At 45.4% G+C, this 1,153,433-nt stretch overlaps 5 protein-coding genes across 13 annotated transcripts; 3 read left to right on the top strand and 2 right to left on the bottom strand.

The window, feature by feature from the left end:
• Positions 1-46,188: 46,188 nt before the first annotated feature.
• On the bottom strand, positions 46,189-120,354 carry LOC134342451 (inositol-trisphosphate 3-kinase B-like). The gene is made up of 7 exons (XM_063040597.1): positions 118,405-120,354; positions 66,593-66,692; positions 61,552-61,765; positions 59,791-59,995; positions 55,089-55,190; positions 50,388-50,459; positions 46,189-47,566 (listed from the first exon to the last, which is right to left on the bottom strand). The coding sequence occupies exons 1-7, from the start codon at positions 119,185-119,187 to the stop codon at positions 47,357-47,359; spliced, it is 1,686 nt and encodes a 561-aa protein (XP_062896667.1). The 5' UTR covers positions 119,188-120,354; the 3' UTR covers positions 46,189-47,356.
• Positions 120,355-171,546: 51,192 nt separating this feature from the next.
• On the top strand, positions 171,547-225,801 carry coq8aa (coenzyme Q8A, genome duplicate a). Of its 3 annotated transcripts, none has more exons than XM_063040595.1 (15): positions 171,547-171,696; positions 180,148-180,349; positions 180,960-181,292; positions 185,724-185,790; positions 193,774-193,848; positions 208,112-208,234; positions 213,601-213,686; positions 214,029-214,169; positions 214,671-214,752; positions 215,817-215,910; positions 223,132-223,273; positions 223,982-224,089; positions 224,233-224,298; positions 224,504-224,590; positions 225,082-225,801. In XM_063040595.1, the coding sequence occupies exons 2-15, from the start codon at positions 180,173-180,175 to the stop codon at positions 225,379-225,381; spliced, it is 1,881 nt and encodes a 626-aa protein (XP_062896665.1). In that variant the 5' UTR covers positions 171,547-171,696; positions 180,148-180,172; the 3' UTR covers positions 225,382-225,801. The 3 variants fall into 3 exon arrangements, with proteins under 3 accessions (XP_062896665.1, XP_062896664.1, XP_062896666.1); XM_063040594.1 differs by having other exon boundaries at positions 171,553-171,709; XM_063040596.1 differs by lacking the exon at positions 171,547-171,696 and adding an exon at positions 177,428-177,446.
• Positions 225,802-235,947: 10,146 nt separating this feature from the next.
• LOC134342449 (serine/threonine-protein kinase MRCK alpha-like) lies at positions 235,948-859,407 on the bottom strand. Of its 7 annotated transcripts, none has more exons than XM_063040586.1 (39): positions 858,518-859,407; positions 696,633-696,724; positions 633,746-633,829; positions 623,440-623,535; positions 613,027-613,175; positions 521,169-521,262; positions 520,445-520,474; positions 517,070-517,270; positions 509,619-509,867; positions 505,977-506,056; positions 501,638-501,804; positions 500,519-500,641; positions 467,157-467,290; positions 464,613-464,855; positions 437,677-437,787; positions 425,217-425,464; positions 400,581-400,686; positions 392,684-392,808; positions 375,904-376,009; positions 374,340-374,488; positions 359,770-359,861; positions 358,832-358,908; positions 342,279-342,395; positions 336,498-336,578; positions 335,529-335,634; positions 332,765-332,901; positions 327,491-327,630; positions 301,940-302,021; positions 297,595-297,693; positions 294,666-294,882; positions 277,772-277,834; positions 272,357-272,950; positions 257,436-257,533; positions 251,431-251,515; positions 246,338-246,458; positions 245,142-245,259; positions 241,901-242,024; positions 240,392-240,549; positions 235,948-238,582 (listed from the first exon to the last, which is right to left on the bottom strand). In XM_063040586.1, exons 1-39 carry the CDS (start codon positions 858,690-858,692, stop codon positions 238,451-238,453), a joined length of 5,403 nt encoding a protein of 1,800 aa, XP_062896656.1. In that variant the 5' UTR covers positions 858,693-859,407; the 3' UTR covers positions 235,948-238,450. The 7 variants fall into 7 exon arrangements, with proteins under 7 accessions (XP_062896656.1, XP_062896659.1, XP_062896658.1 ...); XM_063040589.1 differs by lacking the exon at positions 858,518-859,407 and adding an exon at positions 827,420-827,534; XM_063040588.1 differs by lacking the exon at positions 297,595-297,693.
• Positions 859,408-919,018: 59,611 nt separating this feature from the next.
• Positions 919,019-1,066,413, top strand: LOC134359369 (calpain-8-like). Its single transcript, XM_063072506.1, has 22 exons — positions 919,019-919,306; positions 932,593-932,662; positions 933,155-933,273; positions 938,288-938,421; positions 940,552-940,726; positions 945,995-946,066; positions 946,559-946,647; positions 956,302-956,376; positions 957,773-957,936; positions 959,330-959,490; positions 960,963-960,974; positions 965,930-966,138; positions 966,934-967,000; positions 968,353-968,448; positions 1,006,467-1,006,547; positions 1,007,883-1,007,940; positions 1,008,039-1,008,100; positions 1,053,823-1,053,891; positions 1,055,865-1,055,943; positions 1,060,253-1,060,369; positions 1,062,951-1,063,006; positions 1,063,469-1,066,413. The coding sequence occupies exons 1-22, from the start codon at positions 919,091-919,093 to the stop codon at positions 1,063,493-1,063,495; spliced, it is 2,208 nt and encodes a 735-aa protein (XP_062928576.1). The 5' UTR covers positions 919,019-919,090; the 3' UTR covers positions 1,063,496-1,066,413.
• Positions 1,066,414-1,076,433: 10,020 nt separating this feature from the next.
• On the top strand, positions 1,076,434-1,152,949 carry galnt14 (UDP-N-acetyl-alpha-D-galactosamine:polypeptide N-acetylgalactosaminyltransferase 14 (GalNAc-T14)). Its single transcript, XM_063040584.1, has 15 exons — positions 1,076,434-1,076,872; positions 1,096,775-1,096,944; positions 1,101,800-1,101,898; positions 1,127,845-1,127,912; positions 1,129,778-1,129,843; positions 1,130,648-1,130,769; positions 1,132,056-1,132,143; positions 1,135,319-1,135,403; positions 1,136,108-1,136,211; positions 1,141,360-1,141,486; positions 1,142,265-1,142,357; positions 1,143,874-1,143,957; positions 1,146,747-1,146,876; positions 1,149,015-1,149,134; positions 1,150,316-1,152,949. Exons 1-15 carry the CDS (start codon positions 1,076,726-1,076,728, stop codon positions 1,150,466-1,150,468), a joined length of 1,656 nt encoding a protein of 551 aa, XP_062896654.1. The 5' UTR covers positions 1,076,434-1,076,725; the 3' UTR covers positions 1,150,469-1,152,949.
• The last annotated feature ends 484 nt before the right edge of the window (positions 1,152,950-1,153,433 follow it).

The raw sequence follows: 1,153,433 nt of genomic DNA, 5'->3' as shown, positions 1-1,153,433 counted from the left end.
CCACCCCTCCCTCCTTCCCAACTCCCCTCCACTTCACCTCACACCCCTCCCTCCTTCCCAACTGCCCTCCACTTCACCTCCCACCCTTCACTCCTTCCCAACTCTCCTCCACTTCACCTCACACCCCTCCCTCCTTCCTAACTCCCCTCCACTTCACCTCATCTTCCTCCTTCCCAACTCCCCTCCACTTCACCTCCCACCCCTCAACTTCACCTCCCACCCGTCCCTCCTTCCCAACTCCCCTCCACTTCACCTCACACCCCTCCCTCCTTCCGAACTCCCCTCCACTTCACTTCACACCCCTCCCTCCTTCCCAACTCCCCTCCACTTCACTTCACACCCCTCCCTCCTTCCCAGTTCCCCTCCACTTCACCTCCCACCCCTCCCTCCTTCCCAACTCCTCTCCACTTCACCTCCTACCCCTCCCTTCTTCCCAACTCCCCTCCACTTCACCTCACACCCCTCCCTCCTTCCTAACCCCTCCACTTCACCTCCCACCCTTCACTCCTTCCCAACTCCCCTCCACTTCACCTCACACCCCTCCCTCCTTCCCAACTCCCCTCCACTTCACCTCACACCCCTCCCTCCTTCCCAACTCCCCTCCACTTCACCTCACCTCGCTCCTTCCCAACTTCCCTCCACTTTACCTCCCACCCCTCCACTTCACCTCCCACCCCTCCCTCCTTCCCAACTCCCTTCCACTTCACCTCACACCCCTCCCTCCTTCCGAACTCCCCTCCACTTCACCTCACACCCCTCAACTTCACCTCCCACCCCTTCCTGCTTACCAACTCCCCTCTATTTCACCTCACACCCCGTCCTCCTTCCAAACTCCCTTCCACTTCACCTCCCACCCCCCCTCTCCTTCCCAACTCCCCTCCACTTCACCTCACACCCCTCAACTTCACCTCCCACCCCTCCCTCCTTCCCAACTCCCCTCCACTTCACCTCACACCCCTCCCTCCTTCCCAACTCCCCTCCACTTCACCTCACACCCCTCCGTCCTTCCCAACTCCCTTCCACTTCACCTCCCAAACCTCAACTTCACCTCCCACCCCTCCCTCCTTCCCAACTCCCCTCCACTTCACCTCACACCCCTCAACTTCACCTCCCACCCCTCCCTCCTTCCCAACTCCCCTCCACTTCACCTCACACCCCTCCCTCCTTCCGATCTCCCCTCCACTTCACCTCACACCCCTCCCTCCTTCCCAACTCCCCTCCACTTCACCTAACCTCCCTCCTTCCCAACTCCCCTCCACTTCACCTAACCTCCCTCCTTCCCAACTCCCCTCCACTTCACCTCCCACCCCTCAACTTCACCTCCCACCCCTCTCTCCTTCCCAACTCCCTTCAACTTCACCTCACACCCCTCCCTCCTTCCCAACTCCCCACCACTTCACCTCACACCCCTCCCTCCTTCCCAACTCCCCTCCACTTCACTTCACACCCCTCCCTCCTTCCCAAGTCCCCTCCACTTCACCTCATCTCCCTACTTCCCAACTCCCCTCCACTTCACCTCACCTCCCTCCTTCCCAACTCCACTCCACTTCACCTCACACCCCTCCCTCCTTCCCAACCCTCCACTTCACCTCCCACCCCTCCCTCCTTCCCAACTCCTCTCCACTTCACCTCCTACCCCTCCCTCCTTCCCAACTCCCCTCCACTTCACCTCACACCCCTCCCTCCTTCCTAACCCCTCCACTTCACCTCCCACCCTTCACTCCTTCCCAACTCCCCTCCACTTCACCTCACACCCCTCCCTCCTTCCCAACTCCCCTCCACTTCACCTCACACCCCTCCCTCCTTCCCAACTCCCCTCCACTTCACCTCACCTCGCTCCTTCCCAACTTCCCTCCACTTTACCTCCCACCCCTCAACTTCACCTCCCACCCCTCCCTCCTTCCCAACTCCCTTCCACTTCACCTCACACCCCTCCCTCCTTCCGAACTCCCCTCCACTTCACCTCACACCCCTCAACTTCACCTCCCACCCCTTCCTGCTTACCAACTCCCCTCTATTTCACCTCACACCCCGTCCTCCTTCCAAACTCCCTTCCACTTCACCTCCCACCCCCCCTCTCCTTCCCAACTCCCCTCCACTTCACCTCACACCCCTCAACTTCACCTCCCACCCCTCCCTCCTTCCCAACTCCCCTCCACTTCACCTCACACCCCTCCCTCCTTCCCAACTCCCCTCCACTTCACCTCACACCCCTCCGTCCTTCCCAACTCCCTTCCACTTCACCTCCCAAACCTCAACTTCACCTCCCACCCCTCCCTCCTTCCCAACTCCCCTCCACTTCACCTCACACCCCTCCCTCCTTCCGATCTCCCCTCCACTTCACCTCACACCCCTCCCTCCTTCCCAACTCCCCTCCACTTCACCTAACCTCCCTCCTTCCCAACTCCCCTCCACTTCACCTAACCTCCCTCCTTCCCAACTCCCCTCCACTTCACCTCACACCCCTCAACTTCACCTCCCACCCCTCTCTCCTTCCCAACTCCCTTCAACTTCACCTCACACCCCTCCCTCCTTCCCAACTCCCCTCCACTTCACCTCACACCCCTCCCTCCTTCCCAACTCCCCTCCACTTCACTTCACACCCCTCCCTCCTTCCCAAGTCCCCTCCACTTCACCTCATCTCCCTACTTCCCAACTCCCCTCCACTTCACCTCACCTCCCTCCTTCCCAACTCCTCTCCACTTCACCTCACACCCCTCCCTCCTTCCCAACCCTCCACTTCACCTCACACCCCTCCCTCCTTCCCAGCTCCCCTCCACTTCACCTCCCACCCTTCCCTCCTTCCCAACTCCCTATCCAGTTCACCTCCCACCCCTTAACTTCATCTCCCACCCCCCTTCCCAACCCTCACTTCACCTCACACCCCTCCCTCCTTCCCAACTCCCCTCCACTTCACCTCCCACCCCTCAACTTCACCTCCCATCCCTCCCTCCTTCCCAACTCTTTTCCACTTCACCTCACATCCCTCCCTCCTTCCCAACTCCCCTCCACTTCACCTCACACCCCTCAACTTCACCTCCCACCCCTTCCTCCTTCCCAACTCCCCTCCACTTCACCTCCCACCCCTCTCTCCTTCCCAACTCCCCTCCACTTCACCTCACAGCCCCCTCCTTCCCAACTCCCCTCCACTTCACCTCACACCCCTCCCTCCTTCCCAACTCCCCTCCACTTCACCTCATCTCCCTACTTCCCAACTCCCGTCCACTTCACCTCACACCCCTCCCTCCTTCCCAACTCCCCTCCACTTCACCTCACCTCCCTCCTTCCCAACTCCCCTCCACTTCACCTCACACCCCTCCCTCCTTCCCAACCCTCCACTTCACCTCACACCCCTCCCTCCTTCCCAACTCCCTATCCACTTCACCTCCCACCCCTCAACTTCATCTCCCACCCCCCTTCCTTCCCAACTCCCCTCCACTTCACCTCACACCCCTTCCTTTACTCACCTTAACCTCATATTTTGCCTCTCTCTTCTCGACCCTCACACCCTGCCCTTCTTGTTCCCCTTCCCTTCCTCACTACCATTCCTACTCCATTCTTTTTTTCTCCATCTCTGCGCTCGCTCCCTCCCTCCCACGCTTGGTTGTAAACATGGAAGTACTGACTTCAGCACGTAGATGGGTATTCCAGTTTGCAATATCTACTGGCTGAGTTATGCAGAATATACTGGGGCAGCACTGACTCCAATACCGTACATACAGGGAGGGAGCATTATCCAGTGCACTATACACAGGGGCTGTTACAGACTACGTACTGGGTGATGCTCACACATAGGAATACAGACTGTAGTGTACATTTGAGTGTTACACACCACACTCTCAATGCAGCCTCTTCTGTGTCACGTAACTGGCCTCACCTATCAGCTTCCAGCTTATACTCCCTCCCTTGCTCACCCCGTTACTGGGGCATCTTCCCCCCTTCCTTTCCAGTCCTAATGAATGTTCTCGGCTCAAAGCGTTGACTGTTCATTCCTCTCCATAGATACTGCCTGACCTGCTGAGTTCCTCTGGCATTTTGTGTGTGTCACTCTGAATTTCCAGCACCTGCAGAATCTCGTGTTTATACTGTATGAGGACTGACCTGCTCCTCCTATCAATAGAGTCATAGCTGCTCTGGTATCTTGTGTAATTCCCCACCCGGTCCCCACCACTCTCCTGGTGGTCTGGTCCATTCCAACCGGAGCCTGCAGCAGGGAGAGGAAAGGAAGTGGCTCTCCCGACGCCAGCCAGTGGACAGGGTGACCCAAGGGTGAAGGGTTGCCGCAAAGGAGTGGTCACATCTGTCTGCTTGGTCGCCGATTCTGCCCCTTCCACACATCTCAAGGAGATCAATTATCCAGAACGTTCTGAATGCTGAGTTTGGGATTTTTAATGAAACTCATATTCAGGACTTTGGTGAAAAATGATGTGTTCATATTCTGCACTGCTGGATTTATATATTATCACACCTCAACATACTTGCAGTACACTTGCAGAATAATATTTTTAGACATTAGTCAGTGCTATAATTATTTTTCCTGCAAATTGGGTGGTTTTAAAGTGCACAGGAAACAGAGTCTGCGTGATCAGGAAGATAATATGGGGGCCAGGGCCCTGGAGAGTTGGAAACATTTCCTTGCAGAATGGAGATTGGAGGAATCAGAGCCCTGAAGAGTGGGAGCTGGGGCCCTGAGAGCGAGATTATGGGAACGAGGGACTCGGAGAGTGGTCAGAGTGAGATTTGGACAATGGGAAGCAGGGTCCTGGAGAGTGGGAAACATGGTCCCGGAGAGTGGGAAACATGGTCCCGGAAAGAGGGGAGAGTGAGAAACATGGTCCCGGAGAGTGGGGAGAGTGGAAACATGGTCCCGGAGAGTGGGGAGAGTGGGAAACATGGTCCCGGAGAGTGGGGAGAGTGAGAAACATGGTCCCGGAGTGTGGGGAGAGTGAGAAACATGGTCCCGGAGAGTGGGAAACAAGGTCCCGGAGAGTGGGAAACAAGGTCCCGGAGTGTGGGAAGAGTGGGAAATATGATCCCGGAGAGTGGGGAGAGTGGGCACATGATCCTGGAGAGTGGGGAGAGTGGAAAATATGATCTCAGAGAGTGGGAAACATGATCCCGGAGAGTGGGGTGAGTGGGAAACATGGTCCGGGAGAGTGGGGAGAGTGGAAACACGGTCCCGGAGAGTGGAGAGAGTGGGAAACATGGTCCTGGAGAGTGGGAAACATTGACATGGAGAGTGGGAAGAGTGGGAAACATGGTCCTGGAGAGTGGGAAACATTGTCATGGAGAGTGGTAAGAGTGGGGAACATGGTCCTGGAGAGTGGGAAACATGGTCCCGGACAGTGGGAATCATGGACCCGGAGAGTGGGAAACATGACCCGGAGAGTGGGGAGAGTGGGAAACATGACCCCAGAGGGGGAGGAGAGTGGGAAAAATGGTCATGGAGAGGGGGGAGAGAGGGAAAAATGATCCTGGAGAGTGGGAAACATGGACCTGGAGAGTGGGAAACATGGTCCCGGAGAGTGGGGAGAGTGGGAAACATGGTCCAGGAGAGTGGGGAGAGTGGAAAATATGATCTCAGAGAGTGGGAAACATGGACCCGGAGAGTGGGAAACATGGTCCCGGAGAGTGGGGTGAGTGGGAAACATGGTCCGGGAGAGTGGGGAGAGTGGAAACATGGTCCCGGAGAGTGGAGAGAGTGGGAAACATCATCCTGGAGAGTGGGGAGAGTGGGAAACATGGTCCGGAAGAGTGGGAAACATGGTCCTGGAGAGTGGGAAACATTGACATGGAGAGTGGAGAGAGTGGGAAACATCATCCTGGAGAGTGGGGAGAGTGGGAAACATGGTCCGGAAGAGTGGGAAACATGGTCCTGGAGAGTGGGAAACATTGACATGGAGAGTGGGAAGAGTGGGAAACATGGTCCTGGAGAGTGGGAAACATTGTCATGGAGAATGGTAAGAGTGGGGAACATGGTCCTGGAGAGTGGGAAACATGGTCCCGGACAGTGGGAAACATGGACCCGGAGAGTGGGAAACATGATCCCGGAGAGTGGGGAGAGTGGGAAACATGACCCCAGATGGGGAGGAGAGTGGGAAAAATGGTCATGGAGAGGGGGGAGAGTGGGAAACATGATCCTGGAGAGTGGGAAACATGGACCCGGAGAGTGGGAAACATGGTCCCGGAGAGTGGGGAGAGTGCGAAACATGGTCCAGGGGAGTGGGGAGAGTGGGAAACATGATCCTGGAGAGTCGGGAGAGTGGAAAACATGGTCCCGGAGAGTGGGGAGAGTGGGAAACATGATCCTGGAGAGTCGGGAGAGTGGAAAACATTATCCCTGAGAGGGGGGAGAGTGGAAACATGGTGATGGAGAGAGGGTAACATGATCCCGGAGAGTGCTGAGAGTGGGAAACATGATCGCGGAGAGTGGGGAGAGTGGAAACATGGTCGCAGAGAGTGGGAAACATGATCCTGGAGAGTGGGGAGAGTGGGAAACATGGTCCCGGAGAGTGAGGAAACATGGGCCGGAGAGTGGGAAACATGATCCTGGAGAGTGGGAAACATGGTCCCGGAGAGTGGGAAACATGATCCTGGAGAGTGGGAAACATGGTCCCGGAGAGTGGGGAGAGTGGGAAACATGATCCTGGAGAGTGGGGAGAGTGGAAAACATGATCCCAGAGAGTAGGGAGAGTGGAAACATGGTCATGGAGAGTGAGGAAACATGGGCTGGAGAGTGGGAAACATGGTCCCGGAGAGTAGGCAGAGTGAAAACATGGTCATGGAGAGTGGGGAAACATGATCCCGGAGAGTGGGAAACATGGTCCCGGAGAGTGCGAAACATGGTCTCGGAGAGTGCTGAGAGTGGGAAACATGATCCCGGAGAGCGGGGAGAGTGGGAAACATGGTCCCGGAGAGTAGGAAGAGTGGGATACATGGTCGCGGAGAGTGGGAAACATGGTCCCGGAGAGTGGGAAACATGGTCCTGGAGAGTGGGGAGAGTTGGAAACATGGTCCCGGAGAGTGGGTAGATTGGGAAACATGATCCCGGAGAGTAGGGAGAGTGGGCAACATGATCCCGGAGAGTGGGAAGAGTGGGAAACATGGTCCCGGAGAGTGGGGAGAGTGGGAAACATGGTCCCGGAGTGTGGGGAGAGTGGGAAACATGGTCATGGAGAGTGGGAAACATGGTCCCGGAGAGTGGGAAGAGTGGGAAACATGGTCCCGGAGAGTGGGAAGAGTGGGAAACATGGTCCCGGAGAGTGGGAAACATGGTCCTGGAGAGTGGGGAGAGTGGGAAACATGATCCCGGAGAGTGTGGTGAGTGCGCAACATGGTCTCAGAGAGTGGGGAGTGTGGGAAACATGGTCCCGGAGAGTGGGGAGAGTGGGAAACATGGTCCCGGAGTGTGGGGATAGTGGGAAACATGGTCATGGAGAGTGGGAAACATGATCCCGGAGAGTGGGAAACATAGTCTCCGAGAGTGGGGAGAGTGGGAAACATGGTCCCGGAGAGTGGGGAGAGTGGGAAACATGATCCTGGAGAGTCGGGAGAGTGGAAAACATGGTCCCGGAGAGTGGGGAGAGTGGGAAACATGATCCTGGAGAGTCGGGAGAGTGGAAAACATTATCCCCGAGAGGAGGGAGAGTGGAAACATGTGAATGGAGAGAGGGTAACATGACCCGGAGAGTGCTGAGAGTGGGAAACATGATCCCGGAGAGTGGGGAGAGTAGAAACATGGTCGCAGAGAGTGGGAAACATGATCCTGGAGAGTGGGGAGAGTGGGAAACATGGTCCCGGAGAGTGGGGAGAGTGGGAAACATGGTCCCGGAGAGTAGGAAGAGTGGGATACATGGTCGCGGAGAGTTGGAAACATGATCCAGGAGAGTGGGCAACATGGTCCCGGAGAGTGGGGAGAGTGAGAAACGTGATCCTGGAGAGTGGGGAGAGTGGAAAACATGATCCCGGAGAGTAGGGAGAGTGGAAACATGGTCATGGAGAGTGGGAAACATGGTCCCGGAGAGTGGGAAGAGTGGGAAACATGGTCCCGGAGAGTAGGGAGAGTGGAAACATGGTCATGGAGAGTGGGAAAACATGATCTCGGAGAGTGGGAAACATGGTCCCGGAGAGTGGGAAACATGGTCCCGGAGAGTGCTGAGAGTGGGAAACATGATCCCGGAGAGCGGGGAGAGTGGGAAACATGGTCCCGGAGAGTGGGAAGAGTGGGATACATGGTCGCGGAGAGTGGGAAACATGATCCAGGAGAGTGGGCAACATGGTCCCGGAGAGTGGGGAGAGTGGGAAACATGATCCCGGAGAGTGGGGAGAGTGGAAACATGATCCCGGAGAGTAGGGAGAGTGGGAAACATGTTCCTGGAGTGTGGGAAGAGTGGAAGACATGGTTCCGGAGAGTGGGGAGAGTGGAAACATGATCCCGGAGAGTAGGGAGAGTGGAAACATGGTCATGGAGAGTGGGAAACATGGTCCCGGAGAGTGGGAAGAGTGGGAAACATGGTCCCGGAGAGTGGGAAGAGTGGGAAACATGGTCCCGGAGAGTGGGAAACATGGTCCTGGAGAGTGGGGAGAGTGGGAAACATGGTCCCGGTGAGTGGGAAAAATGGTCCCGGAGAGTGGGTAGAGTGGGAAACATGATCCCGGAGAGTGTGGTGAGTGCGCAACATGGTCTCAGAGAGTGGGGAGTGTGGGAAACATGGTCCCGGAGAGTGGGGAGAGTGGGAAACATGGTCCCGGAGTGTGGGGATAGTGGGAAACATGGTCATGGAGAGTGGGAAACATGATCCCGGAGAGTGGGAAACATAGTCTCCGAGAGTGGGGAGAGTGGGAAACATGGTCCCGGAGAGTGGGAAACATGATCCCAGAGGGTGGGAAACATGGTCCTGGAGAGTGGGGAGAGTGGGAAACATGGTCATGGAGAGTGGGGACAGTAGGAAACATGGTTCCGGAGAGTGGGGAGAGTGGGAAACATGGACCCGGAGAGCGGGGAGAGTGGGAAACATGGTCCTGGTGAGTGGGCAACATGGTCCCGGAGAGTGGGGAGAGTGGGAAACATGGGCCCGGAGAGTGGGAAACATAGTCCCGGAGAGTGGGGAGAGTGGGAAACATGGGCCCGGAGAGCGGGGAGAGTGGGGAGAATGGAAAACATGGTTCCGGAGAGTGGGAAACATGGTCCCGGAGAGTGGGGAGAGTGGGAAACATGATCCCGGAGAGTGCTGAGAGTGGGAAACATGGTCCCGGAGAGCGGGGAGAGTGGGAAACATGGTCCTGGTGAGTGGGCAACATGGTCCCGGAGAGTGGGGAGAGTGGGAAACATGGGCCCGGAGAGTGGGAAACATAGTCCCGGAGAGTGGGGAGAGTGGGAAACATGGGCCCGGAGAGCGGGGAGAGTGGGTAGAATGGAAAACATGGTTCCGGAGAGTGGGAAACATGGTCCCGGAGAGTGGGGAGAGTGGGAAACATGGTCCCGGTGAGTGAGAAAAATGGTCCTGGAGAGTGCTGAGAGTGGGAAACATGATCCCGGAGAGCGGGGAGAGTGGGAAACATGGTCCCGGAGAGTGGGATACATGGTCGCGGAGAGTTGGAAACATGATCCAGGAGAGTGGGCAACATGGTCCCGGAGAGTGGGGAGAGTGGGAAACATGATCCCGGAGAGTGGGGAGAGTGGGAAACATGTTCCTGGAGTGTGGGAAGAGTGGAAGACATGGTTCCGGAGAGTGGGAAACATGGTCCCGGAGAGTGGGGAGAGTGGGAAACATGATCCCGGAGAGTGGGGAGAGTGGGAAACATGATCCCGGAGAGTGGGGAGAGTGGGAAACATGGTCCCGGAGAGTGGGGAGAGTGGGAAACATGGTCATTGAGAGTGCAGAGATTGGGGAACATGATCCCGGAGAGCGGGGAGAGTGGGAAACATGGTCCAGGAGAGTAGGAAAACATGGTCCCGGAGAGTGGGAAACATGATCCCGGAGAGTGGGGAGAGTGGGAAACCTGGTCCCGGAGAGTGGGAAAAGTGGGAAACATGGTCCCGGAGAGTGGGAAGAGTAGGAAACATGGTCCCGGAGAGTGGGAAGAGTAGGAAACATGGTCCCGGAGAGTGGGGAGAGTGGGAAACATGGTCCCGGAGAGTGGGGAGAGTGGGAAACATGGTCATGGAGAGTGGGGAGAGTGGGAAACATGGTCCCGGAGAGTGGGGAGAGTGGGAAACATGGTCATGGAGAGTGGGGAGAGTGGGAAACATGGTTCCGGAGAGTGGGGAGAGTGGGAAACATGGTCCCGGAGAGTGTGGAGAGTGGGAAACATGGTCCTGGAGAGTGGGGAGAGTGGGAAACATGGTCCCGGAGAGTGGGGAGAGTGGGAAACATGGTCCTGGAGAGTGGGGAGAGTGGGAAACATGATCCCGGAGAGTGGGGAGAGTGGGAAACATGGTCGCGGAGAGTGGGAAAACATGATCCCGGAGAGTGGGAAACATGGTCCCGGAGAGTGGGGAGAGTGGGAAACATGGTCCCAGAGAGTGGGGAGAGTGGGAAACATGGTCCTGGAGAGTGGGGAGAGTGGGAAACATGATCCCGGAGAGTGGGGAGAGTGGGAAACATGGTCCCGGAGAGTGGGAAACATGGTCCTGGCGAGTGCTGGGAGTGGGAAACATGATCCCGGAGAGTGGGAAACATGGTCCCGGAGAGTGGGGAGAGTGGGAAACATGGTCCTGGAGAGTGGGAAGAGTGGAAGACATGGTTCCGGAGAGTGGGAAACATGGTCCCGGAGAGTGGGGAGAGTGGGAAACATGGTCCCGGAGAGTGGGGAGAGTGGGAAACATGGTCCCGGAGAGTGGGAAGAGTGGAAGACATGGTTCCGGAGAGTGGGAAACATGGTCCCGGAGAGTGGGGAGAGTGGGAAACATGGTCCCGGAGAGTTGGAAACATGATCCAGGAGAGTGGGCAACATGGTCCCGGAGAGTGGGGAGAGTGGGAAACATGATCCCGGAGAGTGGGGAGAGTGGGAAACATGGTCTCAGAGAGTGGGGAGTGTGGGAAACATGGTCCTGGAGAGTGGGGAGAGTGGGAAACATGGTCATGGAGAGTGGGAAACATGGTCCCGGAGAGTGGGGAGAGTGGGAAACATGGTCCCGGAGAGTGGGGAGAGTGGGAAACATGGTCCCGGAGCTGGGAGAGTGGGAAACATGGTCCCGGAGAGTGGGGAGAGTGGGAAACATGGTCCCGGAGAGTGGGGAGAGTGGGAAACATGGTCCCGGAGAGTGGGGAGAGTGGGAAACATGGTCCTGGAGAGTGGGGAGAGTGGGAAACATGGTCCCGGAGAGTGGGAAACATGGTCCGAGAGTGGAGAGTGGGAAACATGGTCCGGAGTGGGAGAGTGGGAAACATGGTCCCGGAGAGTGTGGAGAGTGGGAAACATGGTCCCGGAGAGTGGGGAGAGTGGGAAACATGGTCCCGGAGAGCGAGATGGGAAACATGGTCCCGGAGAGTGGGGAGAGTGGGAAACATGGTCCCGGAGAGTGGGAAACATGGTCCCGGAGAGTGGGAAACATGGTCCTGGAGAGTGGGGAGAGTGGGAAACATGGTCCCGGAGAGTGGGGAGAGTGGGAAACATGGTCCCGGAGAGTGGGGAGAGTGGGAAACATGGTCATGGAGAGTGGAGAGAGTGGGAAACATGATCCCGGAGAGTGGGGAGAGTGGGAAACATGGTCCCGGAGAGTGGGAAGAGTGGGAAACATGGTCCCGGAGAGTGGGAAGAGTGGGAAACATGGTCCCGGAGAGTGGGGAGAGTGGGAAACATGGTCATGGAGAGTGGGGAGAGTGGGAAACATGGTCCCGGAGAGTGGGGAGAGTGGGAAACATGGTCCCGGAGAGTGGGAAAACATGGTCCCGGAGAGTGGGAAACATGATCCCGGAGAGTGGGAAACATGATCCCGGAGAGTGGGGAGAGTGGGAAACATGGTCCCGGAGAGTGGGGAGAGTGGGAAACATGGTCCCGGAGAGTGGGGAGAGTGGGAAACATGATCCCGGAGAGTGGGGAGAGTGGGAAACATGTTCCTGGAGTGTGGGAAGAGTGGGAAACATGGTCCCGGAGAGTGGGAAACATGGTCCCGGAGAGTGGGGAGAGTGGGAAACATGGTCCCGGAGAGTGGGGAGAGTGGGAAACATGGTCCTGGAGAGTGGGGAGAGTGGGAAACATGGTCCCGGAGAGTGGGGAGAGTGGGAAACATGGTCATGGAGAGTGGGAAACATGGTCATGGAGATTGGGCAGAGTGGGAAACATGGTCCGGGAGAGTGGGGAGAGTGGGAAACATGGTCCCGGAGAGTGGGGAGAGTGGGAAACATGGTCCCGGAGAGTGGGGAGAGTGGGAAACATGGTCCTGGAGAGTGGGGAGAGTGGGAAACATGGTCCCGGAGAGTGGGAAACATGGTCCTGGCGAGTGCTGGGAGTGGGAAACATGATCCCGGAGAGTGGGAAACATGGTCTCCGAGAGTGGGGAGAGTGGGAAACATGGTCCTGGAGAGTGGGGAGAGTGGGAAACATGGTCCCGGAGAGTGGGGAGAGTGGGAAACATGGTCATGGAGAGTGGGGAGAGTGGAAACATGGTCCCGGAGAGTGGGAGAGTGGGAAACATGGTTCCGGAGAGTGGGGAGAGTGGGAAACATGGTCCCGGAGACTGGGGAGAGTGGGAAACATGGTCTCAGAGAGTGGGGAGAGTGGGAAACATGGTCCCGGAGAGTGGGGAGAGTGGGAAACATGGTCATGGAGAGTGGGAAACATGGTCCCGGAGAGTGGGGAGAGTGGGAAACATGGTCCCGGAGAGTGGGGAGAGTGGGAAACATGGTCCCGGAGAGTGGGGAGAGTGGGAAACATGGTCCCGGAGAGTGGGGAGAGTGGGAAACATGGTCCCGGAGAGTGGGGAGAGTGGGAAACATGGTCCTGGAGAGTGGGAAGAGTGGAAGACATGGTTCCGGAGAGTGGGAAACATGGTCCCGGAGAGTGGGGAGAGTGGGAAACATGGTCCCGGAGAGTGGGGAGAGTGGGAAACATGGTCCTGGAGAGTGGGGAGAGTGGGAAACATGGTCCCGGAGAGTGGGGAGAGTGGGAAACATGGTCCCGGAGAGTGGGGAGAGTGGGAAACATGGTCCCGGAGAGTGGGGAGAGTGGGAAACATGGTCCCGGAGAGTGTGGAGAGTGGGAAACATGGTCCCGGAGAGTGGGGAGAGTGGGAAACATGGTCCCGGAGAGTGGGGAGAGTGGGAAACATGGTCCTGGAGAGTGGGGAGAGTGGGAAACATGATCCCGGAGAGCGGGGAGAGTGGGAAACATGGTCCAGGAGAGTGGAAACATGGTCCCGGAGAGTGGGAAACATGATCCCGGAGAGTGGGGAGAGTGGGATACATGGTCGCGGAGAGTGGGAAACATGATCCCGGAGAGTGGGAAACATGGTCCCGGAGAGTGGGGAGAGTGGGAAACATGGTCCCGGAGAGTGGGGAGAGTGGGAAACATGGTCCTGGAGAGTGGGGAGAGTGGGAAACATGATCCCGGAGAGTGGGAAACATGGTCCCGGAGAGTGGAAGACATGGTTCCGGAGAGTGGGAAACATGGTCCCGGAGAGTGGGGAGAGTGGGAAACATGGTCCCGGAGAGTGGGAAACATGGTCCTGGCGAGTGCTGGGAGTGGGAAACATGATCCCGGAGAGTGGGGAGAGTGGGAAACATGGTCCCGGAGAGTGGGGAGAGTGGGAAACAAGGTTATGGAGAGTGGGAAACATGGTCGCAGAGAGTGCGAAACGTGGTCACGGAGAGTGCGAAACATGGTCCCGGAAAGTGGGAAACATGGTCGCAGAGAGTGGGAAACATGGTCGCGGAGAGTGGGGAGAGTGGGAAACATGGTCATGGAGAGTGGGGAGAGTGGGAAAAATGGTCCCGGAGAGTGGGGAGAGTGGGAAACATGATCCCGGAGAGCGGGGAGAGTGGGAAACATGGTCCCGGAGAGTGGGGAGAGTGGTAAACATGGTCCCGGAGAGTGGGGAGTGTGGGAATCATGGTAATGGAGAGTGGAGAAAGTGGGAAACATGGTCCCGGAGAGTGGGGAGAGTGGGAAACATGGTCCCGGAGAGTGGGGAGAGTGGGAAACATGGTCCCGGAGAGTGGGAAACATGGTCCTGGAGAGTGGGGAGAGTGGGAAACATGATCCCGGAGAGCGGGGAGAGTGGGAAACATGGTCCCGGAGAGTGGGAAACATGGTCCTGGAGAGTGGGGAGAGTGGGAAACATGGTCCCGGAGAGTGGGGAGAGTGGGAAACATGGTCCCGGAGAGTGGGGAGAGTGGGAAACATGGTCCCGGAGAGTGGGAAACATGGTCCTGGCGAGTGCTGGGAGTGGGAAACATGATCCCGGAGAGTGGGAAACATGGTCCCGGAGAGTGGGGAGAGTGGGAAACATGGTCCCGGAGAGTGGGGAGAGTGGGAAACATGATCCCGGAGAGTGGGGAGAGTGGGAAACATGGTCCCGGAGAGTGGGGAGAGTGGGAAACATGGTCATGGAGAGTGGGAAACATGGTCCCGGAGAGTAGGGAGAGTGGGAAACATGGTCATGGAGAGTGGGAAACATGATCCCGGAGAGTGGGGAGAGTGGGAAACATGGTCGCGGAGAGTGCGAAACATGGTCCGGGAGAGTGGGAAACATGGTCCCGGAGAGTGGGAAACATGGTCGCAGAGAGTGGGAAACATGGTCCCGGAGAGTGGGGAGAGTGGGAAACATGGTCATGGAGAGTGGGGAGAGTTAGAAACATGGTCCGGGAGAGTGGAGAGTGGGAAACATGGTCCCGGAGCGTGGGGAGAGAGGTAAACATGGTCCCGGAGAGTGGGAGAGTGGGAAACATGGTCCCGGAGAGTGGGGAGAGTGGGAAACATTGTCCGGGAGAGTGGGGAGAGTGGGAAACATGGTCCTGGAGAGTGGGAAGAGTGGGAAACATCGTCATGGAGAGTGGAGAGAGTGGGGAACATGATCCCGGAGAGCGGGACGAGTGGGAAGCATGGTCCAGGAGAGTGGAAACATGGTCCCGGAGAGTGGGAATCATGATCCCGGAGAATGGGGAGAGTGTGTAACATGGTCCAGGAGAGTGAGGATAGTGGGAAACATGGTCCCGGATAGTCAGGAGAGTGGGAAACAATGTCCTGGAGTGTGCGGAGAGTGAAAAACATGGTCATGGAGAGTGGGGAAAGTGGGAAACGTGGTCGCGGAGAGTGGGCAGCGTGGGAAACATGGTCGCGGAGAATGGGATTAATGGTCCCGGAGAGTGGGGAGAGTGGAAAACATGGTCCCGGAGAGTGGGGAGAGTGGGAAACATGGTCCCGGATAGTGGGGAGAGTGGGAAACATGGTCCCGGAAAGTGGGAAACATGGTCCAGGAGAGTGGGGAGAGTGGCAAGTGTGGTCGCGGAGAGTGGGGAGCGTGGGAAACATGGTCGCCGAGAATGGGGAGTGTGGGAAACATGGTAATGGAGAATGGGAAACATGGTCCCGGAGACTGGGGAGAGTGGGAAACATGGTCATGGAGAGTGGGAAACATGATCCCAAAGAGTGGGGAGAGTGGGAAACATGGTCGCAGAGGGTGCGAAACATGGTCCCGGAGAGTGGGAAACATGGTCCCGGAGAGTGGGAAACATGGTCGCAGAGAGTGGGAAACATGGTCCCGGAGAGTGGGGAGAGTGGGAAACATGGTCCAGGAGAGAGGGGAGAGTGGGAAACATGGTCATGGAGAGTGGGAAACATGAACCCGAAGAGTGGGGAGAGTGGGAAACATGTTCCCGGAGAGTGGGAAACATGGTCGCAGAGAGTGGGAAACATGGTTGCAGAGAGTGGGAAACAGGGTCCCGGAGAGTGGGGAGAGTGGGAAACATGGTTGCGGAGAGTGGGGAGAGTGGGAAACATGGTCATGGAGAGTGGGGAGAGTGGGAAACATGGTCCCGGAGAGTGGGGAGAGTGGGAAACATGGTCATGGAGAGTGGGAAACATGGTCATGGAGATTGGGCAGAGTGGGAAACATGGTCATGGAGAGTGGGAAACATGGTCATGGAGATTGGGCAGAGTGGGAAACATGGTCATGGAGAATAGAGAGATTGGGGAACATGATCCCGGAGAGCGGGGAGAGTGGGAAACATGGTCCCGGAGAGTGGAAACATGGTCCCGGAGAGTGGGAATCATGATCCCAGAGAGTGGGAAACATGGTCCCGGAGAGTGGGGAGAGTGGGAAACATGTTCCTGGAGTGTGGGAAGAGTGGAAGACATGGTTCCGGAGAGTGGGAAACATGGTCCCGGAGAGTGGGGAGAGTGAGAAACGTGATCCTGGAGAGTGGGGAGAGTGGGAAACATGATCCCGGAGAGTGGGGAGAGTGGGAAACATGGTCCCGGAGAGTGGGAAACATGGTCCCGGAGAGTGGGGAGAGTGGGAAACATGGTCCCGGAGAGTGGGGAGAGTGGGAAACATGGTCATGGAGAGTGGGGAGATTTGGAATCATGGTCATGGAGAGTGGGAAACATGGTCCGGGAGAGTGGGGAGTGTGGGAAACATGGTCCCAGGAGAGTGGGAAACATGGTCCCGGAGAGTGGGGAGAGTGGGAAACATGGTCCCGGAGAGTGGGGAGAGTGGGAAACATGGTCATGGAGAGTGGGGAGAGTGGGAAACATGGTCCTGGAGAGTGGGGAGAGTGGGAAACATGGTCCCGGAGAGTGGGAAACATGGTCCCGGAGAGTGGGGAGAGTGGGAAACATGGTCCCGGAGAGTGAGAAACATGGTCCCGGAGAGTGGGGAGAGTGGGAAACATGGTCCCGGTGAGTGGGAAACATGATCCCGGAGAGCGGGGAGAGTGGGAAACATGGTCCCGGAGAGTGGGGAGAGTGGGAAACATGGTCATGGAGAGTGGGAAACATGATCCCGGAGAGTGGGGAGAGTGGGAAACATGGTCCCGGAGAGTGGGGAGAGTGGGAAACATGGTCATGGAGAGTGGGGAGAGTGGGAAACATGGTCCCGGAGAGTGTGGAGAGTGGGAAACATGGTCCCGGAGAGTGGGAAACATGGTCCCGGAGAGTGGGGAGAGTGGGAAACATGTTCCCGGAGAGTGGGAAACATGGTCACAGAGAGTGGGAAACAGGGTCCCGGAGAGTGGGGAGAGTGGGAAACATGGTCGCGGAGAGTGGGGAGAGTGGGAAACATGGTCATGGAGAGTGGGGAGAGTGAGAAACATGGTCCCGGAGAGTGGGGAGAGTGGGAAACATGGTCATGGAGAGTGGGAAACATGGTCATGGAGAGTGGGGAGAGTGGGAAACATGGTCATGGAGAGTGGGAAACATGGTCCCGGAGAGTGGGGAGAGTGGGAAACATGGTCCCGGAGAGTGGGAATCATGATCCCAGAGAGTGGGAATCATGATCCCAGAGAGTGGGGAGAGTGGGAAACATGGTCCCGGATAGTGGGGAGAGTGGGAAACATGGTCCCGGAGAGTGGGAAACATGGTCCTGGAGAGTGCTGAGAGTGGGAAACATGATCCCGGAGAGTGGGGAGAGTGGGAAACATGGTCCCGGAGAGTGGGGAGAGTGGGAAACATGGTCCCGGAGAGTGGGGAGAGTGGGAAACATGGTCATGGAGAGTGGGGAGATTTGGAATCATGGTCATGGAGAGTGGGGAGATTTGTAATCATGGTCATGGAGAGTGGGAAACATGGTCATGCAGAGTGGGAAACATGGTCCGGGAGAGTGGAGAGTGGGAAACATGGTCCGGTAGCATGTGGAGAGAGGTAAACATGGTCCCGGAGAGTGTGGAGAGTGGGAAACATGGTCCCGGAGAGTGGGGAGAGTGGGAAACATGGTCATGGAGAGTGGGGAGAATGGGAAACATGGTCCTGGAGAGTGGGGAGAGTGGGAAACATGGTCCCGGAGAGTGGGAAACATGGTCCCGGAGAGTGGGGAGAGTGGGAAACATGGTCCCGGAGAGTGAAAACATGGTTCCGGAGAGTGGGGAGAGTGGGAAACATGGTCCCGGTGAGTGGGAAACATGATCCCGGAGAGCGGGGAGAGTGGGAAACATGGTCCCGGAGAGTAGGAAGAGTGGGAAACATGGTCCCGGAGAGTCAGGAGAGTGGGAAACATGGTCCCGGAGAGTGGGGATAGTGGGAAACATGGTCATGGAGAGTGAGGAAAGTGGGAAACATGGCCGCGGAGAGTGGGGAGAGTGGGAAACATGGTCCCGGAGAGTGGGAAACATGGTCGCAGAGATGGGAGTGGGAAACATGGTCCCGGAGAGTGGGAAACATGGTCCCGGAGAGTGGGGAGAGTGGGAAACATGGTCCTGGAGAGTGGGGAGAGTGGGAAACATGGTCATGGAGAGTGGGGAAAGTGGGAAGCGTGGTTGCGGAGAGTGCCGAGCGTGGGAAAAATGGTCGCGGATAATGGGAAACATGGTCCCGGAGAGTGGGGAGAGTGGGAAACATGGTCCCGGAGAGTGGGGAGAGTGGGAAACATGGTCCCGGAGAGTGGGGAGAGTGGGAAACATGGTAATGGAGAGTGAAGAAAGTGGGAAAATGGTCGCAGAGAGTGGGGAGAGTGGGAAACATGGTAGCGGAGAGTGGGAAACATGGTCCCGGAGAGTGGGGAGAGAGGGAAACATGGTCATGGAGAGTGGGAAACATGATCCCGAAGAGTGGGGAGAGTGGAAACATGGTCCCGGAGAGTGGGGAGAGTGGGAAACATGGTCATGGAGAGTGGGGAGAGTGGGAAACATGGTCGCGGAGTGTGTGGAGAGTGGGAAACATGGTCCCCGAGAGTGGGAAACATGGTCCCGGAGAGTGGGGAGAGTGGGAAACATGGTCCCGGAGAGTGGGAAACATGGTCGCAGAGATTGGGAAACATGGTCGCAGAGAGTGGGAAACATGGTCCCGGAGAGTGGGGAGAGTGGGAAACATGGTCGCGGAGAGTGGGGAGAGTGGGAAACATGGTCATGGAGAGTGGGGAGAGTGAGAAACATGGTCCCGGAGAGTGGGGAGATTTGGAATCATGGTCATGGAGAGTGGGAAACATGGTCATGGAGATTGGGCAGAGTGGGAAACATGGTCACGGAGATTGGGCAGAGTGGGAAACATGGTCATGAAGAATAGAGAGATTGGGGAACATGATCCCGGAGAGCGGGATGAGTGGGAAACATGGTCCAGGAGAGTGGAAACATGGTCCTGGAGAGTGGGAATCATGATCCCAGAGAGTGGGAATCATGATCCCGGAGAGTGGGGAGAGTGGGAAACATGGTCCCGGAGAGTGGGGAGAGTGGGAAACATGGTCCCGGAGAGTGGGAAACAAGGTCCAGGAGAGTGGGGAGAGTGGGAAACATGATCCCGGAGAATGGGGAGAGTGGGAAACATGGTCCCGGAGAGTGGGAAGAGTAGGAAACATGGTTCCGGAGAGTGGGGAGAGTGGGAAACATGGTCCCGGTGAGTGGGAAACATGATCCCGGAGAGCGGGGAGAGTGGGAAACATGGTCCCGGAGAGTAGGAAGAGTGGGATACATGGTCGCGGAGAGTTGGAAACATGATCCCGGAGAGTGGGAAAATGGGAAACATTGTCCCAGATAGTGGGGAGAGTGGGAAACATGGTCCTGCAGAATGGAGAGAGTGGGTAACATGGTCCAGGAGAATGGGGAGAGTGGGAAACATGCTCCCGGATAGTCGGGAGAGTGGGAAACATTGTCCCGGAGAGTGGGGAGAGTGGGAAACATGGTCATGGAGAGTGGGGAGAGTGGGAAACATGGTCCCGGAGAGTGGGGAGAGTGGGAAACATGGTCATGGAGAGTGGGCAGAGTGGGAAACATGGTCTGAGAGAGTGGGGAGAGTGCGAAACATTGTCAGGGAGATTGTGGAGAGAGGTAAACATGGTCCCGGAGAGTGTGGAGAGTGGGAAACATGGTCCCGGAGTGTGGGGAGAGTGGGAAACATGGTCATTGAGAGTGGAGAGAGTGGGGAACATGATCCCGGAGAGCAGGCAGAGTGGGAAACATGGTCCAGGAGAGTGGAAACATAGTCCCGGAGAGTGGGAATCATGAACACGGAGAGTGGGGAGAGTGGGAAACATGGTCCTGGAGAGTGGGGAGAGTGGGAAACATGGTCATGGAGAGTGGAGAGAGTGGGGCACATGATCCCGGAGAGCGGGGTGAGTGGGAAACATGGTCCAGGAGAGTGGAAACATGGTCCTGGAGAGTGGGAATCATGATCCCAGAGAGTGGGAATCATGATCCAGGAGAGTGGGGAGAGTGGGAAACATGGTCCCGGATAGTGGGGAGAGTGGGAAACATGGTCCCGGAGAGTGGGAAACATGGTCCAGGAGAGTGGGGAGAGTGGGAAACATGATCCCGGAGAGTGGGGAGCGTTGGTAACATGGTCCAGGAATGTGGGGAGAGTGGGAAACATGGTCAGGGAGAGTGGGAAACATGATCCCGAAGAGTGGGGAGAGTGGGAAACATGGTCGCAGAGGGTGCGAAACATGGTCCCGGAGAGTGGGAAACATGGTCCCGGAGAGTGGGAAACATGGTCGCAGAGAGTGGGAAACATGGTCCCGGAGAGTGGGGAGAGTGGGAAACATGGTCGCGGAGAGTGGGGAGAGTGGGAAACATGGTCATGGAGAGTGGGGAGAGTGAGAAACATGGTCCCAGAGAGTGGGGAGATTTGGAATCATGGTCATGAAGAGTGGGAAACATGATCATGGAGAGTGGGCAGAGTGGGAAACATGGTCCGGGAGAGTGGGCAGAGTGGGAAACATGGTCCGGTAGCATGTGGAGAGAGGTAAACATGGTCCCGGAGAGTGTGGACAGTGGGAAACATGGCCCCGGAGAGTGGGGAGAGTGGGAAATGTGGTCGCGGAGAGTGGGGAGAGTGGGAAACATTGTCATGGAGAGTGGGGACAGTGGGAAACATGGCCCCGGATAGTCAGGAGAGTGGGAAACATGGTCCTGGAGATTGTGGAGAGAGGTAAACATGGTCCCGGTGAGTGGGGAGAGTGGGAAACATGGTCCCGGAGAGTGTGGAGAGTGGGAAACATGGTCCCGGAGAGTGGGGAGAGTGGGAAACATGGTCATTGAGAGTGCAGAGATTGGGGAACATGATCCCGGAGAGAGGCGAGAGTGGGAAACATGGTCCAGGAGAGTGGAAACATGGTCCCGGAGAGTGGGAATAATGATATTGGAGAGTGGGGAAAGTGGGAAACATTGTCACAGATAGTGGGGAGAGTGGGAAACATGGTCCTGGAGAGTGGGGAGAGTGGGAAACATGGTCATGCAGAGCGGAGAGAGTGGGAAACATGATCCCGGAGAATGGAGAGAGTGGGTAACATGGTCGAGGAGAATGGGGAGAGTGGGAAACATGCTCCCGGATAGTCGGGAGAGTGGGAAACATTGTCCCGGAGAGTGGGGAGAGTGGGAAACTTGGTCATGGAGAGTGGGGAAAGCGGGAAATATGGTCGCGGAGAGTGGGGAGAGTGGGAATCATGGTCCAGGAGAGTGGAAACATGGTCCCGGAGAGTGGGAATCATGATCCCAGAGAGTGGGAATCATGATCCCGGAGAGTGGGGAGAGTGGGAAACATGGTCCCGGATAGTGGGGAGAGTGGGGAACATGGTCCAGGAGGGTGGGGAGAGCGGGAAACATGATCTCGGAGAATGGGGAGAGTTGGTAACATGGTCCAGGAGAGTGGGGAGAGTGGGAAACATGGTCGCAGAGAGTGGGAAACATGGTCCCGGAGAGTGGGGAGAGTGGGAAACATGGTCCCAGAGAGTGGGGAGATTTGGAGTCATGGTCATGGAGAGTGGGAAACATGGTCCCGGAGAGTGGGGAGAGTGGGAAACATGGTCATGGAGAGTGGGAAACATGGTCATAGAGATTGGGCAGAGTGGGAAACATGGTCCCGGAGAGTGGGAATCATGATCCCAGAGAGTGGGAAACATGATCCTGGAGAGTGGGGAGAGTGGGAAACATGGTCCCGGAGAGTGGGGAGAGTGGGAAACATGTTCCCGGAGAGTGGGAAACATGGTCGCAGAGAGTGGGAAACAGGGTCCCGGAGAGTGGGGTGAGTGGGAAACATGGTTGCGGAGAGTGGGGAGAGTGGGAAACATGGTCATGGAGAGTGGGGAGAGTGAGAAACATGGTCCCAGAGAGTGGGGAGATTTGGAGTCATGGTCATGGAGAGTGGGAAACATAGTCATGGAGATTGGGCAGAGTGGGAAACATGGTCATGGAGAGTGGGAAACATGGTCATAGAGATTGGGCAGAGTGGGAAACATGGTCCCGGAGAGTGGGAATCATGATCCCAGAGAGTGGGAATCATGATCCCAGAGAGTGGGGAGAGTGGGAAACATGGTCCCGGATAGTGGGGAGAGTGGGAAACATGGTCCCGGAGAGTGGGAAACAAGGTCCAGTAGAGTGGGGAGAGTGGGAAACATGATCCCGGAGAATGGGGAGAGTGGGAAACATGGTCCCGGATAGTGGGGAGAGTGGAGAACATGGTCCCGGAGAGTGGAGAGAGTGGGAAACATGGTCATGGAGAGTGGGGAGATTTGGAATCATGGTCATGGAGAGTGGGGAGATTTGTAATCATGGTCATGGAGAGTGGGAAACATGGTCATGCAGAGTGGGAAACATGGTCCGGGAGAGTGGAGAGTGGGAAACATGGTCCGGTAGCATGTGGAGAGAGGTAAACATGGTCCCGGAGAGTGTGGAGAGTGGGAAACATGGTCCCGGAGAGTGGGGAGAGTGGGAAACGTGGTCATGGAGAGTGGGGAGAATGGGAAACATGGTCCTGGAGAGTGGGGAGTGTGGGAAACATGGTCCAGGAGAGTGGAAACATGGTCCCGGAGAGCGGGGAGATTGGGAAACATGGTCCAGGAGAGTGAAAACACGGTCCCGGATAGTGGGGAGAGTGGGAAACCTGGTCCCGGAGAGTGGGTAACATGATCCCGGAGAATGGGGAGAGTGGGTAACATGGTCCAGGAGAGTGGGGAGAGTGGGAAACATGGTCCCGGATAGTCAGGAGAGTGGGAAACATGGTCCTGGAGAGTGCGGTGAGTGAGAAACATGGTCATGGAGAGTGAGGAAAGTGGGAAACGTGGTCGCGGAGACTGGGGAGCGTGGGAAACATGGTCATGGAGAGTGGGAAACATGGTCGCAGAGATTGGGAAACATGGTCGCAGAGAGTGGGAAACATGGTCCCGGAGAGTTTGGAGAGTGGGAAACATGGTCGCGGAGAGTGGGGAGAGTGGGAAACATGGTCATGGAGAGTGAGGAAAGTGGGAAACGTGGTCGCGGAGACTGGGGAGCGTGGGAAAAATGGTCGCGGATAATGGGAAACATGGTCCCGGAGCATGGGGAGAGTGGAAAACATGGTCCCGGAGAGTGGGGAGAGTGGTAAACATGGTCGCGGAGAATGGGGAGTGTGGGAAACATGGTATTGGAGAGTGGAGAAAGTGGGAAAATGGTCGCAGAGAGTGGGGAGAGTGGGAAACATGGTAGCGGAGCATGGGAACCATGGTCCAGGAGAGTGGGGAGAGTGGGAAACATGGTCATGGAGAGTGGGAAACATGATCCCGAAGAGTGGGGAGAGTGGAAACATGGTCCCGGAGAGTGCGGAAAGTGGGAAATATGGTCATGGACAGTGGGGAAAGTGGGAAACATGGTCGCGGAGTGTGTGGAGAGTGGGAAACATGGTCGCCGAGAATGTGAAACATGGTCCCGTAGAGTGGGGAGAGTGGGAAACATGTTCCCGGAGAGTGGGAAACATGGTCGCAGAGAGTGGGAAACATGGTCGCAGAGAGTGGGAAACAGGGTCCCAGAGAGTGGGGAGAGTGGGAAACATGGTTGCGGAGAGTGGGGAGAGTGGGAAACATGGTCATGGAGAGTGGGGAGAGTGAGAAACATGGTCCCAGAGAGTGGGGAGATTTGGAGTCATGGTCATGGAGAGTGGGAAACATGGTCATGGAGATTGGGCAGAGTGGGAAACATGGTCATGGAGAATAGAGAGATTGGGGAACATGATCCCGGAGAGCGGGATGAGTGGGAAACATGGTCCAGGAGAGTGGAAACATGGTCCTGGAGAGTGGGAATCATGATCCTAGAGAGTGGGAATCATGATCCCGGAGAGTGGGGAGAGTGGGAAACATGGTCCCGGAGAGTGGGGAGAGTGGGAAACATGGTCCCGGAGAGTGGGAAACATGGTCCAGGAGAGTGGGGAGAGTGGGAAACATGATCCCGGAGAATGGGGAGAGTGGGAAACATGGTCCCGGATAGTTTGGAGACTGGGAAACATGGTCCCGGAGAGTGGGGAGAGTGGGAAACATGGTCATTGAGAGTGCAGAGATTGGGGAACATGATCCCGGAGAGCGGCGAGAGTGGGAAACATGGTCCAGGAGAGTGGAAACATGGTCCCGGAGAGTGGGAATAATGATCCCGGAGAGTGGGAAAATGGGAAACATTGTCCCAGATAGTGGGCAGAGTGGGAAACATGGTCCTGCAGAATGGAGAGAGTGGGTAACATGGTCCAGGAGAATGGGGAGAGTGGGAAACATGCTCCCGGAGAGTCGGGAGAGTGGGAAACATGGTCCCGGAGAGCGGGGAGAGTGGGAAACTTGGTCATGGAGAGTGGGGAAAGCGGGAAACATGGTCGCGGAGAGTGGGGAGAGTGGGAAACGTGGTCATGGAGAGTGGGCAGAGTGGGAAACATGGTCTGAGAGAGTGGGGAGAGTGCGAAACATTGTCAGGGAGATTGTGGAGAGAGGTAAACATGGTCCCGGAGAGTGTGGAGAGTGGGAAACATGGTCCCGGAGAGTGGGGAGAGTGGGAAACATGGTCATGGAGAGTGGAGAGAGTGGGGAACATGATCCCGGAGAGCGGGCAGAGTGGGAAACATGGTCCAGGAGAGTGGAAACATAGTCCCGGAGAGTGGGAAACATGGTCACGGAGAGTGGGGAGAGTGGGAAACATGGTCCTGGAGAGTGGGGAGAGTGGGAAACATGGTCATGGAGAGTGGAGAGAGTGGGGCACATGATCCCGGAGAGCGGGGTGAGTGGGAAACATGGTCCAGGAGAGTGGAAACATGGTCCTGGAGAGTGGGAAACATGGTCACAGAGAGTGGGAAACATGGTCCCGGAGAGTGGGGAGAGTGGGAAACATGGTCCCGGAGAGTGGGGAGAGTGGGGAACATGGTCCCAGAGAGTGTGTATCATGGTCCAGGAGGGTGGGGAGAGCGGGAAACATGATCTCGGAGAATGGGGAGAGTTGGTAACATGGTCCAGGAATGTGGGGAGAGTGGGAAACATGGTCAGGGAGAGTGGGAAACATGATCCCGAAGAGTGGGGAGAGTGGGAAACATGGTCGCAGAGAGTGCGAAACATGGTCCCGGAGAGTGGGAAACATGGTCCCGGAGAGTGGGAAACATGGTCGCAGAGAGTGGGAAACACGTTCCCGGAGAGTGGGGAGAGTGGGAAACATGGTCGCGGAGAGTGGGGAGAGTGGGAAACATGGTCATGGAGAGTGGGGAGAGTGAGAAACATGGTCCCAGAGAGTGGGGAGATTTGGAATCATGGTCATGAAGAGTGGGAAACATGATCATGGAGAGTGGGCAGAGTGGGAAACATGGTCCGGGAGAGTGGGCAGAGTGGGAAACATGGTCCGGTAGCATGTGGAGAGAGGTAAACATGGTCCCGGAGAGTGTGGACAGTGGGAAACATGGCCCCGGAGAGTGGGGAGAGTGGGAAATGTGGTCGCGGAGAGTGGGGAGAGTGGGAAACATGGTCCTGGAGAGTGGGGAGTGTGGGAAACATGGTCCAGGAGAGTGGAAACATGGTCCTGGAGATTGTGGAGAGAGGTAAACATGGTCCCGGTGAGTGGGGAGAGTGGGAAACATGGTCCCGGAGAGTGTGGAGAGTGGGAAACATGGTCCCGGAGAGTGGGGAGAGTGGGAAACATGGTCATGGAGAGTGCAGAGAGTGGGAAACATGATCCCGGAGAGAGGCGAGAGTGGGAAACATGGTCCAGGAGAGTGGAAACATGGTCCCGGAGAGTGGGAATAATGATATTGGAGAGTGGGGAAAGTGGGAAACATTGTCACAGATAGTGGGGAGAGTGGGAAACATGGTCCTGGAGAGTGGGGAGAGTGGGAAACATGGTCATGCAGAGCGGAGAGAGTGGGAAACATGATCCCGGAGAATGGAGAGAGTGGGTAACATGGTCGAGGAGAATGGGGAGAGTGGGAAACATGCTCCCGGAGAGTCGGGAGAGTGGGAAACATGGTCCCGGAGAGTGGGGAGAGTGGGAAACTTGGTCATGGAGAGTGGGGAAAGCGGGAAATATGGTCGCGGAGAGTGGGGAGAGTGGGAATCATGGTCCAGGAGAGTGGAAACATGGTCCCGGAGAGTGGGAATCATGATCCCAGAGAGTGGGAATCATGATCCCGGAGAGTGGGGAGAGTGGGAAACATGGTCCCGGATAGTGGGGAGAGTGGGGAACATGGTCCAGGAGGGTGGGGAGAGCGGGAAACATGATCTCGGAGAATGGGGAGAGTTGGTAACATGGTCCAGGAGAGTGGGGAGAGTGGGAAACATGGTCGCAGAGAGTGGGAAACATGGTCCCGGAGAGTGGGGAGAGTGGGAAACATGGTCCCAGAGAGTGGGGAGATTTGGAGTCATGGTCATGGAGAGTGGGAAACATAGTCATGGAGATTGGGCAGAGTGGGAAACATGGTCATGGAGAGTGGGAAACATGGTCATAGAGATTGGGCAGAGTGGGAAACATGGTCCCGGAGAGTGGGAATCATGATCCCAGAGAGTGGGAATCATGATCCCAGAGAGTGGGGAGAGTGGGAAACATGGTCCCGGATAGTGGGGAGAGTGGGAAACATGTTCCCGGAGAGTGGGAAACATGGTCGCAGAGAGTGGGAAACAGGGTCCCGGAGAGTGGGGTGAGTGGGAAACATGGTTGCGGAGAGTGGGGAGAGTGGGAAACATGGTCATGGAGAGTGGGGAGAGTGAGAAACATGGTCCCAGAGAGTGGGGAGATTTGGAGTCATGGTCATGGAGAGTGGGAAACATAGTCATGGAGATTGGGCAGAGTGGGAAACATGGTCATGGAGAGTGGGAAACATGGTCATAGAGATTGGGCAGAGTGGGAAACATGGTCCCGGAGAGTGGGAATCATGATCCCAGAGAGTGGGAATCATGATCCCAGAGAGTGGGGAGAGTGGGAAACATGGTCCCGGATAGTCAGGAGAGTGGGAAACATGGTCCCGGAGAGTGGGGAAGTGGGAAATATGGTCATGGAGAGTGAGGAAAGTGGGAAACATGGCCGCGGAGAGTGGGGAGAGTGGGAAACATGTTCCCGGAGAGTGGGAAACATGGTCGCAGAGATTGGGAAACATGGTCGCAGAGAGTGGGAAACATGGTCCCGGAGAGTTTGGAGAGTAGGAAACATGGTCGCGGAGAGTGGGGAGAGTGGGAAACATGGTCATGGAGAGTGGGGAAAGTGGGAAGCGTGGTTGCGGAGAGTGCCGAGCGTGGGAAACATGGTCGCGGATAATGGGAAACATGGTCCCGGAGAGTCGGGAGAGTGGAAAACATGGTCCCGGAGAGTGGGGAGTGTGGTAAACATGGTCGCGGAGAATGGGGAGTGTGGGAAACATGGTAATGGAGAGTGAAGAAAGTGGGAAAATGGTCGCAGAGAGTGGGGAGAGTGGGAAACATGGTAGCGGAGCATGGGAACCATGGTCCCGGAGACTGGGGAGAGAGGGAAACATGGTCATGGAGAGTGGGAAACATGATCCCGAAGAGTGGGGAGAGTGGAAACATGGTCCCGGAGAGTGGGGAAAGTGGGAAATATGGTCATGGAGAGTGGGGAATGTGGGAAACATGTTCGCGGAGTGTGTGGAGAGTGGGAAACATGGTCGCCGAGAATGTGAAACATGGTCCCGTAGAGTGGGGAGAGTGGGAAACATGTTCCCGGAGAGTGGGAAACAGGGTCCCAGAGAGTGGGGAGAGTGGGAAACATGGTTGCGGAGAGTGGGGAGAGTGGGAAACATGGTCATGGAGAGTGGGGAGAGTGAGAAACATGGTCCCGGAGAGTGGGGAGATTTGGAGTCATGGTCATGGAGAGTGGGAAACATGGTCATGGAGATTGGGCAGAGTGGGAAACATGGTCACGGAGATTGGGCAGAGTGGGAAACATGGTCATGAAGAATAGAGAGATTGGGGAACATGATCCCGGAGAGCGGGATGAGTGGGAAACATGGTCCAGGAGAGTGGAAACATGGTCCTGGAGAGTGGGAATCATGATCCTAGAGAGTGGGAATCATGATCCCGGAGAGTGGGGAGAGTGGGAAACATGGTCCCGGATAGTGGGGAGAGTGGGAAACATGGTCCCGGAGAGTGGGAAACAAGGTCCAGGAGAGTGGGGAGAGTGGGAAACATGATCCCGGAGAATGGGGAGAGTGGGAAACATGGTCCCGGAGAGTTTGGAGACTGGGAAACATGGTCCCGGAGAGTGGGGAGAGTGGGAAACATGGTCATTGAGAGTGCAGAGATTGGGGAACATGATCCCGGAGAGCGGCGAGAGTGGGAAACATGGTCCAGGAGAGTGGAAACATGGTCCCGGAGAGTGGGAATAATGATCCCGGAGAGTGGGAAAATGGGAAACATTGTCCCAGATAGTGGGGAGAGTGGGAAACATGGTCCTGCAGAATGGAGAGAGTGGGTAACATGGTCCAGGAGAATGGGGAGAGTGGGAAACATGCTCCCGGATAGTCGGGAGAGTGGGAAACATTGTCCCGGAGAGTGGGGAGAGTGGGAAACTTGGTCATGGAGAGTGGGGAAAGCGGGAAACATGGTCGCGGAGAGTGGGGAGAGTGGGAAACGTGGTCATGGAGAGTGGGCAGAGTGGGAAACATGGTCTGAGAGAGTGGGGAGAGTGCGAAACATTGTCAGGGAGATTGTGGAGAGAGGTAAACATGGTCCCGGAGAGTGTGGAGAGTGGGAAACATGGTCCCGGAGTGTGGGGAGAGTGGGAAACATGGTCATTGAGAGTGGAGAGAGTGGGGAACATGATCCCGGAGAGCAGGCAGAGTGGGAAACATGGTCCAGGAGAGTGGAAACATAGTCCCGGAGAGTGGGAATCATGAACACGGAGAGTGGGGAGAGTGGGAAACATGGTCCTGGAGAGTGGGGAGAGTGGGAAACATGGTCATGGAGAGTGGAGAGAGTGGGGCACATGATCCCGGAGAGCGGGGTGAGTGGGAAACATGGTCCAGGAGAGTGGAAACATGGTCCTGGAGAGTGGGAATCATGATCCCAGAGAGTGGGAATCATGATCCAGGAGAGTGGGGAGAGTGGGAAACATGGTCCCGGATAGTGGGGAGAGTGGGGAACATGGTCCCAGAGAGTGTGTATCATGGTCCAGGAGGGTGGGGAGAGCGGGAAACATGATCTCGGAGAATGGGGAGAGTTGGTAACATGGTCCAGGAATGTGGGGAGAGTGGGAAACATGGTCAGGGAGAGTGGGAAACATGATCCCGAAGAGTGGGGAGAGTGGGAAACATGGTCGCAGAGAGTGCGAAACATGGTCCCGGAGAGTGGGAAACATGGTCCCGGAGAGTGGGAAACATGGTCGCAGAGAGTGGGAAACACGTTCCCGGAGAGTGGGGAGAGTGGGAAACATGGTCGCGGAGAGTGGGGAGAGTGGGAAACATGGTCATGGAGAGTGGGGAGAGTGAGAAACATGGTCCCAGAGAGTGGGGAGATTTGGAATCATGGTCATGAAGAGTGGGAAACATGATCATGGAGAGTGGGCAGAGTGGGAAACATGGTCCGGGAGAGTGGGCAGAGTGGGAAACATGGTCCGGTAGCATGTGGAGAGAGGTAAACATGGTCCCGGAGAGTGTGGACAGTGGGAAACATGGCCCCGGAGAGTGGGGAGAGTGGGAAATGTGGTCGCGGAGAGTGGGGAGAGTGGGAAACATGGTCCTGGAGAGTGGGGAGTGTGGGAAACATGGTCCAGGAGAGTGGAAACATGGTCCTGGAGATTGTGGAGAGAGGTAAACATGGTCCCGGTGAGTGGGGAGAGTGGGAAACATGGTCCCGGAGAGTGTGGAGAGTGGGAAACATGGTCCCGGAGAGTGGGGAGAGTGGGAAACATGGTCATTGAGAGTGCAGAGATTGGGGAACATGATCCCGGAGAGAGGCGAGAGTGGGAAACATGGTCCAGGAGAGTGGAAACATGGTCCCGGAGAGTGGGAATAATGATATTGGAGAGTGGGGAAAGTGGGAAACATTGTCACAGATAGTGGGGAGAGTGGGAAACATGGTCCTGGAGAGTGGGGAGAGTGGGAAACATGGTCATGCAGAGCGGAGAGAGTGGGAAACATGATCCCGGAGAATGGAGAGAGTGGGTAACATGGTCGAGGAGAATGGGGAGAGTGGGAAACATGCTCCCGGATAGTCGGGAGAGTGGGAAACATTGTCCCGGAGAGTGGGGAGAGTGGGAAACTTGGTCATGGAGAGTGGGGAAAGCGGGAAATATGGTCGCGGAGAGTGGGGAGAGTGGGAATCATGGTCCAGGAGAGTGGAAACATGGTCCCGGAGAGTGGGAATCATGATCCCAGAGAGTGGGAATCATGATCCCGGAGAGTGGGGAGAGTTGGAAACATGGTCCCGGATAGTGGGGAGAGTGGGGAACATGGTCCAGGAGGGTGGGGAGAGCGGGAAACATGATCTCGGAGAATGGGGAGAGTTGGTAACATGGTCCAGGAGAGTGGGGAGAGTGGGAAACATGGTCGCAGAGAGTGGGAAACATGGTCCCGGAGAGTGGGGAGAGTGGGAAACATGGTCGCGGAGAGTGGGGAGAGTGGGAAACATGGTCATGGAGAGTGGGGAGAGTGAGAAACATGGTCCCGGAGAGTGGGGAGATTTGGAATCATGGTCATGGAGAGTGGGAAACATGGTCATGGAGTGTGGGCAGAGTGGGAAACATGGTCCGGGAGAGTGGGCAGAGTGGGAAACATGGTCCGGTAGCGTGTGGAGAGAGGTAAACATGGTCCCGGAGAGTGTGGTGAGTGGGAAACATGGTCCTGGAGAGTGGGGAGTGTGGGAAACATGGTCCAGGAGAGTGGAAACATGGTCCTGGAGAGTGGGGACTGTGGGAAACATGGTCTCGGGGAGTGGGGAGATTTGAAATCATGGTCGTGGAGAGCGGGGAGAGTGGGAAACATGTTCCTGGAGAGTGGGGAGAGTGGTAAACATGGTCGCGGAGAGTGGGGAGAGTGGGAAACATGGTCATGGAGAGTGGGGAGAGTGAGAAACATGTTCCCGGAGAGTGGGAAACATGGTCGCAGAGAGTGGGAAACATAGTTCCGGAGAGTGGGGAGAGTGGGAAACATGGTCGCGGAGAGTGGGGAGAGTGGGAAACATGGTCATGGAGAGTGGGGAGAGTGAGAAACATGGTCCCGGAGAGTGGGGAGATTTGGAATCATGGTCATGGAGAGTGGGAAACATGGTCATGGAGATTGGGCAGAGTGGGAAACATTGTCCGGGAGAGTGGGCAGAGTGGGAAACATGGTCCGGTAGCGTGTGGAGAGAGGTAAACATGGTCCCGGAGAGTGGGGAGAGTGGGAAATATGGTCGCGGAGAGTGAGGAGAGTGGGAAACATGGTCCTGGAGAGTGGGGAGTGTGGGAAACATGGTCCAGGAGAGTGGAAACATGGTCCTGGAGAGTGGGGAGTGTGGGAAACATGGTCCCGGAGAGTGGGGAGAGTGGGAAACTTGGTCATGGAGAGTGGGGAAAGCGGGAAACATGGTCGCGGAGAGCGGGGAGAGTTGGAAACATGGTCATGGAGAGTGGGCAGAGTGGGAAACATGGTCTGAGAGAGTGGGGAGAGTGCGAAACATTGTCAGGGAGATTGTGGAGAGAGGTAAACATGGTCCCGGAGAGTGTGGAGAGTGGGAAACATGGTCCTGGAGTGTGGGGAGAGTGGGAAACATGGTCATTGAGAGTGGAGAGAGTGGGGAACATGATCCCGGAGAGCGGGCAGAGTGGGAAGCATGGTCCAGGAGAGTGGAAACATGGTCCCGCAGAGTGCCAATCATGATCCCGGAGAGCGGGCAGAGTGGGAAACATGGTCCAGGAGAGTGGAAACATGGTCCCGGAGAGTGGGAATCATGAAACCGGAGAGTCGGGAGAGTGGGAAACATGGTCCCGGATAGTGGGGAGAGTGGGAAACATGGTCCTGGAGAGTGGAGAGAGTGGGGCACATGATCCCGGAGAGCGGGGTGACTGGGAAACATGGTCCAGGAGAGTGGAAACATGGTCCCGGAGAGTGGGAATCATGATCCCGGAGTGTGGGGAGAGTGGGAAACATGGTCCCGGATAGTGGGAAACATGGTCCAGGAGGATGTGGAGAGCGGGAAACATGATCTCGGAGAATGGGGAGAGTTGGTAACATGGTCTAGGAGAGTGGGGAGAGTGGGAAACAAGGTTATGGAGAGTGGGAAACATGGTCGCAGAGAGTGCGAAACGTGGTCACGGAGAGTGCGAAACATGGTCCCGGACAGTGGGAAACATGGTCGCAGAGAGTGGGAAACATGGTCCCGGAGAGTGGGGAGATTTGGAATCATGGTCATGGAGAGTGGGCAGAGTGGGAAACATGGTCATGGAGAGTGGAGAGAGTGGGGAACATGATCCCGGAGAGCGGGACGAGTGGGAAACATGGTCCCGGAGAGTGGGGAGAGTGGTAAACATGGTCGCGGAGAATGGGGAGTGTGGGAATCATGGTAATGGAGAGTGGAGAAAGTGGAAAAATGGTCGCAGAGAGTGGGGAGAGTGGGAAACATGGTCCCGGATAGTGGGGAGAGTGGGGAACATGGTCCCGGAGTGTGGGAAACATGGTCATTGAGAGTGGAGAGAGTGGGGAACATGATACCGGAGAGCGGGGAGAGTGGGAAACATGGTCCAGGAGAGTGGGAATCATGATCCTGGTGAGTGGGGAGAGTGGGAAACAAGGTCCCGGATAGTGGAGAGAGAGGGAAACATGGTCCCGGAGAGCGGGGTGAGTGGGAAACATGGTCCAGGAGAGTGGAAACATGGTCCCGGAGAGTGGGAATCATGATCCCGGAGAGTGGGAATCATGATCCCGGAGAGTGGGGAGAGTGGGAAACATGGTCCAGGAGGGTGGGGAGAGCGGGAAACATGATCTCGGAGAATGGGGAGAGTGGGTAACATGGTCCAGGAGAGTGGGGAGAGTGGGAAACATGGTCATGGAGAGTGGGATACATGATCCCAAAGAGTAGGGAGAGTGGGTAACATGGTCATGGAGAGTGGGAAACATGATCCCGAAGAGTGGGGAGAGTGGGAAACATGGTCGCGGAGAGTGCGAAACATGGTCCGGGAGAGTGCGAAACATGGTCGCAGAGAGTAGGAAACATGGTCGCAGAGAGTGGTAAACATGGTCCCGGAGAGTGGGGAGAGTGGGAAACATGGTCATGGAGAGCGGGGAGAGTTAGAAACATGGTCCGGGAGAGTGGAGAGTGGGAAACATGGTCCGGTAGCGTGTGGAGAGAGGTAAACATGGTCCCGGAGAGTGTGGAGAGTGGGAAACATGGTCCCGGAGAGTGGGGAGAGTGGGAAACGTGGTCACGGAGAGTGGGGAGAGTGGGAAACATGGTCCTGGAGAGTGGGGAGTGTGGGAAACATGGTCCAGGATAGTGGAAACATGGTCCCGGATAGGGGGGAGAGTGGGAAACCTGGTCCCGTAGAGTGGGTAACATGATCGCGGAGAATGGGGAGAGTGGGTAACATGGTCGGGGATAGTGGGTAACATGGTCCAGGAGAGTGGGGAGAGTGGGCAACATGGTCCCGGAGAGTGGGGAAAGTGGGAAATATGGTCATGGAGAGAGAGGAAGGTGGGAAACATGGTCACGGAGAGTGGGGAGAGTGAGAAACATGTTCCTGGAGAGTGGGAAACATGGTCGCAGAGATTGGGAAACATGGTCGCAGAGAGTGGGAAACATGGTCCCGGAGAGTTTGGAGAGTAGGAAACATGGTCGCGGAGAGTGGGGAGAGTGGGAAACATGGTCCCGGAGAGTGGGGAGATTTGGAATCATGGTCATCGAGAGTGGGAAACATGGTCATGGAGATTGGGCAGAGTGGGAAACATGGTCATGGAGAGTGGAGAGAGTGGGGAACATGATCCCGGAGAGCGGGACGAGTGGGAAACATGGACCAGGAGAGTGGAAACATGGTCCCGCAGAGTGCCAAACATGATCCCGGAGAGCGGGCAGAGTGGGAAACATGGTCCAGGAGAGTGGAAACATGGTCCCGGAGAGTGGGAATCATGAAACCGGAGAGTCGGGAGAGTGGGAAACATGGTCCCGGATAGTGGGGAGAGTGGGAAACATGGTCCTGGAGAGTGGAGAGAGTGGGGCACATGATCCCGGAGAGCGGGGTGACTGGGAAACATGGTCCAGGAGAGTGGAAACATGGTCCCGGAGAGTGGGAATCATGATCCCGGAGTGTGGGGAGAGTGGGAAACATGGTCCCAGATAGTGGGAAACATGGTCCAGGAGGATGTGGAGAGCGGGAAACATGATCTCGGAGAATGGGGAGAGTTGGTAACATGGTCTAGGAGAGTGGGGAGAGTGGGAAACAAGGTTATGGAGAGTGGGAAACATGATCCTGAAGAGTGGGGAGAGTGGGAAACATGGTCATGGAGAGTGGGAAACATGATCCCAAAGAGTGCGGAGAGTGGGAAACATGGTCGCAGAGAGTGCGAAACGTGGTCACGGAGAGTGCGAAACATGGTCCCGGACAGTGGGAAACATGGTCGCAGAGAGTGGGAAACATGGTCCCGGAGAGTGGGGAGATTTGGAATCATGGTCATGGAGAGTGGGCAGAGTGGGAAACATGGTCATGGAGAGTGGAGAGAGTGGGGAACATGATCCCGGAGAGCGGGACGAGTGGGAAACATGGTCCCGGAGAGTGGGGAGAGTGGTAAACATGGTCGCGGAGAATGGGGAGTGTGGGAATCATGGTAATGGAGAGTGGAGAAAGTGGAAAAATGGTCGCAGAGAGTGGGGAGAGTGGGAAACATGGTCCCGGATAGTGGGGAGAGTGGGGAACATGGTCCCGGAGTGTGGGAAACATGGTCATTGAGAGTGGAGAGAGTGGGGAACATGATACCGGAGAGCGGGGAGAGTGGGAAACATGGTCCAGGAGAGTGGGAATCATGATCCTGGTGAGTGGGGAGAGTGGGAAACAAGGTCCCGGATAGTGGAGAGAGAGGGAAACATGGTCCCGGAGAGCGGGGTGAGTGGGAAACATGGTCCAGGAGAGTGGAAACATGGTCCCGGAGAGTGGGAATCATGATCCCGGAGAGTGGGAATCATGATCCCGGAGAGTGGGGAGAGTGGGAAACATGGTCCAGGAGGGTGGGGAGAGTGGGAAACATGATCTCGGAGAATGGGGAGAGTGGGTAACATGGTCCAGGAGAGTGGGGAGAGTGGGAAACATGGTCATGGAGAGTGGGATACATGATCCCAAAGAGTAGGGAGAGTGGGTAACATGGTCATGGAGAGTGGGAAACATGATCCCGAAGAGTGGGGAGAGTGGGAAACATGGTCGCGGAGAGTGCGAAACATGGTCCGGGAGAGTGCGAAACATGGTCGCAGAGAGTAGGAAACATGGTCGCAGAGATTGGGAAACATGGTCCCGGAGAGTGGGGAGAGTGGGAAACATGGTCATGGAGAGTGGGGAGAGTTAGAAACATGGTCCGGGAGAGTGGAGAGTGGGAAACATGGTCCGGTAGCGTGTGGAGAGAGGTAAACATGGTCCCGGAGAGTGTGGAGAGTGGGAAACATGGTCCCGGAGAGTGGGGAGAGTGGGAAACATGGTCGCGGAGAGTGCGAAATATGGTCCGGGAGAGTGCGAAACATGGTCGCAGAGAGTAGGAAACATGGTCGCAGAGAGTGGGAAACATGGTCCCGGAGAGTGGGGAGAGTGGGAAACATGGTCATGGAGAGTGGGGAGAGTTAGAAACATGGTCCGGGAGAGTGGAGAGTGGGAAACATGGTCCGGTAGCGTGTGGAGAGAGGTAAACATGGTCCCGGAGAGTGTGGAGAGTGGGAAACATGGTCCCGGAGAGTGGGGAGAGTGGGAAACGTGGTCATGGAGAGTGGGGAGAGTGGGAAACATGGTCCTGGAGAGTGGGGAGTGTGGGAAACATGGTCCAGGAGAGTGGAAACATGGTCCCGGAGAGCGGGGAGATTGGGAAACATGGTCCAGGAGAGTGAAAACAGGGTCCCGGATAGTGGGGAGAGTGGGAAACCTGGTCCCGGAGAGTGGGTAACATGATCCCGGAGAATGGGGAGAGTGGGTAACATGGTCCAGGAGAGTGGGGAGAGTGGGAAACATGGTCCCGGATAGTCAGGAGAGTGGGAAACATGGTCCCGGAGAGTGGGGAGAGTGGGAAACATGGTCATGGAGAGTGGAGAGAGTGGGGAACATGATCCCGGAGAGTGGGGAGAGTGGGAAACATGGTCCCGAATAGTGGGGAGAGTGGGAAACATGGTCCCGGAGAGTGGGAAACATGGTCCCGGAGAGTGGGGAGAGTGGCAAACAAGTGGTCCCGGAGAGTGGGGAGAGTGGTAAACATGGTCGCGGAGAATGGGGAGTGTGGGAAACATGGTAATGGAGAGTGGAGAAAGTGGGAAAATGGTCGCAGAGAGTGGGGAGAGTGGGAAACATGGTAGCGGAGAATGGGAAACATGGTCCCGGAGACTGGGGAGAGTGGGAAACATGGTCATGGAGAGTGGGATACATGATCCCGAAGAGTGGGGAGAGTGGGAAACATGGTCCTGGAGAGTGGGGAGAGTGGGAAACATGGTCGCGGAGAGTGGGAAACATGGTCCCGGAGAGTGCGAAACATGGTCCCGGAGAGTGGGAAACATGGTCGCCGAGAGTGGGAAACATGGTCCCGGAGAGTGGGGAGAGTGGGAAACATGGTCCCGGAGAGTGGGGAGAGTGGGAAACATGGTCGCAGAGAGTGGGGAGAGTGGGAAACATGGTCATGGAGAGTGGGGAGAGTGAGAAACATGGTCCCGGAGAGTGGGGAGATTTGGAATCATGGTCATGGAGAGTGGGAAACATGGTCCGGGAGAGTGGGCAGAGTGGGAAACATGGTCTGGTAGCGTGTGGAGGGAGGTATACATGGTCCTGGAGAGTGTGGAGAGTGGGAAACATGGTCCCGGAGAGTGGGGAGAGTGGGAAACATGGTCCTGGAGAGTGGGGAGTGTGGGAAACATGGTCCAGGAGAGTGGAAACATGGTCCCGGAGAGCGGGGAGAGTGGGAGACATGGTCCTGGATAGTGGGGAGAGTGGGAAACCTGGTCCCGGAGAGTGGGAAACATGATCCCGGAGAATGTGGAGAGTGGGTAACATGGTCCAGGAGAGTGGGGAGAGTGGGAAACATGGTCCCGGATAGTCAGGAGAGTGGGAAACATGGTCCCGGAGAGTGGGGAGAGTGGGAAACATGGGCATTGAGAGTGGAGAGAGTGGGGAACATGATCCCAGAGAGCGGGGAGAGTGGGAAACATGGTCCAGGAGAGTGGAAACATGGTCCCGGAGAGTGGCAATCATGATCCCGGAGAGTGGGGAGAGTGGGAAACATGGTCCCGGATATTGGGAAGAGTGGGAAACATGGTCCTGGAGAGTGGGGAGAGTGGGAAACATGGTCATGGAGAGTGGAGAGAGTGGGGAACATGATCCCGGAGAGCGGGGTGAGTGGAAACATGGTCCAGGAGAGTGGAAACATGGTCCCGGAGAGTGGGAATCATGATCCCGGAGAGTGGGGAGAGTGGGAAACATGGTCCCGAATAGTGGGGAGAGTGGGAAATATGGTCCCGGAGAGTGGGAAACATGGTCCCGGAGAGTGTGGAGAGTGGAAAACTTGGTCCCGGATAGTCGGGAGAGTGGGAAACATGGTCGCGGAGAATGGGGAGTGTGGGAAACATGGTAATGGAGAGTGGAGAAAGTGGGAAAATGTTCGCAGAGAGTGGGGAGAGTGGGAAACATGGTAGCGGAGAATGGGAAACATGGTCCCGGAGACTGGGGAGAGTGGGAAACATGGTCATGGAGAGTGGGATACATGATCCCGAAGAGTGGGGAGAGTGGGAAACATGGTCCTGGAGAGTGGGGAGAGTGGGAAACATGGTCGCGGATAGTGGGAAACATGGTCCCGGAGAGTGCGAAACATGGTCCCGGAGAGTGGGAAACATGGTCCCGGAGAGTGGGGAGAGTGGGAAACATGGTCGCAGAGAGTGGGGAGAGTGGGAAACATGGTCATGGAGAGTGGGGAGAGTGAGAAACATGGTCCCGGAGAGTGGGAAGATTTGGAATGATGGTCATGGAGAGTGGGAAACATGGTCGTGGAGAGTGGGCAGAGTGGGAAACATGGTCCGGGAGAGTGGGCAGAGTGGGAAACATGGTCTGGTAGCGTGTGGAGGGAGGTATACATGGTCCTGGAGAGTGTGGAGAGTGGGAAACATGGTCCCGGAGAGTGGGGAGAGTGGGAAACGTGGTCCCGGAGAGTGGGGAGAGTGGGGAACATGGTCCTGGAGAGTGGGGGGTGTGGGAAACATGGTCCAGGAGAGTGGAAACATGGTCCCGGAGAGTGGGGAGAGTGGGAAACATGGTCCAGGAGAGTGAAAACATGGTCCTGGATAGTGGGGAGAGGGGGAAACCTGGACCCGGAGAGTGGGAAACAATATCCCGGAGAATGGGGAGAGTGGGTAACATGGTCCAGGACAGTGGGGAAGAGTGGGAAATATGGTCCCGGATAGTCAGGAGAGTGGGAAACATGGTCCCGGAGAGTGCGGAAAGTGGGAAATATGGTCATGGAGAGTGGGGAAAGTGGGAAACATGGTCGCAGAGTGTGTGGAGCGTGGGAAACATGGTCGCCAAGAATGTGAAACATGGTCCCGGAGAGTGGGGAGAGTGGGAATCATGGTCGCTGAGAATGGGAAACATGGTCGCGGAGAGTGGGGAGAGTGGGAAACATGGTCGTGGAGAATGGGAAACATTGATGCGGAGAGTGGGAAACATGGTCCCGGATAGTGGGGAGAGTGGGAAACATGGTCCCGGAGAATGGGGAGAGTGGGAAACATGATCCCGGAGAATGGGAAACATGGTCCCGGAGAGTTGGAAACATGATCCTGGAGAGAGGGGAGAGTGGGAAACATAATTCTGGAGAGTCGGAAATATGATCCCGGCGAGCGGGGAGACTGGGAAACATGGTTATGGAAAGTGGGGAGAGTGGAAACATGATCCTGGAGAGTGGGGAGAGTGGGAACCATGATCCTGGAGAGTGGGGAGAGTGGGAAACATGGTCCCAGAGAGTGGGAAACATAATCCCGGAGAGAGGGGAGTGTGGGAAACATGATTCTGGAGAGTCGGAAATATGATCCCGGCGAGCAGGAAGATTGGGAAACATGGTTATGGAAAGTGGGGAGAGTGGAAACATGATCCTGGAGAGTGGGGAGAGTGGGAACCATGATCCCGGAGAGTGGGGAGAGTGGAAACATCGTCCCGGAGAGCGGGGAGAGTGGGAAATATGGTCCTGGAGAGTGGGGAGAGTGGAGACATGGTCCCAGACAGTGGGGAGAGTGGGGAGAGTGGGAAACATGGTCCAGGAGAGTGAAAACATGGTCCCGGATAATGCAGAGAGTGGAAACATCGTCCCAGAGAGTGGGAAACGTGATCCCGGAGAATGGGGAGAATGGGTAACATTGTCCAGGAGAGTGGCGAGAGTGGGAAACATGGTCCTGGAGAGTGGGGAGAATGGGGAACATGATCCCGGAGAGTGCAAAACATTGTCCAGGAGTGTGGGGAATGTGGGAAACATGGTCGCGGAAAGTGGCGAGAGTGGGAAGCCTGTTCATGGAGAGTGGGGAGAGTGGGGAACATGATCCCGGAGAGTGGGAAACATTGTCCAGGAGTGTGGGGAATGTGGGAAACATGGTCCGGGAGAGTGGGGAGAGAGGGAAACATGGTCGTGGGTTGTGGGGAGAGTGGGAAACATGGTCCCGGAGAGTGGGGAGAGTGGGAAACATTGTCCCAGAGAGTGGGGAGAGTGGGAAACATTGTCCTGGAAAGTGGGGAGAGTGGGACACATGGTCCCGGAGAGTGGGGAGAGTGGGAAGCAGGGCCCCAGAAAGTGGAGATGACCCCTATTCCCAGAATTCCCTGGAGACCCCTCCACCCCGTCAGTGATTGTTCTGTGGTAGAGCTCTGCATCGCAGACTAGCAGTGGCCCTGACGACCCAATCCGTTACATAGGACACTGTCACAAGAAGGACGTGGAGGTTTTGGAGAGGGTGCTGAAGATGTTCTTGTCTGGATGAGAGAGCAAGTGCTACGAGGAGAGGTTGTATAAAACTGAGTTGCTTTCATTGACCTGACGGAGGCTGTGGAGAGATCTGATCAACGTTTATAAAATTATGTGATACAGGGTAGACATCCAGTATATTTCCCTGGGATTGAACTGTCTAATATTCGTAGGCATCCATTTAAAGGGAATAAGTTCAAAGATATGTGTGAGGCCAGCTTTTTACATGAATGTCTGGAATACGCTGCCAGCTGTGATGATGGGGACAGATACAATGGAGATGTTTAAGAGCTCTTGGATACATATGCAGCGAATGAGGGATATGGACATTGTTTGATAGAAGGGATTGGTTTAGTTAGGTGTTTAATTACTGGGTTAATTAGATTTGCACACACTGTGGGCCAAAGGGTCTGTTCCTGCACTGTATGGTCCAATGTTCTGTGAGATCTGGTCCCTCAGAGAGGAGCAGGGCATATTCTCTCTGCAGATCTGGCCCCCCAGAGACACCAGAGCATGTGGGAGCTTGCTATGCACTTTGCTGACAATGGCTGTCCTTCCAAAGAGCATTCCATCACCTGCAAGCAGTCTGGAATAACCTGGGTCCAGGAGAGGCTCTACAAAAATGACGTCCCCCTAACTCTGCTCTCCCTCGCGATCGTCAGCCCCTTTCCTCACCTCAGGAGACTGGGGAAGAGGTAATCTGTTTAATCCCGCAGTGACTCCGTTTATTGTCCTGCTCCCTCAGAACTGCTTTACATGCCTCTCTGTCTGCAAAACACACAAAGTGATGGAGGAACTCAGCAGGCCATGCAGCTATCGAACAGAGTTAACCAGTCGGACTTGTCGGGCAGAGAGCCTCTCCGATTTATCAATCAGAGATGATCTCCCTGGTGCCTTCGTTCTCAGCCAAGGCCTGCAGAGCCACCTGGTGGTGAGCAGTCAGTGAGGTCACAGACCTGGCGGAGTAACGAGGTCTTTCCCATAGATGAAACGTTGCTCGTCAGTGGGTCCTGCACCTCCCCACGGGACCTCCTGGCGGTCGGGTCTGCGGCTGCCAAAGCTTAGCTGCTCTGTACTGCGACAGTTCCTTTAAGGAGTCTTTAAGAAATAAGACCTGTGGACTGAGGTCAACTGCAGGAACACTTTCACGTCTGACGTACACAAAATCCAGCATTCAATATGTTCTTCTCAGCTGCAACCATGCATGATGCTCGTAACAGGGCAACTGGTGTGTGAGGTCTTCTGAGGGACATCTGTACTGTGACGCACTGTGATTGGTTTGTGACAGCTGGTCAACCAACGCTGACGCACCACAGAGATATGTGCTCAGCTCTGCTCCTCTCTCTAAACCCATGACTGTGTGGCTAGGCATGACCCAAGTGCCATCTTTAAATTTGCTGATGATACAACCATCGTTGGCAGAATCTCAGAAGGAGATGAGAGGGCGTACAGGAGTGAGATGTACCACCTGGTTGAGTGGTCTTGCAGCGACAACCTTGCACTCAACGTCAGTAAGACCAAAGAGCCGATTGTGGACTTCAGGAAGGGTAAGAAGAGGGAACACCAACCTATCCACATAGAGGGATCAGAAGTGGAGGGAGCGAGCAATTTCAAGTTCCCTGGGTGTCAATATCTCTGAAGACTTAATTTGGACGCGGCATATTGATGCGACTATAAAGAAGGCAAGACAGTGGTTATATTCTGTTATTTATTTTGTAAATAACACTACTCTTTGCATTTCTGGTCAGATGCTAACTGCATTTCATTGGCTTTGTATCTGTACTCGGCACAATGACAATAAAGTTAAATCTAATCTAATATTTCATCTGGAGTTTGAGATCTGGTTTGTCATCTAAAACACTTGAAAACATTTGCAAATGTACTGTGCAGAGCATTGTGACAGGCTGCATCACCATCTGGTATAGGAGGGGGAGGAGGTGGGGAGAGGCTACAGCACATGATCCAAATAAGTTGCAGAGCCTTGTAAAGTTAGTCAGCTCCATCATGGGTACCAGTCTCTGTAGTATCCAAGATATCTTCAGGGAGTGGTGTCTCAGAAAGGCAGCATCCATTATTAAGGACCTCCAGCACCCGGGGCATACCCTTTTCTCACTGTTACCGTCAAGTAGGAGGTACAGAAGCCTGAAGGCACACACTCAGCGATTCAGGAACAGCTTCTTCCTCTCTGTCATCCGATTCCTAAATGGACATTGAACCCTTGAACACTACCTCACGACTTTTTAATTGCTTTTTTTTGCGCTACCTATTTTAACTTAACTATTTAATAGATATATCTACATATACTTAATGTAACTCGGGTTTTCCTCCATATTTATTTATCATGTACTGTATTTCATGGTACTGCTGCCCTAATGTTAACAAATTTCATGACATGGCAGTGGGTGGTATTAAACTGATCCTGATTCTTGTGTGTGATATCTGTACTGCGACATCTGTACTGTGACGTCTAGTGTGAGACTTCTGTATTGTGAGCTCTGGTGTGTGATGCCTGATGTGTGACATCTAGTGTGTGATATCTGTATAATGACGTTTGGTATTTGATGTCTACTGTGAGGTCTGGTGTGAGACATCTGGTGTGTGATGTCTGGGATGATGTTTGGTGTGAGACGTCTGTACTGTGACGTCTGGTGTGACTTTTGGTGTGAGAAGTCTGGTGTGAGATGTCTGGTGTGACATCTGTCCTGAATGGCTGACCCCTTTCTCTGAGCATGGGACTCCTCATTCTAGGCACGCCAGGCATGGGAAACATCTTCCCCACTCTATCCCATAAGGGGTTTTTAAGCTTCAGTGAGAACAACCTAGCCTGTCCCACCAGGGTAATCTCACCCACCCAGGAATCAATCCGGTGAACTTTTACTCAGACCAGACTGAACGCAAGAGACTGCAGATGTTAGAATCTGGGGCAAAAAAAATACAAACTGCATCGGCATTCAGTTCGAGAGGACAAGAATATAAAAGCAAGGATGTACCCCTAAGACTTTAAAAGGAACTGGTCAGACAATCTTGGGGCCCCGTATCAGATGAAGATGTGCTATCCTCGGAAACGGTCCATTGGGGGGTTGAAAAGAAAGAACTCGGTAACTAAAAGCTGAATGTTTAAAACACATCAGATGTTTCTGGGCCTGTACTCGATGCAGTTGAGGATGAGAGGATTTACTGGATACTGAGACCTTGGATTGAGACGAGGTCTCCATTTCCATTTGTAGTTGAATCTAGGATCTGAGGACACAGCCTCAGGATAGAGGAGCATCCCTTTAAAACTGAGATGAGGAGGAAATTTTTCAGCCAGAGGGTAATGAATCTGTGGAACTGGTTGTGCAGGCCTAGTCACTGGGTGTATTTAAGGCGGAGATGGATAGGTTCTTGAGTGGTAAGGGGAAGATAGGGTTGAAACTAAATCATCTGTGACTAAATGGGGAAGCAACCTCAATGGCATGAATGGCCTAATTCTGCTCCTTTATCTGCTGGGTTGTGCTGGAGGAAATCAGTAGATTGACCAGCATCTGCGGAGGCAAATGGATGGTCAACTTTTTGGGCTGAGTCCCTGCATTGGGACATACAGAATGCTCCAGATTCAGTCTCCCTGTGTCCTGCTTAACTGGAGCAAAGGGTGTTTGCTCTTGAATCTAAAATACTTTGAACTTGAATTGAAATCCTCTTGAACGAAGGACAATATGCGATTTATTTTGCTAATGACTTGCTTCACCTGTATGTTAACCTGCCGTGATCTGTGTTCAATGACACTCTCAGAATCCCAACACCTTTTGCTCTCTCTCTATTTAAAAATACCCTTGTCTTTACAATGTGGCTGACGTTACAGTTGTCCACAAACTATTCCACCTGACGTGTCGTTATGAGTTGTTTACTGCGTGGTCTGTTGTGACTCAGAGAAGACACGGGAGGTTTGTATAGGTAAGGTTTAATGCGTAGTCTGTGTACACCAACTGGATGCTGACAACTTATCAGAACCCAGCGTACTTCTGGGGCTGTGTTAAGAGAGTGAATCCATTGATCTCCCCTCAGGGAGTCCTGTCACCTTGTTGTTAATGCAAGGCCAATAAATGCCTCCCGGGACACAAAAAATGGCAGCATCCCACCTCGATACTCCACCTCCAGCCTCAATTCTCTTTCCTGAAATCGCACACTCAGGTCTCACAACACCAAATAGGCCAGAGATGTGTGCCCACCCTCACAGTCTCTGAGCTGACTGACTTCCTCAGCACCCCCCAGGAGAACACTTAACCACGTGGATTGTCCCGTGGTTACACAGTGTCATACAATGTGGAAGCAGGCCCTTCAGCCCAACCTGTCCATACTGGTCAAGACGCCCCATCCAAGCTCGTCCCATGTGGCCCATATCCCGCTAAACCAGCGATTCCTAACCTGTGGTTCACTGACCCCTTGGTTAATGGTAGGGGTCTACGGCAAAAAAAAACAGATTGGGAACCCCTGCTCTAAACCTTTCCTATCCATGTTCCCGTCCAAATGACTTCTAATTACTGTTTTTGTACCCAGGGTACTTCCTCTGGCAGTTCATTTCCACATGTGTGTCACCCTTTGAGGAAAAATGTTGACCCTCAGGTTCCTACTAAATCTTTCCTTTCTCATCTTAAACCCGTGCCCTCCAGTTCTTGATTCCCGACCCTGGGAAAAAGTCTGAGAGCATTCACCCTATCTGTACTCCTCATGACTGTAGACACCCTGATAAGGTCTCCGCTCAGTCTCCTATGCTCCAAGTCCCCGCCTGCCCAACCTCTCCCTATCACTCACTCGATTCTTGGCGACATCGTTGTAAATCTTTATCTGCACACTTTCCAGTTTAGTAAGATCTTTCCTACAGCAGGGGAGACAATATTCCAGGTGCAGCCTCACCAACGACCTCCCAGACTCTGTACCAGTGCTCTGACTGGAGAAGGACAGGGTGCCACATCATAGTATCAGGCCAGACAAAGATTTCATTCGCTGAAATAGGGTTATTGAGCGGGATAGATTTTAAAGTAACCGGGTTATTTCCAAGTAACACGGGCACAGGTTTATATCATTACTCAGATTTAAGTTCCCCAGATACCTGGTGGGTTTTCAACCCAGGACACTGGATGAAACGGTCACATTGCCACCCATGGGATTGTGGGCAAATGCAGAAGCCCTGGTAACCCCATGCCCAGTCCCAAGGAGCAGCAGGACAAACTGAGCCAGTTCCCCAGCACTGCCCCCCTCCCCCGTGATGGAGTTAATCAGCTGACTCTGCCCCCCCGGTGATGGAGTTAATCAGCTGACTCTGCTCCCCCCGTGATGGAGTTAATCAGCTGACTCTGCCCCCCCCCCGGTGATGGAGTCAATCAGCTGACTCTGCCCCCCCCGGTGACGGAGTTAATCAGCTGACTCTGCCCCCCCCGGTGATGGAGTTAATCAGCTGACTCTGCCCCCACCCCCGGTGACGGAGTCAATCAGCTGACTCTGCCACCCCCCCCGGTGACGGAGTTAATCAGCTGACTCTGCCCCCCCCGTGACGGAGTTAATCAGCTGACTCTGCCCCCCCATGACAGAGTCAATCAGCTGACTCTTCCCCCCCCCCGTGATGGAGTTAACCAGCTGACTCTCCCCCACCCCCGGTGATGGAGTTAATCAGCTGACTCTGCCCCCCCATGACAGAGTCAATCAGCTGACTCTGACCCCCGTGACGGAGTTAATCAGCTGACTCTGCCTCCCCCCCCCGGTGACGGAGTTAATCAGCTGACTTTGCCCCCCCACCCCCGTGACAATCAGCTGACTCTGCATTTCTCAGGGTCACTGCCTTAGCTCAGGGTCTGGTTCTGCAAGTGGTCAGGGAAGAGGTCCAAAATATCCTCCCAATATGGGACAAGGAACAGTGGGAAGAGCTGTTGTTTCACACAACACCAGAGACCCGGCTCTGATCCTGACCTCCAGCGCTGCCTGTGTGGTGTTTGCACGTTCTCCCTGTGGCTGTGTGGGCTTGTCCCAGGTACTCTGATCTCCTCATACATCTGAGCTTGGTGAGTTAATTGACTGCTGTAACTGAGGGCTGGAGCCTGGGGGGAGCAGACAGGAGCTTGGGGAGAATAAAATTGGATTAGTGTGAGTAGATTGTTGAAGGTCTGGCTGACCTGTTTCTGTGTGTATCCCTCTCTGACTCTATTGAGGGAGGGGGGGTCATTTGTGAATATCCTAGCGACTTCTGGGGGAGGGGTTGGTACAGTCAGCAAGGATGGTTACCGGAGGGGAGGGGACTTTGGGGGAAAGAAGCTAGACAGACAATAAAATGTGGCAGGTGGGCAGGTTTTTGTGCGAGTAGATCTGGTCAGTGGAAACAGGATCCCATCCTCTCAGTGCTGTGGAAAGTGACGGGACCCAGAGACTGAGACCCCACTCACTCCCTCCAGCCCTCCGAACGGACACCCACAGCTTCAGTCAGCCAGGAAAAGTGAGAACTAACCTGAGAGAAGGGCTGAATGGCCTCGCCCTGTGTGGTTATGCTCTCAGACCCCTCCTCCCACTCATTGTGATGACAGGATGCTTGGCAGCAACACCACAACGTCAGGGTGAAAAGTCTAGAACATTCTCCGCCTCCGGCCTCTCGCTGCTCGGAGTCCTGGGCTGCTCGGGATGGACTCTGGTAGTGGTTGGCGTCTGCCACACTGCGTGCCTCCCAGTGTTGTAGCCCCCTCTCACCTCACAGCCCCGATCCCCAAGAGCAACTCTGACCCCTCCGCCTGTCAATCATCTGATCTTTCTGTGTCGCTGCACCCCCCCTTCATCCCCACCAGTTCGCCATGTCCTTCTCGGTGATGCTGGGAAGGGGACGAACCCCTCCAACCTCTTTCCGGAATGTTCTGTAGTGCCGGAGGAAGATTCCGGAATGAGCTGGGTCAGATCAGTCCTTTGTCTGCAGCATCTCGTCCAGGATGGAGATGAGGTGGTCGATGCCCCAGAGGTAACCATCCTCCCTGTTGCCCTCCTGCCAGGGCTGCCGGTGGCTCAGGACGTGACCTCTGGGCAGAGGCATCGTCTTCCCAAAGTCGATCATCCACACCTTGGCCTGAGCATGGTGGTCGTGCACAAAGAGCAGGGAGCTGCCGATAACCTGGGAGGAGGGAGAGAGGAGGAGAGGGAGAGGTGGATGAGGCAGGGGAGGAGCGGATGGTGGAAAGACAGTTTGTATGTAAAACCAACGGCTGCACATGTGACTCTGAATTTTGCATCTTCACAAGCATCAACAAGTGTGACAAGATCTGTGTGTAAATTCATGCATTCACACGTGACTGTGTCCGAGTGTTACTGTACATCCACATGTGACTGTCTGAGTGTAACTGTACATCCACATGTGACTGTGTTCGAGTGTAACTGTACTTCCACACGTGACTGTCCGAGTGTAACTGTACATCCACATGTGACTGTCCGAGTGTAACTGTACATCAACATGTGACTGTGTTCAAGTGTAACTGTACATCCACATATGACTGTGTCCGAGTGTAACTGTACATCCACATGTGACTGTGTTCGAGTGTTACTGTACATCCACAAGTGACTGTCCGAGTGTAACTGTACATCCACATGTGACTGTCCGAGTGTAACTGTACATCAACATGTGACTGTGTTCGAGTGTAACTGTACATCCACATATGACTGTGTCCGAGTGTTACTGTACATCCACATGTGACTGTCCGAGTGTAACTGTACATCCACATGTGACTGTGTTCGAGTGTTACTGTACATCCACATGTGACTGTCTGAGTGTAACTGTACATCCACATGTGACTGTCCGAGTGTAACTGTACATCCACATGTGACTGTCTGAGTGTAACTGTACATCCACATGTGACTGTCCGAGTGTTACTGTACATCCACATGTGACTGTCTGAGTGTAACTGTACATCCACATATGACTGTGTCCGAGTGTAACTGTATATCCACATATGACTGTCCGAGTGTAACTGTACATCCACATGTGACTGTGTTCGAGTGTTACTGTACATCCACATGTGACTGTCTGAGTGTAACTGTACATCCACATGTGACTGTCCGAGTGTAACTGTACATCCACATGTGACTGTGTCCGAGTGTTACTGTACATCCACATGTGACTGTCTGAGTGTAACTGTACATCCACATATGACTGTGTCCGAGTGTAACTGTACATCCACATGTGACTGTCCGAGTGTAACTGTACATCCACATGTGACTGTGTTCGAGTGTTACTGTACATCCACATGTGACTGTCTGAGTGTAACTGTACATCCACATGTGACTGTCCGAGTGTAACTGTACATCCACATGTGACTGTGTCCGAGTGTTACTGTACATCCACATATGACTGTGTCCGAGTGTTACTGTACATCCACATGTGACTGTCCGAGTGTAACTGTACATCCACATGTGACTGTGTCCGAGTGTTACTGTACATCCACATGTGACTGTCTGAGTGTAACTGTACATCCACATATGACTGTGTCCGAGTGTTACTGTACATCCACATGTGACTGTCCGAGTGCAACTGTACATCCACGTGACTGTGTCCGAGTGTTACTGTACATCCACATGTGACTGTCCGAGTGTTACTGTACATCCACATGTGACTGTCCGAGTGTTACTGTACATCCACATGTGACTGTCCGAGTGTAACTGTACATCCACATGTGACTGTGTCCGAGTGTTACTGTACATCCACATGTGACTGTCCGAGTGTAACTGTACATCCACATGTGACTGTGTTCGAGTGTTACTGTACATCCACATGTTACTGTCTGAGTGTAACTGTACATCCACATGTGACTGTCCGAGTGTAACTGTACATCCACATGTGACTGTGTCCGAGTGTTACTGTACATCCACATGTGACTGTCTGAGTGTAACTGTACATCCACATGTGACTGTCCGAGTGCAACCGTACATCCACATGTGACTGTGTCCGAGTGTTACTGTACATCCACATGTGACTGTCCGAGTGTAACTGTACATCCACATGTGACTGTGTTCGAGTGTTACTGTACATCCACATGTGACTGTCTGAGTGTAACTGTACATCCACATGTGACTGTCCGAGTGTAACTGTACATCCACATGTGACTGTGTCCGAGTGTTACTGTACATCCACATGTGACTGTCCGAGTGTAACTGTACATCCACATGTGACTGTTCGAGTTTTACTGTACATCCACATGTGACTGTCCGAGTGTAACTGTACATCAACATGTGACTGTGTTCAAGTGTAACTGTACTTCCACACGTGACTGTCCGAGTGTAACTGTACATCCACATGTGACTGTGAGTGTAACTGTATATCCACATGTGACTGACTATAACTGTACACTCACATGTAACTGTACTAGTGTAACTGTACATCCACATGTGACCACGTCTGACTGTAACTGTAATCAACATGTGACAGTGAGTGTAACTGTACATCCACATGTGACTGTGTCCGTGTGTAACTATAATCCACATGTGACTGTCCGAGTGTAACTGTACATCCACATGTGACTCTCTATCCACGTGTGAAACTTGCTGTGGTTCCACAAGCGTGACTGTGTGGCTGCATAGATCCTCGTGTATGACTGTGCATATGTACATGACTTATTGTGTGACTGTGAGTGACACATGACACCTTGCACACCAGTGTGGAACTTTGTGTGAAATTATGTTAGACGTGAGGCTGTGTGCATGCATGTCTGTTGGCAGGTATGCATGTGTGCAAGCATACAGTATGTACAACACGTGTGTGTACATATAGGGGCGTATGTGTGTGAGGATATATATGATTGTGTGTGTGTCTGTGTTTGAGTGTATGAGTACGTGTGTGAGTGTTTTTGAGTCTGTGTGAGAGTGTGTGAGTTTGAGTCACCCATGTCTCAAGTGCACTGTAACTCATATTCACGTCTCTCCCTGACTGAGAAAGCCCCACTTACCTCATGGCAATGGAAGAAAGTAGAAACCTCCAGCATGTCCCGAATCAGCCTCAGACGATCGAGATATTTCATCTGAAATAGAGCAGCAACATGGCGGTCACTGGGCCAGTGAGAGTTTCCTCACCTCCATCTCTCACAAACCCTCTGGGTCACAAACACCCTCCTTCATCTTTCCTGAACCCTCGGATCACTCACACCCTACTCCATCTCTCACAAACCCTCTGAATCACACACACTCACTCCCGCATCTCTCCCGAACCCTCCGGATCACTCACACTCACTCCCGCATCTCTCCCGAACCCTCTGGATCACTCACACTCACTCCCCCATCTCTCCCGAACCCTCCAGATTACTCACTCACTCCTCCATCTCTCCCAAAACCTCCGGATCACTGACACTCACTCCCCCATCTCTCCTGAACCCTCCGGATCACTCACACCCTCCCCCATCTCTCCCAAACCATCCGGATCACCCACACTCACTCCCCCATCTCTCCCGAACCCTCCGGATCACTCACACCCTCCCCCATCTCTCCCAAACCATCCGGATCATCCACACTCACTCCCCCATCTCTCCCGAACCCTCCGGATCACTCAAACTCACTCCCCCATCTCTCCCGAACCCTCCGGATCACTCACACTCACTCCCCCATCTCTCCCGAACTCTCCGGATCACTCACACCCTCCCCCATCTCTCCCAAACCATCCGGATCACTCACACCCTCCCCCATCTCTCCCAAACCCTCCGGATCACTCACACTCACTCCTCCATCTCTCCCAAACCCTCCGGATCACTCACACTCACTCCCCCATCTCTCCCAAACCCTCAAGATCACTTAAACTCACTCCCCCATCTCTCTCGAACCCTCTGGATCACACACTCACTCCCCCATCTCTCCCGAACCCTCCGGATCACTCACACTCACTCCCCCATCTCTCCCAAACCCTCCGGATCACTCACACTCACTCCCCCATCTCTCCCAAACCCTCCGGATCACTCACACCCTCCCCCATCTCTCCCAAACCCTCCGGATCACTCACACCCTCCCCCATCTCTCCCGAACCCTCCGGATCACTCACACTCACTCCTTCATCTCTCCCAAACCCTCCAGATCACTCACGCCTTCTCCCATCTCTCCCAAATGATCCGGATCACTCACACTCACTCTCCCATCTCTCCCGAACTCTCCGGATCACCCACACTCACTCCCCCATCTCTCCCAAACCCTTCGGATCACTCACACTCACTCTTCCATCTCTCCCGAACCCTCCGAATCACTCACACTCACTCCCCCATCACTCCAAAACCCTCCGGATCACTCACACTCACTCCTCCATCCCTACAAAACCGTCCGGATCACTCACACTCACTCCCTCATCTCTCCCAAACCCTCCAGATCACTCACGCCCTCCCCCATCTCTCCCAAACCCTCCGGATCACTCACACTCAATCCCCCATCTCTCCCAAACGATCCGGATCACTTACACTCACTGCCCCATCTCTCCCAAACCCTCCGGATCACCCACACTCACTGCTACATCCCTACAAAACCCTCAGGATCACTCACACCCTCCCCCATCTCTCCCGAACCCTCCGGATCACTCACACCCTCCCCCATCTCTCCCAAACCGTTCCGGATCACTCACTCCCCCATCTCTCCCGAACCCTCCTGATCACTCACACTCACTCCCCCATCTCTCCTGAACCCTCCGGATCACTCACGCTCACTCCCCCATCTCTCCCAAACCCTCCGGATCACTCACACTCACTCCCGCATCTCTCCCAAACCCTCCAGATGACTCACACTCACTCCTCCATCTCTCCCGAACCCTCCGGATCACTCACGCTCACTCCCCCATCTCTCCCAAACCCTCCGGATCACTCACACTCACTCCCGCATCTCTCCCAAACCCTCCAGATGACTCACACTCACTCCTCCATCTCTCCCGAACCCTCCGGATCACTCACACCCTCCCGCATCTCTCCTGAACCCTCTGGATCACTCACACTCACTCCCCCATCACTCCAAAACCCTCCGGATCACTCACACTCACTTCCACATCCCTCCCGAACCCTCCGGATCACCCACACTCACTCCTCCATCTCTCCCAAACCCTCCGGATCACTCACACTCACTCCCCCATCTCTCCCGAACCCTCTGGATCACCCACACTCATTCCTCCATCTCTCCCGAACCCTCCGGATCACTCACACCCTCCCGCATCTCTCCTGAACCCTCTGGATCACTCACACTCACTCCCCCATCACTACAAAACCCTCCGAATCACTCACACTCACTCCCCCATCACTCTAAAACCCTCCGGATCACCCACACTCACTGCTACATCCCTACAAAACCCTCAGGATCACTCACACCCTCCCCCATCTCTCCAGAACCATACGGATCACTCACACTCACTCCCCCATCTCTCCCAAACCCTCCGGATCACTCACACTCACTCCTCCATCTCTCCCGAACCCTCCGGATCACTCACACTCACTCCCCCATCTCTCCCGAACCCTCCGGATCACTCACACTCACTCCCCCATCTCTCCCACGCACTCCTCCATCTCTCCCAAACCCTCAAGATCACTCACACTCAGTCCCCCATCTCTCCCGAACCCTCCGGATCACTCACACTCACTCCCCAATCTCTTCCAAACCCTCCAGATCACTCACACTCACTCCTCCATCTCTCCCGAACCCTCCGGATCACTCACACCCTCCCGCATCTCTCCTGAACCCTCTGGATCACTCACACTCACTCCTCCATCAGTACAAAACCCTCCGGATCAGTCACACTCACTCCCCCATCTCTCCAAAACCCTCCGGATCACTCACACTCACTTCCACATCCCTCTCGAAGCCTCCGGATCACTCACACTCACTCCTCCATCCCTACAAAACCGTCCGGATCACTCACACTCACTCCCCCATCTCTCCCGAACCCTCCGGATCACTCACACTCACTACCCCATCTCTCCCGAATCCTCTGGATCACTCACACTCACTCCCCCATCTCTCCCGAACCCTCCGGATCACTCACACTCACTACCCCATCTCTCCCGAAACCTCTGGATCACTCACACTCACTCCCCCATCTCTCCCAAACACTCCGGATCACTCACACTCACTCCTCGATCTCTCCCAAACCCTCTGGATCACACACACTCACTCCTCGATCTCTCCCGCACCCTCCCGATCAGTCACACTCACTCCTCCATCCCTACAAACCATCAGGATCACTCACACTCACTCCCCCATCTCTCCCGAACCCTCCGGATCACTCACACTCACTCCTCTATCTCTCCTGAGCCCTCCGGATCACTCACACTCAATCCCCCATCTCTCCCAAACCCTCCGGATCACTCACACTCACTTCCCCATCTCTCCCAAACCCTCCAGATCACTCACACTCACTCCTCCATCTCTCCCGTACCCTCCAGATAAATCACACTCACTCCCCCATCTCTCCCGAACCCTCCAGAGTACTCAAACTCATTCCTCCATCTCTCCCGTACCCTCCAGATAAATCACACTCACTCTCCCATCTCTCCCAAACTCTCCAGATCACTCAAACTCTCTCCCCTATCTCTCCTGAACCCTCCGGATCACTCACACTCACTCCCCTATCTCTCCTGAACCCTCCGGATCACTCATACTCACTCCTCCATCTCTCCCAAACACTCCGGATCACTCAAACTCACTCCCCCATCTCTCCCAAACCCTCCGGATCACTCACACTCACTCCTCCATCTCTCCTGAACCCTCCGGATCACTCACAGTCATTCCCCCATCTCTCCCAAACCCTCCGGATCATTCACACTCACTCCCCCATCTCTCTGAACCCTCCAGATCACTCACACTCACTCCTCCATCTCTCTTGAACCCTCCTGATCACTCACACTCACTCCTCCATAACTCCCGATCCCTCCGGATCACTCACACTCACTCCATCTCTCCCGATCCCTCCAGATCACTCACACTCACTGCCCCATCTCTCCTGAACCCTCCGGATCACTCACACTCACTCCCCCATCTTTCCCAAACCCTCCGGATCACTCACACTCACTCCTCCATCTCTCCCAAACCCTCCGGATCACTCACACTCACTCCCCGAGCTCCCCTGAACCCTCCAGATCACTCACACTCACTCCCCATCTCTCCCGATCCCTCCGGATCACTCACACTCAGTCCCCCATCTCTCCCAAACCCTCCGGATCACTCACACTCACTCCCCTATCTCTCCCGAACCCTCCGGATCACTCACACTCAGTCCCCCATCTTACCCAAACCTTCCGGATCACTCAAACTCACTCCTCCATCTCTCCCAAACCCTACGGATCACTCACACTCACTCCCCGATCTCTCCCAAACCCTCCGGATCACGCACACTCTCTCTTCCATCTCTCCCAAACCCTCCGGATCACTCACACTCACTCCCCCATCTCTCCCAAACCCTCCGGATCACTCACACCCTCCCCCATCTCTCCCGAACCCTCCGGATCACTCACACTCAGTCCCCCATTTCTCTCAAACCCTCCGGATCACGCACACTCTCTCTTCCATCTCTCCCAAACCCTCCGGATCACTCACACTCACTCCCCCATCTCTCCTGAACCGTCCACTTCTTCCAGCAAGTTTGAGAAACGCATAGCAAAGGAGCCAGCTGGCCCACTCACCACAAGAGGCCAACTCACCAGGATAACTTTGTTTCCCTTGGTGAAGTCCCAGAATGACACCATCACCTGCTCTTTAGTTTTTGTCTTCTTAAAGTCATGGTTAACACTCCCATCCTCATTCTGCGTGGGAAATAATCCGTCAACAGGAGCTCATTACTGACCCCTGACCCTGCTGCGTGAGCCCCAACACTGAATCCTGACCCTGCTCCCCGAGCCCCAACACTGACCCATGTCCCTGACCCTGCTGCCTGAGCCCCAACACTGAACCCTGACCCTGCTCCCCGAGTCCCGACACTGACCCCTGACCCTGCTCCCCGAGCCCCAACACTGACCCCTGTCCCTGACCCTGCTGCCCGAGCCCCCACACTGACACCTGACCCTGACCCTACTGCCCGAGCCCCAACACTGACCCGTCTCTGATCCTGCTGCCTGAGCCCCAACACTGACCCCTGTCCCTGCTACCCGAGCCCCAACACTGACCCCTGTCCCTGCTGCCCGAGACCCAACACTGACCCCCTGTCCCTGTCCCTGCTGCCCGAGCCCCAACACTGACCCCTGTCCCTGCTGCCCGAGACCCAACACTGACCCCCTGTCCCTGACCCTGCTGCCTGAGCCCCAACACTGACCCCTGTCCCTGACCCTGCTGCCCGAGCCCCAACACTGACCCCTGTCCCTGCTGCCCGAGCCCCAACACTGACCCCTGTCCCTGCTGCCCGAGACCCAACACTGACCCCCTGTTCCTGACCCTGCTGCCTGAGCCCCAACACTGACCCCTGTCCCTGCTACCCGAGCCCCAACACTGACCCCTGTCCCTGCTGCCCGAGACCCAACACTGACCCCCTGTCCCTGTCCCTGCTACCCGAGCCCCAACACTGACCCCTGTCCCTGCTGCCCGAGCCCCAACACTGACCCCTGCCCCTGACCCTGTTGCCCGAGCTCCATTGCTGACCCCTGTCCCTGACCCTGTTGCCCGAGCTCCATTGCTGACCCCTGTCCCTGACCCTGCTGCCCGAGCCCCAACACTGACCCCTGACCCTGACCCTGCTGCCCGAGCCCCCACACTGACCCTGACCCTGACCCTGCTGCCCGAGCCCCCACACTGACCCTGACCCTGTTGCCCGAGCTCCATTGCTGACCCCTGTCCCTGACCCTGTTGCCCGAACTCCATTGCTGTCCCCTGTCCCTGAACTTGCTGCCTGAGCCCCCACACTGACCCCTGTCCCTGACCCTGCTGCCCGAGCCCCCACACTGACCCTGACCCTGACCCTGTTGCCCGAGCTCCATTGCTGACCCCTGTCCCTGACCCTGTTGCCCGAGCTCCATTGCTGTCCCCTGTCCCTGACCCTGCTGCCCGAGCCCCCACACTGACCCCTGTCCCTGACCCTGCTGCCCGAGCCCCCGCACTGACCCTGACCCTGACCCTGCTGCCCGAGCCCCCGCACTGACCCTGACCCTGACCCTGACGGTGAATGTCGTGGAGCAGAGGACTCAGATCTTGGTGAGTTTGAGGGCACTGTGCAGACACCAACAGCAGGTGGCGCTGTGAGACTTGAACTAGCCAAGCAGAGACAGGGTTCAAATTCCACCTCCTCAATAGTGCAGCTTCAATTCCATTAATCTGGGGATTACAGCAATGAATTAAATGATGACTGTAGAGGCTGCCTCTGTCTGGAGATAGACACATGGAAAAGAAGGCTTTTGAGTGAGTGCAACACACATAAAAATTGCTGGTGAATGCAGCAGGCCAGGCAGCATCTCTAGGAAGAGATACAGTCAACGTTTCAGGCCGAGACCCTTCGCCAGTCCTGACGAAGGTTCTCGGCCCGAAACATGGACTGTAGAATCCTGATGAAGGGTCACGGCCCGAAACGTCGACTGTACCTCTTCCTAGAGATGCTGCCTGGCCTGCTGCGTTCTCCAGCAATTTTGTTGTGTGTTGCTTGAATTGCCAACAACTGCAGAATTCCTCGTGTTTGCGTTTTGAGTGAGTGGAGAGTTGACAGGGCGAGGGGTTTGGAATGGCGTCGGGGAGAGAGGCAGAGACAGACCAGCAAAGCAGCAGGTACGGGGTTGAAAGAGAAATCAGCCATACTTGGATTGCACAGCAGACTCGACTGGCCAAAAGGCCAAATTCTGCCCCTATACTTTATGGCCTTATGGAATTGGATGGGGTTTGGGAGTCAACAGAGTGCAAGGGTGAGGGGCTGTCAGGACAGAGGAGTCAGTTGATTGGACAAGAGGTCCCGGGCGAGGAAGAAGCAAGGCTGGGAAATGGTCAGCAAAGACGATAGAAGGTATGAGAGGGGTCAGGGTGGAAGAAGTGGAGGGGTGAGGTGACAGTGATCAGCCATAAATGGCAAGACCCAGCAGCTTGGGAGCAGATACAGTCTCAGGCTGGAAGATCTGGATACAGGGCAGAAATGTGGGGAACTGAACCAGCAAATAGCTCTCATTCCTGAGACTATTATCTCAGGGAGGTTCCCTTACAACGTCCCACCTTGGTGACATATCACCAGAGCCAGACTGCGATAAGAATATGAACTTTGTAGGTAGAGACAGATGGGACCTTGCTCCCTCTCAAAAGAATTTGCACCCACTGGGACATTTACAATGAATCTGCCGCCGATGGGATATTTACAATGAAGAATCTGCCCCCACTGGGACATTTGCAGTGAATCTGCCCCCACTGGAATGCTTACACTGAATTTGTACCCACTGGAACGTTTACAATTAATCTGCACCCCTGGGTCATTTACAATGAATGTGGTCCCACTGGGACATTTACAATGAATCCGCACGCTTGGGTCATTTACAATTAAGAACCTTCCCCCACTGGGACATTTACAATAAAGAATCTGACCCCACTGGGATATTTACAATGAATCTGCCCCCTATTGTGATATTTACAAAGAATGTGCGCTCACTGGGACACTCACAATGAATCTATACACACTGGGACATTTACAGTGAATCTGCACCCACTGGGTCATTTACAGTGAATCTGCTCCCACTGGAATGTTTACAATGAATCTGTACCCACTGGAACATTTACAATTAATCTGCACCCCTGGGTCATTTACAATGAATGTGGTCCCACTGGGACATTTACAGTGAATCAATACCCACTGGGACATTTACAGTGAATCTGCCCCCACTGGGACATTTACAGTGAACCTATACCCACTGGGACATTCACAGTGAATCTGCCCCCACTGGGACATTTACAGTGAATCTAGACCCACTGGGACATTCACAGTGAATCTGCCCCCACTGGGACATTCACAGTGAATCTGCCCCCACTGGGACATTCACAGTGAATCTATACCCACTGGGACATTTACAGTGAACCTGTACCCATGGGGACATTTACAGTGCATCTATACCCACTGGGACGTTTACAGCGAATCTGCTCCCACTGGGACATTCACAGTGAATCTACCACCACTGGGACATTTACAGTGAATCTATACCCACTGGGACATTTACAGTGAATCTATACCCACTGGGACATTCACAGTGAATCTGCCCCCCCACTGGGACATTTACAGTGAATCTGCACCCACTGGAACATTTACAGTGAATCTATACCCACTGGGACATTTACAGTGCATCTATACCCACTGGGACATTTACAGTGAATCTGCTCCCACTGGGACATTCACAGTGAATCTACACCCACTGGGTCGTTTACAGCGAATTTGCTCCCACTGGGACATTTACAGTGAATCTGCTCCCACTGGGACATTCACAGTGAATCTATACCCACTGGGTCATTTACAGTGAATCTGCTCCCACTGGGACATTTATAGTGAATCTGCTCCCACTGGGACATTCACAGTGAATCTATACCCACTGGGTCATTTACAGTGAATCTGTACCCACTGGGACATTTATAACCATAAAACAATTATAGCACGGAAACAGGCCATCTCGGCCCTTCTAGTCCGTGCCGAACGTTTGCTCTCACCTAGTCCCACCGACCTGCACTCAGCCCATAACCCTCCATTCCTTTCTTGTCCATATAGCGATCCAATTTTACTTTAAATGACAATATTGAACCTGCCTCTACCACTTCTACTGGAAGTTTGTTCCACACAGCTACCACTCTCTGAGTAAAGAAGTTCCCCCTTGTATTACCCCTAAACTTTTGCCCCATAACTCTCAACTCATGTCCTCTTGTTTGAATCTCCCCTACACTCAATGAAAAAAGCCTATCCACGTCAACTCCATCTATCCCCCTCATAATTTTAAATACCTCTATCAAGTCCCCATTCAACCTTCTATGCTCCAAAGAATAAAGACCCAACTTGTTCAACCTTTCTCTGTAACTTAGGTGCTGAAACCCAGGTAACATTCTGGCAAATCTTCTCTATTTTGTTGACATCTTTCTTATAGATTCATTTACAGTGAATCTGTCCCCACTGGGACATTTACAGTGAATCTGCTCCCACTGGGATATTTACAATGAATCTGCCCCCACTAGGACGTTTACAATGAATCTGTACTCAGTGAGACGTTTACAATGAATCAGTACCCGCTGGGACATTTACAAACTATCTGCCCCCACTGGGGTGTTTACAATCAAGGACTACACATCTCGCACTGTTTTGTGACTGACTTAAAAGTACTGTACACAAATTCGTTAATGGGATTGCCGAGAGTCCGGTACCTGCTTCTCCCTCAACAAAGCTGGGGAAGGGACCCCAGCTATCCCACTCACCTTGACACCTTCGATCCTGAAGCCGAGGGTGGCAGTGGAACTGATGGTCTCCCGCCACTGCATGTAGCGGGGTTTGATGACGGCCCTCTGAGCGTGCTCCTCTTCTGTCGGGGCCTCAGGGTCCACCTCCACCATCTTCAGGTACATGTCCCGCCTCAGGCTCGGCTTCTTCCTTGCCTTGCTCAGCTCCTCCTCCAAGTAGGTCCTGGGGAACACCACAGCCAACTTGAGTCAAAGCAGGCCCTTCAGCCCATCGCGTCAATGGCTACCCATTTACACCGGACGGAGTTCTATTCTGGGGGGTTGGGCAGGAGTGGTGCTGGGGAGGATGAGATATGGAGAAGTGGAGGAAGGGGGTATGAGCAATGAAGGTTGTGTGGGGGGGAGGAGGTGGAGGAATGAGGAGATGGATGTCTGAGGAGGGGTCTTGGTATGTGGGAGAGAATGAGACCGGGATTCCAGAGTGAAGGAGGGAGAAGGAACCAGGATCCCAGTGTGTGTGTGGGGGGGGGGGTGAAAATGGGGATCCCAGTGTATGGGAGGGGATGGGAGTGGGGATCCCAGCGTGTGAGAGGGGATGGGAATGGGGATCCCAGTGTGTGCATGGAGGGATGGGAGTGGGGATCCCAGTGTGTGGGAGGGGATGGGAGTGGGGATCCCAGTCTGTGGGAGGGGATGGGAATGGGGATCCTCGTGTGTGGGAGGGGATGGGAATGGGGATCCCAGTGTGTGGGAGGGGATGGGAGTGGGGATCCCAGTGTGTGGGAGGGGATGGGAATGGGGATCCCAGTGTATGGGAGGAGATGGGAGTGGGGATCCCAGTGTGTGGGAGGGGATGGGAATGGGGATCCCTGTGTGTGGGAGGAGATGGGAATGCCCAGTGTATGGGAGGGGATGGGAATGGGGATCCCAGTGTGTGGGAGGGGATGGGAATGGGGATCCCAGTGTGTGTGTGTGTGGGAGGGATGGCAAAGGGGATTCCAGCGTGTGAGAGGGGATGGGAATGGGGATCCCAGTGTGTGCATGGAGGGATGGGAGTGGGGATCCCAGTGTGTGGGAGGGGATGGGAGTGGGGATCCCAGTCTGTGGGAGGGGATGGGAATGGGGATCCTCGTGTGTGGGAGGGGATGGGAATGGGGATCCCAGTGTGTGGGAGGGGATGGGAATGGGGATCCCAGTGTGTGCATGGAGGGATGGGAGTGGGGATCCCAGTGTGTGGGAGGGGATGGGAGTGGGGATCCCAGTCTGTGGGAGGGGATGGGAATGGGGATCCCAGTGTGTGCATGGAGGGATGGGAGTGGGGATCTCAGTTTGTAGGAGGGGATGGGAATGGGGATCCCAGTGTGTGGGAGGGGATGGGAGTGGGGATCCCAGTGTGTGCGTGGGGGGGGTGTGGGAATGGGGATCCCAGCGTGTGGGAGGGGATGGGAATGGGGATGCCAGTGTGTGGGAGGGGATGGGAATGGGGATCCCAGTGTGTGCGTGGGTGGGTGGGTGACGGACCAGGATCCTGCTCTGGGTGAGGGGACAGATACTGCGATCCCACACAGGAATATTAACCATCTGGAATACTGGGATAATAGTAAGGCGCATTGCGGGAGCTTTACTACAAAGAGTGGCTTAAGGAAAGGACCCTTCTTTGGGGCTGGTGTGTGCCATGCTAATGGAGGGCAGGGGCCGTGGGCCAGGGCAGGGGTAGGCCTGTCCCCCGATGATTGGGCACCAGCTCACCTGACTCCCGATGATTGGGCACCAGCTCACCTGACTCCCATCTTGCAGTCCATGACACAGGGCATGTCGAACTCAGCCAGCAGGTCATCCATCTGGTTGTACTTCTCGCCGTCCTTCTCCACCACGCCGTGGTAGGCAGGGACGAAGGGCTGCAGGACGTCCCGCATCAGGCGCGTCAGGCAGCGCTGCTCACACTCACAGTGCTTCTTCAGGATCTTGCCGTTGGCCCCAGGCTTGAAGCTACCTGCAGGAGGGAGGCAGGTTCACGGGCTGGCACACCCCCACCCTTCCCATCCCGCAGCACGCTCACCGTCAAGGGGTGGGCCAAGTCAGAGAGTCACAGGGCACAGGAGCAGACCCTTCGGCCCACTAGGTCCGTGCAAACCAAATTCCCATCTAAGCAAGTCCCATTTGCCCACCTTCAGAGTCATGGAATACTACAGCACAGAAACATGTCCTCCAGTCAGTGAGGCAACCACTCTCTGGCTTTTCCCGCAAAGCCTATGTCTAATCCAATTTACTACCTCAAGCTGAAGTAACCAAGCTCCAATGCGGGACCTTGCTAAAGTCCATGTAGACAACATTCATTGCCTTGTCTTCGTCAGCTTTCCTGGTACTTCCTCGAAAAATTAAGATTGGTGATACAAGACCTACAACGCAAAAAGCCATATTGACTATCCCTAGTCAGTCCTGTCTATCCAAATACTTGTATATACAGTTCCTTGTGATAGCTTCCAAAAACTTACCCAGTACTGATATCAGACTCACCAGCCTATAATTTCCTGGCTTATTCATAGAGCCTTTCTTAAACAGCAGAACAACATTAGCTATCCACCAATCCATTCTGCACTTGCCTCCCACAAGGTCTGGGGAAAGACCTTGTGAAGCCCTGGGGATTTACCCAGCCTAATTTGCGTCAAGACAGCAAACCCCTCTTCCTCTGTAATCTGTATAGGGTCCATGCTTTGCCTCACCTCTATAGGCTCCATGTCCGTCTCCTGAGTAAATACAGATGCAAAAAATCCGTTTAAGACCTCCCCATCTCTTTCAGTCCCTTGCCCTTAATATATCTTTAGAATCCTCGGGATTCTCCCTCACTTTGTCTGCTAGAACAACCTCATACCTTCTTTTAGTCCTCTGAATTTCCTTCTTAGGTGTTTTTTGGCACTTCGTATACTCCTCAATTACCTTATTTGTTCCTGTCTACCTATACCTGCCATGCAAATTCCTTCTTTTTCTTAACCAGGACCTCAATATCGTTTGTAAACCAGGGTTCCCTAAACCTGTTATTCTTGCCTTTTATTCTGACAGGAACATACAAACTCTGTACTCTCAAAATTTCACTTATGAAGGCCTCCCATTTACCAAGTACGTCTTTGCCAGAAAACAATCTGTCCTGATCCTTTCTGATACCATCAAAATTGGCCTTTCTCCAATTTAGAATCACAACCTATCCTTTGCCATAATTACCTGCTTTGCCACTGGGCTGCTCCATATCCTATGAGGGCCACTCATTTTGGTAGACAAAAGAGAGGCAGAGTATAGTTTTTGTGGTGATAATCTGGGTAGTTCAAATGGACCCGAGTACACACAGCGATAACTAACGTTCAGATGCAGCAAGCAGGAATTGAGTACCTGCTTTATCATGAGCAGTCTGAATATAGGAGTAAAAGAAATTCTTCACGCAATTACACAGGGTCCTGGAGTACTGTGCATTGTTTTGGCTTCCATCACCAATTTACCTACAGAGGGAGTGCAGTAAAGATTCACTGGACTGGTTACCATATGAGGGGAGATTGAGTAGACTGGACTGTATTCGTAGAGTCATTGAGCTATACAGCACAGAAAACAGGCCCTTCGGCCCAACACCTTATGCTGACCAAGTTCCTAATTGTCCTCCTCTCATTTGCCTGTATTTGGCCCATATCCCTTAAAACCGGAGCATGAACCTGTACAAACGTGTTTCTTTTAAATGTAATTGTTTATTTATTTATTTTTTCATTGAGATACAGCACAGAATAGGCTCTTCCGGCCCTTTGAGCTGTGCTGCCCAGGCATCCAAGATTTAATCCTAACCTGATCACAGGACAATTTACAATGACCAATTAACTTACAAACTGGTACGTCTTTGGACTGTGGGAGGAAACTGGAGCACCTGGAGGAAACCCACGCGGTCTCGGGGAGAACATATAAACTCCTTACAGCAGTGGCAGTAAGTGAATCTAGGTCCTTGGTACTGCAAAGTGTTGTGCTAACCACTACACGACAGTGGCCCCCAATCTATCTGCCTCTTCCACTTCCTCTGGCACCTGTTCCGTATACTCCCCATCCTCTGTGAGAAAATCTTGCTGCTTACACCCCCTCCCCTGCCCTAGGGGCAGGACTGTGACCACCCAACTTCTCTATGTCCTTCACAATTTTGTAAATCTCTATAAAACCAATTCTTAGATTCCTTCACTCCAGGCAAAGAGATTCTCAGCTTATCCAGTTTCTCCTTATAGCTCAAGCCACTCAGTCTTGGTAACATCCTCGCAAATCTTTTCAGCACCTTCTCTGGTTTAAAGACATCCTTCCCATAGCAGGGTGACCAGAACCGTACAAAATGCTGTAAGTACAGTCTCACCAACAAGTACGGCAGTAACATGACATCCCAACTCCTGCACGCAGTGCCCTCAACAATGAATGCAAGCATACTAATCGCCTTCTTCATACCCCCTCTACCTCTGTCGTCATTTCACTATCGAAGAATGAGAGGAGACCTCGTTGGAATTTGCAAACTTCTATCCAGACCTGACAGGCTGGATGGAGGGAGGATGTTCCCCTGGCCAAGGGTCACTGTTTCATAATATGAGGTCAGCTGTTCAGGAATAAGATGAGAAATCCCTTCCTGCAGAGAGTAGTGAATCTTTGGGATTTTCTGTCAGAGGGTTGTTGGGAGCCCTGTCACTGAGTTCATTCCATACAAGCTGCTGAATATTATGGAGTCCAGAGGTATGGGGATATGGCTCTGAGGTAGATCAGCCATGACCTTGACGAAGGGTGGAATAGGCTTAAGGGGCCGAAAGGCCTCCTCCTACTGCTCTTACACTGTGAGTGGGCACCAATGTGAAGGCATCATATCACCAGCAGATCCGGAGCTTCAGAGCTTGCAGGCAAGGAATTTCATTGGAACTGGGTGTATCTGACAATAAGCCAATCTAAATCTGAATCTGAATCTCACTCTTGGAATGCTCAGATAATACAAGATAGCAGGAGAGCGATTTTAAAGAGACCCGGCAGGCAACTTCTTTACACAGAGGGCAGTGAGTACCTGGAAAGAATTGCCAGAGGAAGTGGTCGAGGCAGGTATAATTGCAACATTTAAGGGGTATTTGGATAGGTACGTAGAAGGGAAGGGTTAGGAGGGTTACAGGCTGAATGTGGGCAACTGGGATTAGCAGAGAGAATGTTGTGGTGGGCATGGATCAGTCGGGCCGAAGGATCTGCTTCCATATTGTATGGTTAAGCATGAGAGGACGCAGAAAAAAATTCACAAGGAGATTACTAGGAGTGGAGGCCCGAATTATCAAGAGAGATTGATTAGGCTGGGCCACACACACAAAATGTCGAATGAACTCAGTAAATCAGGCAGCATCTACGGAGGTTAATAACCTGCTGACATTTCAGGCCGAGACCCTCTATCATGAACGAAACAGCGATTGTTTATTCTGCTCCTTGAATGCTGCCAGACTTGCTGAGTTCCTCCAGCTTTTTGTGCATGTTGTAGCTGCAGAACCTCTTGTGCTTTTGAATAGGCTGGGGCGACATTTGATACTAAATTTATAAAATTATGAGAGGCACAGATAGGGTTGAGTGCCTTGGTAGGGTTGCCTAGGGGAGGGTTAAGGTGAGAGAGAGGAGGTCTAAAGGCAATCTGAGGGATACATTTCTCATGCAAATAGTTGGTGTCTGGAATGAGCTACCATTGGAGGTGTTGGAGGCAGGAACAGTAGCAACGTTTTTACACCGTGATTTGGAGAAACATGGTCTCATTTGGTGATATGCATGTATATAGTTAAATGGCAATAAACTTGACTTGAGTCATCTGGAGAGCTACTTGAATGAAGGGGACCTGGAGGGATATGGAACTAATGTGGGATTAGTAAAATGATTGGAATAACATAATGGACCAAATGGCCTGTACAATTCTTTGACAGTAAACTCTCCATTCATACAAGGTGGGGAGAGGCTGGATGTACTTTATACTTTATTGTCACCAAACAATTGATACTAGAACGTACAATCATCACAGCGATATTTAATTCTGCGCTTTCCGCTCCCTGGATTATAAATATTAAATATTAAAAATAGTAAAAATTAGTAAATATTAAACATTTAAATTATAAATCATAAATAGAAAATAGAAAAATGGAAAGTAAGGTAGTGCAAAAAAAACAGAGAGGCAGGTCCGGATATTTGGAGGGTACACTGGTTCATTGTTGACTAGGACGGCCTAAGGTTGTGACAGGGTTCTACCAGTGTAGCACTGGCACATTAACGAATGCAGACCATTATTCCCACAGCCAGTCAGGGCCTTTCTGTCAGCTTTTAGCTTAATGAGCTGGTGAGTAACTTGCGTGGCGTATTTTCGTTTTCACCCTGCTTCTGAAGGTGCGATCAGGCAACAACTGGGTGCGGGAGGGAGATGAGTCAATGTCCACACAAACCACAGCTGTTCCTGCACAGAGATTACGGCATGAGACTGGGATGTTCCCTATTGACCTGGATTGAATTTGGGACAGTGCCCTGGAGCTTTCACGGCTGGGAGTACAGTCATCAAGCTTCTGACAGCCCCAGGGTTGGTCCTTCAGGTGTCTGGCCTCTGATCTCAGCCCTGGGATTGGTCCTACAGGACTCCAAAATTAGTCCAATTTCTCCCTATAGCTAATACCTCCTAATCCAGGCAGATTAGAGGCTGGACAAACTCTTCGGCACCCTCTCCAAAGCTTCTGCACCCTTCCTGTAATGGGGCGACCAGAATTGCACAGGGTGCCTGACTGCGATGAGTCCCCTGCAGGAAGCGGGTACCTACCTACGTGTCCAGCCAGCTGTATCCATGGATACCGTTTCTTGAAGGACATTACGAATGGAGACCAGTGCACCATGTTTTTGATCTTCCTCCAGGATTTACTCTGGATCAGAGGGAGAATGAGAGAGAGAGAGAAAGGAGGTAAATAGGACTCTTTCCCACTGTTGATAGCTCGTACAGCCTCTACAACCACCTTTCCGATCAACATGCTGCTGGGACAGCAACACCCTGGGCAGTGAAGAAGCAGGCTAGCTCAGATCAGGTTTCCAGCGGTGAAATGATGGGTAGAGCTGGTGAACCCTTCCTTCACCCCATCACAAAGTGCTTAGCCAGACCGTGGAGTGGTGAGTCACTGCTTCCCGCCCTTCACTGCGGGCAGTGAAGGGTTGGAAGCAGTGTGCATGCCCCACCTCTTCTCAAAGGATGCTTCTCCTGAGCACATCAGCTCTCCGTGGGCGCTGCAGCTCTGAGGGCACCGGAGGGAATAAATGAGACATGTATTTACTTGATGAAGTTTCCAAATCTGTGGATAACATGGAGGTGGAAGTGAACTATAGTGATCAACCACAAGGAAACTTTACCTGGACAAGTGGGATTGGGGGAATTCGGTGCAGAGTAGTGATGTACGTTAGCAGGAAGAATGGGAGACCAGAGAGGTCAGAGCAAATTGTTCTAAACAGTGTGCTTGTGAGCAGATCCCACAAACATCTGTGCACATTAAAGCGATAGTTAGTAGTACATCTGGGACTTGTAGCATGCATATGCAGTGTAAAGGAAAAGACACACACACACACACTCACTCAGATTTATGAGACACGTCACAGTTCAGACAGAGGATGGGTGAATGATGCTTGTTCAGTAGGAGAGCAGTGAATGCAGAGAGTGTGTGTCACTGTGACCCAGTTGCTGCCCGTTCTACTGATGTAAACAAGCAGGCTGTTAGATATTGTGAAGGAGATTCGTGAGGAAGCTTCGGGGTTAGGGACTGTGGCCTTTCCCCATGGGGCAGGAAGCTCCCACACTGTACTGTTCTGTGTTGTAATACTGTTTCCCCTGTGGTATGGCATTGGTTTATTCACCCAAGATACGGTGAAAAATGTTGGCTGTGTACCAGCCAGTCAGATCATGCCATTCATCTTGTATGGTCTGAATATGAGGTTAATTGGCTGGTGCGCAGGTGAGGGGTAGCATTGATGGGGATGTAGGGAGAACAGGTCACAGGGGTTGAGCTTTCTCAGTGAAATCAATGGGCTGAACAGTTGCGTTTTGTGTTGTAAAGAAATGCAACTTCCCTTCACGTATGACCTGGCAGAGTCAAGAAATACTGGAGGCTGAGGGTGAGCGTTTAAAAGGCTCCAGAGAAAAGAAATGGGCAGCGATGGGGAGAACTAAAGGGTTAATGCTTCCTGTCGATGCTGAACCATTGTTAAGGGAGGTCTATAATCAGCAGAGGCTCACATACCACAGAAGGCAAGGCGGTGGAAAAAGTGACGTCACTGGAACAGGGCCAGGGAGTGGGGTGGCGGCGGGGGGAAGAAGGTGTGTGAGGGGTGGGAGGTGTCCTTTTCTAGCATGGGACTCTCATGTGGTGTGAATCCTGGGACAGCTGGCATGCTGAGGCCCTCTGATCCTCGACCCAGCCCTGCCCCTCCCAACTCTGAGCAGTTCTGGCTTCCACTGCCAGCTGCGCCAGTCTCTCCAGGGGGCTGTGGCTGGAAGTGGAGGTTATTCCGTTACGGAGCTGGCGCCAGATCCACTGCTGCTAAAAATAAACGAGGCTCAGAGACTTTTAAAGGAATACAGCAGGAAGAGAAACAGGAATTAAAGCAGAAAGTACTTGTCTGGATGGCAACTGTGCACTCTGACCTAAATTTGACCCTCACTGACTCCCCCACCCTCAGCCTCAGTGACCTCAATCGTACACCCACTGACTCCCATATGACCATCTCTGACCCCACTGAATCCCTCACTGACCCCCCCACCCTGAGCCTCAAAACCCGAATAAACGTCACTAATCACCAATTCTGACCCTCAGTGATCCCCTTTGTGACTCTCTCTTATCTACATCCCTCATGATTTTATAAGCCTCTGTAAGGTAACCCCACAATCTCCACAGTCCCTGCTTAATCGCCCTCCCTTTAAAATGCAAGCCCCCCAGTCCTGGCTACATCCTGATAAATCTTTTCAGCACCTTCTCCAGTGTATTAACATCTTTTCTATAACCTGGTGACCAGAACTTCATGCAATGCTGTGTGTCTGCTCCGCAGACTGGAGACTGAACCAATGTCCTCCTTCTTGTAAATACAACTCTCTCATTTCTTGGTGAGGACAAGAAAATCTGCAGAGGCTGGAAATCCGAGTAACGCACACAGAATGCTGGAGGAACTCAGCAGGCCAGGCAGCACCTATGGAGAGGAGTACAGTCGACATTTTGGGCCAAGATTCCTGATGAAGGTTTCAGCCTGAAACGTCAACTGTGCTCTTTTCCATAGATGCTGCCTGGCCTGTTGAGTTCGTTCAGCATTTTGTGTTTGTCACTTCTTGCTGAGCTGTTCTCCACCTGCGGTCTGCCTCCAAACTCAGGGGCACCTGCTCTTTGCATCCTCTGTGTGTGATTCCCAGGGTCACCTCTGACCCTCTGCCCCTTGCCCTTACTGACTGCACTTACATACACACACACGCAAACAAACGTTGGACAAATACACACTTGTGCAAGAACAGAGAAACCCTAACAAATACATATAGTATATACAGAGGTGTGTGTGTGTGCGCGCACGCCAGGCCTGGGATTGTACACAGCAGAGTGAACCAGAGTCAGACAGGGCCACCACTTATCTCAGGCAGTGCAAGAGGAAGGAACAGGTTCTGGTGATCTCCACTGAAAATGGAACTTCCGGGAGATTTAATCCTGCCAAATAGGCCACAGGAAAGCAGCTTGTTAAAGGTCAGGCAAGACTGAACAGGTCCCTGGGCCTCGACAACAGATCACAGGCACAGAGAAATCAAACAAACTGCCAACAATATAAGTCAGAAATAAAGGCAGCAAATGCTGGGGACACACAGCAGGTCAGGAAGCGTCTGTGCACAGAGCCACAGAGACAATGTTTCAGAGTGAAAACGCTTGTCAAAAATGGATCAGTGGGAAGACAAGTAACAAAGGGGTTGGAAAAATTCGGGAGGAAAATGGGGTATGTCTAGTGGTGAGACCAGGATTGGTCTCCATAGTTACGTCAGGATGTTATTCATTAGAAGCAAACTGCACAGCAGCCGTTCACCCAGGGTGATCCGACAGCAGCTCCCAAGCCCACCACCTTTAGCACCAGGGACAAGGGGGCAGCAGGTGCCGTTGAACACCGCCACCTACAGGTCCCACACCATCCTGACCTGGAAATATATCAATGGAGCAGGAATTCCAAAGGAACATTACAAATGACTTGCCACCTCATGAATAGTCCAAAGAAGCATCAAAACTGAGAACATTTCAGCCTTCTCAGAAGTAATCTAATGATTACATGCTCTCATTTTCAACTACAGCATAAAAGGAGTCTCTCTGCTCTATCAGATTGGTGACAACTCTATAAGGGACTAACCCTGTCGATCCTGAGAGCCCTGTAGACAGTTATTCAGCACCCTTTTTAAACCTGCCTCATTACTCCTGTTGGCAGTGTCTGCCAGACCCTAACCAGCTGTCTGAGAAAACTTTCCCTCAGACAATTTTAGTTAGAGTTATGGAGACTTATAGCACAACAGCAGGTGCTTTGGAACAACTGGTCCATGCTGAACAAAATCCTGTTTAAGATAGTCCATTTCCCCATGTTTGACACATATCCCTATAAACATTTCCTATCCAGGTACCTGTCGAAGTACCCTTTTGAATGCTGTTAATGTACCTGCACCAAACACTCCCTCTGGCAGCTCTTTCTATACATATATGACTCACAGTCTGAACAAACATGTCCCTCAGGTTCCTATTAAATTTTTTCACTCCGCCTTAAACCTTTGCCCTCTAGTTCTTGATTACCCAACCCTGGAACAATGACTGTGTGCATTCACCCTGTGTATGCCCCTCATCAGCTTATACACGTTTTGGTCAGGGTTTATGAGGTTGAGTCCTGCTTGAGAGGCTTTGGTGGCTTTACAACCTGGTGGTTGACCATAATTCTACCTCGGACTGTACTTCCTTCAACTTGAATGAATGACATTATGATTTTTTTTGTTTATTTTGACCTTTCGGAATAATTTCTGATAATTTAAATTGATGTAATTTAGGCATGTAAAGTACTGCATCAGAGCTGCATAAACATAACTTTCATGGAATTCGTGCCCTGGGTTTGAACGTCTGTGGGTAGTTGTACCCTGGGTTTGAATGTCTGTGGGTATTTGTAGTCCGGGTTTGAATGCTTGTGGGCATTTGTATCCTGGGTTTGAATGTCTGTGGGTATTTGTACCCTGGGTTTGAAATTCTGTGGGCATTTGTACCCTGGGTTTGAATGCTTGTGGGCATTTGTATCCTGGGTTTGAACGTCTGTGGGTATTTGTACCCTGGGTTTGAATGTCTGTGGGCATTTGTATCCTGGGTTTGAACGTCTGTGGGTATTTGTACCCTGGGTTTGAACGTCTGTGGGTATTTGTACCCTGGGTTTGAATGTCTGTGGGTATTTGTACCCTGGGTTTGAATGCTTGTGGGCATTTGTATCCTGGGTTTGAACGTCTGTGGGTATTTGTACCCTGGGTTTGAATGTCTGTGGGTATTTGTACATTCGGTATGAATACCTGTGAGCCACATATCCCATGACAATGCTGGCTTCACCCTATCCTTATCAGAGACTTTCCTTTCTCAAACCATCCCTTTCCCACTTTCCTTGAAATTAACTCCCGGTTTTGATGAAGGATCTCTAACCTGAAGCATTGTCTGTGCTCCTCTCTCTCTTTTGCTGCTGCCTGACCTGCTGAATGTTTCCAGAATTTTCCGTTATCACCGACACTTGGCCTGGCCCAGCCACATAGATGCCATGGCCATGAAATCTCATTGGCGCCTCTACTCTGAAGAATGTGGAAAGTCAGCATGTCCCTGCGTACCTGTGTCAATTCTTACTGATAACCCATGAAAACATCCTGTCCGGATGCACCATAGCTTGCTATGGGAACTGCGCTGCTTGCCAGTGCAATAAATTGCAGGCAGCTCTGACCGTAGCCCAGTCCATCACACAAACAGCCTTCTCGCCGTTGACTCTATCTATACCTCCTGCTGCTTCAGGGAAGCAGCCAACGTAATCAAGGACACCTCTCTCCCCCAGTCATTCTTTCTTCTCCCCCTTCTTGTTAGAAGATACAAAAACTTGACAATACACACCACTAGGGCTCAAGGACAGCTTTGATCCCCCTTTTATCAGACTTCTGAACACACGGCTCACTGCTAAAGATGAACTGCTGATATTCTGTTCTACCTCTGCACCTTCTTGTCCATCTGCAATGCACTCTCTCTGCATTCTGCTTCCCTTCTGTACAACCTCGATGTACTGATGTATGAAGTGATCTGTCTGGATAACGTGCAAAAAGCTTTTCACTGTATAACGAACATTTGCCAATAACCAACCCATAACCAACTCCAAACTCTTACCAGGCAAACAGAGAGCAAGACTCAAGAATGCGCTCAAAGCTTCCATGAAGAAAGGCAACATCCCCTGTGGATCTTTGGACCATGGTAACTTGGAGCGGAGGAAGGGCATTGGGATAGTAATGAGGTGACATTGGCCTATGAATTGTGCTCGGTGTCTATGATGGAAGGCATGCACCTCCTCCCAAACTCCTCAACTGCCTGTCCTGTCAGACACTCCCGTCCCATCTGTGCCCCACATTGAGCTCATTAACAGACACTATGACAGGTACACAGATAGGCAAGTTTTAGACCAAACACAGTCCTATGGGACTAGCTTGGGTGGCCGTCATGGTCAGCAAGTTTCCACACTCTAATTTCTGTGACTCTATTGGCCACCTCAGGACCCACAGAAATGGAATGGAATCAAGTTCATAAGACATAGGAGCAGAATTAGGCCGTTCAGCCCATCAAGTCTACTCCACCATTCCATCATGACTGAACCACATCCCACTCAACCCATACACCTGCCTTCTCGCCATATCCTTTGATGCCCTGATCAACCAGAAAACGGTCAACTTCCACCTTAAATATACCCATGGACTTGGTCTCCACCACAGTCTGTGGCAGAGCATTCCATAGATTTACTACTCTTGGTTCCGAGGCACAGCCCAAGGAGAAGGGAAAGGGATCGAGGAATCTCCCATTCCAAGTCCCAAGTGCGGACCTCCCACAAATGACACCTGCCAAGATAACAGGAGCAGTTCCTTAAATTGAGAGATTTGTCTGTGACCATGAGCTGACGTGTATGAAAAACTGGAGTCTTAAAAATACTTGAGAAGGGACTTCCTCTGGTCTGCGAGTGTGAACAGTGGTCATGTGGTAAGAAGGCAGCGATGAAGTGACACAGTTGGGTGAGCAGGAAGCTCCCTTGCAAAAGTCCGGAAGTGCTGGTGATTACTCTATGTGGCCATATACTCTTTATCTCAAGTCACATGGTACAGCCTCTTCAACCATAGTGAATTCTGCTTCCTTGCGGTGGACAAGCAGAAAGAGACTTCATCCTCTAGGTCCTGGGTCCTGAGGGTTCAGAAGTGTGAGTTACCACAGCTCCCCACCCAGCATCCAGCCTGCCTACTGCTGGCTTCTTGTGTAGCCTTACCTCATGGCTCATACGTCAACCTAAGGTTTAACCTCTCTTCTGGGCCCAGCCTGAGATTTCACTTCAAAGGACAGCATCTCCCATGAGGTGTGGGGTTAATTCATGCAATTGGCCAGAATATCCCAGTTCAATCCTTCAGGTGCTCCTTTTCTGCCACCCTGTCCAATACTTCCATCCCACTCCCCCTCAGCGACGTTCTCCTTGGCAACATGCCAGACGGGGGAAGGTGAAGAGCCTTTCTGTCTGCTGCAGGCTACTGTGTCAGAGTGGTCTTTCTACCGGGTTGTCGGACACCAATTCAACTGTAACTTCAAAGGGAAGACGTGCAGAGCCATGGAAATATCACAGAAGTGTGAAGCTATTTGTGGTGTCTATAAAAGAGCTGGCACACATATAATAAGTTGAATGGGCTCCTTCTGTGCTCTACTGGGGGTGGGGGGACGCGCGGGGTAGAACCAGCAAATGGTCATCCCAGTGGAATAGCTAATCAACTCACTGACTGTCAGGGGTTCAATCCTGACCGTGTTTGCTGTCTGTGTGGAGGTTGCAGTTCCCTTTCTGACTGTGTGGGTTCCCTCCCACACCTCACTGACGTGCAGGTTTGTGGGTTAATTAGTTATTAGTTACTGTGTGTGTGTGTGTGTGTGTGTGTGTGTGTGAGAGAGATGGAGAGAATCGGGGGGTGGGGGAGAGAATAAAATGGGATCAGTCTAAATCTTGGATCCATGGCCCCCTCGGTTAATGGTGAGGGTCCATGGCATAGAATGGTTGGGAACCTCAGCTCTAAATGTTGACTGGCATGGACTCGTAGGTTTGAAGGGCCTGATTTCTCTCTCCATGTCATTGTCGTATAGCACAGAAACAGGCCATTCAACACACTATGTTGATGCCAGCCATCCAGTGCCCTTCTGAACTAATCTGATTTTACTGTACTTGGTCTTTGGCTTTCTCTGCCTTGAGGTTCCCTTTCCCTTCAACTATCTTCTGAGAGAAGAATCGGGAACTTAAAAATCCAGACATCAGGACTCAAGAACAGCTTCTTCCCCACTGCTATTAGACTCCGGAACTGATCATCTCAGTTACATCCCCTTCCCAGTTCTCAAAGCCTTAATTCCACCCTGTCTGGGTTACCCCACTATTGTCACTTTACCACTGTCTTTTGCTCTATTTCAGGTTGCACAACAGCCTTTGCACCGTTCTGTTGTTTTGTATTCTGTGGTGTGTTTCTTTTGCATTTATTTTCATCATCTACACTGCTTAGCCTCTGACCTTCAGGCAAGGAAGGAATTTCATTGCACCCTTCTGTATATGGCTATAAACTAATTTGAAAACTCATCTAGATGTAGCATCAAGTAAGAGCATTAAAAATTGAGCAGCTGGTGAAACCTTACTCTCTGCAAGTTGGCTCTCTGACACAAACTACTAGACTAGCGGGTTATTCACTGTGAGAGGGAGAGGATGTCACAGAAACCCTTGTTTACTTAACCTCCGCTAACCACCTTGTAAACCTTCAGTCACTGTGCATTTCTGAAAGGCAGCCACTGCAACAGTGTGGTTACTACACTTAGCTTTTGTTTCCGAGGCAGGAGACAAAGCATTTGACAATTGGGGTTTCTGTACTTTTAGTTTTCACTCAGTCCTCAGCCATGAGGTTTATATTGCCTGTGATTAGGAAAGTAATTTAAAACTATTTTCTTCCCATTTTTCAAATTGACCTGATCAGTACGAATGGAAATAGGGCCTTACAACTGTTAATTATCGTTTAATCTTCTGTACACAGCACAGGGACTGTGCCTCAACTTAGGCCAGAAAGGATATGCTGAGCCTCCTGATAACAGACAAAAAGAGAGAAGATATTTCCCCAGCCCGGCTTCTTGGAGACTTTAAGGCTTCATCAGACAAGTTGCGCTCCTCTGAGGGTAGATTCTTTCAGCCTGGTTCAAGTGCCAAACCTTACCCTGCTCCTCTGAGGGCAGATTAACTCAGCCTGGTTCAAGTGCCAGTCCTTCTGTTAAATGTTCTTTTCACTGCAGTCCACGGATAATAACCTCAGCACAATCCCCAGACTCTTCCATTTTATATCTTTCTAGAAAACCCTCACCTTCCAACAAAATTCTCAGCCCAGTTGCTTCTCCATCTGGGATCCTACTCCACGTCCATCAGTCACTGAGGTTCTAGTATGACTACCGGCTGAAGGAAGCTGTTCCCTCTCTCAGCCCTCCTCTCCCCTCAGACACAGCATAGGAACAGGCCCTTTGGCCCAGCACATCTGTGCTGACCATGATGTCAAATTAAACTGAATCCCTGTATATAATCCATTCCCTGAACATTCAGCCTCTTAAACACCAGTCAGATCTACCTCCACTACCACCCCTGCTAGACCATTCCGCTCTGTGTAAAACAAATCTCCCCTTTAAACATCTCATCTCTCATCATAAAGCTATACATACTCTGTAGTATTTGACATTTATACCCTGGGAAAAAGATTCTTGCTGTCTATCTATGCCTTTCATAGATTTATAAACCTGTATCTGCTCTCTCCTCAGCCTCTGACATTCCAGAGGAAACAAGTCAAGTTTGTCCAATTTCTCCCTGTAACTAATACTCTCCAGTCCATTCTGGAGAACCTCTTCAGCACCCGGTCCAAAGCTTCCATATTCTGTAATGGGTGCCCAGAACTGCACACAGAAAAGTACATTGGCGTATTTACTGCAGGAATCAGGCGATAAGCCAGGAAATGATGTGAGGGAGAAGGTCGACCATGAGTGTTTTGTTTAACAGAGCTGGCACGAGGGGCCGAATGGCTGACCCCTGTTCCTAGTTCTCATGTTCTTTGCACTATTGATAATTAGTGAGGGAATGGCAGGACTGAGGGTGTAAAACCTACTCTGGCTCTGGGTCTACCAGCATGTTGCTTGTGGTGTCAGGAGGAGTTGGACAAACTTGGGTTGTTTTCTCTGAGGGGAGACCTGACAGAAGTTTATACAATTATGAGAGTCACTGATAGTTGGAATCTTTTTCCCAAGGTGGAATTTTCAAGTACTAGAGGACAGGGTGAGAGGGGGAATGTTTAAAGGATATGTGCGGGGCATCATTTTTACACAGAGAGTGGTGGGAGCCTGGAATGTGCTACCAGGGGTGATGGTGGAGACAAATATGATGAAGGCATTTGAAGATAAGCATATGAATGGAGGTATATGGATTTTGTGTACGCAGAAAAGTTTAGTTAGGGATTTAATTACCAGTTTAATTAGTTCAGCGCCTGTGTTGTACTGTTGTATGTTCTTGTGAAGAATGAAGCCCTTGGAGAAATGAAAATTCTGCTTTCTCTCAGGTGAGAACACCATGGAGTCAACTCTTCCAGCCTCTCCCCAACCACCAGTGTCGTTGCCCCAGGATGGGGACTCAGCTGCTTCCTCCACAAGGTCAGAGAGCTGACTGGGAGCAGCCCATGGGAGAGAGCCTGGAAGAAGATCCCTATGTCGCAGATATAGCTCCATCAATGGCAACATCTTATTGAATCAGTAGGTGCTTGATTTAACCCCTCACTGCTACCCCCCACCAACCCAGCGCAAACTTCAAGAGCCAGGCTCACAATCCACTATTAGCTGCAATTCTCAGTTCCCACATCAGAGGATGAATGTGGAGGCATTGGAGAGGGTGCAGCAGATAAATATTAAATTGCTGCCTCGATTAGAGAGTGTGACTTACAAAGAGAGATTGAACAAAATTGATTCTCTGGCGTGTCAGAGGTTGAGGGCAACCTGGTAGAAGTGTGTAAGATTATGATAGGCTTAGGTAAGGTGTTTTAGTGTTTGTGTGTGTGCGTGTGCGTGTGTGATATCTGAGTATTATTATGCATATTGTATGGCAATTATGTGTACGTGTGCTCTATTCCTGTAATATTGTGAGCTGCATCATGTATCAGTGTGTACGTTGTATTTGTGTGTTAATGTGTGTGCTGTCTCAGTGTGTAGTGTGTGTGTTGTCTCAGAGTGTTAGTGTGTGCTGTCTCAGTGTGTTCGTGTGTGTTGTCTCAGTGTGTTAGTGTGTGTTGTCAAAGTGTGTTAATGTGTGTTGTCAGTGTGTTCATGTGTATGTTGTCCCAGTGTGTTAGTGTGTGTGTTGTCTCAGTGTGTAGTGGGTGTTGTCAAAGTGTGTTAGTGTGTGTTGTCCCAGAGTGTTAGTGTGTGTTGTCTCAGTGTGTTAGTGTGTGTTGTCACAATGTGTTAGTGTGTGTGTTGTCACAGGGTGTTAGTGTGTGTGTTGTCCCAGAATGCTAGTGTGTGTGTTGTCTCAGAGTGTTAGTGTGTTGTCTCAGTGTGTTAGTGTGTGTGTTGTCACAGTGTGTTAGTGTGTGTTGTCAAAGTGTGTTAGTGTGTTGTCTCAGTGTGTTAGTGTGTGTGTTGTCACAGTGTGTTAGTGTGTGTTGTCAAAGTGTGTTAGTGTGTGTTGTCACAGTGTGTTAGCGTGTGTTGTCACAGTGTGTTAGTGTGTGTTGTCTCAGTGTGTTGATGTGTGTTGTCACAGTGTGTTAGTGTGTGTTGTCTCAGTGTGTTGATGTGTGTTGTCACAGTGTGTTAGTGTGTGTTTTCAAAGTGTGTTGATGTGTGGGGTCACAGTGTGTTAGTGTGTTGTCACAGTGTGTTAGCGTGTGTTGTCTCAGTGCGTTAGTGTGTGTTGTCCCAGAGTGTTAGTGTGTGTTGTCTCAGTGCGTTAGTGTGTGTTGTCTCACTGTGTTAGTGTGTGTTGTCTCAGTGCGTTAATGTGTGTTGTCTCACTGTGTTAGTGTGTGTTGTCCCAGAGTTTTAGTGTGTGCGTTGTCTCAGTGTGTTAGTGTGTGGTGTCAGTGTGATGGTGTGTGTTGTCTCAGTGTGTTGGTGTGTGTTGTCTCAGTTTTAGTGTGTGTTGTGTGTGTATGTTATCTGAGGGTGTTAGTGTGTGCTGTATTGGTGTATCACACTGGTTGTTGAGTCAGTGCATTAGTGTGTGCTGTGTACAGTATAAGTGTGTTTGTGTGTTGTGTTAGTGTGTGTGCACTCTGCAATTGTGGCATTCTACTTATGGGAAACAGTGGTAACAGGTGCCATGTCTGGTCTGTAAGTGTGATATGAGATGCAGTTTCCATTACCCTCTCATTCGGGGAGAGACTTTCCATCAGTCGGTTTGTCCATTTCCTGCCAGAGTATGATCTCAGCTGTGGCCACAAAGCAACCTATTAAATTCAGCCTTGGCCCTACATCTGACCAGCCCTGAGTCCCTGCCCAATTAGCTGTCAGAGGTCAGAGGTCAGAGGTCACAGGTCACAAGCTCAAAGATGAGAGGCTCTTCAGCTCCTCGAGCCCATACTAGCTCTGCAAATAGTACACCCCTCTTGCTCTCGACCCACAGCTGTTGATCCAATTGTCCACTAGATCTTCTTGCAGGTTGTCTGCTCCAGACCAGAGCTCAGGAAACACTCTGATAAAATCCCTCCCTTCCTTTGTTTCAAATTGATACAAATCTGAGTCTCGTGGTTATTAATATTTCTGATGGTAAACCTCCACCGTTACTCACTCTGCCTCATTTTCAAAGATTCTGTCAAACTCGGTGAATGGGGAATCCTCTGCCCCCATCACTTCCCTCCCACCCTGCATCTTGAGGAGGGGTACAGTTTCCCAGATGTCCTGGTATCCATCCCTCACAAAGTCAGCCCTTCCCAGTTGCTCCTGACCAGGAACACAAGTTTCAAAGAACGAACTGCCAGAGGTATTGGGTTCCAGAGCCACTGAGCCCTGCTGTCGAGGCAGGTGTGTCCGCCTACTGCCGATGGAAAATGTCGAGACCTCAAGAATGGAGGCCGGAAATCTGGAGTGAGGGTTACCACTGAACATTGAGCAGCAGTTCAAGGGAGGTTACTTCAAGTGCTTTCAAATTCAGTGAAAAAAAAATAATGTGTGTAACCAAGGGAAATGAGGTTCTGACAAAACACTAGAGACAGTGACTTTTATCACTGCTTTTAACTACCCCAGCGGAACAATTACTCAACCAGCTTGGCAATCAACGTGACTGTCCAGATCAGGGGGCCACACTCTGCCTGGGAAATGAGAGACAAATGGGATGGAAACGTGGGAGACAGAGGCAGGAAAAGGCTATTCAGCTCAGCAGGTCTACTGCAATACTGATGCCCTATATTGATACCATGTTCCACTCTCTCTCCATATTCTTTGCTGCCTTTTGTGTTCAAAAAACTTGATTTACCTTTTTCTTAAATATGGAATTGTACAGCACATAAATAGGGTCTTCGGCCAACAAATCAACACCAGTCATTAACACTTACTTACCCTAATGTCATTTTATTCGAGCCATGAAGTCATACAGAATGGAAACATGTTCCTTAGCCCAACCTGTTGATGCCGACCAAGATGCCCACTCATCTAATCTTACTTGCCCATGATTGGTCCATATCCCTATGAACCTTCCCTATCCTGTACCTGTCCAAATATCTTGTAATTTGCCATTATTATACCTGCCTCAACCCACATTCTGCACACATTCCCATCCACTCCTCTCACCTTCATAATTTACAGTGGCCTATTAATTTACAGACTCCCATGTCTTTGAGGTGTGGGAGGAGAGCAGCCAGGGGAAATCCTCGTGGTCACAGGGAGAATGTGTAAACTCTACATAGACAGCACCTGAGGTCAGGATCAAAGTCAGGTCATTGGAGCTGTACCTGTACCATCCTGAACATACTCAGTTCCCTGGTCTAAACACATTCTGTGGTGAGTTACTTAGTTAGCTACTGCCTGATACGCTGCTGGTACTTAGAGAAGCAATCTGTGGTAGAACATTCCAAATATTCTGCTGTCCAAACCTTTGGTTGGGTCACATTGGAGAACTGTGTGCAGATCTGCACCCACCGCATCCCCCCCCCCACCCCATTACAGGAAGGATGTGGAGGTCTTTGAGAAGAGGTTCACCAGGATGTTGCCTGGATTAGAGAGTATTAGCTGCAAGAAGAGGTTGGACGAATTTCAGTTGTTTTCTCTGAAGTACTTAAGGCTGAGATGAGACCCAATAGAAGTTTATAAAGTTACGAGAGGCACAGAGAGGGTGCACAGTGAGAATTTTTCTCTCAGCGGAGAAACGTCAAATGCTGGAAGGCACAAATTTAAGGTGGGACTTGGAAGAGTGGAGTAGGTTTGGCATACAGGGAGTGGTGGGTGTCTGGAATGCATTGCCAGGGGAGCTGCACAGACAGGCACCTCCCAGTCTCCGCCCAGCTAACAGGAGTGACCTGCCACTCATTTCCAACACATCACCTGCAGCCTATTTGAACCCAACTCATCCACAGTCCTTATTCACTCATTCGAACCAGCTGGCCTCAACCAGTTACTTCCAGCCTTCAGCTACCTTGTTGCTTTAAGCACCTGTTCTCTCTTATTTTGTGGCCCCTTGTGGCTTGTTATTTTGCAGTTTATAATTAAAGTTATCACTCACCGCTAAATTGTCTCTGCTACTCTACATTTGGATCAAGCCTCCTCTACATTTCCTGACAATATGATAGAATCAGAATCAGGTCTATTATCACTGACATACAGTCTGTTGTGAAATTTGTGCTCTGTGGCAGCATTACAGTGCAAAACACCCAAAATTACTAAATTGCAATAAAGACATGCAAAAGAGAAATAGCGAGAAAGTGTTCATGGGTGCATGGATCATTCAGAAATCAGATGGCTTTGGGGGAGAAGCTGTTCCTAAAACGATAAGTTTGAGTGTGGATTGCAACATTTGAGAGACATTCAGACAGACACATGAGCAGGCAGAGAATGGAAAGGTATGGGTTACATGAGCAGGCAGATGTGCAGTTGGCATCATAGTTGGCACAGTACAGGAATAAGCTGAAAGGCTGTTCTATGTTCTGTATTTATCAACCTCTGAGCCAAGGAATTTCACTACACCTCAGTGCTTAACGTCACAATATGTTAGTTCCAGACACTCCAGCCAGAAGAAACATCCTCCTCACATCCCATCTGTATAAACACTGTCAATATTTTGTAACTTTCAATTCGATCTCCTCTCATTTGTCTAAACTCTAGTGAGTACAAACTTAGCCAACCTAACAGAGCAGTCCTATATCCCAGACATCAGGATTACAGAAACATAAATCAACGTGAAGTAAACACACAGATCCAAGTCATAAAAAAGACAAAACAAGAGCTCTTATTTCCCTTTTGAGTGACTTTAAATTGTCAAAGAACAGCTGCAAAGCATGAGCGATTTCAGCTCTGGAGATACTTCACTTTTGGGATTACTGCGATGGCAGATTTTGGTTCTGGGGTTACTGAGGATGGGGTTTCAGTTCTGGATATGTGTGATTTAAGTTCTGGTGTTACTGAGGGGCTGAGTAGATTGGGAGAAGATTGAGAGAAATGGAAGTCGAAAATTGTGGCCAAATATTAGAAAGGCAATAGAAGGAAGCTATCTTCAGAGAGCAGCTCTGATCTGGATCTCTCCACCAGTCCGGACCATCAATGGGGCATTATATGGGCAGTTAAGAGAAAACAGAACTAGAAGTTTGCCATTTGGCTGCTCAGGCCTGCCGCCCCACCATTCTTATGACCTTGGCTAATATACGCCAGGCCTCAACTCTTCTTTATAGTGGATCCCTCAACTTCCTGATCTTTCAAAAAGTTATTTTCTTCCTTTTTATAAATCACCAGTGATTTAATCTCTATGCTAGAAAGTCCTGCAGAATCACTACCCAGAGAATAGTTTGTAGAGCAGTAGGGTGAAAGCAGGGGAATTGTACTGAGATGAAGCAGGTAATACTGGAAACACTCAGTGGGTCAGATAGCATTTGTGGAGAGAGAAACAGTTGTTTTTCCTTCTTTCCCAGTTCTAAGGAAAGGTCTTTGACCTGAAATACTAACTCTGTTTCTCTACGCACAATGGGCCAAGTGTCTTATGGTCTAAATCAAAATGTCTGACATTCTTTCCTGCAAACAGCAGATCCAGGTTCAAAGTAAATTTATTATCAAAGTACATATACATCACCATGTAGTACCCGAAGGTCAATTTTCTTGCAGGCATTCACAGTAAATACAAAAAAACCACAATGGAATCCATGAAAAAACATACACACAACAGAGATAGACAAACAGCCAGTGTGGAAAAGACAACAAACTCTGCAAATACAAAATTAAAATAAAATAAATACATAAACAATAAATAGAGAACACGAGATGCTGAGTCCATAGGTTGTGGAATCAGTTCAGTGTTGGGATGAGTTAAGTGATCCCCCCTGGTTCAAGGGCCTGATGACTGAGGGGTAATAACTGTCCCTGAACCTGGTAGTGTGGGACTCGAGGCTCCTGTACCCTCTTCTGATGGCAGCAGTGAGAAGAGAGCATGGCCTGGATGGTGGGTGTCCTTGATGATGGATGCTACTTTCCTGTGACAGTGCTCCTGGTAAATATGCTCAATGTTGAGGAGGGCTTTTCCTGTGATGGATGGGACAGAATCCAATTCTTTTTGTATGCTTTTTCTTTCCATTCAAGGACATTGGTGTTTCCAAACCAGACCGTGACGCAACCAGTCAGTGTACTCTCCACTGTGCAGCTATAAAAGTTTGTCAAGGTTTTAGATGACATGCCAAATGCACAAACTTCTAAAAAAGTAGAGGTGGTGTTGTCATTCTTTGTCATGGCAGCAAAATGCTGGACCCAAGACAGATCCTCTGATCACCTCAACAGGTCTACGGCTATCCATGGCTCTTCACACAGCCTTAGATCACGTGGACAATACAAATACCTATGTCAGGCTGCTGTTCATCGACTATAACTCAGCATTTATCACCATCATTCCTCCAGTCCTGATCGATAAGCTACAGAACCTGGGTGGCTGTACCTCCCTCTGCAATTGGATACTCGACTTCCTAACTGGAAAATCACAATCTGTGCAGATTGGTAATACAGTAATATCTCTTCCTCACTGACAATCAACAATGGTGCACCTCAGGGATGTGTGCTTAGCCAACTGCTCTACTCTCTCTATACCCATGACCCTGTGGCTAGGTATAGCTTAAATATCATCTATAAATTTGCTGTTGATACAACATTGTTGTCAGAATTTCAGATGGAGACGAGAGGGCGTACAGGAGCGAGTTGAGTGGAGTCACAACTACAACCTAGCACTCAACGTCCAAATGACCAAAGAGCTGATTGTGGACTTCAGAAAGGGTAGGATGAGGGAACATGAACCAATCCTCATAGAGAGGTCAGAAGTGGAGAGAGTGAGCAATTTCAAGTTCCTGGGTGTCAAGATCTCTGAAGATCTAACCTGGATGCAACATTTCAATGCGGCTAAATTTCATTAGGAGTTTGAGGAGATTTGGTTTGTCACCTAAAACACTCGAAAACTCCTGCAAATGTACTGTGGAGAGCATTCTGACAGGCTGCATCACTGTCTGGTATGGGGTGCTCTGCACAGGTTAGAAAGAAGTTACAGAAAGTTGTAAAATTAGTCAGCTCTGTCTTGGGTGCTAGCATCTGTAGTGTCCAAGACATCTTCAGGGAGTGCTGTCTCAGTAAAGGCAGTGTCTATTATTAAGGACCCCCATCACCCAGGACACGTCCTCTTCTCATTGTTACTGTCAGGAAGGAGGTACAGAAGCCTGAAGGCACACACTCAGCGATTCAGGAACAGCTTCTTCTCCTCTGCCATCCAATTCCTAAATGGACATTGAAACCGTGGACACTACCTCACTTTTATTATTTCAGTTTTTGCACTATTTAATATACACTCATATAAAATGAATAAGCTCTTCTCGGGCTCCTGTCGGGTACAGGTATTGATTTTATCTGATGTTTCGATGACAGACTCTGCCACCTTCATCAGGGATGATGGCTGGACATGTCTAGTCTGGTAGTATTTATACTTCCGTCAGGGTGTATATACTTACTGTAATTGATTTATTTTTTCTCTTTTCTATATTATGTATTGCATTGTACTGCTGCTGCTGAGATAACAAATTTCACGACATGTGCCAGTGATGCTAAACCTGATTCTGATTCTGAAATGATAACCCCAAGGAATTTAAAGTTGCTGACTCTCTCCACTTCTGATCGCCCGATGAGGACTGGTGCATTGACCTGCTGTAGTCAATAATCAACTTCTTTGGTTTTGTTGACACTGAGTGAGATGTTATTCTTGTGGCATCATCAAGACAGATTTTCAATTTCCCTGCTATGTACTGATTTGTCACCACCTTTGATTCAACCCACAACAATGGTGTTGTCAGCAAACATAAATATGGCATTGGAGCTGAACTTAGCCACACAGTTGTAAGTGTAAAGTGGAGTTGAGATGTTTCAGCACCAACCTCTCAAAACATTTCATCACAGTAGATGGAAGTGCTACTGGATGGTAGTCACTGAGGCAGGTCACCATGGGCACTGGTATAATTGAAGCCTGCTTGAAGCAGGTGGGTACCTCATACTGCTGAAGCGAGAGGTTAAAGATCTCAGTGATCAGTTGATCAGCACAGGTCTTTAGTACTCAGCCAGGTACCTTGTGTGGGTGAAATATTTTCTGTGGGTTTACCTTCCCTTAGGAGACTCTCATGTCAGCCTCAGAGACTGAAATCACAGGGTCATTGGGGGTGGTGGGAGTTCATGAAGGTGCTCCATGTTTGGTCAGTTTCCTTGCTCTCTCCACTTTAAGTAATTGTTCTTTCTTATCAGTCTTAAGTGTTTTTGATGCCTTTCATTACAAAACTGTGGAAGTAGTTACCAGATTGAGTGATTTTTGAGTGTTTTCCAAATTATGGACAAAATCAACTTGAGGTTATCTGTCAACGAGAACCCATTCATTCCCCCAGGATGGCCTCCACTCAGTGCCGAGTGTCCACAGCCCCTAAGGTAGAGGATTGCAAAACGTGGATCGACACTTGGTAAGCAAGCTGGCGAGAGGTTACACAGATAGGCAGATGCTGAGGTTACTGTTAGAGCAGCTTCCATCTTACTGAATGGTGCAGCAGGTTCAAGTGGCCAAGTAATTTCATCCAGGTCCTGGTTTCCATGTTCATATAAAAGATCCCTCACCCTAGTTGGAATGGAGCAGGAGAGTTCCCAGTATCCTGGCTAGTCTATGTTGATGGATCGATGGTGGAAGGGATCAGCAACTCCAGATTCCTGGATGTTAAAGTAATGGATGCCCAGCACATAGATGCATTCACAAGGAAGATATGCCAATGTCTGTGCTTTGTTAGAAGGTGAAGGAGGTTTGGCAAGTCACCCAGCACTCTAACAGATATACAAATGCTGCTGCAGGTCAGTTTCCATTGCAGCTGTGCACCATGTTCTTTTGCATACGACAGCCAATTTGACTTTGACTTTGAAAATATCCTGTCTGCATCATGGTCTGGTACGGCAATTCAAATACACAGGAATAGAAGCAGCTGCAGTGAGCTGCAGACTCAGCCCAACACATCAGGGACAGATCCCTCCCTAACATCAGTAGTAATTAAAGCTCAAAGTAAATTTATCATCGAAGTACATATATGTCACCATTTACAATGGAGATTCATCTTCTTGTGGGCATACTCGATAAATCTATAATAGAATAATAACCATAATAGAATGAATGAAAGACCGCACCAACTGGGCGTTCAACAGGAGGTGCTGCTTCAAGAAGGCAACCTCTATAGTCAAAGATCCCCATTATCTGAGCCATGCCATCTTCCTGCAGCTACCATCCGGAAGGAGGTACAGAAGCCTGAGCCCCACATCACTTGGTTCAAAAACACTGCTTCACTTCAACCATTCAGTTCTTGCATAATTACCGCTTCCCTATGGTAACATTATGACCATTTTGTGATCTAATGGACTTGGTTTTATGTTGTTCTGATTGTGTTCTCTCTTATATAATTTTGTCTGACTAACATTTAATTTGTATTTTGAGGAACACTCACAACACGCTGGAGGAACTCAGCAGATCGGGCAGCATCCGTGGAAAAGATCGGTCGATGTTTAGGGCCGGAACCCTTCGTCAGTCTGAAGGGTTCCAGCCCTAAACGTTGACCGATCTTTTCCACGGATGCTGCCCGACCTGCTGAGTTCCTCCAGCGTGTTGTGAGTGTTCCTTTGACAACAGCATCTGCAGATTATTTTGTGTTTATAATTTGTATTTTTCTTTTGAATGTTGTGTCCCTGATGCTCTGTGCCTGTGATGTTGCTGCAAGTAAGTTTTTCATCGCACCTGTACATACACGTACTTGTGTGTATGACAATAAATTCAACTTTGACAACATTTATATTTTGATCAATATTACTCGAATGATTCCTCCAGTTTTTCTCTGCTCCACATCACGTTTTGTACTTAAAATCCTTTTGGACAGACACCAGGGAAGAAGTGGCATTTTCTTGTGTTGACAGCTGAGCATAAGTCACAGCTGTATTTACTCATTCAAATTAACGTTAAATTTCTCAGTCAAATTAGTAATACAGTCATGGATGTTTGGCTGGCACTGGAGGAAATCACTTCGCATTTTACCCATTTACAAATGTTCTGAGTGTTCTCCGGATGTATAAACACAATGTGTAATTAGTGTTCTGTGGCCTGGAGTATCCCAGTGGTGTTTGGCTGGGAGTAGGGCCTGTCCCTTTAAGGGTCAAACCTCCCTCTGTGAATTGAGAGCTTGGTGCAAATTCTTGCATTGTCATCAGACCTTAGCCCTACTTTCCACTTCCTATGCCCCTGCCATTTCTCCTAACCTCTCTGACGACCTGGAGCTGGGTGGAAATGAAGACAAAAGGCCCTGTTTCCCATTGCACCTATTGCAGAGGGCAGAGCCGAGAGGAGAACATTGGTAAATTGGTTTATTTCTTGTCACATGTACCAAGGTGCAGTGAGAAACTTCTTTTGTGTGCTATCCTTAGAGATCATTTCATCACATCAGTGCATCGAGATATAACAAGACGCAAAAAGTAACTTCATGCAGAATAAAGTATTACAGTTGCAGAGAAAGTGCAGCAAAGGTAAGGCCTTAGTGAAGCACATTGTGAGGTTAAAAGTTAATCTTGGTCCATTCAATAGTCTTATATCAATGGCTATATGAAGTGGAACACCCCGACCCCTGGCCCCTGACTGACCCTGTGAGCTTGCTAGCATTGGTAACCTGTGTTGGCCTGATAACAGGGGCATATTCCCGACTGTCTTGCTTCTGTCCTCTCTGAACGAGCAAAGGGTCGCCCCAACTTGGAGCAAAGGTAGGACTGGCCGTCAATGTCCTGGGGTGGCTTGGTTCCAGTGGTGGGGCAGCCAGTCCCAAACGATCATGTAGCCCTGGCACAGGGTCCAGCCTTGGTCATGTGATCACAGTCACATGACCCAGTCTCAGGTCATGCAGCCTAGATTATGTGACCCAGGTCTAGGCCAGCAGCCTTCATCACATAACCCAGGCCTAGCCCATGATCACGCATTCCAGCCCAAGTTATCTCTCGTGGCCAGAGCTCAGGTCTTGGTCACATAACCCAACTCCAGATCCAGTACCTAGAATTAGTTATAAACCCCAGGCCTTTGCACAAGCAGGCTGAGCCAGGCCCACCCTGCTCACCTGACAGAGCTCCAGTGAGCAGGATCCTGGGGGTGGAGGGAGAGATTGCTGTTCTGCCAACACCACTCTCCAGAGGCGTCTCAAATCATGTCAGTGACAGGCTAGGTCCCCTGACAGCCTGTTCCTCCATCACAGCCAGGTCTGAGGTGCTTGGGTGACATTGAGGTGTCTTGAGGGGACTGTGGTTAGAAGTGCAGACACAGGATCATGAACCCTCACCCTAAACCCTTCCCAGTCTGATTTCTGATGAAGAGTTACAGAGAGTTAATGAGTTGGGAAATTGACTGAAGTCCTGTGTTAGATCAATAACTGCAACACAAGAATAGCTTTGAGCTCCAAGAATAGAACGTTTCAACCTGTGATTGAAGAGGATTTTAACAGTCTTCTGGCTGAGCTTTGTGTCAGGAATAACACCATCAGCTGTGTGTCTGGGATGTCTCTGCATGGAACTCCCTTACATTCCAGCTTGTGACAGTAATCCAACACCGGCTTTTCCCACAATCCGCACTGCTGGCAGAGCTATTGTCTCACAGCGCCAGTGGCCTGGGTTCAATACTGTCTGTGTGGACTTTGCATCTTCTCCCTGTGGCCACAGTGGCTTACCCCAGGTGCTCCTCTACCCTCCCACATCAATCAGAATCCAATTTTATCTCCCACTTACATGGCAGCAGCAGCTATACCATGCAAAGATATAAAAGTACTATTAATTACCAAAATAATTTAAAAGGGCAAAAAAAAAGCCAAGATAGTATTTATGGGTTCATCTCAATATATGTCCGGAGGTTAATTGGCTGCTGTAAGTTTCCCCTGGTATGTGGGTGAGTGGTAAAACCTAGAGCAAGGTGGTGTCCATAGACCCTTTGCCTAATGGGGATTGGTCCATGGCATAAAAAGGGCTGGGAACACCTTATCCTGATGGAGTTAATGGAAGTTTGGGGAGAAGAGGTTTTAGGGGAGATTAGCAAAGGAATAGAATTGGTCTGTTAGCTGGCATAGAACTGATGGACTGAATGGCCTCCTTGTTTGCAACAAAACTTGGATGTATAGAAACCAGCCTTAGTGTAGTGAGATGTGGTCAGGAAAGAGAACTGAGATCAGTAGGGATGAAATACAGCCAGACACGCAATGAGTTAGGAACAGACAGACCAAGCAAGGAACATTTGAGTTTTCATCCCTTCGTTTAGATTGAGTTTGCATCCTGATTAAGTCATCAAAGAAAAGAAGAATGTGAAAAATTCTTGTTCACAGATCTCCCGAGGATCTTCTTGCTGTCCATGTCAGGACCAATAGAGGATCTAAATGCAGATCTATGGGCAACAAAATGGAACTAGGGCACATTTCCAGCATGCTCGAGATCCATGCATTACCCTTCAGAAGCCTCCTTGCTGAGCTCCATAGGAATTTAGTGTGATGGCAGGGAAGAGAAGAGGTAGGATGGGTGATGAAGGTACTGGAGGTGGAAGACAGATAGAGTTGCATTGTTGGGGAGGAAGAGCAGGTGAAAAGAAGGAAGGTGGAGAGAAAGGGACTGAAGGGGTGGAGAGGCAGGGGAGGTAGATGGAGAAAAAGAAACAGCAGAGGAAGTAGGAGGAGAGAAGAGTAGGATATGGAGGGATGAATAGGGGAGGAGAGGAGTAGAGAAGTAAAGAGGGTAGTTATGGGCAGATGGGGATATGCAAGGTAGGAAAGGGGGCAGATGGAGGAGGAGGGAAATGGTGAGAATGAAAAGGAATAAAGATGGGCAAATTAGAGAGGAAAAAGGAGTGGTGTGGAGGAAGGGGAGATGATGGAAGGGGGAGATGTGTGTGGGGAGGGGAGAGGAAAGTGATGGAAAAGGGGGGGATTGGGGAAGGGAGAGGAGGAGAAAAGGAGGAGAGGAGCAGGTGATAGAGACCAGGGTAGAGAAGGAGGGAGAAATGAGAAGGGAAGGGAAGGGAGGACAAACGATGAGGAAAGAATGAGAGGAGAGGAGAAAGGGAAGGGAGGGAGGAGTGGTGGGGTTTGGGAAAGGAGAGGAGGAAGCATAGATGGGGAAAGGGGGAGAAAAGAACATGGGTAGATAGAAAGATTTAGAGATGGAGTGAGGGGATGAGGAGGAGATGGGGAGAGAAGGAAAGGGAAATGAAGAGAGAAGGAAAGGGAGATGGAGGAAGGAGGAAGGGGAGAAGGGGAAAGGAAGAGGTGGAGATAGGAAGAGAGGGTGAGGTGATAAGGGTGAGATGGGGAAAGAAGGAAAACCAGATGAGGAAGGAGGAAGAGGCATTAAGATCAACCATTATGAAATGCTTTGAGCATCTGGTCATGAAGCACATTAAAGCCTTACCTCCTACTACATTGGACCCTTTCCAGTTCACTTATCATTTAAATCCATCCACTGATGATGCAATAGCCTCTGCCCTCCACTCTGTCCTGTCTCACATGGAAAATGGGGTCTCATATGCCAGAATGCTATGTGTATACTTCAGTTCGGTGTTTAACATCATCATACCCCAGAAACTGGTGGGGAAACTGTCCTTGCTGGACCTCAACACCTCCTTCTGCAACTGGGTTCTGGACTTCTAAACAGTAAGGCCACAGTCAGTCTGTGTGGGCAACCATGTCTCTAATCCCATTATGCTGAGCACAGGCTCCCCAGGGCTGTGCGTTCAGCCCACTGCTGAAGCATGACTGTGTCGCAGGATCCAGCTCAAACCATGTCACCAAGCTTGTGGATGACACAACTGTGGTTGGCCTCATCAGCAACAATGATAAGTTGGAGTACAGAGGAAGTGCAGTGGCTGGTGAACTGGTGTGAGAAGAGCAACCCAAGCCTGAATGTGGAGAAGACAAAGGAAATCATTGTGGATCTCAGGAAGGTGCAGGTGAACCATCCCCCTCTGCACATACATGGCTCCTCCATAGAGAGGGAGTTAAGTGCACCAAGTTCCTGGGAGTTCACATCATGGATGACCTCACTTGGTCCCTTAATATCACCTCCCTGAACAAGAAGGCACGGCAACACTTCCATTTCCTAAGGAGATTGAGGCAAGCAAGGCTCCCACCCCCATCTTAACTGAATTTTTACAGGAGCACCATTGAGAGCGTCCTGACAAGTTGCATCTCCATCTCGTATGGGAGCAGCTGAGCATCTGACCTAAAGTCCCAACAAAGGACTGTGAGGACATCTGAGAGTATCATAGGGGTCTCCCTACCATCCATTGAGGACATTTACCGGGAGCGTTGTGTACGCAGAGCCCTTAGTATTATTAAGGATCCCATCCATCCATCCAGCATCCTCTTTGACTTTCTACCATCAGGCAGGAGACTCCAGTGCTCAAAGACAAGAATGGTCAGATAGAGAAACAACTTCTTGTCTCAGGCCATTAAGCTTCCGAACTCCCTGCTGCATCACTTTCAAAGTGTCACTGGTTAATCTGTTCCATATCCTACAATATTTAATTTATGCACTTTAGTTTGTTTATTTACATGTAATCCATCTGTAGATTTCACCCTTACTTTCATAAGGTATTATGTGTTATGTATACTACAGTGCTTTACACCCTGATTTGGAGAAATGTTGTCTCGTTTGACGGCATATAGATAAATGATAATAAACTTGACTCGACTTGAGATGGGGAGAGTGAGATGAAGGAGAGCCAAAGAGAAACAAGAGCAAATTAGGGGATTGGAATTCACACAAAAACTCAGCACATTGGGCAACATCCATGGAGGGGAATAAACAGACTGAAAAGGAAGGAGGCAGGAGCCGGAATAAAAAGGTATCATCCCCCTCTGGTTCCTCTCATCATTCCCTTTCTTTCATGGTCCATTGCCTCTTCTATTAGATTCCTTCTTCTTCAACTCTACTTTTTCCACATAACGCCTCCCAGCTTCTGTTTTCAACCTGCCTCCCACACCCACACACCTTCTCCCTCACCTGATCTCACCTATTACCTGTCAGCTTGTACCCTTTCCCCATCTCCAGTATTTTGTGTGATTTCCAGCATTTGCAGAATCTCTTGTGTTTAGGGGATTGGAATTGATGGGAAAGAAGGTCTTCTCTCCTACCCTGGGTACATTTTTCTTTGAGGGAGACCTTGCTGCTCTGTCTTCAAGTGAATCTTCCTGCTGCTGAGCTTCCTCCTTGTGTAACAAGTCTTTCATTTGATTACTTCCTTCTCACACCTCCCCAGAGGTCGAGATGTTTTCCACCTCTGAAGGCAAACCAAGTTATTTGGGTCACAGGGCTGTGCTATTGAGTACTTTCCAAACTGAACTGTCAGAAAGTCTCACCATTTCTTTCCTGCCAAAACCACATTATTAAAAAGTTGCCTTTTTCAAAAGAAAACAATTCTGTCAGCTGTGGTTGCCTGACAACGCAGCACACGTTGACAGGCCCCGCCTCATCCAGTTATACAGCACAGAAAAAGGTCCTTCAGCTCAGCTTGTTCATGCTGACCATGGAGTTTAGCCAAGCTGATCTCATTTGCCAATGTTTGAGCCATGTCCCTCTAAATATTTCCTAACCTTGGACTTGTCCAAATGTTTTTTGAACATTTTTCTTATACCTTCTTCTACCACTTCCTCTGGCACTTTGTTCCACAAAGGCATTGCCTCTGTGTAAAAGTTCCCACTCAAGTCCTTTTCAAATCTTTTCTCTCTCACTTTAAACCAATGGCTTTTAGTTTTAGATTCCCCTACCCTGAGGAAAAGACTGTCCCTATCTATGCCCTAAGAATTTTATAAACCTCTCTAAGGTCACTCCTCAGATCCCTATCTAGTTTCTCCTCATTACTTAAGGACTCCAGTGGTAGCAACATCGCTGTGAATAATTCCGCACCCTCTCTCATTTACTCATACTGTTACCGATCAGAATTGCATACAATATTCCATCTGCAGTCTCACCAATGTCTTGTACAGCCATAACAATGAGAGCCTCCACTCTCCATCATCATCATGCCTCTCAAACTGGGGGCAGGTTTCTCATCTGTGGTTAGAACTTTGGCTACTTGGATTGAGTTTGGTCTTCACGTGGACACATTTAACAGTAATGAGTCCAAGGCTCAACATTCCTTCCGGGGCCTCTGGTTTGGGATGATGGGAAGCGAGAAGAGGACTGTATTCTTGGTATTCTCTCCCTGGGAGAGATCTTGGTGCAGTTCGATGATTGGGGAGAGCAGTAAGAGTGTGTGCAGAACACGGCACTGGGAGAAAATGGTCATGTCCTCTGGGATGCCTCTAACTCTGAGGGACAGGCAAACAGGGATTAGGGGAGAGGCAGGGGGATTTGTGGGCAGAAAGAGAGAAAAAGAGAGGGGAGGAGGAGAGAGACAGTGTGTGTGTGAGAGAGAGAGAGAAAGAGAGGGAAAATATATGACTGAGTGAGAGAGATATATAGAGGGAGCAAGAAAGGAAGAGAGTATATGTGTGTGAGAGAGGCCTACAGTTATATCTCCTATTGGTGTGAGTTTTGATTTTCTTTATTCCTCAGACAGGAGTCTGGACACATAGACGGACTCAAATGAATGCAATTTTAACAGAGACCTAGAGCCAAGAATCTGGTGAGAATTAGTGAGCAAGTGATTCCAATCTGGAAATAAGTTCAGTACAGGTCATGAACAAGTTCCATTTTACAGACATCCACAATTATATTTCCTGTAATTGAGGAAATATAAAAAAGTCACTCAATAAGGTAATCATTCCTTCTCAGTACTGTAATGAATGGCATCAAAAGCACATAGGACTAATAAGGAAGGACAATTACTAACAGTAGAGAAAGTGGGGAAACTAGTTCTGTAGACACAAGAGACTACAGATGCTGGAATCTGGAGCAAGAAACAATCTGCTGGCGAAACCCAGTGTGGTCAGCAGCATTTGTGGGAGGAAAGGACATGTAACATTTTGTTTAAAACTCCTCATTAAGAACAAGGTCTGCTCTTCATAGGAAAAAACATATGGACAGAGGTCAGACTTTTAAATTTAATAATATTATAGGAGCTCCTTTGTACGTAGAGAAGTCTGTAAGTCAGCTGTTCATAACCCAGGGACTGCCTGTACTTAGCACTTAACTAGGAACTAACTTTAAACTGACAACACACACTCAATCCAGCAGCTCATGCAGCATCTATGCCAAGGTTCACGAGTCCTGATGAAAGGTCTCAGCCCAAAGTGTCAACTGTACTCTTTTCCACAGATGCAGCCTGGCCTGCTGAGTTCCTCCAGCATTTTGTGTGTTTGTGTCACAAGCTAAATCAACTGTTAATAGACTGCTGAACAACATCAATTATTAGATAATTGCAGCTCCAGCCAGTAATTAGGAAGACAATTCTTGATGGGAACTTTGTTCTCCGAACTGCATTTATTTCTGGTATTAAATTCCCCCAATAAGATCGGCAAAGCATGTTGTCCACCTTAAACAAAACTGGTTGGAAACCACTGGTCTTACTTCTCACAGAACCAGTTTTACTCGCACTGTTTCCAGTGAAGCGGAGCTATTTAAAGAATCAGCTCTTGCCATTCCGCTCCCTTTCCTCACCATGACTTGTAATCCTCTGCAACCTCAGAGATATATATTATATTTCTTCATGACTGTGAAGGTGACCATTTGGCCCCTCAGGTCTATCAGTGCAATCCCATGTTCCTCTTTATTTGTCTGTCACCTATTCCCGCTCAGATTCCCTCACCTCCGCAGTTACTCCTGCCACCCACCTACACACTGGGAGCAATTTAAACCACTAACCTGCACATTTTTGGTTTGTGGGAATTCCTGAGGGTAATCCAGACAGGGAGAATGTACAAACTCCTCACAGAGAGAGCCAATTGAACATGGGCAATTGGAGTGGTGAGGCAGTGGCTCTGTTCCTTGTGCCACTATGCCCGCCCCTAGGTTCCTGGCCTCCGGATTATCCCAGGCTGCTGCAACTGATCTCTGCCATGTCTCACAGTTTGCTGCTCAGTGCTACACAGGGGAGGTCAATCCGGCTCCCTGTTTGAGGAAAGAGACTTCATCAACACCTCCTCCATCCCCAAGGCCATGATGAGAAGGCATGAGGACTTGGCTGTGTAGCAGCCAGAGAATTAGGTCTTCAGATTGTATTCAAGTCCTTGTAGAGATTTTCCTGGCAATCTCTTGCACGAGAACCTTTTTGTAACACTCCGGATCTGTGGCTTGTCCAGGTCTCTCTAGTTTGCACTCTCTCAACCTCCTCCAGGGGTTGGAAGAGTGCAGCTTGTTTGGAGGCATGTCCCTTTAAGAGCTAGATGCAAAGCAGGCTTCTTCTAATAACTGCAAGAACATCAGAGAATGGCTTGTACTGGAACTGACAGTGTCACTTCAGGATGGTAAGACACCAGGAACTATGACTATGTTCTTTGGAACATAGAACATAGAATAGTACAGCACATTACAGGCCCTTCGGCTCACAATGTTGTGCCAACCCTCAAACCCTGCCTCCCATATAAGCCCCCACCTTAAATTCCTCCGTATACCTGTCTAATAGTCTCTTAAACTTCACTGGAGTATCTGCCTCCACCACTGACTCAGGCAGTGCATTCCATTCAACAACCACTCTCTATGAGTGAAAAAACCTTCCTCTAATATCCCCCTTGAACTTCCCACTCCTTACCTTAAAGCCATGTTCTCTTGTATTGAGTAGTGGTGCCCTGGGGAAGAGGCGCTGGCTATCCACTCTATCTATTCCTCTTATTACCTTGTACACCTCTATCATGTCTCCTTTCATCCTCCTTCTCACCAAAGAATAAAGCCCTAGTTCCCTTAATCTCTGATCATAATCCATACTCTCTAAACCAGGCAACATCCTGGTAAATCTCCTCTGTACCCTTTCCAATGCTTTCACATCCTTCCTATAGTGAGGCGACCAGAACTGGACACAGTACTCCAATTGTGGCCTAACCAGAGTTTTATAGAGCTGCATCATTATATCGTGACTCTTAAACTCTATCCCTCAACTTATGAAAGCAAACACCCCATAAGCTTTCTTAACTACCTTATCTACCTGTGAGGCAACTTTCAGGGATTTGTCGACATGTACCCCCAGATCCCTCTGCTTCTCCACACTACCAAGTATCCTGCCATTTACTTTGTACTCTGCCTTGGAGTTTGTCCTTCCAAAGTGTACCACCTCACACTTCTCTGGGTTGAACTCCAGCTGTCACTTCTCAGCCCACTCCTGCATCCTATCAATGTCTCTCTGCAATCCTCTACACTATTTACAATACCACCAACCTTTGTGTCGTCTGCAAACTTGCCAACCCACCCTTCTACTCCCACATCCAGGTCGTTAATAAAAATCATGAAAAGTAGAGGTCCCAGAACAGATCCTTGTGGGACACCACTAGTCACAATCCTCCAATCTGAATGTACTCCCTCCACCATGACCCTCTGCCTTCTGCAGGCAAGCCAATTCTGAATCCACCTGGCCGAACTTCCCTGGATCGCATGCCTTCTGACTTTCTGAATAAGCCTACCGTGTGGAACCTTGTCAAATACCTTACTAAGATCCATATAGATCACATCCACTGCACTACCCTCATCTATATGCCTGGTCACCTCCTCAAAGAACTCTATCAGGCTTGTTAGACACGATCTGCCCTTCACAAAGCCATGCTGACTGTCCCTGATCAGCCCATGATTCTCTAAATGCCCATAGATACTATCTCTAAGAATCTTTCCCAACAGCTTTCCCACCACAGACGTAAGGCTCACTGGTCTATATTTCCCCGGACTATCCCTACTACCTTTTTTGAACAAGGGAACAACATTCGCCTCCCTCCAATCCTTCGGTACCATTCCCGTGGACAACGAGGACATAAAGATCCTAGCCAGAGGCTCAGCAATCTCTTCCCTCGCCTCATGGAGCAGCCTGGGGAATATTCCGTCAGGCCCCGGGGACTTACCCGTCCTAATGTATTTTAACAACTCCAACACCTCCTCTTCCTTAATATCAACATGCTCCAGAACATCAACCTCATTCATATTGTCCTCACCATCATCAAGTTCCCTCTCATTGGTGAATACCGAAGAGAAGTATTCATTGAGGACCTCGCTCACTTCCACAGCCTCCAGGCACATCTTCCCGCCTTCATCTCTAATCGGTCCTACCTTCACTCCTGTCATCCTTTTGTTCTTCACATAATTGAAGAATGCCTTGGGGTTTTCCTTTACCCTACTCGCCAAGGTCTTCTCATGCCTCCTACTTGCTCTTCTCAGCCCCTTCTTATGCTCCTTTCTTGCTTCCCTATATTCCTCAATAGACCCATCTGATCCTTGCTTCCTAAACCTCATGTATGCTGCCTTCTTCCACCTGACTAGATTTTCCACCTCACTTGTCACCCATGGTTCCTTCACCCTACCATTCTTTATCTTCCTCACCGGGACAAATTTATCCCTAACATCCTGCAATAGATCTCTAAACATCGACCACATGTCCATAGTACATTTCCCTGCAAAAACATCATCCCAATTCACACCCGCAAGTTCTAGCCTTATAGCCTCATAATTTGCCCCTCCCCAATTAAAAATTTTCCTGTCCTCTCTGATTCTATCCTTTTCCATGATAATGCTGAAGGCCAGGGAGCAGTGGTCACTGTCCCCCAGATGCTCACCCACTGAAAGATCTGTGACCTGACCCGGTTCATTACCTAGTACTAGATCTAGTATGGCATTCCCCCAAGTTGGCCCGTCCACATACTGTGACAGGAATCCATCCTGGACACACTTAACAAACTCTGCCCCATCTAAACCCTTGGAACTAATCAGGTGCCAATCAATATTAGGGAAGTTAAAGTCACCCATGATAACAACCCTGTTATTTTTGCACCTTTCCAAAATCTGCCTCCCAATCTGCTCCTCTGTATCTCTGCTGCTACCATAGAATACCCCCAGTAGAGTAACTGCTCCCTTCCTGTTCCTGACTTCCACCCATACTGACTCAAAAGAGGATCCTGCTACATTACCCACCCTTTCTGTAGCTGTAATAGTATCCCTGACCAGTAATGCCACCCCTCCTCCCCTTTTTCCGCCCTCTCTATCCCTTTTAAAGCACTGAAATCCAGGAATATTGAGAATCCATTCCTGCCCTGGTGCCAGCCAAGTCTCTGTAATGGCCACTACATCATAATTCCATGTATGTATCCAAGCTCTCAGTTCATCACCTTTGTTCCTGATGCTTTTTGCATTGAGGTACACACATTTCAGCCCTTCTACCTTACTGTGTTTACACCATTTATTCTGCTTCTCTTTCCTCAAAGCCTCTCTGTATGTTAGATCTGGCTTTACTCCATGCACTTCTTTCACTGCTCTATCGCTCTGGATCCCATCCCCCCTTGCAAATTAGTTTAAACCCTCCCGAACCATGCTAGCAAACCTACCTGCAAGGATATTGCTCCCCCTCAAGTTCAGGTGCAACCCATCCAATCTGTACAGGTCCCACCTCCCCCAGAAGAGATCCCAATGATCCAAAAATCTAAAACCCTGCTCCCTGCACCAACTCCTCAGCCACGCATTCAACTGCCATCTCCTCCAATTCTTACCATCACTGTCACATTCTTTGAAACTCATAAGTGAAGGTCACTATCCTTATGCACTTTAAAACAAATTGCATTAATGTGACCACACACAAATGAGACCAAAGTTTTTCACAGCTTTGATATGTCCCTTTGTTTTGTCTCCTCGCTGAGTTACCAACTAAAGAGCCTTCTCAATTGTTTACCACCATGGTAACCGTGACTCCACCTTATCAGCAATCAACTTTTTGTCCCATCCTTCCCTTCATTATCCTCCACAACTCCCAGTGAATGTTTCTTCCTTTTCCAATTCTGACGAAGGGTCTTCTGTAAACAATAACACTTCCCTTTCCATGGGTGCTGTTGACCTACTATTTCCCAATGTTCTCCCTTTAGTACAGTTTCCCCTCCTTATTTGCAGTGTATACAAGTTGAAACACTTTCATCTAACATTACGTCTATGAAGGTTCTCAGTCATCCAGGTCATTCTATATCAAGCAGTAGAAAAACAAGATAATTGCACTCCCAGAAGACATTTCACCACTCATCCAAGAGGCTTCTTCAGTTCTGATCCAAGGTGGCTAATTTTCTGGATCATTAACTGTGTGAGTTGTTTAAAGGTATAGCAATCATATGAGGGTCTTTAAGAGATGTAGAGGTAATGAGAGGGTCATTAGTCTTACCCTTACATGAATGGAGGTGTGATCTGTTGTGGTGATGGGGTAGAGATGTTCAGACTGCATTGTAAGAAGCTGATAGATAGTGTCGTACGGATGGGTTTCCCAGTGTGACAAAGATGGCTTCTTTAACTCCTCTTTCAAACCACTCCTCTTTCATCTAATATCCTGTGGTTTGGCAATGCCAGTTGTCTGGCATGTTTTGAAGCAGTGCAGATCTATACAATTAACTAATTCTAACTAAGATCTAAAATTAACTAAGAACTGTAGCAATCTTTGGGAAGTTCAGCTGACAGTGCTTCTGAATTAGGGAAACTTTGAGTTATGGATGGGTCTTGGAAGCCCTCATGTGACCAAGTAAGTGCCTACACTTAAAAAATACAGATCTCTTTGACAGAGGAAGATGACTGGGGCAATTCATGCAGTCTGGACTTCTTGTAGTTTAGCACGTCAGATCCAAAAGGTGCTGGGCCAAAGAGTTTCAACCTGCAGATTAGGCCTGTTCTTTCGAAGTTCAGAAAATGAAAGATGATCATACTGAAACATGCAAGATTCTAAGGTGATGCTGAAACCGTTGTCTCAGTCGGAGTATCTGAAACAGGAGGGCATATCAAACTAAATCTCTTCTGCCTGCACATGATCCATATCCCTGCATCCTCTGCATAGTTGTGTGCCTATCTAAATGCCTCTTAAACATCACTATTGTATCTGCTTCAGTCACTCCCCGGGCAGTTCAGTCAAGGCACCCACCACTCTCTATGAAAAGCCTGTACCCTGCACATTTCCGTTCAACTTTTCCTCATCTCACCTCAAGGGCACGTTCTCTATTACTTGATATCTCTAGCCTGAGAGAAAGATCATGACCACCTATGCCTCTCATAATCTTATAAACTTCTACCAGTTCTCCCCTCAGTCTCCAACACTTCAGAGCAGCAACCCAAGTTTCTCTATCCTCTCATTCCCTTTAATCCAGGCAGCTTCCTAGGAAACCTATTCTGCACCCTCTCTAAATCCTGCACATCCTTCTGTAATAGGGTGAATGTTACTCTGAATGCAGCCTAAACAAAGTTTTATATAGCTGCGATATGACTTTTTGACTCTTATACTCATTGCCCTGACCAAAGAAAGCAAGCACCCTATCTTCTTTCCCGCAGCTCCTTCCGCTCTGCCATCCTATTTCTGAATGGACATGGAAGCCATGAACACTACCTCACTACTTTTTTTATTTCTGTTTTTGCGCTACTTATTTCATGTAACTATTTGATATACATGTGTATCTTGCTGTAAATCACAGTTTTCTTTCTATATTATCATGTACTGCATTGTACTGCTGCTGCAAAGTTAACAACTTTCACAACATATGTCAGTAATATTAAACCTGATTCTGATTCTTGCTTTTAAAAACACAAACACGAGGAATTCTGCAGATGCTGGAAATTCAAGCAATACACATCAAAGTTACTGGTGAACGCAGCAGGCCAGACAGCATCTCTAGGAAGAGGTACAGTCGACGTTTTGGGCCGAGACCCTTCGTCAGGACTAACTGAAAGAAGAGCTAGTAAGAGATTTTCTTTCAGTTAGTCCTGACGAAGGGTCGCTTAGCTGATTGTTTTCTGGACTGTAGGGTTTTGGGAACAGGCAGGAAAGTGGAACAGAGTCTGGTGCAGATTGGTGTGGCTTAACAACCTCATCCTGTTCCTCCTGCTCTGTACAACCAGGTGTTCTGCGCATGAATCAGAAATGCTGCAAGCAGGAAGCCGAGTCAGCAGTTAGCCAAATCAGCCTTGATTTTTTTGGGTTATAAACGTGAACAGGTTTCCCTGCAGCACTGAGTGAATTTACTGAAGCCAGAAACTTGTTCAGTGTGAGATTGGGTACAGAGAGGCAGGGCTGTGTGTGTTCAATATTTGTGGAAACCTCAAGCAAGCAGTATTCTTTACTGTAGAAAGCTAAATTAGGTACTGTATAGATAATATAGAGTGATTTACTTTCAGTAGATAAACTGATTAGATAAAAACCAGTTTTATCTCAAATGCATAGGTACAGTAACCAGATTATACATTCAGTGGATACTTCATTAGGTACAAAAGTACACCGGTTCATTAATGCAAATTTTTAATCAGCCAACCATGTAGCAACAACTCAATTGCATAAAAGCATGCAGACATGGTCAAGAGTTTCAGTTGTTGTTCAGACCAAACATCAGAATAGGGAAGAAATGTGATCTAAGAGACTTTAACCGTGAAATGACTGCTAGTGCTAGATGAGGTGGTTTGAGTATCTTAAAAACTGCTGATCTCCTGGGATTTTCATGCACCACAGTCTCGAGAGTTTACAGAGAATGGTGCAATAAACCAAACAAAAAAAAAAATCCGGTGAGCAGCGGCTCTGTGGGTGAAAATGCCTTGTTAATATGAGAGGTTAGAGGGGAATGGCGAGAATGGTGCAAGCTGACAGGAAGGCAACAGTAACTCAAATATCCATGCGTTACCACAGGGGTGCACAGACCATAATCTCTGAATGCACAACATGTTGGATGTTGAAGTGGATGGGATACAGCAGCAGATGACCAAAAACATACACTCAATGGGCACATCATTAGGCACAGGATGTATCTAATAAAATGGTCACTGAGCATATAGATAAAGTGTTCAAGATGGTATGAATATAGATAGAATAGTATGGGATTCGCCTGACCGATTCTTGGGATGAATACACAAGAGACTGCAGAAGCCTGTAATAAGGAACAACACACAAAGGACAACCCTTTCCTCCCAGGAATTACACGCCAAGTTGCTGGAGGAACTCAATGGGTCAGGGAGCATGTATGGAGGGCAATGGACAGATTATGTTTGAGCAGAGAAACTCTGTCGACCTGAAATGTCAATTGTCCATTTCCCTCCAAAGATGCTGTTTGACACACTGAGTTCCTCCAGCAACTTGACGTGTAATTCCTGGGAGGAAAGGGTTGTCCTATCAAAAGAGGCTGGACAGTTCGGGTTGGTATTCCTTGGCGTTCAGAATGAAGGGTGACCTTGTTCAAATTTAGAAGATCCCAAGGTGCCGAACAGGGTAGATGTTGGGATGTTTTCACTATATGACATAGTGAAAGGGACATAGTTCCAAAATAAGGGACTGATCATTTAAAACTGAGGCACGTAGAAAACTCTTCCAAGCTATCCGGTTTGATTAGTGGCCAGATTAAGCTGGATAGTTCTAGTTATTGACAGGGCTTTCAATTAATAAATTGGAGGGTGGTGGGAGGATTCAGGTAGGGGAAAGATTATAGATTTACTTATCTATACAGTGGAAGGGAAAATGAGATGGAGACCTTATAGTAACAGGGAGCCCCTAAACAAAGTCAGTTTAAAGAAACAGTGAAAAATTAAAATTAAAGACAATACCCCAGTGTCTTTTCTGTTACTGGATACAACAGTTATCCAGTTACATCCCAAGGACATGCAGGTTAGTATGCTAAACAGACACTGGAGAGAGTTGAGTAGTAGATTCTAGAGACAAGTTTGGTGTGTAAGGTCACAAAGTAATAGCGTGGGAATAGAATTTGCTTGGAATGGTCTGAGACACAGTGTAGATTCAATGGGATGAACGGCCTCTTTCTATGCTGTTAATCAATGCAAAACATTGGATTTCTCACTGCTAAATTACATCTACCATCTCAAGACAGAAGGGAAGGAGGCAAAGAGAGTTTTATAAAATCAAAAGGGACATAGATAAAGTGGATGGATGGTCACAGTCATTTCCCCAGGATAGTGGAGTCTAGAGGACAAAGGCTAAAAGTGAGAGAAGATTTTAAAAGGGACCCAAGGAGCACCCTATTCATACAGAGGGTGATGTTTTCATTGTCTCTGCTTCCCAAGTATAGCCCAGTCATTAAACGTGTGAAACCCATAATGAAGATTATTAAGATCTGGCTGGAGGGTGCTGACTCTGCTCTTCAGCACCAATTCCAGCACACAGGCTGGAGCACGTTTGCTGCCCACGCCACCACAGACTCTCAGATTACCAACTCTGTCCTTGAGCACATCAACAAGTGTGTAGATAGAGTGACATCACAAAAACAAATAAAAGTTTTCCCCAATCAGAAACATGGATGAACAGAGAGGTTCGCCTCCTGCTCAAAGCCAGAGATTCAGCCGTCAGGTCTGGAGACTGGGAGGCTTACAGCTCAGCCAGGGCCAACCCGAGGAGGGGAGTCTCTCAGGCTAAACACATATACAAACAGAGAATCGAGGAGCATTTCAACTCCTCGGACCCCCGGTGCATGTGGCATGGCATACAGGTCATTACAGACTTCAGACCACCTAGTACTGTGCCCCCTTCCAGCTCTGCCTCCCTCCCTGATGAGCTCAATTACTTCTACGCTCGCTTTGACTGAGAGAACAAGGAGGTCACCCTCAAAGCAGATCTCCCACCTGGTGAACTGCCTCTCTCACTTTCCACCTCCGATGTCTGCGCCATCCTGAGCAGGGTGAATGTACGGAAGGCAGCTGGTCCAGATGGAATACCTGGCCGTGTGCTCAGAGTCTGTGCAGGGCAGTTGGCTGGGGTCTTCACGGACATTTTTAATCTGTCCCTGGCCCAGGCAGTTGTCCCCACAAGCTTCAAGATCGCCACCATCGTGCCAATGCTAAAGCATTCCACTGCCACGGGCCTGAATGACTTCCGCCCAGTTGCACTCACCCCTATCATTGCAAAGTGCTTTGAGAGACTGGTTCTGTCACATCTGAAATCCTGTCTGCCCTCTACCCTGGACCCCATCAATTTGCCTATCACACCAACAGGTCAACAGAGGACACCATCTCCATGGCACTTCACTCTGCCCTGACTCACCTGGACAGCCCCAACTCTTATGTCAGAATGCTGTTCATTGACTTTAGTTCGGCATTCAATACTGTGATCCCCTCCAAGCTGATCACCAATCTTTGCCAGCTTGGTATCAGCTCATCCCTCTGCAATTGGACCTTGGACTTAATGACTAACAGACCCCAATCAGTTAAGTTAGACAACCTCTCCTCCTCCACTCTCACCCTGAACACCAGCGCGCCTCAAGGCTGTGTGCTGAGCCCTCTTCTGTACTCCCTTTTCACCTATGACTGCGTTCCTGTACATGGTCCTAACTCCATAATCAAGTTCGCAGACAACACCATGGTGGTTGGTCTGATCAGAGGGGATGACGAGATGGCCTACAGGGACAAGGTTCAGCACCTGGCCGCGTGGTGTGCTGACAACAACCTGGCCCTTAACACCCAGAAGACCAAGGAGATCATTGTGGACTTCAGGTACGCTGGGAGCCACACTCATGTCCCCATTTACATCAATGGAGCTGTAGTGGAGCGTGTATCATGCTTCAAATTCCTTGGTGTCCACATTTCCAAGGACTCACCTGGTCCCTGAACTCCTCCATTCTGATCAAAAAGGCGCAACAGCACCTTTATTTCCTGCGGAGCATCAAGAAAGCTCACCTCTGCCCCAGGATACTGACGGCCTTTTACCGCTGTACCATTGAGAGCATACTCACCAACTGCATCTCAGTGTGGTATGGCAATTGTCCCGTACTGGACCGCAAAGCACTCCAGTGTGTGGTGAAAACTACCCAGCAGATTATCGGCACCCAATTGCCCACCATTGAAAATATCTACCATAAACGCTGCCTGGGCAGGGCGAAAAGCATTATCAAGGATGCATCTCACCCTAACCATGGACTTTTTACTCTCCTCCCATCCGGTAGGTGCTACAGGAGCCTCCACTCCCACACCAGCAGGCACAGGAAGAGCTTCTTCCCTGAGGCTGTGACCCTGCTGAACCTCCCATCACAGCGCTAAGCAGTATTGCACCCATATTGTACTGTCTCAGTACTTTTATATTGGTGTGCTGTAGCACTTACTTTTTATTCACAGTTATTTTGTAGATAACACTATTCTTTGCATTTCTGGCTAGATGCTAACTGCATTTCATTGGCTTTGTATCTGTACTCGGTACAATGACAATGAAGTTGAATCTAATCTAATCTAATCTAATGTACAGTGTATACAAAGGTAGTTGCCAGTGGGGGAAGCAATAGTGACACATACAACTGCATTTAAAAGGCAGTCAGACAGGTATGGAGACTAGAAGGGTTTAGACAAATATGGGTCAAAGGCTGGCAGATGGTACAGGCTCATTCAGGCTCAGCAAAACAATTTTGTCAGCACGAATGAGTTGAATTGAAGGATCTGTTTACATCTGAATAACTCTATTTCAGTCCTGAAGATCAGGATCTCCTAGTTTTATGTGTCCCCACCACTACGTGGACCTTGATGATGCTCTGGACAAGGAGTGCCCTTACTCAGTCTGTCAATGACTACCTTGTGTTTAGCCCCTGACAATGGCAGCAGTTTCACCATGTTCACCTCGACAAACCCTCTCTTCAAGATCTCTCTCAACACTCTGCTTCTCTCTTACAAAGATAAAGGTAAAGAACAGCTTTATTTGTCACATGTACATCAAATCATACAGTGAAATGCATTGTTTTGTCAATGACCAGCACAATCCAAGGATGTGCTGGGGGAGCACGCAAGTGTTGCCATGTTTCCAGTGCCAACACAGCATACCCACAGCTTACTAACTCTAACTCATACATCTTTGGAACATGGAAGGAAACTGGAGCACCTAGAAGAACCCTATGCAGTCATGGAGAGAACCATGCAAACTCCTTACAGGCAGAGGCGGGAATTGAACCTGCATTGCCCTTACTGGAAAAATGTCCAAACCTCCTTTGTCCTGATTATAGCATTTTCATCACATTCCCCGCAGATATTTCCTGCTCTTTTTCCATTGTCCCATTGGGCCAATCCCATCTCGAACTGGAAGAACTTCCATATCTCCCAGCAGGTGCTGGACAAACAGTCAGGGTGAGCCCTTTCTCCCCAGATGACCAGTAGGGCTTACCAGTGTCTGAGGGGTGGGGGTGAAATCCAGAAGAGACATACAAGCCTGAGAGCTTGCATTCTGCATGTGTTGTGTTTGGCTAATTCCCAGAGCTCAGGGTGGGATTTAAGGACTTCCTCGTGAGTCACTAGGATTTCCAAGATCTATGAAGTTGATTGACAAAGAACACAGACATAAATGAGGCCCCTCGGTTGTTGATATTGTGCAGAACACGATGCCAGAGTAAACTAAATCTCTTCTGCCTGCACGTGATCCATATCCCTCCAGTCCCTGCATATTCATGTGTCTAATAGGCTCTTAAATGTCACTTTTGTATCTGCTTCTACCACCATCTCTGGCAGCATGTTCCAGACATTTTAGGATGTGAGGTAAGAGTAAAGTCATAGAATTTTACATCACAGAAAGAGGCCCTTCAGTCTAATTCAACTTCACTGACCAAATTACCCAAGGGAGCTCATACCCCTCTAAACCTTTCCTTTCCATGTCTCCGTCCAAATGGCTTCTAAAAGCCATAATTGTAGCCACCTCAGCCACAACCTGCGGCAACTCATTCCATATGTCCATCACTCTCTGTGTGGAAAAAGTCTTCACTTAGCCCTTCCAATCTCACTTTAAACCAATGCCCCCTAGTTTTGGACTCCCTACCCTGGGAAAAATACTTTGACCATTCATCTTATCTATGCCCCCCATGATTTTATAAACCTTTATAAGGCCACCCCTCAGCCTCCAGGGAAGAGAATTGTAATCTTTAAGTCTCTCCTTATAATCCAAGTCTCCAGTCCCCATAACATCTTCCTAAATATTTTCTGCACCCTCTCCAGTGTAATGATGGTATGCTAGAGATGGCACTAACAATGTCTTCTACAACTGTAATGACACCCCAATTCCTGTTCTCAATATTCTGACTGAAGTCAACCATCAGCAGGTTCCATCTTCACCAGACTATGCACCTGTGTCACAACCTTCAAGGGACTATGTAGCTGCACCCATAGGTTCTACTACAATCTCTAGGGCTCTACTACCTACTGTGTAAGTCCTGTCCTGGCTTGTCTCACAAAAATGCAACACCTCACATTTAGAGTCATGGAGGTACAAAGCATGGAAATTCATCCATGCCAATTGTGATGCCCAGCGAGCTAGTCCCATCAGCCTACCTTTGGCCCATCAAGCTTTCTAAACTCCTCCTATCCATGTTCATTATCTAAATGGTGTTTAAATGTCGCTGATGTGCCTGCCACCAACACTATTTCTGGCAGCTCGTTCCAAATTCACACCAACCTTTGCATGAAGAAGCTGCCCTGATGTCCCTTCTAAATCTCTCACCCCTGATCTTAAACCTAAGTCCTCTTGTTTTTAGCAGCCCCTCTCTGGGAAAAAGACGACATATTTTCACCCAGTCGATGCTCCGCATAATTTTATATACCTCCATCATCCCTCAATCTCCTGTATTCCAGGGAATAAAGTCCTAGTCTGCGCAACCTCTCCTAGCAACTCAGGCTCCAAGTCCGGGCAACATCCTAGCAAATCTTCATTGGAATTAAACTCCATCTGCCATTCATCAGTCCACTGGCCCAGTTTCAAGGTTCCACTGCAATCTTAGATAAATCTCTTTTATTGTCCACTCGTCGACCCACTTTAATGTGATCCACAAGCAATTATTAACCAGTCCAAACCTTACTAGTCACTTACTACTGTAAGAGTATGGCATAGAGATAGAGGGTCAGCCTCTTTGGTAGACAGGCTGGAAGGACTGAATTATTCCTCCCGCCCCCCAACTCCCATTTTCAATCTATCTAATTGTTACAGGACCCACTGCTCTACACAAGATGAGACTGCTGCTGTTGATCATACACTACCAGGCTGAAAACTCCACATCAATCCTCTCCATTAAGGAAGGAAAGCCCCCAACTCATACCAGATCTCAAGATTCAATCCCTCAATCCTCCTGTTCATTGTGGCGACTGTCGGTTTCCCAAAGAATTCCTGGGCTGAGGTTTTCAGTGGGGCATTGAGGTGTGCTATACCGTCTGTGTGATAAGACATTAAACCAGATTGCTCCGCAGAACAGAAATATCCCACTGCATTACTGGTTCTCCTGGCATCCCATCTCATCCTCAACATTACCTCCAAAGTGAACCATTGAGTCTGCTTCTCTCTCCATGGGTACTGCCTGACCTGCTGAGCATCGCCAACATTTTCTACTTTTTATTTTGGATTTTGACTTAGACAGCACCTACTTTTATTTTGATTTTTCACTGAAGTAGCTCACCTGACCAATCGAGAACAAACTACCTGTCGTCTTTCCCAAGCCACAGCAGTGATCAGGTCCTTAAATTACCTCCAACCTAATGGCATAAACATCGATTTCTCTAACTTCCGGTAAATATCCTCCACCCTCTCCTTCACCATCCCCATTTCTTTTTCCCTCTCTCACATGATCTCTTCCCCTGTCCATCATCTCCCACTGGTGCTCCTCCCCCTTCCCTTTCTTCCATGGCCTTCTATCCTCTCCTGTCAGATTCCCTCTTCTCCAGCCCTTTATCTCTTTCACCAATCAACTTCCCGGCTCTTTACTTCACCACCTCCACCTCCCCCAGTTTCACCCATCACCAGCCACCTTGTACTTCTTCCTCCCCTCCCCCACCTCCTTACCCTGACCTTGCCTTCCTCTCCAGTTCTGATGAAGGGTCTTGGCCCGAAACATTAACTGTTTACATTTTTGCATGAATGCTGCCTGCACTGCTGAGCTCCTCCAGTATTGTGTGTGTGTGTGTTGCTTTGGATTTCCAGCATTTGCAGATTTTCTCATGTTTGAGGCCTACAAGTTACATCATTGTCAGTATCTCATTTTGGAATATTCTCAAGTTGTGACACTCGTTGACAGGAAGCATCTCTGTCTGTCTTTTCCTGAACTCTTGAAGAAGCCACATTGTGTATTACTGTGCTGACTGGAAGTAAGTAGTCATGTCAAATATTCATTAGCTAGCTGCATTACTTCAACTCAGTTCTGACCTTCCCGGCGAACCTAAGATTTGATTTGCTTTACTATGGCCATTAGGCATTATTACAACAGCTCTAATTTATAGCCTGAGTGGAATCTTTTCTGCTCAGAGAACTTCTCCTGGAGACAACTGTGTTGGAAACCTGGTTGAAATTCATTGCCTTACTCCTGTCAATCTCCCTGGTCGTATTCTGCCAGAAAGATTGACAGGGTCTTGATGTTTCAGCCTATTGTTTATGATGGTTGAGAGCCTGAGTTATAGAGAGAGAATGCACAGGCCGAGACTTCATTCCTTGGACTGTAGGAGAAAGAGGGTTGGCCTTATAGAGGAATATAAAAGCATGAGGGGTAGAGAAAGTGAACTCACGCAGTCTTTTTGTCAAGGAAGGAGAACTCAAATCTAGAGGTAAAGGTTTAAACTGAGAGGGGAAAGATTTAAAAGTGGCCTGAGGGGAATTTTTTTTCACACAGAAGGCAGTGAATATTGGGATGACCTGCCAGAAAGAGTAATTGAGACAGATAAAAGAGCAACATCTGAAAAGCAATTGGGTAAGTGCATAATTAGGACAGTTTTAGATGGATATGGATAAAAGGGAGATGAATGGGACTAGCGTGGTGGACACCAAGGTCAGCATGGATGAGTTGAGCTGGAACCTATTTCCATGTTATACCACTCTATTGTCCTCTATGTCCTTGGTTATATTATCAATAATAAACTAGCTCCTCTGTGATATTATCAATAATAAACTATATCAGTGATATTATCAATAATAAACCATGTCCTCTTTGATATTATCAATAATAAACTATGTGCTCTTTGATATTATCAATAGTAAACTATGTCGGTGATATTATCAATAATAAACTAGGTCCTTGGTGATATTATCAACAGTAAACATTTCACCACCAAACTGGAAAATAGCAAGATGACAGAAAATGCATTTTCAAAGGAACTTTCGTAACCTCTTCTACATTGGTGAAACCCGACGCAGATTGGGGGACTGCTTCGTCGAGCACCCCTGCTCCGTCCGCCACAACAGACAGGATCTCCCAGTAGCCATCCACTTCAACCCTGCTTCCCACTCCCATTCAGATATGTCCATACATGGCCTCCTCTACTGCCATGATGAGGCTAAACTCAGGTTGGAGGAGTAACACCTCATATACCGTCTAGGTAGTCTCTAGCCCCTTAATATGAAAATAGAATTCTCCAACTTCTGGTAATTCCCTCCCCCTCCAATCCCCTATCCCTATTTCACTCTGCCCCCTCCCCCAGCTGCCTATCACCTCCCTCATGGTTCCGCCTCCTTCTACTACCCATTGTGTTTTCCCCTATTCCTTCTTCACCTTTCCTGCCTATCACCTCCCTGCTTCCCCTCTCCCACCCCTTTATCTTACCCCTTACTAGTTTTTCACCTGGAACCTACCAGCCTTCTCCTTCCCTCCCTCTCCCCATCGTCTTTATAGGGCCTCTGCCCCTTCCCTCTACAGTCCTGACGAAGGGTTCCAGCCCGAAATGTCGACTCTTCATTTCCACGGATGCTGCCCAACCTGCTGAGTTTCTCCAGAGTGTTGTGAGTGTTCCCTAACCTAAAGTTGTCCCACGACAATGAGTGTGGTCAATAAAATACCCCTGAAGTACATACCCTGCTGTGGTGTAGGATATTCAACAGCCAACTTGCATACAAGTTGGGGGGAGGAGAGGAAGAAGAACAAGATACAATGGTGGAAGTTCCAGGTGTCAGGGGTGAAGTTACCATCACTAGAGAGAAGGTTCTTGGGAAACTGAAAGGTTTGAAAGTAGATAAGTCGCCTGGTCCAGATAGTCTACACCCAGGGTTCTGAGAGAAGTGGCTGAAGAGATTGTGGAGGTATAAATAATGATTTTTCAAGAATCACTCGATTCTGGCATGGTTCTGGAAGACTGGAGAATTGCAAATATCACTCCATTCTTCAAGAAGGGAGAGAGGCAGAAGAAAGGAAATTATAGGCCAGTTAGTCTGACCTCAATGGTTGGGAAAATGTTGGAGTCAATTGCTAAGGATGTGGTTTGGGGGTAATAGGAGGCACATGATAAAATAGGCTGTAGTCAGCAAGGTTTCCTCAAGGGAAAATCTTGCCTGATAAATCTGTTGGTATTAAACATAGAAACATAGAAAATAGGTGCAGGAGTAGGTCATTCGGCCCTTCGAGCCTGCACCGCCATTTATTATGATCATGGCTGATCATCCAACTCAGAACCCTGTACCAACCTTCCCTCCATACCTCCTGATCCCCGTAGCCACAAGGGCCATATCTAACTCCCTCTTAACTATAGCCAATGAACTGGCCTCAACTGTTTCCTGTGGCAGAGAATTCCACAGATTCACCACTCTCTGTGTGAAGAAGTTTTTCCTAATCTCAGTCCTAAAAGGATTCCCCTTTATCCTCAAACTGTGACTCCTCGTTCTGGACTTCCCCAACATCGGGAACAATCTTCCTGCATCTAGCCTGTCCAATCCCTTTAGGATTTTATACGTTTCAATCAGATCCCCCCTCAATCTTCTAAATTCCAACGTGTACAAGTCTAGTTCATACAGTCTTTCTTCATATGAAAGTCCTGCCATCTCAGGAATCAATCTGGTGAACCTTCTTTGTACTCCCTCTATGGCAAGGATGTCTTTCCTCAGATTAGGGGACCAGAACTGCACACAATACTCCAGGTGTGGTCTCACCAAGGCCTTGTACAACTGCAGTAGTACCTCCCTGCTCCTGTACTCGAATCCTCTCGCTATAAATGCCAGCATATCATTCGCCTTTTTCACCGCCTGCTGTACCTGCATGCCCACTTTCAATGACTGGTGTATAATGAAGAAATAACAAAAAGGATAAACATGGGAGAATTGGTTGATGTTATGTACTTGGATTTTCAGAAGGTCTTTGACAAGGTGCAACACATGAGGCTGCTTAAAAGCTATGAGCCCATGGTATTACAGGAAAGATTTGAGCATGGATAAAGCAGTGGCTGATCGGCAAGAGGCAAACAGTGTAAATAAAGGAAGCCTTTGCTGGTTGGCTGCCACTGACTAGGGGTCTGTGTTGGGACTGATTCTTTTTACGTTATATACCAATTGATGGCTTTATTGCAAAGTCTGCAGATGATACAAAGATAGGTGGAGGGGCAGGTAGTTTTGAAGAAATAGGGAGGCTACAGAAGGACTTAGACAGATTAGGAGAATGGGCAAAGAAATGGCAGATGGAATACAGTGCTGGGAAGTGTATAGTCACGCACCTTGGTAGAAGAAATGAAAGGGTTGACTATTTTCTAAATGGAGAGAAAATACAAAAATCTGAGGTGCCAAGGGATTTGAGAGTCCTTGTGCAGGATTCCCTAAAGGTTAATTTGCAGGTTGACTCTGTAGTGAGGAAGGCAAATACGAAGTTAGTATTCATTTCAGGAGAACTAGGGTATAAAAGCAAGGATGTAATGTTGAGACTTTGTAAAGCACTGGTGAAGCCTCATTTGGAGAATTGTGAGCAGTTATGAGGCCCTTGTCATAGAAAGGATGTGTTGAAACTGGAGAGAGTTCAAACGAGGTTCACGAAAATGATTCCAGGATTAAATGGCTTGTCATATGAAGAGTGTTTGATGGCTCTGGGCCTGTATTCATTGGAATTTAGAAGAATGAGGGGTGGCCTAATTGAAACCTATTAAATGGTAAAAGGCTTTGATAGAGCGGATGTGGAAAGAATGTTTTCTATCATGGGAGTGCCTAAAACCAGAGAACACAGCCTAAAAATAGAAGTGTCCTGTTAGAACAGAGATGAGGAGGAATTTCTTTAGCCTGAGAGTGGTGAATCTGTGGAATTCTTTGCCATAGGTAGATGTGGAGGCCAAGTCTGTATGTATATTTAAGGCAGAGGTTGACGGATTCTTGATTGGTCAGGTCATGAAGGGATACAGGGAAAAGGCAGGAGATAGGGGCTGAGAGGAAAATGGATCAGCCACGATGAAATGGTGGAGCGGACTCGATGGGTCAAATGGCCTAATTCTGCTCCTATATTTTATTGTCTGTGGTAGTAGGTGATTGGTGAATCTAGGAGAAGGGGAGAGGGTGAAATAGAGAGCTGGGAAGTTGATTAGTGAAAGAGATAAAAGACTAGAGAAGGAGGAATCTGATAGGAGAGGACAGAAGTCCATGGAAGAAAGGGAAGGGCAAGGAGCACCAGAGAGAGGTGATGGGCAGGTAAGGAGATAAGGTGAGAGAGCAAAATGGGGAGCAAATTACCCCCTGTGGTCCAGTAAAGTTTCTGTTCAATGATGCCATCTTGTTATGTTCTACCAATAGACTGCTCTGTCCTGATAGGAAAAAGGTGCTGTGAAGCTCTGTTGATTTGGTCATTAATTACATTACTGTCACTCTCCAGTCTGTTCCCGCCCTGTGCTGCTCAGACGCTTAGAGTCACAGCCTTATCCTTGTTTGAATACTGCTGTCCTATCCAGTCCTTCATACAACTCCCCGATACCCTGGCAATGATGATGATATCACTGCCCTTGGCTCAGGTCTTCCTTTCCCTTTAAAACCATCGGCATTCCCCCTCCCTCCTCCCTGTTGGACTCAGTTCCACATTCAGGGCCCTCTTTGAGTCAGGAGGTTACTACTGAGTGGCTGGCAAGAGCTAGAGCGAAGTGTCAGGAACCAACACCTCCCAACCTCTGTGACTCACCTCCAGCTACTTCCTGTTTCGGTCTCCTATGTTACTGACCTCTCAAACTGAAATCCAAACTTCTCAAAACCTGCCCCAGTCACTCATCCCCCTCAGGGCCTGTTGAAAATCTGGCTGAGTGCTGCCACAACAACAACTTCTTACTCAATGTTAGCAAGACCAAGGAGCTGATATTGACTTCAGGAGGAGGAAACTAGAAGTCCATGGGTCAGTCCTCATTGGAGGGTCAGAGGCAGAGAGGATCAACAATTTTAAATTCCTTGGTGTTATTATTTCGGAGGACCTGTCCTGGGCCTGGCATGTAAGTGTAATTATAAAGAAAGCATGGCAGCACCTTTACTTCCTTCAGAGTTTGCGAAGATTCAGCATGACATCTAAAACTCTGACAAACTTCTATAGATACGTAATGGAGTGTATATTGACTGGGATACGAAAATATCTATGCCCTTAAACGAAAAATACTACAAAAAGTAGTGGATACAGTCTAGTCCATCATGGGTAAAACCCTCCCCATTATTGAGAGCATCTACATGGATCATTGTCGCAGGAAAGAAGCATCCATATCAGAGATCCCCACCACCCAGTTCATGCTCTCTTCTCGCTGCAGCCATCAGGAAGATAGTACAGGAGCCTCGGGACCTACAACACCAGGTTCAGGAACAGTTATTACCCCTCAACCATCAGACTCTCGAACCAAACGGGATAACTTCAATCAATTTCACTTGCCCCATCACTGAAGTGATCCCACAACTTATGGACTCACTTTCAAGGACTCTTCATCTCATGTTCTTGACATTTATTGCCTTATTTATTTATTATTATTTATTTCTTATTGTATTTACAGAGTTTGTTGTCTTTTGCACATTGGTGCAAAATCTTTCATTGATTCTATTATAGTTATTACTCTATTATGGATTTATTGTTTATGCCTGCAAGAAAATGTATCTCAGGGTTGTATATGGTGACATATATGTACTTTGATAATAAATTTACTTTGAATTTTGAACTTTGAGCTTTCTTTACCTCATATCCGCACATCCTGCAACATTACACTGGCAGGGTCACCCATAGGTTCTCTAGGGTAGGTAAGGTACAAGGCTCTGGTCTCTGCTTTCATAACACTCTTCCTGATACTCTCCCTCTCTGGAGGCCAAACTCCCCCTTTCTAGTCCTTCCCACACCCTCTCCAGTTCCCCTTCCCCCTCCAGTCTCTCCCCCACTCCTTCTTCCAGACTCTCTCACACTCACTCTCCAGTCTCTCCTCCCCTCCCTCTTTCCAGTTTCTCCTCCCCTCCCACCCTCCAGTCTCTCCCCACTCCTCTCCAGACTCTCTCACACCCTCTCTCCAGTCTCTCCTCCCCTCCCTCTTTCCAGCCTCTCCTCCCCTCCCACCTTCCAGTCTCTCTCACACTCTCTCTCCAGTCACTCCTCCCCTCCCTCTTTCCAGTCTCTCCTCCCCTCCCTCTCTCCAGTCTCTCCTCCCCTCCCCCTCCAGTCTCTCCCCGACTCCTTCTTCCAGACTCTCTCACACTCTCTCTCCAGTCTCTCCTCCACTCCCTCTCTCCAGTGTCTTTCTCCCCATTCCCTCTCGTCTTGCTTTTTCCCTCTCTCCAGTCTCCTCCAATCCCACTCTGCAGTCTCTCTCCCTCCAATTTCCTTTCTCCAGTCTCTCCCTTTCCCTCTCTCCAATCTCTCTCATTCTCTCCCCCTCCCCCTCTCCAGTCTCTCTCCCATTCCCTTTCTCCAATTTCTACCCCTCCCTCTCTCATAGCCTCTCTCCCATTTACTCTCTCCAGTCTCTCTCCCTTTCCCTCTCTCCTGTCTATCCCACTCTCTCTACAGTCTCTCACATTTTCTCTCTCCATTCTCTCCCTCTATCACACTCTCCAGTCTCTCCCTCATTGCCTCTCTCCAAAATCTCCCATTCCCTCTAACCAGTCTCTCTCCCTCTCTCTCTGCCACTCCCTCTCTCCAGTATCTTCCCTCCCTCTTACCAGTCTCTCTTCCCTGTTCCCTCTCTCCAATCTTTCCTCCGTTCCCTCTCCCCACTCCATCTCTCTGATTCCCTCTCTCCCATTTCTTTCCCACTTCCTGTGCAGGCTGCCACCTATCTCTCAGTCACTTCATGTATGCCCCCCCCCCCCCACACTCGGCACATCTCTTAGTCTTCCTTGGTAGCAAAAGGGAATGGAGGGGTGTAGGCTGGGCTTATTCTCACTGGAATGTAGGAGCCTGAGGGACGAACTTGCAGATTGGGAAGGGCATAGATAGGATTGACAGTCTCTTCCCAGTGCAGGACATCGGTTTGAGGTGAGAGGGGAAAGAATGAACGAGATCCTGAGAAGTATGTTTTGTCAGACAAGAGAGGAGGGTTTGTGGAATGAAAGGCCAGGGGCAATGCTAGAGGGGGGTACAATTACAACATCTGAAAGGCACTTGGAAAGTACTTAGAGAGGAAGGCAGAAAAGGATACAGACCTAAAGCGGGCAAATAGAACTTGTGTGGATGGAGATCATATCCGGGAAGGACAAAGTGGGCTGTTTGGTCAATTGTGTTTGTACAGGACCATGTTCCCTCCACTTCCCCCACACTGCCTCCCTCAACCTCACTGTTCCCCCCCCTCAGACTTCCCATCCTCACCGTCCCCTCCAGTGTCCCCCCCACCCTCACTATTCCCCCTCACACTATGTGTCACCCTCAACTCTTCCCCCTCACTTTTTCCCTTCATTCTACCCTCACAGAAACCTGAGTCCATCTGTACATGGCCTTGCCATGCCATCCTGGGGTCCTGTATACATTTTGGTCAGGCCACCCTGAGACCTTGCACAGACCTGGTCAGGCCACCCCGGGACCCTGTACACAGACCTGGTCAGGCCACCCCGGGACCCTGTACACAGGTCTGGTCAGGTCACCCCGGGACCCTGTACACAGGTCTGGTCAGGCCACCCCAGGACCCTGTACACAGGTCTGGTCAGGCCACCCCGGGACCCTGTACACAGGTCTGGTCAGGTCACCCCGGGACCCTGTACACAGGTCTGGTCAGGCCACCCCGGGACCCTGTACACAGGTCTGGTCAGGCCACCCCGGGACCCTGTACACAGGTCTGGTCAGGTCACACCGGGACCCTGTACACAGGTCTGGTCAGGCCACCCCGGGACCCTGTAAACAGGTCTGGTCAGGTCACCCCGGGACCCTGTACACAGGTCTGGTCAGGCCACCCCGGGACCCTGTACACAGGTCTGGTCAGGCCACCCCGGGACCCTGTACACAGGTCTGGTCAGGTCACCCCGGGACCCTGTACAGAGGTCTGGTCAGGCCACCCCGGGACCCTGTACACAGACCTGGTCAGACTATCCCTACGTTAGGAAAGATGAATGTGAGAGAGGACATGGTTCAGTGGAATGACAGGTTGACCTGTGAAGGGAGACTAAGTACTCTGTGCCTGTATTCTCTGAAAGAATCCAAGGAGACCTTTACAAATTCAGAGAAAACTGCAAAGATCTTACAGGGCTATTTAGATCAAAAATAAAACATTTCTTCACTCGGTTGGAATCTCTGGAATTCTCTCCCCAAGAGGATTGTGGAGACTCAGTAAATGCTGCAATATGGAGTTTGAAATAAACAGCCAGGGGTCAGCCAGCATCTAGCCTGCTGAATTCCTCCAGCAGGTTTTTTTATGTTCAGTGCAGTAATTGGTAGATGTTTCTGTGTGGGAGGGAATTGAGGGACATGGGTCAATCCAGGAAGCCGGTGCTGAGGCTGATGGTTGCCATGACCTTACTGAATGGAGGAGCAGATGTCAGGGGTCCTCCTCCCGCTTCGATCTCTTACGTTGTGCATTGCACTCATGAACCTCCCTGGTCTGGCTCACTACCTCAGCCCTCAGCAGCAGGTTGTGGCTGCTCCACGCACACTCCCTAATCTCCAACCCCTGTCCCACAAGCCTCCACACCAATCTAACAGCAACCTGCCTTCCACAGGACGAGACCACATGCGGCACCAGCACCAGCCTGGGGGCGAGGTCGCTGGTGCTGGCGAGTGGGATTGAAGGGTTGCAGAGTGTAAGGGAGAGGAGATGGAAGCGACGGGGGCAGTTCCAGTGCTCAGCCCCAGAGGGAGTGGGGAATATTTCCTGTGCCAACACTGTAATTCCATACCAGCTATTGTCCAGGGGGTGGGTAACCTCATGCTACAGCGCCTGAATCCCACAAAGCACCACAGCCTGTCAAGAGGGAGATACGGTTGGTGTAGTGTGAGAAGGGAATACAGTGTTGTAGAGTATAACAGGGAGGGAGGGGACACAGTTGTGGTGGGGTCTCACAGGGAGAGAAGTTACAGTTGACGCAGGGTGTTCACTAGGAAGGAGAGCACACAGTTGTCAGGGAGTAATGGGGAAGGAGAAGGTGCATTTGTCACAGGGCTGAAAGGAGTAGACTGTAGTTGTCAAAGGTTGGGAGGGTACAGTTGTAATGTGGGCAGGGGTGTTACAATAGCCATGGAGGGTAATGGGTGCAAGGAGGTACCATCATCACAGGGTGTAATGGAGAGGAGAGAGTACAGTAATCACACACCATCGCCGATCAGGAGAGTACAGTAATCGCACACTGTCACAGCGGACTTACCACTCGGGCCTTGGGCTGATGGGCTATCGCCTGCAGTGTGTCTGTGCTGACCTCCTGGACCCTGTCTGTGTCGCTGGAGACGTCCTCTTCCGACTCGTCCCAGGAGGAGGAGAAGCCGGCCGAGGAGGCAGAGGATGAGGAGAGTTTGCGATTGAAGTTCCAACTGGCCGGGGGCTCCCAGTCCTCAGCCGCCTCCTGGGAACCATCGCCGCTGTGCTCTGTGATGATAACGTGGGGGATTTCCACCCCACCGAATGCGTGAGACCCCCTCTGCTGAGGGGTCATGGCTCCCTGTGGGGACGGGCTCCCTGCCCTGGGCTCCTCCACACCTCCGATGCTGCAGTCCCAGATGAACCTCTGGCACAGTCGCTCATCTCGGACTGCCAGTGTGTGGGCCAGCTCGCAATGTCCTGTTTGGTTGGGTGCCTCCTCCCCGCCCACCCCATCAGAGTCCGCTGTGCCTCCAGCCTCCGGCTCCCGCCCGGACTGGTGTCGCCGACCCCTTCGCCCCTGCCTAGTCTCACGGTTCACGCACTCCTGCTCGCTCCCTGGTTTCCTCTCCAGCTCAAGGGGACGTCTCCTGGAAGGCACGGGCCTCTCACTGGCCCCTGGGCCCAGTTCCTCCCTGACCCAGTGGCTGTCGGAGGGAGGCACAAGACGGACATGGCACCGGGACACATGCCTCTCAGGCACCTTCAGCACCGATCTACTCGTCTGCGGGGTCCCTTCACCCTTAGCCTCGTTGCTCATCACTCCCAAAGTGCTCAGGGTGCAGGTGGCCATAGCCCCCCGGCATGGGGTAGGCCGCAGACAGCCGGACACTCCCCCCTCTTCCTCCACACCGCCTACCCAATCCTTCTGCTCATTGCAGAGGACAGTGGCAGAAAGGGCCTGTCCTGCGGTGGAGGTGTGCAGGGGGTAAGGGTGAGGATCCGTCCCAGTCTCCTCTGCCCTCACTACAGAAGACTCAGGGGGCACCAGCAGCAGACAGGACGTCTGGGATCAGTGGCTGCTTGAAGAGTCATGTCCTCTGGTACTGGATGGGTCCCAGCCCATGGGCTGTGCCAGTCTGCAGCAGCCGCCTTAGAGCCTGTGTGCTGGGGACATGTGTGGCAACAGGGCAGAGACTCCAATGTCAGTCAAACCACACCCACACACTTGCAGCTTTCTGTGTTGCTTGCTCGGCAAAGTTTAAATGTCCAGAAGAAACAGTCTTTGCAATGCAATCCCAGCAGCACAAAGAAAGAGAGTGAGTGTGTGTGTGTGTGTGTGTGTGTGCGCGTTTGTATGTGTGGTTGTCTTTGTGTGTTTGTCTTTATGTGCCTGTGTGTGAAAATCTGTATGTGTCTGAGTGTGAGAGCGTGCGTGAGTCTCTGTGTATGTGTGTGTTTGTGTACGTATAGAGTGACTGTGAGTGAGTGTGTGTGTGTGTGTGTGTGTGTGAGAGAGAGAGAGAGAGAGAGAGAGAGAGAGAGTTCGGTGTGGAATTCCCAGACTGCAGATGTTACCCCAAATGTTGTATCCACAGAGAGTTGCTGGTCACTGGGGAGCTCTGGATGGCAGCCCTTGGACAGCCAGAGACCACAAGAGCGTCAAATCCTTGCTGTACATCCCGACACGTACCGCATCGAACTCCCAACCAACCTTCAGTTCAGCCTGAGATGTGCAAATAAAGAGCTGGTCGCCCCTCGCTGCCTCCCTCCTCGGTGCGGACGGAGCGGGCTGATGCCTCTGAGCCCCGGAGACCGGACTCGGGCTCTGCTCTTTGCTCTTCCTTCGCCGTGTGTTCTGCCGGCCGCTGATATTTTCCGACACCCCCTTCTCTCTCTAAGTAACTGGTTGGTTATCAGCTGAAAGTCTGTCAGTCTCCGCGCAGGAAGGAAGTGACTTGGCTGTAAAAAGTCAAAGTGTGCGTGAGGCAAACTGATCCTCTCTCCCTCTCTCTCTCTTGCACATATCTAACCAGAGGCTCCAACCTGACACTCAGAAAGATGTCATTACACCAACTCTTAAATTCCTTTAAAAGATCCACACGCACATTGCGCCGATGTTCTTGACGGAGTGGGGGAATACACTGCCGTTTAATTTTGAAATAGTTTGATTTCAGTTTTTGTTTTGAAGGGGAAGCGATTTCAGATTGTATTCTGTCTTTAGCCATTCTCTTGGCGAGTCGGTGGGGCAGACAGCCCGCTGTAGGAGTTTCCGGCCTCTGTACCCCGCGAAGGGAAAGCAGGAATAGGAAAGGAGAAGACCTTCGGGGTCTGAGACCCTTCCCGCGCAGGAACAGTTACTCACTCACACTGTATACACAATCATAGACACATATACATACATACACACAGACAGATAGAAAAACAGGCACACAGAGACAGACACACAACGGTATAGCACAGTTAGAAACACCATCAGACGCACTGAGACAAAGCCAAACATACATAAAACGCGTGCAAGTACAGACCGACGAGCACACACGTCTAGAGATAGACATACGGACAGAAACAGACCCACGTATACACATAAGCCTGACTGACTGGTTCTCGTGGTGGATTATACGGGATAGAGTTCAGAGCAGAGGTAGGGGTCTGGTGACTTGTCAGTGGGTATGTTCACGATTGAGAGGGGGATGGATATGGGGTAAGTCGCAAACATAGTCACAGGTTATACAACATAAAGACAGGCCCCTCGGCCCACATGGACACACCTGCACCCATCCCATTTTATTCTCCCCACCGTCTCATCAACTTCCCCAGATTCTCCCAGTCACCTGCACACTTGGGCAATCGAGCCACCGAGCGGCATTTCTTTGGGACGCGAGAAGAAACCGGAGTACCTGAAGGAAACCAGGTCACAGGGGGAACATGCAGTTTGCACACAGACAGGACCAAACCTGGGAACATGACACTGTGAAAGTCAGGTGTGCCACAGGAGAATAGAGTGGAGGGATCACCAAGCACACAGCCCACTCCCTGCTCCTCTCTCATGTTTAAAGACCACTGGCCCAAAGAGGGCTGAACTGTACTGGTGTGTCTGCTCCTCCCTCTGCAATTGTGCCTCCATTCCACATTCTCACTGCCTCCTGAAACTGCTCATTCACAGGGTACTGTATGAGCCAATAGTATCTCCCAAGACTTCCAGAATCCATGGTGTTGGTTCGCCAAGTTGGATTAACATGTTTAAATTGGGTGATTTTATTTTAAACACAGTTATACATTTCAAATCCTAGTTTCTTATATTACATCCACCCCAGTAAACATAGAAGCAGCATAACTATTCAATAATTTTTTTGCCTGACTCCCGATGATTTCACCATAAATGTTGCAGTTCCCACCCAGGATTCCCCTTTTCACATGCGGCCAGCGGATATTTTCCAGTGTTCTATTATGTTCCCTTGCATTTGATTTGATCACTCCTCTACAAATTCACGATGGCAAAGTTACTCTGGAAGCACTGTGCGTAGTTGTGCCCATCAGGGACTAGGAAGGATGTGCCAGAGGGAGGGCAGAGGAGATTCACGGGATGTTGCCTGATTGGAGGACTTCAGTTATGGGGAACAATTGGGCCAAATGTTCTTTAAACCTCAGAGAGGAGCAGGAGTAGGCTGTTTGCCCCCTCCAGTCAATTTGCTGCACTGAGTCTGGGCTTGTTAACCCTGGAGTGAAGGAACCGAGGAAAGACCTTATGGGGATGTATAAAGTTATGAGAGGCACAGGTAGGATATTCAGAATTTTTTGGTCCATGTGGAGTGTCTAAAGTAAGAGGCCATGGGTTTAAAATGGGAGGGTAGGATGATCAGAGGGTAAAGAAAATGGTTGGATTCTGGAACATACTGCCAGAGGAAGTGGTGCAGGCAGATACAATTAATTGGCAAATTAAAAAAATTAGTAAATTGGTTTATTATTGTCACATTTATAGAGGTACAGTGAAAAATTTAGTTTTTCATGCCAACCATTTCATTACTGCAATACATTGCAGTGTGTAAAGGAACTCAACATTGGATTGCAGGGTATAATGTCACAGCGCAAGGCCATGACAAGGTAGATTGTGAGGCCTAGAGTGCATCTTACCATACTAGGGAACCAGGAACCATTCAATAATCTTATAACAGCCAGAAAGAATTGCATTTGAGCCTGGAGGCTCTGTTACCTTCTGCCTGATGGGTGGAGGGAGAAGAGAGAATGTTTGAGTGGGAGAGGTCTTTGATTATGCTGAATGCTTTACCAAGGCAGCAAGAACTGTAGACAGAGTCTACGGCGGAGAAGCTTGCTTCTCCAGTCCTGCTGAAGGGTCTCAGCCTGAAACGTCGACTGTTCACTCTTTTTCCACAGATGCTGTCTGGCCTGCTCAGTTCCTCCAGCATTTTGTGTGTATCGCTTGGATTTGCAGCACCTGCAGATTTTCCGTTGTTTTGTAAGTTGGTTTCTGTGATGTGCAGGGCCGTGTTCACAATCCCTGCTTTTTGTGTTCCAGGCAGAGCAGCTGCCGTACTGAGCCACGATGCATGTGGTTAGGATGTTTTCTACAGTACATTTCTCCACTGTAGAAAAACAAACATGTTGGGAACACTGAATAAAGTTCACTGGGTGGGAAGTGAATCCTTGTTTCACCTGGAAGGGCTGTTTGGATTTTTGGGTGGTGGGAAGGGAAGAGGTGAAAGGACAGGGCTGCATCAGCTGTGACTGCTTGGGAAGGTGCCACCAGTTGATAAGAATGAAAGGGTGGAGTCGGTAAGCGAACCATCCCCTTCAGAATGCTGTAAAGTGAGGGGAGGAGTGGTGGAATCTTGTAAGAGCTGGTGGTAATTGCAAAAATTGACCTATTGAAAGTGGAGGAAGGTGGGGAAGACAGTGAGGAACAGGGGAATACCATCCTTGTTTTGTCCTAGCAAGAAGCAGATGTGAAGTACACTGTGGTAGAGAGGAAGTCATAGTTCAGGAAGAGAGAAGACACTTCGGCCACCTACTATATGACTGTGTAAAAAGTGCAGATGATGATCTCCAGACTGACATCCTTCACTGTAACAGTGCCAGATTAGGAGCTGGAATCTCCCACAATACATTGGAGGAATATAAGCTTGGTTCTGTTGTGTTTGCACAGCCCAGGCACACAGGGGTGAGCGCCAATGGGACTGGAGAAATCCACCAATAAAACACATTGTGGCAATGAAGCCTCCAACAAGGACAGAAAAAAATCCATAACATCTACCAGCTTTTGCAAAATATTCTTAAATCTTTATACAACAGGTTAGGTGGAAGCATTTACTCCAGGAGTGTCCCAGCAACTGTGCTACAGGTTGTATACTCTCTCTCTGTCCCAGGGTCTGTGTCTTCGACCAATTATGGAAAATAGTTTTACTCTCCCTACTCTATAAGCAAGCTTAAGGTCACTGACACCAGTCTGAGTTGTTACTTCACTTGGCCGACTAACAGAAACTGCCCATAAAACTGCAATTGTCAGCATCAGTTTTCACAGTGTAGCCGAGTCTCTGACATTCACTTGTGACTTGTTGCTTTTGTGTTGCCTCTTTCATTTTGGAATCCAAATAATTAAATGTCAATAATTAATAATTCCAATGCTAAAGGGAAAGAACTGGCAGACATTGCCTTGATGTGTTGCAAATTTCAAATTCTTCTTAACCCTTTCCCACTGTAGGGCAACCAGTACAGAACATATATTCCAAAATGCAGCTTCACCAACGTCTTGTACAACTGGCATCTAACAACCCAACTTCTACACTCAATACCCTGATTGATAGGTCTGCACGCCAAAAACCATCCTCACCACATTTGTGAACCTGGAGACATCTTGGGTACACATAACCAGAAGGGCTTTTGCAACATTCCAATAATATTTTAAATTCATCTTTTGGGGATATGGTCAAGGCTGGAATTTATTGTCCATCCCTAGTTGGCTTTTAGTGGGGACGGGTGGCTGATGTTTCTCTTTCAAGTGTCAGATTTTAATCTTAATTTAACTTCCACAATCACCCTGAGTGGGATTCAAATTTGGCCCAGAGTTCTGGCAACTAGTTCAGTGACTTAACTGCTATGCCACCAGGCGTCATGTGAATGGCACGAGCCTCAGCGACAGCCATGGAGGAAGACTGGACCACTCAAATCTTCCAGTCCCAACCAATAGGGAGATCAGATAAGGAGTTCCCTCTGTGCTGAATGGCAGAACATCCCCTCAGGGAGAGATACTCCACAGGCCGTGTTTAGTAGCTAAATCGCAGTGTGGTTGGAAGGTTTTGCATGCTATTTTCTCTCTGTAAAGTATCCCAAGCATTACTTTGCATGGATGCGACCAATTAACCTAATGCAAATTGCTTTCCGGAATCTCAGACTTTTTCCATCTGTAATAAAATTTACATCCAATCTCCGGCTATCTCCCTTTGCAGTCTCATTCAAGCAGAAATCCTGCACATTGGCACACAGCATTTCTCAATCCTCACTCCCCCCATCCCAGACAGCCTGCCTCTCCACCCCAATTCCCCTTCAGGCCAACCTACAGAGTTGCAAATCCTGCCACAAATCACCTATACTAAACTCTACCATGTCATCCATCGATGTTATGTTACTGTCACCGGCAAGCCCAACATTACTGACCACCCCTAACTGCCCTTGAGAATGTGGTGGTGGTGAGCCACCTTCTTGATCTGATGTAGTTCTGGAGAAAGTGATCCTGCATGTCGCAAATAAATTTATTTAAATTATTGAGATACAGTGCAGAACAGGTCCTTCTGGCCCTTCGAGCTGTGCTGCCCAGAAACCCTTGATTTAACTCTAGCCTAATCATGAGACAATTTACAATGACCAATTAATCTACCAACTGGTATATCTTTGGAGTATGGGAGGAAACCCATGCAGTACAACTTCCTTACAGACAGCAGCAGGAAGTGAACCTGGATCTCTGGTGTAAAGCGTTGTGCTAACTGCTACACAACCGTGTCACCCCAAATGAGAGAAGCAGCAGATGCTGGGAAAAGAACACTCATTGAACTTTCTCTGCAGCTGCAACACTCTGTTCTGCATTGACTATCTCATCGTATTTATGTATGGCATGATCAGTCTGAATGGCACACAAAGCAAAGTTTTTCACTGTCTCTCTGTACATGTAACAGAAAACCAATATTATATGTGAAGGGGAACAGCATTAGGACACAGAACCTAGAACAGTACAGCACAGGAACAAGCCATCAGCATTGTATCCATGATGACCATGTTGCCAAATTAAACTAAACCAATTTGCCTGCATGTGATCCACATAGCTCCAACCCTGTATATTCATGTCTAAATGCCTCTTAAATACCACTGCTGTATCTGATCCACCACTATGCATTGCAAAGCTTTTCAGGCACCAACCACTCTCTGCATAAAGAAAATACTTGTCTCATAAGTCTCCCTTTACTAACCCCCTCCCCCATGTTACAGGTACGTCCTTTATTATTTGAGTCCAAAAGGGCAGCCAGTGGGTGTTATGAACGGCGTCTTCCACTCATCCCCCTAGCGGATGCTGATCAGGTTGTTTGCACTCTGTAGATCCAGTTCGGTGAAGATCTGGGCCCCACAAAGTGTTTTAAATGTACTATCCATCAAGAGAAGGTGGTAGCAGTTCTTAATGTGATTTTGCTGAGTCCATGGTAATCAATGCAGGGATGAGGACCTTCATTTTCCTCTTTGAAGAATCCTGCACCGGCTGGGGACCAAGATGGACACATGATGTAGTGCCTTGGCAATGTAGTCATGCATGCCTTGGGTCTCCAGTGGAGACAGGGATAACAGAAGGCCTCAGGGAGGGGTGGTGCTCGGAAGGAGGTTGATTGCACAGTTGTGTGGTCTGTGAGGCAGCAGGATGTTTTTACTGAAGGTGAAGGCTAAGTCGTGATATTCCTGTGGGAGTTTGGTGAGGTCGAAGGCTTCCTCTGTCTCCACGGATTTACAGGGTGAAGTCTAGTGAGGGTGCAGTCCGGTGGGTTCCCAACTAATCAGAGAACTGGATGACCAGGTGAAGTGAGGGTTGTGATAGAATGACAGCAAAGCTGGGTGAGTCCAAAAGGAAAAATTAGATGGACTTGCGCTGCTATCCGATGCTCGTGTGCACGCTGACTGTCCCAGACCCCAAGAGATGGCCATAGTGTTGAAGGATGAGAGATAGTTTCAGTAGGGAGTCCAAACTACACATACAGAGTCCGATCCAGAAAGTTGTCTGCTGCACTGGAATCTACCAGAGCCTCCTGTGTGTTCAGAGCCGATGGCGTGTGGAGGAGGACAGAGAGAGTAAGATGGGTTACAGTGCTGGAGCGAGGGGCCGGGAAAAGCTTGGCAGATATAAGACCCCTTGTCTCTACCTGGAGGCGCCATCTGGATGCAGGGGGCATTTGATGCATTGATGGTCGACTGTTCCGCAGTAAGCACACAAGTGGTTTCAGCATTGATGCTCACGATCCTGGGGGTGGGGGGAGTGGGGAGGGGTCGAAGGAAGCTCTCCCTAACTACCTGGTTTCAAGAGCCATTGGTGATGAGGGTCCTGCAGCCTGAAATGGTTCTGGGAACGGAACGAGGGTTCTGGCTGATGATCTGGAGAGCTGATCAGTAAGATGCCTGTTAATTCGGACAGCCAGAGTGATAGGCTTTCAAGGTTCATGGGCATCTCCCAGGTAAATAGCTCATCCCTCAAGTGCTCTGAGAGGCCGTGATGGGAAAGGGCCAGTAACGCATCTGTATTCCAGCCGTACTCTGCCGCGAGGGTCCTGAACTCCACCGTGTAATCCAGCACAGAATGTGACATGAACCTTGGTGCAGGCAAAGCACCAGATCCACCGCCTCCCTTCAGCTTCATGGATGGTCAAGAACCTGGCGCATTTCAGTGGAGAAATCCTCATATCTGTTGCAAATGGTGACTTCATTGTCCCAGTTAGCGGTGGCCCAGGTCAGAGCTCACCCAGTCAAGAGAGAGGTGACAAAGGCAATTTTGGCTCGGTCCAATGAATACCGAGACAGCCGGAGCTCGAAATGGAAGACACACTGTGACAGGAAGTTGCGACATTGGGTTGGAGACCCGCCGAAGCGTTTAGGCACGGAATCCTGGGCTGTGAGGGTGGAGGCTGACTGGCCTGGAGTTGCTGTACCAAGCTGGACAGGTGGGTGAGAGTGGTGGACAGATGGTCAAGGGTATCCTGATGCTTCTAGATCGTGAGCTCATGTTGGCAGACAACTTCTGCTGGGTCAATCAATGGTTCACTCACCTTGTCAGGAAATGTAGAGCAGGCTTGACCCAAAGGCAGAGCAGTGGGGATGATTCAAGGATGAACAATAACTTTAATAACAGACAACAAAATAACCATCTGCGAGGGGACACAAAACAAGGGAGAACAGAAAATAAACACAACAGACAACAACGTAAACTTTAAGCAGGGAAAGTGAAGACTATGAACAACTGGTTGAGGCTGGCTGGTTTGATGGGTGGACAAGGACTGTGATTGAGCACTGGGGTTAAATGGGTTGCAGATTAAGAGATTGGAATGAGTGTCAAGTGAATCCAGTTAGCTGGGAGCTCTTAGCAGGAGCAGGCCTAACATGCACTGCACTTCCTCTGTAACTGTAATGTTATATTTTGCATTTTGTTTTTTTTCCACTTTGTACTGTCTTAATGTATTTAAGTACGGAATGATTTGGTTGGATGGCATGTAAAACAAAATCTTTTCTCTGTATCTCAGCACCCATCACAATAATCAACCAATTTCCAATTTTACCTAATAACACACATCAAAGTTGCTGGTGAACGCAGCAGGCCAGGCAGCATCTCTAGGAAGAGGTACAGTCGACGCTTCAGGCCGAGACCCTTCGTCAGGACTCCAATTTTACCTGCATGCATCTACGCCCATTCTACCCTCACCAGATCCTCTCTTATGCTACTGGGATTAGGTTAGTCTAACCTTTTCACAACTACCTTGAAGCTGATAGAGTTACAGAATGATTACTGTTCAACAAGTGTTCCCCACAAACATTTCCAGCACCTGCCTGGAAACTGGGCAGTTTGATCATTGAGACTAAATTCAAGCAATTATGCAGCTCAATGAGGGAGTGAGGTCTGGCCTCCTCTCACTGGGCTGGATGAGTGAGAAGAGACTGAAGGCTCTTCCTCCAGGTTGGGGAGTCCAGAGCTGGGTAGCACTGTCTGAGGGGAAAGAGTCAGCCTGTCATGACCGAGAGCAAGCAGAAAATGCCCAAATTCTGTCAATCAACCCATACATTTAAAAGAGACCTCTAACAATAGCCAGATCCAAGCCTAACTTGGGGTGGATCAGTGATGCGGATTGAGGATCAGAGATCTGGACTTGGAAGATGGACCAAAGACCTAGACTTGAGGTTGATCAGAGATCTAGACAGGAAATGGATCAGTGATCTGGACTGAGGATCAGAGTCCTGTGTTATCTGAAGAAACATGTTATTTGTTTTACTTATCTGCCCTGAGTTGCCATAATGCCAGTTCATTAGCAGTTAATAAAAAGGGACAATGTTTCCACACCCAGGTGAAGGGCTGGTCTCTGGCTTCCTCTCTCTCTGTTGTTAGCACAAAGGACATTACCGCTGGGGCGGCTAATTGCCCTGAACTAGATTCTGCAAACATCCTGTACACAGCTGTGGAGTGTGTGAATAACCAGCAACGGTTTTATCATTACAGTGCAACCTCCATTCATTGACCATAAGACCATAAGACAAAGGAGTAGAAGTATCGAGTCTGCTCCGCCATTTTATCATGAGCTGATCCATTTTATCCTATTTAGTCCCACTGCCCCGCCTTCTCACCATAACTTTTGATGCCCTGGCTACTCAGATACCTATCAATCTCTGCCTTAAATACACCCAATGACTTGGCCTCCACTGCTGCCCGTGGCAACAAATTCCATAGATTCACCACCCTCTGACTAAAAAAATTACTTCGCATTTCTGTTCTGAAAGGGCGCCCTTCAATCCTGAAGTCATGCCCTCTCGTACTAGACTCCCCCATCATGGGAAACAACTTTGCCACATCCACTCTGTCCATGCCTTTTAACATTCGAAATGTTTCTATGAGGTCTCCCCTCATTCTTCTAAACTCCAAGGAATACAGTCCAAGAGCGGACAAACGTTCCTCATATGTTAACCCTCTCATTCCCGGAATCATTCTAGTGAATCTTCTCTGTACCCTCTCCAACGTCAGCACATCCTTTCTTAAATAAGGAGACCAAAACTGCCCACAGTACTCCAAGTGAGGTCTCACCAGCACCTTATATAGCCTCAACATCACATCCCTGCTCCTATACTCTATTCCTCTAGAAATGAATGCCAACATTGCATTCACCTTCTTCACTACTGACTCAACCTGGAGGTTAACTTTAAGGGAATCCTGTACGAGGACTCCCAAGTCCCGTTGCATCTCAGAACTTTGAATTTTTTCCCTATTTAAATAATAGTCTGCCCGTTTATTTTTTCTGCCAACGTGCATAACCATACACTTTCCAACATTGTACTTCATTTGCCACTTCTCTGCCCGTTCTTCCAATCTATCCAAGTCTCTCTGCAGACTCTCCGTTTCCTCAGCACTACTGGCCCCTCCACCTATCTTCGTATCGTCAGCAAACTTAGCCACAAAGCCATCTATTCCATAATCCAAATCGTTGATGTACAATGTAAAAAGAAGCGGCCCCAACACTGATCCCTGTGGAACACCACCGGTAACTGGCAGCCAACCAGAATAGGATCCCTTTATTCCCACTCTCTGTTTCCTGCTAATCAGCCAATGCTCTATCCACGTATGTAACTTTCCTGTAATTCCATGGACTCTTATCTTGTTAAGTAGCCTCATGTGTGGCATCTTGTCAAAGGCCTTCTGAAAATCCAAATATACAACATCCACTGCATCTCCCTTGTCTAGCCTACTGGTAATTTCCTCAAAAAATTGTAATAGGTTTGTCAGGCAGGATTTTCCTTTAAGGAATCCATGCTGAGTTCTGCCTATCTTGTCATATGCCTCCAGGTACTCTGTAACCTCATCCTTGACAATTGACTCCAACAACTTCCCAACCACGGACGTCAAACTAACAGGTCTATTAATTTCCTTTTTGCTTCCTTGCCCCCTTCTTAAATAGCGGAGTGACATTTGCAATCTTCCAGTCTTCCGGAACCATGCCAGAATCTATCGACTTTTGAAAGATCATCGCTAATGCCTCTGCAATCTCCACAGCTACTTCCTTCAGAACACGAGGGTGCATTTCATCTGGTCCAGGAGATTTATCGACCTTTAGCCTATTCAGCTTCCTGAGTACTTTCTGTATCGTAATTGTGACTGCGCACACTTCTCTTCCCTGCCACCCTTGAGTGTCCGGTATCCTGCTGTCTTCCTCAGAGAAGACTGATGCAAAATACTTGTTCAGTTCCTCTGCCATCTCCTCATCTCCCATTACAATTTCACCAGTATCATTTTCTATCGGTCCTATATCTACTCTCACCTGTCTTTTACTCTTTATATACTTGAAAAAGCTTTTAGTATCCTCTTTGATATTATTTGCTAGTTTCCTTTCATAGTTAATCTTTTCTCTCTTAATGACCTTCTTGGTTTCCTTTTGTAAGGTTTTAAAAACTTCCCAATCCTCCGTCTTCCCACTAATTTTTGCTTCCTTGTATGCCCTCTCCATTGGAATGAATGCAGCTTAGTAAAGTGCCAACAGATGTACAGGTCCACACCCAGAGGGATCAGAAAACTTTAGTTCTTAATTACAATGTTTTGCATGGTGAAATTGCAGGCAAGAAAAAGGCAAACATATTCCTTGCTGTTTTGGTTCCTGCAGGTTTTGAACTTCTCAAAAAGTATGGTTGCATCAAACCATCTCCAAATTGCTACACTCTCAGTCTGGCCTATCCAACCTCATAAGACAAATACCTCATTTGATGTATTAGTCCAGGGAATTATCATGTAATATTTAATATATTAGCCAACAGCTCTACTTCATTAGGTGTTTGAGGAGATTTGGTATGTCACCAAAGACTCCTGCAGATTTATGGTGGACAGCATTCTGGCTGGTGCATCACATCCTGGTACGGAGATTCCAATGCACAGGAGCAAAAGAAACTGCAGAGGGTGTAGACCCAGCCAGCTCCATGATGGGTACGACTCTCCCTACCACTGAGGGCATTTTCAAGAGGCAGTGCCTCAAGAAGGCGGTATTGATCATTAAGGACCCTCACGATCTGGACCATGCCCTCTGCTCATTACTACCATCAGGGAGGAAAGGAGCCTGAAGACACACACTCAGTGATTCAGGAACAGCTTCTTCCCCTCCACCAACAGATTCCTGAATGATCTATGAACCCATGAACACTACCTCATTATTCTGTTTTATTACATTGTTTATTTAATGTTGTAATTTATAGTGATGTTATGACTACTACCACAAAACAACAAATTCCATGTCGTCTGTCAGTGAGAATTAATCTGATTTTACATCTTCTCTGAAGTGTTTCCAATGGATTTACACCCTTTCTTGTAATAATGAAACCATTCCTGAACACAGTATTCCAGATGTGGTCTCACCACCGCCGTAATAACTGAAGCATATCCTCCTTACTTGCGTATTTAGTTCGCAATACAATAAACAAAACATTCTTAATTACAAGCAATACTGGCATACTGACGCACCGGGAGAGTTTCCTCTGCACCTCAGAACTCTGTAGTCTCTCACCATTTTGATCATGTGTTTCCTTTTAAATATTTTCTGCCAAAATGTTTGATTTCACATTTTCCCACATTATACTCCACTTGCAAACCTTTGTCCTCTCACCTTACCTGTCCATATCCCTTTGTCCTCTTCAAACTTACCATTCTACATGTCTTGTGTCATCAGCAAGTTTAACAATGAAACTTTCAATGTCTTCATCCCAGTCATTTCTATAAATTGTAAAATGTTCAGGTCTCAGCACTAATGAGTGTGACATGCCATTCATTATATCTGACATAGAACAGTACAACATAGGAACAAGCCCTTGGCTCACAGCATTGTGCTGACACTTAATCCCTTCTGCCTCCACATGGTCCATATCCCTCAATTCTCTACACATTCACATGCCTGTCTAAGAGCCTCTTAAACGCCTCTACCATACCAGTTACCCACCACTCTGTGTAAAAAGACCTGCCCAGCACATCTCCTTTGAACTTTCCCCCCTCACCTTAAATGCATGCCCTCTAGTTTTTAGACATTTCAATCCAGGCTAAAAAGATACTGGCTGTCTCTCTCCAAATTTTATAAATTTCTATCAGGTCACCCCTCATCATTGAATGATCCCAGGTTTGTCCAACCTCCCCTTATGGCACTCTAATCCAGGGTGCATCTTGGTAAACCTCTTCAAAGCCTCCACACCCTTCCTCTAATCGTACAACCAGAATTGAGCTCAATATGTGGCCTCACCAGATTTTATAAAGCTGTTAATATGACACCCCAGCTCTTAAACTCAATGTCTTGACTGATAAAGTCTAGCGCGCCACATGTCTTCTTTGCCACTCTATTACACTTTCAGGTAACCATGGACTTTCACCCAAGGTCTTTCTGCATATCAACATTGCTTTGCCAGTCAGGATAAACATTTATGTCTCTTCCCACAACAATTTAAAAATTAATAGCACTATGGTCATTGATCCAAAACTGATTGTTGCTTGTTTATTACACAAGAGTAGGGTGAACTTTGCCTTTGCCCGAGTGTGTGTGAACTAAATGTCCAATAACTCAGTGTTCTTTTGTTATCCACAACCATTTGAGGTTGTGCATTAAAAACTGGCATTGTCAATGCTGCCCATACTTTTAAAAAATAATAAATACAATAAGACATAATTGGATAAAGACACTTTTGATTTTACTGGGTCCCAAAGGAGAAGGTGACTGATCCTGGGACAGCAGCACCACATGCTGGTATACTGTGGTATTACAGCACTAGGATTGCTGGTTGTGAGATCCGAGCAACACACACAAAATGCTGGAGGAATTCAGAGGGCCAGGCAACATCTATGGAAAAGAATATAGTCGATGTTTTGGGCCAAGATCCTTTATCAGATTTGGAGAAAAAAAGGCGAGGAGTCAGAGTTAGAAGGTGGGGGATGGGAGGAAGAAACACAAGGTGATCGGTGAAACTGGGCAGGGAAGGGATGAAGTAAAGAGCCAGGAAATTGTTTGGTGAAAGAGATACAAGACTGGAGAAGGGGGAATCTAATAGGAGAGGGCAGAAGGCCATGGAAGAAAGAAAATGGGAGGAGCACCACAGGGAGGTGATGGGGAAGTAAGGAGTAAGGTGAGAGGGGATAGGGCAGATCAGAAGTGTCAGTATTGCAGATGAACAAAGGAGACTATGGAGCCATGAGGGAGGACCTGGTCAAAGTTGACTGGTCGGATATCCTAGCAGAAAAGACAGTGGAACAGCAATGGCAGGTATTCTTGGGAATAATGCACAAGGTGCAAAATCAGTTCATCCCCCGGAGAAGGAAGGATTCAAAGGGGGGAAAGTGGCCACAGTGGTTGACAAAGGAAGTCAGAGATAGCATAGCATTAAAAAAGAAGTATAACAGAGCTAAGGTGAGTGGGAAGACGGATGATTGGGAAATTTTTAAGGAGAACAGAACTTAACTAAAAAGGCAATACGGGAAGAAAAAATGAGGTATGAACGCAAGCTAGCTAGGAATATAAAGGAAGATAGCAAAAGTTTTTTTAGGTATGTGAAGAGAAGGAAGATAGTTAAGAACAATGTTGGGCCCTTGAAGAATGAATTGGGAGAAATTGTTATGGGAAACAGAGAAATGGCAGACGAATTTAATGAGTACTTTGGACCTGTCTTCACTAGGGAAGACACAAGCAATCTCCCAAATGTATGGATGGGCCAAGGACATAGGGTAACAGAGGAACTGAAACAGATTGACATTAGGAAGGAAACGGTGATGAGTAGACTGATGGGACTGAAGGCTAACAAATCCCCAGCTCCAGATGGTCTGCATCCTAGGGTACTAAAGGAGGTGGCTCTGGAAATTGCGGATGCATTGGTGATCATTTTCCAATGTTCCTTAGATTCAGGATCAGTTCCTGATGATTGGCGAATGGCTAATGTTATCCCACTTTTTAAGAAAGGAGGGAAGGAGAAAACAGAGAACTATTGCCCTGTTAGCCTAACATCAGTAGTGGGGAAGATGCTAGAGTCCATTATTAAAGATGAAATAGCAGCATATCTTGATAGCAGTGATAGCAGTGGGCCGAGCCAGCATGGATTTACCAAGGGCAAATCATGGTTGACTAATCTATTGGAGTTTTTCGAGGATGTAACCAGGAAGATAGACGCGGGAGATCCAGTGGATGTGGTGTACCTTGATTTTCAGAAGGCATTTGATAAGGTACCACATAGGAGATTGGCGGGTAAAATCAGAGCTCATGGCATTGGGGGGAGGATATTGACATGGATAGAAAACTGGTTGGCAGATAGAAAGCAAAGGGTAGCAGTGAATGGGTGTTTCTCGGAATGGCAGGTGGTGACTAGTGGGGTGCCACAGGGCTCGGTATTGGGACCACAGCTGTTTACGATTTACGTCAATGATTTAGAGGAAGGCATTGTGAATAACATCAGCAAGTTTGCTGATGATACTAAGCTAGGTGGCAATGTGACATGTGATGAGGATGTTAGGAGAATTCAAGGTGACTTGGATAGGCTGGGTGAGTGGGCAGAAACTTGGCAGATGGCGTTTAATGTGGATAAGTGTGAGGTTATTCACTTTGGGAGCAAGAACAGGAAGGCAGATTATTATCTGAACGGTGTGGAGTTAGGTAAGGGAGAAATACAAAGAGATCTAGGAGTACTTGTTCATCAGTCTCTGAAGGTGAATGAGCAAGTGCAGCAGGCAGTGAAGAAGGCTAATGGAATGTTGGCCTTTATTACAAAGGGAATTGAGTACAAGAGCAAGGAAATCCTTTTGCATTTGTACAGGGCCCTGGTGAGACCACACCTGGAGTATTGTGTGCAGTTTTGGTCTCCAGGGTTAAGGAAGGACATCCTGGCTGTGGAGGTGCAGCGTAGGTTCACTAGGTTAATTCCTGGGATGTCCGGACTGTCTTACGCAGAGAGGTTAGAGAGACTGGGCTTGTACACGCTGGAATTAAGGAGATTGAGGGGGGATCTGATTGAGACATATAAGATTATTAAGGGATTGGACAAGATAGAGGCAGGAAATATGTTCCACATGCTGGGAAAGTCCAGTACCAGAGGGCATGGTTTAAGAATTAGGTCATTTAGGACGGAGTTGAGGAGGAACTTCTTCTCCCAGAGAGTTGTGGAGGTGTGGAACATGCTGCCTCAAAAGGCAGTGGAGGCCAGTTCTCTGGATGCTTTCAAGAAGGAGCTAGATAGGTATCTTATGGATAGGGGAATCAAGGGTTATTGGGACAAGGCATGAACCGGGTATTGATAGTAGATGATCAGCCATGATCTCAGAATGGCGGTGCAGGCTCGAAGGGCCGAATGGTCTACTTCTGCACCTATTGTCTATTTATTGAATGGGGAATGGTGAAGGGGGGACGTTACCAGAAATTCAAGAAATTGATGTTCATACCATCGGGTTGGAGGTTACTCAACCTGAGTGTGGCCTCATCATGACAGTAGAGGAGGCCATGGACTGACATGTTGGAATGGAAATGGGAAGTGGAATTAAAATGGGTGGCCACTGGGAGATCCCGCTTTTTCTGGCAAACGGAACATAGGTGCTTGGTGAAGCAGCCTCCCAATCAACGTCGGGTCTCACTGATATACAGGAGGTCACAATGGGAGCACCGGATACAGTAGATTATCTGTACGGGTAGCCTCCAACCTGATGGCATGAACACCGATTTCTCGAACTTCCGGTATTGCCCTCCCCCCACTTTCACTATTCCCTATTCCCTTCTCCCTCTCTCACCTTATCTCCTTGCCTGCCCATCACATCCCTCTGGTGCTCCTCCCCCTTTTCTTCCTTCCAATGGCTTTCTGTCCTCTCCTATCAGACTCCCCCTTCTCCAGCCTGCACCTCGTTCATCTAAGACTTTGTGTTTTTTCCTCCCTACCCCCACCTTCTAACTCTGACTCATCTTTTTTTTCTCGCATCCTGACGAAGGGTCTTGGTCTGAAATGTTGACTATACTCTTTTCCACAGATGCTGCCTGGCCTGCTAAGTTCCTACAGCAATTTGTGTGTGTTGCTTGGATTTACAGCATCTGCAGATTTTCTCTTGTTGTGGTGAGATCGTACTGCCGCCCTCCCCTCACACCTGTGCGGGTCTGACAAAGCTGTGGGGTGGGAGGTGTGTGCAAGGCAGACTTATGCTGGTCCTGCTGTCAGTGGACCTTGCTGGTAGGAGAATGGGAACTGAAAGTGAACTGAGCCCAGATCAGGGTGACTTTTGGGCTAACACTCCCACTGTTGGTTTCCAATCTACCCATGGACCAGCTCTGTCATTTTCTGCACTCCATAACTCCCAGTTGCCTCTGTATTCCCCAACATTCTCTCACTCTTTACAGACCCACCAACTCGGTTGTCCTTGGGAGGAAACCAGAGGTCACAGGGTGACAGTGCAAATTCCACACATGGACAATACCAGAGGCCAGGATCGAAGCTGGGTTTTTCTGGCGCTCTGAGTCAGTGATTTGGTTCTACCAGCTGTGTTACTATTTTTGTATAAGTTTTTAACTTTACTGAGGCACTGACCACTGTACTACAACTTAAGTTAGCATACATCTTAGAAATTAAGATCTGACTCACAGAAATTAGGCACAAGTTAAAATGTTAATTTTCTTTAATGATAAAATCCTTATAGAGCTCATCAAATGTTGTCTGTATGTCAAGACATATTTTTGAAAACCTATTTTTAAAATAAAAGCAAAATTGCAAACATTGCGGATGGTGTTGAGTTTGGTTTACATTTACTAAAATGCAAATAAATGGAGATTAAGCCAATGAAATAGTTTATATTCTAGATGCAATTTTCAGTACAATTTATGGGGATCAAAGCTAAGTTCCCCCTTTCCTGAGACCAGTAGGAGCAGTTTTGTTGCTATGCCAACTGTGCTTAGCTGTCTTGACACCAATCTGCAACAAATCCTGAACCTTTTTGGTGGGGGAATATTCATAGGAGAAAGCTGCTGACTGGCACATTCTGAGCACCCACCACAACAGCTCTGTAGGGAAGGACCACAGTCTAGAGTCGGGCTGCTTCTGGAAGGTCTGGACCTTGTATAATTGCCTCTCAAATACTTCATCGGTGTACTGTTTAAAAAGGAAATATGGCTGGCTTTGATGCACTGCAAATAGTGTGTGTTGATTTGAAGGCCTAGTGGATGTTATGAAAGATGTGCACTGATAGTAATTCTCGTATATGTATTTTTATGACCAATGAATGTTTTTGACAATAAATAAAAGGGATTGGCTGCAAGCCATGAAATTCCCATCCAAAAAAGGGACAATTTTCTGACCATTAGAAAAGGCAAAAAACTGCACATGCTGGAATTCTGAACTAAAAATACAATTAATTGATACCATCCCATACTCTCACAAAACATTCACCACTGCAGTGGGATGAGAATATGTGCCTGCAAGTCACTGGCTAGAGTAGCACAGAAGGAATAATTTTAGCTCATCAAACCTGTGTTTGACCAGCCTGCAAAATGACCCAGTGTAATAATCAGCCACTCACACAAAATGCTGGAGGAAATGACAAGTCAGGCAGCATCCACGGAAAGATTGGACAGTCGATATTTCGGGCTGAGAACATGGAAATAATTGCCTACGGTAATGTTGTCATGTCAGTAACAATACAGCAGATGGCAGCAACTTCCCTAACTTGGGGGATACTGAAATAATCCCCCCTCCTTTCTCGCTCTAATGATATTCCTCTCGTCAAACACTTCTCCCTTTCCCTAACAATATTTCACTTTCCATTTCTCTCCAACAAACATCCCTCAATCTACTTCTCTCATAAATGTCTCCCTCATGCCAATATCTCACCTTCAATTCTCTCCCTCAAATAAAATCTTGCTCTAATGAAGACTCCTTGTACATACACTCTTTTTCATGACTGGTTTTTCCCTCAATCTCTCTAACATAATTTCACTCCTCACTTCTCTAATATGGTATCCCCTCACTCTATCTAGTGTATAAAGTGACACTCACCTCTCTAATGTAATGTCCCCATTCACTCTCTGTAGAATTAGTTCCTCCCTCACTCTTTATAAAGTAAACTCCTTTGTTGTTCTCTGTTATCATTTCCTTCCTTTTTCTCTTTGAAATAATCTACTCCCTCAGTCCCTTTAATATAATCTCCTTTCTCACTCACTCTCAAAGAAACAACTCTTTACACTGTGTAGAAGCTTCCTCTCTCTAATAACCCCCCCCCACCCCACCAATCTCTCTCATAAAAAAGAATTGACAAGTGAATCAGGTAATTCAGGCCATATAAAAATCTTCAGCTGAATAGCAGAGTTGGCCCAACGTGGAAAACTAAAGAGAAAGAACCTCGTGATAGAGCAGGGTAAAAAATGGGAAATGATATTGGAAGACATTGTTTTGAGGGAGAAGTGCAGAGGCTTTGACAAGTGAGTCTTCAGCGAGGATGCTGAGTGATGACAAAGGTTTTTCATTTCTTTTAATCCAGTAATAACCTCTGAAGGAGAAATTGCTGTCGTTGGAGTGGTCTGCTCTTCCTGTGAGATGCGGGAGATCAAGGAGAGGCCAAACGTTTCCACAGACTGCATCGACAGGAAGCTCCTCTCAGACCACACAGATCACTTGGAGGGGTAGTTGGACTCACTGAGGAACATATAGGAAGCAAAGAGTGTCATAGATGGGAGCTTTGGAGAGGTGGTCACACCAAAGGTTCAGTCAAATAGAAGGGTAACCACGAGGGAAGGGCAGATAGGTAGTCTCTGCACCCCCAACAAGTCTATCACTTTGGATACTATAGGAGAGGTGGGTAACAGTAACATCAGCTGTCAGATGAGTGACACCATAACCGGCTCTGTGGCACAGCAGGGAGTTCAAAGACCAAGTGAACAGTAGTGCTTGATGACTTGATAGTCAGGGACACAGACAAGTGTTTCTGTGACCTTTACCGTGACCCAGGATGGTGTGTTGCCTCCCGCTCCTCATCACACCCCTTTTTACATTGGTGGCACAGCAGTGGAAACTCTTGGGAATGCATATGTCATGCAAGCTCTCATGGCTCCAGAACACACCCTACACATCCATCAAGAAACCTGTACTTTCTGAGGAGGCTGAAGAGAGAGTTGGCCTGCACACGTCTAAGCTCACGTCATTCTACAGGTGCGCAGCAGAGAGCACCCTAACAAGCTGCATCACTGCTTGGTACAGAAACTGCACTGCAGTGCACAGAAAGACTATACAACAGGGAGTCATAACTGCATCACTGGCACCAGCCTACCCACCATAAAGGATAAATATATGGAAAGGTGCCAGTAACGTCATGAAGGATCCCACCCACCTTGGTCATGAACTGTTTGTCCCACTCCATCTGGGAGAAGGCTACATAGCATTGTATGACAGGACCACCAGACTCAAAAACAATTACTTTCCCCAAGCAGTAAAACTGATCAACACCTCCACCCACTAACCCACCCGACCACACCCCCAAACATTACTTTACCATTTCCTGTCAGTTATCTTATGTACAGGCACTCCTGTGCCTAGCGTCACTTTATGGACATACATTCAGAATATGTATATAAGCTATCTTACATGTTTGTATTTAATTGTGATTTATTATTATTCTTGTGTTCCTTATCTTACTGTGTTTTTTGTGCTATATCGGATCTGGAGAAACAATTATTTTGTTCTCCTTGTGTAGTGGAAATGACAAGCAATCTTGAATCTTGAATTATGATGCCAGGGTCATGCATGTCTTGGAGCAGGTGCAGGTCATTCTGGGAGAGGTGGGTGAGCACACAGAGGTCATGTTCCTTATTGGTACCAACAACTTAGGGAGGAAGGGAGAGGAGGTCCTACAGACAGAATTTATATAGTAAGTTAAAAAGCAGGACCTGTAGGCTTTGTGAGCTTAGAATTACTCCCTCTGTCATCTGCTAGTGAGGTAAGAAATAGGAGGAGAGTATGTATAGTCCAATGTGGGTCTAAACAGATGGTGTGGGAGGGCTTCAGGTACATGGATCATTGGGCTCTCTTCCAGGGCAGGTAAGTGATAAAAAGGACTAGGTGCACCTAAAATGGACAGCACCAACATATTTGCAGGGTGGGTTGCTAGTGCTGCTCGAGAGGGTTTAAACTACAGGTCAAGAGAAGGTAACCAGAGCAGTAGGTCATCATGTGGAGTGAGCGACGAAAAGGTAGTGGTTAAGTCAGTAAGTGTAACAGGAAAAAACAGGCACGGCCAGGATAATAAACACAGCAGGAATGACTGTTATTCAATGCTCTGCATTGATGGAATCTAGTCCAGGATACTGAGAGAAGTAAGTGAGGAGATTGCTTGGGCCTTACCGAAATCCTTACATCCACTTTAGCCACAGCAGAGGTGCCAGAAAATGCAGAATAGCCAGCGTTGTTCCTTTGTTTAAGAAAGGTAACAGGGACAAAACAGGAAATTATAGGCTGGTGAGCCTTGCATCATTGGTAGAGAAAGATTCTTTGGGGCAGCATTTTCATGCACTTGGAAAAAGATGGCTTTATTAGGGTTAGTTCGTACAGGTTTATGTGTGTGTGTGTGTGTGTGTGTGTGTGTGTGTGTGTGTGTGGAGGGGGGTGGAGTCTTGTCTCATAAATTTGATTGAGTTTTTTGAGGAAATTATAATACAAATAGATAGAGGGTAAAATAGGCATACCTTGGCTAGGAAAATGAGTAAACACTGGGAAGTCATTTTGCAGCTGTATCAAACTCCGGGGCTACATATGGAGTAGTGAGTGCAAATCTGATGACTACAATATAGGAAAGATATCAAGGCCTTGGAAAGGGTGCACAGGTAGTTCACCAGAATGTTGCCTGTATTGGATTGTATGACCTACAGGGAGAGGTTGAACAAAACTGCTTGTTTTCTCTGGTGTCAGAGACCGAGGGATGATGTGACAGAAGTACATATGTGATAGAAGCCAGAGGTACAATAGGTAGAGAGTTTTCACCAGGGTGAAAATGTCAAATATTGGAGGGCATAGTTTTGTTGAGAGGAGACTTATAAGGTAATTTTTTTTTAAACAGAGAGTGACAAATGCCTGTGATCCTCAGCCAGGGAAGAAGGTAAAATCAGAAATGATAGTAATTTTAAGAAGCATTTAGGCAGACAAATGAACTGGCAGAGAATGGAAGAATCTGGACCATGTGTAGGCAGATGAATTAGTTTAATTTAGTATCATAGTCAGCATAGACCTGGTGGGCTGAAAAGCCTCTTTACTACTCAACTGTTCCTGCTGTACAGAGATTGTCAGTAAGGGAGAGAGCATAAAAAAGAACATTTCTTCCATTTAGAAACCAAACAACGTTCCCTATATTTGTTTACAGCTGCACAGACCAACCATTGCTCTGAGCTGGAAATTTTTACATGGCCTGAAATCTGCACAGAACTTTATATGTTTTTATTGTAATATGCATACTATGAATATTTAGAATGAAATTGAAAAATCACATGCAGTACTTTTGATTTCATTTGTTAATTGAATGGTATAATGAAACATAGTACAACAAAGAAAATCTTTGAATGGGTGCTGACAGGCACAACAGCAGAAGTAAAATGTTTTGACTAGATGGTATCGGCTTCAGTGAGTCGGTGGTTTATTAACAGTGGGCTACCAACTTGCGTTCTGTGTTTATTGCTATAATTTATAACAGTGTTATAATTTGAAACACTGACAATGTAAAACATTGAAGCTTTTTGTTTCAAAGAAAAAGTTGTGGTACGTTTATTATTTAGAAAATTTATGGCTTATATTCATTAACACAATTAATTATGGAGTATTTAATAATTATATTAACATAGATTTTGAAATTATATTAGCATAATTTAAAAATTATATTAACATAATTTCAAGATGACATTAACATTATATAAAAGAAAATTCCAGCTGCACGGCAATAAAGGCTACGCATGCAGAAGAATTTCAGTTCATTCATGGCCACGAACCAGCGCAGCTTAGAGGGAACGGTGAAACCAAAGCAGGGAAAGTGGTGAAAAGACATTTTTTTAGTGTGAAAAGATAGATGAATCTTAGTTGGCTTGGTTGGTATAGAGCATGGAGATGGATCTTTCAAGCCAACTGGTCCATGCCACTAAGCTAAGCAAGTTCGATTTGCCAGCATTTGGCCCACGTCTCTCTAAACCTTTCCTATGTCCAAATACCTTTTAAATGTCATTCATGTACCTGCCCCAAGTACTTCCTGTGGCAGTTCATCCTAGTTTGCTTCGAGGATCTGTTTCTGTGCTGTATTGCTCTATGACTTTAATTAGTTGGAATGTAGATGAATGAGGGTTGCTATTCTGGAGTATAAGCTCATGAGCAGCATAGATAGGGTGAATGATCACACTTCTTTTCCCAGGATTGGGGAATCAAGAACTAGAGGGCATAGGTTTAAGGTGAAAGGGTTTAAGGTTTAATAAGAATCTGAAGACCAACTTTTTTCACTAAGTGTGATCAGTATCCGGAAAGAGCTACCAGAGGAACTGATTGAAGCAGATGCGTTAACAGCATTTAAAAGATGCATGAGTAGGTAAGTTTAAAAGGGCTTTGGGTAAAATGCAGGCAAATGGGATTACCTTTGATTGGTTGGTGCAGATGACTTGGGCTGAAGGGTCTGTTTCTAAGCTGTGCAACTCTATGACACTCTGGTCATTGATGGAAATAGAAACAAATGGTTCGTAGCCATTGCAGAATCATAACTGCAACGTAATCAAGGCTGGAGATAAATATTCTGGGAGAGTTTGAGAAGAAAATGGGCAAAATTAAAAAGGAATAAAAAAATTAATTTGTTGGGAAAACTCAGCAGGCCAGGCAGCATCTATGGAAAGAGAAAGTTAACGTTTTATATCCTGGGCCCTTCATCAGAACTGGGAGGCAGACTAAACAGTCTTGACAGGGGAGGGTCATGAATGGAACAAAGGGAGTTCGGTGAGGTTCCAGCAAGCTCTGTTTTTTTTCCCAGATTTCTGGCATCTGCAGATTTTGTTTGATTTTCACAATTGGAAAGAAGATGTGTGGCTCTGATATTAATGTATCAGTTAATGGAGAAGGATTTTAACTTAGGAACTTGCGAAATTGGGTGCTCCTAACAATTAGTAAGAGGCTGAAAACATTGGTGGAAGTTGTATATTAACCCCTAAATGGGAGGCAGTATAAGTCAGGAAAATGGAGATGCATGTAGTAGGGGTAAGCAACAATTTTGGAATCTTTAATCTACGTGTAGATGGGACAAAAGAAATTGGCAGCAATAAAATTAACTCTTGGACTACATAAGAGAAGGTTGTCATGAGAGGTGCACTGCAGAACCAATGGTAAACAGGTTCATTGGCTCCTTGTTGTCAGATGTGTCAAGGTACACTGAAAAACTTTGATTATCATTGCATCCATACAGATCATTTCATAACAATCATTCCTCCTCATGTCCCCCTTAAACATTTCACCTTTCAACCTTAACCCATAACCCCTAGTTTTAGTCTCACCCAGTTTCAGGTGCAAAAGCCTGATTGCATTTACCCTATCTATACCCCTCATAATTTTGTATACCTCTATCAAATCTCCCCTCAATCTCCTGCACTCTAGGGAATAAAGTCCTCACCTGTTCAACCTTTCCCTATAACTCAGGTATGAATGTAATGGCAAGGGAAGGATATGGACAATAGTATAAACTGACATGAAGATTGGCACAACATCGTGGGCTGAAATGGTGTGCAGTTCCGTGTTTAATGTTTGATGATTTTATACAGCTCTATAAAGTAATCTCTCAATTTCTGATGCTCTGAAGAATAAAGTCCCAGCATGTTCAACCTCTTCCGATAACTCAGTCCCTCACGTTCTGGCACTATCCTTGTAAATCCTTTCTGTGCTCTTTCCAGTTTAATTATACTTTTCCTATCGCAGGGCAACCAAAACTGAATTCAAGAGTGTCCTCATCGGTATTCTGTACAACCAAGTGCTGCTGTAAAACTTCAGTGGCTCATCTGCACTTTCTCAAAGGCTTAACCAGGGATGGGCAATTAAATACTGACTCAGCCTGCAAAGCTTACATCTTCAATCTACCACAGTTAACAGATTCATAATCAGATTAGATTATTGTCATAAACACCAGGGTGCAATGGAAATCCTTGCTCTCACGAAACTCACTGTGTAAACAATGGGCATAGTAATAATACAGACAACAAAAAATACCAGGACAAGCACTAAACGACAGCATGGTGCTGTAGTATAACAGGTTGGTGTGGTAGTACAACAGGATGGTGCTGTAATATAACAACACACATAAAAGTTGCTGATGAACGCAGCAGGCCAGGCAGCATCTCTAGGAAGAGGTACAGTCGACGTTTCGGGCCGAGACCCTTCGTCAGGACTAACTGAAGGAAGAGTTAGTAAGGGATTTGAAAGTTGGAGGGGGAGGGGGAGATCCAAAATGATAGGAGAAGACAGGAGGGGGAGGGATGGAGCCACGAGCTGGACAGGTGATTGGCAAAAGGGATACGAGAGGATCATGGGACAGGAGGTCCGGGAAGAAAGACAAGGGGGGGGGAACCAGAGGATGGGCAAGGGGTATATTCAGAGGGACAGAGGGAGAAAAAGGAGAGTGAGAGAAAGAATGTGTGTATAAAAATAAGTAACAGATGGGGTACGAGGGGAAGGTGGGGCATTAGCAGAAGTTAGAGAAGTCAATGTTCATGCCATCAGGTTGGAGGCTACCCAGACGGAATATAAGGTGTTGTTCCTCCAACCTGAGTGTGGCTTCATCTTTACAGTAGAGGAGGCCGTGGATAGACATGTCAGAATGGGAATGGGATGTGGAATTAAAATGTGTGGCCACTGGGAGATCCTGCTTTCTCTGGCGGACAGAGCGTAGGTGTTCAGCAAAACGGTCTCCCAGTCTGCGTCGGGTCTCGCCAATATATAACAGGTTGGTGTGGTAGTACAACAGGATGGTGCTGTGATACAACAGGATGGTGCTGTAATATGGCAGGATGATGCTGTAGTACAAAAGTTTGGGGCGGTAGTAAAACGGGATGGTGATGTAATACGACAGGATGGTGCTGTAGAACAACAGGACGTGCTGTAATACAACATGTTGGGGCAGTAGTACAACGGGATGGTGCTGTAATATGACAGAATAGTGCTGTAAAACAACAGGATGGTACTGTAATATGACAGAATGGTGCTGTAAAACAACAGCATGTGCTGTAATACAACAGGTTGGGGTGGCAGTACAATGGGATGGTGCTGTAATACAACAGGATGGTGCTGTAATACATCAAAATGATGCTGCAATATGACAGGATGGTACAGTAATATGATAGGTTGGGGGATACTGTAATATGACAGGGTGCACTATAATACAGCAGGATGGTGCTGTAATATGACAGGATGGTGCTGTGGTATGACAGCATGTGCTGTAATACAACAGGATGTGCTGTAATACGAAAGAATGGTGCTATAATACAACAGGATGGTGCTGTAATATGACATGATAGTCCTGCTGTAGTACAACAGGATGTGCTGTAATACAACAGGATGGTGCTGTAATACGACAGGATGGTGCTGTAATACAAAAAGATGATGCTGTAATATGACAGGATGGTGCTGTAATACGACAGGATAGTGCTGTAATATGACATGATGGTGCTGTAATATGACAGGATAGTGCTGTAATATGACAGGATGGTGCTGTAGTACAACAGGATGGTGAAAAAGCTGCAGTACAATCTTCAATTCCTAGTAACTCATGCCAGACATGTGTGTGTAAAAAATATGCCCCTCATGTTATCTTTAAACTCCTCTTTTCTACAGTTAAAATCATGTCCTCTGCTGTTTGACATTTCTAACCAAAACTAAAGATTCTGACCTATCTTTGCCGATCATAATTTTAAAACTGCTCGGGTCTGTCATCAACATCCAATCCTCGAGGGATAACAATCCAAGTTTGTCCAATCTTTCCTTGTAGGTCTTACCCTGCCTTCTAGGCAGTATCCTGGTAAACCTGTTCTGCACTCTTTCTACAATTTCCATATCCTTGCCATAATGGGGCAACCAAAACTGCACACAATATTCCAAGTGTGGTCTGACTGAAATTTTATATAACTACAGCACCCCTACTAATGAAGGCAAGATTCTTTAAACCCTCCTTACCACCTTACTCAATTGTGTAGCCACTTTCATGAACTATGGACATAGACCCCCAAGATCCTTTTGTACCTCACTGCTATTAAATGGTCCACCATTAATTGTAGACTTTTTCCTTTCATTTGAACTCCCAAATTACAACACCTTAGACTTGCTCGTATCAAGCTCTCAGCCCAAATCTTTAACCAACCTATATCCCATTGTATTCAGTCTTTCACCACTAGTGTCTGTCTTCTATGGGTAAGTCAGTTCCGAAACCAAACTTCCATTCATCTTGTATCCCCTGCATCTTTATCTTCTGAATCAATCTACCATGAGGGACCTTATCAAATGCCTGAGGAGCATAGACAGGGTGAATGCACCCAGTTTCTCCCCTAGGAATGGGAATTCAAGAACTAAGGGGCATATGTTTAAGGTGAGAAGGGAAAGATTTAATAGGAATTTGATGGGCAATTTTGCATAAAGGGTGGTAACTATGTGGAATGAGCTGCTGGAGGATGTAGTTGAGACAAGTCCCATTACAACTCTTAAAAGAAAGTTGTACAGGTACATGGATTGGAAAGGTTTAGAATGTCATGGGCCAAGCACTGGCAAATGTGACTAGCCTGATTAGGGAATTTTGGTCAGCATGGACCAATGAGGCTGAAGCTGTATAACTCTATGACTCTAACTGAACGGCTTGCCAGGCTATTTCAGAGGACAGTTCAGAGATAACCAAATAGCCTTAAATCCAGAATCATAATTTGGGCCAGACCAGTAAGGATGGCAGATTTCTAGCGGTACAGAACATTAGCAAACCAGATTATTCTTCACAACAATTGACAATGGTCAAGAATTCACGTGTGAATTGATCAGCATATGCCATGGTAGGATTCAAACCCAGGTATCTAGGACTTTACCCTGGGCATCTAGATTATCAGTCAAGAGATAGTACCATTGTGACTTTGCCTCCTCAGTATGACGATAAACAAGCAATAGATCATTTAAAGAATTATTATTTGATTTAGAAGTAATATACACTCCTCCTTTAAGACTTAAAAACACAACGTAAGTGGTCCAATTACAGTTATCAAAGGAAGTTAAAGATAACATAGATCAAAGGAAAAAGATTACTGTATAATGTGGCCTAGACCAAATGTTTTTGAGGATTGACGATAAGGCATTTACAAGAAAAGTTACAGAAGGATACAGAACAATAACGTAGATACAGTGAAAGATTCTGTAGATGTATCAGAAATAGTGGATCTCTCTCTCTCTCCCCCTCTCCCTCTCCCTCTCTCTCTTTCTCCTTCTCTCCCTATCTATGGAGAGGTGGCAAGTACTGATCGAATCACCCGGAAGAGATTAGCAGAGGAGAGTGCTGATAACTGAGGCAGAGTTAATGAGTGCAGGAAGCGGGGGGAGGGTGCAGACAAGGTAAGGACAGATTCCTGACTATTGACCAAGTTGAGAACAGGTGGTGGCTGCTGTGTCTCCCAACTGGCCAGTGACAATCAGTCATCTACAAATATGCTACACTCTCTTGACCGTGATAACCAGCTGTCATGTTTGGGTTGCTGTCACTCAATGAATTCTCCACACCATGTAAACAAGCATGGTAATTATTAACCTAAGGAACCTGCAACATACAGTATATCAGTTAGAAGCTGAAACAGACTCTCTAATCTTTCCTCCTGAGCCAATGTTTGATTATATTGACTTTTTAAAAATCATGTCTATTTAACCGATTAAATACTCAGTGGCCACTTTATTAGGTACAGGAGGAAACTAATAAAGAGACCATTGTGTATATCCATTAAGCTTCTTGTTTTCTTGAGGACAAGTTCTTCTTGAAGCCAAGGGTAATGCACATGACTGGTGCTGAGGTCAGCAGGGTTTAGAGCTTCAGGATCCTAGGAGTAAACATCACCAAAAGCCTATCCAGGTCTAACCACATAGGCTAAGAAAGCTCACCAGCACCTCTTCTTCATCAGAAGGCCATATAAATCTGGCATATCCCCTTTGACCATCACCACGTTTTATTGATGCAATAGAGAAAACATCCGATCCAGAGGCATCACAGGTTGCTATGACAACTGCTCCACCTGAGACGGCAAATATCTACAGCACAAAGGATTGTGGATATGGCTCAGCCCATTATAAAAACCAGGCTCACATCCATGGACTCTGTCTACACTCTTTGCTGCCTCAGTAAAGTAGCCCACAAAATCAAAGACTCCAGTCACCCCAGACATTCCCTCCTCTTCCCCATCCCACAGGCAGAAGATCCGAAAGTCTGAAAGCACCTATCACCAGGCTCAAGGACAACTTCCATCCAACTCTTATGAGACTATTGAATGGTCTCTTCGTATGATAAAGTGAACTCTTGACCTCACAATCAGCCTCGCCATGGCCTTGCATTTTATTTGCTGCCTGCACTGCACTTTTTCTATAACTGTAACACAATATTCTGGATTCTATTGTGGGTTTTTCCTTGGACTACCTTGATGTACTGATGTGATGAGGTAATCTTTATGGACGGCATGCAAAACAACGTTTATCACTGTACCTTGGTATACGTACAGTACATGATAATGATAAACCAGTTTACAATTTATAATTTCCATTGGGGGCTCTTTACCATTTCTGAAGTATTTTCTTTATTTGTCAGAGATTCCAATAAATCATCTCTTTACGTAGGTCTTATTTACGTTTAATCTAGCAATTCCAATTCAACAAAGGGTCTCAGAACTGATAACTCAGTTTGTCTTTCCACAGATGCTGCCTGAACTGTTGAGTATCTTCTGCTACCTCTGCTTTTATTTGGTCTGGCATCCAGTTTTATAATTATCTCAATAAATGCGAACAAATTGCATTACTTGCTCTGATCACTGCCTTGTTATTGCAACCTGTATGTAGACACAAAACACTGCAGATGCTGGTACCTCGAGCAAAAAAAAAGCTGCTGGAGAAGTGTCTCGGCCTGAAACTTCGACTGTCTACTTATCTCCATAGATACTGCCTGACTTGCTGAGTTCCTCCAGCATTTTGTGTGTGTTTGCTGGAGGAAATTAGCAGGTGGTACTTCATCTGTAGAGGGAAACAGACAGTTGACATTTCAGGTGGAGACTTTCCATTTGGACTGCAAGTTAAAGATCTCGACCCAAAATATGGATGATCTATTTTCCTCCACAGATACTGCCTGGCCTGTTGAATTTCTCCAACATCTCATTTCTTGTTCCACCTGTATGCACTACTGTTTGCGTAAACCTTAAGGCAAACATCAAATGAAAAGCTATGATTATATAATATATTAATTGGAAAATAAGACAGGAGTTCTTCAGTACACTGCTCTTGACCCAATCAATGAACTTCTTTCCATCATAACATAAGGAGTGGGTATGATGGCTAGTGACTGTGCGGTGTTCAATTCCATTCATAACTCCTCAGCAAATAAAGCACCCCTTGCCCACAAGCATCAAGATCAGACTATTGGATAGACTGATAAATGGCCAACAATATTCACTCTACTCAAGTGCCAGGTAATAAGTATCTCCAATAAGAGATACATAGTCTAACCACCTACCTTTGCTGTTTTATAGCGTTACCATTCACTATGTTGGAAATTAAAGCAGAAGATGTTGGAAATATCAAGCTGTGGAGAGAGAAACACAGCTAACATTTGAGTTTGAAGACCCTCCCATTTTGACAATCTTTACCACCTGGTCAATAGGCTGTTTGTGACAGCCAGCAACTCCAACATTTTGTGAATGAGAAAAGGAAAATGATATCTTAGAGATCAAAATTAGGACAATGGACTTTTACATATGGTCAAACAACATGGAAAAATGTACGACGCTGCCACAAAAAAGCCTAATTCTTGCGGCAGTTATACTCTGCCTTTGACAGTGAACTTGAACAAGCAGCCCAGAGATATCAAACTGAAGTCCAGTTAACATTGTCGGGCACACATTAAAGATCCAATCTGAAGAATAATGGGGAGTTCTTCCAAACATTTTTGTCAACATTTATATTTCACAATTTATATTTTCAATTTTTGCTGGTAAACCTCTTGCCCTTCTGAAAACTTTGACCTTGCACAAACTTTCCCACAGAATCAATTAAAACATCCCCAAGAAGTCAACCCCAAGTGTTGCAAGACCCTGCAATTGGTAGTGAGGACTGCTGAAAACATCATCAGGGTCTCCCTGCTAGCACCCCCCCACCACCACCACCACCAATTCACAACATATCTCAGTAGTAACTTCAGTACTGTCAAAAACATCTCCTGTCCTTCCCACAGACTCTGTGACCTCCTGCTGTCAGGCAGAAAGTACTACAACATAAAAACCAGAACTATCGAGCTAGGTAACTACTTCTTCTCCAGGCAGTTAGTGTTGTTAACACCCGGCTGCCAGCCAGCACACACTAACAGTTGATCTGAATGCCCTGCCGTCCCTCCCTCCCCCACCCTGCAACTCACAGGCACACTCTCATCCTGCACTGGTCACGTTTCATCTTTTATTGTTGCTGTTTATACGACTGTTTGTTTTATTATAATAGTGCCAGTAACATTATACTGTCTTACATAAACATGCACTCTGCACGTTTTCTGTCAACCTGTCAATCTCCATGCCTTTCAGGGACTTGTGACGGTACGTGCTTGATCATAACTACGTGTACTGTGTTTTGCTCCTTGGCCCTGCCTAGAGGAATGACGATTTGTTTAGCTGTATACATTTGTACGGTTGAATTACAATAAACTTTAAATTGAACTTGAAGAGAGAAGGAGCAGGAAAGTGGGATGAATTTTTAACCCCTTTCAAAGAATGGCATAAGCACAATAGGTGAAATGCTTTGACTCTGGATTAGATTCCAGGGTTTTCCCTGAGGACTTTGTTCAAACATGGCCACTTAAGGTTACATGGATGGACTGTGTGACAGGACTTAAGTTTTCTTTCAAGTTCAAGTTCAAGTTTAATTGTCATTCAAACATACACATGTATACGGCTAAACAAGACAATGTTCCTCCAGACCAAGGTGTACATTACATACAAATAACACACATATACACACACACACACATACAGTAGTATTACCACCAATTTAACAAATAATAAGGTGCATATTAATATACATTAAAAAGTAAACATTATAATGCTTCATACATGATGAGACCTGGGTGGTGGCAGGGAGTTCAGTAGTCTTCTGGTCTGGGGGTTTCCCATCCTAATGCTACAGATCCTCCTGCCTAATGGAAGGGGTTCAAATTGATTGTTGGACAGATGGGAGGGTTCACTACCAGTGCTAAGGGCTCTGTGTTTGCAGTGCTCCTGATAAGTATCTGTAATGGGTGGAGCAGAGACTCCGATGATCCTCTCAGCAATCCTCGCAATCCTTTGTAAGGACATGTGGTCAAATACCTTGCAATTCCCATACCAGACGGTGATGCCACTGGTCAGGACACACACGACAGTGCTCTAGTAAAAATGTGTTAAAGTGGGGGAAGCCTCACTCACCTTAGGAAGGGAGATGCTAAGGTGCTGCAGAGGGAAGCAAGAACAATTGAATACTTGAAGTAAATGTGGGATAGTATTGTTTGCAACTCCACAAAGGAAAGGAACTATCCGGTTGAAACTCTGCATTAGTCCAAAGTTGTAAAACTATCAAAGCTTAATGTTCTTTATTTGAATGCACATCTACAACAAGGTTGATGAGTTAATAGCAAAGTATGGGTCTAATGAAACAGCTTTACATAAACTTAGTTGCAAAGTGGCTAGGACTGAAAATCTCCAGGTTATATTATGTTCAAAAAGAAAAGGCCAAAGAGGGAAGAAGGAGGTGGGTGGTGTTGTTAATCAAGGAAGGCATCAGAGCAGTGCTGAGGCATAATATTAGGGTAATGAAGAGTCATGGGGCATCAGTTTGGGTTGGAATTATGAACAGCAGGAGAAAGAAGGCATAGTGGGAGTAGTCAACAGACCCCCAAAATGTAACATCTTAATAGATTAGAATTAGAGCAGAACTAGGGAAACATCAAGGACAGGGTATGTTTGAAGGGAACTGCAGTCATCATGGTCTATATATCAATGGATAAACAAAACAGGCAAGGGTATTGCAGAAGGATTTGTGGAATGTGCCAACGATCGCTTTTTACAACAGTACAGTGCAGAGCCTACACAGTAACGTGCTATTTTAGACTTGGCTCATGTATTGAGAAAGGATTAATAAGGGATTTTATGGTTAAAGATTCCCTAGAGGTTAGTGGCCATAATACAGACAAGTATAGTGCAGAATAGGCTCTTCATCCCATAATGTCAAATTAATTTCTTCTGCCTGCATATGAACCATATCCTTTCAAAGCATATTTGGTTCAAAGGTATATTTATTGTCAAGGTATGTATGCGGTATACAACTCTGAGATTCATCTCCAGATAACCATAAAACAAAGAAACACACACACACACACACAGCATTTCACCTATTGTGCTTATGCCATTCTTTGAAAGGGGTTAAAAATTCATCCCACTTTCCTGCTCCTCTCTTCAAGTTTAATTTAAAGTTTATTGTAATTCAACCGTACAAATGTATACAGCTAAACGAATTGTCATTCCTCTAGAGCCAAGGAGCAAAAACACACACACACACACACACACACACACAAAGCAATATTATCACCAACAATTTAACAAATAATAAGGTGCATATTAATATACATTAAAAAGTAAACATTATAATGCTTCATACATGATGAGACCTGGTTGGTGGCAGGGAGTTCAGTAGTCTTCTGGTCAAACCCCAAACCCCTCCCTGACAGAAAACTAACAGATCACACCAAACAACAAACTTCAATCCCCCAACCCCTCCTTGACACAGAAAACTAACAGATCACACCAAACATCAAACCCCAAACCCTCCCTCACACAGAAAGCTAACAGATCACGCCAAACAACATCAAACCCCAATCCCTCCCTCACACAGAAAGCTAACAGATCATGCCAAACATCAAACCCCAAACCCCAACCCCTCCCTCACACAGAAAACTAACAGATCATGCCAAAACAACATCAAACCCCAAACCCCGAACCCCTCCCTCACACAGTAAACAAACAGATCACGCGAAATAGTAATAAGAAAGAATGGTCACTGACAGCCACCTTATCTGTCAGCAGCAAGAGATCCATCATGTCACCGAGCAAGAAGCAGGTAGTAGGTGCTGAACACTCACTCGCCTCGATGTTTTAATCTTGCTCGACACTTTAATCAGTGAGAAATGGAGACGATCGTGGGCTTGCACCCCGTCTTTAAGCTTCTTCACCTCCAGACTGCTCATGCTCACCCTCGCCTCCTGGAATTTTCTCAGAGACAGCAAAACATTAGATCATTTAATTGATCTACAAACTGTAGGTCATAAGCTTCAACAGTTCCAGAAACACACTTAAAATAAAAGACGACGTAGCAAATTTGAAATAAGTGAAATAAACAGTCCTGTGGACTATCTGAAAGACATCGCCCCAGGAAGAGTTGTTTGCTAGCGCCATCTTGAGTGCCAGCCTCAAAGCCCCTTGAACACCACGATCATATCTGCATCCACCACTACTCCTGGCAGCCCATTCCTGGCACCTACAGCTCTCTATAAGAAAACCCTGCCATGCACATTCCCTTTAAACTTTCCACCTCTCACACTAAAGCTAAGCTGTCTAGTATTCAGCATTTCTATCCTAGGATAAAGACTCTAGCCATCTACTCTAGCTGTGCCTCTCATAATATAATTCAAAATTTTATATTAATATCATTGAATTCAAAATGCAGTTTGACCATAAGCACCATTGGTCCACAACTAGAATTTTCAATGTAAATAAGAGCAATTAGAAAGGTCTGAAGGAGCAATTGTGTAAGGTGAACTAGGTAAAGAAGCTAAGAGAAAAGTCTACAGAAGAGCAGAAGAAGATGTTTAAGCGGGTGATCTATAATGCTCAGCTGGAGTTTATTCCAATCAAACAGCGGGATTGCATGACAAAGAAGCACAGTCCATGTTTAATGAAGGAAGAATTTAGCATTCATTATGAGAGAACTAGAACATAAAAGCTGAGGCTTTATAAGGTGCTGGTCAGACCACATTAAGAATATTGTGAGCAACTTTGGGCCACATTTCTAAGGAAGGATGTGCTGGCCCTGGAGAGGGTCCAGAGAAGATTCACAAGAATGATCCCAGGAATGAGAAGCTGTACATGTTGTATGAGGAGTATTTGATATCTCTGGGCCTCCAATCGAAGGTTGAGGAATAATCACATTGAAACCTACTGGATACTGCTAAGCTTGGACAGAGTCAAGGTGGAGCCAATGTTTCCAAGGCTCTGAGGGCACAGCCTTAGTATAAAGTGATATTCCTCTAAAACTCAGATGATGAGGAGGAATTTCTTCAGCCAGATGGTGGTGAATTTGTGGACTTTGTTGCTTCAGAGACCTGTGGAGGCCAAGTCATTGGGCTATTTAAGACAGAGATTAATAGGTTTATAATTGGTAAGGGGGGAGGGGTGGTGGTTACGGAGAGATGGAGGAAGAATAGGGTTGAAAATGTATCACCCATGGAGGAGCAGACTCAACGGGCTGAATGGCCTATAGAAGAACAGAATGTACTGCAATATCTTATGGTGTTATGGTGAAGGATAAGTTCAAATTGAAAAGTTGAGTATACAAAGCTGCAAGGGCTAATAGATGGCCAAAGGACTGGGATGATTTTAGTGGTTAAGTTACTGAACTTGTATCTATTGATCCAAAAACATGAGTTTGAATCCCTCCACAGTAGCCAGTAAATTCAAGTTCAGTTCAGGGCACAAATCTGTAATAAAAAAGCAGTCTTAGTAATGGGGACTGCGGACTGGTGCAAAAACCACCAGCTTCATCTTGGAGGAACTCCTTATTCATCCTGGTTTGACTGTAATTTTGTTATTCACTTTCAGGACCTGGGCACTGCTCCAGGGCCTGTAATCATTACTCATCCCTAACCACCCTGAGCTGGCCAGTGGTGTAATGGCATCCGCCCCTGACTTTGACGCAAGTGATCCAGCCGGTTCCTTGCAGGCTTTCCATCCATGCTGGGTTGACCGTCGAGCTGGCAAACTCACCCTCGTAAGAAGACAAGAAACAGCAAGATTGCTGCCCGATGTGCCACAAGGCGCGGGAAAGAACAGCAGATAACCACCCTTGAGAAGGTGGGGCTACCTTATTGAACTGCTGCAGTCCTGATAGGATAAAACAGTGCAGCACAGGAATAGGTCCTTTATCCCACAATGTTGTGCCGAGCTAATTAAAACAGTAATTGAAAGTTCAATAACTGGCAGCTGTTGAATACCTGACACTGTGGACCTAATCCCTGATTACTTGCGCTGATCGCTTCCACATCACACAGCGGTCAGCCCTGGCAAAAGAGAACCAGAGCTTGCTTTGTAAAACAGCCCCCGAGGGAATAGATGGCATTGTCCGATCTTTTCAGGATATGTGATGTGACATTCCTGGAACCCACTTTGTTCCATGGAGGAAGACCCAAGTAAGAACATTAAATGTAGGAGCAGGAACAGCCAGTTCTGCCATCCAGTAAAGATGTGGCTAATCTGATTTTGGCCTCAGCCTAATTAGCTGCCTGAATGCCAACACCCGTGCAGTACTTAAATACAGAGGTCATTCCACGAGTGACCTTGATACAATGCTATATGAGACACCGCTGTTTACTTGAAAGCGTATAAAGTACTTGAGGAAATGAGGCAGACAATTTAAAGGAGATATGCAGGGCAACATTTTTTTCACAGTCAATGATATGTGGCTGGAAGATGCCGCCAGGAGCAGTTACGATAGTGGTGTTGGAGAGATGCATGAATATGCAGGGAATGGGGGGGGATATGGAATACATGCAGGAGGAGAGATTTTGCTTAATTTGGCAGCATTTTCAGTATAGACATCATGGACTGAAGGACATAGAACATAGAAAACATAGAAAATAGGTGCAGGAGTAGGCCATTCGGCCCTTCGAGCCTGCACCACCATTTATTATGATCATGGCTGATCATCCAACTCAGAACCCTGCACCAACCTTCCCTCCATACCCTCTGATCCCCCTAGCCACAAGGGCCATATCTAACTCCCTCTTAAATATAGCCAATGAACTGGCCTCAACTGTTTCCTGTGGCAGAGAATTCCACAGATTCACCACTCTCTGTGTGTAAAGTTTTTCCTCATCTCGGTCCTAAAAGGCTTCGCCTTTATCCTCAAACCATGACCCCTCGTTCTGGACTTCCCCAACATCGGGAACAATCTTCCTGCATCTAGCCTGTCCAATCCCTTTAGGATTTTATACGTTTCAATCAGATCCCCCCTCAATCTTCTAAATTCCAACGAGTACAAGCCTAGTTCATACAGTCTTTCTTCATATGAAAGTCCTGCCATCCCAGGAATCAATCTGGTGAACCTTCTTTGTACTCCCTCTATGGCAAGGATGTCTTTCCTCAGATTAGGGGACCAAAACTGCACACAATACTCCAGGTGTGGTCTCACCAAGGCCTTGTACAACTGCAGTAGTACCTCCCTGCTCCTGTACTCGAATCCTCTTGCTATAAATGCCAGCATACCATTCGCCTTTTTCACCGCCTGCTGTACCTGCATGCCCACTTTCAATGACTGGTGTATAATGACACCCAGGTCTCGTAGCACCTCCCCTTTTCCTAATCGGCCACCATTCAGATAATAATCTGTTTTCCTATTTTTGCCACCAAAGTGGATAACTTCACATTTATCCACATTAAATTGCATCTGCCATGAATGTGCCCACTCACCTAACCTATCCAAGTCACCCTGCATCCTCTTAGCATCCTCCTCACAGCTAACACTGCTGCCCAGCTTCGTGTCATCCACAAACTTGGAGATGCTGCATTTAATTCCCTTGTCCAAGTCACTAATATATATTGTAAACAACTGGGGTCCCAGCACTGAGCCTTGCGGTACCCCACTAGTCACTGCCCGCCATTCTGAAAAGGTCCCGTTTATTCCCACTCTTTGCTTCCTGTCTGCCAACCAATTCTCTATCCACATCAATACCTTACCCCCAATACCGTGTGCTTTAAGTTTGCACACTAATCTCCTGTGTGGGACCTTGTCAAAAGCCTTTTGAAAATCCAAATATACCACATCCACTGGTTCTCCCCTATCCACTCTACTAGTTACATCCTCAAAAAATTCTATGAGATTCATCAGACATGATTTTCCTTTCACAAATCCATGCTGACTTTGTCCGATGATTTCACCGCTTTCCAAATGTGCTGTTATCACATCTTTGATAACTGACTCCAGCAGTTTCCCCACCACCGACGTTAGGCTAATCGGTCTATAATTCCTCGGTTTCTCTCTCCCTCCTTTTTTAAAAAGTGGGGTTACATTAGCCACCCTCTAATCCTCAGGAAGTAGTCCAGAATCTAAAGAGTTTTGAAAAATTATCACTAATGCATCCACTATTTCTTGGGCTACTTCCTTAAGCACTCTGGGATGCAGACCATCTGGCCTTGGGGATTTATCTGCCTTTAATCCCTTCAATTTACCTAACACCACTTCCCTACTAACATGTATTTCACTCAGTTCCTCCATCTCACTGGACCCTCTGTCCCTTACTATTTCTGGAAGATTATTTATGTCCTCCTTAGTGAAGACAGAACCAAAGTAGTTATTCAATTGGTCTGCCATGTCCTTGCTCCCCATAATCAATTCACCTGTTTCTGTCTGTAGGGGACCTACAGTTGTCTTTACCAGTCTTTTCCTTTTTACATATCTATAAAAGCTTTTACAGTCAGTTTTTATGTTCCCTGCCAGTTTTCTCTCATAATCTTTTTTATAATCTTTTTTCATAATCTTTTATGACCTTTTAGGACCTGTTCCTATGCCATACTATTCCATGTGTATCGTTAATTAAAAAACGTAGCAGGAGCAAAGGATCTATTTGAGCCAACTGCCTGCTGATGTTCTGAGGTTATGACCAGGCTCAGTGTCCATAGTGAGGGAGCAGGTAGTGCCTGCTGGCTTTCTGGAGACCATCCAGGACTAGTGAGCACTACAGGGATAGAATTGCATCCTGGAAAGCAACTGGGTACAAAGTTGTTGTAAGCATTATAAATAAATAAATCAAGTTATTATTGAGAAAGACTGAGGAACGTCCACCATTCGGACCTCCGGCCTTTGTAACAAAGTAGTTAAAATTTGAGTTAAAACCCTACAAATTATTTGTAAATGGATGATAACTGAAGAGGCATAGCATTCATGTTATGAAAATGTTCACTTCAGTGTTCCCTGATCTTTCAAAAAATGGATCTACCTCTACCTTATGAAGCTACTTCTAATGATCCAGCTTCCACAATTCTCTAGTGTAAAGAATTTGTAAGGTACACTACTCTGCAGAAAGAATTTCTACACACTTCCAGTTTAAAAGTCTGGGCCCTTATCTTGTGATGATAGCCTTCACCTCCAATAACCTTTCACAACCTCCTTGTTATCAAGTATTCAAAGACTCCGCTTCCTATGAAAAAGAGATTACAAAGTGTTACAACTATTTGAAAAGAAAAAGAATTGGCTCATCTCTGTGTTAGTTTTAAGCAGTGACCCTTGGTTCTAGATTCTTCCACGAGATGAAGCAGCCTCCTTACACCTAACCCGTCAAGGCCTTTCAGGATCTTATATGTTTTGTTCAAGCTGCAACTCACACAAAGGTTCAAAGGTTCATTTATAATCAAAGCATCTATTCATATACAACCCTGAAATTTGTCTTCTTCAGATAGTCACGAAACAAAGAACAAACATGAAAGTCATTCGGAGAGAAAAAAATCAAACCCACCACCCCTGCACAAAAAAAAGAATGGCACTCTGATCATCAAGCCCCCCCCAAAAAAACTCCCCTCCCCCACACAAAACTGAACAGTAACATCAACCCCCAAAGAAACAACTCCCACACAAAAAAAACTGAACACCCCCAAACGCCCTCCCCTTGCACAACAAAAAGGAAAAGGAACAGGTGATTAAAAAAAACACAGAATACAGAAACTATAAGTTTGAAAAAGTCCACAGTCTAGAAACGCAGAACCATGATACCATCTGATGATATCACCAACATTCATCGAAAGAGAGGGATACCACACGAGGCAGAGAGGCCTACCCACATGCCACAGCGAGCCACACAGTGATAGGCCGTTCACGGACACCTGCTCTGGCAGCAATCAAAAGGAAGGCAGTTGGTGCTGAACTCTTGCTCATCTTCTGCATTGGCCTTGAAGTCTCAACCTTCCTCAATGCTTTACTCAGCGATTAATAGAAGCTTTAAATGGCGAAATGGAATCAAAGATCGGCTTGTGTCCCGTCTCGAAGTTTCTTCACATTGAGGCCATCTGAGTACGTGCTCGTTTCCCAGAATCTTCTCGGACACAGCAAGGTGCTGGATCACTCAAACGATCTCCAAACTGTAAATCGCAGGCTCTAACAGTCCTAGACACACATTTAAGGTGAAAACAGACGTAAAAGAAGTAAAAAAAAACATTTTTGTGAGCTATCTGGAAGATGTCACCTGAGGGAACATTGTATGCTTGCGCTATCTTGACAGGGAGATGTCTAAGTTCCTGCTGATATATGTATAGGCTGCCCAACCTCTTCTCATAAAACAAATTACCCACTCCAGGACTAGTCCAGAAAAAATTCTCTTAAGTGCTTCCAACACAGTGAGGTAAGGAAGGTGATACTGGTCAGAGACACATGAGATACTGGTGAGCCTAACGCCACTGAAATATTGAATCAGGGCACATTTCGGACTTTCAATTTTTATTTTGCTTTTAATGATTGCTTTAGGACATGGGTATCACCTGGAAGGCCAGTGTTTATTGCCCTTCCCTAAATGCTCTTGAGAAGATGGTGGTGAGCTACTGCTTGATTTGCCACAATCCTTCTGGTGAACCCGCTCCCACAGTGATGTTAGCAAGGGAGTTCCATGACTTAGACCCATTGAATGAAATTCTAAGTCAGATTCAGATGTTGTTTCGTTTCATATATCCCAGGGTGCAATGACATTTCTTGGTCAAGCTCACACTGTGAACAGTATACATGGCAATAATAAATGCAACAATATATAAGGTTCGTCCATCATCATCAATGAAGATCTTAACACCATTAGTACTTTTTTAACGAGGTCAAGTTGCTAGCTCGACACTCAACCCAGCACGGATGGAGAGTGTGCAAGGGAGCCAGCTGGATTCGAACTCAGGACCACTTGCCCGGAAGTCCAGCGCTGATGTCACTGCACCACCAGCCAGCTTAGACGAGGATGGTGTCGAGACTAGCGCGTGATTTGGATTTAAGTGAGGGAGAGTTGCGCAGCATCAGCCTCACTCTCTCTTCCCAATTCCCATCTGGATCCAGTGGCAAGACAAGAGTCGAGACGGCAACAATATATAGTGATACGTACAAAAACAATGGAATAGTGCAAAGTATAGTGGTGCAAACTGAAGTCCTGTGAAAAAACAATGCTAAAGTGACAATAATGGAAGGTGTAAAATTGAGAGACTGAGAGTGTGGCAACACCACCAAGAATGGGATGCGAAAGAGGTGATTGGTTTACAACTATGATGCTAATGGGGGAAGAAACTGTTTTTCAGCTTGGTTGTTCAGACTTTCAAGCTCTTGTACCTTCTCCCAGAAGAGAAAAAGGCAATGGCCAGAGTGGCAGGCATCCTTGATGAAACTGTTGAGCTTCCTGAGGCAACACCGAATGAACGTGATTGGGAGGAAAGGAAGTGATGAGCCCTGATGGACTGGGCAGGGTTTACAACTCTCCTCAGGTTCTGTGGATCCTGCAAGAGCAGTTGTTGTACCAAGCTGAGACGCAACCTGTCAGGTTACTCCCTGTATGTGCCTGTAGAAGTTCAAGAGAATCTTCTCAGATGCCAAAGAAAGAATGTAAACTGATGGGACAGGTTGTGGGTTTGGGATAGCTGTGTGAGTTAGATTACTGCCTTTGGTATATGTACGTTCTGGAGTGTCTGAGCACCAGTAGTGGATAGAATGAGTATATTAGGGTGATGGATTGACTTCTTCGTTCTGAACAAATGTTCCTGAATTTTAGATTTACAACATCTGCAGTTTTTGAGTTGTATTGATCCTTGCATATCAGGTGAAATAAAAAGTGCATGACAAAAGGAAATAATATAGTCAATCAGAAACAGGTTGCAAGCCAGTGTAAGAGGGCTTGGGATGGCAGGGGAGCAGAATTAGAGTGGGAAGAGCTATGTTAGAGTGTGCAGGGAAAATGAGGGTGCAGTGGAGATGGGGAGAGGATGGTGAGGGTCCAGAGCTGAAGAACACAAGGAGAAAGAGTTCAAGGCAGGGGTGGAGAGGGTCATGTTAGGGGGGAGAGAGGAGCATAAGGACCCAAAAATGGGAAGGGGATGAGTAGCTGGTGTAGAAAGAGAGGGTGGAAAGAGAGTGCCAAAGGACGGGAGCAGATGAGGAAAGGGAAGGGTATGAGGAGGAGCCAGTGTTAAAAGGTAGGGAGACGAGGGGCTGTTTAGGGAGAATGAGGAAGGGCCTATCACAAACAAGAGAAAATCTGCAGATGCTGGTAATCTGAGCAACACACACAAAATGCTGGTGGAACTCAGCAGGCCAGGCAGTATCTGGGAAAAGAGTACAGTCTACGTTTTGGGGCAAAACCAGCCCTGCCGAAGGACTTCGGCTGAAAATGTTGACTGTACTCTTTTCCTAGATGCTGCCTGGCCTGTTGTGTTCCTCTAGTATTTTGTGCGTGTTGAAAGGGCCCATCACAGATAGGGATAGGGATTGGGAGAGACCAGGGTTAAGTGAGTAGGCAAAAAATTGGCACAGTTTAATGAGGGAAAATGTGAGCTTTGCTAGTTTGCAAAAAAAAAAGTCACGAAATGTGGGATTTCCCAGTGGCCTTCCATTTCATTCAAACATGTTTGTCTATGGCCTCCTCTACTGTCACAATGAGGCCACAGTCAGGCTGGAGGAGCAACACCTCAAACTCTGAGTGCTTCTCGGAAGGGTTTAAACTAGTTCAGGAGGGGTTCAACTAGGTTGGCAGGGGTATGGTAACCAGAGCACTAGATCAGGAAGTGGAGAGATGGAGAGGAAGGTAATGTCAGGGCCAGTAAAAACAGGCAGGAGCAAAGTGATAGATACGATGGGATGGATAGTTCGAAATGAGTGTATTTTAATGCTAGAAGTATTATGGTAAAGGTGATGAACTTGGAGCATGGATCAGTATATGGAACTATGATGTCGTGGAGAGACTTGACTGAGAGAGGGACAGGAATGAGTACTTAATGTCACAGGGTTTATATGATTTAGGAAAGACAGAGTGGGAGGTAAAAGAGGTGGGAGAGCCACACTACTAATCAGGACAAGCTGTACTCAATGGGGGGCTCACTCACTGAGTCGATATGGGCAGAACTCAAAAATAAGAAGGGTGCAATCACTCTAAGGGATTGCACCACAGACACTCCCCCCACTAGCCACTAGGACATTGAGGAACCTATATGCAGACAGATTAAGGAAATGTGTATAACCAATAGGGTTGTTGTCATGGGGGACTTCAACTTTCTTAATATAAACTGGTACCTTCTGAGTGCAAGAGATTTAGATGGGGCAGAATTTGTTAAGTGCATTCAGGAGGTTTTCTTAATTCAATATATGACTGGTCCAACAAGAGGAGGGGCTGTACTGGTCCTGATGTTGTGTAATGAGCCTGGCCAGGTGATTGACCTTTCAGTGGGTGAACAGTTAGGGAACAGTGACTACAACTCCTTAAGTTTTAATATAGCTATAGATAAGGGTAAGTATGGGCCTTGTTGGACAGTATTACATTGGAATAGGGTAAATTCTGAGAGCTTTAGGCAGGAACTAAGGAGGGTTAATTGGGAACAGCTGTTGTTGGGCACATCCACATATGACACATGAAAGGTGTTTAAAGACCAACTGCACAGACTGCAGGACAGATACGTTCCACTAAGAAAGACAGACAAAGATGGCAAGGTAAGGGAAACTTGGATGTCAAGAGAGGTGATGAATTTAGTCGAAAAGAAAGAGGAGACGTATGTAAAGCTTAGTGAGCTAGAATTAAGTGCAGCCCTTGCGGATTATAAAGAAGCCAGAAAAGAACTCAAGAAGGGAATTAGGAAAGCCAGGAAGGACCACGACAAGTAGGATTAAAGACAATCCCAAAATATTCTATACATACATCAAGAGGAGAGGGTGGGACCACTCATGGATAAAGGAGGGAACATTTCCTTGGATGCCATGGATGTAGGTGAGGTCCTTAATGAGCACTTTATGTCAGTATTTACCAAGGAGAAGGATGTAGGGATAAGACGATCAATGCTCAGCGTATTGATATAATACAGCATTTTGAGATAGAGGAGGTAGTGTTCGGTCTTTTAAAGAGCATTAAGAGGATAAATCCCCAGGGCCTGATGTGATATATACCAAGTTATTGAGAGAGGCAAGAAAAGAGATTGCTGGGGCCTTGACCAATATCTTCGTGGCCTTTCTCATTACAGGCAAGGTCCAGAGGACTGGCGAGTAGCTAATGTTGTTCCATTATTCAAGAGGGAATTAGAAATAAACCTGGAAACTATAGATTGGTCTCACATCAGCGGCAGGGAAGTTACAGGAGAGAATTCATAGGGATACAATTTATCAGTATTTGGAAAATGAAGGTCTTATTAAGGAGACAGAATAGCTTTGTGTGGTGCAAATGGTGTCTTCCTGACTTGATAGCGCTTTTTTTGACAAGGTGATGCTGGTGATTGATGCAGGTAGAGCTGTGAATGTTGTTTACATGGATTTTAGTAAGGTGTTTGACAAGGTCCCTCATACGAGGCTCATCCAGAAGATTAAGATGCATGGGATCAATGGTGACTTGGCCGTTTGGATTCAGAAGACAGAGGATAGAGGACAACGAGCTGCAGGTCTGTCATTAGTGGTGTTTTGCAGGGATCTGAACTGGGACATCTGCCGTTTGTAATGTATATAAGTGATCTGGATGAAAATGTAGATGGGTGGGTTAGTAAGTTTGCAGATGATATGAGGTTGGGTGAGCATAAAAATGGCAGATGGAGTTTAACCTGGCCAAATGTGAAGAGTTGCACCTTGGTAAGTCAAAATGCAAAGAGACAGTACACTGTTAAGGGCAAGGTCCTTATTAGTGTTGCCGAACAGAGGGATCACGGGGTCCAAGTTCATAGTTCCCAGCAAGTGGCTACCCAGGTCGATAGGGTGGTTAAGGAGGCATATCACATTCTTGTCTTTATTCGTCGAGGCATTGAGTTCAAAAGAAACTCAGTTATGTTGCAGATTTATAAAACTCTAGTTAGGACAGATCTGGAGTAATGCATACAGTCCTGAGCATCCCATTATAGGGAGGATGCTGAGGCTTCGGAGAGGGTCAGAAGAGGTTTACCACGCTGCTGCCTGGATTGGAGGGCATGAGATGTTGGACAAATTTGTGTTGTTTTCTCTGGAGAGGTGGAGGCTGAGGGGAGATCTGAGAGAGATTTATAAAATTATGAGAGGCATAGATGGAGTAGACAGACAATATCTTTTTCCAAAGTTCAAATGTCTAATACCAGAAGGCATACATTTAAGGCAAGAAGGGATAACTTCAAAGGAGACGTGAGGGGCAAGTTTTTTTTTTACAAAGAGAGTGGTGGGTGTCTGGAATGCACCGTCTGGTTGGTGTTAAAGGCAGAAATATTAGAAACTTTTAAGAGATGCTTAGCTAGGAACATGAATGAGAGGAAAATGTAAGGATATGGTCACTGTGTCGACAGAAGAGATTAGTTTAGTTAGCCACTTGATTACTGATTTAATTGGTTCTTCACAACATTATGGGCCAAAGGGCCTGTTCCCATGCTGTACTGTTCTACGTTTCTTCTGGGTAGCCTCTAACCTGGAACACTGATTTCTCTAAATTCTAGTAATTTCTACCTCCCCGCAAACCTCTTTTTCTCTTCTGGTTCCCCTCTAGCCCTTCCATTCTCTTCACTTGCCCATCACCTCCCTTGTGCCCAACCTCCTTCCCTTTGTTCCATGGTTCACTGTCCTGTCCTATCAGATCCCTTTTTCTTCAGCCACTCACATCTTCTACCTATCACCTCCCAGCTTTTTACTTCATCCCACGCCCCCCTCCTCTGGTTTCATAGTCCTGATGAAAGGCCTTAGTCTAAAACATCGAATGCTTATTCTCCTCCTTAGGTGCTGCCTGACCTGCTGAGTTCCTCCAGCACTTTGTGTATCTTATAAAAGCTAAATGTGATTTAAAATAAGACAAACTGCCAAATGCTGAGCATTCTGGTTAGAAATTTTTCAATGTTCACAAGGTTGATTTTAGGAGATTGCCTTATGAGGAAAGGTTGGGACGGTTGGGCCCATACTATCTGGAATTGAGAAGCAGTTTTAGCTTGAAAAAAAATTACTTATAGGATTAGAGGTAAAACACTGGCGTGAATTGCAGTATACTGAATGAAGTTCAAGAAATCCTTTAACTTTCCTTGTATATACGATGCGAGAAGGAGCAAAGTGACAAGCACATGTAAAGTTAGACTGGGAAGTGATGAGAGTAAAGCAAAGCTCCTTCTTACAGTAAACACATCAGAAAGAGCTCCAACCAGCCATGGAAGTTAAATCGGGATTGGGAAGAGGGAAGGAGACTGAGGAAGCTGTAAAAGGTATGCTGTGCCTCAGGATGAACATGTGGGTTTGAAGGTCACCTGAAAGATAATGCCTCACCTCAGCTCTTAAAGCTTGGCCTCAAAGGCAAGGTGAAGATGAGATCATTCAGAGGTCAATCCCAACTTCAGGTGCTGCCTGTGTAGAATTTGGACATTCTCCCCGTGACCATGTGGCTATCCTCCAGGGGCAATGGTTTCCTTCCACATCCCAAAAATATACGGAGTGCTCAGATAGGTATGTCCCACAGAAGAAGTTCTCATATGGCAAGGGTAGGCAACCGTGGCTGATAAGGGAAGTTAAGGACTGCAGAAAAGCCAAGGAAGGTAGCAAAAGTGAGTGAGAAGTTGGATGATTGGGAAGCTTTTAAAATCCAACAAAAGACGACTAAAAAAGCTATAAGAAGGGAAAAGGTGAAATGTGAGGGCAAACTAGCCAATAATATAAAGCAAGATATTAAAAGTTTTTCAGTTATATAAAGAGAAAAAGGGAGGTGAGTTGATATTGGACCACTGGAAACTGATACTAGTGAGGTAGTAATGGGGGACAAAGAAACGGCAGATGAACATAATGGGTACTTTGCACCTGTCTTCACTGTGGAAGACACCAGCAGTGTGCTAAAGGTCCGTGAGTGTCAAGGAGAAGGAATGAGTGCCACTGCTATCACAAAGGAAAAAGCGCTAGACGAGCTCTAAGGTCCTAAGGAGGATGAGTCACCTGGACCAGTTGAACTACATCCCAGAGTCCTGAGAGAGGTTGCTGAAGAGATAACGGATGCATTGGTCATCATCTTTCAAGAATCACTTGCTCTGGCATGGTCCTGGAGGATTTTTAGATTGTAAATGTCACTCCACTCTTTAAGAAGGGAGGAAGGCAAAAGAAATTATAGGCCAGTTGGCCTGACCTCAATGGTTAGGAAAGTGTTGGAGTCTATTATTAAGGATGAAGTTTCGGGGTACTTGGTACTTGATAAAATGAACCAAAGTCATCATGGTTTCTGTAAAGGGAAATCTTGCCTGACAAATCTGTTAAGAGTTCTTCGAGGAAGCAACAAGCAAGGTGGACAAAGGAGAGGCAGTGGATGTCACTTACATGGATTTTCTGAGGGCATTTGATAAGGTGCCACATGTGAAGCTGCTTAACAAGATAAAATCCTATGGTGTTACAGGAAAACACTGGCTGACAGGCAAGAGGCAGTGTGTGGGATGCCAGTGACTAGTGGTGTTTCTCAGGGGTCAGTATTGAGACTGCTACTTTTCACATTGTTTGTCAATGATTTGGATAATGGAATTGATGACTTTGTGGCGAAGTTTGCAGATGATACAAAGATAGGTGGAGGGATGGGTAGTGCTGAGGAAGCAATGTGATTGCAGCAGGACTTAGACAAATTGTAAGAATGGGCAAAAATGTGGCAGGTGGAATACAGTGTTGGGAAATGTATGATAATGCATTTTGGTACAAGGAGTAATAGTGCAGACTATTATCTAAATGGGGAGAAAGTTCAAACATCAGAGGTACAGAGGGACGCAGTATTCCTCGTGTAAGACTCCCAGAAGGTTAATTTACAGGTTAAGTCTGTGATAAAGAAGGCAAATGCAATGTTGGCATTTATTTCAAGGGGAACAGAATATTAAAGCAAAGAGATAATGCTGAGACTTTATAAGACACTAGTCAGGCCACATTTGTTGTATTGTCTACAGTTTTGGGCCCCATATCTCAGAAAGTATGTGTTGTCATTGGAGAGAGTCCAGACCAGAGGTTCACAAAGATTATTCTGGGAATGTTGGGGTTAACATATGAGGAGCATTTGGCAGCTTTGGGCCTGTACTCACCAGAATTTAGAAGAATGCAGGGGGATCTCATTGAAATCTACTGACTAATGAAAGAACTAGATAGGTTGGATGTAGAGAGGATGTTTCCTATAGTGGGGGTATCGGAAATAGAGGACAGAGCCTCAAGATTGAGGGGTGACCTTTTAGAACAGAGGTAAGGGGGAATTTTTTTTAGCCAGAGTGTTGTGAATTTAAGGAATGCTCTGCCACAGACTGTGGTAGAGGCTAAGTCATTGGGTATATTGTACATTGTGTCATTTTTTAATGCATGCATTACTAAATGACAATAAAAGAGGACTGTGTGTCCTCATAATACTTAAATCAGAAGTTAATCATTTCCTGATAGGTAAGGGCATCAAAGGATATGGCGAGAAGGCAGTTGTATGGAGTTGAGTGGGATCTGGAATAAGCCATGATGGAATAGTGGAGCAGACTCGATGGGCTAATTCTGCTCCAATGTCTTATGGGTAATTGGCCACTGTTAATTGTCCTTGGTGTTGGTTGAATGTGACAATGTAGAGAGAATATATTTTTAAATGGGATATAGGATCAGTGTAAGTGGGTGATAGATCATCGGTGGAGTTTTGATGGGGTGAAAGCCTCGTTTCTATTCTGCATCTCTCTCTATGACTCTATCTGTGATGTGCTTCTTCTGTTTGCCTAGCATTTTCTTCCTGTGACAGGGTTTGGAGTACAGCACCTTGTTACAGTCTGGGTGTATGGAGTATCTGCAGACACATTATTAGTGTCTTTGATTTGGGGAGACCAGATCTTAGGAGCATGTAGGAGGGTAGAGGAAGTTCATGAATTTTGTCTTAGCTTTGAGCTCTTGTCTTTCAGTTACCTTTTTCCTTGATTGGCCAAAGGGTGAGCTGCCTTTTGCTTCTGAACCAGCTGGTGTGGGACTTCAAACATCTATGCCCCTGCCTGACGTTAGCACTGAGGAGAGGCCATGACCCAGATGGCGATGTCATTGGAAGTACCGTATCAGGCTATGATGAAACCAAATCAAGATATTTTCAACAGTGCATCTGTAGAAATTTGTTAGAACATTTGGTGACATGCCAAATTTCCCAAGAAATATGAGGTGCTGGTGCTCCTGCTTCATGATTGCAGCTATGTGCTAGGCCCTGGACAGGTATCTGAGATAATGGTGGTGTGGGGAAAAGGAGGGGCGTAACCTTTCACTGCCTATCTTTGCACTTTCTTCTGCTCAACATCTTGCTTGGTGTTGCCTCTTGATAATGAGCCCTGATTCTTGCTGGTTCCAGCTGTTTATGCCTCCTGCCACATGTCTGAGCTCATCCCAAACTGCACAGCAGGTCAGGCAGCATCTATGGCATGAGAAACTTAACGTTATAGACTGACGACCGCAGGCTTTGTTTATATTCACAGTTAGCTGTTCACACACACGAGGTGGGATATTGAATTGGAAAGAGGATATACAGAAACTTCCAGGGAAAACATTTAAGCAAAGTGAATGGGTATAAACACAGTAGAAAGTATCTAATGTAAAAAAGTGATCACCTACTGTTCATCAGAAATCAGACTGTGTTGTATTTTTTAACTGATGAATGCTTGGATAATGCTGATGTTCAAAGGGACTTAAATATTCTTGTGTATAAGTCACTGAAAGCCAACATGCAGACGTAGCGAGCGATAAGGAATGCATATCAAGTCAAGGAAACAGGCTCATCAGCCCAAGCTGACTATCAAGAAGTATCTGTTCTAAACCCATTTTCCTGCACGTGGCTCATAGCTTTCTCCACCAAGGCAATTCAAGTGCTTGTCTAAGTACTTCTTAAATGTTGTGAGAGTCTCTGCCTCTACTGCCCTTTTGCTGTGTTCTAGATTTCAAACACAACCTGGGTAAAAATCTCTTCCTCAGCTCCTCTCTGAATTTCTTCCCCTTTATTGTAACCTATGACCTCAGCTTATTTAATTATTATTGGTGAGAGCAGAGTGGAAAGGTTTTGTGTGCTTGCCGTGAAAACAGGAAATTCCAAACACAAGTACATTGAGATAGTAAAAGGAAAACAGAATGAAGTTACTGACAAAGTGCAGTGCAGGCAGACAAATAAAGTGTAGGAGACACTATGGGAGATCAGGTATTCAACTTTTAGCACAAGAGGTCCTTGCAAGATCCTGAGAATAGCAGGATAGAAGCAGTCCTTGTGCCTAGTGGTGTCAAGCTTTTTTTTTAAAGAAATCTTATGCCCGATTGGAAGAGGGAAAAGGAAGAATGACCAGGGTGGGAGGGGTTGGTGATTATGTTGGCTGCTTTCCCTAGGCACAGGGAGGTGTAGACTTATAAGTGGTGGGGAGGGTGGTTTGAATGACGGCTGTTACCATACTATGCTGTGATATGTCTTCATTATGAGGAAGGTTTCTCACCATCTCCTCTATCTATGCCCCTTCTAACTTTGTATACCTCCACTACATCCTTACTTAGCCTCTCATCCAACATCCGGGCAAATTTTTTCTGCACCCTACCCAGAACAACCATGTGGCAACCGGAGGTGCACACAGTTCTTTAGCTGCAGCTTAACCTACGATTTGTTGCAAACAGAATGTTAGCTTTTATTTGAAACTTTGAATGCGTTGTTTAAAAATGCCTTACCATAATTATGTTTTCAGAGATACAATGCGGAATAGGCCCTTGTGCCACCGGCAACTCGCCAAGTTTAACGTTAACTTATTTATATAGACTCTATACCTGGAATATTGTGGATAGTTAACTTTTAGGTGCAGATCCACTGAGAGAGTTTAGGAAAGATTCACGAGATCAAACTGCTAATATGAGAGGAGAGCAGACGCTTGCTCCCTCGCCCTGGAGCTATGCCAGCACTCGCCGCTCCTGATTGGTAGCTCCTATCCTGGTACCCGCCCCCGCCCTGACGTTTCCCGCTGCTGATTGGTCACATCGAGAGAGCACGCGTCTTGCACACGGGCTTCACTTGACGCTGTCAATAGATTGGCAATGGACAACAACAACAGCTCCCTGATTGACACCACCCCTGCTCCAATCACCGTTGTAAATGTAACCACGCGACCGCCCCCTCCACGGTCTTCATAATCCGTTTCCCGCTTTCCAGCCCCTTCCCTTGACAGACGGGTCTGTCAATCAATAAATTGGCGAAGGGGGCGTGGGTATCCCGTCCAGGTCCAATGGGGACACGGCTTGCTGCGGAAGGAGCCAATGAGCGGCGTTGGTGGGCCGGGCCGGTACTGGTGGCTGGAGGGCCTGCCTGACGGGGAAGACGGGCAGGCTGTGGGTGATGCGTGCTGGTCGCGGCCTTCGCGACTTGGTGCGAGGAAGGTGTCGCTTAGGGAGTTTTCAATCGGCGGGGACACCGAGTGTTAGTGTTGTCAGTGAGTCTTGTCTTCCTTTCGTTGCTTGTTTTGGTACTTTTCCTCTCGTCCTATGGCGCACGTCAGACTGATTGGGGCTGAGTATTATAGCAGCTTTGAGTTCCACTACGTCCAGCCAGAGTGGTCTAGGCAGAATCTCCAAACGGGAGATTCCCTTTGACTCAAGGAAAGAACTTAATACACCCTGGTTTATTTGAGAACAAACTAGTCTGAAAAGTAATTGTGCGCTCCGTCGTTGTACGGATCTTGACTTAACTTCTGCTTAAAAGATCTGTTAAAACCTGCAAATCTGTTAATTCCAGAGTTGATTTGCTTTTTATTTTTTAAATTCAGGCACATTTTGCAGGATGTTAAGAGTGTTCTGGTGTGGGTGGTAAATAAACAGCACGTTGCATTTGTGCAGCGTTTATCACCGTGTTTCACAATAGTGTCGTCACATAATGAAAAGTGAATTAGTGATTATTTTGGGGTAGAGGATTTAAAGGATTTGCAACGTTTGATTGTAAAAACATAAAACGCTTGAAATTCAATTAGTCAGACGGCATCTGCGGTTAACGTTTCAGCTTGAAAACCTTTTATCAGGAAAGTGAAGGAGAGGAGAATGGACGAGCCAGCTGAAGGCAGACTTAATACTGATTGAAATTGGTGGGTGTACAAGATGTTAGAATTAGGGGAAATCAATATTCCCAAGCGTCAGAGTTATGTCATTGGACTGAAGGAGGTTAAAACAAACCATAGTGGAATGTGAAAACAAGATTTTAATTTAGAGACCCGGATGAACTGGGATTTGACGTAGGTCAGAGGATACGTGTGGTGTGTGATCTGCGCTGAATTGTGCTTTTGTGTGAAAGAACGGTGATCAACAGACGTTGTGAATTCTGGGTGACATCAAGATTACAGGGAACAGAATGAGTAACACCACTCAGAGCTGTATCTAGAAGAAACAGTCTGAACCCATGTCTAGACAGTTGTTCGGGGGGCTTGAAGCTCATGGAGAATCTAGGAACTTTGAAGATTTGTAATATTTGGAGGGTTTGCGATCTGCGAATGGATATCCGAACGTTTGGAAGATTATGAGTTAATATATTGATTAGAAGTGTTTGAAAGTCACTCGGGGGAGGGGGTGTGGTGCATGGGGCAGGTTGATGTCCAGTTTCATGTGTTTTAAGACTAACCTTGTGAATGTGGCTGTATTTCTTCTTTTCTGGCTCGCAATCTTACTGTCCAATTTCTGTTGAAAAATCAGTGTCTGATTTTTCTAAGGCCGATGACTTCACTGCAAGTTTGTTTTGGTGCCAATTTATGCCCTTTATTATTTTTGCTGAAATGCAATTCTGCCAGTAATAATATTCTGTCCAATGGTGTAAACAGCCTTGGGGGCGGAACCTCTTTCAACTTCACGTGGCATTTGCCAAAACCTTTTCTACTGCAAATTACAGGGTCACCTTTTCCCAGTGAGATCCACGCGTTTTCTCAGTGTATTCAGCAGAGATGAAACCCTGCATGAGAAAGAAGCTGATTTTTTTTTTTAAAAAGGCACACTTTACCATCAAATGCCTCCCATTTGTAAAAAGGGTAAGAGGATAACTTGTAGAAGTGAACGTGCCTCATCAGCATTTGTTTTCCTATGGTCAATGTGTCCAGTATTGCTTTAAGTTCCTAGTTGTCAACATCTCTGGACCCGTCCTGGGGCCAAACATTGATGCAGTCATAAAGAAAGAGTGCTAGTGGCTCACCTTTGTTAGGAGTTTGAGGAGATTTAGTATGCCAACAAGGACTTTTGCAAATTCCTATAGAGAGCATTCTGTCTGGTGGCATCACGGTCTGGTATGGAGGTTCCAATACACAGGATCAAAAGAAGCCAGGATTAAGTAGGCAACATCCATCACCATATGGAACAAGCCCTCTTGTTACGACCATCAGGGAGGAAGTACAGAAGCCTGAAGACCTACACTCAACAATTCAGAGGCAGCTTTTTCCCCTCTGCCATCAGACTTCTGAACAGTCCATGCACACCACCTCCTTGTTTCTTTTTTGCCACTATAGTAATTTTATGTCTTGCATTGTAGTACTGCCACAAAACAAGTTTCATATCAAAGAAGAGTAAACCAGGTTCTGAAACTTTGCTTCATTTCTCAGGTAATACAGAATCAGGGCATCGGTTCCTTGTTAGTTTTTATACTCTGTGTAATGTGCTTCCTACTCACCATCTCCCTCCAAAATCTGTTTTGCTTCTTAAATAAGTTCTGTTCATGTCAAACACATCCTGTGGACTTGAGTTCCACAGTCTCACCAGTCTTTTGGGTAAAGAGGTTTCCCATGAATTTCACAGAATAGTTATTAGCAACTATTTAATATTTACAGCAGCACACAAAATGCTGGAGGAACTCAGCAGGTCAGGCAGCATCTGTGGAAATGAATACACAGTTGACGTTTCAGGCTGAGACCCTTCTGCAGGACTGAGAAAGAAGGGGGAAGATGCCAGAATAAGAAGGTGGGGGGAGGGGGCAAGATAGCTGGAAGATGATAGGTGAAGCCAGGTGATTAGGAAAGATAAGAGGCTAGAGAAGAGGGAACCTGATAGAGGAGATAGAAGAAAGGGAAGGAAGAGGAGCACCAGAGCTGGGTGATGAGGCAGTTGAGAAGAGCTAAGGGGCCAGAATGGGGAATAGAAGAGGAGGAATGCGAGGGGGAGGAAATTTTCTTTTTACCAGAAGGAGAAATTGATATTCATGTCATCAGACTGGAAGCTCCTCCACCTTGAGGATGGCCTTATTGTGGCATAAGGGGAGGCTGTGGAATGACATGTTGGAATGGGAATTAAAATATTTGGCCACCAGGAAGTTCCACTTTTGGCGGATGGAGCTTGGAATGGGAATTAAAATATTTGGCCGCCAGGAAGTTCCACTTTTGGTGGATGGAGCAGAGGTGTTATACTAATGATTTGCTTTTACTGGTTTATGCTGTGAGAGGAAATGTATCTCCACATTCTAGCAAACACTGCCGTGAGTTTAGAGATCTCTCTCTCTCTCTCTCTCTCTCTCTCTCTCTCTCTCTCTCTCTGTTCCGGAGAAGGGAGTCCAAACTTGCTTTCTCTGGGTGCCCTTTGATCCCAATGGTAATCTGGCTGACTTTATTGCACTGTTTTGAACCTTAAACTTTGAGTTTCAAAGTTAATTTCATAGGGTCCCTGTTTCTTGTGTAAACTTCTGCTCCACTCCCAGCCAGTGCTGGCAACCTCCAGTAATAACATGTTGTTTTGAGAATGTGGCACAGGCAGAGTAATTACTGGACTGGAGCAGTATGATCCACTGTTAACATTTGTGTTAGGGGATTGGTGCTCAAGTGTAAATAATGGGAACACTCCGTGAACAACACTTGTTTTGAGCATTGTAAGGTTACAGAATGTTCCAAGTTTAAATCATATGTGCAGTCAAGGAATGGAGAATGAGGCAGAGAGGAAGGTTGGCCAGAGGTTGGGAAAAGGTGCAGGATTTAAGCAGAGAAAGACAGCCCTACGTGACCCTAGCAGTTCTGTGCTGGCCTCAAGTTGTCAACTGTGCCAGTTCTCCATAACCCTCCATTCTCAATCTTTAATATTTATTTCCACCTTAAATATATCTAATTGTTGGTCTCCCGTATTCTCTGGGGCAGAGAATTCCAGAAATTCACTCCTCATGAAAGAAGAAAGATGGGCTGACTGATATTCTTTCGTCCCTTTGGAGGAATGAGCTCCACATGAGGGACTTCAGTGTTCATCATCAGGATTGACTTTGTTGCCACTGACCAAACTGGCTGATGGGGCTTGTGATCGGTGGGGAGCGAAGCAACACAAGGAGTAAAATGATTTCACTTTATCCTTTCAATCGTTACTGTGTGTGATTCCATGACAGATAACTGATCTTTGGAACAGTGGGAGCAGGAGTCAGAACAAAGAATACTTTTACCTCCTGAAGCTGTCCATTGATGGAAATTTGGACACTATTGTAGGAAGTACACACGGCAAGGTCATGAAGGTAGCATTGTAATCTTCACACATGATCAGCTTCAGATATATTAGCTCTGGGCTTTCTCGTTGGCCAGGCTGCTGGGGAGATGTTTGGCATAGGAGGTAACTATGGGATTTGTACTTGGCGACAAGGGTGTGGCAGAGGGGACCCGAGAGGGTAATCATGTTGAGTTGTTTGTGTTAACTGTGAGCAATGCTCCCCTTAGCCCATCAGGAATGCAGGTTCAAGCCCCACCCCAGATACCTGAGTGAACAGTTTAGATGGACTCTACAGCTTGGAGCAGTTTGTGCAGAACAGGGCCCGGCTCAAGCTTCAGTTTGCAGATGTTACACCAAGCCTGTCTGGCTGTTTGCTTTGGTGGCCTGGCTATAGAAGGGATGTGCAGTGAGACATTGATTGGTAGATTGAACTGGTAATCTCCACCATATCTAAGTCAACTCTAGTTGTCCCATTAATTCAATCCCCTGCTTGTTTCACTGTCCCCCAATTCTCTTGTCAGCCACCAATATTAACTTACAGTTGCCAATGAACTTGCTAACCAGTATACGTTGGGTACTCTGATCCTCCTGTGTGGTTGGGTGGATGGTATCAGAGGCCAGGATCAAACCTGGAAACTGCTGTAGAAGGGGAGCTGAGTGAAGATCATATTGAATGGCAGCTCAGGCTTGAGGACCTGAGTGGTCTGCCCCTGTTTCCTTGTGTTGTGCATCTATCCCTCAACCATTGATCAGACTATGCTGGGATTGGTTGGTCATTCAGCTGTGAGGCAGTGGGATCTTTCTGTGTACAGACGAGTTTCCAGGCTACAGTTGCAGCATTTAGAAGTGTTGTGAACCCCTTGGGGACGTTTCCCAGATGGCTCTCTACATTGAGTAGGGTAACTAAAAGGGAAAGTTGGGAGAGTGAATTGGGAATGGCTGAGTGGATTGGGAGCCAAGTGACCCCTGGGAATGCTAGATGTTGGGCAGAGCGGGAGGCAGGAAAAGTGGCTTTGATCCAGTCAGTGACAGACAGCAGCAGAGACAGTATCCATGGGGATTACTTACTGCATGGCAAGCTCTGTTTTGTTAGCTGATGCACTGAACCTGATCTTTCTTGCTTTGAACTTTCTTCTTCATTCCTTAACATCTATTCCTTTTAATCTGCTCTTTCTTGAAGCCTCTCTGTATTCCATGAGCAGAACCACTGTTTATAAGTGTTCCCTGTGTCTTTTACCCTTCTTCCCCTTTGTCCCCCTCCCCCAACTGCCCCTCTCTCTATCTATCACCTCAGCTCCAATCTATCATCCTCAGATCTGTCTATGACTTTCAGCTGTCCTGTTTTCAGGTTGAGACCCTATGGTTCAAGACTACCGCTCAGGAAACAAACACCTGTTTGGTACAAGTTTAATTTTACTGTTGTACTAACACCCTACCCCACCCAATCTCCCAGTCATTCTGTAACTCCTCCCTCTGCCCTATTGCTGTCCATTGTCTTCCCTCGTCGTTTTCTACCCTGTCTTAATTTGTCCCCTACTGCTACTGACACCACCCCCACCCTAGCCTTTTTGCATTCCAATAGAGGCCATGGCTTTATTGGCTGTGAGGCAAACAAATAGGTCACAACAGGCGTTGTTCTATAAATACAAGTGTTTCTCTTTACTGCCTGGAGCTCCAGCTCTCTTGCACTGTGGAATGTTCTGAAGAAGCGTGTATTTCCCCTTTAAGGAGTCTTGATATTGCTTCACAGTGAGTTGCTCAATCAAAGGTTTTCTCTCAACAGTTTTCTTGAAGTAAGGAAGTGATTCATGAGGACCCATATTTCTAAGGGTGTTATATATTGTGTTATGATTGTAGATCTTCAGGCCACCCAGACACACATCCTAGCTGAGCAGTGGGGAGGAATGTGCTTTCCTTAATTTCAGGATGTCCATGAGTGCCTTGTAAATTTTACAACTAACACTAACCTTTTGAAGATCGAACATTCTTGAAGAGGATAAGAGGAAATACTTGTTTGAGGGACAGATGTAATCTGAAGCTTTCATCCATAGGAGTGGTTAAAAACTGGATTAGTCAGGGTTTTGGAAAGGGATTTGGGGAGATACTTGAGCGTAAATTATTTATAGGACTGTGGGAATAGGATGGGTGCTATAGGATTAATGTGATTGCTGTTCTAAGGCTCATCAGCAGCCTGTTGAATTAATTCTTTGATTTCTCTGATGATACAAAATTAGTGGCAACCAATTTATGCACAGTAAGCACCAAAAAGGAACAATGTTATTGTGTACTGTAAGGAAACAGGCCCTTCAGCTCCTCAAGTGCATGCTGACCATCAAACACTATTCCTATATTACAGGTCCTCACCAGGTAATGGCAGGGGTCTGTTCTTGAGATCAGTTCATAACCCAAATGGTTTGCAAGTCAGAAATGTGACCGTGATCGGAGTTCCCAGATGGGAGTGGGTGTCTGTGGTCTGCAGCATCCTGCAACTCCATCCTGCCAGTCTCCCAAATGTTCATATCTACGAGGTTTGCATGCAGTGGGTCGGATGTTCTAATCTGGGGGGAAGGGTGGAATCTGTAATCTCATTTTATTCTTCCCATGTTCCCTTCAACTCTGTCCGGATTCTACAATTCACCTACACACTAACAGCAATTTACAGTTGCCAGTAATCTCAAGACCTATGTGTCTTTGGGATACTGGAGCTCCCAGAAGTCACTGGGAGAGCAGCACTGGACATCGGGATTGAACGGGTCACCAGAGCTGGGAGGTGGCAGCTGGATGAACTGCTCCACTCTGTCACTCTGAATAATGTATTTTTAGTGTTGTTAAATGAGGGAGAGATACTGGTCCTCAACACAGGAGAAAAGTCTCAAAGCTCCCCCCTACCACCACAATCTCAGATATTGGGCAGAAGATGCAAAAGCCTGAATTAATGTACCACCGGGTTCAAGGACACAAATCCCATTGTTATGAGAATCGAATGGTCCCCTAATATTCTATGATGGACTCTTTTTACCTCACTGTGACATTATTGCCTGCACTGTACTTTAGCTGTAATGGAAAAATTTATTCTATATTGCATGTACTGTATTTTATCTGTAATGGAACAAATTTATTCTATATTTTTTGATGTACTAATGTGATTAAATGATCTGTATGGATGATATGCAAAATCATTTTTTTCACTGTACAGGGATTTGGATGATATTAATAAACTAATTCACTAGTTTACAATTTATCCCTTGCAATTTGAACGGACTGACAGAGCCTTGGTTCAACAACTCATCTGGAAGGTTGAGTTCTGAAGATGTGGATGGAAGAACTCATTCAGCCTCTCCCAATGTAGCTGTACTCTCTTGGTACTGCTGTGAAGTGTTAGCTGGATTTTGTGCTCAGCCACTGGTTAGAGCTGAACCTGACCTCTGACAGAGGCAAGGGTGCTGCTTGTGACCACAAATGTGTTGGGTGCTTTAGGCCAATTGCCAAGCTCAGATCTGATGGCTTGGGTGGGCTGTTGTCTCCTCTGATCTTCAGGAAAAGCCAACAGCTGGGCCTAGGGGACAATTCTATTGTCTGCAGAAGATCTGCCTACCTCTGCAGGGCTACAGGTGTTACAGAATCTGGTTATTTGGGCACAGCCTCAGATTAGAAGGATGTCGCTTTAGAGCAGAGATGAGGAGGAATTTTCTTTGGGCGGGGGGGGGTGCTGTTGAATCTGTGGAATTCGTTGTCAAAGATAGCCAAGTTGTTAGATATATTTAAAACAGTTCCTGATTAGTAAGGGCTTCAAAGGGCAATTCTGGGCCGGGTTGTGGTAAGATGCTTTGTAGAAGTTATGGAGTCCCTGCCTCAGTCTGGGGATGGGGTGCAAGGTTGCTAAAGGACAATTTGAGTGAGGAATGTGAAGATGGGGAAGGGGAAATGGAGAGGGTGAGCTATTGAGCGATTGGCATGGGGAAGGAGAAAGGAGTTTGTACATAGCCCAGTCCCAATGATTTAGACATTTTGCACCTCCTTTCCAACTGCCATAATTCTTCTCTTTTCTCCCCCTCCCCCCCCCACCACAGCCCAGTCAACCCAGAGGCCCCTAAGCACATTGAGCTTGGCCACACATTCCAGATTAAGCCTGCATATGAGCAGTGGCTGATGGGATGGAGAAGTTGAATGTGAAACACTGGGTTAGGAAGAGGAAGGTCAGATTGGTCTCTGTCCCACTGGGTTCAGAACATTGAACTTCTGAGTAAATGAGAATGAGTGTTTAGCATAAGGGAATGGGCCAGCAGCAAAGGGTGGTGGGTAAGTTGCTGTGCCTGCTATCCCTTTATTGCTTGTGGATGAAGGTTTTGGTATGTCTGGGGTGAATGAGTTTTTATATTAGTGTGCCTTCCCTGGTTTGGTGAGGTGGCCTCTGCTTTAACTGTTTGGTTTGCGTCTTGTGTTTCCGCAGTTGAGGGGTGGAGAGAAGGCTGAAGATGGCAGGTGATGTTGTCATGTTGGCAAGGGGCCTAGCGAAACTGAGCCAAGCCATTGTGGAGACACAGGCCACACAGCTGCGTGCCAAGGTGTTGGGCAGTGAAGCAATGGCTGTGGCCAGAGACTGGCAGGCATCTGCTGAGGACGTCATCAACACAGCGGTGGGCAAGAAGCAGGTACTAATAAAACCGATCGTCGATTTACTGTAGCGAGGAATCATTACCAAGGCCAGCATTTATTTCCCATCCCTCTCTGCCCCTTGAGAAGTTGGAGGTGAGCTCTTATTGAACTGTTGTGGTCCTTCTGGTGAATGCTTCCTCAATGCTGTTGGGGAGGGAGCTCCAGGGATTTAGACCACTGACAATGCAGGATCAGCTCTCCATTTCCAAGTTGGGATGGCATGGGGGAGGGAGGGGAACCTGCAGGTGGTGGTGGTCCTGTTCACATCCTCCTTTGCCCTTGCAGCAGTGGAGATCATGAATTTGGGCAAGCGACCGCAATGCATTTTGTAGTTGGTAGACATTTTTGTGCGCCAGAGATGGAGAATGCTTGGAATGGTTGATAAGGAGCCAATCATTTGGCTGCTTTTTTGTAGATAGTGTTGGAGCTGTACTCATCCAAGTAAGTGGGGAATATTCCGTTGTGGATAATCTCCCAGTTATTATTGACTGCTGGGGTAAAAGTGTGACTGTGTTGTATCAGGTATGTTTTCTCCATGGGCACTGGCTGGCACTAAATTCCTGCTTGAAGTTGGCCACTAACTTGTTGGTATGGTCTCTTTTCCAGGACACTGGGTCACAGTGGAAAAACTTCGCAGAAACCGAAGAGGATTTCTCTTCTAAGTTTGACCTTTCCAGCAAGGCCTCGGACTCAAAGGCACCAGACTTGGCCACGGATAACCAGCAATGCCAGGCGATGGGTAACCCTGCGGTCTTTGACCTCTCCTCCCCTGGGAAGGAAGGTCAGCACTTTGGGCAGCCGAGCCGTCCTTTCTCATCCGCGGCCCAAATACGGTTCTTCCACCAAGACCACCGCTCCGTTAGCGGCCTGACTGCAGAGGACATTGACAAGGCTCGAGAGGCTAAAGTAAGCCCAGCAGACAAGCCCTACAGACAAATGGTAGGTTACTCTTCTTCCATCTCCTCACTCTTACCCCTTCCCCAACCCACCACAGCCTTTGCCACACTAGAGCTGGATTACTATTTAAAGAAACTTGATGTTTGCGTTCCATGGCTACCTTTGGGATGACAGGGAGGGTGTAATTCTAGACTTGGGTTTTGCAGTGACTGCGCAGTCTGACTGTTGCAGCAGCTGCTACAGTGTGCCTCTCTTGCTGGCCTTTATTAGAGATGAATCAGGCTTGATAACACTGGCATTTGTCATGAAATTTGTTGTTTTATGGCAGGAGCACGTTGTTATACATAATAAAAATACTATAAATTACAAACAGAAATGTACATAAAAAGTTAATTAAGTAGTGCGGAAAAGTAAGTAAGGTAGTGTAATGGGTTCACAGGGATGGGAGATGCCATGCGGAATGCTATTGATGTAGGTGTGTGTGTGACACAGATGTACGTGCCTTTTGGCTCACTGCTCAGACTCGTTTATGTTGATCATTTTTTTCATTTTCCCCATATTTTTAGAAGAGCTTCCTCAACCATCCCCCTCCCTTACTCTTCACCCGCCCACCCATCCCCATACCATCATCCATTTGAACATTAAGATCAATTTATAGCAACCAATTAATGTTGCAACTTGCATGTCTGTGGAGTGTGGATGGATACAGGAACACATGGAAGAAACACACCTAGTCGTGGAGAACATGCAGAGAGCACACAGTACCAGGAGTCTAACACTGTGACAGCATTTCGAGCAGCTGTGCCACAGTGCATGCAGATGTATCTATGGGTGTTGCTAGGGTTTGCCTCTGCACGAGGTAGTGTTTGAGTGTATGTGGGGGATACCACTGTGATTTGCGCATGAGTGCAGGTGATATTGCACACATGTTGGTATATTGCCTGGGTTTGTGTGTGTGGGCACGGTCTGGAGTCAATCATATGGCAAAAAAACATAACCTTTAGCCCAACTGGTGGATCCTGATCGGGATACCAATCTCAGCTAGTTCCATTTGCCTGCATTTAGTCCATATCCAACTAAATCTTTCCTATCCATGTGCCTGTCCAAGTGCCTTTGAAGTGTTGTTAATGATCCTGCCTCAAACACTTGCTTTGACAGCTTGTGAGAAAGTTCTCACAGGTGAGAAAGTTGTCCTGTCCCAACTTGTAATCTGAATTCTGCCAGCGCTCCTGCGAAAGCTAGAGAGAGAACAAGGTTGATTTCTTGGAGCAGGAAAGGCTGAACTTTAGTAAGTACAATAAAAAGAATGCCCTCATCGTCTGGATCAGTCTGTCACCATCTTGTAGCAAAGATGAGGTTAAATGGAAGAAGTGTAGAAGATTTAAAGATGTTCTCAAGAATAGAGGGCCTGAGTTATAGGGAGAGGCGGGTGAGGCTAGGTTTTTATTCCTTGGAGTGTAGGAGAATAAACAGCAACCTTTGAGGTCCTTAAAGTTATCAGAGATCAGGAGCAAGGTAACATAGTAGAGGGATGACAATGTCTCCAGCGTACTGGGACTACAGTTGATGCTGTTGCCTCACAGCTTCACAGACTTCAATCCTGACTGATGGACTTTCTTTGTTTTCCTGTGACCTTGTGGGTTAGTAGGTTAATACACACATGCGCACGCATACACGCCCGCAATCATTTGTGCACACATCCGCGCCTACACAGGAACGCTGCGGGTCAGGCAGCGTCTATGGAGGAAAATAGCAGTTTCAACCACTCTTCATCAGGACTGGTTGGTAGGTTAATGGGTCCTAGTGCAGGTGAGTGGTGGAATCTGGAAGGTATTGAGGGCTGTGTGAGAACGTGAAGTTGCAGGAGTACATGGTATAAGAAATTTTCTGTCTCATTCCTAAAATGGGAAACCGGACTGGAGGGTATGTTTTTTTGGGAGCTGATGTTGTAATGTGGATCAAGTAGTCCATGTTGTCATAAGGAAGTAATCCAAATGAGTCATTGGTAGAAGTAGGCATTGGCAAGTCGTGGTGTGTAATGTGAAATCGTATTCTGTATTGTATCTGGAACTGAAGCAGTCCAGGATCGAAGGTCCAATTGTTGAGAGAGAAAAGATTACATTAAGGATAAATTGCAACTTTATGTCAACGGGTGGGATTCTGGAGTAGATTCAGGAAAGCGTTGAATAAACACTGTGAATCTTACATTTAGACATTGTCTACTGACAGTTTTGGGAAGCCTCTCCAATGAGCTATACAAGAACATGAAAAAACAGGTGCAGGAATGGCCACATAAGCCTGCCCCACCATAGCTGGTTCCCCATAGCCGTCAGTTCCTTAACCTGTCAAAATGTATATACTTCCACTTCAAATAATTTTTAATGATCCAGCTTCCACAGTCTTTGAGGTAGAGAATTGTATGGATTCACAGCCCTCTGAGAGAAGAAATTTCTCTAGAAATATCTGCAGGCTCCACAGTGGTAGTAATGAGAAGAGGGCATGTCCTAGATGGTTAGGGTCCTTAGTGACAGATGCTGCCTTCTTGAGGCACTGCCTCTTGAAGATTTCCTTGATGGAGGGGTAGCCTGTGCCCATGATGGAGTTGGTTGAGTCTACAACCCTCGACAGGCTATTGTGATCCTGTGCATTGGAGGCTCCATACCAGACTGTGATATAATCAGTTGGTATGTGTGAATCTCTCTTCCCGGTCTTTGTGCACTTGCTACATTCCTGATGTCTGTTTATACCAGTCACGTGTAGTAATCTAGGAGGGTTGTGTCTTTAAGCCATGCCATTGTACTGAAACTTGGGAAATGGGAGCATACTGGGTTTGGCACCGATCTTCTCTCTAAACACAAAATCCTTTGGGTCTCTACTGTTGGTGCTGTGACCCAATGGGGAACTGTGCTGTCCAAGCCCAACTATACACTTTGTGGTGTATCTTGAATGACTCCAATTCAATCTTGACAGCAGGTAATGTCTGTGTGAGTTTACTCGTTCTCCCCGTGTCTGTGTAGGTTTTCCCAGAGTGCTCTGGTTTCCTCCTCCATCCAAAAGATGCTTTAGATTAATTGACCAGTGTAAATTGACCCTAGCGTTGGTGGGTGGCAGTAGAATTGGGAGAGTGGTGAGAGGGAGTAGATGATGGTGAAATTACTGGGGGAATAGGGTTAATAGGATTTTCTCTGAGAGCTGCATAAGACCATAAGATATAGAAGTGAATTAGGCCATTCAGCCCATCAAGTTTGCTCTGCCATTCCACCATGGCTGATCCCGGATCCTACTTCTGCTTTCTTGCCATAACCTTTGATGCCCTGACCGATCAGGAAGCTATGCAATATCACTTTAAATATATCCATGGTCTTGGCATCCCCAGCTCTCGGTGGTAAAGATTCATTACTCTCTGGCCAAAAAGGGTTGCCCTTCAATTTTGAGGCTGTGCCCTCTAGTGCTGGACACCCACACTATAGGAAACATCCTTTCAATTAACCTTATCTAGTCCTTTCAAAATTCAGTAGGTTTCAATGAGATCCCCCAGCATTCTTCTAAATTCCAAACGCTCCTCATATGTTAACCCCTTCATTCCTGGAATCATCCTTGTTAACCTCCTCTGGACCCACTCCAATAGAAACATGTCTTTTCTGAGATATGGGGCCCAGAACTGTTGACAATACTCCAAATGCGGCCTGACTAGTGTCTTATAAAGCCTCAGCGTTATCTCTTGTTTTTATCTTCTGTTTCTCTTCAAATGAATGCCGCCTTTACCGCAGACTCAATCTGTAATTTAACCTTCTAGGAGTCTTGCGCAAGGACTCCTAAGTCCCTCTGCGCTTCTGACGTTTGAACCATTTAGATAATAGCCTGCACTGTTGTTCCATATGCATAGACTTGATGGACCTAACAGCCTGTGTTGTAAGAGTATGTGAAATTCATGCCAAAGCTGCCCGTGCAGGGCTATCAGAAAAGCAGCATTCTGGATGAGTTGGGTGAACACAAGTTCCATTGTCTCCAAGTAAGAACATCAGTGTTCTTTGATTGTATCTCAACCAAGATTCAAAACCTGTGGCATCATTACTTTGCTGTAGTGGGGTCTTGCTATGCACAGTGGGTGGTGGGGGTGTGGAGGGCTGTGGTCCCGGTTCAGATCAATAGGGGTAGGCTGTCTCAATGGTTTGGCATGGACCGGATGGGCTGAAGGGCCTGTTCTGTGCTGTACTTTTCTGTGAGACGTGAAGGGATTTCAGGTGCAGGAATTTATCCCAAACATTGATCCTGCATCCTCCACAGATGCTGCTCAACCCGCTAATTTCTTCAGCAGGTTGTTTGCTTGCTGTGCACACATAGATTTTTTTTTGTTACCTACAGTATAGCAGAAACTAATCTCCACTTGCTGAAGTACAGCAAGGGTCTAATGAAATGGGAGGCCCCCCCCCCCACTCCACTCTCTGCTCACAGTCCATTTTGTTTTCCCAGCTGAGTGAGCGGGCACGGGAGCGGAAGGTTCCATCCACAAGGATTGGTCGACTGGCCAGTTTTGGAGGTAAATACTGTCTGTTCCTTTCTGTTTTTCTTTATCTGGCATATTGTTCTTTGTTTTTGATCTAGCTTAATGTCAGTCAAAGAAGTCCCTGTGGTCAGTTTTCATTTAATTGTTGGGCCAAGAGAATGGTAGGGACTTGTAAAATTTTGGATCTGATCCAGAATTAAAATAGAATGAAATGCCTGGCCTTTGCTTTTTATATTTTATACTTGGAGTGTCATTGAGTCAAAGCAGTTGAGAAATAGGCTCTTCTACCCACCTTCTGCCCATTGATTGTAATGTATTTTCCATTACTTTCTCTGTCTCTAGTGCCTTGGCAATTTAAGTGCTTGTCAAGGTCCTTAAATGTTATAAAAGAGTCTTTGCTTCCACCATATCCTCAGGCAGTGTGTTCGTCTTCTGGATGAAAAATGTTCTTCCTTGGGCTCCTAGTGTTGTAATTGTTAAAGGTTACAACGTTTAACCTTACTCGAAACCTATGCCTTCTAGTTTTCTGACATGCCTGCTCTGAGCAACAGTTTCTTTCTATCAACCCTATCTGTGCCCCTCATAATTTTGTATAACTCTGTTAGGTCCGTCCTTAGCTACTTCCACTCCAATGAGATGACCCCAGTCTGTCCATTTTCTCCTCCATAACTGAAACACTCTATCTTGGCCAATGTCTTCTGCATCCTCTCTAGTGCAATTGTGTCCTTAAGGGTTATAAACCAGGACTACATGTAATACTCAGAGCTGTACCATAACCCTTTTACTTCTTTTCTCTCTATTATTGTGTCCTGGTTAATGAAAACCAGTTTCCCATATGTTACTAAAATTGGCCTAATACCAGTTCAGGATTTTAGTTTTCAGACCATCCTTGCCCTTTTCCATAACAGTCCTAAAGATATTTTAAACTATCTTCAAAATTGTCTCATGTTGACACTTTAGCCACATTCCCAGCTACATTCCTTGGGTCTAATGCCGTCCATTCTCTAGCAGGGCTATCTATGTACTGACTCAAAGAGCTCTTCTAGATGCACTTTAAAAATTCCATCCCTCTAATCTTTTAATACTAAGGTGATTTCAGTTAATATTGGGCAACTAGAAATTGTTTACTACTACAATCAGAACCTCTCTGTGATTTAGAATCGTGAAGCAATACAGCACGGATATAGGCCCTTTGGCTCACCCAGTCCCTGCCGACTGCGTGCCCACTCAATTTCCTACCTTTTGAGCCTTCGTCTTCTAAGCTCCACCCTCCATGTACATCTGCAACATCATGTCCCAACTCCTATACTGAATGCCCTGACTGATGAGCTTATTTGTCTCCATATCTGCTTCCATGTGAGAATGCTGTTCTTGGACTACAGTTCAGCATTCAACACCATAATTCCCTCCATGCTCGACAAGAAGCTCAGAGACCTCAGCCTTCACCCTGCCTTGTGTAGCTGGATCCTGGACTTCCTGTCAGATCGCTGGCAGGTGGTGAGAGTGAGCTCCCTCACCTGTGTCCCTCTGACCCTCAACACAGGAGTCCCCCCAGGTCTGTGTCTTAAGCCTCCTCCTTTACTCTCTGTATATCCATGACTGTGTCGCCACCCACAGCTCCAATCTGCTAATTAACTTTGCTGACGACACTACACTGGCCTAATCTCAAATAATAATGAGGCAGTTTACAGAGAAGAAGTCATCACCCAGGCACAGTGGTGTCAAGAAAACAACCTCTCCCTCAATGTCACAAAAACAAAGGAGCTGGTTGTGATGTACAGCAGGAGTGGAGACAGGCTAACCCCTATTGACATCAATGGATCTGGGGTTGAGAGAGTGAATAACTTTAGGTTCCTTGGTGTAAACATCACTGAGGATCTCATGTGGTCTGTATGTACTGGCTGTGTGGTGAAAAAGGCACAACAGCGCCTCTACCTCAGAAGGTTGAGGAAGTTTGGTATAGGCCCCCAAGTCCTAAGAACTTTCTACAGTGGCACACTCTGATTGGCTGCATCACTGCCTGGTATGGGAACTGTACTTCCCTCAATCGCAGGACTCTGCAGAGAGTGGTGCAGACAGCCCAGCACATCTGTAGATGTGAACTTCTCACTGTTCAGGACATTTACAAAGATAGGTATGTAAAAAGGGCCTGAAGGATCACTGGAGACCCGAGTCACCCCAACCACAAACTGTTCCAACTGCTACCATCTGGGAAACGGTACCGCAGCATAAAAGCCAGGACCAGCAGGCTCAGGGACAGCTTCTTCCACCAGGCCATCAGACTGATTAATTCATGCTGATACAATTGTATTTCTGTGTTATATTGTCTGTCCTGTGGTACGTACTATTTATTATAAATTACTATAAATTGCACATTTATTCGGAGACATAACATATGGATTTTTACTGGTGTATATGAAGGATGTAAGTAATACAGTCAATTCAGTTCACTGTTATGAGACGTAGAGCAAATATTATTAATTTTTTTAGGTCTGTGCATGCATATAACCACATTTTAAAGAGCTTTCTAAGACATACACTCAGTAGTCGCTTTATATGTAACAGGAATGGAACCCAGTGTGCTGTAGCCGATCTACTTCAAGGTTCGATGTGTTGTGTGTTCAGAGACGCTGTTCTGCACACCGCTGTTGTATCGCGTGGTATTTGAGTTACTGTCGCCCTCCTGTCAGCTTGAACCAGTCTGGCTATTCTCCCGACTCTCTCATTAACGAAGTGTTTTTGCCCACAGAACTGCTGCTAATTAGATGTTTTTTTTTGTTTATTGCACCCTTCTCTCTAAACTCTAGAGACTATTGTGTGTGGAAATCCTAGGAGATTTGCAGTTTCTGAAATAGTCATACCACCTTGTCTGGCACCAACAACCATTCAATGGTCAGGATCTCTTGGATCACATTTCTTCCCCATTCTGATGTTTGGCCTGAACAAGAACTGAACCTCTTGCATGCCTGCATGCTGTTATGCATTGAGTTGCTGCCACATGATTGGTTGATTAGATATTTGCATTAATGAGCATGTACCTAATAAAGTGCCCACTGATGGTGTATTTCCTCAACACCACAATATTTCTTAACTCAAGATTGCAATGTCTCCTCCTTTTACATCTCCAGCCATGCATGAAACTTAGTTCCTTGTCCTGGAATGTTGAGTTATTAGTCCTGCCCTTTCAATTATGTTTCTGCGCGAATGGTAATATTATATTTCATCTGTAAGTGAAATTTTAAAAGAACTTGCAGATGCTAGAAACTTGAAATGGCCTTTTGACCTGGCTTTGCATGTTTGGAAGAGCTGTTCATGTAATTGTTGACTGCTGTGACCCTGCTAATTTTTCAAGTTTTTAATCCCTTTAATAGTAGATTCATGGAGCTATACAGCACAGAAACAAGCCAGCAGGCCCTTTCCAATTCCTCCATGCCAACCAAGATGACTAACAGAGCTAGTACTGTTTGCTTGTATTGGCCCATGTCCCTCTAAACCTTTTTCTGTTTACATCCCTGTCCAACTGTCTTCACTATCTTCGAAAGCCACCCACTTGCCTTTTCAGGCAATGTATGCTGGATGGTAGCTGCTTACTAAATTGTAAGGGAGTAGTGGCTTTAAACGCAAACAACAGGAATTCTGCAGATGCTGGAAATTCAAGCAACACACATCAAAGTTGCTGGTGAACGCAGCAGGCCAAGCAGCATCTATAGGAAGAGGTGCAGTCGACGTTTCAGGCCGAGACCCTTCGTCAGGACTAACTGAAGGAAGAGTGAGTAAGGGATTTGAAAGTGGGAGGGGGAGGGGGAGATCCAGAATGATAGGAGAAGACAGGAGGGGTAGGGATAGAGCCAAGAGCTGGACAGGTGATAGGCAAAAGGGGATACGAGAGGATCATGGGACAGGAGGTCCGGGAAGAAAGACAAGGGCGGGGGGGGGAACCCAGAGGATGGGCAAGAGGTATATTCAGAGGGAGAAAAAGGAGAGTGAGAGAAAGAATGTGTGCATAAAAATGAGTAACAGATGGGGTACGAGGGGGAGGTGGGGCCTTAGCGGAAGTTAGAGAAGTCGATGTTCATGCCATCAGGTTGGAGGCTACCCAGACGGAATATAAGGTGTTGTTCCTCCAACCTGAGTGTGGCTTCATCTTTACAGTAGAGGAGGCCGTGGATAGACATGTCAGAATGGGAATGGGATGTGGAATTAAAATGTGTGGCCACTGGGAGATCCTGCTTTCTCTGGTGGACAGAGCGTAGATGTTCAGCAAAGCGGTCTCCCAGTCTGCATCGGGTCTATCTATGTTCCGTGCCTATTCTGGTATCTGTCCCCCACTTTTCCTTCGCTACATTGACGACTGCATTGGCGCTGCTTCCTGCACGCATGCAGAACTCGTTGACTTTATTAACTTTGCCTCCGACTTTCACCCTGCCCTCAAGTTTACCTGGTCCACTTCCGACACCTCCCTCCCCTTTCTAGATATTTCTGTCTCTGTCTCTGGAGGCAGCTTATCCACTGATGTCTACTATAAGCCTACTGACTCTCACAGCTATCTGGACTATTCCTCTTCTCACCCTGTCTCTTGCAAAAACGCCATCCCCTTCTCGCAATTCCTCCGTCTCCGCCGCATCTGCTCTCAGGATGAGGCTTTTCATTCTAGGACGAGGGAGATGTCTTCCTTTTTTAAAGAAAGGGGCTTCCCTTCCTCCACTATCAACTCTGCTCTTAAACGTATCTCCCCCATTTCACGTACATCTGCTCTCACTCCATCCTCCCGCCACCCCACTAGGAATAGGGTTCCCCTGGTCCTCACCTAACACCCCACCAGCCTCCGGGTCCAACATATTATTCTCCGTAACTTCCGCCACCTCCAACGGGATCCCACCACTAAGCACATCTTTCCCTCCCCCCCTCTCTCTGCATTACGCAGGGATCGCTCCTTACACAACTCCCTTGTCCATTCGTCCCCCCCATCCCTCCCCACTGATCTCCCTCCTGGCACTTATCCATGTAAGCGGAACAAGTGCTACACATGCCCTTACACTTCCTCCCTTACCACCATTCAGAGCCTCAAACAATCCTTCCAGGTGAGGCATCACTTCACCTGTGAGTCGACTGGGGTGATATACTGTGTCCGGTGCTCCCGATGTGGCCTTTTATATATTGGTGAGACCCGACGCAGACTGGGAGACCGCTTTGCTGAACATCTACGCTCTGTCCGCCAGAGAAAGCAGGATCTCCCAGTGGCCACACATTTTAATTCCACATCCCATTCCCATTCTGACATGTCTATCCACGGCCTCCTCTACTGTAAAGATGAAGCCACACTCAGGTTGGAGGAACAACACCTTATAGTCCGTCTGGGTAGCCTCCAACCTGATGGCATGAACATCGACTTCTCTAACTTCTGCTAAGGCCCCACCTCCCCCTCGTACCCCATCTGTTACTTATTTTTATACACACATTCTTTCTCTCACTCTCCTTTTTCTCCCTCTGTCCCTCTGAATATACCTCTTGCCCATCCTCTGGGTCCCCCCCCCCGCCCTTGTCTTTCTTCCCGGACCTCCTGTCCCATGATCCTCTCGTATCCCCTTTTGCCTATCACCTGTCCAGCTCTTGGCTCTATCCCTCCCCCTCCTGTCTTCTCCTATCATTTTGGATCTCCCCCTCCCCCTCCAACTTTCAAATCCCTTACTCACTCTTCCTTCAGTTAGTCCTGACGAAGGGTCTCGGCCTGAAACGTCGATGGTACCGCTTCCTACAGATGCTGCCTGGCCTGCTGCGTTCACCAGCAACTTTGATGTATGTTGTTAGAAACCTTAACACTACTTCAGACTGGTCTCTCTCGCTCTCAATCTTCCACGAGTGTCATTAGGTTTAATTTGCACTTGTGTAATCATGTATAATTTATGTTAAGTTAACTGTATTTGTCCTCATTCTGTAATGTAATGTGTTGCTTCATGAAGCCAATTTTCCTGGCATTTATACCCTGTGTAAGTATGCTCATGACAACAGTAAACTTGAACTTGAGGGAATGAATGAATGATTAGAGCAGTGGATGGGGTGTTGTTCATAGAGTCGCTTTGCTCAGGATATTGTTGAAAGCTGTTGGACCTGCACATATCCAGGGAAATGGAGAGTATTCCATCCTGCTCCTGATTGAGCATTGTTGGTGGAAAGGTTTTGGAGAAGAGTTGCACACTGCAGAATACTTTTGTAGCCACAGTGTTCATGGCTGGCCAGTTGAAGCAGCAACGACCTTCACCAGACAGTTGATTGTGAGGGATTTAGTGATGAATGTCATTCTATACCTTTGGTATATTATTACTCTCTTGTGTTGGGGATGGTCTTTGCCTGGCACTTCTGTGGTACAAATGTTCCTTTCCTGAATCTCTCACTGATGATACTGCTTGCAGATGCTGATACTTCACTATCTGTGGATGGATCAGAGAGACCCATTCAACACCTTTCTCCAGTACTTTTTAAGGAAAGGTTTATTTACAAAGTAAATGACACAGAAGCTGTGAAAAATCAGCTTAGTATGAACACAGGAGAAGCAGTGCTAATTTTTGTATGGCAAATTGGAATTAACGCCAGCTGGGGAACCACTGTAACAAACATGGGGGTGGGGTTGGTTGTGGTCAGGAGGCCATGGCGTGAGTTTGGATCTTTCATAGAGTAGCCTCTCTGAGTAAACCAGTAGGGGGGCCTGAAAGGTGCATAATCTTCTGTAAAAGGGGAGAATCAGGTTTCAGGCTGCTGTGAGGTCCGACGTTCCTCTGTTTCTCTACTTGTTAGGTTATCTTGGTCTGCTGGATTTCCATCTTAATCCAAGCTTTGGAATCTCCAGATGCACTTGTTGAGTTTATCTCAGAACAGTCTCTGAATGCTTTATTCCGCTTGTCTCGGATACGGAGGGGGTGCTGGTGGTGAGATGGGGGGAGGTGGGGACAACCAAATTTCCCAACTTGAAATGAAATGGTGAAAAAATGTGTAGATCATAAAGAAGGGTCTGTTAATAACAAATTTGCCATCGATTGTTTTTCTGTAGTCACTGATGGCCAGTTCCATCTCCGCTCTTCTAAAACGTGTGACTCTTATAGAACAACTTTATCTTTGTTGTTCTGTCGGTGCTACACTCCCCCCCCCCCCCCCACAAGCTTCCAACATACTTGCCTACAAGAATGTGTCCAGATTATAGGAGTACACCTCATAACTGATGGGGAGATGACTTGTTCCAAATTTGCTTTTCTGGCTTGTTTGATTCAAGGATGACCCTGTGGTAGAGCACAGAGGGAGCGCAGAACTGTCAGAGATCCACTCATTCATATGACTCACTAAAACCTATTAGCTTCATAAGTAAGATGTTATACGCTGAGACTGGTCCTGATGGGTTCCTCACCCCCCTGTCTTCTTTCTGTCTGTCTGTCTCTCTCTCTCGCTCTCTCTCTCCTTCTGATCTAACCGGTTCCTCCTCCACACAACCATCCCCGTCTCCCAGCCCTTGATCACCCTGTTCTTACCTCTTTTCCACCTATTCCATCCGTCCATCACCCACACACTCCTCCCACTGGGTCCCTCCTTACTGTTGCCATCTGCTGTCCCACCTCCCTTATTTGACTCCATGCTCTAATTGCTCTCCTATCCAGTTTCAGAACCTCTGCTTTTTGTTGCCTCCACCCATCACTTCCAGTTCTCTTATCATTTTCCACACCACTTCCCCGCTCCTCTTCATTCTGGCATCCCTCGACTCATTTAGATCATATGGAAGATCTTGACCTGAGTAATCGACTATTTTCCTCCTGATGCTGTCTGAAGCAACTCAGTGGATCAGGATTTTGTTTTGGTCCTGATGGTGCTGGCTGTCCCTGCAATACCATGATGAGACTCGGGGGCGGGAAGGTGGGTTGTGGTTCAGAGGTCTGCTGGTGGATGTTCCCTGTAATGTCATATCCAGGGCAGGGTGGGGTGATGGAGTTGGGCTATCTTGCTGGCTGCTCATTCTCACTTCTCTGTGAACAGGTTTGGCTGTTGGACTGGGGATTGGAGCCTTGGCGGAAGTTGCCAAGAAGAGCTGGAAGCCTGAAGAGCGAGAGGGTAAGCAGGGACAGAGATGGGAAGAAAGGAATTGTTACTTTTCCGTACATCATTTGGATATTCCCACAGCACCTTACAGACAGGGAACTGCTTCAGAAATGTTGTAATTTGTAGATCATACAACATGGAAACAGGCCCTTGGTTGCCCTGAGTCTCTGCTGACCATCAAACACCTATTTACCCTAATCCTATTATAACTTCACTACACGCTAGCACTCACCTACACACTCAGGCCAAATTACTCTACCAACCTGCATGCATTTGGAAAATGGGAGAGGAAACCATGCACCTGGGGGAAGGCCACACTGGGAGAATGTCCAATCTCCACAGAGACACACGCACGGAGATGGGAGACGCGCACGCACGGGGACGGGCGAGAGCTACACACCGGGGGGGGGGGTGCGGGAGAGAAGAGATGGAGGCACCAATGGAGGCCAGGATTGAACCTGGGTTTCTGGAGCAGTGGCTCTACTAGCTGTACCCTAAGAAGTGCTGAGTTTGTACACAGCATGATCCCTCGTATGGTGAGATTTGTGGTGTTGAGTGTGGACTGACTACTTGGGGGGAAGGAGGAGGTTACACTTCCGTAGACCTGCAATAGGTTTATTCTATCTTGTTTGGAGTGAGGTTGGATTTGTGTGTTCAAACATCTGGAATGGATCGTCATCTCCAAGGAATGCGAGCTAGCCTCTTACAACCCACACTAGAGCTGCCCTTCCCTCAGGAGCCTGTGGACCTGCTTCACCTGCCCACTGTCTTACTGGGCAGCTTGACCTGGACCCAGTGAGTGAGGGCTCAGGGAAAGAGGCAACTTACACTGCTGAGGGAGCTGAGGCCTGAAGCCAGGGCTACCGGAGACCGAGTGAATGGACAGCCTAGAAACAGCACCTCAGAAGGAGAGCTGCTACAACAAGGAATGTCAAGCAGCAGGTAAAATTCAGCCTCTCAGAAGAGAAATCAAAAACTATTGCCATACTGAGTGGAGTTGGGGCAGTATTGTGAGATTCCATGTAATAGTTATAAAGTGCAATCAATCTATTTGTGTCATCTTTCCATTTTGCATACAGTGTCTCCCTGGGAATGCGTCCATATTTGCATGGTCTCCCAAGGAGAATGTCAGTGCTTATGGGAGCCCTCAGCAGAGTGTTGGTATTAATAGGGTCCTCCCTGGAGTATGTTGGTGTTTAAACCAGTCTCTCAAGAGTGTATTCAGTTTTACTGTCGATGTGTGTTGGATGTTAAAGATATCAGGACACTCCCTTTTTTAAAAAAAAGAAATGACGAACATAGCTTCCACCAGTGTCTTGCTCTGCCACACCATAGCACCTGCCCTGTCAGAAACAGGGGATCTATAAAATAGGGCAGGAATAGGCCATTCAGCCTTTCAGCCTACTCTTCTGTTCAACCCACTCATGGCAGGTTGGTTTCTTCAGTACCTTGTTCTCGTCTTCTCTCCATGATTCTTGACACCTTTAGCATTAACAATTGTGTCTAACTAATCTTTGAAAATTTTGTATGTCTTGGTCTTCACTGCTTTCTGTGGTGGAAAATTCCACAGGTTTACCATGCTCTGGGTGAAGAAATTTCTCCTAGTCTCTGTCCTAAATGATCCACTCAGTTCCCTTAAAGCTGTGATCCCTGGTTCTAGGCTGTCCTGCAGTTTGGAACACCTTCCCATGTCAGGTGTATCTAGTCCCATTTTTCTGTACTCCAATGAGTACAGACCTACTTAACTTGATTCCTCTCTTGCTATTAATGGGAATCAGTTCAGTAAACCCTCACCACACTCCTTCTGTAGCCAGACCATTCTCCTCAGGTAAGAGCAAAACCGCATGCAAAGCCCCCAACCAGGATCCTACACCATTCTGGTTAATTGCTTGTAGAATGTAGGAGCTCAGGAATGTGCCCTATTGCCAATGGCATCTATACTGAGTTTGGTACCAAGTTAAACTGAATCCCTTCTGCCTGCATGTGTACCATGCCCCCATACCCTGGATATTCATGTTCTATCTAAAAGCCTCTTGAGCACCATTACTTCTGCTTCCACCACTACCCCTGTCAGCCCGCACCCCCTGTCGGCCCGCACCCCTGTCAGTCCGTACCACTGTACATGTGTATGGGGGAAGTAAAAGTCTTGCCATGTACATCCTCTGAATTTAAGACCTCTCACCTCAAAGCTATGCCCTCTAGTATTCAACATTTTTACCCTGAGAAAACGATCCCGATTTCTATCCTGTCTGCGCCTCTCATAATTTTATAAACATCTATCATGTCTCCCCTCAGACCTTGACACTCTAGAGAAAATAACCCAACTCTGATTGTTGTTAATACTCTCTCATCCTGGTAATCTTCTGTGCCTTCTCCAAACCCACCACTTCCTTTCTGCAATGGGACAACCAGTTAAATCTTCCTTTTAATGTGGTCTAATGCACCATTAGATAGATCCTTGCATTGCACTATGTCCCTCTCTGAGGTTTCTACACCCCTCCCCCCAATCACTTTGCCTCCTGACTGGTGACTCCTCAGGCTTTCCCTCGCCACAAAGGTATTTTGCCATGCCAGAGTTGTGATATGATACCTGGATGGGTACAGCTGAATTGATTTACAGTTCTATTTCTTCATGTCATGCCCGACTCTCTCGCACACAGGTGGGCGTGTTGCGCTTGGCCAGCTGGAGTTGATGAGTGCGCGCAGGTTAAGTCTTGCTGCCTGCCCTCTGACTGAACTGATCCCTGCTTCTCCTGCAAACAATTAGTGTACACTGTGATATCTGAAAACGCACAGGACTGGATAACGTTTGAAGGTCGCGTAGTCTGATTCAGTGCACTGCACACAATGGAATGGTTTCCTTTAAGTAAACTAAAAGTAAAAGTGGCAGGCAGGCAAATCCAGGGCAAAAATCAAAAAGGGCCACTTTTCAACATAATTGTATAAGGGCTAAGAGTGTTGTAAAAGTGAGCCTGAAGGCTTTGTGTGTCAATGCAGGGAGCATTTGTAACAAGGTGGATGAATTAAAAGTGCAGATTGTTATTAATGAATATGATATAGTTGGGATCACAGAGACATGGCTCCAGGGTGACCAAGGATGGGAGCTCAACATTCAGGGATATTCAATATTCGGGAGGGATAGACATGAAAGAAAAGGAGGTGGGGTAGCATTGCTGGTTAGAGAGGAGACTAACGCAATAGAAAGGAAGGACGTTAGCCGGGAGGATGTGGAATCGATATGGGTAGAGCTGCATAACACTAAGGGGCAGAAAACGCTGGTGGGAGTTGTGTACAGGCCACCTAACAGTAGTAGTGAGGTTGGGGATAGCATTAAACAGGAAATTAGAAATGCATGCAATAAAGGAACAGCAGTTATAATGGGTGACTTCAATCTTGATTGGGTGAACCAAATTGGTAAGGGTGCTGAGGAAGAGGATTTCTTGGAATGTATGCGGGATGGTTTTGTGAACCAACATGTTGAGGAACCAACTAGAGAGCAGGCTATTCTAAACTGGGTATTGAGCAATGAGGAAGGGTTAATTAGCAATCTTGTCGTGAGAGGCCCCTTGGGTAAGAGTGACCATAATATGGTGGAATTCTTCATTAAGATGGAGGGTGACATAGTTAATTCAGAAACAAAGGTTCTGAACTTAAAGAAGGGTAACTTTGAAGGTATGAGACGTGAATTAGCTAAGATAGACTGGCAAATGACACTTAAAGGATTGACGGTGGATATGCAATGGCAAGCATTTAAAGATCGCATGGATGAACTACAACAATTGTTCATCCCAGTTTGGCAAAAGAATAAACCAGGGAAGGTAGTGAACCGTGGCTGACAAGGGAAATTAGGGATAGTATCAAGTCCAAAGAAGAAACATACAAATTAGCCAGAAAAAGTGGCACACCTGAGGATTGGGAGAAATTCAGAGTTCAGCAGAGGAGGACAAAGGGCTTAATTAGGAAAGGGAAAAAAGATTGAGAGAAAGCTGGCAGGGAACATAAAAACTGACTGTAAAAGCTTTTATAGATATGTGAAGAGAAAAAGATTGGTTAAGACAAATGGAGGTCCCTTACAGTCAGAAACAGGTGAATTGATCGTGGGGAACAAGGACATGGCAGACCAATTGAATAACTACTTTGGTTCTGTCTTCACTAAGGAGGACATAAATAATCTTCCGTAAATAGTAGGGGACGGAGGGTCTAGTGAGATGGAGGAACTGAGGGAAATGCATGTTAGTAGGGAAGTGGTGTTAGGTAAATTGAAGGGATTAAAGGCAGATAAATCCCCAGGGCCAGATGGTCTGCCAGAGTGCTTAAGGAAGTAGGCCAAGAAATAGTGGATGCATTAGTGATAATTTTTCAACACTCTTTAGATTCTGGACTAGTTCCTGAGGATTGGAGGGTGGCTAATGTAACCCCGCTTTTTAAAAAAGGAGTGAGAGAGAAACCGGGAAATTATAGACCGGTTAGCCTAACATCGGTGGTGGGAAAAATGCTAGAGTCAGTTATCAAAGATGTGATAACAGCACATTTGGAAAGCGGTGAAATCATCGGACAAAGTCAGCATGGATTTGTGAAAGGAAAATCATGTCTGACAAATCTCATAGAATTTTTAGAGGATGTAACTATTAGAGTGGATAGGGGAGAACCAGTGGATGTGGTATATTTGGATTTTCAAAAGGCTTTTGACAAGGTCCCACACAGGAGATTAGTGTGCAAACTTAAAGCACATGGTATTGGGGGTATGGTATTGATGTGGATAGAGCATTGGTTGGCAGACAGGAAGCAAAGAGTGGGAATAAACGGGACCTTTTCAGAATGGCAGGCAGTGACTAGTGGGGTACTGCAAGGCTCAGTGCTGGGACCCCAGTTGTTTACCATATATATTAATGATTTAGACGAGGGAATTAAATGTAGCATCTCCAAGTTTGCGGATGACACAAAGCTGGGCGGCAGTGTTAGCTGTGAGGAGGATGCTAAGAGGATGCAGGGTGACTTGGATAGGTTAGGTGAGTGGGCAAATTCATGGCAGATGCAATTTAATGTGGATAAATGTGAAGTTATCCACTTTGGTGGCAAGAACAGGAAAACAGATTGTTATCTGAATGGTGGCCGATTAGGAAAAGGGGAGGTGCAACGAGACCTGGGTGTCATTATACACCAGTCATTGAAAGTGGGCATGCACGTACAGCAGGCGGTGAAAAAGGCGAATGGTATGCTGGCATTCATAGCAAGAGGATTCGAGTACAGGAGCAGGGAGGTTCTACTGCAGTTGTACAAGGCCTTGGTGAGACCACACCTGGAGTGTGCAGTTTTGGTCCCCTAATCTGAGGAAAGACATTCTTGCCATAGAGGGAGTACAAAGAAGGTTCACCAGATTGATTCCTGAGATGTCAGGACTTTCATATGAAGAAAGACTTGATTGACTAGGCTTATACTCTCTGGAATTCAGAAGATTGAGGGGGGATCTTATTGAAACGTATAAAATTCTAAGGGGATTGGACAGGCTAGATGCAGGAAGATTGTTCCCGATGTTGGGGAAGTCCAGAACGAGGGCTCACAATTTAAGGATAAAGGGGAAGCCTTTTAGGACCGAGATGAGGAAAAACTTCACACACAGAGAGTGGTGAATCTGTGGAATTCTCTGCCACAGGAAACAGTTGAGGCCAGTTCTTTGGCTATATTTAAGAGGGAGTTAGGCCCTTGTGGCTACAGGGATCAGGGGGTATGGAGAGAAAGCAGGTACAGGGTTCTGAGTTGGATGATCAGCCATGATCATACTGAATGGCGGTGCAGGCGCGAAGGGCCAAATGGCCTACTCCTGCACCTATTTTCTATGTTTCTATTGTTCCTGTGGGGTCCTCTGGGTTTCTTGCATTAGTTCTGAAGGAGTGCTGTTACCCAGGGTCAGGAGTGTCTGTCTGTGGGCTATGTGACTGTTTTATGTATAGAATGGAAGCGAGCCTACCTTGAAAAAATGTGTCTATATTCTTTAAATTTTGATGGGTGGAAGGAGTGGTTGATCACCTTAGCTTGTAGGAACTTGCAGGCCAATGTAACTGAGTGCAGTACAGGAAAAGTTCATTTGGACTTAATGCTACTAGTTTTAAACAGCAGTATCTGACTTTTGAAGGTGACTTGGAAGTTAGGTAATGACAGGTAGTTTGTTTGTGAGCAGGGATCAGGTGGTGACTACCTTGGAAGTCAATTCTAGGTTAGCATAGGCCCTCCCCCACCCCCACCAAGCTTCCCTGTTATTGTTCGTCCTCTAGGTGATCAGAGTTACAGAAAATTCGAGGTTAGCACACCATGCCCTCCACCCCCCCCCAGCTTCCCTGTCATTGTTCGATAGGCAGCTACCTTCATCCTCCAGATGACCAGAGTTATAGGAAAGCAGTGGCATACTTCCAATGAATTGTCAAACCATGGGAGAGTGATTCTGTGTCAACATTTTGAAAAGGAGGGGGCAGCATTCCTAGGATCTTGTACAGTGCTTTTATCTCAGTAAGCAGTTCCTGAAGACAAAAAGATGGTGTTTTAGTGACTGGTAGTCATTATAAGCCCACTAATTCTCACTGCCAACCCAGCTGCACCTTGTTCAGTTCTTGTGAAGGGTCCTTGGCCCTCTGTAGATGCTGCTCGACCCAGTGAGGGTTTTCTGTTACTAATTTTAGATTTCCATCAACTACTAGATTTAGCTGCACTTTCCAAAGGGCGGAATGTCTTCTCGTTGTGTTACCATTAGTGGACTCTTGTAGTGTTCACATTTCCCTCAGATTTTTCAGCATTATATTGCTCAGAGTTAGAATGTGGATTATAAAGTGCACTGAGATGTCCCAGAAGTTTTGGGAAAAAGGCACCATAGAAACCACAACCACTACCCTCCTCCTCTTCTACCCCCCCCCCCCACCACAGACTGGGAAGGGTGAGTGATTGTCTGCCTTGGGGAGGATGTGTGACATACATTCATCTGGCACATGCTCTGTGCTCTGTACAAATGTGTCATTTATCAGTACTGATTTCTTGTCATTTCCCTTCCACCTGCAATAATGTTTTCTCCCCTGTTACCTCTCCCCCATTCACCTTCATCTCCGTCCTTGCCTGTGTCCCTACCCACTCCTGTAAGTGCTGTGAATATCAGCTCTGGAAGATAAAGTCACTCTGTTTCTGATCACTGAGCTGCATGTGACCTTCAGTAACCTTGCAGCTTTGGCAGGCATTCCCCTTTTGGACAGCACTTGTAGTTTGATTGCTGTTTGTGCTTCAATTTGGCTTGTTATTGTCTCCAACTTTTTGGCACTGTCTATTCTTTTATTTTCTTTGCTCCCTCAATTTCTTGTGGTGTTGCATGATCTGTCTGTGACTGGGTGTTCTCATTTCTTTCCACATCCCAAAAACATGGGTTTGTCAGGATAGTCTGCTGCTGTACATTGCCCCTAGTACATAGAGCAGTTGCAGAAACTGGGGGAGTTGATAAGAATGTGGAGTGAATTTAAAAAATGAGATTAATTTAAATAAATAGTTTATTGTGGGAATGGACTTGATGGGCTGAAGGGCCTGTCTGTGCTATAAGAAAAGAGGTGTCTATAGGAGCAACACACACAAAATGCTGGTGAACGCAGCAGGCCAGGCAGCATCTATAGGAAGAGGCACAGTCGACATTTCGGGCCGAGACCCTTTGTCAGGACTAACTGAAGGAAGAGTGAGTAAGAGATTTGAAAGTGGGAAGGGGAGGGGGAGATCTGAAATGATAGGAGAAGACAGGAGGAGGTGGGGATGGAGCTAAGAGCTGGAAAGTTGATTGGCAAAAGGGATACGAGGCTGGAGAAGGAAGAGGATCATGGGACGGGAGGACTAGGGAGAAAGAAAGGTGGACGGGAGCCCAGAGGAAGATGGAGAGCAGGCAAGGAGTTATTGTGGGAGGTATAGAGAGAGAAGAGAAAAAGGGGCGGGGGATAAAAATAAATAACGGATGGGGTACGAGGGGGAGGTGGGGTATTAGCGGAAGTTAGAGAAGTCAATGTTCATGCCATCAGGTTGGAGGTTACCCAGATGGAATATAAGGTGTTGTTCCCCCAACCTGAGTGTGGCTTCATCTTTACAGTAGAGGAGGCCGTGGATAGACATGTCAGAATGGGAATGGGATGTGGAATTAAAATGTGTGGCCACTGGGAGATCCTGCTTTCTCTGGTGGACAGGGCGTAGGTGTTCAGCGAACTGGTCTCCCAGTCTGCGTCGGGTCTTGCCAATATATGGAAGGCCACATCGGGAGCACCGGACGCAGTATATCACCCCAGCTCACTCACAGGTGAAGTGTTGCCTCACCTGGAAGGACTGTCTGGGGCCCTGAATGGTGGTGAGGGAGGAAGCGTAAGGGCATGTGTAGCACTTGTTCCGCTTACAAGGGTAAGTGCCGGGAGGGAGATCGGTAGGAAGGGCTTGGGGGGGGGGAACGAATGGACAAGGGAGTCACGTAGGGAGCGATCCCTGCGGAAAGCAGGATGGGGGGAGGGAAAGATGTGCTTAGTGGTGGGATCCCGTTGGAGGTGGTGGAAGTTCCGGAGAATTATATGTTGGACACGGAGGCTGGTGGGGTGGTAAGTGAGGACAAGGGAATCCCTATCCTTGTGAGCGGAACAAGTGCTACACCTGCCCTTACGCTTCCTTCCTCAGCACCATTCCGGGCCCCAGACAGTCCTTCCAGGTGAGGCGACACTTCACCTGTGAGTTGGCTGGTGTGATAGATATACTGCATCCGGTGCTCCCGGTATGGCCTTCTATATATATATATATTGGTGAGACCCGACGCAGACTGGGAGACTGTTTCGCTGAACACCTACACTCTGTCCGCCAGAGAAAGCAGGATCTCCCAGTGGCCGCACATCTTAATTCCATGTCCCATTCCCATTCTGATATGTCTATCCACGGCCTCCACTACTGTCAAGATGAAGCCACACTCAGGTTGGAGGAAGAACACCTTGTATTCCGTTAATGCCCCTCCTCCCCTTCTTACCCCATCCCTTATTTATTTTTATTTCTCCCCACTTTTTTTTCTCTTCTCTCTCTCTACCTCTCACAATCACTCTTTGCCTGCTCTCCATCTTCCTCTGGGCTCCCCTCCCCCTTTCTCCCTAGGCCTCCTGTCCCATGATTCTCTCATATCCCTTTTGCCAATCACCTGTCCAGCTCTTGGCTCCATCCCTCCCCCTCCTGTCTTCTCCTATCATTTCGGATCTCCCCCTCTTCTCTTCCCCCCCCCATTTTCAAATCTCTTACTATCTCTTCTTTCAGTTAGTCCTGACGAAGGGTCTTGGCCCAAAACGTCGACCGTACTTCTTCCTATAGATGCTGCCTGGCCTGCTGCGTTCACCAGCATCTTGTGTGTGTTGCTTGAATTTCCAGCATCTGCAGATTTTCTCATGTTTGTGTTCTATAGGAGCAATGTGCAGTTTAATCTTTCAAATATAAAAACTTTAGTTGTCTGCTTTTATTTCTGGTTAATTTTTCATCATATTTTATTGATCTTTGGCCCTTGTATTGTGGGCTCACTAATTTGCTTGTTCACTTATAACCATATAACCATATAACAATTACAGCACAGAAACAGGCCATCTTGGCCCTTCTAGTCCATGCCGAACTCTTACTCTCACCTAGTCCCACCAACCTATATAACCATATAGCTAGCTTTTCCCATCGTCTCTGTTGCTTTCGAATAATAAATGCCAGCCTGGATCCTATTTTTCCCTGCTTCAAACAAATTTCAACTACATTATGATTGTTATTGTCTTGGGGCACTTTCATGATGAGATCATTAACCTTGTCTTATTGGGCTGGGTCAGTGCAGCCTACAGTCTCATTAGCTCCAGATCACCTATGAACACCTCACCTGGGCTTGCTGTTTTTCCTTCATTCTAGATATGGATCGAAATCACTTCTGATTATTGGCATACCTTTTCATTTGTTTCATTCTTAAAGGGCATAGTCCGTCTGATAGAAAAACATTGTGTTTGTGAGGGCAGTATGTACAACAGATTCTGGTTAATTGGGCTATTGGTTAATCAGGGCAGCCACTTATTTGTAACAACTCTTAAAGAACAAAAATTATTCAAAAATAGCTGGGATTCCCTTCATTTATTTGGGACACTGTGCTGCATAATTAGGACAGGAGACTGTTGCCAAACAGTTTCTAACTGGCTCGTGTGCAGTTGTGTGGTTGTTAGACACTACACTGTGCTTAGAGCAAATATTTTTTTAAAATAGTGTTATTTGTGTGCCAAAAAGCAGTGATTTTTGTCTCCGATAGCTGGCAAGAAATAAACAGTAAGGCAATTCAGAACTCTGTTGCTCACTGCAGTTTCAAGCATTCAGACTTGGAGATGCCAGAAACGGCCAGGAGTGAAAATAAAACCATTTCACTACTTCAAGTTAAGAACTACAAAGAATGTGAAGGTAGCGACAATCATCTTGAATGTTACAATGAAAATGAATATTTGGAGGATGTAATAATCAAAAACCTTGTATGAAGGCTGTCCACTATCTGCATTGATTTTGTTCATATACAATCAATCAAAAGAACACGGCAGTGTACACTGGATGAATCCCTCTGTAACTATTAGGATCTAATATACAGTTTTATAGTACTGTACTGGTAGTGTTGTAATTTGTTCTATATTTCATTTTAATACATAGTTTGTTACACAGTTTAACAGTACAACATTTTTTATGCCTTTTTAACTATTTCCTCAACTTCAGTTAATTGGGGCAGCTGCTTCAATGGGCCAAAATGTACTGGTCCCACTGTGCCTCAATTAACAGGAATCCACTATATTTGATTTTTTAAAAAATCTGCATGAATTTCTGAATGGTGACAAGACATTGACATAGCAAACTGTGGAAGAACATGGTTTCAGCTTGGAGTGGGTGGGAGTGAGGAGGAGGGTGGAGGGTTGGGGTTGGGGTAGGAGGTCTTGTAACTAGTGGCATCTCACTGTTGGGGAAGGGGAAGTGAGGACAATGATGTGTTGGAGAGGGAGGACAGTGTATTGTTGGAGTGGGAGGTAGTGTCTCTACGTTAGGAGAGAGCGAATTGCCAGAAATTTCTTGCCCTTGAGAGAAAGGATGAGGGTGGGGGTTGGAGTGTTGCTAAGTGTCTCGACCTTGGAAGGGGAAGTGTGCTTGATGTACCTCCAAGGTCATGTTGTAATCCTTTCAGGCAAGTTGCCAGCAGATTGCCTTTTGCGCACAGTTGTCTAAGCTCTTTGGTTACCCAGAGTGAGAGCTTCCGTCATGTTGTTATTTGCAGGGAGCCATCATTCCTTTATGTCCCATTTAGAATTCCCAGCACTACTTGTTCAGAAGGCTTGCAGGGTCAGATTCTTCAAATGTTGTAATAACTGGAGTCAGTAAATATTTTAATCACTGGAGTCAGACCGACAGTGCTACTGAGTGTGTCCTCCAGTCCTGATGAAGGCTCTCCACCTGAGATGTTGATTGTTTATTCCCCTCCCCATATTTTGCTTGACTTGCTGAGTTTCTCCAAGATTTAGTGTGTGTTCCAGATTTCATCACTTGCAGAATCTTGTGTCTGTGGTATCCTCCGTGGACTGGGCAGTGATCTGTCACTGGCGCACGTGGACTGGGCAGTATTGTGTCACTGGTGAACAGGTTGTTTGTGAGGGTGCAGGGTAGCTCTCCTTTGTCCCTACGTCCTGTCACATTAGCACATCTGGGGGTTTTGTTAGTGTTTCAGTCTTGTTTTTATTGGCCCTCTATGTATCTTTACACTGAGAAGCTTGCAGGCTATGAGTCAGATAGTAAGGGGTTTGTCATTATGGTAATGATGACTGGTTACCAGAGCATATTAGTGAATTAGCTGTGTTTTTTTTTAAACCACAACAGTTATCATTACTTGGATGAGCTAACTACCTGTTTGGTTTTTTTTGTTAATGAACTGTATTGAAATTCCTAGCTACTTCTGTGGAATTATTGTAGTTTTTATGGTTTGGAGTTTTTTTTGCTGCTTGTGTTTCCATGAGGACTCTGGTGGCTAGGTGAGGGTTGGATGGAATGGTTTCCTGCAGTTTTGACTGAACCTACTGACGTTTCTCATTGTACTTGTACCTTGTCCTGCTGTTTGTGCACATTGCAATGAACCTGCCCTCCCCACCTGTACCAGCTCCCACACCAACTTGATCAGTGTTTCGCTGGGACACTGAGGGAGCAAAGTTAAATCTCCAGCACCTGCTTCATTCCAAAGGAGCCAGAGTGTGTTGTCGTCTGTGTTTGTGTATTTATATCTGCTTGAGTAGTGCAAAATCTAACACTGTGATCCTCTTATCATGACCTCCGTCCTGTTTGCTGTCTGTTTTCAGCTGTCAGTAAAATAGTTAATTCTAGCTGGTGTGACTCTAAAATACAGTGTCTGGTGCTTTTGTATGACCTGCACTCATGAATCTCACGTCCAACCCAGACCACCTTTTTATACCTAGTGGTGTTGTTCGAAAACCGACATCCTTACCCACCCAGACCCAGAGCAGCAGTGTATTCTTTATCAGGGGGGTTCCACTTTCCTGACGATTAACAATTCTTATCAAGCACTGGTCATCTGCCATCGAGCTTCACCTTCCCTCTTGTTTACCGGATTCCATCCAGTTTACTGACAGTTCCATTCCCAGTCTGTGTCTGTTTCCCACCCACATCCATACTCTTAAAGCCACCTGTACGCCTGGATCCTTGCAGTTGGGTCCTGACTAGCCCATCTTCTAATAACAAGGACTTCCTTAAAGAATAGCCAGCCTTGTCTCCCTGCTGCTTCCCAGGCATTGCTGTGGATGTTTGTGTTTGCACCCTGTCAGTTTTGCAGGGGAACTCTGATTACTTCTCTCTGTAAGATGAGTCTGTACTGACTTTGATGTTGATGGTTCCTCTTCGCCCAGTTAACTCCTGTTTATTTGATTAAAATTCTTTTTTATCTTTCATTAAATCTCCTTGGATCCTCTCCACCAAAATAGTCCCAGAGCCTAAGAGCTAGTACCTTTGTCCTGGGATAGATATGTTCAGTGTTAGAGAGAATAGCTTTAAGATGGTGGGGGGGGGGGGGTAGGAGGAGTTTAAAGGGGATAAGGGGATATGTGGGGCAAGTTGTTTTTTTATATACACAGGTGGGTGTCTGAAACACAATGCCAAAGATAGTGATGGGAGCAGATATAATAATGGTGATTGAAGCTTTTAGACAGATGTGTACATGTGGATCATGTGTAAGTAGAATGGATTTGTCATCATGCTCTGCACAGAAATTGTGGGCCGAAGGACCTGTTCCAGTACTGTTCTATTTCACACCTTCCATATATAGCTCATATTAGCGCTGGTGAGAGCAGATTCGATGGCTAACTGTTTATTCTTTGTGTTAATTCCAATTCTAATTTGATCATGCAGAGAAGGAAAATGTGCTTGTGCAATTAAAGTGTATTTGTTGTCATGAAATCCTGATTTTAAGAATGTTGGGTTAATGTAGAAAAGGGGCAGTAATATAAAGAGTCAGTTACTTACTGGCAGCAGGCATGATGGGCTGAATGGCCTTCTATTTTTAACTCCCTGTTTGCTAAAATAGCAAATTAATGATTTCATTATGGAGTCAAGTTAAAGCTGACCAACAACCAAGACCGTGCTCTCAGAACAGATGGAAGGATTTACATGGATCCTGGGTGGAAATTATACATTGTAAAGGAGGGGAATGGGGGGGGGGCGGGCGGGTGGTAGACTTCTGGTGATGGGAGGGCAGTGAAATTGTTGCAATACACTTAAGAACGATGTGGACAGGATGACAAGGGTTTAGAGAAATATGATTCAAGTGTTGGGAAATGGGATTGTCTTGAAGGGCCATTTTTCGTGATGTCTGACTGCAGGAAGAGAATGATGCAGGAGGAAGGAGGAGAGAGGAGGCAGAAAGGAGGGAGGTAGATATCCATCTTTACAAACCGGCAGAACAGGAGATCAGTCTGACCCTTCATCCTAACTGTTACAATGAGAGGGCAGTGGGCATCCACAGTATCGAATCCTGCACTATGACGCGTATTCTGCACTGGGTCTAGTTCTGGTGTTTGAGTGTGTAGCTGCCTTCTCTTGGACAATCTGCTGGAAGAACTCTGTGCACAATTCGCTGAAGTCCTGCAGCGGATCAGCAAATGTATTGCTCCAGATTCTAGTATCTGCTGTCTCTTGTCTCCATTCTCTTGGGTCTGCTTGGTTTGATAACAAGTGCCTTTTGTGCCCACAGGCGGTAAAGCCATGATGGATGGAAGCCCCTTCCTCTCGGAGGCAAATGCTGAAAGGATTGTGAACACTCTCTGCAAGGTGCGGGGTGCTGCTCTCAAACTGGGTCAGATGCTCAGCATTCAAGGTAGGAGGCCTCCAGCTCAACGTTCTCCCTTCAGCCAACCCACTCTTCTCTCTAGTGTGTGTTAGACTGCAGGACCTGCTTCACACTAGATGCAAGGAGCCAGCACTGTCAGTAAACCCATTGTGTCAGCTCACCCCAGCCAGCACTGAGGGATCACGTGGGTGAGATATTAAACTCAGTCCCAGATTCTTGGTGAAGACCAGGAAATCTTCCCCACTAAGGATGAATATGTTGTTTACATCACTTTGTTGTTAGTGGGATCTTGCTGTGTTCCCTACTGTAATGGTACATCATGGGATGTGAAACTGTCTGGGATCTGCACCTGTTTTGTACAGCTGGAAGCTGCCTTTAATTGTACCACTAGGTGCTGTTTCCAGCAACTTTGGTCTTGCCAAAGGACGTCTGGTCTGTGTGATGTGTCCAGGATTAGCACTGCAATACTGAGGCCCTGGGAGAGATCCAGTTGAACTGGGGTTGCTGATGATTTCACAAGAAACTCAAGACTGTCTGGATGAGGACAGCCAGTTCCGTGAGCCTGTTTATAAAACCATACAATGCAGAAACAGGCCATTTGACCCATCTTGTCCATGCTAACAGTATTGGCTATTGGCAGTAATCCCATTTGCCTGCATGAGCCCTCTTTGCCTCTTATGTCTAAGTACCTGTCCAAATGCCTTTTAAACAGAAGTGCATCTGGCTCCAGTACCGCCTGTGGCAGCCCGTCCTGCGTACCCACCCACTCCACGTGGGGAAAACCTGTGACCTCTAGCTTGATGCTCGCCGCCGAAAGATTTTATCTACCTATAAGATGTAAGAGCAGAATTAGGCCATTTAGCTCATCACATCCGCCATTTCATCATGGCTGATCCAATTTTCGCTCTCGGCATCAATCTCCTGCCTTCTCCCCATATCCCTTCGTGCCCTGACCAATCAAGAATCTGTCAACCTCTGCCTTAAATATACATAAAGACTTTGCCTCCTCAGCTGCCTGTGGCAAAGAATTCCACGATTAACTATCTCTGGCTGAAGAAATTCCAGCTTATCTCCGTTCTGAAAGGGCGTCCCTCTATTCTGAGGCTGTGTCCTCTGGTCTTGAACTCTCCCACCATAGGAAACTTCTTCTCCACATCCACTCTATTGAGGCCTTTCACCATTCAATAGATTTCAATGAGGTCACCTCACATTCTTCTGAATTCCAGTGAATACAGGCCCAGAGCCATCAAATGCTTTTCATATGACAAACCATTCAATCCTGGAATCATTTTCATGAACCTTCTTTGAGCCCTCTCCAGTTTTAGCACATCCTTTCTAAGATAAGGGGCCCAAAACTCTCAGTACTCCAAGTGAGGCTTCGCCAATGCCTTGTGAAGTCTCAACATTACATCCTTGCTTTTTCATCTTAGTCCTCTTGAAATGAATGCTAACATTGCATTTGCTTTCCTCACCACAGACTCAACCTGCAAATTAACCTTTAGGGAATCCTGCACAAGGACTCCCAAGTCTCTTTACGCCTCAGTTTTTTGTATTTTCTCTCCAGTTGGAAAATAGTCAACCCTTTTATTTCTTCTACCAAAGTGCATGACCATACACTATGTCCCTCTTAATTTTATAAACCTTTATAAAGTCAGCCCTTTGGCTCTGATTCAGTGAGAATAAACCCACCCTGTCCAGTCCTCTATTCTGGAAAGTATCCTGGTGAATCTCATTTGCACTCTCTCTATTTTCAGCACACCTTCCTGTACTGCCCCCTGCTATTGCACTGTTGCAGCTGTCATGCCCTGGAAACTGCTGCTGATCCAGTAATTGTATCCATGGATCTGTAGGAGGTGCCCCAATCCAGTTTATCAGAGACCTGACAGGAGGCAGTGCTTTAAACAGTTGCTGTCAATCCAGGAAGCAACAAGCAGAATGATCACATTAGCTGGTTAAACTTGGGTGAGACCATGGACGGTCTGAGAAGGTGAACTTGAGAAATGTGTGTGATGTGTGAGAGAGTACACAGATTTTCAAGTAGCTCTAGCTGGCACAGTCTGATGTTCCCCTTCCAAAACTGCCCTGTTTATTTGCACTTGTCAAAGGACCTGTTACCCGGCTGGTTCCAGTGAGATCATTACACTTCTCTGCTCTTCAGATCCACAAGGACTTTCTCGGTGTGCCTGGATTGTGCTCAGTTAAAGTGAGCTAAGACTATAGACCTAAATGCCCTGTGGAGAGATTACACAGCAGGAAGCCACTATAAGGAGAGAGCTGCAGAGGGAACCTTTGTGAAGGATTCTTGCCCCTCCCCAGTAAGTTAGAGGAAACATTTGGAAAACAGGATTTCCGATTGGAGGTGTTGCTCAGCAGGGAGCCAGTTCAACAAGTGCAATAATATTTGTATAAGGTGTGGTAGTAATAAACCGCATCTGTAAACCAGGAGGCACACATAGCATAGAAGCTAATGCCAAGAGTTAATGTTTTGGTGGAGGAATTATATTCAGCGTCACAGGGACCACGTGTGGTGGAGGAGCATAGTAACACAAATCCTTCAAGATTTCAGGCCAGGGTTACTGACGAATGCTCGTGGGATCCTCCAGCTGAGAAAACAAAGTGGAGAATAGTGAACGTTGTAAGGTGTGGAGTGCTGATCTCAAACAGTTTTGATTTATGAACAGTTTTCAGGAGCAGAACCCTGTGGCAACCTGGTGACTTACTATACCTTTCCATGTGCATTTTAAACATGTGATTATACCACATCTCCTGCAGCTCAGTCTGTGTACCTACTATCTTGCTCCTCTGATCTCCTTTAAGTTTTTCCCATCTTACCCTAAAACTGTGCTCTCTAGTTTTTCGATTTCCCTGCCTGACCGATGGTCCAATCTTCCTTTGGAAATGAATCTCTCCATTCCAGGCATCTCCTGTGCAACAGTTTAATGGAGAAACAGCAGTTCGAGCAGCATCTTTAGGGGTTGGGAAGAGGTGGAGGTGAAAAGGGATTGCCGATATTTCGGGTCAACCTGCACCAGGGTCAACAATTTCTTTTTCCCACAGATGCTGCTTGACCTGAGTTTCTCCAGCCCCTGAATCTCGTGTGCACTTTCTAAGGCTGCTACATCCTTCCTGTGGTGTGGTGACCAGAACTGTACAACCTTACAAGTGACGACTGACTAGTGTTTTGTACAGCTGCAATATGACAACCCAACTCTATTCAATACCTTGGCCCACACTTGCTCCTGAGGTCCCTGCCATTTAATGTATATGCTGTTTCAAATAAAAGGAAAGACGGGATAGACTGGGATTCTTTTTCCCCCTCCGAAACAAAAGAGACCAAGGTTTAAGGGACAGATAAGATGAAGAATCACCACCTTTTCCTCGGGGTGATGGAATCCAAAACTAGAGCACATAGATTTAAAATGAGAAGGGAAAGAATTAAGAGGACCTGCATGACAACTTTTTCATACTGAGGGTGGTGTTGCCAGAGGAAGTGTACATTTGTATTGTTTAGAAAACACTTGGACAGGTGCATGGATACAAAAGGTTTAGAGGGATGCAGGCTAAACGCAGGTAATGGGGCTGCTCAGCTGGGCAGCTTGTCGCCGTGCATGAGTTGGGCCAAAGGGTGGGTTTTCAAGTTGTGTAGCTCAATGACCCTAAAGGGCATTATTACCTTATCCTTGTCTGGATTAACAACTCTTCCCAACTGGCCCATGAAGCCTTTCACAGACGTTGTCATCTACTGCTTCAGCAACCTGACTAACTCGTCTACCTATGTTCTCATCCAAGTAATTTGTGAACATTGATCCCAGCACCAATCCCTGCCGTACGGTGGATCTTGAGTGTTCAGGGAAGGGGATGCACTAGTGAAATGGGAGCAGGGAGCCTTGGACCCAGAGTGGCAGGAGGGAAAGACCAGCACTTTAATGACCCTGTAGTTACTTCCTCATTTCGGCTCTGACCTGAACCTGGTTTCCCAAACTGCCGTGTCTCAGCTGGCAATCTCTAGTCAGTCCAGTAACCAACCAGACACTATTTACCCAGGGCCTCGCCAGCAATGAGTGATCAGTTGTCTTGCTGCTGGTTACTGGCCTTGAGATCCTAGGTCCCACACCCCTCCCAGGGCCTCAGTTCTGAAGTGCTTTATTTCACATGTACATCGAAACATGCATTGAAATTTCTTATTTGTGTCGAATCAAATCAGTGTTGATTGTGCTGAGCAGGCCACAAGTGTTGGCCCACTTCCAACATAGCACGTCCAGATCCCACTAACCCAAAACCGGAAACGGGGTGAGGGAGGAGAGTGGAGCTGCCGGAGGAAATGTACAAGGTCCTTACAGACAGCAATGGGAATTGAACTCTGATTAATGACAGCTGGGGCAATGTGCTAACCATGCAGCCCACCAATAAGGAATTATTAACAATTACAAGTTAACAGAATGCTGGTATTACGGGTAATTTTTGACTGGCTTTGGGTCTGGTGCATTGCACTCTGTGGGGGAGAGGAGGGAGGAAAAAGTTGACAGCCTTGAATCCTTTCAGGGCTTCTTGGCTGGCTGGAGAGATGAAGGCTGACCTAATTTTTGAACTCTAGTTTCCCCTGACTTGCCAAGGCCAAACGCTCTTCAGCTGTGAACTCTGAACTTGGGTGAAGAGGTCCCAACACTCCCTCATCCTTCCCTCCCTCTGCCCTCTCCCCTCAATTTCTACCTTCCCCTTTCCTCCCATCTACTCACCCCATCCCTGTCCCAACCTCTACTGTCATCACCCCTCCCTCTTTCCTCATACTCCCTCACCCTTCCTACTCCTGTGTGTGTGCCGTCCCTCCTATCTGTCATTGGGTTCATCCACAGCTTCCCCACATCTTTCACCACTGCCCTTCCTTCCCATGCCCTCTTTCTGCTCCCCTCAGCCTCAGCCTCCTCTCCAGGGATCCTGCACCCTCCTGTCACTGCACTCCCTCATTAACCACTCACTCACTCACACTTCACATTTTTGTCCCCTCTCCCCCCCACACTCCCCCCCCCCCCCGCGTTAAGCCCTTCCTCATTATAACCGGAGCTGGAACCTTACTGAAATCCACTTGGGGGTTGCTGTGGCCCTTTCCTGGGAGTAGCGATCAGCACGAACCCAGTATCCATTGTCGGTGTCCCTTGTACCTCCTCCAGGCCGCAAGCCTGTGTCCTGTTGTTTGGCTCTGGCTGAGGGTTTGGGAAAGGGAGTTGTTCTGCAGTGTTTACGGCCATACCTGTAGATGCACAGCAAGATCCCATTGTCAGTAAGATGATGGTGACAGGTTACCTGGGTGGTTAATGGAGGGGTAGACACTGGCAGGAGAGTGTCAGGCCCTGTCCTGGTCTGGTGACGTGATTGTTTGCCTCTTTCTCCCACAGACGACAGCTTCATCAACCCCCAGTTGCAGAAGATCTTCGAGCGCGTGCGGCAAAGTGCAGACTTCATGCCCAGCAAGCAGATGATGGTGAGGCTGTCAAACCTGCGCATCCCATCTGGTGACCTGCACCCCTCCCATCCCCCGTCCCCCCAGTACTTAATCCCGGTTGTTACTCCTTTTCCTATTGTGACCCCACCTCTGGCTGGCAGCACCACCCCATAGGGGCATCCCTCCACACCCCTGCCCATGTGGGTGGTTACTCACCCTCCCCAGCTAGCCTCTTGGGCCTGTGCTTTCCCTTGTTGTGGTCCTGTCCTATCAGCCCAGGGGCCATGAGGCCGAGTGCTTTGCCTCTCATCCGTGAGCCCGGCTCCTGCTGCCATCTCTGTCAAAGCTCATGCCCTGCTCTCTGGGACCTTCTCCCCACAGAAGGTGCTGCTGAGTGACCTGGGCCCAGACTGGAGGGAGCGACTGCAGAGTTTCGAGGACCGGCCCTTTGCTGCGGCCTCCATTGGGCAGGTTCACCTCGCCACACTTACCGACGGGCGCCAGGTGGCCATGAAAATCCAGGTAGGCCAACCGTGCACGCCTGCCGCGGGGAGGACGGGGGGGGGGTGGGTCGTCGGGGGAGGGCGAGAGTGGGGGCATCACCCTGCTTGGGGGTCACCAAGCGGAAAACGGCAACCTGGGAGTGGGGTAGTCACACCTCGCAAAGAGTCCCATCCATCAGTGAACAAGGGGTTATGACTCCCACCTCGTGGGGTCTGTCCCACCTCGGGGGGTGGTAGATGTGGTGGGTGCCGGTCTGGATGTGGGTCTGAGTAATGTCTGTCTCATTGTGGATGTTGGGTCCACTGTGTGTGTTGCGGGTAGGGATGTTTCCATGTGCTCTCCCTGGAGCTGTTGTTTCTGAGCAATGAATTCATGTTGTTCAGACTGGGGGTGGGGAAGGTAGGTCTCTGTATTTTCAGGGCGGTGGCTCATCGTGCAGGAGTTGGGGGTGCTGTTTGTTTGGTGCGGTATGGGTTGGGGTTGGTGTGTTGCCAATGGCCTCCCTCTCTCTCTCGGCAGTACCCTGGAGTAGCCCAGAGCATTTCCAGTGACGTGGACAACCTGATCTCCGTCCTCAACATGAGCAACGCCCTGCCTGAGGGTGAGTGCTGGCTCCGTTCAGCAGTCTGTTTGCCCCTCGCCCACCCTCCCAGGCCAGGGGCCGGTGTTGTGCGGACGCAGCTGGGTGGAAATGTGGGGTGAGCAGGTCCATAATGGAGGTCACTCACTGAAGGCACAGCCACTGCAGTGGAGGGTTGAGCCCATGCTGATGAGTTGGAGGTTAACAGAATGAGTGAGCCCTTGGAAATGGGCAGTGTGGCGGAGTGGGGTTTGGAGGTTGGCGAGGACCCAGGGTGGGTGGGGTGGGGTTTGTGTGTCATCGAGGTGGTAACAATATAATGTTTACAGTGAAAGTGCAGCTCCAGCGGAGTGAGGTTCAAGCCCCATGAGAAGGTAGACTGAGAGATCAAGACTTCCCTTTTGGTTGATGAGAGGTCCATTCGATTCAATTAACAGTTGGGTGGGAGCTGTTCATGAGTCTGGTGGTGGATGCTTTCAGTTTTTGTATTTTCTGCCCACTGGGAGAAGGAAGAGGGATTGTATAGGGTGGGTAAAGTCTTTGATTATGCTGCTTGCTTTACTGAGGCAGTGAAACATCAGCCCATGAAACAGAGGCTGCTTTCCGTGATGTACTGAGCCACGTCTCTGCGGTATCTTGCGGTTACAGGCAGAGCACTTGCCGTACCAAGCTGATGCATCCAGATAGGATGCTTTCTGTGTTTTATCAATTAAAAATTGGTCACTGTCAAAGGGGATTTGTCAAATTTCTTTAAACTTCTATGGAAGTAGAGGGGCTTGTGAACTTTCTTGGCCATTGGTGTCAGAGTTGGAGGGGACAGGATAGGAGCTAATGTGACAGGTCTGTAAACAGGCAGCAATGTCAAATGTCCCCATCATGAACGAGTCAGCCTCTTTTGGGCGGTGGGTAATCTCTGGAGCAGGACCCCCCCCCACTGCCAGATTGTACTGTGAATTCTCTTGGGCTGGACGTTGGTCGAGGCTGGTCCTCGTGAGCCTCTCCTGATTGTACTGTGGATTCTGTCGGGGGGGACGTTGGTCGAGGTTGGACATCTGGACCTGAGTCTGTCCTGCTGCCGTTGACAGGTCTCTTCCCCGAGCACATGATCGAAGTGATGAGACGGGAGTTGTCGCTGGAGTGTGACTACGAGAGGGAGGCAGCCTGCTACAAGCAGTTCAGGTGTGTACGAGAGATGGGGTGTCCTTCAACGATTCTCCCCATCAGGGCTTCAAGTGGGTTGGGGGGTGATTGGGGATCCCAGTGAAGATGCAGGACTGTTAATATAACCCAGTAGGAGTGTCTGTGTTTCCTGGGGGGGGTCCCAACAGTGTTGAGTGTTTAAAAGCCTTTGCTTGCACTGTGATTCCCTCCTGTTATCTGTCTTCTTCCCAGTAACTCAGTTGTTCCTTGGGTCAGTTTCCTGTGCACACAGTGTTGCTGTCATCTCTGTACCCTCGGAGATGGTCTGCTCCTTCCCTATCTCACCCAATATTTAACTGCTCCATGCTGCCTCTGCAATAGAAAACATACAGCACAAGAACAGGTCCTTTCGCCCAAAATGTTGTGCTGAACCAGTAAAAAAAAAAGTAAATCAAAATCCCCCAAAAACTAAACCCTTCTACCTACACAATGTCCATATCCCTCCAGCATCTTCCTCACATACATGTCCATACCTAAATGTCTCTTAAAACCCTCTAATGTGTTTGCCTTCACCACCATACCAGGCAGCACATTCCAAGCATCGATCACTGTGAGTAAAAAAACTTGCCCCTCTCTCACCTTCAGTGCATTACCTTCAAATGTATTAGGCATTCCTACTCTGGGAAAAAGAAACTCCCTGTCTCTCCACTCTACCTATGCCTTTCATAATCTGATAAACCTCTGTCAGATTTCCCCTCAGCCTCTGCTGCACAGAAAATAATCCAAGTGTCTCCAGCCTCTTGTGATGGCACATGCCCTCTAAACCAGGCAGCATCCTGGTAAACCTGCGCCCTCTCCAAAGCCTCAACATCCTTCCTATAGTGCAGCGACCAGAATTATATTCAATGCTCCAGGTGTGGCCAAACCATAGTTTTCTAAAGTTGCAAGTTAAGCTCTTGACTTTTGAGCTCAGTGCTTCAACTAACAAACAATAGGCTGCCTTAATCACCCTATCAACCTGTGTCACCACTTTCAGGGAGCTGTGAACTTGGACCCCAAGATCTGTCTGCTCAGCACCACTGTTAAGGGTCTTGCCTTTGACAGTGTACTGTCTCCTTGCATTTGTCCCACCAAGGTGCAACACTTCACATTTGTCTGGGTTAATCTCCATCTGCCATTCCTCTACCCGTGTCTGCAATTCACCAAAATCACGCTATATTCTTTGGCAGTCTTCCACACCATCCACAACTCCATCAATCTTGGTATCATCCACCGATCTTAGCCATCTATCTACATTTACCCACCCATCTACATTTTCATCCAGGTCATTTGTATGTATCACAAACAGCAGAAGTTGGTGATACAGATGAGGAGCAGGGGCCTTCCCCAACTGGTCTATGGGTTTCCAAATGCTCATATATCCTATCTGTAACAATTTTCTCCAGCAATTTCTATACAACTGACATGAGACTCATCAGATGATTGGTGGAGGGGCAGGTAGTGTTGAGGAAGTGGGTAGGATGCAGAAGGACTGGGAAAATAGCTTGATAGAAAGGTCATTAGATTAGTAGAGCCAAATCCTTATCCCAGTTAGAAAGAGGACTTTAATAAAAATATCTAGCACATGTGGTTTAGGAAGGAAGTAAATGTCACTGCACCCTTTAAGAAAGGAGGAAGGCAGCAGAAAGGAAATTATGGACAAGTGAGCCTGACCTCAGTGGTTGGGAAGATGTTAGAGTCAATTGTTAAGGATGAGGTGGTGGAGTACTTGGTGACACAGGACAAGATAGTACAAAGTCAGTATGGTTTCCTTAAGGGAAAATCCTGCCTGTATTGGAATTCTTTGAGGAGATTACAAGTAGGGTAGATAAAGGGGATGTAGTAGATGTTGTATATTTGGATTTTCAGAAGGCCTTTGAGAAGGTGCCAAGTTCAGAGCTCATGGTTTTACAGTAAAGTTGCTAACATGGTTAGGGCATTGGCTGATTGGTAGGAGGCAGTGAGTGGGAATAAAAAGATTCTTTTCTGGTTGGCTGCCATTGACTAGTGATGTTCCGCAGGGGCAGGTGTTGGGACAGCTTTTTATGCTGTGTATCAGTGATTTAGATGATGGAATAGATGGCTTTGTTGCCAAGTTTGCAGATGATACGAAGATTGGTGGAGGAGCAGGTAGTGTTGAGGAAATGGGTAGGATGCGGAAGGACTTAGATTAGGAGAATGGGCAAGAAAGTTGCAAATTAAATACAATATTGGAAAATGCATGGTCACGCACTTTGGTAGTAGAAATAAATGTGCGGACTATTTTCTAAATGGGGAAAAAAATACAGGAATCTGAGATGCAGAGGGACTTGGGAGTCCTTGTGCAGAACACCCTGAAGATTAACTTAAGCAACATACATCAAAGTTGCTGGTGAACACAGCAGGCCAGGCAGCATCTATAGGAAGAGGCGCAGTCGACGTTTCAGGCCGAGACCCTTCGTCAGGACTAACTGAAGGAAGAGTGAGTAAGGGATTTGAAAGCTGGAGGGGGAGGGGGAGATGCAAAATGATAGGAGAAGACAGGAGGGGGAGGGATGGAGCCGAGAGCTGGACAGGTGATAGGCAGCTTTGATGTATGTTGCTTGAATTTCCAGCATCTGCAGAATTCCTGTTGTTTGAAGATTAACTTGCAGGTTGAGTCGGTGGTGAGGAAGGCAAATGCAATGTTAGCATTCATTTCAAGAGGTCTAGAATACAAGAGCAGGGATGTGATGTTGAGGCTTTATAAGGCACTGGTGAGGCCTCACCTTGAGTATTGTGAACAGATTTGGGCCTCTCATCTTAGAAACAATGTGCTGGCATTGGAGAGGGTCGAGAAGAGGTTCACAAGGATGATTCCAGGAATGAAAGGGTTATCATATGACGAATGTTTGATGGCTCTGGGCCTGTACTCGCTGCAATTCAGAAGGATGAGTGGATGGGATATTATTGAAACCTTTCGAATGTTGAAAGGCCAGACAGAGTAGATGTGGAAAGGATGTTTCCCATGGTGGAAGAGTGTAGGACAAGAGGGCACAGCCTCAGGATAGAGGGGTGCCCTTTCAAAACAGATGAGAAATTTCTTTAGCCAAAGGGTGGTGAATTTGTAGAATTTGTTACCACATGCAGCTGTGGAGGCCAGGTTTTTGGGTGTATCTAAGGCAGAGATTGATAGGTTCTTGATTGGACATGGCATCAAAGGTTACGGGGAGAAGGATGGGAACTGCGTTGAGGTGGAGATAGGGAAAAAAGGATCAGCCATGATTTAATGGTGGAGGAGACTCGATGGGCCAGCTGGCCTAATTCTGCTCCTATGTCTTATGGTTTTAATTTTCATTAGGAGACCCAATCCCTCCTTTAGTTCTTTTCTGCATTCTTTATACTCACTGTGATCTTTGATCCTAACTTCCAAAGCTTTACATATATTCCCTTTTTCTTGATCTAAGTTTATCATCTTTCTGGACATCAAAAGTTCTCTTGTCTTTCCATTCCCATGCTTTCTTTTAACAGGAGCATACCTTTCCTGAACTCTAACAATTGACCTTTAAACACCCTCCACATGTCTGATATGGACTTGCCAGAAAAAAAGGTGTTACCAATTAACTCTTAGCTCCTGCCCTTGTAATTTGCCCTACTCGGATTTAAAACTCCTTCGCAAGGACCATACTTATCATTATCAATAGCTATCCTGAAAGTTAGGGAGTTGTAGTCACTGTTCCCTAACTGCTCACCCACTGCAGGGTCAGTCATCTGGCCAGGCTCATTACACAACATCAGGTCTGGTGGAGTCCTGACGAAGGGCTTGGCCCAAAAAGTTGACTGTTTCCTCGTTTCCATAGATGCTGCCTTGCCTGCTGTGTTCCTGCAGCATTTTGTTTGTGTTGCAGTCCCCCTTGTCATTGGACCGTCTACGTATTGATTTGAAACCCTCCTGAATACACTGACAAATTCTGCCCCATCTAAACCCCTTTTGTTAAGGTCCAGGTTTATATTAGGGAAGTTGAACCCCCCTCCCCCCAATGACAACAACCCTATTATTTTCACTCATTTCCTTAATCTGATTATATATCTGTTCCTCAATGTCCCGGTGGTTATTGGGGAGGGGATCTGTAGTACAATCCCGTTGGTATGATTGAATTCTTCCTATTCCTGAGTTCCACCCGAATGGACTCTGTGTCCGACCCCTCCGTTATGTCTCTCCTGAGTGCAGCCGTGATATTCTCCCTGATTAGCAGTGGAAGCCCCACCCCCCCCGGCCACTTTACCACCTCCTCCCTCTTTTCCAACACTTCGAAAACCTGGTACATTAATTGGCCATTCCTACCCCTCTACCTTCCTGTCTGATCCTTCACTTATTGACCTGGTGCTCCAGTTCTCAGCTCGCTGCAAAACTAGTTTTAAACCACCTGATTAGCATTATCAAACGTCACGGCCAATATATTGATTCCCCTCCAGGTGCAATCTGTCCTGCTTACAGGTCACCTCTTCCCAAAACAGGTTTCAATGATGCAGGAAGTGAAAAATCCTGCCCCATTTCCTCAGCCACCCACTGACTTGTGCTGTCAGTCCACCCTGACCTGCGCTAGCCTGTGGCATCGGGAGTAATCTGGAGGTTGGAGGCCCAGCTCTTCAGCCTCTCTGCTAACTCTGTACACCACCTGTGTAGGACTTCTTCCCCCTTTCTGCCTGTATTATCGGTGCCAATATGCACCACAACCGCAGCCACTCAAGATGCATTCTGGGCCTCAGCACCCAGGAGGCAACACACCATCATTTCTGCATACCTCGACACTGTTTTATCCCCCCTTGTTCAATCCCTTCCGACCTATGTTCGTGACACTTCTCACGCTCTTAAACTTTTCGATGATTTTAAGTTCCCTGGCCCCCACCGCTTTATTTTCACCATGGATGTCCAGTCCTTATATACTTCCATCCCCCATCAGGAAGGTCTCAAAGCTCTACGCTTTTTGGATTCCAGACCTAATCAGTTCCCCTCTACCACCACTCTGCTCCGTCTAGCAGAATTAGTCCTTACTCTTAATAATTTCTCCTTTGGCTCCTCCCATTTCCTCCAAACTAAAGGTGTAGCTATGGGCACCCGTATGGGTCCTAGCTATGCCTGCCTTTTTGTTGGGTTTGTGGAACAATCTATGTTCCGTGCCTATTCTGGTATCTGTCCCCCACTTTTCCTTCGCTACATCGACGACTGCATTGGCGCTGCTTCCTGCACGCATGCAGAACTCGTTGACTTTATTAACTTTGCCTCCAACTTTCACCCTGCCCTCAAGTTTACCTGGTCCATTTCCGACACCCCCCTCCCCTTTCTAGATCTTTCTGTCTCTGTCTCTGTCTCTGGAGACAGCTTATCCACTGATGTCTACTATAAGCCTACTGACTCTCACAGCTATCTGGACTATTCCTCTTCTCACCCTGTCTCTTGCAAAAACGCCATCTCCTTCTCGCAATTCCTCCGTCTCCGCTGCATCTGCTCTCAGGATGAGGCTTTTCATTCTAGGACGAGGGAGGATGTCTTCCTTTTTTAAAGAAAGGGGCTTCCCTTCCTCCACTATCAACTCTGCTCTTAAACGTATCTCCCCCATTTCACGTACATCTGCTCTCACTTCATCCTCCCACCACCCCACTAGGAATAGGGTTCCCCTGGTCCTCACCTAACACCCCACCAGCCTCTGGGTCCAACATATTATTCTCTGTAACTTCCGCCACCTCCAACGGGATCCCACCACTAAGCACATCTTTCCCTCCCCCCGTCTCTCTGCATTCCGCAGGGATCACTCCCTACACAACTCCCTTGTCCATTCGTCCCCCCCATCCCTCCCCACTGATCTCCCTCCTGGCACTTATCCGTGTAAGCGGAACAAGTGCTACACATGCCCTTACACTTACTCCCTTACCACCATTCAGGGCCCCAAACAGTCCTTCCAGGTGAGGCATCACTTCACCTGTGAGTCGACTGGGGTGATATACTGCGTCCGGTGCTCCCGATGTGGCCTTTTATATATTGGTGAGACCCGACGCAGACTGGGAGACCGCTTTGCTGAACATCTACGCTCTGTCCGCCAGAGAAAGCAGGATCTCCCAGTGGCCACACATTTTAATTCCACATCCTATTCCCATTCTGACATGTCTGTCCACGGCCTCCTCTACTGTAAAGATGAAGCCACACTCAGGTTGGAGGAACAACACCTTATATTCCGTCTGGGTAGCCTCCAACCTGATGGCATGAACATCGACTTCTCTAACTTCCGCTAAGGCCCCACCTCCCCCTCGTACCCCATCTGTTACTCATTTTTATGCACACATTCTTTCTCTCACTCTCCTTTTTCTCCCTCTGTCCCTCTGAATATACCTCTTGCCCATCCTCTGGGTCACCCCCCCCCCCCGTCTTTCTTCCCGGACTTCCTGTCCCATGATCCTCTCGTATCCCCTGTTGCCTATCACCTGTCCAGCTCTCAGCTCTATCCCTCCCCCTCCTGTCTTCTCCTATCATTTTGGATCTCCCCCTCCCCCTCCAGCTTTCAAATCCCTTACTCACTCTTCCTTCAGTTAGTCCTGACGAAGGGTCTCGGCCTGAAACGTCGACTGTACCTCTTTCTATAGATGCTGCTTGGCCTGCTGCATTCACCAGCAACTTTGATGTATGTTACACCATCCTTGGCGTCTCTTTTGCGGCCACAGAATCTCCTAACTACCGAGTCCCCTGTTACTACCATGCTGCCTGACTTTACTGAGTGACAGAGCCAGCCACGCTGCCACAAGCCTGATGCTGCTGCTATATGCTGGTCATCCGCCCAGCAGTATCCAAAGGGATATACTTGTTGTTCAGGGGAACCCTGTAATGACTTACTCCCCTTGCCTGTCCTTGTGGACACCCATCTAGTATCTGAAGGCTGTACTCTGGGTGTGATCATCTCTTCAACAGTCTCCTCTATAAGCCTTCAGCCTACTTTCTGTTGTCACACTGTCCCACTCTGGAAATGCCCTCTAAACCTTCTGGTCCTTTCATACAATGTGGAAAACCACCTCCTGTAATCAAGGACAGGCAATGTTTCCCAGAGCCCACGGAGTGGCAGTGACATAAATGGTATGGCATAGATTGGCTGGGTAAATGGTGCCCTTCTGACACTCAGTGTTGCAGTCAGATACTCTGGTTCTGTTGTGTTGGTGGGTGTGTAGTTAATGTCTCTGTTAAGGTGCTTCTCCACTGACCCATCCCTCCTGCAGGGAGCTGGTGAAGGATGACCCTTTCTTCTACGTACCGCCAGTGATCGACTCTCTCAGCAGCAAGCACATCCTCACCACTGAGCTAGTGCCAGGTTTCCCGCTTGACAAGGCACAGCAGCTAAGCCAAGACGTCCGGAACCAGGTGATTCCTTTCAGCCTTGTCTGTCACCTGGCCTAGGGTTGTGGACCGGGACAAAGTGGAGTTGCTTTGTTGGGGGATAGGAAATAGTTTTTTTTACTGTCACATGTACTTTGGTACAGTGAATAACTTGGTCTTGCATGCCATCCATGTAGATAATTTCATCGCAACAATGCATTGAGGTTGTACGAGGGAAAACAATAATTGAATGTAGAATAAAATGTTATTACAAGGAAAGTACAATGTAGGCTAACAAGGTGCAAGGGCAAGATGAGAGAGATTGCAAAGTCATATTAGGGGATCAATCATTAGCCTTGTAACAGCAGGATAAAAACTATCCTTCAGAATGGTGGTTAATGCTTTCAGGCTTTTGTATCTCCACCCTGATAAGGGTGGGGGGGGCAAAGGAGAGAATATTTAGGGTGGGAGCGGTCTTTAATTATGCTGGCTACTGCAAGAAGTGTAGATAGTCCATGGAGGAGAGGTTGGTTTCCATAATAGGAAAAGTTCCCAGAAATGATCCTGAAGGCATTTTGTGGTATCTTGATCAAGGCTGATTGCTCCGTGTCCAATCATCCAGTGGCTGTTTGTGGCACTTTGATGCATGACTGTTGGCTGCAATGATTCTCTGGAAGTAACCAGTGTAGAATGGTGAGGAAATGTCAGCTGGCTGATTTGGGATCTAATGTTTTCCTCCCCACTCTGTTTCAGATCAGTGAGAACATCCTGAGGTTGTGCCTGCGTGAACTCTTTGAGTTTCGCTTCATGCAGACTGACCCCAACTGGTCCAACTTCTTCTACAATCCGGAGACTGGCAAGGTGGGACGAGTGTCAGGGATGGGAGGGAGGATGTGAGGGGGTGGGTATGAGGATCTGAAGGGAGTTTCACTGTAAGGTCGTAGTTGGAGATTCTTGCTGGTTCTCTTGAGCTTTACCATGCTGTCTGTCTTTCCCCCACCCAGGTGGCCCTGTTGGATTTTGGAGCCACGCGGTCATTTGAGGAAGATTTCACTGATGCCTACATTGAGGTGAGACTAATCTGTGATACCAAGCTTGTGAGACGGGTGAATATTGGGAGTTTACCTCAGGTGGGAGAACGGTTCATGTATTTGTCTTCTGGTCTGTATGTTAAATGCAAACACCCCTGCTTCTGTTATGTGCGTCATGGACTCCCTCGCCATTTGTATATGTGTTTTGTTTCTTCTACTCTGAACTCAGTCATTGTTTGGACAGATTGTTCGAGCTGCAGCTAATGGCGACAGGGAGAAGGTGCTGAGCAAGTCCATTGAGCTGAAGTTCCTCACTGGATATGAGACAAAGGTGGGTGGACCATTTGAAATGCCGGGGGGAGCAGGACCTTGTCCCATTGTGTTCACACTCCCACTTCTCCACATTACCCCTGGGGCTGTGTGTTTCATTAGTAATAAACCAACCAGGTTGACAAACTGGTGTCTGGTCTTAAAGCTTGCACTGATGCAGTGAATGGGATCACATTTTCCCCATGGTAGGGATATCAAAACAAAAGACTGAAGGTTAGTGGTGAGAGGAGGGGGGTTGGAGAAATGTTTATATTCCAGAAAATAATGGAGATATCTAAAATTTGCTTCCAGAGGGTACAATCACTTAAAAGTTGTTTAATGGACACATAAACATGCAAGACATGGAAGGATATAGGGGCCTAATCCAGGAAAATTGGGCTATTGTAGGTAGGCAGAAAAGGTCAGTGTTGACATGGTGGGCCAAAGGGCTTGTGTAGCTGTGTAGACAGGAGGCTGTACAGACTCTAACAGAATGACTATTTCTCATTTGAGGTTATGCAAAATGCCCACGTTGATGCTGTGATGATCCTTGGAGAAGCCTTCTCGTCAGTGAAAGATTTCAACTTTGGCAGTCAAGACACCACTAAGAGAATCCACAGCCTGATCCCCATAATGTTACAACACAGACTGATTCCCCCTCCGGAGGAGACTTACTCCCTGCATCGTAAGATGGCAGGCTCCTTTCTCATCTGCAGCAAGCTCGACGCGCAGATCCCCTGCAAGCACTTATTTGAAGAAGCCTACCTGAGGTACTGGAGCAGGAAGTCCACATTGGGAAATGGCAACCAGTAAACGGGAGAGGCTGGTGGATATAGGAACGGTGAAGAGGGAAGCACGAAGGGTCTGAGATGATGACGATGGCCTAACCACCTTACCATGTTACTTGTTTTTGTATATTAAAAAATTCCTCAGTTCCTGTTCAAAGGAATAGTGGGTTTGAATGGACACTAGGGATTGCACTAACCAAGTGCGTGTGATCTTGACAGCAAATACCAGTGAGGGGAAGACTTGCATTTCCCCCTAAGGAGGGGCATTTGAGAGATTTTTACTGTTGATTTAATTAAAATAACTTGAGATTTGTACCTTTGGAAAATAATGAACTTTTGAATTACTTTAGATGTGATCATTAGCCAGTTTTGTATACCTGTTACAGTTGATGCAATTAAAGAAATCATGCATGTGAGCCAGCATTGTCTTCAAGCAACAGAACTGGTCATTGTTTTTGGGTGATTCTTCCTCTCCTGTCTGAACTTCAACTCACTGATGTAGACAAACCAGAGCCCGGAGGTCCTCTCAGAGTTCACCAGGGCACTCATAGCTCATCCTATTGGACAGATCCTCTCTTCCATCCCCTCTGTCAGAGCTGGGAGAGGAATAAATCACCTGTAATTGCAAAGTGTTTTCAGTCTGCTCCATTTAGAGCAGCTGTCCTGTATTGGCTGTCTATAGTTGAGAGATTGGGACAGTTGATGTTCGAAGGGTGGCCCTTGTAGGTAAGTGAAAGGCAATGTGCTGTGCAGCAAGTGATTAGAAAGGCATGTAATATATTGTCTTTTGTCAATTCACTCCTACGGGAGAAGGAGGTGGTAATAGACAGGAGCTACAGGGAGGTAGTCACCCCAGGGATACAGGAGACGGGTAACTGTGTGACTGTCAGGAAAAGGGGAAATGCACAGCAAGGGCCGAGTACACATGCGGCTGTTCCCCTCAATATTAAGTATACAACTTTAGACATTATTGGGGGGGGCGTGGGGGCGATGTTGGCGAAGAGGTCTCTGGCATTGAGTCTGGTGCTGTAGCTCAAGAGCAGAGAGGTGAAGAGGACTGCAATGCTGATAGAGATTCTGTAGGCAGAGGACAGAGACGAGGTTCTTTGGTCATGATAGAGACACCTGGATGGTATGTTGCCTCCCTGGTGCCAGGATCATGGATGTCTCGGATGGTGTCCATCCCATTCTCATGGGCGAGGAAGAGCAGCCAGAAGTCTTGGCACTAATAACATAAACAGGTGAGGAGATACTGAAGAGGTATTTGGGGGAGCTAGGGAGCTGAGAAATAGAACCTCCAGGGTAGTAATCTGTGGATTGCAGCCTGTGCCATATGCCAGTGAGGATAAAAATGCAGGTGAATGCATGGCTGTGGAAATGGTGTCGGGGGCAATAAACCAGAATTGATTAGAGAACTTGAAGGAAAAGAACCTTTTAAGGAAAGGAAGTGATCATAATATGATTGAATTGACCCTGAAATTTGAGGAGAAATTAAAGTCAGATGTAAACATGAGAAAATCTGCAGATGCTGGAAATTCAAGCAACACACAAAATGCTGGTGGAATGCAGCAGGCCAGGCAGCATCTATAGGAAGGAGTACAGTCGACGTTTCAGGTTGAGACCCTTCAGACGTATCAGTATTTCAGTGGAGTAAAGGGAATTTTAGAGGCATGAGTGAGGAGTTGGCCAGAATTGACTGGAAAAGAACACTGGCAAGGATAATGGCAGAGAGCAATGGCTGGAATTTCTGGAAGCAATAGGTATATACATCCCATAGAGGAAGAAGTATTCTAAAGGCAAGATTACATAACTGTGACGAACAAGAGAAGTTGAAGCCAACATAAAAGCCAAAGAAAGTGCAAATATTAGAGCACCTAGTTAGAGGGAAGTTAAGAGGATTAGGAAGCTTTTAACAACTAACAGAAGGCAACTAAAAAAGTCATTAAGTAAACACACAAAATGCTGGAGGAGCTCAGCAGCCCAAGCAGCATCTATGGAAAAGAGTACAGTAGATGTTTCTGGACAAGACCCTTCATCATGACTGGAGAATAAAAGATGAGGAGTCAGTGTGAGAAGGTGGGGGAAGGAAGAAACACAAGGTGAAACTGGGAGGGGTGAAATAAAGAGCTGGGAAGTTAGTGAAAGAGATACAGGGCTGGAGAAGGGGGAACCTGGGAGAAGAAAGGCGGCATTGGAAGGAAAAGGGGGAGGAGCACCAGAGAGAGGTGATGGGCAGGTAAGGAGATGAGGTGAGAGAGGGAAATGGGAATGGTGAAGGAGAAGAGGTGAACCATTAACAGAAGTTTGCAAAATTGATGTCCATGCCATCAGGTTGGAAGCTACCCAGATGGAATACAAGGTGTTGCTGTCCAACCTGAGGGTGGTCTAATCATGACAGCAGAGGAGGCCATAGACTGACATGTCAGAATGGGAACGGGAAGTGGAATTAAAATGGGTGGCCACTGGGAGATCCCACTTTTTGGGACAGAGTACAGGAGCTCAGCGAACTTCCCATTCTGACATGTCAGCCCATGGCCTCCTTTACTGTTGTAATGAGGTAACACTCAGGTTGAAGGATCAATGCCGTATATTTGGTCTGGGTAGCCTCCAACATAATGGTTATCAACATTGATTTCTCAAACTTATGGTAATGCCTCCCCCCCCCCCCATCTCCTTCACCATTCCTTTTTCCCTCCCTCACTTACTTCATCTCCTTACCTGCCCATAAACTCCCTCTGGTGCTGCTCTCCATTTTCTTTCTTCCATGGCCTTTCTGTCCTTACCTTTCTTCTCCAGCCCCATTACTCTTTCACTAATCAACTTCCCTGCTCTTTACTTCACCCCTCTTTCCCCCCCACCACCTTCTTACTCTGACTCATCTTTTTTCTCCAGTCCTGCTGAAGGGTCTCAGCCTGAAATGTCGACTGTACACTTTTCCATAGATGCTGCCTGGCCTGCCTGCCCGCCTGAGTTCTTCCAGCATTTTGGGTGTGCTGCTTAGATTTCCACCATCTGCATATTTTCTCGTTTGTGATTAAGATGATAAAGATTGAATAGGAAAGTAAGCTAGCCAATATAGGATACCAAAAGTTTCTTTGGATACATGAAAGTGTAAAAGAGAGGCAAGAGTGGATATTGGGCTGCTGGAAAACTGTGCTGGAGAAGTAGTAATGGTAAACAAACTGAATTAGTATTTTGCATTAGTCTTCACTGTGGAAGACAATAGCAGTATGGTGTAAGTTCCAGGCATCAGGGGTCATGAACCATGAGGAGTTGCCATTACTAGGGAGAAGGTTCTTGGGAAATTGAAAGGTCTGGAGTAGATGTGTGTACCTCATAGGGCTCTGAAAGAGGTGGCTGAAGAGATTGTGGAGGCATTATTAATGATCTTTCAAGAATCACTAGATTCTGGAATAGTGGCGGAAGACTGGAAAATTGCAAATGTTATGCCATTCTTCAAGAAGGAAGGGGGCAGAAGAAAGGAAACTGTAGGCCAGTTAGCTTGACCTCAATGGTTGGGAAGATGTTGGAGTTGATCGTTTAAGATGTGCTTTCAGGGTACTTGAAAGCACTTGATAAAATACACCGTAAACACAATAATCTGCAGATGCTGGGGTCAAAGCAACACTCACAACACACTGGAGGAACTCAGCAGGTCGGGCAGCATCCGTGGAAAAGATCGATCGATGTTTTGGGCCGGAACCCTTCCCCAGTCCTGACGAAGGGTTCCGGCCGGAAACATCGATCGATCTTTTCCACTGATGCTGCCCGACCTGCTGAGTTCCTCCAGCGTGTTGTGAGTGTTGCATAAAGTACACCGTAGTCAGTAAGGTTTCCTTAAGGGAAAATCTTGCCTGACAAATCTATTAAAATTCTTTGAAGAAATAACAAGCAGGATAGATGAAGGAGAATCGGTTTATGTGTACAGTTGCAAGATTAAATTTGTAAACCCTTTGCAGTTACCTGTCTTCTGCATTAATTGCTCATAAAATGTGGCCTGATCTTCATCTTAAGTCACAATAATAGACAAACATAATCTCCCTAAAGTAATAAACTATTGTACTTTTCATAATCTCATTGAACACATTGTTTAATCATTCACAGTCCAGGCTAGATAAAGTATGTGAACCTCTGTATTTAGTAACCTCCTTTGGCAGCAATAACCTCTACCAAATGTTTCCTGTAGTTGCTGATCAGACTTGGACAATGGTGAGGAGAAATTTAAGACTATTCTGCCATACAAAACTTTCAGTTCATCAGTATTTTTAGTAACCTTGCATGAACAGCCCTCTTCAGGTCATGCCACAGCATCTCAATTGGGTTAAGTTCTGGACTCTAACTTGCCCATTCCAAAACATAATTTATCTTTTTAAACAATTCTGTTGTTGATTTACTCTTGCCTTTCGGATCATTGTCTTGTTGCATCATTCAACTTCTATTAAGCTTCAGCTGACAGACCACTACTCTGACATTCTCCTGTTAAAATGTCTTGATGCGATTTTGAATTCATTGTTCCCTCAAGGATTGCAAACTGTCCAGGCCCTGAGGCAGCAACGCAGCCCCAAATCATAATGCTCCTTCCATCATGCTTCACAGTTGGGATGAGGTTTTGGTGTTGGTGTGCAATGTCCTTTTTCTTCCGAGTATAGTGGTGCAGAACATGCAGGTGGTCTTTTGCAAACTTAAGGCATGCAATAATGTTTTTCTTTGGAGAGCAGTAGTTTCCTCTGTGGTGTCCTTCCATGAACATCATTCTTGTTTCATTAGGGGACACATGAACTGAGACTTCAGCAAGTTCTAGAGATTTCTGCAGGCCTTTTGTTGTTACCCTTGGGTTCTTTTTCACCTTCAACATTGCATGTTGTGCTCTTGGTGTGATCTTTGCAGGATGCCTACTCCTAGGGAGAGTAGCAAAAGTACTTAATTTCCTCCATTTATAGACAGTTTCTCTTACTGTGGACTGACAAACACTCAGGTGTTTATAGCCTTTTTCCAGCTTCATGCTTCTCTACAATTAGAAACAGAATTCTTCTCAGGTCCTCTGAAAGTTATTTTGATTGAGGCATGGAGCATGTAAACAGATCTTTCTGGAGAAGAGCAGGCTCTGTCAGTAACCTGACTTTGTGTGACTTTTTGTAGGGCAGGGCACCTCTACAACCCACACCTATCTCATCTCATTGATTGGAACATTGGACTCCTAACAGCTTTTGTGGATGGCAATACCCCAAGAGGTTCATATACTTTTTTTTGAACCTTGACAAGAAGTACAATTGATTGTGTTGTTAGTTTATACAGATTGTGTTTATCCATTATTGTGCCTTTTGGTGAAGATCAGACCACATTTTATGAGTAATTAATGCAGAAAACTAGGTAAATGCAAAGGGTTCACAAACTTTCTTGCAACTGTACTTGGATTTTTCAGAAGGCCTTTGGGGAGGTGCCACACATGAGGCTGCTTAACAAGCTGTGAGCCCATGATATTACAGGAAAGGTTCTAGTATGAAAAAAACTGGTGGTTCATTGGCAGGAAGGAAAGGGTGAGAATAAAGGAGCCTTTTCTGGTTGGCTGCTGGTGACTAGTGGTGCTCCACATGGGTCTGTGTTGAGACCTATTCTTTTAACATTATATGTCAATGATTTGGATGATGGAACTGTTGGCTTTGTTGCAGTTTGCAGATGATGTGAAAATGGGTGGAGGGGCAGATTTTGATGAAGTAGAGGGTACAAAAAGACAAGACAGATTAGGAGAATGGGCAAAGAACTGGCTGATGCAATACAGTGTTGGAAAGTGTATGGACATGCACTTTGGTAGAAGAAATTAAGGTTGACTGTTTTCTAAATGAAGAGAAAATACAAAAATCTGAGGTGCAAAGGGTCTTGTGAGTCCTGTGCAGGATTCCGTAAAAATTAATTTGCAGGTTGAATCTGTGGTGAGGAAGGTAAATACAATGTTAGCTTTCATTTCAAGAAGACTGAAATATAAAAGCAAGGATGTAATGTTGAGACTTCATAAAGCACTGGGACTGGTGAACTCTCAGTTGGGTTTATTGTGAGCAGTTTTGGGCCATTGTCTAGAAAGGATGTGCTGAAACTGGACAGGGTTCAAAGAATATTCACGAAAATTATTCCTGGATTGAACGGCTTCTCCTATGAAGAGTGTTTGATGCCTCTGGACCTGTATTCACAGAAATTCAGAGGAATGAAGGATGACCTCATTGAAACCTATCCAATGGTGAAAGCCCTTGATAAAGTGGATGTGGAGAGGATGTTTCCTATTGTCGGACTGTCTAAAACCTGAGGACGCAGCCTCAGAATAGAGGGGTGTCCTTTGAGAATGGAGATGAGGAAGAGTTTCTTTAGCCAGAGAGTGGTGAATCTGTGGAGTTCATTAGCATGTGCAGCTGTGGAGGCCCAGCCTTTTATATCTATTTAAGGCAAAGGTTGATAGACTCTTGATTGGTCAGGGCATGAAGGGATATTTGTTGGGGTGGGGGGAAGAGTTTGCCAGGCATCAGTAAGAAGAACATAGAATAGTGCACAGTACAGGAAAGGCCCTTTGGCCATGATGTGTTGACCCTTTAACCTACTCCAAGATCAGTCTAACCCCTGCCACATTACCCCCCATTTTAATTCAATCCATCTGCCTGAATCTCAGACGTCCTTAATATCCCCTGCTTCAACCATCACACCTGGCAGCATGTTCCACGTACCCACCACTGTAAAAAAACAAACAAACCTCTGATATCCTTCCTAAACTTTTCCTCCAATCACCTTAAAATTATGTCCCCTCAAATTGCCTGTTTCTACCTTGGGAAAAGGTGCTGGCTGTCCACTCACTTTATACCCCTCTATCAAGTCACCTCTCATCCTCCTCCTCTCCTAAGAAAGTAGCCATAGCTTGCTCACCATTCCACATAAGACACGTTCTCTAATCCAAGCAGCATCCTGGTAAATCTCTAAACTCTTTTGAAGTTTCCACATCCTTCCTGTAACGAAACAATCAGGATTGAATACTCCAAATATGGTCTAACCAGAGTTTTATAAATTTGCAACATAGTTAAACTCAATTCCCTGATGAATGAAGGCCAACACACCATATGCCTTTTTAACCATCTGATCAACTTGTGTGGCGACCTTGAGGTATCTATGGACATGGACCCCAAAATCCCTCTGTTCCTTCACTCTGCCAAAAATTCTAACATTAACATTGTACACTGCCTTCAAGTTTGAACTAAAGTGTATCATTTCACACTTCTCTGGTTTGAATTCCATCTGCATCCTATCAATATCCCTTGATAAAATACAACTTTCTACACTATCCATAATACCACCAACCTTCAACTTCCTCACGCAAGTCTTTTATAAAAATCAGGGGTCCCAAAACAGATCCATGTGGAACACCATTGATCATGGACCTCCAGGCAGAATATGCTGCTACCATCTGCCTTTGGTGGGACAACTAATTCTGAATTCACACACCACTTTCTCTGGATCCTATGCCTCCTTTTTGAATAAGCCTACCACTGGAAACCTTTTCCAATGCCATCCTAAATATAAATACATATCCAATGCTCTACCTCCAGTCAGTCTCTTGAGGCATGACCTATCTCTCACAAAGATGTGCCAACTATCCCTATTCTCCAAATGTTTATAAATCCTGACTTTAAAAATCCTCTCCAACAGTTTGCTTTTGCCCACCACTGATATAAAATTCAGTTCTATAATTCCCTAATGCTCATTTTGAAAAAGAAGTAACATTTGCCACCTCCAGACTTCTGGTACTACTCCCGTGGCCAGCAAGGATCATCACCAAAGGTACAGCAACCTCTTCTCGCTTCCTGAATGAAACTCCCAACTCCAGACATGTTTTCTCTTTTATCCCTGCTTGGTCCTACCCTCACTCCAGCCATCCTCCTGTTCCTCACATGTGTGTAGAATGCCCTAATCCTCCCACCAAGCCCTTCTCATCACTCCTACTTCTCCTAAGTACATTCATAAGCTCCTTCCTTGCTACCTTGTAACTCTACAGCTCTTATACGATCCCTGCTTCCTAAACCTTAGGTAAGCTCTTTCTTCCCCTTGCCTAGATGTTCCATGTCTCTCCTCAACTTTGGTTTCTCGAGATGTAGATGACTATGGACCAAGGCTGGTAAATGGGATCAGTAGAGCTGGGTATGATGGTTGGTGTGGATATGTAGGACCAAAGGACCTGTTTTCCATGCTGTACACCTCTGGCCTGTGGGAACCAGCCACACACATTAAATCCACCTGAACTTTATGTAATTTTGGGTCACCATCCCTGAATACCTAAAGTCAAATACAATTCCTGAAGCTCATTGAAAGCGAAAAGAGTCAAGTTCAAATTAAAGTGGAAACACAGATGGACACTCATTGTGGCAGGCTTGCACAATATAACTTCCTTCAAGATGAGACTGGATAGGGTAAGTGGTAATGACCCATCACTCCTGGATGTGCTTAATGCCTTCAGATAAGGAGAACCATGACATACCCACCACATACCCACAAACTCAAATGGGCAAATCTATGGAAGGTATCTTTTAATAAAGATCTGAGGGGACCAATTGGACATCTTCAAATTTTTGCGCCCGTAGTTTGAGCCTCCACGTGCTTCAGAAAGGCAAATGTTGTACCCAAGAACAGCAATGATGACCTGCCTAAAAGACTACTGCCCAGAAGTGCTTAAATCAACTGTAATGCCTTAAGAGAGGCTGGTTATTCGCATGAATCAACTTCTCCACTAGTGCTTTCCTGGATCCACTCCAGTTTGCCTGCCACCGCAACAGGTCAACAGCAGATGCAATTTCTTTGGCTCTTCAATCTGCTCTGGACCATCTGAACAAGAGGAACTTGTATGTCAGGCTGCTGTTCATTAACTGGAGCAGAATGTTAAACACAATCATCCCACTGAAACCTATCACCGAGCTTCAAGACCTAGGTCTCTGTACCTTCCACTGAACTGGATACTCATATTGGCAAATTGCAATCATTTAAGATTGGCAACACATTCTCCTCACTGCCCAGCTCAAGGTGCTCCTCAAGGCTACATGCTTAGCCCCTGCTCTAGACTGCACGGACACCTGACTCTTGCTAATTACCAATCTCCAATGCCATATGCAAATTTGATGACACTACTACTGTCAGATGAATCACAGGTGCCTAAGAGTTAGCTTACCAGAACAAGATAGCTTACCTGGTTGTGTGGAGCGGCAAAAACCTCTTAGTCATGTTGACAGAACTAAAGAGCTGATTGTTGACTTCAGGAAGGGGAAGGTGATTATGTATCAGTTTTAAAACATGTACCACCTGACTCAAGGGTGCTTTTGATCCCACTGCTACAAGACTAATGTATAGTCCTCTAGTATGGTAAGATGGCCTCTTGACCTCGTAATCAGCCTTGTTCCTGACCTTCCACCTTATTGCTTACCTGCACTGCCTTTTGTCTGTAACAGTACACTTTACTCTGAACTCTGTTATTGTTTTCCTTGTACTACCTCAATACTCTGCTTTTATCAATGGTATGCAAGACAAGCTTTTCACTATACTTTGGTACATGTGATTATAAACAAATTCACATGGAGGGTCTGTAGCTTTGAATTCCTGGCCATTAACATATCAGATGAACTGGTCAGGGGTAGATATAATCATAAGGAAAACGGTCCAGCTTCTTTATTTTTTTTAGGAGGTTATGGAGGTGCAGATGATCATCAAACATACTAACACACTTCTATAGATACACTATTGAAAATACCTTGACTGATGGCATCCTGGTCGGGTACAGCAGATCAAATGTACAGAAATGTGAGAAGCTGCGGTGCTTCCCACCACTGACGGTATCTACAGGAGGTGCTCCCTCAAAAGGCATCATCTATCATCAAAGGTCTACCATCTATCCCGGCCTTGCCATCAAGCTTGAAGTCCCACACCACCAGATTCATGAACAGCAACTTCCCTTCAACCATTTGGTTCTTGAATCAACTGGCAAAAGCTTAATCACTGCAGTTTAGCAATAACATGACCAATTTGCACTAAAATTTACTTATTTTGTTCTATTTGTTTTCTTGTTAAAAATGTATAATTTGTGAATGTTGCTTATATGATGCTGCTGCATTTAAGTTTTTCATTGCACCTGTGCATACACAGGTGACACAGTAGCATAGCAGTTAGCTCAATGCTAGTACAACCAAGGGTGTTCTGGAGTTCGGAATTCAATACTAGTGCTGTCTGAAAGGAATTTGTACATTCTTCCTATGGATGCTTGGGTTTTCTCCAGGTGCTTTGGTTTCCCCCCACAGTCCAAAGACGTATTGGTTAATGGGTTAATTGGTCATTATAAGTTGTCCTGTGGTTAGGCTAGTGTTAAACAGGTAGGTTGCTGGGTTGTTGGGCCAGAAAGGCCTGATCCATGTTGTAGTTCTAAAAAAAAATAAAAGTACATGTACTAGTGCATTTGATAATAAAACTCACTTTCACTTTAACTTATTAAAGCCAAAATAATAAATTAACAAGAGGTGGGAGCTTGGATATCTTATCCTTACTCCACTACTCTACCTTCATTTATATAAAAAGGAATAAAAATACAAAAACATTCCATTTGTAACAGTTCCCTGTTTTATTGAAATACATCAAAGTCTTGGTTAATATTTTGTGTGTCACCAACATAAAATAATGGTGGCTGGTCTTTAATAGTCCAACACCTGCCTTAAATATTCTTGTGCAAAAGAATCTGCAATCTGCAGAGTCTCTCTTACAAATTAACCCCTACAAATGTTTTAAGGGGAAGAGGAAGGAGTAATCAAGCCAAGCAATTAATTTACTGAAGTCAGCCTTTAACCTGGACAAAAGAAAAATTTTTAAAAAATGATTACATCTATGACATGCAAAACTGTACAATAATCTTACAAAAGGGAATCCCTAAAGCTCTTGAAAATAAATGATATGAAACTGCTGTGGACAATGGCAGCTTGGTGCCCACTGAACACAATACTGTAAATGTATCTTCCCTGCTCAGGGAACTGTCAGGTTCTCTCCATTCTGCCAACACTTCTTAACATTGAGGATCTAGCCCATCTCCTCTCCCATCTAACCAATGCATGCACCTGCTGGGAAGCAATGGTTAAGGACAGTGGTAACTGGGAATAGAAGGGAGGGAGGAGAGGGGGACCTTTGACTGGCATTTTCAAACCAGATGTCAAACATTTTATAAATTATTTAACTGAAACTAAATATGCCCTTTATTGGATTCAGACCACTTGGAGCTCATTTTATTACGTCAGAGAGATACTGGGGTTTAATGTCAAGTTGAACAGGCACCAGAGAGTAGGCAGCAGCAAAGGGGAGGTGGCTAGAGGAGGGGGGGCAGGGGTCAAAGGGCAGCCGAGCTGCGGGTGGGGTTGATATCAGAAGAAAATCAGACAGGCAGGGAAAAGGGTGGAAGAGGGCAGTCAGGGTTAGATAGGGATGAGAGGATCATCAGGCTTGCGTAAAGATTAAACAGCAGTTGGAGAGTACAGACGGGGCAGGATAGGTTTTGAGACCCCTTGCTATTCTGTTCCAAGGGTGGTCCCAGCCACAAACTAACAATTCTCACCAGGTCTAAACCAGCAAGCCATCCTTGAATGCCCTCTCGCTGCTTGGAGGAAGCTTCTGCCCCTTCTGTTTCCTGCTGCAGCAAACAGTGTACAGAAAGCAGTGAGGATGACAGAGAGGGGGACCTGAAGCAGCTGTAGAAAAGGGAATCTAGGGATTTTTTTTTACTGGCCAGTGCAAGCTTACCAAAGCATGGTCCTCAGGATTTTTTAATGTGTAATAAAGATGAGCATTTGGCGAGGGCTGGCATGAAGTGAAGCAAGGACGATGAGTCCTGCCCAGCAGCAGTATATAGTGTAGAAGGTTAGTTCAGCTCTAGGATCTGGGTACCAGATCAAATACTGGGAATGGCTACAAAAATGGGCCTTGTTTACTCAGAACTGGATCAATAAGACACCCCGAACTGACTCTCTAACCAGTGCAGTCTCTTTGCAACATGCAACACAAATCAGTCATTTTCTGTCTATATATTGGAATTTATTAACTAAAATACAGTTGCCCTCACGATGTTTTATCACAGCTTACAAACTGCCGCTTCCACTTTTTTTTCCCTAACTTGAATTTTCAGCTTTACCTGGGTTCACTACATTGAGGAACTTTATATAAGAATCTACCAGCAGTCTGTGACATCACATACACAGTAACCTTTCTTTCTGCTGCTGTTTCAACAAGTAAAACTATACACAACTTTTTATAATATATATATAATATATATATACTTTATATATATTCTATATCACAAAAGAACTTTTTTGTGTTTTTCTTAGTAAAATAAGGTTTGGTGATTTGTTTGCAGATGTACACACATCATTATTGCAAAATAACATAATAATAAAAAGACTGAGCACTAGTACAAAGAAAAGCCCGCCGACACTGTATCTGGAACAGACTGAAGTGATGATTCAAATTTGAAACTGCATCTCCCCCCACCCCACCAACTCCAACCCTACATATTTTATGAGGACCTATGTGGCTAGTGAGGCTGCAATGAGAAACAACATCTTAAACATCAGTTACACAACTTAATTGTGGTCCATTCTTGTAAAGAAACAAGGTAAGCTATATCCAAAAAGAGCAGAGTATGCACGTGAGAGAAAAACTTGCACCTCCTCATTTGGAGAATGAAAGAGAGTGAGAGAGAAAAAAGAGAAGTGGGGTGACAGAGAAAGAGAGGCAGACAGAAAGACAGAGGGGCAGAGGAAGTGACACACACACACACACACTGAGAGAGAGAGAGAGACAGACAGACACACACATACACAAAGTAGAGTAAAGTGGTCAGCAGGGTAAAAACTCCCACATGGTGCATGTGTGCGTTTGTGAGATTCACAATATTGGGCACTGTCCCAGATCCACAATGCTTTTTGCTTCTTTTCATCAGATCTGCTGTATCCATCCAGCTGGAGCCAAAGAAAGGAGTTGGGATAGGTGCAGCAAGACAAGAGCAAGGGCTGGTTTGTTGGAATTTCTCTCTGGAGTTGGTAGTCTCATGTTTCCCAGTTAACATGCTCTGTGTTTTCCAGCAGAAGGGTATGTGGTTTGTGGGGAGAAATCGGGCTTGGTGGGCTGCTCAGATTAGAACTGTTGGAGGCTGTGGAGTGTCTGGGGGAATCAGAGTCCTGGAAAAGAAGAAAAAATAGACCATTTCTGCATTGAAACAAGTTAGGCTTCACTGCAAAATACTCCTTAATGATTTCTCTCTCCACAGATGGTTCCTGACCTGCTGCAGAGCTCAAGCATTTTCTGTATTTATTTCAGTTTCAGCATCTGCAATTGGTTTCAACCTAAATGTGCTGCAATTTTCTTCTTTCTCCCCTCCTTACAAACAAGACACTCTCCCCAATTTGATGGAAGAAAAATACTTTACAGAGCAGCTACATCAGCTGATGGTAAACTGAGGGCAGGAGGAAATGGCAGCATCCCATTGCTGTGATTGGCACTGGAAATGGCTTTTAGATGGACTCACTGGCACCCCACTCCCCAGAAATCCAACCTAAAGTCTGTCCTGGGCCCTAGAGTGGCACTATTCACTACACTTCATCAGGAGTGTGAAGAGATCTAGTATGTCAATAAATACACTCAAAATCTTCTATAGATGTACCGTGGAGAACACTCTGACAGGCTGCATCACTGTCTGGTATGGGGGGTGGGGGTGTTACTGCACAGGACCAAAAGAAGCTGCAGAGGGTTTGGCTCCATCTTGGGCACTAGCCTACAAAGTACCCAGGACATCTTTAAGGAGCGGTGTCTCAGAAAGACAGCGTCCATTATTAAGGACATTCAGCACTGAGGGCATGCCCTTTTCTCACTGTTACCATCAGGTAGGATGTACAGAAGCCTGAAGGCACACACTCAGCGATTCAGGAACAGCTTCTTCCCCTCTGCCACCCGATTCCTAAATGGGTATTGAGCCCGTGAACACTACCTCACTTTTTAAAAATATATATATTATTTGTTTTTTGCATGGTTTTTAATCTATCCAATATACATATACTGTAATTGATTTACTTATTTACTATTATTATTTTATTTATTTTTTCTTCTTCTGCATTATGTACTGCACTGAACTGCTGCTGCTAAGTTAACAAATTCCACAAGACATGCCAGTGATGATAAACCTGATTCTTATTATTACCAGGGGTGGAGGGGACATCGACTCAGACCATGAGAGGCCTGCGTTGGGCATTTTCATGCCTTACAAGGCGCAGATAGGAAGTCTGTGTGGGGCGTCATTCCTTGCACAGACACGAGAGCAATGTGTGGTAAGTTCCTTGCTCAAGGACACAAACACGCTGCCACAGCTGAGGCTTGAACTAGCAACCTTCAGATCACTAGACGAATGCCTTAACCACTTGGCCACGTGCCCAACACATTATTCCCAGTCTCTTATAAATGATGCTGGAGTGCGGCAATGTGAAGAGATGGCTACAACAGATCTATTCATTACATTTATTATAATCCTTCTATTCTTTTAAATCTCAATTCTATGATTTTAAGAATTTACTCTGTTCTTGTTTTTTTTCCTTTTCTACTACCTCAATGTAATAATGTATGGAATGAATTCTCTGGATGCTATGCAGAGAACATTTTTCACTGCATCTCAACACATGTGACAATAATAAACCAATTACCAAATATATCCACCCACTGTTGACCTACTGACTGCTTTGGGAGGTTGGGAGGTCTTCTTCCCTTGAAGGGTAGAATCATCCTTCTGAGTTTGCTACAGAAACTAAAGGGCACGTGCCTGTGCTGTAGAACTAGTGTCTGGGAGCACTGTGACCAAAATGATAATCGTGACCTCCACCAATCCACTGCAAACAGTGTGAGGATCAGGAAGGTGAGCGAATTCAACGTTTCTTAATTTTATCTTCCTTCATTAACAGATCTCAAATTAGGACAGAGGGAAAATATAAAACTAAAATTACATCTCGTTCGAACTCCCTTGTTGGCACATCGCTTGCAGGATCCATTCCGCCGGAGGACAGAGACCCATCAGAAGGGGAGGTCATTGGCTGTCGCCTGTTGATGTAATTACCCCCTGAGAATTCCCTTCGAAGGGCACTTCCGTTCTGTGCCGATGATCCTGTGTGAACACCAACGCGTCAGGCAACATCAACAACAGTTGCACAGCACAATTCAAAGTCTGAAGGCTTTGCAGAACCAGCAGTGACAATGTGTGGCAAAATTAAAAGATGTACAACACCTTTTCAGGTGTCTATAGAACATTGAACAGTACAGCACAGCACTGGCCTTTTGGACAAGGATGTTGTGCTGAAATAATTAAACTAATTAGAAACCCATTGAGTTACTCCATGTCCACATCCCGCCATTCACAGCACATTCACTAAATACCTAAACTCTATCTGCCTCCACCACCACCCCTGGCAGTACATTTCAGGCACCTTTCACTCTCTGTGTAAGAAAAACATCCCCCAAAATCTCCTTTGAACACCCCCTCATCTTAAACGCATGCCCTCTAGATCAGACCTTTCAACCCTGGGGAAAAAAGATACTGGTTGTTTATCTATGCTTCTCATAATTTTATAAACCCCTATCAGGACCCCTTTACCATCCTGGTAAATCTCTTCTGCACCTTCTCCAAAATCTCCACAACTTCCACATCCTTCCTTTAATGTGTCACAGAGGGTTTAATTCACCAGAAAGTCTCACACACAAAAGATATTTTTTAAAGTCCTTACAGTCAAGACCTTACTGAGGTTGTTTTATTTGCAGCTTGTTTCTATCTCTTTGCCCCTTTAAGGTTTGGACTGGATTCCTCCATTCCCGTATTTTAACTTGTTTGTACCTTAGTAATCAGACGCACAAATCTTGTCAGTTTCCAGATCATAGCCCAAGGCTTTGACCATGTCCCTCGGTAGCCCTTTCCTGACTATACATTCAGTTTTCTCTCAAATCTATTTATGAAACACCTCAGAATATCTCTAGTCTATAAATACATAGTATCATAGAAACATACAGCAGAGAAACCAGTCCACTTGGCCCACCTCGTCCATGCCGACTATGGTAGCTATCTATGCTAATCCCATATGCCTGCATTATTATGAGAACCCATGACAGGGTACATGTGTTTGAAATCAGGAACTCGATGCCCAACAGACAGAAGAAGGGAGGGGACTGGAGAGAGGGGGAGCTTTGGCCTCTAGTGGATTGAAGGGAAGGGCCCTGTTTGTGGTTGGGTCGAAGTTGTCTGAGTGGTTGTCCTCATTTGGTCCATCCTGTTGATACTGGATTCCTCCCCCACAGCACTCATCAGCTATTGGAACAAAGGGCTCCCTGAACACCCCCCCACCCCCACTCCCGGTCCATGGAATTATCTGAAGCAGGTGGCAGCAGCAGTAACCATGGTATCTCAACAGGACCACCACACAGGCTTACAGATTTTTTCAGGAAGGAAAGTGAGTGCAAAGTCTTACTTGATGAGAGACCACTGCTAGCACTCATGGAGCGTCCTGGCTCTGTGCGAGACCGTGCAATGGCAGGTATGCTGACAGAAGCACTAAACATGGTCCGACTCTTCTCATCCTGAGGCCGCAGGTTCTACAAGGTGCCAAGGGAGAAAAGAAAGTCATCAACTATTTGGAGTCAGGAGGTTAGCAAAATGGGTGTCAGTCCCACTCCCCGCAGTCCTTCCCAAAATGTGATCATCCTGCTCCTCTGTCACTGGCAGTTCTGCTCAGACAACATTCCATCTTCACCTTCTGAAGCTGCCAAGGCAATCAAGAAGCAAGGCTGTAAAAACGGGCAATTGACAACAGCGGGTGTCACTGTGCAGCTGGCACCAACTCTCACGTGTTTACAGGACAACTAACGTACCTTGTTTCAGCCCAAAGACTGCCTGTCTGGAACACAGCTTAATGCTGTATTGAGTGATCTTTGACCAACAGCACCTGTGAATATGTCTTGCTATAGCTGGGAACATTACAAGAGTGATACATCGAAGAGGGACAAAAAAACTGCAGACACTGGAACCTGCAGCAACAAACGTCTGCTAGAGGAACTCAGCAATCAAGCTGTATATGTGGTGGGAGAAGAACTGTTAATGTTTTGGGTCAAAACCTTGCAGTAGTGTTGACATGCTGGTGATGCTGCTCAACCGGCTGAGTTCCTCCAGCAGATTGTTTGTCAGTACACTGAGGAGCTTTGTTGGACGTGGTTTCATTGACAAATTATCTTTTGTGGACACTGCAGATAATATCACTGCTACATCTAATTTGTCTAAAAGTTTCAGCAAATTCTTCTCTCTGTGAGCAAAATGGCAAGGGTACAGAAACAACAAAGTACATCCAACAAGTGACACTCTCCAGCTGCATGATACTGTCCTGCACGGAGGATTATGACCACAGAGAGATAAAGAACAGCTTGAAGGTTCAGCAGCAGACAACAAACATGATCAATGCACATAGCGCACAAGATCCCAGTTTAATCACGACGACGAGAAGCCAACTCGGTTATTCATCAGGTTCCAGATTCTAAAGAGAGAATTTACATTGCAATGCAACAGAAGGTATGGTTGCTCTCTCTCATCAGATGCTACCTGACCTGCTGCATCACCGCCATTTTCTGTTTTTATTTTGGATTTAACAGACTAATCTTAAAATTGCTTGGAATAGCTTGGATGATTTAAACAGCATCTTCTTGTGTTAAAACTGTTTCAGGTCACATTCAAATAATGTGCAAAGTTAGGATCATATTGAGTGACAGGAAAAACAAGCATCTGATTGCATCTTTTGCGAGATGTTCAGAAGGTCAGTTATTAAGCACTGGGAGTGCTGCAATGCTGGGTCTGCAAGTGCCTCAGACTGGTTGGTTCTCTTGGGTTTACATTAAAGTTCTCCTTAACTACATGACAGTGTTGTGAGCTCTCCGGTACCATTCACTCCACTACTTTTGGGAGCTTGCTGTCTGCTAATCATCCGCCAGGTAATAGAACTTACTGGAAGTTACTAGCTGTATTCCCTGGTCCACCTGATCTTGTCCTCATGCCCACTCTTCAGTCCATGGTTATTCTGTAAACACGGTTCCAGATATTCCCACCACAATATGTTCACTCAGCATCTATTCTAAAATGTCCCTCAGGATCTCAAATTTTTAATGAGATCATCTCCCAATCTTCTAAACTCCATAGGAATATCAGCCAACCTCCACTTCTCTCTTCTTAAATTACATTTTTTAAGCTGTGAGGCACTTGGAATGTCTGAAGGTTTTTCTTTCTTTAGTGAGCTCATCCCATTTGGTAACATTTTCTACAGTTCACTCCCTGTGGATGAAGTGCCTCTGATACCTCTGCCTTTCAGAAGATCATAAGATCATATTTGGTTACAATCACAAAAGAACTTAAGCCCAACAACTTTTAAAGAGAAATACCAGGAGCTTTGAACCAAGAGTCTAGGAAAGCAGTGCCTGGCTGGAGAATGTTTAGGGCTGAAGCAGATAGGGTAATGCAGGGTTAGTGCGCACACACACATACACACACACGGGCACCGCATACTATGGTTAGCAAGATGATCAGCGCACACACCATACCCTGGGTGTCATGGAATGTGATGAGCTGGAGGCAGAAACTTGTACAGGGGAGCAGGTAGGGGTTGTGGAATCATGGCTCAGGAAGTTCTCAGCAGAATGGGCGGTCATGTGATAGACATGCTCGAAGTTGGTTGGAGTGGAGATCAGGTTGAAGTGATGTCGGGGAGGTGGATGGGGGGAGCCTGGCTATCAAAGGAGAATAGAAGTATGATAAGAAATGAAAACACAAATCAACAGCAGAATTAACAGTTCCAAGTATTGCAGAAAGTGACAACAGATTATAGTCAACACAAAGCAATCATAATATATTAATAATTATAGTTTTTAATATAATTGAGTATGTGGATGTGGTGAAGACCTACAAATTCCTGGGGGTGCACCTGGATGACAGACTTGAGTGGAGCACCAACACAGAGGCTGTATACAAGAAGGGCCAGTCACCTCTACTTCCTGAGGAGACCGAGGTCCTTTGGAGTATGCAGGCCTCTCTTCCACATGTTTTACCAGTCTGTTGTCACCAGTAAAAATCTTCTATGCAGTGGTGTGCTGGGGCAATGGCATCAAAATGGGTGATGCCAACAGGCTCAATAAACTGATTAGAAAGGCTGTCTGTGTTACAGGAAAACTGGTCACACTGGAGGCTATGGTAGAACAAAGGACCCGATGGAAAATCCTGGCAATCCTGGACAATGTTCCTCACCCTCTACATGCCACTTTGGCCGAACAGGAGCACTTTCAGTAACAGACTAAGACAACTGCGCTGTTCCAAAGAGTGCTATATGAGGTAATTCTTACCCTCAGCCATTGGGCTCTGTAATGAGTCAACCTTTAGCCGGTGAAGAGATGACTCCCTCCTGTTAGACTGTTTGTGGTAACTTACTTTTTCTAATATTTATATCTGTGCACTTGTAGTGCTACTGTGACATTGTAATTTCCTTTGGGATCAATAAAGTATCCATCTATAAAGTGAATATCCAGAAATAAATGAATTCTGTAGGTTTTCCCACTGGTTCAGTCTCAGTGTGGTCTTTAGGAGTTAATCCTAATTACGAAAGGATTTGAATGAGTGAAAGGACATTCTGTAAGGTCATTAAAAGATGTAGCCTGTACATCTTTAAGTCTGTGACTTACCATTGGAAGGTCCTTCAAAATCTGTATGCCATCACCTGGCCCCATGTGTACAATATGGTTGAAATTAGTTGGGTTTGAGATTAATTTGGACCTCATTTCTGGATCACGAAGCATCTCTCTGAAACAAAAAATCAGAGTAAAGTATTTCATAGTCAAATAAATTCAGAAGTAACTATCATACCTTTCCTTTTCTGCGGTGCAAATTGGTCTTTCTTTCACTAGCAGGAAGATTTTTCACTGTTTATACTTTTTAGCTGATCAAGACATACAGGGAAGCAACTTGTTTTACTTTCCCTTCCCTTTCTTCCCTGGCCTCGTTGAGGTTAATGTGGATGGATGGAGGTGTGTCTGGAGTGTAAATGTCAGCAGCTGTCACAGCGCCAACAAACTGCAACCCCACCAAATCCTTTCCTTCAGAACCCCAGCTTTACCTTCCAGAGCATCAACACCGGCTGCCTGACATAAATGGGCCATTGCTAGTAGCAGCAAATATCTGCAAGTTACTAATGATCTCACTTGGCAGCTTTTAGTCACCCAGTAAGCAGTGTGGCATGTGCACTGTTCTCATTTCCCACTGCAGGACATTGCTGGATGGTGTATGATGGACCTACAACATGGGCAGAAGATTCTGGAAAGGGAAAGGGAGTTAGTTTCTTTTATTAACCACAATGAAAGAATTGAGCATCTGCTGAGAGTTTCCATAAGTAGAACCTGTCATTGGTTTCTATCTTTACATTCCTTTCCACTACTTGTTTCCATTTCTAAAAGGAGGGAGCAGGGCCATGCATAGTTGAGGGAGGAAATTTACTGGATTGCATTATTTGTCATATGTACATTGAAAGGCATCGTTTGCATCAAATCAGATCGGTGAGGATTGTGCTTGGGGCAGCTCGAAGTCTTGCCATGCTTCCAGCATCAGTGTAGCATGCCCACAACTCAGAAACCCAAACCCTAACCATATGTGTTTGGAAGGTGGGAAGAAACTGGAGCACCCGGAGGAAACCCAGGTGGTCATGGGAAGAATGTAAAAACTCCTTACAGACAGTGGCAAGAATGGAACCCCTATTGCTGATTGCAGCTCAGAGGTAAAAACGGAAGAAGAACTCAAGTGGGAGAGAAGGCTAAGATTCAGAGGAGGGCTAGGCAAGTTTGGAAGCTGGAGGAGGTCAAAGGTTTGTGTTTGCCGTATTGCCCACCTCCTCTGTTGAAGCCTTTCCTCTTCAGGAACCCGGAAGGAATATCTCCTCTTGCTTCTGGTCCGGACCATCTGTTTGCGGCTGTTGTCAGATGTTTCGGGAACCACAAGCTCATCTCCTTCTGTGGGAGTGAAACAAACAGCTTAAGAGAGATGATCATGTGACAGGATGATGATACAATGCGAGATCCTTAGTTACTGGTTATCAGCAATCTGTCTCTTGCTTCTGATGTTTAGCCATTGACTTGGCCAGTCCGTTATACACTACGTTCTCATGTGCTACCAATGTACAAAGGCACATTAAGTCACACATCAGGGAAACAGGCCCTTTGGCCCAACGAGTCCATGCTGACCTATTTACCATAGAACCATAGAAACTACAGCACAGAAACAGGCCTTTTGGCCCTTCTTGGCTGTGCCGAACCATTTTCTGCCTAGTCCCACTGACCTGCACACGGACCATATCCCTCCATACACCTCCCATCCATGTATCTGTCCAATTTATTCTTAAATGTTAAAAAAGAAACCGCATTTACCACCTCGTCTGGCAGCTCATTCCATACTCCCACCACTCTCTGTGTGAAGAAGCCCCCCCAATGTTCCCTTTAAACTTTTCCCCCCTCACCCTTAACCCATGTCCTCTGGTTTTTTTCTCCCCTTGCCTCAGTGGAAAAAGCCTGCTTGCATTCACTCTATCTATACCCATCGTAATTTTATATACCTCTATCAAATCTCCCCTCATTCTTCTACGCTCCAGGGAATAAAGTCCTAACCTATTCAACCTTTCTCTGTAACTGAGTTTCTCAAGTCCTGGCAATATCCTTGTAAACCTTCTCTGCACTCTTTCAACCTTATTTATGTCCTTCCTGTAATTTGGTGACCAAAACTGAACACAATACTCCAGATTCGGCCTTACCAATGCCTTATACAACCTCATCATAACATTCCAGCTCTTATACTCAATACTTTGATTAATAAAGGTCAATGTACCAAAAGCTCTCTTTACGACCCTATCTACCTGTGATGCCACTTTTGGGGAATTTTGTATCTGTATTCCCAGATCCCTCTGTTCTACTGCACTCTTCAGTGCCTTACCATTAACCCTGTATGTTCTACCTTGGTTTGTCCTTCCAACATGCAATACCTCACACTTGTCTGTATTAAACTCCATCTGCCATTTTTCAGCCCATTTTTCCAGCTGGTCCAAGTCCCTCTGCAGGCTCTGAAAACCTTCCTCACTGTCTACTTCACCTCTAATCTTTGTATCATCAGCAAATTTGCTGATCCAATTTACCACATTATCATCCAGATCATTGATATAGATAACAAATAACAATGGACCCAGCACTGATCCCTGTGGCACACCACTAGTCACAGGCCTCCATTCAGAGAAGCAATTCTCTACTACCACTCTTTGGCTTCTTCCATTGAGCCAATGTCTAATCCAATTTACCACCTCTCCATGTATACCTAGCGACTGAATTTTCCTAACTACCCTCCCATGCGGGACCTTGTCAAAGGCCTTACTGAAGTCCATGTAGACAATATCCACTGCCTTCCCTTCATCCACTTTCCTGGTAACCTCCTCGAAAAACTCCAATAGATTGGTCAAACATGACCTACCACGCACAAAGCCATGTTGACTCTCCCTAGTAAGTCCCTGTCTATCCAAATGCTTGTAGATTCTGTCTCTTAGTACTCCCTCCAATAACTTACCTACTACTGACGTCAAACTTACCGGCCTATAATTTCCCGGATTACTTTTCGATCCTTTTTTAAACAACGGAACAACATGAGCCACTCTCCAATCCTCTGGCACCTCACCCGTAGACAGCGACATTTTAAATATTTCTGCCAGGGCCCCCGCAATTTCAACACTAGTCTCCTTCAAGGTCCGAGGGAACACCCTGTCAGGTCCCGGGGATTTATCCACTTTAATTTTCCTCAAGACAGCAAGCACCTCCACCTTTTCAATCTGTACAGTTTCCATGATCTCACTATTTGATTCCCTCAATTCCGTAGACTTCATGCCAGTTTCCTTAGTAAATACAGACGCAAAAAACCTATTTAAGATCTCCCCCATTTCCTTTGGTTCCGCACATAGCTGACCACTCTGATCTTCAAGAGGACCAATTTTATCCCTTACAATCCTTTTGCTCTTAATATACCTGTAAAAGCTCTTTGGATTATCCTTCATTTTGACTGCCAAGACAACCTCATGTCTTCTTTTAGCCCTCCTGATCTCTTTCTTAAGTATTTTCTTGCACTTTTTATACTCCTCAAGCATCTGATTTACTCCCTGTTTCCTATACATTTCATACAACTCCCTCTTCTTCTTTATCAGAGTTGCAATATCCCTTGAGAACCAAGGTTCCTTATTCCTATTTACTTTGCCTTTAATCCTGACAGGAACATACAAACTCTGCACTCTCAAAATTTCTCCTTTGAAGGCTTCCTACCTACCGATCACATCTTTGCCAGAGAACAACCTGTCCCAATCCACACTTTTTAGATCCTTTCTCATTTCTTCAAATTTGGCCTTCTTCCAGTTCAGAACCTCAACCCTAGGACCAGATCTATCCTTGTCCATGATCAAATTGAAACTAATGGTGTTATGATCACTGGAACCAAAGTGCTCCCAACACAGACTTCCGTCACTTGTCCTAACTTGTTTCCTAACAGGAGATCCAATATTGCATCCCCTCTAGTTGGTCCCTCTATATATTGATTTAGAAAACTTTCCTGAACACATTTTACAAACTCTAAACCATCTAGACCCCTAACAGTATGGGAGTCCCAATCAATATATGGAAAATTAAAATCCCCTACCACCACAACTTTATGTTTCCTGCAGATGCCTGCTATCTCACTGCAGATTTGCTCTTCCAAGTCTCGTTGACTATTGGGTGGTCTGTAATACAATCCCACTAATGTGGCCATACCTTTCCTGTTTCTCAGCTCCACCCATAAGGACTCAGTAGACAAGCCCTCTAATCTGTCCTGCCTGAGCACTGCTGTAATATTTTCCCTAACAAGCAATGCTACTCCCCCACCTTTCATTCCTCTGCCTCGATCACATCTGAAACATCGGAACCCTGGAATATTAAGCTGCCAGTCCTGCCCCTCCTGTAGCCGTCTCACTAATTGCTATAACGTCATAATTCCACGTGTCAATCCACACCCTCAACTCATCCGCCTTCCCCACAATACTCCTTGCATTGAAATATATACACCTCAGAAGATTTTTACCACCACTCACAACCTTTCTATTAGCGGATTTGCTTGAACTTTTAACATCATTTATTCTCCCAGCCACACTGTCAGCTCTGGCACTCTGGTTCCCATCCCCCTGCAAATCTAGTTTAAAGCCTCCCCAATAGCACTAACAAACCCCCCTGAAAGGATATTGGTCCCCCTGTAGTTCAAGTGTAACCTGTCTCTCTTGTACAGGTCCCACCTGCCCCAGAAGAGGTCCCAATGATCCTGAAATCTGAAACCCTGCCCCCTACACCAGTTCCTCAACCACTTGTTCATCCTCCAGAGCATCCTATTCCTACTCTCAATGGCATGTAGCACAGGTAGCAATCCTGAGATTACCACCCTTGAGGTCCTGCTTTTCAACTTCCTACCAAGCTCTCTATACTCACTCTCCAGGATCTCCTCACTCTTCCTTGCTATGTCATTGGTACCGATGTGCACCACGACATCTGGCTGGTCACCCTCCCACTTCAGAATGTCATGCAAGCGATCAGAGACATCCTTGACCCTGGCACCCGGGAGGCAACAAACCATCCTGGATTCTCTGTCACGACCACAGAACCTCCTATCTGTACCTCTAACTATCGAGTCCCCTATCACTACCACTCTCCCCTTTTTCCCCCCTCCCTTCTGCACTGCAGAGCCAGACTCAGTGCCAGAGATCCGGCTACTGCAGCTTGTCCCAGGTAAGTCATCCCCTGCAACAGTATCCAATGCGGTATACTTGTTGTTGAGGGGAATGGCTACAGGGGAACCCTGCTCTACCTGCCCTTTCCTCTTCCCTCGCCTGACAGTGACCCAATTTCCTGTGCTCTGCTCCTTTGGCGTAACTACCTCCCTGTAGCTACTATCTATAATCTCCTCATTCTCCCGAATGATCGGCAGGTCATCCAGCTCCTGCTCCAGTTCCGTAACGCGGTTTGTCAGGAGCTGCAGCTGGATGCACTTCTTGCAGGTGTCGCTGTCAGGGACACTGGAGGGCTCCCTGACTTCCCACATCCTGCAAGAGGAGCATTCCAACATCCTGCCTGGCATTCTCTCTGCACTAAACAATCTGAACAAAAAACTTACCAGAACCTATCCTAGCCTCTGCCTGTTCTCGCCAAAGCCGTCTGCACTCTGACTCAGTCCACTCTGACAATGGCCGCTGTATATGGTGTTCTGCTTTTTAAACCTTGGCGTCCGTATTTGGCCTATATCCCTCCAACTTTTCCTATCCATGTACCTGTCCAAATGACCTCTATATGTTGTTAATGAGTCTGCCTCAACCACTTCTTTTGGCAGCTTGTTCATTATACCACCACTCTCTCCATGGAGAAACTGGCCCTCAGGCCCCTTTCCCCTGTCACCTTAAGTGCATGGACTCCAGTTCCTGATCCTCCAACCCTGACAAAAAGCCCTTTAAGTTCTTGATTCTCATGGTGAGATCAATCAACAGCTGATGAGGATTGTTGCTGTCAGAAGTTTTTCTAGATTGAAAGATTTCTCTTGGGGAAAGGCTGATCCTATTTTAATATCAAGGAAAATCAGCAGGATTTTACAGTTACAATAGAATAATTCAGGATTTGGTAATGATTTACTCATGTTTTACACGAAGTGGAGCATAACTGAGATGTTCATGACACAAAATTGTAGGAAAGGAGTCATGTGAAGGACTGTGAAACTTTGGAAGTCTTAAATTTTACACTTTCATTCACGCTAAACATTCTGGCCAGCTTTTTTAATTCCACTCCATTTTTCTGGCTGAGAAACACTTGCTGTCATTTAGCCAACCCTGAATGATTGCAGTAAGATCTGACATTTTACATCAAAGGAAAAGCCATGTAATGGACATACCTGCCATCTTATTTTTGAAATAGATTAACCTGATTGTCTCAAGGCCAAGCAGGTTTAGTGATCCCTCTGTGTTAAGTGGCCGAACCTGTAACGAGAGAAGCTCACTGTAAAAAATCTCGTAAGGTAGTCCTGAAACAGAACCTTAACATATTCATAACTCGGGCCCATATGGAATATCCAAAGGTGCTTTTCCTGTTGTCTCCAGATCTCAGCAGTTGCTCAGTGGGTTATAGTGCAGTGAAGGAACAGATAGGCTTGACATGCAGTGTTATTAAAACAAATCAGCCAGAAAGATAGGCACAGATGACTAAAAAATTAAATGACACCCTAAATAGAAAATAGGTGCAGGAGTAGGCCATTCGGCCCTTTGAGCCTGCACCGCCATCAGTATGATCATGGCTGATCATCCAACTCAGAACCCTGTACCTGCCTTTCCTCCAGACCCCCTGATCCCTTTAGCCACAAGGGCCATATCTAACTCCCTCTTAAATATAGCCAATGAACTGGCCTCAACTGTTTCCTGTGGCAGAGAATTCCACAGATTCACCACTCTCTGTGTGAAGAAGTTTTTCCTAATCTCGGTCCTAAAAGGCTTCTCCTTTATCCTCAAACTGTGACCCCTCGCTTTGGACTTCCCCAACATCGGGAACAATCTTCCTGCATCTATCCTGTCCAATCCCTTTAGGATTTTATACGTTTCAATCAGATCCCCCCTCAATCTTCTAAATTCCAGCGAGTATAAGCCTAGTTCATCCAGTCTTTCATCATATGAAAGTCCTGCCATCCCAGGAATCAATCTGGTGAACCTTCTTTGTACTCCCTCTATAGCAAGGATGTCTTTCCTCAGATTAGGGGACCAAAACTGCACACAATACTCCAGGTGTGGTCTCACCAAGGCCTTGTACAACTGCAGTAGTACCTCCCTGCTCCTGTACTCAAATCCTCTTGCTATAAATGCCAGCATACCATTCGCCTTTTTCACCGCCTGCTGTACCTGCATGCCCACTTTCAATGACTGGTGTATAATGACACCCAGGACTCGTTGCACCTCCCCTTTTCCTAATCGGCCACCATTCAGATAACAATCTGTTTTCCTATTTTTGCCACCAAAGTGGATAACTTCACATTTATCCACATTAAATTGCATCTGCCATGAATTTGCCCACTCACCCAACCTATCCAAGTCACCCTGCATCCTCTTAGCATCCTCCTCACAGCTAACACTGCTGCCCAGCTTCGTGTCATCCGCAAACTTGGAGATGCTACATTTAATTCCCTCGTCCAAGTCACTAATATATATTGTAAACAACTGGGGTCCCAGCACTGAGCCTTGCGGTACCCCACTAGTCACTGCCTGCCATTCTGAAAAGGTCCCGTTTATTCCCACTCTTTGCTTCCTGTCTGCCAACCAATTCTCTATCCACATCAATACCTTACCCCCAATACCGTGTGCTTTAAGTTTGCACACTAATCTCCTGTGTGGGACCTTGTCAAAAGCCTTTTGAAAATCCAAATATACCACATTCACTCTACTAGTTACATCCTCAAAAAATTCTATGAGATTCGTCAGACATGATTTTCCTTTCACAAATCCATGCTGACTTTGTCCGATGATTTCACCGCTTTCCAAATGTGCTGTTATCACATCTTTGATAACTGACTCTAGCATTTTTCCCACCACCGATGTTAGGCTAACCGGTCTATAATTCCTCGGTTTCTCTCTCCCTCCTTTTTTAAAAAATGGGGTTACATTAGCCACCCTCCAATCCTCAGGAACTAGTCCAAAATCTAAAGAGTTTTGAAAAATTATCACTAATGCATCCACTATTTCTTGGGCTACTTCCTTAAGCACTCTGGGATGCAGACCATCTGGCCCTGGGGATTTATCTGCCTTTAATCCCTTCAATTTACCTAACATCACTTCCCTACTAACATGTATTTCCCTCAGTTCCTCCATCTCACTGAACCCTCTGTCCCCTACTATTTCCGGAAGATTATTTATGCCCTCCTTAGTGAAGACAGAACCAAAGTAGTTATTCAATTGGTCTGCCATGTCCTTGCTCCCCATAATCAATTCACCTGTTTCTGTCTGTAGGGGACCTCCATTTGTCTTAACTAATCTTTTTCTTTTCACATATCTATAAAAGCTTTTACAGTCAGTTTTTATGTTCCCTGCCAGTTTTCTCTCATAATCTTTTTTCCCCTTCCTAATTAAGCCCTTTGTCCTCCTCTGCTGAACTCTGAATTTCTCCCAGTCCTCAGGTGAGCCACTTTTTCTGGCTAATTTGTATGCTTCTTCTTTGGAATTGATACTATCCCTAATTTCCCTTGTCAGCCACGGGTGCACTACCTTCCTTGATTTATTCTTTTGTCAAACTGGGATGAACAATTGTTGTAGTTCATCCATGCGATCTTTAAATGCTTGCCATTGCATATCCACCGTCAACCTTTTAAGTGTCATTTGCCAGTCTATCTTAGCTAATTCACGTCTCATACCTTCAAAGTTACCCTTCTTTAAGTTCAGAACCTTTGTTTCTGAATTAACTATGTCACTCTCCATCTTAATGAAGAATTCCACCATACTATGGTCGCTCTTACCCAAGGGGCCTCTCACGACAAGATTGCTAATTAACCCTTCCTCATTGCTCAATACGCAGTCTAGAATAGCTTGCTCTCTAGTTGGTATCTCAACATGTTGGTTCAAAAAACCATCTCGCATACATTCGAAGAAATCCTCTTCCTCAGCACCCTTACCAATTTGGTTCACCCAATCTATATGTAGATTGAAGTCACCCATTATAACTGCTGTTCCTTTATTGCACACATTTCTAATTTCCTGTTTAATACCATCCCCAACCTCACTACTACTGTTAGGTGGCCTGTACACAACTCCCAGCAGCATTTTCTGCCCCTTAGTGTTATGCAGCTCTACCCATATCGATTCCACATCCTCCCGGCTAATGTCCTTCCTTTCTATTGCGTTAATCTCCTCTCTAACCAGCAATGCTACCCCACCTCCTTTTCTTTCATGTCTATCCCTCCTGAATATTGAATATCCCTGAATGCTGAGCTCCCATCCTTGGTCACCCTGGAACTATGTCTCTGTGATCCCAACTATATCATATTCATTAATAACAATCTGCACTTTTAATTCATCCACCTTGTTACGAATGCTCCTTGCATTGACACACAAAGCCTTCAGGTGCGCTTTTACAACTCTCTTAGCCCTTATACAATTATGTTGAAAAGTGGCCCTTTTTGATTTTTGCCCTGGATTTGCCGGCCTGCCACTTTTACTTTTCACCTTACTACTTTTTGCTTCTACCCTCATTTTACACCCCTCTGTCTCTCTGCACTGGTTCCTATCCCCCTGTTGTGAACTAACTTCCTCTCTCCTAGTCTCTTCAATTTGATTCCCACCCCCCCCAACCATTCTAGTTTAAAGTCACCTCAGTAGCCCTCGCAAATCTCCCCGCCAGGATATTGGTCCCCCTAGGATTCAAGTGTAACCCGTCCTTTTTGTACAGGTCACACCTGCGCCAAAAGAGGTCCCAATGATCCAAAAACTTGAATCCCTGCCCCCTACTCCAATCCCTCAGCCACGCATTTATCCTCCACCTCATTGCATTCCTATTCTCACTGTCGCGTGGCACAGGCAGTAATCCTGAGATTACTACCTTTGCGGTCCTTTTTCTCAACTCCCTTCCTAACTCCCTATATTCTCCTTTCAGGACCTCTTCCCTTTTCCTACCTATGTCATTGGTACCTATATGTACCACGACCTCTGGCTCCTCACCCTCCCACTTCAGGATATCTTGGACACGATCAGAAATATCCCGGACCCTGGCACCAGGGAGGCAAACTACCATCCGGGTCTCTGGTAGAGCTCTGAAGAATGGTTGAATAAACGTTCGGTCATGCAGCACAGAAACAGAAACACAAAATATTCCGCAGATGCTGGGGTCAAAGCACCATTCACAGCACGCTGGAGGAACTCAGCAGGTCGGGCAGCATCTGTGGAAACGATCAGTCAACGTTTCGGGACGGAACCCTTTGTCAGGACTGAAGAGGGAAGGGGCAGAGGCCCTATAAAGAAGGTGAGGGGAGGGTGGGAAGGAGAAGGCTGGTCGGTTCCAGGTGAAAACCCAGTAAGGGGAAAGATAAAGGGGTGGGGGAGAGGAAGCAGGGAGGTGATAGGCAGGAAAGGTGAAGAAGGAATAGGGGAAAGCACAATGGGTAGTAGAAGGAGGCGGAACCATGAGGGAGGTAGTAGGCAGCTGGGGGAGGGGGCAGAGTGAAACTGGGATAGGGGAAGGGAGGGGGAGGAATTACCGGAAGTTGGAGAATTCAATGTTCATGCCAAGGGGCTGGAGACTACCTAGATGGTATATGAGGTGTTGCTCCTCCAACCTGAGTTTAGCCTCATCATGGCAGTAGAGGAGGCCACATATGGACATATCCGAATGGGAATGTGAAGCAGAGTTGAAGCGGGTGGCAAAAGGGAGATCCTATCGGTTGTGGTGGATGGAGTGGAGGTGCTCGACGAAGCGGTCCCCCAATCTGCGTCGGGTTTCACCGATGTAGAGGAGGCCGCACTGGGAGCACCAGATGCAACAGATGACCCCAACAGACTCACACCGTCTGGGTAGTCTCCAGCCCCTTGGTATGAACATTGAATTCTCCAACATCCGGTAATTCCCTTCCCCCTCCCTTCCCCTATCCGAATTTCACTCTGCCCCCTTCCCCAGCTGCCTACTACCTCCTTCATGGTTCCACCTCCTTCTACTACCCATTGTGCTTTCCCCTATTCCTTCTTCACCTTTCCTGCCTATCACCTCCCTGCTTCCCCTCCCCCACCCCTTTATCTTGCCCCTTACTGGTTTTTCACCTGGAACCTACCAGCCTTCTCCTTCCCACCCTCCCCTCACCTTATTTATAGGGCCTCTGCCCCTTCCCTCTTCAGTCCTGACGAAGGGTTCCGGCCCGAAACGTTGACTGATTGTTTCCACGGATGCTGCCCGACCTGCTGAGTTCCTCCAGCGTGTTGTGAGTGTAGCACAGAAACAGGCTCTTTGGCACAACTTGTATATACTGGCCATGGTGCCATCCTGAGTTCATCCCATTTGCCCTATACTCCTCTAAACCTTTCCTTTCTATGTACCTGCCCAAAAGTCTTTTAAACATAATTGGAGCAACCTTACCATTTCCTTGAGCAGCTTTTTCCACTTACCCGCCACCCTCTGTGTGAAAAACCTGTCCCTCCAGTCTCCCTTAGCCTATGCCCTCTAGATTTAGAATCCCCTACCCTGGGACAAAGACTTTGACAATCTATCTTATCAATGGCCCTTGTAAGTTTATAAGCCACTTTAACGTTGGCTATTTTCACGCCAGGGAAAAAAGCCCCAGTCTATCCATTTCTCTCCTTAAACTCAAGCCTCTGGACCTGGAAACACCCTTGTGTATCTTCTCTGCATCCTTCCTATAGAAGGATGGCCAGATGCATGCAAAATCCCAGGTGTAGTCTCAACATGTCTTGTACAGCTGTAACATGATGTTCCAACTCTTGTACTCAATGCCCTGTCTGATGAAGGTAAGTACATCTTCACTGCCTTGTCTACCTGTATACATCTATATACTCTTTCAAAATTCAACTGACAAATACAAAAAGTGATTTAGATAGCTCATGGGATGTGAAACTTCACAAAAAAATCACTACAGGAATCTCATTCAGATTATTAAATTAAAATACAGAATACTGTGCTCAACCTTGGCTGCCCACCATAGAAATAGCGTGCAGACCCTGGATATAACACCAGGACAATGCAGGCAGAATCTGGGGATAAAGCATTTTAGTGATGGATCAGGGCAAATGTTAGACTCTTAGAAGGAAGTTCGGGAAGTGATCTGACTGAAATAGTCATAGCAAGATACATGAAAAACAAGCAAGATACATGAAAAACAAAAAACACCATAAGTAGAACAGATGAGTTCGTAAAAAAGCTTACCTTTTTTAGTGCAACTGTCTGAATCCATTCCATTGTGTTCACATCAAATACATCTACAGCATTCTCACTATACACAGACAGATATGGAGCATTGTAACCTGCAGAGATACAATGCAAACACCAGTGTCAAAGCCAACCCCCCGGGCTTACACTTCATGATCTATCACACGACTTGCATAAGCAATTAACTGCATGGCTTCATCCAAACTCTGTTCCAACATCAACACCAACATTACAGAAGAACAGTTACACTTAAGCCTTAGAATCTTTCATGCAAGAACACATGCCCTCAGGCTGTTCCCACTCCTACTAGCACCAGGATGAGACAGGTACTGAAAAGCACAACTCTGAACATAATACTGTATGTATTCCCTCCAGACATAGTTTGAATATGGAATAGCAGATTTGAAACACAACTAAATTGCTCAACAGTCCAACTGAAATAACGGTTATAACCTTATTATATTGTTGTTTTGGGAATACTGCAGGATTATCATGTCCTCCAGAATTGAGGTTATGTAAATGCCTGCTTCACTTGTAATGCAGATGTTAAAAAGTTGTCCCCTGTGCTGTGTTATATTGAGCATGCATTTTCTTTGAACTTTTTACCAACACTGAATGAAAATCAGGGCCTGTGTTGCAAGCACCCTTCATAACTTTGCACCTGGAACTGGGCAATCTGAGAGTGTTCAATTAAGACAGAACACAGTTATACAGTACCAGACCTTTGCTGGGATGGTGACTGGATTGGTGAAACTCTACATCAACTCTTTGATGCTCTTAGTACATCAGCAATAGATAAAATGGCACCTTCTAGCAAACAGTAGACGTAGAGCTCACCAGAGGGGCCAGCCCTTGATCTAAAAAATGTAGAGGACATGTATTTCTTCCTTTTGAAGCTACCATCTTAATCCAAGTGGATGATTTCTTCCACAATGGGCTGTCAAATCATTCAACAGCTTTTCCACAACGTTTTGATTCCAAATATACAGCCTCTCTCTCTTGATTCCCCACTGAAAGCACTGAAGAAGATACTACTATTGAAGTACACTACTATACTATTAACAACTGACCAACACTGCATACTGTTTCAGGTAGTGCCTTATGTAGTGACAGCATAAACTTGTTTGATTTACATTCCAGTCCTCTTGCAATGTGGCCTATTAACACTTTGCTCTTTACTGAAGCACTGATTGTGGATATTACTTCAATCAATATAGTTACTTACACAATGCCAGTCTAGGTTGGGTGCTTGTCAGATAGAGTCATATAGCCAATTTTGTTAGTCTAGCCATATATCCCTGTGTTACCACTATTTAGGAACAGAATAGTATGTTTCAAAACATTCTTTATTTCTAACACAAGTTTGAGAATGATAAAACAAGCTCTGATTTTAATGTTATTATATCAAGTCAGTGAGGTAAAGAATATGTATTAGTCATCGTGCCACACAGCATGGAAACAGCCCCTTCAGTCCATCAGGTCTGTGTCAGACATCAAGCATTACATACAAGAATCCTATACTAGGCCCATTTTATTCTCCCCACATTCCAATCAACTCACCCCAATTCTACCACACACCTACACACTAGGGGAAATTTATACGGCCAACTAACTGACCAATATGCACATCTCTGGGATGTGCAAGGAAACCAGAGGATCTGAACCATGTGAAAACCCCATACAGTCAGTACTGGAAGTTGGGATTGAACCCAGTTCCCTGGATCTGTAAGGCAGCTGCAACACTGTGCTGCCTAGTAATATACATCAAAGTTGCTGGTGAACGCAGCAGGCCAGGCAGCGTCTCTAGGAAGAGGTACAGTCGATGTTTCGGGCTGAGAAGGGTCTCGGCCTGAAACGTCGACTGTACCTCTTCCTAGAGACGCTGCCTGGCCTGCAGCGTTCACCAGCAACTTTGATGTGTGTTGCTTGAATTTCCAGCATCTGCAGAATTCCTCGTGTTTGCTGCCTAATAATGCTCATTTTAATAACATTGTTAGGTTTTTGAGTCAATACATTCAAACCTCAGTCTTCCTCAGAACAGTGTCATCTATTCAACACTGGGAAATTGTTCAGGAATGCCCTGCACTTAGTAACGCAGAACAGATTCATATATCTGAATAATTATCAACCTGGGAAGGCTATTCTCAATAATCAGCAAACTGCTGGAAGATCTCATCAACCTATACCATCAAACAGCATTGACATGGAAATAATATACACAGTAAGCTTGGTTTGGATTTGACAATGACCACCTGGCTCCAGATCTCATTACAGCCTTGCTTCAAACACAGAATGAAGATCTATGTTCAAGGGCTATTAAAGAATTAAAGCATTAAAGAAGCTGGTTACAGCTTTTGGAGATCATTTGCCTGAGCCAAGGACATGGTTAACAGAGCTCCTCAGTGCTCTAGGTCCAACGATCTTCGGCTGCTTCATAAGAATATAGAAATAGAAGCAGGAGAAGACCATCTGACCAATCAAGCTTGCTCCACCATTCAAGATGATTGATCTGGCAGTGAACTATATTCTACCTGCTTGCCTTTAACCTATGACCCTTAATTCTACTGCTATGCAAACAATTTATCCAACTGTGTCTTAAATATATTAATGAGGAAGGCTCTACAGCTTCTCTGAGCAAAGAATTTACAGATTCATTACTCTCAGGTGAAAGCAGTTTCTCCTCATCTCTGTCCTACATCTATTCCCCGGAACCTTGAGGCTATATCCCATAGTTTCATAAGTGGAGATGTTTGCTGATGACTGCATAATGTTCAATCAATTTGCAGTAACTGAACCAATGAAACAGTCCATCCCTGGATGCAGCAAATTCTGGAAAATATTCAGACATTGTGTGATAGTGTTGTAACATTGTGCTACACAAACGGCAGACAATAACCATTTCCAAAAAGGAAAAGCTTAACCACCTAACTGAACACCTTGATTACCACCACCACATTTTCTATCATATACTGTACACCCCAGAAGAGTGGATATTGTTGGGCAGAAACTTCTTATCCAGATATAGAAATTATCCACACGTCAGAACCCGCGTCAACCTGTGGTCAACTCACTATCCGGAACCTTCTACCTAACAGTGCTGGGTGAGTACCTCCACCATAAGTCTGGGGTAATTAAAGGTAGTGGCTCACTGTCAACTTTGCAACCGCAATTACGAAAGAACAATTAATGCTGGTTTCACCACCTGGCCACTCAATAATGAAAAGCTATGGCCATTAGTTAATGCCTCTCCTTCACATCTCTCAGTACATTTACAGCAAATGTTCATGATTGATTTAACATACATCTCTTAAATCTCTCATCACACATGATTAAGTAACTGTCTTCAATTCTGGCTTGTACAATCAATAGAGATTGAATAATAATTTAAGGAGAAAGTCCCTCAAATTAATCTGTTAGCCAAAGTTAAATTACATGGTGGTGTAAAAGAAATATTGCCACTGCTTGTGAGGATGTCCAAGTCAAATGGTTCATCTTTAGATTCACTGTGAGCTGCAGCTGAATCTCCGCTCTTTACACCTAGTGCAGTGAGAGGACAGAGAGTCAGTCCAACTGTTTAAGGGGAGGCTAAGCTTTCCCACTTCTTGAATCTTAGTGGAGGAGGGAGGGAGGTCAATGTGTTTGGGAGTGGTTAAACACATGAGAAGTGGAAAAGAATATATACATAGAGGAAGATTCTGGAGAGATTGTTGTCAGTCCTCCACAACTAGTATTAAAATATCCCATTACCTTACACTTTGTTCTCTGAAGTGTGGCTCAAAAACGTTTTTCAATCTTGTGGTTCATACTTGTTGTTCATGACAATAAAAAGAACGTGAGTCACAGTGCCTTTCAGATCAACCTTGGCAAGGGTTGTCATAACTTTAACAAAACACACACAGATGGCATCCAACACATCTTATCTCATCAATCTGAAGCCAATGATTATGTCAGAGGACTGAATGAGTCTACCACCTTTCCTGTATGTTTATTCTATTCATTTTCTGTCTGCATGTCAAATATGTCTTTTGATAGCTTGAACCTGTTCACCCTCGTCCTTTGGCCGTTATTTGTGAAGTAATGCTCCAAATATAAATATCCCTAAAACAACTTGTATTTATGTAGCTTCTTGAATGAGTCGGAGAACAAGCTTGCACAGAGTAGCAAACGGGAGGTGTGGAAAGGCATGAAGACTATCACTGGCTTCAATCAGTCTAGCTGTAGAACCTCGGAATGCAGCCGTGAATGGGCTAATGAGTTAAGCCAATTCTTCAATTAGTTTGACAATTGCCCTTCAGTTCACACCCACCTCAGCACACCAGTTCGGGTGCCGAGGCACCCAATGTTCCCCCAGCAACAGCGTCTCCCCTCCCCACCTCTCCAGTTCAACACCCAGATGAACAACACAGGCTACCACTGTCTACATCCCCTCCTTGCCCTGGACCTATCATTCACAACTCCACATATCAAATGCTATTGTCCCAATCTTCACAACCCCCCCAGAACCCACCTTCCACCAACTCCCGTCATCAGAGATTCACCTTCACTACTGAGCAGTGAGAACTTAGACACAGCTGCATTGGGTCCAGGTGGTGTGAACGCCAAGGTCCTGAAGAAGTGTGCCCAGCGGCTGAATGGAGACATCCAGCGCATTTTCAATCTGAGTCTCAGCTTGGAAAAGGTCCCAACTCTGTGGAAAACATGCGCAGTCCAGTACCCAAGAAGGGACAACGAAAAGTCTTGAATGACTACCGTCCAGTGGCCCTGACCTCACACATCATGAAGACCCAAGAGTGGCTGGTCCTGGCTCACCTCTGACCCCTGGTCAGATCAGCCCTCGATCCCCTGCAGTTTGCCTACCAAGAGCACATTGGAGTCAACGATACTGTCATCTACTTGCTGAACAAACCGTATTTCCATTTGGATAAGCAGGGCAGATTTCTCAAGTGCTTTCAATACCATACAGCCCTCACTGCGTGGTGAAAAGCTCCATTCATTGCAGATTGGCACTTCCATTGTATACTGGATAATAGACTACCTGACTGGCAGACCACAGTTTGTGCAGCTTCAAAGCTATGCATCAGACATAGCTACAAGCAGCACTAGGGCCCCACAGGGGAATGTATTGGCTCCCTTTCTGTTTAGCCTGTATACTTCAGACTTTAGATACAACACCGAGACATGCCATCTGCAATTTTCTGATGACTCAGCAATAGTTGTGTGTATAAAGTGCCCGGATGGAGGCCTTTGTCAAATGGTGCAAGCTGAGTCATCTGCAGCTCAACATCAGTAAGGCAAAGGAGATAGACTAAGCCTGCACTGTTCCCCGTTACTATTGATGGTGAGGATGTGGATGTGGTAAGGACCTATAAGTACCTGGATGACAGACTTAAGTAGAGCACCAACCCAGAGGCTGTGTACAAGAAGGGTCAGAGTCACCTCTGTTTCCCGAGGAGACTGAAATCCTTTGGAATATGCAGGCGTCTCCTTCATGTGTTCTACCAGTCTGTTGTTGCCAGTCCAATCTTCTATGCGGTGATGTGCTGGGGCAATTGCATCAACACGGGTGACAGCAACAGGCTCAATAAACTGATTGGCTCTGTTATAGGAGTCAAGCTGGACACCTTGGAGGTTATGGTTGAACAAAGAACCCTTTGAAAATCCTGGCAATTCCGGAAAATATTTCCCACCCTCTGTATGCCAACTTGGCTAAACAGAGGAGCACTTTCAGGAGTAGACGAAGACAATACCCTCAGCTATTAGGCTCTATAATGAATCAACCTATAGATGGGGTATAGACTGGGTAGCTGCTCAAGGCACATCCATCAACAATGGACTGGTTAAAATTAAAGGATGCTCCAAGGGAAAGATTCAGATACAGGTAAGTGTAACAAGAGAGAGAAAAAAACAATATTTTGTTGGAAAAAAATTCTGCTCATTGATGTTGTATGTTAGACCCTAAATCAGAAATTTCAAGACAGGAGATGGTAAAGAGAGAGATGCTTGGTAAGGTACAGCTGGCTGTCTTCAGTGTGGAAAACAGTGCAGTGTTTCAGAAGATGCTACAAAGCAGCAGCATGGAGATGGGAAACAGAAGGGGACTAAAGATCAATCATTCTGAACAATAATCCAACAGCAGAAGCAAAGCCTTTGCAAGTGATTCAATGGTTGATCTGGATAACCGAGAATGGAGTTATGGAGTAGTACAGCACAGAAACAGGCTCTAATACCATTACCAAAACCATTTAACCTGTCTACTCCCATCGACCTCCACTGGGACCATAGTCGTCCATAACCCTACCATCCATGCACTTATCCAAAGTTCTCATAAATGTTGAAATCATGTTCGCATGCACCACTTGTGTTGGCAGCTCGTTCCACACTCTCAAGATCCTCTGAGTGAAGAAGATTCTCCTCATGTTCCCCTTAAACTTTTCACCTTTCACCCTTAATCCATGACCTCTGGTTGTAGTCCCAGCCAACCTCAGTGGAAAAAACCTGCTGGCATTTATCCTATCACTACCCTTCATAATTTTGTATACTTCTACCAAATCTCCTCTCAATCTTCTACATTCTAAGGAATGCAGTCCTAACCCATTCAATCTTTCCTTGTAACTCAGGTCTACCAGACCTGGCAACATCCTTGTAAATTTTCTCTGTACTCTTTCAACCTTGTTTACATCTTTCCTGTAGGTAGGTGACCAAAACTGCACACAATTCTCCAAATTAGGCCTCACCAATGTCTTATACAACTTCAATATAATATCCCATCTCCTGTACTCAATACATTGATTTATGAAGGCCAACATGCCAAAAGCTTTCTTTAACGATGCTATCTACCTGTGATGCGTTCAATGTGTAAGACCCGAAGTACACCTTGCACTTGTCTGCATTAAATGCCATCTGCCATTTTTCAGCTCATTTTCTCAGCTGATGCAGATCCCTCTGCAAGCTATCATAGCCTTCCTCGCTGTCCACTACACCCTCAATTTTGGTGTCATCTGCAAATTTGCTGATCCAGTTAATCACATTATCATCCAGATCATTGACAAACAACAAAGGACCCAGTACCGATTGCTGCGGCACACCAGTAGTCACACGCCTCCAGTCAGAGAGGCAACCACCTACTACCATTCTCTGACTTCTCCCACAAAGCCACTGTTTAATCCAGTTTACTACCTCATCTTGAATGCGAGGCAACTGAACCTTCTTGACCAACCTCCTATGAGGGACCTTGACAAATGTCTTGCTAAAGTCCATGTAGACAACATTCACTGCCTTGCCTTCATCCACTTTCCTGGTAACTTCCTTGAAAAACTCTACAAGATTGGCTAGACATGACCTACCACACACAAACTCATGCAGACTAACCTTAATCAGTCCATGTCTATCCAAATACTAGTACATCCGGTCCCTTAGAATACTTTCCAATAACTTTCCTGTAACTGACGTCAGACTTAGCAGTCTATACTTTTCTGGTTTATGTTTAGAGCCTTTTTTTTAAAACAGCAGAACAACATTGGTTATCCTTCAATCCTCTGGTACATCTCCTGTCACTAAGGATGATTTAAATATTTCCGTTGGGGCCTCAGCAATTTTTGCACTTGCCTCCCGTAGGGTCCAAGGGAACTCCTTGTCGGGGCTTGGGGATTTATCCACCCTGATTTGCCTCAGGATAGCAAACACCATCTCCTCTGTAATCTGTCAGGGTCCATAAAGTTGATGCTGCTTTGCTGCTTTGTCTCCCAAGTAAATACAGATGTAAAAAAATTATTTAACATCTCTCCAATCTGTTTTGACTCCACACATGGATTACCATTCTGATATTCCAGAGGACCAATTTTTTCCCTTGCAATCCTTTTGCAATTAATAGAACATAGAACATAGAATAGTACAGCACATTACAGGCCCTTCGGCTCACAATGTTGTGCCGACCCTCAAACCCTGCCTCCCATATAACCCCCCACCTTAAATTCCTCCATATACCTGTCAAGAAGTCTCTTAAACTTCACGAGTGTATCTGCCTCCACCACTGACTCAGGCAGTGCATTCCACACACCAACCACTCTCTGAGTAAAAAACCTTCCTCTTATATCTCCCTTGAATTTCCCACCCTTTACCTTAAAGCCATGTCCTCTTGTATTGAGCAGTGGTGCCCTGGGGAAGAGGCGTTGGCTATCTACTCTATCTATTCCTCTTATTATCTTGTACACTTCTATCTTGTCTCCTCTCATCCTCTTTCGCTCCAAAGAGTAAAGCCCTAGCTCCCTTAATTTCTGATCATAATGCATACTCTCTAAACCAGGCAGCACCCTGGTAAATCTCCTCTGTACCCTTTCCAATGCTTCCACATCCTTCCTATAGTGAGGCGACCAGAACTGGACGCAGTACTCCAAGTGTGGCCTAACCAGAGTTTTATAGAGCTGCATCATTACATCACGACTCTTAAACTCTATCCCTCGACTTATGAAAGCTAACACCCCATAAGCTTTCTTAACTACCCTATCTATCTGTGAGGCAACTTTCAGGGATCTGTGGACATGTACCTCGAGATCCCTCTGCTCCTCCACACTACCAAGTATCCTGCCATTTACTTTGTACTCTGCCTTGCAGTTTGTCCTTCCAAAGTGTACCACCTCACACTTCTCCGGGTTGAACTCCATTTGCCACTTCTCAGCCAACTTCTGCATCCTATCAATGTCTCTCTGCAATCTTCGACAATCCTCTACACTATCTACAACACCACCAACCTTTGTGTCGTCTGCAAACTTGCCAACCCACCCTTCTACCCCGACATCCAGGTCATTAATAAAAATCACGAAAAGTAGAGGTCCCAGGACAGATCCTTGTGGGACACCACTAGTCACAATCCTTCAATCTGAATGTACTCCTTCCACCACGACCCTCTGCCTTCTGTAGGCAAGCCAATTCTGAATCCACCTGGCCAAACTTCCCTGGATCCCATGCCTTCTGACTTTCTGAATAAGCCTACCGTGTGGAACCTTGTCAAATGCCTTACTAAAATCCATATAGATCACATCCCTCATCTATATGCCTGGTCACATCCTCAAAGAACTCTATCAGGCTTGTTAGGCACGATCTGCCCTTCACAAAGCCATGCTGACTGAACCTGATCAGACCATGATTCTCTAAATCCCACAGATCCTATCTCTAAGAATCTTTTCCAACAGCTTTCCCACCACAGACGTAAGGCTCACTGGTCTATACTTACCCGGACTATCCCTACGACCTTTTTTGAACAAGGGGACAACATTCGCCTCCCTCCAATCCTCTGGTACCATTCCCGTGGACAACGAGGACATAAAGAGCCTAGCCAGAGGCTCAGCAATCTCTTCCCTCGCCTCATGGAGCAGCCTGGGAAATATTCCGTCAGGCCCCGGGGACTTATCCGTCCTAATGTATTTTAACAACTCCAACACTTCCTCTCCCTTAATATCAACATGCTCCAGAACATCAACCTCATTCGTATTGTCCTCACCATCAAGTTCCCTCTCATTGGTGAATACCGAAGAGAAGTATTCATTGAGGATATCCGCAGGCAACAAGAGTATGAGTTACACCCCAGGTGTCAGAACTTGGTCATCAACTAAATATTGCATATTGATAATATCGCAGCCTAGGTCTTAGAGTCAGAAAGAGATATAGCATAGAAATAAGCGACTTTGGACCATTGTGCCTGAACCAACCTTCAACTATCCATTTTCTACTAAAAGTCATAAAGGCAAAGAGTTATACAGCACATATACAGGACCTCTGGCCTACCTTTTCTGTGCCGATCAAAGTGGTGTCCTGGGCTAATCTCATTTGTCTCTGTTTGGCCCATATTCCACTGAGCTTTTTCTATCCATGTACCTGTTTTCTATCCATGGGTTGTAATACCTACTAGGGATGGTAATTGTACTCACCTCTACCACTGCAAATCATCCCACACATCTATGTGATTTTCTTCCCTCAGATCTTCTTTAAATCTTTTCCCTCTCATTTCCTCTGGCTTTAGACTTCCCTACCCTAGGAGAAAGTGTGTGAAAGTGTATGCCTCTCACGATTGCATGAATCTCTACAGGGTCATATTGAGGAACACATATAATAAATATTCAATAAATACTGAATGAAACTGCATGCACATTAAACTCTTAAACCTGGCTCAGTGATTCAGCTCCAAGCACAAACACACGGCATGGCACAGGGGTGCCACCTACAGAACAGTTCATCATTCACCTCTAACGTCGTCTAATCTTTTGGATGGTGTTGTAATGGAATTACAAAAAGAGTAGCAAGAGTAATACGTTCTTTTACAATGTATACAATCACTGACATTTAATTAAGGAACAAATGGCCTTAGTTCAGAAAGGATTTGCTTATTAAATATCACAGACAGATGGGATTGGTGATTAAACATGTAAACATCATGTTTCAATTATAACCTGACAATGGTTACCACAGCTTCATGGTCAACATCCTTATTATATCTCCTTACTTAAATTGAGGAGATAAATGGTTGATTCCCCTACTCACAAAGGTCCCATGATCCACACTGTTCCTTACAGTGTTATCATCAATTTGTGGCTCAGAGACTTCCAGGGAAAAAGACACTTGAATGGAAGGATGAAGGAAAACAGTATAGTATGCACAAAAATTAGTAACATACATCAAAGTTGCTGGTGAACGCAGCAGGCCAAGCAGCATCTGTAGGAAGAGGTGCAGTCGATGTTGCAGGCCGAGACCCTTCGTCTAGTCCTGACGAAGGGTCTCGGCCTGAAACGTTGACTGCACCTCTTCCTACAGATGCTGCTTGGCCTGCTGCGTTCACCAGCAACTTTGATGTATGTTGCTTGAATTTCCAGCATCTGCAGAATTCCTGTTGTTTGCACAAAAATTAGTAGCAGGTCTCAAATCTACTCTGCAGTTCAGTAACAAACAACAGAAAGTCTGCAGATGCTGGAAATCCAAGCAACACATACATAATGCTGCAGGAACTGCTCAGCTCCTCCAGCATTTTGTGTTTGTTGCTGCTGTTCAGTAAGATTGAACTATTTGCAAGCTCAACTCCATATTCCAATCTACTCCTAGAAACCTTTCATCCTCAGTTTATCAAATATCCATATATCTTCTGCTTTACAAATTTTTAAAGGTTGTGCTTCCTCTGCTCTTTGAGGAAGAAGATTCCAAGTACCTAATAATCTTATTACCTTCATCAATGCTTCATCTTAAACTGGCACTAATTCCTCATTTTAAAATCTGGTTCTGGATTCTCTTACAAGAGGAAACATCTTCACCACATCCACCTTATCAAGATCCCTAATAATATTAAACATTTCAGATATCTCATAGAACAGTACAGCATAGGACACGCCATTTGGCCCAGCATATTGTGCTTAACTTGATGTTGATTTATACAAAATGTTCTCCTTGTGTGTATCATCAAAATCTGTTCCTTCATATTAATACCTATCTGAAAGCCTCTTAAATTCTACCAAACTGCTTGTTCTACCACTACTCCTGGTAACCCATTCCTGGGCACCTACCACTCTTTCTGAAAAAACTTGGCCCTTATGTCACCTTTAAACTTCCCCCCTTTACCTTAAAAGCATTTCCTCTAATATTTGACATTTCTACCCCAGCAAAAAGATTCTGACTATCTATACCTCACATAATTAAAAAAAATTCTATCAGCATTTCCCCCAGATTCCAACACTCTAGAGAGAACAACTCAAGTTTGTCTGACCTTTCCTTATCTCTCATTTCGTTTAATCCAGGCAGCAAATGATAAATCTCCTCTGCACCTTTTCCACTGTCTCATTATCCTTCCTATAATGAGGGACCAGAACTGCATACAATGCTCCTGCTGCAATCTGACTGAAGGGTTTTATACAGCTGCGGCATGAACTCTTATTCTTATACTCAACGCTAAATTCTAAAGAAGGCAACGGAGTTCTACCAATGAAGGCACGCATGCCATGTGCCTCTTTTCCTCCCTTTTCCACTTCTGTAGAAATTTTCAGTGAACTATGGGTCCCAGGGTACTTCAGTGTTATTAAATGCTGGGCTTCAGTACCAATAAGCCAGCTAGTCTATCCACTTCAATGTTACATCCACTGGCTGATACTAAAAGATGACTTGCTTCAGTAAATTTTGATTTCCAGGGACTAAATCCTACAATTCACAACTGATGAGGACATTCAGGCACATAGGAAGAGCACCACCTGCATGTTCACTCGAAATCCACATCAAGATTGCTTGGAAATACACACTAGTTCTCTCATTGTTGCTGAGACTACATCCTGAACTTCTAGCCCAATGGTATTGGATCAATAACTTCGCCCAGTGGGAATTAAGGATAGGCAGTTAACAGCAATGCCCAGTACCTATAAATAAATAAACCCCCAAGGCACATCAGAGAACAATAGATGGTGCATTGGAGACTCTGACCTTCACCAGATCTAAAATTGGGATTAAGTGAAGTTTCATGACATGTTCTGGAAGAACTGAGGATATCCATTTTCCAGATATTTCTTACTTTGTCTTTACCAGAATAGAACAAATCTCAGGATACTCATCAACTTCATTTGCTCTGGGTGACCTGTGGATCGCAGGCTGCCTGAGATTAGGGAAGTGTGTAGACTTCTGGAGTTAAGTTTAATTTCAGTTTCCCAAGGTTGGGTGAGTGGGTTAATTTCTGGTTTGCTCATCCTGCAAATACCCAATAGCTGCTGGACCCTGATCAGCTGAAAAGAGCAAGAACTGTCATGAACACCATGTTATGTGTGGCACCGAAGGTGGACTTGTTTTTATGTTGTTCCCCCAACACCCTTTGATTAGAACCAACAAGGGGACGTAACATCAGGATTAGCTCAGTGTCGTTTACTTTTGTTTTCAGTTGTCCAACCTGCACATCAACAGTTGAAAACATGTATATATTCATGGAGTTGAAGAGTGTGGAAGTAGGCTATTCAGCCTAACTAGCCCATGCTGACCAGTGGACAGCATTCTGTAATAAACCCATTTTCCAGCAAATAGTCGATACCCTTCTATGCCTAGGTAATTCATATGGTTACCTACACACCTAAATACCTCTGAAATTCTTAAATCTTAAATGATCCAGTACCACCACTACCTCTGGCAATGTATTTCAGGTCACCACTCTCTGGGTGAAAGAGGTTCCTCTCACATCTCCTCTAAATCTCTTCCCCTTTGCCCTAAATTACCCTCTACCTGGAATATGGGAAAATATTTCCCGTACTTTATTCAATACCCCTCATAATTTTAAATACCTCAATCATGTGCACTTTTAACACCCTCTGCTCCGGGGGTAATACAGCTGGCCTCACCAGTCTCTACTCAAAAGTGAACTGCTCCAACCAAGGCAAATTCCTCTGCATCCTCTCCAAATGTTATATGCACTGTGATCATTTATCTTATAGGGTTCCCGACCACCATCTGGCACAATTACTGCTCATCTCCTTTTCTGTTTTAGCCTTCAGGACCTAAGAAACTCCTCTGTCACTCAGTTAAGTGAGGTTTTGATATGCCCTCCACTACCTCATTTATGGGATCTTTTCCCTTATGCACTGTCTTTGGGGATCCAGTGAGCTATCCACTCTGCTGTCTTATCCTTGGGGATACAATGGTTCTCTTCTCACCCACTTTCCTCAGGAATTCAATAAGCTTTCCACACATTCATTGCCCCTGTCACTCATCCTTTCTACCACGTAGTGATGAGCAGATCCCATAAAATGTCCTTTCTCATGGTATACTCTCAGCTCTAATGAGCTCTCCCTTCTCTTACTATCATTAAGGATGCAGCAAGTTTTCTGCTCTCAATCATTCTCCCCAAGGATCAAATGAGCTCTCCTATCTCTTCTATCCTCAGGGATCTAATGCCCTCTACCCATTATCACCAGAGATCAATACGTTTTCAACTCTCTGTCTCTCACTGTCCTCAGTGTTCTAACAAGATCTACCTCTCCCCTCACTGTTCCCAGAGATCTAATGAGCTCTCTCTTCCCTTAAAATTGCATCAAAAATACAATGAGATCTTTCAGACACTGTCTTTGAGCATTCTATGAACTTTCTCATCCTCAGGAATCCACAAAGCTCTCCCCTTTGCTATTATCCTCAGGGATTGATCCAGTTCTCCCCTTTCAAGTTATACCCTGGGTTCTAATGCACTTTCATGTTTATTCACTGGTTCTATGGTTACAATGAGCTCTTTACTTCCTCTCCTTCTTTCATTGCCTTTCCCTTTTCCAGAGTTAATACACAGAACACCATACTTAGGATAAGATGAATGCTTTTCTCTTCTCAGCCTCTTCATTATTTCACACACCTCACCATGTAGATTTAAACTTGGGCTTTGATGTTTAAAGAAATGAAGACTTGAAAATCTCCTCATTACAAACCATTTAGAACATAAGTAGAATCAAAGCAAATACCATCATTTAAAAGGAAATACAAAGTTTAGTTTTAAAAAAGTTGTTAACATTGCAGAATAGTCTTCTTGGCATAAAGCACTTCCATTGCTGATTCACATGAAGAAGATAGAAAATTCATGTACACATTGAACATTTAAAATGTAATTTAGGCAAGGCTCCTTCCTGCAGAAGTGTCCTGTCCTTTTTCTGTGTTACATTCTACATGTTGAATGTAACTCTGCCTGTTTTCAGGCTAAAAATTAAATGTTTTTCTGAATTTGGCCTATCTTATTTTGTGGGGAACCCACTCCATTAGCACAATGGACCTCCTCAAGCTCTGATTTTGTGGAAGTAACTAATTCTACATGCAAGTAGATAGGACTTCTTTACACTTTAAGCCCAAGTACCATGCTGGGAATTGGATTCATCTGCTAATTAATTACCTAAACTATTTCCTAAACTACAGGTAAAAGAACCAAGTAAACTCACAGCATGTCGTGGGAATAGCTGGCCACATCAGCTCCTGCTGCCTTGACCTTCGACCCTGGCAGTCCACATAAATGCCCACAGTACTGAAACACAATAAATACTCCTTGCTTGAAATTTCCACTGCACAGATTGCATCGTTGGGCTGTTGAGTGATGAAGGACAGTGTGTGGTCATCGGGATGCAGTAGGCTAACAGGACCCCCATCTCCTTGCAGTGGGTACTTGACAAAGCCCGACTGATAGCCGACAAGCAAGCATTCACTGAAGACGGCCATCCACTGCACGTTTCCTGGCACTTGGATCTCTTTAAACTTTTTGTGGCGGGTTTTGCTCTGGTTGAGTTCATAGCACTGTACTTGGCGCTTCATGGCCACACACAGGCACGTGGTAGTGCCGTGGCGCATCAACCCTGACACCAGTGTCTGACAGCCCTTCGTCTCTACCAGCTTGAAGAAGTCACCCTCTCGGCCATCAAGAGCCGTCGTGGGGAAAAGGCGGACGTGGCGGTTTCGCCCAGATATAACGGCAATCAGCTGCTCTCCTGAAATCAACTCAATCTGGTGGACCTTCTTGTTATCACCAACTCGGATGATTTCTGCCAAAGAGAGATGAAAAGATTTCATTCTGTTGATATGTGATTACATTGCACCTTCTGTGATCGTAGATCTTCCCAAAGCTGATAACAGCTTTGAGGCACCGACTCAGCACCAATGGAGGAAGCACAGCTGCCACTCAGCGTAGAACCAAGAATGCTGCTAACTCCTGCTTCTATTGAACCCCTCTTTCCCCCTTATTTTCAATGAGCCTAAGCATGTGCTTCTCTGCCATTTTCTCCTTCCCCTTTCCTTCAGGTACTTCCTACTCTTCCACCTCATTGTGGTCTCCCTCCCTTTACACCTTTCACAATCACATTTTGCCCACAAGACCCATCTCCTGGTCTCTTGATTGTTGTTGATTCTTGTGACTGACTGAAGGACTTCATAAAGTACATCTTGCCGACCGTTTGTGTGAAAAGACTTTAAACTTGCTAGAACTGAGGATGAATCTGAGCATATCAACACTTTGATTTGTCTAGCTTTCTCCACCCATTGCAACGCAACTAACACTGCCAGCATCTCCACTGTAATCACCCCTAACTTATTAGATGTTCTTCTGCTGATTCCAATTTCTTTTGCTGGTATAGCCACCCCAAACCCTGTCACTCTTGTTTCAGGTTCCTTAGCACCATCTGTATAAATCTGAGTATAATCACTATACTTTTCCATCACATGACACTTAAATGCACTTCCCAAATCAGTTTTATATTTTCCTTTCCTTTTTACCTCTAACAAATGCCAGTCTATGTCAGGCCATGCAAGCTTCCATGGAGCTACAACCGGATAAACTACTGAAGGACTTATCCTTAGATCAAACACTCCACATTCTTTAGCAATATCATTCCCTACCTGACTAAAGTTACCCCTCTGAAACCTCCCATTTTCCCAGCACTCCTGCAACACTCCTTTTGCAGGGTGAGTCAGTCACAAGAATTGCAAATCAGGGAGGTCAGGTAAAATTTCTATGGGTTCCAGCACATGTAGGGGTGAAGGGGAATGAGAGGGTGGATGAGTTGGCAAAGAAGGCGTTAAAGAAAGAAAATATAGAAATGTACATTAGTATCAGTAAAGCAGAGGTTAAGTGTGTTATCTGGGAAAAAAATCAACCAAATGTGGCAAGAAAGATGGGACAGGGAGGGGAAAGGGAGGCATTTATATCAAATATAGAAGTGTTGCAGGTACTAGGGTAGGTAGTGGATACAGAAGAGAGGAGACTGTGTGGACCAGGTTAAGGCTGGGACACTGTGCATTAAACAAAACATTGAAAATGATAGGAAAACACCAGACAGGATTGTGTGAGGAATGTCAGGAAGAGGTGTCAGAAGAATATGTAGTTCTGAGTTGCAGGAAGTATGGGATACAGAGAGAGATGATGAGAATTAATCTAAGGGAATTGGGGTTGCAGGAATTCACATTAAAAGGGTTGCTGGGCATGGGTGAGAGAGCACAGGTTGGGGTATTTTTAGCTTTCTTAAGGGGTACGGGTTTTTTTTTTATATAGGATATGATGGATAAGCAGGAATAGGGTACTAGGATGGCTGAAGATGGGAGGATAAAGTGTAGGTTAGGGTATGTGTGTGATCGGGTGAAGGGATTTAGAATGCAAGTCTATTGCACACTCCGGAGCAGAAGGTAGCAGTAATGCACCATTAAGCTGGGTGCCAACCGCTGTAAAACAAGACAGAGAAGAAGAAGAAGATTGCTGTTAATAAGTTGCTGATTAGTCATCTTCCCTTCCTGGCATCCAATGGAGCTAACGAAATATGCTGTAAACAGCTTTTGTTCCTGTCTCCATCTCTTAAAGTCTGCTGCCTTATCCTTGCTCCAAATTACTACTCCATGCAAATTACAGTCCTATTTCCATCTTCCCTTTCCTCTCAATCCGTTCCTCTTTATAATCACAACTCTGCCTAAATCATCCCCAATGAGGTTTCACTAACAGTTCTGATCAAAGTCACTTAGGACATTCTGAATAATTGTAAAAACTATAAACTATCTTTCCAGCCATCAGCGTTCATGCAGTTAACTACACCATCCTCCTGCTTTCATTTTCATCTTTCCAGTTTTAATGGTTTCTCTTCTCAGTATGGGTTTGTTCCCTCTCACTTATTTTCTTTCCATCAGATTCCATTTATACCACGAGAACATTTATTGTATAACGTTCAATTCTACTTCATTACCACCTCTGTTGATCCTTCCACTATCGCAAAATCATAATATTGGTTGTCCAGAATGCAATACAATACTGGCAGTTCAAAATTTTCTTCCAATTGAAAACTGGCAAAACGTTATTCACAAGACTTTACACGAAAATTAGATTGTTTGCACTTTGCTGTCATATTTAACTTCAGACAACACATTCACATGAAGACAATAATTATTACTCTGCTTCAACTCACCTGTGATCAAGCTATCAGCTGTACCTTTCTTACCTTTAAGCTTAACTGTTCAAACTCAGTTTGTACAATTAAATTTGTTTAAGAGGTTTGCAATCTTTTGGCATGGTTGCTATGATAACTTACATGGAAGGGTTCATATTTTTATGCAGGAAATTATTATTCCCACTTGATCACTGGAAGATATGCTATTTCAACTGTATGAGTTTCATTTCTTAGGGCTGCCCAGACCCAACTTAAACCACAATTTTTTTCCACAGGAAGATTTTATCGGAAGAAAACTTGCAACTGATCTTTGATCTTTGCATCATCAATGGGGATGGGAGAGGTTCAGGATTGGAGGGTTGCAGATGTTGTTCCCTTATTCAAGGAAAGGAGTAGAGATAGCACGGGAAATTATAGACCAGTGAGTCTTACTTCAGTGGTTGGTAAGCTGATGGAAAAGATCCTGAGAGGCAGGATTTATGAACACTTGGCAAGGCATAATATGATTCAGAATACTCAGCATGGCTTTGTCAAAGGCAGGTCATGCCTTACAGAGCAGTAGATGTAGTGTACATGGGTTTTAGCAAGGCATTTGATAAGGTACCCTATGCCAGGCTTATTGAGAAAGTAAGGAGGCATGGGACCCAAGGGGACCTTGCTTTGTGGATTCAGAACTGGTTTGCTCACAGAAGGCAAAGAGTGGTTGTAGACGGGTCATATTCTGCATGGAAGTCAATGGCCAGTGGTCTGCCTCAGGGATCTGTTCTGGGACCCTTTCTCTTCGTGATTTTTTATAAATGACCTGGATGAGGAAGTGGAAGGATGGGTTAGTAAATTTGTTGATAACACAAAGGTTGGGGGTGTTGTGGATAGTATGGAGGGCTGCCAGAGGTTACAATGGGACATCAAATAGGATGCAAAACTGGGCTGAGAAGTGGCAGATGGAGTTCAACCCAGGTAAGTGTGAGGTGGTTCACTTTGGTAGGTCAAATATGACTTGGCAGAATATAGCATTAATGGTAAGACTCTTGGCAGTGTGGAGGATCAGAGGGATCTCGGGGTCTGAGTTCATAGGACAATCAAAGCTGCTACACAGGTTGTTTCTGTGGTTAAGGCAGCACACGGAGCATTGGCTTTCATCAACCATGGAATTGAGTTCGAGAGCCGAGAGGTAATGTTACAGCTGTATAGGAACCTGGTCAGACCCCACTTGGAGTACTGTGCTCAGTTCTGGTCACTTCACCACAGGAAGGATGTAGAAACTATAGGAAGGGTGCAGAGGAGATTTACAAGGATGTTGCCTGGATTGGGGAGCATGCCTTATGAGAATAGGTTGCGTGAACTCAGCCTTTTCTCCATGGAGCAACGGAGGATGAGTGGTGACCTGATAGATGTGTATAAGATGATGAGAGGCATTGATCGTATGAATAGTCAGAGGCTTTTCCCAGGGCTGAAATGGTTAACATGAGAGGGCACAGTTTTAAGGTGCTTGGAAGTAGGTACAGAGGAGAGAGTGGTGAGTGTGAGGAATGGGCTGCCAGCAACAGTGGTGGAGGCAGGGTCTTTTAAGAGGCTCCTGTATAAGTACATGGAGCTTAGAAAAATAAAGAGCTCTGGGTAACCCTAGGTAATTTCTAAAGTAGGTACGTGTTCAGCACAGCATTGAGAGCCGAAGGTCCTGTATTGTGCTATAGGTTTTTTATGTTTCTAATTCAATTATATGGCCAACACACAAACCGACAGCAACAAAACAGAAAGCTTACCTCTTACTGACATTGATAATAAAGGGATTGAGTTATAAGTATGTAACATGCTGTAAGGTTTCACTGCTAATGTAATGGTTCCACTGCTGAGGTAATAGTTTCTCTGTAGCAGCAATGTTTGGGTTATGACTAGAGATAACGGGGCATGCTAGCCAATGAGCAGGATGTTGTGCTTTCTTGTGTGCCTGGGAGCTGGGAATTCGTGGTTCTTTTGCTGGGGAGAGATGAGGAGAGAAGACGGGAATGACAGAATTGGTAAACCTCAGATGGAGTGAGAGTCTGAAGGTCAGCGATGATTAGAGGAGGTCAATGGTGGACGAACGGCCTTATCAGTGAGCTCCAACATTGCGCAATAGACTGTTTCATGAGAATGGGTCCCTTTTCTTTTTTTGTTTTCTTTACTAACCATATAGTCAAATTAAGAATTATAAAGCTCAATCGATAAATCGCATATTGTGTACTGTTTGTTATTTCGGGGTACTGATTTGTAACAGGGGAAACATTGTACAGCATCCACCCAAACGAGATTTCTTAAGTTTGGCCAGGCCGGGGGTGGGGGGCTATCATCCCCTATATTAAACAGCTAGCCAAAGTGAGAGTTAGAAGTATGAAAATCTACTGTACATGGAATAGCACAGAAGTTGTTCAGTGAAGATATGTGGTAAGAAAGTCTCACCGTCTTTGGTGATGTGCACGACAAACAAACCTTCTTCATTTCCCAGTGCTATTCTTTCATGATCTGGAATATAATAACAGTAAAGCGGATAATTGTAAACTTGTTAATGTCATTTTATTCTCCCTTTACTCTCTTCAACTTCCCATGGATTCAACAACTCACCTATATACCAGGGCAAATATCCAGTACAGTGCCCATAAAAAGTATTCACACCCCTTGGAAGTTTTCATGTTTTATTGTTTTACAATAGTGAATCACAGTAGATTTAATTTGGCTTTTTTGACACTGATCAACAAAAAAGACTCTTCTGTGTCAAAGTGAAAACAAATTGGTTAAAATTTATTACAATTATTAAACAGAAAATAATAGATTGCATAATTACACCCCTTCAAGTCACTATTTAGTAGATGCACCTTTGGCAGCAATTACAGCCTTAAGTCTGTGTGGATAGGTCTCTATCAGCTTTGCACATCTGGACACTGCAATTTGTCCCTATTCTTTTTTACAAAACTGCTCAAGCTCTGTCAGATTGTATGGGAAATGTGAGTGAACAGTCCTTTTCAAAACCAACCACAAATTCTCAATTGGATTGCAGTCCGGACTCTGACTTAGCCACTCCAGGACATTAACTTTGTTGCTTTTAAGCCGCTCCTGCGTTGCTTTGGCTTTATGCTTGGGGTCATTGTCTTGCTGGAAATCAAATCTTCTCCCAAGTCACAGTTCTCTTGCAGACTACATCAGGTTTTCCTCCAGGATTTCCCTGTATTTTGTGGCATTCATTTTACCCTCTTCACAAACCTTCCAGGACATGCTGTATCCCCACATGATGCAGCCATGCTTCACAGTAGGGATGATGTGTTTTTGATGATATGTGGTGTTTGGCTTACATCCAACATAGCATTCAGTCTGATGGACAAAAAGCTCAAATTTGGTTTCATCAGACCATAGCACCTTCTTCCAGCTGCCTTCCAGAGTATCCCACGTCTTCCGACAAACTCTAGCCGAGATTTCATGTGAGTTTTCTCTTTGCCACTCTCCCATAAAGCTGCAACTGGTGAAATACCCTGGTAACAGTTGTTGAATATGCAGTCTCTCCCATCTCGGCCGTTGAACTCTGGAACGAGTTGACCTCTCCCACTAGTGCTCCTCTTACATGGTCACTCAGGTTTTGAAGACGGCCTGCTCTAGGCAGATTTACAGATTTGCCACTTTCCTTCTATTTCATACTCTGAGGTAGTGGTCACCAACCTTTTTAAGCCCAAGATCCCCTACCTCAACCTCAGTGAAAGGCAAGATCTACCTACTAAATCGTTTAGAGAAAAAACAGCTCAGATTGTACTTCCAATTTGAGGCCTTTTATTTGGGTGAATTGTATTTGAATTACACAAAATACTTTTGTCAAACTTTCAAATTAATTCAAACAAGAAAACACTGTAACTAGCATATCAAACAGGCCATAGCTGTCTTTCTTTAAGAATATTACAATACTTTACACCTTTAATTCTAAGTTTCATTATTTAATTTTATTTCAAAATGAAAAATAAAGGAATAAAAATTGACTGTTGCACTCAGTGTGATGACTGGGGCTGAATACTTTATGCTAGTTCCCTGAAATTTGGCTCATAACTACAGACAGCCAGTCTGAGACAGTCTGTGAAGAGTAGGGTTGCCAACTGTCCCGTATTCCCCCCGCTAAGGTAGAACGTTCCGATGAAACCTTTCGTGCTGAAATGCTTTACGCCGAAGAAGCAATTACCATTAATTTATATGGAAAAAAATTTTGAGCGTTCCCAGACCCAAAAAAATAACCTACCAAATCATACCAAATAACACATAAAACCTAAAATAACACTAACATACAGTAAAAGCAGGAATGAGAAGATAAATACACAACCTATATAAAGTAGAAATAATGAAAATTAAGCCAAAACCGATTCATGGGGTTAAAAAATTGGCACATCACACATGCGCACACAGATGCCCACGCAAGGCTTCATTGTCATGGCAGTCTTTCTCGGGTAAACACAAATGTCCCGGGATTTGACTGCTACTTTTGTCCCTTATTTGGGAGTGAGAAAGTTGGCATCCCTAGTGAGGTGTCTGTCAGTAAGTCAGCTCCTGCACTTAGATTTAATAATTTTCATCTGTGAAAATGCAATTTCACATAGATAATTTGACCCGAAGTAGGCACTAACTTTTAGTGCTATAAAACCAAAGAGCACACCGCGCATTGCTCGGCCCCATCAGTAGTAATTGCCACCAGTTTATGAATGGGGATGTCACCTTCACTGGCATATTTTTTAAACTCATTGTAAATATCCTCACCTCTCGTTCTTTCCTTTAATTGCAAAAGAGTGAGGAAGTCCTCCTTTGTTGTAAAATCCTGGAAAGCCATTCTGACAAATACAACAAGCTGAGCTGTTTGCATTATATCCAGGGATTCATCGAACTGTAGTGAAAAATATTCACGTCCTCAGACAACGACTCTACCCTCCTTGTCACTGTCGCAGGGCCAAGCGGTATATTATGTATTACGGTTGTGATGTTGTTTTTGTTTTTAAAGTCATTAAAACAGTCTCTGTGGTAATGACCATTGCTTCCTTGAATAAATCGCCATCTGTAAAAGGCTCTTGTGTTTAGCCTAAAGGTGACTTACACGAGATGATGCTTCAATAGCAGCCTTATTTTGAGCAGCATATTTTGTGGAAAACGATTGCTGGGCCTTCAACCCCGATTTCAGCTCAACTTTCCAGGCCCGAATTGCGCTCTTTGGGGGGTAGGTGTCTTTAAATTCCTGGTGGTTGGTGTTGCGGTGCCGCTCCAGATTCCCTCTTTTAGTCCGTGCTTGTGTTTGGTGACACAACATACATACACACTTGTCTTTCACCAAGGTAAATAGAAAATCCTCTTCCCATTCTGGATGGAATTTGTATGTTTTCGCCTTCTTTCGTGGAACCTCCGCTATGCTATCAGGATATCACGAGTGATTGCCGATTGCGTTGCCTCTGATCTGAGCCGACATTTACGTGCTAGGCGGCACCTAATTAATTAGCTTGTTTATTTCGGCTTTTTTTCTTAAAAATGTGCTGTGTGCATCCGGACTACCACTGTACCACTGCATGCTTCGCGGCCCCGAGGTTGGGGACACTGCCGTATATTGATGTTTGCGACAGTCTGTACTCTTATCTAACCTGATTGGTCACTTTGATGCAGCACAGGCTACGCTGAAAACGCGGTGTATGGCGGGGGAACTACACACATGCGCACTGGGCAGAAAGAACGGAAACAAACCCCCGCAACCCGGAAACAATCTCTCTTTACAAACAGCTTTTTAGCGAAAATATTGCTATATTACCATTATCCTAATTAGTATTACTTTTATAATGCTCACATTACAACAGTATTTGTGTATTTATTTTTGATTTTTCTTCGGGATCTACTGGGAAAGTCTCAAAGATTGACCGGTCGATCTCGATCGACGGGTTGGCGACCCCTACTCTAAGGGATATTCAGTAACTTGGAAATTTTCTTGCATCCATCTCCTGATTTGTGCTTTTCAATAACCTTTTCACAGAGTTGCTTGGAGTCTTCTTTTGTCTTCACGGTACACACACAAAATGCTAGAGTAACACAGCAGGCCAGGCAGCATCTATGGAAAAGAGTACAGTTAACGTTTCGGGCTGAGATCCTTTTCCATAGATGCTGCCTGGCCTGCTGAGTTTTTCCAGCATTTTGTGCGTGTAGCTTGGATTTCCAGCATCTGCAGATTTTCTTCTGTTTTGTCTCCATGGTGTAGTTTTTGCCAGGATACTGACTCAGCAGTTGGACCTTCCAGATACAGGTTATTTTTACTACGATCAATTGAAACATCTCGACTGCACACAGGTGATCACCGTTTAACTAATTATGTGACTTCTAAAACCGACTGGCTGCACCAATGATGATTTGGTGTGTCATATTAAAGCAGGTGAATACTTACGCAATCAATTATTTTGAGTTTTATATTTGTAATTAATTTAGATCACTTTGTAGAAATCACTTTGACACGAAAGAGTCTTTTTCTGTTGATCAGTGTCAAAAAAGCCAAATTAAATCGACTGATTCAAAGTTGTAAAACAATAAAGCATGAAAACTTCTGGGGTGGGGATTGAGAATACTTCTTATAGGCACTGTATTTGCTTTTATAGGCAGAGCTTAAATCTACAGAAATCAATACTGTATGTCACATTGACTCAAAACGTCTCCATATCTGACCCAATGAGTTCCTTCAGCACTCAAGCCTGCTGTTAGCTCGGTGTTAAAATCAAAGTTATAACATTGCTAGGATATTTCACAATGAATGCCTGCCCAATCTAACTTCACAGGTGTTTTCACTGTTGAGGGACTCGACATATTGAGCTTCTGTCCAGGTTAAAAATCACAGATATTTTCACTGCTGATGCCAACACACAATACTACTCTGTCCTAGTTAAAATATAAGTTATCATCACTGTTGGAAGCTATCATATATCAAACTATTGCTCCAGATAAAAAAAAGAGCTATTATCTCCACTTCGATCAAACGAGGGAAGTTGAGAGTTATTATCACTGCTGGAAGTCTCACATTGACCCACTTCATATTTTTACTATCAAAAACCAATACAAAATCACTCAAAGCCCAAGGTTAACCCAATGTTATAACTACTGCTGGGAGAAATCAGAATCTGATTTAATCTTTGGAGGCTTAAACCACCTCATTCTGACCCAGATTGAAATCAAATTTACAACCACTGCTGATATCCAACACCAAGCGCCAGGCTCCAACTAGAACTACGAACACTGTTGGGTGTCACTACATACTGACTTCAAAGCCAAGACTATTAGCATTGGTGGAAGCCTCCAGAAGTTGTTTTTAAACTGAAGCAATGGGGCAGAGTTACTTACTTCCTAACTGTGCCACAGGAGGAGGCCTTTTAGCCCATAAGATTCATGTTGCTTCCTAACATTGCTATCTGATCAGTAACATTTTACTCCTTCCATCCCTGTGACATAATTTATCTCACATTTAATTTCCTTTTTGTAACTGTTCTGATGTACAGTGGTGCTAGAAAGTTAGTGAATTCTGTAGAGTTTTCTCTATTTCTGCATATGACCTAAAATGTGATCAGATCTTCACTTTAAGTACCAAAACAACAAAAAAAAACAATTAAATAAACAACATAAAAAACATTACACCTGTTCATTTATTGAGAAAAATGATCCAATATTACATGTACATGTTGGAAAAGAATGTGATCCTTTGCTTTCAATAACTGGTGTGACCCCCTTGTACAGCAATAATTACAACCAAACGTTTCCGGTAACTGTTGATCCGTCCTGCACATCGGCTTGGAGGAACTTTAGGCCATTCCTCCTTACAAAACTGCTTCAACTCTGGGATGTTGTTGGGCTTTCTTGCATGAACTGCTTGCTTCAGGTTCTTCCACAACACTTCAATAGCATTAAGGTCAGGACTACGACTTGGCACAAATTTTCTTCTTTTTAAACCATTCTGTTGTTGACTTACTTGTCTTTCAGATTTTTATCTTGTTGCTTTATCCAACTTCTACTAAGCTTCAAGTGATGGAACGTTACCTTGACATTCTCCTGCAAAATGTTCAGATACAATTTTACATTCATTTTTTTCTCAACGACTGCAAGCTGTCCAGGCCCCAAGCAGCCCCAAACCATGATGCTCCTTCCACCCTACTTCACAGCTGGGATGAGGTTTTGGTGTTGTACAGTGTCCTTTTCCCTCCAAACATAGTAATGTATTTCTGCCAGAAAGTTCAACTTTTGTCTCATCTGTCAACAGAACATTGTCCCAGAAGTCTTGCAAAATATCCAGGTGGTCTTTTGCAAACTTGAGACATGCAGCAATGTTTTTTTCGAGAGCAGTGGTTTCCTTCGTGGGGTTTTAAACTCCCTATACCGACGATCTTGCTGGTGAACGTACTGTCTCTGGTGAATAAAATCGATGATCTCAGAGCCAGGATGCTGAATCAGAGGGACATTAGGACTGCATGTGTCTTTTGCTTCACGGAATCCTGGTTAACCCCTTCCGTACCAGATGCAGCGATTCAGATTGACGGGTTTACTATACACCGTCAGGATAGATCTATAGAGTCTCTCAAAAGCAGAGGTGGAGGAGTATGCCTCATGATCAACTCTTTTTGGTGCATGAATATATCAGTTCTATCCCAATTCTGCTCACCAGAGCTGGAATATCTAGCAGTAAAGTGTTGTCCTTTTTACATACCACGGGAGTTGTCTGGGGTCATTTTGGTAGCAGTTTACATTCCAACTCAGGACAATGTCAAGTGGGCTTTAGATGATCTGAGCAACAGGATCAACATGCACGAAACAGCGCACCCTAATGCCTTCACCATCGTTTTCGGAGACTTTAATAAGACCAGTCTGAAAAAATCACTAAGTAATTACCATCAACAGATAACTTGCAATACCAGAGGAAACAACACACTGGACCATTGTTATACCACCATCAAGAATGCCTACCATGCTATTCCATGCCTTCACTTCAGGAAGTCTGATCATCTAAGCTGTACTTCTACTCCCTGAGTATAGGCAGAGACTGAAGACTGCAGCACGAGTAGTGAGGACCAAGAAGGTATGGACAAGGGAAGCACAGGAGCGCCTACAGGACTGCTTTCAATCGGTGGACTGTACTGTATTCAGGGATTCATCTTTGAATCTGGATGAGTATGCTGCAGTTATTACCGACTTCATTAAAACCTGTATGGATGAATGTGTGCCTACAAGACTTACTGTACATTCCCAAACCAAAATCTGTGGATGAACCAGGAGGTACGTCGTCTACTGAACATTAGATCTATGGCATTTAAGTCTGGCAACCCAGGCCTGTACCAGAAAACCAAGTATGATTTGCAGAGGGCCATTTCAAGGGTGAAGGGACAATTTCGAATGAGGTTGGGGGCGATAGCAGATGCACAGTAACTCTAGCAGAGACTGCAGGACACTACTTCCTACAAAGCAAAACCCAATAGTATTAATGGCAGCGATGCTTCACTACCAGATAAACTCAATGCCTTCTATGCTTTGAAAGGGAGAACACAACTACAGCTGTGAAGATCCTTCCCTGCTGCACCTGATGACCCTTTGATCTCTGTCTCAGAGGCCGATGTTAGTCTGTCTTTAAAGAGAGTGTACCCTCGCAAGGCCGAAGGACCCAATGGAATACCTGGTAAGGCTCTGAAAACCTGTGCCAACCAACTAGCGGGAGTATTCAAGGACATTTTCAACCTCTCACTGCTACAGGCAGAAGTTCCCACTTGCTTCAAAATGGCAACAATTATACCAGTGCCAAAGAAGAATAATGTGGGCTGCCTTAACAACTATCACCTGGTAGCACTCACATCGACAATGATGAAATGCTTTGAGAGGTTGGTTCTGACTAGACTGAACTCCTGCCTCAGCAAGGACCTGCACCCATGCAATTTGCCTATCGTCACAATAGATCAACGGCAGATGCAATCTCCATGGCTCTTCACACAGCTTTAGACCACCTAGGCAACACAAATACCTATGTCAGGACGCTTTCATTGACTATTGCTCAGCATTTAATACCATCATTCCCACAATCCTTTTTAAATCTTTTTATTGAATAAGTACACAGAAGGTAAGCCATATAGGCACTAATACACTGTTAGAATATAATACATTACAGGAAATATTAATACAGAAAAAAATTAATACAAACAGTGCAATTTAAACATAAAATAACAAGGTAATATAATAATATACTAATTTTTATATATATCAATAGAAAAAGAAAAAAAAACCCAAAAAAAACCCATCGTGCAACTAAACTAAAAAACAAAGCAAAGCAATGGGCTAACTAGGAAACAAGTAGAGTTAAAGTACTTAAAATCACGTCCTCAAACCCGACCTCCATTAAAAACAGTTAAAAAAAAACAAGAAGGGAATATAAATATGGACCGAGAGAAAAAAAATTACATTAAATGAAAATGTTGAATAAAAGATCTTCAGGTCTGATCGAATTTAACTGAAGAATCAGAAAGATTACTTCTAATTTTCTCCAAATTTAAACATAATATCGTCTGGGAAAACCAAAAAAAAACGTAGTTGGAGCATTAGTCTCTTTCCAATGTTGTAAAATACATCTTTTCGCCATTAAAGTAAGAAATGCAATCATTCTATGGGCTGAAGGAGAAAGATTACTGGAAATTTTAGGTAATCCAAAGATAGCAGTAATAGGATGAGGAGAGATATCTATATTCAATACCTTGGAGATAATATTAAAAATGTCTCTCCAAAAAGTTTCCAGAGTAGGACAGGACCAAAACATATGAGTTAAAGAGGCTATCTGCCCCTGACATCTATCACAAAAAGGATTAATATAAGAATAGAAACGAGCTAATTTATCTTTGGACATATGTGCTCTATGGACAACTTTAAATTGAATTAGGGAATGTTTAGCACAGATAGAGAAAGTATTGACTAGTTGTAAAATCTGCACCCAGTCATCCGCCGAAATAATAAAACCTAATTCCTGTTCCCAATCTGACCTAATCTTATCAAATGGAGCTTTCCTAAGTTTCATAATAATATTATAAATAATAGCCGTTGCACCCTTCTGACATGGATTAAGGTTAATTATAGTATCTAAAATATATGTAGGAGGGAGCATTGGAAAGGAAGAAAGTATACTACTTAGGAAATTTCTAACTTGGAGATATCTAAAAAAATGTATTCTTGGTAAACTATATTTATTAGATAATTGTTCAAAAGACATAAGGGAACCATCTAAAAATAAATCCAAAAACTGTGAAATACCCTTAGTCTTCCAAATTTGAAAAGCACGATCCGTGAAAGAGGGAGGAAAAAATATGTTACCTAAAATAGGGATCGCTAGCCCAAATTGGTTAAGATCAAAAAATTTTCTGAATTGAAACCAAATACGTAAGGTATATTTAACTATCGGGTTACAGACCTGTGTGTAGCGTTTCAAATCAAAAGGAAGAGAAGAACCCAAAATAGAGCCAAGTGCATAATCTTGAGCAGATTGTAATTCCAATGCTACCCATTTAGGAATGGATAGTGTATCCTGGTCAAGTAACCAAAATTTCATGTGTTGAATATTAATTGCCCAATAATAGAATCTAAAGTTAGGTAATGCTAAACCTCCATCTCTCTTAGCTTTCTGTAAATGTATTTTACCCAGTCTCGGGTTTTTATTTTGCCAAATAAATGAAGAGATTTTAGAGTCAACTTTATCAAAAAAAGATTTTGGAACAAAAATCGGTAATGCTTGAAATATATATAAAAATTTTGACAGAATAATCATCTTAACTGCATTAATACGACCGATCAAAGTTAAATATAATGGAGACCATTTAAATGAAAGTTGAGTAATATGATCAATTAAGGGTAAAAAATTAGTCTTAAATAGATCTTTGTGTTTACAAGTAATTTTAATCCCAAGATATGAAAAATAATTATTAATCAGTTTAAACGGAAGGTTATGATACAAGGGAAGTTGCTTATTAATCGGGAAAAGTTCACTCTTACTGAGATTTAACTTGTAACCGGAAAAGAGACTAAATTGTGCTAATAAATCTAAAGCAGCAGGGATAGATTTTTGAGGATTAGAAATATATAAAAGTAAATCATCAGCATAAAGTGATACTTTACGAGACTTTAAGCCCCGAGTTATCCCAATAATATTTGGAGATTCTCGAATAGCAATTGCAAGAGGTTCTAATGCAAAGTCAAATAATAAAGGACTAAGAGGACAGCCCTGTCTAGTACCTCGAGAAAGAGGGAAAAAGGGTGAACTTAAAGAATTAGTACGAACTGAGGCCATAGGAGAATGATATAACAATTTAATCCAGGATATAAATTTCGAGCTAAAATTAAACATTTTGAGCACCGTAAATAAGTAAGGCCATTCTACTCTGTCAAAGGCTTTTTCAGCATCTAAAGAAATAATGCACTCAGGAACATTTTGTGAAGGAGTATAAACAATATTTAAGAATGTGCGAACGTTATAGAAAGAGTAATGACCTTTAATAAAACCTGTTTGGTCTTCCAAAATAATATAAGGAAGTGCTTTTTCTAATCTGTTTGCTAATAATTTAGAAAAAATTTTAGAATCAACATTTAATAAAGATATTGGTCTATAAGACGCACATTGAGCAGGATCTTTATCCTTCTTTAATATTAGAGAAATTGACGCTCTATAGAAGGATTCAGGAAGTTTACCAAGTTTTAATGAAGCCTCCAGAACCCTAAAAAACCAAGGGATTACTGAAGGTGCAAAAAATTTATAAAATTCCGCGGTAAACCCATCAGGGCCAGCTTTCCCCAGGTTCATAGAAAAGATAACATTCTTAATCTCATCAGTGGTAATGGGAGTATCTAACATAGAGGATATATCCTGTGAAATCTTAGGGAAATCTAGGTTATCTAAAAAGTCATTCATATATTTAGAGTCTCGTAAGGACTCTGATTGATATAAGGAGGAATAAAAATCAAAAAAGGCTTGATTAATCTCAGCATGATCAAGTATCAGTTGATCATTTTGATTATAAATCTGATTAATTTGAAATTTAGTATAATTAGTCTTCAACTGATTAGCCAACAGTTTACCAACTTTGTCACTATGTACATAAAATTCACTTCTTGTTTTCTTTAATTGATTTACAATCGAGGACGAAAGTAATAAACTGTATTCCACTTGAAGTTCAGTTCTTTGTTTATACAACTCCTCAGAGGGAGCTGTAACATATTTCTTATCAATTTCCTTAATCTTGTCCACAATAACCAGCTCCTCCTGCTTCAGCTTCTTCCACAAAACAGCAGGATACGAGATAATCTGACCACGAATATAAGCTTTAAAAGTATCCCAAAGGATGTTCATAGAAATATCTTCTGTATAGTTGATTGTAAAAAAAGATCAATCTGTTCATTCATAAAGTTAACAAAATCCAAGTCCTGAAGCAACAGCGAATTGAAACGCCATTGTCTATTATTTTGTGTATTGGCCTGAATTTTAATAGAAAGCTTAAGTGGAGCATGATCCGAAATGGTTATAGAGTCATAATCACATTTAACCACTGAAGAAGTAAGACGAGAGTCAATAAAAAAATAATCAATTCTTGAATAGGAATGGTGAACATGTGAAAAAAAAGAAAAATCTTTTTCCTGAGGATGCAAAAAACGCCAAATGTCCATCGACCCAGAATCAGAGAGGAATGAGTTAATCAAAGTTGCAGATTTATTGGGTAAGGTCCGTAAAGGAGCCGAACGGTCCAAAACTGGAGATAAACAAGTATTAAGATCTCCGCCCCAGATCAGTGAAAACTCATTCAAATTTGGGAACAGATTAAGTAGTGATTTATAAAATTCTGGACAGTCCATATTGAGAGCATAAATGTTAACCAAAACTACCTTTTTATTAAAGAGTAGACCACTAACCAATAAAAATCTACCATTCGGATCAGAAATAATATCATGTTGTACAAAAGTAACTGAGGGGTCTATAAAAATAGAGACACCTCGAATCTTAGCGTTCGAGTTCGAATGAAACTGTTGATCCTTCCAAAATTTAAAAAAACGTAGTCTGTCGCCCCTCCGCACATGGGTCTCTTGTAAAAATAGAACATGTGCTTTAAGTCTCCGGAATACTTTAAAAACTTTTTTCCTTTTAATTGGATGATTAAGACCGTTAGTATTCCAAGAGACAAAATTAATAATAGACTCCATAAACCCTAAAGTCAACCCGCAAAAAAGAGGATTGACAATAGGTTTGACCCACGAACCTGGAAAGGGAACAGAACAAACAAGAGATAACGGGAAGGAGAACGCAACCAATGCTTCAGTAATGTAAATAGCCCAAGAAGAAAAAAACTAAAAAGTGAAGCCCCTCCCACCACCCCCCACCCCATGACCCCAAAGCTAAATCTAAAGCAGACCAGCCAGAAAGAAGCAAGCACTAAGACTACCCCCATGACTTCCGATAGATGCTCACTAAAAAAGTGTAAAAAAATCAGCTAAAGTTATAAAACAGTAAAGGAATAAAAAAAAGTAGACCAATTAAGACAAACACAATATAATACAAAGAAAAACCGGTAAATATAAAGAAAACCGTAATGAACAACAGACCCTATGATTAAACAAAAAAAAAGAAACGAGATAATTAACATAGACTAGTTAGGAAAAACTACAAAAAGTACATTTGAAAACTACAAAGTTTAAGGCCACAAAGGAAATACGTGAAATGATGCTGTGGGAATAACCACCCAGAGTCCCCAGGGAAAAAGAAAGGAATGACGCAGTTGAGAAAAAGTTTGGCAACCATATTAATTAACCAAAAATAAACTTTTCTGCCCATATAAAGCAAAAAAAATTAAACCCAACAGATTGACAGCCTCCGATCAAACAGAGATAATTAAAAATTACGATTAAGATGTTGAAGGTGAAAATTGATCCAGGTAACTCTGGGCATCCGATGGAGAATCAAAAAAACGGGGAGCCCCATCAGGCGTGTGAATCTTTAAACGCGCAGGATAAAGCAGCACTGGTTTTAAATCCATCTCGTAGAGTTCCGACATCACAGATCTGTAACGAACACGTTGATCCCGAATCTGTTTACTGAAGTCTTCCACGAACCGAAAATGAAGATCCGAAAAATCAATGTAACCTTTAGGTCGAGCGAATCAAAGCAATTTCTCCTTGTCTTGAAAGTAATGAATTCGTAGAATAACATGTCCAGGTTTATCTGACTTAGATGAATATGACGGAACTCTGCGAGCCTGATCCAATAAAGGTGGTTGGTCAGGAAATACGGTAGGAAATGCATCTTTTAAAAGTTGAGAAAAAAACTTTATAGGGTTGTCAGATTCAGCAGCTTCACAAATACCAATAATTCGAATATTCTGCCGTCGCATTCTGGATTCTAAGTCAGAGTTTTTAAAAGTCAGAAAGTCAAGTTTTTTCTTCATTACAGTAATTGTTTCTTCAATTTTCCCCATCTTGAGTTCATTTTGTTGCGTGGATCTTTGAAGATTAAATATAGCAGACTGATGTTCCGTGATAGATGTTTGCATTTTATCGATTGCATCGGCAATTTTCTGGAGATTAACTGAAATTTCCGCACGAATCAGCTGCGTTATAGAGGTTGAAATTTCCATTTGAATTAGATCCGATATAGCTTTCAAAGTTAACAGTGGCTCAGTCGGAGGAAGATCGGTACCTTTTGGTCTAACTGGAGGTTTGCCGTCTTTCCCATTTTTCCCGTTCTTAGACATAGCAGACCGTAAAAGCATCCGAATATCAAAAAACACAATAGGTTTCAAAGTATCATAAAAGTCGATGCCTTAATGGTTAGCTTAATATAGCTGATCATAGGAAAAAAACTCAGAGGTAATGGAGCGAGTCAAGAACACGACTTCACTCTATGAGCTCTACCGGAAGTCTCCCCATTCCCACAATCCTGATTAAGAAGTTGCAGAACCTGGGCCTCTGTACCTCCTTCTGTAATTGGATCCTCAACTTCCTAACCAGAAGACCACAGTCTGTGCGGATTGGTGATAACATATCCTCTTCGCTGACGATCAACACTGGCGTACCTCGGGGATGTGTGCTTAGCCCACTGTTCTGCTCTCTGTATACACTTGACTGTGTGGCTAAGCATAGTTCAAATACCATCTACAAATTTGCTGACGATACAACCATTGTTGGTAGAATCTCAGGTGGTGAAGAGAGGGCGTACAGGAGTGAGATATGCCAACTAGTGGAATGGTGCTGCAGCAGCAACCTAGCATTCAACGTCAGTAAGTCAAGAAAGCTGACTGTGGACATCAGGAACAGTAAGATGAAGGAACACATACCAATCCTCATAGAGGGATCAGAAGTGGAGAGAGTGAGCATTTTCAAGTTCCTGGATGTCAAGATCTCTGAGGATCTAACCTGGTCCCAACACATTGATGCAGTCATAAAGATGGCAAGACAGCAGCTATACTTTATTAGGAGTTTGAAGCGATTTCACATGTCAACAAGTACCCTCAAAAACTTCTATAGTTGTACCGTGAAGAGCATTCTGACAGGCTGTATCACTGTCTGGTATGGAGGGGCTACTGCACAGGACCGATAGAAGCTGCAGAAGGTTGTAAATCTAGTCAGCTCCATCTTGGGCACTAGCCTACAAAATACCCAGGACTTCTTTAAGGAGCGGTGTCTCAGAAAGGCACCGCCCATTATTAAAGACCTCCAGCACCCAAGGCACGCCCTTTTCTCACTGTTACAGAAGCCTGAAGGCACACTCTCAGTGATTCAGGAACAGCTTCTCCCCCTCTGCCATCTGATTCCTGAATGGACTTTGAAGCTTTGGACACTACCTCACTTTTTTTTAAATATACAGTATTTCTGTTTTTGCACATTAAAAAAAATTATTCAATATACGTAATTGATTTACTTGTTTATTATGTTTTATTTTATTTTTTTTCCCTCTCTCTCTGCTGGATTATGCATTGCATTGAACTGCTGCCGCTAAGTTAACAAATTTCACGTCACATGCCGGTGATAATAAACCTGATTCTGATTCTTCCAGGAACACCATTCTTGTTTAGTCTTTTCCTTATACTGGACACATGAACAGAGACTTTAGCAAGTTCTGGAGATTTCTGCAGGTCTTTCGCTGTTACCTTGGGTACTTTTTCACCTCCTTCAGCATTGCATGTTGTGCTCTTGGTGCGATCTTTGCAGTACACCCACTCCTAGGGAGTCCTGGCTGATGAAGCTCCTTAATGATGGATGTCGCCTTTTTGAAGCATCGCCTTTTTTAAGACATTCAGATGGAGACGTAATGTAAAGATTTTTACTCCTCATATATGTGAAGGATGTAAGAAATAAAGTCAATTCAACTCAATAAGATTGTTGCAACACCACTCAACCAGCTGATCTATCTCACTCCTGTGTGCTTCTTTGTGAATATCTGAAATTCTGCCAACAACAGTTGTATTACTGGCAAATTTAGAGATGGCACCTGAGGTTTGCCGACCCATACAGTCAAAGGTGTAGAGAGAGTAGAGTAGCAGGCTAAGTACACATCCTTGAGTGCGCCAGTGTTGACTGTCAGCAAGGAGGAGATGTTATTTCCGATTTGCACTGACCACAGTCTCCTGATGAGGAAGTCAAGAGTCCAGTATCAATACGACAGGGTCCGTGTCCTAGTGCGAAGAACGACCCAATGATTGAACGATTTAAATGCCTGGCCGAATGGATTGAAAAGGCAGGGTGACGGGACTGGAGGCGAGGGTCAGGCCGGTTCTGCTCACTGTTCTGTGACATTTACACTGCTCCCTGTGGCACTGAGGGTGAGGTCTGCTCCTGGCTTCCTGTCTATGAGATCTGCGATGAGTTGCTCCACTATGTGATGAATTAAGGCTGGAGCTGTGGGCCTGCTTCGGGCTTCAAGTCTATGGATTTATTTTCATTCTGAATGTTGTTGCGTGCTTTTATTGTTTGCATGATTTGTTTTTTTTATCCCTCTCTCTGCACATTGGATGCTTGTTAGCCTTTCTTTTAAACTGGGTTCTTATGGGTTTCTTGTTTTGTGGCTGCCTGTAAGGAGACGAATCTTAAAGTTGTATAATTTATATATACTTTGATAATAAATGTATTTTGAACTTTGAAAAATTGCAGGAGGAGGGACAGAGGCTTAGGTTTTGAAGTTTGTTGATTAGTACTGATAGTGTTGAATGTGGAGCTGTAATCAATAAGCAGCAACTTGATGCTAGTATTCCAGGTGGTCCAAGGCCAAGCAGAGAGCTAATGAGATTGTATCTACTGTGGTGATAGGTATATTGCAACGGGTCCAGGTCCTTGCTCAAACAGGAGTTAATTCCAGCCATGACCAGCCTCTCAAAGCACTTCATCACAGTAGATGTGAGCACAACTGGGCGATAGTCATTGAGGTGGCTCACTCTGCTCACGGACACTGGTATGGTTGATACCCTTTTGAAGCAAATGGGAACCTTCGACTGCAAAAGTGTAAGACCAAAGATGTCCTTGAACTGTTCTACTGTGCTACTTATACTGCCCTATATTCTAATTTCATGTATTTACCCTGTACTGCTGCTGCAAAACAATGCATTTTATGTCATCTTAGTCAGTGATAATAAATCTGATTCTGATTTTTAAAAAATTATGTTAAGTACTTTCATTTCATTTTCTGGAGGGTGGTAAGAGGAAGAAAGGTTAACACTGTAGTTACATTGCAAAGCTTCAGGCTATCTCAAAGCAGCTATGAACTATTAGGAGGAGAGAAAGCACAAAAATTTGCTACACCAGCAAAGACAAAATTGGTTGATGGAATGATTCTATATTGTAAATTCTATGAATTAACTCTAAGGTTTAATGAGTCTTGTTATGCTATCAAACACAGCAGCCAAATTACAAAGTGAAAGGATCAACTAACAGTCAAAGGATTAATAACCAGCTGACCTTAGTAAATGCTGGCCAGAAGCCTGAAATAATTGTGCTGCTCTATTCTGTTGTCATGGGCTTAGTTAAATACTTCAACAGAAACAGAGCTCACTTCCTCAATACTGTTCAACAGTGGGCCTTCAGTCTGTTCAGTGATCTCTTAGCTGAGAGCCACACATGACAGAAAGTGACAGTAATTTTTTCTGCTGACTGAAAAGTATTTAGATATTGCATCAAAAGAGTTTATTTATGAAGTAGCTTTCATGTTATCAGGATATCCCATAGCATATAAACTAGTGTAATGACCACTTTTGTTCTGTAATTAAACATCAGACTCTGAGCAAGACAGCAACTTCAGTGAAAAACCATTCATCTAGCTCCTACCTACCTATGATGGCGGCTGATTGTGTTGTCTTAATCAGTGGCAAGGCACTGTCATAAGCTTCTTTTGGAACAAAAACCGATCGGTCCTTTAGTTTGTTCTTCTTCAGGATCCGGTGCAGCTCGTTCAGCAGCCCCACCCATTTATTTTTCTCATTCTCACTGTCAGCCAGTATCAGGATTGAACATTTGTTGTTGGATGTTGACATCTGGGAAGCTGTAACCTACAAGGAGGAAACATGTTTGGAATTAAAGGGGAGCGGGTCCAGTTATCAGTGTTTGCAGCTTAAAATGGTCTGCCTATCATTACTTCATCTGTAGTTTACAAGCTTCAAATGTGTTTTATTTGAAAAGTTAAAAATATCAATGCAAATAACTAATTGAATGGAAAATTAAATTAAAAAAAACTTTCTGTGCTCAGTCTTTTGATTGCTTGACTGACGACTAATTTGCACTAATGCAGCTGATACTCTACTCTCTGCCCAATTTTGCCGACCAGAACTTAATAATAATGGCTTAAAATAGAGAACCTGCAAATCTCTACAATGACGTCTCCACTATAAATGGCCTGCCTACACCAATGCAGTCCCAACAATTATGCTGTTCACATTTATCCATATTTATCATAGGCAACCACTTACGTAGTGAATAACTTGTGCCAACTATTACCAAAGGAACGGATTAGAAAGAGCACTACAATTAGCAAACACCTCCATCTCCAACCTTGCTTTGAGGGAAGGCCTTTGATGAAGCAATATAACTCTGGAATAATGAACTGGTATACCCATGTTCTGGAGCTGAGATGATTAACCTCGATAACCATCTTTGTACAAGGTATAACTGGTACACAATGGAGAGCTTCTCTTCACTCATTTCAAATTTACCAGATCTCTGTAACGGTATCATCACCTAAACTCTGAAATTCAGCTTCTTTGTCCATTTTTGTATGAACACCAAGATGAAGTTTGAAAAAGGTTACTGGTTAATACGTGCCACTTGATAGCATTGTTCTCAACACCATTCATTACCATTTGGATAATTGAAAACAGGCTAATGAAGTGGTAACTAGCCATATGGAATTGTCCTGCTTTGATACTTGAACAAATACCAGTGTGATCTTGGCTAGCTAGTTCTGCAGTATATTCCTTCAGTGCTACTGACAGGACGTGGTTAGGCCCATTATCTTTGTCAGCTATTCCTCAATGACATGGAGTGAATTAAATTAGTAAAGGGTAGCTTATGTAAAGTTAGTTCAATGCCAGGAAGAAATCAAACAGCTAGTCTAGGTATAGCAGGCCTGGCCTTCAAAAATATCAATAACGTAACCCTTTTTAGGTTTACAGAATAACTGCCAGATGGGACACCAGAAAGGAGACCCTAACTTTTCTTCAGAATGGTGCCAATGGAACCACCAGGCATTCTTTTAGAAGAATGCAACAAGACTGAATGAAGATACCTTCGTATTGCCTTATACATAATTAATCAAAATAGAATGCTTTATATAATTATTTCCAGGGTGTAGCTTTTATTTTTATTTGTTCTGTTTACAAACCAGTGGATTTTTCTATCTAGCCTTACAAAGAGGCAAATATGACTCAGATTCTGCCTCCATTGTTAATAAATTTCAAACATAACAATATGCTGCTAGTATTCATCTTCTACAACTGCAGAAAACTAGGGCATATAATGAGACCTGGCAAATATCAGGCACAAAATGTGACAGCTTTACAAGTCACTTTGTGTTCACACTGCTCCACCTGACCATAAATGGTATTAAAATATGAGTATTCTTTTGAACATTCAAAGCTTATTAAACAAAGCAAAGATCATATTTTCACAGTAAAAATACCACTGCAGCACAATTACAATCACGTGGTTTAGTAATTAAAGCTTTTGTTAGGACATAAAACATAAAATGGAAGCCTTATTTGGCACATAAATGATGGACTGAACAATTTCCCTCTGTGCTGTAAGTACTACAATTCTGTCATACTTCATGGAGGTTGGAATTGCAACAAAAAAACACTAACAAATTTCAGACATCCCTCCTGCAGAATAGAGTTGGGCAAGGTTCAGTGACATATCAAACGCAGAGCTTTCACATCGGTAGTTCCCTGTACTGATTATAAAACTGTGCTATATATCTCCTGCACAAGGACTCTGAGGAAGAACTTCCACCCTAAAAGTAATAATAGTCAACTGATGGAGCAAAAAAAATTTAAGTATTAATTAACTAAGAGATTAATTAAGTAATGACCAAGTCATTCACACACAATTCTTTTTTAGGGAATTAATTTGAGCCAAGAAAAAGTCTGTAATGAATGTGGACATCACTGGTATGACCTCTTTTAATGCTGGTGGTTCTAAGAAGTGGCAGTGGAACTTCTCCTTGAACTAACATAGTCCAATGGGTGATGATGCTCTCCACCTAGAAGGTAGGTTGGCAAATTCTTAATTCTTTTGTTGGAAAATCTGTATCTGCTAAGTAGTTTTAAATGCTGACTGTCAGGAACTTGTGAACCTCTGATTACTGGTTAGTTTTTAGCAATCTTATATTGCTCATGATTGCACCTCCTACTGGTTGTGGCTCATTTCAAATTAGCATTTTAGTCACTGGTTACTTCCCAGATCCTTGGATAGACAGATAATTTCACTAAAGCTTTCCAGCTCATGCATTAGACAGTCACAATAGATTAACAGAGAAAGAGGTTGAAAAGGAAGGAAAAGACGTCCATGAAGTATTTTAAGGTGAACATTGAGATTTAAATGCATGCTGGGTAAGAACAGGAGATGCATTATATTTAGGCCTGATCACTGGGTAAGTAGTCCTTGGAAGGTCTACAGCATCAAGGAGTACCTACCAGGAGATTCCAAAGAAATGGAAGCATAATTTCCATGAGGAATGTACAGCATTAATTGTACAGAGTAAAAAATACCTTAATATGAGTTGCAGTTTTACGGTCGCGTGCGGAATGAAGTTTCGGGGTCTGTTTAATAGGCCCAACCCACCTACCCGGTTCTGCTGTAAGCGGAACCTAAGGCAGAGAAGAGAAAATCTACATCAGAGGTACACCTGTCAGAAGGGGCTCAAAGGTGTAAGGAGAAAGGGTAATAAATTCGGAAGGGGTTCAAAAATGTAGTGAAGAACAACTTGCAGAGGTTATTCAATTCCTAAGATGAGTGAGTTAGGTGATATGCATGAATAAGGTTGAGCCTATCTGAGCAATATACCTCTTGGGTACTTGCTCAAAATAGTATCTAATCTTTTAATTGACAGATTTCTCCAGTGGAGGTCAAATACATAGTGTTGGAGTTGGCAAATATTTAACGTGCTCAACTTTGGTGGCAGAAGGCAGAAACCTTGTGACTAGGAAGAGAATCAAGGCCATTTACCTCACTCACACTCTCATACTTTGTTCCAGTGTAGATGAGAAATAATATGGATTCCTATGATAAATTGTGACATACATAGTACCAAAGTTAATTAGTTATCTTTCATGCATATGAAATACCACTCCTGTGCATCATGCTCCAAATCCCTTGCCTCTTCTCACTGATAACAAACTCAGATCAGATCCATTGACCCAACCTTTTGAGAATGGTCTCGTGGTCCATATAGGTACTACTCTTCAGGTCAGTTCTGTTGAAGAATCTTTGCTCATGAAAAATATCAGGAATGTACAGTCTGTATCGGGAAATTTGGACTAACAGCAATTATATGATCTACTTCATGGAAATCTAGGTGCAGGCTGGTTTCTGTATGAGTAATACACCATTAATCTGATCCATTCAGTCATTGGTGGTGTTGGACTAGCTGATGTCCCAGTCTATCGGATACTATTACACTAACAGAATCAGGTAAGTTCAAGGGAGTATGGGAACCAGGGCCCTGGTGGGTTAGGAGGGTGGAAGCTAGGTCCCATGTGACTAGGCAGGGAATGTGGGAAATAGGTTCCTGGCAAGTGGAAAAAGAAGTGAACATCACATTGCTAACAAGATGCCTAACGACTGGGATTTCTGAATAGTTAGACAGTAGACTCTTAGAGTTTGACTGTTTTAACATGATGCTTTAACATGAGAAAAGGTGGATGTTTTGGTGCCAGGTTTACTGTTTGTCTCCTGAACTCATACTTGTTGACTGGCCTTCTATTCTTTGGCAATGACAAGAAATATAAAGTGAGAGCATCAAAATATATTATATATGTAATAAAAAAAAACAAAGAACAGGAAAGTTGTGTTAAATAAAACAGAATTCTCTTTCATGTAGATTGAAGGAAAGGGGGAGGGAATGCAGAAAATATCACATTGATTGTCACAGAAAAAAGCTATAGTAGGTACAAAGGTCGATGCTGGAGGAATTGTATGGAATCACTTTCACAGAAAAACACCACCAACACAGCAATGAATTCATAGATTCATAGTAGACATTGGGGTCCCAATCTCAGTATCCAAGCAGAGGGAAGCAAACAAACATTTTAATCACAATTTTTTTTTAGAAATACCTGGATCTGAAGGATCATCAGCCTAAAAACTGCAGAACATCTAATCAGCGAGGTTTGCATATGACAAAGAACAGCATTTGCCTCATCCAATCTATGTGAGCCCCAGAGCATCTCACCATTTCCATTCCATTACTCATTTCCTTTTAACCTATCCTCTCTCACATGCCCGTTAACAAAACCACGTCCCCACCCCACAATTCCCCTATTAATCATCTACACAAGGAGAAAATTAAAGTAATCAGTTCATATTAGAGTTAACATATGGGAGAAAACTGGAGAACTGAGAGGAATCTCACTCGATTGCAGCGAGAACATGCATACTCCTTGAAGATATCAGAATCCAACCAGGGTTGGTGGAGCCTTGAGATAACAGTAATACCACTGTTCTGTCTCTGTTACAGGGCATGCTTCTACAGCACAATGGACAATGAGGCTGGAAATAGAAATCTCTGGCAAAATTAACACAGTGTCTTGAGTAAAGAATACTGCAGCAAACAGAAAATACTAATATGTGGTGGATCTTCAAAAAAGTACAGAAAAGAGACTAGTTGCTATTGTAGGATAGGTAAAAAGTTGGCAGAACAACAGAAACTGGTGGTTATAGTGTGTTCTTTGTATTAGAGAGATAAAGATGTCGATGTTCTCTTTGTTGCAAACACCAGAATTTATAGAGGACACAAAAAATGAAAATGAGTTAAAAGTTGACAAATGGACTAGATACCCCCTAAAACTTATTCCAACAGAATCCATCTCATTTTATCAGATATGCTCCTTTTGTTCCATTCACCTTCGCTGCAATTTAAATTGCTTCCTCTCTTACCCAGTTCTGATGGAACCTAATATAACTTTGGTAACGAACAGGACCATGTCTGATGAAAAATGGGGAGACAACTGACAGCTGGTACTGCTTGGAAACATGGGCTCTTCGGCATCTGTCAGACAGATGGTAATAATGAAGTGACATGAAGCGAACAGAAATTATTAACTCCAGAGCAAGAAAATCTTTTAGCATCAATGAAAGCAAGTTTACCTTCCCTTCTTCATGGTAAGCAACATGCAGAGCATCAAAAACACACACACAATTAACATTGCTGTCATGTTGAAGGGCTTGGTTTGTAAAGTTTAAACATTACACACATGCTATACAGACACAGCAGGAACTTTACAATCACAAAGCTTCAGTTAATAGGCACTTGAGCATAGCTGAAGTCAGAAAGTGCTCCTAGTCGTTTCCTTACTGAAGCATTGTGCAAAAAACAGCAAGATACAAAAATAAGCAATAGTAACTGCAGAAAAATTAGTTATTTCCAACGAGTTTCAAACAGGTACTTAAGAACAATAAGGGAGCAACTTGCATTTCTTCTATTAAAGTAAGCTTTCATGCTTTGTTTTACTTATACAGAATAATGCTTATTGTGAATATTTTCTACGATGGCATACTGGTTCCCATCCCATACAACAAATAACCATCTTTCAGAAGCTTAAGATCAGTGGCAGATGCTCCTGGTATGAAGTTGAGCCAGAAAATCCCACAGTTGTGGCTGGACTTGAATACCAGGCTAGCCTTTCACTCCTGTCATAAATGGAGCAGGCTATCAAGTTGAGAGCAGGCGACAGTGAGAGTTGAGAGAATGCCTATAGGAATGGGTTGGGTTTATCTGGTGGTGCAGGCAGAAGAAAAGGGACAACTACAAATGAAGGGAGGGAGGGGGGGAGAGAGAGAGTGTGTGTGTGAGAGAGTGAGAGAGAGTGAGAGAAAGAGTGTGTGTGTGAGAAAGAAAGAGAAAGAGTGTGTGAGAAAGAGAGAGAGAACGAATGAATGAATGAATAATGGGCCATTTATCTTTGCAATTTTTCCTCCCATTTATGTGAATGATTTATTCATTAATTTGTGATATTGTTAATGTTTATCTTAAAGGGTAAAACAACGTTCCATTACCCTAAAGCAAATTGAAAATACCATACTAGTCCGCTTAACTTTGCCAAGCCAGTCTTTGAGGTTCCTGTAATCTGGAGGTTAGGAAAGAAGAGGACGCCAAAGAAGTGGAATGGAGTAGAGAGTAGTGAGTGAGAATGATGAAGAAAGAGTGTGGAGGTAAGGAGAGAGAATACAGAAAAAATGAGCATGGAGCAGAGAATGGGAAGGGAAAGAAAGGATTAAAGTAAGAATGAAAGAGATTATTGAGAGGAAGAAATCAAGTTAGGATAAACACACAAGCAGCAATCGCATGAGCAAAATGATCACAGGGAGGAAGAGGATAGAGTGGAGAGAAACAAAGAGAGGTGAGGAGAAAGAGTGTCCAAGGTGGAAGAAGGTGGTGAAGGATACAACAAAGGAATGGAGGAAAGAGGCAGGTAATAATTGCATTTAAAATGAAGGAAAGGAACAGTAATGCACTGACTTCTTGTGTCAGGAAGCTTTGAAGGATCAATAAACAGCATTATATCAAATTTGTTAGTTTAGGAACTGCTGGTACCTTCAGAGCTCTTTTCTTAATAAGTTTTATTCTAGTTGTGAGAGTATCCATTCAAAAAGGAAAATACACTACTTTGACTGAAACATCAAAAATCTGTGCAGAAAACAGCACTGTTAGGAAGCATACTATTATAAAAATATTTGAAAATATCTTTAAATTTTTTTAAACATGACAGTTTAAATATGCTTATGTGAGTGTAGACCCAAAGTTATATGACATTCCAATGATGCGATTTCACTGTAATCCCACTGATTATTGCCTCCCTCCCCACTCAGATAAAAACATACCAAAACACTACTTACCCTGAATATACAGGGTACATCCTTCCTGTTGGCATGAATAACATCAGAAGCCAACACAGAACTTACTGAAAACTCTTCATCCCTGGAGGAAATTAAAATGAAAATAAAATTTTAATTGGAAATTACAACAACATTCTGATCATAGTGAATTCTCTGCTGATAAAATGTTTTTTTTGGCAAACGAAATGCAAAAGACAAAATAATTAACTTTATCTATACTTGCCAAGTGTACATTGATCTGTACTTACATTTTGGACGTTTGTGAAAATACAAATCTAATTCAAAATGAATTCAATTGAAATATTGCCTGTTATGTCATATTATTTCATCAATAATTTTGTTTGTACATTGCAAAAGGTACTTCCCTGTGGTGGAAACCAAAACCAGAGACCATAAATCATCTAATAGGGAATTCATGACAGAGCTGTCTTTCCACAGTGCGTTTAGAATGTGGATCTTCCTCCATAGGGACATGTCATGGCAAAGGGCCATGATATATTTAAGAGCAAGATTGATAAATCATAGAGAAATAGAGTTGGAAATATGTCCGATGGCCCAGCATGTCCATGCTGACCACTAAACTTTAATCCCAATTTCATTTGTTCCTCTTGTATCATCATCAAATCCTTCCTTTCCCTGCCACAGATTGTCCTACCACCACTTTCAGGAGAACAACTAGACCAGATAATTTCAAGCTAGCACATTTTTGGCTGTGGGAGCAAATCAGAGCATTCAAGAAAACACCATGTGGTTAACAGGAAGAATGTGCAAATTCAACACATACTAGAAACTGGCGATATCATTCTAATCCTGGAGATTTAAGGCTGATTTATACTTGTGCGTCAACTCAATGCCATAGGCACGGCATCACCGCGAACCCTACGTAGTGCCTACGCGGATCCCTACGCCGTAGCCTGACGCGCACCTCTCCCAAAATGTAACTACGCGTTGTGGCAACGCAGACCGCAACAACTGTGATTGGTCCACTTGGTAGCATCGTATTTCCTCCTACGCTGCAATAGCTCCCCATTGGGCGACTGAAGGGCAGGGAAGGAACTCTGGCTGCAATGCTTTACAGACCTCCGAAATTATGGAGAACACATTTCGCTTTTACGAAAAAAGACGCTTGCTTTAAACTTGTTTACCCCAAGAAAGACTACCAAGACCATGAAGCCTTGCGCGGGCAGGTGTATGCACATGCGTGATGTGCGCGAATTGCAGAGCGACGCAGACACACCAACGCACAAGTATAAATGCTCACAACGCGCATAGGCCACTTGCGTAGGTTATGGCATCAAGTTGATGCACAAGTATAAATCAGCCTTAAACGGTGAACCAATAGAAGAATTGAAACGTGCAGAGGGAGCTAAAGAGAAGATCAAGGCAACTAAAGAGGAACACAGGAGAGAGCGAGAGAACAAGCTCGGGCAGAGTAGCACATGTAGGTGTGGAGAGGCAAGAAGAACACTATTGGCTTCAATCAGCTGAGCTGTAGAGCCCCGGAATGCAGCTATGAATGGGCTAATGAGTTTAACAATTTCTTCAATAGATTTGACAATTGTCCTCCTGTTCACACTCACCTCAGCACAGCAGTCCAGCTGCTGAGGCACCCAATGCTCCCTCAGCATCAATGCCCCCCCCTTCTCCCTCCAGTTGAAAAACACAGGCTACCACTGTCTACATCCAAACCTTGCCCCGCACCTACCATCCACGCCTCCACATACCAACTGCTATCATCTTGATCTTCACAACCAACCCCTCCCCCTACCCCGCCACCCACCTTCCACCAACTTCTCAGTCATCGCAGACTCATTTTCGCTACTGAGAAGGTGAGAAGGGCTCTGGGGAAACTCAGACATGGCAAAGCATTGGGACCGGATGGTGTGAACCCCAAGGTCCTGAAGAATTGTGCTGAGTAGCTGTGTGGTGTTCTCCAGAGCATTTTCAATTTGAGTCTCAGCCTGGAAAGGGTCCCAACTCTGTGGAAAACATCATGTGTGGTCCCAGTATCCAAGAAGGGCCATCCAAAAGTCTTGAATGACTACTGTCCAGTGGCCCTGACCTTACACATCATGAAGACCTCAGAGAGGCTGGTCCTGGCTCACTTTCAACCCCTAGTCAGATCAGCCCTTGATCCCCTGCAGTTTGCCTACCAGGTGCACATTGGAGTCGACAATGCTGTCATCTACCTGCTGAACAGAGCCTACTTCCATTTGGATAAGCAGGGCAGCACATGACGATCATGTTTTTTGATTTCTCAAGTGCTTTCAATAGCATACAGCCCTCACTGCTGGGTGAAATGCTCCATTCAATACAAATTGGCACTTCCATTGTATCCTGGATAATGGACTACATAACTGGCACACCACAGTTTGTACAGCTTCACAGCTCTATGTCAGACATAGCTACAAGCAGCACTGGGGCCCCACAGGGGAATGTATTGGCTCCCTTCCTGTTTACCCTATACACTTCGGACTTTAGATACAACACTGAGTCATGTCAGCTGCAAAAATTCTCTGATGACTCAGCAATAGTTGGGTATATATGACAGGGGGATGAATACAGGGCCCTGGTGGAAGATTATGTCAAATTGTGCAAGCTGAGTCATCTGCAGCTCAACATCGGTAAGTCAAAGGAGATGGACTAAGCCTGCACTGCTCCCTGTTACTATTGATGGTGACGATGTGGATGTGGTGAGGACCTATAAGCACCTGGATGATTGACAAGTGGAGCACCATCACAGAGGCTGTGTACAAGAAGGGCCAGAGTTACCTCTACTTCCTGAGGAGACTGAAGTCCTTTGGAGTATGCAAGCCTCTCCTTCACATGTTCTACCAGTCTGTTGTTGCCAGTACAATCTTCCTATGCGGTGATGTGCTGAGGCAATGCCATCAACATGGGTGACGCCAACAGGCTCAATAAACTGATTAGAAAGGCTGGCTTTGTTATCGGAAAACTGGTCACACTGGAGGCTATCGTAGAACAAAGGACCCTATGGAAAATCCTGGCAATTCTGGACAATGTTTCTCAACCTCTGCATGCCACCTTGGCTGAACAGAGGAGCACTTTCAGTAACAGACTAGGACAACTGTGCTGCTCCAAAGAGTGCTATATGAGGTAATTCTTACACTCAGCCATTAGGCTCTATAATGAGTCAACCTACAGCTGGGGAAGTGATGACCTATTCCTGTCAGATTGTTTGAGGTAATTTATTTTTTATTCTTTCTTACTTCTCTTCTAATATTTGTATATCTGTGCACTTGTAATGCTACTGTGCCAATGTAATTTCCTTTGGGGTCAATAAACTATCCATCTGACTATCTATATAAGATAAGGGTCATAGATGCAGAGAAACCACAGGGAAGAGGTGCTAAAAGCAGATTATTTATTTTATTTAGAGATACAGCATGGTATAGGCCTTCTGGTCCTTCGAGCCACGCCACCCAGCAACCCTCAATTTAACCCTAACCTAATCACAGAACAATTTACAATGGACGATTAATGTACTAACCAAAAACAAGAGAAAATCCAAGCAACATACACAAAATGCTGAGGGAACTCAGCAGGCCAGACAGCACCTATTGAAAAGAAAAATGGAGTTGATACCTCAGGCTGAGACTCTTCAGCAGGACTTACAGTTGACATTTTGGGCTGAGACATTGACCATACTTTTATCCATAGATGCTGCCTGGCCTGTTGTGTTCCTCCATCATTTTGTGAGTTTAATCTTCTAACCAGTATATCTTTGGACTGTGGGAGGATACTGGAACACCTGGAGAAAACCCACACATTCCATGGGGAGAACATACAAATTACTTACAGAGGACGCTGCGACTGAACTCCGAACTCCAACTCCTGGAGCTGTAATAGTGTCATGCTAACCACTACTCTACCATGGCAAGAAGGCATACAGTTGTAAGAAAAAGTTTGTGAACCCTTTACAATTACCTGGTTTTCTGCATTAATTACTCATAAAATGTGGTCTGATCTTCATCTAATTCTCAATAATAGACAAACACAATCTGCCGAAACTAATAACAAACAAACAATTGTACTTCTTCTCGTCAATACTGAGTACACCATTTAAACAATCACAGTCTAGGTTCAAAAAAGTATGTGAACCTCTGGGGCAATGCCTTCTACAAAAGCTATGTCAGGTGTTCCAGTGAGATTGGAAGTGTGGGTTGTAGAGGTGCCCTGCCTATAAAAAAGGCAACAAAGTTAGGTTACTGATAAAGCCTACTCTTTTCAAGAAAGATCTGTTTATGTGCACCATGCTTTGATCAAAACAACTTTAAGAGGACCTTAGAAAAAGAATTTAAGATATACATGAAGCTGGAAAAGACCTGAGTGTTCATCAGTCCACAGTACGAAATTGTCTACAAATGGAAGAAATTCAGTACTGTTGCTACTCTCCTAGGAGTGGGCATCTTGCAATGATCATACCAAGAGCACAACATGCAATGCTGTTTCTTCTCAAGCAAGATCTATTTATGTGTACCACACCTCGATCAAAACATCTTTCAGAGTACCTTAAACATAGAACATAGAATAGTACAGCACAGTACAGGCCCTTCGGCCCACAATGTTGTGCCGACCCTTAAACCCTGCCTCCCATATAACCCCCCACCTTAAATTCCTCCATATACCTGTCTAGTAGTCTCTTGAAGAAGAACTGTAGAGGTGCATGAAGCCTGAAAAGGCTACAAAAGCATTTCTAAAGACCCAAGTTTCATCAGTCCACAGGAAGAGAAATTGTCTACAAATAGAGGAAATTCAGTACTGTTGCTAATCTCCCTAGGAGTGGGCATCCTGCAAAGATCACACCAAGAGCATAACGTGCATTGCTGAAGGAGGCGAAAAAGAACAAAAGGGGTAACAGCAAAACACCTACAGAAATCTCTAGAACTTGCTAAAATCTCTGTTCAGGTGCCTACCATAAGAAAAACACTGAACAACAATGGTGTTCCTGTAAGGATCCCATAGAGGAAATCACTGCTCTCCAAAAAATACATTGCTGTATGTCTCAAGTTTGCAAAAGACCACCTGGATGTTCTACAACACTTCTGAACAATGTTCTGTGGATAGATGAGATAAAATTTGAACTTTTTGGCAGAAATGTACACAGCTATGTTCACAGGGAAAAGGGCACTGCCCACCAACACCAAAAACTCATCCCAACTGTGAAGCATGGTGGAAGGAGCATCATGGTTTTGAGCTGCTTTGCTGCCTCAGGGCCTGGACAGCTTGAATTCACTGGGGGAACAATGAATTCAAAATTGTATCAAGAGATTTTACAGAATAATGTCAGGGTAGTGATCTGTCATCTGAAGCTTAATAGAAGTTGGATGATGCAACAAGACACTGGTCTGAAACACAAGAGTAAATCAACAACAGGATGGTTTAAAAAGAAGAAAAATCATGTTTTGGAATGGCCAGAGTCCAGATCTTAACACAGTTGAGATGCAGTTGCATGACTTGAAGAGGGCTGTTCATACAAGGTATCCCAGAAATATTGATGAACTGAACCAGTTTTGTATGGAGGAATGGTCTAAAATTCCTACTCGCCGTTGTGCAAATCTGATCAGCAGCTACAGGAAACATTTGGTAGAGGTCACTGCTGCTAAAGGAGGTTCTACCAGTTGTAACATACAAGGATTCACAAACATTTTCAAGCCTCGATTATGAATGATTAAACAATGTGTCCAATAAAGACGTGAAAAGTACAATTGTTTGTGTGTTATTAGTTTAGTCAGATGGTGTTTGTCTATTACTGTGACTTAGATGAAGACCTGTCCACACTTTATGAGCAATTAATGCAATAACCAGGTAACTGCAAAGGGTTCACAAACTTATTTTTGCAACTGCACATCAATAAGAGAGGCTTAGATGGCTATGGTTAAAACACTAGCAGATTAAACAAGCTTGTTGGGCAACAACATGTTAGACCATAAAACATGGGAACAGAATTAGGCCATTGGCCAATCGAGTCTGCACCTCCATTCCATCATAGCTGACTTATTATCCCTCTCAACTTCATTCTCTTGCCTTTTCCCTCTAACCTCTGACACCCTTACTAATCAAGATCCTATCAACCTCTGCCTTAAATATATCCAATGACCTGGCCTCCACAGACGTCTGTGGCAATGACTTCCACAAATTCACCACTCTACGGCTAAAGAAATTCTTTCTCATCTCTGTTCTGATTGTCATCCTCACATTCTGAGGCTGTGCCCTCTGGTCATAGACTTCCCATCAAAAGTAACATACTCCCTATATTGACTCTATCGTGACGTTTCAATACTCCATGGGATTTCAATGAGATTCCCCCCCATTCTTCTAAACTCGAGAGGGTACAGAACCAGAGCCATCACAATACTCCAACTATGGTCTGACAAATGCCTGATAAAGCCTCAGCATTACATCCTTACTTTTATATTCTAGTCCTTTCCAAATGAATACTAACATTGGCAGATGGAATATCGTGTAGAGCAGTGTATGGTCATGCATTTTGGTAGGAGGAATAAAGGTGTAAACTATCTTCTAAATGGGGAGAAAATTCAAAAATCAAAGGGACTTGAAGACCTAGTGCAGATTCCCTAAAGGTAAACTTACAGGTTGAGTCAATGGTAAGGAAGGCAAATGCAAATGCATTAATTTCAAGAGGAATAGAATTTGACAGCAAGGACGTAATGTGGAGGATTTATAAGTCATTAGTCAGACCACACTTGGAGTGTTATAAGCAGTTTTGGGCCCCCTACCTAAGAAAAGACATGCTGGCATTGAAGAGGATCCAAAGAAGGTTCATGAGAATGATTCCAGGAATGAAAGGGTAAATGTATAGGCGTGTTAGACTAGAGGTATGCCTATTTAGAACAGAGAGAGGAGGAATTTTTTTGGCCAGAGTGTAGTGAAACTGTGGAATTCATTGCCACAGATGGCAGTGGAGACCAAGTCATTGAATATATTTAAAACTGGAGGTTGATAAGTTTCTTGAGAATCAGGTCGTCAAGCTTACGGGGAGAAGGCAGAAGAATGGGGTTGAGAGGGATAATAAATCAACCATACTGAAATGGTGTAGCAGACTATAGGTCGAATGGCCTAATTCTGCTCCTATATCAGTGTATTTGTGTTCCTTACAACGGACTCACCTGCAAGCTAACCTTCACAGAATCCTACACGAAGACTCCCATGCCCCTTTGCACTTCTGACTTCTGAATTTTCTCCCCACTTAGAAAATAGTCTACATCTTTATTCCTTTGACAAATGTGCATAACCATACACTGTCCTATGCTATATTCCATCTGCCACTTATTTGCCCATGGGGTCTTATTTTGTTTAGCAGCAGCACCTTGTCAAAGGCCTTCTGATAATCCAAGTAAACAACATCCACTGACTCTCCTTTGTCTATTTTGCCTATTACTTACTCCAAGAACTTCATCGGATATGCCAGGCAAAATTTGCCCTTAAGGAAAACATGCGGATTTTGGCCTACAACATTACGTGCCTCCAAGTTCCCTGAAATCTCATCCTTAATAGTGGACTCCAACATCTTCCCAATCACTGAAGACAGACTAACTGGCCTCTAATTTCCTTTCTTTTGCCTCCCTCCCTTCTTGAAGAGTGGAGTGTCATTTGCAATTTTCCAGTACCCCAGAATCTAGTGATTCTTGGAAGATCACCACCTATGGCCTCTACAATCTTTTCAGCTATCTCTTTCAGAATCCAAAGGTGTAAGTCCATTTGGTGCAGCTGATTTACCTACCTTCACAGCTTTCAGCTGCTTTAGCACTTTTACCTTAGTAATAGCAACTACATGCACTTCTGCCCTTGGCACTCTTAAATTTCTGGCAGAATTCTGGAGTTTTCCTCAGTGAAGAATGACACAAAATACTTCTGTCATTTCTCTGTCCCCTTTTACTATGTCTCCAGCATCATTTCCCAATGGTCCAATATCCACTCTCACCTCTCTTTTACTCTTTTTATATATGAAAATCCTTTTGGTATCTTCTTTTATATTATTTGCTAGTTTACGTTCATATTACATCTTTTCTTTGCTTACTATATTTTTAGTTGCTTTCTGTAGGTTTGTAAAAGCTTCCTAATCCTTTCAGTTCCTACTAATTTTTGCTATATTGCATGCCCTCTCTTTTCCTTTTATGCTGTCAGCAACCTCCTTTGTCAGCCACGGTTCCCCATCCTCTGAATGACTCTAAGTTGAAGACAAATACACAACTTATAAACTCCTTTCTTTAAATGACCCTAAGAGTGTCAAAAATACTTGATATAACTTTAAAGGAAAGAATATCCTTCCAGCATCTCACTGTGAGTACTCAGTTTGCATTCATACCATTTTACCATGGGGACCTGTATAGCACTACTGATTATATCTTTTCCAGGTGGCACACCAGGAGATAGGGATGATGCTCAGGATCCTGGCTCATTTTCAATGATGTCAAAAGCAAAGAGACAAACTTCTGTCTTATCATCACACTTGAGATCTGCTAAGTTACCATGGAAAGATTAACTGATTTATGTCTAAACTTGAATCTAGCTTCCAAAGAACAACAAATCAATTTTTTGAAGATCATATAGATTCAAATGCTTAAGCATCATTACAGTTAGATTAAGAACTGCACAGTACAGGGCCCTTGGCTCACAATGTTGTGCCAACCTTTTAACCTACTCCAAGATTAATCTAACCCTTCCCTCCCACAGAACTCTCCATTTTTCTTTAGAGGGGCTTCACAAACAGTAAGGTTTCACAAAAGGTTATTAGGAAATGTGTTTTTTTGAGCTTTGAACAGATTTTAACCCTTCCACTCCCACTTTACTGTCAAGTGGTTTGCACACTGGTGCAAATAGTAGAACAGCTGCCTCACAGCTCCAGTGACCAATATTTGATCCTGATCTCAAGGTGCAATGTGGAGTTTGCACATTCTCCCTGTGACCACTAAAGTTTCCTGCAATATCCCAAAGATGTGTGGGTAGGTAGGTTAACTGACTGCTTGTTGTGCATTGTCCCCAGCATATAGGTAACAGGTGGAATCTGGAATGAGTTGATGAGAATGCTGAGAGAATAAGTTATAGGGAAAGTTAATGCAATAATGGGATTGGCCTATGAGTTGTCATATACTCAACGGGCTGAATGTTCTTCATCAATGTTGCAAAGAAGTACAGAAAATACGAAATCTAGACATTTGATTGACTGATTAACCCACGATATCATATTACTAAATGTAACAGACATCCATATGAAAGATTCTGGAACACTGTAGAGTACAAGGTCACTGTTAAAGTCAAAGTTATAGTCATACTTTATTGATCCCGGGGGAAATTGGTTTAAAGTGCTAATCCTAATAAGCATGCAAACACTGAAAAGTTGCTATAGGGAAATACAGGGCCTATAAAAGGTATTCACCTCCCCCCTTGGAAGTTTTCATATTTTATTGTTTTACAACATTGAATCACAGTGGATTTAATTCCACTTTTTTGACACTGATTAACAGAAAAAGACTCTTTTGTGTCAAAGTGAAAACAGTTCTCTACAAAATGATCTAAATTAATTATAAGTATAAAACACAAAATAATTGTTGTACAAGTATTCGTCCTCTTCCAAGTCAGTATTTAGTAGATGCACATTTGGAGGCAATTACAGCCTTGAGTCTGTGTGGATAGGGCTCTATCAACTTTGAATATCCGGACACTGCAAATTTTCCCCATTCTTCTTTAAAAAAACTACTCAAGCTCTGTCAGAATGCACGGGGATCGTGAGTGAACAGCCCTTTTCAAGCCTGCCACAAATTCTCAATTGGATTGAGGTCTGGACACTGACTTGGCCACTCCAGGACATTAACTTTGTTGTTTTTAAGCCTTTCCAGTGTAGCTTTGGCTTTATGCTTGAGATCATTGTCTTGCTGGAAAACAAATCTTCTCCCAAGTCACAGTTCTCTTGAAGACTGCATCAGGTTTCCCTCCAGAATTTCCGTGTATTTTGCTGCATTCATTTTACCCTCTACTTTTACAAGCCTTCCAGGGATGGCTGCAGTGAAGGATCCCTATAGCACGATGCAACCACCACATTGCTTCATGGTAGGGATGGTGTGTTTAAAATATATAGAGGTTTATAGAGTGGGCCTAGTGTTGAGGAAGTCAGAGTAAGAGGGTTTTGGCTCGACAGGGCTTCGGTGATAACGGGTCGAGGCGAGGTAAATTATTTGTGAAGAATAGGAATAGAGTGAGGTGGAGGATAAATGCGTGGCTGAGAGATTGGAGCAGGGGTCAGGGATTCAGGTTTCTGGATCAGTGGGAACTCTTTTGGGGTAGGCGTGACCTGTACAGTAAGGAAGGGTTGCACTTGAATCCGAGGGGGACCGATACCCTGGCAGGGAGGTTTGCTAAGGCTACTGGGGAGAGTTTCAACTAGAATTGCTGAACTTTCCAGGGGGACGCTCATGGAGTGAGCTGTACTATGGCGTAGCTCCATTCCCTTTATCTTTTTTACATGTAACCACTCTTATTTACTCTACCTATACCTACACTAAAGGATTTACACTACAAATATATCTTTGAACTTCGATTTTTACTTACTGAAAATGCACACCAGAGGACGAGAAGTTAAAAACGGAAAGGGCTCCAGCAGGAACGGAAAAAAAGATGGTGACCCTGAAGCATCGAAGGAGACTCCGCTAACTGTTGAAATAATGAAGAAACTTCTAGAGACTACACTTAATCAAAGACTCACCGTACTTGAAAGAGTTTTGAAGACAATTCAAGATGATGTTAAATTGTTCAGACGTGAAATTGATCAACAACAAATTAGAATCTCGGAACTAGATGAAGATGGCAGTAAAAGGGATCGAAAAATTGAATCTCTTGAAAAAAATCTAACTTCGGCAGCTCAGCAGTTGGAGCGTTATAAAGCCAAGATTATCGATCTTGAAAATCGCTCTCGATGACAGAATCTGCGAATAATCTGTTTTCCTGAAGATGTTGAGACGGGAGATCCTACTAAATATCTTTCAAAGTTGTTAGCGGATGTGTTTGACCCAGATATATTGGAGGAACCCCCATTGTCAGACCGCACACATCGTTCTTTACGTGCTAAACTGGCAAAACAAGTTAAACCGAGGCCAGTCATTATTCAGTTTCACTATGTTCATGTTAAGGAACAAGTGATACGAGCTGCTTGGCAGAAAGGCATGATTGAGTTTCAAAGTTTTAAATTTCGAATTGTTGAGGATTTCAGCTAAGAAGTATTGAAAGAACGGATGGCTTTTAAACCACAGATGTCAGAACTTTATCATCAGGGCTATAAATTAGCGCTGCTGTTCCCAGCCTGTTTCAGAGTTGTTATGCCGGACAATTCTCGTCGTTTGTTCAAAACTCCGACCGAAACTCAAAGTTTTCTCCACAATTTGTCTTCCTCTGCTGAGGACTAATTAATGCACTTTTTTTTTTTCGTTTCTTTAATCTGTTTTTCATTTCCTTTTTTTTAAAAAAAATTTAATACTTAGCTTAAAGATTTGGAATTTTATATTCTGAGGGTTCTTGCCTTGATTTTGTAGTGTAGGTACTTTTTACATTCTTAAATGATAGTACTCTTTTTTTGTTAGTGATCTTGTATATCTCACTTTTAATATTTTCTCCTTTTGAGAGCAATTTAGTTACAGTTTTAATGTTTGTTTTCCCTTTTTTTTCCAAAACATTACTGGAGAAGTATTATATTTTAAGATGGTGGATTGCTTCCTTCTTCCCAGAATTCTCTCTTCTTCTTGCGTCACTTCCGATCATTTACATGCAAAAAACTAATAATATGAACTGGCGCTTGGTCTTTTTTTTTGAAATATGAGTAAGAAGTAACTATTTTATGTTTGTAATTGTTGTAATCTTTTCCTTACATTTATAGTAACTTTTTTTTTCACTTTTTTGACTATGGGTGGTGTTTCTCACGATAAACATATTTCTTTTGGGTTGCCTTCTGGAAAGATGGGGTTAGATTTAGCTTTAGATTTAGTTGTAGATTTAGCATTGGCCACTTTCTGGCTTTTTTCTGGGTTTTTGTGGGAGGGGGAGGTGGCATTTTTGTTCCTATTTTCAATTTAGTTTTTCTCCTTAAATGGGCTGACCTGAAACTACCAAAATGTCCGAAATGTCGTGACTTCCGGTTCCTCTTTGGACCTTCTTTCCTCTTCCGGGGTCATTGAGTTTGTATTCTGGTTAACCCTTTACATACATTATGTTCAATTTCAGTACTATGGATAAGATTATTAATTTGATTTCTTGGAATACAAATGGTTTAGACCACCCGATTAAACGGAAGAAAAATTTTAAAGTATTCCATAGAATGAATGCTCACATTATCTTTGTACAAGAAACTCATGTCTGGAAAGAGGATAATCAGCGTTTTTTTTAGGTTCTGGAAGGGCTATCAGTACCTCTCGCATTCACAGGCCAAAGTAAAAGGCGTTTCTATTTTTATAGATTCGTCAATTTCATTTTTGCATCATGAGACGGTTTCAGATCCGAATGGTAGATTTTTGTTAATTACTGGTTTGTTATTTAACAAAAAATTGTGAGACTTCCGGTAGCGCTCATGGAGTGAAGTCGCGTTCTTGACTCGCTCCATTACCTCTGAGTTTTTTTCTCTCTATGGTCAGCTATACTTTAATTAACTATTAAGGCATCAATTTTTACAATACTTTGAATTAAACTGAATTCTCTGACAATTGGATGATACTGAGATCGGCTATGTCTAAGAACGGGAAAGACGGCAAGGATGGTAAACCTCCGGTTAAACCGAAAGCTACGGATCTCCCTCCGACTGAATCACCGGTGACTTTGAAAGCGATATCGGAGTTAATTCAGAGGGAAATTTCAACCTCTGTTAGGGAGATGATTCGTACAGAAATTATGGGCTTTGTTAAAGACCTGATTCATACGGAAATCTCAACTAAGTTCCAGAAAATTGCCGATTTAATTGATAAGATGCAAACATGTATTGCGGAACATCAGTCGGCTATATCTGATCTTCAAAAATCCGCGCAACAAGGTGAGCTTAAGATGGGGAAAATCGAAGAAACAATTAATGTAATGAAGAAGAAACTTGACTTTTTGACTTTTAAAAACTCTGACTTGGAATCTAGAATGCGACGGCAGAATTTACGAATGATTGGCGTCAGGGAAGCCGTGGAAGCTAACAACCCTATGAAATATTTCTCCCAACTTTTAAAAGATGCATTCCCTACTGTATTTCCTGACCAACCACCGCTACTGGATCGTGTTCACAGAATCCCATCATACTCGTCTAGGTCAGATAGACCTAGGCATGTTATCTTACGTTTTCATTACTTTCAAGACAAGGAGAGACTGTTTCGATTCGCTCGATCTAAAGGTTTCATTGATTTTTCGGATCTTAAGTTCCGATTTGTGGAAGATTTCAGTAAACCAATCTGGGACCAACGGGTCCGTTACAGATCCGTGATGTCGGAATTCTATAAGATGGATTTAAGACCAGCGCTGCTGTACCCTGCACGTCTAAGGATTCGCATGTTAGATGGAGCCCTTCGTTTTTTTGATTCTCCATCGGATGCCCAGAGTTATCTGGATCAACTTTCATCCTCAACATCTTAATTGCCTTTTTTTAATTTTCTCCGTTGATCGGAGGCTGTGAATTGGTTGGTTTTAACTTTTCTGTGCCCTATTTGGGCAGAAAAGTTTACTTTCGATTTCTTAATATGACTGCTAAACTTTCTTTTTAACTGCGTCATTTCTTTCTTTTCCCAGGGGATTCTGGGTGGTTACTTCCCTTTTGTCATCTTACGTATTTCCTGTGCGGCCTTAAATTTTGTAGTTTTTTTAAAATTTTATTCTGTTTTGCTTTTTATAATCATTTTATGTTAATAATCCTATTTTTTTTTTGTTGCTGTGTCTATTCATGAGTTTGAGGTTTATTGTGGTTTTTTTTTTAATATATACTTTCCGGCTTTTGTTCTGTTCTGTGTGTATTTTAATTGAGCTAACTTTTTTTTACTTATTTTTTTACTGTTTTACAATTAGCTGATCCTTTTCATATTTATACCTTTTTTTTAGGGAGCGTATACCGGAAGTCATGGGGGTAGTTTTAGCGCTTGCTTCTTTCTGGCGGGTCTGCTTTAGATTTCGCCTTGGGGTCTTGGGGTGGGGGGTGGTGGGAGGGGCTTCACGTTTTAGTTCGTTTCTCTTTGGGCTATATACATTATTGAAGTATTGGTTGCGTCCTTTTCCCCGGTATCTTTTGTATGTTCTGTTTCCTCTCCGGGTTTGTGGGTCGCGCCTATTGTCAATCCTCCTTGTTGTGGGTTGACTTTAGGATTTATGGAGTCTATTATTAATTTTGTCTCCTGGAATACTAATGGTCTTAATCATCCTATTAAAAGGAAAAAAGTTTTTAAAGTGTTCCGGAGACTTAAAGCACAAATTTTATTTTTACAAGAGACCCATGTACGGAGGGGGGACAGACTACGTTTTTTCAAATTCTGGAAGGGACAACAATTTCATGCGAACTCCAATGCTAAGATTCGAGGCGTCTCTATTTTTATAGACTCCTCAGTTACTTTTATACAACAAGATATTATCTCTGATCCGAATGGTAGATTTTTATTGGTTAGTGGTTTACTATTTAATAAAAAAGTAGTTTTGGTTAATGTTTATGCTCCTAATATGGATTGTCCGGAATTTTATAAATCATTGTTTGATCAGTTTCCGAATTTGAACGAGTTTTCATTGATTTGGGGCGGAGATCTTAATACCTGTTTATCTCCAGCTTTGGACCGTTCGGCTCCTTTACGGACTTTACCTAATAAATCTGCAAATTTGATTAATTTTTTCCTTTCTGATTCTGGGTCGACGGACATTTGGCGTTTTCTGCATCCTCAGGAAAAAGATTTTTCCTTCTTTTCACATGTTTATCATTCCTATTCAAGAATTGATTATTTTTTCATTGATTCTCGTCTCATTCCTTCAGTGATTAAATGTGATTATGATTCTATAACCATTTCGGATCATGCTCCACTTAAGCTTTCTATTAAAATTATGGCCAATATACCAAACAATAGACAATGGCGTTTTAATTCGCTGTTGCTTCAGGACTCGGACTTTGTTAATTTTATGAATGAACAGATTGAGCTTTTTTTTACAATTAACCATACAGAAGATATTTCGGTTAACACTCTTTGGGACACTTTTAAAGCCTATATTCGGGGTCAGATTATTTCGTATTCCGTTGCTTTGAGGAAGAAACAGAAGCAGGAGGAGATGGCAATTGTGGACAAGATTAAAGAAATTGATAAGAAATATGTTATGGCTCCTTCTGAGGAGCTATACAAACAAAGAACTGAACTTCAAATGGAACACAGTTTACTACTCTCGTCCTCGATTGTAAACCAATTAAAGAAAACAAGAAGTGATTTTTATGTTCACAGTGATAAAATTGGCAAGCTGCTGGCTAATCAATTGAAATCTAATTATGTTAAATCTCAAATCAATCAGATTTATAACCAAAATGATCGATTGATATTGGATCATGTGGGGATTAATCAAACCTTTTGTGATTTTTATTCTTCTTTATATCAATCAGAGTCTCCTCGAGATTCTAAATATATGAATGATTTTTTAGATAAGTTAGACTTCCCTCAGATTTCACAGGATATGTCTTCTTTATTAGATACTTCCATTACAATGGATGAGATTAAGAATGTTATTTTTTCTATGAATCTGGGGAAAGCTCCTGGCCCTGATGGGTTTACCGTTGAATTTTATAAATGTTTTGCTTCTTTATTGATTCCTTGGCTCTATAAGGTTTTTGAGGCTTCTTTGAAACTTGGTAAACTTCCGGAATCTTTTAATAGAGCATCAATTTCTTTAATACTAAAGAAGGATAAAGACCCTGCTCAATGTGCATCTTATAGACCAATATCTTTATTAAATGTTGATTCTAAAGTTTTTTCTAAGTTATTAGCAAATAGACTAGAAAAAGTACTTCCTTCTATTATTTCGGAAGACCAAACGGGTTTTATTAAAGGTCGTTACTCTTTTTATAATATTCGTACATTGTTAAATATCGTTTATACTCCCTCACAAAATGTTCCTGAGTGTGTTATTTCTTTAGATGCCGAGAAAGCTTTTGATAGAGTAGAATGGCCTTATTTATTTAAGGTGCTTGAAATGTTTAATTTTAGCTTGAAATTTATATCCTGGATTAAACTGTTATATCACTCCCCTGTAGCCTCGGTTCGTACTAACTCCTTAAACTCACCTTTTTTTCCTCTCTTTCGTGGTACTCGACAAGGCTGTCCTCTTAGTCCCCTATTATTTGATATTGCATTAGAACCTCTTGCAATTGCTATTCGAGAATCTTTAAATATTACTGGGATAACTCGGGGATTAAAGTCCCATAAATTATCACTCTATGCTGATGATTTACTTTTATATATTTCTAATCCTGAGAGATCCATTCCTGCTGTTTTAGAGTTATTAGCACAATTTGGTCTTTTCTCAGGTTATAAATTAAATCTTAGTAAGAGTGAACTTTTTCCGATTAATAAACATCTTCCCTTATATTATAAATTTCCATTTAAATTGATTAATAATTACTTTTCATATCTTGGGATTAAAATTACTTGTAAACATAAAGATTTATTTAAGACTAACTTTTTACCATTAATAGACCATATTACTCAACTTTCATCTAAATGGTTTCCCTTATATTTAACTTTGATTGGTCGTATTAATGCAGTTAAGATGTTTTTTTTGCCAAAATTTTTATATGTGTTTCAGGCATTACCAATTTTCGTTCCTAAATCTTTTTTTGATAAAGTTGACTCTAAAATTTCTTCATTTATTTGGCAGAATAAGAATCCGAGACTGGGTAAAATACATTTACAGAAAGCTAAGAGAGATGGAGGTTTAGCATTACCTAACTTTAGATTTTATTATTGGGCTATTAATATTCGACATATGAAATTTTGGTTACTTGACCGGGACATACTATCTATTCCTAAATGGGTAGCATTGGAATTACAATCTGTTCAGGGTTATACACTTGGTTCTATTTTAGGTTCCTCTCTTCCTTTTGATTCGAAACGCCTTAAGCAGGTCTCTAACCCGATAGTTAAATATGCTTTGCGCATTTGGTTTCAATTCAGAAAATTTTTTGATCTTAATCAATTCGGGTTAGCGATTCCTATTTTAGGTAACATATTTTTTCCTCCCTCTTTTACGGATCGCGCTTTTCAAACTTGGAAGACTAAGGGTATTTTACGGTTTTTGGATTTATTTTTAGATGGTTCCCTTATGTCTTTTGAACAATTATCTAATAAATATAACTTATCAAGAATACATTTTTTTAGATATTTACAAGTTAGAAATTTCCTAAGTACTATACTTTCTTCCTTTCCAATGCTTCCTCCTATATATATTTTAGATTCGATAATTAACCTTAATCCATGTCAGAAAGGTGCATCGGCTATGATTTATAATATTATTATGAAACTTAGGAAAGCTCCATTTGATAAGATTAGGGTAGATTGGGAACAGGAATTGGGGCTTACCATTTCTGTGGATGATTGGGGGCAGATTTTACAATTAGTTAATACTTCCTCTATTTGTGCTAAACATTCCCTAATTCAATTTAAAGTGGTTCATAGAGCACATATGTCCAAAGATAAGTTAGCGCGTTTTTACTCGCATATTAATCCTTTCTGTGATAGATGTTCGGGGCAGATAGCCTCTTTAACTCATATGTTTTGGTCTTGCCCTACTTTGGAAACTTTTTGGAGAGATATTTTCAATATTATTTCTAAGGTATTAAATATAGATATCTCTCCTCACCCTATTACTGCTATCTTTGGACTACCTAAAATTTCTAGTAATCTTTCCCCTTCAGCCCGTAGAATGATTGCATTTCTTACTTTAATGGCGAAAAGATGTATTTTACAACATTGGAAAGAACTTAATGCTCCAACTACCTTTTTTTGGTTTTCTCAGACGATTTTATGTTTGAATCTGGAGAAAATTAGAAGTAACCTTTATGATTCTTCATTTAAATTTGAACAGATTTGGGGACCTTTTATTCGATATTTTCATTTAATGTAATATTTACCCTTCTTGTTTTTTCTTCACTGTTTTAATGGAGGTCGGGATTGAGGACGTGATTTTAAGTTTAACTCTGTTTGGTTTCAAGTTAGCCCATTGCTTTGCTTTGCTTTTAGTTAGTTGCACGGTGGGTTTTTTTTTTGGGGTTTTTTTTTCTTTTTTTTCCATTGATATATATAAAATCTAGTATACTATTATGTTATCTTGGTTTCTTATGCTTAAATTACATTGTTTGTAGTATTTTCTTTTTGGTATTGTTATCTTTTGGAATTTTATTATACTTTAACATTGTATTAATGTTTATATGGCTTACCTTTTTTGTATACTTACTCAATAAAAAGATTTAAAAAGAAAATTGTTACACTTAATGCTTACGCCCCAAATGTTGATTGCCCGAATTTTTTTAAGAATCTCTTTACATCTCTTCCTAATTTAAATGATTATATGTTGATTATGGGCGGAGAATTTAACTGTTGTTTAAATCTTCTGATGGATAGATCCATGTCCAATCAAGAACTTCCGAATAAATCGGCTACTCTTATGAACTCTTTTATGACTGACTCTGGAATCTCAGAAATTTGGAGATTCTTGCATCCCAACGAGAAAGAGTTCTCATTTTTTTCCACATGTATATCATCACTATTCGAGAATTGATTATTTTCTTACTGACTCTCGATTAATTCCACTTGTTAATGACTGCAAATATGATTCCATTGCTGTTTCCGATCATGCGTCGTTGAAACTATCTATTAAGTCAAGGAATACATCTTCTAGTTCTAGACAATGGCGATTTAATACCACTTTGCTTCAGGATTCGGATTTTGTTAATTTTATTGAGGAACAGATTAATTCTTTCTTTACAACGAATTTTATGGAAGGAATTTCCAGCGGGTCACTATGGGATACTTTTAAAGCATACATTCGTGGACAAATTATTTCATATACTGCTGGATTAATAAAGCGAACTAATAATGAAATATCTAAACTGGCTGACAAGATCAAAGAAATTGAAAAGAAATATTCTATTGCTCCTGATCAGGAGCTTTACAAAGAGAGAGTTGAACTTCAAATGGAACATAGTCTATTACTATCATCTTCGATTGAAAGCCAATTAATTAAACCTAAGAGTCAATTCTATATACATGGTGATAAAACTGGGAAACTATTGGCTAATCAATTGAAATTGGCTTCGGTTAAGCGCCAGATTGTTAAGATTCGTAAAAAAGATGGTACTCTGACAGTTGACCATGATGAAAAAAATAAATCCTTTCAAGAATTTTATACCTCCCTATATCAATCAGAATTCCTGATGACTCCACTATAATGCATGAATTCTTAAAGAAATTGAATATTCCAAAATTATCATCCAATGAACGTTTAAAACTAGATGTATCTATTACGATAGAAGAAATAAAAAATGCTATTTCTTCGATGAACCCAGGTAAAGCACCTGGCCCAGGTGGATATACAGCAGAATTCTTTACATCTTTCTCTACTATACTGACTTCTTGGCTATGTAGAATTTTTAAGGATGCAGTATCTATAGGTAAATTACCACAATCTTTTTATCGAGCTTCTATTTCCCTAATTCTCAAAAAAGACAAGGATTCTACTGAATGTGCATCTTATAGGCCTATATCTTTGTTGAATGTGGATTCTAAGATTTTTTCTAAAATATTGGCAACGAGATTGGAGAATGTATTGCCTCAAATTATTGCAGCTGTCAGACTGGATTTATTAAAAATCGTTACTCTTTCTTTAAAATTAGGAGATTAATGAATATTGTTTATACTCCTTCACCCAGAACTCCAGAATGTGTCATTTCATTGGACGCTGAGAAAGCCTTTGATAGAGTCAAATGGACATGTTTGTTTAATACACATGAGAAATTTAATTTTAGTCCAATATTTATATCTTGGAGTAAATTGATATATCTTACTCCTTTGGCTTTAGTATTTACTAACAATCAAAGATCTCCCTTCTTTCATTTATTCTGTGGTACTAGGCAGGGTTGCCCTCTTAGTCCACTACTATTCGACATTGCCTTGGAACCGCTAGCTATTGCTATTCGTGACTCCCTTGATATATTTGGTATAATCCGTGGAAATGAGACACACAAATTATCACTATTTGCAGATGATCTACTATTATATATTTCTAACCAGGGGAAATCCATTCCGGCAGTATTAACTTTGCTTGCTCAGTTTAGTAGTTTTTCTGGTTATAAATTGAATCTAGGTAAGAGTGAACTTTTTCCATTAAATATGCAGGTTCCCATTTATAGGTTTTCACCATTCAGAGTGATTACTGACTATTTTACTTATCTGGGAGTTAAAATTGCTAAGAGACATGAGGATTTATTCAAGCTCAACCTTTAACCATTAATTAGTCAGCTTAAACATCTGATTACAAAGTGGTCCCCATTGTCCCCATCACTGATTGGCCAAATTAATGCTATTAAAATGATTATTTTACCTAAATTTTTATATCTATTTCAAGTGATACCTATTTTCATTCCTAGATCTTTTTTTGATACTATCGATTCTAAAATTTCCTCTTGTATATGGCAGAACAAAAATCCCAGGTTAAGTAAAAAATATTTACAGAAGTCCAAGAAAGATGGTGGTTTAGCATTGCCTAATCTAAGATTCTATTATTGGGCAATTAATATTCGATAGTTAATATTTTGGACACAAGATTGGAATATAATTCCAAGTCCACATTGGGTAAACCTTGAAGGTTACTCTTTACAAGGGTTCTCTTTGGCTTCCATTTTAGGAACTTCACTTCCTTTTGTATTATCTAAATTGAATAAACAAATGGTTAATCCGATAATTAAACATACATTACGAACATGGTTTCAATTTCGTAAATTTTTTGGTTTGAACAAATTTATATTATCAAGCCCTATTATATCTAACCTTTTTTTTCAACCCTCGGTTATGGATCAAGCCTTTTTGATATGGAAATGAAAGGTATAACATGCTTTCGTGACTTATTTCTGGATAACTGTTTCATGTCTTTTGAACAGTTATCTAATAAATTTAATTTGCCCAGATCCCATTTTTTAAAGATATTTACAAATAAGAAACTTTTTAAATACCACCGTGCCTACCTTCCCGATCTCATACCCTACTGATATCATCGATAAAATTTTAGGTTTAAATCCCTTTCAGAAGGGATTAATAGCATCTATTTATGACATAATTATGAAATTACAGCCAGGTATATCTGATAAAATTAAAAATGAATGGGAAAGGGAACTTCAACTTTGCCTACCTATAGAGAAATGAGATAAAATTTTTCAGTTTGTTAGTTCTTCCTCTATATGTGCCAAACATACGCTAAAACAATTTAAAGTAGTACATAGGGCCCATATGTCGAAAGATAAATTAGCCTGTTTTTATTCCCATATAAACCCTATTTGTGACAGATATCACTCTGAGGTGGCTTCCTTAACTCATATGTTTTGGTCCTGTCCTCTTTTGGAAAAATTCTGGAAAGATATTTTTGATATTATCTCAACAGTTTTGCGTTTTGATTTACAACCCCATCCTATAACGGCAATTTTTGGTTTGCCAATGATAGAACATAGATTTTTATCCTCTTCAGCCTGTCAGATGATTGCACTTGTTACTTTAATGGCCAGAAGATCCATTTTATTGAACTTGAAGGAGACAAATCTTCCTACCACATTTCAATGGTTTTCCCAAACTATATCATGTTTAATTTTAGAAAAAATCAGAAGTGACATTTTTGATCCTTCAGTTAAATTTGAAGAGACTTGGAAACCATTTATTCAACATTTTCATATGATGTAATTTGACCTTTCCGAATCCTTCTTATTAACTTAAAATATATGAATAGAGGAGCAGAGTTGACGACATTACTGAACGTGTTCGATTTAAGATATTGGTCTAGCCTTGTTTGTTCCGTTTGCTTTTTTTTTGGGTTTAGTATTTAGTTTCTTTTTTTTTTGTTTTTTTGGGGGGTTTTCTTTGTATTTTTTTCTTTTTTCTCTATAATTAATTATATTAAGGGTTTGAAAGTCTATTATACCTGTATTATTTGAAATCTTTTTTGTACATGCTTATCAACAATAAGGTTATTCCAATCTCTCTGTATCAATATCGTTATTCTGTTTATAATTTTGGAAAATTAATACCATCATTCCAAATAAACTGATTCCTAAGCTCCGGAACCCGGGCCTTAAAACTCAGATCTGCAGTTGGATCTTCAACTTCCTCACAAACAGGACCCAGGCTGTAAAAATAGGGGACAAGTTCTCCTCTACAATTACTCTGAGCACCGGTGCCCCACAAGGCTGTGTACTCAGCCCCCATTGCACTCACTGTACACCCATGATTGTGTAGCCAAGTTTCCATCAAACTCAATATATAAGTTTGCTGATGATACAACAATTGTAGGCTGTATCTCGGGTAATGATGAGTTTGAGTACAGAGAGGAAATTAAGAACCTGGTGGCATGGCGCGAAGACAATAACCTATCCCTCAACGTCAGCAAGACAAAGGAATTGGTTGTTGACTTCAGAAGGAGTAGCGGACCGCACGACCCAATTTACATCAGTGGTGCGCAAGTGGAACAGGTCAAAAGCTTTAAGTTCCTCGGGGTCAATATCACAAATGACCTGAGTTGGTCCAACCAAGCAGAGTTCACTGCTAAGAAGGCCCACCGGCGCCTTTATTTCCTGGGAAAACTAAAGAAATTTGGCCTGTCCCCTAAAACCCTCACTAAATTTTTATAGACGCACCGTAGAAAGCATTCTTCTAGGGTGCATCACAACCTGGTATGGAAATTGTCCTGCCCAAGACCAAAAGAAGCTGCAGAAGATCGTGAACACGGCACAGCACATCACACAAACCAATCTTCCGTCCTTGGACTCACTTTATACCACATGCTGTTGGAACAGTGCTGCCAGGATAATCAAGGACACGACCCACCCAGCTAACACACTTTTCGTCCCTCTTCCCTCCGGGAGAAGGCTCAGAAGCTTGAAGACTCATACGGCCAGATTTGGGAACAGCTTCTTTCCAACTGTGATAAGACTGCTGAATGGATGCTGACCCGGATCTGGGCTGTACCCATCAAATATCCGGACCTGCCTCTTGGTTTTTTTGCACTACCTTTCTTTCCATTTTTCTATTTTCTATTTATGATTTATAATTTAAATTTTTAATATTTATTATCGATTTGTAATCTGGGGAGCGGGAAGCGCAGAATCAAATATCGCTGTGATGATTGTATGTTCTAGTATCAATTGTTTGGCGACAATAAAGTATAAAGTATAATAAAAAAATTTAAAAAGAAAGAAAGAAACTAGAATTGCTGTGGGGTGGGAACCGAACTGAAGAGACGGAGGAAGGGGCAGATGGCTCAGAAATAGAGAAAGCTTGAAGGCGGTGTGAAAGGGAGGATAGACAGGTGATAGAGAAGGTATGCACTCAGATTGATAGTTTGAGATGTGTCCATTTTAATGCAAGGAGTATCGTGAACAAAGCAGATGAGCTTAGAGCGTGGATCAGTACTTGGAGCTATGATGTTGTGGCCATTACAGAGACTTGGATGGCTCAGGGGCAGGAATGGCTACTTACAGATTCCAAGCTTTAGATGCTTCAGAAAGGACAGGGAGGGGGGCAAAAGGTATGGGGATGTGGCACTGTGGATCAGAGATAGAAACATTGAAAACCTATAGCACAATACAGGCCCTTTGGCCCACAATGCTGTGCCGAACATGCACATACTTCAGAAATTTCATAGGGTTACCCATAGCCCTCTATTTTTCTAAGCTCCATGTACCTATCGAGGAGTCTCTTAAGAAGACCCTGCTGTATCCGCCTTCACCACTGTTGCCAGCAGCACATTTCTATGGTTCTATGTGCGGTGTTTGCCCTATGACCAACATACCGTTTAGTCTGATGGCCAAAAGGCTCAATTTTGCTTTCATCAGACCATAGAGAACCTTCTTCCAGCTGACTTTAGAGTCTCCCACATGCCTTCTGGCAAACTCTAGCCAAAATTTCATGTGAGTTTTTCCTACAGTGGCTTTCTCTTTGCCACTCTCCATAAAGCTGCGACGGGTGAAGCACCCAGACAACAGTTGCTGTACGTGCAGTCGTTCCCATCCTCCAGAGTTGTCATAAGTCTCTTGGTGGCTTCCCTCACTAGTCCTCTTCTCGCACGGTTACTCAGTTTTTGAGGATGGACTGCTCATGGGAAGTTTACAGTTGTGCCAAATTCTTTACATTTCTTGATGATTAACTGTACTCCAATGGATATTCAGTGACTTGGAAACTTTCTTGCATCCATCTCCTGACTCATGCTTTTCAATAATCTTTTCGCGGAGTTGCTTGAAGTGTTCTTTTGTCTTCATGGTGTAGTTTTTGCCAGGATACTGACTCACCAGCATTTGGACCTTCCAGATACAGGTTATTTTTACTACAATCAATTGAAACAGCTTGACTGCACACAAGTGATCTCAATTTAACTCTTTATGTGACTTCTAAAACCAATTGGTTGCACTAGTGATGATTTGGTGTGTCGTATTAAAGGAGGGGGATACTTAGGCAATCAATTATTTTATTTTTTATATCTGCAATTAATTTAGATCACTTTGTAGAGATCTGTTTTCACTGTATTACAAGGCTCCTTTTGTTCAGTGTAAAAAAAAGCCAAATCAAATTCACTGTGATACAATGTTGTAAAACAGTAAAATATGAAAACTTCCAAGGTGGGGTGGAATACTTTTTACAGGCACTGTTCATCTGTACATAGAGTAAAGATATTTGTCTATCTTTCTGACGACCTCAGTAATGCATCCAACATAATCAGAGATCCCACCCAGCCCAGACATTTTCTCTTCTCCCCACTCCCATTGAGCAGAAGACACAGAAGCCTGAAAGTACATACCATCAGGTTCAAGAACAGCTTATAGCTCAAACAACAGGAATTCTGCAGGTGCTGGAAATTCAAGCAACACACATCAAAGTTGCTGGTGAACGCAGCAGGCCAGGCAGCATCTCTAGGAAGAGGTACAGTCGACCTTTCAGGCCGAGACCCTTCGTCAGAACTAACTGAAGACTAGCAGTAGTCTTTCAACAGCTTATACCTGGCTGTTGAAAGACTACTGAATGTTTTACTTTGTACTACCTCAATACACTATTGTAATGAAATGATCTGTACGAATAGTATGGAAGCAAGTTTTTTACTGTATCTTGGTACATGTGACAATAACAAACCAATTTTCATTCTGGTGACGCAGAATTTGACAGACAGGTTAAGACCCCATCACATTGGGAAACAAAGTGGGTAGGGGAGGGGGAGGTTGGGGTTGCCTGGTATCCCTTTGACCATAGAGAGATAGATGAAAACACTAAAAGAGGGAGGGTCACTTGCACAAACCTCATATCAATCACTTGGCTAACCACCACACTTGGCTGAGATGTCTTGCCTTCTGCTATGTCGTACAAAAAGATCTTGAAATCACAAACCACAGCCAGTGCCCTCTGCCAGCCTTTCTTCACCCCAGCTGGTTTAGGTACCTAGAAATAAAGCATTCATATTATTTTTTTTTAAAGAGTTGGAAATGAGGATGTGTGTAAGTATTCCACAGGAGGAAGCATTTTGATTTGTATTTATGAACGTAAGAAATTGATGGGCAGGTCCAAGAGGCATGCCCTATCATGACGGCTGAAGCATACTAGCTGATTATTTCTATCCACCCTTCATCCTGCTCTTTCGTGCCTAACTTCCTCTTCAACAACAGTGCCATCTCTTCGGGAAATAAGGAAAATTCAAATTTGGTGTAATTACTTTTGCAATTTGATGCTGATCACCCTGATGGCCCTTGGCAACATCCCTAAGGTGTGCCCAGAAATAAATTTAAAGAGTAGACAGTAAAGTTGGGGTTGGGATCTAGGTCATTGAGGCCTGGTGTCCAAACCATTGCCTTTGGTAACTTGAGTAGGGGAAGTTCATTTAAACTCACAATTACTTCAAACTTTTTATGAAGCTTTTAATCAATTCCTTTAGGTTGTACTGTATCTTGATTAGTTAGCACACTACCTTCTTCAAAGTAAATTTATTATCGAAGTACATATACAAACCTGAGAATCGTTTTCTTGAAGGCATTCATAGTAAATACAAAGCAACACAATAGAATTAATGAAAATAATAATAATAATAATAATAATAAATAAATAAGCAATAAATATCAAGAACAAGAGATGAAAAGTCCTTGAAAGTGAGTCCATGGGTTGTGGGAACAACTCAGTGTTGGGGTGAGTTAAATTAAGTGAAGTTATCTTCTTTTGTTCAACAGCCTGATGGCTGAAGGGCAATAATTAACACAGAATACTCTGCAGATGCTGGGGTCAAAGCGACACTCACAACACACTGGAGGAACTCAGCAGGTCGGGCAGCATCCGTGGAAAAGATCGGTCGATGTTTCGGGTTGGAACCCTTTGTCAGGACTGTAGGGGGAAGGGGCAGAGGCCCTATAAAGAAGGTGGGGGGAGGGTGGGAAGGAGAAGGCTGGTAGGTTCCTGGTGAAAAACCAGTAAGGGGAAAGATAAAGGGGTGGGGGAGGGGAGGCAGGGAGGTGATAGGCAGGAAAGGTGAAGAAAGAATAGGGGAAAACACAATGGGTAGTAGAAGGATGCGGAACCAAGAGGGAGGTGATAGGCAGCTGGGGGAGGGGGTAGAGTGACATAGGGATAGGGGAAGGGAGGGGGAGGGAATTACCGGAAGTTGGAGAATTCTATGTTCATACCAAGGGGCTGGAGACTACCTAGACGGTATATGAGGTGTTGCTCCTCCAACCTGAGTTTAGCCACATCATGGCAGTAGAGGAGGCCATGTATGGACATATCTGAACGGGAGTGGGAAGCAGAGTTGAAGTGGGTGGCTACTGGGAGATCCTGTCTGTTTTGGCGGACGGAGTGGAGGTGCTCGACGAAGCGGTCCCCCAATCTGCGTCGGGTTTCACCGATGTAGAGGAGGCCGCACTGGGAGCACCGGATGCAATAGATGACCCCAACAGACTCACAAGTGAAATGTTGCCTCACTTGAAAGGACTGTTTGGGGCCCTGAATGGTGGCAAGAGAGGAGGTGTAGGGACAGGTGTAGCACTTGCGCTTACAGGGATAGGTGCCAGGTGGGAGATCCGTGGGGAGGGACACGTGGATCAGGGAGTCGCGGAGGGACTGATCCCTGTGGAAGGTGGAGAGGGGTGGAGAGGGAAAGAAACCCGCCTTGAAACCCAACGCAGATTGGGGGACCGCTTCATCAAGCACCTCCACTCCGTCCACCAAAACAGACAGGATCTCCCAGTAGCCACCCACTTCAACCCTGCTTCCCACTCCTATTCAGATATGTCCATACATGGCCTCCTCTACTGCCATGATGTGGCTAAACTCAGGTTGGAGGAGCAACACTTCATATACCGTCTAGGTAGTCTCTAGCCCCTTGGTATGAACATAGAATTCTCCAACTTCTGGTAATTCCCTCCCCCTCCCTTCCTCTATCCCTATGTCACTCTGCCCCCTCCCCCAGCTGCCCATCATCTCCCTCATGGTTCCGCCTCCTTCTACTACCCATTGTGTTTTCCCCTGTTCTTTCTTCACCTTTCCTGTCTATCACCTCCCTGCCTCCCTTCCCCCACCCCTTTAACTTTCCCCTTACTGGTTTTTCACCTGGAACCTACCAGCCTTCTCCTTCCCACCCTCCCCCCACCTTCTTTATAGGGCCTCTGCCCTTTCCCTCTACAGTCCTGATGAAGGGTTCCGGCCCGAAATGTCGACCGATCTTTTCCACGGATGCTGCCCGACCTGCTGAGTTCCTCCAGTGTGTTGTGAGGGGTACTAATTGTTCCTGAACCTGGTGATGTGGATCCTGAGGCTCCTGTACCTCCTTCCTGATAGCAACAGCAAGAACAGAGCATGGCCTGGATGGTGAGGTTCTTGATAATGGATGCTGCTTTCCTGTGACGTGCTTCTGGTAGATGTGCTTAATGGTGGGGAGTGCTTTACTGGACTGGGCTGTATCCAGTACCTTTTGTAGGATTTTCTGTTCAAGTACATTGATGTTTCCATATCAGTCCATGATACTACCAGTAAGTAAACTCTCCACTACACATCTACAGAAGTTAGTCAAAGTTTTAGATGTCATGCTGAATCTTCGTAAACTTCTAAGGAAGTAGAGGTGCTACCATGCTTTCTTTGTAATGGCACTTAGGTGCTGAACCCAGGTCAGATACTCTGAAATGATAACACTGAGGAATTTAAAGTTGCTGACACTCTCCAACTCTCATCCCCCAATGAGGACTGACTCATAGACCTCTGGTTTCCTCCTCCTGTGGTCAATAATCAGTTCCTTGAAATTGCTGACATTGAGTGAGAGGTTGTTGTTATGGTATCAGTCAACCAGATTTTCAATCTCCCTCCTAAATGCTGATTTCTCACTACCTTTGATTCGGCCCACAACAGTGGTGTCATCAGCAAATTTAAACACGGCAATGGAGCTGTGCTTAGCCTCAGTAGAGCAAGGAGCTAAGCACACAGCCTTGTGGTGCACCTGTGCTGATGGAGATTGTGGAGAAGATGTAATCAATCCGAACTGACTGGGGAAATTGAGGATCCAATTGCTCAAGGAGATATTGAGGCCAAGGTCTTGAAGCTTATTGATGAGTTCTGAGGAGATGATAGTACTGAATGCAGAGCTGTAGTCAATGAAGAGCATCCTGATGTATGCATCTTCACGATCCAGATTTTCGAGGGTTGAGTGAAGAGCCAATGAAACAGCATCTGCTGTTGACCTATTGGGACGGTAGGCAAACTGGAGCAGATCTAAGTCACTTCTCAACAGGAGCTAATGTGCTTCATCGCCAACCTCTCAAAGAACTTCATCACAGTGGATGTAAGTGCAACTGGACAATAGTCATTGAGGCAGTCTACCAAGTTCTTCTTAGGCACTGGTATAATTGAAGCCTGTTTGAAGCAGGTGAGTACCTCAAACTGCTGAAGTGAGAGGTTAGAGGAATCAGTAAAGTCTCCTGCCAGTTGATCAGCACAGGTCTTCAGTATTTGGCCTGGTACCTTCTGTGAGTTCATCCTCTTGAAGGATGACCTCATGTTGACCTTAGAGACTGAAATCACAGAGTTTTCGGGGTGTGGGAGTTCATGAAGATACTTCCATGTTTTGTTGTTCAAAGTGAGCATAAAAGTAATTGAGCTCATCTTGGAGCAAGATCCCGTTGTCACATGTTGATTAGTTTTGTTTTGTAGGAGGTGATAGCATTCAAATCCAGCAACAGTCGTTGACCATCCTTCTATGATTCTACTTTGGTCTGGAATTGCCACTCTGCATGTGGGATCGCTCTCTGGAGGTCATACATGGATCTCCTGTACTTTACTTAGTCTCCAGACCTGAACACCATTGATCTGGCCCTCAGCAGATTGTGAATCTCTTGGTTTATCCAAGGCTTCTAGTCGGGGAAGACTCTGAATGATTTTCACAGTCATCCATAACTGACTATATAAAGTCTGTGACAACTGTGGCATATGCATTGAAATCCTCTGATGAGTCCTTGAACTTGACCCACTCTACCAACTCGAAGCAATATCTTAGTTGCTTCTCTGCCTCCCATGGCCCCTCTTCATTGTCCTTACCTCTGAAACCTTGCTCTTTATCCTCTGCCTGTATGCAGGTAGGAAGAGTACAGCCAGAAGGTCAGGTTTCCCAAAATGCTGTCTAGGGATTGAATGGTAAGCATTCCCAATCATAGTATAACAGTGGTCAAGTGTATTGGGACCTCTTGTCCTGCAGGTGATATGTTAATGATAATTGGCTAGAGATTTCTTCAAACAAGCCTTGTTCAAAGTCCTCACCAATGATTTGAAAGACATTACAGGAGGCTGCATTTTGGTTGCTCATAGCTGCACTCAATACATCGAGTGTTTGCTTAACATCAGCCTTTGGTAGCATGTAAACATGGTCAGGATCACAGAGGAGAACTCTCATGGCAAGTAGAATGGGTGGCATTTAATCATTATATGTTGCAGGTTGGGTTAACAGGTGCAACAAGATCACTATCTGAGCACCACGAAGAATTTATAATGAAACAGAGTCCTCACCCCCACCACCTTTTGCCCTCTTTGAAATAGCAGTCTGGTCCATCTGGTGTATTGAGAAGCCCCTCGGTTCTTATCGATGTATCCAGCGTGTCATGAGTGAGCCACATCTCTGTGAAATACAGAATACAGCAATCCTACATTTCCTTCCAATTCTTGGTTGCTAAGTTGTATTCGTGGGTGAGACAGTTAAATTTGTTTTTAAATAGAAGAGACTGTGTCACAGCATTTTCAAAATCTATCTACACAGCCAGACAGGACATTTGTTGTAGCCTTTCTCTGAATGATGGAACTTCAAATAAACAATCACAGAGCTCACATATCCACCAAGAGTCCCATACATTTGCATAAGATATGACCAACTCACAACCTGACTTCTGTATCAAAAGCTAAACACTGAAGACCCAACACAAGATTATAGCACACACATTGATAGATTACAATGAAATGCAAAGCTTTTTGTAAAGTTTTTCCCCAAATGAAGTTTCAGTGGGATATGTCTATGTGTGTTCATAAGGACAAGACTTGTGATTGGAGTTTTCCTTACCCGAACATGGCCCTCGTAGGCAGTTCCAATTCCTCTTTGTGGATCTATCCCCAGTGGACCTTTTGTTTGGTCAGGTGGAATGGGGCAAACAGCTGGTGCTTTGTCTGCACAGGTGACATGGCATGAGAAACCACATACTGAAAAAAATATAAAACTATAATTAGTCTTACATGGCCATGACCAAATAATATGCATTCACATAGAGCACCACAAATGTTTACAGAAGCTATTAACAAAACTACTTCAGGAAATGTTAAGGCAGGTGTCCAAAAGATTGTCCAAAGAGGTTAAGAAAAACCTTAACGTTTGGGAGTAGACAGCTGGGGGAGTGCAGGGAAAGATGGATATGGTTAGGAGAGAATGAACCTTGGAAGCTGAAGGCATAATTGTGCAAGAGGCCACAACTGAAAGAGAGCAGAGGTATGGTGGATATCTCAAGAGAAGGGAAGGTGAAGTTACAGAGGGATATGTGAACCAGAATGAAAACTTCAAAACTGGCATGTTGCTAGTTCAAAAGACAATGTAGATCAGTGAGTGCTAAGAAATGGGGATTTTGTAAAATTCCTCTATCCAAATCCTGCAATATTGTGGAGCATTTAACATCTTGTTCCCTTAGCATTGTAGTCTTGGCCCACATTGTTTGCACTTGTCCTGAAGTGTTCTTGAACACAAGAACATAAAAAAGCAGAACAGTGTACCTAAAGACAAAGCATCAATAAAAAAGGAAGAGGAAAAAAAGAAAGGAAGATGAGTTGAGATAGCAGCTTATAAACCTAAGGAATATTAAAGATTTCTTCATATGGCACATCTGACCATTTCAAAATTATGGTCAATCAATTACTTTGGTAGTGCAAACAATAGGAATTCTGCAGATGCTGGAAATTTAAGCAACACACATTAAAGTTGTTGGTGAACGCAGCAGGCCAGGCATCATCCCTAGGAAGAGATCTCTAGTCGACGTTTCAGGCCGAGACCCTTCGTCAGGACTAACTGAAGGAAGAGTTAGTAAGAGATTTGAAAGTGGGAGGGGGAGAGGGAGATCCAAAATGATAGGGGGAGGGATGGAGCCAAGAGCTGGACAGGTGATTGGCAAAGGGGATACGAGAGGATCATGGGACAGGAGGTCTGGGAAGAAAGACAAGGGGGGGGGAACCCAGAGGATGGGCAAGGGGTATAGTCAGAGGGACAGAGGGAGAAAAAGGAGAGTGAGAGAAAGAATGTGTGTATAAAAATAAATAACAGATGGGGTACAAGGGGGAGGTGGGGCATTAGCGGAAGTTAGAGAAGTCGATGTTCATGCCATCAGGTTGGAGGCTATCCAGACGGAATATAAGGTGTTGTTCCTCCAACCTGAGGGTGGCTTCATCTTTACAGTAGAGGAGGCCGTGGATAGACATGTCAGAATGGGAATCGGATGTGGAATTAAAATGTGTGGCCACTGGGAGATCCTGCTTTCTCTGGCGGACAGAGCACAGGTGTTCAGCAAAGCGGTCTCCCAGTCTGCGTCGGGTCTTGCCAATATACAGAAGGCCACATTGGGAGCACCGGACGCAGTATATCACCCCAGCCGACTCACAGGTGAAGTGTTGCCTCACCTGGAAGGACTGTCTGGGGCCCTGAATGGTGGTAAGGGAGGAAGTGTAAGGGCATGTGTAGCACTTGTTCCGCTTATACGGATAATACGGATAAGTGCCAGGAGGGAGATCTGTGGGGAGGGATGGGGGGGACGGATGGACAAGGGAGTCGCCTCCGGGTCCAACATATTATTTTCCATAACTTCTGCCACCTCCAACGGGATCCCACCACTAAGGACATCTTTCCCTCCCCCCCTCTCTGCTTTCCGCTGGGATCGCTCCCTACGCAACTCCCTTGTCCATTCATCCCCCCCATCCCTCCCCACTGATCTCCCTCCTGGCACTTATCCGTGTAAGCGGAACAAGTGCTACACATGCCCTTGCACTTCCTCCCTTACCACCATTCAGGGCCCCAGACAGTCCTTCCAGGTGAGGCAACACTTCACCTGTGAGTCGGCTGGGGTGATATACTGCGTCCGGTGCTCTCGATGCGGCCTTCTCTATATTGGCGAGACCTGTCGCAGACTGGGAGACCGCTTTGCTGAACACCTACGCTCTGCCCGCCAGAGAAAGCAGGATCTCCCAGTGGCCACACATTTTAATTCTACATCCCATTCCCATTCTGACATGTCTATGCACGGCCTCCTCTACTGTAAAGATGAAGCCACACTCAGGTTGGAGGAACAACACCTTATATTCCGTCTGGGTAGCCTCCAACCTGATGGCATGAACATCGACTTCTCTAACTTCCTCTAATGCCCCACCTCCCCCTCGTACCCCATCTGTTATTTATTTTTATACACACATTCTTTCTCTCACTCTCCTTTTTCTCCCTCTGTCCCTCCGACTATACCCCTTGCCCATCCTCTGGGTTCCCCCCCCCTTGTCTTTCTTCCCGGACCTCCTGTCCCATGATCCTCTCGTATCCTCTTTGCCAATCACCTGTCCAGCTCTTGGCTCCATCCCTCCCCCTATCATTTTGGATCACCCCCTCCCCCTCCCACTTTCAAATCTCTTACTAACTCTTCCTTCAGTTAGTCCTGACGAAGGGTCTCGGCCTGAAACGTCGACTAGAGATCTCTTCCTAGAGATGCTGCCTGGCCTGCTGCGTTCACCAGCAACTTTGACTTTGGTACTGCATTCAGTTTCATAATAATAGGTGTTACAAGATACCATCAGACTTGACTCACCTTCACATGTGCACCCTTGGCGTACCAAGCCAACCATCAGAGATGTACACTGATTGCACTTTGTTGGTGTAGTAAAAGACTTCACAACAAACTGATGAGCTTTGGGCTACAAAACGTGAAAAAAATGAGAGAATAAATATTCATAAAAAGCAAAGTTATTAAATTTTGAACTGCTGAATAATAGAGATAGATGCTTAATAACTAATCTAATTCTGAAATAATCTGTATGGTATTATTAAGTCCCTTTAGCCCTTAATACAAGATGGTTGGAACAATTACAACAGAGATGGAAGGGGGTTTATTACCAAAATTTTCTCACTTTCAGAGTGATGTTAGTTTAAAGAATATCAAGGCCCAGGAAAATTTAGTGGCTGAATGAAGTTATGCATAATTCCTTTGAATACAACTTTAAAGAAGACACCAGGATTTTTGGAAAAAGATTTGGATTAAGCTTTTATTGTGTAGACTTTGCTTGGTAGAGCTTCTAAGGATATGTGCGCACTGCCTAAACATCAAGGACTTTAACTTGTTTATTAAGATACAGTGCGGAATAGGCCCTCTAGCCCTCTCAGCTGCGCTGCCCAGTAATCCCCAATTTAACCCTAGTCTAATCTTGAGGCAATTTACAATGACCAATTACCCTACTAATTGGTAGGTCTTTGAACCGTTGGAGGAAACCCACACAGTCATGGGGAGTACGTACAAACTCCTACAACAGCAGCGGGAATTAAACCAGAGTTGCTGGTACTGTAAAGCACTGTGCCACTGTACCGGCCTCCTCTGACCTTGACAGTAAAAGAGCAGAGTAAATGCTTAACCAGAAGAAACTCCCATGAAAACATCTAGCATGTCCTAAATGACCCAAAGAAGATCAAGGTAAATGAGGTTAATCCATGGAAAGACTGCAGTGCAGATGTCATCTTTGGAGTATTAATCAAGGTAGACGTGTAAAACTATAGTGGACATTACCTTTGGATTTGAGACTGTGGAACCACTGTACGATGACCTGATAGTTGGTGTCAGTATAGAACGAGGAGGATGATCTATCCCCTAATAAAATACAAGCATTGTGATTAAATGTAGTGACTAGAAATTTAAACAAGAAACATTGGTGAAATGTTCACTTTCAACTGCCTGTTCCAAATTTCAACTGTTCCCAGCTTGTGAAATCAGCTAGGTAAGAATCTATCTATCAAGACCACTTATCCATCTGAAGTAAATCTGCATAGGTCCCTGAAAATAGGATTTTTTTTACTGGAATTCCTCAGATTTAGACATAGGGGGTTTCAGGTTAGGAATGACTTACAGAAATCAATTAACACCAGTTCTCCCTTGCATTTTTAAAGCATTTTATAGCTGCTGTTAATAATAATAATAACCACAATATATGCTGAATTAAAAGAGGAAATTGAAAGATTTTGGTACAGGAACAGGGTATACATTATCCTGACAGTAAAATCTACACCTGATATCATCCCAAAATAGAGAGGGTACAGAAGGATTTAGACAGATTAGGAGAATGGGCAAAGAAGAGACAGATGGAATACATTGCCTGGAAAGGTATGGTCATGCACTTTGGTAGAAGAAATGAAAGGGTTGACTGTTTTCTAAATGGAGAGAAAATACAAAAAACAGAAGTGCAAAGGGACTTGGCAGGACTCCCTAAAGGTTAATTTGCAGGATGAGTCTGTGGTGAGGAAGGCAATGCAAAGCTAGCATTAATTTCAAGAGGACTAGAATATAAAAGCAAGGATGTACTGTTGAAATTTATAAAGTGTTGGTGAGGCCTCACTTGGAGTATTACGAGCAGGATTGGGCCACTTATCTGAGAAAGGATTTGCTGAAACTGGACAGGGTTCAAAGGAGGTTCACAAATATAGTTCCAGGATTGAATGGCTTGTCATATGAAGAGGATCTGATGGCTCTGGGCCTGTACTCACTAGAATTCAGAAGAATGAGTGGTGACCATAGTTCCCTCTAAGCTGTGCATGTATACACACATTTTTCAACCAGTACACAAAGGAAATTAATGTGCGCACAAAAGGTTAGTTACCTAAAATAATGTAGTAGTTAATAATTATACTTAATGAAAATAATCATTTAGCTAACTGTTTCTGTTAACTAGTTAGTCAGTTTTTCAAATACCACAATGCACGTCACTAATTTACGTCACTTCACCTATCCTGTTCCGGTTTGTACAGCTGCATCACGACGGCAGCCATGTTTGGCGGACAGTGTTCGTATCATAAGGTTTACAAAGATCTGTTTCAAATCCTGTAGATAGCTTATTAAGTTTTTATTGGAAAAATATTGATTCACTATGTTGAATTCAAAAGAATTGAAGGGCGTGAAGCGCAAAAGAACTGCAAATTTCTTTAAAGTTGAACGGCCTAACAAAATAGTAGAAATTGTTACACCGAAAGCTCATGAGGTCATGAACGTTCAGCTACGAGAAATATTTATGTATGATTTGGAAACTGGAGTTATCTGTTTGTATTGTCGTGATGCAAAAGTTGCTGTAGAATTTGCTAGTGGAAAGAAGTGAGATAATATTTGGAAACTTGACTTTTTGAAGCGTCATTTGGCAAGTAAATCACATTTGGACGGTGTACAAAAGCTCAGGCAACAGAACCCGTCATTACCCATTACAGGAGTGCTACACATGTTGCGGTTGACTGCAGATGAGCGAGAGCGAAAACGATCGAACTCAGAGATCAAAGTTGAGGTACAAGAATGGTCAGCTTTTGATTTCTCCGCAATTGCAGACTGTGACTTCACATTTGGCGATGAACAAATTAATGCCTTATGTCTAAAATATCATGATTTTCTAGCTGAAAGTATTTTAATAGTTAGTTTAATGATTTCAAAATTTCCGTGCAAGAAAAGCTTAAATCCAAACCAATTTGAAACTTTTCTCAAATGGTGGCATTTGTACTTCAAAATGAACAGTTTTGCGACCTTGCACAGTTGATGGACATTGGGGGAACCTTTCTTGTGTCTAGTGTGGACTGTGACCGAGGCTTTAGCCTAATGAATCAACTTAAAAACAAGCTGAGAAACTGTTTAGGTGAATGTCATTTGGATATGTTAATGAGAATCAAAAGCTATCAATGTGATGGAAGTTCTATTAGTCGAGATAGAGTTTACAAAGAATGGGTAAATGCCAAAGACAGGAGAGAGAAAAAAATAACTGAGTGATTTAAATATGATAAAAATTAAATATCTCCAACCTGATGGCATGAACATTGACTTCTCTAACTTCCATTAATGCTCCTCCTCCACTTCGTACCCCATCCCTTATTTATTTATTTATTATCATTATTATGATTTTTTTTCTTTCCCCTTTTTTTTCTCTCTTTTTTCTTCCTCTGTCCCTCTCACTACAACTTCTTGCTCATCCTCTGGGCTTCCCCCCTCCCCCTTTCTTTCTCCCTAGGCCTCCCATCCCATGATCCTAACCCTTCTCCAGCCTTGTAACCCTTTTGCCAATCAACTTTCCAGCTCTTAGCTTCATTCCCACCCCCTCCTATCTTCTCCTATCATTTTGGATCTCCCCCCTCCCCCTTTCAAATCTCTTACTATCTCTTCTTTCAGTTAGTCCTGACGAAGGGTCTCGGCCTGAAACGTCAACTGTACGTCAACCTATAGATGCTGCCTGGCCTGCTGTGTTCACCAGCATTTTTTGTGTGTGTGACTTAAATATGTATGTTATTTTGTTGTTATTCTGTGCAGTTTTATGTCAAGTATTTTGTAAACCTACATAAACTGTCTCGTGTGCATTCAGAGCGCACATACTTTTGTCACGAAAAAAATTTGCATAAGATTTTTGCGCACACTGACTACTAAAAATTAGAGGGAATATTGGCGGTGACCTCATTGAAACCTATCGATTGGTGAAAGGCCTTGACAGAGCGGATATGGAGAGGATGTTTCCTTCGATGGGTGTGTCCAAGACCAGAGGAAATAGCCTCAGAATACAGGGGTGTCCTTTCAAAATGGAGATGAGAAGGTATATCTTTAGCTAGAGAGTGGTGAATCTGTGGAATTTGTTGGCACGGGCAGCTGTGGAGGCCAAGTCTGTACGCATATTTAAAGCAGAGGTTGATAGATTATTGACTGGTCAGGACATGAAGGGTACAGGGAGTAGTCAAGAGATTGGGGCTGAGAGGAAAATTGGATCACCTATGATGAAATGGTGGAGCAGACTCGAAGGGCCAAATGGCTCAATTCTGCTCCTACAGCTAATGATCTAATTGAGAAATGAGCCTGCTAACTATGCCCATACCTCAGGTTTTACCAGCTTATGGTGAGAAAAAATAATCAATAACAACAATAATAATGTTTCATGGTATTCATTAATGACTGAACATAGTACAGCAATCCTCGTGTTACGAAATGCATTTACAGAATCATAGAACACTACAACACTGAAACAGGCCTTTTGGCCCATCTAGTGTCCCTACTTAGTCCCATTGATCATTGGACTATTGATCCGCCTAGTCCCATCATCCTGCACCCGGACCTCCATAACCACTCCCCCCATCCATGTACCCATCAAATTTCTCTTCAACATTGAATTCGAATCTGCATCTACCACTTCCAGCTCATTTAACCATCACCACCCTCTAAGAGTTTCTCCTCATGTTCCACTTAAACATTTCACCTTTCACCCTTAACCCATGACCTCTAGTCCTCGTCTCACCTAACTTCAGTGGAAAAAGCCAGCTTGCATTTACCCCATCTATATCCTTCATATCCTTTATTAAATCTCCCCTCATTCTCTTACGGTACAGAGAATAAAGTCCGAACCTATTCAACCTTTCCCAATGACATGTCCTCAAGCCTTGGCAATATCCTTGTAAGCTTTCTTTGCACCTCTTACAATCCAATTGTTCCTATAGGTAGGTGACCAAAACTGAGCACAATACTCCAAATTAGGCCTCACTAACATTTTATACAACTTCAACTTAACATCCCATTTCCTGTACTCAATACTTTGATTTATGAAGGCCATTGTGCTAAAATCTTTCTTTATGACCATATCTACCTGTGATGCCACTTTCAAGGAATTATTGATCTGTATTTGAAGATCCTTCTGTACTCCTTTTACTGCACTCCACACCCATCTGCAATTCTGCTGTTCCAGTTTACACTATCATCCAAATCGTTGATATAGATAACAAACAATGGACCCAACACCAATCCCTGCAGCACACCATTAGTTACAGGCCTTCAGTCAGAGATGAAACCTCTCTCTGGCTTCTCTCGCAATGCCAATATCTAATCCAATTTACTACCTCATTGAGAATATCAAGTGACTGAACCTTCTTGACCAAACTTTTTCGTAGGACTTTGTCAAAGCCCTTGCTAAAGTCAATGCAAATTACATCCACTGCCTTGCCTTCATTAATTTTCTGGTAACTTCCTTGAAAAGATCTATAAGATCGGTTAAACATGACCTACCACACACAAAACCATGCTGACTATTCCTAATCAGTCTCTATTTGAATATACATATCTAGTTCCTCTACGAATTAGCTCCTCTAAATCCCATGGACTGTTGAGTAGTCTATAATATAATCCCATTAACATGGTCATCCCTTTCTTATTCCTCAGTTTCACCCATATACCCTCAGTAGATGAGTTCTCCAGCTTGTTCTGTCTAAGCACTGCCATGACATCTTCCCTGACTAGTTATGCCATCCCTGCCCCTTTAATCCCTCTTGCTCTATCAAGTCTAAAACAATGGAACCCTGGAACATTGAGACGCCAGTCCTGCCCCTCCTGCAACCAAGTCTCACTAATAGCTACAATGTCATAAATACAGGTGCTGATCCATGCCCTAAGCCTATCTGTCTTTCCAACAATACTCCTTGCATTGAAATATACACAACTCAGAACATTAGTGCCACAGTGCTCCACCTTTTGAGTCCTAACTTTATATGTGCGTTTAACATCTTTCCCAAATACCACTCCACTGTCTGCTCTGGTGCTCTGGATCCCATCCCCCTGCAATTCTGGTGGAACCCACCCTGTGCAGCATGAGAAAATCTTCCTGCATTCCAATAAAATGGTATAATTATAGAAAATGAACATTTCTAATTGACAGCGAAATTAGTTTACAGCTGGTTCCCTGAAAAGGAACCCTAACAGAACCCGGGGACTGTCTGAATTTCATGTAGATTCTTGCAAATCATTGAATTATGTATATCAATTTCATGGTAAAATGTAATACGAAATTTTACAGGGATACAAGCATGCCCAAGATGTCATATACAGAAATTTTATTGTCAAGTAGCATGCAGTGCTGCTCAATTCACTAATCCCCACCCATAATAAAAATATACATAATGATTATCTTTCTTGCAAAAGAAGCAGTGAATGATTTTTTTAAAACCCAAGAGCAATGAGACGTTTGGTGCCAGCTAGACACTTGATGTTGGGAAGATACATTTTGAAATCCTCACAGACATGGCGTACACATCAGTATTTAGTTACAATAACAATGTTATTTAGATATGATGTTATTATTAAAAGATAAATATTACCAGTTTTTGAAGAGGATTCTAAAATGCTTCATTTATTTCAATCTACCTCTGCTAGACTTTTATTAATAGGAAAATAATGAATACACTTGGATGAGTAACAGGACTATTCCTTTTTCTTATCCTAGATAAAACTTCAGGCAGTGAAAAAATAGAACAGCAACATATTTTTGTTTAGATAATGGCAAGATTTCCATGCACTGACCTCCACAGTCTCAATGTCACTTGCTGTCGATGGTGACTGAGAGCGAGAATGTACCTGTGATTTCACCTCTTCACCAGACGGAGAATTGGAAAGGTTGAAATTCTCAATGGAATCAATCTATGAAAAGAAATTCTGTTAATTCATATGTATGCTGATGACTCAGGTTCCTACAAAATTCCTAGCGTTCCAAAACTTATATAGAATGATCCATGCAGAGATACAAGAGTGATTTGGTTTAGGCATGGTCTGATATGGCAATTCAAATGTATGAAAATGTAAGAAGCTGCAGAGAGTAGTGGACTCTGCCCAATACATCACAGTCACATCCTTCCCCACCAATGGTATTATCTACAGGATGTTCTTCCTCCAGAAGGCAAATATCAAAAAAGATCCCCATTTGGGCCACGACACCTTTACGCAGCTATCACTGGGCAGAAGGTTCCGAAGCCTGAGGTCGCACACTACCAGGTTCAAGAACAGCTACTTCTCTTCATCCAGTCGCTTCTTGAACTACCTGGCAAAACTCTAATCACTACAGTTTAACAACACTATGACCAGTTTGATCACTTTGCACTAAAATATTTTTGTTTTGTGTTCTTGTAAAAATTATGTATAATTTTTGTTCCATTTGAATTTTTCCTGTGAATAATTACATGATGCGATGCACCTGTGATGCTGCTGCAAGCAAGTTTTTCATTGTACCTGAGCATGCATGTGCAGATGACAATAAACTTGACCTTGATTTTTTTCTCCTCAGCACTTGATATTCATTGTTTATTCAGAGACTGAGGCAAGCAACTCCTTTCCTTTCCTCAGAGGTAATCCTGATTTATAGTTTATTCCAGACTACTTTGAGAAGCTACTGTGTGAGGAATTCACAGTGCCTCAGCCCTCACATTCCACTTTGAAACAGCACAGATCTCCCCTTATGTGAGGACATTAAGAATAGTTTGTAAAGAAATCCAGAATAACTCTTGAAAAAGTTTCAAATCCATTGAAACATTTTCTCTTTAAAGTGAGCAACTCTTTCATAATGCAACAAGTGTCTTTGACTAGCAACAATCCTGTTTTTCCATGAATGCTTCCTGATCTGGTGACTTTTCCAGCATTTTCCATCACCCATACTATTTTGAATTTCAATTACTTGATAAAACCTTGCTTTGCAGCTTTCTACATCACCATAATATGCAATTAACTGGCCATGATCAGACACTGGTACAGCACAGTCTATCTCAATTTAACTCAATTAACTTAAATGACCTGTTAATTTAAATTTAAAATAAAACACCTGTGTTGCTTGCAAAACTATTAATTGATTCTTCCATTATTTTTACTCTTGTGAAGGTGCTGAGGAGCTGCCACTTGAACCAATGTTGATCCAATGAAAGCACCTGCAGTCTTTGCGGGGAGTGAGTTGCAAAATATTTACCTCATGATAAGGAAAGAATGGTGGATCCAAATCTGGATGATGTGCAAGGAACATGTGCCATTCTGTTTTATTTACATTCCTACTTTAAACTGAGGAAACGATTGATTGATTGTCTAAGCAATAAGTGATTTTGATTAACATCAGTAAACTCCAAATATTAACTCGAGACTTCAGAAGTGGAGGAACAGGTGATATCATCATAAATGATTCACTCATGCAGTACTACAGTGGCATTGTTAATATGAAGACTGCACTACTGCTATCCTTCCCACTACTTCTGGAGTGTTAGTAATATTTGGTTTATTCTAATTCTTTGTAGCATCTCATAAAATGATATAGCCACTCAGCACAGAAGCAGGCCATTCAAGCCCACGCCAACCAGTTTTACTCTCACCACATTCTGATTGACTACCTGATCATTTACCTACTAGTGGCAAACTACAGCGACAAACCAACTCATCAAGTTGTACATCTCCAGATGTGGAAAGAAACTGGAGCACCTGGGGGAATCCATGTAGGAACATGCCAATTCCACACTGACAGCAGCTCTACTACCTTGCCATTTGCTGCTGTCTCTCCACGTGGTGGGGTAATATTTCCCAGGCAATAATGGCTATTCACTACATTAACAGCAAGAGCAGAATTGTGACATTTAGGCATTCTTTTGAATTTCTAATGTTGCTGGAATATTGACCTAATAGTTTTTCCATTCTAAAGACACAATATAACTATTATGGAAATTTAAGTTCTACATTAAAAGTATTCAGCTACCATAGCCCGGACACTTGAACCTAAAACTTGCGCGAATGAACAGTGAACAACTGCTACAAATTTTGTTAAGCCAGTAGGCTGGTGCCAATATGGTGCAGGTCATCCTGCCATAATGTTCCCTGGGTCCCCACCACTCTCAGCCCACCCTACCTTCCATTCAAGTGCCAAGTGCAGAGGCTTAACTTCAGCTTTATCAGATCAAGCTTCTCCTATTTATATAGCACCCCAAACACCACTGTTACATTCTCAAACAGCAGCCTGTTATTCTGCAAAGGGAAGCCATAGATGACAGCAGGAGTGAAACGGTAAAGGAGAACCGCTATAAACAGCTATAAACTCTGAAAAATTCAACTGACCCTGAAACTTCAAGGTTAGTAATTCTGAAGTTAGGTTGAATGGTAAATGTCAGAAATATTATAGTGGTTAATGAATAAGTCTATATTCTGCTGCTGTAATGGCAGGTCAGTGGTAAAATAATAAACTGATGCCCTAATATTGTACAAGAAGACGTCGCTCAAAACTCTGATATACTGCATCACAGGTACCAATATCCTGAGAAGCTGCCTCACAGATGCTCTACCAAAAAAACCAACTGTTGTTGATGCACCAAGCAGTCCAAGAACATTGTGTGCTATGCTCTGATAGGACACACCAATATCTCAAGAAACTGTTCCAATACCTTAAGATAATGTTACTGTTCCACTGACAGCCTGAGTACCACTTGTTACACTGATATCCAGAGCGTCAGTGCTGGTAGTGCTGTGACATCGCGACACTGATGTCTCAGGGGAATGTCACTGGTGCACCGATGTCCTGAGGGACAGTGATATTGCTCTGACATCTCAACATCAGTGTTACTGGTACTTTGATATCCCAAAGACTGTTTTGCTATCACATTAATGTTCCAAGTGACAATGTCAGTGTGTTCTAATACCTTCAAATTCAAAGTAAATTTATTATCGAAGTACATATACAGTATGTCATCATATATCCATTGAGATTCATTTTTGCAGGAATTTACAGGAAAATAAAGAAATACAGGAGAATTTATGAAAAACTATGAATAAACTGAAACTGACAACTATCTTAAATTAATCCTCAATCCCATTCCGACATGTTAGTCCATGGCTTCCTCCATTGTCATGGTGAAGCCACTCTCAGGTTGGAGGAGCAACACCTCATATTCTGTCTGTGTAGCCTCCAACCTGATGGCACGAATATCGATTTCTGTAACTTCTGGTAATTTTTACCCCTGCCCCTTCCCTCTTCTTCCATTCCCCATTCTGGCTCCCATCTTATCTCTTCTCTTCACCTCACCCTGGTGCCCCTCCTCCTTCCCATTCTCCCATGGTCCACTCTCGGCTCCTATCAGATTCCTTCTTCAGTCCTTTGCCTTTTCCACCTATCAACCCCTAGCTTTTCACTTTATCATCCCACCACCACTCATGGACCTTCCCCCTCATCTGGCCGTGCCCATCACCTCCAAGCTTACACTCCTTCCTCTCCCACAACCTTTTTATTCTGGCTTCTTCCCACTTCCTTTCCAGTCTTGATGAAGGGTCTCGGTCTGAAATATCTACTGTTTATTTCTTTCCACAGATGCTGCTTGACTTTGACCTTCAGCATTCTGATTTTTGATTTACAGGAGCAAATTTGTAGAGAGATCAGAGACTGTTGCGAGAAACATAAAGCTGTGATAGGTTATTTTAACTTTCCACGTATTGACTGGGATTCCATACTGTAAAAATGCTAGATGGGAAAGAATTTGTCAAACGTGTTCAGGAAAGCGTCCTTAATCAGTATATAGAAGCCCCACGATAGAGAGTGCATTTCTAGAATTCCTAGTAGGGAATGAGACAGGGCAAATTACAGAAGCTTGTGTAGGACAACACTTTGCACCTAATGGTCATAATGCTATTAGTTTCAAAGCATTATGAAGATTGATAGGTCTTCTCCTTGAGTTGAGAGTCTAAATTGACGAAAGGCCAATTTTGATGGCATGAGAAAGGATTTGGCACAGATTGTTTTCTGGCAAAGGTGTACTTGGTAAGTGGATGCCTTCAAAAGTGAAATTTTGAGAGCACAGAGTTTGTACGTTCCTGCCAGAAAAAAAGACAAGGGTAACAGGTTTAGGGAACCTTGGTTTTCTTGCGAAATTGAGGCCCTGGTTAAGAAGATGAAGGAGGTGCACAGCAGGTAGTGACAGAAAGGAGCAATGGGGTACATGAGAAGTGCAAGGAATCCAAGGGAACTCTTAATAAGGAAGTAAGAAGGGCTAGAAGAATGTATGAGATTGCTCTAGCAGACAAGGTAAAGTAGAATCCCAGGGGTTGCTACAGATATATTAAGAGCAAAAAAGATAAAATTGGTCCTCTTGAAGATCAGGGTGGTCATCTATGCATGGAGCAGAAAGAGATAGAGAAGATCTCAAATAGATTTTTTAGATCTGAATTACTTGGGGGACACAGAATCTATAGAAGTGAGAGTAAAGCAGCAGTGAGGTCATGGACTGTATACAGATTAGAATTTGCTGTCTTGACACAATTACAGTGGATAACACCAGGGCCTGACAAGGTGTTCCCTCAGACACTATATGAGGGGCTGCAGGGGCTTTAGCAGTGATCTTTAAAATGTCCTTAGCCACAAGTAAGGAGCTGGAGGATTGGTGGATAGCTAATGTTGTTCACACGAGGAAATCTGCAGATGTTGGAAATTCCAGCAACACACACAAAAAATACTGGTGAACACAGCAGGCCAGGCAGCATCTATAGGAAGAAGTACAGTCGATGTTTCGGGCCAAGACCTGACGAAGGGTCTCGGCCCGAAACGTCGACTGTACCTCTTCCTATAGATGCTGCCTGGCCTGCTGCGTTCACCAGCAATTTTTGTGTGTGTAGCTAATGTTGTTCTGTTGCTTAAGACATGCTCTAAGAATAGGAGAGGAAATTATAGGCCAGCGAGGTTGACATCAGTAGTTGTTGGAAGATATTCTAAGGAACTGAATATATAAGTATTTGGATAGATAGGGACTGGTTAAGAATAGTCAACCTGGTTTTGTGTGCACTAGGTTGTGTCTAACCAATCAAATCAAGTTTTTGAAGGAAGTTGATGAAGGCAAGGTAGTGGATGTTGTCTACATGGACTATAGCAAGGCCTTTGACAAGGTCCCCTGTGGGAGGTTGGTCAAGAAGGTTCAGTCACTTAGCACTTAAAATGAGGTAGCAAACTGAATTGGACATTGACTCTGCAGGAGAAGTCAGAAGATGGTAGTAGATGATTGTCTTTCTGTCTGGAGGCTTGTAATAAGTGGTGTGCCGCAGGGATCGGTGCTGGGTCCATTGTTGTTTGTTATCTGTGTCAGCAATCTGGATGATAATGTGGTAAATTGGATCAGCAAATTTGTGGATCATACCGAAACTGGGGGTGCAAAGGACAGTGAGGAAAACCATCAAAGTTTTCAACCAACACACACAAAATGCTGGAGGAACTCAGCAGGCAAGGCAGCATCTTTGGAAAAAAAGTAGTCCACGTTTCAGGATGAAACCCTTTGGCAGCACTGGAGAGAAAAAGTTGAGTAGATTTGAAAAGAGAGATATGCCAGGCAATAGGTGAAACTTGGAGGGGGAGGGATGAAGCAAAGAGCTAGGAAGTTGATTGGTGAAAGAGACAGAAGGCCATGGAAAAGCAACAGAGTGAGGCGATGGGCGGGCAAGGATATAACATGAGAGAGGGACAAGGGGATGGGAAATGGTGAAGGAGTGGGGTGGTGGAGGCATTACTGGAAGTTTGAGAGATTGATGTTCATGCCATCAGGTTGGCGGCTACCAAATGGAATATAAGCTGTTGTTCCTCTAACTTAAGTGTGGCTTTATCCTGGCAGTGGAGGAGGCCATGGATGGACATATCAGAATGGGAACAGGAAGTGGAATTAAAATGGGTGGCCAACTAGGAGATCCCACTTGTTCTGGTGGACAGAGCTTAGATGCTTGGCAAAGTGGTCTCCCAATCTACGCTGGGTCTCACCAATATACAAGCAGCCACACTGGGAGCACCGAGCACAGCATATGATCCCACCAGACTCACAGGTGAAGTGTTGTCTCACCTGGAAGCTCTGTTTGGGGCCCTGAATGGTAGTGAGGGAGGAGGTGTAGGGGCAGCTGAGGTACTTGTTCCACTTGCAAGGATAAGTACCAGGAGGGAGATAAGTGGGGAGGGACAAATTGACGAGGGAGTTGTGTAGAGAGTGATCCCTGTGGAAAGCAGGAAGTGTGGGGGCAGGGAAAGATGTGTTTGGTGGTGGGATCCAGTTGGAGGTGTCAGAAGTTTCAGAGAATTTTGTGCAGGACACAGAGGCTGGTGGGGGTGTAGGTAAGGACAACAGGAACCCTATCCCTGGTAGAGTGGTGGGAGGATGGGGTAAGAGCAGATGTGTGTGACTGCTTCGCTGAGCATTTACGCTCCATCTGCCAGAACAAGTGGGATCTCTCAGTGGCCACCCATTTTAATTCCACTTCCCATTCCCATATATCCATCCATGACCTCCTCCACCGCCGGGATAAGGCCACACCTTAGGTTGAAGGAACAACACCTTATATTCTGTTCGAATAGCCTCCTACCTGATGGCATGAACATCAATTTCTCAAACTTCCAATAATGCCTCCACTCCCCAACCCCTTTCACCATTTCCCATCCCCTTGCCCCTCTTTCATGTTATCTCCTTGCCCATCCATCGCCTCACTCTGGTGCTCCCCCCCCATTCTTCTTTCTTCCATGGCCTTCTGTTTCTTTCACTAATCAACTTCCTAGCTCCTTGCTTCATCCCTCCCCCTCCAAGTTTTGCCTATCACCTGATGTTTTTCTCTCCCCTTTCCACACCTTTCAAATCTACCCCTCAGCAGTTTTTCTCCAGTCCTGCTGAAGGGTTTCATCCCAAAATGTCGACTGTACTTTTCTTCCATAGATGCTGCCTGGCTTGCTGAGTTCCTCCAGCGTTCTGTGTGTGTTGCTCGGAATTTCAGCATCTGCAGACTTTCTCTTGTTTATAAAGTTTGCAGCCAAATCTGAACCAGCTGGCAAAACAGGATGAAAAATGGCAGATGGAATTTAATGCAGACAACTGTGAGGTTTTGCATTTTGGGAGGACAAACCCGGTTCAGCTTTCTTGGATAACAAATGGCATTAGAAAAGGTGTACGTCTTGATTACACAAATCTGAGTCTACAACTTTAATACAATCCCTACTGATAGTCACACACTTTAATGGGCACAACAACTCTTACTTTGAGCATTACTTGTTTTCCCTTGAAGATAAGCTGATGTCTGCCTGAACTAACATTGATATGCTTTTAAAGTAACAAACTTTTAACATCTTTTGAACTGATACACACTTTTCTGTTTGGAAGGAGGACTCACTATTTTGGATGGTGCCTTGGCTGCTAAATAACCTTAGCTCCATCCTCTCTTACTTTAAGTGCATGTATGAAAATGAAAATTGTGAGATAAATATATCCTTTTCTCAGCAGGAGGGGTGAATCACAAACACAACTTCTTCATTAAAAGTATGACATTCCAGATGTATTGTACAAAACTTTGAAACAACACTCATTTGAAGTTATTTTATTTAGAGACAAAGTTAAAGACAACACCAACATTAATTATCCAATAATTGCATTAAGCATTGTTTTTGCAAAAATTAAATAATTTTTACTTGACAGTAACGAAGTTGAGAGAGTTGAACATGTGGTCTTTATGGCTTCCTGACTGCAGCAACAGAGCGCAAGCAATTAGGAATGAACGGACATGACATGCAAATGCAGAGAATTGCACAGAAAGAGAGTAACAGGAGAATCTGGGGAAAAGGACAGTGGAAAGTAGCTGCAGCAACAACAAAAACAAGCATTTGGGCACCTGGTAGCGCACGCACACAAATAAATATCCATAAAGTGCACACGCAGCAAAATGAATTAAGACAGCATCTTACACGTCTGCCTTTGCTAGCTGGAACACAGGTACGAGAATGCTTCAATAGAGAAAGGAAACACAAGTTAAATATGAATGAAGAGTTCAAAACACCCATTTAGACGTAGTTTCTTTTTCTGTCTTATCTCACCCACATCGTAAACTTGGAAAACAGATAACAATCATGTCACATTGGAAAAAAACTTTTTCATAAGGCACAGGTAAATGAACACTTGATGGATTTGTTACTCTGCTCCACACTGCCTTTGCTCACTGTAATTATAATTTTTTAGAAAAAGTATTCATTTTTATAAATCGCTCCTTTCAACTTAACATGCCTAACTACCAACTTTCTTCCTTAACACTCTTAATCCCACACCAATCAGCCATCCATTCCACCTTAGCAGTTCAAATCTTCTAGTCTGTAAGTAACTTTTCCAATGTACCCACAACAAGCACCACTGACACTTAGGGTGAGCTGTTACACACATTGCATTATATGAATCACTACTCAGTGCCAAAAATATTTCTTATAAACTCACTCTTAAGATGAAACTGGCAAAGGTGGTGTTTACTCCCACTCCCAGTTACCTAAAACGATGATGGTAGCTGAGTATATGTAGTTGGGCTCTTCACAGGGTGGTTCAGAGCCAACTGCAGTGGTATGGGTCTGGAGTCATGTATAGGTCAGTTGGATCAGATGGTAAACTTCTTTGCCTAAAGAACTTTTACAACAATCCATCTGGTCACCTTTTCTTTTCATTTCACTTTGAGATAACTTTCTCCTAAAGCAGAAGCTTATAGATCTAAAAAGTACCCAAACTGGCAGGGTGGAATTCTGGAACAATAAAACAGGGTGACTTCAATATTGGTGTGGGAGATTAACTGAATGTTGATGCAATGTCTGCCTGCCAGGAAATGAATCATCATCTGTTGGACTTGGAAGAAACCACTGGCACAGGGCATGAGATACTACAGTTTCAATTTCACATACAGATTAAATATTTTTCTGATAAAGCAGGAGGACACAAAAAGTCAAACATATTTACTGTCTATTTAATAAGTGGTTAATCTTCAATAATTGATAAGAAAGTCTAGAAAATCACAAAATGAAACATTTTTAAGAACCAAAGGTTTCTGATGAAAGTGCAACATTGTCTTCTTTTTAAACTCTGGCATTCATAATACTGGCATCCAATACAGGGTAACCTACCATCTAATAATAGCATCTTCACATCCCAATCTAACATTGACACTAGTTGTTTTAACACCAATAGTTACTCAAACATGAACCAGTCCTCCTCTATCAATTTACACTTGTTCTCATGTTGTGAAACCTCTTTGACTCCACTCATGCCATCATGAGCAGTAATCATGTTTGTACGTATATCTGTAGAATGTTTGAGGCATTATTGGTTTCAGTTCTGTTCAGGTTCTCTGCCCTCTGTTTTTCCTTCCCTGGCACATCGACAACTCAAATGGAGTAACTTACAGTTCTTATCATGAACAGCATTTTGTTGCACATTTCCACCTTTCTCACCTTCAGTTTATCTCCCCATCTTTACTTTTTCTTTCTTTGATTTATTTACAGTACCTTCATCTTGGGGGGCACACCAGGGACCAAGTTTTACTATGAGCCATGCCCTTCAATCCTGCTTTCTGCAAGGACTGAGTCCCATTCAGGGTCCTCAGCTACCTCTCTTCCATCCTTTTATTTACTATCTTTCTCCACTTCCCAATACAAGAACTATGCTACCTTTGTCTCATTCCACCAACCTCCACAATCAAAATGCTTCTCTGACACCTTCAATACATGGCCACTACCAGGTAAATTTTCCCCTTCCTTTCAGCATTCTGGGGCACTTTTCAATCAATACACACACTCCTTCCATGACATATTCCTGTGCGATGCCATTACGTGCCTCTTTTATCTCTTCTCTTCTAAATATTTTATACAGGTAATGCGTAAATTTGCTTGTTGTTCTTTCAACTGAGTGTACTCTATTCGTTCATAATGTGTTCCTCAACATTGGGGAGACCAAGCATAAACTTTGTGTAATCCACCTGTTCTAAATGTAGCAATTATAACCATGAACTTCTTACCCACTTTAAATTTATTTCTGAAAGTCCTGTTTCCCTCTCCACATTTTGCTGAGTATTTCCAACATTTTTATTACTATTTCAGGTTTACAGCAGCCACAAAACTTTGCTTGTGTCAATTCAATTTTTCGATCTGCTCCTACTGACCTATCTGTGACAGTCATACAGTGGTACAATAAATTCAATATACTTGGAAGTCTGACCAGCATTTCACCTTTCAGCTGGGCATAACCTGCACACATTTTCAGAAAAATTATACAACCATTTCGGTTTACATCCCTTGTTTTTCTACCATAAATCCTAATCTTATGGGAGTAGTGGCTGTCTTGAAAGTGTAAGTATTGTATCAGGAGGGCAAAAGTACATAAGGCATTTCTAATGAGAAAAGGATATTCACAGGAAATGGGAGCTGGCTAACCGAAACAGAAAAAAAGTATTTGTTGGACTCAAAAATACATGTTTTTAAAATATTCTTTAGCACCTTAATATGAGAAAATGTTTTGTTTATTTGCCACCCGAGTATGGAGAACATTTTAATGCATTGATCAGTCCCTTTGATACCCACTGATTCTCACAGCTACTTGAACCATACCTCTTCTCATCCTGTCACTTGTAAAAATGTCAACCCCTTCTCTCAGTTCCTCTGCCTACACCACCATCTGCTCTCAGGATGAGGCTTTTCATTCTAGAACTAATGAGATGTCCTCCTTCTCAAAGAAAGGGACTTTCCTTCCCCCACCATCAATGCTGCCCTCACCACATCTCTTCCATTTTGTGCTCGCCTGCCCTCCCCCCATCTTCCCGCCATCCCAACAGGGATAGAGATCCTCTTGTTCTCATCTATCACCACACTAGCCTCCACATCCAGCACATAATTCTCCATAACTTCTGCCTCCTCCAACAGGATCCCACCACTTTTCCCTCCCCACATTACCGCTTTCCACAGGAATCACTCCCTACACAACCTCCTCCTGCATTCGCCCCTCCCCACTGATCTCCCTCCTGGTATGTATCCTTGCAAACGGAACAAGCTGCCACTACACCTCTTCCCTCACTATCATTCAGGGCCCCAACACAGTCCTTCCAGGCGAGGCAGCACTTCACCTGTGAGTCTGTTTGGGTCATTGACTGTAGCCGGTACTTCCGGTGCGGCCTCCTGTATATTGGTGAGACTGATGTAGATTGGGAGACCACTTCACCAAGCACCTACACTCTGGCAGAAAAAGCAGGATTTCCCAGTGGCTACTCATTTCAATTCTACTTCTAATTTCCATTCCAGCATGTCAGTCCATGGCCTCCTCTACTGTTGCAACGAGGCCACACTCAGGTTGGAGAAGTAAAACCTTATATTCTGTCTGGGTATATGAACACTGATTTCTCAAACTCCCGGTAACTGTCGTCCCTCACCATTCCCCACTACCATTTCCCTCTCTCACCTATCTGCCCATCACCTCCCTCTGGTGCTCCTCCCACTGCCCTTTCTTCCACAGTCTTCTACCCTCTCTTATCAGATTACCCCTTCTCCAGTCCTCATCTCTTTTATCAAATTCCCAGCTCTTTACTTCATCCCTACCCCTCTCCCAATTTCATCTATCACCTACCACCTTGTACTTATTCTTCCCTTCCCTCCACCTTCTTACTCTGACTTCTCATCTTTTTTGCCAGTCCTGATGAAGGGTCTCCTGGCCTTTTGAGTTCCTCCAGCATTTTGTGTGTGTTCCTTTGATACATGGCTTGACCAAATAATTCAAATGTATTGTAAGTTTTATTAACATCTTCAGGCAAGGATGTTCTAAAGTTAGACCTCTGACTGAATGGGTACATTGTGACTGCAACAATTTCCACAGATGACCCATTAAATTTCTACAAGAACATCAGTAAAGCTGAGAGAAAGACATGTTTATATCTATCTCAAAATAGCTGCTGCATTCTCCTCTTCATCAGTACTTGCCATTACATTGTCTGTTGAGAAAAACGATAGGGACCACTAGCATTAATGCAACAGGTTGCATTAAGTTAATGCTCTGACCTTCCTCATCTTTTAAAAAATATTTTATTCATGCCCATGACAGTTTTCACTAACCTTCATTTGCTGACATGTTGACATTACAGCTCACACTACAGGTACTTTATTGTGCTACAATGTCTCTCTCTCTCTGAAGTTATTCTTAGGCAGGAAGACAAGATCTATACATAAAATTCCAGACAGTTTCCCCCAAGGCCCCATATAATTAGAGCAAAACATTGTTATTCTACATAAATGCTCTTGCAATAAAGGCCAACATATAGTCTAATTACTTCTTGTACCTACCTGTAAGTGATTCATGTACAAGTACACCAAGACCCCATAAACAGCACCATCTTTCAATCTCTCAAAGTTTAAACATTACTCCAAAGTGAATTAGTATATATAACACCCTGGTAGAGATTTTACAGCTAATGCTGTAGGGTATTTCATGCAATGGTTTTCCGTACAGCAGTGTGTTCTGCTGGTAGTGCTTGGGTTACTGTTATAGAAATGCTTAGGAATGTGGTGCCATCCAGTCAGGATGGTGGAACTGGGAGAAGTTTTTAGAGAATGCTGCGGGAGAGATTTTGTGATGGATACTGAGGTGGGTTGAGGTCTTTTTCGGCAGGAGATGGAGAGAGAAGAAGCACGAGAGAACCAGCCATAGGAATCCGGTGAGAAAGCACAATTTCATGGAGCACAAGAGGGGCAATGCTACTAGAAATTGGTGAATAGGAGTTGGCGCCATGAATACATCGGACACAACGGGCTTTGGAAGATTTCAGCTCCAACCTGTGCACATTTGATTATTTAATTATGTCGGGGGCTTTTGTTTTTTCCCCTTAATAACTGTTTGATTCAGCTAACATTCATAAATATATGCAATACATACAAAATGCTAGAGGAACTCAGCAGGCCAGGCAGCGTCTATGGAAAAAGAGTAAAGTTGACGTTTCGGGCCAAGAAGCTTCAACAGAACTGGAGAAAAAAAGATGGGGAATCAGAGTTAGAAGGTAGGGGAGGGGAAGGGAGGAAGAAACACAAGGTGATAGGTGAAACTGGGAGGGAGGAGGGGTGAAATAAAGAGTTGGGAAGTTGTTTAGTGGAAGATACAGGTGTATAGAAGGGAGAATCTAATAGGAGAAGACAGAAGACATGGAAGAAAGAAAAAGGTGGAGGAGCACCAGAGGGAAGTGAAAGGCAAGAATGGAAAGAAGGTGAAAGAGGTAAAAGGGCATGGGGAATAGAGAAGGGAGGTGGCCATTACTGGAAGTCTGAGAAATCGATGTTCATGCCATGAGGTTGGAGGCTACCCAGACAGAATATAAGGTGTTGCTCCTCCAGCCCAAGTGTGGCTTCATCGTGACAGTACAGAAGGCCATGGATGGACATGTGGGAATGGGAAGAGGAACTAACATGGGTGGCCACTGGGAGATCTCGCTTTTTCTGGCAGATGGAGCATAGGTGCTCGGCAAAGTGGTCTCCCAATCTACTTTGGGTCTCACTGATGTACAGGAAGCTATACTGGGAGCACTATATACCATAGATGACCCCAAAAGACTCAAAGGTGAAATGGCGCCTCACTTGGAAAGACTGTCTGGGGCTCTGAACGGTAATGAGAGAGGAGGTGTAAGGGCAGGTGTAGCACTTGTTCTGCTTGCAGGGATAAATGCCAGGAGGGAGATCAGTGGGGAGGAACGATGGGACAAAGGAGTCATGTAGGGGACGATCCCTGTGGAAAGCAGTGAGGGGGAGGGAAGCATATGCTTGGTGGTGGAATCCTGCTGAAGATGGCAGAAGTTACAGAGAATTATGTACTAGACACGGAGGCTGGTGGGATGGTAGGTGAGGACAAGGGGAACCCTATCCCTGGTGGGGTGGCGGGAGGATGGGATGACAGCAGATGTGCACAAAATGGAAGTAATGCGGTACTCCTTTCCAAAAACGCTGCCTAGCTTGCTGAGTTTCTCCAGCATTTTGTGTATGTTGCTTGGATTTCTGGCATCTGTAGATTTTCTCTTGTTTGTGATTCATAAATATACTTTCTTTTTAATTGTATGCAGTGTATAGTCTGTTATTTCTTGCTGCTGGGTAATTGCATGGGAGCAGTAATTTGCACAGTACTCACACAAATTGGGGTTCTGGTAGGAACGACATCTCAACTTCGCGCGTTTGGCGGGACTCAAGTCATATCTACCCTAGATAAACAGTTTGAGAAAGGTGGTCTTCTCACCGCTCTGTCTAGTGGCTGTTAGCGAGGGGCTAACAAACCGCATCTCTAGAGATGCCCAGTGAAAAGGGGTTTCATATATGCTTATTCACATTAATTTCCATCTGTTCTTGCCCATTCATTTGACTTGTCATATCCCCGAAGGCTCTTTACATTTCCCTTATAGCCCACATTGCTACCTAGCATTTAATCATCAGCAAATATGGATGTACTAATTATTCCCCTCATTCAAGTAATTGATACAAATTGTAAGCAGGTCTCAACGATCCCTGCAGAATCCTACTATTACATCCTCTCAACCAGAATCAAAACAAATTATTTATACTTTCTGTTTGTATAAATGCTCAGTTATTGTTTAATTGGTACATTATGAAAAATAGTTAATTTTTCTATGCAAGGTTTTATTAAAAGGCATCAAAAACTGTGCAATGAAAGGCGCAGATACAACACAACAGAATGGGTCACACTCACCAGTTTCTAAAAATACAATATAGTCAATTTCACTTACCAAGGCATCTCTCAGCCTAATTCTTTTTTCTGTTTGTAACATTTACCTAGAATTAGTTGCAGTCCAGGATATATCAAGGGAGATAAGCTCAGTTACCTATTTGTCTCTTGAAGTCTGATACACTAGTATTTTTTGAGTAGATCCATTTAAACGTGACATAAGGTGTGCAGGACTATTTTTCAGCAAACATGCAAATTTAGTCTCTGTGACTGCTGCTGATTTGAAATGAGGTTGCAAGAAAATTCGGGGTTAGGAAGTACTTATAATGGGTCATAAGCTGTATCGGAAAGTTGGGAAAATTTGGTCTTGGTGATTAAGAAGAGTTTCTAACTTGAGTTTAACAGGAAATGAAGACTATGTAGAAACAGAGAGCATTGCATTATTGATTTACTGTCTCCTCAAGTGGTGGAATGCAAAAATTCATGCTAAGAAAAACATGCAGCAAAAACAAAAGGGCTGCAGTGGAGGATTATATATATCCCATGTATGAAAAGAATGTATTTTAAGCACATTCAGGATGGTTCTTTGAAAAAGACAAGGGCACACCATATTAAATTAAGTAATGAGCAAAATTAATTTAACTGTTTAACAGTGCATACATGCTGAATGAACTTTTAAGTGTTAAAAGAACTGCATTTCCTGGAGATTAAAAAATGATATGTGGTATCATTCAAACTTTTTGGCCTGTCAACTGAGAGTCTACTTCCATTGGGTAGAAAATGTAAATTAGGAGGCAGAGTTTTAGCTTAAAGGGTCAGACATTAAGAACAAAAATGGAATAAAATTGCTCTACCCAGATAATTGTATGATTTATGAAATATTCTAACCCAAATGACTGTGAAAAGTTGATCTTTGATCAAGTTGAGGCAGACTGATGACTATTCTTGCTGCTGCTTCACATGTTCTTACACTTCAACTTCTCTACAGTTGCCATGTTGACAGTTAATTATGATTTGAGTGGCACAATTGCCAACAATCCTTTATTCTGAAACTACCCACTGTCACCACCAATACTTGGTACTCCTTGGTGGGTGATGAAACACTACCTACAAGCATTGGTGTTCCTACATCAAATATTCATCTTACAGTGGGAAGTAAGGATGTGCAGATGAACATTAACATATTTCTGTGCATGACTATGTTTTCCAGATTTTTTTTTATTCTTGCTGTTGTTCCGGCCAATGTGATGACCCCAATTAAGGGTACAATTCATTGGTAGGAAGCTACTGAACTTACATCATTCCATAAGTTTATCAATGAAGATGATGTAGAAGACGACGATGGAGAATCCTATCCCAATTGTCAAACAGTACCACACATGGAGTGTGAGTGGTGAGTTGGGGGAAAAGGAAGAAATTCAATTAAAAACAACGAGAAAACATTTTGAAACAAACATATCAACAAAGTCAGCAACTCACACAGAGGAACACAGAAAGAACAAGTAAACTAGAAATCACGAGAAACAGCTCCTATTTCAATCCTAAGGGTTGGTGGAGCAAACTAAACTGCACCTAAATATAATTAATATCCACATAAATTGTGTTACTCACTTCAAATTGATCCAGAGGAGAGGCAGGTGTATTCAAAAATGCCAAGAAAGAATTCTGTGAGTCTTGGTGCTTTACACCTAGAAAAACAGCAGCAAGATTTTTAAAATTCTAAGTAATATTGAGCTTATTCTTTCTCTGGCGGTCACTTCCGGCTGCACATGATGGCTAGAGGTACTAATTTATCTTGGTTCTTTTGAGATTTTGTTTTTCTTAAAGAAGATGGCTTTAAATTTAAACGGGCTATTGAAATTTATCGTCCATCTATTAAAATGCATTTTAAAATACAAACAGAATAATTAAAAGCTTAGAATAAGCAGCACTGGATAGGCAGTTCATTTGTGAGTAAACAGTGAAATGTGCAGTCACTCTTCTATGGATTATGTCCCTATTAAATATTGCCACAGAACACATAACATAATGCACCCACCCTGACAAAATTGTGACTCCCTTGGAAGTGCAGTGGTGGATGGAGGAGAACTTAAAAGATATTAATTTCAGAGTCTACTTTCAGGGGCAAACTGATGCTCATGGTAAGTCTGCTGCTGAATAATGACATTATAATTTACTCACATATCAACCATAATATTCTGAACCTGGATCTTAAATTTATTGGTAATTTCATTACAAAAACATAATATTACTGCCATGTATTCATTGACTAATAGGTAACTTAACCAACCATCACAATAAGAGAATCATAATCATTATCAATTCAAGCATTACCTTAATAAGATTTATCACCAGTTCACACCAACAGTCTTAACCTTTGACAATTTTCATTGAAGGATTAGTTATTTTTAAAGTCCCAGAAACCAGCCTGTTCTTTCAGTTTTACTAATTCATTAATATAATTTTGAAAATGCAATAGTTTCAGACACTCTTAAGAGAAACAAATTGAAGTACAGCAAGGTCTGCAGCATCTGCTCTGTGGCTCATACCCTTTTCTGATTTTATTTCTTCCATTTCTTTCTTGAGTTTCTCAATTTCAGTTAACAGCTCCTGGTTTCTCTTCTCACCATCCTGCAATTTGCTGGAACAAAAAAAACAATAGAAAAATAAACTTTTAGGGAACAGAATCTTTGCAAAAACTGGAACAGGGAAACAGAGAGAGGCTGACCAAGCTGTACCAGGTACTTGGATTAACAATGGGATGCACAAAAAAGGCCATTCAACTCAACTCAACCTGACTCCACCACGCCTCCCCCAAATTCTCACCAATCTGTCTCTTGCCTTAACTCAAATGCTTGTCATCATTTTTAAAAATTCTAAAATGAGGTTGACTACTCATCCCAATTGTGGAAAGGACACACCATTCCTGTGGTGTGAGGATCAGAAATGTGCATGATGCTTCAGCTGTGGCCCAGTTAGTATTCTGTATAGGTACAATATACCTTCCATACATTTTGTCTCTATTTATGAATTTCAGGGTCTCATTTTGTTAAATGCTCTGGGATAAATTTATATACTGAGTACAAGTATTTATTGTAAGAGTTGTCAAATGTTTCTCACAATATTCACAGTAGTAAACGTAAAGATACAATACCCGGTTCACTATAATCATTGATTGTCAGCTCCTGTAAAATACAGGGAATTTCAAAGCATTGGTTTATTTATTTATTTAGGTAGCTAGGTCGGTAGAGATACAGCACAGAAACAGGCCCTTCTGGGCCAACGAGCTGCACTACCCAGCAACCCTCCTATTTAACCCTAGTTGAATCAAAGGACAATCTATAATGATTTATTAACCTACGAGGGGTGAGTGATAAGTTCGTGGCCTAAGGTAGAAAGAGTCAATTTTAGAAAACCTAGCACATTTATTTTTCAACATAGTCCCCTCCTACATGTACACACTTAGTCCGGTGGTCGTGGAGCATATGGATCCCTTTTTTGTAGAAGTGGTCTACAGTGGGGGTGATTGATAAGTTTGTGGCCTAAGGTAAAAGGAGATGAGTTATTAACCAAATTTTCTGCATTATCAGTCAAAGAGTTGCACTGCACGTGCATGTAACGAAAGCGTCTTGGACCTCCAGGTGGTCCATAGCAGGGGTGATTGATAAGTTCGTGGCCTAAGGTAGAAGGAGAGGAGTTATACAGCTCTCATTACACGCATGTGCAGTTCAACTCTGAGTGAAAATGCAGGAAGTTTGAAGTTAATAACTCATCTCCTTCTACCTTAGGCCATGAATTTATCAATCACCCCTGCTGTGGACCACTACTGGAGGTCCAAGACGCTGACTTCTACAAAGATAGGATCTGTATGCTCCACGATTGCTAGACTAAGTGTGTAAATGTAGAAAAAATAAATGTGCTAGGTTTTCTAAAATTAACTCCTTCTACCGTAGGCCACGAACTTATCAATCACCCCTCGTACTAACTAGTATGCCTTTGGACTGTGGGAGGAAACTGGAGCACCCAGAGGAAACCCACACATTCCATGCAGACTCCTTACAGATATTGCCAGGTATGAACATCGCACTCTGGAATGACCCAAGCTGTAAGGTTGTTGCACTAACCACTACGCTACTGCAGTGTTCCTTTAATTTTATTAAAGGAACCTGAAGAATTATTATTGTCCATCTCAGAATAATGAAAATGTATTTGTAAAAATGGATTATTTTCGGTGTGATAGGCAAAACACTCCATTGACTGGAGAATTTATCGTGCACAGGAGTTGTCTTGATCAATGTCACTTATGGAGTTCTCAGGTCAGTGTTCTAGGCCCAGCCATCTTCAGCTGTTCAGCATTGGAACAGCTTCTTTCCATCACAGAAGCTGGGATGTTTACTGATTTATTTTAGTGATAGCGTAGAGTAGGCTCTTCCAGCCACATTGCCCCAATAACCCCCAACAAATCCAATTACCCTAAGATAATCACGGGACAATTATAATGATTAATTAACCTATCCACTATGCCTTTGCACTGTGGGATGAAACCAGAGGATTTGGAGAAAACCCATGCATTCCATGGGAAGGATGTACAGAGACTCCTTACAGATTGGTGCTGGACTTGAACTCTGAAGCGCCCCAAGCTGTAATAGCATTGTGCTAACCACTACACTACTGCGGTGCCCTGATGAATGCACAATGTTCAGTTCCATTCACAATTTTTCAGTAAATGAAACAATACACACCTGAATGTAGCAAGATCTGGACAACTCTTAAGCACTGGCCAGTAAGTAAGAAATAACATTTCCATTACTGAAATACCAGGCCACCTCCAACATCTAACCATCTACCCTTGTCATTCAGTGGCATTACTATTACTCAGTCCCCACAGAGGCTGAAGTGAGAACCATCCACAAAATTCCTTAAATGCATCCACGCTAATCCAACAAGGGGCAAAGACGAGTTACTGGTGACTTAAAATCAATCACTTCAGGCAAATGGGGCTTGTCAGTTCATCGAGGAGCAGGAAAACTCTGATCTCAAACATCTGCTGTCTTGTGGCTATACCCACCATTGGAGAAGGCTTCGGAAGTAAACTCAAGGGAAATATCCAGAGCTGGACTACCTAAGGCAGTCCACGTTGTGTTCAACACTAACTGGCAACTTCTGTGACACTGCTGATACAGAAGTGTATTGGTCTCTGCCGTTCCTTTGGGTTCAACAGATGTATGAAGAAGGGGAACTTGCTACATGGGCAACAGCTTGCTCTCCATATTGAACTGCCCAGGCTTGCGTATCTCGTCAGCTAAGATTCAACATCCATGGTCAACCCTGAACGATGGAGGCCTCACTCATTCAATCCAACAGTACCTCACAAAGTTTAATTCCCTGCCCCACTTCCATTTGACCTGTCTGTCCTCTGTTGCCAGGGTGAGATCAAATGCAAACCACAGAAACAGCATCTCACATTCCAGTGGAGTAGTCTGCAACCCAAACTTTGAATTCTCCAGTTTCAGGTTCCATGCTCTCCCTCTGTCCCTTTCTCTCTGCTCCTGATCTACCCAAGCCCTTTTCAAACCCTTATCACCCACATACCCTCTCCTCCCCACCAGCTTATCACCCACAAACTTGTCCCAAAGAGTCCCCAATCCCACCGTTCCCACCTGCCCATCCACTTCCTTTATTTGGTTCCAAGTACCATCTTCTTTTTCTATCAGTTTCCATCATCTGCAGCCCTTTGCCTCCATCTATCACTTTACTGTACCTGTGAATATTTCCAACTTTTTCTCTATGCCAACCACACTTCCTCACCCGAATCCACCCTACACTTACCACTCTATCCCCTCATCTCTTTATATTGACTATCTCCTTTCAGTCCACATGAAAGGTCTTAACCTGAAACAAGAACTGTCCATTTTCCACTGACGCTGCCCGATCTGCTGATTTCTTCCAGTAGTGTGTTCTTAGCACCTCACAAACCTGCAGTGACTACTATCAAGAAAGATAACCCAGGTGTATGAGAAGATAACCTAATGTACGATCCCCTCCAAGTCGTACACCATTCCTTCACAATTACTACAGGCTCTGAGGATTTGCTCTTTTATAGTGCCATGCCCTGGCTGTTTTAATATTAAAGGCAGCTTTATTGCTAATTCAATAAGCCTGGGTTCATTCAGAATGGTTCTTTTTAAAGGATCTTGGTTTAAGTGTTATAAATGTGCTATAAATCAGCAGGAAAAATACTGATCTCCAATGAACAGCAACTTCGTAAGGATATAATCAATAAGAATGTAATTTTAATTTTAATCATAAAATGTCACTATTCCGCAAGCTTTTCTTTAAAGTGTTTATAAAATTTTTAGGAGTCCATATAGATCTAGTCAATTACAACATTCAGTGATGTGAGCCCATATCCCTATATTTTGGCAAAGACTGCACACTAAATTGACTCTGAATCACTTTGGGTATCATAAAAGTTGATTATTGAAAAGACATCTTTCTTCTATAGATACCTATTGTAACAATTCTCGGTTGCTTACACCACAGCTGGTTAAACGGGCTCTCTAAATCAACAATTAAGCTCCAGCACAAGGGACTGAAGATCAGGGTTCAGGATGCATGACTTAATTATGTAAAACATACATCTTACACAAGGATCATCCAGCCACATACATGGCAAAATCAACACCACCATGGTCTGAGTTTTGTCTCTTTTACATTGAAACATAGAAAATAGGTGCAGGAGTAGGCCATTCGGCCCTTTCAGCCCGCACCGCCATTCAGTATGATCATGGGTGATCATCCAACTCAGAAGCCTGTACCTGCTTTCTCTACATACCCCCGATCCCTGTAGCCACAAGGGCCATATCTAACTCCCTCTTAAATATAGCCAATGAACTGGCCTCAACTGTTTCCTGTGGCAGAGAATTCCACAGATTCACTACTCCCTGTGTGAAGAAGCTTTTCCTCATCTCGGTCCTAAAAGGCTTCCCATTTATCCTCAAACTGTGACCCCTCATTCTGGACTTCCCCAAATTGGGAACAATCTTCCTGCATCTAGCCTGTCCAATCCCTTTAGAATTTTATACGTTTCAGTAAGATCCCCCCCTCAATCTTCTAAATTCCAGCAAGTATAAGCCTAGTCGATCCAGTTTTTCTTCATATGAAAGTCCTGCCATCCCAGGAATCAATCTGGTGAATCTTCTTTGTACTCCCTCTATGGCAAGGATGTCTTTCCTCAGATTAGGGGACCAAAACTGCACACTCCAGGTGTGGTCTCACCAAGGCCTTGTACAACTGCAGTAGAACCTCCCTGCTCCTGTACTCGAATTCTCTTGCTATGAATGCCAGCATACCATTCGCCTTTTTCACCACCTGCTGTACCTGCATGCCCACTTTCAATGATTGGTGTACAATGACACCCAAGTCTCGTTGCACCTCTCCTTTTCCTAATCAGCCACCATTCAGATAATAATCTGTTTTCCTGTTCTTGCCACCAAAGTGGATAACCTCACATTTATCCACATTAAATTGCATCTGCCATGAATTTGCCCACTCACCTAACCTATCCAAGTCACCCTGCATCCTCATAGCATCCTCCTCACAGCTAACATGCCGCCCAGCTTCCTGTCATCCGCAAACCTGGAGATGCTGAATTTAATTCCCTCATCTAAATCATTAACATATATTGTAAACAACTGGGGTCCCAGCACTGAGCCTTGCAGTACCCCACTAGTCACTGCCTGCCATTCTGAAAAGGTCCCATTTATTCCCACTCTTTACTTCCTGTCTGCCAACCAATTCTCTATCCACATCAATACCATACCCCCAATACCGTGTGCTTAAGTTTGCACACTAATCTCCTGTGTGGGACCTTGTCAAAAGCCTTTTGAAAATCCAAATATACCACATACACTGGTTCTCCCCTATCCATTCTACTAGTTACATCCTCAAAAAATTCTATAAGATTCGTCAGACATGACTTTCCTTTCACAAATCCATGCTGACTTTGTCCTTTGATTTCACCGCTTTCCAAATGTGCTGTTATCACATCTTTGATACCTGACTCTAGCATTTTCCCCAACACCAATGTCGGGCTAACCGGTCTATAATTCCCCGGTTTCTCTCTCACTCCTTTTTTTAAAAAGCAGGGTTACATTAGCCACCCTCCAATCCTCGGGAACTAATCCAGGATCTAAAGAGTTTTGAAAAATTATCACTAATGCATCCACTATTTCTTGAGCTACTTCCTTAAGCACTCTGGGATGCAGACCATCTGGCCCTGGGGATTTATGTGCCTTTAATCCCTTCAATTTACCTAACACCACTTCCCTACTAACATGTTTTTCCCTCAGTTCCTCCATCTCACTAGACCCTCGGTCCCCTACTATTTCCGGAAGATTATTTATGTCCTCCCCAGTGAAGACAGAACCAAAGTAGTTATTTAATTGGTCTGCCATGTCCTTGTTCCCCACGATCAATTCACCTGTTTCTGACTGTAAGGGACCTACATTTGTCTTAACCAATATTTTTCTTTTCACATATCTATAAAAGCTCAGTTTTTATGTTCCCTGCCAGCTTTCTCTCATAATCTTTTTTCCCCTTCCTAATTAAGCCCTTTGTCCTCCTCTGCTGGACTCTAATTTCTCCCAGTCCTCAGGTGTGCCACCTTTTGTGACTAATTTGTGCGTTTCTTCATTGGAATTGATACTATCCCTAATTTCCCTTGTCAGCCACAGGTGCACTACCTTCCCTGGTTTATTCTTTTGCCAAACTGGAATGAACAATTGTTGTAGTTCATCCATGCGATCTTTAAATATTTGCCATTGCATATCCACCGTCAACCCTTTAAGTATCACTTGCCAGTCTATCTTAGCTAATTCACGTCTCATACCTTCAAAGTTACCCTTCTTTAAGTTCAGGACCTTTGTTTCTGAATTAACTATGTCACTCTCCATCTTAATGAAGAATTCCACCATATTATGGTCACTTTTACCCAAGGGGCCTCGCACGACAAGATTGCTAACTAACCCTTCCTCATTGCTCAATACTCTGTCTAGAATGGCCTGCTCTCTCGTTGGTTCCTCGACATGTTGGTTCAGAAACCATCCCGCATACATTACAGGAAATCCTCTTCCTCAGCGCCCTTACCAATTTGGTTCACCCAATCTACAAGTATATGTAGATTGAAGTCACCCATTATAACTGCTGTTCCTTTATTGCACATATTTCTAATTTTCTGTTTAATGCCATCCCCAACCTCACTGTTACTGTTAGGTGGCCTGTACACAACTCCCACCAGCATTTTCTGCCCCTTAGTGTTATGCAGCTCCACCCATATCGATTCCACATCCTCCCGGCTAATGTCCTTCCTTTCTATTGCGTTAATCTCCTCTCTAACCAGCAACGCTACCCCACCTCCTTTTCTTTCCTGTCTATCCCTCCTGAGTATTGAATATCCCTGGATGTTGAGCTCCCATCCTTGGTCACCTTGGAGCCATGTCTCTGTGATCCCAACTATATCATATTCATTTACAAACATCCTTGGAAAATTCTGTAAATCTCTCAATAGAAATCAACTTAAAAAAGGAATCCAAATAATTTAAAAACTGGCTCCTTCCCAACTCCAACCAAGTTATTTATCTTATGGATTTCTTCCTTGCAGGCAAGCTGTCACATTTTAATGATGACTAGCTGGATCTGGCTCTGGCTTCATTGACTGCTTATAATAAAACTAGAGCAGGACTAGTCACAGGCTGTAAAAGGCCATTTATTTCAGGATGGAAATACTTCAGAATGTAAACACTCCTCCATTCCACCAGTACCCAAGATCTCTCTGCCCCTCCAAATATGGCCTCTCGAGCATTCCTGAATTTAATTGATTGACTGTGGGGGACCTTGTCATTATCGCCAAGGCCTTGGCTCCAGAACTTCGTTTTTAAATATCTCATCCTTAAAAAAATTCTTTAAAATCTACTTTCACCATGTTTTTAAGCATCTGCATAATGTCTCCTTATATGGCTCAGCATCAAACTGCATTTGGTAAAGTATTTTTTCAACAGCACCATCATTTGATTTTGTGAACAAAACCTCCCAAACCATTGCAGCTAAGCTAGCATCTTAATCAAAACCCTGGAAATAAGGACATAATTTAAGTTGATTTGATAGAGGCTGGCAATAGGATCATGCCATCAATAAGCTACGTTGTGTTTGCAGTAGTTGTGTTCCCCATTAGCTTTGGTTCCAGTTTCAGTTCCAGAGGTGTATTATAACTTGTGAGGGGATACAAGTGGGGATACAGACCATATGCCTAAGATGGGGTTGGAGATCAATTCGGAGGAGACAAGCAAAAGACCAACAAAAGTTTCCCCTTACAGGTGTCCCCCACTTTTCGAACGTTCGCTTTACGAAACCTCGCTGTTATGAAAGCCCTACATTAGTTATCTGTTTTTGCTAACAGAAGGTGTTTTCACTGTTATGAAAACAGGCAGCGCGCCAAAGAAGTAGTGCGTGATAGAAGGCAGCACGCGTCCCGAGCAGCCAAGCTCCTCCCCCAGAACTGCATTCTAGCCGGCATTGCTTAAACACATGCCTGTGAGCGGCCGTTAGCAAGGTGAGTTCTAAGGTATCAGAAAAGCCTAAAAGAGCTCGTAAGGATGTTACACTTAGCGTAAAACTAGACAAAATTAAGCATTTCGATCGTGGTGAACGAAGTAAGGACAAAGTGAGTTTGGCTTGTGGAAGATGACGAAGATGATGTTGAAGAGGTTTTAGCATCCCATGACCAAGAACTGATAGATGAAGAGCTGATGCAATTGGAAGAGGAAAGGATAACAATCGAAACCGAATGCAGTAGTGAATGGACCGAAAATAAAGTTGTCCAGGAACTGAATGTGTAGCAACTGTATGAGATTTTCGCTGCAATGATTGCAGAAAAGTACGACTTTAATTTTGAAAGGGTACGTAGGTTTAGTGCATATTTGCAAGATGGTTTGAGTGCTTACAAAGAACTGTATAATAGAAAAATGCACGAGGCTAAGCAGTCAAGCATACTGTCATTCTTCAAGCCTTCCACATCAGCCATGGCAAACGATGAACCTCGACCTTCGACATTGAGTCAGGCAGACATAGAAGAAGATGACCTGCCTGCCCTGATGGAAACAGACGACGATGAGATGACACCCCAGTGTCCCACCACCCCAATCTCCCAGCCGCAGAGCGATACATCGCCGCGGAGAATGCAGCGGTAGCCGGGATGCACCCAACACATTTCAAGAAAAAAGCTGAAATAAACAAGCTAATTAATTAGGTGCCGCCCAGCACATAAATGCCGGCCCAGATCAGAGGCGATTGCCGATTGCGTCGCCTCTAATCTGGACCGACATTTAAGTGCCGGGTGACACTTAATTAATTAGCTTGTTTATTTCCGCTTTTTTCTTAAAGATGTGCTGGGTGTGTCCTGGCTACCGTTGCACTGCTGCATGCTTCGCGGATCGGTATCAGTCGGCGGCCTGGAGGTTGGGGACCACTGCACCACCCCAACCTCCGACAACTCAGCCTAACACACCATCATCAGTGTTCTTGCGCTGTCTTCCCGATTCCAGTAAGTGATACTACACTGTACATACATCATTTCTACTTTATATAGGTTGTGTATTTTTATGTGTTATTTGATATGATTTGGCAGCTTCATAGCTTAAAGGTTACTGGAGAGAATGTTTCTGCCGAGAGCGCTTGCGTGAGATTTTTGCTACGGAGAACAGTGCGGCAATGATTATAGAGAAGTACTTCTAGTTTATATAGGCTATGTATTTATCATACCATTCCTACTTTTACTATATGTTACTGTTATTTTAGGTTTTATGTGTTATTTGGCATGATTTGGTAGGTTATTTTTTGGGTCTGCGAACGCTCACAAATTTTTCCCATATAAATAAATGGCAATTCCTTCTTCACTTTACGACGTTCTGGCTTACGAACCGTTTCATAGGAACGCTCTACCTTCGGATGGCGGGGGAAACCTGTATTTGGGTAAGTTAAAAAAAAAACTGAACTGATCTTTTGGATGAGAGCTTCCAACAGTCCCAATAAAGACCAGTCTTTCTAATGCTGTAAATGGGCAAAACTGATTGCAATGTGTATTGTGCTTGATTACTGTGTAAGTTATCAGCTGAAATGGATAGTAAGACTCCACTCCCACCTCTTGCACCAATGTGTTGCTTCAACAACAAGGCCAATTACTCTTAAAGTGTCCTCCCACTCTCATTGTAGTCTTCAGGCACATTTCCATACTACTGACCCTGACCCTGTACCAAACAAGTTTTAATTAGGACTTCATAAAAATCCAAAGAATTTATTTTCAATTAAAGTACTGTAATTTACCTTGAATTAAAGAAACACAACTCACAATGACAAGAACAGTAAAAGGTATTGGGGCCTGTCACCAATAAAATCATCTGAGGTCAGGATATTTTTATTTCTTACCCAACTATATTTGTTTATGCTGTGCCGACAAATCCTCTGATGTGACCTCACTGAGGCGTATAATCCTCTAATAAAGGTGAAATTGTGCACTGCATTTGCTCCTCTCCGCGTGACTTCAACTGGTTTTCTTTTTATACATTGCACTTGACTGCTCCTTCAGAATGTAAGTGACTTACTTGGTCCTGAAATGCCACACAATCAGATTCAGAGAGCTACTTACCTGTAATCATCAGGTTCTTGAACCAACCTGCACAACTATGGAACACTTTGAATCAGTTACTTTGATTTTGTCTTCTATTTTGCACTAATGCCTTGATTTTGTACAGTCTTTATTTTCACTGTATGGTATAATTTTATGCATAATTTATATGTGTTGTCTGTACCCATATACATGTCATGCTGCTGCAGTTTTTCATTGTACTCTACCTCACCGTACTTTGTTCATGTGACAACAAACTTGACTTGACATAGGGACATCATATAATAATAGTTTTGAAGTTTTAAAAAAATCCTAAAATGATTAATAGGAATATAATCTAGCAAAGTATGACATGGAATTACACAAGGAGATAGCAGAAGACTAAAAGCTTACTAAGATAGGCGAGCCTTGAGGGCAATCCATGAGGGAGGCAGAGGGAATTCCAGAAGTCAAAGCCTGGCAACTGATGTCATGGCCACCACTGGCATGACAATGAAAATCAGGGATGTACAAGAACTCAAAGTTGAATCAATATTTTTCAGATTTCCTCATTACTGGATTACTAGCAAGGCGTTACCTACAGTACTGTATATATAGCTAGGGTTCCTAAGACTTTTGCATAGTACTGTATTTGTCAATGTGGAACAGAGAATGAATTTGCAAACCTGGCAGGAGCAAAGGATGTTGGGAATGGCGATGGTGTAGTTTTGCGGGAGGAGTGTGGGACAGATGGCAGAGAAGGAATGCCAGGGGCGGCATACGGCTTGGGTGCAGACACACCAGCCCTGAAACAACAGGCAAGGTCATTTGAGTTCAAACAATTGGTTTATTGATTAATACTTAATGTCTTGCGTGTCAGAGTCAGGTTTATCATCACTCGCAGATGTCATGAAATTGGTTTCTTTCTGTGTGTGACAGCAGTACAGGGCAATATATAAAATTATTACAGTACTGTGCAAAAGTCTTAGGAACTCTAGCTATATATATATGTGCCTAAGATTTTTGAACAGTACTGTACATTACAACTATAACCATTATCCTACCTGTCCTGAAGGGCTTACTGCAGTCAGTAATGAAACATGAATGAACCAGTATTTTAAACAGTTCATAAGTGGTATTGATTACTTATATTTGGAGGACTGACTCCCAAAACCTGTACATGGACTTGCAATGATGGAACCAAATCTGCATTGTGCAATTTAAGTAAGCACAGTGTCCCAAGGTGCATCAATACCAGCCAGTGACATTGGTAACAATATTGTACCAGATATTTTGTTTGCAATGTTTTCAAAACATAAAACTTGCATTCATAATGTTTTCAAAACTCAAGAGCTACTAATGTCATATTACTATTTAACTCTGGTTTAATCCTGTACAAGTGAAACTTTGTATTTTTCATATACAGTGGATTCAGTTAATTGTGCCATTGGTTAATTGGTACAGCAGCTTATTTGGGACAACTCTTAAAGAACAAAAACTAATTGAGAAAATAGCCAGGATTCTCTTTCTTTACTTGGAACATTATGCAGCTTAATCGAGACAGGAGACTTTTGCCAAACAGTTTTGACCTAGTGCCAGTCGCATACACTTGTGTGGACATTGGAGCGAACAGTTTTTTAATAGCATCAGTTGGGTATGTTTATGTTCAAAAAGCAGTGATTTTTGTCACTGACTGTTGGCAAGAAATAAGTAGTAAGACAATACAGAACTGTTTTGATCATTACAGTTTCAAGCATTTGAGCTTGGAGATGGCAGAAATGGCTAGGAGTGAAAATGAAATGATTTCACTATTTCAACAAGCTAGAGACTGTGAAGAATTTGAAGCTATCGACAATCATCTTCAATGCTATAATGAAAATAAAGATTTGGAGGATACAATTCAAAAGCATTGTTTGAAGGCAGTCCACTATCTGCACTGATTTTGTTCATTTATAGTCAATCAAAAGAACACAGCAATGTACACTGGGTGAATTCCTCCATCAATAGCTATTAGGAACTAATATACAATTTTATAGTACTGTAGTAGTAATTTGTTGTATTTCACTGAAGTACATAATTTGTTTACTAGTTAAATGGTAGTTTGTCATTTTTTCCCCTTTTTAACTATTTCCGTGAAACTTCGGCTAATTGGGCCAAAATGTACTGGTCCTGATCTGTCCCAATTAACATGAATCCACTGTATTTCTTCCTACAGAGGATGCCATTTGGTCCATCAATCCCATCCCTCCACTTATTTCCTTGTAATATATTTCCCCATACATATTCCAGGAAAGAAGAAGGCAAAGTCAATGTGAAAAAGACTATGAATGAATAATTTTCTTCATTGTCCAGTTATAATGTGTATATGAACTGCCTCTACAAATCTCACCTAATTTTTATTTAGAGTCACAGAAACCAGAAACAGTTCCTTCAGCTCATTATGTCCATGCCGACCATCAAGTTAAATATCTCTCCTAGATCCACAAAAAGTGCATTCAAAAATACAGGTCCTCTCCAACTTACAGCAGTACCTGTGAACGTTTGTAAATTGGACAGTTAATAAGTCAGAAGTGAGTCTATGAAACAAGTGCCCGGGCAGCAGAAAATGTCTGCAGCACCACAGCAGCCTGCAAATGCATCCTGCTGATCTTCCAGAGACTTGCTCATATGTATTGGCTGTACATAAGTCAGGCGTTTGTAAGCAGGATCTGTACGTGAAAGTTCATTCCATACTTACTAATTTTAATATGGCCTATTCAGTAATTGCTGCATCTTACTGCTACAGGATATTATTTGATTTTTAAATAATTCTATCTTTTAAGCCTTATTCTAGCATTTTCTACCATCAAGCCTTACAATTGAACAGAATTTCCAGAGGCCATCAGTAGGAATATATTGTATAAGCTTACAAATCTCTTAAGATATTGCTTTCTGGAAACATCCCTACATTTCTGAATATAGGTTAACAATATTGGGAGAAAGTCGAATTGTAACAAGGGCAAGGAGGTAGCTCTTTTAAGCAACTAAAGATCATAAGACAAAGGAGCAGGATTAGGCTACCCAACCCACTGAGTCTGCTCCATCATTTCATCATGGTTGAATTTTTAACCCTCTCAACCCATTCTCTAGCCTTCTACCTGTAACCTTCGAACCACTGACTAACCAAGAACCTACCAACTTCAGCTTTAAATATACTCAATAATTTAGCCTCTACCGCCATCCAGGGAAATGAATTCCACAGATTCAGCCCCTCTGGCTAAAGAAATTCTTTCTCATCTCTATTCTAAATGGATGTCCCTCTATTCTGAGGCTGTGCACTCTGGTCCTGGACTCACCCACTACAGGAAGCATCCACTCTGTCTAGGCCTTTCAATGTTCACAACAGGAATTCTGCAGATGCTGGAAATTCAAGCAACACACATAAAAGTTGCTGGTGAACGCAGCAGGCCAGGCAGCATCTCTAGGAAGAGGTGCAGTCGACGTTTCAGGCCGAGAGCCTTCATCAGGTCCTGACGAAGGGTCTCGGCCTGAAACGTCGATTGCACCTCTTCCTAGAGATGCTGCCTGGCCTGCTGCGTTCACCAGCAACTTTTATGTGTGTTGCTTTCAATGTTCAATAGGTTTCAATGAGATTATCCCCAACCCCACTATCCTTTTAAATTGCAGCGAGTACAGGCCCAAAACCATCACTCCTCATATGTTAACCCTTCTCATGAACTTCTTCTGGACCTTCTCCAATGCCAGCACATATTTTCTTAGATAAGAGCCCAAAGCTGCTCATAATACCCCAAGTGCCGTCTGACCAATGCCTTAGAAAGCCTCAGCATCACATTTTTATTTTTATATTCTAGTCCTCTCAAAATGAATGCTGACATTACATTTACCTTCCTTACCACCAACTCAACCTCTAAGTTAATCTTTAGGAAATCCTGCACAAGGTCTCTCAAGTTCCTTTGTACCTCAGATTTTTGAATTTTCTCCCCATTTAGAAAATAGTCTACACTTTTATTCCTTCTACTAAAGTGTGTGAACATACAACTTCCTTACACTATATTCCATCTGCTACTTCTTTGTCCATTCTTCCAATCTATCCAAGTCCTTCTGCAGACTCACTGCTTCCTTAACACAACCTGCATCCCCACCTAACGTTGTATTGTCTGTAAACTTGCCTATAAAGCCATCAAATTTGTTATCCAAATTGTTTACATCTAACATGAAAATAAGTGGTCCCAACACTGGCCCCTGCAAAGACCATTTATCACTGGCAGCCAACCAGAATTAGCCTTTATTCTGACTCTTTGCCTCCTGCCAACCATCTAATCTTCGATCCATGCTAGTATTTTTCATGTAATACCATGGACTCTTATCTCGTTAAGCAGCCTCTTGTATGGCACCTTGTCAAAGGTATTCTGAAAATCCAAGCAATCAATGACAACTTCTGATGTATTTCTGTGAACTCACCATTCAGTAGATATGCTAGCGGCTTTGACTTTATTGAGTTCATCCTGAATGACCTGTTTTGCACGGATTTCTGCATCAAGAGCTGACTGTAGCTCCAATCGAGCTGACATGTCCACTTTCTGAGAGCGTCGCATCTTCCAGGGCATATCCTGAAAGGGGTAGTAAGAGAAAGAGGGGAGTGGCATAGGGAGAGGAGCAGCAGACAGAGAGAGAAGGGGGCAGGAGAAAAAGACAGGAAAGATGAGAGGGAGTCAGGGAGGAGGCAGAAAGCGGGAGGGGAAAAAAGGAGAGGTATGGCAGAGAGAGAAGTGGATGGCAGAGAAATATAGAGTGGCAGAAGGACAAAGGAGGAGTGGCAGAGAGAGGAAGAAACAGATGGAGTAGAGGGGGATGTAAAAGTCAGAAGGAGAGCAATGGTAGAGAGAGCAAGGGGAGGATAAGCAGAGACATATGGGGGAAGTAGCAGAGAAGAATGGGAGAGGGAGAGGAATAGGAGGGAGAAGGGGGAGTGGTTGCAAAGAGTGAGATGGGGTGGCAGACCAGCAGGTTTGTGCAGCACAGAGAGAGGGAGGGGCAGCAGAGAGATGGGGGAAATGCAGCAGGGAAGGTGGGGGAGGGCAGAGAGAAAGAGCAATGAAAGAAATTAAGAGACAGATGGGGAGGGGAGGGTGTAGAGGGGTTGGAGGTGAGAGGGGTAGAGGGAGTAGAGGTGAGAGGGGGAGGGGCAAGAGAGGGAGGAAGAGGTGGAGGGGTAAGAGAGGGAGGGAGAGGGAGAGTGGTGAGGGGGTGAGAGAGAGCGTGAGACAGCGAATGAGAGAGAATGAATAGAGAAAGTGTGCAAGGAAATGGAAGGAGTGAAGAGGGAGGAAAGAGAAAAGAAAAAAGTGAGAAAGAATGGAAAAAAGAGGCACTGGTCACTTAAGAATTCTATTAGCTGCTAGTCCCCTGAGAAAAATGGAAACAACTCACGTGACACATCCCTTTCTCAAAGATAGAATCTTCCCTGAGCCATCAGTAGATGAATGCTCCAGATGAGATTTCACTTCCAAAACAATTCAGGCCATGGACAGCAACACACATGCCCTTAAAGAAAACATCCTGCACCTACTTCTAATGTTAGCCTTCAGTTGTCTGCTTTGTGTTTTTTTATATAGCAGAGATGTGGGCCATACAGAAAAAGGCTGGATACCGTGATAAAAGTCTTTGAGATGGGTTCAAGGTTTATCAATCCTTACACAACTGTCTGAACCTCAGACAGTTTCCTTTTCCTCCCCACACTTTAATGTGAAACTATGTGAGGAGGTTGAGAGTACAGCTGTAAAGATAAAGAACATTTTGTAAGGAAGGAAGATTTAGACTCACAGGATGGGTGTGCCATGGGTGGGAAAGAGGTGGCAGGAAAAATTATGCGATTGTATAGTCAGGACATTCCAGTTAGGCCACTGTGGTGCCATGGGCAACTGATCTTTTCCTATCTGACTGCTTTGTATGCTGGTAAAGCCTGACTGCAGTAAAATGGATTTTGGGTTTTAATAGCCCAGAGTTGAAAAATAAAGATCCTTACTGTTGCTCTTGCTCCCAAACTGGAATTTCTCAACGACTCCAACTCCTCAGTCATCTTGGTTGCCAGTGCTTGAAGATATCCTCGGGCATCTTTCTCATCACTCACCCTAAGAACAGTAAATGCAAGTATGTCATGTCAATGCACTACAGAATTACCACTCAGAGGGAGGGGTTGTCTGGCTATCCCCTGCCACAGTTGCATCATGGTCTGGTTTGGCAATATGAATGCGTAGGAACATAAGAAGCTGCAGAGAGTAGTAACCACAGCCCAATACATCATAGGCACATCTTTCCTCACCACTGGTAGTATGTACGGGAAGTGCTACATGAAGAAGGCAGCATCAATAGTCAAAGATCCCCACCATCTGGGTCATGCCATCTTCTCACAAATATCACTGGTCAGGAGATGGACAAGACTGAAGTTCCATGCCACCATGTTCAAAGAACAACTACTTTCCTTTAACCATTTGGTTCTTGAACCAACCTGCCGAACCCTAATCATCAGCCCAATATTGCAACACTATATCCATTTTGCACTACGTTGGACTTTGCTTATTCTGTTCCAATTGCACTTTACGGTTAAAAAAAAGTTTATAATTTATGTTTTTTCTTGTGATTGCTGAACCTATGTGCAGCTGCAAGCAAGTTTTTCATTGCAGCTGTGCATACATATATTTGTGCTTATGACAATAATCTTGATGAAATATTTAATAGTAGGTTTAATCACATATGGCTGACAAAATGAATGAACAAAACTTATGATGTAATATTTACCAGTAATATTTACTGACTGGGTACATTTACACATCACATGATTTGTACTCGGGCAGCTGAATATTCCATCTTAATGCTTCCAGTTTAACAAGGAAGAGAGAGACACATAAAGCAGGAAATTACAGGCTAGTTAGTTGTTGGGAAGGTGCTAGAAGTTTACAATGAAGAAGAAACAGCCAGTCATTTAGAAAAACTTGTTGCAACCAAAACAAGTTAACAAATTTTTATGAAAAGGAAATAATGTTTGACAAATTTGCCCAAGTTCTTTGATAACATACCAATATTTATAGAGAACATCTGTATACTTTCAGAAGGTATTCAATAAGATGTCACATTAAAGGCTAGTGTACACGTTAACAACTCAAGACTGCTTATCATAGAAAGAAACATTGAAGTGAATGCAGAGGGTATGCGCCGGCTGCCTGTCTTTTGATCACTGGTGGGATCGCTCTGCTGCCGGAGAGGGGAGACTGTCTTTTGATCGTTGGTGGGATCGCTCTGCTGCCGGAGAGGGGAGACTGTCTTTTGATCGTTGGTGGGATCGCTCTGCTGCCGGAGAGGGGAGACTGTCTTTTGATCGTTGGTGGGATCGCTCTGCTGCCGGAGAGGGGAGACTGTCTTTTGATCGTTGGTGGGATCGCTCTGCTGCCGGAGAGGGGAGACTGTCTTTTGATCGCTGGTGGGATCGCTCTGCTGCCGGAGAGGGGTGAATGCCTTTTGATCACTGGTGGGATCGCTCTGCTGCCGGAGAGGGGTGAATGCCTTTTGATCGCTGGTGGGATCGCTCTGCTGCCGGAGAGGGGAGACTGTCTTTTGATCACTGGTGGGATCGCTCTGCTGCCGGAGAGGGGTGAATGCCTTTTGATCACTGGTGGGATCACTCTGCTGCCGGAGAGGGGTGAATGCCTTTTGATCGCTGGTGGGATCGCTCTGCTGCCGGAGAGGGGTGAATGCCTTTTGATCGCTGGTGGGATCGCTCTGCTGCCGGAGAGGGGTGAATGCCTTTTGATCGCTGGTGGGATCGCTCTGCTGCCGGAGAGGGGAGACTGTCTTTTGATCACTGGTGGGATCGCTCTGCTGCCGGAGAGGGGTGAATGCCTTTTGATCGCTGGTGGGATCGCTCTGCTGTTGGAGAGGGGTGACTGTCTTTTGATCACTGGTGGGATCGCTCTGCTGCCGGAGAGGGGAGACTGTCTTTTGATCACTGGTGGGATCGCTCTGCTGCCGGAGAGGGGTGAATGCCTTTTGATCACTGGTGGGATCGCTCTGCTGCCGGAGAGGGGTGAATGCCTTTTGATCGCTGGTGGGATCGCTCTGCTGCCGGAGAGGGGAGACTGTCTTTTGATCACTGGTGGGATCGCTCTGCTGCCGGAGAGGGGTGAATGCCTTTTGATCGCTGGTGGGATCGCTCTGCTGCCGGAGAGGGGAGACTGTCTTTTGATCACTGGTGGGACCGCTCTGCTGCCGGAGAGGGGAGACTGTCTTTTGATCGCTGGTGGGATCGCTCTGCTGCCGGAGAGGGGAGACTGTCTTTTGATCACTGGTGGGATCGCTCTGCTGCCGGAGAGGGGAGACTGTCTTTTGATCACTGGTGGGATCGCTCTGCTGCCGGAGAGGGGTGAATGTCTTTTGATCACTGGTGGGATCGCTCTGCTGCCGGAGAAGGGAGACTGTCTTTTGATCGCTGGTGAGATCGCTCTGCTGCCGGAGAGGGGAGACTGTCTTTTGATCACTGGTGGGATCGCTCTGCTGCCGGAGAGGGGTGACTGTCTTTTGATCACTGGTGGGATCGCTCTGCTGCCGGAGAGGGGAGACTGTCTTTTGATCACTGGTGGGATCGCTCTGCTGCCGGAGAGGGGTGAATGCCTTTTGATCACTGGTGGGATCGCTCTGCTGCCGGAGAGGGGTGAATGCCTTTTGATCGCTGGTGGGATCGCTCTGCTGCCGGAGAGGGGAGACTGTCTTTTGATCACTGGTGGGATCGCTCTGCTGCCGGAGAGGGGTGAATGCCTTTTGATCGCTGGTGGGATCGCTCTGCTGCCGGAGAGGGGTGACTGTCTTTTGATCGCTGGTGGGATCGCTCTGCTGCCGGAGAAGGGAGACTGTCTTTTGATCACTGGTGGGATCGCTCTGCTGCCGGAGAAGGGAGACTGTCTTTTGATCACTGGTGGGATCGCTCTGCTGCCGGAGAGGGGTGAACGCCTTTTGATCACTGGTGGGATCGCTCTGCTGCTGGAGAGGGGAGACTGTCTTTTGATCACTGGTGGGATCGCTCTGCTGCCGGAGAAGGGAGACTGTCTTTTGATCACTGGTGGGATCGCTCTGCTGCCGGAGAGGAGTGAATGCCTTTTGATCACTGGTGGGATCGCTCTGCTGCCGGAGTGGGGTGAATGTCTTTTGATCACTGGTGGGATCGCTCTGCTGCCGGAGAAGGGAGACTGTCTTTTGATCACTGGTGGGATCACTCTGCTGCCGGAGAGGGGAGACTGTCTTTTGATCACTGGTGGGATCGCTCTGCTGCCGGAGAGGGGAGACTGTCTTTTGATCACTGGTGGGATTGCTCTGCTGCCGGAGAGGGGTGAATGTCTTTTGATCGCTGGTGGGATCACTCTGCTGCCGGAGAGGGGAGACTGTCTTTTGATCGTTGGTGGGATCACTCTGCTGCCGGAGAGGGGTGAATGTCTTTTGATCGCTGGTGGGATCACTCTGCTGCCGGAGAGGGGAGACTGTCTTTTGATCACTGGTGGGATCGCTCTGCTGCCGGAGAGGGGTGAATGTCTTTTGATCGCTGGTGGGATCGCTCTGCTGCCGGAGAGGGGAGACTGTCTTTTGATCGTTGGTGGGATCGCTCTGCTGCCGGAGAAGGGAGACTGTCTTTTGATCACTGGTGGGATCGCTCTGCTGCCGGAGAGGGGAGACTGTCTTTTGATCACTGGTGGGACCGCTCTGCTGCCGGAGAGGGGAGACTGTCTTTTGATCGCTGGTGGGATCGCTCTGCTGCCGGAGAGGGGAGACTGTCTTTTGATCACTGGTGGGATCGCTCTGCTGCCGGAGAGGGGAGACTGTCTTTTGATCACTGGTGGGATCGCTCTGCTGCCGGAGAGGGGTGAATGTCTTTTGATCGCTGGTGGGATCGCTCTGCTGCCGGAGAGGGGAGACTGTCTTTTGATCGCTGGTGGGATCGCTCTGCTGCCGGAGAGGGGAGACTGTCTTTTGATCGCTGGTGGGATCGCTCTGCTGCCGGAGAGGGGTGAATGCCTTTTGATCACTGGTGGGATCGCTCTGCTGCCGGAGAGGGGTGAATGCCTTTTGATCACTGGTGGGATCGCTCTGCTGCCGGAGAGGGGAGACTGTCTTTTGATCACTGGTGGGATCGCTCTGCTGCCGGAGAGGGGAGACTGTCTTTTGATCGCTGGTGGGATTGCTCTGCTGTCAGAGAGGGGTGAATGTCTTTTGATCGCTGGTGGGATCGCCCTGCTGCCGGAGAGGGGTGAATGCCTTTTGATCACTGGTGGGATCGCTCTGCTGCCGGAGAGGGGAGACTGTCTTTTGATCGCTTGTGGGATCGCTCTGCTGCCAGAGAGGGGTGAGGATGCTGCTGTGCCCAGAGAACGTTATCCTGGTTTTCTGTTTTGGATATGATATAAATATGGACTTGGACAATGGATTTTTTCTTTAGTCTTACAGTTTTTTTATATTCTGCAATTTTCACCCGATCTTTCTCATTTTTTGTGTCTGTGGAGGGATGAATGTGCCTGTTCTGTTTTTGTTTGTTTTTTTTTTACGCTGGGGAGGGGGGATTTGGGGGTTGATCATCATACTGCCATTCTTTTCTTTCTTGGTTTTGTGACTATCTAGAGAAGAAGAATTTCAGAGTTTCATATTTTGATAGTAAATTAATCTTTGAACCTTTGATACAAACAGCAGAGTCAGAATAAATAGGTCTTTTTCAGACTGCAAAGATGGAACTAATGACTTGGTGGAGTTCAAGCTTGCTGATGACATAAAAGGATGAAAGGCCATCTCGTGTTGAGAACAATTAAACTGTAACAGGATATATACAGGTTGAGGGAGTGGGCAGAAACTTAGCAAATGGAGCTTAATGTAGGAAATAGTGGTGTCATGCTGTTCAATAGGTAGAATCAAATTCAAAGTCTGAGACATTGCAAACGAGTAGAGTGTAGAGGGATCCAGGTGTTCAGATGTCGGGGTTTTGGCTCAGATTTAGTTGTTTATTAGGTTTGTAGGAATGGTTTTGGGGTCAGAGAGGGGAGTTAAGGGTCAGATTAGGGTTTAGGGACAGGGATGTGGCAAGTTAGAGGTTATGTCAAAGTGCAGGCCTCCGCTCTGCGTTTGAAGGCAGCAACACAGATGTGGGACGAAGTACATTTGTGGTTGACGTCAGACCAGGAGCCCAGTGAGGTCATGGGCTGGTACCACCTTGCCAGTTCAGTGAGTCATTGGGTTCCGGAATTGGAGTCCTATGTGGGCAGGAGGCAAGGGGGCTGGTGACCCCCTAGATATGCAAATTGGTGAGACCAAACATCAAGGCCTAGTGTTTAGCGTCCTGTTATCAACAAGTCAGAGTTCAAGGCCTGGAGTTCAGAGTCATCATCCTGACTTCTCAAACGTCCTCATGGTCGAGTTCTGGGTTCGATCCTGAAAATGATAGCCTGAAGGTTGAGTGGAAGCCTGGAAGTTTGAGGCCCGATGGCCAGAGCCCTGTGTCTGTGCCCGATGCCTGTGAATTTGTGAGTCTGCTGGCGGCTGGAAGCCGAAGGTGCTCTGTACTATGGTTGGAGGAGTGAGTGAGTGAGAGAGAGAGAGAGTGAGAGAGAGAGAGAGAGAGAGAGGGAGGGAGGGGGGGGAGAGAGAGAGAGGGAGGGAGGGGGGGGGAGAGAGAGAGAGAGAGAGAGAGAAAGAGAGAGTGTGTGTGTGTGTGTGTGTGTGTGTGTGTGTGTGTGTGTATGTATGTATATATAAAGGGTTTTGCTGTTGTTGTTTTGTTGCTTGTTATGTTCTGTGTTCTATGTTGGTGCTGGAAAGTCTGGCAATACTTGCGGGCTGCCCCCTGCACATCATTGGGTTGTGTCAGTTGTGAATACAAATGATGCATTTCACAAACAACAGGAATTCTGCAGATGCTGGAAATTCAAGCAACATACATCAAAGTTGCTGGTGAACGCAGCAGGCCAAGCAGCATCTATAGGAAGAGGCGCAGTCGACGCTTCAGGCCGAGACCCTTCGTCAGGACTAACTGAAGGAAGAGTGAGTAAGGGATTTGAAAGCTGGAGGGGGAGGGGGAGATGCAAAATGATAGGAGAAGACAGGAGGGGGAGGGATAGAGCCGAGAGCTGGACAGGTGATAGGCAAAAGGGGATACGAGAGGATCATGGGACAGGAGGTCCGGGAAGAAAGACAAGGGGGGGGGGTTGACCCAGAGGATGGGCAAGAGGTATATTCAGAGGGACAGAGGGAGAAAAAGGAGAGTGAGAGAAAGAATGTGTGCATAAAAATGAGTAACAGATGGGGTACGAGGGGGAGGTGGGGCCTTAGCGGAAGTTAGAGAAGTCAATGTTCATGCCATCAGGTTGGAGGCTACCCAGACGGAATATAAGGTGTTGTTCCTCCAACCTGAGTGTGGCTTCATCTTTACAGTAGAGGAGGCCGTGGATAGACATGTCAGAATGGGAATGGGATGTGGAATTAAAATGTGTGGCCACTGGGAGATCCTGCTTTCTCTGGCGGACAGAGCGTAGATGTTCAGCAAAGCGGTCTCCCAGTCTGCGTCGGGTCTCACCAATATATAAAAGGCCACATCAGGAGCACCGGACGCAGTATATCACCCCAATGCATTTCACAATCTGTTTTGATATTCCTGTGATAAATGAATGAATCTGAATCTGAAACACAAAAGGTGAGCATACAGATGCAGCACAGGAAGGCAAATGGTTTGGGTGTTAAAACTTAAAGATGAGAATTATTACTACAGTGTAGTGTGAGGCTGAATTCAGCTGTGCGTATATTTTGACTCCTTATTTAGAATCATAGAGCACTACACCACAGAAATAGGCACTTTGACTGATCTAGTCCATACCAAACTCTTATTTTGCCTAGTCCCATGGAGCTGCACCTGGACCATAGCCCTCCATACCCAGTTGACCTTTGAGGCTGATACCCTTCTTCAGGACTGGACAGACACCAGAATAAAAAGGTTGGGGGAGTTAAAGGAGGATAGCTAGAAGTTGATAGGTGAAGCCAGATGGGTAGGAAAGATAAAAGGTTGGATAGGAAGGAATGATAGGAGAAGAGTGTGGATCATAAGAGAAAAGAAAGGAAGAAGGACCCAGGAGGTGGTGATAGGTGATCTTATACAACTTCAGTTTAACATCCCAGCTCCTGTACTCAGTACTTTGATTTATGAAGGTCAATATGTAAAAAGTTCCTTTACAACTCTATCTACCTGTGACATCCCTTTCAAGGGATTATAGATCTGCATTCCCAGATCCCTCTGTTCAGCTGCACTTCTCAGTGCCCTACCACTCACTATCCAAGTCCTACCCTGGTTTAACCTCTCACAGTTCAACACATCATTCTTGTTTGCTATTCTTCATACAATCTTCCCAGCTGGTCTAGATCCTGCTGCAATTTTAAGAAAGGATATTTTGCCTTTGGAGGCAGGTGGTGAATTTCAGGAATTCTCTACCTCAGATAGTTGCAACGACCAGGTCAGTGAAGGTATTTAAAAAGGTAGATAATTTTTGTAAGATTGGGAACTGAGGGCCACCTGGAAGTGCACAAGAGGAGTTCAAGATGTAATCATACTGAATTATTGTTCAGGTTTGAGGTAATAGGTGAACTACTTTTGCTTCTATTTTCTTGTTTGCATCCTTGTTCATAATAGAACTACTGCCTTTCAGAACCCGAGGTTCAATCCTGACAATATGTTACTGCTTTCTGGTGCAGTGTGCATGTTCTCCTTGTGTCCATGTAGGTTTCCCTTGGGTGCTGATTCCCTGCCACATCCTAAAGATGTGTGGGTTGAGAGCTAAATTGATGATTGGAAGTTGCCCTCGAGTGCAGGTGATTGGTAGAATTTTGGGGGAGTTTCAGTATGTGTATGTGAAGAGAATAATTAAAATAATTAACGCAGGATGCGAGTAAATAGGGGTAATTGTTGGTTCATGTGGACTCGGTGAGTATTCCTCTTGTATCCTATTATGATTTTATTACAATTGGTTACACCAAAACACTCAACAGTTTTACATTTGGTTTGCAACCAGAAATCAGAAAATTGTAAAAATGATAACACAAAATGAAATGTCTCAATGTCAGTTTTGACAGAGATTTTGTGTGTTATACTTTTATTTTTCTCCTAAAGTGGGTGATGCTAGCAAGGCTGCCTGCATCAACTGTCCTGATTTGGCTTCTTTCATCAGAATTTTGTCAGAAACTAGTTCACCAGCTTGCTTTCACATCACCTACAGTATGTAGTTCTTAAATTATTCCAAGCTCCCCACACTTTGGTATTCTTGTAACAAATTAATTTTTAATACATTCAATTCCTCTGAATAAGGAAGCTCCAGTTGAGATCAGTCTATGATTTATCCTTTACTTTGCTCCTATTTCTACTGCCTCTGTTCAGTACAAGGAAGTGGTCTGCTCTTCTCTCTTTTATACTATTTAGCTCCCTCATAGCTAAATTCCTTCAAGACTGCAAGGCTCCAAACCACAGGCATTTGCTTTGTTTTATTATTGCTTGCAGTGAGGTGGGATATTAAAACAAAAAAAACAGCTGTGCAACAAATTAAAGTGTTTTCAAATATTTAACGTTCTCCATTTCCTTATTGTTTTAGTCGCTTGTAGTTGAGAAAGATTGCGTTACCACAAGATGGCACTAGGTGCCTAAGGTTCAAAATAGTGAACAGATTTGATAGTGAAGCAGCCTTGAACAGAGAATGTTAAAATGTGAAATCAGTTCATGTCCTATGGCTGTGTGTGTGTGTGTGTGTGTGTGTGTGTGTGTGTGTGTGTGTGTCTGTGTGTATATATATATATATTTTTTAAAAAGTAGGATAAGCAGACTTTATTCTATTACTGAAGTAACATTGCTTTGAAGTTCATAGGAGATAAAATTAGATTAGTATACCATTCATTCTGAATTATTGCAAAAGTGCATGCAGACTATAGGATGCCATTCATCACCTGTCCCAGATAAACACACTCATCAGTTGTTCAGGAATGAGGGGATTAGATCTAACATGAGAGGTAACTCAGAAAGGTGGAAACAAGGACTGTGTGTCATAGAGCAATACCATCATGCATACAGGACCTTCAGCCCAATAAGTCTATGCCAACCATGTTGTCTATCTCTCCAGGCCTCTCTTTTCCAGGTACCTATCCAAGTACTTGTTAAATGATACTAATTTACCTGCCAAAATGACTTTTACTGGTAGCACCTTGTCAATATGGTGCCTGTCAAAATCTTCCAGATAGTGCACAAAAGTGCTTATTTCACTTCTTTAACGTCTGTTTTTCATCTTAGATGTGTTTCTGGAACTGTTAGAGCTTGCAATTTACAGTTTGGAGATCAATTGAGTGATCCAGCACTTTACTGTGTCCAAGAAGATTCCAGAAAAGTGCGAGCTCGAACACCCTCAAGGTGAAGAAATTTAAACTTGCGAGGTGATGTTCGATTCCATTTCGCTGATTAAAGCATCCATTAAACACCAATTAAAGTGACGGGGAAGAATGAAACATCGAGGCATATGTGGTAGCTTGCTGGCCAAAAGGATAGGCCCCTGCATTTGAGTGATCTCTATTCCAATAATGTCAGAGGATGTTATAATGGTTCTGCATTCATGAATTGGACTTTGAACTTTTTCCAGTCTTATGGTTTTTATATTCTGTGTTTGAGGTCAATCTCTAGTGTTTTGTGCAGGTGTGGGGGTGGGATTGCTGTTTCTCTTATCTGGTTTTCCTTGCTTCGAGGCTATCTGGAGAAGATGAATCTCAAGAGCTGTATACTGCGTACATGCTTTGATAATGAACCTTTGAACTTTTTAAGCTTATTCTATATGCTCACTACCCTCTGTGTGAAAAAGCTGCCCCTCAGGTACCTTATAATATGTTTCCCTCTTACTCAAAATCAGGGGTTCTGACATGGAGCCATACCATTGACAGAGGGGTCCATGGACCCCAGGATGGGAAACCCTGATCTAAATCAATGTCTCCTGGTTTTGGACTCCCCTACTCTGGAGAAAAGGCTGCTACTGTCCATCTTCACTACACTTCTCATAATTTTAAACATTTCTGTTAGGTTGTCCCTCATTCTCTCACATTCTAGAGAATAAAGACCAGCCTGCCCAACCTCTCTCTATAACTCAGGATCTCTAGTTACGGGCCTAATATCCTCGTGAATCTTTTCTGCACTCCTTCCAGTTTAACCACATCTTTGCTAAACATGGTGGCCATAACTGTGCAGAATACTCCAAGTGCAGCCTCACTAATGACATAAACAACTGTAATGTAGAGTCCCAATTCTATACTCAATGTCCTGACTGATGAAGGCCAGCATACTAAATGCCAGCTCTACCACCATATCTATCTGTGACACCACTTTCAAACTTGTACTCCTATCGGAGTACTTGAAGGCACATGGTAAAATAGGCTATAGTCAGCATGTTTTCCTCAAGGGAAAATCTAGCCTGACAAATCTGTTGGAATTCTTTGAAGAAATAACAAGTAGGATAGACAAAGGAGAAATGGTGGATGTTATGTACTTGGATTTTCAGAAGGCCTTTGACAAGGTGCCACACGTGAGGTTGCTCAACAAGTTAAGAGCCCATGGTATTACAGGAAAGATTCTAGCATGGATAAAACAGTGGCTGATTGGCAGGAGGCAGAGTGTGGGAATAAAGGAAGCCTTTTCTTATTGGCTCCCAATGACTAGTGGTGTTCCACAGGGGTCTGTTGAGACTGATACTATTTATGTATATGTCAATGACTTAGATGATGGAATTGATGGCTCTGTGGCAAAGTTTGCAGATGATAGAATGATAGGTGGAGGGGCAGGTAGTTTTGAGGAAGTACAGTGGCTACAGAAAGACTTAGACAAATTAGGAAATGGGCAAAGTGGCAGATGGAATACAGTGTTGGGAAGTGTATAATCATGCACTTTGGTAGAAGAAATAAAAACATAGACTATTTTCTAAATGGAGAGAAAATTCAAAGATTTAAAGCAAGAAGGGACTTAGGGGTTTTTGTGCAGAATTCCCTAAAGTTGATTTGCGGGTTGAGTTGGTGATAAGAAAGGCAAATGTGATGTTAGCATTCATTGCAAAAGGATCACAGTATAAAAGCAAGATGCAATGTTGAGGTTTTATAAAGCACTGGTGATGCCTCATTTGGAGTATTGTGAGCAGTTTTAGGCCCCTTATCTAAGAAAGGATGTGCTGCCATTGGACAGGGTTCAAAGGAAGTTCATGAAAATGATTCCAGTATTGAAACGCTTGTCATATGAAGAGGGTTTGGCTCTGGGCCTGTACTCACTAGAATTCAGAAGAATGAGGGGTGACCTTATTGAAACCTATCAAATGTTGAATGGCCTTGAAAGAGTAGATATGGACAGCGTATTTCCTGTGTGGGGAAGTCCAAGACCAAAGGACACAGTCTCAGAATAGAGGGGTGTCCTTTTAGAACGCAGATGAGGAGGAATTTCTTTAGCCAGAGAGTGGTGAATCTGTGGAATTTATTGCCAGAGATGACTGTGGTGGTCAAGTCATTGAGTATATTTAAGGCAGAGGCTGATAGGTTCTTGATTAGTCAGGGCATGAAAGGATAGCAGGACAAAGCAGGAGATTAGGGCTGAGAGGGAAATGCATCAGTCATGATGAAATGGTGGACAGAGTAGACTTGATGGCCTAATTCTGCTCCTTTACCTTATGGTCCTCTGTTCATTACATTCCCACTGCTCCACCATTCATGTACAAAATCTACTGTGGTTTTACGTTACAAAATAAATCACCGCATACTTACCTGTATTGAAATCCATTTAGTCACTCAAATGGATTTCAATACAGATACATGAGGTGATGTAATTAGAGCCTCACATCATTTGCTTATCTCACATTTAATTTAGGTTAGGCAGTTCTCATTAAAGCGTTTGATGCTTACTTGCTCAGACCAGCTAGGTTATTATAGTGATATAAATAAGATCCCTATGGCCTCAGTTTAGCCATATCCTATCATGCTAAATAAAACTCTGACAATGTAGAACTAATACAGGAATTCCCATTATTATAATTTAGCTAACAGTGCATGTTCTATTTATTTGGGTCAGCCTTCTATTCCGACATTAAGGCTTTACAAATAAAGACATGCATTTATATGATACTTTAACACACTGGAAGATGCTTCATAGACAATTAATTACTGTGAAGTGCAGTCCATATTATTTATATTATCCAGCAAAATCCTCCAACAGCAATAAAATAACCAACTAGTTAATGTATTTCTTTGATTGAAGAAAGAAGTTTGCTCTGGAGATGGGGGGTGGTTGGGGTTGGGCCTCTTGCTGCTCATCCTTGAAACATGCCAGAAGATTTTCAACATCAACCTAAACCAATAAAGCCTGGATCTTATTTTATCATCTTCTCCATTTCTTTAGACCCAAAATGCGGCATCACAGTATCAGTCCGAATAAGGATCAACCCATGGACCAAAGGAACAACTTACCAGCTCCTTGGAACACAGGACAATGAAAGGCAACCTTATAGAAGTATTTAACGTTATGAAAGGTCTAGATAAAGTGAATAGTCATAGCCTTTTCCCCAGGCTAGGGTAGAGGTTTAGGATGTGAGGGGAGAGATTTAAAAATGACCTAAGGGACATTTTTCCCAGAGAGGATGGTGAGTAAATGAATGAGATGCCAGAGGAAGTGGTTGAGGCAGGTACAATAATATCTAAAAAGCACTTGGGTAAATGGAAGGGTGGGATTTGGAGGGATATGGGCTGAATGCAGCACATTGGGACCTGCTGGATGGGCACTGTGGTCGTTGTGGACTCTTTGGATTGAAGGATTTGCATCCCTCCTCTATTGCTCATTACACATGTAATGTATGCTTCTTTAATTTTGGAAATAACTGATTTTTAAATATAAAGGAACATTTGAAGTAATTACACATAAAAGTTGCTGGTGAACGCAGCAGGCCAGGCAGCATCTCTAGGAAGAGATGCAGTCGACGTTTCAGGCCGAGACCCTTCGTCCTGAAACGTCGACTGCACCTCTTCCTAGAGATGTTGCCTGACCTGCTGCATTCACCAGCAACTTTTAAGTGTGTTGCTTGAATTTCCAGCATCTGCAGAATTCCTGTTGTTTGAAGTAATTAATTAGTTTTGAAGCCTCTGATCCAAATGGAACAGGGGCAAGTCAAGTTTGTATGTCTCTGACAGGGTTCAGTACAGGATTAGGAGTGTTCACAGCAAGTGAGCAGCTCAATGAAGCAAGTAGACAGATATCACACTCACAAGAAATAGAAATTGACAGGGTGAACCTGCTGGTTTGTTTTTCATGGTTAAATCTTATACATAGTAAGTCAGCACAAGCTGCATCAGTCAAACCTGTGGTCGGGCCAACATCTGTTTTCACTTCACTAAGCTTCCATTTTTCTTTTGGATCAGATCCAGCAAGGTCATATTAGGATAATCGCATGTGCAAAGGTGCACATTATATATGGTAAGATACCCAAAAAGCATGCATTGCTAAAGAGCAAGGCTTGTTTTCTAAATCCCTGCCAGTGATGCACTTACCAAACCAGCAAGAACAACATTAAAACTCAACAAAGGCCTTGATCTAATCTAAGCTTTCTTTTAACATCAAAATTAAATTCAGCTTATGTTAACAAAAATAGGGAGTGCAACATACTGACATAAATAAAATTCTACAAATTTTTTTTTTTAAAGATCTCTTTTCAGCTTCTTTAATAGATTCTCACCTTTGCTGGGACACTACAGCAATTTAGGAATACTTAGCTTATGTAGGTCAGTAGAATTGTCCTAGTTACCTAAAGAGAGGCACAAATGTAGGCACAGGGAGGAGGGCTACAGAAAAGACTTCTATTTACGAGAAGAAATTTAGAGCGCATTCTGTTAGAAAGCATGTTTCCATAATGTGAATTGCTTATAATGTGATTGATGAATTAGGGAGCACTATTTGCATTACTTCTCTTTCAATCTATGCTTTGAAGGTAACTACTGCCTGCTCTGCTAAAATATGACATTTTATAATGTAAGGTTTCTTAGAAATGCAACGATTCTATTATAGCAAATCTACCTATAATTGTATTTCTACTATTACCCATTAGCTCATCTGTTCATCCACTTACATGTTTACTTCAATTCCACTTGTTTTATGTCGCTGGAGAGGAATAAAAAAGTTGCTGTTCTGAATTACGACTAATAATTACTGAAATAAACCATGAAGGGGATTTGAAGCGGAAATTCCTTTAACCAGTTCGTTGGCATTTGTATTTAAAGAAGGTGCCCCCTACCCACCTACTCAATCTGAATTTTACACAAAAAGCTAAGAAGAACATATTGATGATGAAAACTAAATCATGAAGCTCTTAGAATTTATGGACCCAAGCTGCAAGGTTGTGCGTTCAAATCTTACCCCAGGTCAGTATATCCAACAAGGTGTTAAACTGAAGCCTTGTTTGCTTACTGACTGGAATAAAATGTAACAATATCGCTGTGAACATTACAATAATGAATTATCACATCACTCTCTCATGTGGGAACTTGCTCTGTGTTAACTGGCTGCAATGTTTCCTCCAGTATGTCAGAGACTACATTCCACGTACGGTTGCAATAAAAAGTTTGTGAACCTTCTGCAATTTTCTCATTTTCTGCATTAATTATTCAAAAAATGTGGTCTGATCCAAGTCACAATAATAGGCAAGCATATTCTGCCTAAACTAATAACACACAAACACTTGTACCTTACATGTCTTTACTGAACACATGGTTTAATCATTCACAGCCCTGGCTGGAAAAAGTATGGGAACCCATGCATTCAATAACTGTAGAACCTCCTTTAGCAGCAATAACCTCCACCAAATGTTTCCTGTAGCTGCTGATCAGACTTGCACAACGGTGAGGCGGAATCGTAGACCAATCCTTACAAAACTGTTCCAGTTCATCAATATTTCTGGGATACCTTGCATGAACAGCCCTCTTCAGGTCATGCCACAACATCCCAATTGGGTTAAGCTCTGAACTCTGACTTGGCCATTCCAAAACATGATTTTTCTTCTTTTTAAACCATTCTGTTGTCGATTTACTCTTGTTTTTCAGATCATTGTCCTGTTGCATCATCCGATTTCTATTAAGCTTCAAATGACAGATCGGTACCCTGACATTCTCCTGTAAAATGTCTTGATACAATTTTGAATTCATTGTTCCCTCTATGATTGCAAGCTGTCCAGGCCCTGAGGCAGCAATGCAGCCCCAAACCATGATGTTCCTTTCACCATGCTTCACAGTTGGGTTGAGGTTTTGGTGTTGGTGTGCAGTCCCCTTTCCCCTCCAAACATAGCAATGGACATTTCTGCCAAAAGGTTCTCTCATCTTTCCACAGAAAATTGTCCAGAAGCATTGTGAATATCCAGGTGGCGTTTTGCAAACTTGGGAGTTGCAGCAATTTGTTTTTTTTTGGACAGCAGAAGTTTCCTCCGTGGTGTCCTTCCCTCTACACCATTCTTGTTCAGTGTTTTTCTTACAGTGGATATATGAATAGAGTCTTTAGCAAGTTCTAGAGATTTCTGCAGGTCTTTTGCTATTACCCATGGGTTCCTTCTCACTTTCTTCAGCATTGCATGTTGTGCTCTTGGTGTGATCTTTGCAGTACGCCCACACCTCGGGAAAGTAGCTACAGTACTGAACTTCCTCCATTTGCAGACAATTTTTCATACTGTGGACTGATGAACACTCAGGTCTTTTCCAGTTTCATGTATATCTACAATTCCTCTTTTAAGGTCCCCTGAAAGTTGTTTTGATCAAGGCATGGTGCACATAAACAGATCTTTCTTGAGAGGAGTACGCTCTGTCAATAACCTGACTTTGTGTGTCTTTTTAAAGGCAAGGGCACCTCTACAACTCACACCTCCAATCTCATCTCAATGATTAGAACACCTGGCTCCAAATAGCTTTTGTAGCAGACATTACTCCAAAAGTTCACATACTTTTTTGAAGTTAGACTGTGATTATTTAAATGGTGTGCTCAGCATTGATGAGAAGTACAATTATTTATGTGTTATCTATTCAGGCAGATTGTGTTTATCGATTGTGACCTACATGAAGATCAAACTACATCTTACGAATTATTAATGCAGAAAACCAGGTAATTGCAAAGTGTTCACAAACTTTTTCTTGCAATTGTACTTTATTGCTGTGATGAGTTTAGAATGTCCTGAGATTAAGAAATGTTTTGTACAAATATTCTTCCAAAGCCATGTTTCTGTCTCTTTACCTACGCCCTGAAATGCAACTGGACCAATCAAGAGAAAAGAGACTGCTGATGGTGGAATCTACAGTACAGTGTAAAAGTCTTAAGCACACATTTATAGCTCGGGTGCCTAAGACTTTTGCACAGTGGTGTACTTGTCAATGTGTCAGCAAGTTTGTAAATCTAGCAGAAACAAAAGTTGTTGGGAATGGTGAGGAGTCTACCCTGGAATTCCTGACTCAACTCTGTGGCAGCACCTTCACCAGAATGACTTCAGTGAGTCAAAGTGGCTGATCATCATCATCTCCCCAGGGACAATTAGGGATGACAGCAACACTCACACCCATAAGGAGAATTATAGCACAGTAAGACTTTGTTCTCTGGTTTCACGTTATACTTGCAAAGTTGTTTTATAGTGACTGTACGCCAGAAAAAAAAAATCTCTGAAAGAACCAGTTAGTGAACATTGTTCTGCAGCACTGTTCATTAACAAATAACTAACCATTGGATGATCTCTGTGATTTGGGCCTCCCAGTGTGCCACAGATTCCTTCTTATCTGCTAGGTCCCGTAACTCTTCCTCCATTTGTTTGTTGCTTGCAGTCAGCTTTTCAAACTTCCCCGTGAGCTGTTCAGAAGCAAGAGCAAAGATTAAATTGGATATATATGACTTAGTTTTATTTCCAACTCAATAATGTTAGATCTCGAGATGATTCTTTAGAAGGTTCTTCAGAAGTCAAGAATGAGATGCCAATGTTATGGTTACAGCCATTTTATTAGATGTACATCATAGCATGGGCCACACAGGATCAACCTGTTGTTGAAAGTAAGGTAACATTAACTAACTGTAACAAAAGAATCTGATCACGTGCTGACCTTTTATACTGCAGACCAGTCCTGACCAATTTAGATATGAAAGCTGTCCATCAGGTACAGACAGAATCACACTTCAGTTTTGCAGACAAAGAAGCTTCAGAAATATAGAACTAAATGTATTACAAGTTGCTAAAAGTTTACAGACAGGTGATTGTACAATCATGTAAGCAAGCATAAAGAAATCTAAGGCTACAAGAATAACACAATAAAAGCAACAGCCTGAATCCAACCTTAATCCAACAATAACAATAGTCTGATTTATAGGGAAATGAACCATTGACCATAGCAAAACACAGGAACTTGGCTACTAAAAAAAAACAGGAAAAACCATCTGATACCCAGCCTGTAGTACCAACTCCTAGCAAAGAAGCATTCAAAACAAAGGCAACTCAGCTATACTTGCTCTCATATTTCTGAAGTACCATTATTCAAATTGTATGGTTTGTTGGGCCATTGTTTTGCTGGTAACTCCAAAGCACATCATCAAGAGCAGTTAGTATCAGAATATGAGAAATATCAAATTAGCAGGACATACAACTGGCCTCACTATAGTCCAATCAGGATAAAGTGCTTGGAGCAGTATCTAAAACACGAAGGCATTAAGGATACCCTTCATCCAGAAATTCATTATTACAGTAGCATGCAAAAGTTTGGGCACCCCTGGTCAAAATTTCTGTTACTGCGAATAGCTAAGCGAGTAAAAGATGAACTAATCTCCAAAAGTCATAAAGTTAAAGATGAAACATTCTTTTCAACGTTTTAACCAAGATTAGTATATTATTTTTGTTTTGTACAATTTTGGAGTGAAAAAAAGGAAAGGAGCACCATGCAAAAGTTTGGGCACCCCAAGAGATTTGAGCTCTCAGATAACTTTTACCAAGGTCTCAGACCTTAATTAGCTTGTTAGGGCTATGGCTTGTTCACAGTCATCGTTAAGAAAGGCCAGCTGATGCAAATTTCAAAGCTTTATAAATACCCTGACTCCTCAAACCTTGTCCCAACAATCAGCAGCCATGGGCTCATCTAAGCAGCTGCCTAGCACTCTGAAGATTAAAATAAATGATGCTCACAAAGCAGGAGAAGGCTATAAGAAGATAGCAAAGCGTTTTCAGGCAGCTGTTTCTCCATTTCGTAATGTAATTAAGAAATGGCAGTTAACAGGAACGGTGGAGGTCAAGTTGAGGTCTGGAAGACCAAGAAAATTTTCCGAGAGAACTGCTCGTATGATTGCTAGAAAGGCAAATCCAAACCCCCGTTTGACTACAAAAGACCTTCAGGAAGATTTAGCAGACTCTAAAGTGGTGGTGCACTGTTCTACTGTGCAGCGACACCTGCACAAATATGACCTTCATGGAAGAGTCATTAGAAGAAAACCTTTCCTGCATCCTCACTACAAAATTCAGCGTCAGAAGTTTGCAAAGGAACATCTAAACAAGCCTGATGCATTTTGGAAACAAGTCCTGTGGACTGATGAAGTTAAAATATAATTATTTTGGCCGCAATGAGCAAAGGTATGTTTGGAGAAAAAAGGGTGCAGAATTTCATGAAAAGAACACCTCTCCAACTGTTAAGCTGTGATACTTGCCAAAGGGCGTGTTACTAAGTACTGCCCATGCAGGGTGCCCAAATGTTTGCTTTGGGCCCTTTTCTTTTTTTGTTATTTTGAAACTGTAAAAGATGGAAATAAACAAGTAATTTGCTTAAAATATTAAAGAAATGTGTCATCTTTAACTTTATGCCTTTTGGAAATCAGGTCATCTTTTACTCGCTTAGCTATTCACAATAACAGAAATTTTACTGGGGTGCCCAAACTTTTGCATGCCGCTGTATATTTCATCGATCATCGTAATTCGTAAGTTCAAGTTTATTGTCATTCAGCTGTACACCGGTATACAGCTACAAAACTTTACGCCTCTGGGACCAAGGTGCAAAATGCAGTCCATATATCACATAAAATAATATCAAAGCAAACCAAATTTAATTATCATTCAACCATACTTGGATACAGCTGAATGAGACAGCATTCCTTTGGGGCCAAGGTGCAAAACATACACAGCACATTCAAAATAGGGAGAGAGAAAAAAAAACATAGCCACGCAAGAAAACACATATATAGTCCAAGACCCTGAGTAGCATGTCCTGTAAATTGACAGAACAGTCCTCAGCAATCCAGCCTGTCATTCCACTGATCAAACACTAGAGGGCAGCATTGATGGGCGAGGCCAGCCCCCAACTGAGTAAGGACAGTACATTACACCGGTGCCTCCTTACCTGATATGCAGCAGCAGGCAAGCCCACGGCTTGAGGTCTATTCCTCAGTACAACTGAAGCCAAACTGCTGCCTCAATGTCTTTCACGCCACCAAACAAGGGAAACAGGCCCGTAGCATCTTGCATTATCAACGTCCAACAGGGTCTTGTGATCGTAAGAAGAACATCCAAGACAATCACCCATGGTTACACTGAACACCGCCTTTGCGCAGTAACTCTCATGCCTTTGAGTAGCAGGCAGCAACATGTTCTGCACCCAGGTCAGCTCCTGCAAATCCAATCCAGTTCCTCCAACCTGCCAGCTGGCTTTTCCTTCCTTGGTCTGCCAGCCAACTCTTACAACACCCTAGCCAGCTGCTCTAAATAACTCACTGGACGAGTAGCTCACTGTGCCACCTGCTTTACCCATTGTTCTTGGAGTCCAGTATAGTCTTATGATCATAAAAAACCCATTTAACAAAGAAAAAGCACCTTTGGTTGGCCCCTTAGAGGCCATTGTGTCTGAACGTGCTGCCATCTTACCAGATGATAATATTAACACAATATTATTAACAGATAATAAAATGTATTCTGTAAATGCACAAAATGACATAAAGTGCATATACGACATAGTAAATATACATCAGTATTACTGCTACTGGCACTGTCATAAATAATGTGTACTGGATGGTAGCTGGGTGGTCAGATGCCTTGCAATTACCATGCCAGATGGTGACACAGCTAGTCAGAACACTCTCAATGGTGCTTAGTTAAAATGTGGTTAGAATGGGACTGGGGAGCCTCGCTAGCCTCAATCATCTCAAGAAGTGAAGGCGCTGCTTTGTTTTCTTGACTAAAGAAGTCAAGAAAGAGGGACCAGGTGAGATTAACTGCAATGCCCACTCTAAGAAAACTGGTGTTCCTGACTCTCTCTCCATGGAGAAGCCATTATTGTGCAGTTGGGAGTGGTTAACCTGCATCTTCCTAAAGCCCACAATTATCTCTTTAGCCTTGTCCATATTGAGACTCAAGTTGTTGAATTCACACCAGTCCACAGACTGGTCACCTCCTTTCTGTATGCCAGCTCATCAATGTTGCTGATAATGCCAACCACTGTTGTATCATCAGTGATCTTAATGATATGGTGGATCCAGCAGTACACTCACGCGTCAGCAGCCTGAACAGCAACCGGGCTGAGCATGCAGCCCAGAGGGTGGGGGTCTGGTGCTCAGTGTGATGGAGCAAGAGGGAGGTGTTGAGACCCATCAAGGACAGTTTGCCCACTAGCTTCTAAGGAATGAATGTACTGAACAACAAACTAAAGTTGATGAACAGTACTCTTACACCATTCTACAGGTGGGATGGTACAGAGTAGAGGCTATTGCATTTGGGTAATATGCTAACTGGTATTCCACACTATATTCAGGGGCCGATGTCCTAGGAAGGCAGGATTTCATGCAGCTCATGACTAGCTGCTCAAAGCACTTCATTATTATTGTGGTTAGTGCCACTGGACGATACCCATTAAGGCAGATTACCATCAGCCTCTTGCGCACTGGGATGATGGTGGCAGCCATGAAGCCTGAGGGGACAGTGGACTGCTTCAGAGGTGCCCATGAGAACATCTGCTGGCTGGGCCAGACAGTCTCTCACCTGACCAGGAATGTCCTCAGGTCCTGCAGCTTTGTGTAGGTTGACCCTGACTAGTGTCTTTCTCATATCAGCTGTGGCCAGACAGAGTACCCACTCCTTGAGGAGAGGAGGTCCTTTCTCACTAGCACATTGTTCAGTGTGTAGAAGGCATTCAACCTTTCAGGAAGAGAGGCGTCACTGTCATTGATGCACAGTGTGGTCTTATAGTCTGTTATGTTCTGAATGCCCTGCCATATTCGCTAAAGTTTTTGTATTCTTAATGTCCAGCAAGAAAAGTGAAATTGAGAATCTAAAGGAAATTCATGATGGGAAACAACAGGATGGATTAGCTTAAAGACGCTGCTGTTTGTTGGTGATAAAGAAGCTATCGCATTGATATCAGTCAGTGGAGACCTCAACTGTAACCACAGGGAATTCCAATGTTAAATACTGACAGAATTGTCAGCATAAATATAAGATTCTTGGAAAAAGACAGGTGCATATAAATGACTTTCTAAATATACCTATGTATAAATAGCTATATTTCTTTGTGGTTTATGGTTACATAGTACATGATGTGGCACATTCAGAGGCCAGAGGGTCTATTTTAGTTTTCAAGTGATGGTGTATGTACTGCCAAAATGCACCCCCACCCACACCACAATATCTGGACTCTGAATAGCTCCCACAGGCATCTTGGAATCATTAACAATGCTTTTCCAGTGTAGTGCATGCCTTAGGTACGGATATGTACTAAACTGATGGCTAATCTTTCGGCACTACATGTTATTCAGGATCTAGGAGATCATTCAGTTCTTTTTCAAATTACACAAGATGTTTAACTGGAAAACGATGCATTGGTTGAAAATGACAGATGTGACCTTCACCCTCACCATTTCATTGCAGTACAACGCTAGATTGTTCTAGATTTTTCCGTCTGTACCATCTGACTCTCAATACATTTTTGAACTAGAGTTTGAATTTTGTTAAATTCAATGGGAGGTGATATGGAGGCTCTATAAGGCACTGGTGAGACCTCACTTGGAGTACTGTGGGCAGTTTTGGTCTCCTTATTTAAGAAAGGATGTGCTGACGTTGGAGAGGGTACAGAGAAGATTCACTAGAATGATTCCGGGAATGAGAGGGTTAACATAGGAGGAACGTTTGTCCGCTCTTGGTCTGTATTCCTTGGAGTTTAGAAGAATGAGGGGAGACCTCATAGAAACATTTCGAATGTTGAAAGGCATGGACAGAGTGGATGTGGCAAAGTTGTTTCCCATGATGGGGGAGTCTAGTACGAGAGGGCATGACTTAATGATTGAAGGGCGCCCATTCAGAACACAGGAATGCGAAGAAATTTTTTTAGTCAGAGGGTGGTGAATCTATGGAATTTGTTGCCACGGGCAGCAGTGGAGGCCAAGTCATTGGGTGTATTTAAGGCAGAGACTGATAGGTATCTGAGTAGCCAGGGCATCAAAGGTTATGGTGAGAAGGCGGGGGAGTGGGACTAAATGGGAGAATGGATCAGCTCATGATAAAATGGCGGAGCAGACTTGATGGGCCGAATGGCCGACTTCTGCTCCTTTGTCTTATGGTCTAAACAATATTCATCAAACTACACACCCTTCCTGTAAGTAAAACATTAAAATAAATGTGATCTTTGATTACCTGATCAACCCCATTTGAAATCCTGATTGCAAGATCAATTTACATAGGTTTTCTTATATTTTAATGTAAAATTTATGAAGCTAGATAGATTTCATATAATCTTTATCAGAGGCAAATCTGTTTATCTTATGTCTCAACAGGCCTTTAAGAAATATGTAAGAACCTTACAATGGTTGGCTCTGTTTAAAGAAATATTCTACCGAGTATGCTGTAAGTGCAGACATATGTAAGGCTGGTAGATGAGGGGTATTCAATAATCCTCTACAGAATCTTCTTCAAGAAAGGGAGTAGAGATAGCCCAGGAAATTATAAACCAGTTAGTCTTACCTCAGTGGTGGGTAAGTTGATGGAGAGGATCCTGAGAGGCAGGATTTATGAAAATTTGGAGAGGCATAATATGATTAGGAGTAGTCAACATGGCTTTGTCAAGGGCAGGTCGTGCCTTACAAACCTGATTGAATTTTTTGAGGATGTGACTAAATACATTGATGAAGGAAGAGCAGTAGATGTAGTGTATATGGATTTCAGCAAGGCATTTGATAAGGTACCCCATGCAAGGCTTATTGAGAAAGTAAGGAGGCATGGAATCCAAGGGGACATTGCTTTGTGGTTCCAGAACTGGCTTGCCCACAGAAGACAAAGAGTGGTTGTAGATGGGTCATATTCTGGATGGAGGTCGGTCACCAGTGGAGTGCCTCAGGGATCTGTTCTGGGACCCTTACTCTTCGTGATTTTTATAAATGACTGGATGAGGAAGTGGGGGGATGGGTTAGTAAGTTTGCTGATGACACAAAGGTTGCAGGTGTTGTGTATAGTGTGGAGGGCTGTCAGAGGATATAGCGGGACATCGATAGGATACAAAACTGGGCTGAGAAGTGGCAGATGGAGTTCAACCCAGATAAGTGTGAAGTGGTTCATTTTGGTAGGTCAAATATGATGGCAGAATATAGTATTAATGGTAAGACTCTTGGCAGTGTTGCAGATCAGAGGAATCTTGGGGTCCAAGTCCATAGGACACTCAAAGCAGCTGCGCAGGTTGACTCTGTGGTTAAGAAGGCGTACGGTCTATTGGCCTTCATCAATCTTGAAATTTAATTTAGGAGACGAGCAGTAATGTTGCAGCTATATAGGACCCTGGTCAGACCCCACTTGGAGTACTGTGCTCAGTTCTGGCCGCCTCACTACAGGAAGGATGTGGAAGCCATAGAAAGGGTGCAGAGGAGATTTACAAGGGTGTTCCCTGGATTGGGGAGCATACCTTATGAGAATAGGTTGAGTGAACTCGGCCTTTTCTCCTTGGAACGACGGAGAATGTATACGATGATGAGAGGCATTAATCGTGTGAATAGTCAAGACTTTTTCCCAGGGCTGAAATGATTGCCACAAGAGTTCACAGGTTTAAGGTGCTGGGGAGTAGGTACAGAGGAGATGTCAGGGGTAACTTTTTTTACTCAGAGAGTGATGAGTGTATGGAATGGGCTGCTGGCAACGGTGGTGGAGGCGGATAAGATAGGGTCTTTTAAGAGACTTTTAGATAGGTACATGGAGGTTAGTAAAATAGAGGGCTATAGGTAAGCCTAGTAATTTCTAAGGTAGGGACATGTTCAGTACAACTCTGTGGGCCGAAGGGCCTGTATTGTGCTGTAGGTTTTCTATGTTTCTAATGATACCGGAAAGGGTACTCTAGTGAGCACTGATCTCTTCAACTGAATTGCATATAAATGTAGATCAGCCACAAAGGACCAATTACTTCACATTTAAAACAGCATGGAAACTGAAAAGGTGCAAAGAGTTGGATATTCAAAATATCCATTTGTTCACAGCTGCAAACTTAGATAATTTATAACATACTTTCAAACTGGGGAGACATTAGACCTTCCCACACAAAGCTGAACTGCCTCCAATAATTCTAGACCATGGAATTTGTTCCACACATGGGTACAAAATATTGCATAGAGTATCAGGAAAGTCTCACCTTATCAAGTTCGTTTGATAGCTTCTTGTTGTCTTCAATCAGCATGATCCTCTCTCGCTCATATTTCTGCTTAAATTCGCCTTCAAACTCTTCCCTTTCATTTTGACTGTATTAACAAATATATATGTAGATAAACACATAATTCAAAAGCATGAACCCACCTATAAACTGAGTTATATTTCACAAAGCAGCATCATATCGTTTACACGGAAGACATATCACCATGATGAATGCATTCTTGCATGTTAATTCTAGAATGTGGCTGCAATGTAATATGGTTGGCTGGGATAAATTTAAAAGAACAGGCAGTTTAAGCAGTTCAACATTTATAAGAATTTGATTCCCTTGTCTTCAAGGCTCAGCTGTCATACTGAATGTGCACTGCAGTCACAGGAAAATCTTAAAATGTTCTGTTCCTATCCTGAATATATAAGTGTATGGTTTTGCACAGTCCTAATGACAATCTTCAGTTAAAACTGGTCACGATCAAGCTACTTAGATCAGAAAACATTGCATGAAAGGTTGCTGGAGACTATATAATATCAACCGTCAAAAGTGAATGGGATACACGAAACAAAAAGAGGTAAAAGATCAGCATTTCTACACAGTTCTTCACAACAACACTTCCAGGAGCACCTGCATTTTTCTGAATGCCTTGCAGTTTTTTTTCACTTCATGTTTTTATCCAATTTGCCTTTTAAGTTTCTAAAGAACCTATTTCCACCACTCTTTAATGCTTTGTAAAACATTGCATACTTGTAGAGTCATAGATTCATACAGCACATTAAAAAGGCCCTCCCACCCATCATCTCTATGCCACTCATTGTACCTATCTGCAGTAATCCCACTTCCGTCCCCCATGATTTGGTCCATAGCCTTCAATGGTTTATCACTGGTTCAAATACTAATTACGCCGCCCCCCCCCCCCAAATTCATCAGGAAACTGCAAAAAAGGACTACACATTTACCTCAAGTTATGAATGTATATTGGAAGGGACCAATCCCAACAGTAGGCTGCTGAAAGCACTTATGAACATTGATCTAAACAACAACTCTGTTCAAATAATGCAGCTATTGCATGTTCCACTTGAAAAACAGTCAATATTTTCTAGCTACCAAAGTTACTCAGTGCTTCTTTGAACTACAGGAAAATAGTAGGCAACAAGCCCACTGCTTCACTTCCAAAAACTAAGACTTCTGAACCCTAATCTGGCTGTGGAAAGGGGATACTGCTTTCAAAGGAATGTTCTCCTTGGCAGGATCTGGTATTTTCTATTACAACTGCAATGTTTCAAATGCTGTAGAAACTCTTTAAACTCTCTGCACACTTTCAATCCTGACTTCTTATGCATCAGTCCACGACTGGAGTCATGCTTTCTTCTCTTCTGAAACATACTCCTTTGACCTTGTATTTAGCCACCTGTCTAAATGTCCCATAATTGTAAATGCAAAAAAATGGTGTTTCACCAAGTGACAAGCACAACACAGACTCGAGTGAGTAATGAGTATATGAGTCTGCCCTGTTAGATGCACGTTATTGTTTCATTACTTAAAATATCTCAATCAACAAGTATATTTGAAATAAGTGCAGGGACAACTCATCACCAACAGTGGATTATACATTAATCAGATTTTTAAAATTCTGAAATATAAATCAAAGCTTGTCACTTCAATATATCAGTTTAAACACCCCTCCCCGCGCCCCCCCCCGTATAATGTTGCTGCTTGGATGTTGACTAAAAAAAAATGCCCCTAAAACAACAATCACTGTTTATAGCTTCTCAACTGACATTAACAATATATTACAAATTATTTAGACTTCTACACATATGCAAATTTAATAACACCTAGAAATAGTATTTTACTGAAAATTTTCAAAACTGAAGAATTAGTATTAAATGAAGTTGAATTGTTCAGGTTTAGCAGTCAGTTGTGGACTAATCAATTATCACTGGGAGCAGAAACCAAGGCTTCAACTTTGTGCTGGGCCAACAATGGACTCACCCTCATGATACAAGAGACTGGGGGCAGATACTGGAACCTGGAGCACCAAACAATCAGCTGGAGGAACTCAGCAGGTTGAGCAGCATCTGCAGGTGGAATTGCCAATGTTTCAGATTGAAGCCCTGCATTAGGGCTGAGAGTGGAGAAGGAAGGTGGTTAGTAAAAAATATGTGGTGGGGGGGAGTAATGATGAGATAGGAGCACGAAGTGATAGGTGGTTAGAGGAAGGGTGAAAGATGACAGGCAGGCTGCACCAGGGAGGGTAGTGGGGTAGAGACAGGAGACAGTGGCATCTGGATGATAGACGGAGGCAGAAAAAGGGAGGGAAAATTGTGAGAGGTAAATAGGAGTGGGTGGGAGGAAGGGAAGGTGAAGATTGGAAACAGCATTGGAGGATAAGCAGGAATATAAAAGGCTGGAATCAGTTAATTAAAAAAGGTATTAAAGGAGAGAAGTGAATGGCAGATGGAACCAGAAACAGAAACGGGAAGAGGGTGGGGGGGGGAGGAGGAGGGGGAAAACAAGCAGATAATGTAACCACCTGGGGGGGTGTGGGAGAGAGGGAGACAGTGGATGATGAGGGTGTTTGAGGTTGGGGAAGGGAACAAAATTGAGTGGAACAGAGGAGTACCAGAAGGAAGTGGGGTGGGGGGGGGGAGGAGGGGTGTTAGAAATCAACTATGGGGAGAAGTTCCGATAATTGGAAAATTTAATGTTCATGCCATTGAGTTGTGAACTACGCAGGCAGAATATGTTGCTCACAAGACCAACTTGAGTATAATATAACTCTTCTTCAATGGATTCATGTACAGAGGGATCCTGGGGGTCTATTTTCATAAGCTCACTGATAGTGGCCACACATTCAGATACTGTATAGTTGGTTAAAAAAAAGCATATGGCACGTTTGCCTTCTTTGAACAGGACACTTTAGCATAAGAGAAAGGAAGTCATGTTGCAGCTGTATAAAACTTTGAATATATTGTGTTTCTTTTGTATTGAGTGCAGTTCTGGCTATCCATTATAGGAAGGAGGTGGAGGCTTTGGAAAAGGTGCAGAAGAGGTTTAACAGATGGTGCCTCAATTAGAGAATATGAGCTATAAGCAGAGGCTGGATGAGATGGGTTGTTTTCTCTAGAGTGTCAGAGGCTGATTTAAGACCCAATTGAAGTTCATCAAATTATGAAAAGCACTGATAGGATAGACAGAATCTTTTTCTCGTGATGGAAATGTCAAACACAAGAGAGTTTAACGTGAAGGTAAGAGAGGGGGAGGTTTAAGGAGATGTCCAGGCCAGGTTATTTTACACAGAAAATGGCAGGTGCCTGGAATGGATAGCAAGGGCACAGGTGGAAGCAGATACAATAGTGGCATTTATGGGGTTGTTCGACAGAAACTTGAAAATGTAGGGAATGGAGGTTTATAGATTATGTTTGATGCAGGCATCGTGGGTGGAAGGATCAGTTCCTGAATTATATTGTTTTATGTTCTATCCACACTACTATGGAGCTAGTGTGGATACTGCAAAACATTGCAAACACATAAGAAGATAAGACACAGGAGCAGTAGACCATTCGGCTCATTGAGCCTGCTCTGCCATTTCATCATCGCTTACCCATTTCCCACTCAACCTCATTCTCCTGCCTTCACCCCATAATCTTTCATGCCCCAACTAAGCAACCTCCACCTTAAATACACACAATGACCTGGCCTCTACAGCTGCCTGTGACAACAAATTCCACAGATTCACCATCCTTTGGCTAAAGAAATGTCTTCACAACAGAACTTAAACTAATATGAAACTCTTATTCCTCTGTTGACTGCAGAATTCTTATACCATTTCAAATAAATTGTTAAATTGTGCTACATTTAAAGTGCATTTGATCATATGATAACCTGACCAGATGTCTCATTCCTTGGAGAGGAACAATAATAGAGCTACAATACATGGTAGGTCCTCTCGGTCAACAAATGGCATCCAAGAGTTTACCATTGCAAAACACAAATTCTGTTTCAGCTTAACTGTGAAGATAGATCAGACTTCAAATTTTCATACAACTCAACTTAAATCTCTGCTCCATACTGAGAGAGTCCCTCTGCATGTAGAGACTAAACATATCATATCATGATCTACTTGGCCTTGAGCATTCATACAAACTTAAGATTGAATATTACATTTCACTCTTTCAGAATCATTAAGCTATGGATCACCACAAAATTGTTACCAGGCAACAAATTCATTCTAAAATCAAGACCTATCAAGTGTGACAGTGGGAAAGTATGTATGGAACCTGAGGAAATAGCAGCGGTACTTAATGAATACTTTACTTCAGTATTCACTATGGAAAAGGAACCTGGCGATTGTAGGGATGACTTGCAGCAGACTGAAAAGCTTGAGCATGTAAATATTAAGAAAGAGGATGTGCTGGAGATTTTGGAAAGCATCATGTTGGATAAGTTGCTGGAACCGGATGAGGTGCACCCCAGACTACCGCGGGAGGCGAGGAAGGAGATTGCTGATCCTCTGGCAATGATCCTTGCATCATCAATGGGGATGGGAGAGGTTCCGGAGGATTGGAGGGTTGCAGATGTTGTTCCTTTATTCAAGAAAGGGAGTAGAGATAGCCCAGGAAATTACAGACCAGTCAGTCTTAACCTCAGTGGTTGGTAAGTTGTTGAAGATCCTGAGAGGCAGGATTTATGAACATTTGGAGAGGCATAATATGGTTAGGAGTAGTCAGCATGGCTTTGTCAAGGGCAGGTCATGCCTTACAAGCCTCATTGAATTTTTTGAGGATGTGACTAAATACATTGATGAAGGAAGAGCAGTAGATGTAGTGTATATGGATTTCAGCAAGGCATTTGATAAGGTACCCCATGCAAGGCTTATTGAGAAAGTAAGGAGGCATGGAATCCAAGGGGACATTGCTTTGTGGTTCCAGAACTGGTTTGCCCACAGAAGACAAAGAGTGGTTGTAGATGGGTCATATTCTGGATGGAGGTCGGTCACCAGTGGAGTGCCTCAGGGATCTGTTCTGGGACCCTTAATCTTCGTGATTTTCATAAATGACCTGGATGATGAAGTGGGGGGATGGGTTAGTAAGTTTGCTGATGACCCAAAGGTTGCAGGTGTTGTGGATAGTGTGGAGGGCTGTCAGAGGGTACAGTGGGACATTGATAGGATGCAAAACTGGGCTGAGAAGTGGCAGATGGAGTTCAACCCAGATAAGTGTGAAGTGGTTCATTTTGGTAGGTCAAATATGATGGCAGAATATAGTATTAATGGTAAGACTCTTGGCAGTGTTGCAGATCAGAGGGATCTTGGGGTCCAAGTCCATAGGACACTCAAAGCAGCTGCGCAGGTTGACTCTGTGGTTAAGAAGGCGTACGGTCTATTGGCCTTCATCAATCTTGGAATTGAATTTAGGAGACGAGAGGTAATGTTGCAGCTATATAGGACCCTGGTCAGACCCCACTTGGAGTACTGTGCTCAGTTCTGGCCGCCTCACTACAGGAAGGATGTGGAAGCCATAGAAAGGTGCAGAGGAGATTTACAAGGATGTTCCCTGGATTGGGGAGCATGCCTTATGAGAATAGGTTGAGTGAACTCGGCCTTTTCTCCTTGGAGCGACGGAGGATGAGAGGTGACCTGATAGAGATGTATACGATGATGAGAAGCATTGATCGTGTGGATAGTCAAGAGACTTTTTCCCAGGGCTGAAATGGTTGCCACAAGAGGACACAGGTTTAAGGTACTGGGGAGCAGGTACAGAGAAGATGTCAGGGGTAAGTTTTTTACTCAGAGAGTGGTGAGTGTGTGGAATGGGCTGCCGGCAATGGTGGTGGAGGTGGATACGATAGGGTCTTTTAAGAGACTTTTAGATAGGTACATGGAGCTTAGTGAAATAGAGGGCTATAGGTAAGCCTAGTAATTTCTAAGGTAGGGACATGTTCGGCACAACTCTGTGGGCCAAAGGGCCTGTATCGTGCAGCAGGTTTTCTATGTTTCTATTAGCACTGTTACTCTTTTTCCAAAAGCCCCAATCATTCTTAGGAGTCAGGTACACCCATGTATCTCCAATTGAAGAATAAAGATAATGATCATTCTGTGCATTTCTCAGTTCAGATACCAGCTGCAAGGCACAGTGCCTTCTTCAAATAGCAGAAACACTTTTCATCACGCCGTAATGCATGTCTGGGCAACGGATGAAAGATGTCATACAGAGTGACTAACTTCTCCAAACTGGAGATATCCAAGTTAGTTAGGAACAGATGTGTCAGATGTTAAATTGCCTTAAGCTTTAAAAAAATATGGTAGGTGTCCCCCGCTTTCCGAATGTTTGCTTTACGACATTTTGCTTTTACGAAAGACCTACATTACTACTTGTTTTCGCTAACCGAAAGAGGATTTTCGCTTTTATGAGAAAAGATACCCGCTTTAAACTTGTGTTTACCCCGAGAAAGACCATCATGATCATGAAACAGGGCAGGTATGTGCGCATGCGTGTACGAGTCGATTTTTTTCTGCAAATCGGTCTTGGCTCAATCTTCCCGATTCTGATAAGTGAAACTACACTGTGCATACATTATTTCTACTTTATATAGCCTTGTATTTATCATATCATTCCTGCTTTTACTATATGTTAGTGTTACTTTAGGTTTTATGTACTGTTTGGTATGATTTGGTAGGTTATTTTTTGGGTCTGGGAACGCTCAGAAATTTTTCCCATATAAAATTAATGGCAATTGCTTCTTCACTTTACGCCATTTCGGCTTACGAACAGTTTCATAGGAATACTCTACCTTCAGATAGCAGGGGAAACCTGTATTTAGACATAACAGCATCAAAATCTCAGGATATCCCAAATCCAATTATATTTTAAAATAAGTATATTGATTTAATTACGCACAGCATGGACTCAAAAACAGAACGTGACATAATTGACTAATGAACCTACGTTTGATTATTAGAAGTGCTCAGGATATCAGGTAGCAGTTGTGCAGACAGCACTATTCTGCTAAAGGTTCTCAAAACTTTAGTTCTAATTCTTTTTCCTCAGATGTTATCTCTAATGTTTTTGTTTCATATTTTCAGGAACTGTACTAAATTGTATTTTGTTGTTAATTAATGTCAGGACAATAGGAGAACTCCCAGTTTCTTCCAGTACTTCATCAAAAGTGTTCTAAAGTAAGTACATGTTTGGCACAGTTTTGTGAGCCAAAGGGCCTGTAGGTTTTCTACATTCTATGTTCTCTATGTTCTTAAAGCTTTCCACTTGATGAAAAATGGTAGAACCAGGATTCAACACATAACTTAAATTTATTTCTTAACAGAATATTGTTATAATAAGGTTGCGATAGGTGATTTTAACTTTCCATATATTGACTGGGACTCCCATACTGAATGGGATAGAGCTTGTCAAATGTATTCAGGAAAATTTCCTTAATCAATATACAGGATGGAGGTCCCAACCAGATAAAGCGCAAAGCTGGATCTCCAATTAGGGAAAAAGATAGGGCAGGTAACAGAAGTGCATGTAGAAGAACATTTTGGATCAAGTGATCATAATTCCACTAGCTTCAGGATAATTTTGAATTTTTCGGATTTTTTTCATCGGTGTTCAGAGAGGCGGGACTGCACAGGCGTGTGACGTCGGGCAGTGAAGCGCGGAAGATTTAAAAGGAACACAGCCTTATACAGTGGGCAGCGTAGTTTGCAGGCTGCAGAGTGAGCCCGGGAGCAGAGTGAAGGCTTAAGGGCTTTGGCTCAACGGGCTTAGGCGGAAACGGGCGAGGCGAGGAAGGTTTGGTATTCATTTTTTGTTGTTATTTGAGGAGAGGGGGAAGTATGAGTGTGAGGGCAGCTTGTTGTTCTCAGTGCCGGATGTGGGAGGTTGTGGAGTCTCCCAGCCTCCTGGACGTCCACATCTGCGCCAGATGCACCAAGATGCAGCTCCTAAGAGACCACGTTAGGGAACTGGAGCTGCAGGTCGATGACCTTCGCCTGGTCAGGGAGAGTGAGGAGTTGATAGAGAGGAGTTACAGGCAGGTGGTCACACCGGGGCCACGGGAAGCAGAGAAGTGGATCACCGTTAGGAGGGGGAAGAAGAAGAGACAGGTAATAGAGAGTACCCCAGTGGCTGTGCCCCTTGACAATAAGTACTCCTGTTTGAGTACTGTTGGGGGGGGCAGCTTACCTGAGGGAAGGAAGCAACAGTGGCCATGCCTCCGGCACAGAGTCCGGCCCTGTAGCTCAGAAGGGTAGGGAAAGGAAGAGGAGGGCAGTAGTAATAGGGGACTCGATAGTTAGGGGGTCAGATAGGCGATTCTGTGGACGCAGTCCGGAGACCTGGATGGTAGTTTGCCTCCCTGGTGCCAGGGTCCGGGATGTTTCTGATCACGTCCAAGATAGCCTGAAGTGGGAGGGAGAGGAGCCAGAGGTCGTGGTACATATAGGTACCAATGACATAGGTAGGAAAAGGGGAGAGGTCCTGAAAGGAGAATATAGGGAGTTAGGAAGGGAGATGAGAAAAAGGACCTCAAAGATAGTAATCTCAGGATTAGTTGCCTGTGCTACGCGACAGTGAGGGTAGGAATGCAATGAGGTGGAGGATAAATGTGTGGCTGAGGGATTAGAGCAGGGGGCAGAGATTCAAGTTTTTGGATCATTGGGACCGCTTTTGGCACAGGTGTGACCTGTACAAAAAGGACGGGTTACATTTGAATCCTAGGGGGGACCAATATCCTGGCGGGGCGATTTGCAAGGGCTACTGAGGTGACTTTAAACTAGAATGGTTGGGGGGGTGGGAATCAAATTAAAGAGACTAGGAGAGAGGAGGTTAGTTCACAAATAGAGAAAGCTAGGAGACAGTGTGTGAGGGAGGATAGGCAGGGGACAGAGATCAGGAACACTCAGACCAAAGATGTAGGGGACAAAGGAAGAAAAAGATAACAAAGTTGTTTGCTCCATTAGAGATAAACAGAGAGTATGAGGTGGAGAGTTTCTTAAATGCGTCTATTTTAATGCTAGGAGCATTGTAAGAAAGGTGGATGAGTTTAGAGCATGGATTGATACCTGGAAATATGATGTTGTAGCTATTAGTGAAACATGGTTGCAGGAGGGGTGTGATTGGCGACTAAATATTCCAGAATTTCATTGCTTCAGGTGTGATAGAATAGGAGGGGCAAGAGGGGGAGGTGTTGCATTGCTTGTTAGAGAAAATATAACAGCGGTGCTCCAGCAGGATAGATTAGTGGACTCGTCTAGGGAGGCTGTTTGGGTGGAATTGAGGAATAGGAAAGGTGTAGTGACGCTTATAGGAGTGTATTATAGACGACCTAATGGGGACTGAGAACTGGAGGAGCAAATTTGTAAGGAGATAGCAGATATTTGTAGTAAGCACAAGGTTATGATTGTGGGAGATTTTAATTTTCCACACATAGACTGGGAAGTCCATTCTGTAAAAGGGCTGGATGGTTTGGAGTTTGTCAAATGTGTGCAAGATAGTTTTTTGCAGCAATACATAGAGGTACCAACCAGAGAAGGGACAGTGTTGGATCTCCTGTTAGGGAATGAGATAGGGCAGGTGACAGAGGTATGTGTTGGGGAGCACTTCGGGTCCAGTGATCACAATACCATTAGTTTCAATATAATTATGGGGAAGGATAGGACTGGACCCAGGGTTGAGATTTTTGATTGGAGAAAGGCTAACTTTGAGGAGATGCGAAAGGATTTAGTAGAGTGGATTGGAACAATTTGTTTTATGGGAAGGCTGTAATAGAGAAATGGAGGTCATTTGAAGGTGAAATTTTGAGGGTACAGGATCTTTATGTTCCTGTTAGGTTGAAATGGAAGGTTAAAAGTTTGAGAGAGCCATGGTTTTCAAGGGATATAGGAAACTTGGTTCGGAAAAAGAGAGGGATCTACAATAAATATAGGCAGCTTGGAGTTAACGAGGTGCTCGAGGAATATAAAGAATGTAAAAAGAATCTTAAGAAAGAAATTAGAAAAGCTAAAAGATACAAGGCTGCTTTGGCAAGTAAGGTGAAAATAAATCCACAGGGTTTCTAGATATATTAATAGCAAAAAGATAGTGAAGGATAAAATTGGTCCCTTAGAGAATCAGAGTGGATGGCTATGTGCAGAGCCAAAAGAGATGGGGAAGATTTTGAACAATTTCTTTTCTTCGGTACTCACTAAGGAGAAGAATATTGAATTGTGTAAGGTAAAGGAAACAAGAAGGGTAGTTATGGAAAGTATGATGATTAAAGAAGAGGAAGTACTGGCACTTTTAAGGAATATAAAAGTGGATAACTCTCCGGGTCCAGACAAGATATTCCCTAGGACCTTGAGGGAAGTTAGTGCGGAAATAGCAGGGGCTCTGACAGAAATATTTCAAATGTCATTAGAAACAGGGATGGTGCCGGAGGATTGGCATATTGCTCATGTGGTTCCATTGTTTAAAAAGGGTTCTAAGAGTAAACCTAGCAATTATCCGCCTGTGAGTTTGACGTCAGTGGTGGGTAAATTGATGGAAAGTATTCTTAGAGATGGTATATATAATTATCTGAATAGATAGGGTCTGATTAGGAACAGTCAACATGGATTTGTGCATGGAAGGTCATGTTTGACAAATCTTATTGAACTTTTTGATGAGGTTACTAGGGAAGTTGATGAGGGTAAAGCGGTGGATGTTGTCTATATGGACTTCAGTAAGGCCTTTGACAAGGTTTCACATGGAAGGTTAGTTAGGAAGGTTCAATCGTTAAGCATTAATATCGAAGTAGTAAAATGGATTCAGCAGTGACTGGATGAGAGACGCCAGAGAGTTGTGGTGAATAACTGTGAGTCAGATTGGAGGATGGTGTGTAGCGGTGTGCCTCAGGGATCTGTACTGGGTCCAATGTTGTTTGTCATATATATTAATGATCTGGATGATGGGGTGGTAAATTGGATTAGTAAGTATGCAGATGATACTAAGATAGGTGGCATTGTGGATAATGAAGTAGGTTTTCAAAGCTTGCAGAGAGATTTAGGCCAGTTAGAAGAGTGGGCTGAAAGATGGCAGATGGAGTTTAATGCTGAAAAATGTGAGGTGCTACATTTTGGTAGGACTAATCAAAATAGGACATACATGGTAAACGGTAGGGCATTGAAGAATGCAGTAGAACAGAGGGATCTAGGAATAATGGTGCATAGTTCCCTGAAGGTGGAATCTCATGTGGATAGGGTGGTGAAGAAAGCTTTTGGTATGCTGGCCTTTATTAATCAGAGCATTGAGTATAGGAGTTGGGATGCAATACTGAAATTGTATAAGGCATTGGTAAGGCCAAATTTGGAGTATTGTGTACAGTTCTGGTCACCGAATTATAGGAAGGATGTCGATAAAATTGAGAGAGTACAGAGGAGGTTTACTAAAATGTTGCCTGGGTTTCATCTCCTAAGTTACAGAGAAAGGTTGAACAAGTTAGGTCTTTATTCTTTGCAGCGTAGAAGGTTGAGGGGGGACTTGATAGAGGTGTTTAAAATTATGAAGGGGATTGATAGAGTTGATGTGGATAGGCTTTTTCCATTGAGAATGGGGGAGATTCAAACAAGAGGACATGAGTTGAGAGTTAAAAGGGCAAAAGTTTAGGGGTAACATGAGGGGGAACTTCTTTACTCAGAGAGTGGTAGCTGTATGGAACCAGTTTCCAGCAGAAGTGGTTGAGGCAAGTTCGATGTTGTCGTCTAAAGTTAAATTGGATAGATATATGAACAGAAAAGGAATGGAGGGTTATGGGCTGAGTGCAGGTCGGTGGGACTAAGAGTTTGGCATGGACTAGAAGGGCCGAGATGGCCTGTTTCCGTGCTGTAATTGTTATATGGTTATATTATGGAGAGGGATAGGACTAGTCCTGAGATTGAGATTCTAAATTGGAGAAAGGCCAATTTTGATACCATCTGTTTGGTGTGGATTGGGATAGATTGTTTTGTGGCAAAGGGAGTTTGGTTCTTAGGAGGCCTTCAAAAGTGGAATATTGAGTTAGCATATTCCTGTCAGAGTAAAAGGCAAGGATAACAGGTTTAAGGAAGCTTGATTTTTGAGAGGTACCAAGGCCCTGGTTAAGAAGAAGGAGGTGCATAGCGCTGGTTTAAGGAGCAAGGAACAAATGCTCTTGAGGAAAGAAGGAAATCAGGAGGATTAAAAGAAGGCATAACGTTTCTCTGGCAGACAAGGTGAAGGAGAATCCCAAGGGCTTCTATATTAAGAGCAAAAGGACAAAATTGACAATATTAAGGAACAAAATTGATCCACTTGAAGATCAGTGTGGTCATCAATGCAAGGAGCCAAAGAGGTGGGGAAGATCATAATGGATTTTTTGTACTTACTCGAGAAACGGACACAGAGTCTACAGAACAGAAGCAAAACAGTAGTGAGGTCATGGACCATATACAAATTACAGAAGAGGAGATTCTTGCTGTCTTCGGGCAAATTAGAGTGGAATAATCCCCAGGGCCTGACAAGGTGTTTCCTCAGACCTTGTTGGAAGCTAATGCAGAAATTGCAGACGTCCTAGCAGAAGTTTTTAAAATGTCCTTAACCACAGGTGAGGAGCTGGAATTCTTGAGGATAGCTAATGTTGTTCTGTTGTTTAAGAATGGCCAGGAAAGTATAGGCCTGAGAGCCTGATGTCAGTCGTGCATAAATTATTGGAAGATATTCTAAGGGACAGAATATATAAATATTTGGGCTGACTGGGCTTGATTAGGAATCGTCAACATGGCTTTATGTATGGTAGGTTGTGTCTAAAAATATTTATAAAGGTTTTTACAGAGGTTAGCAGGAAAGTTTATGAAAAAAAAGGCAGCGAATGTTGTCTACATGAATGCTTTTGACCAAGCCCCGTATGGGAGTCTGGTCAAGAATATTCAGTCGCTTGGCATTCAATATGAAGTAGTAAACAGAGAGTGGTAGTGGATGGTTGCCACTCAAACTAGAGGTCTGTGACTAGTTGTATGTTGCAGGGATTGGTGTACGGTCCTTTATTGTTTGTCATTATATCAAAGATCTGGATGATAATGTGGCAAATTGGATCAGCAAATATGTAGATGACAACAAGATTGGGACATAGTGGACAATGGGAAAGGCTATGACACTTTGCAGCGGGATCTGAACCAGCTGGAAGAATGGGCTGAAAAATGGCAGATGGAATTTAATGCAGGTAAATAAATATGTTGCATTTATGGGAGGATAGAGCAGGGTAGGACATACACAGTGAACAACAGGGCACTGAGGAGTGCAATAGAATAAAAGGATCTGGCGATATAGATCTGTAATTCATTGTAGGTGGCGTCATAGGTAAATAGGGCTGTAAAAAGAGATTTTGTCATATTCGCCTTTGTAAATCGGAGAACAGAGGTTGTGATGTTATACTGAAGTTGTATCCGATGTTGGTGAGGCCAAATTTGGAGCATTATGTGTAGATCTGGTCACGTACTTACAGGAAAGATATCAATAAGATTAAAAGAGTACAGAGAAAATTTATAAGGATGTTGCCAGCATGTGCAAACCTGAGTTATAGGGAAAGGTTGAATTGGTTATTTTCTGGAGTGTAGTAGGAGAATGAAGGGAGATAGAGATCTACAAAATTATAAGGGGTTACAAACAGGGTAAATGCAAGCAGAAGTTTCCCACTGAAGTTAGGTGAGATTGGACCTAGAGGTTATAGATAAAAAATGAAAAGTTAAATGTATAAGGGAAACCTTATACAGATGTTGGCGCGTGGCCAAGTTGTTAAGGCGTTGGTCTAGTGATCTGAAGGTCACTAGTTCGAGCCTCAGCTGAGGCAGCGTGTTGTGTCCTTGAGCAAGGCTGAGAGTATGGAACAAGCTGCCAGCGGAACTGGTGGATGTGGGTTTGAATACTGCACTTAAGAGAAATTTGGATAAGTATATGGGTAAGAGGGGTATGGAGGATTATGGTCCAGGTGTAGTTTGGTGGTACTAGAAGTAACTAGATGGGCTGAAGGGCTTGCTTCTGTGCTCTACTGCTCTATGATGGGTTGGAGCAATATTGACTCAATAACACAATTCTAACAAGTGTGCAGGAAATGTGGGACCTGGGTATATGTGTAAGAAGTCTTTAGAAACAGTGTAGCATGCTGATACAGAGGTGACTAATCACTTTGAATTCTGGGAGGCGTGAACATAAAAGTACAGTGGTTCTGTACAAAATGTTTAAGGAACTTGTTATACCACAGATTGAGCATTCCATTTCATTCTGGATGATCCTGGATTAGCTGCAGAAATGATTTACTAAAATGGTTCCAGGGATGAGGGATTTCAGCTGCCAAATTCACTGGAGAAACTAGGAATTTCTGACTGAAACATAACATTTGAGAGTCTTGGTACAACTTCATGATTGGCTTAAAAGGAGTAAATAAAGGGGAATTGTTAACATTAATAAGTAGTCTAATAACCTACGTGACACACAGTTAAGAGTTACAAGCAGAAATATATGGATGATGTAATAAAAATATTTTTACATAGATGATCTGGAACTCACCACCTCTTAGGTTGACATAACCAGACAATTAAAGCTTTCAAGAGAAAAACATGATGAGCAGCTGAGGGAAAATAATTTGTAGGCATATGGGGAAAGTATCTATTTATCATTGAATCAGGTTTATTATCATTGACACACAGTATATGGTAAAGTGTGCTATGTTGTGCTATTATAATAAGAAATATAGATTGTAATCTAGGGTAATAATAGAGCAAAAAAATAGTGAGATTCATTGACTGTCCAGAAATCTGATGGCAATGGGAAGAAGCTGTTCCCAAAATACTGAGTGTCTTCAGGCTCCTGTACCTCCTTTTTGGATGTTGGGGTCCTTAAGAAAAGATGCTGCCTTTCAAAGGCATCACCTTCTGAAGATATCTTCAATGGTGAGGAGGCTAGTGCCTATGATGGAGCTGGCTGAGCTTACAACCCCTGCAGACTTCAATTCCGTTTCACAGCCCATCTATCCAAGACAGTGACGCAACTAGAATACATCTAAAGAAATGTGCTAGACTCTTTGGTGACATACCAAATCTCCTCAAACTCTTAATGAAATATAGCTGCTGTTTGCCATCTTTGTACTTGCATCAATGTGTTGGGTCCAGGGACCCGGATAGCTCTTCGGAAATGCTGAGACCCAGGAACTTCAAACTGCTCATCTTTTCCACTGCTGACCCCTTGACAGGGACTAGAGTGTGTTCCCTCGATTTCCTTTCCTGAAGTCCACAAGCAATTCCTTGGTCTTACTGATACTGTGTACAAGGTTGTTGCTGCAATACCACTCAACCAGCTGCTCAAACTCACTCATGTCACTCACTCACGCCTCCTCGTCACCACGAGATTTTTGTTGACCATGGTTTTGTCATCAGCAAATTTATAGATGGCATTTGTGCTGTACCTGGCACACAGTCATGGACAGAGAGAGGTACGGCAACGGACTAAGCATGCACCAGTGTTGCCTGTCAGTAAGGAGAAGATCTTATTTCCAATCCACACAGACTGTAGTCTCCTGAAATGGAAGTCAATGATTCAGTTGCAGAGGGAAGTACAGAAGCCCAAGTTTTGAAGCTTATAAATTAGTACGAGAGCAAATGAGACCAATGGCATTGTTCTAACAGTATTAAGTTATCTTTCTTGCCAAAATGACTATTTTAATATATGATTTTAAAACTACTCCCTGAATCAGAACATCTGCCTCATTTTTCTACATAATAATTCTAAAAATTAGTAATGGGAGCAGGTAGCTTGATGGAGTTTAAGAAGCTTTTAGATAGACATATGAACATGAAGGGAATGGACATATATGGATGATAAACCCCACAGGACATTTAGTACAAATTGATATGAAGATCAGCATAACATCATGGGCTGATGGCCTGTCCGGCACTTTACTGTTCTATTTTCTATGTACTCCATGGTGGCACAGCACATTTAGGTCTGCAGTACTGACCTTAGAGGTAGATCACTGTCCACCCAAGAGCATCCTCATGTTCCATGTAGAGTCTACCAATTTTATATTTCTTTATACAACACCCTAAAGGATTTAAAATTAGCCTACTTAAAACCATTTGACATGATGCTTAATTAAAGCAAGCCATTGAAACCGTAACCTATGCCTTTAGTTGATGAAATTAGTTGAGTGGTAGTGACACCAGTGCAAACTGTACATGAAGTGGTTGGAAAAATGGTTCCAGTAGCCTTTCCTTTGGCTATTTTTTTCCCCATTCATACTCAATTGCATTGAGTCATGCAGGATTTATCAGTATGAACAGGCTAAGAACTCTATGAAAGACAGATGTTCCAACTTCAAAGTACTGCCAGCAGACTGTCATTTAATGATAGCACCATCAGCATCCTGGAGACTGTACCCAGAGGCTGCCTTCATTGTTGCCAGAGACTTTAATAGAGCATCGTTCTCTAAAGTATCTCCATAGTTTTGTCAACACATCCAGGTCAGAACACAGGGAGAGAGCATACTCAACCACTGCCACTCTCCCTTCTGCAACACTTACAAAGCACTCCTCCATCCACAGTTTGGGAAGTCAGATCACTCTCCATCTTGCTTCTGCCGATGTACAGGCAGAAGCTAAAACAAGAGGCAGCCATTGTTCAAACTGTCCACTGTTGGTCCAACCAATTGGTCTCCATGCTACAGGACTCCTTTAATGATGTCAACTGGAATTCTTTCATGATGAGGATGTCTCCAAGTTCACTGATGGGGGTCACAAGCTTCATGCAGAAGTGCATCAAGGATGTTGTCCCCCAAAAGTCAGTCAGGGTCTATCCAAACCAAGAACCCAGTATCAACAGTTCCATGCGTGCTACACTAACCGCGTGAGACAGAGCTTACACTGCCGGTAACCAATAGGAACTGAAGAAATGCAGCCACGATCTATGCAAAGTCATCAAGGCAGCAAAATGACAATAGAGGGACACATCTCTCCACCAACAACACATGCAGCTTATGGCAGGGTCTGTATACCATCGCAGACTTCAAAGCTAAGCACAATGGTGCTGCCAACGTCGCTGCCTCTCTCCCAGATGAGCTAAACCTTTTTTTATGCTCAGTTCAATATCACCAACACTGAGCCCCCAAGGAGAGCTGCCAAAGCGACCTGCACCTTGGTAATCTCTTGAGGCTGAAGTACACAAGTGTTTCCAATGAGTGTTCAGTCGCAAGGCTGCAGGACCAGACAACAACCCAGGGCGGGTACTTAGGATGTGCACAGCAAAACTGGTAGGAGTGCTTACAGACATTTTTAATCTCTCCCTCTCCCAGTGTAGAGTGCCCTCCTGCTTCCAAACATTCACCATTGTTCCTGTGCCTAAAAATTCCAAGGAAACATGTCTGAAAGACTGGCATCCTGTCACACTATCAATAATAGGCAATGCTTTGAGAGGCTGGTCAAGGACTACATCTGCAGCTTGCCACCACCCACACTGGATCCCCTACAATTCGCATACCAATACAAGCGATTAACAGGTAACGCAATAGCCACAGCTCTACACATCGTCCTCACACATCTGGAGAAGGATGCTGATGTGGGAATGCTGTTCTTGGACTACAGTTCAGCATTCAACACCATAATTCCCTCCAGGCTTGTCAAGAATCTCAGAAATCTCGGCCTTCACCCTGCCTTGTGCAGCTAGATCCTGGACTTCCTGTCAGGTCACTGGCAGGTGGTAAGAGTGGGCTCCCTCACCTCTGCCCCTCTACACAGGAGACCCTCAGGGCTGTGTCTTAAGCTCCTCCCTTACGCTCTGTTTACCCATGACCATGTCACCACCCACAGCTCCGATCTGCTAATTAAATTTGCTGATGATACTACTGATTGGTCTTATCTCAAATAATAACAAAGCAGCCTACAGAGAGGAAGTCATCAGCCTGACACAGTGGTGTCAAGAGAACAACTCTCCCTCAATGTTGCAAAAACAAAGGAGCTGGTTGTGGACTACAGGAGGAATGGAGACAGGTTCACCCCTATTGACATCAATGGATCTGGGGTTGAAAGGGTGAACAGCTTTAAGTTCCTCAGTATACACATCACCAAGGTTCTCACATGGTCTGTACATACCGACTGCGTAGTGAAAAAAGCACAACAGCGCCTCTTTCACCCAGATGGTTGAAGAAATTGGGCATGAGTCCCCAAATCCTAAGGACTTTCTATAGGAGCATAATTGAGGACATCCTGACTGGCTGCATCACTGCCTGCTATGGGAACTGTAATTCCCTCAATTGCAGGACTCTGCAGAGAGTGGTGCGGACAGCCCAGCGCATCTGTAGATGTGAACTTCCCACAATTCAGGACATTTACAGAGACAGGTGCGTAAAAAGGGCCTGAAGGATCATTGGGGTCTCGAGTCACCCCAACCACATACGGTTCCAGCTGCTACTATCTGGGAAATGGCACCACAGCATTAAAGCCAGGACCAACAGGCTCTGGGACAGCTTCTTACGCCAGGCCATCAGACTGATTAATTCATGCTGATACAATTGTATTTCTATGCTATAAATGACTGCCCTGTTATACACACTATTTATTACAAATTACTATAAATTGCACATTGCACATATAGATGGAGACGTAACGTAAAGATTTTTACTAATGTATGTGAAGGATGAAAGAAACAAAGTCAATTCAATTCTCTTTCTTGTTCCTTCCACCTCAGTCCTTGAAAATAATAACTTAGAAAAAGCATAACAACTAATTTGAAAGAATAAGAAGGCGGATTCCCTACTAAAATCTGCTGCTAGAATAAGTTTACCATTTAATAAAGGCAGAAGTGCAGCCTTCCACTTACTGGAGCTTTAATGCCAGCATTCCTACGCCCCAGGCTGGGAAATCTACTTACTGAGGCTGTGCCAGTTTAGACTTGCTCTGAGAACAGCAGTCTCATAAAAATGAAAGGGAAAAATCACTTGGTTTGGAAAAAATGAAGATTTCCAGCATTTATAATGATTGTAAAACAGTTGGTTTCATATTTTAAAAGTTAATAAAGTAATAATTTTAATTTTTAACATTTTTTCTAAAACAGATCTTGAGTAATTTTAAATATATGAAGGTCAGACATTCAGAAATATATAATAAGGGTGGCTGTTTTGGCAGTGGGTGAGCCCTCAGGGAGGGCTTTACTGCATGCCCACCTATTTTGGCTTTGACTTATTGTGATAAGGACATCGTAATTCTGCCAGGAGATATAGATAAAATGGGTGAAAACCTGGCAAATGGAGCTTAATGTGAGGGACTGTGCATTTCAGCAAAAGGAGATTATTATCCAAATGGAGAGAGACTATAAATAAGTTAGAGGGATCTCAATTTTTTCGAATATTTTATCATTGAGGTTTACTAGGAACTGGCACAGAAGAACAGCTGAACCCAGCATTGATCACCTTGATCATGTTGAATGGTGACACAGGCTCAAGGGGTCTGAGAGCCCAATTTTAACTTCTACTTTCATGTTCTCGTGTTTGTGAAATGAATTGGTTGGCATGGATGCCATGCAAAACAACATTTTTCACTGTACCTTGGAACATGTGACAAGAATAAACCAATTTACCAATTTGTTTGGTCACTGTTGATGAACTGTTACACTAATAGAAACGTGAATTGCATGGTTAAACTAGGCCACACCAATATAATGGGAGAAAAATTCTCAATGGAGGAAGCAAGTCACCAGCTGAGCTTAGGATCACTAGCTGCTAATCACTCTACAGAACATAAAAAATGCCAATCAGCACCTTGTGACTGATCTACCACTGAATACAATCAAAGCAGGTCCAATCTTGTCCCTAGTGTCTTTTTCTGCTATGCCCCCATGTTTTTGACCCCCTTGCATCTTAAATACATGCAATGAACATATTCTATTTCAGAGTAGAATATATCCATTGATAGCCTGTATAATTCTCTGGTATTGATAATACTAAAAGATTCAGATCCCTAAGAGAAGGAATTCTTCCTTATCTTCTTCATTGGGTGACACCTTATTCTGAAATTACGCTCCATGGTTCTAGAAAAGTCACTTAGTGAGTATCCAGCCTGAGATACCCCTCAGAATCTTACACTTCAATAAAAAAATCTCATATTATATAGATAATTATACTGATGAATATAGACCCAGCTTTTCTTCGTACAGGAATTGACCCTCTCTGTATAATATCCACAGAAGCACATTCTTCACCACTGTGCTGCCATACAAAACTCCAATCTGCTGATAAAATTTGCAGATGGCACTTTATTGTTCGGCCTTATTTCTGGTGGTGACGAGACAGATTATAGAGGAGATGTTAACACCCTGACAAAGTGGTGCCAAGATAATAACCTCTCCCTCAATGTCCAAAAAAACAAAAGAGCTTATCGTGGATTACAGGAGGAACGGAGACAGGCTCACCACAATTAACATCAATGGGTCTGCAGTTGAGAGGGTGAGTAGTTTCAAGTCCCTCGGTATACGCATCACTGAAGATCTCACCTGGACTGTACACATCGACTATGTGGCAAAAAAGGTTCACTTGCGCCTCTTCCACCTCAGGTGATTGAAGTAGTTTGGCATGAGCCACCAAATCCTCAAAACCTTCTACAGGGGCACCATTGAGAGCATACTGACTGGCTGAATCTCTGCCTGGTATGGGAACTGCACCAGCCTTGAATGCTGGGCACTGCAGAGAGTGGTATGGACAGCCCAGCGCATCTGTGGATGTGAACTTCCCTCCACTGAGGACATTTACAGCAGCAGGTGCGTAAAGAAGGCCTGAAAGATCATTGAGGACACCAGTTACCAGAACCATAAACTGTTTCAGCTGCTTCCGTCTGGCAAACAGTACCACAGCATTAAACCCAGGACCAACTGGCTACAGGACAGCTTCTTTCTAAAAGCTATTAGACTTATAAATTCACATGTCTATACATGGTGACGGAGTCATAACGCAAAGATTTTTACTCCCTCACATTGTGGGACAGATGTAAGATTTAAATAAATTCAAATTCTTCCCTATATACTAATGCCAAGTGTGTACACTGTAGTCCAGGTGTATCTACAGGACAGAATCTAAAGCGCAACTACCTCATGCCAAACCATTTAAACTGCCTAGTCCCATCGATTTGCACCCAGCCCAAAGCACTCCATACCCCTCCTACCCATGTACCCATCCAAGCTTCTCTTAAATGTTGAAACTGAAATCACATCCACCACTTGCGCTGGCAGCTCATTCCAAACTCTCACCACCCTCTAAGTGAAGAAGTTTCCTCTCAAGTTCCCCTTAAAAATTAACCTATTCAATCTTTCCTTATAACTCATGTCCTCCAGTCCAGGCAACATTCTCGTAAATTTTCAATATTACTTACATCTTTCCTGTAGGCAAGTGACCAAAACTGCACACGAAACTCCAAATTAGGCCTCACCAACGTTTTATAAAACTTCAACATAACATTTCAACTCTTGTACTCAATACTATGATCTATGAAGGCCAATGTGCCAAAAGCTTTCTTTACAACCCTATCTACTTACAAATGACTTTGAAAGAATTATGGACTTGTACTCCCAGATCCTTTAGTTCTATTGCATTCTTCAGTGCCCAACCATTCACTGTGTAAGACCTACCCTAGTTGGTTCCTCCCAAAGAGCAACACCTCACACTTGTCTACATTATATCCCATCTGTCATCCTACAGCCCATTTTTCCAGCTGGTCCAGATCCTAATGCAAACTCTGATAGTGTTCTTCACTATCCACTACACTCTCAATCTTGGTCTCATCTGCAAGTTTGCTGATCTAATTAACCGCGTTATCATCCAAATTGTTGATATAAATAACAAACATCCCAGCACGATCCCTGCTGCACTCCACTGGCCACAGGACTTCAGTCAAAAAGGTAACCATCTACCACCACACTCTGGCTTCTCCCACAAAGCCAATGTCTAATCCAATTTACTAACTCATTTTGAATGCCAAGTAACTGAGCCTTCTTGAGCATCCCCCATGATCTTATCAGATGCCTTGCCGAAGTGCATGTAGTTAACGTCTTACCTTCATCAACTTTCCTGGTAACTTCCTCGAAAAACTTCATAACATTGGTTAGACACGACCTACCCACACAAATCCATGCTGACTATCCCTAATCAGTCCCTGTCTATCCAAATACTCATATATACAGTTCCTTAGGATACTTTCCAATAACTTTCCCACCACTGATCTCAGACTTAATGGCCTATAATTTCCTCCTTATTCTTGGCAGCAGAAAGGCGTAAAAACAGACGTGCGTGACTGTTTCGCCGAGCATCTACGTTCCGTCTGTCAGAACAAACAGAATCTCAAAGTGGCCACCCATTTCAATTCCACTTCCCATTCCCATTCTGATATGTCCATCCATGGCCTCCTCCACTGCCAGGATAAGGCCACACTTTTTGGAAGAACAACATCTTATATTCCGTTTGGGTAGTCTCCAACCTGATGGAATGAACTCAAATTTCTCAAACTTTCAGTAATGCCTCCACCCCCCCTCACCACTTCCCATCCCCTTGTCCCTCTCTCTGTTATCTTCTTGCCCGTCACCATCTCACTCTGATGCTTCCCCTCCCCCATTTCTTCTTTCTTCCATGGTTCTGTCTCTTTCACCATTTAACTTCCTAGCTCTTTGCTTCATCCTTCCACTTCCAAGTTTCACCTGTCACCTGACGTTTCTCTCTCCCCTTGCCACACCTTTCAAATCTACTCCTCAGCTTTTTTTCTCCAGTCCTGCTGAAGGGTTTCAGCCCGAAACATCAACTGTATTTTCTTTTTCCATAAGATGATGCCTGACCAGCTGATTCTTCCAGCATTTTGTGTGTGTTACCCAGAACACCGAGCTGCCAGTCCTGCCCCTCCTGCGACCAAGTCTCACTAACTTACTAATGGCTGTAATATTAAATTCTATGTGCTGACCAATGCCTTTCCTACAATACTTCTTGCACTGAAATATACACAACACAGATCATTAGTTCCACCACGTTCAACCTGTTGTCTGTCTGTGGTCTTAATAACATTTCTCCACAACCTGTTCTAGCACTCTGGTTCCCATCCCCCTGCAAACCTCCCCCCTCCCACCCCCACAGTTATCAAAACATCCTTTGTTTTATACCCCATACATTTTGTAATAAAGGGAAACATTCTATTAAACTTCCTAAGTACCTGCTGCATCTGCATGCTAACATTTTGTTTCATGTACTAGAAACCAAGATTCCTATGTATTGCCACATTTTGTAGTTCTGATTAGTTTGCTTTTTTATTCTTTCCAAAGTGAAAAATCTCAATTCTCCCTCATTGTATGGCATCTGCTAACTTAGAAACATAGAAAACCTATAGCACAATACAGGCCCTTCGGCCCACAAAGCTGTGCCGAACATGTCCTTACCTTAGAAATTACCTAGGGTTACCCACAGCCTTCTATTTTCTTTGAGCTCCATGTACCTGTTCAGGAGTCTCTGAAAAGACCCTATCGTATCCATCTCCACCACTGTCGCCGGCAGCCCACTGCACGCGCTCACCACTCTGTGTAAAAAAAACGTACCCCGACATCTCCTCTGTATCTACTTCCAAGCACCTTAAAACTGTGCTCTCTCGTGCTAGCCATTTCAGCCCTGGGAAAAAGCCTCTGACTATCCACACAATCAATGCCTCTCACGCCTCTGTCAGGTCACCTCTCATCCTCCGTCGCTCCAAGGAAAAAAAGGCCGAGTTCACTCAAACCATTCTCATAAGGCATGCTCCCCAATCCAGGCAACATCCTTGTGAATCTCCTCTGCACCCTTTCTATGGTTTCCACATCCTTCCTATAGTGAGGTGACCAGAACTGAGCACAGTACTCCAAGTGGGGTCTGACCAGGGTCTTATATAGCTGCAACATTACCTTTTGGCTCCTAAATTCAATCCCACAATTCATGAAGGCCAATGCACCATATGCTTTTTTAACCACAGAGTCAACCAGCGCAGACCCGAGATCCCTCTGATCCTCCACACTGCCAAGTCTTACCATTAATACTATATTCTATCATCATATTTGACCTACCAAAATGAACGACCTCACACTTATCTGAGTTGAACTCCATCTGCCACTGCTCAGCCCAGTTTTGCATCCTATCAATGTCCCATTGTAACCTCTAACAGCCCTCCACACTGTCCACAACACCTCCAACTTCTCCCTACCCACCTCTTGGCAGGCACCCTGTCCTCCTCAGACCTCACTAACCCACTTAACTTTGTAACATCAGCACATCTGTTGACAGTATAATTAGTCTTTTTCTTCAAATCATTTTTATAGATAATCAATAGTTGCAGTACCAGCACTGATCCCTGTAACACTGATTGGAAATCCAAAGGTGACTTGTAATTCTAGGCACACTTTTCTCTTAGTCACTCTCCTATATATTGCAATTGTCCCAAAGATGTGAAAGGTGCTTTGTTGCTACTTATATATGTGTTACATTTTCTTTCTGCCTTTATTCTGCAGCCATTTGAGCTAGTGCCAAGTAAATATCTGCAGCTGATTCAAGCAGAAAAGTCTTGTTCCTGGTAACTTTTCATTGTGGGAAGCGGTCAAGAGAATCTAGTGCACTTACCTTTCCCTCCTAGTTTTTTCTAACTTGTCTTTTAAAATCATTATTTCCTTCTTGAGGGTGAGATGCTGTCCTTCCCCATCCCGAAGTTCCTTCTTCAAGTTCCTGATCTCAGTACCATGCAGGGTTTCCCGTTTAGACAGCTCCTCCTCATAGAACACAGTCTTTTTCTCCAAGTCAGCTTTGAGCTTTGCCACTTCCTGTTGATGCTCTGTACTGCTCACACCAGGGGATCGTCCAACCTGCTTTTGCTGTTAACAAAAGGTATTTGGAACTGTAATAATACAACCAGTTACATGCCATATGCCCAATATCAAAAAACTTTAACATCCTATATTCAATTCACAGTTATATTGTGATGACCAAATCAATTTATGAATTTTCTTGCTTTTAGACAACATAAATCCAAAACGTCTCGCACAATTTCATACCTCAAACGTGCTTCTGTGTACAAATGTCATATCTAGAAGCTGGTCCCAATTATGTGTCCATTAAACAGATCAAACTTATATTTTACTGCTCATTTAACTGTCCCAGTAGTAAGGAACTGCTGCACTGTTAGAGGTTCTAACTTTTAATCATGGATGTTTGGCTTAACAGATTTAAGAGTCGGTTGGACTTTGACTTCTATAGGCAACTTTTAGTATTCCTAATCAATGCTAATGTTTTAAACAATGCCAGTTGAAATAGATATTCTGGTGGATTCTTGCTGTAAGAATGGACAAGATAGCTGCTACACTTCAGAAAAGAAACAGTTCATTGGCTGAGAATAGGCTCAGGCCAATTCAGCCAGCAATCAAACTGATGTATTTGTTGAACCGGCCTTAATCCCATTTAACCAACCTTTTCTCTTTGTAGGGCCTAAAAAATAAAGAAACAGATTGTTACTTTGACATTCACCGAGCCTTGAAAGTTTTGGTGGCTAGCTCCGACATAGCAACTTACTAGGTATCTCTACAATTTTTTATCAGTATTGTGTTTTCAGTGTTAACATAATGTAAGCTGTAGAATTCAATACACAAAGGGATGACTTCCTTGGTGAAGACAATCTGCTAACCAGTAACATCACAGAATCTTTTACATTAATTTGTGATCAATGTTTTGATTTAACATTTCATCTAGATCAGGGGTGTCAAACCACCAGCCCGCAAAGGGGTCCAATCCGGACTGCGGGATGATTTTGGGGAAAAAGAAAGTATATTCACGGCCATTTATGATGTATCTGTACGGCAGCCGCTCTCTCTCCCACCGCTGTCTGTGCCACCTGCTGCACCGGCAGCTTGCCCTGTGTACTTAGAAAACAATAGGCGGCAGTTCACCACCCGCTGTGGATAAACACCTACCACCCTGCACTGAAGACCACTAGGGCCCCACTTACGTCGTCAGGCACAGTATAAACACACAGAATACTCAGGTGAGTAACACCTGTAGCAAGGCTGAGACTGTTTGGTGCTGTGGTTCAAAATGCTTTCCAAGAAAAGAAAAGTTGACATCGAAGGTCGGATATTCAATGATAATTGGAAAGATCATTTTTTTCTTCTGTGAGGTCAACGGCAAACCTGTTGTGTCTGATATGCTCGCAACAAGAGGCTGTGGCAAAAGAGTACAATATCAAAAGACACTATGAGACGTCACACAGAGAAAAATGTTACAAATATGCAGGACGACTCAGAATGCAAAAGGTAAACGGGCTTGAAGCAGCTCTGAAAAAACAGCAATCAGTGTTCACCAAACGTTGAGAGACTCATGATGGACCTGTCAAGGCCAGCTATATTATTGCCAACAAAATAGCTGCTGTGTCGAAGCCGTACTCAGGGGGGGAACTCATCAAAGCATGCATGCTGATGGCGGCTGAGCTGGTGTGCCCTGAGAAGAGACAGGCTTTTGGTAATATAAGCTTGTCAAGAAATACTGTGGCAGAGAGAATCGGGGACCTTACAGGAGATTTGAACAGTCAACTAAAAGACAAAGTAAAGTCATTTATTGCCTTCTCTATTGCAACTGAGACACGACTGATGTAGCTCAATTGGGAATATTTATTCGTGGTGTTCATGCACCTTTGACTGTCACCGAGGAGTTTGTGGGGATGGTGCCCATGACAAACAGCACAAGGGCGAACGATGTTTTCTCCAGCCTCATCGAGGCCTTGAACAGACTGGGGGTTAACTGGAGTCATGCTGTCAGTGTGGCAACAGATGGCGCACCATCCATGGTCGGGAAAAAGGCAGGTGTTGTTGCGAAACTCAGAGAAAGTTCAGACAGAGAATTCACAGCAGGAATTCTCTAATTTTCATTGTATTATACACCAAGAGGCATTATGTAGCAGCAGCCTGAAAATGGACAACATCATGGATGAAGTAATCAAATCAGTTAATTTTATTAGAGCCAAGGGACTCAACCATCAGCAATTTGACACTCTTTTGTCCGAAAGTAATACTGAACACGGCCTACCCTACCACACTGAAGTCTGCTGGTTGAGCACAGGGGTTGTGCTCAAACATTTTTTTCAATTACGTGTGGAAATTGGACTATTCATGAACAAGAAAGGGAAGCCAGTGGCAGAGTTGGATGACCCAGACTGGCATCATGATCTTGCATTTTTGGTGGATATAACAGAGCACTTAACTGTGCTTACTGTTAACATGCAAGGCCGCAACAAACTTGTTACTGAATACGACAGCATTCGTGCCTTTCAAATTAAATTAGGCCTGTGGGAGATGCAACTATCCCGGAGCAACCCAGCTCATTTCCCCTTTTTGCAGCCTGTGTGTGTCGCTCATGGGAATAATGACAACACGGACAGGTACAAGGACAAAATATCATGGCTGAAAAGTGAGTTTCAGAATTGTTTCCAAGTCTTCACTCAGCTCGAGAAGGAATTCTCACTATTCTGCTCGTCGTTTGCCGTCAACGGAGCATCAGATGAGCCGCAGGAACTCCAAATGGAACTAATTGAAATTCAGTGTAATACGGCTTTGAGATATAAATTTGAGACTGTGGGTCTGGACTCATTCTATCAATACCTGGGACTGATGTACCCCAAGATGACAGACTTTGCTTCAAAGATCCTTTGCATATTCGGGACAACATATCTCTGTGAACAGGCGTTCTCCATAATGAACATTAACAAATCCAAACTGCGCTCCCATCTGACACACAGACATTTAAATGACATTATGAAAATGACAACTGCCCAGAAACTGGTTCCTTATGTTGACCGGGTGGTTAAAGCCAAGAGATGTCAGGTGTCTGGAAGCACCCAAGTGAAAAATGAGTGACACTGTTCGATGTACTGCGACATGTAAGCAAAATGCATTATGAAACATTGAGCGTCATAATATTGTGATTCACTCATTTTCTGACTATTCTATTATTGTAAATGTGATCACTTCAATAAAAATTAGAGGCCAACTATGTTCATTGTCTGAGTTTGATTGCTGGAAGCAGGCTAATAAAATTAGGTGCAGTTGTGTAGCCTACATTTACAATGTTTTGTTAGGTCTACGTTTGTGTCTGCTAATGTTCGATTTCAAATGGTTTATTAATGGAAAGGGTGTGGCTCCCAAAACAATCTTAGCCAAAATAGCAAAGATCGTTTCTTTTTCTCTTCCTCATCACAACTTTCTTGTAGCCTACGACTGTAAGTTAATACCAACCATAAAAATAATGCTTGCCAGGCAATCTTCTTCATATGAAATCAAATTCGTAAAGTGAAACACTTTGTAGTTATAGCAGAGACTGAGACACATGAGAGCAGGTTGAAAAAACGAGGCAATAAAAGCTGTGGGAGCATGCACGCGTGCACAACTGATCCGGCCCGCATGAAGTTGCATTTTGCCCAATCCGGCCCGTGACCTAAAATTAGTTTGACACCCCTGATCTGGATGAACAGCTCCAACAAGGTAGCACATCCCATAAATAGCACTGTAGTGTTAACCTAGATTAACCATGGTTTAACTGCTGACCACCTGCCTTAGATGCAAACATTAACAAATAAACCATGCTGATTCCTTCAAGAACACATGCGAAAAGACATGTTTGCTTCTACTAAATAACAGCAAGCCCTGAAAACTAAAGAGAAACAACTTTGAATAAAAACAGAGAATGTTAGAAGTACTCGTCAGGTGAGGTGTAGAGAAAAAACATGTCAATGCTTTAAACTTTCAATAGAACAGTTGAATGTTCATCAACCTGTTTTTGTTTTGCAAATGCTACCTGACCAGGTGAGTATATCCAGCATTTCCATTTTTATTTTGTATTATCAGCATCTGTGTTTATTTTTCTTTTGAAAAGCTTTATATAGAATAGTTATAGGGACACAGTTTTCAAATGTTATTGATGTTGAGTACCACTGAGTTGTCGACGACACATGGTGACCCTATGGATAGTGTAGTTGTCTATAGGGTTTTTGTGGCAAGATACAGAAGTAGACTGCCACGCTTTTCTTCCACACTGATACTGCTGCTGCCCAGCTTGGGACCTGGTCGGAATCAAAATCAGGACCGTCCATCTCAAAGTCCAGTGCTGCTGCCACTACACCACCAGCTAGCCCCGGTTTTCAAAAAGGAACCCTTAAAGTTTAGTCTTGCTCAAAACTAAAGGGTTTTCAACATCTTTAGGACTGTATGCTTTTCTGTATTTGCTGACTTAGTAGCATGCTTACCTAATAGTACTGTACATTAAAACTTACAAACAATAACCTTGGTGGGGTTTTAAAACTCCCTAGGGAATCCCACGGATTAGTAAATGGATCACAGTAATTAAAATGCCACATTTCTAGAAATAGATTCAAATTCTCCACTACTGATTGTAACAATACAAATGACATAAGACCATAAGACATAGGAGCAGAATTAGGCCATCTGGCCCATCGAGTCTGCTCCGCCATTCAACCATGGCTGTTATTTTTTTTAATCTCCTCCTCAACCCCAGTTCCGGGCTTCTCTCTGTAACCTTTGATGCCATGTCTAATCAAGAACCTGTCAATCTCTGCCTTAAATACACCGTCTCCACAGTTGCACACAGCCACAAATTCACCACCCTTTAGCGAAAGAAATGTCTCTGCATCTCTGTTTTGAAAGGGTGCCCCTCTACCTGAGGCTGTTCCTTCTTGTCCTAGACTCTCCCACCATGGGAAACATCCTTTCCATATCCACCCTGTCTAGGCCTTTCAATAGGGTTAGTGCTTTGTTCAGGGTGTCAGATGTGGGAATCCTGGGAGACCTCCAGCCTCCCTGATGGCCACATCTGCACCAGGTGCACCGAGATGCAGCTCCTCAGAGACCGTGTTAGGGATCTGGAGCTGCAGCTTGATGACCTACTGCTTATTAGGGAAAGTGAAGAGGTGATAGACAGGAGCTACAGGGAGGTAGTCATCCCTAGGCTACAGGAGTCAGAAAACTGGGTCACCGTCAAGAGAGGGAAGGGAAATGCCCGGATAGTGGAGAGCGCCCCTGTGCTGTCCCTCTCAGATGCTGTTGAGCGGGATGACCTGACAGGGGACGCCCACGGTGACCGGGTCTCTGGCACTGAGCCTGGCACTGTTGTGCAGGAGAGAAGGAGGGAGAAGAGAAATGCGGTAGTCGTAGGGGATGCCATAGTCAGGGGAACAGACAGGAGATTCTGTGAGCCTGACAGAGATACCCGCATGGTGTGTTGCCTCCCAGCTGCCAGGGTACGGGATGTCTGAGATCGGATCCTGAATATTCTAAAGGGGGAGGGTGAGCAGCCAGTTGTCTTGGTACATGTTGGTACCAATGACATAGATAAGACAAAGGAGGAGGTCCTGAAGAGAGATTTCCAGGAGTTAGGAAGGAAACTGAGAAGCAGGACCTCCAGGGTAGTGATCTCGGGATTGCTACCTGTGCCACGTGTTAGCGAGGGCAAGGATAGTCGGATCAGGCAGATGAATGCGTGGCTGAGAGACTGGTGTAGGGGGCAGGGCTTCAGATTCTTGGATAATTGGGATCTCTTCTGGGGGAAGTATGACCTGTTCAAAAAGAACAGGTTGCACCTGAACCCGAAGGGGACCAATATCCTGGCGGGAAGTTTAATAGAGCTGTTAGGGAGGGTTTAAACTAATTTGGCAGGGGGATGGGAACCGGAATGATAGAGCGGAGGAAGGGGAAAACAGAAATAAATCTAAAATAGTGAGCAGTAAAGATGTCAGGAAAGACAGGCAGGTGATGGGGCAAATTTGTAGCCATTGGGATGAGTTGCAGTGCAATAAAGTTGCAGTGAAATCAAAACAAAAAGTATCAAATACTGGTCTTAAGGTGTTGTACTTAAATGCACGCAGCATAATAAGGTGGATGATCTTGTTGTACAGCTACAGATTGGCAGGTATGACATTGTGGCCATCACTGAGACCTGGCTAAAGGGTGCATGTCTCTGGAAGCTGAACGTCCAAGGATACACAGTGTATCGGAAGGATAGGAAGGTAGGCAGAGGGGGAGGCGTGGCTTTATTGGTAAGAAATGATATTAAATCATTAGAAAGAGGTGATATAGGATCGGAAGGTGCAGAATCTTTATGGGTTGAGCTAAGAAATAGCAGGGGTAAAAGGACCCTGATGGCAGTTATTTATAGGCCTCCACACAACTGCAGTGATGTGGACTACAAATTACAGCTGGAAATAGAAAAGACTTGTCTGAAGGGCAGTGTTATGATAATTGTGAGGGATTTTAACATGTGAGTAGATTGGGAAAATCAGGTCAGCACTGGATCTCAAAAGAGAGAATTTGTAGAATGTCTGCGAGATGGCTTTTTAGAACAGCTTGTTGTTGAGCCCACTAGGGGATCGGCTGTACTGGATTGGGTATTGTGTAATGAACCGGAGGTGATTAGAGAGATTGAGGTGAAGGAGCCCTTAGGAAGCAGTGATCATAACATGATTGAGTTCACTGTGAAATTTGAAAAAGAGAAGCCGAAATCTGATGCGTCGGTATTTCAGTGGAGTAAAGGAAATTACAGTGGCATGAGAGAGGAACTGGCCAAAGGGACACTGGCGGGAAAGACAGCAGAGCAGCAGTGGCTGGAGTTTATGCGAGAAATGAGGAATGTGCAAGACAGATATATTCCAAAAAAGAAGAAATTTTCGAGTGGAAAAAGGATGCAACCATGGTTGACAAGAGAAGTCAAAGCCAAAGTTAAAGCAAAGGAGAGGGCATACAAGGAAGCAAAAATTAGTGGGAAGACAGAGGATTGGGAAGTTTTTAAAACCTTACAAAAGGAAACCAAGAAGGTCATTAAGAAAGAAAAGATTAACTATGAAAGGAAGCTAGCAAATAATATCAAAGAGGATACTAAAAGCTTTTTCAAGTATATAAAGAGTAAAAGACAGGTGAGAGTAGATATAGGACCGATAGAAAATGATGCTGGAGAAATTGTAATGGGAGATAAGGAGATGGCAGAGGAACTGAATGAGTATTTTGCATCAGTCTTCACTGAGGAAGACATCAGCAGTATACCGGACACTCAAGGGTGGCAGGGAAGAGAAGTGTGCGCAGTCACAATTACGACAGAGAAAGTACCCAGGAAGCTGAATAGGCTAAAGGTAGATAAATCTCCTGGACCAGATGGAATGCACCCTCGTGTTCTGAAGGAAGTAGCTGTGGAGATTGCAGAGGCATTAGAGATGATCTTTCAAAAGTCGATAGATTCTGGCATGGTTCCGGAAGACTGGAAGATTGCAAATGTCACTCCGCTATTTAAGAAGGGGGCAAGGAAGCAAAAAGGAAATTATAGACCTGTTAGCTTGACATCGGTGGTTGGGAAGTTGTTGGAGTCGATTGTCAAGGATGAGGTTACAGAGTACCTGGAGGCATATGACAAGATAGCCAGAACTCAGCATGGATTCCTTAAAGGAAGATCCTGCCTGACAAACCTATTACAATTTTTTGAGGAAATTACTAGTAGGCTAGACAAGGGAGATGCAGTGGATGTTGTATATTTGGATTTTCAGAAGGCCTTTGACAAGGTGCCACACATGAGGCTACTTAACAAGATTAAGAGCCCATGGAATTACAGGGAAGTTACATACGTGGATAGAGCGTTGGCTGATTGGCAGGAAACAGAGAATGGGAATAAAGGGATCCTATTCTGGTTGGCTGCCAGTTACCAGTGGTGTTCTGCAGGGATCAGTGTTGGGGCCGCTTCTTTTTACATTGTACATCAATGATTTAGATTATGGAATAGATGGCTTTGTGGTTAAGTTTGCTGATGATACGAAGATAGGTGGAAGGGCCAGTAGTGCTGAGGAAACGGAGAGTCTGCAGAGAGACTTGGATAGATTGGAAGAATGGGCAGAGAAGTGGCAAATGAAGTACAATGTTGGAAAGTGTATGGTTATGCACTTTGGCAGAAAAAATAAACGGGCAGACTATTATTTAAATGGGGAAAGAATTCAAAGTTCTGAGATGCAACAGGACTTGGGAGTCCTCGTACAGGATACCCTTAAAGTTAACTTCCAGGTTGAGTCGGTAGTGAAGAAGGCGAATGCAACGTTGGCATTCATTTCTAGAGGAATAGAGTATAAGAGCAGGGATGTGATGTTGAGGCTATATAAGGCGCTGGTGAGACCTCGCTTGGAGTACTGTGGGCAGTTTTGGTCTCCTTATTTAAGAAAGGATGTGCTGACGTTGGAGAGGGTACAGAGAAGATTCACTAGAATGATTCCGGGAATGAGAGGGTTAACATATGAGGAACGTTTGTCCGCTCTTGGACTGTATTCCTTGGAGTTTAGAAGAATGAGGGGAGACCTCATAGAAACATTTTGAATGTTAAAAGGCATGGACAGAGTGGATGTGGCAAAGTTGTTTCCCATGATGAGGGAGTCTAGTACAAGAGGGCGTGACTTAAGGATTGAAGGGCGCCCTTTCAGAACAGAAATGCGAAGAAATTTTTTTAGTCAGAGGGTGTGAATCTATGGAATTTGTTACCACAGGCAGCAGTGGAGGCCAAGTCATTAGGTGTATTTAAGGCAGAGATTGATAGGTATCTGAGTAGCCAGGGCATCAAAGGTTATGGTGCGAAGGCGGGGGAGTGGGACTAAATAGGAGAATGGATCAGCTCATGATAAAATGCCGGAGCAGACTCAATGGGCCGAATGGCCTACTTCTGCTCCTTTGTCTTATGGTCTTATGGTCTAATATTCAAAAGGTTTCAATGAGATCCCCCGTCATCCTTCTGAATTCCATCGAGTACAGACCCAGAGCCATCAAACGTTTCTCGTATGAAAACCCTTTCATTGCAAGAATCATCATTGTGAACCTGCTCTGCACCCTCTCCAATGCCAGCACATCTTTTCTAAGATGAGGGGCCCAAAACTGTTCAAAATACACAAGGTGAGGCCTCACCAGTGCCTTATAAAGCCTCAGCATCACATCCTTGCTCTTGTATTCTAGATCCCTTGAAATGAATGCTACCATGGCATTTGTTTCCCTCACCACCATCTCAATCTGCAAGTTAACCATTAGGGTGTTCTGCACAAGGACTCCCAAGTCCCTTTGCATCTCAGATTCCTGGATTTTCTTCCCATTTAGAAAATAGTCCGCATATTTATTTCTGCAACCAAAATTCATGACCATGCTTTTTCCAACATTGTATTTCATTTACCACTTTCTTGCCCATTCTCCTAATCTGTCTAAATCCTTCCTCAACACTACCTGTCCTTCCACCAATCTTCATGTCATCCATAAACTTGGTAACAAACCCATCTATTCCGTCATGCAAATCATTTTTATACAACATAAGAAGAAATGGCCCCAACACCGACCCCCGTGGGACACCACTAATCACTGGCAGCCAACCAGAAAGAATCTTTTCATTCCCACTTGCCGCCTGCTACCAATCAGCCAAAGCTCTAAACATGTTAGTAACTTTCCTGTAATACCATGGGCTCTTATCTTGGTAAGCAGGCTCACATGTGGCATCTTGTCAAAGGCCTTCCTGAAAGTCCAAATTTCCAATATCCACTGCATCCCCTTCATCTATCCTACCTGTAATCTCCTCAAAGAATTCCAATAGGTTTGTCAGGCAGGATTTTCCCTGAAGAAATATGGAAATGATGCTGACTTGTACTATCTTGCCCTGTGTCACAAAGTACTCCATCACTTCATCCTTAACAATTGACTCTAACATCTTCCCAGCTACTGAGGTCAGGCTAACTGGTCTACAGTTTCCTTTCTGCTGCCTTCCTCCTTTCTGAAAGAGTGGTGTAACATTTACAATTTCCCAATCCTCTGGCACCACGCCAGAATCCAATGATTTTTGAAAGATCATTTCTAATGCTACCACAATCTCTGACGCTACCTCTTTCAGAGCCCTAGGGTGCAGTTCCTCTGGTCCTGGTGACTTATGTACATTTAATCTTTCCAAACTGCAGGATCAGAAAGGATAGCAAATGCTGTACTCAAGGTGTTGTATCTAAATATGTGTAGTATAAGAAATAAGGTAGATGATCTTAGAACATAGAACATAGAATAGTACAGCACAGTACAGGCCCTTCAGCCCACAATATTGTGCCGACCCTCAAACCCTGCCTCCCATATAAGCCCCCACCTTAAATTCCTCCACATACCTGTCTAGTAGTCTCTTAAACTTCACGAGTGTATCTGCCTCCACCACTGACTCAGGCAGTGCATTCCACGCACCAACCACTCTCTGAGTAAAAAACCTTCCTCTAATATCCCCCTTGAACTTCCCACCCCTTACCTTAAAGCCATGTCCTCTTGTATTGAGCAGTGGTGCCCTGGGGAAGAGGCGCTGGCTATCCACTCTATCTACTCCTCTTATTATCTCGTACACCTCTATCATATCTCCTCTCATCCTCCTTCTCTCCAAAGAGTAAAGCACTAGCTCCCTTAATCTCTGATCATAATGCATACTTTCTAAACCAGGCAGCATCCTGGTAAATCTCCTCTGTACCCTTTCCAATGCTTCCACATCCTTCCTAAAGTGAGGTGACCAGAACTAGACACAGTACTCCAAGGGTGGCCTAACCAGAGTCTTATAGAGCTGCATCATTACATTGCGACACTTAAACTCTATCCCTCGACTTATGAAAGCTAACACCCCATAAGCTTTCTTAGCTACCCTATCTTCTTACAATATTACAGATTGCCTGGTATGATGTTGTGGCCATCACCGAATCGTGGCTGAAGGATGCAATTGGGAGCGGAATGTCCAAGGTTAAACGTTATATTGGAGGGCTAGGAAGTTAGGCAGAGGGGGTGGTGTGGCTCTACTGGTAAAGAATGGCATCAAATCAGTAGTAAGGTGCAACATAGGATCGGAAGATGTTGAATCCTTGTGGATTGAGTTAAGAAACTGCAAGGGTAAAAGGACAGCAATGGCAGTTACATACAAACCTCCCAACAGTGGCTGGGAGGTGGACCACAGGTTACAACAGGAAATAGAAAAGATGAGTCAAAATGGCAATGTTATGGTAGTCATTGGAGATTTTAACATGCAGGTCAATTGGGAAAAACAGGTTGGTAATGGATCTCAGGAGAGTGAGATTGTCGAATGCCTAAGGGATAGCTTTTTAGAGCAATTTGTCATTGAGCCTAGTGGGGGATCAGCTATACTGGATTGGGTGTTACGTAATGAACTGGAGGTGATTAGGGAGCTTAAGGTAAAAGAACCCTTAGGAACCAGTGATCACAATATGATTGTGTTCAACTTGAAAGTTGATAGGGAGAAAGTACAGTATGAAGTAGCAGCATTTCAGTAGAGTAAGAGAAATTATAGTGGGTTGAGAAAGGAGGTAGCCAAAGTAAATTGGAAGGAGCTACTAGTAGGGATGTCACCAGAGCACCAGTTTCTAGGAAAAATGACGAAGGCGCAGGACATAGGCATTCCAAAAATAAAGAAATACTCAAATGGTAAAATAGTACAACCATTGCTGACAAGGGAAGTCAAAGCAAAAGAAAGGGCATACACCAAAGCAAAAATTAGTGGGAAAATAGAGGTTTGGGAAGTTTTTAAAAACCTACAGAGAGCAACTAAAAAAAAAATCATTAGAAGGGAAAAGATGAAATATGAAAGCAAGCTAACAAATAATATCAAAGTGGATAGTAGAAGTTTTTTTCAAGTATGTTAAAAATAAAAGAGAAATGAGAGTGGATGTAGGACCTCTAGAAAATGAGGCAGGAGAAATAATAAAGGGGGACAAGGAGATGGTTGATGAACTAAAGACTGTGTCAGTCTTCACTATGTCAGTCTTTACATACCCGAAGACATTAAAAAAATTCCCTCTCTTTTGGTATTTACTTGAGTGAGCTAGCGGCTTTCCTCAGGTTGATGTTTGCGACTGACTGGCCTAGGCTAAGCTATCCTATTTTAATCACATGAACTCTTTGGGAAACATTGAGCTAACACAGTGTCTCATCATTCATCTTGTTAGAAGCCAGAGACAATCAAGTATGTCTCTGAATTGTCTCAATCAGTCAATCAGTCTCACCTTGAGCCCCTCAAGTTCTTCCTCCAGCTGCTTCGTGTACTGCTCGCTCCGCTCTCGCAGCTTTCGTTCCTTTGTTGCCTCTGCAGCTAATTGTTCCATCTGCACATCCAGCTGGTTTGGGGAAAACATTGATATTGAGTAATAAATTAGGTACACAAGAGTCATTGTTATAGGCCATCTCCCAATAACTCTCTTTCTATAGATCAGATCAAGGTTAATCACCTGTTTCTTTTTGCAAATGCTGCCTGACTAGGTGAGTGTATCTTGTATTTACATTATATTGTATTTTCAACTTCTGTGATTTTTTTTCCTTCATCATCCCTGAGTTTTCTTCACTCAAGGGAACACAGTCCCAGTCTATTGAGTCTCTCCTTATATGTGCCTCCAGTCCGGTCCACATCTTTGTGAAAGTTAACATTAAAAGTTTAAGCCAAATTATAACATTTAGATAGTTTAAAGAGGAAACAGATACTCCAGGTGCTCAACAGAAGAAACACCAATTCACAGCAACTGAATTTCATTTCATCACATGGTTCCAAACTTCCAGAGCTCCATGAAGGTAACTAAGTTCAGTCAGCTCTCATTACTTATACTTTATTGTCGCCAAACATTTGATACTAGAATGTACAATCATCACAGTGATATTTGACTCTGCACTTCGCGCTCCCTGGAGTACAAATCAATAGTAAATATTAAAAATTTAAATTATAAATCATAAATAGAAAAATAGAAAAGGGAAAGTAAGGTAGTGCAAAAAAACCGAGAGGCAGGTCCAGATATTTGGAGGGTACGGCCCAGATCTGGGTCAGGATCCATTCAGCAGTCTGATCACAGTTGGAAGGAAGCTGTTCTCAAATCTAGCCGTACGAGTCTTCAAGCTCCTGAGCCTTCTCCTGGAGGGAAGAGGGACGAAAAGTGTCTTGGCTGGGTGGGTCGTGTCCTTGATTATCCCGGCAGCACTGCTCCAACAGTATGCGGTGTAATGTGAGTCCAAGGAAGGAAGATTCATTTGTGTGATGTGCTGGGCTGTGTTTACGATCTTCTGCAGCTTCTTCCAGCATTGGACAGGACAACTTCCATACCAGATTGTGATGCACCCTAGAAGAATGCTTTCTCCTGTGAACTATAAAAATTAGTGAGGGTTTTAGGGGACAGGCCAAATTTCTTTAGTTTTCTCAGGAAGTAAAGGTGCTGGTAGGCCTTCTTGGCAGTGGACTCTGCTTGGTTGGACTAAGTCAGGTCATTTGTGATATTGACCCCGAGGGTGGTTTGAACATCAATTGTAGAGACAAGGTAAAAGTGATTCCCTTCACTTCAGGCTCACAATATGAATCAAAGGCTTGAAACCATGCACAGAAGAAATTCACAACCCAATGACATCTGAGTAGTTTAAGGTATTGTTCTGTCCCAACCAGATAAAATAGTATATTACATGATTATATGCAGTCTCAACTGTTATATCAATGAAAACAGTCATTGACAACAAAATTGCTCAGTTCCATCCAGGCGCCCTAGAAAGTGAAGTTCAGGTCCACGTGCACACAATCTGATAAACATTTAGGCACCAGCTGATATGTGGTAATTTTTGCATGATCTAGTGTCAGGTATGACCACTTACACACAACATAGTTGTCATCTTGACTGCAACATGTTCACCAGAAGTGCAGCTGTGGCTGCACTGTGATGTATTAGCTGTTGCTTGTTGATGCTCCTTTAACAAGATTTTCCAAACCTCCAACCTTTATTACCAAAACTCCTCTTTAACATTTTACCTAAGTTTCAAACCACCTTGACTTATAACTACATTTCTGCTATCAGTGTTGTGTCAAAATCATATAATATACTAAAGAAAAACCTCAGAGACTGCAGCAAACCAGAGGTTTCTCAATGGAGAATAATTGTCAGTATTATTGTTGTCCACAGTAAAATAGCAAATTGTTAAATTTATTATTGTCACATGTACTGAGGTAAAGTGAAAAGCTTGCTGGCATACTGCTCATACAAGCCAATTCATTACAACAGTGGGTTGAGGTAGTACAAGAGAAAACAATAACAGCATGCAGGTAAGTGTTAAAGTTACAAAGAAAGTGCAGTGCATGCTGACAATAAAGTACAAGATCATGACGAGGTAGATTGTGAGGTCAAGAATCCATCTTATCATACAAGGACACTGTTTAATAGCCTTATAACAGCTGGATAGAAGGTATCCTTGAGCCTGGTGGTATGTACTTTGATGCTTTTCTTCCTTCTTCCCAACCCTTAGCAAGGAGGACAAGAAAGAACATCTGCGGTGGGCGGGATCTTTGATTATGTTGGCTGCTTTACTGGGGCAATGTGAAGTTCAGACAGAGGGGAGGTTGGTTTCCGTTAAGTGCTCTGTGTCCACAACTCAATGGGGTCTCCTGTAGTATTGAGAAAATAGTTGCCATACCAAGCTGTGATGCACCTGGATGCGATACTTTCCATAGTGCATCAACAAAAATTGGTGAGGATCAAAGAGAACATAGAAACATGCCGAATTTCTTTAGCTCTTGAAGAAGTAGAGGTGCTGGTGCACTTTCTTGGCCATGGTGTCAACATGATTGGATCAGTACAGGCTATAGGTGATGTTCGTTCCTAGGAGCTTGGAAGTCTCAAAACTCGACCTCAGCACCACTGATGTAAATAGTACCATGTGCACTGACCCCTTCTTGAGTCAATGACCAGCTTTTTTGTTTTACTAACACTGAGGGAAAGGTTTTTGCATTGACACCATGTCACAAGGCTCTTTATCTCCTTCCTGTACTCTGACTTAATATTATTTGAAACATGGTCCACTACACTGGTATCATCTGCAAACTTGTAGACGGTGTTAGAGCAGAATCAGGCCACACAGTCATTGAGTGTATAGGAAGTAGAAGGCTGAAGATGTAGCCTTGTGGGGGCATCAGTGGTGAGGATAATCATGCCAGCAGTGTTGGTGCCTATCCTTACAGACTGTGGTATGTTAGTCTGGAATTAGAGGATCCAGTGGCAGACAGAGGTATTGAGTCCCAGGTTTGGAGCTAGGAGATGAGTTTGCTTGGAATTATAGTACTGAAGGCAGAGCTGTAGTCAATAAACAATATCTAACATAGGTATCTTCATTGTCCAGATGCTCCAGAGATGAGTCTGGTGGCAGGAAGATGGTACAGGGAGAGCTTCTGTACTTCTTTCTTGATGGTAGTGGGTCAAAGAGATTGTAGGATAGTAGTAGGGATCCTCAACAATGCTTTGGGCCCTTCATCTGTAATGTTCCTGGTAAGTATCACAAATGGGGGGAGGAGGACTCTAGTGATCCACTTGGTGATTTTTACTATCCTCTGTAGGGTCTTGCATTCTGATGCCTTGCAGCTCCCGTACCACACAAAAATGCAACCGGACAAGACACTCTTGATAGTGCTCCTGTATAAAGTTGTTAGAATGGAGGCAGGAAGCTTCTCACACTTCATTCTCCTCAGAAAGTATGAACATTTCTGTGCCATCTTGACTGGTAAGGAGATGTGTGGGCCAGGTTAAATCGACTGTTACATTTACACCAAGGAATTTTGTTATTTTCACTCTCTCCATGGCAGAGCCATCGATGTGCAATGGAGTGTGGTCGAACTGCACCTTCCTGAAGTCCAATCTCACCTCTTTTGTCTTATCCATGTTGAGACTCGGGTTGTTGTTCTTGCACTATTTGACAAGCCTCTACCTCCTCTCAGTATACCAACTCATCAATGTTGCTGATGAGACCAACCACTTTAGTATCATCTATGAACTTTTTGCGGTTTGAGATGGATCTGGCAGTGCAGTCATTACTCAGCAGTGTGAATAGCAGTGGGTTGAGCACACAGCCCTTTGGGGCGTTAGTGGTCAGCATGATGGAACTTGAGATGTTGCTGCCAACTCGGACTGACTGGAAGCTTTCCATCAACAAGTCCAAGATGCAGTTACATAGAGGGATGCTGAGTCCTAATGAGGAAAGTTTATCCGCCAGCCTCTGAGGAACAACTATGTAAAATGCTCCATGATCATATTCACTCTCCAGAAGACTGACTTACATTTGCAACATGACTGCCAGAGGGTGTATTTCATTTGGAGTTTGAGGAGATTTAGTACGCCACCAATGGCTCTAGCAAATTTCTACAGATGTACTGTGGTGGTCATTCTGACCAGATGTATCACCGTTCAGTATTGAGGCTCCAATGCACAAGACTGGAAAAAGCTGCAGAAGGTTGTAAACTCAGTCAGCTCCATCATGGGCACTAGCCTTCCCACCGTCAAGGTCATGTTCAAAAGGCGATCCCTCAAGAAGGTGAGCATCCATCAATAAGAACCCTCACTAGCCAGGCCATGTACTCTTCTCCTTGCTACCATTGGGAGGAGGTAGAGGAGCTTGAAGACACACACTCAATGTTTCAGAAACAGCTTCTTTCCCTTTGCCATCAGGTATCTGAACAGTCCATAAACCTCACTATTTTTAAAAACACAAACAACAGGAATTCTGCAGATGCTGGAAATTCAAGCAACACACATCAAAGTTGCTGGTGAACGCAGCAGGCCAGGCAGCATCTCTAGGAAGAGGTACAGTCGACGTTTCAGGCCGAGACCCTTCGTTAGTCCTGACGAAGGGTCTCGGCCTGAAACGTCGACTGTACCTCTTCCTAGAGATGCTGCCTGGCCTGTTGCGTTCACCAGCAACTTTTATGTGTGTTGCTAACATCACTATTTTGCTCTTTTTTCACTACATATTCATTTATCTTTCTTATTTCAACTTATGGTATTTTTAATGTATTGCACAGTACTGTAAAAAACAAGAGACTTCACAACGTATGTCAGTGATAACAAACCTGATTCTGATTCTTTGGGTTCAGGTGCATCGGAGGAAAAGATGTTTTGTTTTTTTGTAATCAAAAATTATTGATTCTAAAATAACAGAAAAGGAAATATTTTGCTGTTTTGGCAGCATTTGTGAAATCAGAAGCGGTGAACACTTCAGTTTGAAGTGTCTTGGTCAGAATGGGGAAGAGAAAAAACAAGTTAGTTTTAAATTGCAGAGTATGTAAGGGTAGGATAGGACAAAGGTAATTCAAGCAACTCCTGTGTTACTGCTGCTCAAGTTATGGAAATATAACCTTATAGAATTCACAAATCACTACCCACAATCTGAGATGTGGAATAAAATATGCATCATACAGAATTTGTTTAAAACTTATTCTAGAAGGCTACAATACGTACAGATAGAAGACAAGGTGGACTTACATTAGACGTCATAATAACAGTGAAGAATACCATAGACAAATAGGTTAGCAGAACCAAATTCAAAGGTTTCAAAGGTACATTTAATGTCAGAGAAATGTATAACATATACATCCTGAAATCCTTTTTCTTCGCAAACATCCATGAAAACAGAGGAGTGCCCCAAAGAATGAATGACAGTCGAATGTTAGAACCCCAAAGTTCTCCCCAGCTCCCCTGACCCACACATAAGTAGCAGCAAAGCAACAACCTCCTCCCCCACCAGCAAAAAAGCATTGGTGCCCCCCTTGAGCACTAGAGTGTACAGCAAAGCATCAATAAAGACACAGACCTGCAGTACCCCCAAAGACTACTGGTTCACCCAGTAATTCCACATACCACAGGCTCTCTCTTTGCCTAATAAGGGAAAAGAGATGTCTCCCTTTCACAGCGAGAGGGAAGACATAACAAACAACTCACTGATTTACGATGTTAAAGGTCTGTTGCGTCACTTCTTCCGAGCTCTGTGTCCAAATAACTTGCATCTCCGGGCACACAGCCAGTACCCAGCATGCTGCTTTCAATCTTCTGTCTCCCATAACACATCAATTTCCTGTGGCAGCACCGACCTCAAGTCAACCCACCCCCAGAGCCAGGAAATTCTGGAATCCTGAAGGCGCACTAGTCTTCTAGACCGCGTCCTTGGCATATCAAATAGCGGCCAGTCATGAGACCCTGAGAGCGGGTCCCATCACCGTAAAGAACCGAAGGCATCAAGGAGCTCAGAGTCACTCTGTGGTCTGAATGCAGGCCCACCCCAAAGAGGTCACAAAATCTAAGTCTGCTGTCTCCAAATGTAGAGAACACTACACGTTGAACTCCAAATACAGTGCACTAGCTTAAAAGAAGTGCAAGTAAATCACTGCTTTACTTGGGAGTACTGTTTGGATCCCTACATGGTGCAGCAACAGCACAACTGTTACATGTCCTGTGGTTTTGTAAGAAAAGGAGTGGTTGGTGACAACATACGAGAAAACAAAGTTGTGAGGGAATGGTCTCGTTAACATGTTGAGATGGTTAGAGTGAGGAAGACGTGGCTAATGGTGGAATCTTATTGAAGCTGGCAGAAAATGAGAAAGTTGACATGTTGAATGAGCCCATTGCTAAGGCATAAGGTGGGGGGGGTGGTGGTGTGGGGACAGAAACGAGACAGCCAATTAAGGAACAGGAGAAGCCATGATTCAGCCAGTGGAGTCATAGAGTCCTACAGTCCCTTTGCCGATCCAAGCTAATCCCTTTTGACAACATTTGGCCCATAATCTTCATCTCAGAAAGATGTCTCAGAAGCATTTGAGTAGATAGTGAATTAACTCATTCATTTATACATTCCAAACAATAGACTTCAACAAATATTGATTTCAGTAAAAAAAAATACAGACAAAAAAATCTGGACATGGTTAAGGAGCTTACTGAAAGAAATAATGCACAGAAGACATGCTATGACAGTGACCAGGTGTAGGAAGATGAAGTCGCAAACTAATGTGGGAATGTGGGGTTAAATAGAGAAGCAGTAACATATTTTACCCTTTTACCTATTTCTTTGGTGGGAAGCCTGATCAAGATGATACCTGACCTACTGGGTTTTATAAGTATATTCTACATTATTCCAAATCATGATTTCAAGGTACAAAGATAATGACAAATCAAAACTACGCAAAAGAAAGAGCCAAAGTTAACCAAGGTGAAAAAGAATCAGACTATCAGCAAGGTGAGAAATGACCAATTAGGGCCTACACCTCCTCCCTCACTACCATTCAGGGCCCCAAACAGTCCTTCCAGGTGAGGCGACACTTCACCTGTGAGTCTATTGGCATCATCTATTGTACCCAGTGCTCCCGGTGTGACCTTGTTCATTGGTGAGACCCGACATAGATTTGGAGACTGCTTAGTCGAGCACCTATGTTCCGTCCACCAGAAAAAGCAGGATCTCCCAGTGGCCACCCATTTAAATTCCTCTTTCCATTAGCATTCCAACGTGTCCATCCATGGCCTCCTCTACTGTCGCGATGAGGTCACACTCAGGTTAGAGGAGCAACACTTTGTATTCCTTCTTCATCCATCCAACCTGATGGCGTGAATATCGATTTCTCAAACTTCTGGTAATGACCCTCCACCTTCTCAATACCCCATTCCCTTTTCCTTCTCTCATTTTATCTCCTTGCCTACTCATCACCTCCCTCTGGTGCTCCTCCCCCTTTTTCTTTTTCCCATGGCCTTCTGCCTTCTCCAATCAGATTCCCCCTTCTCTAACCCTGTATCTCTTTCATAGAAACCCAACAGCACAATACAGGCCTTTTGGCCCACAATGCTGTGCCGAAAATGTATTACTTTAGAAATTACCTAGGGTTACCCATAGATCTCTATTTTTCGAAGGTCCATATACCTATCCAGGAGTCTCTTAAAAGACCCTGTGGTATTCGCCTCCACCACCGTCGCTGGCAGCCCATTCCACGCACTCACCACTCTCTGTATAAAAAACTTACCCCTGACATCTCCTCTGTACCTACTTCCAAGCACCTTAAAACTGTGCCCTCTCATGTTAGCCATTTCAGCCCTGGTACAAAGCCTCTGACTAGCCACATGATCAGTACCTCTCATCATTTTATACACCTCTACCAAGTCACCTCTCATCCTCCGCCGCTCCAAGGAGAGAAGGCTTAGTTCACTCAACCTATTCTCATAAGGCATGCTCCCCAATCCAGGCAACATGCTTTGTAAATCTTTCACCAATCAACTTTCCAGCTCTTTACTTCACCCCCACCCTTCCAGTTTCACCCATCACCTTGTGTTTCTCTCCCCCAGCTTCTATATCTGACTCCTCATCTTTTTTTCTGCAGTACTGCTAAAGGGCCTCAGTCTGAAATGTTGACTGTTCTCTTTCCCATAGATGCTGCCTGTTCTGCTGAGTTCCTCCAGCATTTGCAGACTTTCTCCTGTTTGTGCTTAAATAGGGTTTATACACAGGTATAAGAAAGACAGCCCCAGTTTCAGACGAGATAAGCAACAGCACAAGGAATGTTGAGATTTTTTTTTTCATTACTTGCACAGAGGCAGAGGCTAAAGAGCAAGACACCAGACTGTCTACAGAACTGCTTTGAGTTGGTGGGCTGGGTCATGTTCAAGGAGACAGACTACCTGAATAAACATGCCATGGGTTGTCAAGGACTTATAAAGACATGAATGGATGCATGTGTCTGCCACAAAATCATTCAGTCTTTCTCAACCAGAAGCCCTGATAAATCAAGAGATTCAAAATCTGCTCCAGGCTAGATTGATGGTGTTTAGGACTGGCAATCCAAGAAAGTACAAGAGGTTTCGGTATGACCTCCAGAAAGGCTAACTCACATCCAAAGAAAATTCCAGTCTCAACCTGAATCACAGAGGGATGCTTGATAAATACGGCAGGGCTTGAAAACCATCATTTCCTGCAAAGCAGAACCAAGCAACATAAATGACAATGAGGTTTTGCTCTCAGATTAACTCAGTGCATTTTACACTCTCTTTGACTGATGGGATATGGAGGCACCTTCATGAACCCCCATAGCACCCTGTGATCTCACTCTCTGGTCAATGTGAAAGCATCCTTCAGGAGGGTGAATCCACAGAAATCATTTGGCTCAGATAGCATACCTGGTTGTGTACTGAAGACCTGCGCTAATCAATGGGCTGGAATGTTTGCAGATATCTACAACCTTTTGCTTCGGCAATTTGCGGTACCCACTTGCTTCAAGCAGGTATCAATCACAGCAGTGCCCAGGAAGAATGCAATAACCTGCCTCAATGACTATCCTCTATCACTAACATCCACCGTACTGAAATGCTCCAAGAGTTTGGTCATGAAGCGCATCAACGCCTACCTGAGAAACAATCTGGATCTGCTCTATTTTGCCTATTACCACAACAGATCAACAACAAATGCCATTTCATTAGCTCTTCACTGAGTTCTGGAACACCTGGACAACGAAGATGCATACGTCAGAATGCTCTTCATTGACTGCAGCATAGCATTCAACACTATCATCTGAGCTCTTGAGTAATGAGCTCTGACCAATCAGGACATCAGAAGATTGAGAAGAGGGGATTTCAATGCCCAGTAGAAAAAGGCAGTGGCAGATCGCAGCAGTGCAATTGTTCTCTGACGAGCGACCAATCCACACTAGGATTGATTAGCAAGACCAAGTTAAAGGAAGGCGGGGCAAGCATAATGGCCATCAACTGAGTGGACAGAGTTAAGAGTGGTGACCTTGAAGCTTCAGTGAGGAGAGGCTTCAGTCAGAGAAAGAAAAAAAAAGCTCTTGGTAAAGCTTTTTTTTCCCCTTCTCTTCTTTATACCTGCACAGTTAGGACAATAGAAATGCCAGGCTGGATAGTTGAATGTTCCTCTTGCAGGATGTGGGAAGGCAGGGAGACTTCCAGTATCCTTGATGACTACAACTGCGAGAAATGAATCCAGCTGCAGCTTCTAACAATCCGCTTTAAGGAGCTGGAGCCGGAATTGGATGAACTCCGTATTGTTTGGGAGCCTGACGGTGTGATAGATAAGACATATTGAAAGGTAATTACACCCAAGGTGCAGGAGTCAGGAAACTGGGTGACAATTAGGGGGTTAAACAGCCAGTGCAGAGTACCCCTGTGGCCATCCCCCTCATCAACAGCTATACCACTTTGGACACGATTGGGGAGGGATGCCCTAACAGAGGAAAGTCACAGTGGTCGGGTCTCTGGCACTGAGTCTGCCTCTGCGACTCAGAATGGAAGGTGGGTGGGGGTGAAGAAGAGGCGTGCTGTGGTGATAGGGGATTTGACAGTTGGGGAACGGGCAAGAGGTTGTGGGTGATAACAAGATTCCTGGATGCCTCCTGGGTACCAGAGTCTGGGACATCTCAGATGGAATCCTCAGCATTCTTAAGTGGGAGGTGAACAGCCAGAAGTCATGATCTATGTAGGTACAAATAACATGGGTAGGATGAATGATGAGGTTCTGCACAGGGAGCTCAGGGTGTTAGGTGCTCAGTTAAAGGGCAGGACCTCCAGGGATGTGATCTCAGTATTTGCTCCCCTTGTCAAAACTAGGAAGATTCTACAGTTTAACATGTGACTAAGGAGTTGGTGTAGGAGGGAGGGCTTAATATTTCTGGATCATTGGGCTCTCCTCCAGGGAAAGTGGGACTTCCACAGAAGGGATGGTTTATACCTGAAATGGAGGGGGACTTAATATCCTAGTGGAAAGGTTTGTTAATGCTGCACAGTGAAGCTTAACCTAGAGTTGCAGGGGGATTGGAATCAGAATGCCATAACAGTTAGTGACGAGGTTATGGAGGCAGATATTGTTAAGACCTCAGACAAAATTGTTAAGACCTCAGACAAAATCAGGAATCAAAGGCTTGAGTGTGGTGGAACTAATGATCTGTGTTATGTATATTTTAATGCAAAAAGTATGGTAGGAAATATAGAGAGCTCAGAGCATATATCAACACATAGAATAATAATATTGCAGTCATTAGAGAGACTTGGTTGCAGGAGGGGCAGAATTGCCAGCTTAATATTCCAGAGTTCCGTGGTTTTAAATGGGATGGGGGGGGAGGGGATTAAAGGAGGAGTAGTGGCATTACTAGTCAGGGAAAATGTCACTGCAGTGCTCTGTCAGGACAGATGGGAGAACTCGACTAGTGAGGTGTTATGGGTGGAACTGAGATATAAGAAAGGTATGACCATGTTAATAGGGCTACATTACAGACCATCCAACAGTCCTAGAGGTGTAGAGGAATAAAATTGCAAACTGTTGCAAGAAATATAAGGTTGTTATAATAGGTGATTTTAGCTTTCTACATAGCAACTAGAGATCCCAAACTGTAAAAGGACTAGATGGGATGGAGTTTGTCAAATGTGTTCAGGATTTCCTTCATCAATATGTAGAAGTCCCAACGAGGGAACATGAAGAGAATAAAGGGATCCTATTCTGGCTGCTGGTTACCAGTAGAGTTCCACAGGGGTCGGTGTTGGGAACGTTGCTTTTTACAATGTATGTCAATAATTTGGACTGTGGGATTAGTGGATTTGTGGCTAAATTTGCCAATGATACAAAGATAGGTGGAGGAGTGGGTAGTGTTGAGGAAACAGAGAGCCTGCAGAAAGACTTAGATAGTTTAGAGGGATGGGCAAAGAAGTAGCAAATGAAATACAGGTTGACCTTCACTAATCCGGCACCAGTGGGACCAGAGGAGTGCCGGATTAGTGAAAATGCCGAATTACGGAAGGATCACATTAAGCAATAGCTAATTGCCTCAGCATACCTATAAAATATCATGTAAATCAGTACAAGTTAGATAATAATGAAACAGAAATATTAAGCGAGTAGCAAGTGAAATTTTAATAAAGTAATATACTGTACAGGCACAAATAAAGGGTACAGGTAAATGTACAGGAATTAACTTATACAGAAAAGGTGAGCACTGCCATTTCTAAAGTGAGATGTTTAATAAACCTTCAGGCAAAGTTACGTTTCTGCAAGTGTGGGGTTGTCAGGATCATCAACATCTTCATCTTGAAAAATGAGTGAAGCATCAGGAACTGGTGCTTTATCTGTACATCTCCAATACAAAGCAGTCTCATCAGCATTCTACACCTGCTCGGGGATTAATTTTTCATCGGAGACTAACTTGGTGAACTCGTCAACAAACTCTGCTGCTGCTTCCTTGTCTGCTGAACGTTTTTCACCGCACACTGCACGAAACTGTAAGCCATGATACTGCTTGAACCGATGAAGCCAGCCTTCACTATAGTCACACTCATAATCTAGTCCTAGTTCTTCATGAAACACTTTTGCTTGTTCCTTCACCATATCTCCAGATAGTTCAACACCTTCACTTAAATGAAGATTAAACGACGTTATCAGCACTTTATCTAGTTCCGAACTTCTTGCGTCTTTCATTGTTTTTCTTACGCACATCTGTTTCTTTGAGCCACTATCAACAAAAAAAAATGCAGCAGCTTTTCTTTCTGTTTCTTTATATCGTACACTGTGGAAGAGCCAAGGTTGTAACACTCACACAAGCTTTTCAGTTTTTTCAAGAGTTCAGCCTTATCTTTAATGGATAATGTGCAGTGTTTTCGCTTCACAGCACGAGGTACATTTCCTTTACTCACTGGGGCTAAAAAAAAAGCCAATAATATTAATAAATGCAGGAAAACCAGCAGGAATCGCCTGTCTGTGCTTACAAGAGCGCGCTAACACGTGAACAGATCTAGCGCAACTAAAACAATGCGCAGCAGATTGGTATGGTGGCCCGGGAAATTTGAAATTACAGTTGCACGGAAAATTTGAAATCAATGCTGGATTATCGAAGGAACCGGATTACAGGTAGTCCGATTAGTGAAGGTCGATTGTACAATGTTGGAAAGTGTATAGTCATGCACTTTGGTGGAAGAAATAAACAGGCAGACTATTATTTAGATGGGGAGAGAATTCAAAATGCAGAGATGCAAAAGGACTTGGGAGTCTTTATGCAGGATACCTTAAGGGTTAACCTCCAGGTTGAGTCGATGGTGAAGAAGGCAAATGCAATGTTGGCATTCATTTCTAGAGGTAAAGAATATAAGAGCAGGGATGTGATGTTCAGGCTCTATAAGGCACTCATGAGACCACACTTGGAGTATTGTGTGCAGTTTTTGATCTTATTTTAGAAAGAATATTTTAGGGGTATATGGGGTGTTAGGGAGGGGTAGCACCTCTGGTGGGGGAACATGTTGCGTCCTTTTCAGGGCGGTTAGTCCACCTTTGGTCCCCACCTGGCACTCAGCTCTCACCTGTGGCTCCCCGTAGCTGTTTGCATGCAACAGCGGCCACACCCCGGGCAACGGCTTCGACAAGCCGGCTAAGCCAGCTGAGGGTAGCCGATGGGTCTCAAACCCTCGGTGAGATAGAGAGTTGTCTATCCCAGCATGTGAAGACAGACTCCGGTGGATTGAGCGGACGAGACCAATGGAAGGTCCAACAGTCAAGAAGGTGGTCTCTGCAAGCGTCGTGGAACGTGTAGAGCAGGACAAGACACAGAAGACGTCCTGGTCATCCACTGCGCCTAGTCCCATCTCCAGCCGTCTAGACTCTGTCTTGCCACTGGATCCAGATGGGAATTGGGAAGAGAGAGTGAGGCTGACGCTGCGCAACTCTCCCTCACTTAAATCCAAATCACGCGCTAGTCTCGACACCATCATTATGGTGTTGAGGTCCTCATCGACGTCAGCGATGGACGAACAACATTTTAGACAAGACATTGGAGAGGGTTCAGAGAAGAGTCATAAGAATGATTTCAGGAATGAAAGGGTTACCGTATGAGGAACTTCTGGCAATTCTTGGGCGGTATTCCCTGGAGTTTATGAGAATGGGGGGGATCTCATAGAAACATTCTGAATGTTAAAAGATTAGATATGGAGAAGTTATTTTCCCATGGTAGGGGAGTCTAGGACAAGAGGGCACGACTTCAGGTTTGAAGGACGCCCATTTAGAACAGAGATGTGGAGAAATTACTTCAGTCAGAGGGTGGTAAATCTGTGGAATCTGTTGCCATGAGCAGCTGTGGAGGCCAAGTCATTAGGTGTATTTAAGGCAGAAATAAATAGGCTCTTGATTAGCTAAGTCATCTAAGGGTATGGGGAGAAGGCAGGAAAGTGGGGATAACTGGAAGAATTGGATCAGCCCATGATTGAATGGCAGAGCAGACTCGATGGGCCATATGGCCTACCTCTGCTCCTATATCTTATGGTCTAAACTTATGAGTGGTCTTGATAGGGTAAATGCAAGCAGGCTTTTTACACTAAAGTTGCATGGGACTACAACCAGAAGTTATGGGTTAAGGGTGAAAGGTGAGATATTTAAGCAGAACATAAGGGGAATTTTCTTCACTCAGAGAGTTGTGAGAGTGTCAGAAGGACTGCCAGCACAAGTGGTGCATTCAAGCTTGATTTTAAAGTTTAAGAGAAGTTTGAATAGGTACATGGATAGTAGGGATATGACAGGCTATGGTCCCGGTGCAGGTCAGTGGGAATAGGCAGTTTAAATAGTTTCAGCATGGACTAGATGGGCTGAAGGGCCTATTTCTGTGCTGCACTTCTCAATGACTCCCTTGAAACTCATCACTAAACAAGACCTTAACCTTAGAACCTCTCCATTCAAGTGGATCCTCAATTTCTCACTGGCAGGTCCCAGTAATTATGGATTGGCAGCAACATCTCCTCCACATTCACCAACAGCAAAGGTGCACCACAGAGCTGCGAGTTTAGCCCCCTGCTCTACTCATTTTCTACATATGATTGTGTGGCTAAGTACAGCTCTCATGCTATATTTAAATTTGCTGACAATACCACTTTTGTTACCCAAATCAAAGGTGGTGACCAATCGAAATTTAGGAGGGAGATTCAAAATCTGGTTGAGTGGCACAACAATCTCTCATTCAATGTCAGTAAAACCAAACAGTTGATATTAACTACAGAAGCAAAAAGCCGGAGATCCATGAAGCAGTCCTCATTCAGGGAATGAAGGTGGCGAGGGTCAGTAGCTTTAAATTCCTAGGCATAATCGTATCAGAGGAGTTGCTTTTGGACCAGCACACAAGTGTAATCACAAAGAAGGCATGACAGCTCCTCTACTTTCTTAGAAGTTTGTGTACATTTGGCCTGATAAGTAAACACCAATGCCCAGAAGCAAATAGGTTACAGAAAGAAGTGGATACAGCCAGGTCCACCACAGGAAAGTCCCTCCCCACCACTGATTATATATACGTGGAACACTGCCACAAGCAAGGAGCTCTCATTGAGGAATTATATATAGAATTAAAAGGGCTAAAACCTGACATGTTTCGCAACTTGACTGGTTGCGCTGTGAAAATAATGTTGCAAGATAACTAAGGAACAAAGGAGTGCTTGTTGCATGAGAAAGCTGCTCTGTGTAACCACTAATCAAGGATTCCTGGCAATAATCAGAGTACATATGTGATAACGAATTTTTAACAAGCAGCTCCAGACAGTGCTCGGGGCTCACTTGATTACAAATTTTCCAGGGTCTATGAGCGGGGGCTCTGTAGTATCAACTGAGATGCAAGCTTACGAATGAATAGTATGTAATCTTAAGTAAACTGTGTTTGACAATTATCCCTGGGTCTGAACCTAAAGTCCTCTGGTAGAGAGGCAGATTGACAGCATCATCAAAAACCCCTATGCTCTCTTCCTGCTACTACAATTGGACATGAGGTAGAGAAACTTTAGGTCCCGAATCACCAGGAACAGTTATTACCCTTCAGCCATCAGACGCCTGAACCAGCATGGAAAACTTCAATCACCACTACTCTGAGCTGAGTCGACAACGTACACACTAACTTTACAACTCAAGCTCTCATTACTATTTTGATTTGCAGTTTTGCCTTCTTTTGGACATTGGTCGTATAATTTTCCTTATACTCTATTGTATTTCCTGTAAATATCTGCAAGAAAATGGTAGAAAATGGTACATTGATTGGATTTCTTTATCATTACTGAGATTCGCGTGGTCAAGGACCACAAAATTTCTTGCTATCAAAACAGGGGAAAAAAGTTAAAGACAGAAGGAGGTATATTAGATGTAATGATCAGAAACCTGAAGACTGCAAAGACAAAGACCAAGAGAAATAAGGTTTATCACCTATTTGGTAGTGTCTACAGAAGGTGCTGTTCCAAGAAGGTGATGTCTATTATCAAAGATCCCCACTTTCCAGGTCATGCCATCCTTTCATAGCCGCCATTGAGAAGGAGGTACAGAAGCCTGAAATCCCACACTATCAGTTTCAAAAACAACTACAGTCCCTTCAATTATTTGGTTCTTGAACCAACCTGCACAACCCTAATAACTACCTTGGTATAGCAACACAATGACCACTTTGCAATAAAATGGACTTCGTTTATTTTTGTTTTAGCGTGATGTTGGCACGAGACAATGACTTCTTTGAGCTCAACTGCGGAAACAGCTTAATTTCTATCTTCTATTTCTATCTTTTAATGTCTATCTTCCTCCTTTTTAAGGTGGACAGGGTTCTGTTAAAAGCACTGACCTTGAGCTGCTCTCAAACTTCAGTTCTTTACGATGTTGGGTTCTACTCTCCAGGCTCACAAACTGGCTATTTTTCAATATCCCAAGGTCACAGCCCAGAAGATGAGTGCATCTTCAGGGTTCCAAGGTTTTTCGGCCCTGGGAACGAGTTGATTCTATGCCAGTGCTGCCAGATTAAGAGTCGCAGGAGAAAATGGAATATCAGAAACAGTGGATCAGCTGTCGGGGGCTCGCTCTCTCCCTTTGTCTCATTGGTGGAGAAGAGCTTGTTGCCAATTCTCAAGTCAGAGATCTCGGGAAAAAAAGTAACATGGCAGACTTTAACACCGCAAATCACCTAGTTGTTTAGGTCTCCTGATTTGCAGATTGACACCCCTCTGCCGCTTTATTAGGGAGAGAAACAGAGAGAGCCTGTGCTATGTCAAATTGTTGGGTAAACAATTGCTTTTTGTTGTACTGCAAATCATGGTCTTTTTGGAGGCTTTACGATTGCTTGCTTAGTGGGTGAAAAATGCTGATGTTTTTTGCTGAAGCAAGCAGGGGAGCGGGAGGGGGAGGGTTGATGCTGTGTTGCTGCTTGTGCGTGGAAGGAGGGAATGGGGAGGGCTTTGGGGTTCTAACATTTTTACTGTTACTCATTCTCTGAGACACTTATCTGTTTTCGTGGATGTCTGTGAAGAACAAAAATTTCAGACTTTATATTATCTACATTCTCTGATATTAAATGGAACTATGGAACATATGATCAAAAGAGATAGAAGCTGAATTAGGCTATTTGGCCCATTAAATCTGCTTCACTGTTTCATCATGGCTGATTTAATTTCCCTCTCAACCCTTTGGCTAAAAAAACTCCTCTTTATCTCCGTTCTAACTGGACCTTCCTCTATACAGAGGCCACGCGCACTGGTCCTAAACCCCAACCACTAAGGGAGATACCCTCTCCACATTGTTCTTTCAACATTCTTCTAAGTTCTAGCAAACACAGGCCCAGAGCCACCAAATACTCCTCAGACAATAACCCTTTCATTCCTGGAACTTCCTCTGAATCCTCCAATATCAGCATGTTGTTTCTTAGAGAAAGAGCCCACAATTGCTCACATTAGTGCAAGTGAGGCCTAACAAGTGCTTTATAAATCCTCAGCATTACATCCTTGCTCTTATATTATAGTCCTTGCAAAATTAATGCTAACACTGCATTTGCCGTCCTTGCCACTGACTCAACCTGCAAGTTAGCCTTTAGGGAATCATGCATGAGGACTGCCAAGTCCTTTTGTAGCTTGGATTTTTGAATTTTCTGCCTGTTTGGAAAGTAGGCTACACTTTTGTTCCTTCTCCCAAAGTGCATGATCATACACTTTTTGACACTGTATTCCATCTGACACCACTTCTTCTAATCTGTCTAAGCCCTCTGCAGCCTCCCTGCTTCCTCAACAACCTGCCCCCCACCCACCTATTTTCATATCGTCCACCAACTTGGCCACAAAGCCATCAATTTGGCCATCCAAATCATTGACATATAATGTAAAAAGACGTGGTCCCAACACTGACCCCTGCAGAACACTACTAGTCACCAGCAACTAACCACAAAAGACTACCTTTATTCCCATTCTTTGCTTCCTGCCAATCAAACAATCCTCTATCCATGCTATTATCTTTCCTGGAATAGGCTCTTTCCTGTTCAGCAGCGTCATATGCGCCACCTTGTCAAAGGCCTTCTAAAAATCCAAGTACACAACACCCATCGATTCTCCTTTCTTTATCCTGCTTTTTATTTCCTCAAAGAGTTGCAGCAGATGTGTCAGGTAGGATTTTCCCTTAAGGTAACCATTGGCCTATTTTATCATGTCCCTCCAAGTACCCTGATACCTTATGTTTAGCTATTGATTCTAAGATCTCCCTAACCACTGAAGTCAGGTTTTCCCTTTTATTCTGCCTCCCTCCCTTCTTGAATGTGGAGTGACATTTGCAATTTTCCAGTCCCCCGGAATATGCCAGAAACTCGTGATTCTTGAAAGATTATTACTAATTTTAATTTTCCTAAAATTGATTGGCATCTCCTTAGCACAAGGGGTTTAGATGGGGTGGCGTTTCTTAGGTGTGTTCAGGAAGGTTTCCTGACACAATATGTAGATAAGCCAACTAGAGGAGAGTCTGTACTTGATCTGGTATTGGGAAATGAACCTGGTCAAGTGTCAGATCTCTCAGTGAGAGAGCAATTTGGAGGTTGTGATCACAACTCTATCTCCTTCACCATAGCGCTGCAGAGGGATAGGAGCAGACAATTTGGGAAAACATTTAATTGGGGTAGGGGGAATATGATGCTATTAAACAGGAACTTGGGAGCATAAATTGGGAGCAGATGTTCTCAGGGAAATGCACGGCAGAAATGTGGCAAATGCTCAGGGAACATTTCCCTGGGGTTCTGCATCGGTATGTTCCACTGAGGCAGGGAAAGGATGGTAGAATTAAAGAACCATGGTGTACAAAGCATGTAGAAAATATAGTTAAGAAGAAAAGAAAAGCTTACGAAAGGTTCAAGAACTAGGCACTGTTAGAGCTCTAGAAAATTACAAGGTTGCTAAGAAGGGGCTTAAGAATGAAATTAGGAGAGCCAGAAGGACCATGGGAAGGCCTTGGTGAGCAGGATTAAGGAAAACCCCAAAGCATCCTACAAGTATGTGCAGAGTAAGAGGATGAGCAGTGTGAGAATAACACCAATGAGATGCGATAGTGGAAACATGTGCATGGAGTCAGAGGAGGTACTTAATGTATTCACTAAGGAAAAAGACCTTGGCAATTGTGGAGATGACTTACAGCAGACTGAAACGCATGAGTATATAGATGTTAAGAAAAAAGATGTGCTGGAGCTTTTGAAAAGCATGAAGTTAGATAAGTCACCAGGACCGGATGAGATATACCCCTGGCTACAAGGGTGGAGTTTGTTGAGCCTCTTGCGATGAACTTTGCATCATCAATGGGGACAGGAGAAGTACTGGAGGATTGGAGGGTTGCAAATGTTGTTCCCTTGTTCAAGAAAGGGAGTAGAGATAACCCCGGAAATTATAAACCAGTGAGTCTGACTTCAGTGGCAGGCAAGTTGTTGGAGAAGATCCTGAGAGGCAGGATTTATGAACATTTGGAGAGACATAATCTGGTTAGGGATAGTCAGCATGGCTTTGTCAAGGGCAGGTCGTGCCTTATGAGCCTGAGTGGATTCTTTGAGGATGTAACAAAACACATTGAAAGTAGAGCAGTGGATGTAGTGTATATGGATTTCAGTAAGGCATTTGATTAGGATCCCCATGCAAGGCTCCTTCAGAAAGCAAGGAAGCATGGGATCCAAGGAGATCTTGCTTCATGGATCCAGAATTGGCTTGCCAACTGAAGGCAAAGCGTGGCTGTAGATGGTTTGTATTCTGCACGGAGGGCGGTGACCAGTGATGTTCCGCAGGGATCTGTTCTGGGACCCCTCCTCTTTTTGATTTTTATAAATGACCTGGATGAGGAAGTAGAAGGGTGAGTTAGTAAGTTTGCTGATGACACAAAGGTTGGGGGTGTTGTGGATAGTCTGGAGGGTTGTCAGAGGTTACAGCAGGACATCGATAGGATGCAGAACTGGGCTGAGAAGTGGCAGATGTAATTCAACCCAGATAAGTGTGAAGTGGTTCATTTTGGTAGGTCCAATTTGAAGACAGAATATAGCATAAATGGTAAGACTCTTGGCAGTGTGGAAGATGAGAGAGATCTTGGAGTCTGTGTCCATAGGACACTCAAAGCTGCTGCGCAGGTTGACAGCGTTGTTAAAAAGGCGTATGGTGTGTTGGCATTCATTAACTGTGGGACTGAGTTCAAGAGCCGTGAGGTAATGTTACAGCTATACAAGACTTTGGTCAGACCCCACTTGGAGTTCTGGTCACCTCACTACAGGAAGGATGTGGATACTATAGAAAAAGTGCAGAGGAGATTTACAAGAATGTTGCTTGGATTGGAGGGCGTACCTTATGAGAATAGGTTGAGTGTACTTGGCCTTTTCTCCTTGGAGCAACAGAGGATGCGAGATGACCTGATAGGGGTGTATAAGATGATGAGGAACATTGATCGTGTGAATAGTCAGAGGACTTTTTCCCAGGGCTGAAATGGCTAACATGAGGGGACATAGTTTTAAGGTGCTTGGAAATAGGTACCGAGGGGATATCAAGGGTAAGTTTTTGCACACAGAGTGGGGGTGCATGGAATGCACTGCCGGCAGCAGTGGTGGAAGCGGATACAAAAGGGTCTTTGAAAAGCCTCAGGTAGGTACATGGAGCTTAGAAAAGCAGAGGGCTATGCACTACAGAAATTCTAGGCAGTCTCTCGAGTAGGTTACATGGTCAGCACAACATTGTGGGCTGAAGGGCCGTAATGTGCTGTAAATTTCTATGTTCTATCTTCTAATGCCGCCACAATCTTTTCAGCTACCTCTTTCAGAATCCTGGGGTGTAGTCCATTTGGTCCAGGTGACTTATCTACCTTCAGACCTTTCAGCTTCCCATTCACCTTCTCCCTAGTAATAGCAATTACACTCTCTTCTGCCCCCGGACCCTCTTGAACTTCCAGCATATTGCTGGTGTCTTCCACAGTGAAAGCAGATGTAAAATACTTACTTAGTTTGCCCACCATTTCCCTGCCCACCCCCCCCCAACTACCTTGCCAGGCTCATTTTCTAATGGTCCAATATCCACTCGCACCTCTCTTTTGCTCTTTATACAGTACATCAGAAAAAATGTTTGGTATCCTCTTTTATATTATTGGCTAGATTAGCTTTAGATTTCATCTTTTTCCTCTTTATGGCTTTTTTTAGCTGCCTTTGGTTGGATTTTAAAAGCTTCCCAATCCTCTACCTTTCCACTAATTTTTGCTCTATAATATTCCTTGTTTTCACTTTTAAGTTGTTTTTGACTTCTCTTGTCAGTCATGGCTAGAATACTACTACTTCTTTGGGATGTATATAACCTGCACCTTCGGACATTCTCCTAGAAACTCCAGCCATTGCCTTTCTGTCGTTCCCTTCCAGTTAATTTTGCTGGTGTCCCATTCCAATTAATTTTGACCATCTCCTCTCTTGTGCCTCTGGAATTTACTTTACTCCACGGTAATACTGATACATCTGACTTCAGCTTCCCCCTCTCAAATTGCAGGGTGAAGTCCATCATATTATGATCACTGTCTCCAAAGGGTTCCTTTGCCTTAAGCTCCCTAACCAAATCTGGTTTATTACAGCACACACAATCTAGAATAGCCTTTTGCCAAGTAGGCTCAACCACAAGCTGCTCTAAAAAGCCATCTCATAGGCATTGTACAAATTCCATCTCTTGGGATCCAGCACCAAACTGATTTTCCCAAACTACCTGCATATTGGTAATTGGTGATAACATTGCCTACTCACTGACAATCAACACTGGCGCACCTCAGCGGTGTGTGCTTAGCCCACTGCTCTACTCTCTCTATACCCATGACCTATGACTGTGTGGCTAAGCGTAGCTCAAATACCATCTATAAATTTGCTGATGATGTAACCATTGTTGGTAGAATCTCACATGGAGACAAGAGGGCGTACAGGAGCGAGATATACCAACTAGTGGAGTGGTGTCACAGCACCAGCCTTACACTCAACTTCAGTAGGACGAAAGAGCTGATTGTGGACTTCAGGAAGGGTAAGACGAAGGAACACATACCGATCCTCATAGAGGGATCAGAAGTGGAGAGAGTGAGCAGTTTCAAGTTCCTGGGTGTCAAGATCTCTGAGGACCTAACCTGGTCCTAACATATTGATGTAGTTATACAGAAGGCAAGACAGCAACTATACTTCATCAGGAGATTTAAGTTATTTAGTATATCAACAAGTACACTGAAAGACTTGTATAGATGTACCATGGAGAGCATTCTGACAGGCTGCATCACTGTCTGGTACGGGGGTGGGAAGCTACTGCACAGGACCGAAAGAAGCTGCAGAGGGTTATAAATTTAGTCGGCTCCCTCTTGGGTACTAGCCTACAAAGTACTCAGGACATCTTCAAGGAGCAGTGTCAGAAAGGCAGCGTCCATTATTAAGGACCGCCCCCCCCCCAGCACCCAGGGCATGCCCTTTTCTCAGTGTTACCATCTGGTAGGAGGTACAGAAGCCCGAAGGCACACACTCAGCGATTCAGGAACAGCTTCTTCCCCTCTGTCATCCGATTCCTAAGTGGACATTGAACCCATGAACAACACCTCACTTTTTAAAATACACATTATTCCTGTTTTTGCACGATTTTTTATCTATTCCGTACACATATACCATAATTGATTTACTATTTAATTATTTTTTATTATTCTATTTGTTTTTCTTCTTCTTCGTGTTCCATATTAGGTATTGCATTGAACTGCTACTGCTAAGTTAACAAATTTCATGACACATACCAGTGATAATAAACCTGATTCCGATTTTGAAATCCCCGATGATTATTGTAACATTGCCATTCTATCTTCCATTGTAATTTGTAGCCTGCATCCTGGCTACTGTTTGAAGGCTGAATATAACTCACATCAGGGTTTTATTCCCTTGCAGTTTCTTAATTCTACCCAAGAGGATTCTACATCTTCCAATTCTTTGTCACCTCTTTTGAAGGATTTGATTTCATATTTTTTTTTACCATCCGAGCCACCCCACTCCCTCTGCCTACCTGCCTATCTTTTTGATAGAATGTGTATCCTTGGATGTTAAGCTCCCAACTATGATCTGCTTTCTGCCATGACTTAGTCAAGGCCACAAGGTCAAACCTACTAATCTCTAAATGCACTACAAGATCATCTACCTTATTCTATATATTGCATGCATTCAGATATAACACCTTCAGTCCTGTATTTGTCACCCTTTTCAATTTTGTCCCCATGTTACACTGCAACTCATCCTGTTGACTGAAATTTTGCCTTATCATCTGCCTGTTCTTCCTGACAAGTCTCACTGTATCTAGTTGTATTCCAACTGCCCCATCCTCAGCTCTATCACTGTAGTTCCCATCCCTCTGCCAAATTAGTTTAAACCTTTCCCAACAGCCCTAACAAACTTGTCCACAAGGATATTTGGTCACCCTCAGGTTCCGGTGTAACCCCATCCATTTTGTACACGTCGTAACTTCCCCAGAAGAGATCTCAATGATCAAGAAATCTGAAGCCTCGCCCCATGCACTAGGTCATTTTACAAATCATCCTATTCTTACCCTCACAGATGCTTGGTATAGCTTTAATTAAATTTTCTTTTAAAAATTGCGTATAATTTATCTTTTTGTTTTGAGTGCTGCTTATATGATGGTAGGTATCAGTGATGGTGCAGGAAGTAAGGTTTTCATTACATCACCGCATATATGCATATATGTACCTTTGCGTGGGACAATAAACTTGACTTTGGCTTTATTTGACACATTTGCAAAGAAGGGAGCTTGTTTAGTCAGAATTCCAGAAGCTGTAAATCTACACGCAGCTATAAAAATGAGAATAAAGTTTATGGAAAGATTGCCTTCTGTACGAACAAAATAACATTGACAAAATTGGGCCACACAGTGATTGTTTTTCTCTATGTAGGTCAGAATTGAGGAACAGTGAGCTTCTACTGAGCTCACTGACAGCAAGTATCCTGAATGAAATTACATAGCCATAATATGTGTCAAACCTGATCTATCTAGAACATCGGTACCATTAGCAAGCAACTTTCATGTCTAAACCATTTTAAATGTGACATGTTCACCATTCTAGAAATTAATTCACTAAATGGATGGCATCAGCCTAAGATCTTGGTCTATCATTACTATGTATGAAACAACAAGAGATGGGAAATAAATACCAGTGTTACCGACCTCGAAAATAAACATACTGTTGCCAAAACTTAAACCAATTAAATGGGCACGTTACATTAGCAACTCAAATCTGATTCCAATCAATAAAGTCCCAAAAGGACATAGGAGGCTAATCAGAAAATGCAACCTGTGTTGAATTTTGACAGTATGTACTGATACAACAGCATCCCTTTCACTAACTACATTCTTTACCCTTGACATGCATTCTAATTGTAATATTAATTCAATGTAGCCAAATTCTACACCAGGGCATTTGCCTTTCTTTACATACTCTCTAGTCAAGCATAGTGACAAAAACAAATGGTGGTGTATGGTGGGGGGAGGGGGGGAGTAGGAAAGTCAAGCAAGAATTCAAAAATGAATCAGAAAGTATTAGAAATAGTCAAAACAAGAACTTAATTAGAATTTTGCTAGAGTTTAGATATGTGATTAAAATAGTTATTAAGTGAGTAATAATTGTACAATGGTGTTTCATATAAATACAAATTAAAAAGTAACATTCAACTTTTCAGCATGTAGTCCATTTCAACCTAGAAAGAGAGGAATGCTTTCATTACCAGCCAGCTCTTAATGTAAACATTATCGAACAATGGAGCACTCAAGTAAGTATAGACTCATTCCTATTTTGCTTGGCCCTGAACATCCAACAAATAGAATGATGTTGGGCTGTGCACCCTTCATGATCTATCACTTAACAGTGAAACTGTTTACCATTGCAACATCAGACAGGAAACAGGGGTAAAAAAACAGATGTTAGATAGAAAAACAGGAAAGCGTCTGAAGTCCAGTATTAAAATGTAGTTATACGAATCCTCTGCATCTTCCTTATGAATTATTTTCAGGTTGGACTAGTAAGAGAAGTAATAAAAAACTGAGTGAGTGTTGGACCAGTTTGGAATTAAGCAGTACACTATGAAATCCAATATGTGTAATGTGTAGGAGTGTTTATATTATGTTAGTGGCCTGAGCTGCTACTGCACAGTATGAATAGGGTACCAAACAGACCTCAGCTCTGGACAATCTCATCTATCACGGCTTGTGATTGCATTCAATTTCTCTTCTTTAACTCTTGGTCACAAAACAGTCATTCAAGCAAAAGTCTATGGATATATTTAAATGTTTTTTTCATTCATGACCAGAATGAAGGCACTGTGGGAAAGAGCAGCACTCATTCCCCATCATTTCACATGTGATGTGTTGGACCGTTTTGGTGGATTAGGAAAAGTCAACCACATTGCTGATGTCTGGGCTTAAATATAGGCCAGACAGGGTAAGGATGACAGATTCATTCCCTGAAAGACATTAATCAAGTAAGCGGGCATTTACCATATCTGGCAATTGCATAATCATTTTAATTCAGGGTTCTTAGCATTGATTTTGCAACTACTTCACTTTAAATATCACAGCTGCTATAGTGAGATTTATACTACTTCCAAATAATAAAGCCTGTTTTCTGGATAATCATCCATTACATCAACCTCTGTATTCCCATAGCTAAGAAAAGATATATCAAGACATCATGTCATTATTCCACTGAGGTTAAGATGGTGCTAAATGGTGACTCCTTTGCTTGCGTCTTCGGAAACAGCTCTATTTCCATCTTTAATATCTTTATTTTTCCCTTTCAGGGTTCTTTTGAAGACCATGACCTGGAGTTACACATTGACTTCGGTTCTTTGCGGGAATGGGACCTGCTCTTGGGGTTTCAGGACCAGCCGTTGCTCAGCACATCAAGGGTTTGGCCTGAGAGTCTGGCTCGGATTTAGAAGCCTAAGATCTCGGGCTCTGGAGACAAGCAGATCGAGGGTCAGTGTCACGGCAGGAGACCCGTGTGGCATTGGGGGAGTCGGAAAATCTACTGCTGTGTGCCCCAAGACCCGGGATCTTTGCAATCTTCAGGCACAGAGCACAAAAAAAGCGATGTAACAGGTTTTTGACATCGTAAACTAATGAGCTGTATGTTATGTCTCCTTGCTCGCCGCGAAAATGGAAACACCTCCTTCCCCCTTATTAGGGAGAGAACCTGTGCTATGTCGAATGCCGGGTGAAATGCGAAGTCTATGTCTTTGCTATTGCTTTGCTCACGCTTGAGTGCTCGGTGGGGGTGCCGATGCTTACTTTTTTTTGGTGGTGGGGGGAGGGGGATTGTTGCTCGCTGCCACTTAGGCGCAGGAAGGAGGGGAGCTGGGGGGACTTTAGAGTTCTTATGTTTAACTGTCGTTCACTCCTCTGTTTTTGTGGATGTTTGCGAAGAAAAAGCATTTCAGGATGTATACTGTATACATATCTCTGACATTAAATTGGACCTTTGAACCTTTCAGAATATAATGAAGATATATACTTTTGAGAATGTAGCTGATCCCTTTCTAACAACACAGGAGGTAAACTATATCCTCCTACCAAGAATGAAAGAAAATGTCCAGGTCCCTGGTGGCACGAGAAGGAAACAGATCGAAGAGTAGAAAAGGATTTACTTTGACAAACTGCATTAATGTTGCATCTCTTTACTCTGTCAATCCATTACTACCCTGGTATTGAAGCGAGTAATCAACGTATCCTCCATTACTGGAATGGGAGGGGAAAGGTGAGCTGGGGTAAGAGGGAAGGGGAAAGTAGAGTCAGGGAGGGGGAAGGAACAAGAATTTACTAGTCTGAAATCCCAATCCAAAACAGAAAATCAAACCCACCTCTTTTTTGGCCCGCTCCACTCTCCGCAGATCTTGGCGCAAACTTTCAGTTTTTTGCATCATTGCTTCTGTTTCTTCCTCCTTGTCCCGGAGCTGGCGAGAAAGCTTCTGCTTTTGGGAGCGCAGGTCTGTAAGCTTCTCATTCATCTCCGCGAACTCTTGCATTGCCAGTTTACGCTGACTGTGGGCATCTTTGAGCTCTTTGGTTTGCACTTTCAACCTTTCACTAGATTCAATTATTTCCTGAATGAAGGGTACATGTTAAACAGGCCAATTCAGATACATTAAATACAAATTACTCAGGGAAAGCAGATCAGTAAGTGGACTGAAGGTATACTTGAGTGAGAAGAGTTAAAGCAGTATGCACAGAACCACCTGCAACTCGCTGTAGTGAAAATCTAAGCCATTCCATATAGAAGTGTTCATCATTTCTCTACTCCTAAACTTTCCCAGGAATGACTTTTATTCACATCGTTTACATTCTCATACAACAATATGATTTTGAGTTCATTATACTTTAGCAACAACAAAGGGGCTGGTTTGACAAATGCTATCCAGCAGAAACATAAATATATACACAAAATATGAGAGGCATAGATAGGGTTGAGTGTTGGAAACTTTATTCCTCCTGGCGGGGGTTTACCAGGACAGCAGAGCTTTAAGATACATAGGTAGAAAATTAGGGAGGATCTGAGAAGGAAACAGGAATGAAATATTCCTGAGAATTCAGCATTAAAGAAGCCCAGGCAACAACAGAAAAACAGGATGATAATAAGAAAGGAGTGTTCTAGTTACAGAATGAGAATCAATATAGATAGAGTTCAGAAATAGCAAAGGAGAGAAAACATAGGCAAGCCTTATTGATGACCCACCAAATAGCAATTGTACATAAAATGTGATATACATCAGGAAATCAGGAGTGCATGTAACAGCGGAACTAGACTTAACTACACATTGGATGGGCAAATCAAATTTGCTGTAATAAAAATGGAAAATGAATTCATGGAATGTATTCTAAATCTGTCGTGACTCTGAAAGTTTCTAGATCAATATATTGAGGAATTAACAATGGAAAAAGTGGTTTGGATTTTGTTCAGCGTGACAAAGGATTGATTGATACGCTTGTTATCAAGGACCCAGTGCGGGAGAATGTCACAATATATGATTTTGCATTGTTTGACAGTTTTGTGTTGAATTACTTCACTAAGTTCTTAAATAAAGGATACTATAAAGAAATAAGTAGAAATTAATTGGGAGAATATATTGAAAGCTATGATGGTGGAGAAACAATGATTACAATTTAAAGAAATAATACACAAAGTGCAAGAGAAATACAATCCTTAAAGGCAAAAAATCCTGACAGAAAAAGTGACTCATCTGTGACTGACAAGGTAAGTTAAAAATAGCAATAAATCAAAACAAAAGGATTGTAAAGAAATAGCAGTACATGATGATTAGGTGCATTTTAAAAATCAAGAAAGGTAAGACATTTTATGACAGCAGACTGATGAGAAATATAAAAAAATAACTACAAGAGCTTAACAAATCCTATCTTTGCACCTCAGTGCAGGCATTGGAATTCTCTGCTACAAGGTTGTTACAGAATACTGTACAGGCAGAATAAAAACAATATGGAGCTGCTATTTGGGATGACCTTTCCAGACTGTTACACAATTTTGCTTTTAACCTCCTTTACTGCACTCTCAAAATCTGGCTCAGCTCTGCAATCAAATCTCGTCAGTTTTTAAAAACATAGAAAGTCACATTAGCAATTTTATTTAGTCATGACCTACAGACATGACGGGAGTGACTAAGGTTAGTAACACATTCCTAAATGCCTTTAATAAAGTAGTAGGAGTAGTGAACTTTGCGGAAAGTTCTTTCATAGTGCTCTTCGGATTTACAGAATCCAAAATTTTCCATAAGAAATATTGTGATCTTTGATTCAGTTAGCTGCTGTGAATATCATGAACTACCAACCTTATTCTCTTAAAGACAATCTGAATTGAGGACTCAGGATAACTCACCCAACTGACAAAACGGTAGCCTTTTCATATTCACCATCAAAATTGTCCATAAATTTAAACTTATGAATTACTTAGTTTTCTCTAGTGGAAATGATTCTGGCATTTACTTTCTCATTTCTAGTTTGTGTGCTGTCTGTGGCTCTTGATTAAACCTCTCAAGAAGCTAGACACACTATAGCCTACCCAAAGCCTTGTATTGTTTTGTTACAAAGCCATTATTAGTCCAACGTATTTTTCTCTTTTGGATGACCAATCTGTAATGTGTTTTCAAATGCTGTTTGTGGTTCTGCTATTTATTGTGGCATATTGCTAGTATTTCAGGAGATTGTTCTTTTATTTTGCCGTTGACTGAAAAAGAAGACAACATGACTCATCAGGTTTCATGTCATTGTCAGGTAATATAGCTGGCCTTGGGAATATTTTATCAGACACTTGCATGGGTAAATATTCTAACATTCCAGCCTCCTCACCCTTTCTAGGAAATGATAGGTGAAGTAGTACTTGAACATGCAATTACCTTTTGAAGATCCTCTTTTTCTTGCTTTGCAGATTTGATTTGTTTCTCAAGTGCTTTAATTTGCCTGCAACCCTCTTCAAAATCTCGTCTGATGAGGCTTGCTTCTTCAAGTTGCTGTTCTATATGACCAGAATCTGGCAATGCGTCAGAGACAAATGGTTACTTTACTCAGCGCAGTGATAAATCAGCTTGTTTGCATCTTAAACTAACCATCTTCATTAATAACATATTAAAATGAGAAGCTATTGTGAGAAATAAAATATTAAAGCAGGTTTTGTTATTTTGCTTGATAATAAGTCCTGAAACAAGAATATGGTGGAAGCCCAAGCTTTCTTATGCCACAAACAGATTCCATAAATGCTGAGTCCTGATGAAGGGTCTTGGCCTGAAATGTCAATTGTTTATTCCTCCCCATAGATGCAGCCCGACCCACAGAGTTCCTCCAGCATTTTTTTTATGTGTGCTGCTTTTGCTTATGCCAAATTTATTGAGCTGACTCAGGATGTTATGTACTTTGCCATCAGATTGGCTGCCAGCAGATGTTCCAGCAATGCCAGATCTAATGCAAAAATAAATATCTACACCAGCATTCACCCAAATTGATATAAACACAACCAGTAATCACTGGGGAATAAAAAGTGACCTTTAAAAGGCTTTAAAAATCTGAAAATACTTAGAATATATTTCCATATGGAAAGCCCACAACCAGGTACCATAAATGCGATGATATTCAAAAGCCAAAAATAAGTTTAGTGTACATCACCTTTAGGCAGCGGGGTACAAATGAATTCCTTGATGAATATAGAAAGTTTAAGATCAGGCTTAAGAGGGAAATTAGGAGGGCAAAAAGGAGGAATGACATGGATTTGCAGGCTGGGCTCAAGGGAATCCAAAGAAATTCTTCAGTTATATTAACAGTAAAAGGGTTACTAGAGAGAGACCTTCAAGGTTGCCTATGCATGGAGCCGCAGGAGATGGCTAAGATTTTTAATGTCTATTTCTCCTTGTTATTTAGTAGTAGTCATAGTCATAATCATAATCATACTTTATTGATCCCGGGGGAAATTGGTTTTTGTTACAGTTGCACCATAAATAATTAAATAGTAATATGTAAATTATGCCAGGAAATGTCCAGGACCAGCCTATTGGCTCAGGGTGTCTGACCCTCCAAGGGAGGAGTTGTAAAGTTTGATGGCAGGAATGACTTCCTATGACGCTCTGTGTTGCATCTCGGTGGAATGAGTCTCTGGCTGAATGTACTCCTGTGCCCAACCAGTACATTATGTAGTGGATGGGAGACATTGTCCAAGATGGCATGCAACTTGGACAGCATCCTCTTTTCAGACACCACCGTCAGAGAGACCAGTTCCATCCCCACAACATCACTGGCCTTACCAATGAGTTTGTTGATTCTGTTGGTGTCTGCTACCCTCAGCCTGCTGCCCCAGCACACAACAGCAAACATGTTCGCACTGGTCACCACAGACTCGTAGAACATCCTCAGCATTGTCCGGCAGATGTTAAAGGACCTCCGTCTCCTCAGGAAATGGAGACGGCTCTGACCCTTCTTGTAGACAGCCTCAGTGTTCTTTGACCAGTCCAGTTTATTGTCAATTCGTATCCCCAGCTATTTGTAATCCTCCACCATGTCCACTCTGACCCCCTGGATGGAAACAGGGGTCACCGGTACCTTAGCTCTTCTCAGGTCTACCACCAGCTCCCTAGTCTTTTTCACATTAAGCTGCAGATAATTCTGCTCACACCATGTGACAGAGTTTCCTACCGTAGCCCTGTACTCAGCCTCATCTCCCCTGCTGATGCATCCAACTATGGTAGAGTCATCAGAAAACTTCTGAAGATGACAAGACTCTGTGCAGTAGTTTACTAAGGAGAATATCATAGATGCCAAAGAAATGAGGGTAATAAGTATTTACTTTTATTTTATTTATTTAGAGATAGAGTGTAGAATAGGCTTTTCCAGCCTTTTGAGCTGCGTTGCCCCAGCAAACCCTATCAAACCCGATTTAACCCTAACCTAATCACAGGATAATTTATCATAACCAATTAACCTACCTGGTACGTCTTTGGAAAGTGGGAGGAAACCTTAGTGCCCCGGGAAAGCCCACGTATTCTACAGGGAGGAAATACGTATGCGTGTGTCCTTTGTTTCATGGAATCCTGGTTAACCGCTTCTGTACCAGATGCAGCAATCCAGATCGACGAGTTTACTATATACCGTCAGGATAGATCTATACAGTCTTTCAAAAGCATAGGTGGAGGAGTATGCCTCATGATCAACTCTTCTTGGTGCACGAATATATCAGTACTGTCCCAATTCTGCTCACCAGACCTGGAATATCTAAGCAGTGAAGTGCCGTCCTTTTTACCTACCACGGGAGTTCTCTGTGATCATTTTGGTAGCAGTTTACATTCCACCTCAGGCCAATGTCAAGCAGGCTTTAGATGATCTGAGCAATGGGATCAACATGCACAAAACAGCGCACCCTAATGCCTTCAACGTCGTTTTGGGAGATTTTAACAAGGCCAGTCTGAAAAAATCACTAAGAAACTACCATCAACAGATCATTTGCAATACCAAAGGAAACAACACACTGGACCATTGCTACACCACCAAAGAATGCTTAACGTGCTATTCCATGCCCTCACTTTGGGAAGTTTGATCACCTAGCTGTACTTCTGCTCCCCGAGTATAGGCAGAGACTGCAGACTGCAGACCCAGCAGTAAGAATCAAGAAGGTATGGACAAAGGAAGTACAGGAGCGCTTACAGGACTGCTTTGAATCGGTGGACTGGACTGTATTCAGGGATTCATCTTTGAATCTGGATGAGTACGCTGCAGTTGTTACCAACTTCATTAAAACTTGTGTGGATGAGTGTGTGCCTACAAAGACTTACTGTACATTCACAAACCAAAAGCCATGGATGAACCAGGAGGTACATCATCTGCTCGAAGCTAGTTCTGTGGCATTCAAATCTGGCGACCCAGGCCTATACCAGAAAACCAGGTATGATTTAAGTAAGGCTATTTCAAGGGTGAAGAGACAATTTTGAATGAGGTTGGAGGCAACATTGGATGCACAGCAACTCTGGTAGGGTCTGCAAGACATTACCTCCTACAAAGCGAAACCCAATAGCATGAATGGCAGCGATGTTTCACTACCAGATGAACTCAACACCTTCTATGCACACTTTGAAAGGGAGAACGTAACTACAGATGAGAAGATCCCTGCTGCACCTGATGACCCTGTGATCTCTGTCTCAGAGGCTGATGTTAGGACTGTCTTTAAAGAGAGTGAACTCTCGCAAGGCGGAAGGTCCTGACGGAGTACCTAGTAAGGCTCTGAAAACCTGTGCCAACCAACTAGTGGGAGTATTCAAGGACATTTTCAACCTCTTACTGCTATGAGCAGAAGTTCCCACTTGCTTCAAAAAGGCAACAATTATCGTAAATTCTGATGTATCAGCCGAGAATTTGGCCCTAAATTTTGGTCCTAAAATTAGGGGGTTGGCTTATACAGAAGACGCCAACTTTGGAAAATGAATACAAGAGGCCCCTGTTTTCCGAACGTTCGCTTTACGACAGCTCGCTGTTACGAAAGACCTACATTAGTTACCTGTTTTTGCTAACCGAAGAATGTTTTCACTTTTACGAAAAAAGGCAGTGCGTGCCTCGAGCAGCCAGCTCCTCCCCCAGAACTACATTCTAGCCGCCATAGCTTAAACACGTGTCTGTGAGCTTCTGAGCTTTATCTCGATTTATTTTGCACATCCATTAGCAAGATGAGTTCTAAGGTATCGGAAAAGGCTAAGAGAGCTTGTAATGGTGTTAACCCTTAGTGTAAAACTGGGCATAATTAAGCGTTTCGATCGTGGTCAACGAAGTAAGGACACTGTCCGCGCGTTGAACTTGCCTGCGTCCACCATTTGCACTATTTACACAGAGAGAAAGAATCTTGAAAGCTGCCGATGTTACTATTGGTTCTGCTCGTAGCAAAGTGGTCTCCTTCAGTCGCCATCCAATAATATATTGCTTGAGTGGATTGATGGGTGTACAAGGCATGGTGTTCCGTTAAGTTATCTTATACTTAAGGAGAAATCAGTTAGTCTTTTTAATAAGCTGAAACAGAAAGCACTGGACGATGGTGATGAAAGTGTTGCAAAAATGGAATTCAAAGGCGAGACTGTGCCTGTCTGTAAACGGAGTAGCAGCAGTTTTTGTGCTGCTCTTAGTTTTGTTCCTTTCCCCCTAGTTTAAACTTCGAACTTAAAATTTTTATTTGCTGATTCTTGAGGGGGAACAATATGTCTATGTCTACGAGGAGTAGGAAGAACTTGTCTGAACCTAGTGATAAAGGTAATGGGAAAGGAAAGATGCAAAAGGAAAGATCTAATGAAATGCCACCATGGGCTGAAGATATGGTTCGGACACTGAATTCAATTAAAGATCAGAATGAGTCAATTAAAGACCAACCGGAAAAGAATAGTAATAAGATGAAGTCATTTCTGGGAAAACTTAAAGACCTGGAAACTCAAGTTATTACACACGAAGAGGAATTGAAGATAACTAAGCAAAAATTGTTTGAAGCTACAACTCGTTTGGAAAGATATCAAAATAAGATTATAGACCTGGAAACTAGGTCTCGCCGAAGGAATATACGAATTATTGGGCTGCAAGAAGGAGTTGAAGATGGAGATTTAACTGCTTACTTTGGTAAGCTTTCTCATACCTTATTTCTTACCATATTATCACAGCCGCCTACTATAGAAAGAGCACACAGAACTTTTACTTCGAAATCTAAAGATCCAAATAAACCAAGGTCTGTTTTGGTTTGTTTTCATCACTTTAAAATTAAAGATCAAATAATGCGAAAGGCAAGAAAACAAGAGTTTTTAGATTTAAGGAATCTGAGTTCCATTTTTATGAGGATTATCCTAAGAAAGTAATGGAACAAAGATCAAAATTTGCACTGGTAATGAAACAGGCATATGATAAGAAACTGTTCCCTTCCTTGCATTACCCAACAATTAACTTTTTTTCTGCTTTATTATAGTGTCTTATAACCAAATTTAAAGCTTTTTTTTAGAGATTTAATGTTAAATTTAAAAATGGCGCTGGTTTTCCTTTTTAAGAGATAACATTATTTCGGTTCTTTCTTGTTTAAAAAAAAGATTAAATATAAACGTGGGTTATTTTGTAGATGCTGAAATGTAAACACTTTCTTTTGTTGAGACTTTGTCGTTCCTCTTACAAGGTCAGTGGGTTTTGTTTTTTATTTTAAACTGGGGGAGGGAGAGAGAAGCTTGTTAATTTATTTTTGTACAGACCAGAGCAGTCCCTGGCTTTGTAATTCCATCACAGGGTGCCTGCTTTTTTTCGGGCTATAGGGGTTGGGGAGTGGGGTTAGAGTTAGGGTTCCCCCCCCCCATTAGGTGGTTCCGGAGCATGCATGTTTTCTATGTGGTTGTATTCTTCATCGCCGCCATTTTTTATTATCCCGTATTGGTATGTGCTCTGCGCATGTGTAAAGTAGAATAAAATTATAGTATGGTATTTAAACAGATTAACGTAATAACCTTGGAATGTACGTGGTCGGAATCATCCTAACAAATGAAAGAAGACTTTTAAAATCATTAACCAATTCCAACCTGATATAGTTTTTGCCCAAGAGACACATATCAGGGCAGGAGATCAAAACAGATTTTTTAGGTGGTGGAGGGGTATGCAGTTTCACTCCACTTCTCAGAGTAAAACTAAGGGCGTATCAACTTTATTAAATCCAATATATTTACTCAAGAGGATATTGAGTCAGATTTTAATGGTAGATTTTTAATTGTTAAAGGAGTAATCTGTAACAGAAAAGTTGTTTTGGGTCAACTTGTATGGTCCATCTTAGATGATCCTTTTTTTAAAAAGGTATTTGCTTTACTGCCTGATTTAAATGAATATATGTTGATAATGGGTGGGGATTAGTTTAAATCCTTTGATTGACAAGAGTGAAACCAATCAGCGACTTCCAAATCGCTCCGCGTCACCTATTAACTCTTTTTTGACTAATTTTGGATTGATTGAATTATGGAGATATCTGCACCCTGATAACAGAGAATATTCTTTCTTTTCACATGTTTATAAAAAATATTCAAGGATCATTATATTATAATGGATCCTCGCTTCTTGCCTAGTGTTAAAAATTATGAATATGATGCTATTGCTATATCTGAGCATGCACCTCTGTGTTTGTCTTTTGAATTTGATGATGTCATTCTTGCCCGCTCATCACAGCGCATGTCTCAGATATTGCTGCAAAACTCTGACTTTGTCAGTTTCATTGAAACCCAGATAGGGAGACTTCCGGTAGCACTCATGGAGTGAAGTCGCGTTCTTGACTCGCTCCATTACCTCTGAGTTTTTTTTCTCTATGGTCAGCTATACTTTAATTAACCATTAAGGCATCAACTCTTACAATACTTTGAATTAAACTGAATTCTCCGACAACTGGATGGAACTTAGATCTGCTATGTCTAAGAACGAGAAAGACGGCAAGGATGGTAAACCTCCGGTTAAACCGAAAGCTACGGATCTCCCCCCGACTGAATCACCGGTGACTTTGAAAGCGATAGCGGAGTTAATTCAGAGGGAAATTTCAACCTCTGTTAGGGAGATGATTCGTACGGAAATTGCAGGCCCTGTTAAAGACCTGATTCATACGGAAATCTCAACTAATTTCCAGAAAATTGCCGGTTTAATTGATAAGATGCAAACATGTATTGCGGAACATCAGTCGGCTATATCTGATCTTCAAAAATTCGCGCAACAAAGTGAGCTTAAGATGGGGAAAATCGAAGAAACAATTAATGTTATGAAGAAGAAACTTGACTTTTTGACTTTTAAAAACTCTGACTTGGAATCTAGAATGCGACGGCAGAATTTACGAATGATCGGCGTGAGGGAAGCCGCTGAAGGTAACAACCCCATGAAATATTTCTCCCAACTTTTAAAAGATGCATTCCCTACTGTATTTCCTGACCAACCACCGCTACTGGATTGTGTTCACAGAATCCCATCATACTCGTCTAGGTCAGATAGACCTAGGCATGTTATTTTACGTTTTCATTACTTTCAAGACAAGGAGAGACTGTTTCGATTCGCTCGATCTAAAGGTTTCATTGATTTTTCGGATCTTAAGTTCCGATTCGTGGAAGATTTCAGTAAACCAATCTGGGACCAACGGGTCCGTTACAGATCCGTGATGTCGGAATTCTATAAGAGGGATTTAAGACCAGCGCTGCTGTACCCTGCACGTCTAAGGATTCGCATGTCAGATGGAGCCCTTCGTTTTTTTGATTCTCCATCGGATGCCCAGAGTTATCTGGATCAACTGTCATCTCCAACATCTTAATTGCTTTCTTTTTAATTTTCTCCGTCGATCGGAGGCTGTGAATTGGTTGGTTTTAACTTTTCTGTGCCCTATTTGGGCAGAAAAGTTTACTTTCGATTTCTTAATATGGCTACTAAACTTTCTTTTTAACTGCGTCATTTCTTTCTTTTCCCAGGGGATTCTGGGTGGTTACTTCCCTTTTGTCATCTTACGTATTTCCTGTGCGGCCTTAAATTTTGTAGTTTTTGTTTAAATTTTATTCTGTTTTGCTTTTTATAATCACTTTATGTTAATAATCCTATTTTTTTTGTTGCTGTGTCTATTCATGAGTTTGAGGTTTATTGTGGTTTTTTTTAATATATATTTTCCGGCTTTTGTTCTGTTCTGTGTGTATTCTAATTGAGCTAACTTTTTTTTTACTTTTTTTTTTACTGTTTTACAATTAGCTGATCCTTTTCATATTTATACCTTTTTTTTAGGGAGCGTATACCGGAAGTCATGGGGGTAGTTTTAGCGCTTGCTTCTTTCTGGCGGGTCTGCTTTAGATTTTGCCTTGGGGTCTTGGGTTGGGGGGTGGCGGGAGGGGCTTCACGTTTTAGTTTGTTTTTCTTTGGGCTATATACATTATTGAAGTACTGGTTGCGTCCTTTTCCCCGGTATCTTTTGTATGTTCTGTTCCCTCTCCGGGTTTGTGGGTCGCGCCTATTGTCAATCCTCCCTGTTGTGGGTTGACTTTAGGATTTATGGAGTCTATTATTAATTTTGTCTCCTGGAATACTAATGGTCTTAATCATCCTATTAAAAGAAAAAAAGTTTTTAAAGTGTTCCGGAGACTTAAAGCACAAATTTTATTTTTACAAGAGACCCATGTACGGAGGGGGGACAGACTACGTTTTTTCAAATTCTGGAAGGGACAACAATTTCATTCGAACTCCAATGCTAAGATTCGAGGCGTCTCTATTTTTATAGATTCCTCAGTTACTTTTATACAACAGGATATTATCTCTGATCCGAATGGTAGATTTTTATTGGTTAGTGGTTTACTATTTAATAAAAAAGTAGTTTTGGTTAATGTTTATGCTCCTAATATGGATTGTCCGGAATTTTATAAATCATTGTTTGATCAGTTTCCGAATTTGAACGAGTTTTCATTGATTTGGGGCGGAGATCTTAATACCTGTTTATCTCCAGCTTTGGACCGTTCAGCTCCTTTACGGACTTTACCTAATAAATCTGCAAATTTGATTAATTTTTTCCTTTCTGATTCTGGGTCGACGGATATTTGGCGTTTTCTGCATCCTCAGGAAAAAGATTTTTCCTTTTTTTCACATGTTCATCATTCCTATTCAAGAATTGATTATTTTTTTATTGATTCTCGTCTCATTCCTTCAGTGATTAAATGTGATTATGATTCTATAACCATTTCGGATCATGCTCCACTTAAGCTTTCTATTAAAATTATGGCCAATATACCAAACAATAGACAATGGCGTTTTAATTCGCTGTTGCTTCAGGACTCGGACTTTGTTAATTTTATGAATGAACAGATTGAGCTTTTTTTTATAATTAACCATACAGAAGATATTTCGGTTAACACTCTTTGGGACACTTTTAAAGCCTATATTCGGGGTCAGATTATTTCGTATTCCGTTGCTTTGAGGAAGAAACAGAAGCAGGAGGAGATGGCAATTGTGGACAAGATTAAAGAAATTGATAAGAAATATGTTATGGCTCCTTCTGAGGAGCTATACAAACAAAGAACTGAACTTCAAATGGAACACAGTTTACTACTCTCGTCCTCGATTGTAAACCAATTAAAGAAAACAAGAAGTGATTTTTATGTTCACAGTGATAAAATTGGCAAGCTGCTGGCTAATCAATTGAAATCTAATTATGTTAAATCTCAAATCAATCAGATTTATAACCAAAATGATCGATTGATATTGGATCATGTGGGGATTAATCAAACCTTTTGTGATTTTTATTCTTCTTTATATCAATCAGAGTCTCCTCGAGATTCTAAATATATGAATGATTTTCTAGATAAGTTAGACTTTCCTCAGATTTCACAGGATATGTCTTCTTTATTAGATACTTCCATTACAATGGATGAGATTAAGAATGTTATTTTTTCTATGAATCTGGGGAAAGCTCCTGGCCCTGATGGGTTTACCGTTGAATTTTATAAATGTTTTGCTTCTTTATTGATTCCCTGGCTCTATAAGGTTTTTGAGGCTTCTTTGAAACTTGGTAAACTTCCGGAATCTTTTAATAGAGCATCAATTTCTTTAATACTAAAGAAGGATAAAGACCCTGCTCAATGTGCATCTTATAGACCAATATCTTTATTAAATGTTGATTCTAAAGTCTTTTCTAAGTTATTAGCAAATAGACTAGAAAAAGTACTTCCTTCTATTATTTCGGAAGACCAAACGGGTTTTATTAAAGGTCGTTACTCTTTTTATAATATTCGTACATTGTTAAATATCGTTTATACTCCCTCACAAAATGTTCCTGAGTGTGTTATTTCTTTAGATGCCGAGAAAGCTTTTGATAGAGTAGAATGGCCTTATTTATTTAAGGTGCTTGAAATGTTTAATTTTAGCCTGAAATTTATATCCTGGATTAAACTGTTATATCACTCCCCTGTAGCCTCGGTTCGTACTAACTCTTTAAACTCACCTTTTTTTCCTCTCTTTCGTGGTACTCGACAAGGCTGTCCTCTTAGTCCCCTATTATTTGATATTGCATTAGAACCTCTTGCAATTGCTATTCGAGAATCTTCAAATATTACTGGGATAACTCGGGGATTAAAGTCCCATAAATTATCACTCTATGCTGATGATTTACTTTTATATATTTCTAATCCTGAGAGATCTATTCCTGCTGTTTTAGAGTTATTAGCACAATTTGGTCTTTTCTCAGGTTATAAATTAAATCTTAGTAAGAGTGAACTTTTTCCGATTAATAAACATCTTCCCTTATATTATAAATTTCCATTTAAATTGATTAATAATTACCTTTCATATCTTGGGATTAAAATTACTTGTAAACATAAAGATTTATTTAAGACTAACTTTTTACCATTAATAGACCATATTACTCAACTTTCATCTAAATGGTTTCCTTTATATTTAACTTTGATTGGTCGTATTAATGCAGTTAAGATGTTTTTTTTGCCAAAATTTTTATATGTGTTTCAGGCATTACCAATTTTCGTTCCTAAATCTTTTTTTGATAAAGTCGACTCTAAAATTTCTTCATTTATTTGGCAGAATAAGAATCCGAGACTGGGTAAAATACATTTACAGAAAGCTAAGAGAGATGGAGGTTTAGCATTACCTAACTTTAGATTTTATTATTGGGCTATTAATATTCGACATATGAAATTTTGGTTACTTGACCGGGATATACTATCTATTCCTAAATGGGTAGCATTGGAATTACAATCTGTTCAGGGTTATACACTTGGTTCTATTTTAGGTTCATCTCTTCCTTTTGATTCGAAACGCCTTAAGCAGGTCTCTAACCCGATCGTTAAATATGCTTTGCGTATTTGGTTTCAATTCAGAAAATTTTTTGATCTTAATCAATTCGGGTTAGCGATTCCTATTTTAGGTAACATATTTTTTCCTCCCTCTTTTACGGATCGCGCTTTTCAAACTTGGAAGACTAAGGGTATTTTACGGTTTTTGGATTTATTTTTAGATGGTTCCCTTATGTCTTTTGAACAATTATCTAATAAATATAACCTATCAAGAATACATTTTTTTAGATATTTACAAGTTAGAAATTTTCTAAGTACTATACTTCCTTCCTTTCCAATGCTTCCTCCTATATATATTTTAGATTCGATAATTAACCTTAATCCATGTCAGAAAGGTGCATCGGCTATGATTTATAATATTATTATGAAACTCAGGAAAGCTCCATTTGATAAGATTAGGGTAGATTGGGAACAGGAATTGGGGCTTACCATTTCTGTGGATGATTGGGGGCAGATTTTACAATTAGTTAATACTTCCTCTATTTGTGCTAAACATTCCCTAATTCAATTTAAAGTGGTGCATAGAGCACATATGTCCAAAGATAAGTTAGCGCGTTTTTACTCGCATATTAATCCTTTCTGTGATAGATGTTCGGGGCAGATAGCCTCTTTAACTCATATGTTTTGGTCTTGCCCTACTTTGGAAACTTTTTGGAGAGATATTTTCAATATTATTTCTAAGGTATTAAATATAGATATCTCTCCTCACCCTATTACTGCTATCTTTGGACTACCTAAAATTTCTAGTAATCTTTCCCCTTCAGCCCGTAGAATGATTGCATTTCTTACTTTAATGGCGAAAAGATGTATTTTACAACATTGGAAAGAGCTTAATGCTCCAACTACCTTTTTTTGGTTTTCTCAGACGATTTTATGTTTGAATCTGGAGAAAATTAGAAGTAACCTTCATGATTCTTCATTTAAATTTGAACAGATTTGGGGACCTTTTATTCGATATTTTCATTTAATGTAATATTTACCCTTCTTGTTTTTTTTTTCACTGTTTTAATGGAGGTCGGGATTGAGGACGTGATTTTAAGTTTAACTCTGTTTGGTTTCAAGTTAGCCCATTGCTTTGCTTTGCTTTTAGTTAGTTGCACGGTGGGTTTTTTTTTGGGGTTTTTTTTTTCTTTTTTTCCATTGATATATATAAAATCTAGTATACTATTATGTTATTTTGGTTTCTTATGCTTAAATTACATTGTTTGTAGTATTTTCTTTTTGGTATTGTTATCTTTTGGAATTTTATTATACTTTAACATTGTATTAATGTTTATATGGCTTACCTTTTTTGTATACTTACTCAATAAAAAGATTTTAAAAGAAAGAAAGAAACCCAGATAAAATAATTTTTTCTATTTAATGATATAGGGAGTATGTCTAAATTAATCATATGGGATACATTTAAAGCATTTTTACGTGGTCAGATCATTTCTTATTCAGCTAAGCTTAAAAAAACAGATGAAAGTAGAATTAGATAAGATTTCAAAACAAATTGAAGACTTAGATAATATTTATGCAATTTTCCCTAATATTGATTTATTTAAACAAAAGGTGGAACTCCAATCACAATATAATCCATTATTAACTCATCCTATTGAAGACTATTTGCTTAAGTTAAAGAACCAATTTTATATGTTTGGAGATAAAAATAATAAACTGCTTGCACCTCAATAAAAAACGGCTAGAGCCAAAAGGCAAATTTTGAAAATCCATAGGAAAGATGGTACCCTGGCTTGGGAATGTGAAGAAATTAATAAGATTTTTCAAGATTTTTATACTAAACTTTATAAATCTCAATGTCCAGTAGATTCTTCTAAAATGCTTTCTTACGAAAGATTGCTTTTCCTAAAATTTCTGCTGAGGATCAAAAAACTCTTGATGCCCAAATTACTGAAGCCGAAATTCATAAAGCTATTTTTTCAATGCAATCTGGTAAGACCCCTGGACTTGATAGCTATCCTGTAGAATTTTATAAAAAATTTGGAAAATTGCTTTGTCCGTATATGTTGGAAATGTTTAAGGATTCTTTTGTGAAAGGTGATTTACCCTCTACTTTTTATGAAGCTTCTGTTTCTTTAATTCTTAAAAAGGATAAAGATCCTGCTGATTGTGCCTCATATGAACCTATTTCATTATTGAATGTCGATGCTAAGATTCTGTCAAAGATAATAGCCAATCGGTTGGAGAATATTTTGGGTAAAATTATTTTTAAAGATCAAACAGGCTTCATAAAGGGTCATTATTCTTTTTCAAATGTTCGGTGATTATTTAACATTATATATTCGTCCTCTTTTAAAACTCCACAATGCATCGTCTCTTTGGATGCTGAAAAAGTGTTCAATCGATTCAAATGGAAATATTTATTTAATGTTTTAGAGAAATTTGGCTTTGGTGTTAATTTTAATAATTGGATTAGAATGATATCTAAAACTCCTATTGCTACTGTTATTACTATTAACTGTAGGTCTCCTTTTTTTCAGCTTTCACGGGGGACAAGACAGGGTTATCCATTAAGTCCTTTGTTATTTAATTTAATATTAGAACCCCTTGCTATTGTTCTTCGTGAAGCTAAAGATATTTATGGGATTTCTGTAAATGAGACTATTCATAAGATTTCTCTTTACGCTGACGATTTACTGGTTTATATATCCAATCCCGAGGAATCTATTCCTGCCTTGCTAAAATTATTTAATGAATTTGGAGATTTTTCAGGATATAAAATAAATTTTTGTAAAAGTGAACTGTTTCTTTTAAATGAATATGTTTCCATATATGATAATACTCCTTTCAAAGTCACGGATTCTTTTAGATATTTAGATGTTATAATCACTAAAAAAAGTAAGGATTTTTATAAAGCTAATTTTATTCCCTTGGTAGATTCTATGAAGTATTTATTTAGCAGATGTCCACTTACATCTTCACTTGTTGGTTGCATCCATATAGTGAAAATGATGATTTTAGCAAAATTTTTATATTTATTTCAGAATATCCCTGTTTTTCTGACTAAGAAGTTTTTTGATTGGATTGATTCTATTATTTTATCTTTTATTTGGAATAATAAAGGCCCAAGAATTAGTAAATGTCACTTACAAAAGTTGAAAAAGGATGGAGGTCTCGCTTTGCCTAATTTAAGAATGTATTACTGGGCTGTTAATGTACGATACACGTCCTTTTGGTTACATTGGGTTGATAAGAACGACTGGCCAATTTGGGTAAACTTGGAATTGAAAACTGTGAAACAGTTTTATTTAACCTCGTTATTGGGAGCTGCTTTACTGATACAATTAGCTAAAGTTGCTAATTTAAATTTATACCCTGTGATTAAGCATTCTTTACAAACTTGGCTCCAGTTCTGCAATTTTTTTAAATCTTAAAAAATTTAAACTTTGTAGTTTAATTTATCGAAATTACTTTTTTTAAGTGATCCAATTTTTTTTACTTTGAAAAAATAAAGGTATTAATTCTTTTTTGGATTTATTTAAAGAAGATAGACTGAATTCTTTTGAACAATTAGTTGATAAATATTCTCTTTCATACTCACACTTTTTACAATACCTTCAAGTTAGACATTTCTTACAAAAATATTTAAGTAATTTTCCTTACATATTGGATGCTGACCTGTTAGATACTATTATGAGTATGAACCCTTTGATGAAGGGTTCCACTGGAAGAATTTATAATTTACTATTACAATGGGATAAGCGACCTTTATTTAAGATTAAACAAGGTTGGCAAAAGGAACTTAATTAGACTTTTATGACGGAGGATTGGACACGGATTCTGAAGCTGGTGAACTCTTCTTTGATTTGTGCAAGTCATTCACTGATTCAATTTAAAATTGTACATCGTTACCATTTGACGAAGGAGATATTGTCTAAAATATTCCTTAATGTTGATAGTTATTGTGATAGATGTAAAACTGAGACAGCTACACTGACACATATGTTTTGGTCCTGTTCTATACTGGAACAGTTCTGGAAGTCAGTTTTTTCGACAATTTCTAAAGCACTTAAAATTAATTTACAACCTAACAAATTAACTGTGCTTTTCGGAATAATTCCTCAAAATATCCGCGGTATCTCTTTGTCTGACCAACATGTTATTGCATTTGTTATATTGATAGCTAGGAGGGCCATTTTGTTGAAGTGGAAGGATACATTGGCTCCCACTTTGTCACAATGGTTCTTTCAAGTGATGCTATGTCTTACTCTGGAGAAAAGTAGAAGTCGAACCTTTGAACCTACGTTTGATTTTGAGAAAAGATAGGGTTCATTTGCTCGTGACTATCATTTGAGTTAATTGATAGGTTTCCTCCACCATCTAATTGTAAATTTTTGGTACTTCTTTTCTCTTGCTGGAGGTTTGATGTTTATCTTTAGAAGCTTTTTGTATGACGCATGGCTCTGGGGTTGAACATCTAATGGGTTTTTTTCTCACTTTTTCTTGTTTAGTAGGGTTTTTTCCCTCTTTTTTTGTCACCAAAATTTTTTCAATCTTTAAAATAATGTTTTTTTTTCTTGAGACATTGTAAGTGTTGCTTTCTTCAATGTACTCTTGTTAATTTTGGATAATAATAATAAAACGATTTGAAAAGAAAGAAAGTGGAATTTAAAGGTAGTCATGAGTGGTTTGATCAGTTTCTGAGGCGAGGGCAGCTTCATAGTTTAACGTTTACCGGAGAGAGTGCTTCAGCTGATACTGAAGCTGCCGAAAAGTTCCCAGCAGAACTGAAGAAAATAATTACAGAAGGTGGTTATCTGTATAAGCAGGGGAAAAAATTACCAAGCAAAACATTTATTTTGATAAGGGATAAGGGACACAAGGCATTGAAGGACAGGTTTACCCTAATGCCTATTATTAACGCCACTGGTGATGCTGTCCTTAAGCCTCTACTAGTGTACCAATCAGAAAATCCGACGGCACTTAAAGGCATTTTATAAGAATACAACTTCCTGCTGTGGTCCGTTCACATCCAAGTGGTTGGAATACCCAGGTGATTTTTTCTGAGTACATGAGTAGATACATTAGTCCTTTTGTTGAAAAATAATGTAGAGAAAATAACCTCAATAATAGGTGTCTTGTGATTGTCGATAATTGTGCTGCTCATCCACCTGGCATTACCAAGTATGGCGGTAACATTTGTGTTGCGTTCTTACTGCCGAATACGACGCTGTTGCTGCAACCATGTGACCAAGGCCTAATAGCCACAGTTAAAGCTTAGTATATGCAAAATCTGATGCGTTTTATTGTAAGTGCCATTGACAGAGAGGGCAACGTCGAATCATCTCTGTGAGACATCTGTAAAGAATACAATATAAAACTGGCAATCGCCAACCTTGTAGATGCTCTCAATAGCCTAACAGTCTCAATGAGAAATAGTGTTTGGAGGAAACTGTGTCCCGAAGCAGTGAATGATTTTAAAGGCTTCGAACTGTCAACAATAAATACGGCAAAAGTGACTTTGGCTAAGGAGGCTGGGTTTGTGGAAGTTGACGAGGATGTTGTTGAAGAGGTTTTGGCATCCCATGACCAAGAACTGACAGATGAAGAGTTGATGCAATTGCAAGAGGAAAGGATATGAATCGAAACCGAATGCAGTAGTGAACAGCCCGAAAGTGAAGTTGTCCAGGAACTGAACGTGAAGCACTTGCGTGAGATTTTCGCTGCGATTGACAGCGCTGCAATGATTGCAGATAAGTATGACTTTAACTTTGAAAGGGCATGTAGGGTTAGGGCATATTTGCAGGATGGTTTGAGTGCTTACAAAGAACTGTATGATAGAAAAATGCGTGAGGCTAAGCAGTCAAGCATACTGTAGTTTTTCAAGCCTTTCACATCAGCCACAGCAGACGACGAACCTCGGCCTTCAACATCGAGGTAGGTAGGCAGACATAGAAGATGTTAGTGACCAGTCTCCTGTACCTCCCACCACCGCAACCTCAGCCTAACACACCATCATCAGTGTGCTCACTGTCTTCCCAATTCTGGTAAGTGAAACTACACTGTACATACATTATTTCTACTTTATATAGGCTGTGTATTTTTATGTGTTATTTGGTATGACTTGGTAGGTTATTTTTCTGGTCTGAGAACGCGCAAAAATTTTTTCCAATATAAATGAAAGACATTTTTGCCAAAGTGGAATTTAAAGGTAGTCATGGGTGGTTTGATCAGTTTTTGAGGCAACAGCAGCTTCATAGCTTAAAGGTTGCTGGAGAGAGTGCTTCTGCTCAGAGCGCTTTCGCCGAGAGCACTCACTTGAGATTTTCGCTACGCTTGACAATGCTGCAATGATTGCAGAAAAGTATTTCTACTTTATATAGGCTGTGTATTTATCATATCATTCCTGCTTTTACTATATGTTCGTGTTATTTAAGGTTTATGTGCTACTTGGTATGATTTGGTAGGTTATTTTTTTGGGTCTGTGAATGCTCAAAAATTTTTCCCATAATGGTAATTACTTCTTCGCTTTACACCATTTTGGCTTATGAACAGTTTCATAGGAACGCTCTACCTTCGGATAGCAGGGGAAACCTGTATATGGAAGACAGGTCGTATTTATTGGCTGTTTTTGAGTCAAATACAAAAGAAAATACAAACGCTTATGAAATCTACACAAAAGATCTGCAAAACACATTCTGTTTCTCAATTTACTTGTACACACTAATTTCCAGATATCATCCATTCGTTCCACTGTCGACGCATGAATTCTTTGAATGGTTTGTTTAAACTCGCATCTAGTGGCTGGAGTGCGGACGTCAAACCACCGGGGATGACTGCAATGTCCGTATTTTCAGCTTTCAATGCTGCTTTTGTCTCACCTGACAAGTGCGCTTTGAACATGTCCCAGACAAGTAGCAACTTTTCTTTCCTGAAACCTTCGGGACGTCAACGCCACACCTCTTTAACCCACCTCAAGCAACGTGCTTTGTCCATCCAGCCGTGTTCTTGAATGTAAACAATAACACCTCATGGGAATTTTTCTTTCTTTGGGGATGTTTTCCTCTTAAAAATCACCATTGGTTGTAGCTTGGTCCCATCAGCCATACACATTAACACGACAGTAAAAGGTTGCTTCTTGTGTCCAGCTGTTTTGACAAGGACTGTTTTCTCCCCCTTCTGATTGGAAGTATGGTGGCCAGCAAAATTAAAGAACATTGGTGTCTCGATCATGTTACGAATCAGTGAGAGCGGGTAAGAATGTGCCATTCGATGCTTAATTACAAACGATTGGAAGGCCATAATCTTATTCTCAAGGTCGCTCAGCAACTTCTGAGCAATCTTTGTTTTTTGTCTCAACACAAGATCACGTCTATTCATAAATCGGGTGCACCAACCGTGTAGCTTTGAAATTTTCGCTGACCTCACGATGTTTTTCGGTCTATTTCAATGCTTGAACTCGAATAATTTCTCTGGTAACAATGTATCCAGATGATCGCTGGTGATTCACCCACTCCAAAACTTTTTCTTCCAGTTCTGGCCACTGGCATGTTTTCCCAGTTTGCACATTTCGTCTTTGGCACTTCCCTCAGCGTGTCCTCTGCCTTTCTCCACTCTCTCACTTGTTTCTCATTTACACTAAACTTCTTAGCAGCTGCAGAATTATTCCTTCCTTTAGCAAAATCACCAACCTTCAGCTTGAAGCCAGCATCATATCGCATTCGTTTTAATCTTTTGTACATGGTGGTCGCAAACTCAATACTGAGTACACGTACTGGTCCCGTCACTCCATGTTATGTCCTAACGAGATTATGATGGGTGCTAAGTGGTTTCACGGGGGTTACACTTCAGAGGATTCTTTACCATTGGGAACCTAATCCAAAACTTCCCTTCCTGAGTTATTTATTAAGAATTCGCTCGTAATGCTCTACAATGTGTAGGCCTGTTTTCTTAGCAGGTACTGGTTCACAAAATTTCCAGGTTCCAGATCCAGCAAAGCTGAGTACCAGCATGTGAGATCTTGTGATCTTTTCTGGTTAAATCAAAAACCTCTACAAAAGGGGTCGGTGAACTGCCATAATGACTCGCCCAGTAGCATTCACATTGACAGTGATGAAATGCTTTGAGAGGTTGGTCATGACTAGACTGAACTCCTGCCTCAGCAAGGCCCTGGACCCAATTTGCGTATCACTACAACAGGTCAATGGCAGACGCAATCTCAGTGGCTCTCCACGTGGCTTTAGACCACCTGGACAACACAAACACATACGTGAGGATGCTGTTCATTGACTATAGCTCAGCATTTAATACCATCATTCCTACAATCCTGATTGAGAAGTTGCAGAACCTGGGTCTTTGTACCTCCCTCTGCAATTGGATCCTCGAATTCCTAACCAGAAGACCACAATCTGTGCGGATTGGTGACAACATCTCCTTCTTGCTGATGATCAACACTGGCGCACCTCAGGGGTGTGTGCTTAGCCCATTCCTCTACTCTACACCACTGTGTGGCTAGGCACAGCTCAAATACCATCTATAAATTTGCTGACGATACAACCATTGTTGGAAGAATCTCTGGCGGTGACGAATGGGTGTACAGGAGTGAAATACGCCAACTAGGGGAGTGGTGCCGCTGCAACAACCTGGCACTCGATGTCAGTAAGATGAAAGAGCAGATTGTGGGCTTCGGGAAGGGTAAGATGAAGGAACACATACTGATTCTCATAGAGGGATTAGAAGTAGACAGAATCAGCAGTTTCAAGTTCCTGGGTGTCAAGATCTCTGAGGATCTAACCTGGTCCCAACATATTAATGTAGTTATCATGAAGGTAAGTCAGCGGCTATACTTTATTAGGAGCTTGAAGAGATTTGGCATGTGAACCAATACACTCAAAAACTTCTATAGTTGTACCGTGGAGAGCATTCTGACAGGCTGCATCACTGTCTGGTATGGAGGGGTTACTGCACAGGGCCAAAAGAAGCTGCAGAAGGTTGTAAATCCAGTCAGCTCCATCTTGGGTACTAGCTTACAAAGTACCCAGAACACCTTCAGGGAGCAGTGTCTCAGAAAGGCAGCGTCCATTATTAAGGACCTCCAGCACCCAGGACATGCCCTTTTCTCACTGTTGCCATCAGGTAGGAGGTACAGAAGCCTGAAGGCACACTCTCAGCGATTCAACAACAGCCTCTTCCCCTCTGCCATCCAATTCCTAAATGGACATTGAATCGTTGGACACTACCTCACTTTTTAAAAAAATACAGTATTTCTGTTTTTGCACATTTTTAAAAATGTATTCAATATACGTAATTAATTTACTTGTTTATTTATTATTTTTTATTTTATTTATTTTTTAAATCTCTGCTAGACTATGTATTGCATTGAACTGCTACTGCTAACTTAACAAATTTCACATCACATGCTGGTGATAATAAACCTGATTCTGATTCTTTACAGGTGACACTGAAATTGAACTCCGAACTTCAAAGCCTCGAGCTGTAATAGCATCGCACTAACTGTGGTATTGGATTGTATGCATATCATAAGGGAAGAGTTGCCGACAGCCTTGAAGCACATTAAAGTGGGCAAATCCCCAAGGCCTGATCAAGTGCATCCTGGACCTTATGAGAGGTCAGAGAAGAAATTGTGGAGGCCTTGTAGAGATACTTGCTTTGTCATTAGCCATTGGCAAAGTTCCAGGAAACCGGAGGGTGGCTAATATTGTTCCATTATTTAAGAAAGGTAGCAAGGAAAGGCCAGGGAAATACAGACCAACTTCATTTCTCGGGTTACTACTAGGGGGAATTCTGAAGGACAAGATCTATCATCATTTGATTTGCTGAGGCCTAATCAGGAATAGTCCATATGGTTTTGCGCATGGGAGTTCCAATAGAAACATAGAAAACCTACAATACAAACCTTCGGCCCACAAAGTTGCACCGAACATGTCCCTACCTTAGAAATGACTAGGGTTACCCATAGCCCTATAATTTTCTGAGCTCCATGTACCTTTCCAAAAGTCTCCTAAAAGACCCTATCGTATCCGCTTCCACCACCGTTGCCGGCAGCCCGTTCCACACACTCACCACTCTCTGTGTAAAAAAACTGATATCTCCTCTGTACCTACTCCTAAACACCTTAAACCTGTGCCCTCTTGTGGCAGCTATTTCAGTCCTGGGAAAAAGCCTCTGACTATCCACACGATCAATGCCTCTCATCGTCTTATATACCTCTATCAGGTCACCTCTCATCCTCTGTCGCTCCAAGGAGAAAAGGCTGATTTCACTCAACCTGGCTTTCATAAGGCATAATATCTGTTCATTCTTTTGGAGTCTTTTAAAGAGATAACTACAGAGATATGAGATATATTGACTTCTGCAAGGCCTTTGACAAGATCCTGCATGATAGGCTGATTCAGAAGGTTAGCACGGGATTCAAAGAGAGGCTGTAAGCCAGATTCAGAACTTGGTCAATGATAGGAAACAGTGGGTAATGGTTGAGGGATGATTCTCCAACTGAAGGCAGGAGTCAATGTTGGGAACACTTGTTCATTATTTATCTAAATGATTTGGCTATGAATGTACATGGCATGATCAGCAAGTATGCTGATGATACTAAATTAGGGGTTCCATTGACAATGAAGCAGGTTACAATGAAGTGCAAAGAGATCATGATCAGTTAGGGAGATGGGGTGAGAAACGGCAAATGGATTTCAACTTAGATGAATGTGAGGTGATATATTTTGCTCAAACCAGAGTAGAACTCAGAGACTGGCAGGCACAGTTGAATGTTGTGAAACAATAGTACAATTACAGAGTGCCCAGAGCACAAGTGCACAGTTCACTGAAAGTGTTGCACAAGAAGGCATGGTAATGAAGAAAGTGCTTAGCATGCTGGCCTTCAATAGTCAGGGCATTGAGTTTTGGAATAGGGTAATAATCTTGCAGTTAGATAGATATTTAGATAGGTACTTCATTGATCCCAAAGGAAATTACAATGTCAACAGTAGCATTACAAGTGCACATATAAATATTAGTAGAGATGTAGAAAGAATAAAAAAACAAGCTACCACTAACAGTCTAACAGGAGGGGATCACTTCCCTGGCTATAGGTTGATTCCTCAAAGAGCCTGATGGCCAAGGGTAAGAATGATCTCATATAGTGCTCTTTGGAGCAGCGCAGTTGTCTTAGTCTATTACTGAACGTGCTCCTCTGTTCAGCCAAGGTGGCAAGCAGAGGGTGAGAAACATTGTCCAGAACTGACAGAATTTTCTGTAAGGTCCTTTGTTCTACCACAGCCTCCAGTGTGCACAGTTTGGCTTCTATAACAAAGCCAGCCTTTGTAATCAGTTTATTGAACCTGTTGGCATCACCCGTGTTGATGCCATTGCCCCAGCACACCACCACATAGAAGATTGTATTGGCAACAACAGACCGGTAGAACATGTGGAGGAGAGGCCTGCATTCTCGAAAAGATCTCAGTCTCCTCAGGAAGTAGAGGTGACTCTGGCCCTTCTTATACACAGCCTCTGTGTTGGTGCTCCACTCAAATCTGTCATCCAGGTGCACTCCCAGGTACTTGCAGGTCCTCACCATCAATAGGAACAGGCAGCAATGCAGGCTTAGTCTTCCTAAAGCCCATCACCATCTCCTTTGTCTTCCTAATGTTGAGCTGCAGATGACTCAGCTTGCACAATTTGACAAAATCGTCCACCAGGGCCTTGGGATCACACATGATGTTTTCCACACAGTCGGGATGCTTTTCACACAGTTGTATAAATTGTTGGTGAGGCTACACTTGATGTACCATGTATAGTTTTGGTCGTCGTGTGATAGGAAAGGCATTGCCAAGCTGGAGAGCATGCAGAAGAGACCTACAAGGATGTTTCCTTGACTGGAGAGCCTGAGTTCCAGGATGAGTTTGGCCATCCTGGATCTTTATTCCCCGGACAGCAAAAGAAAGAGAAACCTTACAGAAGTTTATCAAATCTTTCTTTTTTTCTTTTTCAATCTTTTTATTAGTTTCATAAAAATAAACATAACATGGTAGTAGTACAAAGTTATTGGGAATACATTGTTATAATTAACATGTGATTATAAAGCCAGATAACACTTAAATGATAAAACTCCCAATCATAGGATACAAATGAATAATATAAAACAAAGAAAAACATCTAAACAAAAATCATGAAAAAGGGGAAAAAAATAACAACCCTCCCCCCAAAAAAACTAATCAATTAGGAAAAGGGGAGGTGCAACGAGACCTGGGTATCATTGTACACCAGTCATTGAAAGTGGGCATGCAGTTACAGCAGGTGGTGAAAAAGGAGAATGGTATGCTGGCACTCATAGCAAGAGGATTCGAGTACAGGAGCAGGGAGGTACTACTGCAGTTGTACAAGGCCTTGGTGAGACCACACCTGGAGTATTGTGTGCAGTTTTGGTCCCCTAATCTGAGGAAAGACAGTCTTGCCATAGAGGGAGTACAAAGAAGGTTCACCAGATTGATTCCTGGGATGGCAGGACTTTCATATGATGAAAGACTGGATCGGCTAGGCTTATACTCTCTGGAATTTAGAAGATTGAGGGGGGATCTGATTGAAACATATAAAATCCTAAAGGGATTGGACAGGCTAGATGCAGGAAGATTGTTCCCGATGTTGGGGAAGTCCAGAACGAGGGGTCACAGTTTGAGGATAAAGGGGAAGCCTTTTAGGACCGAGATTAGGAAAAATTTCTTCACACAGAGAGTGGTGAATCTGTGGAATTCTCTGCCACAGGAAACAGTTGAGGCCAGTTCATTGGCTATGTTTAAGAGGGAGTTAGATATGGCCCTTGTGGCTAAAGGGATCAGGGGGTATGGAGAGAAGGCAGGTACAGGGTTCTGAGTTGGATGATCAGCCATGATCGTACTGAATGGTGGTGCAGGCTTGAAGGGCTGAATGGCCTACTCCTGCACCTATTTTTTATGTTTCTATGCAAACAGAATTAATCAATTAAAATAAAAAAAAGACATGGGCTGTTTTGTAACATCGTTAAAAAAAAGAGACGACTCTGTTCCTCTCAACCAACATTACAATGAAGTAAAATAAGTTTGGAAATGGTCAAATTACATCATATGAAAACGTTGAATTAATGGCCTCCAAGTCTTTTCGAATTTAATAGAGGGGTCATAAACAACACTTCTAATCTTTTCCAAATTTAAACACAGCACAGTTTGAGAAAACCAATGAAATGTGGTAGGAGGATTAATCTCTTTTCAATTCAGCAAAAAGGATCTTCTAGCCATTAAAGTAAGAAATGCAATCATCCGACAAGCTGAAGAGGTTAAATGATTTGATTCTATCATTGGTAACCCAAAAATAGCAGTAATTGGGTGAGGTTGTAAGTCTATATTCAAAAACCGTTGAAATAATATCAAAAATATCTTTCCAATATTTTTTCAACAAAGGACATGACCAAAACATGTGAATTAAAGAAGCTATCTCGGAATGACATCTATCACATACAGGATTTATATAAGAGTAATAACGAGATAATTTATCTTTGGACATATGAGCCCTGTGCACTGCTTTAAACTGTATCAACGCATGTTTAGCAGATATAGAGGATGAATTAACTAATTGAAGAATTTTTCCCCATTTTTCAATCGGTACAGTAATCTTAAGTTCTCTTTCCCAATCAGTTTTAATTTTATTACATACATCAGGACATAAATTCATAAATATATTATAAATAATTGCTACACCTTTCTGAAAAAGATTTAAATCTATAATTTTTTCCAAAATATCCATTGGATATAAATGTGGAAAATTAGGAGAAACAGTAATTAAAAAATTTCTAACCTGTAAATATCTAAAAAAGGGTAAATTATATTTATTAGATAGTTGTTCAAAGGACATAAAACAATGATCCAAAAATAAATCACGAAATCGTACTATACCTTTGACTTTCCAATCTAAATAAGCTTGATCCACAGTGGAAGGTTGAAAAAAGAAATTAGATGTAATAGGACTTGCTAAAATAAATTGGTTCAACCCAAAAAATTTTTGAAATTGAAACCATATACATAAAGTATGTTTAACTATTGGGTTATTCATTTGTTTATTCAATTTTGAAAGAATAAAAGGAAACGAAGTCCCTAAAACAGAACCCAATGAAAACCCTTGTAAAGAATTACATTCAAGATTTACCCAATGTGGACTTGAAATTACATCCAAGTCCCGTAACCAAAATTTTAAGTATCGAATGTTAATTGCCCAATCGTAAAATCTAAAATTCGGGAGCACTAACCCCCTCCCCCACCACTCTTTTTTAGATTTCTGTAAATGCCTTTTACCTAGCCTAGGGTTTTTTTCCTGCCAAATATATGAGGAAACTTTTGAATCAACATTATCAAAAAAAGATTTTGGAATAAAAACTGGTACTGATTGAAATACATATAAAAATTTAGGCAAAATAATCATCTTGATAGCATTGATCCAACCGATCAGTGACAAAGACATTGGTGACCATTTAGTAAACAAAAGTTTAATCTGATTAATTAAAGGTAAAAAATTAGCTTTAAATAAATCTTTATGCTTTTTCGTGATTTTAACCCCTAAATATATAAAAGAGTCAGTAACCAATTTAAATGGTAAACATCCATAAACAGGAACCTGCTTATTTAGGGGAAATAATTCAATCTTATTAAGGTTCAATTTATAACCAGAACAATTACTAAATTGAGCCAACAAAGATAAAATAACAGGAATTGATTTCTCAGGATTAGAGATATATAATAACAAATCATCTGCGTATAACGATAATTTATGTATTTCATTTCCGCGGGTAATACCAAAAATGTTGGGCGAGTCTCACATAGCAGAAGTGTATCAAATCATGAGAGGTTTTTCCCAGGCTTGAGGAGTCTAAAACTAGAAGGCATAGACACAAGAGGGAAGAGACTTAATAAAAAAAAACTGAGAGGTAATCTCTTTACATAGGGGGCTGGGAACACTTAGAATGAGCTGCCCAGCAAAGTTGTTAAGTCAGGTTACAACTGCAACTTTTAAGAGGTATTTGGATAGGTACATGGAGGGAATGAGCTTTCAGAATTATGTTTTGAATGTGGGCTATTGGAACTAGCAGAGAGGATGTTGTGGACCAGTTCTGAGCCAAAGGGCCTTAATTCCATGATGCATTACTCTGTGACTCTATAAGTTAAAATTTGCTTCTTCAAATAGTGGCTGATAAATCGCATGGCTAGCTTTAAGGGAAGACTACACAAACAAGATGGAAACAAAGCAACAAAAAATCTGCTGGAAGAACTCAATGGGCCAAGTAGCATCAGTGGGGGGGGGCGGGGGCAAAGGAATTGTCAGTGTATCGGGTAAAAAGCAAGGATCAGGACTGACAGTAGAGAGGGGAGATTACCAAACAGTCTGCAAGTACATTCTTTATGGGGATTACTATATATGGGCAGTTCATGGTTGACATGGATTCAGTGGGATGAAAGGCTATGTTTCTGTACTGTATCTTTCTCTATGAATTCTTCCAGATTTAAAACTAAGGCCAATACCTAAAAATAAAACAAATAAACCTGTACTTCTTTTAAAGTATTCCAACACCCTTTGCAGTTGCCAAAACATCATTGAAAATTAAGGTAAGTGGGCAAAGATTTAACAGTAACTTGAGGAGCAACTGTTTTACACCGTGGGTGATGTCAGATAAAATGATCGAGGCAGGTAAAACAACTTTTTAAAGATGACAGGTGCATGGATCAATGCGATTTCAATGTTTATGGGCTAAGCACAGGTAAATGGGACTGATTTAGATGGGCACCCTAGATGGCATGGACCAGCTGGGCCAAAAGGCCTGCTTTTGTGCCATATGACTCTAAGTTGAAAATGGGACAGTGAATCAAATTCCATCTTGAAAGTCCAACTTGCTGGTCTTCCAAAAATTTATTTGTACATAATGTACAAATGTACATAAGTCAGGCATTTGTGAGACAAAGATGTCCCATATATTCTCGTGAGAAGTTAGTATATTTTAAGACATTAGAAGAATCAATGGTTTATGTGGCTAATGCAGGAAAGTAATGCTAAAATAAATAAAAGCCATATTCTTATTTAATGGGGGAGATGACATGAGGGGCCATATGGCCTGTGGCTTGTTCCTGTTACTATTTCTAATGTCCTTATGCAGTTATCCTTGGTGCTAATTCTTCTAAGCACTTCTGAAACAAGCATTCCAAAAACTGCTCACAATTCCAAAAATGGGTTAAAAATACTTTGTTTCAACATGGGAGTCAAGTTCCCTAAATCCCATTGCACAGCACAGTAGTGTGGCCAATAAGAGCGACTGCCTTGCAACACTAGAGACCCAGGTTCAATCTGAGTTTGCACGTTCTCCCTGTGACCCATTGGTTTCCTCAGGATGCTCTGGTTTCTTCCAATATCTATAGACCTGCTGGTTGATTGGTTAATTGGTCACCATAAATTTTCCTTGTGAGTCCGTGAGTGAGGGAATCTGGCAGGGGTTAATGAGAATGCAGGAAGAATAATAAAATGAGCTATGTAGGATTAGTGCTTGATGGTTGACACAAATTTGGTGGGTTGAATGGCTTAATTCCATGCTGTATGAATGCCTCCTCATTTAAAACTAAGGCCTATAAACAAAGAAAGGAAGCTGTATTCCTTTTAATATATTGCCATATCCTTTGGAGTTGCCAGAGCTTCATCAGAAAGTGTCTTGTCACATTAACTTTACATGATCCCCAGAAATAAAACATAGAAAACCAAAATGAAATAAAACTTGCTACAATAATGTAAACATAACCTAAGTTCATAAATGTCAGCAAAGCTTGCAATTGTTTTAAGCAAAAATTCAATGGAGAAGAGAGACGCAGCTGGTATAATTGTGTATGCATTGATGCAGACTTGAGTTGCTTGTATGAATTGAAAGCCCAATTTCACCTCCAATTTCATGCGTGGTGCATTAGAATCAGAAAGGCAGTGTCCATTAAGGACCTCCAGCACCCAGGGCATGCTCTTTTCTCATTGTTAACATCAGGTAGGAGGTACAAAAGCCTGAAGGCTCACACACAGCGACTCAGGAACAGCTTCTTCCCCTCTGCTATCTGTTTCCTAAATGGACATTGAATCCTTGAACACTACCTCACTTTTTAAATATATATTATTTCTGTTTTTTGCACAATTTTTGGTCTATTCTTTATACATATACTGTAATTTTTTTCCTTCTATATTATGTATTGCATTGAACTGCTGCTGCTAAGTTAACAAATTTCATGACACATGCCAGTGATAATAAATCTGATTCTGATTTCTGTATAGGTTTGTGCTGTACTCCATATAAATACTAACTTTTCAGTATTTGGAAATACTTGCTATTTATCTACTACTTTAAGACTCACAGTAAAGTAAAAAATCTGACCACCCTCTCCTGGAATTGAAAACACATGATGTTCTGAATACATAAAATGTCATGTTTGGTTAGATTCCCCATAGGTTTGAAGAATGAAAAGCTTGACAAATGAGCCAATAACTCTTTAAAGTTGCATATTTCATTGGAATTCACTGATAGCAGATTTCTATCTACAGGAAATGTTCACTTGCTAAGTATTCCTTTGCATTTTATTTTTCCCAACTTGTTCTTTAATTTATCAATCATTTATTTTGTGTAATTGAACAGTGATTGCCCATCCCACCTTTGCACTCTCTGGTCTTGTATCTGGTTTGTGGAAACTACTCAAGCAGAAAATGCAAAGGACAAGGAACAGACGGCTGTTATTACAGTCAAAATTTTTTGCTTTTGAAGCTTCATACTGGGATCAAATGGAAAGCAGGGCAAGGACAACTAGGATGAATGAACTGAGACTACAAAGATAACGCTGTTACTAACAGAGAACTGCCCAGGCCTGATGACTTCCTAAATCTTTTGAAATTCTGGAGTTCCCTGCAATCCATCACAATTGATTCCTTTACAAAAAAAGTCCACAAACCACGAATTATCGAATTTCACATAGCTAATTGATCTCAAGTTTGACATTTGAAATATTATGACGAAAATAAACATCCATCCAGTTTCTTCTGAAAATCACCTCAGAGTTTCAAACTATGGTCTTACTCAAATGTACTTCTCCCAGTTCTGATAAAAGGTTATCAACCTAAAATGTTAACAGCCTCGCTCCTCCCAAATGCTGCCACAACAGCTTCCAGTGTTTTCTGTTATTACTCCTTTCAAATAATCTCTCTGTAAGGTCACACCATTCTGTGATAAATTGAGATAATTTCAGGATAAAACTCTGTACAAACTCACAGCTTATAGACAAAACACTCAGCAACTTTGTGGTATAACCAGAAGCCTTAAGGGCACATAAAGCTTACTGTAAAGCAGTTGGTTTAATACCAGTGCCAGCTTTAAGCAAGGTATTGCCAAGTAGCATTCCAAATTAGTGCAATTAGCTATATCAGATGGAAGACAGCCAAACTCATTTCACTAACTATAGCAACCTTATCAACAAACAAAGACAAGAATCTCGCCCAAATATGGTAGCTCTTTTGTCCATCTAGAATTTGAGATGCCTTTTTCCAATCCCAGACATCAGACATACATTTTTGACTTGATTTGAGAGCAAACTAAAACAGAAAAGAGCACATAAGAGATGTCAGGCTGCTAATACAAGAAAGAACCAGATAGATTATAGAAAGTCAAAAGTAAAAGTGGCAATGGGCAAGTACAAGGAAGGACTGGGTGCAAACATTAAAGGGAATTCAAATTTCTTCTGTACACATGCAAACAGCAAGTGGCTAGTAAAGTGCAAGATGCAGACAATCAGTGGCCAAAAAGGTAGTTAACTTGTCGAGGCAGAGGGTATAGCTGAAGTTATAATTGATTACTTTCCATCAGCTTTCATCCAGGTAAAAGATACTGCTAGTGTCTCATTTGGCTCTGAAGGTGTAGAGTTATTTGGTGCAGTAATGATGGTGGATGTTTTCAAGCATGTGGGGATAACACTCCCTCAGTACACAGCTTGGGACGTTGTCTAGCCCAGGCACCTTATGGAGGTTGATTCTCTTCAGAGTCTTTCTCATGTCTGCTGCTGTAACAGATAGTTGCTGCTCACCTGGGAGGGGGTTAGCTTTCTTTATCGGTGTTATGTTACATGCCTCAAAGCATGCATAAGACTTGTTTAGAGCATCAGGGAGGGAGGTGTTACTGGTATAGTCAGTGCTGTATCACTATTCCACCATTACTTGAATAATTCCTGACAGTCACCTAGCATCATTTTATGGATATATAATCAATCTATGTATAAAAGCTATCTTAGGTACAGTGACATGCAAAGGTTTGGGCACCCCAGTCAAAATTTCTGTTACTGTGAGTAGCTAAGCGAGTAAAAAATGACCCAATTTCCAAAAGGCATAATGTTAAAGATCACATTTCTTTAATATTTTAAGATTACTTTTTTATTTCCATCCTTTACAGTTTCAAAATAACAAAAAAGGAAAAGGGCCCGAAGCAAACGTTTGGGTACCCTGCATGGTCAGTACTTAGAAACACCCCCTTTGACAAGCATCACAGTTTATAAACACTTTCTGTAGCCAGCTAAAAGTTTTTCAATTCTTGTTTGGGGGATTTTCGTCCATTCTTCCTTGCAAAAGGCTTCTAGTTCTATGAAATTCTTGGGCTGTCTTGCATGCACTGCTCTTTTGAGGTCTACCACAGATTTTCGATGATGTTTAGGTCGGGGGACTGTGAGGGCCATGGTGAAACCTTCAGCTTGTGCCTCTTGAGGTAGTCCATTGTGGATTTTGACATGTGTTTAGGATCATTATCCTGTTGTAGAAGCCATCTTCTTTTCATCTTCAGCTTTTTTACAGACGGTGTGAGGTTTGCTTCCAGAATTTGCTGGTATTTAATTGAATTTATTCTTCCCTCTATCAGTGAAATGTTCCCCATGCCACCGGCTGCAACACAAACACATAGCATGATTGATCCACCCCCATGGCTAACAGTTGGAGAGGTGTTCTTTTCATGAAATTCTGCACCCTTTTTTCTCCAAACATACCTTTGCTCATTGCGGCCAAAAAGTTCTATTTTAACTTGTTCAGTTCACAGGACTTGTTTCCAAAATGCATCAGGCTTGTTTAGATATTCCTTTGCAAACTTCTGACGCTGAATTTTGTGGTGAGGACGCAGGAAAGGTTTTCTTCTGATGACTCTTCCATGAAGCTCATATTTGTGCAGGTGTCGCTGCATAGTAGAACAGTGCACCACCATTCCAGAGTCTGCTAAATCTTCCTGAAGGTCTTTTGCAGTCAAGCGGGGGTTTTGATTTGCCTTTCTAGCAATCCTATGAGCAGTTCTCTCGGAAAGTTTTCTTGGTCTTCCAGACCTCAACTTGACCTCCACCGTTCCTGTTAACTGCCATTTCTTAATTACATTACGAACTGAGGAAATGGCTACCTGAAAACGCTTTGCTATCTTCTTATAGCCTTCTCTTGCTTTGTGGGCATCATTTATTTTAATTTTCAGAGTGCTGGGCAGCTGATTAGAGGAGCCCATGGCTGCTGATTGTTGGGACAAGGTTTGAGGAGTCAGGGTATTTATAAAACTTTGAAATTTGCATCAGCTGGCATTTCCTAACAATGACTGTGAACAAGCCATAGCCCTAACAAGCTAATAAGGTCTGAGACCTTGGTAAAAGTTATCTGAGAGCTCAAATCTCTTGGGGTGCCCAAACTTTTGCATGGTGCTCCTTTCCTTTTTTTCACTCTAAAATTGTACAAAACAAAAATAATACACTAATCTTGTTTAAAATGTTGAAAAAAATGTATCATCTTTAACTTTATGACTTTTGGAGATCAGTTCATCTTCTACTCACTTAACTATTCACAGTAACAGAAATTTTGTCCAGGGGTGCCCAAACTTTTGCATGCCACTGTATTTATATTTATTGTGTTCTATAAAATTATTAATATGTTCTCTACTCTTTGTGTTTTTCGTGTGCTGCATCAGATCTGGTAAAAATTATTGCATTCTCCTTTATACTTGTGTACAGGAAATGGCATTAAACAGTCATGAATCTTGACAACTGCCTTTGGTGTTATGTAAATTTTGGTCAGGATCATGGCAGAGAACTCTCTCCGTAAGCAGAATGGTTGGCATTTAATCATTAGATATTCCAGGTCAGGAGAACAAGAGTGAAACAATACAGCTACATCCCAGCACCACAATTAGTTTATCATTTTGTCTCTTTCCTTCCTGGAATGTTCTGCAGTTTGGTCCAGCTGGTGGACTAAGTACTGTGTCCAGAGTGTCGGGGATGAGCCTTGTCTCAGTGAAATAGAAAACGTAGCAATCCCTCATTTCACTCTGATATAGCAATCTTGCCCTTAGGTCCTCTATCTTGTTCACCAGTAACTGTACACTAGCCAACATTTATGCTTGGGAGAGTTGGTCTCATGCCCTGACTCCTTAATCTGAGTTCAGGAGATCTCTGTACCAGCAATAGCCGACCTTCATCCACTTCAAGATGCTGTACCTGCATTCCCCAAGAGTCAAGTTCACTGAGTCCTTCGGGGATCATAAAATTGTTAGTTTGTTTAGATGGCATTAAAGTATGTTTCTTAAAGAGAAATTATAGGCTGCAGATTGCAGCGATAGTAACTGAAAAGAAGTATATCTGGTAGTTTTGTGGGCTGCCTGCAAATCTCCATGTATCACCAGCACCCTTTTGATTGGAACAGTTACTAACATATTGCATGTATTTAACCGCCATCACTCCTGCAACCTTCTCTGCTGCTGAACACTGACTTGTTTAGTCTCTTTCTGAGTTCCGACAAAGCTTTTTGGACCTGAAATATCAAGTGTTTCTTGTTTTATAGATGCTGACTAGCCTGCTGCATGTTTTCTACACTATATTAATCTTCCTATCACTCTGTTGAACAATGCAGGCTGAAATGGAATATCCACTGTAGGGTATGCTTTCTGTGACACTCTATCCCTTTTTGAACCAAAACTGGCTACTATTAATAGCTTAGATTGAATCAGAAGGCTGCAGCATGAATTGTCAAGGCTAAGAAGGCTACAGACCAAGTGCTAATAACTGGGAATAGTAAAGAGGGTTCATGATAGTCACTATGAACATGTTGGGACAAGGACTTGTTTTTGTGCTTGAAGATTACTGAACCATTTAAAGAATACATTGTGCGGTGAGAAAAAAGACCAGACATTTTTGTTACAGTAATGCAGCTTGTCCTAATCCTTTAGCGTTTTTCTCACATTTTTTCTCAATTCTGTTATTTATCCAATTTTCATTTCAAAAATACAAATAAATTTATTCCTACCATTCTTCTTTACTCTGCCAAATTTGTCACAGCACCTTCAGAACATACACCGGTTTAATCAATATTATTTGACCAAAGAAATAGATAGCTTTTGAACTCTAAATACATAAGTGAATACATACCTAACACTTGCTGTTTCAATTTTACTACTTCTTCTTTCAAATTTTTAATTTCCAATTCTCTACTTGCAGTTAGTGGACCATCCACAGTCGAATATTGAAGAACCTGGACAGTCTGTGTGGACTCTATCAAACAAAATCAAGTGAACCACTGTTAGTTCTCCAAGAGTTCAGCGAATGTACAGTGAACAATGCAAGGAAATTCAAAGTTATTGTTAAAACGACACACACAGCTCTCCTTAGTCTGGAAAGGCCACAGGCAAGGTCCAATGCTGATCAACATATTGTTATGTAAAGTGGGCACCTCATTTGGCATGTAGGACTTGGGTCAAAGGTCCTGTTTCCATGTTGTGTAACTCTACGACTCTGGCCAAAGCATTAAGCCCAATAGATACTAAAGAGTGTGTAATGAATTAATAGCTGAATTCAGACACCTGGTTTGACAAGCTGGGCCTGAATGGATACAAATTTTTATTCTTGACAAAAGTGATTTCCTAGAACCTCAAAGTTTAGATTTGGAATAGCACTGTCTCCATTTTTTTTTAAATAGTAGGTTAGATCAACCTCTTTACAGAGAACAAAAGCAGCTGACAGGATGACTGAAACAAATTCAAAGAAATGAGATAAATATATAAAGAGTCATACTAGAAAGTTATCTGTGCTTCAAGTATAGCCGCGCACAGGAGGTAACTGGGATCTGTTGGACAGTGAAACTATCTGATGATTCTATTCTACAGTGCTCGTTCCTTGAGCTTGTTAAAAACACCACTCGGGCAAGACTTTGCTCACCTCCAAAGAACCATTCTCATTAAAATTCAAATCCCATCTCTTAATATTCTATTACTTCTCTCTACCTAAACAAGTAGTACTCAGTTCCAAAATTTAAGTCACAATCAATCGTACCTACATATTATTGAATAAGTGATATGGCATACAAACCATGTGTCCAGATGGACAACAAGGATGTTGTGAGAAGAAGCTGGAGATGGAAGGATAAGATCCAATAGACTGAAGAGTAAATGTATTGAACAGGCTCACAAAATCAATAATATAGTTTAGTTTTCCAGGCAGGAATATTGCTTAATAATGGAATCGTATATACCTCGTCCATCGAACTCTCACCTTGAAGTTTTCTACTTAGTTCAAGTTTTTCTTGTTCTAAACGCCGTATCCTCCTCTCATAAGCCTCTGTGGCCAAGCTGTCCTCTAAAGTCCGCTGAACGTTGATATCAATGTCTGTCGAGGATGATCCAGCAGCATCTCTCAGACTGCTTCTGTCAGACAGAGTACTAAAAGAGCACCAATGCATTAAAAAATAAATTCTGCATAATTACTGTTGTGCAACAATATAGGGTATCAGCAACTGAATATCAGAACTGAAAATTCTGCAGAGATAGCATCTGTGAAAAGTAAGTGCAACTCTGGAGAAACAAGCCCTGCTATGTGAATAAAGTATATCTGCAATGTTTCTGCTGCCTTCCTTCTTTCTTAGAGTGGAGTAACACTTGCAATTTTCCAATCCTCTAGCACCAATGATTTTTCAAAGATTATTACTAATGCCTCCACAATCTCTACTGCTACCTCTTTCAGAATCTTAGGTTGCAGTTCATCTGGCTGGGGTGACTTGTGTACGCTTAGGTCCTTCAGCTTCTTGACCTGCTTCTCCCTTGTAATAGTAACTGCACTCACTTCTCTTCCTTCACATCCTTCAACACCTGACACATGTCTAGTGTCCTCCAGTGAAGACTGATGCAAATTACTCATTTAGTTCATCTGCCATCTCGTCTCCTGTTATTATTTCTCCAGCCCCATTTTCTAGCTGTTCTTATTTCACTCTCCTCTCTTTTATATTTTATTTATTTGAAAAAGCTTTTATTATCCACTTTGTGACTGTTTGCTAGCTTGCTTTCATATCTCATCTTTTCCCTCCTAGTGACTCTTTTATTTGCTCTCTGTAGGGTTTTAAAAGCTTCCTAATCCTCGGTCTTCCCACTAATTTTTGCTTTGTTGTATGCCTTCTCTTTTGCTTTTACATTAGCTTTGACTTGCCTTGTCAGCCACAGGTGTACTATTTTGCCATTTGAGTATTTCTTTGTTTTGGAATATATCTATCCTGCAACTTCCTCATTTTTGCCAGAAACTCACACCATTGCTGCTCTGCTATCATCCCTGCCAGCATCTCCTTCCAATTTACTTTGGCCAACTCCTCTCTCATTCTACTGTAAATTTCCTTTACTCCACTAAAATACTGCTACGTCAGACTTGACTTTCTCCCCATCAAGTTCCAAGTTGAACTCAATTATGCAAACATGAGGAATTCTGCAGATGCTGGAAATTCAAGCAACACACATCAAAGTTGCTGGTGAACGCAGCAGGCCAAGCAGCATCTCTAGGAAGAGGTGCAGTCGATGTTTCAGGCCGAGACCCTTCGTCAGGACTCAATTATATTGTGATCACTGCCTTCTAAAGGTTCTTTTACCTTAAGCTGCCTCATCCCCTTTGGTTCATTACATAACAGACAATCCAGTATAGCTGATCCCCCAGTAGGCTCAATGACAAACTGCACTAAAAAGCCATCTTGTAGGCATTCAACAAATTTACTCTCTTGAGATCTATTTCCATCCTGATTTTCCCCAAACAACTTGCATGTTGAAATCTCCCATGACTATCACAACATTACCTTTTTGACATGTCTTTTCTATTTCCTGTTGTAATCTGTGGTCCACATCCCAGCTCCTGTTGGAGGCCTGTACATAACTGCCTTCAGGGTCCTTTTACCATTGCAGTTTCTTAACTCAACCCACAACGATTCAACATCTTCCGGTCCCATGTCACATCTTTCTAATGATTTCTAATGATTTGATATCATTCTTGACCAGCAGAGGCACACCACCCTCTCTGCTGACCTTCCTATCCCTGCAGTACAACATGTAACCTTGGACATTCAGCTCCAAACTACAACCTTCCTTCAGCCACGATTCAGTGATTGCTACAACATCATACCTGACAATCTATAATAGCGCAACAAGAACATCTACCTTATTTCTTTTACTCCATGCATCAAGGTATAACTTTGACTGCTGCATTTGCTATTTTTTTTAGATTCTGCATCCTGAATGCACTGATACTCACCCTGCTGGCTGCAATTCTGTCCTATCATCTGCCTGCCCTTCCTGACAGTCTGACTGCACACTATTTTTGTTTTTTTTTTAAAACCATCTGTCCTATCCTGAGTCCATTCACTCTGGTTCCCATCCCCCTGCCAAATTAGTTTAAGCCCTCTCCAACAGCTCTAACAAACCTGCTAGTGAGTATATTGGTTCCCCTCAGGTTCAGGTGCAATCCATCAGTTTTGAACAGGTCATCCCAGAAGAGATCTCAATGATCGAAGAACCTGAAGCCCTGCCCCCAGTACCAGCTTCTCAGCCTCACATTAATTTGCTAAATCATCCTGTTTCTACCCTCACTGGTGCATGGCACAAGCAGTAATCCAGAAATTACTACCCGGGAAATTAACTTTTCAGCTTTCTACCTAGCTCTCTAAATTCTCTTTTCAGGACCTCTTTGCTTTTCCTTCCTATGTCACTGGTACCAATATGTACCAAGACATCTGGCTGCTCGCCCTTCCTCTCCGAAATGTTGTGGACGTGATCCAAAGATATCCCTGACCCTGGCACCCGGGAGGCAACATACCATTCCGGTGTTCCACTCACACCCACAAAATCTCCTGTCTGTTCCCCTGACTGAGTTCCCTATTTCTACTGCTCCCCTCTTCTCCCTTCTGCACCACAGACCCATGATCAGTGACAGTAACCTGGTCTCCATGCCATTCCCCTTGGAGATCATCCCCCACATTAGGATCTAAAACAGTATACTTATTTTTGAGGGGAATGTTCTGTGTTAACTGCCTATTCACATTTCCCATTTTTCCTGACAGTCACCAAGCTACTCACCTCCTGGAACTTTGGGATGACTACTTCCCTGTAACTCTGATTATTTCCTTACTCTCCCATATGAGCCAAAGATCATCGAGCTGCTGCTCTAGATCCCTAATGCTGTCTTCAAGGAGTTGCAGCCCGATGCACTTCATGCAGATGTAGTTCTGGGTCTCCCAGGACACCAACATCCGGCATGAAGAACTCACAACAGCCAGTTACTACACAAGGTATGATAAGAGAAAACAAGAAGGGAATCTTAACAGAAGCTTACCCAGAGCCAACGCCTCTTTTGAGCCAAAGCTTCCTTTGAGATAAACCTGACACTCCTACTCTCACCACTGGCCTTCTTCCAACAATGGCTGCCCTGCTTGTCCCTTCCGTACTTTTGAACAAGCGTCGCCAACCTGCGAAATACCTCATCGCTGTGGCCTGCTCCTGTCGCTGATTAGGCCGTTGGAATAAGCCTGAGTGCCCGCGAAGCTCTCCTTTTAAACAAGCATCACCGACCTGCGAGAAACCTCGTCACTGTGGCCTGCTCCTGCTGCTGACTGGGCTGTTGGCATCATAGTTGGCGCAAACATGGTGGACTGAAGGACCTATTTCTGTACTGTACCACCCTATGTTCTAACTATAAGTTAAATGTTCTGAGGAGCCATGGAGTCAACCAAAAGTAAAACAAAAATACTTGTCATTCTTATAAGGAATGCATAGATTTTGGAAAAGATTGTGGAAGCTCATTGGTTGTCACAGACTTTTGGTTCACATTTGTGCCTCCTTAATTTTTCCAAGACATGCATTCCAGCTTTGAGTTGTTTATTGGAGTAAATTTGCAACAAAGGATAACCTCCATTTCCCCAAAAGAAAAGTAAGCAATTGCTCCTTGTTGCTTTCACTTCATTTGGCATTGTCAAAACATTGCAAATGCTGAAAAGCTGAAGCAAATTTAGGAACCACTACACACAGACTCAACGGATCAAGCAACCTTCTTAAATAAAAAAAACTTCTTAGATCAGCTGTTCAGATAATTCCACAAAAATTTGAGCATTTTTTTAACAGCACATTGGTGTGAACTTTTTACATTCCTCTCTCTGTTCATTTCCTAAAGTGGCATTGCCAAATAAACGACAGAAAAGTCTCAGTGTATGCTGAGAGTTACCAGCAGGTGAGAAGGCTCAGAATTCATTCAGCAGGGTCCAGAGATGCAGACAACTTTCACAGCATCTGTTCAGACCAGATTTGTTGTCAAATCTCACAAACAAGGTCAGCAATAAGTAACTCCCAAAAGAAAACACTTTAATCCAGAAAATAAGCTTAGAAAATGATAAACTGAATAACAAAATTTCATTATCTAATATTATGACCTCCAATCATGTGATTTGTGGTCTTACATACAAAAAGAAAATATAAGCTTTTATCGCATATACTGTTAAATAAAAGACACTCCAGTATCACAATTATATTATGTGCTAAAAGTCCCTAATTAGCAGCCTCACATAATTTCATAAACTATTCAATGCACTTACCAGTTAGTGGTGTATGTGAACCCTACAAAGGGAAGATGGTGTCCAGAGAAAGCAGTGTGTGTAGGTGGAGGCATCGTCTCCTAAAACAGAACAAAAGCCAAATTTAACTATCTTGCACTTCGTACTCTTATGAAAAATGTTAAACTGATGATGACTTCAATCTCTTTTCCTGACTGATAACGTAGGGTAGGGTGTTGCAAATTTGGCTCCTGATAGAGCAATCTAGTTCAATAACTTTGCATGCAAAAGAAGGAATTGCCAATGTTACTATGTTTAGGCCTGAATAGACTTTTCTACTGATAAAATGTTGCATCACAGGCTTGTGTACGGAATTAGTCATAATTTGTACAACTAGATACATACTTTGGTGTTATATGAGAGGCTGGACAAATGATATGCTAAATGAAGAAACCTATACCTCTGATCTGTCTTTATCCTATTTTAAAAAGTTCATTTTAAGATGTGAGATATAACGGGAAGGCAAAGGGTGTCAAGGCATGGCATAGGTGAATCACATAAAGTATATGTGAATACGAGTAATTTGTTGAGTTAATCTTTAGGATTGAGGGTTTAAGTAGGAAAGTATAGGTTAAAAAATTCTAAATGACATGCTGCAATCAATGTACTCCAGTAATAGTCTTCATAACTGATTCTAAAACTTCAAATTAAATTGAGATACAAGCAGAAAATATTTTGTTTGTGAATTTTTAAACACAACTACCTGGTATTTGTGTAAGAACACAAGAAATAGGAACAGGACTGGTCATTTAGTCTGTCCTGCCAGCATAACCATTCAGCAAGATGATGGCTGATCTTTCTTCAAGATTATTTGCCTCCTTATTCTTTTACATGTTACTCTGTGCTCTGAATGCAATCAATGACTGAGCCAGCATAGACCTCGGGGATACAAAATTACAAAGCTTTACGCACTAAGTGAAAAAATCTCTCCTTACTTCATTTCTAAATTGTGATGCATTGATTTCTAAGTTTAAGCCCTCTAAGAATTTTATATGTTTCAATGAAATCAACGCTTATTCTTCTAAATTCTAGAGAATCCAAGCTTTATCTATTCTATGTCTCCTTGTACGACAGATTCGCCACCAGAGGAGCTAGTTGGACAATCTTTCTTGCACCCGCCCCCCCCATGCAAACATATTATTCCTTAATAAAGAAAAGCAAATACTACAGGACAAGTCTCATCAAGGCTCTATTTGCACTCAAATTCACTTGCAACCCCTCCCCTACAGTGCTTGTAACTTATAGTGACTTGCATACATGGATACCCAGGTACCCTATAAACATCAACATTTCTTAACTTCTCACCACTGAAAAGGTATGCATCATTCATGTTTTTCTCTATAAAACTGCATACCCTCATATTTTCCCCAAACTGCATTTAATCTGCCTTGAAATGCATTCAAACCTACCCATTTTTCCCCTTGTTGTCTCTTTATATCCTCACTACTACCCACATTCCCACACAGTTTCACTAACAAATTTGGAAAAGTTACATCTGGTCCCTTCAGCCAAAATATCGTATCAATACATATTGAGTAGCCGAGGCACAATCATTGTTTCCTGGTAAAGCTACCAACCTGAGAAGGACCCATTTATCGCCACCCTTTGTTTTCCATCTATTAACTAATTCTCAATCCACACTAATACATTATCCCTGATTTCAGGTGCTCTAATTCTGTTCACCAATTTCCTCTATGGTATCTGATTGACAGCCTTCTGAAAATCCAAACACCCCTCCCTCCCAATCAGTCTACCGGATACATCTTCAAAGAACTCCAGTAGAAACATCAAATTTGATAGATTTTGTTTAATAGTATTGCATGTACTTGTCTTGACATCACATCTTTTGTAAGAGATTGTAGCACTATCAAGTCAAGCTAATGGATAGGTCATTCCCTATTTCTTCCCTCCCTGTTTTCTTGAATAATAGGGACACATTTGCTCCAATCCAGTCTGCAGGAATCACTCCAGAATTCATCTGAGTTTAATGATGATAATGGTTTATTGAAATTTAAGAAGACATAAAACTTGGAGGTGCAGTGAACTGCAAGGAGATGCTAACACGATGCAGGAAAGGTGTTAAATGGATGAACATTAATGGTGAAAAACACAAAGTGGAAACAAGTCAGAAGCAGGAAAAGAACAGATATATCCAGATGTATGTGTGCATGTACTGTAGAAGGTGATGGGACAAATTTATAAGAGGTGGATTTAGAAAAAAACATATAAGCAGACATATGGTGTACAAGTACAAGGGAATAAAGATGAAGCTTTGCAAAATACTGGATGGCCACAATCAGAATATTATACCAAGTTCTGAGCACCAAACTTTAGGAAAGATGTGAAGAGATTTACTACATGATTCAAACAATGAAGGGCTTTAGTTATGCAAACATACTGGAGCACTTTGCTTGTTAGCCTCAGAATAGAGTCTTTGGGAGGCGCTGATAAAGATATTTCTAATCATGAAGGGGACAGACACAAGTAAATTGCTTCCAAGTATTAAGAACATAGAATGAAGGTTTTTGGCAAGAGACTAAAAAGTGACATGATGTATTTTATTTTACACTACCAATGGTTAGAGTTTGGAATGCACTATCAGGAGTTTTAGTGAAGACAGATTCACTTGTAATGCTAAGTAAGTTGGTTTAGTGTCTGAGAAAAAGGAAGAGCTGGATTGCTCTTATATAAATCTGGTACAGACAAAATGAGCTGAACATCTGCCTTATATACTTTGACTATTCTATGTTTCTCTATGGGTAATAAACCTATGGCATGAATGCCAAGATGGCACCTGAGAGCACTGTGATGTTTTCACAGGAAACATCTTGCACCAGCCTGTCGCCAGCTAGATGTCTGTGAGAACACATGGTGTTGGATGATATGTTTTGAAACCCTCACAAACTTTGTATTCACATCAGTTATTTGGATAGTAAATAATTGTGCCAGTTGCCATTGGCTTCACTCTACTAGTATTTTTTCAACTGTGGTATGGGAGTGAACGCTGCATATTCAGTGATAATAAGTCATTGTTTTCAGTGATGAACTTGGTCACACCTAATTATTTGATATTGTTACTGCAGGAAAAATAGTCTCACTGAGAGTAAAGTATGCTTACTTTCCCTATAAAAACATGCACCGAAGCTTATAATTTTACATTCACCTGTTCACATGTTACCTGGACATAAGGTGCAATAACAATTCTATTTAGAAATGTTTTATTTTCAATTGTCTTTTAAAAAAATAATAACTTTAGAACAGGTCTTCTAAAATGCTTCATTTATTTCAATCTATCTCTCTTATACTTTTATTAATAGGAAAACAAAGAATATAAGTAAATAGGCAACAGAATTTATACTTCTTCCTAAGAAAAGTCCATAAGTATTGTTACTAATTCATTAATCAATGATAATCTCAGTTCAAAATTACCATGGCATGCAAGAAAGCATTTTTGAAAATTAGCATTAATTTTGGCACATGCTCTCAAAAAAGTTTGCCACCGCTGTCCTGGACTTAACCCAGTGACCATTAATGATTTTATTTTTTGATATAAAGACAAATACATTTTCAATAATAAACTATCACAGCCACTTTCAATCTAAAATACTCCTCTTCAAAACTCACAGAATTTTTTAAGCAGTCATCATCTACATCAAAGTTTGATGTGTCTGTGGGGCTGCTGACTTCAGGTATGTAAGGTGCTTCACAGTTTCTGATGTTCTCCCAGTCAATGCAAGCAAAAAATGAGTGCTTCTTAAAGTCTTCAATTCCATTTTGACCCAGCCGGTGCTCCCTGCTGCAGATAAGCCTCCGGATAAGGTCCTTGGCATTTTCAGAGACATCAGTGATTTGGACCGGAAACTGGAATCGTTCCTGGTTGTGCAAGTGTTAAGTAAAGAAGTTAATTACATCATCTGAAAGAAGCGTTACTAAGCTGTCAGTAATTAAAATCTGGTTTTATTGCTGGCTTCTGACAATAACATGTTACTTATCAACATGCTTTAAATGGAGGTTACAGCGTAATATCAAATGAAAGGGAAATGCTGCAAATTGGACCATTCATCCTCCACATTCTACTCTTCCTATCAAGATCTCAAAATAGGCAAGCCATAATCAGCTCCAAATTTAATAACACTCCGATAATTAGCTCTCTGATTTTTCAGAATTTCAATGGTTTGGTGTATGATTGAGCAGGTTATGCTTGGGGCCTCTTCCCATGTTTCCCTTCTGCTCACTGGGGTCTCAGTTCGCATATTCCCTTTCAATTTCCCCAGTGAATCTGAAATGTATCATTCTATGTAATGTCTAAAAAAAGTGAATTAAAGAAGTGTTGCATTTGTCCAGGATATCTATCAATACAATGGAGTTTAAAAAGAGGCCCACTTTCAGGCGTGGGCAGCATCAGTGCGGGAGCAAGGAGTGCTCGAGGTTGACGGATGACTGGAGATTGGAGGATCGGAGGATCAGCCGTTGTAGGTAGGCCGAGGAAGATCAGGACTACCTAGGCATTACCTGAGGAGGAAGGTAAAAATGCGCAGGTGCGGGTGACATCAGCGGCAAGCGCGGAGTTTAAAAAGAGGCCCACTTTCAGGTGTGGGCAGCGGTGTGCGCGGGAGCAGAGTGCTGGGCTTTGGCTCAGTGTGCTTTGGCGTAAGGGGGTCTTCGGTGAGAGGTAATCAGTGAGCCTGAGTACGTACTTGCTGAGGAAAAAAGGTAAGGTCGGTAAGTACTTTTTCATCTATTCTGATTAATCTGGGATCAGGTAATGGGGGAGATAGTTAGAGCAGTGGTGTGCTCCGTATGCAGTATGTGGGAGGTCAGGGTCAACGCAGTTGTCCCTGATGACCACACCTGCAGAAGGTGCATCCAGCTGCAGCTCCTATCAGAGAGAGTTAGGGAATTGGAGCTGGAGCTGGATGAACTGCGGATCATTCGGGAGGCAGAGACAGAGATAGATAAGAGTTATCGGGAGGTAGTCACACTGAAAATACGGGAGGTAGGCAACTGGGTGACTGTCAGGAGATCGAGGGGGAGCAGGCAGAGAGAGCAGAGCACCCCTGTGGCCATTCCCATCAACAATAAGTATACCATTTTGGATACTGTTGGTGGGGATGACCTACCAGGGACAAGTTGCAGTGGTCCTGTCTCTGGCACTGAGGTTGGACCCTCGACTCAGAAGGAAAGGAGGGAAGGAGGGAAGAAAGGACAGCGGTAGTGATAGGGGATTCTACAGTCAGGGGGCAAATAGGAGATTTTCTGGGGGAGATCAGGAGTCTCGGATGGTATGTTGCCTCCCTAGTGCCGGGGTCCGGGACATCTCAGATCGGGTGCAGGTTATTCTCGAGAGGGAGGGCAAGAATCCAGATGTTGTGGTCCATGTAGGGACCAACGACTTGGGTAGGAAGAGTGAGGGGGTCCTGCTTAGTGAGCTCAGGGAGTTAGGTGCGAAGGTGAAGGGCAGGACCTCCAGGGCAACAATCTCAGGATTGCTAACTGTGCCACGTGCAAGTGAGGCGTGGAACAGAAGGATTATACAGATCAATACGTGGCTGAGAGGATGGTGCAGAAGGGAGGGCTTCAGGTTTTTAGATAATTGGGCTTTGTTCCAGGGAAGGTGGGATCTGTTCCGACGGGACCGTTTACACCTGAACTGGAGGGGTACTAACATACTTGCAGGAAAGTTTGCCAGTGCTGCTTGGGGGGCTCTAAACTAAATTTGCAGGGGGCATGGATCCAGAATGTGAGAGAGGATAGCGAGATGAAGTATAAAGGACAGGTGGGGACTACACAGTTCCGGAATATTAAGTGTGAAGTAGAGAAAGGTGAGGCGGAACGAGTGATAAGGAGGATACATGTGCAGAGGGATGGTCTGACAGAGCATGGAGTTAAATGTGCAGAAAAAGTAAATTTAAGAAGGACAACAAAATTCAAGGGGCGTATAGCCCGGTGAGAGTTCGGGGAGCTGGGGTTATGCACAATAGGTAACGATTTAAACAGAGAGCGGAGAAATGGGTTAAAAATTCTATATCTGAATGCGTGAAGTGTCAGAAATAAGGCAGATGAGCTTGAAGCTCAGGTGCGAATGGGTAACTATGATGTTGTTGGGATAACGGATACATGGCTGCAGGGGGATCAGACCTGGGAATTGAATGTACAAGGGTATACGTGCTATCGAAGGGACAGAAAGGTGGGCAGAGGGGGGTGGGGTGGCCCTGTTGGTGAGGAATGAGATTCAGTCCCTTGCAAGGGGGGACATAGAATCAGGAGAAGTAGAGTCAGTGTGGATAGAACTGAGGAACAGTAAGGGCAAAAAGACCCTAATAGGTGTTATCTACAGGCCCACAAACAGTAGCATGGATATTGGGTGCAAGTTGAATAGGGGGTTAACAATGGCATGTGGCAAAGGAAATGTCGCAGTAGTTATGGGGGATTTCAACATGCAGGTGAACTAGGAAAATCAGGTTGGTACTGGACCCCAGGATAGGGAGTTTGTAGAGTGCCTAAGGGATGCATTTTTGGAGCAGCTTGTACGAGAGCCGACCAGGGATAAGGCTATTCTGGATTTAGTGTTGTGCAATGAACAGGATTTGATAAGTGATCTTGAAGTAAAGGAGCCATTAGGAGGTAGTGACCATAATATGATAAGTTTTTATCTGCAAGTTGAGAGGGATAAGGGCAGATCAGAAGTGTCAGTATTGCTGTGAACAAAGGAGACTATGGAGCCATGAGGGAGCAGCTGGCCAAAGTTGACTGGTCGAATATCCTAGCAGAAAAGACAGTGGAACAGCATTAGGCAGGTATTCTTGGGAATAATGCACAAGGTGCAAAATCAGTTCATCCCCCAGAGAAGGAAGGATTCAAAGGGGGGAAAGTGGCCACAGTGGTTGACAAAGGAAGTCAGAGATAGCATAGCATTAAAAAAGAAGTATAACAGAGCTAAGGTGAGTGGGAAGACGGATGGTTGGGAAATTTTTAAGGAGCAACAGAACTTAACTAAAAAGGCTATATGGGGAGAAAAAATGAGGTATGAACACAAGCTAGCTAGGAATATAAAGGAGGATAGCAAAAGTTTTTTTAGGTATGTGAAGAGAAGGAAGATAGTTAAGAACAATGTTGGGCCCTTGAAGAATGAATTGGGAGAAATTGTTATGGGAAACAGAGAAGTGGCAGACGAATTTAATAAGTACTTTGGATCTGTCTTCACTAGGGAAGACACAAGTAATCTCCCAGATGTATGGATGGGCCAAGGACATAGGGTAACAGAGGAACTGAAACAGATTGACATTAGGAAGGAAACGGTGATGAGTAGACTGATGGGACTGAAGGCTAACAAATCCCCAGGTCCAGATGGTCTGCATCCTAGGGTACTAAAGGAGGTGGCTCTGGAAATTGCGGATGCATTGGTGATCATTTTCCAATGTTCCTTAGATTCAGGATCAGTTCCTGATGATTGGCGAATGGCTAATGTTATCCCACTTTTTAAGAAAGGAGGGAGGGAGAAAACAGGGAACTATCGCCCTGTTAGCCTAACATCAGTAGTGGGGAAGATGCTAGAGTCCATTATTAAAGATGAAATAGCGGCATATCTTGATAGCAGTGATAGGATTGGGCCGAGCCAGCACGGATTTACCAAGGGCAAATCATGGTTGACTAATCTATTGGAGTTTTTCGAGGATGTAACCAGGAAGATAGACACGGGAGATCCAGTGGATGTACCTTGACTTTCAGAAGGCACTTGATAAGGTACCACATAGGAGATTGGTGGGTAAAATCAGAGCTCATGGCATTGGGGGGAGGATATTGACATGGATAGAAAACTGGTTGGCAGATAGAAAGCAAAGGGTAGCAGTGAATGGGTGTTTCTCGGAATGGCGAGTGGTGACTAGTGGGGTGCCACAGGGCTCAGTATTGGGACCACAGCTGTTTATGATTTACGTCAATGATTTAGAGGAAGGCATTGTGAATAACATCAGCAAGTTTGCTGATGATACTAAGCTGGGTGGCAGTGTGACATGTGATGAGGATGTTAGGAGAATTCAAGGTGACTTGGATAGGCTGGGTGAGTGGGCAGAACTTGGCAGATGGCATTTAATGTGAATAAGTGTGAGGTTATTCACTTTGGGAGCAAGAACAGGAAGGCAGATTATTATCTGAATGGTGTGGAGTTAGGTAAGGGAGAAATACAAAGAGATCTAGGAGTACTTGTTCATCAGTCTCTGAAGGTGAATGAACAAGTGCAGCAGGCAGTGAAGAAGGCTAATGGAATGTTGGCCTTTATTACAAAGGGACTTGAGTACAAGAGCAAGGAAATCCTTTTGCATTTGTACAGGGCCCTGGTGAGACCACACCTGGAGTATTGTGTGCAGTTTTGGTCTCCAGGGTTAAGGAAGAACATCCTGGCTGTGGAGGAGGTTTAGCGTAGGTTCACTAGGTTAATTCCTGGGATGTCCGGACTGTCTTACGCAGAGAGGTTAGAGAGACTGGGCTCGTACACATTGGAATTAAGGAGATTGAGGGGGGATCTGATTGAGACATATAAGATTATTAAGGGATTGGACAAGATAGAGGCAGGAAATATGTTCCAGATGCTGGGAGAGTCCAGTACCAGAGGGCATGGTTTAAGAATAAGGGGTAGGTCATTTAGGACAGAGTTGAGGAGGAACTTCTTCTCCCAGAGAGTTGTGGAGGTGTGGAACGCGCTGCCTCAGAAGGCAGTGGAGGCCAATTCTCTGGATGCTTTCAAGAAGCAGTTAGATAGGTATCTTATGATAGGGGAATCAAGGGTTATGGGGACAAGGCAGGAACCGGGTATTGATAGTAGATGATCAGCCATGATCTCAGAATGGCGGTGCAGGCTCGAAGGGCCGAATGGTCTACTTCTGCACCTACTGTCTATTGTCTATCAAAGTCTTGTAAATGCTGGATGAATGGAGCTTATCATAGCAAGCAACACAATCAGGAGAGAATTTTGAAACAAATCTGTCAACGTTCTCAAAACACCTGCCACACGTCACACACACATGCACACAGTCATAGGAACATCTTCTGTTTCAACAAATTTTTTTTTATCAGAAGTATCATCAGAAGTAGTTTTATGGAGACTCAGGAAAATGGAACACAGATTTGAGGATGGGGACACAGCAGTAAACAGAATGGGGAAGCAGGTATTGGGAGAAAGGACAGCGAAAAGCAGAGAGTGGTCAAAAAGGAAATGTATGAATGTAGTGTCATTGTGATATGTGCAAAGTTTTTCTTTATTTTATTACTTTTTTTGGTGATGTAGGTATCACTAGTAAGGCCTGCATTTATAGTACCTCCCTAACTGAGAAGGTGGCAATGAGCAGCCTTCTGGATTGTCACAGTCCTCAAGTAAACATGTTCTCACAGTGTTATTAGGCAGAGAATTCTAACAGTGAGATCAATGGCAAAAAAGGAGTAATGAAATTATTTCCAAGACAGGTTGACCTTTTACAGTTGGAATCCTGAAAGCTGCAGTGCTTATCTCCACTCAACATCTCTCTTGGTGATACATCTTGTGGGTTTGAAAGATACTGTCAAAATAATTAAGGCAAATACCAGGGCTTCTTGATACCACACTTGGTCAAATGCTGCCCTGATGTCAACATCAATAATTTTTACCTCACTTCCAGAATTTAGCTCTTAAGTTAAATGTTTGGACCAAGTTTTAAACTGTGTGGAATGAATAGCCCTGGTGAATTCAAAGTGGGTATCAATAATTAGTGAGTACATTGTGTTTGTTAGCACTGTCACAACACCTTCAAGACTGAGATTGGATTGATTAGGCAGTTATTAGACAAATTGGATATATGAACAAGATGTACCTGGACAACTTTCCACATGGATGGTAGATTTGAAACTCCACTGAACTGTTTAGTGGTTCTGAAACCTATGATGTGAATGATTTCTCTTCCTACAGATGCTATCTGACCGACCTATTTGTCATCTATTCCCAGCATTCTCCATTTTTGTTTCAGATTTCCAGCATCTGCAGTTTACTTTGTATTTCATTTGATGTGATTACACTACTGATCCTCAGCCCTCACTAAGATTATAGGCACTATTTGAAAAAAAAAATCACTTCCCATGCCAGATACAATTTGCAAAAGCTTCAAACATTTCTACAGTAGGACCAGATAAAAGCAATACTTGATTAGGTATGTTTGTGGTCTTCTGCTGCTATAAGCCCATCCACTTCAAGGTTCGATGTGCTGTGCATTCAGAGATGCTCTTTTGCACACCACTGTTGTAATGTGTCACCTTCCTGCCAGCTTGAACCAGTCTGGCCATTCTCCTCTGACCTCTCTTATTAACAAGGCATTTTGACCCACAAAACTGTTACTCACTAGATTTTTTTTTCCTTTTTGCACCATTCTTTGTAAATTCTGGAGACTTTTCTGGAGACTCATGATTGATCAGCAGTCTCTGGGATACTCAAACAACCCCGCCTGGCACCAACCATCATTTTACATAGTCAAAGTCACAAAGGTCATATTTCTTCCAAATTCAGATGTTTGGTTTGAACAACTACTGAACTTCTTCACCTGGTTTTGTGGACTGAGTTACTGTCATCGTGTAGTAGTTGATTAGATTTTTGCATTATTGAGCAGGTGTACAGCTCTACCTAATTACGTGGCCACTGAGTATAGATTCTCTACATTTATAAGTTAGCTCTCCCTCTCCCAAAACATTCCAGCTTCTATACTTCTTTGCCAGTTTATCTTGTCACAAACCTCATGATTCATAAAATGAGATCGCACTGACTAACCATGTACAACGCATTAACTTAGCATTCATCTATCGAAACATGTTAAAGCAGTACATCTCTTTAAAGATCCACACACATTTGATTATTTGTCATGGCGTAATGTTTCTAGTTTTTTTTCGGAGAGACGGCAAAAAGTGAACAGATAATCTGGTTCAGGTCTATCACACCATCACATCTACAGTAGGTCATCTCAGGCATTTGAATGATTCAAAAGGCCATTAACCTGTGTGTAAAAAAAAATTTATACTAACCAAAAACACAAATGGGTGGGACATTACACATAACTCACTTTGTGATTCATGATTTTCCCATATGTCTCCACTAAAGATTCTGCATAGAATGGAGTTTCCCCAAAAAGCATTTCATACATGCAAACACCAAGTGACCACCAGTCACATTCTGGTCCATATTTTCCTTTGCCATCTTCCATGGCTTGAAGAATTTCAGGAGAAATGTAGTCAGGGGTTCCCACTGCCACAGAAGACTGAACCTACATTAGAAACATAACATATTAGGTCCCATGCATTGATACTAAAACTGGAACACAATTGTTACGTTTAAACTTCACCTAAGTCAACCTTGACAAATCCTGATGGTATCAAACATTTTCTCAAATTCTTTGAAAAACACTTTTTCCCCAACTGGATGTGAGAAAACATGGAATGCAAGTTCTGGTCACTGAATGTATACTCTATATACAAGAGTAACTCCCGATTGGTTTGAAACATTAACCTTTTCTCCTCTATTAGATGCTCTCTTAGTTCCTAGAACTCCCAAGCATTTTCACTGCATTAGTAACATCCCAGAAACAAATTCCCCTTTCCACACCACCGAGTCCTCATCACCACCAACACTTTGCTGACTGGCAACACGTGAGTTCACTATCTGGTCCAGTCTATGTCATGCTCATCAGAGAACTTTCATTCTCTGACCAGCAGTAAATATCTAATTTTGAATAGGTTTAACACCATGACAAAATTGAACATAGAAAAAAAATTACATATAGAATAAACAAATTAACAGTGTCCATGTGATGTGCAACTATGTATTGATAACAAGTATTCCATAGAAACAATTTCAGAACTTGGAAAAACATGTATTGGACAGGAGGATAATTAAAATAATAATAAACTATCCTTTATGTTATTCTCAGCAAATAATAATATAGTAAACATTTGAAATTACTGAGTACACTTTTGGATTGCCTTCTGGTTATCAGATCCCTTTAAAAAAAACAGGAGCCTAAGTTTTGCTTCGAGTAAATTGCTTCAGCAGAAAAACCTCAATAATGCTGATTGAAGAATAAATACTGGGCAGGACATTAAGAAGACATCCTCAGCTCTTCACTGAAATATAGACATAAGATCAATTGCATATGCCTGACAAGGCATTGGTTTGATATGTCTACTTAGTATATTATTCTTGCCGTTTGAGGCAGAACATTACAGAGTTAAAGCCCATTCTGGAACTTTGCAATCTAAGCACACTTCAGGAGTGGTGTATTATTAGATAATACATTCATAGATGAAACATTACTCTAAAGTGCATCTGTCTGTTCAAATGATGAAAAAAAACCTTGGTATTTTGATGAATACTAAGTTGGTCTTACCCAACATTCTTTGTTCTATAAACATTAACTAAATATTGATATTTATGACACCCTGCTGTGGTTAAACTGGTCTTTTAACTTGGCTACCAAGTAATATTTGCAACTTATCTTCTTTGTGAACCATTTGAGTGCAAGTTCCAAAAAATGTATAATTTATTTCTCTCACTGACTTTAGCAGCACAGCACTTTTGGCCTTCTGTGCCATTTAGTAGCAATTATGATCTGTCTTGCTAGATTATTTATACTTCAACCGGTTTCACATCAGACCATCTCAATAGACAACAAATTTTCCTTAAGAAATATGAAGGTTTCCATATTAAAGCTTCTATCCTGCGGTTATAACATTCTTGAATGAGTCTCTTTATAGGATAAAGAAGAACTCTTTAACTCTTAAATCTCACTCGTCACAGTCCTCATACTTCATTTGTCTACCTGCATGCTCTTTCTCTGGAAATAAAGCTCTATATTCTGCATTGTCTTGTTTCTTTTGTAATATCCTGATGTACTTATTTATGGAATGATCTGTCTGGATAGCACGCAAACAGAAGCTCCTCACTGTATCCTTGCAATAATAAACTAATTACTAAACAAAATAAATTAAACCGTAAAATACATTAACAGTTGTTCATAATAAAGAACGTATAATGGATCAACAACATTTTTCTTCAGAATGCCATCAACATTTATTGCCCCTGAGAAGGTGGTGATAAGCTGCTGCCTTAAACCACTGCAGTCATGGAGAAAATACTCTCACAATGTTGTTTTCACAGAGTTCCAGGATTTTGACCAGCGACGAAGAATTGACGATTATAAATTTCCAGGTCAGGAAAGCCTGTGACAAGCAGGGAATCTTGAAAGCTGAGGTTTTCTTGGAACAAGCCTTGATAACTTACATGATCAAATTCAAAAGTATATTAAAAAAATTCGGTTTAATCACTTCCACAATAAAATGCTGTCTCTGTGGCTTGAAAGAAAAGTACCTATAGTTAAGTTCACTAGACAATGTGAAGCTTGCTACTAAACCCTTACCTAAGACCCCTTAACCGAGAACTGAGAGCAAAATCCAGTTGCAACAAGCACTTTAAGCAGAATTAGCTCAGCTGACAGTGAGCAAAAGCATCTTGAATCCAGCTAAAACATGCAAATTTGTGCCCTGAGATATAAATAGAATTAAAAGGCACACGTATTTTGGTACTTAAAATATTTTTCCTTCAGTGTTTAGCTAAGGAAACCTAACAAATGTATGAGTTAATCCATATGAAAATACTTGCACGTATACAGAAACTGTGAAATGCATTCCAGTTTATCCAATGTGATGATACCAAATATTTATATATAGAACTTGCTTTCAATGAAATAGTAGAAAAATATGTTGAAAGCTTCATTGAAAATTTAGTAAATGAACAATTACATAAATGGTGTGCAGCAGTTGTATACTGTGTTGGCATTATATAGCTTATGGAATCAACAGTGTAACTGTCTATGCATATGCACACACAATAGTAAATGAGCACCTCTAGCTAATGTATATTACAAGCATTCATGCAGGATGTGCCTCAGGAGTGCATTTCCAACAAACCATAATGTGTATTGTAGGTTCATGGTGCTCTTAAATGGTATCATGCAAAAACTATGTGTTCTGAATAAGTTATATCACATCAAGTTTGGATAAGTGACGTATTTAACCTTGATAAAAATGACAAATGAGTAGTGAAATATCAAAACCTGATAAAGGGATGAGTGAGCAAGGAGTTTATTCATGGCAGAGGCCAGGTGAATAAGAATTTATAGGGCCAGAAGAGGGAGGTATCTAATCAGATTAAAGGAGTGGGTGGTGAAGTATTGATTCATTGTGTCAGATATTTAAAGTGAGATTATCCTAGTTCAGGTTTGGGCAAATTCGGCATTTAATCATGAGGGTGTATGCTGACTGTGGTGGTTGTACAATTCTGCTCTGTATCTGGTTTGTGGTGCAGGTGAAGTGCAGCATAGTCCCCAGTGCTCAAACTGTGGGCAGGGTGTGAGACACACATACGTACTGCCTGCCTGGGTTACCTGATCCTTGCTGAGTAGAGTAATCGTTCGCTGAAATAAAAATGAACGTGACATGAGCATATCACAGAAATAAGAACAGATGTGGTAGGTCATTTGGCTCATCTAATCCCATCTTACTAAAGGTAGCCCTCTTGTTGCCATAAACATTTACTTAAAATCCATGACAACATTTTATCTATTACTCATATACAAGCAATTGTTTGACTGCAGATCCTTTACAAGTCTAAATTTAACACACTGAGTTCAAAATAACATATAAGATTAGTTTAAAGCAATAGCCAATCAGGTATACAGAATAACAGGCACTTTATCCTGACAATATCCAGCTGGTTGACTTTTAGAACTGGCACTTGGTAGAACATTTTACTCCCTGGATGTTTTAGTGAACTATGTTTGGTACAAATATAAATTGAGCTCAATGTTTTAAAAAATTGCAACACTTAATCAACAAGAGTCAAGTATATGGGCCTACGGAGCTGCTTTGAGACCTGGGTCTCCACAGCACAAATGAAAGTCTCAAGGACCTTGAATTGGGAAACAGCACATTGTGGTGTTAAGGTACAATGGAAAAGGGAGTGAATTAGGATTAATGCATGTAATCAGAAAACCTTCAATATGTACTTGAAGACAATTTAAAAATAAAAATGATGCAACACATCTCATTCACATTCTGACTAAATATAAATGCAGCACAATTTTTTTTAAGATGTTACTTGTAACTCACTGTTCCATCTTCCATAAGCTTGAGACAGGAGCCAAAGTCTGCCAGTCGGATGTGCCCATTTACATCCAGAAGAATGTTGTCTGGTTTGATGTCCCTGAATAAAGAGAAGAACAGATTTTGAAACACAACACTGACCATTAGTGCGTAAGTGGAACAAGCAGTTTTTTTTGCAAATTTCAGATAGTTAATTTAAATTCCACATCAGCCACGGAGGGATCTGAATTCATGCCTCTGATCACCTAGATCTCATCTTAAAAAGTTACTGATGTGAAATGTTACCTTTCTTTCTTTCAAAACAGATGCTACCAGACCTATTGTGTATGTCAGCATTTTGGTTTTATTTACTAGTGTTACTAGTCCTGTAACTTAACAACTGTAACACCACCATACATAAAGCAGCTCCTTGGGATATTTTTATACATTAATTATATATTTACAAGGAATTACTGCACTATTATCCTTTATAAATGCTTTGCCCTACTAAGGAAAATAGGAAGATTCCTTAGTTCTTCAGTAAAGATCCATATATCTGAGCAGTTTCTCTTTTTAATCTGAAAACTTGCAGTTACTATGTTTATTATGTTACAGTTGGGGTTTTTTAAGCTCAATTAATTTGCTAACCTACTTGTCCCTAAATAAAGTATCCCTCTACGCCATCTTATCTGTAATATCTTCCCCGAACATACTGAGGGGCAACTAAGAGTGAGAATCCAAAGGTCTGCACTCCTGCTGTGGTGGCATTTGTTCAAATCAATGGAAACTTTAAATTTCAATATGATTGGCCTGCAATAATGATCAAAGTCCAGCACTGTCATGAGAACACATTTCCTGAGAAAGGAATTCTACTATTTGACCAATATGTAACCACTACCCTTTGAAATGGTCATGAAGGTTCAAGACAATAATGCTGCCATTGCCAGCAACATCCATAATGCCATGAATGAATAAAGTGTGAAAGGGTGAAATACTGTGCATGAGCAAGCCTGCAGGTTGAGATTGCGATAACTATATGAAACAGTGTGAGAAAGTAAACATGCCTGTGGTAAATAACTGAGATAAATGATAGAATTCAAATCTAACTGCCTGTGAAATCCAAGTTCTGAAACAGTTCATTATTGCACTTTGAAAGACAAACTATACCACTTTTATAAAAAAAACTTTTCATTTCTGTTTGACAGTGCTTACACTACAGAGTGCGAAGCATTTTGTGGAAACTTAACTTTTGCTGTCTTATGTAATGGATCAAGCTGCAAGTGGAAGAAGAGAATCAGTTTCGGACAAAGATATACTGAAAGTCATTGGCAATATGAAATTAGTCAGTGTTTCCACAGCTCTTTACACAAAGAACAATCTCAGACCACATATCTGTGCCAAGGAAAGGGAAAGCAATGGTTTTATATGGGCAGGGCAGTATAACAGTCAGCAAGCATTTCCAGGAGGGCTTGAAAAGCAGATTGCTCAGCAGGGAGGTTTAGTGCCTTGAATGGCAAAGTAGTTTAGAGATATACTTACATTTGATCGGGTCATGGTGACAAGAAAAGCATTTGATCCCAGAACAAAATGAACAATTGTTTTCGCAGGAGAGAAAGACAAAAGTATGTGTCACAGAAAAAGGCCATTTAGGCTTGGCTGTAACAGTAACACTGAAAAGGACAAGGACATTGAATCCCTGTGAAACATCAAAAGGTGAATGAGAAAATTTGAATGAGATGCCTTGCATCATGACAAGAACAGTGAAGCATTAGAAAAAATAGGAAAAAGTTGAAAATTAAGAACCAAATTACTCAGGGTGAAGTCAGGAAGCAATTTTTCACAGAATAGCTGAGAGTCTCAAAATCTTGTAGTTGAAAGCATCTGAATATTGATACTAGATATTATTGAAAATTTCGAAACAGAGATTGTATTGCACATGGGATATGGAAATAAGGCATGTTGATCTAGACTTGACTGAAACCGCATGATGGAACAGGTTCAAACACCAGTTGGTAGACTGCTATTCCTTTGCTTCTAAACACAAGATATAGAGACCGAGACAATACTTGCTCTAAGGAATAGTATGTGAAGGCTGTAAACAGGAATGTTCAAAAGGAAAGCAAACCAGGAGTCAATAATTGAAGTGATGAACCGATAGATCCAGACTTTCAACAGCCTAAGGAAAAAACAGGCAATTTACCAGAAATGAACAAATGCAATCATAGTAATAGACCCATGCATTAGTAGGATCAGTTTAGGAATGAGACAGCACCAAATTTAGCCTCAAACACAGACCAATGAAAAGGCCATGAGAGGGCTATAAAAAAAGTTGCTTGTATCTTATTGGTGGTGATCCTAAGGAGACTGGGAAACACAGCAACAATTTGGAATCAAAAACAAAAGGCAAAAAGAGAGGCTAGGAGCAGACCTTAACTCCATGAAGGCATGAGAGGCTGAATAGCCAGTTCCTGCTTCCAGTTTTTAAACGATAATATGCAGATAAAGCAACCTAATGGTTGAGAGGTTTTTGCAGTTTCTCCATCTTCCTCTAACCTCTGGGTTAATTGCCATATCACTAGTAATATTAATCAAATTTTCTCCCACTGCTGGGCTCATTTAACTCTATAAAGTCATTGTAAATATTGTAAATATTCAATTATCAAAAGTGAGCCAATATTTCAACAAAATCAAAGCTAGAGATCACTATTTTCTTTGAAGGAAGATTTTTTAAAATGTTATTGACAAATTATATTTGATTTTCTTCCTGATTGTATAACAGGCAAAGACAACAAATTAAATATCAAAGTTGGATTGCGAACGTAAAGGCAGTGATGGTGTACAGAGAATATATGGACCCACCATGAGAGGAAGCTACTCATATAAGTAGTACGAGTTCAAGGAGGACCCTGTTGCCAAACAAGAAAAGCTAAATATGGTATTAAATCAAGCCAAGAGGCATCGAATATTGTTAATAAGAGCTATAATGTTGAGGGCTGGGAAAACTTCAACATTTAGCAAAGGAAGACTAATTAATTGATAAAGAGAGTTAAAGACTACGAGAGTGTGCGAAATTATATTGGGGAATAAGGAAGTGACAAAAATAAACATGTACTTTGTGTATGTATTTGCCAGAAACCTCCTGGATTTAGTGGAGAAAAGGTTGAGTCTGAGAGTTGGAATAAATAAACATCAGTAAAAAGCATATAGCATTGGAGAAATTAATGAAAGGCAATAAGACCCCCAGGAACTAATAAACCGTATACTAAGTTTTGAAAGAGGTAGCTATGAAGACAGAAACACACTGATTGCTATATTCCAAAATTCCATAAACTCCGAGAATATTTTCCACATATCATAAGGTTGCGAATGATTTAAGTGAGAAGAGAAAGAAAAAATTGAGACACTAAAAAAGTTAGTCTGATAGTAGTAGTGGGAAAAATGCTAGAATCGATCATTTATGAGTAGCAAGGCACTTGGAAAATAGTAGTAGGATTGGTAGAGTCACAGATTTATGACATATCTGTTAATAAAATTACAAAAGCACACAGCATAGTGCCCTTCAGTTCATGAGGACTTGAACACAAAAATAAAGCCATCCTAGTCCTGAAGAAACATATTAGGACTGCAAAAAATAGGAGATATGCTTGAATATTCCAACCTCTCTTTATAGAAAACATTCCTTTTCTGCTTCTTTTTCTTCTGGTCTAACATCCACTCCAACAATGAGCCTCCATCCCAAAGCAAAACTCAGTTATGATGAAGCAAGGTAGAGTGGGAGAACGTCTGAAAACTAAGACTGTAAGAAAACTAGTTGGCCCAAATAACCCGTGTGATATAACTACTCTTAGTCAGTGCAAAATAACAAAAATAAATTTTCTGAATGAATGTTTGAAAATATCATTGCTTATCACCAATTTAGGTTACAAATTATGTCAAATTAAACAGCTGATTTTAAACACAAATGCTCAAGAAGATTCACTGGCTTTTCAACCCCTTGAACTATGCACCATTTGAAAGGTAATCACCAAACATTTTCCTTTTAGGCTGTTATACAAGATCTAATTAAGACTTAAAACATAGAGGAAAATAATAAAGACTACACACACAAGTCTTAATTACTTTCATGGGATAAGCAAGAGGTATTGTAGCTTTAAAACACAACAAATGTGAAACTCCTTAAATAGTAGCGCATGAAATGCTAGCAGCTCGAGCAGTTCAATAATGTTCCCACTGACGATGTAACTGTGCTGACATTACAACGTAATATTTATCATCAATGAAACAAAATGCTGTGCATTATCTGATGTCAATGAGAAATGTAAGCATTTTCATTTAAAATATCAGAACATTTCTTGGAATTGTATACAAGAGTATTAACCTCTTCTCATGTGCTCTTAAAAGACTCTTTACCCACGTGATTCTGGTTAATCGACATAGGTGACCAACAGCAACACTAACAGATGTTGCTTGATATGCTGAGTCCTCCCAGTAAGTTTTTTTAAAAATAGCTCCAGGTGTCATATCAGTTCAGTACAATGAATGCATGAATGTATCTGGCTTGCAGCACTGGTTGCCCACAAAAGTGGGATCAGGCCAAAAATGGGCAGGAATATTGAACTTTTACCAAGTTAACTTACCAGCAGTGAATTAATGGAGCAACAAAAGACGACTCAACTTGGTATGTTTGATAAATCTACGCTGTCCACTTTATTGATGAGTATTTTGCAGGTCACAATTAGATTCTCTGCAGATGTAAGGCTTGGAAAGTAGATGCACAAAGGTTTTAAGTGACAGTTGGCAAAGGGTGAAACACTAGGAAGAGAACAAATATGGCAATGGCTCCCTTTGCTAAGTTATACTTTATAGTTCCAATAGTTGTTCTTTGGAGAATAACTGAAGAACAGCTTTCTTCTGATTGACTGGGATAACAGGTATAATCAATGTGGGGCAGATTGCACTGAGAGGTAATGTTAAGTTTAGTGAAAATCAAAATGTCACAAACAAAATGAATAAGTGCCCCAGGAGTATTGAAGGATCAATCAAAAGAGTATTTCATCAATTTGAATGCAAAAAGGCTCTAAAGTCATCCCACCGGACTGTGAAAAGAACTGACTAATGGAGTGTGATTTGTTGCTGAATGTTCTGAGAAATCTCACAGAATAAGCAGTGGGAAGCTTGGAGGTGGGATGATTTACTAATTTAAGCGCATGATTGTATCATAAGAATGACTGATATTCAGAACAACACATGCAAAATATAAACAGCTAGAACAACTCAGCAGGTCCACGAAGGCAAAGAGATGGCCAATTTATTAGGCTGAGACCCCTTGTTAGGACCATTGAATATCTACTGTCTCAAAAAAAAACACAGCAGTATTATTTTTCAACATCTGCCATCTTTCATGTGTCCATTCAGAATATCTTGACTTTAGCAAAGGTTTACCCATTAATGCACAAAGGATTCATATTGGAAGAACAAGACTCAGACACAAAGAACACAACAGGTACTAGAATATGTAGCAATAAACAATCTGGTGGAGAAACTCAGTGAGTCAATTGTGTGTGTGCGCATGCGTGTGTGCAAGTGAATTATTGATGTTTCAGGTCAAAAGTAGCTTCTTCCTCTCTACCATGAGATTTCTGAATGATTTTCTTTATTATTCTTTCTTGTATTAATGACTTATTCTGTAATTTATAGTAATTTTGTTTATTGCACTATACTGATGCTGAAAAAACAAATTTTCATGATATACAAGCCAGTTATACTAAGACTGCTTCCAATTCCTCCCTCAGAATATCTATTGCTCAAGAATCACTTCCCTTCATTTGAAGAAAAAAAATCTTCATACCCTTCAGCTTTCTAGTTTCTTGTCATAAAACCAATATCCATGATGTGAGCAACACACATCAAAGTTGCTGGTGAACGCAGCAGGCCAGGCAGCATCTCTAGGAAGAGGTACAGTCGCAAGACCCTTCGTCAGCCTGAAACGTCGACTGTACCTCTTCCTAGAGATGCTGCCTGGTCTGCTGCGTTCACCAGCAATTTTGATCTGCGTTGCTTGAATTTTCAGCATCTGCAGAATTCCCCGTGTTTGCGTTTTTAAATCCATGATGTGAATATTATTTCCCTACAACCAGGATACTGTACACCGTCATGATTTTGTTGTCTAACTTAAATGTAAAACATGACAACCATCACTTTACAATGAAACTTCTGATGGATTTCAATAATTTATTACCACTTTAGAGATGTGATATGAATTCTGACTTGCATTACAGCTAGTGTTTGTGAAATATTTCTTCCAATGAGGATGTCATTTGCCTTTTGCACTTGTCAGCAATGACCACGATTGAAACAGGCTTCCTGTCACCTTATGCATGACAAGTCATTTGCTAACCACTTGAAAAGTTGAATTAAATGGACCTAGAACAGAGGAGGGTGCAAACTAGATAGCTTAAGAGAATGGAGGAAGAAACAGGGAAAAGCAGATGCAGATTTATCACACCAAGCTGAATTCTAACTTAGAAGTTTAAGAGTAAACCAGTTTGCTGAGATTTTCTTCCCCATTTTTTCTCTTCTTGAGAATGCTCTGGAAAAAAATCCTTCAGTTTTGGACCAGCCTTATGACTTTATCCATCCCTGTGCATTAGAAGAAAGGTTCTATCAAACCTGTTTCACTTCAGTTAATAAGTCAATACCTGCCATTATTCAATTAATGAAGTCACAGTCAATTTATAAAAACCTTCACAAAACTGGTTTCAAATAACATTACTTAGCTGGCAGGGTGAAAGAGGATCACAAATTCCACTATCATAGAACATACCGCATTGTCAGGTCCTTTGCCCACGATAAATGGGCAACCCTCTATTCTGAGATTGTGCTCTCTGGTCCTGAACTCTCCCATTATAGGAAATATCATCTTCACATCTACTCTATTCAGGTCTTTCAACAGTCAATAGGTTTCAATGAAACACCCCCTTATTCTTCTAAACTCCAGTGAGTACAGGCCCAGAGCCATCATATGCTCCTCTTTTTTTGCATTAATTATTTATTCTGTAATTTATAGTAATTTTGTTTAGTGCACTATACTGATGCTAAAAAACAACAAATTTTCATGATATACAAGTCAGTTATACTAAAACTGATTCTAATTCCTCCCTCAGAATAAACCTTTCATTCCCGGAATCATTCTCGTAAACCTCACCTGAACCCTCTTAAATGCCAGCACAGTTTTGCTTCGATAAGACCATAAGATATAGGGGCAAAAGTAAACCATTCAGTCCATCGAGTCTGCTCCACCATTCAATCATGGGCTGATCCAATTCTTCCAGTCATCCCCAACTCCCCTACCTTCTCCCCCATACCCTTTGATGCCCTGCCTAATCAAGAACCTATCTATCTCTGCATTAAATGCACCCAAGGACTTGGCCTCAACAGCCACTCATGGCAACAAATTCCATAGATTTACCATCCTCTGACTAAAGTAATTTCTCCGCATCTCTGTTCTAAATGGACATCCTTCAATCCTGAAGTCAAGCCCTCTTGTCCTAGTCTCCCCTACCATGGGAAATAACTTCTCCATATCTAATATGTACAGGCCTTTTAATATTCGGAATGTTTCTATGAGATCCCCCCCTCATTCTACTGAACTCCAAGGAATACAGCCCAAGAGCTGGCAGATGTTCCTCATATGGTAACCCTTTCATTCCTGGAATCATTCTCATGCATCTTCTCTGAACCCTCTCCAATGTCCTTTCTAAAATAAGGAGATCAAAACTGCACACAATACTCCAAGTGTGGTCTCACAAGTGCTTTATCGAGCCTCAACATGACATCCCTGCTCTTAAATTCTATACCTCTAGAAATTAATGCCAACATTGCATATGCCTTCTTCACCACCGACCCAACCTGGAGGTTAACCTGCATAAGGACTCCCAAGTCCCTTTGCATCTCTGCATTTTGAATTCTCTGCCCATCTAAATAATAGTCTGCCTGTTTCTTTCTTCCACCAAAGTGCATAACCATATACTTTCCAACATTGCATTTCATTTGCCTCTTCTTTGCCCATTCTCCTAAACTATCTAAGTCTCTCTGCAGGCTCTCTGTTTCCTCAACACTACCCGCTCCTCCACCTATCTTTGTACCATCGGCAAATTTAGCCACAAATCCATTAATTCCACAGTCCAAGTCATTGACATACATCATAAAAAGCAGCGGTCTCAACACCGACCTCTGTGGAACTCTACTGGTAACCAGCAGCTAGCCAGAATAGGATCCCTTTATTCCCACTTTGTTTTCTGCTGATGAGCTGATGCTGCACCCATGCTAGTAACTTCCCTGTAACTTCCATGGGCTCTTATCTTGCTAAACAACCTCATATGTGGCACCTTGTCAAAGGCCTTCTGAAAATCCATGTACACCACATCTAATGTACCTCCTTTGTTTACCCTGCTTGCAATTTCTCAAAAACCTAAAGTTGTTTAGTCAGGCACGGTTTTCCTTTCAGTAAACCATGCTGGCTTTGGCCTATCTTGTCATGTGCCTCCAGGTACTCCGTAATCTTATGCCTAACAATCGATTCCAACAACTTCCTAACCACTGATGTCAGCCTAACAGGCTTATGGTTTCCAATATGCTGCCTCCCACCCTTCTTAAATAGTGGAGTAACATTTGCAATTTTCCAGTCATCCAGTACAATGCCAGAATCTATTGATTCTTGAAAGATCATTGTTAATGCCTCCGCAATCTCTCCAACTACTTCCTTCAGAAACCAAGGGTGCATTCCTTCAGGTCCAGGAGATTTATTCACCCTCAGACCATTAAGCTTCCTGAGCAGCTTCTCAGTCATAATTTTTACTGCATGTACTTCACTTTCCTGACACTCTTGAATATCCAGTATACTGCAGATGTCTTCCACTGTGAAGACTGCTGCAAAATACACATTGAGTTCCTCTGCCATCTCTGCATCTCTCATTACAATATCTCCAGCGTCATTTTCTATTGGTCCTATATCTACCCTCGTCTCTTTTTACCCTTTATATACTTAAAAAAGCTTTTAGTATCTTCTTTGATATTAAGTTGCCAGCTTCCTTTCATAATTCACCTTTTCCTTCCTAATGACCTTCTTAGTTTTCTTCTGCAAGTTTTTAAAAGCTTCCTAATCCTCTATCTTCCCACTAGCTTTGGTTTCCTTGTTTGCCCTCTTTTTTTACTTTGGCTCTAACTTCACTTGTCCTTCTTCCATTTGAAAATTTCTTCTTACTTGGAATATAGCTGTCTTGCACTTCCCTCATTTTTCTCCAGGCCATTGCTGCTCTGCTGTCCTTCCTGCTGGTGTCCCTTTCCAGTCAACTTTGGCCAGTTCCCCTCTCATGCCATTGTAATTTCTTTTATTCCACTGAAGTACCGACACATTGGATTTTAGATCCTCCTTCTCAAATTTCAAAGTGAACTTGATCATATTGTGATCACTGTTCCCTAAGGGTTCCTTAAACGTAAGCTCTCTTATCACCTCCGGATCATTGCACAACACCCAATCCAGCACAGCCGATCCCTTTGGGTTCAGGGGTAACCAGTCCTTTTTATACAGATCACACCTCCCCTAGAAGAGGTTGCAATGATCCAGGAATCTGAATCCCTGCCCCCTACACCAGTCTCTCAGCCATGCATTAATATGCCTGATCATGCTATCCTTGCGCTTGTTAGCAAGTGACACAGGCAGCAATCCTGAGATTACTACCCTGGAGGTCCTGCTTTTCAGCTTCCAACCTAACTCCCTGAATTCTCTTTTCAGGACTTCCTCCCTTTTTCTACCTATGTCATTGGTACCAACGTGTACCAAGACTTCTGGCTGTTCACCCTTCAGAATTCTCTGCACCCGATCCGAGACATCCTGTACCCTGGCACCTGGGAGCCAACACACCATGTAGGTATCTCTATCAGGCTGACAGATCCTCCTGTATGTTCCCCTCACTGTGAAATCCCCTATGACTACCGCATTCCTCATCTTCCTCTCTCCTGACTGCACCACGGAACCAGGCTCAGTGCCAGAGACCCAGTCGCCATGGTCATCCTCTGTCAGGTCACCCCCCTCAACAGCATCCAAAATGAGGTAACGATTACTGAGGGAGATGGCCACAGGGGTGCTCTCTACTATCTGAGCTCTTCCCTTCCCTTCTCTGACAGTCACCCACTTATCTAACTCCTGTAGCTTGGGCTGACCTATAACTCCTATCCATCTCCTGCTCACTTTCCCTAATAAGCTGTAGGCCACCAAGCCCCAGCTCCAGATCCCTAACATGGTCTCTCAGGAGCTGCATCTTGGTGCACCTGGTGCAGATGTGACCATCTGGGAGACTGGAAGATTCCCAGGATTCCCCACATCTGACACGGCCCAAAACTATTCAGAAGTACTCCAATGCATTATTACTCATTATGCATGTATAACCCCTTGTCAAAGGCCTTGTGAAAATCCAAGTATATGACATCCACTGACTCTCCTTTGTCTATTCTGCTTGTTATTTCCTCATTGAATTCCAACAGATTTGTCAGGCAAGATTTTCCCTTAAAGAAACTATGCTGACTTTGGCCTATTTAACCAAGCACCGGAGACATTCTGTAATGATCAGAAAATCAACTGTTTGGAGTCAAATGACCTTGCCTGCTGACTCGGGACTGGGTGTGTCTGCACCCGCACCAACGCCCACCCCCCCCAGCACGCCTTGTCTGCCACCTTTCCCACACCCCTTACGGAGCACTCCACCCTCGCCACTTGCAGCATCCATGGCTCCTGCCAGATTCACAAAGATAAGTCTTATATCTATCTAAGACTTTTGGACAGCACTGTATATCTGGAAAAAATACAACTTTTGGTATTCTCTTTTATATTATTGGCTAGCTTACCTTCATATTTCATCTTTTGTCTCCTTCTGGTTTTTTACATTGTTTTTTGTTGGCTTTTAAAATCTTCACAATCCTTTAACTTCCCACTAATTTTTGCTTTTGCTTTTACGTTGCTTTTTACTTCCCTGTAGGCACAATTGTGTCACCCTCTCTTTCAGAATACTTCATCTTTGCAATGCATCTTTCCTGTGCCTTCCAAACGACTGCTAGAAACTCCAGTCATTGCCGTTCTGCCATCATCCGGTCTGTGTCCCCTTCCACTCAACTTTGGTCAGCTCCTCTCTCATGACTCTGTAATTTCCTTTACTCCATTGTAATACTGATAAAATCTGATTTTAGTTTCTCCCTCTGAAACTGAAACCTACTCTAAGATCAATCTAAACCTTCCCTCCTATGTAGCCCTCCATTTTCCATCATCCACATGCCTATCCAAGAGTCACTAATGCCCCGACTGTATCTGTCAGCACCATAACCCCTGGCAGGGCTTTCCGTGCACCTACAACTTAAAACAAACTTACAACTTATATAAAAAAAACTTATCTCTGCCATCCCCCTCTATACTTTCTTCCAATCACCTTAAAATTACGCTCCTTCATATTTGCTGTTTCCATGCTGGGAAAAAGTATTTAGCTATCCACTCGATCTATGCCTCTCATCATCCAGGCATCATTTTGTTAAATCTCCTCAGCACCCTCTGGCTATTATATGTGATCACTAAGTCAAAAATATGATACAAATGAAGTTTATACACATTGTTAGAACAATGAGGAAAAGGTAAATTTAGTTGAGAAACTCAGAAAAATTTAACAGAATGTTTCACAGTTCACTCTGACAAAGTGGTAACCCTCCCAGACTAGCATTCAAATACACATTTCTCAAGGTGGGACACTCAACTGCTGCAAACTGTTACAAAGCTTATCTTTTTGGTGAGGTTCCACATCCCAAGAGTAAATGAAAGCAACATAGTAACTACAACTCTGATGGCTGATCATCTGTCTATTCATAAAGCTACAATGTGAGTAAAGAAGCCCAACAGAAACTTAGCAGGAAATATCCCTATATAATTGATGATTTCTATCACACGCAAGGATAGCTATCTCAGTGTAATCAGCAATAATCACACAGGCTGATGGCCGATGGAATTTAACTCATAATGCAAAGTGATACATTATCTAATCTAACTCCCAGAAGTTAAACCAGGACAGAACATACATGGTGACTGGCAGAGCTCTAGAGAGTGCTGTTGAATGAAGTGCCCTCGAGGAACATGGCATTGTTCCCTGTAACTGACACCACAGGTAGATATGGTTTGCTTGCTTTCATTGGCCAAGGCACTGAGTACAGGAGTCGAAAACTGTTGAGTTAGGTTACCAGTGAAGTATTGTGTACAGTTCTGGTTGCAATGCTACAGGAATGGTGAGATTAAATCAGACAGAGTGCAGAAAATATTCACAGGAATGGAGGGCTTAAATTACAAGAATAGATTGCATAGACTGTTTTCTCAGAGTGAATGGAGCTGAGGGGTGAACTTAAGAGGTTTATAAAATTATGAAGGACACAGATAGGGTTGATAGAGTCTTTTCCCCCAGGTACAGAAGTCTAAATCTAAAGATCTCAAGTTTAAGGTGAAAGGGGAAAAATCAGAAGTGATCTGAGAAACAAGGTTTTCACACAGAGGGTTGTGAGTAGATGAAACAAGCTGCAAGAAGAAGTGGTAGAGGTGGATACAATTACAATGTTTAAAAAGCATTTGGACACGTTCATGACAGGAAAAGAATACAGAGATATGGACCAAATTTAGACAGATGAGATTAGCATGGATAGGCATCTTTGTTGATACAGATTAGTTTCAAAGCTGTACAAATCTAACGACAACATGAAATACCACGCATAATTAGGGATCAGATGTGGTACAGAGCGACAGGAACTTCCCTGTATTCTTCCCAAATTACAGACTCGGGAAACAGTACTTAATCTCCAATAGCCTCCTGATCACAGATATTCCTGAACTAAATATAGTAACCAACAGACACCAACACCTGGTACATTCCTAGGGTACTCTATGATAGTCAACAATCGATTTGCAGGAACACTATATTATCAGAAATAGCAACTTAGCCATGAATCACAGATTATTAATGGTTATAAAAGTTTAGGAAGGGAATTTACGGCTAGAACCAGACAAAGTAGGCAGTGTAGTAACTGACTACTTGGCATTGGAATCATCAAACAGAACATAAAGCAGGGTCCCCCAACTGTTTTTTGCCCCGCACACCGGTTTAATATTGACAATATTCTTGCGGACTGGCCGGGGGTGGGGGTTGTTCAAGTAGGGTTGCCAACTTTCTCACTCCCAAATAAGGGACAAAAGTAGCAGTCAAATACGGGACACTTGTGTTTACCCTGAGAAAGACTACCATGACCATGAAGCCTTGCATGGGCACTTGTGTGTGCATGTGTGACGTGCCCATACATGATGTGCGCCTGTGTGTACGTGCCGATTTTTCTTCTACAAATCGGTTTTGGCTTAATCTTCCTGATTCTGTTAAGTGAAACTGCACTATACATACATTATTTCTACTTTATATAGGCTGTGTATTTATTGTATCATTCCTGCTTTTACTATATGTTAGTGTTATTTGGTATGATTTGGTAGGTTATTTCAAGTTCAACAGTGCGTGACAGGGAATGAGGAAAGGTGCAGCTGACTAACATCGTTTCATATTGCCAAATCATATCGTTTCCTCGCGGCCCGGTGGTTGGAGACCACTGACGTAAAGAATAGCAAGATCAGGGGGGCTTATCTTGATGTTCAAGGACAGGAGTTCCTGACCTTTTTTATGCCATGGACCCCTGTTCTAGGGCATGTTGATAACAAGGAGGTAGTGGTGGAACGCTTGTAGAATATGAAGGTGGATAGTGTTCTATCCCAGTTTATCCCAGAGTGGCAGGTACGAGACTGGGCCTTAACAGAGATCTTTGAATCATCTTTTGCACAGTCAAGGTACCAGAGGACTGGAATCTAGATTATATTGTTCCTCTGTTACAGAAGAGCAAAAGAGACAAAGAAATTATAGGCTGGTGAACCTTACAGTGGTACAGAAATCACTGGAGAAGATGTTTTTAAAGATAAAATGTACCCACATCTGGAAAAGCATAAATGTTAGGGATAGTCAGCATGGCTTTGTGCTGGAGAGATCATGTCTTACAAATTTGACTGAATTTTTTGATGATGTGCTGAAAATGATTGATGAGGGTAGGGAAATGGATATTTTAGATCTGGACTTTAGTAAAACTTTTGGAAAGTCCCTCATGTCAGACTGATACATGGGATCTATGGACACTTGACAGATTGGATTGTAGTACTGGATGAGTGTTATTTTATATATATAAACAAAAGATCGGGACAAAATTGGGTAGGCTGATTAGTAAGTTTGCAGGTGACATAAAAATTGGCAGCGAAGTGAATAGTGAAGATTATTGTCACAGAAATGGCAGCTGGAGTTTAATCCAGACAGCTCTAAAGCATTGCACCTTAGGACGTCAAATGTAACCCTGTGCCCCTCAGCTATATGGAGTACTTCGCCATGTCTTCAACCTGAGCCTGAGGCTCCGGAGGGTTCCTGTGCTGTGGAAAACGTCCTACCTCGTCCCTGTGCCGAAGACGTCGCACGCCAGCGACCTCAATGACTACAGACCGGTGGCATTGACCTCCCGCATCATGAAGACCTTGGAGAGACTTGTTCTGGAGCTACTCCGGCCTATGGTCAGGCCACACTTAGATCCCCTCCAGTTCGCCTACCAGCCCCGACTAGGAGTTGAGGATGCCATCGTCTACCTGCTGAACCATGTCTACGCCCACCTGGACAAGCCAGCGAGCACTGTGAGGGTCATGTTTTTTGATTTCTCCAGTGCGTTCAACACCATCCGTCCTGCTCTGCTGGGGGGGGGAAGCTGACAGAGATGCAGGAGGATGCTTCCCTGGTATCATGGATTCTTGATTACCTGATTGGCAGACCACAGTACGTGAGCTTGCAACACTGTGTGTCCGACAGAGTGATCAGCAGCACTGGGGCTCCACAGGGGACTGTCTTGTCTCTCTTTCTCTTCACCATTTACACCTCGAACTTCAACTACTGCACAGAGTCTTGTCATCTTCAGAAGTTTTCGGATGACTCTGCCATAATTGGATGCATCAGCAAGGGAGATGAGGTTGAGTACAGGGCTACGGTAGGAAACTTTGTCACATGGTGTGAGCAGAATTATCTGCAGCTTAATGTGAAAAAGACTACGGAGCTGGTGGTAGACCTGAGGAGAGCTAAGGTACCGGTGACCCTTGTTTCCATCCAGGGGGTCAGTGTGGACATGGTGGAGGATTACAAATACCTGGGGATACAAATTGACAATAATCTGGACTGGTCAAAGAACACTGAGGCTGCCTACAAGAAGGATCAGAGACGTCTCTATTTCCTGAGGAGACTGAGATCCTTTAACATCTGCCAGACGATGCTGAGGATGTTCTATGAGTCTGTGGTGGCCAGCGCGATCATGTTTTGCTGTTGTGTGCTGGGGCAGCAGGCTGAGGGTAGCAGACACCAACAGAATCAACAAACTCATTCGTAAGGCCAGTGATGTTGTGGGAATGGAACTGGACTCTCTGACGGTGGTGTCTGAAAAGAGGATGCTGTCCAAGTTGCATGCCATCTTGATCACTGTCTCCCATCCACTACATAATGTACTGGGTGGGCACAGGAGTACATTCTTCCAGAGACTCATTCCACCGAGATGCAACACAGAGCATCATAGGATGTCATTCCTGCCTGTGGCCATCAAATTTTACAACTCCTTCCTTGGAGGGTCAGACACCCTGAGCCTGGCCTTATTTCCTGGCATAATTTACATATTACTATTTAACTATTTATGGTTTTATTACTATTTAATTATTTATGGTGCAACTGTAACGAAAACCAATTTCCCCCGGGATCAATAAAGTATGACTACGACTATGTAAGGAGAAAATATAAAGTAAATGGCAAGACCTTTAACAGCAATGATATACAGAGGGATGTTTGGGGGCTCATGTAAGTAGCAACACAAGTAGATAGGATGTAAAGAAAGCATGCAGCATGTTTGCCTTCCTTGGTCAGGACATTTAAATGTCAGAAAGTCATGCTGCAGCTGATCTAAATTTTGGTTAGGCAACACTGTGCACACTTCAGATCACTTCATTACAAGAGGATGTGAAGGCCATGGATAAGGGGCAGGAAAGGTTCAGCAGAATGTTGCCTGGATTAGAAAGTATGCCCTGTGAGCAGAGGTTGGACAAGCTTGGACTGTTTTCTCTGGGATGCCAGAGGCTGAGGGGTGATCTGATAGAAGTACATAAAGATATGTGAGACATATAGGGTAGATAATCAGCATTTTGTTCCCAGGATGAAAAACAAAACAGACAATCTACCCTATATATGTCTGGGTAGAAATGTTAACCTCTTTGATTCTTCTGCCACCTATCTACACTAGAACAATTTAAATTAGTCAATTAACGTACTGACCAGCACACCTTTCGCACATAGGAAGAACTTGGAACATATTGGGACACCCACAATGATGCAGGGTGAGGATGCAAATTCCACACATATAGCACCAGAGGACAGAAATGAACCTGGATTTCTGGGGCCATGTAGCAACAGGGAAATTATTTCACGGATGGACCATGTGGTTAACTGCTTGTTAATGATGACTATGTTCTTGGTGATACTGAGGAATCTTTTTTATGTCCTGCTGCAAGATGGTGGTCCAGAAGTGCTTTTTGTAATGTGTGCCAAAATAGAGAAACAGAACAATAAAAACACAAACTGTAGAATGGTACAGCACAGGATGCCTTTTCTGATAATACAAGTGGATAATATCCCTCTGCTCCCTGCCTGTTCATATGCCTCGTTAACACTCCTATCCTATCTTCTTCCACCACTTCTAGTAATATGTTCCAGGTATCGAGAAAACTTGACTAATAAATCTCTTTTGAACATTGGTCACTTTCACCCTAAAGCTATCCTTCCTATAATGTGCAGAGTTATGAAGCCTTGTAATCATTGTTCATATTCTAAATGTGACACTAAATATTGTGAAGGTGAAGAACATCAGCTTTGATACTCCTTTATCAGCTCAAAGTTGTTCCGAACCACCTCTGAAAGTTGAAAGACCTATAAGTACATAAGTTATCCAGACCAGATGAACTGTACCCTAGGGTTCTGAAAGAGGTAGTGTTAGAGATTGTGGTGGCATTAGAAATGATCTTTCAAAAATCATTGGACTCTGGCATGGTGACAGAGGATTGGGAAGTTGCAAATTGCAAAAGGCAGCAGAAAGGAAATTACAGACCAGTTAGCCTGACCTCAGTGGTTGGGAAGATGTTAGAATCAATTGTTAAGGATGAGGTGATGGAGTACTTGGTGACACAGGACAAGATAGTACAAAGTCAGCATGGTTTACTTCAGGGAAAATCCTGCCTGACGAATCTGTTGGAAGTCTTTGAGGAGATCACAAGTAGGACACATAAAGGGGATGTAGTGGATGTTGTATATTTGTACGTTCAGAAGGCCTTTGACAAGATGTCACACATGAGGCTGCTTACCAAGTTAAGAGCCCATAGTATTACAGGAAAGTTACTAACATGCTTAGAGCATTGGGTGACTGGTAGGAGGCAGTGAGTGGGAATAAAAGGGTCTTTTTCTGGTTGGCTGCCAGTGACTAGTCGTGTTCCGCAGGGATCGGTGTTGGAACCACTTCTTTTTATGCTGCATATAAATGATTTAGATGATGGAAGAGATGGATTTGTTGCCAAGTTTGCAGATGATATGAAGATTGGTGGAGGGGCAGGTAGTGTTGAGGAAACAGGTAGGATGCAGAAGAGCTTAGACAGATTTAGGGAATGGGCAAGTAAGTGGCAAATGAAATATAATGTTGGAAAATGCATGGTCATTCACTTTGGTAGTAGAAATAAATGTGCGGACTATTTTCTAAACGGGGAAAAAATCAAAAATCCGAGATGCAAAGGGACTTGGAAGTTCTTGTGCAGATCACCCTAAAGGTCAACTTGCAGGTTGAATCGGTGGTGAGGAAGGCAAATGCCACATTAACATTCACTTCAAGAGGTCTAGAATACAAGAGTAAGGATGTGATGCTGAGGCTTTATAAGGCACTGGTAAGGCCTCACCTTGAGTATTGTGAACAGTTTTGAGCCCCTCATCTTAGAAAAGATGTGCTGAAATTGGAGAGAATCCAGAGGAGATTCACAAGGTTGATTCCAGAAATGAAAGGGTCATCATACAAGGAACATTTGATGGCTCTGGGTCTGTACTCACTGGAATCCAGAAGGATTGGGGGAGGGGGGATCTCAATGAAACCTTTCAAATGCTGAAAGGCCTAGACAGAGTAGATGTGGAAGGATGTTTCCCATGGTGGGAGAGTCTAGGACAAGAGAGCACAGCCTCAGGATAGAGGGGCGCCCTTTCAAAACAGAGATACAGGGAAATTTCTTTAGTCAAAGGGTGGTGAATTTGCGGAATTTGTTGCCACATGCTGTTGTGGAGGCTAAGTCGTTGGGTGTATTTAAGGCAGAGTTCTTGATTGGACATGGCATCAAAATTTACGGGGAAAAGGCCAGGATCTGGGGTTGAGGAGAAGAAAAGAGGATCAGCCATGATTGAATGACAGAGCAGACTCAATGGGCCAGATGGCCTAATTCTGTTCCTATGTCTTATCGTCTTATCTCCTCCTCTACTCTGTGCAGACTATACAAAATGCAATAAAACTCCATGTAACCACCACAGATTCACATCTCCACATTTCTGTGCTGGCTTACCTGGAGCAGAGGTGCTGTAATTATCTGAAGTTACCACGTTGTTCATCATACCTACATACACTGGAAACATCTCTTAGCTAACATCCCACACTTTTGGGAAGTTGGATGAATTCATGGAACCTGGGTTGAGGGGATAGCTAAAATAAATTGCAAGAGCAGCACCTGCATTTTAATAAATGTTAATGCCCAGAGATCTCCTAACATCATTGTGCAGAGTTTATTCTCAATAGTTGCTGATGTTGAACCCCTTCCCCACTCTAATTTTCTGGTTGTATGTTGATTCTTGTAGATTAAATTTAAAGGTAACTGGCAGTCTAACACAGCAGACAGAGGGCATTCCCTATTTACAGGCCAGACAATACCAGAGACAACTAATGGCTGCTCATCATATCAGAAGTCACTGCACTCTAAGCTGCCCCGAATTTCTCTTGTATTCCAACATTTCAGAAATTCCAAAAATAAACACAATGTATAAATAACAATGTATCATAAGGATAAATACCTCTTAATTAACTTAATACATACCATTCGGGATATATAGTTTTGCAGACATCAAATACATGTGCTTTTTTTGAAATTACTGAGCTTAGAAATAGGATTAGGAGTTATCCAGCAAATTGAAAGCCCACTTAATATGCTCCCAATTCACAATATACAGCATTGAGCCTCAACAAGCTGTGACACAGGATTATGATGGAAAACCTACAACACAATACAGACCCTTCAGCCCACGATGCCGTGCCGAACATTTACTTAAGAAATTACCTAGGGTTACCCACAGCACTGTAAAAGACCCTATCCATATCCACCTCCACCAATGTCGTTGGCACTATTTCACGCACTCACCACACTGTATGGAAAAACTTACCCCTGACATCTCTTTGGTACCTACTTCCAAGCACCATAAAACTGGGCCCTCTCGTGTTAGCCATTTTAGCCCTGGGTATGAAAAGCCTCTGACTATTCATACGATCAATACCTCTCATCACTTTATACACCTCTATCAGGTCACCTCTCAGCCTCTGTCACTCCAAAGAGAAAAGGCCAAGTTCACCCAACCTATTCTCATAAGGCATGCTCCTCAATCCCGGCAACATCCTTGTAAATCTCCTCTGCACCCTTTCTATAGTTTCCACATCCTTCCTGTAGTGAGGTGACCAGAACTGAGCACAGTACTCCAAGTGGGATCTGACCAAGGTCCTATATAGCTGTAATATTACCTCTCGGCTCTTGAACTCAATCCCACGGTTAATGAAGGCCAATACACCGTATGCCTTCCTAACCACCGAATCAACCTACGTATCAGCTTTGAGTGACCTATGGACTCAGATTCCAAGATCCCTCTGATCCTCCACACTGCCAAGAGTCTTACCATTAATTCTATATTCTGCCATCATATTTGACCTACCAAAATGAACCACCTCACACTTATCTGGGTTGAACGTCTGCAACCTCTCAGCCCCGTTTTGCATCCTATCAATGTCCTGCTGTAACCTCTGACAGCCCTATACACTATCCACAACACCCCCAACCTTTGTGTCATCAGCAAATTTACTAATCGATCCCTCCACTTCCTCATCCAGTCATTTATAAAAGTCACGAAGAGAAGGAGCCCCAGAACAGATTCCTGCAGCACACCACTGGTCACCAACCTCCATGCAGAATATGACCCGTCCACAACCACTCTTTGTCTTCTGTGGGCAATCCACAAAGCAAGGTCTCCTTGGATCCCATGCCTCCTTACTTTCTCAATAAGCCTTGCATAGGGCACCTTGTCAAATGCCTTGCTGAAATCCAAATGCACTACATCTACTGCTCTACCTTCATCAACATGTTTAGTCACATCCTCAAAAAATTCAGTCAGGCTCGTAAGGCACGACCTGCCTTTGACAAAGCTATGCTGACTATTCCTAATCATATTATGCCTCTCCAAATGTTCATAAATCCTGCCTCTCAGGATCTTCATCAACTTACCAACCACTAAAGTAAGATTCACTGGTCTATAATTTCCTGGGCTATCTCTACTCCCTTTCTTGAAAAAGGGAACAATGTCTGCAACCCTCCAATCCTCCAGAATCTCTCCCATCCCCATTGATGATGCAAAGATCATTGCCAGAGGCTCAGCAATCTCCTCCCTCACCTCCCACAGTAGCCTGGGGTATATCTCGAACGGTCCTGGTGACTTATCCAACTTGATGCTTTCCAAAAGGTCCAGCATTGTAGTCATCCCTACAATTGTCTAAGTCCTTTTCCATAGTGAATACCGAAGCAAAGTATTTATTAAGTATCTGCTCTATCTCCTCCGGTTCCATGCAGACTTTTCCACTGTCACACTTGATTGGTCCTATCCTCTCACTCTTCACATGTTTGTAGAATGCTTTGGGGTGTTCCTCAATCCTGCTCGCCAAGGCCTTCTCATGGCCCCTTCTGGCTCTCCTAATTTCATTCTTAAGCTCTTCCTGCTAGCCTATCATTACCTAGTTTTTACCTTTCATAAGCTTTTTTCTTCTTGACTAGATTTTCAACAGCCTTTGTATACCACGGTTCCTGTACCCTACCATCCTTTCCGTCTCATTGGAACATACCGATGCAGAATGCCACGCAAATATCCCCTGAACATTTACCACATTTCTGCCGTACATTTCACTGAGAACACCTGCTCTCAATTTATGCTTCCAAGTTCCTGCCTGATAGCTTCATATTTTCCCTTACTCCAATTAAACACTTTCCCAACTTGTCTGTTCCTATCCCTCTCCAATACTATGCTAAAGTGATAGAATTATGATCACTATCTCCAAAATGCTCTCCCACTGAGAGACCTGACACCTGACCAGGTTCATTTCCCAATACAAGATCAAGTACAGCCTCTCCTCTTGTAGGCTTATCTACATATTGTGTCAGGAAAGCTTCCTGAACACACCAACAAACTCCACCCCATCTAAACCCCTTGCTCTCGGAAGATGCCAATCAATATTGGGGAAATTAAAATCTCCCACCATGATGACCCTTTATTATTACATCTTTCCAGAATGTTTCCCTATATGCTTCTCGATAACCCTGTTACTATTGGGTGGTCTATTAAAAAACACCCAGTACAGTTATTGACCCCTTGCTGTTCCTAACTTCCACCCACAGACACTCAGTGGACAATCCCTCTATGATTTCCTCCTTTTCTGCAGCTGTGACACTATCTCTGATCAGCGACACCCCCCCACCTCTTTTGCCTCCCTCCGTCTTATCCGAAACATAATGTTAGACCTCATCTCTTTGTTCGTCACTGCAGCAATCAAACTGAAGCTCCAATGACAAAAATAATGTCAAAGCTAATTTTAGCCATAATGCTGGCATGCTTCCTAAGGAACATTACATGCATTTGTGTTTCAGCTGTTGGCATTGAGGTTTCAAGCCCTTCTCTAGGGGCTTCAGAAAATAAATCTACGCTGAAACTGCAGTGTTAAAGGCAATCTACTTTGGGGAAAGAGTGCAAACTAAGACTGCCTTTTCACTCTAAGGAACTTAGAAGATCCCTCTCTGCTACCAAATACTAACTTGTTTTACTCTCTTTCCCAGTTCAGATGAAGGGACTTAGACTTGAAACGTAAACTTGTCACATGTGCTGTCTGACCTGCTCTGTACCTATTAGAAAAGATCCATTGACAGTAATTCATAAAGAAGCAGGGGACATATCCAGATGTCAAAAAGCAATATTCATACAGCAAATTTATAAAACCTCAGATTATTCAATAAACATTGCATTATTTATCGTGTACAATTCTGCGTGTGAAACTAGAAAAGACATTGCAGAATTGGGGAAGGCACAAAATAGATTTATCAAAACAATTCTATATTCAAGTTTTTAGCTATATTGACAGACTGAAAAAGCTAGGCTGCTTATGAGAAAAGAGATTATTGTGAAGAGCTATAATGAAGGTTTATCAAATCCTAAAACATACAGACTGAGTAGACTGGAAGAAACTGTTATAACTGACAGGGGTCAAGAACTAGACTACATCCAATGAAAGTGACAGGTGAGAAAAGAAATAGTAGCAAGGTTACCGCCCCCCCCCCCCGCCCCCGAACACAATTCCCCAGATTATAGTGAAGGCAAATTCAACTTAATTGTTGTAAAGGAAGCTGTATAAGTATATATCTATTACAAGACCATCTAGCATATAAATGGACTCTCATATGAATGGATAGATAGTAGATAGTTTATTGATCCCAAAGGAAATTACAGTATCATAGTAGCATTACAAGTGCACATATATACAAGTATTAGAAGAAAAGAAAGAAAGAATTTTAAAAAAGTTACTTCAAACAGTGAAACGGGAGGGGGTCATCACCTCCCCAGCTATAGGTTGGCTCATTATAGAGCCTAAAGGCCAAGAGTAGGAATGACCTCATATAGGGAACTGTGGCTGACATGCAAAGCACAAAAGCCAAGGAAATGGCATATAATGTAGCTAAAGTGAGTGGGAAGTTGGATGTTTGGGAAGTTTTTAAAATCCAACAAAAGACAACTTGAAAAGGTACAAGAAGGGAAAAGATGAAATACAAGGGCAAACTAGCCGATAATATAAAACAAGATACTAAAAGTTCTTTCCGTTATATAGAGTAAAAGGGAGGTGAGACTTGATATTGGACCAGAACTCAAAGTTCTTAAGGTGGATAAGTCAACTGGACCAGATAGACAACATCCTAGAGTCCTGAGAGGGGTTGCTTAAGAGATAACCGATGCATTGGTCATGATCTTTCAAGAATCACATGGTCCCGGAGGACTGGATAATTGCAAATATCACTCCACTCTTTAAGAAGGGAGGAAGGCAAAAGGAAGGAAATTATAGGCCAATTAGCCAATCCTAAGTGGTTGGGAAACTGTTGGGAGTCTACTATTAAGGATGAGGTTTTGGGGTACTTGGAAACTAATGATAAAATAAGTCAAAGTCAGCACGGTTTCTGTAAAGGGAAATATTGCCTGACAAATCTGTTAAGAGTTCTTCAAGGAAGTTACAAGAGGGGGGACAAAGTGGATATCATCTACTTGGATTTTTAGAAGACATTTGATAAGGTGCCACACATGAGGGCTGCTGAACAAGATTAATCCTATGGCATTACAGGAAAGATACTGGCATGGATAGAGGAATGGCTGTCAGGCAAAAGGAGCGAGTGGGAATAAACGGGGCCTTTTCTGCTTGGCAGTCAGTGACTAGTGGTCTTCCTCAGGGATCAGTATTGGGATCACTACTTTTCACATTGTTTGACAATGATTTGGATAATGGAATTGATGGCTTTGTGGCAAAGTCTGCGCATGATACCAAGGTAGGTGGAAGGGTAGGTAGTGCTGAAAAAGCAATGCGATTGCAGCAGGACTTAGGCAAACTGGAAGAATGGACAAATGAGTGGCAGATGGAATACAGTGCTGGGAAATGCATGATGATGCATTTTGGTAAAAGTAACAATAGTATAGCCTATTATCTAAATATGGAGAAGGTTCAATGTTCAATAAATATGGAGAGGTGCAGAGGGACTTAGTAGTTCTCATGCAAAACTCCCAGAAGGTTAATTTACAGGTTCAGTCTATGGTAAAGAAGGCGAATGCAATGATGGCATTTATACTTTATATTTTATACTTCATTGTCGCCAAACAATTGATACTAGAACATACAATCATCACAGCAATATTAGATTCTGTGCTTCCCGCTCCCTGGATTACAAATATTAAATATTGTAAAAATTAGTAAATATTAAAAATTTAAATTATAAATCATCAATAGAAAATAGAAAAATGGAAAGTAAGGTAGTGCAAAAAACCAAGAGGCAGGTCCGGTTACTTGGAGGGTACGACCCAGATCCGGGTCAGGATCCGTTCAGCAGTCTTATCACAGTTGGAAAGAAGCTGTTCCCAAATCTGGCCGTACGAGTCTTCACGCTCCTGAGCCTTCCCCCGGAGGGAAGAGGGACGAAAAGTGTGTTGGCTGGGTGGGTCGTGTCCTTGATTATTCTGGCAGCACTGCTCTGACAGTGTGCGGTGTAAAGTGAGTCCAAGGATGGAAGATTGGTTTGTGTGATGTGCTGCGCCGTGTTCACGATCTTCTGCAGCTTCTTACTGTCTTGGACAGGACAACTTCCATACCAGGTTGTGATGCACCCCAGAAGAATGCTTTCTATAGTGCATCTATAAAAATTAGTGAGGGTTTAGTTTCTTTAGTTTTCTCAGGAAGTAAAGGCGCTGGTGGGCCTTCTTGGCAGTGAACTCTGCTTGGTTGGACCAAGTCAGATCATTTGCGATATTGACCCCGAGGAATGAAAGCTTTTGACCTGTTCCACCTGCGCACCACTGATGTAAATTGGGTCGTGCGGTCCGCTACTCCTTCTGAAGTCAACAACCAATTCCTTCGTCTTGCTGACGTTGGGGGATAGGTTATTGTCTTCGCACCATGCCACCAGGTTCTTAACTTCCTCTCTGTACTCAAACTCATCATTACCTGAGATACGGCCTACAATTGTTGTGTCATCAGCAAACTTATATATTGAGGAAACTTGGCTACACAATCATGGGTGTACAGTGAGGACAGCAAGGGGTTGAGTACACAGCCTTGTGGGGCACCAGTGCTCAGAGTGATGGTAGAGGAGAGCTTGTCCCCTATTATCACAGCCTGGGTCCTGTCTGTGAGGAAGTTGAAGATCCAGCTGCAGATCTGAGTGCTAAGGCCCAGGTTCCGGAGCTTAGGAATCAGTTTATTTGGAATGATGGTATTAAAGGCAGAGCAGTAGTCAATGAAAAGGAGCCTTACATATGCGTCTTTATTCTCCAGGTGTTCTAAGGAGGAATGTAGGGCCAGAGAGATGGCATCTGCCGTTGACCTGTTGCTCCGGTAGGCGAATTGCAAAGCATCGAGGTTGACCGGTAGGCTGTGGCTGATGTGTGCCATAACCAATCTCTCGAAGCACTTCATAGCAATTGATGTCAGAGCCACAGGTCGATCGTCATTCAGGCATGCCACCTTGCTCTTCTTCGGCACTGGTATCATCGTTGCCTTCTTAAAACACGAGGGGATCTTAGACTGAAGCAAGGAGCAGTTGAAGATGTCAGCAAACACTCCAGCTAGCTCGCTTGCACAGGCCCAGAGAACCCGTCCTGGGACGCTGGGACGCCACCTGGGTCCGTCGCCTTCCTTGGATTTATCTTCAGGAAGGCCCTTCTAATGTCCTCTTCGGTGACGATGAATCTCGATGCCACCAGGTCCAGTTCATCCAGAGGGAGCGGGACGCTCCTCTTCTGTTCGAATCTTGCATAGAATACGTTAAGTTCGTCAGGAAGAGAAGCACCACAGTTATTGATATTCCCAGCCTTTTCTTTGCACCCAGTGATCTCATTTAGACCCTGCCATAGTCTACTGGCATCCCTCTGGTTAGCCTGGGCTTCCAACTTGGCTCGATATTGCCTCTTGGCACCCTTAATGGCTTTCCGGAGTTCACGCCTGGATTCCGTGTAGTGACTGGTATCCCCAGACCTAAAAGCCGCAGCTCTTGCCTTTAAAAGGGACTTGAACTCATAATTCATCCAAGTTTTCTGGTTAGGGAATACCCGGATCGTCTTGCGAGACACTCAGTCCTCTGTACATTTCCAAATAAAGTCCGTGACAGCTGAGGCATACTCATTGAGGTTAGCTGCCGAGTCCTTGAATACCAACCAGTCCACTGATTCAAAGCAGTCACGGAGGACCTCATCCGTTTCCTCCGTCCAACGCGACACCACTTTTGACACCGTGACCTCCCGCTTCAGTTTCTGTTTGTAAGCCGAGAGTAGGAGTACAGCCTGATGGTCCGATTTTCTGAGGTGAGGTCGTGGGACGGAACGGTAGGCATCCTTGACTGCTGTGTAGCAGTGGTCAAGTATACTTGGGCCTCTAGTGGAGCAGGAGACATGTTGGTATAACTTTGGCAACACCTTTCTGAGGTTGGCCTGGTTAAAGTCCCCGGCTGTAATGAGCAAAGCCTCTGGATACCTGGTCTCAAGTTCACTGATGTTGGCATACAGTATGTTCAGAGCACACTCCATGTCCGCTTGGGGCGGGGGGGGGCGGGAATGTAGACCGCTGTCAGTATGACCGAGGTGAATTCCCGTGGCAGATAGTAGGGACGACACTTCACCAACAGGTGTTCCAGGTCCGGGCTACAGGAGCTTGTCAGTACCACTGTGTCCGAGCACCACCCAGTGTTGATCAGTAGGCAGACACCACCTCCCCTCGCCTTGCACCAAGACCCCGTGCGGTCCATCCAATGGATCGAAAATCCCTCCGGTGGGATGGCACTGTTGGGGGTGGCAGGGGAGAGCCAGGTCTTGGTGAAATAGAACACACAGCAGTTCTGCATCTCCCTGCAGTAGGTTAGTCTCCCTTTAAGATCATCCACCTTGTTCTCTATGGCTTGCACATTAGCTAGTAGGATGGTGGGCACAGGGACCCTGAAGCCCCTCAATTTCAATCTAACCAGCAGCCCAGCTCTTTTCCCACGCTTTCTCGGTAAATAGTGCATCTTTCCAGGTTTCCATCGATGCAGTGTGTTGTTGGCAGCTCTTTGAGGTTGGTGGACGTGTCCCGCGGGGATCGACCGATGGGTCGCGTCTTTGGGTGCTCCGGGTTGGGCTGAGTGACGGGGGAGGCTCCGCTGCCACTTCCAGCTGCCGGGGGCCTGGGCTGTCGATTGGGGCGGGCCCTGAAGCCAACACTTAATCCTGGAGGGCTGAGCTCCTGGCTGAAACAAGTCCGTAAGCCGAGTCACGGTTGCAGAGGCCTCCGCTCCAGCCGAACCTCGGGCTCGATTTCCTTATTTCAAGGGGAATAGAATATAAAAGCAAGGACATAATGCTGAGGCTTTATAAGACACTAGTCAGGCTGCACTTGGAGTACTGTCAAGTGTTGGGCCCCATATCTCAGAAAGGATGTGTTGTCATTGGACAGAGTCAAGAGCAAGTTCATGGGGATGATTCTGGGAATGAAGGGGTTAACATATGAGGAGCATTTGGCAGCTTTGGACCTGTACTCCCTGGAATTTAGAAGAATTTATGGGAATCTCTTTGAAACCTACTGAATGTTGAACGAACTGCATAAGATGGATGTGTTGAGGATGTTTCCTATGGTGGTGTTATTCAGAACTAGAGAACAGAGTCTCAAAATTGAGGGGCAACCTTTTAGAACAGTGTTTTTTTTAAACCAGAGAGTGGTGAATCTGTGGAATACTCTGCTACAGACTGTGGTGGCGGCCAAGTCCATGGGTATATTTAAGGTGGAAGTTGATAGTTTCCTGATTGGTCAGGGCATCAAAGGATATGGCAAGAAGGCAGATGTATGGGGTTTAATGGGATCTGGGATCAGCCATGATGGAATGGCAGAGTAGACTTGATGGGCTGAATGGACTAATTATGCTCTTATATCTTATGGTCTTAGACTATTACTAAAAGTGCTCCTCTGTTCAGCCAAGGTGGCATGCAGAGGGTTACAAACATTTATTTTGGGATAGTTTTTTATTATTATTTATTTATTCATTCATTCATTTATTTAGAGATACAGTACAGTAACAGGCCCTTCTGGCCCAAAGAATCTGCGCCACCCAATTAACCTACTAAACCTTACATCCCTGGAATGCAGTAGGAAACTGGAGCACCCGGGGGAAATCCACAAGGAGAACACACAAACTCTCCACAGAATGTGGCAGAATTGAACCTGGATCACTGGCACTGTATAGCATTATGCTAATCACTACACTATCATGCCACCCATGCATTCCACTGTCTTCCCCACTCCCCCCCTCCCATTGCTGCCCTTGGTGCAAATTCATACCCCGAAGCAGAAACCTGGGGATGCTGGAAATCCAAGGTACTCATCAGGTCAAGCACCATCCTTGATGACAGAAAGAGGACACAGAAACATGGAAAACTTGTAAGTGGAGGCCATTTGGTCCTTCATGACTGCTCTGCCATTCAACACTATCTTGACTGATCCTTCTTCTTTCAACTAATTTCCCCATTGCTCCCCAACTGTTTCATGGTTTTTGTTCTGAGAAATCTATCTACCTCTTCCTCAAATATATTCATTGATTGATCTTCCACAACATTCCATGGAGAATTCCACAGACTCCAATATTTAAGTTGATTTAGTTACATTCTTCACACACAAATTCTGTAAGAATGAGTTCTATTCCATCTATCAAGTTTCTGGATAGTGAATAGTAGAAGGATAAATTGCCAGAACCTGAACATCCATATCACAGGGGTCACCAGCATAAGTCATAGAGCTAAAAAGCACAGAAACAGGCAGCCCAAGCGGTCCATGCCTACAATTCCCATCCAAACTAAAAACCCATTTGCTGGCTGGTGGTGTACTGCAGTGGTCCCCAACCACTGGGCCTCAAAGACTGAGCCGCAAAGAAACGATATGATTTGGTGATATAAGTTAGCTGCACCTTTCCTCATTCCCTGTCACACCCACTGTTGAGCTTGAACACTGTACAGCCCCCCCAACCAGTCCGCAAGAATATCGTCAAGATTAAACCAGTCTGCGATGCGCAAAAGGTTGGGGACCCCTGGCATAGCAGCATCAATGCCGGACTTCAGAGCAAAAATCCAGTCGGCTCCCTTGCACGCTTTCCATCCGTGCCGGGTTGAGTGTCGAGCTAGCAATTCGGCCTCATAAAAATAAGAAAGCCTGCTAAAAAAAAAAGTCATCATTACGGCTTCCCGATGACTCCACTCAGAGTTAAGGGCTTTCTTCTTCTTCATATATCCCATATCCCTCTAATATTTCCTATCCGGTCCAAGTAACCTTCAAATGCCGTCACTATACCTGCCTCAATTACATCCTCTAATATAGTGGTCTCCAACCACCGGGCCGCAAGGAAACGATATGATTTGGTGATATGAGTCAGCTACACCTTTCCTCATTCCCTGTCACGCACAGTTGAACTTGAACGCACGCGTCATCCGTGTCAGCGCGGGAAGAAGATCAAGTCCTCAAGCTTGCAACTGATGGCGGGCTGAAAAGTATGTTTGACATAACATCTCTGCTGGCGCTCTGGATCAAAGTCAAGGCTAAATATCCTGAGACAGCCACGAAAGCACTGAAAACGTTGCTTCCATTTCCAACATATCTGCGAAGCGGGCTTTTCTGCAATGAATGCAACAAAAACTAAATTGTGGAATAGACTGGACATAAGGAACCCTGTTCGAGTATCGCTGTCTCCTATCACCCTTCGATGGGACTGTCTTGTTGCAGGGAAACAAGCCCAAGGCTCCCACTGATTCAGCGATATTGGTGTGTTGCAATGATTTTATATGTTCATACGAGGAAAATATGTGCTGTGTGTTTAATATCCAAACGTTACTTAAAATGTTATGATGCTATTGAGTTATAAGTGACTTATAATTGACTTATCACTATATTCATGCACTGTATTACATAAAACCTAAAATAACACTAACATATAGTAAAATCAGGAATGATATGATAAATACACAGCTTATATAAAGTACAAATAATGTATGTAGTGTAGTTTCACTGAACAGAATCGCCAAAAACGATTTGTAGAAAAAAATCGGCATGTACACGCATACGCACATAGGTGCCCCCCCAAGGCTTCATGGCCATGGTAGTCTTTTTCGGGGTAAACACAACGTATTTGACTGCTACTCTTCTCTGTTGGCAACCCTCCCCTCCCTCTCCCCCACCCCCCCAGTCGGCCGGTCCACAAGAATATTGTCAATATTAAACCGGTCCACAGTGTATAAAAGGTTGGGGACCCCTGCTCTAATAGACCATTCCATACACTGACCATTCCCCAGGTGAATAAGTCACCCTTCAGCTATCCATGAAATGTCTCCCTTCTCATTATAAACATGTGCATCTTGGTTCTTGATTTCACAGCCCTGGAAAAAAAATTCCCATCACTCTCTGCAAGTTGAAAATTATCTTCATTTCTTTACAATGTTCTTTACATTTTACTTTGCTCCCTACAAAGATCAGAATACTAAATTTCTCAGCAGGATTAGCTTGCAGGCACCTTCTTTCTTCTATGTAAAATGATACAAGATGACTTATTTGTCTTCTCATATGGAGACAAAAGATCTCATTAAGTTCAAAAATGAATAGGGAAATTCTCCCAGGTCCTTTCCACAATTATTTCAAATCAGTACCCAGAATTAATTGATCTAATGGGAAACAATATGGTACCTAAATTATCAGATCATTGTAGGAGCAGTGGCTTTCGTGAGAGGAGGCAGAGGATAAAGTAAATTTCTGGTGAGTCTTCTTTTCTTTTTTTGTCTATTGAGCCTAGCTGGAGCACTGAGTATTGATCCAGGATCAGTGGAGTGTTCTTCATGTCAGATGTGGGAGTTCTAGTGGACCTCCACTCTCCCTGATAACTACATCTGCATGATGTGCATCGAGCTGCAGCACCTTACAGACCGTGTTAGGAAATGGAGCTGCAACTGGATGACCTGCGGTCATCAAGAAAATGATGAGGTGACAGATCAGAGTTACAGGGAGGCAGGAGGCACATAGCTGGGTGACTGTCAGGAGGGGGAATTGAAAAAGGCAGATGATGCAAAGAGCCCTGCACCATTCCCCTCAATAACAAGTATACTGCTTTAAATACAGTTTTGGGGGGGGGGGTGCTCCACCATTCAATCATGGGTTGATCCAATTCTTCCAGTCATCCCCACTCCCCTGCCTTCTCCCCATACCCTTTGATCCCCTGCCTAATCAAGAACCTATCTATCTCTGCAGTACATGCACCCAGTGACTTGGCCTCCACAGCCACTCGTGGCAACAAATTCGACAGATCTACCACCCTCTGATTAAAGCAATTACTCCGCAACTCAGTTCTAAATGGACGTCCTTCAATCCTGAAGTCCTGCCCTCCTGTCCTGGATTCCCCTACCATGGGAAATAACTTTGCCATATCTAATCTATTCAGGATTATCAAGATTAACTCTCTCTGCCATTCATAGCCCATTTCACCAACACATCACTATCACCCTGCCTATCCTCCACACTGTCAACAACTCCACAGCTCTTAGTGGAATCTGTGAATTTCCGACTGTGCTTTCTATGTCATATCCAAATCTATCAGGTATATTACAAACAGTAAGGATCATAGCACCAATCCCTATGCTAATTTGGAATGCAATCCAGAACAGTTTATAATGAATTGCTCACCATTTTGAACTCCTTAAATAATGCTTTCCTAGTTTGCCTGTATTAAGATCATCCAGCCCCAAGCAATAACATTCCCATTATTTCTATCACCCCTTTTCACTTTTTTTTCCACAAAGCTTTTCTTCAAAATCTTTCTCTCTGTTCAATAATAATGGGTAACCAACCCATGCCCTCCACCATCTGGAAGGAAAAATAACAGCAGATGTACAGAGAACAATATACACCCTTCTGTGTCACACACCGTCCCAGCTTCAAATCAGCTTCTTTGTTGCTAGTTAAAATCAGCACTCCCTGCATAACAGCACTATAGGAGTGTAAACATGAAACATAAAACAGCAGTTCAAAGAGGACATTTTCTCAAAAGCAACAAATGATGGTTTTGCTACAGATGCCCATAGGCCTTCAATGCTTCTCATAATTTTATAATTTCATAATTTTGCACAGATTTTAAAATCAAACTGCAAAAAATAAACTTCTACAAACATTGATTATTTCGTAGTTGAATTACCATGAGATATTTTTGTAATTGCATCACAATAACAAGCAAAAGCTATGAACTGCTTTTATGAACATAAAAGGAACATGGGTAAGATATCCAATCACAAACAAGAGAAAATCTGCAGATGCTGCAAATCTGAGCAACTACACACAAAATGCTGGAACTCAGCAGGTCTAGGAAAAGAGTACAGTTGATATTTTGGGCCAAAACCCTTCAGCACGACTAGAGAAAAATGCTGAGGAGTATATTTAAAATGTGGGGGGAGGGGAGAGAGAAACACAAGGTGATAGGCGAAAACTGAAGGGGGAGGGGTGAAGTAAAGAGCTGGGAAGTAAACTGGTAAAAGAAACAGAACCCCATGGACGAAAGAAAAAGGGGGGAGGAGCACCAGAGGGAAGTGATGGGCGGGCAAGGGGGATGGGAAATGGTGAAGGGGGAAGGAAGGAAGTGAGAAGATTTACCAGAAGTTCGAGAAATGGAGGTTCATGCCATCAGGTTGGAGGCTACCCAAACAGAATGTAAGGTGTTGTTCCTTAAACCTAAGTGTGGCCTCATCACGACAGTGGAGGCAGCCTTGGATAAACATATAGAAAATGGAATTAAAATGGGTGGCCACTGGGAAATCCTGTTTGTTCAGGTGGACAGAGTGCAGGTGCTCGACGAAGCGATCTCCCAATCTACGTCGGGTCTCACCGATATACAAGAGGCCACTGGGAGCACCAGACACAGTATATGACCCCAACAGTAGGATATACAGCTCATAGAGGCTGCTCCACCACTTGCTAAGATCACAGCTAATCTACCTCCAGGGCATTTTCCTGCACAATTCTTGATGTTTTTATAAAAGATAAAAACATCATTGTCTATTTTGAATGAACTCGAAAGTTGAGCTTCCACAATATTCTGGGGTACAGAATTCCAATGGATTCACCACTGTGTCACCTCAAGTCCTCACAGTCCTATTCTGCTTCTGTTAGGGAAAATTCATTTACTCAATAATTAAGAAGAATAAGGAATAACCAAGATTATTCCAGGCTGACAGTTAAAGCATGTCACAATACAGGAATGTCCCCTTTTCATTCCATCAGAGAAGAGGTACAGAAGCCTGAAGATCCACACTCAATGATTTAAGAACAGCTTCTTCTCCTCTGCCATCAAATATCTGAACAGTCCATGAAACTATGCACACTACCTTACTATCTGGACTATTCCTCTTCTCACCCTGTCTCTTGCAAAAACGCCATCCCCTTCTCGCAATTCCTCCGTCTCCGCCGCATCTGCTCTCAGGATGAGGCTTTTCATTCTAGGACGAGGGAGATGTCTTCCTTTTTTAAATAAAGAAAGGGGCTTCCCTTCCTCCACTATCAACTCTGCTCTTAAACACATCTCCCCCATTTCACGTACATCTGCTCTCACTCCATCCTCCCGCCACCCCACTAGGAATAGGGTTCCCCTGGTCCTCACCTACCACCCCACCAGCCTCCGGGTCCAACATATTATTCTCCGTAACTTCCGCCACCTCCAACGGGATCCCACCACTAAGCACATCTTTCCCTCCCCTCCTCTCTGCATTCCGCAGGGATCGCTCCCTACGCGACTCCCTTGTCCATTCGTCCCCCCCATCCCTCCCCACTGATCTCCAGCCTGGCACTTATCCGTGTAAGCGGAACAAGTGCTACACATGCCCTTACACTTCCTCCCTTACCACCATTCAGAGCCCCAAACAGTCCTTCCAGGTGAGGCAACACTTCACCTGTGAGTCGACTGGGGTGATATACTGCGTCCGGTGCTCCCGATGTGGCCTTTTATATATTGGCGAGACCCGACGCAGACTGGGAGGCCGCTTTGCTGAACATCTACGCTCTGTCCGCCAGAGAAAGCAGGATCTCCCAGTGGCCACACATTTTAATTCCACATCCCATTCCCATTCTGACATGTCTATCCACGGCCTCCTCTACTGTAAAGATGAAGCCACACTCAGGTTGGAGGAACAACACCTTATATTCCGTCTGGGTAGCCTCCAACCTGATGGCATGAACATCGACTTCTCTAACTTCCGCTAAGGCCCCACCTCCCCCTCGTACCCCATCTGTTACTTATTTTTATGCACACATTCTTTCTCTCACTCTCCTTTTTCTCCCTCTGTCCCTCTGAATATACCTCTTGCCCATCCTCTGGGTCCCCCTCCCCCGTCTTTCTTCCCGGACCTCCTGTCCCATGATCCTCTCGTATCCCCTTTTGCCTATCACCTGTCCAGCTCTTGGCTCTATCCCTCCACCTCCTGTCTTCTCCTATCATTTTGCATCTCCCCCTCCCCCTCCAGCTTTCAAATCTCTTACTAGCTCTTCCTTCAGTTAGTCCTGACGAAGGGTCTCGGCCTGAAACGTCGACTGCACCTCTTCCTACAGATGCTGCTTGGCCTGTTGTGTTCACCAGCAATTTTGATGTGTGTTGCTTGAATTTCCAGCATCTGCAGAATTCCTGTTGTTTACACTACCTTACTATTTCATTTTTTGCACCATTTATTTTGTAATTTTCTGTATTTGCACTGTACTGCTGCTGCAAAACATCAAATTTCACAATATATGTCAGTGAGAATAAACCTGATTCTGAATTCTATTCTGATACTGCCATACTACCATATAGGGATATGTGCACACAGGGATATAAAGAATGCATAGGGATATAAAGCACACAGTCATCTCATCACAGAACTGCATGGTCATATGGAACTCATGGATACCTCAGGCAAGAAACCGGGCCATTTCATTAATATTAGGTTTCAAAAGGTACATTTCATGTCAGATAAATGTATACAATATACATCCTGAAATTCTTTTCCTTCACAAATATTTGGGAAGAATAATTGGTAATCAATCTTAAGTTCAATTTAACTAAAAGTACTGAAGATCAAAGCAAGAAATGCTGTAAGGTTTACTTATTTCAGGAGGGAGACACAAGATTTTCAAGATCAGGTTAACAGGATGCTGCCTGGTTTAGAAAGTATGCATTATGATCAGAGATTAAGGGAGCTAGGGCTTTACTCTTTGGAGAGAAGGAGGATGAGAGGAGACATGATAGAGGTGTACAAGATAATAATAGGAATAGATAGAGTGGATAGCCAGCGCCTCGTCCCCAGGGCACCACTGCTCAATACAACAGGACATGGCTTTAAGGTAAGGGGTGGGAAGTTCAAGGGGGATATTAGAGGAAGGTTTTTTACTCAGAGAATGGTTAGTGTGTGGAATGCACTGCCTGAGTCAGTGGTGGAGGCAGATACACTAGTGAAATTTGAGAGACTACTAGACAGGTATATGGAGGAATTTAAGGTGGGGGTTATATGGGAGGCAGGGTTTGAGGGTCAGCACAACATTGTTGGCTGAAGGGCCTGTACTGCGTTGTACTATTCTATGTTCTATTTGAGAAAACATTTCACAATGATCAAATCTGCTGTGTGATTATCCTTTCATCAAAGACTGTACCAAGTTGTACAAATATTATCTTTTCATTAACACAGTAACACAACTTAATTTTAATAGTCATGAAAATTAAACAAGTTTAAAGATTGGAAAGTGTCCAAAGGTATCTGACAGTGATACAAGTTATAAAAAATTGACATCGTGCCAAAAGAGATTAAGATGCAATAATACATTTGATCAACCAGATGAGCATTACCAAAAGTCTTACAGAACAGCAGCTTGGAGAGATTTAGAGACGAAATTCCTCAGTTTACAACCTGGATGATTGAAATCACAGCTGTTAATATTGGGGTGATGAATATCAATGATGCAGAAGAGGATAATAATGGAGTGTTTTCATATTGAGGAATGTATGCAGATTGGAGAGCAAGATCACAGAGGTGTTAAATGAAAATGTTAAATCAATGCGTGATGTTGGTAGGCAGAGTCAATGTAGGTCAGTGAGCATAAAAGGGAAAGTTGAGACACAGGTGGAGCTTGATTGAATTGTACTTCAAGCAGTTTTGAATCAGCTCAATGAACACAGGAATAGTCCCTCTTGTCTTCCATCAAGCACCCATTTAAACTAATCCTACACTAACCTTATTTCTTATTGTCTCCACATTCCCATGAACTTGCTTCAGGTTCTACCACTCATCTATATACCAAGTGCAACTTACAATGGCCAATTATCATAACAACCACATGTCTTTGGGATGCAGGAAGAAACTGGGGCACCCAAAAACACCTGGTCACAAGTACTGATGCTGAGCTACAGAATATTTTTCTCTGGATAGTAGTTAAAGGAAATTATTAGAAAATGAAAAATAAATTATCAGGAATACAAGTAGATGCTTAGAGATAGCTTTATCTGTGATTTACTTAATGAGAATAGAAAAGCATTTCTAATAGGCAAAGTTGAATAAAAACTTATAAAGTCTTATAAACAGCATATTCATTTTCAAGTAGAATAATCATTATGGCAATAGGAATCACTACAATGCCAAAAGAATCCTTAAGCCTGCTGACTCTCACAGCTATCTGGACTATTCCTCTTCTCACCCTGTCTCTTGCAAAAATGCCATCCCCTTCTCACAATTCCTCCGTCTCCGCCGCATCTGCTCTCAGGATGAGGCTTTTCGTTCCAGGACGAGGGAGATGTCTTCCTTTTTTAAAGGAAGGGGCTTCCCTTTCTCCACTATCAACTCTGCTCTCAAACGCATCTCCCCCATTTCACGTACACCTGCTCTCACTCCATCCTCCCGCCACCCCACTAGGAATAGGGTTCCCCTGGTCCTCACCTACCACCCCACCAGCCTCCGGGTCTAACATATAATTCCCCGTAACTTCCGCCACCTCCAATGGGATCCCACCAATAAGCACATCTTTCCCTCCCCCCCCCCGCTTTCCGCAGGGATCGTTCCCTACGCGACTCCCTTGTCCATTCGTCCCCCCAATCCCTCCCCACCGATCTCCCTCCTGGCACTTATCCTTGTAAGCGGAACAAGTGCTACACATGCCCTCACACTTCCCCCCTCACCACCATTCAGGGCCCCAGACAGTCCTTCCAGGTGAGGCGACACTTCACCTGTGAGTCGGCTGGGGTGATATACTGCGTCCGGTGCTCCCGATGTGGCCTTCTATATTTTGGCGAGACCTGACGCAGACTGGGAGATCGTTTTGCTGAATACCTACGCTCTGTCTGCCAGAGAAAGCAGGATCTCCCAGTGGCCACACATTTTGATTCCACATCCCATTCCCATTCTGATAATGTCCATCCACGGCCTCCGCTACTGTCAAGATGAAGCCACACTCAGGCTGGAGGAACAACACCTTATATTCCGTCTGGGTAGCCTCCAACCTGATGGCATGAACATTGACTTCTCTAACTTCTGCTAATGCCCCACCTCTCCCTCGTACCCGATCCGTTATTTATTTATATACACACATTCTTTTTCTCTCTCTCCTTTTTCTCCCTCTGTCCCTCTCACTATACCCCTTGCGCATTCTCTGGGGTTTTTCCGCCCCCTCCCCTTTTGCTTTCTCCCTAGGCCTCCTGTCCCATGGTCCTCTCATATCCCTTTTGCCAATCAACTGTCCAGCTCTTGGCTCCATCCCTCCCCCTCCTGTCTTCTATCATTTCGGATCTCCCCCTCCCCCTCCCACTTGCAAATCTCTTACTAGCTCTTCTTTCAGTTAGTCCTGATGAAGGGTCTCGGCCCGAAACGTCGACTGTACCTCTTCCTAGAGATGCTGCCTGGCCTGCTGCGTTCACCAGCAACTTTTATGTGTGTTGCCTGAAATTCCAGCATCTGCAGATTTCCTCGAGCTTGTGAAATTGTTGCTGTTGTGAGTACAGTGATTTTTAAATTAAAATGCAGCAAATGGAACAAAACAATTTCCCTTTGCAAAATGAATGAAAGTTCTTGCTGTTGACTCATTAGAGATATAATTGATGATTAGCAGGCTCTGTTTGTAGATGAACTAAAATCTTAGGAAGCATGCATTGCCCCAGTGACTCATATTGCTGTCTATGGCATACAATAGGTCTTTATCCCATAAAACATGGCAGCTCAGTGGATATTTACATAACTCTATAAAAACCTCTCCAGCATTTGAACGAAACATCTTTGTTTTATGATGGTAACAACTCTATAAGTTTGGCTGCGTTTACAGATCATGAGTGTTCTTACATTGGAGTAATGCAGAGAAAGCAGCACAGAAACTAGTATGAACAATTAAATACTTTTCCTTCCTCTTCTCTTACAGATACTGGTGTTAGCATTACTTGATTTCCAAACACCTCACCAAGGTAGATATTTTTCTGGGTACATTTTCCAGATAATGTTTTGAAAGACCATTCAACTGGTGCAAAGATGGGGCACTTAATCATATCTTGAGCTTAATCATATCATTATTACCATTACTAAAATAAAGATGGGGCTACTGAATTTTTATGCACTTGTAATAGAGTTGAGGAGGATGAACCACTTGCACACAGCTGTCATATAGTAGGCAAGAGATCTGTTTCATCCCAGTTTTCTACATTGCTTTTCACTAAAATATACATTTGCTTCAAATAATCTAGCTCACTGTGATGGGTACACAAACCAATCAAGGCTTCATTAATATCCCTCCGCTACCAAACATTGCAATCTTCCCAATATAACCCTCCCACCATTGGTAGTGTCTACAGCAGGTATTGCTCCAGGAAGGCAACATGCATGGCCATGCCAACTTTTTGCAGCTACCATAGGGCAGGAAATATAGAAACATGGATTCTCACATCATCAGGTTCAAAAAGAGCTACTTCCCTTTAACATTTCAGTTTTTGAAAAAGGATCTAGTGCTTTACTGTTTCATATGATGAAAACACTCTTCTTGGGCTTCAAGCCAGGTACAGGGGCCAACGTTTCAATGAGAAACTCTGCCATCTTCTTCAGGGATGATATCTGGGCATGTCTAGTCTGGTGGTATTTATACCCCCGTATTCCACCCCTCCTGATTGGCTAGTCCTTATCCAACCATGTTCCGCTCTCTCATCTTGTTTACAATTGAATTGCTCAAGAACTGGAAGTTGATTATAAGCAAGATGGGAGAGTGGAAACCTGACGGATGAGGATTAACCAATCAAGAGGGACAGAATACAGGGGTATAAATACCACCAGACTAGGTGTTTATTCATCATTCAGTTCTTCTTCCCGCTACCAGATTTCTGAATGGTTTTACTTGCGTTGTCTTGTAAAACTTGTACTTATCTTTATTCTTGTGAACGCCGACCATATGAATGCTAAGTGTCTGTGATGCTGCTGCAATTCATTTTTTCCTTTACACATGTATATGTGTAGTGCATATGGCAATAAGCTCAACTTTCACTTTAACATCCACTGTCACTGAAAGGAGAAAAGGGTGAAAGGAATTAGGATAATTCCATTGCAGCATAGAGATTGTTGAATGTGAACCTAAAGAGGTTGGTGTAATCTCTTTCAGGCTTAATGTTAGTTTGAATGATATGGTAAGGTCCAATTTGTTGACTCGGAAATGATGTACTAAATTTCAACATTCTAGATATAGAATGATAATGTGTTGCTAAATTTATCCAAATATGACAATCATTTTCCAAAATCTCTCCCTGGACAGAAACAAAGGCTTTTTAGAGGTCAGAAAAGGGCAATGCGCACCAATCATCCTGTTCTCTGCAGTATTTTCGTGCATTTGCTGAACACCATTTATACTTTACTTCTCTTTGAACAAAATTCATATTGTGACCATACAAGGACCTGTTTGGTCCTGGGACGGAGCCAGATGGAAGTTCCTTTTATAATTTTCCACATGGCTTTCCCTATAATAGGGCAGCACAGAGCATAAAATTGACGGAATGAACAGCCTTCTCTTACATTGTAATGAAATGTGAATAAACAATTTAATATGATGATGCTTAAAATTGAGGCATCCATGAGATTCATCTCATGGTCTCTCCTTTTCAGCTAAGAAAGATAAGATGACTAACATGTGCAGTATTTCTCAATGTCTGAACATTCAGCAGGCACTTTTCAGTTCGACTTTTGGGTAGCCTTTCCCAAATTTTGCCCCTATGGGGTAGTATTGAGAAAGCAACCAATGAATCAAAGCAAGAACGTGGCAAAAAGAGAGTCTCCACTGAGAAAGTCTTCAAAGTGCTCTTTCCAGTAGACACATTCTATCTTTCTGCCCTTGATGAGCACTTTGCCACGTATCCATGAGTGTTTGAGCCTTGATGGCACTGAAGAATCCATGCACGTAATAGATATTGATCAGTTACTAGATTTCGTGTGTCCTTTCCTTTCTAACATCTCTACTTCACTATGCAAAAACCTTAGTCTTTACACACTATCATGTCTGGAGACATAATGGTGTCCCCAATCAAGAACGCTTACAATTACAATTAATGGAACAGTACAACAAAGTACAAGCCTTTCAGCCACAATATTCTGTTGACCTTTTAACCTAATCTATGATCAATCTAACCTTTTCTTCCCACCTGGCTTCTATTTGTCTTTCATCCATGTGTCCATCTATGTCTCTCAAATGTCCCTAATGTATCTGTCCCTACCACTACCCTGGCAGTTCTACACATTCACCATTCACTGTGTAAAAAACCTAACTTTGAAATCCCCCCCTAAACTTTCATCCGATCACCTTAAAATTATGCCCCCTTGTATAAGCCATTGCTGCCATGGGAGTAAGAAGCTGGCTGTCCAATCTATCTATGCCTCCTATCATCTTATACACCTAGCTTGCACAAACTTTCCTCTTAAGATATTCTCTCTGATCCAGGCAGAATCCTGTTAAATCTCCTCTGTAACCTCTCTAAAGCTTCCACATCATTCCTATAAAAAGGTGACCAAAACTGAACACAATACTCCTACAAGTGTAGTCTGACTCAAGGTTTATCAAGCAACTTATTCCCTCGCGGCTCTTGAACTCAATCCTCCAACTCATGAAGGCCAACACACCACATACCTTCCTAACCACCCGAACAACTTGCATGACAATTTTTAGGGAACCATGGATATATACCCCAAAGTCCGTCTGTTTCTCCACATTGCTAAGAATCCTGCCATTAACATTGTATTCAACCTTCCAAACGGAATCATTTCGTACTTCCTTGGACTGAACTCTATCTGTCACTTTTCAGCCTAGCTCTACATCCTGTCAATGCCCCATTTTAACCTATGACAAACTTCTACACTACCCACAATACACTACCCTTCATATCACTTGTGTTGCACACTTGGACACAAAAGGGACTTCCAAGCGTGCACAAGTTTAAAATAATGTCTTTATTTTCCTTTCTGGAAATACAGGAACACAAGCACATCGGCTTACCATGCATGCTGCCGTCTACTCCATCACATGCGCACTCCCGTGCCCCCAGGACCCCTCAGCTGCCCCAAGTGCCTGTATAAGCTTTTCCCCTTGTAACCATCAACTAACCTCCTAAAATATTACCGTTGCTAGTGCAACTGACCATTAATCAAATTGTGAATGAACCAGATAACAAACCAAAGCAATAAAAATAATATGAACATAATATAAGAAAATTAGGGGGGTATCCAGCATCCATTAATCTGCTCCACATTACTATGGGTCCCACACTCTCCCCTTCAAAATGAATGTCGTCTCGACATTATAGATTTCTCAGGGTACTCATGTCTTCAACTGGTGTGGTAGAGTGGTAGGTTATAAAGGAGTCAGTCTTTCAGGATACTCTCTGTACAGCAACAGTCTTTGACATGACACGCATCTCCCTCTTTATGTCATGTGCCAGCAACAGGCATCACTGGCCAGATGATATCTTAAGTACTACTCCGCTACTTGTGCGGGCTATGTATCTCGGATTGAAGGTTTTGACCCTATATCTACCCCATAACCCATTACACAGACCCACATGTCCTACTGCATGCCTCACACATGTTACAGTGTCCTTCTATATATCAGCGGTCTGTGTTCGACAGATGGTTGACCCAATATGTTGTATGTGAGTGTCTTGGGTGGGTTTCTTTGTTGAAAAGGATACTTTCTTATGGGAGTTGACCACTGCTCAAGATCCCTCTCGTCTGCTTCATCAGATGACGACGCCTGCTCAGAGCTCATCTCGTCTGCTTCATCAAATAACACCTCTCGCTTGACCCCTGCAGTTTCCCCACTCTCCATCTCTGGTTCCATCCTACCTTCCTCACCCTCATCTGGACACTCCCCTTGCTCCAGTTCCCTGTCAGCTGCTTGTGGTTGGAACTCCTCTGCTTCCACTCTCAGCTGGCTTCTGAACGGGTCAAATGACTCTGCTGGTCGTGTGGTGATGAATCTCCAGTTACTTTCATCCTCTGAACTACTGTGCGGATCTCTCTCCTTCTGCCTTTCCTGCCTTTCGCTCTTCTCATCTGTGTTTGGCTTTTCCTTTCGTATTTTCCTTTTCCCCTGCTCATCTTCTTCCACGGGCAGAAAGTCACAGGGCAGTATCAGGTTCCTGTGTAGGACTCTAGTCTTTCCTGGGCCTCTCTCAGGTCGTACGACGTAGACAGGACTGTCCTTGTGCTTCCTCTCGGTTACGATGTGGACTTGCTCCTCCCAATAAGACCTGAGCTTCCCCGGTCCTCCTCTGTCCCTGAAGTTCCACACTAATACTCTACACCCTGGCTGTAGTTCCACTCCATAAGTCTTCTGGTCATACTGCTTCTTTGCTCTATTTTGCTCCCTCTGAGCTGTCTGTGATGCCAGCCTGTATGCCTCTTGCATCCGCCTTCTCCACTTTTTGGCATATTCGCTGTGAGAAGTGCTCTGGTCACTGCTCTGCACTATGTGGATGAGCTCATTTGCCTTTTTGCAGTCAATGGGAAAAGCGTCTCTTACCACAGCAGGTGTAACTTCTGGATGCTGCTCCATTCCATTCATCACCAGCTGCTCGATTACATTGTAGCCGATGATCGGTGGTTCTGCTACTCCAGGCTCATTAGAGACAAGCACCAGCACGAGCAGCTCTGGTGTTGGGCCCCTATATGATCCCAACTTGAACTTCAGTTCAACCCATCCTGCAAAGGGTATGGGTGTCTGGTTTGCTGCTTTGCCCACAAAAGTTTCTCGTTCTTACCCAGGAGCTTATCCGTGTTCCATACCCCGATGTGTGGAAAACAGGACTCTCTCCATTTTTCATTAATAATAGTGACCTGTGAGCCAGTATCCCATAATGCTTGTGTTGCTACTCCCTCAAAGAAACAATCCACCGTGCACTTCTTCACGATGAGAGCTGTCAGCTTGGCTTGGTGACATAAAAAGAGATGACTGGCGTAGGCAGCACCCACCATCTGTTGTTCAGCCTTCCCAATTTTCTATAACTCCGCCTCCAGCTGCCTGATACTCTCGCAAAGAAACTCATGCGCCTTGTCATCTGGTCCAGCTTGGCTTGGAGCTGATGATTCTGGGATTGTGACAGGCCGGATTGTCACATTGCCGTCGGATTTCCCTGCCAGCCTTCTTTGTCCTCTACATCCCTTTGAGAGGTGCCCTGTCTGCCCACACTTGTAACAGTGTTCACACTGGTCACCTGTTCCCTGCTGACATGCTTTACATCCTCTCCTAACACTCATTCTTACTTGGCGGGTGGGTCCTTGAGAGTTAGCTATGCTTTTCCTTATTTCAGCCATTTCTTCTCTCAGCAGCCTGACTGCTTCATAAAGCTCTGTGTCTCTTGAACTAGCTACAGCAGGTGCTTTACGGCTCTTAGGCTTCACAACTTCAGCTGACTGCTCTAGAACCCCCATCCTGGCTTTGGCTGCACCCTGACTCTGCTGACTGCTCTGCATTTCTGTCTGTAATTCACTTACTTTTGGGACTCTGTTGCTTGTGTTCTTTCTTTGCTTGGACTGTCTTTCTGATTCAACACTGACTGTTTCATTCATCCTGTCGATGAGTATTTCATCTGTCACTCTCTGATCGTCGAGATAAGGCTTAAGCTGAAACCTGATATGGTCACTTGATAGCCCAGTATTAACTGACCTCAAGAATCTCTTCTGGATGAGCTCGGGACTGTACTGTTCGTCTGACCCTACTTCTTTTGAAGCAAGTAACAGCCTCTCTTTTAACTCAATTGCTCTAAAGAGGAAATTTTGGTGAGACTCACGACTGTCTTGTGTTATGTTTACCAGTCTGTGGTATAAATCTGTAGAACTGTCCTCGTTGAAATGTCCCTTTAATATTGTCTTCAGTCGAGGAAGGGTAAGGTCACTTTTTATCTCAAGCATATCACGAATACTCAAACCTGGACTGATTGACTTGATCACTGCTTCCATGACCTCAGCCTCACTGTGTCCCCTACTCAGGCCTCTATCAATCCGATGCATCAGGTTTGTGTATGAGAGTTTGTCCTTCTGTCCCTTTTCCCCGATCTGACCCCAGATCTTGAATTCTCTCCTTATTGTCACTTCCGGGAGCCAGTTCGCAGCTGTAGGCAGCACATTTTGTGAAGCTGAAGCTTGACTTGAAGATGCACTGTTCACTCTTTCATTCAGCCTCCTAACTTCATCCTGCAGAGCTTGACTGTTTAGCTGGAGCTCTAAGTATTTTTCTGCTAAGCTCCTTTCTTCAGCTGTTCTCTGGCTGGTTTGTGCTGTGTTGGCTGTTTTCTCCCCCCATTACCAGCATTTCCAGTATTTCCTCTCATTTGCTCAACTGATTCCATCACTGTCCTTAGATAATACTTCACAACATCCTCCTCTTCATTGTCAATTGTATTGTCCATAGATTCAGTAATTAGTCTAATTAATGTTTGCCTTGTTCACATTTTCACATGGGATCTTAGCTTCCACACACACCTCTTTGAGCTGATCCAGTTGCAGAAGCCATAGTCTCTGAGACAAGGTCTCTGCCAACTCCTCCAGATCCATTACGTGTGAAGCAGCCGCACCCCGAAGCTGCGCGCTCCCGCTGTCCATCAAACGCGATTCGTGTCCTCATTGTTGCCACACTGAGCGACGTTAATTTTCCCAGATTTCAGCACCAAATATTTGTTGCACACTTGGACACAAAAGGGACTTCCAAGCGTGCACGTTTAAAATAACATCTTTATTTTCCTTTCTGGAAATACAGGAACACAAGCGCATCGGCTTACCATGCATGCTTCCGGGCCGTCTCTGTCTACTCCACCACGTGCGCACTCCTGTGCCCCCAGGACCCCGCAGCTGCCCCAAGTGCCTGTATAAGCTTTGCCCCTTGTAACCATCAATTAACCTCCTAAAATATTACCGTTGCTAGTGCAACTGACCATTAATCAAATTGTGAATGAACCAAATAAAAAACCAAAGCAATAAAAATAATATGAACATAATATAAGAAAATTAGGGGGGTATCCAGTGTCCATTAATCTGCTCCACATTACTATGGGTCCCACATTTGCAAACTTCCTAACTTACCCTTTCACTTCCTCATCCAAATCATTTATAAAAATCACAAACAGCAGGGACCCCAGAACACATCCCTGCAGACACCACTGGTCACCGGCTTTGAGAAAGAATATGCTCCATTTACTACCACTTTCTGCCGTCTATGGTCAAGCCAGTTCTGAATTTATGCAGCCAAGTTTCTCTGGATCTAACCCCGGGATCTTAACCATCCTAATATTTTTCAAAAGTTCCAGTATGTCTTCCTTCTTAACATTGACATGTTCCAGTCTGTTCTACACTGGCCTTATTCATCAAGGTCCCTGTCACTAGTGAATACTGAAGCAAAGTATTCAATAAAGACCTCCCCTACCACTTCCGAATCTAGGCATGTTTCCTTTCGTATCCCGAATCAGTTCTACTCTTGATCCTCCTGTTCTGCATGTACGTGCAGAACACCTTGAGGTTTTCCCAAATATTTGTCCCCTTCTGGCTCTCCTAAGTCCCTTCTTAAGCTCCTTCCTAGCTATCTAGTAACTCTCTAGAGCCCAGTCTGACCTTTGTCTCTTAAACTTTAAGTACTGTATGTTCGTTTCTTCCTCTTGACTAGATATTCCACATCTCTTGCTAACCAGGATTCTTCGCCCTACCATGCTTTCCCTGACTCAATGGGACAAACCTATCCATAATCCTTTGCATTCTACCTAAACAAACCTTCAAAATTCGGGTGTTCATTTCTTTCAGTACACCTGTTCCCAATTTATGCCTCCAAGTTTCTGCCTATAGTATAATTCACCCTCCCCATACCATATGCTTCTATCCCTCTCCAAAGCTATGATAAAAGGCAGGGAGATGTAGTCACTCTCTCCAAAATGCTCATGCACTGACAGATCTGTCATTTGACCAGGCTCTTGCCTGTACTGGATCCAGTATGGTCTCTCTTCTAAAAGTCCTATCTATATATTGTGTAAGGAATCCTTAATGAATACACCTAACAAATTCTGCCCCATCTAAATATTTTGCACTAAGGAGGTGACAATCAATATAAGAGTAGTTGAAGTCACATCATGATTGTTATTTTTGAAACTTTCCAAAACCTGCCTCTCAATCCATTCCTCAGATCTCTGTTGTTATTGGATGGGGATGATGGAATAATTCCAATAGAGTGATTGCACCCTTCCTGTTTCTAACTTTCACCCACAGTGACTCAGTAGACAATCCTTCCACAACACCCTCCCTTTCTGCAACTGTTATACTATCCTTGATTACAATGTCACTCCCCCATTTCTTTTACCTTCTTTCCTGTCCCTTTCTCCCATCTTCAACCCTCCTCCTCTTCCTGGACACCCCGCCCTGGTCTTCTGCCTGCTCTGTACCTTTTCATTGACAACTGCCATTGGAACATTAACCGCTTAAGTCTTTAAAACTCCTCTCTCCTATTCCAACCTCACTCCTTCCGAATGCTTGGTTCTCCACTCCCTCCGCACTAATCCTAACCTCACCATCAAACCAGCAGATAAGGGAGGTACTGTAGTAGTCTGGCAAACTGACCTCTAACCTTGCTGAGGCCCAGCACTAACTCTCAGACACCTCCTCTTACTCACACCTCGAACAGAGCCTCACTAAGAAACACCAGGTCATTATCTCCCACACTATCACCGACCTTATTGACTCTGGCGATCTCCCACCCACTGCCACCAACCTCATAGTTCCCGCACCCCGTACCTCCTGTTTCTATCCTCCTATCCAAAATCCACAAACCTGCTTGTCTAGGTAGACCCATTTTTTTCAGCTTGTTCCTGCCCCACTGAACTCATATTTGCATACCTCGACTCTGTTTTATCACCCCTGGTTCAGTCTCCTCCCACCTACATCTGTGACACCTCACACACACTTCGTCTTTTCAAGGATTTCAGGTTCCCTGGCCGCCATCATCTTTATTTTTACTATAGATGTCCAATCCCTAGACGTCTCCATCCCCACCAGGAAGGCCTCAAATCTCTCAGTTCCTTTCTGGACACAAGACCCAACCAGTTCCCCTCTGCCTAGTGGAACTTGTCCTCACTCTAAATAATTTCTCCTTTGGGTCCTCCCACTTCTGTCAAACAAAAAGGGTAGCCATGGGCACTTGCATGGGTCCCAGCTATGCCTGCCTATTTGTTGGCTACGTGGAACAGTCTATTTTGCAAGCCTAAACTGGTGACTGTCCCGCACTTTTCCTACACCTCATCGACGATTGCATTGGTGCTGCTTCCTGCACCGGTGCTGAACTCGTCGATTTCATCCAACTCCCACCTGGCCCTCAAATTCACCTGGTCCATTTCCAACATTTCCCTTCCCTTTCTCAATTTCACTGTCTCTATCTCCTGAAAAAGCTTATTCACTGATGTCTATTATAAACCAACGACTCTTACAGCTACCTGGACTATACCTCATCCCATAATGCTACTTATAAAAACACCATCCCCTTATCTCAATTCCTCCATCTCCACCATATGTGCTCTTAGGATGAGGCTTTTCATTCCAGAATGAAGGAAAAAGTGGCTTCCCTTCCTCCATCATCAACACTGCCCTCAAATGAATCTCTTCCATTTCACGCATGTACACTCTTACCCCATCCTCCCACCACGCTACCAGGGATAGGGTTCCTCGTCCTCACCTTCCAACCCACCAGCCTCCGGGTCCAACACATAATTTTCCAGAACTTCCGCCACCTCCAATTGGGTCCCAACATCCCCCAACTTTCTGCATTCCGCAGGGATCACTCCCTACTCGGCTCCCTTGTCCATTCGTCACTCCCCACTGATCTCCCTGCTGGCACTTATCCTTGCAAGCAGAACAAGTGCTATACCTGCCCCTACACCTCTTCCCTCACTACCATTCAGGGCCCCAAACAGTCCTTCCAGCTGAGGCGACACTTCACCTGTGAGTCTTTTGGGGTCATATACTATGCTCAGTGCTCCCAGTGTGGCCTCTTGTATATCAGTGAGACCCAATGTAGATTGGGAGACAGCTTTGCGGCATCTATGTCCGTCTGCCAGAACAAGTGGGACTTCCCAGTGGCCAACCATTTTAATTCCACTTCCCATTCCCATATGTCCATCCATGGCCTCCTCCACTGTCGGGATAAGGCCACACTTATGTTGGAGGAACACCCGTTTGGTTATCCTCCAACCTGACGGCATGAAGATCGATTTCTCAAACTTCCAGAAATGCCTCCACCTTCCCCCCCACCTCACCATTTCCCATTCCCTTGTCCCTCTCACACATTATCTCCTTCCCTGCCCATCACCTACCTCTGGTACTCCCCCCTCCGCCCCCCATTCTTTCTTCCATGGCCTTCTGTCTCTTTCACCAATCAACTTCCTAGCTCTTTGCTTCATCCCTTCTCCTCCAAGTTTCACCTATCACCTGGTGTTTCTCTCTCCCCTCCCCCCACCTTTCAAATCTACTCCTCAGCATTTTTTCTCCAGTCCTGCCAAAGGGTTTCGGCCTGAAACATCAACTGTACTTTTTTCCATAGATGCTGCCTGGCCTGCTAGTTCCTCCAGCATTTTGTGTGTGTTCCTTGTTATCTCTCACTCAAGACGATTGAAGGTGCTGTCACAAAAATCTTTTATTCTTGTCTTGGTAAAAAAAAATATGACGTTGGTTAGGATAGGACCGCATTCCAAGTACCATGTCCAAAACAGGATTTGTATTCAATATAAGGCAGCATGTGTGAAGAACGAAATAGAATTAACACTTCATATCAATGTGTTTCCTTACCAACTACAGCTTTGCAGAAGCTGCTGTTGAGGAATTCCTGCTCTTGCATTAAGGGAACCAGAGAAGATCAGTTTGGCTCCCTTAGGGCTTGAGGAGAGATTGCTCAAGGTGAGGGTAGAATTTTTCTTTGGCCTAATGCATGGCATAACCTATGTGCTGATAACCACACCATGCTTGGTTCCACATTAAAGTGAGCAAGAGCCTGAAAAAACTGAGAATCCAGACTAGTTCTGTCTTAATGAAGAAACGACTGCTTAAAGATGGTGATCCACTTCCTTTTGGCTCCTCCAGATGTAGATGTGATTGCCATCTCGATCTTTGAGATAGCCATCTCATAGCATCCACACTTAATCAGGGCAGCAACATCAATGTCAAAGCATTTGAGTTCCTGAATTCGAACTGAAAAGTAATGTTCAAATCTGTTGCTGATAGAACTGTCCATGAGGGACATGGCATCTCAAGAGTGAACCTCCATTCTATGCAAAGTTGCTGTACATGATTTCATTCAACATACTGACTGTTGCACATGTAACCATTTGGATTTACACGCAAGCTGCTGAAAAAACTCACCAGATCATGTAGCATCTGTGGATAGGAGAAAGATCTCATTCCTAGATGTATTGAATTTGAGAGCAGGAAGCTTATGCTATATCTCTACAGGGTACATGTCAGGCCACACCTGGAGTACTGTGTGCAGTTCTCTGGTTTTCTTACTTAAGGAAATTTCTATTGACTTTGGAAGCAGTGCAGAGGAGGTTCATCAGGTTGATTCCAGAGATGAGGGGATTCGCCTCTGAGAAGAAATTGAGTCGCTTGGGACTACACTCACGAAAATTCAGAAGAATGAAAGGGGATTTTATGGAAACATAAAATTATGAAAGGAATAGATAAGATAGAGGCAGGAAAGGTGTTTCCAGTGGAAAGTGAGACCAAAGCTACGGGACATAGCCTCAATTTGGGGGATTAGGTTTAGGACAGAGATGAGGAAAAACTGTTTTTCCAGAATGTAATGTATGTGTGGAATTCTCTGCCCAGGTAAGTAAAAGAGGCTAGCTCATTAAATATATTTAAGATGCTGTTAAATAGCTTTTTGCTGAGTGGGGAAATTTAAGGATGATATGGAAAAGGTAGGTAGCTGGTGCTGAGTCCAGTCATGGAATTATTAAATGGCAAAATTGATTCCACAGACTAGATGGCCCACTCCTGCACCTAATTCTTATATTCTTAGACCTTATGAGTCAAAGATCTTCAAACCCAAAACACCGACAATATATTTTCCACACAGATGCCGCCTGAGTCACTAAGTTCCTCGATCAAATCTTGTGCAGCTTCAGATTCTAGCATCTGCAGTCTCTTATGTCACCACTTAGATTTGATTGAATGGGGTTTTGCCCAATTTCTAGAAAGTGTCTGATGATTGTAGCTTAAAGCTACATAATAATTGTTACATATCCATGGCCTATTTCTCACTCACAAATAGTCTCTCACACTCTCCTTATCCCTTAAATATACTATTTCCTTATCTTTCCTCACCTTTACACACAGTTCTTCCCTCACTCTCTCTCACATACACTTTCATTCAACTCACAAAGGAGGGACTAATTTATAAGAGTAAAGGTGGTCATTTAAGACTAAAATGCATAGGAATTTCTTGTCACAGAGAGTTCGATTATTGGGGGCATTTAGAGAGATTTAGAGATTAGCTTTATTTGTCACATGTTCATCAAAACATCAAGACGTACAGTGAACTTTGTTATTTGCATCAACGATCAAGAGGAAGAAGATACATTGTTGAAAGGTCTGAGGACTGAGAACTATTTGGAACTTCCACAGTAGAAGAGTTAAGGCCTGGTGTAGATCAGCCATGATGATGTTGAATGGTGGAGAAGGCTAATAAAGCTAGGAGATCCATTCCTACCACTTTCTTGTGCTCTGTTTTCCCTCTCCTATCATCTTTTTCCCTCAGTTGCAGTTTCCACCCCATCCCCTATTTTCCTACACTCTTCTTCTCTAATACTGCCTTTTTCTCACTCTTCCTCTGTCACTCTATACTCAACCCACCCCCATAATTCCATCACTCCAACTGCTGGTCACTTAAATTGGGCAATTTCTAATCTTAACTCTTCATTCCAGCCCTACCTACTGACTGAGGCATCTAGGTCTTCTGGGTCCCATAGGGAACATTCTAACTGGTTGCATCACCCTCTGGTACGAAGGAAGAGTCCACTGCATCGGATCAGAAAAGGCAGCAGAGGATTGAGAGCTCAGCCAGCTTCATCATAGGCATAAGCTCCCCAGCATTGAGAATATCTTCAAAACGCGATGCCTCAAGAAGTCAGCATTTGTCATTAAGGACTTCCACCAACCAGGACACACTCTCTTCTTTCTACTACCATCAGAAGAGGCGATACAGGAGCCTGAAGAGACACACTCAACATTTTAAGAATCGCATCTTCCCTCTCCACCATCAGATTTCTAAATGGACAATGAACCAACCCATGAACACTACATCACTTTATTGTCTCTTTTTGCACTACTTGTTTAATTTAAATGTATATATTTTATTGTAATTCCTATTCTTTAAATGCATTGGACAATACAATATACACTCAGTTCATTTGTTATGTATCATGTCATATGACACAGGCGATCATGGTCTCTCCATGACCATGAAATTATTCTGAAGAATTGGTTTGACATTGTCTTCTTCTGGGCATTGTCTTCACAAGACAGGTGACCCCAGCCATTATCAATACTCTTCAGAGGTTGTCTGCCTGATATCAGTAGTTGCATAACCAGGACTTGTGACATGCAACAGCTGCTCATATGACCATCCACCACCTGCTCCTATGGCTTCATGTGGCCGTGATTTGTTTGGTGGGGGGCGGGGGGAGAACCTAAGCAGGGGCTGCCCCTTGCCCAAGGGTGACCTGCAGGCAAGTGGAGGAAAGGAGTGCTTTACACCTCCTGGTAAAGACATATCTCCACCCGATTAGCCGATGCACTCAGTAGTTACTTTATTACGTACAGCTGTACAACTGATCATTAATGCAAATATCTAATCAGTCAATCATATGGCAGCAACTCAATACACAAAAACATGCAGACATGATCAAGAGGTTTAGTTCTGTTGATTGGGGTTGGAGCAAAGGACTAAGTCTGCAGTTGGGAATTGCTCATGGACAGAAAGTCAGGTAGAGATGGCAGGAAGCAATAGAGAAGATAGAGGTAGCATACAGAAGGTGGTATTGGGTGATAGGAGTTGCATGGAAGAAGGTGAATGTCAGGTTTCTGGGAAATGGGAAATAAGCGCCTGACTGAGGACTGTAGTGGCTTATCATCCAGTGATGAAAGTAGTGGCCGGGATTTAAATAAAAAGAAGGAAGGAAGAGTTTAAAGTTTTGTTGAGTTTTGAATGTGGACCCATTTCTGATATAAATCCAATTAGACTAACTAAGGATTTGAAAAAAGCATTAGGAGATACTGTGGATGCAAAGCCTTTAAGAGACGAGGCACTCATAATATTTTGTAAAGATATTAACACAATGCAAGGAAGCTAGAGTTAAAAGCTGTGAGAGGAAGGAAAGTAACACCAAGAAATCATATTGAATGACAGTGACTTTGGGGCATAATTCCTGAAGTGGCCTCCAGATGTATCCATGGGCCGAGTTAGTAATAATTCAGTTGGGCGAGGGAAACAATATGAACACTAAACATTTAAAAGGGTTTTATGGTGGAGTAAGAATAATAGCTTATCAGTGTTGATAAAATTTGATGGGAAAAAAGGTACTGTATAGGGTTAATTTAGTTTGAGTTATGTAATCTATAGGCACTCTTCACTGCCAGGAATTTGGTCATATAGCAGCTGTGTGTAAGTGTAAAGAGCGGTGTGGTAGATGTGGTGGAGAGTATTCTTATGGCAATTGTGGAGAAGGTTTTATACTAAAGTGCAGCAACTGCGAAAGAGAACATAGCTCTGTTCATGCAGAGTGTCCAATATATAAGCAAACTGTGGAAATGTCTCTGCAGAAAGTATAGAAGACAGTGTCAAGGGGACCGATTAATATCCAGAATACAGATAGATTTAAGACAGTGTGTAAAAGTGCATGATTGTATAACAACAGATTCATCAATTGCTGATAAACTAAAATTTGTCACTTTCATGGCAGATGCGGTAAATTGCACAGCACAAATTAAAGTAGGACAGAAAAATCAAAATATTAAAAGCAGCAGATAAACGTTAAGATAAAAGACAATTCTATGTTATTAATGATGTCTTACCAGGAGGAGTAAATAATGTTCAGACTTAAAAGGAAGACTGTTTATAGTTTTTCTAACTTTATAAATAAATGCTAGAGCCTGTTAGCTACTGGTCAAGATTTAAGAAATTTATTGAAGATTTACCAAATAAACCTGATGTTATATGGGTACATGAAACCTGGTTAAAACTTTGTCTAAGTTTAAAGTACAAGGTTATGTTGGTAAAAGACAAAATTTGAAAATGAGTAATGGAGGAGTGGCTACCTTTGTCAAAAATGGGATAGCACATAGAGTTATGGAGATTGGGATTGTTTATTAGTCAATTGTGTTTGAAGTTTGGGAAAAGAACAGTAAAGTACAGATAATAAATTTGTCTAACCCTTGTGAAAGGTTAACACCTGATATATCGTAAAGTGTGAGTGGAAATGGAAATAATGTCATATGGTATGGGTTTTTTTTCAATGATCATAGTACTATGTGGGTTTGTAGTGACACAAATGTGAATGGGATGGTGGTGGAAGACTTTGTGGAATGCTTGAATGATGGAAGGAGTACAGGGATAAATCTATTTAACAACATTGTTTCTGTTATAGACCTTACACTGGTATCTGACGATGCAGCATGGGGGTGTAACAGGGAAGTATATAATAATACAATAGTGGGGAGTGATCATTTCCCCATTATCTGTATAATGGGATTAGATGTGTATCAGAGTGAATGCTCTCATATCCGCAGATGAAATTTTAGAAGGGTAAATTAGGATGTATTTGATGAGTTATGTGAAAGTAGATATCCTGAACATCTGGTTTTGGAGGATATTGATGTGAAAAATAATACCATCTTGTGCTCTGTACTTAACTCAATAGCTAAGCAATCAACTCCCAGATTGTTGGGAGACAATAAAAAGTAAGCTGTTCAGTTGAGGGCAGATGAATGTGAAGGAGTAGGATAGAGCTTTTAGGAAAGATAGGCAGTGTCATTCCTACTCATCTTTCATACAATATAAAAGAGCTCAAGCTAGAAAAGTTAGAAGTCTGGTTAGAAATATAGTGAGAAGTGTAATAAAAATATATTGGGGAACACACAGTAACAGCATTGGGAAAGCAATCCAGGTAGGGTAAGTTTGGGGTATGATACAGAAAATGGGGGGGGGGGGGGAAGAGTTAGATGCATTACTGGTTTTGTATCGCGGAAGAAGGTTGCAGTTACTGAAAAAGTAGAATTATTAGCAAAAACCTATGACAGTGTACATAGATAAGCCAAGTAGAGAGGTCTTGTAGAGAAACGGTCCTCAGTTTGCTGAGAAACGTTTCAGTTCCCGCTTGGATGTTGAATTTATATTGTCTGAACTTAAAAGGGCTATTAATGGTGTTGGTCAGACATCACCTAGGAAAGTTGATATTTGTTGTTTACACGGTTTTCAGATTCGAAACCTATGCTGGTTTTGAAAGTCATTAATATAATAAAGAAAAATTGGCAACTTCCTGCTTCCCGGAAATTAACAATTGTTAAGCCTATACTGAAACCTGTTAAGGATCAATCAGATCGATCCAGTTATAGACCTATTTCACTAACTTCACATGTATATAAGATAATGGAATGAATAGTTATAGCAAGGCTTTTCTTGTTTTGTGGAAAATTAGTTGTATGCCAATCTGGATTTTATACAGTATATGGAGAATGACCATGCACTCAGTGTTAGGTTTAGAATCTGATATTTGTAAGGCCCAAGTTAATAAAGAGTCAATAGCAGCAGTTTTCTTGAATGCAGAGAAAGCTTATGATATGTTATGGATACAGGGTTGCTACTTAAACTGGAAAAGATGAGAATAGGTGGTAGAATGTTCAATTGGATTCAAAATTTTTTTGTGATAGGAAGATGCAAGTTAGGGTGGGAACAACATTCTCTAAGGGTATGAGATAGAGAATGGGACTCCATTGGGGAGTGTGCATGTCGCCCACTCCTTTTTAATATTAAGATCGATGACAGATTCTTAAATGTTGGCTCAGACATTTCCAAATCATTACATGCTGATGATGGTGTAGTATAGAAGAGAGGCAGGAATTCAAATCATAGAATTGGGAAAATGCAGGCAGCTATTAATGGATGAGAATGTAGATGGGGAATTAAATTTTCTGTTGCAAGGTCTCAATTTATATGGTAAAACTCTTAAACAAGAGTCAGTAGTAAAATTTCTAGGTATGTGGATGGCCACAATGCTAATATGAAAGCTGCATGTGAATAAAATTGTAGAGAAGTATTAAAAAAAAGCCCTTAATTGTGCTCAGTTTATTAGTTGGGTGTGACTGGGGTGGGAGTAGGATGTCTCTTAAACCAATGTATATTGCTTAAATCAGATCAGTCTTTGATTTTGGATGTGTTGCCTCTGGGTCAGCCCCACCAGCAATCTTAAAGCCACTAGATAAAGTTCATGCTCAAGCACTGAGATTATGCTGTGGTATTACTAAATTATCTCCATTCCATAATTACTGGGAGAAAATGGGTGAAGTACCTTTACATCTATGCAGGTTACAGTTAGTAATGGCTTATTGAGATTACATAAGAGGACATAAAGTTGGTCATCCGATATTGGCAACATCAGTAGTGCTGGGAGCAATGCACTCGTAAGGTCTTCAGTTTTGGGTGGATGGGAAATTAAAAGGTACAAAATCTTGGGTTGCTTAATTTGGATTATGGTCGCAGTGTACCCGGAAAAGAGCACAATCAACATGTTGGTCTGAGATCCAAAATGCCGACTGTACTCTTCCCCACAGATGCTGCCTAGCCTGCTGAGTTCCTCCAATATTTTGTGTGTGAAGATTAAGGTGAGGAGTGATTGTTTATCAGTGGCACAGAAAGTTCAGCAAAGTATGCAAGGCAGACATTATGGCTTCTTGCATGTCTACACAGACAGTTCAAATGATCCAGTGACAGGTCATCCAGTTGTTTCTGGTTCAAAGTTTCAGGTGACTATTAAAAAAAGACTATTAAATTATCAGTCAACACACCTCAAAGTTGCTGGTGAACGCAGCAGGCCAGGCAGCAGGAACCCACCTGACGAAGGGTTTCGGCCTGAAACATCGACTGTACCTCTTCCTAGAGATGCTGCCTGGCCTGCTGCGTTCACCAGCAACTTTGAGGTGTGTTGCTTGAATTTCCAGCATCTGCAGAATTCCTCATGTTTGCGTTATCAAATTATCAGTATTCAGGTCTGAGATGGTTGATTATCATTTTAGCCTTGGAATGGGTTAACGAAGTGCTCAGATTCATACTCAGTCTTGACCTCTATTAAAACAAGTATTTCAAATTGTAGGGCAGATATTTTTCTTGTGATTGAACAACAACTATCGAGGTTGCAGGATTTAGGCTTGTGTATACATTTCTTATGGGCCCCTGCCCACAATGGGATGAAGGAAACGAGATGTAATTATTTAAAATTAAGGATATAAATATATTGATGCTTTGGCATAAGGGGGTGATGACAGCAATAATTAAAAGTCTATTCAATAACTGTGGCAACAGTTAGGACAAGGAAAAGAAAGGATGGCATATATATACACAAATCAGAGGATGGTAGGAACTTAGCAGGGAGATGACTACAAAAGGAGGGATGAAGTTATACTTACATGTTTATGTATTGGACATACTAGGTTGAATAATTCCTTGATCAGAATTAATATGCATTATAAGAGAGTGCATAATATTCTTCCTGTTGAGCCAAATATTTCAAACTTTGACTTCCAGTCCAGAGCACTTGCTGCCATTCTCAGCAACCCACACCTTGTGTTTTTGTGCATGGTGAGTCTCTTGGCTTTGTTTCCAATTCAGAGGAATGGCTTTTTGGCAGTAACTTTTCCATAAAGACCAGTTTTGAAGAGACTTCACCGGTAGAAGGGTGTACTTGTGAGTACAGCGCCGTTAACAGTGCTGGACTTCTTACAATTTAGAAGGGACACAGGTTGATACATCTCTCATCTGCTACATTCAAGTTTCTTGGTTTTTTGGTATTTCTGGTCCTTGCCTGTTTCTTTGTGCTTCTTCAGAAGAGCTTGGATAGCACATCTTTAAACTCTTGGGAGAGACTTTGCTGATGCAGGATGACCACCTTGTGTCTTCTTGCTATGCTCACCTTTGTCATGTGTAAGAATTGATAATTTGAAGGTTAAACTATCAATCTGCCACACCTCACCTTTCAGTTTGGTTGGCCTTCATCCAGTTTGATTCCTTCTACACCTGTTTCTGTTTCAGTTAATCAGTTTAGTTCATTCAACTCATTAGCACCTGTTGGTTATCTTTGTTTAATCATGCACAGGGCTATTTACCTAGAAAGTAAGCAAGTTTTTATTTGAAAAGTGTTCTATAATTTAATATGTTATTTACTTTAATGAAATACAAACATTTCTCTAATATTTATTATTTTGGAAATAAAAAATTTGCTCTTTTCTAATGCTAAAGAAAAATAAATAAACATCTAAAACAAAATTCATGTACAAAATCTAGGGTGCTCAAGACTTTTGTACAGTACCATAGATTTGTGAATCAAGCCAGATTTAACCTTGAATCAATACCTATTGTGTCACCTAAAGTAACAGATTACCAAGAAATCATAAAAATACTTGCAACTCTCGTAAAATTACTAAAATGCACTATTACATTCAAAATTCTAATTTTTAATGTACACTCTCTATTTTATAAAACAATACCCACAAGAAAATTACTAATAAATTCAAAGAAACATTTCCATTCTAGTATCAGTTCAGGAGAGAACTGTTGTAGAGACATCAAGGTTTCTAGTGAATACATAAAATGGGATGTAAGGACTCTGGAATCTGTCCATTTCAAAAGGAATCCAGCATCATTTAATTCCTTGGTCAATTTGGAATTACATACTTCAGCCAAGCTTCAAAAATGTCTGGCAGTAAAACCTGCCAAGAACACAAAAAAACAGGCTTGAAATCAGATCATTTCCGTAGAGTGGACTCTCATTCTGAATATACGGTGCTTCCTCCAAATTCTGCTGATACTTCAGTCAATGGCACTTTGTAATACAACGCAAGAGATCTGTGCATAAAGTGCCTTTTTTAAAAAGATTGTTTGTGCATGCAAGTAGCACTGACAAGATCAAAGTCAATTATAAATACATGCAGGGAACTCCTCAAGCGCCCTTGAGCACAGCTCCTAAAATCCTGAACACAAGAGATTCTGCAGGTGCTGGAAATCTTCTTGAGCAACACACACAAAATGCTGGAGGGCTCAGCATGTCAGAAATAAAGTCAACGTTTCTAGCCAAGACCCTTTATCAAGATGATGGAGCGTCCTGATCAGGGGTCTTGGCCTTAAGCATTAACTGCTTATTCTTTTCCATTGATGTTGCCTGTCCTGCTGAGTTCCTCCACAATTTGCAAAAATTCTGCCTTCTGTATAAATGCCACCACATTCTCACAGTTTTTCTGGATCTGTCACATCTCTACTGATGAACAAATGCTTCCTTTATCCTAATCCAAAAACCACCATCATCTTTGCCTTCACCAAAGTCAACAGGACTCTCACTGAATTTATTCTGCATTTCTGTTTTCATCCCTCTTCTCCCACCTGGAATAAGTGCCCCCCTCCCATTTAGCCTATCCATTTCAGCAGTGTTCACATTCAAAAGATTATCTTCCATAATATCCACCACCCTTAATATCATGCCACATGATTTATCCCTGCTTCTTTCTAAATTCTTAAGGGATCATTCCTCTACAATTTCCTGGTTCACTCTTCCATCTCCATCAACAGCTATTCCTCTTTTCATAGTACATTCCTATGCAAATGCCAGATTTTAGTGCTGGTTAGAGCAAATCTTACCACCACCCACAAGCTCAAATTCAGGTGAAGAAGCAATTTATTTGTACATAGAAACACAGAAAACCTACAGCACAATACAGGCCCTTTGGCCCACAATGCTGTGCCGAACATGTCTTTACCTTTGAAATTACCTAGGGTTACCCATACCCCTCTATTTTTCTGAGCTCCATGTACCTATCCAGGAGTCTCTTATCTTCCTCAGAATAGCTAATGTTCTTCTTTTATTTAAACAGGGCAGTAAGGATAAGCCAAGTAGGGATTATGTCAGTGATAGGTAAACTGGTGAATGTGCAGGAATCTTCCAATGAGGATGACTATCCAATCATACGTGAAGAAGTTGAAGCCGCAATACAATCACTGAAGTGCGGGAAGTCAGCAGGAGTTGATAACATCCCTGCTGAACTGCTGAAGCTTAGAGGAGAGGCTACCATAGACATGCTTACCACCATCTACAATAAGATCTGGCAGACAGGTGAATGGACGACACCTTGGCCTCAGTTGCTGATCACTGTGCTTCCCAAAAAAGGCAATCTCCAATTTTGCCAGAATTACCGTACAATCAGTTTGATCAGCCATGTAAGCAAGGTAATGCTCAGAATCTTGAACAGACTGAGACCTCAGGCAGAAGACATCATTGCCAAGGAACAAGCAGGTTTCCATAAGGGCAGAAGCACCACTGAGCAGATTTTCAACCTCCGCATCCTTTGTGAGAAACACCTTCAGCACCAGAGAGAGTTCTACCACGTCTTCATAGACTTCAAGAAGGCGTTTGACAGAGTCTGGCATGATGCCTTATGGGCAACCATGAAGAAATTCAACATGGGGCAGAAGCTGATTCATACAATCCATCAGCTTTACGCCAATGCAACCAATGTAGTACTCGTGCAGGGCACCATCGGGGGGTGCTTCCATACCTCAGCAGGAGTCCATCAGGGCTGCCTCCTCTCCCCCACTCTCTTCAACGTCTTCCTGGAACGGATCATGAGTGCTGCTCTTGAAGATCATGTGGGCACAGTCAGCATCAGAGGGAGGAACATCACAAACCTAAGATTTGCTGACGACATTGATGGACTTGCAGGAAAAGAGGACTAACTGGACAACCTGGTCAGCCATCTTGACAGAGCCTCCACAAAGTTTGGAATGGAAATAAGTGCAGAGAAAACCAAGTTCATGGCAAATTCCAAGGGTGCCATCACAACAAACATCTCAGTCCACGGTCAGAAACTTGAGACAGTGCAGCAGTTTAAATACCTAGGGACAATCATCAGTGATAAAGGATCAAGACCAGAAGTCCCGGCAAGAACCACACAGACAATGACTGCACTATCCAATCTCAAGACAATACGGAGGGACAGCAACATCACCATGAAGAACAAGATCAGACTCCTGCATACATTGGTATTCTCCATCTTCCTGTACACATGTGAGACATGGAACCTCACAGCAGAGCTACAGAGGAAGATACAGGCATTGGAACTGAGATGCTAGCGCATCTCAGGCATCTCATACTTGGACCACATATGCACATCTTAGGCATCTCATACTTGGACCACATCGCAAACGAGCAGGTCCACAAGACCATCCAGCACCACATTGGCCCCCATGAAGACCTTCTCACAATGGTGAAGAAAAGAAAGCTGAGATGGTATGGCCACGTAACAAGATCCAGTGGCTTTGCAAAGACCGTTCTACAAGGAACTGTGGAGGGGAAAAGAAGGAGAGGTAGACAGAGAAAAAGATGAACGGACAACATTTAAGAATGGATAGGGAAAACATTTGCGGTGACCCAGGCTCTGGCACACAACCGCGACAGATGGAAGAGACTGGTGCGAAGCTTGTCATGACAGCGCCCCGACGACTCCACCAGGAGTTAAGGGCACAAGGAAGGAAGGAAGGTAAACTGTAAGACAAAATCATAAAAGATTCATATACAATTGGAAAGGCATGAGTTGCTCACAAGAGTCAGCATGGTTTTATGCTGGGACAATCCAACCTCACTAATCTGAAAAATACAAGAGATTCTGCAGATGCTGGAAATCCAGAGCAACATACACAAAATGCTGGAGGAACTCAGCAGATCAGGCATTTACAGTAATGAATAATCCAACAACATTTTAGGCCAAGACCCTTGATCAGGATTGGAAAGGAAGGGGAAAGCCTGTGGGTGGGTGAGAGGGAGTGAAATGGAGAAGGCAAAGGGCTAAAAAAAAGAAAAAGAAATCTGATAGGAGAGAAAAGTGGACATGGGAGAAAGGGAAGGAGAAGGGAAAGGATTTGATTGAGTTTTTAGATAGTAAGAGGCATTTAGAAAAAGCACATGAACAGCTAGTGAATGGAAAGATATAGACACGCAGGGCCTGTTCATGTGCTGCAATATTCTATGTTCTATCTCTTGAGAAGATAATTAAGAAGAATACTGACAAGAGGTTAGTAGATGCTATCTACATGGAGACATAAGCAACTGTAGATGCCGGAGTCTGAAGCAAAATAAACAAATTGATGCGGAAATATAGTAGGTCAGGCAATATCTGTGGAGAAAAATGGACAGTCGGCTGCTGTTAACAATGATCATCTGTATGTAGACTTTGGTAAAGCATTTGACAGGGATAGAAGGGAAGATTGGTGGAGGGGCAGGTAGTGTTGAGGAACCAGGTAGGATGCAGAAGGACTTAGACAGATTAGGAGAATGGGCAAAGAAGTGACAAATGAAATGCAATGTTGGAAAATGCATGGTCATGCACTTTGGTAGTAGAAATAAATGTGCGGACTATTTTCTAAACTGGGAGAAAATACAGGAATCTGAGATGCAGAGGGACTTGGGAGTCCTTGTGCAGAACACCCTGAAGGTTAACTTGCAGGCTGGGTCAGAGGTGAGGAAGGCAAATGCCATGTTAGCATTCATTTTAAGAGGTCTGGAAGAGAGAGCAAGGATGTGATGCTGAGGCTTTATAAGGTACTGGTGAGGACTCACGTTGAGTATTGTGAACGGTTTTTGGCCCCTCATCTTAGAAAAGATGTGCTGGCATTGGAGAGGGTCCAGAGTAGGTTCACAATGATGATTCCAGAAATGAAAGGGTTATCATACAAGGAACATTTGATGGCTCTGGGTCTGTACCCACTGGAGTACAGAAGGATGAGGGGGGACCTCAGTGAAACCTTTCGAACGCTGAAAGGCCTGGACAGAGTAGACAAGGAAAGGATGTTTCCCATGGTGGGAGAGTCAAGGACAAGAGAGCACAGCCTCAGGATAGAGGGGTGCCCTGTCAAAACAGAGATGCAGAGAAATTTCTTTAGCCAAAGGGTGGTGAGATTGTGGAATTTGTTGCCACATGTAGCTGTGGAGGCCAGGTCATTGCAGAGATTGATTGGTTCTTGATTGGACATGACATCAAAGGTTACCGGGAGAAAGCTGGGAACTGGGGTTGAGGAGGAGACAGAAAAAAAGGATCAACCAGTATTGAATGGCGGAGCAAACTCAATGGGCCAGATGGCCTAATTCTGCTCTTATGTCTTATGGTAAGCTGGCCTGGAAGGTAAAGGCACATGAGATCGAAGGTGAACTGGCTAAATGGATCCAATTCTGGTTTGTTGACAGAAAGCCGACAGTTGTGGAGGGAGCTTGTACATATGACTGGAAGTCTCTGACCAGTAGTGTAACTGCAGCAGTCAGTGCTGGCAGCCTTCTTTCTGTCACATACATTCAGTGGCCACTTTATTTGGTACACCTTTACTTTACTTTATTGTCACCAAACAATTGATACTAGAACGTACAATCATCATAGCGATATTTGATTCTGCGCTTCCCGCTCCCTGGATTACAAATCAATAGTAAATATTAAAAATTTAAATTATAAATCATAAATAGAAAATAGAAAAATGGAAAGTAAGGTAGTGCAAAAAAACCCTGATGCAGGTCCAGGTATTTGGAGGGTACGGCCCAGATCCGGGTCAAGATCCGTTCAGCAGTCTTATCACAGTTGGAAAGAGGCTGCTCCCAAATCTGGCCATATGAGTCTTCAAGCTCCTGAGCCTTCTCCTGGAGGGAAGAGGGACAAAAAGTGTGTTGGCTGGTTGGGTCGTGTCCTTGATTATCCTGGCAGCACTGCTCCAACAGCGTGCGGTGTAAAGTGAGTCCAAGGACGGAAGATTGGTTTGTGTGATGTGCTGCGCCATGTTCACGATCTTCTGCAGCTACTTTCGGTCTTGGACAGGACAACTTCCATACCAGGTTGTGATGCACCCTAGAAGAATGCTTTCTACGGTGCCCCTATAAAAAATAGTGAGGGTTTTACGGTACAGGCTAAATTTCTTTAGTTTTCTCAGGAAGTAAAGGTGCTGGTGGGCCTTCTTGGCAGAGGACTCTGCTTGGTTGGACCAAGTCAGGTCATTTGTGATATTGACCCCGAGGAACTTGAAGCTTTTGACCTGTTCCACTTGCGCACCACCGATGTAAGTTAGGTTGTGCAGTCCGCTACTCCTTCTGAAGTCAACAACCAATTCCTTCGTCTTGCTGACGTTGAGGGATACGTTATTGTCTTGTATACTTGTTCGCTAATATAAATACCAGCAAATCATGGAGCAGCAACTGAATGCATAATAGCATGCAGACATGGTCAGGGGGTTCAATTGTTGTTCAGACTAATCATCTATGTGACTTTGACCATGGAATAATTATTGGTGCCAGGTGGGGTGGTTTGAGTATCTCAGAAACATTTGATCTCTTGGGATTTTCACACACAACAGGAGCAGCAGTTCTGTGGGTGAAAACGCCTTGTTAGTGACAGAGGTCAGTGGAGAATGGGCAGACTGGTTCAAGCTGACAGGAAGGCAACAGTAGTTGAAGTAATTTTGTGCTACAACAGTGGTGTGCAGAAGAGTACCTCTGAACACACAACACATTGAACATGTTGTGAAGTGGATGGGCTGCAGCAGCAGCAGACCATGCCATACCTCACAAAGTGGCCACTGAATGTATCTTATCTATGTCAATGTAAATGTAGTAGGTAAGAATAATAACTTTACAGGTGACTAGAAAGCTTGTGGTCTTATGGATAGCAAGGAAGGTTTTCTGAGACTGCAGCAAGAAACAGATCAAATGGAAAGTTTAGTGCAGAGTTGGTAATTCCAAGCAAAAATAATTTGCTGAAATTTAACAAGGAATTTCCTCCAACCATAAAAGTGAAAAGTAAACATTTCATATAGATTACATCTGATGGTAAATCTGCATAAAATCTTAACAGCAGAGATTGAGTTAGCATTGAGCTTTGGGCTCCACATTAAAGAAAGAATGTTGAAGTAATTGACAGGGTAAAGTGAAAGCAATGACACCACTGTTATTGGCAGAATCTCAGACAGTGATGAGAGAAGTATACAGGAGTGAGATAGATCAGCTAGTTGAGCGGTGTTGCACCACAAACCTGCACTCAACATCAGTAAGACCAAGGAATTGATTGTGGACTTCAGGGGAAGGGGAAAATCAAGAGAACACACACCAGTCCTCCTTGAGGGTTTAGAAGTGGAAACGGTAACCAGCTTCAGGTTTCTGGGTGTCAGCATTTCAAGATATAACCTGGGCCCAACATATTAATGCAATCATGAAGAAGGCATGCCTGTGGCTATAGTTCATTCGAAGTTTGAAGAGATTTTGTCAGTCATCAAAGACTCTAGCAGATTTCTACAGACGTACCATGGAGAGCATTCTGACTGGTTCCTCACCACCTGGTATGGAGGCTCCAATGCACAGGCCTGTAAGAGGCTGCAGAGGGTTGGAGGTTCAGCCAGCTCCTTCACAGACACAAGCCTCCTCACCATCAAGGACATTTTAAAAAGTAAGTGCCTCAAGAATGCAGCATCAATCTTTAAGGACTCTCGCATCCAGGGCATGCCCTCTTCTCATTATAACCATCAAGGAGGAATACAGGAACCTCAAGATGCACACTCAATGTTTTAGGAACAGCTTCACTTCCCCCACCCATGAGATTTCTAAATGGTCCATGAATACACAAATGTCATTCACAATTCCTTTTTTGCGCTATTTATTTTGATTTTATTGTAATTTCCCAGTTTGTCTTGCACTGTACTGCTGCCACAAAACAACAAATTTCACAATATGGCAGTGATAATAAACCTGATTCTGATTCATCAGGGTATAGTTGCTCTACAAAACAAAAATGGAACAGTGATTTATAACAGGAAGTATTCACACAGAAACAAAGTTAAGTGAAATCTGACTTTATAGAGGTGATTAAATTATGAACAAATGGGACAGGGCAGCTGAAAACTGACCAATTCCAGTGATAATCCATAGATATTCAACATCCAGGCCGTGACATTTTTCTCTCAGCTACTATCAGGCAGGAGGTACAGAAGTCTGAAGTCCCACACAGCTACTTCCCAAGAACATTCAGTTCTTGAACCAACCAACACAACTCTAACCACTGGATCTCTGGATCTCTTTATTGCTAACGCTCTGGATCTCTTTATTGCTAATGCTCTGGATCTCTTTATTGCTAACGCACTGGATCTCTTTATTGCTAACGCTCTGGATCTCCTTATTGCTAAAGCTCTGGATCTCTTTATTGCTAACCTTCTTCCGCCGTCTCCATCTCCGAGCCTACTTCTTCGGCAAGGACTCTTCCACCCCCACCGATGACCCCTTCTCCCGTCTTCAACCCTCCTCTTCTTCATGGACACCTTGCTCTGGTCTTCTGCCTGCTCTGGATCTCTTTATTGCTAACTGCTGCCTGGCTTGCTGCGTTACACCAGCAACTTTGATGTGTGTTGCTCTAACCACTGCAGTTTAGTGACATTGTGACCACTTTGATCATTGCACTAAAACAGAGTTTTTATTTGTTCTAATTATTTTCTTGCAGAAATTGTGTATAATATATACCTAACTTAAGATTTTCTTGTGAATGATGCTTATATCAGGGGCCCTCAACCTTTTTTGCACCATGGACTGGTTTAATATTGACAATATTCTTGCGGACCAGCCGACCGGGGGGGGGATTCAAGTAGGGTTAAACTCACCTCGACTTGTCTTTTACAGTTAGGGTTGCCAACTTTCCCACTCCCGAATATAGGACAAAAGTAGCAGTCAAATACGGGACACTTGGGTTTACCCCAAAAAAGACTACCATGACCATGAAGCCTTGCGCGGGCACCTCTGTGTGCATGCGCGTACGTGCTGATTTTTTTCCCACAAATCGGTTTTGGCTTAATCTTCCCAACTATACTGTACATACATTATTTCTACTTTATATAGGCTGTGTATTTATCATATCATTCCTGCTTTTACTATATGTTAGTGTTATTTTAGGTTTTATGTGTTATTTAGTATGATTTGGTAGGTTATTTTTTGGGTCTAGGAACGCTCAAAAATTTTTCCCATATAAATTAGCGGTAATTGCATCTTCGCTTTATGCCATTTCGGCACGAAAGGTTTCATTGGAACGCTTTACCTTAGCGAGGGAAATACGGGACAGTTGGCAACCCCATGTTCAAGTTCAACAGTGCGTGACAGGGAATGAGGAAAGGTGTGGCTGATTCATATCGTTCCCTCGTGGCCCGGTAGCACATGCTTTGTGGCCCAGCACCAGTCCGCGGCCCGGTGGTTGGGGACCGTTGGCTTATATGATGCTATGTATCTGTGATGTTTCTGCATTTAAGTTTTTTACTGTACCTGTGAATAAATGTACTTGTGTGTATTGCAATAGGCTTGACTAACTGGAAAATGCTTGCTTCTTTTAAGGATAGGACTCGCTTCTTTTAAGGTCCTAGAATATATTTTATCTATAACAGGCAATTTGCCCACTTTTAAAAAATGCTAGACTCCCCCGATATATCCTCTACATTTTACCTTTTCAACGTTCTTTCCTCTTAATGTTAAAAGTCTATATCACTGCCTACTTCTATAGAAGAACACAATATATACATTTTAGACTATTCACTTTGAACTAACTTCGAATATTGATGTGCCCGTGATGTCGCTGCAAGTAGCTTTACACAGTACCTGTGAATACATGTACTTGTGCATATTGAAATAAGCTTGACTAACTAGAAATTGATAGGAACTGCAATTGTCTCTTCTTTGCTTCTTTTAAGAACTTACGATATATTTTACCAATAACTGGCCAATTGCCCACTTTTTAAAAACATTCAGCTTCCTTAATACATTGTCCACATTTTATCTTTTCCATACTCTTTCCTCTAAATGTCAAAGTCTGTATTACCACCCATATCTATAAAGAACACAAAATATATATTTTGGATTATTCACATCTTCTGGTTCCACACAGACTTCTGCTTATATAAAACATCCTGGGGCTAACCTTGATCCTATCAATAACCTTTCCTTTAGCAAAGGTAGTACAAAAAGGAAATGTGAATGAAAGTTGGGAGCAACATTTTCTTAAATGATTATTTCTTGAAACTCATTCCCAAACCCATTGTTGACAAGTCCTCAATTGCTAGTGATATGTCTGAAAAAGGTGGCATTTAAAATGTCTTTGTCAGGCTACAGGAATAAGTATTGAGAGATCAAACTTTTCCAAATGACCTGTTGAAACAAGTGCAATTTATCAATCAGATTCAAGTGTCGTTATTACAATGCAATTAATAGAAAATGCAGAGTGGCCCTTTACAGTAAATTAAAGTTGAAGACCTAAATTAGCTTTAAACTACAGACTATAACTTCATTTTAAGGTTGTTCCCTGAATCTCTGGCTTTTCAACAGTATTGTTCACCTCTAAGTACAGAACACACGCCGATGTGACTTGATTCTTATTGTTGTTTCTGCAGATTTAATAAAGAAACCTCCCACTGTCTCCCTCTGTAATAGTTACAATGAATTTCATCCCACACTTTATAAACAAAGGGACTCTGAGCATACCAACAGTAATTATTTGCAGCCTATCTTTTAAGACACCCACAACTAAATGAGAGTTAACAAAGAATATCAGCTTGTTTTCTTCTACAGCTAGTCTGGAGATACATGGGGATTCTATGATGTATGAAACATTAATAATAACTGCAAAAGGGTGCATGTACTGTTTTCTGACCACTTCAGTATCACTGAGTCTTATTATATCTTTTGGTAGGGGTTGGTGTTAACAGATGGGTAGTAAGAAGAGTAGTGATGGGATAGGCAGTGCTTAGAAAGGTATTTCCCACATTAAACTACAAGAGTTCTGGAACAAACTAACCTGAGAAGAAGTGCCCAGTCAAATATTTATATCTAAATGCTATAGATGAAGAGCCTTTGAATGTTGTCAAGACTGAGGTAAAACAGAATTTTGGATTGTGGAGAATTATGACAATCGGACAGGAAAAGGAAAGAGTTCAAAACAAGCCATTACTTTATTTGATAATGAGCATGAAGAATTTTAGCACATCATCACTGAATGTGTATAGTCTAGAAATAGGCCATTCAGGAGCATCTAAGAGCAACCCAGTTAGTCTTGTCTCCTAAACCCATAGATCAAAGCTTTCCCATTCGATTTACTTTGCCTGATTGAACGTTAGTTTTTCTTAACCTTTTTCATTTTATGTGGCTTTAGCCAGAAGTTATTTCTCATCCTTGTGATGACAGATAATGTGCTTTGTGCTCAATGTGTTTTCAGTCATGCACTGTAGTGCCCAACTAGTTTTCCAGTAAAATTTTAATTAGGATCATGATTTCTAGCAAATTCAGCTAAAAATAGGCTGGGAATAAATATCTGTTAAGGGCAGGGCTGAAGCAGAATGACAGGTGCAAGATCACACTGGTCTAAAACAGCTATGAGTACAGGAATGGATGTTGGTTCTTTGCAACTTTTTTATTCATCATGAATCGACACATTAATTCTTGCACCATCAGAGCACGGAGTCAATACTTAAGTTTGTAACTAGATGTTTTCAGGTAACAATAATGATGCCAATCTCTGCCCCACAGTAGTTACTTACCTTTACAATATGATAATTAACTGCCAAAATCACCAATCACAGCACAATAATATCATTTATACTTTAAGTACATTTGTATTATATTTAAAATAAAACACAACTGATGTAATCTCAAAATGTGACCTGCTCTTAGCTCCCAAAAGACAAATCATTTTGGATTTGTGGTCTTTGTACTTAATTATTTGGCTTTTCAACAGCGGAATTTCTACCTAGTTTTTGCAATACTGTAGCTGATGTACAGCTAAGTGATGAAGCTGTAAATTGCTCCAGGAATGTTCATCATTTTACTTCATGTATTACACTTAAAGTTCTTCTTGAAGCAGGTGAAACAGGCTCTATAAAATCACTAATGGATGACCAGTCATCTGTAACCTCACTATCCTCCTAGTGCAGTGTACAAGACAATGGGATTTCCCTCAGTAGACTCCCCTTTATCCAAATCACAGCTGTGATCTTCACCTTCTCTTCCTCCTTTGCAGTATTACTTCTCATCTGTATTACACATTGTCTCAAGGCAATGTTGACTGCAGATAATATGTTTGTATGTACATACTGATGATACCAAGTTCCAGATTTCTAGCAAACCTCTTAAAAACAACAGCATCAGCAATTTAAGCAGCACCACAAGGATGCTAAAAAATAAACTTCAATATATACCAGGACAATAAATTAAATGCTTGGTCAAAGAGAGATCTTGAGAGTCTTAAAGGGAAAGAGAGGCAAAAGAGATTGGAGAGGCCCAAACTGTCCATGCCGCCTAAGATTCCTATCTAAACTTATCCCATTTCCCTGCATTTGTTCCAAATTCCTCTAAGCACAAGTGGTTTAGAAGTGTGGTTAATGTATCTGACTCAACCACTTCTTTTGTCAGCTCATTCCACATATTGTCTACCCACTGTGTGAAAATCTGCCTCTGCAAAAAAAGGTTGGAGAGGCTTTAGGCATGAATGAGGGCTCAATCAGGAATCAAATCCTAATCTACAGCTGAATAAGAAGGCTCACTTCTAACAGTAATACATTCACAGAAAAATGCATGAATTTATGCAATCTGTCTAATTAGCTCAGTCAGCAGTACAGCTTCTGAATCAGGTTAATCCCAACGTAGATGAGCAGAGACTTGGCAACACTGTTGTTTCAAGCAAATGCTGCAGTTCCTTCCTTTCTGATGATAAAAATCTGAAGAGGCAGTGTCCCTAGCGTTCCAAGAGTTCCAGCCAACACAAAAATATAGATTAACATTTCATTTATTACCATTCTTGGCTTTCAAGCTTGCTGATAAACCTACCTACATAATACACTATTCTCCAAAAGTTACCTAGTAACTGTATAGAGCCATAGATGCTTCAGATTTTGAAAATTAGTTAACAGGACTTTGAAATTCAGCCCTTTGATTCAGTCTGCCATTTAAGTAAATTACAACTGATACGCACTTCAATATATTACCCAAGGATGTGAGAGGGACAATATAAATACAATGGATTCTGGTTAATTGGGACACATCAGGACCAGTACACTTTGGCCCAATTAAGTGGCCCCAACTAACCAAAGTTTCATGGAAAGTCAAAAAGGTATTAAAAAAAAGACAAACTACCACTTAACTGAGTAACAAGTTATGTATTTAAATGAAAGACAGAATAAATTAGAGTACTACCAATACCACTACATTAATATAAAACTGTGTATTAGTTGCTAATAGTTATCAACCGAGGAATTCATCCAGTGTATGCAGCCATGTTTTGATTGACTGTGAATGAACAAAATCAGCTCTGACACCAAGTGAAAATAATGGACTGCCTTCATACAATGTTTTTGACAGCTGCATCCTCCAAATCTTCATTTTTATTATAATATTCAAGATGATTGCTAATATCTTCAAATTCTTTGCAGGCTGGGGTTGCTGCACAGCTTATTTTCACTCCCAACTGTTTCTGGCATCTCCAAGCCTGAGTGCTTGAAACCGCAGTGAACAAACCAGTTCTGAATTGACTTGCAGATTATTTCTCACTACCAATCAGTGATAAAAATCACTGCTTTTTGAATACAAACACATGTAACGGGCACTATTTAAAAACTGTTCTTTCAAAGCACGGTGGAGTATCTAGCGGCCACACAAATGATGCTCGTTCTAAACTGTTTTGCAACTGTCTCCCTCTCAATTAAGCTGCAAAGTATTCCAAATAAACAAAAGGAATCTTAGCATAGTGGTTAGCACAACACCTTCCAGTACCAATGACCTGGGATCAATTCCCGTCACTGTCTGTAAGGAGTTTGTATGTTCTCTCTGTGATCACGTGGGTTTCTTCTGGGTGTTCTAGTCTTCTCCCACAGTCCAAAGACATACCAGTTGATAGAGTAATTGGTCATTGTAAATTGTTCTGTGATTGGGCCGGCTAGTGGCATAAAGACATCGGCGCCGGACCCGGAAGCGGAGGTTCCCGGGTTCAAAACTAGTCGGGTCTGCCCCCGAGTACGCTTTCCATCCGTGCCGGGTTGAGTGTCGAGATCGCAACTCGACCTCGTAAAATAAAGGGAAAATACTGCGAAAATGTCTGTGTGAGCAGTGACGTGTCACACAGTCTCTCTCTCACTCCGCGCCTTGTAAAAGTCATGAAAAAGACATCATCGCGGACGCACACATGGACACACACGCACACGCAGGCTCACAGACCCGCACGCATGCAGGCACATGCCAAAAAAAAAATTGTTCTGTGATCAGGCCAGTGTTAAATCAAGGGTTGCTGCCAGAACTCAGTAAAAAAAATTGCCCTGATTAACTGATGGCCCAATTAGTCTGAATCCACTGTACAGCAAAACTGGAAAACATTGTAATTGTAAAAAGCCAGTTCTTTGAATCACAAATACAAGTTCGTGAACATCATTGATTTGAATGATGACAAATGCAATCTATGCAGTGAAGTTCATAGAACCAATTTGATCGGCTGACCATTATTGCCTTGAGACTAAGTGATTTAATCATCACTTTCATTGGTACTTTTTGATTGATTCAAAATTTGACATCCAATGATGAATATCATTCAGGCCTGCAACATTTCTGTGGTTTAAATGCTTATATTTTTAGTTATGACACCTCTAAAATACGTGATCCACCAGTCACAGCTTTAAACATGAAACTAGAAACTAGGCCAAGTAAATACAATGAAGGGAAAAAAAAGGTAAAATTTACTATTAAAATAATGACAATCATATGGCATCAAATTCCAAAGCAAACGATATAAGGGTGATGCGTACGACAGAAAGAAAATGATTAACTCAGATGACACCATGAGATCTGTGTTCCAATCACACCCACATAGTAACAGCTTTAAATTTTAAAATGTATAAAACTTTGCTCCATGTCAACTGTTCAAGTCTTGACCAGAAGACATAGGAGCAGAATTAGGCCATTCAGCCCTTCAAGTCTGCTCTGCTATTCCATCATGCTGATTTATCATCCTCTCAATCCCATTCTTTTGCCTTCTTTTCTTCCATTAATGTTTGACATCCAGACTAATCAAGAACTATCGACCTCCACTTTACATATACTCAATGATTTGGTATCCATCGCCATTTGTAACAATGAAGTGCAAAGATTAACAACCCTCTGGCTAAAGAAATTCCTCCTTATCTTTGTTCTAAACGTATGTCTCTCTATTCTGAGGCTATGCCCTCTGGTCTCACACTTTCCCACTATAGGAAACATCCTCTCCACATCCATTTTACCTAGGCTTTTCAATATTCAATAAGTTTCATTGAGATTCTCCCCTCATCCTTCTAAACTCCAGTCAGTACAAGTTCAGAGCCATCAAACGTTCCTCATACATTAAGCCTGTTATTGCTGGAATAATTATTGTAAACCACCTCTAGATCCTCTTCAATGCCAGCACATCTTTTCTTAGATAAGGTCCCCAAAACTGCTCACAATACTTCAAGTGCAATCTGACCAATCCCTTCTAAAACCTCAGCATTATATCCTTGCTAATATATTCTAGTCCTCTCAAAATGAATGCTAACATTGCATTTGCCTCCCTTACCACTGACACAGCCTGAAAATTAACCTTTAGGGAATCTTGCACAGGGAGTCCAAAGTCCCCTTGCACCTCTGATTTTTGAATTTTCTCCCCATTTAAAAAATAGTCTATGACAATGCACTTCCCAGCACTACATTCCATCTGCCACTTCATTGCCCACTCTCCCAATCTGTACAAGTTATTCTGCAGATGCCCTGCATCCTCAAATCTACCTGCCTCTCCATCTATCTTTGTATCGTCTGCAAGCTTGGCCACAAAGCTATTGATTCCGTCATCCAAATCTTTAACATATAACATGAAAAGAACCAGAACCATCAACCACTATTCACAGGCAGCCACCCAAAGAAGGTCCACTTTATTCCCACTCTTTGACTCCTGCCAATCTTCTAAGCTAGGATCGCTCCTGTATCACCATGGGCTCTTATTTGTAAAGCAACCTCGTGTGCCAATTTGTCAAAGGTCTTCTGAAAATCCAAGTAAGCAAAGTCCACTAACTCTCCTTTGTCTATCTTGCCTGTTATTTTCTCAAAGAATTCCAACAGATTTGTCAAGCAAGGTTTCCCCTTAAGGAAACCATGCTGACTTCAGCTTATTTTACCATGTGCCTCCAAGTACCCCTAAACCTCATCCTTAATAATGTACTCCAACATCTTTCCAACTACTAAAGTCAGGCGAATTAGTGTTCCTTCCTTTCTTCTGCCTCCCTCCATTTTTAAAGAGTGGCATGACATTTGCAATTTTTCAGTCCTCTGGAACCATTCCAGAACCTAGTGATCCTTGAAAAATTATTACTAATGCCTCCACAATCTCTTCTGTTACCTCTTTCAGAAGACTGGGGTGTAATCCACCTGGTCCAGGTGACCTATCTACCTTGAGACCGTTCAGGTTCCCAAGCACATTCTCTTTAATAATAGTAACAACACTCACTCTTGCCCCTGACGCTCTTGAATTTCTGACATACTGCTAGTGTCATCCATAGTGAAGACTGATGCAAAATACTTGTTCAGTTCAGGTGCCATTTCTTTGCTCCCCCCGCCCCATTACTACCTCTCAAGCATCATTTTCTAGTGGTCCGATATCCAGATTTGCCAATCTTCCACTCGTATATTTGAAAAAAACTTTTGGTATCATCTTTTATATTATTGGCTCCCGGAAACTCCATCCAGTTCTTTCTAATGCCATCCCTGGTAGTGTCCCCTTCCAATCAACTTCAGCCACATCCACTCATGCCTCTGGAATTTCCTTTATTCCACTGTAATAGCCATACATCAGAATTTATCTTCTCTCTCTCTCAAACTGCAAGATGAATTCTATATTATGATCACATTCCCCCAAGGGTTCCCTTACCTCAAGCTCCCAAATCAAATCTGGTTCATTACATAACACTCTATCCAGAATTACCACTGGTTAGTAAGTTGATGGAGAAGATCCTGAGAGGCAGGATTTATGAACATTTGGAGAGGCATAATATGATTAGGAATAGTCAGCATGGCTTTGTCAAAGACAAGTCTTGCCTTACGAGCCTGATTTAATTTTTTGAGGATGTGACTGAACACATTGATGAAGGTAGAGCCTTAGATGTAGTGTATATGGATTTCAGCAAGGCATTTGATAAGGTACCCCATGCAAGGCTTATTGAGAAAGTAAGGAGGCATGGGATCCAAGGGGACATTGCTTTGTGGATCCAGAACTGGCTTGCCCACAGAAGGCAAAGAGTGGTTGTAAATGGGTCATGTTCTGCATGGTGGTCAGTCACCAGTGGTATGCCTCAGGGATCTGTTCTGGGACCCCTACTCTTTATGATTTTCATAAATGACCTGGATGAGGAAGTGGAGGGATGGGTTAGTAAATTTGCTGATGACATAAAGGTTGGGGGTGCTGTGGTTAGTGTGGAGGGCTGTCAGAGGTTACAGCGGGGCATTGGTAGGATGCAAAACTGGGCTGAGAAGTGGCAGATGGAGTTCAACCCAGATAAGTGTGAAGTGGTTCATTTTGGTAGGTCAAATATGATGGCAGAATATATTATTAATGGTAAGACTCCTGGCAGTGTGGAGGATCAGAGGGATCTTGGGGTCCGAGTCCATAAAGAAGGCATACAGTGCATTGGCTTTCATCAACCATGGAACTGAGTTTAAAAGCCGAGAAGTAATGTTGCAGCTATATAGGACCCTAGTCAAGTCCCCACTTGGGAGTACTGTGCTCAGTTCTGGTTGCCTCACTACAGGAAGAATGTGGAAACCACAGAAAGGGTGCAGAGGAGATTTACAAGGTTGTTGCCTGGATTGGGGAGCATATCTTATGAGAACAGGTTGAGTGAACTCGGCCTTTTCTCCTTGGAGCAACGGAGGATGAGAAGTGACCTGATAGAGGTGTACAAGATGATGAGAGCCATTGATTGTGTGGATAGTCAGAGGCTTTTTCCCCAGGGCTGAAATGGTTAGCACAAGAGGGTATAGTTTTAAGGTGCTTGGAAGTAGGTACAGACGAGATATCAGGGATAAGCTTTTTTTTAAACGCAGAGAGTGGTGAGTGCATGGAACAAGCTGCCGGCAGCGGTGGTGGAGGCAGAAACGATAGGGTCTTTAAGAGACTCCTGGATAGGTACATGGAGCTTAGAAAAATAGAGGGCTATGGGTAAGCCTAGGTAGTTCCAAGGTAAGGACATGTTCGGCACAGCTTTGTGGGCCAAGGGGCCTGTATTGTGCTGTAGGTTTTCTATGTTTCTATGTTCTATTCCTCTCGTGGGCTCAACCACAAGCTGCTTTAAAAAACCATCTTGTAGGCGTTCTACAAAATTCCTCTCTTGGGATTCAGCACCAACCTGATTTTCCCAATCTATCTGCATATTGAAATTACCCCATGACTATCGTGGCATTACCCTTTTTTTGCACACCTTTTCTATCTCCTGTTGTAATTTGCATCCCACATCCTGGCTACTATTTGGAGGCCTGTATCTAACTCCCATCAGGGTCTTTTTACCCTTAAGGCTGATTTATACTTCTGCGTCAAATTGACGCCATAGGTATGGCATAGCCACAAACCCTACCTGACGCACACCTCTCCCAAAATGTAACTATGCGTCGCGGCAACGCAGACCGCAACAACTGTGATTGGTCCACTTGGTAGCATCGCATTTCCTCCTACGCTGCAATAGGGCAGGGAAGGAACTCTGGCTACAATGCTTTCCATAAAGCTCTACAGACCTCTGAAATTATGGAGGACACATTTCGTTTTTACGATAAAGGATGCTCGCTTTAAACTTCTTTACCCTGAGAAAGACTACCATGACCATGAAGCCTTGCACGGGCAGGTGTGTGCGCATGCGTGATGTGCGCAAATTGCAGAGTGACGCAGACACACCAATACACAAGTATAAATGCTCACAACGGCGTAGCCCACTTGAATAGGCTACGGCATAAGCTGGTACGCACAACTATAAATCAGCCTTTAAGGTTTCTTCACTCTACCCACAAAGATTTTACATCTTCTGATCCTATGTCACCTCTTTCTAAGAAATTTCATTTCATATTTTACCAACAGAGCTACCCCATCCACTCTGCCTACCTGCTTATCCTTTTGATACAAGGCATATCCTTGGATGTTAAGCTCCCAATTATGATCTTCTTTTAGCCATGATTCAGAGTTGCCCACAATGTCATACATGCCAATACCTAATTGCACTACAAAATCACCTTATCCCATACATTGCGTGCATTCCAATATAACACTTTCTGTCCTGTATTCATTCCCCTTTTCAGTTTTACCCTTTACACTTGAACTCATCCCACTGACTGCAATTTTCCCCCATCATCCACCTGTCCTTTCTCTCAGTCTCACTACACACTGCATCTAGTTGTACATCAACTACCCCATCCTCAGCCCTATTATTACGGTTCCTATTCTCCTGCCAACTTAGTTTAAATCCTCCCCAAGAGATCTAGCAAACCTATGTACATATTGATCACCCTTGGGTTCAGGTGCAACCTGTCCTTTTTGTACAGGTCACACTTTTCCCAAAAGGGATCCCAATAATCCAGAAATCTGAAACCCTGTCCCTTGCACCAATATCTCAGCCACACATTCATCTGCCATAGCATCCTATTCTTACCCTCACTGGCACATAATGTAGGCAGCAATCCACAGATTACTAGTCTGGAGGTCCCGTTCTTTAGCTTTCTACCTAACTCCCTATATTGTCTCCAGGACATCCTCCCATTTCCTACCCACTTTGTTGCTACTGATATGTACCACGACTCCTGATTGCTCTCCCTTCCTCATTAGAATGCTGTGGACCCGATCCGAGACATCCCTGACCCTGGCACATGGGAGGCCAAAATGCCTGTCTGCTCCTCTAACTCTGGAATCCCCTGTCACTACTGCACTCCTCTTCTCTCCCCTTCTGAGCCACAGATCTGCTCGCTGCAGCTTCTTCCCAGAAGGTCATCCCCCCAACTTTATCCAAAGCAGTATACTTATTATTGAGGGTACATTCACAGGGGTACTCTGCATTGGTTGCCTATTCCCCTTCCTTCTCCTGAGTCACTTAGGTACTTGCTTCCTCCAGCTTTGGGATGACTAGCACCATGTAGCTCCTATCTATCACCTACTCATTCTCCCATATAAGCTAAAGGTAATTGAGCTGCAAATCCAGACATGGCTCTCCAGTATCAATCATTATTAATAGCCTGAGGAAGGAACTCAGTAGGATAATCGGCATCTGCAGGAGGAAAGGACCCAAACAGTTAGCAATGCCTTTCATGCCAGGAACTGATCAACCAACTGAATTCCTCCAGCAGATTGTGTTTTGCTCCAGATTCCAACATCAACTGAATTGCAAAAGCTATTAAATTGTGTGGAAAATCCTGTGCAAACACAAGTACAAAACCAACAACTACAAGTCTGAATGTTTGAAAGAACAACAGCTCAATCACAGCAGAGTATCTGTTACACAGCATCATAGTGCGTCTGACAGGAAAGAAATATGGTGATCTTGGTGAGTTTCCAGTAATTAACATTTATTGCAAATATTTTAGTATTCGTATCACACAGATAAGAAATCACTCACATTCAAGAAAATAAATTATATTCAAGATGTTTCTCATTTTCCACGTCATTAATCTAAGCTTGCACCTCCTAACATGGAAAGGTCAAATAAAGTCAGATATGTACTCACTACAGCCTGGAGTTGAAGATTACAAAGTTTGCTTTAGTAATCAGTTCAGCAGTTTTCCAAATCTTTGTAAATTGAGGAATTTTTGAAGTGATGAAGATGATTGATGAGGCAGTAGATGTTGTCTACATGCACTTTATCAAGGGATTTGATAAGGTCTTTCATGGTTGGAGATACTGGCAGTGAAATGGCAGATAGAGCTTAATCTGGACAAATGTGAAATGTTGTTCTCTGGAAAGTCATATGCAAGGTGAAAGGACGTACTTAATGGCAGGACCCTTAGCAACACTGATGCAAACAAAGAAACTTGGATTACAGCCCCATATTTCTCTGAAAGTGGCAACAGAAGCAGATATGGCTATAAAGAATGCATGCACCATGTTTGCCTTCATCAGCCCAGTTGGAGAATTAAGTTTAAAAGTTGGGAAGTCATACTGCAGTTAAATTCAACTTTGGTCAAGTCACATTTGGAGTATAGTTGTAGTTCTTGTTGCTGTATTACAGAATTTTCGAGAGAGTGCAAAAGAGGCTCACGTGAATATTGCCTGGATTAGAGGGTATGAGCTATAAGGAGAAGTTGCACAAACTTGGATTGATTTCCCTGGTGAGTCAGAAGCTGAGGAGATATCTGATAGAAGTTTATAAGGTTATGAGAAGCATAGACAGGATAATTAGTCAGAGTCTTTCTCCCAGGATGTAAAATATCAAATAGAGAGCAGAGCTTTAACCTGGGGGTGGGGGGTGATGGAGGTCTGGAAACTTAATGGAGATGTGTGAGGCACATTTGATGTTACACAAATTACAGAACAATAAAAAAGTGCTTTGGCTCACTGAATCAGCACCAATTCCTAAAGAACAATCCTGTTCTTTACTGCAAATTATTTTTTTCTCAAAGGAACAGTGTGACATTTTTATTTAAATTATAGTCAATGATGTGCATACAAAGTATAAACTGTCTTATTAACTTTACTTTGCATATTGATCAGAATTTGATATCTAGTTTCTTCAATAGAAACACATTTTGCACAACCACTCCACCCAACTTTCCAGCTGACCCATGTCCACAGCATCCTTAGACAACCATCAGTACAATACACACACACATACATACTTTGCCAAATCAGTTATGGATCCAATTTGCCAAAATGCCTGGGATTCCTTGTGCCTTAATTTTCTGGACAAACCTACCATGCATGACTCTGTCAAGAGTCTTACTGAAATCTATATAAACCACTCTGACCACTGTCTTTAATTTTCTTAGTTACCTCTTCAAAGACCTGAGAGACATGATCTCGCTCTGAATAAAAGAATGCTGACTCCTCTTAAATAGCTCCCTCTTTTCCAAATGAACATAAACTCTGTCTCTCATAATCTTATTCAACAACTCTCCCAGCATTGAGATGAGGTGCACCAGCCTGTAGTTTCCAGCCTTATTCCCACTACCCATTTTGAGCAAGGGGACAACATTAGCTGTACTCCAGTTTTCTGGTATTTCAGCTGTGGCTAAGAGAGGTGCAAAGATCACTCTCAGAACCCCAGTAATCTCCTCCCAAATCTTCTTCAGTATCCTGGGATAGATCTCATCTGATCCTGGGAATTTATCCACTCTAATGTCCACCAATATTTCTAATGTAAGGGGTTTCTTCTTTTATGTTACTGCGGAGGCTAACAAAATGGCTTCTTTGTTATGTTATAATTAAAATGGCTTTCCTGTAATAATAACTGCGATGTAAGGAGTTCTCTCTCTCTGCTTGTTTGGGTTATATTATTGATAAGAGAGGGAACAAACCAATTGGGATAAATGTTATTCTTTCTTGTGTGTCTGTAAGCTATTGTTACTTGCGGACTTTGAGGCAGAAGGCGGATGGGGGCAGAGAGGGGAGACGCGATGCTGTAGGCTGGGCAGTGGGACAGACCCCAAGTGGGAGTCCGAGGCCCAGGGTCTTCGGCAAGGAGAGGAAACAAAGACAGACTCGTGTGGAGTGCCTGGTCGACCACCATGGTAGGTCCCAGGCGGCGGGTCGAGGAGGTCGGAGGGGATCGAACGGTGGAAAGAAGACTCCGTTAATTGAGCTCCAACTGTTGTGCATGAAGTGGTTGAACTTTGATAAGTTTGGCGCCTTTTATTTTCCTTTTATATTTTATCTCTATTAATTATATAGTTCCAGTAAGATCTATAAAGTGTAATCATTTAATTGTATATGGTGTATTGTCTGTTATTTGGCAGGGTGGGGTACATCACACAGCATCCACACAAACTTGATTACCCAGTTTGGCTGAGCCGAAGGCTGCTCCCCCTAGATGAAAGCGAGTTGAGCGAGCCTGAGGCTTCCCAGGGGGCTACACTAACATTTCTTCCTGCCTGATAAGAGACACACTCCAGAACAACAGCATAACCCTCCTTTACTTTCCATTGGATTGTTGAATCCAATGATAAATATTCATTTAGGACCTCATTCACACTTCCACCTCCTGAGGGGACCCACTCTTTCCTACTATCTTATTTCTAACACACTTATAAATATTTTTTGGGATTCCCTTTAATGGGGAATATAATGTGAGAAATTGTGAGGTCATTCACTCTGGTGCATAAAACTGAAAAACAGTGTTTGTTAAATGGTGAAAGACTGGGAATTGTTGATGGTCAAAGGGACCTGATACACAAGTCACTAAAAGCCAACATACATGTGCATCTCTCACTGCTCCCTTACTCACTCTTCCTTCAGTTAGTCCTGACGAAGGGTCTCGGCCTGAAACGTCGACTGCGCCTCTTCCTATAGATGCTGCTTGGCCTGCTGCGTTCACCAGCAACTTTGATGTATGATACATGTGCAGTAAACAGTTAGGAGTACAAATTGCTTGTTGGACTATATTTTGAGTGGATTTGGGTACAGGTGTGAAGACATTTATATAGCGCCTTGGTGAAATCACACTGGAACAATGTTTACAATTTTAATCTCCTTGCATAAAATAGATGGCTATGGGTAACCCGAAGTAATTTCTAAAGTAAGTACATGCTCGACACATCATTGTGGGCCAAAGGGCCTGTATTGTGCTGTAGGTTTTCTGTTTTTCAATGTTTCTAAAAAAGAGTGTTTCTCTCATAATGAGAATGCATCCTAAATTCACTGGAGTGTTTCCTTGAAAAGTAGTAGACTATGAGGAGAGATCGTGTTGCCTGGGACTATATTCCCTGGAATTCAGAACAATGAGAGGAGATCTTTTAGAAACATATAAAATTATGAAAGGGTTAGATAAGATAGAGCCAGGAAAGTTGTTTTCACTGGTATTGAGACTTGAACTAGAGGACATAGCCTCAAGATTTGGGAGAGTAGATTTAGGACAGAGATGAAGAGGAAATGCTTTTCCCAGAGAGTGGTGAATCCGTGGAATTCTCTGAACAATGGAACAGTGAAGGCTACCTCAGTAAATATATTTCAGATGAGGTTGGATAGATTTTTGCATAGTAGAGAAATTAAGGGTTATGGGGAAAAGGCAGGTAGGTGGAGATGAGTTCATGGCCAGATCAGCCATGATCTTATTGAATGGCAGAGCAGGCTCGACGGGCCAGATGGCCTACTCCTGCTTTATTTCTTGTGTACTGTTTAAGGAGCTAAGAAGTATACTCAATTTGCATTCTCTTAAGTCTGGAACCAAAGGGCATTATCTCAGAATGAGTGGTAAGCCATTTAGGACTAAAATAGGATGAGTTTCTTACTATAAAGAATGATTAACCTTTAGAATTCCCTACTCCGATGGAACATTGTGGCACAGTTATTAACTTTATTCAAAGCAAATATCAATAGATTTATGAATATTACACAAATCAGAGGATATGAGGATGGTGCAGGCAAACAGTGTGGAATAAAAGAACAGCCCCAACCTGACAAATGGCAGATCAAGCTCAATGGCAGGTTGACCTATTCCTGCTCCAACTTCTCATGCCCTTATAGGAGAAAACAGTTGGAATAATTTTCAGGTTGTAAGGCTGTGATCATGACAGCAAGTCGTGAATATACAAATCCACACAGGAGAATGCAAATCAAGGAGAGAAGAAGCACATCTTCACAGAAACCAGAAGTACAATATAAGGGAAGGCCATATAGGTGGAAACCTGAAATCATCTGAGAAACTCAGGTCAAGTGTTTGTATTAATTAACAAGGCATACACCAATCATCACAAGATTGTCCCACTGCCTCTATTATCAAAATGCCTTTGGCAGCCTGGGATTTACCAAGCAGTGACAGCAATGTTCAACAATCATGCCTTATTACACTTCATAGTTCCTGACCCGAGGTGAGTGAATAAGATTCTTATGTCCTTGTCATAGGAGAAGATCTGGTCAATGAACGAATTAAAAACTGACTGGAAGAATTTGAATCAGCAAGTCAATCTGATGAGGGCTACAGGACTGCTTTGATGACGTCAACTGGAATATCTCCCATGATGAAGATGTTGTCCCCCAGAAATCAGTGAGGGTCTATCCAAACCAGAACCCTATTATCAACAGTTCTGTGCGAGCAGCACTTACCGTGCGACACAGAGCTTACATTGCCGGTGACTAAAAGCAACTCAAGAAATGCAGCTATGATCTGGGCAAAGTCATTAAGACGGCGAAACAACAACACAGGGACAAGATCCACACTCAACTCTCCCCCAACAACACAGAGCTAATGACAAGGCCTGCACACCATCGCACACTTCAAAGCTAAACACAGTGGAGTTTCCAACATCGCTACCTCTCTCCCAGATGAGCTAAATCTTTTTTACACTTGATTCGATGTTGCCAACACTGATGAGCCCCTGAGGACAGCTGCTGATGTGACCTGCAGCTCGGTCATCTCTGAGGCTGAAGTACACAGGTGCTTCCAATGAGTGGACAGTCGCAAGGCTACGAGACCAGAGGTCACCCCGGGGTGGGCACTCAGTGTGTGCCCAGCACAACTGCTAGGTATGTTTACAGACATTTTTAATCTCTCCCTCTCCTATTGTAGAGTGCCTTCCTGCATCAAAACAAGGTAACATGTCTGAACGACTGGTGTCCTGTCACACTCATCTCAATAATAAGTAAATGCTTTGAGACGCCGGTCAAGGACTACATTTGCAGCATGCTCCCGCCCACACAGGACCCCCTACAATTCACCTATCGACACAACCGATCGACAGATGATGCAATAGCCACAACTCTTCATGCCATCCTTACACACCTGGAGAAGAGGGATGCTTATGTGAGAATGCTGTTCTTGGACCACAGTTCAGCATTCAGCACATAATTCCCTCCAGACTTGACAAGAAGCTCAGAGACCTTGGCCTTCACCCCACCTTGTGTAGCTGGATCCTGGACTTCCTGTCAAGATCACTGGCAGGTGGTAAGAGTGAGCTCCCTCACCTCTGCCCCTCTACACAGGTGCCCCTCAGGGTTGTGTCCTAAGCCCCCTCCTTTATTCTCTGTACACCCATGACTGTGTCACCACTCACAACTCCAATGTGCTAATTAAATTTGCTGACACCACTACACTGATTGGTCTTATCACAGATAATAATGAGGCAGCCTAAAAAAAAGAAGTCATCACCCTGACATGGTGGTGTCAAGAAAATAACCTTTCCCTCAATGTCTCAAAAACAAAGGAACTGGTTGTGGATTACAGGAGGAATGGAGACAGGCTAACCCCTAGTGACATCTGTGGATCTAGGGTTGAGAGGGTGAACAGCTTTAAGTTCCTCGGCATACACATCACGTGGTCTGTACATACTGGCTGTGTGGTGAAAAAGGCACAACAGCACCTCTTTCTCCTCATGCGGTTGAAGGAGTTTGGTATGGACCCCCCAAATCCCTAGAACTTTCTACAGGGGCAAAATTGAGAGCATCCTGACTAGCTGCATCACTGCTTGTTATGGGAACTGTAATTTCCTCAATCGCAGGACTCTGCAGAGAGTGGTACAGACAACCCAGTGGATCTATAGATGTTAACGTCCCACTATTCAGGACACTTACAGACAGGTGGGTAAAAAGGACCCGAAGGATAATTGGGGGCCCGCATCACTCCAACCACAAACTGTTCCAGCTGCTACCATCCGGGAAACGGTACTGCAGCATAAAAGAGAGGACCAACAGCCTCCGGGACAGCTTCTTCCACCAGGCCATCAGACTGATAAATTCATGCTGATACAATTGTATTTCTATTTTGTATTGAATGTCCTGTTGTACATACTATTTATTATAAATTACTATAAATTGCACACTTAGAGATGTAACGTAAAGACTTTTACTCATGTATATGAAGGATATATGAAATAAAGTCAACTCAAGTACAGTTTGGGGGTGGGGGGGGTGTGTGGGAGAGAAGAGGTGTGTGTCTTGACTACTTGAAAAAGCAGTCCCAAATTGATCCAACATATATCCCTCAACTAATACGAGTAAAGGATTAACTGGTGATAAACTTACTAATGCTTGCTCTGTATCTTAGTCCTGATATGACTATCACATAGTTGTCATGGCAGATGTGAATTAATATGAATTTCTCCACTAGATTGGATGAATAGAACAGACTGGCAATGAAGAGGTAGTTTATTAAGTTAGGAGTCAGTAATGAGAAATACAAAATAAAAATACTTTAAGGATGAAAACTATATGAGATTGTCAATTTAAAACAGAGTGTAATTAGTAGGGTTGAAGTGGATAGACGTTTGATGAAAAAGATCCAGGATTAGTAGCAATGTGCTCTCTTCATTCCTAGGAGTGCCTGAGGACAACCAAAAGGACAAAAACCAGAGCTCAAATAAGTAGCACCAGCACCTCCATATTAACAGATAGGATATCTGTGTACATCACAGTACCACATCAGCAATGAATTGATCAGCCATGGCTCAGTTAGAGTATACCAATCTCAAAATCATTTGCTGGACACTTGAGCACTAACATGCAAGGACAATACTGAGGGAGTGTTGGGCTGTCAGTGATACTATTTTTCTGATACACTAAACCAAGGCCCCATCTTTTGTTTCAGGTGGACACACTATGGATCTCATTGCACTCATTCAAAGGAGAGCAGAGAATTCTCACTGACGAGGTAGTGAACACTTACAGCTGTAAATAAATTATATCATTCCAACAGGACTATTTCTTTGACCTTGCCAAATACAAATTAGTTGTTGAATTTTCAATTCTAGGTATTTCTGAAATAATTCAATGCATGGAAAGGGCTTTAGCCTGGCCTGTGGCTGTAGAAGTCACTTCCTAAATCCAAGTCTTCCTTTTTTTAGGTTTGGATATGAGTGCATTGAATGTGAAAATGGAGCATTCTCATGGAACCTTGTACTGAAAGGAAGCAATACAAAAGCATGAAATCTGATGTACCCGTTAAGTTCGTGCAAAACGCCACAAAAACCTGCAGACAACTTAAACTCGTTGATTTACCTTTTGTGTCATAAATATGCTTTTGAGTTCTATAAAAACTAGTACTGATTAGATTTTTTACACAGACACAGTGTCACACTAACCAACGGACAGCAGCCTAGCATGAATGTTACAGGTGGCCTCCGTTTTCTGAACGCTTGCTTTACAACACCTTGCTGTTACAAAAGACCTACATTAGTTACCTGTTTTCGCTAACAGAAGGTGTTTTCACTGTGACGAAAAAAGGCAGCGCACGCCTGAACAGCCAAGCTCCTCCCAAGGAACTGCATTCTAGCCGCCATTGCTTAAACACGTGCTTTATCTCGATTTATTTTGTGCATGAGTTCTAAGATATCGGAAAAGCCTAAAAGAGCTCGTAAGGGTGTTACACTTAGTGTAAAACTAGACATAATTAAGCGTTTCAATCGTGGTGAACAAAGTAAGGTCATTGTCCGCGCGTTGAACTTGCCTGCGTCCACCATTCGCACTATTTATATGCAGAGAGAAAGAATTTTGAAAGCTGCCGATTTTACTGTTGGTTCTGCTCATAGCAAAGTGGTCTCTCTTAGTCGGTATCCAATAATGGATAAAATGGAAAGTCTATTGTTTGAGTGGATTGATGGGTGTACAAAATGTGGTGTTCCATTAAGTTTTCTTATACTTAAGGAGAAATCAGTCAGTCTTTTTAATAAGCTGAAACAGAAAGCAGTGGACGATGGTGATGAAAGTGTCGCGAAAGTAGAATTTAAAGGCAGTCATGGGTGGTTTGATCAGTTTCTGAGGAGAGGACAGCTTAATGGTTTAACGTTTATCAGAGAGAGTGCTTCGGCTGATACTAAAGCTGCCAAAAAGTTCCCAGCTGAACTGAAGAAAATAATTTTAGAAGGTGGTTATTCGTATAAGCAAGTGTTTAACTGTGAGGAAACTGCCAATTTATTGGAGTTTTCCTGATTCCGGTAAGTGAAACTACACTGTACATACATTATTTCTACTTTATATAGGCTGTTTATTTTTATGTGTTATTTGGTATGATTTGGCAGCTTCACAGCTTAAAGGTTACTGGAGAGAGTGTTTCTGCCGAGAGCGCTGCCGTGAGATTTTCGCTGCGCTAGACAGTGCTGCAGAAAAGTATTTCTACTTTATATAGGCTGTGTATTTATCATATCATTCCTGTTTTTACTATATGTTACTGTTACTTAAGGTTTTATGTGTTATTTGGCATGATTTTGTAGGTTATTTTTTGGGTCTGGGAACGCTCAAAATTATTTCCCATATTAATAAATGGTAATTGCTTCTTCACTTTACGATATTCTGGCTTATGAATCGTTTCATAGGAACGCCCTACCTTCGGTTAGTGGGTAAACCTGTATTACTTTTGGCATACAGAGAAATTCTGATGCAAAAACAGCAGATTTTATAAACAGAGTTTTGACAACGCACATTTTATTTTAGCAACTTGCCAGCACTGTGCTTAGAATTCAATTCCTCAGTCGCACTTTACTGCATGACTTTTTTCTGACTGCAGGGATTAAGATATGAAAATCAGTACACTTGAAAAAAGTTGTTTTGTCCCACCAGAATTAATTACATTTAATTGTTTTATTAGCTTGTGAAAAGTGATGCATAGCCCAGAAAAATCTTATATAACTGATATAGTCACTTCCCTTAATGTATAGACATCTAAACGCGAGCCAGACCAGGTCAATTCCTGCATCTGTCATCAAGTATTAAAAGCAGTCTGTGATTTAGGTGTCCTGGCAACATACTAATCTAAATAACTTGACTGCATTTAAACCAGTTTTGGCTTTCACTTCTTTTCCTAAAGATCCACAAGAATTCCTCTCCAAGGGATGTGTAATACATATGGCATGTGGGTGCAGCTTCACAAGGAAAGCAATATCACTTCACCAGCTGTCCTTGTTATATTATCACTTTCTATTAAACTAAAGAAAGATGGCTGCCAAGGAACTTTAACAGGAAACTTGACACAGCTGTGACACAGAACTGCCTTTCACATCTGAATCCTACCCACAATCCATTGGCCTGAACAATGAACAGAAAACTAAACACTTCCCTAAATTAAAATAAACTTTATTAGATGTAGTCACAATATGGCAAGTGAGGCATCTAACCAGTATTTTCAGAGAACCAAAATTCTCTTGCTATGTGGATTTCTCTGCCTAATCATAGAAGTAGAAAGAAAATGTACACTGGTCTCCAGCTTGGCAATACAAATAATAGACAAAACTAATCCTGATGCTAGCAAAACCTGTATCTGGAAAAGTGTTCAATAACAAGAGGAAATTACAAAATAAACAGGAAAATCAGGAACAATTTTGTGAAATCCTTGTCTTTCCCATGAAAAGTCATAGAGTTATGCAGCATGTAAACAGGCTTTTCATCTAAGACAACTGGGCTGCTATTCCCATCTGCCTGTGTTATTGAAACAGTATGTACTTATGAGGGCAGTTGTTCTTAAATGACTTCAGAAAAATTGGACTGAGTGAGAATGGGAAAACGTCACAGCTTACATGAAAAATGTCTTAGTGTGTTCCTGAAAGGGTAATAATTTTCCATCCTGCTGTTTAGCTCACACATTTGAATAACTGCAGCTACATTCAATGTGCTTCAGCAACAACTATCAGAATGACAAGTGTTTGCTCTTTTGCTGCTCTCGTGCTCTGGAAAAATGCACTTCCTTGATATGTAATTATCACATATGTGATCCCTTGTACAAATCTTCTATTGTAAGTATATCCATTTTTAATTGAACAGAGCTGTTCACAATATTTCACATGCAGTCTCAGATGGGCCCAAGGTTATTCACAAAAATGTATATATTCCAAAATACCACACTCTTGAATATTCCCACGGATTAAAAATTATTAAGAACAGCTCTATTATTTAAGAAAAGAGGAAAGTAAATAGGGATTAGCCAGATGTCAATGATAGGACATATGCTAGAACCTACTGATGAGGACACGATAACAGGGTGCTTAGAAAATAACATCAGGCAAAACCAACACAGATTTATGAAACAGAAATCATCCTTGATAAATCTTTTACTTTTTTTAAAATCCAAAAACTCAATACACATTTACATGGGACTTCGGTAATGCCAGATTGTCATGTTTTTCCCAGCTACATCAATGTAATATTAATTCACTTTATTTAGATGTTAAACAGCTTAATAGTCCAATAAACCAGATAGGTTGAAAGGAAGCGCAAGAACCAGGAGCAAGGTGAGTGGATAGGGACTACAGAAACTGGAATCTGATGATAAAAAAGTAGTGTGGGCATCAACGCCAGAGTGACTAGAAAGAGGGCAGAGGAACCAAGTCCCAGTGAATGGAAAGGAGTGCAGGCTCTACGACCTAGATGTATAATGGGGAGCTTGAGATAGTATTACACAAAATTAAGAGTCATCGGAAGTTGTATATTAGCATGAATTAAGGACTGGTTAATTAATACAAAAATGCGCAAGATAAAATTATTCATTTCAGGCTGTAGGTTGTGACTGGTGAGCTGCCACAGGAACCGGAGCTGGTGCCACAGCTGTTCACAAACTACAGCAATGATCTGGATGGAGGATTGTGTCATATATCTGAGTTTTATAACGATACCAAGCTGGGTAACAATTTAGCTTGTCAAGCAGATGCAGAGAGGTTTTGACAAGATAAAAGAGGCTATGTCAATGACAAGGACAGAATGGAATCTAATGCGCAAAACTAGAAAATGTAGTATAAATGTAGTATATTTTAAGTGGTAAAGGACCTTGGTATCAGAGAGACCTCGTGCATTTATAAAGTAATCACTGAAAATAGACATGTAGGTAAAGCAAGCAATTATAAGGGAAAACAGTAATATCTGCCTTTATTTCAAGAGGATTTGAATAAACAAAGTTTTCAATGGAATTATAGAAGGTCCTGACGAGATCACACGTAGGACACTGAACAGAGGCCTGATTTCAAAACTCAGGAAGAATACATTTACAGTGGATGGAACACAACCAAGATTAACCAGATGGATTCCAGGATTTGGGAGGCAGCAAACCTTAAACATGAGAAATTCTGCAGGTGCTGGAAATCCAAAGCAACACATGCTGTGTCCTTTGTGGAGGCAGACTTTATTGTCCTCTAGAGAGGGATTGCTAAGACTGCACCTATATTCATCAGAGTTTATAAGAACTGGGAGGGAATCTCATTGAAATATACAAAATTCTTGCGAGGTTTGGCAGGGTAGATACAGGAATATTGTCTAGAACTGGGCAGCACATAGTTAAGAATCATGGGTGGCCACTCAAGACTGAGATTAGAATTTTCTTCACCAAGCGGGTGACCATTCTTTGAAATTCTCTGCATGAGAGAACTGTGGAGACTCAGTCTCTAAGAATATCTGAGACAGAGATTGGCAGATATTCGCACACAAAGGGAACTAAGGTACAGTGGGCTTCAGTGAATTATGGGGCAGAAATGAAGGGGCATGTGACATACATCTGCTATGAAAGGAACCTGTAGATTACTGTTAGCATAGTAGTTTAAAAATTAAGCCTTTTCCATACAAGGAATTCTGACGTGCTTAAAGAGATTTAAATAGTGCTGAACTGGTGAACAAGTGATGTCTCCTATGCATGTTTTTCTCAGGACCAGTAGTTATATGTTATAAATATGACACAGAGCAGTGGAGTTCTGATTTTAAATGGAATGTCCTCTTCTTACTACTACCATCGGGTAGGAAGTACAGAAGCCTTATGTCCCACATCACCAGGTTCAGGAACAATTATTACCCTACAGTCAACAGGTTCCTGAACTAATGTGGATAACTTCATTCACCACTACTCCGAATTGATTCTACTATCTACAGACTCACTTTTCAAGGGCTCTTTACAAATCATGTTTCAGTATTATTTTTATTTGCATATTTTTGTTTTCCTTTGTACATTGGTGTATGTCAATCTTTGTTTCAGAATTTTCAAAAAATCTACTGTATTTCTTTTTCGCCTTATAAATGCCAGCAAGGAAATGTAGCATAGGGTAACATATAGTACATACTTCGATAATAAATTTACTTTGAAATTGGAAATGTTAATGAATAACCCATCATCATTGTACATCTATAACTGTGATGACTCCTAGTCATTTTAACTGGATAATGATTCAGTAGATCAAGGAACAGAAATAAAGCTGTCCCTCTACATTCTATTTATCCTAACGTCTATGAAATTAATTCCCCACCTCTGTAATCAGTTCTGACCCACAAATGCTGGGGATTTACTTGAATCAGCTCTCAGCTTTCTTTATAGAGTTAGTAAAGAAGTTCAGCTCAAATCCATGAAGGTATTTGTTGACATTAATTGTGACAAAAGTTAGCTTAGTTCTCTTCATTAATTTTCATTTGAAAAGCTGGTATTCATTCGTATGCACAAAAAAATTAATAATTTTGCAAATGCTACAGCAAGTCCATTAGGAGTAGGACTACACAACAGTTTAAAATAATCTATAAATATAAGTGTTTAGAAAATAGGAAAATTATGACAATCCACGAAATTGTGACAAAAATAAAGTTTAGATTCTAATACATTTCATGAACTATCAAACCATTATGTTAGTTCATCTTACCTGTGCACATAGTGTAACTGATGAACTGAATCGATGGCCAACACCATTTCTGCCAAGTAGAACTTTGCCATGTCTTCTGGTAATCGGTCCTCAAATTTACTAAGTAGTGTTAAGAGATCTCCACCCACATAGTAGTCCATAACAAGATACTAGAGTCAAGGAAAAGCAGAACAATAGTGAGGGAATCTGAAACTTTCTTATTTCTATATGTATTGAATTTTACTAGATTACACTTTCATCAGAACTTCAGAAATTCAAATCTCACCTAACTGGAATAACAGAAACTGAGGCTCTGCTATAAATTTACATTGCTTCACTCTAGAATCAGACTGGTTAAGGCGCTAAGCTTTATATGCCGTGAGGTTCAGAAATCCGACTGCCAGACAAACTGATACCCAGGAAGTAGATATGAAACCAGTTGCCTCTATTCTTATTAACATTAAGAAGATATCAGTGTGAAATGCATCACACCATTCAGGATAGAGGTTGTCCAAGTACCAAGATTAAGGCCAGTTAATCTTGCCTGGTGTAAACCATGGTCTGTAGCCCTGTGAACTTCAATGTGGTGAAAACAGCCATGATACCTGATAAGCCAATAACCTCCTGTCACAAGTGAGACTGAGGAACCTAAAGATCACCATCCAATCAGAGCTGATTAACCTGTAAGTTACTGACTCTACAAATTTAAATAAATATGTACTTTCATGCAAGGATCTCTGACATGTTTGAAATGACTTAGATGGTGCTGAATTTGTGAACAACTAAAGTCTGTCCAGTGCATTCTCAGCATGTGTTTATGAAAACCAGCCACCCTGTGCTCTAAATATGATGCAGAGCAGCACATATTTTTTAAAAGGAGCATTTATGCAAACACGACTTTCCATAATCCTAATTAAATAGCTTAAGAGTAAAAGAAATTAAGTATAATTATTAGTTTTTATTTCCAATCTAGATTCAAGTACGGTGTACTTTTTAGTTAAATCACTTCTTTCAGTCACTCAAATATTGTGGTTCCACAATAAACTTATAAATTTAATAGAAACCAGACGCACTTGTAGAAAATACATTTCCTGGCCTGTCTCAGATCGAAAATCAGTGAGTTCACTGCCTTTGCCTGCACAACATCTGCCAACACTCACAAAGTTAAAATCTTTAGTGCAAGTAGATAAAGGTTTAAAAAAAGTTAAAACTGTACACAGCCAAATGAGGAATAATAATTTCACTCACTAGCACCAAAAGCTGAAGTTACACTCTATCCTCTTTCACTGGTAGAATAGCACATTTTTCACACTACTGTTGGGGAAATATAATGTAAATCTAAACACACTGCCATCAAAAACTCTGGAGAAACTACATAAAGCTGGATACCATTTCTATGAGATTTATGTTTAAATTATTTTGCCTCAGTCTGATAGTGTTCTGTCTCACTCCTTTTTTTCCCTCTTCATCCTTGCTATCTCCCCTCTCCATTCAACTGTCCTGATACAAGGTCTTGGCCCAAAATGTCAATAATTCATTTCTCCTCCACATATACTGCTCAACCTGCTGAATTCCTACAGCAGACTATCTTATCCTGTCACTTAATACTTAATCCCTTGCTTTGCAACCCTTCTCCAAGTGCATTTTTCATTCTGCTTAAGATTAAATTCTAATTTTCGATTTTTTTTTACCCAACTATATCTTCTTGTGGTCCACATATAGCCTTTTCCCTCATGCACAACTTTTGTACCATCTGCAAACCTATTATCATGCCCCTCAGATCTATATCATTCATTTATATTTCTGAAAAAGGAACCAAATAACCAACCTTAAGAAACCCTGCTGTTAAAAACATACCAATCACCAAAAATACTCAAACATTTTCCTCAAGCTTACTGCCAACTAAGCCATTTTTTTTACAAATCCATTTAAATACACAAGCGAGTAGTAGGCAGGAATGCCTACCACTTGGTATCTCACCCCTACTCCACCCTTTCAAAGTCAAAGTATATATATATATATATATATATATCACTATATACAGCCTTGAGGTTTGTTTACTTGTGAGCATACACAGAAAGTCAAAGCACAATAGAATCAACAAAAGACTGCACTTGAAGGTCAACAAACAACCAATATGCAACAGACAACAAACTGTGCAAATGCAAAAGAGAAATTAATTAATCAATAAGAAATAAATATTGAGAACATTCAAATAAATAGTCCTTGAAAGTGAGTCCACAGGTTGTGGAAACAGTTTAGTGATGGGGTTTGTGAAATTATCCCCTGTGGTTCAAGAGCTGAAGGTTTGAGAGGTGATAACTGTTCCTGAACCTGATGGTGTGAGTTCTGAAGCTCCTGTACCACCTTCTTGATGGCAACAGTAAGAAAAGAGAATGGTCTGGGTGGTGGGGGTCCCTGATGGCGGATGCTGCTTTCCTGCGACAGTGCTTTGCCTAGATGTGCTGAATGGTGGGGAGCGCTTTACCAGTGATGTTCTGGGCTGCACTCACTACTTTTTGAGGATTTTCTGTTTAAGGACATTGGTGTTACCATGCCACGCCACGATACAACCAGTCACTGTATTGTCTACCACGTATCTACAGAAGTTTGTCAAAGTTTGAGATGTCATGCCGAATCATTGCAAACTTCAAAGTAAGTAGAGGAGTTGCTGTGCTTTCTCTGCTTATCCCTTCAATAGGATCATGGCTGATCTGACTGTAACATCAAATCCACATTCCCAGGATTTCAATCAACTCTGCTCCCAAACGTCAAACCTCGAGTGAACACAGCCTAGCCTGTACAATCAGTGGCCTTCACTTCCCTCTCTGATATCAGATTTTTTCTAAGTTTTAATCAACATTACTCAGAACTTTCTCTCCTTGTTCTCCTCACTCAGCCCAAAGAGTTGCCCATGACCTAATTCTGATAATCCCAAATGAGGCCCTGGGAAATTATACACCTTATTCCTCTTCAAGAGACCCCATACTGCTTCTTTTTTGATATCAGCATATCATAGAATATCAACGCACTCCTCTCTGATCTCCAATTATAGATGCAAAGTACTCATTCAATATCTCACCCATTTCTTTCAGTTCCAGGCATAAAATGACTTCTTTGTCCTTGAGTGGACATACTCTCTCCCTAATTATCACTTGTTTTCAATGTATATATAAAATGTGTCCGACTTCTCTTAATCCAACTTGTCATGGACTTTTCATGGCCCTCTTTAGCCCTGCTGGACCTTATATGAATACATTTATTATATAATTTCCTTCATTATAACAATGAACATACTTCAATGGCTGTGAAGTGTTTTGTGATATTCTACATAGTTATGAAAGGTGCCCACAAATGCAAATTTCCCTTTCACTTGCCACGTTTGTTGTAATCTGATAATTCAGAAAAAATAAAAAAATCAGAAGAATGACAAAACTAGAATTCCATTTTGGAAAAAACTTCCCATTCGCATCTTCTTTAAATCTTTTCCCCTTACTTTAAACCTTTACCTTCTGCCCCAAGAAGATGACCATCCACCTTTTCCATGTCTCTCATGACTTTAGAAACATCTATAAAGTCATCCCGTAGCCTTCTTCGTTTGGAGGAAAACAGTCCCAGCCTATCTGGGCTCTACTTTTAACTCAAGTCTTTTAGTTTTGGCAAAATGCTTGTGAATCTTTTCAGCGTCCTCTAGAGCATAATCATAGCTTTCCTACAGCAGGGTGACCAGAATTGTACATAATACTCCATGTGATCTCTCCAATGTTGTGTACAACTATAACATGACATCCCAACTCTTGTACTCAATTGTTCGACACTGAAAAGGCATACATGCCAAACCTACTTCACCTTCACCACCGTCTTCTTACGTTATCATTTTCAAGTAACCATGCACTCATAATCCTAGGTCTCTCTGTTCCACAAAGCTAAATCCAATTGTGAGCTTAGACAATTCTATTCATTGTCTAAGGTTACAAAAGGATCTACAGAAACATTGTCATTCATACCACCACTTTTGGTGTCATCCAGATATTTACTAAACATACCACAAACACACTTTTCCAAATTCTTAATACATATGACAAACACAAGGGACCCAGCACGGATCCCTGTAACACACAACTGGTCACAGGCTTCTAATCTCCCACAATAACATTGAACTAATCTCTACTAGGATGTAATACATATATTTATACAGATCCCACTTTCCCAGAACCAATGCCATTGTCCCAGGAGTCTAAACCATCACAACTTCAAACTATGTTTTAATCAGCATGACCCACTTAAATCTGCATTCACTTCCAAGTGGCATTAGGAGTTGTACAGTGACTGCTTTGGGTCTACAGCACAGAAACACCTTACTTGCTTCAACAATACACCATCCTTCTCTAGATGACCTTTCTATGGTGTTGTGAGTGTGGCTTTAGCTGTATTCCCCAGAGACCTGGGTACTGAACAAATCTTTACAAAGTCATTCTTAAAAAGGATAAAGGCAACAGAAATTCATGTTTGTAAATTACACAAGGTGCTGCATTATATTCTAATTATACTGATCTAGCTATTCTGTGAATAGAAATAATATTATTGGTCAGTTTAATTAAAGGCAAGAATCTTGGACAGGCTCACAATCAGAACTCCTATTTACAATTGGGAATTTTAGCAGAAGAAACCATCACATGCTACTCTCTGCATCTTGCAAGTCCACAATACTACCTACTATTCTCTCATTGAATTCTGTGCTATTGATAACTTGACAATGGTGCAACCCATCTCAATTCCTTTATTTCTGTTAGTGGGTTATCAAAATTCGCAGTATTGACTCACTTTCACCAGGCACTTATGAAGGATTCCACAAACTTTAAATACATGGCCTATCAATACTGCTACCAGCCTTTCTATGCTTCTCACTCACAGCATACACCACTTGCTTATTCTCTGTAAATATCTCGTTTACCTTATATGCAATGCATCTATCTGAAACAAAATACGCCTCTTTAAACCAGCAGAATCATAAATCACAGAATAACAGAAACATACAACACAGAAAAGCACACTTTCAGCCCATCTTATCAATGAAGACCACGATACCTATATTCCTCTATGCCTTTCCTATTTGTCCAAATGACTTAAAGATCGCAAATGCAACTGCCTTCATTAACTGGCCACTCCTTCCAAATATTCATTGCCCTCTATTGGAAAACAGCCTTCAGCTGCCCTTTAAATTTCTCTTCTCTGTACTTGCTAGTTCTAGATCTCAAGCCCCTGGAAAAATACTCTTGTCACATCTATGCCTCTCATAATTTTATTAATGTCTATAAGGTCACTGCTTAGCCTCCAATGTTTCAGAGAGAACATAAAAACATGAAGAAATAGGAAGCATGGGCCATCAGGTCCTTCAAGGCTCCCCAACATTTAGTATGATCATGGTTGATGTATGAGGCCTCAACTCTTCTGTGCTATTTCTCCACACCGGTCTATTCCTTAATCTCTCAAATATTTATCCAGCTCTACTTTAAATACCCCTAATGATCCAGCTTCCACTACCCACTGGGGCACAGAATTTCAGAGACTCACCACCCATTGTGAGAAGAAATTTCTACAGACACCGGTTTTAAACATCCAGCTCCATTATCTTACAGTCAATATCCCCTTGTGCGAAACTTTCCCACTAGTGAAAAAACATCCCAACATCTACCTTCACAAACAACAGAAAATCTGCAAATGCTGGAAATCCAAACACACACAAAATGCAGGAAGAATGCAGCAGACCAGGCAGCATCTACAGAAAAGAATACAGTCGACTTTTCAGTCAGACTCTTCACCAGGACTGAAGTAAAAAAGATGAGGAGTCAGAGTTAGGTTGGGGGGGTGGTGGGGGGAGAAACACAAGATGATAGGTGAAACTGAGAGGAGGGAAGGGGAAGTAAAGAGCGGGGAAGTAAAGAGCTGGGAAGTTGGTTGGTGAAAGAGATACAAGGGCAGGAGAAGGGGAAATCTAAGAGAAGACAGAAGGCCATGGAAGAAAGAAAAAGGGGGAGAAACACCAAAGGGAGATGAAGGGCAGGCAAGGAAATAAGATGAGAAGGGGAAAAGGGAATTAGGAATGGGGGGGGCATTACCTGAAGTTTGAGATATCAACATTCATGCCATCAGGTTGGAAGCTACCCAGACGGAATATAAAATGTTGCTCCTCCAACCTGAGTGTGGCCTCATTGGGACAGTAAAGGGCACCATGGATGGACATGGAATGGGAATGGGAAGTGGAATTAAAATGGGTGGCCAGTGGGAGACCCACTTTTTCTGGCAAAAATGTTTTTACTAGTAGGTGCTCAGCGAAGTGATCTCCCAATCAACATCAGGTCTCAATGGTATACAGGAGGCCACAACAGGAACACCAGATACAGTAAATGATCCCAACAGGCACAGGTGAAGTGTAGGCTCACCTGGAAGGACTGTTTGGGGCCATGAATGGTAGTGAGGGAGGAGATGTAGGGGCAGGTGTAGCACTTCTGCATGCAAGGATAAGTGCCAGGAGGGAGATCAGTGGGGAGGGGTGCCTGGACCAGGGAGTCACATAGGGAGCAAACCTCGCAAAACGCAGGATGTGTGGTCGGGGGGGTGGCAATGTGCTTGGTGGTGGTATCCTGTTGGAGATGGCAGAAGTTACAGAGAATTATGTGCTACCAACACAGAGGCTGGTGGGGTAGTAGCTGAGGACAAGAGGAGGAACCCTATCCTTGGTGGGGTGGTGGGAGGATGAGGTGAGGGCAGACGTGTACAAAAAGGAAGAGATGCAGTTGAGGGCAACGTTGATGGGGGAAGGAAAGGAAGCCACTTTCTTTGAAGGAGGACATCTCCTTCGTTCTGGAATGAAAAGCCTCACCCTGAGAGCAGATGCAGTGGTTATAGAAGAATTAAGAGAAGGGATCGCATTTTTACAAGTAACAGGGTGGGAAGAGGTATAGTCCAGGTAGCTGTGAGAGTCAGAGGGTTTGTAATAGAAATCAGTGGACAGGCTGTCTCCAGAGATAGAAAGAGAGAGATCGAGAAAGGGGACTGACCTCTATCTTGCTAAGGCCCAAGGACAACTATCAGACACCTCTTATTTACTGCTCGAACAGGATCCCACTAAGGAGCACCAGGCCATTGTCTCCCACACCCATCACTGACCTTATTAGATCCGGGGATCTCCCATCCACTGCCACCAATAGTTCCCTCACCCTGCACTTTCCATTTCTACCTCCCACCCAAGATCCAAAACCTGGCAGTCCAGGTAGACCCATTGTTTCAGCTTATTCCTGCCCCGCTGAACTCATATCTGACTCTGTTTTACCACACCCCCCCCCCCCCCCGTCCTCGGTTCAGTCCCTTCCTACCTACATCCATGGCACTTCACACGCTCTTGATCTTTTCAATGATTTCAAGTTCCCTGGTCCCAAGCATCTTTTTTTGACCATAGATGTCCAGTCCCTATTATTATCTCTCACCTTATCTCCTTGCTTGCCCACCACTTCCCTTTGGTGCTCCTTCCCCTATTTCTTTCTACCATGGCCTTCTGTCCTCTCCTATCAGATTCCCCCTTCTCCAGCCCTGCATCGCTTTCACCAACTTCCCAGCTCTTTACTTCATCCCAGTGGAGGTCAAGAAGAGGTCTGGAAAACCAAGAAAACTTTTTGAGAGAACTGCTCACAGGATTGCAAGAAAGGCAAATCAAAACCCTTGTTTGACTGCAAAAGACCTTCAGGAAGATTTAGCAGACTCTGGAGTGGTGGTGCACTGTTCTACTGTGCAGTGACATCTGCACAAATATGACCTTCATGGAAGAGTCATCAGAAGAAAACCTTCCCTGCATCCTCACCACAAAATTCAGCGTCAGAAGGTTGCCAGGAACATCTAAACAAGCCTGATGCATTTTGGAAACAAGTCCTGTGGACTGATGAAGATAAAAAAGAACTTTTTGGCCACAATGAGCAAAGGTATGTTTGGAGAAAAAAGGATGTAGAATTTCACGAAAAGAACACCTCTCCAACTGTTAATCGATCATGCTTTGGGCTTGTGTTGCAGCCAGTGACACGTGGAACATTTTACTGGTAGAGGGAAGAATGAATTCAATTAAATACCAGCAAATTCTGGAAGCACCATCTGTTAAAAAGCCGAAGATGAAAAGAGGATGGCCTCTACAACAGGATAGTGATCCTAAACACACCTCAAAATCCACAATGGACTACCTCAAGAGGCGCAAGCTGAAGGTTTGGCCATGGCCCTCACAGCCTCCTGACCTAAACATCATCGAAAATCTATGGATAGACCTCAAAAGAGCAGTGCATGCAAGACAGCCCAAGAATCTCACAGAACTAGAAGCCTTTTGCAAGGAAGATTGGGCGAAAATCCCCCAAACAAGAATTGAAAGACTCTTATGGCCAATTTATACTTCTGCGTCAAATCTATGCCGTCAGTATGGCATAGCCGCGTACCTTACGTCGTAGCCTGACGCGCACTCCCCAAAAATGCAACTATGCGTTGTGGCAACACAGACCGCAACAACTGTGATTGGTCCGCTTGGTAGCATCGCATTTCCTCCTACGCTGCAATAGCTTCCCATTGGTCGACCGAAGAGCAGGGAAGGAACTCTGGCTGCAATGCTTTCCATAAAGCTTTACAGTCCTCCGAAATTATGGAGGACCCTGTGTTGACTTCCACCTGAAGCTAAAACTCGAATGGAGATTGCCAGTTTCTGAGTATACTGTGCATACACTGATGCGAAATAAATGGTTGGAGACGATGAACCAAATCGTCAAATCTACCTGCCGACATCCAAAAATATTTGAAATGCATTTCCTCGTCCATGTCTCTTAATGGCCAGACAAGCACAGAAAATTCACCCTCCCTCAGTTTCAGTCGCCATTGTTTGTAGTTTGAGTTTCTTCGTGTTAAGTTTCAACACGAAGAAACTCAACACAGTGGCATAGAAACACCACCGCCAACTAAAGTTTTGACGGTGAATTGCAGAGCGACGCAGACACACCAACACACAGGTATAAATGCTCACAACTGCATAGGCCACTTGCGTAGGCTATGGCATAGGCTACTACGCAGAAGTATTAATGAGCCTTTAGCTGGCTACAGAAAGCGTTTACAAGGTGTGATACTTGCCAAAGGGGGTGCTACTAAGTACTGACCATGCAGGGTGCCCAAACTTTTGCTTCGGGCCCTTTTCCTTTTTTGTTATTTTGAAACTGTAAAAGGAGGAAATAAAAAAATAATCTTGCTTAAAATATTAAAGAAATGTGTCATCTTTAACTTTATGCATTTTGGTAATCAGGTCATCTTTTACTCACTCAGCTATTCACAGTAACAGAAATTTGGACCGGGGTGCCCAAACTTTTGCATGTCACTGTATATCTAAGTGACATCACCCTCATTCTTCTACGTTCCATCGACCCTAACTAGTTTGTTTTTCATGGTTGTATAACCCTCTCATCTCAGGAATTAGGCTGGTGAATTTCTTACGTCCTACTTCCAATGTTACAGTACTCTTTTTTAAAAAAAAGATAAGGATACCAAAACTGTACACAGTATTCCAGGTGAAGTTTAATCAACACCCTGCACACCTCAAAGTCTACATTTTTTAACCTCCAACCCCTTTGGAATGAAGCCAAAATGCATTTGTTTCTCCTTGTTTGATCTGCCTGCTAGCTTTTTGATTCATGCTTGAAAGCTCCTTGGTCCCTCTGTACTTTACTCATGCAGTCTCTCTCCCTATAGGTAATAATCAGCCTTCTGATTCCTTTAACTGATGTGCATGAGCTCACACATTAAATTCTATTTACCCTTCTTTTGTCCACTCACTCAATCCATCTACATCCAATTGCAGAATCACGGTATCCTTATTACAACCACCCTAATTCAGTCTATCTTTGCAATAACAGCACTCCACTCCATTTCTGGTGAATCTCTTCCGTACTCTTCTCTATTGCTGTTACAGCGTGACAACCAGACTGTTTACAACATTCTAAGTACAATCTCACCAATGTTTTGTACAATATTCAGAAATAATTGACAAAACCTTCAAAAACCAAATACAGAGAAATATTTGAAGGTGTTTATTTCTTCACTGCTGTTATTCTCAAATGAATGGTTCAACTATCAGTTCTATTATCTAGGGCTGATCAAGCAAGAGAAGTATCAGGTAGATGGATAGACACACAGCTTCACCAATATAAAGAGAAAGACCAGTAGGAAGTCAATCTAATCAATGCTGCACTTTCTCTGTAATGATTTTAAGAATAATAATGACATGGGAATTTGGAAGACAAATGCCATTTCCATAGTCAGGAATCAATGCACTGTACAGAACAGTTAAACAGGAATGAACATTTTTTAAAATATATAAATTTAAACAAAATAAAACTAAAACTCCAGATTTTAACTTACCAAATAATTTTCATCCTGGAAAGCATAGTGCAATGTGGTAATCCACTGGCTGTCTCCATTTACTAACACATCCCGCTCTTCTCGAAAGCAAGCAGTCTGATTAAGAAAAAAAGTTTGCATGCAATATTTTATGAGATCAAGAATAATAATGTCATATCCAAATAAATTGCAAAATTGCAAGAATGCTTAATATGTAGTTATAGTCATACAACACTTGAACTCTCATCACTCACTGCCCTACCCCAACACAGCCCACCCCTCCCCCGCCACCCATGTCCATGCCAAAGGCCAACTTGGTCCACAGCCATTGTCTTGATACTTTCTAAATGTGAGAATACTTGCCTCCATCACCCACTCAGCCAATGCATTCCACTTTCCAACACCCTGTGAGTGAAAAAGCTCTTCCTTGGATCCTCTCTCAACCTCTTAGCTCTTACCCTAAGCCATCAGATGCATCTGCTATGGAGACAAGTTTCTCATTAGCTTCTCCCTCTCGGCTCGCCAGAATATTGAGTTCAAACTTAAAAATGCTGCTTTCTAATGAAGGTATTAAATATTTATCAATATTTATCTGATACAAAAAGGGAGACAATAGGAGGACCCAGTCAAAAATTAGCTCTCTGTAGCATAGAGTACTCGTAAACTGAATGGGATTACAAGGTCTATTGCTCAGACCATAATCCCACCTTTACGGAGAAGGGAGAGAAAAATAATTGGGCAAATCACCCTAGTGAGAGCCGGCTCCCTGACCCATTTCTTTTGGTTGAGGAAAGAATGGTCCTAAATGTAATACAGCATGGTACTGCAGCTTCAATTATTTTGTATGTGCATGCACACACACGAGTGCATTTGTGGGGTTGGCGGGGCGGGGGGCTGCTAGGGTGGTGGTGTGGTTAGGAGAAACAAAGTCACTTGCTGTAGGACTATAGATAAAATTAATTTTTTCACATTTACTTGAAATTATATTGATAAATACAAAATCTAAGTGTGACTGTTGTAATACACAGTTGGCTAAAGACTAATGATTTGCAGTAACTGCTATGACTGAGTAAAATCTGAAATTTAATGATAAATCAATTAATCTTTTCCCATTTTCCCTCTCCAACTACTTTCCCTCCCTGTCACAACAGTAAAACATTTGCAAAATGAAACAAGCAACATCGCGGCATGATTTATTTGGAAATTTGTATGACTGGCTTTAACCAGCTGGAAAATAACTGACAGCTAATTGGCTTCAACTATTGTTTTAAATTGCAATTCGACATAATACAACACATTCAGATAAGTTAAATGAAAATAGAAACAGTTACAAATATTCAGCAGGTCAGTACTTCCAGCATTTTTTGTTTTTAGTTCAAATTTCCAGCACTTGGTTTTTTTTTTGCTTTTCGACAAGTTAAAGATAGCTGCAGAAATTAGGCCAAAACATGTTTTTCAAACAACTAAGGTCAAACATAGTTTAATATAGTTTACAGCCGAACTTAATCTCAAACATGAAGGTATTTAAATTGGTCCAGCACAATTCCTCACACATTCCAATGGTTCTACACAAACAGAAATATACTTTCATACCCACTGTGCCATTCAATAAAAAAAATGGCCACTTTCCTTCACTGATCTAAGATACCATAATTTCTGAAAAATCCATCCATCTTCACCCTAAACATACTCAGAATATGTTAGGGTATATTCTTAGTTTCTTGTACAAAAATTAAAATGGGCTTCCTACAGGGCCATGATGTAAGAATAAATGGCTCTTGGGCGAAGGATAGAGAAACTGTGCATAGGTCAATATGCTCAAGGATGCAGTATTAATTATTATACAATAAAGTTGGGGAAGGTTAGCCAGTCTAACAACACAAAGGGATATCTAATTATTAATTCAACTAACCAGGGATGGTAACATAACTGAAGTCAGCATAACACATGAAAGGGGAAAAACACTGAACTACTATGATGCTAGACTTGGATCAGGCAAAACTGAAGACAAGCAAAAAACAAAAACTGTATAGAGAAAACTGGGAAGTCAGTTAGTAATAAGAAATGAAAGAATGCCAGTGGCTGCAAGCCCACAGGGAATTAACTGTAAGAAACAGTTTATCTAAGAAAGAGACAAAAGCTGTTTAACTATAGATAAGGGACAGAACTAAAAAAACTACAAACCTAAAAAGTAAAAAATTATGATGATTGTTTATAATGAAAGTTTTGAATGAAGTTTTGATCATTGTCAAAATATTGTCATCAATTTAGACAATTGATGATTTGATGATTGATGTATGACAATATAATATCGTATATATACAATATATATAGGAGGAGCTGCAAAAGTGATGTAAGAAACTAGAGGCACATAGATAATGTAAACAAACTAGCAAAGAATATTAAGGGCAATGTTATAATTACCCAAAAATGAAACAAGGAAGTCAGAACTAATGATGGCTTCTTGAAAACAGCTGAGGTATTATGAAAAACGAGAAACGGCAGGCATGTTAAATAAGTCACCTGGACAAGCAAAGCCTGTAGTTACGTGAGTCGGTCAGAGGCTGGTTTACCTTAACAAATAACTCACCTTCTGAATTCTCAGGCTTTTACCCACTGTCAAGAGGGAAATCAGAACTCTGACAAAATAGTTAACATGCTCAAATAAGTAGAGCTTCAACAGCACTATCAAGGACTGAGTAACCCCATTTAATTGGTACTTTATCCATCTATTCTAAGCATTACTTCCCCCAAAATCAGTACAGCATGTACTGATTGTGTGTAATTTGCAAACTACGCTACAGTAACTTGACATGGGCTCTCTGAATCCATATGCATGTCCCAAACCCCCATAATCGCAAAAAGCACAGCAGCCATCAGGGAAGGAGCACACCACCTGCTAGTTCACATTAGGTTCTGCATCGTGAAAATGTAACTAATTTCCTTCAATCAGCTGAAATCAAAAATCCTCAACCTTTCAAACTAACTGCAGCATGAAAGCACATTCACAATTATGACTGCAACAGATCACCACAATCTCCTGAGGGCAATAAAAAAATTACCTTGCCAATGACATATGCTACCCATCAGCAACTAAAACAAAATATTGAATGTCTAAACGTACTGATATTTTATTAAGGGTGGTGTCTCATCAGAACTAAAACAACAAAATGCAAAAGAAAACAGTAACTGTAAACAGTAACAAATTGCTGGTTTCTACAAAGGATTTTTAAAAGGAATGCCATACCCTCGCACTGTTGTGGACCGATACAAAGGTGATGACTAATAAACATACAAGAGGGAGATTGAAAACTTGGCTAAGTGGGGTAAAAACAACAACCTCTCACTCAATGTCAATAAGACCAAGGAACTGATTGTAGACTTCAGGAGAGGGAAACCAGAGGTCCATTTGCCAGTAATCATCGAAGGATCAGAGGTGGAGAGGGTCAGTAACTTTAAATTCCTGGGTGTCACTACCTCAGAGAACCTGTCCTGAACATATCATATAAGTGAAATTGCAAAGAAAGCACAACAGTGCCTCTACTGCCTTAGGAGTCTGTAGATATTCGGCATAACAAAAACATTGACAAACTTCTATGGATGTGTGGTGGAAAGTGTACTGATTGTCTGCATTATGGCCTTATGGCCTGGTATGGGAACACCAATGTCTTTGAGTGAAAAACCCTACAAAAGGTAGTGGATTTGGCCAAGTACGTCGCAGATAAAGCCCTCCCAATCATCGAGCACATCCACATGAAATGTTACTATAGAAACACAGCATCCATCATCAAAGATCCTCACCACACAGGCCATGCCCGTTCCTTGCTGCTACCATCAGGCAGAAGGTACAAGTGCCTTAGCACTTGCACCACCAGCCTCAACCATCAGGCTCTTGAACAAAAGGGGGTAACTGCACTCATTCCATTTCTGGTGTTCCCACAACCTATGGTCTCATTTAAGGACTCTTTATCCTGTTATTTCATGCTCTTGTTATTTATTGTTATTTATTTATATTTGCATTTTCAGTTTTTTGTTCATTGATCCTGTTTACAGTTACTGTTCTATAGATTTGCTAAGAATGCCCACTGGATAAAAGAATCTCAGGATTGTATATGGTGACATGTATGTACTCTAAAAATAAATTTCCCTTTGAACAAGAGAAGAAAATGTGATTTATGGGATGTGGATTAACAACACACCTAAGTTTGATAGGTGGTCATTTAGGATGGATTCTGAAAGGGAAAAGGAACTTGGAGCTAAAGGGATGCCTGCTAACATGCACCAAAACATTAAAGATGCTCAAGAGGTATAAGTTGTAAGAAAGTAGTTAACTTACAAGACTAAAAAATTGGGAGGACACAAAGGATGAGGGAGGTGGGAAGATGATGTAAGTGCGAAGGTGAGGGCAGGCAAGACTGAGTGAAAGTGGAAACCAAGGTTGAGGATGAGGAATTCCAAGGGAGAGATCAGCTGAAAGGCAAGCATTTGTTGAGGTGAAAGGTGATTGCAGATGAGACCGATGCACTTGGGCTTGGGAGGGATATAAGGGCAGCTAAAGGCTGTGGGTTAGGGGCAACATATGGGGGCAAGAAGAGACAAGGCAGCCCTGGAAAAGAAAAAAAGAAAGGTAGGGGAGGGCAAGGGGAAAAAGATACATCAGATTTTAAGTTATAACTGTTTTTTCTCCCCTCTGGTGGATGAGAATTTACTGGCCAAGAGCTCTGCCATAACAGGTCAAGTCTGGATAGAGCACAGCTGGACTGCATGTAGTTCTGGATACATACTTGTGGAAGAATAGAGCATAACTTCACCATGATGATAACTGAACTTCAAGGTATTGAAGAGATTTCCCCAGAATCTTAAGAGAGTTATGGTGTAATTTTATTGAAGTTTCAAGATAATAAGGGGACCCATTTCTTTCAATTGGTGAATTCAGGTGTAAAACGCTACATCCAAACCAGAAATAGATTAGGAAACAAAACTGGACACAAAGGATATTATTAATCTGAGCCTGAAGCCAAATATGAAATGTTATATCTGAGGTGGATTTTCTATTCATTGTCTATGCAGTGCCTATAAAAAGTATTCACCCCTTCCCCTCAGAAGTTTTTGTGTTTTATTATTTAACAACATTGAATCACAGTGGATTTAATTTGGCTCTTTTGACAGTGATCAACAGTAAAAGGGTCTTTCGTGTCAAAATGAAAACAGATCTCTACAAAGTGATCTAACTACAAATATAAAACACTAAATAATTGCTTGCATAAGTATTCACCTCCTCCCCTTTAATATGACACCAAATCATCACTGGTTCAGCCAATTAGTTTTATAAGTCACATAATTACTTAAATGGAGAACTCCTGTGTGCAGTCAAGATGTATCAATTGAGTGTAGTAAAAATACACCTGTATCTGGAAGGTCCAACTGCTAGTGAGTCAGTATCCTGGCAAAAACTATGCCATGCAGACAAAAGAACACTCCAAGCAACTCCATGAAAAGGTTATTAAAAAACACAAATCAGGAGATGAATACATGAAAATTTCCAAGTCATTGAATATCCTTTGAGTACAGTTATGTCAATCATCAAGAAATGGAAAGAATATGACACAGCTAGAGCACACTGTCCTCAAAAACTGAGTGACTGTACAAGAACGGAACTAGTGAGGGAGGCCACCAAGAGACCTACGACAACTCTGGGGGAGTTAAGCTTCAATGGCTGAGATGAGAGAGACTGTGCATACAACAACTGTTGCCCAGGTACTTCACAAGTCACAGCCTTATGGGAGAGTGGAAAACAGAAAGCCACTGTTGAAAAAACTCACATGAAATCTCCTAGAGTTTGCCAGAAGGCATGTAGGAGGCTCTGAAGTCAGCTAGAAGGCCCTATGGTATGACGAAACCAAAATAGAGCTTTTTGGCCATCAGACGAAACACTAGACATCATCAAAAACACACCATCCCTACTGTGAAGCATGGTGGTAGCTACATCATGCTGTGGGGGTGCTTCACTGCAGCAGGCACTTGTAAAGGTAGAGGGCAAAATGAATACAGCAAAATACAGGGAAATCCTGGAGGAAAACCTGATACAATCTGCAAGTGCGACTTGGAAGATTTGTTTTCCAGCAAGACAATAACCCCAAGTATCAAGATCTGTTATAGAGATCTGTTGGGGGCAGATTTTACAACTAGTCAATACTTCCTCTATCTGTGCTAAACATTCCCTAATTCAATTTAAAGTTGTTCATAGAGCACATATGTCCAAAGATAAGTTAGCGCGCTTTTATTCTCATATTAATCCTTTTTGTGATAGATGTCAGGGGCAGATAGCCTCTTTAACTCATATGTTTTGGTCTTGCCCTACTTTGGAAACTTTTTGGAGAGACATTTTTAATATTATCTCCAAGGTATTGAATATAGATATCTCTCCTCACCCTATTACTGCTATCTTTGGACTACCTAAAATTTCCAGTAATCTCTCCCCTTCAGCCCGTAGAATGATTGCATTTCTTACTTTAATGGCAAAAAGATGTATCTTACAACATTGGAAAGAGCTTAATGCTCCAACTACCTTTTTCTGGTTTTCTCAGACGATATTATGCTTGAACTTGGAGAAAATTAGAAGCAATCTTTATGACTCCTCATTTAAATTTGAACAGACTTGGAGATCTTTTATTCAATATTTTCATTTAATGTAATATATATCCTTCTTGTTTTTTTCACTGTTTTTAATGGAGGTCGGGATGGAGGACGTGATTTTAAGTTTAACTCTGTTTGGTTTCAAGTTAGCCCATTGCTTTGCGTTGCTTTTAGTTAGTTGCACGGTGGGTTTTTTTTGGGGTTTTTTTTTCTTTTTCTCCATTGATGTATATATAAAATTAGTATACTATTATGTTACCTTGGTATGTTATGTTTAAATTACATTGTAGTATTTTTTTTGTATTAATATCTTCTGTAATTTTATTATATTCTAACAATGTATTAGTGTCTATATGGCTTACCTTTTTGTATACTTATTTAATAAAAAGATTTAAAAAGAGATCTGTTTTCATTCTGACACGATAGTCTTTTTTCTAAGCAACACCCACATCTCCTCCATTTCCCGCACTTCGGCCCTCAGTCCATCCTCCCGCAACCACAACAGGGACAGAGTTCCCCTTGTCCTTACCTACCACCCCACCAGCCTCCAGATCCAGCACATAATCCTCCGCAACTTCCACCACCTTCAACAGGACCCCACCACTAAGCACATCTTTCCCTCTCCACCCCTCTCCGCTTTCCGCAGGGATCGGTCCCTCCGCGACTCCCTTATCCACACGTCCATCCCCACTGATCTCCCACCCAGCACTTATCCCTGTAAGCGTAAGTGCTACACCTGTCCCTACACCTCATCTCTTGCAACCATTCAGGGCCCCAAACAGTCTTTCCCGGTGAGACAACACTTCACTTGTGAGTGTGTTTGGGTCATCTATTGCATCCAGTGTTCCCGGTGCGGCCTCCTCTACATCGGTGAAACCCTTCGCAGATTGGGGGACCGCTTCGTCGAGCACCTCCACTCTGTCCGCCACAACAGACAGGATCTCCCGGTAGCCACCCACTTCAACTCTGCTTCCCGTTCCCATTCAGATATGTCCATACATTGCCTCCTCTACTGCCATGATGAGGCTAAACTCAGGTTGGAGGAGCAACACCTCATATACCGTCTAGGTAGTCTCCAGCCCCTTGGTATGAACATAAATTCTCCAACTTCCGGTAATTCCTCCCCCCCCCCCTTCCTCTATCCCTATTTCACTCTACCCCCTCCCCCAGCTCCCTCATGGTTCCGCCTCCTTCTTCTACCACCCATTGTTTTCAGCGCTATGACATCAATGCTTCCCCTCCCCCACCCCTTTGTCTTTCAACTGAAGCTACAAGCATTCTTCAAATCCTTCCCCATCTTTCATTCTTCAGTCCTGACGAAGGGTTCCGGCCCGAAACGTCGACTCGTCGTTTCTGACTGATGCTGCCCGACCTGCTGAGTTCATCCAGTGTACTGAAAGTGTCGCTTTGATCTTTTACAGCATCTGCAGATTATTTTGTGCTTAAGAGTCTTTTTTCTGTTGATCAGAGTCAAAAAAGCCAAATTAAATCCACTGTGATTCAATGTTGTAAAATAATAAAACGTGAAAACTTCCAAGGGGAGTGAATACTTTTAATAGACACTGTATCTGAGGTTGAGATCGACAGACTTTTATACACGTAATTTTACAGCAAAAAAAAATCACAAAACACGGGATAGAATGCGATTATCCTTCGTGGCAATGGGTCATGAGCACTTGCTTGAGAATGCCGTGATGCTTCATTGATTAGCCCACTACACCTCCTGAGGGCTCAACGACGACCCTTCTGGTGTCCCAGAGTCAACCCCATTGTGTCCTCCCACTCTCTTGATGCTATCTTGGAGCCCAGGAGAGGTCTTTTCACTTGATCCAAAGCCATTGACTGCTTCTTTCTGCCACCTCTGCTGTGGCTCTGATGGTTTACTGTAGAGACGAACCATGGATCCCTAGTTCCTTCAACAATTTGATGGCAGATATGGCTATAAATCCCCTACAACCCACTTTCACAGGACAAACATTGGTTTTCCAGTCCTGTCACTGACTTCAGCTGCTAGATCTGCATAGCATAGTCTCTTGCGCTCATATGCTTCAGCCACTGAATCCTCCCTCAGGACTGAGTTCCACAATGTAGACAATCTGTAATGAATTGGACCAGAGAACCAAGTCTGGTTTAAGGTTAGTGGTAGCAATTTCCGGTGGAAAAGTGAGTTGTTTATTGACATCCGGCAGCATTCTCCAGTCATGGGTCACATTTATCTGTCCTGTTTCTGGCTTAGGAGGGATATTAGTTGATCTTTTTGCTCCCTCCCAGATGAATGCAGCTAGTGTCAAAGCATTAGTTGTTCTCGGGGGCAAGGGGTTGGTAGCTATCCTCTTGGTCTCGATTGCCGCTGCCAAACTCTTTAAGACCTGGTTGTAACACCACCTATATCTGCCTTGTATGAGGCCGGTTTTGCATCTTGCCAGGATATGCTTGAGGGTTGCCAGAATCAGGCACAGGGCACACAGTAGGTCCTCGATGAACCACTGGTGGAGGTTTCTTTTAAGAGGGAAGCACATCATATGTAGCTTTGATGAGAAAGCTAAGTTTGTTTGTTTCCATTCCCATATGTCCTTCCAGCTGATTTTCCTCCTCTCAGTGCTTTCCCACTGCATCCAATGCCCCTGTGAGCCAGCCTTTACACTTCTGTCTGACTTGTCACCATCGCCGTACTTCCTTGACAACCATCTTCCTTCAATCTAGAATTGTGGCCTTGTGCCAGGTGGGTCCACTTGCTGCCAGACGAAAGGCGCCCCTGCCCTGTTGGACACCCATATTGTCTCTAAGCCTAAGGGCTGCAGTTGCTTGCTTCACCACAACAGCTGGGGTCCATTTCCACCCAGTTGGTAGATGGAATCTGCAACACACTTTCTGACTGGGTGGTGTAGCAGTTACACTCACCACTTGGCATAGAAATGTACAGACAAACTGCTGTTGAGCAGGATCACCATTAACTTGGTGGCTGAAGGGTTTTGAAGGATCACAGGATACAGGGATCAAGTGTAAATGTGGACAGAGTAATGGATCAACAATTATTTACTGAAGATCTAAAGAAGGTTCATTACTGTTCTTATGACTTGAAATCCTACTTTTCTGCAGAAGACTATTTCTAACTAGCCTAAAATGGCGGGCACAATTGCAGCAGTTTGCTCATCAGCAGGAGCCAGCTAACTGAAACAAACTGGGTGCAATCCCAGGATTTGATTGGTGTGGCTTTATACTTTTACATAATGCCTCAAGTCGAGCTCAGGAATGTGCTTTTCAATTTATGTCATGGTTACTAAGTGGAACAGAACAAAGAGGGTAAATGAGTAGGATACACCCAGGATCTGTATCATAAAACGGAAAAAATGGCTTCACTTCTGATCAGAACTGCATAAAAGCAAACTTAAATAACATGCTACAAACAATTGCACAAAAATTAATGCAAACGTGGATAATAGCTAACTTAATTGTGATTAAATAAAATGTTACATGTATCTTTATAAGTTACACGTGTTAAATAAAAGCAGTTCAATCATTCCATTACTACATTGTCCGCTACAGACACTGAAGATTTCCACAGTATGTCTGCTTGCTTTTATCCAGTCACAATATCCTCAACATCGAAGTTCAAAGTAACTCAAAAGTACATCACATAACTGAATGGAAATTAAACTTTAAGCTAAAGCATCTTATCTTTTGAATGTACCTCTGCTCGTTTCAGCATCTCCCATTTGTTAAGAATCTTCATGGCAAAAACCTTGTCTGCATTTTTTAACTTCACAACAGCAACCTGAAAGTTAAAAAAAAAATTTAGGTATAAATTACTAAAATAATTTAAAGATTAGCATTATTGTAACATACAGCGAAAAGCTTCATTTGCATCAAATCAAATTAACAAGGATTGTGCTGAGCAGCCCGCAAGAGTCGTCACACTTCCACCGCCAACATAGCCATAGCATGCCCACATCTCACTAACCCTAACCGTACATCTTTGGAATGTGAGAGGAACCCCAAACAACCGGGGGAAACACACAAGGTCCCAGACAAATTCCTTAGTTGAAAATAATTACCTAATTAAACTAGTTTACAAAAGTCAATTTTATTGGGTATATTCTAATAAAATGCACCAAACTCATACCTATTGGAGGAAAGACAGAATGAATTTCACTTTGGTTCTGATCAGCAGTTTTATTAAAAAAAATCTATGTAGTATTTCGGCCACAAGGATATTTCAATAAACTCCATAAAATTATCCGTGAAGTTCATTTATTATTGTAAAAAAATAGGAGCCATGAACTCTGTGGCTCTTTAAGCCTGCTCTGTCATTCACGGTGATCATAAATGATCTCCTACAACAATCATGTTTTCCTGCCCCATACATATATCTTTAGCTTCCAGTAAGATTCAGAAATCTATTGAACTATTTTGAAAAAATGAAATGACAGTGAAAGGTGTCATAGAACCCCACCATAGAGAACTCATTCCTCTCCCCCCTTACATGAAGACTTTTTTCCTCATTCCAGTCTTAAGTGGTCTCCCATTTATTCCGAGACAGTAATTCTTTGAGATCGCAATACACACAACATGCTGAAGGAACTCAGCAGACCAGGTAGCATCTATGGAAAACAGTAAACGGTCCACATTTCAGGCCGAGACCCTCCATCAGGACTGGAAAAAAAAGATGAGAAATTAGAGTAAGAAGATGGGGAGAGGAGAGGAAGAAGTATAATGTAGTAGGAGATAGGTAAAACCAGGAGTAGGGGGAGGGGTGAAGTAAAGAGCTGTGAAGTTGATTGGTGAAAAAGATAAAAGGCTGGAGAAGGGGGAATATGATAGGAGACAGTAGAAGGCCAGGGAAGAAAGGGAAGGGGAGGAGCACCAGAAGGTGGTGATGGCCAAATAAGGAGAGAAGGTGAGAGGGGAGATGGGACTGCAGACTGGTGAACAGGTGGGTGAGAATTACCAAAAGTTCAAGAAATCTGTGTTCACGTCATCAGATTGGAGTTATCCAGATCGAATACAAGGTGTTGCTCCTCCAATCTGAGCATGGCCAAATCATGGCAGTAGAGGAGGTCATGTACTAACATGTCGAAATGGGAATGGGAAGTAGAATTAAAATGGGTGGCCACCAGAAGATTCTGTTCTTTCTGGTGGACTGAGCATAGGTGCAAGGTGAAGTGGTCTCCCAATCTATGTCAGGTCTCACAGATACCTTGAGACCGTTCAGTCAGAGGAAGTGTCCTCCTTGCATTCAGCATGTAGAACCCTGTAAGAAAAATTCCAAGTTTCAAGGAGCTCTGACTCTTCTAAATTTAAGTGAAGCAGCCCAGTCTGTTTGGACACCTCTCATATGGGAAGTCCACCATCCCAGGGACTAGCCTCATGAATTTTCACTGTAGTGTGTTCATAGTAAGTATAACTTCTTTCAGCTAAAGAGAAATAACAGTGCACAATAGTTCAGTTGCAATATCAACAAGACGCAACGAAAAGGCAACTTTACTGCTGCACTTAAATCTTCTCACAATAACAACCAACATACTACTTGCCGTACCAACACATTGGCTTCAGTTAAGTGCGGAAGGATACCCAAGTCCCTTTGATCATTAACGTTACCCAATCTCTATTTAAAAATTTGCTCTGCTTTTCTGTTTGTGCATCAAAATGGATAAATAAGCATTTTCTCATATTATATTCCAGCCCACTCACACAACTCCTGTAATATTCTCTTGAATTGCCTCTGCATCCTCCTCACAATTCCACCTAACTCTGTGCCATCAGCAGTCCTGAAAAGATGATATCTGGCTCGTTCAGCCGAATTGTTGATGTAAATCGAAAATAACAAAATCGCAAAGGCTGATGAGCACAGGACTGAAGGTGCTAAATTTGAAAGCACGCTCTAAACGTAATAAGATGGATAATCTTGCAACGCAGTTAGAAATTGGCAGATATGACCTTGTGGGCATCACTGAGTCGTGATAATAGTTGGGAGCTTAACATCCAATTTCACATGCTGCAACTACATTTTTGATTGGACAGTGGCACAGACGCAGTAGAAGTGCTCCCACGCATGTCCGAAGTAGAGCTTGAAAAACCCAGTCTCCATAAAAGTGTTCTGTTCCGGGTGTCAGATGTGGGATTTCCAATAGACTTCCAGCCTCCCTGATGGCTACCCTTGCGCCAGGGACATCAAAATGCAGCTCCTTAGAGACCATGTTAGGGAACTGGAGCTGCAGCTCGATGACCATCAGCTTGTTAGGGAAAGTGAGGAGGCGACAGACAGGAGCTACGAGGAAGCAGTCACCCCAAGGCTACAGGAGACAGATAAGTTGGTGACTGTCAAGAAAGAGAAGGGAAAACGTCAGATACTGGAGAGCATACCTGTGACCATTCCCCTTAACAATAAGTACTCGATTTTAGAGTACTGTTGGGGGGACAGACTATCTGGGGGAAGCAACAGTGGCCGTGACTTTGGCGCTGAGTCTGGCCCTGTGGCTCAGAAGGGTAGGGAGCTGAAGAGGATGGCAGCAGTAGGCCTCCCAGGTGCCTGAGTCTGCAATGTTTCTGAACATGCTCACAACATCCCAAAAAGTAGTCGTGGTACATATTTGTACCAACAACATAGGTAGAAAAAGGGAGGAGGTCCTGAAAACAGAATACAGGGAGTTAGGAAGGAAGCCAAGAAGATCTAAAGGGTAGTAAGCTCGGGGTTACTGCCTGTGGCATTCAACAGTGAGTATAGGAATAGAATGACATGGCAGATAAATGTGTGACTGAGGAATTGGAGCAGAGGGCAGGGATTCAGATTTCTGGATAATTGGGACCTCCTCTGGGGCAGGTGTGACCTGCACAAAAGGGACTGTTTGCACTTAAATCCAAGGAGGTCCAATATCCCTCTGGGCAGGTTTGCTAAAGTTGTTGGGAGTGAGGTGATTTAAAATAATATGGCAGGGTGATGGGAAGCAATATTATAGAGCTGAGGATGAGCCAGTAGATCTACAAGTAGATGATGAGTGTGATATGAATGTAAGGAAGGACAAGCCAATAATTAGGCCCAAATGCAGACAGTACAATAAGTTAAATTGTACCACAGAGGCAAAATTCAAAAGGCGGAAGAATGTGGGACTGAAAGTGCTGTACTTAAATACACATAGCATTTGGAATAAGGTGGTTGACCTCATGGCGCAATTAGAGATTGATTGGTATGACGTTGTGGTCATCAGATTTATGGCTAAAAGGTGGTAATTGTTGGGAGCTTCATAGCAAAGGATATACTTTGTATCAAAAGGACAGACAGGAAGGCATAGGCAGTGGTGTGGCTCTGTTGGTAAGAGATGGAATTACATCTTTAGAAAGAGGTGACAGTCAGAGAAGCTTGAACCTTTGTGGGTGCAAGGGCAAAAAATACTGTTATGGGAATCATATATCAACCTCCAAATAGTAGCCAAGATGTGGGGTTGAGATTACAATAGGAGCTGGAAAGGGCAGGTAATAAGGGTAATGTCACAATTGTAATGGGGGACTTCAATATGCAAGGGGATTGGGAAAATCAGGTTGGAATTGGATCACAAGAGAGGGAATTTGTTGAATGCCTACGAGATGGCTTTTAGACCCTTGTGTTTGACCCTACTTGGGGAAAAGAATATCTTAGATTGGGTGTTGTGTAATAATCCAGATCTTATTAGGGAACTTAAGCTAAAGGAACCTGTAGGAGTCAGTGATCATAATATGATTGATTTCATACCGCAATTTGAGAGGGAGAAGCACAAGTTAGATCCATCAGTATCAAAATGGACTAAAGGAAATTACAGAGGCATGAGAGAGCACCTTACCCAAATGGATTGTGGGCAGGTGGGGGGTTGACTAGCGGGGATGACAGCAGAGCAGAGGCGGCTGAAGTTTCTAGGAATAGCTCACAAGATGCAAGAGAGAAGGAGAGATACATTCCATAGAAGAAGTTATTCTCAAATAGCAGGGGAAGGCACCCGTGGCTGACAAGGGAAGTTAAGGACTGTACAAAAGCCAAGGAAAGGGCATATAATATAGCAAAAGTGATTGGGAAGTTCTTAAAATCCAACAAAAGACAACTAAAAAAGCTACAAGAAGGAAAAAGATGAACTATGAGGGCAAACTAGCCAATAATATAAAGCAGAATACTAAAAGGTCTTTCAGTTATATAAAGAGTAAAAGGGAGGTGAGAGCTGATATTGAACCACTGGAAAATGATGCTGGTGAGGTAGTAATCGGAGACAAAGAAATGGTGGATGAACTTATTAAGTACTTTGCATCAGTCTTCACTGTGAAAGACACTAACAGTGTGCCAAAGGTCTGTGACAGTCAGGGAGCAAGAGTGAGTTCCATTACTATTACAAAGGAAAAAGTGCTAGGCAAACTGAAAGGCCTTAAGGTAAATAAAGTCACCTGGACAGATGGACTACGTCCTAGAATTTTAAAAGAGGTTGTTTTAGTTATAATCTTTCAAGAATCACTTAATTCTGGTATGATTCCAAAGGACTGGAAAATTGCATTCCACTTTCCAAAAAGGGAGGAAGGCAAACAAAAGGAAATTATAGGCAGTTAGCCTAACCTCAGGGTTGGGAAAGCACTGGAGTCTTGTTGTTAAGTATGAGGTTTCGGGGTACTTTGAAACCAATGATAAAATAACTCAAAGTCAGCACGGTTTCTGTGAAGGGCAATCTTGCCTGATAAATCTGTTAAGAGTTCTTCAAGGAAGTAACAAGTAGGGTGGACAAAAGCGAAGCAGTGGATGTCATTTACTTGAATTTTCAGGAAACACTGATAAGGTGCCACACGAGACTGCTTAACAAGATAAAATACTATGGTGTTACAGGAAAGAAACCGGCATGGATAGAGGAATGGTTGACAGGCCGGAGGCAGCAAGAGGGAATAAAAGGAGCATTTTCTGGTTGGATGAAAGTGACTAGTGGTGTTCCTCAGGGGTCAGTATAGAGAACGCTACCTGTCACATTGTTTGTCAATGATATAGATAATGGAATTGATGGCTTTGTGGCAAAGTTTGCAGATGATACCCAGACAAGTGGAGTGGTAAATAGTGCTGAGGAAGCAAATTGATTGCAGAAGGACTTAAGAGCAATTAGAAGAATGGACAAAAAAGTGGCATATGGAATATAGTGTTGGGAATGTAGGATAATGCATTTTGGTAAAAGGAACATGAGCGCAGTCTACTATCTAAATGGAGATAAAATTCAAACATCCTAGACGCAGAGGGACTTGGGTGTACTTGTGTAGGACTCCCAGAAGGTTAATTTGCACATTGAATCTGTGGTAAAGAAGGGAAATGCAATGTTAACATTCATTTCAAGGGGAACAGAATATAAAAGCAAGAGATAATGCTGAGGCTTTATAAGACACTAGTCCAGACACCCCATCTCTCCCGGAAGATCCAGGAGTCTCCCAGATATTGATAGTGGCTCCCTGACGCCCGGAAATTATATACAATATCCCGGAAATAGATTTTTTTGAGAGGGAGAGCAAGCATCCTGATTGGTCTCTCTTTGTGCTAAGATTGGTCCCCAACCACCAGGCCACGAGGAAACGATATGATTTGGCGATATGAGTCAGCTGCATCTTTCCTCATTCCCTGTCACGGCCACTGTTGAGCTTAAATGCACATGAGCTGATTACCCGCACGTCATCCATGTCAGCGCGGGAAGGAGATCAACTCCTTGAGCTTGCAAATGATGGCGGGCTGAAAAGTATGTTTGACATAACATCTCTGCCGGCATTCTGGATTAAAGTCAAGGCTAAATATCCTGAGATAGCCACGAACGTACTGAAAATGTTGCTTCCATTTCCAACATCATATCGCTGCGAAGTGGAGTTTTCTGCAATGAATGCAACGAAAACTAAATTGCAGAATAGACTGGATATAAGGAACCCCTTTCGAGTATCGCTGTCTCCCATCACCCCTCAATGGGACCATCTTGTTGCAGGGAAACAAGCCCAGGGCTCTCACTGATTCAGCGATATTGGTGTGTTGCAACGATTTTTATATGTTCATACAAGGAAAATATGTGCTGTGTGTTTAATATCCAAACGTTACTTAAAATGTTATGATGCTATTGACTTATCACCTATATTCCAGTCGTGATTAACACCTCCCCCCCACCCGGTCCGCAAGAATATTGTTAATATTAAACCAGTCTGCGGTGCAAAACATGTTGGGGACCCCTGCAAGTAGACCTATCAGTTTTCTCTTTGGGGGGCTTTACAGATGACCTCAAAAATAATGACAGTGTTGCTCGCTGCACTGTTTGCAACAGTGACTTTTCTATTGCCCATGGTGGGTTAAAATGTAAAAGACATGTTGAGGTGAGTTTAACAGGCGTCATTCGTTCATTAGCATATCTAACGTTATTTAAACGAACTGGCTAGCTGCTAAGGAGCTACGCTATTAATGTCCTACGTGATGAGGCCAAACTCCCTGTAGACTTGCTTAAAGTTGTAATAGAATAAACATGATAATATAATATAAGTACATATTTTAATGTCACATTTGCTGCATATACCCAACTTGGTTTGCAGATTAGACAAAATCACTAAACAAAGTTTTACATACACCCTTGGAGGTCGTCGGGGGGGGGGGATATTGGGGTTGTGGGAGGTGGGAGTGCTACCTCCCTGAAATGGTGGTGATACCTCCCTGAAATGAGTTTTTGCAGGGTGGGATGTCTGCTAGTCGGTCCGCACTTCGAGTATTGCCAACAGTTTTGGGCCCCATATCTCAGAAAGGATGTGTTGTCATTGGAGAGAGTCCAAAAGAGATTCACAAGGATGATTCCAGGAATGAAGGTGTTAACATATGAACAGCGTTTGGCAGCTTTGGGCCTGTACTCACTGAAATACAGAAGAATGCAAGAGGATCTCATTGAAACCTACCAATTGTTGAAAGGACTAGATAAAGTGGATATGGAGAGGATGTTTCCTATGGTGAGGGTGTCCAGAACAAAAAGGCACAGCCTCAAAAATGAGGGGTGACCTTTTAGAACAGACATAAGGAGGAATTTTTTTAAGCCAGAGAATGTTGAATATGTGGAATTCTCTGCCACAGACATCTGTGGAGGCCAAGACCGTGGATATATTCAAAGAGAAATCTGCTAGTTTCCCAATTGGTCTGGGCATCAAAGGCAGGAGTATGGGGTTGAGTAGGATCTGGGATCAGCCACGAGAAACTGGTGGAGCAGACTTAATGGGCTGCATGGCCTAATTCTGCTCCTATATCTTATGGTAACTAAAGGACAGGCAGGGAAGTAGAAGGGTTGAGGTGACTCTATTGGTAAAAATGACATCACATTCTTAAAAAGAGGTGACATAGGATTGGAAGAAGTAGAATCCTTCTGAGTAGAGCTAAGAAAATTCAAGGGTAAAAAGCCCCTGATATGAGTTATATATAGGTCTCTGAGCAATAGCCAGGATGTGGGATACAAATTACAATGAGAGATAGAAAATGTTGGCAAAAAGGGCAATGTTGTGATAATCATGGGGAATGTAATATGCAGTTAGTGTTGGAACCCAAGAGACAAGATCTGTAGAATGCCAACAACATAGCTTTTCAGAGCAGCTTGTGGATGAGCCCACTAGGAGAAACCCTATTCTGGATTGGGTGTTGTGTAATGAACCGGAATTGATTGGCGAGCTTAACGTAAACGAACACTAACAGACATAGATCAAAACATGATAGACTTTACCCTGCAGTATGAGAGGGAGAAACTAAAGTCAGTTGTATCAGAATTAGATTAGACTAGATTAGATTCAACTTTGTCATTCTGCTGAGTACAGATACAAAGCCAATAAAATGCAGTTAGCATCTAACCAGAAATGCAAAGAATACTGTTATTTACAAAATAACTGTGAATAAAAAGTGCTACAGCACACAATTATAGAAGTACTGAGACAGTACAATATGGGTGCAAACCTGCCTAGCGCTGTGATATGAGGTTCAGCAGGGTCACAGCCTCAGGGAAGAAGCTCTTCCTGTGCCTGCTGGTGCGGGAGTGGAGGCTCCTGTAGCGCCTACCGGAAGGGAGGAGAGTGAAAAGTCCATGGTTAGGGTGAGATGCATCCCTGATAATGCTTTTTGCCCTGCCCAGGCAGCGTTTATGGTAGATGTTCTCAAGGGTGGGCAATTCGGTGCCAATAATCCACTGGGCAGTTTTCACCACACGCTGGAGTGCTTTGCTGTCCGATACGGGACAATTGCCATACCACACTGAGATGCAGTTGGTGAGCATGCTCTCAATATTTGGAGAATGTAATAACCAAAAACCTTGTATGAAGGCTGTCCACTTTCTGCATTGATTTTGTTCATATACAATCAATCAAAAGAACACGGCAGTGTACACTGGATGAATCCCTCCGTAACTATTAGGATCTAATATACAGTTTTATAGTACTGTACCGGTAGTGTTGTAATTTGTTCTATATTTCATTTTAATACATAATTTGTTACATAGTTAAACAGTACAATTGTGTTGGGCACGTGGCCAAGTGGTTAAGGCGTTCATCCAGTGATCTGAAGGTCGCTAGTTTGAGCCTCAGCTATGGCAGCGTGTTTGTGTCCTTGAGCAAGGCACTTAACCACACATTGCTCTAGTGTCTGTGTGTGGAATGGCCCCCCACACAGACCTCCAACCTGCATCTTGTAAGGCATGAAAATGCCCGATGCAGGCCTCTCATGGTCTGAGTCGACGTTCCTCCTAAACAGTACAACATTTTTTTTATGCCTTTCTAACTATTTCCTCGAAACTTCAGCGGTAAAAGTCCGTCAGTATCCTGGGACAGAGGTGACCTTTCTTGATGCTCCGCAGGAAATAAAGGCGCTGTTGCGCCTTTTTGATCGGGATGGAGGAGTTCAGGGACCAGGTGAGATCCTCGGAAATGTGGACACCAAGGAATTTGAAGCTTGATACACGCTCCACTACAGCTGAGGGGCCCCACCCGAAGCTGAGAATTTTCTCAGGAGCCACGCCTACCCCGGAAGGGGAGGACGGCTATGACACATGGATCAAAAATACGTCCCAGTTATTAGAGGCATGGCCAGGTTTGGATGAGGAAAAGAGACAACGATTGGTGTAAAGTTTGCAGGGAGGGGCGGCCAGTGTCGTCCGGGAGCTGAAAGCTGAACAGCCCTCAGCTTCCCTGGCGGAGTATCTGGAAGCTTTGGAGGGAGCGTATGGAATGTTGAGAGGTTCCTGGGAGCTTTTAGCGGAGTTTCACCACATGCAGCAGGGAAGAGGGGAAAAGCTCTCAGAAAACATTTTTCAGCTGGACAGAATGCTTACTGGGTTGCGGCGCCGAGAGGTTGAGGATGAGTCAGATATTTAGTGGTTCCCTGGGGGAAGACAAGGTGGCTTGGAGGATCCAGCAGTCCTATAAAAGGAGCCCCCCCCCGCCAATCATTCGGGCAGCTGATTAGAGAGGTGCAGGAGGATGAGAGCACACTGGGCCAGAAAGAGGGCTCTGGCCACCGGGGACGATCCTCAGTGGTACAGGAGATGGTGGCCGGGTTGAGAACTGAGAAACCCAAGGGGGATAGGGACCCCTCACTTGAGGGGATGGACAGAGAGAGTACCCCCTTCGGGGGACCACCCGCACAATGGGCTGGGATTCGTAGGCATCTCGGGAGGAGAGGGGCGGCGGATAGCGCGTGCTATAACTGCGGGAAAGAGGGGCATTTCCAGCGGGAATGTGAGCGGCCAGGGGTATGCTACCTGTGGGGAAGAGGGACACTTTCAGAGGGATTGTGAGAGACAAGGCACCCCGCGCAGGGCAAGCTCCCGGGCGACTAAGAAAGGAGAGGAATCGGGAAACTTAGGAGAGACTCAGTGAGGGAACGGACTGGAGTCTCTGGAGGAACACATTCCCAGAAATCAGTCATGGAACCCCCAAAAGCCCAAGCCCTTATTCCGGATGGATTAGTGGGACCCCGTTCCAGCGTGTCCCTACAGATAGAGGGAATCTTTGCAAGAGCCATCCTTGACACAGGGTCGCAGGTTACCTTATTGTACCAGTCGTTCTACAACAAATATCTAAAGCATTTGCCAGTAACTCCGTTTAATGCCCTGGAGATTTGGGGTATAAGTGATGGTGATTACCCGTACGATGGGTACCTGTCAGTGAGATTAGAATTCTCGGAGGGCGATGTGGGAGTGTCTGAAGCCCTTAAGACGTTGGTGTTGGTTTGTCCGGACCCGGTGGAAACAGGTGGCGCTGCCCTCTTGTACGACGGCTCCTGGGAGCCTGTAAGAAGGCGGGGGAGAACTTTCTGGAGACCCTCTCGGTACACCCAGTGTTTCGAGCGGCGTTTGAAGAAGCAGGTGACCCCATGGGGCTGGATCCTGAGTTCAAACGAGGGACAGTGTGGTGTACTCAGGCGAGGCCTAAAGTGATACCGCCAGGGGAGGTGGTAGTGATGGGGACTCCCAGATTCCCCAGAGTACCGGCGGGCGAGGCCCTGTTAGTAGACACCCCGGAAGACCTTGAAGGGGAGTCCTGGTTCCCGGCTGGGGTACTGGTGAGACCTGAATTGCAGAGGCCCTCGGTTGTACAGGCACACCGGATGGGGGTGATTGTAAGGAACACAACAGAGAGGGAGATCACCTTTAAGCACGGGGTGCCCATCGCGCACTTGTTCCCAATGACGGTGATGTCTAGCACTCCCATGAAGCCTACTGGAGGAAAACTATTGGAGAACAGGGGGCGGCTGACCAAAGAGGCCTTTAATTTTGAGGACTCCCCTGTCCCGCCAGAATATAAGAGAAGGCTGGTGGAGAAGTTGCTGAAGCTAGGGGATGTCTTTTCTCAGGGCGAGTTTGATGTGGGCTGTTCCAAGAGCACTAGTCACACTATCCGGGTGACAAATGACACCCCGTTTAGAGAAGGGTCGTGGCGGGTGGCCCCAGCAGATGTGGAAGAAGTGCGGCAGCACTTGTAGCAGTTGAAGGACGCAGGGATTATCGCAGAGTCCCGGAACCCCTGTGCGCCCCCCATAGTAGTGGCTAGGAAGAAAAATGGGAAGGTATGCATGTGCATGGACTGTAGGACCCTGAACCAGTGCATTGTCCCTGACTAGTATACGGTCCCGAGGGTTGAAGACGTGTTGGCCTGTCTGAGTGGTGCCCAGTGGTTTAGTGTATCGGATTTGCAGAGTGGGTATTACCAGATTCCAAAGAGTGAGACCGATAAAGAGAAGATGGCCTTTATCTATCCCCTGGGATTCTTTCAGTTGGAACGAATGCCCCAAGGCATATCGGGGGGGCCCCAGCCACCTTCCAGAGGCTCATGGAGAGGACGGTGGGGGATATGAACTTGCTCGACGTGTTGGTGTATCTGGATGACCTGATAGTGTTCGGATCTACTTTGGAAGAACATGAGGAGCGGCAGCTGAAGGAGGAAGGGTTGGGGACTTCCGGTAGCGCTCATGGAGTGAAGTCGCGTTCTTGACTCGCTCCATTACCTCTGAGTTTTTTTTTCTCTATGGTCAGCTATACTTTAATTAACCATTAAGGCATCAATTTTTACAATACTTTGAACTAAACTGAATTCTCTGACAATTGGATGATACTTAGATCTGCTATGTCTAAGAACGGGAAAAACGGCAAGGATGGTAAACCTCCGGCTAAACCGAAAGCTATGGATCTCCCTCCGACTGAATCACCGGTGACTTTGAAAGCGATATCGGAGTTAATTCAGAGGGAAATTTCAACCTCTATTAGGGAGATGATTCGTACGGAAATTGCAGGCTTTGTTAAAGACCTGATTCATGCGGAAATCTCAACTAATTTCCAGAAAATTGCCGATTTAATTGATAAGATGCAAACATGTATTGCGGAACATCAGTCGGCTATATCTGATCTTCAAAAATTCGCGCAACAAAGTGAGCTTAAGATGGGGAAAATCGAAGAAACAATTAATGTAATGAAGAAGAAACTTGACTTTTTGACTTTTAAAAACTCTGACTTGGAATCTAGAATGCGACGGCAGAATTTACGAATGATTGGCGTGAGAGAAGCCGTTGAAGCTAACAACCCCATGAAATATTTCTCTCAACTTTTAAAAGATGCATTCCCTACTGTATTTCCTGACCAACCACCGCTACTGGATCGTGTTCACAGAATCCCATCATACTCGTCTAGGTCAGATAGACCTAGGCATGTTATTTTACGTTTTCATTACTTTCAAGACAAGGAGAGACTGTTTCGATTCGCTCGATCTAAAGGTTTCATTGATTTTTCGGATCTTAAGTTCCGATTCGTGGAAGATTTCAGTAAACCAATCTGGGACCAACGGGTCCGTTACAGATCCGTGATGTCGGAATTCTATAAGATGGATTTAAGACCAGCGCTGCTGTACCCTGCACGTCTAAGGATTCGCATGTTAGATGGAGCCCTTCGTTTTTTTGATTCTCCATCGGATGCCCAGAGTTATCTGGATCAACTTTCATCTTCAACATCTTAATTGCCTTTTTTTTAATTTTCTCCGTTGATCGGAGGCTGTGAATTGGTTGGTTTTAACTTTTCTGTGCCCTATTTGGGCAGAAAAGTTTACTTTTGATTTCTTAATATGGCTGCTAAACTTTCTTTTTTAACTGCGTCATTTCTTTCTTTTCCCAGGGGATTCTGGGTGGTTACTTCCCTTTTGTCATCTTACGTATTTCCTGTGCGGCCTTAAATTTTGTAGTTTTTTAAAAAATTTTATTCTGTTTTGCTTTTTATAATCACTTTATGTTAATAATCCTATTTTTTTTTTGTTGCTGTGTCTATTCATGAGTTTGAGGTTTATTGTGGTTTTTTTTAATATATATTTTCCGGCTTTTGTTCTGTTCTGTGTGTATTCTAATTGAGCTAACTTTTTTTTACTTATTTTTTTACTGTTTTACAATTAGCTGATCCTTTTCATATTTATACCTTTTTTTTAGGGAGCGTATACCGGAAGTCATGGGGGTAGTTTTAGCGCTTGCTTCTTTCTGGCGGGTCTGCTTTAGATTTTGCCTTGGGGTCTTGGGGTGGGGGGTGGTGGGAGGGGCTTCACGTTTTAGTTTGTTTTTCTTTGGGCTATATACATTATTGAAGTACTGGTTGCGTCCTTTTCCCCGGTATCTTTTGTATGTTCTGTTTCCTCTCCGGGTTTGTGGGTCGCGCCTATTGTCAATCCTCCTTGTTGTGGGTTGACTTTAGGATTTATGGAGTCTATTATTAATTTTGTCTCCTGGAATACTAATGGTCTTAATCATCCTATTAAAAGAAAAAAAGTTTTTAAAGTGTTCCGGAGACTTAAAGCACAAATTTTATTTTTACAAGAGACCCATGTACGGAGGGGGGACAGACTACGTTTTTTCAAATTCTGGAAGGGACAACAATTTCATTCGAACTCCAATGCTAAGATTCGAGGCGTCTCTATTTTTATAGATTCCTCAGTTACTTTTATACAACAGGATATTATCTCTGATCCGAATGGTAGATTTTTATTGGTTAGTGGTTTACTATTTAATAAAAAAGTAGTTTTGGTTAATGTTTATGCTCCTAATATGGATTGTCCGGAATTTTATAAATCATTGTTTGATCAGTTTCCGAATTTGAACGAGTTTTCATTGATTTGGGGCGGAGATCTTAATACCTGTTTATCTCCAGCTTTGGACCGTTCGGCTCCTTTACGGACTTTACCTAATAAATCTGCAAATTTGATTAATTTTTTCCTTTCTGATTCTGGGTCGACGGACATTTGGCGTTTTCTGCATCCTCAGGAAAAAGATTTTTCCTTTTTTTCACATGTTCATCATTCCTATTCAAGAATTGATTATTTTTTTATTGATCCTCGTCTCATTCCTTCAGTGATTAAATGTGATTATGATTCTATAACCATTTCGGATCATGCTCCACTTAAGCTTTCTATTAAAATTATGGCCAATATACCAAACAATAGACAATGGCGTTTTAATTCGCTGTTGCTTCAGGACTCGGACTTTGTTAATTTTATGAATGAACAGATTGAGCTTTTTTTTACAATTAACCATACAGAAGATATTTCGGTTAACACTCTTTGGGACACTTTTAAAGCCTATATTCGGGGTCAGATTATTTCGTATTCCGTTGCTTTGAGGAAGAAACAGAAGCAGGAGGAGATGGCAATTGTGGACAAGATTAAAGAAATTGATAAGAAATATGTTATGGCTCCTTCTGAGGAGCTATACAAACAAAGAACTGAACTTCAAATGGAACACAGTTTACTACTCTCGTCCTCGATTGTAAACCAATTAAAGAAAACAAGAAGTGATTTTTATGTTCATAGTGATAAAATTGGCAAGCTGCTGGCTAATCAATTGAAATCTAATTATGTTAAATCTCAAATCAATCAGATTTATAACCAAAATGATCGATTGATATTGGATCATGTGGGGATTAATCAAACCTTTTGTGATTTTTATTCTTCTTTATATCAATCAGAGTCTCCTCGAGATTCTAAATATATGAATGATTTTTTAGATAAGTTAGACTTCCCTCAGATTTCACAGGATATGTCTTCTTTATTAGATACTTCTATTACAATGGATGAGATTAAGAATGTTATTTTTTCTATGAATCTGGGGAAAGCTCCTGGCCCTGATGGGTTTACCGTTGAATTTTATAAATGTTTTGCTTCTTTATTGATTCCTTGGCTCTATAAGGTTTTTGAGGCTTCTTTGAAACTTGGTAAACTTCCGGAATCCTTTAATAGAGCATCAATTTCTTTAATACTAAAGAAGGATAAAGACCCTACTCAATGTGCATCTTATAGACCAATATCTTTATTAAATGTTGATTCTAAAGTTTTTTCTAAGTTATTAGCAAATAGACTAGAAAAAGTACTTCCTTCTATTATTTCGGAAGACCAAACGGGTTTTATTAAAGGTCGTTACTCTTTTTATAATATTCGTACATTGTTAAATATCGTTTATACTCCCTCACAAAATGTTCCTGAGTGTGTTATTTCTTTAGATGCCGAGAAAGCTTTTGATAGAGTAGAATGGCCTTATTTATTTAAGGTGCTTGAAATGTTTAATTTTAGTTTGAAATTTATATCCTGGATTAAACTGTTATATCACTCCCCTGTAGCCTCGGTTCGTACTAACTCTTTAAACTCACCTTTTTTCCCTCTCTTTCGTGGTACTCGACAAGGCTGTCCTCTTAGTCCCCTATTATTTGATATTGCATTAGAACCTCTTGCAATTGCTATTCGAGAATCTTCAAATATTACTGGGATAACTCGGGGATTAAAGTCCCATAAATTATCACTCTATGCTGATGATTTACTTTTATATATTTCTAATCCTGAGAGATCTATTCCTGCTGTTTTAGAGTTATTAGCACAATTTGGTCTTTTCTCAGGTTATAAATTAAATCTTAGTAAGAGTGAACTTTTTCCGATTAATAAACATCTTCCCTTATATTATAAATTTCCATTTAAATTGATTAATAATTACCTTTCATATCTTGGGATTAAAATTACTTGTAAACATAAAGATTTATTTAAGATTAACTTTTTACCATTAATAGACCATATTACTCAACTTTCATCTAAATGGTTTCCTTTATATTTAACTTTGGTTGGTCGTATTAATGCAGTTAAGATGTTTTTTTTGCCAAAATTTTTATATGTGTTTCAGGCATTACCAATTTTCGTTCCTAAATCTTTTTTTGATAAAGTCGACTCTAAAATTTCTTCATTTATTTGGCAGAATAAGAATCCGAGACTGGGTAAAATACATTTACAGAAAGCTAAGAGAGATGGAGGTTTAGCATTACCTAACTTTAGATTTTATTATTGGGCTATTAATATTCGACATTTGAAATTTTGGTTACTTGACCGGGACATACTATCTATTCCTAAATGGGTAGCATTGGAATTACAATCTGTTCAGGGTTATACACTTGGTTCTATTTTAGGTTCATCTCTTCCTTTTGATTCGAAACGCCTTAAGCAGGTCTCTAACTCGATCGTTAAATATGCTTTGCGTATTTGGTTTCAATTCAGAAAATTTTTTGATCTTAATCAATTCGGGTTAGCGATTCCTATTTTAGGTAACATATTTTTTCCTCCCTCTTTTACGGATCGCGCTTTTCAAACTTGGAAGACTAAGGGTATTTTACGGTTTTTGGATTTATTTTTAGATGGTTCCCTTATGTCTTTTGAACAATTATCTAATAAATATAACTTATCAAGAATACATTTTTTTAGATATTTACAAGTTAGAAATTTCCTAAGTACTATACTTTCTTCCTTTCCAATGCTTCCTCCTATATATATTTTAGATTCGATAATTAACCTTAATCCATGTCAGAAAGGTGCATCGGCTATGATTTATAATATTATTATGAAACTTAGGAAAGCTCCATTTGATAAGATTAGGGTAGATTGGGAACAGGAATTGGGGCTTACCATTTCTGTGGATGATTGGGGGCAGATTTTACAATTAGTTAATACTTCCTCTATTTGTGCTAAACATTCCCTAATTCAATTTAAAGTGGTTCATAGAGCACATATGTCCAAAGATAAGTTAGCGCGTTTTTACACGCATATTAATCCTTTCTGTGATAGATGTTCGGGGCAGATAGCCTCTTTAACTCATATGTTTTGGTCTTGCCCTACTTTGGAAACTTTTTGGAGAGATATTTTCAATATTATTTCTAAGGTATTAAATATAGATATCTCTCCTCACCCTATTACTGCTATCTTTGGACTACCTAAAATTTCTAGTAATCTTTCCCCTTCAGCCCGTAGAATGATTGCATTTCTTACTTTGATGGCGAAAAGATGTATTTTACAACATTGGAAAGAGCTTAATGCTCCAACTACCTTTTTTTGGTTTTCTCAGACGATTTTATGTTTGAATCTGGAGAAAATTAGAAGTAACCTTTATGATTCTTCATTTAAATTTGAACAGATTTGGGGACCTTTTATTCGATATTTTCATTTAATGTAATATTTACCCTTCTTGTTTTTTTTCACTGTTTTAATGGAGGTCGGGATTGAGGACGTGATTTTAAGTTTAACTATGTTTGGTTTCAAGTTAGCCCATTGCTTTGCTTTGCTTTTAGTTAGTTGCACGGTGGGTTTTTTTTTGGGGTTGTTTTTTTTTTCTTTTTTTCCATTGATATATATAAAATTTAGTATACTATTATGTTATCTTGCTTTCTTATGCTTAAATTACATTGTTTGTAGTATTTTCTTTTTGGTATTGTTATCTTTTGGAATTTTATTATACTTTAACATTGTATTAATGTTTATATGGCTTACCTTTTTTGTATACTTACTCAATAAAAAGATTTAAAAAGAAAGAAAAGGAGGAAGGGTTGAAACTTTCCCTGGATAAATGCCAGTTCTGTAAAACGTTGGTCGGCTATGTTGGACACATAATTTCGCGAGATGGAGTGGCTACTGATCTGGCTAAGATAGACACAGTGACCACCTGGCCGAGACCCCAGAAGGTGAGCGCCCTGCGCTCGTTTTTGGGGTTCTGTGGGTATCACCGGCGATTCGTGAAAGGATATGCTAAAATGAGTCACCCATTGAACCAGCTGTTGTGTGGCTATCTACCCGCGGGGAAGAAAAGGAAGGGGAACCGAGGGCAGGAAGCAGGAGGATACTTGAACCTGTTGGAGCCCTTCGGATCGAGGTGGGATGCTCAATGTGAGGAGGCGTTCCAATCTCTGAAAAGGGTGCTGACACAGGCCCCGGTGTTGGCTATTGCTGATCCCCGGAAGCCGTATGTACTGCACACTGATGCCAGCCGAAAGGGTCTGGGGGCTGTCCTGTACCAGGAACAGGGCAACAGATTAAGGCCAGTGGCGTTTGTCAGCCGAAGTTTGTCGCCATCTGACAGAAACTATCCCACACATAAGTTGGAGTTCCTGGCGCTGAAATGGGCAGTGGTGGACAAGCTGAGCGACTATCTATACGGGGCCAAGTTTGAGGTGAAAATGGACAACCCTCTCACTTAAATCCTGACCTCGGCAAACTGGACGCTACTGGGCATTGGTGGTTGGTAGCCTTATCTGCCTATGATTTCAGCCTGAAGTACCAGCCGGGGAGTCGGAACATCGATGCAGATGCTTTATCTCGTTGGGCGCATGAGGGGTCAGGCACAGACGAGGAGTGGGAGAGCGTCCCTGTCCCGGGAGTGAAGGCCATGTGTTAATTAGTGAGCGACGCTAAAGCAGGAGTCCCGATGGGGCCAGATTGGGCAGTGGATCAATTGGGGGCTGATGATGACACGTTACCCACTGTTTACTGTAATTTAACTGCTCTGAGGACCAGGCAGTTGCTGGAGTCAAGCCCCCAGGAAGTGGGGGCGGCTCAGCGTGATGACCCGGGCATTGGCACTATCTGGTACACAGCTAAAAAGGGGGATATGGCTCAGGTGGAGAAGGCAAAACACGCCTCACTGCCATTACTACTGAATGAGTGGCCTCGGTTGAAGCTGAAGAACCAAATCTTGTACCGGGTCACGTCGCCCCCGGACCACCCCTGGCGTTGGCAGCTGGTCATGCCTGAGAAGTATCGGAAGACTGTGCTCCAGGCACTACAAGATAATTCCGGGCACTTGGGGATGGAAAAGACCTATGGATTACTCAAGGACTGGTTTTACTGGCCCCGGATGAGGGGGGAGGTTGAAGAATACTGTAAGACCTGTAGCCGTTGCATCAGGAGGAAGACCCTGCCTGCGCAGGCGGCTCCTTTGTCCCACTTGCAGAGTGCGGGACCCATGGACCTGGTGGGTATGGATTTCCTGTCTATTGAGCCAGACACCAGCAGCACCGCAAATGTCTTAGTCATCACGGATCACTACACTAGATATGCTCAGGCATTTCCCACCGAGGACCAGAAAGCAACTACAGTAACGAAGGTGTTATGGGAGAAGTACTTTGTTCATTATGGCCTCCCCAGGCGGATCCATAGTGATCAGGGACGGGACTTCGAGAACAGGCTTATCCATGAATTACTGGATATGCTTGGGATCGAGAAATCCAGTACCACACCCTATCGCTCTCAGGGTGATCCTCAGCCCGAGAGGTTTAACCAGACCCTGTTGAACATGCTCGGGACTCTGGAGATCGGTCAGAAGAGTAAGTGGAGTCAGCACATCGGGCATTTGGTTCACTGTTACAATTGTACTCGCAATAACACTACAGGGTACTTGCCTTTTTATCTGATGTTCGGGCGGGAAGCAAGGTTGCCCACTGACCTGTGTTTTAGGACTGAAGCGGGTGAATTAACTTCGAAGCCCTATCTGAAGTGTGTGTCTGATATGAGGAGAGAGTTGAAAAGGGCGTACGAGTTGGCTGAGGCGGCGGCCACCAAGCAGAATCAGAGGAATAAGAGGAGATATGATCAGAAAGTGAAGTTCGCCCAACTATTGCCGTGGGACCGGGTCTTCCTACGGAATTTAGGACTCCCTGGTAAACACAAGTTGGGGAATCGCTGGGCGACCACCCCCTATGTGGTAGAGAGCCAGATGCCAAATCTACCTGTTTACTGGGTGAGACCAGAGGATGGGAAGGGGCCTGTCAAGGTACTCCATCGGGTCAAGGTGCCCCTGGGTCAAGAGGTGCAGGTAGACCAAGAGCCCGGATGGGAGTTTACGCCTTGTACGAGGACTCTGCGAGGGCACGGGGCGAGGGAAGAGCCCGCTGCGAAAGAGATGGGGCCGGGCCCCACCCTGGAAAGGGATACTGCTTCAGAACACGATGACTCGGATGTGTGGCACCTACTTCTGTTTGGTAATTCCCCGGTACCAGAAGAAGAGGCTCCTGAGCCTTCCCCCACTGAGTTAGGTGAAAGGAGGGAGGGTGTTGAGGACCAGCCTGAGATACAGCCGACATTGGGGGAAGACAGGGTGGAACCAGAACCCGAGACAGAGGGCTCACAGGTGACGAGGGATCCCAGTGAGGGACAGGGTGAGGGTCCAACAGGTAGGCCCGGGGTGTCTCCCGTGGTGTCTGAGCCGGAAGGGTCGGCAGAGGAGGTACGGAGGTCTCAGAGAAGTAGGCACCCCCTGGAGAGGTTGACCTATACAGCGTCGGGAGAACAGGCTGTGATCTCTACTGCCCTGGGAAGTTATGTCACTGCTTTATGCACCTGGGTTGGGTTTTGTGTTTTGCAAGGAGCATTGGTGAACTCCTTTAATGTCATGAGGGCATGACTTCTATTTGGTGGGAGGAGAGTATAAGGGGTTTCTTCTTTTATGTTACTGCGTATGCTAATCAAAATGGTTTCTTTGTTATGTTATAATTAAAATGGTTTCTCTGTGATGTTAACTGCTGAGACAGTGATTCTTTTTCTAGCAGCTAGCAGCTTGTTTGGGTTATCAATAATGATAAGGAGGGAATGAACCAATGGGTGTCCATGTCATTTTTTTTTTGGGGTGATATTCTGTCTCATATGGCTGGGAACCGGTGTGTTTGGCGGGCTTTTCAGGAGAGACCGGGAGAAGATGGACGTGCTGGTCGATCACCTTGGGTGGTCCCCAGCGGCGAGTCGAGGGGGTCGGAGTGGATCGCAGGGTCAAGAGAGAAGACCCCGGGTATTTGAGCTTCAACTGTGTGCACGAAGAAATTGAACTTTGATAAGTCTGCCGCCTTTTTCTTTTTCTTTTGTATTGTATCCCTAGTAATCACATAGTCCCAGTAAGATTTATAAAGTGTAATCTGTAAAGTGTACATTGTGTGTTATCTGATATTTGATGTCTGAGGTCGTACCAGCTGGCATTGCACAGCAACCGACGCAACCGGGAGACACGGTTGGGCAGCAGATGGGCTTTCCCCTGGATAAATAAGAGCCGATATAGCTGAGCATTACATTTGTGGGGGCTCGTCCGGGGTTGAATTTTCAGTAAGCTGTATAAATCGCCATGTTAAGTAGTGCGGAGATGGATCGAGACAAGATTGTAAGCTGGTGTGAGTTAGAGGACGTACCAGTTAATCATGCGTGCGTGTTAAGTGGGGTGGATTTCCACACTTTGGGAGAAGTACTAGTGCAAGGGTTGAGTTTGATCAAAGGTCCCATTGATCATGCAAAGATCATTGCCAGAGTCTCAGCAATCTCCTCCCTCGCCTCCCACAGTAGCCTGGGGTACATCTCGTCCAGTCCCGGTGACTTATCCAACTTGGTGCTTTCTAAAACTTCCAGCACATTCTCGTTCTTTACGTCTATATGCTCATGCTTTTCAGCCCATTGTAAGTCGTCCCTACAATTGCTAAGGTCCTTTTCCATAGTGAATACTAAAGCAAAGTATTTATTAAGTACCTCCACTATCTCCTCCGGTTCCAAATACACTTTTCCACTGTCACACTTGAATGGTCCTATTCTCTCAGGTCTTATCCTCTTACTCTTCACATACTTGTAGAATGCCTTCTGGCTCTCTTAATTTCATTCTTAAACTCCTTCTTGCTAGCCTTATAATTTTCTAGATCTCTATCATTACCTAGTGTTTTTGTACCTTTCGTAAGCTTTTCTTTTCTTGACTCAATTTTCAACAGCCTTTGTACACCATGGTTCCTGTACCCTACCATCCTTTCCCTGTCTCATTGGAACATACCTATGCAGAATACCACACAAATATCCCCTGAACGTTTGTCACATTTCTGCCGTACATTTCCCTGAGAACTTCTGCTTTGAAGTTCCTGCCTGATAACTTCATATTTCCCCTTCATCCTTCCTGAGCGCACCAAACAAACATTACCCCATCTAAACCTCTCACTCTAGATAGATGCCAATCAATATTGGAGACATTACATACATTTCCCTGAGAATATCTGCTCCCAATTTATACCAGATCAAGCACAGCCTCTCCTCTTGTAGGCTTATCTACATGTTGTGTCAGGAAACCTTCCTGAACACACGTAACAAACTCCACCCCATCTAAACCCCTTGCTCTAGGAAGATGCCAATCAGTATTTGGGAAATTAAAATCTCCCACCACGACAACCCTGTTATTATTACCTTTCCAGAATCTATCTCCCTATCTGCTGCTCGATGTCCCTGTTACTATTGAGTGGTCTATAAAAACACCCAGTAGAGTTATTGACCCCTTCCTTTTTCTAACTTCCACCCACAGACACACAGTAGACAACCCCTCCATGACTTCCTCCTTTTCTGCAGCCCTGACACTATCTCTGATCAGCAGTGTCATGCCCGCACCTCTTTTGCCTCCCTCCCTGTCCTTTCTGAAACATCTAAAGCCTGGCACTCTAAGTAACCATTCCTGCCCCTGAGCCATCCAAGTCTCTGTAATGGCCGCAACATCATAGCTCCAACTGCTGATCCGCGCTCTAAGCTCATTCACTTAGTTCATGATACTCCTTGCATTAAAATAGGCACATCTCAAACCATCAGTCTGAGCGCATCCCTTCTATATCACCTGCCTATCCTCCCTCTCACACCGTCTAAAAGCTTTCCCGATTTGTGAGCCAACCATCCCTTCCTCCGTCTCTTCAGTTTGGTTGCCACCCCCTAGCAATACACAGCTTTGTTGCCAAGTTTGAAGATGTTACGAAGAGTGTTGGAGGGGCAAGTAGGGTTGAGGAAACAGGTAAACTACAGAAAGATTTAGACAGATTAGGAGAATGGTCAAGGGAATGGCAAATGAAATATAATGTTGGAAAATGCATGGTCATGCACTTTGGTCACAGAAATAAAAGTTGTGGACTATTTTCTAAATGGGGAGAAAATCCAGGAATCTAAGACGCAGAGGGACTTGGGAGTCCTTGTGCAGAAGACCCTGAAGGTTAACTTGCAAGTAGAGTCAGTGGTGAGGAAGGCAAATCCAACATTAGCATTCATTTCAAGAGGTCTAGAATATAAGAGCAGGGATGTGATCTTGAGGCTTTATAAGGCACTGGTGAGGCCTCACCTTGAGTATTATGAACAGTTTTGGGCTCCTCATCTAAGAAAAGATGTGCTGGCATTGGAGAGGGTTCAGAGCAGGTTCACAAAGATGATTCTGGGAATGAAAGGGTTATCATATGTGGAACGTTTGATAGCTCCAGGTCTCTACTCACTGAAATTTAGAAGGATGGGGGTATCCCACTGAAACCTTTCGAATGTGAAAGGCCTCGACAGAGTAGATGTGGAAAAGATGTTTCCCGTGGTTGCAGAATCTAGGACAAGAGGGCACAGCCTCAGGATAGAGGGGCTTCCATTTAAAACAGAGATGCTGAGAAATTTGTTCAGCCAACGGGTGGTGAATTTATGGAATTTATTACCACTGGCAGCTGTGAAGGCCAGGTCATTGGGTGTATTTAAGGAAGAGCTTGATCGGTTCTTGATTGGACACAGCATCAAAGGTTATGGGGAGAAGCCCGGGGAGTGGGGCTGAGGAAGGCAAAAGAGGATCAGCCATGATTGACTGACGGAGAAGGCCCCTAATTTTCTGGTATTGGGAGAAGATTCAGAGGTGGTTCACAAGAAAGGTTCTGGGAATGGTTAATGTATGAGGAGTGTTTGATAGTTCTGGGCCTGTACTTGCAGGAGCTTGGAAGAATGAAGTAGGATCTCAGCGAAACTTATCGAATACTGAAAGGCCTAGACAGAGAGGGTGTGGAGAGGATGTTTCCTATAGTAGGGGAGTCTGAGACCAGAGGGTACAGCGTCAGAACAGAGCACAGTATTTAGAGCAGAGACAAGGAGGAATTTCTTTAGCCAGAGGGTAGAGAATCTGCAGAATTCATTGTCACACACAGCTGTGGAGGTCAAGTCATTGGGTATATTTAAAGTGGCAGTTGATAAGCTCTTGATTAGTCAGGGTGTCAAAGGTTACAGGGAGAAAGCATGAGAATGGGGTTGAGAGGGATAATAAATCAGTCATAAAGAGTCAATCCCTGTATTACCCCACTGGCAACCTTGAGAAAAGCCTTTTTAATTCCAACATTGTTATCTGTGGGACCTTATGAAAGTATTCTGAAAGTCCAGATAAACAACGTCCACTAATTCTCTTTTATCTATTCTATTAGTCTCATTGTCAAAAAACTCAATTAGCTAAGTATGATATTCCCTTCATTCTGCTCAATTTTTAAAATTCTTTTCCAAATGTTCTATTTTTACATCACTGAATATTCATTTCAGCATTTTCCGTAACACTGGCATAATGCTGACACTCAGTAGTATGCCATATTGTCCCCCTTTTTGAACGATGGAGTCAAATTCGCTAACTTCCAATCCACAACTCCAAAATCTATAAAACAAATTTGGAAGATAATCTGAGCACTCACTTATCTCTTTTCAACTACCACCTCTATAATGTTCACGGTAGGGCCCTTGTTTTTTAGTTTGATCAATTTCTGCAGTATAATAAAATAAAGAGTGCCAGAAACAAAACAAATATCTGAAATGGTAACTGTTGCCACTTTTTCCCCCTACATATACTGGCTGACTTGAGAGTATTTCTAAATTTTTTAATTTCAGACTTCCATCTGGGATATTTTCAATAGCTTCTTTTATTGCCAAATCATTTATTCTCCAATATTACTATCAGATCCCCTTTTCAAGTCCTCTCTCAGGTTTAAGGTGAGAATAGGTTTTAAAGGGAATTTGGGGGCTTAGTTTTTTTTTCCCCACAAAGAGAGTGGCGTATGCTGCCAATTGTCATTATAGAATCAGATAAACTCATTGTTCAAGAGTTATTTAAAGAAACACTTGGGAAAGGGATAAGATACAGACAGTGGTTGAAAATGGAATTGGTATAAATGGGTAAAAATAGATTTGCATAGATTTAATGAACATCTAAGGCATAACTAATTTGTAAGTTCAGCAGTTCCTTAGGTATTTATCTACCAAATACTAGTGAAGCCCCTGCATCTTCCTATTCACACTCTCCAGTTTCAATATCTGAGAAATTAGAACAAATACATGGCTTATAATTTTCATTAAAAATAACATTTTTTAAAGAGATAACATGATATTTTCATAATACATTGAACAACATCCCCTCAATGACGGTAAAATCCCCTCAATATAGCATGATAAAGATATTCATATTTGCAAAGAAGCAGGAACAAAGAAAATGCTGGCCCTGCAGTAATATGACATTGCTGATGGGCATATTTGTTCGACTTTACCCTCTGTGCCTAGTTTTCACAGATTTTATAATTTTAATTAATAAACAAAGACTCAAGCCAAAATATTCAAGTGAAATTGATTGAAGATGTACTCCATTCCCTAAAATGACATAACTAGAGTGCTGAAATTAACCTACATGACAAATAGTAGCTATTCAAACTATTGTGAGTGAAATGCAAGACCTTCAAGAAAGAAAATGTGGCAACAAAATAAGACCATAAGACAGGCAAAAGTGGCAGGCAAAAGTTTGGGCACCCCTGGTCAAAATTTCTGTTACTGCGAACAGTTAAGTGAGTAGAAGATGAATTGATCTCCAAAAGTCATAAACTTAAAGATGCAACATTCTTTTCGGCATTTTAAGCAAGATTAGTGTATTATTTTTGGTTTATACAATTTTAGACTGAAAAAAGGAAAGTAGCACCATGCAAAAGTTTGGGCATACCAAGAGATTTGAGCTCTCAGATAACTTTTACCAAGGTCTCAGACCTTATTTAGCTTGTTAGGGCTATGGCTTGTTCACAGTCATCATTAGGAAAGGCCAGGTGATGCAAATTTCAGATCTTTATAAATACCCTGACTCCTCAAACGTTGTCCCAACAATCAGCAGCCATGGGCACCTCTAAGCAGCTGCCTAGCACTCTGAAAATTAAAATAAATGATGCCCACAAAGCAGGAGAAGGCTATAAAGATAGTAAAGCGTTTTCAGGTAGCCATTTCCTCAGTTCGTAATGTAATTAAGAAACGGCAGTTAACAGGAACGGTGGAGTTCAAGTTGAGGTCTGGAAGACCAAGAAAACTTTCCGAGAGAACTGCTCGTAGGATTGTTAGAAAGGCAAATCACCCCCCCCACCCCCCGTTTGACTACAAAAGACCTTCAGGAAGATTTAGCAGACTCTGGAGTGGTGGTGCACTGTTCTACCGTGCAGCGACACCTGCACAAATATGACCTTCATGGAAGAGTCATCAGAAGAAAACCTTTCCTGCGTCCTCACCACAAAATTCAGCATTAGAAGTTTGCAAAGGAACATCTAAACAAGCCTGATGCATTTTGGAAACAAGTCCTGCGGACTGATGAAGTTAAAATAGAACTTTTTGGCCACAGTGAGCAAAGGTATGTTTGGAGAAAAAAAGGATGCAGAATTTCATGAAAGGATCACCTCTCCAACTGTTAAGCACAGGGGTGGATCGATCATGCTTTGGGCTTGTGTTGCAGCACTTGGAACATTTCGCTGTTAGAGGGAAGAATGAATTCAATTAAATACCAGCAAATTCTGGAAACAAACATCACACCGTCTGTAAAAAAGCTTCTACAACAGGACAATGATCCTAAGCACACCTCAAAATCCACAATGGACTACCTCAAGAGGCACAAGCTGAAGGTTTTGCCATGGCCCTCACAGTCTCCCAACCTAAACATCATCGAAAATCTAAGGATAGACCTCAAAAGAGCACAGCATGCAAGATGGCCGAAGAATCTCACAGAACTAGAAGCCTTTTGCCAGGAAGAATGGGCAAAAATCCCCCAAACAAGAATTGAAAGACTCTTAGCTAGCTACAGAAAGTGATTACAAGCTGTGATACTTGCCAAAGGGGTTGTTACTAAGTACTGACCATGCAGGGTGCCCAAACTTTTGCTTCAGGCCCTTTTCCTTTTTTGTTATTTTCAAACCGTAAAAGATGGAAATGAAAAAAGTAATCTTGCTTAAAATATTAAAGAAATGTGATCTTTAACTTTAAGCCTTTTGGAAAAAGCCACTATAGGAGCAGAATTAGGCCAAATGGCCCATTAAGTCTGTTCCACCATTCAATCATGGCTGGTCCTTTTTCTTTCTCCTCCTCCTCAACCCCAGTTCCCTGCCTTCTCTGCATAACCTTTGACGCCCTCTCCAATCAAGTACCTATCAGTCTCTGCCTTAAATGCACCCAACGACCTGACCTCCACAGCTGCATGAATGGCGGAGAGTTCAGTGCCCACTATAACATACTTGGAAACTCGTCAGCATACTGAGTAGAATAAAATATAAACTTTCAATAATAAGTCAGCACTATCAAAAATGGCTAATAAATAAATAGATGTATTTTCAAAATTACTTAGTAATACAATTAAAGCATAAGGTAAATCATTGTTTTGAAAAGCACAGATGTAAAATATGACAAAGTATTGGATCATATACATAACTGATTTTTTCATAGCCATTGAGCAGCACAAACAACGAGTACTTTCAGTGTTTTTTTAAAAAGATAAATGTTGGTATGGTGTTAAAATCAGACGTAAGACACATTTATAAGAAGGTATATTAAAAGAGTTTGAAACTCATTACAAAGCTGCAAAGAACTATACCAGGATCAAGAGTCACAGAAGTCAAAGCTAAGTGAATCAGTAAGTATCAAATTGGAAGTTAAATTAATACTTCTGGATAAATCTTAAGTATGATTGAGTAAATCCATCTTCTGAAGATTTATAGTGGGCACTGAACTCTGCAGGTTTTAGCATCCTGCAATAAATAATAGATTAAATGATACACCTCTAATAATCAGATTGAAAGAATAGCAGAGACAAATACAAACTAACTGCAGGCAAACAAGTGATCAACTAAATCCTATCCATTTGTCAAATGGTCAGAAAGATAACTATTGACCACTGGGTCAATAGATTGCAACAGGTGATGTAGCAATTTTTAAAAATCAAATTTGTGAAGGAAAAAATCTTTCAAAGAGAGATCGGGGTGGGGGGAATGATCTTACAGTAGTTCAAGTTTATAATTTGCAAGTAGATAGATCTACTTCAGGCAAAAGACTATTAATCAAACAGCTGTAAAAGATTAAGAATGACATGCAATTACTTGAAATACATATTCCTGTTCTAGATCCAGGACATAGATGGGCAAAAAAAATGTAAATGCATCATCAGAATACAAATGTGAAATTTATTCAAATACTTCTAGTTTTTCTCACGTGAAAAAAAGCTCCAATCCATTAAAAGCTATGTGTTTTGTTACTAAATCAGTGCTCTACTTCCCAGAGAAACTTAAATGGCAGAAGTCTGGCACGTTCTTTGGTTTTAATACAATTTCCAACTTCGGTGGGAAAATAAATGCAGTCACTGATCGGCAATCCACTAACACCCCCCATTCAATTGGACAGATGAAGCCAGATTTCAAAACCAAGAAACCTGGAAACAATGACTAATAAAATAAATCATCCTGCAACTCAATAGCTAGTGGACAAAGCGAGAATTAATTATTTTAAAAATCTCTCTTCTGTACTACTAACTTAAACAACCCATGTCCAGAATAACACCAGATGAAATAAATCTCACTGCAATGTGTCCCACACTATGGAGACATCTGTTAGTATGGGCTTGTTATTATTCCCTCCTCCAACTCAAAGCCCAAGAAGGGAAAGTAGTAACACAGGAATGTCATCAACTCCACATTTCACATTACCATGGGATCTTTGACATAAATATTATCTTTCATAAATAATAGCTAAGTCATTATCCAGCAATTCTTATCGAAACATTTGAGAGAACCACTGGAAAAAGTCAAATGCCCACCACAATTTTTCAGGGGTCCATAAATGGGATTAAAAATGTAACTGTGCCATTGATGCCCAAATATAAATAAATTCCAGTCAGTGCAAACCAATGCATCTCAACATTAGATGTTGTAAACGTCAACAGCTGAGGAAGAAAATAGAACTAGGCTATGGAGAAAAAAAGCAAGAATGAGATTTTATAATGTAAGGTGTTGTTTAATCAGATTCTAATGTAGGCCGCCAAGGACAGGGCATTGATGAATGGATTTGATGGAATTTCCACAGATAGCAGCATTTTAAATTACCTCAGTTTTACACATTATAAAACAAGCAAGGACAATGATGGCTTTCATTTTCATAATATTTGATGGGGAAATTTCTGCCCAAAGGTTCAATTATTATCAAAGAATGTCTCCGTATACAACTCTGAAATTTGTCTTCTCCAAATAGCCACAAAACAAAGAAAGAATGTGAAAGTCCTTCAGAGAGAAACATCAAACCCGCCACCTCCTGCACAAAAAAGGAACAACATCCCGATCATCAAACCCGCTCCCTTGGCACAACAAAACTGAAAAGGAATAGATGATAAAAAAAACATAGAATATAAAAACCTCAAGTCTGAAAAAGTCCACAGTGCATAAACGTAATAGTCCAATCCATAAATGGAGAACCACAACACCATCTTCCGATATCACCAACATTCATCTAAAGAAAGACACCACACAAAGCAGAGGTCCACTCGCCTTCCACAGCAAGCCACACAGCAATAGGCTGCTCACAGACAGCAGTCTAAAGGAAGGCAGTTGGCACTGAGCTCTTACTCCTCTTCCACATTCGTCTTAATGTCTCAATCTGCCTCGATGCTTTAATCAGTGATTAATGGACACTTTAGTCGTCAAAATGGAGTCAAACATCAGCTCGCACCCCGTCACTAAGTTTCTTCACATCGAGGCCGGATGACGACACAGAGAAATTAGAAAAAGTAGAAGGATCAAGAAAAGTGGTGGTACAGCTCCACCAAAATGATACTGACCTTGAAAGGTTCAATTGAAGAAAGGTTGCATTTTCCTTTGAGCATCGGTGGTTATGGCTAATTAATCAAGATCCTTAAAAAGATGAAAATTATTAAATATTGAGAGAACTGAAGCCATCTTCTTTACCACATCATTCATTGGACAGCAACTTCAACCTTCCCTCAGGCAAGTAAATTAAACTTCTTGAAATTTCACAGACAATTCAATGTTGGATCCCATATTCATAGACCCACCATCCCCACTTGCAAATAGCACTGAACCTTCAGCTCATCTTCTGGTGAAACCATCATCCACACCCACATTACCACTTGACTATTCTATCATACTCCTGACGGACCTTTATTGACCAATACTTCAAATTTAGGATCTGCATCAAACATATTCACCACCATCTGTATCGATTGACTTACACTGGCTCATAGTTAAGAAACACCTCAAAAATTTGATCCGTGGCTTCCCTGAACTGCTCAGTCCCTTTATACCCCAGCACTATGAACCTCTTATATCAGAACTTCCCTGATTCTAGCTTCTTCATCATTCACTTTAATACTCCATTGCCAGTGACCATATCTTCAATACAAGGACCTAAAACTCTGGAATTACTCCCAAAACTTCCCCACTTTACTCAGAACTTCCTTTTTTGATTAGACTTTGCCATGGTATCTTCTAATGGTCTTGGGAGAGTCCTGCTGCATTAAAGACACCTATAAATTGATTATGTTGTTGTTCCTTTACAATGGAAATGGATATAAAGCATTTCCATAACAGATATACAAACACAAGGAAATCTGCAGATGCTGGAATTTCAAGCAACACACATAAAAGTTGCTGTGAACGCAGCAGGCCAGGCAGCATCTCTAGGAAGAGGTACAGTCGATGTTTTGGGCAGAGACCCTTCATCAGGACCAACTGAAAGAAGAGCTAGTAAGAGATTTGAAAGTGGGAGGGGGAGATCCAAAATTTTGGACCTCCCCCTCCTGTCTTCTCCTGTCATTCTGGATCTTCCCCCCCCCCCTTTCAAATCTCTTACTAGCTCTTCTTTCAGTTAGTCCTGACGAAGGGTCTCAACCCGAAACATCGACTGTGTCTCTCCGTAACAGTTATGCTGTTTCATTATCAGCTTTATCACACCGGTGATAAAGAGTCCAAATTTTCCCCTTAGCAATTTTATTCTCTTAAAATTACGACACATCTGGATAGCAGTAACAGGACTGGTCCAAGTCAGCATGGATTTACGAAGGGGAAATCATGCTTGACTAATCTTCTGGAATTTTTTGAGGATGTAACTATGAAAATGGACAAGGGAGAGCCAGTGGATGTAGTGTACCTGGACTTCCAGAAAGCCTTTGATAAAATCCCACATAGGAGATTAGTGGGCAAAATTTGGGCACATGGTATTGGGGGCAGAGTACTGACATGGACTGAAAATTGGCTGGCTGACAGAAAACAAAGAGTAGCGATTAACGGGTCCCTTTCGGAATGGCAGGCGGTGACCAGTGCGGTACCGTAGGGTTCAGTGCTGGGACCGCAGCTGTTTACGATATATATTAATGATTTAGATGAGGGAATTAAAAGTAACATGAGCAAATTTGCCGATGACGCAAAGCTGGGTGGCAGTGTGAAATGTGAGGAGGATGTTATGAGAATGTAGGGTGACTTGGACAGGCTGAGTGAGTGGGCAGATGCATGGCAGATGCAGTTTAATGTGGATACATGTGAGGTTATCCACTTTGGTGGTAAGAATGGGGAGGCAGATTATTATCTAAATGGAGTCAAGTTAGGAAAAGGGGAAGCACAATGAGATCTAGGTGTTCTTGTACATCAGTCATTGAAAGCAAGCATGCAAGTACAGCAGGCAGTGAAGAAAGCTAATGGCATGCTGGCCTTCATAACAAGGGGAATTGAGTATAAGAGCAAAGAGGTTCTTCTGCAGCTGTACAGGGCCCTGGTGAGACCACACCTAGAGTACTGTGTGCAGCTTTGGTCTCCAAATTTGAGGAAGGACATTCTTGCTATTGAGGGAGTGCAGCGTAGGTTGACAAGGTTAATTCCCGGGATGGCAGGACTGTCATATGTCGAAAGATTGGAGCGACTGGGCTTGTATACTCTGGAATTTAGAAGGCTGAGAGGGGAACCTTATTGAAACATGTAAGATTATTAAGGGATTGGACACGCTGCAGGCAGGAAGCATGTTCCCGCTGATGGGTGAGTCCCGAACCAGAGGCCACAGTTTAATAAGAGGTAGGCCATTTAGAACGGAGTTGAGGAAAAACTTTTTCACCCACAGAGTGGTGGATATATGGAATGCTCTGCCCCAGAAGGCTGTGGAGGCCAAGTCTCTGGATGCTTTCAAGAAGGAGATGGATAGAGCTCTTAAAGATAGCGGAATCAAAGGTTATGGGGATAAGGCAGGAACTGGATACTGATTGTGGATGATTAGCCATGATCACAGTGAATGGCGGTGCTGACTCGAAGGGCCAAATGGCCTACTCCTGCACCTATTGTCTATTGCCTATAAAATATTTATTAAAACAGTAAATGTTAGCTTTGAAGTCCCCAGTATGATTTTTATACATATATTTCCTTACTACACCTGACACTATTGTATTATATAGACCTGCCAATCTGTGAGCTTCAATTTTCTTTGCGTGCTGCATTGTATGACAGTGCAGTTGGTCTGCCTAAGTCATCTGAAAAAGGCAGAGGAGAAAAAAACATATGATATGAAGGTGCTTAGTTTTCTACCAAAGATGAATCGAAAGATAAACTACTGAGATATACAGAAAAACTACAATCAGCAATGTTGTAAAATTGTAGGGTTGTATCATTGAGCAGATTTATAAAGCCAGGAAAAATCATAAGAAGGATCTTCATTATATAACTGCTCTGTATTTATTTTTTCTTACAACAATGGAGACAATAATTCATTCACCAATGACAGTATCAAGAAATCAAACTGGCAGTCTGATCTTCCAACACTGCAACCAAGCATTGTACCAGAGAAATGACCTGTGAACTTACCTGCAGTTACTCTTGCCAACAACGTCACATGTGTTGGATGAATCACAGATGGTGATGTATCAGTGACAGCAGTAAGATAGGACACCCAGTTGAATGGTGCCGCAACAACAAATTCTTGCTCAATCTCAGTAAAGTTAGAGCTGATTCTAACTTCAGGAAGGAAAAGGAGGGCTCACATGCACGAGTGTATACTGAGGGATCAGTTGTGGAAAGAGTCAATAGGTTTAAATTCCTGACCCTGAACCTATTAATACCTAGTACATAGATAAAATCATAAGGAAGGTGTCTTTACATTCGTAGAAATTAAATAGGTTCAGCACGTCAGCAAACACTCTAACAAACTTCTATAGATATATCATTCAAGGTATCCTGTTTGGTTGCATCATGGTCTGGTATGGAAATCAGAATGCTCAAGAACATAAAAGTTGTAGAGAATAGTGCACTCAACCCAGTACATCATGGTTACATACCTCGCTACCATTAGTTGTATCTACATGAAGCACTGCTTCAAGAAGGCATTGTCAATCATCAAGGACTCCCACCATTCAGAACATGCCATCTCCTTGCAGTTGCCATGGGGTATAGAAGTCTGAAGTCTCCACACAATCAGGTTCAAGAACAACCATCTTTTTAACAATCTGGTTTTGAACCAACTGCCACAACCTGATAGCAACTCTAACCACTTTGATCACTTTATACTATAATGGACTTTGTTTCCTTTCATACTAATTCTGTTCTCTTGGAAAAATTGTGTATAATTTATGATTAGTTCACCAGAGATGCAGCCTGCTAAGTTAGGATGCATTCAGAAGTTTGGCATGAGTTCATCAGCAAGCACACAGCAGTGCAGATTGCATCCAGAAGTTGGGCATCCAGTGGATTCAAAGCATCCATCTTATCTCAACTTATTCATCAGCAAAAGTCTGAAGATCTTCAAGAGAACACTGGAATAATACATGCTCCCCTGGCATAAGAAAGAGAAATTGGTAGAAAACTCAGCAGTTTTCGCAAATATATAGGGAGAAACAAGAGTTGATATTTCAAGTTGGTGATACATTATCACAACTTACTGACCTGACCTGCATTGATGCCAATAAGTCAATGCTTATAGGTTGTCACAAGCATCAAAAGGGCTACAAGTAGCAACTGACAACCAGTTGAACTAACACCAAACTACCATAACAAATAAACAGTATATTTTGCACAGCAAAACTCTGTTTCAACATATATGCAAAAAGATATAATTCTGTAAATTAACAATCTGATGATATTAACATTCTCAAAGTCTTAAATTAATCTCAATTTCTATCAGTATCAATTGTCTTGCTGATAATCTATAATCAGTAATCAGAGAGAGAATTAGTCACTTGGACAAGTGTGGAGTGATTGCAGAAAGCAAATATATAGATTTATTAAATACTAACTGGGTCTCACTAACAATAGGTATATTCCAATGAAGTAAAAAGGGAGATCAAAGAGGGAAATATAGTTGATGTAGTATATATAGACTTCTAGAGGATGTCTAATAAGATGTCTTATGACTGACTCAACAAGACTAAGGGCAAAGATAGAAAATTGGCTAATCAATAGAAAAATTGATAATACCAATAAAAGGGAATTTATCAAACTGGAGGAAATGAATAGTGAAGATCCGGAGGGTTGGCACAAAACCCATGATATTCTCAATAAATATTAATGATCTGAACTTGGATGCACAGGGCACAAGTTTGAAACCTAAAGATGACACAAAATTCTGTGGCCTTTTGAACTGAGAGTAGAAAATTATTAGACTTAATGGAGACAAGTTTTGTGGAATGGGCAGATAGGTTCAAAAGCTGAGAAATGTAAAGTGTAACATTTTAGTAATAAGACTGAGAAGAGGCAAATAAACTAGAGGGTATAATTCTAAAAAGGGTTCAAGAACAGAGGGTTCTGGGCTATATGTGTGTAGTATATTGACAGTGCAGGACCAGTTGAAAATGTAGTTAAAAAGGCCTTTACACACAGCCAGTACTAACTTAATAGGATAAATGGCCTCTGTCCTGGCCATAGCCACTGTGATTTCAATAATTAATTTATAATCAGAAAGGTATAAATGCTGAATTACTCAACAACTTAGCTCACTACTTTTGCCAAATACTCCTTAAAATAATTACCTACATATTTAATGAGTGGTATTAATTATACTATGGTTAGAATATTACTTTATTGAATTGAATTGACTTTATTACTTACATCCTTCATATACATGAGTAAAAATCTTTACGTTACGTCTCCACCTAAATGTGCAATGTCTAATTTATAATAATTTATAATAAATAGCACGTACAACAGGACAGTCAATATAACATAGAAATACAATTGTATCGGCATTAATCACTCTGATGGCCTGGTGGAAGAAGCTGTTCAGGAGCCTGCTGGTCCTGGCTTTTACGCTGCGGTATCATTTCCTGGATAGTAGCAACTGGAACAGTATATGGTTGGGTGACTTGGGTCCCCAGTGGTCCTTCGGGGCCTTTTTACACACCTGCCTTTGTAAATGTCCTGAATTGTCTCAGAACTTCTTTGATAATTATCACAAAGCTCGTGCAAATCCTAATGGGAGACTGGCAAATAAAATGCTAACATAATCCAAAAGGGTACGTGAAAATTAGACAAATCCCAGATGATTCCCTAGATTTAGAATGAAGGATTTATCTCATGCTCTTGATAGGTTTTCTTATATTCAAAAATATTTGATAGTATTTTTCCAGTGGTATTAGTGTATCATCTAAATTGTTCTATTGGTCGCAAGTAGGCTCATTGAAAGCACTACCACAGTTAGATAGGATGCTGAGAAAGCGATTTACCACACTGTCATCAGTACGAAATTGAGCACAGAAGTTGGAACATTATGTTGCAGTTGTATAGGTTGTTGATGAGGCCACACTTGGAGTACTGTGTACAGTTCCAATCACTCTATCAGAAAGATGTGGTTAAACTGCAAAGTATGCAGAAAAGATGATGAAGATATTTCTAGAACAAGAGAGCCTGAGGTACAGGGAGAGCCAAGCTGGGTCTTTATTCCTTGGAATGCAAAAGAATGTGGGACAACTTTAAAATTATGAGGCATAGCTAAGGTAGGAGAGTCCAAAACTAGAAAGAATAGGTTTAGGGCAAGAGAGGAAAGATTTAAAAAGGACCTGAAGGAAGGGGAAGCATATGAAACAGGCGGTCAGAGAAAGTGTTTGAGGTACATACTGGACTGGGCACCATATTCAGCACAGACTTTTTGGCTGAAGAGTGTGTTTCCATGTGGTATTGCTCTATGATTCTATAAGGAGTTGGCAAATAAATTACATTTTATGGCAACAGTAGACATAAAAACTTCCAGACAGTTTGAAATTATTAAGACCTGAAATTAGGCAACTGTTTACCTTTAATGATAAATGAACTGGATTCAATTGCTGCCACAATGCTGAAATTCCACTGGCAAGGCAAGTGATTTTACTTTCTGCCTCTTCCAACATTAAGCCAGGTTCTACTGCAACGGCCAAGACTGTCTTTCATAATTTTTGAAGCTACCACAGAGAATGTTATCATAACCCAAAACATTGTCATTATAAAACCTGAATAAAAACTGCTAACCAGTGATTATTCAATAGCAGATGTGGTTGAGGGCAGCACTGATGGCGAAGGATGGTGGAACCGCATCTCTTCTATTTCACACACTTACCCCATCTCCCACCACCCTACCAGGGACAGGGTTCCTCTTGTCCTCACCTACCACCCCACCAGTCTCCATAATTCTCCGAAACTTCCACCACCAAGCACATATTTCCTTCCCCAACTCTCCCCCCCCAATTTTCTCCTTTCTGAAAATGTGACTCCCTTGTCCATTCATCCCTCCCCACCGTTCTCCCTCCTAGCACTTATCCTTGCAAGTGGAACAAGTGATACACCTGCCCCTACACCTCCTCCCTCACTACCATTCAGGGCCCCAAACAGTCCTTCCAGGTGAGGCGACACTTCACCTGTGAGTCTGTCTGTTACTATGTCCAGTGCTCCCGTTGTGGCCTCCTGTACATTGGTGAGACCTGATGGAGATTGGGAGACTGCTTCACCGAGCATCTACACTCTGTCTGCCAGAAGAAGTGGGATCTTCCAGTGGCCACCCATTTTAATTCCACTTCCCATTCCAATTTTTCCATCCATGGCCTCCTCCATTGTCGTGGTGAGGCCACACTAGGTTGGAGGAACAACACCTTAGCCTCCAACCTGATGGCAGGAACATTGATTTCTCTAACTTCTGGTCATGCCCCCCACCATCCCCTTCTCCATTTCCCATCCCCTTTTCCCTCTCTCACTTCATCTCACCGATCAATTTCCTAGCTCTTTACTTCATCCCTCCCCCTGCAAGTTTCACCCATCACCTGGTGGTTCTCTCTCCCCTTCGCCCACCTTTTAAATCTACTCCTCAGAGTTTTATCTCGAGTCCTGCCAAAGAGTTTCAGCCCAAAACATTGACTGCACTTTTTTTCCATAGATGCTGCCTGGCCTGCTGAGTTCTTTCAGCATTTTGTGTGTGTTAATGTGTTCCCAAACCTACAATTATTCCCATATTCACTTATTCAACATCTTTGCCCTCTCTGGTCTACATCAGCTTCTAATTTTTAACCTCTAAAGTCAAAGTACTCTCGTGAAGAAAATGCTAGACATAGAAAGTAAGTGGTTCAAACAAGACTTATCATTAGATTGACTGTTGGTTTTAGATTGGTACTCTTCTAGCATTTAAGCTTAAAATGGTAAGAGAAGGGGTGAGAGTCACAATGTCAAGCATTGTGTATGCATTTTATAGTAAAAGAATTTATACAACAGAACAATCCTAAACTCTATTTTGGTACCACAACATTCTCTGCACTACACTGATCACATTCTTTCCTATGAACAGCATTCCAACTTGACCATCCAGCCAGTCTGTATGCAGTTTTCACACATTGTGATCTGTGGCTGCACAGCATATTCATGTGGTTTAAGATATATCTATAATGTTTTGCAATGATTCTCCTTGTTCTTAAGATTAGATTATGAGGACACGCAGTCCTCTTTTATTGTCATTTAGTAATGCATGCATTAAGAAATGATACAATGTTCCTCCAGAATGATATCACAGAAACATAAGACAAACCAAGACTGAAAAACTGACAAAAACCACATAATTATAACATATAGTTACAACAGTGCAAAGCAATACTGTAATTTGATAAAGAACAGACCATGGGCACGGTAAAAAAAAAGTCTCAAAGTCTCTCAAAAGTCCTATTATCTCACGCAGACAGTAGAAGGAAGAAAAACTCTCCCTGACATGAGCTTCCAGCGCCGCAAACTTGCCGATGCAGCACCCTGGAAGCACCCGACCACAGCCAACTCTTAAGTCCGTCCAAAAACTTCAAGCCTCCGACCAGCCCTTCGACACCAAGCACCATCTCTGCCGAGCGCTTTGACCCCAGCCCCGGCAACAGGCAATAGGCAAAGCCGAGGATTTGGGGCCTTCCCCTCCGGAGATTCTCGATCGCACCGTAGCAGCGGCAGTGAAGTGGGCATTTCAGAAGTTTCTCCAGATGTTCCTCCGTGCTTCTCACGTCTGTCTCCATCAAATCTGGATTGTGCATGGTACCTACTTACAGATACGATATCTTCTCTTCCCCACTAGGTACACAAATATTACACAATATTGACATTGGACCAGATTCTCAAGAAAAATAATGTAGTCATGATATATATCTTTGCTAATAATTAAATTAGCCATAAATTTAGAAGATTAAGAAATGAGTTTAACCGGAAAGCTACACAAATTTGCTATCTGATTTACACCATTCAATGGCTGACTTACTACTACCAGTGGCTTTGCCATTAACCTCCCTGGGCTGTACAGAAATAGCAAGATTTGCCCATTAATTGCTCATTAAACTTGTTACCAAAAGTTGTCTGGTAATTAATAACCATATATGTTTTGCAATACCAATTCTTCTCTGGCCCAAAAATTATAAATGATAAACTATGCTGTTTGATTCTCACATGTTTTATAGAAATACACAAAATCTTTATACTTTCTTTCTTTTTTATTCTAAATTTATAGTCTTTTATCTTTAGTCATCTTTCCATACCTAATTTGATTTTAATTAATACTCTTTCTCAGTTATTTATTTCCTTGTTTCCATCTCAGTTCGTAAATCTCAACTATTTTGGGAACAGTGTATGTAGATCCAACTATTGACCAAGGTCCCTCATGTAGCTTTGCCTATCGCATACTTCCAGAAAATTACACAAAAAAACATTTTGAGGCTGTAGAATAGGAATTACCTAATAAAACATGCATCAAGAAACATGACTCAGAGTCCTATTCAGAAATAGCCAAATCGCCCTAATGGAACTCCTGGGGCACCAATGTCCCTATACATATTTGATGAGCCCCAAGACGATGTTTATGGAGCAATGGAGTGTAATTGTACTGGCTTAGCAAGAAGGAATTCATCACACAGGAGGTAGAGGCAGAATTATTGGAAGAAAAGGACAAGAATATTGAAGGATCCTTGAAAATTTCACGTGACCCATGTGGCATCAATTTTTTTGACAAAGCTAAGGAGAAATCCATCAATCTTTTTGACTCTGACAAGTTTAACCTCAATTTAAATGATTAATCTTTTACTATCAGGAAGTAAATATATTTAGTTGTAACATCTCAATGGTGTTTTAAACACTCACAAACACTCAGACATTTAAATGTGGAGGGACTTGCGAAGAAAATGTACATTAATGCATTCCTTTCTTTGGTGATATATTTTGCTATTGAAGATGCAAGCGGGTATCAGACAGCTTCTCCTGGTAGCAGTTGTTCCTCTGGTTATTGCAAAGAGCTATTTCCCCCAAAAAAAACTGCTGGAAGAGCTCGGGTGATTAGTTAGATGTTTCAGGTCAAAACCCTGAAACTAAGTGGGTGAGGGAAAGGGAAGGTAAACCTATGGAGAGAAAACCCCAGAAGACAAGTATGAGAATACACATGAAACATGTCAACTTTATCACCCTTACCAACAACTTCCACCCTGACTTCAAATTCATGTGGGTGATATCTGACATTTTGCTTCCTTTTCTGGATTTTGGCCTCCACTTCAATAGACAAACTATCTGCCAAAATCTACTATCAACCTATGAACTCCCTTGGCTACCCTCAACTAGATCTGCACACTCCTTGCCTCCCAATCCTGTCACCTGTCAAGACATCATTCCTTTTTCTCAGTTTCCTATATTTGCCACAAGTGCTCTCAAGATTGTTTTCCTCTCCTCTTCTGATCTGTCCTTTTTCCAGGATACACAGCTTCCCCCACTGCCTTGGATGATGGAGCCCTCACATATTTTCTCCATGTTTGCTCTAACCAGCCCTCTCAGAAGACAGAAAAGAGACAGAGCAATTCACAAAAAGCTAGTGGAAGATGGAAAGTCTCAATCTGAAAAATTGTCCATTTCCCTCTATAAATAATGCCTGACCAGCTGAGCTCCTCCAGCTTTTCATATGTCCTTATACCTCTTCCACCGCCATGAGATCATAAGACATAGGAGCAGAAATGGGCCATTCAGCCCATCGAATCTACTCCACCATTGATGATGCAAAGATCCTTGCCAGAGGCTCAGCAATTTCCTCCTTCGCCCTCCACAGTAGCCTGGGGTACATCTCATCCGGTCCCAGCGACTTATCCAACTTGACACTTTCCAAAAGCTCCAGCACATCCTCTTTCTTAATATCTACATGCTCAAGCTTTTCAGTCTGCTGCAAGTCATCATTACAATCACCAAGATCCTTTTCCATAGTGAATACTGAAGTAAAGTATTCATTAAGTACCTCTGCGATTTCTTCCAGTTCCATACACACTTTCTCACTGTCACACTTGATAGGTCCTATTCTTTCATGTCTTATCCTCTTGCTCTTCACATACTTGTAGAATGCCTTGGGGTTTTCCTTAATCCTGCCCACCAAGGCCTTCTCATGGCCTCTTCTGGCTCTGCTAATTTCCTTCTTAAGCTCCTTCCTATTAGCCTTATAATCTCCTAGATCTCTAACATTACCTAGCTCTCTGAACCTTCTGATGGAAAAGAGTTAACAGTCAACATTTTAGGCTGAGACTCTTCATCAGGAGATGTCATTTTAACTCTATTTTCCATACCTACAAAGACTTATATGTCCTTGTCGTGAGAGGCCCCTTGGGTAAGAGTGACCATAATATGGTGGAATTCTTCATTAACATGGAGAGTGACATAGTTAATTCAGAAACAAAGGTTCTGAACTTAAAGAGGGGTAACTTTGAAGGTATGAGACGTGAATTAGCTAAGATAGACTGGCAAATGACACTTAAAGGATTGACGGTGGATATGCAATGGCTAGCATTTAAAGGTTGCATGGATGAACTACAACAATTGTTCATCCCAGTTTGGCAAAAGAATAAATCAAGGAAGATAGTGCACCCGTGGCTGACAAGAGAAATTAGGGATAGTATCAATTCCAAAGAAGTAGCATACAAATTAGCCAGAGAAAGTGGCTCACCTGAGGACTTGGGAGAAATTCAGAGTTCAGCAGAGGAGGACAAAGGGCTTAATTAGGAAGGGGAAAAAAGATTATGAGAGAAAACTGGCAGAGAACATAAAAACGGACTGTAAAAGCTTTTATAGATATGTAAAAAGGAAAAGACTGATAAAGGCAAATGTAGGTCCCCTGCAGACAGAAACAAGTGAATTGATTATGGGGAGCAAGGACATGGCAGACCAATTGAATAATTACTTTGGTTCTGTCTTCACTAAGGAGGACATAAATAATCTTCCAGAAATAGTAAGGGACAGAGGGTCCAGTGAGATGGAGGAACTGAGTGAAATACATGTTAGTAGGGAAGTGGTGTTAGGTAAATTGAAGGGATTGAAGGCAGATAAATCCCCAGGGCCAGGTGGTCTGCATCCCAGAGTGCTTAAGGAAGTAGCCCAAGAAATAGTGGATGCATTAGTGATAATTTTTCAAAACTCGTTAGATTCTGGACTAGTTCCTGAGGATTGGAGGGTGGCTAATGTAACCCCACTTTTTAAAAAAGGAGGGAGAGAGAAACCGGGGAATTATAGGCCGGTTAGCCTAATGTCGGTGGTGGGGAAACTGCTGGAGTCAGTTATCAAGGATGTGATAACAGCACATTTGGAAAGCGGTGAAATGATCGGACAAAGTCAGCATGGATTTGTGAAAGGAAAATCGTGTCTGACAAATCTCATAGAATTTTTTGAGGATGTAACTAGTAGAGTGGATAGGGGAGAACCAGTGGATGTGGTATATTTGGATTTTCAAAAGGCTTTTGACAAGGTCCCACACAGGAGATTAGTGTGCAAACTTAAAGCACACGGTATTGGGGGTAAGGTATTGGTGTGGGTGGAGAATTGGTTAGCAGACAGGAAGCAAAGAGTGGGAATAAACGGGACCTTTTCAGAATGGCAGGCGGTGACTAGTGGGGTACCGCAAGGCTCAGTGCTGGGACCCCAGTTGTTTACAATATATATTAATGACTTGGATGAGGGAATTAAATGCAGCATCTCCAAGTTTGCGGATGACACGAAGCTGGGTGGCAGTGTTAGCAGTGAGGAGGATGTTAGGAGGATGCAGGGTGACTTGGATAGGTTGGGTGAGTGGGCAAACTCATGGCAGATGCAATTTAATGTGGATAAATGTGAAGTTATCCACTTTGGTGGCAAAAATAGGAAAACAGATTATTATCTGAATGGTGGCCGATTAGGAAAAGGGGAGGTGCAACGGGACCTGGGTGTCATTATACACCAGTCATTGAAAGTGGGCATGCAGGTACAGCAGGCGGTGAAAAAGGCGAACGGTATGCTGGCATTTATAGCGAGAGGATTCGAGTACAGGAGCAGGGAGGTACTACTGCAGTTGTACAAGGCCTTGGTGAGACCACACCTGGAGTATTGTGTGCAGTTTTGGTCCCCTAATCTGAGGAAAGACATCTTTGCCATAGAGGGAGTACAAAGAAGGTTCACCAGATTGATTCCTGGGATGGCAGGTCTTTCATATGAAGAAAGACTGGATGAACTGGGCTTGTACTCGTTGGAATTTAGAAGATTGAGGGGGGATCTGATTGAAACGTATAAGATTCTAAAGGGATTGGACAGGCTAGATGCGGGAAGATTGTTCCCGATGTTGGGGAGGTCCAGAACGAGGGGTCACAGTTTGAGGACAGAGGGGAAGCCTTTTAGGACCGAGATTAGGAAAAACTTCTTCACACAGAGGGTGGTGAATCTGTGGAATTCTCTGCCACAGCAAACTGTTGAGGCCAGTTCATTGGCTATGTTTAAGAGGGAGTTAGATATGGCCCTTGTGGCTACAGGGGTCAGGGGGTATGGAGGGAAGGCTGGGTTCTGAGTTGGATGATCAGCCATGATCAAAATAAATGGCGGTGCAGGCTCGAAGGGCCGAATGGCCTACTCCTGCACCTATTTTTCTATGTCCTTTGCTTTCTCCACTGACACAACGCAACCAAATACAAACAGTATCTGATTGAGCAGCCTACAGTCCAATGGTATGAACACAAATTTTCTAATTTCACATAACCTACCCACTTTGTTCTTCTCCTAATCTCACTAGTTCAACCAGACCTATTCTGCTTTTACTTGTTTTTTCCATTGTCCATTCCCCAACCCCCAACCATCACTACCAAGACATCACTCTGCCCATTCTAATTCATTCTATCAAAGTTCCAACACGTTACTTCCAGTTAGCCAGCATGGAAATTGAATCTTGGACTAATTGATCCATACCAACCAAAATTTCCCATCTAAGCTATTTGCATTTGTCCATATCGTTCTAAATCTTTCCTATCCACATATCTGTCCAAGCACCTTTAAATGTTAATGTTGTATCTACCTTAATCACTTCCTCTGGCAGCTTATTCCAAATACTGACCATTCTGAGTGAAAATGTTGCCCCTCGGGTTCCTAGTAAATCTTTCCCCTCTCATCTTAAGCCTATACCCTCTAATTCTTAATTCCCCCAATCTTTGGAAATCAATGAACTGTGCACATTGACCCTATCTATGCCCCCATCATTTTATACACCTCTATTTGATCAGCTATGATTCTCCTATACTCTTATGAAAAAAGTTCCAACCTGGTTGACCTCTCTCCATAATTCAGTCCCTCTGCAACATCCTTGTAGATCTCCTCTGCACACTTTCCAACTTAATGGCATCTTTTCTTATAGCAGGGTAACCAACTGAACGCAATATTTCAAAAATGGTCTCACCAATTATCTCGTACAACAAAATAACCTTCTAACTTCTATATTCAGTGCCCTGACTGATGAAGGCCACGACTACCTCCCTCTGTGAACCATGTACTCACAGGTCCCAGTTCTACAACACAACCTAGAGCCTTACCGTTCATCATGAAAGTCCTACTTTGATTTCTCTTCCCTAAATACAGCACCTTGGACCTATCCAAATTAAAGCCCATCTGCCATTCCTTGGCCTACTTATCTAGTTATTCAAGGTATCTCTTGTAAATCTTGATAACCGTCTTCAAGGTCAACAACAATAGCTATTTTAATGACATCTACCAACTTACTCACTAAACCTTGTAGATTCTCATCCAAATCACTGATACAGATGACAAATAACAATAGGCCTAGCACTGAGCCCCAGGGAACAGTGGCCTGCCTGCACTGAAGAAATAACCTTCCATCACCGAGCACCTCATCCAACCATAAAGCTAATTCTATATCCAAATATAGCATCCCCTGGTGCAATCCGGGGCATAATACGATCGAGGAATGTGTTTGCAGACTGGATATTGAACTTTTTACTGTTGGACTTCGGCCACATTCCACCGTGATACAACACTTGGCGGCATGGGAGGTGGTTCCTGCTGTGGCCATCGAACATGCAGCTCCTCCCGTAGAGGGTCAGACACCGTCAGCCAATAGACTGGTCCTGGACTTATTTTCCATCTGGCATAGTTTGCATTTTGTTGTTCGATTGTTGGTGGTTTTTGTATTGCTATATTTACGCTCTATTCTTGGTTGGTGCGGCTGTAACGAAACCAAATTTCCCTCGGGATTAATAAAGTATATCTATCTATCTATCTATAAATAGTCACCTCTCCTTCAACCCCTTGTGATGCAACTTCCTTTTGCAGCCCACCATGCAGAATCTTTTAAAAAGCCTTACTGAAGAACATATAGACTGTCCACTGTTACGTAACCGGTAACAATGAATATTAATCGAGACAGGTTATTTAAAAACAACCAAACATTTATTAAACACGGATAAACGATAAGGGAAAAAAAAACAAAGGAAAACTTTAACCGGAGGTTAACAGGTACGCAGCTGTTCACCAACTCGCCACTCAGCTCTGGTTCTTAAAGCATTAAATGCAAAAACAGTTCTTAAAGCGATACAGTCAGATATAGTTCTTAAGGTGCTAACTTCAAAAGTCCAACAGTTTTACACATTCAATTGGGAGAGACTTCTCTGGAGAAAGATTTCTTCACAGACGCACCTTTACTGTTGGTTCTGTCCACAGGATTCCCGATGCTGAAAATAAACAGTTTAAATCAACTGACCTTAAATTTCTTTAGAGAGAGAGCAACTTTTTGCATGAACTCATTGCCCTATTGCAAGAGTTATCTCAATGCAAGTTCTCTCCAAGGAAGACTCAATAAGGTCGATTCTTTATTAAACTGCCAAACGATGCCAACTTCTCTCGATCCTTCACTTCGATGAATTCTTCACTCTCCCTTCAAAACTGTCGGAATTGAGTAAATTGGCACTTCCAGCCACAAATTTCCAGTCCAAGTAATATGGAATCTTTCAACAGAACGTACAACCGTTTTAAAAATGAAACTGCGTCACAAAAACAAACGCAACAGAATCTGAGATACAGCACGTTCTACCTGGAAATCTACAAACTCAAAAACCAATTGCGTCACCTGGGTCGACCCTTATATAGTCACAGGGCACATGTCATCACGTGACCTCACATCAGCAGGAAAATCACATCAGGTGACCTCCAAAAGACCATCACATCATTCTCACAAAAAAAACAGATCTCCTTGAGCATGTAACACTACCGCCCTGCTCATGCTCCTGTCAGCATTAATGGTGTTGAGGACAAGAGGACTGAGAGCTTCAAGTTCCTAGGTGTGAATATTGCCAATAGCCTATCTAGTGTAACAACATAGATGCCATGGCCAACAAACTTCATCAAGACTCCTAATTCCTAAAGATGCTAAAGAATTCTGGCACAGCCCCATCAACACTACCCAATTTTTATCAATGCATATCTGGATGCATATGCCTCGGTATGGCAACTGCTCTGCATGTAACCATAAGAAACATGACTTGTGAACATAGCTCAGCACATCACTGAAACAAGCCTCGCCTCCATGGACTCTGTCTATACTTCTTGCTGCCTCTGTAAAGCAGCACACATAATCAAGGTTCCCACCCATTTTGGACATTCTCTCTTCTCCCTTTTTCCATTGGACAGAAGATGCAAAAGACTGAAATCACATACTACCAGGATAAAGACTCGCACAATGCCCTAACACCTCAATGCATTCAAAAAGACAGCAATGCTTCACTTAATTAATCAAATCATGCTTCAAAGAAAAGAAAATTCATTCTCAATATTACTGGTGTTCACAATCAGCCCTTGTAAACTAATTATTGCTTGAACCATTTTATTCAGCTCAATTTTAATAAAGCACACTGAATGAGAACAGTGTGCAATATTCTGGATATTTTTTAAGCAGAGAAATTACCTTCAAAGTGATAAAAACAGCATTTATGAGTTTCCCCAAATGTTGTTAAATTGAAAAAGGATCTAGAGCTTTCCTGGCGTATATAACTTATAAACTCTTCTTGGGCTTCCAGCCAGGTACAGTTATCAATTATAACTGACATTTTGATGGCAAACACTGCCACCTGCTTCAGGGATGATGCCTGGGCACGTCTAGTCTGGTGGTATTTATACTCCCTTAGTCCATCCCTCCTAATTGGATGAGGGCTAACCAATCAGTTTTCTGCCCTCCCACCTTGTTTACAATCAAATTACTTCAACCGCTTCCTTCACTAGGTGGTCCCAAAAGCCAGTGGAGTGGCACAGTAGTTTTGTGCCGTCAAAGTCAATCCTATGGCCATTGTGAGTGCAGTGTTCTGCTACCACCCATTTCTCCGGGTAACCCAAACGGATACACCCCCTGTACTCTTTGATGCAGCACAAAAATATTGTGCCGCTCCAAAGGCTTTTGGGACTGCCTGGTAAAGGAAGCCACTGAAATAAAACTAAAAGAAAACCATTTTAACCAAGCCGAAGTAATAACTGGAATTGGATTGTAAACAAGGTGGGAGAATGGAAACCTGAATGGATGAGGACATCACCCCTGAAGAAGATGGCAGATTGAAACATCAGTTATAATCGATACCTGCACCTAGCTGGAAGCCCAAAAAGAGTTTATTCGTGCTATGAAATTGTTGAATTGGACGAGTGCAAGTCTATCTGACTGCACAATAAAATCTAGAGTGATTTTTTTTTTGCCAGCAATATTCCAAAGCTGTAAGATATCCAAATGAGGATGGCAGAGCTGAAATAAACAAATTATGCCATGGATATGACTACAGAATAATTCACAAGCAGAAAGAATAGTCCCTGATCAAATGGCATGAGGAGATCAGGCCTATGGTCTTCATTACAAACTTCCAGTTCCAGTAAGACGGTGGCGTGTTCAGTCACAGCGGCTTCTACGGGGTCAACAAACGATGTCATTAAAGATGTCATTGTCTGGACATTAAGAAGTTAAAGTGTTGCAGGTCTACCCCATCAGCAAGTTGCTCATTGGCAGAGAAAATGAAGGAGCTGCACATTGTGCTGCTGCCTGCATCAAAGGAGGCATACAGTCTCATTAACAAGCAACTGTCTTGGTCGCTTTTCTTGGGATCATTGGAGCTCTTTGGGCATTGTTAGTTTGATTCACTGATTTATTGGTGGTGCGAAGGGGTGGACAGGGAGGGAGCTGCATGGTCTTAGTCATAGTGAGGACTAGGCCTCAAGCTGAGGTGTCATCTGTTTACAGCCTCTAGGAGAGGGGATTCAGAGCCAGTAAGCTCCACAGGGGTTGCTATGACACAGCACCCAGGTTAAAGTTGATGTTGTTCTCCCCCACCCCCAAGTGTTTGCACGGCAGAAGACAAGCTGTATTGCGGCTGACTGCAAATTTCTGCAGCATTCGTGGCTTACATAGTTGTATCTTACTGATATCTTTATGTGCTTGCTATATTGTTAAAGTCGAATCGGAATAAAACTCCGGAGACCAGCAGTCAGCTAGTTACAACAGTTTATTGTGCACCCTCCTGCAGGAGTTTGATTCCCAGTTGTCAAAGGGAAAGCAGGTAAGTACTGCCACCATCCGACAAGTGGACCCGCTCCCTCAGGTTACAGCCGTATATATATATATATACACACACACACACATAGTAAGCCCTATACATTACTGTTGCAAGATGTTATTTGAACTGGTACGCCCACCAAGTCTGTTGGTGCGAAATTTAGTTACACATAAGATAGTCCGCTAGATCAAGGCTTAATTACAGATGGATGTGCTGTCCAGTCCTTATCAGCTATTCCCTTTGCTAGGCCCTGACTTAATTACAGATGAATGTTCCTTCCTACCCTCCTCCCCCCTACTTAAACGAGGGTACAATGTACAACATTATCAAACTCTCAATGTTTCTCTGCAAGCTGAGGAGAACTGGTAACGAGCCTGTCTTAGCTGGCTGCTGAAGACAGAGTTTACTTCAGTTCAAAAATTCCTATTCAGTCCCAATTATTCTTTTAGCCAGAGGTTACATAGGTTCGAAATGAGTTTTTTATATCCTCAATTCCTCAATATTGTATGTGTTATGTGTGCTTTGTGCTGTGTGACTGTTGGTACTGTGTTTTGCACCTTGGCCCCCGAGTAAAAATGCCTCGTATGCCGTATTCATGAGTATTGAGGTATGGTTGAATGACAATTAAACATGAATTGAATTGCATGTCCCAACTCACTTGTATGGAGTATCTTGACAAGTTCTCTATGATTTAATCCTGTTTTCTTGTCCAACTGCTGGATTGAAGCAGAACCTCCTATTGCTGCTGCAGGAGCAAAAGCAATAAAATTTAACATAACAAATCAACAATGAGCTCAAAGGGACATTGAGAAAGTTTATGGCCCAGGCTTTCATGTGCTGCAGTGAAGGTGTCACTGATGATTTGGAGCTCAGATTCAGAATGAGCACATGCACAAACATCAACTGTGTATTATAATTCAGTGACCAGGGTTGGTGAGACCTTAGATTATCTCTAGAGATAAATTTGAACATCTCCTGTTCATCTTGTACATTAGCATGGAAAGCTACTGAATTCCTGAGGATACCAAGATAGAATCTTTATATAACTGCCTCTGGGGGAAACTCACTAAGTCAGATATCAGCAAATGTCACCTCTAACTCTGGTGTACCAATGTACCTCAGGGAACTCAATAGCTCTTGGCCCAGTGAAAAATATTCAAAGACCAAGCTGCCTAACCTGAGAACCAGATCATTGTTTTACTAAGAAGCAGAGATACATGTTCTCCTGCAAACATGGGCAACCTACAGCGGGTATTTCAAAGTACTGAAATATTTCCATTGACGCTTCCACAAAATCCTCCAACTCTACCAGCAGGATAGATGAACCAACACCAGCATACTCTCCTAGGCTAAGAGCAGCAGTATCAATACTCTGATTATATTTAATTAGCTCCTGGTTGGACCTCATTGTCAATATGCATGACCTCAGACCATCTGGTATTTCACTTAAAGGAACAGCAGGCGGGGTTGTGAAGAAACAAATATGCAGCGTGTGACATCAAAAACACAGAACAAGCTACCAGAAATGTTAAAATCTCAACATGCTTCAGCTAGGGATTCATTGTTGCTTTTCTGCTCCAGACTTCCTGTCACTTATCAATATGGTAGTTTCTGAGACATAACAATAGGCTGCTTCACAGCTGCTTCATACAGTAGTTCCCTGGAGCATAATGGGACGAATGCTCAGTTGACATTGCAAAGCTGAAACAACACAATGTGCCTTGGGGGAGCTCTACAGTGTATATTCCTAGGGATGAAGAGTGAGTTGACATTTGTCATTTCTACTCTGAATCTATTTAAATATCAGTAAATCCTTAAATTTAGTGCTCATTAATCTCCTGTAGCGTCAGAAAAATTAAGGCAAGTCGGTCTTGTCTAGCAGAGTTTTCCCAATCAATTGAACCCACACACCCTCACATTAATGTAACCATTATTTTTCCCACTCCAAGCAATTCTATCTTCAACCAAGGCCAATTCAGGATCTGAACAAAACTTCTTTAAAAAAATGACAGTATGCAGAAGGTCATAAACAGTCAATGTTTTGGGCTGAGACTCTTCATCAAGTCCTGAATCATAGACTTTTTAATCATTTCCATAGATGCTGCCTAAACTGCTGAATTCCTCCAGCATTTTGTCTGTAATTCTTACATCTGAAGAATCTTGTGTTTATATATGGTGAAAATTTGCTTCAATTATTTCATCAGCAACATAAAGTTATGTTAAAATAATAAACAAATGCTGGAAATACTGAGTTAGTCAGCCAGCATCTCGAAGAAGAGAGCTTATTTTTCAGGTTGATGAATTTTATTTAGTGACTCTAATTAATATTGCATATTTTCTACTGGTTACATCATGGCAAAAGATGCTTGATTTCTTCATTGACATGGAGATGTACCAATGCTCTCATAGATCTCACAACAAATCTTCCTCTCCTAGTTCTCATCTCCATCCCACCGATTGTGCTATTGGCAGCCTAATCATATTTAATACTGTCTTCCTTGCTTTTTGAATGCTTCCCATAGCAATCTCTTCACCCTCTTCTCCTGTCAACTTACTGTGTCCTGGGGTTCATCAATCTTGCTATTTTATCAGACAGGAATCTGAGTAGAATTATTTATACAAGGCTCTGGTCTTTAAGATGAGCAGCCTTTGCATTCTGGACTTGGCAGGGTATCCATAAATTACCAAGTTTCCCTGCATCCTATTAGTCTCATGATCAGAACACATGGGTGTTCTATATTCTACTTCACCAATTTGATGACAGTAAGGAACCTGGAGAATGGGTAGCAGAGTATCTCTAATTCTACAAGGAGTAAACTGTACAAGGATAAAATCAGACCCAGCACCTTAAGCATTAAGAATGTACATTAAGAAATGCAGTCTTTTTGTATACAAGGTGGAAACATCTGCTAAACAGAGGCAATTGTAACTCAGTGCAAAGGATAAATTAATGAGAAAAAAGTTGACACCTGGAATATAATAGGGGATAGTGCAAGATCATTCACCTTAGAAAAAGAATGACAAAGCAAATTACTATTTAAATGGTATGAGATTTTTCTGACAGAATGAGATCTGGGAGTACTCATCTTGGAAGTGCTAAAGGTTAAGGTGCATGTACAGCATAAAATTAGGATGGATAATAAAATGCTGGCCTTTACGGAAAGGGACAAATAACATAAACGTGGGAATGTTGGTACATCTTTAGAGGCCAATGGTGAGAGAACACTTGGAATACTGCATATGGTTTTAGTCTCAACATTTAAGGAAAGATCTGCTGGCATTGCAGACTACCTGCACTCCAGCTTTCAGGGAATTATGTACTTATAACCCAAGCTCTTTCTGTTCAAGAATACTCTCCAGGACCCTGTCATTCATTGTGGATGTCCTGCTCTGGTTTATCTTCCCTAAAGGTATCACTTCACACTTGTCTGAGTTATTGTACAAGTAGGTATTGAAGCCAAGGTCTTAAAACTCATCCCCTCAAAACAAATCAACAAGCTTCAAGACCTTGGCTTCCATACCTCCTTGTACAATTGGATCACCTGTCCAGCTCTCGGCTCTATCCCTCCCCCTCCTGTCTTCTCCTATCATTTTGCATCTTCCCCTCCCCCTCCAGCTTTCAAATCCCTTACTCACTCTTCCTTCAGTTAGTCCTGACGAAGGGTCTCGGCCTGAAACGTCGACTGTACCTCTTCCTAGAGATGCTGCCTGGCCTGCTGCGTTCACCAGCAACTTTGATGTGTGTTGCTTGAATTTCCAGCATCTGCAGAATTCCTGTTGTTTGGATCTTCAATTTCCTCGTTTGCAGACCCCAGTCAGTTCGGATTGGCAACAACATCTCCTTCACAATGTCTATCAGCACAGGTGCACTACTAGGCTGAGCGTAGCCCCTGATCTACTCACTTCATATTTATGACTGTGAGGCTAAGCACAGCTCCAATGCCTTCTTTGGAACAGAGGAGGCTGGGGGAAAATAATTGAAATCTGTAACATTCCAATATGTGCAGGAAGAGTAAGTAAGAATCTATTTCCCTTAGCAAAGGGGTCAAAAAGCAGGGGGCATAGATCAATTGTAATTGATAGATTTTTTTTTACCTATAAGTGTGGTGAGCAACTGAAAACTCACTGTCTGCAAGTGGAAGCTAAATCACTCATAGTATGTATACAGAAAAACATGAGACTGAAGACAAGAAATATGAAACAACAGCACAAATGCTGGAGGAACTCAGCATGTCAGGCAGCATCTGTGGAAGGAAATGAAGAATTAATGTTTCATGTCAAGGGTCTCATTCCAAAACACTGACTGTTCATTTCCATCTATAAATGCTCTCTGACCTTCCGAGTTCCTCCAGCATTTTGTGTGTGTTGCTCCAGGATACTTACATAGTATTTATAATGCACACTTCTATTGTACACAGCAAGTCTACAAAACCTAGTGCTGGAAACTGGAATTAAACTGAGCAGCCCTTTTTTTCCCCTCCTCAGAAAAAAGGTGCAGGAAGAGGCCACCAAACCCCCTCAAGCCTGATCTGCCCTTCATTATTTCAATGAAGAGACAATGGGTCCAAATGCTCTCCTTTACTGTTGTAAATTTCCTTTAATTCTATTTTCTATGATTCAATGAAGTGAAGGTTTAGTAATCTTCCAGATTATTTTCAATTGAAGGGGAAGATTTCAAAGATAATGCCTGATGAAGATAAAGATTCTGATGCAGGGTTTGATGACCCATTTTCTAAAACGACTTAATGTTGTAAATAAATTTTAAAAATTGGAATGCAGTCAAATGCAAAGGCACACTGTACTTCAATGTAGGTACTTATAAGTAGAAAAATTCAACACAAGCAACCAAAAGTTTCAGTAATATTAATACAATAAGTTTTTTTGTTATCAATTACATGGCAACTGCCCTAGAACAGCAAAACTTTTTACTTTCATGTTGTTTTTATTGAAAGGTGATGGGATTCATTCAAATATACAGTGGCATGCAAAAGTTTGGGCACCTCGGTCAAAATTTGTTACTGTGAATAGCTAAGTGAGTAAAAGATGACCTGATTTCCAAAAGGCATGAAGTTAAAGATGACGCATTTCTTTAATACTTTAAGCAATATTACTTCTTTTATTTCCATCTTTTACAGTTTCAAAAAAACAAAAAAGGAAAAGGACCCAAAGCAAAAGTTTGGGCACCCTGCGTGGCATGCTCTGCTCTTTTGAGGTTTATCCACAGATTTTCAACGATGCTTAGGTCGGGGGACCGTGAGGGCCATGGTAAACCATCAGCTTGTGCCTCTTGAGGTAGTCCATTGTGGATTTTGAGGTGTGTTTAGGATCATTATCCTGTTGTAGAAGCCATCCTCTTTTCACCTTTAGCTTTTTTACAGACGGTGTGATGTTTGCTTCCAGAATTTGCTGGTATTTAATTGAATTCATTCTTCCCTCTACCAATGCAATGTTCCCTGTGCCACTAGCTGCAACACAAGCCCAAAGCATGATCGATCCACCCCCTTGCATAACAGTTGGAGAGGGTTCTTTTCATGAAATTCTGCATCCTTTTTTCTCCAAACATACCTTTGCTCATTGCGGCCAAAAAGTTCTATGTTAACTTCATCAGTCCACAGGACTTGTTTCCAAAATGCATCAGGCTTGTTTAGATGTTCCTTTGCAAACTTCTGACGCAGAATTTTGTGGTGAGGATACAGGGAAGGTCTTCTTCTGATGACTCTTCCATGAAGTTCATATTTGTGCAGATGTCGCTGCACAGTTGAACAGTGCACCACTATTCCAGAGTCTGCTAAATCTTCCTGAAGGTCTTTTGCAGTCAAACGAGGGTTTTGATGTGCCTTTCTAGCAATCCTACGAGCAGGTCTCTCCGAAAGTTTTCTTGGTCTTCCAGACCTCAATTTGACCTCCACCGTTCCTGTTAACTTCCATTTCTTAATTACATTACAAACTGAGGAAATGGCTACCTGAAAACGCTTTGCTATCTTTATAGCCTTCTCCTGCTTTGTGGGCATCATTTATTTTAATTTTCAGAGTGCTAGGCAGCTGCTTAGAGGAGCCCATGGCTGCTGATTGTTGGGACAAGGTTTGAGGAGTCAGGGTATTTATAAAGCTTTGAAATTTGCATCACCTGGCCTTTCCTAACAATGACTGTAAACAAGCCATAGCCGTAACGAGCTAATTAAGGTCTGAGACCTTGGTAAAAGTTATCTGAGAGCTCAAATCTCTTGGGGTGCCCAAACCTTTGCATGGTGCTCCTTTCCTTTTTTCACTCTAAAATTGTACAAAACAAAATTAATACACTAATCTTGCTTAAAATGTTGAAAAGAATGTTTCATCTTTAAGTTTATGACTTTTCGAGATCAGTTCATCTTCTACTCACTTAACTATTCACATTAACAGAAATTTTGACCGAGGTGCCCAAACTTTTGCATGTCACTGTACGATTTGTTCAGAAGGGAGCATTTCAAGTAACCAGACAAAATATTTTTATATTCTCACCAATCCTCTACCAACTAAGGTCATAAATATTGTTAAACTCAGAAAATTGAGATGTTCAAGGAATTCTGGCTGAGCAGTATATACTAAACTAGCACACACTTCAGCTTACTAACAACTTTGAATTAGGTGCAAAGAGCAAATCAATTAGCATAGAATTATTTTCCAATTTAAAATCAAACTGAAAATGTGGCCTTCTATATATTGGCGAGACTCGACGCAGACTGGGAGACCACTTTGCTGAACACCTATGCTTTCTGTCCGCCAGAGAAAGCAGGATCTCCCAGTGGCCACACATTTTAATTCCACATCTCATTCCCATTCTGACATGTCTATCCACAGCCTCCTCTACTGTAAAGATGAAGCCACACTCAGGTTGGAGAAACAACACCTTACATTCCATCTGGGTAGCCTCCAACCTGATGGCATGAACATTGACTTCTCTAACTTCCGCTAGTGCCCCACCTCCCCCTCGTACATTTATTTTTATACACACATTCTTTCTCTCACTCTCCTTTTTCTCTCTCTGTCCCTCTGACTATACCCCTTGCCCATCCTCTGGGCTCCCCCACCCCCCCCCCCGGCCGTCTTTCTCCCTGGGCCTCCTGTCCCATGATCCTCTCGTATCCCCTTTGCCAATCACCTGTCCAGCTCTTGGCACCATCCCTCCCCCTCCTGTCTTCTCCTATCATTTTGGATCTCCCCCTCCCCCTCCCACCTTCAAATCTCTTCCTTACTCTTCCTTCAGTTAGTCCTGACGAAGGGTCTCGGCCTGAAACGTCGACTGTACTTCTTCCGAGTGATGCTGCCTGGCCTGCTGCGTTCACCAGCAACTTTGATGTGTGATGCTATATGCTTCCTGCTTTTATTCTGGACTTCTGGCAGACATTGAAGAGAAGTGTTCGAATATCAATAGTTAGCTCAATATATGATATATGGCACAGAAACGGGTAATTCAGCCCAACCAGTCTACATTGCAAACTTAAGCTTCACTCCAGCCTGCTCTAGTTTTTTCTCATCTCAATCTATAAGCATAACCCTCTATTCCCTTCCTTGTACATTAGCGCAGCTGCTCCTTTAATACCTCTAAGCTATGCATTTCAGCCATTTCCTGTGGCAGCAAATTCCGCACTGGGTGAAGAAATTGCATCTGAATTCCCCATTGGAATTCAGAGTGACTGGAATCAGAATCAGATTTAATATCACTGGCCGATGTCATGAAAATTGTTGCTTTGCAGCTGCATTACACTGCAATAGATAATAATTAAAACTATAAATTACAATAACTATATACAAGTATATATAAAGTAGTAGTTTAAAAAGAGACGGGAAAAGTTACTGAGGTGGTGTTCATGGGTTATTATCTAATGGTGGAGGGGAAGAAGCTGTTCCTGAAAAACGTCTCTTCAGGTGCTTGTACCTCCTCCTGGGTGGTAGCAATGAGGAACAGGGCATGTCCAAGATCCTTAATGATGGATGCCGTCTTTTTGAGACATCATCTTTTGAAGGTATCCTCAATGCTGAAGAGGCTGGTCCCCATGATAGAGCGGCTGAGTTTACAACCTTTTGCAGTATTTTTCCTGATCCTGTGCAGTAGCCCCTCCATACCAGACAATGATGAGCCAGCTAAACTGCTTTCCATGGTACATCTCTAGAAATCTGCTAGAAGATTTGGTGACATACCATGTCGGTTCAAACTCCTATTAAAATATAGCAGCTAATTGTCCAAATGAAATATTAGCTTCTTTGATTGCCATTCTATCATTAGCACTGTTTCTTCTTTCCACAGATGCTGCCTCGGTGCTTCCATTTGTCTTTATTTTGTACTGGTACACTCCAATTATATTCTTATCCATTACTAAACATATACTCTCTAAATCTATGCTATTTCAAATTCTTGAAGAATTTTATTGGGTCTTTCCTTTGTCTTTAAGACCTAGCTTGCTCATCCTTTCCAGATGTTTAATCTCATTTCCAGAGTCGTCTTTGCAAATCTTATTTCTGTTCAACCTTAGCAGTGCTTCTGTATCCTTACTATAAGTGGACCAGAGCTGTATGCAATACTGTAAGTATAGTCTTACAAAGTTTGATATAAGCCTAGTGTAATTTCATTACTTTTCAACTTAATCCTGCTAGAAATAAAGTCTAATATTGAGTTTGCCATTTTAATGGCCTTTGCTTTCTTTCTTCAATATTTTTATTAAATTTATTAAATTCATACATATAAATACAGAATTCATGAGGATACTTATTACAAATCAAAATAAAGTAGCACATAATGCAATATATATAAATCACACTGATACAGTCACTGTATCCCATATTCATGATCAAATAAAATAAATTGAATTATGAAATACAATAGTATGGTTAATTATATTATTAAAAAATCTATACCCGCTACCAAGACAAAGCTGGTTGGTTAAAAAAAAACAAAAAAAAGAGTACTTTACCATATAGTGTTTTACAATAATATCCCAGATCTATATTTTAATAACAATAACAATTCAAAGATTTTCAAAATAGTTCAGAAAGGGTCCCCCATAACATTTGAAAATCTTAATTAGAATCAGAAATCAAACAACGAATCTTCTCTAAATTTAAACATGACATAACATCGCTTAACCATTGAGCATGTGGGTGGGGGGGGGCAACCTCCTTCCATTTAAGCAAGATCGCCCTCCCAGCCATAAGAGAAATAAAAGCCCGTACCCGCAAATGACAAAGCTCCAAAATTATAGCTCTTTCCTCAACAATACCAAATAAGGCAGTCATAGGATTGGGCTTAAAATTAACTTCAAAAAGTACAGAAAAAGTTTGGAATACATCTTTACAATATTTTTCAAGGCCCGAACATGACCAAAACATAAGAATTAATGAAGCCTCTCCATTATTACATCTGTCACAATAAGGAGATACAGTGGTATGCAAAAGTTTGGGCACCCCGGTCAAAATTTCTGTTACAGTGACTAGCTGAGCAAAAGATGAACTGATTTCTAAAAGGCATAAAGTTAAAGATGACACATTTCTTTAATATTTTAAGCAAGAAAACTTTTTTTATTTCCATCTTTTACAGTTTCAAAATAAGAGAAAAGGAAAAGGGCCCGAAGCACACATTTGGGCACCCTGCATGGGCAGTACTTAGTAACACCCCCTTTGGCAAGTATCACAGTGTATAAACACTTTCTGTAGCCAGCCAAGAGCCTTTCAGTTCTTGTTTGGGGGATTTTCGCCCATTCTTCCTTACAAAAGTCTTCTAGTTCTGTGAGATTCTTGGGCCATCTTGCATGCACTGTTCTTTTGAAGTCTATTCACAGATTTTCGATGATATTTAGGTCAGGGGACTATGAGGGCCATGGCAAAACCTTCAGCTTGCGCCTCTTGAGGTAGTCCATTGTGGATTTTGAGGTGTGTTTAGGTTCATTATTCTGTTGTAGAAGCCATCCTCTTTTCATCTTCGGCTTTTTTACAGACGGTGTGATGTTTGCTTCCGGAATTTGCTGGTATTTAATTGAATTCATTCTTCCTTCTACCAGTAAATGTTCCCCATGCCACTGGCTACAACATAAGCCCAAAGCATGATCGATCCACCCCCGTGCTTAACAGTTGGAGAGGGGTTCTTTTCATGAAATTCTGCACCCTTTTTTCTCCAAGCATACCTTTGCTCATTGTGGCCAAAAGGTTCTATTCAAGAGGTTCAAAGGAACATCTAAACAAGCCTGATGCATTTTGGAAACAAGTCCTGTGAACTGATGAAGTTAAAACAGAACTTTCTGACCGCAATGAGCAAAGGTGTGTTTGGAGAAAAAAGGGTGCAGAATTTCATGAAAAGAACACCTCTCCAACTGATAAGCACAGGGGTGGATCGATCATGCTTTGGGCTTGTGTTGTAGCCAGTGGCACAGGGAACATTTACTGGTTGAGGGAAGAATGAATTCAATTAAATATTAACAAATTCTGGAAGCAAACATCACACCGTCTGTAAAAAAGCCAAAGATGAAAAGAGGATGGCTTCTTCAACAGGATAATAAACCTAAACACACCTCAAAATCCACAATGGACTACCTCAAGAGGCACAAGCTTAAGGTTTGCAATGGCCCTCACAGTCCCCTGACCTAAATATTATCGAGAATCTGTGGATAGACCTCAAAAGAGCAGTGCATGCAAGATGGCCCAAGAATCTCACAGAACTAGAAGCCTTTTGCAAAGAAGAGTGGGTGAAAATTCCCCAAACAAGAACTGGAAGACTCTTGGCTGGCTACAGGAAGTGTTTACAAACTGTGATACTTGCCATAGGGGGTGTTAGTAAGTACTGACCATGCAGGGTGCCTAAACTTTTGCTTCGGGCCCTTTTCCTTTTTTGTTATCTTGAAACTGTAAAAGATGGAAATAAAAAAGTAATCTTGCTTAAAATATTAAAGAAATGTGTCAGCTTTAACTTTATGCCTTTTGGAAATCAGTTCATCTTTTACTCATTTAGTTATTCACAGTAACAAAAATTTTGACCAGGGATGCCCAAACTTTTGCACGCCACTGTATATCTGCAAAAAAAACGAGAGAACTTGTCTTTAGACATATGAGCCCTATGTACCATTTTAAATTGGAGGGAAAATGACCTTTTTAGTTTGTGGTGCAACATTTGGCGACTAGTACATTTGTATTCCAAGATCACTTTGCTCCTTTACCCCAGCGGTCCCCAACCACCAGGCCGTAAAGCATGTGCTACCAGGCCGTGAGGAAACAATATGATTTGGCGATATGTGTCAGCTGCACCTTTCCTCATTCCCTGTCACGCCCACTGTTGAGCTTGAACGCACGCGAGGTCATTACCCACACATCATCCATGTCAGCGCGGGAAGGAGATCAACTCCTCGAGCTTGCAAATGATGGCGGGCTGAAAAGTATGTTTGACATAACATCTCTGCGGGCATTCCGGATCAAAGTCAAGGCTAAATATCCTGAGATAGCCACGAAAGCACTGAAAACGTTGCTTCCATTTCCAACATATTTCTGCAATGAATGCAACAAAAACTAAATTGCGGAATAAACTGGACATAAGGAACCCCATTCGAGTATCGCCGTCTCCCATCACCCTTCGATAGGACCGTCTCGTTGCAGGAAAACAAGCCCAGGGCACCCACTGATTCAGCGATATTGATGTGTTGTTGCAATGATTTTATATGTTCATATGGGGAAAATATGCACTGTGTGTTAAATATCCAAACGTTACTTAAAATGTTACGATGCTATTGACTTACTTATATAACCATAGAACAATTACAGTACGGAAACAGGCCATCTCTGCCCTTCCAGTCTGTGCCGAACGCTACTCTCACCTAGTCCCACCGACCTGCACTCAGCCCATAATTCTCCATTCCTTTCCTGTCCATATAGCTATCCAATTTTTTGTTAAATGTTAATATCAAACCTGCCTCTACCACTTCTACTGGAAGTTCGTTCAAAACTTACTTCAAGCTCCCCTGTCCTCCCCTAATTGACTTATCACTATATTCATGCGAGGAAAATATGCACTATGTTTAATATTAAATTCGTTAGATAAACCCTTTTAAAAACGAAATTGAGTGTATTAGCAATTTATTACCTATATTCCGGTCGTGATTAACACCCTGCCCACCCCCCAACAGAATCGACAAAAACGATTTGTAGAGAAAATTCGGCATGTTACATGTACGCGCATGCGCACTGGTGACCGCGCATGGCCTCATGGTCATTGTAGTCTTTCTCGGGGTAAACCCAAGGTTTTTGACTGCTACTCTTGTCCGTCGGCACCCCCCCCCCGCAAGAATATTGTCAATATTAAACCGGTCCGCAGTGCAAAAAAAGTTGGGGACCCCTGCTTTACTCTATTTAGAGTCACATGACCCTTGGTATCTGAAGGAGAATTCATCACCTATGAGGTTTCCAATTTGAATAGCCCCTGTATAAACCGAAAATTAATCCTTTGAACTTCATAGTAAATGCAAAGCACAGAGTGGGACCGAATTGTGCAGACTGTTCTCAGATAGATTGCTAAAACTTAATCAATGATCTGGGAAACACTGCCTAAAGGTTGGTGGAAGCATATTCAATAGTAAAATTCAAAAGGAAAGTGAACAAGACTTACAAAGAAGGATAGATTTTTCAGAAAGCTAACAGAGACCCTATGCCTTCTTTCTGTATTGGACAAATTGATCATCTTGGAAAATATGGTGCTATGTCTATACAACTTAAAATGTTGTTGATTGATCCACTGAATGGCTCCATCAGTAGAGATCTATCGGAATTTGGGCGAATTGTCATATTTTGAACGATGCCTTTTGAAGTCAGAATCAACAGTCTTATAAATCAAAATAGCATTTGACAAATTGAATACAGTTTAATGAGGATGACTGAAGGAGAAGCAGTAGATATAATATACGCACACATTCATGAAAGCATTTAATAAAGCACCATATAAAAGGGTGTCATTTTAAACAAAAGCTCATGGGGTTTGCAGTAACATGTCGCATAATTTATGTACTTTTATGTTCTGTGTTATTTGAACCAACATGACTATGCTGCTGCTACAAAAAGTTTTTTATTGTTCCTGTACCTCACTGTACCTGTGTGAGACAATAAATTTGTTTTGACGTGGAATATAATGCATGAATATATTGTGGTTTTGCCCTTTCACTGAAAAAATAGTTAATAGTTTTTGCTAAATGGTGAGAGACAAACATATAGAGGGATTTTGATACGCTGATTTGTAAACTGCAAAATTAACCTGCAGGTACAGCGAACAATTGGAAGACAAATGTAATACCGACCGGCCTTTGATCCAAGAGAGTTGGAGTTCATGAGTAAGGAAATCTTGCTAATATTGTACATGACTTTGACAAAATGTCCTTTGGGGTTCTATTTGCAATTTTAGTGCCAATGGGTAAAGGAAGATGTATTCATTTTGGAGTCTGTGCAGCACTGGTTTACTAGATTAATTCCTGGGAGGAAGGATCAGATCTTCCCGCGTAAAGAGCCTGAATAATACTTGCCCTTTCCTTCAAGTTGAGAACAATAAGAGAGAAGTACAAGATCCTAATTAGCAAGGTAGATAATGAGGGGCTGTTTTGGATAATTGGACCACGCTTTAACAATGCTTCAGAAAGCAGAATCTCGGGATAAGACACCCATCCTTTAAGACTGAAAGGATTAAAAAAATTATTTACAGAGGGATTTAAAATCTTTGGTAACTACTTCCTCAAGAGGACTGCAGATATGAGGTCATATAGCTTGTTCAAGGCTGCTTCTGGCTGTATGAAAGCTGACTGGCATATTAGTCAATATTGCAATAACAATTTTTCTAACTTTTCTGCAAAGCCAAAATTTGTTTCACATTGCAGCTTATTACAGTCATACCATGGCTTTTAAAGAGGATGGAGAAATGTTTTCATGTTTCACACATGCTGGATAAAAACATACACTGGCATCACAATATTCAAACAAGCCTTGATCCTGAGTAGGAGTTAAAAAGGTTCATTTCTGAAATTGCATGTTTTTTTAATATTTCTTGGGAGCACCATAATCATAGAACAAAAACAAGTTGATCTTGCAACAAATACATGCTAAGCTGCTGATATTTTTGTTACAGAGCCTTAATGAATGGATAAAATAGATTGTTTCTTTCTGCTAGCCTTTCTTCATTAATTAAATGTGGGAATTAAATACGAAACAGCTTCACAGCCAATATTGCTGCATCAAGCTACAATACAAAAAGAACCACGAAACTCAAGATCACTCAGGAGTGACATGAACAACCAAAAATGAAGCCAGATGCAAGCTGAGCGGCGCATCTTAAGGAGTGTACACAAAGGGTTTCCACACAACTATGTGTGAACTTCCATTAGACCTCCATCTCATTGATAATACCAAGCTTGAGAATGCTTACCTCGCCAAATGCACCTCTGCCAATAACTTTCAGGATTTCAAAGTCTTCCTTGTGGAGCCGCATCTGCTTCACTTTAACAGTGAATGGTTTGGCTGTAATAGAAAAACAAAAGCATTACTTCACCTTAAAGAGATGACAAGGAAAACATTGGGGCAGGTTATTAAATGTTGAAAGGAATGGGGATGGGATCACAGTCACTGACAAAGTTTCTTGTATCACTTCTTCATTTTTTTCATACTTTCTTATGGCATAGAACAGTGTCAATTGCTTACTGAGTCACTTTCAGCTTTCACAGTGTTCCCATCAATGTCATTTCCCACTTATGTCCCAGGTAACGAGATGAATGTGCTTTCTAATACTGCAAAAAATGCTAATCTACTAACAAGTACAATGACCACAATATAATGTCAAATTAACTGAATGCATTTTAAATTATCCATTATCTATATTCCAAACAACTTTAGGTTAAATTTTCTGATTATATAATGGTAGACTTCCAAGAAATATCTGAACATTTTGTTAGTCAAGTTACATCGAAGGGAAGAAATTCAGCATGTTACTGACAAGGTGCTGTACATGAGACTGCTAAACAAGTGCTCATGGTATTACAGAAAAGATAATGGCATGGCCAGAAGTCAGGTTGACTGGCAAACGGCGAAGAGTGGGAATAAAATGGGCCCTTTCAAGTTGGCAGACAGTGACCAGTAGCATTCTATTGGGTCCACAACTTTTCATGTTATATGTTAATAATCTGGATGTTAAAATTGATGGCTTTGTGACCAAGTTTGTGGATGACACAAATATAGGTGGAAGGGCAGGTAGTGTTGAGGAAGCAGAGCGTCCATAGAAAGACTTGGACAGATTAGGAGAATAAGCAAGTGGCAGATGGAATAGTGTAGGAAAATGTATAGCCACACACTTTGGTAGAAGGAATAAAGGTACATACTATCTTATAAACAGGAGGTGAATTTAGAAATCAGAGGAGCAAAAGCCTGCAGGATAAGTAAGGAAGGCATATACGTTAGTGTTCATTTCAAAAGGATTAGAATATAAAAGGATGTAATGCTGAGGTTTAATGAGACATTGTTCAGACTTGTAATAGTGTGTGCAGATTTGTGCCTTTCATCTCAGAAAGATTGTTCTGCATTTGGAGACAGTCCAGAGGAGGTTCACGAGATTTATCCTGGGAAAGAAAGGGTGAATATATGAGGAGCATTTGATGGCTCTGGGCCTTTACTTTTGAGGTTTAGAAAAATAAGAGGGATCTCAACTGAAACCTATCAAATGTTGAAAAGCCTAGATAGAGTGGACGTGGAGAGAATGTTTCCTGTAGTGGGGGAGTCTAGGACCAAATGGCACAGCCAACAGAAGTACATTCCTTCAGAAAAGAATTTCTTTAGCCAGTGGGTAATGAATTTGTGGAGTTTATTGCCACAGACAGCTATGGAGGCCAAGTCATTGAGTATATTCAAAGTGGAGGTTGTCAGGTTCTTGATCAGTAAGGGTATCAAAGGATATGGAGAGAAGACAGAAAAATAGGATGGGAGGAGAAATAAATCAGCCATGATCAAATGCTGGAGCTGATTAGGCTGAATGGCCTGATTCTGCTCCCATGTCTTATCGTCTTCTCTCAGTATTTGAAGCTCAGCATCAATGAAGTGATGCTGAATTTCAATTATGGCCCAAGGAGTAAATATGTGAAAAATTAAGTCACTTCCCAGTGGCCGAACATACCTATGCAGAACGCCATGCAAATATCCCCTACACATTTGCCACATTTCTGCCGCACATTTCCCTCAGAACATCTGCTTCCAATTTATGCTTCCAAGTTCCTACCTGATAGCTTCACATTTCCCCTTACTCCAATTAAACACTTTCCTACCTTGTTTGCTCCTATCCTTCTCCAATGCTATGGTAAAGGAGATAGAATTGTGATCACTATCTCCAAAATGCTCCCCCACTGAGAGACCTGACACCTGACCAGGTTCATTTCCCAATACCAGATCAAGTGCAGCCTCTCCTCTTGTAGGCTTATCTATATATTGTGTCAGGAAACCTTCCTGAACACACTTAAAAATCTCCACCCCATCTAAACCCCTTGCTCTAGGGAGATGCCAATCAATATTGGGGAAATTAAAATCTCCCATCTCGACAACCCTGTTATTATTGCATCTTTCCAGACTCTGTCTCCCTATTTGCTCCTCAGTGTCCCTGTTACTATTGGGTGGTCCATAAAAAACACCCAGTAGAGTTATCGACCACTTTCTGTTTCTAACTTCCACCCAAAGAGACTCAGTACACAATCTCTCCTATCTCTGATCAGCAGTGCCACCCCCACCCCTTTTGCCACCCCCCGTCCTTTCTGAAACGCTAAAGCCTGGCACTCTAAGTAACTATTCCTGCCCCTGAGCCATCCAAGTCTCTGTAATGGCCACAACATCATAGCTCCAAGTACTGATCCACGCTCTAAGCTCATCCACTCTGTTCATGATACTCCTTGCATTAAAATAGGCACACCTCAAACCATCAGTCTGAGCGCATCCCTTCTCTATAACTTGCCTATCCTCCCTCTCACACTGCCTACAAGCTTTCTCTATTTGATAGCCAACTGCCCCTTCCTCTGTCTCTTCAGTTCAGTTCCCACCCCCTCTCCCCCCCCCCCGGTGTGACTACTTGCCTTTAGCTGTCATCTATCACCTCCTCACTTTCCCTCACTAGATGAAGGTCATCGAGCTGCATCTCTAGTTTCCTACCCGGTCCCTAAGGAGCCACAGCTTGATGCACCTGGGGCAGATTTGGCCGTCTAGGAGGCTGGGAGTCTCCCGGACATCCCACATCCGACACCCAGTACAGAACACTGGCCTCGCAGACATACTTCCTCTTCCTATTCTTCACAAGTAACCTACCTACCTTGAACCACTGAGCCAAAGCCCTCCTACTCAGACTCCCTCTACTCTGACACCCACTTTATAAAGTTGTCTTCTTTTTAAATTCTTCCCACCGGTCTAACTCGCTGGCATCCACGCACCTGCACAGTCATGCCTCGATCAAACTGCTGAAGAAAAAATGCTTTCCTTTTAAGTTCCTCCCACCAAGAAGCATTAGCAAACTTTGAGATATGTATCAAATTATATCTTTGTTTCATCTCTGTCAAGAGTCCTATTTGTAAATGAATTCTGATATCAAGAAACAATTTTATGTAAGGATACATACATAATTGAAACATCACATCTTTATATAATCTTCAAGATAGCTTCAGATAATCTGGTGTCCCATCACATTTTTAGTAGCATTATGGAACTAAAAACATTAATCAGTTTTGAATGACGTGTTGAAAATAATAAAATGTACACTGTTAGCTCTGTGAGCTTCCCAAGAGCAAGAAATTTAATTGCACCTTGATGCATTTGTCAAACTAATCTGAGCCTAAGTTCCTGTTTTGAGACATAATATCTGTTTGGGAGGAGTGGTGCATGTACCACTCACCATCTGAGTGATTGCCAGAGGTAGGTAATTGTATAATATCTGATTTAGGCGAGGACTTCAAACACCATGGCATAAAAGAGTTGTTTAGTATATATTCACATAATGATCAGTCCAGACATGGTGGGCCTGCTTCTTCTACTGTATGACCATCATACTATCATATTTAATGTGGTTGCCAGCTTCCTACATCGATAACATTCTTGTTTTGAAGTGGAGTCACCAACTAGTCCTAGCAATAAGAAAACCTTCAACAGTGAGTACCCATGACATTATCTGTATTAGGGTCCAGCACAGGGAGCTAGGTGGAGCAAAGAATGGATCAAGAGCTAAAATGATGTTGTAGTATAAATGGCACATGCATAAGGAAATACAGCAGGAAGTTAGAAGCAGCATGGGGTTGAGGAAGCACCTGCTTGAAAGAAGCATAGGAAATGGAAGATAGCTAAAGATTAAACATTAGCTTTATTTGTCACACGCACATCAAAACATTGGAAAGTACATTGAATTGCATTATTTCCATCAACTCAAATCAGAGAGGATTGTACTGGGGCAGCCCGTAAATGTTCTGATGCCAACATAGTTTGCCCACCATTTATTAACTCTAACCCATACATCTTTAAAATGTGAGAGGAAACCGGAGCACCTGGAGAAAACACGTGGTCATAGGGAGAACATACAAAATGCTTACAAACATCAGTGGGAATCAAACCCCAACTGGTGATTGTTAGCGCTGTAAAGCAATTGCACTAACTGCAATGCTATCGTGCTGTGTTTCGAAATTAATCTGGTGGGAATAGGGTGCTTCTGGAGTTGGGACATGGGGATGGAAAATACTAAGCTGTCTGTTACTAGATTAATTTAAATGCCACTTTGAATTTTTGTTTTTTTATTAAAATAAACTTTAATTGCCATTTCAAATTACTATAATTGCCAAGTATAATTCTTTTTTTAAGTGTGATCATTTAAGTATTGACAAAGGAAAATCTACCAGATTCTCAAAGAATATACTACTAGGAAAACTATTTTCCATTTCTAATTCTCTATTTTAAAGTGCATCAAGATCCTTGTATCAAAACATATTTCTGTATGGGCAAATAAGCTTTTTCACATACACTTTAAAATCCCAGCAAATGCTGAAAAATGCAACTTAATTCTACATGACTAGGAATTTGAATGACAGGGTGGTGGTGGGGGTGGCATGCACCTTCATTTATAATAATCTTCCAATAATAAAAACGTTTACAAAATCGTCCGAGTTTCCTTTCCAGTTATAGCAAAGTAATGAAAGGAATCTTTTTTTCCACATTAAATACTTATCCTGAATAACATGGGAGCCTACACTCAGATGCAGTATGTAAACCAAAGTTCCATTCCATCTATGGAGTCATCCACACAGGTCAGCCTACATACACTTGCAAGAAAAAGTTAGTGAACCCATTGCAATTACCTGGTTTTCTGCATTAATTACTCATAAAATGTGGTATGATCTTCATCTAAGTCACAATAATATACAAATACAATCTGACTAAACTAATAACACAAACAATTATGCTTTTCATGTCTTTATTGAACACATTATGAAATCATTCAGTCAGGCTGGTAAAAGTATGTGAACCTTTGTATTTAATAACTAAACCTCCTTTAGCAGTAATAATCTCTACCAAACATTTCCTGCAGTTGCTGATCAGACTTGCACAACAGTGAGGAAGAACTTTAGACCATTTCTCCATACAAAACTGTTTCAGTTCATCAGTATTTCTGGGACACCTTGCATGAACCTCTTCAGATCATGGCATATCATCTCAATTGGGTTAAGGTCTGCACTCTGACTTGGCCATTCCAAAACACATATTTTCTTCTTTTTAAACAATTCTGTTGTTGATTTACTCATCTTTCAGATCATTGTCTTGTTGTATCATCCAACATCTATTAAGCTTCAGGTGACGGACCACTACCCTAACATTCTCCTGCAAAATGTCTCAATACAATTTTGAATTCATTGTTCTTTCAACAACTGTAAGCTGTCCAGGCCCTGAGGCAGCAAAGCAGCCCCAAATGATGATGCTCCTCCCACCATGCTTCACAGTTGGGATGAGGTTTTGGCGTTGGTGTGCAGCGCCCTTTTTCTTCTGAATATAGCTGTGTGCATTTCTGCTAAAAAGTTCAACTTTTGTCTCACCTGCCCACAGAACATTGTCCTGCCAAAGGGTTTCACCCAAAACATCGACTGTACTTTTTTCCATAAATGCTGCCTGACCTTCTGAGTTCCTCCCACATTTTGTGTGTGCTGCTCATTGTCCTAGAAGCTGTGGAACATTCAGGTGGTCTTTTGCAAACTTAAGATGTTTGGCAAATGGTTTTCTTTTTGGAGAGTAATGGTGTCCTCCATAGTGTCCTTCCAGGAACACCATTCTTTTGCAATGTTTTTCTTAGAGTGGACACATGAACAGAGATTTCAGCAAATTCTAGAGATTTCTACAGGTCTTTTGCTGCTACCCTTAGGTTCTTTTTCACCTCCTTCAGCACTGGACACTGTGCTTCTTGGTGTGATCTTTGCAGGACGCCCACTCCTAGGGAGAGTAGCAACAGTACTGAATTTCCTCCATTTGTAGACAATTTCTCTTAATGTGGACTTATGAACAGTGAGATGTTTAGAAATGCTTTTGTCGCCATTTCCAGCTTCGTGCATCTCTATAATTCTTCTTCTAAGATCCTCTGAAAGTTGTTTTGATCGAGGCATGGTACAGGTCTTCCTTAAGAGCAGGCTTTGTCAGTTACCTGACTTTATATGTCTTTTTTTTAAATATAGCACACGGCACCTCTACAACCCACACTTCCAATCTCATCTCATTGATTGGAACATCCAACTCCAAATAGCTTTTGTTGAAGGCATTACCCCAAGAGATTCACATACCTTTTTTTGAACCTAGATTGTGACTGTTTCACAAGAAGTACAATTATTTGTGTGTTACTAGTTTAGGCCGATTGTGTTTGTCTATTATTGTGACTTAAGGCTGGTTTATACTTCTGCGTCAAATCGATGCCGTAGGTACAGCGTAGCCGCGAACCCTACGCAGTGCCTACGCGGATTCCTACACCGTAGCCCGACGCGCACCTCTCCCAAAATGTAACTACATGTTGCAGCAACGCAGACCGCAACAACTGTGATTGGTCCACTTGGTAGCATCGCATTTCCTCCTACGCTGCAATAGCTTCCCATTGGGCAACTGAAGGGCAGGGAAGGAACTCTGTCTGCAATGCTTGCCATAAAGCTTTACAGACCTCTGAAATTATGGAGGACACATTTCGCTTTTACGAAAAGAAAACGCTCTCTTCAAGCTTGTTTACCCCGAGAAAGACTACCATGATCAAGAAGCCTTGCACAGGCAGGTGTGTGCGCATGTGTGACATGCGGGAATTACAGAGCGACGTAAACACACCAACGCACAAATATAAATGCTCACAACAGCGTTGCCCAATTGTACAGGCTATGGTGCAAGCTTGACGCACAAGTATAAATCAGTCTTTAGATGAAGATCAGACATTTTGAGTAATTAATGCAGAAAACTAGGTAACTGCATAAGATTCACAAACTTCTTCTTGCAACTGTAACTTAGGTAAACCCTAGGAGGGGCATCCTGAGGATCTAAAAATAGACAAGCTGATTGCTGGGGATTAAAGAATGCAGCACTATCTATGAAATCCCAGATCTTTACCACCTTGTTTTCATTTGCAATGTCAGTAATAGATCATAACCAATTAGAAATTTGTTGGTTGAAGTCTCACTCCAAAGACGTCAAACAATTATAAATTTCTGTACAATATTGAGAGAATGTTGCTCTGTGAGAGACTCCAGCTTTCAACTAACTCATGAAACTAAGATTAAAAACAGAAAATACTCATGTCAGGCCACATCTGTTAACAGAAACAGAGTTAATATGTTTGTCAGTTCTGATAGTCTTCAGACTGACCCACTGGAAATTTCCAGCATTTTCTGTTTTTATTTTGATTTCCAGCATCTAAAGCACTTTAAAAAATACACATTAAACAGAGACCTCAAATCCTCTATTGAAGGAACCGCAACATTTCCAGAGATGCTGCTTGTCTTGAGTTTTTCCAGTATTTGTATTTTTTATTATCACCTATCACTCCATTTAGGTAGATGGTACAAATCCCATACAACTATTTTGAAAAACTCCCATCTCCACTGACTTTAAGTCCCTGCTTAAACATATTATCCATCCATTTTCCTCCAATACAGCTACACTCCTCACGTCAAAAGTATTTCACTGGCTATCATCTGGATATCTTCCAGGGTATATCGAATGTACAAGCAGTTGTCCTTTCATTCCTTGGAACATAAACACACCTCCTGCCTAATGTATGATTTAATTCAATTACTACTTACCAGTTTCTTCTATTCTCCTGATATCCTTCCTTAAAAACCTTACAATATACGTCCCAAAATTTCCACAAACTTTGCGATAAATCCCATCATCTTAAAACTCCCATCTAGACTGGTTCGAATTTTATTGAACTAATTTATTATGGGTTTCCCCACCAGACAAAATAGCATCCTACACTTAACTTGATCAATCATTTCATCATATGAGTCTCATATTAAATCAACCTCAATGAATGCAGTGGAAAGGGAGGTGGAAAGAAAAGTATTTAAATAAAACTCTTTCTGACCATCATTAACCACCATGTATACAGATGTGCTTGTACATGAGAAGGTGCAGAGGAAGTCACCAGAATATTGATTGGGATGGAGTTTTTTGTTTTAAGAACTGACGAGATAGGTTAGGTTTGTTTTCTTGGAACACATAAGGTTGATGGGATATCTGATGGGAGGGGATAGGATGAGAGATGTAAAATTTTGAGATGTTCAGGGAGGTTAGATTAGTAAGACACTTGCCCCCATTGCAGTGGTGTCTAAAAACAGAAGGCACAGTAGTGATACAAAGTTTAGAGGGGATCCAAAAAGCAATTGTTTCATGCTGTGACTGGTTGAAATCTGGAATGGACGAGCTAAAGGGGTGGTGGACTCAAGGACTCTCAGAACATTCAAGTAACTAGATGAGTACTTGAATCAACAAGGCATAGAAGGCTACAAACCAAAGGCTGGAAAAGAATTAAGAGATGGAGCTGCAAATGGAGAAGGGTACCTAACGGTCTGCATGGACTTGATGGGTTAAAGGATCTATCTGCGTAACACAGCTTAAGTTTAGATGATTATAGCCACAGTGGATGGCTAGGAGCAGGTCTCCTTCACTACATCGTAGTCTAGAAGAGGAGCACTGTGAGAAAGGCAAAACTTTTTAAAATTGTGGAACATGCATAACTGATATCTCTGTATTTTTCTCAATATGATAAGTAACACTTGCCAGTTTACCCAAAATTAACCTTTCACCTCTCTTTAAAACAAAGTTTAACAAGTTATAGGAACACAACAGTCCTGCATGCTTTGCCAATCTGCTCTTTCAGTTTATGGCTATCATTTAAGATATTGAAGGATTTTTCTCTGGAATTGATCCATGGTAAAAAAGCACACTGAAATGGAGCTAGTTAAAAACTTAAAAACCTCTCTAATCAAATCACTAATGGGCCCTTCCATCTTCTAATATGCTGTTCAGTTACTTATTTGCTGCTCTACTCCAACATGTATTAGACTATTATCTTTTTATAGCAAATATCATGATAATCTGTCCAATATCACCCAGTTTATCTCTCCAGTCTGAGCTCTTGCTACAATTTTAATGGTTGACCCCAGAGCAGTCTGATAGCTGTGTGTGTTTTTTATATAAAGGTTTTATGCTTCAGGCAGCAACACTACAAGAATTCTAAACGATCAACTTTCAGAAGCTGATCCAACTGGCCAGCAATCACAGTAAAGCCCTATGCATTCTTCAGTAAATTTACCCAGAACAGAAGTTGCATTCAATTTCCTAATGAGGCTTGAAGCAATAACCTCCAAACTCAAAAATACTATCAACTGAGCAAAGATAACTCAATTACTTCCAAACATTTTGGGTTATTTCTGAATAAATAGGTTCACTGATTTAAACCACACACATTCAGACATGTATAAGCATTGTACAAACACAGTTCCTGACTTGCTGTGCACATCTTTATGAAACTAAGGTAAAAATTCATTAGTTATTTTAGATTAATGCCTATCTTTTTTCTGAAAAATAATCAACATGTTTTAATGTAAACTGTAATGCGATTAATAATACCTTACATACAGGATAAAACACAGCTTAAAATTAAGGAAACAACACTACCATGACAATAAAAGGTCAGCCCTTCCAAGGAGAACTTTCCATCTGCTTCACACATATGCTCCATTTTAAAGTAGGAAAGAAATATTAAGATGCATCCGGTTAAGATGGTGGCAGTAACTTGTGACTTTGCACGTGCACTCCCGAGCAAACTGCCCTCTCCACTATCCTATACCCGAGAAACCCTTCTAAACCTCCAATCTGCTACATCTAGCAAGATCAACAACATCCCGGCGAAGCTACTGACCCAGCTGGAGATCACTGCGCCAGAATTGCTTCTTAAACTCTGGACCGCACCTGGACCCAACCAGTGAGGTCCACCACGCTCCCGGAGACCTGCAATCTGCTACCGTGCCGGAGCGCTTGGAGACACGGTCCATTCCGACCAGCACCTCTTTGGAGCAGACGACCTCACAGAAGTGACGGCGGAGACCTCAAGGTGCCCCAGATGCTTCCCCGGAGCAACCACTGTAAAGCCACGTTGGTGGCCATCCACAGCTGCCGGAAGTGAGGCCTCCGCCACCGACCTCAGAAATCGAGCCCGAGGCTCAGCTGGAGTGGAGGCCTCCGCAACCGTGACTCGGCTTACGGACTTGTTTCAGCCTGGAGCCCGGCCATCCGGGATTAAATGTCAACTTCAGGGCCCAACCCAATCGACAGCCCGGGCCCCCGGCAGCTGGAAGTGGCAGCGGAGTCTCCCCCGCCACTCGGCCCGACCCCGCGACCAGCTGATCGATCCCTGCAGGATGGGTCCACCAACCTCAAACAGCTGACAACAACACACTGCATCGATGGAAACCTGGAAAGATGCCCTATTTACCGAGGACGCGTGGGAAAAGAGCTGGGCTGCTGGTCAAATTGAAGCTGAGGGGCTTCAGGGTCCCTATGCCCACCATCCTATTAGCTAATTGTGCAAGCCATAGAGAACAAGGTGGATGATCTTAAAGGGAGACTCATCTACTGCAGGGAGATGCAGAACTGCTGTGTATTCTGTTTCACCGAGACCTGGCTCTCCCCTGCCACCCCCGACTGTGCCATCCGACCGGAGGGATTTTCAATCCATCAGATGGACCGCACGGCGTCTTCGGGCAAGACGAGGGGAGGTGGTGTCTGCCTACTGATCAACACTAAGTGGTGCTCGAACACAGTGGCACTTACAAGCTCCTGCAGCCCGGACCTGGAACACCTGCCGGTGAAGTGTCGTCCCTACTATCTGCAACGAGAAGTCACTTCGGTTTTACTGACAGCAGTCTACATTCCCCCCCAGGCCAACGTGGAGTGTGCTCTGAACATACTGTATGCCAACATCAGTGAACTTGAGACCAGGTATCCAGAGGCTTTGCTCATTACAGCCGGGGACTTTAACCAGGCCAACCTCAGAAAGGCATTGCCAAAGTTATACCAACATGTCTCCTGCCCCACCAGAGGCTTGAATATACTTGACCACTGCTACACAGCAGTCAAGGATGCCTACCGTTCTGTCCCATGACCTCACTTTGGAAAATCAGACCATCAGGCCGTACTCCTCCCGGCTTACAAACAGAAACTGAAGCGGGAGGTCACGGTGTCAAAAGTAGTGTCGCGTTGGACGGAGGAAACGGATGAGGTCCTCCGTGACTGCTTTGAATCGGTGGACTGTTTGGTACTCAAGGACTCGGCAGCTAACCTCGATGTGTATGCCTCAGCTGTCACAGACTTTATTTGGAAATGTACAGAGGACTGAGTGTCTCGCAAGACGATCCGGGTATTCCCTAACCGGAAACCTTGGATGAATTATGAGATCAAGTCCCTTTTAAAGGCTAGAGCTGCGGCTTTTAGGTCCGGGGATACCAGACGCTACACGGAATCCAGGCATGAACTCCGGAAAGCCATTAAGGGCGCCAAGAAGCAATATCAAGCCAAGTTGAAAGCCCAGGCTAAGCAGAGGGATGCCAGTAAACTATGGCAGGGTCTAAATGCGATCACTGGGCGCAAAAGAAAAGGCTGGGGATATCAATAACTGTGGCGCTTCTTTTCCTGATGAACTCAACGTATTCTATGCAAGATTCAAACAGAAGAGGAGCATTCCACTCCCTCCGGATGAACCGGACCTGGTGGCATCGAGATTCATCGTCACCGAGGATGTTAGAAGGGCGTTCCTGAAGATAAATCCAAGGAAGACGACGGGCCTAGATGGCGTCCTGGGACGGGTTCTCAGGGCCTGTGGAAGCGAGCTAGCTGGAGTGTTTGCTGACATCTTCAACTGCTCCTTGCTTCAGTCTAAGATCCCCTCATGTTTTAAGAAGGCAACGATGATACCAGTGCCGAAGAAGAGCAAGGTGGCATGCCTGAATGACGATCGACCTGTGGCTCTGACATCAATTGCTATGAAGTGCTTCGAGAGATTGGTTATGGCACACATCAACCACAGCCTACCGGTCAACCTCGATGCTTTGCAATTCGCCTACTGGAGCAACAGGTCAACGGCAGATGCCATCTCTCGGGCCCTACATTCCTCCTTAGAACACCTGGAGAATAAAGACACATATGTAAGGCTCCTTTTCATTGACTACAGCTCTGCAGTTAATACCATCATTCCAAATAAACTGATTCCTAAGCTCCGGAACCTGGGCCTTAGCACTCAGATCTGCAGCTGGATCCTCAACTTCCTCACAGACAGGACCCAGGCTGTAAAATTAGGGGACAAGCTCTCCTCTACAATTACTCTGAGCACTGGTACCCCACAAGGCTGTGTACTCAGCCCCCTGCTGTACTCGCTGTACACCCATGATTGTGTAGCCAAGTTTCCATCAAACTTAATATATAAGTTTGCTGATGACACAACAATTGTAGGCCGTATCTCGGGTAATGATGAGTTTGAGTACAGAGAGGAAATTAAGAACCTGGTAGCATGTTGCGAAGACAATAACCTATCCCTCAACATCAGCAAGACAAAGGAATTGGTTGTTGACTTCAGAAGGAGTAGCAGACCGCACGACGCCATTTGCATCGGTGGTGTGCAAGTGGAACAGGTCAAAAGCTTTAAGTTCCTCGGGGTCAATATCAAAAATGACCTGACTTGGTCCAACCAAGCAGAGTTCACTGCCAAGAAGGCCCACCAGCGCCTTTACTTCCTGAGAAAACTAAAGAAATTTGGCCTGTCCCCTAAAACCCTCACTAATTTTTATAGATGCACCGTAGAAAGCATTCTTCCAGGGTGCATCACAACCTGGTATGGAAGTTGTCCTGTCCAAGACTGAAAGAAGCTGCAGAAGATCATGAACACAGTGCAGCACATCACACAAACCAATCTTCCGCCCTTGGACTCACTTTACACCACACGCTGTTGGAGCAGTGCTGCCAGGATAATCAAGGACACGACCCACCCAGCCAACGCACTTTTCGTCCCTCTTCCCTCCAGGAGAAGGCTCAGGAGCTTGAAGACTCGCACAGCCGGATTTGGGAACAACTTCTTTCCAACTGTGATAAGGCTGCTGAATGGATCCTGACCCGGATCTGGGTCGTACCCTCCAAATATCCGGTCCTGCCTCTCGGTATTTTTGCACTACCTTACTTTCCATTTTTCTATTTTCTATTTATGATTTATAATTTAAATTTTTAATATTTACTAATTGTTACTATTTTTAATATGTAATATTTATAATCCAGGGAGCGGGAAGCACAGAATCAAATATCGCTGTGATGATTGTATGTTCTAGTATCAATTGTTTGGCGACAATAAAGTAAAGTAAATATCGCAGTTCTGCACATATTCCTCACAGCATACCCTATTAGATGGATCCTTTCCCAAAAATAAAGGAAAAAAAGAGAATTAGCTTCAACCATAAACAGACATGAGAGTTTTTTTCTGTATCACCAGTGCGACAAACTGAATTACTTCTGGTGACTCCTTGGGTACAACCAGATTATGTGTGGAAAAGGTGCAAAGAGTTGAGGTAGGAGGAATAAGCTCTTGTCAGGTAAAAACATGGGTATACTAGGCAGGCAGAAGACCCCTTGATCAAAGGTTGAACAGAAAATCAATTTCAAAGTAAATCTATTATCAAAGTTCAGGTATCTCACCATATACAACCCTAAGATTCATTTTCTTCCAGACATTCACAGTAATTACAAAGAAACACAATAGAGTCAGTGAAAAAACACCAAGACAGACTAACAACCCATGTACAAAACACAAGATGTAAAAACATAAAAAATTATTTATAGTAACTAAATAAGCAACAAATATCAGGAACTTAAGTTGTAAGGTTCTTGAAAGTGAGTCCATAGCTTGAGAAATTAGTTCAGAGTTGAGATGAGTGTAGTTATCCACACTGATTCAAAAGCCTGATGGTGAAGGGTGCTTCCTGATGGCTGCAGCAAGAAGAGAGCATGGCGGGGCTCCTTGATGATGAATGCTGCTTTCCTGCGAGAACATTACTTATAGATGTGCTCAATGATAAGCATGCCCTGTGATGGATTGGGCTGTAATTGTTATATTTAACAACTAAATGAAAGAAAAACACAGGAGCTGAGATATTTTTGCCTACTTCGTTCTTCTTTAGGGAGGCACTCAAATATGACAGTGGCGTAATGACATATGGCATTCACATACTTCTTACGTATATCCCATAATGAATTATGTAAACAAAGAATACTTAGCCAAATAATATATTTACAACAGAACTGGACCACTCTCCTACACAATGGAGATTTGAGTCTGATATCATCTGGAGATGACACATCGAACAGTTGAGGAGAGCAGAGTCAATTGTTAGAGAAGAAAGGTGTCCAGGGCTGTGATAACTAATTCCTGACATCGCAGTTAATTCCAACAGCCACAACGGAGGAGGCCCAAGAACTGAGATTATTTTTACAGCCACAAGTTTCATCTGCCAAGCAGTGACCAATCCCCAAACCCCTTGTCAGGAAAGACTTTATCCCACAAGAGTAGGAAATCTTTGACAGTGAAAGATTAAAATAAACTACTATATTAAATACACTACCCTCCTTCCTGACTAATCTTCTTTTCCTCCAATCCTGATAAAGGAACTAGCACTAAAACATCAACTGTACTCTTTTCCATAGATGTTGCCTGGCCTGCTGAGTTCCTTCAGCATTTTGTGTGTTACTTGGATTTCCAGCACCTGCAAATTTTCTCATTTGTGATTGAACTCAGAGGGCAGAGCAAAGTCAAGACGGCACCAAACGGCAACTCCTTTGCTTGCATCTTTGGAAACAGCTCTATTTCTATCTTTGATGTCTCTTTTTTTTTCCCTTTTCAAGGTTCTTTTGAAGACCCTGACCCGGAGTTACTTAACTTTATTGTCGCCAAACAATTGATACAAGAGCGTACAATCATCACAGCGATATTTGATTCTGCACTTTGCACTCCCTGGATTACAAATCGATAATAAATATTAAAAATTTAAATTATAAATCATAAATAGAAAATAGAAAAGAGAAAGTAAGTTAGTGCAAAAAAAAACGAGAGGCAGGTCCGGATATTTGGAGGGTACGGCCCAGATCCGGGTCAGAGTTACACTCTGACTTCAGTTCTTTGCAGGAATAGGACCCGCTCTCAGGACCTCCCGACCAGCTGCTTTTTTGATATCCCAAGGACACCACCTGGAAGACTAGCGAGTCTTCAGGGTGCTGGATTTTCATGGCTCTTGAGACGGGCTGATTCAAGGTCGCTGCCCCTGACTGAAGTATTGCGGGAGAACACAGAACATCAGGAGCAGCGGGTTAGCTGTTGGCTGGGTGTCCAAAGACCTGAGCCTTTCCGGGGCTTAATTCGGAAAAGGCAACACAACAGACTTCTAACATCATAAATCAGCGAGTTGTTTGTTATGTCTCCCCTCTTGCTGTGAAACGAGGACACTTCTTTTTCCCTTATTAGGGAGAGAGAGAGAGAGAGAGACAGAGCCTGTGGTATGTTGAATTACCGGGTGAATAAGTAGTCTTTGGGGTACTACAAGTCTGTGTCTTTACTGATACTTTGCTGCACGCTTGAGTGCTTAGTGGAAGGTGCCAATGCTTTTTTGCTGGTGTTGGAGGGGGAGAGGGAATCGTTGCCTTGCTGCTGCTTGTGCACGGGAGGGGGGCTTTGGGGTTCTAACGTTTAACTGTCATTCATTCTTTGGGGCACTCCTCTGTTGTGGATGTTTGCGAAGAAAAAGAATGTCAGGATGTATATTGTATACATTTCTGACATTAAGTGTACCTACTGAACCTACTGAATACTCCTTCCTGCTTAGCTATAAACTCCAATTCAATAAAGAAAGAATTCAACTCAAATATGTAACATAATGCTCTCTAGTCATCTATATGTATCTCTCTCTCTCTTTCCTGACCTAGGGGTGGAAGGATGCGGTGTGACTGCTTGGCAAACGAAACTTGTCGCTGTGAATCAATCTCAGGCTCTCGGGGCTCCTCCATGGTGTTGTTAGAGTTAACTCTGGGACTGTAGGAAGTAATTCTCACAGCTCTAGACATCTTTCTTCTCTAACAGTTGACTCTGCTCTCCTTAACTGATCAATGTGTCATCTCCTGATGACGTCAGACTCAAATCTCTACTGTGTACGAAAGTGCTCCAGTTCCGTCCTTAATCTTTCCAAAGGCCCACTTTTGATCATTTCTATACTCCCTCACCAGGAGTGCTTGTGCAGAAGTGAAACTTAGATGACTAGCATGTAGCTCCCTCAACACTTTTAGCTCATTTTGGATGGTACAACAATTTTCAATTCCCACAAAAAGAAACCCTCATCAAAAGCAAGTTCATCCCAGCACTGGTAAAAATGGGGGAAATGGAATTTCTGGTGCTCATTCCAGCCATTTTGGGTGGTCATTAAGATCTAAGACAGTGTGGGTTTTTATTGGTTTCCCTTTGGATCATCTCTGCAGCAATAGGGAGACATTCAGTTTGTATCAGGGGAAATACATTAAGAGGAGGGCCTCTCTTGTAAGTTTTTTTCGGCATTTCTTTTTCCACGGGTAAATGGGACAATCCATCGGCATTTCCATGGTTAGTAGTTCTCTTCAATTCAATCTTGGAATTGCATCTTTCAAGAAACAGCGTCCATCTCTGCATTTGTGCTGCTGCTATTAGTGGAAAACTCTTGTGGGTTGAAAATAGACACCAGTGGTTGATGAACAGTAATGAGGGTAAACTCTCTCCATTACAAGTACTGGTTGAAAGATTTTACACCCCAAACTCATCTCAAGAACAGTCAATCTGTGCACAATTTTTCTCTGCAGCGGTAAGGGAAGGTGACGCAAAGGCAATAGGACATTCACTTCCATCACTCATAACACATGACATGACGGCACCTATACAATAAGGCGAGGTGCCACGGGCAATGTGGCACTGGAAGATGTGGATCATAATGTGTCAGTACAGTGCTTGTTGTTGCCATTTCCATTTCCTTTTGAAAAGCTACCTCACACCACTGCCATTTCCTCCCAATATTTTAAGCAAGATTACTTTTTTTATTTCCATCTTTTACAGTTTCAAAATAACAAAAAATGAAAAGGGTCCAAAGCAAAAGTTTGGGCACCCTGCCTGGTCAGTACTTACTAACACCCCCTTTGGCAAGCATCACAGCTTGTAAACACTTTCTGTAGCCAGCTAAGAGTCTTTCAATTCTTGTTTGGGGGATTTTCGCCTATTCTTCCTTGCCAAAGGCTTCTAGTTCTGTGAGATTCTTGGGCCATCTTGCAAGCACTGCTCTTTTGAGGTCTATCCACAGATTTTCGATGATGTTTAGGTCGGGGGACTGTGAGGGCCATGGCAAACCTTCAGCTTGCGCCTCTTGAGGTAGTCCATTGTGGATTTTGAGGTGTGTTTAGGATCATTATCCCGTTGTAGAAGCCATCCTCTTTTCATCTTCAGCTTTTTTACAGACGGTGTGATGTTTGCTTCCAGAATTTGCTGGTATTTAATTGAATTCATTCTTCCTTCTACCAGTAAATGTTCCCCATGCCACTGGCTGCAACACAAGCCCAAAGCATGATCGATCCACCCCCATGCTTAACAGTTGGAGAGGTGTTCTTTTTATGAAATTTTGCACCCTTTATTCTCCAAACACACCTTTGCTTATTGAAGCTAAAAAGTTGTATTTTAACTTCATCAGTCCACAGGACTTGTTTCCAAAATGCATCAGGCTTGTTTAGATGTTCCTTTGCAAACCTCTAATGCTGAATTTTGTGGTGAGGACGCAGGAAAGGTTTTCTTCTGATGACTCTTCCATGAAGCTCATATTTGTGCAGGTGTCGCTGCACGGTAGAACAGTGCACCACCACTCCAGAGTCTGCTAAATCTTCTTGAAGGTCTTTAGCAATCAAACGAGGGTTTTGATGTGCCTTTCTAGCAATCCTACGAGCAGCTCTCTCCGAAAGTTTTCTTGGTCTTGGTCTTCCAGACCTCAACTTGACCTCCACCGTTCCTGTTAACTGCCATTTCTTAATTACATGACAAACTGAGGAAACTGCTAACTGAAAATGCTTTGCTATCTTCTTATAGCCTTCTCCTGCTTTGTGGGCATCATTTATTTTAATTTTCAGAGTGCTGGGCAGCTGCTTAGATGAGCCCATGGCTGCTGATTGTTGGGACAAGGTTTGAGGAGTCAGGGTATTTATAAAACTTTGAAATTTGTATCACCTGGCCTTTCCTAAAGATGACTGTGAACAAGCCATAGGCCTAGCCCTAACAAGCTAATTAAGGTCTGAGACCTTGGTAAAAGTTATCTGAGAGCTCAAATCTCTTGGGGTGCCCAAACTTTTGCATGGTGCTCCTTTCCTTTTTTCCCACTCTAAAATTGTACAAAACAAAAATAATACACTAATCTTGTTTAAGATGTTGAAAAGAATGTTTCATCTTTAAGTTTATGACTTTTGGAGATCAATTCATCTTCTACTCACTTTAACTATTCACAGTAACAGAAATTTTGACCGGGGTGCTCAAACTTTTGCATGCCGCTGTACGTTATACACCCAGGACAGATCCTCTGAAATAATAACACAAAGGAATTTAAAGTTGCTGATCCTCTCCACTTCTGATCCTGATGAGCACTGGCTGATGGGCCTCCAATTTCCTCCTCCCGCAGATAATAATTAGCTCTCTGATTTGCTGACATTGATTGAGCAGTTGTTGTGGCAGCATTCAGCCAGATTTTCAATCTCTCTCCTATACGCTGATTTGTCACTACCTTTAATTCGGCCAACAACAGTGTTGCTGTCAGCGAACTTAAATACAGTTTTGGAGCTGTACTTAGAAGTATAAAGTGAGTAGAGCAGAGGGCTAAGCACACAGCCTTATGATGAACTGTGCTGATGGAGATTGTAGAGATGTTGTTGCCAAGACGAATTGACTGTGGTCTGCAAGTGAGGAAATCAAGGATCCAGCTGCATTTTAGACCCCTTAAAATTCAACTTCGAAATTTCATTCAGAAATTATTGTGATGCAATCAGTACTCAGTTATAAAGAAAAGTATCTGACTGCAGTTTCTGAAGTACTAAATTCAGTGAAATACAGAAGCTATCCTCAGGAATTTCCTACTACTCCACAGAGCTGGCTATTTTGTACCCTTCTGTGGGAATCAATGGACTGATGAAAATTTCAACTATTATTTCACATTGTTAAAATCCATGCTCCACCACTCAATATAGCTGATCATCTGTCTCAATCACCATCGCTGATGACAAAATTTGTCCAGAGAGAGGCATTGGAACAACATAACAGAAAAGTAATTTAAATCATACAGCATGGAATCAGGCCTTTCAGTCTACATTCCACAATCACCTACACAAGATGGGCAATTTACAGTGGTTGATTAAGCTATCGACCCACTTGCCTTTGGGATATAACAAGACCAGCTTTCATTACCTATTCCAATTACTTATGGTTGGCTAGGATTTCTGCTGTCTTCCTGGTGAGAATCTCAAGAGCTGTTGGATAGGGAGACCATAACCAGCTATAAAGCTACAGAATATACTAAAGCTCTAAAGTTTGGATGGTATATAACTGGAGGTTCCCAGCTGAACGTCACTTAAAACCAAAAGTTAATTCAATTCTGTAATGAACAAAAGTGCCACACTAAGGCAATATTAATATATTTTTCATCACTTTCTGGTAATTTGAACCAGCAATAGATCAAGGCAGGCTAAAGATTTATACTTTCTTATTATACAGAAATTTGCTACTAATTTACTTTCTCAACCATTGTTCTTCCATTTCTTTCTTTGTAACAGAATTAGATTCTGAAAGAGTACAAGATAAGAATTTGTACTCTTTACGAAATATTACCTTACCATGATCTTTTCACCAAATATTATCTTTCCATGATCTACAATCAATCTGCAACACTCTAAATCATCCTTCCTTTTGCATTAAAAACACACAAAGGCTGCACACATCCAATGGGTGTGGGCCTCTGGAGTGCAGGTGTTAATAGGTATTATAACCTGCAAATTCTGAACTTTGAGATTATTTTCCTGTTGATATCTCTACTACTACCCTTAGCTAAGTATTTCAGACCTTTACCATTCAATGCATACATATATTAAACAATTCTTATCTTGTACTCTTTCAGAACTGTGCCCACCAGTGTGTACTGCCTTTGTTCATTCTTCCTACCAAATGTATTACTTCAGATTCCTCAGCATAAAAGTGGACCTGCAACCTATTTCACCAGTCTGCCTACATCTCCTTGATGTCTAGTAGTATAAGTCTGTCATCCTCAAAGTCTGTCAACCAAATTTTATGTAATCTTTGCAGGTGTTATATGCCTCAAGGAGATCTGCATTTTTTTTGTGAGAATGATGTAATGGTCTTTTGGAGGTCACCTGATGCAAGTTTCCCACCGATGTGAAGTCACATGATGACATGTGAACCACGGGTATATAAGGGAAGACCCCAGATGATGCAGTTAGTTTTTAGTTTTTAGATTTCCAGCTAGAACGTACTGTGTCTCCGTTTCTGTTGCGTATTTGTTTTTATGATGCAGTTTCATTTTTTAAACGGTTGTTACGTTCTGTTGCAAGGAATAATATTGCTGGACCAAATTTTTTGCTAGATGTGTTGATGTACCTTATTCTAGCAGTAGTACGGGAGAGTGAAGACTTTATCGAAGTACAGGACCCAAAGGATTGAGCGGAGTCGGTATCGTCGGCAGTTTAACAAAGGATCGACCTTATTGAATCTTCGTTGAAGGAGTAGCGACCTGCATCGAGATAACTCTTGCCAAAAGAGAAAAGAGTTCATGCAAGGTTTGCTCTCTCTAGAATTTGAGGTCAGTTGTTTTAAACTGTTTATTTACTGCATCGTGAATCCTTTGGACAGAACCAGCAGGAAAGTTGTGTCTATGAAGAAATCCTTCTCCAGAGAAGTCTCTCCCAATTCAACATATAAATCTGTTGGACTTTCAAATTTACCATTTTAAGAACTATATCTGACTTTACCGTTTTAAGAACTGTTTTCACATTTAACGCTTTCAGAACCAGTGCCGAGTGACGATTTGTTAAACGGCTGCATAGCGGTTAACTTCCGGTTAAGGTTTTCGTTTTTTTTTAATCGTTTATCCGTGTTTTAATAAATGTTTGGTTGTTTTTATACAACCTGTCTCGATTGACATTCATTGTTGCCGGTTACATAACAAAGGTTTATCTGTGTTTGATGACCAGCTCATACATGGCATAACCTGGCAAAGCTGTGCCAACTTAAAAAGTTAGAGCTGACTCCTTTAATGAAGTTCACATCTGGGAGCTGCTCAAGTTGAGAGCAAGTTTTACAATCTACAAATAAAGACTGCAAGCAACAAACTACTCCAAAAAAATTCCTTCATAATCTTTGCCATTTTATCTAGATAAGCCACCACCACAGAGGCTTGGATGGCAGACTCTGCGCCACTGATTTCATTACTATGTTCCAGAAACTCATATTTTAGGACAATAAGACATAGGAACAGAATTGCACTATTCAGTCCATTGAGTCTGCACCACCATTTGATCATGGCTCACAATCCCATTCTCCTGTCTTGTCCCTGTAACTTTTGATACCCTTACTAATCCAGAATGCATCAACCTCTGTTTTAAAGCTACCCAATGACTTGGCCTCCATAGCTGTCAGTGGCAATGAATTTCACAGATTTACCACACTCTGGCTGAAGAAATTCCTCCCCGTCTGTTTTAAAGGGATGTCCTTCTATTCTGAGGCTGTGCCCTCTGGTGCTGGACAATATAGGACTTCTAAACAAAAAGACCAAAGTCAGTCCATATTGGCAGAAACATCTCTTGTTCCATCACGCTGAGCACTGGCACTCCCCAGGGCTACATGCTTAGCCTACTGCTGACACATCTGATGCATGACTGCAGTGCTAGATCCAGTTCTAACTGAATCAAGTTCGCTGATGACACAACTGTGGACGGCCTCATCAACGACAACATGGCAGCACCGTGATAGAGTGGCTGGCTGGTAGGATGATGGAAGCAGAATATCTTGAGCGTCAATGTGGACAAGTCCAAAGAATTAATTGTGCACTTTAGGAAGGTGCTGGCTGACCACTCCTCACTGCATATACAAGGCTCCTCTGGAGAGAGTTAGGAGCACCAAGTTTCTTGGAGTGCACGTAACAGACGAGCTCACTTGCATTTGCCTTCTTACTACTGTCTCCACCTGCAAGTTAACCTTTAGGAAATACTGCACAAGGATTCCAAATCCCTTTGCACCCCTGATTTCTGAATCTGCTACTCTTTTAGAAAATACACTGTGTCTTTATTCCTTCTCCCAATGTAGACTTCCCTGAAGTGTTTTAAGCACTAAGCAGCAACTAAATGAATGTTGTTTGCTCAGGAGTCTCAGCTCAATAATACACAGCCTAAATGATTTGAGGCATGCAAGTACAGCTTTGTTTCTCTGGCGAGGTTTCAGACAATATTCATTCGCTAAGACTGAAACTTGGTTCTCACATTCCATACCCAATATACATCTGAAGAAAGAAAATAAGAGGCATCAGATATACTTTATGAGGCATTGTTCAACAAGGAAAAAGATGTTTTCTACTAGACCCTGAAATATAAAACCATTCTGAAAGGGGCAAATGCACTCAAAGGCCAATAAGTTGTGACTCTGCTTCATCAACAGCAGTTTACACAATTAACGAACTCACTGTAAATTTTTCATGAAATCCAAAGAGCAAATCAGCTGACTAAGTAAATACAAATCATAAAATATCCTGGAGTGATAGAAGACCAAATGTGGGCAAGCTGTGAGTCTCAATAAATGGATTCTGCAGCTCAGGCCAAGTACATTCTTTCTCTCTCATGCAACAGTGTACATATAAGGAGAGGAGAATTATAATCACAACCAACACAAACTTGAAACCATTGCCTTTCTCCACAAGCAAATTTTAGTTGGATGCAAAACAAAAAAAACAGACCACAGAGCAAGTATCTACATTTTTCTTGGTAAAACTCATATGCCCTTTGATGCTGAAGACCATTAAGCCTTATTAATCCTTACAAGTCAGAACATTCAGAGCAGTGAGGTAACTTAAGTTAGCACAAACATCAGAATCCAAATATAATTTGGACTTGACAATGAGCTACCTTTTAAACTGGATACAAAATTGTGGTTTGTGGTTAGAACTTTCGGTGTTATTACCTGCCTATTTATCCAGAAAAAAAACATTTTCTTCCCTCCTCTTCTAACTCTGCTGCTCCGTGGATAGTTCACAAGCAAAGCCAACCAAGTGGGGATTCTAAATCTAAGCCCATCTAATTACTTCAACTTGGATGTCTACTTTCAGCAGTGATCATCCGCTGATATTTTTCTAGTTTTTCAGCATAATTATTCATCAATTAGTTAACTGAAGTGATAACAAAGATGGTAAAACATTAGTATTTAAAAGCTATACTGAACCATTCATGCACACAACATTCCAAGTTACATTTTTAGTCTTCACTGAGTTTCTAGGGACACTAACAGCTGGCTTAAATCTCATGGAAGGGCTTCTCAAGGAAAACAATGACAACATTTGATACAATCTCGCATCTCGCAAATGGAAAAGAACAAGCAACAGCAAAAAAAAATTAACTTTGTTTTCATTCCTCAATTTAAGTAAAATTCGAGGAACAGAGTACTTTGCATTTGGGAACAGTATGGAAGACAAAGGGCTTTGCATTCAGAGGCAGTGCAGATGACAATAAGATTCAGTTTAGGAATAGTGCTTGCATCAAAGGTCCTAATTTAAGGGATTATACAGAATACAGAGGTCCAAAGTTAAAGATAGGGATGATTAAGGGATTCTATCATCACTAGCAACCTTTGTTTTGGTGAGGCAGTGTGAAATTTAGAAGAGGTTGGAGCCCTTTGGGGCTTTTATCATCATGATTTATGAGGCACTTGACAAAGGCCAATAAAAAGTTAGGTGTAAGTAGCACAGCCATTGTGTGATGAACAATGTTACAACGGTTAGTTTCAGGCTTTGGCTCCAGATGCTTAGCTGAGAAGCAGAGAAGGCCAAGGCCAAGGGTCAGTGATGTGTTCTTTGTGTGAGATGTGGGAATTCTGGGAGACATCCAGTCTCCCTGATAACTACATCGGCACAAAGTGCATCCAACAACACCTTACAGTGTTAGGGAACTGGAGCTGCAGCTGGATGAACTTCACCTCATCTGGGACAATGAAGATACGATAGATAGGAGCTACAAGAGGTAGTCACCCCTAAGTTGCAAGAGGCAGGTAGCTGGTTGACTGTCAAACAAGCTGACAGTACAGAGTACCCCTGTGGCCAACAGGGTGAGCTATCAGGGGAAAGCCACAGCAAGCACTGAGTCTGGCTCTGTTGCTCAGAAGGGTAGGGAGATAAAAAGGAGTGAAGCATGCGCAGCTCTCCAGTGAAAAATTATGTTGTATCTGTTAAATAGGGGCCGTGGGCAATTCTGATTTGATGGAGAATGGACGTGAAAGCGCAGAGGAACATCTGGAAAAATTTCTGAAACGCTCGTTCGCTGCTGTCGTTACTGCGCGGTCGGGAACCTTACGGAGGGTAGGCCTCAAAATCCCCGGCCTTGCCTGCTTTTGGCAACCGAGAAAGAGGTCGAATCGCTTGGACGGAGATGGCGTGCAGTACTCGGTGTCGGACAGCTGATCAGAGCTCGAAGTTTTCAGTTGATTCAGAGTCAGATTGTGGTCGGCATAGCAGGGAGAGTTCTTCCTTCTCCCATCTGCGTGAGATGTGGGACATTTGAGAAACTTTAAACTTAACTGTGCTCACGGACTTCTTCATCAAGTTATGGTATTGTGCACTGTTGTAACTATATGTTATAGTTATGTGGTTTTGTCAGTTTTTTTGGTCTTGGTTTGTCCTGTGTTTTGTGATATCACACCGGAGGAAATAATCTATCATTTCTTAATGCATGCATTACTAAATGACAATAAAAGAGGACAATGTCTCTTCATAATCTAAAAAAAAGCGGTAATAAGGGAGTCAATAGTTAGGGGAGCAGATATGAGATTCTGTGGATGTGAAAGAGACTTGTGAATGGTATGCTGCCTCCTACATCCCAGAGTCAACATAGTACAGGTTGAGTCTGTGGTGTGGAAGGCAAATGTGATATTTGCATTCATTTCAAAAGGACTAGAATATGAAAGTAAGGATGTAATGTTGAGACCTTATAAAGCACTGGTGAGGCCTCATTTGGAGTATTGTGAGCAGTGTTGGGCACATTACCTGAGAAAGGATGAACTAAGACAGAAGAGGGTTCACAAAAATGATTCCAGGATTGTACGGCTTGTGATATGAACAGCGTTTGATGGCTCTGGGCCTGTATTCACTGGAATTCAGAAGAATGAGGGGTGAACAACAGGAATTCTGCAGATGCTGGAAATTCAAGCAACACACATAAAAATTGCTGGTGAACGCAGCAGGCCAGGCAGCATCTCTAGGAAGAGGTGCAGTCGACGTCTGATAAAGGCCTTGACAGACTGGATGTCAAGAGGATGTTTCCCATAGTGGGAGAGTCTAAGCCTTAACTAGAAAACACAACCTCAGAATAGAGGGTGTCCTTTCAGAATGGAGAGGAAGAGGAATTTCTTTAGTGGTGAATCCATAGAATTCATTGCCACAGGTAGCTGTAGAGGCCAAGTCACATTGAGGATGCATTTCAAAAGAAATACTAAGCGTAGGTAAGAACTGGTAAGAGGATTAGACTACAGCTCAGCATGCAGAGCTGCTGCTACACCATTCTGGCATCCCAGATTTGATCCTGACCTTTGATATTGTCTGTGAGGAACTTGTATATTCTCCATGCAACTGAACAAGCTTCTTCCCCCTGGTGCTCCAGTTTCACCTCACATCCCAAAGACACATCAGTCTCCCTGGTTTAATAGGCAGTGGAAGAATTAGTAGAATGTGACTGGGAAGGTGAGAGAGAATAGATAACAGGAAAATTTATCAGAGATTGAGACCGAGGAAGTTTCTGACAACTAATAGACCTTTATATAATAAGTAAAATATGAGAAATAACAAAATATGAAACAATGATTTTGGCAGATTTATCTAATCCGTGTTGTAATGTTCTTCATAGAGATTGGTCTTGCCACGAACTCTCAATCTCACATCATATTACAGGCACAATCAAAGTGCAAAAGAAATAAGCAAATGCAATGCCCCACTGTGGGGAGGTGTGTACCTCATCGATGGCTATGCAGGAATGACTTTACAATTTTTCACCTTACTGGGACATGTTCCACACTGTAGTTTCTAGGATTATTCCTAATTCCTGACATTTTCTCCACTTTTGAACTGAATGTTAAATCTGTTTTCTTCCTTTATTTATTTGGCAGAGTTGTCCCTTTTGACCCTTCGAGTCACACTGCCCTAGTAACCCTCGACAACCATAATTAAAAGAGGTGAGGTCCTGTGAATGTCAAATAAATGGTCCGAAAGGAAGAAAGCAAATTACACACTTAAATTACAAAAGGCCTCTTCTGAAGCTCTTCAATAAAGATAGGATAGATCACTTAAAATAGCCACATGAACACCCATCATGTCAAAAGCATATTATTAATGGGATCAACACCAGTGCACTGTGCCAGATCTAATTTTCTTTACAGCTAGTTGAATCCTGCTTTGCAGGAGCACTTAATGCTGATAGCAATTGGAGTGGAATTAAAATAGAGATTATTGAACATTCATGTCAAAAGCTTGCAACTATGTAAAATATTTTTAAAGGTGTCCATCCTCAGAAATTATATGCATCAAAACAGGCTCCTATGCTCACAATATCGACCCCTTCTGAAAACACTTTATAGATAGCCTCAGGTATGCTCATTACAAGTCGTTACTGTAGTTCACACAATTTCAATCATCTTTTATAAAGAGGACGAAAAAATGGGAGTTAAACTCCTGGTAACTTCTGGTAATAAAAGTAATTTGGGTTTGAAGCTACTCTATTCAACTTTACTCTTATTTAAAGCAAAGCCTTCAATCTTACACTAAACATCTAAATATGTAAAGTGCGACTCAAAGTGGCTAAATTTACAAGTGCATCGATTATATGTTGTTCGATGGTCACCTTTGGTTTCCTATGGAACTTGCTAATAAGGTTCAAAATTATTTGCTGCAAATAAATTTAAGTTGGTACATTTGCTGAACATCCAGGAGCCTGTAGGGTCATCACAATCTCCATTTTGTATTATTTCATCCATGAGTCTAATTTAATGGAATCCATTTTCCTCCAATTCTCAGCATACAAATTTCAATCATTCTATTTCCTGGTGTAAAATAATTCAAATTAATAGGCATACAACAGAAACTGGTCTTGATCACAAGACTCAATACTGATCTATTTCTAATTCCACACATCAGACTCCATTCTGAAAATGAGTTTCTGGGAAATCAGTACACTAATTATCATTAAGAGCAATAAAACAGAAGGAAATATGGGTACAAACATCAGCATCCATAGAGATACTTCCATTTTTTATAGCTGCTGTCTGCCCCACCATTTCTAGCTGTTATTTATAAAATTTGTCCTTTTTCTGGGCTGATGCTTTCAACAGTTTCAGAAAACCCTCAAATTTCTGAAAGGTTAGGTATTCTTTACAAATGTTACAATATAAGCTCCAAGAACTCAAAAGCTTTTCCGTAATAAAACCTTTCCATTCTTCTGTTACAAAAATTGCAAGAAAAAAATCTCAGCTCCTTATCAAAAATAATTAATGTAAAAATTCTTACTTGCCCCAGTAGGAACTACTATCATTAAGCATCTAAAGTTCATTTTAATCTTTTTCACCTTCAACAAAATACAAACCTTTATCTTCATCTTACCTTCATCGTATACAATTCAAGTTACATTTATACAAATTCTGGTTACCTAATTACAGAAAGGATGTGGAAGCTTTAGATAGGGTACAGAAGAGATTAATCATGATGCTGCCTGGATTAGAAGGCAGAAGTCATCCAGCCATTCCACTGCCTCCACAGTTGTTGCCTGACCACCTATCCTCCAGCAGTTTGTTGCTTGCCCTCCACAGAACAGCCCTTGCAAAACATGCTAAATATATTGTATGTATAACTTCAGCTTAATATCTTCCAATATAAAATGCCCTGAATACCCCAACAATATGCATTCACGTCGTATTCATAAAAAAACAAAACTAAGTGCCATGAAACAGATGCTTAAAAGTACATATTAGTGTATATTGACCTCAGCCTGACTTTTAATTTCAACATAAATACCATCCTTAACCTCAAGATCTAACTCCCTTGATTTTGTAAAACTCTTCGTAACACAGAACCAATAACCCCTTCACAGATGGGATGTACTGATCCAATACTAGAAACTAGATTGGTAATTTTATGAGGTTACCTAAATGGCTGTAAATTGTGTGACCAATACTGTTGGGAATGAATGAGAGAAGGATAAGAAAAACTAAATAAATCAACACTCTGATTTGAAGTAGATGAAGAAAATTGACTGTTTATCATGTTATTTTGTGGAATTAAAATAATGTCCTATTTTTAAAATGTTCCAGAGGACAATATCGTCTTCTGGAGACTATTTAATTATGTACAGAACAATATGGTTAAAGACTATCTCACTAGAACCATGAAGAGTCATGAAACTCTTAAGTATAAAGTCACCAAGCAAGCAAACAAGCAAACGTAGCAGTAGGTGTATCTTTTGTTACAATTAAACAGGAATATACCTCCCAAGCACTGTTGACCTGTCATAGGTAGGACTGAAAGGCTATCATTGGGCAGAAATCCATTCACAATATCAAGTTCAAGTTTGTCATCCAACCACAGACAAACAAAACAGTGTTCCTCTGGGACCAAGGTGGAAATAACAGAACCACAATCACACAGCACATAATTATGATAGCAGAAAAACAGTTACAAAAAATAATTAAATATAATAATGTAGCCCAAGTTCATGAGTGACGTGCCCTGTAGATTGATGGTGCATGGATGCTGTCCTAGAACTACAGTTCTGTAAGAACAGCCCACAGCAATTCCTTATATCACGCTGTGCAGTCACAGTCAAATGCAATCCAGCTGGTCTCCCACCAAGCAAATGCTGGAGGGCAGCAACGACAGGAAGGGCCAGAATGCAACTCAGCATGGAATGCAGCGACACACAGCTAGTTCCAGTGTTTTGTTCCTCAGCGGCTGCAACAGATGACCGAGGCATGAATGAGACCTAATCCACACCACAACCAAGGCCACGCAGCTCTCCTGCTGTCAGTATCGCCAATGAACCAGTGAATCAGAATCACAATAATCTCTTCTTCTTCTGTTGTCTATCAAAATCCGATGACGATGTCCACTCCTTTAACGGTTGAGATCTTTGATGACTATATAGTCCTATCCTGGACCCACAAGCTCTATTGTAGGTGGGACATGTATATGTGGTAGTGGTGGCAACCATGGCTGCATTTCTGCTATCTTCTGGTTGTTCTTTCCATCTCCAGAATACAAACCCCGTCCCTACACAGCTGTCGCCAAGTGGTACAGTCAAGCAGCAACATCCTCCAGGTCCTCGGGTCTGATCTTGCACTTCCTTAAAGCATTCTTCATCTGATCCTTATAGCGCTTCTTCGGCCCTCCAGCTGAGCATCGACCATGATGTAGCTGGCCATATAACACTCTGTGGGGTAGCCAACATGGGGGCATCCTTATCACGTGCCCCAGCCACTACACCTGACGCTGGGTGACCATAGCTTCAATACCCCTGCAGTTGGTCTTTACAAGTATTTCACTGTGAGGCACCCACTCACGCCAGGTAATTCCCAGGACTCACTGGAGGAAGCTTATGTGGAAGTGCTCCAAGGACTTAATGTGACGGCTGTAGGTTACCCAAGCTCCACAGCTATAAAGGAGGGTGGTGACACAGACCACTTGGTATGTGGCGACCTTTGTGGAGGGACGAAGGCTCCTGTTCTGAAAGATTCTACGCCGAAGTCTCCCAAAGGCAGCTGATGCCTGTTTAATGCGGCTCTGGATGTCGTTGTCAATGCCGCTATCCTCAGACAGAATGCTCCCCAGATATTTGAAAGATGGCACTACTGACAGCTTTTCATCACCAACGGTGAAGGCAGGTAGAGTGGGTGGGACACTGGTAATCCATTGGCAAACCACTTCTGTCTTGGTGGTATTGACAGTCAGCCCCATCCTGCTGTATGCTCTCACCGCCACAGCAAGGACAGTCTGAAGATCCTCCAGAGTATGGGCCACAAGAGCACAGTCATTTGCATAATGTAGCTCCAGGACCCACTCTCTACAGAATTTGCGTGACGCCTCCTGATGTCAAAGAGTTTGCCATCTAATCTGATGTCCACTGCCACACTCCACGCTGTTATCTTCAATCTCATTGTGGAGAAGCCTGGTAACACGCAAGAGGAAGGTGTTAAAGAGCACTGGCACTAGCACACACCCCTGTCTCACCCCTGTGCGTACAAGGAAGGGCTCGGACTCTTGTCCTCCTATGGTCACCTGAGCAGTCATCTCATTGTGGAACTGGCGGAGGATGTTAACAAATTTATTGGAACAGCCAAACCTGAGGAGGACATACCATAGGAGCTCTCTTTGCACAGTGTTGAATGCTTTGGAGAGGTCAACAAAGGCCATAAACAGGTCCTGATGTTGCTCCCGGCACTTTTCCTGAAGTTGCTGGGCCATGAGGATCATGTCGATCATGCTCCTGTTCTTCCTAAATCCACACTGCGATTCAGGCAGCATTGACTCGGTGATGTTGCTGAAGAGTCTCTGAAGCATCACCTTAGCCAGGACCTTTCCAGCAACAGAAAGGAGTGATATGCCCCTACTATTGCCGCAGATGGCCTTGTCACCCCTGTTCTTATAAATAACAACGATATTTGTATTTCTCCACTGCTGTGGGATGTTCTCATCAGTCCAGGCCTTGGTGATGTACTGGTAGAGGGTGTGCATACACATGTACCTTCTGTTCTTCGGTAACTCAGCAGGGATATTGTCAGTGCCAGGGGACTTGTTGTTCTTAAGGGAATGGACAACTGACAGAACCTCCTGGAAGGTCGGTGGTAGACTGAGGTCGTGAATAGGAGGAAGTTCAAGCAGTTCATCCAGGATAGTGGGGTCTGTGTCAGAGTCCTGATTACGTACGGTGTTAAAATGCTCAGCCCACCTCAGCAGAATGGTATTCTGATTCTTCAGAAGAGTTAGACCATCTGCTGTTTTCAGGGGAGTAATGCATCGATTTATTGGGCCGTAGATGGTTTTGACAGCACTGTAAAAGTTACGCATGTTATTATCGGCAAAGGACTGGATTTCATGTGCCTTTTCAGTCCACCACTCATTTTGTATGGCCTGTATTGCCTTTTGCACTTTCCTTCGAGCTGCCTGCCAATGCTGTCTGATGCTGATGGATGAAGGGTTACCTAAAGTTGCCAGGTGTGTTTTGTGCATGTCCTTAAGCAGGTTGTGGATGGTGTCTGAGTTATTGTCAAACCAGTCTTGGTGGTTCCTGCCCTTATGGCCGATGGACTGAGCTGCTGCCTCATAGAGCGCAGAGCTGATATAGGTCACTGTTGTTCCATGGTATCTTCTGAGCTCAGACAAGGTTCCAGCTCCCTTAGTTTCTCAGCTAGGATGCGTTGAAACTCACTTCTTGCTTCTGTGTTTCTCAGGCGGTTGCAATTTAGCCGCTTTTTCTTGGGTTTTTGCAGCCGCAAGGCCACTTTCATATGAGCTTGGCCACAATCATACGGTGGTCAGTCCAGCACTCAGCACCTCTCATGGCACAGGTGATGAGAACATCCTTGATGTCACTACATCTGACAATGATCAAGTCGATCATGTGCCAATGTTTAGAGCGAGGGTGCATCCACTGGGTCTTATATTTTGCCTTCTGCTGGAAGATGGTGTTGGTTATGGTAAGGTTATGCTCAGAGCAAAGAGTAAGGCCACGTCCACACTAGATCGGATAATTTTGAAAACACCAGTTTCGAGTAAAAACAACAGGCGTCCACACTAAGTATTTTTCAAAATATCTCTGCCCAAATTAGGACAGATATTTGGGCAAATCTCCTCCTACTGGGCATGTACAGGACACAGAAAACAAGCGAAGAGGAAACGGTATACTTGGTGCGCGTTTGTCCAGTTACAGACTAGAGAAACTTTAAAGGAATTGCTATTGGCTCTCACGCAGGAGGACTTAAAACCAAAAAACAACAAATACTGGAGCGTATGGAAGCAACTGACAGGGAGTTCACGGACAGTATGACCCGGCTGACGACGAACATTGAAAACTGACTAACTCTGTTGCATAAATAAAGCACCTTGTTAAATGTATAAAACATGTCTGCATCAGTGTTATCTTGTATTTCCATACATGGTTACATTAGGCGGTTACACATCTATTGTCAGAGAAGTACTTGCATAAATAGGTAAACCACCTTCATACAAGCAAGGACAGAAAACAGGGCAAAGTGACTATACTTATTTATTCAGTAAGCTATGGGTCAAAGTATTTGGTGAGTACATTTCTAACTCCTTTGGTTTCAGTCTCATTGCCGTCTGTTCTGAAATTGTTAGGTTGTGTGGGGGTTGCGTTCAAGAAAACAATGAAATGCCGCACTGCCGCCATCTGTTCCGGCACATCATGACAGCGTTTTTAAATAGTCAAAGAAGCTCACTTTACAATTTAACTCTCACGCCGTTCACACCAACTGCGCGGTATAACAGCCATCTGGCAGTGCATGTGCAGTACCAAGCAGAAGCAGAAAAAGCATTGTTGTCATGGTGTTGTCATGACAGTGTTTTTAAATCTCTCTGTTTATCCCGTACACACTACAACGGATATTAGGTGTTTTCAGATTTATTCACTCTGGAGACTGTTTCTGAAAATCTCCATTTGAGTGTGGACGGAGGGTTAAAACGAAGAGAAAAAGTTTTGGTTACAGATTTATCCGGTGTAGTGTAAGTAGCCTCATGCCATTTGCATTCACCTTGCCGATACCATGCCTACCTAGCACTCCACTCCATATCCTGTTGTTCTGTCCCACCCAAGCACTGAAGTCCCCAAGCAAAAGGACCTTATCATTCTTAGGAATCCGGCAAAGAGCTCCATCCAATGTCTGACAAAAGCATTCCTTGGCCTCACTCTCAGATGGCAAAGTTGGTGCATAGGCACTGAGAAGCGTGGCATAACGTTTCTTTGCCGGGGGATATGGAGGGTCATTAGTCTTTCACTAATGCCAACAGGTGTTTCTGTGAGACTTGGTAAAACGTGTTCTTGCCGTGGAGATGTTGTCCACCTGGGGGGAAACCTTTCCAGAAGAAGGTGTAACCCATCCCTTCCTCTGTTAAAGAGCCTTCATCCAGGAGCCCAGTCTCACTCAGGGCAGCAATGTCGATGTTGTAACACCTCAGCTCAACTGTTCTCAACAGCTCACCGTTCTCTAGTGAGGTCTGTCAGAGATGCCATACAATCCAGGAGAGTCCTTACATCCCATGTTGCCAGTTTTAGGCCGTATTGTTTCTCATTTCAACTGCAGTAGTGGAATAACCCAATAGGCGTGGTAACCTATCCAGATGAGTGATTGAATGGGCAATTTTTAGGCCATCTTTTCTAGGCCCTTCCCCAATTGGGGTGAGCAGTGCGGTCCCTAAATAGGGCTGCTCAGTCGCACTGGGGTCTGTGAAAAACAGCTGCCACTCAGTCCCAACTGCTAGCGACCAAATACCCTGTGCCACTGCCGTGCAGGGTTCTGACTAGGAGCTCCCAGTCCATTCATACCTGCTCCCGTTGCCAGACGCCCCATCGCCGTCAGACTTCAACCATACGTAAGGTCCAGGTATTGTTCACTGTGGTCAGAGGTGGAGACCTGCGCAAGGAAGATTTTAAAGTGACACAGGGAGTGCGCCATCCCCAGTAGCACTATCTTCGCCATGATGAGGTAAATCCCGGTGGCAAGGGTGATCCCAGGACAAATGGTCCCACATCTTGGCTGCAGGAGGCTGCCGGGTCCTTGGTCTGTTAAGGCCCGCCTATTGTGCGCATTGCATTTCTATCAGGATGTGCTCCCTTAGCCTTGTCTCAACAGACTTACCACAAGGCAATGGGGCTACTTGCCCATAGCTGGGACAGTGGTTGATGGGCGCCAGCGCGTGTCCACACAGTGGTGGGCCTGCAGTGGACCCCACAATAATCTACATTACCAATGTCCAACATGGTCTTGTAATCTCAGCAAGTATGTACAAGACAATCACCATTATCCATTCGATGGCACACTGCCTCCATGCACCATCACCTCCTTCCCTGAGTGGCTAAAGGCGGCAGCAACAGTGCACAAGTCCAGTTCCATTGCTATCCAGCAACTTACCAGTAGGGTAGACCTGCAGTACCTGATATCCTTGATAACCCGCAGAGTGTTGCAATTGTGAAAAAGATGTAAAGGACGAACAATCACCTTTGGTGGACCCAAAGAGGCCGCAGTGTCTGAGTGTGCTGCAATCTTAAAGGAAAGGCATTGGAAAAGGAAAATGTTACAGCAGTCACAGACTTCTGTAACATGCAATATATTTGGTGGCTATGCTATTTTTCCGGCACTAATTGATCTAGCATTAGAACAGCTCAAGAAACTTAAGTTTATTGGCACAACATCTACACTCAGTGGCCACTTTATTAGGTATGAGTGGACCCGGTGTGGTCCTCTGCTGCTGTAGCTGATCCACTTCAAGGTTTGCATGTTGAGCATTCAGAGATGCTCCACTGCTCACCACTGTTGTACTGCGTGGTTATTTGATTTTCTGTCAGCTTGAATCAGTCTGGTGATTCTCTTCTTACCTCTCATTAATAAGATGTTTTTGCCCACAGCACTGTCACTCACTGTTTTTTTTTGTTTCTCGCACCAATCACTGTAAACTCTAGATATTATTGTGCATGAAAATTCCAAAGGATTAGTAGTTTCTGAGGTTGGCACCAACAACCACTCCATAGTCAAAATTATTTAGATTCCATTTCTTCCCATTCTGATATTTGGTCTGAACAACTAAACCACTTGACCATGTCTGCATGATTTTATATTGCTGCCACACGATTGGCTGATAAGATATTTGCATTAACGAGGTATACAGTTAGCCCTCCTTATCCGCAGGGGATTGGTTCTGGGACCCCCTGTGGATACCAAAAAACCCAGATGCTCAAGTCCCTTATTTAACCTGTCTCAATGTGGTGGACTTTAGGACCCAGCGGAGCCCCCGCTTTACTTAACCTGTCTCAGTGCAGTGGACTTTAGGACCCAGCGGAGCTCTGAATCTGCAGTGTTTCTGTTCACGAAAATAATCACGATCACAATTGAAAATAAAGTGGAAATAATAAAGCAATCGGAAAGAGGTGAAACGTCATCGGTCATTGGAAAAGCGTTAGGCTACAGTTCCGTCAATGATCAGAACAATTTTAAAGGATAAAGTGAGAAAGGCTCCAATGAAAGCTACAATTATTACTAAGCAACGCAGTGGTTTAATTATTGAAATACATATGTTTCTTAAGTGTTTTATATGCATAGAAAAGTAAAATATATACTATATACTAAGACAAAAGTTTGACTAACTAACACTAAATAATACCGGATGCACCTGTTCCGACTTACTTAGTAAGAGAACCTCCAGTTTTTTTTTCCGATCCCGATCCGGGGTAACCGAAGCACACCCTCACATATACTTTAAATCATCTCTAGGTTACTTATAATACCTAATACAATGTAAATGTTATGTAAATAGTTGTTCTACTACATTGTTTAGGGAATAGTGACAAGAACAAAGAAGTCTGTACATGCTCAAACAACAAGTGCTGGAGAGAAACTTCTGGGTTTTTCTGATCCGCGGATGGTTGAATCCGTACATGCGGAACCCGCGGATAAGAAGGGCCGACTGTACTTAAAATGACCATTGAGTGCATGTTGGAAATAGTTGATGTTTCTGAGTGAAAGTGAGTATCAGACGTGGTCAAAAATGCTGCCACAGTAACAAGCTGATAATTCATTGTGGCACTGATTATCCCACATATATTCTACCACTTCATAAAATTCTAGTATTTATGAAATTCCTTGAAAAATAGAGCATTGAAGCATGAGTGAGAAAACTTTCCCCCTCATCTTAAAACTACGCCCTCTAGCTTTTGTCATTTTTATCCAGAGAAAAAGACTTCATCTACTGTATCTGCATCTCTCCATAATTTTATAAACTTCTATTAGATCTCCCCTTGGTCTTCAATATTCAAAAGAAAAACACCCAAGTTTGTCTAACCTCTCCTTCGAGATAATACTCTCTAAACCACATAGTATTCTAGTAAATATCATCCGCACCCTCTCCAAAACCTCCACATCCTTCCTGTAATGGGGCAACCAGTGTCCATACCAATTCGTTATTCAGTCAGAGAAAACACAGAGGCCATGTTTTCGCTTGATCAAATCTTTATTTAATTTGATCCCAGGAGAGGTAACCACCATACACATCTGCAGTGTCTGACAATCAACTCTGCCTAGCACTACTACAAGGTTACATTTATATCCAAAAGAAATGGTTTCAGTTAGCACCTGTTTCCCCTGTCCACGCTTATGACGGTTTTGTGATTAGCAATTTCATCATGGTCACAACAGTTTCACGTGCAGAGGTACAGGTCAGTAAGCGCTTCTATTCTAAGAGATGAGCATGCAGTTGCAACATCCTAACCGTGCCCGGTTCTGTTGTCTAGCTCCCGCCCCTGCTATATTTTCCAGGTCACATACGCCATTTAACCCTTCCTATCCCGTACTCCAACCCCCTTTTCACTTACACACCAGAACTGCATACAAACTCCAAGTGTGGCCTCACCAACGTTTGATACAACTGCAACATGACTTCTTGATGCACTGACCAATTAAGTCAAGCATGCCTATCCCCCTTTCTTCTTGTGGTGCCACTTTCAGAGATCTATGGACTTGAACCCCAAGATCCCTCTGTACATCGACACTCTTAAGGCTATACTTTACACTTATATTTGAACTCCGTAAGTACAACACATCACTTGCCCATATTAACCTCTATCTGCCATTTCTCTACTCTTATCTAAACAGATCTACAAACGTTTGTATATGCCGCACTATCACTTGACAACCTTCTTCATTATCACAAATCCATTAATGTTGACATCATTTCCAAACATAATGAACTGCTGTATATTTCCATCCAAGTTATATATTGGAGATCCCACACTGATCTGTACCAGATTATCATTGGTCACAGACCTTCAGTCAGAATAACAATGAGGTTGATTGGCACGTGTTGGTGTTCAGAGGAATCAGGATATCCTTCTCGGGGAAAAAACATCACTGAAAGCTAATGTTCAGTATGCCAAATAATTAGGAAGCAAAGTGTGTTGGCATTTAGCACAAGAGGATTTGTACAACAATAGCAATGCATTGCTCCAAGTACACAGAGCGCTGATGAGGTGGCATCTGGAATAGCTTGTACAGGTCAAGAGGAAGGATACATTTGCAATAAAGAGAGTGAAGTGAAGGCTCACCAAGACAGACTTGCATTTTCAAATTAAGTGGCCAGTCATTCAGAGCAGATGAGCAGAAATTTTTCCATCCTGTGTAGTGAATCTTCGGAAATTGCAATTATGACGGTTGCAGAAGTTCAATTACTACATACAATCAAAAATCTCATAAGACTCTCCCTTCCCAATTTTTCGAATTTGGGGTCAGCTTAGGAAAATGGTTCTAAGGCAATGGTTAGCTGTGATCTTCTTAAATGGAAGAGCAGGCATGAGGAATTAAAACATTATTCATGTTAGGGAGCATTCTGGAGTTATGTGAATATAGCAGATATTAATTCAAACAAGAACAAGTTCTTAATGTAAATTGTAAATTGCAAGCAGTAAATTAAAGTTAAAAGCACAGGCCAAGAGATATGGTTTGCAAAATGGTAACCATGAGACTCTTGCATAAGCAACAACCAAACATTAAGACATTGAGACTGTATTAGTTGGCCTGTATCAATCCAGGCAACTGTACTGTAGGTTTCAGCAATTTGTACCACAGTAAACAATTTCAAGGAAGCTTGCAATTAGTTTGACCCAGCAAAGGTATTTGAACATTCAAAGGTGTCCCCCACTGTAGGTATACAATTCAAAGGAAGCACTGTAAACCCAAAGTATTAAAGTAAACAATGTAATTGAAACTATTAAAATTGTATTTATTCTCCTGTTATCTTTGATCTTAACAGTATAAGAATTTGATGTACTTTGAATTTATGAGACACTACTGTCAAGACCTCAAGAAGAATGTCTGTTTCATAAAAAAATCTGTTTGTTGGGATGAATAAAAACTCTCATTTTGCCTAGTATCTTTAATCATTGTCACAATTCCTATTCCCTCTTTATACCCTTGCGTTCACTTTTATGTTTCTAAATGTTGAAACCACAGGTTCAGAACTAGCATTGAAAAATCCTTGATAAACTACTTCAATGACATTTCTAGATGGAATAAAGGATCACCACATTAACTTGCTACAAGATAAATAATACTGCCCAGCAACAGTAGTCAAGAGTTAGACATGATGCATTATAGGCCCCATAATTTTATTTTCAGATCTCCTGACATCCGTGATGCAGATTCACAAGTAAATCAACTTAATTTTCTGTTGCAGCAGAAACATTCTGCTAGTTTTATCAATATCAAAATGGGCCCACAAGACACAAGTCCTGATGTATTTTGAAATACCCTGAGGGATGTGCAAAATTACATATAAATGTAAATTATTTGTGTATGGTGTTGATTCCTACAATTTTTTCTTTGATAAGCTTTCCCCTTAATGTTCCATCAATAGCTAAGAAATGTGATGTGCCATCAAAAATTAAGTAAGGTAACCTCTTAGGATGAGATGATAATAAAGCTTGCAGGGTATCAAAGACATCACAGAGAAGAAAATGTGCTGTAGGAAATTTATTTTACAAGTTGAAATTTAAAACAAACCACCTGAATCTCAGTGGAAGGTCAGCAAAATTATTTTGCATTTTAAAATTTCTCCAGACTTGTAAATGACGTGACAGATCATCCCAAAAACCTGATGCAGCTGTTCTCAATTACATTATCCACCTCCACAAATCGTAATGGAAGTCAGCATTTGGTTTTCACACTTATCATCAAAAATGAACAATTTTCCATTATGTACAGCAAATCCAGCACAGTGCCTGCAAGGATATGGCAATTGGAATTGGCCCTTCCAGCAGGGATTCCAAATAATGCAGAACTGCTCAAACACTAAATTGTTATATTGTATTTCATATCTATCTGCCACTAGGACTTTACATTATGGACAATACACAGGACTCTTTGATCTATGCAGTGCATAAAAATACATTTTAGACTGTCTCCTGGACAGTCCTTTGTATTGCCATTTATACACCTTAAATCTACTGGAAAGAGACTTGCCCAGAAACCAACGATCATTGTGGAGAAGTTTTTCTATGACAACTTCAAGAAAGAACAAAAATTTAAGTAAGCGTGTTTCATTACTTTATCAATCTAGTTATTTGGCTTGTATCATAGTCATGAGTTTCAAAAGAAATCACATGTTGGTTACTCTCAATAAAAGTGATGTGAGAAAACAATAAATCTGAGAGGTGGCAATAGAGTGGATAAAGAAATGATCTCAATTCAGAAATACAAGTCACTGTCAAATTAAATATGTGCCACTTGGAAGAAGATTTTTAAAATATATAAGCAGTACTACTAAATAGCTGAAATTTTTGGCACCAATAAAATTGAATAATTTCAAGACATAAGGTAGTATCTTAAGTCTGTGGCTTTACCCTCTCATACACCAAACATAGCAATTAATTCCAGTGATTCACTGCAAACAGCAGGAACTTTACAAGTGTTAATGTACAGCTGGGGTGCAAATTCATAACTTCATGAAAGTAGCAACACAAGGTGGATAGAGCAGGAAACAATGCATTTAGCTTGCTTGCTTTCATCAGGAAAATTACGCAACAGCTTCAGCCCGATAAAGCATCTGGCCCTGACCAGATTCCAACCAGGGTCTTAAAGGAATGCAGTGCAGAACTTGCAAGTCCTCTCTGCCGCCTCTTCCAGCTATGCTTCTCGAGTGGTGCATTCCCAGAACAATGGAAAATAGCATCAGTAACACCAGTACACAAGTGGGATTCCAGAGCTGATCCTACAAATTACCACCCCATATCCTTACTCAGTGTTCAGAACTACCTACTCCATAACAACTTAATTTCAAGTAGGTAGTATGGATTTAGACCTGATCACAGTACAGCCGATCTCCTCACCACCTTATCTCAAACGTGGAACACCTTCTTAGACAAAGGTGGAGAAGTGTGTCATAGCCCTGGATATCACAGGAGCATTTGACAAGGTCTGGCATAATGGACTCTGTGTTAAGCTGAGATCCGAAGGAATATCTGGAAAGCTGCTTAGATGGCTGCAGAGCTACCTTCATAGACGGACCATCAGTTGTTATCTCTGGTCAGGCTTCTGATTCTTCAACCACCAATGCATCTGTACCACAGGGTTCAATACTTGGGCCGCTTCTGTTTTCCCTCTTTATTGACGACTTGGTTGATGCACGCAGTAACGAGCTATCCCTTTACGCTGATGACTCCACACTATTTGCACCAATTAGAGCAGGAGAGAGTAATACAGTGGCAGCAGGCCTGAATAGGGATCTTGACAGGATGAAAGCCTGGGCAGACAACTGGAATGTCTCCTTTGAGCCTACTCAGTGCAAGGCGATGGTGATGTCTGGGACGAGGAATCCATCTAACCCTGACCTGTATTTTTGGAACTGCAAGCTGGAGTTAAAGGAGGAGCTAGTAATCCTTGGAGTTAATATGACAGCAAGTTGGTGTGGGATAAACACCTTTCCACCATTTCAAACAAGGCTGGACAAAGGCTTGAAGCTCTGCAGAAAGTAGCATCCAAACTAGACAAAGAGGGCAGAGCCACGGTTTACAAAGCCCAGGTACGAAGTATCATGGAGTATGCCTGCTTATCATGGATGAATGCCTCACAGCATCCTCAGCCAGCTTGTTTCCATTCAAAGAAAGGCTCTCAGGATTATAGGTGTAGATGAAGCCACAGCTCGTGAGAAGCTGCCATCAGTAGCTTACACCACAGACGACAGGTTGCTGCAGCTACTGTGCTATACAAAATGCACACCAGCCACAGCCCTGCAGACCTTCGCGCCATGCTGCCTTCATCTTATGAGAGACGGTGCACCACACGATCAAGTTTATCTATGCCTGTTCATGCTGTTTCTATGCCTGATGTGAGAACCTACACACTGGATAGAAGCTTCCTTTACTGTGCTATCAGAGTTTGGAACAGCCTTCCAGATGCTGTGGTTGGAAACATCTGCGACGATGGGGTCCAAGCCTTCAAGAGTGGAGTGCACAAACACCCATCATCTCTGGGAGGGAAGTCACATGCTTCTTCATAAGCTATCGTGAAGGGGATCAAGATAGAAATGCTTGGTTGTTGGTAGGTAGGGTTAATACCTGACTTTCAAGAGCACTTGTGAGTTATGTTCCGGCTGGACTTAATCCTTAAACTGCTGGAGAACAGTGTAGAAAGAACAGGTGCTGTTTTCTCCCGGTAGGGATTAGTTTCTAGTTCCAAGTGCTCCTGCCACGTTTTGTCACCCTGCAAACTTATCCTTCAATCTCTTTGAATTATGGAGGACAGCATGTGTATAAATGTCTCTCTCCAGCAGACTTCATCAGGATCATCATGACTCCAGTACTTCTACTATTTTTTAATGTTTCTTAATTGTACATATGATTTTTTTTGTGTTCTATCACTGAGCAGCAGTGAACCATCTGATTGGCCTATCAGAGTTCTCTTTGGGAACTAGTTGACTTGATCAGCATTTCTGATCTGGCTATTGTTCACGATTGCATTTAATTTTAAAAAAAGTAGAGGTAATGGGGTAAGAGTTAGGACATCATGTTGCAGCCAACCTTTTACATTCCATACATCAATTTTTTCACACACGAGTTCAGATGTGCCATACAACCCTTGTACCCCCACAATTCTTGTAAAAATATGTTAATATAGAACTCATGTGTGAAAAAAAAATCGCATCTGAACCCGTGCGTGAAAAATTTGACGCATGGAATGTAAAAGGTTGGCCACCCCTGGGTTAGGCCATACTTTGATACTGTGTGCAGTTCTGGTCACCACACTATAGAAAGGATGTGTTATCGTAAGAAAAAGTGCAGAAGAGGTTCATCATTATGTTGCCCAAAATTGAGCACTTTAGTTACAAGAAGAAATTAAACTGGCTGGGATGGTTCTCACTAGAGTTCAGGAGAATGTATGGTGCCCTTATACAGGCCCACAGATACGGTAGGTTGTCAACAGTTTCATCCAAGAGTAAGGAAGCCTAAAACTAGAAGTCACAGTATAAAGAAGAGAAGGCAAATATTTTTTAAGTAGGTCTGGGGGGGGGGGTGGTGTGAGGCATGTTTTTACAGAGGGGATGGTGGGTTTATGGAACAAGCTACCAGAGGAAGTGGTAAGGGCAAGTACAATCACAGCATTTAAAAAGCTTTTGGATAGCTGCATAGATGTGAAAGGAAAAGATGGATATGAGCAAAATGCAGGAAAGTGAGATTGGTGTAGAATGGCAACTCAGTCAGCATGAACAAATTTGGCTGAAGGGCCTGTTACTGTGCTACAGGACCCTATGACTTGATATCTAATCAGAGAACAACATTTGCAGTTACCATTTCTTTTGTCAAAAAAACTTTTAATCCATTACAGATTCATTGAAAAACTAACCCCCTCTAGCTTACATTGCAACACCATTATAATGCATACAATAATGTGCTCCAGATAGGCAGAAAAGGTTCAACCCATTGCTGAATTCAGAAAGCACTTGAAAAGTTTTAGTAGAATGCAGATAAACAAGTTGGTGTTGCCCACTACGTGGCTCTGGTACACTCTGTATTGCAGTTATTTGCATGATAGAACAACCTACATGGAGACACAAGGGACTGCAGATAGTGATTCTAGAATAACAATCTGGTGGAGGAATTTAGCAAATCAGGTGGTGTCTGCTGGAGTGGGAAGGAATTGTCCACATTTCCTAAATAAGGGCAGAAGAAACAAAACCTCCTTATTTTGTGTTCAATTCCGTTCACAATAAACGATTAACATACTGCTCGCCATGCTAACTAATTATAGCCGTTTCTACATCAAGCACATGCAGACTCAGATCCCTCTGTGTCATGGAGATTCTACAATCTCTCATCATTTATATGATATGCTTCTTTCATTTTTCCAGCCAAAAAAGACAATTTCACAATTTTTTTCATATTTGTTCTGTTTGCCAGATATTTTGGCATTCACTTAGGTACCTATATCCCTTTGTAATCTCCTTTTGGTCCTCTTTACAGCCTTACTTTTCTGCTTATTATTGCCTGATTGGTAAATTCAGCTTCAGTACTGTTGTCCAAGGCATTTAAATAAATTATGGACTTAAAATCACAACAATAAATTATGTAACACATTACTTATTACATCCTGACAACTATCAAAACCCCAATTTATGCCTATTCTTTGCTTCTAGCCAATCTTCTCTCCAAGTTCCCATTTGCACCATGGACATTGACAACCTTTGACAGGGCAATTGAACAGATGCCTTCGACACATTCAAACACAGTACATTCGTTAGTTTCCCTTTATCTGAGTTTGTTACTTCACCACAGAATTAGTTCAAATATAATTTCCTTTTCATTGACTTTACCTGTTACCTTTTTTAAAATAGCTTCTAAAACTTCCCTGTGCCTGATATTAATATAACTAATCTGTAGCTTCCTGCTTTCCAACTCCTTTGCTTTTTGAACAAAAGAGTTGTCTTCTACTGCATAGACTGGGAGGGTTGGTTAGAAAATTAGTACTAAAGCACAACTATCTCTCATTATTATGGTCTCTATCTGTGCCTTTAAAGCTACAATACTGAAGGCCATCAAAACCCAAGATTTGACAGTCTGCAGTTGCAACAATTTCCTTAGCACTACTTCCTTTGTGCTTGCAATTTTCATGAGTTCTTTCTTCCCTTCAAATCTAAAACAATTGTTGAAGTGTTAACTGTGTCCTTTACCATGAATGGGTATTTAATTTACTTTCCATGTTTTCAACTAATCCCCCAGAATCACTTTCTCTACGAAGCAAGTGGTGCTGCTGAAGCTGACAGTCCCATGGGAAGATCGCTTGGCAGAGGCCTTTGAAAGGAAGCTCTCCAACTACGCAGGACTGGTCAGCAACTGTCAGCAGGCTGGATGGAAAGCGAGGTGTCTCCCAGTGGAGGATGGTTGTAGGGGATTCGCAGCCCGTTCCTTAGCTAGGGCCTTCAGCGATTTGGGCATTGAGGGAGAGAGGAAGAGGACAGCCATCCGCAGTACCACCGATGCGGCAGAGGGGGCCTCAGGATGGCTGTGGCTCAAAAGAGGGGAGCCACGGAGTCATAAGCAGCTAGCCATCGGACACAAGCTGGGGTCTGATCAGCCCCGGCTGGGTCACCTGGAGGAGGCTGTATGATGTTGAAAGACCCGAAACACCCGATGATTCTAGGAACATCACTGAAGATGTGTCCAGAAGCATCAATAGATGTATGTATAGTCTACCAGATCAATGTTCACTTTGTTAATTTCTTTAATACTTGTAGAAGCATTTACACTTCTAGCTTGCTTTATCTCATATTTTTCCTTCTTTAGTAATCTTTCCATCATTTATTGATACGTATTCTGTCCAAACTTCTGACCTATCACCCATGTTTGGATATTCTTTTTTCTGTTTGATATGGTCTTTAATTCTTTCAGTTAACAATTTTTTGTTCCCCTGAAAAGCATCTTTTCTGTATATTCTGAATGATTGACACTGTGTCTTGTTCAACCAACCCCATAAGCTAATTTAGCAGCACATTTCAAATTGCTCTGCTTTCAAACTTTTACAATTGTACTTTTTTGAACTTGAAAGATGAGCCTCTTCTTAATCTTCCACAAACTAAATTTATATTCAAACATATTACAGTTGTTTATACCTCAGGGCAAATCATCATGAAATTGTTAATTAATTCTACCCCACTGCTCCATATCAGATTCAGTATAACCTGCTCCCTGGTTGACTCCAGAAGGTGCTAATTCCTGGAAACAATCCCAAAAAAACTAACTCATCATGGCTTCTTTGGCCACGAGTTTTCAAAAGGATGCATAGATCAGAATCCCCCAGGACTACCACCACACCTTTCTGACAAGAGACTCACGTGTTTAAATAATGTGTTTAATTCAGTAGTTGGAGAGCCTAAACATCAACTCCCACAAGTGACCTCGTGTTATTTATTCATCCAAATCAGATCTACATCCTGGTTTCCTAAACAACACACACAAAAAATGCTGATGGAGCGCAGCAGGCCAGGCAGCATCTATAGGAAGAGGTACAGTCGACATTTCGGGCCAGGACCCAACGAAGGGTCCCTGGCCTGCTGCGTTCCACCAGCATTTTTTGTGTGTGTTGGTTGAATTTCCAGCATCTGCAGATTTCCTCATGTCTGGTTTCCTAAAAGTAGTTATTCATCTCTATTGCACTCAGATCATCACTAACTAACAAAGCCATTCCTACATTTTTTTCCTAGCATCCTGTGCTTCCCAAATGTCACATTGTCTACCATATTCAGGTTTCAGTGGCAATGCTTTTTGGAAACATGAAGCTCACATGCCAAAAAAAAATAACGATGCAAGTGGAACAACCAATGAGCAAGGTTACTGTTTTTAGGACAGAGCTGGAGAGTTGATGCACTGGCCTAAAAATTAAGGTAGAGTGAAGTGTATACAAATTGTTGAGTCCACAGTGCCTCATGGATCTTTGGGGGGGGGGCGGGGTGGATGGAATTGAAGTTAAAGATGACATCACAGACTGGTGAGAGAAGGGATGAAATAGGAACACTAGTACAGATCTGGACAAATTTAATGGCATTCTGTATGATATAATTCATGATGACAACCAGAAATGCACCATACTTGTGGAATGATAAAAATATAAATTAGGTTTCAAGACAGGGCAGCATAGGGTCAGGTAGGATTACAGAAACAAAATGGAGGAGGAAGTTGAGCTCAAGGTGGCATATATGTTAAGAGTATACAGACCTGGTGAAGGACGCCTTGGGTGCAAGTACAATGATTATATTGGATGAAGTCTATGGGCATACATCACTATTCAGTCTGTCTATTTTGTGCGATAGATCAGATTAGCATACTATAATTTGGCTTCAGAAGCAAGACCACTAACTAGTGACCATCATGGCTAGAGATCAGCAAATCAAGTAGACAGATGAAGGAAACTCCTCTATTTACCATTTAGACACAAATTACTATTGTTTCCAATGGCAAACACAGATGGAAGCTCAAATAGTTTAACTCTGAACAAAAATAAGAAGTGTTTTAGAAATCTGCATGACATACAACAATATAAGTTAAAGTTTGACTCAGAGGTGCAGGGTGTGTGTTTTAAGCTAAAAATAAACTGGCTGAGAGTTGTCTGCAGAAAGCAATTTATATTGTTACAGGCTTTGTTACTTAGAATACTGTGTTCAGTTCAGGTTACCTCATTATAGTTTGCTTTACTGTTCTGTTTTATTATCTAAGCATCAGGTTATTTTCACCTCTGTATCATAGACTAGGGAGACCTCAGTTTGCTGAATAATTAAAATACAACTTCATTCTAATTCCCTATAGTCCTATCTTTGATAATAGCCAGAACTTCTGATAGATGAAAACACACACAAAATGCTGGGGGAACTCACAAATTAAGCAGCATCACTGGAGGGGAATGAAAAGTTGACATTTCAGGTTGAGGCCCTTTGTCAACCACTTAATTCAACCCCTTTGATGCCCTCTGCCCAGCTGAGTTCTTCCAGCACCTTGACTGATGCTCAATTCAACTCCATTGATGCCCTTTGCCCAGCTGAGTTCTTCCAGCACCTTGACTGATGCTCAATTCAACTCCATTGATGCCCTCTGCCCAGCTGAGTTCTTCCAGCACCTTGACTGATGCTCAATTCAACTCCATTGATGCCCTCTGCCCAGCTGAGTTCTTCCAGCACCTTGACTGATGCTCAATTCAACTCCATTGATGCCCTCTGCCCAGCTGAGTTCTTCCAGCACCTTGACTGATGCTCAATTCAACTCCATTGATGCCCTCTGCCCAGCTGAGTTCTTCCAGCACCTTGACTGATGCTCAATTCAACTCCATTGATGCCCTCTGCCCAGCTGAGTTCTTCCAGCACCTTGACTGATGCTCAGTTCAACTCCATTGATGCCCTCTGCCCAGCTGAGTTCTTCCAGCATCTTGACTGATGCTCAAGATTTTCAGTACCTTCAGAATCTTTTGGTCAGGTGAAAATTGGTTTGTAAGAACAAACTACTTGGGCAGGATAGCCTGTTTCCAGGTTATAATTTCCACACATTTCAACATGACAATAAATTATCATTCATTCAAAAGAAAATTCTGCAGTTACCACTAAGGTGAATGATTTGACCTAATCAAATCCATTCATCGAGTGAAGGACAATGGGTTCATTAACTTCTCAATTCTTCACATTGAAAAAAAATTGAACTTTTCTGGATGGAAAGCATCAATTGTCTTTTATTTTACAGATAGCTTACATAATTTATAACCCACAGACTTAATTTTTAATCATTAGAAATTTTCTTTATAAATTGATAATGAATTTTTTAGCAGCTGTTGCTACAATAAGGATAATCCATTCCTGCCAATGGTTGCAACCAGAATTAAGGTAAATGAAGAATGTGTTTCTGCAAACTACAAATGAATGCTCAGTAACATTCACATTAATCTACTGCTAGGCAATGACAATTTCCAACAGAAGAGAATCTGACCAACTACTCCTGATAATTAATTTCTCCATTGTCAAGAGTGAGAAAAGGGGAGTCATTCCGCAGTCAGCAGAACTTAGCTGCTAAGAGGGTGGGGCAGAAGGGAAGGATCCTGCACTTTCCGATTCCACTGAGGATCAGGAAGTCTGCAAGGCATGAAGGGAATGTAGTGGAACCCAGATTTTTAATTGGATAAGTGTTGCTCCAATTATATTCTAGAAGCACAAAAGAATCTGAAACAAAGTAGCCATTTGATTGGTACATCAACCTAACTCCAAATACTAAATTTCGTCCTGCATTGTCCTCAAAATCCAACACCTCTCTCCTTGCTTGTTTTGTCCAAAAAGATATTAAATTTATAGGTTTGATATTTACATCTGCTCAACTCTGCAACTTCCTCAGTTTGACGTTCCTTCAAGCAACTATTATTAAATATTTATCAATCAAGAATTTGTACCAATGTCCAAGTTTAAAGGCTTTCTTGGTCCCAGAGTTTCTGTACTAACATTATAGTGATGGGAGGACACAGAAAAACAAAGGCATGCTCTGTGTTAAATCAGCACATTTTTTATTTTATTTAAACTAATGCAAAGGAAACACTCATCAATAATGATCAAGTCAAATTCATCTTAGGAAACTAAAATTAACAAGCACAGCAATAAAATACATAAAGGTGGCTATTCTGATAATATAAACAAGAATATACTGTGGCAGCAAGATGCAGGTCCACTTATTGAACTGGAATTCAAAGATGCCATCAATGGCATTTGTCAGGAGGAATAAATGTGGTGCACGAATGCTGATGTAGGGTGACAGAAAGTAACTACCAAAGAATATTTTGCAAAATTACCGGAAAAAGCCTCTAGCAACAGCACTGTTTTTCAAAACGTTTGGCATACACACAATTAAAATAAAGTAGCACATCCGGGGACCTTCTGCTGACATTATCAAATTGGCATAGATTTAAGGTGAAAGGGGAAGATTTAAGAGGAATTTGAAGGGTAATTTTTTTTTGCTCAGGGCAGTATCTATGCGGAATCAGCTGCTAAAGGATGTGGTTGAGACAGGTACAATAATAGCTTTTTAAACACAGTTGGTCAAATAGATGTATTGGAAAATATTAGGTTATAGGCCAAATACTAGAAAATGGGACTAGCTTGGATCAAGCATCTTGGTTGGCATGGACCAGATGGCTTTATGCTGCATGACTATATTCAGAAAACAAAGGCAGCTTTTCTCAAGAGCAAAAGTAATGAACAAGCAGCCACAGGTCCTGCATACTTGCCAATCTGACTAACTAAACTGCAACACTTCTTGAACTCACTGTCCATCTGATACCAAAAGGAATTCCAACCAAACTCAATTGTAATCAAGCATCACTGGATTCACCAGAAAGCAGGTAAGCAAACTGTACTGGTCATAAAGCCAGAATTGCAGAGAGGGAAAAAGATAAACAAGAGACCATTCTTTGGGCGATAAGCAACATATGCTAGTAATTTGAACAAAATTGCTTAAGGATGGAGTGACAGGTTAGACCAGTGGTTGGGGGTGGGTGGAGAGAGAACAGTTAAAAGTGTTCAAATTTGCACACCTTTGCCAACTCTGTGGGCTATTAAACTCATTATCTGACGGTGATTATACGCAGTTTATGATTTTATTAGCCCAAAAAGACAGAAGGGTGCAATAGCAAAGAAAAATAATAAAATAAAATAATAAATAAAATAAAAACATAATAATAAACATGTAAATCAATTGAATAGATTTTTAAAATGTGCAAAAACAGAAATAGTGTATATTTAAAAAAGTGAGGTAGTGACCAAAGCTCCAATGTCCATTTAGGAATCAGATGGCAGAGGGGAAGAAGCTATTCCTGAATCGTTGAGTGTGTGCCTTCAGGCTTCTGTATCTCCTGGGTACTTTGTAAGCTAGTACCCAAGATGGAGCTGACTAGACTTACAACCTTCTGCAGCTTCTTTTGGTCCTCTGCAGTAACCCCTCCATACCAGACAGTGATGCAGCCTGTCAGAATGCTCTCCACAATACAACTATAGAAGTTTTTCAGTGTATTTGTTGACATGCCAAATCTCCTCAAACTCCTAATAAAGTATAGCTGCTGTCTTGCCTTCTTTATGACATCAATATGTTGGGACCAGGTTAGATCCTCAGAGATCTTGACACCGACAAACTTCAAGCTGCTCACTCTCTCCATTTCTGATCCCTCTATGAGGATTGGTATGTGCTCCTTCATCTTACCCTTCCTGAAGTCCACAATCAGCTTTTTCGTCTTACTGACGTTGAGTGCCAGGTTGTTGCTACGGCACCATTCCACTAGTTGGCATACCTCACTCCTGTACGCCCTCTCGTCACCACCTGTGATAAATTAAAACTCTTGAAAAATTTTCTAAGTACACGTACCATGGAGCTGGAGTCCAAAGCAGTAGAGCCAAACATACCCTACAGATTTGTTCTGAATCTGTAACACTGTCAGATGAAGGGACACAACTGAGCTACAACACCGAATCACATGTCATTGATGTTGGAAAATTACAGGCCATGATGCACTTAAAGGACATACAGCAAATGCTTGACAGAGCCATCCCCATCATACTGTAGAATCTCAAGAGAGGAGGTATATGCAACTTGACGGATTAACAAGCCAGAGGGATAGAACTAAAAAAATTACATCATAGGTTGTAATTCAGAGATGTCGCCTTGTTACAGGAACTCCATTCTTGAGAACTGATCATAAATTGGAAGTGAACAGTACTAAAGTGTGAGGGGAGGATCATAGAAACAGCTTTGATAGAAGAGCAAGCAGACAAGAGAAGAGCAGCCACCAGACTCAGTAACGAGCAAGTGAGTCTGCTCAGCTCAGCTCGCCCCACGGCCCAATTGTTATGGTCTAGGGGGCGGAGAGAGAGAAGACACATGAAAATGCCCCATTCTCACCTGACAGAAAATGTCTGCAGCCCCACAGAAGTTGGCACACTAACCCTCTGGTTTCCCAAATTCTTGTTTGTATCAATGCGCTGGTGATAAATAACCTGGCAATTATAACCTGGAGAGGACCTGTATAAAGTTTGTTACACTTGGTCAGCACTCTTGCACAGAAAACAACCTGATTTTCTGTCTCATCTCATCTACCCAGTCCCAGACCATAGCCCTCCACACCCCTCTCATCCATGTATATATCCAAACTTTTCTTGAATGTTGCAATTGACCCTGCATCCACCACTTCTTCTGGCAGCTTATTCCACACTCGCACCACTCTGAGTGAAGTTCTCCCTCATGTTCACATTAAGTATTTCACCATTCACCCTAAACCTATAACCTCTAGTTCTAGTCTTACCCAACCTCAGTGGAAGAAGCTTTTATGTATTTACCCTATTTATACCCTTCAATTTTGTGTACTGCAAAGATTTCCCCTCATGTTCCTACTCTTCTGGAATAAAGTCCTAATCTATTTAATCTTTCCTTATAACAAGTCCCCAATTCCCAGCATTATCCTTGTCAATTTTCTCTGCACTCTTTCAAGCATATTGACAACCTTCTGGTCGGTAGATGACCTAAACTGAACACAATGCTTTCAAATTCAGCCTCAATAATGTTTTATACAACTTCAACATAACATCCCAGCTCAGTGTTCTGATTTATGAAGGCCAATGCACCAAAAGCTCTCTTTATGACTCTATCTACCTGTGATGCCACTTTCAAAGAATTCCCAGATTCTTTTGTTCTATGCACACATTGGTGCTCTACTAGCTTGTAGATCACATCTACCAGCTGTGTTGCAACAATTGGTCAGGTGGGATGGCACAACCCATTTACAGTACCTGATTAGTTAGAGAAAGAACAAACTACAATGTTAAATCAGCCGGCGGTGAGATTCTAAGTCATTTCTGGCTGTCTGACTGAAATGATGTTCTGGCATTCTCCTGCATTTTTAAAGTTCTTTTCCTATTTTCTAAAAGTAAAAATTGTTTGTCAGTTTATAAACTGAATCATTCAATCACTTATAGTGACGTGTCCACATTCAACTCATCAGTTAATCCTTCTAATGTTCTATTCACATTAGAAGCATCTTGTTTAGCTTTCTAGTTCTATTGAAAAACCTCAACCCAAAAACACCAACCGACTTCTGTTTTGGCTAACCGACAATGTATACCCTATTTTGTATTTCCTTCACTTGAGTGTTACAGATGACCAAAGGAGTATCAGCCATTGCCTCAATGCTGTCTTATTCTTTGAGCCATGGTGAAGATATGCCCAACAGCATCAGTAATGCTGTTGCCAAATTCACTAAACTGGTTCAACTTTGTGTCCAAGTTAAAACACACTCCAGCTTGATTCCAAGAACATGGACTACTGCATTGAGCCAATAACTGGGAAAAGAAAGGAAACTTATGCTTTGTTGAATTCAGGAAAAGCTCCAGTGCAACACAGGAAGCCCCGCACCATTGAAAAAGTAGCTAGTTACCCTAAAAGGTGAACGTAGATGTTCTCATGGAGCTAAATAAAACAAGCAGTAGAGAATTATTTTGATCCCTATGTAACATTACCCTTCAACCAACATCACTAGTTACATTTCATTACTACTAGTGGAACCCTGCTGTGGAGAAATTGACTGCTAGTGATATCAAATAAGAAAATTTTAATGGATATTGCAAAGTGCATGTAAAATAGCATCACCTACACACTTGTGTGATTACTACATTCTGAATCAAACATCAATTTAGTTAAGCATTCAAAATGTCTAAGTTCCCTAAAAATGAAGTGATGTAGGATTTGAAGCCATGTCAATAAGAAAACAAAGCATATCCTGTGCAAGAATTTAGTAGAGGAAGACAGGCCATTTCTCAATTTCATGTTTATTTTCTTTATATTGAGTCACTGATAGAAACACTTCTTTTAAATGCAAGACAAAAATGTTTAACATCCAACATTTGCAGTTTATGTTCCTAAACAGATGTTAACTATGAAAGGCTCACAGAAATATGACAAACTTCCACACAGACTAAAATAAAAATCCAAATAATTTATTGCTGGTGTCTATAAATGGCATGCAAGAATAAGAATGGAAAAACATTTATCTTGTACAAATACATAAAGAAATGATAATGAACTATTTTGGTTTGTGGACCAACATTATAAACAGTAGATTCCAAAGTGCTGAGTCTTCCCTTCAGCAATACTCCTGCTATAAATGGCTTGTCCTTAAATATTGATGGCTATTCAGTGTCATGAACTGATCTCACTGTTGTCCTTAGCAGGAGGTAAAGCTATTAAAAGTTTTACCCAAGATGGACAATAAAATATTTGTGATGCTTCAGTTGAGACTTGCTGTGTTGAGAACTCCTGTGCGATTTTCTCATTCTTCATACCTGAAAATCCTAAAGGGAATCATGATTAACTGAAGTAATGCTACAGATATTTCTAGTGTTCCCATATTCACTTCATTTGTGCTAGGAGCCCCAAGCTTAGCTCCTTCATGAATAATTTTAGACCTTAAAATCATGCATCTATTAATGTATATAGACCTCAGCTGACAGAAACAAGAACCTTGTGGCATTTTGATTTTAGTTACTAGAGATTTAATTTATTTGCAACACTCACAACACGCTGGAGGAACTCAGCAGGTCGGGCAGCATCCGTGGAAAAGATCGGTCGACGTTTCGGGCCGGAACCCTTCGTCAGGACTGCAGGGAGAAGGGACAGAGGCCCTGTAAAGAAGGTGGGGGGAGGGTGGGAAGGAGAAGGCTGGTAGGTTCCGGGTGAAAAACCAGTAAGGGGAAAGATAAAGGGGTGGGGGAGGGGAGGCAGGGAGGGGTCAGGCAGGAAAGGTGAAGAAAGAACAGGGGAAAACACAATGGGTAGTAGAAGGAGGTGGAACCATGAGGGAGGTGATAGGCAGCTGGGGAAGGGGCAGAGTGACATAGGGATAGGGGAAGGGAATTATCGGAAGTTGGAGAATTCTATGTTCATACCAAGGGGCTGGAGACTATCTAGACGGTGTATGAGGTGTTGCTCCTCCAACCTGAGTTTAGCCTCAGCATGGTGGTAGAAGAGGCCATGTATGGACATACCTGAATGGGAGTGGGAAGTAGAGTTGAAGTGGGTGGCTACTGGGAGATCCCGTCTGTTTTGGCGGACGAAGCGGAGGTGCTCGACGAAGCGGTCCCCCAATCTGCGTCTGGTTTCACTGATGTAGAGGAGGCCGCACCGGGAGCACCAGATACAATAGATGACCCCAACAGACTCACAAGTGAAATGTTGCCTCACTTGGAAGGACTGTTTGGGGCCCTGAATGGTGGCAAGAGAGGAGGTGTAGGGACAGGTGTAGCACTTGCGCTTACAGGGATAAGTGCCGGGTGGGAGATCCGTGGGGAGGGACATGTGGACCAGGGAGTCGCGGAGGGACTGATCCCTGGGGAAGGCGGAGAGGGGTGGAGAGGGAAAGAAACCCGCCTTGAAACGTGACGCAGATTGGGGGACCGCTTCATCAAGCACCTCCGCTCTGTCCACCAAGACAGACAGGATCTCCCAGTAGCCACCCACTTCAACCCTGCTTCCCACTCCTATTCAGATATGTCCATACATGGCCTCCTCTACCGCCATGATGAGGCTAAACTCAGGTTGGAGGAGCAACACCTCATATACCATCTAGGTAGTCTCCAGCCCCTTGGTATGAACATAGAATTCTCCAACTTCTGGTAATTCCCTCCCCCTCCCTTCCCCTAATCCCTATGTCACTCTGCCCCCTCCCCCAGCTGCCCATCACCTCCCTCATGGTTCCGCCTCCTTCTACTACCCATTGTGTTTTCCCCTATTCTTTCTTCACCTTTCCTGCCTATCCCCTCCCTGCCTCCCCTCCCCCACCCCTTTATCTTTCCTCTTACTGGTTTTTCACCCGGAACCTACCAGCCTCCTCCGTCCCACCCTCCCCCCACCTTCTTTATAGGGCCTCTGTCCCTTCCCTCTACAGTCCCGACGAAGGGTTCTGGCCCGAAACATCAACCAATCTTTTCCACGGATGCTGCCCGACCTGCTGAGTTCCTCCAGCGTGTTGTGAGTGTTGCTTTGACCCCAGCATCTGCAGATTATTTTGTGTTTATAATTTTATTTATTTACCAGCACCATTATAAATGACATGCCTTTTTAATTAAATGAACTAAATATTCCTCAATAGGACAATGTTCCCTCTGATCCATTGCACAGGCCCTTGGAAACTAGTAAGATGATAATGACGCTGTATCACATAGATAAGCAGTGAACTGTCAGACTGACATGATCTGTTTCCATAGTCAGTAGAGATAATGCAACACAAACTTGAGATATGACATGTTATATCTAGTTACCAAAATAAGTACTACAAAATACAGGAAATTACATAAATATTGAAGTGAAATAGCAGTGTCATCGTTCTCAGGAACTCTTCATCAGTTATCTCAGCTAAATGATCCACAATGAATTTCAAAGCATAAACTTAATGTGAACCTTGGTATCAGAACACTTCCAGGGGTTTCTCTTCCAAAGTGCAATTACAGTCGGCCCTCCTGATCCACGAAGGATTGGTTCCGGGACCCCTCACGGATACCAAAAATCGCGGATGCTCAAGTCCCTTATTCAACCTGTCTCAATGCGGTAGACCTTAGGACCCCGCGGAACTCCGGACCTTATTTAACCTGTCTCAGTGCATTGGGCATTAGGACCCGGCAGCGGAGCTCTGAATCTGCAGTGTTTCTGTTTATGAAAATAATCACAATCACAATTTAAAATAAAGTGGAAATAATAAAGCGATCAGAAAGAGGTGAAACGCCATCGGTCACTGGAAAAACATTAGGCTACAGTCGGTCAACGATCGGAACAATTTTAAGGATAAAATAAGAAAGGCCCTGCCTGATTAAAGCAACAATTATTACGCAGCAACGCAGTGGTTTAATTATTGGGTTTTGCGGTTTGGGGTTTTTGATCCTGCACATCAACCCGGCACAGATGGACAGCACGCTCGGGAGCAATCTGTCACTGGAACAAACTCAGGAACCATCTGTCACTGGTTCCAACTCGGGAACTTCCATTCCCGAGCCCGGCGTTGAAACAAATGTTTAAGTATTTTATATGCATAGAAAGGTAAAATATATACTATATACTAAGACAAACGTTTGACTAACTGACGCTAAATAATACCGGATGTACCTGTTCGGACTTACTCAGTAAGAGAACTTCTGTTTTTTTTTCCCGATCCCGATCCACGATAACCTACGCACATCCTCCCGTATACTTTAAATCATCTCTAGATTACTTATAATACCTAATACAGAGTAAATGCTATGTAAAATAGTTGTAATACTGCATTGTTTAGGGAATAATGACAAGGAAAAAAAGTCTGTACGTGCTGGAAGAGCACTTCCGGGTTTTCTTGATTCGCGGTTGGTTGAATTTGCGCACGCGGAACTCGCGGGTAAGGAGGGCCGACTGTATAGCAAAAAATTGATCAACCTTCAAAAACAGCAAGGGGACTAGTGAGGGAGGCCATCAAGAGACATATGACAGCTCTGGAGAGGTTACAAGCTTTAGTAGCTGAGATGGGAGACGACGCATACAACAACTGTTGCCTGAGTATTTCACCAGTTATAGGCATATGGGAGAGTGGCAAAGAGAAAAGCATTGTTGAAAAAAAAACTCACATTAAAACTCAACAAACGTTTGTAGGAGACTCCAAAGTCAGTTGGAAGAAGTCTGATGAAACCAAAATTGAGTTTTTTGGCCATCAGACTAAACACTTACGTTTGGCACAAGCCAAGCACTGCACATCATCAAAAACACACCTCCCCTACTGTGAAACATGGTGGTGGATACATCATGCAGTGGGAATGCTTCACTGCAGCAGGCCCCAGAAGGCTTGAGAAGGTAGAAGGTAAAATGCATGCAGTAAAATACAGGGAAATCCCAGAGGAAAACCTGCTGTAGTCTGCAAGAGAACTGTGACTTGGGAGATTTATTTTCCAGCAAGACAATGGCCCCAAGAATAAAGCCAAAGCTACACAGGAATGGCTTAAAAACAACGAAGTTAATGTCCTGGAGTACCTGAGTCAGACTCCAGACCTCAATCCATTTGAGAATTTGTGGCTGAACGTGAAATGCAATCTGGCAGAAAGAAGAATGGGGGAAAATTGCAGTGTCCAATACGCAAAGCTGATAAAGACCTATCCACACATACACAAGGCTGTAATTGCTGCCAAAGGTACATCTACTAAATACTGACTTGAGGGGCTGAATATTTATGCGATCAATTATTTTGTGTTTTATATTTGTAATTCATTTAGATCACTATGTAGAGAGCTATTTTCACCTTGACATGAAAGTCTTTTTCTGTTGATCAGTCTCAAAAAAGCGAAATTAAATCCACTGGTGATTCAATGTTGTAAAACAATAAAACATAAAAACTTCCAAGGAGAGATGAGTACTTTTTATAGCATCTGTAAATGCTGTATTGCCCTGGCTGCTGACAGATACAGCAGATCAGAATGAAAACTCCACCCATGGGCTGATGCTTGGCTGATGCTCAGGACGTTCTTAGAATCAAGATGAAGCTTCATTACAGGAGATTGTTGGCAGTAACCCACACATAACTGTTGTACTACACTACAGTTCTTCTTTCACATCTTATCAAGCTCTTTCTTCCTCAACTTTACCCAATTCTTTATAAATCAAAATTATTTTGTTCTCATAGACCAAAGACAAAATCACTGCCCAATCTATATAGATCCTGGTATTTTTGGCATTAGTGTCTTTTTAAAATAAATTAGCATGAACTACAAATTAAATTCAAGCATCTACCCAAGTCCAAAAAACATCCACAACTAACTGTATAATTAGATATGCTTCTTGGTATAGATTCATATATTTTCTAATTATATGCATGCTCAGCTGTTCGTCACTGTAAGGTGTCAATAACAGAATGCCAGCTTCTGGTGGAATTAGTAAGATGCATTTATCTGTACCTTCTATGATCTGCAACCCAGGCTCCAAGCTATAATTTGACACAAATCTTAAGAACTTCAACTACAGGAATACAATTCTGTAACATCACTACTCACATTTTGCTTCCTGAATATTTTAATAAAAAGCAGTGAAGTTTATACTTTGAGTGCTCATCACGAATTAACACACTTAAATCCAACTAAAACACAAGCAATCTCACAAATGGAATGTGCTTTTAAAAAAACGCACTATCCAAACATTTGATACCACACCTGACAAGGACTTCTGCACTATTGCTTTTTCCCTTGCTAGCTCAATGAGTGGTAGCTTTCAAGTTTTACATCAAAACCTAATACAACTTCAAACCACCAATTACCAAATCAACTATTTGTTGGAATGCCATTTTCAATCTAAGAAACCACAGAAAGGGCCAAATAGTGCATGGCATTAACATTGCCAAAATAAAGACAACAAACATAGCAATGATTAAACAGGTAACATCAAGGTTGTATTTTAAACAACTCAGGAGTTTTCAGCAAAAGAGCTAAGAGGCACATTAAGCTCCAGAGCAAAGAAGTATTTAGAGATGTTCTCTGAAATCAGTCCTGATTTTAAGATGCAATAATGTAAGCTTGGTAGTGTGCAGTTACACTTGAATAAAAGAGAATCTAGAGCAGGTTAACAAATACTTTTTTCTATGGCTAGCATTGGATACCAGAGTGAAATGTATGGAAGAAAATCAGCTATTAAATAACATAAAATACAGGCAATACATAGCAGATCAGGAAGTATTTGTAGAACATGCTTTAAATAACAGGGAGAAGTGGTGGAAAGGATAATGTTCTGTATCAATGATAAGGTGGGAATGAATAACCAATTAAGTGTTTTAAGAGAAGGAAATGAGTTGATAACCTTGTCCTCCATAGACATTCCCTTTGTGTTCTCTACCCTCTACATTCTCTGCAAGATTTTTTTTTTGCACATTCAGTTTTGAAGGGTCATTAACCTGAAACATTATTGCTTGTTTTCCTCTCCACGAATTCTGCCCAACCTGCTTGGCATACCCAGCGTTGTTATTATTTCAGATTTCCAGCTAGTACCAACTCAAAATGAGAGCTGCACTATGAAGTCAAACATAGCACATCACTGAACAAGATAATAGAACACCCCTACTATAGAGTTATATAACACTACAGCACAGAAATAGGCCCTTCAGCCCATCTAGTCTGCCCTGAACCATTAATATGCCCAATCCCATTACCTGTACCCAGACCATAGTATCTCATCCCTGTACGTATCCAAATTTCTCTTAAATGTTGAAATCAACCCACATGTACCACTTAAACCGGCAGTTCTTTCCACACTCTTACCATCCTCTAAGTGAAGAAGCTTCTTCTTATGTTCCCCTTAAATATTTCACCTTTAACCCATGACCTCCAGTTGTAGTCTCATACAAATTCAGTGGGAAAGGCCTGCTTGCATTTACCTTATCTATATCCCTGAATTTTTATACCTCCATCAAATCTCCTATCAATCTTCTACATTCTAAGGAATATAAAGTCCTAACTTATTCAATCTTTCCCTATAACTCAGGTCCTCCAGTCCTGGCAACATCCTTCTAAATCTTCTCTGCACTCTTTCAACGTTATTTATATCTTTCCTATGGGTTGGTGATCAAAATAGCACAAATTACTCCAAATTAGGCCTCACCAACAGCTTACACAATTTGAACATAACATCCCAACTTCTGTGCTCAATACATTGATTTATGAAGGCCAATGTGCTAAAGGCTTCCTTTACAGCCCATCTACCTCTTATGCCACTTTCAAAGTCCCTCCATTCTGCTGCACTCCTTGGTGTCCTACCACACACTGTGCAAGACCGATCTTGGTAGGTCTTCCCAAAGGCCAACAGCTCACACTTATCTGCATTAAATTCCATTTGCTATTTTTCAGCCCAACTTTCCAGCTGGTCCAGATCCTGCTGCAAGCTTTGATGGTCTTCCTCACTGTCCACTACACCCTCAACCTTAGTATCATCTGCAAATTTGCTGATCCAGTTATCCACATTATAAGACCATAAGATATAGGTGCAGAATTAGACCATTTGGCACACCGACTCTGCTTAGCCATTTCATCACGACTGATCCATTTTCCTCACAGCCCCAATCTCCTGCCTTCTCCCAGTATCTCATCATGCCTTGACTAGTCAAGACTCTATCAAATTCTGCCTTGAATACCTAATGATTTGGCCTCCGCAGCCACCTGTGGCAATGAATTCCAAAGATTCACCACTCTCTGGCGAAAGAAATTCCTCCTCTCTGTTCTAAATGGATATCCTACTATTCTGGAGGCTATGCCCTTTTGTCTTATACTCCCCCTGCCATAGGAAGCATCCCCTCCTCTCAAGGACTTTCAACATTCAATAGGTTTCAATGAGATCCCCATCATTCTTCTGAATTCCAGTGAGTACAGGCCCACAGCTATCAATCAATCTTCATACGTAACCCTTTCATTTCTGGACTTACTCTCTTGAACCTCCTCTGAACCCTCTCCAATGCCGGCACATCCTTTCTTAGGTAATGGGCCCAAAACTGCTCACAATACTCTCAGTGAAGCCTCACCAGTTCTTTATAAAGTCTCAATATTACATCCTTCCTTTAATATCCTAGTCCTCACAAAATGAATGTTAACATTGCTTTTACTTCCTCACCACCAACTCAACCTGCAAATTAACCTTTAGGGAATCCTGCACCAAAGACCACTCCTCGGATTTTTAAATTTTCTCTGTTTTTATTTCTTCTACCAATGTGCACAACCATACACTTCCTGACACTGTATTCCATCTACCACTTCTTTGCCCATTCTCTGAATGTGTCTAAGTCCTTCTGTAGCCTCTGTTTTCTCAACACTACCTGGCTTTCCACATATCTTCATATTGTCAGCAAACTTGCCCACAAAGTAATCAAATATGTCATCCAAATCACTGACATTTTTTTTTACATTCAAAGAAGTGGTCCCAACACAGACCCCTGTGGAAAATCACCAGTCACTGGCAGCCAACCAGAAAAGGCTCCCTTTATTCCACTCTTTGCCTCCTGCCAATCAGCCAATATTCTATCCATGCAAGTATACTTCCTGTAATACATCAACTCGTAACTTGTTAAACAGCCTCATATGCGGCACCTTGTCAACGGACTTCTGAAAATCCAAGTACGAAGGGAAAATCCTTTGTCTATACTGCTTATTATTTCAGTCAAAGAATTACAACCGATTTGTCAAGCAGGATTTTCCCTTAAGGAACCCAAACCGACTTCGACCTACTTTATCTGTGCCTCCAAGTACCCTGAAACCACATCCTTAACAATTCACACCAACATCTTCACAACCACTGAGGTCAGACTAACAGGCATATAATTTTTCTTCCACTTCTCTCCCTTCTTGAAGAATGGAGTGACATTAGCAAATTTTCCAGTCCTCCAGAACCATACCAGAATCTAGTGGTTCTTGAAAGATCATTATTAATACCTCCACGATCTCTTCAGCTGCCTCTTTCAGAACCCTGGGGTGTAGACCATATGCCTCTTCCAGAACCCTGGGGTGTATATCATCTGGGTCCAGGTGATATATCTAGCATCATAACTTTCAGTTTCCCAGGCATCTTCTTCCTAGTAATGGCCACTTCACTCACTTCTGCCCCTGAACCTCCATCATACTGATAGTATCTTCCACACTGAAGACTGATGCAAAGTACTTATTCAGTTTGACCGCCATTTCCTTGACCCCATTACTACCTCTCCAGCATCATTTTCCAGTGGTCTGATATTTACTCGACCCTCTTTTACTGTATGTATCTGAAGAAACTTTTAGCATCCTCTTTAATATTATTAATAAATCTTTTCCTTCTTTATGACTATTTTTAGTTGTCTTCTGTTGGTATTTAAATATCCCAAACTTCTAACTTCCCACTAATTTTTACTCTACTATCTACCTCTCTTTGGCTTTTTCATTGACTTTTGACTTACTTTGTCAGCCACGGTTACATCATCCTACCTTTAGAATACTACTTCTCCTTTGTGATTTATTTATCCTGCGCCCTCTGGATTGCTACCAGAAATTCTAGCCTTTGCTGCTCTGCTGTCATCCCTGCCAGTGTCCCCTTCCAATCAACTTTGGCCAGTTTTTCCTCTCATCCTTCTCTCTGTATTTTCCTTTACTCTACCATAACACGGATGCATTTGACTTTAGCTTCTCCCTCTCAAACTGCAGGTTGAATTCTATTATATTATGATTACTGCCCACCCCCCTCCAAAGGGCTCCTTTAAATTAAGTGCTCTAATCAGTTCTGGGTCATTGCACAACACTCAATACAGGACAGCTGAACCACGAGCTGCCTTCAATCAATCTGCAAGTTCCATCTGAACTTTCATCCTGATAATCACTTTTACTCTCCACTCTCATTTCTCTTCCTTTGACCTCATATACTTCCAGTGAAGCTCAACGTAATCCTGATGAAGAGCTTCTCTCTCGCTGGATACATAACAGCCTTCTCAACTCCACAATGAATTTAACAGAAGTCATTCCTGCCATTGGTTTCATTTCCAGCATTTCAGTTATTTTCCTCACTTCTGAAAATTTTATATCTTATTTGCCAAGTCCTATTTACAGTGGCATGCAAAAGTTTGGGCACCCAGTCAAAATTTCTGTTACTGTGAATAGCTAAGCCAGTAAAAGATGAATTGATTTCCAAAAGGCATAAAGTTAAAGATGACATTTGATATTTTAAGCAAGAAAACTTCTATTTCCATTTTTTACAGTTTCAAAATAACAAAAAAGGAAAAGGGCTGGAAGCAAAAGTTTGGGCACCCTGTATGGCAGTACTTAGTAACACCCCCTTTGGCAAGTATCACAGCTTATAAATACTTTTTGTAGCCAGCTAAGAGTCTTCCAAATCTTGTTTGTGGGATTTTCGCCCATTCTTCCTTGTAAAAGGCTTCTAGTTCTGTGAGATTCTTGGGCCGTCTTGCATGCACTGCTCCTTTGAGGTCTAACCACAGATTCTCGAAGATGTTTAGGTCAGGGGACTGTGAGGGCCATGGCAAACCCTCAGCTTGTGCCTCTTGAGGTAGTCCATTGTGGATTTTGAGGTGTGTTTAGGTTCATTATCCCGTTGTAGAAGCCATCCTCTTTTCATCTTCGGCTTTTTTACAGACGGTGTGATGTTTGCTTCCAGAATTTGCTGGTTTTTAATTGAATTCATTCTTCCCTCTACCAGTAAATGTTCCCCGTGCCACTGGCTGCAACACAAGCCCAAAGCATGATCGATCCACCCCTGTGCTTAACAGTTGGAGAGGGGTTCTTTTCATGAAATTCTGCACCCTTTTTTCTCCAAACATACCTTTGCTGATTGCGGCCAAAAAGTTCCATTTTAACTTCATCAGTCCACTTGTTTCCAAAATACATCAGGCTTGTTCAGATGCTCCTTTGAACCGTTTGAATAGAACTTTTTGACCAGAATGAGCAAAGGTATGTTGGGAGAAAAAAGGTGCAGAATTTCATGAAAAGAACTCCTCTCCAACTGTTAAGCACGGGAGTGGATCGATCATACTTTGGGCTTGTGTTGCAGCCAGTGGCACAGGGAACATTTACTGGTAGAGGGAAGAATAAATTCAATTAAATACCAGCAAATTCTGGAAGTAAACATCACAACGTGTCTGTAAAAAAGCGAAGATGAAAAGAGGATGGCTTCTACAAGGGGATAATGAACCTAAACACACCTCAAAATTCACAATGGACTACCTCAAGAGGCGCAAGCTGAAGGTTTTGCCATGGCCCTCGCAGTCCCCTGATCTAAACATCATTGAGAATCTGATAGACCTCAAAAGAGCAGTGCATGCAAGACGGCCCAAGAATCTCACAGAACGAGAACCTTTTGCAAAGAAGAATAGGCGAAAATCCCCCCAAACAAGAACTGAAAGGCTCTTAGCTGGCTACAAAAAGCATTTACAAGCTGTAATACTTGCCAAAGGGGGTGTTACTAAGTACTGCCATGCAGGGTGCCCAAACTTTTGCTTCAGGTCCTTTTCCTTTTTTGTTATTTTGAAAATGTAAAAGATGGAAATAAAAAAGTTTTCTTGCTTAAAATATTAAAGAAATGTGTCATCTTTAACTTTATGCCTTTTGGAAATCAGTTCATCTTTTACTCGCTTAGTTATTAACAGTAACAGAAATGTTGACCAGGTGTGCCCAAACTTTTGCATGCCACTGTATACCTTCCCCACACAAGTCTTGTTAGTGGCCAGTCCAGCTGAGTATTTCCAGTGTATATTTTAAATCCACATTCTCTCATTAACAATCAAGCTGCTTAGGTTTAAGCCTCTTACAATTTTGTCCACTTCAACTAATTCTGCTTTGTCTTCTTTCTTCCAAAGAAAGCAACAATCTCTCCTCACAATCATTATTCTTCTACCCTGGCAACCTCCTCCTTTGATAAAATGATGGAAAGTCAGCTTCAGAACACTTTTTGTCAACATATCCCAAGTTAGATGTTATCACATTCTTTCTGTTACATAATAACTAGCTCTGTACACTGTACTCTTGTTATACTCCAACTAAAGGTTGAGCACCCGTTATCCAAAATTCCAAAATTTGAAAGTCTCTGAAATCTGAATTTTAAAAAACGCTGATATGACAGTACAAATGAAAAGTTCCACAGGGTGCTGGGAAGGTTCCCAGGCAATGTGCAGGTCTCTGCACACCACAGACAGTTATGAGAAGTGACCTCACATATGTATTGATCAGGTTAATAATAAAAAAAGAAAAATACTGCATAAAGCAAAGAATAAAGATCTCAATCATGAATTGAAAGAGAAGCTCTTCATCAGGATTATGTTGAGCTTTACTGGAAGTGTATGAGGTCAAAGGAAGAACGATGGAAGTGTTGGAGTGAACATATGCCACTTAATAGTATGCCAATCATGAAATAAGCAAAGATCTATCACGATTAACTGAAAATTGATGATAATTATGAATATTCTGCGGGCTAGTTACAGAAATTTAAGTAAACACACAGCATTAAATTTTTAAAGATTTGTGGTGATAAGGCGTCTGCTGATCATGAAGCAATAGAGAAATTCATTGATGAGTTTGCAAAGATCATGCTAATGAAAATCTAACTCTGTGGACAGATGCATCAGTACAGATGTGTGATGAACAAGTGTAAGACTGGTAACACAAACTGAGTTGATAATGATGCTATACAGCCACTGACTGTTCACCTGCGCGGCCGAGATAGTGATAGCTTACCTCTCAGACGGTTCAATAGGCACATTATTGTTTCATGCACACAATTATTAAAAATATTACATCAAATTACCTTCAGGAAATTTGCATAAGCTTAATATGCAATGTAAATGGATTTAGTGCCTGGACTTGGGTACCATCACCAAAGTATTTCATCATATAGATGCAACTATTCCAAAATCCAAAAAAATCCGAAATTGGAAATACTTTCAACTCCAAGCATTTCAGATTAGGGAACTTCAAACTGTAACAGCAATCCACCTGCTCTGTAACCTTTAGGGGTTCATGGACATGCACCAATGCTCAAAAGGCACTCTATACTTTTCATAATCCTAATGCATCTTGTGGCTTTACTTATCTTATTTGACATTCTTCCCAGTCATGTATAAAACATCTTGGGGTTTTCTCTGATTTTTGGCTACTAATATTCTTTCACCCTCCCTGCTGTTGAAAGCATCCTAGCATGTTGAATCATAATGTGGAAACTATAGAAAGGGTACAGAGGAGATTTACAAGGATGTTGCCTAGACTGGGAAGCATGCCTTATGAGAATAGGTTGAGTGAACTTGGCCTTTTCTCCTTGGAGTGACGGAGGATGAGAAGTGACCTGATAGAGGTGTATAAGAGGATGAGAGGCATTGATCTTGTGAATAGTCAGAGGCTTTTTCCCAGGGCTGGAATGGCTAGCATGAGAGGTCACAGTCTTAAGGTGCTTGGAAGTAGGTACAGAGATATCAGGGGTAAGTTGTTTGTTTGTTTGGTGTTTTTTTTACGCAGAGAATGGTGAGTGTGTGGAATGGGCTGCCGGCAACGGTGGTGGAGGCAGATACGATAGGGTCTTTTAAGACTCCTGGACAAGTACATGGAGCTCACAAAAATAGAGGGCTATGGGTAACCCTAGGTAATTTCTAGAGTAAGGCATGTTCAGCGCAGCTTTGTGGGCTGAAGGGCCTGTATTGTGCTGTAGGTTTTCTATGTTTCTATGATCTGGTCCGGCAATTTGAAAGTGCAAAAATGCAAGCTGCAGAGAATAGTCGACTCTGTCCAATACCAGTTTATGGACATCTTCAACCTCTTGCTTCGGTTGTCTGAGGTACTCGCCTGCTTCAAGCAGACATCGATCATATCAGTGCCCAAGAACAATGCAGCAACCTGCCCCAATGACCACCATCCAGTAACATATACATCCACCATGAAGTGCTTCAAGGGGTAGGTCATGAAGCATATCAACTTCAGCCTGAGGAGAGACCAGGATATGGATCCACTCCAGTTTGTCTACCATCACATCAGGTGAACAGCATTTCATTGCCCCTTCAGTCAGGCTCTGGAACTCATGGGCAATGAAGATACACATTAGGATGCTCTTCGTTCTCACTGGCAGATCCCAGTTAGCACGAATTGGCAACAACATCTCCACACTCACTATCAGCAGAGGTGCACCACAAGGCTGTGCTTAGCCCTCTGACCTAATCACTTTATACTCATGATTGTGTGACTAAACACAGCTCCAATGCCAAGTTTGCGATGACACTACTGCTGTTGGTCAAATCAAAGGTGCTGATGAATCAGAATACAGGAGGGAGATTGAAAACTTGGTTGAGTGATACCACAACCTCTCATTCAACATTAGCAAAACCAAAGAACTGTTTAAATGTAGGGGGAAGAAGCCAGACGTCCAGGAGCCGGTCTTCATCCAGCAAAGGGCAGTTGCTTTAAATTCCAGAGGATAAGAAGATTTGACATGGGACCACAAAGACACTTTTTCCTGCAAATGCTTGCAAGGAAATGAATCTCAAGGTAGTATATGGTAACCTATATGTACTTAAATAATAAATTGACTTTGAACTCTGACCCAAATGCCCTAGATAGTATCCTCTCTATATTTAGCCTCGATCCTCTTCATATAGAACAGAGTTAACTGTCTTGTAACTTTTATTACACAGATGTTGAACCTCAATGTATGAGCCAATACCATATTTTTTTTTAAAAAAACTAAAAATACTCCTTGAGGTATTCATACTATTCAAATCCACAAACCATTAAAATAAAGAATGTAGAGAATTTAAAAAGAACTTTTGGCTACGCAGACTTAACATAAGGTCCCTAAGCAAACTCAGTGTCGCCAACTTCAAATTTGCATTCTCTCAAGGAACATTCAGCAATAAAGTAATCTGACAATCGTAACAAATTCAATCCTTCTGTACATCTGTATATTTATGTTCAAAACATTGTGAATATAAAGTATAAACTTATATGTTTTTTTCCCAAGAATATTAGTGTTACAGCAGCACAGGAATTATAAAGACAGAAATGCAATCTCTCTCCAAAATTTCCTGAAAAACATTTAAACAATACAATTTGGAGGCAGTGCAAACACAACTCCCAGTAGACTTCAGTGGTATGAGTGAACACTTGGAACAGTTTAATTGAGTGAAACCAGCTGTAGCCACTGAGGCAGACAGCAAACAGAATATCTTTAAAAATGCTTACACAAGAAGTCTTAAAGATTAATATACTTGTACAGCTAATAAACAAATATAGATTAAAAAGAGCTGCAGATTACGATGAATATAAAACAAATCTGGATCATATCCAACATTCCTTTTTCAGGCAAGAATTCGTTCATTTCCCGAATTATGAATGGAAATGAACATAGTGCAAAAAAACTGAATATTTCTAGCTCTGGATTTATTATGGAAGGAAAGTCATTGTTAGAAGACAGTGAATACGGACTCTTCTGCAAAACCATTGCTGAGACATCTGTGGCTAGGATAACAAATCTCCAAAAACTATAACTGGCTAATGATGTCTATTTTTAATTTTAATAGGACCTTGATATCCCTCTCACTTTACCTCTGCAAATCGTTGCTACAGTTCATGTATGAAACAAAGCTGTGATGAGGTTTGCCACTATGTAATTGTGACAAGTCTCAAACTGCATCAGTGAGCAGGTTATTCAAGAGTGACTGGCTGTCAAAAACAATGCCATCTGATTGTGGAATGTAATAAAAACAGCTAATAGTGGAAAAATTTACACACTCCCTTCTTTTTGTGAAAATTACATTGTGTAATTTATCACATTGTCTGTCAATACTAGTATTGTAACTCACTTGCAGACCCCACTCAGTTTGGATTGGTAACAACATCTCCATCAGCATAGGTACATCACAGGGTTGTGCGCTTAGCCCCCTTCTCTAGTCATTTAATATTTATGACTGTAAAGCAAAGCACAGCTCCAAAGCAATATTTAAATTTGATGATGACACTGCTGTCATTGGCTGAATCAAAGATGGTGATGAATCAGCACATAGGAAGGAGATTGAAAATCTGGCTGAGTGTGCCATATCAACAATCTCACTCAATGTCAGCAAGACAAAGGAGCTGATTATTGATTTCAGGAGGAGAAAACTGGAGGTCCATGACTCAGTTCTCTTCAGGAGATCAGAGGTCAGCAACTTGAAATTCCTCAATGTTTCAGAAGATCTGTCCTGGGTCCAGCACGTAAGTACCATTACAAAGAAACCATGGCAGCACCTCTACTTTCTTGGAAGTGTACAAACATTTGATATGTCATCTAAAACTATGACAAACTTTTACAGATGCATGGTGGAAAGTATATTGACCACTCACACCATCACTGATTGCATCACGCCCTGCTATAGAAACACCAAATGCCCTTGAACAGAAAATCCAACAGAAAGTAGAGGTTACAGCCCAGTCCATCAAGGGAAAAGCCCTCTGTATGAGGCACTGTCCCAGGAAAGCAGCATCCATCAGGAAGGAGGTACAGGAGCCTCAGGACCCAGACCACCAGGTTCAGGAACAGTTATTACCCCTCAACCTTCAGGCTCTTGAACAAGAGGGGATAACTTCACTCACCCCATCACGGAACTGTTTCCACAACCTATGGAGTCACATTCAAGGACTCTTCAATTCATGTTTTTGATATTTACCGTTTATTTATTTATTTACTCCCCCCCCCCCCCCACCTTGTATTTGCAGTTATCTTTTGCACAGTGATTACTTGTCCCCTGTTGGGCACGATCTTACAATGAATCTATTGTTTCTTGTATTTACTGTGAACGCCCGTAAGAAAAAGAATCTCAGGGCTGTATATGTGACATTCATATACTTTGTTATTAAATTTACTTCAAACTTTTTGAACTATTTGGAGGCGGAGCTTAGGAGGGATGATGGCGACTAACGGCCACTCCTTTGCTTGCATCTTCGGAAACAGCTCTATTTCTACCTTTAATATCTTTATTTTTCCCTTTCGGGGTTCTTTTGAAGACTCTGACCTGGAGTTACACGCAGGCTTCAGTTCTTTGTGGGAATGGGACCCATTCCTGGGGCTCTACGACTGGCCATTATTCAACATGCCAAGGGTTTGGCCTGAGAGTTTCAATCGTGTTTGGAAGCCTAAGATCTCGGGGCTCAGGAGACTGGTGTATCGAGGGTTGGTGTGTCGTCGGGGAGGCCGGAAAATCTTCTGCTGTGGGTCCGAAAACCCGAGGTCTTTACAATCCTCGGACACAGTGCTCAAAAAAAGCGATGAAATGGACTTTTAACATCGTAAACCAGTGGGTTATTGCTATGTCTCCCATCTATGAAAATGGGGAATACCTCCCTCTCTCTTGCCAGGGAGAGGGTTTGGTTTGTCGAATGTCAGATGAAATGCGTAGCCTTTGGGGCAACTTTGGCCTGTGTCCTTGCTATTGCTTAGCACACACTTGGGCTTGGTGATGGTACCGATACATGGTTTTTTTTGCTGGTGGGGGGTGGGGAGGGGAGATCGTTGCTCACTGCCGCTTATGCACAGGAGGGGGAGCTGGGGGGGTACTTTGTGGTTCTCACACTTAACTGTCATTCATTCTTTGGGGCACTTCTCTGTTTTCATGGTTGTTTGTAAAGAAAAAGCATTTCAGGATGTATATTGTACACATTTCTCTGACATTAAATTTGACCTTTGAACCTACAATTGCACTGGAATGGGTTAGCTAGGGGTGCAGTCAACTCTGGAGTACAAGTCTTGTCAGGTCTGTTTGCCTTTGCTATACCAGTGCTCTCATCCATTTCTTGCTAGCACATGGAATGAATTAAATTGGATGAGACTTGTAAAATTGTGCAATTAGTACTTCAAGTTGGCCAATATCTATCACCCTGAGTGGAGCCTGCTTATAACATGACATATGGACTTTAAAATGATTTAGGCAACCTTTCTCATCAAAACCTGCAGCCAAATACAACATCACTAAACCTAAAAATGTTTAATTGGCTAAAATGGTGAAATCAGCGAGTTACTATTCTTAATAAGTGTAATAAATACAAGGAATGCTCTCATGGCACCTCGCATTGTGACTCCTACTTCTGATTTTCTCAATGACTGAACTTGAAATAATGGGACAAAAGGAGTGTGAAGATGGAAAGAAATAAACAAGATGTGCAAAAGGAATTTAATAAAATCTGTAACTAAGCAGAGCAGCAACATGTGAAATCCAGCACTAGTATTATTGGAAGATATTGCACAATAGGAAAAATAGGTTCCATACATTCTTTATAAATACAAGAGATTTTGCAGGTGCTGGAAATCTAGAACACACACACAAAATGCTGGAGAAACTCAGCAGGTCAAGCAGCATCTATGGGAAATGAATAAACAGCCAACTTTTTATGCAGAGACCCTTCATCAGGACAGAAAAGGAAGGAAGAAGACACCAGAATAAAAAGTCAGGAAGAAGAGGACTTCAAGCTGGAACGTGATAGGTGAAGCCAGGTGGGTGGGAGAGGTCAAAGGCTGGAGTCGAAGGAATCTGATGGGAGAAGAGAAAGGGGAAAAAAAGAGGGGCAACAGCGAGAGGTGATAGGCAGGTGAAGAGAGGGATAGAGGCCAGAGTAGGTAATGGGAAAGGGATGGGGGGAAAAGGGAAAAGGATGGGGGGAAAAAGGGAAAAAAGGAAAAAAATTACCAGGAGAAATCAATATTCATGCCATCCAGTTGGAGGTTTCCTAGGTAGAATATAAGGTATTGCTCCTCCACCGTAAGGGTAGCCTCACCGTAACAGAGAGGAGGCCATGCACAACCATGTTGGAACAGGAATGGGGAGAGGAATTAAAAATAGTTGGCCACCGGGAAATTCTGCTTTTGGCGGATAGAATGAAGGTGCTCAACAAAACTGTCCCCCAATTTACACTGGGTCTCACCAATGTAGAGGCCACATCGGGAACACTAGATATAATAGAAGACCTCAACAAATTCGCAAGTCAAGCGGTGCCTCACCTGGAAGAACTGTTTGGGGCCCTGAAGGGAGGTGAATGGGCAGGTGTAGCATTTCTCTCACATGCCAGGAGGGAGATTAGCAGAAAGGGACAAATGAAGAAGGGAATCAGAGGGAGCAATACCCACAGAAATCGGATGGGGAGGATGTGTTTGGTGGTAGGATCCCATTGAAGATGGCAGAAGTTGCAGAGAATGAGGTATTGAACACAGTGGCTCATGGGGTGATAGCTGAGGACAAGAGGAACTCATGACGTAAAAAAAAGCTGAAAGACATCTGGGGCTATAAGTTGCCTCAGCTCTTTGCATGAAAAATGCCACGGCAGCAGCTGAACAATGCTGAAAGAACAGTAAATTACCAATATTAACTTTAGGGACTATAAACCAGTAAAGTACATGCCTGAACTGTAGTTTGACTACACTTGAGTGTTGCGTTCAATTTCTGTCACAAACATGCAATGAAAAATGTGAGCATTGCCAGCTGATAAAGCTTACAAAAACATACGTGATGTTAAATAGTATAACATTTTCAGAAGAGTAATTAAGTATGTTGATAAAACAAATGTACATTGTCCAATATTACAAGGACAAAGTGATAGCGACTTCAGAATTACTGACCAAAACTAGTGAACCACCAGTGCTGCTCCAAAGACTGACTGCCTTGGCAGTCTGTTCCACCATTTCATCAAAGTCAAAGTAAATTATCAAACTACACATTTTTATCATTTACTACCTTAAAATTCATTTTCTTGCAGACATTTACAGGAAAATTAAGGAATATAATTTGTGGAAAACTATACACAAACAAGTACTGACAAAGTGTGCAAAATAAGACATATTGTGCAAATACAAAAATAAATAATACTGAGAACATGAGTTGCAGAGTTTTTGCGAGTCTGTAGGTTGTGGAATCAGTTCAGAGTTGTGGTGAGTGAAGTTATCCACACTAGTTCAGGAGCCTGATAGTTTTCCTGAACCTGATGGTGTGGGACCTAAGGCAATTGTACTTCCTGCCCAATGGTGGTAGTGAAAAGAGAGCATGCCTGGATGACGGGAGTCCTTGATGATGGATGCTGCTTTCTTGTGGTAGTAACTCCATGTAAACATGCTCAGCGGTGGAGGGGACTTCATCTGTATTGGAGTGCGTTGTATACACCACTCTCTGTAGACTTCTACATTCCTGGGCATTGTTGTTTCCATAACAGGCCTTGCTGCAACTCTCCACTGGACACCAATAGAAGTTCACCACAATTTTAGATGACATGACAAAATTACACAAGCTAAGAAAGTAGAGGCACTACCACACCTTTTTGTGATGGCACTTTCATGCTGATCCCATCACAGATCCTTTGACATGATAAAACAAAATGGAATTTAAAGTTATTGACCTCTCTACTTCCAATCCCCTAAGAGTCTCAGGCTTCTTCCTCCTTTGTGTCATCCCAGTTTTAAATATACTTGACAAAGCCTCCTGAGTTTGCAAATTCTAAGGATTCATGATCTAGCTAGTTAATAAAACATTTGTGCACTTTGGTCCTGAAGTTAATGACATCTTATTCTAACATTTTCTGGCCAAGGGAAAAGATTCCTCCATCAGCTACACTTAAAATACACATAATTCTTAAGAGGAATCACTTCTCTGTCTTTTATACTTTGATGAATATGCCACTACTCAGTATCTGCCAACTGAACGTAATCTCTGCATCCGAGAGCATTGCCTTTCACCCACTCCAAGGCTCTTGTGACAGGGAGCACTGCTTTTCCTGCTATGCTTATACAAAGGCCTAACATAGTCCAACTCTTCAATATTTCAATAAATCCAAACCCAGTACATTTATTAGCTCTTGTTTTTTTTCTGTCCTAGTGAATACTTTATATGTATTTTAAGTATATTATCATCATCATAGAATAGATAGCATGGACATTTCTACTCAAAATCATGAGCTATAAAACCCAAAATGCTTGATTGTTGCAAATAAACAGATGGACAGGGTCACAAGATTTGTGTGCACTGCTTCACCAAAATGGCTTGTTAGTAATAAAAGTAATTCCATTTGTTGTCACTACCCTTCAGGAGTAAAAAAGTACTGCCAGGGACAATGGGGAAGTGGGAGAATGTTGGGGGAGCGGGGAGAAGAGTTGTTTTAAGGGGCAGTGTCAGCATTTTCAGAAGTTCTCTGGAAGCTGCAGTATTTATAACATTGGTTTTAAAACTGTTTTCTTTTCCATTTATATCCTTAATCAAGCTATTCTACACATAGTAAAATTTGCTGTGTACAATTATCAATGTACATTCCTAGTGAGCTGACCACAAATGAACAGGATACTACAAAAGTAGTCACAACATTGCCTCCTATTAGCATTACAATTATTTGCATTCAATCATTTTGGTTTTACATCTGTATAATTTTCTTTTATTTTTCATTACCATATGACACACCCAGCAGAGTACAATTTCCTCATAGGTTACATTCATTAAATATCATTTAATTCTTGAATTCTTTTTGACAAGAATTGTTTCTGAATGATTCTTTAAGGATACATGACTTCTAACAAATCAGAAATCACCCAACCTTTATCCATAAAGCATGCATATTACCGCATTTGAAAGCCATCTAGATAAGTAGATGAATAGGAGGCCTTTAGAGGGCAATGGGCCAAATGCAGGTAGATGGGACTAGTTCACTAAGCAATACATTTGGCGTTGTCTAGTTGGGCCAAAGAGACCTCTTGCATTGCCAAATAACTCCATGCTATCTTACTCATTCCCCGAAATGCCTGAGAGAATGGTCCTTACATTGCTACAAATCAAAGGTAATCCATCAACTCAACCCCATGGCCAACACTACATTTCAACAGAAAGTAGTAATCCATGATGCGATCTTGGGAAATTCACCACCTCCTTCGGCATGCCACAACACCTTTTGACCATCTGAGGAAACCCAAAGATAAGGTCCTCAAAGTACGAGTGATTCCTGTCTCTTAGAGTCACAGTAACCCTGAGCTGATGTTTTAAATCAGAAATATCCCTTCTGTTCTTTCCTTTATCCTACTCTCTGCAATTTTGAATGAACTTGTTTTCTCCTTTTCCAATTTTAACTTAGGGTCTTCAACTTGAAATGTTAACTGTTTCTATATCTAACTTGCTGAGTACTTACAATATTTTCTATTTTTATTTCAGACTTTCAACGTCTGCAGATTTTGATTTATTTTCTGTACTTAAGGTTCCATTGTATTTTCTTCACATATCTGTGCGAAGACAATAAGAAAGTTATACAATCTCCTCCCATTATGGATCAAAATGATGGGGAAAAGCAAGCAGTTGTCACATGCCTCTTTATAATATAAAGATGAAAAAATGTGATATAGTTACAGTGATATGCTCAGCAGTATCACAAATGGACAAAACAACTAGCCAAGATTTGGGATCCATCCATTTTACCAGTGTAGACTTCAGGGGAAAAAAAAATGATGAGCACTCTAAAGGGGACGGCTGGACAATATCTTTGGCTAAAGCCGGTGTAATGGAATAATTTGGAAAGTTTTCCAATCCTTTCAAACTATAGGTGCAAATCACAACTATCCTGCAAATTGCCTAGAAAAGAAAACATTTTTCCTCAATATTGCAAAAATGGAAACATATCAATCAGTATAAGGTATGAGATGATTTAAACAATATTTTAAATGAACTGGAAATTAAATAAATCCCTCATATTTACATAATGAAAATGCAATGTATATATAGATAACAATCCTAGACTCCCTATTTCCAAGCTGTTTGAATAGAAATAATGAAATGTTTGGTATTTCTGTTTCATAAATGCCAAACATTTTGACAATTTTCTTCAAAATCCTTAGCGTAATTTTTGAAAAATGATATAAAATACAATTCTACAATACCACTGAAATATAAGATGGTGTTGTTTTAGAGTCAAAATTCATAACTTTGTTTCTACCACTGTACATCTTCCCCTTTGGTGAGTAAATAAAACAAACTCAAATCACATGGCCTGAACAGAAAGTTCATGATTCTGCTAGGAACCTTTATTTCCCTCCACATCACATCTATCATTTCTTGTGGTGCACCCGAGACCCTTTGGGGGAAAAGGGCCATATGCCATTTACTCTATGCTTCTGATGTTGGAGCCAGAGCTGTAAAGCAAATGTAACATTAATGAGGCAGATTTTAAACAAGTTACCTACCAACACTGCCCATGTTAATCAGACTCACTTAACAGAAAAATATCAACCTAAAGCAATAAACTGAAACAGAAAAAAAAATTGCATCATTTTAGACACATCTTTTCAAGTTTCTTACAGACTGGGCATTAAGATTATTTAATGGCAATCAATATAAAGATTTAAATAATGATACTTTTCTACTCAGTACTGAATCAATCCATTGTCTTTGAACTGTAGAGCTTGATGTTACTCTCTCACTCAAGGTGCAATTATTAGATAGTTGAGTTCACTACACAGCGCAGTGATTAGCGCAACGCTATTAGAGCTCAGGCTGTTGCAGAGTTTAGAATTCAATTCCAGCACCATTCTGTAAGGAGTCTCTGTTTGTCCTCCCCGTGGAACGTGTGGGTTTTTTTCTGGGTGCTCCGGTTTTCTCCCACAGTCCAAAGATGTAACAAGTAGGTTAAATTGGTCATTGTTAATTGTTCCGTGATTAGGTTTGGTTTTACCAGGGGATGTTGGGATGGTGTGGCTCGAAGGGCCAACTCTGCATTAATTGTTAAATAAAATAAAGACCAAAACAGCTACAGAATGGTTTCTAAGAAAGCTGGTTAATGCAGTCTTCCCCGCCACCCCATCCCACCTCACCTTGCTAATATGACCACAAGGCTGCAGACAGCTGTGAATGCTAATCTGGTTATATCATTTAACAACTGTCTTCTTACCCCCCACCCCCCGGAACCTGGAAACGGTCAAGTTACATCTATTCTCTGGTAATGGAGTAAGCAAATAATAAATTTAAAAATAACTGGTATTTGCATGTAAATATCCCCACTCAGAAGTAATTCCTCTGCCTACTGATCACAACGTTTTTTTCAAAACTATCCAGCAGTTTTGTGTGTGCTGCATATCTGTGCCTTTCTATAGATGGACACACATACAAAAGAAGCTAATTGAATAGCAGCAATTTTAAAAAAAAGGTTGGAGCCAAACAATTAGCTCAGGTGAAAATGTAGAAATCGTTAATACATTCAGAACTTCCATCCCAGCAGCGAAAATTAATATCAATGAGCGTTTTAATTTTTGAGCCAAGTTGAATGTAATAGGCTGGTCAATTTGCAGTGAATCAATCACCTTCTGGAAAATCTTCAAGTCAAGGAAAATCTTCACATCAAGGAAAATGAAAGAGATTCTAAGATATCCGAAGCTCAAGACCCAACAAAATAATATGTGATCTGAAGATCAGTGCTTAAGTGTTAAAGCACACACAGGAGATCCTGCTACTTGCTGATAAGCTTGAGGTTCTGATTACGTTTAACCAGATCTTCCAGGCAAGCTATCTGCTCCATTTCTGACATTATATATCCAAGCCAAAATTCTACTTCCATTTCACTCAATGGAAGATATATCCAGGAGAAAAAGAAAATTGAAGACTGAGAAAAATACAAACCCTCAGTGGATCAATTATCACCGACCCATAACCATCCAAAACTGAGTAGCAGCATTCAGGGAGACACCAAACAGCAAGTCTCCATGTCAGGTGCACAAAAGAGTCCAAGCACAAGCAAAAGCAGCAGCACACAAAATCCAAACAACCTACCTCGACCCCTATGGCAAACACTACCTGCCTCACCTATGGCAGAATCTGCTGATCTCACAACTGTGGAGACTTTATCCTTAACCCCCAAGGGACTGTCCAAGAAAAAGGAAAACAAAAGGCCTTTCAACATCTACAAGAGCTACAGGTCAAGAATGCAATAGAACAGTCTCTATTTATCTAAATACATCCAGTTCCAACAACTCTCTAGAGGCTTGATGCAATCCAAAGCTGCTCCCTTGATTGGCATGCCATACACAACCCTAGGCATTCACTTGTTTCAGCTCTAGTGTTCCAGGACTTCAGTATGTACGAATTAATTAAAAAATGCATGGCAGTTACTAGTCTATACTGGAATTGAGATGGTAAAGGGCTAGTTTATTCTGCTGACATGTAAAAATTAGACGTCAAGCTAAGTGCTGCTGGCTTTTGCACCTGCAGAATAGGATGTGGTAATCTAATTATATTCTGTCTCCAAACATGTGGAACTACGGTTGAAAAATGAGGAATTAACTCATTTTGCACATTGTCTGAGTTTGATGGCCTTTGGCCTTTTAAGGTAACCAAAGGGTCTTTGTCTCAAAATACCACTGTTGCTGGGCAGTGACTATGGGGATAGCTAAAAAATTGTTTCCTGCGTACATGACAAAAAGGGTATAAAAATCTCTTTATCTGTGTGCTTGGAAGAGAGACCTCTGGTATGGGCCCCCTGTGTGTGCCTAAGAAGTGCTCTCTCTCCAGTAGCGAGCTACTAATAAAAAGCTGTTGCTTTATCCTCCATAGTACTGTGTGTTCTTGCATCGGGTAACGGGAAATAATTAGAAGTAAGGTTTAACAGAATGATAGCATTTCTCAAATGCTAAGGGCAAGAGACAAACGACAACATTGTCAACTGCAAGCTTCCAATCTACATGGGGTTCAGCTATGCCTGGCCTTCCGACTGGCTTTGTAGAACAGCCCACATTCCAAGCTTTCCTCTTCAATGCACCCCAACTCTTCCTCTGCTACACTGATGACTGCATTGGTGCTGCTTCATGCACCTATGCTGAGCTCAATTTCGTCAACTTGCCTCTAACTTCCACCCTGCCATTAAATTCACTCGGTCAATTTACGGCACCTCCCTCCCCCTTTTCAATCTCTGTCTCCATCTCTGGAGACAAACTGTCAACCGACATCTTTTACAAACCTACCAATTTCTATGATTATCTTGTCTATACCTCTTCCCGCCCTGTCTCCTGTAAAACTGCTTTTTCCCTCCTCCTTCAAAGAACAGGGTTTCCCTTCCTCCACAGTTGTTGCTGCCCTCACCTGCATCTCCTCCATTTCCCAAACATCCACACTCACCCTACCTTCCCACCACCCTGACAGTGATAGAGTTCCTCTTGTCCTTACCTACCACCTCATGAGCCTCCACATCCAACACATCATTCTCCACAACTTCCACCATCTCCAAACATATCTTTACCTCCCCTCCTCTCTCCGCTTGCTGCAGGGGTCGCTCCCTCCATGATTCCCCTGTCCATTTGTCCTTCCTGGCACTAATGTAAATCAGCTACAGAAGGTACACAGAGACACAAGTGAGTGCTGAATGTGCAAGTTGGAGCAAGAAGCAATGTGCTGGAGTCCAGAAGAAGGGTCTCGCCCATTAAAAATTAACTGTCCATTTTCCTCCACAGATACCAGCTGGCCAATTGAGTTTCACCAACAGTTTGTTTGTTGCAGAAGGAACATACTTGGTAAATGTGGCAGAACTAATAGAGCTTAGTAAGTGTGCTACTTAAAAATGCTGTCACTGTACTCATTAGTTAAATGAGCATTAAAAAGAATCCTGGGGAGGACGGGTGTATCTTTGATCCGATAATTGTTACCATTGCGTGGAGAGGATCACTTTAATTCGATGTTGTAGTCAATGTGCCTAATTTTAAATCTCAGATTTATCTAGCCAATAGTGATAATTCAGTGACCTCTACCACGCGGGCTCTTGCAAAGGTAGTTCAATGTGATAACTTCAAATAACATGAGTTTGAGGCACAATCAAGATTTAAGCCGCTTTACAGGAAGGATGTGTAGGCTTTGTAAATGGTACAAAAGAGGTTCACCAGGACTTTGCCTGGATTAGAGAGCATTAGCTACAAGGAGGTTGGATAGCTAGGACTGTTGAATGTTGAAGGCTGTGAGCCAAGACTGAGAAGCAAGTGTTTTTTTTACACAGGGAGTAGAGTAGGTGCCTTGAACACACTGCCAGGAAAAGAGGTGGAAGCAGATAAGAAAGTAACTTTAAGAGGCATTTAAACAGGCAGCTGGGACTAGATTAAATTGGCATCACGGTCAGTACAAATATCGTTGGTTGAAGGCCGTTCCTGTGCTGTAGTGTTCTATATTTTAAACTGATCAGCGATAAATAATAGAAACCACAACATTAGTCTGATAACATGGGAATTTTGGTTATATTAGGATTTTATGTGGTCAGCTATTTATAGTAAGAGATTAAAGTAAATTAGGAAGAGCCATGACTATGTAAATTAACTGGAAGGCATCGTTAATGATGAAAAGCTTTTTGTCCACACATTTTTAGAACCTACTAGACAACGGGGTGACCTGTTGGGACACCCTATGAGAGAAGGGTAGTGCAGTCTGATGTGACCAGAATGAACATTAAATTTTCCTGAATACTATTGGTACCGCTTTGCTTTGGAAACTGAAGTAGAAAACCTCAGTTTATTAAAGAAGAACAACGCATAGCAAAGCAAATATAGCTGCTCTTCATTTAACAAAGTACACTTCTGATGGCATCATTTCTGGCTTATCTGCCACCCTTATGCCTCTTGTTGTCATTTTGGAGACGTGCAGTCCTTTCATCCCCCGTCTCTTCAGCTCTTCTGCTGTTTGTTGTTTGTCTCTGATCCTGGAGACGTGCATGCCTCTCCTCCTCTGTCTCTTCTTCTCTCATCTTTTTTTGTCCTGACTCTTTGATACTGGAGTCGTGCGGCCCCGGCCTCATCCGATTCTTGTTCTCTCCCTCTCCTTGCTGCTTCCCAACGACGTCTGGCGTTATCTCTTGAACATAACTTCCCTCTTCCCTTTCCACGCGGCATAATTAGGCTGACCATTTTTTTTTACCCTAATGCTGGATAGAAGATATGAAGCACTAGCACCAAAGGATGCTGATTATTCTTCATGATGTGGGTGGCGCTCTCCTATATGGATGTGATATAGTCTCCACTGTCCTTTGACTGCAGCAAAGGGTTTTATGGGTGTCTCAAAGTAAGTCATTACAATTAAGATTTAATTATCTCTTATTGATGGGTGGCAGTTAGATCTGTCCCAATCCTGCACATGCTGATGGTGATTAGCAGAATGTGACTCCTCGAAATAGAGCTGCCCTGCCCTTTTGCTCCGGTAGGTGTCACTGCTGAGGGCTGGCCATGCGCACGTGTCGGGCTGTCGCGTCCCGATTTCCATGATGGCTGATGAGGTCTCGGGTGAAAGCCAGTCTGTTGATTTTTGACGAATGAGCAATTTTATACGAATATAGTACCCTGAACTTTGCCTGCATTCTGTAAGTTAGCACTTTTTAATTCGATTTAGCCAAAAAAAGTGCTGCTGTAATGCACCGTTTGCGCTAATTGGAGGTCACAAACAGACAGAGCATGAGAGTTCTAGCAGTATATAGATATTAGAAAATGTGCCGCAGAATATATTATACAAATTGACAAACCTTCAATTGTTTTTATTCTTTAACAAGTCAACTAAGACTACAGAGCAAATTAACATCTAAAATTTATGACAAAAATGGAATTACTTAAAGCTAAAAAATATAGATTTAACTATCACTTAACTTGAATGCAAAAGGCCATTACACAGAAACAGAGGGCCAAAGTTATTCTCCCTCTGCTTTATAATGCATGCCAGCCATATTTTGTAGAGCAGCTGCTGCAAACAGCAGTTCCAAATTCTTGTCTTCCCAGGAATAGAACAAGCAGCAATATCAATGGAGAAGGCCTCAGTAAACATGTACCAGATTGGCCAAATAGAAACTTATCCCACACAGTGGTCTTTTGAAGTCTGCTCTTAGCTTCTGAAAAACAGGACCAGAACACTTCAGGCATATTTATTTTGGTCTCCATTTTTGCAGCAGTAATCGCTTTACAAGAAAGGAATGGGAATAGAAGCTTTACGTGCAACTGACAAAACTTAAATTAACAAATTGCAAGTTCAGAGAAATTGGATACATATTAAAGTTGATCCAGATTTTGACTTTTCCTTTTAATACAGTAACTCCAAGTCTGGTCATCAAAAACAAGGAACATGCAACTTTATTGCCATTGCTACACTGTCTTTAAATGTCCCAAAGTTTCATATGGACAAATACTAAATGTGAAGTAAGGAATTTTATAATACAATCAAGTCCACTCATATAGGGGCTGTATTTTACTCACTTCAGCCATTTAGTGTGTTACATACCTCAAGGAGATGTGTGATTTTTTTTGTGAGAATGATGTAATGGTCTTTTGGATGTCACCTGATGTAATTTTCCCACCAATGTGAGGTCGCGTGATGACGTGCACCACGGGTATATAAGGGAAGACCTCAGATGACACAGTTAGTTTTTAGTTTTCCGTTTTCCAACTAGAACATGCGGCTGTGTCTCCATTTCTGTTGCGTATTTGTTTTTATGACACAGTTTCATTTTTAAAACGGAGTGTTACGTTCTGTTGCAAGGTACAATAGTGCTGGACTGGCAACTTTTGCTAGATGTGTTGATGTACCTTTTTCCAGCAGTATTGGAGAGTGAAGACTTCATCGAAGTATAGGATATGAAGGATTAAAATAAGTTGGGAATGTTCGGCAGTTTAATAAAGGATCGACCTTAGTCTTCGTTGAAGTAGCAACCTGCATCAAAGATAACTCTTGCCAAACGAGCAAGGTAGTTCGTGCAAGGTGCTCTCTAGAATTTAAGGTCAGTTGTTTTAAACTGTTTATTTCCTGCATCGTGAATCCTTTGGACAGAACCAACAGGAAAGTCGCATCTATGAAGAAATCCTTCTCCAGAGAAGTCTCTCCCAATTGAACATATATATCTGTTGGATTTTCGAATTTACCATTTTAAGAACTGTATCTGACTTTACCACTTTAAGAACTGTGTGCCTCTTTCACCTCAGACAGTTGAAGAAGTTTGGTATAGGCCCCCAAATCCCAAGAACTTTCTACAGGGGCACTAGTGAGAGCATTCTGACTGGCTGCATCAGTGCCTGATATGGGCACTGTACCTCCCTTAATCACAGGACTCTGCAGAGAGTGGTGCGGACAGCCCAGTGTATCTGTAGTTGTGAGCTTCCCACGATTCAGGACACTTACAAGGCCAGGTGTGTAAAAAGGGTCCGTAGGATTATTGGGGATCTGAGTCACCCCAACTACAATCTATTCCAGCTGCTACCATCCAGGAAATGGTACCGCAACATAAAAGCCAGAACCAACAGGCTCCGGGACTGCTCCTTCCACCGGGCCATCAGACTGACTAACTCATGCTGATTTGAATGTACTCTATATTACACTGACTGTTCTATTTATTATAAATTATTATAAATCACTATTATTGCATATTGCACATTTAGATGGAGACGTATTGTAAAGATTTTCACTCATGTATGTGAAGGATGTAAGAAATAGTCAACTCAATTCAAATATACAACAAATTAAAACACTAGCAATATTACTACAGTAATATAAAACTGTATATTCATTCCCAATAGATAATTCATCCAGTGTATACTACCATGTTCTTTTGATTGACTGTAAATGAACAAAATGAGTGCAGACACCTAGTGCAGATAATAGATCTGCAGATTTCCTCGTGACTGCCTTCAAACAATGCTTTTGACAACTGTATCCTCCATTTTCCTGAGAAGCCTGCCTATTTTCTAGCTTTTCTTCATTAAGAGTAGACCCAAATAAGCAGCTGCCCCGATTAACTGATGACCTAATTAACTGGAATCAACCTTATATCAATATCAAGAAAAAGAAATGGGACCTCCTTCACACATCTCTACATCACATATCAAATCTACTTGTACTGTTTGCTACTTGGATTTCTAGTTTCACTTAATGAATTTTTTTAAATGCCTGGTTCTCTATGATAATTATGCACTTCCTTATTTTATGGCTTAATATCATCACAAATGCAATTGTAATTCTTGTGTACTAAGCAGAATTTTATAGTTTTCAGTACAACGGGCAAAAACATGTCTATGAACTTAATTTTACAAGCTGCAATTAACTTTAGTAATGCATTTGGGGATATTAAGTCTTCATTCTACATACACTAACTTGATCCAATACTGGAGACAACACTCAAAACATAATTCTTCTTATGCTCACCTAGTCTGCATCAGTAATAGGTCTGGGTATAATTCAAAAACCTAACAATAGTAGGAAATAAAACTTTCATGCAAGATAACCTACAATGGTAGAGATTATTAGAGCTGCTGCCTCATCGCTTCCGGTCTTGGACAGGACAACTTCCATACCAGGTTGTGATGCACCCTAGAAGAATGCTTTCTACGGTGCATCTATAAAAATTAGTGAGGGTTTTAGGGGACAGGCCAAATTTCTTTAGCTTTCTCAGGAAGTAAAGGCGCTGGTGGGCCTTCTTGACAGTGAACTCTGCTTGGTTTGACCAAGTCAGGTCATTTGTGATATTGACCCCAAGGAACCTAAAGCTTTTGACCTGTTCCACTTGTGCACCACCGATGTAAATGGGGTCGTACGGTTCGCTACTCCTTCTGAAGTCAACAACCAATTCCTTCATCTTGCTGACGTTGAGGGATAGGTTATTGTCTTCGCACCATACCACCAGGTTCTTAATTTCCTCTCTGTACTCAAACTCATCATTACCCGAACTGGAAAATAGACCTCAAGACTACAATCTCATGCATTATTTCACCCAAATGACCATGTGTGAACTTTGATTACAAATGATGTTATATCCAAATCTTCATATCATATCCTTCAAAGTACAATCAATGAATGTTAACCTAACTTGAGGATATGTAACTTACCGCAAACCAAAGCCTTTCTTCCCCTTTTGAATGACTCAAATACAGCTGATGTGAAACAGAAATCTGAATTATACATAATTACACATTAATACAGGAGTGCCTTAGTTAAATAATCAGCCTTTAATAGAAGAGTAAAGCTAAAGCAGCTGGTCAATGACAGCAACATGGAGGAGTTTAGACAGCATCCATTTTCATTTACACATGGGAGGTGATACAGAGTGCATGACGCATCAAAGTTTAGCAAAATGTTAGTGAAAATCCTGGCATGGAAAACATAGCTTGGAAATAATGTGGCAACTGTTTTTTAACCTGCACGGATTTCATCAGGCCTTAGAACAGGTAAAATGGAGCAGTCTTATGGTCAGTTATATATAGTGGTATGTGGTGTATATATATAGTGTTTCCACTGTCAGTCTGGAAAGGCCCTCGGAAAGTCATTATCAGAATGACTGGAAGTCAGTCTTCCTCAAACTTGAATGTCTATAGAAACAACCTCAGTCCAAGACTTGGTCAAGGAACCACCATTATTAATCTGGGAGGTAGATCCTCTCTGACCCTGGTCTGCTTATAATGTCCTTTAGAATATTAAAGATCAGAATTAAGCAGTTTCAACAAATGAGATCTATAATAATGTCTGTATTACATGAGCTACCTAGTCTAATATCTCAAATCTATGAAAACTATTTTTCAATTTTAAAAAGGACTTAGCAACTTATTTTCAACATACCAATGCAAAAAAAAAACTTACTGAAAAATGAAGAGTCTGATAAGTGCATTTTTATTCCATAAAAAATTCCCAACCTGTACTGCACCTAAAACCACAGTGCAGCATAACCTACATTTAGGTCTGAATAAATTATACTTCAGACAGTATTAACCTACATTTCTATTTGCATGACTGTCCTAATTCTCCTGGTTCAAACAACATTTCCCATCTGTCCAACATACTGTACACCAACTATATAAAGCAGAAGGAACTCTGCAGGAATTTTGCTAAACTGAAGAATACAAGGGGTGAGGTGTGGCAATGGCCCAAATAGCCAACTGATCCTGGGTTTCAGAATTACAAAAATTACAAACAGCACAGTGAGGCAGTACAGTAGTGTAGCTGTTAGTGAAACAACAGCACCAGCAACCTGAATTTAATTCCACCACTGTCTTTAAGTAGTTTATATGTTCTCTCTGCAACCATGTAGGTTTCCTCCGGGTGCTCTCATTTCCTCCCACATTTGAAAAATGCACGGATTAGTGGGAGTTAGTAAGTTGTGGGCATGCAATTTTGACACCAGAAGCATGGCAGCACTTGCTGGCTGCCCCCAACATGGCCTCAGATTGTGTTGCTTATTGACACAAACAATGCATTTTACTGGATGCTTCAATGTTCAAGTGACAAGTAAATCTAATGTTTTTTTTATATAAACAAATTTTTGCTTACTTGCAAATTCATGGGGATACAATTTGCCTGGTGAAACTAGTACTTTATTCTTCACATCAACTGCTTTCTTTGCCAGTCTTTAAAATCGCTGGTTTATCAAGCATTATACCATTGCTATCTGAAGGCTAACAGGTATACTCAAGCTCCACCATTACCATTTGTCACAGCAAAGATTTCAAGATAGGCTTATAATACCCTACCCTATATGGCAAATCTTTAAGCTTTTGATTGATACAGCATTACTTTCTAAAATAATTCCCATGGCTATCGTCACATAACATTCCAACAGTTCAATAGATAGTGATTACTCCCAGAAAGTACTACAAGTCTAACTAAAGATAAAAATTGCTGGTTATCAATAACCGGATGGCAATATAACAGAACCTTCTCCGCAAAGAAACTTATTACTGCTGATCCAACTCCAACCTCAACTCCACATTCTTATCTACCTACATGAGAGAGCTGAGTGGTGGTAGGAAGTTCAGTAGTCTCACAGCCTAGGGAAAGCAGCTGTTTCCCATCCTAACAGTCCTTAACCTAGCGGCATAGTACCCCCTAACTGGTAATAGCTGTTTTTCTCCACTACATCTCTTCAGATAATGGGACTCTCCTTCCCACTGCTTCTTCCCATAGTTGACAGGGCTCTCAACTGCATTCCCTCTATTTCCAGCACATCGTCTCTTAAACCCCTCTCCACTAAACCAGAATAGGATTAACCCTTGTCCTCAATTTCCATTCAGCTGGCCTTCGCATCAACCTGATAATTCCACAGAATTTAGATGAAGGCAACAAAGCTATCACCAGCCACATCTTCTCCTCCCCCTTCAGTATACTGAAGAGGTTTTCAAAGTTCTTAGTAAATGTATTATCAAAATACGCATATAGCACCATATACTACCTTAAGATTTATTTTTGCAACAGGGAAATAAAATGGAATTAATGAAAACCTACAAAAACTGAAAACAACAAATGTGCAAAAGATAAACTATAACTTTAAAAAATAAAATAACTAAATAAAAATTAAATGAATGAATGAATCCCATAGGTTGAAGAATTAATTCAGAGTTCAGATGAGTGAAGTTATCCATGCTGGTTCAGAGGGCTGATGGTGAAGGGTAATAACTTTCTGAACCTGGTGGTATGGGACCTCAGGTGCTTGTACCCCTTTCTCAATGGCAGCAGTTAGATGAGAGCATGGCCTGGATAGAGAACACCTTGATGATGGATGCTGATTTCTTGTGGCAGTACTCTTTGTAGATGTGCTCAACAGAGGGGAGGGATTTGCCTGTCATGGGTAGGCTACGTCCACCACTTTCTGTGGGCTTTTCCATTCTTAAGCACTGGTGTTTCCATACCAGGCCATGATGCAACCAGTCAAGATACTGTCGCCTGTGCACACACAGAAAGAAGTCAAGGCGGCATGTCAAATCTGTGCTAACCTCTAAGTAGAGGCACTATTTTCCCTTCTTTGTGATGGCACTTAAGTGCTGGTCCCATGACAGAGTCTCTGATATGATAACACCAAGGAAATTAAAGTTATTGGCCCCTCTCTACTTCCAATCCCCCTGATGAGAACTGGCTTATGGACATTCCTCTTGCACAGGCTTCTTCCTCCTTTATTCACTAAATCAGCTCTTTGGTTTTGCTGCCGTTGAATGAGAGGTTGCTGTTGTGACACCATTCAGCCAGATTTGCAATCTTCCTCCAACATGTCAATTCATCACAACCTTTGATTCAGCCAACAACAGTAGTGTCATCAGCAAAGTTAAATATGGCATTGACACTGTAATTGGCTATACAGCCTTGTGGTACACCTGTGTTGATGTTGATTGTGGAGCAGATCATGAAGGCCAACCTGTACTTTCAAGGGTCTTTTCCCATATCTTTCCCAAGTAGTTGTTCTTCCATCATGATCAATCACTACCCTTTCTATTCAACTGCAGGAAAAAATACCTCCTGGTCTAGCGACAATCTACTTGTACCTTCCAATTTATAGCACTGCACGGCCTGGTCTCCTCGACAGTGAAGAAACCAAATACAAATTAGTTGACCACTTTGTAGAACATCTAGATAAAATTCTAAAAGATAAGCTCCAGTTTCCATTTGTCACTTTAATTCTTCATTCCACTCCCACTGGCATCCTACAAGGTTTCAACAAAGTTTCAGGTAGCCTTCAGGACTCTATTGAATTCAATTTTAGATAAACAACTGTTCCTGTTTCATTTCAATGTTTTATATTTGTAACATCAGCTTGTTTCTTTTTTCTCCCAGCTCAAACTCTTCTTTGCTACTTAAAACTCTCATGGTTTCCTACTTTTTTTTTAATTCTGAAGATAATCAAGCTGAAATACTAAGGAGATTTAAAACAATGCTAGATTACACCTCACTAGCCAAATAGAGTACAGCATTAAAGTCTTTAGGCATATATATATCTTGGGTGTCTAGGACTTTTGCACATTACTGTAGTAATTTTATGTATTGCACTGTACTGCTGCCACACAACAAAAAACAGATTTTGTGGCATATATAAATGATGATACCCCTGATTCTGATACGGGTCTCTATTGTGAACTAACAGTGGGAAGGGGTAGAGAGAGGGGAATCATGGTTGGGAAAAGGGTAATGGAGAGGGGAGGGACTGGGAAGCACCAGAGAGAAACTCCAATGATCAATTAAGCAATTGTTTGGAATCAAATGATCTTGCCTGGTGTCTCGGGGCTGGGTGTGTCTGTACCCTCACTACCCACCACCCCGGCACTTCTTTTCTGCCACCTGTCCCAAACTCCTTCCATGGCACTCCACCCTCACCTTTGCTCTTGCCAGATATATGCACCTAACCACTTTTGCACAGTAATGTATATCCAGCACTTTTGTTCTTATTTCAGATTACCAATGTAATGTCCTGGTTAAGATTTCTACTGCTGTACTGTGAGGTATTTCATTTTAACAGTTTTCTGTGACTTCAGCTAAAGATAACTTAGGAATATGTATCAGCCAATCAAGATTGTGGGATGTGAGGGAAGGTTCTACAGCGAAGAGCTTCCTGAAGGACAGTAGTCTGGTTTGGGAAGATGCACAGAATGCCATAGGAAGTAGAGTTCCCGTTGCAAGAAGTGCTTTATGCAGATGAATGGCTCCAAGGAAGAAGGGCCAATACTCCTGAGAGAGAGTCAATTCGTTCATCAAGATGGTCTTCGAAGAAAGTTCAGATTCTGGTGGGTGCTTTCACGCAGACTGTGGGTCTAGTACACAGGTAAAGAGATATACTGCCAACTACTCCAGATGTTTATGTACAACATTGGACTGGTTCAGCTGTAATGTGCCATTTTATTTTTCTTGTTCTTCTGTAACTATTTGTTAAAGTTGAAAATTTGGTAAATATACTTTCTTTATAACTTTATGCTGCTGTACGATCTGTCATTTCTGGGCTAACTATAACAGTGTATGGACAGTATTTACACAACATTCATTACAACCCATGTTCCTTAATTGGAACATCCTAACTTTCCTGTTTGGTTGAACCCAAATCATACTGGCCCTAGACATATATTGTTATGAAAGGTGGCCTTCATCATTGAGCCATGGGGCTGTCGGGGGGACTTCCGGTAGCGCTCATGGAGTGAAGTCGCGTTCTTGACTCGCTCCATTACCTCTGAGTTTTTTTCTCTATGGTCAGCTATACTTTAATTAACCATTAAGGCATCAACTCTTACAATACTTTGAATTAAACTGAATTCTCCGACAACTGGATGGAACTTAGATCTGCTATGTCTAAGAACGGGAAAAACGGCAAGGATGGTAAACCTCCGGTTAATAACCTCCGGTATGGATTTCCCCCCGACTGAATCACCGGTGACTTTGAAAGCTACATCGGAGTTAATTCAGAGGGAAATTTCAACCTCTGTTAGGGAGATGATTCGTACGGAAATTGCAGACTCTGTTAAAGACCTGATTCATACGGAAATCTCAATTAATCTCCAGAAAATTGCCGATTCAATTGATAAGATGCAAACATCTATTGCGGAACATCAGTCGGCTATATCTGATCTTCAAAAATTCGCGCAACAAAGTGAGTTTAAGATGGGGAAAATCGAAGAAACAATTAATGTAATGAAGAAGAAACTTGACTTTCTGACTTTTAAAAACTCTGACTTGGAATCTAGAATGCGACGGCAAAATTTACGAATGATTGGGGTGCGTGAAGCTGTTGAATCTAATAACCCCATGAAGTATTTTTCTCAACTTTTAAAAGATGCATTCCCTACTGTATTTCCTGACCAATCACCGCTACTGGATCGTGTTCACAGAATCCCATCATACTCGTCTAGGTCAGATAGACCTAGGCATGTTATCTTACGTTTTCATTACTTTCAAGACAAGGAGAGACTGTTTCGATTCGCTCGATCTAAAGGTTTCATTGATTTTTCGGATCTTAAGTTCCGATTCGTGGAAGATTTCAGTAAATCAAATCTGGGACCAACGGGTTCGCTACAGATCTGTGATGTCGGAATTCTATAAGATGGATTTAAGACCAGCGCTGCTGTACCCTGCACGTCTAAGGATTCGCATGTCAGATGGAGTCCTTCGTTTTTTTGATTCTCCATCGGATGCCCAGAGTTATCTGGATCAACTTTCACCTTCAACATCTTAATTGCTATTTTTTTTAATTATCTCCGTTGATCGGAGGCTGTGAATTGGTTGGTTTTAACTTTTTCGTGCCCTATTTGGGCAGAAAAGTTTATTTTTGATTTCTTAATATGGTTGCTAAACTTTCTTTTCAACTGCGTCATTTCTTTCTTTTCCCAGGGGATTCTGGGTGGTTACTTCCTTTTTGTCATCTTACGTATTTCCTGTGTGGCCTAAAATTTTGTAGTTTTTTTTAAATTTTATTTTGTTTTGCTTTTTATAACTACTTTATGTCAATAATCTTATTTTTTCTTGTTGTTGTGTTTATTTATGGGTTTGGTGTTTATTGTGGTTTTTTTTAATGTATATATTTTCTGGCTTTTGTTCTGTTGTGTGTGTATTTTAATTCAGTTACCTTTTTTTTACTTTTTTACTGTTTTACAATTAGCTGATCTTTTTCATATTTATACCTTTTTTTTAGGGAGCGTATACCGGAAGTCATGGGGGTAGTTTTAGCGCTTGCTTCTTTCGGGCGGGTCTGCTTTAGATTTTGCCTTGGGGTCTTGGGGCGGAAGGTGGTGGGAGGGGCTTCACGTTTTAGTTTTTTTTCTCTTTGGGCTATATACATTATTGAAGTACTGGTTGCGTCCTTTTTCCCGGTATCTTTCGTATGTTCTGTTTCCTCTCCGGGTTCGTGGGTCGAGCCTATCGTCAATCCTCCTCGCTGTGGGTTGACTTTAGGATTTATGGAGTCTATTATTAATTTTGTCTCCTGGAATACTAACGGTCTTAATCATCCTATTAAAAGGAAAAAAGTTTTTAAAGTGTTCCGGAGACTTAAAGCACAAATTTTATTTTTACAAGAGACCCATGTACGGAGGGGGGACAGACTACGTTTTTTTAAATTCTGGAAGGGACAACAATTTCATTCGAACTCCAATGCTAAGATTCAAGGCGTCTCTATTTTTATAGATTCCTCAGTTACTTTTATACAACAGGATATTATTTCTGATCCGAATGGTAGATTTTTATTGGTTAGTGGTTTACTATTTAATAAAAAAGTAGTTTTGGTTAATGTTTATGCTCCTAATATGGATTGTCCGGAATTTTATAAATCATTGTTTAATCAGTTTCCGAATTTGAACGAGTTTTCATTGATCTGGGGCGGAGATCTTAATACCTGTTTGTCTCCAGCTTTGGACCGTTCGGCTCCTTTACGGACCTTACCTAATAAATCTGCAAATTTGATTAACTTTTTCCTTTCTAATTCTGGGTCAACGGACATTTGGCGTTTTCTGCATCCTCAGGAAAAAGATTTTTCCTTCTTTTCACATGTCCATCATTCCTATTCAAGAATTGATTATTTTTTTATTGATTCTCGTCTTATTCCTTCAGTGATTAAATGTGATTATGATTCTATAACCATTTCGGATCATGCTCCACTTAAGCTTTCTATTAAAATTATGGCCAATATACCAAATAATAGACAATGGCGTTTTAATTCGCTGTTGCTTCAGGACTCGGACTTTGTTAACTTTATGAATGAACACATTGAGCTTTTTTTTACAATTAACCATACAGAGGATATTTCGGTTAACACTCTTTGGGACACTTCTAAAGCCTATATTCGGGGTCAGATTATTTCGTATTCTGCTGCTTTGAGGAAGAAACAGAAGCAGGAGGAGATGGCAATTGTGGACAAGATTAAAGAAATTGATAAGAAATATGTTATGGCTCCTTCTGAGGAGTTATACAAACAAAGAACTGAACTTCAAATGGAACACAGTTTACTACTCTCGTCCTCGATTGTAAACCAATTAAAGAAAACAAGAAGTGACTTTTATGTTCACAGTGACAAAATTGGCAAGCTGCTGGCTAATCAATTGAAATCTAATTATGTTAAATCTCAAATTAATCAGATTTATAACCAAAATGATCGATTGATATTGGATCATGTGGGGATTAATCAAACCTTTTGTGATTTTTATTCTTCTTTATATCAATCAGAGTCTCCTCGAGATTCTAAATATATGAATGATTTTTTAGATAAGTTACACTTCCCTCAGATTTCACAGGATATGACTTCTTTATTAGATACTTCCATTACAATGGATGAGATTAAGAATGTTATTTTTTCTATGAATCTGGGGAAAGCTCCTGGCCCGGATGGGTTTACCATTGAATTTTATAAATGTTTTGCTTCTTTATTGATCCCTTGGTTCTGTAGGGTTTTTGAGGCTTCTCTGAAACTTGGTAAACTTCCTGAATCTTTTAATAGAGCATCAATTTCTCTAATACTAAAGAAGGATAAAGACCCTGCTCAATGTGCATCTTATAGACCAATATCTTTATTAAATGTTGATTCTAAAGTTTTTTCTAAGTTATTAGCAAATAGACTAGAAAAAGTACTTCCTTCTATTATTTCGGAAGACCAAACGGGTTTTATTAAAGGTCGTTACTCTTTTTATAATATTCGTACATTGTTAAATATCGTTTATACTCCCTCACAAAATGTTCCTGAGTGTGTTATTTCTTTAGATGCCGAGAAAGCTTTTGATAGAGTAGAATGGCCTTATTTATTTAAGGTGCTTGAAATGTTTAATTTTAGCTTGAAATTTATATCCTGGATTAAACTGTTATATCATTCCCCTGTAGCCTCAGTTCGTACTAACTCTTTAAACTCACCTTTTTTTCCTCTCTTTCGAGGTACTCGTCAAGGCTGTCCTCTTAGTCCCCTATTATTTGACATTGCATTAGAACCTCTTGCAATTGCCATTCGAGAATCTTCAAATATTACTGGGATAACTCGGGGATTAAAGTCCTATAAATTATCACTCTATGCTGATGATTTACTTTTATATATTTCTAATCCTGAGAAATCCATTCCTGCTGTTTTAGAGTTATTAGCACAATTTGTTTTTTTTTCAGGTTATAAATTAAATCTTAGTAAGAGTGAACTTTTTCCGATTAATAAACATCTTCCCTTATATTATAAATTTCCATTTAAATTGATTAATAATTATTTCTCATATCTTGGGATTAAAATTACTTGTAAATACAAAGATTTATTTAAGACTAACTTTTTACCATTAATAGACCATATTACTCAACTTTCATCTAAATGGTTTCCCTTATATTTAACTTTGATTGGTCGTATTAATGCAGTTAAGATGTTTTTTTTGCCAAAATTTTTATATGTGTTTCAGGCATTACCAATTTTTGTTCCAAAATCTTTCTTTGATAAAGTTGACTCTAAAATTTCTTCATTTATTTGGCAGAATAAGAATCCGAGACTGGGTAAAATACATTTACAGAAAGCTAAGAGAGATGGAGGGTTAGCATTACCTAACTTTAGATTCTATTATTGGGCTATTAATATTCGACATATGAAATTTTGGTTACTTGATCAGGACATACTATCTATTCCTAAATGGGTAGCATTGGAACTACAATCTGTTCAGGGTTATACACTTGGCTCTATTTTAGGCTCCTCTCTCCCTTTTGATTCGAAATGCCTTAAGCAGGTCTCTAACCCGATAGTTAAATATGCTTTGCGCATTTGGTTTCAATTCAGAAAATTTTTTGATCTTAATCAATTCGGGTTAGCGATTCCTATTTTAGGTAACATATTTTTTCCTCCCTCTTTTACGGATCGCGCTTTTCAAACTTGGAAGACTAAGGGTATTTTACGGTTTTTGGATTTATTTTTAGATGGTTCCCTTATGTCTTTTGAACAATTATCTAATAAATATAACTTATCAAGAATACGTTTTTTTAGATATTTACAAGTTAGAAATTTCCTAAGTACTATACTTTCTTCCTTTCCAATGCTTCCTCCTACATATATTTTAGATTCGATAATTAACCTCAATCCATGTCAGAAAGGTGCATCGGCTATGATTTATAATATTATTATGAAACTTAGGAAAGCTCCATTTGATAAGATTAGGGTAGATTGGGAACAGGAATTGGGGCTTACCATTTCTGTGGATGATTGGGGGCAGATTTTACAATTAGTTAATACTTCCTCTATTTGTGCTAAACATTCCCTAATTCAATTTAAAGTGGTTCATAGAGCACATATGTCCAAAGATAAGTTAGCACGTTTTTACTCGCATATTAATCCTTTCTGTGATAGATGTTCGGGGCAGATAGCCTCTTTAACTCATATGTTTTGGTCTTGCCCTACTTTGGAAACTTTTTGGAGAGATATTTTTAATATTATTTCTAAGGTATTAAATATAGATATCTCTCCTCACCCTATTACTGCTATCTTTGGACTACCTAAAATTTCTAGTAATCTTTCCCCTTCAGCCCGTAGAATGATTGCATTTCTTACTTTAATGGCGAAAAGATGTATTTTACAACATTGGAAAGAGCTTAATGCTCCAACTACCTTTTTTTGGTTTTCTCAGACGATTTTATGTTTGAATTTGGAGAAAATTAGAAGTAACCTTTATGATTCTTCATTTAAATTTGAACAGATTTGGGGACCTTTTATTCGATATTTTCATTTAATGTAATATTTACCCTTCTTGTTTTTTTTTCACTGTTTTTAATGGAGGTCGGGATTGAGGACGTGATTTTAAGTTTAACTCTGTTTGGTTTCAAGTTAGCCCAATGCTTTGCTTTGCTTTGCTTTTAGTTAGTTGCACGGTGGGTTTTTTTTTGGGGGGGGGTTCTTTTTTTTCCATTGATATATATAAAATTTAGTATACTATTATGTTATCTTGGTTTCTTATGTTTAAATTACATTGTTTGTAGTATTTTTTTTGGTATTGATACCTTTTGGAATTTTATTATACTTTAACATTGTATTAATGTTTATATGGCTTACCTTTTTTGTATACTTATTCAATAAAAAGATTTAAAAAGAAAAAGAAAGAGCCATGGGGCTGTCAGCAGAGTTAGTTAATAAGCCAAATTGATATATGAGTCCCAGTAAGAGGGTTGCACCCAGCATCTATGATCTTTGGTTTATCAAGAAATCAAATCAGTGTATCAAATGAAATCAAGAGCTTTGCTGAAAAACCACATCCACTACCCCTACTGCACTCTACCTGCACATGACTTTCTCCAACTACAACACAATATCTATATCCTACATTGTTTTCTTCTTACTAACTCAATGTAATTATATAAGGCATGACCGGCCTGGATTATTCACAAAACAAAAGCTTTCATTGTACCTCGGTGCATGTGACAATAATAAACCAGCATAGTAAATTTATGCAGATTTGCAATACCCTGGAGAAAATCAAATAAATTGCTAAAACATAATCTGTCCCTTTTAATTTCAATCCTCCATGAGCAATAAATGCAATGCATTTCTTATGCCTTCCAACTTAATCAGGTACTGTCTTTCTACAACAATTTTACATTATTTCCTTCAAACAATGAATGTACTTATCTAATAATTGAGGTATTGTAATTTACAGGTTATTCTCAAACAGGTTTAAAAATCACATTTCTAACCTTCCAATGCAGTGAAATATGCAAGCATGTGTGAGGACTGGAGAAGTGAAGAAATTCTTGATCTTTAAAGCCAATATTACACATTGCAAATAAACAGAATAAACACATTGATGAAGGTAGAGCCATAGATGTAGTGTACATGGATTTTAGCAAGGCATTTGATAAGGTACCCCATGCAAGGCTCATTGAGAAAGTAAGGAGGCATGGGATCCAAGGGGACATTGCTTTGTGGATCCAGAACTGGCTTGCCCACAGAAAGCATAGAGTGGTTGTAGACGGGTCATATTCTGCATGGAGGTCAGTGACCAGTGGTGTGCCTCAGGGATCTGTTCTGGGACCCCAACTCTTTGTGATTTTTATAAATGATCTGGATGACGAGGTGGAGGGATGGGTTAGTAAATCTGCTGATGACACAAAGGTTGGGGGTGTTGTGGATAGTGTGGAGGGCTGTCAGAGGTTACAACAAGATATTGATAAGATGCAAAACTGGGCTGAGAAATGGCAGGTGGAGTTTAACCCAGTTAAGTGTGAGGTGATTCAGTTTGATAGGTCAAATATGATGGCAGAATATAGCAATAATGGTAAGACTCTAGGCAGTGTGGAGAATCAGAGGGATCTTGGGGTCCGAGTCCATAGGACACACAAAGCTGCTACGCAGATTGACTCTGGGGTTAAGGTGGTATATGGTGCATTGCCCTTCATCAATCGTGGGATTGAGTTTGAGCCGAGAGGTAATGTTGCAGCTATTTACGAACCTGGTCAGACCCCACTTGGAGTACTATGCTCAATTCTGGTCGCCTCACTACAGGAAGGACGTGGAAACCACAGAAAGGGTGCAGAGGAGATTTACAAGGTTGTTGCCTGGATTGGGGAGCATGCCTTATGAGAACAGGTTGAGTGAACTCGGCCTTTTCTCCTTGGAGCGACGGAGGATGAGAGGTGACCTGATAGAGGTTTATAAGATGATGAGAGACGTTGATCGTGTTGATAGTCAGAGGCTTTTCCCCAGAGCTGAAATAGCTAGCATGAGAGGGCAAAGTTTCAAGGTGCTTGTTAGTAGGTACAGAGGAGATGTCCGGGTAAGTTTTTTTTTAAAAAAGACGCAGAGAGTGATGAGTGTGTGGAATGGGCTGCCGCCAGCAGCGGCAGAGGCATAAACGATAGGGTCTTTTGAGAGACTCCTGGATGGCTACATGGAGCTTAGAAAAATAGAGGGCTATGGGTAAAGCCTAGGTAGTTCTAAGGTAGGGACTTGTTCGGCACAGCTTTGTGGGCCAAAGGGCCTGTATTGTGCTGTATGTTTTCTATGCTTCTATTAACCAATGACGATAGAAACTAATAACCAGTGGTTATTACCTTTCATATCTTCAGTATGCCTTATGTGGTGATATGGTTTCCAGGCTGCTCTTTTCCATACTGTACTCTTAACTTGATAACTTCTGCCTCCTTTCTTAGCAATCACAAAGGGACTGATGTAGCTATTCCAGTTCTTCCTGTTGCATTCTCTATTCCCTTCCATTGTAGTCTACAATGTCTTGTGCTTGGAACACCTCCCCCACTTGTGCAATTCTTCTCATCCTATACTTTTCAATGACAATTTGTATTAACGTCTTAATTTACCACTTAGTTTTGACAAAATATTTGTTCTCCAAACAAGGCCTCATCTTGCATGTCCGGATTTATTTTACACCTTAATGCTGTAGTCACAAATTTTTTAATAAGGAGACACAAGTTGTCAAAACTCAACTGCTTTGGACTGCTGGTTAAAAATTGGACATCAAAGTTCCTTATTCTCCTTTGAATAGAGAATGACTTTTTTCATTCATTTTATAAGTCTTCAGATTTCAGGTCCACTGAGTTTAACACATAAATAAATACTCTAGCTTGTGGAACAACAGGACATTGGGACAGAAAGTACTTCTGCTACGTGCAAGGAACAAATTCTGGAATTCATTTTGCCCATCTGTTTTGTAATTCTAATTGAAAACTTAATCCAGAAATACTAACCTCTGATGTTGACTAACATGCTGATCATTTCACGTTACTGCTCCAGTCCCCCCTACCCAAAAGGGCAATAACCTTTTCTTGTGGCACTATGTCATGAAAAAGTTCAAGAGATGTAGCACAACCTTTGAAATACACAACCTGAGAAGTGTGCATTTACAGAACCCTTGCCCAGTTCATATACTTAAAACAAGAACAATATTAATTAATATTGAAACACGAACCACATCTGGCTGAGGGCAAATCAGAAGCCATGGCTTACTGCAGAGGTCCATTGACAGCTGAGAGATCATGATGCTGCCTTTAGATCGTGGAATGCGACAGCTCTCGGGGAAGCAAAAAATGTGCTTTCCCGTTCCATCAGGAAGGCGAAACGGGTACATTCTCAGAGAATTTACAACCTCTTCTGCGATACCAGGGACACAGGGAACATGTGGCAGGGAATTCAGAGGATTACAGAGTCTGTGTCTCTGTGTCAGTGAGCAACGTGCTTCACTCTGAGAGACTGAATGTCTTCTACGCCCGGTTTGATACACAGACCAAAGTGCCGGCAAGTAAGACACCCCTCCCCCAAGGGGAGCAGACACTCATCTGGCTGAAGCTGAAGGTGAAGACGACCCTGGCCAGAGACAACCCATGCAAAGTTGCGAGGCCCAATAATACACCAGGTCACGTTTTGAAAGACTGCCCAGTTCAGCTAACAGAGCTGTTGATGGATATATTCAACATCTCTCTAGAACAGTCCATTGTCCCCTCGGTTTTCCAGGCAACCATTATTCTGGTGCCAAAGTCAACAGTAACCTGCCTAAATGACTATTGTCCGGTGACATTAACATCAACCATTATGAAATGCTTTGAGCAGCTGGTCATGAAGCACATTAAAGCCTTACTTCCTACTACATTGGGCCCTTTCCAGTTCACTTGTCGCTTAAATCCATCCACTGGCGATGCAATAGCCTCTGCCCTCCACTCTGTCCTCACATGGAAAATAGAGTCTCATATGCCAGACTGCTATTTATAGACTTCAGTTCAGTGTTTAACATCATCATACCCCAGAAACTGGTAGGGAAACTACCCTCACTGGGTCTCAACACCTCCTTCTGCAACTAGATACTGAGCTTCTTAACAGTAAGGCCACAGTCGGTCCATGTGGGCACTCCCCAAGGCTGTGTGCTCAGCCCACTGCTGTTCACGCTACTGACGCTTGACTGTAAAGCTCAAACTGTGGTTGGCCTTATCAAGAACGATGACAAGATGGAGTACAGACAAGAACTGGAGCAGTAGGTGGATTGCTGTGAAAAGAAATCTTAAGCCTGAACGTGGAAAAGACCAAGGAAATCAGTGTGGACATCAGAAGGTGCAGACAAACCATCCCCTTCTGTGAATATATGGCTCCTCTGTATAGAGTGGTAAATGTACCAAGTTCCTGGGCATTCACATCACAAATGACCCTCCTCTTCTGATCCCTTAATATCACCTCCCTGAACGAGAAGGCACTCAGCAGCTGCACTTCCTAAGATTGAGGCAAGCAAGCCCATCTTAACTGCATTTTACAGGAGCACCACTGAGAGCGTCCTGACAAGTTGCATCACTATCTGATATGGGAGCAGCCGAGCATCAGATCGGAAGTCCCTACAAAGGAGAGTATCATAGGAGTCTCCCTATCATCCATCGGGGACATTTATCAGGAGCGCTGCATAACAGGGCCCTTACTATTAAGGATCCCACCCATCCATCCAATATCCTCTTTGACTTTCTGCCATCAAGCAGGAGAGCCCGATACATAAAAACAAGAACAGTCAGAATGGGAAACAGTTTTAGGCTTCTCAACTTCCTGCTGCATCGTATTCAAAATGTCACTGGTTAATCTGTTAACCATTGATTAACCTTTCAATATTTCATTTATGCACTTTAGTTTGTTACTTATACACGATTCATCTGTAGATTCTATCCTGCCTTCATAAGTTATCATGTGTAATGTGTGTTACGTGTACTACTGTGTTTTACACCTGGGTTTGCAGAAGCGTTGTCTTGTTTCTATATACATTATATGGTAATATATGTTATCTACATCTACATGTACATGTACAGTGACAATAAGCTTGACTTGACTTGATTAATAGCGCGATAAGCTGTTTCGGTCAGACTGGACAAATAACATTCTCAGGTGCCGACCTCTGCTCCTTTGTCTTATGGATACCCCAAAACTCAAGGAATGAAGACAATGAAGCAATTTACAGCCTAAACTCTAGAAGTTAACATGAGCATAAAGCCTAACAAAAAGTAATGTGCTTCATAACCAACTTTTCTGTACAATACTATTGAATGATTAAATGTTAACCTGGACACAGAGAGTCTCCTCTAACAGTTAGCGTGGATTCATGTAACCTTAACGTCTCTTCCAGAGATATCACTCATGACAGATGAACATTCCTGAATTGTGCTCAGTTTTTTGGAGTTGGACTTAACTCATGACCTTCCAACTCGAACAACAGAATGTCCATTGAACCAAGAATAACAGCAAATAAATGTATAAAAATATTGTTATAATCTTGTGAAATGCTGCCTCTGTACAGCAGATAGATTAAAATAACACAGTTTAAACAAAACTAATGATAACTGGGACCAAAAGGGCTAATTAGGTCAAATGTCAGGCAGTATCAAAAATAGCCTTAATACCAAGTATAAATTATACATCCTACATACAGTAATAATTGACTTAATTCAGACCATAGAAGTCAAGCTATCAACTCAAAAAAATTCACATGATAAAACATGATATAAAATTTAAAACAAAACTTAAGATATTGACTTAAAATTTATCCAAACCTAGAAAGCATGAAAAACATCAAAAATAATTACTCCCAGAAGCTTGAGTTTTAGAACAGACCTTTTTAGTGCATCTTACTTGGTAATTTAAATTAGTTTATTTAACAATACAAAGTGTTCACAACTCTTGCATCTCAAAGGAATATAGTACACTGCTCAAGTATTTTCTCAAAAGATGAATTGCATCCAGACAACTATTGCGTATTAATATTGTTACATAATAATTAATAACAAGTTATTCCATGTTTGTTCTGCAAAATTATTTAACTTTTGTAAAGTTATGTAATCAACACAAAATGGTGATTGAGGTTTACTGTAAGCAAAACGGTAAAACAGTGATCTCATTAATCTTTACAATCAGGTAAATAGATTAATATGTTTTTACAAAACAAAAGATTGTTGTCCTGAAGTGCACATTTGCAACTTCTATATTTTTAAAACTCTCTAATTTGATGGCTTAGTATTCAGAAATTATGATGGGCTTTTTTCTGTCTGAACTGTAAAAATTAATCACTAGCTTACAAGTTCATAGTAACATTTTTCTATATAATCGAACTAACCAAACAAAATGTCCACCTGGTCAATGTTACACTGTAAAGCAATTCAAAGGGCCACAAATAGAGTAAGAGAATTTCTGAATGGTCATGGAATGTAACAGTAAATTCCCTCAGGCAAACTACCCTCCAACCAAAATGGTTAGGTGCAAACATCACAGTCACATTACCATTCTTCTAAGCCGCAGGATTTCCTTTAGATTGTGTCACTTACCACATTCACCAAATGAATGAATCTGCAATATCCTCTATGACACAGAGGAACTACTAAGAAACCCACAATTAAGACAACAGGAACCACAAAGAGAAACCAAGCTGCAATAATGATTAATCTAGTTTTAGTGTTTCCCCTTCCTGCACCCACAAATAGAACATGCCTATTAAATTTTCACATTTTTCAGTATCAATAAATATGTAATATGACAAGTGTATTTGTCCTTCAGAGCTGGGAATATATTGAATAGATACACAGCTTAAAATATCTATAGCTACTTTAAAAGGGCTAAGGTTTAGAAGAAAAATCAAATATTGCATGAAATACACAGAAATGTCAAAAGCAACAGCTTCACAAAAAACATCCAAATCATCCAAAATAGGCTGCAATTTTTGTCCAATTTTCCTTTTAAAAGGCACTGAGTGGAAGAATAAATCCTCCATAAAAAAGTTTTACAGTATTGTAATACAAATCCTGAGAAAAATAAGTTTGTTAAGCTTTTTTATTCTAGGTTACTGGCAGTATCTCTGGATTACTCACAGTAACTTAGGGGAAAAGAATCATCTGTACTATCATCCAAGGTGTGGTGCAGGGGTCAGGCTTTCAGATTTCCGGATCATCGGGATCTCTTCTGGGGAAGGTATAAACTGTACAAGGAGGACAGGTTTGCTAGAGCTGGTGGAGAGGGTCTAAACCAATTTAGCAGGGGGATGAGTACCAGAATGTTAGGGCTGAGGTTAGGGCAGTTAGGATTTAAGTAGATGCAATGTGCAGTGAGTCTGTGAGGAAGGACAGGCAGATGATAGAGCAAACTGCTGTCAGTGGGATGGGTCAAAGGGGACAAAATCGAAAATGGAGATAAATACACGGTTGAAGGCATTATATTAGAATGCATGCAGTATACAGAATAAGGTAGATGATCTTGTCACACAATTAAGAGTTTGTGGGCACCAGTGATTCGTGGCTGAAAAATCATAGTTGGGAGCTTAACATCCAAGATTACACCTTGTATCAAAAGGACAGGCAGGTAAGCAGAGTGAGTGGGGAGGCTCTGTGGTAAAAAAATGAATTCAAATCCTTAGAAAGAGGCGCAATAAGATCAGAAGATGTGGGTAGAGTTAAGAGACACCAAGGGTAAAAAAAAACCTGATAGGAGTTACATACAGGCCTCCAAACAGTGGCTGGAATGCATGATATAAATTACAACAGGAGATAGAAAAGGCTTGTAATAAGGGCAATGTTACAATAGTCATGGGGTATTTCAATATGCAGGTAGATTGGAAAAATCAGGTTGATGCTAGATCCCTAGAGAGGGAATTTATAGAACGCCTACAAGATGGCTTTTTAAAGCAGCTTGTGATTGAGCCCATGAGAGAAAAGGCAATTCTGAATTGGATTTTGTGTAATGAACTGGATTTGATAAGGGAGCTGGAAGTAAAGGAACCCTTAGGAAGCAGTGATCAACTCACCCTGTAGTTTGAGAAGGAGAAGATCAAAGTACATATGTCACCATATACAACCTTGAGATTCAATTTCTTGTGCACATTCTCAATAAATCTATAGAATAATAACCATAACTGAATCAATTAAAGACTTCCCAACTTGGGAGTTCAGCCAAAGTGCAGAGAACAAACAGTGTAAATACAAAAAGAACAGACAAATAAATAAATGTTGAGAACATGAGAAGAAGCGCCCTTGAAAGTGAGTGCATTGGCTGAGGGAATATTTCAATGATGGAGCAAGTGAAGTTGAGTGAAATTATCCCCTTTGGTTCAAGGGTCTGATGGTTGAGAGGGAGTGACTGTTCTGGACCTGGTGGTGAGAGTCCTGGGGCTTTTGTACCTTCTTCTGGAGGACTGGAAAATTGCAAATATCAGTTACTCTTTAAGAAGGAAGGGAGGCAGAAGAATGGAAATTACAGGCCAGTTAGCCTAACTTCAGGCTACTGCTGGAGTCCGTTATTAAGGATGAAGTTTTGGGGTGATAAAATAGGGCAAAGTCAGCAAGGTTTCCTTGCCTGAAAAATATGCTGCAATTATTTAAGAAAATAACAGGCAAAATAGACAAAGGCAAATCAGTACATGTTGTTTACTTGGAATTTCAGAAGGCCTTTAACAAGAGGTGTACATGAGGCTACTTAACAAGATAAGAGCCCATAGTATTACAGGAAAGATATTAGCATGGATAGAAGATTGGCTGACAGGAAGCAAAGAATCAGAATAAAGGAGACATGCTCTGGTTGGCTGCCAGTGACTAGCGGTGTTTCGCAGGGATTGGTACTGAGACCAATTCTTTTCACATAACATGTCAATAGTATTGATGGTGCTGTGACCAAACTTGCAGATAAAACATAGATACGTGGAGGGGCAGATAGCCTTGAGGAAACAGGATGTCTGTAGGAGGATTAAGACAGATTAGTCATAGCAGATTGAATAGTGTAGGGAAGTGTATGGTCATGGACATTGGCAGAAAGAATACAGGCATAGCCTATTTGCTAAACATGGAGAAAATTCAAAAAACAGATGCAAAGGGGCTTGGGATTCCTTGTCAGGATTCCCTAAAAGTTAACTTGCAGATTTTTTTAGATTATGAAGACACATAGTCCTCTTTTATTGTCATTTAGTAATGCATGCATTAAGAAATGATACATTATTTCCTCCGGTGTGATATCACAAAACACAGGACAAAACCACATAATTATAACATATAGTTACAACAGTGCAACAATACTATAACTTGATGAAGAAGTCCATGAGCACAGTAAAAGTTCAAAGTCTCTCAAATGTCCCACATCTCACGCAGTCGGGAGAAGGAGGAACTCTCCCTACCATGCTGACCACAGTCCGACTCTGAGTCATTCGAAAACTTCAAGCTCTGATCAGCTCTCCGACACCGAGTACTGAGCGCCATCTCTGTCCGAACGATTCGACCTCAACCTCAGTCGCCAACAGCAGGCAACGCCGGAGATTTTGAGGCCTATCCTCCGAAAGATTCCCCACCGCGCAGTAACGACAGCAGCGAACGAGCGTTTCAGAAATTTCTCCAGATGTTCCTCTGTGCTTTCACGTCCCTCTCCATCAAATCAGAATTGTCCATGGCCCCTATTTAACAGATATGATATCATTTTTCACTAGAGGGCTGTGCACGCGCAGGTGCGCTGCTCTCTCTCCTCCCGCCAATATTGAGTCAATTATAAGAAAGGCAAATGCAATGCTAGCATTCCTTTTGAGAGGACTAGAATAAAAGAGCAAGGGTGTGATCATGGGGCTTTATAAGGCATTGGTCAGACCACACTTGGAGTCCTCTGAGCAGTTTTGGGCCTCTTGTCTGGCATCAGACAGGGTCCAGATGAGGTTCACAAGAATGATCCCAGGAATGAAACGGTTGATATAAGAGGAGGATTTCAGGGCTCTGGGCCTGCAGTCACCGAAGTTTAGAAGAATTGGGGGGGGGGGGGGGGAATATTAGGGAAAGGATCTCATTGAAACCTATCAAATATTGAAAGGCCTAGATAGAGCAGGTGTGGCAAGGATGTTTCTTATATTGGGGGAGTCTAGGACCAGACGGCACAACCTCAAAGTAGAAGCACATCCCTTCAGAAAAGAAATAAGAAGGAATTTCTTTAGCCAGAGGGTAGTGAATTTGCGGAATTCATTGCCACAGATAGCTGTGGAGGCTAAGTCATTGAGTATACTTGAAGCAGAAGTTGATAGGTTCTTCATTTGTCAGGGCATCAAAGGTTATGGAGAGAAGGCAGCAGAATGGGGTTGAGAGGGATAATAAATCAGCCATGATGGAATGACGGAGCAGACTCGATTGGCCGAGTAGCCTAATTTTGCTATGTCTTACAGTTTTAAAAGTTCAGATATTTTTCAACTGGGAACCAAACTGGGCCATTCCTCCAAAGTGGAAACAAACCCAAGAGACTCACCTATGCACAAAGCATAAGGATTAGGGTGTTGAACAATGGCAGCAAGTACTATGGACTGACAAGTCAAAAATTGAGACTTTTGGCTCAAACAAGAGATAGTTTGTCAGTAAAAGAGCTGGACAGCACTACTAGGTATATCAATTAGCACTATACGCATGAGTGCCTTCAGCCAATAGAGAAGCTTTGCAAAGGTCCCCTGAAGGTTTGGGACTGTATTTTTGCAAATGGAGGTGGTGATCTGGTCAGAATTAAAGGAATCCTCAATGTTGAGAAGCATGACCACATTCTTATCCATCATGTAATACCATCAGTCCCAACTACATTCTGCAGTAGGGCAATGACTCCAAACACATGGCCAAGGTATTAAAGAACTACCTCCAATGAAAAGGAGTTCTGCAACAGATGGTATGGCCTCCACAGAGCCCTGATCTCAACATCGAGGCTGTCTGCGATTACCTGGAGAAATAGAAGATAAGCAAGATAGCCAAGGTCTGCTTAAGGACTGTGGCAAGATCTCCAAGATGCTCAGAATAACCTACCATCCAGTTTTCTTCTTTTAAAAAAAATGCACAACAGTGTACCCAAGCAAAATGATGCAGTTTAAAAGGCAAAGGATGATCACACCAAATACTGATTTGATTAGTAGGTTAATTGGTCATTGTAAACTGTCCTGTGACTTGGCTAGTGTTAAGGCAGTGGGCTGCCAGGTGGTGTGGCTCTTTGAGCCAGAAGAGCCTGTTCCACGTGCTCTCTCTAACTAAATGCTGACCCATGTTAAAAGGTGAATGCAGTATTTTATAAAACAATGTCAGGTGTTTATGCTTTTCAAAATAGTAAAACCATTAAGTACAATTCATAGCAAAGTCAACTGTGCCATTAACTATGACTCCAACATGTGACAGATATTCAAATACATTTCCTAACACAGAATTTACTCAATTACAGCTCCGTTTGAAGCCGGTGAGAACTTCCAACTGCAGCAATGAGAATGTAGATGTTCTTGGGTGCTTAACAGTCTGCTTTTTTTTTTAAATGGGTTACAGAAACATAGAAAATTGTGCCGAACATGTCCCTACCTTAGAAATTACCAGGCTTACCCATGAGCCCTCTATTTTTCTAAGCTCCAAAAGTCTCTTAAAAGACCCTATCATATCTGCCTCCACCACTGTTGCCGGCAGCCCATTCCATGCACTCACCACTTTCTGTGTAAAAAACTTACCCCTAACATCTCCTCTGTACCTACTCCCCAGCACCTTAAACCTGTACCCTCTTGTGGCAGCCATTTCAGCCCTGGGAAAAAGCCTCTGACTATCCACACAATCAATGCCTCTCATCATCTTGTACATCTCTATCAGGTCACCTCTCATCCTCCGTTGCTCCAAGGAGAAAAGGTCAAGTTCACTCAACCTGTTTTCATAAGGCATGCTCCCCAATCCAGGCAACATCCTTGTACCACACATAAAAGTTGCTGGTGAACACAGCAGACCAGGCAGCATCTCTAGGAAGAGGTGCAGTCGACGTTTCAGGCCGAGACCCTTCCTAGAGATGCTGCCTGGCCTGCTGCGTTCACCAGCAACTTTTATGTGTGTTGCTTGAATTTCCAGCATCTGCAGAATTCCTGTTGTTTGCGTTTTTAAACATCCTTGTAAATCTCCTCTGCACTCTTTCTATGGTTTCCACATCCTTCCTGTACTGAGGCGACCAGAACTGAGCATAGTTCTGGTCAGTTCTTTTGGGTTTCTTTGTTTTGTAAGAAAACAAATCTCAAAGTTGTACAAAGTATACAAACTTTGACAATAAATGTACTTTGAACTTGAAACTTTTGAGTTTTATTCTCACTTTCAAGCCATGCATGAAAGGCACTGAGGTCATCAGGGAGAGAAGCATCACAAGCATTCGTGATACTAGGTTTCACCCTACCAGAGCTGACATGCATCTGATTCAGTTTAATTTCAATCAGATTCTTTTTTGGCCTTACAGCAGCCTTACGTGTAGCATTCTCACATCCAAAGGCTCTGATCGAAGCTGAGAACCACGATATACAAATGCTGAATGGAAAGCAGCGGTTCCAAGAACACATCCATCCCTAATATGATCACTAAAACAAGGCTCAAGCATTTTCCAATATGTTTAGACAGAAGTGCCAAAAAGATTATTGGCTTCCACCTGAGATCCCAAAAAGGCAAGCCTTCAGCCAATTCAATTCACTCATATGAAATGAAGAAATGATTAAGAGCACTGGACATTGCAAAAGCTATGGGACTACACAACATCCCAATTGTAATACTGAAGAACTGCACTTTAGAACATGCAGTGCCTCAAAACAAGTTGTTCCACTGCAATTATACCCATCAATTAAGTAGCATAGTGACTAGCATAACACGATTACGGAAACAACAACCTGAGTTCAACTGTCTGTAAGGAGTTTGTACACTCTCCCCACGACTGTCAGAGATTTTTTTGGTGCTCCAGTTTCCTCCCACATCCCAAAGACATATGGTTAGTAGGTTAATTGGTCACGTAGGTGTAATTGGGTAGTATAGTCTCAACTGGGCAGGTGTGCTATACAAAAATATAAGAACATAAAGAAATACGAGCAGGTGTAGGCCATCCAGCCCGCCAAGTCTGCTCTGCCATTCAATAAGATCATGGCTGATCTGATCATGGACTCATTTCCACCTACCTGCCTTTTCCCCCATAACCCTTCATTCCTCTACTATACAAAAATCTATCCAACCTTATCTTAAATATATTAAGGTCACTTCCACTGCTTTACTGGGCAGAAAATTCTACAGATTTATCACTCATTGGAAATAGCAGTTCTTCCTCATCTCAGTCCTAAATTTACTCCCCCAAATCTTGAGGCTATGTCTCCTAGATCTAGTCTCACCTACCAGAGGAAACAACTTTCTTGCCTCTATCTTATCTATCCACTTCCATAATTTTATATGTTTCTATAAGATCTTCTTTCACCCTTCTGAATTCCAGCAAGTACAGTCCCAGACAACTCAATCTCTCCTCATAGTCTAACCCCCTCATCTCTGGAATCAACCCGGTGAACCTCCTCTGCACTGCCTCCAAAGCCAGTATATCTAGGTATGATGCTGTGGCCATCACTGAATCGTGGCTGAAGGATGGTTGTAGTTGGGAGCTGAAAGTCCAAGATTACACGTTATATTGGAGGGTTAGGAAGGTAGGCAGAGTGGATGGTGTGGCTCTACTAGTAAAGAATGGCATCAAATCAGTAGAAAGATATGGAAAGGATGTTTCCCATGTGGGAGAATCTTGGACAAGAGGGCACAGCCTCAGGATAGAGGGGCACCCTTTCAAAACAGAGAAGCAGAGACATTTCTTTAACTAAAGGGCAGTGAATTTGTGGAATTTGTTGCCACATGCAGCTGTGGAGGCCAGGCCATTGGGTGTATTTAAGGCAGAGATTGATAGGTTCTTGATTAGACATGGCATCAAAGGTTACGGGGAGAAGGCCAGGATCTGGGGCTGAGGAGGAAAAATAAAAAGGATCAACCATGATTTAATGACAGAGCAGACTCGATGGGTTGGATGGCCTAATTCTGCTACATCTTATGGTTTTATCCTTCCTCGAGTAAGGAGACCAGAAGTGCACGCAGATGCAGCCTCACAAGTACCCTATACAGTTGCAGCATAACCTCCTTGCTCTTAAATTCAATCCCTCCAGCAATGAAGGCCAACATTCCATTTGCCTTCTTGATAGCCTGTTGCACATGCACACCTAACTTTTGTGACTCATGCACAAACACTCCCAAGTCCTTCTGCATACAGCATGCTGCAATTTTTTTTTACCATTTTCAGAAAATCTGTTATTCCATTTTTCCTTCCAAAGTGGATGACTTCACATTTATCAACATTGAACTCCACCTGCCAGACCATTGCCCATTCACTTAACCTATCTACATTTCTCTGCAGACTCTCCGTATTCTCTGCACAATTTGCTTTTCCACTTAATTTTGTGTCATCAGCAAACTTAGATACACAGTCCCCTCTTCCAGATCGTTAATGTATATCATGAACAGTTCGGGCCAAGCACCGACCCCTATGGCACACCACTTACCACTGATTGCCAACCAGCGAAACATCCCAACATTCTATTGGTTAACCAATCGTCTATCCATGCTAATACATCACCCCCAACTCTAAGCATGCTTATCTTACGGATAAGTCTTTTATGTTGCACTTTATCAAACGCCTTCTGGAAATCCAAGTAAGTAACATCCACCTGTTCTCTCTAAGAACTGCTCTCATTATATCCTCAAAGACCTTCAGTGGGTTTGTCAAATAGGACCTGCCTTTGCTGAATCCATGCTTCATCGGCATGATGGACCCATTTCTTTCCAGGTGCCTCACTATTTCTTCTTCAATGAAAGCTTCAAGCATTTTCCCAACTATAGATGTTAAACTAACTGGCGTATAGTGACCTGCCTTTCGCCTACAATCTTCTTTGAACACTGGTGTGATATTCACGTTCTTCCAATCTGCTGAGACCTGTCCGGAGTCCAGAGAATTTTGGTAAAGCCTCAACTATAACCTCTGCCATTTCTTTCAATACCCTGGGATGCATTCCATCAGGACCAGGGGACCTGTCCATCTTTGGGCCTACAAGTTTGCTCAGCACTACCTCTTTAGTGATAGCTATTGTATCGAGGTCCTCACTTCCCACTGTATCCATATTCTCTTTCTTTGGTACGTTAGACATGTCCTCCACTGTGAAGACCAACGCAAAATAGTCAATCAAAGCCTTGGCCACTTCATTACCCACTATCAATTACCCCTTGCCCTCCAAGGGACCTACGGTCACTTTGGCCACCCTTTCCCATTTTATATAATTATACAACCATTGTTGGTAGAATCTCAGATGGAAATAAGAGGGCATGCAGGAGTAGGATACACCGACTAGTAGAGTGGTGTCACAGCAACAACCTTGCTCTCAATGTCAGTAAGACGAAAGAGATGATCGTGGACTTCAGGAAGGGAAAGATGAAGGAAAACATACCAATCCTCATAGAGGGATCAGAAGTGGAGAGAGTGAGCAGTTTCAAGTTCCTGGGTGTCAAGATCTCTGTCAAGACCCTAACCTGGTCCCAACAGATCGATGCAGCTATGAGAAAGGCAAGACAGTGACTTTACTTCATTAGGAGTTTGAAGAGATTTGGTATGTCAATAAAAAAACTCAAAAGCTTCTATAGATGTACCGTGGAGAGCATTCTGACAGGCTACATCATTGTCTGGTATGGGGCGGCGGGGGCTACTGCACAGGACCGAAAGGAGCTGCAGAGGGTCATAAATTTGTCAGCTACTTCTGGGTACTAGCCTACAAAGTACCCAGAACATCTTCAAGGAGTAGTATCTCAGAAAGGCAGTGTCCATTATTAAGGACCCCCAGCACCCAGGGCATGCCCTTTTCTCATTGTTACCATTAGGTAGAAGGTACAGAAGCCTGAAGGTACACACTCAGCGATTCAGAAACAGCTTCTTCTCCTCTGCCATTCAATTCCTAACTGAACCCATGAACACAACCTCACTTTTTTAATATATAATATTTCTGTTTTTGCATGAGTTGGATACAGTAATCAGCTCTTTCATCCTCATCTATTCTCTCCCTTCCTATTTTATATATAATAATTAATCTACTTTTTTTTTTAAAACCTTTTTTCTTCTATATTATGTATTGCATTGAACTGCTGCTGCTGCTAAGTTAGCAAATTTCATGAAACATGCCGGTGATAATAAACCCAATTCTGATTCTGTTTATAAAAAACTTCTATTTGTTTTTATATTTTGCGCTAGTTTATTTTCATATCTTCCACATAATACATAATTACATAATATATCATGTATTGCTCACTTAGCAGTTCTTTGTTGTTTTTTAAAGTTTGCCACTACTCTTGGTGACTTTGTACGCACGAGCTTTTAGTTTGATGCCTTCCTTTATTTCCTTAGTTATCCATGTCTATCTCTCCCCACCATTACTGTCCTTGCTTTTAACTGGAATATACTTTTGTTGAACACAGCGAAAAATCGCTTTGAAAGTCTTCCACTCTTCCTCAACCGTCCCACCATATATAGCCTGTGTTCCCAGTCTACCCTATCCAACTCCTTCCTCATCCTGTTGTAGTCTCCCTTGTTTAGGTATAATACTCTGGTTTAGACTGAACTATCGCACCCTCTATTAGTAAGAGAAACTCATTCATACTGTGATCACTCTTTCTAAGAAGATCCCTAACTACAAGGTTGCTAATTTTACCTGCCACATTGCATAGGAGCAGATCCAACACAGCAGATTCCCTTGTAAGTTCAGTAACATGCTGTTCAAGAAAGCTATCATGTATGCATTCTATGAAGTCCTCCCTCAAGACTGCCCTTATCAACTTGATTTACCCAATCTATGTGCAAGTTGAAGTCTCCCATGATAACTGCTGTTCCATTCCTACACGTCTCAGATATATCTCAGTTTACAGCCTACACCACTATAATGTTATTATTCGGTGACAACTTCCACCAGTGATTTTTTTCCCTTTACTATTCCTAATCTCTACTTAGATGGACTCAACATTCTGCTCTTCAGATATTGTATAGTCTTTCACTACTGTCCTGATCACATCCTTAGTTAACAGCACTACCCTACCTTCCTGCCAACCCTTCCATATTACCTGATATCCTTGGATATTTAATCCTCAATCCTCTCCACCCTGCAACCACGTGTCTGTAATGGCCACTAAGTCATACCCCTTTCTACTGATTCGTGCCACAAGTTCGCTGACCTTTTTGCAAATACTACAGGTATTCACGTAAAGTGCCTTTACACTCATTGTGCCCTTGAAATCTAGTAATCTTTGACTCTTACACACTTGACTTTTCTGCACTCCACCTTTACTTTTCTCTTTTTTAAACTTTTGCTTTTATTTTATCCATACTTCTCCAATCTACTGAACCCGCCCCCCCCCCCCCACTATTTAGATTAAAGCCCAATCCACAACCCCAGTTATGCAATTCACCAGGATCCAGGACCCATCACAGTTCAGGAACTGATGCCAGTTTCCCATGAATCCAAACCCACTTCTCCCACACCAATCTTTGAGCCACTCATCTCTTAATAAAACTCATGACTCTCCCACCATGAAGAACAAGGGCAGCAAGTATATGAAAATACCACTAGCTTCAAGTTCCTTATTTGGAAATATGTATTTTACTGCTCCATCATCACTGGGTTTAACATTGGAATTCTCTACCTAATACCACTGTGTGAATAGCAACACCAAAAGAACTGCAGCTGTAGACTCACCACAGCCTTCTTGCAGGCAGTTAGGAATGACAAATAAGTGCAGGCCTTGCCTGTAATGGACAAACCCTGTACCATAAAAAAAACTTATGTAGTAGCCACCACATCCTCAGAACCAACTTAAACACTGAAGTATACTGTTGAAGTACAAGGATTGCTGGAGGTAAATCATGCACAATAAATAATATGAATGTGAACGAGTGTTCTCTATCGATTTTCTTCAGAAAGATATATTGGCCAGGACAAGCCAAGATAAATCAGCTTTTCAAAATAACACCATGGAATTTTTACAGTCATCAGAAAGATTAGACAAGTCTTCCATTTCACTACTTATTCTTTTAGTTCTAATTTTTTGCAACCTGCACAACTGCAAGATTTATGCCAACACTTAAATTACAAATCTTCCATTAGTGCTGCAACCCAGAAAATATTCCTTTTTTTGTAATTTATTTTTTATTGAGTTTCATCAAACATTTCCATAGGATGTATTTCAGATACTGTACATATATATCATATAATCATATTTGTCACAAATCTCCACATACTATTTATCTGAAGTACACTCTTATAGAAAGAGGAGGAAAGAAAGAACAATCAAAAGAAAACTATGTACAGAGTAGGGAGTGATTTTTTTCAAGCAACATATTCACTGATTGTGAGAATAAAATCAGGCCTATAAGATGTTATGTAGTTGAACCATTTTTTCCAGTATGAATAAAATTGTTCCAACTTTATGACTAACAAATGTTGTTATCTTCTCCATTTTGTAAATGTCCATTGTAATTTCCATCCTTACATTTAAAGTTGGGATCTCCTGTGATAACCATTTCCTGGTAGGGGTCTTTTTACCAGCCACCAGCAGTACATTCGTTAAATATTTATATTTATCTCTTTTCAACCATTCTTGAGGATATACCCAAATATATGGTCTTACTTTCTTAAGTGTATTTATCTGTCAGTATATCATTGATATTTGCAGAATATAACTCAATTGATCTACTCCCTGAACAAATAAGAACCAAGAAAAGTGAATAATAAAAAGAAAGGTAAGGAAGGTGTGGTTCCAAGGCTGGGGTCTCTAGATGACCCTGGGTTGGGCTAGTAGAAAAGTCCAGCCGTGGGGGATAGCCCCGCCTAACTGTGAGTTGAGGGTCCCCGCTGGAGTACCTATAAAAGTAAGTTTAAAAAAACTACACCCTATCCTTGTTATATGCAAGAGATACGTTCCTCGAAGTTGACGCATAATGTGAAATCGCATAATGTGAATAATTATTTAAATGGAGAAAATAGGGATGCGTTCCAGAGGGCTTCCTAAACACGTTTTATCTGTAATTTATTCACATTTTTATACCAATAAACACAAAAGCAGTACTACAAAACAACATTTATATTATATTTAATAAATTTAAGGTAATATTCAATGTAATAAATCATAGAAAGTTAACATCCTCTGGTGTACAGTACTCACCAACAGCGGCAGGTGTGTTGGCTCCGGAAGGTGAGTGGTTTTTGTGGTGTCGGGCAGCTTTACACGGATAAGGTGGATGGCTGTGGACGTCAGGATAATATCAAGCACAGCAAGGGTGAAGGAAGACTCACAGAACTCTTAGGACTGCTGGCAGAAGGTGCTGCCGATTTGCATAAAATGATGAGGGTTGTTTGCTTGGCAGCATTTTGTTTTAAATTTGCTTGTCGGGAAGAAGGGTTGACAGCAGGGAACAACTGAAATGCTGACTCCGTTCTAAACTTGGGTCCATGTCCATCACCATTTGTGCCAAGTGTTCCAACTTCCACCATTCCCTCACCGTTGGTAAACTCCCGGGATTTTCAAAATCGTCTGTTGCTTGCAACATCTGAGAGATAGTTCACCGTAAAAAAAAACGTACGCCTTGAATGTGGATCACACCGGTTGAGTGGTTGAATCAGCGATGTTATGTTAGGCGGCAGGTAACACACTGCTATTTTCCGATGAAGGCTGTCCAAATGTTTAGGATGGGCTGGCGCATTGTCAAGCAACAAAAGAACTCTAAAGGCAAGATTCTGTTCCTCTCAGTGGCGTCCCAGAGCTGTGTTACCTTCTGCTGATGCCACGTTGTTTATAATTTCCAACTTTTTTTCAGGTGTTAAAAGCGGTTCGCTGACGGCCCAAGACATGACATCGGACGCTTAGGAGGCATAGTTAAATACTTCAAGCGCAAAATCACTGCACTGTAGGTAAAACCAACAGAAATTTAAGATTGCGTATCCACACCTTGCCAAAACCAATGTGAGAGTGGCAGGAGAGAGACTGAGGCACGCGAACGCGACTTGTATTGGCAGGAAGGCGGTGCTCCTCGCATAACTGAGTTTTGGATGCATATAACGAGACTTTGGTGGAAATAGGTTCCTCGCATAACTGTGAATCCACATAGTCTGAAGACGCATATAACAAGGTTCGGGTGTATGTCCATTACACAGAAATGATTTCCCTGTTTATTCCTCCCATGTATATATTCTCATTTAGGTGGGAAAAAGGAATGAATAAATGATTTTTTTTTAAATCGAGTAATATAAGATCCATATAACACACATTTCTCAAGATAGGTATATCACCTTCATTTTTTGCTTCCGTTTAGTTATCAGCACTTTTAAGGTTAGCCAAACCTTCTGGCTCTTCTGGAGGAAGTGACGGCTGCCCTTGGAGAACTGACAGTCTCTTCCTAAAATCCTTCTCTCCTCCTGTTCCCGTCCCCTGCTTTCTAAGTTCTCTACTTCCCAAGCAGCTCGGGATAACTGCTCAGCCAGAGTTTCCCTTGGTTTGACCACACTAATGGGCAGTCCTCTGTTCTTCATGTCTGTAGTCACCTCTTCCACCGTCTGATATAGTCGTATCCCTTCTTGGTAAAATACCCTCAGTTTAGCAGGGTACGGGGTTTGGAATTTAATCTTTTCTTGCTTTAATATTCGTTTCGCTTCAGAATATTCCTTCCATTTCTGTAGGACCGCCGGGAGGTAATCTTGATCAAAGTATATTAACTTCCTGTTCCAAAACACCCTCTTCTTAACCCAGGCCCTTCGTAGAATCTCCACCTTGATCTTGAATGGAAGGAATCTAAGTACAATGAAGTGCGGTTAACCCTCTCTGTCTCCGGGAGGCTGCTGGACAAGCGAACGGTACGCCCGTTCAATTTCAATCGCCATAGCCTGAGAAATCTCCAGCGCTTCCAGCAGCAGCTTGTCTACAAAGTCCATCATCGACAATCCTTCCGCTCCTTCGGGAACATTACAAATCCTGATATTTTACTGTCGCGATCTTCCCTCCTCGTCAAGCAATTTACTTTCCTGTTGATTTAATATTTTTATCATCTTACTTAGTTTCTGTTCCACGTTTTGCACGCGATCTTCCATCTTCTCAGTTCAAGTCTCTGCCACCGCTATTGTCTCATTGACGTTGACAAGCTCTGACTTTATATCATTGAGTTGCTGCTTTATTTCTTTTTGGACTTCCCTTATCTCTACCAAAATCCTTATCATATTTGTTGCTTCGCCTGCACGAGGCTCAGCATCAGCCTCGCCGCCACGCACACATGTAGGAAAGCCACGTGCTGTACCTCTCTCTTCCACAGGCTCCGCAGTGATGCTTTTTTTTAATCTCCATTTTTTCTCCCCATTCTTGCCCCTCTTATCAATTCAGATATTTTTGAAAGATCTTATATTTGATGGATTAACGGGGCAAAATATGTGTTTTTCGGGAGGAGCTGTTGATTTAAGCCGCCATTCTGAACAATGACATCACCAGAACCTAGAAAATATTCTTAATGATCCTGTACTAGCACAAGCAGCAATCCAAGAAATATAAAAGTAATGACTTGGAGGATTGGGGAGGAAGGAACATAATGAAGTGCTGGAGTTATTATTCACTTCGAACATCGTATAGTTCTTCAAATCTGTATGTCTCAAGTAGTCTTTGGGGACATTTTATTCAAATTAAATGTTTACCTAAGGAAATATCAGCTTCACATATGTTTTTTTTAAAAAATGTCATTAGTAGCAGCATTCCACATATATGATTATTGATTATTTATATAGCAGTTGTTATATAAACTTCCTCTGTGGAGTTAAACCATCCATTCCAAACCTTGCACAAATTCGTGCAAAAGCATGGATTGCTTTTAAGCAAAAGCTTTTTGTATTTGGAAAGTCAACATTAACTGAAGACTTTTTTTTAAACTCAAGAACCTAATACCAATTACAGCAAAGAAACTGAAAATATTCTATCCTGTTACATGGTGTCAATCAGCAGAAACTGGAGAAGGGAAGGACCCTACTACCTCTGCTTGGATGTCCTACACTGTTACATAACTTTGCAATGTTTTTCAGAATTTTGAATACATTGAACTTTAGATCATAGTTTACTTTCCATTTTTCAGAAAAATCCAGCCTTTTGTGTATTGTTCTGGATTTCTAGCACCTGCAGAATCCCTTTTTATGATTTGCAAACATTTAATCACTTTCTGACAACTCCCACCATTACAATTTGGAGTTTTACAGCAACTTTCTCTTTGGATTCCTTATTCAACCTCTCTCCCCCCTTTTGCATCAGCAGAGAAAAGAAGAATTCACCCTCTTCCAGCAACTCAATTTTTGAGCTTGTTGCTAAGATAGTGGACAATCATGCAATTCCAAGTCTTTCCTTAAAAAAAAGCCGTTAAGGTTGAGAGGCACACATTGGAAATAGCCTACATGATAACTAATTGATTCTATCAACACAAGAATGGGCTGTGCATTTACAAATATTGCTTGCTTGGCAACATGCATAATTTTAATTGCTTTTATTTTTTTTAAAAGGTGCATCAAAAATATCCAAGATGCCAAGTACTTCTTGGGTGAAGCCTAAAACCACCAAACTTCAACTAGCAAACTTCTCCAAAAAAAAACCTGGATTCGTTGAAGGCCTTACAGCTTAATTAGTCCAGCATGCAAGTGGATTGACAAACTGACCAATCTAAAACAGTTGCTCATCTCTCTGCCTTCAGAAATTTTGGTCAGACTGCACTTGGAGTAGTGACAGCAGTTAAAAGATGTGTTGGCATTGGAGAGGGTCCAAAAGAGGTTCACAAGAATTATCCTAGGAATGAACGGGTTAATGTATGAGTGTTTGACAGCTCTAGACATGTACTCACTAGATTTAGAATAATGGAGGGAGGGGGTGAAATCTTATCGAAACCAATCAAATATTGACAGGCCTAGAGTGAATGTGAAAAGGATGTTTCCAATAATAGGACAGCCTAGGACCAGAGGACACAGCCAAGGTCATCCCTTTAGAAAAGAGATGAGAGATAATTTCTCTAGCCAGACGATGGTGAATCCGTGGAATTCATTACCACAGATGGCTGTGGAGGCAAAGTCATTAGATATATTTAAAGTGAAGTTTTATAGGTTCTTGATTAGCAAGGGTGTCAAAGGTTACAGGGAGAAAGCAGGAAAAGTGTTGAGAGGGATTTTTTTTTTAAATTAACCTTAATGGAATGGCGGAACAGATTCGAAGGGCCAAATCACCTAATTCCACTCCTATGTGTTACGCTGCTATGAGTTTTAATATTAAATGGTACATCAAAACATTGTTATACTTACACCTATGTGCTGTTAAGCTGCAAATCATAAATATCATCAAATCTGCCTGAAACTGAGTTAATTTCTACTATACCTCTCTGGATATAACTGCAAAGGCAAAATTACAGCATAAAGAAAAAAATGCTGGAATAATACTGTCAAGTAGATCTAATGATTTACTGCCAAGTTAAAAAAAATGAAAATCAAAAACTCAAAATTATAGTTACCTATTCAGTTGCAATAACTTCTGATCTCTTTCCAATGAAGATTTATGTGCATTACACTCCACGGATTCTGCACTGTAAGTGACACACACTTTCACAGAATGATAACCACATGCAAGGTAACTATATGGCCCTTCACGTCCAGGCGATCATCAGTTCTTTGGACAAACAACTGAACTCCATGGCCTCTAGTTCAAAATCCTTCCATTAATGGGAACATCTTCTATCTCAACTGCTCATTATTTCTAGATGGTGTCACATCTCCTCTCAACCTTCTCTACTTCAATGGGTACTTTTCCAAAATCACCAGTCTTTCATAATAATACTAATTCCTCAACCACATAACAATTCCAGTAGATCTTTCCCACACCCTTGCCACAAAATGATGGCCATATTACTCCACCAGCGGTCATATCAACGTTTAAAAACATAAGCAGAACTTGGACTATTTGGGTGAACAGCACATATTCTGCAGAAATATTTATAAAGCAGCTTTCACAACATTCTAAATTATTCCATAATCTATGGAGCACCTGAAGTGATTATAGACAGATATAGACACATTTTCATTAACCAATTTTCTTCCAGAAGGAAACAAAAACATTATTAAATAGCTAATTTAGGGCTTTGGCATTTTTCAAAGGAAGTGGTTGGTGACCTTCTGCATTCATTTCTTTCAAGTGTTTTCACATTCACTTGAAGACACAGAACAATTCAAAAGACTTCTCAATAAAAAAGCTTTCTGGGAAGTAAACTAAACAATCAAAATTATTCCAACAAATGAAATTGTCACAGAGTCACAAAAGACATTCTTCTCTTTTTTAATATTAATTGGGTTTTTTTTGCACTACTTCAGATTGCACTACGATTAGTGTCGCACACGAAATGCTGGTGGAATACAGCAGGCCAGGCAGCATCTATAGGAAGAAGTACAGTTGACATTCTCGGCCCGAAATGTCAACTGTACTTCTTTCTATAGATGCTGCCTGGCCTGCAGCACTCCACCAGCATTTTGAGTGTGTTGCTTGAGTTCCTGGCATCTGCAGATTTTCTCGTGTTTGCGTCTACAATTAGTATGCCGATTTGTGCTCTTTGTACAGATTGAGCACGCATTATCCAAAATTCCAACAACCTCTGCAATCCCAAATTTTAATCAGCACTGACATGACAATACAATTGCAAAATTCCACAAGGCGTTGGGAAGGTTCTCAGGTCTTTGTGCACCACAGGCAGTTCTGAAAAGTGAACTCATTTATGTAACAAACAAACATTACCAAAACACAGAAAAACCTCATAAAATGAAAAAGTGAAGATATCAAGTACTGAAAGAATGGATTCATCAGCATTAGTGAACATATGCCACTTAAGGGTATGCTGATCATGATACAAGCAAAGATCCATAATAACACTAGTTGCAGATATTTAAGAAAAAGCACTGCATTAAAATCTGTGATGGTGATGAAGCTCTGCTGATTACAAAGAGATCAACAGAGAAATTCACTGATGTGTTTGCCAAGATCGTCGCTCATGAAAATCTAACGTGATGAATGGCTGCATCAATATATACTGTATGTGTGATGAATAAGTGTAAGACAAAGACTGCTTACTAGTTGCGCACACACAAATTCAGAGTCAGGATTGATGGTGATGCCAAACAGCTACTGGCCGGCCACCTGGGTGGCTGAGGTAGTGATAGTTTATCTTTCTGGTGGTTCAATGTCCACATTATTGTTGCATGCACAAAATTTGTAAAAAAAACATTATATAAAACACCACTTCTTCCTGTCGTAGTTGCTGTGGAACAGATGACTGTTTGAAATCGATGGTGGATCTTAAATCAATCGCAGAGCTGGAACCCGATAATAGACACTGTCCAAGGCGATCGTTGCAACACCAACAGTTTGTAGGAGACTCAATTCCATCATGCCAGACTGTGTCCCAGCTGCAGACTATTCACTCTGAGCACTTCAAACCAGTTATACACACGCTGTATATGTTATGTAAATGGATTTTGTTTAGACTTGGGTCCCAACCAAAGGTATCTCAGTATATAGATCTAAATATTCCAAAATCAGCAAAAAAAAATCCAAAATCTAAAACACTACCAGCCCCAAGCAAACCAGATAAGGGGAGCGCAACCTGTATTTTGGTTGTATTTATTATTGCAATGTATATTGTTTACTCTGAGCATCATACAAAGGAATTTCATTGCACCCCAATGTATATAACAATAAAGTATTCTAACTTAAAATTCAATAACCACTTTACTCTCTGCATGGCTTATCATTTACAGCAACAATTTTAATATTTTAAATGGCATTTACTTTTATACTCAGCATTCTAAATTATTCAAAAATTCTTGAAATAAATGATTTTTTTAAAAAGAAATCGGGTAACAAAAATCAGTGAGAAAAAACAAGTAGGAAGCACATCTGATAGACCACTTTGCTCTGTAACTTACGCAAGAGCAAAATAACCTTCCCACAAAAGATAACCACCTTTCATTCAGTCCAAGAACGTGACATTCCTCCACTATGCATTAATTCCAAGAAATTATCACTTTTGCACAACATTGCATAAAGGTAAAACTACTTTCTTTCATGAACTTTTCAACAAGTTCCAAAGGCAATTATGCATTTGTTCCAGCTTCTGTCTCCAAGAATTATCAGCCAAGAATCTAATAGGATCTATCCTCCAAACCAAATAAATGTATAGTGGTCAATATGCCATTCCCTGGTCTCCACATGGAAATCAGTCTGGTTTCTCTCTGCAAGAAAGGAAAAAAAATATGAAAGAATAGCTGTTAACCCATCACAAAGGGATCGTATGTATCAACAAAACAATTCTGGGACTGAAATTTGGAAAAAATGTGCCTTTTCTATGGAAACTAAAAAAATCATAACTATATTCATGAAAAGGAAGGGAGCTATGGTATAACAACAAACATTATATTTGTGGTTACAAATTATACTCTAGGTTCAGGCTATCCATGTGACTCTCAAAACTTACTAACCTTGATAACACTGGACAACAAAGATTTTGCTTCCTGAATACCTTTAGGTGTATCTTATGAATTCTGGGCGACTGATCATGAAAATCACCATGAAATTTCCCTATCACACACCATTTCTTAAATAAACTTATGTTTACTATTTCAATTCATAATTCAAGTCAATTAAAATGTTGCCTACAATGTAAGCTGGAAAGTTTCCTATCTTGTCCAGGCACGCTTGGGCATGCTTAGGCGACTACTGTATGGCAGGACAGGCTTTAGTAATAATTATTGGGTTCAGGACTGTAAGGATGGAATTTGCTATCACTAGGCACAAAAATTTCTATGAAGGATTTTGATATTTGAGACAGATGCTTCCCAGAATAACTGATGCCAAGATTAAGGAAAGCATTTTTGTTGGTCCACAAATCAAACAGGTCATCAATGACAGGCAACCTGAAGAATTCAAGGAAGTTGTTGAAATTTTTCTCGGCATCTACAAAGCACCAAACTACATGCAGCTGGTTGAAAGAATGCTTCAAGCATATAAAACCATGAAATGCAACATGTCACTAAAGATTCATTTTCTGCATTCCCATTTAGAGTTCCTCCATGCAAATCTTGGTGCTGTTAGTGACGAGCAGAGTGAAAGGTTTCACCAGGACATTGCGGTCATGGAGAAGAGATACCAGGGCAACTGTCACTCCAGAGGAGGATTCCTCAGTCACTCTAGGAAGTGGACCACCGCGAGTTAGCTTTTTCTGTGCGCTACCGCCGGCTTTCAGGACAGGTGGATGCCAACAACAGCCACAAAGCGATGCTAGACTGCACATAAGGTGATGGACGGGAAATAATAAAGTAGTGGTGGGGTTAGTGGGTTAAGGTGTTGATCATCAGTCATACTGCTTGAGAAAACTAACCGTTTTAAGTTCAGTGTGGATGCTATATCGCCTCTTCCCTGATGGAAGTGGGACAAACAGTCCATGAGCAAGGTACACAGGATCCCTCATGATGTTACCGCCCTTTTCCAGTACCTTTCTATATACAAGTCCCTGATGGCACATAGGCTGGTGCCAGTGATGCGCTGGGCAGTTTTGATGACCTGTTGTAAAGCTTTTCTGTCCGCCGCAGCGCAGTTTCTGTACCAAGCAGTGATGCAGCTCGTTAGGATGCTCTCTGCTTTGCATCTGTAAAACGACTTGAGTATTACCTAGCTCTCTTCGGCCTCCTCAGAAAGACACATTGGTGTGCTTTCTTGACCATGTAGAATGTGTTCTGGGACCATGAGAGGTTGAGTATGATGTGCACTCCCAGGAGTTTGAAACTGCTAGCAGATTCCACTGCTGTACCTCTGACGTGAAGGGGAGTGTGTAGTGTGAATTTTCCTGAAGTTGATAACCATCTCCTTTGTCTTACTGACATTAAGAGGCCTGCCATCAGGCCTCGAGCTCCTCCATCTCATCTCTGTAGGTTACCTCTTCGTTGTCAGTGATGAGCTATAGCACGGTAGTGTCACTGGCAAACTTGACACAGCGCTTGCTTGGTTATTTGGCTGTGAATTCACTTGTGAGCAGAGTGTACAGCAATGGATTCAATACACATCCCTGGAGGGCACCCATTTTTAGGATGATGAGGAGGTAGAAGCAGTTGTGTATCTTGACTATCTGAGGACTGTTCATTGTGAAATTCAACACCCAGTTGCACCGTGGTGCACTTATGTCGAAGAAATTGGAGCATGTTCACGAAGGTCTGTGGGACAGTGGTGTTGAATGCTGAACTGAAATCCAGAAACAACATTCTCGCAGAAGTGTTCTTGTTTTCAAGGTGCATCAGGGCTAGGTGCACTACAGATGCTATGGCATTTGTTGTAGAGCATAGAAACATAGAAAATAGATGCAGGAGTAGGCTATTCGGCCCTTCAAGCCTGCACTGCCATTCAGTATGATCATGGCTGATCATCCAACTCAGAACCCTGTACCTGCCTTCTCTCCATACCCCCTGATCCCTTTAGCCATAAGGGCCATATCTAACTCCTTCTTAAATATAGCCAATGAACTGGCCTCAACTGTTTCCTGTGGCAGAGAATTCCACAGATTCACCACTCTGTGTGAAGAAGTTTTTCCTAAACTCGGTCCTAAAAGGCTTCCCCTTTATCCTCAAACTGTAAGCGGATCTGACAGTAAGCATATTGGTGAGTGTCCAACGTGGCAGCAATGGAGTTTCCTCCATTCAAATAACCATGCACCACAACAGTGGTGTGCAGAAGAACATCTCGGAACCCGTAACACATCGAACCTTAAAGTGAACGGGGTTCCGCAGCAGAAGACAATGAACATACAAGGGACTCGGAGAACGGAGCAAAGTCAAGATAGCGCTAAATGGTGATTCCTTTGCTTGCTTCTTTGGAAACAGCTCTATTTCTATCTTTCATATCTCTTTTCTTTTTCCTTTTCAAGGTTCTTTTGAAGACCCTGACCTGGAGTTACACTCTGACTTCGGTTCTTTGCAGAATGGGATCTGCTCACAGGGCCTCACGACTAACAGCTTTTTGATATCCCAAGGATACAGCCTGGAAGACCAGCGTGCTTTCATGGTGCCAGATTTTTGTGGCTCTGGAGATGGGCTGATTCAAGGCCAGTGCCCCTGACTGAGGCGTCACAGGAGAACACAGGTTAGTTGCCGGCTGAGTGTCCAGGGACCTGAGCCTTTCCAGGACCAGTTCTCTGGGCACAGAGCTCAGAAAAGGCAACGCAACAGACGAGTTGTTTGTTATGTCTCCCCTCTTGCTGTGAAATGGAGACACCTCTTCTTCCCTTGTTAGGGAGACAGAGGCTGTGGTATGTCAAGTGAACGAGTAGTCTTTAGGATACTGCAAGTCTGTGTCTTTATTGATGCTTTGCTGCACGCTTGAGTGCTCGGTGGAGGGCGCTGATGCTTTTTTGCTGGTGGGGGGGTATTGCCTTGTTGCTGGTTGTGTGTGGGAGGTGGGAGCTGGGGGTGAGAGGCTTTGAGGTTCTAACACTTAAATGTCATCCATTCTTTGGGGCACTCCTCTGTTTTTGTGGATGTTTGCAAGAAGAATATCAGGATGTATATTGTATACGTTTCTCTGACATTAAATGTACCTATTGAATCTATTGAATTGATTGAACAAATACTCAGTGGCCACCTTATTAAGTACAGGAGGTACCTAATAAAGTGACCCCGAAATGTAGATGACCAAGAAGCAAAGTTGAAAATAAAAACTTAATAAAAATGGTAAGCAGCATCCGGGGGGGGGGGGGGAAATGTCAATTACCTTTGACATACACTTTTTAAAAATACTACTTTGGGGACACTCAACAAACATTCTAAGGCTCCAAGTGATACCTTCCTATCTATTTAACAGTGCTATCAATGCAGATTTTTACTGGCATTCCACAAAATAAACAGCATTTATGCAAATCATTACAGCATGTTTATTTTGCAGACTATCCCTAGATTTCCAAAGATTTCTCATGTTTCAGAGACCATATTTTGTGAATCTATATGCAGTGTTTTCCATCTGATAATCTATGAGTCACAAGATGAAAAAAATCTATCACAGCATTTCTTACATCATACCATTGAACATGTACGTTGCTGATTGACAAATATACTGCCTATCCACATATGCTCTTGAGAAACTAGTAGAGTGAATTACCTACTTGAACTTTTGACTACTCATAGTGGAAGTACGATGTTTAAAATACATTAGACAGGTACATGAATAGAAAAAGATTTAGAGACTGAAATAGGCTAAACAATATCAAATGACACCAGCCTGGTTAGACACCTTTGTCATACACAAGTTGAGCCCAAGGGCCCATTTCTCTTACTGTAGGAAAGATATTACTGGATTTTTGACAAGGAATGGTGGCATATTACCTAATCAGGATAGAGTGCAATTTTGAGGCATTTTTGCTCAAACTGCAGAAGCCATTACCTTGCTATTAAAAAGATCACAAAGTTGCTCCAGTGTGCAGGTTTTAGATATTAAATTTAATTAATTAGTGGGAATTGCTGGCAAAAGAATCAGCATTTATTAGTTAGAATACTTTGATGAAAATACTCGTGGACTATTTTTGGGATTTGGAATTCCATTATTTCCACCTAGCAATAATGAAAGAAGAGAATTTCTCAATGAATATATTTGTAACTGCTTCTGCTTTGCCTTTTGCATGCATCTTGGGCTCTGCTACTTACTTCATCAATTGCCCATACATGACATAGCATGGCAGGACCAGAGAGCTATCCACCTGCCAAAAGTAGGATTATTCATCTGCAGCATGTGCTACTTCCACCGTTTTGCAGACATTGAAGCATCAAGTTGCTTATTTTTATGGAGCAATGTGTTCTTCAGGTACATGTGTTCTTCCCATACTCTTCTGCACTTATACATTAACTTTGACAGAACAGGTAAAATGAGGAATGAATCAAGTCATCAGCATACCAATTATGACGGCATTACACAATTTGTCTTTATGGTTAGTCAGACTACTACCGTCCAATTTCTCTGCCTATTAATCCTAAAGGTCAATGTTATTAAAACTGAATAGTCCATCCACTGCAGACCAGCAATATACTATCATCAGCAGAACAGCAATAGTCTTTCAACTGATTAAACAATCTGTACTACCCTTTTAAGCTGCAATAATACATTGGGCCACAGCTATTATAAATTTTCCATTCAATCTAGTAATTGTGCATTTACAATAGTTCTTAGCTTCAAAGGGATTTGAGGCAGTCAAAACGTCCTGAAGTAAAGCAGAATTTACAATACATTTTAATTTATTCTGAACATGAACGTTACCAAAAATAACGAGTTTTAGGAATTTTTAAAAAATCTTTCCTGAGTATTAATTTGAAGATCATCTTGCTGCAAATGACGATTTCTAATGAATGTGTTGTTATACTTACAAAAAGTTGCTTGAGTTATATCTCCCTCTAGAAATCTGCAGCTTGATGAGTTTAGTATTCAGAGACCCAAAGCAAACAGCATCTTACAGACATAATATCCTGGTTGGTTGCACATAAAAAAAATCTGCCTCCAGGATCCATTAATAAGTTCTACAAAAGTTCTGATGACAGGTCATTCTGAAACTGTGGTGACTCTGCTTTAGCTCTCCAGAGATACCGAAAGGAAGCGGTACCAGCATCTCACTTATTATATGATTCAGTGGTGCAAAGATGTAAGTTAACTTGTCATAAAGTATTTCTCTTCTTCTTCTGAATAGGCAAGCAGTAGAGTTTGAATATCCACTTTTCCAAAAATCCTACTTGACATCAATAATCCATAAAATACAAAACTGAGGAAACAATATGAAAATATGACAATGCTTGTGTCTTAGAAAAGTTTAGCATCTAATACTGATAGCTTTCCAAACCTACCTATAATACAAGAGAAAATAATTGATCAGCTACATACATCAATAAAAACAAGTACAGTTGCAAGGGTTTGTGAACCTCAGCAATTACCTGGTTTTCTGCATTACTCATAAAATATGCTCTGAACTTCGTCTAAGAAACAATAAACAGACAAACACAATCTGCCTAAATTAATAACACACAAACAGTTGTACTTCTCATCAATAATGAGTACACCATTTAAACAGTCTAGGTTGAAAAAAATGTGAACCTCTAGGGCAATGTTTCTACGAAAACTATTTGGAGACAGGTGATGAGATTGGAGGTGTGGGTTGTAAAGCTGCCTCGCCCCATAAAAACAAGACACACAAAGTCAGGTTACTGACAGAGGCTGCTCTTCTCAAAAAAGATCTGTTTATGTGCACCATGTCTCAAGCAAAAGAACTTTCAGAAAGCCTTAGAAGAAGAATTGTAGAGATGCATGAAGCTAGTAAAGGCTACAAATACATTTCTAAAGACCTGAGTGTTCATCAGTTGACAATAAGGATAATTGTCTACAAATGGAGGAAATTCAGTACCATCACTACTCTGCTTTGGGGCAGGTGTCCTGCAAAGATCACATCAAGAGCACAACATGCAATACTGAATGAAGTCAAGAAGAACCCAAGGATAACACCAAAAGACCTCCAGAACTTGCTAAAGTCTCTGTTCATATATCCACTATAAGAAAAACACTTAACAAGAAGGGTGTTCATGGAAGGGCACCATGGGGGAAACCACTGCTCTCCAAAAAAACATTACTGCACATTTCAAGTTTACAAAGGACTTCCCATATGTTCCACAACACTTCTGGGATAATGTTCTGTGGACAGATGAGACAAAAGTTGAACGTTTTGACAGAAATGCAGTGTCATGTTTAGAGGAAAAAGCTCACCAGCACCAAAGCCTCATCCCAGCTGTGAAGCATGGTGGAAAGCGCATCATGGTTTGGAGCTGCTTTGCTGATTCAGGGACTAGATAGCTTGCAATCATAGAGGGAACAATTAATTCAAAAATGTATCACGACATTTTACATGAGAATGTCAGGGTGGCGGTCCACCACCTGAAGCTTAATTGAAATTGGATGATGCAACAAGACAATGATTTGAAACATAAAAGTGAATCAACAGACTGGTTTAAGAAGATAAATCATGTTTTTGAATAGCCAAGTTAGAGTCCAGACCTAAACCCAATTAAGCTGCTGTGGCATGACCTGAAGAGGGCTGTTCAAGCAAGGAATCGTGGAAATATTGATGAATGGAAACAGCTTTGTATGGAGGAATTATCTAAAATTTCTCCTTACCATTGTGCAAGCTCAATCAGCAGCTACAGGAAACATTTGGTGGAGGTTGCTGCTGCTAAAAGGAGGTTCCACCAGTTATTACATATAAGGATTCACATACTTCTTCCAGTCTGTACTGTGAATGATTTCATAAAGTGTTCAATAAAGTCATGAAAAGGACAAATGTTTGTGTGTTATTAGTTTGGGCAGATTGCGTGTCTATTATTGTGACTTAGATGAAGATTAGACCACATTTTATGAGTAACATGCAAAAAAAACAGGTAATTGCAAAGGGCTCACAAACTTTTTCTTGCAACTGTATTAAAAAAATGCAGAATCCCCATTTTCCATTACTTCCTACTATGAGACAGGCTTCTATTTACAACTGCCTCCACAGCCACAGGAGTTTACAAAATCTAGTCACATTGGCCCACTCTCCAGAGGGGAAAAAAGCTTAAGAAACTGGCGTGAAGAGTCAGAAATAGAGATTAAAATTTAAAATGTCATAATCAAGCTTAAGGCAACAGATAATTCAATGTAAAAATAAATGTACTAATGTATCTGTATTTAAATTCCACAAGTATTGGGAGACTTGTCAAACTAGAGGTCAGAGTTATGACAAAGGTTGACAGCCCTCCAGGATTATTTCCCTGTGATGAAGGTGCAAATGGCTTTAAACTACAAAGACAGTTTTTAAATTTTTAGATAGTAACAACACTGTTCTTGCACCGCTGTTCTACAAGAATACAAATACATCAAACAAGTAATACACTGAATTTACAGGTGTTCTTTCAGGTGCCCTCAAAATACAACATAAATGCAGCTCCTCTCTGTGCACAAATTCTAATGGTGAAAGACTTTATTCAATTACCAATAATAAGTTGCAAGTGTTAACTTGAGAACAAGTTCATAAATAACTCTAATGTATTAAATCATTAAAGCATGATCTAATTGAAGTGTTTAAAATAACGAGTAGTTATAAGGTAGATAATGAGAAACTATTTCCTCTGGTTGGAGAATCCAGTAACAGAAAGTGCAACCATCTGAGAGCTAGGTCTTTCAGAGCTGGTATTAGGAAACATTCCTTCAGAGTGGTAGAACCCCAGAGATCATTCTATTCAAATATGAAGTCCAGGAGTCAATTGAGATGCATAGTTTGGAAGCAGTAAGGAAAAAGTGTATTCCAAAACCAGTACAGCCATGAATGCTGGAACTGATCCAAGGAACTGAATATTCTAATCACGAGAAAGGGTCGCTAACCCAAAAAATTGACTGGCTTCTTCTTTGACAGATGCTGCTACCAGATTTTGCATTTTAATGCCTTTTGTTGATTGAAGGTTTTTTTAAAACTATAAGGAGCGCATATAAGAAGTACCAAGTAATGTCATTAATCAAGATTGCCTGAAAATCATCTAATCATATCAGCAATCCCCAGGTTACAAAAGGGTCCCATTCCAGTGAACTGATTGTAACTCAAATTTTCTTAAGTTGAAATTGAACAAAAACAGGTGTGAGGCAATGATCAAAGAAGCAGGTGTGATGAGAGAGTAAGCACACACAGGAAGAATGTGGCCACCATACTCAGAAACTAAGTGAGCTCAGCATTCCCAGTTCCGCACACTTCAGCCCCCGCCCAATCACCGTGGCTCAGGGAGTGAGGAATGAAAAGACGACGCGCAGAAATGCTGTTTCCCCACCCTACACATACACGCTACCTCCAGCGACTGGCAGATCACAACTTACGTAGATCTCCCAACAGCCATCACACAGCTCAAACTAATTCACACCAAAATTATCACCTCCAGCTATCCATCACGGTCTTCAATTTTACAATACAAGCTGCAGTTAGGCCACAACCATACTGATCAACTCAAATCACTTGATTCACCTCACACTCATTTATGAAGCTCTCCAACGAAGTTAAGAAACCCTCATTATTTCAAAAATGGTTCACAAAATCTTCTAAATCTCTTTATTGATATTGAAAATCCATGTTAACCAGTGTATATGCACAAGGGTGTCCATAAGTCAGGCATTTGTAACCCAGGGTTGGCCTGTATTACACAAGCAGGCATGGGTCCATCTGTGTCCACAAAGTTCGAAGTAAAATTTATCATAGTACATACATGTCACCACATACAACCCTGAGATTCTTTTTCTGCAGGCATACTTAGCAAATCTATAAAACAGTAACTATAAACATCAGAAACTATAAACTGTAAACAAACTGTGCAAATGCAGATATAAATAAATAGCAATAAATATCGAGCATGAAATAACAAAATAACTAAGACCTTAAATGAGTGCAGCTACCCTCTTGTTTAAGAGCCTGATGGTTTAGGATGGCTGTAGGTTTTTCCTCTCAAAGGCATTGGTTTTCCAGACCAGGTTGTAATGCAGTTAGTCAGTATACTTTCCACCACACATCTATATTTTACACAAAAGAATAAATGCAACATAAGATTAAACCATTCAGTTCAAAAGATCAATGTAATGCCAACTCTTTACTCAATGTGTCATTCACCTGTACAGACTCGAAATCCCTTCTTGCTGGTGTTTCTAAAAACGCAAACACGAGGAAATCTGCAGATGCTGGAATTTCAAGCAATGCACATAAAAATTGCTGGTGAACGCAGCAGGCCAGACAGCATCTCTAGGAAGAGGTACAGTCGACGTTTCAGGCCAAGACCCTTCATCAGGACTAACTGAAAGAAGAGACAATAAGAGATTTGAAAGTGGGGGGGGGGGGGATCCGAAATGATAGGAGAAGACAGGAGGGGGAGGAATGGAGCTAAGAGCTGGAAAGTTGATTGGCAAAAGGGATATGAGAGGATCATGGGACGGGAGGCCTAGGGAGAAAGAAAGGGGAAGAGGGGAAGCCCAGAGAATGGGCAAGGGGTATAGTGAGAGGGACAGAGGGAGAAAAAGGAGAGGGTAGGTGTTCAGCGAAACAGTCTCCCAGCCTGCATCGGGTCTCGTCAATATATAGAAGGCCGCATTGGGAGCACCGGACGCAGTATATCACCCTAGTCGACTCACAGGTGAAGTGTCACCTCACCTGGAAAGACTGTCTGGGGCCCTGAACCGTGGTGAGGGAGGAAGTGTAAGGGCATGTGTAGCACTTGTTACGCTTACAAGGATAAGTGCCGGGAGGCGATCTTTCACTGAACATCAATAAGATCAAGGAAATGACTGCGTACTTCAGGAAAAGGATGTCGAGGGAACACACACCAGTCCTCACTGAGGGATCAGCAATGGAAAGAGTGAAGCTGTTTCAAGTTTCTGACTGTCAACATCTCTGAAGATCTATTCTGGGCTCAACATATGGATGCAATTACAAAGAAGACATTACTGCGGCTGCATTTCATTAGGAGTTTAAGGAGACCTGGTATGTTAACAACGACTTGCGCAAATTTCTGCACATGTACCGTGTAGAGCATTCAAACAGGTTGCATCGCCATCTAGTAAGGAGGGGCAGCCGTACAGGATCAGAAAAAGCTGTAGAAACCAGCCAGCTCCAACATGGACACTAGCCTCCCCAGCATCGAGCACAGCTTTCAAAAGCAATGCCTCAAAAAGTTTGCATCCATCATTTAAGGACCTCTATAATACAGAGCATGCTCTTTTCTCATTGCTATGCACAAGGAGGTAAAGCAGGAGCCTGAAGACACGTACTCAACGTTTTTGGAACCGCTTCCTCCCCTCTGCCATCATATTTCTAAATGGACGATGAACCAACCCATGGACACTACCTCATTTATTTTGCTCTCTTTTTGGACTACTTATTTATTTAAAAATATATTTCTTATTGTAATTTTTTTTATTATTACAGTACTGCAAAAGTCTTAGGCACCCTAGATTTTTTGTATAAATTCTATTTTAGGTGTTTTTATTTTGTTTTCTGCATTAGTGGGTGATTAGGAAAGAACAAATTTTAGATTTCCAAATATTCTTTTTCCAAAAAATTAAATATTGCAGAAAAGTTACTTGATTTCATTAAAGTAACATATTAAATAATAGACCACTTTTCAAATAAGAACTTGATTACTTAGTAAGTATATAGTCCAGTGCATGAGTAAACAAAGATAACAAACAGGATGTTAATGATCAATAACATGAGTTGAATGAACTAAACTGATTAAGTGAAACAGAAACGAGTGTAGAAAGAATCAAACTGGGCCATTCCTCCAAGTGGAAACAAAACAAAGGGGTTCACCTACACACAAAATAACAAGCCTGGGACGCTAAACAATGGTAGCAAATTCTCTGGACCAACGAGACAAAATTTAATACTTTTGTCTCAAACAGGAAGCAATTTGTCCACAGAAGAGCTGGAGAGCACTACATGGATGAGTATCCGCAGCCAAGCAGGGCAGATGTTCCTTGCAGGTTTGGAGCTGCATTTCTGAAAATAGAGTTGGTGATCTGGTCAGAATTAATGGAATCCTCAATACTGAGAAGTAAAAGCAGATTCTCATCCATCAGGCAATGCCTTCAGGGAGGCGTCTGACTGGTCCTGACTTCATTCTGCTGCAGGAGACAATGATCTCAAACACACGGCCAAGGTCATAAAGAACTACCTCCAACAAAAAAAAGACAGTTCTGCAACAGGTAGTTATGACCTCCAACAGAGCCCTGATCTCAACATCATCGAACCTGTCTGGTATTACCTGGAGAGACAGAAGCAAGTGAGACCAAAGTTCTTTCACAACTTCTCAGTAAATAAAGCAGTCCACGTGTGCATGAAGCAAGACCTGGTCAACTTCAGCGCTGATCTGGCAAATAACATTTGTGTCAGTAAAGTGCCAAACAATGTCCGTCTCCAGCAAGAGAATGTAATGACATACCCTGGGCATCGCTCATTAGCACTGCCAAGTCCCACACCACCAACATTCTGGATGTCACCGTTGACCAAAAACTTCGATCTATATATTATCCTCCAAGTCAAACACCATCCTTACCTAAAAATATATTGACATTCCTTTATCACAGGTCAATAAGCTGGAACTCCCTCTGCAGCACATCTCTGTGAGTGCCTTACAAGGAGGACTACAGCAATTCAAAGGCAGGTTACCACCACCTTCGTGGGGGCAGTTATTGTTGGACAATAAATGTTGGGGTTGACTGCAATGATCAGATCCCATTTCTTTAAAAACTGTCAAGATTCCTCACCATGCTAAAACAGATGATAACATTTTAGAAACACAAGAGATTCTGCAGATGTTGGAAATCCAGAGCAACACACCAAAAAAAACCTGGAGGAAATCAACAGGGTCTGGCAGGATCTACAGAAACAGTCAACATTTCAAGCCAAGCCCCTTCATCAGGACTGGAAAGGAAGGGGAAAGATACAGAATAAGATGGGTGGAGGGAAGGAATACAAGCTACGAGGAGATAGGTGAAGCCTGATAGGTAGGGAAGAGCTGATGAGATAAAATGCTGGGAACATTTTAGATTCAGTTGCAGATTAGAGTTCTTTACTTAGGATAGACATCAAAGCATAAGCTGGTATACTGAGTAATGCTAACAGTAACGTTTACAAGATCTTATACGTTTTTGTGTGCACATTTCATTTTAGACAAACAAGAAGCCACTATTCAATCAATCATTCCAGGGAAGCAATTTCTTTAGTTCATTTGCTCTCTACCCATTTCTCTGGGCATCTGCAAATTACACATTGTCATCCAATCTCAATATACTTCACCATGGTCTGCACTATAGGAACATTCACAGCAGCCAATTAATCTACCAGCACATCTTTGGAATAAGGTAAGAAACCACAACACCCAGAGGAACCCCACTCAACCACAAAGAGAATATAGACACAGCCAGAGGAAGGTAGCAACGTTAACCACTCTGGCATGCAAAGTATTTCTGACCTATGCTCACTATTCTATGAATTTTCACCCTTGCATGCAAATCCCTCCCATCTCCCTTCTCCACTCACATCAGTATATCCCACTACTGATTACTCAAGCTTATCACTGCTCTGATTTCAATGTGCAGAGAAACATTTTTTTATTCACTTCACTCATTGAGAGAGACAACATGCAAATTTCTTTCCATCCCCCTTACTTTACAAGTCTTTTTAAAAAATCTCTTGATCAAGTTTTTGGTCACCCTTTTATTCCCCCCTGATTCTATTCAATTCAAACTATTTTCTGAAGTGGAATGTTTTATTGGCATTAAAGGTGCCGTATAAATGCAGACACCTGGTGAAGATAATTAATGTATAACCTCACATCCATGGCAGAAATTGTAAATACATCACCTTGGATTTCCAAAGTACTGATCACAAGTCCACACTTCTGTACTTCATTATTAGTTACAGTAATTAAATATACTGAAGTTTTCTTAAAAGATACAGCATGGTAACACATCTTTCTGGCCCAACAAGCCCGAGCTGTCCGATTACATACGTGACCAAATAACCTACTGCTCCATAATCTTTAGGACCTGAGAGGAAGCCAAAGTACCCAGAGGAAACCCACGCAGTCATGAGGAGAACACACAAACTCCTGACAGACAGCACTGGAATTGAACACAGATTGCTGGCACTGTAATAGCATTACACTTACTACTACTCTGTCATGCCACCTGCTAACAGCGGGCAAAACTTACTGCTTAATCATTACAGGATTAGATTAAGGCTTCAAATCCCAGAACAGGTTTCATGAATTAATATTAGAAATATAGGTTTTAAAAAAATAAGCTATAGAAAGCAATTCAAATAGAAATCAAGGAACTAAAAGAAGAAATAGACAATTTGGCCTTTAGGTGGTCAAGAACTTTCAGTCACTTGGCATTCAAGATGTGGTAATAAATTGGATTCGGCATTGGCTTTGCAGAAGAAGCTGGACTGTCGTAAACTTCTTTCAATCTACCCAATGCAAAGACAGCATGTACGACGGTGAATGTAACTTTAACTCTTTATTAGCAAGTTACCAGAGAGAACCCTCCTTAAGCAATCTCTTGGGCTGCTCTGGAGGTCTCTGGCTTCTGAAGCAAATTAGATTAGATTATGAGGACACTCAGTCCTCGTTTATTGTCATTTAGAAATGCAAGCATTAGAAAATGATACAATGTTCCTCCAGTATGATATCACAGAAACACAAGACAGACCAAGACTAAAACTAACAAAAACCACATAATTATAACATATAGTTACAACAGTGCGAAGTAATACCGTAATTTGATAAGAGCAGACCATGGGCACGGTAAAAAAAAGTCTCGAAGTCCTGATAGCCCCAAAATCTCACGCAGACAGTAGAAGGGAGAAACTCTCCCTACCATGAGCTTCCAGTGCCGCAAACTTGCCGATGCAGTATTGTGGAAGCACCCGATCACAATCCGACTCTGAGTCCGTCCAAAAACTTCGAGCCTCTGACCAGCCCTCCAACACCGAGCCCCATCTCTGCCGAGTGCTTCGACCTCGGCCCCGGCCGCCAAGCAACAGGCAAAGCCGAGGATTCGGGACCTTCCCCTCCAGAGATTTCGGATGATACAGTAGCAGTGGCAGCGAAACAGGCATTTCAGAAGTTTCACCAGATGTTCCTCCGTGCTTTCACATCTGCCTCCATCAAATCAGAATTGTGCACGGCCTCCTACTTGACAGATAACAAATATTCATCACCAGGGAGGCCACGCACGCTGTGTCGCGCCACCATCTTCTCCTCCCTGCTGATAGTGCTTTTTATACATATGCAGTCACGAGCATAGATACAGGCGGGTTCACCCCCTTAGTTTCTGTACAGGTGAGTATTGTTTAACTTATCAGCCATAAATTGTTCATGTAACAGCTTAACTACCCCTATGTCTGAGAACAGCCAGACATAAGCTTACCCCTCAGAGCTTCCCACCCTTGAAACAAGCATTCCTTATAATGCTTATCTAGCAAGCGGTATGTTTCTTACAGCAGTTAATCAAACAATGGTACAAGTTGTTCTTAGTCAAGGACTGAAGTTACACGGGTCGCATACCAAGAATAATATCACCCGCTCAGCTTATCTTGTGAGAAACACTTGTGCTTCTATGCTTTTTGTCGAAGTCTTAGCTGCTATGACCCTTACAAAATAGCCAGGGTCACAAGAGGCCTACGAGATGCTAACTTCTTAACATTCTACTACATTCCCTCCTTTTATCATTTCATGATAATACATTCAGGTTGGGACCGAAAATGAATTTCTTAGCTCATGCAGACACATCTTGCAATACGTGTTAATACAAACTACTAACACACACATAGCAATAAGAACAATTGTAATTGTAATAAACCCATGTAGTAAATAGGAACCCCAAGAACCTCCTAATAGCCAACCTAACCACCCATTACCTGGTTTGGGACTTTGCCTGAAATCATCTAATTGTTTCCTAATAGACTGAATAGCATGTGTTATACTATATGATTCGTCTGTGACATGGGTGATACACTTGTCCCCTACTAAGGCACGTACTACTCCCTGCTGAGCCCACTGGTAGTCTACAGCATACCAGGTCTGTTGGACGTACAGTCGCAACTCTGCAATCTCTTTATTTATGGCCTCCAGTCCTTCCATAGTACTGTTTCCCAGCACAGTCAGCCCACAAATAAGGTAGTTCCGATTTTTTGAGGCTATGGTCCCTGCAGAAACCCATAACCAAAAGAGGAGCCCAGTGTGACCAGATCCTTCCAGTCTGCACAGAACTCCTTACTTAATGACCGTGCCACGAGTCTTCGTCAGACATGAGCCTTTTGGGGACAGGGGACCATTACCGGCCAATCATTCCCAGCACAAACAAGGTTGTCAGAGTGGATGTGGCAGTGGTAAAAGTTCCATTAAGGAGGAAAATGTATCCCTCCTTGGCCCGGTAGCATTTTATGGTAGACTTCCCTGCTCCTGTCATTTGTTTCTTGTGCCAGTCACCGGTTCCCGCATACGGATTAAAATATGTACTGTTATATGGGTATATCAGGGAACCTGTAGTGTAACATGTGTACCGTTACACTTCCCACAGACCCTCTGTGGTCCCATGGTCACATTAAAACACTGTTGTTCTGTACATGCACAACTAAACCATCTTCCTTGTATTCTGCATCTCCGACGTATGCAATGAGCCACTGCGCAAGAGACATTGTTAGGAACCAGACCTACAACACAGCCCCAGCTTTCTCCAAAACAGTAGGGGTAACTCTGTGGGTCAGAACAGTTAGCCTTTATTCCTTTAGCGGGACAAGACCCAATGCAGTTGGGTCTTGGGGATTTCCTCCTATCGTTGTATATAAGTTCTACACATTGCCCTATTGTCCCCTGCCAGAACCTGCCTGCCCTTCCTATGCAGGGGGCATCCAAGGTATCAGTGGTGTACAGACTCTTAGAGAGTTCCATCTCGGGGTGGCTACAAACAAGGCTTCTATTGATTTGGCAAGCGGATAACACACAGTACGATTACCATGCAGCTACATATGGGTTTTATAAAACAGATTTTCCTCTAGAGCAGTCACCATAAAGGTGACGGCAATGATAAAGAGTCCAAGTCCAACCAAATCATTTTTCTTCCTGCGGCCATCGCTTGCAATCACTCAGGTGAATCCAACCGTCGTGACCTTGTACTTTTACCACCATGGGTGTCTGGAGAAGTATCTGGAGGGGTCCCTTCCACGGGGATCCCAAGCTTGGGGCGCTCCCAATCCCCTATCAGTACTGCGTCTCCAATTTTTTAAGTCAGGCCACTCTGCCTCCGGTCCTCTTTGTGGCTTGAATGCCTCCTGCACCTATGAATGAAGAAACTTTAAAGAGGATGTTAACTGTCTGAAATACCTTTGTAACTCACCCCCCCCCCCATGATGTTGAGATCAACTTGGGTGGGGGGTTGGGTATTGGCATCCCATGGGATTCTTCCTGGGCACCCTAAGTGACCTCAGTGGCTGACACCCCAGTAGTTGAATGGAGAGTGATCCTCATGTGGTACAGTGCCAATGGAAGAACCTTTAGCCAATTTTGGCCAGATTCAGACATCAGTTTGGCCAACTTGTCTTTCAAGCTGCCGTTAGCTCTTTTCACTATGCCCGCCACCCTAGGGTGGTAGGTACAGTGGAACTGTTGCTCGATATGCAGTACCTCACACAACTCCTTATTTATCCTTCCTACAAAGTGAGGATCATTATCAGAACTTATCTGTCGGGGTACCCCAAATCTTGGTTTGATCTCTGTGAACAGCAGTCTCGCTACCATTGAGGCTTTGTTGTTGGTGGTTGGATAGACTTCAATCCATCCACTGACCACATCTACAACTATTAAACAATACTTATAACATTGTACACATGTCAATTCAATAAAATCAAGCTGAAGGTATTCAAAAGGACCTCCTGGCAAGGGGGTTTTTCCTGAGGCACAACTTTACTCCTTTTCCTGCATTCATTTTTTGACATATTACACACGGCCACCTCATTCAACCTAGGGTGCCACCAGGTGCGTAGCAAACTGTTACTCATTCCCTTCTTGCCAAGGTGCGTATCAGTATGTAAGCAGTCAATAAGCATCAGTAATAAAGCATCAGGTATACACACTTGGCCAACTGGAGTAAGCCAGAGGCCTGTTAACGCAGAGTGCGAGCACCCATGTGTCTTCCATAATTGTTTTTCTGAGTCAGGGGCGTCCCCCTGGAATCGTTGCACAGCACTCATGCCTGGAATACCCTTCGCTGTTGTGTTCGGCTTGCAGGCCATGGCCAATTTCTCTGCCATGGAGACAATGTGAACTTCTTAACATTATATTACAGGACAGTGGTTGTAAACAGACCCGTGACTAGTGGTGTGCCTCATGGATTGGTGCTGGGTCCACTGTTGTTTGTCATATACCTGGGCATTGTTCCACTTATTCGCCAGAGAGGTAAGGGCGGATACTAACACAGAATTCTTGCTCTTCAATGGGGGACGGGGACTAATCAGACATTCCAAATCTGACCACTCCTTCCCCTCACTCCTCAGAAACGACAGATCCCTGACTTTGAAGTCTCTGCCCCCAGCTACAGGAAACTCAACTTGTGATTCAGCCCGCTCCGCCACCACTGGTCTGCATTAAAACAAGCACTACACCCGCTATTTTATCAAACCTCCGCCCACAATTACAACTTTAACAGTACTTAACAGGCAACTTAACAATTCATCTGGAGTACGAATATCTACCCCACTGATTCAATGCTCAGGGTAATCACACAGCATCCAACGAAATCAATCCTGGAAAAATACCCCCACAATTGTAACCCTCAGGTTCGACGATCAGCTTACTCCAGGGAAAGATAACCTCCAGCCCGCCCAAACTTGAGAAATCTTGTTTGGGTGGATGCTGCGTGATATATTACTCTGTTACAAAACATTACCACGAAATAACAAACAGTGCACAATATGCAATTAAACGATTGAGCTTTATAATTTTTAATTTGACTGTAGGTTAGTAATGAAACAAAAAGAAAGAAAAAAGGCCCATTCTCATGAAACAGTCTATTTCACAACACTGGAGCTTACAGTTTTCCCGTCGGGTTGTTCTCCCTCGATTTTCTTCCCAGGCGTCGACTCCCAACCCCATTCCAAGTCCAATCCATCCTGTAGTCTACGACTTCCTCATTCTGGCATCTTCTCTCTCCATCTCCCGCCGAACAAAAGATCGCGAAACCTTCGCTTGGGCACACAAGAAAGAAAACAGCTTCCTTCATTGGCTAGCGCACATTCCAAAGTCCCCATTATCCCTAGTCATAACTCAAACACTGCTGCTACAGAGAAAACACTACATTAGCATGAAACATTACAGTGCGTACATCAGTAGAGCAGCAACACCTCGCAGCAATAGTGGAGGGAAGCAGGCTGTGGGTCCTGCTCTAACTTTGGCTTCTTCTTCAAGTAGGCGTCGAGGTTTGACGGACTTTTTGTAAGTTTCCTCTCATGAAACAGTTCTCCCAAGCAGAAAATCATGTCAAGAACACCTCTCTTTGCCTTATTGCTTCACTCCCAGTCAGGGTTATTATTTGTGTGAATGTGGTGAGGCTCATGCTGAGGAATTTTGTGGAGAGCTTTCTTGCTGGTACTTCCCCTTCTCCATCCGTGTCCTCAGGTTCACCCGGGATGTGTGGCTCTGACAGTTCTCAAAGTGTTTCATTCTTAAGGCTCTCACCATGAGAATGTAGCAACTCTTCAACATCGCCATCATTAACATCATCATGCTGTATCACTTGCAGCTTCACATTCATGCTAATACTTTTCCTCAACAACTTAGATGTACTACCCTCACTGGATGTTGCAGGTTGTTTTCCAGACATTATGGGTGAAAAAATGAAATAAATTAGCAAGGGAACAAGAACATTTACACACTCGGGGGAGGCAGAGTGTATGTAAAGCACTCTCATTGGCTCATTGAATGTTTACTGTAATGGCAGCTGCTCTTGAGAAGTTTTAAGTATTGTTTAGAATTATTTTGTCATTTTTAAAAATTTCAATAAAGAATTGAATAATCACATTGTAACGAGTCAGCACTATGCAGGTTCTGAGTCTAGTTTAATGTTCTGAAGTTACAAACATAATATTAGTGATATGGTAATTTAAAAATGAACACAAGACAGCTACAGACCTGTAGAAGCATAGCAGACTGTTAAGTCTAAAAAAAATGCAGCAAGGAACTGCAAGTAAAGAATGGTGCCCAGCACATGCAGAGACTGTCAAGTTTTAGAAAAGCAGCACAGCACATGCTCTTCGGAGAGGAAGTCACGATCGAGTTTTTTTTTTGGAAGTCAGTAAATGGAAGAATTCACAGGTTCATTAAGGAGTCAATATTGGGTGATAATGATCATTAAAAGAGCAGACACGAGGAAATCTACAGATGCTGGAAATTCAAGCAACACACACAAAATGCTGGTGGAATGCAGCAGGCCAGGCAACATTCACAGGAAGAGGTACAGTCGACATTTCGGGCCGAGACCCTTCATCAGGACGAAGAGTCCTGAAAAGAGAAGAAATGGTTGGCTATTTCAGAAAGATTAACGCATTTGATTACACAGCAGAAAAATGGATTTTATATACTGAGCAAATTGAACAGAATTTTGAAACAAATGAAATAGCCAATGAGAAACAAATACCAATTTTGCTAAATGCATTGGGTTTAAAGGAATACAGTTTGCTTCAAGGTTTAACTGCTCCAACTAAAGCACCCAAAATGAGCCTTGCTGATATGCTGAAAGTAACACAGGAACATTTAAAACTGATGTCAATGTTGACTGCAGAACTCTTTAGGTTTCATAACAGGAATCAAAAGGAAGGGAAGTCCATTTCAGCATACGTGGCTGAATTAAAGAGAGCATTATCAGTTCAGTAATGGGCTTATATGATGCAGACAGATTGTCTAGTTTGTAGGATCTTACAAAAAGGCATTCATAAGCAGCTCCTAACTGAAGAAGGATCACTTTTAAAAGAGCAGTTGAAATCACTGTTTCAATGAAATTCACAGACAGAGACACAATTGAGATGCAGTCAGGAATAAAAGTGAGCATGGATAAAATTGCAATGTCTAAACATAAACTGGCCTGGCCAAACAAATTGTGTTACCATTGTGGCAGGGGTTCACATGCAAACAAATGCAGATTTAAAGGCAAAACTTGCAGAAAATGCAACAAAGAATTGAATTGAATTTATTTCTTACATCCTTCACATACATGAGTAAAACTCTTTACTTTATGTCTCCGTCTAAAGGTGCAATGTGCAATTTAGTCATTTGTAATAAATAGTATGGCCAGTCAATATAGCATAGAAAGACCATTGTATCAGTGTGAATTAATCAGTCTAAAGGCCTGGTGGAAGCAGTCCCGGAGCCTGTTGGCTTTAATGCTGCGGTACTGTTTCCCAGACGGTCACAGTTGGAACAGTTTGTGGATGGGGTAAACTCGGGTCCCCAATGATCCTTGGGGACCTTTTCACACACCTGTCACTGTAAATGTCCTGAATAGTTGGAAGTTCACGTCTACACATGTGCTGGACTGTCCGCACAACACTCTGCAGAGCCCTGTAATTGAGGGAATTACAGTTCCCATACCAGGCAGTGATGCAGCCAGTCAGGATACTCTCAATTGCACCCGCTATAGGAAGTCCTTAGGACTAGGGACTCATGCCAAAATTCTTCAACCATCTGGGTGAAAGAGATGCTGTTGTGCTTTTTCCACCACAAAGCCAGAACGTAGAGCCCACGTGAGATCCTTGGTGATCCTTAGTGCGCATGCGCCGGTCGTGCATGCACAGGCTGTGCATGCAGCCTGGTACAGCTGTTCCGATCTATTCTTACTTTCTTTTTCTTACCTTTACTTCGTTATTTTTTCTATTTTTTTTCACGGTAACACGTCAAAGGTGCACCCTCTCTAACATGCTGGTAGAGAGAGTTTTATTTGGGTTTTTTTTTAAGCGCTGGAAATAGATACAACCCGATACACGGGACAGAAGCAAGGTCGCATTGTGTATTCCAGGGACCAGCAAATGCCAGCCGGTTTAGCGAGCAGAGTGGTGGACACCCCTGCTGAAATCCGGAGGAAAACACATAGAGGATGTAGAGGGGGATCACAAAGTCGAGGAAAGAGGACCGGGTCGAGACAACAGAGACTTATGGAGAAGAGGAGTTCGGTGGGTAATACTGTTCCGGCTGACCGGAAGTGCACTGAGACTGGTAAGCGTAAAGGAGTTCGGTGCTTACTAATCTGGTTAACAACAGATGGTGCAATCCGGGTCATATTACGATCGAGGAACGTATTTGTAGACCAGATATTGAACTTTTTACTGTTGGACTTCGGCCACATTCCACCATGATACAACACTTGGCGGCACGGGAGGTCGTTCCTGCCTGTGGCCATCGAACGTGCAGCTCCTCCCATGGAGGGTCAGACACCCTGAGCCAATAGACTGGTCCTGGACTTATTTTCTATCTGGCATACTTTGCATTTTGTTGTTTGATTGTTTGTGGTTTTTGTATTGCTATATTTACGCTCTATTCTTGGTTGGTGCGGCTGTTACGAAACCAAATTTCCCTCGGGATTAAGAAAGTATACCTATCTATGTGAATGCCGAGGAACTTAAAGCTGTTCGCCCTCTCAACCTCAGATCCATTGATGGCAATAGGGCCTGTCTCCAATCCTCCTGTAGCCCACACCAGCTCCTTTGTTTTTGCGTCATTGAGGGAGAGGTTTTTCTCTTGACACCATTGTGTCAAGGAGATGACTTCCTCTCTGTAGGCTGTCTTGTTATTATTTGAGATAAGGCCAATCAATGTACACCCTATCATCATTATATGCAGGGGATACGTTCCTCGCAGCCAATGCACAATGTGAAAACAAATAATGTGAATAATTATTTAAATGGAGAAAACAGGGATGCGTTCTGGAGGGCTTCCTAAATGTTTTATCTGTAATTTATTCACATTTTCATACCAATACGACACAAAAGCAGCACCACAAGGCAATATTCACATTACATTTCATCAATTTAGGTAATATTCAACGTAATAAATCATAAAGTTAACATACTAGGATGTACAGTACTCACCAACAGTGGCAGGTGTGTTGGCTCCAGGAGATAAGTGGTTGCTGTGGTGTCGGGCAGCTTTACATGGATGAGGTGGATGGTTGTGTGTTGTCGGGATCATCAAGGACAGCAAGGGGTGAAGGAAGACTCACAGAACTCTCAGTACTGCCAGCAGCAGGAGATGACACCGGTTTGAAGAATGTGGTGAGGGTTGTTTGCTTTGCAACATTTTGTTTTTCAGCATAAATTTGCTTGTAGGGAAGAAGGCTTGACTACAGGGAACGCCTGAAATGCTGACTCCGTTCTAAACTCGGGTCCATGTCCATCACCATTTGTGCCAAGTGTTCCGCAGCCTTAAAAATTTCTGCTCGTTGCTTCATTGTAAAATCATTCACCTGCAACTTGACACTTTCTTCTTCATCGTTATCACCTTCAATCTGAGTTGAACGCAGAAGGTCATCCACACTTAATTCTTCATGAGAATCCAGGTGTTCTACCACGTCAGCAGTCTTGAGATCTGAGAATCCTTCTCCACCAATTTTATGGCTCAGGGCCACACAATCCTGGACAGCTGCAGTGAAGGCAGGAAACCCCTTGAGGGTGTGCACACACTCCACCCAAATTGATTTCCACGCTCCATTGAGAGTGGAAGACCTGACCTCTTTCCAGGATTCATCAATGTTGTTGATAGCATGTCCGATGTTGAAGGACTTCCACCATTCCCTCACTGTTGGTAAACTTCCAGGATTCTCAAGATCGTCTGTTGCTTGCAGCATCTGAGAGATGGTTCGCCGTAAAAACTACGCAATGAATGTGGATATCACACCTTGATCGAGTGGTTGAATCAGCGATGTTGTGTTAGGCGGCAGGAAACGCACTGTTATGGTAGAATGAATGCTGTCCAAATGTTTAGGATGGGCTGGCACAGTGTCAAGCAACAAAAGAACTTTAAAGGCAAGGTTCTGTTCCCAGCAGTAGCGTTCAGCCTCAACAGCAAAATGGTTAGCAAACCAGTCCTCAAAGATTTGACCAGTGACCCATGCTTTCTTGCTAGCTGCCCAGTGAACAGGAAGCATATTCCTCCTCAAACCCTTAAGAGCACGGGGGTTTAGTGAATGATAAACTAAGAGAGGCTTCATCTTACAGTCTCCTTCAGCATTGGAACACAAGCAAAGTTGATCTATCCTTTGCTGCCTTGAAACCTGACGCAGTTTTTTCATCCTTACTTATGTAAGTGCGTTTCGGCATACGCTTCCAAAAATGCCCAGTCTCGTCTGCATTAAACACCTGCTTTGGTGTGATGCCTAACTCAGCTATCATAGCCCGCAACTGCACAGGGTAGCATTCAGCAGCTTCGCGGTCAGCACTAGCTTGCTCACCACGCACAGCTAAGTTGTGAAGTCTGTGACGATTAACAAACTTAGAAAACCATCCCCTAACTTGCATTAAAGCTAACAATATCACTTGACACTTCTTCACTAGCCTCTGAACAAAGGCGACCATAAGTTTCCAAAGATTTCACACGAAGATGATCGGAACTAAGTGTTGTTTTTTTCTTTGTTTCATGCTCAATGTACAAACTCAACATTTTCTCCATTTTTGTCATTATCAGGTTATGCACTTTGGTAACAATCTTTGAAGATGCTTGTGATGAATCAATCACTGCACTTTTTATTTTTTCACCGCATTTTTCTTTACGTTCCTGATCGTGGACTCATCCAGGCCGAAGTAGCGTCCCAGAGCTGTGTTACCTTCACCTGACAACGCCCTGTTTATAATTTCCAACTTTTTTTTCCAAGTGTTAAAGCGGTTCTCTGCCGCTTGGCTGATGGCCCAGGACTTGACATCAGACGCTTAGGAGGCATAGTTAAATATTTCAAACACAAAATCACTGCACCGTAGGTTAAAACAACAAAAGTTTAAGAGCACAAGATCGCACATCCACATGTTGCCAAAACCAATGCGAGACTGGCGGGACTGAGACTGTGAGGCGTGCGCACGTGACTTGTATTGGCGGGAAAGTGGTACTTCTCGTCCCAACAGCGAGACTGTGAGCCGAGCACACGTGACTTGTATTGGCGGGAAAGCAGAGCTTCTCGTCCCAACAGTGAAACTGTAAGGCATGCGCACATGACTTGTATTGGCGGGAAAGCAGTGCTCCTTGCATAACTTTGAGTTTTGGACGCATATAAGAAGTTGGTAGAAATAGGTTCATCGCATAACTGTGAATCTGCATTGTCTGAAGACGCATATAACGAGGATAGGGTGTAGTATCGTCAGCAAATTTAATTAGCAGGTTGGAGTTGTGGGTGGCAACAGTCATAGGTACAGGTTTCCCCCGCCATCCGAAGGTACAGCGTTCCTATGAAACAGTTCGTAAGCCGTTTGTAGGTCGTAAAAAGTGAAGAAGCAATTACTATTTATTTATATGGGAAAAACTTGTGAGCGTTCGCCGACCCAAAAATAACCTACCAAATCATGCCAAATAACACACAAAACCTAAAATAACAGTAACATATAGTAAAAGCAGGAATGACATGATAAATACACAGCCTATATAAACTAGAAATACTTCTCTACAATCATTGCGGCACTGTTCTCCGTAGCGAAAATCTCACACAAGCGCTCTCGGCAAAAACACTCTCTCCAGTAACCTTTAAGCCATGAAGCTGCCAAATCATACCAAATAACACATAAAAATACACAGCCTATATAAAGTAGAAATAATGTATGTACAGTGTAGTATCACATACTGGAATTGGGAAGACAGCCCCGAGCACACTGATAATGGTGTGTTAGAGTGAGTCGTCGGGAGGCTGGGGTGGTGCAGTGGTCCCCACCCTCCAGGCCGCCGACCAATACCGATTCGCGGAGAATGCAGCCATAGCCGGGACGCACCCAGCACATCTTTAAGAAAAAAGCCGAAATAAACAAGCTAATTAATTAGGTGCCACTCAGCACATAAATGTAATCGCCACTGATCTGGGCCGACACTTACGTGCTGGGCGGCACCTAATTAATTAGTTTGTTTGCTTCAGCTTTTTTCTTAAAGATGCGCTGGGTGCATTCCGGCTACTGCTGCATTCTCCGTGGCAATGTATCGGTCCGTGGCCCGGGGGTTGGGGTGGTGAGACACTGGGGTGTCATCTCATCAATCAGGGCAGGCAGGTCATCTTCTTCTATGTCTGCCTGCCTCGATGTCGAAGGTCAAGGTTTGTCATCTGCTGTGGAAGGCTTGCTTGACTGCTTAGCCTCGCGCATTTTTCTATCATACAGTTCTTTGTAAGCACTCAAACCAGCTTGCAAATATGCACTAAACCGACGTACCCTTTCAAAATTAAAGTCGTACTTTATCATTGCAGCGAAAATCTCACGCAGTTGCTTCACATTCAGTTCCTGGATGACTTCACTTTCCGTCCATTCGCTACTGCATTCGGTTTTGATTGTTATCATTTTCTCTTCCAATTGCATCAGCTCTTCATCTATCAGTTCTTGGTCATGGGATGCCAAAACCTCTTCAACATCATCTTCGTCAACTTCCACAAGCCAAACTCACTTTGTCCTTACTTCGTTCACCATGATCGAAATGTTTAATTATGTCTAGTTTTACGCTAAGTGTAACACCCTTACGAGCTCTTTTAGGCTTTTCTGATACCTTAGAACTCATCTTGCTAACGGCTGTTCACAGGCACATGTTTAAGCAATGCCGGCTAGAATGCCGTTCCGAATCCGGGGAGAGCGGCTGCTCGGGACGCACGCTGCCTTTATTCATACCAGTGAAAACACCTTCTGTTAGCAAAAACAGGTAAATAATGTAGGTCTTTCGTGACAGTGAAGTTTTGTAAAGCGAACGTTCGAAAAGCGGGGGACACCTGTATACAGAGTAAGATAAAAGTAAATGGACTGCACAGGGAAGAGAACAAGCTTAAAAAGTCAAGTTGCAGTTTCAAAAAGAGCACAAGCTTAAAAAGTCAAGTTGCAGTTTCAAAAAGAGCACTAATCTGAGTGCTGTTGATGCAAAATCTGATAATGATGAGAGAGACACAGGTCTGGCTAGCCTTGAGATTTTAAAGTGTTGAAATTAACAATTTAAAAAAACATGGCTTACACCAGAATTGAATGGCAAATTAATTAAAATGTAATTACAGGCTGGTTCGGCTGTTTCAGTTATTCCACAAAATGAGTACCACAGAATGCTGAGATGGCTCTGTTTCTTGGGGACACATTTACAAGATTGAATTCAAGAGAACAACTAATCATGGAAATGCTGATGGATTGTCCCATCTACCCTCGGAAAAAGAAATACCGAAACATTTACAAAAAAAGACACTCCTCTTGACGTATTCTCCCTAACACAAATCCAAAGTCTCTCTATTACGGCAGAGATAATCCAAAGGGAAACTGGAAAAACTCTACACTGTCTTGGGTCCACATAACCACCCAAAAATCACTGCAGCAGAAACTCCAATTTCCCCATTTTACCAACGCCAAGATGAACTTGCCCTGACAGAGGTTGTCTTATGTAATACCACCCAAGCTGAGAGCTGAAGCGTTGGAGGTGTTACAAGTAGACCATCTAAGCGTGGTTAAAATGAAAGCACTGGCTCTACAATTTACAAGGACAGGTGTGTAAAAAGGGCCCATAGGATCATAGGGTACCCAAGTCACCCCAACCACAATCTATTCCAGCTGTTACCATCCAGGAAGCAGTACTGCAGCATAAAAGCCAGGACCAACAGGCTCTGAGACAGCCTCTTCCACCAGGCTATCAGTCTGATGAATCATGCTGATTTGAGTGTACTCTATATTACATTGACTGTTCTATCTATTATAAATTACTATGATTACATATTTAGATGGAGATGTAACGTAAAGATTTCTACTCCTCATGTACGTGCAGGATGCAAGAAATAAAGTCAACTCAATTTAAGTTTTACCTGGTGGCCTGGAATATATAGGCATCACCAAGCAGATTACCATGCACTGTACAGGATGCCAACAGATGCCAAGGGCAGCGCCTCTCCATTCCTTGGAAAACCCTGCAGCAGCGAAGTGGCCAGTTGTGTTCCAATAGCCTCTACTACAGCCTTGTACACTGTTGATGTATTGAGAAGCGCCTTCACAAGAACTGGTGTTCCAGAACACAGTTAATGATAACGGACCACAGTTTCAATCATTCCTAAAAATGAATGGAATAAGACATATTACATCTGCACCATACCACCCAGCTGCAAACGGCTTGTCCGGAAGTTAAAGAATGTGCTACGAGAAAGGTCAGTGGAACACACTACACTAAACGAGAAATTTGCCAATTTCCTCCTTGCATATTGTAATGCAACATACTCCATCCACAACCAACAATTAATTCTTGCATTCATGCTTGGATCTCATCAAACTCAATTTCAGATTGAGGATGCAGGAACAAACAGCTGAAACAAACTGAAGGCTCCACAACAAGCAAGCTTGATGTTTCACTCCTGAACAAGCAGTCCTGGCAAGGGACTACAGAGATAATTAAAGTGGGTAGTCAGAAAGATTAAGGACAGAATTGGACCACTCTCCTGCACGGTGAAGATTGCGTCTGATATCATCTGGAGATGAAAAATTGATCAGTTGAGGAAAGCAGGGTCACTTGTTACAGAGAAGAAGGTAGCTATTGTTGTCAGAACCATTTACTGGGGCTCAGAGTCAACTCTGAAAAGCTCCATGGAGGAGATTGCTTCACAGCCACAAGCCTCACCAGCCAAGCAGAATGATCCCTCTTGTCAGGAAATAAATTATCCCACAAGTGTAATAAATCCTCCACAGCGATTAAATCTTTAGCCCTGAATGGGACAATTAAAAATTTACTATGCTGTTGATGTCTGTTTATAGTAGTTGTATAATATAAGGTGTATATAGTTAGGTACATTCTCTAAGCAGGAAGGAGTGTTGTGTATTGAATATTTCAGTAATATTTGAGCTATCACGTGACACTTACGCATCTCACTTAAAGTAAACGTGAAGTTAAGACTCACATTTTGGACTTCTGTGTCTTCCTTTCAATTAATGTTTTGAAGTTACACAACATAACCCCAGCCCCTTACTTTTATCTCTTTCACAAACAAAAATATTTCATTTAGTTCACTCATCTAAATTATTAACATACAACTTGAATAGTTGGCATAAAGCGCCCTTCTCCAGGAAAGCAAACTGCTTATTCCTACTTTATATTTCCTTTCTGTCAACCAAATTATGTATTGATTGTGTGGATTGGGAATTCATCAAGTTGACCCTTGATGAATTCCCAAAACAGAAACCCAATACATAAACCAAATTATTGTTACATATACAAAGATACAGTGAAAAGTTTTTCACATGCAAACCAGACAGATCATTTCATACATACACCAAGATTGTACAAAAGTAAAAAATTGCAGAATGTAGTTCTACAGTTACTAAGTGCAATATACTCAAATACAATGCAAGAGCCATGAGGAAAATTGAGAAATCAAAAGTTCAAATTTATTGTACAAGTGGTCCATTCAAGAGACATAATAGCAAGATAGAATCAATGTGATTCAATGCTAACAACTCATGGTTATATTTGGACTTAACTCAAATATAAGATATCTACTGCTCCAAACATACAATATCTACTGATTCTCCCTCACCTACTCTATTAGTTACAGTCTCAAATGAAAATCAAGATTTCTTAAGTATGATTTCCTATTTATAAACCCAAGCTGGCCTAATTTGATCTCAATATTGCTTTCCAAGTGTTCTACCTTTTATAACAGACTTAAGCATTTTCATCCATCATTGATGTAAGGTGAACTAGCCTGCAATTCCCAGTAATTTTCTATCCCCATTTTTATGTAATGGGGCAAACTCCACCAGAGTCTACATAACTTTTGAAGATATTTGGGAACCTACCAGCCTTCTCCTTCCCACCCTCCCCCCACCTTCTTTATAGGGCCTCTGCCCCTTCGCTCTTCAGTCCTGAAGAAGGGTTCCGGCCCGAAACGTTGACTGATCGTTTCAACGGATGCTGCCCGACCTGCTGAGTTCCTCCAGCGTGTTGTGAGTGTTGCTTTGACCCCAGCATCTGCAGAGTATTTTGTGTTAACTTTTGAAGATGATTTGAAATTCTTTTTCATCCATTCCATCCCACCCCCTCCACCCCAGTCTAGCAACTCTCATCTCTAATCATTTTATGAACTATAATCTACAATTTGACTTTATCTGTAGTGGAAAAACAGTGAGAATCAAACAGGTTTTAATTGCAAAACAGATAAGCAATCCTTTTTCAAGAATGTGAAAGTCACAAAGCTAATTATCATAAAGTCTCTGCAAAAACATTTGCTACAATTCGTTCAGAAATTTGAAGTAGTCTTTTCCTTAAAGGAAAATTAAAATCACTTCAACAAAAAGTTAACTTATCATAAGGAATGTGATGTGTTTAAATTTACACATGGGAAATATCTGCAGATGTGACAAAACTCTGTTCAGATAAATTAATTACGGGTTTAAAATTTAAGAGTGTGAAATAATTAGTATTCTCCATTAGCAAATTAGAAAATTCAAATTTAAAACCTGAAGAAACAATTATATGCTAACTCCAAAGAGAATATTAATCAGTGCTAACAGTACAGCCAGAAAAATCATTGTGACACATCAAATATGCAAAGACAACCCAAATATCCTTGTGTATGTTAATGATGCAGACAACCTCATCCGAGCATCACCCCTTTTTTTATTTTCAATAAATCTCTCTGCATATACATACACACACATATTATATATGCACACAGAACTTCAGATAGTGACAAGTGAGTGTACAGAAGTGAGATATATCAGCTAGTTGAGTGGTGTAGCAACAACTTTGCAATCAACGTCACTAAGACTGGATTTCAGAAAGGGTAATACAAGAGAAGTGACTTCGGAGACCTCAAGGTGCCCCAGACACTTCCCCGGAGCAACCACCGTAAAGCCCCGGTGGTGGACATCCACAGCTGCCGGAAGTGAGGCCTCCGCCGCCAACCTCGGAAATTGAGCCCGAGGCTCAGCTGGAGCAGAGGCCTCTACAACCGTGACTCAGCTCATGGACTTGTTTCAGCCAGTCCTTGCTCCATCACTCTGGGATTAAGTATCGGCTTCGGGGCCCGCCCCAATCGACAGCCCAGCCCCCCAGCAGCTGGAAGTGGCAGCGGAGCCTCCCCCATCACTCAGCCCAACCCAGAGCGCCTGACAACGCGACCCGCCGATCGATCCCCACGGGACGCGTCCACCAACCTAAAAGAGCTGCCAATAACACACTGCATCAATGGAAACCTGGAAAGATGCACTATTTACCGAGGAAGCGTGGGAAAAGAGGAGGGCTGCAGGTCAGATTGAAGCTGAGGGGCTTCAGGGTCCCTATGCCCACCATCCTACTAGCTAATATGCAAGCCATACAGAACAAGGTGAATGATCTTAAAGGGAGACTCAGCTACTGAAGGGAGATGCAAAACTGCTGTGTATTCTGTTTCACCTAGACCTGGCTCTCCCCTGCCACCCCCGACTGTGCCAACCAACCAGAGGGATTTTCGATCCATTGGATGGACCACATGGCGTTTTCGGGCAAGACGAGGGGAGGTGGTGTCTGCCTACTGATCAACACTAAGTGGTGCTCGGACACAGTGGCACTGACAAGCTCCTGCAGCCCGAACCTGGAACACCTGTCGGTGAAGTGTCGTCCCTACTATCTGCCACGGGAATTCACCTCGGTCATACTGACAGCAGTCTACATTCTCCCCCAGGCAGACGTGGAGTGTGCTCTGAACATACTGTATGCCAATGTAGGGCTTTCCGTACACTAGGTAGACTGTTAACTGTTGATCACTTATTACTAAAATGGCTTCTCAAGTGTTATATTAAAATGGCTTCTTGTAATGTTAACTGCTGAGCGAGGGGTTCTCTGTAACTGCAATGTTTGGGTTATACAGGGAGATAATAGAAATTGTATTCATTTGTTAGCCAATGGAAGTCATGTTCTGTTATCTTGTATACGGGTGCTGAGTAGAGGAGCGCGGGCTTTTCGGGAGGCGAGCGGAGAGGACAGACGTGTGTGGAACGGACAGCGGTTCCAGGGCAGAGGACACCGGACCTTGGGAGTTCAGAGGGTGGCTAGAGTCTCGGAAGGACGTGTGGAGGGAATCAGAGGCATGAGCTCCAACGTATGTGCACAAGACTGATAAGTTACTTATGTGGCGCCATATTTTTTTGTAGTTATTTCTACTAACCCATCACCAAAAATTTGCTATAAAGTATAATTCTTTGCTTGCACTTGGTATATCGTTTCATATTTGTGTTGTGGCTGTTCATTGGGCGTCTCACACCTTATCCGCACTAAAGCAATTGCACTGTTTGGCGGGGTCAATGGCTATTTACCCTAGGCAACAGTGGGTCAGTGGGGCAAAGACCATTACACCAACATCGGTGAACTTGAGACCAGGTATCCGGAGGCTTTGCTCATTACAGCAGGGGACTTTAACCAGGCCAACCTCAGAAAGGCATTGCCAAAATTATACCAACATGTCTCCTGCCCCACTAGAGGCCCGAATATACCTGACCACTGCTACACAGCAGTCAAGGATACCTACCGTTCCATCCCATGACCTCACTTTGGAAAATCCGACCATCACGCCGTACTCCTCCTCCCGGCTTACAAACAGAAACTGAAGCGGGAGGTCACGGTGTCAAAAGTGGTGTCACGTTGGATGGAGGAAACGGATGGGGTCCTCCGTGACTGCTTTGAATCAGTGGACTGGTTGGTATTCAAGGACTTGGCAGCTAGCCTCGATGAGTATGCCTCAGCTGTCATGGACTTTATTTGGAAATGCATGGAGGACTGTGTGTCTCCCAAGACGATCCAGGTATTCCCTAACCGGAAACCTTGGATGAATTATGAGGTCAAGTTCCTTCTGAAGTCTAGAGCTGTGACTTTTAGGTCCAGGGATACCAGTCACTACACAGAATCCAGGCGTGAACTCCGGAAAGCCATTAAGGGTGCCAAGAGGCAATATCGAGCCAAATTGGAAGCCCAGGCTAACCAGAAAGATGCCAGTAGACTATGGCAGGGTCTAAATGAGATCACTGGGTGCAAAGAAAAGGCTGGGAATATCAATAATTGTGGTGCTTCTCTTCCTGACGAACTTAATGTATTCTACGCAAGATTCGAACAGAAGAGGAGCGTCCCGCTCCCTCCGGATGAACCAGACCTGGTGGCATCGAGATTCATCGTCACCGAGGAGGACGTTAGAAGGGCCTTCCTGAAGATAAATCCAAGGAAGACGACGTGTCCAGATGGCGTCCCAGGACGGGTTCTCCAGGCCTGTGCAAGCGAGCTAGCTGGAGTGTTTGCTGATATCTTCAACTGCTCCTTGCTTCAGTCTAAGATCCCCTCGTGTTTTAAAAAGGCAACGATAATCCGGTGCCAAAGGAGAGCAAGGTGGCATGCCTGAATGACTATCGACCTGTGGTTCTGACATCAATTGCTGTGAAGTGCTTCAAGCAATTGGTTATGGCACACATCAACCACAGCCTACTGGTCAACCTCGACACTTTGCAATTCGCCTACCAGAGCAACAAGTCAACGGCAGATGCCATCTCTCTGGTCCTACATTCCTCATTAGAACACCTGGAGAATAAAGACGCACATGTAAGGCTCCTTTTCATTGACTACAGCTCTGCCTTTAATACCATCATTCCAAGTAAACTGATTCCTAAGTTCCGGAACCTGGGCCTTAGCACTCAGATCTGCAGCTGGATCTTCAACTTCCTCAGACAGGACCCAGGCTGCAAAAATAGGGGACAAGCTCTCCTCGACAATCACTCTGAGCACCGGTGCCCCACAAGGCTGTGTACTCAGCCCCCTGCTGTACTCACTGTATACCCATGATTGTGTAACCAAGTTTCCATCGAACTCAATATATAAGTTTGCTGATGACACAACAATTGTAGGCCGTATCTCAGGTAATGATGAGTTTGAGTAGAGAGGAAATTAAGAACCTGGTGTAATGGTGGAAGACAATAACCTATCCCTCAACGTCAGCAAGACGAAGGAATTGGTTGTTGACTTCAGAAGGAGTAGCGGACCACACGACCCAATTTACATCGGTGGTGCACAAGTGGTGCACAAGGTCAAAAGCTTTAAGTTCCTCGGGGTCAATATCACAAATGATCTGACTTGGTCCAGCCAAGCAGAGTCCACTGCCAAGGCAGCCCACCAGCGCCTTTACTTCCTGAGAAAACTAAAGAAATTTGGCCTGTCCCCTAAAACCCCAAAATCCAGAAATTACTACCCTGGAGGTCCTGCTTCCCAGCTTTCTACCTAGCTCTCCAAAATCTCTTTTCAGGATCTCTTCGTTTTTCTTTCCTATGTCACTGGTACCAATATGTACCACGACATCTGGCTGCTCCCCCTCCCTCTCCAATACGTTGTGGATGTGATCTGAGACATCCCTGACCCTGGCACCCGGGAAGCAACATACCATCTGGGTGTCCCATTCACGTCTATAGAACCTCCTGTCTGTTCCCCTCACTACTGAGTCCCTTATCACTACTGCTCCTCTCTCTTTCCTTTCTGCACCACAAACTCATGTGCAGTGCCTGTAAGCCAGTCACCATGGTATTCCCCCAGGAGGTCATCCCCCCACAAAAGTATCCAAAATGGTATACATATTTTTGAGAGGAATGGCCACAGGTGTGCTCTGCTCTAACAGCCTACTTATATTTCCATTCCTCCTGACAGTTACCCAGCTACTCACCTCCTGCAACTTCAGAGTGACTACTTCCCTTTAACTCTGATCATTTCCTCATTCTCCCATATTTATGTCATTCAGCACGTAATGTTGACAAGGAAGTTTTTTTTTATTCTGTTCTTTATCTTATTTTTTATGCTGCATTGGATCTGGAGTAATAACTTCCTTTCTCCTTTACACGTGTGTACTGGAAATGACATTAAACAATTTTGAATCCCAATGCTGAAATCTGTGAATATTTTATTTCGTTATGGAAAAGGTGCAAATAAGTCAGTTAGGTTTTAGTCCTTTTAATTCTGCATATAATTCCTCACAGGGACATTATCAATAGTAAATCAGGAGAGGAGTCCAAAAGGAACCCAGGGTAGCAAATTACACAATTGACTGACAAATCAGAAACACAAGAGAAATGCTGAAAATCTTGAGTACAATACACAAAATGCTGGGGGAAGTCAGGAGGTCATACAGCATATATGGAGGGCAATGAAGACGTTCCATTAGGAACGGAAAAGAAAGACAGCAGAACCCAGAATAAAAAAAAGTAAAGGAAGGGAGAGGAGCACAGATTGGCAGGTTTTAGGCAAGTCCAGGTAACACGGGGAAGGTCAGGGGAATGAAAGGGATGTGAGAAGCTAGGAGTGTGTGAGACTGTCAAATCAGGCAAGAGTTTGCTTCTGCTCCTGCTTTTTAGGGTCTGGAAGCAACAGTCATAAAAGCCTATTAACTAAATTAGGTTGACCTCCATTTAATTGGGACACATTTTCTCAAAAACCGAATGCACATCTCATTAAAATAGAGACTTAACAACAGTACATTATCTGTCAATGTGTCAATATCAGTGAAAACATTCTCACAGCTATCTTCTTGTAGCCAATCATTATCACAAAACTGTCTCAGATGCTGCATCAATCTACCTTAAGAAACTTCCACCAATTTCATAAAATACTGAGACAAATTTAACTCTTGTATGGTCTCTTACGTTAAAATGTAGTTTTCAACTAATGCTTATAATCACAATAGAACCCCTGTTGCCTGAGAAATACTCCTCTCAAACATGCCCATTAAATATTTTTAAATTATACTACAAAGAAAATTATGGAATTGCAGAAATGTCACGGATAAAATCTCATGGTTTGTCAGATATCCCACAATGCTGATAAATTGATCTTTTGCATGCGGACATTCCATACATTAAAACACAAATAGATTATAACCAGAATATGGATGCCAGCTTAGTGCAGTGGTTGCAAGGGAGCCACCATTCAACCAAGTCTAAATCTTGTTCTAGAGCTTCTTCACATACAAGTGCACAACAAAAATAGTCAAAACTGTCAACAGTGGAAGTCATTAGATAGTAAACTAAAATCCATTCTCCCTGTTCCATTAGACACACACAAAAAAACACTTTCATACAGACTTCTCCACGTTCTTCAACCATCACCACCAATACTCCTGCTGCTGCTTGGTAAATATGTACTGCACAATGCACTGAGTTCCTCCTGCAGAATGGTTGTTGCTCCATATTCCAACATTTGCAGTCTTTTGTTTCTCATTGTTATACATAGTTTCCTTACTGAACTGTTACATCATTTTCTCTTTTAATAAAGTATTAAAAGAGAAAAATTTCAGAAAGATTAATCCATTATGTGGGTAGGATAAACTGTTCTTTGGTTACTGAGGAATCACACCTCATTTTATTCTTTATCACTCTGATTGAGTATTTTGAAAAAATCTTATGTAACAAAACAAAATAAATTCTAATGTAACTGCTCAACAAGTACCTGAAATTTCATGCATCTTTTAAAATAGAATAGGATGGACAGATATCTGATACATGCTCACGGAAGTAGTAAAAGCAAATGAGGAATCAATCGTCAACCAGAAAAATGCTGTGACATGAACACACTGACCTGAATGTGCTGTGAATTTTCAGGATTCTGAGCACTTAAATTTCAACCAGAAGATTCATTTACAATCCCAGACAACCCAAATCATCTTCAACAGTTCATAGAGAGCATAACATTCTAAGGCATACTTCAGAATCAGAATAATAATCAGGTTTATCACCAGCATGTGTCATGAAATTTGTAAACTTAGCAGCTGTTCACTGCAATACATTATAACATAGAAAAAATGAATAAATGAGTTACTAAATATGTATATTCAAGATTAAAAATAGCGCAAAAACAAATAGTATACATTTAAAAAGTGAGCTGGTATTCATGGGTTCAATGTCATGAACATGCAAAGCTAACATGTTGCAATAATAAAACAAAAAATAGCACTGGCTTTCACCTGCAACATTACAGTCAAATCATATGCTTTGGATTTTTCTCCCACGTGAAACAAATGTGACACCAATTTAAAAGTATCTCACTGGTGCAAAGCACTGTGGAACACTCTGGTATATAAAAGGTACAAAGTAAATCACACACTTTACTCTGAAGCTTTCAGAATCATCTCAAAAGTCAAATCTACCAGACAGCAAAACTGCAGTACTTTACAGAACAACTGTACTTTGAAGTGTAAAACAATAGTAAACTACTCCAAGCAGTGTATATCATAACCCCCCACATCGTTTCCTTGTTCCACACTGCAGCTTTTGTGTTGAGTATGACACACCTTCCATGGAAAACAATGGGAGTTGGAAACTGCAGGAAAAATGCCTCTGGCTCCAAGCAGGAAACTCTCACAGTTTTTCACAGTGACATCATAACAAATTTAAGCATCTGTAAGACCTTAAATCAGCCAGCTCAACTAAAAACAGAACAGCTATGACACCTAATCTACTAAAACAGGAAAACTATTATAAGGATACTAATCAGACTAGACCGATTATGAAAGCAACTTGCTAAACCAGTTAAAAACCACATTTCTAACCACTGTCCTCTCACAGTAGAAACTATGACATGAACGATCAGTGTCTAAGAGAAGGTAGGGAAGAGATAATACCCCAACACTTTGCAGGTTTCTCTTCAGACATTAACTGCAGATTCGAAAAAAATGACAGGAACCAATTTCTATAACTTGAGAAAACACTCTAGAAATTACCCCTTCATGGGGGAGGGGAGAAAACTAAAGATTTGATTTTTTTTTAAAAAGCTGTACAACTGGCTGAATTCTGAACTTGAAACTTAATACTGGTAAGCGCTCATTTAATTTTTAACATTAAAGTATATGTAATTATAACTCTAGTAAAATGTCACAGCACGATTTAGTACATTTGCAGAGATTCGCATCCAGTTAATGTGCAAGAATTGGAATTCATTTATTATCACATGTACCAAGGCACAGCAAAAAGCTTGTCTCATTATTATTCCTAAAGATCACATTATTATTCACTGTATTAAGGTAAAACTATAACAGAATGCAGAATAAAGTGCAACAGGTACAGTGAAAGTGCAGTGCAGATAGACAGTAAGGTGCAAGATCATAATGAGGTAAATTATAATGTCAAGAACCCATCTCAACGTATTAAGAAACTATTCAATCGTCTCATATTGCAGTATTACTCGATTACATCTGATGCAAAAATTTGTAAATGTCTGGTATAAACCAAGATTCACAACTGAGGAAGAAAAGGAAACATCCACATTGCCTCCCAACTGCAATTTAAACAAAATAAACTACAGTTTTGACTTATTTAATATGTTAAAACACTATATATTCTGTAGCATAATACATCTGGACACAGAAAAACTCTTTCATCCACCCTATAATTAAGGATTAGCTGCCCTTTGAGGGACTCTGGCAAATGCTTACTCACACAGCGCTCTCATCACCCCACAACATGCAAGAGGTTAAAATACCAATGGCAGCTAAATCACTAACTTTGGCAGCAAAGTATTTGACAGAAAAGTTAACTGCCACTTTAGGCATTAATTGACAGAACATTTCCTTCAGTATGCCTGTATATGGGCTGCTTGGTAGCACTTCAGTGCTTACACTGCACATGAACAGTTTGAATCGTTTGTAAAATTACTAATCTCTTTCATCTCTGAAAAAAACATATCATATGCAAGGATACTGCCCACTGAGCAGTAGACATCATACAAAATGCTGCAAGGGTCTGGCAGCATCTATGGAAAAGAATAAAACAGTTGTCATTTCAGGCTGAGATCCTTCTTCAGGACTGGAAATGCATTCGGGTGCGCTACCCTTTTCCAATCCTGATGAAGTGTCTCATCCTAAAATGTCAACTGTTTATTCCTTTCCATAAATGCTGCCTGACCTGCTAAGTTCCTCCACCATTTTGTATGTGTTGTTCTAGATTTTCAGCATCTGCAGAATCTCAGGTTTATGAGCAGAAGACATCTGCAGGTTTGCTGGTCTATACATAGAATTTTCCCCATAATTCTGATTGAGTTCCTCACCAAAAATACTTAAAATGATTTGAACACTTATCACACATTCACAGGACTGCACATTCAGTGACAAACCGAGTCATTATTGCTTCACCTGCATCCATGATTAATCTCGATGAAGAGATGACTACAATTATATAAAGGTATTGCAGAGAAGCTGTAACACAACAAAAAGCTGAGATGCCCAACCACAAAGGGATTTTATTCATTAATGCCACATGAACACTGAGATGAAACCTAGCATCAAATAATCTGGTACTGATCAAGAACAAGGAGGAGGGGGCATAAAATGCATCCATGAGTGAAGAGACATTTTTATCTTCTGACACTGCGCATCACGACAGAGACCAGCTAATCTGATAAGAAATTTAACTTTCAATGTTTCCCGTAATTTTGTACCAAAGATTGTATACCCCTAAATAATTATCCCACACGTATAGTCAATCTTCAATATTTGTTTAAGATTTCCTTTCCGAAATGGAACTAGCTTAAACGAGTCAAGTTAATTTGGATATTTATCTTGTAATAATACATTAAAGTATTGTAAAGGAATTTGATGATCACAACAAAGATTACAACCCGCTCTAAAATATTTTAATTGTTCTATAAATAAGGGCACAAAACCTTTTTTCTCAACTGTTTCACAGCCTAACAGTAATAAAACACTGAGGGCATTGTGACAAAGCATTATGTGCATAGTTACAGTGCATTTTATCAATTACATTCCTAACCAAATCCCTTGTCATGCTAGAAGAAGTGCAGAATTAATTTATTCTGGAATCCAGTTCTAACTGTCACAGTGAGCAATTAAGTGGTGTCCATTAACTGGACCTATATATGGATAAAGACACACAGTCAATCCAAATGTTATGTACTGCAAGTTCATCACCCTATATACAAGGATAGTTAACATCTGTTCAATATCTATTTTTTATATAATAAAGGGAAAAATTGGAGCATCATTTTGCTATGTGACATTTAGTTACAATCTACATTAATTAAACAGAGCGCCCTCAGAAAACAGGTGTTCTAGGATTTAGTGTTGATAACCATGAGTATATGGCAAACATGGACACACTTCTATTTCATTCCTGATGCAATATATTCAAAAGTAACCCTTAAACTAATTGCTGATAAATTGAAACAAATCAGAAAGGACAGCAGTCTGAGCACTCTTCCATGCATTTTGCTGGTTTACAAAACCGCTTTTTTCGCTCCAGAGCAATAACAGAGGAGCAAAGCACAATTTTTTTTCATGATACAAAAATGCAATACCAGATCAGAGACTGATTTGTTCCTCTCTAATTATTCCATACCACCATCCTGAGACACACTCTCCTGAAAAAAATTAAATCTAATATGAAAATATCCCAAATAAATACAGAGAACAGTGAGCTCATATAACCCCTTCTTCCTGCTCCACCGTTCAATACCATGACAGATTCCTCCGTCCGATTTCCTACCCAACCCTAAAACCCGCTAATTCCCTTGAGGAATTAACATCCATGGCCTTTGGGGTAAAAAGATTCCAAAGAATCAAAGAACCTCTCATTCCAGCCCTGAACGGTTCATCCCTCACACTGGGACCGTACCCAGGCTGCCAACCCACTGAACACATTAGAGCTTCACCTCCTTCTGCTAGCCGGGAATGGGCCACCTCTGCAACTCGAAGCCCGTCTCCCGGAATTAGTGACGGCGGTAGAGGGGTCGGAGACTCACCCCAGTCCAAGAAGTCGGAGATGTTCTTCTCCCTCCGGAGCGGGGAGTTGGCGCACTCATCGTACAGGCACACGATGATGTCGAGCAGGGTCTCCACGCTGACCGCCAGACCGCTTCTTCGTGGCCCGTCCAACAACATCTCCTCCAGCTTCTTTAGGCGAACCTCCGCCGACATCTTGACTCCAGGGAAAGGCAACCAGCAGCTCGCTCCCTCCAGCGCCGGGGGTGGACAAGCCGTCTCCTCCCCTGCTCGGAGGGGGGGGGTTAATGAAAGGACAGCAAAGGAAGGCGGTGGGAGGGGTAGGGAAGAAGACTCTCAAGCTTGGCTACTCGCTTATTTATAAGCCAGCGGCTCCCTTTATTTGCAAACAGTAGTTAATGTCCCGCTGGAAGCCAGCTGCGCCGGTAATGCCGGTGAAGACATCCGCCTGGGCACCATCTCAGTTACCCCGCGAGGCCCGAGGGCTGTTGGCCGCAGTCTCACACCCCGGGCTTGGCCATCCCGGCCTGGCTCGTGGGGCTCGTTTCGACGTCGGTGTCCTTGCCGGAGGCGGGGCGGGGAGCGGGGAGGGAGAGGGAACGCTGCCACTGCTCAGCGAGCCCGCCGCTTCATCAAGATGCAGAGCTTCAGCATCGCGCCCGGCACCCGGCTTTACACCCCGCGCACACACACCGACATCTGCACCGGGGCTTGTTATTGTTTGCCCTGGTATATATTGTTCCTTTGCTTCTCTCGGCGCACAAAGAAAGAAAACAACTGAAAAGTGGCCGCACTGTTCCTCTTACAAGCCGGCTGCCGGTCTCCTCCCGCCTCACTCGAGCATCACCTCCCCGCTCCGCTCCAGCCGCTGCCGCTCCTGAGGTGAGCCGCGATCCAACATGGCGGCCGCTCCCTGCGGACTGACGGACAGCGAGAAGGGGGAGGGGACAGCGCGCCAGCCCGCCGGTCATTCCGCAGCACGCCGGGATACTGGAGGAACCGTGGAGGGGATGCTGCTAGGCTGGGAGGCGACCTCCGACGTTCATTTGGGGAGAGGAGAAGTGAGGTGTAGGCTATAGTTTGTCATTCGCCTGCGGGGGGGGAGGCAGCTGAGCAAAATCTTTCGGGGCAACCCTCCTGATAGCAGGAGGTCAAAAGGAGGATGGGTCAGGTGTGAGCTTGGAATCCCACTGGGGTAGCCATTACTGGAGTCCGGAACCACACATGGTACAGTACCGGGATACAGGAAGACCAGGGACTCCTGGTGAGTGGGGTGGTGTTGGGGGGGGGGCTCCTTGGGTCCCCCGCACCGCGCCTGCGCAGAATCTCACCTACGGCCAGACAGTCAGTGATGGGGATGGAAGCCCAGAATGAACGAGCAGTCCCGCCCATCACCTGCACTGACGCCAGCGGCGCATCTTGTCCTTTCTTCAAGGATACAGTGCTCGTACAGATATTTTGCAAGTGTCGCAAGCGGTCAGCAATATATATGAACAATAATGTGTGAAAGTGATGACAGCGGAAGATTCCAATGACAAGCGGCTTTGAATAGGGATTGCATTCGTCATTCCCAGCAAAGAACCCGGCGTATCCAGAATCACCACCTTCTGCTTTTTATTTTGCAAACGTTTCTGTTTCAGCTAGCTAATGTCACCTTGAGATACGAAATACTCAATGCAGAGCATGTTTCCCTCCACTCAACCAAAAAGACGGCTGTGTCATACATCAATGTAATTTTCCAGGTCATCCCGCTTCCCCCACCCCCGCGGTTTCGTTATTAGATGTATCTCTGGGAATGGATTAGAAGAGGCTGTTTTAAAAATTATATCCAATTGGTCAATTACCCTTTTTTTTCAACCCGTTGATTTGATGCATATTATCAATGAAAATTCCAGCTTTACGAACTGTGGTACGGGGCCTTTGGAAATCAATATGGGCAAGTGTTTCTAAATTCTATGTTTCTAAGTGCTTTAAGTCTTGGTTTTGTCTGGGTAGATCAACACAACGTCCCAAAAACACCCTACAGATTCTGTAATCCTTTTCTCCCTGAATATTTTCCTACTTATAAACACAACCCAAAACACTTTGGGAAAATAAATATGGAGCTTGGTATTTCTTTAGAGATGGAAGAAGCTGGTCAATGAAGGGGTCGCTGTTTATAAGTAAAGTGGTCCCATTTGAGGCAGGGCTGAAATAATCTTCTCTCTTCCTCAAAGGACATTGGAAGCAAAATCTTTTAATATCTTCCAGGTAGAGGTAGATCGATTCTTGATCAGCAAGGAGATAAAATGATAGATCAAGCAGGAATGCAACCACAGCTGCTGTGATTTTACTGAATGGCAGAGCAAATGCGAGGGGTGGAGAATTTGCTCCTACTCCTAATTCACTTTTGGGAAATTCCTGTGTCCCACAATTGTGCTTTTCTTGGAAGTTTCTGTTTAGATCATCACTCTTATCAAAGTTCATGAAATTGTGTTGACACTAGCGGTGTGTAACTGCAGATTCATGGGTTAGTCGGTTAACTGGTCTTTGTAAATTGTCTTGTGAGTAGGCTGGAGCACTGGTTCACAGTGTTTTTTGGATTACCACCCCTCTGGCTTCCAGACTGCATCCCCAGCGCTCCTCTCTCCCTTTCCAGCAACTACATAAAAAACTTACTTTGATTTATGATGCACAGTGAATGAAAATGGAACTGCAGGTTCAAAGTAGTTAAATTGTTGTAAAAAATATTCAAAGATATTTAAAACTACACATATTTCTTTAATTACAGTAAAAAGCAATTTTCATCAATAATTTTAGAGCATATATATTAGTAGTCCCACTATTCATTACTTCAATGCTTTTTTTTAACCTTTCAGAAAAGCAGTTCTAGTCTCCTTACTTGAGGAAGGATATATTGGCTTTGGAAGCGGTGTAGAGGAGGTTCACCAGGTTAATTCCAGAGATTAGGGTGTTAGACTATGAGGAGAGATTGAGTCACCTGGGACTGTATTTATTGGAATTCAGAAGAATGAGAGGAGATCTTATAAAAATGTACACCATCATGAAAGGGATAGATAAGATAGAGGCAGGAAAATTGTTTCCACTAGTAGGTGAGACTAGAACTAGGGGACATAGCCTCCAGATTTGGGGGAGTAGATTTAGGATGGAGATGAGGAGGAACTGCTTTTCCTAGGGAGTGATGAATTTTTGGAATTCTCTGCCTGATGAAGAATTGGAGGATACCTCAGTAAATGTATTCAAGACAAGGTTGAAAAGATTTTTGCATAGTAGGGCAATTAAGGGTTATTGGGAAAAGGCAGGTAGGTGGAGATGAGTCCATGGCCAGATCAGCCATGATCTTATTGAATGGCAGAGCAGTTCGCTGATCCAGATAGCCTTCTCCTGCTCCTATCTCTTATGTTTTTAAAATGGGATGGATGGACTTGGTGCAGTGATATCAGCTTCTCAACGTCAGGCTGAATGTCACTCAGGACGAGGTTCAGGTCCCCATGTTCAGTAATTTACAGTTGGTCTTGTTGCCTTGAAAGTTGGACAACTGCATTGAAACCGCACTCCAGTAAACATGATGTTGGAGAGGCAATAAAGAGCATCTTGGCCTTTTTCCACAGTGCAGGAGAGTGTTCAGAGATTTCGTTTCTGCAACCAAAAGTCTCGATATGAGGTTTCGAACATGGCTTCAGCTTAAAGTCATTTAATAGTGAGTTCAGTTTTTCCTCCGTCCTTCCTGTTAATTCCTCATTATAAGTGTTCAGGAATGGATTTATTACCCAATCTGGAATTTGGATCGCGAGTAGATCCTGAAATCTCCCTGACGTATCTCACCCAGGTGGGGCACAGTGAACATGAAAATCATCATCTGGTATTCTTTCTCTCTCTTACAGCTCTAAGAGGCTTGGGCATTGGAAAAAGTTGTGACGACCGATGTTGCGCTGAAATAGAATTAACTTGGGCAGAGTTGTGGAGGCAACTGATTTGACTTTGATAATATTCGCATCATTTCTACTGAAGATGGATTTCATCAAACTTTGTGAATAATTCTGTGAAAGAAGCATTGCCACGCGTAACATTCTTGACTTGATTACTGAATGAAGCATTCAAGTCTTCAAATAATTTTATCACTGTTTCAAAAGGGGCATAAAAGCATCTCAGACACTGTCCTTTTGAGAGCATTTGACTTCTGTGTGCAACAGCAAGCGTTCAAACTGTTCATCATTCCCAACACAAAGCTCTCAAAATAGTCAAGAATTGAGAATATGGGACTTGATTCCATTTACCACTCTGATGACAGTATTTAATTATTTGTGCAGCTGATAACTTACATTTTTTGTGATAAGATGGTAACTATGAATTACACAATGCATTGGGTACAGTTTCTTTTTCAAGTAATAACCCAATGGTGGCGTTGATGCCCTATCTGTTGTACATGCAAGAATGTTAGTGAGCAAAATGTCTTTCTCTTTGAAGAATTGCTCAACAACCTGAAATATTGACTCTCCCTTCATGTCTGTTTTGAATCCCCTTGCAAATAACAGCCTTGAACCATGCTTTTCATATTTTATGAAGCAAAGATTTGTTGCCTGGCAATGCTGAACAGCAGAGCAAATTCTGTTCTCTTGTGTATGTCGCACAACATGTCTTCCACATTCTCAAACATTTCATCTATTCATCTTTGAACAGAGATGATGCTGAACAGAATTGCTTTAATTATTCAGTCTGGTGACTTATGGAAAACTGTACTCAGAACCTGCGTTACTGCTGGCAGAATCAGTTCTTCTCCAATTGTAATGGGGCTTTCCAGATTTAGCAATGAGCGGTGAGATGTTGTATGAAGCATGCAAACATCACGGCTTTGTTGTGATGTGCTGGCAAACATGTTTTGAAGTGTTTTCCGTTTCTGAAAGTTTTCACAAAGTGACTGATAATAAGCCAAGTTCTTGTTTGCTTTATCAGAGTGTATTCTCTTCAAATGTTCAAGGAGCCTGGGTGGTTTCATTGCCTCATTTGAAAACACTTTTTCACAAAATGGATACATTGGCTGCTGTTGGTTGCTTGGTGCTGGTATAAATCCATATTTCAGATACTCCACACTATACTGTCTACACTTTTTCATTTGGTCAGCCTTTGCCATTTCCATTACAGATTAACGACCACGGTCAATCACCTTTTAAGTCAAACTTCAAGAACTGTGATCAATAAAGGGGAAAGTTATGACATTATTGTAGCTCAGTCCAAACCTGACTCTGCTTGAAGGTACATAAAGTGGGGCAGTGGTATCTCAATTGGGCTGTGGTCTAGAGAAATGCAGTCAAGACCATTCTGAATTTTACCTATTGAAACTTTACCCTGATTCACAGGAACTGCATCACAGCATGATTACAGTTTGGGGATCATACTCGCTAACACGGTAGTGAATGAAAAAAATGCACAAGCTGAGCCCAGAAACTACACCACTTCTTCGGTTCAGATTTCTCATGATATGCCACACACAGAAGTGTCACATTGCTTTTCAACAATTCAGCGTGCTTCGAGCAAAGTCTAAGAGAATAGTGGCTTAGCAAGAGATGGGGTAATTACATGATCATTGTAATCAATTATAAGCCACTGAGGATCAAATGATTATAATAAGTAATTCATTTCTAAAGTTAAGTCTGTAATCCCTCAGCTGCCCCCCTTGGTACTGAATGCTTCCCCCCCCCATCCCCTTTATCTTTGTCTCCCCTTAGAAACTCCTACCGCCCTGGGGGAAGGGGTGGTGATGTCACCCACTTTGGGAACCACTAGGCTGGTGTTAAATTGGTGGGTTTCTGGGCGCCACAGCTCAGTGAGCCAGAAGGGCCTGTCCGTGCTATACCTCTAAATAAAACAAAAATAATTTTGTCTAACTTTATTTAATACTTTGCCTATAACATTGTACAATATGCTGCCTGTAACATTGTCTGTACAGTATTCTGCCTGTAACATTGTCTGTACAGTATTCTGCCTGTAACATTGTACAATATGCTGCCTGTAACATTGCCTGCTGAGATTTTGTATCTCCTCCTCTCTGTTGGCTTCTGATTCTGAGTGATAGTGTTTTTTTAGGAAATGACTGGCTTGTTCTGCAATCCACTGCAAACTCTCGCCCAAGAAAGCTTGTTTAAAATATTGCTGAGCTGTTTGTATTACACTAATGTCCAAAGTAGCCACAGACTCTCCTCCGCGTTGTGTTCTATTGTGCTCCTCCATTTTACACTCCTCACAAACCTCAGTCATTGCAGAAGCCTCAGCTGTGGTTGACATGAGACGTGGGTAACAGCTGTGCTGCATTTTCAGCATGGCAAAGCTTTCACAGACAGGTCTGCTGGTTTGATCTGTCATGAAGATAAGCTCTCGTTGAGGCGGCTGATACAGAATGTGCAACAGGAAAGATGAAACTCAGACATGCTACCTTTCACCCTCAGTGTGACACACAGGTCAGCACTCCAATTCTCCAGCCCACTTCATGCTGGTCACAAGTGACGTCTTGACAGCGTGGAGATTGGTAACTTTTCTCTGGGGATTGCATACGGCACTGGGATTGGTCCTGGAACTCTGTCCTGTATTTCCAAATTTCCTGTGATACTCGAGGCCATTTGGTCCATCAACCCCATTCGTCCCATTGATTTTCTACAACAATCTACTATCCCCATATTCCCATCAGCTCTTCCGTGAATTGTGCCACTCACCTGCGCACAAAAAGCCATTTAGAGTGACCAGTTAACCTGCAGGTCTGTGGGAGATGGGAGGAATCTGAAATACACAGTCACAGGGAGAACATGAAAAGACAGCACCTGAAGTCAGGATTGAAGCCATGAGGGAAGTGATTCTACTTTCTGCACCACTATGCTGCCTCCTGCAGCATTTTATTGATTGGTTAACTCAGAGGTACATCACCAAGGAATGCGGAAAACATGGGATCCAGGGGAAGGCATTGATCATTCAATCGGATAGATGAGCAGAAACCACTACCATAGGCAGCTGGCCACCATCTTAAAGCTAGGCCACATGCATTCTACAGGATTCAATTGACATCTGAAGTTTCTCTTTTCTGAACAAGGGATGGTTCACTCACAGAACAGCAGAAATGTGGGATTGACTCCATAGTGATGGTTGTCAATGAAGCAATTAACATTTACAATAAATGAGGGAGGAAGTTTGTCCAGAGGTGATCTGGACTCCAGGTTTCTGCTGATCTAGAACAGGGATAGGTTGACCAGATCTGCTCTCTAGCTGGCAGGATTCCCATCTACAGCAATCCTGGACAAAAGGGATGTGTTCTTGGGCAGCCCCAACAAACTCCCACCTCTACTCCCCGAGAGAGAACCCCATAGAACTCAGCTCCATGGTTAAATAGTGCAGGGAAGGAGATTTCCTGGAACGTTCAATGGCTGTAATGTTGAGACACCAGAGACTGCAGTCTCCTTATGTTGAGTTTCAATGCTCAGAGCGTATTACAGCTGTAAGTTAGCGACGGTTTAATATTGGCATAGATCATCGATAGAAAGTTGCTGCAACCGGCAATTGGATCCAAAATGAAAGGATGGGAGCTTCCAGGTGCCAACCGAAGCACAAGAAGATTGGGATCCATTTCATTGGGTTAAAATGTGCTAGAAGTTGCTAAAGCTAGGGACTTCTCAGTAGCACTGAGCTGATTTTTGCAGTTTTGGTTATCAGATTGTAGAAAAGATGTCATTAAGCTGGAAAGTGTGCAAGGGTGATTTGAGGCTTCAAGGCAGCCACCATCATTCTGGTGCACAAGAGAGCCACAGTAACTGGCTTAAATGATTACTGCCCAGTGGCTCTGACTTCAACAATCATGAAGTGCTTTGAGCAGCTGGTAAGGGATTGTATACCTCAGAGCCTTTCCAGTTTGTCTACCTCTCAACCCAGCCATAGCCTCAGCTCTCCGCTCCATCTTTTCCACCTAAAAAATGATGCAATTTATGCCAGGATGTTGTTCATCAACTTTAATCAGAGCTTAACATGATCATCCACCAGAATCTTGTGGGTAAACTGCCCTCACTGGGACTCAGTACCCCTCTCTGTAACTGGATCTTGCACTTCTTGATGGGAAGACCCTGATCAGTCTGAGTTGGCAGCAACATCTCAAGTTCCATCACACTGAGAACTGGTGGCCCCCCCAGGGTTGTGTGCTGAGTCCACTACTGTTCACGCTGCTGACCCAGGACTGCACGGCCAGATCCAGCTCAAACCGCACCATCAAGTTTGCTAATGATACCACAGTGGTTGGCCTCATCACAAACAATGATAAGTTGACATACAGAGTAGAGGTAGAGAGGTTTGTCAAATAGTGTGAGAACAGCAACCTGAGTCTCAACATGGACAAGACAAAAGAGATAATTGTCTACTTAAGGAAGTCACATGTTGACCAATCTTCATTGCACATCAATGACTCTGTCGTGGAGAGAGTGTGAAGAGTTCCTTGGTGTGCACATAACAGATGATCTAATCTGGACCCACAACACCTCCTCATTAGTCAAGAAGGCACATCAGCAACTACACTTTCTAAGGAGATTGAGGTGTGTGAAGCTTCCCGTCTCATTCTAATAACTTTCTACAGGACTACCATTGAGAGTGTCCTGTCCAGCTGCATCATTGTGTGGTACAGAAGCTGCAAGGCATTGGACTGCAGGACCCTACAGAGGATAGTAAAAACCACTGAGAGGATCGCTGGGGTTTCCCTCCCCCCTAATTGTGACATTTACTAGGAGCGTTGTACCAGAAGGGTTTGAAGCATTGTTGAGGATCCCTACCACCGAACCGATAATCTCTTTGACCCACTACTGTCAGGAAGGAGAGACGGAAGCATCAGGACAAGTACTGCCAGGCCAGTTAACAGCTTCTTCCCTCAGGCTGTGAGGCTGATGACCGAGGTTTCATCACTCGGAAACTGCACTGTTCACAGTTTGCCTGTGCTGCGCTTCACCACAAGCACTTTGAATTATATTTTATTAACCTGTTTGTAGAATAATATTTAGTTTTCTGTACTGTGTGTGATAAATGTTGTGTGGGTGCACTGTGGTCCGGAGGAACGTTGTTTCATTTGGTTGTATATACGTACAGTCAATTGACAATAAACTTGAACTTGATGTACAAGAATGTTGTCCGGACTCAAGGGCAGAGTTACAGGGAGGGATTGGACGGGTTTGGGCTTTATTTCTTGGAGCAGAGGAGACTGTTGAGTGGCCTTATGGAGGTGTGTAATATCATGAGGGGGGCATAGACTAGATGAATGCAAACAGTCTTTCTCATGCGAAAAGTAAATCCAGAGTTAGAGTGTATAGGCTATAGGTCAGAGGAGAAAAAATTAAAGGAGACCTGAGGGGCAACTTCCACATGCAGAGGATGGGGAATGAGCTGCCCAGGAAAGTGGTTGAGACAGGCACCAACACAATATTTAAGACACTTGGGTATGGACATGTACATAAATGGGAAAGGTTTAGGATACGGGACAAGTGCTGGCAACTGGGACTAGCTTAGGCAGGCAACTTGGTCGACATGGACACGTGGTGTTAAAGGGCCTGTTTCTGTACTGTTACGACAACTATGACTCCTATGAACAAAGTCAACGGGAATTTATTATCAGTGCATGTACGTCACCATTTTCTACCTTGAGATTCATTTTCATGCAGGCATTTACAGGAAAATAAAATAAACAAAAGAATTTATGAAAGTTATGCATAAATAAAGACTGACAAAGAACCAAAAAAGAAGACAAACTATGCAAATAAGAAATAAGTAATACTGAGAACAAGAATTGTAGAGTGCTTGAAAGAGAGTCTGTAGATTGTGGAATTAATTCAAAGCTGGCTCTGGAGCCTGATGGTTGTAGGGTAATAACTGCTCCTGAACCGAGTGGTGTGGGACTTAAGGCTCCTGTACCTCCTAGTAGTGTCCTGAATGGTGGTGACCCTGATGATGCATGCTGCTTTCCTGTGGCAGCACTCCTTGCAGATGTGCTCAGTGGTGGGGAGGACTTTGCCTGTGATGGACTCGGCTGTATCCACACATTCTGTAAACTTTTCCATTCCTGGGATTTGGTGTTTCATTTCAAAGGATGATAGTGTTGAATGCCGAGCTGTAGAAGAGCATCCTGACGTTTGAATCTTCATTGTCCAGATGTTTCAGAGCTGAGCCGAGTGAAGAGCCAGTGAAATGGTGTCTGCTGTGACCTGTTATGACAGTAAGCAGATTGGAGGGATCTTCTTGGGCACTGGTTTGTTTGAAGCCTGTTTGGTGCAGGTGGGTAACTCAGGCTGCTGAAGTGAGAGGTTGAAGATCTCCATTAACACTCCAGCCAGTTGATAAGCACAGGTCCTCAGAACTTGTCCAGGTACACCGTCTGGACCCAGTACTTTTCATAGGTTCACCCTCCTGAAGGATGCTCTGGTGTTGGGCTCAGCGACAAAAATCAGGGGTTGTGGAGGTTCACGAGGATGCCTCTATGTAATCTCAGCCAAAGTGAGCATAAAAGGCATTGAGCTCATCTGGGAGTGAAACATTTCTGTCGCTTATGTTGCTTGGGTATGCTTTGTCGGAGGTGATGGTATTTATCTCCTGCCACAGCTATCGAGCATTCCTCCTTGATTCAAGATTTGGCCAGAATTGCCACTTTGCATGTGAGATGGTTTTCCAGAGCTCATACCTGGACCTCATGAACTTACCTGGGTCGCCAGTCCTGAATGCCACCAATCTGGCCCTCAGCAGACTGTGAATCTTTTAGTTCATCCAGGACTTCTGGTTGAGGAAGACTCTAACTGATTTTGAGCGAACACACCCATCCCCAAGTGTCCTTATAAAAAAAAGTCCATGACAACTGCAGCATGTTCGTTCAGATTCTCTGTGGAAGTCTTGAATATGCGCAGTCTACTGACTCAAAACAATACCACAGCTGCTCCTCTGCCTCCCGTGACCAGCCCTCTGATATCCTTGCCCCCGGTGCCTTGCTCTTTAGCCTCTGCCCATACACTGATAGGAGGGAGAGAGCCAGATGATCAGATGTCCAGAAATGCAGTCGAGAAATGGAACAGTGGGCATTCTTGATGGTAGTGTAGCAGTGGTCCAGTGTGTTGGGTCCTCTGACACTGCAGGTGATGTGCTGATGGTAGTTGGGCAGACCTTTCTCATGGTGACCACTAACTTCACCCACACAGGAGAGGCCTCCGTTACAACTGGTGGGGTGGGAGGGTCCGTTGGACAGTCTGACACTGAGAATTCCAAATGGAAAACCACAGTACCTGCGTGTATGCAGGAGAGAAGAAGATGGGATATGCCTGAGAATAATACAGTGGAAGTGGGTTATGAGCAGTGATCTTGGAAGTAAATCAGAAGAGCAATGTCAGGAATTAGACAATATCTCTGGGAATAATGTAGAGGAACAAAGGATTTAGAGGGAATGCTGTTCCCTGAGAATTGTGGAGATGGGATATGAAACCACCCCTGAAAATAATGTGAGACTCTGGATGGTGGGATATTGAGTTATGCTTGGTTTTGGACTGCCATCTGTATTGTGGGGTGACTGAACGGGGTGAGATATGCAGCTACAAGGACAATGAGTGGAGCAATTAATGGAGGAGCTTTCATTTGTATTTACCATTTTCGCTTTAGTGTGATTCACTGCCATCTGCTGGTGAAACAGTAGACTGCAAGGTGGATAAAGAGCCAGTTAAATCCTTCCCAGAAGTTGGAGCCTTTGGTGAAAGACTTCTCTTTTCTCCATGTGGATTCAAGTCTGAGTGTTCCATGACCAACATGTCCTTCACACTGCGCGATTCAAAGGAAAAGGCCAGGAACAACCCACTTTCTTTATGTACGTATACAGAAGATCTTCAAAGTTGTGCACACAGCTCAGCACGTCACAGAAACCAGCCCCCACTACATGAGACTCTTCCTACACTTCTAGTTCAAAGTACATTTATTATCAAATATATGTGTCACCGTATATTACCCTGAGATTCATTTTCTTGCGAGCATCACAGTAGAACAAAGAAATGCAATAGAATCAATGAAAAGCAGCAAAGACTGACAACCAATGTGCAAAAGAAGACCAAATTCAGAAATACAAAAAAAAACAGATAATAATAAATAAACCCTACCCTTGTTATATGTGTCTTCAGACAATGCGGATTCACAGATATGCGAGGAACCTATTTCTACCAACATCTGATATGCGTCCAAAACTCACAGTTATGCGAGGAGCACTGCTTTCCCGCCAATACAAGTCACGTGCGCACGCCTCACAGTCTCACTCCTGCCAGTCTCGCATTGGTTTTGGCAACGTGTGGATGTGCGATCTTGCACTCTTAAACTTTTGTCGTTTTTACCTACGGCGCAGTGATTTTGTGTTTGAAGTATTTAACTATGCCTCCTAAGCGTCCGATGTCAAGTCCTGGGCTATCGGCAAGCAGCAGAGAACCGCTTTAACACTTTGAAAAAAGTTGGAAATTATAAACAGGGTGTCGTCAGGTGAAGGTTACACAGCTCTGGGACGCTACTTCGGCCTGGGTGAGTCCACAATCAGAAACATAAAGAAAAATGCTGAGAAAATAAGAAGTGCAGTGATTGATTCATCACAAGCCTCTTCAAAGATTATTACCAAAGTGCGTAACCGGATTACCAAAGTAGTGGACCGCACGACCCAATTTACATTGGTGGTGTGCAAGTGGAACAGGTCAAAAGCTTTAAGTTCCTCGGGGTCAATATCACAAATGACCTGACTTGGACCAACCAAGCAGAGTTCACTGCCAAGAAGGCCCACCAGTGCCTTTACTTCCTGAGAAAACTAAAGTAATTTGGCCTGTCCCTAAAACCCTCACTAATTTTTATAGATGCACCGTAGAAAGCATTCTTCTAGGGTGCATCACAACCTGGTATGGAAGTTGTCCTGTCCAAGACTGGAAGAAGCTGCAGAAGGTCGTGAACACGGCGCAGCACATCACACAAACCAATCTTCGGTCCGTGGACTGACTTTACACCGCACGCTGTCGGAGCAGTGCTGCCAGGATAATCAAGGACATGACCCACCCAGCCAACACACTTTTCATCCCTCTTCCCTCCAGGAGAAGGCTCAGGAGCTTGAAGACTCGTACGGCCAGATGTGGGAACAGCTTCTTTCCAACTGTGATAAGACTGCTGAACGGATCCTGACCTGGATCTGGGCCGTACCCTCCAAATATCCGGACCTGCCTCTCGGTTTTTTTGCACTACCTTACTTTCCCTTTTCTATTTTCTATTTATGATTTATAATTTAAATTTTCAATATTTACTATAGATTTGTACTCCAGGGAGCGGGAAGCGCAGAATCAAATATCACTGTGATGATTGTACGTTCTAGTATCAATTGTTTGGCGACAATAAAGTATAAAGTATTATGATAAAAATGGAGAAAATGTTGAGTTTGTACATTGAGCATGAAACAAAGAAAAAAACAACACTTAGTCCCGATCATCTTCGTGTGAAAGCTTTGGAAACTTATGGTCGCCTTTGTTCAGAGGCTAGTGAAGAAGTGTCAAGTGATATTGTTAGCTTTAATGCAAGTTAGGGGATGGTTTTCTAAGTTTGTTAATCGTCACAGACTTCACAACTTAGCTGTGCGTGGTGAGCAAGCTAGTGCTGACCGCGAAGCTGCTGAATGCTACCCTGTGCAGTTGCGGGCTATGATAGCTGAGTTAGGCATCACACCAAAGCAGGTGTTTAATGCAGACGAGACCGGGCATTTTTGGAAGCGTATGCCGAAACGCACTTACATAAGTAAGGATGAAAAAACTGCGTCAGGTTTCAAGGCAGCAAAGGATAGATCAACTTTGCTTGTGTTCCAATGCTGAAGGAGACTGTAAGATGAAGCCTCTCTTAGTTTATCATTCACTAAACCCCCGTGCTCTTAAGGGTTTGAGGAGGAATATGCTTCCTGTTCACTGGGCAGCTAGCAAGAAAGCATGGGTCACTGGTCAAATCTTTGAGGACTGGTTTGCTAACCATTTTGCTGTTGAGGCTGAACGCTACTGCTGGGAACAGAACCTTGCCTTTAAAGTTCTTTTGTTGCTTGACACTGTGCCAGCCCATCCTAAACATTTGGACGGCATTCATTCTACCATAACAGTGCGTTTCCTGCCGCCTAACACAACATCGCTGATTCAACCACTCGATCAAGGTGTGATATCCACATTCATTGCGTAGTTTTTACGGCGAACCATCTCTCAGATGCTGCAAGCAACAGACGATCTTGAGAATCCTGGAAGTTTACCAACAGTGAGGGAATGGTGGAAGTCCTTCAACATCGGACATACCATCAACAACATTGATGAATCCTGGAAAGAGGTCAGGTCTTCCACTCTCAATGGAGCGTGGAAATCAATTTGGGTGGAATGTGTGCACACCCTCAAGGGGTTTCCTGCCTTCACTGCAGCTGTCCAGGATTGTGTGGCCCTGAGCCATAAAATTGGTGGAGAAGGATTCTCAGATCTCAAGACTGCTGACGTGGTAGAACACCTGGATTCTCATGAAGAATTAAGTGTGGATGACCTTCTGCGTTCAACTCAGATTGAAGGTGATAACGATGAAGAAGAAAGTGTCAAGTTGCAGGTGAATGATTTTACAATGAAGCAACGAGCAGAAATTTTTAAGGCTGCGGAACACTTGGCACAAATGGTGATGGACATGGACCCGAGTTTAGAACGGAGTCAGCATTTCAGGCGTTCCCTGTAGTCAAGCCTTCTTCCCTACAAGCAAATTTATGCTGAAAAACAAAATGTTGCAAAGCAAACAACCCTCACCACATTCTTCAAACCGGTGTCATCTCCTGCTGCTGGCAGTACTGAGAGTTCTGTGAGTCTTCCTTCACCCCTTGCTGTCCTTGATGATCCCGACAACACACAACCATCCACCTCATCCATGTAAAGCTGCCCGACACCACAGCAACCACTTATCTCCTGGAGCCAACACACCTGCCACTGTTGGTGAGTACTGTACATCCTAGTATGTTAACTTTATGATTTATTACGTTGAATATTACCTAAATTGATGAAATGTAATGTGAATATTGCCTTGTGGTGCTGCTTTTGTGTCGTATTGGTATGAAAATGTGAATAAATTACAGATAAAACATTTAGGAAGCCCTCCAGAACGCATCCCTATTTTCTCCATTTAAATAATTATTCACATTATTTGTTTTCACATTGTGCATCAACTACGAGGAACGTATCCCCCGCATATAATGAGGATAGGGTGTAATACAGAGAACATTAATTGTAGAGTCCTTGAAAATGATTTCTTAGGTTGAGGAATCAGTTGACTTTTTAGGTTGGTCAATGAAGTCATCCATGCCTGTTCAGGAGCCTGATAGTCGAAGGGTAATAACTGTTCCTGAACTAAGGCTCCCGTACCTCATTCCCGACAGCAGCAGTGGGAAGAGAGCCTGGTCTGAGTGGTGGGTGTCCTTGATGATGAATACTCTGTTCTTGTGCCAGCGCCCCTTGCGAATGTGCTCAGTGGTGGTGCGGGGTGGGGGTGGGAGTTTTCCTGTAATGGGCTAGACTGTATCCACAACTTTTTGCAGGCTTTCACCCCAAATGCTTCTTCAGATATATTGATGACACCTTCATAGTGTGGCCTCATGGACTCCACGCACACTAACAGTTCCACAACCATCTGAGAAACAAACATCTGAACATTCAATTTACGATGGAGATGGAGAAGAATAGTTGCCTCCTGTTCCTGGATATTCTAACAGAATGGAAACCGGACAGTCGCCTTGGACATGGCATCTATGGGAAACCCACTCACATAGACTTTTATGTCAAGAATAGCAGCCGCCATCCAGCTTCCCAACGTAGAGCAGTCCTTTCTACTTTGATTAACTGGGCCAAAATCTATTTTGGACCCGGAGAGTTTCCTTGAGGAAATAAGATGATTACCCACGACATTCCTACAGAATGGCTAGAAAATGAAGGAAATATTTGGGCCCTTAAAAGGGCCAACGGAAAAACCAGGAATCCTAACAATGAGGAGGAACCCATCGCTACTGCCTGTCTTCCCAATATTTCCAGGTTTCCATGTTGGAACAGCTGCGGACGAGATGCCAACGATCAATCCAACCCCGGCTCTTGAACAGGGCAGATTCACATCTGTCCCTCCCAGGCCATGCCATATAAAATAACAACAACTAATGGGAAAGTCTCAACAAGGGGAGGCATGACTACAAGAAACAGAACTGGAGTAGCACATGTACAATGCTTTTTAAGAGCCGGCTGGGAATCCTGTGGTAATCCACCTCTTAATTCCCTAACGTCCCTCACCACCTACATGGCTCGAGTCAGGAGTGTCATGAAACACATTCTACTTGCCTGGAGGAGTACAGCTTCAATGACACGCGAGCTGCTCAACACCATACAGCACATAGCAGCCCACTTGCTAGGTACCCCTCCAAAACCAACCACTGTCTCCACCAGCAGCTCACAGTAGCAGCACGTCAGTACCACCTACATGATACACTGCACCAACTCAGCAAGACCCCTTAGAGAGAACCTTCCAAACCCACAACCTTTATCAGTTAGACAGCAAAAGCATGGAACGTCACCCCCTGGAATTTGCCTTCCGAGCCCCACACCATCCACGCCTGGAAATCTACTGCTGTTCCTTCACCTTCTCTGGGTCAAAGTCTTGGAATTCCCTCCACACAACAACGTGGAAGCACCTTCAACACAAAGACTGCAGCGGATGGAGAAGGCAACTCATCTCCACCTTCTCAAGGCCAACGAGAGATGGGCAACAGAGTGCTGGTTCAGCCAGCAAAGCCCACATTGCTGGATGAATTTTAAAGAGGAGAGAAGTGGCCAGTCATTTAAAACTGAGTTAGGTAGAAATTTCCTCTGGCAGCTGGTGGCGTATCTCCCAAATTTGCTGCCAAGGCTGTAGTGGAAGCTGGACTGTTAGCAGCATTTAAAATGCGGAGTTGTTAAATACTTTTCAGGTTGAGGAATAAAAGGATATTCCAGTTACCACATTATCATCCAGATCATTGATATAGATGACAAACAACTAAGGAGCCAGTACTGATCCCTGTGGCACACCACAAGTCTCAGGCCTCCACTCAGAGAGGCAACATCTACTACCCCTCTCTGGCTTCTCCCACAAAGCCAATGTCTAATCCAATTTACTATCTCATAAATGTACTTCGAATTTTGAATGCCGAGCAACTGAACCTTCTTGACCAACCTCCTATACAGGACCTTGTCAAATGCCTTACTGAAGTCTATGTAGACAACATCCACTGCCATGTAACTTCCTCAATAAAACTCTATAAAATTGGTTTGGACATCGCAAAGCCATGTTGACTATCCCTAATCAGTCCATGTCTATCCAAATACTCATATAACAAGTCTCTTAAAGTACCTTCCAATAACTTTTCCGCTACTGTTGTCAGCTCACCAGTATATAATTTCTTGGTTTATTTTTAGAGCCTTTCTTAAACAGCAGAACAACATTAGCTATCCTCCAATTCTCCAATAGCATGATCAAATTAAATGGTGGGATAGGATTGAGGGGCCAAGCGGCCTGCTCCCGTTCCCTGTGTTCTTGTGTAACACTCCATTCTGCTACTGCCTTTCCCTTTTCACTACCTCGATTAGCTGATGGTTTGAATTGATCGGTATGGAATTCGTGCAAAACAAAGTTTGTCACTGAACCTCAGTGCATGAAAGTTACCCAATTAGGGAAAAGTTTAGGGGTATCATGAGGGGGAACTTCTTTACTCAGAGAGTGGTAGCTGTGTGGAATGAGCTTCCAGCAGAAGTGGTTGAGGATGTTGTCATTTAGAGTTAAATTGGACAGCTATATGGACAGGAAAGGAATGGAGGGTTATGGGCTGAGTGCAGGTCGGTGGGACTAGGTGAGAGTAAAAGGTTGGCACGGACTAGAAGGGCCGAGATGGCCTGTTTCCGGGCTGTAATTGTTACATGGTTATATGGTTATAATTGTAAAAAAAAAATTACACGAGGAAAAAACATTCACAAAGGAATGGGTTCCTTGTGTAAATCAGTTAAAACTGATCACCATGATGCAAAGTTGGTGACTGCTCAGTGAAATTTAGCTCCAGGCCACTGAGCTTCCACCCACATGCAAAGCCAACAATGGCCACAGTTCTCTCAGAGACATCACACGGAGAGGATAATACCCACTGAGATTATACAGAGTGAAAAACTTTACATCCTTACAAATCATTTCAAAACATCAGGACATTGAGGTAATACAAAGGAACAGGTAACAACAGCAGGAGTGGGTCATGTCCAAATTTGTCCATACTTTATAAAATATACCGTAATACAGGCAGCACCCTCTCTCTCCAAAGCCTTCACATTCTTCCTGTAATGGGGCGACCAGAAATGAATACAATACTCAAGATGTCACTGAACCACAGCTGTACAAGTCCTGAAGGTGTACTTGTCCATATGACGATAAACTCAACTTGACTGGACTTCCAAACAAGAGAAAATCTGCAGATGCTGGAAATCCAAGCAACATACACACACAATGTCCTGGAGGAACTCAGCAGGCCAGGCAACATCAATAGAAAAAAGTACAACTGACTTTTCAGGACGAGACCCTTCGGCAGGACTGGAGAAAAAAGATGAGGAGCAGATTTTAAAGGTGGAGGGAGGGGAGAGAAACACAAGGTGAAAGGTGAGACTAGGAGGGGGAGTGATGAAGTACAGAGCTGGGAAGTTGATTGGTGAAAGAGACACAGGGCTGGAGAAGGGGGAGTCTGATAGGAGAGATCAGAAAGTCATGGAAGAAAAGGGGGAGGAGCTCCAGAGGGAGGCGATGGGCAGGCAAGGAGATAAGGTGAGAGAGGGAAAAGGGGATGGGCAATGGTGAAGTGGGGAGGGGCATTAGGTTGGAGGCTACCCAGGCGGAATATAAGGTGTTATTCTTCCAACCCAAGTTGGCCTCATTGGCGACAGTAGAGGTGGCCATGGATTGAAACATCGGAATGGGAATAGGAAGTGGAATTAAGATGGGTGGCCACCAGGAGATCCTGCTTCTTCTGGTGGAAGGAGCATAGGCGCTCAGCGAAGCGGTCTCCCAATTTATGTCTCCGATATACAGGAGGTCACAACGGGAGCACCGATCACAATAAATCAGTGGTCCCCAACCACCGGGCCGCGGACTGGTCAGCTGCACCTTTCCTCATTCCCTGTCACACACTGTTGAACTTGAACATAGGGTTGCCAACTGTCCCGTATTAGCCGGGACATCCCGCATATTGGGCTAAATTGGTTTGTCCCATATGGGACTGCCCTTGTCCCATATTTTCCCTGCTAAGGTAGAATGTTCCTATGAAACCGTTCGTAAGCCGAAATGGCGTAAAACGAAGAAGCAATTACCATTAATTTATATGGGAAAAATTTTTGAGCGTTCCCAGACCCAAAAAATAACCTACCAAGTCATACCAAATACATAACACATAAAACCTAAAATAATACTAACACATAGTAAAAGCAAGAATGATACGATAAATACACAGCCTATATAAAGTAGAAATAATGTATGTACAGTGTAGTTTCACTTAACAGAATGGGGAAGATTAAGCCAAAACCAATTTGTAGAAAAAATCTGCACGTACACGTATGCGCTCGTCACGCGTGCGCTCGTCATGTATGCGCTTGTCACACGTGCACTCGTCACGTATGCGCACATACACGTATGCGCATGTCACGCGTGCGCTCGTCACGTATGCACATGTCACGCATGCGCTCATCACGCATGCGCATGTCACGTATGCGCTCGTCACGCATGCGCATGTCACGTGTGCGCATGTCACGCATGCGCTCGTCACGTGTGCGCATGTCACGCATGCGCTCGTCACGCATGCGCATGTCACGTATGCGCTCGTCACGTGTGCGCATGTCACGCATGCGCTCGTCACGCACGCGCTCGTCACGTATGCGCATGTCACGTGTGCGCTCGTCACGTGTGCGCATGTCACGCATGCGCTCGTCACGCACGCGCTCGTCACGTATGCGCATGTCACGTATGCGCTCGTCACGTGTGCGCATGTCACGCATGCGCTCGTCACGCATGCGCATGTCACGTGTGCGCATGTCACGCATGCGCTCGTCACGTGTGCGCATGTCACGCATGCGCTCGTCACGCATGCGCATGTCACGTATGCGCATGTCACGTATGCGCATGTCACGTATGCGCTCGTCACACACGCATGTCACGTATGCGCATGTCACGTATGCGCATGTCACGCATGCGCTCGTCACGCACGCGCTCGTCACGCATGCGCATGTCACGTATGCGCATGTCACGTATGCGCATGTCACGTATGCGCTCGTCACACACGCATGTCACGTATGCGCATGTCACGTATGCGCATGTCACGTATGCGCTCGTCACACACGCATGTCACGTATGCGCTCGTCACGTATGCGCATGTCACGTATGCGCTCGTCACACACGCATGTCACGTATGCGCTTGTCACGTGTGCGCATGTCACGCATGCGCTCGTCACGTATGCGCATGTCACGTATGCGCTCATCACGTATGCGCATGTCACGTATGCGCTCATCACGTATGCGCTCGTCACGCATGCGCATGTCACGTATGCGCATGTCACGTATGCGCATGTCACGTATGCGCTCGTCACACACGCATGTCACGTATGCGCATGTCACGTATGCGCATGTCACGTATGCGCTCGTCACACACGCATGTCACGTATGCGCTTGTCACGTGTGCGCATGTCACGCATGCGCTCGTCACGTATGCGCATGTCACGTATGCGCTCATCACGTATGCGCTCGTCACGCATGCGCATGTCACGTATGCGCATGTCACGTATGTGCATGTCACGCACGCGCTCGTCACGCATGCGCATGTCACGTATGCGCTCGTCACGTATGCGCTCGTCACACACGCGCATGTCACGTATGTGCTCGTCACACACGCGCATGTCACGTATGCGCTCGTCACGTATGCGCATGTCACGTATGCGCTCGTCACACGTGCGCTCACTGCACATGCGCACACAGGTGCCTGCCCAAAGCTTCATGGTCATGGTCGTCTCTCCTGGGGTAAACACAAGTGCTACTTTTGTCCCTTATTTGGGAGTGAGAGAGTTGGCAACCCTACTCAAACACCCCCCACCCCCCCCATTGGCTGGTCTGCAAGAATATTGTCAATATTAAACCAGTCTGCAGTGCAAAAAAGGTTGGGGACCCCTGCAGTAAATTACCCCCAACAGACTGAGGTGGTATCGCCTCACCTGGAAGGACTGTTTGGGGCCCTGAATGGTAGTGAGGGAGGAGGTGTAGGGGGGGTGTAGCACTTGTTCTGCTTACAAGGATAAGTGCCAGGAGGGAGATCAGTGGGGAGGGACAAATGGACAAGGGAGGCGCGTGGGGAGTGACCCCTGCAGAAAGCAGAAAGTGGGGGTGGGGGGAGGGAAAGATGTGCTTGGTGGTGGGATCCTGTTGGAGATGGCGGAAGTTCCGGAGAATTATGTGCTGGATGCGGAGGCTGGTGGGGTGGTAGGTGAGGACAAGAGGAACCCTATCCCTGGTAGGATGGCGGGAGGATGGGTAAGAGCAGCAGTTAAATGGAAGAGATGCAGTTGAGGCAGTGTTGATGGTGGAGGAAGGGATGCCCCTTTCTTTGAAAAAGGAGGACATTTCCTTCATTCTAGAAGGCAGAGAAGGCGGAATTGAGAGAAGGGGATGGCGTTTTTACAAGTAACAGGGTGGGAAGAGATATAGTCCAAGTAGCTGTGAGAGTCCATGGGTTTATAATAGACATCAGTAGATATGCTGTCTCTAGAGATAGAGACAGAGAGATCGAAAAAGGGGAGGGAGGTGTCGGAAATGGACCAGGTAAATTTGAGGGCAGAGTGGAAGTTGGAGACAAAGTTAATGAAGTCAATGAGCTCTGCATGGGGTGCAGGAAGCAGCACCAATGCAGTTGTCGATGTAGCGCAGGAAAAGTACGGGACAGACACCAGTGTAGGCTTGGAACATAGACCATTCCACGTAGCCAACAAAAAGGCAGGCACAGCTGGGGCCCATGTGAGTGCCCGTGGCTACACCTTTTGTTTGAAGGAATTGGGAGGAGCCAAAGGAAAAATTATTAAGAGTGTGGACAAGTTCTGCTAAGCAGAGGAGAGTGGTGGTGGAGGGGAACTGGTTGGGTCTGGTGTCCAGAAAGAAACAGGCTTTGAGGCCTTCCTGGTGGGGATGGAGGTGTATAGAGACAGGACATCCATAGTGAAAATAAGATGATGGGGGCCGGGGAACCTGAAATCCTTGAAAAGATCCAGAGCACGTGAGGTGTAATGGATGTAGGTAGGGCTTTGATTGCAAACGAGGTGCGAGAGCAGAAACCTGATTGGATGAAGATTAACCAATTAGGAGGGACGGTCTACAGGGGTTATGCATACCATCAGACTAGACATGGCCAGGCATCATCCCTGATGAAGATGGTGGAGCTTGTCATCGAAATGTCAGTTATAACCAATATCTGTACCCAGCTGGAAGCCTGAGAAGAGTTTTGTCATCATATATGCCAGGGTAGCTCTAGATCCTTTTTCAATAATAAACCAATTTACCAGATAGTCATTCAAAAGCACTGGGTCCAATGTCAGCACAGGGAGGCCTGCGAATGTTGAGGCAGAGGTGGAAACTAATTTGGTTGTGAATGGGCACAGGAAGGTACTACTGTAAAGGAGATTAAATGTACAAAAGATTTGGGAGAGGCACATTCAGCATCTGAGCACAATGCGGATCATGTTTAGGATCGGACTCAGCAAAAGATTATCCAGGGTATGTTTACAATGCAGGAATGTAAGCACAAGACAATATCAAAACCAGGATCAAAGAGTTGCATTGAACACTGTGGGGCGATCATGCTGCAGTACTAACAGAGACCTGGCTCAAATGATAGTAGGAATGGGTTCAAATCATCCCTGAATTCCTGGTTTTCAGGAAAGACATGGAATGGGGGAGAGGGAGGGAATGCCTGCATTTATTGTGGAGACAAAGAGTGACTTCTCCTGTTTCTGGGAAGTATGATTTCACCGCTAGAATTAACCGTAGACGACCTGGAATCCTGGGCACCAAATTATAGGACAGACTTCATTGATTTCAAAAAGATTCAAAGGTTCATTTATTCTTCTTCTCCTGATAGCCACAAGACCAAGAAAGAAAAGAATGGAAGCGTGAACATCAACCCCCAAATCCCCCTCCCCGTACAAAAAACACCGAGAAAGGTCAGGCAATAAACACAGAATATAACAAACTATAAGACTGAAAAAAGAAGTCTATAGTCCAAGTCCATATCCAAAACGGAGAAAACATGGGTAACATTCTCTAAGCATAGCAGCAGAGTGATCCTACCAGCGATCAAAGGCATGCAAGAAAGCTTTACAGGAACTGTGCCAGGACTTCGAGGCCTGAGTTGCAGGGAAAGGTTGAGCAGACAAAGAATTTACCTCTTGGAGCATTGGAGAGTGAGCTTAGAGGGGGAACATTTAAAAAGAATCTGATGGGTAATATTCAAGCAGAGGGTAGGGGTGTAGGGAACAAGGTGGTAGTAAGTGAATGCAGCATTTAAAAAGACATTTGGAGAGGTAGGCCAAATGCAGGCAAATGAGTCTAGGTTAGATGGGCACCTTGGCTGGCACAGACCACTTGGGCTGAAGGGCCTGTTTCCAGGCTTTTGCTCTGGAGTCATGCAGCATACAAACAGGCCCTTTGGCCCGACTGCTCCATGCCAGCCATGGAGTTCCAGGTACACGGGTTCAATCTTGACCTCAGATTCTATCTGTGTGGAGTTTGCACATTCTCTCCTGTGACGATGTGAGTTTCCCCTGGATACTCTGATTTCCTCCCACATCCCAAAGGTGTGTGGGTTGCCCGCTGACAACTATAAATTGCCCCAAGAGTGTGGGTGAGAGGTGGAATCCATGGGGTCCTCCCTCCCCCCTACCCACCTTCTCTCTCTCTCTCTCTCTCTCTCTCTCTCTCTCTCTCTCTCTTTCTTTCTCTCTTCGCCTCCCTCCTGCAGGGTAAGTTGGTTTGGGTAGAACAGATGGAGGGCAGTGGTTCCCATTTTATTCTAATGGAGCAGAACCATACCTTTCCACACTGAATCATTTTTGGGTGACGAATCAAGCGTCAGAGACCAGAGATTCAAAGCCAAGGTGAAAAGATGCATCAGTGTTTGCAACTTCTTTTAAAATCCAGATTTCTAGCAACGTTAGTTCTTTTATTTGTCTTATTTCAGATTTAAAGAATCTGCAATTTTTTAATAATTTCAGATTTCCAGCAACAGATGTGACAAAAGATCAAGTTATCAGAAGATTGATGCCGATAAGGGAGATAAGAGAGAGACAAATGGGGGAAACATTCAAAATGCTAATAAGAGAGAAGAGAGAGATTAACGAAAAGAGACATAGTTCCAAGTATTGTCAACCGGTTGCTTTGAACCTGAACTGTTTGAAGTTTGATGGACAGGCGATCCCCAGCAGGGGGATAAAAGGAACAGGTTTGCTAAGGCAAGGGACACACCACGACACCACGAGATAATGAGACCCTGGAAGTGCGGTGTGCCCCCACAAGTTGGTGAGAGTTTGGAGGTCTGCTCACGGGACCGACCATAGACGCACAGGGTGTAAAGGTATGATCGGCGGGAATCTGGTGTGTGTGTCCGCCCTTGCCTGGGTGCCGGGTTCACTGCAGAAGAACGATCGTATCCGGAACGGAGGGGTCACAGTCGGTGACCTCAGAAGACATTACAAAGGGTTCACCCGAAAGCTAACTGCGAGGAATATCAAAGGTCTGTTTGAATCCGATTCTAATATCATCATTCGCGCTCTCTCTCTCTCTCTCCAACGGCACAACAACGATTACTGGGAACTGAACTAAACTGAACTGAACTCTGCGTCACTTGAGACTGATCATTTTACCCCTAGACTGCGATAGAACTTGATTGATCCTATTATCCTAGTTCTGTGTACGTGTGTTTTATCATTGCTAATCTGTTGCATTTATATCCTTATGTTTAGAGTACTGTGTTACTTATTTCTTTAATGAAACTTTCTTAGTTCCAGTAATCCAGACTCCAACTAAGTGGTCCATTTCTGCTGGTTTTGGCAACCCAGTTATGGGGTACGTAACAGAGAACTTTTAAAGAAACCTCAGATTTCCAGCACGTGCTGCTCCACTGTGAAGTCTCTTTGAGGTAAGCCTACCCTGAAGGTGTTCTTCCTCTTCTCTTCAGTGTGACCCTCTCTTCAGGTTCCTCCATGAGACTGTTTATTTCCTTGCACAGACGCTGCCCTCCAGCATTTTCTGTATGTTGATGAAGACTTCCAGCATCTGAAGGTTCTCTTGTGCCTCTGCAGATTATTATTGTTTTTATTTCCCCCTCTCTGATGTAGAGAGCATCATTCCCACCCCCCCACTTGCTGGATACCCCTTCTCAGCAGAGGCCATACCTTTGTACCTCCACACACACATCTCAACAAGTTCTAGGCTTGTCAAGACGTTGTCCTCTTCTTCTGTTGTCTCTACCTCTGTGTGTATTTCTTTGGCAAAGGAATCTTCACCACCCCATGCCCGACCTTATCCCACCACCCACTGATGAGGCCTGACACCCCCAACACTCTCATTCCTCCTGGATGTCCGCTTTGTCCTCTCTCAACCTTTTCATTTCCATTAACCACCGTGACATTAATTGCCTCACCCTCTCCATTCCCCTCACCCACTCCAAGCTCAGCATGTTAGAATGAACATAGTACACTGAACAACACAGCACACAAACAGGTTCTTCAATCCACCCATATCGTGCTGAACATAATGCCAAATTAAACTATTCCCTCAGCCCACACATGAATCATATCCCTGCACATTCATGTGCCAATCTAAGAGCCTTTTAAACATCTCTACGAAATCTGCCTCCACCAGCACCTCTGGCAGTGCATTCCATTCACCTACCACTCTCTGTGTAAAAAAATATCATGGCTACACAGAAGGGACATAATGGAGGGCTCATTCACTGAGGCTATATGGGTAGAACTCAAAAATAGGAAGGGTGCAATCACTCTGGTGGGATTGTACCACAGAATCACCAATAATCACCAGGACATTGAGGAACAGATATGCAGGCAGATTAAGATGTATAAACAAGAGGGTTGTTGTCGTGGGGGCTTCAACTTCCCTAATATAAACTGGGACCTTCTCAGTGCAAGAGGTTTAGGTGGGGCAGAATTTGTTAGGTGCATCCAGGATAAAGCAACATCATGTAACACTTAGGAAACTACAATCAAACAGAGCCCTTGAGGATTATAAAGAAGCCAGAAAAGAACAAGAAAGGAATTAGGAAGGCCAGTAGGAATGAAAAATCCTTGTCAAGTGGGATTAAACAGAATCCCAAGACTTTCTATAAATACGTCAAGAGCAAGAGGATAACCAGCGAGAGGACAAATGGATCTTGGGGTTCAAGTTCTTAGCTCCTTGAAAGTGGCTACACAGGTTGATAGGATGATTAGGAAGGCAAATGGCTTGATTGCCTTTTTTAGTTCAGGCATTGAGTTCAATAGCCAGGAATTGATGTTGAAACTTTATAAAACTCTAGTTAGGCCACATCTGGAATATTGCATACAGTTCTAGTCACTGAAGTAGAAAGGATGTTGGTGATTTGGAGAGGGTACAGAAGAGGTTTACTAGGATGCTGCCTGGATTAGAGGGCAAGTGCTATAATGAGAGCTTGGACAAACTTGGCCAGAGGCAGAAGCTGAGAGGAGATCTGATAGAAGTTATAAGAGGCAAAGATAGAATAGACAGACATTATCTTTTCCCCAGGGTTGAAATGTCTAATGCCCAGAGGGTATGCACTTAAGGTGAGAGGGGGTAAATTGAAAGGAGATGTGAGGTGCAAGGTTTTTACACAGAGTGGTGGGTGCCTGGAATGCACTGCCTGTGAGGTGATGGAGACAGATGCATTGAAGATTTTTAAGAGACATTTAGGTAGGCACATGAATGTGAGAGAGATGAGTTTAGTTGGCCATTTGATTACTAATGTAAGTGGGTTAGCATAACTTTACGGGCTGTACTGTTCTATGTCCTATGTTCTACTTCCATTGAATGTGTTGACACCAATAAACGGTAATGTGTTTTGAAATCAGAATGCGCTATTATGTAAACAAACACTGCTCTCTACTAGAATAACCCAGAGTGGGAAGCTTTTTGACACAAATGGCCTGGGAACTGATCACTATTTTACAAAATGGTAAGTTCCTCAATAGGTATATTTTTTTGGGAAAAAACTCGACAAGTGCCGCGGCGTTGACCTCATGAATAGCAAGTTCCTCCAGTCATCCTTTGCCAGTTTCTCGAATGTTTCCCAATCCTCTGGTCTGTCACAATGTTGTATGCCTTTTCTTCCAAAGTGATATCATCAGTACCTTGATGCTGAAGGAAGTCAATATATCAGACAACATCTGTGGAGGGAGATGAAGGATTGACATCCTCCATCCAGACTGAAAGAGATGTGTGAAGGTAGCCAGTATAAATAGGAGAAGGTAAGGGTTAGGGCAAGATCTGGTAAGTGGTAGGTGGACGGAAACCACAGAGGGAGACTAGAGAGAGAGGGTCACATAAAACACCCATCAAAGAGAGGAGGAGAACTCCTTCAAAGTAGAAACAGCTTGAAGAGGTTTGGAAGTGGAGTAGTCGAACACACATCACCGTCCGTAATTTCCTCGAGTTGCCGCAGATGGTGTGCTTCCTACTCATGGAGTTTGCATTCATCATCAGAATCAGCCTTTATCAAACCTTTGGTTTATGAAGTATCTCCCTAAGTGACTGACTATATTGATTTATGGCCTTACCTTTGACCTTCACCACTCTTCATCGATCAACCATAGAAATCATCTTATGACAATCATAAGTACTTCATTGATCCTGAGTGGGAAATCATTTCATTACAGCTGCAACATTTAAAAACACACTTAGCAATCATAAATATAATAATAATATTAACTACAATAGGTACAGAATAATAATAGACACAATAATAATTTATTCGATGTATCATGGCAACTGTTCTGCTTGTGACTGCAAGGAACTACAGAGAGTTGTGGACAGAGCTCAGCACATCACAGAAACCAACTTCCCCTCCATAGACTGTTCCTATACTTTCAGCTGCCTCTGTAAAGCAGCCAACAGAATCAAAGACCTCACCCACCCCAGACAGTCTCTCTTCTCTTCCATTGGGCAGAAGCTGGAAAGAATGTACCACCAGATTTGAGGGAAGTTTCTATCCTCCTGCGATAAGATTATTGAATGACTTTGTAGTGTAAGACTCTTGACCTCACAGTCAATATTGTCATGGTCCTTGTATCTTATTGCCTCCCTGCACTACATTTTCTCTGTAACTTAACACTTACATCCACATTCTGTCATTATTTTCCCTTGTACTACATCAGTACACTGTTGTAATAAAGTGATCTGCATGGGCAGTATGCAGCACAACATTTTTCATTTCATTTCATTAAATGTGACAGTAATAAACCAATTTACCTATTTTCCACTTTTGCCAATGCATCTTAGCTTCAATTTTGTCCTCATGCCATTGTAATTGCCTTTAAACCACCAAGTTTCAGACCCCAGTCCGAAGCTGAATCTTTTCACGCTGACAGTATTCAATCTTTGGGGATGGTTTACATAGAATAGAACATAGACTAGTACAGCACAGCACAGGCCCTTCGGCCCACAATGTTGTGCCGACCCTCAAACCCTGCCTCCCATATAAGCCCCCACCTTAGATTCCTCCATATACCTGTCTAGTAGTCTCTTAAACTTCACTAGTGTATCTGCCTCCACCACTGACTCAGGCAGTGCATTCCACGCACCAACCACTCTCTGAGCAAAAAACCTTCCTCTAATATCCCCCTTGAACTTCCCACCCCTTACCTTAAAGCCATGTCCTCTTGTATTGAGCAGTGGTGCCCTGGGGAAGAGGCGCTGGCTATCCACTCTATCTATTCCTCTTATTATCTTGTACACCTCTATCACGTCTCCTCTCATCCTCCTTCTCTCCAAAGAGTAAAGCCCTAGCTCCCTTAATCTCTGATCATAATGCATACTTTCTAAACCAGGCAGCATCCTGGTAAATCTCCTCTGTACCCTTTCCAATGCTTCCACATCCTTCCTATAGTGAGGCGACCAGAACTGGACACAGTACTCCAAGTGTGGCCTAACCAGAGTTTTATAGAACTGCATCATTACATCGCGACTCTTAAACTCTATCCCTCGACTTATGAAAGCTAACACCCCATAAGCTTTCTTAACTACCCTATCCACCTGTGAGGCAACTTTCAGGGATCTGTGGACATGTACCCCGAGATCCCTCTGCTCCTCCACACTACCAAGTATCCTGCCATTTACTTTGTACTCTGCCTTGGAGTTTGTCCTTCCAAAGTGTACCACCTCACACTTCTCCGGGTTGAACTCCATCTGCCACTTCTCAGCCCACTTCTGCATCCTATCAATGTCTCTCTGCAATCTTTGAAAATCCTCTACACTAACTACAACACCACCAACCTTTGTGTCGTCTGCAAACTTGCCAACCCACCCTTCTACCCCCACATCCAGGTCGTTAATAAAAATCACGAAAAGTAGAGGTCCCAGAACAGATCCTTATGGGACACCACTAGTCACAATCCTCCAATCTGAATGTACTCCCTCCACCACCACCCTCTGCCTTCTGCAGGCAAGACAATTCTGAATCCACCTGGCTAAACTTCCCTGGATCCCATGCCTTCTAACTTTTTGAATAAGCCTACCGTGTGGAACCTTGTCAAATGCCTTACTAAGATCCATATAGATCACATCCACTGCACTACCCTCATCTATATGCCTGGTCACCTCCTCAAAGAACTCTATCAGGCTTGTTAGACACGATCTGCCCTTCACAAATCCATGCTGACTGTCCCTGATCAGACTATGATTCTCTAAATGCCTATCGATCCTATCTCTAAGAATCTTTTCCAACAGCTTTCCCACCACAGACGTAAGGCTCACTTGTCTATAATTACCCGAATTGTCCTTACTACCTTTTTTGAACAAGGGAACAACATTTGCCTCCCTCCAATCCTCCAGTACCATTCCCGTGGACAACGAGGACATAAAGATCCTAGCCAGAGGCTCAGCAATCTCTTCTCTCGCCTCGTGGAGCAGCCTGGGGAATATTCCGTCGGGCCCCGGGGACTTATCTGTCCTAATGTATTTTAACAACTCCAACACCTCCTCTCCCTTAATATCAGCATGCTCCAGAACATCAACCTCACTCATATCGTCCTCACCATCATCAAGTTCCCTCTCATTGGTGAATACTGAACAGAAGTATTCATTGAGGACCTCGCTCACTTCCACAGCCTCCAGGCACATCTTCCCACCTTTATCTCTAATCGGTCCTATCTTCACTCCTGTCATCCTTTTTTTCTTCACATAATTGAAGAATGCCTTGGGGTTTTCCTTTACCCTACTCGCCAAGGCCTTCTCATGCCTCCTTCTTGCTCTTCTCAGCCCCTTCTTAAGCTCCTTTCTTGCTTCCCTATATTCCTCAATAGACCCAGCTGATCCTTGCTTCCTAAACCTCATGTATGCTGCCTTCTTCCTCCTGACTAGATTTTCCACCTCACTTGTCACCCATAGTTCCTTCACCCTACCAATTCTTTATCTTCCTCACTGGGACAAATTTCTCCCTAACATCCTGCAAGAGATCTCTAAACATCGACCACATGTCCATAGTACATTTCCCTGCAAAAACATCATCCCGATTCACACCCGCAAGTTCTAGCCTTATAGCCTCATAATTTGCCTTTCCCCAAATAAAAATTTTCCTGTCCTCTTTGATTCTATCCTTGTCCATGATAATTATAAAGGCCAGGGAGCGGTGGTCACTGTCCCCCAGATGCTCACCCACTGAGAGATCTGTGACCTGACCCGGTTCATTACCTAATACTAGATCTAGTATGGCATTCCCCCTGGTCGGCCTGTCCACATACTGTGACAAGAATCCATCCTGGACACACTTAACAAATTCTGCCCCATCTAAACCCTTGGAATTATTCAGGTGCCAATCAATATTAGGGAAGTTAAAGTCACCCATGATAACAACCCTGTTATTTTTGCACCTTTCCAAAATCTGCCTCCCAATCTGCTCCTCTGTATCTCTGCTGTTACCAGGGGGCCTATAGAATACCCCCAGTAGAGTAACTGCTCCCTTCCTGTTCCTGACTTCCACCCATATTGACTCAAAAGAGGATCCTGCTACATTACCCACCCTTTCTGTAGCTGTTTACAATGAGATCATCAGATAGTTCTGCTTCTTTGCATGATACTGGATTTACAGGAGAAGTTCTGACAGTGGGAAAGATCTAAAGCATTCATAGATTTTCTTTCTCCATTTTTGCTGCCTTATTTCTGAGTTTTCCATTGCATTTTGTGATTTAGTTTCATTCTTCCAGCAACTGCAGTATTTTGCTGATTTTCAGCAATGTAACCACTTTCATGGTGAAGATGTCAGCTACTCAGTCTGATATTGACAGGAGGTGGCAACACACCAAGGACCCTAGCTCGGCATGTGGCAGAGGCGGAACTAGTCCACACACACCAAATACAAGGTGACAAGCATTGAAACGGAATTAAAGAAGGGAGTTGTCATGGTTACTGAACCGGCAGAGCTGACTATGAAGTAATACTTTGTCTCATTTATGGTAAACTTGCAAGAAGTTGAGCCTTTCATGCAGTGACAATAGATCAGAGGATGTCTTATTAAGGGATTATGTTGTCCCTGGACAAGTTAGATTACTTTCAGCACTTTCATAAATGAGGAAATTAACTAGTTGTGCTGAGTATTTCACAACAAACAGGTATCTCAAGTAATAAATGTCAATCCCTCAGATTAGTCTTAGTCTCACAGAGTGAACAGCCTGATGCCAAGGATACAGGCATTGCCCTGATATGTTACTCCCTCAGTATCTGCCGGGCAGCATTTGCATCCTCCATGGGTTACAAGCCCCCCTCATTCCAGCTCAGACAAGAGGGTTCCGCCGTGAGCCTACAGTGTCACCCTTGTCCCAGTGAACACCAGGAGGCAGGGACATTACTCTCCAGCAGTGGAGTCCATAGTTTGACAGGGTGCGGTAAAGCAGAGCTCCAGGTTGCTTGGTTCTGATGATCAAATCATGAATGTGCGCAGACGTCGATGAGACCTGGGATTGGGAATGTGAACACACATGGGGGATTGGGATTGGGAATGTGAACACACATGGGGGATTGGGATTGGGAATGTGAACACACATGGGGGATTGGGATTGGGAATGTGAACACACGCGGGGGATTGGGATTGGGAATGTGAACACACGCGGGGGATTGGGATTGGGAATGTGGACACACGCGGGGGATTGGGATTGGGAATGTGAACACACGCGGGGGATTGGGATTGGGAATGTGGACACACACGGGGGATTAGGATTGGGAATGTGGAAGGATACAAGGGATTGAGATTGGGAAAGTGGACACACAGAGAGGGGACCTGAGACTGGGAATGTGGACATATACAGGGGATTGGGATTGGGAACGTGAACACAGATAAAGAAGTAGGTTTGAGAATATGGACAAGCATAGGAGAATTAGGATAGGGAATGTAGACACACACAGGGGAATCAGGATTGGGAATATGGGCACACAACAAGGATAATTGGGAAGGGAACATGGACACACATGGGGAAATTAAGATTGGAATGTTGACACACACAGGGGAATTTGGATTCAGAATGTGTTCAAACACAGAGGGATTGGGAATGTCTGCATTTGCCTCATCCTTTGGCTCCAAGGTTGAGGAGTATGTCTGTGAATGTTAAGTGTCAGCCCTATGTTAGAGTGAACCTGCTGGTCACAAGGTGTTCTCTGGTCCCACAGAAGAAGTTACTGAGATGTACGGCCAGCTCATTCTTGATGACAGAGCCATGAAGATGAGGTTCTTCCTCTCCAGTTCTTCTTGAAGAAGATCATCAAGCTGTACAGCACAGAAACAGGGCCTTCAGTCCCCCATTTCCAGGTTGACCTCTATCTAGAGTGCTCCCAGCACTCGGTCCAGCCTACTCTCCCTGGGAGCCCACCACCGGCTTCCTTGAGCTGGCTGCCTCCTACTCTTTGCACCTTACTCAGGGTGTCAATTTCAGTCTCAACCCGTCCAAGTTCCTGGGCCGCGGTAAGGGAAGTGGTGCTTGTCAATCACAGTGAGGATGCTGTCACTCTGGTTCTGATCCACACGCTAAGAAGCAGAGGCTACTTGTGGGGGGTAGGGTGCTGTTTTAACACAGGGTGGCATTTGCACATCAGCTACTGCAGGGACTTACTAGAGTGAAGTGTTCTGGTAAATGCAAACCTGGTTCTGCTGCATGGGACACTCACCCATTGGGAATCGGAACTGGAACTTGAATTGTCACATGGACTGAGATACAGTGAAAATCCTTCATCTGCATGCCACCCAGACAGACCAGTCCCAAATCCACTGTCATGGGGAGAGTTGGCCAGGTTAGGTCTTTATTCCTTGGATATTAGGGCAACCCTACAGAAGTATTTAGAACTATGAGAAGCGTAGGCAAGGTGGCTGGAACATTATTTTCCCCTGGGTAGGGGAGCCTAAAACTATGAGGCATAGGTTTAGGGTGAGAGGGGGAAAATTTAAAAGACCCCTGAGGGGCAACTTTTTATGCATAGTACGGTGAGTATATGAAAAGAGCTGCCGGATGAACTGGTTGAGAAAGGTACAACAGTATCATTTAAGAAGCACTTGGATAGTTACATTCAGGGGCAGGGCTGGAGGGACAATGCAGGAAATTGGCACTAGCTGGATGGAAAATGTGGCAGGTGCCATGTGAACGGGCCAAAAGGCTTGTATCTGTGCTGTATCTTCTGCAGCTGTACAGGGCCCTGGTGAGACCACACCTGGAGTATTGTGTGCAGTTTGAGGAAGGACATTCTTGCTATTGAGGGAGTGCAGCGTAGGTTCACAAGGTTAATTCCCGGGAAGGCGGGACTGTCATATGTCCAAAGATTGGAGCGACTGAGCTTGTATACTCTGGAATTTAGAAGGCTGAGAGGGGATCTTATTGAAACATATAAGATTATTAAGGGATTGGACACGCTGGAGGCAGGAAGCATGTTTCTGCTGATGGGTGAGTCCAGAACCGAAGGCCACAGTTTAAGAATAAGGGGTAGGCCATATAGAACGGAGTTGAGGAAAAACTTTTTCACCCAGAGAGTGGTGGATATGTGGAATGCTCTGCCCCAGAAGGCTGTGGAAGCCAAGTCTCTGGATGCTTTCAAGAAAGAGATGGATAGAGCTCTTAAAGATAGCGGAATCAAAGATTATGGGGATAAGGCAGGAATTGGATACTGATTGTGGATGATCAGCCATGATCACAGTGAATGGCGGTGCTGGCTCGAAGGGCTGAATGACCTACCCCTGCACCTATTGTCTATTGTCTATTGACTTATTACCGTAATATAATAAGACCATAAGATATAGGAGCAGAATTGGGCCATTGGGTCTGCTGTGCCATTTCACCATGGTTGATTTATTATCCCTCTCAACCCTCCTCCCCATAAACTTTGACACCCTAACTAATTATTGACTATATTTAAGGCAGAGGTTGATAGGTTCTTAATAAGTCAGGGTGTCAAAGTTTATGGGGAGAAGGGGGTTGAGAGGGATGTGGGAAGGCAGGGAGGCCTCCAGTGTCCTTGACGACTACAACTGCAAGAAGTGCATCCAGCTGCAGCTTCTAACAAACTGCTTTAAGGAGTTGGAGCTGGAATTGGAATTGAACTCAGGATCTTTCAGAAGATGGAGGGGATGATAGACAGGACATTTAGAGAGGTAATTACACCAGGATGCAGGACACAGGAAACTGCTGACAGTCAAGAAGGGGAAGGGTTTAAACAGCCAGTGCAGAGTACCCCTGTGACCACCCCCTCATCAACACGTTGGATACTGTTGGAGGGGATGACCTGTCAGAGGAAAGTCACAGTGGTTGGGTCTCTGGCACTGAGTCTGGCTCTGCGACTCAGAAGGGAAAGCTGGGGGAGAAGAGGCGAGCTGTGGTGATAGGAGATTTGTTAGTTAGGAGAACAGACAGGATGAGAATAAGATTCCTGGATGATATGTTACCAGGGTCATGGACATCTCAGATCAAGTCCTCAGCCTTCTTAAATGGGAGGGTGAACAGCCAGAACTTGAGGTCTCTGAAGGTATAATGACATAGGTGAAGAGTGATAAAGTTCTGCAAAGTGAGTTCAGGGAGTTAGGTGCTAAGTTAAAGGGCAGGACCTGCACGGTTGTGATCTCAGGATTACTATTCGTTCCATGTGCTAGTGAATCCAGAAACAAGATTATGAAGTTCAACACGTTGCTAGAGATTTGGTGTAGTGGGTAGAGGCATAAAATTTTTGGATCATTGGGCTTTCCTCCAGGGAAGGTGGGACCTGTACAGAAGAGATGGTTTACACCTCAACCGGAGGGGCACTAATATCCCGGCACGGTTTTGTTGGTGCTGCATGGTGGGGTTGAAACTACAGCTGCAATGGGGTGGGAACCAAAGTGCTCGAACAATTGGTGGAGAGGTTGTGGAGACAGATGTTGGACAAGGTCAGGAACCTAAAGGTTTAGCATGGTGCAACTCAAGTCCATAGCTGCGTGTATTTCAATGCAAGCAGCATTGTAGGCAGCTGAGCTCAGGGAATGGATCATAACCTTGGATTTCTGTCATGGCTGACGATAACACCAGAGGACACAGCTCCAGAATAGAACGATGTCCATTCAGGACAGAGATGAGGAGGAGTTTCTTTAGCCAGGAGGGTGGTAAATTTGTGGAATTCTTTGCCATAGACAGCTGTAGAGACCAAGTCATAGAGTTGTAAGGGGTTTCTTCTTTTATCTTATTGCTAAGGCTAATAAAATGGCTTCTTTGTTATGTTAAAAATAAAATGGCTTCTCTGTGATGTTAACTGCTGAGACAGTGGTTCTCTCTCTAGCAGTTTGATTGGGTTATAATTACTAATAAAGAGAATTGTATTCATTTGCTAACCAATTGGGATAGATGTTATTCTTTCTTGTGAATCTGTAAGCTATTGTTTTTGCGGGCTTTGGTGCAGAAGGCACGTTGGGGACAGAGAGAGGAGCCGTGATGCTGTAAGCTGGGTGACGGAACAGACCCTGAGCGGGAGTCCGAGGCCCAGGGTCTTCGGCGAGGAGAGGAGACGAGGACAGACTTGTGTGGAGCATCTGGTCGACCACCGTTGTTGGTCCTAGGCAGCGGGTCGAGGAGGTCGCAGGGGATCGAATGGTGGAAAGACAACTCCGTTAATTGACCTCCAACTGTCGTGCATGAAGTGGTTGAACTTTGATAAGTCTGACGCCTTTTATTTTCCTTTTATATTTTATCTCTATTAATTATATCGTTCCAGTAAGATCTATAAAGTGTAATCATTTAATCGCATATGGTGTTTTGTCTGTTAAGGGGATCAGCACCTCCCTCAGTTGTTCAGCTGATCAGAGAGGTGTTGGGAAACTTAGTGGAGGCCCAGTGGGGGAATGACTTGGGGTCTCTGGAGGAGCACGTTCCCAGCAATGTACCAAGGAACTCCCGAAAGGAAAAGACCCTATTCCTGAAGGCTTAGAGGGACCATGCCCCCGTGTGTCATTACGGATAGATGGAAGCTATGCTGAAGCCATTCTTGACACTGGGGCACTGGTCAAATTGTTGTACAGTTAGATTTACAACCGGTTTTTGAAGCATTTACCCCTGACAACATTAAGGGCACTGGAGATTTGGGGTACCAGTGCCGCTGATTATCCAGACGACGGTTATTGGTCAGTGAATCTGGAGTTCTCAGAGGCCAATGTGTGGGTGTCAGAGGGTCGTGAATCGTTAATGCTGATGTGTCCGGACCCTGTTGAGACGGGCAGCATTTCGATTCTGGAGGGAACCAACACCCTGCTGATGAGGAGGCGCGTGGGGGCCTGCCAGGAGGAGGCGGGTGAGAGCTGTTCGGGGGCATTGTCTGTGCACCCAGTGTTTCGAGCTGCTTGTGAGCACGTGTGTAGGAGCATTGGGCCGGTACCGAATTTAAATGAGAGCAGATGGTGGTATGGCCTGGGGGAAGTATCTGAGGGTGAGACCCTCTTAGTGGAAGCTCTGAAATGCCACGAGGGAGGGGAGTTGACCACAGGACACCTCGGTGGGAGAGAGGTCGCGGTGACTGGCCCCTGCAGCCGTGGAAGACGTAGGCGGCATGTGTGTGGATTATAGGACTCTGAACAGGCGCACTGTCATTGACCAGAATACGGCCCTGAGGGCTGAAGACGCGATGGTCTGTCTGAGTGGTGCGATATGGTTTAATGTGCTGGATCCGAGGAGTGGATGTTGCCAGATCCTGATGAGTGAGGCCGACAAGGAGAAGACAGATGTTATAGGTCCCCTAGGATTCTTCCGGTCCAAAAAGATGCCCCAGGGCATATCCAGAGTCCCTGCAACCTTCCCGCGGGGCTTGAGGAAGACCATGGGGTATGTGGTCTTGTTTGGATTTTTGGTGTATTTGGATGATCTCCTAGCATTGGGATTCGCCTTGGAAGATTATGAAGCGAGGCGAGTGAGGGATCCTGGGCGACTAGGGATTAACGAAGTAAAACTTCCTTTGGACGAGTGCCAGGTCTGGGGAAGGGCGCAGCTCCTGAGTGAGGGGATTTGCACCGCTGAACTGAACACTCAGAAATGCAGGCTGGAGACGGAGTGCTGCAATTTTGGGACAACCATTGAAGAATTGGAGTCCACGCTCGTCAAAGTGTAGACAGGGAAATGGAATTCCAAGCTGAAACTGCGGTCATTTACAGATGAATTAATCCAGAGAGACGAAACAATGACCAACCTTCGAAAGGGTCAGCAGAAACTCAAGAAATCGATCCAGAACAGATTGGAAGGGGTTGGTGGTGTAATTGCGTTCCAGATGGAGATGAACACGAAGCGTGAGTCAGAAATGCTGCGACTGCAGGTGGAGGCAGAGGAGTCAGAGAAGAAGCTGACGTCTCGATGGCAGGAGGTTGAAGAGGCTGCTGAGGCAGCCCAGGCTAGGTGCTTCAATAGGGAGAAAATCAAACAGAAGATACGAATTGAGGAAATGGGGAAGAATATGGATTCGAAGGATGATGTGCTGGATGTGTAGTACATGCTGCCTTTCGCTAACTTCCCCTTGATTGAGGAAGAGACTTTTGGCCCTTCTCCCACTGAGTCAGGGGCAATGAGGAGGGCTAGCTGTGGGCAGCCTGGGTTACAGCAGGATCCTGAAGGAAAAGAAGCGGGGCCTTGGACACGGGATGGGGGCTCCGAGTTGCAGTGGGGGCACGAGTAAGAGATTGAGAGAGGATTTGGCAAGCAGACCTGAGATATCCCCAGTAGTGTCTGAGCCTGAAAGGTTTAGGTGAGGGGGTACGGAGGTCTCGGAGGATTAGGAAACTCCCAGATAGGTTGGCCCATGTAGTGTCTGAGGAACAGGGCGTAAGGTCCACTGTTTGGGGAGCAATGTGACTGTTTGTACCTGGATTGGGTTTTTGTGTCTGCAGGAATGGTTGGCGAGTTATTTAGAAGTCATGAGGACATGACTAAATTTGGTGGGTGGAGAGCGTAAGGGTTTTCTTCTTTTATGCTATTGCTGAGGCTAATAAAATGGCTTCTTTGTTATGTTAAAAATAAAATGGCTTCTCTGTGATGTTAACTGCTGAAACAGTGGTTCTCTCTCTAGCAACTTGTTTGGGTTATAATTACTGATAAAGAGAATTGTATTCAATTGCTAACCAATTGGGATAGATGTTATTCTTTTTTGTGTGTCTGTAAGCTATTGTTTTTGCGGGCTTTGGGGCAGAAGGCACGTTGGGGACAGAGAGAGGAGCCGTGATGCTGTAAGCTCGGCTGCGGAATGGACCCTGAGCGAGAGTCCGAGGTCCAGGGTCTTCGGCGAGGAGAGGAGACGAGGACAGACTCATGTGGAGCATCTGGTCAACCACTGTGGTTGGTCCCAGGCGGCGGGTCGAGGGGGTCAGAGGGGATCGAACGGTGGAAAGAAGACTCCGTTAATTGACCTCCAACTGTCGTGCACAAAGTGGTTGAACTTTGATAAGTTTGGCGCCTTTTATTTTCCTTTTATATTTTATCTCTATTAATTATATAGTTCCAGTAAGATCTATAAAGTGTAATCATTTAATTGCATATGGTGTATTGTCTGTTAATTGGCAGGGTGGGGTACATCACACAGCATCCACACAAACTTGATTACCCAGTTTGGCTGGGCCGAAGGCTGCTCCCCCTAGATGAAAGCGAGTTGAGTGAGCCTGAGGCTTACCAGGGGGCTACAGAGTCATAGAAAAATACAGCACAGAAACAGGCCCTTCAGCCCATCTTGTCCATGCCAAACCATTTAAACTGCCTACTCCCATTGACCTGCACCGGGACCATAATTCTCCATACCCCTACCATCCATGTACATCTTAAATGTTGAAATGGAGCTTGCATGTACCACTTGCGCAGGCAGCTTGTTCCACATTCTCAGAACCCTCTGAGGGAAGAAGTTTCCCCTCGTGTTCCTCTTAAACTTCTCACCTTTCACCCTTAACCAATGACCTCTGCTTATAGTCCCAACCAAGCATAGTGGAAAAAGTCTGCTTGCATTTACCCGACCTATACCCCTTTGTACACTACTATCAAATCTCCTCAAATATTCTATGTTCCAATGAATAAGGTTCTAACTTATTTATTCATACCTTATAATTCGGGTCCTTCAGACCTGGCAACATCTTGTAAATTTTCTCTGTACTCTTTCAACCTAATTTACATCTTTTGTGTAGGTAGATGACCAAAGCTGCACACAATACTCTGAATTAAGCCTCATCAATGTCCTATGCAATTTCAACATAACATCCCATCTCCCGTACTTAATTCTTTGATTTATGAAGGCCAATGTACCAAAAGCTTACTTTATGTCCCTATCTACTTGTGATGCCACTTTCAATGAATTATGGATCTGTATTACCAGATCCCTTTATTCTACTGCATTCCTCAATGCCCTACCGTTCACTGTTTAAAACCTGCCCTCACACCAATCTGCATTAAATTCCATCTGCCATTTTTCCAGCTGATTCTGATCCTGCTGCAAGCCATAATAGCCTTCCTCACTGTCCACTGCACACCCAGTCTCGGTGTAATCTACACACCTGCTGATCCAGTAAACCACAATATCATCCAGATCATTGGTATAAATGACAAACAACAATGGACCCAGCACCGATCCCCATGGCACACCACTAGTCACAGGCCTCCAGTCAGAGAGGCAACCATCTACTACCTCTCTGGCCTCTCCCACAAGCCCAATGTCTAATCTCATCCTGAATGCCGAGCAACTGAACCGTCTTGACCAGCCTCCCATGCGGGACCTTGTCAAATGCCTTAACGTCCACTGCCTTCCCTTCATCAACTTTCCTGGTAAGTTCCTCAAAAACTCTATAAGATTGGTTAGACATGACCTACCACGCACAAAGCCATGCTTACGATCTTTAATCAGTCCATGTCTATTCAACTGCTTATATACATCTGGTCTTTTAGAGTAACTTCCAATAACTTTCCCTCTGCTGATGTCATGCTCACTGACCTACAGTTTCCTGGTTTATTTTTTGAGCCTTCCTTGAACAACACTAGCAATCCTCCAATCCCCCTGAAACTCTCCTGTGGACGAGGGACAGATGATTTAAATATCTCTGCTAGGGCCCCGACAATTTCCGCACTTGCCTCCTGCAGGGTGTGAGGGAACACATTGTCAGGCTCTGGGGATTTATCCACCCAAGTCCTTTCCATCTCTGATTTTTAAGTTTTCTCCCCATTTAAAAAATAGTCTATTCCCATTCTTCCAATCAGTCTAAGTCCATCTGCAGACTCCCTGTTTCCTCCACACTACCTGCCCCTCCACCTTACTTTGTGTCATCTGCAAACTTGGCCACAAAGCCATCAATTCCATCATCCAAATTGTTGAAATACTGTATAATGTGACAGGAAGTGGTCCCAATACCGACCTCTGTGGAACACCACTCATCACTGGTAGCCAACCAAATTTGACCTCCTTTATTCCCACTCTTTGCCTCCTGCCAGTCAGCCAATCTTCAACCCATGCTAGTATCTTCCCTGTAATACCATGAGCTCTGATCTTGTTAAGCAGCCTCATGTGGGCACCTTGTCCAAAGTTTTCTGAAAATCCAAGTAAACAACATTCACTGAAACAGCACACACTCTCCGAATGGTTTATGCTGTTTGTCTCACCAACATAGTAATAGTGTTAACGTAAGCACCCTTGGCTCGAATGTTTACTGTTCTTTTTTTCTGGAAAATGTGGAATTAACACAAGTAAAGAAAAGACCTGGGGAAATTTTGGACCAGAAGAGATACATGAAAATTAGTATTCAACCACTATTATTAATATTTTTTATAACAACTATTATCATTATTTAGTTTAATAGAGTGGAATTACAATTGCACATAAACATCTATTTGAGTGCCTAATTATTTTCTATATTATCTCAATGTGCACTTGTGAATGTACAAGTTAATATAGATTTACTCACATAAAAAATGGAAAAGGTTATATATATGTAAAACAAAGTTTGTGTATTACTTGTGAATACCTTATCCAAATAAAAATAAAATTAAAAAAAAGAAACAACACACACACTAAATTCTAGAAGATCTCAGCAGGTCAACATTCACTGACTTTCCTTTACCTATTCTGCCTATTATTTCCTCTAAGAATCCCAACAGATTTGCAGGCAAGATTTCACTTTAAAGGAACCATGCTGACTTTGGCCTACTTTATCATGTGGATTCAATTACCCCAAAACCTCATCCTTAATAATAGGTTCTACTATCCTCCTAACCACTGAGGTCAGGCTAAATGGCCTAAAATTTCCTTTCTTCTGCCTCCAGTTCTCCAGAACCATTCCAGAATCTAGTGATTCTTAAAAGATCATTACTAATGCCTCCACAATCTCTTCAGCTATCTACTTCAGAACACTGGGGTGTAGTCCATCTGGTCCAGGTGACTTATCCACCTTCAGACCTATCAGTTTCCCAAGCACCTTTTCCTTAGTAATAGCAACTATACTCACTCTGTCCGTGACACTCTTGAATTTCTGGCATACTATTCGTGTCTTCCATAGAGAAGACTGACACAAAATTCTTATTAAGTTCATCTGCCATTTCCTGTTCACCCCCCCACCCATTATTGCCTCTCCAGCATTATTTTCCAGCGTCCAATATCTGCTCTAATCAGATATCCACTCTCATCTCTCTTCTGCTTTCTTTTGTTATCTGAGAAAAATTTTAGCATCCTCTTTTATATTATTGGCTACCTTACCTTCATATTTCATCCTTTCTCTCCTTATGGCTTTTTAGTTGCCTTCTGAACTTCCCAATTCTCTACCTTTCCACTATTTTTTGTGGTGTCATATGCCCTCTGCTTTTCTTTTATTCTCTCTTTGATTTTCCTTGTCAGCCACGGTTGCTTCATCCTTGCGTTAGAACATTTCTTCATCTTTGGGATGTATCTATCTTGTGCCTTCTGAATTGCCTGCAAGGACTCCAGCCATTGTTATTCTGTCATCATCCCTGCTTGTGTCCCTTCCTAATCAACCTTTCCCAGCTCCTCTCTCATGCCTTTGTAATTCCCTTTACTCCACTGTAATACTGATACAACTGAATTTACTTTCTCCCCCTCAAACAGCAGAGTGTATTCTATCCTACTAGGATCACTGACTCCAATGGTTTCCTTTACCTTAAGCTCCCTTATCAAATCCGGTTCATTATACAAGACCCCATCCAGAATTGCCTTTCCCTAAGTGAGTTCAACCACAAGCTGCCATAAAAAGCCATCTTGTAGACATTCTACAAATTCCCTCTCTTAGGATCCAGATTTTCCCAATCTACCTGAATATTGAAATTCCCCATGATTATTGTAATATTGCCTTTTAAAATGTCTTTTCTACTTCATGTTGTAACTCATATCCCATATCTTGACTATTGTTCAGAGGCCTGTATATAACTCACATCAGGGTCTTTTTACCCTTGTAATTTCTTAACTCTACCCAAAGTGATTCGACATCTTTCAATCCTATGTCACCCCTTTCTAAGGATTTGATTCCATTTTTAACCCATAGAGCCACTCCATCCCCTCTGTCCACCTGGCTGCCCTTTCAATACAATGTGCATCCTTGGATATTAAGCTCGCAACTAAGATCTTCCTTCAGCCACAGCACAACTCGGTAATGCCCACAATGACATACCTGCCAATCTCCGACGATGCTACATGACCATCTACCTTATTTCATGTACTGCATGCTTTCAAATTTTACACCTTCACTCCTGTATTCATCACCCTTTTTGGTTTTGCCCCCATGTTACACTTCAATTCATCCCACTGACTGCATTTTTGCCTGATTATCTGCCTGTCCTTCCTCACAGTCTCACTACACACTGCATCTACTTGCATATCAACTGCCCCATCCTCAGCCCTATCACTCCAGTTCCCATACCCCTGCCAAGTTGGTTTAAATCCTCCCCAATTGCTCTAGCAAATCTGCCCACAAGGATATTGGACCCCTTCGGGTTCAGGTGTAACCCATCCTTTCTGTACACGTCATACCTTCTCCAGAAACTATCCCACTGATCCAGAAATCTGAAACCCTGCCCACTGCAGCATTCCCTCAGGCACTCATTCTTCTGCCAAATCATCCTATTCCTGCCCTGACTCGCAGGTGGTACTGACAGTAATCCAGAGATTACTACCTTGAAGGTCCTGCTCTTCAATCTCTTCTAACTCCTGACACTCATTGTGCACTTCCTCCTTTCTACCTACAGTGACCGCTGGCTGCTCTCCTTCCCTTTTGAGAATCTTCAGCAGCCACTCAGAGACATCCTGTACTCTAGCACCCAGGAGGCAACACACGATCCTGTCATCTCTTTCACGGCCACAGAATGTGCTGTCCATTCCACTAACTACTGAGTCTCCTATCAGTATCATTGCCTGACTTCACCCTTCCCTACTGAGCCTCAGAGCTGGCCGCAGTGCAAAAATAATAAATTTTAAGGCCATAAAAAATAGGAGCAGATCTAGGCCACTTGGCCCATCAAGCCTTCCCTGTCATTCTGCCATTATCTCTCTCAGTCCCATTCTCCTGCCTTCTCCCCATAACCTTTGACAGCCTGACTGATCAGGAAACTATCAACCTCTGCTCAATGACTTGGCCTCCACAGTCATCTTTGGCAATGAATTCCACAGATTCACTACCCTCTGGCTAAAGAAATTACTTCTCTTCTCTGTTGTAAATGGGCATCCGTCTATTCTGAGGCTGTGCCCTAATACTGGATTGTGAACAGTGAGACGTATTGGTGTTTGGCCAAGGAAATCAACCACCTCCTTGTTGGTTTTCTTCCTTTGAAGCTGATTGAGGTGTTAAATCAAGGCAGGCATGGACAACAACCTGGAAGAGCTGTCGCTCGGACATCTAGTTTCATCTTTCAAGCATGGATCAAAATTCCCTTCTTCGATGGCTTGGTAACCACCTTTGATCCGCCACTGTCAGGCCATTAATGCAAATAAACGAGTGTTACAATAGCACGGCGGTTAGCGTCATGCTTTACAGCGCCATTGAGCCAGTTCAGGGTTCAATTCCCACTGCCGTCTGTAAGGTGTTTGCACATTCTCCCTGTGACTGTGTGGGTTTCCTGGTTTCTTCCCACAGTCCAAAGCCATGCAGGTGATGGTTAGTGGGTTGTGGCCATGCCACGTTGCCACCAACAGCAAGGCTCAGCATAATCCTCCAACTGTGTTGCTCATTGACGCAAAGGGTGCACTTCATGTGTATGTTGATGCACGCCTGAAAAATAAAAATAACCTTATCTTATATCTTATACCCATCACAAAGGAACAGGCAGCCTGCCGTGACATGCAGCTGTGACTCTGGTTTTCACTCAGGTGGTCTGAAACACCTGGAACTGTTCCAGGTGAGCCCAGTCTCATGGCAACAACACTGGATTTTACACCAGGTTCCACCTTCCCTCATCTGCCTCCCAGCTAACATGGTGAATGATCTCTGTAGAAGAGACTGTCACAATGGCGGGGCATTGGGAGCAAGGGTGGACCCAAATGCAAGACATATCTTGTGAGGTTACTTAGGTTTAGTTTATTGTTCGATACCAGGAGAGCAAAGCAGGAGCTGGAAATAGCGACCTGGACAAGGACTGAGGACTATGACTAGGCTGGGACCAAGGGTCTGGGCTTGGACTCGGAATCGGCTCCCAGAACTAGAGGAGACATGAAGAGGCTAGAGTATGGACTCCAAGCCCGAGACTGGGCAAGGACCCAGTACCTGGGTCTTGCCTCGGGCTCGGACCCCAGAACCAGGCATGGACATGACATGGGCTAGGGAGAGGAGGAACATGGGAACACAGACCCTCGGTCTCGGGAGAGCAGATACATGGAACCATGGACACATACACAGAACACAGAGTCGGGACCCCTCCTTGGGTACAGGACATAGGGCCGGGACTCACACACAGAACAGAGAGCCGGGACCCCTCCTTGGGGACAGGACATAGGGCTGGGACTCATGACCCTCCGTGGGGCAACGGCAAGATGGCCTGAATTACTCCATGGAGGCGAGGACAAGACAAGACAAGACCAACAGGAATGAACACCAGACAGTACCTATCTAGCGCCGGCGATGGAACTAGACCGAAGTGCAGGCGGGGGCTGCAGACGAGGGCTAGAGGCGAGAGGGGCAGAGAAGGGATTCAGACAAGGGGGTAGGACAGGAATCACAGACCGCCAGGGCCAGGACTTGACTCAGAACTGGGAAGCTGCCAGGGCCAGGACTTGACTTGGTGCTTGAATGCCGCCAGAGTCGGGACTTGACTTGGGGCCTCCGGGTAGTGGCGAGCTCTCGATTCGGCCTGGGAACAGTAGACAGCAGTTCTTGATTCCCTCCAGCGGGTTAACTGACAGACCCACCTTGGTGAGGAAACTTTGCAGGCTCGCTTTGGCGAGGTAACTGGACAGGGTTGCTCTGGTGAGGAAAAGGCGAATTACTGGCACTTGCTTCGGCAGGGACTAGGCTTGCTCTGGCCAGATGACATCGGCACACCGTACCTTAGATGACTTTGCAGACGCTCCTGCGCCGAGTGGCTGAAAGCCGGAGACTATAAACTACCGGTTCAGCCGAGTATTAATTGCCTCTAATCACCAAAGTCGAGGGACACGGGAAAACAGGGAATCAATGGTCCGGATCGTAACATAAACAAGGTAAATTTAAAGGGACCCCGATCCGGACCATGACAGAGACAAGACACAGGGCACATACGAGGCACAAGCAGTACTCAAAACCATCTGTTACAACTCTTAAAGATTGCTTACACTTCATCCTTCTATTCTTCTTTTCATTGTACAATTGTCCCTCAGATCACAATCCTTTAACCATGATTCTCACACGATGTATCTAATGTATTCATACAATGAAAACCTCAATCTTTCTACCTCTATTCTGACCAGTTAATCCATAACCAAACCTGCAACACTGATTGTATCCAAAACTCTACAACGTACACTGGGATATCTAAATTGGAGATACACGTACACAGGGGTTGCTGGATCAGGAACTTCAGCCTGTATTAAGAAGATCTGGATTGGAAAGGCACCAGGGCAGACTCCTACCTGTTGAAGGCAATATTTCCAACTTTTTTCCCGCATTCCAACAGGATTCTTACAAGAAGGGACATCCCTAGTCACACCAGCCCCGTTTATAAATGAAAGTTAGTGAATTCAGCCAATCTTGCACAAGTGTTCCCCATGACAGGACCAGCTCATCCAGATCCCCCTTATTTCTCCTCAGAGGTGGTGCTCATTAAATAGGAACAGTGGTTTCACCAGTTTCTCTTCAAAGTGCATAAAGTTCTCTTCAAAGCACACAAAGCTTTGTGCTCTGCCTCCTGCTCTACTTGTTGTACTCTTGTGACTGTGTGACTAAGCACAGCTCCAATGCCATATTCAAGTTTTCTGATGACACCACTGTTGCAGGTTGAAACAAAGGTGGTGATGAATTGGCATACAGGAGAGAGAATCAGGCTGACTGGCGTCATAGCAACAACCTCTCACTCAGTGCCAGCAAGATCAAGGAGCTGATGATTGACTTCAGGGGGAGGAAACCAGAGGTCCATGCTCCAGTCGTCATCGGAGGATCAGAGATGGAGAGGGTCAGCAACTTTAAATCCCTTGGTGTTATCGTTCGGAGGACCTGTCCTGGGCCCAGCACAGGTGTGTTTACAAAGAAAGCATGACAACACCTGTTCTTCTTTAGGAGTTTGCAAGAATTCAGCTTGACATCTAAAACTTTGACTAACTTCTATAGATGTGTGGTAGAGAGTATATTGACTGGCCGCATCACAGTCTGGTATGGAAACACCAATGCCTTGAACAAAAAATCCTACAAAAATTAGTGGATGGGGCTCAGTCCATCACAGGTAAAGCCCTCCCCAAAACTGAGCACACCTATATGGAGCATTGTTGCAGGAAAGCAGCATCCATCAACAGAGACTCCCACCACCCAGAACATGCTCTCTTTATGCTGCTGCCATCAAGAAGATGGTACAGGAGCCTCAGGACTCTCACCACTAGATTCAGGAACAGTTAACACCCCTCAACCATCAGACTCCTGAACCAACGGGAATAACCTCTCTCAACTTCACTTGCCCCATCATAGATATGTTCCCACAAACTATGGACACACTTTCAAGGACTCTTCATCTCATGTCCTTTATATTTATTGTTTATTTATTTATTTGTCTATCTATCTATTTATCTATCGAGTTATTTGTTTGTTTGTTTGTTTGTTTATTTATTTATTTGCACAGTTTATTATCTTTTGTACACTGGTTGAATGTCCAAGTTGGTGCAGTCTTTCATTGATTCTATTGTGGTTTATTAAGTATGCCTACAAGAAAATGAATCTCAGGGTTGTATATAATGACAATTTACTTTGAACTTTGAAGTTATCATTGAGTGATAGAGTTATACAAGCTCTTTCACCCAATTCATCCATACCAATGGGTTGTCTACCTGAGCAAGCTCCATTTGCCTGCAGTTAACTCATATCCTTCTCAACCTTCCCTATACATACACTGTACCTGTCCAAGTGTCTTTTAAACTGTGGAATGCTTCCCACCTCGACCACTTCTACAAGCAGGTTGTTCCACATACCCACCACCCTCTGTAGAAAAAAATTCCCTCCCTTTAAATCTTCCCCTCTCACCTTAAGCCTGTTCCTTCTAGCTTTAGTCTCCTCCACCATGGGAAAAAAGGAAAAAAGAACTGCAACCATTCGCCTTCTCTATGCCCCTCATAGGTATACACAGCTATGAGGGGTATAGATAGGGTAAATGCAAGCAGGCTTTTTCCACCAAGGTTGGGTGGGACTACAACAAGAGATCATAGGTTAGGAGTGAAAGATGGAATATTTAAGGAGAAACTGAGGGGGGACTTTACCACTTAGAAGGTGGTGAGAGTGTGGACCAAGCTGAAGTGATGGATGCAGGTTCAAATGCAACATTTACAAGATGTTTGGATAAGGGCATGGATTGGAGGGATGTGCTCCAGGTGAGGGCCCATGGGGATTATGTAGCATAACCCTTCAGCACCAAAGGGCCTGTTTCTGTGCTGTAATGTTCTGTGATTTTATAAACCTCTATAAGGTCACCATTCAGCCTCCTATGTTTCAGTCTTTCCAGATAGCACAGGCCCTTCAGTCACAATAACATCTTTGTGAATTCTTCCCACACTGTCTCTAGCTGAATGACATCCTTCCTACAGCTGGGTGTCCAGAACTGAACACAATGCTCCAAGTGTGATTTCACCAATGGTATGACACGACTTCTGTATTCAATGCCCTGACCAAAGGAGGCAGGTATGCTACACGCCTTCTTCACCACCCTATCAGGTGACACAAGTAGATGCCCGTATCACCACTTTACCTGTGTACCCAGGTTCTCTCTTTTCTATGACATTTTCCAGGCACCTGCCGTTTTACTGTTTAAGTCCTACCTGGTTTAATTTACCAAAATACAACACCTTGCACATGTCTGAGTTAGATTCCATCTGCCATACTTTGACCCGCTTTTCTAGTTGATATCGAACTTGTAACCTTAGACAACTTTCTTCACTCTATCACCACTGTTGCTGCCATCAATAAACTTACTAATTCTGCCACCGACATTCTGGTCCAAATCATTCATCTACATGACAAGCAACAGGGGACCAAGCAAAGATCCCTGCAGCACAGTGTCGGTCATGGGTATCCAATCTGCCAACAATCCTACATCACCTCTGACACCCTCCACTAAGTCAATTTTGTATCCAGTTAGCTAGCTCACCCTGGATCCCATGTGATCTGACCTTATACACTAGCCTGCCTTGCAGGGCCCTACTATATGCCTTGCTAAAGGCTAGGTGGACAATATCTACCATCCTACCCTCATCAATCCTCTTGGTCACATCTTCAAAAAATGTCAGTCAAATTCGTGGCATGATTTCCCCATGCATAAAGGCGTGCTGGCTACCCTGAATAAATCCTAGCCTTTTCAAATGCAGATAGATCCTGTCCAGTAAATTCCCACAACTGATGTTAGGCTCACTGGTCCTAGGTTTACTTGCTTGAGGGATGTCATGGAGCAGGAAGACATATTCTCCAATAACTTCTTATCCAAGAGGCAATGCTCAGACAGTGTAGACCTCCTGCTTCTCCACATTCATTTTGGATTTATTTTGTTGGGATGTTCAACCCACAAATGAAAATCAGAGGCACTGAGCAGAAATGATATTTGTTGTAATTTGTAAACTGAGAAAAGCACTCCTTAAATCTGAAGAAGCAAAGAAACAAGTACTGGCCCCAAAATGGAAAATGGTCATTGGTGTAGGTATTACAAATAGTGTGTGCATGGATACCAGCCTCCGTAATCTCCAAGATGAACTCAAGGAGCGGTACCTTAGGAAGGCGGCGTCCATCATGAAGGACCCCCACCACCAAGGACGTGCCCTCCTCGCACAATTACTATCGGGAAGGCACTACAGAATTGGATTTATTCTGGTGCAAAGGTGGTTGACGGGTGACATAATAGAGCTATACAGTATAAAATTATGAGAGGCACATATAGGGTTGATATCCAGTGCATGTTTCCCATGGTATGAGTGCCTAAAACAATTGGGCCGTAAGTTCAAGGTGAAAGGGAGGTCACATAGATTGTTCACACTGAGCTCAGAGGAATGGTGGATGCAGGAACAGTAACAACATTTCAGACACATCCGAACAGGTTCTCGAATGAGCAGAGCAAAGATGGATGTAGCATTAATGCCGGGGAGTGTGTCATTAGTATAGATGGCTGAAGAGCTTGTTTCTATGCTGTACAATTCAGGGGCTGGAAACTATCAGTGGCTCAAGCAGCATCTATGCAGAGAGAAACAGTTAAAGTTTAAGACCCAGGACCTTTTACTAGTTTCCCCTTTAAACATGAATTGAAATGGCACAAAGAGGATGCATCAGTGCAAGTTCACACATTATAAAGGCAGACGTCAACACTTGACAGAATGCATTGCATGAATGCAAAATAAATATTACGTGCATCCAGAAGGAATTTCATCTTACCACTTACTTCAGGTAAAATAAGCAACTGAATGAAATATGAGAACTTCTAGATTTGTAAGGATTATATACACATAGTGAAGACAAGTTGGGTTTATTGTCACGCGCACAGGTATGGTGACGTACAGGTACAGTGTACTAGTGTTGGTCGGCCCACATTTAGAATATGGTGAGCAGTTCTGGGCAGGGACCATACCTAAGGAAGGATGTGCTGGAGATGGTCCAGAGGAGGTTTATGAGAATGATCCTGGGGATGTAAAGGTTAACATACGAGGAGCGCTTGATGGTGCTGGACTTGTATTCGCCGGAGTTTAGAAGAATGAGGGGGATTCTCCTTAAAACCTACCAAATTTTGAAAGGCCTGGATAAGAGTGGATGTGGAGAGGGTGTTTCCAGTAGTGGGAGAGTCTAGAACCAAAGGACACAGCCTCAGAATAAAGGGACACCCCTTTAGAACTGAGATGAGAAAGTTTTTCTTAAGCCAAAGAATGGCAAATCTGTGAAATTCATTACTCTAGTTGGCTGTAGAGGCCAAATCACTGGGGATATTTAAAATGAAGGCGGAAACATTCTTCTTTAGTAAAGGTATCAAAAGTTATTTGGAGAAGACATGAGCACCGGGTTGATAGCAATGATCGAATGGCAGAGCAGACTTGATGGGCTGAATGGCCTGATTGTAATCCTATGACATGGTCTAATAATGAAAAACTTGCTTGCAGCAGCATCACAGGCACATAGGTACGACAACACGATATAAATTCTGTTGTAAATTAGACGAGAGAGTGGAAAACGCTAAGCCAAACAAGACGAATGCAACAAGAAGACACAGTCAGAGACAAGTCTGGTCATGCAGTAGCATATCTACAGTGTTCTGTTGCTGAGGTAAGGCTAGGATTGTGCAGGTTTGATGCAAGAAAAGTAGTTGTTTCTGCACCTGGTGGTGTGGGTCTTCAGGCTCCTGACCTCCTGTCTAACTAAGACTATTAAAAATACTTCTGGGGTCATTTCATTTTGCTAAACTAGCAACAAAATAGAGAACTGCTGGAGGAGCTTAGGACATAGGGCATAGAAATCTACAGCACGTTACAGGACCTTCGGCCCACAATGTTGTGCCGACCATGTCGCCTACTCGAGAGACTGCCTGGAATCTCCCTACTGCATAGCCCTCTATTTTTCTAAGTGCCATGTTGTATCCACCTCTACCACCGTCACTGGCAGTGCATTCCACACACCCACCACTCTCAGTGTGAAACACTTACCCCTGACGTCTCCCTTGTACCTACTTCCAAGCACCTTAAAACTATGCCCCCTCATGTTAGCCATTTCAGCCCTGGGGAAAAGTCTCTGGCTATCCACACGATCAGTGCCTTTCATTATCTTATACACCTCTATCAGGTCACCTCTCATCTTCTGTTGCTCCAAGGAGAAAAGGCTAAGTTCACTCAACTTATTCTCATAAGGCATGCTCCCCAATCCAGGCAACATCCTTGTAAATCTCCTCTGCCCTCTCCATATAGTATCCACGTCCTTCCTGTAGTGAGGTGACCAGAACTGAACACAGTACTTCAAATAGGGTCTAACTAAGGTCCTAGACAGCCTTAACATTACCTCACAGCTCTTCAACTCAACCCCACGGTTGATGAAGGCCAACACACCATACACCTTCTTAACAACACTTTCAACCTGCGCGGCAGCTTTGAGCATCCCATGGACATGGACCCCAAGATCTCACTGATCCTCCACACAGCCTAGAGTTTTACCATTAATATTATATTCTGTCTTCGAATTTGGCCCACCAAAATGAACCCCTTCACACTTACCTGGGTTAAGCTCCATCTGCCACTTCTCAGCCCAGTTCTGCATCCTATCAGTGTGCCGCTGTAAACTCTGACAACCCTCCTGACTATCCACAACTTTCGTGTCATCACCAAACCTACTAACCCACCCAGCTACTTCCTCATCCAGGTCATTTATAAAAATCACAAAGGGAAGGGGTCCCAGAACATATCCCTGAGGCACACCACTGGTCACCATCCTCCATGCAGAATATGAACTAACCACAACCACCCTTTGCCTTCTGTGGGCAAGCCAATTCTGAATCCACAAAGCAAGGTCTCTTTGGACCCAATGCCTCATTACATTCTGAATGAGCATCACATGGGGAACCTTATCAAATGCCTTACTGAAATCCATATACACTACATCCACTGCTCTACCTTCATCAATGTGTTTTATTGAATCTTCAAAGAATTCAATCAGGTTTGTAAGGCACGACCTGCCCTTGACAAAGCCACGCTGACTATCCTTAATCAAATTGCCTCTCCAGATGTTCATAATTCCTACCTTTCAGGGTCTTCTCCAACAACTTGTCCACCACTGAAGTAAGACTCACTGGTCTATAACTTCCTGGGTTATTTTTACTCCATTTCTTGAACAAGGGAACAACATTTGCAACCTTCCAATCCTCTGGTACTTCTCCCATCCCTATTGATGACGCAAAGATCATCACCAGAGGTTCAGCAATCTCCTCCCTCACTTCACACAGTAACCTGAGGTATATCTTGTCCGGTCCCAGCGACTTACCTAACTTAATACCTTTCAAAAGTTCCAGCACATCCTCTTTCTTAATGTCTATATGCTCAAGTGTTTCAGCCCGCTGTAAGTCATCCCCACAATTGTCAAGGCCCTTTTCTCTGGTGAATATCGAAACAAAGTATTCGCTAAGTACCTCCACTACCTCCTCTGACTCCATGCACACGTTTCCGCTATCACACCTATTGGTCCTGTTCTCACATGGCTCAGCCTCTTGCTCTTCATATACTTGTAGAATGCCTTGGGGTTTTCCTTAATCCTGCTCGCCATGGCCTTCTCATGTCCCCCTCTGGCTCTCCTAACTTCATTCTTGAGCTCCTTCCTGGCATCCCTGTAATTTCCTAGAGCTCTAATTTCCTAGTTTCTTGAACCTTTCATAAGCTTTTCTTTTCTTCTTGGTTCTTTAACTCTACCATCCTTTCCCTGTCTCAATGGAACATACCTATGCAGAATGCCATGCAAATGTTCCCTGAACATTTGCCACATTTCTGCCGTGCATTTCCCTGAGAACATCTGCTCCCAAGTTTCTGCTAATAGCATCATATTTCCCCCTACCCCAATTAAATGTTTTCCCAAATTGTCTGCTCCTATCCCTCTCCAGCACCATGGTAAAGGAGATAAAGTTGTGATCACTTAGTGGAACCCGGAACAGGACTGGACAAGAGAGCTAGGAGCCCGGGCTTCGACTCCAAGCCGGAGACTGGACAAGGATCCAGTACCTGGGTCTTGCCTCTGGTTCAGACCCCAGAACTAGGCAAGGACGAGGCTTGGCAGGCAGGCAGGACGAGGCCGGAGTCTTCAGGCTTGAGGCCAGGCAGGCTCCTCCTGGGCAGGGCGCGGATCACCACCCGACGGAGGCAAGGGACAGGAAGGGACAGAACCAACCGCAGGTAATGGCAAGACGGTCTGGCTTACCCGACGGAAGCAAGGGACAGGAAGGGACAGAACCAACCGCAGGTAATGGCAAGACAGCCTGACTTACCCGGCGGAGGCAAGGGACAGGAATGGAGCTAGGTACGGGGTGGCTCCAGGACAAAATGGCAGGCGAGATGAGGCAAGAGTTACCAGCAAGACCCGCAAGGCTTCAGGCAATGCAAGGCGAAAGGAGAACTTCAGGCGAGGTGAGAGTTACTGGCAAGGCTTCAGGCGAGGAAACAGAAGGCAGAGGAAGGGATACAAGGAGTAAGGACAAGAACAATCCAGCAGCCATGCCCTGGTCTCTAAAGGTATTTATGCAGCCAGCCCCAACGAGCATCAGCTGCCTCAATTAGAGCTCAACAAGAACAGAAACAGGGTAGACAGAAAAACCCGGAGCAAGGGTCGATGGACCAGACTGTGAACTGGAATACGGACTTCATGGACTGGACCATGACACTCACATTGACAGTGATGAAATGCTTTGAGAGGTTGGTCATGACTAGACTGAACTCCTGTCTCAGCAAGGACCTGGACCCATTGCAATTTGCCTATCGCCACAATAGGTCAATGACAGACGCAATCTCCATGGCTCTTCACATGGGTTTAGACCACCTGGACAACACAAACACCTACGTCAGGATGCTGTTCATCGACTATAGCTCAGCATTTAATACCAACATTCCCACAATCCTGATTGAGAAGTTGCAGAACCTGGGCCTCTGTACCTCACTCTGTAATTGGATCCTCAGCTTCCTAACTGGAAGGCCACAGTCTGTGCAAATTGGTGATAACATACCCTCCTTGCTGACGATCAACATTGGTGCACCTCAGGGGTGTGTGCTTAGCCCACTGCTTTACTCTCTGTACACACATGACTGTGTGACTAGGCATAGCTCAAATATCATCTACAAATTTGCTGACGATACAACTATTGTTGGTATGAGAGGGCGTACAGGAGTGAGATATGCCAACTAGTGGAATAGTGCCACAGCAACAACCTGGCACTCAACGTCAGTAAGATGAAAGAGCTGATTGTGGACTTCAAGAAGGGTAAGACGAAGGAACACATACCAATCCTCATAGAGGGATCAGAAGTGGAGAGTGTGAGCAGCTTCGAGTTCCTGGGTGTCAAGATCTCTGAGGATCTAACCTGGTCCCAACACATTGATGTAGTCATAAAGAAGGCAAGACAGCGGCTGTACTTTATTAGGAGTTTGAAGCGATTTGGCATGTCAACAAATACACTGAAAAACTTCTATAGTTGTATTGTGGAGAGCATTCTGACAGGCTGCATCACTGTCTGGTATGGAGGGGCTACTGCACAGGACCGAAAGAAGCTGCAGAAGGTTGTAAATCTAGTCAGCTCCATCTTGGGCACTAGCCTACAAAGTACCCAGGATATCTTTAGGGAGCGGTGTCTCAGAAAGGCAGCGTCCATTATTAAGGACCACTAGCACCCAGGCATGCCCTTTTCTCACTGTTACCATCAGGTAGGAGGTACAGAAGCCTGAAGGCACACACTCAGTGATTCAGGAACAGCTTCTTCCCCTCTGCCATCCGATTCCTAAATGGACATTGAAGCTTTGGACACCACCTCACTTTTTTAATATACAGTATTTCTGATTTTGCACATTTCTTAATAATCTATTCAATATATGTAATTGATTTACTTGTTTATTTATTATGTTTTATTTTATTTATTATTGTTTTTTTTCCTCTTTGCTAGATTATGTATTGCATTGAACTGCTGCTGCTAAGTTAACAAATTTCATGTTACATGCCGGTGATAATAAACCTGATTCTGATTCTGATTTGGATGATGGAATTGATGGCTTTGTTGCAAAGTTTGCAGATGATACAAAGACAGGTGGAGGGGTAAGAAGTTTTGAGGAAGTAGAGAGACTACAGAAGGACTTATACAGATTGGAAGAATGGGTAAAGAAGTGGCAAATGGAATAATGTCAGGAAGTGTATGATCATGCACTTTGTTAGATGAAATGAAAGGGTTGACTCTTTTCTAAGTGAAGAGAAAATACAAAAACCTGAGGTGCAAAGGGACGTAAGAGCCCTCGTGCAGGATTCCCTAAAAGTTAATTTGCAGGTTGAGTCAGTGGTGAGGAAGGCAAATGCAAAGTTAGCATTCATTTCAAGAGGACTTGCATATAAAGCAAAGATGTAATGTTGAATCTTTATGAAGCACTGGTGAGGCCTCACTTGGAGTATTAAGAGTAGTTTTTCAGCCCTTATCTTAGAAAGGATGTGCTGACACTGGAGAGGGTTCAAAGGAGGTTCACAAAAATGATTCCAGGTTTGAATGGCCTGACATGTGAAGAACGTTTGATGGCTCTGGGCCTGTATTCACTAGAATTCAAAAGAATGAGGGGTGACCTCAATGAAACTTATTGAATGGTATAAGGCCTCAATAGAGTGGATGTGGAGAGGATGTTTCCTATGGTGGGAGAGTCTAAGACCAGAGGACAAAGGCTCAGAATAGAGGGGCATCCTTTTAGAACAGAGATGAGGAGGAATTTCTTTAGCCAGAGGGTGGTGAATCTCTGGAATTCTTTGCCACAGGCAGCTGTGGAGGCCAAGTTTGTATGTATATTTAAGGCAGAGGTTGATAGATTCTTGATTGGTCAGTGCATGAAGGGGTATGGGGAGAAGGCAGGAAATTTGGGCTGAGAGGGAAAATGGATCAGTCATGATGAAATGGTGCAGCAGACTCAGTGGGCCAAATGGCCTAATTCTGCTCCTATGTCTTATGTTCATAATTTATATTAGATATGAATTTACCAAACACAGTTAATAAGCTTGCAGATGATATTAAAATAAATGGTACCTTAACGGTTGAGAAGGGTACCAAAAGTCACAGAGAGATCTTGATCAGCTGAGTAAATACAAATGGTTGTTTTTTTGGGAACTCAAAGCAGGCTAGTGAATGTTAGGACCCGTGGAAGTGTTGTTGAACTGAGGGGCCTTCTGTAGGAGTACAAGCACATTGTTCCCTGAAAGGGTTGCCACGGGTGGTGAAGATGTTATCTGTCTAATCTGTATAGGAGATAGGACATTATGTTACAAGACACTGGTAAACCGCATGCAGTGTACTGTACACAGTATTAGTCACCACGTTATAGGGAAGATATCAGTGAACTGGCAAGAGTATAAAGAAGATTTGTGCAAATGTTGCCAGGAGACGAGAGCCTGAGTTATAGGTGGAAGTTGGACCGGCTGAGACTTTATTTCTCTGTAATAGGAGACTTTATTTCTTTATTACGAATTGACAATAAACTGGACTGGTCAAAGAACACTGAGGCTGTCTACAAGAAGGGTCAGAGCCGTCTCTATTTCCTCAGGAGACTGAGGTCCTTTAACATCTGCCGGACGATGCTGAGGATGTTCTACGAGTCTGTGGTGGCCAGTGCTATCATGTTTGCTGTTGTGTGCTGGGGCAGCAGGCTGAGGGTAGCAGACACCAACAGAATCAACAAACTCATTCGTAAGGCCAGTGATATTGTGGGGATGGAACCGGACTCTCTGACGGTGGTGTCTGAAAAGAGGATGCTGTCCAAGTTGCATGCCATCTTGGACAATGTCTCCCATCCACTACATAATGGACTGGTTGGGCACAGGAGTACATTCAGCCAGAGACTCATTCCACCGAGATGCAACACAGAGCGTCATAGGAATTTATTCCTGACTGTGGTCATCAAACTTTACAACTCCTCCCTTGGAAGGTCAGACACCCTGAGCCAATAGGCTGGTCCTGGACTTATTTCCTGGCATAATTTACATATTACTATTTCACTATTTATGGTTTTATTACTATTTAATTATTTATGGTGCAACTGTAACGAAAACCAATTTCCCCCGGGATCAATAAAGTATGACTATGACTAAGATTATTTCTCAGTACTAGGAGACTGAGGAGAGACTATACAGGTTGGAATCTTTTCCATGGAATGAAGGGAGCTGAGAGGTATGATAATAAGGTTTATAAAATCATAAAGGACATAGCTAGGGTGAATGCACACACTCTTTTATCCAGGGTTGGGGAATAAAAAAAACAGAGGGCACGAGTTTAAGGCAAGAGGAGAAAGACATAAAAAGGATATGAAAACAGGCAACTTGTTTGGAGAGTGGTGAGTATATGGAATGAACTGCCATAGAAAGTGGTTAAGGCAGCTACAGTAACAAGACTTAAAGGGCATTTGCAGAAGAAAGGTGAATAGAAAAACTTTAAAGGGATGTGGGTCAAATGCAGACAAATGGAACCAGCTTAAGTGGAAATCTTGACCAATATGGATGGTTGGGTCGAAGGACCTGTTTCAGTGCAGAATGTCCTGACTCTTACACACAATGTGGGGATTTTGTGCACTATGAGGAGAACAGCAATGGGTTAAAGAGAAGGAGACAGGCTGGTGGGTTGGCAGTGGGGAACAGATGAAACAACACTGAGCAGAAGAATGGGAAGGGCCAACATGATCTGAAGGCACTACAGTATTCCAGAAGGGGCTAAGGAATGAGAACCACGAAGGCAGTGGTAAGGAAAGTTGTGACTGGTATTTGGAAAACACTGGCTGGACCTCAGTGTGTCCTGTGCCAAATCTCACACTTTGGGGAAGTTGTGAAGACAACTGAGAGGGCGCATGTGATTCACCACAAAGAGTCTTGGAAGGAGGGACCTTCCTATTCAGGCAAAGGGGACAGAGAGGGGTAGAGAGATACGGGCAGAGGGGACATAGAGGGGGAGAGATACGGGCAGAGGGGACAGAGAGGGGGAGAGATACAGGCAGAGGGGACAGAGAGAGAGAGATACGGGCAGAGGGGACATAGAGGGGGAGAGATACGGGCAGAGGGGACAGAGAGGCGGAGAGATCGGACAGAGGGGACATAGAGAGAGAGATACGGGCAGAGGGGACAGAGAGGCGGAGAGATACGGGCAGAGGGGACATAGAGAGAGAGATATGGGCAGAGGGGACATAGAGGGGGAGAGATACGGGCAGAGGGGACATAGAGAGAGAGATACGGGCAGAGGGGACAGAGAGGCGGAGAGATCGGGCAGAGGGGGCAGAGAGAGAGAGATACGGGCAGAGGGGACATAGAGGGGGAGAGATACGGGCAGAGGGGACAGAGAGGCGGAGAGATCGGGCAGAGCGGACATAGAGAGAGAGATACGGGCAGAGGGGACAGAGAGGCGGAGAGATACGGGCAGAGGGGACATAGAGAGAGAGATACGGGCAGAGGGGGCAGAGAGGCAGAGAGATACGGGCAGAAGGGACATAGAGAGAGAGATACGGGCAGAGGGGACATAGAGAGAGAGATACGGGCAGAGGGGACAGAGAGGCGGAGAGATACGGGCAGAGGGGACATAGAGAGAGAGATATGGGCAGAGGGGACATAGAGAGAGAGATATGGGCAGAGGGGACATAGAGGGGGAGAGATACGGGCAGAGGGGACATAGAGGGGGAGAGATACGGGCAGAGGGGACATAGAGAGAGAGATACGGGCAGAGGGGACAGACAGGCGGAGAGATCGGGCAGAGGGGACAGACAGGCGGAGAGATCGGGCAGAGGGGACAGAGAGGGGGAGAGATACGGGCAGAGAGGACATAGAGGGGAAGAGAGATAGAGAGAAGACAGAGAGTAGCTATTTCCATTGATGGGGCAGTGAGCAACAGGGCATCGAAATGGAGCAAAGCCCAAGGGGGAAGCGAGTGAATATCAGCACCACTAGTGGTCGGGATATGGGGAGGCGAGTGGGGAGTGGGTTCTGTGGCGGGTGTGAGGCGCAGTGAAGGTGGGATTGGGGAGGGGACTGATTAGATTGGGGGACACAAGAGGCTGGGTTGAACTAAGTTTTACTGTCTACGCCAGGGGTGACCAGCCTTTCACGAGGTCAGATGCGCAATACAACTCTTGTACACCCATTCAATTCCTGTAAAAACATGTTAATATAGAACTCCTGCGTGAAAAAATCGCATCTGAACTCGTCCGTGAAAAAAATGGATGCATGGAAGGTAAAGGTTTGCTCCCCACCGGCGCTGCACCGTGTGTGTTGATTTGGCTTGGTACCAGAAAGGAGTTGACGGTCCAAATGCCTTCCTTTCCGGGTGCACAGGGCCAATTAACCTTGGAGCCGGTGTGTGTGCAGAGTGCTGGAACCTGCGGAGCCGAGCAGAAGCTGGTCGGAGCCCGAACGGATGGATGTATCGGGGCCAAAGCCGCGATGGGTCCAGGATCCCGCGGAGAGAGTAGGGAGCCGGCACAACCCGCGCCCGTTCCTCAAGCAGTGCTATAGGACTCTGGTGAAGGGCTGCCTCCGGAACGCCTGCCTGTTCGAGGACCCGCTTTTCCCGGCCACTCGGGCGTCGCTGGGAGATGTCCGGCAGCAGGTGGTTTTCTGGAGAAGACCGCATGTGAGTAAGCAGGGGTCGGAGTGGGTCCCGAACCTGGGGCGGGAGACCCATAGGTTCGTGTCCGGGACCCGGGCAGGTAACTCGAGACGCGGGAGGACGGTTAAGGAACGCGCGGGATGAAGCCTGAAACCAGTGGGATGGATTCCGGAGGGGCGAGTCGGAGCTCTGAATTCGTAGGCTGAAATTAAACTGCAGAGTTCAGGTTGAAGTTGAGAATCTTAGGAACAGTAAACAGGGCGAAGGACACTAAGGTCCGAGTGGGAGGGACATAAAGTGACAGACGACGGGAAACTGGGGTCCACGGAGTGAACACCCCAATCGATGTCTGGTTTCTCCTGTGCGGAGGAGATTACAAAATGCTGGAGGAACTCAGTCATCTGAGGGGGAGGAATTATTGACATCTTGAGTCAAAATCGTACATCAGGGTCTGGTTGGGCTTCTGTCTCAGGAAGAAGTGGAGAGCCCTCACACTCTCCCAGTGCGAGCGTTTGGCCAGACTGTCAACAATGCCTTCTCTCCCGCAGGCGCTGCCCGATCTGCTGAGTTCCTGCAGCAGAAGGTTACTGAGTAGGTTTCAGAAGCTTTGAACCTGTGTGCCCATATCCCTGAAAAGCCTTTCCCATCTATGTACCAGTTCAAGCGTCTTTTAAATGTTGTACAGTAGCTGTACTGCCAGTTAGGACAAGACGGCACAGCCTCAGGGTAACAATCAACCATGACTGAATGGCAGAATAGACTCGATGGGCCAAATGGCCTAATTCTGCTCCTATATCTTACGGCCTTTTGATATCACCTGGCAGCTATTGACTTCACCTCCATCTCATCAGAATATTGTTCACTGGCCGTAGCTGTACCTTCAGTATTATAATTTCAAGCAAACACATCACCAAACTCTGAGACCTTGGACTCAACAACTCCCTCTGCAAATATATCTTCAACCTCCTGGCGAACAGACTGTAATCAGTAAGGATAGGCTCTGTCACAACTGCTCTCAACACTGGTGCCCCATAAGGTTGTGTCCTCAGCCCCCTTCTCTGCTCCTTATACACGCACAACCGTGTGGCCAGTACCCTAGCTTCATGCACAGGTTTGCAGTTAACATTGCCGTAGTGGGCTGGATGCCAAAGAATGGTGAGTCAGAGTACAGGAATGAGATAATGAGCTTAGCAATGAGATATCATGCAGGGACTGTTCCCTCAAAGTAAGCAAACCAAAAGAGCTGGCCATTGACTTCAGGAAGGGAGGTGGTACCTGTGTGCCTGTCAGCATCCACAGAGCTGAGGTTGAGAGGGTCGAGAACTTCAAGTTGCTCGGAGTAAACATTACCATTAGTCTGTACTGATCCAGCCACATCGATCCATAGCTGAGAAAGCTCGCCAATGACTCTATTTTCTCAGGAGGTTAAAGAATTACGACATGTCCGCATTGACCCTCATCATTTTTGTCAATGCACCAGAGAAAGCACCCTATCCTGATGCATCACAGCTCGGTGTGCTAGCTGCTCTGCATCTCACTGCAAGAAGCTGCAGAGAGCTGTGGTTTCAGATCAGCATGGAGTCTGTCCGAATCTCTTACTTCCTCAGCACAGCGGCCCACCTGCTCCAAACATTCTCTCTTCTCCCTCTACCCTTCATGAAGAGCTGTTCCTGGGCATGTATCACCAGGACTCTGCCCCACTATTATAGATGATTGATTTTTTTTTACCTGCTATGGTAAGATGGATGTTTGACTTCACTATCTACCTTGTTATGATCTTGTGCTTTATTGTCTACCTGCTCTGCACTTTCTCTTGAGCTGTTACACTTTATTCTGGCATCTATCTGCTCCCACCCAAAGGCTACGCACACCTCCTCAGGTAACTGAAGAGAACACCCAGTGTACGACGCAAGTGGTACTGTTTTACCTCAATCAGTGTGCAATGAATTGATCTGTGTGAACAGTGTGCAAGACTGTATTTTACATGTGACAATAATATTCCAATTCCAATTCCACATATCTACTATGCTGTGTCTGAAAAACCTACCGGTCAGGCCCTTTTAAAAAGTTCCCCTATCAGTTTAAACCTATGCCTCAGTTCTGGTTTTAGAGTCCCAGTCCCCTACCCTTGGAAAAAGGCAGTGACCATTCACCTCACTGTTTCTATGCCCCTCGTGATATTAGAAGTCACCCTTCAACCACGCTCACTCCAGGGAAAACAATATGAACCTCACCTTATCAGTATTTTCTGTACCTGTTCCTGGGTCTAAACCTTAGAATCTGTGCCAACATGTGGCATTGAGAGTACACCCCAGGGTCTGATGACAACATTGGCTTTTGGAAAGCTGAGTGGTTTGGACATGTCTACGATCTGGGGGGTTGGGGGGGGGTCGGAGGAAGTTAAAAATGTGATCAGTAAATTGATTTCCTACGATGCCCCAGGAAATGGTCTGCTTGTGCTGGTTGAATTTAGAGAGTCGAGTTGCGGTTTGTTCGCAGTGTTTGTCAGATATGTGTGCAACAGCATATGGCAACTCTGGAGGTTTTTGATAAAGAGCAATCATCATGAATATCCAGGTAGCTTTTTGCAGCATCTGCACAGTACTCCACAAACATGACAAACATAAATTACACAGGACAAAATAAACATAGCAACACTAGTGCAAGTTAAGGAAGTGGAAAGAGAAATGTAGCTCAAAGTCAGTTTCCAGGTCAGTTCAAGTACGTGATGGCACTGGGGAAGAAGCTGATGTTTGAACCTTGAGGTGTGGGACTTCAGGCTCCTGATGTGAACATCGTGATATAAAGGTGAATTGGTTTAATATTGTCACGTGTACCTCAATACAGTGAAAGCCATCCATACAGATCATTGCATCACATCTGTACATTGACATTGCTCAAGGGAAAAACAATAACAGGATGCAGGTTTAGCAGCTGCTGGTTTTGAAAGACAGTAGTGGGTGGGGAGGAGTGGTGGTGGAAGGGGCCACAGAAGTAAATAAAAATGAGCACCTTTTGTAACTAGGAGTCCTAAAGTGATGTATTTCTCCAGTGATGTTAAAGTTAAGTCAAATCCAGATGAGTGTATTGTCATGTGCACAAGTATGGTGACGTACAGATTCAATGAAAATCATAATGGTTTTTAAACACAAATTCAACAGTAAATGATTCACTGTATTTTCAATGGTTATAGAATCAACTGCTTAACTTTAACATTTAAAGTGTAGACAGCTAATGTTTGCAGAATTACATATTTACAATGGAAGCACATTGCAACTGGCAGAACCTCTTTGAATATTCAAATGCTGTTGCCCAATTTCAGAGCTTCTGAGCACAATCTCAAGATATCCAAAATTTGCCTGTTCAGGTTGGTTCAGCCTCCCTTCTTGAGTCAAACAATTAAGCGACATGTCAGAGCTGGGATATGCCTTTCGCAATGTTTTAATACAGAAGCTGATAACTTCTTTGTTCCTGTATGAGCAGGACTTGTTCGTTCCTCATCTAGTCAAGATGGTCTTAATGAGCACCAATTAACACGAATGTGTATTCTTCGTCTCCCCGTTAGTTCCAATGGTACAGAATCAGATTTCCCCTACCTACTGATTGGCTTCAATGGCCTTGAAATAGCAGAGAATGTGAACAGATTTTATTTCCTAAAGGGTGGTTCTCTTTTTAATTATTATCTGCACTTTGATTGAGTTTCAGAACGCCAGAGCTGCTTCCTGCTCTTGTACGGGTTTCGTACCTCTGCTGCCAGTCCCCACTCTGTTGCTATCTTCACATGTTCCACACCTGCCCCTCGACGTAGGACATCTGTCTTCACCTCAGCGATAGGCTACCTTCACCAGTAGCCATTACAAACCTGCAGCTCTCTTGACTACACCTCCTCCCATCCTGCTTCCTGTGGACATTGTTCAATTCTTCCCATGTTCTTCACACCTGCTGTGATGATGGGATTGCCCCAGCAGTGCCCTTGGACTTTGCCTCTCCACTAATTAACGGGCCACCAACCACGCCTGCTCCATTTCCAACCTTCTGCTCTCACACCCTCTCCTCTCAGCCAAAATGGAAACATTCACCTTTCTCTCCATCCTCTTCAAAGTGATCATTGAGAAATCTGATGGTGGAAGGGAAGAAGCTGTTCCTAAAATGTTGAGTGTCAGTTTTCTGGCTCCTCCTTGATGGGAGTAGCAAGAAGAGGGCATGTCCCAGACGTCTTGAGGAACAGCACTTTGTCTTCTGATTCAGTAGGATATACCTTCATGGAAATTAGCGAAGTTCATTGGATAGGTGCTGGAACACGTCAGATTAGAAATAAAATGCTAGTTTATTCTTGTGGAACGTCTCATACTAATGGAGTAGGAACTCTTATGGATGAAAACATGGCAAAAAGTGTTTTAGGACGTTGGGCAACATCAGAAAGAGTGCTCCTTGTTAGATTCAGAGGACAACCATTTGATTTAGCAATTATACAGGTATATGCACCAACAACAGATGGAACAAATGAGGATATGGTTAAATTCTATCAAGAGCTTGAGCAAGCAAAGAATGGGTGCAAATCTCAAGATATTGTTATTGTCATGGGAGATCTAAATGCTAAAGAAGGACAAGGTGCTGATGGAAACACCATAGGAAAATTTGGACTAGGGGAAAGAAATGAAAGAGATGAGAAATGGGTAGAATGGTGCAAGATGAATAATCAGGTCATTATGAATACCTACTTTCAAAACTATCCAAGACGCTTTTGGACCTGGAAAAGTCCAGATGATAACACTAGAAATCAAATTGACTTTATGACTATAAACCAAAGATTTAGAAACTCAGTGACTCAATGCAAAACATATCCAGGTGCAGACTGTAATAGTGACCATAACCCAGTAGTATGTCATGTAAATGTAAAATTTAAAAAACTAAAGAAGCAAAAACCTGAACAATCCCTTGACTACTTGCAATTAATGAAAGAAGAAAACTTAAGACAAAAATTTACAATTGAAGTAAGGAATAGATTTCAAAGTCTAGAAATAGAATCTGTTTAAGATGATAGCAATCATGTAGAAATGAAATTTAACTCTCTAAAGGAAGCCTTGGTAGAATCAGCAAAGTCAGTGATTCCTAAAAAAGAAAAAAGCACAAAGAATAAATGGATGACAGATGAAATCAAAAATCTAATGGAAGAAAGGAGATGGAAGAAAGCAAATCCTATAGAATATAAGTCCTTAGATAAAAAAAGTTAAAAGCATATGTCAAAAAGCCAAAGAAGAATGGTTAAACCAGGAATGTGAGCAAACAGGAAGAATCCCTATTACTGATCCAAAAAGGTTACATCAACAAATCAAGGATATCACTGGTAAAAAGCTCCTCGATTCTTCAGGTGGATGTTTGAAAGCAAAGGACGGTACTATTATTATGGAAAAAGATGAGATTATGAACAGATGGACTGAGTATATTCAGGAATTGTTTGAAGACGATCGAGGCGAAGAACCAGAAATTAAGAAAAACATTGAAGGTCCAAATATTTTAAAATCTGAAGTTCGTAATGCAATAAATAAATGAAGAAAGGAAAGGCAGCAGGTCCTGATGAATTAGTAATAGAACAAATTATCGCCCTTGAAGATTATGGAATTGAAAAACTTACTGACTTAATCAATGACATTTATGAGACTGGAATAATACCAGAAGAGATGAAAAAAATCAGTATTTATCACTCTTCCTAAGAAACCTGGAGCAATAGAATGTGAATTACATAGGACCATGAGTTTAATGAGTCCTATCACTAAGATACTTATAAGAATTTTGATGACAAGAGCTAAAAGTACAAGCTGAAATAGGCAAAGAACAATGTGGTTTTGTGAAAGACAAAGGTACAAGAAACACAATATTGATGTTAAGGATACTATCAGAACGAGCTATTCAAGCGCAAAAAGATTTGTTTGTCTTATCGACTACACAAAAGCATTTGATGAAGTGAAGCACAATAAGTTATTTGAAATATTACAGGAAACTCTAGATCTAGATTCGAAAGACCTCCGCCTAATCAGAAATCTGTATTGGGAACAAACTGCCGCTGTAAGAATAGATGGAGAAATGAGTCAGTTTACGAAAATCAAGAGAGGTGTTAGACAAGGGTGTGTTTTCTCCTCTGATTTACTTAATGTGTACAGTGAAACAATATTACAAAAAATAAGAGACATCTTGGGAATCAAAATTGGCGGTGAAAACATAAATAATTTCGGATATGCAGATGACACTGTGTTAATTGCAAGTATGGAGGAAGAACTACAAAACTTGATATTGTTGAAGAAAGTGCAAAAATGGGTCTATCTATCAATTGCAAAAAGACAGAATGTATGGTGATATCCAAAAAGAAGGAGAATCCTATCTGCAAGCTAATAAATGGGGAAGACATAAAACAAGTACAGAACTTTTGCTACTTAGGAAGCTGGGTGACATCAGATGGCAAGTGCGACATGGACATCAAAAGAAGAATAGGGATGGCAAAAGACACCTTTACGAGAATGAAGAGTATACTGACCAATACTAAATTGGGCATGACAACCCACCTCAGAGTACTGAAATGTTACGTTTATCCAGTTATGTTATATGGCTCAGAATGTTGGGACAATATCTAGTAGCATCAGGAAACAAATTGAAGCAGCAGAGCTGTGATTTTTGAGGAGGATGCAAAGAATATCATGGATGAAATGAATATCTAACGAGGATGTCACGAACAGAGCAAACGCAAAAAGAGAAATAATGTATGAGATCATGAAAAGGCAACGTACCTTCATTGAACGTGTGATTAGGAAAGAGGAGTTAGAATGCACAGTAATTATGGGAAGGATTGAAGGGAAGAAAGCAAGAGGAAGACAAAGACAACTGATGGAAACAGCAGCCAGAGAACTGGAAATGAATACCAATGAATTGATCCACTTGACCCGAAACAGGAGTGTGTGGGCCATGGCAGTCAAAGCTCAAACTGGGCATGGCACCTGATGATGATGATGATACCCTTCAGGAGTCAACACTGAATTCAGAAACAGATTTAATATCACCGGCATATGTTGTGAAATCTGTTAACTTTCTGGCAGCAGTACTATGCAATACATGATAAGTAAATATAAGGAGAAGAACTGAATGAGTTACATTAAGTATACAGCATATATGTCCATTAAGTAAGTAGTGTAAAATAACAGAAATAAAAAACATATTGAGGTAGTGTTCATGGGTTCAATGTCCATTTAGAAAATGGATGGCAGAGGGGATGAAGCTGTTCTTGAATCGCTGAGTGTGTGCCTTCAGGCTTCTGTATCTCCTTCCTGGGTGCTGGGGGTCCTTAACGATGGACACTGAGGCACCTCTCCTTGAAGATGTCTTGGATACTATGGAGGCTGGTACCCATGATGGAGCTGACTAATTTTACAAATTTCTGCAACTTATTTCGACCTTGTGTAGTAGCCCTCCCCCCAATACCAGATGGTGATGCATCCAGTCAGAATGCTCTTCACGATACATTTGTAGAAGTTTTCAAGTGTCTTAGTTGACAAACCAAATCTCCTCAAACTCCTAATGAAATAGACAATAGACAATAGGTGCAGGAGTAGGCCATTCAGCCCTTCGAGCCAGCACCGCCATTCACTGTGATCATGGCTGATCATCCACAATCAGTATCCAGTTCCTGCCTTCTCCCCATAACCTTTGATTCCACTATCTTTAAGAGCTCTATCCATCTCTTTCTTGAAAGCATCCAGAAACTTGGCCTCCACTGCCTTCTAGGGCAGAGCATTCCACATATCCACCACTCTCTGGGTGAAAAAGTTTTTCCTCATGTATAGCTGCTGCCTTGCCTCCTTTAGAGTTGCATCAATATGTTGCCTCCAGGTTAGGTCCTCAGAGATATTGACACCCAGGAATTAGAAATTTCTCACTCTCTCCTGATCCCTCTATGACGATTGTATTATGTTCCCCCGACTTACCCTTCCTGAAGTCCACTATCAGCTCTTTCGTCTTACTGAAATTGGGAGCAAGGTTGTTGCTGCGACACCATTTAATAGATCTAGATCTTGCTCCTGTACGCTTTTTTGTCACCATTTGAAATTCTGCCAACAATAGCTCTATTATCAGCAAAATTATTGATACTGTTAGAACAATGCCTAGCTATACAGTCATGGACGTAGACAGAGTAGAGCAGTGGGCTAAGCACATATCCCTGAGGTGCGCCAGTGTCGACTGTCAGCGAGGAGAAGATATCATCACCAATCCACACAGATTGTGGTCTTCCGGTTAGGAAGTCGAGGATCCAGTCACAGAGGGAAGTACAGAGGCCCAGGTTCTGCAACTTCTCAATCAGGATTGTGGGAATGATGGTGTTAAATGCTGAGCTATAGTCAATGAACAGCATCCTGATGTAGATGCTTGTGTTGTCCAGGTGGTCCAGGCTGCGTGGAGAGCCCCTGAGAACACGTCTGTTGTAGACCTATTGTGGTAATGGGGAAATTACAGTGGGTCCAGGTCCTTCCTGAGACAGGTGTTAACTCTCACCGTGACCAAATATCAAACACTTCATCACCATAGATGTGAGCGCTATGGTTCGATAGTCATTAAGGCAGCTCACACTGCTCTTCTTGGGCACTGATATAATTGTTGCCCTTCTGAAGCAGGTGGGAACTTCCGATTATAGCGGTGAGAGATTGAAAATGTCTTTGAAAATTCCCACCAGTTGGTTGGCACAGATTTACAGAGCCTTACCAGGTTCTCCATCGGGTCCTGGTACCTTGCCAGGGGTCACCCTCTTGAAAGACAGCCTGATGTCAGCCTCTGAGACAGAGATCCCAGGGTCATCAGGTGCTGCAGGGATCTTCACAGCTGTAGTTATATCCTCCCTTTCAAAGCGGGCATAGTAAGTGTTGAGCTCACCCGGTAGTGAAGCTTTCTAGGAAATAATCTTCTGCAAACCTGGTCAGTTGACGTGTGTCTGATGTCTCCTCCAGCCTAGCTCGGAATTGTCTCTTCACTCCTGAAATAGCCCTCCACAAGTCCTATCTGGTTTTCTCATAAAGATTTGGGTCACCAGACATAAATGTCACAGATCTAGCCCCTCAGCAGACTGTGGAGCTCCTGATTAATCTATGGCTTTTGGTTTGGGAATGGACAATAAATTTTTGTAGGCAAGCACTCATCCATATAGGTTTTAATGAAGTCGGTGACAACTGTGGCATTCAAATCCAAGCTTGAAGTTGACTCCCTGAATACAATCCAGTCCACCGATTCAAAGCAGTCCTGTAGGTGCTCCTGTGCTTCCCTTGTCCAAACCTTCTTGGTCCTCACTACTGGTGCTGCAGTCTTCAGTCTCTGCCTATACTCAGGGAGTAGAAGTACAACTTAGATGATCAGACTTCCCGAAGTGAGGGCGTGGAACAGCATGGTGGGCATTCTTGAACTTAGTGGAACAGTGGTGCAGTGTGTTGTTTTGTTTGGTACTACAGGTGATTTGTTGATGGTAATTATTTAATGGCTTTATCAAGTTGGCCTGGTTAAAATCCCCCAAAATGATGGGGAAGGCATCAGGATGTGCTGTTTCATGCCTGTTGATTACATCGCTCAGTTTGTCTAGAGCCTGAAGTGAAAACAGAATTCAGCAGGTAATCGGCCTTTACAAACATGAGAACATCTGCAGATGCTGGAAATTCAAAGCAACACACACAAAATGCTAGAGGAACTCAGCAGGTCGGGTAGCATCTATTCTTTTCCATACTGTAGATGCTACCTGGCTTGCTGAGTTCCTCCAGCCTTTTGTGTGAGATAATCGGCCTTTCCGGCTTGCATCAACACAGGGCAGTATTTTTTTTAAAGATTAACTAATCTACTGAGGGATGTAATGAAACTGCATTATTTCTGGTAACTTACTTTCTCTGTCCATTGCAGAAGTGGTGACCCTGCTGTAAATCACCTACCTATGATACTGGTTCAGTCTCCCTCCATGAGAAAAGTCTCCCTCATTGGACCTTTCCTACTGGCCCGCTTTGCACAGCTTTGGAATCTCTCACTTCCTCGTGCTTTCTCTTTCTCTCATGCCAGCCATGATCACATTGAAGGAAAGCATAGGCTTGAGGGGCCAAATATTTCTCTCTTATGTTCCCCTGTTCTGATAATGGGTCTTCAACCCAAGAAGTTGACTCTGTTTCTCTCTCCCTAGATGCTGCCTGACCTGCTGAGTACTTACAGGAACTTCTGAGTTTATTTCAGATTTCCAGCATCTGCAGTTTTTTGTTTTTGGTTCCCATTTCCAACTCTCCCTATCCCAGTGAACCTGTCCTTTTGCCTGTTGCAGTAATCTAATTGTTATTTGAAAAGCATAGCATTGAAAGTAGATAAAGCGCAACATCTGTCTGTTAATTATTCTCCAGGGACATCCTGGAGATCTAACAGCTCTAGACCCAAGTGTCAAAGAGGGAGAACATGTTCGCTCTTGGATGGGGCATAAACTGTGCGTGGAACAGTGCCCAAGAGAGATAACCAAGGAAGATGCCAAGGCATCTATTAACATGATAAGAACATGTCTTCATTGGTCAGGGCACTGAGTATAAAAGTTGGGAAGTCATTGTGCAACTTTGTAAAACTTTGGTGAGGCCACATTGAGAATTTTGTATACAATTATGGCCACCCCGTTATATGAAGGATGTGGAGGCTTTGGAGATGGTGCAGATGAGGTTCACAAGAATGCTGCCTGCATTAGAAAGGTTCATGCGGATGGGGTTTACCAGCATGCTGCCTGCATTAGAGAGTTTCACTATAAGGTGAGGCCAGACAAACTGGGTGTTTTCTCGGGAGCATCAGAGAGTGAGGGGAAACTGATGAAAGGATATAAAATTACGAGAGACATTGATAGGAGAGATAGTTATTGTCATTGCTTATGTGCCATGTCACATGACACACCATAGGTGATCATGGTCTCGTGACTATGATTGTCCTTGGCAATTTTTTCTACAGGAGTGGTTTGCCAATGCCTTTTTCTGCCCAGCTGTTATCAATACTCCTCAGAGACTGTCTGCCTGGCATCAGTGGTTGCTTAACCAGGACGTGATATGCACCAGCTGCTCGTATGGCCATCTACCGCCTGCTGCCATGGCTTCACGTGACACTGATCGGGATGGGGGGAGGTGGAACTAAGCGGGTGCTGCACCTTGCCCAGGGGTGACCTGCAGGCTAGCGGAGGGAAGGAGCACCTTACACCTCCTTTGGTAGAGACTCATCTCCATCTCGTCACCCAAGGGTAGAAATGTCAAATACTTTAGGTTTAAGGTGAGGGGGGGAAGAGTAGGTTTAAGGTGAGAGGGGGAAGAGTTTAAAGAAGATTAATGAGGCAACCTTTTTTTAATAGAGAGGGTGGTAGGTGCTTGGGGTAGTGGTGGAAGTAGGTACAATAGCAACATTTAAGAGGCATTTAAACAGCCACATGGACTGGCAGGGAATGAAGGATATACACCATGTGCAGGCAGATGGGCTAAATTAGATTGGCATTGTGGTCAGCATAGATGGGATGGGCCGAAGGGCCAGTTCTGTCATGTCTCATTGGGTGATACAGGCACAGGAGCCCACCACGTCCATCTCTACTCATCTCTACTTGGGCTGCGGCCTGCTCTGCATTGGCAAGTGGAAGGTGAGTTAATTCCTTTTATCCAGAGATTCCCTGCTTTGCTCTCTCCTGAACTGGTGCTCAGTGGAACCGGGACTAGGCATTGCTGGGCTGATTATTCTGCCTTTCACCATGGAATAGTGTCAAAACCTGGCTGCTGGGCCTGGAGTGAGCCTGCTGCCGTTGCTTAAACATTCAACTGCGGAAGCCCACACAGGTGTGGGAAGCAGGGTGTGTACACCTAGTGCTTGAGGTATATGTGGATTACTTTACTAGGGCCAGCACAGAACTGATGGGCCAAACAGCCTTCTGGACGGGAACGATTCAATGCTACAGAAAGGGCACAGTGATGGTGATAGAGTCATAGGTACTACTGGACTAGAAATTACATTCGTTATCTGGGTTAGTAAAAAGTCAAGTCTATTGTCATTTAACTGTGTACATATATGTAACGTATATAACCATATAATGTATATAAAAACGAGACAGCGTTTCTCTGAACCAGGATGTAAGGCACAGTAGTATACACACCACAACTTAGGCAAGGATAAAATCTACAGACGAATCACACATAAATAACAAACTAAAGGGCATTAATATTAAACATTGTAAAGTATGGAACAGATTAACTAGTGACACTTCGAGTACGATGCAGCCGGGAGTCCAGAAGCCTCATGTCCTGGGGAAGAAACTGTTGCTCCTCCTGACTGCTCTTCTTTTTATGCATCAGACTTTCCTGTCTAAAGGTAGAAAGTGAAAGAGGATGCTGGATGGATGGGTGGGATCCTTAATAAAACTAAGGGCCCTGCATAAACAGCGCTTCTAATAAATATCAGAAAAGCTACAAAATTGTCTTTAAATTCCATCAGCAAATCCTGTTGCTGCCAGTTTAGCCTCTGTGTGGTTCCAGAGCTCCAGCTTGGTTAACCCCTGGGGGCCTCAGACATGTTCCGATGAGCTGTCGAGTCACTGAGTCTCACAGCATGGAAACAGGCCTTTGGTCTGACTCTTCCATGTTGACTAAAATGTCCATCTAAGATAGTCCCATTTCCCCTGAGCCTTTCCTATCCAGGTACTGTACCTGTCCAAATGTTGTACTTGCTTCAACCCCTTCCCCTGGCAGCTCGTTCCATCTACCCACCACCTCCTGTATGGAGACGTTGCCCCTCATCCCATTTAAATCTTTCCTCCTTCACTTTAAACATACGACCTCTATGCCCCCCATAATTTTATACCCACCTATAAGGTCACCCCTCAGCCTTCTACGCTCCAAGGAATAAAGAACCAACCTGCCTAACCTCTTCCTGTAACTAAGTCCCTCAAGTCCTGGTAATGTCTCTCATAAATCTTCTTACATTCTTGCCAGCAATCCTGCTCAGGAATTCACATCAAAGTTGCTGGTGAACGCAGCAGGCCAAGCAGCATCTATAGGAAGAGGCGCAGTCGACGTTTCAGGCCGAGACCCTTCGTCAGGACTCCGCAGTCGACGTTTCAGGCCGAGACCCTTCGCAGAATTCCTGTTGTTTACTGCTCAGGAATTCTTTGGGTTGGCCAATAAATGTCAGGTCCTTAGCAATGCCTGGCATGTGAAAACTGAGATCCCCACACAATGACACTGTGCTATATTTCCTTATCGTGTACCCTTCACTCCTAATGAAATCTCTCCTTTTTTTTCCAGGAAATCCATTCGAAACCCCAGTTTTTTGTGGGAGGGGCCAGTCGTTTTGATGTGTGTCAAGGAAAAGTGGGTAAGTTCCAGTCGTGGTTCAATAACTGGGACGTGGAGTTTCTCTGGGTTATAACACAGCCCCCGTTTACACCACAACCCATACATCATAGCAAGGCCTCCAGTACCTTGTAATGCAGACTTCCTGGACGTTATAACCAAGACCTCCCTGGCGTGTTTATGACCCAAGTTCCTTGCCCATTGTGACCCAGACTTCCTGTACATTATAATCACTGTTTCGTGATTATAACCCAGAGTCTCCATACATTGCAGCCAGGGCTCTCTACACTGCTCCCCATGCATTGTAGCACAAAACACATACCCACATTACCACCCAGCTCCCCCATATTACCAAGGCATGCCCAGTTCCATATAACCTGTATTACACCCTGTCTGTTTGTGCTCTGGGACAGATGCCCTCCCGCTGCGTGTGTAGGGACGATATGACCTGTGTTATACCCTGCATGAGCACACTCTGATCTCTGATGCCCTCTCCCTTTGCGCTGTCCCCCAGGAAACTGCTGGTTCCTGGCTGCCCTCGCTTCGCTCACTATGCAACGGGAACTCTTCGACCACGTCGTTCCCCCAGGCCAGAACTTCCAGAGGGAATACTGCGGCATCTTCCGCTTCCGGGTCAGTGCTGAACTTTACATGATGCACCTGCTGATTGGTCCTCCAGTTGACATCAGTCACTTGTCTCTGTTTGGCCAACACAGTGTTTAATGAAACTGGCCAATCTGAAGTCCATCTCTCAGGGTCTGTGATTTAGACTCTCCTTGCATTGCCTGGTGCTTCCCTGGGGTGTGGCGTGGTTAATATGACTTGCCCTCAACAGCAGAGGGTTTCCTTCACTGGCAAGGCACCAGCTTGGAGCTGGGGAGTTCTGTCCTGCTGGGTAAGGTCAGACAGATTGGATCCATACTTGTTGGAGTTTAGGAGATGAAAAGCGGTGAAGGATATCAGTGGTTTAGGGAAGTGGGGTTGGGGATATGAGGTTAGGGTTGTGGAGTTATTGGTTAAGGATACGGGGTTACTGTTTTGGTGTTAGGGTCATGAAGTTAGGTTTATAGGATTAGGGACATGGGGTTAGGATCTATACTGACATAGATTTTTGAGAAGTTTAAAATGAGGCCCAGCCAGGTTATGTGTTTTGTCTCCCATCTCTCCAGCCTTGCTTTACAAAACATGGAGTGGTCCGGGGTTCCTCCTTACCCTCACTTGGAACCATTCCTTCAGCCAGAAGTTCTTCATGTTCCTGACATCCACAGAGTATCTTTAATTCACCCACCCTCCAGGTTCCCAGCATTGTATGAGATCTCTCCGATCTTCTAACCTGCTTCAGATCATAGCCCCTGCAGTGTCTTGTCTGTTCATCCACATGAGGTTTTTCCCTTAAAAGAGCATCTGGGACCAGGGGCTTTGTTTCAGAAGAAGGGGTGTTCAGTTAGGATTGTGAGGGAGAAGCTACTCTCCCAAAGGTTGTGAGTGTTAGGATCCAACCCTGGAAAACTGAGGGATAACTATTTTCTAAGGGAAGGGGGAACTGAGGGTTGTGGGAGATTGGATGAGGAGGCATGGGTTACCATGGTAGCGCAGGCTGTAGAGGCTGCGTGGTCTACCTCTTTCCTGTTTCTTGTAACCTCACTCCCCTCATCCCCCCTTGTAACCTCACTCCCCTCATCCCCCCTTGTAACCTCACTCCCCTCACCTCCCCTTTGTAACCTCACTCCCCTCATCCCCCCTTGTAACCTCACTCCCCTCATCACCCCTTGTAACCTCACTCCCCTCATCCCCCCTTGTAACCTCACTCCCCTCACCTCCCCTTGTAACCTCACTCCCCTCATCCCCCCTTGTAACCTCACTCCCCTCATCCCCCCTTGTAACCTCACTCCCCTCACCCTCCCTTGTAACCTCACTCCCCTCACCTCCCCTTTGTAACCTCACTCCCCTCATCCCCCCTTGTAACCTCACTCCCCTCACCTCCCCTTGTAACCTCACTCCCCTCATCCCCCCTTGTAATCTCACTCCCCTCATCCCCCCTTGTAACCTCACTCCCCTCACCTCCCCTTTGTAACCTCACTCCCCTCATCCCCCCTTGTAACCTCACTCCCCTCATCACCCCTTGTAACCTCACTCCCCTCACCTCCCCTTTGTAACCTCACTCCCCTCACCTCCCCTTGTAACCTCACTCCCCTCATCCCCCCTTGTAACCTCACTCCCCTCATCCCCCCTTGTAACCTCACTCCCCTCACCCTCCCTTGTAACCTCACTCCCCTCACCTCCCCTTTGTAACCTCACTCCCCTTACCTCCCCTTTGTAACCTCACTCCCCTCATCCCCCCTTGTAACCTCACTCCCCTCAGCCCCCCTTGTAACCTCACTCCCCTCATCCCCCCTTGTAATCTCACTCCCCTCATCCCCCCTTGTAACCTCACTCCCCTCACCTCCCCTTTGTAACCTCACTCCCCTCATCCCCCCTTGTAACCTCACTCCCCTCATCACCCCTTGTAACCTCACTCCCCTCACCTCCCCTTTGTAACCTCACTCCCCTCACCTCCCCTTGTAACCTCACTCCCCTCATCCCCCCTTGTAACCTCACTCCCCTCATCCCCCCTTGTAACCTCACTCCCCTCACCCTCCCTTGTAACCTCACTCCCCTCACCTCCCCTTTGTAACCTCACTCCCCTCATCCCCCCTTGTAACCTCACTCCCCTCACCTCCCCTTGTAACCTCACTCCCCTCATCCCCCCTTGTAATCTCACTCCCCTCATCCCCCTTGTAACCTCACTCCCCTCACCTCCCCTTTGTAACCTCACTCCCCTCATCCCCCCTTGTAACCTCACTCCCCTCATCACCCCTTGTAACCTCACTCCCCTCACCTCCCCTTTGTAACCTCACTCCCCTCACCTCCCCTTTGTAACCTCACTCCCCTCATCCCCCCTTGTAACCTCACTCCCCTCATCCCCCCTTGTAACCTCACTCCCCTCACCTCCCCTTTGTAACCTCACTCCACTCATCCCCCCTTGTAACCTCACTCCCCTCATCACCCCTTGTAACCTCACTCCCCTCACCTCCCCTTTGTAACCTCACTCCCCTCACCTCCCCTTGTAACCTCACTCCCCTCATCCCCCCTTGTAACCTCACTCCCCTCACCTCCCCTTTGTAACCTCACTCCCCTCATCCCCCCTTGTAACCTCACTCCCCTCATCCCCCCTTGTAACCTCACTCCCCTCACCTCCCCTTTGTAACCTCACTCCCTTCACCTCCCCTTTGTAACCTCACTCCCCTCACTCTCCCTTGTAACCTCACTCCCCTCACCTCCCCTTTGTAACCTCACTCCCCTCACCTCCCCTTTGTAACCTCACTCCCCTCACCCTCCCTTGCTCGGATGAGTGCAGCCTCCGGGTGCACCCACCCTCCTGGGAATGGTAGCTGTTCTATTGAGCAGAAGGGGAAATGAGGGATGCTGTGGTGGAGATCTGATCTGATCGGTCCTATCAGGGTCTGCATTGCTTGGAGTGTAGAAGAATGGGGAGGACCTTCCTGAGTTTTAGAAAATCTTAAGGATAAATGAACATTAAGAATCATGAACAGAGTGATAGAGATACAAGATAGACGGCCAGTCATTTAAAACTGGGATGTGTAGCAAATTCTCACTGAGGGTGGTGAATTTCTGGAATTCTCTGGATCTGAAAGAACAAGGAACAAGGAACTTGCACAAAAGAGGAGTTGAGAACAGCATTGATCAGCTGTCATCATTTTGAATGTTGGGACAGATTTGAAGGGCCGAGTGGCCTACTCCTGCTCCTGTTTCCTTGTTTTGTTTGACCAAGTTGAGCAGCAGAACAGCCTCCTCTTTTGTGATCGTTGGAGGTGAATGGTTGCCTTGGCAAATGATATTGCAATGCAGTTTGATTGCTTACTTTACATGGCTGGACTCCTTCAAATTTGATTTTAAAAAAAAGGCCTGAATTTGATTCCTTACACTTTATCACTTAACTCCACAGTTCCAAACACAGCTTTGTGTTGAATACAATCACCAGGTGGATTCAATAAGCTGGGTGCCTCAGCAATGGAGTTGGCATACAGCAGGTTTTCAAACATGGCCAAAGGTGAAGAATTTAGACTGGTTGCTATAGGGACAGTGGTTATGGAACAGAAATGCCTATATACCTTGACATTTGGAGACCTGTTTGGAGAGGAGAGCGACTAAAACTGTGTCAAACGATAACAAGACTGCCCTTGGATTATTGTGCCCCAGTCCGGTCTGGTCACCCAGCTATAGGAAGGATGCCGTTAAGTTGAAAAATGTGCCGAAAAGGTTCACGAGGATGTCTGGAAGGTTTGAGTTACAAGGAGAGAGTACTGGTTAGGCTGTGGCTGCAGGATGCTGAAGAACCACCTTCAGAAGTGTGTGAAATTGTGAAATCACAAATGCTACAGATAGGATAGATGGTCACAGTCTGTTTCACAAAATAAGGGTGTGGTCTAAAGCCAGAGGATATAAGTTTAATGTGATACTTCCCTCTCATCCCAGGAATTAGCCTGGTGAATCCTGTTTGGACTGTCCAATGTTACTGTGTTTATCCTGAAATAAGGAGACAAACTCTGTTTGCACTTGTACAGCTGTAACAGTATTTCCCTATTCAGTAAAGAACAAAATGCCTATTACCTTCCACACCACTGGTTGGACCTGCCTGCAGGTTTGTGTGATTTGTGCACTGGGACAGCCGAGATCCCTCCACGCATCACTCAGTGGCTGCTGGCAGGGCCCAGCACACCCTCAGTGGCTGTTGGCAGGGCCCAGCACACCCTCAGTGGCTGTTGGCAGGGCCCAGTACACCCTCAGTGGCTGTTGGCAGGGCCCAGCACACCCTCAGTGGCTGCTGGCAGGGCCCAGTACACCCTCAGTGGTGTTGGCAGGGCCCAGCACACCCTCAGTGGTGTTGGCAGGGCCCAGCACACTCTCAGTGGCTGTTGGCAGGGCCCAGTACACCTTCAGTGGCTGTTGGCAGGGCCCAGCACACCCTCAGTGGTGTTGGCAGGGCCCAGCACACTCTCAGCGGACTGGATAGTGGCCTCCTCCATCTCTGCTGTGCTGCTGCTTGTCTCGGGTGACTCAAGCAAGCAGGGAGAAGGACGATCGTGAGTCTCTGGCACACAGTTTGTGAGCTGACTGCATGACCAAAAGTGTGGGGCCAGCCAGTTATTAACAGCCCCACACAAGATGCTGGGGGCCTCAGTGGGCCAGACAGGAGCTGTGGAAGGAGATGGGCCAACAGCAGGGTAGAAATCTCCAATGTCTCCTGAGCAGCTCCAGGTCCCAGCGCCTGCTGCCTCTGTGTCTCCCTCCACTCACTAATGGCCCCCTGATAGGAGCCTGGAGTGGGAATCTCCCCTGGGGGTAGGGGCTGGACCTATGGAGGAGGGGCAGGGGCGCGTCCCATGCCTGAGGGTCAGGCTGACAGGTGGGGGCTGAGGAGCGGTAGTGCGTTCTGCCTGACAATGTTGACACCAGGGTGGGTAGGGGGAGTGAGGTGGAGATTTCCCCTGTCACCCTGCCAGAGGGAGGGATGCTGGGGGGGTGTGGGAGGTGATGTTCTTTCAGCTTCCCCTCCCCTCGTGTGTGACCTCTGCTGTCCTAACAGTTCTGGCATTTTGGTGACTGGGTGGAAGTTGTCGTTGATGACCGTCTCCCCACCGACAACAACCAGCTGATCTTCGTCAGTTCATGTGACAGGAACGAGTTCTGGTGTGCCCTCCTCGAAAAGGCCTATGCCAAGTAAGGAAGGCGTTACGGGGCGATGGGGAAGAAACTTCTGTGTGGGAGGAGTCGTGGGGCGGTGGGGGTAGGTTCCTGGGTGGGGGAGGAGTTGCTTGATGGGGGGGGGGCAGTGCCAATGGCTATGGGAGGGGTTACTGGTGGGGGTGGGGTTGTTTGGGCCACTAGGTGGGTGAGGGGACACCGGACAGTGGGAGAACTAATTCTACAATTAGCTGTTGGACCACCCAATTTGCCTTCCCTGGGCACAGTCTCTTGCCACCCCCTCTACCTGCCCCATCCTTTGTAAACCCACCTGCTTTGTAACCCCTTGAACCGTCAGCAGGCATTCCCATAGGCAGTCGTTCCTGGCCATTCCCTGTCCAATTTCCACTCTCCACCCTGGCAGTCCTTGTTATCATCACAACACGTGTGGCAGGTATTGTGATCCCAATCACATCTGCCCCCACCGGTCCTTTCCACCTGCTCCCCCCCCCACCCCCCCATTCCCACCTTTCCACCCATACCCACATCACCCACCCCATACCCCTCGCCCATTCCCAACCATCTGCCGTCTCAGACCCCACAAGCCCTCCTCACACACCTGAGTACAAGCTACGGTTCCTAAAACGTGGAGAACTTCCTCAAGGAGTGACTGGGATCTGCCCCCAATTCCACTCATGGGCCAGTGATTCCCTTGCCCACATCCAAAGATAATCTCTGGAGTCAGGTCGCTGGTGAATGTTAGGTTCATGGCTGTTGTCTCAGTAGCAGTTTGATGAAGCCCTGGGTTCTTGGAGAGCTACGGCATGGACAGAGGCCCTTTGCTCCACTGCCCGTGCCAACCATCACCCACCCTCTCACACGAGAATAGTACAGCACAGGAACAGGCCCTTCAGCCCATCATACTTGTGCTGAACACGTTGCTGAATTAATCTAAATCCCTATCCCTTCATTCCTTGCATTTTCATGTGCCTGCCAAAACACTTCTGTTGTATCAACTTCTGCCATGGCTCCTGACAGCTCATTCCAGGCAGCTAATCTCCTTTAAACATTCCTCACTGAAACACCTTTTTTACCAGGTGTCTGTAGAGGTGAAGCTCATTAACCCCTCACTAACAGCCACTGGACTCAGTGGTGAGAAAACCACCTTTCTCAAACTCCGTATGTCTACAGTCAGTATGACTTGGGTCCCACCGAAACCGGGAAGTCAGGATATCTCACCCACCCGAACCCCGATCGGTGTGAATACTGTCCCCATGCAATTGCCCGTCAACAAGAAATAGCAGACCGTACCCTGCATACGGTTGTAAATTATAAAGAAAGTATGTTTACAAATTTCAGCTTTATTGAATAGTTAGTAAGAAAAGGAAAAGAATAAAAAGGGCCCATTACAGTTAACCCAGTCCAAGTGTGGACATAAGTTGGAGCTAATCTTGAAGTTGTCTTTAGCTGACGCACTGGACCCACGGTGTGTGTGAAAGCACACACTGCCTTCCATATGTCGTTTGAATTCCACCTTGGACAAAATGGTCTCCCACGGGAGTATTGGTCCTTTCTCCTCGAAATCATTCATCTGCACAAAGCACCTTCTACAACAGGGATGGCATCCTCAGCTATCTTCCCTCCTGTCTTCTCCCAGCTCCCACCAAAAAGACCCCAACCCACACCAGTGTCCACCACGAAAACCTCTCCGGCCAGTGTTCTCTAGAATCATCTCCGAATTTCACCATCCTGATTGGCTGACACAACATTACTAAGTTGAACAACATAGCTCCTTATCTTTAGCGCAAACCGAAACAGGCTGAAAGCAGAACAAACTGCTCTTACAGAACTGCTGAAATGAAATATCTACAGTATAGCAGTAAAAATTTTAGCCAAGGCATTACACCATTTCCACCAATCCTATTTTATTCCCCCACACTCCTATCAACTGCCCCTAGATTCTCTCCCTCAGCCACACACCAATTAACCTGGATCTTTGGAATGTGCGAGGAAACCAAAAGGCCTGGGGGAAATGGGGGGGGGGGTGCAGAACTCCATTCAGAGGTCAGGATCAACGTCAGTCTCTGGAGCTGTGAAGCAGTGGCTTCGCCATCCGGTACCATTGAACGGTGGTGATTACAACTCTGTTGTCTTTGTGCCTCACAGGCTGTACGGATCCTATGGAGATCTGCAAATGGGACAAATCGCAGAGGCCATGGTGGACTTCAGTGGAGGGATTAAGATGGAGATCTCACTGAAGAGCTCACCCCCCAATCTCTGGAAGATGCTGAAGAGGGCCATCGACCTGGGTTCCTTCGTGGGCTGTAGTACCTCAGCTATGGTGAGACACGTCACCGGTTCCTGCCCAGGGAGGGCTGAGCCCCGGCCAAGGCAGGATGACTGTAGTGCTTTCTTTCACCCTTTACTGTGCCTGTGCAGTTTGTACCAACACAGTTGTGGGGGATGGGTGAGGAGAGGCAGGCCACCCAGGCATAACAAGATCCCACAAAGCAACAGTGCACCAAAGTCCAGGTCATCTGTGTTGAGAGGGAGGGCTGGGGTTGAGCTGTTCTCTGGAGTACTGGGATGCCACCCAGAATCGTGCCCTTGAATTGCCTGCAGGCTGCTGACCTTGGGTTAACACGTGCCCCTGAATTGTTTCCGCTGGGCACTGGAAGCGGCCGAGTTCTGCTGCCCATTCAGAAAGGTCATGACTGAACTTTTACTTCAATGCCCATTCCCTGCACCAACTCCACATTCCCTCAATCCTTTGAGACAGACACTCACTCCACAGCCTCTGGACAGAGAATTCCAGAGATTCATCACCCTTGGGGGAAGATGTCTCGTCACATCTCACTCCTTGGTTCCAGATATTCCACAAGTCACTCCACATCCCATTCTGAGTTTCAATCAGATCACCTTCTGTTCTTCAAAACTCCATGCAGTACATTCCCAGTGTCTTCAACCCCACCTCAGAGAACGTAGCCCCACTGTGGGAGTCGTCCCAAGAATCCCTGTGCCTCCTGATCTGTCGCAGGTACTGTACACCTTCCTTTGGGACGGCGATGAGACCTGTGCATGGTGTTCCATGGTGTAACAGATGGGCGTCACCAGAGCAGAGGTTCAACCCCTCCCCCCGCCCCACCGGCTGCTTGTGTTGAATGCCCCCTATAATCTTCTACAGTGATCCAGGGATGTACCGGTCTCCTGGAGGAATGGCTGCGAGCAACCGTCACTGGTGCACTGTAGTGATTGAAATTCAGGCATGTCCTTCCCCATTGGGCAACAACTTTGCCATTTCTTTAGCATTTTGTCTGTCTCTTTACGAGGTTGAGTTGCCAGCTCGACACTCAGCTCAGCGCGAATGGAAAGCCTGCAAGGAGCTGGCCGGATTTGAACTGGGGACCTCTTGCCCTCGAAGTCCGGTGTGAATACCACTGCACCACTGGCCAGTTTGAAGTTCAGGCTCCAACTCATTAACCCTAAGCCAAAGTTAAACAAGCTGCAGAAGTGATCACCGAGTCAGTCATACGCAGAAACAGGCCATTCAGCCCAACTTGTCCAAACTGTCCGTGAGAACTCCCATCTGCCTGCATTTGGCCCATAATCCTCTAAACCTCTCCTATCCAGGTACTTACCTAAATGGCTTTTAAACATTGCTGACGTGCCTGCCTCGACCATTATGTCTGATGGCTCATTCTAAATCTGCTGAAGCTGCTCCCGATGTTCCTTTTAAATCTCTCACCTCTGACCTTAAGCTTATGCCCTCTTGTTATTAGCAACCCCTCCCTGCGAAAAAGCCCCTCGTGATCTTGTATATCTCTGTCAGATCACCCCTCAATCTCCTACATTCCAGGGAATAAAGTGCTGCTCTACCCATCTTCTCCTTGTAACTCAGGCCCCCAAGTCCAGCCAAAATCCTGGCATATCTTTTCTGCACTCTTTCTAGTTTAATAACATGTTTCCTGTTATGGGCAATCATTGTTGTCCTGGGCCACACCACATGACGTTGTACTCCCACGTACTGCATCTGTTGCACATTATTTTCCTTGCTATGCCTGCCTTAACTAATTTAATCTGTTCGTAAAGCCATACCGTTCCCCTTGGTCTCTGGATTCTCCCACTCACCAAAGCCCACACAGCAGTGGATTGATGTACGGAGGGATCTTGGCGTCAAAGTCCAGAGCTGCCTGAAAATGGTTGTACAGGTCGACAGGGTGGGGATAAAGAAGGCACGTGACACGTCTTACTACTCCAGTCAGGAGCTATGTTGCAGCCTAGACTATATCAGGAGTTTTGCATTATCAGTTCTGGTCGTCCCATGTAGAGACTTTGGACTGGGTGCAGAAGATGTTTGTAAGAAATATATTTTGAAATTTAGTTCTTTGTTTATTGCTGATTCAGCAGCAGGATGTATGCACAAAATGGAGGAGGCAGTGTACAAGTGCTACAGGTTGAAGGAGATTATAGTTATAAAAATACTATAAATAGGAAGAAGAATACATAATGCCATAAGGAAAGAACAAATAGGTATTATCAACCAGTCAATGAAATTAGTCATCTGAGAGGAACCTTATGTGCCCAACAGCCTTTTCTGCTTCTTTTTAAGCCCATTACCCCTCCTGGGGCATAGGCTGCTGACAGTAGCTTGCCAGAGTCCTCTGTCTTTCAAGTTGTCCACGGATGTTGCCCATCTTCTTGGTGTACCCTTCCTCTCCCAGGGATGAGGTCTTTGGAGCTTGTGTTGACATTCCCGTAGCTCTGGGTTCTTATGGGGTGGAGTTGCTCATCCCAAGCCCAACGCCCCCCTCCCTTTCACGGCTGGGCTTGGGACCGTCCATGGTGGTCTTTTCCACGGTGGATCTCTATCTCCTCTGCCCACCCTCATTCTCCTCGCGATCCAGCCTCAGAGAAGATTCCACCTAGTATGAAAAGGCTGCCCCTTTTTATATCCACCCAAGTATTTTTCCATTCAGTCATGGTACCACTTTGTACCCCCTTATTACCGTGAAACGAGGTGTTCCCCAACCTTTTGAGTATATTTATTCTGTAGGCCCCCTTTTCCTCCGTCTTCCACACCCTGATCACTCTTCTCTCTTATGTTGTCTGCTTGCCTTCTGGTGTTGTAGCCTTCTAATTCTGGAGCATTACTGGACTGGGCTTGTGCTATCAGGTGCAGAGTCCTGCTCAGGCCTCAGCGGCAGATTCTCAGGACTGCCACCATACCGAGTGTTGGGGTCATACCATATACTTCCTTCCCATCTGCCAGAGCCCCAATCCTTAGCCATTAGGGTCTTTACTTGGACAAAATCTGCATCCTAATTCTAAAGCCTTGCCCACCCTTCCTGACCTGCTTCAATCGATTTACATGCTTGGGTGGTTTTTCCTTTGTCAGCCTGTCTTTGGCTGAGTTAGCTCGTTAAAGTGACAACTTTCCCAGTGAAGAGTGGGCACTTATTGCTCTGCTGCCTGATGAGTCTTGTTCTTTACTTCCAACGCGATCCAAAAGGCCACACCCTTACTCCGCTTTGTTTGTTAATACCTTTTGCTCCTGAATCGGCAAAGTACAAGGAATGCAGTCTGAAAAATTTTTTCATTACACTGTTTGCCAGGGCGCTGTCTGGATTCAGGTGCACGTACGACGAGAGTTTGGACAAGTTTAGCTTATTCCTCTGAAGCAGTGGAGGTGGGAGGAGACCTGAAAGTGATAGAGATTTATACAATTGTAGGAGGCAGAGATAGAATAGGTAGCCCGTATTTTGACCTCCTGGTTGAAATGCCTTGTACTGGAGGGCATCCATTTAACACGAGCAGGGATAGGTTCAAGAGGGATATGCAGTACAAGTTGCTTTTCTCACACAGAGAGGTGGGTGCCTGAGATGGTAGTGGAGGCAAATACAGTCGGTCTGTTTAAGAGGCTCTTGGGGGTTCACAGATGTGCAGAGACTGAAGGAAATGGACATTGTGTGAGCAGAAGGAATTATTTTGGTTAGTTTAACACAACATAGTGAGCTGACGAGTTGGTGCCTGCGTCGTACGGCTCTACATTCTACATGTGAGTGACTGAGACAGGACTTGAACCCATCGCCTCTTGAATCAGAGGTGGGAAAGTTATTCCCCCAGGTTTGTCTGCTGAGCTGTCTGCCTTTTTGGCCTTTGAGGTGTTTCTGTGCTAGGGCAGGGCAGAAGGGAACAGGGAAATTAGCAGGAAAGCTAATTGAGGTTCACACAGTAGGCACAGTGCCGGAGATGCAGGACATGAGCATGTAGAGTGGGCTGCCTTCTCCTGGATGCTGGTGTGTTTTTTGAGAGGCATCGAGAGTGTCTCATGCAGCCAAGTCTCTCTCACTCCCAACTTGTAGATGGCAGGAAGGCCTTGGGGTGTCACTTGCCACAAGACATCCGGCCTCTGTCTGCCTTAGGGGCCACTATTTCTGGTGACCCCCGGAGTACTGATGTCCTGCTGTTGATTGGGATTGGTATGCTTCTTGTGGGGGTGGTTACTTGAAGTTTTAGTGCCTCAGATGGCCCTTCCCAGCCCTCAGTGTGTGTCTCAACGTTGTCTGGGCCCTGTTGCATTGGAATAGGAATGGAATATTGTGCACTTCTCAATACATGTCCCCTCTTCTGGCCTTATAACAGCATAAGATACTGGAACAGAATTAGGCAATTTGGCCCATTGAGTGTACTCAGCATTGCATCGTGGTTGATTTATTATCTCTCTCAATCCTATTCTCAACCCTCCTGCTCCTCCCTGGAGCTTTTGACACCCTTATTAGTCAAGAACCCATCAACCTCCATTTTAAATATACCCAATGACTTGGACACCACAGCTGCCTGTGGCAAAGAATTCCACAGATTCACAACTCTGTGGCTAAATGGCTAAAGAAATTCTTCATCATCTGTTTGAAATGGATGTTCTTCTATCCTGAGGGTGTGCCGCCTGCTCCTAGACTCGCCCACTATAGGAAACACCCTCTCTCCACCCTCTCTATTTAGGCCTTTGACTGTTCAATAGGTTTCAATGGTGGAAAGCGGTCATTGAAGGTAGTTGGTTGAGGATTTTCAACAACTAAAGCCATCTTCTGTTGGCATGAGGCATGATTCCAAACACTGGTGTGTTGTCCACTAACCTTCACTGGCACCTGGTAGAGGAACCGCACCTCTTCAACTCAGGTTGGGTGTGACCCGAGCCTTTTCCCACACTGGAACCACCTGGCTCACTGGTAACCAGGGAGATGAACAGGCCGGTCTGGTTGTTGGCTCACTGGTAACCAGGGAGATGAACAGGCCGGTCTGGTTGTTGGCACACTGGTAACCAGGGAGATGAACAGGCCGGTCTGGTTGTTGGCTCACTGGTAACCAGGGAGATGAACGGGCTGGTCTGGTTGTTGGCACACTGGTAACCAGGGAGATGAACAGGCCGGTCTGGTTGTTGGCTCACTGGTAACCAGGGAGATGAACGGGCTGGTCTGGTTGTTGGCACACTGGTAACCAGGGAGATGAACGGGCTGGTCTGGTTGTTGGCACACTGGTAACCAGGGAGATGAACAGGCCAGTCTGGTTGTTGTTGACAGCTGATATTGTCTGTTGTTTGTTTCCTACCCAGAAAACCGGTGAGGTAAAGACAGCTGATGGACTGGTGATGACCCACGCCTACTCGGTCACAGGAGCTGAGGAGGTAATTCCCTCTCTGTCGCCTGCCGAGGATGGACAGGAGAGGGAGACTTTCCTCACTTCCCCACTCTCCCCTCTCTCCTACTCAGAGTATTGGGAGGCGAGGGTGTGTGGGGTTGAGAGGGGAGGTGAGGGTGTGTGGGGTCGAAAGGGGAGGCGAGGGTGTGGGGTGGAGGGGGAGGGGAGGTGAGGGTGTGGGGTGGAGGGGGAGGGGAGGGTGTGGAGGGAGAGGGGAGGTGAGGGGAGGGTATAGGGGTGGGGGAGGTGAGAGTGGTTGGGGTAGAAAGGAGACGAGAGTGGTGGTGAGGGGAAGGGGGGAGAATGTGTTGCTGCAAGGGAGGAATGGGGAAGTTGAGGAGAGAGGATGTCAGGTAGTGAAGAATGAGGGGGTTAGTGTTTACTGTGGGAGGGGGCAGGAGTTATTTGCATAGTATTTATATCGTCCAACACCCCCCCACCCCTGCTGAATCCTGAATCCTCGTTTGTTGTGTGGTAGGTGAGGTACCAGAACCAGATGGAGCAGCTGGTGCGAGTGAGGAACCCGTGGGGGAACGATGTGGAGTGGAACAAGGCCTGGAGTGATGGGTGAGTCCGGATAATGCCATCACTGGCAACCGTTGTTGTGAGCATTGCATTAGCGGGGAGGTGTGTGGAGGTTGGACAGCATTGTCCTTTCGTAAGTCCCTGTCACGGGTATGGGTCCTGCTGTGATCGCTGCAACCAACAATATAATGTCAATCAAACAACCGCAGATGCTGGAAAGCTGAGATAAAAACAGACAATGCTAGGAAATCTCAGCAGATCAAGCAGTATCTGTGGAGAGAGAAGCTGAGTTCGTGTTTTCGGCTGAAGTCCTTCCGTAGTGCTCTGCCAATGGGCGGTACCTGTATCAGGAAAGTCCATCTGCAGTATTGGCTCCGGAGTTCTCTCCATCAGCACAGACTGTCCGATTGCCCAGGATCATACACCCTTACACATTCACTTATCTCCGACCTGCCCTACAGATGGCCCTTGATGCGCAGCTGAGCTGCTGAGGCCTGATGTCCTTCACCACCTACTTCCCTACAGCCATCAGATTTGTGAACCGACCTGAACCCCACTAAACCTACCTTAGCAACTGAACACCACGAGCCTTTCTCTGATTCTGTCTGCTTTTTGCACTAATTGCTTGTCTTGTGCGGTCTTTTACTTCACTGTGATATACAATGTATACATAATAGACTGTGAGTTCTGTGTGCGCCTGTACCTGTGATGCTGTGTATCATTTACTGTGTGTTCTGTGTGCGCCTGTACCCACAGCCTGTACCTGTGATGCTGTGTATCATTTACTGTGTGTTCTGTGTGCGCCTGTACCCACAGCCTGTACCTGTGATGCTGCTGTGAGCAAGTTTTCATTGTGCTGTACCTCACCCTGCCTGTGCATGTGACAATAGACTGGACTGATTCCATTCTCCCTCCCCTCCCGTCACCCATTCCCCGACCCCGCTCCCCTCTCCCACCTTTCCTTCCCATGCCCACATCCCCCCCCGTGCACACCTGTCTCCCTTCCCTTTTTCTCAATCCCTCTACCCCCATCTCCTCATGAACGCAGAGACAGGATGAGCGGTATAAATTATCCTCACAGCAACCCTGGTCTCACCCTTTGTCCTATCCACCTCTCCCCTGACCACCCTGCAACTGAAAGTGTAGTTGTTTCCAATGTCCTGCGGTTCTGACAATGAGACTTTGGTCTGAACCAGTATAATATTTTTTAGATCAGTAAACCAGTTTAACACCCATAAAATGCTGGAGTAACTCCACAGGCCAGGACGCATCTGTGGAAAAGAGAACAGTTGATGTTTCAGGCTGAGACCCTTCATTAGGACCTGCTGCAGGGTCTCGGCCCGAAACGTTATCTCTGTCTCCTGATGCAGGGTCTTGGCCCGAAACGTTATCTCTGTCTCCTGATGCAGGGTCTCGGCCCGAAACGTTATCTCTGTCTCCTGATTGAGGGTTTCAGCCCGAAACGTTATTTCTGTCTCCTGATGCAGGGTCTCGGCCCGAAACGATATCTCTGTCTCCTGATGCAGGGTCTTGGCCCGAAACGTTATCTCTGTCTCCTGATTGAGGGTCTCGGCCCAAAACGTTATCTCTGTCTCCTGATGCAGGGTCTTGGCCCGACACGTTATCTCTGTCTCCTGATTGAGGGTCTCAGCCCGAAACATTATCTCTGTCTCCTGATTGAGGGTCTCGGCCCAAAACGTTATCTCTGTCTCCTGATGCAGGGTCTTGGCCCGACACGTTATCTCTGTCTCCTGATTGAGGGTCTCAGCCCGAAACGTTATCTCTGTCTCCCGATGAAGGTCTCGGCCCGAAATGTTATCTCTATTTCCTGATGCAGGGTCTTGGCCCGAAACGTTATCTCTGTTTCCTGATGCAGGGTCTCGGCCCGAAACGTTATCTCTGTTTCCCGATTAAGGTCTTGGCCCGAAACGTTATCTCTGTCTCCTGATGCAGGTCTCAGACGAGACCTATCATTTTCATATATTCCCTTTGATACAAGTGGCATTATGATCACTAGATGTGAAATGTTCCCGTATACAAACGTCTATCACCTGCCCTGTCTCTTTCCCTAATAGCAGATCAAGTATTGCACACTCTCTCACTGGGATATTTATGTACTGTACTGATTAAGGAAACTTTTCTGAACACTCTAATCTTTCTACAGTATGGGATTCCCAGTCAATATGTGCAAAGTTAAAATCACCTACCGTAACAACCTTGTGTGTCTTGCAGCATTCTGCAATCTCTTTACAAATGTGTTCCCCTAAACCCTGCGGACCGTTGGGTAGTCCATAATATAGCCCCATTAACGTGCTTATACCTTTCTTATTTCTCAGTTCCACCCAGAGCGCTTCACTAAATGAGTTCTCCAGCTTGTCCTGACTGAACACTGCCGTGACATTTTCCCCGACACCACCCCCCTCCTTTAATGCCTCCAGCTCTGTCGTCTCTAAAACAACAGGTGCCTGGAATATTGAGCTGCCAGTCCTGCCCCTCCTGCAACCAAATCTTAACAATGGCTACAACCAGTGGTATATCTAAGGCGGGGGTCCCCAACCTTTTTTGCAACACAGACCAGTTTACTATTGACAATATTCTTGCCGACTGGCCAACCCGGGGAGGTGGGGTGGGGGTTAGGGTTGCTAACGGACAAGAGTAGCAGTCAAATACATTGTGTTTACCTTGAGAAAGACTACAATGACCATGAAGCCTTGTGTGGGCACCAGTGCGCATGTGTGTACGTGCCGATTTTTTTTCTGCAACTCGTTTTTGGTGATTCTGTTCGTGGGGGGGTGTTAATCATGACTGGAATATAGGTGATAAGTGGTAATTTCATTTCTAAAAGGGTTTATCTAATGAATTTAATATTAAACACACAGTACATATTTTCCTCTCATGAATATAGTGACAAGTCAGTTATCAGGGGAGGACAGGGGAGCTTGAAGTAAGTGTTGAATAAACTTCCAGTAGAAGTGGTAGAGGCAGGGTCGATATTATCATTTAAAGAAAAATTGGATAGGTATATGGACAGGAAAGGAATGGAGGGTTATGGGCTGAGTGCAGGTCGGTGGGAATAGGTGAGAGTAGCGTTCGGCACGGACTAGAAGGGCCGAGATCGCCTGTTTCCATGCTGAAATTATTATATGGTTATATAAGTCACTTATAAGTGAATAGCATCATAACATTTTAAGTAACGTTTGGATATTAAACACACAGCACATATTTTCCTCGTATGAACATATAAAATCATTGCAACACACCAATATCGCTGAATCATTGGGAGCCCTGGGCTGAATACTTGTTCCCTGCAACAAGACGGTGCCATCGAGGGGTGATGGGAGACAGCGATACTCGAAGGGGGTTCCTTATGTCAGTCTATTCCGCAATTTAGTTTTCATTGCATTCATTGTAGAGATATGTTGGAAATGGAAGCAACGTTTTCAGTGCTTTCATGGCTATCTCAGGATATTTAGCCTTGACTTTAATCCAGAATGCCAGCAGAGATGTTATGTCAAACATACTTTTCAGCCCGCCGTCATTTGCAAGCTCGAGGAGTTGATCTCCTTCCTGCGCTGACATGGATGATGCGCGGGTAATGACCTTGCGTGCGTTCAAGCTTAAGAGTGCGTGACAGGGAATGAGGAAAGGCGCAGCTGACTCATATCGCCAAATCATATCGTTTTCTTGCGGCCCGGTAGCGCTTGCTTTGCGGCCCGGCACTGGTCCGCGGCCCGGTGATTGGGGACCGCTGATCTAAGGTATGGCACGTGCCCTGGGCGCCAGTTGAAGGGGGGCACCACTGAGCAGTTTCTATTAAAGTCAGACCAGCCATCCTCTGATAGTGAAAAATGAATTTTCTTCAGATGTATGATCTGTCTTTGATTATCATGGGTGAGAAGCACTAGGATGACCTTATTTCAGAGCATTGTGTAAGAAGACCACGAAACATTTCTTCACGAAGAAGAAGGAAAGTGGAGCTGAAGGACGGAAGAGACGAAAGTTGGAGGTGGAGGAAGCCAAGAAGTCGAGCAAGTTCTTTATGCCCTTCTTTGAATAGCCCGGAACGAGTAGTTCAACACGTTCCATGGAGTCGCCTGCACCTGCTACAAGTTTGTTAGAATCCGAAGGTGGATCAAGTACAAATGCGTCACAAGCTGAGGAGGAAGTCAAGTCAGATAAATCCAAGTATGACAAGATTAAAAGTGAGGCTGCCACAGAGAATGTGGGCATGACAGGAGGGGAAGACGATGGTGGTGATGGTGATGTTAAATTTATTGACAAGATTTTACCTGACAAGATTGAACCTGACGACACTGAACCTAGTGAACTGGATGGTGTCAAAGAGCCTCGAACTGTCATAGCAGAAGTGATTGAACAGCATGACACTGGACTTCTGAAGTTCAACAAGGATACGGGGAATGCAATTCTGCCTGACGCACTGAGAACAGAAATAATAAAGCTGGGCTCAAAGTACTTCCAGAACAGTGAGGGGCCTTTCCTACAAACAAATAGCTGCTCAATGAACAAAACTTGGTTCAAGAGGAAATTAGGAAATGGTCGTGGTGAGGAAGTGACTCACTCATGGCTAGTCTATTCCCCTTCTAAAAAGCCTGCATTTTGTATCTGTTGTCTTCTCTATTCCTGGTCAGACCATCAATCCTCTTTGGAGCAGGAAAGTGGATTCAACCAGTGGAAAGCACCTGAAAGGATTAGTGTTCTTGAGAATGCCAAGAATCATCGGGAATGCTTCACACAGTGGAAAGAAATGGAAAGAAATTTAGCTGGAAACAGAGGAGTTATTGACGAGGTATTTCAGTCACAGATTGAGAAGGAAAAGCAGAAGTGGAGTGATACCTTGAAGAGAATCCTTCACTGCATAAAATTCCTCGCGACTCAGAACCTGGCTTTGCGAGGACACAGGGAGTCACTTCAGCTAGACGATGACTCCAATGTGAGAAATTTCCTTGGCTTACTGAAAGTACTGGCCATCTTTGACCCTGTCATAAAAGTAAGCCTCACTCATTTGAAAAGTCATCCTGGATCCACATCCTGCCTTTCACCGGGTGTCCAGAATGAATTCATCCACACGATGGCATCCACTGTTCACCAGAGTTTACTGAGAAGCATTCGTAAAGCCAAGTACTATGGTCTCATGTTCGACTCGACTCCTGATCAGGCACACCGTGAGCAGGTGTCAGAAGTAGTGAGGTATGTGGAAGTTGATTTTGAGAGGAAAACAGTCCGTGTTAGAGAATCCTTCCTTGGCTTTATCCAGATAAGCTGGAAGGATGCTGAGAGCTTGGTTGAAGACATCTTGAAACAGCTAGAGAAGGATGAAATGGAGCTACTAGATTGTCAGTCGCAACGCTGCTGTGATGGCTGGACACAGAAGTGGTGTTCATCAAAGAATAAGTGAGAAAAACAACCTGGCAGTGTTTGTGAATCGCAACAATCACTCACTCACCTTGGTGGGTGTACATGCAGCCAAGCAGGATACTATGATGGTCACGTTTTTTGGAACCATCGAAGCTCTCTACATGTTTTTCTCTCGTTCAACACAGCGCTGGGAAAAACTCAAAAACGCCGCACCTGTGGTTGTTAAGTCGGAGTTCGAAACCAGGTGGACTGCAAGGACAGAAGCAGTGAAGCTCATCAACAAGTACCTTGAGGAGGTACTTCAAGTTCTCCAGAACATGATAGACAATGAAAACGAGACCAGTGAAACAAGAAGTGACGCAAGGCAGTTGTACAACTGCATGTTGAGTTACGATTTTCTGATTTTGCTAGGATTTTGGAACAAAGTACTCATTCGCATTGACTGTATTCAAAAGAGGCTGCAGAGTCCTGGCATGAACTTCCACGCTGCTGCCCTGGATTTGAAAGCCCTTCAAGATCATTGTTATGATTAAAGAGAAGTGTTGGTCAGTGAGTCACTCAAAGAAGGAGTCGATCTCTGTCAAGAATGGAATATTGAAGTTGAAAGATGTCAGAGACGAAAGAAACGAATGGCTGATGAGAACTCGAGAGACTTCACGCTGAGTTAATAGCTAAGGAGGAGATGGAAAGAGTCATGAAGGGAACACTCGACCGTCTTCACAGAGAAATGGACGAAAGGTTCGCTCACTTGCATGACACAGACACCAAGTTTGGGTTCCTTCTCGATGTCGAGGGACTGTGTTACGGCACCAACAGTAACGACCTAAAGAAGAAGTGCAAAAATTTGGGCGCATTGTACAGCTCTGATGCTGATGGACAGCAGCTATATGAAGAAATTCTGGATTGCGGAATGTTGCTATCAAGGCAGGTCAACATGAGAATATCAAGACCTGAAGGGCTTCTTGAATTTATTGTTCACTATGGAGATGAGAGTGTCTTCCCCAATCTTCGCATTGCTATTCAGATAATGCTAACCATCGCAGTTTCCATCACCAGCTGTGAGAGATCATTCAGCAAGTTAAAACTAATACCTTCATATTTGAGAGCCTCCATGGGTCAAGGCAGACTCTGTGATCTTGCTCTGCTAAGTGTAGAAAGAGAAGAAACTGAAACAATTGACTTTGATCACATCAAAGACCAATTTGCATCAGTGAAAGCAAGGAAGGTGCAATTATAATTTTCACGTAGTGCCATAATTTGTTAATTAAAAGATTAACGAGCTTGACTTGTATTTTTGAACTGATATCATGGTAAAGTTATCTAAGAGATGGGTGTCAGATGTTTGGACGGGGGCACAATTTCAGTGCTTGACATAGGCGCTATTTTCTGTAGATATGCCCCTGGCTACAAATCACAATTCCATGTGCTGGTCCATGCCCCGAGCTCATCTGCCTTTCCTACAATACGTCTTGCATTGAAATATACACAGCTCAGGACATTAGTTGCACTATGCTGAACCTTTTAATTTCTGACTTTGCCTAGGTCTTACCAACATCTGCCTCCACAACCTCTCCACTAACTGTTCTGACACTCTATTCCCATCCCCCTGTAACAATTTTCCACAGTGCAGCACTTGCAAATCTTCCCACTAGGATATTAGTACCACCCCCGCTCCCCCCGCCCCAGTTCAGGTGCAAACAGTCTCTTCTGTACAGACCCCACTTTCCCAATGATCCAAAAATCTGATGCCCTCCCTTCTACACGTATTAACTGTATAGTCTTCCTCGTCTTAGTCTCACTTGCACATGGCATTGTTGTGTTCTTTGTATTAGTACGTACCATGGGTTAACAATAAAGAATCATATTCAGGAAGAATTAGAACTTTTATTTACAGTAAGAAAACCAAACCACGTTTTTACCAAGCCATGTTCTGGATCATTCTAAAATTTCTGCGCATGCTCAGAACTCTTTCTAATCACATTCTGACACGTCATTACACGTGATATCACCACAGTCATGGTAGCAATCTGGAGCACAACGCTGGAGGTCCTGCCCTTTAACTTAGCACCAACTCCCTTTGCAGAACCTCTCACTCGTCCTACCCGTGTCATTGGTACCTGCATGGACCATGACCTCTGGTTGTTCCCTCTCACACTTAAGAATGCTGAGGACTCGATCCAAGATGTCCCGGACCCTGGCACCTGGGAGGCAACATACCATCTGGGAATCTCGTTCTCATCCACAGAGCTTCCTGTCTGTTCCTCCAACTACTGAATCCCTTGTCACCACAGCTCGCCTCCTCTCCCCTCCACCTTCCCTCCTGAGTCGCAGAGGCAGACTCTGTGCCAGAGACCCGACCACTGTGACTTTCCTCTGTTAGGGCATCCCTCCCCAATCGTGTCCAAAGTGGTATAGCTGTTGATGAGGGGGATGGCCACAGGGGTACTCTGCACTGGCTGTTTAACCCCTTGATTGTCACCCAGTTTCCTGACTCCTGCACCTTGGGTGTAATCACCTTTCTATATGTCCTATCTATCACACCGTCAGCCTCCCAAACGATTCGGAGTTCATCCAGTTCCGGCTCCAGCTCCTTCACACGGAGTGTCAGACGCTGCGGCTGGATGAGCTTTTTGCAGGTGAGGGCAGGGGTACTGGAAGCGGAGCGTTCCACTATGCTGCCTGGCACCTCCACTGTCCTAACTGAGCAAGAATAAAGAAGGAAAACAATAAATAAACGGGGTGGTATCTACCTACAGCTTTTTCACTACCTCTGATTGAAGCTTGCATGGCCACTCCGCTTACCCCTGCCTTATTTTAATTAGTTCTTGCCAATCAATCCCAATCGCTGATTGACTGCTGCTCCAAACACCAAACTGCCGCAAGGTGAAGCCTTATTTTCTCCATTGGTGAACCGGAGAGAGCGCTGTCACCTCACGCTTCGGATCTCTGGTGGGCCGCTGCTCAAAACAGACCACTGATAATCTCACCCAAGCTAGTCTCATTTGTCCACGTTCGGCACACATCCCTCTAAAGCCTTCCTATTCATGTAACGATCCAAGTAACTTCCTATTCATGTAACGATCCAAGTAACTTCCTATTCATGTAATGATCCAAGCAACTTTTAAATGTTGTTAATGTACCTGTCCCAACCACTTCCTCTGACAGCTCATTCCATGGACTGACCAACTTCTCAGTGAAAATGTTGTCCTTAAAGAAATGCCGCCCCCCCCCCCCATTCAATTTAAACTCATTGCCTCTAGTTCTTGATTTCCCAACCCTGGGAAAAAGACTATGCTCTATTGTAACCCTAATGATCGTACACACATCTATAAGATCACCTCAGTCTCCGATGACCGAAGGAATAAAGTCCCAGACTGTCCAACTTCTCCCTGTAATCCAGTCCCTCACGTCCTGGCAACATCCTTCGAAGTCTCTGATGCACCATTCCCAACTCGACACCAATCACAACTGAACACAGTAGGTTGTGCCACAAGGCATGTTTCAGGGCTGAGGGAAAGACCTCGATTGGCCAAGGCTTGGCTGACACTCACGTGATCCCAGAGACATTTGATGGCTAATCGGAAGCCCGGTGGAGGTTTATAACATAGTGAGGGACGTGGGTGGGAGAGACAGGATCTTTTCCCCAAGGTGGAAATATCAATTATCGGAGGGCAGGCCTTTAGGGGGAGGGGCAACACTGTGCAGCGAGTGATGGGGGTGTGGGGCGGGTTACCGCTGGTGGTGCTGGAGGCTTTCAGGTGGCTTTTGGATGGGCACGTGGGTATGGGTATGGGTATGTGGGCAATGGAGGGACGCGAGCCATGTGAGGGCAGGGGGATGATTTTCATTCGGCATTGTGTTTGGCCCAGACTTTGTGCGCCGAGGGGACTGTCCCTGTGCTGTACAGTTCTGGGTCTCAGTGCAGTTTCAGCAGTGTTTCGTACAAGTGCAACTGTTGTTGGGAGTGCCTGTTCCCTGTTGTTTCATTTATGTATCTGTTTAGAGAGATGGAATGGACCAGGCCCTTCCGGCCCAACAAACCGCATCACCCAGCAACCCACCTGTTTAAGCCTAGCCTCATCACAGAACAATTAACCTCGTGACCGGAACGCCTTTGGACCGTGGACGGGAACTGGAGAACCCGGAGGAAATCCACGTGGTCAAAGGGAGAACATAAAACTCCTTACAGGCGGTGCTGGGGTTCAACTCTGAAATCTGCACCGTCTCAAGCTGCAATAACATTGCACTAACCACTACACTGCTGTGACGCCCCACTCATTACGGCCCGCTTGATGCAATGTGTCTTTCTGTACCAAACAGGTCCTTGCAGTGGAGCAGGGTTGACGCTCAGATCCGGGAACGCTTGTTGCTGCCTCGCGACGATGGAGAGTTCTGGTATGGTGACAGCACCAACAGTTCCTGTAGGACCTCCCTCCTGCTTTACAGCACACGTGTCAGCGTGCATGAGTACCTGCCCTCAGTAGGGCTGGGAGACGGGGGACAGGGGTCACGCGCTGCGTTCCCTCCCAGAAGTGCCTGACTTACACCTTGCTCTCTGATTCTTGCTGAGACCCCGCTAGTAATGGACCCCTATACTGAGATGCCTAAGCGTTATCTCCATTCCCCATCTCTGACTAGTTCCCGGTGGGCTGTGGCAGAGAGACAGGCAGAGGTGTAGCGCTTAAGGCCACGGAGGGCTTGCCGGCAGAATGATGAGAATGGTTCAGATCTGGCCTCCGTAGCCCAAAGGCTGGTGTGGGTCAGCAAGACCAACATTTGGATGATCGGGGAGGGAAGGAGAGGGTTAGGATAACAGCAGTGCATTGGGTAGGTCAGCAATACCATCGTTCGGATGATCGGGGAGGGAACGAGAGGGTTAGGATGACAGGGAGCAGGGCAGCACATTGGGAGGGGTTATTGTCTCATGGCTCCAGAGACCCCAGTCCAATTCCAACTCCAGCGCTGTCTGTGTGGGGTTTGCAGGTTCTCCCTGTGACCGTGTGAGTTCCCCTGGGTGGTGCGGCTTGGTTTCATATCCCACAGATGTGCAGATCTGTTGGTGAATCGGTAGCCATAAATTACCCCTGTTCTGTGGGTGAGCTGGTGGGATGGGGGCAGGGGCAAAGTTGATGGGAACGGTGGGGAGAGTAGCTCCCATGGGAATGGGGAGGAATAGGATTGCCTGTGTGGGCTGTCAGGGACCTTATGGGCTGAATGTCCTCCGTCTCATTAGCCGCAGAATCACACAGTATGGAAATGGGGGTTTTGGCCAGGCAAGACTGGAGAGGCTGGGACCATTTTCCCTGGAGCAAAGGATTCTGAGAGTCATGAGGGATGTAGATAAGGTGTTGACCATAGACTTTTCTACAAAGTTGGGGTCTGAAACTTTGGACTTAAATTGAGAGGGGGAAGATTTAAACAGGACTTGAGGGCAAGGTTTTCACTCGGAAGGTGTGGGTATATGGAACCTGCTACCAATGGAATTGGCGGAGGTGAGTGCGATTACAATGTTTAACAAGCACTCAGACAGTTACATGGATAGGAAAGGTTTACAGGAGGATGTGGGCCAAACGCAGGGACTAACTATCTCAGTTTGGCAACTTGGTCAGCGGGGAGGAGTTGGGCTGAAGGGCTTGTTTCAGTGCTGTCTAACCCTGTACAAAGGCGAGAAGGTAGGGGCAGGAATGGAGATGGAGGCTCCAACAAACCAGGAGTAGGAACCTATGGGTGAGAGTGAGCCTGATGCCATTGTATTTCTGAGCGTGACCTGCACCTCTGTTTCCCCCCACAGGATGGCAGTGCAGGACTTTGAGAGGGAATTCAGCAGGCTGGTGATCTGCAGCCCCACCCCAGACTTCCTGAAGGGAGCAGGGCATCAGGAGTGGGTCATGTCCATCCACCATGGCACCTGGCTTAGGGGCGACAGTGCCGGAGGCCCCCTGCACAGGAACAACGGTGGGTGGCTGGCCCGCGTCTCTCCCGAGTCCTCATTCAGCAGCTGATCTAAACTTCAGACAGCTGGGGAGACGTACACTCCCTCAGTACTGTACGGACCTAGCAGAGGCCGACAACCACCATTCCCTCCTCACCCACTGGACAGCAGCAGGGATGCAAGGAGTGGGTATCCCTTGGGGTAATAGTATGGCGAGAGTGGACTGCTATCTTTAGACTGAGGCCCTCTGAGAGGTTAGCCCTGAACCCTCTCCTTAGTCCAGCGGCCAACTGAGAGCAGGGAATTAGAACCATTGATTTAAACGGCATGGAAACAGGTCCTTTGGCCCAACGTGTCCATGGCGACCAGGTTGCCAACTAAGCTGGTCTCATTTGCCTGTTTTGGCTTACGTCCCTCAAAACCTGAACGTGAACCCATTCCAATGTCCTCTGGCAGCTTATTTTATATGTACACCACCCATTTTGTGGGGGCAAAAGTGGCCTCTTGCACCCCCCACCTTTTAATCTTTTACTTTCATCTAAAACCTGTGTCATCCCGTTTTGGCCCCCCTACCCTGGGGAAAAACTCTGTGAACCATCACTTTTTCTATGTCCCCCATGATTGTATAAACCTTGAAAAGGTTTAATCCCAGCCTGTCTACCCACAAACAAGAGAAAATCTTCAGATGCTGGAAATCCAGAGCAACACACACAAAATGCTGGAGGAACTCAGCAGGCCAGGCAGCATCCATGGAAAAGAGTAAACGGCTGATGTTTCAGGCCAAGACCCTTCATCAGGACTCATGAAAGACGTAGAACCATACAGCAGTGAAACAGGCCCTTCAGCCCGTTTAGTCTGTGCTAACCATCAACCACCCATTTACACCAATCCCATTTTACCCTCCCCACCTTCTCATCATCTTTCCCCAGATTCTGCACCCACGTGGCCACAGGGAGAACATGCAAGCTCCACACAGGGTCAGGATCGTACCCGCATCTCTGGAGCAGTGCTACTTATGAATTGCTTCACTGTCACTGGGTCCAAATCGCAGAGCACCGGGAGCACTTTCACCCGAAGGGCTGAAGCAGTTCAGGAAGGCAGCTCACCCACTACCTTCTGTAGGGCGGTGAGGGATGGGCAGTAATGCTGGTCTATGTCAGAAAAATCATCTGCAAACACGGCCTCTGTGTGTTCTCACCCCTTTTCTCCATAACCCCACACCCAACACAACAAGCTCCAACAGGCCAGAAGGTAATGTTGAGCAGATCTGTTGTTGGTGGAGAAGGTGCAATAAAGTAGCTGTTAGTGAAGCGGGGGAGGGTTGTTGGGCTGGGATCTTGCCGTGCATTGGGGGGGAGGTGGGAGGATGGTTCTGCTGGGAGGAGTTCTGTGACCCAGCTGTGTGCTTGTTGGCAGGTCTGTACTGCAACAACCCCCAGTACCGGGTGTCCCTGACTGAGGACAACATGGACAGTGAGACGGGCACCAACTGCTTCCTGCTGTCCCTGCTGCAGAAACCCCGGAGCCAGCACCGCAGCCTCGGCCTCAGGCTCAGCATCGCCTGCCACATCTTCAAGGTGCCAGCCCGGTGGGGTGGGGGTGCAGTACAGTGACCCGCAGGAGTCTTGGGAGAGGACATGTGGCATTGGGAGACAGGGTCAGGAGATGGGACGGGGGGGGGGAGAGGGGAGGGGAGGTCGACTGGGAAATGGAGCCGGGGGAGGGAAAATAGGAGTGGGGAAACGTGGGAGACGGGAGAGGAGGGTTACAGAAGAGTGGAGAGGAGAGGTACCTGTTTCCACCCCATCCTTTTTCAAATGGTAGGATTACATTTTCCATCCTTTAACCTGTGGGCACCTGTAATTCTCCATCACCAAAGCGGTTAAAGCTGAATCATTGAATCTACTTCAGAAGGAGTTGAATGCACATCTTCAGGGGATCCCAGGACATAGCAAGAGCAGGATCACCTGCTGTGATCACATTAACTGGGGCAGAAACAGGCTCTTGAAGGGCTGAATGACCTATTGCCGGTCCTACCTTCAACACTTTAATGTTTCAAATCTGAAATAACTCGGCCTCTACAGGCCTCCTGCGGCAACAAATTTCACTGATTCAGGGCTCACTGCTGAAGAAATTCCACCTCATCCTAGTTCAACAGCAATGTTTCTTAGTTCTGAGTCTGTGCCCTCTGATCGTAGACTCTTCGTCTGATGGAAACCGCCCCCGTTCACTATCCAGGCCTTTCAGTATCTGGTAGGTTTCAATGAGATCCTTCCCGCAGTTGTGTTGTTTGATTTAGAGATACAGCAAGGTGACCGTCCCTTCTGGCCCAACGAGCCCACAAGGCCCCATTACAGCCATTAACCGGTCTGCCTTTGGACTGTGGGAGGAAGCTGGAGCACCTGGAGGAAACCCATGCAGTCACGGGGAGAACATACAAACTCTTTGCAGACAGTGGTGGAACTGAAGCCGGGTCGTCAGTGCTGTAGTAGCTTTACTCTAAACAGTACGCCATGTGCCGTCCCTGTTCATCCTTCTGAGCTCCACTGAGTACAGGCCCAGAGACCTCGAACACTCCTTCATTCCTGGGATCGTTGTTGTGAGCTTCCTCTGCGCACTCTCTGGATGAATGACATTCTTCCCGCAGAAGAGTAATCAGAACTGTGCACTGTGGTTGTCTCGCTAACATCTTCTTCAGAGGGTTAGTGATGCCACACACAATGAGGTGGAGACCAGTTCTGGTCCATAGTTACACTGCGCTGCCCCAGGCCAAACCATGCTCGTGACCCCAGTGGCCAGACATTACAGAGCAAGTGGCCCAGGAAGGGGAGATTCTAGTGAATGAACAGTAGGGCTGTGTACTCATATTTCTGAGCCCAGGTGCTGTTTACCCTGAATTACTGCAGACCTCAGGTTAATGGACTTTCAATGCCTGACCAAGAGACCAGTGCCAGTAACCCGTAGCTTGCAAGAGGCAGACATAAGAATTAATGAATACACCATTGATTGAATGGTGTGCTGATGGTCTCTCCCCATTTCTTTCCCACAGGTGCCGCCCACAGTGAGTAAATAACGCCTTCCTAGTCCTTGGATGCATGCGCTTGTCTGATTCACGGAATCCATTTCTCCAGTTGGTACTAAAGTCAGAGTTCAGGAGCTTTGATTCTTTTGCAGTCCTGTTTAACATTGCACACTATGTACAGGAGCATTGATTCATGAATAGCCCTTTAATGTTACTCAGCGTTGCAGGTGAGTGTGGGAATGGCAGAATCTGTGGGGAGAATGAAAATGGGATTAATGTAAACGTGTGGTTAATGGTTGATGTGGACTTGGTATATGACTCAGCACTCTGTAGTCATTCACCAGTTGCCTTGCAAATGTTCAGTGACGTTACTTCACCGGTAGGCCCAATCTCACAACAAGATGAATATCTTTAAGAATGGGTATGTTCGAAGTTAGAGTATCATTAGAATACCTTCCAATAACTTTCCCACTACAGATGTCAGGCTCACCGGCCTATTATTTCCTGGTTTATTTTTAGAGTTTTTCTTAAACAGAGGAACAATATTAGCTATCCTCTAGTCCTGTGGATGATTTAAATATCCCTGTGAGGGCCCCTGCAATTTCTGGACTTGCCTCCCACGGGGGTCCCTTGGATTTGCCCTAGTTTGCTTCAAGGCAGCCAAGACCTCCTCTGTAATCTGTGTGGGGTCTGTGAAGTCACTGCTGCTTTGCCTCACTTATATAGGCTCTGTGTCCATTTCCTGAGTAAATACAGGTGCAGAAAAATAATTTAAGAACTCTTTTGGCTCCACACATGGATTACCATTCTGATGTTCCAGAGAACCAGTTTTGCCCCTTGCAATCCCTTTGCTCTTAGCATATCTGCAGAATCCCTTGAATTCTCCTTCACCTTGTCTGTTTGGGCAACTTCATGCCTTCTTTTAGCCCTCCTGAGTGTTATACTCTATAAGCACCTCAGTTATTCCTACCTGCCTATACCCACCGTGCACCTCTTTTTTCCTTCTTAGCCAGGGCCTCTATCTCTCAGAAACCAATGCACCCTAAACCTGTTATCCTTGCCTGTTATTCTGACAGGAACATACAACTCTGTACCTTTAAAATTTCACTTTTGGAGGCTTCCCACTTACCAATACACCTTTGACAGAAAACAGCCTGTTCCAATCCATATTTGCCGGATCATTTCTGATACCATCAAAATTGGCCTTTCCCCAATTTAGAATCTCAACCTGTAGACCAGACCTATCTTTTTCCATATTTATATTGAAACTAATGGCATTGTGATCACAAGATAGAAAATGTTCCACTGTACAAACTTCTGTCGCCTGCCCTGTCTCGTTTCCTAATCGCAGACCAAGTATCACACACCCTCTTTTGGGACTTCTGCAGACTGATGAAGGAAACTTTCCTAACACATTTGACAAACTCTACCCCAGAGAGTCCTTTTACAGTGTGGGAGTCCCAGTCAATATGTGGAACAGGCTTGTGTTTCGAGCAACAGTCTGCCATCTCTCTGCAAATTTGTTCCTCTAAGTTCCTCAGACTGTGGTCTATGATACAGCCTATGAGCGTGGCCATATCTTTTTTATTCCTCAGCCCCACCCATGATCTCTTCAGTCTGTCTTGACGAAGCACTGCCATGGCATTTCCCCTGACCAGTAATGCCTCTCCTTCTCCTTTAATCCCTCCCGCTCTGTCGCATCTAAAACAACAGAACCCTGGAACACTGAGCTGCCAGTCCTGCCCCTCCTGCAACCAAATCTCACTGATGGTTACAAATCATAATTCCACGTGTTGATGCATGTCCTGAGCTCACCTGCCTTTCCTACAACACTTCTTGCGTTGAAATATACACAGCTTAGGGCATTAGTCACACCGTGCTCAACCTTTTGATTCCTGATTTTGTCTGAAGTCTTAACAACGTCTGCCTCCACAACAAATCCACTAACTGTTCTAGCACTCTGGTTCCCATCCCCTGCAACTCTAGTTTAAACCACCCCGTGCAACCTCCTGCTAGTAAATATCTGCAGCTATAATAATTTTTTTAAATGTTTCTATGGCTTTAATAAATAGACATGCTATATATTTTATTTATGCAGAGATTAAGATCTTTATTAACTGCTGGCATGTATATTTAATGCATACAGCATATTAAGTCAGGCTCAGTAATTCTGACCTCTGTGCTTAAGAGGTGCTCTCATGCCCTTTCACCCCTTCATGCGCACACCCTCCTGCCCATTCCTCACTGTCCCCAGGTGCTGGGACCGGAGTTTTAAAGCTGGTTGGTGACACGTGGTAACTGTTCTCCTCACACACTTGTTCAGATGCTCATTGGTTTGACAAAACCCTTAGACCCTCGGACAGGCACAATCTCAAACATATTGATTGAGGAGGAGAGTATTGTCATGGTCCGGTCCGTAAAATCCGCATTCCGGTACGTGGACTCAGGACTCCGGGTCTTCCAGCTGTCCCTTGTTTCAGTTGGGTTAATCATAGGCACCTGATTCCCATCTTGGGGCTTGGAATATAAGTAGCCTTGGGGTCAAGTGTGGGCTGCTGGTTTGTCTTGTCAAGATCCCCTGGGAGCAATCTGCCGGTGGAAGGCTGGAGCGGCCACTTGCCATCTTTTTGCTGCATTGGAGAACCATCACTTCATGGAGCCTTGCTGTCGATAGTCGGAGCTGTCTTTGTGGTGTGGATTCGGCCGTTTCCTGGGCCAACTGAGTAGCCATCAGCCACTCCACGCTAGGTAGGGATCCAGCTGTTTCCATAACCAGCCGAGGTTGCTGGCTGTAACTGCGACTTGGAGAAACCCCGATGCAGAGATGGAATTGTCTGTTGTTCTTCGGTGTTCGTCTCTTCTTGTCCTCGCCTCTGTGGGGTAAGTCAGGCCACTCTGTCATTGCCCTGCTGGGGGATCTGTCTTGTCTTGTCTTTGCCTCCGTTGGGTAAGTCCGGCCGTTACCCGATGGATGGACCTGTCCCACCTTGGTGTGGAGATAAAGTTGAGTCGTGGCTTGTCTAAGGATAAGTCCCAGCTCTATGTCTATGTACTGTCCAGTCTCATGTTAGTGTCGTGTTACAAGATGAGTCCCGGCTCTATGTTGATGTACAGTCTGTCTCCGAGCTCCAGCCTCTGAGTTATCAGCCTCCACATTCCAAGACCCTAGCTTCCAGCCTCAAGCCTCAAGACCCCAGCCTCCAGCTTCCAGCCTCAAGTCTCAAGACCCCAGCCTCCAGCTTCCAGCCTCAAGCCTCAAGACCCCAGCTTCCAGCCTCAAGACCCCAGCTTCCAGCCTCAAGCCTCAAGCCTCAAGACCCCAGCTTCCAGCCTCAAGCCTCAAGACCCCAGCCTCCAGCTTCCAGCCTCAAGTCTCAAGACCCCAGCCTCCAGCTTCCAGCCTCAAGCCTCAAGACCCCAGCTTCCAGCCTCAAGCCTCAAGCCTCAAGACTCAAGACCCCAGCTTCCAGCCTCGAGCCTCAAGCAAGACCCCAGCCATGTCCTGTCCTGTAGCCATGTCATGTCCTTGCCTAGTTCTGGGGTCCGAGCCCAAGGCAAGACCCAGGTTCTGGGTCCTTGTCCAATCTCTGGCTCGGAGTCCTTGTCCAGCTTCCAAGTTCCCAGTTCCTTGTCCAGGTCCCACTTTCCCAGTCAAGTCCTAGCCTAAGTCTGTGTTCTCGTCCCAGCTCCTAGTGTGCATCCAGTCACGTCCCTAACTCTAGTTCTCTAGTCAAGTCCTGTTCCTAGTACTTCAGTGTCTGTGTCTTGCTCTTGGATCTGTTCCCAACGCCCCCCTTTGTGACAGGTATTGTCATTGGAGAACTCGGAGACAGTGAAACTTCAGAGCGTGTTAGCGTTAAAAATGAGGAAGTATCAGATATTACAGGGTTAAAGGAGGGTAATCCTCTGAAACTGATGAGATGTATCCCAGCCACGGCTGGAGATCGTGCAGGTCCTGATGGAGATAATTACTGGTCTGCAAATGTGACGGAGCTGGTAATTACTAGTCTAATGTAGGTGGTCAAGAAGTTATTGGCAAGGAACTGAGTTAGCCTCTAGTTGAAAAGGCAGGGATTAATCAAAGTCAATAGATTTTCTTTGTAAGAGAGAGATTATGTCGGACCATTAGAAACATAGAAAATAGGTGCAGGAGTAGGCCATTCGGCCCTTCGAGCCTGCACCGCCATTTAATTATGATCATGGCTGATCATCCAACTCAGAACCCTGCCCCAGCCTTCCCTCCATACCCCCTGACCCCTGTAGCCACAAGGGCCATATCTAACTCCCTCTTAAACATAGCCAATGAACTGGCCTCAACAGTTTCCTGTGGCAGAGAATTCCACAGATTCACCACTCTCTGTGTGAAGAAGTTTTTCCTAATCTCGGTCCTAAAAGGCTTCCCCTCTATCCTCAAACTGTGACCCCTCGTTCTGGAAAACGAGTTTCTGAAGAGGTAACAAAATGTATTGACAAGGCAGTGCTGTTTGTATTGTCCACATGGATCACAGTTTGATCATGACCTTGCACTCCGGTGTGTGTAGAGTTCGCATGCTCTCCCGGTGACTGGGTCGGTTTCCCCTGGGTGCTCTGGTTTCCTCCTACACCCCAAGGATATGGTGATAGGTTGTGGTGGCTGCACCTTGCCACTAATGTGTAGGTGACTGACAATGAGACATCAGAGGGAGAATGAAAATCAGGGGTATAAAGGAGTAAATGGGACTGATAGAGGTGCTATGTTGGGAGCTAGAATGCACCCAATGGGCTGAATGGCTTCTTTCTGTGCATTAATAAGTAGAAATCATTTAGGCCGTATTAAAAATACATTGAATATATAGGAGCCTTAACTGACGGAGTGTCACGTTAGTAACATTGACAGGACTGATATCAGAGAGTGGAGACGTGGGATTGTTCAGACAGTTTGCTCATGTGCTGATGTAATCCCAAGGGGTTGCCGGAATAGGATGCCCTGCTGACATCTTCCCTTCCTGTCGCAGCTGCAGGTGCAGGACCAGAAGCTGCCCCGGACATTCTTTGATGAGCAGTACTTGGTAAGACGGGGGTTGGCATATGTGAATGCCAGGGAGGTGAGCGAGACCTACCAGCTGGGGCCAGGCACCTACGTCATCGTGCCAAGTGCGAACCAGCCCAACGAGCAGGCTGACTTCATCCTCCGCACCTACTTCCAAAAGGGCAGCCCGCACAAGTAAGGAGTTCCCCTCACTGTGTGAATGTCTTACCTGTATATCGCTCCCTCTGTCCCTGTTTCCGTCTCCCCCACAATCCTTTTAATAGAAACATATTCTCACCATTTATGTCCCATGGCCAAGAAAGCCGACCAGCATCTCTACTTCCTCAGGGGCTCAAGAAATCCACATATGCCCTATGGTCCCCAGCATCTTATCAGTGCACCATAGAAAGCATCCTATCAGTGTGAATCACGGCTTGGTACAGCAACTGCTCTGCTCTGGACTGCAGGAAACTGCAGAGAGCTCAACGCACTGGGGAAACCAACCTCCCCTCCATTGCCTCTGTCCACACTCCAAAGCAGCCGATGTAATCAAAGTCCCCACCTTCCCTGGACAATTTCTCTACCTCCTTCCGTCGGGCAGAAGATACAACAGCCCGAAAGCAGGCACTGCCGGGCGCAAAGACAGCTTATGTTCCACTGTTATTAACAGACCTGTGTAGGATCAGATGAAGCCTTGACCTCACAGTCGATCAAATCACATCCCTTGTCAGCCGTACAGTTACAGTTTCTCTGTAACTGTAACACACTGTTCTGCATTGTTACTGCTTTCCCCCTGTACTACCCCAATGTACTGATGTGGTGAAGTGATCTCGATCGGTATCATGCATGACAGATTTTTTCCATTGTACCTCAGTAAAGGTGACAATATTAAACCAATTCCACATTTACCACTGGTGGTGGGGTGGGGTGGGATGGAGGACAACACCAATTGTAATGGCATCTCCCTCTCCCTCTGTCTCTTGTCTCAAGCACGGAACTTTCACTGAAGAGGCAGGAGTACGGCGAGTGGGAACAGATATTCGATCAATATGCCCAGGTGAGTAAGGCATGTTTCCATGGATACTGTTCTGAGGGGATGATGGGAAATCTACCTACCCAAAAGGTGTGGTCCTTCTGGCCCGGGACCTGAAGGCATTCAGACCAGTGCCAACTCCTGTCCCCTCCTGCTCCCTCCTGCTCTGTCCCTACAATACCCCTCCCTGCTGCCAGCCCAACTCTCCCCACTAACCATCCTCCGTACCCAGTTCCACACCATCCCTGTGGCACCTACCACCCTTGACTCTCTCTGTGGCCCCTCTCCCACCACACCCCACCCAACTCCATTCACCAACTGCCTGACACATCCCCGCCCACCTCACTCCTCCCAATGTCTTCGTCCAACCTGAACTCCCCACCCCCCACTGTTCAACCTCACTCAGCCCACCTCCCAAACTTTATCCTGCTCACCCCAGGCTCACCAGTGTCCCTAATATCCTACATCTATAAATCTGCAGAGATTAGCAAAGTCACACGGGCATCAAATTGGCAGACAGCCAGTCTTTTTCCCAGGGTGGGGGAGCCCAAAACAGGAAGGAGGATGCTTAAGGGGAGGGGGAAATATTTAGAGGGGGCCTGAGGTGGGGGCAAGCATTTCACACAGAGGGTGGTAGGTATATGGAACGAGGAAGTGGTAGAGATGTGTACAATTACAATATATAAAGGACACTTGGACAAGTCAAAGTGGAGTTTATTGTCAGATGCACGAGGGCTGTACAGGGAGCACAGGGGTGCAGTGAATCACCTGCTTGCAGCAGCATCACAGGCCCAGAGTATCAGAGACTCAACACTGCCCCAAAACAACAGGAGCTGTACAAGAAAGAACACAATTAGAAGGAAATAGTTCACTGCAGTGCACAGTAGTCATGGTGTTGCAAAGCAGACATAGCGGTATGTGGATAAAAGAAAAGTTAATGGGGTAAACTCGGACAACTAGCACTAACTTGGTTTGCATGGATGACCTTCCACTGTGATTCACTCACCCCGTCTAGCTATCCCCCTCCCTGGCCCAGCTCTCTCCCCTACCCACCACTGCCTTCCACAATACCTCACTCCTCAACCGTTCCCATCAGCCAGCCGACCCAAATCCACTGACTCCCAGCCCTCTCGGGGTTAAACACAAAGGGTTGGTCCCGCATTCTGATTCATTGTCTGCTGGGGGGGGGTGGTCTGTGAGGGAGGGGAAGAGGGTGTTATTCTGACTGGGGAACTGGAGCGGGGGTGGGGGGGACATTCTGACTGGGGAGGGAGATCCTGGTGGGAAAGAGGATTCTGGTGGCCGGGCGATTCTGTTGCGGCGGGGGTCTTTGACGGGATCTTCCCATGTTTACTGACCACCTTGCTTCCGCATAGCTCCCAGATCGCAGGTGGTCACTGTCTCAATACCACGGGCCGGACATGACAGGTGACCCGCTCTCACCAAACCCAATGTCACCTTCCACAATAAAGGTACGAAGCCCCTCCCCTGTTACTCTGCTGTGAGGGAGGGATTGTATGCTTGTGGGAAGGTGAGTTGTGTATGGTCATGAGAAAGGAGTGGTGGGTTGGGAGAGGGGATTGGGAGATAGGTGAGTGAGGTAGGGATCTGGTTGGAGGAGTGTGGGGAGAGGGGATTGGGAGATAGGTGAGGGGTAGGGATCTGGTTGGAGGAGTGTGGATGGGAGAGGGGATTGGGATATAGGCGAGGGGGTAGAGATCTGTTTGGAGGAGTGTGGGTGGGAGAGGGGATTGGGAGATAGGTGATTGGGTAGGGATCTGGTTGGAGGAGTGAGGGTGGGAGAGTGGATTGGGAGATAGGTGAGGGGATAGGGATCTGGTTGGAGGAGTGTGGATGGGAGAGGGGATTGGGAGATAGGTGAGGGGGTAGAGATCTGGTTGGAGGACTGTGGGTGGGAGAGGTGATTGGGAGATCGGTGAGTGAGGTAGGGATCTGGTTGGAGGAGTGTGGGTGGGAGAGGGGATTGGGAGATAGGTGAGGGGATAGGGATCTGGTTGGAGGAGTGTGGGTGGGAGAGGGGATTGGGAGATAGGTGAGGTGGTAGGGATCTGGTTGGAGGAGTGTGGGTGGGAGAGGGGATTGGGAGATAGGTAAGGGGGTAGGATCTGGTTGGAGGACTGTGGGTGGGAGAGGTGATTGGGAGATCGGTGAGTGAGGTAGGGATCTGGTTGGAGGAGTGTGGGTGGGAGAGGGGATTGGGAGATAGGTGAGGGGATAGGGATCTGGTTGGAGGAGTGTGGGTGGGAGAGGGGATTGGGAGATAGGTAAGGGGATAGGGATCTGGTTGGAGTGTGGGTGGGAGTGGATTGGGAGATAGGTGAGTGAGGTAGAGATCTGGTTGGAGGAGTGTGAGTGGGAGAGGGGATTGGGAGATAGGTGATTGGGTAGGGATCTGGTTGGAGGAGTGTGGGTGGGAGAGAGGATTTGCAGATAGCTGAGGGGGTAGGGATCTGGTTGGAGTGTGGGTGGGAGTGGATTGGGAGATAGGTGAGTGAGGTAGAGATCTGGTTGGAGGAGTGTGAGTGGGAGATAGGTGAGGGGGTAGCAATCTGTTTGGAGGAGTGTGGGTGGGAGAGGGGATTGGGAGATAGGTGATTGGGTAGGGATCTGGTTGGAGGAGTGTGGGTGGGAGAGGTGAATGGGAGATAGGTGAGTGAGGTAGGGATCAGGTTGGAGGAGTGTGGGTGGGAGAGGGGATTGGGAGATAGGTGAGGGGGTAGGGATCTGGTTGGAGGACTGTGGGTGGGAGAGGGAATTGGGAGATAGGTGAGGGGGTAGGGATCTGGTTGGAGGAGTGTGGGTGAGAGAGGGGATTGGGAGATAGGTGAGGGGGTAGCGATCTGTTTGGAGGAGTGTGGGTGCGAGAGGTGAATGGGAGATAGGTGAGGGGGTAGGGATCTGGTTGGAGGAGTGTGGGTGCGAGAGGGGATTGGGAGATAGGTGAGGGGATAGGGATCTGGTTGGAGGAGTGTGGGTGGGAGATAGGTGAGGGGATAGGGATCTGGTTGGAGGAGTGTGGGTGCGAGAGGGGATTGGGAGATAGGTGAGGGGATAGGGATCTGTTTGGAGGAGTGTGGGTGGGAGAGGGGATTTGGAGATAGGTGAGTGAGGTAGGGCTCTGGTTGGAGGAGTGTGGGTGGGAGAGGTGAATGGGAGATAGGTGAGGGGGTAGGGATCTGGTTGGAGGAGTGTGGGTGCGAGAGGGGATTGGGAGATAGGTGAGGGGGTGGGGATCTGTTTGGAGGAGTGTGGGTGGGAGAGGGGATTTGGAGATAGGTGAGTGAGGTAGGGCTCTGGTTGGGGGAGTGTGGGTGGGGGAGGGGATTTGGAGATAGGTGAGTAAGGTAGGGATCTGTTTGGAAGAGTGTGGGTGGGAGAGGGGATTGGGAGATAGGTAAGGGGGTAGGGATCTGGTTGCAGGAGTGTGGGTGGGGGAGGGGAGTGGGAGATAGGTGAGTGAGGTAGGGATCTGTTTGGAAGAGTGTGGGTGGGAGAGGGGATTGGGAGATAGGTAAGGGGGTAGGGATCTGGTTGCAGGAGTGTGGGTGCGAGAGGGGATTGGGAGATAGGTGAGTGAGGTCGGGATCTGTTTGGAGGAGTGTGGGTGGGATAGGGGATTTGGAGATAGGAGAGGGGGTAGGGACCTGGTTGGAGGAGTGTGGGTGGGAGAGGGGATTGGGAGATAGGTGAGTGAGGTAGGGATCTGGTTGGAGGAGTGTGGGTGGGAGAGGGGATTGGGAGATAGGTGAGGGGATAGGGATCTGGTTGGAGGAGTGTTGTTGGGAGAGAGGATTGGGAGATAGGTGAGGGGATAGGGATCTGGTTGGAGGAGTGTGGGTGGGAGAGGGGATTGGGAGATAGGTGAGGGGATAGGGATCTGGTTAGAGGAGTGTTGTTGGGAGAGAGGATTGGGAGATAGGTGAGGGGGTAAGCATCTGGTTGGAGGAGTGTGGTTGGGAGAGGGGATTGTGAGATAGGTGAGGGGGCAGGGATCTGGTTGGAGGAGTGTGGTTGGGAGAGGGGATTGTGAGATAGGTGAGGGGATAGGGATCTTGTTGGAGGAGTGTGGGTGGGAGAGGGGATTGGGAGATAGGTGAGGGGATAGGGATCTTGTTGGAGGAGTGTGGGTGGGAGAGGGGATTGGGAGATAGGTGAGGGGATAGGGATCTTGTTGGAGGAGTGTGGGTGGGAGAGGGGATTGGGAGATAGGTGAGGGGATAGGGATCTTGTTGGAGGAGTGTGGGTGGGAGAGGGGATTGGGAGATAGGTGAGGGGATAGGGATCTGGTTGGAGTGTGGGTGGGAGTGGATTGGGAGATAGGTGAGTGAGGTAGAGATCTGGTTGGAGGAGTGTGAGTGGGAGATAGGTGAGGGGGTAGCAATCTGTTTGGAGGAGTGTGGGTGGGAGAGGGGATTGGGAGATAGGTGAGTGAGGTAGGGATCTGGTTGGAGGAGTGTGGGTGGGAGAGAGGATTTGGAGATAGGAGAGGGGATAGGGATCTGTTTGGAGGAGTGTGGGTGGGAGAGGGGATTGGGAGATAGGTGAGTGAGGTAGGGATCTGGTTGGAGGAGTGTGGGTGGGAGAGAGGATTTGGAGATAGGAGAGGGGATAGGGATCTGTTTGGAGGAGTGTGGGTGCGAGAGGGGATTGTGAGATAGGTGAGGGGGTAGGGATCTGGTTGGAGGACTGTGGGTGGGAGAGGGAATTGGCAGATAGGTGAGGGGGTAGGGATCTGGTTGGAGGAGTGTGGGTGGGAGAGGGGATTGGCAGATAGGTGAGGGGGTAGGGATCTGTTTGGAAGAGTGTGGGTGGGAGAGGGGATTGGGAGATAGGTAAGGGGGTAGGGATCTGGTTGCAGGAGTGTGGGTGGGGGAGGGGAGTGGGAGATAGGTGAGTGAGGTAGGGATCTGGTTGGAGGAGTGTGGGAGGGAGAGGGGATTGTGAAATAGGTGAGGGGGTAGGGATCTGGTTAGAGGAGTGTGGGTGGGAGTGGGGATTGGGAGATAGGTGAGTGAGGTAGGGATCTTGTTGGAGGAGTGTGGGTGGGAGAGGGGATTGGGAGATAGGTGAGGGGATAGGGATCTGTTTGGGGGAGTGTGGGTGGGAGTGGGGATTGGGAGATAGGTGAGTGAGGTAGGGATCTTGTTGGAGGAGTGTGGGTGGGAGAGGGGATTGGGAGATAGGTGAGGGGATAGGGATCTGGTTGGAGGAGTGTGGGTGGGAGAGTGGATTGGGAGACAGGTGAGTGAGGTCGGGATCTGGTTAGAGGAGTGTAGGTGGGAGAGGGGATTGGGAGATAGGTGAGGGGATAGGGATCTGGTTGGAGAGGTGTTGTTGGGAGAGAGGATTGGGAGATAGGTGAGGGGGTAGGGATCAGGTTGGAGGAGTGTGGGTGCGAGAGGGGATTGGGAGATAGGTGAGTGAGGTAGAGATCTGGTTGGAGGAGTGTGGGTGGGAGAGGGGATTGGGAGATAGGTGAGGGTATAGGGATCTGGTTGGAGGAGTGTGGGTGGGAGTGGGGATTGGGAGATAAGAGAGGGGATAGGGATCTGGTTGGGGGAGTGTGGGTGGGAGAGGGGATTGGGAAATAGCTGAGGGGATAGGGATCTGGTTGGAGTGTGGGTGGGAGTGGATTGGGAGATAGGTGAGTGAGGTAGAGATCTGGTTGGAAGAGTGTGAGTGGGAGATAGGTGAGGGGGTAGCAATCTGTTTGGGGGAGTGTGGGTGGGGGAGGGGATTGGGAGATAGGTGAGTGAGGTAGGGATCTGGTTGGAGGAGTGTGGGTGGGAGAGAGGATTTCGAGATAGGAGAGGGGATAGGGATCTGGTTGGAGGAGTGTGGCTGGGAGAGGGGATTGGGAGATAGGTGAGTGAGGTATGGATCTGGTTGGAGGAGTGTAGGTGGGAGAGGGGATTGGGAGATAGGTGAGGGGATAGGGATGTGGTTGGAGTGTGGGTGGGAGTGGATTGGGAGATAGGTGAGTGAGGCAGAGATCTGGTTGGAGGAGTGTGAGTGGGAGAAGGCATTTGGAGATAGGTGAGGCGGTAGGGATCTCGTTGGAGGCGTGTGGGTGGGAGAAGGGATTTGGAGGTAGGTGAGTGAGGTAGGGATCTGGTTGGAGGAGTGTGGGTGGGAGAGGGGATTGGGAGATAGGTGAGTGAGGTAGGGATCTGGTTGGAGGAGTGTGGGTGGGAGAGGGGATTGGGAGATAGGTGAGGGGGTACGGGTCTGGTTGGAGGAGTGTGGGTGGGAGAGTGGATTGGGAGATAGGTGAGGGGGTAGGGATCTGGTTGGAGGAGTGTGGGTGGGAGAGGGAATTGGGAGATAGGTGAGGGGGTAGGGATCTGGTTGGAGGACTGTGGGTGGGAGAGGGAATTGGGAGATAGGTGAGGGGGTAGGGATCTGGTTGGAGGAGTGTGGGTGGGATAGGGGATTTGGAGATAGGAGGGGGGTAGGAATCTGTTTGGAGGAGTGTGGGTGCGAGAGGGGATTGGGAGATAGGTGAGGGGATAGGGATCTGGTTGGAGGAGTGTGGGTGGGACAGGGGCCTGAGAGATAAGTGAGTGGATAGGGATCTGGTTGGAGGAGTGTGGTTGGGAGAGGGGATTGGGAGATAGGTGAGGTGGTAGGGATCTGTTTGGAAGAGTGTGGGTGGGAGAGGGGATTGGGAGATAGGTAAGGGGGTAGGGATCTGGTTGCAGGAGTGTGGGTGGGGGAGGGGAGTGGGAGATAGGTGAATGAGGTAGGGATCTGGTTGGAGGAGTGTGGGAGGGAGAGGGGATTGTGAGATAGGTGAGGGGGTAGGGATCTGGTTGGAGGAGTGTGAGTGGGAGAGGGGATTGGGAGATAGGTGAGGGGGTAGCGATCTGTTTGGAGGAGTGTGGGTGGGAGAGGGGATTGGGAGATAGGTGAGTGTGGTAGGGATCTGGTTGGAGGAGTGTGGGTGGGAGAGGGGATTGCGAGATAGGTGAGGGGATAGGGATCTGGTTGGTGGAGTGTGGGTGGGAGAGGGGATTGTGAGATAGGTGAGGGGATAGGGATCTGGTTGGTGGAGTGTGGGTGGGAGAGGGGATTGGGAGATAGGTGAGGGGGTAGGGATCTGTTTGGAGGAGTGTGGGTGGGAGAGGGGATTGGGAGATAGGAGAGGGGGTAGGGATCTGGTTGGGGGAGTGTGGGTGGGAGAGGGGATTGGGAAATAGCTGAGGGGATAGGGATCTGGTTGGAGGAGTGTGGGTGGGAGTGGATTGGGAGATAGGTGAGTGAGGTAGAGATCTGGTTGGAGGAGTGTGAGTGGGAGATAGGTGAGGGGGTAGCAATCTGTTTGGAGGAGTGTGGGTGGGAGAGGGGATTGGGAGATAGGTGAGTGAGGTAGGGATCTGGTTGGAGGAGTGTGGGTGGGAGAGGGTATTGGGAGATAGGTGAAGAGGTAGGGATCTGGTTAGAGGAGTGTGGGTGGGAGAGTGGATTGGGAGATAGGTGAAGTGGTAGGGATCTGGTTGGAGGAGTGTGGGTGGGAGAGGGTATTGGGAGATAGGTGAGGGGGTAGGGATCTGGTTGGAGGAGTGTGGGTGGGAGAGGTGAATGGGAGATAGGTGAGGGGGTAGGGATCTGGTTGGAGGAGTGTGGGTGCGAGAGGGGATTGGGAGATAGGTGAGTGAGGTAGGGATCTGGTTGGAGGAGTGTGGGTGGGAGAGGGGACTGGGAGATAGGTGAGGGGGTAGGGATCTGGTTGGAGGAGTGTGGGTGGGAGAGGTGAATGGGAGATAGGTGAGGGGGTAGGGATCTGGTTGGAGGAGTGTGGGTGCGAGAGGGGATTGGGAGATAGGTGAGGGGGTAGGGATCTGGTTGGAGGAGTGTGGGTGGGAGAGGGTATTGGGAGATAGGTGAGGGGGTAGGGATCTGGTTGGAGGAGTGTGGGTGGGAGAGGGGATTGGGAGATAGGTGAGGGGGTAGGGATCGTGTTGAGGGAGTGTGGGTGGGAGAGGGGATTGGGAGATAGGTGAGGGGGTAGGGATCTGGTTGGAGGAGTGTGGGTGGGAGAGGGGATTGGGAGATAGGTGAGGGGGTAGGGATCTGGTTGGAGGAGTGTGGGTGCGAGAGGGGATTGGGAGATAGGTGAGGGGGTAGGGATCGTGTTGAGGGAGTGTGGGTGGGAGAGGTGAATGGGAGATAGGTGAGGGGGTAGGAATCTGGTTGGAGGTGTGTGGGTGGGAGAGTGGATTGGGAGATAGGTGGGTGAGGTAGGGATCTGGTTGGAGGAGTGTGGGTGGGAGAGTGGATTGGGAGATAGGTGAGGTGGTAGGGATCTGGTTGGAGGAGTGTGGGTGGGAGAGGGTATTGGGAGATTGGTGAGGGGGTAGGGATCTGGTTGGAGGAGTGTGGAAGGGAGAGGGGATTTGGAGATAGGTGAGGGGATAGGGATCTGGTTGGAGGAGTGTGGCTGGGAGAGGGGATTGGGAGATAGGTGAGTGAGGTATGGATCTGGTTGGAGGCGTGTGGGTTGGAGAGGGGATTGGGAGATAGGTGAGGGGGTAGGGATCTGGTTAGAGGAGTGTAGGTGGGAGAGGGGATTGGGAGATAGGTGAGGGGGTAGGGATCTGGTTGGAGGAGTGTGGGTGGGAGAGTGGATTGGGAGATAGGTGAGGGGATAGGGATCTGGTTGGAGGAGTGTGAGTGGTAGAAGGCAGTTGGAGATAGGTGAGGCGGTAGGGATCTCGTTGGAGGCGTGTGGGTGGGAGAAGGGATTTGGAGGTAGGTGAGTGAGGTAGGGATCTGGTTGGAGGAGTGTGGGTAGGAGAGGGGATTGCGAGATAAATGAGGGGGTACGGGTCTGGTTGGAGGAGTGAGGGTGGGAGAGGGGATTGTGAGATAGGTGAGGGGGTAGCGATCTGGTTGGAGGACTGTGGGTGGGAGAGGGAATTGGGAGATAGGTGAGGGGGTAGGGATCTGGTTGGAGGAGTGTGGGTGGGAGAGGTGAATGGGAGATAGGTGAGGGGGTAGGAATCTGGTTGGAGGAGTGTGGGTGCGAGAGGGGATTGGGAGATAGGTGAGTGAGGTAGAGTTCTGGTTGGAGGAGTGTGGGTGCGATAGAGGATTAGGAGATAGGTGAGGGGGTAGGGATCTGGTTGGAGTGTGGGTGGGAGTGGATTGGGAGATAGGTGAGTGAGGCAGAGATCTGGTTGGAGGAGTGTGAGTGGGAGAAGGCATTTGGAGATAGGTGAGGCGGTAGGGATCTCGTTGGAGGCGTGTGGGTGGGAGAAGGGATTTGGAGGTAGGTGAGTGAGGTAGGGATCTGGTTGGAGGAGTGTGGGTAGGAGAGGGGATTGCGAGATAAATGAGGGGGTACGGGTCTGGTCGGAGGAGTGAGGGTGGGAGAGGGGATTGTGAGATAGGTGAGGGGGTAGGGATCTGGTTGGAGGACTGTGGGTGGGAGAGGGAATTGGGAGATAGGTGAGGGGGTAGGGATCTGGTTGGAGGAGTGTGGGTGGGAGAGGTGAATGGGAGATAGGTGAGGGGGTAGGGATCTGGTTGGAGGAGTGTGGGTGGGATAGGGGATTTGGAGATAGGAGGGGGGTAGGAATCTGGTTGGAGGAGTGTGGGTGGGAGAGGGGATTGGGAGATAGGTGAGGGGGTAGGGATCTGGTTGGAGGACTGTGGGTGGGAGAGGGAATTGGGAGATAGGTGAGGGGGTAGGGATCTGGTTGGAGGAGTGTGGGTGGGAGAGGTGAATGGGAGATAGGTGAGGGGGTAGGGATCTGGTTGGAGGAGTGTGGGTGGGATAGGGGATTTGGAGATAGGTGAGGGGGTAGGGATCTGGTTGGAGGAGTGTGGGTGGGAGAGAGGATTGGGAGATAGGTGAGGGGGTAGGGATCTGGTTGGAGGAGTGTGGGTGGGACAGGGGCCTGAGAGATAAGTGAGTGGATAGGGATCTGGTTGGAGGAGTGTGGTTGGGAGAGGGGATTGGGAGATAGGTGAGGTGGTAGGGATCTGTTTGGAAGAGTGTGGGTGGGAGAGGGGATTGGGAGATAGGTAAGGGGGTAGGGATCTGGTTGCAGGAGTGTGGGTGGGGGAGGGGAGTGGGAGATAGGTGAGTGAGGTAGGGATCTGGTTGGAGGAGTGTGGGAGGGAGAGGGGATTGTGAGATAGGTGATGGGGTAGGGATCTGGTTGGAGGAGTGTGAGTGGGAGATAGCTGAGGGGGTAGCGATCTGTTTGGAGGAGTGTGGGTGGGAGAGGGGATTGGGAGATAGGTGAGTGTGGTAGGGATCTGGTTGGAGGAGTGTGGGTGGGAGAGGGGATTGGGAGATAGGTGATGGGGTAGGGATCTGGTTGGAGGAGTGTGGGTGGGATAGGGGATTTGGAGGTAGGAGAGGGGATAGGGATCTGGTTGGAGGAGTGTGGGTGCGAGAGGGGATTGGGAGATAGGTGAGGGGATAGGGACCTGGTTGGAGGAGTGTGGGTGGGAGAGGGGATTGGGAGATAGGTGAGGGGGTAGGGATCTGGTTGGAGGAGTGTGGGTGGGAGAGGGGATTGGGAGATAGGTGAGGGGGTAGGGATCTGGTTGGAGGAGTGTGGGTGGGAGAGGGGATTGGGAGATAGGTGAGGGGATAGGGATCTGGTTGGAGGAGTGTGGGTGGGAGAGGGGATTGGGAGATAGGTGAGGGGGTAGGGATCTGGTTGGAGGAGTGTGGGTGGGAGAGGGGATTGGGAGATAGGTGAGGGGGTAGGGATCTGGTTGGAGGAGTGTGGGTGGGAGAGGGGATTGGGAGATAGGTGAGTGAGGTAGGGATCTGGTTGGAGGAGTGTGGGTGGGAGAGGGGATTGGGAGATAGGTGAGGGGGTAGGGATCTGGTTGGAGGAGTGTGGGTGGGAGAGGGGACTGGGAGATAGGTGAGTGAGGTAGGGATCTGGTTGGAGGAGTGTGGGTGGGAGAGGGGACTGGGAGATAGGTGAGGGGATAGGGATCTGGTTAGAGGAGTTTTGTTGGGAGAGAGGATTGGGAGATAGGTGAGGGGGTAAGGATCTGGTTGGAGGAGTGTGGTTGGGAGAGGGGATTGTGAGATAGGTGAGGGGGTAGGGATCTGGTTGGAGGAGTGTGGGTGGGAGAGGGGATTGGGAGATAGGTGAGTGAGGTAGGGATCTGGTTGGAGGAGTGTGGGTGGGAGAGGGGATTGGGAGATAGGTAAGGGGGGAGGGATCTGGTTGCAGGAGTGTGGGTGGGAGAGGGGATTGGGAGATAGGTGAGTGAGGTAGGGATCTGGTTGGAGGAGTGTGGGTGGGAGAGGGGATTGTGAGATAGGTGAGGGGGTAGGGATCTGTTTGGAGGAGTGTGGGTGGGAGAGGGGATTGGGAGATAGGTGAAGAGGTAGGGATCTGGTTAGAGGAGTGTGGGTGGGAGAGTGGATTGGGAGATAGGTGAAGTGGTAGGGATCTGGTTGGAGGAGTGTGGGTGGGAGAGGGGATTGGGAGATAGGTGAGGGGGTAGGGATCTGGTTGGAGGAGTGTGGGTGGGAGAGGTGATTGGGAGATAGGTGAGGGGGTAGGGATCTGGTTGGAGGAGTGTGGGTGGGAGAGGGGATTGGGAGATAGGTGAGGGGGTAGGGATCTGGTTGGAGGAGTGTGGGTGGGAGAGGGGATTGGGAAATAGCTGAGGGGATAGGGATCTGGTTGGAGGAGTGTGGGTGGGAGTGGATTGGGAGATAGGTGAGTGAGGTAGAGATCTGGTTGGAGGAGTGTGGGTGGGAGAGGGGATTGGGAGATAGGTGAGGGGGTAGCAATCTGTTTGGAGGAGTGTGGGTGGGAGAGGGGATTGGGAGATAGGTGAGTGAGGTATGGATCTGGTTGGAGGAGTGTGGGTGGGAGAGAGGATTTGGAGATAGGAGAGGGGATAGGGATCTGTTTGGAGGAGTGTGGGTGGGAGAGGGTATTGGGAGATAGGTGAAGAGCTAGGGATCTGGTTAGAGGAGTGTGGGTGGGAGAGTGGATTGGGAGATAGGTGAAGTGGTAGGGATCTGGTTGGAGGAGTGTGGGTGGGAGAGGGTATTGGGAGATAGGTGAAGTGGTAGGGATCTGGTTGGAGGAGTGTGGGTGGGAGAGGGGACTGGGAGATAGGAGAGGGGTAGGGATCTGGTTGGAGGAGTGTGGGTGCGATAGGGGATTAGGAGATAGGTGAGGGTATAGGGACCTGGTTGGAGGAGTGTGGGTGGGAGAGGGGATTGGGAGATAGGTGAGTGAGGTAGAGATCTGTTTGGAGGAGTGTGGGTGGGAGAGGGGATTGGGAGATAGGTGAGGGGATAGGGATCTGGTTGGGGGAGTGTGGGTGGGAGAGGGGATTGGGAAATAGCTGAGGGGATAGGGATCTGGTTGGAGTGTGGGTGGGAGTGGATTGGGAGATAGGTGAGTGAGGTAGAGATCTGGTTGGAGGAGTGTGAATGGGAGATAGGTGAGGGGGTAGCGATCTGTTTGGGGGAGTGTGGGTGGGAGAGGGGATTGGGAGATAGGTGAGTGAGGTAGGGATCTGGTTGGAGGAGTGTGGGTGGGAGAGGGGATTGGGAGATAGGTGAGGGGATAGGGATCTGGTTGGAGGAGTGTGGGTGGGAGAGGGGATTGGGAGATAGGTGAGTGAGGTAGGGATCTGGTTGGAGGAGTGTGGGTGGGAGAGGGGATTGGGAGATAGGTGAGGGGGTAGGGATCTGGTTGGAGGAGTGTGGGTGGGAGAGGGGATTGGGAGATAGGTGAGGGGGTAGGGATCTGGTTGGAGGAGTGTGGGTGGGAGAGGGGATTGGGAGATAGGTGAGTGAGGTAGGGATCTGGTTGGAGGAGTGTGGGTGGGAGAGGGGATTGGGAGATAGGAGAGGGGATAGGGATCTGGTTGGAGGAGTGTGGCTGGGAGAGGGGATTGGGAGATAGGTGAGTGAGGTATGGATCTGGTTGGAGGAGTGTAGGTGGGAGAGGGGATTGGGAGATAGGTGAGGGGATAGGGATGTGGTTGGAGTGTGGGTGGGAGTGGATTGGGAGATAGGTGAGTGAGGCAGAGATCTGGTTGGAGGAGTGTGAGTGGGAGAAGGCATTTGGAGATAGGTGAGGCGTTAGGGATCTAGTTGGAGGCGTGTGGGTGGGAGAAGGGATTTGGAGGTAGGTGAGTGATGTAGGGATCTGGTTGCAGGAGTGTGGGTGGGAGAGGGGATTGCGAGATAAATGAGGGGGTATGGATCTGGTTGGAGGAGTGTGGGTGGGAGAGGGGATTGTGAGATAGGTGAGGGGGTAGGGATCTGGTTGGAGGAGTGTGGGTGGGAGAGGGGATTGGGAGATAGGTGAGGGGGTAGGGATCTGGTTGGAGGAGTGTGGGTGGGAGAGGTGAATGGGAGATAGGTGAGGGGGTAGGGATCTGGTTGGAGGAGTGTGGGTGGGAGAGGGGATTGGGAGATAGGTGAGGGGTAGGGATCTGGTTGGAGGAGTGTGGGTGGGAGAAGGCATTTGGAGATAGGTGAGGGGGTAGGGATCTCGTTGGAGGCATGTGGGTGGGAGAGGGGATTTGTAGATAGGTGAGTGAGGTAGGGATCTGGTTGGAGGAGTGTGGGGGGAGAGGGGATTGGGAGATAGGTGAGGGGGTAGGGATCTGGTTGGAGGAGTGTGGGTGGGAGAGGGGATTGGGAGATAGGTGAGGGGGTAGGGATCTGGTTGGAGGAGTGTGGGTGGGAGAGGGGATTGGGAGATAGGTGAGGGGGTAGGGATCTGGTTGGAGGAGTGTGGGTGGGAGAGGTGAATGGGAGATAGGTGAGGGGATAGGGATCTGGTTGGAGGAGTGTGGGTGGGAGAGGGGATTGGGAGATAGGTGAGTGAGGTAGAGATCTGGTTGGAGGAGTGTGAGTGGGAGATAGGTGAGGGGGTAGCAATCTGTTTGGAGGAGTGTGGGTGGGAGAGGGGATTGGGAGATAGGTGAGGGGATAGGGATCTGGTTGGAGGAGTGTGGGTGGGAGAGAGGATTTGGAGATAGGAGAGGGGATAAGGATCTGGTTGGAGGAGTGTGGCTGGGAGAGGCGATTGGGAGATAGGTGAGTGAGGTAGGGATCTGGTTGGAGGAGTGTGGGTGGGAGAGGGGATTGGGAGATAGGTGAGGGGGTAGGGATCTGGTTGGAGGAGTGTGGGTGGGACTGGGGATTTGGAGATAGGAGAGGGGGTAGGAATCTGGTTGGAGGAGTGTGGGTGCGAGAGGGGATTGGGAGATAGGTGAGGGGATAGGGATCTGGTTGCAGGAGTGTGGGTGGGAGAGGGGACTGGGAGATAGGTGAGTGAGGTAGGGATCTGGTTGGAGGAGTGTGGGTGGGAGAGGGGATTGGGAGATAGGTAAGGGGGGAGGGATCTGGTTGCAGGAGTGTGGGTGGGAGAGGGGACTGGGAGATAGGTGAGTGAGGTAGGGATCTGGTTGGAGGAGTGTGGGAGGGAGAGGGGACTGGGAGATAGGTGAGGGGATAGGGATCTGGTTAGAGGAGTTTTGTTGGGAGAGAGGATTGGGAGATAGGTGAGGGGGTAAGCATCTGGTTGGAGTGTGGTTGGGAGAGGGGATTGTGAGATAGGTGAGGGGGTAGGGATCTGGTTGGAAGAGTGTGGGTGGGAGAGGGGATTGGGAAATAGCTGAGTGAGGTAGGGATCTGGTTGGAGGAGTGTGGGTGGGAGAGGGGATTGGGAGATAGGTAAGGGGGGAGGGATCTGGTTGCAGGAGTGTGGGTGGGAGAGGGGACTGGGAGATAGGTGAGTGAGGTAGGGATCTGGTTGGAGGAGTGTGGGAGGGAGAGGGGATTGTGAGATAGGTGAGGGGGTGGGGATCTGTTTGGAGGAGTGTGGGTGGGAGAGGGGATTGTGAGATAGGTGAAGAGGTAGGGATCTGGTTAGAGGAGTGTGGGTGGGAGAGTGGATTGGGAGACAGGTGAAGTGGTAGGGATCTGGTTGGAGGAGTGTGGGTGGGAGAGGGTATTGGGAGATAGGTGAGGGGGTAGGGATCTGGTTGGAGGAGTGTGGGTGGGAGAGGTGAATAGGAGATAGGTGGGGGGTAGGGATCTGGTTGGAGGAGTGTGGGTGGGAGAGGGGATTGGGAGATAGGTGAGGGGATAGGGATCTGGTTGGGGGAGTGTGGGTGGGAGAGGGGATTGGGAAATAGCTGAGGGGATAGGGATCTGGTTGGAGGAGTGTGGGTGGGAGTGGATTGGGAGATAGGTGAGTGAGGTAGAGATCTGGTTGGAGGAGTGTGAGTGGGAGATAGGTGAGGGGGTAGCAATCTGTTTGGAGGAGTGTGGGTGGGAGAGGGGATTGGGAGATAGGTGAGTGAGGTATGGATCTGGTTGGAGGAGTGTGGGTGGGAGAGAGGATTTGGAGATAGGAGAGGGGATAGGGATCTGTTTGGAGGAGTGTGGGTGGGAGAGGGTATTGGGAGATAGGTGAAGAGCTAGGGATCTGGTTAGAGGAGTGTGGGTGGGAGAGTGGATTGGGAGATAGGTGAAGTGGTAGGGATCTGGTTGGAGGAGTGTGGGTGGGAGAGGGTATTGGGAGATAGGTGAAGTGGTAGGGATCTGGTTGGAGGAGTGTGGGTGGGATAGGGGATTTGGAGATAGGTGGGGGGTAGGGATCTGTTTGGAGGAGTGTGGGTGCGATAGGGGATTAGGAGATAGGTGAGGGTATAGGGACCTGGTTGGAGGAGTGTGGGTGGGAGAGGGGATTGGGAGATAGGTGAGTGAGGTAGAGATCTGTTTGGAGGAGTGTGGGTGGGAGAGGGGATTGGGAGATAGGAGAGGGGATAGGGATCTGGTTGGGGGAGTGTGGGTGGGAGAGGGGATTGGGAAATAGCTGAGGGGATAGGGATCTGGTTGGAGTGTGGGTGGGAGTGGATTGGGAGATAGGTGAGTGAGGTAGAGATCTGGTTGGAGGAGTGTGAATGGGAGATAGGTGAGGGGGTAGCAAGCTGTTTGGGGGAGTGTGGGTGGGGGAGGGGATTGGGAGATAGGTGAGTGAGGTAGGGATCTGGTTGGAGGAGTGTGGGTGGGAGAGAGGATTTGCAGATAGGAGAGGGGATAGGGATCTGGTTGGATGAGTGTGGCTGGGAGAGGGGATTGGGAGATAGGTGAGTGAGGTAGAGATCTGGTTGGAGGAGTGTGGGTGCGAGAGGGGATTGGGAGATAGGTGAGGGGGTAGGGATCTGGTTGGAGGAGTGTGGGTGGGAGAGGGGATTGGGAGATAGGTGAGGGGGTAGCGATCTGTTTGGAGGAGTGTGGGTGGGGGAGGGGATTGGGAGATAGGTGAGTGAGGTAGGGATCTGGTTGGAGGACTGTGGGTGGGAGAGAGGATTTCGAGATAGGAGAGGGGATAGGGATCTGGTTGGATGAGTGTGGCTGGGAGAGGGGATTGGGAGATAGGTGAGTGAGGTATGGATCTGGTTGGAGGAGTGTAGGTGGGAGAGGGGATTGGGAGATAGGTGAGGGGATAGGGATGTGGTTGGAGTGTGGGTGGGAGTGGATTGGGAGATAGGTGAGTGAGGCAGAGATCTGGTTGGAGGAGTGTGAGTGGGAGAAGGCATTTGGAGATAGGTGAGGGGGTAGGGATCTGGTTGGAGGAGTGTGGGTGGGAGAGGGGATTGGGAGATAGGTGAGTGGGTAGGGATCTGGTTGGAGGAGTGTGGGTGGGAGAGGGGATTGCGAGATAAATGAGGGGGTATGGATCTGGTTGGAGGAGTGTGGGTGGGAGAGGGGATTGTGAGATAGGTGAGGGGGTAGGGATCTGGTTGGAGGACTGTGGGTGGGAGAGGGGATTGGGAGATAGGTGAGGGGGTAGGGATCTGGTTGGAGGAGTGTGGGTGGGAGAGGGTATTGGGAGATAGGTGAGGGGGTAGGGATCTGGTTGGAGGAGTGTGGGTGGGAGAGGGGATTGGGAGATAGGTGAGGGGTAGGGATCTGGTTGGAGGAGTGTGGGTGGGAGAAGGCATTTGGAGATAGGTGAGGGGGTAGGGATCTGGTTGGAGGCATGTGGGTGGGAGAGGGGATTTGGAGATAGGTGAGTGAGGTAGGGATCTGGTTGGAGGAGTGTGGGGGGGAGAGGGGATTGGGAGATAGGTGAGGGGATAGGGATCTGGTTGGAGGAGTGTGGGTGGGAGAGGGGATTGGGAGATAGGTGAGGGGGTAGGGATCTGGTTGGAGGAGTGTGGGTGGGAGAGGGGATTGGGAGATAGGTGAGGGGATAGGGATCTGGTTGGAGGAGTGTGGGTGGGAGAGGTGAATGGGAGATAGGTGAGGGGGTAGGGATCTGGTTGGAGGAGTGTGGGTGGGAGAGGGGATTGGGAGATAGGTGAGTGAGGTAGGGATCTGGTTGGAGGAGTGTGGGTGGGAGATAGGTGAGGGGGTAGCAGGTAGGATGTTTGGAGGAGTGTGGGTGGGAGAGGGGATTGGGAGATAGGTGAGGGGATAGGGATCTGGTTGGAGGAGTGTGGGTGGGAGAGGGGATTGGGAGATAGGTGAGGGGATAGGGATCTGGTTGGAGGAGTGTGGGTGGGAGAGGGGATTGGGAGATAGGTGAGTGAGGTAGGGATCTGGTTGGAGGAGTGTGGGTGGGAGAGGGGATTGGGAGATAGGTGAGGGGGTAGGGATCTGGTTGGAGGAGTGTGGGTGGGAGAGGGGATTGGGAGATAGGTGAGGGGGTAGGGATCTGGTTGGAGGAGTGTGGGTGGGAGAGGGGATTGGGAGATAGGTGAGGGGATAGGGATCTGGTTGGAGGAGTGTGGGTGGGAGAGGGGATTGGGAGATAGGTGAGTGAGGTAGGGATCTGGTTGGAGGAGTGTGGGTGGGAGAGGGGATTGGGAGATAGGTGAGGGGGTAGGGATCTGGTTGGAGGAGTGTGGGTGGGAGAGGGGATTGGGAGATAGGTGAGTGAGGTAGGGATCTGGTTGGAGGAGTGTGGGTGGGAGAGGGGATTGGGAGATAGGTGAGGGGATAGGGATCTGGTTGGAGGAGTGTGGGTGGGAGAGGGGATTGGGAGATAGGTGAGGGGGTAGGGATCTGGTTGGAGGAGTGTGGGTGGGAGAGGGGATTGGGAGATAGGTGAGGGGGTAGGGATCTGGTTGGAGGAGTGTGGGTGGGAGAGGGGATTGGGAGATAGGTGAGTGAGGTAGGGATCTGGTTGGAGGAGTGTGGGTGGGAGAGGGGATTGGGAGATAGGTGAGGGGGAGGGATCTGGTTGGAGGAGTGTGGGTGGGAGAGGGGATGGGAGATAGGTGAGTGAGGTAGGGATCTGGTTGGAGGAGTGTGGGTGGGAGAGGGGATTGGGAGATAGGTGAGGGGGTAGGGATCTGGTTGGAGGAGTGTGGGTGGGAGAGGGGATTGGAGATAGGTGAGGGGTAGGGATCTGGTTGGAGGAGTGTGGGTGGGAGAGGGGATTGGGAGATAGGTGAGTGGGTAGGGATCTGGTTGGAGGAGTGTGGGTGGGAGAGGGGATTGGGAGATAGGTGAGGGGGTAGGGATCTGGTTGGAGGAGTGTGGGTGGGAGAGGGGATTGGGAGATAGGTGAGGGGGTAGGGATCTGGTTGGAGGAGTGTGGGTGGGAGAGGGGATTGGGAGATAGGTGAGGGGATAGGGATCTGGTTGGAGGAGTGTGGGTGGGAGAGGGGATTGGGAGATAGGTGAGGGGTAGGGATCTGGTTGGAGGAGTGTGGGTGGGAGAGGGGATTGGGAGATAGGTGAGGGGGTAGGGATCTGGTTGGAGGAGTGTGGGTGGGAGAGGGGATTGGGAGATAGGTGAGGGGGTAGGGATCTGGTTGGAGGAGTGTGGGTGGGAGTGGGATTGGGAGATAGGTGAGTGAGGTAGATCTGGTTGGAGGAGTGTGAGTGGGAGATAGGTGAGGGGGTAGCGATCTGTTTGGAGGAGTGTGGGTGGGAGAGGGGATTGGGAGATAGGTGAGTGAGGTAGGGATCTGGTTGGAGGAGTGTGGGTGGGAGAGGGGATTGGAGATAGGTGAGGGGATAGGGATCTGGTTGGAGGAGTGTGGGTGGGAGAGGGGATTGGGAGATAGGTGAGGGGGTAGGGATCTGGTTGGAGGAGTGTGGGTGGGAGAGGGGATTGGGAGATAGGTGAGGGGGTAGGGATCTGGTTGGAGGAGTGTGGGTGGGAGAGGGGATTGGGAGATAGGTGAGGGGGTAGGGATCTGGTTGGAGGAGTGTGGGTGGGAGAGGGGATTGGGAGATAGGTGAGGGGGTAGGGATCTGGTTGGAGGAGTGTGGGTGGGAGAGGGGATTGGGAGATAGGTGAGGGGGTAGGGATCTGGTTGGAGGAGTGTGGGTGGGAGAGGGGATTGGGAGATAGGTGAGTGAGGTAGGGATCTGGTTGGAGGAGTGTGGGTGGGAGAGGGGATTGGGAGATAGGTGAGGGGGTATGGATCTGGTTGGAGGAGTGTGGGTGGGAGAGGGGATTGGGAGATAGGTGAGGGGATAGGGATCTGGTTGGAGTGTGGGTGGGAGTGGATTGGGAGATAGGTGAGTGAGGTAGGGATCTGGTTGGAGGAGTGTGGGTGGGAGAGGTGAATGGGAGATAGGTGAGGGGGTAGGGATCTGGTTGGAGGAGTGTGGGTGGGAGAGGGAGGAGGGTGAGGGGTAGGGATCTGGTTGGAGGAGTGTGGGTGGGAGAGGGGATTGGAGATAGGAGGGGTAGGGATCTGGTTGGAGGAGTGTGGGTGGGAGAGGGGATTGGGAGATAGGTGAGGGGGTAGGGATCTGGTTGGAGGAGTGTGGGTGGGAGAGGGGATTGGGAGATAGGTGAGGGGGTAGGGATCTGGTTGGAGGAGTGTGGGTGGGAGAGGGGATTGGGAGATAGGTGAGGGGGTAGGGATCTGGTTGGAGGAGTGTGGGTGGGAGAGGGGATTGGGAGATAGGTGAGTGAGGTAGGGATCTGGTTGGAGGAGTGTGGGTGGGAGAGGGGATTGGGAGATAGGTGAGGGGATAGGGATCTGGTTGGAGGAGTGTGGGTGGGAGAGGGGATTGGGAGATAGGTGAGTGAGGTAGCGATCTGGTTGGAGGAGTGTGAGTGGGAGATAGGTGAGGGGGTAGCAATCTGTTTGGGGGAGTGTGGGTGGGGAGGGGATTGGGAGATAGGTGAGTGAGGTAGGGATCTGGTTGGAGGAGTGTGGGTGGGAGAGAGGATTTCGAGATAGGAGAGGGGATAGGGATCTGGAGGATTGGAGGAGTGTGGATTGTGGAGAGGGGATTGGGAGATAGGTGAGGGGTAGGGATCTGGTTGGAGGAGTGTGGGTGGGAGAGGGGATTGGGAGATAGGTGAGGGGATAGGGATCTGGTTGGAGGAGTGTGGGTGGGAGAGGGGATTGGGAGATAGGTGAGGGGTAGGGATCTGGTTGGAGGAGTGTGGGTGGGAGAGGGGATTGGGAGATAGGTGAGGGGGTAGGGATCTGGTTGGAGGAGTGTGGGTGGGAGAGGGGATTGGGAGATAGGTGAGGGGGTAGGGATCTGGTTGGAGGAGTGTGGGTGGGAGAGGGGATTGGGAGATAGGTGAGGGGGTAGGGATCTGGTTGGAGGAGTGTGGAGTGGGAGATAGTGAGGGGTAGGATCTGGTTGGAGGAGTGTGGGTGGGAGAGGGGATTGGGAGATAGGTGAGGGGGTAGGGATCTGGTTGGAGGAGTGTGGGTGGGAGAGGGGATTGGGAGATAGGTGAGGGGGTAGGGATCTGGTTGGAGGAGTGTGGGTGGGAGAGGGGATTGGGAGATAGGTGAGGGGATAGGGATCTGGTTGGAGGAGTGTGGGTGGGAGAGGGGATTGGGAGATAGGTGAGGGGATAGGGATCTGGTTGGAGGAGTGTGGGTGGGAGAGGGGATTGGGAGATAGGTGAGGGGGTAGGGATCTGGTTGGAGGAGTGTGGGTGGGAGAGGGGATTGGGAGATAGGTGAGGGGGTAGGGATCTGGTTGGAGGAGTGTGGGTGGGAGAGGGGATTGGGAGATAGGTGAGGGGGTAGGGATCTGGTTGGAGGAGTGTGGGTGGGAGAGGGGATTGGGAGATAGGTGAGGGGATAGGGATCTGGTTGGAGGAGTGTGGGTGGGAGACTGGGATTGGGAGATAGGTGAGGGGATAGGGATCTGGTTGGAGGAGTGTGGGTGGGAGAGGGGATTGGGAGATAGGTGAGGGGTAGGGATCTGGTTGGAGGAGTGTGGGTGGGAGAGGGGATTGTGAGATAGGTGAGGGGGTGGGATCTGGTTGGAGGAGTGTGGGTGGGAGAGGGGATTGGGAGATAGGTGAGGGGGTAGGGATCTGGTTGGAGGAGTGTGGGTGGGAGAGGGATTGGGAGATAGGTGAGGGGGTAGGGATCTGGTTGGAGGAGTGTGGGTGGGAGAGGGGATTGGGAGATAGGTGAGGGGTAGGGATCTGGTTGGAGGAGTGTGGGTGGGAGAGGGGATTGGGAGATAGGTGAGGGGGTAGGGATCTGGTTGGAGGAGTGTGGGTGGGAGAGGGGATTGGGAGATAGGTGAGGGGGTAGGGATCTGGTTGGAGGAGTGTGGGTGGGAGTGGATTGGGAGATAGGTGAGTGAGGTAGGGATCTGGTTGGAGGAGTGTGGGTGGGAGAGGGTATTGGGAGATAGGTGAGGGGGTAGGGATCTGGTTGGAGGAGTGTGGGTGGGAGAGGGGATTGGGAGATAGGTGAGGGGTAGGGATCTGTTTGGAGGAGTGTGGGTGGGAGAGGGGATTGGGAGATAGGTGAGGAGGTAGGGATCTGGTTGGAGGAGTGTGGGTGGGAGAGGGGATTGGGAGATAGGTGAGTGGTAGGGATCTGGTTGGAGGAGTGTGGGTGGGAGAGGGGATTGGGAGATAGGTGAGGGGTAGGGATCTGGTTGGAGGAGTGTGGGTGGGAGAGGGGATTGGGAGATAGGTGAGGGGTAGGGATCTGTTTGGAGGAGTGTGGGTGCGAAGGGGATTGGGAGATAGGTGAGGGATAGGGACTGGTTGGAGGAGTGTGGGTGGGAGAGGGGATTGGGAGATAGGTGAGGGGGTAGGGATCTGGTTGGAGGAGTGTGGGTGGGAGAGGGGATTGGGAGATAGGTGAGGGGTAGGGATCTGGTTGGAGGAGTGTGGGTGGGATTGGGAGATAGGTGAGAGTTGGGAGGAGTGTGGGTGGAAGGGGAGGGGATAGGGATCTGGTTGGGGGAGTGTGGGTGGGAGAGGGGATTGGGAAATAGCTGAGGGGATAGGGATCTGGTTGGAGTGTGGGTGGGAGTGGATTGGGAGATAGGTGAGTGAGGTAGAGATCTGGTTGGAGGAGTGTGAATGGGAGATAGGTGAGGGGGTAGCGATCTGTTTGGGGGAGTGTGGGTGGGAGAGGGGATTGGGAGATAGGTGAGTGAGGTAGGGATCTGGTTGGAGGAGTGTGGGTGGGAGAGAGGATTTGGAGATAGGAGAGGGGATAGGGATCTGGTTGGATGAGTGTGGCTGGGAGAGGGGATTGGGAGATAGGTGAGTGAGGTATGGATCTGGTTGGAGGAGTGTAGGTGGGAGAGGGGATTGGGAGATAGGTGAGGGAGGTAGGGATCTGGTTGGAGGAGTGTGGGTGGGAGTGGATTGGGAGATAGGTGAGTGAGGCAGAGATCTGGTTGGAGGAGTGTGGGTGGGAGAGGGGATTGGGAGATAGGTGAGTGAGGTAGGGATCTGGTTGGAGGAGTGTGGGTGGGAGAGGGGATTTGGAGGTAGGTGAGTGAGGTAGGGATCTGGTTGCAGGAGTGTGGGTGGGAGAGGGGATTGGGAGTGGTGAGGGAGGGATCTGGTTGCAGGAGTGTGGGTGGGAGAGGGGATTGCGAGATAAATGAGGGGGTATGGGTCTGGTTGGAGGAGTGTGGGTGGGAGAGGGGATTGGGAGATAGGTGAGGGGGTAGGGATCTGGTTGGAGGAGTGTGGGTGGGAGAGGGAATTGGGAGATAGGTGAGGGGGTAGGGATCTGGTTGGAGGAGTGTGGGTGGGAGAGGTGAATGGGAGATAGGTGAGGGGGTAGGGATCTGGTTGGAGGAGTGTGGGTGGGAGAGGGGATTGGGAGATAGGTGAGGGGGTAGGGATCTGGTTGGAGGAGTGTGGGTGGGAGAGGGAATTGGGAGATAGGTGAGGGGATAGGGATCTGTTTGGAAAAGTGTGGGTGGGAGAGGGGATTGGCAGATAGGTGAGGTGGTTGGGATCGTGTTGAGGGAGTGTGGGTGGGATAGGGGATTTGGAGATAGGAGAGGGGGTAGGAATCTGGTTGGAGGAGTGTGGGTGGGAGAGGGGATTGGGAGATAGGTGAGGGGATAGGGACCTGGTTGGAGGAGTGTGGGTGGGAGAGAGGATTGGGAGATAGGTGAGGTGGTAGGGATCTGGTTGGAGGAGTGTGGTTGGGAGAGGGGATTGGGAGATTGGTGAGGGGGTAGGGATCTGGTTGGAGGAGTGTGGGAGGGAGAGGCCATTGGGAGATAGGTGAGGGGGTAGGGATCTGGTTGGAGGAGTGTGGGTGGGAGAGTGGATTGGGAGATAGGTGAGGTGGTAGGGATCTGGTTGGAGGAGTGTGGGTGGGAGAGGGTATTGGGAGATTGGTGAGGGGGTAGGGATCTGGTTGGAGGAGTGTGGGAGGGAGAGGCCATTGGGAGATAGGTGAGGGGGTAGGGATCTGGTTGGAGGAGTGTGGGTGGGAGATAGGTGAGGGGGTAGCGATCTGTTTGGAGGAGTGTGGGTGGGAGAGGGGATTGGGAGATAGGTGAGTGAGGTAGGGATCTGGTTGGAAGAGTGTGGGTGTGAGAGTGGATTGGGAGATAGGTGAGGTGGTAGGGATCTGGTTGGAGGAGTGTGGGTGGGAGAGAGTATTGGGAGATTGGTGAGGGGGTAGGGATCTGGTTGCAGGAGTGTGGGTGGGAGAGGGGATTGGGAGATAGGTGAGGGGGTAGGGATCTGGTTGGAGGAGTGTGGGTGGGAGAGGTGAATGGGAGATAGGTGAGGGGGTAGGGATCTGGTTGGAGGAGTGTGGGTGGGAGAGGGGATTGGGAGATAGGTGAAGGGGTTGGGATCTGGTTGGAGGAGTGTGGGTGGGAGAGGGGATTTGGAGATAGGAGAGGGGTTAGGGATCTGGTTGGAGGAGTGTGGGTGGGAGAGGTGAATGGGAGATAGGTGAGGGGGTAGGGATCTGGTTGGAGGAGTGTGGGTGGGAGAGGGGATTGGGAGATAGGTGAAGGGGTTGGGATCTGGTTGGAGGAGTGTGGGTGGGAGAGGGGATTGGGATCTGGTTGGAGGAGTGTGGGCGGGAGATTGGATTGGGAGATAGGAGAGGGGATAGGGATCTGTTTGGAGGAGTGTGAGTGGGAGATAGGTGAGGGGGTAGCAATCTGTTTGGGGGAGTGTGGGTGGGAGAGGGGATTGGGAGATAGGAGAGGGGATATGGATCTGGTTGGAGGACTGTGGGTGGGAGAGAGGATTTCGAGATAGGAGAGGGGATAGGGATCTGGTTGGATGAGTGTGGCTGGGAGAGGGGATTGGGAGATAGGTGAGTGAGGTATGGATCTGGTTGGAGGAGTGTAGGTGGGAGAGGGGATTGGGAGATAGGTGAGGGGATAGGGATGTGGTTGGAGTGTGGGTGGGAGTGGATTGGGAGATAGGTGAGTGAGGCAGAGATCTGGTTGGAGGAGTGTGAGTGGGAGAAGGCATTTGGAGATAGGTGAGGCGGTAGGGATCTCGTTGGAGGCGTGTGGGTGGGAGAAGGGATTTGGAGGTAGGTGAGTGAGGTAGGGATCTGGTTGGAGGAGTGTGGGTGGGAGAGGGGATTGCGAGATAAATGAGGGGGTAGGGATCTGGTTGGAGGAGTGTGGGTGGGAGAGGGGATTGTGAGATAGGTGAGGGGGTAGGGATCTGGTTGGAGGACTGTGGGTGGGAGAGGGAATTGGGAGATAGGTGAGGGGGTAGGGATCTGGTTGGAGGAGTGTGGGTGGGACAGGGGCCTGAGAGATAAGTCAGTGAGGTAGGGATCTGGTTGGAGGAGTGTGGGTGGGAGAGGGGATTGGGAGATAGGTGAGGTGGTAGGGATCTTGTTGGAGGAGTGTGGGTGGGAGAGGGTATTGGGAGATTGGTGAGGGGGTAGGGATCTGGTTGGAGGAGTGTGGGAGGGAGAGGGGATTGGGAGATAGGTGAGGGGGTAGGGATCTGGTTGGAGGAGTGTGGGTGGGAGATAGGTTAGGGGGTAGCGATCTGTTTGGAGGAGTCTGGGTGGGAGAGGGGATTGGGAGATAGGTGAGTGAGGTAGGGATCTGGTTGGAGGAGTGTGGGTGGGAGAGTGGATTGGGAGATAGGTGAGGTGGTAGGGATCCGGTTGGAGGAGTGTGGGTGGGAGAGGGTATTGGGAGATTGGTGAGGGGGTAGGGATCTGGTTGGAGGAGTGTGGGAGGGAGAGGGGATTGGGAGATAGGTGAGGGGGTAGGGATCTGGTTGGAGGAGTGTGGGTGGGAGATAGGTGAGTTGGTAGGTAGCGATCTGTTTGGAGGAGTGTGGGTGGGAGAGTGGATTGGGAGATAGGTGAGTGAGGTAGGGATCTGGTTGGAGGAGTGTGGGTGGGAGAGGGTATTGGGAGATTGGTGAGGGGGTAGGGATCTGGTTGCAGGAGTGTGGGTGGGAGAGGTGAATGGGAGATAGGTGAAGGGGTAGGGATCTGGTTGGAGGAGTGTGGGTGGGAGAGGGGATTGTGAGATAGGTGAGGGGGTAGGGATCTGGTTGGAGGAGTGTGGGTGGGAGAGTGGATTGGGAGATTGGTGAGGGGATAGGGATCTGGTTGGAGGACTGTGGGTGGGAGAGGGAATTGGGAGATAGGTGAGGGGGTAGGGATCGTGTTGAGGGAGTGTGGGTGGGACTGGGGATTTGGAGGTAGGAGAGGGGATAGGGATCTGGTTGGAGGAGTGTGGGTGGGAGAGGGGATTGGGAGATAGGTGAGGGGATAGGGATCTGGTTGGAGGAGTGTGGGTGGGAGAGGGGACTGGGAGATAGGTGAGGGGATAGGGATCTGGTTGGAGGAGTGTTGTTGGGAGAGAGGATTGGGAGATAGGTGAGGGGTAGGGATCTGGTTGGAGGAGTGTGGGTGGGACAGGGGCCTGAGAGATAAGTGAGTGGATAGGGATCTGGTTGGAGGCGTGTGGTTGGGAGAGGGGATTGGGAGATAGGTGAGGGGGTAGGGATCTGTTTGGAAGAGTGTGGGTGGGAGAGGGGATTGTGAGATAGGTAAGGGGGTAGGGATCTGGTTGGAGGAGTGTGGGTGGGAGATAGGTGAGGGTGTAGCGATCTGTTTGGAGGAGTGTGGGTGGGAGAGGGGATTGGGAGATAGGTGAGTGAGGTAGGGATCTGTTTGGAGGAGTGTGGGTGGGAGAGGGTATTGGGAGATTGGTGAGGGGGTAGGGATCTGGTTGCAGGAGTGTGGGTGGGAGAGGGGATTGCGAGATAGGTGAGGGGGTAGGGATCTGGTTGGAGGAGTGTGGGTGGGAGAGGTGAATGGGAGATAGGTGAGGGGGTAGGGATCTGGTTGGAGGAGTGTGGGTGGGAGAGGGGATTGGGAGTAGGTGAGGGGGTAGGGATCTCGTTGGAGGCATGTGGGTGGGAGAGGCGATTGGGAGATAGGTGAGTGAGGTAGGGATCTGGTTGGAGGAGTGTGGGTGGGAGAGGGTATTGGGAGATAGGTGAGGGGGTAGGGCTCTGGTTGGAGGAGTGTGGGTGGGAGATAGGTGTGGGGGTAGCGATCTGTTTGGAGGAGTGTGGGTGGGAGAGGGGATTGGGAGATAGGTGAGTGAGGTAGGGATCTGGTTGGAGGAGTGTGGGTGGGAGATTGGATTGGGAGATAGGTGAGGTGGTAGGGATCTGGTTGGAGGAGTGTGGGTGGGAGAGGGTATTGGGAGATTGGTGAGGGGGTAGTGATCTGGTTGCAGGAGTGTGGGTGGGAGAGGGGTTTGGGAGATAGGTGAGGGGGTAGGGATCTGGTTGGAGGAGTGTGGGTGGGAGAAGGCATTTGGAGATAGGTGAGGGGGTAGGGATCTCGTTGGAGGCATGTGGGTGGAAGAGGGGATTGGGAGATAGGTGAGGGCGTAGGGATCTGGTTGGAGGAGTGTGGGGTGTAGATGGGATTGGGAAATAAGTGAGGGGATAGGGATCTGGTTGGAAAACTGTGGGTGGGAAAGGGGATTTGCAGATAGGTGAGGGGGTAGGGATCTGGTTGGAGGAGTGTGGGTGGGAGAGTGGATTGGGAGATAGGTGAGTGTGGTAGGGATCTGGTTGGAGGAGTGTGGGTGGGAGAGGGGATTGGGAGATAGGTGAGGGGATAGGGATCTGGTTGGAGGAGTGTGGGCGGGAGAGTGGATTGGGAGATAGGTGAGGTGGTAGGGATCTGGTTGGAGGAGTGTGGGTGGGAGAGGGGATTGGGAGATAGGTGAGGGGGTAGGGATCTGGTTGGAGGAGTGTGGGTGGGAGATAGGTGAGGGGGTAGCGATCTGTTTGGAGGAGTGTGGGTGGGAGAGGCGATTGGGAGATAGGTGAGGGGTTAGGGATCTGGTTGGAGGAGTGTGGGTGGGAGAGGTGATTTGGAGATAGGAGAGGGGATAGGGATCTGGTTGGAGGAGTGTGGGTGGGAGAGGGGATTGGGAGATAGGTGAGTGAGGTAGGGATCTGGTTGGAGGAGTGTGGGTGGGAGAGGGGATTTGGAGATAGGAGAGGGAGTAGGAATCTGGTTGGAGGAGTGTGGGTGGGAGAGAGGATTGGGAGATAGGTGAGGGGATAGGGATCTGGTTGGAGGAGTGTTGTTGGGAGAGGGGATAGGGAGATAGGTGAGGGGATAGGGATCTGGTTGGAGGAGTGTGGGTGCGAGAGGGGATTGGGAGATAGGTGAGGGGGTAGCGATCTGTTTGGAGGAGTGTGGGTGGGAGAGGGAATTGGGAGATAGGTGATGGGATAGGGATCTGGTTGGAGTGTAGGTGGGAGTGGATTCGGAGACAGGTGAGTGAGGTAGAGATCTGGTTGGAGGAGTGTGGGTGGGAGAGAGGATTTGGAGATAGGAGAGGGGATAGGGATCTGGTTGGAGGAGTGTGGGAGGGAGAGGGGATTGGGAGATAGGTGAGGGGGTAGCGATCTGTTTGGAGGAGTATGGGTGGGAGAGGGGATTGGGAGATAGGTGAGTGAGGTAGGGATCTGGTTGGAGGAGTGTGGGTGGGAGAGGGGATTTGCAGATAGGTGAGGGTGTAGGGATGTGGTTGGTTGAGTGTGGGTGGGAGAGGGGATTTGGAGATAGGAGAGTGAGGTAGGGATCTGGTTGGAGGAGTGTGGGAGGGAGAGGGGATTGGGAGATAGGTGAGGGGGTAGCGATCTGTTTGGAGGAGTGTGGGTGGGAGTGGATTGGGAGATAGGTGAGTGAGGTAGAGATCTGGTTGGAGGAGTGTTGGTGGGAGAGGGGATTGGGAGATTGGTGAGGGGGTAGGGATCTGGTTGGAGGAGTGTGGGTGGGAGAGGGGATTGGGAGATTGGTGAGGGGGTAGGGATCTGGTTGGAGCAGTGTGGGAGGGAGAGGGGATTGGGAGATAGGTGAGGGGGTAGGGATCTGGTTGGAGGAGTGTGGGAGGGAGAGGGGATTGGGAGATAGGTGAGGGGGTAGCGATCTGTTTGGAGGAGTGTGGGTGGGAGAGGGGATTGGGAGATAGGTGAGTGAGGTAGGGATCTGGTTGGAGGAGTGTGGGTGGGAGAGAGGATTTGGAGATAGGAGAGGGGATAGGGATCTGGTTGGAGGAGTGTGGGTGGGAGAGGGGATTGGGAGATAGGTGAGGGTATAGGAATCTGTTTGGAAAAGTGTGGGTGGGAGAGGGGATTGGCGGATAGGTGAGGGGGTAGGGATCGTGTTGAGGGAGTGTGGGTGGGACTGGGGATTTGGAGATAGGAGAGGGGGTAGGAATCTGGTTGGAGGAGTGTGGGTGGGAGAGAGGATTGGGAGATAGGTGAGGGGATAGGGATCTGGTTGGAGGAGTGTGGGTGCGAGAGGGGATTGGGAGATAGGTGAGGGGATAGGGATCTGGTTGGAGGAGTGTTGTTGGGAGAGAGGATTGGGAGATAGGTGAGGGGATAGGGATCTTGTTGGAGGAGTGTGGGTGCGAGAGGGGATTGGGAGATAGGTGAGTGAGGTAGGGATCTGGTTGGAGGAGTGTGTGTGGGAGAGGGTATTGGGAGATAGGTGAGGGGGTAGGTATCTGGTTGGAGGAGTGTGGGAGGGAGAGGGGATTGGGAGATAGGTGAGGGGGTAGCGATCTGTTTGGAGGAGTGTGGGTGGGAGAGGGAATTGGGAGATAGGTGATGGGATAGGGATCTGGTTGGAGTGTAGGTGGGAGTGGATTGGGAGACAGGTGAGTGAGGTAGAGATCTGGTTGGAGGAGTGTGGGTGGGAGAGAGGATTTGGAGATAGGAGAGGGGATAGGGATCTGGTTGGAGGAGTGTGGGAGGGAGAGGGTATTGGGAGATAGGTGAGGGGGTAGCGATCTGTTTGGAGGAGTATGGGTGGGAGAGGGGATTGGGAGATAGGTGAGTGAGGTAGGGATCTGGTTGGAGGAGTGTGGGTGGGAGAGGGGATTTGCAGATAGGTGAGGGTGTAGGGATGTGGTTGGTTGAGTGTGGGTGGGAGAGGGGATTTGGAGATAGGAGAGTGAGGTAGGGATCTGGTTGGAGGAGTGTGGGTGGGAGAGGGGATTGGGAGATAGGTGAGGGGGTAGGGATCTGGTTGGTTGAGTGTGGGTGGGAGAGGGGATTTGGAGATAGGAGAGTGAGGTAGGGATCTGGTTGGAGGAGTGTGGGTGGGAGAGGGGATTGGGAGATAGGAGAGGGAGTAGGAATCTGGTTGGAGGAGTGTGGGTGGGAGAGAGGATTGGGAGATAGGTGAGGGGATAGGGATCTGGTTGGAGGAGTGTGGGTGCGAGAGGGGATTGGGAGATAGGTGAGGGGATAGGGATCTGGTTGGAGGAGTGTTGTTGGGAGAGAGGATTGGGAGATAGGTGAGGGGATAGGGATCTTGTTGGAGGAGTGTGGGTGCGAGAGGGGATTGGGAGATAGGTGAGTGAGGTAGGGATCTGGTTGGAGGAGTGTGTGTGGGAGAGGGTATTGGGAGATAGGTGAGGGGGTAGGTATCTGGTTGGAGGAGTGTGGGAGGGAGAGGGGATTGGGAGATAGGTGAGGGGGTAGCGATCTGTTTGGAGGAGTGTGGGTGGGAGAGGGAATTGGGAGATAGGTGATGGGATAGGGATCTGGTTGGAGTGTAGGTGGGAGTGGATTGGGAGACAGGTGAGTGAGGTAGAGATCTGGTTGGAGGAGTGTGGGTGGGAGAGAGGATTTGGAGATAGGAGAGGGGATAGGGATCTGGTTGGAGGAGTGTGGGAGGGAGAGGGTATTGGGAGATAGGTGAGGGGGTAGCGATCTGTTTGGAGGAGTATGGGTGGGAGAGGGGATTGGGAGATAGGTGAGTGAGGTAGGGATCTGGTTGGAGGAGTGTGGGTGGGAGAGGGGATTTGCAGATAGGTGAGGGTGTAGGGATGTGGTTGGTTGAGTGTGGGTGGGAGAGGGGATTTGGAGATAGGAGAGTGAGGTAGGGATCTGGTTGGAGGAGTGTGGGTGGGAGAGGGGATTGGGAGATAGGTGAGGGGGTAGGGATCTGGTTGGTTGAGTGTGGGTGGGAGAGGGGATTTGGAGATAGGAGAGTGAGGTAGGGATCTGGTTGGAGGAGTGTGGGTGGGAGAGGGGATTGGGAGATAGGTGAGGGGGTAGGGATCTGGTTGGAGGAGTGTGGGTCGGAGAGGGGATTGGGAGATAGGTGAGGGGATAGGGATCTGGTTGGAGGAGTATGGGTGGGGGAGGGGCTTGGGAGATAGGTGAGTGAGGTAGGGATCTGGTTGGAGGAGTGTTGGTGGGAGAGGGGATTGGGAGATTGGTGAGGGGGTAGGGATCTGGTTGGAGGAGTGTGGGTGGGAGAGGGGATTGGGAGATTGGTGAGGGGGTAGGGATCTGGTTGGAGCAGTGTGGGAGGGAGAGGGGATTGGGAGATAGGTGAGTGAGGTAGGGATCTGGTTGGAGGAGTGTGGGAGGGAGAGGGGATTGGGAGATAGGTGAGGGGGTAGGGATCTGGTTGGAGGAGTGTGGGTGGGAGAGGGGATTGGGAGATAGGTGAGTGAGGTAGGGATCTGGTTGGAGGAGTGTGGGTGGGAGAGAGGATTTGGAGATAGGAGAGGGGATAGGGATCTGGTTGGAGGAGTGTGGGTGGGAGAGGCGATTGGGAGATAGGTGAGGGGGTTGCGATCTGTTTGGAGGAGTGTGGGTGGGAGAGGGGATTGGGAGATAGGTGAGTGAGGTAGGGATCTGGTTGGAGGAGTGTGGGTGGGAGAGAGGATTTGGAGATAGGAGAGGGGATAGGGATCTGGTTGGAGGAGTGTGGGTGGGAGAGGGGATTGGGAGATAGGTGAGTGAGGTAGGGTTCTGGTTGGAGGAGTGTGGGTGGGAGAGGGGATTGGGAGATAGGTGAGTGAGGTAGGGATCTGGTTGGAGGAGTGTGGGTGGGAGAGGGGATTGGGAGATAGGTGAGTGTGGTAGGGATCTGGTTGTAGGAGTGTGGGTCGGAGAGGGGTTTTGGAGATATGTGAGGGGATAGGGATCTGGGTGGAGGAGTATGGGTGGGGGAGGGGATTGGTTGATAGGTGAGTGAGGTAGGGATCTTGTTGGAGGCGTGTGATTGGGAGATAGGTGAGGGGGTATCGATCTGTTTGGAGGAGTGTGGGTGGGAGAGGGAATTGGATGATAGGTGAGTGAGGTAGGGATCTGGTTGGAGGAGTGTGGGTGGGAGATTGGATTGGGAGATAGGTGAGTGAGGTAGGGATCTGGTTGGAGGAGTGTGGGTGGGAGAGGGGATTGGGAGATAGGTGAGGTGGTAGGGATCTGGTTGGAGGAGTGTGGGTGGGAGAGAGTATTGGGAGATTGGTGAGGGGGTAGGGATCTGGTTGCAGGAGTGTGGGTGGGAGAGGGGTTGGGAGATAGGTGAGGGGGTAGGGATCTGGTTGGAGGCGTGTGGGTGGGAGAGGTGAATGGGAGATAGGTGAGGGGTTAGGGATCTGGTTGGAGGAGTGTGGGTGGGAGAGGGGATTGGGAGATAGACGAGGGGGTAGGGATCTGGTTGGAGGAGTGTGGGTGGGAGAGGGGATTTGGAGATAGGTGAGGGGATAGGGATCTGGTTGGAGGAGTGTGGGTGGGAGATAGGTGAGGGGGTAGCGATCTGTTTGGAGGAGTGTGGGTGGGAGAGGGGATTGGGAGATAGCTGAGTGAGGTAGGGATCTGGTTGGAGGTGTGTGGGTGGGAGAGGGGATTGGGAGATAGGTGAGTGAGGTAGGGATCTGGTTGGAGGAGTGTGGGTGGGAGAGGGGATTTGCAGATAGGTGAGGGGGTAGGGATCTGGTTGGATGAGTGTGGGTGGGAGAGGGTATTTGGAGATAGGAGAGTGAGGTAGGGATCTGGTTGGAGGAGTGTGGGTGGGAGATAGGTGAGTGTGGTAGGGATCTGGTTGCAGGAGTGTGGGTCGGAGAGGGGTTTGGGAGATATGTGAGGGGATAGGGATCTGTTTGGAGGAGTGTGGGTGGGAGAGGGGATTGGGAGATACGTGAGGGGATAGGGATCTGGTTGGAGGAGTGTGGGTGGGGGAGGGGATTGGGAGATAGGTGAGGGGATAGGGATCTGGTTGGAGGAGTGTGGGAGGGAGAGGGGATTGGGAGATACGTGAGGGGATAGGGATCTGGTTGGAGGAGTGTGGGTGGGGGAGGGGATTGGGAGATAGGTGAGTGAGGTCGGGATCTGGTTGAAGGAGTGTTGGTGGGAGAGGGGATTGGGAGATTGGTGAGGGGGTAGGGATCTGGTTGGAGGAGTGTGGGAGGGAGAGGGGATTGGGAGATAGGTGAGGGGGTAGGGATCTGGTTGGAGGAGTGTGGGAGGGAGAGGGGATTGGGAGACAGGTGAGTGAGGTCGGGATCTGGTTGGAGGAGTGTTGGTGGGAGAGGGGATTGGGAGATTGGTGAGGGGGTAGGGATCTGGTTGGAGGAGTGTGGGAGGGAGAGGGGATTGGGAGATAGGTGAGGGGGTAGGGATCTGTTTGGAGGAGTGTGGGTGGGAGTGGATTGGGAGATAGGTGAGTGAGGTAGAGATCTGGTTGGAGGAGTGTGGGTGGGAGAGGGGATTGGGAGATAGGTGAGTGTGGTAGGGATCTGGTTGTAGGAGTGTGGGTCGGAGAGGGGTTTTGGAGATATGTGAGGGGATAGGGATCTGGTTGGAGGAGTGTGGGTGGGGGAGGGGATTGGGAGATAGGTGAGGGGGTAGCGATCTGTTTGGAAGAGTGTGGGTGGGAGAGGGGATTGGGAGATAGGTGAGGGGGTAGCGATCTGTTTGGAGGAGTGTGGGTGGGAGAGGGGATTGGGAGATAGGTGAGGGGGTAGGGATCTGGTTGGAGGAGTGTGGGTGGGAGAGGGGATTTTGAGATAGGTGAGGGGGTAGGGATCTGTTTGGAGGAGTGTGGGTGGGAGAGGGGATTGGGAGATAGGTGAGTGAGGTAGGGATCTGGTTGGAGGAGTGTGGGTGGGAGAGGGGATTGGGAGATAGGTGAGGGGGTAGCGATCTGTTTGGAGGAGTGTGGGTGGGAGAGGGGATTGGGAGATAGGTGAGTGAGGTAGGGATCTGTTTGGAGGAGTGTGGGTGGGAGAGTGGATTGGGAGATAGGTGAGGTGGTAGGGATCTGGTTGGAGGAGTGTGGGTGGGAGAGGGGATTTGGAGATAGGAGAGGGGATAGGGATCTGGTTGGAGGAGTGTGGGTGGGAGTGGGGATTTGGAGATAGGTGAGTGAGGTAGGGATCTGGTTGGAGGAGTGTGGGTGGGAGAGGGGATTGGGAGATAGGAGAGGGGATAGGGATCTCGTTGGAGGAGTGTGGGTTGGAGAGGGGATTGGGAGATAGGTGAGTGAGGTAGGGATCTGTTTGGAGGAGTGTGGGTGGGAGAGGGGATTTGGAGATAGGAGAGGGGATAGGGATCTGGTTGGAGGAGTGTGGGTTGGAGAGGGGATTGGGAGATAGGTGAGTGAGGTAGGGATCTGGTTGGAGGAGTGTGGGTGGGAGAGTGGATTGGGAGATAGGTGATGGGATAGGGATCTGGTTGGAGGAGTGTGGGTGGGAGAGGGGATTGGGAGATAGGTGAGGGGATAGGGATCTGGTTGGATGAGTGTGGGTTGGAGAGGGGATTGGGAGATAGGTGAGTGAGGGGTTGGGATCTGGTTGGAGGAGTGTGGGCGGGAGAGTGGATTGGGAGATAGGTGAGGTGGTAGGGATCTGGTTGGAGGAGTGTGGGTGGGAGAGGGAATTGGGAGATAGGTGATGGGATAGGGATCTGGTTGGAGTGTGGGTGGGAGTGGATTGGGAGACAGGTGAGTGAGGTAGAGATCTGGTTGGAGGAGTGTGGGTGGGAGAGAGGATTTGGAGATAGGAGAGGGGATAGGGATCTGGTTGGAGGAGTGTGGGTGGGAGAGGGGATTGGGAGATAGGTGAGTGTGGTAGGGATCTGGTTGGAGGAGTGTGGGTCGGAGAGGGGTTTGGGAGATATGTGAGGGGATAGGGATCTGTTTGGAGGAGTATGGGTCGGGGAGGGGATTGGGAGATAGGTGAGTGAGGTAGGGATCTGGTTGGAGGAGTGTTGGTGGGAGAGGGGATTGGGAGATTGGTGTGGGGGTAGGGATCTGGTTGGAGGAGTGTGGGAGGGAGAGGGGATTGGGAGATAGGTGAGGGGGTAGCGATCTGTTTGGAGGAGTGTGGGTGGGAGAGGGGATTGGGAGATAGGTGAGTGAGGTAGGGATCTGGTTGGAGGAGTGTGGGTGGGAGAGAGGATTTGGAGATAGGAGAGGGGATAGGGATCTGGTTGGAGCAGTGTGGGTTGGAGAGGGGATTGGGAGATAGGTGAGTGAGGTAGAGATCTGGTTGGAGGCGTGTGATTGGGAGATAGTTGAGGGGGTTGCGATCTGTTTGGAGGAGTGTGGGTGGGAGAGGGGATTGGGAGATAGGTGAGGGGATAGGGATCTGGTTGGAGTGTGGGTGGGAGTGGATTGGGAGATAGGTGAGTGAGGTAGAGATCTGGTTGGAGGAGTGTGAGTGGAAGATAGGTGAGGGGGTAGCGATCTGTTTGGAGGAGTGTGGGTGGGAGAGGGGATTGGGAGATAGGTGAGTGAGGTAGGGATCTGGTTGTAGGAGTGTGGGTGGGAGAGAGGATTTGGAGATAGGAGAGGGGATAGGGATCTGGTTGGAGGAGTGTGGCTGGGAGAGGCGATTGGGAGATAGGTGAGTGAGGTATGGATCTGGTTGGAGGAGTGTGGGTGGGAGAGGGGATTGGGAGATAGGTGAGGGGATAGGGATCTGGTTGGAGTGTGGGTGGGAGTGGATTGGGAGATAGGTGAGTGAGGTAGAGATCTGGTTGGAGGAGTGTGGGTGGGAGAGGGGATTGGGAGATACGTGAGGGGATAGGGATCTGGTTGTAGGAGTATGGGTGGGTGAGAGGATTGGGAGATAGGTGAGTGAGGTATGGATCTGGTTGGAGAAGTGTTGGCGGGAGAGGGGATTGGGAGATGGGTGAGGGGATAGGGATCTGGTTGGAAAAGTGTGGGTGGGAGAGGGGATTGCGAGATAGGTGAGAGGGTAGGGATCTGGTTGGAAGAGTGTGGGTGGGAGAGGGGATTTGCAGATAGGTGTGGGGGTAGGGATCTGGTTGGAGGAGTGTGGGTGGGAGAGAGGATTGGGAGATGGGTGGGTGGGGTGGGAGAGGCGATTGGGAGATGTGTGGGGTGGGTGAGGTTTGGGTAGGGGGTGAGGAGTTTGGGTGAGGTTGAGTAGTGGGTGAGGGGTTTGGGTGAGGTTTGGGTGGGGGTGAGGTTTAAAAGGGGTTTGGGTAGGAATAGGATGCTCTGGAGGAGGAACAAGTGGCTGAGGAACTGGTGTAGGGGGCTGGGTTTCAGATTTCAGGATCACTGGGACCTCTTCTGGGGCAGGTGGGACCTGTACAAGAGAGACGGGTTACACTTGAACTGCAGGGGGACCAATATCCTTTCAGGGAGGTTTGTTAGTGCTATTGGAGAGGCTTTAAACTAGATTTGCAGGGTGATGGGAAACAGAGTGCTAGAGCTGACAGTGTGGCTGGGGTGAAAATAAATGATATTGAAAGTTTAAGCAAATCTGCTGATAGAAAGGTTGTGAGTGGTGGTAAAAATCTTCTGAGGTGTATGTATTTCAATGCTAGGAGTATTGCGGGGAAGGCGGATGAGTTGAGGGCGTGGACTGACACGTGGAATTATGATGTTGTAGCAATTAGTGAAACTTGGCTCCAGGAGGGGCAGGACTGGCCTCTTAATATTCCAGGGTTCCAATGCTTCAGAAGTGATCGAGGCAGAGGAATGAAAGGTTGGGGAGTAGCATTGCTTGTTAGGGAAAATATTACAGCAGTGCTCGGGCAGGACAGATTAGAGGGCTTGTCTACTGAGTCCTTATGGGTGGAGCTGAGAAACAGGAAAGGTATGGCCACATTAGTGGGATTGTATTACAGACCACCCAATAGTCAACGAGACTTGGAAGAGCAAATCTGCAGACAGATAGCAGGCAACTGCAGGAAACATAAAGTTGTAGTGGTAGGGGATTTTAATTTTCGATACATTGATTGGGATTCCCATACTGTTAGGGGTCTAGATGGTTTAGAGTTTGTAAAATGTGTTCAGGAAAGTTTTCTAAATCAGTATATAGATGGACCAACTAGAGGGGATGCAATATTGGATCTCCTGTTAGGAAACGAATTAGGGCAAGTGACGGAAGTCTTTGTCGGGGAGCATTTTGGTTCCAGTGATCATAACACCATTAGTTTCAATTTGATCATGGACAAGGATAGATCTGGTCCTCGGGTTGAGGTTCTGAACTGGAAGAAGGCCAAATTTGAAGAAATGAGAAAGGATCTAAAAAGCGTGGATTGGGACAGGTTGTTCTCTGGCAAAGATGTGATTGGTAGGTGGGAAGCCTTCAAAGGGGAAATTTTGAGAGTGCAGAGTTTGTATGTTCCTGTCAGGATTAAAGGCAAATTGAATAGGAATAAGGAACCTTGGTTCTCAAGGGATATTGCAACTCTGATAAAGAAGAAGATGGAGTTATATGAAATGTATGGGAAACAGGGGGTAAATCAGGTGCTTGAGGAGTATAAGAAGTGCAAGAAAATACTTAAGAAAGAAATCAGGAGGGCAAAAAGAAGACATGAGGTTGCCTTGGCAGTCAAAGTGAAGGATAATCCAAAGAGCTTTTACAGGTATATTAAGAGCAAAAGGATTGTAAGGGATAAAATTGGTCCTCTTGAAGATCAGAGTGGTCGGCTTTGTGCGGAACCAAAGGAAATGGGGGAGATCTTAAATAGGTTTTTTGCGTCTGTATTTACTAAAGAAGCTGGCATGAAATCTATGGAATTGAGGGAATCAAGTAGTGAGACCATGGAAACTGTACAGATTGAAAAGGAGGAGGTGCTTGCTGTCTTGAGGAAAATTAAAGTGGATAAATCCCCGGGACCTGACAGAATGTTCCCTCGGACCTTGAAGGAGACTAGTATTGAAATTGCGGGGGCCCTGGCAGAAATATTTAAAATGTCGCTGTCTATGGGTGAAGTGCCGGAGGATTGGAGAGTGGCTCATGTTGTTCCATTGTTTAAAAAAGGATCGAAAAGTAATCCGGGAAATTATAGGCCAGTGAGTTTAACGTCAGTAGTAGGTAAGTTATTGGAGGGAGTACTAAGAGACAGAATCTACAAGCATTTGGATAGACAGGGGCTTATTAGGGAGAGTCAACATGGCTTTGTGCGTGGTAGGTCATGTTTGACCAATCTATTGGAGTTTTTCGAGGAAGTTACCAGGAAAGTGGATGAAGGGAAGGCAGTGGATATTGTCTACATGGACTTCAGTAAGGCCTTTGACAAGGTCCCGCATGGGAGGTTAGTTAGGAAAATTCAGTCGCTCGGTATACATGGAGAGGTGGTAAATTGGATTAGACATTGGCTCAATGGAAGAAGCCAAAGAGTGATAGTAGAGAATTGCTTCTCCGAGTGGAGGCTTGTGACTAGTGGTGTGCCACAGGGATTAGTGCTGGGTCCATTGTTATTTGTCATCTATATCAATGATCTGGATGATAATGTGGTAAATTGGATCAGCAAGTTTGCTGATGATACAAAGATTGGAGGTGTAGTAGACAGTGAGGAAGGTTTTCAGAGCCTGCAGAGGGACTTGGACCAGCTGGAAAAATGGGCTGAAAAATGGCAGATGGAGTTTAATACTGACAAGTGTGAGGTATTGCACGTTGGAAGGACAAACCAACGTAGGACGTACAGGGTTAATGCTAAGGCACTGAGGAGTGCAGTGGAACAGAGGGATCTGGGAATACAGATACAAAATTCCCTAAAAGTGTCATCACAGGTAGATAGGGTCGTAAAGAGAGCTTTTGGTACATTGGCCTTTATTAATCGAAGTATTGACTATAAAAGCTGGAATGTTATGATGAGGTTGTATAAGGCATTGGTGAGGCCGAATCTGGAGTATTGTGTTCAGTTTTGGTCACCAAATTACAGGAAGGATATAAATAAGGTTGAAAGAGTGCAGAGAAGGTTTACAAGGATGTTGCCGGGACTTGAGAAACTCAGTTACGCAGAAAGGTTGAATAGGTTAGGACTTTATTCCCTGGAGTGTAGAAGAATGAGGGGAGATTTGATAGAGGTATATAAAATTATGATGGATATAGATAGAGTGAATGCAAGCAGGCTTTTTCCACTGAGGCAAGGGGAGAAAAAAACCAGAGGATGTGGGTTAAGGGTGAAGGGGGAAAAGTTTAAAGGGAACATTAGCGGGGGCTTCTTCACACAGAGAGTGGTGGGAGTATGGAATGAGCTGCCAGACGAGGTGGTAAATGTGGGTTCTTTTTTAACATTTAAGAATAAATTGGACAGATACATGGATGGGAGGTGTATAGAGGGATATGGTCCGTGTGCAGGTCAGTGGGACTAGGCAGAAAATGGTTCGGCACAGCCAAGAAGGGCCAAAGGGCCTGTTTCTGTGCTGTAGTTCCTATGGTTTCTATGGGTGAAGGTGCAGCTTGAGAGGGGTTTGGGTGGAGGTGTGGTTTGAATGAGGCATGGGTGAGGTTTGGGTTGGTGGATGAGATTTGAGAGGGGTTTGGGTAGAGAATGGTTTAAGAGGGACGTGGGTGAGATTTGGGTGGGGGTGTGGTTTGAGAGGGGCGTTGGGGGTATGTTTTCCGAGGGACATGGGCGAGCTTTGGGTGGGTGGATGAGGTTTGAGAGGGGTTCGGGTAGGTGGGTGAGGTCAAGTTCTGAACTAAACTTTGCTTCCATTTCAGACTTGGCGGAGCTGGGGTCACCATAAGAATGGCGTAGAGAGCAGATCCTTGCCCACGTCACCAGTGTCACCCCCTCTGAAGGTAAGACCACCTTCTCAATCCACTGGCTCCTTGCTGCAGTCTAGCTGGTTGGGTCCAGGCCCAGTGACAGCCAACTGGAGCCTCTCTGTTACTCACACTGACTGCACTAGTCGCACACCTGGAAGCAACAGGGAACTTCAGGAGAGGAGAACAACAAACTTGAATCACTGTACCTCCCAATCCCAGGGGAAAGGTCAGTTCGTGACACACTATACCCCCAATCCTGGGGGGGGGATGGTTAGATGTAGCACACTGTACCCCCAGTCTCAGGTGGAAAGGTCAGTGTGTAACACACTATGTACTCCTGGTTCTGGGGGGAAAGGTCAGTGTGTAACACACTGTACCCCCAGTCTCAGGTGGAAAGGTCAGTGTGTAACACACTATGTACTCCTGGTTCTGGGGGGAAATGTCAGTGTGTAACACACTGTACCCCCGATCTTGGGGTGGGGGGAGGTCAGTGTGTAACACACTATGTACTCCCAGTTCTGGGGGAAAATCAGTGTGTAACACACTGTATGCTCCCAGTTCTGGGGGGAAAGGTCACTGTACCCTTTTCCCGGGCAACACAAGGAAGGCTCTTTGGCCCATGATGTTTGCACTGAGCCTCAGGCCAAATTAAACTCACTCCTTATGCCTGTACATGATCCATATCTCTTCATTTCCTGTATATTTATGTGTTTTTGGTATAAATGCCTCTTCAACATCGCTATTGGATCTGCTTCCACAACCACCTTTTGCATTCTGTTCCAGGCACCCACCACCCTCTCTTTAAAAAAAAATAAATTGACCTGTCCATCTCCTTTAAACTACCCCCCCCCCCACACACACTTTAAATCCATGCCCTGTAGTACTTTACACTCCCACCCTGGGAAAAAGCCTCTCTCTTAATTTTATTAACTTCTGTCGGGTTTCCCCTCAGTCATCATGTGCCAGATAAAACAGCCAGGGTTTGTCCAGTCTCTCCCAAGAGGAGCATCTGGTAAACCTGGTCTGCATCCTGTCCGAAGCCTCAACACCCTTTAGCTAATGGAGGGTGTGGTGGGGTGAAACCAGAAATGCACATGCAACTCCTGATGTGGCCGAAACAAAGTTTTATACAGCCGTAATATGATTTCCTGACATTTCTACTCAACACCTCGATCAATGGGTCAAACATGCCATATGCCTTCCTTGCCACCTGTCTACCTGCATGGCCAGTTTTTGGCATCTGGAGACTTGGACCTCGAGATCCTCTGTACATCAATGCTGTTAAGGGCCCTGTCATTACAAAGTGCAACATCTCACTCTCAAGGAATCTGGTTCTGACTGATGTGTTGCCTTCACTTTGCCCTTCAGAATGCAGAGCTGGACGCCGCAGGGTTGCAGAAGGTGCTGAACGAAGTCTTCCTCTGCGGTGAGTTCCTGGCTGTAGTCCTGCGTTTTTGTGCAGTGGCCGCGCCTTCCGTTCTGTTGTCTGACTGATCCTGATCTCCATCTTGTCTCTGTTGACAGACGAGGTGGCAGCAGAGGGTTTCAGTCTTGACCACTGCCGTGCGATAGCACTGCTCATGAACGTATCCTTCAGCTTCAGGCAGCGGCCATGGAGAGGGGGTGTAGACAGGGTGAGGGAGGGGGTGTAGACAGTGTGAGGGAGGGGGTGTGGACAGGGTGAGGGAGGGGGTGTGGACTGTGGGAGAGGGGGTGTAGACAGAGTGAGGGAGGGGGTGTGGACAGGGTGAGGGAGGGGGTGTAGACAGGGTGAGGGAGGGGGTGTAGACTGTGGGTGAGGGGGTGTAGACAGGGTGAGGGAGGGGGTGCGGACTGTGGGAGAGGGGGTGTAGACAGGGTGAGGGAGGGGGTGTGGACTGTGGGTGAGGGGGTGTAGACAGGGTGTGGGAGGGGGTGTAGACTGTGGGACAGGGGGGTGTAGACAGGGTGAGGGAGGGGGTGTGGACTGTGGGAGAGGGGGTGTAGACAGGGTGAGGGAGGGGGTGTAGACAGGGTGAGGGAGGGGGTGTGGACAGGGTGAGGGAGGGGGTGTGGACTGTGGGAGAGGGGGTGTAGACAGGGTGAGGGAGGGGGTGTGGACAGGGTGAGGGAGGGGTGTAGACAGGGTGAGGGAGGGGGTGTGGACTGTGGGAGAGGGGGTGTAGACAGGGTGAGTGAGGGGATGTGGCAGGAGGGAGAGGGGGTGGAGACAGGGTGTGGGAGGGGGTGTGGACTGTGGGAGAGGGGGTGTAGACAGGGTGAGGGAGGGGGTGTAGACAGGGTGTGGGAGGGGGTGTAGACAGAGTGAGGGAGGGGGTGTAGACAGGGTGAGGGAGGGAGTGTGGACTGTGGGAGAGGGGATGTAGACAGAGTGAGGGAGGGGGTGTGGACAGTGGGAAAGGGGGTGTAGACAGGGTGAGGGAGGGGGTGTGGACTGTGGGAGAGGGGGTGTAGACAGGGTGAGGGAGGGGGTGAGGACTGTGGGAGAGGGGGTGTAGACAGGGTGAGGGAGGGGGTGTGGACGGTGGGAGAGGGGATGTAGACAGGGTGAGGGAGGGGGTGTGGACGGTGGGAGAGGGGATGTAGACAGGGTGAGGGAGGGGGTGTGGACGGTGGGAGTGGGGGTGTAGACAGGGTGAGGGAGGGGGTGTGGACTGTGGGAGAGGGGGTGTAGACAGGGTGAGGGAGGGGGTGTGGACTGTGGGAGAGGGGGTGTAGACAGGGTGAGGGAGGGGGTGCGGACTGTGGGAGGGGGGTGTAGACAGGGTGAGGGAGGGGGTGCGGACTGTGGGAGAGGAGGTGTAGACAGGGTGAGGGAGGGGGTGTGGACTGTGGGAGGGGGGTGTAGACAGGGTGAGGGAGGGGGTGCGGACTGTGGGAGAGGGGGTGTAGACAGGGTGAGGGAGGGGGTGTGGACTGTGGGAGGGGGGTGTAGACAGGGTGAGGGAGGGGGTGTGGACTGTGGGAGAGGGGGTGTAGACAGGGTGAGGGAGGGGGTGTGGACTGTGGGAGAGGGGGTGTAGACAGGGTGAGGGAGGGGGTGTGGACTGTGGGAGAGGGGGTGTCGACAGGGTGAGGGAGGGGGTGTGGACGGTGGGAGTGGGGGTGTAGACAGGGTGAGGGAGGGGGTGTGGACTGTGGGAGAGGGGATGTAGACAGGGTGAGGGAGGGGGTGTGGACTGTGGGAGTGGGGGTGTAGACAGGGTGAGGGAGGGGGTGTGGACTGTGGCAGAGGGGGTATAGACAGGGTGAGGGAGGGGGTCTGGACTGTGGGAGAGGGGGTGTAGACAGGGTGAGGGAGGGGGGGGACTGTGGGAGAAGGGGTGTAGACAGGGTGAGGGAGGGGGTGTGGACAGTGGGAGAGGGGGTGTAGACAGGGTGAGGGAGGGGGTGTGGACTGTGGGAGAGGGGGTGTAGACAGGGTGAGGGAGGGGGTGTAGACAGGGTGAGGGAGGGGGCGTGGACGGTGGGAGAGGGGATGTAGACAGGGTGAGGGAGGGGGTGTGGACGGTGGGAGAGGGGATGTAGACAGGGTGAGGGAGGGGGTGTGGACGGTGGGAGTGGGGGTGTAGACAGGGTGAGGGAGGGGGTGTGGACGGTGGGAGAGGGGATGTAGACAGGGTGAGGGAGGGGGTGTGGACGGTGGGAGAGGGGATGTAGACAGGGTGAGGGAGGGGGTGTGGACGGTGGGAGTGGGGGTGTAGACAGGGTGAGGGAGGGGGTGTGGACTGTGGGAGGGGGGTGTAGACAGGGTGAGGGAGGGGGTGTGGACTGTGGGAGAGGGGGTGTAGACAGGGTGAGGGAGGGGGTGCGGACTGTGGGAGGGGGGTGTAGACAGGGTGAGGGAGGGGGTGCGGACTGTGGGAGAGGGGGTGTAGACAGGGTGAGGGAGGGGGTGTGGACTGTGGGAGGGGGGTGTAGACAGGGTGAGGGAGGGGGTGCGGACTGTGGGAGAGGGGGTGTAGACAGGGTGAGGGAGGGGGTGTGGACTGTGGGAGAGGGGTGTAGACAGGGTGAGGGAGGGGGTGTGGACTGTGGGAGAGGGGGTGTAGACAGGGTGAGGGAGGGGGTGTGGACTGTGGGAGAGGGGGTGTAGACAGGGTGAGGGAGGGGGTATGGACTGTGGGTGAGGGGGTGCAGGTGTAGACAGGGTGAGGGAGGGGGTGTGGACTGTGGGAGAGGGGGTGTAGACAGGGTGAGGGAGGGGATGTGGACGGTGGGAGAGGGGGTGTAGACAGGGTGAGGGAGGGGGTGTGGACTGTGGGAGAGGGGGTGTAGACAGGGTGAGGGAGGGGGTGTGGACTGTGGGAGAGGGGATGTAGACAGGGTGAGGGAGCGGGTGTGGACTGTGGGAGAGGGGATGTAGACAGGGTGAGGGAGGGGGTGTGGACTGTGGGAGAGGGGGTGTAGACAGGGTTAGGGAGGGGGTGTAGACTGTGGGAGAGGGGGTGTAGACAGGGTGGGAGAGGGGGTGTAGACAGGGTGAGGAAGGGGGTGTGGACTGTGGGTGAGGGGGTGTAGACAGGGTGAGGGAGGGGGTGTGGACTGGGAGAGGGGGTGTAGACAGGGTGAGGGAGGGGCTGTGGACGGTGGGAGTGGGGGTGTAGACGGTGAGGGAGGGGGTGCGGACTGTGGGAGAGGGGGTGTAGACAGGGTGAGGGAGGGGGTGCGGACTGTGGGAGAGGGGGTGTAGACAGGGTGAGGGAGGGGGTGCAGACTGTGGGAGTGGGGGTGTAGACAGGGTGAGGGAGGGGGTGTGGACTGTGGGAGAGGGGGTGTAGACCGGGTGAGGGAGGGGGTGCGGACTGTGGGTGAGGGGGTGTAGACAGGGTGAGGGAGGGGGTGCGGACTGTGGGAGAGGGGGTGTAGACAGGGTGAGGGAGGGGGTGCAGACGGTGGGAGAGGGGGTGTAGACAGGGTGAGGGAGGGGGTGCGGACTGTGGGAGAGGGGGTGTAGACAGGGTGAGGGAGGGGGTGTGGACTGTGGGTGAGGGGGTGTAGACAGGGTGAGGGAGGGGGTGTGGACTGTGCGAGGGGGGTGTAGACAGGGTGAGGGAGGGGGTGTGGACTGTGGGAGAGGGGGTGTAGACAGGGTGAGGGAGGGGGGGTGACTGTGGGAGAGGGGGTGTAGACAGGGTGAGGGAGGGGGTGTGGACTGTGGGAGAGGGGGTGTAGACAGGGTGAGGGAGGGGGTGTGGACTGTGGGAGAGGGGATGTAGACAGAGTGAGGGAGGGGGTGTGGACAGTGGGAGAGGGGGTGTAGACAGGGTGAGGGAGGGGGTGTGGACTGTGGGAGAGGGGGTGTAGACAGGGTGAGGGAGGGGGTGTAGACAGGGTGAGGGAGGGGGTGTGGACGGTGCGAGATGGGATGTAGACAGGGTGAGGGAGGGGGTGTGGACGGTGGGAGAGGGGATGTAGACAGGGTGAGGGAGGGGGTGTGGACGGTGGGAGTGGGGGTGTAGACAGGGTGAGGGAGGGGGTGCGGACTGTGGGAGAGGGGGTGTAGACAGGGTGAGGGAGGGGGTGTGGACTGTGGGAGGGGGGTGTAGACAGGGTGAGGGAGGGGGTGCGGACTGTGGGAGAGGGGGTGTAGACAGGGTGAGGGAGGGGGTGTGGACTGTGGGAGGGGGGTGTAGACAGGGTGAGGGAGGGGGTGTGGACTGTGGGAGAGGGGGTGTAGACAGGGTGAGGGAGGGGGTGTGGACTGTGGGAGAGGGGGTGTAGACAGGGTGAGGGAGGGGGTATGGACTGTGGGTGAGGGGGTGCAGGTGTAGACAGGGTGAGGGAGGGGATGTGGACGGTGGGAGAGGGGGTGTAGACAGGGTGAGGGAGGGGGTGTGGACGGTGGGAGTGGAGGTGTAGACAGGGTGAGGGAGGGGGTGTGGACTGTGGGAGAGGGGGTGTAGACAGGGTGAGGGAGGGGGTGTGGACTGTGGGAGAGGGGGTGTAGACAGGGTGAGAGAGGGGGTGTGGACTGTGCGTGAGGGGGTGCACGTGTAGACAGGGTGAGGGTGGGGGTATGGACTGTGGGTGAGGGGGTGCAGATGTAGACAGGGTGAGGGAGGGAATGTGGACGGTGGGAGAGGGGGTGTAGACAGGGTGAGGGAGGGTGTGTGGACGGTGGGAGTGGGGGTGTAGACAGGGTGACGGAGGGGGGTGTGGACTGTGGGAGAGAGGGTGTAGACAGGGTGAGGGAGGGGGTGTGGACGGTGGGAGTGAGGGTGTAGACAGGGTGAGGGAGGGGGTGTGGACTGTGGGAGAGGGGGTGTAGACAGGGTGAGGGAGGGGGATGTGGACTGTGGGTGAGGGAGTGCAGGTGTAGACAGGGTGAGGGAGGGGTTGTGGACGGTGGGAGTGGGGGTGTAGACAGGATGAGGGAGGGGGTGTGGACTGTTGGAGAGGGGATGTAGACAAAGTGAGGGAGGGGGTGCAGACTGTGGGAGAGGGGGTGTAGAAAGGGTGAGGGAGGGGGTGTGGACTGTGGGAGAGGGGATGTAGACAGGGTGAGGGAGGGGGTGTGGACTGTGGGAGGGGGGTGTAGACAGGGTGAGGGAGGGGGTGTGGACTGTGGGAGAGGGGGTGTAGACAGCGTGAGAGAGGGGGTGTGGACTGTGGGTGAGGGGGTGCACGTGTAGACAGCGTGAGGGAGGGGGTATGGACTGTGGGTGAGGGGGTGCAGGTGTAGACAGGGTGAGGGAGGGGATGTGGACGGTGGGAGAGGGGGTGTAGACAGGGTGAGGGAGGGGGTGTGGACTGTGGGAGTGGGGGTGTAGACAGGGTGAGGGAGGGGGTGTGGACTGTGGGAGAGAGGGTGTAGACAGGGTGAGGGAGGGGGTGTGGACGGTGGGAGTGGGGGTGTAGACAGGGTGAGGGAGGGGGTGTAGACTGTGGGAGAGGGGGTGTAGACAGGGTAAGGGAGGGGGTGTGGACTGTAGGAGAGGGGTTGTAGACAGAGTGAGGGAGGGGGGGCGGACTGTGGGAGAGGGGGTGTAGACAGGGTGAGGGAGGGGGTGTGGACTGTGGGAGAGGGGATGTAGACAGGGTGACGGAGGGGGTGTGGACTGTGGGAGAGGGGGTGTAGACAGGGTGAGGGAAGGGGTGTGGACTGTGGGAGATGGGATGTAGACAGGGTGAGGGAGGGGGTGTGGACTGTGGGAGAGGGGGTGTAGACAGGGTGAGGGAGGGGGTGTGGACGGTGGGAGTGGGGGTGTAGACGGGGTGAGGGAGGGGGGTGTGGCCTGTGGGAGAGAGGGTGTAGACAGGGTGAGGGAGGGGGTGTGGACGGTGGGAGTGGGGGTGTAGACAGGGTGAGGGAGGGGGTGTGGACTGTGGGAGAGGGGGTGTAGACAGGGTAAGGGAGGGGGTGTGGACTGTGGGAGAGGGGATGTAGACAGAGTGAGGGAGGGTGTGCAGACTGTGGGAGACGGGGTGTAGACAGGGTGAGGGAGGGGGTGTGGACTGTGGGAGAGGGGATGTGGACAGGGTGAGGGAGGGGGTGTGGACTGTGGGAGGGGGGTGTATACAGGGTGAGGGAGGGGGTGTGGACTGTGGGAGAGGGGGTGTAGACAGGGTGAGAGAGGGGGTGTGGACTGTGGGTGAGGGGGTGCACGTGTTGACAGGGTGAGGGAGGGGGTATGGACTGTGGGTGAGGGGGTGCAGGTGTAGACAGGGTGAGGGAGGGGATGTGGACGGTGGGAGAGGGGGTGTAGACAGGGTGAGGGAGGGGGTGTGGACTGTGGGAGAGGGGGTGTAGACAGGGTGAGGGAGGGGGTGTGGACTGTGGGAGAGGGGATGTAGACAGGGTGAGGGAGGGTGTGTGGACTGTGGGAGAGGGGGTGTAGACAGGGTGGGAGAGGGGGTGTAGACAGGGTGAGGAAGGGGGTTTGGACTGTGGGAGGGGGGTGCAGACTGTGGGAGAGGGGTTGTAGACAGGGTGGGGGAGGGGGTGTAGACAGGGTGTGGGAGAGGGGTTGTAGACAGAGTGAGGGAGGGGGTGCAGACTGTGGGAGAGGGGGTGTAGACAGGGTGAGGGAGGGGGTGCAGACTGTGGGAGAGGGGGTGTAGACAGGGTGAGGGATGGGGTGAAGACTGTGGGAGAGGGGGTGTAGACAGGGTGAGAGAGGGGGTGTGGACTGTGGGTGAGGGGGTGCACGTGTAGACAGGGTGAGAGAGGGGGTATGGACTGTGAGTGAGGGGGTGCAGGTGTAGACAGAGTGAGGGAGGGGATGTGGACGGTGGGAGAGGGGTTGTAGACAGGGTGAGGGAGGGGGTGTGGACGATGGGAGTGGGGGTGTAGACAGGGTGAGGGAGGGTGTGTGGACTGTGGGAGGGGGTGTAGACAGGGTGAGGGAGGGGGTGTGGACTGTGGGAGAGGGGGTGTAGACAGGGTGAGAGAGGGGGTGTGGACTGTGGGTGATGGGGTGCACGTGTAGACAGGGTGAGGGAGGGGGTATGGACTGTGGGTGAGGGGTTGCAGGTGTAGACAGGGTGAGGGAGGGGATGTGGACGGTGGGAGAGGGGGTGTAGACGGTGAGGGAGGGGGTGTGGACGGTGGGAGTGGGGGTGTAGACAGGGTGAGGGAGGGGGTGTGGACTGTGGGAGAGAGGGTGTAGACAGGGTGAGGGAGGGGGTGTGGACGGTGGGAGTGGGGGTGTAGACAGGGTGAGGGAGGGAATGTGGACGGTGGGAGAGGGTGTGTAGACAGGGTGAGGGAGGGTGTGTGGACCGTGGGAGTGGGGGTGTAGACAGGGTGACGGAGGGGGGTGTGGACTGTGGGAGAGAGGGTGTAGACAGGGTGAGGGAGGGGGTGTGGACGGTGGGAGTGAGGGTGTAGACAGGGTGAGGGAGGGGGTGTGGACTGTGGGAGAGGGGGTGTAGACAGGGTGAGGGAGGGGGGTGTGGACTGTGGGTGAGGGGGTGCAGGTGTAGACAGGGTGAGGGAGGGGTTGTGGACAGTGGCAGTGGGGTTGTAGACAGGGTGAGGGAGGGGGTGTAGACTGTTGGAGAGGGGATGTAGACAAAGTGAGGGAGGGGGTGCAGACTGTGGGAGAGGGGGTGTAGAAAGGGTGAGGGAGGGGGTGTGGACTGTGGGAGAGGGGATGTAGACAGGGTGAGGGAGGGGGTGTGGACTGTGGGAGGGGGGTGTAGACAGGGTGAGGGAGGGGGTGTGGACTGTGGGAGAGGGGGTGTAGACAGGGTGAGAGAGGGGGTGTGGACTGTGGGTGAGGGGGTGCACGTGTAGACAGGGTGAGGGAGGGGGTATGGACTGTGGGTGAGGGGGTGCAGGTGTAGACAGGGTGAGGGAGGGGATGTGGACGGTGGGAGAGGGGGTGTAGACAGGGTGAGGGAGGGGGTGTGGACTGTGGGAGTGGGGGTGTAGACAGGGTGAGGGAGGGGGTGTGGACGGTGGGAGTGGGGGTGTAGACAGGGTGAGGGAGGGGGTGTGGACGGTGGGAGTGGGGGTGTAGACAGGGTGAGGGAGGGGGTGTAGACTGTGGGAGAGGGGGTGTAGACAGGGTAAGGGAGGGGGTGTGGACTGTAGGAGAGGGGTTGTAGACAGAGTGAGGGAGGGGGTGCAGACTGTGGGAGAGGGGGTGTAGACAGGGTGAGGGAGGGGGTGTGGACTGTGGGAGAGGGGATGTAGACAGGGTGACGGAGGGGGTGTGGACTGTGGGAGAGGGGGTGTAGACAGGGTGAGGGAAGGGGTGTGGACTGTGGGAGAGGGGATGTAGACAGGGTGAGGGAGGGGGTGTGGACTGTGGGAGATGGGATGTAGACAGGGTGAGGGAGGGGGTGTGGACTGTGGGAGAGGGGGTGTAGACAGGGTGAGGGAGGGGGTGTGGACGGTGGGAGTGGGGGTGTAGACGGGGTGAGGCAGGGGGGTGTGGACTGTGGGAGAGAGGGTGTAGACAGGGTGAGGGAGGGGGTGTGGACGGTGGGAGTGGGGGTGTAGACAGGGTGAGGGAGGGGGTGTGGACTGTGGGAGAGGGGGTGTAGACAGGGTAAGGGAGGGGGTGTGGACTGTGGGAGAGGGGATGTAGACAGAGTGAGGGAGGGTGTGCAGACTGTGGGAGACGGGGTGTAGACAGGGTGAGGGAGGGGGTGTGGACTGTGGGAGAGGGGATGTGGACAGGGTGAGGGAGGGGGTGTGGACTGTGGGAGAGGGGGTGTGTATACAGGGTGAGGGAGGGGGTGTGGACTGTGGGAGAGGGGGTGTAGACAGGGTGAGAGAGGGGGTGTGGACTGTGGGTGAGGGGGTGCACGTGTTGACAGGGTGAGGGAGGGGGTATGGACTGTGGGTGAGGGGGTGCAGGTGTAGACAGGGTGAGGGAGGGGATGTGGACGGTGGGAGAGGGGGTGTAGACAGGGTGAGGGAGGGGGTGTGGACTGTGGGAGAGGGGGTGTAGACAGGGTGAGGGAGGGGGTGTGGACTGTGGGAGAGGGGATGTAGACAGGGTGAGGGAGGGTGTGTGGACTGTGGGAGAGGGGGTGTAGACAGGGTGGGAGAGGGGGTGTAGACAGGGTGAGGAAGGGGGTTTGGACTGTGGGAGGGGGGTGCAGACTGTGGGAGAGGGGTTGTAGACAGGGTGGGGGAGGGGGTGTAGACAGGGTGTGGGAGAGGGGTTGTAGACAGAGTGAGGGAGGGGGTGCAGACTGTGGGAGAGGGGGTGTAGACAGGGTGAGGGAGGGGGTGCAGACTGTGGGAGAGGGGGTGTAGACAGGGTGAGGGATGGGGTGAAGACTGTGGGAGAGGGGGTGTAGACAGGGTGAGAGAGGGGGTGTGGACTGTGGGTGAGGGGGTGCACGTGTAGACAGGGTGAGAGAGGGGGTATGGACTGTGAGTGAGGGGGTGCAGGTGTAGACAGAGTGAGGGAGGGGATGTGGACGGTGGGAGAGGGGGTGTAGACAGGGTGAGGGAGGGGGTGTGGACGGTGGGAGTGGGGGTGTAGACAGGGTGAGGGAGGGTGTGTGGACTGTGGGAGGGGGTGTAGACAGGGTGAGGGAGGGGGTGTGGACTGTGGGAGAGGGGGTGTAGACAGTGTGAGAGAGGGGGTGTGGACTGTGGGTGATGGGGTGCACGTGTAGACAGGGTGAGGGAGGGGGTATGGACTGTGGGTGAGGGGGTGCAGGTGTAGACAGGGTGAGGGAGGGGATGTGGACGGTGGGAGAGGGGGTGTAGACGGTGAGGGAGGGGGTGTGGACGGTGGGAGTGGGGGTGTAGACAGGGTGAGGGAGGGGGTGTGGACTGTGGGAGAGAGGGTGTAGACAGGGTGAGGGAGGGGGTGTGGACGGTGGGAGTGGGGGTGTAGACAGGGTGAGGGAGGGAATGTGGACGGTGGGAGAGGGTGTGTAGACAGGGTGAGGGAGGGTGTGTGGACCGTGGGAGTGGGGGTGTAGACAGGGTGACGGAGGGGGGTGTGGACTGTGGGAGAGAGGGTGTAGACAGGGTGAGGGAGGGGGTGTGGACGGTGGGAGTGAGGGTGTAGACAGGGTGAGGGAGGGGGTGTGGACTGTGGGAGAGGGGGTGTAGACAGGGTGAGGGAGGGGGGTGTGGACTGTGGGTGAGGGGGTGCAGGTGTAGACAGGGTGAGGGAGGGGTTGTGGACAGTGGGAGTGGGGGTGTAGACAGGGTGAGGGAGGGGGTGTAGACTGTTGGAGAGGGGATGTAGACAAAGTGAGGGAGGGGGTGCAGACTGTGGGAGAGGGGGTGTAGACAGGGTGAGGGAGGGGGTATGGACTGTGGGTGAGGGGGTGCAGGTGTAGACAGGGTGAGGGAGGGGATGTGGACGGTGGGAGAGGGGGTGTAGACAGGGTGAGGGAGGGGGTGTGGACTGTGGGAGTGGGGGTGTAGACAGGGTGAGGGAGGGGGTGTGGACGGTGGGAGTGGGGGTGTAGACAGGGTGAGGGAGGGGGTGTGGACGGTGGGAGTGGGGGTGTAGACAGGGTGAGGGAGGGGGTGTAGACTGTGGGAGAGGGGGTGTAGACAGGGTAAGGGAGGGGGTGTGGACTGTAGGAGAGGGGTTGTAGACAGAGTGAGGGAGGGGGTGCAGACTGTGGGAGAGGGGGTGTAGACAGGGTGAGGGAGGGGGTGTGGACTGTGGGAGAGGGGATGTAGACAGGGTGACGGAGGGGGTGTGGACTGTGGGAGAGGGGGTGTAGACAGGGTGAGGGAAGGGGTGTGGACTGTGGGAGAGGGGATGTAGACAGGGTGAGGGAGGGGGTGTGGACTGTGGGAGATGGGATGTAGACAGGGTGAGGGAGGGGGTGTGGACTGTGGGAGAGGGGGTGTAGACAGGGTGAGGGAGGAGGTGTGGACGGTGGGAGTGGGGGTGTAGACGGGGTGAGGCAGGGGGGTGTGGACTGTGGGAGAGAGGGTGTAGACAGGGTGAGGGAGGGGGTGTGGACGGTGGGAGTGGGGGTGTAGACAGGGTGAGGGAGGGGGTGTGGACTGTGGGAGAGGGGGTGTAGACAGGGTAAGGGAGGGGGTGTGGACTGTGGGAGAGGGGATGTAGACAGAGTGAGGGAGGGGGTGTAGACTGTGGGAGAGGGGGTGTAGACAGGGTAAGGGAGGGGGTGTGGACTGTAGGAGAGGGGTTGTAGACAGAGTGAGGGAGGGGGTGCAGACTGTGGGAGAGGGGGTGTAGACAGGGTGAGGGAGGGGGTGTGGACTGTGGGAGAGGGGATGTAGACAGGGTGACGGAGGGGGTGTGGACTGTGGGAGAGGGGGTGTAGACAGGGTGAGGGAAGGGGTGTGGACTGTGGGAGAGGGGATGTAGACAGGGTGAGGGAGGGGGTGTGGACTGTGGGAGATGGGATGTAGACAGGGTGAGGGAAGGGGTGTGGACTGTGGGAGAGGGGGTGTAGACAGGGTGAGGGAGGGGGTGTGGACGGTGGGAGTGGGGGTGTAGACGGGGTGAGGCAGGGGGGTGTGGACTGTGGGAGAGAGGGTGTAGACAGGGTGAGGGAGGGGGTGTGGACGGTGGGAGTGGGGGTGTAGACAGGGTGAGGGAGGGTGTGTGGACTGTGGGAGAGGGGGTGTAGACAGGGTAAGGGAGGGGGTGTGGACTGTGGGAGAGGGGATGTAGACAGAGTGAGGGAGGGTGTGCAGACTGTGGGAGACGGGGTGTAGACAGGGTGAGGGAGGGGGTGTGGACTGTGGGAGAGGGGATGTGGACAGGGTGAGGGAGGGGGTGTGGACTGTGGGAGGGGGGTGTATACAGGGTGAGGGAGGGGGTGTGGACTGTGGGAGAGGGGGTGTAGACAGGGTGAGAGAGGGGGTGTGGACTGTGGGTGAGGGGGTGCACGTGTTGACAGGGTGAGGGAGGGGGTATGGACTGTGGGTGAGGGGGTGCAGGTGTAGACAGGGTGAGGGAGGGGGTGTGGACTGTGGGAGAGGGGGTGTAGACAGGGTGAGGGAGGGGGTGTGGACTGTGGGAGAGGGGATGTAGACAGGGTGAGGGAGGGTGTGTGGACTGTGGGAGAGGGGGTGTAGACAGGGTGGGAGAGGGGGTGTAGACAGGGTGAGGAAGGGGGTTTGGACTGTGGGAGGGGGGTGCAGACTGTGGGAGAGGGGTTGTAGACAGGGTGGGGGAGGGGGTGTAGTCAGGGTGTGGGAGAGGGGTTGTAGACAGAGTGAGGGAGGGGGTGCAGACTGTGGGAGAGGGGGTGTAGACAGGGTGAGGGAGGGGGTGCAGACTGTGGGAGAGGGGGTGTAGACAGGGTGAGGAATGGGGTGAAGACTGTGGGAGAGGGGGTGTAGACAGGGTGAGAGAGGGGGTGTGGACTGTGGGTGAGGGGGTGCACGTGTAGACAGGGTGAGAGAGGGGGTATGGACTGTGAGTGAGGGGGTGCAGGTGTAGACAGAGTGAGGGAGGGGATGTGGACGGTGGGAGAGGGGGTGTAGACAGGGTGAGGGAGGGGGTGTGGACGGTGGGAGTGGGGGTGTAGACAGGGTGAGGGAGGGTGTGTGGACTGTGGGAGGGGGTGTAGACAGGGTGAGGGAGGGGGTGTGGACTGTGGGAGAGGGGGTGTAGACAGTGTGAGAGAGGGGGTGTGGACTGTGGGTGATGGGGTGCACGTGTAGACAGGGTGAGGGAGGGGGTATGGACTGTGGGTGAGGGGGTGCAGGTGTAGACAGGGTGAGGGAGGGGATGTGGACGGTGGGAGAGGGGGTGTAGACGGTGAGGGAGGGGGTGTGGACGGTGGGAGTGGGGGTGTAGACAGGGTGAGGGAGGGGGTGTGGACTGTGGGAGAGAGGGTGTAGACAGGGTGAGGGAGGGGGTGTGGACGGTGGGAGTGGGGGTGTAGACAGGGTGAGGGAGGGAATGTGGACGGTGGGAGAGGGTGTGTAGACAGGGTGAGGGAGGGTGTGTGGACCGTGGGAGTGGGGGTGTAGACAGGGTGACGGAGGGGGGTGTGGACTGTGGGAGAGAGGGTGTAGACAGGGTGAGGGAGGGGGTGTGGACGGTGGGAGTGAGGGTGTAGACAGGGTGAGGGAGGGGGTGTGGACTGTGGGAGAGGGGGTGTAGACAGGGTGAGGGAGGGGGGTGTGGACTGTGGGTGAGGGGGTGCAGGTGTAGACAGGGTGAGGGAGGGGTTGTGGACAGTGGGAGTGGGGGTGTAGACAGGGTGAGGGAGGGGGTGTAGACTGTTGGAGAGGGGATGTAGACAAAGTGAGGGAGGGGGTGCAGACTGTGGGAGAGGGGGTGTAGAAAGGGTGAGGGAGGGGGTGTGGACTGTGGGAGAGGGGATGTAGACAGGGTGAGGGAGGGGTTGTGGACTGTGGGAGGGGGGTGTAGACAGGGTGAGGGACGGGGTGTGGACTGTGGGAGAGGGGGTGTAGACAGGGTGAGAGAGGGGGTGTGGACTGTGGGTGAGGGGGTGCACGTGTAGACAGGGTGAGGGAGGGGGTATGGACTGTGGGTGAGGGGGTGCAGGTGTAGACAGGGTGAGGGAGGGGATGTGGACGGTGGGAGAGGGGGTGTAGGCAGGGTGAGGGAGGGGGTGTGGACTGTGGGAGTGGGGGTGTAGACAGGGTGAGGGAGAGGGTGTGGACTGTGGGAGAGAGGGTGTAAGGGTGAGGGAGGGGGTGTGGACGGTGGGAGTGGGGGTGTAGACAGGGTGAGGGACGGGGTGTGGACTGTGGGAGAGGGGGTGTAGACAGGGTAAGGGAGGGGGTGTGGACTGTGGGAGAGGGGATGTAGACAGAGTGAGGGAGGGGGTGCAGACTGTGGGAGAGGGGGTGTAGACAGGGTGAGGGAGGGGGTGTGGACTGTGGGAGAGGGGATGTAGACAGGGTGAGGGAGGGGGTGTGGACTGTGGGAGAGGGGGTGTAGACAGGGTGAGGGAGGGGGTGTGGACTGTGGGAGAGGGGATGTAGACAGGGTGAGGGAGGGGGTGTGGACTGTGGGAGATGGGATGTAGACAGGGTGAGGGAGGGGGTGTGGACTGTGGGAGAGGGGGTGTAGACAGGGTGAGGGAGGGGGTGTGGACGGTGGGAGTGGGGGTGTAGACGGGGTGAGGCAGGGGGGTGTGGACTGTGGGAGAGAGGGTGTAGACAGGGTGAGGGAGGGGGTGTGGACGGTGGGAGTGGGGGTGTAGACAGGGTGAGGGAGGGGGTGTGGACTGTGGGAGAGGGGGTGTAGACAGGGTAAGGGAGGGGGTGTGGACTGTGGGAGAGGGGATGTAGACAGAGTGAGGGAGGGTGTGTGGACTGTGGGAGAGGGGATGTAGACAGGGTGAGGGAGGGGGTGTGGACTGTGGGAGGGGGGTGTAGACAGGGTGAGGGAGGGGGTGTGGACTGTGGGAGAGGGGGTGTAGACAGGGTGAGAGAGGGGGTGTGGACTGTGGGTGAGGGGCTGCACGTGTAGACAGGGTGAGGGAGGGGGTGTGGACTGTGGGTGAGGGGGTGCAGCGGTAGACAGGGTGAGGGAGGGGTTGTGGACGGTGGGAGTGGGGGTGTAGACAGGGTGAGGGAGGGGGTGTGGACTGTTGGAGAGGGGATGTAGACAAAGTGAGGGAGGGGGTGCAGACTGTGGGAGAGGGGGTGTAGACAGGGTGAGGGAGGGGGTGTGGACTGTAGGAGAGGGGTTGTAGACAGGGTGAGGGAGGGGGTGCAGACTGTGGGAGAGGGGGTGTAGACAGGGTGAGGGAGGGGGTGTGGACTGTGGGAGAGGGGATGTAGACAGGGTGACGGAGGGGGTGTGGACTGTGGGAGAGGGGGTGTAGACAAGGTGAGGGAAGGGGTGTGGACTGTGGGAGAGGGGATGTAGACAGGGTGAGGGAGGGGGTGTGGACTGTGGGAGATGGGATGTAGACAGGGTGAGGGAGGGGGTGTGGACTGTGGGAGAGGGGGGGTAGACAGGGTGCGGGTGGGGGTGTGGACGGTGGGAGTGGGGGTGTAGACGGGGTGAGGCAGGGGGGTGTGGACTGTGGGAGCGAGGGTGTAGACAGGGTGAGGGAGGGGGTGTGGACGGTGGGAGTGGGGGTGTAGACAGGGTGAGGGAGGGGGTGTGGACTGTGGGAGAGGGGGTGTAGACAGGGTAAGGGAGGGGGTGTGGACTGTGGGATAGGGGATGTAGACAGAGTGAGGGAGGATGTGCAGACTGTGGGAGACGGGGTGTAGACAGGGTGAGGGAGGGGGTGTGGACTGTGGGAGAGGGGATGTGGACAGGGTGAGGCAGGGGGTGTGGACTGTGGGAGGGGGGTGTATACAGGGTGAGGGAGGGGTTGTGGACTGTGGGAGAGGGGGTGTAGACAGGGTGAGAGAGGGGGTGTGGACTGTGGGTGAGGGGGTGTACGTGTTGACAGGGTGAGGGAGGGGGTATGGACTGTGGGTGAGGGGGTGCAGGTGTAGACAGGGTGAGGGAGGGGATGTGGACGGTGGGAGAGGGGGTGTAGACAGGGTGAGGGAGGGGGTGTGGACTGTGGGAGAGGGGGTGTAGACAGGGTGAGGGAGGGGGTGTGGACTGTGGGAGAGGGGTTGTAGACAGGGTGAGGGAGGGTGTGTGGACTGTGGGAGAGGGGGTGTAGACAGGGTGGGAGAGGGGGTGTAGACAGGGTGAGGGATGGGGTGAAGACTGTGGGAGAGGGGGTGTAGACAGGGTGAGAGAGGGGGTGTGGACTGTGGGTGAGGGGGTGCACGTGTAGACAGGGTGAGAGAGGGGGTATGGACTGTGAGTGAGGGGGTGCAGGTGTAGACAGAGTGAGGGAGGGGATGTGGACGGTGGGAGAGGGGTTGTAGACAGGGTGAGGGAGGGGGTGTGGACGATGGGAGTGGGGGTGTAGACAGGGTGAGGGAGGGTGTGTGGACTGTGGGAGGGGTTGTAGACAGGGTGAGGGAGGGGGTGTGGACTGTGGGAGAGGGGGTGTAGACAGGGTGAGAGAGGGGGTGTGGACTGTGGGTGATGGGGTGCACGTGTAGACAGGGTGAGGGAGGGGGTATGGACTGTGGGTGAGGGGGTGCAGGTGTAGACAGGGTGAGGGAGGGGATGTGGACGGTGGGAGAGGGGGTGTAGACGGTGAGGGAGGGGGTGTGGACGGTGGGAGTGGGGGTGTAGACAGGGTGAGGGAGGGGGTGTGGACTGTGGGAGAGAGGGTGTAGACAGGGTGAGGGAGGGGGTGTGGACGGTGGGAGTGGGGGTGTAGACAGGGTGAGGGAGGGAATGTGGACGGTGGGAGAGGGGGTGTAGACAGGGTGAGGGAGGGTGTGTGGACCGTGGGAGTGGGGGTGTAGACAGGGTGACGGAGGGGGGTGTGGACTGTGGGAGAGAGGGTGTAGACAGGGTGAGGGAGGGGGTGTGGACGGTGGGAGTGAGGGTGTAGACAGGGTGAGGGAGGGGGGTGTGGACTGTGGGTGAGGGGGTGCACGTGTAGACAGGGTGAGGGAGGGGGTATGGACTGTGGGTGAGGGGGTGCAGGTGTAGACAGGGTGAGGGAGGGGATGTGGACGGTGGGATAGGGGTGTAGACAGGGTGAGGGAGGGGGTGTGGACTGTGGGAGTGGGGGTGTAGACAGGGTGAGGGAGGGGGTGTGGACGGTGGGAGTGGGGGTGTAGACAGGGTGAGGGAGGGGGTGTGGACGTTGGGAGTGGGGGTGTAGACAGGGTGAGGGAGGGGGTGTAGACTGTGGGAGAGGGGGTGTAGACAGGGTAAGGGAGGGGGTGTGGACTGTAGGAGAGGGGTTGTAGACAGAGTGAGGGAGGGGGTGCAGACTGTGGGAGAGGGGGTGTAGACAGGGTGAGGGAGGGGGTGTGGACTGTGGGAGAGGGGATGTAGACAGGGTGACGGAGGGGGTGTGGACTGTGGGAGAGGGGGTGTAGACAGGGTGAGGGAAGGGGTGTGGACAGGGTGAGGGAGGGAGGGGGTGTGGACTGTGGGAGATGGGATGTAGACAGGGTGAGGGAGGGGGTGTGGACTGTGGGAGATGGGATGTAGACAGGGTGAGGGAGGGGGTGTGGACTGTGGGAGAGGGGGTGTAGACAGGGTGAGGGAGGGTGTGTGGACGGTGGGAGTGGGGGTGTAGACGGGGTGAGGCAGGGGGGTGTGGACTGTGGGAGAGAGGGTGTAGACAGGGTGAGGGAGGGGGTGTGGACGGTGGGAGTGGGGGTGTAGACAGGGTGAGGGAGGGTGTGTGGACTGTGGGAGAGGGGGTGTAGACAGGGTAAGGGAGGGGGTGTGGACTGTGGGAGAGGGGATGTAGACAGAGTGAGGGAGGGTGTGCAGACTGTGGGAGACGGGGTGTAGACAGGGTGAGGGAGGGGGTGTGGACTGTGGGAGAGGGGATGTGGACAGGGTGAGGGAGGGGGTGTGGACTGTGGGAGGGGGGTGTATACAGGGTGAGGGAGGGGGTGTGGACTGTGGGAGAGGGGGTGTAGACAGGGTGAGAGAGGGGGTGTGGACTGTGGGTGAGGGGGTGCACGTGTTGACAGGGTGAGGGAGGGGGTATGGACTGTGGGTGTGGGGGTGCAGGTGTAGACAGGGTGAGGGAGGGGATGTGGACGGTGGGAGAGGGGGTGTAGACAGGGTGAGGGAGGGGGTGTGGACTGTGGGAGAGGGGGTGTAGACAGGGTGAGGGAGGGGGTGTGGACTGTGGGAGAGGGGATGTAGACAGGGTGAGGGAGGGTGTGTGGACTGTGGGAGAGGGGGTGTAGACAGGGTGGGAGAGGGGGTGTAGACAGGGTGAGGAAGGGGGTTTGGACTGTGGGAGGGGGGTGCAGACTGTGGGAGAGGGGTTGTAGACAGGGTGGGGGAGGGGGTGTAGACAGGGTGTGGGAGAGGGGTTGTAGACAGAGTGAGGGAGGGGGTGCAGACTGTGGGAGAGGGGGTGTAGACAGGGTGAGGGAGGGGGTGCAGACTGTGGGAGAGGGGGTGTAGACAGGGTGAGGGATGGGGTGAAGACTGTGGGAGAGGGGGTGTAGACAGGGTGAGAGAGGGGGTGTGGACTGTGGGTGAGGGGGTGCACGTGTAGACAGGGTGAGAGAGGGGGTATGGACTGTGAGTGAGGGGGTGCAGGTGTAGACAGAGTGAGGGAGGGGATGTGGACGGTGGGAGAGGGGGTGTAGACAGGGTGAGGGAGGGGGTGTGGACGGTGGGAGTGGGGGTGTAGACAGGGTGAGGGAGGGTGTGTGGACTGTGGGAGGGGGTGTAGACAGGGTGAGGGAGGGGGTGTGGACTGTGGGAGAGGGGGTGTAGACAGTGTGAGAGAGGGGGTGTGGACTGTGGGTGATGGGGTGCACGTGTAGACAGGGTGAGGGAGGGGGTATGGACTGTGGGTGAGGGGGTGCAGGTGTAGACAGGGTGAGGGAGGGGATGTGGACGGTGGGAGAGGGGGTGTAGACGGTGAGGGAGGGGGTGTGGACGGTGGGAGTGGGGGTGTAGACAGGGTGAGGGAGGGGGTGTGGACTGTGGGAGAGAGGGTGTAGACAGGGTGAGGGAGGGGGTGTGGACGGTGGGAGTGGGGGTGTAGACAGGGTGAGGGAGGGAATGTGGACGGTGGGAGAGGGTGTGTAGACAGGGTGAGGGAGGGTGTGTGGACCGTGGGAGTGGGGGTGTAGACAGGGTGACGGAGGGGGGTGTGGACTGTGGGAGAGAGGGTGTAGACAGGGTGAGGGAGGGGGTGTGGACGGTGGGAGTGAGGGTGTAGACAGGGTGAGGGAGGGGGTGTGGACTGTGGGAGAGTGGGTGTAGACAGGGTGAGGGAGGGGGGTGTGGACTGTGGGTGAGGGGGTGCAGGTGTAGACAGGGTGAGGGAGGGGTTGTGGACAGTGGGAGTGGGGGTGTAGACAGGGTGAGGGAGGGGGTGTAGACTGTTGGAGAGGGGATGTAGACAAAGTGAGGGAGGGGGTGCAGACTGTGGGAGAGGGGGTGTAGAAAGGGTGAGGGAGGGGGTGTGGACTGTGGGAGAGGGGATGTAGACAGGGTGAGGGAGGGGGTGTGGACTGTGGGAGTGGGGTGTAGACAGGGTGAGGGAGGGGGTGTGGACTGTGGGAGAGGGGGTGTAGACAGGGTGAGAGAGGGGGTGTGGACTGTGGGGGGGAGTAGACAGGTGAGGAGGGATGAGGGGGGGGGGGTGGATGTGGAGGGGGTGTAGACTGCACGTGTAGACAGGGTGAGGGAGGGGGTATGGACTGTGGGTGAGGGGGTGCAGGTGTAGACAGGGTGAGGGAGGGGATGTGGACGGTGGGAGAGGGGGTGTAGACAGGGTGAGGGAGGGGGTGTGGACTGTGGGAGGGGGGTGTAGACAGGGTGAGGGAGGGGGTGTGGACTGTGGGAGAGGGGATGTAGACAGGGTGAGGGAGGGGGTGTGGACTGTGGGAGAGGGGGTGTAGACAGGGTGGGAGAGGGGGTGTAGACAGGGTGAGGGATGGGGTGAAGACTGTGGGAGAGGGGGTGTAGACAGGGTGAGAGAGGGGGTGTGGACTGTGGGTGAGGGGGTGCACGTGTAGACAGGGTGAGAGAGGGGGTATGGACTGTGAGTGAGGGGGTGCAGGTGTAGACAGAGTGAGGGAGGGGATGTGGACGGTGGGAGAGGGGTTGTAGACAGGGTGAGGGAGGGGGTGTGGACGATGGGAGTGGGGGTGTAGACAGGGTGAGGGAGGGTGTGTGGACTGTGGGAGGGGTTGTAGACAGGGTGAGGGAGGGGGTGTGGACTGTGGGAGAGGGGGTGTAGACAGGGTGAGAGAGGGGGTGTGGACTGTGGGTGATGGGGTGCACGTGTAGACAGGGTGAGGGAGGGGGTATGGACTGTGGGTGAGGGGGTGCAGGTGTAGACAGGGTGAGGGAGGGGATGTGGACGGTGGGAGAGGGGGTGTAGACGGTGAGGGAGGGGGTGTGGACGGTGGGAGTGGGGGTGTAGACAGGGTGAGGGAGGGGGTGTGGACTGTGGGAGAGAGGGTGTAGACAGGGTGAGGGAGGGGGTGTGGACGGTGGGAGTGGGGGTGTAGACAGGGTGAGGGAGGGAATGTGGACGGTGGGAGAGGGGGTGTAGACAGGGTGAGGGAGGGTGTGTGGACCGTGGGAGTGGGGGTGTAGACAGGGTGACGGAGGGGGGTGTGGACTGTGGGAGAGAGGGTGTAGACAGGGTGAGGGAGGGGGTGTGGACGGTGGGAGTGAGGGTGTAGACAGGGTGAGGGAGGGGGGTGTGGACTGTGGGTGAGGGGGTGCACGTGTAGACAGGGTGAGGGAGGGGGTATGGACTGTGGGTGAGGGGGTGCAGGTGTAGACAGGGTGAGGGAGGGGATGTGGACGGTGGGATAGGGGTGTAGACAGGGTGAGGGAGGGGGTGTGGACTGTGGGAGTGGGGGTGTAGACAGGGTGAGGGAGGGGGTGTGGACGGTGGGAGTGGGGGTGTAGACAGGGTGAGGGAGGGGGTGTGGACGTTGGGAGTGGGGGTGTAGACAGGGTGAGGGAGGGGGTGTAGACTGTGGGAGAGGGGGTGTAGACAGGGTAAGGGAGGGGGTGTGGACTGTAGGAGAGGGGTTGTAGACAGAGTGAGGGAGGGGGTGCAGACTGTGGGAGAGGGGGTGTAGACAGGGTGAGGGAGGGGGTGTGGACTGTGGGAGAGGGGATGTAGACAGGGTGACGGAGGGGGTGTGGACTGTGGGAGAGGGGGTGTAGACAGGGTGAGGGAAGGGGTGTGGACTGTGGGAGATTGGATGTAGACAGGGTGAGGGAGGGGGTGTGGACTGTGGGAGATGGGATGTAGACAGGGTGAGGGAGGGGGTGTGGACTGTGGGAGAGGGGGTGTAGACAGGGTGAGGGAGGGTGTGTGGACGGTGGGAGTGGGGGTGTAGACGGGGTGAGGCAGGGGGGTGTGGACTGTGGGAGAGAGGGTGTAGACAGGGTGAGGGAGGGGGTGTGGACGGTGGGAGTGGGGGTGTAGACAGGGTGAGGGAGGGTGTGTGGACTGTGGGAGAGGGGGTGTAGACAGGGTAAGGGAGGGGGTGTGGACTGTGGGAGAGGGGATGTAGACAGAGTGAGGGAGGGTGTGCAGACTGTGGGAGACGGGGTGTAGACAGGGTGAGGGAGGGGGTGTGGACTGTGGGAGAGGGGATGTGGACAGGGTGAGGGAGGGGGTGTGGACTGTGGGAGGGGGGTGTATACAGGGTGAGGGAGGGGGTGTGGACTGTGGGAGAGGGGGTGTAGACAGGGTGAGAGAGGGGGTGTGGACTGTGGGTGAGGGGGTGCACGTGTTGACAGGGTGAGGGAGGGGGTATGGACTGTGGGTGTGGGGGTGCAGGTGTAGACAGGGTGAGGGAGGGGATGTGGACGGTGGGAGAGGGGGTGTAGACAGGGTGAGGGAGGGGGTGTGGACTGTGGGAGAGGGGGTGTAGACAGGGTGAGGGAGGGGGTGTGGACTGTGGGAGAGGGGATGTAGACAGGGTGAGGGAGGGTGTGTGGACTGTGGGAGAGGGGGTGTAGACAGGGTGGGAGAGGGGGTGTAGACAGGGTGAGGAAGGGGGTTTGGACTGTGGGAGGGGGGTGCAGACTGTGGGAGAGGGGTTGTAGACAGGGTGGGGGAGGGGGTGTAGACAGGGTGTGGGAGAGGGGTTGTAGACAGAGTGAGGGAGGGGGTGCAGACTGTGGGAGAGGGGGTGTAGACAGGGTGAGGGAGGGGGTGCAGACTGTGGGAGAGGGGGTGTAGACAGGGTGAGGGATGGGGTGAAGACTGTGGGAGAGGGGGTGTAGACAGGGTGAGAGAGGGGGTGTGGACTGTGGGTGAGGGGGTGCACGTGTAGACAGGGTGAGAGAGGGGGTATGGACTGTGAGTGAGGGGGTGCAGGTGTAGACAGAGTGAGGGAGGGGATGTGGACGGTGGGAGAGGGGGTGTAGACAGGGTGAGGGAGGGGGTGTGGACGGTGGGAGTGGGGGTGTAGACAGGGTGAGGGAGGGTGTGTGGACTGTGGGAGGGGGTGTAGACAGGGTGAGGGAGGGGGTGTGGACTGTGGGAGAGGGGGTGTAGACAGTGTGAGAGAGGGGGTGTGGACTGTGGGTGATGGGGTGCACGTGTAGACAGGGTGAGGGAGGGGGTATGGACTGTGGGTGAGGGGGTGCAGGTGTAGACAGGGTGAGGGAGGGGATGTGGACGGTGGGAGAGGGGGTGTAGACGGTGAGGGAGGGGGTGTGGACGGTGGGAGTGGGGGTGTAGACAGGGTGAGGGAGGGGGTGTGGACTGTGGGAGAGAGGGTGTAGACAGGGTGAGGGAGGGGGTGTGGACGGTGGGAGTGGGGGTGTAGACAGGGTGAGGGAGGGAATGTGGACGGTGGGAGAGGGTGTGTAGACAGGGTGAGGGAGGGTGTGTGGACCGTGGGAGTGGGGGTGTAGACAGGGTGACGGAGGGGGGTGTGGACTGTGGGAGAGAGGGTGTAGACAGGGTGAGGGAGGGGGTGTGGACGGTGGGAGTGAGGGTGTAGACAGGGTGAGGGAGGGGGTGTGGACTGTGGGAGAGTGGGTGTAGACAGGGTGAGGGAGGGGGGTGTGGACTGTGGGTGAGGGGGTGCAGGTGTAGACAGGGTGAGGGAGGGGTTGTGGACAGTGGGAGTGGGGGTGTAGACAGGGTGAGGGAGGGGGTGTAGACTGTTGGAGAGGGGATGTAGACAAAGTGAGGGAGGGGGTGCAGACTGTGGGAGAGGGGGTGTAGAAAGGGTGAGGGAGGGGGTGTGGACTGTGGGAGAGGGGATGTAGACAGGGTGAGGGAGGGGGTGTGGACTGTGGGAGGGGGGTGTAGACAGGGTGAGGGAGGGGGTGTGGACTGTGGGAGAGGGGGTGTAGACAGGGTGAGAGAGGGGGTGTGGACTGTGGGTGAGGGGGTGCACGTGTAGACAGGGTGAGGGAGGGGGTATGGACTGTGGGTGAGGGGGTGCAGGTGTAGACAGGGTGAGGGAGGGGATGTGGACGGTGGGAGAGGGGGTGTAGACAGGGTGAGGGAGGGGGAGTGGACTGTGGGAGTGGGGGTGTAGACAGGGTGAGGGAGAGGGTGTGGACTGTGGGAGAGAGGGTGTAAGGGTGAGGGAGGGGTGTGGACGGTGGGAGTGGGGGTGTAGACAGGGTGAGGGAGGGGGTGTAGACTGTGGGAGAGGGGGTGTAGACAGGGTAAGGGAGGGGGTGTGGACTGTGGGAGAGGGGATGTAGACAGAGTGAGGGAGGGGGTGCAGACTGTGGGAGAGGGGGTGTAGACAGGGTGAGGGAGGGGGTGTGGACTGTGGGAGAGGGGATGTAGACAGGGTGAGGGAGGGGTTGTGGACTGTGGGAGAGGGGGTGTAGACAGGGTGAGGGAGGGGGTGTGGACTGTGGGAGAGGGGATGTAGACAGGGTGAGGGAGGGGGTGTGGACTGTGGGAGATGGGATGTAGACAGGGTGAGGGAGGGGGTGTGGACTGTGGGAGAGGGGGTGTAGACAGGGTGAGGGAGGGGGTGTGGACGGTGGGAGTGGGGGTGTAGACGGGGTGAGGCAGGGGGGTGTGGACTGTGGGAGAGAGGGTGTAGACAGGGTGAAGGAGGGGGTGTGGACGGTGGGAGTGGGGGTGTAGACAGGGTGAGGGAGGGGGTGTGGACTGTGGGAGAGGGGGTGTAGACAGGGTAAGGGAGGGGGTGTGGACTGTGGGAGAGGGGATGTAGACAGAGTGAGGGAGGGTGTGTGGACTGTGGGAGAGGGGATGTAGACAGGGTGAGGGAGGGGGTGTGGACTGTGGGAGGGGGGTGTAGACAGGGTGAGGGAGGGGGTGTGGACTGTGGGAGAGGGGGTGTAGACAGGGTGAGAGAGGGGGTGTGGACTGTGGGTGAGGGGCTGCACGTGTAGACAGGGTGAGGGAGGGGGTATGGACTGTGGGTGAGGGGGTGCAGGTGTAGACAGGGTGAGGGAGGGGTTGTGGACGGTGGGAGTGGGGGTGTAGACAGGGTGAGGGAGGGGGTGTGGACTGTTGGAGAGGGGATGTAGACAAACTGAGGGAGGGGGTGCAGACTGTGGGAGAGGGGGTGTAGACAGGGTGAGGGAGGGGGTGTGGACTGTGGGAGAGGGGGTGTGGCAGGTTGGGAGAGGGGGTGTAGACAGGGTGAGGAAGGGGGTTTGGACTGTGGGAGGGGGGTGCAGACTGTGGGAGAGGGGTTGTAGACAGGGTGGGAGAGGGGGTGTAGACAGGGTGTTGGAGAGGGTGCAGACTGTGGGAGAGGGGGTGTAGACAGGGTGGGAGAGGGGGTGTAGACAGGGTGTTGGAGAGGGTGCAGACTGTGGGAGAGGGGGTGTAGACAGGGTGAGGGATGGGGTGAAGACTGTGGGAGACGAGGTGTAGACAGAGTGAGGGAGGGGTGTGGACGGTGGGAGAGGGGGTGCAGAGTGAGGGAGGGGGTGTGGACTGTGGGTGAGGGGGTGTAGACAGGGTGAGAGAGGGGGTGTGGACTGGGAGAGGGGGTGTAGACAGGGTGAGGGAGGGGGTGCGGACTGTGGGAGAGGGGGTGTAGACAGGGTGAGGGAGGGGGTGCGGACTGTGGGAGAGGGGGTGTAGACAGGGTGAGGGAGGGGGTGTGGACTGTGGGAGAGGGGGTGTAGACAGGGTGAGGGAGGGGGTGTGGACTGTGGGAGAGGGGGTGTAGACAGGTTGAGGGAGGGGGTGTGGACTGTGGGAGAGTGGGTGTAGACAGGGTGAGAGAGGGGGTGTGGACTGTGGGTGAGGGGGTGCACGTGTAGACAGGGTGAGGGAGGGGGTATGGACTGTGGGTGAGGGGGTGCAGGTGTAGACAGGGTGAGGGAGGGGATGTGGACGGTGGGAGAGGGGGTGTAGACAGGGTGAGGGAGGGGGTGTGGACGGTGGGAGTGGGGGTGTAGACAGGGTGAGGGAGCGGGGTGTGGACTGTGGGAGAGAGGGTGTAGACAGGGTGAGGGAGGGGGTGTGGACTGTGGGAGAGGGGATGTAGACAGAGTGAGGGAGGGGGTGCAGACTGTGGGAGAGGGGGTGTAGACAGGGTGAGGGAGGGGGTGTGGACTGTGGGAGAGGGGATGTAGACAGGGTGAGGGAGGGGGTGTGGACTGTGGGAGGGGGTGTAGACAGGGTGAGGGAGGGGGTGCGGACTGTGGGAGAGGGGGTGTAGACAGGGTGAGGGAGGGGGTGTGGACTGTGGGAGAGGGGGTGTAGACAGGGTGAGGGAGGGGGTGTGGACTGTGGGAGAGGGGGTGTAGACAGGGTGAGGGAGGGGGTGTGGACTGTGGGAGAGGGAGTGTAGACAGGGTGAGAGAGGGGGTGTGGCCTGTGGGTGAGGGGGTGCACGTGTAGACAGGGTGAGGGAGGGGGTGTGGACTGTGGGTGAGGGGGTGCAGGTGTAGACAGGGTGAGGGAGGGGATGTGGATGGTGGGAGAGGGGGTGTAGACAGGGTGAGGGAGGGGGTGTGGACGGTGGGAGTGGGGGTGCAGACAGGGTGAGGGAGGGTGTGTGGACTGTGGGAGAGGGGATGTAGACAGAGTGAGGGAGGGGGTGCAGACTGTGGGAGAGGGGGTGTAGACAGGGTGAGGGAGGGGGTGTGGACTGTGGGAGAGGGGATGTAGACAGGGTGAGGGAGGGGGTGTGGACTGTGGGAGGGGGTGTAAACAGGGTGAGGGAGGGGGTGTGGACTGTGGGAGAGGGGGTGTAGACAGGGTGAGGGAGGGGGTGTGGACTGTGGGAGAGGGGATGTAGACAGAGTGAGGGAGGGGGTGTGGACTGTGGGAGAGGGGGTGTAGACAGGGTGAGGGAGGGGGTGTGGACTGTGGGAGAGGGGATGTAGACAGGGTGAGGGAGGGGGTGTGGACTGTGGGAGAGGGGGTGTAGACAGGGTAAGGGAGGGGGTGTGGACTGTGGGAGAGGGGATGTAGACAGGGTGAGGGAGGGGGTGTGGACTGTGGGAGAGGGGATGTAGACAGGGTGAGGGTGGGGGGTGTGGACTGTGGGAGAGGGGGTGTAGACAGGGTGAGGGAGGGGGTGTGGACGGTGGGAGAGGGGGTGTAAACAGAGTGAGGGATGGGGTGCGGACTGTGGGAGAGGGGGTGTAGACAGGGTGAGGGAGGGGGTTTGGACTGTGGGAGAGGAGGTGTAGACAGGGTGATGGAGGGGGTGTGGACTGTGGGAGGGGGTGCAGACTGTGGGAGAGGGGTTGTAGACAGGGTGGGAGAGGGGGTGTAGACAGGGTGAGGGAGGGGGTGTAGACTGTGGGAGAGGGGGTGTAGACAGGGTGGGAGAGGGGGTGTAGACAGGGTGAGGAAGGGGGTGTGGACTGTGGGAGGGGGGTGCAGACTGTGGGAGAGGGGTTGTAGACAGGGTGGGAGAGGGGGTGTAGACAGGGTGTGGGAGAGGGGTTGTAGACAGAGTGAGGGAGGGGGTGCAGACTGTGGGTGAGGGGGTGTAGACAGGGTGAGGGAGTGGGTGCAGACTGTGGGAGAGGGGGTGTAGACAGGGTGAGGGATGGGGTGCAGACTGTGGGTGAGGGGGTGTAGACAGGGTGAGGGAGGGTGTGCAGACTGTGGGAGAGGGGGTGTAGACAGGGTGAGGGATGGGGTGCAGACTGTGGGTGAGGGGGTGTAGACAGTGTGAGGGAGGGGGTGTGGACTGTGGGAGAGGGGGTGTAGACAGGGTGAGGGAGGGGGTGCAGACTGTGGGAGAGGGGGTGTAGACAGGGTGAGGGAGGGAGTGCAGACTGTGGGAGAGGGGGTGTAGACAGGGTGAGGGAGGGAGTGCAGACTGTGGGAGAGGGTGTGTAGACAGGGTGAGGGAGGGGGTGCAGACTGTGGGAGAGGGGGTGTAGACAGGGTGAGGGATGGGGTGAAGACTGTGGGAGACGAGGTGTAGACAGGGTGAGGGAGGGGGTCTGGACTGTGGGAGAGGGGATGTAGACAGAGTGAGGGAGGGGGTGCAGACTGTGGGAGAGGGGGTGTAGACAGGGTGAGGGAGGGGGTGTGGACGGTGGGAGTGGGGGTGCAGACAGGGTGAGGGAGGGGGGTGTGGACTGTGGGAGAGAGGGTGTAGACAGGGTGAGGGAGGGGGTGTGGACTGTGGGAGAGGGGATGTAGACAGTGTGAGGGAGGGGGTGCAGACTGTGGGAGAGGGGGTGTAGACAGGGTGAGGGAGGGGGTGTGGACTGTGGGAGAGGGGATGTAGACAGGGTGAGGGAGGGGGTGTGGACTGTGGGAGGGGGTGTAGACAGGGTGAGGGAGGGGGTGTGGACTGTGGGAGAGAGGGTGTAGACAGGGTGAGGGAGGGGGTGTGGACTGTGGGAGAGGGGATGTAGACAGAGTGAGGGAGGGGGTGTGGACTGTGGGAGAGGGGGTGTAGACAGGGTGAGGGAGGGGGTGTGGACTGTGGGAGAGGGGATGTAGACAGGGTGAGGGAGGGGGTGTGGACTGTGGGAGAGGGGGTGTAGACAGGGTAAGGGAGGGTGTGTGGACTGTGGGAGAGGGGATGTAGACAGGGTGAGGGAGGGGGTGTGGACTGTGGGAGAGGGGATGTAGACAGGGTGAGGGTGGGGGGTGTGGACTGTGGGAGAGGGGGTGTAGACAGGGTGAGGGAGGGGGTGTGGACGGTGGGAGAGGGGGTGTAAACAGAGTGAGGGAGGGGGTGCGGACTGTGGGAGAGGGGGTGTAGACAGGGTGAGGGAGGGGGTGTGGACTGTGGGAGAGGAGGTGTAGACAGGGTGATGGAGGGGGTGTGGACTGTGGGAGGGGGTGCAGACTGTGGGAGAGGGGTTGTAGACAGGGTGGGAGAGGGGGTGTAGACAGGGTGAGGGAGGGGTTGTAGACTGTGGGAGAGGGGGTGTAGACAGGGTGGGAGAGGGGGTGTGGACTGTGGGAGGGGGGTGCAGACAGGGTGAGGGAAGGGGTGTGGACTGTGGGAGAGGGGATGTGGACAGGGTGAGGGAGGGGGTGTGGACTGTGGGAGAGGGGGTGTAGACAGGGTGAGGGAAGGGGTGTGGACTGTGGGAGAGGGGATGTAGACAGGGTGAGGGAGGGGGTGTAGACTGTGGGAGAGGGTGTGTAGACAGGGTGGGAGAGGGGGTGTAGACAGGGTGAGGAAGGGGGTTTGGACTGTGGGAGTGGGGTGCAGACTGTGGGAGAGGGGTTGTAGACAGGGTGGGAGAGGGGGTGTAGACAGGGTGTGGGAGAGGGGTTGTAGACAGAGTGAGGGAGGGGGTGCAGACTGTGGGTGAGGGGGTGTAGACAGGGTGAGGGAGTGGGTGCAGACTGTGGGAGAGGGGGTGTAGACAGGGTGAGGGATGGGGTGCAGACTGTGGGTGAGGGGGTGTAGACAGGGTGAGGGAGGGTGTGCAGACTGTGGGAGAGGGGGTGTAGACAGGGTGAGGGATGGGGTGCAGACTGTGGGTGAGGGGGTGTAGACAGTGTGAGGGAGGGGGTGTGGACTGTGGGAGAGGGGGTGTAGACAGGGTGAGGGAGGGGGTGCAGACTGTGGGAGAGGGGGTGTAGACAGGGTGAGGGAGGGAGTGCAGACTGTGGGAGAGGGGGTGTAGACAGGGTGAGGGAGGGAGTGCAGACTGTGGGAGAGGGGGTGTAGACAGGGTGAGGGAGAGGGTGCAGACTGTGGGAGAGGGGGTGTAGACAGGGTGAGGGATGGGGTGAAGACTGTGGGAGACGAGGTGTAGACAGAGTGAGGGAGGGGTGTGGACGGTGGGAGAGGGGGTGCAGAGTGAGGGAAGGGCTGTGGACAAGTATAGTGGGTGAAGGTACTGACTGACTTTGGGGGGTGTTAACAGTAGGAGGTGGTCAGACGGAGGGAGTGCAGGCACAGTTCGATCTGAGGTGGTCAGACGGAGGGAGTGGAGGCACCGTTTGATCTGAGGTGGTCAGACGGAGGGAGTGGAGGTACAGTTCGATCTGAGGTGGTCAGACGGAGGGAGTGGAGGCACAGTTCGATCTGAGGTGGTCAGACGGAGGGAGTGGAGGCACCGTTTGATCTGAGGTGGTCAGACGGAGGGAGTGGAGGCACCGTTTGATTTGAGGTGGTCAGACGGAGGGAGTGGAGGCACCGTTTGATTTGAGGTGGTCAGACGGAGGGAGTGGAGGTACAGTTTGATTTGAGGTGGTCAGACGGAGGGAGTGGAGGTACAGTTCGATCTGAGGTGGTCAGACGGAGGGAGTGGAGGTACAGTTCGATCTGAGGTGGTCAGACGGAGGGAGTGGAGGCACCGTTTGATTTGAGGTGGTCAGACGGAGGGAGTGGAGGCACAGTTTGATCTGAGGTGGTCAGACGGAGGGAGTGGAGGCACCGTTTGATTTGAGGTGGTCAGACGGAGGGAGTGGAGGCACAGTTTGATCTGAGGTGGTCAGACGGAGGGAGTGGAGGTACCGTTTGATTTGAGGTGGTCAGACGGAGGGAGTGGAGGTACAGTTTGATTTGAGGTGGTCAGACGGAGGGAGTGGAGGTACAGTTCGATCTGAGGTGGTCAGACGGAGGGAGTGGAGGCACCGTTTGATCTGAGGTGGTCAGACGGAGGGAGTGGAGGTACAGTTTGATTTGAGGTGGTCAGACGGAGGGAGTGGAGGTACAGTTCGATCTGAGGTGGTCAGACGGAGGGAGTGGAGGTACAGTTTGATCTGAGGTGGTCAGACGGAGGGAGTGGAGGCACCGTTTGATCTGAGGTGGTCAGACGGAGGGAGTGGAGGCACCGTTTGATCTGAGGTGGTCAGACGGAGGGAGTGGAGGTACAGTTTGATCTGAGGTGGTCAGACGGAGGGAGTGGAGGCACCGTTTGATCTGAGGTGGTCAGACGGAGGGAGTGGAGGCACCGTTTGATCTGAGGTGGTCAGACGGAGGGAGTGGAGGCACCGTTTGATCTGAGGTGGTCAGACGGAGGGAGTGGAGGTACAGTTTGATCTGAGGTGGTCAGACGGAGGGAGTGGAGGCACCGTTTGATCTGAGGTGGTCAGACGGAGGGAGTGGAGGTACAGTTTGATCTGAGGTGGTCAGACGGAGGGAGTGGAGGTACAGTTTGATCTGAGGTGGTCAGACGGAGGGAGTGGAGGTACAGTTTGATCTGAGGTGGTCAGACGGAGGGAGTGGAGGCACCGTTTGATCTGAGGTGGTCAGACGGAGGGAGTGGAGGCACAGTTTGATCTGAGGTGGTCAGACGGAGGGAGTGGAGGCACCGTTTGATTTGAGGTGGTCAGACGGAGGGAGTGGAGGTACAGTTTGATTTGAGGTGGTCAGACGGAGGGAGTGGAGGCACCGTTTGATCTGAGGTGGTCAGACGGAGGGAGTGGAGGCACCGTTTGATCTGAGGTGGTCAGACGGAGGGAGTGGAGGCACAGTTTGATCTGAGGTGGTCAGACGGAGGGAGTGGAGGTACAGTTTGATCTGAGGTGGTCAGACGGAGGGAGTGGAGGCACCGTTTGATCTGAGGTGGTCAGACGGAGGGAGTGGAGGTACAGTTTGATTTGAGGTGGTCAGACGGAGGGAGTGGAGGCACCGTTTGATCTGAGGTGGTCAGACGGAGGGAGTGGAGGCACCGTTTGATCTGAGGTGGTCAGACGGAGGGAGTGGAGGTACAGTTTGATCTGAGGTGGTCAGACGGAGGGAGTGGAGGCACCGTTTGATCTGAGGTGGTCAGACGGAGGGAGTGGAGGCACCGTTTGATCTGAGGTGGTCAGACGGAGGGAGTGGAGGCACAGTTTGATCTGAGGTGGTCAGACGGAGGGAGTGGAGGCACCGTTTGATCTGAGGTGGTCAGACGGAGGGAGTGGAGGCACCGTTTGATCTGAGGTGGTCAGACGGAGGGAGTGGAGGTACAGTTTGATCTGAGGTGGTCAGACGGAGGGAGTGGAGGTACAGTTTGATCTGAGGTGGTCAGACGGAGGGAGTGGAGGTACAGTTTGATTTGAGGTGGTCAGACGGAGGGAGTGGAGGCACCGTTTGATTTGAGGTGGTCAGACGGAGGGAGTGGAGGCACCGTTTGATTTGAGGTGGTCAGACGGAGGGAGTGGAGGTACAGTTTGATTTGAGGTGGTCAGACGGAGGGAGTGGAGGCACCGTTTGATTTGAGGTGGTCAGACGGAGGGAGTGGAGGTACAGTTTGATCTGAGGTGGTCAGACGGAGGGAGTGGAGGCACCGTTTGATCTGAGGTGGTCAGACGGAGGGAGTGGAGGCACAGTTTGATCTGAGGTGGTCAGACGGAGGGAGTGGAGGTACAGTTTGATCTGAGGTGGTCAGACGGAGGGAGTGGAGGTACAGTTTGATTTGAGGTGGTCAGACGGAGGGAGTGGAGGCACCGTTTGATCTGAGGTGGTCAGACGGAGGGAGTGGAGGCACCGTTTGATTTGAGGTGGTCAGACGGAGGGAGTGGAGGTACAGTTTGATTTGAGGTGGTCAGACGGAGGGAGTGGAGGCACCGTTTGATTTGAGGTGGTCAGACGGAGGGAGTGGAGGTACAGTTTGATCTGAGGTGGTCAGACGGAGGGAGTGGAGGCACCGTTTGATTTGAGGTGGTCAGACGGAGGGAGTGGAGGCACCGTTTGATCTGAGGTGGTCAGACGGAGGGAGTGGAGGCACCGTTTGATCTGAGGTGGTCAGACGGAGGGAGTGGAGGCACAGTTTGATTTGAGGTGGTCAGACGGAGGGAGTGGAGGCACCGTTTGATCTGAGGTGGTCAGACGGAGGGAGTGGAGGCACCGTTTGATCTGAGGTGGTCAGACGGAGGGAGTGGAGGTACAGTTTGATTTGAGGTGGTCAGACGGAGGGAGTGGAGGCACAGTTTGATCTGAGGTGGTCAGACGGAGGGAGTGGAGGCACAGTTTGATCTGAGGTGGTCAGACGGAGGGAGTGGAGGCACCGTTTGATTTGAGGTGGTCAGACGGAGGGAGTGGAGGCACCGTTTGATCTGAGGTGGTCAGACGGAGGGAGTGGAGGCACCGTTTGATTTGAGGTGGTCAGACGGAGGGAGTGGAGGCACCGTTTGATCTGAGGTGGTCAGACGGAGGGAGTGGAGGTACAGTTTGATTTGAGGTGGTCAGACGGAGGGAGTGGAGGCACCGTTTGATCTGAGGTGGTCAGACGGAGGGAGTGGAGGCACCGTTTGATCTGAGGTGGTCAGACGGAGGGAGTGGAGGTACAGTTTGATTTGAGGTGGTCAGACGGAGGGAGTGGAGGCACCGTTTGATCTGAGGTGGTCAGACGGAGGGAGTGGAGGCACCGTTTGATCTGAGGTGGTCAGACGGAGGGAGTGGAGGTACAGTTTGATTTGAGGTGGTCAGACGGAGGGAGTGGAGGTACAGTTCGATCTGAGGTGGTCAGACGGAGGGAGTGGAGGTACAGTTTGATTTGAGGTGGTCAGACGGAGGGAGTGGAGGCACCGTTTGATCTGAGGTGGTCAGACGGAGGGAGTGGAGGCACAGTTTGATTTGAGGTGGTCAGACGGAGGGAGTGGAGGTACAGTTTGATCTGAGGTGGTCAGACGGAGGGAGTGGAGGTACAGTTTGATCTGAGGTGGTCAGACGGAGGGAGTGGAGGTACAGTTTGATCTGAGGTGGTCAGACGGAGGGAGTGGAGGCACCGTTTGATCTGAGGTGGTCAGACGGAGGGAGTGGAGGTACAGTTTGATCTGAGGTGGTCAGACGGAGGGAGTGGAGGTACAGTTTGATCTGAGGTGGTCAGACGGAGGGAGTGGAGGTACAGTTCGATCTGAGGTGGTCAGACGGAGGGAGTGGAGGCACCGTTTGATCTGAGGTGGTCAGACGGAGGGAGTGGAGGTACAGTTTGATCTGAGGTGGTCAGACGGAGGGAGTGGAGGCACCGTTTGATCTGAGGTGGTCAGACGGAGGGAGTGGAGGTACAGTTTGATTTGAGGTGGTCAGACGGAGGGAGTGGAGGTACAGTTTGATCTGAGGTGGTCAGACGGAGGGAGTGGAGGTACAGTTTGATCTGAGGTGGTCAGACGGAGGGAGTGGAGGCACCGTTTGATTTGAGGTGGTCAGACGGAGGGAGTGGAGGCACCGTTTGATCTGAGGTGGTCAGACGGAGGGAGTGGAGGCACCGTTTGATCTGAGGTGGTCAGACGGAGGGAGTGGAGGTACAGTTCGATCTGAGGTGGTCAGACGGAGGGAGTGGAGGCACCGTTTGATTTGAGGTGGTCAGACGGAGGGAGTGGAGGTACAGTTTGATTTGAGGTGGTCAGACGGAGGGAGTGGAGGTACAGTTTGATCTGAGGTGGTCAGACGGAGGGAGTGGAGGCACCGTTTGATTTGAGGTGGTCAGACGGAGGGAGTGGAGGTACAGTTTGATCTGAGGTGGTCAGACGGAGGGAGTGGAGGCACCGTTTGATTTGAGGTGGTCAGACGGAGGGAGTGGAGGCACAGTTTGATCTGAGGTGGTCAGACGGAGGGAGTGGAGGCACAGTTTGATCTGAGGTGGTCAGACGGAGGGAGTGGAGGTACAGTTTGATCTGAGGTGGTCAGACGGAGGGAGTGGAGGTACAGTTTGATCTGAGGTGGTCAGACGGAGGGAGTGGAGGTACAGTTTGATCTGAGGTGGTCAGACGGAGGGAGTGGAGGTACAGTTTGATCTGAGGTGGTCAGACGGAGGGAGTGGAGGTACAGTTTGATCTGAGGTGGTCAGACGGAGGGAGTGGAGGTACCGTTTGATCTGAGGTGGTCAGACGGAGGGAGTGGAGGTACAGTTTGATCTGAGGTGGTCAGACGGAGGGAGTGGAGGCACCGTTTGATTTGAGGTGGTCAGACGGAGGGAGTGGAGGCACCGTTTGATTTGAGGTGGTCAGACGGAGGGAGTGGAGGCACCGTTTGATTTGAGGTGGTCAGACGGAGGGAGTGGAGGCACCGTTTGATCTGAGGTGGTCAGACGGAGGGAGTGGAGGTACAGTTTGATCTGAGGTGGTCAGACGGAGGGAGTGGAGGCACCGTTTGATTTGAGGTGGTCAGACGGAGGGAGTGGAGGTACAGTTTGATCTGAGGTGGTCAGACGGAGGGAGTGGAGGTACAGTTTGATCTGAGGTGGTCAGACGGAGGGAGTGGAGGCACCGTTTGATTTGAGGTGGTCAGACGGAGGGAGTGGAGGCACCGTTTGATCTGAGGTGGTCAGACGGAGGGAGTGGAGGTACAGTTTGATCTGAGGTGGTCAGACGGAGGGAGTGGAGGCACCGTTTGATCTGAGGTGGTCAGACGGAGGGAGTGGAGGTACAGTTTGATTTGAGGTGGTCAGACGGAGGGAGTGGAGGTACAGTTTGATCTGAGGTGGTCAGACGGAGGGAGTGGAGGCACCGTTTGATTTGAGGTGGTCAGACGGAGGGAGTGGAGGTACAGTTTGATCTGAGGTGGTCAGACGGAGGGAGTGGAGGCACCGTTTGATTTGAGGTGGTCAGACGGAGGGAGTGGAGGCACAGTTTGATCTGAGGTGGTCAGACGGAGGGAGTGGAGGCACAGTTTGATCTGAGGTGGTCAGACGGAGGGAGTGGAGGTACAGTTCGATCTGAGGTGGTCAGACGGAGGGAGTGGAGGTACCGTTTGATCTGAGGTGGTCAGACGGAGGGAGTGGAGGTACAGTTTGATCTGAGGTGGTCAGACGGAGGGAGTGGAGGTACAGTTTGATCTGAGGTGGTCAGACGGAGGGAGTGGAGGTACAGTTTGATCTGAGGTGGTCAGACGGAGGGAGTGGAGGTACCGTTTGATCTGAGGTGGTCAGACGGAGGGAGTGGAGGTACAGTTTGATCTGAGGTGGTCAGACGGAGGGAGTGGAGGCACCGTTTGATTTGAGGTGGTCAGACGGAGGGAGTGGAGGCACCGTTTGATTTGAGGTGGTCAGACGGAGGGAGTGGAGGCACCGTTTGATTTGAGGTGGTCAGACGGAGGGAGTGGAGGCACCGTTTGATCTGAGGTGGTCAGACGGAGGGAGTGGAGGTACAGTTTGATCTGAGGTGGTCAGACGGAGGGAGTGGAGGCACCGTTTGATTTGAGGTGGTCAGACGGAGGGAGTGGAGGTACAGTTTGATTTGAGGTGGTCAGACGGAGGGAGTGGAGGTACAGTTTGATCTGAGGTGGTCAGACGGAGGGAGTGGAGGCACCGTTTGATTTGAGGTGGTCAGACGGAGGGAGTGGAGGTACAGTTCGATCTGAGGTGGTCAGACGGAGGGAGTGGAGGCACCGTTTGATTTGAGGTGGTCAGACGGAGGGAGTGGAGGCACAGTTTGATCTGAGGTGGTCAGACGGAGGGAGTGGAGGTACAGTTTGATCTGAGGTGGTCAGACGGAGGGAGTGGAGGTACAGTTCGATCTGAGGTGGTCAGACGGAGGGAGTGGAGGTACAGTTTGATCTGAGGTGGTCAGACGGAGGGAGTGGAGGTACAGTTTGATCTGAGGTGGTCAGACGGAGGGAGTGGAGGTACAGTTTGATCTGAGGTGGTCAGACGGAGGGAGTGGAGGTACAGTTCGATCTGAGGTGGTCAGACGGAGGGAGTGGAGGTACCGTTCGATCTGAGGTGGTCAGACGGAGGGAGTGGAGGTACAGTTTGATCTGAGGAGGTCAGACGGAGGGAGTGGAGGCACCGTTTGATTTGAGGTGGTCAGACGGAGGGAGTGGAGGCACCGTTTGATTTGAGGTGGTCAGACGGAGGGAGTGGAGGCACCGTTTGATTTGAGGTGGTCAGACGGAGGGAGTGGAGGCACCGTTTGATCTGAGGTGGTCAGACGGAGGGAGTGGAGGTACAGTTTGATCTGAGGTGGTCAGACGGAGGGAGTGGAGGCACCGTTTGATTTGAGGTGGTCAGACGGAGGGAGTGGAGGTACCGTTTGATTTGAGGTGGTCAGACGGAGGGAGTGGAGGCACCGTTTGATCTGAGGTGGTCAGACGGAGGGAGTGGAGGTACAGTTTGATCTGAGGTGGTCAGACGGAGGGAGTGGAGGCACCGTTTGATCTGAGGTGGTCAGACGGAGGGAGTGGAGGCACCGTTTGATTTGAGGTGGTCAGACGGAGGGAGTGGAGGCACCGTTTGATCTGAGGTGGTCAGACGGAGGGAGTGGAGGCACCGTTTGATTTGAGGTGGTCAGACGGAGGGAGTGGAGGCACCGTTTGATCTGAGGTGGTCAGACGGAGGGAGTGGAGGTACAGTTTGATTTGAGGTGGTCAGACGGAGGGAGTGGAGGCACCGTTTGATCTGAGGTGGTCAGACGGAGGGAGTGGAGGCACCGTTTGATCTGAGGTGGTCAGACGGAGGGAGTGGAGGTACAGTTTGATCTGAGGTGGTCAGACGGAGGGAGTGGAGGCACCGTTTGATTTGAGGTGGTCAGACGGAGGGAGTGGAGGTACCGTTTGATCTGAGGTGGTCAGACGGAGGGAGTGGAGGTACAGTTTGATTTGAGGTGGTCAGACGGAGGGAGTGGAGGTACAGTTTGATTTGAGGTGGTCAGACGGAGGGAGTGGAGGCACAGTTTGATTTGAGGTGGTCAGACGGAGGGAGTGGAGGTACAGTTTGATTTGAGGTGGTCAGACGGAGGGAGTGGAGGCACCGTTTGATCTGAGGTGGTCAGACGGAGGGAGTGGAGGTACAGTTCGATCTGAGGTGGTCAGACGGAGGGAGTGGAGGCACAGTTTGATTTGAGGTGGTCAGACGGAGGGAGTGGAGGCACCGTTTGATCTGAGGTGGTCAGACGGAGGGAGTGGAGGCACAGTTTGATCTGAGGTGGTCAGACGGAGGGAGTGGAGGCACCGTTTGATCTGAGGTGGTCAGACGGAGGGAGTGGAGGTACAGTTTGATTTGAGGTGGTCAGACGGAGGGAGTGGAGGCACCGTTTGATCTGAGGTGGTCAGACGGAGGGAGTGGAGGTACAGTTCGATCTGAGGTGGTCAGACGGAGGGAGTGGAGGCACCGTTTGATCTGAGGTGGTCAGACGGAGGGAGTGGAGGTACAGTTCGATCTGAGGTGGTCAGACGGAGGGAGTGGAGGTACAGTTTGATTTGAGGTGGTCAGACGGAGGGAGTGGAGGCACCGTTTGATCTGAGGTGGTCAGACGGAGGGAGTGGAGGTACAGTTTGATTTGAGGTGGTCAGACGGAGGGAGTGGAGGCACCGTTTGATCTGAGGTGGTCAGACGGAGGGAGTGGAGGCACCGTTTGATCTGAGGTGGTCAGACGGAGGGAGTGGAGGTACAGTTTGATTTGAGGTGGTCAGACGGAGGGAGTGGAGGCACCGTTTGATCTGAGGTGGTCAGACGGAGGGAGTGGAGGCACCGTTTGATTTGAGGTGGTCAGACGGAGGGAGTGGAGGCACCGTTTGATTTGAGGTGGTCAGACGGAGGGAGTGGAGGTACAGTTTGATTTGAGGTGGTCAGACGGAGGGAGTGGAGGTACAGTTTGATTTGAGGTGGTCAGACGGAGGGAGTGGAGGTACAGTTTGATTTGAGGTGGTCAGACGGAGGGAGTGGAGGTACAGTTTGATCTGAGGTGGTCAGACGGAGGGAGTGGAGGCACCGTTTGATCTGAGGTGGTCAGACGGAGGGAGTGGAGGCACCGTTTGATTTGAGGTGGTCAGACGGAGGGAGTGGAGGTACAGTTTGATCTGAGGTGGTCAGACGGAGGGAGTGGAGGCACCGTTTGATCTGAGGTGGTCAGACGGAGGGAGTGGAGGTACAGTTTGATCTGAGGTGGTCAGACGGAGGGAGTGGAGGTACAGTTTGATCTGAGGTGGTCAGACGGAGGGAGTGGAGGTACCGTTTGATTTGAGGTGGTCAGACGGAGGGAGTGGAGGCACCGTTTGATTTGAGGTGGTCAGACGGAGGGAGTGGAGGCACCGTTTGATCTGAGGTGGTCAGACGGAGGGAGTGGAGGCACCGTTTGATCTGAGGTGGTCAGACGGAGGGAGTGGAGGCACCGTTTGATCTGAGGTGGTCAGACGGAGGGAGTGGAGGCACCGTTTGATCTGAGGTGGTCAGACGGAGGGAGTGGAGGCACCGTTTGATCTGAGGTGGTCAGACGGAGGGAGTGGAGGCACCGTTTGATCTGAGGTGGTCAGACGGAGGGAGTGGAGGTACAGTTTGATCTGAGGTGGTCAGACGGAGGGAGTGGAGGTACAGTTTGATCTGAGGTGGTCAGACGGAGGGAGTGGAGGCACAGTTTGATCTGAGGTGGTCAGACGGAGGGAGTGGAGGTACAGTTTGATCTGAGGTGGTCAGACGGAGGGAGTGGAGGCACCGTTTGATTTGAGGTGGTCAGACGGAGGGAGTGGAGGCACCGTTTGATTTGAGGTGGTCAGACGGAGGGAGTGGAGGTACAGTTTGATTTGAGGTGGTCAGACGGAGGGAGTGGAGGTACAGTTTGATCTGAGGTGGTCAGACGGAGGGAGTGGAGGCACCGTTTGATTTGAGGTGGTCAGACGGAGGGAGTGGAGGCACCGTTTGATCTGAGGTGGTCAGACGGAGGGAGTGGAGGCACCGTTTGATTTGAGGTGGTCAGACGGAGGGAGTGGAGGTACAGTTTGATCTGAGGTGGTCAGACGGAGGGAGTGGAGGCACCGTTTGATTTGAGGTGGTCAGACGGAGGGAGTGGAGGTACAGTTTGATTTGAGGTGGTCAGACGGAGGGAGTGGAGGCACCGTTTGATTTGAGGTGGTCAGACGGAGGGAGTGGAGGCACAGTTTGATCTGAGGTGGTCAGACGGAGGGAGTGGAGGTACAGTTTGATCTGAGGTGGTCAGACGGAGGGAGTGGAGGTACAGTTCGATCTGAGGTGGTCAGACGGAGGGAGTGGAGGCACCGTTTGATTTGAGGTGGTCAGACGGAGGGAGTGGAGGCACAGTTTGATCTGAGGTGGTCAGACGGAGGGAGTGGAGGCACAGTTTGATCTGAGGTGGTCAGACGGAGGGAGTGGAGGTATAGTTCGATCTGAGGTGGTCAGACGGAGGGAGTGGAGGCACCGTTTGATCTGAGGTGGTCAGACGGAGGGAGTGGAGGCACCGTTTGATTTGAGGTGGTCAGACGGAGGGAGTGGAGGTACCGTTCGATTTGAGGTGGTCAGACGGAGGGAGTGGAGGCACCGTTTGATCTGAGGTGGTCAGACGGAGGGAGTGGAGGTACAGTTTGATCTGAGGTGGTCAGACGGAGGGAGTGGAGGCACAGTTTGATTTGAGGTGGTCAGACGGAGGGAGTGGAGGCACCGTTTGATCTGAGGTGGTCAGACGGAGGGAGTGGAGGTACAGTTTGATTTGAGGTGGTCAGACGGAGGGAGTGGAGGCACCGTTTGATCTGAGGTGGTCAGACGGAGGGAGTGGAGGCACCGTTTGATCTGAGGTGGTCAGACGGAGGGAGTGGAGGCACCGTTTGATCTGAGGTGGTCAGACGGAGGGAGTGGAGGCACCGTTTGATTTGAGGTGGTCAGACGGAGGGAGTGGAGGCACCGTTTGATTTGAGGTGGTCAGACGGAGGGAGTGGAGGTACAGTTTGATTTGAGGTGGTCAGACGGAGGGAGTGGAGGTACAGTTTGATTTGAGGTGGTCAGACGGAGGGAGTGGAGGTACAGTTTGATCTGAGGTGGTCAGACGGAGGGAGTGGAGGCACCGTTTGATCTGAGGTGGTCAGACGGAGGGAGTGGAGGTACAGTTTGATCTGAGGTGGTCAGACGGAGGGAGTGGAGGCACAGTTTGATCTGAGGTGGTCAGACGGAGGGAGTGGAGGCACCGTTTGATCTGAGGTGGTCAGACGGAGGGAGTGGAGGTACAGTTTGATCTGAGGTGGTCAGACGGAGGGAGTGGAGGTACAGTTTGATCTGAGGTGGTCAGACGGAGGGAGTGGAGGTACAGTTTGATTTGAGGTGGTCAGACGGAGGGAGTGGAGGCACCGTTTGATCTGAGGTGGTCAGACGGAGGGAGTGGAGGCACCGTTTGATCTGAGGTGGTCAGACGGAGGGAGTGGAGGCACCGTTTGATCTGAGGTGGTCAGACGGAGGGAGTGGAGGTACAGTTTGATCTGAGGTGGTCAGACGGAGGGAGTGGAGGCACCGTTTGATCTGAGGTGGTCAGACGGAGGGAGTGGAGGTACAGTTTGATCTGAGGTGGTCAGACGGAGGGAGTGGAGGCACCGTTTGATCTGAGGTGGTCAGACGGAGGGAGTGGAGGTACAGTTTGATCTGAGGTGGTCAGACGGAGGGAGTGGAGGCACAGTTTGATCTGAGGTGGTCAGACGGAGGGAGTGGAGGTACAGTTTGATTTGAGGTGGTCAGACGGAGGGAGTGGAGGCACCGTTTGATCTGAGGTGGTCAGACGGAGGGAGTGGAGGCACAGTTTGATCTGAGGTGGTCAGACGGAGGGAGTGGAGGCACCGTTTGATCTGAGGTGGTCAGACGGAGGGAGTGGAGGCACCGTTTGATCTGAGGTGGTCAGACGGAGGGAGTGGAGGTACAGTTTGATCTGAGGTGGTCAGACGGAGGGAGTGGAGGCACCGTTTGATCTGAGGTGGTCAGACGGAGGGAGTGGAGGCACCGTTTGATCTGAGGTGGTCAGACGGAGGGAGTGGAGGCACCGTTTGATCTGAGGTGGTCAGACGGAGGGAGTGGAGGCACCGTTTGATCTGAGGTGGTCAGACGGAGGGAGTGGAGGTACAGTTTGATTTGAGGTGGTCAGACGGAGGGAGTGGAGGCACCGTTTGATCTGAGGTGGTCAGACGGAGGGAGTGGAGGTACAGTTTGATCTGAGGTGGTCAGACGGAGGGAGTGGAGGCACAGTTTGATCTGAGGTGGTCAGACGGAGGGAGTGGAGGTACCGTTTGATTTGAGGTGGTCAGACGGAGGGAGTGGAGGCACCGTTTGATTTGAGGTGGTCAGACGGAGGGAGTGGAGGCACAGTTTGATTTGAGGTGGTCAGACGGAGGGAGTGGAGGCACCGTTTGATCTGAGGTGGTCAGACGGAGGGAGTGGAGGCACCGTTTGATCTGAGGTGGTCAGACGGAGGGAGTGGAGGTACAGTTTGATCTGAGGTGGTCAGACGGAGGGAGTGGAGGCACCGTTTGATCTGAGGTGGTCAGACGGAGGGAGTGGAGGCACCGTTTGATCTGAGGTGGTCAGACGGAGGGAGTGGAGGCACCGTTTGATCTGAGGTGGTCAGACGGAGGGAGTGGAGGCACCGTTTGATCTGAGGTGGTCAGACGGAGGGAGTGGAGGCACAGTTTGATCTGAGGTGGTCAGACGGAGGGAGTGGAGGCACCGTTTGATCTGAGGTGGTCAGACGGAGGGAGTGGAGGTACAGTTTGATTTGAGGTGGTCAGACGGAGGGAGTGGAGGTACAGTTTGATCTGAGGTGGTCAGACGGAGGGAGTGGAGGCACAGTTTGATCTGAGGTGGTCAGACGGAGGGAGTGGAGGCACCGTTTGATCTGAGGTGGTCAGACGGAGGGAGTGGAGGTACAGTTTGATCTGAGGTGGTCAGACGGAGGGAGTGGAGGCACCGTTTGATTTGAGGTGGTCAGACGGAGGGAGTGGAGGCACCGTTTGATCTGAGGTGGTCAGACGGAGGGAGTGGAGGTACAGTTCGATCTGAGGTGGTCAGACGGAGGGAGTGGAGGCACCGTTTGATCTGAGGTGGTCAGACGGAGGGAGTGGAGGCACCGTTTGATCTGAGGTGGTCAGACGGAGGGAGTGGAGGTACAGTTTGATCTGAGGTGGTCAGACGGAGGGAGTGGAGGTACAGTTTGATCTGAGGTGGTCAGACGGAGGGAGTGGAGGCACCGTTTGATTTGAGGTGGTCAGACGGAGGGAGTGGAGGTACAGTTTGATCTGAGGTGGTCAGACGGAGGGAGTGGAGGTACAGTTTGATCTGAGGTGGTCAGACGGAGGGAGTGGAGGCACCGTTTGATCTGAGGTGGTCAGACGGAGGGAGTGGAGGCACCGTTTGATCTGAGGTGGTCAGACGGAGGGAGTGGAGGCACCGTTTGATTTGAGGTGGTCAGACGGAGGGAGTGGAGGTACAGTTTGATCTGAGGTGGTCAGACGGAGGGAGTGGAGGTACAGTTTGATTTGAGGTGGTCAGACGGAGGGAGTGGAGGCACCGTTTGATCTGAGGTGGTCAGACGGAGGGAGTGGAGGTACAGTTTGATCTGAGGTGGTCAGACGGAGGGAGTGGAGGCACCGTTTGATCTGAGGTGGTCAGACGGAGGGAGTGGAGGCACCGTTTGATCTGAGGTGGTCAGACGGAGGGAGTGGAGGCACCGTTTGATCTGAGGTGGTCAGACGGAGGGAGTGGAGGCACCGTTTGATTTGAGGTGGTCAGACGGAGGGAGTGGAGGTACAGTTTGATCTGAGGTGGTCAGACGGAGGGAGTGGAGGTACAGTTTGATCTGAGGTGGTCAGACGGAGGGAGTGGAGGCACCGTTTGATCTGAGGTGGTCAGACGGAGGGAGTGGAGGCACCGTTTGATTTGAGGTGGTCAGACGGAGGGAGTGGAGGCACCGTTTGATTTGAGGTGGTCAGACGGAGGGAGTGGAGGCACAGTTCGATCTGAGGTGGTCAGACGGAGGGAGTGGAGGTACAGTTTGATCTGAGGTGGTCAGACGGAGGGAGTGGAGGCACCGTTTGATCTGAGGTGGTCAGACGGAGGGAGTGGAGGTACAGTTTGATCTGAGGTGGTCAGACGGAGGGAGTGGAGGTACAGTTTGATCTGAGGTGGTCAGACGGAGGGAGTGGAGGCACCGTTTGATCTGAGGTGGTCAGACGGAGGGAGTGGAGGTACAGTTTGATCTGAGGTGGTCAGACGGAGGGAGTGGAGGTACAGTTCGATCTGAGGTGGTCAGACGGAGGGAGTGGAGGTACAGTTTGATCTGAGGTGGTCAGACGGAGGGAGTGGAGGCACAGTTTGATTTGAGGTGGTCAGACGGAGGGAGTGGAGGCACCGTTTGATCTGAGGTGGTCAGACGGAGGGAGTGGAGGCACCGTTTGATTTGAGGTGGTCAGACGGAGGGAGTGGAGGCACAGTTTGATCTGAGGTGGTCAGACGGAGGGAGTGGAGGTACAGTTTGATTTGAGGTGGTCAGACGGAGGGAGTGGAGGCACCGTTTGATCTGAGGTGGTCAGACGGAGGGAGTGGAGGCACCGTTTGATCTTGAGGTGGTCAGACGGAGGGAGTGGAGGCACCGTTTGATTTGAGGTGGTCAGACGGAGGGAGTGGAGGCACCGTTTGATCTGAGGTGGTCAGACGGAGGGAGTGGAGGCACCGTTTGATCTGAGGTGGTCAGACGGAGGGAGTGGAGGCACCGTTTGATCTGAGGTGGTCAGACGGAGGGAGTGGAGGCACAGTTTGATTTGAGGTGGTCAGACGGAGGGAGTGGAGGTACAGTTTGATCTGAGGTGGTCAGACGGAGGGAGTGGAGGTACAGTTTGATCTGAGGTGGTCAGACGGAGGGAGTGGAGGTACAGTTTGATCTGAGGTGGTCAGACGGAGGGAGTGGAGGTACAGTTTGATCTGAGGTGGTCAGACGGAGGGAGTGGAGGCACCGTTTGATCTGAGGTGGTCAGACGGAGGGAGTGGAGGTACAGTTTGATCTGAGGTGGTCAGACGGAGGGAGTGGAGGCACCGTTTGATCTGAGGTGGTCAGACGGAGGGAGTGGAGGCACCGTTTGATCTGAGGTGGTCAGACGGAGGGAGTGGAGGTACAGTTTGATCTGAGGTGGTCAGACGGAGGGAGTGGAGGTACAGTTTGATCTGAGGTGGTCAGACGGAGGGAGTGGAGGCACCGTTTGATCTGAGGTGGTCAGACGGAGGGAGTGGAGGCACCGTTTGATCTGAGGTGGTCAGACGGAGGGAGTGGAGGCACAGTTTGATTTGAGGTGGTCAGACGGAGGGAGTGGAGGCACCGTTTGATCTGAGGTGGTCAGACGGAGGGAGTGGAGGCACCGTTTGATCTGAGGTGGTCAGACGGAGGGAGTGGAGGCACAGTTTGATCTGAGGTGGTCAGACGGAGGGAGTGGAGGCACCGTTTGATTTGAGGTGGTCAGACGGAGGGAGTGGAGGCACCGTTTGATCTGAGGTGGTCAGACGGAGGGAGTGGAGGCACCGTTTGATTTGAGGTGGTCAGACGGAGGGAGTGGAGGCACCGTTTGATCTGAGGTGGTCAGACGGAGGGAGTGGAGGCACCGTTTGATTTGAGGTGGTCAGACGGAGGGAGTGGAGGCACAGTTTGATCTGAGGTGGTCAGACGGAGGGAGTGGAGGTACAGTTTGATCTGAGGTGGTCAGACGGAGGGAGTGGAGGCACCGTTTGATCTGAGGTGGTCAGACGGAGGGAGTGGAGGTACAGTTCGATCTGAGGTGGTCAGACGGAGGGAGTGGAGGCACCGTTTGATCTGAGGTGGTCAGACGGAGGGAGTGGAGGCACAGTTTGATCTGAGGTGGTCAGACGGAGGGAGTGGAGGCACAGTTTGATCTGAGGTGGTCAGACGGAGGGAGTGGAGGCACAGTTTGATCTGAGGTGGTCAGACGGAGGGAGTGGAGGCACCGTTTGATCTGAGGTGGTCAGACGGAGGGAGTGGAGGCACCGTTTGATCTGAGGTGGTCAGACGGAGGGAGTGGAGGCACAGTTTGATTTGAGGTGGTCAGACGGAGGGAGTGGAGGTACAGTTCGATCTGAGGTGGTCAGACGGAGGGAGTGGAGGCACCGTTTGATCTGAGGTGGTCAGACGGAGGGAGTGGAGGTACAGTTCGATCTGAGGTGGTCAGACGGAGGGAGTGGAGGTACAGTTCGATCTGAGGTGGTCAGACGGAGGGAGTGGAGGTACAGTTCGATCTGAGGTGGTCAGACGGAGGGAGTGGAGGCACCGTTTGATCTGAGGTGGTCAGACGGAGGGAGTGGAGGCACCGTTTGATCTGAGGTGGTCAGACGGAGGGAGTGGAGGCACCGTTTGATCTGAGGTGGTCAGACGGAGGGAGTGGAGGTACAGTTTGATCTGAGGAGGTCAGACGGAGGGAGTGGAGGTACAGTTCGATCTGAGGAGGTCAGACGGAGGGAGTGGAGGCACCGTTTGATCTGAGGTGGTCAGAAGGCTCAGCGAGAAACTGGACAGCTGATTGGCACAGTGAGTAGAGCCACCGCTTCTCAGCTGCAGAAACTTGGTTTTGATTCTTACCTCAGATGCTGTCAATGTGGAGTTTGTACGCTCTCCCTGTCACCGTGTGGGTTTGGTCTGGGAGACGGTGTGGGGTGTTTGATGGGGTCGACACTGGAGGGCGAGGGGTGGGATTAGATGGGAGTCTTGTCAGCGGTGGGGGCTGGTTTAGACTGGGCCATGTGCTGGGCTGGGATGGGACAGGATTGGAATTGGGATGGACTGCAATTTGGGAGCTTGGTGGTGTGTCTTCAGTCAAAAACTGGAGAAGTGCTTGGGTTAGACAGGGGCGGAGGAGCGTGGCTGGAGACAGATTGGGAGGAGGTCAGGGACAGTTGGGGGACTGGGCACGGGAATACATTCAGCACAGGGTCAACCAGCCATGGGTCTGATGGGTAATTTGAACCCTTTCATTTACTCTAACACTGAACATTAGCAGCCCTACAACCTTGGCAGTCAGCAGAGGGTGGCCGCACACTGGGCACTCCCTGGCACACTGGAGAGGCATACTGGGCACTCACTGGGCACTCGCTAGTGCACTGAGGATATTTACATTCTTGGCTCACAATGGCATCTCTGGCTGTCTGATGAGGAGGAACAGAGTGCTCTTCACCACAACACAGTCATTGTCCTCTGCCTGCCGACAGCTGCCTCCTGTCTGTCCAGAGCTGCCCCTCTCTTCCCCGCAGTGGCTTCAGTAGACAGCAGGATGTGTTGAAGGGGCACTGTGGTCAGTATATTCAGCCTTAACTAGTAATCACAGTTTGACAGCTTGGGAAAACTCAACAAACATGACTTCAGACACTTCTGGGGAAAGATTGCGGCTCTGAAGGTATTGCAACTGGTGGATTATTGTCATGTGTACCTAGATACAATGGAAAGCTCACGTTCACACCATCCATTCAGATCGTTTCATTACGACGGTACATCAAGATAGTACAAGGGAAAGCAAGAAATGAATGCAGTTTAAAGTGTTACAGTTCCAGAGAAAGTGCGGTGCAGATGGAGGGTAAGGTTCCAGGGACACTGAGGTATGCTGGGAGGTAAAGCGTTTGTCTTTTGGCATATGCAGGGTCAGTAAGAATCCTCTAACAGTGAGATGGGTGCTGTCCTTAACCCTGGTGGCCCATGCTCTCAGGGTTTACATCCTCTGCCCGACGGGAGGAGGGAGAAGAGACAATGACCGGAGTGGCTGGGTGGGTCCCTGATTATGTTGGCTGCTTTCTGCTGGAATCATAGACAGAGTCGATGGAGGGGAGACAAGTTTTTGAGATGAACGTACCATCTATCCCAGGGTGGTGGGTTTGTCTGTGAGGAGACAGCTTCAGTCTTGAGTTTAGAAGAATGAGAGATCTATAGAATGTTAGATCTGGAGATGATGTTGTCCAGAAGGTTTTTCAGAAGTCAAGAATGTAACAGAAATCTTGTGGTTACAGCCATTTTATTAGATGTCCATGACAATACAGGTCAGACAGGGTCAGCAAGCAAGGCGTGAAATAATTTTAGGTACGGTAAGATAACAAAGGGACCTGAGCACGTGCTTTCCTTTTATATGGCAAACCAGACTGGACCGGTTCAGACGGGGAGCCGGACTGGACCGGTTCAGACGGGGAGCCGGACTGGACTGGTTTAGATTCATTTAACACTGAAACAAGGAAGATTTTTCTGCTCTGAGCTTTGCTGGTCTTTGGAACTCAGAAATGATTGAACATGAAATGAGTACATCACAGGAATAGGCCCTTTGGCACAAATCGATGCAAATTAAACTAAAAAAAAATGCTTTTTACCTGCTCATGATCCATATTCCTCCATTATCTGATATCCATGTCTCCACCTAACCATCACTAAATGCCACTATTGTATCTGCTTCCACCAGCAGCCCGCTCCATTGTGTCAAAAAAACTTCGAAAGCAGATGTATTCATGATTGAATGGTGGGACATGCCCAATGGGCCAAGTCCATTCTGCATAAAAATTCAGACATCCCCTGCAAACATCCCCCTTTCACACTAAACCTATACCCTTTAGCAATTGACATTTCTACTCTAGGCAAAAGATTCTGTCTACCCCATCTATACAAATCTACCAGTTTTCCCCGTGGTTTCCAACACTCCAGAGAAAACAATACAAGTTTGTTCAACCTCTCTTTTTTGGCGGTACGCTCTCATCCCAACAGCATACTGGTGAGCCTCTTCTAATCCCTTTTAAAAAGCTTTCATTCCTTATAATGGGGCAACCAGAACTGGACAAATCACTCCGTGTGGCCTCCCCAAAGTTTTATACAACTGTAACATAACTTTCTGTTCTTGTACTCTCTGCCCCTGGTGATGAAGACAAGCATGTCATCTCCCTTCCTTACCTTGCCACCCTCAGGGGGCTCGGTTTTGTGCCCCAAGATCCCTCTGGATGGTCATGATCTTACTGAGTGGAGGGTAGGCCAGAGATGCCAAATGACCTTCCTTTGGTGTCCTTTTGAGTGCAAATTTCTCCCTTGCTGAGGGTGGGCTTCCTACCCCTCTGGGCACGGACCAGCCCACTGTGTCTGTGTTCCTGTTAGATAGACCCCCAGCTCCCTGCCCTTCCATTCCTGATTGAGGCAAGCCATTCCTTTTACTTCCTTCATTGGCTTTGCCACCAGCTCAGAGCGGCTGTCCTGCTGGTCTACATCGGCCCATCTCTACCATCACCAGCCTTCGTCCCCAGATCCCACTGGTGGTCGCTGGCCACAGAGTAGATTGTCATATAGCAAATCATCACACACTCCACAAGAAGAATCTCCTGCTGATTAATTCTTCCTCTTCCTCAGAAACTCTTCCATGAGAAGGACATAGAGCACTCGGGACTGTTGGATCTGACCAGCCTCTTCGATTGCTTGTACGACATGGGTGAGTGTTGGCCTTGGTCCTTCGGACCACCAGGTTTCCAACATTTGCTGAACCATGAGGGGAACAAAGCTGGCAAGTTTCAGGTCAAAAACTTTCACAAGAGCAATGAAAAACTTTCAGCAACATTACAGGAACACAGTATCATATCAGCAGCATTCTCAAGAGTAAAACTTTTAAATTTTTACAAGAAAGAACACAGAACAAAAGGGAGTCCGTTTTGGTGCAAAGTGATCGACGACGTCATGGTGTTTAATGTGGTCGATGTGTCTAGTGACTAGGGTTGTGCAGGTTGATGCAGGAAACGAAAGGTTGAAGGGAAGCAGCTGTTCTTGAACCTGGTGAGGCTGGACTTCAGGCTCCTGTACATCCTGCCTGCTGGTCCTCCTGTACCTCCTGCCTGCTGGTCCTCCTGTACGTCCTCCCTGCTGGTCTTCCTGGACCTCCTGTTCCTGCTGGTCCTCCTGGACCTCCTGTTCCTGCTGGTCCTCCTGGACCTCCTGCACCTCCTGCCTGCTGGTCCTCCTGCACCTCCTGCCTGCTGGTCCTCCTGGACCTCCTGTTCCTGCTGGTCCTCCTGGACCTCCTGTTCCTGCTAGTCCTCCTGGACCTTCTGTTCCTGCTGGTCCTCCTGGACCTCCTGTTCCTGCTGGTCCTCCTGGACCTCCTGTTCCTGCTGGTCCTCCTGGACCTCCTGTTCCTGCTGGTCCTCCTGGACCTCCTGTTCCTGCTGGTCCTCCTGGACCTTCTGTTCCTGCTGGTCCTCCTGGACCTCCTGTTCCTGCTGGTCCTCCTGGACCTCCTGTTCCTGCTGGTCCTCCTGGACCTCCTGTTCCTGCTGGTCCTCCTGGACCTCCTGTTCCTGCTGGTCCTCCTGGACCTCCTGTTCCTGCTGGTCCTCCTGGACCTCCTGTTCCTGCTGGTTCTCCTGGACCTCCTGTTCCTGCTGGTCCTCCTGGACCTCCTGTTCCTGCTGGTCCTCCTGGACCTCCTGTTCCTGCTGGTCCTCCTGGACCTCCTGTTCCTGCTGGTCCTCCTGCACCTCCTACCTGCTGGTCCTCCTATACCTCCTGTACGTCCTCCCTGCTAGTCCTCCTGTACCTCCTGCCTGCTGGTTCTCCTGTACCTCCTGCCTGCTGGTCCTCCTGCACCTCCTGCCTGCTGGTCCTCCTATACCTCCTGTACATCCTCCCTGCTGGTCCTCCTGGACCTCCTGTTCCTGCTGGTCCTCCTGGACCTCGTGTTCCTGCTGGTCCTCCTGGACCTCGTGTTCCTGCTGGTCCTCCTGGACCTCGTGTTCCTGCTGGTCCTCCTGTACCTCCTGCCTGCTGGTCCTCCTGTACCTCCTGCCTGCTGGTCCTCCTGGACCTCCTGCCTGCTGGACCTCCTGGACCTCCTGCCTGCTGACAGCCGCAGGTGGATTGTAGGGCATGGATGTTGTGATCTGTGACGATAAGATTGGGAGAAGAATAGCAATGGGTTTGAGGGCGGTGGAAGGGAGTCAAGACTTGAAGGAGGTTACCTCCTCAATTACAATGCAGAATGAGACCATTTGCCCCGTCAGGTCCCTGTTGTCTCCCAATGGAGCAACATGGTTTCAACCCCTTTCTTTTATCGCCCTCTTCTCCTGCAGCTTACTCTCTCTCATCAGTCCCATCAAATCGCCTTCGATTGATCTGGTCATGATGCAGTGGGAGTCATTTGTGGACAGTTAACCAGCCAGCAGATGCCTGTGATGTGAAAGGCAACTGGCTAGTGTTCGGCTGCCAGAGATCTGTGTTCCATCCTGACCTAGGTGCTGGCTGTGTGGAGTTTACTCGTTCTCCATGTGACCACGTGGGTTTTCCTGGGTGCTTGGGTTCCTCCACCCACCCACCCACCAATCCAAAGACATGCCAGTTGGCCTCTGTAAATCACCCCTAGTGGGTGGGTGAGTGGTGGATTTGGGGTTTGGTGATGAAAGTGTGGAGAGAGTAAGTTAACGAAGGGATTGTTCTCTGAGCCAGGAGAATCGATGGGCTGAGTGGCCTTCTATGTTGTAAAGAAACATGGCCTTCATTAATTCCTTTTTCCCAAGGTGCTTTATTCAGTGATTACAGGATCACAACAATACAATGTTACTGTACTTCATGATACACGCTATTTACAATTTCAAATTATAATACAGTCAGTACGATGTCAAGTCCCTGTGGTGCCAACTGGGACCATAAGGTACCCCAGTGTATCCGAGGATGCCCCGTGCTCCTTCTCCAGGGACATAAACCTGGAAGAGGGTCAGGTGATCGGCCTGGGCAGAACCTTCGACTGCCTGCTATCCAGACACCTCAGCCGACCAGGATACCCACTGAGGGTCTAGCCCCCTCCATTGGGTAACCAAAGATCAGCAGCTTAGGGCTGAAGGGTGGCCCCATCAGCTGTTCAAATGGACCCTGCCGTCTCTCACGTTCTGAATATTCCTGATATTCGGTCCCCACTGCTCTGTGTAACACTCTCTGTTCCCGGACCCCAGTGTGAAGGGAGAGACCCTCACATCAAGGGGCCTCCCTCATTGCCAAATGGTAGAACAGACCACCACAGCGTGTCTGGATGGCAGACGAGGGCAAGAAGTGTACGGCATGCTGAGCAGCCCGAACAGGAGCCGCGTTGGCACATCGCGAAATGGCACGGTGGGTGTCTCTTCGTGGCATCCTGTGTTGTGTGGGACTGGCGGCTGAGAGATATTTTGGGGCTTGAGTTTGATGAGTGATTCAGTACGAGCAAGCTTTGGGATCACACCATGCTCACGAGTGCCTTCGACATTCACCTCAACAGGACAGGGACTGGCTTCTATCATAGCCAGAGAGGGAGTTTCTGCTGGAAGAGGAGAACTTCAAAGGTTCATTTGTTATCAAAGCAGGTGTGCATACACAACTCTGAAATCTGTCTTCTCCAGATAGGCACAAAACACAGAAAGAACCTGTAACTTGTTAAGGGAGAAATATCAACCCCACCCCACCACCATACAAAAACAAGCAGCATCCCCATCATCAACCCCAAAACCCCTTCACCCCCACAAAATGAAATAGGAACATTGACCCCCCAAAAAATAACCCCTCCCTCACACAAAAAACTAACCCAACATCAATGTCCAAAGACCCTCCCCTCGCACAAGGAATAGGCGATTTAAAAAAACATAGCATATAAAACCACAGGTCTCAAGAAGTCCACAGTCCATAAATGCAATAGTCCAATCTAGAAACGCAGAACCATGATACCATCTGATGATATCACCAACATTCATCGAAAGAGAGGCCTACCCATCTGCCACAGCGAGCCACACAGAGATAGGCCGCTCACGGACTTCTCCAGCAGCAATCAAAAGGAAGGCAGTTGGCGCTGAAGTCTTGCTTGTCTTCTGCATTCGCCTCGGTGTCTCAACCTTCCTCAATGCTTTAATCAGCGATTAGTGGACGCTTTAACTGGCAAAATGGAGTCAAACGCTTCCCGGAATCTTCTCAGAGCCTGTAAAGTGCTGGATCAGTCAAACGATCTCCAAACTGTAAATCGCAGGCTCCAACAATCCCAGAAACTCAGTTAAGGTGAAAAACAAACATGAAAGTCATGAAGAAGCTATTTTCATTTGTCGACGGAGGGAGCATTGTCCACCTTGACCCAATGTTTGACTGAAGCTGACTGTAGTAGCCCTGGTAAAGCTACCAGTTCCCACAGAACAACAGACTGATGCTCGCCGCTGGGCGCCACATATCATCCGGAAGACAACACCCTTGGAGGGGAAAAAAAGCATGGGCAGCATATGCCATCTTAGAGTGTGCTGAGTGTACAGATATCTCAGCAGGGTCCTGAGACGGAGAGCCACCAGCTGGCTATGTACACAGGGAGATCGGAGAAACAATGTTTGCTATCGTCCCAGGAGAAGGCCATAACTCCCTTTGGACAATGACAGCAGGCAGGACCAAAGGGATCAACCAGCACCTGACCACAGAGACGCTGTCCCTGACCTGGGAGAGTGTTCTTTGTGGACCTGGACAAGTTGGAGGCTGTGATCCATGCTGGTTATATTCCATAGCCCTGTGAGAAGAAATTCCCCAGGAACGTTGAAGCTGTAGCTGGTCACTGGGGGGACAGATTGGGAAAGTGTGGAAACTAGGTTTCGGGGGGGAGGGGGTGGACGCAGATTCAGTGGTCTGAATGCCCTCCACCTACACGTGAACTCTGACTGCTGCAGTCTCACGACAGTAGTCTTCGCCGAGCTGGGGATCACTCTGCCTGAAGTGGTGCTGTCTCTCTTTCTACCTCCTCTCTCCTCCGCCAGGTTATCCGGCCGGGAAGTCGGGGCAGAAGCTCATGTCCCTGAGGTATGCCGACCCGCTGGGGAGGGTGAGCCTGGAGAGTTTCATCCATTGCTGCCTGCGCGTGGAATTCGCCACCAGTAAGTGTCTCCGCTGCCAGCCTCGCACCAGTGGGCCACAGGCCACTCAGCCCTTTGTGCCTGTGCTGGCTCCTGTGCTCATGCTGGCATTTGAACTGAAAGTGGAACTGCAGAGGGACTCGGCCAGTCCAGCGTCTGTGGAAAGGGAAAGCAGTTAATGATCCCGTTGCCTGTCACGTCTTCCTCTTTCCTCCCCCTTCTGCGATTCCCTGCTCCATCCTTCTGTCCCCACCCACCGCTCCGTGCCCTGTGGCATCCTCCCATTCACCTCTTCCCTTCCTGGCATCCGGGGACCCAAGCTGTTTTTCCAAGGAAGCAGCAATTCACTCACCCGTCGTTCCGCAGGAAAACCACTGCTGGTCCGTGCTGACCAAGGTGCAGCAGCTGAGTTAGTCCCATTGGCCTGCACTTGGCCCACAGCCTTTCCAATCCAGGAAACACTCCAACCTCCTTTTAAAAGTTGTAATTGTACCTGACTCTACACTTTCTCTGGCATCAAGATACCACCCTTCGGGGGGAAAGAAATAAGTTGCCCCTCAAATTCCAATTAAATCTTCCCTCTCTCATCTTGAACTTGTGCCCTGTAGTTCTCGATTCCCTGGCCCTGAAAGAACACTGTTCACTCACCCTATCCGTGTCCTTCATGATTTTAGTACTTTGGTAAGTTTAGCTCCAAGTCTCCTGTGGCTCGAAGGAATAAAGTCGTATCCTGCCCAACCTCTCCCTATAACTTGGTACCTGGAGTCCTGGCACCACTCTTGTCAATCTTTTCTGCACTCTTTACAGTTTAATAACATCTTTCCTATACAAACCTGGCCACAATACTCCAAGAACGGCCTAACCAGTAACGTATACAACTGCAACGTAACATCCCAGCTTTTATACTCACTGCCCTGACTGATGAAGGCCAACCTCCTTCACCACCCTGTCTACCTGTAACTGCTCTTTGATGGAACCATGAACTTGTACTCCAGGGTCTCTCTCTCTGTCCAATCCAGTGAACCGCATTCGGAGTTCACGATGCGGTCTCTACGTTGGAGAACCCAGGCCCGGACATCTATTCATTCCACAGGGGTGACTCAGAGCTTCTGAGCTACCTGTCTCTGGCCTTCTCCCCTGCAACAGTGAGGTCCAATGTACACTAGGGGAACAACATCTCATCTTCCATCTGGGCACCTTGCAGCCCTCTGGAATGAACACTGAATGTTCTAAACTGCTCTCTTACCATTTCCAGTGATCATTACTGAAGTTCTCTTCTCACCACAGCCTTGGAGTCATTAAACCAGGTTCTCGTTCCACAGACGCTGCATGGCTGGCTGAGTTTTTTTCAGATCCTTTATGTTTCTACTCTTTGGAAGTTGGTCTCACCCAGTCACCCTACAGAGTTTCTTTTCCTGTATAGGAAGGGTGAGATTACATTAGAGAGAGTGTAGAAAATAGGTGACCAGGACTTTGGGGGGGTGGTGCTTGACAATAAGGAGAGGCTGGATAGGTTGGGACTGTTTTGCCTGGTGATAGAGGTTTAAGAGTGAATTTAGAGAGTTTTATAAAATCATGGGGAGCAAAGATAAGTTGAATGAGGAGATGAAAGCAGAGGACATTAGGTTTAAGCTGATAACCATTTTCTTTTCTCACGTGTACTGAAGAAACAGTGAAAAGCTCTTGTTCACGTGCCATCCAGATGGATCATTCTGTGCTTAAATGAGTACAAAAAGAAAAGAGAATGCAGAATCCGGTGTTACCGCCAGAGAGAAAGTACAGTGCAGGGTGTGGACAAATAACGTGTGACAGACACGACAAGGTAGACTGAGGGATTAAGATTTCACCTTTATTAAAGAGAGGTCCATTTGAAAGCCTGATAACAGCCAGGCAGAAGCTTCCGGTGAGCCTGGTGGGACGTGTTCTCCAGTTTTTGCATCTTCTGACTGATGGGATGGGAGGGCTCCCTGATTAACCAATTTCCCCCGGGGTTAATAAAGTATGACTATGACTGTTATGGTGGCTGCTCTGCTGCAGGAAATGTAAAGTGCAGGGCTAGACTTCGAGATGGACTGAGCTGCGTCCACAGCTCTGCAATTTCTTGCGGTCTTGGGCAGAGCGGTTGTCAGCCCGAGCTGTTGGTGCGTTCAGATAGGTGAGGGGGGCAATATTTTCACACAGAGAGCAGTGGATATCTGTAATGAGCTGCCAGAGGAAGTGGTAGAGGGGAGTACAACTACAATGCTTAAAATACATTTGGACAGGCTCATGGATAGGAAAAGGATGAGGGCCAAATGAGACCATAGGATATTGGAGCAGAATTAGACTGTCTGGCCCATTGAGTCTGATCTGCCATTCAATCTTGGCTGATTTATTTTCCCTTTCAATCTCATTCTTCTGCCTTCTCCCTGTAAGTAAGAAAGATTCGGGCTGGATCCATGCTGTGTAAAAGTAGTCAAACAATTAAAATTTGGAATCAAAATCCCCAAATTGAATAGTGTTCGAGTTGGAAGAGATCACAGGGGTGGGAAAACTTAGAGGGTAATGAATTGAATGAGCGTTTGGTGTTTTGGTGACTTTCATCACTCTGTTTATTTTTCAGAGATGTTCGACAGGTTAAGCAGTGGCCAGCCAGGACTCAGTCTGAGTGCAGAAGAGGTAAGGATGAGGTTTGAACCACTACATATTCGACACAGCAGGGCACTGCATTACACTGGGTACCATAACCCTCTCCTGAAAATGGCCAGGAACCTGGGAAGCTGAGAGGGAAGAAAGTATTTGAATTCAGGGAGGAGAGATGGAGGGACATGGTCTAGTGTCCCATCGTAGCCCTGTCCCTGCTGGTGTCCCATCGTAGCCCTGCCCCTGCTGGTGTCCCATCGTAGCCCTGTCCCTGCTGGCGTCCCATCGTAGCCCTGCCCCTGCTGGCGTCCCATCGTAGCCCTGCCCCTGCTGGCGTCCCATCGTAGCCCTTCCCCTGCTGGTGACCCATCGTAGCCCTGCCCCTGCTGGTGTCCTGCTCTAACTGTTCCACCAACCCCTAATCACCCCTCCTCTCCCCCGCCCCCCCCCCAGTCCCCGGTATGCTCTCTGACTGCCAACGTGTTCTCTCCTCTGCAGTGGATGCTCTTCACCACCTACTTTTAATGGACCGGATTGCCTGAGTCACTGCTTGGAGTACCAAAGTGAAGATGATATCCTTATCGGAAACATTCCCACTCCAAGGGGCCTGGAACCCAGTGGGACTGAAAGTGAACTGAACTGGGAACTGCTGAGTGTTTGACAACGTGAAGGGTGCCCCCTTCTCTGTGTCCAACCCCTCCCTAGACCAAGGCTACGGAAGGCGCCAGTCAGACGCTGTCCTGTTCTGCCAACAGCCCCCCCGCACCCCAACCCCGGCCGACATTGCCTTTCATCCCGGGGATTGCTCAGCTTCCGAGGCAGGCTCACACTTACTGCTGGACATTCCACCCAGGAATTCCTCAGGAGACCCTATTCTCCCCACATCCCTATCCACTGCCCCTACTTCCTACTCCTCACCCACACAGCCATGACCATTTCCAGCAGGCAGAGAACCTGCACAGCGTTCAGACCTAGCTGGGCACAGGAAGAGGGTGCAATCTCCAAACAGACAGTCCCCAGGGTCAGACTGGAGGGTGGTGGAGGGGAGGAGATGCCTTGTCTGGTTCCATCCCCCCTGCACCTCTCCTCCAGTGGTTCCACTATCAGCTCCCTTACACCAGATTTCAGCACTGGTAGCTTCCATGTTCCAGCAGCTGTCTCCGCCTTCACCCTCCACTCCCCTTGCCAGCTCCACCTCCTCGCAAATCCACCCAGCTGCCCCCGACTCGCCCTCCCTCTTCCTTTTACTTCCGCTTTCTCTGGTCTCCACTCTCAGTCTCAACCCAAAATGTTGGCAATTCCTTCCCCCCACACACAGACACTGCTCAGTCTCCAGAAGATTATTTGTTGCTCCAGATTCCAGTAAGTGCAGTCCCTTGTGTCTCCCCCTGTGCCATGTGGGCCTGAGTGCTGGATGCCGCAAGGGTCCCTGTGTTGACATTTTAATTCTGTTTTACTGACACACCAGTCCCACCACTACACTGCGGGCTCATCGCAACGGCAGTATGAAACGAGGATTCCCCAGGCAGCATTAACGGAAATAGCAAAGCTGATCGAGTGAAAGGGAAAATAAAGTGAGTCGCCATAGCAACAGGCAATGGCTTGGTGACGTTCTGTGAGCTGGAGGCTGAAGCCTCTGCTTGACTCCCTAGGCTGTGTTCAGAAAATGCTGGGGGAATAACAGTATTTGACACCGTATATCCTTTGTCATAGGGGAAAGGATATTGTGGGACACACCGTACCCCCCCAGTCCCAGGGGAAAGACTAGTGTGTGACACACTGTACTGCCAGTCCTGGGTTAAACTCCTTGTTCACCTCAAACCATGAAATAATTCATTTCCCTTTTATTTCTCTGATTCACTGTTCTACTTTGAGGCCTTTTGAATGTTGTCTCTTTTCAAAAAGAAATGTTATGATTCAGATACGTTGCTGTGAAGCATGTGACCTGTTGTGCTGCTCTGTGAGGCCCACCTAACATTTTGAAATTGAAGTAGATGTGCCTGTAACACAGATTGCATCTGCAGGGAGTGAGAGAGAGCTAATGTTTCAGAACCATCTGTGGAGAGTGAGGCAGATTTAGGGTTTCTGATCCATGACCATTCGTCACAACTGGGAAGAGAGTAAGCAGTTATATGTGGCAGAGACCATGGGGGAAAGGTGGACAGGTCAAAGTCGATCTTTATGATGTGGTGAGGCCAAGGTTGCCGTGGGGATCAGTCATCCTGTCAGATGTCTGTGGTATGTGTTGCGAAATGCCTTGCTGGGGTTTGTGTGTGCTACTGGAAAAAGTAAAACTGAGGCATTCTCACCGAGGGGTGCCTTACACCAGAGGCAGCCAGTTCTGATACGCACTAAGTTACCTGAAGCTGTAGAGTCCAGTAATGAGTTGAAGAGACAGAAGATGAGGGGCTTGAATGGACTTTATTGTCACAGTCGGGGTGGAGCGTGAAGAAATTAAAGTGACTGCGATAAGAAGCTCAGGTGCTTCCCAAAGTGATCACCCAATCACCGCTCAAATTAAATTTGATTTCTGAGTACATATATGTCTACTTTGGTATTAATTTTCTTGTGGGCATTCGCAGTAAATACAAAGAAACACAATAGAATCAACGATAAACTGCACACAAGACAAGGCAAAAGACAACGAACTGCAAACACAAAATAAAATAAAAACAAAACATGATAATAAAAGAATAAACAGATATCAAGAATATGAGATAAAAAGCCTCTGAAAGTGAGCCCATGGGTTGTGGTAACAGTTCAGTACTGGGGCGAGAGAATCTGTGTGTAGAGATCACTCTGTGAATACAGAATACAGTTCACTGGATCGGAAGAAATCCAGGTGAATCCCTGCTTCCTCTGGAGAGACTGCTCGTGCCCCTAGCTGGTGGGAAGGGAAGAGGTGAAAGGACAGAGGGAGCTCCTCCCGTGATTGCGTTGGAAGGTGGGAAGGTGGGCAGTGGTTGATAGGGATGGAAGAATGGACCAGGGAGTCGGGAATGGAGCATTCCTTCAGAATGTGGGAAGGAGAAGAGGTGAATGGTGGTGGAATTTTGTAGGAGCTGGTGGGAATTGTGAAGGATGATCTGTTGCGTGTGGAAGCTGATGGGGTGGAGGGTGAGGAGCAGGGAACTGTTCTTGTTTTGCTCAGGAATGGAGGGGGTGGGCTGAGACCAGAGGCTGGGAAATCGATGAGATCTGGTGAAAAGTTCTGATCGCAATGGTAGAGGGGAAGCCATGGTTTCACCCTGCCAGTACCTCGCACAGTTCCAGTGAACTGCACTTGGTGGCCACAATGTTGTCTCCTTGACACATGGAGACACCAGGCACAGATTGGGTGGTCACTATGTCTCAATTGGAAATGTTGACTGTCCATCTTCCTGCACGGATGCTGTCTGACCTGTTGAGTTCCTCCAGCAGCTTGTGTGTTGTTCCGGATTCCAGCAAATGTCATCTTTTCTTTCTCCACTGAGCTTCCCTTTGCTGCCACTTTAATTCCCCATCCCACCCCTATTCCCCCTCTGACCTGCAGTCCTGTTATAATGAGGCAGGAAGGGAACAGCACTCCACCTTCGGTCCAAGCATGTTGTAGCCGGCAGGAACCATTGGATTTCTCACTCTTCACGAAGCACCCATTTTCCCCAGTATTTATCAAAACAACCACAGGTCAGGGGTGTGATGAACTCTCTCCCACTGGCTGTGTCAGAGCAGTTCCAACAAATCTCAGGATGCTTGACACCGTGCAGAGCGGGGCTATCAGGTCTGCACAGGCAAGCACTTCCTAGCCTCCACCCAGCTAACAGGAGTACCTGCCACTCGTGACCTGCAGCCTACTTAAACCCAACTCTCATCCATGGTCCTTCTTCACCCATCAGACAAACCAGCCTCAGCGGATTGCTCCTAGCCTTCGGTTATCTTGTTGCCTTGTCGTGTTAAATATCTGTTCTTTCATGTTTTGTGGGCCCTTGTGGCTTGTAATTTTGCCACTTATTATTAAAGTTACCACTCCTTGCTAAATCGTCTCCATTTTCCCTCGTTTGGGTCAAGTCTTGGCACTTCGATGGATCCCCAACCTGGTGCTGCAACTTCCTGTCCCGATACATCTTACACCTCGAGCACCAGCCATCTCTGTATTACATGGACTCAGCCATTTTGCTCTTGTCATCCCTCTTGGCCAGGGAAGCTCTGACCTAGGCTAAAACCAGCATTTGCAGTAAATATGAGGAATTCACCGCTGAGATGTGGCGAGCTTTTATCCATGAAGTGGAAGGCTTGGCAGTGCATCTGATACTTTGCCTGCACCGAGGCTCACACTCGGTGCTGGATTACGCGGTGGAATTCAGGACCCTCTCGGCAGAGTGAGGCTGGAATGTGCAAGCACTGCTGGCCCTTTCCTGTCATGGCCTCTCAGGGCTCTTGAAAGATGAGCTGCCTATCTGGGACCTTGGTAGCTCATCGCTCTGGCTCTCTGAATTAACAAGCATCTTCCAGATGACCAGCCAGAACTCCCATTTCCATTCCCAGAACCATTTTGGGTTGCATGACCCTCATCAGCAACACCCCCAGAGCCACGTGTTCTAGCACCATAGCTGGACTCCCTCTCTCCGTACTCTTCCACACCCTGACAGCTCTATGCACACAGGAGGCTCTGCTGGGTCTGGAGTGACAGCAAGGTACACCAGACTCCGTGTGTGAAGCTTAGATTCCCTTCTGAGCATATTGTTCACCCATTCTGCACCACGGCCATCGACAAATGTCCCTCAGGGTCTGGGATGGTCAGCGCACACGAGCATCAGAGGGCTCAGCGAGTCCATCCACTTCATCCTTATTGGTTTGCCCTACACTCCTCTCATCTTGGTTAACTCCTGCCTCTCCACTCACAACCCTCACCACCTGCTGAGCTGTGGACCCACTTGCCGACAACCTCAGTTGACTTTTCCCCATAAATCTGTGGTGATAGAGGAGACCTTCGACCTCAAAAGAAACTCCAGTGGGAATATATCTGCTGAGTGTAAAAGGATCTAGTGCTGTCCTGGCTTGGTTAGTCCCCAACCAATCAGGTTTCCGGTGTCTCACCTTGTTTAAAATCATATCCCTGTTTTTACTTAGAGTGAGACCTCCGTTGAGATTCTTGTTCTCGCGTCTTACTTCAATGGCTTCCTTCACCAGGCAGTCCCAAAAGCCATTGGTGTGGCACAGTAGTTTTGTACCGTCGAAGTCAATCCTGTAGTCATTGCAAGTTCGGTGTTTTGCTGCCGCCGATTTCTCTGGCTAACCCAAACTGATACATTTCTGGCCAATATACACTGCTCCATTCACGGGAATCCTGTAAGCACCAGTCGCCCTGAGTCCCAGGTCCCAGGGATTTACACTGAGTGGGTCTAACCAATCAGTAGGGATGGACGATGGGGGTATAAATACCACCGGACTGGACGTGGCCAGGCATCACCCCTGATGAAGATGGCAGAGTTTGTCATTGAAACGTTAGTTAAAATTGACACCTGAACCCGGCTGGAAGCTGGAGAGACGTTTGTGCGTCACGACTTAGTGAAAGGGAAACGGACAACGTGCCACCTCACTGTTGGAACTCCTCCCGGATGCCACCCTTCCTGAGGTTGTCAGTTCTCCTTCTCCCTTCCCGAGACCCAAGCCAGGAATGATTGTATTGCCAAAGCGCTACGGTACAGCTTCATTCCACCATCCCAGTCCCCAACCTATGCAAGATTCTGCTTTGTCAAAAAGAAAGATGGGGTCTCCGCCCCTGCATCAACTGCAGAGGACTTTGAAACACTCCACAGGCCCAGATCCTCACCTAAATGGATCTATGGAGTGCATACAACCTGATCCACATCCCCTGGGGGATGAGTGGAAGACAGCATTGAAAACACCCACTGGCCCCTATGAATACTTGATTATGCCTTTCAGGCTTTCCAACAGTCCATCTGTTTCTCAAGCCTTCATCTGAGAGATCCTCCATGACATGGAACACAGTAACATATGTGCTTGTTTCCCTCAAAGACATCCTCATCTTCTCCACGTCTGTCTCATCTGTTCAGTGCTTCAGTCTCTCCTTAAAACCTAACTTTATTGTAAGAGAGAAATGCCATTTCTACACCACAGTAATTTCCTTCCTAGAACACGTCCTTTCACCCACAAACTTCTGTCAAGCACTGTGGCGGTAGTGGACCTGGTTCAAAACACTGCCACGTGACAGTGAGTACAGGAATAGAGTGAGGTGGAGAATAAATACGTGGCTGAGGGTTTGGAGCAGGAGGCAGGGATTCAGATTTCTGGATCATTGGGGCCTCTTTTGGGGCAGGCATAACCTGTACAAAAATGACGGGATACACTTGAATCCGAGGGGGACCAATATCCTGGCAAGGAAGTTTGCTAAGGCTATTGGGGAGAGTTTAATCTATGATTGCTGGGGGGTGGGAACTGAATTGAAGAGATGGAGAAAGGGGCAGTGGGCTCACAAATAGAGAAAGCTTGGAGACAGTGCGAGAGGGAGGATAGAGAACAGATGCTTACGGCAATCTTTGGGATTATCTCATCGGAAGCAGGAAATATTCCTGTTTCTGCTCAATGTATGATAGCCTTTTCAACTTTATTGGCTCGGAGAGCCATTTTACTGAAGTGGAAGAATTCTAATCCACCTACTGTCTTTTATTAGTTTTCCTCCATTACATCCTGTTTAAGTTTAGAGAAAATAAGAAGTCGGACATTTGATACATCCTTTAATTTTGAGCAAATCTGTTGACCTTTTATTCAATATTTTCATTTGATTTGATTAATTACTCTTCCAATTTTTTTTTGAAGTTTTAGATTTGATCAGAAAGTCTTTCCTTTTTTTTTGGTCGTATCCTCAGAATGGACTGCCCAGTCCTTTCCTTTCCTTTTCTCGTATAGTATAGTGGGTTTTTTTCTTCTTCATTTAAAAATTTAAAGTTTTTTTTCTCTCTTCATGAATTGATAAGAGGAGAATTAGCTGTCCTCTTTTTTAATTATATACTACATATTAGCTTAATACTATGTATGATTTTGATAATGTCTATTTCACTTTGTATTGTTATTGATATATATAATTGAGATAATTCTCTTGTTTGTACATATACTCTTTTTAAATCAATAAAAAGATTCATAGAGAAAGAGAAAGGATGCGCTCAGACTGATGGTTTGAGATGTGTCTATTTTAATGCAAGGAGTATTATGAACAAAGCGGATGAGCTTAGAGCATGGATCAGTACTTGGAGCTATGATGTTGTGGCCATTACAGAGACTTGGGTGGCTCAGGGGCAGGAATGGCTACTCAAACTGGCAGGCTTTAGATGTTTCAGAAAGGACAGGGAGGGAGGCAAAAGAGGTGGGGGTGTGGCACTGCTGATCAGAGATAGTGTCACAGCTGCAGAAAAGGAAGTCATGGAGGGATTGTCTACTGAGTCTCTATGGGTGGAAGTTAGAAACAGGAAGGGGTCAATAACTCTACTGGGTGTTTTTTATGGACCACCCCATTGTAACAGGGACATCCAGGAGCAGATAGGGAGACAGACTCTGGAAAGGTAATAATAACAGGGTTGTCGTGGTGGGAGATTTTAATTTCCCAAATATTGATTGGCATCTCCCTAGAGCAAGGGGTTTAGATGGGGTGGAGTTTGTTAGGTGCGTTTAGGAAGGTTTCCTGACACAATATGTAAATAAGCCTACAAGAAGAGAGGCTGTGCTTGATCTGGTATTGGGAAATGAACCTGGTCAGGTGTCAGGTCTCTCAGTGGGAGAGCATTTTGAAGATAGTGATCATAATTCTATCTCCTTTACCATAGCATTGGAGAGGGATAGGAACAGACAAGTTAGGAAAGCGTTTAATTGGAGTATGGGGAAATATGAAGCTATTGGGTAGGAACATGGAAGCATAAATTGGGAGCAAATATTCTCAGGGAAATGTATGGCAGATATGTAGCAAATATTCAGGGGATATTTGTGTAGTGTTCTGCATAGGTACGTTCTAATGAGACAGGAAAAGGATGGTAGGGTACAGGAACCATGGTGCACATTGTCTGTTGAAAAGCTTACGAAAGGTTCAAAAAAACTAGGTAATGATAGAGATCTAGAAAATTATAAAGCCTAGCGGAAGGAGCTTAAGAATGAAATTAGGAGAGCCAGAAGGGGCTATGGGAAGGCCTTGGCGAGCAAGATCAAAGAAAACCCCAAGGCTTTCTACAAGTACGTGAAGAGCAAAAGGATAAGACATGAGAGAATAGGACCAATCAAGTGTGACAGTGGAAAAGTGTGTATGGAACCGGAGGAGATAGCAGAGGTACTTAATGAATACTTTGCTTCAGCATTCACTATGGAAAAGGATCTTGGCGATTGTAGGGATGATTTACTGTGAATTGAAAGCTTGAACATATTGACATTAAGAAAGAGGATCTGCTGGAGCTTTTGGAAAGCATCAAGTTGGATAAGTCTCTGGGACCAGGCGAGATGTACCCCAGGCTACTGTGGGAGGTGAGGGAGGAGATTGCTGAGCCTCTGGCAATAATCTTTGCGTCATCAATGGGGACGGAGAGGTTCCAGAGGATTGGAAGGTTGCAGATGTTGTTCCCTTATTCAAGAAAGGGAGTAGAGATAGCCCAGGAAACTATAGACTAGTGAGTCTTACTTCAGTGGTTGGTAAGTTGATGGAGAAGATCCTGAGAGGCAGGATTTATGTACATTTGGAGAGGCATAATATGATTAGGAATAGTCAGCTTGGCTTTGCCAAAGGCAGGTCATGCCTTATGAGCCTGATTGAATTTTTTGAGGATGTGACTAAACACATTGATGAAGCTAGAGCAGTAGATATAATGTATATGGATTTCAGTAAGGCATTTGATAAGGTACCACATGCAAGGCTTATTGAGAAAGTAAGGCGGCATGGGACCCAAGGGGACATTGCTTTGTGGATCCAGAATTGGCTTGCCCACAGAAGGCAAAGAGTGGTTGTAGACAGGTCATATTCTGCATGGAGGTCAGTGACCAGTGGTGTGCCTCAGGGATCTGTTCTGGGACCCCCTGTCTTCGTGATTTTTATAAATGACCTGGATGAGGAAGTGGAGGGATGGGTTAGTAAGTTTACTGATGACACAAAGGTTGGAGGTGTTGTGGATAGTGTGGAGGGTTGTCAGAGGTTACAGTGGGACATTGATAGGATGCAAAACTGGGCTGAGAAGTGGCAGATGGAGTTCAACCCAGTTAAGTGTGAGGTGGTTCATTTTGTAGGTCAAATATGATGGCAGAATATAGTATTAATGTTAAGATTCTTGGCAGTGTGGAGGATCAAAGGGATCTTGGGGTCTGAGTCCATATGACACTCAAAGCTGCTACACAGGTTGACTCTGTGGTTAAAAAAGCATATGGTGCATTGGCCTTCATCAATCATGGAATTGAACTTAGGAGCCAAGAGGTAATGTCACAGCTATGTAGGACCCTGGTCAGACCCCACTTGGAGTACTGTGCTCAGTTCTGGTCACCTCACTACAGGAAGGATGTGGAAGCCATAGAAAGGGTGCAGAGGAGATTTACAAGGATGTTGCCTGGATTGGGGACCATGCCTTATGAGAACAGGTTGCGTGAACTCAGCCTTTTCTCCTTGGAGCGGTGGAGGATGAGAGGTGACCTGATAGAGGTGTATAAGATGATGAGAGGCATTGATTGTGTGGAGAGTCAGAGGCTTTTTCCCAGGGCTGAAATGGCTAGCACGAGTGGGCACAGTTTTAAGGTGCTTGGAAGCAGTTACAGAGGAGATGTCAGGGGTAAGTTTTTTTCATGCAGAGAGTGGTGAGTGCGTGAAATGGGCTGCTGGTGACAGTGGTGGTGGTGGAAATGATAGGGTCCTTTAGGAAACTCCTGGATAGGTGTATAGAGCTTAGAAAAATAGAAGGCTATGGGAAACCCTAGGAAATTTCTAAAGTAAGTACATGTTTGCACAGTATTGTGGGCTGAAGGGCCTGTATTGTGCTGTAGGTTTTCTATGTTCCTATGTAGTTCACCTCCACGGTTTCCCTCAGGATGTTGTATCAGACTGGGGCCCAGAATGTGTCTCCCACTTCTGCTCTTTCCTCCACACCTTAGTGAGTTTGTCCTCTGGCTGTCGTTCGCAGACCAATGGTCGGTCAGACGAGCCCATCAGCAAGTGGAGAAGTTTCTGTAATGCTTTGCCACCTCCAACTTTTCCACATGGAAGTAGTATCGGCTCTGGGCCGAGCTGTGCCACAATATGCACACCTCCTCTGCCACCGGGACATCACCCTGTGAAGTGCAGCGTGGCTACTAACCCCCATTCTTCCCCACAGAGGAGCCATCAGTGAAAGTCCATTCCACCATGGCCCTGCTTCACTGCTGCTGGAAGGTGTGGGAGAGGGCACAGAGGGCCACCCTAGCTGGAAACCTCACCTACTACCAGCAGACCGACTGCCTGCTGCCCTCAGGGAGACTACTCTGGCCTAGCGACTGTGTCGGGCTGTCCACCTGAGATTTGCCCCTGCACACCCAATCCCTTAAGCTGTTGCCCCAGTCCGTTTGTCCTTTCAAGATCACTCGTCGCATCCACCCAGTCATTCCCCTCTCCGGCTGCCGCTTATTCTCAGATTCACACCTACCTTCCCCGTGTCCTGTCTGGAGCGCGCTGCCCATGGACCACTCAACCCCCTCGGGCCTGCACCTTGAACCTGAGATGGTGGAACGTGGGCCAGTGTATGCCGATCACCCATTGATGGATTCCACAGGGTGTGCAGTGTCTGGTCGACTGGGAAGGGTACATCCAGGAGAACAGGTCTTGGGTGCCATCTTGTATCCATCTCTTGTGGATGAGTTCCACCAGACCCATCTGGATGTCCTGGGCAGTCAGGTGCCGGCCAGAGGCCAGAATCAGTGGGGTGGGGCGAGTCCTGTCAGGCCCACACAGGCAGGCAGGCACCTCCCAGAGTCCACCCACCTGACACTCATCATTAGACCCAGCTCTCATCCCCAGTCCTCCTTCACCCATCAAACCAGCCAGCCTTGTGCTGGTGCTTCTAGCCTTCATTTACCTGTGGTGTTAGTATCGGCTCTATCTTGTTTTCTGGCTCCTCGTGGCTTGTTATTTTGCAGTTTATTATTGAAGTCATCGCTCTCCGCTGCTCTGTGTTTGGCTCAACCCTCCTCTACATTCCTGACACCATCATCCCTACAGTTCTGATCAATAAGCTGCAGAACCTGAGCCTCTGTACCTCACTCTGCAACTGGATCCTCGACTTCCTCACCAGAAGACCACAGTCTTTGTGGATGGGAAATAACATCTCCTCCTCGCTGACGATCAACAGTGGCTCACCTCGGGGGGGTGGGGGTGCTTAGCCCACTGCTCTATTCTCTATATAGACATGACTGTGTGGCTAGGCACTGCTCAAATGCCATCTTTAAATTTGCTGACGACACATCCGTTGTTGGCAGAATTTCGGATGGTGATGAAAAGGCGTACAGAAGCGAGATACATCAGCTGGTTGAGTGGTCTTGCAGCAACAACCTAGTGCCCAGTGTCAGTAAGACCAAAGAGCTGACTGTAGACTTCAGAAAGGGTAAGAGGAGGGAACACCAACCTATCCACAGAAAGGGATCAGAAGTGGAAAGACTGAGCAATTTCAAGTTCCTGGGTGTCAATATCTCTGAGATCTAAAACAAGAGAAAATCTGCAGATGCTGGGCATCCAAGGAACACACACAAAATGCTGGAGGAACTCAGCAGGCCAGGCAGCGTCTATGGAAAAGAGTAAACAGTTGATATTTCAAGCCAAGTCCTAATGAAGGGTCTGGGCCCAAAACATCGACTGTTTACTCTGTTCCATTGATGCTGCCTGGCCTGCTGAGTTCCTTCAGCATTTTGTGTGTCTCTGAAATCTAACCTGGACCCAACATATCGATGCAGTTATGAAGAAGGCATGACAGTGGCTATATTTCATTAGAAGTTTGAGAAATTGGGTGTGTCACCATAAACACTTGAAAATTTCTATAGTTGTACTGAGGAGAGCAGTATAACTGGCATCACCGTCTGGTATGGTGGGGTGTTGGGGTGGGGGGCTACTGCATTGGATCGAAGTAAACTGCAGAGAATTGTAAACTTGGCTCCATCATGAACACGAGCTGCCATCCAATCCAGGGCACTTTCAAGGAGCGATGCCTCAAAAAGGCGGCGTCCATCATTAAGGACCCCCATCACCCAGGTCATGCCTTGTTTTCATAGCTACCATGAGGAAGGAGGTACAGGAGCCTGAAGGCACACACTCAACAATTCAGAAACAGCTTCTTCCACTCTGCCATCGATTTCTGAATGGACATTGAACCCATCAGCACTACCCCCTACACACACACACACACACACACACACACACACACACACACACAGAAATCTGCAGATGCTGGAATTTCAAGTAACACACATAAAAGTTGCTGGTGAACGCAGCAGGCCAGGCAGTATCTCTAGGAAGAGGCGCAGAAGACGTTTCGGGCCGGAACCCTTCGTCAGGACTCGGGTCTCGCCCCGAAGCGTTGACTGTACCTCTTCCTAGAGAACACTACCTCACTACTTTTTTTAAAAAATTTCTAATTTTGCACTATTTAATTTAATTTAATTTAATTATTTAATATGTATTTACTGCGATTCACGGCTTTTCCCCTTTATTATGTGCGCCGGTGCTTGACTGACACCCCATCCATCCACCACCCCTACACATTGACTCCCTCCACTACCGGCCACAGCGACTGCAGTGTGAACCATCTACAAAATGCAGGACAGCCCCTCTCCCAGGCTACTCCGACAGCTGATCCCAAACCCACCCCCTCTACCGCCAAAGACAAGGCCACCACCTGCAGCTTCCCCTCCAAGGCACACACTCAGTCTTGACTAGTTCCTCCTCCGTCACCGGGTCTAAAGCCTGGAAGACCCTGTCCAACAGCACCGTGCAAGTACCTTCGTTACAAGGATCACAGTAGTCTGAGGAGCCCCCCCCCCATCCCACCTTCTCAAGGGCAATTAGAGTCGCCCCCACCACGTGAAAGGATTTAATAAAAAGAGCCAGGGTGGAGGTTCTGAGATACCGAGAAAGGCGCCGATGGAAGATTCGCGGGCGTTAAGGTTGGAGAGGCTGAGCGTTGGACTGAGGGAACGGGAGAGTGTGTGGGGTGGTGGGGGGGCGGCCGTGAAAGACACGGTAACAGAAAGTGTCAGCAGAGGGCCCGTGTGTCCTTCTGTCCGCATCGTGCGTGCTGGACTTGCCATTACCTGTCTCCTGTCTCCGGAGTGGGCGGCAGCACCCCTCCCATTCCTCCCCCCACACACACTCATTTCTTCTCCGAACTTCTCCATTGGAACAGCTCCTCCCCATCCCCATCCCCCTGAGCACACCCACACAGCCCCCTTCCTTCCCACCCACAGTTCCACTCCTTCCCTCTTTTTCTCCCATACACTCCATCCCTCTTCGCCCTCAGCCCTCCCTCTCATTCCCATCCGTCCACATCTGCCTCTCGCCCTCTTTCCCCTTGAATTACCCTCCCTTCCTCATCGAGCCCACCCCCACTGTCATCACCCTCCTCCTTCGTCTCCTTCCCTTTGTCACATCTGCCTCCTTCCCTTCCCCGGAGGGGGAGGGGAGAGGAGAGTGGGAGGGGACGGGACGGGACGGCATGTCATTGAGGCTCGGAACGGGGAGAGGAGAGCGGACCGACTGAAGATTGGGGCCGCTCGGCAATGCGGCGGCTCCGCAGAGCAGAGGTGTTGCTGCTCACCGCCGCCGCCGGGCTCGCCACCCTCCTGTACTGCCTGCAGCCCAGGCTCCGGCGCCGGCTGTGGGGAGCCGAGCGGGGAGAGTCCGGGGCAGCCGATCTCCAGGAGGGGGTAAGGTGGTTCAGTCCGTCGGTCCGTCACGGCTGTGGGAACCAGCTCATGTGTGTGAAAGAAAATGTGCCTGTGAGTCTGTGAGAATGCACGGACGTGTGTGTGTGTTTGCAAAAGTGTAAATTCGTGTGCGTGAAAGCCTGTGTGTGTGTATGTATGAGACCTCTGTATGTGTGCGTGTGCGAGAGAGAGAGCGTGTGTGAACATGTATGTATGAGCACCAGTGTGAGTGGAAACGTGTGTGTGTCCACGTGTGTAACAATGTGTAGAGCAGTGTCTGTGTGTGTGTGTGTGTGAGAGAGGGAGAACCAGGTGTGTCTGTGAGGAACAGTGTGTTCTGTGAGTGTGAAGTGGAACTTGTGTTCATGGGTGGCAGTGCGTTTCTGTGTGTGTGTGTGTGTGTGGGGGGGGTGCACAGTGTCTGTGGGTGTGCGCGCATCTTTCACTTACAGGTATGTCTGCACGTACGTGTCCCAAAGTGCCTGTGGAATCCTGCACACGCTTGTGTGTTTGTGTTTGCCATCGTGTGCGTGTTTATGCATGACCTTGCGTGTATGTGTACTTGTGTACACGTGAGGTTGAACGTAGGTGTGTCTATTCGAATTGGGCTGCTGCATGTTCAGTCTTTAGGTGTCCTCCTTCATTGTGCTTGGCAGCTGGTTAAAAGCAAAGAAACAATACGGGCAACAGGGCATTTGACATGTTTACCTGTGCTAGCTCACTCAAGGAGCAGAGGTGAAGAGATACCTCCTCACCCATTGGGCGCAGTCTCTGGAATCCTTTGCATACTTGTCCATAGTTTTTTTTTGATATTGAGAAAACAAGTAGATATGATAAGGACGTGATCGATATATTAATATATTATTTATTATCATTACATATTCAGTAGATACAGTAAAGGATAGATCATCAATATATTAATTTGTTATATATTACCATTATGAAATCAATTGAAATGTTAAGGATGTGTTGTGGAAATGGGTAGATATTTAAATATTAAGGAAATGGTAGTGTAAGGGGCAGAGCTCTGGGATGGAAGTTGAGCTGTGATCGGCTGGGCAAGGGACCCAACACTCTCCTCCTGTACTGATATCTCATTTCACATTCTCCAGATTTGTCCCCGTGACTCTCGTTGCAGTTCTATTCTGTGTTGGGAAACATACCTGGCCTTTGTGAGATAGTGAGTGCATGCTCACACAAACACAAACACAGACTCAGATATATTCACAGAATCTCTCTCTCTCTCTCTCTCTCTCTCTCTCTCTCTCTCACACACACACACACACACACACACACACACACACACACACACAGGATCTCGATCTCTCACACATACACACCCATTGCCAGCTGGTCAGGGCCCCAGCAGAGGGAAGCTCTAATGTCTTTGTCCCGTGATTACTGGAGGTTATTGTCCTCACTGGTCAGTCAGGGATGGCAGAGCAGTTTAAGTTTCCCCTCATGACTGGCTTTCTTGTGGAAATGAGTCTGTTTTGTACCTGGTGAACTCCGGTGTCCGGCTGAGTAATGCCACTGGCCTGCCTCTGTCCCCTAACTCCCCCCTCCACCCATCACCTCTGCATCCCCCTCTCCTCTTTACACTGACCACCTCCTCTCTCCACTCTCAATCCTAACGGAGGGTCTTGGCCCAAAATAGCAACCATCTCTCAGCCACCACAGATGCTGCTCGATTCAGAGTTCCTGTAGCAGATGGTGTGTTGATCCAGATTCCAAGATCTGCTCCATTGTGTCCATTTTTCCATATTTTTATTCCATATCAGCAATGTAGAAGACCGATCAGCCCATCGTGTTTACCCCAGCTCACAGAGCAGTCCCATCCCCTGTAAACTCTCCCCATATTCCCAGGAACTCCACCACAGATTCTGCTCCTCACCCTGACACTATGGGAAATTCACAGCAACCAGTTAACCTGCCGGCTTGCCATCACCGAGACACGGGAGGGAACCGGAGCACCTGGGGAATGCATGTGGTCACAGGGAGAACATGCAGACTCCACCAAGACAGCACGGAAGGTCGGGATTGAGCCTGGCTCTTGGGCACTGTGTCAGCCAGTAGCTGACAGCATCGAGTTGCCCACGCGGCCCTGGAGGCCTTGCTGTGGCCATGTTGTACAAGCCGGCAGTTGCCTCCAGTCACTAGTTCTTTGTATTGTTCCTCTGGATGAGGAAGTGTTCTTAAACACCCATGTCCGTGGACTTGGCTGTCCATTCCTAATGACCTCTGAGGCGGATGGCATTTCAGAAGTGGCACTGCTGGGCTACATTCCACTGTACATTACCCCTGAATATGGCTTCATGGCAAAATAAATTTTGAATTGCAGAACTGCTGGGAGCAGTGATATACTTGAGGATCTTGTGATCCCAGTCCATAACTCCCTGAAAGTGGCAACACCAGTCGGTAAAGGAGGCACATGGCATGTTTGTCGTCATCGGTCAGGGCATTGGGCACAAGAGTAAGGAAGCCAGGTTGCAATTGTATAAAACTCTGGTTAGACGGCACTTGGAATATTCCTTGTAGTTCTAGCCACCCTGTTGCAGGAAGGATGTGTAGGCTTTGGAGAGGGTGCAGAAGAGATTTATAAGAATACTGCCTGGATTTGAGGGTATGTGCTACAGACTCGAGCTGTTTTGTCTGTCTGGAGCTGGGGGGAGACCTGAGGGAGGGTATAAAATAATGAGAAACATTGATAGACTGACAGTATCTTCCTTCCAGGATAAAAATGTCTATTACTAGATGACGTGAATTTAAGATGAAAGGGGGGAAAGTTTAAAGGAGGTGTGAGAGGCAGGTTTTTTACACAGAGTGTGGTGGTTGCTTGGACTGGGCTACCAGGAGAAGTAGAGGAACCAGTTACAGAGACATTTAGACATCTCCAGTGGAATTCAGTCTGTGATCACCTGGAGAAACCTTCCCATTGTTTGTGGTGAATTCAAGTTCAAGTTTAATTGTCAATGAATACCCATGAACACATGTGCCAGGGAGGGTCAGTGTCCATTGTGCCGTCTCTGTAGATCGTTTCACTACAACAGAGTGGCGTAACACTATTGCAGCTCCAGAGACCTGGGTTCAAATCCTGTAGCCACCTGTGAGGAGCTCGTACGTTTTCCCATTGACCGCGTGGGTTTCCCCCCAAAACGTACAGTTAATTGGTCACGTGGGTGTAATTGGGCAGCGTGGGCACGTTGGACCAGGAGAGCCCGTTCTCACGCTGTCTCTGCAAATATACAATAAATAACGGTGCATTGAGGGAGTCAGTAACAAAATGCAGACTGGCATGTTTCAGTACAGAGAAAATACAGAGCCGGTACATACGAGGTTATGACTCCACCTTATTGTACCAGGGGATACTCAAAAGCTGGTGCTACGTGCTTTCTTGCTTTTGTATTTTCTGCCTGATGGGAGGGGGAGAAAAAGAATAGCTGGGTGGATGAGGGTCTTTGATTATGTTGACTGCTTTACTGAGACAGTGAGAAGTGTAGACAAGAGGAGAGGAGAGTTTCCCTGATGTTGTGGGCTGTGTCTACAGCTCTCTGCAGTTTCTTGCTGTCACAGGCTGAGCAGTTGTCATAGCAAGCTGTGATGCTTCTGAACAGGATGTTTTCTGTGGTGCATCAATAAAATTTGCTAAGGCTCAAATGGGACATGCCATATTTCTTCAGCCTCCTGAGGTTGGTGAGCTGTACCGGCTGTGGCATCTATGTGAGCCTCTCAGGTTCTCTGAGTGACCTGCTCACACCAGCCAGCAGTGGTCTCAGCTTGCCTGGTGTCCTGAGATCGGCAAACCTTCCAATCCCAGAACCTGCGCTCGTGGCTCTGTTTGCTACATCCAAGCGGGATCATTGACGGCTGAAGCCTCTGACAAATCTGACCGTGTTTGACAGCTAATTTTTCAGGAATTCAGTGGAGCGACTGCACAATCAGTGATGTTGAAGAAGGATCTGTTGTTGCAAAGCATGTCAATGTGACAGGAGACGGAATTGTCATTAGTCTTGTCTCATTCACTCCTTCTCTCAACAGCTGATTCGCAACCCAAACAACTGCAGTGGGGGTGAGGCAGACAAGTCAGTGATATTACCTTGATAGAACCATAGAGCACTACAGTCCAGACACAGGCCCTTTGGCCCATCTAGTCTGTGCTAAACTGTTATTCTGCTTAGTCTCATTGACCTGCACTGGAACCATAGCTCTCCATACTCCTCCCATCGATGTACAGGTACTTTATTCAAATTTCTCTTAGATGTTGCAATCAAACCCACATCCACCACTTTGCTCTTTGAGTGGAGAAGTTTCCCCTCAGATTCCTTTTATATATTTCACCTTTCACCCTTAACTTATGACCTCTAGTTCTAGTTTCATTCAGCCTCAGTTGAAAAAGCCTGCATGCACTTAACCTTCTTATTCCCCTCATAATTTTCCACACCTCTATTAAATCTCCCCTTGTTCTCCTGCACTCCAGGGGATCATGATCTATTCAGTCTTTCTCTATTACTCAGGTTTTCAAGCCCCGGCAACAACCTTGTGAATTTTGTCTGCATTCTTTCAATCTTATTGCTGTTTTTCATGTAGGTGACCAAAGTTGCACACAATTCTTTAAATTAGGCCTCACTAATATCTTATGCACCTTCAACATAACATCCCACCTCCTGTACTCAGTACTTTCATTTATGAAGGCCAATGTGCCAAAATCTTCCTTTATGGCCCTATCCCCTTGTGACACCATTTTCAATGAACTATGGGCCTGTATTCCCAGATCCCTTTGTCTGGCAAACGTTGTTCCTGATCCACTGATCCAGAGGGAAGGGCCTTAGATGACAGATGCTGGACTCTGGAGCAAGATACAGTCGGCTGGGGGAACCCAACGGATCAAGCAGCATTTGTGGGTGAAGGTGGGAGGGATTTGTCGACATTTTGGGTCAGAGCTCTTCATCAAAACTTTGACATTAGGTTTTGACACAAATCATCGTCAGTTTAATTCCTCTCACAGACGCTGTTGCATCTGCTGGGTCCCTCCGGCAGATGGTTTGTGGCCTCTGTTTAACAGTGTAGTCCCACCCTAGCCCTGCAATGGGGCCGTCGCCTGCACTTTGTGTTCAGTTCTCTGCAGTGAGACTCAAAGCCTTGATCTGAAGATCTGGGTGCTGCCTGCAGGTAGGGCCGTTGATGCCGTAACGGGTTTAAGGTCCCAATAATCTACAAGTAGTTAGAAATCCAACCACACTGGTGGATCCAGAGTTTCAGGGACCAGTCTGGGCAAGGGTAGCAGGTTTTCCATATCTTAAGACAGAGAAGGAGACCATTTGGCCCATTGAGTCTAACCTGTCTCACAGAGAAAAGCTATTTCCTCCTAATTATTCCCACACTGGGGAGAATTTTACAATGGCCAACTAACTAACTCGTAGTTAGGATGTAGGAGGAGACTGAAGCATCCAGGGTAAATCTGATCAGAGGGAGAATGCATAAATTCCACACAGACAGCACTGGAAGTCAGGATTTCACCGGGGCTTTGAGATGGTTGATCCACTCCGCCACCCCAAAGTCTGCTTTCCATGCTGGGATGTTGTCTCGGACCCGATGACCCAGATGGTTCCTGGCCACCATATCTGACAATAATCCCATGGTTCGGATTGTAATGCCTCAGCATCTGTGGGGTTGAGACACACTGTGGACTGCTGGATGCTACCTGCATTAGAGGGTGTGTGTTATAAGGAGAGGTTGGTCAACTCTGGAGTAGTAGAGGCAGATGGGAGATCTAAGAGACGTTTACAAGACGTTCTGGTAGAGTAAGCAGCTGGTACCTTTTCTCCAGAGTTAAAATGTCAAGTACCAGAGGACTTGCATTTCAGGAACGAGCGGGTACATTCAAAGGCAAGTTTTTTTACACAGAGAGTGGTGGTTGCCCGGAGTGTGCTGCCAGAGGTGATGGTGAAGGAGGATACGATTGGAGTGTGGTGCCATAGGTGATGGTGAAGGAGGATACGATTGGAGTGTGGTGCCAGAGGTGATGGTGAAGGAGGATACGATTGGAGTGTGCTGCCAGAGGTGATGGTGAAGGAGGATACGATTGGAGTGTGGTGCCAGAGGTGATGGTGAAGGAGGATACCATTGGAGTGTGCTGCCAGAGGTGATGGTGAAGGAGGATACGATTGGAGTGTGCTGCCAGAGGTGATGGTGGAGGAGGATACGATAGACGTAAGTAAGAGGCTCAGGGGTAGGTGTATGAATGTGCAGAGAATGAAGGGGTATGGACCACGTCCAGGCAGAAGGGATCAGGGGAATCAGGTGTCATTCGCTTGGCACTACATTCTGGGCCAGTCCTGCTCCTGTGCTTTACCTTACTGTGTTTGGGAGCACAGGTTCCTGCAGAACAACTATGTCACCGTCGCTAGCACCAGGAGGGTCTCGGGGTCGGTCAAGGGCTGACAGTGATGAGAGACAGGTCCCCTGGTACAGGACAGAGAACGAGGCTTCTCGTGATAGATACAGACACATTGGCTTTCCTCAACACCCCACACCTTCTGGATTGATGGCCCGGGCAGCCTGGGTGCAAGATGAGCGTTCAGTCTGCTGGGGAGGGGGAGCTGCCGCTGCACCGTGCCAGGGAGACCATTGTCCAGTCTGAAGGTGCTGAGGGTAACGTGGTCTCACAGTGTTGATGACACACGGTGACTCCCCATTGGACAGCATCAACACTAAATTCATTCATGGTAAAACAGATCAGCATTTGTCTTAAATAGAACAAAGAGCCTTAAAATAGGTCAGCCTGACAGCTCAGGCAAACCTCATCCAAGAGCTATTAGTCAGAACTCGGGGGAATACATGCTGAGGTCATCTTTGGGTCAGTGCCAAGCATCAATGCACCCAAACCATTTGGTCTGTTCAGCCTACCTAAGTCCATGAGCAGCGATCCTGTCAGCCCCATTCCCTGTCCTGTGCTTCCCTCACAGCCTTAAGCACTATTCTAGCTTGAGTTCACAGAGTTTTACAGGATAGAACAGGCCTTTCAGCCCACAGACTCTCTGCTGGCCATCTGTTCTCTCCATATTCCTATCAATCCCCCCCCCCCAGATTCTACCCCTCATGCACTCTTGATTTCCTTTTTTAAAAGAGGTTTATCCACTGAATACAGCATTACATTCCTACAACATACCACTATTCCCACAAATTACAGTCAACAGCTTCAAATTTCAACATACTCATCTCTACCCAGAATGCTCTGGAGCCCCCGTGGTGCCCGTTGGTCTCAGAATTACCCCAGTGTACCCGTGGAAACCGCATGCTCCTTCTCCGGGGACAAATGAGCACAGACGCATCCCTGGAAAAAGGGAAGTAATATGCTTAGGTAGAATCCTTGACTGCCCACCACATGGACCCCAAACGGCCACCTTGGCCAGGCCCTGGAACAAACCGATTAGGAACTCCCCTGAGTAAACCACTCCCCCCAGCCCTCCACCTCTGCACTGGGTGACTGAAAGTCAGGCATGTGGGGCAGAACCTGAGGAACAGTCCCTTCAGATACTCAAAGAAAAGTCTTCAAGCTCTCACGCTCTGCACTGACCTGCATGCTAGGGGCAGTTCACAGCGGCCAGTCAGCCAACTGGCCAACATATAATTGGGAGAAAGCAGAGCAACAGGAGAATGTGTAAACTGCAGACAGATGGGAGCTTAGGCCAGGATCCAACCTGAATCTCTGGAACTGTAAGACAGCAGCTCTACCTGCTGTGCCTCTGAGCCACTAGTGTCTTAGATGGAATAAGCTGCCAGCTCAGACTAACCTTACCCCAGGAAAATTCGTCATAGGTCTGAGGAAGTTTTCTGGAATTTTTCTTGTATCAGTGTCAAGGGCCATCCGGCACATTGAATCAACCCAGGAGTGATTCCACCTTTCCCATTGTCCCACATATTACTTTCTCTTGGATGCCCAATCTAATCTTCTTTTTTGAAGGTTGCTTCCAGTATTCCCAAGATAGGGAATCCACAGTAAACTAGTGTGTGTAGGGGGAAAAAAGGCTTTTTCGTGTAATCTTCCCTATATCCTGCTTGCCACCCTCCAGTGGTGACCCCCACCCCACCCCCCCCGGCCCTGGAAGCTTCTGCTATAGACATCCGTGATCTCATACATATCTCTTCAATGGCCGGACCTTCCTCAGTTGGGAGAGGGAGCCTCAGTTTAATCTCTAGGCCACGGGTGTGACATTGGAGTGAGGAATCAGCCTGAGATGTGCACAGAGCTCTTCCTGGGAGCCGGGTGCTGGACGGTACCAGGGGGTAGACTTAGAAAGCAGGTGATATGAGTAAGAATAGTGTTGAGTTGTAAAGTGGGAGAATTGCTTTCTATTGCGGTTGTATAAGACATTGGCAAGACCACACCTGGAGTATTATGTACAGTTTTAGTCACCCTGTTACATTAAACTGGAAAGAGTGTAGAGAAGATTTGCAAGGACTGACCAGGATGGGTATGGGGGAAGAGTGGGAAAGGAGTTAACTGCCTCTCTGCTGACGGGGGAGTCTGCACCTCATTTCTAATGGCTGACAAATCACAGCTGCCCCGTCTGTTTCCGGTCTGAGCCCTGGCTCATTCTCACGTAACCACCCCACCACTCCCCTCCCAGCCCTGCGCACTCCCTCCACACACAGTCCCACTCAGCCTCCAGCTGTGTGAACCAAAGTGATCCCAGCCACACTGCACATCACCCGTCCCAACGTTCCACAGGCGCCGTCTGTCTGTCTCTTCCTCAGGCAGTGGGACACACCCAACGTTGAACCCCACTGTGTAACTATCCACACGATCTCCACCTCTTTTCATCACCCCCCTCTCTTCATCACCCCCTCTCTTCACCCCCCCTTCACCACCACCCTCTTCACCACCACCTCTCTTCACCATCCCCCTCTTCACCATCTCCCTCTTCACCAACCTCCTTCACCAACCCCCCTCTTTATCACCCCCCCTGTTCACCACCCCCCTCTTCACCACCCCCTCTTCACCACCCCCTGTGCATCATCCCCTCTTCAACACTCACCTCTTTAACACCCCCCTCCATCACCCCCTCTTCATCACCACCCTCTTCACCAGCCCCTCTTCACCAGCCCCTCTTCACTCCCCTCTTCACCCCCCTTTTCACCCACCTTCATCAACCCCCCTTCACCACCCCCTCTTCACCCCCTCTTCACCACCCCCTTCTTCATCACCCTCCCTCTTCACCCCCCTCCTCACCAACTCCTCCTCACCACCCCCCTCTTCACCCCCCTTCACCTCCCCCTCCTTCACCACACACTCTCTTCACCACCACTCTCTTCTCCCCTCCCCTTCTCTTCTCCGTTCTCTTCTCCCCCCTCTTAACCGAACACCCCCCTGCCACCTTCTCCCTCTGATTTTCTTTCTGATTCAGACTCAGGAACATTTATTACCTTTTACTTTGTATACTTCGTACTTACGAATTTTGATTCCCTCCACTACTCTCCCTCCCCCAACTCAGCCTCCCCCTCCCCCCCAACTCTGCCTCCCCCTCTCCCCCAACTCTGACTCTCCATCTCCCCCAACTCTGACTCTCTCTCCCCCCAACTCTGACCCTCTCCCTGTCCCCAACTCTGACTTTCCCTCTCCCTCCAACTCGGACCCTCTCCCTTACTGTTATTAGATATCTTAACCAGCAGATTTGTGCTCTTTTTGAAACTACAACTTGACTTTTTATCTTTAACTCTTCTTTTCTTTTTTGGTATGTGCATGTGTGCATCCATAATGATGTCTTTTTCATGGTTTTTACAAGGCGTGGAGTGAGAGAGAGACTGTGTGGCACACCACTCCCCACAAAGACATTTTCGCAGTATTTTTCCCTTTATTTTTACGAGGTTGAGTTGTGATCTCGACACTCAACCCGGCACGGATGGAAAGCATACTCGGGAGTGGACCTGACTGGTTTTGAACCCGGGAACCTCTGCTCCCGGGTCCGGCGCCGATGTCGTTGCACCACCAGCCGGCCCTATCCTTAACTCTCCTGTGTTCAGTCCATTTAGTTTTGTCTGCCTGACATGCTCTTTATATTTGTCCTACTTTGTTGCACTTTCTGCAAGTTTCACCTTTAAACCAGTATTGGTCTGGTGTATGTGAGCCTCTGAAACAACAGTAACACAATTTGTTTGGCCAGGCAGGTTTCTGTTTAGATGTTGCAATTATGTTCACACTCACTTCATTCCTGACTTCAAATCAATTGCTTCTTTGACTGCTGTTTCCATTGATATAGCGATTTCAACTGACCTTTTAAATGTAAGTTGTACTTCAGTTGGAAGGGATTTTTGAATTATTTTGTGTAAGATTCCACAAACTGAACAATTCCTCAGTGCTTTATTAAGTCTGTCACTGAACGGACAATGCTCAGACACTTTCTTCAATTCAGCCACATAAGCTGACAAAGACTCCGCTTCCTTTTGATTCTGCTCAGTCAACAATGGTTTGGGTTGTAAATGTTCCTGCATTACATTCATGATATCAGCAAAGCTCGTTTTGGCTGGTTTGATTGGAGAATTCAAACTTCTAAGCAAACTGTTTGCTTTTCCTCCCATGGCACTCAGCAAAATTGGCATTCTTTTTGTATTGGTTGGTTCAAAGTATTGCTCAATTCGTTTAGTATACATCATCCAGTTATCTGTTGTGCAATCTTTCTGCTATAGCCGGTCATTTCTGCTTTTTTCACTTATTTATTATTTAACCAGTACTCTGTTTATGAACCTGTGGCCATACTTGTAGCTTGTTACTTTTGTCCATTTTCTGCCTTTCTTAAAAACGTAAACGTCTCCCTCTCCACTTCTGATGAAAAACATATGGCTCTCTCTCTCTCTCCTTCCGAAGCTTCTTGGTGTCAGAATAAAAGTCCTGTTGACTGGGTTTCAGCTTCAGATAGCCCCCTCACTGCACAAGTCAACCTCTTCATATTCCCTTTGAGGCCAACGTATTCTCTATGAGGCCAACGTGTTGCTCTTTGGGGAAGGTGGCCATTATGAGCTGTAGTCACACTTAACCCCAGTCAGAATTCAAAGGGCCGCACAGTAGCACAACTGGTAAGGCCACTACTTCACATCTGCGGACAGTCAAGTTCAATGCCAATCTTTGGTGTTCTGTGTGGAGTCTGCATGCTCTCCCTGTGACCATGTTGGTTTCTTCTAGATGCTCCAGTTTCTTCCTGTATCCCAAAGATGTGTGGGTTGGTAGGTTAATTGGCTGATGTAGATTACCCCTACGGTTTGGGTGAGGGCTGGAATCTGAAAAGTTTTCGGGAATGTGGGGAGAATATGTGAGAAGGATGTAACTAAGCTAGAGAACATGCGGAAAAGATTCACAAGTAAATTACTGGGATGTAAAAGCTTGAGTTATAAGGCTTGAGTTGAGACTGTGTTGGCTGGGACTGTTTTAGTGTAGAAGGCTGAGGGGTGACCTTATTGAGGTTTATAAAATCATGAGGGGTATAGATAATGGTGAATGGTCACAGTCTAAAACTAGAAGAGTTAGGTTGAAGATGAGAGGAGTAATATTTAAAGGGGAACTGAGGGGCAATTTTTTAACATGGGGTGGTGGCTATATCAACAAGCTGCCAAAGGAAATGGTAGAGTTGGGTACATTTAAAAGACATTTAAGTAGTTACATGGATAGGAGGGTTTTAGGGGGACATGGTCCAAATGTGGGCAAATGGTTCTTAGCTCAGGTGGGCAAATGGGACAGGCAGGGATTACCGAGAATCCTGCTGAAAGGTCTCAGCCTGAACCATCGACTGTTTGCTCTTTTCCATGGATGCCGCCCTGCCTGAGCTGCTGAGTTCCCTCAGCACTTTGTATGTGTTACTCTGGACAAATTGGGCCGAAGGGTATGAGATCAGGGAAGTCAATGAGCGGAGAGCAAAAGGGAGAGATGAATAAAAGATTGTAGGCCAGTGGGAGGACTCAATGCAAGGAGTGGAGTTTAATAATGACTCTGACAGTGAGCCATTCAAGGTATGGAGATGATGGGCAAGAGGTCCTGGTTGGGTGCAGGTGAAGATAAGGGCAGGTGGGGTGTGGATGACGTAAGGTTACACTGAATTACAATTAACAAAGGTGGAGGTGAGCGCTGAGCAGACAAGATGGTGTCAGGTGACAGGTAATGGAGGTCTGCTCAACCTGTGTTACCTGTCACCGAAGGTTCCTTTGATGTATGAGGGAAAGGAGAGGAGGTGACACAGGGGAGGGTTGTAATGGTTGGGAAGTTCAGATCATCAAGTGGCAAATCTTTTCAGAGTGGGAGACTGTGGGTAAATAAGAGACGAGGCTGCTGTTGTGCCAGCTGGTGTAGAGCCAGACTTCAGAGTCTGGCCTGATACCCATGCACACGGTGTACAGTAAGGCTGAACGGACAGCACCTTGTAATTATATAAAACTCATTTATATCAAACTTATGCAGACAGCCAAACAACTGGTGGGTGCCTTCAAAGACATCTTCAATCTCTCATTGCTACATTTGGAAGTTCCCATCTGCTACAAAAGGGCTTACCAATCAAGAATCTATCAACCTCTGCCTTGAATGCACCAAATGACTTGGCTTCCACAGCCCTCTCTGGCAATGAATTCCACCGGTTCGCTGCTTTCTGGCTGAAGAAATGCCTCCTCATTTCAGTTCTGAAGGGACATCCCTTTATTCTCAGGCTGTGTCCTCAGATCCTTCACTCTTCCATTACTGCAAATATCTTCTCCATGTCTGCTCTATCTAGGCCTTTCAGTATCTTGTGGGTTTCAATGAGGTTCCTCCTTCATCCTTCTGAACTCCACCGAGTACAGGCCCAGAGACATCAAACGCTCCTCATACGTTGTCTTTCATTCCTGAGATCAATAGTCTCTACTGTATATTGTGAGCAAATTAATATTGTTGATAATGGACAATCAGTTTATTGTAGTAAGGTGGAGTGGGCATAGGTTTAAGATGAGTTTGTTTGTTTGAGTAAGATGAGAGGGATCAGAAGTGGAGAGAGTGAGCATTTTCAAGTTCCTGGGTGTCAAGATCTCTGAGGATCTAACCTGGTCTCAACATATCGATGTAGTTATAAAGAAGGTAAGACAGTGACTATACTTCATTAGGAGTTTGAAGAGATTTGGTATGTCAACGAATACATTCAAAGGCTTCTATAGATGTACCATGGAGAGCATTCTGACAGGCTGCATCACTGTCTGGTATGGAGGGGCTACTGCACAGGACCGAAAGAAGCTGCAGAAGGTTGTAAATCTAGTCAGCTCCATCTTGAGTACTAACCTACAAAGTACCCAGGACATCTTCAAGGAGAGGTGTCTCAGAAAGGCAGCGTCCATTATTAACGACCTCCAGCACCCAGGGCATGCACTTTTCTGACTGTTACCATCAGGTAGGAGGTACAGAAGCCTGAGGCACACACTCAGTGATTCAGGAATAGCTTCTTCCCCTCTGCCATCCAATTCCTAAATGGATATTGAACCCTTGAACTCTACCTCACTTTTTTTTTAATATATAGTATTCAACATATGTATAGTGTATAAAGTATACCGAATAGGATTTACTTATTTATACTGGCAGACTTCAAAAGAAGGCTACTTGTATTTCAAAGGATCTCACTCATCCTGGACATCACCTGTTTTTCCCTCTACCTTCTGGGAAGAGATACAGAGCATTAAGGACGAAAACAAAGAGACTCCTTAACAGCTTCTACCCACAAGCAGTGAAATGTATAACACCCCCTTCCCTTCTCCTACCCCCCCCCCGCCAAGACGGCGGCAGCTAAATGCACCACACTTCCAGGAATGGCAGGTGTGCAATAGTCCTACCCCCCCATCCATATATTATTAATTTTGGACTGCACTCCTGAGGTTTTAGAGTTTATATTATGTATATTTTCTTTCTCATGCTGCAAAACGTTGAGCTGCTAAGCTGTGTTTCATTGCTCCACAACAATGACAATAAAGATATGCTATTTATTTATTTATTTATTTATTATTATTATTATTATTTTTGTTTCTTCTATATTACGTATTGCATTGAACTGCTGCTGCTAAGTTAACAAATTTCATGACAGATGTTGGTGATAATAAACCTGATTCTGATTCCGTATCATGATATGGGATGTTTAGTGTGTCATCCAGATGGGTCATAAGTACATTGAGGAGGTTAAAAGGAAAACAGAATGCAGAGTGCAGTGAACAGCTCTTCTTGTTGCCTTTTCCCACAGGAAGATGGCTGCTTTAATAGACAATAGGTGCAGGAGTAGGCCATTCAGCCCTTCGAGCCAGCACCACCATTCACTGTGATCATGACTGATCATCCACAATCAGTACCCTTTTCCTGCCTTCTCCCCATATCCCTTGACTCCGCTATCTTTAAGAGCTCCATCTAACTCTTTTTTGAAAGAATCCAGAGAATTGGCCTCCGCTGCCTTCTGAGACGGAGCATTCCACAGATCCACAACCCTCTGTGTGAAAAAGTTTTTCCTCAACTCCGTTCTAAATGGTCTACCCCTTATTCTTAAACTGTGGCCTCTGGTTCTGGATTCCCCCAACATCAGGAACATGTTTCCTGCCTCTAGCTTGTCCAATCCCCTAATAATCTTCTATGTTTCTTGTCTGAGAAAGTCAATGAGACGGGTATGTATGTCTGGAGTTGGTTACTCAGGGGGTTTATGGCTGCTCAGAGGCAGGCAAATGAATGGCCATCCTGAGACACTGTTTCCTCTTCCCACAGTATGTCATTCCACTTGATAGGAATTTTCCACCAGGGCTTTGTAGCTGGCATAAAGGATGCGGAGAGAACAAACTGCTTTGTGACGAGGACTGAAAATATCAATTATTCAAAGCTTTTTGTGCTTGGTTGCAGGTTATTGTTGAAATTAATTGTTGTGGAAGGAAATTGAGTGATATGATTAGGATTGTGTTCTTGGCAGGGCACAGAGGAGGATTACATTAGGGACAGGTACGTGCTGGTAATAGGGGATAGCAGTGGATTTCACTTTGATTAATTACAGGATCTGGGCTTCATTGGCAAGTTGAACAGTTATTGCCCATCCCTCACTGCTCCTTAGGAAGGTGGGGGTGAGCCGTGAGCCTCCTCTGGAACTGCTGTGGTCCCTAAGAATCGTAGAGTTGTACAGCAGAGAAGGGGTTTCTTCGCTCTAACTCATCTATGGTACCAGAATGCCCGTCTGAGCTGGTCCCACTTACTTGTGTTAAACTCATACCCCTCCAAACCTTTCCTTAGCCAGGGTACCTTTCTTATCCAAGTGCTTTTAAATGTTGTTTCTGTATGTGCCTCCAAACTCCCATATATTGACCACTCTCTGTGCACAAGTTCCTATTAAGTCTCTACCCTCTCCCCTTTAAACCTATGCCTCTTTATTTTTGATTCTCCAACCCTGGGAAAAGGATTCTTACTTCTCCAACATGGTGAAGGTGCTGTCGTGATCCTGCTATAGAGGGAGTTTTGGGACGTGGACCCAGTGATATTGAAGGAACCATCATGTATTCCCAAGTCAGGATGGTGTGTGACTTGGAGAGGAACCTGAGGGTGGTGGTGTTCCCCTGTATCCAATGCCCTTGTCCTTGCAGGGAGAGGTGGTCAGTTCGGGAACTGCTGGCAGAGTGGCCTAGGTGCTGTGCATTTTGTAGTCTGGAGGTGGAGGGAGTGAAAATTTAGGATGGGAGAGGTTGTGCTGATCAAATGACTGCTTTGTCCTGGACAACCAATGTTTGAATTTGTGGAAATCCCTCTTTATTCTGTGTTCCAGGGGATACCCCCCCTCTTCCCAAGATCTCTCCTCATAATTCCACTCCTGGAATCTGGGCAACGTCCTGGTAAATCTGCCCACAGGGCAACCTCTGTCTCTTGCATCTGGTACCCACAGTTACCCCAGTTACATGACATCCATGGTCATGTATCTGGGATGAGACCCCTCTCTGGGTATGGTAACCCAGTGACACTGCCCCACCCCACCCCACCCCACCCCACCCATCCCGGATCCATGCCCACCAAGTGTACGCATCACTGAGGCAAGACCTTGCCCTGAAACTGGAGCTCGCTGAGTTCAAAGGTTCAAAGGTCAAATTTAATGTCAGCGAAATGTATACAATATATACATCCTGAAATGGTTTTTCTTCACAAACATCAACAAAAACAGAGAAGTGTCCCAAAGAATGAATGACGGTTAAATGTGAGAACCCCAAAGTTGTGCATTAACTTCCAGATTCAAAGCCATTAACCTTTTGGCTTCTTCCCTCTCACCTGGCCCTGACGTTCTAATGATGCGTGGATAGAGACGTAGAATGATGGAGTCATACAGCATGGAAACAGGCCCTGACCGTTCCATGCTGATGAAGTTGCCTGCCTGAACTAACCCCATTTGCCAGCATTTGACTCCAATCCCTGTAAACCAGGGGTTCCCAACCTTTTTTATGCCATGGTCCAATGCCATTAAGCAAGGGATCCATGGACCCCTACTCTAAACCTTCCTGTCCAAATGTCTTTTAAACATTGTATTTGTACCTGTCTCAACCACCTCTTCCGGCAGCTCATTCCACTGGCGGTGTGAAGAGGTTGTGCCCCAGACTTCCTTCAAATCTTTCCCCTCTCACCTTAAACTTATGTCCTCTAGTTGCAGACCTCTCTCCCCGCCTTATGCAGGACCTGAGCTTCCTCCAGTGGTTTATGGTTTAAAAGTTTTCAACTTCATTTAATATGTATAATTAAAATTGGTCTGGTTAACAGTCAATACTGTTTCGGATGTTAATGCCTTCACTCAGAGCGCTGACAGTGCTGTCTCAGCAAACTCGGGTATATTGTTCTGTCAGTTGTCTCAGCTAATCATAAAGCACAAGAAGCAGAGACAGGGGTAGGCCATTCAGCCCCTCAGACCTGTCCCACCATTCAATGAGATCGAGGCTAATCTTGCACCCCAATCCCTTCGTTCCCAACCCAATATCCCTGAACTCCCTCAACATGCAAACATCTCTGGGTAATAAATTCAACGAGCAAAGAGCAAAAACTGCAGATGCTGGAAATCTGAGAAAAATGGTGCTGGAAACACTTGGCAGGCCAGGCGGCACGTGGAGAGAGAAAAAGAGTCACCATTTCAGGTTGAGACCCTTTGTCAGACAATACGTCCCACTCTTGATGACTTCACTGATTTATTATTGTTTACTGGGGTGCAGCAAAAAGCTTCTGTTTTTGTTCCATCCGGTCAGATTATGCCGTACTGCGTACACTGAAGTAGTAACAATAAATGGAATACAGAATACACTTGCGGACTAAGTCCAGGAGCCTCAATCAGGTAGATTGGGAGATGATTATGAGTTCGTCCTTATCTCTTAACAGTGGGAGAGAAGCTGTCCTTGGGCCGAGTGGTACTTGTTCTCAGGTTTCTGTATCTTCTGTCTGATGGGAGGGGAGAGAAGAGAGAATGACGAGGAAGGGAAGGGTTCTGTGGCTGCGTTACTGAGGCAGCAGGTAGTGTACACAGAGTCCACGGAGGGGAACTTGTCCAAGTTGAAGTTTATTTTCTGAGCTGCACATTCACGGGATGTAAATACCATGACTGTCATGGTTAGCTTTTTGTAGCAGCAGCACAGTACGTCATTAACACAGTCGATGGACTGGATTGCACTCACACCCCTGTAATTTCTTGCAGTCTTGGGCAGAGCACTTACCACACCAAGCTGTGATGCATCTAAAGGTCACATTATTCTCTAAGAGGTGATGTTCAGATTTTATCAGCCTGCTAGGGTGGGGCCTTTTTTCCAAATAACAATTATGGATGTCCAAGACCTTTGGGGCAGAATTAGGCCATTTGACCCATCGAGTCTTCTCTGCCATTCCAACATGGCTGAGTTATTATCCCTCTCAACCCCATTCTCCTGCCTTCTCCCCGTAACCCATGACACCCTGACTAATTCAGAACCTGTCAACCTCTGTTTTAAACATACTTGGCCTCCACAGCTGTCTGTGGGAATGAATTCTACAGATCCATTCTGCAGAAACTAGCCGTATAAGCAGGCCGTTCGGCCCATTGAGTCTATGCTGTTACTCAACATGACCATGGGCATGAATTCAGTCCCCTGTCCCAGCTTTGTATCCTTGGATCATGTTAGCCTTCAGATAAGCAAACCCTTTACACAACACATCCCAATTCCATTAGCATTAAGATACACACATCAAAGTTGCTGGTGAACGCAATTCCTGTTGTTTGCGTTTAAATTCACTACTGCGAAGCCTCTTCCGGTGATGCCTACACCGAAGAAGTTTAGATCCTCTCTTCGACGGGAGTTCAGTGAAACCATCTCTCACTGCTCCCCATACTCACTCTTCCTTCAGTTAGTCCTGACGAAGGGTCTCGGCCTGAAATGTCGACTGCGCCTCTTCCTATAGATGCTGCCTGGCCTGCTGCGTTCACCAGCAACTTTGATGTGTGTTGCTTGAATTTCCAGCATCTGCAGAATTCCTGTTGTTTGCGTTTAAATTCACTACTGCGAAGCCTCTTCCGGTGATGCCTACACCGAAGAAGTTTAGATCCTCTCTTCAACGGGAGTTCAGTGAAACCATCTCTCACTGCTCCCCATACTCACTCTTCCTTCAGTTAGTCCTGACGAAGGGTCTCGGCCTGAAACGTCGACTGCGCCTCTTCCTATAGATGCTGCCTGGCCTGCTGCGTTCACCAGCAACTTTGATGTGTGTTGCTTGAATTTCCAGCATCTGCAGAATTCCTGTTGTTAGCATTAAGATCCTCTGATCCCTTTAACCAAATCACTCATTCTCTTCAAGCATTATATCAAGCCTGTCCCAGAGTGGTATTCAGATTTTATCTGCCTGCTCGGGTGGGGCCTGTTTTCCAAATAACTTCCTGTGAATGTCCCCAAGATGGAGTCATTCCCTGTTGTGGGTTGGATAGATTGCCGGGATGACATGACTGAGGTACAGAGAGAGGTTGGAATGACTGGATTTATGTGCTGGAACTTGGTTGTACGAGGGGAGACATCATTGAAAGGTGTAAAATCCTGGTGGAACTGGGCAGGCTAGAAACTGGAAGGTTGTTCCTGATGGTGGGGAAATAGAGATCATGGCCTAAGGATGGAGGGTCAGCCATTTAAGACCAAGATGAGGAGGAATTTATTCACTCAGAGGGCGAACAAACTGTGGAATTCATTTCAGCCAAAATCAGTGGAGGTCTGGTCATGAAAGATACTCACGAGGATTTAGGTATAATTCCAATAGATAACAAGATCAAGGGTTCTAATAAAGAAAAGGATTGTGTGAGCTGGTTAAAGGGATTAGGATTTAATGGTTAAAAAGATCAAGTGATCTAATTAAAGGCAGTGTAATATAATGGTTAAAGAGATTGAGTGATTTGGTTAGAGGGATCAGAGGATCTTACAGCTAATGGAATTGGGATCTATTGTCTAAGGGGTTTGATCCAAGGATACGAAGCTGGCACAGGGGACTGAAATCATGCCCATGGTCATGTTGAGTAACAGCATAGACTCAATGGGCCGAATGGCCTGCTCCTGCAGCTAGTTTCTGCAGAATGGATCTGTAGAATTCATTCCCACAGATGGCTGTGGAGGCCAAGTATGTTTAAAGCAGAGGTTGATAGCTTCTGAATTAGTCAGGGTGTCATGGGTTACAGGGAGAAGGCAGGAGAATGGGGTTGAGAGGGATAATAACTCAGCCGTGTTGGAATGGCAGAGAAGACTCGATGGGCTATATGGTCTAATTCTGCTCCTGTGGTCTTAAGCAACGATGCATTTTCCTGTGGCTAGTAAGTTGGAGCATCGTCCGCTGCAGAGCGCTGTGGTCACGAGGCCTGAGGTGTTGTCACAACATTCTGCAATTCACACCCATCCTATTTCTCCACTCAGGACTTCCTGGAGGACTCTGATGAACAGTTTGGGACCTTCGACGAGAGGAAATACCTGGAGGCCAAACGCTGGAAGCCTGGTGAAGACCCTTACAAACTGTATGCCTTCAACCATCGAGAGAGTGGGCGGGTGCCCAGCAGTCGGGCGATCAGGGACTCCAGGCATTACAGGTATTGAGCTGAACTGACTTTATTTCTGACGTCCTTCACATCGATGAGGAGTAAAAATCTTTACATTATGTCTCTGTCTAAATGTGCAATCATAGTCATTTATAATAAATAGAACAGTCAATGTAACATAGAAATACACTCAAATCAGTCTGATGGCCTGGTGGAAGAAGCTGTCCCGGAGCCTGTTGGTCCTGGCTTTTATGCTGCAGTACCGTTTCCCAGATGGTAGCAGCTGGAACAGTTTGTGGTTGGGGTGATTCGGGTCTCTGATGATCTTTCAGGCCCTTTTACACACCTCTCTTTGTAAATGTCCTGAACAGTGAGAAGTTCACATCTACAGATGTGCTGGCTGTCCACACCACTCTCTGCAGAGTCCTGCGATTGAGGGAAGTACAGTTCCCATACCAGGCAGTGATGCAGCCAATCAGGGTGTTCCCCTGTAGAAAGTTGTTAGGATTTGGGGGCCCATACCAAACTTCCTCAACCTTCTGAGGTGAAAGAGGTGCTGCTGTGCCTTTTTCACCTCACAGCCGGTATGTACAGACCACATGAGATCCTCAGTGATATGGACGCCGAGGAACTTAAAGCTGTTCACCTTCTCAACCCCAGATCCATTGATGTCAATAGGAGCTAGCCTGTCTCCATTCCTCCTGTAGTTCACAACCAGCTCCTTTGTTTTTGTACCATTGAGGGAGAGGTTGTTTTCTTGACACCACTGTGTCAGGGTGATGACTCCTTCTCTGTCAGCTGCCTCATTATTATTTGAAATTAGGACAATCAGTGTAGTGTTGTCAGCAAATTTAATTAGCAGATTGGAGCTGTGGGTAGCGATAAGGTCATGGGCATACAGGGAGTAAAGGAGGGGACAGTGCACAGTCCTGAGGGGCTCCTGTGATGAGAGTCAGAGGGGTGGAGGTGAGGGAGCCCACTTTTATCACCTACTGGTGATCTGACAGGAAGTCCAGGATCCAGCTACACAAGGCAGGGTGAAGGCTGAGGTCTCTGAGCCTCTTGTCGAGCATGGAGGGAATGATGGTGTTGAATGACGAACTGTAGTCCAAGAACAACATTCTCACATAAGCACCCCTCTCTCTCCAGGTGTGTAAGGATGGTGTGTAGAACTGTGGCTCTTCAGAATGGTCCAAACAGCACTGAGGCTGGTAAAGTGAAATAAAACTAGGAAGGGTCAAAACACCCAGTAGGTCAGACAGTGTTTATGTGAAGAGCCAACATTTCTGGTCCTGGCATGGGGAGAGAGAGCCGTGTCCCAGCTCACTCCGGATTTACTCTGTTGAGCTGGGTTCATAGTTCTGCTCGCTGGCAGAGTGGGCAATCCAGTGGTGCAGTGAACAGAGCCACTGTCTCTCAGTATCCGAGACCGGAATTCAATCCTGCCCTCAAGCGCTGACTGTGTGGTGTTTGTAGGTCCTCCCTGTGACCGTGTGGGTTTCCCCTGAGTGCTCTGGTTTCCTCCCACATCCCCAAGGGGCAGGCTGACCGCGATACTGTGCTGCAGCTGGTGGGAATGTGGAGAATAGAGTCAGCGTAGGTGGTTGATGGTCAGCATGGACTCGATGGGCTGAAGGGCCTGCTTCCTTTGCTGCAGTTCTCTCTCATTCTGCCAGATCCCTTCACCCTGACTTTGCCCCTTGACCCCTGACCTCTTCACTATTTCTTTCTCCCTGGCCCTGTGACAACTAGAGGGACTTACTTCCCAACCCCTCACCCCTTCCCTCATGCTCTCCCTTGCCCCTTCTCCCCAGGTGTGCCCCTCCTGCCCTCTCTGGGCCTTCTCTGAACCACTAACTTGTCACAGTTCTCTACACTCACCAATCTTTGGAGATGTTGCCTGTACAGACCTCTCATATGCAGAAAGACACACTTCTAAACAGAACCTTCGGCCCACCACGTCTAATCTCGGAGAATATCTGCCTCCTGTTCTCTTTTTATTACCACAGCGTTTGTGTGTTTGACACGATGTGACAGGAATAAGCCAGTTATCAATTCTGTCCCTGTTCGGGCTTTGGAGAGAGGCAAGGCCCATGACTTGTGGAATCCTTCAGCAGTGAGGAAATGTTAGGAGCTTTCCCTGAAGCAGTCTTGTCCCATCCCACACCCAGGCTGTGTCTCTGACCCTGGGGCTGGCTACGTCCCTGCTCATCTCAGACCTACCGAAGGCTTGTGTCCCGACCAGGCCAGCCTCTTGTCCTGGAGTTTGCACAGCGATGCCAGGTGGGGTGGAGCTGTTGGATCTGTGCCAGGAGTGTGGCTCACCACTGGGCAGGGGCAGCGAGACTGATGCCCTCTCTCTGTCGGATCTGTGCCAGGAGTGTGGCAGGGGTAGCGAGACTGACGCCCTCTCTCTGTCGGATCTGTGCCAGGAGTGTGGCAGGGGTAGTGAGACTGACGCTCTCTCTCTGTCGGATCTGTGCCAGGAGTGTGGCAGGGGCAGCGAGACTGATGCCCTCTCTCTGTCGGATCTGTGCCAGGAGTGTGGCAGGGGTAGTGAGACTGACGCCCTCTCTCTGTCGGATCTGTGCCAGGAGTGTGGCAGGGGTAGCGAGACTGACGCCCTCTCTCTGTCGGATCTGTGCCAGGAGTGTGGCAGGGGTAGTGAGACTGACGCCCTCTCTCTGTCGGATCTGTGCCAGGAGTGTGGCAGGGGTAGTGAGACTGACGCCCTCTCTCTGTCGGATCTGTGCCAGGAGTGTGGCAGGGGTAGTGAGACTGACGCTCTCTCTCTGTCGGATCTGTGCCAGGAGTGTGGCAGGGGCAGCGAGACTGATGCCCTCTCTCTGTCGGATCTGTGCCAGGAGTGTGGCAGGGGCAGCGAGACTGACGCCCTCTCTCTGTCGGATCTGTGCCAGGAGTGTGGCAGGGGTAGTGAGACTGACGCCCTCTCTCTGTCGGATCTGTGCCAGGAGTGTGGCAGGGGCAGCGAGACTGATGCCCTCTCTCTGTCGGATCTGTGCCAGGATTGTGGCAGGGGCAGCGAGACTGATGCCCTCTCTCTGTCGGATCTGTGCCAGGATTGTGGCAGGGGCAGCGAGACTGATGCCCTCTCTGTCGGATCTGTGCCAGGAGTGTGGCAGGGGCAGCGAGACTGATGCCCTCTCTCTGTCGGATCTGTGCCAGGAGTGTGGCAGGGGCAGCGAGACTGATGCCCTCTCTCTGTCGGATCTGTGCCAGGAGTGTGGCAGGGGCAGCGAGACTGACGCCTTCTCTCTGTCGGATCTGTGCCAGGAGTGTGGCAGGGGTAGCGAGACTGACGCCCTCTCTCTGTTGGATCTGTGCCAGGAGTGTGGCAGGGGTAGCGAGACTGACGCCCTCTCTCTGTCGGATCTGTGCCAGGAGTGTGGCAGGGGCAGCGAGACTGATGCCTTCTCTCTGTCGGATCTGTGCCAGGAGTGTGGCAGGGGCAGCGAGACTGACGCCCTCTCTCTGTCGGATCTGTGCCAGGAGTGTGGCAGGGGTAGCGAGACTGACGCCCTCTCTCTGTCGGATCTGTGCCAGGAGTGTGGCAGGGGTAGCGAGACTGACGCCCTCTCTCTGTCGGATCTGTGCCAGGAGTGTGGCAGGGGTAGCGAGACTGACGCCCTCTCTCTGTCGGATCTGTGCCAGGAGTGTGGCAGGGGTAGCGAGACTGACGCCCTCTCTCTGTCGGATCTGTGCCAGGAGTGTGGCAGGGGTAGCGAGACTGACGCCCTCTCTCTGTCGGATCTGTGCCAGGAGTGTGGCAGGGGTAGCGAGACTGACGCCCTCTCTCTGTCGGATCTGTGCCAGGAGTGTGGCAGGGGTAGTGAGACTGACGCCTTCTCTCTGTCGGATCTGTGCCAGGAGTGTGGCAGGGGTAGCGAGACTGACGCCCTCTCTCTGTCGGATCTGTGCCAGGAGTGTGGCAGGGGTAGTGAGACTGACGCCCTCTCTCTGTCGGATCTGTGCCAGGAGTGTGGCAGGGGCAGCGAGACTGACGCCTTCTCTCTGTCGGATCTGTGCCAGGAGTGTGGCAGGGGCAGCGAGACTGACGCCCTCTCTCTGTCGGATCTGTGCCAGGAGTGTGGCAGGGGTAGCGAGACTGACGCCCTCTCTCTGTCGGATCTGTGCCAGGAGTGTGGCAGGGGTAGCGAGACTGACGCCCTCTCTCTGTCGGATCTGTGCCAGGAGTGTGGCAGGGGTAGCGAGACTGACGCCCTCTCTCTGTCGGATCTGTGCCAGGAGTGTGGCAGGGGTAGCGAGACTGACGCCCTCTCTCTGTCGGATCTGTGCCAGGAGTGTGGCAGGGGTAGCGAGACTGACGCCCTCTCTCTGTCGGATCTGTGCCAGGAGTGTGGCAGGGGTAGCGAGACTGACGCCCTCTCTCTGTCGGATCTGTGCCAGGAGTGTGGCAGGGGTAGCGAGACTGACGCCCTCTCTCTGTCGGATCTGTGCCAGGAGTGTGGCAGGGGTAGTGAGACTGACGCCCTCTCTCTGTCGGATCTGTGCCAGGAGTGTGGCAGGGGTAGTGAGACTGACGCCCTCTCTCTGTCGGATCTGTGCCAGGAGTGTGGCAGGGGCAGCGAGACTGATGCCTTCTCTCTGTTGGATCTGTGCCAGGAGTGTGGCAGGGGCAGCGAGACTGATGCCCTCTCTCTGTCGGATCTGTGCCAGGAGTGTGGCAGGGGTAGCGAGACTGACGCCCTCTCTCTGTCGGATCTGTGCCAGGAGTGTGGCAGGGGTAGTGAGACTGACGCCCTCTCTCTGTCGGATCTGTGCCAGGAGTGTGGCAGGGGTAGCGAGACTGACGCCCTCTCTCTGTCGGATCTGTACCAGGAGTGTGGCAGGGGTAGTGAGACTGACGCCCTCTCTCTGTCTACAGGTGCTCCATGCAGCAGTACAGCGCGGAGCTGCCCTCCACAAGCATCATCATCACCTTCCACAACGAGGAGAGGGCCGCGCTGCTCAGGACCATCCGCAGGTCAGACCGCGTACCGCAGTGTGGCGGAGGGGCACTGTATGTGTCTCAGAGAGGTGGCATGTGTGCAGGGTGGGAGTGTGTGCAGTGAAAAGAAGCTTGTTTAAAATAGTAGAGAGTGTGTAAGTGTGTGCAGAGTGTGTGTGTGTGTGCGCGCGCGCAGAGTGTGGGTTTGCACATGAGAATGTGAATGTGTATATAGAGAGGACATGAGCGTGTACACAGAGTGTGTAGGGAGAGTGAGTGTGTGCAGGGGGTGTGAACGTGTACAGAGAGACTGTGAGTGTGTGTACAGAGAGAGTGTGCCTGTGTGTACAGAGACTGTGTGGGTGTGTGTACAGAGAGTGAGTGTGGGTGTGCGTGTGCAGAGAGTGTGTGGCTGTGTGTACAGAGTGTGTGTGAGTGTGTGTACAGAGAGTGCGGGTGTGTGTACAGAGTGTGTGTGAGTGTGTGTACAGAGAGTGCGGGTGTGTGTACAGAGTGTGTGTGGGTGTGTGTACAGAGTGTGTGTGAGTGTGTGTACAGAGAGTGCGGGTGTGTGTACAGAGTGTGTGTGGGTGTGTGTACAGAGTGTGTGTGAGTGTGTGTACAGAGAGTGCGGGTGTGTGTACAGAGTGTGTGTGGGTGTGTGCGGGTGTGTGTACAGAGAGTGCGGGTGTGTGTACAGAGAGTGTGTGGGTGTGTGTACAGAGAGTGAGTGTGGGTGTGTGTGTGCAGAGAGTGCGGGTGTGTGTACAGAGAGTGTGTGGGTGTGTGTACAGAGTGTGTGTGAGTGTGTGTACAGAGAGTGCGGGTGTGTGTACAGAGAGTGTGTGGGTGTGTGTACAGAGTGTGTGTGGGTGTGTGTGTGCAGAGAGTGCGGGTGTGTGTACAGAGAGTGTGTGGGTGTGTGTACAGAGAGTGTGTGGGTGTGTGTGTGCAGAGAGTGCGGGTGTGTGTACAGAGAGTGTGTGGGTGTGTGTACAGAGTGTGTGTGAGTGTGTGTACAGAGAGTGCGGGTGTGTGTACAGAGAGTGTGTGGGTGTGTGTACAGAGAGTGTGTGGGTGTGTGTGTGCAGAGAGTGCGGGTGTGTGTACAGAGAGTGTGTGGGTGTGTGTACAGAGTGTGTGTGAGTGTGTGTACAGAGAGTGCGGGTGTGTGTACAGAGAGTGTGTGTGGGTGTGTGTACAGTGTGTGTGGCTGTGGTGAAGATGAGACAGAGCACTGAGTGTTTGTTGTGATAAAGGGAAGAGAGAGTGAGGAGGAGAGATGTGTAATGTGCAGTGCATGTGTGTAGTGAGAGAGGTGCAATGAAAAAGGCAGATAGAGTACAACAAGAGAGAGTCTGTATTGTGAGATCATGTGCACTGAAAGAGGTATTGAGTGTGTAATGAGAGAGGCAGACACAACGTGTGTAATGAGAAAGAGAGAGTCAAAATCATCGAGCCACAGCACAGAAATCAGCTCTTTGGACATCAAGTACCCAAAAAGTCAACTGTTTGTTCATTTCCGTGGGCACGTGGCCAAGTGCTTAAGGCATTGGACTAGCGATCTGAAGGTCGTGAGTTCGAGCCCCAGCCGAGGCAACATGTTGTGTCCTTGAGCAAGGCACTTAATCACACAGTGCTGTGCGACGACACTGGTGCCAAGCTGTATTGGTCCTAATACCCTTCCCTTGGACAACATTGGTGTCATGGAGAGGGGAGACTTGCAGCATGGGCAACTGCTGGTCTTCCATACAGCCTTGCCCGGGCCTGCGCCCTGGAGAGTGAAGGCTTTCCAGGTACAGATCCATGGTCTCACAAGACTAACGGATGGCTTTAATTGTTCATTTCCATCAGTGCTGCCTGGTCTGCTGAGCTCCTGCAGCATTTTGTGTGTTGCTCTGGATTTCCAGCATTTGCAGGATCTCCTGTGTTGATGAAGTACCCGTCGATTGTAATTTATTTACCAACATTGCTCCACGACTTCTCTGCCTTTGTGATTTAAATACTTGTGCAGACCCTCAGAAGTGATGTGAGGATCGGTGCACCCCCTCAGACAGCGAGTTCCACGCTGTAAACACCCCCCCCCGGCAGTGCGTTCCACACTGTGCTGCTCCCCCCAGGCAGCGAGTTCCACACTGTAAACCCCCTCAGGCCGCGCGTTCTACACTGTAACCCCCCCTCGGGCAGCGCGTTCCACGCTGTAAACCCCCTCAGGGAGCGCGTTCCACACTGTAAACCCCCTCAGGCAGCGCGTTCTACACTGTAACCCCCCCTCGGGCAGCGCGTTCCACACTGTAAACCCCCCCCCCCAGGCAGCGCGTTCTACACTGTAACCCCCCCTCGGGCAGCGCGTTCCACACTGTAAACCCCCTCAGGGAGCGCGTTCCACACTGTAAACCCCCTCAGGCAGCACGTTCCACACTGTAAACCCCCTCGGGCAGCGTTCCACACTGTAACCCCCCCCCTCGGGCAGCGCGTTCCACACTGTAAACACCCCCCCCCAGGCAGCGCGTTCCACACTGTAAACCCCCTCGGGCAGCGCGTTCCACACTGTAAACCACCCCCCCCAGGCAGCGCGTTCTACACTGTAACCCCCCCTCGGGCAGCGCGTTCCACGCTGTAAACCCCCTCAGGGAGCGCGTTCCACACTGTAAACCCCCTCAGGCAGCACGTTCCACACTGTAAACCACCTCGGGCAGCGTGTTCCACACTGTAAACCCCCCCCCCCTTGGGCAGCGCGTTCCACACTGTAAACCCCCCCCCCTCAGGCAGCGCATTCCACACTGTAAACCCCCTCGGGCAGCGCGTTCCACACTGTAACCCCCCCCCCTTGGGCAGCGCGTTCCATGCTGTAACCCTCCCTCAGGCAGCGTGTTCCACACTGTAAACCCCCTCAGGCAGCGCGTTCCACACTGTAAACCCCCTCGGGCCGCGTGTTCCACGCTGTAACCCTCCCTCGGGCAGCGCGTTCCACGCTGTAAACCCCCTCAGGGAGCGCGTTCCACACTGTAAACCCCCTCAGGCAGCACGTTCCACACTGTAAACCCCCTCGGGCAGCGCTTTCCACACTGTAACCCCCCCCCCTCGGGCAGCGCGTTCCACACTGTAAACCCACCCCCCCAGGCAGCGCGTTCCACACTGTAAACCCCCTCGGGCAGCGCGTTCCACACTGTAAACCCCCCCCCCTCAGGCAGCGCGTTCTACACTGTAACCCCCCCCTCGGGCAGCGTGTTCCATGCTGTAAACCCCCTCAGGGAGCGCGTTCCACACTGTAAACCCCCTCAGGCAGCACGTTCCACACTGTAAACCACCTCGGGCAGCGTGTTCCACACTGTAAACCCCCCCCTCCGTGGGCAGCGCGTTCCACACTGTAAACCCCCCCCCCCTCAGGCAGCGCGTTCCACACTGTAAACACCCTCGGGCAGCGCGTTCCACACTGTAAACCCCCCCCCCTTGGGCAGCGCGTTCCACGCTGTAACCCTCCCTCAGGCAGCGTGTTCCACACTGTAAACCCCCTCAGGCAGCGCGTTCCACACTGTAAACCCCCTCGGGCCGCGTGTTCCACGCTGTAACCCTCCCTCGGGCAGCGCGTTCCACGCTGTAAACCCCCTCAGGCAGCGCGTTCCACGCTGTAAACCACCTCGGGCCGCGCGTTCCACGCTGTAACCCCCCCTCGGGCCGCGCGTTCCACGCTGTAACCCTCCCTCGGGCCGCGCGTTCCACGCTGTAACCCCCCCTCGGGCCGCGCGTTCCACACTGTAACCCACCCTCGGGCAGCGCGTTCCACGCTGTAAACCCCCTCAGGCAGCGCGTTCCACACTGTAAACCCCCTCAGGCAGCGCGTTCCACACTGTAACCCCCCCTCAGGCAGCGCGTTCCACACTGTAACCCCCTCTCAGGCAGCGCGTTCCACACTGTAACCCTCCCTCGGGCAGCGCGTTCCACACTGTAACCCTCCCTCGGGCCGCGCGTTCCACGCTGTAAACCCCCTCAGGCAGCGCGTTCTACACTGTAACCCCCCCTCGGGCAGCGCGTTCCACACTGTAAACCCCCCCCCCCAGGCAGCGCGTTCTACACTGTAACCCCCCCTCGGGCAGCGCGTTCCACGCTGTAAACCCCCTCAGGGAGCGCGTTCCACACTGTAAACCCCCTCAGGCAGCACGTTCCACACTGTAAACCCCCTCGGGCAGCGCGTTCCACACTGTAACCCCCCCCCCTCGGGCAGCGCGTTCCACACTGTAAACCCCCCCCCCCCAGGCAGCGCGTTCCACACTGTAAACCCCCTCGGGCAGCGCGTTCCACGCTGTAAACCCCCTCAGGCAGCGCGTTCCACACTGTAAACCCCCTCAGGCAGCGCATTCCACACTGTAACCCTCCCTCAGGCAGCGCGTTCCACACTGTAACCCCCCCTCAGGCAGCGCGTTCCACACTGTAACCCTCCCTCGGGCAGCGCGTTCCACACTGTAACCCTCCCTCGGGCCGCGCGTTCCACGCTGTAAACCCCCTCAGGCAGCGCGTTCTACACTGTAACCGTCCCTCAGGCAGCGCGTTCCACGCTGTAAACCCCCTCAGGCAGCGCATTCCACACTGTAAACCCCCTCGGGCAGCGCGTTCCACACTGTAACCCTCCCTCGGGCAGCGCGTTCCACACTGTAACCCCCCCCTCGAGCAGCGCGTTCCACGCTGTAAACCCCCTCAGGCAGCGCGTTCCACACTGTAAACCCCCTCAGGCAGCGCGTTCCACACTGTAAACCCTCCCTCGGGCAGCGCGTTCCACACTGTAACCCCCCTCAGGCAGCGTGTTCCACACTGTAAACCACCTCGGGCAGCGCGTTCCACACTGTAAACCACCTCAGGCAGCGCGTTCCACACTGTAACCCCCCCTCGGGCAGCGCGTTCCACACTGTAACCCCCCCCTCGGGCAGCACGTTCCACACTGTAAACCCCCTTAGGCAGCGCGTTCCACACTGTAACCCCCCTCGGGCAGCGTGTTCCACACTGTAAACCACCTCAGGCAGCGCGTTCCACACTGTAACCCCCCCTCGGGCAGCGCGTTCCACACTATAAACCACCTCAGGCAGCGCGTTCCACACTGTAACCCCACCTCGGGCAGCGCGTTCCACACTGTAAACCACCTCAGGCAGCGCGTTCCACACTGTAACCCCCCCTCGGGCAGCGCGTTCCACACTGTAAACCACCTCGAGCAGCGCGTTCCACACTGTAACTCCCCCTCAGGCAGCACGTTCCACACTGTAACTCCCCCTCAGGCAGCGCGTTCCACACTGTAACTCCCCCTCGGGCAGCGCGTTCCACACTGTAACTCCCCCTCGGGCAGCGCGTTCCACACTGTAACTCCCGCTCGGGCAGCGCGTTCCACACTGTAACTCCCCCTCGGGCCGCGCGTTCCACACTGTAAACCCCCCCCCCTCAGGCAGCGCGTTCTACACTGTAACCCCCCCTCGGGCAGCGCGTTCCATGCTGTAAACCCCCTCAGGGAGCGCGTTCCACGCTGTAAACCCCCTCAGGCAGCATGTTCCACACTGTAAACCACCTCGGGCAGCGTGTTCCACAGTGTAAACCCCCCCCTCCTTGGGCAGCGCGTTCCACACTGTAAACCCCCCCCCCTCAGGCAGCGCGTTCCACACTGTAAACCCCCTCGGGCAGCGCGTTCCACACTGTAAACCCCCTCGGGCAGCGCGTTCCACACTGTAAACCCCCTCGGGCAGCGCGTTCCACACTGTAAACCCCCTCAGGCAGCGCGTTCCACACTGTAAACCCCCTCGGGCCGCGTGTTCCACGCTGTAACCCTCCCTCAGGCAGCGTGTTCCACACTGTAAACCCCCTCAGGCAGCGCGTTCCACACTGTAAACCCCCTCGGGCCGCGTGTTCCACGCTGTAACCCTCCCTCGGGCAGCGCGTTCCACGCTGTAAACCCCCTCAGGCAGCGCGTTCCACGCTGTAAACCACCTCGGGCTGCGCGTTCCACGCTGTAAACCACCTCGGGCCGCGCGTTCCACGCTGTAACCCTCCCTCGGGCCGCGCGTTCCACGCTGTAACCCCCCCTCGGGCCGCGCGTTCCACACTGTAACCCACCCTCGGGCAGCGCGTTCCACGCTGTAAACCCCCTCAGGCAGCGCGTTCCACACTGTAAACCCCCTCAGGCAGCGCGTTCCACACTGTAACCCCCCCTCGGGCAGCGCGTTCCACACTGTAACCCCCTCTCAGGCAGCGCGTTCCACACTGTAACCCCCCCTCGGGCAGCGCGTTCCACACTGTAACCCTCCCTCGGGCCGCGCGTTCCACGCTGTAAACCCCCTCAGGCAGCGCGTTCTACACTGTAACCCCCCCTCGGGCAGCGCGTTCCACGCTGTAAACCCCCTCAGGGAGCGCGTTCCACACTGTAAACCCCCTCAGGCAGCGCGTTCCACACTGTAAACCCCCCTCGGGCAGCGCGTTCCACACTGTAAACCCCCTCCCCTGGGCAGCGCGTTCCACACTGTAAACCCCCTCAGGCAGCGCGTTCCACACTGTAAACCCCCTCGGGCAGCGCGTTCCACACTGTAACCCCCCCCCCTTGGGCAGCGCGTTCCCCTCCCTCCCTCAGGCAGCGCGTTCCACACTGTAACCCCCCTCCAGCGCGTTCCACACTGTAACCCCCCTCGGGCAGCGCGTTCCACACTGTAACCCCCCTCGGGCCGCGCGTTGCACACTGTAACCCCCCCCCCTCTCGGGCAGCACGTTCCACACTGTAACCCCCCTCGGGCAGCGTGTTCCACACTGTAAACCCCCTCAGGCAGCACGATCCACGCTGTAAACCCCCTCAGGCAGCACGATCCACGCTGTAAACCCCCTCAGGCAGCGCGTTCCACACTGTAACCCCCCCTCGGGCAGCGCGTTCCACGCTGTAAACCCCCTCAGGCAGCGCGTTCCACACTGTAAACCCCCTCAGGCAGCGCGTTCCACACTGTAACCCTCCCTCAGGCAGCGCGTTCCACACTGTAACCCCCCTCAGGCAGCCGTTCCACACTGTAAACCCCCCCTCAAGCACGTTACACACTGTAAACCCCCCCTCAGGCAGCACGATGCACGCTGTAAACCCCCTCAGGCAGCGCGTTCCACACTGTAACCCCCCTCGGGCAGCGCGTTCCACACTGTAAACCCCCTCAGGCAGCACGTTCCACGCTGTAAACCCCCTCAGGCAGCACGTTCCACACTGTAACCCCCCTCAGGCAGCGCGTTCCACACTGTAAACCCCCTCAGGCAGCGCGTTCCACACTGTAAACCCCCTCGGGCAGCGCGTTCCACACTGTAACCCTCCCTCGGGCAGCGCGTTCCACACTGTAACCCCCCCCTCGAGCAGCGCGTTCCACGCTGTAAACCCCCTCAGGCAGCGCGTTCCACACTGTAAACCCCCTCAGGCAGCGCGTTCCACACTGTAAACCCCCTCAGGCAGCGCGTTCCACACTGTAAACCCCCCTCGGGCAGCGCGTTCCACACTGTAACCCCCCCCGGGCAACACGTTCCACACTGTAAACCCTCTCAGGCAGCGTGTTCCACACTGTAAACCACCTCGGGCAGCGCGTTCCACACTGTAAACCACCTCAGGCAGCGCGTTCCACACTGTAACCCCCCCTCGGGCAGCGCGTTCCACACTGTAACCCCCCCCTCGGGCAGCGCGTTCCACACTGTAAACCCCCTCAGGCAGCGCGTTCCACACTCCCCCCCCCCTCGGGCAGCGTGTTCCACACTGTAAACCACCTCAGGCAGCGCGTTCCACACTGTAACCCCCCCTCGGGCAGCGCGTTCCACACTGTAAACCACCTCAGGCAGCGCGTTCCACACTGTAACCCCCCTCGGGCAGCGCGTTCCACACTGTAAACCACCTCAGGCAGCGCGTTCCACACTGTAACCCCCCCTCGGGCAGCGCGTTCCACACTGTAAACCACCTCAGGCAGCGCGTTCCACACTGTAACCCCCCCTCGGGCAGCGCGTTCCACACTGTAAACCCCCTCGAGCAGCGCGTTCCACACTGTAACTCCCCCTCAGGCAGCGCGTTCCACACTGTAACTCCCCCTCGGGCAGCGCGTTCCACACTGTAACTCCCCCTCGGGCAGCGCGTTCCACACTGTAACTCCCCCTCGGGCAGCGCGTTCCACACTGTAAACCCCCCCCCCTCAGGCAGCGCGTTCTACACTGTAACCCCCCCTCGGGCAGCGCGTTCCATGCTGTAAACCCCCTCAGGGAGCGCGTTCCACGCTGTAAACCCCCTCAGGCAGCACGTTCCACACTGTAAACCACCTCGGGCAGCGTGTTCCACACTGTAAACCCCCCCCTCCTTGGGCAGCGCGTTCCACACTGTAAACCCCCCCCCTCAGGCAGCGCGTTCCACACTGTAAACCCCCTCGGGCAGCGCGTTCCACACTGTAAACCCCCCCCCCCCTTGGGCAGCGCGTTCCACGCTGTAACCCTCCCTCAGGCAGCGTGTTCCACACTGTAAACCCCCTCAGGCAGCGCGTTCCACACTGTAAACCCCCTCGGGCCGCGCGTTCCACGCTGTAAACCCCCCCCCCCAGGCAGCGCGTTCCACACTGTAAACCCCCCCCCCCAGGCAGCGCGTTCCACACTGTAAACCCCCTCGGGCAGCGCGTTCCACGCTGTAAACCCCCTCAGGCAGCGCGTTCCACACTGTAAACCCCCTCAGGCAGCGCGTTCCACACTGTAACCCCCCCTCGGGCAGCGCGTTCCACGCTGTAAACCCCCTCAGGGAGCGCGTTCCACACTGTAAACCCCCTCAGGCAGCGCGTTCTACACTGTAACCCCCCCTCGGGCAGCGCGTTCCACACTGTAAACCCCCCCCCCAGGCAGCGCGTTCTACACTGTAACCCCCCCTCGGGCAGCGCGTTCCACGCTGTAAACCCCCTCAGGGAGCGCGTTCCACACTGTAAACCCCCTCAGGCAGCACGTTCCACACTGTAAACCCCCTCGGGCAGCGCGTTCCACACTGTAACCCCCCCCCCTCGGGCAGCGCGTTCCACACTGTAAACCCCCCCCCCAGGCAGCGCGTTCCACACTGTAAACCCCCTCGGGCAGCGCGTTCCACACTGTAAACCCCCCCCCCCCAGGCAGCGCGTTCCACACTGTAACCCCCCCTCGGGCAGCGCGTTCCACGCTGTAAACCCCCTCAGGGAGCGCGTTCCACACTGTAAACCCCCTCAGGCAGCACGTTCCACACTGTAAACCACCTCGGGCAGCGCGTTCCACACTGTAAACCCCCCCCCCCCTTGGGCAGCGCGTTCCCCCCTGTAAACCCCCCCCCTCAGGCAGCGCGTTCCACACTGTAAACCCCCTCGGGCAGCGCGTTCCACACTGTAACCCCCCCCCCTTGGGCAGCGCGTTCCATGCTGTAACCCTCCCTCAGGCAGCGTGTTCCACACTGTAAACCCCCTCAGGCAGCGCGTTCCACACTGTAAACCCCCTCGGGCCGCGTGTTCCACGCTGTAACCCTCCCTCGGGCAGCGCGTTCCACGCTGTAAACCCCCTCAGGGAGCGCGTTCCACACTGTAAACCCCCTCAGGCAGCACGTTCCACACTGTAAACCCCCTCGGGCAGCGCTTTCCAACTGTAAACCCCCCCCTCGGGCAGCGCGTTCCACACTGTAAACCCACCCCCCCAGGCAGCGCGTTCCACACTGTAAACCCCCTCAGGCAGCGCGTTCCACACTGTAACCCTCCCTCAGGCAGCGCGTTCCACACTGTAACCCCCCCTCAGGCAGCGCGTTCCACACTGTAACCCTCCCTCGGGCAGCGCGTTCCACACTGTAACCCTCCCTCGGGCCGCGCGTTCCACACTGTAACTCCCCCTCAGGCAGCGCGTTCCACACTGTAACTCCCCCTCGGGCAGCGCGTTCCACACTGTAACTCCCCCTCGGGCAGCGCGTTCCACACTGTAACTCCCCCTCAGGCAGCGCGTTCCACACTGTAACTCCCCCTCGGGCAGCGCGTTCCACACTGTAACTCCCCCTCGGGCAGCGCGTTCCACACTGTAACTCCCCCTCAGGCAGCGCGTTCTACACTGTAACCCCCCCTCGGGCAGCGCGTTCCATGCTGTAAACCCCCTCAGGGAGTGCGTTCCACACTGTAAACCCCCTCAGGCAGCACGTTCCACACTGTAAACCACCTCGGGCAGCGTGTTCCACACTGTAAACCCCCCCCTCCTCGGGCAGCGCGTTCCACACTGTAAACCCCCCCCCCTCAGGCAGCGCGTTCCACACTGTAAACCCCCTCGGGCAGCGCGTTCCACACTGTAAAACCCCCCCCCCTTGGGCAGCGCGTTCCACGCTGTAACCCTCCCTCAGGCAGCGTGTTCCACACTGTAAACCCCCTCAGGCAGCGCGTTCCACACTGTAAACCCCCTCGGGCCGCGCGTTCCACGCTGTAAACCCCCCCCCCCCAGGCAGCGCGTTCCACACTGTAACCCCCCCCCCCCAGGCAGCGCGTTCCACACTGTAAACCCCCTCGGGCAGCGCGTTCCACGCTGTAAACCCCCTCAGGCAGCGCGTTCCACACTGTAAACCCCCTCAGGCAGCGCGTTCCACACTGTAACCCTCCCTCAGGCAGCGCGTTCCACACTGTAACCCCCCCTCAGGCAGCGCGTTCCACACTGTAACCCTCCCTCGGGCAGCGCGTTCCACACTGTAACCCTCCCTCGGGCCGCGCGTTCCACGCTGTAAACCCCCTCAGGCAGCGCGTTCTACACTGTAACCGTCCCTCGGGCAGCGCGTTCCACACTGTAACCCTCCCTCGGGCAGCGCGTTCCACACTGTAACCCCCCCCTCGAGCAGCGCGTTCCACGCTGTAAACCCCCTCAGGCAGCGCGTTCCACACTGTAAACCCCCTCAGGCAGCGCGTTCCACACTGTAAACCCTCCCTCGGGCCGCGCGTTCCACGCTGTAACCCTCCCTCGGGCCGCGCGTTCCAGGCTGTAACCCTCCCTCGGGCCGCGCGTTCCACGCTGTAACCCCCCCTCGGGCCGCGCGTTCCACACTGTAACCCACCCTCGGGCAGCGCGTTCCACGCTGTAAACCCCCTCAGGCAGCGCATTCCACACTGTAAACCCCCTCAGGCAGCGCGTTCCACACTGTAACCCCCCCTCAGGCAGCGCGTTCCACACTGTAACCCCCCCTCAGGCAGCGCGTTCCACAGTGTAACCCTCCCTCGGGCAGCGCGTTCCACACTGTAACCCTCCCTCGGGCCGCGCGTTCCACGCTGTAAACCCCCTCAGGCAGCGCGTTCCACACTGTAACCCCCCCTCGGGCAGCGCGTTCCACACTGTAAACCCCACCCCCCAGGCAGCGCGTTCTACACTGTAACCCCCCCTCGGGCAGCGCGTTCCACGCTGTAAACCCCCTCAGGGAGCGCGTTCCACACTGTAAACCCCCTCAGGCAGCACGTTCCACACTGTAAACCCCCTCGGGCAGCGCGTTCCACACTGTAAACCCCCCCCCCCCAGGCAGCGCGTTCTACACTGTAACCCCCCCTCGGGCAGCGCGTTCCACGCTGTAAACCCCCTCAGGGAGCGCGTTCCACACTGTAAACCCCCTCAGGCAGCACGTTCCACACTGTAAACCACCTCGGGCAGCGTGTTCCACACTGTAAACCCCCCCCCCTTGGGCAGCGCGTTCCACACTGTAAACCCCCCCCCCCATCAGGCAGCGCGTTCCACACTGTAAACCCCCTCGGGCAGCGCGTTCCACACTGTAACCCCCCCCCCCCTTGGGCAGCGCGTTCCACGCTGTAACCCTCCCTCAGGCAGCGCGTTCCACACTGTAAACCCCCTCGGGCCGCGTGTTCCACGCTGTAACCCTCCCTCGGGCAGCGCGTTCCACGCTGTAAACCCCCTCAGGGAGCGCGTTCCACACTGTAAACCCCCTCAGGCAGCACGTTCCACACTGTAAACCCCCTCGGGCAGCGCGTTCCACACTGTAACCCCCCCCCTCGGGCAGCGCGTTCCACACTGTAAACCCACCCCCTCCCAGGCAGCGCGTTCCACACTGTAAACCCCCTCGGGCAGCGCGTTGCACACTGTAAACCCCCCCCCTCAGGCAGCGCGTTCTACACTGTAACCCCCCCTCGGGCAGCGCGTTCCACGCTGTAAACCCCCTCAGGGAGCGCGTTCCACACTGTAAACCCCCTCAGGCAGCACGTTCCACACTGTAAACCACCTCGGGCAGCGTGTTCCACACTGTAAACCCCCCCCTCCTTGGGCAGCGCGTTCCACACTGTAAACCCCCCCCCTCAGGCAGCGCGTTCCACACTGTAAACCCCCTCGGGCAGCGCGTTCCACACTGTAAACCCCCCCCCCTTGGGCAGCGCGTTCTACGCTGTAACCCTCCCTCAGGCAGCGCGTTCCACACTGTAAACCCCCTCAGGCAGCGCGTTCCACACTGTAAACCCCCTCGGGCCGCGTGTTCCACGCTGTAACCCTCCCTCGGGCAGCGCGTTCCACGCTGTAAACCCCCTCAGGCAGCGCGTTCCACACTGTAAACCCCCTCGGGCCGCGTGTTCCACGCTGTAACCCTCCCTCGGGCAGCGCGTTCCACGCTGTAAACCCCCTCAGGCAGCGCGTTCCACGCTGTAAACCACCTCGGGTCGCGCGTTCCACGCTGTAAACCACCTCGGGCCGCGCGTTCCACGCTGTAACCCTCCCTCGGGCCGCGCGTTCCACGCTGTAACCCTCCCTCGGGCCGCGCGTTCCACACTGTAACCCACCCTCGGGCAGCGCGTTCCACGCTGTAAACCCCCTCAGGCAGCGCATTCCACACTGTAAACCCCCTCAGGCAGCGCGTTCCACACTGTAACCCCCCCTCGGGCAGCGCGTTCCACACTGTAACCCCCCCTCGGGCAGCGCGTTCCACACTGTAACCCCCCCTCGGGCAGCGCGTTCCACACTGTAACCCTCCCTCGGGCCGCGCGTTCCACGCTGTAAACCCCCTCAGGCAGCGCGTTCTACACTGTAACCCTCCCTCAGGCAGCGCGTTCCACACTGTAAACCCCCTCAGGCAGCGCGTTCCACACTGTAAACCCCCTCGGGCCGCGTGTTCCACGCTGTAACCCTCCCTCGGGCAGCGCGTTCCACGCTGTAAACCCCCTCAGGCAGCGCGTTCCACACTGTAAACCCCCTCGGGCCGCGTGTTCCACGCTGTAACCCTCCCTCGGGCAGCGCGTTCCACGCTGTAAACCCCCTCAGGCAGCGCGTTCCACGCTGTAAACCACCTCGGGTCGCGCGTTCCACGCTGTAAACCACCTCGGGCCGCGCGTTCCACGCTGTAACCCTCCCTCGGGCCGCGCGTTCCACGCTGTAACCCTCCCTCGGGCCGCGCGTTCCACACTGTAACCCACCCTCGGGCAGCGCGTTCCACGCTGTAAACCCCCTCAGGCAGCGCATTCCACACTGTAAACCCCCTCAGGCAGCGCGTTCCACACTGTAACCCCCCCTCGGGCAGCGCGTTCCACACTGTAACCCCCCCTCGGGCAGCGCGTTCCACACTGTAACCCCCCCTCGGGCAGCGCGTTCCACACTGTAACCCTCCCTCGGGCCGCGCGTTCCACGCTGTAAACCCCCTCAGGCAGCGCGTTCTACACTGTAACCCTCCCTCAGGCAGCGCGTTCCACGCTGTAAACCCCCTCAGGCAGCGCATTCCACACTGTAAACCCCCTCGGGCAGCGCGTTCCACGCTGTAACCCTCCCTCGGGCAGCGCGTTCCACACTGTAACCGCCCCCCTCGAGCAGCGCGTTCCACGCTGTAAACCCCCTCAGGCAGCGCGTTCCACACTGTAAACCCCGTCAGGCAGCGCGTTCCACACTGTAAACCCTCCCTCGGGCAGCGCGTTCCACACTGTAAACCCCCCTCGGGCAGCACGTTCCACACTGTAACCCCCCCTTGGGCAGCACGTTCCACACTGTAAACCCCCTCAGGCAGCGTGTTCCACACTGTAAACCACCTCGGGCAGCGCGTTCCACACTGTAAACCACCTCAGGCAGCGCGTTCCACACTGTAACTCCCCCTCGGGCAACGCGTTCCACACTGTAACCCCCCCCCCTCGGGCAGCGCGTTCCACACTGTAAACCCCCTCAGGCAGCGCGTTCCACACTCTCCCCCCCCCCTCGGGCAGCGTGTTCCACACTGTAAACCACCTCAGGCAGCGCGTTCCACACTGTAACCCCCCCTCGGGCAGCGCGTTCCACACTGTAAACCACCTCAGGCAGCGCGTTCCACACTGTAACCCCCCCTCGGGCAGCGTGTTCCACACTGTAAACCACCTCAGGCAGCGCGTTCCACACTGTAACCCCCCCTCGGGCAGCGCGTTCCACACTGTAAACCACCTCAGGCAGCGCGTTCCACACTGTAACCCCCCTCGGGCAGCGCGTTCCACACTGTAACCCCCCCTCAGGCAGCGCGTTCCACACTGTAACTCCCCCTCGGGCCGCGCGTTCCACACTGTAACTCCCCCTCGGGCCGCGCGTTCCACACTGTAACTCCCCCTCAGGCAGCGCGTTCCACACTGTAACTCGCCCTCAGGCAGCGCGTTCCACACTGTAACTCCCCCTCGGGCAGCGCGTTCCACACTGTAACCCCCCCTCGGGCAGCGCGTTCCACACTGTAACTCCCCCTCGGGCCGCGCGTTGCACACTGTAACCCCCCCCCCCTCTCGGGCAGCACGTTCCACACTGTAACCCCCCTCAGGCAGCACGTTCCACACTGTAAACCCCCTCAGGCAGCACGATCCACGCTGTAAACCCCCTCAGGCAGCACGATCCACGCTGTAAACCCCCTCAGGCAGCGCGTTCCACACTGTAACTCCCCCTCAGGCAGCGCGTTCCACACTGTAACCCCCCCCTCAGGCAGCGCGTTCCACACTGTAACCCCCCCTCAGGCAGCGCGTTCCACTCTGTAACCCCCCTCAGGCAGCACGTTCCACACTGTAAACCCCCCCTCAGGCAGCACGATCCACGCTGTAAACCCCCTCAGGCAGCGCGTTCCACACTGTAACCCCCCCTCGGGCAGCGCGTTCCACGCTGTAAACCCCCTCAGGCAGCACGTTCCACGCTGTAAACCCCCTCAGGCAGCACGTTCCACACTGTAACCCCCCTCAGGCTGCGCGTTCCACACTGTAAACCCCCTCAGGCAGCACGTTCCACACTGTAACCCTCCCTCGGGCAGCGCGTTCCACACTGTAACCCTCCCTCAGGCAGCACGTTCCACACTGTAACCCCCCCCTCGAGCAGCGCGTTCCACGCTGTAAACCCCCTCAGGCAGCGCGTTCCACACTGTAAACCCCCTCAGGCAGCGCGTTCCACACTGTAAACCCTCCCTCGGGCAGCGCGTTCCACACTGTAAACCCCCCTCGGGCAGCACGTTCCACACTGTAACCCCCCCTCGGGCAACACGTTCCACACTGTAAACCCTCTCAGGCAGCGTGTTCCACACTGTAAACCACCTCGGGCAGCGCGTTCCACACTGTAAACCACCTCAGGCAGCGCGTTCCACACTGTAACCCCCCCTCGGGCAGCGCGTTCCACACTGTAACACCCCCCCCCTCGGGCAGCGCGTTCCACACTGTAAACCCCCTCAGGCAGCGCGTTCCACACTTTGCCCCCCCCCCCTCGGGCAGCGTGTTCCACACTGTAAACCACCTCAGGCAGCGCGTTCCACACTGTAACCCCCCCTCGGGCAGCGCGTTCCACACTGTAAACCACCTCAGGCAGCGCGTTCCACACTGTAACCCCCCCTCAGGCAGCGCGTTCCACACTGTAAACCACCTCAGGCAGCGCGTTCCACACTGTAACCCCCCCTCGGGCAGCGCGTTCCACACTGTAAACCACCTCAGGCAGCGCGTTCCACACTGTAACCCCCCCTCGGGCAGCGCGTTCCACACTGTAAACAACCTCGAGCAGCGCGTTCCACACTGTAACTCCCCCTCAGGCAGCACGTTCCACACTGTAACTCCCCCTCAGGCAGCGCGTTCCACGCTGTAAACCCCCTCAGGCAGCGCGTTCCACACTGTAACTCCCCCTCGGGCAGCGCGTTCCACACTGTAACTCCCCCTCGGGCAGCGCGTTCCACACTGTAACTCCCCCTCCGGCCGCGCGTTCCACACTGTAACTCCCCCTCAGGCAGCGCGTTCCACACTGTAACTCCCCCTCAGGCAGCGCGTTCCACACTGTAACTCCCCCTCGGGCAGCGCGTTCCACACTGTAACTCCCCCTCGGGCAGCGCGTTCCACACTGTAACTCCCCCTCGGGCAGCGCGTTCCACACTGTAACTCCACCTCGGCAGCGCGTTCCACACTGTAACTCCCCCTCAGGCAGCGCGTTCCACACTGTAACCCCCCCTCGGGCAGCGCGTTCCACGCTGTAAACCCCCTCAGGCAGCGCGTTCCACACTGTAACCCTCCCTCAGGCAGCGCGTTCCACACTGTAACCCCCCTCAGGCAGCGCGTTCCACACTGTAACCCCCCTCAGGCAGCGCGTTCCACGCTGTAAACCCGCTCAGGCAGCGCGTTCCACACTGTAACTCCCCCTCAGGCAGCGCGTTCCACACTGTAACTCCCCCTCGGGCCGCGCGTTCCACACTGTAACTCCCCCTCAGGAAGCGCGTTCCACACTGTAACTCCCCCTCGGGCAGCGCGTTCCACACTGTAACTCCCCCTCGGGCCGCGCGTTCCACACTGTAACCCCCCTCAGGCCGCGCGTTCCACACTGTAACTCCCCCTCAGGCAGTGCGTTCCACACTGTAACTCCCCCTCGGGCCGCGCGTTGCACACTGTAACCCCCCCCCCCCTCGGGCAGCACGTTCCACACTGTAACCCCCCTCAGGCAGCACGTTCCACACTGTAAACTCCCTCAGGCAGCACGATCCACGCTGTAAACCCCCTCAGGCAGCACGATCCACGCTGTAAACCCCCTCAGGCAGCGCGTTCCACACTGTAAACCCCCCCCCTCAGGCAGCACGATCCACGCTGTAAACCCCCTCAGGCAGCGCGTTCCACACTGTAACCCCCCCTCGGGCAGCGCGTTCCACGCTGTAAACCCCCTCAGGCAGCACGTTCCACACTGTAACCCCCCTCAGGCAGCACGTTCCACACTGTAACCCCCCTCAGGCAGCGCGTTCCACACTGTAAACCCCCTCAGGCAGCACGTTCCACACTGTAACCCTCCCTCGGGCAGCGCGTTCCACACTGTAACCCTCCCTCAGGCAGCACGTTCCACACTGTATCCCCCCCCTCGGGCCGCGCGTTCCACGCTGTAACCCTCCCTCGGGCAGCGCGTTCCACACTGTAACCCCCCCTCGGGCAGCACGTTCCACACTGTAAACCCCCTCAGGCAGCGCGTTCCACACTGTAACTCCCCCTCAGGCAGCGCGTTCCACACTGTAACCCCCCCTCGGGCAGCGCGTTCCACGCTGTAAACCCCCTCAGGCAGCGCGTTCCACACTGTAACCCTCCCTCAGGCAGCGCGTTCCACACTGTAACCCCCCTCAGGCAGCGCGTTCCACACTGTAACCCCCCTCAGGCAGCGCGTTCCACGCTGTAAACCCCCTCAGGCAGCGCGTTCCACACTGTAAACCCCCTCGGGCCGCGCGTTCCACACTGTAACCCCCCCCCCTCGGGCAGCGCGTTCCACACTGTAACCCCCCTCAGGCAGCGCGTTCCACACTGTAAACCCCCTCAGGCAGCGCGTTCCACGCTGTAACCCTCCCTCTGGCAGCGCGTTCCACACTGTAACCCCCCTCAGGCAGCGCGTTCCACACTGTAAACCCCCTCAGGGAGCGCGTTCCACGCTGTAAACCCCCCCAGGCAGCGAGTTCCACATTGTAACCCCCTCAGGCAGCGCGTTCCACACTGTAACCCCCTCGGGCAGCGCGTTCCACGCTGTAACCCCCCCTCGGGCAGCGCGTTCCACACTGTAACCCCCCCCCTAGGGCAGCGCGTTCCACGCTGTAACCCTCCCTCGGGCCACGCATTCCACGCTGTAAACCCCCTCGGGCCGCGCGTTCCACACTGTAAACCCCCTCAGGCAGCGCGTTCCACACTGTAACCCTCCCTCGGGCAGCGCGTTCCACACTGTAACCCCCTCGGGCAGCGAGTTCCACGCTGTAACCCCCCCGTCAGGCAGCGCGTTCCACACTGTAAACCACCTCGGGCAGCGCGTTCCACACTGTAAACCCCCCCCCCTCGGGCAGCGCGTTCCACGCTGTAACCCCCCTCGGGCATCGCGTTCCACACTGTAAACCACCTCAGGCAGCGCGTTCCACACTGTAACCCCCCCTCAGGCAGCGCGTTCCACACTGTAAACCCCCTCGGGCAGCGCGTTCCACACTGTAAACCCCCTCGGGCTGCGCGTTCCACGCTGTAACCCCCCCTCAGGCAGCGCGTTCCACACTGTAAACCCCCTCGGGCAGCGCGTTCCACACTGTAAACCACCCCCTCGGGCAGCGCGTTCCACACTGTAAACCCCCTCAGGCAGCGCGTTCCACACTGTAACCCCCCCTTGGGCAGCGCGTTCCACGCTGTAACCCTCCCTCGGGCCGCGCGTTCCACACTGTAAACCCCCTCAGGCAGCGCGTTCCACACTGTAACCCCCCCTTGGGCAGCGCGTTCCACACTGTAACTCCTCCCTCGGGCCGCGCGTTCCACACTGTAACCCCCCCCCAGGTGAAAATATTCTTCCTCACATGCCCTCTAAACCTTTAACTCACTTTAAAGTTTGCCCTCTGGTCGTTAACATGTCTGCTTTGGCAAAGAGTTGTTTGCTATCTGTCCTGCATCTGTCTCTCTACCTCATCAAGTGACCCTCAACTCCAAGGAAAAGAGTGCGTAGTGTGTGAGACATGTGTAGTGGTGAGACGTTACGTGCTGTGTGTGAGACGTTACATGCAGGGTGTGAGATGTGTGTAGTGTGTGAGACGTGTGCAGGTTGTGGGTGTGAGATGTTATGTGCAGGGTGTGAAACGTGTGTAGTGGTGAGACGTTACGTGCTGTGTGTGAGACGTTACATGCAGGATGTGAGATGGGTGTAGTGTGTGAGACGTGTGCAGGTTGTGGGTGTGAGACGTTACATGCAGGGTGTGGGACGTGTGCAGAGTGTGAGACGTTACGTGATGGGTGTGAGACATGCTGGGTGTGAGAGGTGTGCAGTGTGTGAGACGTGTGCAGTGTGTGAGACGTGTGCAGTGTGTGAGACGTGTTGTGGTGAGACGTGTGTAGTGGTGAGATGTGTGCAGTGTGTGAGACATTACGTGCTGGGTGTGAGACGTGTGCAGTGTGTGAGACGTGTGCAGTGTGAGACGTGTGTAGTGGTGAGACGTGTGCAGTGGTGAGACGTGTGTAGTGGTGAGATGTGTGCAGTGTGTGAGACATTACGTGCTGGGTGTGAGACGTGTGCAGTGTGTGAGACGTGTAGTGGTGAGACGTGTGTAGTGTGTGAGATGTGTGCAGTGGTGAGACGTGTGCAGTGGTGAGACGTGTGCAGTGGTGAGACGTGTGTAGTGGTGAGATGTGTGCAGTGTGTGAGACATTACGTGCTGGGTGTGAGACGTGTGCAGTGTGTGAGACGTGTAGTGGTGAGACGTGTGCAGTGTGTGAGACGTGTGTAGTGGTGAGACGTGTGTAGTGGTGAGACGTGTGCAGTGGTGAGACATGTGCAGTGGTGAGACGTGTGCAGTGTGTGAGACGTGTAGTGGTGAGATGTGTGCAGTGTGTGAGACATTACGTGCTGGGTGTGAGACGTGTGCAGTGTGTGAGACGTGTGCAGTGGTGAGACGTGTGTAGTGGTGAGACGTGTGCAGTGGTGAGACGTGTGCAGTGGTGAGATGTGTGCAGTGTGTGAGACATTACGTGCTGGGTGTGAGACGTGTGCAGTGTGTGAGACGTGTGCAGTGTGAGAGACGTGTGTAGTGGTGAGACGTGTGCAGTGTGAGAGACGTGTGCAGTGTGTGAGACGTGTGTAGTGGTGAGACGTGTGCAGTGGTGAGACGTGTGCAGTGTGAGAGACGTGTGTAGTGGTGAGACGTGTGCAGTGGTGAGACGTGTGCAGTGTGTGAGATGTGTAGTGGTGAGACGTGTGCAGTGGTGAGACGTGTGTAGTGGTGAGACGTGTGCAGTGGTGAGACGTGTGCAGTGGTGAGATGTGTGCAGTGTGTGAGACATTACGTGCTGGGTGTGAGACGTGTGCAGTGTGTGAGACGTGTGCAGTGTGAGACGTGTGTAGTGGTGAGATGTGTGCAGTGTGTGAGACATTACGTGCTGGGTGTGAGACGTGTGCAGTGTGTGAGACGTGTGTAGTGGTGAGATGTGTGCAGTGTGTGAGACATTACGTGCTGGGTGTGAGACGTGTGCAGTGTGTGAGACGTGTGCAGTGGTGAGACGTGTGCAGTGGTGAGATGTGTGCAGTGTGTGAGACATTACGTGCTGGGTGTGAGACGTGTGCAGTGTGTGAGACGTGTGCAGTGGTGAGACGTGTGCAGTGGTGAGACGTGTGTAGTGGTGAGACGTGTGCAGTGGTGAGACGTGTGCAGTGGTGAGATGTGTGCAGTGTGTGAGACATTACGTGCTGGGTGTGAGACGTGTGCAGTGTGTGAGACGTGTGCAGTGTGAGAGACGTGTGTAGTGGTGAGATGTGTGCAGTGGTGAGACGTGTGCAGTGTGTGAGATGTGTGCAGTGGTGAGATGTGTGCAGTGTGTGAGACGTGTGTAGTGGTGAGACGTGTGTAGTGGTGAGACGTGTGCAGTGGTGAGACGTGTGCAGTGGTGAGACGTGTGCAGTGGTGAGATGTGTGCAGTGTGTGAGACATTACGTGCTGGGTGTGAGACATGTGCAGTGTGTGAGACGTGTAGTGGTGAGACGTGTGTAGTGGTGAGACGTGTGTAGTGGTGAGACGTGTGCAGTGGTGAGACGTGTGCAGTGGTGAGATGTGTGCAGTGTGTGAGACATTACGTGCTGGGTGTGAGACGTGTGCAGTGTGTGAGACGTGTGCAGTGTGAGAGACGTGTGTAGTGGTGAGATGTGTGCAGTGGTGAGACGTGTGCAGTGTGTGAGATGTGTGCAGTGGTGAGATGTGTGCAGTGTGTGAGACGTGTGTAGTGGTGAGACGTGTGTAGTGGTGAGACGTGTGCAGTGGTGAGACGTGTGCAGTGGTGAGATGTGTGCAGTGTGTGAGACATTACGTGCTGGGTGTGAGACATGTGCAGTGTGTGAGACGTGTAGTGGTGAGACGTGTGTAGTGGTGAGATGTGTGCAGTGTGTGAGACATTACGTGCTGGGTGTGAGACGTGTGCTGTGTGTGAGACGTGTGTAGTGGTGAGACGTGTGCAGTGGTGAGATGTGTGCAGTGTGTGAGACGTTACATGCAGGGTGTGAGACGTGTGTATATTGTGTGGGACTTTATGTGTCAGGTGTGAGACAGCGCAGTGTTCTGTGTGTATACGTCTGTGCACACTCAGCGATTCAGGAAAAGTTTCTTCCCCTCTGCCATCCGATTCCCAAATGGACATTGAACCCATGAAACTACCTCACTTTTTAAATATATATTATTTCTGTTTTTGCATGATTTTTAATCTACTTGATATACATATACTGTAATTGATGATTTTTTTTCTCTAGATTGTGTACTGCATTGAGGTGCTGCTGCTGTTAACCAATTTCACAACACATCGGTGATAATAAACCTGATTTGGACATTTTGTGCCGTGTGTGAGGCAGTGTAGTGTGTGTTCCGGGGGCATGGACAGACTGTCGACTTGGAAGGCAGGGTGCCTGCGTAGCAGCTGGCCAGAGAAAATAAACAGAGCTGGAGCTGTAACCAGCTCATCCTGAACACCAGACAGCAACTCATAACTAACCCACGGAGTCTGGGCATGGCGCCCAACCAGGGAGCAAACTGCGCCACTCAGACCCTGCACGTGGTTATCACAGCTTCTCTTCTTGTGAAATCAAAGCCAATACAATCAATTAATGCTTGGATACATAAAATGATCAAATTGGTTACTTACTTGCATTCATATCCATTTACAAGTTGTGCAAATGGGATGAACATTGTGTAAAAGGTCCTTGCCACAGCCAGCAGACTTGTCTTCTGCAGCTGTACATGTAAATGTAACCAGACCAATTGCTCTGTCCCGCCGTGCAGCTCCCTTGCAACCCCCACTCCTCACTCACCTTGTTTGCAAATTCTTCCCGCGACACGCCTGCCTACTAAAACTTCAGTCAGCTTGTATTGCCGTGCTCGGTAAAACAGCTGACAGGGCCCCCTCTGAAAGAGGTTTGTGAATTGTGCCTTTGTTCTGATGTTGCCCAGTCACCTTCGATTAAGGGCAATGACAACGCAGTCTGGGCTGGCAAAGCCACTGCGTCACAGTGCCAGAGACCCAAGTTCAATCCTGACCTTGCTGTCCGTGTGGAGTTTGCACGTTCTCCCTGAGACTGGGAGGGTGGGGTGGGTTTCCATGGGCTCTCTGGTTTCCTCCTGCATCCCAGTGATGTGCAGGTCAATAGGTTAATTGGCCAGTGAGATTGCCCCCAGTGTGTGGCTGAGGGGTAGAATCTGGGGGTATAAAATGTGAGTGGTGTAGTTGGGTGGTCAGTATCGACCTGAGGGGCTGAAGGGCCTCTTTCCCTGCTGTGTCTCTCTGTACATCATCGTGCCCACACAGAGAATGTTTTCACCTCACACTGGTCGAGCTCTCTGGCCAGTTTTATGACTTGGTTTGCAGGTTTGCCTCGTGATGAGCTTTGTAAATACATTTGTAATCAATACCTGGTGTTGTATTTCAACCGCTTCACCATTGGTGAAATATGCAAGCATCTCAGCACACAAACAGTTGGTTCCCTGAGTCCACGGATCTGAGGGAATGCCTTTGCTTGATGCCTGGGAAGGTAGTCTTGTCCCCTCATTTATCAGTGTTGCCTGGATGTTACCTGTTCCTGCTCACCACTGCAGCAGGTTCAACACGTCCCTCACCACGCAAACTCATTTTCCAGACCTTCTGAAGACTGAGGCCATTCAGCCTGTTAAGTCTCTGTCAGCCCACAGGAATAGCCATTACCACTGCTGATTTTCCCTGTGACTCCCTATGTTCCCATCAACACCCCCCCTCACCCAGGTTCTACCACTCACCCGCACACTAGGGACAATGTTACAATGGCTGATTAACTACAAACCCACATGGCAGAACACCGGAGCACCAAGGAAACCCACATGGCCACAGGGAGATTGTGCAAACCCCAGACTGACAGTGCCCTCGGTCAGGCTCGAACTGGGGGAGTTGGGCTGCGAGGCATGTGCCACCTTTTCACCCCTGGTTTGCCAAGAATCTTTCTATGTTTGCATCGTAACGGTTCTGCTTCCACTGCATGATGAGGAGAGATTTCCAGGATTTGCAAACACAGATGCTAGAAGTCTGGAGTGTCACACACAAACTCAGCAGGTTCCACAGCTGAGGGCCATAAGCTGCTGACATTTTGAGCCGAGACCATCACTTCCCTCTGGTTCCAGTCCTCCTTCCCTTGATTCCATGGGCCGCTGTCCTCTCCTGTTAGATTCCTTATTCTTCAACCCCTTACGCCTATCAGCTATCGTCTCCCAGTGTATGACTTCATCCTACCCTCCAGCCCTGTCACCTGGTCCCACCTACCAGCTGCCAGTCGTACTCCTCCCTCTCCCTCCTGCTCCACCTTCCGCCCCCTTCCTTTCCAGTCCTGCTGAAGAGTTGGAAAACATCTGCCTGAAACATCGACTGTTTATTCCCCTCCATAGATGCTGCCTGACTTGCCGAGTTCCTCCAGCAATTTATGTCTGTTTTTCAAAGATTCACAACTCTTAGGGGCGGGGAGGGGGGTTGGTGTTTAAAAAATAAAGGCCTCATCTGTGTCTTGAATGGGTCAGCACCTCTGTCTGGGACCCATTCATTAACCCCCAGAACTGACTTCAAAGGGGAGCATCTCCATATCCATCCTGTCAAGATCCCAGGATCATGTAATGTTTCAAACATCATAGATCACCAAAACTAGTAAGTTGGTTTATTGTTGTCTTATGTACCAAGGTACAGTGAAACACCTTGTTTCGCATGCCTTCCATACAGATCATTTCGCCACATTGAGGGAAAAGCAATAACACGATGCAGAATATAGTGTTTCTTTTACATAGCAAGTGCAGTGCAGGCAAACAATAAGGAACAAAACTATGGCAACATAGGTCCATCTCATTGAACTGGGGGACTGTTCAAAACTCTTATAAAAGTGGGATACAAGCTGTCCTAAGGCCAGGTGGTACTGTATGTGCTTTCAGGCTTTTGTCTCTTTTGCTCAATCGGAGGGTTGAAAAGGAGAATGTCTGGAGTGGATGGGGGTCTTTGATTATGTTGGCTGCTTTGCTGAGGCAGTCAGAGGTATAGAGTACACATGGAAGGCAGGCTGAGCTGTGTAAAAAAACTCTCTGTAGTTCCTCGCAGTCACGAGCAGAGCAGTTGCCATGATGCATCAAATAAATTATCATTGTGTATATTATTATTCTCTACCTATTATAGTTAATATGCATCGATAATAATTGGTGAGAGCTAACATGCTGAATTTCTTTAGCCTTGGCAGAACTTCTGCAGATTTGTATCATATTTAGAATGAAACAATCTGCAGATTTGTATCATATTCTAGAATGAAACAATCCATCAGCTATCCTGCTTAGTTGTGGCACACATGTATTAGCCTCTTGTCCATCAAGCATCAAGGACGCTCTAATCCCTCTCTATCAGGGAGCAGCACTTTCTCTTACCTTTAGACCAGAGAACATAGAACAGTACAGTACAGGACCATCCCTTTTGGCCACCATGTCCACGATGCCAGATTAGACTTAACCCCACATGGTCCGTATCCTTCCATTCCATGGGTGTTCATGTACCTCTCTAAATGCCACTCTTGTAACCTGTAAATCCTGATGGGACAAAAACAGAAAGCTGGGTCAACTCGGGGGGAGGGGTCAAGCAGCATCTGTGGAGGCAAAAGCTGCATATCAATGTTTTGGCTCGCGACTCTGCATCATGCTTGAAACATTGACGTACAACCCTTTACCTCCAAAGGTGCTGCTCGACCAGCATTCTATTTTTGTTTTAAACCCCAGCAGCTGCTATCTCTTCTGTCTTTCAAGCCCTAATGGGAATGAATGGGCCAGATGTGGGAAGAATATTCTCGATGGTGGGGAAGTCCATAACCTGGACTCACATTGTAAGGAATGAGCGGTTTAGGGCAGAGTGAGATATAGTTCTTCCAGTTAGAGGGATCAAGGGATGTGGAGATTAAGCAAGAACTGGGAACTGAATCTGAGATGAGCCACAATCACGGTGAATGACAGAGAAAACTCCTGTTGCTATTTTCTATATTCTACAATTTAAGTTCCCACCAATCTTTGTGTCGTCCGCAGAATTAGAGGCTGTACCTTTATCCTAGTCATTTATATTAGCTATAAATGATTGGCAGATTCAGGCATGAAGCCTATCCCATCTGGCCAATCAGGATGGTTCACTGTTAAAGCCCACACTTTCTCCTCGGGCAGTCTCTGCGGATGGAGGGTGGCCCCTTCACCCCAGTTCCGTGGGTTCTGGGTAGCTATTGGGTTGATGTGGCATTGACAGACTATTACACAAATGGGGCAGGAGGTATCCTGATGGAGTTCACTGATTGGATCCTATATTTTAGATGGTGTCCACTGATTGGATCCTATACATGGCCATCAGAGTTCACTGATTGGATCCCCTATCAGTCAGTGTTCACTCATAGGATCCCCCATAATATGGTGTTCACTGATTGGATCCCCCAATACGTCATGTTCACTGATTGGGTCTACTATTGCACAGTGTTCACTGATTGGATGACAACAAGAAGTGTTGGTATTTTCGCTCTGATGAATGTGTCTCTGTGCTTTCTGTCTGTGACAGTGTGCTGAACCGGACTCCTGCCTATCTCATTCAGGAGATCATTCTAGTCGATGACTTCAGTGAGGATGGTGAGTACGGACAATGCCCCCTCCTTGTGCAGGGGTTCCTTCTCCATTCCAGTGAATGCAGGACATCAGAACATGCACAGAATTCAAACTAAAACCTACCCCCCCCCAATTTTCCCCTTTTCAGGGCACACTCTACCCACTACCCACCAGCCTTGGGCAGCCTCCAGACAGCCAGTGGACACAATGTGCTAGGGACACCCGGGGACAGACGTACCTTCAGGAGAGGGGCAGTAGGCACACTATATGCCCACATCATGGAGGGGTTGTGTTGCTGGAAAACTGTCCCTAAATCAGATACACTTCTCCAAGATGTTTCTCTCTGTTTGCCCCTGTGGGTGTGAGCTCAATAGGCAAAGGAATTGTTATTTAGGCAGAAGAGAAAGGATTGCTATTTCAATTAACTTGATGTTTGTTAAAGTATTGTTGTATAACTATCAAAGAAGTCTTGCTTGCCAGTTTATGAAGTAAATTCCTTAAGTGGCTTTCCACTGTGAACAGGTAGTCTGCAATTGTTGTCTTTAGTAAACTGTTCAGTTCTCTATATATGTTTTGTGTTTATTTTTCACACAAATTCCCCAACAGTTTGATTCAGTACCTCTAGTTTTTGGGTCATTACTTGTGAATTCGGTAAGTGCGGATTTCCATTCCCCGGACTGGCATAATGTGGGTGTACACCGAACAGAGGGGAGATGGGCTTCCAGTGCCTACACAGAACACAGAGCAGTACAGTACATGGACAGGCCCTTCAGCTGATCACATTGTGCCAAACTAGTTAAACTAGTAATTGAACGTTTAACTAAACTAATCCTCTGCCTACACAAGGTCCATGTCCCTCCATTCTCTAAATGCTTCTGTTGTATTTGTCTCCAACCTTCCTGACAGCACATTCCAGGCATCATCCACTCTCTCTCCAATGAAAATTATCCCGTACGTCTCCCCTGAACTTGACCACCCCCTGCATTAAATGCATGCCCACTAGTATTCGACATTTCCAGCATGGTTCAATAGTCTCAGCAACGGTGGGGTGTGACATTGTGCAGAATGTGAGAACTCTACCTCAGGGCATTCTGTGGGGTAGATCGTCACTCCAACCCCCTCTCCTTCCCATGGTCTCTCCACATCTTCACCTTAGCTCTCCACATTCCTTCTCTTCTACTCCTCATCCACTTTCTCCCCCACCCACTCTCTCCCCACCCACTCTCTCCTTCACCCCACTCTCTCCCCACCCACTCTCTCCCTCACCCCACTCTCTCCCCACCCACTCTCTCCCCCACCCACTCTCTCCCCACCCACTCTCTCCCCCACCCCACTCTCTCCCCACCCCTCTCTCCCCACTCGTCTCCCCACCCACTCTCTCCCCCACTCCACTCTTCCCACCCCACTCTCTCCTCACCCCACTCTCTCCCCACCCGTCTCTCCCCACCCCTCTCCCCACCCGTCTCTCCCTCCCCACTCTCCCTACCCCACTCTCTCCCCCACCCCTCTCTCCCCCACCCCTCTCTCCCCCACCACTCTCTCCCCACCCCACTCTCTCCCCCACCCCACTCTCTCCCCACCAAAACTCTCTATCCTACCACACACTCTCTTTCCCCAAACCCACCCTCTCCCCTTGACCTCCCCCCTCTCCCCTCACCTCCCTCCCACTCTCCCCTCACCTCCTTCCTCTCTCCTCACCTCTCCCCCATTCATTCTCCTCAGCCCCACTGTCCTCTCCCCCCCCACACACACACATTCTCACTCTCTGACGCAGATTAACATATAATGTTCCGCATTTCTCCTGGGGCTACCACACGTGTCCATATGGAGGCCCAGGAGTGGGTGATGCTCAGTGAACTCTGACCCTTCACCTTCCATTTGGCCCACAGAGGCGGACTGCCAGCTGCTGACCAGACTGCCCAAGGTGAGGTGTGTGAGGAACCAGCGACGGGAAGGTGAGTGGCTCCTGCAGGAAAAGCGGGCACTGTTGTGGGACTGCAAACTCTGCTTGAAGATGAGTAAGCCCATCTGTAGGCCCGTCTCCTCCAGCCAGGGACACTCCTGGGCCATCCCACACCCACTGAAGGTATCCTGAGCTGGGAAGCACTCTCCCCAGGGGACTGAGGCCTTTCCCACTGCTGTGTCAGTGAAGGTCTCATCTATTTGGCCATAGAAGGCATCACACACTGAGCCCTGGCACATTAAATGTGCTGGCACCAGGAAAGTGCCCTCACCTCCACTCACTCTTGTTCACTCAAGCACCTGGATGAGGCTGAAACAGGCCACATGTGCACAGGAAGATCCAACAGTGATGGAGCTGTTCTGCATCTCTCCGTGTTCCCCCCACCGCCATCTCTCAGGGGGTGGGTAGGGGGAGAGAAGTGGAGGGAGGGGCAGAGGGAAGAGAAAAGGTAGAAGGAAGGGGAGGAGGAAGAGGTGGAGAGTGTAGAAGGGAGGTCAGAGGGGTAAATGGTGCCATGTTGATGGGGCAAAGTGGGTAGATGGTTGTAGAGGGGAGGAGTGAGGGAGATAGGGTGGGAGTAGAGGGAAGATGGAGAGGAGAGAGGTGTGGATGTGGGAGAGAGTCGGGGTGAGGAGGATGGAGAGGACACGAGGGGATGATGCAGGAGGGGTGATGGGAGACAGGAGTGGAAGGGATAGGGGTGAGGGGAGGGGGTTTTGGAGGAGTGGTTGAGGATCTGGGGGAGGTGGGCAGGTTCACCCGGGTGGTCTCTGACAGTGCCCCCTTTTCCAACCAGGACTGATCCGGTCGCGGGTACGTGGGGCGGATGAGGCTAAGGCAGAGGTGCTGACCTTCCTGGACAGTCACTGTGAGGTGAACAAGGACTGGCTGCTGCCACTCCTACAGAGAACCAAAGAGGTGAGGTATGACCCAACACCCCCCTCCCCCTCCAAACTTCAATGCCGATCCCCAGTCCTAACTGCAGCCCAACTCTCCCACAATCACCGTCAGCCCACACCAAACCCACCTTCCCCCAGAACTGGGACAGGGATAGGTGGCCCTTATTGCCCAGTGTGCGGGAGGGGAGGGGGAGAGGGGAGAGGGGTGAGGGAGAGGGAGATCCTCCATCACCCAGAGAGTATGGGGGGGCAGAGAGAGAGAGAGCCCCACACTCAGAGAGAGAGAGATTCCATCACCCAGACAGTAGAGAAAGATCCCATCACCTAGACAGTAGAGAGAAAGATCCCATCACCCAGACAGTGCTGGTGTGGAGATCCCACCACTCAGAGGGTGCAAGGCAAGGCTCAATTCTCTCTACCCTGTTTCAATCGGAAAGGTGAGAGCAGGAATTAGACACATATATCACCTCTCAGTGGAGACGCTGTAACCCTGCACTATAGTTTACTGACCAAGACATTCCCCATTCTAAAAGACGACAGAGGGAACTGTTTCCAGATGTAACCAGTGGGTGATACGTGAGACACCCCTACAGTACGGTGGGGTCACATTCCCAGGAAACTGTCTGTCTTGCATTTTCTTGTGACAGATAACCACATCATTGGCACATTTGTCAGGAAACACAAGTCATAAATTCCTGATTTCTGTCTCATTCTGTGTTAACTTTTCTCTGTGTTTTTTTTCCCATCACACAAATCCCGAGAGCAAATTTAAGATAAGACTAGCCTTTATTTATTGCACGTAGATCAGGACCTACAGTGGTGTGTTGTTTGCATCAAATCAAATCAGTGAGGATCATGCTAGGCAGCCCGCAAGTGATGGTGCCAGCATAAAATGCCCATTCCGTACTGAACCTGCCCCTAACCGTACACCTTTGAAATGTGGGAGAACACCAGAACATCTGCAGGAAACCCACGCGGTCACAGGGACAGCATACAAGCTCCTGATAGGAATCGGTGGTCTCTGGCACTGGAATTGCGTTACGCCAACCGCTGTGCTTCCGGTATTATTTGCATTTTTATTCTGTCGCTCAGAAAATCTGGGCAGTAACTTGTGACCTCTGTTCACTGAACACCTGTAACGCAGGGATTCAGCATTGCCACACTACTATTTAATATTTGTATACTTACTGAAATTCAGTTTTTTCTCTATTTGCCATGTACCGCTGTGGCTAAGTTACCAGGTTTCACAACGTATGCCGGTGATGATGGACTGGATTCTGACTCTCTCGCTGTTTCCTGTGCCAGGACCCAACCTGTGTGCCCAGTCCCGTCATAGACATCATCAACATGGATACCTTTGCTTACGTGGCAGCTTCGTCTGACCTGAGGGGAGGTAGGACACGGAACCAAGCGTGCAGACTCCACAATAGTACCAGAAGATATAGCAGCACATTTCGGCCATCTGGCGCATCAATAACCTTTCACCCCTTTACCAATCAAGGACCTACCAATCTCTACCTTAAATGCAACCAATGATTTCACATCCACGGTCCTCAGCGGCAGCAAATCCCACAGAGGCACCACATTCTAGATCAGGGGTTCCCAACCTTCCTTACCATTAACCAAGGGGTCCATCGTGAAGGTAAACCCAAAGGGTTTCTACAAGTATATTAAGAGTAAAAGGACAGTAAGGGACAAAATTGGTCCCCTAGAAGATCAGAGTGGTCGTCTGTGTGTGGTGCCTCATGAGATGGGGGAGATCTTAAACAGTTTTTTTGCATCAGTATTTACTCAGGCAACTGGCATAGTGTATATGGAAGGAAGGGAAACAAGCAGTAGTGTCATGGAACATATAGAGATTAAAGAAGAAGGGGTGCTTGCTGCCTTACAGCGAATAAAGGTAGATAAATCCCCCGGACATGACATGATATTTCCTCGGACCTTGAGGGAGACTAGTGTAGAAATTGCAGGAGCCCTGGCAGAAATATTTAAATGTCCTTAGCCACGGGTGCAGTGCCGGAGGATTGGAGGGGAGCTCATGTTGTTCCGTTGTTTAAAAAAGGCTCCAAAAGTAAACCAGGTAATTACAGGCCGGTGAGCCTGACATCAATAGTAGGTAAATTATTGGAAGGTGTTCTGAGGGATCGGATATGCAAGTATTTGGATAGCCAAGGGCTGAGTAAGGATAGTCAGCATGGCTTTGTGTGTGGTAGATTGTGTTTAACGAACCTTGTAGAGTTTTTTTGAGGAGGTTACCAAGAAAGTAGATGAAGGAAAGGCTGTGGATGTTGTCTACATGGACTTTAGTAAGGCCTTTGACAAGGTCCCACATGGGAGGTTAGTTCAGAAGGTTCAGACACTAGGTATCCATGGAGAGGTTGTAAACTGGATTTGAAATTGGTTGTGTGGGAGAAGATAGAGAGTGGTAGTGGATGATTGTCTCTCAGACTAGGGGCCTGTGATTAGTGGTGTGCCTCACGGATCTGTGCTGGGACCATTGTTGTTTGTTGTCTGTATCAATGATCTAGATGATAATGTGGTAAATTGGATCAGCGGGTTTGCTGATGACACTAAGATTGAAGGCTTTGTGGACAGCGAGGAAGGCTTTCAAAGCTTGCAGAGGGATCTGGACCAACTGGAAAAATGGGCCAGAAAATGGCAGATGGAATTTAATGCAGACAAGTGTGAGGTTTTGCATTTTGGAAGGACAAATCAAGGTAGGACATACACATTAAATGGTAGGGCACTGAGGAGTGCCGAGGAACAAAGGGATCTGGGAGTTCAGATGCATAATTCCCTGAAAGTGGCGTCACAGGTAGACAGGGTTGTAAAGAGGGCTTTTGGCACCTTGGCATTCATAAATCAAAGTATTGAGTATAGGAGTTGGGATGTTATGGTGAGGTTGTATAAGACATTGGTGAGGCCAAATTTGGAGTATTGTGTACAGTTCTGGTCACCTAACTATAGGAAGGATATCAGTAAGATTGAAAGAGTGCAGAGAAGATTTACTAGGATGTTGCCGGGTCTTCAGGAGTTGAGTTATAGGAAAAGATTGAACAGGTTAGGATTTTATTCCTTGAAGCGCAGAAGAATGAGGGGGAATTTGATAGAGGTTTACAAAATTATGAGGGGTACAGACAGAGTAAATGTGAGTAGGCTCTTTCCACTTCAATTAGGAGAGATAAATACGAGAGGACATGGCTTTAGGGTGAAAGGGGAAAGGTTTAGTGGGGGACATTGGGGAAACTTCTTCACTCAGAGTGGTGGGAGTGTGGAACGAGCTGCCATCTGACGTGGTAAATGCAGGCTCACTCTTAAGTTTTAAGAATAAATTGGATAGGTACATGGATGGGAGAAGTCTGGAGGGTTATGGACTGGGTGCAGGTCAATGGGACTAGCGGAATAAAGTTTTGGCACAGACTAGAAGGACTGAATGGCCTGTTTTCTGTGCTGTCGTGTTCTATGGTCCCAGGTTGGGAGCCCCTGGTCTAGGTGAAGAAATACCTCCTCATCTCAGTTTTGAAGGGAGGGCCATTTGTTCTGAGGCTGTGCCTTCAGATCCCAGACACTCATACCAATAGAGGTATCCACTCTGTCCAGTTTTTCAGCAGCCAGCAGGTTTCAATCATACCCACCATAATCCTTGTGAGCTCCATGGAGCACAGGTCCAGAGAGAGCAAACACTTCCCATACGTTAAACCCTTTCATTCCTGGGATCATCCTTCTGAACTTCGTCTGTTCACTCTTTGGGGTCAGTGTGTCCTTCCTTAAATATGGGGCCCAAAATTGCTCACAATATTCCAAATGTGATCTGAGCAATGCCATCCAAGTTCTCATAGTACACGCTTGCCTTATGTTCTAGTCCTCATGAACCAAATGTTAAGGTGTGTGTGGGGTCTGGAGAGACACGGCCAGAAAAGTCGGGCTATGGGCAGGTTAGTGGTGATATTTAAAGGCAGAGTTTGGGGTAACCACTAACTTGGGAGGAGGTAGGGCAGACGTGGATAAGGGTAGAGGTGAGAGGAAGCCTTGGGGGTGGGGGGAGTGTGGGGAATGAAGGTAGAATGGGCCTGAGGTTTCATTGGGACAGTCTCGGTTTATGCTCAGGGTGAATGACAGGGAAGTAACGTGTGAGGGAGATGCAAGAAAGTGACCTGAGGAAATATGAGCTGGAGGAGGCTACTCAGCCCCTCAGGCCAGCCCCCTCCGGTCAATAATTGGCCACTGCAGATTGTCCCACGTGTGTGGGTGAGGGGTGGAACCGGTGGGAGTGGATGGGAATGTGGGAGGAATAAAATGGGAATATTGATGGATGGTTGATGGTCAGCATGAACTTGATGGGCTGAAGGGCCTGGGTTTCTGTCCTGTGTGATTGTTTTGCGTTTGGAGGGAGGAAAGCATGAGTGGGAGATCTGGTGAGGCTGCTGATACGAGGAGCGGTCCGGTCTGAGTGCTGGCGGGGATGGGGTTGGGGGAGGAGTGAAGAAATGTGGGTGTGGAGGGGAGGGGAATCGCTGAGTGCAGACCATCCCAGCTGGTCACCAACCCTGACTGCTGTCTCTCCCCAGGCTTCGACTGGAATCTGAGCTTCAAGTGGGAGCAACTGAGCCCCGAGGTCAAGGCACAGAGAGTGGACCCCATCGCTCCCATCCGGTGAGGAATTCGGTGAGATTATCCCTGCAGGGGAGGGGTTGGCCATTACAGGGACACAGTGGGGGTGGGGGGCAATGATCAAGATACTGGGAGGGCAGCCAGTGATTGGGGCACTGGGGGAGAAGCCAGTGATTGGGGCACTGGGGGCGGAGCCAGTGATGGAGGGGCACAGGGGGTGGAGCCAGTGATCAGGGCACTGGGGTGGAGCCAGTGGTCGGGGCACTGGGGAGCGGAACAGTGGTCGGGGCACTGGGGAGTGGAGCCAGTGATCGGGGTACTGGGGAGTGGAGCCAGTGATCAGGGCACTGGGGAGCGGAACAGTGGTCGGGGCACTGGGGAGTGGAGCCAGTGATCGGGGTACTGGGGAGTGGAGCCAGTGATCAGGGCACTGGGGGTGGAGCCAGTGATCGGGGCACTGGGGAGTGGAGCCAGTGATCAGGGAACTGGGGAGTGGAGCCAGTGATCAGGGTGCTGGGGAGTGGAACCAGTGATCGAGGCACTGGGGAAGAGCCATGCCCCTTCCCCACTGCTCTGGTAGAGAGCCACTGTGTTGTCCTGGTCACTGACTCTCCCCATCTAGTGTGCCAGTCACTGGTTCTTCCCATCCAGAGTCCCATTCTCTGGCTCCACTGCCCCACTGCCCCACTGTCCTGGGGCCTCAGTTTGAATGAGAGAGTTGTCCCTGATGTCCCACTTCTCTGTAGGACTCCCATCATCGCCGGAGGTCTCTTTGTCATCAACAAGGCCTGGTTCAACCACCTGGGGAAGTACGACACTGTCATGGACATCTGGGGCGGAGAGAACTTTGGTGAGAGAGTCGGGGCAGGGACACTGGTGGGGGGGGGGAGCTGGCTAATCTCGTTGGAGGTCCCACCCTGGGATCAGCTCTTCAGGCACCCTCAGAATTAACTAGCTTGGGTACAAATGATCACTCTGTTCTTGGCAGGAGGGGCGTATGGGGGTGGGAAGAGCAGTAGCACAGAGCGGCATTGAGCAGCGCCGCTGACTTACAGCACCAGAGACCCGGGTTCAATTCTGACCTCCAATGCTGTCTCTGTGGAGTTTGCACGATCTCTCTACGACTGTGAGTTCTCCCTGGGTGTTCCAGTTTCCTCCCACATTCAAGAGGCTTGTGGGTTGGTGGGTTAATTGATAGCTGTAAAATTCCCCCGGTGTGGGTGAGGGGTAGATTCTGGGGAGAATAAAACGGGATGGTATGGATGATTTAGCGGGCCAAAGGCCTATTTTGGGGTTGTATAATTCTATGACCTTTTTACCTTACTATTAACAGGAATTTATTCTCTGGAGAATAATTCCTTGGATCTTCCAGAGGTATTTAAAATCATGGTGGGCTGGGATAGGGTGAATAAACAGAGTCTTTTCCCCAGGGTTTAAGGTGAGAGGGGAAAGATTGAACCTTTCACACAGAGGGTGGAAGGATATCGAGCGAGCTGCCCAAGGAAGTGGTTGAGACAGGTACACAATCAACATTTAAAGGACACCTGGGCCGCTATCTGGACAGGGAAAGGTTTAGAGGGTCATGGGCAAATGGGACGAACTTAGATGAGAATCTCGTTCGGCCTGAACCAGTTGGGTCAAGGAGCCCGTATCCGTATAGTGTGACCTCTTCACAGCAGAGAAATTGGTGAGAGCTTCATCAATAACCACTGTTGTTGATCATGTGGAATCACATTTACCGACTTAAAATAGGCTTGAGCATCTTCCATTGCAAGTCCTTCCAATATTGCTGAGAACTTAAGGTAGTCATTATGTTCTCAGTAGGCATAATTCAAGTTTATAACAAAGACAATGTTTGAAATACAGCTTAAGTCTCAAGCCCCTGAACGTGTTTCCCGTGTTTTCTAAACTTCTTGGAGGAACTCACAGATTCTTCTGCTTCCTGTGAGGTTCTGAGTCCTAGCTGAGTGGTGGCTGGTGCACGACCCATTTAGACATAAACACCGTCCACCCAGAGCAGGAGTGAGTGATGAAGCTGGAATTCCTTGGGAAGCTTGTTCCCTGGGACAATGGTAGCTTTCACAAGCTGGCAGGGGTTCTGGGTGAAATCGGGAAGTGGTCCTTTGTTTGGAAGAGAGGATCAGACCTGTGCAGTGTCACTTCCAGGCTTTTTGACATGCCAGCTCAGAAACGAAATCAGTGTTGGGTTTATTGTGATCGGTTCAGGTATGTGTATGCATAGCTGCAATGAAAAGCTTACTTGGGGCAGTGCCACAGGTACATAACATCAGATAAAAGCATCAATTAACCATATAAATAATGCAAAATCAGACAGGTAAGAATACAATTAGAAGAATAAAAAGTCCATTGTAGTGTAAAGTGGTCCGAGTGTTGCTAATCTGTAGTGATTGGGGTGTTATTGATTGAATGGCTGAAGGGAGGTAGCTGTTCCTGAAGCTGGTGATGTGGGACCAGGCTTCTGTGCCTCCTGCCCGGAGGTAGCTGTGAGAATATAACTCGGCCCAGACAGTGGAGATCTTTGATGATGGACGTTTTGTTCCCATCCTCATGTTGACACCACTAATGGTGGGGAAGGATGCGTAGGACTGAGCCCACACCTCTCTGCAGCTTCTTGCATTCAAGTTGCCGTACCAAACACATAAGAATACTTTCACAGTACAGCTGTAGAAGTTTGTTAAGAGTGTTTGGCGACAAGCTTAACCTCCTTCATCTTCTAAGAAAGCAAAGACACTGGCAGGGCTTCCTGGTGAAGAAGCCCTTTGGCAATGTACCTGAATCCATTGGGAGAGCCACCGAGGTCACATGTGACAGCAGACTCCAGAACCAGGCACTCTCTTTGCCAAGGGATCACCACATGGACAGACAGAAAGAGTCAAGGATGTTTTCAAACATTCCCACTGACTCCTGCAAATACCCAGGGCAAGAGTCCAAGAAGGACCAGGATGATGAGATGGTGCTGAGAACTTTGAGGCTGTGTATCACCAGCACACACAGGGCGGGTCCAAGTGGCAGAAACATAGAAAACCTACAGCACAATACAGGCCCTTCGGCCCACAAAATTGTGCCGAACATGTCCCTACCTTAGAAATTACTTGGCTTACCCATAGCCCTCTATTTTTCTAAGCTCCATGTACCTATCCAAAAGTCTCTTAAAAGACCCTATCATGTCTGCCTCCACCACCATTGCCAGCAGCCCATTCCACGCACTTTACCACTCTCTGAGTATAAAACTTACCCCTGACATCTCTGTACCTACTCCCCAGCACCTTAAACCTGTGTCCTCTTGTGGCAACCATTTCGGCCCTGGGAAAAAGCCTCTGACTATCCACACGATCAATGCCTCTTTCACAGTGCACGACCTTCACAAGCTCCTCCTTCCCTGTCCCATCAGTCATCTGCCAGCACCACCATTCACCTCAGAGTGGAAGGAAGTCACCCTCGATTCTGAAGATCTGCCTGAGCAAGGGAGGACGTGCCCCATGTCTTCCAAGCTGAGAATAGACAGAAAGTCTCCCTGTGGAAACCTGGGAGGGGTCCAGGGTTTGGGACGTGCTGCCGAAACAGCCTGGGAGACGGAGGGAAGTGTCGGCTTTCCTTCTGTGCTTCACCATGGAGTTCCCCTATGAGGGAAGGGTTCATTTTGATAGAAGCAGTTCCAGTACGGTTCACCAGATCAGTTCCTGGGCTGGAGCGGTTGCATGAGGAGGCAAGGTGGGGGGCTTGGGTTCTCATACCAGGGAGGGGGAGGAGAAGGAGTGCTGATCTTTAAGGAGGTTCTGGGCTGGGGGTGTTGAGTGGGGACTCCATGAATGGGTCATCCAGCAACAGTGAGCACAGTTGAAGACATCTGTGGCCATTCAACACAGAGCGAAGGAGCAATTTCTGGAATTCCTGGGCACGGGGTTGTGGAGGCACTTAATATGCCAGACAATAGGGTGTGGAGTGATGTAGAACCAGCTGAGATCAGATTGGTCGTGAGGCCTATTTAAGGTTTACAGCATGACAGAGAACTATGGGGAAGTGAGCAGGGGAATGCCAGGTGGAATTTAACTGTGACAAGCGTAAGGTGATGCACTTGAGATGTTGAGACAGGGCAGGACTTGCACAGTAAATGACAGGGCCCTGTGAACTGCTGTAGACCAGGGAGACCGAGGGTACAATACTTAGTTCTCTGAAAGTGCAAGGGTCAAAGTCAAGTCAAAAAGAAAGTTGAAGTAAATTTATTATCAGTGTACATTTATGTCACCGTTTACACGCAACTTTGAGATTCATTCCTCTGCAGACATTTACAGGAAAATAAAGAAATTTAATGAATTTATGATAAACTGTACATGAAGACTGACAAACAACCAGTGTGAGAAAGAAGACAAATTGCACAAAAAGTACTTTGAACATGAGTGGTAAAGAGTCCTTGAAATTGAGTCTAGTTTGTGGAAATAGTTCGGAGTTGCGGTGAGTGAGGTTATCCATGCTGGTCCAGAAGCCACATGGTTGACGTGTATGAACTGTTCCTGAACCAAAGGCTGCTGTACCTCCTGACTGATGGTGGTGGTGAGAAGAGAGCTTAGCCTGGATGTGCTCGGTGGTGGGAGGGCTTTGTCTGTGATGGTCTGGGCTGTGTCCACCTCTTTCTGTAGACTTTTCCGTTCCTGGGAATTGCTGCTTCATGCCAGACTGTGATGCAGCCAGTTAGGATACTCTTCACTGTGTATCTGTAGAAGTTTTTGGTGATGTGCCTAACCTACGCAAACTTCTAAGAAAGTAGAGGCACTGTTGCACCGCCTTTGTGACGGGACGGCACTTACGCACTGGTCCCAGGACAGATCCTGTTATGATAATGCCAAGGAATTGAAAGTTACTGACTCTCTGCACCTCTCAAGCCCTCATGAGGACTGGCTCATGGACCTCGGGTTTCTTCCTCCTGAAGTCAATAATCAGCTCCTTGGTTTTGCTGATGCTGGTGGAGAGATTGTTGTTGTGGCACCAGTCAACCAGCTTTCCAGTCTCCCTCCAACACGCTGACTCACCACAATCTGTGATTCGGCCAATGAAACTGGCGTTGTCAGCAGACTTAAATACCCCATTGGAGCTGTACTTGGCCATACGTCCATGGGTATAAAGCAAGTAGAGCAGGGGGCTAGGCACGCAGCTGTGTGATGGCCCTGTGCTCATGGTGATTGTGTAGGAGATGTTTTTGCCACTATGTACTGAATGGGGTCTACAAGTGAGGAACTTGAGGTTTCAGTTGCAGAGGGAGGTAACAAGGCCCAGGTCTTGGAGTCTGGTGATTGGTTTCAAGGGGATATTAGTGTTGAATGTCAATGAAGAGCATCCTGATCTATGCAACTTCATCCAGGTGCTCCAGAGCTGAGGGAAGGGCCAATGAAATTGCATCTGCTGTAGAAAAGATGTTAAAGAGGGTGGTAAAGAAGGTACTCGATCAAAATATTGAGTACAGGAGTAGGGACATTCGTACAAGTCACTGGTGAGATAATATTGTATACAGTTCTGGTCTGGGATTTTGGCCTTGGAGTACAGGAGGCTGCAGTACATGCAATCACGAGGGATGTAGATAATGAAGGTGGTTGGGGTAGGGTAGTCTCAAGCTAGAGGGCGTAGGTCTAAGGTGAGAGGGAAAAGATTTAAAGGGAACCTGAGCAGTTCTTCAGCATAAAGGGTGATGGGGATGTGAAATGAGCTGCCAGGTACCCAGACACGTACAAGGGTGGGAAATGCTGAGAAAGATATGGGTCGAAAGTGGGAAAATAGACGAGCTCAGGTGGAAATCCTGGTCAGTGTGGACTGGTTGGGCCATAAGGCCTCTTTCTGTGCTGTATGACGCTGCGATTAAACCCTCACGAGTAGGGTCCGTCGCCCACGGAGACACGGTGACCAGAGGGATGGGGAAGGAGAGCTGGTGGCCTAGAAGGAACTGGTGGACTGAGTGGCCAGTCTGTCATGCTGTGTCCTTTTGCAGAGATCTCCTTCCGGGTCTGGATGTGTGGGGGCTCGCTTGAGATTATCCCCTGCAGCCGAGTGGGACACGTTTTCCGCAAGAGGCACCCCTACGTCTTCCCAGAGGGAAATGCCAACACCTACATCAAGTACGTGTGTCAGTCCGGGGTTGGGAGTCAGAGCAGGGTCAGAGTGGGAATGGGGGAATTGGAGATCAGAGTAGGGGCAGGGTTCGGGGGTCAGAATGGGACTGGAGATAAGAGTGGGGTCCACATCAGACTGGGAACAGTTGGGGGTGGGGATTTCAAATGGGGATGTGGGAGTTGGGTGTCAGAGGGTCTGAGCCTTGTCCGTGTCACCTCACTACTCCCTCATGCCCTCAAACCCCACCCCCACACCCTCTCCCCACTTCTTACCCCAAACCCCTCCTTTCCCCACATCCCACACGCACCCTCCACCCACTCTTCCCCAGACCCTTCCCTTCCTGCTCACCCCCTTCCCCACCACCCCTTAACCTCCCTCACAGGACCCCCATCCCTCCACTCTACTAAACACACCACATTCCCCACCTTCCAGTTTCTGACAGCTCAGCTGCAGAGGTGCTGAGAGCCCCAGCAATCTTCTTCACCACCTCCCACAACTTCTCGGGACATACCTCATCTGATCCTTGGACTTTACCCACCCACACTCTGGACAATCCTGCACCTCATCCTTCTTAATACTAACCTGCCCCAGAATATCTACATCCATCTCCCCTGGGTGACCACAGTTCTCCTTGAGGACCTTACAAACATCCCCTGGATCCTCACACTGACTACCCTTCCTGAACATCCATTCCTTCCCTTTTTGTGTTGTATCTGGGAATTCTTTCTCAAATTCCCTGCACGTCTGCCGAGCCTGAGCCCCGTCACCATTCTGTGCTTGCAGGAACACAAGGCGGACGGTCGAGGTGTGGATGGATGAGTTCAAGCGTTTCTACTATGCTGCCCGGCCGTCAGCCAGGGGAAAACCCTACGAAGAGTAAGTGGGCAGGTGGGGAGAGTCTCCACCGTCACCTGAATCCTCAACAGCCTCGGGAATATTCGGTTTCAGACCCCCACTGTTTGCGCGGTCGAGAATCTTGAAGGTTGACATCCTCTTGGTAGAGACAGTGCACGCAGCCTCCACACTTCTAGGGCGGTACTGTGTCCCGGTGCCTCACACCTCCCGAGACTTGGGTCTGATCCTAAGCTCAGGCCCTGCCTATGTGTGCGATGTGCACATTCTCCCTGTGATCGTCTGTGTCTCCACTGGCTGCTCCGGTTTCCCCCCACACCCCAAAGATGTGCGGGTCGGTAGGTTAATTGGTGTGGGTGAGGGTAAAATCTGGGGAGAATGGAACAGGTGACAGGGAAATTGCAGTGAATGTGATTACTCGTGAGCTAGCATAAACACGATGGGACGAATGACTTCCTTCGATGGCAGAGTGTGCTTTGGATGAGCGACTGTCCCTGTTCCTGTACTGCCCCATCCGGGGTACGTTCCACCGTTTCCTGTGATTGACCTTGACTTGCTGATATGGAGTTGAGGTGCCGTGTCTGGATGAGAGGTTGAACAATCCACTGCGTGGTGCAGGAAGCAACAGTCACAGAGACTGACACAGTGGTGTGGTCACCCCTTGTTCTCCCAAACTCCACCCAACACAGGCCCAGAATCTTCAGCTCTGCATCCCACTCTACGTCCATGTTGTGCTTACTGTTCCTGACTCCACTGTGCTCTGATCCAGCTGCAGGTCCAACTCTTCAGCAGACCTCAACACATTTGTTAGTGGAGGCCAGCTGAGAGTTCACTTTCCAGGCTGCTCTCAGTCACTCGGAGTTGTGGTCACATTTTGGACCAGGAGGTCCTTCCCTCCCGGTCCTACTTCCAGTTCCCTTCCAAATTGTGACCACAGCTCACAGTGATTCCAACCCATTTACCCCCACAAACCTCCCCCTCCTCCACATCCTTCCCCCAAAAACCTCCTTCACCCCATATCTCCTCGCCTTCCAAATCCTTTCCTGAAAAAACACCTCCCTCACCCCATATCTCCCCCCTTCCATATCCTCCCCCTGAAACACTTCCTCACCCCATGTCCTTCCCCTTCACATCCTCCCACAAGAAACAACCCTCATCCCAAAAACACCTCCCTCACTCCATATCTCCTTCATTTGCATATCCTCCCCCCAAAAACACCTCCCTCACCCATCCATTTCCTTGCCCCACTACATACCTCTTGAGTCCCCTGCCCTGCACATCCCTCTAGAAGTTCTCTCCCCACTTACACACATCTCCCCACGCATCACCCACACACCCCTCCCTCCATTACCACCACCACCCACCTCCTGTGACCGTCACTGCCATGTTACTCCCACATGCCTTCCCACCCTCTCTGTCATCCTACCTGGAGGCTGAGGAAGGATCTGTCTGTCTGAGGGAAGGTGCGGGTGGATGAGGGAGGCAGTTTTGGGGAGGAGGAGGAGTTGTCCAGTGATTATACCTGCTGCATTTCCCTCAGTGTGCAGAGCCGACTACAGCTGAGGAAGGAACTGAAATGTAAATCATTCCGGTGGTACCTGGAGAACATCTACCCCGAACTCAGGTGGGTTCCTGTCCTGTGACACACACACCCTCACACTGCACAGGCACACCACGGTGCATTGCCCGGCCTGTATCACCAGGGATCCTTCCTGGCCCGAGAATCCAGGGATTCACCCTTTCCCTCTAACCCCTCCGTCCCACCCCCACAACACCCACTCACCCCAGCTCAGCACCACCCTGGCTACAGATCATCCCCCACCAGAACATGGGGAAGACTGGTGGGGGTCCCTGGGGCCTGACTCTCCATTCTGTCATTAGTAAACTGGGAATGGTCATCTCCACGGCCTCCGGATCTTGCAGGGGGTGGAAGGGGTCTGAGACGGGGCTTTCCAATCTCTCACTGGGCTAGAGGAGGTCAGTGGTGTGGGATGAGGAGGCAGAAGCCAAGGGTGAGGGTAGAGAGTGTGACCCAGAGAGGGGTGGATCAGTCGAGATATTGAGGAGAGGGACCAGCCCACCTCCACAGTCACGGCAGACATGGGAGGGCAACAGGTCCTGCAGTACACAGTCAACTCCATCTCAGCCCACCCACTGACAACAGTCACGCATTAACGCCTGCCACTCTATTCTTCATCAAGCAACCAACGAGTGAGCACAGAAACAGGCAGGTAGGGCAGAAATCTAACCCCCCCACCTCTGGCTATACCCAGCCCAAGCACACTAAGAACACCCTCTGATTAGAGTATGTATTGCAGATGACTGTGTCCCAAGCTTCCTGTCAGTGTCCAGTCCCACTACACCCTCGGGGACACGAACCCTGCCCGGTCTGACTTGGGGACACGAACCCTGCCCGGTCCGTCTCGGGGACACGAGCCCTGCCCAGTCCGTCTCGGGGTCACGAACCCTGCCCGGTCTGACTCAGGGACACGAGCCCTGCCCGGTCTGTCTCGGGGACACGAACCCTGCCCAGTCTGTCTCAGGGACATGAACCCTGCCCGGTCCGTCTCGGGGACACGAGCCCTGCCCGGTCTGTCTCGGGGACACGAGCCCTGCCCGGTCTGACTCTCGGGGATACGAACCCTGCCTGGTCTGACTCGGGGACACAAACCCTGTCCGGTCTGACTCTCGGGGATACGAACCCTGCCCGGTCCAACTCTCGGGGACACCAACCCTGCCCGGTCCGACTCTGGGGGACACCAACCCTGCCCGGTCTGACTCTCAGGGACACGAACCCTGCCCGGTCCGACTCTCGGGCACACCAACCCTGACCAGTCTGACTCTCGGGGACATGAACCCTGACCGGTCTGACTCAGGGACACGAACCCTGACCGGTCTGACTCTCGGGGACACGAACCCTGACCGGTCTGACTCAGGGACACGAACCCTGACCGGTCTGACTCTCAGGGACACGAACCCTGACCAGTCTGACTCTCGGGGACATGAACCCTGACTGGTCTGACTCAGGGACACGAACCCTGCCCGGTCCGACTCTCGGGGACACGAACCCTGCCCGGTCCGACTCTCGGGGACACGAACCCTGACCGGTCTGACTCTCGGGGACACGAACCCTGACCGGTCTGACTCTCGGGGACAGGAACTCTGACCGGTCTGACTCTCAGGGACACGAACTCTGACCAGTCTGACTCTCGGGGACATGAACCCTGACCAGTCTGACTCTCGGGGACACGAACCCTGACCAGTCTGACTCAGGGACACGAACCTTGCCTGGTCCGACTCTGGGGCACACCAACCCTGACCAGTCTGACTCTCGGGGACGAACCCTGACCGGTCTGACTCAGGGACACGAACCCTGCCCGGTCCGACTCGGGGACACAAACCCTGACCGGTCTGACTCGGGGACACGAATCCTGCCCGGTCCGACTCTGGGGGACACCAACCCTGCCCGGTCCGACTCTCAGGGACACGAACCCTGCCCGGTCCAACTCTCGGGCACACCAACCCTGACCGGTCTGACTCTCGGGGACACGAACCCTGACCGGTCTGACTCTCCGGGACACGAACCCTGCCCGGTCTGACTCAGGGACACGAACCCTCCCGGTCCAACTCTCGGGGACATGAACCCTGACCAGTCTGACTCTCAGGGACACGAACCCTGCCCGGTCCGACTCTCGGGGACAGGAACCCTGACCAGTCTGACTCTTGGGGACACGAACCCTGCCCGGTCCGACTCGGGGACACAAACCCTGCCCGGTCCGACTCTGGGGGACACCAACCCTGCCCGGTCCGACTCTGGGGGACACCAACCCTGCCCGGTCTGACTCGGGGACACAAACCCTGACCAGTCTGACTCTGGGGGACACCAACCCTGCCCGGTCCGTCTCGGGGACACAAACCCTGACCAGTCTGACTCTGGGGGACACCAACCCTGACCAGTCTGACTCTCGGGGACATGAACCCTGCCCGGTCCGACTCGGGGACACAAACCCTGCCCGGTCCGACTCTGGGGGACACCAACCCTGACCAGTCTGACTCTCGGGGACATGAACCCTGCCCGGTCCGACTCGGGGACACAAACCCTGCCCGGTCCGACTCTGGGGGACACCAACCCTGACCAGTCTGACTCTCGGGGACATGAACCCTGCCCGATCCGACTCGGGGACACAAACCCTGCCCGGTCCGACTCTGGGGGACACCAACCCTGCCCGGTCTGACTCTCAGGGACACGAACCCTGCCCGGTCCAACTCTCGGGCACACCAACCCTGACCAGTCTGACTCTCGGGGACATGAACCCTGACCGGTCTGACTCGGGGACACGAACCCTGACCGGTCTGACTCAGGGACACAAACCCTGACCAGTCTGACTCTGGGATTTGGTGATTTTCCTGCAGGATTCCTGTTGAAGCAGATTCCCTCCCAGCTGTTATCCGGCAGAGACAGGAATGTGTGGGGACAGTCAGAGCTCTGGAAGGGGACCAACTAACTGTCACACTTCAGCCCTGCAGCCAAACGGCCAGCCAGGTAACCGAACCCAAGGCTGTTACAGGTGATGAAATCTCTGACGCGGGCCTGGGGCATCACATCACCCGTACAATAAGATCAGAGTTAATCTACAACCACCAACTCACTCTCCCACCTGTGGTCAGATACGTTAATTCATTACAGCCCAAATATTTGAAGATCACAGCCATGAGCACACTTGGAAATCAGAGCTGAGAATCCCAACTATTCACAATCTGTCAGGGGTGGACATTTTTCTACTTCTCAACGTTTACCTTTGCTGCCAATTCCTGAACTGCCAGCCAGAGCAATCACCCTGCAGTCCCTTGCTGGTCTTGTGTGTCCCACTGAGATATCTGGATGGAGCTCTGGAAACCGGTCCTGCGGCCTCCCAGGTCCATGCTGAGCATCAACCTCCCATTATCGCCAATCCTACACCAGTTCCATTTCGTTCTGCCACATTCCCCTCATCTCCTGATTCCACTAACCTCATGCTGAATGACCAACTGACCACACAACCACGGTGACTCACTAACCGACCACACAAACACTGTGACTCACTAACCGACTACACAACCGTGACTCACTAACCAAGCACATAACCACTGTGACTCACTAACCAAGCACACAACCACTGTGACTCACTAACCAAGCACACAAACACTGTGACTCACTAACCGACCACACATCTGTGACTCACTAACCGACCACACAACCACTGTGATTCACTAACCAAGCACATAACCACCGTGACTCACTAACCAAGCACACAACCACCGTCACTCACTAACCGACCACACAACCACCGTGACTCACTAACGAACCACACAACCACCGTGACTCACTAACCGACCACACGAACACTGTGACTCACTAACCGACTACACAACCGTGACTCACTAACCAAGCACATAACCACTGTGACTCACTAACTGACGACACAACCACCGTGAGCTCACTGACTACACAACCACCGTGACTCACTAACCGACCACACAACCGTGACTCACTAACCGAGTACACAACCACCGTGACTCACTAACCGACCACACAACCACCGTGACTCACTACCGTGACTCACTAAGAGAACCCAGCGCCAAACTGTAAGCCCACAGTTCACAGGTCCAGTCAGCGGTTACTACAAAAGCTATGGAATCATGATCCAGTGCCTCAACTCCATGAATGGTTCAACAGACCAGACACCAGAGTCATGGCGTCGTACAGCAGGGAAACATCCCTTTGTCCCAACCCGTCCCTGCTGACCAAGGCAGCTCCCTGAGTTGGTGCCATTTGCCTGTGCTTGGCCCATCCCTATCGATGTATGTACCTTTTAAATCTTGTTCTTGTACTTCCTATGGCAGCTCATCCCATATACACGCCACCTCTGGGTGAACAAGTTGTTGCTCCAGTCTCTTTGAGATCTTTACCCACTCAATTAATCCCTGCCTTCTGGTTGTATAGTGCCAAGCCTGAGAAATAGACTGGGACTATTCACCTTCTCAGTACCTCTTGTGCTTTTACATACGGTCTTCCCTCAGCCCCCTCCAGTCTAGGAACACATTCACAGCCTACCCAGCCTTTCGCAGGACTCGCACGTTCTATTTTCTTATTGGGGCCATTTGGCCCGTCAACTGTAATGCTGTCTCTCGGAGCAATCCCATCATTCCATTGTCCCATTTATCTCCCTGAAAAGCTCTCTCAACCCTGCACTCAAACACTGTAACTTACTTTAACCCCTTACAGTACGGGTTCCCACCGAACTCGATGTCAGCGGGTACGTGTGTGGAAACCAGTGCGGCTGCTCGCAGGGAGAACACGCAAACTCCACAGGAATCAGCAGGCACAGTCGGGGTGGAACCCCATTCTCCGGAGCTCTGAGGCAGCAGCCACTCGCTGTTGGTCTCAATGCAGAGACTCAGTCAACCAGGGTCGTGGTACAGTAACGTGAAAGTTCCCCGACTTTCACTGACATGAGTTAGTTATCAGTGAGGTACGATGGTGACTGCACACCACACAAACATGGTGGGATCACTGAGACAGCCGTCTGACCGTCCCCTCCACCGATGTGGTCTGCACCTTCCTCTGTGCTGTGGGAGTACTGGCTGCCCTTTCTCTATCCTGCTCCCTCACAACATTTGATCTTTATCCCCCCCCACCAGGAGTGGACTTTCAGTCACAAGCAGCACATCATCCAGCGACAGCTTTGTCTCTCCGTGGCCTCCCTGTTCCCGGCATCGCAGGTCATTCTCGCAACGTGCAGTGACGAGGACGCAAAGCAGGTAAAATGTCAGTCCCACGTGGGTCCCCCGATCTAGCAAACCCCCCCCCGCCCCTGACCCCCCCCCACGCCGAGCACCGGACCCCCCCGCCCCGCCGAGCACCGGACCCCCCTCCCCGCCCCGCTCTTGACCACCCCCGCCCCGCCCCGCCGAGCGCCGGACCCCCCCCCACGCCGAGCACCGGACCCCCCCTGCCCCGCCCCGCCCCGCCGAGCGCCGGACCCCCTCCCCGCCCCGCCGAGCGCCGGACCCCCCCCCACGCCGAGCACCGGACCCCCCTCCCCGCCCCGCCGAGCGCCGGACCCCCCCCCACGCCGAGCACCGGACCCCCCCGCCCCGCCGAGCACCGGACCCCCCTCCCCGCCCCGCCGAGCGCCGGACCCCCCCCCCGCCCCGCTCCTGACCACCCCCGCCCCGCCCCGCCCCGCCGAGCACCGGACCCCCTCTCCCGCCCCGCTCCTGATCACCCCCCCCCCGCCCCGCCGAGCGCCGGACCCCCCCCCCCCCGCTCCTACGCGGAGCACCGGACCCCCCTGCCCCGCCGAGCACCGGACCCCCTCCCCCGCCCCGCCCCGTCGAGCTCCGGACCCCCGCCCCGCCCCGCCCCGCCCCGCCGAGTACTGAATATCCGTGCCACTGAGGAGCAGACACCTACCCCTCCTGGCATGTATGTGTGTACACGTGCATTTTGTGTGTAGCTGTTCACTTTGTACACCTCTGGGCTCTGCCTGTACAGAGTGTCACTGCTATCTGTCACTGTCCCTCTCTGTGTCCTGTAAGTGATGGGTACAGTCAGTAAAATGCCTGCAGGTAGAGTCTAACCCTCTCCTCTGAATGTGACAGCAACCCTATAACTTCTGTAGACGGTGCTCTATAACCTGACCCTGTCCCCCTCTCTCTCTGATCAGAGGGTACAGTCAGTAACCACCTGTAGACGGTGCTCTGTAACCTGACCCTGTCCCTCTCTCTCTGATCAGAGGGAGTACAGTCACCTGTAGGTAGTGTACCGTACCCAGACGCTGTCCCCCTCTCTATCCCAACTGCAATGGGTGATGTTATCAACACATGTAGGTGGGACAGTGTAACCTGACACTCCTGCACCATCCTATCGGAGGGAACAGTCAGTAACCTTCAGTAGACAGTGTACTATAACCCGACGCTGTATCTTTCTATCCTAACAGCGATGGCAGAAGTCTGGCTCTCGGATCGAGCACCAGCTGTCTCATTACTGTCTGGACAGTGAGGTGCTGGGAGGTGCTGAGGACAGCCCGAGGGTCCTGGTGATCAACCCCTGCGAGGTGGCAGTACTCAGTCAGCGCTGGGTGGTGGCGTAGAGCCGTGGGCAGGCCAGGCAGTGAGCAGCAACGCCCTGAGCCTGTCCCACAGCGAACATCAACATCGGCCTCTGGGACAGGAGATGCACTGAGGTCCAATCACGGCCCCCACCCCGTCACTGGATTAAATCTGGAAAGAGGCAGACTACGGACACGGTTGGAGCAAGAACTCAACCTGGACAGTTTGGGCAAAGACTGGATCTCAGCCGTATCAGTTCCTCGCCCAGTTCCTCAGAGCCTTCAGCTGTGTGGGAGAGCGGCGGTAGCCAGTGGGCCTCAGTTTACCACCCGCCCTTCTCTGCTCCTGAGAGGGTGAGGGTGAGGATAACCTCACCCTTCTCTGCTCCTGAGAGGGTGGGGGTGAGGATTTACCACCCGCCCTTCTCTGCTCCTGAGAGGGTGGGGGTGAGGATAACCTCACCCTTCTCTGCTCCTGAGAGGGTGGGGGTGAGGATTTACCACCCGCCCTTCTCTGCTCCTGAGAGGGTGGGGGTGAGGATAACCTCACCCTTCTCTGCTCCTGAGAGGGTGGGGGTGAGGATAACCTCACCCTTCTCTGCTCCTGAGAGGGTGGGGGTGAGGATTTACCACCCGCCCTTCTCTGCTCCTGAGAGGGTGGGGGTGAGGATAACCTCACCCTTCTCTGCTCCTGAGAGGGTGGGGGTGAGGATAACCTCACCCTTCTCTGCTCCTGAGAGGGTGGGGGTGAGGATTTACCACCCGCCCTTCTCTGCTCCTGAGAGGGTGGGGGTGAGGATTTACCACCCGCCCTTCTCTGCTCCTGAGAGGGTGGGGTGAGGATAACCTCACCCTTCTCTGCTCCTGAGAGGGTGGGGGTGAGGATAACCTCACCCTTCTCTGCTCCTGAGAGGGTGGGGGTGAGGATTTACCACCCGCCCTTCTCTGCTCCTGAGAGGGTGGGGTGAGGATTTACCACCCGCCCTTCTCTGCCCCTGAAAGGGTGGGGGTGAGGCCCGCTGTAGTTCTGGTGAAGGTGCCCCCGGGGGCAGCTGGGGATGGCGTTCTGGGATGCACACCCAGTGACGTTGGAGGTCTGAGGACTTGGAGAGGAAGTTGAGGGAGTACGGGGCTGAGAGAGCTGTTGGTCACCTGATGATGTTTCCATCTACTGTGGGTTCCAGGTGCGGGATGGGTCTGTTTCGAACACCCAGAGCACTGTCCATCCCCAATTTGTGGAGGATGTATCACAACAAACAGGCGGTGGTTTCAGACCATTCGGAATGAAGGGGAGTCCGGGGGCTGTCACCCACTCTAAGGAACTGGGTGACGGGAATGCTGAATTGGGCTAAATGCCAAGAGTGCTGGACACTCCAAGGTGTGTCTGTGGGGAAAGAAAGAGTCAAAGATCCTCCACAGGCGCTGCTACAGCTCAGATTCCCCAGAGGTGGGAGAGGGGGGCCGGGAGCCAAGCTGAGGTAGTGACTGAGCGAGTGAAATCCTGTAAACCAGGGACAGTGGGAGGGATGGGGTACCGGGAGACCAGGGCGCTAGGGGACGGGCACCAGGAGACAGGAGCCTTAGAAACAGACAATCCTGCATATTGGAGAAGGGGGAACATTGGGGGGCCATTACTGACAGAGGGATAGACACCGGCGTGGACACTGGGAGAGGGACAAACACCGGGGATGGACACTGGGAGCGGGATAGACACCAGGCTTGGACACTGGAAGAGGAACAAACACTGGGAATGGACACTGGGAGTGGGATAGACACCGGCGTGGACACTGGGAGAGGGACAAACACTGGGGATGGACACTGGGAGTGGGATAGACACCGGCGTGGACACTGGGAGAGGGACAAACACTGGGGATGGACACTGGGAGTGGGATAGACACCGGCGTGGACACTGGGAGAGGGACAAACACTGGGGATGGACACTGGGAGTGGGATAGACACCGGGGGTGGACACTGGGAGAGGGACAAACACTGGGGATGGACACTGGGAGTGGGATAGACACCGGCGTGGACACTGGGAGAGGGACAAACACTGGGGATGGACACTGGGAGTGGGATAGACACCGGGGGTGGACACTGGGAAAAGGACAAACACTGGGGATGGACAATGGGAGTGGGATAGACACCGGGGGTGGACGCTGGGAGCGGGATAGACACCGGGGGTAGACACTGGGAGAGGGACAAACACTGGGGATGGACACTTGGAGAGGTACAGACAGTGGGGGAATGGACTAGGTGAGGGACAGTCTCTATGAGAGGGATGGATACTGAGGGACGAACTCGGAGGTTGGGGTTACTGGGTGACAGGACATGGGGACGCTATTGGAGGGAGACAGTGGGGGAACGGGCACTGGGGGATGGGACAAACCGGGCCATGGTCTCCTGCTGCCCTGATCCGGGGCAAATGAAAGTGTGAGGGGCAGCGAGCGAGCAGCTGCGGTGTGGGACGTCGGGACCGATTGCAGACCGGATATACCCCGTGTTTGGTGACAGTAAACTGCAATGTGACCCCACCCTCTGTGTCCGCGTCTCTTCTTCAACACCTCCCCCTCTGACACCACCGGGATAGATCCCCACCCCGAGGGACTATCACCGGTGGGACGGGGGCACTGGCCGCCCCCCGTAGCGCAGACCAGGAGCCTACTGCGTTAATTTGTGGGACGTGGGGACCACACGTCCTGCCCGGTATCCCCGTGAACTGCATGTGCCCAGGCTGACAGAACCGATTAACCAGCAGACACGTCTGGGTTGTAGCGGCGTGCGTCGGTATCATGTCCGGCTCCATCCATGGGAGAATGGGGCATCTGGGATGACCAGACGGACACAGCGGCGCCCTCGCTCCTTCCCTGGCTTTTTAAAGTGAAATCGGTGGAACCTCAATTCACACCCGCAGCACCAGCATTCGAAATTCCCCCCTCGGCCCTCACCCGCTTTGAGAATTTATGAATGAGGAATATGTCGGTGATTTAGTGAGAACATTCATTTTCCA

This window comes from Mobula hypostoma, chromosome 2 (assembly GCF_963921235.1).
Source record: "Mobula hypostoma chromosome 2, sMobHyp1.1, whole genome shotgun sequence".
Classification (NCBI taxonomy): domain Eukaryota; kingdom Metazoa; phylum Chordata; class Chondrichthyes; order Myliobatiformes; family Myliobatidae; genus Mobula; species Mobula hypostoma.
The sequence above is the reverse complement of the archived record's forward strand: the minus strand, read 5'-3'. Positions and strand labels throughout refer to the sequence as shown.

Bases quoted from the DNA above. Each gene is read 5' to 3' on its own strand.
- LOC134342451 (XM_063040597.1), bottom strand. From the start codon at position 119,187: ATGGCCACCTGCACCCTGAGCACTTTGGGAGTGATGAGCAACGAGGCT. The intron at 59,996-61,551 runs GTGAGCTGGTGC...GGTGTTCCCCAG, and splicing joins GACTGCAAGATGGGAGTCAG to GACCTACTTGGAGGAGGAGC. The intron at 50,460-55,088 runs GTGAGTTGGCCT...GCTCTATTTCAG, and splicing joins AGGGAAACAAAGTTATCCTG to ATGAAATATCTCGATCGTCT.
- coq8aa (XM_063040595.1), top strand. From the start codon at position 180,173: ATGGCAGGTGATGTTGTCATGTTGGCAAGGGGCCTAGCGAAACTGAGC. The intron at 215,911-223,131 runs GTGTGTACGAGA...TCCCTCCTGCAG, and splicing joins GCCTGCTACAAGCAGTTCAG to GGAGCTGGTGAAGGATGACC. The intron at 224,591-225,081 runs GTGGGTGGACCA...TTCTCATTTGAG, and splicing joins TCACTGGATATGAGACAAAG to GTTATGCAAAATGCCCACGT.
- LOC134342449 (XM_063040586.1), bottom strand. From the start codon at position 858,692: ATGTCGGCGGAGGTTCGCCTAAAGAAGCTGGAGGAGATGTTGTTGGAC. The intron at 425,465-437,676 runs GTGAGACTGATT...TTTTGTTAACAG, and splicing joins AAGAACTTGAGGGGCTCAAG to CAAAAGCAGGTTGGACGATC. The intron at 257,534-272,356 runs GTGAGTTTACTT...GTATCTCTGCAG, and splicing joins AGCTATTCCCACGACATGCT to GTTACAATGCTCCATATCTG.
- LOC134359369 (XM_063072506.1), top strand. From the start codon at position 919,091: ATGGATGTATCGGGGCCAAAGCCGCGATGGGTCCAGGATCCCGCGGAG. The intron at 956,377-957,772 runs GTATGGTGACAG...TTCCCCCCACAG, and splicing joins CGCGACGATGGAGAGTTCTG to GATGGCAGTGCAGGACTTTG. The intron at 1,060,370-1,062,950 runs GTAAGTGTCTCC...TTTATTTTTCAG, and splicing joins GCGCGTGGAATTCGCCACCA to AGATGTTCGACAGGTTAAGC.
- galnt14 (XM_063040584.1), top strand. From the start codon at position 1,076,726: ATGCGGCGGCTCCGCAGAGCAGAGGTGTTGCTGCTCACCGCCGCCGCC. The intron at 1,076,873-1,096,774 runs GTAAGGTGGTTC...TTCTCCACTCAG, and splicing joins CAGCCGATCTCCAGGAGGGG to GACTTCCTGGAGGACTCTGA. The intron at 1,146,877-1,149,014 runs GTAACCGAACCC...CCCCCCCACCAG, and splicing joins GCAGCCAAACGGCCAGCCAG to GAGTGGACTTTCAGTCACAA.